General features: G+C 40.4%; 4 protein-coding genes, 2 long non-coding RNA genes and 1 pseudogene across 12 annotated transcripts; 4 read left to right on the top strand and 3 right to left on the bottom strand.

The window, feature by feature from the left end:
• The first annotated feature begins 103796 nt into the window (after positions 1 to 103796).
• Positions 103797 to 298695, top strand: GAS2 (growth arrest specific 2). Of its 6 annotated transcripts, XM_074955180.1 has the most exons (10): positions 141553 to 141813; positions 143508 to 143588; positions 148874 to 149004; positions 180024 to 180185; positions 199493 to 199617; positions 226900 to 227041; positions 239213 to 239276; positions 248990 to 249134; positions 253521 to 253628; positions 297927 to 298695. In XM_074955180.1, the coding sequence occupies exons 4-10, from the start codon at positions 180044 to 180046 to the stop codon at positions 298143 to 298145; spliced, it is 945 nt and encodes a 314-aa protein (XP_074811281.1). In that variant the 5' UTR covers positions 141553 to 141813; positions 143508 to 143588; positions 148874 to 149004; positions 180024 to 180043; the 3' UTR covers positions 298146 to 298695. The 6 variants fall into 6 exon arrangements, with proteins under 6 accessions (XP_074811282.1, XP_074811281.1, XP_074811279.1 ...); XM_074955181.1 differs by lacking the exons at positions 141553 to 141813; positions 143508 to 143588 and adding an exon at positions 103797 to 103831; XM_074955178.1 differs by lacking the exons at positions 141553 to 141813; positions 143508 to 143588 and adding an exon at positions 142449 to 142663.
• On the bottom strand, positions 139073 to 142902 carry FANCF (FA complementation group F). Its single transcript, XM_074955175.1, has one exon. The coding sequence runs from the start codon at positions 142680 to 142682 to the stop codon at positions 141537 to 141539; it is 1146 nt and encodes a 381-aa protein (XP_074811276.1). The 5' UTR covers positions 142683 to 142902; the 3' UTR covers positions 139073 to 141536.
• Positions 298696 to 316492: 17797 nt separating the features above from the next.
• On the bottom strand, positions 316493 to 325440 carry SVIP (small VCP interacting protein). Of its 2 annotated transcripts, none has more exons than XM_074956974.1 (4): positions 325179 to 325440; positions 322317 to 322367; positions 319248 to 319364; positions 316493 to 318115 (listed from the first exon to the last, which is right to left on the bottom strand). In XM_074956974.1, exons 1-4 carry the CDS (start codon positions 325248 to 325250, stop codon positions 318101 to 318103), a joined length of 255 nt encoding a protein of 84 aa, XP_074813075.1. In that variant the 5' UTR covers positions 325251 to 325440; the 3' UTR covers positions 316493 to 318100. The 2 variants fall into 2 exon arrangements, with proteins under 2 accessions (XP_074813075.1, XP_074813076.1); XM_074956975.1 differs by having other exon boundaries at positions 325188 to 325420.
• An 84702-nt stretch (positions 325441 to 410142) lies between these two features.
• On the bottom strand, positions 410143 to 411902 carry LOC141989745 (uncharacterized; annotated as a pseudogene).
• A 73112-nt stretch (positions 411903 to 485014) lies between these two features.
• Positions 485015 to 564218, top strand: LOC141988988 (uncharacterized). The gene is made up of 3 exons (XR_012639882.1): positions 485015 to 485055; positions 544482 to 544651; positions 564161 to 564218. It is a non-coding gene; the product is annotated as an uncharacterized LOC141988988 (long non-coding RNA).
• Positions 564219 to 577056: 12838 nt separating this feature from the next.
• On the top strand, positions 577057 to 1020864 carry LUZP2 (leucine zipper protein 2). Its single transcript, XM_074955173.1, is given in 15 exon segments — positions 577057 to 577112; positions 693611 to 693689; positions 693692 to 693722; positions 693725 to 693803; positions 839560 to 839677; positions 841179 to 841249; positions 846182 to 846263; positions 852853 to 852915; positions 892598 to 892660; positions 899045 to 899107; positions 937607 to 937681; positions 940022 to 940186; positions 998746 to 998832; positions 1017375 to 1017455; positions 1020482 to 1020864. Coding segments are annotated over 15 exon segments (1203 nt in total). The 5' UTR covers positions 577057 to 577071; the 3' UTR covers positions 1020587 to 1020864.
• Positions 819272 to 837562, top strand: LOC141988987 (uncharacterized). Its single transcript, XR_012639881.1, has 3 exons — positions 819272 to 819298; positions 822767 to 822933; positions 837340 to 837562. It is a non-coding gene; the product is annotated as an uncharacterized LOC141988987 (long non-coding RNA).
• Positions 1020865 to 1153433: the final 132569 nt, after the last annotated feature.

The following is a 1153433-nucleotide window of genomic DNA, read 5'->3' as shown; positions in this document are numbered from 1 at the left end:
AAATATTCTCTGCACATTACTGAGAATCACAGTCCTTCATAGCAAGAGGCAATTAATATCCCTGCACACTTGCATCACTGCAGCCCCCCCAGTGGACTTTCCAATTCCAAACTGATTCGTGACTGACTGGTAACAGTTTGGAGTTGCTAGCTTCCACACAACAATTGCCACTCACTTTTCCACATTGATGGCAGCTTTCATTCTGGTGCCCTGAACTGCAGTTCTGGGGCAAGCTCCGCATACGGTTCCAGGAAGGTGGATTTGTATATCCAAAAGTTCTGCAGCCACTTCTTGTCATCCCAGACATGCATCATGATGCGATCCCACCACTCAGTGCTTCTTTCTCAGGCCCAGTACCGATGGTCCGCTGTGTGCAACTGCTCCATGAATGCCTACAACAATCTTGAATTGTTTCTTTCCATAGCACACAGCAGGGCAGGCACCACCTATTCACTTTCTGATTCGCAGCTCAGGAAATACCGCAAGACCAGCCAGCTGCATTGTTTTCATAAGACTCATCACCAGACTGGTCAGCAGTTCAGGATCCATGCTTTCAGGCAGAGATGGTAGGTGCACAGTTAACAAGAGCCATTGAAAACAGCATGAAACAAAGTCAGAAGCCTGTGGAATGATGGGTCAGAAAGAAATGCATCCATGGGACAGTGAGCATGCCCCATGATGCACCGTAATCCATTCCCAGAGCTCGCAGTGGCAGAGGGTGGCAGAAGGTGGTGAGTTGCATTGTGGGATAGCTATCCACGACCCAACTCTCTCTCTTTTGATGCAAGAGCACTGACTGTGGATGTACTCCATCAACACAAGGAGCATTGTGTGGATGTGCACAACCATTGTAATTAAAGCAGCTTATGATCGCTGACATAACTTAAGTCGACTTAACTCTGTAGTGTAGACATGGCCTTGCTCTGTGCTGAAGGGAGTTAATTATCTCCATTTGAGATTCACAGCTTTGAAACTTCTCTCAGAGTTAGGTGCCTAAGACAGGTCAGCCCTTTCTCTCTGTAGGGTATTTGACTTGTTGCCGGAAGAATTTTGAATTAAGAAACTAGAATGATACAAAATCAACATAGCACACTTTACATGGATTAAAATCTGGCAAACTGATTGGTCTCCAAATGTAACTGTAAATGGGGAATCATCATAGAGTGGGTGTGTTTCCAGAGGGTGTCATAGAGATTGGTTCTTGGCCCTGTACTATTTAATATTTTTATCATTGACATGGAAGAAAACAAAATAATTATTAGCAAACTTTGGAGCTCATAGAAAGATTCGGGGAGTGACAAGTAATGAAGAGAACAGATCACTGATCTAGATTGCCTAGTAAACTGGGTCCAAACAAACAATATGAACGACATGTAAATCTAGGAACAAAGAATGCATGCCATATTTATAGGAAGGGGTACTTTATCCTGGGAACCAGCAACTTGAGGGTAATTGTGGATAATCAGTTGAACATGAGCTCCCAGTGGAAATGGCCAAAAGGGCTAATGCAATTCTTGGAGTATAAATGGGAAATTTGAGTAGGAAGGTTATATTACCTCTGTATTTGGCACTGGTGCAACCACTGTTGGAATACTATGTCGAGTTCTGGTGCCCACAATTCAAGAAAGTTGAAAAATTGGAAAGGGGTTAGACAGGCCCCACGAGAATGGTTAAAGGACTGGAAAACATGCCTTATAAAGGGAGACAGACGGAGTTAAATCTATTTAGCACATCAAAAGGAAGCTTACATGGTTAAGTCTATAAGTACCTATCTGGGGAACAGAATTGTGATTATATAGAGCTCTTCAGTCTATCAGACAAAGGTATAACAAAATCCATTAGCTGGAAGTTGAAGTTATACAAATTCAGACTAGAAGTAAGGTGCAAAATTTTAATTGAGGGTTACTAACCATTGGAATAATTTACCAAGGGTTGTATAAGATTTTCCATCATTGCAAATTTTTAAATCAAGGTTGGATGTTTTCCTAAAATTATGCTGTAATTCAAACAGAAATTAATTCAGGAGAGTCCTCTGGCCTGCATTATACAGGTGGTCAGACTAAAGGATCTTAAGGGTCCCTTCTAGTTTTATAATCTGTGAATCTATAAAATCTGTAGTAACTTCACTGAAGAGATCGAAGTGATCCTTTGTAAATCCAGAGTAATCAAGGGCAAAAATAAATGTACTGCTTAAGCAAGGTGCTGAGCTCTTTGTTAATCTACAGGAGATGGATAACATGGGCAGTGGTTGTTCAAGGTTCTTCACTGATCAGTCTTTCTCAAAAGAGAAGAAAATAAAGTAGTATATTAAAAGAGATTATAATGGACAAATCAATTGAAGTCGAAGCCCTGATGGTGTCTCTATATTTCCTGTTCTCTTACTCTGCTCAGTCCTCATTTGTTTTGAAAAAGTCCTCTTTAATTACTCAGAGGTCATTTAACTTTATTTTACAGATGTAGCCTTGAAAATATAAATAAGTTTAGGAACAGGAAAAGCCCATCTGGTGCACTAGGCCTTTAGAGGTTTATTTTTATCCTAATTTCCTGTTTTTGGTTGTTCCCCATCCATCCCCAATCCCCAAAACAATGATCCCATATACATCATTTACTCTTTTGGAAACTAAGCCTGTTACAGTGTCTCTTAACATAAGATGGAGTGGATCAAATAGAACTCTTGAGACTGCTTTTGAATTTTAACAAACTAAAATGTCAGTAATTTGTGCTTTCTGATGGCTGCCTCCAAAAGTACGGTGGAAATCATATTTTATGCCTCAAACTCATTGTAATCTAGCCCAGCGATTAAAGACCCAAACTTGTTTGCTGTGGAATATCCTCACCTCCCACACATAAATGCTGTCTCCTTCTTACCCTTTCAGTAAAGCCAGCCATTTGTCTCACAGACCAAAAGTAGATTTCATTGTTCATCTGAAAGGTTTTTTAAAGCTTCTCAAACTTTTGCTCAGCAATTTGTTTCAATAATAAATGTCCCAGGATGAGACTATCCTCATACCCTATTTGTCCATATTAGCCAATTACATTTGTTCCCCAAGGGATACATCAGACAAGATTTTTCTCTGCTGGGTGTTAGGAATTTACTCAGACATCAAACCTTGATTAAATCAATGTCCTTTGGGTTGTGAAGTATTGCTAAATGGCAGAACTAAAAGCTAATGTTCCAGTTCTCAACATCTGTCTATCTATATCCATTTAAAGATTCCTAGAAAGCATCCTCTGTGTCACCAGGACAACAGGTCAACTGTGTTTCTACAGTTCCATCATAGTTTTAAAATATTTACTACTTTTTAGCCTCATCTAAAAAAAGCAAAGGCAGTTCATGGTCAAGACCATTTGTGGGACCTGAAATTCTATGGCTCAGTTCTAAGGCTGTACCTGGGCACTCAAAGCAGCTCAGGAGAAAAAGGGTGGAAAGACATCTTTATAATCCCTCAATCCAAGGGCTTGTTTCAGGGACCACCCCAGCATCTGGGATTTACTAGGTCTCACCTAATCCCTGTCCAGTCCTCAGAGGTTGGGGACAGGAGCTGCCATGGTAGCTCCACATCACCCGAGGAACCACTTTCACAAGGGGACTTCTCCAGCTGTATCCACTGGGTTTAAGTCTGCACTGTATTAGGGAATAGCATGGAGCAGCCTTACTAACGCACCAGAGAATCAAGGTCCTAGATTTACATCAGCTCAAATGCGGTGTCTCAGCAGCAGTGAAAAAAAGAAACAGTCATGCCTCTAATTTTCATCAGTTATAGAAAGCTTAAGAAATGGGTTAGGTATTGAAGACTTTTAGTAAGATTCCAAATCTAGAGTAAATGGGAACAATAATGGGCTTGATAAGTAATGTGAAGAAACACATGAATTACATTTTATTTTAAAGATTTCATAGATGTTTGACTAAAATATTTAGCCCATTGTCAAGGTTCCTTCCCCACTCTGAACTCTAGGGTACAGATGTGGGGACTTGCATGAAAGACCCGCTAAGCTTATTTTTACTAGCTTAGGTTAAAACTTCCCCAAGGTACAAACTTTTACCTTTTGTTCTTGGACCTTATGCTGCTACCACCAAAGTGTTACACAAAGAACAGGGAAAGAGCCCACTTGGAAATGTCTTTCCCCCCAAAATATCCCCCCAAGCCCTACACCCCCTTTCCTGGGGAAGGCTTGATAAAAAATCCTCACCAATTTGTATAGGTGAACACAGACCCAAACCCTTGGATCTTAAGAACAATGAAAAAGCAATCAGGTTCTTAACAGAAGAATTTTAATTAAAGAAAAGGTAAAAGAATCACCTCTGTAATCAGGATGGTAAATACCTTACAGGGTAATTAGATTCAAAACATAAGAGATTCCCTCTAGGCAAAACCTTAAGTTACAAAAAGACACAAAAACAGGAATATACATTCCATTCAGCACAGCTTATTTACCAGCCATTTAAACAAAAGGAAATCTAACGCATTTTTAGCTAGATTGCTTACTAACTTTTTACAGGAGTTCTGAAGAGCATTCCTGATCTGTTCCCGGCAACAGCATCACACAGACAGACAGACCCTTTGTTTCCCGGCCCCCTCCAGATTTTAAAGTATCTTGTCTCCTCACAGGTCATTTTAGTCAGGTGCCAGCGAGGTTATCTTAGCTTCTTAACCCTTTAGAGGTAAAAGGACTTTGCCTCTGGCCAGGAGGGATTTTATAGCACTGTATGCAGAAAGGTGGTTACCCTTCCCTTTATATTTATGACATGCCCCCCAAATCACAGATAGGGTGAAACACTGGCTGTGATTTCTTCCCGGTGCTCTAGGAGAAAACAGAGTTAATAAGACACATACACCTCTAAATATACTACCAATTGTGTAAAGACTAACAATATTTTCCACATCTCACGGACAATTTTAATCAGTTGATTCTGGGAAACTTTCACGGGAGAGTGCATCAGCCACTTTGTTAGAAGCTCCTGAGATGTGTTGTATGTCGAAATCAAAATCTTGGAGAGCTAAACTCCACTAAATAAGTTTTTTGTTATTTCCCATGGCAGTATGAAGCCACTGTAGCGCAGCATGGTCGGTTTGCAGGTGGAAACGCCGTCCCAAACGTATGGGCGTAGCTTTTCCAGAGCGTAGACAATGGCGTAACATTCTTTTTCACTGACTGACCAGTTGCTTTCCCTCTCAGACAGCTTCTTGCTGAGAAACACTACAGGATGGAATTCTTGATCCGCTCCTTCCTGCATTAAGACTGCTCCCACACCACGCTCAGACGCATCTGTGGTTACTAAGAACGGTTAGTCAAAGTCTGGGGCCCTTAGCACAGGGTCAGACATGAGTGTCGTTTTAAGCTGGTTAAAGGCCTTCTGACACTCTTCAGTCCACTGAACGGCACTGGGCTGTTTCTTTTTGGTTAGGTCTGTCAGTGGGGCGGCGATTTGGCTGTATTGTGGTACAAATCGCCTGTAATATCCAGCCAAGCCTAAGAAGGATTGGACCTGTTTCTTTGACTTTGGGACAGGCCACTTTTGGATAGCATCCACTTTGGCCTGTAGGGGGTTGATAGTTCCTTGACCCACCTGGTGTCCAAGGTAAGTCACTCTGTTTAGGCCTATTTGACACTTCTTAGCCTTAACAGTTAGTCCTGCCTCTCTTATGCGCTCAAAGATTTTTTGTAGATGTTCCAGGTGTTCTGCCCAGGAATTCGAAAATATGGCCACATCGTCAAGGTAGGCAACGGCATAGTCTCCCAATCCTGCTAGGAGACCATCTACAAGTCTTTGGAAGGTGGCGGGTGCATTCCGCAGCCCTAAATGGAGGACATTAAATTCATACAGCCTGACATGTGTGGTGAAGGCTGACCTTTCCTTGGCGGATTCATCAAGCGGTACCTGTCAGTACCCGTTGGTTAAGTCCAAGGTAGAGATGAACTGGGCCCATCCCAGTTTCTCTAATAATTGATCTGTGCATGGCATTGGATAGTTGTCTGGGCGAATTACAGCATTTAGCTTACGGTAGTCCACGCAAAAAAGTATCTCCCCATCTGGTTTGGGAACTAGAACCACTGGAGATGCCCACGCACTGCCAGAGGGGCAGATTACACCCATCTGTAGTATATCCTGGATCTCCCGTTTTATAGCAGTTTTAGCTTGAGGAGACATCCGGTAAGGTTGGACTTTAATTGGGTGAGCATTACCTGTGTCATTGGAGTGGTATGCCCATTCAGTCAGTCCTGGGGTGGCTGAGAACGTCAGCGTGTAGCTAGTGCACAGCTCCTTGATCTGCTCTTGCTGCATACACCCAAGGGTCATGTAGAGGTTCACCTCTTCCATGCCACCATCATTTTTCCCTTCGTAGTAGACACCTTCATGACACTCAGATTCATCTCCTCCCTGGGCCGTAAACTGACAAACCTTTAATTCTCTGGAATAAAAGGGCTTTATAGAATTAATATGGTACACCTTAGGCTTTCGGGTGGAGGTGGGGAATGCTATGAGATAATTAACAGCTCCCAGGCACTCCTGGACCGTGAATGGCCCTTCCCACGATGCTTCCATTTTATGGGCCTGGAGCACCTTTAAGATCATGACCTGGTCCCCTACTTTGAAGGAACGCTCTCTGGCATGTTTATCACACCAGGCTTTTTGTTCTTTTTGAGCATTCTGTAGGTTTTCTTTAGCAAGGGCTAAAGAGGTTCGGAGGGTGTTTTGTAGGTTGGTTACAAAGTCCAGAATGTTAGTTCGTGGAGAAGGTGTAAACCCCTCCCATTGCTGCTTCATCAACTGTAATGGCCCCTTAACCTCACGGCCATATACAAGTTCAAATGGGGAAAACCCTAAACGGGGATGTGGTACAGCTCTGTAGGCAAAGAGCAACTGCTGCAACACTAGGTCCCAATCATTGGAGTGCTCATTTATGAATTTATGTATCATGGCCCCCAAAGTTCCATTAAATTTCTCCGCCAGGCCATTTGTTTGATGATGGTAAGGGGTGGCAACCAAGTGATTCACCCCATAAGCTTCCCAAAGGCTTTCCATAGTTCCTGCCAGGAAATTAGTTCTTGCATCTGTGAGGATGTCGGAGGACCAACCTACCCTGGCAAAAATGTCTGTTAGTGCCTGGCACACACTTTTAGCCTTGGTGTTGCTTAGAGCTACTGCTTCCGGCCATCGGAAGTATGTACTGCTTTCCTCTGGGTGTCTTTTTTGGAAGAGGACCCAGAATATCCACAGCTACTCACTGAAATGGAACCTCAATGATGGGGAGTGGCTGGAGAGGGGCTTTGACCTGGTCTTGGGGTTTTCCCACTCTTTGGCATACTTCACAAGACCGGACATAGGTAGAAACATCCTTGCCCATTCCCTCCCAGTGAAATTACCTCCCCAAACGGTCTTTGGTCCTGTTCACCCCAGCATGGCCACTAGGATGATCACGGGCTAAGCTCAAGAGCTTTACCTGGTACTTAGTTGGAACTAGCAACTGTCTCTGAGGATTCCAGTCTTCTTGGTGTCCACCAGAAAGAAAGAGTTTCCTTGTATAAAAGTCTCTTTCTACAACAAGCCTGGATCGATTAGAAGAGCTGAGAGGCAGTGGGTTGCTCCATGCCACCGTCCCAGCTCTCTGGAGGCTTTCATCTGCTTCCTGTTCGGTCTGGAACTGTTCCTTTGATGCTGGAGACATCAGTTCCTCATTGGATTGTTGACCTATGCTTGGTCCCTCTGGAAGCGATGTAGGGGATGGGGCTGTTTCCATTGACTGTGAACTGCTCTCTGCTGGTGCACTATGTTGGGGTTCAGGCTCCGGCTGAGCCTCTTGTGTAGGGTTATCAGCTGCTGCCAGTGCAGGTTCGGTGGGGCCCTCTGGTGTTGGGGTTGCAAGTACTGGATTCAGTGCTGGCAATGGTTCTGGTGCTGGTTGTTCCGCTGGTTCTGGTTCTGGGACTGGCTCTCTCTGGGTCTCTGGGACTGGATCTACTACTGCTGTTGCAGATGTTGGCATGGGGTCCAGTTCCATTACCTCTGACCGGGTCCTGGTAGAAGTTTCCGGAACAGAGCTAGGCATGACAGCTTGCTTAGCCTGGCTGCAGGTGACCATTCCAACCCTCTTGGCTAGCTTCACATGATCGGCCAAGTCTTCCCCCAACAGCATGGGGATGGGATAATCATCATAGACTGCAAAAGTCCACGTTCCTGACCAGCCCTTGTACTGGACAGGCAACTTGGCTGTAGGCAAATCGAAAGAGTTGCACTTGAAGGGTTGAATTTTTACTTGGATCTTTAGGTCGATTAAATTGGTGTCCACTAAGGAAGCATGGATAGCTGACACTTGCGCTCCGGTGTCCCTCCACACGGTGACCTTCTTCCCGCCCACACTCACAGTTTCCCTCTGCTCCAAGGGTATCTGGGAGGCATCTGGGCCTGAGGACCTCTGGTGTGACTCCGATGCAATGAACTGTAATCTGTTGGGGTTCTTGGGGCCATTGGCCTTTACATGCCCGGACTTGTTACATTTAAAACATCGTCCAGCTGACGGGTCACTGGGGTGAGGTGGGTTGCTGGAGAACAGTGTGGTGGGACAATAAGGTGTCTGGAGTGTTCCTTGGTGTGTAGTTGGGGCCTTGGGCTGCACCCGGTAGTAGGGTGTGGTCTGAGGGTGTCCCTTCTGATATCCACTCCAACTGCAACCAGGGTTATTCCTCTCTCCTCCCTCCATCCGTTTTGTTCCGGCTAGCCCTGCCTCTCTGGCGGTCTAGGACTGCTCGTATTGATCAGCATAAGAAGCAAGATTTTCTGCTGAGCCCATTTTTTTATCCCATAAACAGTGTTTTATATCCTCCTTGGACATATTCAGGAATTGTTCCTGTATCATCAAATCCCACATTCCTCCAAAGTTAGTTACAGCTCATCCGTTGAGCTATTTATCAAACAGATCTGTCATCTGGTTTACATAAGCCACATTACTTAGTCCAGGCCCTCTCTTAAGGGTACGAAATTTTACTCTGTAAGTTTCAGGTGTAATTTGAAATTGCTTTAAAATCAAATCCTTGAACTTATTATAGTTAGAAGCCTCATCAATAGGCATCTTATTGAATCTGTCCAGAGCTCTTCCAGTCAATTTTGCGACCAATGTGGTCATCTTGTGAGCTTCAGGAATTTTATGGAGAGTGCACAGTCTCTCAAAGGTGAGAAAATATTCAGCAATTTCACTGGATTCACCATACTGTGGACATAGTCGCTCCCATTTGTGGATTGTTGGGGAAGGATTGTTAGGGTTATCCAGTAGATTCCACTCAGCCCTTACCTTCTCCAACTCCAGTTCATGCTTCCATTTTTTTCCTTTGCCTCCATAGCTGTCCTGTGGACAGCCTCCCTTTCCTCCTCAGCACGCTTCCATTCTTTTTTCCTTCTCCTCCATTTCTTTTTCCTTTACCTCCATAGCTCTCCTGTGGGCAGCCTCCATGTCATTTTCCTTTGCCTCCATTTCTCTCCTGTGGGCAGCCCCTTTGGCTTTTTCTGCCTTGGGTTCTGTCATCTTAGCCTCTCTGTTTTTAACTAACTTTACACCCGAGAGTTAGAAAGAAAAAAAAAAACCTGGCGTGTAAATTTTTGTTGTTCTGTAACCTGATTCCTATGTTCTCTGATAGTTTTTTTTAAACCCTTTACAGGTAAAAGGATTTTGCCTCTGGCCAGGAGGGATTTTATAGGACTGTATGCAGAAAGGTGGTTACCCTTTCCTTTATATTTATGACACCCATATTTTATTCCATTTGTGCCAAGGAAGTAGCTGAATAGATGCTACTTAATTTCCCTTACATAAATGCATATCTAGTTTAAAACAGGATGCTCACTTCCAAATTAGACATATTTGTGAGACAGCTGTAACTGCTGTAATAAATATAAACCATGAAAAATTATATTCTTGAGATATTTAAATTAAAATCTTGAGTCATTTTGAGCTAAATTGTGCCCTAAACTTGCCCCACCACACAAGGGAATAAGGGGGGGCCCCATTTCCTCTCCCTGCAGAGAAAGCTCTACCTGGATCTTGTTTCTTGTGCAGAGGAAAGACTCTGCAAATGGGCAGGGAATGGTCAAGAGATGTAAGAAGTGGCTAGAGCCTTAGCTCTTCTGTTCTATATGGGTTATTATACTGAACACCTCTCAGTAGTGCCTTAAGCAACATGACTAACATCTGCCACATACCTGCACCTGGGGGAGAAGCGTGCACAGTGAAGTGCCCCATCCTTGATCTTCCCTGCTCTCTTTGTTTCTAGTAACTGTCTAGAGACACTCACGCATGAGGAGGAAGGAAGCTCCAACATTGGCAGTAGCTGACCTCCCTCCCCCTTTGGAACAAGAAGAAAGCAGAGGAAGAAGTGGAACTCTTTGAGGGCTTCCATCCTGTGGCTGGTTTTGGGGAGGCTCAGCTATGTCCCACCCCTTGCTCAGGGTTGAACCTAATGGCTCAGACTAGCTCTTTGTAAGAGGTCTTGTGGGTACTCTCGGTAAAGAAACAAATTGGCCTTGGGAAAGGAAGTATCTGGTAGTGTCTAAATTTAGACCCTCCACCTCAGAGATGAAACACACAGCTAGGCTGGAGAAGCTTGCATTCTCACTGCCTATGCCATATATCTCCTATAAATAAATAGGACTTCCGTATATAGGGCTGTCAGTCATGTTTTATTCTTTTTTAAAAAGAAAGAAAGAAAGAAATTCCTATAGGGCTCAATGCTGCAAGGTGCTGAGCAGCTTTTGGACATGCTGAGAGTCTCTAGTCCCATTGACCTGAATTGCTCCTCACCTTACATCATAATATATTAAAAGCTCACTACAGCCCAGCTTCTAATTTAATACACGCAGGCAGGTATTTGCACACATGAATGCAGTGATCTGATGCCTAATGTACTGCACTTGAGTAGATAAATGTGATAATTACATATTGGAAATCAGAGGCCACTTTTCAATCATTTTGCCTCCAATTAGTTAAATATGACCATTTTAATGCATTAAAACTTAGTTAGTTATTTAGTGATTTTCCCATTAGCATATCATCATATCCCCCCAAAATTTTCTTCCTACTTTGTGATACAGTGATTTCACTTTTGCCAGTGGGATAGATGAGTATTCACATTTCATCAGCAATTTTTAACTGAACAGCTGTGGATTGTGATGGAATGTAGCAAGTTGGTGGCAACAAAGCGAGAGCATTATTAAGAGAGGGCCATATCCGCCACTGGTATAAATCAGCATCACCCTATTGACTAGGCCAATTTACACTATCTGAAGATCTGGCCCATAAATGTTCCAATCAAATATGGATTAATTTCAAAATATGTATTTTTTATGAGTTGAAACAACACTGAAGCAAAGTTGATTAAGCAAGATGCCGAGAAGCAGAAAAGTATCAAGTGAGCACAGTGAGACTACAAAACTGTCTGCTCATGTACTATTGTGTTCCAATTTTAAAACACCTCCTTTTCCTACAATATGTCATTTAAAATATGACCTGCTCCTCTACAGGTTAAGACAAATATCTCTGCATCAAATACTGAATTATGTACAGGAGTTCAGTCTAAAAAAGGCAACTCCACAAGGAGCCACTAGAGCCTAAGAAATTTCACTAACTTATTCTTAAATGAGAGGAACCCTTAGTCAAGTCCAAACAGTGAAATATGAATGAAGAATAAAATGAGATTCTCCATAACAAGGAAAAAAATACATATACTAAACAAGCCAGAGAGAACATTGTTTTTATTGAAATGCTGGGAAAACTAATAAAATATATAATAACTGTGGATGTAGAAAAGATTTTTTTATCTACAGATAGTCAATCTGCAGATAAAGTGCGTGTTTTGACGATCTTATCCACTGTTTCCATGCAGAGTTCAGTGATGAGTTCATCAATTCTGTTATCTATCTATCTAAGGTGTTTCTAAGGTGCCTACCATCTTGGTAGCTATTAATATTTCTTGCCCTGGCTGAGACCTCAAATATTGTTTGTGGCCTAATTCTGTTGCTCTTACCTCATCTATGCTTTGGTCTTGTTTGGGGTACACAATAAATGATGGTATAACTATGCTTTTAGAGAAGAGAGGAAAAGAGGCAAAACAAAAATGGTCAAAGACATTTATGAATTTAGGTCTATAGGCTATTAGCTATTCATAATTTTCACAAGTCAAATCAAATTAAGAAGGGGGGGAATTCTCTCTGTGGTTCATTTTTCTCTATTGATCACTGGAAGTTTCCTCTTTTATTCACTGTTTCCTCAGTCTGTAAGGCCTATAAGCAAATACATCTGTAACAAAGATGGTGACATGACCACTCTCATGATCTCCTTTTCTGTAAGAGCAGCCTCCTTCAACAATAATAGTTCCAGAATGGCAGATTTGCTATGAAGAGCCAGAATTGCTGGAAATAAGCTTTTACCACAACACATCAGCACATAGGGGAGAGGGTACTAAGCTTCACAAACAAAAAGTACATTGATTTTTTTCCCCCCGGATCATAACTCACTGAACCAAATCCTGTTCCCCTTATTTATGCAGGATATCCCAATGACATTAAAGTCCTACTGTAAGACTTACGTATAAAAAAAAGGGTTCTCCCAAACCATAGTGTCATTATTTTATAGCTAGATATTCTCTCTCTCTCATGCACACACACACTCAACATATGGCGTATAGGTGATTAGTCACTGAGGCAGTGCAAAGCAGCTGAAAAGCTACCCAAAAGGGGAAGCCAGCATTCTTGAGGAAAGAGGAGCCCTTACACCCAGATTATATTACTTCCTCTCCCTCCTTTTGGGGGATATGCTGGGGGCAAGACAGAGCACATGGCATTCTGCCAGAAGCTCAGCAAGCATAGCTTCCGTCTGAGATTGCTGCAACCAGCATAAGTTACACTGGGGAAAGGATTTTTTGTGGCCCGCTCAGGCTTAGAGGAGCAGAAAATGGCTTATAGCTATCTATTCTTCCCTCACCCCACTCTTCTAAACTGCACTGAGTTTAAATTTTGCACAGCTGAGGAATATGTCCCGATATGTGATGTCTGCATTACTCATAAATTACTCTATTTTTCTGGCATGTTGCTTTTATAAAATGTTAAAAAGGTAGTAGTTATGGGGCCTATCTGATAGCTGCTCAGCTGTTTGGAGGATGAGAAGTAGTCCCAGTGGAGATAGATTAGTGGGCAGAGTACAGATGAGGTGGTCAAAGGTGGAAGATTATTGCAGTGTATCATGTTGCTCTGTAATTTATCACATATACGTGTCTTTATTTGTATATTACCATTATTAAATCTCTGGATAAGTGCATTTTTAGAACAGAAATGAATAAAATATACTGTACATAAATTATATATACATACACAAGTTATACACATGCAGATTGTGTTCAGCACCTGTGCATAATTTTTTTCTACGATTTCTACCAATATTCTATATTATAATAAGTGCTGGCCAGAGGAATGCCCTGAGGCTAGAGAATATCATTGCTTTGTCCTATTACATTTTTTTATTTTTCTCTGAAATATAAATGGTTGAAAATCACTATTTCCCTGCTGTGGCTTATGTTATTCGGGCCAAAACTGCCATCAAAGCAGCTGTAAATTGGGAATACCTGGAAACTGGTGGAGCAGCTATAAAAAAGATGGGGGATGAGACTTGGTGGGAGATTGATAGGACAGGTTTCCTCCAGTCACCCCCTGGCCCTAGGACATGCTCCCAGCTGCCAATTCCCCTCTGGGGGCAGGCCGGAATTCCATCAACTCCTGGGTGGGAAGAAAGAGAAAGCTGAGCCAGGCCAAGCTCCCCTGGCCTGACCACCTCCTTGCACCTGGCTCCAGGGGCCTAGCCCCAAATTCTTTTAGAATAACAGCGTTTTCTGACCGTCAGCCAAATATAGTTTTTTAGTTCAAGTAGTAACAGTCTGTGCTGCAGGTTCAGGATTTAAGCCTCACTGATGATGCATGATGGGAGGGGTGTCACAATTAGTTTGACCTTTGTTTTCACCTTTTTTAAAAACTAGAAAATTACATACAAAAAACTACATTAAAAGAACATTATTTATGTTGCAAAGTCAAGCACTTGAAATCAGGAAATGCCAGCAATCTTAATTTGGGCTCCCTGTGCATATGCATTATGATACAGCCTTTAATGTCATGATCACACTTTTTTTCCCCCACAGGACTCCTGCCTCCTTCAGTGCACATGATATGAACACTAGCAGGAAGAACTTAGGGGGCCCAACCGACTGTACATTTGCCATTTCCTAACTTTTGAAGTCCTTAGGTTTGTAACATAAATGATATCCTTTTAACATAGATCTTTTGTATGTAATTTATATAGGATATCTCTCTCAAACCAGTAAAATTTGAGTCCCATAGCAATAGTATAATTTCTACTACCACTATGAGCATCTTCCTTCTGCCATTGGGTCCCTGACACACACAGGAAGCGATCAATATTCTAGAATACATCAGATATGTCTGGCTTCCATTCTTTTTCTCCATCAGGGCCATGGACTGTGCATTAGTTAACACTCCCGGGTTTCCCACAATACTGTGCTCACTGACAGGTAATTGTCATACTTGCCAACATTTGAAAGCCATACCTACAGCCATTTGAGTGTGGGGAGGTAGATAAATATGAATAGATGGACAGTGGCACCCTTTCACCTAATTGAAATGCATTGGATAAAAGTGGTGAAATAGTCAACGTATATAACTAATGTCTCTCTTGAGTAGGGCCAGTTGGCATGTACAACAAGGAGTAGTCAATGTATATGCTGTGACTAATGCATTATCAGAACTAACCCCATTAAAAAACCTGTTAATTGAGATCTTACATGAGTGACATCAGCATCTGTGCACTGGAAGCTAATGTGGCTTTACGGAGGGGTTGAGTCTGGCAGCAGGCAGCCGATGGTGTTGACACAGAGAAAAACTCAAAGCAAGAGATTTGTTATTTTTAAAGTCTGCATCTTCAATCCAGAGCTGGAAGGGTTTTGATTTATTTTTTTTAAATGAAGTCAGGCTTTGGTAATGATCCATCCAGAAGTTACATGGAGGCAATTATTTTAGGTTAAGATGTGGCAAGTCAGTGATCTGAAAACTATGACAATTTAAACTTTATTATTGTACACCAGTGTTTACAGCAGAAGATGAAAAATGAGTGATAGTCATGCTTCCAAAAAATAAAAGAAGTGGATCCACATACTGCATACTGTATGCCAGTGGATGCCCTTGACTACAGTCAAAGGAATACTTGAGAAAAAGATAAGGGATAATAATAGGAGATTTTTGCCTGGAATGTAGGCTGCTGACAGACCAACTAAGGCCACAATCCTGCAGTTCATGGTGTGTACCCATGGCAACAACCAGGGCGGGGACAGCAGGGCAGCCGCCCAGGGCACGAAGCCACAGAGGTAGAAAAATGGGGCAGAAAAATTACAAAAAAAATGGAAGGGGGCACAAATATGCTTGCTCGCATTGGGTGTTAAAATGGCTCTGTGTGTGTGCTCACTGCTGTGCCCACATGAAGCCCCGATGTAGTCAGTAGGGGCAAGATCAGGGACAGAGAACTAAAAAAAGGCAGTGGGATTTATATGATTGTTCAAAGCATTTGCTTTATGATGAGAATGATGATTATAACAACACTCGGCTCTTATGCAGAGCTTTACATCTCTAGGTCTCAAAGAGCTTTTCAAAGAGAGGTGAGTATGAAGGTCATTTTACAGAAAGTGGAAACAGAGTCACAGAGGTAAAATGACTTGCTCAGGTTCACTCAGAAGGCCAGGTGCAGAGCTGGGAATAGAATGCAGGTTTCCCAGTTCAATGCTGTATCAATAGCCTATTCTGCCTTCCTGATTAGTGGAAAAAAATATAAACTTATCTGAAAAGTTGGGTTTTGACATGGATTAACCTAGACATAGTTTAAATCCTGATTCTTACAGGGCAATATACTATATCTGTGATTAAAACTAACCATAGCTGAATTGCTTGCAACATCCTTTAGTAACTCTTCTCTTTTTCTCTAATATGATTTGTATCAACAGGACATTTATAACCTCGGTCTGTGGGAGATGAAGGTATTCAGCACCTTTTAGGATTGGACTCTAAAGCACTGGACTAGGTAACAATGAGTTTGATGCACAACAAAATGATTGCCGTAGTCCCTTTTGGAGGCAGCCTTCAGAAGACACAAATATGTTTTTTACCTAGGAAGATGCTATTGTTCTCCTTTAAGCAATGAAGAGCTACGAACAAAATGTTGCTGGGTACTTCAGTGAGCCACTTAGAGCCACTAGGCTTTGCTTACATGGAATGAATGAGTAGCAAATGCTTCTTGAAGGATCAGCACAATCTTAAATGAATTAGATTACATGTAGCCTCCTGCTGCTGCATCTCCCGGGGTGGAACCCAAGCCCAATATACAGCTTTTTAGGGGTGTATTATGAACATGATAAATGGTGTGCTCTAAATCCTGAGATACTACCATTATCTCCAACTAAAACAATAATGCATTTCAGTTTCTAATCCTCTTGCTGTATAACACTAGAAGGAAATGGAAACATGGTAATCCTATAGGAAGAATTTTATCAAAGTATTTCTGAAAAAAGGCTTAATTTCATTATACCAAACACATAGCCACATTTTCCCCAAAGTATACCATAAAGCTGAACAGTCAGAATAAATGGCTAGCTTAGAATGTATGATGAATGACATGCGTTCTGTATATGAAAGAAATTATTTTAGGCATCAAGTCACAGGGAACATGCAGATCCCATTGCATAAGAAATAAATTGGCTTGTGTCCACACAATTGTCACCGAAAAGTGTCTGAGATTAATTTTGTGATCCAGAAAAACCTCTTTTCTTTGTCATGCATAAATGAACTCATTTCTATTTTGCTCTTGAATGATCTGCACACAGCCTCCAAAGGGAAACTAGTTTGATGGAAAAGATATGCATTCCATTTAAAAACAACAATATATTTTCACCACAGCTAGTGACTAAGCTAACAGATCAAGGGCAGCTGTAACTTGTGTACCAACAACTTATGTGGCTCTCACTTGCCTTTTGATTGTGCTGTTGAATAAAAAATGCATACAGGTAGTTACCATGGTAATTCCTGCATCACATGATGATCATCAGCTATTGCAGAGATATAGAGAGCATCTTCTTAAAGAAACACACATATACATGCAATAAGAAATGTCAGGGGAACTTTTCTGCTCTGTACAGTTTTTAAAGACAAATATTAGACCAGGGTTGAAAACAAACTGGTGCACAAGGGGTCAGGGGCCAGATTTTCAAAGTGCAATTGTGTGCATATATTTGACCATGACTCACTCAATAGGCACAGCTGAGATGTGATCTGTGAGATTTTAATCTCTTTGGGGAGGAACTGTCTTCATCATTTTGTGTCTTGTTCAGTGCTGAGAATATTGTAGGTGATTCATAAATAATAATCATAGCAACAAATGCCTGAAGTGTGCAATCCTATCTATTTGTTTCTTTTCTTGTCTTCACTAATGCAGATGAAGGTGCCTGCATCCAATGAAGTGAGCTGTAGCTCATGAAAGCTTATGCTCAAATAAATTTGTTAGTCTCTAAAGTGCCACAGGTACTCCCTTTCTTTTTGGCTAAATATGCGTGTGCAAATAGTTAACCTGGCCCCACAAATATCAGATCTGGGAGTAGCTATAGGTGTTTTGTTCCCTGATTTACCATCAAACACATCAACATTTGGGAATAGTAGTTCAGGGGGATCAAACAGTCAACAACATTTTAAATTAGGGGGAAAATCCTTGCTTTAGAATCAACTCCAGAGAACAGAGCTCCCCCTGCCCCCACTTCAAGCAGCCATTTTAGCTGACTGTGATGCTCTCTCTTTCTCTCTCTCACATGCACACACACTCTTTTAGCCTCCATTTCTCTGGGTCTCAAGTAGTGTTTTGGGTTGGGGAATGATAGGAAGGCATAGGAAAAAAGGAATATAATAGAAAAATCCTTCACCAAAAATGTGTGTGGGGGAGGGGAAAAGAGGTGGCTTTGTTTTTCTTATCTCTGACCTGGTTTGGCTGAGCCGACTCCTGCGTTTCTGTGCAGCTCGTGGCAAGTAGTGCAGGATAGCCCAACAGGGATTAGTCAGCCTTGTCTCCATTGTCTGCACACTAGGGGCAAGGCAGGATTTTCATTTCCTACTCCACATCATTTACAACCTGCTGCAGTGATTTTTTTTAAAAGAACTGTTCTGCACAAGATCGCTCTGGGCCAGAGTCACTACAGCCAGCAAGGTGAGATGTGAATTATAGCTCTTTGCATAAAACTGTTCCCAACACACTAATATACAAAAGACAACACAAGAAAGGGCAGGTGATATTATCACTGCTACCTTCCATCAGGCTTGTGACCAGTTTAGGAGCACTGAGAACAGAGGTTGTTGGGTGGATGACCCCAGCTATCCTAATCAACTCCATCCCTGGCAATGCTGCTTTCTTTGTGTGTGTGTGTGTGTGTGTGTGTGTCCTGGTGGTACAGAGGCTGCATCTTTCGACCCTCCCTCCACTGCATTCTCCTCCCCAGGTTTTCTTCCTCGGTTATGGTAGTAGACATGTTTTCTGGTAAGAGGGAAAGTCACTGAGTTTGATTATGATCTTACATTGATTTTACACCAAAGTAACTGCACTGATTTCACTAATATTACCTCATATCTAAACATGCCTGAAGTTCAAATCCAGCTCTGAACTTTGGAGCTCGATCCCACCGCTGCCTCTGATATCACTGAATATATTTTATACGGACAATGATGAAAATAGCTTAAAACAAAATTATAATTATTTCATGTATAAACACCTCCCCCGAAAGGTACTGGGAATGCTACACAAGGAGTCAGTTTACAATACTAAAGCCTGCAGTATACAGTCTCCATGCACCAATCTATGGACCGTCACTGGCAGTGTCTTAGCTGATAGTAGTCAGGGTGGTACATGAGGAGAGATAGGGATGGATCTTGTCTCCATTCAAGTCAATGGAAGCTTTACCTTTAACTTCAGTGGGGCCAGTATTTCACCTCTGGTCTGGCTGGGTATGTTAACACTGAACCGCCCCCTCCCAAAACTTGTGGCAGTGAGTCTCAGAGCTTGGATCAACTGACTTGAGCTCATGGGCCTCCTGCTACAGGACCTCCTGCTAAAAATAGCCATGTAGATGTTCCGCTTAGGCTCTGAAACTAGTCAAGAGGGGTTTCAGAGTAGCAGCCGTGTTAGTCTGTATTCGCAAAAAGAAAAGGAGTACTTGTGGCACCTTAGAGACTAACCAATTTATCTGAGCATAAGCTTTCGTGAGCTACAGCTCAGAGGGGTGGGTCTCAGAGCCTGGACTTCAGCCCAACCAGAAATGTCTACACTGCCATTTTTAGTCCCACAACGTGTGCTTCATGTGCCCAAGTCAGTTGGCCTGGGCTGAGACTTGCTGCTGTGGTGTTTTTTTTTTTAATTCAGTATAGACAGACCCTTAGATCACCAGGCGTGAATCTTTCGGGAGCTCAAATCAATATTTTAAACTGTACCTGGAAACTGAGCCAGTGCAATCTGTGCAGAGCAAAGGTATAGCACGTTTCACCTATAAATACTGCTGAGTTAATGAGCAGCAGGTTTCTTCACTTATCCACATTTCTGAATAGAATTCAAGGACAGAACCATCTGGAGTGCATTGTAGAGATATTAGCAGACATAACAAAGGCTTGCCTGGATAACCGTGGAGAACTCTTGCTTTGAATGCCAAGCTTGCAATCTCCTTGCCAAGTGAAGGTGTATGGGGAGAATCACTGTAAGATCTAGCTTGGCACACTGGGCACTGGAATTCACAGCAAACTAAAGCCTTGTGCCCCAGTGCTGAGCAACTTTGCAAGTAATGGAGCATCATTAGCTCCCACTAGGGTCTATGGGCGATGACTGGACATTATGTACTTCACAGAACTGGCCCTAGCTCACCAATGTCTTCTCCATCATTTGAAAGTCCTTTTTCACATGTTTTGTTTGTGTGTGTTCTATATCACAGCAGACACTGTTCAATATCATAAGCTACTTACAGTTTACAAAACTCAGTCTCAGAAAAATGTCAAACATAATGAAAAAGAAAGGGGAAAGTTATAAAAAAGAGAGCAAGTTGGCAACAGCTTCTCCTGTGGGTCACATTCTCACAGGTTCTGCAAGTTCTTCTGTTTCATCCACTAAAAATCATGCTACCACCTCAGTTGCTTCTGCTGCTGCCATTGCTGCTCTGGCTTATGTCACTGGTGTATCATCCATCAAAAGAACACCTCCTAAAGAACTGCATAATGTCAGTGCTGGCTGGAAAGCTTGAAAAATAGCCTTACTATTGAAAACCACCAACACCACAGCACTGGGAGTTTATCCCTTTCCTCTCCTTAGCCACTGAACAGACTGATAAAGAAACAAAGAAGAACTGTTGTAGTAGAAATAAAGAAAGTATGAACTATTTCCTTGTGTTATGCGTAGTGGCTTGGGTCCCAGTGACACTCCAGGATCACATTGCCAATCACCAGAATACATCACAAGCCAAAATCTGAGCAGATGCTAGAACAGTAACATGTTTTGGGGTCCTCTAGTCTAACAGACGTGAAGGGAGGTTTGAAAACTGAGAACCACAAAGAAAGAGGAAATGCCACTGGTTTGAGTTTGACATAATCAGTCATAATGAATTTATTCAACTCCTGGGAAGGCAAAGAGAGCCATTACTAACTAGCATAAGAATGACTAAGATTAAACTAGAGGTTAGTGTGGGTGTGTGTTGAAAAATAACAGAAGGCACGTCAGGGGTCGAAAAAAAATTGTATTTTTAATGTCTATTGGAGCCATATGTTAACAGCAATTGATTTGCACCTCCAATGAAATTCATCCTTGAGACAATGTAGAGATTGTCTATCAATCATACCCCGCACCTGAACATAATTGAGAAACTCAGTAAAGATTCCAAAGGCACCTTGAATATTTTGTTGACATTTTAAATTGAGCCAGGGTAAACAACAGTGACTCTGGGGAACATCACTGAGCAAGTTTTAATATGAGGGAAGATAACACCTTTCCTCCATCATTCATTGGTGCCTGTGAATACCAACTATAACTAATTGACTTTGGCCAGTAAACAACTACATTTGTTGCAAGGAAAGTACCAATGGAGAATATTGTTATACAAGGCCTCACAGGATGGCACTATTACCCATAATCTTCAAAGTCCTCTTTCCTGGCATATAAGCGAATCATAGAATCACAGAATGGGCTGGAATGGGACTTGAGAAGTCATCAAGTCCAGCCTTCTGCACTGAGGCAGGGCCATTCCTGATAGGTGTTTGTCCAACCTGTTCCGAAAAACCTCCAATGATGGGGATTCCACAACCTTCCTTGGCTTCTGCCTCAGTGCAGAAGACTGGACTTGATGACTTCTCAAGTCCCATTCCAGCCCATTCTGTGATTCTATGATTGCTCCTCCTTAGTAATTCATCCATGTTTCCACTTTTGGTAGGTTTTGTTTGATTTTCAGATCATTAAAGAGCTCCTCGATAAATGTTCAGTCTGGTAAGTCATTCTGCGTAGTTGCTAGTTTTTGTCATGCAGGGTTCTGTGTAGAGGCAGTGGCCCTCCAGAGCTTAACTAACCTCATAGTTAAGGCTATGATTTAGTCATGGGTATTTTTAGAAAAAGTCATGGACAGGTCATGGGCAATAAACAAAAATTCATGGCCCATGACCTGTCCATGACTTACACTATAAATACCCTGACTAAATCTTGAGGCGGCTACTGCTGCAGGGGCACAGCTGCGGGGGGAGCACCCTGGGGGGCCACGGCTGCAGGGGGAAAGCCCCAAGGGGCTGCTGCTGTGGGGGACAAGCCACAGGGGACCGCTCCTGGGGGGTACTAGGGCCAGCAGTGCCAGCTACCGGGAGCCGCCAGAACAGTGGCTGCTCCATCCACCCTGGGGCCAGCTGCCTAGGGCTGCCCAAGCAGCAGCCAGTGCTGCTGGCCCCAGGCCGCTCCAGCAGTGGCCGGTGAGGTTGGCTGCTTGGGTGGCCCTGGGGTCAGCCACACTGGCTACTGCAGAAGTTACAGAGGTCGCAGAAAGTCACAGAATCCGGGACTTCTGCGTCCTCCATGACAGACATGGAGCCCTACTTATAGTTAGAAAGTTTTTCTTAATATCTAATTTAAATCTCCCTTGCTGCAGATTAAGCCCATTACTTCTTGTCGTACCTTCAGTGGACATAGAGAGCAACTGATCCCCATTCTCTGGGACTAAACATACCCAGTTTTTTTTAACCCTTTCCTCTGAGGCCAGTTTTCTAAACATTTTGTCATTTTTATTGCTCTCTTCTGGACTTGCTCCAGTTTGTCCACGTTGTTCCTAAAGCCTGGTGCCCAGAATTGGACACAGTACTCCAGCTGAGGCTTTATCAGTACCAATCAAGTCCTTTGGTGATGCATCATTCCAAAGCATCCAGCAAAATCATAGATTATATATACACATATTATACTAGTTTGGTAGGCCATATCTACAAGGAGATATCACTATTATTTACAATCCATATTTAATTAGAAGAAAGGACAACAAGTCTTATAGATTTGTACACATTGCACAGTGATGGTCTATACAGCCAACAAAAGGTAGCTATGTGTCTATTTAATTGAAGTATTTTTTCAAATACCTGTACATTTTTCCAGGGATAATGTATCCCACTATTTCATAAGCTATTTATTAACTGGAATGATATTAGCATACTGAAGATAGATGAGTATTAAAACATCTATTGTGGAAAACAAAAGGCCAAGATAAGTTTTTGTCAGTTCTGTGGAAAGATTTTAGTAATATTTAAGTAGTGTAAACTTTCCATTTTGGTGTAGGCTCATTGTAGCAGAGCCTTTAGCACTATGCCATTAACAATATTAATAAATGCTGGTAAGCTTTGCTTATTTATCCAAACACTGTTTGGTCTGCTTTGATTTCACAACATCTGTAATGTTGGGCTGCACTTCACAGATATTTCTATGCACAAAAGATGGACGCTTGAGAAAGCTTTCATAGAGCTAGCTAGCTGTTCCCCATCTGCAGCTCTAAATGAGAAGCTTTGGGTTCATGATACCCCACAGGGGACATGCACACTAGTGCAATAAGGTTTCCCAAATAGCTTGTTAAACCAGCTTTAGATTGAAAAATGCCAGTTTGCATCCACACACCACCATCTCCTGAGCCCTTGAGCTTGTTTTCAGGTTTCACAAAATACTTATTTCCACCTGTTTCCACCCATATCCCCCAGAGCTTGCCATGAATTTAATTACCTGCCAGGTTTTATGTCTGCTTAAACTACAAGGCCTTTAAATAATTTATGCCCTAATTACTGTTCATTATTTTTTAACTGAAAGTCTCAATTCCATTCACACAAAGAAAAAATCATGGGATTATTCTGAGGAAATGCTTTCAAAGGAACTGAATGAAAATAGCGAGTATGACCAGAATTTTGAAAAATGAAGTTCAACTTACTTTAATTAAATGTCATAAACAATATTAATCAGTCCCTCCTGCTACGGATCGCAGCTATTTTAGCACAGCTACTATGAAGTGAGTTCATAGTTCATGTGAAATGTAACACTTCAAATTTCTGTGAGCGCTTATTTATTGATCATCCTATTTGGCACTACCATTATGTTTACAATTTATATTCCTTTCTCACAACCATCATGATTAAACCTGACTGATGTTTCAATCAATCTGAACTAACACAACCTCAGGCCATCAAATTCATCTATGTTAATTTGGAATACAAACCTGCTATGCCTCTGGGCCACAGTTCAAAATTAAACTTTTTTTTTTTTTTTAAGGATGATGTTTTTTCAGTAGCTTAATATTTTCAGGTAGTAGCAAGTAATCCCTTACTTAAAGTTGCTATCTAATTTGTGGCTGTGCCTCCTGGGAAAGTGGGGAATCATTCTAATGGAGTGTTTTAAGTTTCTTGATCTCAGCTAGTTAATGGGAGTCACATGTTGGTATCTGAAAACAGAATTTTACTGTTGGTATTTTGTCTGGAAAAAATATGCCAAAGCAAAGTACAAGCTGGAGTACAATGAAGCCTTTTGAAGATTTATTGTCCTAACTAGGAACAGTTTCATCTCTCTTATAAACTCAAGGTGCTCCCATTAAATCAATCTTGCCCACTATTTAAAAATCTGATTTACCAGTACAGGACTGATTCCCAACTGCTTTTGCTCAAATAAGTCAAGTTAGCCAGATTTTCAAAAGTTCCCATCACCCAGTTGCTTTCAATGTTTTCATTCTGGCTTCAAAATACACAGAACTTGCTACACAGTACTGGGAAGTATGGGATATATTGGTCTGGAAAAACGGAGAACAATCGGAGCTGCTAGGTGATGAGAGTTTTTAAAAATTCAGTCGTATGGGTCTAATCCTGCAAACATGGATATGAGCAATTTTACTCCGATGTGTAATATCACGTGTCTGAGGGCATGTCTACATGGCAATTAGACACCAGTGGCTGGCCTGTGCCAGCTGACTTGGGGTCACAGGGATTGGGCTGTGGGGCTGTTTAATTGCAGAGTAATTACAGGCTCGGGCTGGAGTCCAGGCCCTTGGATCCTACGAGGTGGGAGGTTCTCAGAGCTTCGGCTGCAGCCTGAGCCAGAACATCTGCACCACAATTAAACAGCCCTGGAGCCCAAGCCCCGCAAGCCCGAGTCTGCTGGTGTGGGCCAACTGTGGGTTTTTTATTGCAGTGTAGACATAGCCTAAATGTTTGCAGGAGCTTGCCCTTAATTTGTAAAAATAAAAGTCCATCCCTGTATAATTTAATGGACAGGAATAAAGGCCAAAATTCATTCAGTTGTAACCATGAAGCAGAACACATACAGTACAATGTGAAGATTTCCCCAAAATAGCCTCCCAGCAGTCAGCACCTACCCACCACCGCCTCCATACATGTGTTTTGCAGTAAAGCAGCCATTAAAATAAAATAAAAATTAAAAAATCACATCTTAAGTGTTTTCACATCTGGATTTTTGAAATTATGTTCAGAATTCACTTTTCAATTGCCTACAACTTCCTCATTTTCATTCACTCCAAAGCTACCAAAGGCCTCATTCAGGACTTCTGACACTTCACCTTTCAAGCTTCATCTATTTTTGACACAGAGCCACTGGAAAGTGTGGATAGAATTTCTTCAAAACACAAAGAACAGTTTTTTTATCACCTTAGCCTGATACAACAATGGCAGAAGGTATTTTATTAAGTCCCCCACTCTCTCAAAAAATGCAGCAAGTATTCTGTGCTGTGCAAGCCAGAATACTCACAGTGGCATGCGTGCAGCTTGGCCCTACTCCTGACAGGTGCCTTCCTGCCCCCAGATATACCCCCAGCAGGCATCTGCACAGGGCCTTGTGCAGCATAGGGATACCTATGACAGCGCAATGCATACCTGCTCTGGGGACTTCTCCTCCAAGCCCTTGGGATCTGGGAGTTTAAAGAAACTGTCTAGCAAGCATAATTATAGTATTTGATACTAAAAAATTGTTCTGTTATAGTCTTCTGTCTTTTTTAAAATAAAAATGAAAGTCTTTTAATGTTAATATAAATACTGAAATCGACCAGGACTTATTGCTTTTGCCATATCTCCCATTTTAAAAATATGTGATGCCAAATGTGTGTATTAAATAGCTGTATATTATGAAAGGTTTCATTTAATGTTGGTATTAGCTGGTATGAGTTCTGAAAAGGTAAATCAATCTATAGGAAATATTTAACAATGCTAATACTGCTGTTCATTGCCAAATTTTCTGTCCCAATAATTTTTCTACCAATAAAGGAAATTCAGAGGATGTTGCTGTAATAAATTACTTTTCCTCAGAGGAATTAGAGTCCTCTGATGACACCTCATATGTTCTAACAATGCTGGACTATGATAATTTCATCACAGTACCACACACCCTTTGTTGATGTATTGCTTAACTAATAGTCTTCAAAGGGCAGATTTACTAACATTTTGAAATGCACTCTACATGCGGTTCAACACAGATAGCATTATGAATAGCAATGGACTGTGAATTACTAATGGACCAAAAGAATGACCAAATAGCAGGCCTCATTTACAAGACATTAGTCAGTGTTTAAAGCTAAGATGCCTGTTCAGACAGCAAGATTCCCAGTGGGATTAATGTTTTCCATCTCTTAAAGAGACAGAGCATTTTAAAAAAACCTTATCATAGAATCATAGGGTTAGAAGGGACCGCAAGGGTCATCTAGTCTAACCCCCTGCCAAGATATAGGATTTGAATAGTTCATTCACAGGAGGTGCGGTCATATGTGTCTTCTCATGAAGCACCATTAAAGAAAACAAATGACACTGACTGAAAAGGCAAAATTGTCCTGTAATTATAGCAGTATGGGAGGAAAGAAACAGAAGCTAAACATTTTCTTTCCTTCCTTACATTGTGAAGCCCATCATATCATGAAGTAATGCTATGGATTTCATTGGGAAGACTCGTGGAATAAGGGACATTCAGCATCAGGATTTCAGAATCTGGCCATTAGTAAATTCACAAAACATAAACAATAATTCTCTCTTGTATGCCCACATCAATATCATCCTTGATCCTTAAAAACATATTGGACCCACACGTACAAACTATCCATGGAAAAATGCCTTGTAAGTTTTGTTTTGTTTTTCCTTAAGCAAATGGCATTTGATCAAAATACAAACAACTAAACAACCAAAATTAACCTTTACCTGTAAAATGGCTCCATTCATTTTGAAGAGCCCCATTGGACTTCTCAATGTCTGAGCAAAGGATGTTGAATATAGGTGAAAGTGAATTCTCAAAGACGTTGTTGCAATCTCTTTCTACTCTAACCAAAAGGCTTCACCCCTCAATAGCCATCTTCCTTCAAATGACTCTTAACAAGCATGCCAATTTGTACAGGCATGGCAGGAGTTTGTATGATGTGGACAACTGCCCGTAAGGAACTGGACCAAGCCCAAGCCCATCAATTGATTTCATATACCACAGAGACAATAATAATTCTGGGGTTGGATGTGGCCTATGATTGAAAAGCTCCATATTCTAGTAATAATACTAGGAACTAATCAGTGCCTGATATTTCCACTCCTTTATGATATATAAGCATGCTTATGCCATGCTGGAAATACTGTACATGAAAAGTGTATTACTACGCATACAAATATGAAATCCAAAGACTGCAGAATTGTTTGAAAAGGATGTTACATCAAGGAACTGACAAAAAGTCATCAGTAAAAAAATCTACAGCATAACTGAAGTGCATGTACACTATTATGCTGTGTTTAAAGTAACGCTACAGTCTGTGTCAATGATTACGGAACTTCTCCCCGCTATGTGACTTACAAATAGCTACATTGTAATTTTTAATTTGTAGGTCCACAAAAAATATACACTAATCCGTTCAGTAGTTTCAGTGAACCACAAAATCTGGTCTTTAAAAATTTAGGATTTACTACAGAATGTTGGGAAGCATGGGTTATACTGTTTATAGGAAAACTGTCTTGCATGAAGCAAAGTAAAAATGACTAATATTTTTCAATCTGGAAAACTTTTTAAAAACATGTTGATTAAGATCCTATGGCAGCAAAACCACCTAATTTAGGGCCATATTCTGATACTCTTGGTCACATTCAGTAGTATCTTACTCCATGAGTAGTCCCATTGAAATCAATGTGATAGGTTAGACTATTAAACTAGAGTAAGGGTGTTGGAATAGGCCTTTAGCGTTTCTTGTATATTACTGGCACACTGTATCACAATGAAATTAATTCCCTATTTCCTTACTGTGCCATCTACCTGAAGCAATGATTCCATTATCATATGATTGTAAACAACTTGCCTACATTCTGTTATTTCTGTATTGCTATCACCCTTTTCCAGCTTTCTTTATCCCTTGTAACTGTCCAAAATAAAATCTATATTAAAAAGTTGCAGGATGTATTGAAGATATCTATGATAACTACCTTGAGAGTGTAACACTAGCAACGAGGCTTGCCATCTGCCTGGTGTAATTTTTTCTGGCTCAGTGTGCCAGTCTCTAATATCCCCTCCTGTTGCTTTATCCTCTCCACCTCCTTCCTGCACAGAATCCATGTCTCTGATCAGAATAGTGTACTATAGCGCCATGAACATATACAGCCACATAAAAGAAATGCTTAGCGGGACCAAAGAGTGAGAAAGAATAGTTCCCCTGGAGCTGTTCTGAGGGTGAAATAACAGGATAATAAAAAGACAGAGAGGGACATCTCCCTTCTAATTCTCCCCCTAGTGGCTGTCCCTTTGCCATGTGGTAGGAGTGATGTAGAAAGTATGGGCTGTATTTTAGACAGGCAGGATGGCCCAGTGGTTAGGGCACTAGCCTAGACTTCGGAAACCTAGGTTCAATTCCTTTCTTGGACACAAACTTTTGCTGTGCCTGTAGCCCAGTCACATAGCCTCTCTCTGCTTCAGTTCTCAACTGGGAATAAGAACATTTCCCTTGCTCCTAAGGGTGTTGTGAGGATCAAAAACATTAGAGTTTCGGAGGTGCTCAGATAGCAGAGTGATGTGGGCCATATGACAGCTCTTGTTCTCTTTCACTGCTCACAACCCATTATTTTCACAAATCAACATCTTGTTTTCTTATTGCTTCTTTTTGTAGGGCAGGCCACTTATCATCCTTACCAGGCTGCTCAAAATTAATCCCTGCAAACTGATCTCTGTAGGCGGGGTTGCTCTCATTCCATCTTTGCAAGCCTGCCCCCCTTTGCTTTCCTCACTGCTGCCACTACTGCTGCTCCAAATCTGAATTTACTAGGAGATAAAACAAACCATCTCAAGTCAAGCTAAGGCTCACATGGAAGTTGTCTATATAAGGGGATGTATGTAATTCACGATCAGTTCTTTATTTAATTATCACATTATGATAGATGAAGAAATGAGCTGCACTTTCAAGAACTCATTAAAATTCCACCATGATAAAATGACATTTGCAGGCTTCAGCATTTTAACATTTCTGCGTTGAATGTCTGCAGCAGCAAGGACAAATTTTCTTATACAGATTTAGTCCTTTCATAAATCAATGCACAGATGCTGAAAGCTGGCAATAGATAAAATAATAAATACTCAGGTTGTCTTGTGTGTGCATGGTATCACCTTGGTACAGTAAATGCTAGCATGCCACACATGCCAGTAACTTCCTTGTGACCCCTCTCTGTTTTTTCCCCTATATTTGCAGAGTGCTTGTCATTCTTTAGATGCATTTTTGTTTTCAATGAAGCTATGCATACAGCGGCATAGCACACCAGCACAACTCCCAAAATGGCTTCTTCTCCAGAATCTCAGCTCACATTTCATTTTAAAGTCTAGCTGTTATGGTTAGAAATAAATCCATGAAAACATGAATCAAGTGCAGTAATGCCTGCCTGAATCTGCAGACAGCTTGAAACAATAGCTCTGAATAATGTGAACTGCCCTCATTTAACTTCATGGGTGTTAATTCAAACACCCAGTGATGATAGTTTAAGTGTCTCCATGTCAGCTATTTAGAGGAAGCATCATATTATGTGAAGATCTATTTAATCTTCTCAGAACAATAGCTCATTTTGGCACCATGAACAGGTGGCTTTGGAAAACACCATCACTTCCTCCCCTCCTCCCCCGCGAGCTAAGGAGCCAAGACCTAAATGCACAGCAGGGCTTCGAGCATGAATGAAGACAAGTCAAGCCTGGAAAGCTCAGCAGAGCCCACAGATATGTTCAAACTCTAGTGACAGAAAGTGAAGTCCAAGGACCCCAGAGGACATACACATCATATTTTGTAAGGAGAGTGTAAATGTTGTAACTCTATTAAAGTTATAGGAGTTATACTGTGTAAAGCTGCTGTAAGTGAAATCAGAGTCAAACCCATGTGTTTTTCAGAAAACTCCAAAATACTAAATTTCTGAATTCTTTTTGCAATCAAACAGATCAAGAAAACTTTCAGTCCTGTTTTATCCAGTAATACTTATTTTTTAATGCTTAACAGGATCTGAAGACAAATTACTGCTGCTGCTACAATGTTCACTGGAGATTGCATAGTTTCTTTCAATCAGATGATGTTAAGGTAGGGAAAGAGCAAAATAGTAGAGCAGTATATCGCAGAAAAGGCATACACCATTCTGTAATTGTCGGAAGTGTTCCAATTTAATCAAATTCACTAAATCTTTGTGGTAGCCCAGCCCAGGCTTGATTTAATCAGGCTAAGAAAGATCAGTCAAAATCAGAACCTGGTTGAACCAGCCTCAACATCTATAATTTATTTCCCTTAAATGAGGCCATGTTCGTTTCATACAGTTTGTCACTTTCAGTAATGAAAACAGTATTAGCTGGGTAGAATTATAACACTCCTATGAGTAGTGGCAGCAGGAGAGGGCTCTTGCTCTATTACAGATATTTTATATTGATGCCTGGTAACCTACAAACATGACACAGTGGGCTGATCCTGTGGATTGGGTCTCAAGAGACCTGGGTTCAGTTCCTGTCTCTATCACAGACTTCCCGTGTGCCCTTGGGCAAGTCTTGTGTTGATCATTGTGGGTACATCTACACAGAAATTAAACACCTGCAGCTGGCCTAGGTCAGCTGACTCAGGCTCATGGGGGTTGGGTTGTGGGGCTGTAAAATTCCTGTATACACATTCAGGTGCAGGCTGCAGCCCAAGCTCTGGGACTGTGCAAGGGAGGAAGGCCCCAGGGTCCAGCCAAAGCCCAAATGTCTACACAGCAATTTGCAGCCTGAGCCCCAGGAGCCCAAGTCAGCTGAACCAGGTCAGCCACAACTATGCTGTGGGTCTTTTATTCCAGCGTAGATGTACACCTGCAGTGTAAGCCCAGGGTTTGAACTCTGGCTCAAGCCTAACCCCCGTTCTGTCTACACACAAATCGCATTAACCCAGGGTTTAAATCCAGGGTACCAGAACCTTATTGATGAAGGGTCTGAGCCTCAGTCAAGCTAGGACCCAGGGTTCAAGCCATATTGCTTTGCAGTGTATACGCAGCCCCACTGGACTTGTGTTCTGGGAGTTTGCCAAAAGTTTCCCACAATCCCATGGGCCAACTTTCTATGTCCTGTGGACAGTCAAGTTTGGTGGGCAGTCAAGTTTTCCCACACTGCACCATGAACAAAGGGCTAGAGCAGCCACATTTTGGGAGGGAGTTAGGAAGTGGTTGGGATATGGGTGGTTGGACTCTAGCCTGCATAATGCAGTGTAGACACTGGAGCCCCAAGTTGGGACCTAGAGTTCAACAATTCCTAACCTGGGGTTACGAAAGAGTGTTGACGCTCAAACCCTAAGTTAAGAAAACCAGGGTCTGGTAACTTGACTTCTACTAATGCTGGGCTTACATTGCAGTGTAGACATGTCCTAAGTGTCTTGAGTCCCAAGAGTAAAATGTGGATAAGTACTACTTCCTTGGCATGTTTTGTCCACTTGGACTGTAAGATCTTCAGGGTAGGGACTCTTTTGTAATAGGTTTGTAAAATGTCAAGCATATTAGGGCTCCAATCTCAGTTTAGACCTCTAGGCACTTCATACAATTTGTTTTGGGGCTGCTAAGTACTACCATAATATAAATAATCAATCAATGGAAAGCTCCTATTGACTTAAATAGGCCCAATAGCAATGGGATAGTTCAGTCACTCCCAATATTTTGTGTTGGAATTATATCTATAAATCCACTGTTTTGGGTCTTTTTGTTTATATCCATGGATTATAATAAATATAATCACTTCCCTCTATATTTTTAAATCAAGAGGAACTTCAAGAGGGCAACTTCTACTAAATTTACTCTCTTTGTCTTTGCATGGTAGAAGTGCATAGTAAAGATGTAATGACTAAACAAGAATATCTAGTAAACAGAGATGGCTTCTATTAATGTCAATAAAAAGAGGCAGTGTTGTACAGTGGATAAGTTTCTAGCCTCTGTTATGTCTTGCTATATAGCCTTGGGAAAGTAACTTCAGTCCCTGCACCTCAGTTTCCTTACCTGTAGATTGGGGATAATGATATTTAGCTTCCCTTGTAAAATGCTGTGAGAGCTATGAATTATCTAAGTGGTATCTAAAGCTCAAGGCACACTGAGAATACAACATACAAATACATTCAAAAATTCAAAAGTGATCTAATATCTACATGTAAAATTCTCCCAAACCCACAAAATAAAACAGGGACCCTCCCTTCCCAACTCATTCCTCCTCCAGTTCAGGAAAACACTGAGGAAGTACATAACACTTTTAACATGCCTTGAAGGTCAACAAACAGAGTCAATGAGGGAATAGCAGGCTATGAGGTGACTGGTCCAGGATGACCTGTATTATTATAATATATATATATGATTAGAGCGCTGAGTGAATAATTCACAATGAATAATTTATCTAATGAGTTTAACCTCTTAATCCTCATGGAATATCTGAGAGCAGGTTGTGATTGCTTCAGATTAATTTATTACAGGCCTGATCCAAAGCTCACTGAAGTCAATGGAAAGACTCCTATTGACTTTAATGGTCTGAGGATCAGGCCCAGATGTTTCTGGGAATAATTCTAGCTCTATTGATCGATCATGAACAGCTTTCTGGAAATAACAGTACAAAATAATACTAGTTATACAAATTCCCTTTAACCAAAACCTCATAAATTATCCGAGTCCACGGTATGTTCCCCATGTAGCCCTATGTTAGTTACAGAACACTTCCATTTATCCAAACACCTGGTTACTTGAAACTTTCAGAGGTCATCCAGGCTAAATGGACCTGGATAAGCAGGCATATATTCTATTTACTATTTGCAGTATGGCTCGGGGTGGTTGTTCAATAATGTCACATTGTATTGTTTCTGTTTCTTCATTAGATTAAGGCCCATGAACCTCTGGTACAAATGCTTGCATGTGAGACTTTAAAATTCATTTTCCACAAAGCAATGCTGAGACTTTGAAATTTCCTTTCTATAAATACTTGTGCCAGTAAAACTCAGTCCCAGAAAGCAGACACACAAAGGATGTGAACAAGGCCAAAGCACAGTCATTTAAAGATTGGAGAGAGCGTTTGTAGGAAGAGTTTTGCAGCAGTTGCTGTTCTGTACATGCTGGCCTGGATTCTCTTTTATGGTTAAGGCGTGCACAATGGAGCTTTGGGATGATGACCCAAAAGCCTGGAATGACCTTTACAGTGTCCTGATCATAGGCCAACTGTTCACCAGACTAGTGTAACTAAAGCAGCCTGAAAGGTACTCTAAGATACTGTCAAGGTTCCTTCCCCACTCTGAACTCTAGGGTACAGATGTGGGGACCTGCATGAAAACCCCCTAAGCTTATTTTTACCAGCTTAGGTTAAAACTTCCCCAAGGTACAAACTATTTTACCTTTTACCTTGGACTTTATTGCTGCCACCACCAAGCGTCTAACAAATATATAACAGGGAAAGAGCCCACTTGGAAACGTCTTCCCCTGCAAAATCCTCCCCAAACCCTACACCCCCTTTCCTGGGGAAGGCTTGATAAAAATCCTCAATTTGCATAAGTGAACACAGACCCAAACCCTTGGATCTTAAGAACAATGAAAAAGCAATCAGGTTCTTAAAAGAAAAGAAAAAGTAAAAGAATCACCTCTATAAAATCAGGATGGTAAATACCTTAGAGGGTAATCAGATTAAAAACATAGAGAATCCCTCTAGGCAAAACCTTAAGTTACAAAAAGACACAAAAACAGGAATATACATTCCATTCAGCACAGCTTATTTTATCAGCCATTTAAACAAAACAGAATCTAACGCATATCTAGCTAGATTACTTACTAAGTTCTAAGACTCCATTCCTTTTCTGTTCCTGGCAAAAACACACACAGACAGAGAGGACCGTTGTTTCTACACCCCCACCCCCAGCTTTGAAAGTATCTTGTCTCCTCATTGGTTATTTTGGTCAGGTGCCAGCAAGGTTATCCTAGCTTCTTAACCCTTTACAGGTGAAAGGGTTTTTCCTCTGGCCAGAAGGGATTTTAAAGGTGTTTACCCTTCCCTTTATATTTATGACAGATACAGTTAATGGTGGCCCCAAACATCAATGGAGCAGTCAGGGATCGGTGGGGTATAGGTAAGTCTCAGATTTCCCTCCTCCTCTTTGGTGCCCTGTCATGTCCTTATTCCAGTGAAAGGGAAAGGGTTGACACAGGAGGCAACATACTAATGTATCATTCCCTCACACTGGCGGTGATCTTCCTGTGGCTAGCTGAGCTGGCCTTGGCGTCAGATTGTGCTGGAACTGCAGTACAAAAACGTTGCATCACACTAAAGAATCTGGGATGCTCTGTTTACAGGACTCATGAAAGTTTCAAAGACAATGCCGTTGTCTTCTGGGGCTGTAGTCTGCTAAGCAAAATGTCAAAAATATAATTCTAGTATAAATGAAAATAATTATTTTGAATCACTTTATTTATGAAGCAAAATATTAAATCTACATGCAAATGAGCAATAGCAGAAGTGTTTGAGGATATCCAAATTGCAAATTCAACATCATTGCAAAATTATAGTAATGATATACAATAGTTGTAATTAAGACAGTTAACTTCTTATCTTGTTGTGAAGGATCGCTTTGTTTACATCCATTATATCTATCTATGACATACTTTAGTACAACTCTTCTGCCCTGATAATCCTGTTGTAATAGAGAGCCTCATTTTCTGAGTGGATATATTTATAGCTCAGCAGCATGAAAAAATAACGCATTGCTTATTTTTGATTCACAGCAGTGCCTGTGTCTCCCTTGTGACTAATTCTGCATTCAGTCAGGTTTCTGCAGAGTCCCCATGAGTCCTCTGCAGAGTCCCCATGAATCCTTAATGCCATTGTAGCTCAATGATGCCAAAGTCAGTTTTCATCAGCATGTCCACTTGGCTGAAACCCAGTGATTTCCACAGTGCAATGTATCAAAATGTCTTCCCGAGACTGGTCTGCAGCTCATGAGCTATAGTAAAAGAAGGTCAAGTTCTACTAGACTGCACTGTCTTTTTAAAAGGACTTCCTACGGTGTCTTCCCTGGTCATTGTAAAGCACTGGCGAGCAGAGCTACTCAACATTTTTTCAATGAAAACAGTTTTTGGGAGAAAATGGCTTCTTTTTGAAAAAAAACCTTAATGAAACTGATATATAAATTTTTTTTAAAAAAAACTATATCTATATTTCATTGAAATTGGAAGTGAAAAGTTCTCTTTTTTAATTTTTAAATCCTCCTCCCCTTCTTTTGAAGTCTTTGTATTTGGTCTTCATATTTGATCTTCATTTTTACTCTTCTAGCTTGGTCATGATTATCTTCAGCTGTTATTGTTGTAACTTTTTGGTTTGTGTTCAGTTGTAAATCTTCTTGTTTTCCATTTTTTGTTTTTATTCCTTGGTTGTATCTTTCTTCTCATCATTTATCTTGTTTCGTAGCTTTTCTTTTCTTGTTTTCAGCCCCTTTTTATTTTTATTTTCTATTTGTTTGGGGAGGGGGCATGTGTGGAAACAGTGTCAATTATTATTGTTAGCTTAGACAAGGGGGGATGAGGTGGATGAGGCTTTCTTCCGGCAACTAACGGAAGTTACTAGATCGCAGGCTCTGGTTCTCATGGGAGACTTCAATCACCCTGATATCTGCTGGGAGAGCAATACAGCGGTGCACAGACAATCCAGGAAGTTTTTGGAAAGTGTAGGGGACAATTTCCTGGTGCAAGCGCTGGAGGAACCAACTAGGGGCAGAGCTCTTCTTGACCTGCTGCTCACAAACTAGGAAGAACTAGTAGGGGAAGCAAAAGTGAATGGGAACCTGGGAGGCAATGACCATGAGATGGTCGAATTCAGGATCCTGACACAAGGAAGAAAGGAGAGCAGCAGAATACAGACCCTGGACTTCAGAAAAGCAGACTTTTCCTCCGGGAACTGATGGGCAGGATCCCCTGGGAGAATAACATGAGGGGGAAAGGAGTCCAGGAGAGCTGGCTGTATTTTAAAGAATCCTTATTGAAGTTACAGGGACAAACCATCCCAATGTGTAGAAAGAACACAAAAAAGAAGCTTACAAGAAGTGGAAGATTGGACAAATGACCAGGGAAGAGTATAAAAATATTGCTCGGGTATGCAGGAGTGAAATCAGGAAGGCCAAATCACACCTGGAGTTGCAGCTAGCAAGAGATGTTAAGAGTAACAAGAAGGGTTTCTTCAGGTATGTTAGCAACAAGAAGAAAGTCAAGGAAAGCATGGGCCCCTTACTGAATGAGGGAGGCAACCTAGTGACAGAGGTTGTGGAAAAAGCTAATGTACTCAATGCTTTTTTTGCCTCTGTCTTCACGAACAAGGTCAGCTCCCAGACTGCTGCACTGGGCAGCACAGCATGGGGAGGAGGAGGTGACCAGCCCTCTGTGGAGAAAGAAGTGGTTCGGGACTATTTAGAAAAGCTGGATGAGCACAAGTCCATGGGGCCGGATGCGCTGCATCCGAGAGTGCTAAAGGAGTTGGTGAATGTGATTGCAGAGCCATTGCCCATTATCTTTGAAAACTTGTGGCCATCGGGGGAAGTCCCAGATGACTGGAAAAAGGCTAATGTAGTGCCCATCTTTAAAAAAGGGAAGGAGGAGGATCCTGGGAACTACAGGACAGCCAGCCTCACCTCAGTCCCTGGAAAAATCATGGAACAGGTCCTCAAGGAATCAATTCTGAAGCACTTAGAGGAGAGGAAAGTGATCAGGAACAGTCAGCATGGATTCACCAAAGGCAAGTCATGCCTGACTAATCTAATTGCCTTCTATGATGAGATAACTGGCCCTGTGGATGAGGGGAAAGCAGTGGACGTGTTGTTCCTTGACTTTAGCAAAGCTTTTGACACGGTCTGCCACAGTATTCTTGCCAGCAAGTTAAAGAAGTATGGGCTGGATGAATGGACTATAAGGTGGATAGAAAGCTGGCTAGATTGTCGGGCTCAATGGGTAGTGATCAATGGCTCCATGTCTAGTTGGCAGCTGGTATCAAGTGGAGTGCCCCAAGGGTCGGTCCTTGGGCCGGTTTTGTTCAATATCTTCATAAATGATCTGGAGGATGGGGTGGATTGCACCCTCAGCAAGTTTGCAGATGACACTAAACTGGGAGGAGAGGTAGATACGCTAGAGGGTAGGGATAGGATATAGAGGAACCTAGACAAATTAGAGGGTTGGGCCAAAAGAAATCTGATGAGGTTCAACAAGGACAAGTGCAGAGTCCTGCACTTAGGACGGAAGAATCCCATGCACCGCTACAGACTGGGGACCGAATGGCTAGGCTGCAGTTCTGCAGAAAAGGACCTAGGGGTTGCAGTGGATGAGAAGGTGGATATGAGTCAACAGTGTGCCCTTGTTGCCAAGAAGGCAAATGGTATTTTGGGATGTATTAGTAGGGGCATAGCCAGCAGATCGAGGGACGTGATCGTTCCCCTCTATTAGACATTGGTGAGGCCTCATCTGGAGTACTGCGTCCAGTTTTGGGCCCCACACTACAAGAAGGATGTGGAAAAGTTGGAAAGAGTCCAGAAGAGGGCAACAAAAATGATTAGGGGGCTGAAGCACATGACTTATGAGGAGAGACTGAGGGAACTGGGATTGTTTAGTCTGCGGAAGAGAAGAATGAGGGGGGAATTGATAGCTGCTTTCAACTACCTGAAAGGGGGTTCCAAAGAGGATGGATCTAGTCTGTTCTCAGTGGTAGCAGATGACAGAACAAGGAGTAATGGTCTCAAGTTGCAGTGGGGGAGGTTTAGGTTGGATATTAGGAAAAACTTTTTCACTAGGAGGGAGGTGAAGCGTGGTGAATGTGTTACCTAGGGAGGTGGTGGAATCTCCTTCCTTAGAAGTTTTTTAGATCAGGCTTGACAAAGCCCTGGCTGGGATGATTTAGTTGGGGATTGGTCCTGCTTTGAGCAGGCGGTTGGACTAGATGACCTCCTGAGGTCCCTTCCAACCCTGATATTCTATGATTCTCTCCCCAAACCAAATAATTTTTGAAAATAAAAATTTTCAGTTTCAAAATGTGAAAAATTGCTTTTTGACTTGTTTTGAAAGTGCAAATATTTTCAATAAGAATTCTACAGATTAAAAAAAATGAACAAAATTGATTTTAAATTTTATTATTTACTAGCTTTTATTATTTACTTGATTTCGATTTTATTTTTTACCAGCTCAGATTGTACCCCACTGCAACAGTTCACCAAATACCATCAACCACAGTTAAGTGGCTCCTCTTTCCCAAACAGAACCATTGCACTTCTGGGCCAGATTCTCTACCAGAGGAAATGGACTCAGTTTAATGGATTTTTATAGCAGTTTTGCCCATTTACTCCAACATAAAATTTGGTTCTTTAATACCCAAAAGATAAACATTGGGAAATTCTTATGAATATACAGTGAAGAACCAAAAAGTTCTTTCCTCAGTGGCAGAGCTCAGTGACCTCCCTCTTTGCAAGCCAACTCAGATGAATAATGTCACATATCTAAGTGGTTCACTGTGTCATGAGACAAGTCATCACAGAAAGAGTTGTTTTCTTCTAACCCTGAACCAGAAACTATATTAGAGTAAGAAAATCAGCATTAGCCCCCTCTATCAGCTTCACAAATACAGATTTTGACTCTAGACCCTCCTCCTTCGTGCTTGGCTTTTTTTTATGGTTTTAAAAAGCATGCACATCTTCAGACAAGTTCTGACTGTTGGGTTTGATATTTTTGGATTCGCATGTGAGAATTTATCAGCAGCCTCTTGGACTCTGCTATTCCACTATCTTCAGTCATAGCAATCCCAAAGAAAATGGTTAACTAAATGCACAACCACATATGGAAAAGAGAGAGACCCTTTTAAGTGAGTTATCCTGGGGAACTGGGAAAATTCATCAAAATGATCCTTACTTAATAAAATCAGTCTAATAAAATCAATGCAATACATAAGTATGAACATTCTGTAACACAAAAAGAAAAGAAAAGAAAATTAAAAACAACCCAGCAACAAATACATAATCTTATGTGTAATCTGGACTGTGACATAACAAGGAGCCCTGAGTAAGAGGTAGCATGCAATTGTACTAGCTTCAGAACAGTCACAGTGGGGCTCATGATTTGACCCCCTCCCCATTTGTCTATGCAGAAGCAGCTTACTTTCCCCCCCATCCCACCCCGCCCCCTCCACGCTGCCTCATAAAGGCTGGCCAGTGGTTTCAGGGCTAGAATTAAGGCTCTGCCCACTCCAAGGTTCTCTTTTCTCTGTGCTGTGAGACACAGAGCATATGGCTCACACCAGGCAGTGAGGGGAAAATTTATGCACCTTTACTCCCTCAAATGGGTGTGTAAGCTAAACAATAACCTTGCCCACTGAACTTGGCGGAAGAAGTGTAAAATATTTTGTATTGGTCCTCTAAAACTGCTCAGCCTTCTGAATGTGGTGGCAGCTGCGTCCTCTACTTATACATTCTTTTCTACCTCTTCTTAACTTTTATTAAAATGTAAGAAATCATAAATTTTATGTCAAGAAAGCATAAAAATAACCCACTACTAGCTACTTAATGATTTACCATTGCCTAGATTATAATGGAAACAAATCCTTCATTTTTCTTTTACTCATTTATTATTTTGATTTTAGCTTCCCGATTAGAGATTTTATTGTAGATGCAGGTTTTCCAAGTTATTTTTTGGCTGTGAGGCAGTGAACCCTAAAAGTCTGACCAGATGGGTACCTGAATATAGAAAAAATAAATAATTCAAGATAAATGAGGCTTCAGTGCCTCTGAAGGAAGTGAGTGGCAGATCCAATGCTCAGACCATTAACATGACACATATTCAAATAGCTTGAAATTTATGGGTTCTGTTAACACTGCACACATGTGCCCAAAACACATGCAATTTCTTAATCAGCTCTGGCTCTATTTTTGTATACCAGCCCCAGGTCAGAAGGGGTGAATGATTCCAATCAATATCCAGTTGTTAGAGTAACAGCCATGTCCGTTCTGGATGGCTGAGTGGGTGAAAATATGTTTGTTCTACTTAATGTGACACAGTCCTGTCAAATTAACAACCACGATGGCAGGAGCTAGCTTGCTTAATGGGTTGAAGTCAGTTCCACAGAGAATTTATCATCAACACTCAACCAATAGATCTAAAACCTCATTACTAAGGTTTATTTGCAGATAATAACTTAAGGTACACTTTGTACTACACAGGGGTTGTCCGATTTCAAAGATACAATATGCTATATTGCTTAGTAAACAACTGATCTTTAAATTGACATAACCCGAAGATAACTGACCATAGAGGTAGAGTTACTTACTCAAGCTCCTGTTCAGCTAAACCACAGTGGATACTATCATTGTATGAAATGGACAAAAATGTAGAACATTCACAAAATTCTTTCCTCTGATTCAGAGCTGAAGCAGTATCCCCTAAATAAGATTCCATTATGTGGAATTATACTGCCTGTATGTAGTATGTACTACTTACATGAGTAGTAAGCAGAGTCTGAATCCACAGCCTAGACCTCTACCACTTGAAATAAATGAGTAGTCGGTAGCAGTAGTAGGCTGCTTTGTGGAAGGTCTATGCAACTATTTGCTAAGCACCAGTGAGCTGTTGGGAATCAGAAATGCCAGGTTCTCTTCTTGGAGAAGGAGAGGAGGGTCTAGTGCCCAGAGACAGCACAGCCAAGCACACAGTGTTGACACATTCGTTCTGAAGACATTGTGTGTAAGTGAATGAGGCTTGAGTTTGAGTTCTGTAAGAAATGACCTTGTGCCGCCCCTCAGTTACTCCCTCTGTAATGTAAAAGAATGTAACTTGCCTGCCCAAATAATAAAGAGAGCATATTTTGCACAAAATTATTCATACCAGTAAATGAAAGAGCTGAGACTAGAATTCCTCCTTTCATCAAAACAAAGCAAGGCTCAGAAGCAAGCTGAGAGAAAAAATGTGTCTTTGGAGCCCCATCTCCTGTTCAGAGGGAAGGCTCTTCAGGCAATCAAACACAGACAAAACAACGTGAGGTCTCATGATAGGATTGCCCAGGTGAAGAACAACCTCACTCTGGATCAACCAAACAGGATTGCTTCTCCTCTCCCAGAAATGCCTCTGAGATGATGTCCTCTTTTGTATTAGTGGTCCAAGCTGGCTTCAGGGAGCCTCTTGAGCCCCTGTGTTTCTGAGCTCTGTTTATTAACCCTTGCTTCCCTGGCCCAGAGCCCCACAGCTTTCTCACTTCACCACACTCCCTACCATCCCAGGGCCCTCTTGGCTACAAATATTCTGTCACTACCCACCCTGAGCATTTGGCAGAGGACCCTAACAACACACTTAGCAGTACTTAATGACTTCCAGGAAAAATGGTCATCCTACTTGAAGACACAGCCAAAGTTCTAGCTCACACAGATGCTGCCATCAGCAACAGGCATGGGAAGAGGGAGAGGATTTATGCTGCTTCACAGCTGCTGCTGAAAGAAGGGCACTGCTTAACATATTTCCCCTAGCTTCACTCCTGAGTCATCCTGCTCAGAATACCAGGGTGCACTTTTGTGTGTAGAGAAACTACCTACAGTATGTGGTGGCAATGTACTTTATTGAACTCCTTTAATATAGAGAGATGCATTTTTCTTGGGCATGGGGGAAATTATGTGCAGGTAGAGACATAACTAGCCATACATTTCATATAGCAATTTTCACATTTTCCATACACAGGAACAGCCATATAGTTCCACTCCAAATTAACTTTATTTTATATTAAGGGAAAACAGCAAGTAAGAAAGAACGAAAGTAAATTCTTCATGGAACAGCAAGGTGTAGATTTTGTCTGCAACAGGCTGCATTTGAATTGAGTGCAAAATGGCAGCTGCATCTAGGAGACATCTAGGAGATTTATTTATCCTATAAATATAAGAATGCACTAGACAGAAAACAAAAGCATAAAATTTACAGAACTGCATACACAACAATGGAAGTTTATGGGGTTTTGTTTGTTATGTTTTTTACAGTTCTGAGTCTGATAAACAACTATTGCACTATTTTTTGTCATACTTCCATCAAAATTAAGCAATAAAGGATGTGATCTTGTTGATTATTATTAACCAGCGCATGCATTGCACTGGATTCAACTATTTACCGTAATATCTTTATTAGCTGTTGATTGATATTTTCCTTATTCCACAAGTGTTTGTTTGTACATGGATTGCTTGTAGGTTGTCTGGACATCACAAGATATTCACTGGGTAATTATAACATGCAAACTTTTTAGAAATATCTCAGGTGAATGTGGTAACCATTATCCTCTAGAAGCTTGTGAAAAACTTAATACATTTTGTGAGGAGAAAGCTGGACATGAAAGAAAATTTTTACTTAAAGATGTTCTCTGAGCAGATATATAACTTTCTGTTGGAAGTGACTGGAGACAAGACTGTGATGAATAGCCGGCCAGCAAGTTAATTTCATTGGAGCTGTAAAATTTATTCTTGTCAAGAATACGGCTTTACTGAGGTCATGTCCAGCCCACAAGCCATCTCAGATAATCCCCTCAATGATGACTCAAGTGAAATATCTCAATGTTCAGAGGTCATAGAAAATTATGACTAAAGTATATTCCTCTATTTTTACAGCACTGATTGCTGAAGGAGTTTACCAGTTAGTATCCCCTTAACCATCAGTTTAAATTGGTTTGGAGGAGAGTTGCTGTGGATTGGTATTTCTGGAATTTTCGTCTTGAGGTTTCCCTTGTTCACCCCATTGTTCACCCCGCCTTTTGTAGTTGCATTGGAACTGAGCCAATAATTCACAGGGAATAATTTACTTGACAAATTTAGACAATGAAGACAGTGGGGCTTCATGCGGGCACATGGGACTGTCTCTGGGGAGCTCATTAGAGAACTGGAATATAAGTGTCTCTCTCTTCTTGAAGAACATCTGCTAACAGATCAGCAAATTTACTCAATATTTAAATGTACACTTTTGTTGTTGTTTTTGTAAGTTGTTTCTTTACTCTGCTGATTGACCAAAAACAGTTTGCCAGGAACATTTGATGGGACAATATTCAATTGTTAATTTGTGATGATTAGCTGTGATTGGACATATATGCCATGTGGTATTGTTCCTGTTCCTGAACTGGATGACTGTAACTTTAACATCATGTGGCTCTGAGTCAGCCAGGAGAAAGCAGCTATTTAGGGAGAGGTAACAGTGAAGGATTAGGGAATTTAAGAAAGTTACTTTTATATGGGGATTGTTGTGGGGGAGGGGAAGGGCAGAAATCACAAATTAGAGCAGATGAAGAACAGCTACTCTAGCTGCTCTAACCTGTATCAGCTTCTAATGGCTTTCCCCTGACCATGGAACATCCCCAACTGCCCCTTTCCATCCCTGTGTTCAGGGTGGGAGATGCTGCATTGGGGATAGTTTTATTCCAGCTAAAGATTCCCCCAGGCTCTGGAGGCATCTTCAGTTGCTCATTTAGGGCAGATATAAGGTCACTTTGCACCACCAGAGTGGCACAAAAAGAACTTAGTGGGACCCCAAGGGCCTGGCTCAATACCTTGAAAATATAGAAGCCCTTCCATTAATTAGTGTTATATATAATATATATATAATTGTATGAAGCTTACTAGAAATTTTTAATATATGTGTGTGTGTGCCCAATTATTGTATGAAACTTTAGAAAGATTATATATGTGTATATATAATCTTTCTAGTAAGCTTCGTACAATAAATGCTGGCTTGAGCTGTGCATATATTGTGACAAAGTTCCTGCTCTACCTTGGTGGGTCTTGCGCTTATTGGCGGATTTGCTCGCCTTGGAGCTTCACAGAAGCCCTCAGCTTGGCCGTTTTTCTGAGTACACAGTACAGGGCAACTCCTCCTGTGTCTGACCAGGAGTTGGGAGGTCTGGGGGGAACCCGGGCCCACCCTCTACTCCGGGTTCCAGCCCAGGGCCCTGTGGAATGCAGCTGTCTAGAGTGCCTCCTGGAACAGCTGTGTGACAGCTACAGCTCCCTGGGCTACTTCCCCATCGCCTCCTCCCAACACCTTCTTTATCCTCACCATAGGACCTTCCTCCTGGTGTCTTATAATGCTTGTACACCTCAGTCCTCCAACAGTCTGCGTTCTCACTCTTAGCTCCTAGTGCCTCTTGCTTCCAGCTCCTCACACACACACACACACACACCACAAACTGAAGTGAGCTCCTTTTTAAAACCCAGGTGCCCTGATTAGCCTGCCTTAATTGATTCTAACAGCTTCTTGATTGGCTGCAGGTGTTTTAATCAGCCTGTCTTAATTGTCTCCAGAAGGTTCCTAATTGTTCTGGAACCTTCCGTTACCTTACCCAGGGAACAGGGACCTACTTAGCCTGGGGCTAATATATCTGCCTTCTATTACTCTCCTAGAGCCATCTGGCCTGACCCTGTCACAATATAAACACCCAAAAACCTCTTGCTGGGAAGGTAACCATGTGGAGGAAACTGTGATTCAGGATCCCACCTTAGGAAATGCAGCTCTGCTAGTCTCCTCTGTATGAAGGCATGGAGAGGGTGCTACTTTAAGAGAATTTAAGAGTCAGAGGATGTAAGCTACACATTTTACATTCTTTGACCTAGCCCTGACTTTGTTCATTCATTCTTGTCTCATGCAGATTATTCTCTCTACCAGTAGGGATAATCTATAGGGCGATGGTGTTCTGTGTAAATTTAAAAATAGCAGGAATGTATGACTATACATATTACTGTTGTTTTTGCAAAATTAGGATAGGTCAGTTTGTAGAGCAACTATGTTGCTCTCATGCACCAGAATAATTCACAGGGCCTCTGAGAGGCAGCTAAGAGGATTTCCAATCATCATTCTGCTCCTTCCCCCAAACATGCTGGTAACTCACAGCCAGTTGGATAGAGTATCATCCTTAGGGCTTCTCTAAAATTGTGCTTGCTTGTAATGGCTCTGTCAAGTCTCCAGCTAGACTGCCAGAGTTCAAAATGCCGTGGCCCTGCCCCTTTCCACCCTGGTATATCCCAATATGTCCCCTATTTCCTGGGAATTAGAAAGGCGTGTTGTAAGGCTGACTATGACAGGTCTAAAGGAACCAGAGATTCCCCTGTGTTAGGGAGAATTATCAGATGTCCATTTAGGGCTGCTTTATATCCACTTTGTGCTACTACCATAGTACAAAGGGGCGATAGCGTATATCAGGATCTTTTATACAAATCATGGTCATATTATGTGGGAAATAATGAGAAGCCTCTTGTATCTAAAGCTTTGTGAAATGGGATCATGGAGATTCATTTCCATAACAGCACTATGTCAGAAAGTGCATTTATAATCTAAGTTATGTATCATTTGGCAGCAGTTTAACATTATCTTGCAGGTAGAGAGATCTCAAGGAGGATCTGTAGGAGTTTCAAACACCACAGCTTTTTAATTGACACAAATAGTGCATGCCGTTTATTTTCCCTTTTATCACTTGGTCTGAGTCTTCTAGCAGGTTCAGCAATCAAAGGTTTTCCAGGAGTTCATCATGCATATTTGAATTCTCTGTAGGTTTAATTAGCTCTTTATGATGCAGAGGAGGAGCTATTCTCCTTTTTAGGGCATGTAGTGTATGTGGGACTGATGTTATTTTAGGATGAATCAGCTTGTTAACTTTTTAGTAATATTTTTTGCTTTGTTTTTGGAGTTCAATTTGAAGGTGTGAAGATTACTAATCGGCATCCTTTGGGGATGGAACAGATGGTGCAACTATGCTGTCAGGTGTTTTAAAAGAGATGATATAACAATGCAGTAAATCAGATGACTAACTCAAAGTCAAACCACTAGAAAGCATTCTCTATGGCAGATTAGAAACATGAAAACGGTATATGCAAGCTACCACCACATATTAACTCCCTCTTTGTCTTACAGGACACTGTAAATTTTAGGGCAAACCTAGAAATGTATGATATGTGCATTTCCTTTAGCAGTCCACTCAGTATTCCAGTGAACAAGATTTGATGTAAATGAAATAAATAAGAATGACAGAACATTGAATAAAGTCACTATGGGTCAGATGGTTCCTGACCCCTAAGAGGGTGCCCAATGTGGGGGAGGGTATACAAGCCTCATAATCCCTGAGAAGACCATTTATGGGCCCAGGTTTACTCATAATCCCTGACAAAGGCTGTTCCTTCGCTGATTCACCAATGGCTCACAGCAAGAAGGGAAGAGCAAGGAGGAGGCAAGGCCACCAGTCTACTTTGTTCTGTTCTACACTGACCAGTGCAGCATGGGAAATTACACAGAAAAAACTGGATGAGAGAAGGAAAAAGAATTCTCTGTCAAATACACACACCCCAGACAGGTAGGATGAACAGCCAGTGTTGGCTGTAGGCAAAATTCTGTCCCAACAACATGATTTATCCATTAAAAAAAAATAACCACATTTTTAAAAGTGGGTAATTGTTTCCATTTGCTTCTACACTTTCTATTGTTAACTAGAAGGCAATGAGTTAGCTACTAATAGGTCAGCAATGATCTATGGTTCTCCACAGTTAATGAACTGCAGCAGTACTTCCCCAGACTTAGAATAGACCATAGCTGCAACATCTCAGATACCACATGGGGATAACTATAAATAAATGTTAGATGCAATATGTATCAGTGACTAGAACACTTGATTAGGGCTCAACAAACTTAGGTTCTGTTCCTGGGTCCACCGCTGACCTGCTATGTGACCTTGGGTAAATCACTTCCCCTTTCTATGCCTCAGTTTCCTGATAGGTAAAATTATATTTGTCTCCCTTCATAAAATGCTTTGAGGTTTGTAGATTAGAAGTGCTATATAGGAACTGGCTGTTGTTTTTAAACAGTGACCCCTATGCTATATATAGAAGATTGTTTCTGACTAAATGACAACAACAAAGTCAAACAAACTCATTTTCTAAAATAAGAATCAATACCAAGGCTTCAGGAAGGCAAAACAGATTAGTTAAAAATCACTGTAAGTTTAAAAAGAAAACCTCAATTCCCCCCCACCCCAAAACGATTTTAAAATGTTTCTGCTTCTACTCAGTGCCCAGCAGATAAGGGATTCCATTATTCCTGATTCTCAGGATGTTCAAACTCCTCAGCATTAGCCATGGAGCAAATTAGCCAGTAAACGCTTTAGGACAGAGACCCATGTCTGTTTGTGCAGCAGCAAGCACAGTGGGGTTCTGGTCTTGATTGGGAACTTTGGATGCTACCAGAATACAAATAAATAAAATGGTAATAATAATAGGTTATTTATAGGCATCCGTTACCTTAGCCACCTGTTTGGCTTCCAGTGACGGAACATACAGTGTCTTCACTTCTAAAAAAAATAATTTCCTTACTCTTTAGAAGTTCTGAACAAGATGCTACATACTCTATCCTATGAATATTTTGGCTTGAATAAAATGACATTGGGTTAGGGAAATAATGTATCTTTAAGCTCTTCAATTCAAGATCCTGTAATAATTCTTGCTCAGAGCTTAAAACATAAATAAAATTTAACAGCTCCAAGAAGGGAAGAGGATCTTACAAAAAAACCCACTCAATTTAAATATTCATCAGGCTTAACAAAAGCATAAATATGGACTTTGGCGAAAGCAGCACAAACAGATATATATGTACAGGAATATATTTTAACTCCCCAAAATTTGATATGCAGTTGAGAGATCTAACAGCTTCTCAGTCCAAGGCTTCCCTGATAGAGCTATCTCCATACAGACCTTTCCCTAACTGAGTGCTTGATTGCTGTCTCAATATGCAGAGTGTTCCCTGATAGCTCTCCCTCAGTGTAGAAAGCCTGCACACTAGTTAAGTCTGAGATATTACAGAATATTTCCTATCTGGTTTCTTGCACTTTCATGAATAAGGCCCAATCCAGAAAAGGATTTAGGCACCAAAGTCCCAGATTCAGGGACTACAAAATCCCTGCTTAGATGCCACCTAACCTTGTAGCAACACCCAAATCCTTTTGTAGATCTGGGCCCAAACTCTTTTGACTCGTTTTTATAGTCGCATTCCCTATCAATATAGACACCTGGGTCTTCCAGGTGCTTCCAATCTGAGCATCACCAAAAATCTCTTTGACCCCTATGGTATCAGTCCCAGCCCCACAAACCTATCCTGAAGGCAAAACCATCCCATAGTAAGCTTATTAGGAAAACTTCAACTACTAGCCCACAGTGACTCTATTTGAAATCTAATTATGTCTCACTCAGGATATATATATTTAGGTTGTAGACTGATATGCTCATCAGATGTCTGAAAAAGGAGCAAAGAGCTTCATTTTCACCAAGAGAGTAGGCGGTTATTCTTGTCTTATTTGGGCATTTTTTAAAAACACTGGATATACTTGTGGCATTATATAATAATAAATAAAAACATAGCAACAGAAGGAGAAGATTCAATGCCTTATTGGACAAGTTCAGATTATAAAACAAACACTTGATTAATTTCACATATGTATCTTTGAGAGCTACCTTAAACCTTACTTAAGTTGTCTTCATGTGTGTTAGTTTTTAATACTCCACAATCTGGTTTTCAAGTGGAGAATTTAGAAACGGTCAAGGGAGAGGCCAGTTAATGCAAGTTTGCTTGGTTGTAGCCATTAGCACTTTTTTATTTTCAGTTTTCCACCGGGATGTAAATGGACAGCAGAGCACACAGAAATATTGCATTCCTATTAATTGATACTGGTATAAGATCTTATCATTATTCCTCTGTTGTGCTTCACATACATACATTTCTACTGTTTTTATTGGAGGTAGCTACAGCCACAAGAATTTCACTGAATGACAGCTCTTATAAAAGAATTTATAGAAATGCATAGATGGTAATGATTGGCCTTTAATGTATGGCTATAACTAACAGAGGAAATATAATGAAATAGGAAGCCCAGCAAGCCCTGAAACCAATAACACTGCATGAACTTGCAAAAACCTTTGTATGGTAGAATTCTGAAAAGCCCTGATCTTGCAAATGCTTCCATGTGTATACCACTTGACATATGTAAGTACCACCACTGAAGTCAATATACAAGTTAGGTCCTCTACAAGATCAGTATCAACATCAATAAAGATGAGGCACTACAATGAGGATTAGAAGTCTGATGATAGCTATGAAACAGTTTCTGAAGAAAACCCCCAGGGATGCTCCCCCAGTCTATAAAATCAGTATATCCTCATGAACTTTATGGACCTTATGGTTTCAGTCTCAAAAAGATCACAGGCATGCAACAGCAAAGGTATTACTACAGGCAAGAGCCCCAGGCACCTGGATCTTCTGTTCCATTAATATCTGTCACAGCATAACTTTATGAGAATAAATTAAATGGAATGGCATAGGGATGCTTCAACAGCCAAGAGGAAACCAAGATACTCCGAGAATCACCTCTACTGTATGTCTGTGATATCGAATGTGCATTCCATTTGACATCGAAGGTGCTTTCCGTGCGTTCAGAACCCCAGAAACAATAGTGAGAATAGGAAATTAATTTAATGTGGAGTCTGAAATGAGAGTGAAATCCTGCCCTCACTGAAGACAATGGTGAAAATCTGATTGACTTTAAATGAGGCCAGGATTTCATCCTGAATGCCTTATGCTATGCTGAACTGAATAACAGCATTATGATCAAAGGCTTTCGAAGCATGTTAAGGCCTGTAAAACTGAAGCATTCATTGGTTTGGCTATTCCTGCGGGCATGTATTGTGGAAAATATTGAATCATTACATTCTCTGTGGTTAGATACAGAAGGATACAATATCTGAACTGCAAAGTGTGACATGGAACAGTTTCAAAGACCTTGGGAAGCAGATGTATTTTGACAATAAGCATATAAATATACATAGAAAAAGAAAACAAGAGAGATCTCATATGACATACGCTAGATGCATTTTGACTTATGTGAAAACTGGTGCATCTCTCAAAATATCTAACAGGAACAGGTACTGCTCAGATAGTGAAAACCTGATTTATGAATCCCAGCTCTGAGTTTCATTTGTTGTTATTCATGAAATCCTACTATTAATCATTCATGAGTGTTCAGAATCCATTGGCTAGTCATTAAAATTGTCATGAATCCTGAAAAGTTAATGTATTTTTAATATTAATATTTATTCACTCAAAAAATCTGTATTGGAGACTCAGTATTTGGGGGTCTTGGATGCTACCAGGACAGAAATAAATACGTGATGATAATAATAATAACAATAATAATAAATAATATAATATTAATAATGTATGCGTGTCTAGTCACTGCTATCCTATTTCAGTCATCCTATCTAGGTGCAAAATCAATACCGCTGGCTTAGGTGACCAACTCTAAAATATGAATAAAAACTATAATAGGGGAAAATCCTCACTTGGCTCATGGAGCCATGACAATTGTGAAAATTGGCATAGCTATGACAATTTACACCAGGTAACAATCTGCCCCAAGGTGAACAATCTGCACACAACCCATAGGCCAAAAATTACTAATTTACAATATCTAGTGAATACTTACAGATAACAAAGACATTCAAAGAAATCACAACCCCTTCACAAATGACACAAACAGAAAAGGGGCAGAGTTCCAAACAAATATTATTCTAAATGAATAATTCAACCAGTTCTACCTGAAACTCACTTCTGAGTCAGTGAACAACTTGTTATTTTCATGAACTGTTGTTTCAGACAATACGTACAGTCAAATCCTCAGCTGGCAATGAGATATTCTGATTTTCTACGCTGAGGATCGGGCCCATTCTATAATAGGCAGCTAATTATGGCAATGCTCCACTGTGTACATTTTATCCCCTGAAACTTCAAATTCCATTAGCATAACACTGCTCCCCCTTCCCCAAACACCCAGATACAGTGAAGCTAAGAGACATGGATAATGAAATATCTTGTTGTGCTTTGGGACAGAATGGGAAAAATGTCTTGGGTGACATTTTTTTCCCCCTTCAATGCACGCAAAAATTTGCTAATGGAAATTGTCATATATATGGTACTATCAATCCTATATGTTCCAAAGTATATGAAAGCTAAAGAAGAGCGAGGGATGGACCCACGCATTGGTCTTTGCATTCAAAAATCATGATGTTGGATTAGCAGTAGGCTTCAGCATCAAGGTGAACAACTTTCTGGAGGCTGTGAGCAGGACGAAAGTCAATGCCTTTGACAAGCGTTCCTGCCAAACCTCACTCGCTGCCTGGTTGACGAGGACATCAGTAGGATGGCAACACTTTGGAGAAACCAAAGTTTGGGCTGCAGCACAGAAACAGCTGCACAATCATTGCCAGCAGCAATGGTAAAGAGAGGAATTAGATGCTATGCTGGCTGATGCACCAGAATGGCAACAGAAAGTGCAGCAATAGCTACTCTATGTGCAGTAAGCATGTGCACTCACAGCATTCTGTTGTCTGCCAAGAATATGAATAACCTTAGAGGCCAACACAATTAAACCATTTCTTGGAAAGAATTATTGTGGTTCACTTTAGTAAGCCAAGTTTAGGCTATATCTGTGCTGCATTTGTGAGCACATGTGTTATTGTAATCTGTGGGGGTTATGAGTTGGCGGCAGTGGGAGACATTTTATTTTTACAATTGCCGGTGCAGTAGAAGCATATTCATCTGCACTTAAATATACTTTATAGTTATTCACATTAAGGGTAAATTTTCAAAGGGCTGCTTGGGGTTTTGGCCAGGTAATAGCCATTGATTTTACTGGGAACTGTACGGCTAAAACCCAGCACAATGCTTTGAAAAACATACCCTCTTTCTTCTTGTGAAACTTCAGGAATGTCTGATTTTTTCCCCATAAGTTTTAAGGTACCTAATATGATTGATATTCTGAAAGCTATAAAGACAGAGGCCTTGATTCTCTGGTATGGCTGAGGAAAGCTCATGCCACTTGAGGATCCTCTTACTTAGGGGGAAATCCTCCAGTGACAGGATCCAGCAAGTTTACGGTTGGTGGAGCAGGGCAAAAGCAGCCCAATGTAAAGCGACACAGTCAAGGCTGACAGGCCTCAAGCTATGCTGTTCTCCCCAAAGATTTACATTTGTTTGTTTTAAAGCATCTTCCTGTTAGGTATGTTTATGCTCAAGAAAAATAGAACTGGGCTGATGTTAAAACTGTGTCTCTGAGCTGGATGGCCCAACAACTGCAAACCAAGTGTGTGTATTTCATGCAGGCCATTTGCTGGCCCTGCTCCTGCAGAAGCCTTGTAGACTCCAAAATCCTACCAGTTCACAAGGATAAAGCAAGACAGGGGAGCAGAGAGAGAGTGTTTGCTTTTGAATCACATGCCCTGGCACATCAGTAGTCACAACAAATTCAGCATGCTGGCTTTATTATCCAACCTGGGAGTATGCTTTTTTCACTGTTGTAACCCTCCTTTTAGAGGAGCTGCTAGTTATTTTCACTAGTATGGGGACATTTTAATGTAATTTATACAGAAGAGGGATAAGATTTTGTGCCTGTAACTTTAAGAGCGTGCTTAAACATTGTTTTTTTTTTAAATGTACAAAAATAAAATAGTAATGAAGGGCACCATTTCCATCTATAATTAAACCCACACTTTGAGCCTGGGATCCAAGTTGGCCTGCTTAAGGTATAAAAAGAATTGGCTGGATGAAGCTTCAGGAATATATTTATAGTTTTTTAAAAGTTAATACTTTTTACTTGATACATTAAAGCACAGTTGTATTTGCAGTAGAAGTGCAGCAATGATCATGCATTCTCCAAGCTCCTATCAGTGCATGTTAATGACTATTTAACAGACAGGCAGATGCCACTGTAGACAATCACAGATAGCTTTTGGAAGAAGGGTAATGTTTAGTTTTAGTCATGATCAGATTGTGCAATATGTCAAATTGCTTTACAGCTACTTCAGACTGACATCAATTCTGAAATGCTGACATCAGTTCTGAAAATGGTGTAAGATACATGCAAGAATCTACTCAGCAGCTTAGAAATTGCTTTCCTTACTGAAACCTATGAACGGATTAGATTATGACTGGCCTTAATGCAGCTGTACAAGAGAGTCAGATGCCTTTCCTCCAACCTTTGGTGGTCATATTAGGGCTCAGCAGATCTTAAGTCCAGCACAGAAAGGGCGGGTGGGGAGAGGAGCAAAGGCTGTGCAGCTGGCACTCTCACAACCAGGAGCTGGAAGGGACCAGAGCAGAGAGGTATAGAGAGTGAGCGAGTCTTGGCTCCACCTCTACTACATACCAACCAGCAGAAGAACTAAGTGCACACAATGGAGGGAGTGTGCTACACCATGTAGAGGACTGAAGAAAGAAAGAAGGAAGCAGGGGGCAACTCCTGGAGTAGTGTAACTAGATGTCATCCCATGCATTCAATTTAGCCCAAACATTAAAATGGCTGAACCTGACACTGATCTTACACCAGTTTCATGCCATTGTGTCTCCACTGATTTCAGTGGACTTATCCCTATTCTGCACTGAGGGACTTATCCCTGTTATCCCTGTAACTGAGATCAGAATCAGGCCCACTGTAGTTGGGGTTGCTGATTTTTGCACTGCCTTGGTCCAAGGTCATCATGTGCTACATTTCGGACACTTTTGTTCATAGTGTACAATGTATTTGAGTGGCATCTCTCTCACTGTGACCCCCTGTGTTACAAAACAAAGAAATAGGTACTAATGCGAAGGAAGACGGAATTTACTAGGTACTACATCACTTTAATGCTCTGGTGTGTATAGTCAATAAAAAACGGTTTTCAAATGTGACACAAATGTGATGTGGAATGCTATACTTATTAATCCTGAATATCTGAAACTAAATATAAACTTAACAGAAATTCATCAAATGTAACTAACAGCTGACCTTCAAGGGCCAAATTCTTAATCTTTCACCCTGACACTCGCAAAAAAGGCCACATTTTGGGAAAAAGTAGGCAACTGAACTGACAGTTTGAAAATTTTGCCTGTAAAAAGGGAAGGATTATACACACAAATAGAGGAGGATGAAAAATTTGCAGATGCAACAAGGGAAGCAATTTGAAAATTCTGGGTCCTGTACAGTTTAAATTTGAAGTAAAATAAATAGAAGACGAACAAGAAGAATTAATAAAAGTTTACTGCTTTTCTCCAAAGAAGGCAAGGTTGGGTATGATGATATGGTATAGATCAGGAGTGGGCAAACTATGGCCCGCAGGCCGGATACAGCCTGCGAGCTATTTTAAGCTGGTCCGTGAGCTCCCGCTGGGGAGCCAGGTCGGGGGCCACACCAGCACTCCAGCTGGGGCACCGTGTTGGGGGCTGCACCACACAGCTCGGCCCCGCTCCAGTGCTCCAGCCGGGGCGCTGGGGCGGGGGCCGCACCACGTGGCTCCCAGAAGCCGTGGCAAGGCCCCGCTCTGAGAGTTGACGGCTGCTCCATGTGTAGGAGCTGGAGAATGGACATGCCACTGCTTTCAGGAGCCACTTGAGCCTCCACCCCTGAGCCTCTCCCCACGCCCCTACCCCGATCCCCCTCCTGCTCTTCAAACCCCTCAATCCCAGCCCGGAGCACTCTCCTGCACCCCAAACCTCTCATCCCCAGCCCCACCCCAGAGCCTGCACCCCCAGCCGGAACCTGCAGCCCCTCCCATACCCCAACCCCAATTTTGTGAGCATTCATGGCCCGATGTATAGTTTCTATTCCCCGATATGGCTCTCAGGCCAAAAAGTTTGCCCACCCCTTGTGTAGATGTATTTAAACTGACGCCAGAACACACATACACATAAATACTTTGAAGGAAACTAAGTCAGAGATCTACAAGGTGATTAATTGTATTGTGCTGCTATTATAGAATTATGTTATTATTGGCATAATAATTGTGGGATATGCTCAGACCTCTTTTCTCATACTATGTAGTCAAGGTTGAGGTTTAGGAGTAGACTTCTCTTCACCCATCAGTTCTCTTTGGGTAAGAAATCAAGCCATAAATGTCAAAATATGGCTTTGGATGAGATTTCCATTACTTCTTGGTTTTAAGCTGGGCTGGAACCACAGAGGTGCAGGAGTGCTAAACTGTGGATATGTAAGAAAAGTAAACTAAGCAAAAAAAAAAAAAAAAAACCAAAAAAAAAACAAAACGGTGAATCACACTTTTCAAACCTCACAAAAAGGTCTGACTTAATATTGAGGTTGGGGAAATATTTTGTTCATGGCTTAATTCATTTGAACTTGTAACATTGAAAGGGAACTCTGATGGACAGCTCTTCCTGGGGGTTTGTTAGCTGTATTAGGAGAAGAATTCTGAGGACTTGGAATGCCCTAGATGATGGTAAGATGAGCTATGTATCTATAGCCTGAGATTGGCATGGGGTGCCAAAACCTAACAATAGTGGATATGAAAATCAGTCCTTTGGCACATTCCTTTAAAATATGTTCTCAACTGGAAAGATGGATGGTGGAGCTGCAATCACATCACAGGAAGAGAGGCTAAAGTTATCCTAGTCCAAGAAGGCATTACTTCAGATGGCTCTCAGAAGTATATCAAAAGAACAGCTATCAGCTATCGGTACTCATAAAGCTGATCCTTTCTTAAGCAGCAGAAAGAGCTAGCATTGTATAACATGATCTACGCTTCAGAAACCAATAGAATACACAATAAATTGTCACAAACATGCTCTAAGAGAGTTTTCTCCTCGACTGTGTTAATTACCTATGCCAGGGGTGGGCAAACTTTTTGGCCTGAGGGCCACATTGGGGGATAGAAATTGTATGGCGGGCCATGCTGCGGCTTCCGGGAGCTGTGTGGTGTGGCCCCCGACCCAGCACCCCAGCTGGAGCACCGGAGCAGAGTCGAGCTGCGTGGTGCGGCCCCCAACCTGGCACCCTATCTTTTTCTCAGCTCTCAACTGCTTTTCCAGTTGGCTGTTTTGACTGAAAGGTTGCTTCTAGCATTTTTGCACTGTGTCATAGGATTTGTTATCACGTGCAGTATTCTTCATTCATTCTGCAATGCCTATTCATGTGACTAGCGCCTCCTGTGAACTGGCTGACATCATCCTATCACCTTCATGTGACATGTCTGCTCTCCAACTACACACAGCAATGAAAGGCTTGCAGGCTGTTCATTCAACCAAGCTCTTTCATACAGAGTGCTGCTGCACGGTGGGGGCTAAATCTCTGCTTTCCCCATAGCTAAAAACAGAAAGAAAGGAGACCTCTTTTCTTCCTGTTACAGTCTCTTGTTGAGGTGGGAATGTAATTTACTTCAGTATCTTTCTTATGCACAAATATTGTTGCTTACCTCAAAAGACAAAATAATCTTTCCAGCTGACTGTAGCTAGCATGTTATCCAGAACGTGTTATGACCATTGGAGATTTCTTCTTTTAACAATGTCTGACTACAGGGAAACTGTTTTTTTGTTGAAAGATCTTTCTATATAAGTATACACAATTGTAATTATATACATTAACCATTTGATAATGCCCAGACTATCTTTATTTAAACCTTTGAAATAGCAGCCCCAACACAGCTCTGCCCAATTATGATTTAAACAGCCTATGGTTATGACAGACCTAAAAGACTGAAACTGGACGTTAAAAAATAAAATGAAAGGTGTGTAAATGTAGCCGCAGACTGCATGGTCTTGTCATATTTCATCTCCTCATTTTAATTCAATGTTAACCAAAGCACAGAAATGTTTACCTTTGTCCGATCTTTAATTCCCTAAATTTATGTGGAATCATGCACAGATGCTCTGGAAACTAGCCTGGAAAAGCCTGGCATTTTAATTGATCCCAGAGCCTCTTGCTTCATAGCTCTTGCTGCTATGAAGTCTGCTACTTGTTCCAAAGATTGTGAGTTTGGTTGCCTAGCCACTGAAAATAGCCAATCAAGGTATAGAAATGCAGAGAAGGAAGTAACTAATCAATTTTTTAATTTCCCTATGTAAACAGCAGCGAATCGGGATGTATTTTGAAATCTCATTAGTGGAAAGTGAGATACCTCGTGCATTTTAACATATGTGTTAACTTCATGCAATGGTTTACAGCCAGAAATTATAAACCACTGGGCATGTTTCTTATGACATGTTTCAGGAAAGAATTTGAACATCTTATTCAAAACAAACTCTTGTCGGAAAACAACATTTAGCTGATTTGTACACACTATCTATTAATATTTTTCCATATTTTCTTAGACAACGGAACTCAACAATGTACCACACACAATAAAATATACATTTCTTTATAAATGAAAGCCCAGAAACAAACAGAACTAGGAGGATAAAATTCAGGACCAAATTCTGACAATTAGTGTTAAAAGAAGTTGCATGCTATACCTTCTGAAGGATTTGAGAACAGTTCTTCTGGAGTTTTCCTACCATAACAGTAAAAACCCAGGTATGTCAATCAATGTGGAATTTGCCAGCCCAGGGTTAAGGTGGATATTGTGACACTCTACACCTTGGTCCATGCCAGTATTTTTAAAGTCCAGTATTTTTTTTTTTTTTTGGTATGCAGTGTAGTTGTAGTCGTATCAGTCCCAGGATAATATAGAGGCAAGGTGGGTGAGATAATATATTTATTGGCCCAAGTTCTGTTGGTGAGACTTGTCTCTCTCACCAACAGAGGTCGGGCCAATAAAAGATATTAACTCACCCATCCTATCTAGTATTTTTTTAGCAGTTTATCCAGAAATTTTGCCCTTTTTTGTGGTATGATGGATGGATAGAGAGAAGATTTTTCAAGATACTACATGAAAATGCATTAGGCCAGAATACTTTTTGCTTTATTACCACATTACCTTCCACGCAGAAAGGGATAGTTGATATTTCAATACCCCAAACCCATCGCCAACTTCTACAAACACATACATTTTAATGCATGGTGCTATGCTGCTTCTTCTTCCAGATCTTAAGCTCTGTGAAGCTATTCTAGGCAGCAGTGATTGAACATAAGAAGCCAAAAATTCTAACCTGTCTGATTTAAAGCCTTGGAGGCCTATATAAGTTGCCTGATTTCACGGTACTGTGAAGCATGTGCTGATTTCAGTGATTAATATAGGGCTTGAAGGACTATGCCACACACACAAGCTGCATACAATTGAAATCAAGAAATAATCAAAATTCCCACTTTCCTATTGATCCTGTTGCAGTGACTACCGAGCTTATTGCAGGTGAACATGTTTGGGTAATTGGGAACCAAGAGAGCTGCCCAGATGGCAAAGTGCAAGCATTAAATATGGACATAAGAGATTTCAGAAGCCAGCTCAGTTTCAATGATCCGGAAAGAAGGGATGAAATCCTGGTTCCACTGAAGTGGTAGTTTTGCCTTTATGTCAACGGAGACAGGATTTCACCAAGGGAACATATCAAAGAAGAGTTGAGTTTTGCCGTGAGTGATAGTAAAAGAGGGGCAAGGCCATTAAAAAACAGCCTGTTTACCTGATTGCCAGAAAGTGGGAGGGAAAGCAAAGTTGAAGAAAGGATACATGTGCAAGGGAATGGGGTAAAAATGACACACACAATGAAAACCCACAAACCTATACTCAGGAGTATGCCCATATGCCTGCACTCAGGTACAGAGATCATCTCAGGGGATCTAGTTGCAAGATCTAACCCTTAGATTGTAAATTACATGAGGCAGGAACTAGGTCTTTCTGTGTGTTAGTACAAGGCCTGGCACAACAAGGCCCTGATTCAGATTGGAGCCTCCAGGTGCTACCACAACTCAAACAAACAAATAATCATTATTATTTTATTTGTTATTAACAGTGCAGTCCAGGCTTAATATTACATTCTCTTACAAAATATTACTGAACACCCCCAGTGCATTATTTGTTGAACTGCCTTTTCAGTATATAAAAAGAGAGGATTTAAGGCTGTCTCTGTCTGGTAGGTGAGAATAACAGAGGACGTTTGGAATAAGGGCCACAACAAACAGTTTTAGAGAGTTCTCAACTAAGAACAAGCTCCCCCTTCCTCCTTCCCCCCCAAAGCTCACATGCTCACTACAATTTCCCCAATGATTTCATTTCACACTCCATCACAAACTTGAATGCAGATGTCTCTAGATGAAAAGAAAGCAAATAAAAACCTCACTAGTGAGCCAGCAAGAATTCAAGCAATTCCAAGAGTGTGGGCCAATACAGAGTTTGAAATGTAAGGCGAATCGTCTGTTTTTACATGCAATTAAAAAAAAAAAGTCTGGTTTACTAACCTCCAATGCCAGAATGACAGCTGAAAGCAGAAATGTTAGTTCAAGTTTTCCAAGCTCTGCAAAAACAGATCTGTAAAATATGTCTATGGAGGATACATTTATTTTTTCAAAAAATATCTAAAATTCTAATTCTAATTAGTGTTCATTTCATGCGATTTGATCCTTGCCCACAAAAAAATATTTCCACATCCTTGGGAAATGAAACATTAAGGGCCACATTCTACTCTTGCTTACACCAATGAGGTTAGTCTGGATTTACACTGGTGTAACTGAGAGCAGAATCTGGCCCAGGAGCTGGTAAGTAAACTGAAATTCATCCTGTCTTTGGGATATATAACTGTACTCGTTGGAAGGGCTCTAGTTGCCCCAAAACTTTGTTAAATGATCGCTACTTAAGCATTAAAGAAAAAAAAAACAAATCAGTTCATCATGATTTTTGTGCCCCACTGATCTTCAGATCAAAATACTGAACAAATTGGAGTGCTGTCTATGGTCAGTTTAGAACTTTGCAACCCACCACACCTTTAAAATGCAAACTAGCATTTGTATGCACAAATCAGGTAGCATGCACTATCACTGATATGGCAATGGAAAGACAAATGTGGGGTTTTCCAGTTACTACAAGCATGCATGTATTTTATGTGGGCGTACCAACTGATCTCATCTTTGAAAAACTGCACACTTAATTAAAGCATGTATATCAGAACTAGGTCCAGACAAATATATATGAAAAATGCATGCCCAACTGCATGCCCCAAGTTTTCAATAGCAGTATTTATCAGTAGGAAAATCCCAAATTTTTGTAGGAAGAGGCTAAAGAAAGACTACAATTACATTTCAACAAAAGGGTCACCATGAATCCCAATGAAGGACCTCAGGGATAATCTTTCTTTTCTTCAATGTTTTTATTTTTAAAAGTTTTGGTGAATTTAAATAGTCAAATAAACAAGCCTGTAGAGCCATAAGTCCAAAATGTTTTGAACTGCAGTCTACTTCTGAGTGTCTCTCAAGAGCACTAGGCCTACTACCCATCTGGATCTATTTTCTGTTAAAACTCTAAGATCTCTCAAAAGGATTAGGTATAGGGTAAGTTTTTATATACTCTGTTTTTGTATTTTAATTGTTTTAACAGCCAACTCTCCCTCCACATACTTTTCCAGCACACGAAACAGTGATAAAAAGACTAAAAGTTGATTCATTTCATTTATCTAAAGCATAAGTAAAAATCCCAATGTATTGTCAGATATCTTAGGCTTGATCATGACCATTGCTGTTGCTGCTTTGTACTGGTCTGCAAGCCCAAAATTGCCACACACGTGGCTTAACTGGATAACAAAGCATTCCTTTGTAATGAGAGCTCCTGCCCCGCCTCATCCTCTGCTCCACACATGGGGTTTAGAGAAAGAGCTGCTATATCTGGCCAATCCCCAGTTGCATTAACACCACCTTGGAGGCTATTACCAGCCTGAACAAGTTACAGCAGCTTTTAGGCTGCTCTAAATAGAATGTCAGGATAGGACCAATGCTTAGCAGCCCCCATGATGCATAAATGTGGCTTAGCTCCACCTTTGTAGCCACCCATCTTGAGCTAGGTGCAGAAGAAATGGCCCTGAGAATCTGGCTCACATCTTGATTTGAAATAACTAAAATAAACAACAAAGAAAAAATGATTAGATATCTTCTCCCAACATAACTCATTGAGGATTATGCGAATCAACTAGAATCATTTTCACTTCTAGTGTTTCATAAAAAAGTGAAGATTAATCGAGTTACATTAGATTTTGCGATAAGTGAAAGGCAGATTATTTTGCCAGAAAAAGACTGCTTTTGACATAGTCAAATGGAACAATTTTTATGTCACGGCAGGCAAAATTACTGAATAGGTAAACAAATATTCCAGGGGAAAAATGTTTAATGATCATTAAGGCCCTGATCCAAACCTATTGAAGTTATTGGGAGTCTTTTCAACTATTTCATTTGGCTCTGGATCAGACCCTACAGGTGCTGATTTGATTAGCTTGAAGATTGAATCCTTTGTTTATCAGGTATGATATGACAGCAGCACTACAAGCACGTACACTTCCCCATCCACATGCCTCACTTTTCTGGAGAGTTACCTTTTAAGGGGAGGGTATCAAAGACTATCAAAGGATACTAATTAAGTGCCAATGTGGTTTTCTGATGTGGACGAAGACTATGAGCACACAAACTTATAACACCAGAGGGCCACAGCTACCACAACTTTCTGTCACTATCAAGCTTGGCTAAATTTTAGCAAGTAACCTAGATGAGAAAGGCTCCATATTAATGCTGGCAAAAATGTTTGCTCTTTATTGGGTACTTTTTCAGAAGAGATGAGTCTACTTCATGCCTGCAGAATTCGCAGTCACAAAATGACCTGTGGGTAACAATTGGAACACTTCTATTGCTATTGCTATCTTATTGGCACTCTCACTCTCATGCTACAGGCATGAAAGATCAGACAGGAAAAGATTTTGAAAAGCTCTCTGCATAGATCTAAACCAATTCCCATTGAAATCAATAGTAAAACTCCTATTGATTCTAATGGAGGCAAAGTTAGACCAACACAGAACACTTTTGAAAATCCCACCTGAAATTCAGTTGATGGTGCTAAAAATAGAGGCACAAATTTGTGGGCTCAAATGCTCTCAGAAAAAGGAAGCCATACTAATAAATGTTTGGTCCTTTCAATATATTCCTTTGCAATGAAAGAAAGAGTTGGGGAAATAATTTCTGATTCACAGACACATCATACAGAAGAAAAGGAGTACTTGTGGCACCTTAGAGACGAACAAATTTATTTGAGCATAAGCTTTCGTGAGCTACGGCTCACTTCATCAGATGCATTCAGTGGAAAATACAGTGGGGAGATTTATATACATAGAGAACATGAAACAATGGGTGTTACCATACACACTGTAATGAGAGTGATCACTTAAGGTGAGCTATTACCAGCAGGAGAGCCAGGGGCGGGGGGAACCTTTTGTAGTGATAATCAAGGTGGGCCATTTCCAGCAGTTGACAAGAATGTCTGAGGAATGGTGGGGATGGGGGGGAATAAACATGGGGAAATAGTTTTACTTTGTGTAATGACCCATCCACTCCCAGTCTCTATTCAAGCCTAAGTTAATTGTATCCAGTTTGCAAATTAATTCCAATTCAGCAGTCTCTCGTTGGAGTCTGTTTCTGAAGTTTTTGTTGAAGAATTGCCACTTTTAGGTTTGTAATCGAATGACCAAAGAGATTGAAGTGTTCTCCAACTGGTTTTCGAATGTTATAATTCTTGACGTCTGATTTGTGTCCATTTATTCTTTTATGTAGAGACGGTCCAGTTTGACCAATGTACATGGCAGAAGGGCATTGCTGGCACATGATGGCATATATCACTTTGGTAGATGTGCAGGTGAACGAGCCTCTGATAGTGTGGCTGATGTGATTAGGCCCTATGCTGGTGTCCCCTGAATAGATATGTGGACACAGTTGGCAATGGGCTTTGTTGCAAGGATATGTTCCTGGGTTAGTGTTTTTGTTGTGTGTTGTGTGGTTGCTGGTGAGTATTTGCTTCAGGTTGGGGGGCTGTCTGTAAGCAAGGACTGGCCTGTCTCCCAAGATCTGTGAGTGTGATGGGCTGTCCTTCAGGATAGGTTGTGTAGATCCTTGATGATGCACTGGAGAGGTTTTAGTTGGGGGCTTTTTAGTGGCGTTCTGTTATTTTCTTTGTTGGCTCTGTCCTGTAATAGGTGACTTCTGGGTTCTCTTCTGGTTCTGTCAATCTGTTTCTTCACTTCCGCAGGTGGATAAAGTAGTTGTAAGAATGCTTGATAGAGATTTTGTAGGTGTTTGTCTCCGTCTGAGGGGTTGGAGCAAATGCGGTTGTATCGTAGAGCTTGACTGTAGACAATGGATCGTGTGGTGTGGTCTGGATGAAAGATGGAGGCATGTAGGTAGGAATAGCAGTCAGTAGGTTTCCGGTATAGGGTGGTGTTTATGTGACCATCGCTTATTCGCACCATAGTGTCCAAGAAGTGGATCTCTTGTGTGGACTGGTCCAGGCTGAGGTTGATGGTGGGATGGAAATTGTTGAAATCATGGTGGAATTCCTCAAGGGCTTCTTTACCATGGGTCCGGATGATGAAGATGTCATCAATGTCGCGAAAGTAAAGTAGGGGCATTAGGGGACGAGAGCTGAGGAAGTGTTGTTCTAAGTCAGCCATAAAAATGTTGGCATACTGTGGGGCCATGCGGGTACCCATAGCAGTGCCGCTGATTTGAAGGTATACATTGTCCCCAAATGTAATATCTCACCTTAAGTGATCACTCTTGTTACAGTGTGTATGGTAACACCCATTGTTTCATGTTCTCTATGTATATAAATCTCCCCACTGTATTTTCCACTGAATGCATCTGATGAAGTGAGCTGTAGCTCACGAGAGCTCATGCTCAAATAAATTTGTTAATCTAAGGTGCCACAAGTACTCCTTTTCTTTTTGTGAATACAGACTAACACGGCTGCTACTCTGAAACCTATCATAGAAGAGGCAGTCTTGACATTTATTGTACCCTCTTTCAAGTGGCATCCAAATGACTGATTTCCTGGATTAATTCTAAAGCTTGCAAAAACAATTTTAATCAAACAAGTAATAAGTGTTTTACTGTGATGAACTGTTTCTGTTAAAGGACTTGAAATATCCAAAACATTCAACTCATTAGGTTTGAAGTGCTACAATTAGAGGCAAAACACAAAAGGATGCTCCTAGCAATTGCAATTTTTGTTGCAATTTGTGGGACTTCACTTTAGATTTTCTCTCCTTTCCATTACAGGCAGAGCCATCAAAGATTTCTACCCCTCCCCCACAATTCTTCACACCCATTTTCCCAAAGGAACTTCCACTCATTTTCCTCTTTGTCTCATTTTAAACATTATTTCTCACCCACTTCATTGTGTGATGCCAAAGAGGTGAAATAATGGTAGATGTCCCCTTCTTTTCATTGTGGTAAATAAGAGGGCTCTTTTCATGCTGACAACATATTCTCAGAGGCTGGAATTTACTTGTTTTACCAGACATTTTCTTTTTTTCAAAACCCTCTGCGGGCCTGACCATATGTTCAGCTCACATTTATACTGCCTGGTTAATTTAACCCATTAGAGTTTCATAACTGACTTGAGAAAATATATTTCATGAATATACCAGGCTTGTAATTCTATAAAACACAAATGAATTCTTGGTGCTGGGACACTGAATCTTAGATTTCTGTTTCAAATCTTTTATTTTATTTTATTTTACTTTATAGAAAGTGTATACAGCCCTGGGCCAGGAACAAAGAATAAATCCCCTGAAAGTCATCACTCAAGCACTATGAAATCTTTTCCACATTTGCAATAGCCCTTTCCTCACCATCACCCTGCCATGTATCAATGAGTTCTATTGACCTTTTAGTAGATGTTACTTCTCATAATAATATGTTTTGTTAGCATTTGCAGAGGTTCCCAATATCTTTTTTTTTTTTTTCTTTCTGTGCCTTCATCATATTAGTTATACTTTCTGAGTGGCCAAGTTCACCCAAGATGGCACAGGAAGGTGTGAATTACTCTTCAGCATTGCAAGAGAGATTAATCTCAAGGGAGGGAATGTGATGGTACCACAGCCAGCCATCTCCTGGGTGTTTTTGCCAGTGGAAGGTAGCTTTAAGATACAGTATGAACTTTGCCAGCAAAGGATGCTGAAGGAATACACTGAATCTGTGTATCCCCCTTCACTATCAGTACTATATACGTTTTTGGCTGAAACGGCCCTAACAGGCTCCCTAGGGAGGCTGTGGTCACTTTGCATCATTTTCCATCATCTGGAGGACACATCCCTCCTTTGCGCTGAGGGAAGCAGATATAAAGTTAGACTGAATCTGCTCTGATCAATTTAAGATAAGATTTTCAAACGTGCTCAGTCCTGGCCTAATTCCAATCCCACAGAAGTTAATGGCAAAAGTCTAGATTTCCCACTGAGGTCAATGAGGACAAAACTAGGCCAACACTGTGTGCTTTTGAAAATCCCACCCTTAAATTAGTTTCTTTCACAGAATTTATTGGTTAAAAAAATGGTGTTGTAATGGGCAATTGAAGATGCCAGTGCTGATGACCATTTATTATTAGTTTGCATTGACATCTGCAAAGTGTTAGGCACTATATCAACAAAGACAAGGGACAGTTTCTCCCTTGGCAAGCTTACTAGCTAAACTGCAGTCAGGCACAAGAGAGAAAAGGAAGGATACTAACCAGTGAGTAAAGTGGTTCCAGAGGTAATTAGCCATAGGAATCTAGGTCCTGATCCAAAGACCGTTGAAGTTAATGGGAGCTTTTCTATTGTCTCCAATGGTTTTAGGCCCATAGCAAATGATGCAGAGAATTCTAGTACTATATTTTTGTAAGAGATGTAATAAGATGCGTAAATATTTCTTTAACTGTACATATCTAATTTTAGTATTACCTGTTGAAAAAAGAAAATGTCTTTCCTAGTTTTTCATGTCATATTTGTGCCAGATGTACCATTATAGTATAGCTCACTACTATACAGTATTTTCCTAGCTCCCAGGAAGGTAATTGGGGCACAGCATGCATGAACATATGTGTAATATTATTCTCAATGTTCTTATGTGTTTCACAGGAAGAAAGGCTCAGAGTTTTTCAAAATATTTCAGCATTATGAAAACTAAAGTTTATGAGATGCAAGAAGTCAATTTAATTAAATTACATTTCATATTAGCTTTCACCTTTCCCTGATTCCTGCTATCATTGTGAAGGGGCCGTTGGACTTCGCTGCTGCATAACAATTTGTATAATAGTTTTTGCTATTTATTCTTTAATCAGACTTTTTTATTTTGATTTCTTTTAAAAAATTGGCTATCCTCAAGTATTCTTTATAGGAATTTATGCATTAAACTTTGCTTTAAAAATTCTTTTCTTGAATTTCGAGTTCCATTTTCTCAATGGCAATCAGGTAACAAGGTCTCTCCGTCTAGGCACTTATACAGCCCTCCTCACCATGCTATCGTTCATCTTACAGAGGGGGTTCTAAAACATAGAGACTTAGGCTCAGATCCTCAGAGCTATTTAGGTTCCTAGCTTCTGTTTAAATAAATAGGAATTAGATGCCTAAATATCTTTGAGGATCTAGGCCTAAGTGACTTGCCCAAGGTCACATAAGAAGTCTGTAGGAAAGCTAGGAATTGAACCCCGATCTGTTGGGTCTCTCCCTACTTTTGCCAGTGGGTGATCTGTATTCTTTGCTTCCAGACAGAGATAGGATGCACTTCATAGGTAATGTGCTTAGCTTTGGGGCTGCAGCTTGGGAAGGGGAAGGCCCCATAACGCTCAAATTTGACCCTTCTTGTGACACACATGAGCTATGAATGAAGACCAATCTAGTCTTCCTTGGCCAGGACAGTGGCTCTGATATTCAGTTCCTATGTGGGTAGATAAAGCTGGTGAATATAGTCTTCAGAGCTCCCCTTTCACGCCAAATATAATTCCAACATTACTATTTCAGGTGCTTTTGTACATCACTGTTGCTTCCATTCACACATTTGCACACACCTGTAAAATGCTGTTGAAGTATGTTACGTACCCTTCTAGTGGCTGGTCCACTTAGCAATAGTAGGCACCTATCCTCTAAGAGCCAAAGGCGTTCCTTCCAGGTATACATCCATGCTTTAATTCTGAAGGACCTAGATTCTATCCATGGTGATGCCTGTGATGAGAAGGTTACACTTACATACACACTATGAAAATTCCTCACATCAAATTTTGAGATACTTCAACCTGAGCTCTGGGGAACATGCCACATTGAAACACTTCTATTCTGATATCAGAAACCAATGCAAAAGATATTCTCAGGGATATATTCCCCCCAGTCTCTCTCATTATGATATTAGGAAAATACTAAAGTTTAACAAAGACCCATATCGGTTTAGAATTCTTGTGGCTGCAGCCAGTAAGTGTATCCCATCAATACAGATGGAAAGGCAGTTACCACAGAAATGTGATTGACAATAATAACAGAATTAAGAGAAATGTAAAGACTTATTGCTTGTGTTACATTAGCAGATGAACTATTTAATGAAATATGAAGCTGATTACAAACAAATCTTTGATACAGTTTTTAAAATATTAGTATATTGCATTTAAAACTCATAGTTCATATTCCCTCCATTCTACTGTATTTCCTTTCATTGTAAATGTGCTTTCCTCTATTCTACTGCTTATGTAAGTTGTACAGATCAAGTTGTAACATTTCTGCATACCTGTAATTTAAGATATTAGTAGGCTTGGAAGGATTAGATTTTTATCAGTAAATGTCAGTAAACATCAATTTCACCATACACACACCAGCCAATGAAAAAAATCTTGCCCTTGATAAACACTGAAATTTACAGATAGACAATGTAAGAAAAATGCTGACAAAATGTGTGTTAATGGTTTATAAAGCTTTAACTTTTTGAATCTCATCGACTACTATCATTATATAATTATTGTCTGACCTTCCCATTATCTGACCTGCCATAATTTCCCGCAACTGTGAAGCCTGAAGTCAATGAAAAACTTAGAAATTACTGACAACGCTTAATTTTATGAAACCATGACCATTTAAATGATAAAAATAATAAAAAGCATACAATCCATAATTTTGTGTAACTGTGTAAATTTAAAGAAAAATAGAAAAAAATGCTTTAAAATAAATATTGATTTTATCCACCAAAATGATAAAATAAAAATTGAATTCTGCCAAGCTGAGACATTAGTAACTAAAATTATAGTAGACTTTTTTGCACATTTGATTTTTCAAAAACAAATTTCTGCATGTGCAGGAGTGGATTGGTGCATACAAACAACATCCAAGCATGCAAATCAGTTGCTTCAGCAGCTAGCATTACACTTTTATGCAAACAAACCCACTTTGGGTGAAATTTACCCCATGCAGATATTACAGGTGCCATTTTGGCCAACACACTTGGGACTGAACTGGGCATATCCAGAGCTAAAAGCATGAGCTTCTGCAGCATGGGCTAGAATTATGTAGGTGGTGAAACAGACACTTTTCTTTTGTGGATTTATCATAGAGGGGATCTGTAACACACTCATCGGGGGTTACATATACGACTATCACAATGAACTTCTTAAACCCTATTATGATGGCTAAAAGTGATGCACAAACCTAGTACTGCCATTCTGTACAGCACTGAATTTTCACCCAGAATGTGCAAACCTTAAATATATGTGCATGTGAAAATTCAGTACTGGAAAACTGCATAAAAACACAGGCATGTAAAATTACACCTGGAATTTAAAAACTGCTTAGAAAATAAAACCTCTGAGGCCTGATCCTGTTCACACTGAAGTCAATAGCAAAACTCCCACTGACTTCAGCAGTGCAGGATCAGCACCTTACTATATATCAGTTTCAGAGCTGCCCTTGAGAAAATGGCATTAAGGACAAAAATTGTAGGTTCCTGGGTTGCACTTTGTGTGTGTGTGTGTGTGTGTGTGTGTAATGAAGCACTTGCCAGAGTTCAGACTTTATTGGACAAGCCTCTGATTGATCACATGAAAAATACAGGCTTACCTGTCTCATCTCCAGTCTGCCTTACATCCAATTTGTTTTGCTTCTTCTCTCAGGTCATTTCAGCTGCTAACATTACCACTCAGTGTCAATTGAAAAGGAGGAAGTGGCATTCACTTGGTGGGAAGCCCTGGAAGAGGATGGGTTTGTTGATTAAATATTTCTATGAGCTTGGACTTCAAATGGGTCCTGTGTCTGACCAGGAGTTGGGAGGTTTGGGGGGAACACAGGCCTGCCCTCTACTCCGGGTTCCAGCCCAGGGCCCTGTGGAATGCAGCTGTCTAGACTGCCTCCTGGAACAGCTGTGCGACAGCTACAACTCCCTGGGCTACTTCCCCATGGCCTCCTCCCAACACCTTCTTTATCCTCACCATAGGACCTTCCTCCTGGTGTCTGATAATGCTTGTACTCCTCAGTCCTCCAACAGTCCATGTTCTTGCTCCCAGCTCCTTACACATGCACCACAAACTGAAGTGAGCTCCTTTTTAAACCCAGGTGCCCTGATTAGCCTGCCTTAATTGATTCTATCAGCTTCTTGATTGGCTGCAGGTGTTCTAGTCAGCCTGTCTGTCTTAATTGTCTCCATAAACCCCTTCTGTTCTGACACTACCCGAAGCCCCCATGAACCCTGAGGCAACCGTCATGGCGGGTGCCAGCGGGGAGAACCCCGGGGCAACGGAAAGTGTCCTCTCCTCCATGTTCGAGGAGATCGAGGCCCTAGATCTGACCCCAGTCGCCCAGGGGGAGGACAACCTTTTGCCAGCAAACCTCGATTTGGGCGACCTCACTCCACCCCTCTTTTCCCCATGCTCCCTCCCCCTAATTCCTGCTTCTGCTCCCGCCTCCAAGGAGCCCCTGGACTCCTCCATCGACCCGGCCGCTGATGGCACCCTGCTGACGACCACCGAGCCTGCTCAGGTGACAGCCGGCGCCACGCGGCCGGGACACGAACTGCCAGGGGCACCCCCCATTGGTGCAGAGCAATCGATTTTCTTCCCGGGCGGCGGCCCAACAGAAGATAATCCACCTCCTGATGCTGTGGCTGCTAAATACACCATAGAGCCCGCGCCCGGTATCACTGAGAGCTCCCTCCCCACCCCCTTAACCCTCAAGCCTGATCAGGAGGCGCCACCATCCAGCTGCTTGCCTCCCGAAACCCAGAACCTCGCCTCTGCCCCTGCCCCTACCCCTATCCAGTCTACCTCCTGCGATGTTATCACCGCCCCCGGGGCTGTCTCCTTCCCTTTTCCAGCCGATGACTCCCAGGGAGCGGCCTTTGCGTTCTCCTGCCCCGACCCATTAGGGGCTGTTATTTTCCCTCCACCGCCCCCTATCGCCCCAGGGCTTGAGGCAGGCCTAGAAGCTCCAGCCCATCAGGCACCCCGTCGGGGGTCCGCACCCTGCTTGCCCGTTTTAGTGGGCCACGGGGCTGCACCAAGGGCCCCGCCGGGGAACAACCGGGAAACCGTAACCCCACCCCCCCATTAGCTGCGAGGAGAGCTGCGGAAGTTTTTAGAGGATGTCCGTGGCTCCCGCAACAAGGTACAGCTTGCTCTCCAGCGATGGGGGGGATTTTTTTCAAATCCTCCGGGCCACAAGGGCCCTCATGGGGGAAGGTAAAGGGATGGGGAAGCAGGATGCCGCGGCCTACTGGCGGGTCCGCGTCTTCCGTGACCAATTACTCACCTACGGGATGGGTCAAGGACTGTTGCGCGGCCCACTGGGGGATGCGAGCGTCCCTGCCAGTGAGGATCCCCCCCGGCCCTCCCCATGACACCTCTCACCATCGCAACGTTGAACACCCGGGGCTGTAGGATGGCTCTCCGCAGGTCCCAGGTGCTCTCCTTCCTTCAGGAGGGAGGGTACTCTGTCATTTTCCTGCAGGAGACCCATACGGATCCGACCGCTGAAGATAGCTGGCGGCTGGAGTGGGGGGACAGGGTCTACTTTAGTCATTCCACGATTCGGCAGGCTGGAGTGGCGACCCTGTTCTCCCCTGACCTATGGCCCGAGGCGCTAGGGGTCGCTGAGGCTGTGCCGGGTCGCCTGCTGCATCTCCGGGTCCATATAGAGCGGCTCGTGGTTAACCTTATTAATGTCTATGCCCCGACATTGGGCCCAGAGCGGCTGCAATTCTATCAGCAGGCGTCCGCCTTCCTCGGCACCTTAGATTCTCACAAGTGCCTGGTCCTGGGAGGGGATTTTAATACCACCCTCGAGGAGCAAGACCGCTCGGGGACCGAGCAGTGCCCAGCTGCCGCGGACACCCTCCGGGAGATAGTTGAACATCACTCCCTAGTGGACATCTGGCGTGACCACCACCCGGATGACACTTCCACGTTCACCTTTGTCCGGGTGGAAGCCCATCGATCGAGCCACTCCCAGTTGGACCGCATTTATTTATCACGCTTCCATCTCTCACGAGCCCACTCCTCCAGCATTCGGCTGGCCCCATTTTCTGACCATCACCGAGCCACCGTGACAGCCTCCCTCTGTGCGGAGAGGCCTAGGCCGGCCTATTGGCATTTTAACAACAGCCTGTTGGAGGATGAGGGCTTTGTGACGTCCTTCCAGGAATTCTGGCTGGCCTGTTGAGGGCAGCGGCGTGCCTTTCCCTCGGCGCGGCGATGGTGGGACCTGGGGAAGGTGAGCGCCCGGCTTTTCTGCCGCAACTACACCCGGGGCACCAGCCGATGGAGAAATGCGGCGATAGAGCAGTTGGAATGGGAGGTCTTAGAGCTGGAGAGGCATCTGGCCGCCAGCCCCAAAGACCCGCTCCTCTGCGGAGCGTGCCGGGAGAAGTGGGAGGAGCTCCGGGCTCTCGAGGACCATCGGGCCCGGGGCGCCTTTGTTCGATCCCGCATCCGCCTCCTTCGGGAGATGGATTGCGTCTCCTGCTTCTTCTATGCCCTGGAGAAAACGAGGGGGGCCAAGAAACACGTCACCTGCCTCCTGGTAGAAGACGCCACCCCCCTCACAGAACCAGGGAGATGTGCGGGAGGGCCCGAGCCTTCTATACAAGTCTTTTCTCCCCGGATCCGACCGACCCTAGCGCTTGCGGAGTGCTTTGGGAGGAGCTCCCTACGGTCAGCGCGAGCGACCGAGACCAGCTAGAGTTGCCTCTCACTCTGGCCGAGTTCTCGGAAGCCCTCCATCCTATGCCCACTAATAAGTCTCCAGGCATGGACGGGCTGACCGTGGAGTTCTACCGCGTGTTTTGGGACGTCCTCGGCCCAGACCTAGTCACTGTCTGGGCTGAGTCTCTGCAGAGCGGGGTCCTCCCTCTTTTGTGCAGGCGAGCTGTGCTCGCCTTATTGCCGAAGAAGGGGGACCTTCGTGATTTACGAAATTAGCGTCCCGTCTCGCTCCTCAGCACGGACTACAAAATCGTAGCGAAAGCAATCTCACTGTGGCTAGGGTCTGTGCTGGCAGACGAGATCCACCCAGACCAGACCTACACCGTCCCGGACCTCAGTATCTTTGATAACCTATTTATGGTTCGGGACCTTTTGGAACTCGGGCGTAGAAACGGTCTGTCGTTCGCCCTCCTGTCCCTAGATCAGGAGAAGGCATTCAATAGGGTGGACCACGGGTACCTCCTGAGTACTCTGCAGGCGCTTGGCTTCGGACCCCAGTTTGTGGGTTTTCTCCCGGTGCTGTACACTTCCGCAGAGTGTCTGGTTAAGCTCAACTGGACCCTGACCGAACCGGTCAGCTTCGGGCGAGGAATACGGCAGGGGTGCCCCCTCTCGGGCCAGCTGTATGCTCTGGCGATCGAGCCCTTCCTCTGTCTCCTCCGCAGGAGGTTGACAGGGTTGGTGCTGCGGGAGCCGGAGCTGCAGCTAGTCCTGTTGGCGTACACTGATGACGTGCTCCTTGTGATCCAGGACCCCGGTGACTTGGCGCGGATGGAGGCTTGCCAGGCCATCTATTCAGCAGCCTCCTCCGCCCGGGTCAACTGGGTCAAGAACTCTGGCTTGGCGGTAGAAGACTGGCGGCAGGCGAGCTCCCTCCCACCCGCGCTTCAGACCATCCGGTGGAGCGCTGGTCTGCTGCTCTACCTCAGCATTCACCTTTCTGCCACGCATCCCTCTCCGCCAGAAAACTGGGAAAATTTAGAGGGCAGGGTGATAGAGTGGCTCCGGAAATGGACGGGACTACTCCGATGTCTCTCCCTCCGAGGGAGAGCGCTGGTGCTTAATCAACTAGTCCTGTCCATGCTCTGGTACCGGCTCAACACCCTGGCCCCGGCCCCGGGTTTCCTGACCAACCTCTGGACATCGATTCTGCGGTTCTTTTGGTCAGGAACGCACTGGGCCCCTGTAGGGGTTCTTCATCTACCCCTGAAGGAAGGAGGACAGGGCCTGAAGTGTCTACACACTCAGGTCTGTGTCTTCCGCCTCCAGGCCCTACAGAGGCTCCTCTATGGTGCAGGCAGTTCGGCGTGGAGCACACTGGTGCACGCCATCCTGCGCTGCATCCGAGGGCTCCAATATGACCAGCAGCTCTTTTATCTCTGTCCGGGAGGTCTTCCGCGAGACCTCTCGGGGCTGCCGGTCTTCTACCAGGACCTCCTCCGGACTTGGAAACTGTTTTTAATGACCAGGTCTGTGGCGGCCACCAAGGGGGTAGATCTTCTCGCGGAGCCCCTGCTACACAACCCCCAGCTCCGTGTGCAGATGGCGGAGTCCCGCTCGGTGTGCCAGAGCTTGATCCTGGCAGAAGTCACGAGAGTCGGAGACCTCCTGGACTACGACCAGGGAGACTGGCTGGATCCCCTGATGCTCGCCCGGCGCATCGGGCTCTCCAGACTTCACACCCCCCGGCGTGTACTTCAGGAGGCGAAGGCCGCTTTGCCGCCCGCTGCTCGAGCTTACCTCGATCAGGTCCTGTTTGAGGGCAAGCCCCGCCCACCCTCTACCCCAGGCCCGCCGGACCTTTTAATTGGACCCCTGCCCCGCAGACCCAATTGACCCCCTCACCCCTTCACTGCGAGCCGGCTGCATGAACTGCAGCCGGTACACTTCCAAACCGTGCCAAGGAAACATCTATACACGCTCGTGCTCCACACCCTTCACGCCCTCACCCTAGTGTCCCGCCCCAATACAAAGTGGTGAGACCTTCTGCCACCTTTGGAGGGTGAGCAGTCCCGGTGGGCCAGCCTATATTCCACCTTGGTTCCGAGGCCCATCGGGGACATCAGTTGGCGGCTCCTTCATGGAGCAGTGAGCACGGGAATGTACTTGGCGCGGTTCACCCCCGTCCCAGATACTTGTCCCTTTTGTGGTGTGAGGGAAAGCCTGGCGCACGTGTATTTGGAGTGCGCCAGGCTGCAGCCCCTGTTCCAGCTCCTCACAAATCTCCTATTATGTTTTTGGTTGCATTTTTCCCCTCACCTTTTTATTTATGCACTCCCCATCCGTGGCCTCACAAAGTCGCGAGATCTCCTAGTTAACCTCCTTCTGGCCCTGGCTAAAACGGCCATCTATAAAACCAGAGAGAGGAGGTTGGCCGATGGAGTTTCCTGTGACTGTGGGGCCGTTTTCCGATCCTCGGTCTGTTCACGTATCCGGGCGGAGTTCCTCTGGGTGGCGTCCACCGACTCCCTTGATGCTTTTGCGGAGTGGTGGGCGCTGTCCGAGGTTCTCTGCTTGGTGTCCCCGTCCGGGTCCCTTTGTCTGACCCTTTGATCGGGGGAGAGAGTAAGGGACCCCAGCCCCAGCCATTGCTGCTGCGGACACCACCACCTTAGAGGGGTCCTTTCACACGTGGGTGCATGTGTTCCCCCCCCCCCGGACTGTCCACCCCACAGCCTGCCCCTCTTGTTGGGTGCTTTCAGAGGAGGGAATTGTTGGTGACACTCGGGCGTGGCGCCAGGTAACTCGAGGGGGTGGAAGACCACGAGAGTCGATGAAGCCCCCTCGCTCTGGGCCACCAGGTAACTCGGAAGGGTGGAAGACCACGAGAGTCGAGGAAGCCCCCCGCTCTGGGCCCAGGCAAGCTTGAACACTTCCCTCCCCTGAAGCTAATGAGAAAATAATTGTGATTGGTTGCTGTGTTACACATTGCATATGCTGCTGTTTTTACTCTGTAAGTGTGTTATGCAAATAAAAACATCTTTTGCTTCAAAAAAAATTACTCTCCTGTAGCCATCTGGCCCGACTCTGTCACAATATATAGGGGTGAGGTGTCAAACTAAGGTTTAGAGATGGGAATCTGTCCCTGGGAAGCAGAGGTTAAAAAATACAGGATACACATTTACCTATTTTTATGCTACAATATGGACACATATCCTGCAATCCTTACTTACAGGCAAATGCTGCCCCTCTAATAATCTATATTAGGGTGGCCATACGCCCCATTTTGGCTGGGACAGTCCCTTTTTAAGTCCTATCCTGGCTGTCCCAACTTTTTTGGCAAAAGTGGGCATTTGTTTGGTTTGCTCTTGCCAACTCGATCAGTCAAAAAATTGGCATATGAAATACAGTTGGGTAGTTCTGATACTGTCTAGTAGAGTGCAGTAATAAACATGCTTTCTATCTAGTTCATTACAATGGTGGTTCATTGGAGGTGACATTTAGTAAAGCATTTCTTTGCAGTACAGTATATTTATAGATTCAATCGGACATTATTCAATATGGTTTTCTCTTTTGGAGTTTTGTCTATCTACATTTTTATTTCTTTATTTATTTTTGCATTCTTAGTATTATTTGACAAGCAGATACAATTTATAAACGTGCTGATTCAGGTAGATACTTAAGCACATGACTAATCTCATTGAAGTCAATGTATCTTCCTGAACTGAGAGCTAAATTGCAGAAACCAACTAATATGTCTCGGTTAGAAGAGAAGTATGTTGGTGCTAGAGCACTCAAAATTTTGCAATTTGAGGGGTAAAATTAAAACATAAGGAGGAAAAATCCTAAAAATTTTATGAATCTACCTTCACTATTTCCCACCAGCTCCCATTGCCACTACAATATTTCTTTCAAGACATCAGATGATGTTACCTTCCACACTACATGTGAAAGTTCTACTATCATTAGACCATTTTGAAAACTTTATAACAATTCTCATTAGCATTTGCAAATGAAAATTGACTTTACCAATCTAGTCAATTTTTAATTAAAAATAAAAATCAAATGATCTCTAGGAATCATGTAAAAGTGGCAGAATAGTCTATTTTAATATTATCAGTGTCTGGAGCCCCAATGATGGTAGCAGTGGGTAAGAGCCAAACCCTGTATAGAGTTTGAGATACAAATCTTGCTTCTTGAGCCAACCTCTCAAAATTAGGGTTTATGGAAGCAAACCTAGCAAAGCATCAGCTTCAATGTCAGATCAGGCAAGGTGGAGCCCTAAATACACTCCCATATAGGGCCCACCACAGCCACTAGCCAAGCAGAGCATAGGCTGCTAGTGGTAGCTTCCTTCAAGAGCAAGCACAGCAGTATTTTACTATTATTAGAGTTTATTAATTGTATTATGATAGCACCTATTGACCACATGGTGCACACATATAATGACAAGACATTCCCTGTCATGTAGCAGCAGCCCCCACTGAGCAAGGTGGCCTAGTGATCTGCTCTGAAGGGATTCTTTTCTCCCTGGCTTCACGTGGCTGCTGCGGTGCCCTCTGCTGAAGGCTGTCTGCAGACTCAGGCAGACATTGCTGAGTTGCTTTACACGCCATTCATCTTTTCAAGCTTTTCTTTACGATCATGACATCTAAGATAATTTGTTTTAAAATAAAACCTGAGATTCTGACTTCATCACATTATTCTGGGAGTAGGGATGCCAGGCACAGACCTAATTTGCCTATGCCTTAATCTGGTACTGATTAGTTTTAGCATGATTGTTTATGATGGACCCAGTTGATAAAATGATAGCTTTGTCTGGGTAGAGACTGTACGAAGGGACCACATACCTGAAATATAAGGCCATTTTATTAAACATTCTTGGTATTTTCGGTATAACAATGTTTAATAAATATGGATCCTTGGTAGTTATTTACTATTAGCATTTGTCTAGCAAAAACATCTCAAATAGAATATTGCAACCAAATTACATTTTGGATATATACAGTACAGGGTATTTCATTCCTTCATTACTTCTCTTAGCAGCATCCATTTGCCCCCAGCCCCCTCCTTTATGTTCTGCAATAGAGATTTGAGTGACATGATTAGAGTTTTAAATGCAGTCTGTAGTATAATGTTATACTTTTCCTTCAATGACAATAGACCAGCCAAGAAAGCTGTATTCTCAGGTTGTTTCCAATGCGGTGATATTAATGCCAGGCTTCTGAGTTGATGCAACGTATTGTCACAAAATGGACTGGGAAGACCAATTTTTCTGCACGTTCATGTAAATGTCAAGCTATGGCATCATTAACATAGTGCAATGTCCAATAACTCCATTCTCCCCATGGACAAGAACTGTGCAGAAATAATTACTTGGCACTCACATGCACTTCGTCACTTCCAAATTAGATTTCAGTAATCCACCGCTTTATTTCCAGAGTAATCTCATTACCCCAATGGAGTTTCCTTTGCTTTTTTTCCCCATTCATTTGATATTTATTGCCACAGATGCACAATGTGATTTAAGACAGCCAAAAGATATACATGATTTGGGGAGGAAGGATTGAAATAATGTTGTTCAGGGAACAGAAAACAGTTATTCCCTCATTCTGACTTCTATCTTCATTAAATCAATGCTATGAAAAATAACTAATAAAATATCTATAGCTTTCTCCGAAGGGAATCAGATTTTGAACAACAGGAATCTTACAATCACATAATTATCCTCCTTTTCACTTTAACGATATCTTTATAAACAGAATTCTGTGAAAAATCCCTTCATTGGAAAAATCCCATTGGAAATTGTAAAGTAGATTTGTTTTTGTTGTTGTTGTTGTTGTTAGTGTCAGAAAGATCAAAATAAATATTTCTGCTGCAGAATAAATTATGTTGGAAATGTGAGATATTTCTTCTTCTAGGCTGCTCAAGTGTCATCTCCCTGAATCCTCCATGCAATATAGAATTTTTACGTTTTCATTTAGTATTTCAGATATTGTTTTACCCTCTCCCTTTAGAGGAAGGAATATAGCACTGGCTAATAAAGGGCCATCATTACACTGAGAATAATATGATAAACAAGGAGAATTATTACGAACATTAGAAAAACAACTGCTGCTTAAATATAGTATTTAAATGTAAAAAGAAAAATAAACCTTCTAGAATAATTAGATATTCGGAGCCTGATTTAGAGCCCACTGAAGTCAATGGGAGTCCTTCCATTTACTTGAGTAGGTTTTGGATCTGATCAATAAACCCCCTGCTCAGCATGCCATTCCAATTCAGCAGTGCACTTATGCAAGTGCTTAAAGTTAAGCACATGCAAAAGTACCATTGACTTAAAGGGATTTAAGCATTTGTTTAAAGTTAAGCACAAATTTAAGTGACTTGCAAAATAGGAATGATGTGAGCATGTGCGTAAGTATTTTTCTGAACTGTGGCCATGGCGCTAGATCCAAAGCCTATTCAAGTCAGTAGAAAGACTCATTGGCTTCAGTGGGTTTTGGATCAGGGCCATATTGAAGGTTATTTCTGTAGTTCTATTACCTCTTTTATCACAGTTCCTAAATCCTCCTAGATTCTTCCTATCTAAATGGAGCATAAGAATTAGTGGATGTTGTATGGGCAGATATGATGCTTCATCATATATTTGTCTAATAGGCACCAGCTACTTTCCCCCTGGAAGTAATTACACATCTTTAACACATTTTGCTTTTATATAAGCCCCAATATGTCACTTGTGAGTAAATTAAGTCCGGCGGTGCTACAGTGTAAGTTTGCAACTCACTATCGATGCTTAACTGTGATGGATGATGAATTAGAGTGAGCAGGGCTCGAAACTGCTGCCATATATACACTTAAGTGGGAACAGAGTCTGTGTTTCTTTCAAATGTTAATGATTTGGTCACTTTCTCTGTTATTCTAATTAAATATCACCTGGAATCAGGGCTGCCTGTTGGCTGCTACTGTGCAGCCTTTGAAATATTATTGCTTCTCTTTTTCTGTGCATATATAAATAGTGGTACAAAGGTAAAAAAAGGAAATTCACCTAAGCAGAATTTTGGTATATCAATACTCTCAATTTTTGGAGATTAAAGAGGGATAGTAGGATTTCCACCTAGAACACACAGGGTGGAGACTGATGATTATCACACTTCAGAGATGCCTTGTCTGCACCACAATATCTCTTTCTTAGGATCAAAAGAGGCAGGATATTTTTTTTCACATGTGTTTTTCTTCAGGGCATCTGCACCTCCAAGGTTGCGGCTGTCAGGTTTGGAAAAATACTGAAAGTTCAGATGCTCCTCCAAAGCTTAGCCACACTTTTTATAGCCTTTTCAGCCCCACCAACTTGCAGGTCCCCCACCTTCATAAAATCTCAGCAATAAACTCTGGGATCTTTTATTCCACAATGAAGGACTCAAGCTCCACATAAGGACTTTTCTTATGAGGGAAATTAGGTGATTTTCTAAGTAGTACCCTCCCTGGCACATCCTGGGCATGGCCTGCTTGCATCACTCTTCTCCTAAGGGTGACAGGACAGAGATTACAATGTGGTGAGCCAATCAGGTCAGCTCTGCAAAGGCAAGAAGGCAGTGGGGAGAGTGTACCAGCTGCCCACTCCACACAGCATTCCAGATGAGGTCTCATCAGTGCCTTGTGTTATGGTACTAACACTTCCCAGTCTCTACTGGAAATACCTCACCTGATGCATCCTAGGACTACATTCGCCTTTTTAATAGCTGCATCACACTGGCAGCTCATAGTTATCCTGTGATCAAACAATACACCCAGGTCTTTCTCCTCCTCTGTCATTTCCAATTGATAAGTCCCCAGCTTATAGGAAAAATTCTTATTGTGAGTCCCTAAATGAATGACCCCTTGCACTTTGCACTATTAAATTTCATCCCATTTCTATTATTCCAGTTGTCAAGGTCATCCAGATCTTTTTGTATGATATTCCAGTCTTCCTCCGTATTGGCAACTTTGTGTCATCCGCACATTTTATTAGCACACTTCCACTTTTTGTGCCAAGATCAGTAATAAAAAAGTTAAATAAGATCGGTCCCGAGATTGCTCCCTGAAGAATTCCACTAGTAATGTCCCTCCAGCTTGACAGTCCACCTTTCAGTATGACCCACTATAGCTTCCCCTTTAACCAGTTCCTTATCCACCTTTCAATTCTCATATTAATTCCCATCTTCTCCAATTTAACTAATAATTTCCCATGTGGAACTATATCAAATGCCTTACTGAAATCCAGGTAGATTAGTTTAGCATTTCCTTTGGCTAAAAATCAAGTAGGAGAAGATATGTCTATAGGAACACTCAACTCTCACGTCATAAGGTGTTCCCTCCTCTCAAGGCAGAGGATGAAATTTTGGATCCATTAATGTCATTGGGAGTTTTGCAACTGACTTCAATGGGGCCAAGATTTCATGCCAAGTGTGTGCTGTCTTTGCTGTGCTCTCAACCCCAGCTAGTTTAGGGATTGAGGAACTTGGATCAGCGCTCATGTTCTGATCTGCTGCATGATATGTGTGGTACTATCACTGTTAAAAGCTACCATTATTTTCCTGAGTCTCTGACTTTAATAGGAGTAATATAATAAACCAGTTTAGCAGTGCCCAGTCACAACACTGATTAAATTATAGTTATTGATATTCTGGGCTAGGAAGAACTGTCAAAATTTTCTCTTTTCAAATTTTGTGTTTTTCAAGCTGCTTCTTTACAGTTGCCAAAAAATCCAGTATTAGAAACCCAAAGCTTGAAATGAATATAAACAGAATGGAGAGAGTAAGGGAGGCATGTGTGTGAGAGAGAGATTGAAACTTCAAGCTTTTAAACAAACTAAAGGTGTACCATTCAGATAATACATAAACAGCAGTTGGGCTTTCTCTTTTAACAGTGTCCTGTAGATATTTTACATTATTTAAAAGCTATGCAGATATTTTAACAGAGTAGATATTTTACAGGACGAAATAAGGAGCAGTAGTTTTAGGCATGAAAGGTTCTGGAAATCACATTTGAACCAAATATTTTAGTGCACTCTAGTGGTAGAAGAAGTGAGATGTTCAAAACTTGAGAAATACAATAGTTTTGCAATTTTAAAAAATAATGATTGGGGATTTACTAATTTTTTATTCTTACTAATTTACTAGAAAGAAAAATTAGTAGATAAATCCTATATTTCATTTACTAATTTGTGTATTGTTAATCCATTGTGTTGTATTGGTGTAACACTGCCATATGGGGGAAAAGTGAACAGTCCTTTGCTAGTATGCAAAGATGAGCACAAGAGAACAGGTTTTATGCAAAGATTATGCATTTAGCATGTAATCATTACATGGGTTTGGTTCAGCCATTATACAGCAAGAGACCACTCAAAATTTGGATTTTTAACTTCTCTATTCCCACTCAAATTTTGTGGGTTTTTTTAAGATCCTGTGTTTTAGTTTGGGACAATTTATAATATATATTTGGCAAATTTGGCAAATATACACGAGTGCACATATTCACAGGTATAGGTATCATCGTTCTTAGAGGTATGACAGAATCCAAATAAAATTATGTGGAAAGGAAAAGAAACCAGATGTGCATACTGACCACCAGCTACCCCAAACATTCAGAAGGAACAAGACAAAAGCTTGGAAAAGAAACAGAGGAAGCCAGAAAAGACATTTGTTATACCCCCATTTGCATCTGCTCGAATAACAACAAAGACCTGGCATCCTGAAGCTGTAAAAATAATTGTGACAGGAAAAGGCAATGGCAAAGTAGTACTAAAATAACATATGTCAGAGCATTGTTATTGTTAAAGGGATAAATTGTGTCTAGAGTAGAAGGCTAGCTAGTTCATTTATCTTTGGGAATGTTTAAATATAGAGACAGCATGATGTGGAACTTTATTTAGAACTATCCTCTGAACAGAACCTCCCCCTCCCCCCCACACACTAATAATAATATCTAAATATTATTAAATAAATATATATATATAGCACTTTTCATCAATGGATCTCTAAGCACTTTACTAAGGAAGTCAATGTCATTATATCCATTTTATAGATAGGGAAACTGAGGCACAGAGAAGGGATGTGCCTTGACCAAGGACACCCAGCAACAGAGCTGGGAATAGAAATCAGGTCTCCTAAGTCACACTCTGCTGCTCTATCCACTGACTTGACCACACTGCCTAATGAAATCATATTCCTTATTTTGATGATTTAGAAGAGAAAATTATTGTTTGCTGTAACTATTTTCATCCTGAGCAGCCTAGCTCAAGTACTTTGTTAAACAAATAAAATAAAGTGGAGTGAAGATGAACTATTAGTCAAAGTTTTAGTAAACTAGACCAAGACCCAGGCAATCAAAGGCATGCTCAGGTCAATAGCTGAACCAACTTTCACACGGCTTCAATAATTAAAACTTCTGGAGTACTGTCTGCACTAATGGAATTCACTGTTCCAGACTGCCAGTAAACTTGGCTTTACATGATTTCATAGCACATAATCAAAGAGTGGCCTTAGAATGTAAGCATTTTAGTTAAGGTGGATAAAAAGCAATTCAGAGTTCCAGGGAAACGGACAGATGCCAGTGACTGAAAATATCATCATACGAACAAATATTAATGTTTTTTCCCTACAGGTAGCATTTCAATAGGGTGACATACACAGTACTGCCAACCCCATGCATTCAAAATTCACGAATCAGGCCCTCCAAAATTATGAAGGGTTTTTTATTATTAATTATTGTTATAATAATTTGGTATTCTTTTTGTTTGGCCTCTAGTTTCTGAGCCTTTAGGATGCACTCTAATCAGATTTTCAAGCTTTTTCTTGCAACCATGAGAGCCAGAAATTTACTTACAAATAAATGAAAACATATGCTCCCTGATCACATGCCTCCTGCAGCTGATGCTTTAAGAAAAACACGAAATATCATCTCATGAGATATTTGATAAAATTTTGACAGTTGGCAACACTGCCGATTGATTTAGATTGATTTATGTGGTAAGGAGACAGACTGCCCACAGGGCCGGATCACTCCCACTGGGGAGCGGGGTCTGGGGATTGTCCCACTCCAGCTCTCCAGCTGGGGTGCCAAATCGGGGGCCGCACCACACGCCACAGCCCCCTCTGTCACTCCAGACAGGGCACCGGGTCAGGGGCCGCAGCACGTGCCTCAGCCCTGCTTCGGCACTCCAGACAGCTTGAGGTAAGCGCCGCTCAGAGCCTGCACCCCTGAGCTTCTCCCCATGCCCCAGCCCCCAGCCCCAGCCCTGATCTCCCTCCCACTCTCCAAACCCTGCAATCCTAGCACAGAGCACCCTCCTGCACCCCAAACCTCTCATCCCCAGCACCACCCCAGAGCCCGCACCCCCAGCTGGATCCTGCACCCTTGCCCCAATTTTGTGAGCATTCATGGCCCACCATACAATTTCTATTCCCCGATGTGGACCTCAGGCCAAAAAATTTGCCCACCCCTGCTGTAGTACTGTATGTGCAGAGTAGGTATTTCAGCAGGATGATTCAATGTTCAGTACTCTACATAAGCCCAGATTCTGATTCCAGTGCTACTACTCATGGAGTAAAGGACTACTCAGTGTAACTAGGAGTATTAGGATCTGGGACGTAGTTTTTAAACCACTTTGGGATCCCTTTATATGGTGACTACGATCTTACACCACAAGTGCTTCCATTTAAGTCAATGGGACTATTCATGTAGTAGGGGGCTACTTATCCACAATAAGGGATCAGAATCTGGCCCCGTGTACTTATTTATTATATTTCCACTGACATAATGATGGGTTTTTAAAAATACACAACCAGTTTGAGAACACAAAGAGCTGTCACTGTAAACAAAAGTTCCTGGAGTCCATCCTTAAACAGCTGTTGAGCTGTAAGAATTGCTATTCTAATCAGTATTTGGGGAGTTACAGCTTAAATTTTCAAACATGAGAAGTGATTTTGGGTGCCTTCATTCTTCTGTGCCCAATTTTAGGGCCTGATTCTCAGACCATGTGAAATTCAGACCCCTCTAAAGGTGTCTTTAATCCTTGATCATTTGAGTGCAGGGAATGGGGAAAAGGTGTGGCAGTGATGCCCACTGGGTTGAGAATTGAAAGTTGCTGCACAGAAGGAAATAGAGGAAAGAACAGAGTTGATTCACAAAGACAAGGGAGAGGGAGAGAGAAAGGAGGAGGGGGAAGAAAGAGGAACAAGGGGCAGAAGTAGTAATGAACTAAAGGGGAAAAACTTTTCCCACTGAGTGATGAATTGACAATATGGCCCAGAACAAATAATACCTAATCACTACATTTAGTTGCTACCTAAAGGACATATTCTCCCATTGATATCTATGCAAATCTCCTAATGGCATCAGTAAAACTGCACTCTGCATTGTGGGGACTGTATAGTCCTGAATTTATAATCTGGCTCATGAATCAGATTTAAATATTGAATTCGGGCCTACCTCCAAGGGAGTTTGACTCCCCTCTTCTCTAAACCAGGCAAAAATCCTCAGCTGCAGTAAATCAGCATAGCCCCACTGAAGTCTGAGGATCTGGCCTTTTAGTGTGTCTTATCTTAACTATTGAACAATAATCCCGTAGTCATATAAAAGAATGTAAGCAAAACTGGGTTGATCTACACTTTCACATCAAAACCTTTTGCTCCTGGTTGTTTTGTTGGGTTGTGGTAATGGTAATTTTTGTTTTTGTTTGTTCACAAATGAAACTCAAAGTAAAACTTGAAGGGACATGAAACCCATGCAGACAAAGAGAGAAGAAAATGTTTGCATAAACCCTGTAAATCAATCAATGAACCCACGTTGTGCCAATCTATTGCTTAACAGAAAAGCCAGAAGCTCAGAAGAAAATGAGTCAGACATTTTCCTTTTGGATTTATTCCCCACTTTTGTTTTTGTAGTGGTTTTAGGTGTCTTTTTAAAACTGATTTTAGTTTGCAGCTAAGTATTCCAGGTTCAGTATGAGGCTATAAAATAAAATTCATTTAATTGCTCAAACTGACAAGTAGGAAAGTGGAGTGTGCTGATGCTTCTTTTCCTTTGTAGTGTCATAATCTTCTTAGATTTATGTCAAGGTGAGAGTCTGAGTAAACAAAAAAAATCTGTCAGTGCACTTGTGTAATATCTGTCTGTCAGATAAAATCCTGAGCGAGACAAGATGGGTGAGGTAATATCTTTTATTGGATCAACTTCTTTTTGATGGGAGAGACAAGCTTATCTCTCTCATCAACAAAAGTTGGTCCAATAAAAAATATTACCTCACCTACCTTGTCTCTCTAACATCCCTGGATCAACATGGTTACAACACTGCATAAAAATGAAATCCTGTCTGCTCATGATTATTAAAGAAACCATGTTATTTTCTTTTAAATAAGGTGGATGTTAATCATAGTGTCCTCGCTAAATTCCAACACTGGTAATTACATTCCACCTAAATAACTCCACCTCCCCATAGTCTCAGTTACATATAACATTTGTCTTTACTTCCTGTCTTAAACTTTATGGGAGATAAATGGATACCAAACTGTACCCATGCAGTGGCTTAACATAAGTGACACGGAAAGCGTTTAGGGATCCTTCAGTCATATATAAAGATAAGTTACATTATTAGAACTAATAGGTGATACACATGCATATTGACAGGAAAATAAATATACCTCTTGGTATAACTCCTGGATATTTTTTTAAGCCACAGATTTGACAAAAATTTACGTAAGAAAGAAACTGATTTGTTTTCAAAATTTACTGAATTGGTTTTCTCTGCTTTCAAATGCCACTAAAATACAATTGTTCCTAATTCAATAGTTCTTCCAAACCCTGAGGCACACCTGAAGGTAGGAATACTTCCAGTTTACTCTCCAGTGTTAAAACCACCAATTAGCATTACAAAGCTTTGCAATTAGAAGTTGGTAGCATGTGTTTTTCTTTGTCTCCTATTCAAACAAAGGGGCTTGTTTTGAATAGAGTTACACCAGGAATGAATTTAGCCAAAGACTTAGTGAGCCAGATTCTCAGCCTGTGTAAATCAGCCGGGGCCCAATTACTTCAATGTACCTATTCTGATTTACACCAGCTGAGGATCTGCCCCTTCTACTCAAACTGCAAGCTTTCAGTGTAGGATATATGACATTTTTAGGCTAAGTACGATACCTCACATTTCTGAGTGCTATGCTGCCATGCAGACTGTAAGGCAAAGGGACAGTGCAACACAATACTAAACAAAATGCAGGTACAGCGCAGAAATGTTAAGAAAATGCTTTTAGACTGAATTCCCAACTCCATTATTCAGTCTACATTTCTGGTAGTAGAAAAAATAGACTAGGGTCCTATTTCAAAGAGAAAATAATTATCTATGAATGGTCCAAAAATGTTGAGTCTCGGTTCCCCCATGTCTATAATATAAATTTTAAAAAAGTTATAGGGTAGACAACGCTTAATGGTGCACTGAAACATATGAATCTGCACTGGAACATTTGCAGCATTTAAAGAAGTAGGTCAGAGATGTAGAACTAGATTCTCTCCTCTGCCAAGCTCAGCACAAGATGAGGTGGGTCATTAAGGAACCCATAGGATACATCTAAATTACAATAAAAGACCTGCAGCAGTGAGTCTCAGAGCCCAGGTCAACTGACTCTGGTTTGTGCTATAGGACTAAAAATAGCAGCACAGACATTTGGTTTCAGGCTGGAGCCCAGGCTCTGAAACCTGGTGAGTGGGGAGAGTCTTCATTGACCTGGCATCTGAGGTCACTGCCACAGGTTTTTTATTGAAGTGTAGGCATACCCTCAGCATCCCCAACTTTTGGAGCTAACCCAGACACTGATTCAGTTTGAAGCTGCTAGCAAGCTGCTTTGAAATAAGCTACTGATTTATGGTCCTTAGCTGATCCAATTGAATGCAGGCTTGCCATGACAAAGCAAAGCTCTATCACTCCCCCTTCCTTCTCCAGACATACCCACTATGTCAGGAAGGGCTGGGGAGAATGGAGGTGCAGAGCCTAGCTACAGTGCAGCATTTTTTTTGTCATGTAAATGAATTTCTTTATATTAACTGTGAAGAATATATTTCTATTGTGAAACTGAAACTTTTTCTACTGTATCAGATATAGATATTAACTCTGCAAATGCCATTATATGCAAATGGCCATTGAAATCAGTGGAGACTGTCATCAACTTCAATGGGCTTTGGATCAGGACTTGTACTAAGTTTCTGAATATTCTGAACTTTTTTGACGTGTAGATACACAATATGTAGCAGGGATGGGAATGCCTTTTCTTGGCTGACTTTAGTTTGCAATGAATGGGGAGGGAAATGTGGGGGCTATAACCCCAGATGGAGATAGTGGAACCCATAGTTTTGAGGGACTTTTAAGAGGAAATGGCCTATGAAACTCTCACTCTATTTACTCTGCTATAAATAAATCAGATCTTGTGATTGCAGGGCACACTAAGGTTTCACAGACATAGTCTGTCTCTGAGGGCTAAGATTAGCCTTCAGTGTACCAGCTGACTTCCCATGAATAAAAACTAAGAAAAAGCCAGAAATAAACAAAGAAAACCCTTCGCAAACAAACCAAAACCCCAAATCAAATGAACACAAATTCACTGTTGTTTTTTTTTCAAACTCTTCAGTCATTTCTACCTGTGCTTACCTCCAAACTTCCATTGGTAAATCCCATTGTAGAATATTCTTTACTTACAACATTTTTCTTATCCTCAGAAAAGTGCTCAATTTCAAACCTAGTAATGTGGATGTTAGGCAAAATCCTGCTGCAGTTTTGGTACAGTCTCAACTCAGAAATGTAAGTAATCATTCTGAAGACAGGTTAGAACACTGTGGTTTATATAGGACTGAATTAATGTCCTCCCTCACACATGTACAACTCCCATTGATTATCAATGTAAGACTCCAGCCCAGCTCCCACTGAGGTCCACTGACGTTTTTACTTCAACTAAAATCAGAGTTGGATCAGGAACTAAGAGAAGAAAGAGCTAGGTCCATAATATCTTTGTTTTTAGTTTATCAAAGTATATTTCTTATATTACAATAAATTGTTTTTATATAATTCTATTCTTTTATATAAATTATATTCTTTCCTGACTTCAAGTAGAAGTACCATTAGCTGAGTCTTAGAATCAAGAAAATTCAAAGGGCCAGACTCTGGTTTCAGTGGAAATTGAGAATCAGATTTTCACTAGTGCAACTAAGATCAGAAATTGGCCCCAAATAGTTTTATTGAAAGTGCTCTGTCATGCTAGAAAAACATTTTACTTTAAAATAACATTTTCCAGGATACTAGGAATATAGTATTATAGTCAGTAATCGGAGTTAATCAGCCTGATCAAAGACCCTTGACTTCAATGTTGTTTGGATTAGCTCTATGTAGTGTCACTTAGAATACTACCTGATCCTGCAACTCTTACTCACACAAGTAGTCATTGCTAACTCAAGGAAACCTATTGACTAATTTTTTGTCACGGGATAACTCATGTCATCCAGGGCTGTTGCATTCACCCTATAGCTGTAATATCAACTGAATAATTATCATTCTAAAATACCCTAGTCTATTTTAAAAAAAAAAAAAATATTGTACTACAGTATATGTAGAGGTAAGGAACTGTGGCATAAATCGAACTTAGGTGTAAACACCACTAAGAAAAATTTCCGTAGAGATGAATGAAAGAAGAGTGAGTCCCAGTCATTTTTCATTTTATGAAATTGTCTTTGATTCTTTCTTCTTTCTACAACTAGAATATTTTTCCTCTTAGGTTCTGAGTCACAAATTAACAACCTTGTGGATGTTTGAAATATGAAAATCATAGGTTCACTATAATGGCAATTTGATGAAGGAGAGCACACAGGAGTGCCCTATTAGCCTCCCTGTCAAGAGAGAGAATGGATTCCTTAGGCAGCTATGGGAAATAAGGAGTCAATCAGACACAGGAAGCTGACATTAGGGACAACAGAAGGGGAGCTGCAATTTCCTGCTGGTTGGCTTAGGAATGCTAAGAATCAGATTAGATGAGCTGTTTGGAGCTTTCCTGTCTTTGTATCTTCTCTCAGGATATGTAGCCAAGTACTCATATCAGCATAAATATGGAATTATTTTAACTGAAAACAGTGGAGTTATGCTGGATTTAAATTGGTTAAATTGTTTAATTATGAAGATAGCCATAGCTGCACTTGTTACCCACTAGCGGAATCAGTACAGTAGAGGAGGTAGAAAGATAACTGGAAATAGACAATAACAGGAATAACATCATCCATATTTATATAATACAGACACACATTGTTAAAAGAAAGTTAAGGTTGCAAAATCAAGCACTCAAGAGTTAGGATATACCAGAATCAAGGTTGCCCATGTAACCTTAATTTGGCTCCCTTATTCATATGCATTATGATACGGATTTTAATTACATGGTCACATACTATTTTTTTCTACAAGACCCTCTCTGAAACAGGTGAACACTTTTAGCTGAAACTTTCAAAAAAAAAAATCAGATGTGAAAAATTTAAGCCTGAATGGTTAAAGTTTGGCAAAATGTTATAACTGAAAACCAGGTCTTATAATGGGAACTGTCAGACAACCTTAGCTATCAGTAGCATCAATGGCTCTACCTATAATATTGCACTTCTGTGGCAAAATCGTGCATTTGTGGGATTGACCTCATAGGGTCTGCAAATCATTGTGACTATTGCCAAATTGTTGATGGCATATAATAAAATATCCCATATGAAAACACAATGAGAGAGCCTGGCCTAATGACTAGATAAAGGGACTGGGAAACAGGAAAGCTGAGTTCTTTTCCTGGCTCTGCCATTGATGCAATGTATGATCTTCATCAAATATCTTACCACTCATGTAATTCAGTTTCCTCTTTAGGTAGGCTATAATAATACTTCCTTACCTCTCAGAGGTGATTTTGAGATTAATATTTGTCACAGTTGGACCAACACTAGAATATTGGGCCTGATATCCTTCAAACTACAGGAGATTTTGATCATGGTTCAGACTTCATAATTTGGAATTCTCTTTAATGTGCCAATCCAGAACACCAGACACAAATCGCCCTATGATGTTATGGTAAATTTGTTTTTGGATCTGATTTTTTAACTTGGGAAACAATCTCTGATGTTTATGAAGCACTTTGAGATTCTTAGAGGCTCATGAAAGCCATATTTATTAATAATAATAAATAATTCCACAGATTCTTGAAAATGTTGCACACCATACTGCTAGGATCTCACGTTTTTCTGCTGAGACGGCTGTTGTGTAAACTGAGGGACAAGGGGAGTGAGACAATATCTTTTATTGGACCAACTTCTATTAGTGAAGAAACAAGGTTTCAAGCAGTACAGAGTTCTTCATTAGAAGTTGGTTCAATAAAAGATATTACCTGACCCACTCTGCCTTTCTCACACCCTGGGACCAACACAGCTACAACAACACTGTAAACACTGTACAAACCCTCATATTGTGAGAGTATGAAGTATCAATTTAGTATAGGAGAGAGTGGGCAAGACAGCGGCTAGAGCACCAATAGATAAATTCTGGGCTTTTATAGACCTAGAGAAGCCATATCGTAAAGTGGACAGACAGATGCTTAAATCAGTGCTGAGGAAATGTGGAATGTCTGAGTATTTAATAACTATGGGAAATGACCTATATAGGTCACCCAAAACAGTGATCTGAATATGTTTTAGAACACATGCCTTTGAAATGAAAGTTAGACTGCACCAGGGCTCAGCCCTAAATTCACTGTTGTGTGTCATATTGATGGACTATGTAAGCAGGAAGATCCCCATGAGAAAAGATGAGAAGACGCTATATGCAATAAGGGCATCCTCAAAAGAAGGATTTCCTGAGGAAAGAGTAAACCAGTGGTATGACCAGCTAAGCTGGCATGGCATGAAAAGAAGCATGTCTAAGACTGAGGTCATGTGGATCAGTAGAGGTGCCATGGGCATGGAGTTTAATGGAGCACAACTGAACCAGACTGACCAGTTCAAGTACCTTGGTAGCTGGGTTCTGGAGGATGGCGAGCCTGAAAGTGAGAAACGGTCTCGGTTGGGGAGTGCTGGAAAAATGTGGAATGACATCTCAGGGGTTGTAAAAGCCCAACTGTACAGACAATAAAGCCCCCTTCAATGTTTTATGGTACAGAAGCATGGCAACTGATGTTTGAGATTAGATGTCGTTGAGCCATAAGAAGAGTTAAACGTAGAGACAGATTTCAGAATGAAAGTATTAGGATGGAAGTCAAACTCCAGGATACGGACTAGGAAGCACAACTTTGCTGGTTTGGACACATATAGAGGATGCATGAAGGAGACTGGTGAAGATAACATGGGAAGAGAGGGTGGTAGGAAAGAGACCCTGAGGAAAGCTGATGAAGCGATGATGGATTGCATCAAAGAAGACGGTAAGCAAATGAACTTTTGGGCTTCCTCAGACAGATGAAAATGGTGGATGTTTAGATCTTTAGATGAGAAAAGGGAAGAAGATGATGAAGTGTCAGCTTTACCTGCATTTAATTGTTCCTTCCTCCATGACTGATTTCAGTAGGGCTACTCATGGAGGCAGACACTGTTCAACGTAAGTGTGGCAGAATCTGGCTCTTACTGAATAAGCTAAAGAACTATATAAATCTATCTCCAGAACATTATGTTCTAATTAATACTGAAGACATACAGACTTAAAACCCATTGGGAATATTCAGAACAAATGACTCTGCTGAACGCTTTAGGTCTGGACCTTTTGAGTTCTTGCATTTCCATGTCACTATTTTTAACTCAGCTCTTATTCTGGTGTTAAATTCTGTTGACTAGATTTGCATTGTGAAGATCACATGCTTTTCATGTAATAGATCCCATTTGGTTACTATTGTTTGTACCAAAATAATTTGCTTATTTCTCCTTTTGTTTTCCACAATCCTAATTCTTAGATCCTAGCCTCTTGCTTCTGTATTTCATGATACATTGTACAGCAAGGTGTCTATTTTTTCAGTTGTTTCTAAGGGTATGTCTACCCTGGCAAATTTCTGCGCAACAACTTATTCCACTTTTATTAAAGCGCTGGAATTAAACCACTGTTGCGTATCCACAATGTGCTCCTTGTGATGGTGGAGTGCATCCATATTAGCAGTTCTTGCAATGGCAAACACAGCAGTGCACTGTGGTAGCTATCCTACTGTGCAACTAACTGCAAGATGCTTTGGGAAGGGTTTGCAATGCCTCATGGGGCAGGCACAGTGTCACATGATGCAGGTTTTCCAATCCCATTGTTCCATGGGCATCCTACTACATTGCCAGCTGCTTTTCAACTGAAGTGGTGGTGGTGGTGGGGAACAGAGTGTGTGACAGGGAGTGTGTGTGTGTGTGTATGGAGGGAGCGGGAGAGACGGTGTGTTTTGAAACCCCAACATCAGCCCCTGCCTCCTTCCCCAGCTCTCTGCACAGCAATCTCTCTCTCTCTCTCTCTCTGTCACACGCGCACACACACACACACCTGCCTCTGTGTTCAACAGCAGGAGCATTCCACATTAATGGTTTGCTTTGTGTCCCTGAGCAGATCAGCACAGCGTGCAACAGCTGTCAGAAACAGAACTTTGAAAGGGGAGGGGCGCATGTCTCTAGGGCAGCCGAGCAGAGCGGCCAGTTGAGGGATTATGGGACACTTCCGGAGGCCAATTGATTGCTTTCTGCACTGTAATGTGTTTACACTGCTAATACAGCACTGGAGCCTCTGCGCTTTAAGGCTTATGACTCTCATTGGGGTGGTTTTTTGCAATGCTGCAACCGAGGAGTTTCTGCAGACTAAGTGGCTTGGCAGTGTGTACATCCCGGGAGTTACACCACAGAAAGCTGCTTTACTGCGCAGTAACTTGCCAGTGTAGACAAGGCCTCACACTTTCAGAGTCTTTGTTTGGAAATTGTTAAAACTTCCTTTCACCAAATATATATCAAGATTTCTTGCTAACATTTCCTTATCCTTTGTGATTGTCCAAGAATGATCATATTATTCACAAATGTGCATTATAGAAAGCTATTCAATGAATGTGTGTGTGTGTGTATTTTAGAACATGGACTGACCATGTTCACTGTAAGATTTGCTTCACACATTAAATATTTGAAATCCAAGCTGTTTTTTGTAGAACATGGGGTGGCAGAATATGTTTCTGTTTAAGACTGGAAGACCTTTGTTCATAGAATTATGAATAATATTATGCATGAGAATGTGTGACACAAGTTTGTTTAGCAATACAAAAGTAAAGTTAATGGAAAAAATGCAGTCTTCACATTGTGACACAAAAGATCAAAATCCTTTTGAAATAGACATACACTGTATTACTGTGTCTTGAAAAATTAAACATTAAGAAAGAAAGGATCTCCTCATAAGTCAACATACAAGTTGTATAAGTAAGGCCTCACCAAATTCATGACCATGAAAAACACGTCACAGACCATGAAATCTGGTCTCCCACTGTGAAAACTGGTCTTTTGTGTGCTTTTACCCTATACTATACAGATTTCAGGGGGGAAACCAGCGTTTCTCAAATTGGGGGTCCTGACCCAAAAGGGAGTTGCAGGGGGGTTGCAAGTTATTTTATGGGGCCATGGTATTGCCTCCCTTACTTCTGCACCTTCAGACCTGGGTGGCTGGAGAGCGGCAGCTGATGGCCGGAGAGCGGCAGCTGCTGGCCAGGCGCCCAGCTCTGAAGGCAGCACCCTGCCAGCAGCAGTGCAGAAGTAAGGGTGGCAATATCATACCATGACACCCTTACTTCTGCGCTGCTGCCTTCAGAGCTGGGCAGCCAGAGAATGGTGGCTGCTGACTGAGGGCCCAGCTCTGTAGGAAGCAGCACAGAAGTAAGGGTGGCAATACCGTACCATGCCATCCTTACTTCTGCACTGCTGGTGATGCTGGTGCTGTCTTCAGAACTGGGCTATTGGCCAGTAGCCGCCGCTCTCCAGCTGCCCAGCACTGAAGGCAGCACTGCTGCCAGTAGCAGCACAGAAGTAAGGGTAGCAGTGCAGCAACACCCCCTCCACACACATACACCTTGCAACCCCCCCCCCCACACACACACACACACACCAGCTTCTTTTTGGGTCCGGTCAGGACCCCTACAATTGCAACACCATGAAATTTCAGATTTAAATAGCTGAAATCATGAAATTTATGATTTTAAAAATTCTAAGACCGTGAAATTGATCAAAGTGGACCATGAATTTGGTAGGGCCCTATGTATAAGTGAAAAGGAAAACTGTAATAATTTTTGCATATCTCCTTAACTTCAAATAGGAAGATGTTTTAATTAAATTATGGCCTAAATTCAGCTCGGGTTTTATGCTGGCTTCTGCTTCCCACGTAGATGCTTAAAAATATTTAAGACTTTTTTTTTTTTTTAAATAAGACTTCTACATTTAGGCATGAAATTTTTCAAGTACAATCATTTGCAAACATATATGGGAAGCTGTGCACACAAACAGGATGTACCTGTTCAAATCATGTAGTTCAACCAGCCAATTAGCACACACATTTTATTAATTCTGCAAGCCAGTTGGATTGTCTCACTATAGGATTTGCAACTGTATAACTCTTGAAAAACATTGAGTTCAAGGAATTTTCAGCGGTTCTTATTATGTCCAAACTGGTCTGTCCATCCCTGATCACAACATCATGAAGTAATTACCCCTGATGTCAAGACAATAAAAATATCCTGGAAATAACATATTTGCATGCATGTGCTGCAGTCAATTTTCAAAGTGAGCATGTCAGCAGTTTCAAAGCTTTTAAACTGTCTCCTTGAATGGGTGCTGCAAAATCTTAGCTTTCTTTAATAAGCACTTTATTTTTAGGGGGATTTGGCAACAAACCCAGGCAGGATTGTCTTTAAATTACCTTTCTGTGCTGCTCAGTATCTAAAATACAGCTTAATATAGTAAAACAATTTGGGGCTAAAAATATTGCATTCATGCTGAAAAAGCTGACTAGTAGGGATCTCAGCCTAAATAATCAGAAGCAACTGGGGTATGAACGTCCTCAAATCAGGTTTTATAATGGAAGAATCATCTCACCCTCCATTATAAGTGGCATTATTGGCACAGCTATAGAAACAATTGCTCCTGGAGTTGTCAGTAGTCTGATTACATCAATGTCTTGTCTATGAATCCTAGACACTCTTCGATGGACTTGGATATTATTTTAAAATATATACCAGTTTTGCTGATGCTAGTCAAACCCAATTTCTTAATGTCTTTAATAATTATACTGGGCCCAATTCTATCTTATGTGACAGCCCCTTCATAGTGTTCTGGTGGCAGATCATGGACATATATAGGTCAGAGCAGCCCTTCTGAAAAGCCCTTTGCTGGTGTACGACTGATGGAGCAGTTCAGTGCCACCCCCTTGCAAGATGTGCTAGGGGTAAGATTGGGAGCAGAAAGGATTGATTTGGAAAGGGAAGAGTCAAGGCTGGAGCCTGCTGCATTCCTGTTGTTCTGGCATACAATGCAACCCTATACCTGACCATGCAAGACTACTGTAGCTTAGCGAAACCCCAAGTAGCTACTCTAAATTGGACCAGGGACCAGATAAGCCCCCCATGTAGGCCCAGAATGCAGAGGGTGCAAAGGTGGTAGAAAGTCACCTTTGCTCTCTTCACTTCCAGGCTGTTCCCCTGGTTGTATCTCCTGCAAAGCACAGATTCTGGCTCAATGTCTGTTGTTATAGGTCAAGAGTACTTCCAAAATAGAACCAAGTTTCTACCAGAATTAATGATTGTCCATAGAGAGAAAGGTGGAAGGAGGAAGTGTCACTCATTATACTGCCCAATTACCAACCCTCATGGAGGCTCTTACTACTCTCAACTCACTTGTCTCCTCACTATGTTTACTGAGGTCTTCTTTCATACTGGGGGTGTCCATGTATTTAATACTTATTACCCAAGGACCAAAGCCTGTCGTCCTGTGCAAAGACTGTGAATGGGCTTTATATAGGAGAGTTGCATGTAGGCCTGTGGAATCCTCCCAACCTCCAGGGCTCAGAGTATATATGCTCCAATAGATAGTAATAATATACACAGATACTACAGCAGGGGACTTGAGATTTAGCCAATGAACCTGTGCAGTTGTGAATCCATAGTTATGCCCTTGCTCCTAGCCTTACCTGTCCCTGTTGCACCCCATATCCACCTTCTGCATAGGGTGCCCATACTGCCCAAAAGGGAAAATGCGACACTGCCTGGGGCTAGCCCAAGCTCACCCCGCCCTCCTTCCCACCCCCACCCCCAACCCAGGGCTGGCCCGAGCTGATCAGTTGGCAAGAGCAAACAGGACAAATGCCCAGTTTTGCCAGAAAAGTTGGGATGGCCAGGACAGGACTTTAAAAAGGGACTGTCATGGCCAAAATGGACTATATGGTCATCCTACTTCTGCAGAATAGTGGTGCCATGCTCCACAGTGCATAGAATTTACAAATACTTTGGCAGCCTGCCTGCCCCTGCACAGTAGAACTTCATTGGGCCTGTTTCCTGGCAGGCCCAAAGGCAGGATTTGGCATTGCATACATGATGATAAAAGAGCAGTACAGGACAGTCTAGGCATAACACTAGTGTAGTGCCAACACATCAGCCTCATATCTAGCACTGAAAATGCACATCTTGACAAACAACCACTGCATTTTAAAAACTTGCAGAGAAATGCAGTAGGGAAAGTGCAATCAGTACAAGTTCATTTTTTCTAAAATGGCAAGAATAAACCAGGGAACAGGCTAAACTTTCAATATAGAACCATTAGTGAGCTTAAATGAGATGGTATCTCAGTTTTAGCTATAGGCAAAGTGCCAAATGACATGGCTAAATAGAAGAAAAAATCCCTGTAGTACTGCATTTTTTGTGCCTATTGAGCATGGAGACTGAAAGGCAGGAACATTTTTAATAACCTTTCTTTGACAAGCTTAAAGCCATTTAAAGCTGAAACCTGGCCTACACAAAAAGCCAAGAAAATAGGCCCCCAGAGAAAGCTTTCTGTTGCACAGCTTCATCTCCCAGCAAAACACATTATGCAGCAAAGCCACATAATACTTATTTTCCATTAAACACGCACACCAAAACACACACACCCCCTTTCATTACCTACTGTAGTAGTGACCTTTCAGTCCAGGTTTCTTTAGTATTTACTGGCAGAAAAGTTGTCTGTGGGAAGTAATTGTCTAATTTAGAAACAGAAAGTCTCCTTTCTGATTCAGGGGACAGTACTTGTACAGACAAGGGAGTCCAATAAAAAAATGCACCAAGAAGAGCTCAAACAGCACATACCAAACGACTTATAACTACATAATAAATAATAATAATAATTACAATGTTTTGTGCTTATACAGCAATTTTCATCTGAGGACTTCAAAGCAGTTCCAAAAATGAAGCCTTTCAACATAAAAGCATTCCAAACCGGAAGCTTTCACTAAACCGGTGGGAAATACTTTATAGATGTGTAAATTAATTAAACAGAGGGCCAGATTCTTAATTTCATTCTGTCCCTGTTTTCCTTCTCTACCATGGGGAAGTCTCCAGTTTGCCTAGTTAGCTCCTAATTAGCACTCATCTGGAGCTGAGTGTGGAGAGCATCAGGGTATTATAGAAGTATTTCTGCACTCTGGCAATTACCTAGTTGGTGGATGCCTAGAAGGAGGAATAGATTACAACAGCCCCAAGCCTGATCACATTTATGCCAGGACTCGGGTCAGTATAGAACTGGCCCTAGAACCAGGGAGACAAGGTCTTTGTGGCCCACCCTTCTCTCAGCTGCATCCAGCAGATATTGGGAACAGCTGAGAATCTAGGCCAGAGAGGTTAGAGGACTTGACCAAAATAATACAGCAAATCACTGGCAGAGCCAAGAGTCAACCTCAACAATCCTGACTGCCAGCCCCATACTCTTACCATTAGAAAACACTGACTCCTAGAAAATGTATTTAAAATACATAGACTATAATTAGTAGCATTTGTGGTTGAAGCAGGATCTCAAAGCGAAACAAACTACAAGTCAGAATGAGTTTAATTTTGTAGACCTAAAAGTTAGAATTAACTATCTGTTTCTAAAGGACCAAATTCTGGCCTAGTTTAATCCACATTTACTTCACTAATAGTCTGTTCTCATCTGTTGAGATTTTATAAGAAGTGTCACAACATTTGATTTTTTTAAAGTCCAAACTCCCAGATTATGTGAGAATCTCTGCTTTTATGTCTTTTTTAAGGTAAATTTCTACCACTCATGACTGTGGAGCAAAGCTGGAAAACATGAACACCAAAAGGCAAATAAAAAATCGAAAATGTATCATTTTCTAAATCTCATGATTTCTGGGGCCCTGTTTCATGATTTTTGAATGCTTCGGGTTAACCATACTAGAGATTGCAGTGGGTGTAAAACGGGGTAGAATTTGCCCAAGAAGTGCTAATTATGTGCCTGGTATTATTAACCATTCTACACATGTGGAAAAGAGAATGCTCAAAAGGTAAAACCGTTCCACTAAAATTGTCTTTTTCCAACACTCTAGTTAATCAGAATTGCACATAGTAATCTGTAGTTCACTTACTTCTACAGGCACCATCTATTGCAACATATTTAAGTAATAAATTATATTTGTTTTCCAAAGATTCAGTTCATAAGAACATTTTTATGGATGCTGGGCATTTTCTCCTTGAGTCAAGGGCTTCATCTTGTCTCAGCTGTTTCATTTTCTCCTCATCAGTCCAGAGCATTTCTGTTATAATAATTCTGAGCACCCTGTTTCTTTTGTTTCTTTGTAAGGCCACAAGGGCATGGAATCTGCTTTCACGCTGATCATTATTGCTTTCAGTTTTTCCATTTAACCTTTTCTGTGCTAGGTTGTAAATATTACAAAAGAAGAGTGAAAAAATAACTTTAATAGAAATTCTTTTCTTGGAATTTGTGTAACTGTGTCAGCTTTGCAAAATATAGGGCCAGCTTCTGTCATGCTTACTCAGAAACAGTGGTGCCTTACTCTATGAGTAGTCCCATGGATTTTAGTGAGACTATAGGTAGAGTAAGGCACTCCTTAATATGAGCAAGGGTAACAGAATGTGGCCCGTAAAGAGGTAAAAAGGTTCACAAAGCCTTATGTGTATAAAAATGTATTTCAATTACAATATTTGCTTATATTTGTCAATAACCTTTACAAATTCTATTCAAATGTAACTAGTACAATCTTTGTTTTTCTAGCACTTTATACATTATAGTCCAGATTTTCAGACAGCTTTCAAAACTGAGTCTGCAGATTTTCATATTCAGATAATCATGGTTGCAGCATCGGCATTTATGCATGTGCAGTCATTTGCATGGGCAGCGTCAGAGGATCTGGCTTTAAAAAAAAAGGCCTTTTCTGTCATTAGAAGTAACCTATAATCAGGTTCAACACTAATCAAAACATTGTCCTCCTAATGTTCCTGCAAAAATACCTATCATGCCCCATATTAGTGGATATTAGTAAGAATGCAGCATTGCATTGTATCTCCTTAAATCCTGTGCCCTGTAACCACGCTGAGTAGCTAGGTTTGGCAATGGTGAGTTCATGAGGATATAGGAGAAGAAATCCTCTTTTTTAGGCTGTGAAGCCTAGTATGGCTCAGAGCAATAGTGCTTACCATGCCTGCACCTATAAGTCCATTCTGCAGAAAGCAATAGCTGGCGGACACAAGTAGCAACAGATCCATTGTCCCTGATCCTATTCCTTGTTCCACCTGTGCCTGTCCCAAGCCTTAATATTTGAGTGCATGCATAGAGCTCCAGAAAGTTGGGCTTCATGGGGGAAAGAACCTCACATTTGAGATCACTTTAGAAGATGTAAAATATAGGGTTCATTTCTGACTGGCCACTCCAAGGGGTGGCAAGAATTCAGTTAGGGAGCACAGTTCTTACTCCCTGCTAGCAACCCCATAGGGGGTAACAATCAGAAAGAGGGCAAAAATGACAGATTAGCCTTGGCAATGTACACTCCACAACAGCTGATTAATTGAGTGGGCATGCAGTAGGAAGCATTCCCCAGCCTCTGCAAGGGAAGAGGAGCTAACATTCCAGTCTGTGCAAGCTGGCAGCAAGAGTTCTGGCTGATTCCACCAAAATTCCTCCTCTCCAGCTGATATGTGACCCATCCATCCTTTCCTCGAGTACAGCTAAGGATGTCTACAGCAGAATCTTGTCCTCAAATGCTTTTAAAATGACAAAAAATCTTATCCCAGGTTTTCAATTACCTTTCGCCCTCTCTTCAATACACACACTCCCCCAAACACACCCAAAATGTGCACAGTGAATGTTCTTTTTCTCATGTAATGTTACAGCTGAATTTGTCTTATTATAGTTTTCTTCTCCTCTTCTACTCTTGTATAATTACTTTACAGATTCTATTAAAGAAGCATTTGTAACCAATTAAAAAAATTCCTTATTTGTGTCCCTTCCCCCTCTTTAAAAGGAACACATGGAAGATTCTTGTCAAATTCTTGTCTTTGACTCCTTTGAGTTTATTCCAGGCATGCCTGATAGCTTGAAAAGAAAAGTCTGCTGTCACTATATCACATATACAGTGCTACAACAAAAAGAGAGGAATAAGGTTGTTATGTGAAGGTCTGAGAGGATGTCTCTCCTGCAGTGTCACTTAGAGGCTTTTAAAATTTCCATTAAAGAAAGTAACATTTGTGAAGGATCTTCTGAAATTGGAATTCATGAGTGAGACATCTTTGCTATTGCTGAATACTGATTAGCTTTCTGTATTTCTTGGGGTTTAGTAATATTTGTTCACAAGAATGACAGAGACACTCAACACTGTTGAGTGATGGTCTCAGACCATCCTTTGAGACCCGGTAATGGAAAAGAGCTGACATATCAAGACCTTTGTTCTTTGCCTTCCAGAAATATAAATCAGGAAATAGAAGCTGGTCCAGTTTATTCACTCTTACTACTGAATAACTTTATCATAAGCTATATGCCTTACACTCTGCTGTGATACTTATCCTGGATAGCCAGTATTCTGTCACAAATGCCTCTTACAAATAGCTCAAGGCTCTGAACCCTGACATTAAAACTTGGATCTGGATTGAGATCTGAGTTAGCGCTTCTCACCTAATGGGCCAAATTTGAACATCAAATTCAAATATCTCTGGATTTAGGGAAGTTATCTAGATCTTGAACACCTCACATTTGGGATCTACAATTTTGGTTCTACCTGTTAGAGAGCTATGAATTTGGGATCCATGATTTTGGATCAATGCTTTTGGTTTGGGCCCATCTCTTCTAAAAGTATGAGAGTTAGACAACTGCATTCCAAGCTAGAATATTTTCCAAAGCAAAAATTAATGGACCACACTATAAAATGGCATTTCAACACACAAAGGGTGAGATCTGGAAAAGCGCTTAGGATTGGCCAAACTTTCCATCCACTTTAGTTAATGGGAGTTTTACTGTTGACTAGAGCTGGCCAAAACTTGGGATATTTGGTTCTTAAGAAATTTTGATATTTTAAAATTTATTTATTTCAAATCTAAAAGAAACCAATTTTTTCAAAATTTCTCATGGATTCAAAATCCCCTGGCTTTAGCCAGGTTTCTTAGGGCTGCCAAGCTCCCTGCTGTGGAGCCAAAAGCCAATCTCTTGGTTAGAGAGGGATTCTCAGTGCTTTCAGGCTCCTAGCATACCAGGGTTGCCCCAAACCTGCAGACTTTGAAAACTTGGGCTCCCCAACAGCCTGCCAAGTGAGCTGGAAGGGAACCTGACTGTGATTTGATGAAATTTTGTCAAACCAAAACTGCTTTAACAAGACATTTCAGGTTTGAAGAATTGGCATTTTCTGACCAGCTCTAGAATTGACTACACTGGGACCAGAATTTTAGGGCAGTGTCAACTGCTTTTGAAAACCCCATCCTAAATATATGTAAAGCAATTAACTGAATCTCCTCTTCTCTTAAAAGGATCCTGGTCCAAGGCTCCATTTCACGGATTCCCTGTCCTACCATTCCTAGTACCAGCTGTCCAGACTTGCTCCTGAAAAGTGATATCTTGATACCTGATTATTTGAGTTTCATTCAGGTAAGGTACAACAGTAACACAAGGAAAGCATTAATAGTGATCACTAGTTGATAAAGGGTAAATCAAATAGCAAAAAAAGGCCTGCAGGAATGTAGCAGCTGGTGTGTACTGCAGAAAGAGAAAGCCTGTATGCCCAGGAACATTTCTAAAACTATAAGATAATGAAACATACTGTAAAAGCCATTTTGAATCCTTGAACATACACTGCATATTTCCAGAGGTAAGAGTAGTATCACATGATGGGTATAGTTAAAGTGGCCTTCCATGTCCACTGTAGTACACCTTCAACTTCATTTGATAATTCAATATTTTATTAGGTTAAGAGCAAAAGTCAGAAAACAAATAATTGTAATTGTAAATAGCAAACTTTCCACACTTCATACATTGAGCACTTCTGCCAGGTTTGACTAGGCAGGTAATTTGATCCAAAGAAAATTGCCAATAATAAGTGTTCTTTCCCGCCACAAAAAATTCTTCTACAACTGGGAAGAAAAACAAAGGTGCTTTGCTAAAAGAGAAATCAAACTTCTGAATTGTCTGGAGACACTTAGTTCATGGTTCTTCCTTGAGCAAGACCAATTGCTAAACAATCACCTTATTTAACGGTCCTTATCAGTGACCTACGTTGCTACCATACTCTAGCCAATCTCTCATACATCTTCTAGTGGTGATACAGCTACATCAGTCATCTTATTATCTTTGATAAGTGTACTAGGAATGGATTTGACTAGATAAGAGCAATGCATTGTAATGGAATATTTGCCCTGGTTTTCTAGCAATTTACAATACAGTTCTATTCACAACTTATTGAACTCATATTTTGTTTAATTTTTTAAGGAAGGTAGATATCTTCTGAAAGAACATTTCTGGAACTATACTACTGTGATATATTTAGGTCAGAATCTCTGAGGATAGAAATGCTGTACTCTTCTTTGTAATCCTATATAATATAATATTCCTTGCAATCTCACGAAAGAAAAAAGTGCTACCCCCTGAAAGCAGTCTCTCAATCTAATGAGTGACAAAAACAAATACAAGTTGGTAGCATGTGTTTCTTATTAGTTTGTTATAATTTATTCAATACCAAAATGCACATGCAACCCATCTGGACATGCAAAAAGAAAGACTCTTTCCCAATATCTTGCCAAAAAGGATTATCTCACTAAATTAACAACTTTACTTTTTTTTCTTATATAGCATCTTCCACCCAATGGTCACAAAGTGTTTTGCAAATATTCATTAAAATTTAGCCTCACAATTCTCCCATGAGGTAAAATATATCCACATTTTATAGAGGGAAAAAAAGAAGGCACAAAAGTGCTTAACTGACTTGCCCACGGTGTCTCAGAAATCCTCCAGCAATGCTGGGAATAAAATACTTTTCTTCTGTATTACTCAATCACAAGAGCATCCTTCCAAGTCTGTTGATAAGCAGGGAAATGGGCTATCACACTGGTGTTAATATGCCTCGGACCATTAGACTTTGTTCCAATAATTTTTTTGGTCCCTGAAAAGAGTTGGATGATATATCAAAGTCACCATCTACTGTGGATCCTCACACAGTTAGAAAAGTAAGACCAGAGTCTCCTAAGAGAACTAGAGTTGCTTGTATGGAAGGTCACTGAACAAGTACAGTTAATAAATAAAACTGGAGCCCTGAGGGCAAAGCCTGAAAAAAATAAAAAAGCTACGTGTGGAACAGAATCCAGTACATGGGGGAATCAGACAAGTGGTGAGTGGAATTTTCTCTATAGTTGGCAGAATGTTTATATAGAAAACATTGTTGAAAGTGAGAAAAATCCAGACTTGTGAAAGAATTTTCCAAGTACTGGTGCCAAGGCAGTAAAAGTTTTGTTTATTTACTGCATAAGTGCTTAACGTATAAACGAGACCTCACCTGTTGCTGGTCTAACATGCTCATTCTATTTTTTCAGGATTTTTCATGTGGCAAGCAGGTATTTATATTATTTCCTGTGTGGCTTTTTTGTTTTGTTTTCCGCAATCTAATGAATAATGGATCTGAACAAAAAATATTTTGTTCCTTTAGAACATAGACTATCAGCAACCTTAATTCTTCTATATAGCATCCCCACAAGCGGAATAGGCAGTCTCTGTGAATGTTGAACTATGAGTTCTCTTTATGAACTCCAAGCTTGGGTTTTCTGAAATTAAAAACAAATCACTGGGCTGCATGGGAAAATGCAGAGAGCCAGCCAGAGTAGATCAAAAACACCTCTGAAAAAACATTTTGATACAAAAATTGTTGGGGACGGTCTCATCTTTAGCTGGCACATATACCACAGAAGAAGAAAATCTTGATAAATGGCCAAGCCAAGGGGGCAATATATTATGAAAAGATATCAAAATTCAAAGATATACAAAAAGATATAAAAATTGTCCAGCAGTTTTGATTATCTAGATAACAGATATGAAGGGCTTTACTTTGGTCCAAAATAGGAGATTAGACCAATATGAAACAATCCCTGCCCTAGCTGGGATACAGGCTGGATAATCTAACAAGGCTTTTCTATATCTAACTTCTACAATTCATTTCTGCGGTCACATGGATCAGTGTATTAAGCAGTATCAAGGACAATAAAGTAGAAATGAACCCAGAGATCAATGTGCATTGGAAAAATGTTTTTTTTTTAAGTTTGTTTTTGCTATGATTGAAGATTAGGAGAACCCTGTGAGTCCTTGAAGGCTGAAAGGAAAGAACACATCTCAGTCAGTGCAAAAGCTGCTTCTTGAACTGCTAAACCGGAAACTGAATGCTTCTGCCTTCAAGATGGGAAGGGTGCAGGGAAAACTCCTCCAGCAGCTGAGTTCTACACTGTCATTCATCACAGTTTCTCATATTTAATCATTATCTTTGTGGTTGGTACTGTAAAAATCATAGAACAAAACTTCTGCCCCTTAGGAGCTAACAATCTAAATTAGCACAATAATGCATAGAGACAATAAACTTTAGACACAGCATTCACCAGCTTTACCCAGCAGATATACTGAGAACACTGATTGTAAGGTTAATTTGATATTCAGTCTAAGAAACAGTGTAACGAAGACCCTGAAATCTACTAAAGATGCAATTGCCAAACATGCTTCTACATAGGAGACTTCAGCAGGCAAATGCTAAGAAAGAATTATGAGTATAACTGCTGTTGGGGGCAGCTAATCAAGGTCAGTCATTATTTAGCTTCAGGGTATTCAGGCTAAAAATAATTTTAGTCTTCAAAGAACACCAGGGGCTCCTCAGGACTATACAAGAACTTAAGGACTTCATGAAGACAAACTCTGTAATAGCTAGCCACTCTCTGTTCTCCAGCAGAGAGCATGACCTCTGAAAAGACCATGAGACCATTCAGTAAGAACAGAAAGGTCCTTTAATATATTATATTCCACGCTAAACTGTTTCACTAAAAATTTCAGGACAGCTATATGGAAACTATTCCATGCCTTAATATATTCCACAGCTAACATTTTCAAAGTTTTCCTTCTTCAAATCCCTACATAAAGCCGCAACAAGAATATACAATTAGTGTATCTACTTTGATCAAAGCACAGGATGATACAATAGCATTTCCAAGATTCAGCTCATCAGCTGCTAAAGGACAAATAGGGTAACACCAATGGGAAAAAGAAAAAAGTATTTCAACTTGTCCCCTTAAATTTAGGACATGCCAACCTATGAGGACTCTGCTGCTATTCACACATTGCTTTGTAACTATAAACCACTCTCTGTGGTGCAGTCACCACGCTGCTATAGAAGTGACCTCACAGTTTTAAGATATTTGCACAACAGCAGTCCAGTTGGGGATCTTAAGCTATTTATAAGGCAGCAGTGAGACTGAGTTTTAAACAGCTACTTTTAAAAGCTACAGCAAAACCTCCCCTGGTGACTGTTTTTGTGCCCCAGGTCTAGGAGGTCAGATTAGTGTAATTAAATGGTAGATTTCTGATAGATAATAACTCAACACTTTTATGCTACTACATGTACTATTCAACCCTTTCCAAAAGAGACTCATACTTGATGAATGCCTCACAGTGATATCCAGGAAACTTCAAATCTCACAGGTTGTTCTTTAAGTCAAATTCTGTCTCTCCATTGCTTTCTCCAAACTGAAATTAGGAAATATTGGCCCAAATTTTGCCCTAGTCTAATTCCAGTGACTTCAGTGGGAGTTTTTCCTGCCTGTGCCGGATTGAATTTGGTCCTAAAACTCTAGAGGCAAATAAAAACAATAACCACTGCAGGTCAACTTTACTATCCAAAATGGAGAGGAAGTTCTCTAAGCTTCTCCAGAGTGCTGCCAAAAGAATTCTTGGGAAACGCAATATGATAGCAATGAGACAACAGACTCAATCTCTGAAGAACAAGCTACTCCTGTTGTTGTTGTCCATTTATATTTATTTATTTACTTACTTACAGTGCTGTCAGTGTATTAGGAGACTTATGGTTAGGAGAAGAGTTGGTCATTGTCCCAGAGACTGTGCAGTCTAAGCAAGACAAAGTATGGACAAAGAGAGCCAGATCCTGGCCTCTGCTCTGACCCCTTTGCACAGCTCCACAGCACAGGACACAGGATCCGGCCCTCTTTATCAAAGAGGCTGGAAACCTGCCCTAAGGCATGGGGAAATACACAGCGGGTGAAGATCAGAATACTGGTCTCTCTCCTACCAGTGCTGGAGGCATGCCAGCGCAGAAGAGGACATGGCCAGAGCGTTCTGTTCTTCAGCAATCCCCAACTGGTACAAGGGGGAAGGGGGCACTATAAACTGGCACAACTGTGCTGCTCTAAGGTAAACCATGGAGCTGAAGCAGCCTCTTGTGGCCATGGGGAGTTCAAATATGTCTAAAGATGCCATGCAGAGATTTGACACAGCTGAGAATCTGGGCCAAGGGGTGAGGGATATAAGAGTCATATGATTTAATTAGTTCTTTTGGGCCCTTGACTTTGCTGCCTATCTTGGAACACCTTAAAGGAGCTTGAATTTCAGAAGTTACTAAGTACCATCCTCTGAAAATCAGGGCTCTTTATGGTGTCTCAAGTTGAACCCCCCAAAATTGAGACACTCAGAAACCATTAATCAGTTTTGAAAATCTGGATCACTGTCCTTCATGTACAGTAACAAATAACACTGGGAAGGAGAGGGATGGGTTTCTCTAATGAGAAAGCAGTAACCTATAGCTTATAGCTTGTTATAAATCAACAAAACAACACAACAAAATCCCACTGTATTTATTCCTACCATTGGAAAGTACACCACTATGAATTATTCTCCATAGAAGCCTCCCCATCTTTCAAATCCCAGAGACAACAGTGTTTTTATACAATTTTGTGTTTCTGTTGTTGCCTGCAATTGCCAACTATTGTTTTATAACACTGACTGTTCAACAGAGAATAAAGAAGTGTCCTGGGACCTTACGGATTTTCAGATCCAAGTGCCTCTGCTTTAAAAACTATTAAACAGAGAGGCCTTTACAATAGGACATAAATATTATTTTGGACACATTTAGTGGGTCCAGGCAGCACTAACATACATTGGCTGAGGACCAGTTGACTGAGCAACTCAAAACTTAGTGTGGCAGGCCAGACACGAGAATGTCCTAACAGAGATGAAGCACACAACAGCCTGCTAGTAGTCACCAAGTTAAATCTCACAGTAGCTCCCATAACAAAAGCCTAGCAATCTAAGGCCCTGTGGTGATGGACAACAAGGATGTTTTTTTCTATCATGTTAGCTCAATCAAGTTACCTTTCCACAACTGAAAAGTCCCATTAAAATGAACGCTAATACATTTGAAGCCATATTAGCTGGCCCTGTTATAACCTATGCTTCCCACAGGCTACAACATCGCTAGCTAACATGGCTTAAAAGTGTTATCCTGCCTCTTAATAGGTCTTTTCAGTCCTATTAAACTAGCTTGATTATGAAAAATCACATGGAAAACCTTTTTTGCCTGTCTAGTCATACCTCAAAGGTAATGTCCACCCAATGCTAAACCACTATAACTATATAGCTATAAACCTCCCCCACTTCCCCAATTTGGGCACTCTTATTCTGATATAAGAGTAGCTTTCTTCTGCCTAGCTTAAACCACTTCCAAGCTACATAAGCTTAACTGGAAGGCACTCTTATACTGGAACCAGAGTGTCCACATGGGGAATTATATTGGTATAGCTATAGCGGTTTAAATATACACCTTACCTTATATGGGTGCAACTTACCAAGGTGCTGATGTTGCCTTATATAATTTTAAAATATTAATTGAAAAAGAATAATCTTAAGAAAGAGTGATTATGGATTTCAACGGGACTATTCAGAGTAAGGAACTACTCATACGAAGAGTGATTAAAAATACTGCGACTGTTCATTTTAGAAAAGAGATAACTAAGGGGGGGGATATGATAGAGATCCATAAAATCATGACTGGTGTGGAGAAACTGAATAGGGAAATGTTATTTATCCCTTTAGGTAACACAAGAACCAGGGTTCATCCAATGAAATGAACAGACAGCAGGTTTTAAAACAAACAAAAGGAATTGCTTTTTCCACACATCACACAGTCAACCTGTGTAACTCATTGCCATGGGATGTTGTGAAAGGCAAAAGTATAACAGGGTTAAAAAAAGAATTAGGTAAGTTCATGGAGGATAAGTCCATCAATGGCTATTAGCCAAGATGGTCAGGGATGCAACCTATGCTGTGGGTGTTCCTAAACCTCCTCTGCCAGAAGCTGGGACTGGGCGATAATTATCATGTTCTGTTCATTCCCTCTGAAGCATTTGGCACTGGCCACTGTCACAGACAGTAGACTTGGTTAGATGGTCCATTGGTCTGACTCAGAATGGCTGTTCTTATGGTCTTATTCATTATGAGCAAGGCTCTCGGAATCTGCCCCAGTCTGCTTTGCTGTAATGGGCCAGAGCCTCAACAGGTGTACATCAGCACAGCTCCATTGTGGGGCCACACTGATTTATATCATCTGAGGATCTAGCACAACATGTTTTATCAGTGTAGATTCAGAAAATGGTCTTATTTGCATGAGCAATGCTTTATCTTATGAATAAGGGTAGGCAGGAATGTCTCCACAGATTGTTTAGTTTTGCATAATTACCAGATAATAGCAATAAAAAGCCAAACTTACGATACAACTATATTCCTTAATTCAGTTAGTAATTCCTTCCCTAGCAAGACTGTAGAGAAACAATGCAGAATGTGACAGAGTTAATTCAGCCACATATTTCAAAAAAAACCCTAGAAAAATTACATTAAAATAGTAAGTCTGTCAAAATTCCAGGTTTGACTCAAACTTTCAAAGCCAGGAAATTCAAACTTAAAAATAAAACTATGGACCAGCTCGCCAGCTGATGTAAATCAACATACCTCTGTGGACTGCAATGAAGCTATGCTGATTTACCCCAGATGAGTATTTGGTTCTATACCTTTAGCTCATTCTAGTGTGCTTAAATACTGCAGACCATATGGTATGTAAGAATATCTGCCATAATGAGGCTCAGAACAGAGGAGCATATCAATTGAAAAAACCTCAGTACCAAAGGAAGACTCAAAGATTGAATTTCAGTTTTGAATCTGGGTTGTCTGTCTTAAGACAGATGATAAGGATCTAGGGACTAGAACCCAGGTTTGCAGAGCCTGGCATGGCTGACGTTCCTACAATGCCACTGGGAGGTGATACAGAATCACACTTAGGGATCACTTTGGAGAGCAGGTGCCACAGGACATACCGCTCAAGGGACACAGAGTGACAGTACCTGCAGCCCTCTGATTGGGCCAGTACCCTATTTAACCCCAGAGGGTGCCCCAGAAAGTTATCCGGGAAATCACACAGACTTTGGGCCTGCTGCGACTCCAGACTTCACCTTGTCTCCTGATCTCTGGTCTCCGACCCCAGCCTGGCTCTGTCCCTGATTCCTGCCTCCTGATTCCAGCCTGGTATTGCCTCTGATGTCAGTCTCCAACCCCAGCCTGACTCTGATCCCGACTCTTGCTTACTGAACCTGGCTCTTGAAATTCCTCCAGCTCCTGCTCACCAACTAGCATCCCTGATGTCTAGAACCCAGCCTAGCTGTGACTGGTCCCTCACACAGACTGTTAATATTTTAACAAAATTATTGTTTGTGGATTTTCCTTCCCTTTTAAAATAAGTTTTAAAAGATAAAACAAAATCCCATTAAAGAATCTAGGGGATGGACCATGTATTAATCTGAAAGACCATAAGAACTTTTATTCAATTCTTTAAATAGGAATTTATATTTTATAAATATTTTATATTTTATTAATTTATATTTAAATTTATATATTTTAAAACATGCATTTTAGGGACCTTATAATATTTTACATTTATACATCATGGACCAGATTTTCAAAAGATCTCGGCACCTTAATGAAGTGACTGGATATACAAACTTCCCTGGTGCTCTTCTCATCTTGGGCTGAGAATGGGAGAAATCTGCTATATCCCTTTAATGAGTGCAGCATGCTCCCCATTTGCATGCAGCCAGCTCCAGTCTTCCCCATGCACTTGCTCATGGTAGATGAGCAATGGGAGCATTGCCTCCAGTCTTCACCCCCCACCAGTCCCGCAGCTGTGTTCTGAGCCAGGAAAAGTCACTCTATAGCCAGACTGAGGGCTTTTATTCCCCACTGCTCTCTTGTTCCGCCAGGTTAGACCTAGCTACAAGCTCACTCTAAGTACTTCCTTTTTTTTATTAGGCTGAATATATTATGAACAAAACTAGGCTGATGCAGTTGAAATCCATTATCATCCATTTCAGTACACATCCTTAAAAAAGCACCACAATAACAAAGGCTAAATATCAATCTTCTAAACTGTACTCATGCAGAAGGGAATCAAGTCTGTGTGTCACATTAAAATAAGCAGAGAAGGAAACATTTTAGTTAATTAATGTGAATATACAAATTCACAATGGGGCTTCAAAGAAAAAAAATACAATTTACCATTCTTGATAAAGACCATAAGGAAATAAAACAAATAACATTTAGTGAAGTTCAACTGTCATTTGTCACTAAAATAATTAATACTAAAACAGTAATTAAATGCTCTGAAGATTACTATGGTAGTTGATAATGACTATATCATGAACCACCTAGTAGATTAAGTATTATGATTCCTTAGTTCCAGATATGTTATTTTAGATTGAAATAACTATGATATAGCCTGTAGTTTTTGTATTATTTTATTTTGCAGTCAGTGTACAGTGTGATCTAATGGACAGAGCACTGGCCCAGGAGCAACTGGCTGGGTTGTTGTTACAAGCTCTGCCACTGGTGTATGATCTTCACTTCCTCTCTCTCTCTGCCTCTGTTTCCCCTCTCACCCTTTGCCTTGCCTATCTCAAGTATAAGCTCTTTTTGGACAACAACTGTCTCCCACTATGTTAGCACAGTGCCTAGCACAATGAACCTTGATTTTGACTGGGGCTTGTAGCTGCTATTGTAATACAAATAATAATTAAAAAGATAAAAATGGGGGTGGGGAACTAGACAAAATTATTTCTTTGCGTCCTTCCATTGACTTCAATGGAATGATGCCAGCAGAAAATTTGGCCCACTATATCTAATATTTACAATGAGCTGCAAATGTGATTAATGCAAGAATATATCAGTGCTACAGTGGTAATAGAAGAGTACACAAGATGATTATTTCAGTAACCCATAGTAAATTATATGCAAGAACTACTCTGTAATATCACTGTGACCTTTAGCAACATGATTTTCCCACTTAATTATTTATCCCATGTAAATGTTTTGCTCTCTACAGAAATGAAAATTCTGCTCTCATGTTCAGCCCAATGTAGCTCAACAGCTTTTCCATCCAAATCCCTCTTTGATAAAATGTGTTCAGACTAATCCCACAAGTGCTTTTTATTTTGTTTAGATCTGTGGGAAAAAATCCCTCACCTAACATCACTTGCAAAATTTGTTTTGTTTTGTTTTTTTTTAAATTGGCTTTCTGAAAGAGTGAAGAACATATTTTTCCCCATATTTAATTATTTTTTCTTCTGGCCTTCTTTTTTGCTTAGTGAAACTCGAGTCATCTACCAGATTAGGAAGAAAGTGAAGAAGTTTAAGGTTGGTTTTCTACATCAGTTCACTCTTAATTTAAACATAATCAGCAATGCTCACTGGAACAGCAAAAGGAAACAAAGGAAGAAAAGAGACATAGCACAGACAACAATATTTTAAAGGAATCTTAAAAAGCCATCACAAATAGATGAAAAAAATACACAACAAAAAAGGATGTACATTGTTTTTAAATATTGTACCAGAAGTGACATTCATCTCAGTGCAAAAAGCCTACACAACACCCTATTAATCAATTAACTGTAATGTAGGAATGACATTCACCATTGTGCAGAAGGCTGGCTCAAGGCCTATGTGCTCTCTAAATCCTATACTATGGTTTTAAATGGGATGAAAGTGATGCAGAGGCCTTGTGCTGGCTTTTGCACGGTGTGAATTTCACCCTTAGGGCACAGTCTGGAGATAGGAAAGACATTCTTTAAAACATCATGCTTCCAGTGACTTCAACTACTCTCTTACTTATTACCACAACAACTAACCAGATTTTTTTGAATTAAAAGTAAAAAACAAAAAAGGTTTGTTGCGAGTGTGTGTGTGTGTTTTAAAATAAGAAAATAACAGTGTGAGCTGTTGCAACAGTAACAAGGGAAGAGTAATGACGAGGAGAGGGAAAGAAATTCTGCAGGTTAAAAAGAAAATATCTGGAAAAAATAAACTAAATGTGTCAGTGCAGATGGCACTATCTAATATGATTGAATGGGAATTATTATTTATTATTTGTATTATTGTAGCACCTAGAAGCTCTAGTAATGGACCAGGACCCCACGATGATAGATGTTGTACAAACAGAACAGAAAGACAGTCGTGCACCAAAGAGTTTACAATCTAAATAGACAAGACAAACACGGGGTAGGGTAAGGGATATAAACACACAAGCAGAGTGAATAATGGGATGGCAGCATTTATTCCACAATTATCTATTGGGAGGGTTTGGGTGTCATCTGAGTGGAAAGAATGGGGAAGGTAAGAGGGTGAGGAACAGGGCAGAGGAGAAGTGGGTAAGAGGGGCAGGTATGGAGTGAAACTGAAGTGTAGTATAGAGAAAGTCCAGTCAAAACTACAGGTAGTTCTCCAAGTACCAACGGTTCCTGCTTTGCCTGCTTCTGCCCCTACCAGCTGGAGACACTGGCTGGCTCATTTTTATCATCAACCTTTCTATTATGTCGTATCACAAAAAAGTATCATGATGAATCTCAGTCAAATCATGGTCAACTTTGTGTGTGTGTGTGTGTGTCAATGAACCACAGTAGTCATGGAAACCCTAGTTTTTTCCTAATGACAATCCCAAAGCCTTCACTTTACTATCAGATAAAAGTAAATTAAGCCCTGATCTTACACTGGAATCTGCTAGCCCAGACCTCTGCACATTTGGAGAATTTTATTGAAATCAATGAGAACTCCTCATAAGGGCAAGGATCCTATCTAGCAAATCTTGATGCAGGATTGGAGCCTTAAATTGCAATTCAGCAAAGTACTTAAGCAACTTACTGAGTAATTTCCTTAACTTCACTGGGACTACTCATGTATTTAAAATTCCTCATTTGCTTAAGTGATTTACTGAGTCGGGAACTAGGAGCCCATCTGAGGAATATCATCTTGTAAATACTGTACCAGATACAAATAATGGTTAATAGAGGTCATGGTGTCTGAAATCTTTTGAAACAAAGGACTCTGATATAACTATGTATCCAGCCATGAGTGTTCCCAGTTGACTCTGGTTAGTGGGATTTCAGAATTAGTAATATTCCAAATTATGCAAGAGACACTTAACAGAAACAAAATAAGTATTTATCTGATGGACTCTAGCCTGGAACCTTTTTGTACATGTATCTCTGGAGTCAGAAGAAACATAACTGAAACTTTAAAATAGCATTTGAGGTTGATCTGCAGCTTGACTCCAAGAAATTTGATTGCATAGAGATATTCTGAACCAATAGCTGAGGTAAAACTTACTTTTTTGGTGTGGTAGAGAAAGGATAGTAGTTATCCAAAATACATGGCCTAGTAACCAAAAGGCAGGATACTTAGAATATTTATCCAAACATTTGAGCTATTACAATCCCCATCCTTTTGCAGAGTGGAAGTTGATGTTTCTCATCATCTTCCTTTGTATCAGAAGAACATATACTAAAGTCAATGGACTCTGATGGGGCCAGGATTTCAAGGGCAATCTAGGATGATGTATCATTTTCTCCTGGCTTGTAATAACAAATACAGTAATCTAATGAAAACAGGTCCCCACTGTTTCAGCAGAAAGAAGAGATGTTGTGGTAAGTAATAAACCCTCTTCGCATGGCCTTGTACCAAATTACAACTGAAAACAAACACCACATTTAATACATCTTTTCTTTGAAGTAGCTGTCAGTTGTGTTTCGCAGTTTGACAGGTGCAGAGGAAATGACATTATGTACTTCCTATAAGTAAATTCACATCCACAATAAGGTAGGAAACTGGATAAAGCAATACACCTGCTGACTTTGCAGATGATTTGCAGGAGACTCTAAAATAGTGCCTGTGCCTGCAGCTTTGAAAGATCAGGATAAGTTTATAACAATAGGAAAAAGAAAAGGAGGACTTGTGGCACCTTAGAGACTAACCAATTTATTTGAGCATAAGCTTTCGTGAGCTACCGAAAGCTTATGGTCAAATAAATTTGTTAGTCTCTAAGGTGCCACAAGTCCTCCTTTTCTTTTTGCAGATACAGACTAACACGGCTGCTCCTCTGAAACAATAGGAAAGTGTTCCTCTTGAGCAATTTTGTAATCAAATCAAAAATAAATTTGGATTTTTTGTTTTAGGGTCTTTTCCTGCATTCTTGGCCCACAAATCAGGAAAGCGCTTAAGCATATGCTGAATTCCATCCCTATTCAAGACAGCACTTAAAGTATGTGCTAAAGTGCAGTCCTGAAAAGAGATTCTTGCCTGAATCAGAGCACCCATTTCGGCAAAAGCCACACTGACATCAATTTTGCCTATTTTAGGACTGTAGGTTTGGGCCTTTGCACAATTCTTGCAGTAGCTGAAGTAGTTCTATCTACATATCTGTCACCAGAACTCTTAATGTCTTAGCAAGTGAATACCATTTGGCCCCTGTACTTTGAGCTGAAAAATCTAGGCTGTCATTAAAATAAATGTCTCTAGCACATATACAGTTTCAAAAATAAGCTTCAGGCTATGAAGTAAATGTAAACCAATGAAAGTCTGTCTTCCTGAGTCTTCAGACAGCAGAAAACAATAACTATAAGAAACATGAACTCCCCTTATTTGTCTCAATGGGCTGTTAACTCTGAAGCCAAACAATCAGTTAAGAGTCAACTATCAGTTATTTCACTGGGATCACAGAACACAAGAATGGAGAGGGATGATTATATTATGAAGAATTGCTGATTGTACATGGTATCTCATTTTGGGGTACCATTTTGACAACTCAAATGAATACAGCTAGGAAAGTACCGTTATTTTTCCTAGTTCAACCCAGCCTGTCATTAATAAAGTCATATTGTGATAAAAATAATGAAAGTATATATGGTAGATGCTAGCATAGACTAGACAAGGACTTGCAAGTCAATAAGGAGAAAAGCAAGGTATAAAACAGGCTTGAGAAAAGTTGCATATTTCCAATTCTGGTGAATTAGTTAATTCTATTTCAGTGTAGAAATATGTACATCTCCCAATATAGTTAAAATATTCAATTAGGATAGCTTATGTAAATAAACAATTGTAATTTTAGTTTGCCCTGTGTGATCTCAATAACATTAAGAGGACAGAAATGTATTTTTTCCTATTTAATTTGTGTGAGAGATTGAGTGATCATATTTGTCAATGTATATTTGGGTTCGACCTTTTTTTGCAGACAGATAGTTATTGCAGAACAATATCAGCAGACTATGCTTGCTCCTGACAGCAATAACCTCAACAACCTATTGATTTTATAGCATACGGTAAAAATTTCAGGATAGAGCAACTTCAGTAGGGAGAGACACACACAGAGAGAGCCTAATTAACTAGCAGATATTTCTACTGTAAACCTATTAATTTTTTAGTATCAGCAAACCTACTTCAAGGTTTTAGCAACCTTGTCAGACCTTGTTTCCTGAATATAGAGAGAACTAAACGCTGGAAAAATGTATCTGGTTATGCATACTAAGGATTTCACTTATGATTATAGGTATGGTGCAGTTCACTGTAGTTTCGTTAGACACAAGTCAAATAAAAAAAAGTAATAAAACCTGGAATTGTGAAACAATGTAGTAAGGTCTCAACCTTGCAAAGACTTAAACAGGTGCATAGCTTTATGCACTGGGTTGTGATTAGTCCCACTGAAGTCAATGGCACTGCTTTCAGGGTGTGAAATTAAATGCATACATAAATCTTTTCAAGACTGGAACCTAAGTTTATATTTTTATCTGTTTCTATCTATGCCACAAAATAATGTGGTGGAGGAAGTAATATTTAATTCTAAGTGGAGGCTAGATAACTTCCCCCTCCATACTTCATGTATGTAAAAAAAATCTAATAAAATAAACGGGTTATACTTTATCACGTGTTTAATAATGTACTTTTAGAAACATTGTTATTTATTTATTTATTTTGTCCCTGGTTCAGCACGTTCTTGGCTTCAAACTTGTGCTTAAATCACCTTTACTTCAACAAGACTTAAGCAAAATTGCTTAAAGTTAAGCATGTGTTGAAATGGTATAGAGGCAGGGTACTCTGGAGCATGAGGTGAGCTTTTCTGTTCCTGGGGCAATGCATCAATGGACTGCCCCACATGTGGGGAGCATGCAAAGGCCACTTTGGACCCTTAGCAAATTCACTGCTCTTTGTGGGAGAAACAATGCACATCTTCCTAGCCCCATCTGTGGTTCTGACTCTTTGTGGATCTGGAGCACTGTAAGTCATTGCTGCGGAGGAAGCTGACTCATCCACCCTCCTTCACATGGAGATCCATATGTGGTTAGTTCCCCTCAGACATAAATCCTAGTGAAATTTTCCTCCCAAAGAGCCATGTAGTGCCAGTGATTTTTAACCAGTGGGGTACTCTCAGAAGATGGCATGAAATATTTCAGTGATAATATTTATAGAGTGACTCAATTAAGATATTTGGAACTTTATATATACAATGGAAAATATAACATAACACCACACCACAAACCCATACTACTAAAAATCCAACTCAGAAATTATATTCAGAGTTGCCTTCTTTTATCTCTCTAGGGATCTGATAATCAACTGCATAGCTCTGCACCTACCCTGATTTACAGGACCTGAAACCCCTAAAACCATGCAAATCTGGGAACAACGCACACAAGAACAGAACTCCATATATTCCTGAGAATATTGGCTTCTTTAGTAGTAATAGAGTTACCTTTCTAATGCTGTGTTTCATTAGCAAATCTATGAGAGGGGAAAAATCAATGTGACTTCCCCTATAAAAATGTAGGAGATAGATCTAATATATAAATCTTTGTTTATTTAGCTGTTATAGGACTGATGCATAAGTACACCAAACTAATTTTACTGGCAAATAGCACATGTAATTTGCAAGTATTATGTTACCTGTATAAACCATACATATGGTCCAGAATGTTACAGTGTAATCAGTCTGTGGGAACTATAATGTATAGTCCTGGAATAATGACAATGCACATAAATTATGCAAGGTGTTTCTAATCCCCTCAATATTTCAAGAAAGGAGACAGCCATTAGGTAACAAGAAATGTCTCCTACACCTTTCTGACAGATGAGACATGAACATTATTACTACTTTCTATTCCTCTAGGGCAGGTCACCCTTTCAGTTCACCACAGTAATGTGCCTCTAATTCCCAAGGCTTCATCGCTTTTTCAGATTTAAGCATTTCATTGCGGTTGAAAAGCTACTATTTTCTACTTGCTTGATATGAAGTTAATTACTTTTCATTCTAGCTCTGCCAAAAGAATAAGGATTTGGCTTAGACAAAGTTTACAATCAGAGCACATGGTTACCAACAATTTTATTAAAAGTAGTATATTAAATACCTATTATGTACTTTTTCTTAAGGGTTTTATAAATAAGGATTGCCATCACTTCATGAAGCATGTAAAAATGATTGGATCTCACAATGAAGGAAAGATAGACTTGTGATTAAGACACTGGACTAGGACTTCATAGAGCTGGGTTAACTTTCTGCCTCAGCCAAAGAATCCATGTGTGACCCTAAGCAGGTCACCTAGGCCCAGATTTTTTAAGGGTGTTTAGGCTTTGATGTACTCTGCATTGCAACACCTAACTGATTTAGAAACCCAAATATTTTCAAATGATTTAGGCACTTAAGAGCCCAAATCCCATTGACAGTCAATGTGATTTAGGCTCTTAAATATGTAAATCCCTTTTAAAAATGAGATTTAGGTTCCTAAACAGTTAGGCCTTGGAGTGCTGAGTACAGCAACAAATTTGGGCCTTAAGCCCAGATCCTCAAAGGTAGGTTAGCATCCCAACTTCCACTGATTTCACTAGAAGTTAGGAGCCTTTTAGGATCTGGGCTTTAATCTCTCTATGCCTCGGGTCCCCCATCTATAAAATAGAGACAACAATCCTGTCTTGTTTGTTTAGATTGTAAATTCTTTGGAGCTGGGACCATCCTTTAATATGTGTAAGTTTACAGCTAGCACTACAGGACCCTGATATTTGGGTTTTTGGGTGCTATTATAATAAAAATAGCTATCCTTAACTAATTACTAGCTCTTTAGGACTTGGAACATATATGAACCATTTTCTGGAACTTGTTTTCATTAACAAAGAAAACACGACAGAGTCTCTGTCTGAATGGGTTTAAAACTAGCCTGTTTTATGTATTAAACCAGAGATTTTGCAATTCTAACATGTGACTTGGCAATAGACAAAATGAAAGTTATACCAAAAAGATGTTCAATCCTTCCATGAAATAACTGGAAAGTGTATGGAAGGTATGTGCAGGGGGTTGTGTGTTTTAGAAAGAGAGTGCTAAGTACAGCAACCTTTAAATACTTTTACAAATTTGGGCCTTAAGTCCAGATCCTTAGACTGCAACTAAGAGGATATAAAAGCAAGAAAAAGGAATTCATGCATTTTCCTAACAAACAAACAAACCCATCCACCCACTGATGCTCTGAATGTGGGGGAGGATGAGGTAAAAGGGAAAAGAGATATTGTGCATACTACCCCAAGCTTACACTGCTGTCTTACCCAGCACATCTCTGCAATCCAGTGCCCTAACTGAGTCAACATCAGAGTCATGACCTTGGGAGTAATAGATGAACTTCCAAAGCTTTGCACTACAGGCTTGGTTTGGGACACAGTGGAGAGGAAAAAAATGTAATTCGGATATAACTAATAGATAATACTGTCTTTCTTTATTATTAATTATTATTATTATTAGTTGAAATACCTTTGGGAAAATTAAAAAAAAAATAGATTGCAAATTACATGGGCAAAAAAGTTCAAATTCCAGCTAGTTTTTGTGAACCCACAACTACTTTGGGAAGCTTGCCCCATTCCTAGTTCTTACAATATTTTTAAAATCATTATTTCGTTTGGAAACCAACCCACCTAAACAGCTGACTGTGATATTCAAATTGTGGAATGATGTATATAAATCATAATCCTATGGTTTAGATTCTGAGATATCCTGCTGAAAGTTCTACTTGATTTTAGCTTTTAATTCTGTATATAAAAGAATCAGAATAAAGAATCTTTTAAATAGCCACCCAGATTACCACTACAAAAGTGACAGGTTTCAGAGTAACAGTCGTGTTAGTCTGTATTCGCAAAAAGAAAAGGAGTACTTGTGGCACCTTAGAGACTAACCAATTTATTTGAGCATAAGCTTTCGTGAGCTACAGCTCACTTCATCGGATGCATCACAAAAGCTTATGCTCAAATAAATTGGTTAGTCTCTAAGGTGCCACAAGTACTCCTTTTCTTCTTACTACAAAAGTGATTTTTCCTCCTGCTGATAATAGCCCACTTTAATTGAATTGTCTCATTAGAATTGGTAAGGCAACCCCCATCTTTTCATGTCTTCTGTATATATATTTTCCCACTGTATTTTCCATTCCATGCATCTGATGAAGTGGGTTTTAGCCCATGAAAGCTAATGCCCAAATAAATTTGTTAGTCTCTAAGGTGCCACAAGTACTCTTCGTTGTTTCTGCTGATACAGACTAACATGGCTACCACTCTGAAACCTTTTCAATAGCAATGTGGATTGTGCATTTTCCTGCTACAGTGGTAATGTGCAAAGTTTGTGTTATAACATATGCATCCTATATTCAAAAGGGAAGATAAAATTCACTCAATTATATCCCTCTTAGAAGTGATCGTGACTGAGTGTATTTTATTCAATATTATTGGCAGAATATTGTACCTTTGCAATGTTACAGAAATCCAATTACTCAACTAGTTGTATCACATAACTCTACTATGACAAGCAGAAAAAAAAGTGTTCAAGATAATTCTCACTTAACATTTGGTTTTCCAACCTGGCCAATGTTATGGCAAGGTCGTGGTCCCAGAGATCAATCAGCATCAGCCAACATAATGCTTACCACTGTTGAAGAATATAAAGGGTTGAACTGGGGCCTAAAACATCCCATCCTAAGCACCTGTACAGGAGAGAAAAGAAGCATAAGACTAAATTTAAGGAATTTCATATTTGTGATATAATTTCTTCTCAATTATAACACACAAAATCAAAACCTACATTGTAAATATCACAGGCTTGATCCTCCACTGCCATGCATCTTGTGTAGTCAACTATGCCTGTGCAAAGTGGCTGTACAATGCTACTCTTCTGGTATGTTACAGGTACTTCGGCATTTCACATTCACTTTGCACAGGTGTAAATGACTACAAGAGATGCATGGCAGTAGGGACTTAGACATCACATATTTACAGACAAGTTTAGAAGATTAGACTTTGGTGGAAGTAAACAATTGCAGAGCAAAATTATATGCAACTGCTAGAAGATCTTTTCATATATAGTATGTCCAGTTCACTGAAACATTACAAATCAAAAAGCAATTACTTTCTTGTGCTGAAAAAGCAAGCAGTATATGAAGAACTGAAAGATTAATGAGAAAGGTGACTTTAGCCACGTTTTATAAAATAGCTGGCCCATAAACTAAACACAACTGCCTTTAAAAACTCCATATTCCAAAATGTCTACAGTAAATGTTCTTCTACTGGAATGTTCTGTTCATGGAACTAGACTATAAATAGGGATATAATATCTTTAATAGGTTGAAGAAACAATACTCTGTTCAAATATCCTGACTTTGCTTGAGGCTATAATGACAACAGTGAAATACCTTAGATACCACTGGGACCAATTTGCCAGTGCAGCGCACAGGGTCCAGCTTTTTCCTGTTGTAATTAGTGAATGGTGTATGCTCGCTATTAGCTCTGGTTAAGATAGTAATTCCAGATGCCACCATATGTCTGCTGACTAGTGAGGTGCATATATATTTATATGTCACGTATCTTCTGCAAATTGTTCTTGTTAGTCCCCTGCAATTTATTTCATGTTTCCAACAACAATCTCAAACTGACAGTGTCAATGACACATGCTTTTGACATTATTGGAAAAGCAGACAAAGAACGATTTGTGTCATTTTTTCCCCTCCTCAAGTTAACCGGTTACAAAATGTAGGTATGTAATCTGTAGAAAGATTCAGAAAAACTAATTTGGATAGGATGGGTGGGGGAGAGTACAGTATGCAATTCTCTGTCAGTTTATCAGATAAAAGACTTTTGTTCAGTTAAAATATTTCTAAGTTATCCAAAAATGAGCAATTGATTTTGCATATTGTAAATTCCATACACATAAATTGCTACCTTGAAGCACTTATTTGTAATGTCATACATGCACAAATGGCTTAAGCAATCATTTCTTCTTGCATTGCCGATGATAGCACCTCTGCCATTTCACACAATCATTTGAATCCTATTTTGCTTGCATTGTAGTCAGTGGTAAAAATTGAATTGCTTTCAATGAGAGCACTCTTGAGCCCATCCAGACAAAACTTATTTCCTCACTCTTAATGGATATATTCCAATAGTCTTAAACAATGTTCTGTTCACAAATATTACAGCTTTGCTTTTAGCCATTATGAGCCATATGATCTGTGCTACACTCACTAGTTACAGGAGATCACTGTCACAGGTGTGATAAACAACTAGACGCAGTGTTCTGAAATGCAGAAAGGAAAGTACTGTCACGATGCCCTACCAATATTTGGATCAGACATTCCACTATGAAGATATACCACTTTTGTTGAATATGAAAAAAATCTCGGCTTGGAAAACAATGAGAGGAGCCAGGAGAAAAATAACTTACATCACACAATACTGTTACACTACAGTGCAACTCAGTGTAATAACCGGATGGCAGGTTAATGCTTCAGTAGTCATTATCTTCCAAACCACAAGTTTCAATATGAATAAGCGTCAGTAGCCTGTGGAATGTAGAAGGCCACTGGATCTGCTAGTGATGGCAGAGGCCTCTTGTTGAAATGAATAGACTAAATGGTGTCAGATCGGTATCCCCAGGCCTTGCAGTAGGCATGTACATTCGGCTCAGAATGTATGTAGCTTTCAGCTGTGAATGACATAGGCACAGTTTCTAAACACATGCCCACTGTGCTTGGTACTGTGTTAAAGGGTGTAGCATAGCATACTTGCCATGAACATTTTTCTGGCATCCTTTTCACCAAAATTTGGGTGCTGCAGAAGAGGTACATATGTCTAATTTTATATATAAATTTCATATAAAAATTAAGGAAATTACTTTTTTCCCACTATTCCAGTAGTAAGAAGGTATATATAGATATGCTGTGGAAGTTAATTTCTGAAATGTGGCACTTTCCTCTTTGTCATTCTCTTCTGCATGCTACCTTAAAACTGAACCTATTTCTGTACTTGTTTAAGTGCTGTAGATGGGCAGGTATGTCCTTGGTTTTGGAGACAGCAAATTTGAAAATATGAATTGCAAGTGAATTCATGCTCAGAAACTAATATATGAAATGTCTAGTGACAAATTCTGTCTGCTCTGAGCCAAATCATCTCATTGGGACAATCCAATAGAAGGTATTTGCTTATGTACCAGTTTAAAAAGGCCTCCAGACATAGGAGCAAATAGCACCACACCCTGCCATTCTCTCTGTTCTTCTAAAACCTGCAGAAGATTCTTCTTTCTTAGTATCATCCCTCTCCAGTGCATACAAGGATTTTCCCACAAAATAGAATGCTAACATCAAAATTATAGTGTGCAGAATCCCCCTCTTCAGCATATATAACCACACTGACAAATACATAGAGGTTGTCATCAGGGAGGATTTCATAAGTGGGGAGGGAGCTGGTTAAAGCCCTACAAAACCTAGGCCAGTCCTGGCAAAGACTGGCTTCAATAACAGCTGTTACTTTTTATGCATTGTGATTTTGCTTTTCATTCTCCTTGTATCTCTGCTATAATTATGTGTCTTTGGAGAACTGAGTATGAAAAAAGTGTAGGGGATAAAATTACACAGAAATCATAAAACATCACAAAGCTCCTCTGGGCTCAGCAACATTCACTTCAGTATTAAGAGTAATGAGGCTGTGGAAGAGAGCAGTACAAACATTAATTGTCAACAGACTAATAATTTAAACCTCCTCCCCCCAGGGTTTTCCATCTTGTCCCAGCTGAAAGGACAAGCTTAGCCCATTGTGACATTAAGCATCTGATGAATGATCTTGTCACGCTGGTGATTCAGGGATTGATCCTGTCCAATTAATTCCTGGGAGAAATCAATTGCTCCTACCTAGATCATTTACATTGATAAGAAAATGTTAATGAATCCACTGTGTATATATATATATATATATACACATATACGCAGTGGATTCATTAACAGTTTCTTATCAATATATATATATATATATATATATAATACTGAGTCCTAGTAGTTCAAGAAGGTTAACCAGTTAGGAGAGCAGAGCAAACAAAATTGCCCTGTACTCTGAAGAAGAGCTTTTTGTAAGCTCAAAAGCTTGTCCCTCTCTCCAACAGAAACTGGTCCAATAAAATATATTACCTCACCCACCTTGTCTCTTTTATATTATTTCTGGCATTTAGCAGCCAAAAGTAGAATATTGCTCTCTGCATTTTCTGATAGTTATATCATACAACAATTAGTTCTTTAAGATTTCTTCTTGGATTATTGATTTATTACTGTTCCTGTAATGAGAGGAATGAAGATATGAACGTGCAGGTTAGGAAGGCTTGTGTTATTTGATTTTGGGAAACAATCCCAAAGGAAGCATGCAAACTGAAACTCTTTGGATCGGGATTTAAAACTCATCATGATTTCCACAAACAATGCTTTATCAAATGCTGAAATTAGCCTCTTTGCAAGTTACAGAATAGCCATTTTGGAGTTTCACTAAAGTGGGAAAGGCAATAGGAGGGCACAGCTGAGAACTAAATTCAGAATCTGACTGTTATATTTTCTATCTAATGTATATCAGGAACATTTCTGCTAAAATGTTCTAGGTTAGGGATTACAATAAATTGATCACATAATACTAAAGGAATTTATCATGTAACAGAAGAGGAATTTAAGAGCTGAATACTTAATAAATAGATAAATAAATAAATAAAACAGGACTGCAGATAGAGACAGTTTGGGTAACAATTTATGTTATTACTTGGAAGAATCCTCTGCCAAATTCATGGTCTAATAAAACCAGCATGAAAAGGGGTAGAATCTCTGTGAGGTTTCCTCATGGAGATTTATCATTGATTTCTCTAGGAGAGGAGTGTAGTTTGCCCCTCTCTCTGAAGTACCAGGCTCTGGAGGTGGCTTTGCTGTTACTTTGAAAGCAGGACCATCTGAACAGAGACTCTTGACCTCCACAGTGGCTGTCTCTCCCAACCACCTATCCTTCCACAGTGCATTTCAACTGGCCAGCAAGGGAATTTCCTTTGTGGGGGGAAGGGAGGATCCCAACCACAACATGATGGGAGTAGAAAGAGAGTATGCTCTGGAGCTATGTATCAGAGGGGTAGCCGTGTTAGTCTGTAGCCACAAAAACAACGAGGAGTCCGATGGCACCTTAAAGACTAACAGATTTATGGAGCATAAGCTTTCGTGGGTAAAAGACCCACTTCTTCAGATGCATCTGAAGTATTTTACCCACAAAAGCTTATGCCCAAGTAAATCTGTTAGTTTTTAAGGTGCCACCGGACTCCTCCTTGGTTTTCTGGAGCTATGTTATCTTTCTGCTCCTCAGCTCCATTGAGTACAAGGGGTAAAATGTGCATCCCACTCGTCCATGCCCTCCTCCCTAGCCTACCTCCCCACTCCCGCACATGGATCCAGACACAGAGTGCCCACCACAGGGTCCTATATCCTTTAAAAAGGATGACAGACTGCTGTGAGAGTGGCTGGGTCCCCATTCCATGTGTAGGTGGTGCAAGCTGCCCATAGAAGATACAGTTAACACATGGGTGTGAGGGGGGCACAATGAGGTCTACAGTTATTAATAGAGACAAGAAAATAATACACTGCAAACAGTCATAAACTATCTGCCAAGTATCCTGCATACCAATTTCCAGTTCCCCCAGAAGCCAGAAAGAGCAATTGCAAGGAAAGCTCTGCTCAGCCACTTCAGTCCTGGAATAGAGCATGCTCAATCAATCTGTAGAACTGGCACATAAGCAGTATGGTGGGTACATAAGAGCTATGAGAGGATGGAGCATGCCCATTGCAGATGGAATCTTTGGAGAATGTAATTGCCAAACGCTAACAAATCTCTACCAAACATATGTAAACTCAGATTTTTGCAAAGGCATATAAATTGGCTAGATTCAGCTAAATTTTCACAGAGACAGCAAAAGGCCACCCCGACATCAGGGCAACACCCGGGCCAAATTTAAAGCTGTTGCTCCAAAGCATGGGGATGCTCGAGCTTGTCAATAAAATGGTTGTGAGATTTGTTGTGGTTTTTGGGGGTTTTTTTAGATAGGCAAAGGAACATATTTTCCCTTAACCTCATGTTTGGAAATGGCTGAACTGTTTTAGCTGAAACTTTTAAGGCAACCTTTACTACAGGTGTCACTATCTGCACTGCCTATAATAGTGCGATTTTAGCTTGTGAAAAATCCAACATATACACAATTAAGGCAATCCAAGAAGCCAATATATTTAACTATGGCCAAGAAAATATGATTTTTGCACTTCTCTAGTTCCATCCACCAAAAAGGGCTTTACAGCAGCCCGCTGGAGCAGGTAAGTTTAATTAAACACATAAGAGATGGGGAATCTGAAGAGTTAAATGACTTGCCCAAGACAACAGTCATTGACAGAAATGGAAAGTTTTTTCTTCTGCTATGACCATTATATCATACTCCATCCTTCACTAACTGTCATATAAGAAGTGAGGTTGGGTTGGTTCTTTTTTTAAACTTGTAAGACATTTAGTCCCTTCAAAACACAATAAATATTACTATATTATGATATAAGGAACACATGCACTCATATAGTACAGGTTATGACTGTCATTGAAGAAACCTATAAATTGAGGTTTCTATTCTTTTCCTTTGCTCAGGAAAAAATATTTTAAAATATTCATTAAACTTTCCTGAGAGCTTTGCTTACATAAAGGTTGTAATGCTTAACTTGCATCCTTTAGAGAACCAGGTTCACGTATCCGTTTGCAAATGGACTTTCTGCTTATTTATTTCTATAGATAAATGTTGTGCTTCATCTACTGTTAATTCAGTCTCTGAACATGTAAAATGTATTGTCATTGTAAATTAAATTGTGTGTTTGTTCTGTTACCTGTGTTTTCTCATAAAACTTTGATCGCTGGGATCATTATAAAACAACAGCAACTTCACCAAAGAAGTGATTAAAATATTTGTAGTTTAACAACCAATCACATCCTCTTCTCTCACTGGTGGAAAATTAATTGGTAATAGGCAACAAAGTGTTTTTTTCCCCTTATCAGCAAGTTTTTAAAAATCATATCAATAGACCTTTGTGGGTTTGTTGGTATCATTTATTAGCAAAGACAGTACATTATTTCCTAAATTGTTAAGCAGAGAAAACAAAAGAACTTAATTGGTATATGTTTTCCCAGGTAAACAGGCATAGAAATGAGAACTAAATTATGTAGTTCATTTATAGCTCATAATCTTGATTTCCTGGGGTAAAAATGCGTTTAAAAAGAAACATTGTGATGAAAAGTGATGAAAGATTAACAGTCTGTTACCTCTACTATTGTGTTTCCTATATCAGCTGAAATTGCTTAGATCAAGGATTCTCAATCTATGAGTCATGAGGCCCTGGGCAGGGATGCAAACAAGTTTCATCGCACCTTTTCCTCCCTTGTTTGCGTTTTCATTGAAAAAAACCGTATTTCTCGCCCTTATGGTTACAGACATTACACCTGATATACATTTTTCAGGTGAACCAATGCAATGCTGCCTGCTTTGAACTGCCCTATTCATTTCAATCAAGGTCATGCAGAAGCTACCATTTTGGAGCCATGGGATTTTACATTTTTCCAGTATGTTATGGAATGGAGCATTTTTGGAATGGAATTTGCCATTTTGCTGCAGCCAGGTGTCTGACATTGTGTACGCTATCTCCTTGCCTTCCTGGCTCCTCTTGCACTCCAGTTTTCCTCACAAGGAGCAATTAGACTACAGTGCACGTTACCTCCACTGTTTCATGGAGAAAAGCAGCAGGGTGGTAATACCCACTGTTCTTTTCTTACAATTTTCCTTTCTTTAATGAATCCTTAGTTTTCTCTCTGGCAGTCTCAAACTAAAATATGCACTAGAATGCTTGCCAACTACTGCAGTACTGTGAAGATGTTGTTGCAGTAGCTGGCAAAATATTATAGGCGTGCAGACAGCCATTAGAGGGAATGAGCACTAAATCATTTGGAAAGCAAGTAACCATCTTTGAAAAATTCAAAGAATTTCTTTCATAAACAGAAATTTATGGGTTTACAAAACTCAAAGATTGTTTTATTGTCTGGCAATACTGTAAACATGAAAACACCCCACACATCAGATTTAGTATCTTTGCGTAGCTCCATGAATAGCAAAAGCTGCCAAGCATCATAATTGGAGAAATATTGATTGCACTATGTGCCTTGGATGTTGTTAGTGCTACGTGTGACGTTATTGACATGAACTGTAACCATATAGGAGTACTTGTGGCACCTCAGAGACCAACAAATTTATTTGAGCATAAGCTTTCGTGAGCTACAGCTCACTTCATCGGATGCATGCAGTGGAAAATACAGGAGGGGGATTATGTATACACAGAGAACATGAAACAATGGGTGTTACCATACACACTGTAACGAGAGTGATCAGGAAAGGTGAGCTATTACCAGCAGGAGAGAAAAAAAACCTTTTGTAGTGATAATCAAGATAGGCAGTTGACAAGAACGTGTGAGGAACAGTAGGGGAGAAAAATAAACATGGGGAAATAATTTTACTTTGTGTAATGATACATCCACTCCCAGTCTTTATTCAAGCCTAAATTAATGGTGTCCAGTTTGAAAATTAATTCCAATTCAGCAGTCTCTCGTTGGAGTCTGTTTTGACTTTTTTTGATGTAATATTGCCACTTTTAGGTTTGTAATCGAGTGACCAGAGAGATTGACGTGTTCTCCAACTGGTTTTTGAATGTTATAATTCTTGATGTCTGATTTGTGTCCATTTATTCTTTTACATAGAGACTGTCCTGTTTGGCCAATGTACATGGCAGAGGGGCATTGTTGGCACATGATGGCACACATCACATTGGTAGATGTGCAGGTGAACAAGCCTCTGATAGTGTGGCTGATGTGATTAGGCCCTATGATGGTGTCCCCTGAATAGATATGTGGACACAGTTGGCAATGGGCTTTGTTGCAAGGATAGGTTCCTGGGCTAGTGTTTTTGTTGTGTGGTGTGTGGTTGCTGGTGAGTATTTGCTTCAGGCTGGGGGGCTGTCTGTAAGCAAGGACTGGCCTGTCTCCCAAGATCTGTGAGAGTGATGGGCTGTCCTTCAGGATAGGTTGTAGATCCTTGATGATGCGCTGGAGAGGTTTTAGTTGGGGGCTGAAGGTGACGGCTAGTGGTGTTCTGTTATTTTCTTTGTTGGCCCTGTCCTGTAGTAGGTTATTTCTGGGTACTCTTCTGGCTCTGTCAATCTGTTTCTTCACTTCAGCAGGTGGGTATTGTAGTTGTAAGAACGCTTGATAGAGATCTTGTAGGTGTTTGTCTGAGGGGTTGGAGCAAATGCGCTTGTATCGTAGAGCTTGGCTGCAGACAATGGATCGTGTGGTGTGGTCTGGATGAAAGATGGAGGCATGTAGGTAAGTATAGCAGTCAGTAGGTTTTCGGTATAGAGTGGTGTTTATGTGACCATCGCTTATTAGCATGGTAGTGTCCAGGAAGTGGATCTCTTGTGTGGACTGGTCCAGGCTGAGGTTGATGGTGGAATGGAAATTTTTGAAATCATGGTGGAATTCCTTAAGGGCTTCTTTTCCATGGATCCAGATGATGAAGATGTCATCAGTGTAGCACAAGTAGAGTAGGGGCATTAGGGGACGAGAGCTGAGGAAGCGTTGTTCTAAGTCAGCCATAAAAATGTTGGCATACTGTGGGGCCATGTGCGTACCCATAGCAGTGCCACTGCTTTGAAGGTATATATTGTCCCCAGATGTGAAATAGTTATGGGTGAGGACAAAGTCACAAAGTTCAGCCACCAGGTTTGCTGCGACATTATCGGGGATACTGTTCCTGACAGCTTGTAGTCCATCTTTGTGTGGAATGTTGATGTAGAGGGCTTCTACATCCATAGTGGCTAGGATGGTGTTTTCAGGAAGACCACCGATGGATTGACTCCTCAGGAAGTCAGTGGTGTCTCAAAGATAGCTAGGAGTGCTGGTAGCATAGGGCCTGAAGAGAGAGTCCACATAGCCAGACAATCCTGCTGTTAGGGTGCCAATGCCTGAAATGATGGGGCATCCAGGATTTCCAGGTTTATGCATCTTGGATAGCAGATAGAATACCCCTGCTCGGGGTTCTAGGGGTGTGTCTGTGCGGATTTTCTCTTGTGCTTTTTCAGGGAGTTTCTTGAGCAGATGGTGTAATTTCTTTTGGTAACCCTGAGTGGGATCAGAGGGTAATGGCTTGTAGAATGTGGTGTTGGAGAGTTGCCTAGCAGCCTCCTGTTCATATTCTGACCTATTCATGATGACAACAGCACTTCCTTTGTCAGCCTTTTTGGTTATGATGTCAGAGTTGTTTCTGAGGCTGTGGATGGCATTGTGTTGTGCACGGTTGAGGTTATGGGGCAAGTGGTGCTGCTTTTCCACAATTTCAGCCCATGCACATCAGCGGAACCACTCTATGTAGAAGTCCAGTCTGCTGTTTCGACCTTCAGGAGGAATCCACCCAGAATCCTTCTTTTTGTAGTGTTGGTAGGAAGGTCTCTGTGGCTTAGTATGCTGTTCAGAGGTGTGTTGGAAATATTCCTTGAGTCGGAGACGTCAAAAATAGGATTTGAGGTCACCATTGAACTGTATCATGTTCATGGGGGTGGAGGGGCAGAAGGAGAGGGCCCGAGATAGGACAGATTCTTCTGCTGGGCTAAGAGTATAGCTGGATAGATTAACAATATTGCTGGGTGGGTTAAGGGAACCACTGTTGTGGCCCCTTGTGGCATGTAGTAGTTTAGATAGTTTAGTGTCCTTTTTCTTTTGTACAGAAGCAAAGTGTGTGTTGTAAATGGCTTGTCTAGTTTTTGTAAAGTCCAGCCGCGAGGAAGTTTATGTGGAAGGTTGTTTTTTTATGAGAGTATTGAGTTTTGAGAGCTCATTCTTAATCTTTCCATGTTTGCTGTATAGGATGTTGATCAGGTGGTTCCGCAGTTTCTTTGAGAGCGTGTGGCACAATCTGTCAGCATAGTCTGTTTGGTATGTAGATTGTAATGGATTTTTTACCTTCAATCCTTTTGGTATGATGTCCATCTGTTTGCTTTGGAAAGGAAGATGATGTCTATCTGTATGAGTTTTTTCATGAAGTTGATGGATTTCCACTCCATACGGCTAAATTCAGTGCCTTGCATAATGACAGGTTTCAGAGTAGCATCTGTGTTAGTCTGTATCCGCAAAAAGAAAAGGAGTACTCCCCCTCCCCCATTGTTCCTCACACGTTCTTCTCAACTGCTGGAAATGGCCCACCTTGATTATCACTACAAAAGGTTTTTTTCTCTCCTGCTGGTAATAAATCACCTTACCTGATTACTCTCATTACAGCGTGTATGGTAACACCCATTGTTTCATGTTCTCTGTGTATATAAAATCTCCCTCCTGTATTTTCCACTGCATGCATCTGATGAAGTGAGCTGTAGCTCATGGAAGCTTATGCTCAAATAAATGTGTTAGGCTCTAAGGTGCCACAAGTACTCCTTTTCTTTTTGCAGATACAGACTATCACGGCTGCTACTCTGTAACCGCACAGATCATTGTTGCAAACAGGGTCCTATAGCTGCACCAGGTCTTGTACACAGAAGGTCAAGTGGGGTGTCTGTGGAAAGGTTGTAGTTTGCTGGTTATGACTATGCTATATGTGTGTATCATTTTTGTATTTGAAGCAATGAATATTGGCTATGTACTTATATCTCAAATAAGCTTATAGGAACATCTCTGGGGGTGAGATTTCATCTGTAATCAGTTTCTTAATGTATTAGGCTTAGACTTGCATGTTTTTGTTTTATTTTGCTTGGTAACTTACAGGTTGGGTCACAGAGACCCCCTTGGTACTGCCACCTGATGTGCTGAGACTACCTCTGAGCCCATTTCCCTGCCAGCTTGGGACTTCAGAACCCTGCCTTGTTGAGCCAGATACGCTAGCCTGCTGCAAACACAGACCCAGGTCTGAACCACGTCTCCCAGAGCTGCAGGCTTTAACTGAAAACCACTTAGCCAGTATTCCTGTCTCCAGCATCCAGATACCCAGTTCCCAATGGGATCCAAACCCCAAATACATGTGTTTTACTCTGTATAAAGCTTATACAGGGTAAACTCATAAATTGTCCACCCTCTATAACACTGATAGAGAGATATGCACAGCTGTTTGCTCCCCCAGGTATTCGTCACTAACTCTGGGTTCAACAGTAAGCAACAGTGATTTTATTAAATATAAAAAGTAGGATTTAAGTGGTTCTAAATAATAACAGACAGAACAAAGCAAGTTACCAAGCAAAATAAAACAAAAACAAACAAATCTAAGCCTAATACATTAAGAAATTGATTACAGATGAAATCTCACGCCCAGAGATGTTCCAATAAGCTTCTTTCACAGACTGGACTCCTTCCTAGTCTGGGTCCAGCAATCACTCACGCCCCGTAGTTACTGTCCTTTGTTCCAGTTTCTTTGAGCCAGCTGAAGACAAAATGAAGGGGTTTCCAGGGCCTTTTATATTCTTTTGTGGGCGGAAACCCCTTTGCTCTCCTGGGCAAAATCACAGCAACAAGATGGAGTTTGTAGCCACCTGGACAAGTCACATGTCCACGAATGATTCAACTTTTTGCAGGTTGACACCATTGTTTACAAACATGTTAGTTTGAACGTTCCCAGGAAAGCTCAGATGTGGATTGGCATCTCTCAAAGTCCATCGTCAGTTAAGTGTTTCTTGATTGGGTACTTACTGAGAATAGTCCTTTCTCAAGAAGCTGACCAAATGCTTCACTGAGGCTACTTACACTCAAACACATTGAAAACACATTCACTTAGGTGGAGGCCTGGAAACTATGTAGTCTTCTCTGCATAACTACATGCCAGCCAGATCCTAGAAACAACACACAAGTGCAACAGGACAGAGAGGATGTGTTTAAAGTGATTAGATTAAAAGAAAACTTGCTCTAACACTTCTGAGTTACAGTCTCAGCACAAATGCCAATACAGTAATGTTACTCCATCTACAAGATCTGATAGTTGGAATACTTCAAATAATTTTGTTCCCCTGTTGCACATGCTCTCAGTGGACTGTGAAACAGAATTCAAAACATGTATGAGTCGGAAGGATCCATACTGATCAAATGGTAAAAGTTGTGCAGAAGATAATCTGTAGTTTCATTCAGCTGTACTAAAGAAATACTGGCTTTTCTGAACTTTTCTAAACAGCTCTTTCCAAATATTTGCATCCATATCATGAATTCTCCAACTACCTATCACTGGAGAAAAACGTTGCTTTGACTCTGGCAGCGGAAGATCCTATCATTTTAGGATAGCTATAGATTTAGGAAGACACCACTGCACTGGTTTACAGTTTGTTTATGCTCCAAACCTTTTTATGCTATCATAGGGCTAGAAAAAGTTTTAAGTGAAAGCTTCAATTCTGGAGCACAGTTTTGTGGCAAGAAATGGACTTAATAGTAAATGTCACAGCTGCAAAATACAGCATGTTCTTTATACTTTTTAGCAATTAAGGACCACTTACTCCTTTCTGTATCACAGGAGTTATCATAATGGCTCAAACGTGAGGTCCATCTAGGTCAGTATTCTGTTCTCTGACAGTGGCCAGCATCAATGCTTCAGAAGGTACAAGAACCCTGCAATAGGCAGATGGGGGACAATTCTAATCCCTATTAGCTAGAGATTGTTTTAAACCTGGAAAAATAAAGGTTTAATATCCCTCTCAACATCAGCTACAATTCTGAATATTCTTCTTATCCATATAAATGTTAATCTTTTTAAATCTAGCTAATTCTTGTCCTCAATGACATCCCATGGCAATTAGTCCCTCAAACAAATTATGCCCTGTGTGAAGTTATTTCCTTGTAACCGTTTTGAATTTGACACCTTTTAATTTGTTTAGCATCCCATAGTGTATTGTCAGACTGGGAGAACAAAAGCTCCCTGTTTGCCTTCCCCGCTTCATTATATACTTATATTTAGTTTTTGGCTCCACCGGTAAACAATCCCAATTGCCCGGATGAAAGTTATTTTTCATACTCATCATTTGTGCTGACTTTCTCTGGATCCTCTCTAGTTCTCTAATATCCTGTTTGAAATGGAATGGCCACTACCACACACAGTATTTCAAAAGAGGCTGCAGCCCTGATTGATGTAGTGGCATATTTTCCGTATTCTCTCTCTCATTCCTTATGCATCTTAACATCTTGCTTGCTTTTTTGACAACACCTGCACAGTAAGCAGAGATCATCACTGATCTGTCTAGTCCCTTTCCTGAGTTGGTGGTTCCATTTTACATGTTTCTAAATTAACTAAGAGCAACAGATCAAGAACAAGGCAAATGGCTACTCTGCCTCTTGATTCCACACTTGACATTGCAGAAACTCCTTTGTGGATGTTCCAGACAAACAGCTGCTGTAGGATGACAGCATCTTTGTCCATTTCTTATGTCTTTATTTGCCTCTCTGTGACCCAAAAAGAGAGGGGGCAAGGATTCCAAGTGCAATTTAATGATCAATGATGTCAGTGATAAAGACCTGATCCAATCGCTAGTCAATAACAGAACTCCCTATTGACTTCAGTAAAGGAATAAATGTTTTATTCTATGACCCACTGAATAGTCATCAGCCCCCACTGAGGGCACAGTGGAGTGTCAGCAATCCAAAAAGTACAAGTAAAGAAGGATAAATCTGATCTGCTCACAGATAGGCACAGACATTTCAGGATACAGAAGGGGTGTCTAAATTGTGTGAGTGGGGGCACCTCCTTTTCATCCGTCAGAGAAGGAAATGATCAGGCAGAATCTGGAATAAAATCTCCCCATTGTATTCTCCACTGCATGCATCCGATGACGTGAGCTGTAGCTCATGAAAGCTTGTGCTCAAATAAATTGGTTAGTCTCTAAGGTGCCACAAGTACTCCTTTTCTTTTTGCAGATACAGACTAACACGGCTGCTACTCTGAAACAATTCCAAACAAAATTTCCACTATTCCTCAGGGTGATTAACCCAGGTTAGCCCAGTACTGTTTTTCCCCCCCCTTCTAATTCTCAGTATTTGTTCAATTCCTAAAATAATATAAGCACCCTCTAGTGGCCAACGTGTGCAGAAATCAATCAAAATTAGTTTAGCCTGGTGGTAAAATTACTCTACTTTCAAAGATGATGTTTGGTTTCCCCTCCAGCCAACCCCCACTCTTGAAAGTCCTCCTAACAGCTAGTTAAGCAGTATCCCCATTTTACAGATGGAGAAAACCAAGTGAGGAACTAACTAACCAAGGTCAAACAGCAATGATAACTCAGGAGTTGCCTATTCCGACCACACCTATGTCACAGACTTGGAAGGCAATAGGAGCCATAATTTGATTAAAAATAACTTCAATCAATAGATAGTAGAAATAAGAATAAATGTTCATAACATGGACATTCTTTATTACCCAAATATATTGTTCATTTAACAACTTTTTAGAAAGCAAAGTGTAATGCACACTGTATTAACCATTACAACGTGGCCCATTTCCCCACACTTCTATGCACGTGATTCTCAAGATGTTTATATGACCTTCAGCATCAAGAAAATGCTACTTGCATCAATTTTAAATGCTACATGTTAATTTTCTAATGTTTTTGTGAATACACAGAGGCAGTTTGTTCAAATGCTAACACATTTTATATGTCTATCAAAAGAAAGGCACTTCATGCAATATAAAGCTGTACATGGATGCTTTTAGCCCTGTCATTTTCTATCTCTTTGTTGTACTGCCTGGCATTTTCCATCAGGGCAGTTCATATGACTTCTTACTCCTTATGTGAAGGGCAAAACAAAAATCCCACACAAAAGGTTGATCAGACCCAGTTCAGCTGAACATAAACTAGATCAAAAGGAAAATTCAGTCAAACATGATAAAAAGAATTAGGACAATATTAGCTACTTAAAGAGTAAATTTAAAACAGATATTGATCTTATATACACTAAAATTTTTTGGTTAAAATTCCCACTGTTGTGGTCATTGGTGGATTTTCACCTGTGATGGCCCTTACGTAAGGTGCCAGTGGCCTCTTACTTCTTCCAGCTAGATGACTCTTAGGTGTTATTTTAAACATGTTTCAGGATGACAGATTTTTTAATATGTAATTGGAACTTATCACTCCTCTTGGGGTTGGAAGGCAAAGGAAAAATAAACTCACAGGTAGTGCACTCAGTGCCATATAACATAGGAAAATACTCCAAAAATTAAAGTATACAATTACCACTGTTTAGAAATAGAATAAAATTACATCACGTAAAGCAACATCTAGATCAGTGATAATCAGACCTCAGTGGTTCAGAAGCCAAATAAGCAATCAATATTACCCATAAGAACCACAGTAGTGTGAATTCATTGTTTAACTTACTATATATTTCTCACAGCAAAATGACTGACCAAGTATTATTTTCAACTACAGTTGATTAATAACATAGTCAAAGCATCCTGATTGGTTAATAATCATACAGTTTTAATATGATAGAATCATAGAACTGGAAAGGACCTTGAGAGGTCATCTAGTCCAGTCCCCTGCACTCAAGGCAGGACTAAGTATTATCTAGACCATCCCTGACAAGTGTTTGCCTAACCGGCTCTTAAAAATCCCCAGTGATGGAGATTCCACCACCTCCACAGGCAATTTATTCCAGTGCTTAACTACTCTGACAGTTAGGAAGTTTTTCCTAATGTCCAACCTAAACCGTACTTGCTGCAAATTAAGCCCATTGCTTCTTGTCCTATCCTTAGAGGTTAAGAACAATTTTTCTTCCTCCTCCTTGTAACAACCTTTTACGTACCTGAAAACTGTTATCATGTCCCCTCTCAGTCGTCTCTTCTCCAGACTAAACAAACCCAATTTTTTCAATCTTCCCTCACAGGTCATGTTTTCTAGACCTTCTATCATTTTTGTTGCTCTTCTGTGGACTTTCTCCAATTTGTCCACATCTTTACTGAAATGTGGCACTCAGAACTAGACACAATACTCCAGTTGAGGTCTAATCAGCATTGAGTAGGGAGGAAGAATTACTTCTCGTGTCTTGCTTACAAACACTCCTGCTAATACATCCCAGAATGTTCGCTTCTTTTTGCAACAGCGTTACACTGTTGACTCATGTTTAGCTTGTGATCCACTCTGCCCTCAGATCCCTTTCCACAGTACTCCTTCCTAGGCAGTCATTTCCCATTTTATACGTGTATAACTGATTGTTCCTTCCTAAGTGGAGTACTTCGCATTTATCCTTATTGACATTTCATCCTATTTACTTCAGACCATTTCTCCAGTTTGTCTAGATCATTTTTAATTTTAATCCTATCCTCCAAAGCACTTGCAACCCCTCCCAGCTTGGTATCACCTGCAAACTTTTTGGCCCAAGGGCCACATCTGGGTGGAGAAATTGCATGCAGGGCCATGAATGTAAGGCTGGGGCAGGAACTGGGGTGCGGGAAGGAGTGCAGGGTGTGGGTAGGGTGTGTGCAAGGGGGCTCAGGGTAGGGCGTTGAGGTGCAGGAGGGGGCTCGGGGAGGGGTGCAGGAGGGGTGTGAGGTGCAGTAGAGGGCTCAGGGTAGGGGGTTGAGGTGCAGGAGGTGTTTGGGGTGTGGGCTCCAGCCCCGCACCGCTTACTTGGAGCGGCTCTGGGGTGGCAGCGGCGCGCACTGGGACCAGGGCAGGCTCCCTATTTGCCTTCCCTGGCCCCACACTGCTCCTGAAAGTGGCTGGCACCACGTCCCTGTGGCCCCTGGGGGAGTGGGAACAGAGGGCTCCGCACGCTGCCCTTGCCTGTGGGTACCTCCCTCTAAATTCCCATTGGCTGCGGTTCCTCATTCCTGGCCAATAGGAGCTGCGGGGTGTGGTGTCTCCAGGCAAGGGCAGCTTGCAGAGCCCTCTGCGCCCCCCCACCCCCACCCCCACCCCATGGCTGCAGGGACATGGTGCCAGCTGCTTTTGGGAGCGGTGCTGGGCCTGTGGCGCCACAGGGGTGGCAATCCCGCGGGCTGGATCCAAAGCCTTGATGGGCCGGATCTGGCTGGCGGGCCGCAGTTTGCCTACCCCTGCTCTATGCCATTATCTAAATCATTGAAGAAGATATTGAACAGAACCGGACTCAATGCTGCAAAGACCTGCAGGAGATACATTAAAGAGCCACTTGTGGCTCATGAGCCTCAGTCTGAGTATCACTGATCTACATGTTGCACATGCTGCACTATTGGTAGCAACGAATTATTCCCATCCAGGGTATGGTTTGAAATTCCAAGATAATTCAGTAAGACTCTGGAAAAGGTAGCAGCTTCACTTACCAAGAGTGAAAGTACAAAAAGTGGAGATTTGGTGCCATGGTATTCTTTCCCTGTATAACAGCAAGAAGCAGGTACCAACAAGGTATGAAAATACAGGATAAAACTTGATACAACAGGTTGAGAAAGCAGAAGTAGGAGCCTGATATACATATTTACTACTTCACTAGTATGTGATGAGTTTAAGGGGAGTGGAACTAGAAGAGAGAAATTACATTAGCTATAGTTTTCAGAGTAGCAGCCGTGTTAGTCTGTATCCGCAAAAAGAACAGGAGTACTTGTGGCACCTTAGAGACTAACAGATTTATTAGAGCATACGCTTTTGTGGGCTACAGCCCACTTCATCAGATGCATAGAATGGAACATATAGCAAGAAGATATATATATATATATATACACACATACATACATACATATACATATACATATACACACACACACACACACACACACACACAGATAAGTTGGAAGTTGCCATACAAATTGTGAGAGGTTAATTAGTTAAGATGAGCTATTATCAGCAGGAGAAAAACAAACTTTTGTAGTGATAATCAAGATGGCCCATTTAGACAGTTGACAAGAAGGTGTGAGGATACTTAACATGAGGAAATAGATTCAATATGTGTAATGACCTATAGTAGATCTCAAGTTAAAACATGAACAGAAAATATTTGCTAATTATAATTCCCATTGCAAACAGTTTGGGTTTTCATCATACTGTCTGATAAGTAGGATTGTTAAATGATCAAATATGACGTTAAGGAATAAGATTTCCACAGCAACAGAATATTTGCAAACATTTTGTAGAACAGCAAAGGAATGCTAGCGTTCCTGTAATTTACCAAAAGTCTCAATGGCATTTTATTTGAATAATTTATTGTGTATTTTATTTGTGCTTTGAAATTTATGTGTATTCTGCAAAATGTCAGTAAGGCAACAAAAGAAACAGGCTTAGATGTTCAGTTTTGATTAAAAAAACAAAACAAAACAACAACAACAACACACCTCTGTAAGAACCTTATTGAGTGGGTGATATGCAGGGGCCTGAATGTTCTGGCAGCAGAAATTCCTTGCTTTAATGGGCCACACTGGGTTGAAGATGAACTCAGTGTAACTAGAGGACTCAAGCTTCACTGAGAAGGAGCTTCTGCTCTAAATCATCTACTATCACTATAATAAGGAAGGGTCTTTTAATTAAGGAGTTTATAGTATAGTTTCCTATTTTCATAGGTTTATAATTTGCCCATACAAATTTGCTCTCAGATTAGACTAGATTTGCTGATTTAGAACAATTTTAAGAATTCTGGCATATTCCATTTACATAGTGCTTTTAAACAATCTAAAGCAATCAAATATCTTAATGAAGGTGTCATTTTGCTGATGCACTCTTAACAGTTGCTCACAATGGGCCAGATTATGATTCCCCCCTTTATGGTCCACTGATGAGCAGTCACTCACCGAAGTAGTAACATTACCTGGTAGTCCCATCAATTAACTGCTCACCCACAGATGTAGAGGGGTCATGATCTGGCCCTGTATCATCGTCATACAGCATTTCAATTGTTTTGCAAAACAGATTTACTGTTTCTTTTTATGTGCAGTTAGCATCAAAGCTCAGAAGTATATTGAGGCTGTAGGTCAAAAACCTTCCACGTTCATACCTGTAACGTCCCATGTCTCGCTTTGTGCAATAAAATGTTTTATTTTAAAAAGTGAGCAGTTAACCTCGACTTTTCACAGTAAACTGCAGGAGCCAGTTGCTTTTGTGTTAGGATAATGCCCATTTTATAGTTCATGGTCAGTTTCCACATCTAGCCTTCATTTAGCAAATCCTGACCAGTAATTATTTTCCCACATAGAGATTGTGATCAAAGTCACAATTTAATAAAGACAATTAAGACAAGCAGGTTCTTCAGTAATCATCTAGGAGGGAAAGAAGAAGTCTGTTGCTCAACCCATTTGCAAAAAGGTATTTCTACTGGTATTTCCAGTTTTATGAAAAAAACTCAACAAAAAGCTAAGCTACTGAGTATCCATTCATAGTTACAAACAAAGGATAGAAAAATGAAGTTTCCACTGCAATATAGTAACAAACATGCCACAGGTTGATTGATAAAAGATCAAATCAGCAGGTTTTATGTATGCTTTCTGGACTCTTTCCCACTGGGCATGAAATCTCCTCTGACCTCTGCACCCTTACCCACATTGTACCTAGCATATTTCAAAGCATGAAGGGGAAAAAAGCAAAAATAAACCACCACTGGAAGACATGATGATAGCAAAGAATACATGTAACTGGGAATTATGAGCATCCTAAAAAGGTGAGACAAAAAAAGTCAGTCATTTTCCCCCCTTTTTGTACTCTGCAACTACTAGAAACAAATGTCAACAGACTGTACCCACAGCAATGAACAGTTCAACTTCTAACTTTTCAACACAGAGAAAGTTAAGCTAGTTTCCTCTGCATTTTAAGGTATTTGCACACTTTACTTTTGTAGCAATAGTGCTAATAGGGGATGGAAGCATTTCCTGTTAGTGATCTGCAGAATTAAGGGTACCCTTAAACCAAATAGCCCAACTATAAGTATTGGGGAATATCAGAGCTGGCAAAGACATAAGAGGAAAGAAGAAGATTCCTAGGCAACTTGTTCTCAGTGTAAGAGAAAGTTAACTGGGAACAACTTGACTAGATGTAAGGGGCCCGATTCTGAGCTCATTTACACAGATTTTATATGGGTACACTCCTGTGGGGGGAAATCAGTCCAGGTTTACACCAGGATGTGGAAGAGCAGAACCCGGTCCCTTAGGTACTCTTTGCTAACTTACTTAAATATTATGGCATGCAATCTCATCACAAAGTTGCCTTTTCACTCCAAACAAGGTATAATCCAGTTGGCTTTGGTGTTAGTTACGGAGAAAAGAAAGTTACTCCGTTTTTTTGGATTTCAGGCCATTGAATTTCCTATGAAACCTATTTAATGTCCCAGTCCTCTCCTCCTCCGGGCTAACGCTCTAGAGTCCAGTCCTCTCTTTCGAGAGGTGCCTCCATTTCCAGCAACAGGTCAGTCCAGACACTCAGGCCGCAGACTTCGAAGTCTCCATCCTGGGTCTTCAGGTTTTTCAGAGAAGCCAGGGCAGCCTCTCGGAGCGGGGCAGGTCCCCTCATGAAGCAGCTGAAGCGCTCGCGCAGCTCTTCCCAGGAGAGCTCGTCCTCACCGGGGCAGCGGCTGCTGGCCCACTGGCCGCGCAGGGGATCGTAGCGCAGGCGGCTGCCCCAGCTGGTAAGGAGATGCAAGTAAGGGGTGCCCAGCTGGGGGTATCGGGCAGAAAGGGCAAGCAGGAGGGAGCCCGGCAGGAGGCGGCAGAAGTCGGAGAGCCGGCCTGGGTCCCCGAGCAGCCAGGAGAGCACCGCCGCAGCCGGCCTGGCCCCCTCTCTGCCAGCGTCGTCCCCGGCCTGCTCCAGCAGCAGCGCCGCAAGCACCCGGTAGATCCTAGGCCCGGGCAGCTGCTCCAGGACACCCGCCGGCCCCTGCTCCTCCTCGTCTTCCTGCAGCCGGGACAGCAGCAGCTGGGCTTCGGTCCGCAGCTGCGGCTCCCACTCCCCAGGGCGCGTCGGGGCGGAGCTGGGAGGCGGCAGCAGCTGGACTGCGGCCCTGCGCCGGGCCAGGAGGCCGAGGCTGCAGGGCCCCGGGGTAGCCTGGCCGCTGGGCGGCAGCAGCAAGCTCCGCAGGAGGCGATGGCAGGCGGCGGGCGGCAGCGCCCGGTTGCCCAGCAGCGCTAGGCCCAGCAGCTCCGGGCAGCGCCCCAGGTGTCCGAAGCCTAGCGGCGGCCCCTGCTGCCCTCGGCGGAGCCGCTGCCCCAGGGCGGCCCGGAGCCGGGGCTGGGCGCGGAAGCGGCCGTGCAGGTGCTGGAAGTAGCGGCCCCACTGCAGGGCTCTGTCCAGGGTTGGCGGGTCCCAGTCCCGGACCTGCCCCGAGCGGGACACGGCCAGGAGCCCGGGCAGCTGCTCCACCTGCCACAAAAGCGTCTCCATGGCGACGGCTCGCCCGGACCCTTGGCGCTTCCCGCCGCAAGTTTGAGCAGCGGCTCTACCTTCCGCCTGTGAGGTAGCCCAATGGGAACCCGCTTGAGGTGAGCTCTGCAATCCCATTGGCTGATAGTGATGTCAGTCCCCTGCCAATTGACTTCCGCTAGATCGCTGGGGAAGGCCTCGGCAGTCAGGGAGTGTTGTTTGATCCGGCTGGGTCAAAGCTAGGCAGAGCGGCGAGAGTGTCGCAGGCCGAGGTGACTGCTTCGGCCTATAGTGCCTGTGTGCAGCGCTGCTCGGAGCACCCATCTCGCTAGCCAGCCTGCAGTCACACCCCCGCTTGCAGTACAGACCAGCCCTTCTCAGGCACCTTCCAACAGCCCTGCTATAAAGTGACCTGTAGTTAGAGGGACAGCTCCCTTTAACCACAGTGCAACTGCTGTGACTGCAACACCAAAATAAAATATGACCACACCGCTGAAGTACAATATACAATAATCCCCACAATTACACCAGGAGTCTAACACTAACTTTGACATATATAGATTTTACTCCGCAGCGTTTGAACCCACAGTCTTCACATCCACAGCTACACAGTGATTCCAGCTCTAGTGGTTAGCTCTGTAGCATTTGTTTAAGTCCCTATTTGCTATAATCCTGTGATTAAGTGTGGCTCAGCTTTCATTTTAAAAAAGTTTCTAGCTCTTACAGTTGTGGAGAAAAATGTTGAAAATGTCATCAGAATCACTCTAAAGACTCAAAAAACAATAAGTAATAATCCCCAAATTGTTTTTAAATTATGATGAGGTTTACACAATCATGATTTTGGGCAGGCTGATTCATGATTGAGGGTTATCAATACTTATCAGAGACTTCTCCTTTTCACCTATAGGAATAAATAGAGAAATGGCACTCACACTCATGCTGCTACCCACTATGTCTCTCCAGGGTTGGGCTGGACCACAATACACACATTGCAAGTGGGTTCCACGACTATCTGTGATACTGCAGTGGAATGCCAGGCATCAGGTTGGTTTCTATTCCTGGTTCTGGTACCAGATTGTGGTCTAGTGGTTACAATCAGCATATCCAAATGTAGCAATTCTCCCATTTGGGTCATCTGCGGGGACAGAGCCCTCACCCTTAGTATAAAAGCATAAGCCTCTAGTACTTGAGCTGAAGAGCCAGATGTATTAGCATGCAAGCAGCAGCTGTCATAAATGTTTATATAGGTAGTTCACAAACTTTTGTAGTGGTGACCCCTTTCACATAGCAAGCCTCTGAGTGTGACACCCCCTTATAAATTAAAAACACTTTTTAGTATATTTAACACCATTATAAATGCTGGATGCAAAGTGGGATTTGAGGTGGAGGCTGACAGCTCATGACCCCCCATGTAATAACCTCATGACCCCTTGAGGGGTCCCAACCCCCAATTTGAGAATTTCTGGTCTATATGTTGTCTAGCCAGTAGAGGATGATCCAGAGTCACTCTATTAGTATGGGTTACAGGTAGCACTTAATTTGGCATGTTACTTCTGAAAGACTGGCAAAGTGGATGAGAGTTGGCTGGAAATTTATCACATGCTCATGAAACCACCTACAGCAGGGGTCAAAATTGTGAGAGTTCACAGCACTGTTTGTCCAGTTCCAAGCCCCCACTCATCCACATGGCATATGCTTACTTCCATGTCTCCTGGTGCTAGGACCAGCTCCCACTGTTATTTGCATAATTTATCTTTAGCAATTCTTCTTTAGGTCAAGTGGCAGAGGCCTATGCTTTTGCATTAGAATCATCAATTTTATCTTCATTGCTACTTTGAAGCTCCAAATGATAGCATAGAGCACTAGTGTAGAACTTCGCAGCTTGAGGGCCACATATATCATTGAAGGAAGGTCAATGCTCTGTGGCAAGTTTTCTGCCTTGTTCTCTTCCCTTTATATCACCTGAGTGGTACAAAGGGAGCACAAACCACCTGGAAGTTCCCAGCAGGCCTACAGATAGCATAGCAAGCTCTGACTCCTCCTGGAAGCTGCACGCACAAAGGGGTACGTTGGGAGGAGAAAGGGGAAGCAGCTGGAGTGTACTGCATTTTGATTGTCCCTAGACAGTGTTTGGTCCCTAAGAGACTGTTTACAGTGGTGCAAATTAGAACATTTCCACAAGCTGCTCTAACACGGACTGAAGCAGAGAATTGGGGAACCATAGATGGTTGTTGGTTCTCAGTTTCTCCTGTTTTTCCCCTCTCTTAGGCTACCTTAAATAGTTCTGTACAAAAGAGGAGCCATCCTTTCCTGAGTACTACTCTAGAGTCACTCAGAGCCAGTGAAGCTCCTGTCCTCACTAGGCCCCCCCACTGCCAGAGCTATTCTCTCCTCCCTCCCCTGAAGTAAAGAACAGAGAGCAGATGCTCATCATCACTGCCAACTCAGAACTATTCTTGGAACTGATGAGGAAGATAGTTGGGTTTTAGTGCCCCTAACCTCTTCCCCCTCCTAATGTGCTGACTTAAAAAATAAATAAAGAAGGTTCTTATTTGTGTGTTTAACAGTGAGGGTACTTACCTACTGGAACAACTTATGAAAGGATGGGGTGGATTGCCCATCAGTAGGCATCTTTAAAATCAAGACTGAGGTCTTTCTAAAAGATATGGACTCAATGGGGGTATTCCTGGGTGAAGTTTTATGGCCTGTGTTAGCCAACGGATCAGACTAGATAGTTGGAATGAGTCCTTCAATCCTAAAAAAACAAAACAAAAAACCACACCCACAACACACCCTCTGAAAGCACTGGAGTTTAAAAGTCTTAGAATAGACTTTCAGTTCAGAATTAACTGCATATTTTCTCCTGAGGGCCACAGGTCCCTAGATTTCCACAATACTATTGTAATGAATTTGTTGCTGAGTGGACTCACTGTTGGCATATGCCCTTCTGGCTCGGCATGGCCTCACAGACTCTCCTCAGCAAGCACCCTGCCAACAGCTGCTCTAGCTCTCTAAGGGTCTACCTCAGGGGTGGCCAACCTGAGCCTGCGAAGGAGCCAGAATTTACCAATGTACATTGCCAAAGAGCCACAGTAATACATCAGCAGCCCTGCATCCCCATCCCCAGTGCCTCCCACCCACCGGCAGCCCCGCCAATCAACGCCTTCCCCTCCCTCCCGACACCTCCTGATCAGCTATTTTGTAGTGTGCAGGAGGTTTTGGGGTGTAGGAGGGAGGAGTGAGGGCACAGCAGGCTCAGGGGAAGGGGCAGGAAGGGGAGGAGTAAGGGCCGGGCCTGTGGCAGAACCAGGGGTTAATCAGTGAGCACCCCCTGGCCTATTGGAAAGTTGGTGCCTGTAGCTCCAGTCCCGGAGCCAGTGCCTACACAAGGAACCACATATTAACTTCTGAAGAGCTGTATGTGGCTCCAGAGGCACAGGTTGGCCACCCCGGTCTACCTCCTCTCATGACTCACCCTCCAGCCAGCTCACATTTAGTCTTACTCCTTCTAAGGTAAGCTAAGGATCCACTAAACTAAACTCAGACATAACTGTTTGCTCCGACCCAGGCTCTGCAGCATTGTTCTCTCACTGTTCGGTAGAGCAACACCTCCTAGAACTTTCTCCCTGGAGGAAAAGCTTTGCACTCAGTATTCCTTCTCCCTCTTCTCATAGTGTTTCCACATCATCTTTCCAGTGATCCAGTAGGGGAATACAGGCATGCTCACCCACTCTCCCGTCCCTCTGGGGTGCCATTCAGGGACCCTGTGGGTAAGCAGCTAAGATCTGCTCCTTCAGAGGCCTCACTATCTCCCTTGACTTCTTCCTACCTTGGCCTTCTTTTAGGCAGTCTTGTTCTCCCTCCCTAGGCCTTTTTTCTATTCTCTAGGATTCAAAGAAGGATTACTCCCTACAGCCCTTTTTATATCTGGGCTTCTTCCCTTTATGTTCACCACCCAGATCATCCCTCAGCTGGACTTCATCTTCAGTTGGACCTAGCTCACCCTTCAGGTACAACCAGGTACACTAATTGTTCCCTCTCTCCAATTAACTATTTCATTACATATGTGCGGTACACACACCACCACAATTGATATTAATGTTAATAATAGTTTGTTTACATATCATCTTTTATTCCAAAAGATTGAAAAGCATATTATACTTCATTCACTGCTGAAATGCAGTCATTTCGCAGGTAGAATGTGTCAACCATTCAACAGCACACAGCGACAAATACAACACAACAGTTTAAGATATGAAGTGGGGAATACTGCATTCAGGTGAAACTACAGGTGGAAGTTTTGGTAGTCAGAAAACAGTTATGTGAATTGGAATTTGGTCAGGATGTTAGTATTAACACTGTCTCTCTTGCAATAGGTGTTATGGTCTCTAAAGTGAGCAATTTCACTACGTTTTAGGTCTATGTATATTTTAATGAAGGATTTATTTTGGAGGTTTGTCTGCACCACAGCAGAAATAAACGAGAAAGTTCCCTTCAGGAATTTCTCATAGGAAATCTTTGAGGGTTTCTGATCTTAGTCTTATTGGATGAAATGTACATGTTTATATAACATAAATGTGCCTGTAAATATCACTTGAAAGAAATCAAATAATCACATTTGCAGCACCAGGAACCTAACAAAAACAGGCTGTAAACATATGACTGCATTGGACAAAGCCCTAAGAAATCTAGAACATTCCTGCATAGAATCATAGAATCATAGAATATCAGGGTTGGAAGGGACCTCAGGAGGTCATCTAGTCCAACCCCCTGCTCAAAGCAGGACCAATCCCCAATCAAATCATCCCAGCCAAGGCTTTGTCAAGCCTGAACTTAAAAACTTCCAAGGAAGGAGATTCTACCACCTCCCTAGGTAACGCATTCCAGTGTTTCACCACCCTCCTAGTGAAAAAGTTTTTCCTAATATCCAACCTAAACCTCCCCCACTGCAACTTGAGACCATTACTCCTTGTCCTGTCCTCTTCTACCACTGAGAATAGTCTAGAACCATCCTCTCTGGAACCACCTCTCAGGTAGTTGAAAGCAGCTATCAAATCCCCCCTCATTCTTCTCTTCTGCAGACTAAACAATCCCAGTTCCCTCAGCCTCTCCTCATAAGTCATGTGTTCCAGGCCCCTAATCATTTTTGTTGCCCTTCGCTGGACTCTCTCCAATTTATGTAAAGGGAAATGGATGGGATTTCTAACAGGCCTCTATAGAGCTGATTGAAAAATGGAATTTCCAGCCTATGCAAAATTCTGGTATTTTAACGTTTGATTTTGTCCCAAACTGGGATCAAAAGTCAAAATACTGACATTTTTAATTGAAATGAAACATTTTGACATTCCTGAAATGAAATGTTTTGTTTCAGTTTGTTGATCCAAAACTAAACTTTTTTTTCCTGTTGGGTTTTTTGTGTCCTGTTTTTTAACTCTGTGTCTGCCTGAGGTGTCATGGTGTTTCATGAGATTCCAGTTACTAATTCCACAGGAAAGACTCCCATGATGCAACATGGTGGATCAAACCCAGGGAGAGATTGTGGTGCATTATGGGAAATGCAGTCTGTTTGGATTTCACTAATATCAGGTGAGCAACAAGAAGAGCCCCCAAAACAATCAGTAGATGTTTAGCCACTCCACATGCTCTCCTCTGATGTTGTAAATTGAACTTGAAATCTGAATTATCAAAGCTAAGATAATTGTACTCCAAGAGATACCTGAACTTCTCTTGTAGATGCACAACTTTGCTTCTTAGGCAAAGTTAGATGAAATGACAGTACTTGTACATTGCCATGTTAATTTCATGAGAGGATGCTGACCATCAAGGCAACAAAGAGGTGTCTTAGCTTGTTAGTTAGTATCCATGTATGGGCATTAATTTACAACAGGCCAGTTTGATAAAATTTGTTTTTACATCATGGAAAATCTATGGGGTTTGGGGCTCATGTTGGTTTTCTAATAAAAATGGGTGACAGGTGCCCCCAAGCCAACTCTTTTTCCTGGTTGCCATATCTCCTCAGAACCTCTAAAAGAACCTCACAGCACAAACCCTAAAGCTGCTAAAACTTTCTTGCACACCTGCTGTGGTAAGCACCTGTAACCTGAACCTCCTCCCAACTTACAAACCCTTCTTTTGCACTAGTAGCAAGTACAGCTGACTTGCCCCATCTCTCTAACCAAAACTCCTCACTTTTCCTGACTATGAACTCTGAATCTCAACATGCCAACCTCCACCTCACACAAATCCCTCCCAACCTGAACTGTTGATCCCAGATGCCAAATTCCCCCCCCAGGTTTGTAATAAGCTATTGTTATTTATTTTTGTTGCAGAAGCACCTAGACGCCCCCTCCTTTATGCTAGGCACTGTACATATACACAGAATGAAAAGACAGAACCTGATCCAAAGAGCTTGCAATCCGAGACTGAAGATAACAAATACAACAGATGAGAAGAGCACAAGGTAACACTGAGACAAGTTATGATTTGTGTAATAAGCAGTGACCCCAGCATGACAGCTACCTAACCATAAATTCTCTTTTCCACACTCTCCACTCAGAAAACTACCTTAATCTCCCATACCTTGGTGCTAATATTATAAAAGGCATCCAGGTTTATCATTTTAGTGTCTGGCTGCCCTAGCAGTATCTTTTGAGGCCTTCCAGTATAAGTCTGAAGCCCACTGATCAGCCTGATATATTGGCGTGATTCAATAATCAAATGCAGTGCAGCAGATGAAGAATTTTCTGTAGGTCAAGAATAGCATAAGCTGCTTCTTGTCAAACTGACTATCTTTTCCATGTATACATATTTTTTCCTGGAGGACTTTTAGAGTTGGAAGCCTCCTTTCTATGGTTTGGCAGCTTCAGTAATTGTCAGCATTGTGGATATGGTTACGTTTCATGTTGTGTAAAACCTATAGGCTCAATACTTCGCTTAGGGAGAACAGGGAGCCACAAGGATATCCAAAAGAAAATCATCCGGATATAGTACATGAGCTCGCTCTCTCTCTCTCTCTCTCTCTCTCTCTTTTTTTGGAGGGGAAAAGCGTGGTAGTAGCATTTCTTAAGCATTCCAAAGAACTTATTATCTCAATGCCCAGCCTTAAAAATACCTTTCACTGTAATACCCTTATCCCCACTGCCTAGATTTACAACAAAGGGTCAGATTCTCAGGTGGTGTAAATCAGCATAATTTCATTGATTTAATTGGAGCTATGTCTGTTTGCACCACTTGGGAATATGGTTTCAAATCTGTTTTCTTTAAAGAAAAAAGTAGTATCATCTGGTTTAATATAACATCTGTTTGTGATATTGTGACTCATTAGTTGTATCTACAAGTTTCTTTATGGATGTATGTGTCTATAAGCCGTTTTTCCTGTTTGTTTTCTTTCACGTGGATGTTATGTATATATTAGATCTGATGTACTTGCCCATTTTTAGCGCCTAATTAAAAAGAGAGAGAGAGAGAGAGAGAGAGAGAGAGAGGTGTCAGATCCAGGCACGTTTTGGGTGCTCCACTGCATGTCTATGTGTACATTTGATGTAAATGCCTGCCCATAAGTGGGTTGTTTTAGTTCTTATGTTAAATGTTCATGCAAAAGCAGGCAGGATGGAGAACAGGCAAGACAGACATCCAGGTTTTTTATTTTTTTAAATAAAGATCCTTAATGTATTTTTGAAGTCAGATTTTAAACAGGAACAATCATCTGTGAGAGTATTCAGCAGCCATAGTGTTAAACAGTATTAAAGAGAAAAGTTTCTCCTCTATAGTGGCTTTTGATAGATAGGATGTAGGGCCCTCCAGAGAGTAATTGAATGAGAAGATGCTGTTGATTAAAGAACCAGAGGAGAAACAAGCCAACCAAACCCAGTTTTCAGTGACCCATACCAGCATGGTTTCACAACTCCTATATTTTGCTTGAGTTACTGTTAATGCTTTGTCTGAACCTGAAATTCAAGCAAAAGATTCATATGAAACCTTGTGAAACTCATGAATTTCATCCCTTTTGTTATGAAGCCAAAAAAACTCCTCAGGCGAGACTGGTCAATTTGCAGCAAAACTGATCAAATGTGCCGGAGATCTATAATCTGTTGTTCAATTCTGTTTCCTCTCAGTAGTCACATTTACTGTAAAGTGGGCATAATTTTTCCTCTAAAAATAAAAAAGGAGGTATACGCTATATGCCCACATACGTAGCACTACAAAATGGGAAAGGGTTACTGCAAAAGATTTGCATTTCCAAACACAAGCTATTTGGGGGAGACAGTGTCATGTTACCTGTTACTGTTTGGTCAAAAGTTCTAAAAACTTCTGGCCACTTGGCAAATTACTAAGTTGCCAATAGTGTGTGGTCATCCTTCCGGGTGATAAGTGGAAAGTTATTTATGGACCTCGCACATGTCTCAGCCAATTAGATTTTGGCTATGAAGAGGTTAAAACATCCCTCTGCCAGACATCAAACATGAATTGTTTACTATTGTATTAAAGACAGACAAAATCAAAAGTCAGATTGGAACATCCTTGATATTTAGAGATATCTGGTTCTATGATCTAACTTTCTGGTCAGCCCCCTCTCTGAATAGTGGGCCAAACTAAAACTCTCATCTTTTGAGAAGTTTAGATTAGTATCCAAGCTTTGTTGCTTGGGCTCATCTGTAATTCTGATGTTATCAGTCATGTCTGTAATATCCCAGTTGTGGCACAGAGCTCAATTCATCCATGCTGGAGATACAGTCAGTGCATCTGAGGGGTTGTGGGTAAAGGTGGCTTTACACCACCTCTTTTGTTCTACTGAGCCTGGGGATGGTCAGCTTAGCTCCGGTTGCAACTTACAGATGCCTCAGGCCTAAGTAATGCCAGCTTGTAACAACTCCTGAAGAACAGTTACACCAGACAGAGATAGCTGGAGTACAGTATGCAGTGGCCATGCATGCCTCTGGCAAGCCTCCTGTTCCAGGTGATGGTTCCCTCATGCCAGGAAAATCCTCAGTTGCTCATTTAGGGCAGCATTGCAACAAGGTCTGGCATATGGTGTGCGTGAGAAAACGCCAGATAACTTTTACAGCATTTTAGGCCACATTTATTCCAGGTGCCCAAATTGAGACACGTTAAAGAGACCTTGGTTTTCAGAGCGTAAATGATCAGCACTTTCTGAAAACAAATGTCCCAATAAGGTATTTCAAGTTGGATACCAAATTGAGCCATGCAAAATCACTAGTCACTCTTGAAAATCTTGATTTTGAATGGTGGGGCTGTTGTATGTAAATGTAGTCAAGTGTGCCAGGACTGAGTCAAGTGTGCCAGCATCTCACAGCTTTACTTTTGAACAATGAATTGTTCTGAATGATCTTAAAGTGAAATTGTACAGTTAAGAAAAACACCTCTAAAAGTTTTCTCCAACTGGTAGTTTTCATGTGTTTCAGTGACAAATGAAACTTTATCATTCACAAGGGTATAGGAAAGTTTTAAAAACACATTTTTCATGTTGGAGCCCATTATATTTTTAATGTGTATAAAATTCAATGCAGGATAACCGGGCATAAATCTATTTCTATATCTGTCTGGATTCTAATAACACAAGCCATGCAAGTATCAATCTCGTGGTTGCCCTGATATCTCAGAACTTCTCATTGTCTGGATGGGCTAATATCTGAGTTACCTATTCAGTATATATCCATGTGCACTATGTATACACACAGAGACACATGAATACACACACACTGGATTGAGATTTATTTTTTGTGCAATAAGTTTCTCAGTGTCTGTTGTTTCCATTTTCATGTCTCCAAAGCTTTTATGTGAATTCTTCCAGCACGTTTCTCATTATTCTCTCAACCTTTCCTCTACTAGATGGCTGGGGTTTCCAGACATATAACCTGAAATGTCCTGGGAGAATTTACATAAAAACAATAAAGCCAAGGAAATGGAAACCACAGGATATATACATTTTTTCAATCTTTGCTAAGAAGATCATTGGTTCATATTTACAAAGGAATTCAATTTTCCATTGTGAAGCAAATGTGGGGGAAAAGGGATGGCAGAAATCATTAGGGCTGGCATTTGTCTCATTACTTAAGTGAGTATTCTGATGGTGAGGGTTGTATGCTAATCTCATTAATGATTAAAGGGTTTCACATGCATTATTCGCAGCACATTAAGAAGAATGTACTGTGAAAAATCATATGAATGGTTGGCTCAAGCAATATTAATACATAGACCAACCCTACTTTCCAAACTATCCCCCCACCCCTATTTAAGGAAAGTTTATGGGTGGGTTTTTTTTGGTCATTTGCTAAATATAGTGGAGTGGTGTTTTTCTACTCTCTAACATCTTCTGAAGTCAAATAGATTTGAAACTGATACAATTGTGCAGGGGATAAGTAATGTGATATAGAGATTCTAGATTTCCAGTTTGAGTTGAGAACAGATTGGTAATAACCAAAAGTTGTTATTGTCCTATTGTTGTGTCTTCATGTTTACAAAATTACTCTGGTGGACTTTGATACTTAAGGGACAGGTGTTCACATCACAGAAACCACCACCGTACTGGCACTTCTCAGATTGTGGAAGTTTTGTTTCTCTTTTTGCGTATATTACTTGATTTGATTTTTGTTGATAAGGATTCTCTCTCTGGCTGAAAGACCTGACTGTCTCTGGGGGCGTTTTGTTTCTACTCAGGCTTACAGGCCCTTTCCATTTAGAGTTTTTACAAAGTTTTGGTTTGGGGAGGGGTTTAGAAGATAGATTCAGACCCTATCAGAAAACTCTAATGCTCAAATTACATGGTGTGGGTTGATTCTAGACAATTTTTTCTGCTAATATGCAAGAGAGGGGTGTCTTCTTTCTCACCTGCTTGTTTCATTGGCTATTGAGGCACTCTCTCAGATAATTTGAATTAACCAAGCTACTATGGGTATGTCTACACTGAAGTTGGGAGTGAGCCTCCCAGCCAGGATAGACAGACTTGTACTAGCAGGGCTTGAGCTTCAGGTGCACCTTTGGCCTTCAAGCCTAAAGGGTCAGGTGCACATGAGAGCATTAGCTGCAGCCCAAGTCGCAATGTTCACACTGCTGTTTTTAGAGTGCTAGCTCGAGCCCTGCTAATATGAGTTTGCCTACCTGGCCTGGAGGCTTGCTCCCATCTGCAGTGAAGACATACCCTGAGGTAATATCCATTAGGATGTCTGTCATAAAGTAATATACGTGGATAATATGCTTTTTGTTTTGGTTTAATCAGTATATTGCATACACTCCATAGTTTGGACCCTGCTCCTGTTTGATGATTTCTTGGGTTACAAAATTAAGTATCATAAACCAGAATTATTGCCCATAAACCTGCCCCCTGGTATGCATTTGAATTTGACCCCAAAGAGGTTCATAGAATCTTTGAATCATAGAATATCAGGGTTGGAAGGACCTCAGGAGGTCATCTAGTCCAACCCCCTGCTCAAAGCAGGACCTAATCCCCAACTAAATCATTCCAGCCAGGGCTTTGTCAAGCCTGACCTTAAAAAGCTCTAAGGAAGGAGATTCCACCACCTCCCTAGGTAACGCATTCCAGTGCTTCACTACCCTCCTAGTGAAAAAGATTTTCCTAATATCCAACCTAAACCTCCGCCACTGCAACTATGTAGTTGTCAAGAACTCTTTGAGAGTATCCAGCCTATTCTATCTGAGCTACATGAAAATCACTCCCTGCATTCTTCAAGGCCTAATTAATTGTTCTGAGCTCCTGGTTTGCTAATGGGTAGAGTAAAACTTACCAAAGTTGAAGTCCTGCCCAGACTTTATTTTTTTTCAACATGTTTCAAACCTGTATTTTCCCTGAGCTACACAGGATGAGCCTGATTTTCCTCTTGCTTGCTCCATTTTTACTCTGGCATAAATCCATTGGCTTCAATTAAATGGCTCCTGACTTATAGCACCATAATTAAAGGAGGAGCAGGCCCAGGGCATTCTCAAGGTTTATCTAGAGAATTAAAAATGCTAGGTATTATAATTATTATCATCCCTCGGTGTTACATCATGGGAATTTTTTAAAACAACAAAACTAATAGTTTCACAACATATACGATCTTTAAGCATAAAAAGGGGAAAGCTACTGTCTAAAATCTATCGCCAATAAATCCTGACCATGAACCAACTCAATAGGTTTGTGGAGTCAGTTTTGTTAAGTCCTTCACAGAATTCCTGCATTTTAGATGTTCAGATGCACTTGTTCTCCTTTGAGCTTCCTTAAAATTCTCACAGTACCTAAGAGCACTGTCTTCTGCAGGTCACTTATCCTGATGTCTTGCACTCCTAATGTGTTCTTGAGCTGCTCATTCAGACCCGTAGGGATCACTTCAAGTGCTCCCATAATCACTGGTATCATATTTATTCTAGTTTTCCATAACCATTCCACTTTGTGAAAGAGTTTTTCATACCTTGCTATCTTCTCTCTTGATTTTTATTTTATTGTTCTTGTTCTTATTTCTTATTATTTATTTTTTTAAGAAAGGCTCAGGTATAGTGGATCACCCTGCTCAATTTATTATTTTATCATTGGCCAGTAAGACTTAGCTTTATAGCCAGAATGGTAAGGCAAGAAATGTGAATCACCAGGCATGCCTAGCCAGACCATTACATATTTCGCTATATACATTTTGTTTCTTCTCTTCAATTAGGAACAACATTACAAGTTAACCCATAATTTCACACACAATCTTTGGCACAGAGTTCAAAAGGTCCTTCACAAGTGTTTATTTCTTCCCTTAGAGCTTGCCTACACTCACAATCTGCAGTGGCACTGCTGCACCGGTGCACGGTAGCACTTAGTGAAGACATTACCTATGCTGACAGAAGAGCTGCTCCTGTTGGCGTAGGTACTCCACCTCCCCAGCAGTAGCAATGCTGAGAGGAGAAGCCCTCCAATCAGCATAGCACTGTGTGTACTGGGACCAGGGGTTAAGTCGGGAAACTACCTCGATTAGTTATACTGACATAAGTTTGTTGTATAGACCAGGGCTTACTCTCACTTACATTATCTCAGACTTTCCTTCTTCTTTATGAAGCACTGGGCTATTATACACAGAAGGCCTCAAATTCTGCTACCTTTCAGGTCCTGCCTTGTGTCCAAAGATCCTCAAATTCCCTGGTAGCATAGAAATGTACTATACAAGGAGCATTTGAAGACTGGTTACTTATTTTTGTAATGACAACACTATTAGTACTCATCTAGCTTATACAGATATCTGGTCTGAATATCAATAAAGAGCAAATCCACTTGGGTCCCAGTGATTTTCACCTATTCACTGTATGAAATTATGCACAGGATTTTTATTCAAACTGGTAGGGTAATTATTAATTTGATTATTTTTATAAACTCATTGTCATGGTGTCTTATCCCAGGACAAATAAAAAATGTGCAACATACTAAATTAAAGGGTTGCCCTGTCTTATTTTCAAGAATGCCTACAATATTTACAAAGGGTAAAGCTCTGGCTTACTGTCTATGGCTTTCTCTTCTCATTGTTGTTTTTGTGCGTCTGGTTTTAAGGTTGGTCTGAAATTTGAGCTTTTCATAGTCTCTCACTGTGCTTCAGCAACATGTGTCATTAATGAAGTGAACTGGGTAACTAGTCTCACCACTGTTTGTAATTCAGCCTATGACAAGCCCCAGGAAAGCAAGAAAGGCTCAGCCTGCTCTAATTAGGAAAACATGCCTAAGGCACAGTCTGTAGTATAAACAGAGACAGGACAAATCACTTACTAGAAGAAAACCAAAAGTGAGCATTTGGCAAAGATGTTGTGCATTCATACCAAACAAGAAACCTGCTGAACAAAACAATCCCCACACATGGACATCAGAATGACTCACTGTCACAAGAATAAAGAACCATTGCCAGTGAGGGGGAATATGAAGAGGCACTAGAAAGAAAGATCCTATAGGGTGCTGAATTATATTTAATCAGAGTAATGATTTCTAAGATTAAAAAATAAAATCTGAATCAACAGTACCAAAAGTATATTATTATGCTTAGTATGAATATAATAACAATAATTAATAATGGGATGGCTTTAATTAGCAGCTACATATACATTTATCTAGGGCAGTGGTTTTCAACCTGTGGTCTATGGAACCCTGAGTGTCCGCAGACTATATCTAAGGGGTCAGTGAAAGGTTGTCATTACCATAGAACAGTGGTTTTCAACCTGTGGTCCGCAGACCCCTGGGGGTCCACAGTCTATGTCTAAGATTTCCAAAGGGGTCTGCACCTCCATTCGAAAATTTTTCAGGGTCCACAAATGAAAAAAGGTTGAAAACCACTGGTCTAGGGTGCCACATTTCAGGGAATAGTGCAATAAATCTAGGGGAGTTCCACCAAAGGAAGCCATTTTAAAGAAGGGATTGTGGAATGTGGCAAATTCCTCATGGCAAGGAGGATGCTGGAAGAAAGTAAAAGAGATAGAATTATAAATAGTACCTATTTTAATTTATCTGAGAATCTCAAAGTATTTCATAAATACTACTTAGTAAGCCTCAAACACGCCTGTGAAGTGGCTACAACACGCATTTTATACATTGGGATGCTGAGGCAAGTGGAAGATCAATTAAAATGGCTTTCCCAAGATCACATATGAGTTTTCTGTTTAGTTAAGACAGCAAGTGGCTGTCAGAAACAGGATTATTCCCAGGTTTCCTGACTTTCCTGCTCTAACCACAGCATACTATCCTATATATCAGGGATCGGCAACCTTTGGCACGCAGCCTGCCAGAGTAAGCACCCTGGTGGGCCGGTTTGTTTACCTGCCACATCCACAGGTTCGGCCGATCACAGCTCCCACTGGCCGCGGTTCGCTGCTCCAGGCCAATGGGGGCTCCGGGAAGCAGTGTGGGCCGAGGGATGTGCTGGCCACCGCTTCCCACTTATGTAAATGGAAGAAGACTATAATTAATAAATAATTAATAATAATGCATGGCTATTATATAATGATTTTCATTCCTAAATGTCAGACTGCTTTACAAAAGAGGGTTAGTATGACTATGCAGATACGGCAACTGAAATAAGGGTGAAATTACTTGCTCAAAGTCACACAACAGATCAGTGGCCGGCTGGGAACAGAACCTAAGTCTCCCAGCTCCTAAGGAATGGGAGTCATTTATGATCATGAAATGAGCTGGAGAACCACCTGTTTCATGTGACAATGTAACAAGGTACACACAGAGTGATGTTCTGTCCATTCAGAATGTTTTGAGTGATGCCTCTTTAATAGAAGAATGGAAAGGGTTGTTAGAACCAGAGCCTTCTCTGAGGTTTAGGAATGACTCTTTGAGCTGAACAGTTGGAGAAAGAAGAAGATGGGTGGGAGGGGGAGACACTGATGGCAGCAGTTTGTCTTTGAGGAGAAGACTGGGAATAGCTAGAGAAAAAATGAATAGAAATCAGTGTGAAGTGTACCTGGAGAGCAGCATAAAGGTGATTGGAGTGTGGTGAAGAAAAGAAAAAGGGTAGATCAAAAGCAACAGAAAGAAAGCAAGAACAAAGAAAATAGTAGAGAAAGAAAGAGAAACAGACCTACCTGAAAAGATAAATGTACTCCTAATTCTCCTCAGACTGCATTAAGGGACATATTCTGCCTCTGCCTCCATGTCCATAGAAGCCTGGCAGTGAAATACCATAATTCTGCTGTGCAAAGGGGGCAGGGAAGTAGGGGAACTATACATACATACTGGGTGTGCACTACCGCAGATAGTGTGGAACTCTCTTCCAGGAACCCCCGCATGGCAGTGTGAAAAGATCAAGGTTCCACAACCAGTTTGCAGCTTAGAGGGAAGACACGCCCCCATCCCTTCCACATATGCCCTACACATCCATATGAGATCCTTGGTGTCTGCTCGGCTTAGCATTTGCCCCGAAAGGTATAAGAAGGGTTTGAATTGCTGACTGGCCTGTTTAAATAAATATACTTGTTTATTTTTACCACACTGAGTAAAGTCTTATAAATATAGTAATGTCTCTGATAAGTGTAAACCAGCTCACCAGGTGTCAACAGCAATATGGAGGTGCTTAGGTTGTGAGGACGCACGGATGAATCCACAGCTACCAGAATGGAGATTCATAATCATCCATGCTTAGTTATGGCTCTTGCAGATTGGAGTAGTGGCCTATAATTTAGCTCAGAATGTTCGTGCTGATGAAAGAGTCACAAACTAGAGAAAATAATCTAAAAATTAAAGCTTAATGCAGCTTTCATTGATCTTAATGGAGGTTTTACCATTTATGTCGTTAGAGGCAGGATTGGGTCCTACATTACTATATATAGGGAAACTCAGCAAGAACAATTCCACATAAGAGCTCGTAAACACATGAAATAGGTTACTGGGGAAGAAATTGGAGCAAAGAGTTATTAAAGAGTTTAAGAGAAACCTAGATTTGTGTCTGAAGAAAGAAGGAATTGAAAGGTAAAGTGAAAAAGCAGGAAGGTGGAATTATGACCAATCAAAAGAGAGCAGGTGGTCAGGCAGAATGGGTTGTAAATCCATTACCTGTTCTTAGAAATTTGCACTCTTTATGAATAATTCATTGTTTTTCCATTATCCTTGTTCTGGAACAGTTGCTTACTTTTTAAAAAGCAGAGATCTACATGTGAATTATTTGTATAACATGACAGTGAAATGTGCTCCATGGCACAGCATCGGTCAGTTAATTCCTATGGAAAACTAGCTCATCATTCCTTTCTAATCAGTCACAGTACAAAAAATGTCTTAGTTACAAATCATGTGATTAGCATTACAGGGAAAAAATGTTATTATTTTCAACCTAAAATATTTCATTGGCTCTGTGACGGAATTTAACATCAAGAATAGATCTTCTGTGTTTCACTGTGTTCATAACTTTCAGTGTAGTTAACTAAGAAAGTCCTGTTTTAATGCATAATATTCTCAGACAGAAAGTACTTTCTTAAAAATCATTAGTCTATAGAAAGAAAAGGAGTACTTGTGGCACCTTAGAAACTAACCAATTTATTTGAGCATAAGCTTTCGTGAGCTACAGCTCACTTCATCGGATCCGATGAAGTGAGCTGTAGCTCATGAAAGCTTATGCTCAAATAAATTGGTTAGTCTCTAAGGTGCCACAAGTACTCCTTTTCTTTTTGCGAATACAGACTAACACGGCTGTTACTCTGAAATTAGTCTATAGAGTCTATTTTGACTTCAGTCCATGTAAGTAACTCCCATAGTATCAATGCAATGCTTGAATATGAAAAGTGAGGAGGGCTCAAAAGAATACTTGTAATAGGGCCATTTATGGGTAGAGGGATCCAGAAGACCCTGTTCCAGGGAATTGGATTGGACAAAGGCCCAGAAAATGGCCTGATAGAAATGAGAGGAAGCAGTCCCAGGGAATTAGGATTTGGATGGGGGAAAAAGATCCCGAGACACTGTTCCTTTAAGGGCCTGGGATGAGGAACCCTGCTGAGGGTGAAGCAGGGCTCTCCTCTCTTCCAGCTGATACAGAGGAGCTCTCTGAAGGAAAGCAGTATATAGACTGCCTCCTCCCTCAGAATGGAGGAGACACTGAAAGAGAAAGAAGCTAGGGCCAAGTGTCAGCTAGAAAGGGCTAAGGTGATGGCTTTGGGTGGAGTAGAGTGAAGAGGTGGAAGAGCTCTGGGTGGGTAGAAAGTTGGCTAGATTGTCGGGCTCAACGGGTAGTGATCAATGGCTCCATGTCTAGTTGGCAGCCGGTGTCAAGTGGAGTGCCCCAGGGGTCGGTCCTGGGGCCGGTTTTGTTCAATATCTTCATAAATGATCTGGAGGATGGTGTGGATTGCACTCTCAGCAAATTTGCGGATGATACTAAACTGGGAGGAGTGGTAGATACGCTGGAGGGCAGGAATAGGATACAGAGGGACCTAGACAAATTGGAGGATTGGGCCAAAAGAAACATGATGAGGTTCAATAAGGATAAGTGCAGGATCCTGAACTTAGGACAGAAGAACCCAATGCACCGCTACAGACTAGGGACCGAATGGCTAGGCAGCAGTTCTGCGGAAAAGGACCTAGGGGTTACAGTGGACGAGAAGCTGGATATGAGTCAGCAGTGTGCCCTTGTTGCCAAGAAGGCCAATGGCATTTTGGGATTTATAAGTAGGGGCATAGAGAGCAGATCGAGGGACGTGATCGTTCCCCTCTATTCGACATTGGTGAGGCCTCATCTGGAGTACTGTGTCCAGTTTTGGGCCCCACACTACAAGAAGGATGTGGATAAATTGGAGAGAGTCCAGCGAAGGGCAACAAAAATGATTAGGGGTCTGGAACACATGACTTATGAGGAGAGGCTGAGGGAACTGGGAATGTTTAGTCTACGGAAGAGAAGAATGAGGGGGGATTTGATAGCTGCTTTCAACTACCTGAGAGGTGGTTCCAGAGAGGATGGTTCTAGACTATTCTCAGTGGTAGAAGAGGACAGGACAAGGAGTAATGGTCTCAAGTTGCAGTGGGGGAGGTTTAGGTTGGATATTAGGAAAAACTTTTTCACTAGGAGGGTGGTGAAACACTGGAATGCGTTACCTGGGGAGGTGGTAGAATCTCCTTCCTTGGAAGTTTTTAAGGTCAGGCTTGACAAAGCCCTGGCTGGGATGATTTGATTGGGGATTGGTCCTGCTTTGAGCAGGGGGTTGGACTAGATGACCTCCTGAGGTCCCTTCCAACCCTGATATTCTATGATTCTATGATTCTCTGTGTTTGGCAGAAGAACCAGGGCTAAGTATGAACTTTTGTGTCATGGTTATGGACCTTATTTTGGGACTCTTTGAGGACTGTTTGAACCATTTGTTATTAAGGACTCTGAGGACTGTTTGAATCTTACTAAACTAGACCTAGGTGGAGGTCACAAAAGAGATGTTGTGGCGTGCTTAAGGGGCCTGAAGAGGGAGCTAGGAGGAGCAGGGTGCCTTCAAAGTGACCCCTGGTCATGGGGGGTTGCTCAGAAAATGGCTGCCCTGTCACAATATAGGATAAGAAAATTATATTTTTATAATAAAAGAATAGTTTCAGAACATACTAAAATGAAAAAAAAATACAAACCCAGTCACACCTTAAAAACCCATCAAAAATCATGTTACCCTCTAAGCAACTAAACAACATTGCTGTTGAACTCTTGTCCTCCTGTTACCTCCCCGCTCCTGTTACCTCCCTCTCCTCCTGTTGCTTTTTGTGTCCAGAGTGGATAGATTCTGACACCCTTAGTTATGTTGAGTAGTACTTCACTGTAATAAGTAGCCCCATTGAGTTTATTGGGGATGCTGGTGGAATAAGTTGCTACTCAGTGTGAGTAAGAGTGGCAGAATCTGACCTTTAGATTATAAAATCTTATGAGCAGGAACAGTGTCTTCTGTATGTTTTGTGAAGCACGTAGCAAACTGCTGAGCATGTTAAAAAACAACAGTAGTAATGTGTGCAGATAAGGTTTTTCTTATTGTTGAATAGTTGTAAGAGCTATGGTACCTTAAAATTATTTTGAGCCAATTCTAGAAGTGATAATGTCATAGATTATTGTGGTAAGCATCCATTTTCCACCATCTTGGACAGAATGTTGTACATACCTAGCCAGATACAGATCAGCAGTCTCCTTTCTGTATTAGGGGAGGTTACATAAGAGCATCATCATCAGTAGTGATTCCTTGATCAAGTCTATGATAAAGATGAACCAGTTTATTATTATTTAGATTTGCGGTTGTCAACACGTCATTTGGTATTTTTACTCAGACTGTGTTCTATAGCAATGAATTCACAATTGTGACAGATAGCAATAAAACTTTATGAACATTTTTGAAGTAGTTATAAATGATGTGTAAACTATACTTATAGAAAATGTTTGTGGTAAAGCAAGTTTACACAATATGAAGTAAATCATATTTCCTTGCAGTGTCAAAATAGTTTGTAGATGTTATTCATAAAAATGTGAATTTTAGTGCAGAATTGATAAATGCTTATGAAATCAACATGTGCAATGGGTTTATAAAGACAATGTTAACCTCTGGCATGCCTAATTTTGATGACAGTTGAAATGATAAATCCAGTTGTTACTTTCAAGCGTGACTGAATTCTTTTGAAAGTTTGCCCATTTTCAAAATATTTATGTCTCTTCTTCAAGCTGCCAAACACAGAGATGACACATAATGCCCTCAATCTGTTCATTCCTCTACTCTATTTAATGAAGATATAAACATTGGGGCATCTGACACCATAGCATGGACGCTGAATTCTCATATGACCAGATGGGACCTCCTGCATGACACAGGCCATAGAACTTCACCTAACAATCCCCCATCAAGATAAATAACCTCTGATTGAGATAAAGCTTTTATTTTAGAGGGAAAAAAATCCAATTTTGATTTAAAGACTCCACATGATGGAAAACTTATCACAGCTTTTGGTGTCTTATTAATTACCCCCAAACACACTTCAAATTTGTATCTTATTTCCAGTTTGAACTTTGTTGACTCCAACTTCCAGCCATTAGAGCCTCTAGTATATATACCTTCTCCCTGTGTAGATAATTATAGACCACTATCATGTAATCTCTTAACCTTCTTTTTTCCTAAATTTAATCATTGGAACTACTTTAGAGGCATATGAGGCATGTCTTCTAGACCACAAATCATTTTTATAACTCTTCTCTGAATCTTTTCCAATTTTTCAACATCTTCTTAAAAATGTGGACAACAGAAGTGGATGGTCTCACCAATGTCATACTCAGAGGTAATGTCACTCTTCCGATTCTTAAAGTTATGTGAATGGCCATGTATAGTACATATTGTCCTAAGTGTGGTAGTAATTTTGACACAGAATAGCAATAATTGAAATTGAGTGTGCATTGACTAAGACTTTGTGCGGAACCATAGCATCCCCTCACAAGCTGCTTTCTCCTCAGGCCTCCCCAAGCCCTGTTCACTCTGCTACCCCCTCCACGTAGTTGCCCCTCCCCTCAATGTCCACTTATACCCCAGGTTCCTTTGGTGGTGGTCTGTGTCTGGATGTTACCAGAATGAGTGCATAAAGTTGAATGTTTGTTGGGACTATGGTTGTTCAGCTAGAAGGAACCAAGGAAATGTGAACAAAACAGGACAAAATTTCAAAAGGGGAGCATTTTTATGTTTCCTCTGCAAAAGTTAACAAGTTAACATAAACTTACACAGAAAATTCAATGATTCTTTGATAAAATACTATGTTAAATTTAGACTCTAAATTCAGTTATTAAAGTAGAAAACAGAGATTTTAGTTCTGACCTTTAAATACAAATCTCAATGCACTCATAATTGTGGTGTCACTACCGATGGCTCCAAAGTATATGTATAATGTTGATTTCAGATGCATGCTTGGTAGTCTGTTCCAACCAGTCCTTCTTGGATAGGGTTTAATCTAAATTGTACAGGTGTTGTGGATTTTAACTGTTGTACAGGATGTTGCATATTCCCCTTCTAGCATTTGACAATTCTTTTCCAAGTGATGATGAGTAATCATAGCAACTAAAACAATAAAAGTATAAAAAGATTAAATATCGTCAAAGCTCTATGAGAATGAATCATCTTTTACTACCAATCAGGGGTGCTGGAACAATTTTTATAGTGGGGGTGCTGATCATGGAAATTATGTATTTGGTGTTAGTTATTACTACTTCAAGCCAGGGAGTACAGCAGCACCCCTAGTTCCAGGACCACTGCTACCAGTTGCAGATCTTGGAATGTTTGGTATACGCTCTCCATATGAAGGAGGTGTCCACATCTCATTCTGGCTAGAAAGCCTTTGCACTACCTTTTTGAATCTTTCCATAGTCATGTATACAAATGTGCATTTGACTTTTTAATCATTGAAAATCTGGAGTAGGCTCAGAGCTTGAGTCCATGTGTAGGATTTCTCCTAAATATAGTGGGAAGTCATGTGCTTTGAGGACAGTGCAGGTATGGAAGACTCAACTAGAGACACAGAACATTTTCTAAATGGAATGTTTTTAAAGTTTTCTATTAGATGACAGCAGGTCGTTCAGCAATACAGTGGTACTGGAAAGTTCCTTCTCAGCTCAAGACTGAATTGATATGGAATATAAATGTTGTTCATTATTCTTTAAAAGATTGTTTCTCAAGGTCACATGAAGTGTTTAACTTCACTTTACTTTTTGTCAGATTTTTATTTTAATTCAGTATTTGTTCTGTTAGTCTTTTCCTGGGCATAAAAGTGTGGAGTTTTGATGGCTATGCACATTTTTGGAGCTATCCCTCTATGTTCCTGACCAGGATCTTGGACTAAACAGAGAAGAGACTGCCCCCAGAATATCCATCCCAAGTTTTACACTGTAAATGCTGAGCCAGGACTTGAGGAGTTTAGTTAGTGATGTGCAGATACTTACAAGATGGATAAAGGTCATCATAGTTATGTACTTCACCATGGAGTCTCAGTGATTTGATGAAAAAACCCCAGCTGAGCAGGTAATAGCCATCAAACCAGCAAGGTTTAGAATAGCCAGTCAGGATACATAAATTTACATAAAGCCTCCACTTATTGATCAGCTGATTGGTTAATAATCAGAGTACAGTAATTTGCTTACATATAGTATTGAGAAATAACCATGCATTAATTATGCAAATCAGGTTTCCCAACTGATCCAAGTGAAAAAAAATTGCATTACTGAGAAATAAGGGTCAGTATGAGCTGCATCTCTCCACACGGACTGGTTAAGACAATTCCATTTCAGTGTAGTGGTTCATAATATGCATTGGGTAGAGCTATTAAATAGCATTATAAGAGAAAAATAATTGTGTGCTGTTCATCTGGGGCTTTCTTATGGAAAGCGATAACACGATGCCATTAGGAAAATCAACAAGACAATAATCTCCATCCATTCACAAAGAGAAGCAGAAGTTTGAACATCTGTTTCCCCCTATTGAATTCATGAAAGGGCTTCTCTGCACATACAAAAAATGGACTAATAAACAACAGTTGGGGAACATTATCTCTAACATTCATCATAACATTGAAATATACCGAATGCAATAAAAGTGAGGCGGGTATTTAAACAGCTTTCCAAACAAAACACCTCACCAATTAGTAGATCTTTTAAAAGTGTAACATTGAGTTATTAATGTATCTATTTTAAATTAATTATAGAAGAGCATGAAATCTTGTTGGGAAAAGTGTAATTAACGCTCACTGTCAAAGACACAATGCCCACAAGAGATAAAGCTGAAATTATGTCACCTTGGGCAGCAAAATCAAACGGGTTATAACATAAAATGGTGCTAGTAAGTGCTAAAAAAAATCCTAGCCAGCAATTTTTGGGAAAAAAAAGTTTAAGCTTAAAATATGGGATCCCCCTCCCCCCAACACAGTTTTGGAAGGGGAATAATAATAAAAGGAACTTTGGACCTAAGCGCCAAGTTCCTGCCAAGGGCTTGTAACACAATATCTCAGAGTTTCAAGGGTAATTCAGTGTCAATTGCGCTTGCCGTCCCCCAGAAAAAGTAAGCATTTAACTTCCGTTCGGTCTATGTGGACTGATGAAATGTAGGAAATCTGTTTCTGGAGGGGGGGGGGGGAAGAGGTTTCCCAAAGAGAGCACCAAGTGGAGAGATCAGAAGTATGAAGAGTGGCAGTGCTGCTGGTGGTGTGCTGAGGCTGGGAGAACGGGACGGGCTGCAGGAGGAGAAGGGCTTTGTGGCATTGCAAGAAGAAAGTGAGTGAGATTTCTTCCAAGCAAGCGCTTAAGGAGTGCGGGGTGAGGCATGCTGGCCACTAATAAATGGCTAACAAGGGAAGAGAGCTCTGCTTACTGCTACTGCAGTTCGTGCAGGCATTTGGCTGGATTTACCGAAGTTAGAGCCCGGGCTCCTTTAAAATGTGTTTGATTTGGTTGTTTGTTTCACGGTTGCAGTTGAACAGAGAGAGAAAGGGGTCGGGGGATTTAAGCAAGAAAACGATTATTTCCCTTCAGCCTGTCACCTTAGAGCCGGGTTTCTTTTGTTTTCTTCCTCTAACCTTGAAATTGCAAGAACTCTCACGTCCAAAGAGTTTGCGAGTCAGTGATTAATGGGGATACAGCAGGGATAACTGCTTCGAGCGCTGCAGCAGAGAGGTAGGGAAGGGACGGGGAGAGCTGGGCTAGGAAGTTTGCAAATTGCAATCGGTGCGCTCCTGCACAGGTAAAAATCTTTCGTTTGCCTACTCATTGAGGAAGCAACTCCCATCCCCCCCCCCCTTTGACAATCCGGAGTTTGAAAGTGTCACGGGGGTAAAGTGTGTGTGTGTGGGGGGGGGGGGGGGACGTTAATGATTTGAGGATCATTATTTCCAGTTCAGAGCTTGCCAGGGTGCAGCCTCTCCGCGCGACTAACAAGAACGCTTTTGAATGCAAATAAACCTTCCATGAATGTTTTCATTGTCTCTCCTTTAATGAGTCGGACTTGGGAAGCTGTGTTATACACACCCACGGAAAAGCCATCAGTCCGGGTGTATATGCATGGGCCCCGAAGAGAGCAAAATAATACTAACCACCCAGAATAGTATGGATCAGACGGTGAGATGCTCACTTACTTGGGTTCGGGGTAGGGGTGAGTGTTTGGCAACAAAATATTCAGAATGATCCCAGGAGGAGAATATTTTTTGCCTTAGTTGCATGAAAATCTTGTAAATTTCTAGCGCACCATTCGGGACCCTTCTCTGCTTTGTGTCTGGTCTTACCCCGTTCACCAGCCCTCGAGTACTGTGGTTGGAAGAAAAGGGAAAGGTAGGTTGTTTATATATGACAGCACTGTCCAGTGGAAATATATCTCTGCATCAAACGAAGGAGCAAGTGTTTGGTGGGCTGCGGGCAAGCTATAGTGTCATCACTGCCCACAGAGCTGGGCCACTGGAATTACGGCGATCTTGACACCCCCCAAAGGACTGGCAGGACAGCACTAATACTAAACCGAGCTCTTTTCCTTTGCCTTCTTTCTCACGCAATACACACAAGCAGCAGAAGGGAGGGCAGGCTTTGCCTTTTATGCTGGGATCTTCTGGTTCATATTGTTTTTAGAAACGATCCATTCCTGTTCGAGGAACGCTCTCCCCTTATTGCAGCCATGCTGGGCAGCAGGGCGATCGCCTAGCAGCATGGCTTGCTCTGGCTGCATGTGAAAGGTAAAGGGACTGAGAGCATTCTTTGCTAGTATCTGGGGTAGACGCATTGCAGCCTTCCTCTCGGCCAGCCCCGGAGCACGTCTGACATTTCTTTCAAATTGCGGGGGGTGGGGTGGGGAAGGTACTTTTCTTTTAGTCTCCACGCACATTAAAGCTTGGATTGTTTCTTCGCTGCCGAGCCCAGGCTGTGCCAAGTGTAATGATTTTGTGATGTGGATTGTGATTTAATAGGAAATTAGCTGACATTCCTAAATTCATTTCATATGGTACAATCGGCCATCTGATGAGAATTACATTGTGGAACCCAGGTTGGAACCTCAGCCAAATCGTGATGAAGGAGGTGAGGCAGTGGGGAACTAGCATTCCTTCCAGCCACCCAGCTCTTCTTGACTTTCAGTGGGACCTCGGCCCCTGAATCACTTAGGGGCTTTTGAAAAAAAATTACATCTGTTCTCATTATAATTTGATCAGAAAGGAGACAGGCTTAATATTAGGGGCACCTGTCCTGCTCCCATGTTTGTCATTTTAAACTTGGCCATTGATTTCATGGGAGCAGGAGCAGGCCTAGCAACATTTAAGAATGAAATGCAAAGTCATAGGAGCTGCTGATTATTGGCAAGAAACCCACATTATTCTGCAAAAAGAACAGGAGTACTTGTGGCACCTTAGAGACTAACAAGTACTCCTGTTCTTTTTGTGGATACGGACTAAAACGGCTGCTACTCTGAAACCTGTCATTATTCTGCAGGCATTTAAAAAAAATAATTAAACTCATCAGGCAAACACCTATTAAAATTTGCCATCTGTAATACACATTATCATTTCTTTAGCTAATGGAGACTAAGGTTTAGATTTGACCTTTCTGTACAATTTTTTTAACAATCATTTTGATTAGGCAAGTAGAAAAATGAGGAGTAAGGGCTAGACCCTGCAGTCCTGCAAGTCAACTATCAGGATTTTTGTCTGCCTTAAGAATCAGGATCATTACCTAGAACGTATCATTTTATGGCAAAGTTAATATCGAACATTCCTAAAGCTTTGTTATTATGTGTGAGAGAGAGACAAACAACATTCCTGCTTTCCTTTTGGTCGAACAAACATTTTGCAAGACAGCAACGTTGTCTGTGGTAAAAACAGTATTGGAAATTCCTAGGCTTTCAGTAACCTAGAATTTTTTTTTTAAAGTTAATTTGTTGCTGGCTTCAAACCAAGGGTCTTATAAGTTCAAAATATCAACATACAATCCTGTGCTAGGTTCCAGATACACATTTTAAGTACAGTGCACATTTGTATCCTGTATGTTCATAACACAAGGGACAAAAGCTTCTTGTGAATCAGAGTTTACTTTATCAGTCTAGATCACATTTTGATGTAAGCCCTTAAAAATTCTAATTGATTAATGAGTTTCAGATGGTGGTTCCCTTCTATTCTCCCTTCTTTTTAACATATACAGTATACTCCAAGCTAATCTGGGAGAGCACCAGAAACACTGGGCTAAATGAGTTATGTATAGTTATAAGGATAATAAAAGTACTAGAAAAAATGAATTTCTTACAAAAATATAATCTTGGTTTCTGCATCTGTGCAAATAGGTTTTATCCTATTAATTGTTGTAGTTAGAAAAGACAATTTAAATTAGTGTTATAACCATCTTGGTCCCAGGATATTAGGAGACAAGGTGAGTGAGGTCCCATAAAAGATACTACTTCACCCACCTTGTCTCTCTAATTAAAATTAGAGATCTCTGTACTTAAAATAATGTAGGTAAGAGTGACATCTAATATCTTATATAAGGTAAAATTCTTTAAGGGTTCAGTAAGAATAATATATCATGGCAGCAAAATCAGAAATGGATAAGTATAGTCCCTATTATTTCATAAGAGTTAAAGGGTACAATGAGAGCAATTATTGCAGTTCTCTATAGTAAGTCATAGCATCTTAGAAGTCAGAGATGACAAGACCGATAAGTTCATATATAGTCCATCCTTGCCAACAGCTGATTGTTATCTATATTTTATTTAGTGCTATTTTTAGTCCAGTTTTAAGTGTCTCAAGTGATGGACCTTCCCCTACTTCACTTGGGAGATTATTCTACTGTCTAGCAGATCTTGTTACTGGGAAGAATTTCCTGACACTAAGGAAAACAATTTCATAAATTGTTGTTTACCTCTGTGGCTGTTGGGAAGAGATTAATCAATGTATATATTAGGAACAAAACAAAAGATTATTTCAAATGCAGCATTTAGTCTGTAGACTAATCTCATACATATTCTGAGTCTGCAGGACCATAAGCACTGGGCAAAGGACAACTTGTAGTTTTGTTTTTAATAACATTAGTAAGATCAACTTTTCAAATGTGGGTGTTTAGATTGCATCTGCATATTTTATGCTCAAAATCATTGTGTATGCAAAACCTGTATTTGTTCTCCTGAAAGCAATGATTGCATGCAAGAGACCCTGTTTGTTTGCAGGTTCATGTTTGCTTAAACAAATACACAAACAGACTTTGTGTTTGCAATTTATGTGCCCTAATGATGAAAATTTGATCTATTAAAGTCTCTATTTTTTAATATCCTCTTTTGCTAAGCCCCCCCCCAATATATAGTTATTTGCATATGCTTACTTCAAAATGAGTCAACCAATGCACCAAACAACACTCTGAAATTCTGCTGAAGGGCCAGAATTTTGTTCTTTTCCATAACCTTGTTGATGTGATTAGAACTAGCAGGGAGATCCAGCAGAGACCCATGCCAGATACTCATGAGCTCTGCTTTGGCTTTTGATCCTCAATTCTTCTCCCTTTCCAAAATGACTGCTATCCAATACCATTACCTCCTCTCCAAGTCAGCAAGAGATTGAGAGAGGGACATCAGCTACAACTGCAGACAAAGGCAGTGTACACCGCTTCTGTGTAGCATTATAGATTGCAGTCCCTGTGGTGAAAGCACTGGCTACTCACTTCCAAGATGTTTTCCCACTGTTACCAGTGACTGTGAAGCTACTGCAAAGTTGTGTGTCATGTGAACCTTTTACTTTATAATATACTTTGCTTCTTCTGCAGCTAGCAGGCTTTCCCAACTCTCATCTCACACAGGAGGGAATTTGCCCTACTAGCATAAACCCTGAATATTTGAGTTCTATGCAGATGGAATGAAATTCACCCCTCTAATCCAGGTGCCAATTGTGAAGAACATGGGGGCCACTGGATCAGCATAAATGCAGATCTGCAGTTCCTTCAATAGTCCTAGATAACACCATCTCACTTGCAAATTGACTTTCTGCATTGGTCCCACATAGGCTGAGTCAAGGATAGTAAGGGGGAGTTTAAGTACATTAGGAACAAAAAGAATCCTAACAATGGTATTGTTCCATTTCTAGATAGAAAGGGTAGGAATTATCAATAGTAAGCAGAAAAGGCAGAAGTGTTCAATAAATATTTCTGTTCTGTATTTTGGAAAAGCAGATGATGTAGTCCTATCATATCGTAACACTCTTTCAATTCTGCTAATGTCTCAGGAGGATGTTAAACAGCAGCTACTAAAGTTGGACATGTTAAATCAGCAGGTCCAGATAACTTGAATCCATGAGTGTTAAAAGAGCTGGCTGAGGAGCTCACTGGACCATTAATGTTGCTTTTCAATAAGGCTTGGAACACTGAGGAAGTTCCAGAAGATTGGAAGAAAGCTAATGTTTTTAAAAGATAAACTGGATGACCTGGTAATTATAGGCTTGTCAGACAGAGATTGATCCTGAGCAAGATAATGGAGTGACTAATATGGAATTCTAATAAAGAATAAAAGGAGGGTAATATAATTAATGCCAATCAACATGGATTTATGCAAAAGTGATCCTGTGAAACTAACTTGATATCTCTTTTTTGATCAGATTAGAAGTTTGGTTGATAAAGATAATAGTGTGGATACTTAGACTTCTGTAAGGTGTTTGACTTGGTACTGCACAACATTTTGATTAAAAAACTAGAACAATATTAAAATTACAATGGTGGACATTAAATGGATTAAAAGCTTGCTAACTGTGATAGGACTCAAAATGTAATAGTAAATGAGGAATCATTGAGTGGAAATGTTTCTAGTGGAACCCCGCAGGGATCAGTTCTTGGCCCTATGCTATTTAACATTTTTATCAATGACTGTAAGAAAACACAAAATCATCACTGATACAGTTTGCAGATAACCCCAAAATTGGAGGAGTGGTAAATAATTAAGAGAACAGTGCAATCTGGATTACTTGATAAACTGGATGCAAGCAAACAATATGCATTTTAATATGACTAAATGTAACTGTATAAATCTAGGAACACAGAATGTAGGTCATACTTACAGGATGGGGACTCTATTCTGGGAAGCAGTGACTATGTAAGAGTTGGGGTGGGGAGGGGAACGGTGGATAAACATCTGAACATGAGCTCCCAGTGTGATGCTGTGGCCAAAAGAACTAATGTAATCCTTAGATATATAAACAGGGAATCTCAAGTAGGAGTAGTGAGGTTATTTTACCTCTGTATTTAGCACTGGTATGACTGCTGCTGGAATATTGAGTCCAGTTCTGGCGCCCACAATCTAAGAAGTATATTGATAATTTGGAGAGGTTTCAGAGAAGAGGCACAAGAATGACTAAAGGATTAGAAAACATGCTTTGTAGAGACAGACTCAAAGAGCTCAATCTATTTAGATTACCAAAGAGAAAGTTAAGGGGTGACTTGATTATGGTCTATAAGTGTCTATGTGGGAACCCAATATATAATAATGGGCTCTTCAGTCTAGCAGAGAAAGGTGTAACATGATCCAATGGCTGGAAGTAGAAGCTAGACAAATTCAAATGGGAAATAAGCTGTATATTTTTAACAGTGAAGGTAATGAACCAGTGGAACAATGTATCAAGGGTTGTGGTGGATTCTCCATCACTGACAATTTTTAAATCAAGATTGGATGTTTTTCTAAAAGATACACTCTAGCAATTATTTTGGGGAAATTCTATGGCCTGTGGTATACATGAGGCCAGACTAGATCACAATGGTCCCTTGTGGCCTTGGAATCTCTTAATCTGGGCCAGTACAGATACCAGTTCCATGGCATGTAGCAGGTGCATAGTTACCCCATTCTGCTGCTCAGCATAGCCATGCAGCTTCATGCTAGGCTTAAGTGGTATAGAGAAACTTGTGGTAGGCCCTAGGACCAGGAATGAATTGGGTGAGAGTACTGAACACAGTATCTATTTGGCTTGTGAAAATACTTGCCAAACACCCTTTTTAAATCTTGGTGTGAGTGTGTTTTTTGTTTGTTTGTTTTTTAATAGCTGAACACAAATCTCATGAATGGTTCTGCTTTTTGCAGCCCTGGATGCTGAAAACTTCTATTAATCCACAAAGCAAGTAGTGCACTGGTAGCTACAGAACAAGGTTTACTATACTGCTTCACTACTCTGCCTCTGACCTGGAAGGACAAATTCTAGGGATGAGAAAAGAATTTGGGCTATGCAGCTGTTCAGCCCCTTACTCTGTCTGCTGAGACTGCAGACACAGGGCCTGATGTGAATGCCCATCCAGCACCAAATGGACCAAGACAACAAAATTCATTTCATGGAGGCCACTGAATAGCATTCAGCTGGTAACAACTTTTAGTCATTGCTTACCTGTGCTGATTTGAAATGGTAATTTAGAGGTGAAAGGTGCTATATCCCATTACTATTTCCCTATTTATGTTACCTATATGTCCCTCATTACCCTAGGGTCTGAGCACCTCACAATGCCCCTGTGGCAAAGGGAAATGCTATTATCCCCATTTTATAGGTGAGGAACTAAGGCCTACATCCTCAAAGGAATTGAATTTATTGAAATTCATGACTGAGGTGCCTTAATACCTCTGAGGATCTAGGCCCAAGTGACTTGCTCAAGGTTATAGAAGAAGTCTGTAGTGGAGCAGGGAATTGAACACACATCTTCAGAGTCCTAGGGTAGGCCTTAGCCACTGGACCATCTCACCTCTCTGCCGTATGTTCTCTCTTTTATCCATCTATGCTTTTTAATACACAACATGTAGTATTCTTGGTGCTTTCTGCAGTAATAATTATTCCCAACAAAAAGCCAGAAGAATAACAGAAAATTGCTTAACTGACTCTATGGCTTACTCCTAAGGTGGACAGCAAGCGTGAAAAATCAGGACAGAGGTTGGGGGGTAATAGGAGCCTATATAAGAAAAAGACCCCAAAATTGGGACTGTCCCTATAAAATTGGGACATCTGGTCACCCTACTTACACCTGATGATCACTGACGGACATCAGCAGATAGTTTAAATTACACTGCTGGCAACACACTCAGTTGAGTTACAATACACAGAAAACTAAATGTGCCACTGTAAAGCAAAATAAAAACTTCACTGTTTGGTGGGAGCGAACAAGGAGGAATGTAACTTTCCAGCTTGTTGAAACTGTTACGTGTCATTAGGTGTACTGTAAACTATCCTGAACTGAATTCTTTACCTAAACAATGAGCCTAAGAATTTGAGATGCCTTATTGCTGTCACAGGGGTGGGGAAAAAAAGGATTGCACTGCATAAATATGACTTGCAACAAAACAGAATGTAAGTAACGTTCTGTCCTAGCTTATGTCACTTTCAGAAGAGTAGTGGACGAAATTTGTTTCTTGAGGAGCAAGGCATTTTAGTGGTAAGTTTTAAACATTCTTATGCGTGTCTGGTGATAGGTTCAGTTTCTTAAAGAAAAGCTGACAGATTCCATAACAAGAGAAATTCTACATGCATTTCTACAAATTGATATTAATGCTTTGTTATAGCTGATGTTATATTAATGGCTTTACTGTTTAAAATACAATAATGTTTGGGGGTAAAATGCTGGTAACTTAAGGCTAGACTGTCAAGTCCTTAATGATTTCAATGAGGGAAGGGATGAGCCAGTGCTAGAGTGGCTTAGGGGTTCAGTTCCCTGCTGTGCCACAGACTGTATCTGTGACATTAGGGAAGTCACTTAGGGCATGTCTATTCTGTAATAAAAAACCTGCAGCACCGAGTCTGAGCCTGGGTCAGCTAACTTGGACTCACAGTGCTCGGGCTTGTGGGGCTAAAAATTGCAGTGTAGCTGTTTGGGCTGGGACTGGAGTCTTGGCTCTGAGAGCTGTCATGGGGGAAGGATACCGAAACCTGGTCTCCAGCCCGAGCCTGAATGTCTACACTGCAATTTTATAGTGCCATGAACCCAAGTCAGCTGACCTGGGTCAGCTGTGGCCATGCCATGGATCTTTTATCACAGTGCAGAGGTACCCTACATTTCTCTGTGTTTGAGTTTCTTCTCTGTAAACTTGGGATAACAATACTTCCGTATGTCACTACATAAATACATTAAAGATTGCGAGTTTTTCAGATACTATGGTAATGGGGATCAAAATATAGAAAGTTCATTTCCCCTGAGCAAGGACTGCAAGATCCAGCCTTGTTTATGGCTGGAATTTTCAATAGGAGCTAGGTGCTCAACTCCCATTGACTTTCAGTAGGATTTGAGTGTCTGTCTCCCTTAGACTTCTTTGAAAATCCTAACCAATGTGTAGAGAAATGATACTAGGCAACATTTGGGCTGGTAATGCTAATCAAATTAACTGAGACAAGTGTTTAAGTGGAAGCCAGAAATTTTATCACACAGTCACTGCGGAAGGTTAAATTCAGTTTGGATGAACTTCCCAGATTTAATATGAGGAAGGTCAGTGTTAGCACACAAAAAACAACAACCCAAAAAACAATAAAGAATTCCACAACTCTGCCACTGGTACTGACAACTTGAAGCACATGGCCAAACCTACCAATCTTCAGCCTTTTCTTTTAGGCTGATGTTATTCTCAAAGTGGTCATGGGTGTCAAAGGTAAGTGGCTAGCGGTGAGAGATAAGAAAGGTTGGTGGAGAAATGGGGAAAAAAAGGGGAACCCTCCTTCCCCTTTAGGAAGAGAAATAGTGAAACTTTACAAAAGGTAGTGGATACAGTATTTATCCATCTGTGATTGTGTCACTGTTCTTTCCTCATCCTACCTCATCCCTGCCAATCTAGCTGTTACCCTACACTCCCCCCATCACATGCACCCCCCCCATTCACCAGTTGACTTGATTCCGCCTGCACTCGACCATAACATCTCAATGTGTCGCCCTCCTGGTTTAGAACCCCTCCCCTGCCCAGCTCTCTCAGCTCCTTCCAACCCCTACCAGCTCAGAAGAGCCACTCACATCACATCTACATACTGAGAACCCCTCTTCTTTCTACCTAAACTCACTAGCATTCAGAAACATTCCCTTCAGTGTGAATCTTCTTCTACCGGTTACCGCCCTACACACTCATACCTCCATGATCAGAACTATTCCCCCTTCTACCTCCTAACTCCCATTAGGGTTGTCAACCCTCCAGGATTGGCCGGGAGTCTCCCGGAATCAGCATCAATCTCCCAGTGACTGTTGAAAGCAATCCGGGAGATTTTAATAGGATACTTTAAGAAAATGACATTACCTCATGTTGGGGAAAAACAATTCCCGGAATAGCTTCAGTCAAACCTTAACTCCCATCACCACCAGGCTCAAAAGTTCCTTCTGCTCAGAACCCTCCCCATCTTTTATTTGTTGCTGGGTCTGGGAAAGGCAAGAACCAGGTCAGCAGGGAGTGTGTGCAAACAGCCCTGTACTGTGAGTCTGAACTGAAATAGCAACATGTATGCTTGAATTCCATGCTTTGTGCCTCCTTCTGCTGGCAGAAGCCCATATGCTCAATGGGCTGCAGGGAACATGTGTAGACAGTGCTGTCCTTTGTCTGTTTTTTTGCACTAATTCCATATTCCCTGCTGTGTGAGCCTCCAGAAACCCCCTAGTGGCAGTCATGTATAACACAGCCTACAGAGCCAGGTTGGAGCAGCCTCAGCCCCACCAAAAGTCAAACATGGTATGTCTACACTACAGACACCACGGCTTGCCCATGCTGGCTCAGGCTCACGGGGCTCAGGTTAAGGGGCTGTTTAATTACGATGTGGACATTTGGGCTTGGGCTGCAGCCCAAGCTTTGGGACCCTCCCACCTCTCAGGGTCTTAGAGCCTGGGTACCAACCCAAGCCCTAATGTCTATACCGCAATTAAACAGTCCCTTAACCTGAACCCTGTGAGCCCAAGTCAGCTGGCATGGGCCAGCAGTAGGTTTTTAATACAGTGTAGAAATACCGACACTGGCAGCAGGTGGCACTGCACCCTGTAGTATCAGAGCCACACTACAGTTTCAACATTTATTGGTGGGGCTCCTTGGTGGGGAGCATTTCACCATACATGTATCCTTGGATGCAGAAAGGCAGTTTTCTCCCAAGGAGAATCCTAAACCACAGTGTCTTTTCATTTCTTCCAGAGCAACGATGTGGTTTCTAGATTTTCCAATGAATATATCCAAGAATAAATGAAATGAAATAAAAAGATGATTATCTTAAAGTCTTATCTGTAAACCTAGAAAGTGACTGTGCAAAAATGGTACCTTTTACTTTGCTTCCCTTGTGCATCCTGAGTCATATGTATTTATTTAAATGAGTAAGATAAGTTTTTACTACTATTCCCCCATAAAAACAGCTATGGGAGAGTGACCTGGATTACATTCTGGCTCACACCTCAACCTAATTATTAACTGCAGGAGAATAACTTTTTGACTCTTTTATAACTTCTGGAGAGGAAGGATGAAGTAGAGAAGATTTTAATACTGACTGTCGTAGAATCCCTGTGACAATTTGGACAAGTCGCTTAACCTCTTTGAGTCTCAGTTCCCCTAGCTGTGAAATGGTGATGATAATACCTCCCTATCTCACTGTAATATTTTGAGGCACTCAGCTACTGTGATGAAGAATGACATAGAAAAGCTTTAAAATAAGTTATGATGGTGGAATATTTATTGTATTTGATGCACGGGCCAGAAAGAACCCACTTGGAGAGTCAGATTCCAGGCTGAGTTTGCAGAGCTGACAGCTTGAAAAATCTTTTGTTGTTTGCTCCCCAAAAATGAGCAGATTTGACCTGGATGTCATTAACCAAGAAACTATAAAACCACGATGTCATTTTTACACAGTCAATTTTCAGAGCAGAGCTACACTTTAATTGCATACCTTTCTCACTCCAAAGTCCCTTGACTTGCAAAGGAGTTTTGGTTGCACAAGCAATTCAGGATCAGGCCCATTATTTGTAATTTTTGTCTCTTACCAACATACATCTAAGTTCTAATTATAATTCAAAAACTTACTTTTACCTTGGGGGGAGAGAATCTAGTTTGTTTGTGTGTTTTTCACTAACCAAAAAAGCAGAATGATTTCTGTGGAAAACATATTCTAAATAACGACAACTAGTATGAGCCTATTTATTCAAAATGCCACAGGGACATCCAAAACTTTAGTAGAAGCAGAATTTTGGATGAGGAGGGAAGTGATACACTAAACACATTGACAGGGGCTAAACAAGAGATTAACCAGATGTTTTATCTAACAAGAAGTTTGTTACCCAGGGCATGGTTAAATGAGGGAGGAATAATTTTAATCCATATATTATATTATCCCAAATTCTAATGTATATGAAATGCTGCAGTCATTTTTTTTACAAAAGCCTTTGTATATCCTGCAACCATTTTTCTTCTCTCTTACTATATCTAGCTAGCTAGCTAGCTAGCTATATATAGATTTAATATAATGTCTGTTTTATAAACTAATTGATATTGAGTTAATAAAATCCAAAAGTTAATAAAATTTATTATCTCAAAATTACAGTAGATACAATGCATATGTTAATTTATTCAGTGTTAAATGATTGTGTACATAATGAATGGTAACAAATATATGCCTGATTTTTCTTTGAGAGAACCATGTCTCCTCTTTTTCACCAAATCTGTCTTTTCAAACCTCTGCCGCTGCTCAAACATTAGCTGATGGATTGAAGTCACATTTGGCGTCAGAAAGACGTGCCGTCAGTGGCAGAAAAGTGGTTCATATAACAGGTCGTTCATAAGATCAACGTTCATAAAATCAGGGTGCCACTGTCTGACCACTGTCATAGGATAGCAAGTTGTTCTTCCCTATTTTTAAAGTCACTGTTATCTATGGGCTGACTCATGACTTCTAGACACTGTGCAAGGGGCAGAAGGAAACAGCCATCAGCAGTGCATCCTGCCCTGCAATCATCTTACAAGTGCAGGTCACAATGGCACAGAACAGCCAGAGTAAATAAGCATCTTCCTGATCCTTTAGAAAAGAACAGTGAGAACCCTGCCTAATGCCATCTGCACAATGCAGCATATCAGCTGGCTGACCAGGTCCTGACTGTGCTCGCTAGGAGCCATGGTGTGCCAGCTGGGACAGTAGCCAGTCCCCTAACTTGGCACTCTCTTTAGCATTAGGCTGAAACCCTGCTATGCTTCACAGGGACAGGAAGAGTCTGACACCCTTTTCTTTCCCAAGCACACCCATGCAGCAGATGGCAGAATTTGACCTTCAGTAATAGAACTACAATTCCAGTGGGCACTTCACACCTCTGGCTATTGAAATGATTTTAAAAATTAAATTGGGAATAAAATATTGAATGGGAAAATGAAGTACTCTCTCACCTCTAGAGGTGGTTTCCATAGTTCAGAACTGAGGCCCATTAGCATTTGTGTAGGGACGGTGAAGTCGGAAGCTTGCACTGCTACTGTATCTGTTTTGTGGATAAACTCCATCCTCCAGGACTGCTATGCTTTGTATATGTTTGTAGAATAATACAGTAAATTAAAAATAATATTTTAAAGGATTCTTTGTATTTTTTTATGACAATAAAGCTGTAGAATCGACTGATTTCATTTGGTGGAATGGGTATCTGTTTAGTACTGTTAACGGTTTATTGCAGTTGCAGAACTCCCTTACTCATATGCTGTTCTGGGGCCTGATCCAAAGCCCAGTGAAGCTTTCCATGGGTTTCAATGGGCACTGGATCAGGTCCTAATGAATTGTTAGGTCTGTATCTCAAAATGTTTATTTTGATTTGGTTTTAATTATTCCTTGCAGAGTAGTGGATTGTTGGGAACATGTGTACCTGGGTGAGTACAAATAAAACAGACACTATCTATATGATTAAATCACCAGCAAAATGCTCTATTAGCAAAACAAGACTTTCATCGTGTATGTTGTCTCCATGTGTTAGACCTACATGGGTATGTCTGACATCTTGCATCCCAGGATCGTAGTTCGTTTCAAGCACTGTCAATAAACTTAAAAAAAGCTTAAGGCCTTATATAATATAATGAGGTACTTTTTTAAAAAAACAGGTACTACAAGTGGATAAACAATGTGCAGTGCTCTGAGCCCAAAGGCACGAGGACCTGGCCTTTCTGATATGCATCAATACAGCCAGTGGCTGGCCAGCAGACATGAGGCCAACTTATTACCAATGAAAGAGGATCTAGCGCTGTGGCTCACAAACCTACTGGGTAAGAATATTTATATAGATATATATGTATGCATGCATGAGCGCACACACATATTCAAAATACAATTATTGGCAAATTACACTTGTTAGTATGTTAACTTTTGGCCTCTAGTTCAACTGGAAAGGTGGTTCTCCAGAATATTTTCCCTTCCAAATAAGTAGTTACAATTAACTGGCTCCCTCTGAGTAATGCAGCCATCAGCAAGGTCAGAAAGACTTTCTTGTAAAAGGTACGCATCCACATTATTTATCAAGTAACTAGCTAGGTAAACATTGTTCTTCCCCCAGTAACTGTTGGTCCTTGAAACATTTTGAATATTGAAACATTGAACAATTTGAAACATGAAAATGGATATTTATTTGAATTATGTCTTTGTGTGGTTTAGTATTTTTGTTGTTACAATGAAAGATGTTAATGGCTGTCGTCAATTGTTTCTTTGATCTTGACATCAATTTCAGACCTGGTTAAAGTCAACGGGTGACTTTTCATTCAGGCTAAATGGAAGGAGCATTTAAATGTCCCTTTGTGTATTGATAGCTAAAATATAAGAATTTGCCTCCCAAGGCAAAGCATTGTATGATAAAGCCAATCAGAGCTAAGCCATGTGAGCTGAGGGGTTTTCCTGGGGACTGATTGCAAATGTGGTATTGCCTGGATGGAGCTGTGTTTGTCCATGGGTGTGATAGGTAGAAAGTGAGCAGACAGTGAGAGAAGTGGTGAGCATGGCCCTAAGAGGGAGCAAAGATAGATCTCTATAGGGCACAGGACTCACTGGAGAGAGAGATTTAGAATTTGTGAGTCAGGAAAATGCCTCCTGTTTCTACTCTGTTCAGGGAAACAGGACTTTGTGTATATTCCTTGTTGTAAATAAACAAGCTCACATCAAAGAAGTATTTGAATCATATAATCTATTTCTCCTCCTCACTGAAAAATCTTGGCAAGGCTTCAACTGTTAGCTAACTCTTTAGGCCCAAAAGGGGCAACCGTATTTTAGTAGTTGTGATAGTAAGCACTGTAAGGGTAAGTTATAACTTCCATTCAAGCCTCTGTTCTTCAGTTGGTTATAAGTTGCCTTTTGGGTTCATGTTCCATGTTTGATCCATTAGTTCAGATATGATCTTTTTGGGACAGACATTTCACAAAATCAGTTCAGCTGTTTTAGAGTTATAAAAGAACAAAAAAATACAAATTCTGATATATTCAAATCAAAATGTTTGTATTTGCATAACTCAAAAATGGATAAAATGAGAAACTTCAAGTTTAGCTTGTTTTAGTATTCCTCAGTGAAACTCAAATCAGTTCAGTTCTGGAGAAAATCATGTAAGCAGTTTTAAAACTGTGAATATTTAAAATTGATAATTCCATGCATGCACACTAGAACTCTTCCATTCATTTATTTTTTGCATGTGGTTAGAGAGACAGAGATAAATATTTTAAAGACATTTAAATGTCTTGTAACTTGAAAGGCTGTAAGTATACAGTATGCAAAACATTTGCAGCATCTTAAGGTCAGACAGAAGAATATAGTGGTAGCATAGAGAAATCAGGTAAGGAATGCTCTGGATATTGTTCTTGTTTTTGTACAGTAACTACTACTACATATTATCTAAGCATTTACCTCAAAAACCCCTGAAACCTATTTGGCTCAGCATAGCAGTTAGAAAATACAAGTTAAGGAGATTGTAAGCTCACTGAGGCAGGGGCCATCTTTTTGTTCTCTGTTTGTGCTAGGCTCTGTACATTGGTTCTCCTCCACAACTGAAGCTTATAATACAAACAAATAATTTGAGATCATCTAAAGGTAGGATCTGGACCTCAATTTTTAACTATGATTCAGTTTTGAGCCTTTTGCTCTCCATTTTGGTTCATAAATTATACCTTATGTGACACAGGTTATATTTAAGTTTAGAGCACAAGAGCAAACAATCTTACTGCATAGGACAGATAGGAATCATAGAATCATAGAATATCAGGGTTGGAAGGGACCTCAGGAGGTCATCCAGTCCAACCCCCTGCTCAAAGCAGGACCAATCCCCAATTAAATCATCCCAGCCAGGGCTTTGTCAAGCCTGACCTTAAAAACTTCTAAGGAAGGAGATTCCACCACCTCACTAGGTAACGCATTCCAGTGTTTCACCACCCTCCTAGTGAAAAAGTTTTTCCTAATATCCAACCTAAACCTCCCCCACTGCAACTTGAGACCATTACTCCTTGTTCTGTCATCTGCTACCACTGAGAACAGTCTAGAGCCATCCTCTTTGGAACCCCCTTTCAGGTAGTTGAAAGCAGCTATCAAATCCCCCCTCATTCTTCTCTTCCGTAGACTAAACATCCCCAGGTCCCTCAGCCTCCCCTCATAAGTCATGTGCTTCAGCCCCCTAATCATTTTTGTTGCCCTCCGCTGGACACTTTCTAGTTTTTCCACATCCTTCTTGTAGTGTGGGGCCCAAAACTGGACATAGTACTCCAGACGAGGCCTCACCAGTGTCAAATGGAGGGGAATGATCACGTCCCTCGATCTGCTGGCAATGCCCCTATTATACATCCCAAAATGCCATTAGCCTTCTTGGCAACAAGGGCACACTGTTGACTCATATCCACCTTCTCATCCACTGTAACCCCTAGGTCCTTTTCTGCAGAACTGCTGCCGAGCCATTCGGTCCCTAGTCTGTAGCAGTGCATTGGATTCTTCTGCCCTAAGTGCAGGACTCTGCACTTGTCCTTGTTGAACCTCATCAGATTTCTTTTGGCCCAATCCTCCAATTTGTCTAGGTCCCTCTGTATCCTATCCCTACCCTCCAGCATATCTACCTCTCCTCCCAGTTTAGTGTCATCTGCAAACTTGCTGAGAGTGCAATCCACACCATCCTCCAGATCATTTATGAAGATATTGAACAAAACCGTCCCGAGGACCGACCCTTGGGGCACTCCACTTGATACCGGCTGCCAACTAGACATGGAGCCATTGATCACTACCCGTTGAGCCCGACAATCTATCCAGCTTTCTATCCACCTTATAGTCCATTTATCCAGCCCATACTTCTTTAACTTGCTGGCAAGAATACTGTGGGAGACAGTGTCAAAAGCTTTGCTAAAGTCAAGGAACAACACGTCCACTGCTTTCCCTTCATCCACAGAACCAGTTATCTCGTTCTGTGTATGGAAGTATGGAAAGAGACCACGTTGGCTTAACCAGGAGATCACCAATGATCTGAAACTCAAAAAAGAGTCCTACGCAAAGTGGAAACTAAGTCAAATTACAAAGGATGAATGTAAATAACCAACACAAGCATGTAGGGACAAAATTAGAAAGGCCCAGGCACAAAATGAGATTAAACCAGCTAGAGATATAAAGTGTAACAAGAAAACATTTTATAAATACATTAGAAGCAAGAGGAAGACCAATGGCAGGGTATGCCCATTACTCATTGAGGGATAAAAGACAATAACAAAAAATGTGGAAATGGCAAATGTTAAATGATTTTTTGTTGTTTCAGTTTTCACCAAAATGTTTAGTAGCAGTTGGACAACTAACATAATGAACGCCAGTAAAAATGAGGTAGCATCTGAGGCTAAAATAGGGAAAGAAGAAGTTAAAAATTACATAGACAAGTTAAGGAGTACTTGTGGCACCTTAGAGACTAACCAATTTATTTGAGCGTAAGCTTTCGTGAGCTACAGCTCGGGGGGAGGTATTTTTATGCTTTGTGTGTATAAAAAGATCTTCTACACTTTCCACAGTATGCATCTGATGAAGTGAGCTGTAGCTCACGAAAGCTTACACTCAAATAAATTGGTTAGTCTCAAAGGTGCCACAAGTACTCCTTTTCTTTTTGTGAATACAGACTAACATGGCTGTTACTCTGAAACCCGTCATAGACAAGTTAGATGTCTTCAAGTCGGCACTGCCAGATAAAATACATCCTAGGCTACTCATGGAGCTGGCTGACAAGATATCTGACCCCTTAGTGATCATAGTAGGAAGAGGGCCTGAAACATAAGCCCATGTATCAGACGCCTGGTATGAAGCGTGGGCTAAAGTAGTCAAAACCTTGCTGACATAAAGCAAAGTTAAGTTGTGAGCAAGAAGCAGGCCCTGCTCATAGAATTTGGCACGCATAGGGTTGATATTGTAAAAACATATATTCCTAAGACGTGCTCGGCACAAAACACTCAGGAAAGCACATTCCAGAAGGGTGGTATCAGAACACCCCGATAAACACATTCCCCAAAGATAACAGGAACATGCTGACCCATCTTAAGGATAAAGTCAGGATGACAGCATGATGATTATAGATCAGTGGTGGGCAAACTGCGGCCCGCAGGCTGCATGTGGCGTGTCCGGTTAATCCACTGGCGGGCCACCAGACAGTTTGTTTACATTTGCACGGCTGCCCGCAGCTCCCAGTGGTCGTGGTTTGCCATTCCCGACCAATGGGAGCTGCGGGAACTGATTGCCCACCAGTGATATAGGGGTGTTTTGATCGAACCTACAGGAACCAGGCAATGGGCAATGGGTGGCACTCTAATATGTCAGAGGGTGATACATAACTTGTTTGTATTGATGTATAAAGATGTATCTCAGAGGGAGTGTCTTTGTCCAGCTGAGGCATACATGTGTTAGTGTAACTGTAGACATTGATCCAGGGAGCTAGGACCGTGCTTTGCTGACAAGAAACCTGACTAAGCACCTTTGCACCTTAACGGATTTTGTGGTCATTGGGCAGTTTCCTTGAGATCTGCTGTGCCAGCTATCTGCGCAGAGCTGGGACAGCACAAAGGGAGAACACACATGCAGTCAGCTTAAGTTCTGACTTAATGGATAATGGAGCAAATAATCAAGCAATCAATTTGCAAACATCTAGAAAATAATAAGGTGATAAGTAACAGCATGGATTTGTCAAGAACAAATCATGTCAAACTAACTTACTAGCTTTCTTTGACAGGGAAACAAGCCTTGTGGATAGAGGGGAGGTGGTAGATGTGGTATGTCTTGACTTTAGTAACGCTTTTGATAATGTCTTGCATGACCTTCTCATAAACAAACTAGAGAAATACAACCTAGATGGAGTTATTGTAAGGAGGGTGCACAACTGGTTGGAAAACCATTCCCAGAGAGTATTTATCAGTGGTTCACAGTCAAGCTGGAAGGTCCTGCAGGGATTGGTCCAGTTCTGTTCAATATCTTCATCAGTGATTTAGATAGGGGCACAGAGAGTACACTTATAAAGTTCTCAGATGATACTAAGATGGGAAGATTTGCACGTGCTTTGGAGGATAGGATTAAATTCAAAATGATCTGAACAAACTGGAGAAATGGTTTGAAGTAAATGGGATGAAATTCAATAAGGACAAATGCCAAGTACTCCATTTAGGAAGGAACAATCAATTGCACACATACAAAATAGGAAATGACTGCCTAGGAAGGAGTATTGTGGAAAAGGATATGGGGATTATAGTGGATCACAAGCTAAATATGAGTCAAGAGTGTAACACTATTGCAGAAAAAGCAAACATCATTCTGGGATGTATTAGCAGCAGTGTTGTAAGCAAGACACAGGAAGTAATTCTTCCCCTCTACTCTGCACTAATAAGATCTCAACTGGAGTATTATGTCCAGTTCTGGGTGCCACATTTCAGGAAAGATGTGGACAAATTGGAGAAAGTCCAGAGAAGAACAACAAACATGATTAAAGGTCTAGAAAACATGACTATGAGGAAAGATTGAAAAAACTGGGTTTGTTTAGTCTGTAAAAGAGAATACTGAGAGGGGACATGATAACAGTTTTTATGTACATAAAGGAGGAGGGTGAAACATTGTTCTCATTAACCTCTGAGGATAGGACAAGAAGCAAGGGGCTTACATTGCAGCAAGGGATGTTTAGATAGGACATTAGGAAAGACTTCTTAACTGTCAAGGTAGTTAAGCACTGGAAAAGTTACCTAGGAAGGTTGTGGAATCTCTGTCATGGGAGGTTTTTAAGAACAGGTTAGAAGTAAAACCTTTCAGGAATGATCTAGTTATTACATAGTACTGCTTTGAGTGCAGGGGATTGGACTAGACAACCTCTCGAGGTCCCTTCCAGTCCTACACTTCTATGATTCGAACCTTCTCAGTGATAATTTCACATAAACCACTGTACGTGTATAGTGCTTTTCAAATGAGCATCATAAAGGCTTTTATAAAAATTCACCTCACAATATTACCTGCAAAGAAGGTAAATATCATTGTTAGAAGAAATGTTGTGCATGTGTTAATAGTTAATAGAGAAGATGTCAGTACATGGTCTTCAAGAATATGCAGTATAGTTTGTGTGTTTTATAGGAACAATAACATTTCTTCTTGTTCTGCTTTCTAAGTGGCTGTTGTGTAACTTTTTACAACAGCTCTTAACACATTACACCAATTTTAGAGATGGGGATAGTGAGGCACAGCAAATTGAAATGTCTCAACAAGGTCACAAAAGAAGGGACTGATTCTACAAGCCTTCTATGCACGGAACTCCCATTGAAGCTAATGGGCACTGTAAATATAGAATTGCCCAAGTCAGCCAGAGAGATGAGAATCTTGATGCCTGACCCTCGCTTAATCACTAGACAGCTCTCCTTTTCTATTTTAATAACATTTAAAGTCACAGGAAGCTCTTCATGGTTTAAACATTGAACACCCTTGTCATAAATATAAAGGGAAGGGTAACCACCTTTCTGTATACAGTGCTATAAAATCCCTCCTGGCCAGATGCAAAACCCTGTAAAGGGTTAAGAAGCTAAGGTAACCTAGCTGGCACCTGACCCAAAATGACCAACGAGAGGCCAAGATACTTTCAAATCTGGAGGGGGGAGAACAAAAGGTTGGTTTGTCTGTGTGATGCTTTTGCCGGAAACAGTTCAGGAATGCAGCCTTACAACTCCTGTAAAGTTAGTAAGTAATCTAGCTAGAAATGCATTAGATTTCCTTTTGTTTAATGGCTGATAAAATAAGCTGTGCTGGATCAAATGTATATTCCTGTTTTTGAGTCTTTTTGTAACTTAAAAGTTTTGAATCTGATTACCCTGTAAGGTATTTACCATCCTGATTTTACAGAGGGGATTTACAGATTTTACCTTTTCTTTAATTAAAATTCTTCTTTTAAGAACCTGATTGATTTGTCATTGTTCTTAAGATCCAAGGGTTTGGGTCTGTGTTCACCTGTACAAATTGGTGAGGATTCTTATCAAGCCTTCCCCAGGAAAGGGGGTGTAGGGCTTGGGGGGATATTTTGGTGGGAAGACATCTCCAAGTGGGCTCTTTCCCTGTTCTTTGTTTAAAACGCTTGGTGGTGGCAGCATACGGTTCAAGGACAAGGCAAATTTTGTACTTTGGGGAAGTTTTTAACCTAAGCTGGTAAGAATAAGCTTAGGGGGTCTTTCATGCAGGTCCCCACATCTGTACCCTAGATTTCAGAGTGGGGAAGGAACCTTGGCAACCCTGCTTAAATATTAAACAAGAAAGTACTACTAATCACTAATGAAGCAAAATGGAAACTTGCTTACAGTCCGTAACACACAGGTCTCACACTGATAAGAGCATGAATGAGGTCACTTTTCATCAAGAAAGTGGCATCAACAGGAGGGTCTGAAATGCCAAATATAATTAAAAATCTTATTTTCAAATGCATGTCAAACTACAGCCCTTCACAGTTCTGTGCTACCTAAACAAGTGCAGCTTTGTTTTAATTATTCAGCATACAATGTCCAGTGGTTTCATTCTCCCACTGTTTTTCACAAATGGATCCTCTCACTTGTGCAAGTTTAGTTGGAAGGGAATTACCTCATATCTACACCAGACAGGAGACTTTCTCCATGTTTTTAAAAATAAGTGTCTTAACTGACTATGCATTGTTGTTTTTGCTGAATCAAGACATGACTTTTGTTTCACCTAGCTGTTGTTTATTAATTTGCATTCCACAACACTTAAGCTGCACGACAGTCAGGCAGACAGGGAGTCAGACACACTTGGACTCACAGCAATACAGTAGAACCTCAGAGTTATGAACACCTCTGGAATGGTTCGTAACTCTGAACAAAACCTTGTGGTTCTTTCAAAAGTTTACAACTGAACATTGATTTAATACAGCTTTGAAACTTTACTATGCAGAAGAAGAATGCTGCTTTCCCTTTATTTTTTTAGTAGTTTATGTTCAACACAGTACTGTACTCTATTTGCCTTTTTTTTTTCTTTTGATCTCTGCTGCTGCCTGATTGTGTACTTCCAGTTCCAAATGAGGTGTGTGGTTAAGTGGGCAGTTTGTAACTCTGGTGTTCATAACTCTGAGGTTCTACTGTATAGAGTTTTACAAATACATAAAATATCTTCTTTTGCCAAGAGTATTGTCTGAATCTGTTTACTGAATGGGGGCAAGTGTATCTCTGGACTTTCATTTGCAGAGGCAAATATAGTGTACCCAATGTTAGTGATCATTGGGAATAAAGGTGACAGTCATTTTGCTTCCAGCTTCAATGATTTAAGCTCAGAATTACAAACTGAAAACCATGACAATGTACTGGCTGAGACTGTAAATGTAAGTGGAGGTTTTGACAGTAGATTCAGGAGAGCTGGGCAATGCAACTTAAATTTGTGATTTTAAATAGATGAGGAACTCAGAGAAGACTGAGATGTGTAGTGTTGCTGTGCATGGTGGGTTTTTGTTTTTTAATCAAAGTCATTCTTTGACACCCTATCCCCATTAACTCTGAAGAGTTAAAACAATGTCCCTTTGATTTGATTCAGCATGAAGAATAACATGAATAACTTGGCTAGGCAGCAGTACTGCAGAGATGGATCTGGGGTTATAAATTGAATGAGTCAATAATGCAATGCAGTTGCAAAAAAGGCAAATGTTATTCTGGGATGCATTAACAGGGGTGTCCTGTATAAGGCACTGGATGTAATTGTTTTACACTGGTGAGCCTCAGCTGGAGTACTGTGTCCAGTTTTTGGCACCACACTTCAAGAAAGATGTGGACAAATAGGAGAGAGTGCAGAGGAGAACACCAAAAATAAGAGATTTAGAAAATGACCTATGAAGAAAGATTGAAAGAACTGGGCATGTTAAGCCTAGCGAAAGGAAGGCTGAGGGGCAACATCAGTCTTCAAATCATGATAAGGGCTGTTGTGGTGAGGACCGTAATCAGTTGTTCTCCATGTCCAGTGAGTGTAGGTCAAGAAGTAATTAGTTTAATTACAGCAAAGGAGATTTAGCTTAGATATTAGGAAAAACTTTCTACTTATAAGGACAGTTCAGCACTGGAACAGATTACCTAGGCAGGCTGTGGAATCCCCACCATTGGAGATTTTTTAAGAACAGAGATGGTCTAGTTATACCTAGTCCTGCCCCAGTGTGGGGGATGAACTAGACGATCTCTTTCAGCCCTATATTTTTTTTTTATTTTAAAATTATTTTCAAGGAGATCCTAGTAGTTTAAGCACACATTCTGCTGATTATCTGTGACACCAGGGGTGGCCAACCTGTGGCTCCGGAGCCACATGCGGCTCTTCAGAAGTTAATATGCGGCTCCTTGTATAGGCACCGACTCCGGGGCTGGAACTACAGGAGCCAATTTTCCAGTGTGCCGGGGGGTGCCCACTGCTCAACCCCTGGCTCTGCCACCGCCTCCCCTCAGCCTGCCATGCCCTCGCTCCTCCCCCCTAGAGCCTCCTGCATGCCACGAAACAGCTGATCAGGAGATGCGGGGAGGTGCTGATTGGCACGGCTGCCGATGGGTGGGAGGCGCTGGGAGCGGGGTGGGGGAGCTGATGGGGGGCTACTGACGTATTACTGCGGCTCTTTGGCAATGTACATTGGTAAATTCTGGCTCCTTCTCAGGCTCAAGCTGGCCACCCCTGTGTGACACTATCTCAGTGGAGTGCACTTCTCAGAGTTGCTCAAAGGACTATTTCTGACAACTGCAGAGTCTATATACATGTGGCTGCATTTCATTAGGCATGTGTACATACAAAGGCAGAACAAGAAATAAAAGGAAGTGCCAAATTCCTAAAATCAGTAATTCAGGTTGTCTAAAAAATCACTCTCTCTGAGTTCTCAGATTGCCTCATATTGGGGAAGGTGTCACAATTGGACTTTTGCTTGAGTAGGGACTACAATATTTGTACCTTTTATTTGGAAAATATTTTTAGCTCTGACATGGATGTATACTCTCAGCTCTTTGTGTTTAGTTATTTGTTTATTTTTTTATTTAGTGGCTTTTAAATTTACTCCTGTATATTGTTTTCTCTTAATAGAGATTCCACTCCCTGCTTCCCTTCTTTATAATTATCGTTCTGTACACTACAATAAGGGCAATTTTTTTTCCAGTGCTCAGAATCATGCTTTGGACCTTGTTTTCAAAAGAGCTTGTGTTTAGGTATCTAAATAAAAGCCCGATTTTCAGAAATAGTCAGCACCCAATAATTCCCATTGTGAAATTATGGGGCAGATTTTCAAAAGAGATCAGAACCCAGCATGGTTTTTCCAGTGGGAGCTGAGTTCTTTTGAAATGGGACTGCCGTGTGCTTTAAGTTAAGCATGCACTTAAGTTCTTTGCTGAAGAAGGATTGGTCCCAGATTCTCAAAAGTACTTAGGTGCCTAACTCCCGTTGAAATAAATGGCTCCTAAATGTTTTTGAAGATCTGGGCCATGGCCTCTGTATAACCATTGCCTTCTACACTGGATAGCTGGAAAAGATGGCATATTGCAGATTCAGTGTGTAAAGTCCCAAACAGGGATACTTCACTTGTTTTACTCCCAAACTGGCTATAAGTTAGCCTATGTTCCAGCAGTTACTTAGGGCTGGTCTCCACTACCAAGAAGATTGACCCTGCTGCAATCGATGCAGCAGGGATTGAACTAGTGGGTCTAGTGAAGATCCGCTAAATTGATGGCAGAGCGCTCTCTGGTCGACCCCAGTACTCCAGCTCTCTCAGAAGAGTAAGGGAGGTCGACCGGAGAGTGTCTCCTTTCGACCCAGTGCTGTGAAGACACTGCACTAAGTCAGCCTAAGCTACGTCAACTCCAGCTATGTTATTCACATAGCTGGAGTAGCATAACTTAGGTCAACTTACCTCTGTAGTGAAGACAAGTCCTTAATCTCTTTTAAAGTGTAATGTCCATTGCCTCATTACTCCTGATAGGAACTTCAGTACCTGCCAATTCCCACTTCTTTTCAGGACTGGTTGAACCAAGCTGCCAAATCTGAAGCCACATAAAATCACAGATCAAATTTAATGGGCTAGGGCAAGTCCCAGGACTTTTCAGGGACTCTTGAACAGTTGGCTTTGGTCCTTTTGCCCCACTTCTGAGTTTAATAACAATGAGGGCTATTGTATAAGGTGACAGTCCTTCTGAGCCCTGTCCAGTTTAGAGGTCACTGAAGCACTAGATTTAAGAGTATGGTTCAATTAGCTCTGTGGAGTAGGTGTTTTGAGTTTTTTAGCTTGAGCGTTTGTTGTAATGCTTATGAAGCACTCAGGAGCCACGTTTGTCAGGGGAGGAAGCTCAGCATATTTTTTCTACTTCACATGCACTGAGCTTAGTGGGAGTTTCCTTGAACTTCTGGAAACTTCTGTTTCACACTGGGCATGCTCACATGCTTAACACAGGGATTAGCATAATCATGCCACACTATTATTACATCATCTCATTAGCATACAGCTCTCATACAGAAACATGACCTTTTTTCCCCTTACTTCCTCACTCTATCCCCTTTTTATGGATATTTAACTTTTAAATAGATTTTTGCCCTCAATTATTTGTTGAGTCAGTTACATCTGATCACAACCTTGTGTGTCTTTTGTTGGTTTTCTCAAAGCACAGCTGCTAGTAGAGCTGGTTTAAAGATTTCAAAATTTGTAAAGTCGATGAAAATTTTAATATTTCAAATTGTGATTGAAAAATGTTTTGATTAGCTCTAGCTGGTAACATGACTTTCATTTTAGGCTTCTTATACTTTCACTTTAGCCAGGTGCTACTTGGACTTGTCATCCTTCATGATGTTTGTGTCTAAGAGGAACCTGATTTTCAGTAGTGCGGAGCACTTGCAGCTCCAGTCAGTTGGAAATGTAGGTATTCAGCAAATCCGAAAATCAAGCCATTGGTGGTTTTGGTGCCTCTAATAATTCTTCTGGCACTGACACAAATAGAGTCTCATTCTGTTGCATGTTCCTTGAGTTTTCACCTCTTTTTCCTTCTGACCCAACATGCCTTTGGGATGTCTTAGGTATTTCATTTTAAGTAGACATTGATTATTTCTCTGCTGCTGACTTTTTGCAATATACGATCACTGTCTCTTGTGGGAGTCAAAACTCTTGTTGGCTTCCAGCTTTTATCGTCTGTTCTAAAGTGAGTTAATCACCTTCTTGTCAACCTGAACAATGGTTTTGTATGCATGTTGTAAAATTGTTGTCTTTTTTGCTTTGCTTCCTGTTTTGTTTTTAAGTCTGGTGTCTTCTTCAGTTTGAGCACAAGAGGTTTTGTGGGAAGTAAAATCCTTGTTCATCTGTGTGCACCTATATGCATCAGTACTCGGGAAGCCCATCCTTCTATTGGTGTATTTCGTAGGTTCAGCAGGTCTCTATATGGATGACTATTGTCATGTATAGATGTCTTCAAGAGATTTTTCACTGTCTGAATAGTTCTCTTAGTAATCCCATGACGTCATTGCACAAATGGGTCTTAGAGAATTCTTAGAAGTCTGCACATGAAAACTGGGATCTCTTGACATTAAGTTCTTGTAGTGTTATATGGTTGACATCCTGCAATGGGTAATTTCCATCTTATGTTTCTTGTGTTTGCTAGTGAGTTTTAAAGTAATAATCAATTTATAATAGAGAAGCCTCTTTGCATATTAAAATAAGTCCTCCCTTACACTTTGCATTAGTATTTTCTGGAATTTCCTGACCCTTCATCAGTTCTTTGTTTGTGTCTTTTTGAAATGGTTATATGTAGCAAAATGTATTACTGTGTCTGTTATCAGCCCACTATTCATGGAAAGGACAATGTATCTCTTGCCTTTTGCTAACATTTTTCAACTCACAGATGACATATTAGTGGGTGTTCCCTGCCCCATCCAATGTAGAAGGAACAACCAGGCCTTTTCTATTTAGCAAAATGTTGTCCTCTTTATTAATTCATCCATAAAAAGTCAATCTAGTTTTAGGGTACATCTATACTGCAATGTAATCCCAGGGTTAGTAGAACTTGAGTTATTAGACCTTGGGTTTGTTAACCTAGGGCTTGAGCATCTACACTGATTTGTAACCCTAGGTTCGGAATTGTTGAACCCTGGGTCCCAACCTGGGGCTCCAGCATCTACACTGCATTATATGGGCCTAACTCTGACCACATATATCCCAGACTTCCTAACACTCTCCCAAAACGTGGCCACGTTAGCCCTTTGTTCATAGTGCAGTCTGACAAAACTTGACTGTCCATCGAAGTTGACTGTCCAGAGGACAAAGAAAGTCAGCCCATGGAATTGTGGAATGCTTTTGATGGCTTCCCAGAGCATGGGTCCAGAGGGGCTGCATTTACAATGCAAAGCAATAGGGCTTAAACCCTGGTCCCAGTTTGACTCAGGCTCAGACCCTCCAACCCTGTGGGGTCCTGGGACCCTGGATCTTAGCACGATATGTGTGTATATAGAAGGGGGGTTAGGCTTGAGCTTGAGTTCGAACCCTGGGCTTACACTGCAATGTAGACATACCCTCAGTTACAAATGCTTTTTCTGAAGGTCATCCTTGGAAAACCAAGTTTATGGACAACTGGTTCTGAGTGTGTTTCAGTAAGAAATTCTGGTAGTTTTGAAGATACCTCACTGAATTTTATATTCATTACTATTGCACTCAGGTAGTGTTAATCTGATTATTACCCAGCTAAGCACATTGATGTGATGTATATTCTACATGGAGATTGATCCACCTCTCCTACACTAATTTTGCATCAGCTCACTTGGATGGAGTTACTCCTGATTTACCCAGGTGTGAATAAGTGGACAATTAAAAAAAACTTTACAGCTTCAGCATTATATATTAGATTCTAGGTGATGATGAAGAGAGAGGGCTCAGGCTTTGGCAGCAGTACTGACTCCTTTCTGCTGCTCTGGTCCTATTGAGGCATTTGGAGATTTCACATATGTATCTACACCACCTGTTCTCAGCTCCCTGATGTAGGGGGCATGTTGGGGTAGATAGGTGTGAAAAGGTGCAGGCCAAAGTGCTTGGACTTCAGTGGTCTCTAATTACTAGAGAAGTTCCTCCTGGTGTGCCTTAGAGGAGCCCTTACTTTGTTCCAGGTTATGCTGGGAGCAGAAATGGTCTTCAGCTGGCCCCAGAATTAGTTCCGGTGTAAAGCACAGCTCAGCCAGACCTGATGATCTGGTCCAAAATGTCTCAATTTACAAACCTTTAGTTTATGACATTATATTTATTTGTGTTTTTAAATGGTAATGATTGATAATCTTATTGTAAGTACATAGGCTAGAGTGACATTTTAAAACCTACTATAGCTGCCAGAGCACCTTGGCTCCCATGCTTTGACTGCTAACGATTCTCAAAACTGAATTGCAAAACCCGATCCAGCATCAGCAGGATTTGGGGCCTGATCTAAATAACTCTTATTTATGTAAGCAGCTATCCTAATTCATGCAAAATAGTCCTATTAAAATCAGTGGGATGACTGATTGCTATATTGAAGAAGACTTTATTTTCCTGTTTGCATGCTTCTAGCATTAGTTTTTATTATAGATTATGCTGTTCCCATCCTATATACACATTGCAACTGCTTTCTTGTAATTATAGCTCTTTTAAAGATTTTTTTTTAATGGAGTTTAATGTTTATTCCATCCAAATATATGAAGCCATTTTTTGTTCTCAGGCTATGAACATAACTCTCATTTGAGTCAATACATTTCAACTGTTAAATATGTAATGTGTCTCTTTTAGCAAAGAAATGCCACCTTTTGGGGCCATAAAATACAGTGAATTGAAAGCTAACACCTAATATATTTTTCATTAAATACAGATGTTCAATGCAAAACTCATTCTTTCAGCATTCATAAAAGGCAGCAGAACTAAAATATTCCAGTTTAATATATAAAAATGCAATAATCAAACTGCTAATGTAATTGTATCGTTAAAAGGCAAGAGAAGATAGAAAGCATTTTTCTGCATCTGTTTAAAAAGGAATATATATTTTAAGTTTATTGCTTTAATCAGATTTATAAAAGTAGCCAAGAGAATAGCCAAGTCCATAAATCATAGGATATCATAGGCATTTAAAATGAGGGTTATTTTACCTATATAGAAAATCCTAAAGAGTCTGCATTTAAAACAATAAAACTTCAGTTATAGTTAAAGATATTAATGTATGTATCTTACAAGAGAGTTCTATAATACTGCCTTTTAAAATAAAACAGCTTCTAATATGTCCATTCTTTAAATTAGCTTTCTGATAGTTTTGGCACCTTCGACCAAAGGGTCAAAATGGAAAATATTTTTCATTATTAACAATAGAAAATGTAGGCCAACATAGTGGTGAAGGTATTAAGATGCTGGGACACTGACTTTTTTGTGTCTGGGGGCTATTAATTTAATTCCTGGCTCCAGAAGAGCTGCATGCACCACTAAAATAATGTCAGTTATGCAAAGGCTTCCATTGTGATGCAGTGCTGCTACTGCTCTTCTGCCACCTGCAGAAGTCATTATATACACTAGAGGCTACAATGTGAAATATACAGTGGAGAGAATCAAGGCTAAAAAATGAAGGGGAAAAAAAGATTTTACGTCAAACAGATGTTCTTGAAAGAATAAATGTATCAGAAATAGCAAGTTTAACTTGAACCAGAAAAGTGAGTCTGTTGTTGCATCTGAGAATCACATGCTTTAAAGATCTTATTTTATTCCTCTCTGGTTTTAGCCTACAAAATGAAGAACACTGGGGACTGTTTTCCTTCAAGGTGTTACATTATTGTCAAAGTACCTAAAAGCTTTCCAGCAATTTCAAAGGCATGGTCAGATAAATCCTACTATGGTAGCCTTTTGATTTTTGTGCTTTTGTAAATTAAAATTTGATTAAAATTGTTCTGGTTTGTATATTTTTGGACAAAAACATTCAAAATGAAATGTTTCAAAAATGTATTTTGTTTTAAAGGGGTAGAAAAAAGGAATTTATTTTAAAAAAAGGGAATGTGGTTCAAACAAAACAACCCAACCTCTCTCTTTTCTCCCCTCTGTCCTTTTTTTTAATGGAAGCGTGAGACAGTTTTTTAAAATGATTATTATTGTATGTACTGCATTGTATTATTGTGTGCAGTCAGAGATTTAGGGACAACTAGTGCATGGGACTAATAGCCATTGGTGGACCTATCCTCCATGAATTCATCTAATTCTTTTTTGAATCCAGTTATACTTTTGGCCTTCACACCATCCCTGGCAACAAGTTCCAAAGGTTGACTATTCATTGTGTGAAGTACTTCCTTATATTTTAAACCTGCTGCCTATTAATTTCATTGGGTGACCCCTGGTTCTTGTGTTATGTGAAGAGGTAAATAACCCTTCCTTATTCATTTTCTGCACATCATGATCATTTTAGAGATTGTTATCATATCTCCCCTTACTCATCTCTTTTCTCAGCTGAAGAGTCCCAGTCTTTTTAACCTCTTCTCAGATGAAAGTTGTTCCAGACCCTTAATCATTTTTGTTGCCCTTCTCTGTATTTTTTCTAATTCTAATATATCTTTTTTTGAGTTGGGGAGACTAGAACTACACTCAGTACTCAAGGTGTGGACGTACCATGGAATTATATAGTGGAATGATCGTTCTTGTCTTATTATGATTTCTAACATTCTTCTGTCTTTTTCAATTGTCATTGAACATTGAGCAGCTGTTTTCAGAGAACTATCCACAATGACTCCAAGATCTCTTTCTTGAGTGGTAACAGCTAATTTAGACCCCATCATTTTGTATGTACAGTTGGGATTATGTTTTCCAATGTGCATTACTTTGCATTTATCAACATTGAATTTCATCTGCCATTTTCTTGCCCAGTCACTCAGGTTTGTGAGATCCCTTCGTAAATCCACGTCTGACTGTGAAGAGTTAACTGTCTCAAGTAATTTAGTACTGTCTGCAAACTATGCCACCTCACTGTCTACCTCTTTTTCCAGATAATTTATGAATATGTTGAACAGCCCAGGTCCCAGTACATTTCCTTGGGGGACCCCGCTATTTACTTCTCTCCACTGTGAAAACTGACCATTTATCCCTTCCCTTTGTTTTCTACCTTTTAACCAGTTACTGATCGAAGAGAGATCCTTCACTCTTATTCTAGGACTGCCTACTTTGCTTAAAAGTCATTGGTGAGGGATCTTGTCAAAAAGCTTTTTGAAAGTCCATGTACACTATATCCATTGGATCACACTTGTCCACATATTTGTTGAACCCCTCAAGGAATTCTAATATATTGGCGAGGCATGATTTCCCTGTACAAAAGCCATGTTGATCTTCCCCAACATATTGTGCTCACCTGTGTCTGATATTTCTGGTTTTTTTTTCTTTTTTTTCTTTTTTTTTTTTAACTAGAACAAGCTCCAATTAATTTGCCTGGTATTGAAGTTCAGTTGCCTCATTTCTCCTCTATAGGAAGGCTTGACAGAATTCAATTTTTATTTTTTATATAATTTTGATTGGTAATATCGATCATTTTAAATCATTTTATTATTTTTATCTATTTCTAATTTTCACACTTGCAGGAAATTATGGAGGGTATCAGAAAATAATTATTTAATGAAAGAAGGCATTGAGATTCAAAATTTTTATAACAGTTAAAACAAAATTGTCAACTACACATGTCAAAATATACAAATTAAGTATCCTTAAATCAAATTCTTAAGTTTTCAAGCAGCATTTTCTTACTTTGCTTATCTGTAAATTTCAGTTACTATCAGTGGAAATATTTTTATCGTTTGTGCGTGTATAGTGAAATCCACGGTTTCTCACACTGATAGAAGTCTAATCCTTCCAAGCCTATCTAGAGCAGTGGTTTCTAAACTTGTTCCGCCGCTTGTGCAGGGAAAGCCCCTGGCGGGCCGGGCTGGTTTGTTTACCTGCCGCATCTGCAGGTTCGGCCGATCGTGGCTCCCAGTGGCTGCGGTTCACTGCTCCAGGCCAATGGGAGCCACTGGAAGTGGCACGGGCCGAGGGACGTACTGGCCACCGCTTACAGCAGCTCCCATTGGCCTGGAGCAGTGAACCGCGGCCACTGGGAGCCGCGATTGGCCGAACCTGAGGACGTGGCAGGTAAACAAACTGGGCCAGCCCGCCAGGGTCTTTCCCTGCACAAGCGACAGAACAAGTTTGGGAACCACTGATCTATAGGCTTGGCACCCTGGTTGGATTTCATCTGCTATGATGCACCAGGATGTCCCATCTTGGAGAGTGGAAGCAGTGTATCATGTGAGATATAGTCCACCAGGGAGCCAGCCTGTAGAGTTCAGTGGGGAAATGAGGCAACTAAACTTCAATCCTCATGAAGCAATGTGACAGCATTACCAAAATCAAAATATTTTTGTTTATGAGCATTTAGTTTTTAGGCCAAATAAATTGGTAATTTTCCATGGAAAGTAGACACTCCTTTAATGAAAAAAATCATTTTGTTAAACTCAACTTTCCGTCAAAAAACAATTTTGACCGAAAATTGTCAGCACCTTCCAGGATCAAACCCTAAATTAACAATGAAATAGAAATTAACCTCTCATCTCTAAATCTGGGGACTATTGGGAGTGAGGGTGAAGCTTGCAGTGTACTTGTTCTGCGGATAAATTTAAGACATTATGCTGCAGGGCTGTCAATCTGGCACCTTTTAATGTCACTAAAATAAAAAAGTGGTCCTGTATAGTCAGAAATGGTAAAATAAGATTAACAGAATATGGCATATTAGTTGGACTCATTCTACAAAAATGTGTTGTTTGACAAGACGAATGTTTAACAACACCATCCCAAAGAAAACAGCAAATTATCCAACCAAAAAAATGTATCCAAAAAATTGTGTCTCAGTGCCAGGAAAATAGCAGCAAGACTAAATGATAAAAAACTCAGTGTAATGCGAGTTATTCAGTTAAGGCTTGTTTCTAAGCCCATTGAAGTTAATGGAAAAACTCCCATTGACCTCAGTGGGTTTGGTTTATGGATTTTCCTTGCAAATCCAGTATTTACATTTCCTGTGTAGACACAGACATCCTTTTTTTCCATGTTAATTTTCTTCTTGCCTTTCAGGTAGGGAAATAACGGCAGAAACTTTTATGGAGAAGTTGGATAATGGTGCCTTGCTCTGTCGACTAGCTGAGACCCTACAAGAGAAATTTAAAGAAAACAGTTTTGATGCAAACAAGCCTGGCAAAGTAAGTCTTAGATAACATGTTGTCGCATATGTTATCAGCATTTGGGATCTGTAACTTCATGGATCTAATTGTATTTGAGAGTTTCAGAGGTTCTTGTTTGTGGAGGCTCTACCCCTCAGAACCTGGGACCGCTACTTCACATAGAAAAATGAGAAAATAAAACTCTAGTAAAATCAGTATACATTCCTCCAAATGCTGAGTGCTTTTTCACATATGCCAATTCTTTCACAAAAATGAGCTATTTTAGAAATCGTGCAGGTATCCTCGACAATGTAGTGCACATTTCATTGGAGGCTCTGTTACAGCAGCACTTCAGTGAACAGCCTGGAATCCACAGAAGAGCAGCAAATGTTGCTTTGAAATGTGTTCTTAAATGGACTGCCTCAAAGACCACTGGGGACAATGAAAGTCTTTCTATTTGCTTCAGTGAACTTCTGATCAGCCCTAAAGTCTGCTTCTGCTCTTCAAAGTAACATTGTAAAAATGGCATAGTAGAATTTCATGTTCATTGTCTTTCAGTGAGTTCCCTATCAAATGAACACAGTGTACAAGTAAAAAAAGATGGTTTTTCTAACTGCCAGTCCTGAAAACAAAGCCTGAACTCTCAGAGTCAAGCTTGGCTCTTTCCATCTTACACATCTTCACCTGTAATAATTTTGGTAACATCTGCCATACATTCAATTAGAGCTGGGCTGCAGGAATGGCTGCAGTTGCTGTTACAGGCCATCTGTGATCACTGTAGCACTTGCTCTGCCTGAAGCCAGGCAGCCATGTGGCCTGTCTGTCTCCCCATGCTGAATCACCGTAGGGAATGAGCTGCCAAGCGGAGAAGAAGGCAGTCACAGGGCAGAGATGAGGGGCCTAGTACTAGCACCAGGATCCCCAGCATCCTACCAGAGAGTCACCTATCCCAGTGTCTGGCTTTCTCCCTATGAATACAGCCAACTCCCCTGAGCCTCCAGATTACCTCTAAACAGGCTTTCCTAGCCCCTCCCCCTCCAAAAGTGGACACCCAGTTCTCTCTGAGAATCCCAGTTTTCCCTGCTTCCTCCTCTTCAGCAATCCCAGACTCCCTCCAGCACCCTTAGTTTGTTCGGCACCCATCCATCTCAGACTCCATCTGGCACTTACCTGCCATCTATCCTAGCAGCTCCTCAGAGTCACTCCCACTTACACTAGCCACAAGCTGCCAGATTTTCTGCAGTTCCTGTCCTTCACTTGCCACTGACTGAGGCAGGATGTGTTGACCATAAGTTAAAGTTTATGGTCGTATGCAGATGTTTGTACATATGCAAAACTCACAAACACAAGTCAAAGAAATTGGTGCAGTGATAAATGATGACAGGTCAGGACTACAGAGCAATCTAGATCTCATCTCTTGAAGAAACATGCATTATTACAGCTAAATGCAAAGCCATTTGTCTAGGAACCAAGAATGTAGGACTGTATTTTGGAAAGCAATGACTCAGAAAAGGACTTAGGGGTCATGATAGATAAGTTAATCATAAGTTTTCCGTGTGATGTGGCGGCTAAAAGAGCAAATACTAGGGTTGTGTGTATATAACCAATGGAATATCGAGTAGGAGTAGGGAGGTGCTATTTCCTCTATATATAGCATTGGTAAAACCATTACTGGAATATTATCACCAGTTCTGTTGTCAACACTTTGAAAAGGATGTTGACAAATAGGCAAGGGTTCAGAAAAGTGCTATAGGAATGATCTGAGATCTTGAAAATATGCTTTACAATGAGAGGCTAAAGAATTTAATGAAGAGAAGGTTAAGAGTTCAGTTTATAAGTACTGATATAAGGAAAAGATTTCTGATAGTAGACAACTCTTTAGTCTAGCAAAGGCATAACAAGATCCAATGGCTGGAAGCTGAAGCTAGACAAATTCAGACTAAAAATAAGGTGCACATTTTTTATTGTGGATGCAACTAACCTTTGGAACTACATACTTTAGGATGTGGTAGATTTTCCATCACTTGAACTCTTTAAATCAGGATTGGATTTCTTTGTAATACAAAGTTATGCCCTCGCTCAACCACTACTTATGGGCTTGATGAAGAAACCATAATTCTATGGTCTGTGCTGTGCAAGAGATCACATTGGATGATTGGAGTGGTCTCTTCTGGCCTTAAAGTCTTCTAATCTAGATGCAGTTAGTTTATCATATAGTTTGCATAAAATGTCACACCTGGGGCTGTGCAAAATTTGGCAGCTATGAGTTTTACTTAAGTTTTATCAATTATTAATTGCTAGGGGGATCAAAAAATTGAAAATTTGAATTTTTTGACAAAAAAGACACTTTGTGGAAGTTTTTCCTATTCTGTGACCCCCTCTATTTACCACAGTTTATTTATTTATCGTATTAAAGAAGAAAGTTTAATGCAAGTTATGGTGGTCCACCTAAAATGTTGACATAGAACTACCATTGGTAGCTCTCCTTTATAGAGTTCTGCTGTCTCTTGGTGAGCCAGAAAGTCAGTCATTTGCACAGGTTGGCGTAAACTTTCAGAAGGGATGGACTAGATGACCTCTTGAGGTCCATTCTTGCCGTACATTTCTATGATTCTATGTTTACTTTCTCCTCCCCTCTCCTACTTTCTATATAGACTATTGAGGAATTTGATAGGTGGATGAGACAGGTTTTTGAATCAAGATGGATTAGCCAGTAGTTACAATTTAACAAATATTTTATGAAATCAACACCTCAAGCAATGCAGTTCTGCTGGATACCTGCACTTTGGTTTTCTGTATCATCACATTATCACATACCTTTGTTATCTGATTTGCTTGGAGAGAGAGATGATGTTAGCAAGGGCCACCTCCTCAGATCTTGTGACATTCTGGGCTTACACTAACACCAGGTGAGAATTTGGCCCTAAAAGAGCCAAAATTCACTGAACTCACTCTTTGGAGTAAGTATGGCAGCAGGTCAAGAATAGGACAATTAGAATTTTGGCAATCTGTTATACTGTAATTATTCAGATTTATAGGTCATTTTCTTTGTCAATCTGGTATAATCAATTGAAATAACATAGAAAAATCTCAGTCCAAAGCTATTTCTCAATGTATATTTCATATTTGGAATAATAAGAATTCAAAGAAATGACAGTGTAATGGCTGTGTGTCATTACAAACTATTAGGGGTCTGTTTATCCTTTCATATTGTAATTCCCTAAGGTAGCAGTCCTAGGCAGTAGACTTCATAACTGGAAAGTTTGACTCTTGGTGCCAAGGAAATTTATATGAGAATCATTGTGTATGAAATTTAGCATAGTAAGAATTCTACAATACTCTCTGGAATCATTACTGTATACCATGTTAATAATATATGTGGTATTCTGGAGTCATTAGGTTGTTACTCAGTGCATAGGAATAAAGAAACATAACAGGCTTTTACCCAGCAGCCCCCTCGAAGATGACATTTTTGGCAGCTGGCTCTATTAGACACTCCAGCTTCTATTAAAATAGAGAAAGCACTTAGATCCTTTAAAAAAAAAAATAGAAGCTGACTGATATAAAAGGAATGGCAGCCAGAATAACTGGCTTGGAGGCAGCAGCCAGGCCAAAGTTGAGTGTGGGGGAGGCAGACAGTGTAGGGTGAGACCAGGGGAGACAGATAATGGGAAAATCCCACAAGGTACTGCCATAATCCTAAAGACCAGAGGGAATTTAAACTACCTCCAAACGTGGAGCTCTCCCTTCTGTGTGAGCTGCTTCTCAACTGGCAGTTCAGGCTCCATAAAATACTTTGGGTTTAATTCATTTTTACAAGTTTAAGGAAAAACATACATCCTGTTACCTCAGGTGTACATTGCTAATCCCTGGGCCCTTCTAAAAGTCTTTTAGTTGTCTGCCTTAGATGTCATGTCCAATAACACATCTAGGAATGCATTAAAATGGATAATGCACACACAGAATCACTGAAGGAAGTTATTGTTCATTTGTTCATTGGAATTGCATGGAGCCTGAGTAATGCTTACATAAGCAGTACCACTGATCCAATGGAACTACTCCTACTGCAAGGTAGTATCACAGTCTGGCCCTTTTAGTTATAGGAGAGTAAAAAAATCCAGGAGGGTTGGGCAGTTTGGGGAGTACGGCTTTGATGGGATTGTTCCCCTCCCTTTTCCTCAACTGCTTAGGAGCCCCACACAGGAATTGGTCTTTGGAGTGGGGGAGTGCAAGAATTAGGAGGGAGTGAACCAATGGCAGAGCTGTTTCTACAGCATTATCCTCTCTCCAACCTAGAGGACCCTGATAGCATTAATTAAATTGCTTCCCCCTCTGTGATGTAGAGGCATCCCTGTGGTATTAGGATACTTCCAGAAGAAGCAGTGGGCTGGAAATTCCCTGGCTGAACAAGAAACTGGAAAGGGAAGTGGGGAGCCAAAGCCAGCATGAAAGCATAGGCTCTGCATGGGTCTTGAGGGATCCCTGGTTTCTGGGGCTGAATTCTCTGATACTTCCGCAGGCAAGCACAGCAAAATGCTGCTTCCCTGAGGGACAAATTTGAAATAAATTCTCTGAGGTCAAATACAGTTTCATGCCCCTTATGCATACGAGGTCGAATTTTCAAAAATGTATATGTTATTTAGGAGGTTAATTCCTTAGCCCCATAGATTTAGGCTGATCAATTATTCAGGGCCAGATTTTCCAAGGTATTTATTCACATAAAGATTCAGAAAGGCAACAACTGGGATTTTTGAAAGCACCCATTTTTAATTAGGTACCTATGTGCTCCTTAAAATCCTACTTAGTGCCTTTGTATGTCTTTATGCACCTAAATATCTTTGAAAATCTGGCCTGTAGGGACTTTTGAAAATTCTGTTCATGGTACATATTGATTAGAGGTCTGATCCTACACTGCTGAATCAGTTAAAACTCCTCCTGCCATTAATGGGAACTTTGCACATGGACTGCTGGAGACCCTGGAGCGCAGTCAGTGTAGAATGCATTCTGCAAAAGAGGCTGCATTTTTCTTTCAGAAGCATAATGTGCTGTTTGCAATATCAAATGAGTCATAATCCTGCAGGTTTAGTAAACTGGCAGATACAGAGATAGTGAAATTAATAAATGCCAGAGACTTGTACAGTAGTAAATGTCTGAAACTACCCATGTTGCAGTTAATGACTTGCTGCCCAGAAACTTCTTATTACAACAAATGCAATTCCATAAAAGTGATTCATGTTGCAGGATGCCATTTTGTAATTTTCTCCCACTGGCTTAGATTTCATCTCCTAAATCTCCAGGCAATATTTTACTTTTCCTGACAGATAGTTAATTTGAGAATTTCACAGCTGTACAAACAAATTTAAAGCATCAAGGCATGTGTGGTATGCACTGAGCGCACATTTGCTAGGAATGATTTAAGTAACTTGTAAGATTTTAAAGTAAGCTCAAATAAAATGTGTTAATAGTTATCAGTATTTTAATATACAAGACATAATATTCTGCCCACAGTACTTAAAGCTGGATGTATATTTATGCTGAATTATCATTGAATTCCATTAAGGTCATAATGGTTGTGTGGCAAATAAAAGCAAATAAAACATTCAGTAGACATATTTTTCAGTCTTCAGAGGTTCATACAGACTCATTCTTGGTTTTTTTATGACCTCTCAGAAGGGGTGTCTTAGCTCAGCTTGTCTTCAAATATTTTTTTTTATATATAAGCCTGAATCATGGGTCTGAATCCAAATCTCTTCCCTCCCGCCCCCTCCCCCTTGGCCCCAATTGGGAGAGTCTGCATCTTGGGCTTTGATTTGGGCCAGTAATGGAGGTAGGCCTGAGCTTCATAGTGGATTTAGATGGACTTTAGGATTTTTACATGTGGTGAGGGGACTGGAGACAGCTTTCCAGTGTGTCTTCTTTGTCTAATGGGAGCTAAGTTAAAATGACTCTATAGGATTAGACTACATATGCAATGAAATTCAGCTACTGTATTAATAGAGGAACAAATTTAGCATTTGGATGCAGACATATGCAGCTCCCATTGAGATTGTGTTCAGAATTTGACCCAAAGATAGTGATTACGTTTGCAATCATTGTTCAGAGTCTGTATTTTCAGGATGTGTCTCTTCTTTGGTTCACACTGTCCATCCCTTAATCACATTACAGATGTCTATAGTACTTTTTGGTCTTGTTCCAAGTCCAAAGCTTCCATTTGTGGCAATGGAAAATATATACAATGAATCAGATCCTCAGCAGGTGTAAATTGATGTAGCCACATTGATTTCAGTGGAGCTATGCTGATTTGCATCAGCTGAGGACCTGGCCCAGTGACTGCAGAGTATCCATGTTGAGCTTTACAGTGAAGATGGGAGGTGTACATTGAGAATTGGAGAAGAGTATTTTGCCCTAAATAAACTCTCCCATGAGAATATATCTCATGTTAAAGAGTGCCTCTTTGACAGCTCAGAGAAGCTAAGCAGTTGTCACTTGTAGAGCTCATATAGTGGTGAAAACTTATAAAATTCAAAATCTCTGTTCTCCTTTTAAAAAAATATGTATTAAAGGGCACTGTGTGTCTGTGTGTAAATGGGGAAGGATGTTCTTATGGCTAAAGCACACGACTAGAAAGCTGGAGACCCAAGTTAGTTTCGAGCTCTGCTGTCGACTTGCTATTTGATCTTGGGCAAAACACTTAACATGTCTATGCTTCCTCTTCCCACATGTGAATTAGGAATAAAATGTATCCTGGATGATTTTTTAAGGCCTAATTCATTAATGTTTGTAAAGTGCTTTGAGATTCTCAAATTGTAGGTACTATATGTTATTGTATGGGTCCTGGGCCCGAGTTAGGTTGTTTCCTTTGGGAGGAGAAATTAATTACATGAGATGAATCAGGTCTTTTTTTTGGCAAGCCTGTTTATTTTAAAAAACGTACACAATGCCTGTTTCCCTGAACAAAGTAAAGACATACAACAGGAGGTACTTTCCGTCCAAGCCTCCCTTTCCAGATGGTCCTGTGCCCCAAGGAGTTCTTCCTCTGTTCCCTCCTAGGGCCATGCTCACAACACTTCTCTCACTGTCTGCTGATTTTATTTTGCCTTCTGGCTACTTTCTGCCTGTTGCATGCATGTAGTGTTCTTGTAGCCATGTTGGTCCGAGGATATTAGTGAGAGAAGGTCGGTGAGGGAATATTTTCTATTGGACCAACTTCTGGTGGTGAGAGAGACAAGCTTTCAAGCTTCAGAGAGCTGTGACCTGAGGAAGAGCTCTGTGTAACCTCAGAAGCTTGTCTCTCTCTCCAGCTTAAGTTGGTCCAGTAAAAGATATTACCACACCCATCTTGTACACACACAGCTATAACCAATCAATGCCACAGCTCCTTCCTTTGCAATCAGTCTGCAGGGAAATTTCTCAGTCCACATGGCTTAGCTGCTGATTTGGCCTTTCATGTGGCCTCATAATGCAAGCCACCGTTTAGGTGTCTCTAGCTATCTTGCTCTATAACTTCTTCTGTTTAGCTGGAATGAAGGGTGGCTAGCACACCATGAGCTTTAGAAGGTCTGTCAATGACTATAGATGGGGGGATGCTATGGCATTCTGGGTTGCAGTCCAGACCAGTGAGGGGCTGTGTCACCACCTGCCCTGCAAGCTGAGGTGTCTCACAATGCTTTGCTGCTGTGGTTCCTAACCTGGGTTCCTCACACAAAGCCAAACAGCATGCAGGCCACACTCAGAGTGTCTTTGTATAGCCACAGCTCTAGTCCAGCAGCTCTGACCCCAGCAGCTTGTTAACAAACATCAGCCACACTCTGGCTTCCAACAGCCTTAGTTACTACATGCAGGGTAACCCCAACACACTGCCAGTCTCAGATTTTTCCCAAAAAACATATGTTCTGAAGTGTCCAGCCCTCTCCTGGACAGTCCAGATATACTAGGTCTGTCACCCCTCTAAAGGGATCAAGATTCAACAGTTTGGCACATTAAATGGAGTTACTCACGCAGTTCACAACACTGGATTAGTTCTGATTAGAGAATAAAACAAGTTTGTTCGCTTACAAAGAAAGAGATTTTAAGTGAACACAAGAAATGTTGCATTAAAGTCAGAAACAGTTATAAGAAAAATGAAGATAAAATGCTTTCTAAACTTCACAAACTAGACTTGGCTCAAGGTGAAGTTTCTTATCACATTTCCAGTAATTTTGCTGACCAAACTCTCAGGCCAGGATCTGGTCCCAGTGGCTGGCTGTCTTGCCTTCTTAGGTGAAAAAAGACAGCTGGATAGGGAAAGAGAGCTTGGGGTGCTTTTGACCCTCATTTTTATATTTCAGTCACCCTTTGAAAAGCATTTTCATGAGAGTAATCCCTAGTTAAAGTTCTTTTTGGCTGAGAATAAGGACACATGGAGTCTGGTGGAGGAGGGAGGCTTCATGCTGTTTCTTTTCACCTGTGTTTGCTGAAATGCAAATTTTCTTTGTCTTCTTTCTTCCCCCTCTCACTATTTGAAGACTCTGTTTACAGCTTATATTCAAATGGAGGTAAACACACATCCCTTATTAAAGACAGGCCTGGTTGACCACTTCTACCTAATGAGGGCTAGGTGAGTTTGAACATGTGCCTTTAACATTATAACATTATTGGGGGGGATTTCATAATTTTACATATAATGTTGCTATATACACTTCACCATGACATTACTGACCAACGAATGATTCGTTTTCAAACGATATGTCACAAGGCTTATTTTGTACAAAGATTATTACAATAATGTGTAGGGTGTGAATACAGGGGTTAATTTGGTCACTGGTGCACACATATATTCATAATGAAAAGGTTGGGCTCTTGAATTTGTGATATTGAAAATACTAGGTGGAACTAAATTAACTATTCTACCAGGAAGACCATTTATATCCTAATTAGCCAAATACAACCAAACGTTCACAAGTTCTTGAGATGACATTGCTTAGCAAAATATAGTACTACTGCATCAGAATGTTAGGGAATCTGGGATGCTGACTAGCTGCTCAGGATTTGGTACATCTCCTTATGTTTCACTGAAATCAATGGGAGTCAGGACTGAGTCATGACTTTGAGGTTTGGCCAGTAATTATTTATATTAACAAAATTTGTACTTTACCTTCAGAAGCCAAAGCTGCATATTGCTAAGGGATTAGGACAGTGTTGGTGGGCACCAGGGTTATGTGGGGCATTGGAGAAGCATTAAATATTTCCATATCAGAATCAGGCATCTCAGTGGTGGAATGGCAAAAATCGGTGGGGTACTGCAATCCGTGTCTAGAATTGATACATGAAGGGCATATTAAGACATAGACATGGGGGAGTAGCATTATCCATAAAGGTTTCCATAGAATCTAATGAGATAATATTTCAGAGTGGAGAGGACCATACATTAGAATGTGTATGATGACAAAATCCCAAGGCAGATATGAGCAAGTTTATAATTCTGGCTGCCTGAATAGGAAAAGGATATTGAATGCCCAATACTGAGGGAGGTCAGAAGCAACTGAATCTAATAATGTAGCCATAATGGGTGAAATCAATCAAACCAATCAAATGTTACATTGGGACAAGACTTAGGGAAGTAGTTTCTCAATTTATTAAAGAATTATTTATTAAAACACCTAGTCCTAGAGCATACAAAAGGAGAGGCTATTCTCAATTGTCCTAAGTAACACACAGGGGTTGGTTCAAGAAGTAACTAAAATTGAGCCACTAGGTAGTGATGGTAACAAAATAATTAAATTCAACATTCTCAAGGGAGGAATCATATAAAACCCCCAGAAGGGTGGCAGATTTTAGGGATTTTTAATATGCGGACGCTAGTCAAAAATGCCCAAATGTGGTGATTAAAATCCTTAGACTCTATATTGAGGTTGCTTAAGCATACTATTTGACAGCCACAGAAGGCATGCATACGCCTAAAGAAAAAAGCAGATTTGCAAGAAATAAACCAGTATGGCTAAGTGACAATATTCAATAGGTTATGTGAGCCAAACAGGTATCCTTCAGATAATGGGAATCCAGCCCTAGTGAAGCCAGCAGAAAGGAGCATAAAATATGGCTAGCCACATGTAAGAAATGAAATCAGGAAGACAATCTAGTGACCACTGGAAGGAATAATTGGAACTACACATTGACTTTACTGGGTTCTAAATTAATGTAAGTACTCAGGGGAAAACTGACACAGTGAGGGCAACTCAATGAAAACCTCTGCTCAATGTGTAGCGGCTGTCATGAAAAACACACAAAATGTTAGAATGCATAATGACTAGGAGAGGTAATAATTACATATGCAGCTTTCTCTGAATTGTTTTGAATGAAGATATGCTGACATGGTGTAGGGAAAAAAAGATAACCTTGCAAAACCATTTACAAGAGTTAATCCATCTGGATGGAATTATTTTCACAAGGCTGTAAAGCCGTTTGTCAGATAATTCCTTACACCTTTTTCAGCATTGTCAATAATGTGTTAAACTCACTTACAGACACTCTAACTGGACTGCTACCAAGTTTATAGCAGATGCACTAAGGGCCTGATTCTGCAGGCCTCAGACAAGCAACTCTCCCACTGAGCCCAATGGAAGCATTGTCTGTCTGCTGAGGACTGTATGGTGATGTAGAGTTATGCATACTACCACACTATTCTGGAAGTGTGATGGTTTGCAACCATATAGCACCTTCCAGTCAAGGATCCCAAAGCACTTTACAAACACTGAGGGCTAAGTCATGGCTTTAAAACAACAGCACTGAGTCAGGGGCCGTGTAGAGCCACACAATCCTAGTGGGAGCACGGAAACATTGGGCCTCTGAAAAGCATCCTGCTGCTTCTTGCAGAGGGAGAAAGCCTAGTTTGCTGTCTCAATTGGGAATGGAGCAGATTGTCGTAGTGCACCAGCCCTGCTGCAGTCATGGGCTCAATGCAGCCATGGAAGGGAATAAGGAGTTTCTTGTTCACCCCTCTGCCTCTGCATGGCCTTGCAGGGTAGCTCAGAATCTGGGCCCGTCGATTTAATCCTCACAACACTTGTGTGAGGTTGATACGATCATTCCCATTTTATGGATGGGGACACTGAGGCACGGATATTAAATGTAGGATTTTCAAAAGCAGCTTAAGAAGTTAGGTGCCCAAAGCCTATCAAGCTCCTAAAATCGGTGGGAGTTGATTTTTAGCCTGCATTGGAAAAGTCAGTGGGAGCTTAGTGGTTAACTCCTGAATATGCTTTTGAAAATATCACCCCAAGTGACTGGTTTGAAGTCAGCCTGCAAGACTGTGTCAGAGTGAGCAGCAGAACCCAGATCTTTGGATTTCCGGTCATGTGCTTTCATTAGCTGACAATTATGTCTCTTGCATTTATGCATGGCATGTTCTTACCAGTTTTAGTATTACCTGTTAGATTTCTAAATGATTTATCATTAAAGCTGTGTCAATATTATGGGGATAGATGAGTTACTATTAGCTAAGATAGATAGACAGATTCATTATTTAACTTGTTGCTAGAAATTTTTTGTGTCCCCATTTCTACTAAATGCTTGGTAACAGGTTACTATAACATCTTTTCTTAAGTACTTTAAAATAACTTGTATATCCTATAATAGAACACTTGATATGGGGCTTCTCACACACACTATTGGATGTAATTGCAGAATCTGGACTTAACTGCATCATACGATTTTGTTTTTTACATTCATGTTAAATTTATCATCAAGAGCAAACAATTGCTTTGAGCTAAACCTTGCAGTCCTTATTTAGTTTAAACTCCCATGGACTCCAGTTTGGGCTGAGCAATAACTTAGTAAGAAGTACAAGATTTGGTTCTTATACCCAAACACTGTGAATCATACAACACTGGGCAGAGATTCCTAAATAGAGAGGTGTGTGGAAGACAAAGGTGCAAGTGGAGAACATAAGGCAGAAGAAATCATGCATTATGAACAAAATTTTCAAGAATGGCTTCCAAATTGTGTATATGTTGGACAATTGTACATCTAATTCCCATTTTTACATTTGCACGTATTTTTCTTTGCACATGTTAATTCACAGCTCTTTGAGCAAATGGATGGACACAAGAAAGCTTTTTTTCATAATTTCAGACTGATTTAAGGCTGGATTGGAAATTTGGATTTATAGGTTAACATTCCAATATTTTTTTCAACTCATGGAAGCTTTTTTTAGAATTCCCAAACCTCCAGCAGCTTTCTTGTGATTTCTAATCGGAAAAGTTACAGAAAATCAAAGGCTTTATCAAAAAGACAAAGATGCAACTTTTGTTTAAAATAAACGTACAAGGGCTTCGGAGAATCAAACTAAACTTCAGTACTGCATGAAATCCTATATGAGCATTTTTGGTGTCAAATAAAAGCTGTATCTTTGTTAAACATCTGGAAATCTGAAAATAAATCAGATAAAGCAACTGCAAAAAATAGTCTAAAGGAAGAGAGAACTTCCTTCCTAGATCACTATCTTGGTCTCTATTCTTGACATTTGGCTCATGTTAGGTAAAGCCCCATTTGGAACTAATCTTGCAGGAATGGAAAGAACCTCCTCCCTCACCGGCACCACTACATTTAAAAGAATCACAGGGAATGAGATTGATCATTGAGAGAAAACTGGGAAGAGAAGGAATGAGAAGAAGGAGAAGAGACTTTATTTTAAAATGATGATAAACACCATGTCATGATAACTACATCTAGGAATTTGTTACTCAACCAGCCAATGGCAGGTCATCTGCCTTCAGTTCCATAAATCTGTGCAAAATGTTAGTACTTTGGGAGCAGCACCATGTCATTCGGGAAGTGGTAGCAACAGCTATGATAAGGTTGCTAACATTTCCCTTTATAGGCCTCTTTTTAGCTGCTGATACCTTTGATTATTCAGGCTGAAAGTGTAAGGAACCGTAGGGCCAGGGAGCTCTGTGGAGAGTAGTTGCTACAGGAAGTACCACCCATGAGACCCAGAGTGACAGTACCCTGCCACCATCTGATTGGTCAAGTGTCTGTACTTAACCCCAGGGGTTGGCCCAGGAAGTTATCTGGGCAACTTCTGCAGTGCCAAACTTTGCCTTTGACTCCAGCCCAACTTTGACTCCAATTCTTGCCTCTTGATTCTAACCCAGTATTGCCTCTGTTCTTGTCTCTAACTCCAGTCTGACTCTGACCCTGATTCCTGCCTCTTGATTCTAACCTGGTACTACCTGACCCTGGCCTGACTCTGAGCCAGATTCTTGTTAATGGGACCTGGCCTTGCGATTCCTCCAACTCTGGCCTGGTGACTCCAATTCCTGGTGGGCAGACCTCAGCCAAGCTGTGACTGCTAGACAAGACTCCCTATGGCCCTGTCCCCTACAGAAATTTTCCATGCTTGGTAGCTTGAACATTTTTTGAAAGATTGAGGAAAAATAGCTCTATCATTTTTTGAGAATGAGGCTAGTGATGAATAGGAAGTTTTGTTAATGTTCAAAATTTTTCTGACTAATTTTCAGTTTTAAGAGAACCTAGTGCCTCCATCCTTTGAAGAAGGAACTTGAGATTTGACAGGGCTGATCATGGGGTCATGGAAGTGTCTTTTGCTATCCCTGTGAAAATCCTCTTCGATTTAGATGATTTTCCACGTATTATAAATTAGCACTTGTGCATACCAATAAAACTAGTTCAACAATTGTTTCTTTCTTTACTGAATGTCCTGAGTTCATTGCTTATGTTCACAGGCCCTGCCCAGCCCCATGCATCATTCTGAAGCTGATATTGCAAAGCTTAGCCTCTTAGTGGAACATAGACAAAATTGATCCTCCAGCTTTCCCCCATCAAATATTCATGCAGGGATAGTAAGCTAGAATGGGAGCCAGAAGACCATGAACTAACTGGTGTTAATAATTCTGTGCATTTCATGAACATCATTTTTAACAAGACCTCAAACATGTACAAGGAGTTTGAGGAGAAGAAAGTAACAGGGAAGGTGCATAAAGTTACCTCTGAAAGTGCTGGGAATCAGATTCAGGTCTCTAACATGACTGCGTCGTGTGCATGTGCCACGTATATTTTCTGTTTGTAATAAAAGGGGTAAAGAAGGCTGCACTATTGCACAATTTTCATTTAACTCTTACAGATGTTAGCTAGAAGAGTGTGCACTGCTCTCTCAGGATGAGGCAAAGACAGAGTGAGAATGGAGTGGCAGGTTGTAGTGGTTTTGGTCCAGAATCTAAACTGTTGCGGGGAGGAGGGGAATGACGCAACAATTTTCCAGCTTTATGATTGTGAAAAAAAATCCCTGAAAGTATGAATCAAGGATACACTAGTGTTGTCTTCCTGATTCTACAGACAGCTTGAAACAATAATTATGAGAACTTCCCCATTCTCTTCTATGATTTATTAATTATGAAACCTAAAGATTGCAATGTAAATATTGACATTATGTTTCATTGATTATCATTTTAGCAGAAACATCCTGCTAATGTAGCTTACTCCAGAAACCCAAACTGTCTACCACCTTACCACATTCCAAAAGTCTCAGCTATCCCCTACCCAAATGATAAATCCCCCAGCTTCCCTCTATAAAAGCTTCTATGATGCAGTTATGCATTGTCCTTACAAAAATCCATAGACATTGAAACTGAAATGTAAGGGGAGTATAAAATACATTATATTTAATATCAAAATGAATGCATGGATCTGGTACACAACTTTCAGTTTGCCTACTGGAGTGCCACAGAAAATAGGACACTTTTGTCCACAGAAAGATTGGTCTTGGGTTAAGGTACAAGAGTTGGACTAAGGAGATCTAGATTCGGGCCCTGGCTCTACCACAGGCTCCCTGTATGATCTTGAACAAGTCACTTAATCTCTCTGTGCCTCAGTTCTCACTTATCCAATTTTGATGCAAATACTTTTGTCTCTCTTTTATGTAGATAATAATCCTACTGGGATAGAGACTGTCTCTTACCATGTTTGTACTGTACTAAGCACAAATGGACCTTGATATTGCTTTGGGCCTGTCAGCATGACCACAGTGAAAATAATCTGAATCCTCCTTGCACCATCCAACATAGCTAAGGGCATGAACAAGGCACCGCCATCTCTGTTTTTCCTGGGCCGTACATTGCATGTCCTCTTGAAAGTCAGTCCCATAAGTTTCCCCTCTCTAAGTCCTGTTCAACAGAAGGATTCTTTCGTTTGGCCACTTCTGCCTGTTTCTGCAGCTGCCCAATGGCACGCTTGCCTTGGCAGACACTCTGACTTTATTCATCACACATGGCCCAGATATTTCCATCTTCTTTTCCAGATAACTTTAGAAAAACAGGGTTGTTGAATTCTTGGATGACTCTCGGCATTCATTATAAATTCATTCAATTTAATACCCAGTATTTTCCTGAGGCAGTTGCTTCCAAAGGCGTTTAGACACCTGTCTGTACTTTTTGGTAGTTTTCCAGTTTTCACATGCATATATTAAGGCAGAAATAACATTAATGTTGACGATTCATAGGTTAGTCTTTAAGTTGTAGATTTTCAATGACCAAATTTTGTCTAAGCTGGTGAATGCAGCTGCCACCTTGCCAGTTCATGTCATTATTTCCTTCCGGATATCCCCAATGATTTGTACATTACTGCCAAGGTATGTGAATTGACTCATCTCTTGTACTACTTTGCCTTCTAACATAACGCTTGCATTGGGAGTTGTTGGCTGTAAAGTAGTACACATGCCAGCTGTAGTGTCCCGTGGAGTAAGGTCACTATGTTGCAGGGGGACTTGTCTCTTGCGCCGCCTTTTTACCACCTTTTTAGCCCTGTGCTGACCTGTCTCTCTCTGAGTCTTTCTGTGACCTGGCCAGAAGATCTGTTCACTTCTTAAGTTCATCCCCTTTCTGGGGTAACTAAAGATCCAGCTGAAAGTCCAAACAGATATCCATATGATAATTCTCTGCCCTCTTGGGCTGCACTGTGATTCTCTGCTTCTGGTCCCCTATGCCTGAGCCCTGCAGAAATTCACCTATGCTACTTCCTCCTAGCCAGTTTCCCCCCAATGCCTCCCAGCCCAAGGACTGTGGCAGCTTCCTCAGGGATCTCCCTACTCCTTCAAGGTCCTATCTCAGGACTTTCCTCATGGGAGCTTAACCTGCTTCCTGTGCGTCTCCTCCAGACTGACTTCACTAGGCCCTTCCCAAAGAGAGGGAACTCTCCTGGCTCCTCTCTCCTTGTCTCTCTTTTCTGAGTTCTCCACTCTGTGAACATAGGCTTTTCCTGACCCTTTCACAGCTGGGGTCACTAATTATCATTAACCTGCCATATCACCATCAGCTTGGGGCTGTCAAGAACTGGGACATGGGTGGTCAGGTTCAGTGGGTAGAACCATGGGTGGTCAGGCCTGAGGTTCAAGCCAGAGTTCGTAGCCAAGGTCTGGAGCCAAGAGCCAAGCTGGAGTCAATATCCAGGACCAGAGCCAATGGTCAGGCCAGAGGTAATCAGAGGCTGTAGCCAAGGGTCAAGATGGAGTCAATAGCTAGGAACCAGAGGGCAGGGCCAGAAGACAGGGACCAGGAACAAGGTGACATCTGTCTTAGCAGCAGGTTAGGGATCTGCCTTGTTGCACAGACAACTTCTTAGTACTCCCTCCAGGCTTAAAATTAGGTCTAGGCCAAACAGAGGCCAGGGAAGGGGATGCTGGGCATCTCTTCCATGGGCAGCACTTCCTGGAGTGACTGGTCTCCCAGGATGTAAGGTGTGTTTACTGTGGCTCTGCCAGCACTGCCCGGTGGTGGTGTGGAATCGCCCCCAGGCCCAGGTTCAGGTCCCACAAATCCTCACAGGGGCTAGCTGGTAGGTCACAGGCAAGGCTGTGTCTGGCTTACCTTAAAGGCCAGCTGGCCTCTTACACTTGGGTTGTCATTAGATTTTTTTTTTTCATAGCTGATCATAAACCCCATCTCTTTAGCAATTCTGAACAGTCTTTCCAAGTTTGTTTGCAGTTGATTGAGCTGTCACATGGAAGAGCTATGTCATCAGCAAAATCTAAACCTTCTTGTATACTTCTGTTGAAACATGCAATGCCTGCGTTGTATCCATCTGCACTTTTTCTCATAATGAAAGGCAATGGCCATGCCAAAGAGGAGAGTTGAGAGAATGCATCCTTCTTTGACACCAGAGTCCAGGTCAAACCATTCACTCAAATGTCTATGTACTTTAACTATACAAGCTGCACCTTGATATGAAGACTTGATGATGTTAATTATTTTTGTTGGCATACCATAACATTTCAGCATGTTCCAGAGTGAATCATAATGGAGGATGTCAAATGCTCTCTTAGTCTATGAAGTTTATGAGTGGTTTTTGCCAATCAATGTTCTCTTCAATTATTATTTTTAGGGTGGAAATGTGGTCAGCTCATGATCTTCTGGGTTGAAATTCATCTTGCTCTTCCTTATCTTTGTCTCAACCTCTTCCCTTATTCTGCTTAAGATGATACTGCAAAGGACTTTGCCTATCATTGAAAAGACTGTAACACCTCACCAGTCAGTACAGTTGCTTAGGTTGCCTTTCTTTGGTATTTTGACAAAAAATGCCATTTTTCTATTGTTCTGGGCACTCTTCCTGGTCCCATTTTTTGTTCAGTGATTTTATCAATGGTCTCATGATTGCAGGCTTTGAAAGGGGAAAAAGGAGGACTTGGGGAATTAGACCAGACATCTTAACTTCAATTTCTGGAAAGGTACTGGAACAAGTTATCAAACAATGAATTTGTAAGCACCTAGAGGATAATAGTGTGATAACTAGCCAGATCAGATTTTCCAAGAACAAATCATTCCAAACCAACCTAATTTCCTTCTTTGTCAGGGTTTCTGGGCCCTTGGATGGAGGTAGGGAGAAGATATAGACATAATATATCTTGATTTTAGTAAGACTTTTGACCCAGTCCCACATGACATTCTCATAAACAAACTAGGGAAATGTAGTCTAGATGAAATTACTATAAGATGGGTGTACAACTGGTTGAAAAACATCCTCAAACAATAGTTATCAATGGCTCACTGTTAAACTGGGGGGGGCGTATCTAGTGGGGTCCTGCAGGGGTCTGTCCTGAGTCCAGTGCTTGTCAATATTTTCATTAATGACTTGGATAATGGAATGGAGGATATGTTTATAAAATGTGTAGATGACACCAAGCAGGGAGAGGTTGCTCACACTTTGGAGAACAGGATTAGAATTCAAAAAGACCTTGACAAATTGGAGAAATGATCTGAAGTCAGCAAGATGAAATTCAGTAAAGAGAAGTGCAGAAGGCTACATTTAGGAAGGAAAAAATCAAATGCACAACTACACAATGGGGAATAAATGGCTAGATGGCAGTACTTCAGTAAAGGATCTGGAGGTTACAGTAGATCACAAATTGAACATGAGCCAGCAATGTGATGCAGCTGTGGAAAAGCAAATATCATTCTGGGGTGTATTAGCAGGAGTGTCATATGTAAGATGTGGGAAGTATTGTTCTGCTCTACTCTGCGCTGGTGAGGCTTCAGGTGGAGTGCTGTGTGCAGTTTTGGGTGCCACACTTTAAGAAAGATGTAGACAAATGGGGAGAGTTCACAAGAGAGCAACAAAAGTGATAAAAGGTTTTAAAAAACTGGTCAAATTTAGTCTTGAGAAAAAAAAAAGATTGAGAGAAGGACTTTTCAAAGAGGATGGTGTCAATTATTCTCCATGTCCACTATAGGTAGGACAAGAATTAATTGGCTTATATGTATAACAAGGGAGATTTAGGTTAGATACTAGGAAAAACTTGTTAATTATAAAGATACTCGGTTACTGGAATAGATTACCAAAGGAGGTTGTGGAATCCCCATTACCGGAAGTTTTTAAGAACAGACTAGACAAACACCTGCCAGGGATGGTCTAGGTAAGTTTACTTGATCCTGCCTCAACATTGAGGAACTAGACTAGATGACCTCTCATGGTCCCTTCCAGCCTTACATTTTTAAGATTTCCCCAGTGGCCATTGGTCTTAACCTACAGCTGCCCCAGGTTTTAACTTTTTTTTTAATTGAGGCTTTCACTTTTTGTGATGTGAGATGTTATGATGGCTAGTTCTAGCTCTTTAATTTTATGTCAAAGTTAATAGTTTCTTGCGGTGTTAGTCTGTTTAGTGCCTCTTGAAAGTGCTCTGCACAATAACAAATAAAAAAGAACCTGGGTGCAGCTTGATAGAGAGGATTGTTTACCCCACTGATTGTTCTCTGATCATTTAGACAGTGTTTAATTCATACTCACTTACACTTGTAGATGTAACTACCAAATTCAGGGTCAGTACCAATATACAGCAGTTGGAACCATATTTTTTTTTCTTCCAGCTCTCAATTGGAATGCACTGGGGGCAACATTTTTGTGAGCTGTGGATGGGTACTAAGGTGGTTTAGGAAGGCCATTTGGGAATGGGAGTATAGCAACTGCATAAATGTTGCCTGGTTTTAACTTGTGTTGTTTGTTATTCACACGTAGGCAGTTTATTATTTCTTCCTATTTACGGAGCACAGTAAGGGGCCTGTCCTGCACACACTGCTAGGCACATGGCTTACTTCTGTGACAGGACCCATGACACTTGGTAGTAAGTGTTTTCAGAATTGAACCTTAAGTGTATTTCACACTTCACCAATTCATGAAGGACAAGGGGAGAACTCCTGGCCACAAAGAGTCAATGGCAAAACTCTGCTTTTGTGTTTCCTGCCTATAACGCACTAATTCAGACAAAATATTAGGCTAGAAAGTGTATTTTAAGAGGTTTGAGAAGGAGGAAGGTGGTACTTGCAGGACAAGAAATGAGAGCCTGTTCCAAATATAGGGGCAGAATAAAGAAGATACGAAGCTGAGACAGTGAAATGGTTTGGAATGAGTTTTTTTAGTTGTTTCCTTTGAGTGTGAATTCATATCCCTTACTAGCTGAATAACTATCATAGATGTATACATCTGTGGGTAAATACTGCAGTATTTAACAATACCTCTTTCTTCCCTTTTTCGATATTGTAGTAATTCAGAACATAATAGAACTTTTTGCAGCAGTGCCTAGCCAGCTATAACCCCCTTTTTTAGCATTAAAAATGGCTTCATATATTCCCTGTACTTTGTGGCAAAAATGGGGGAGAGAATAAAAGGAATGTAGCCATTATCAGAAGCCTTCAAACCTGCTTTGAGTCTGCTTAAAGAAAATAGTTTTTTAGAAACAAAACTAAACACAACACAACATTTATTTATGGATCTCATTCTGGAAAAAAAAGTATAAAAATACATTTCTTTTTCCATGGGATTTCACAGCACAGTGAAACAGAGACCCTCTGGGGTATAGAAGTGAACCTAACAGCATTTTTCCAGGATTACGTCATCTGTTTCACTCACACTTTCACATCCTGCATTAAACCACATGTATGTACATCAACAAGACAAGACTGTAAAAAGAGTGTAACTGGGGACCTGTTTTCGTGATATTTGATAGGAGTAATTGTGGGCACTGCTGTTTCAAAGTAACAGTGGATATACTATACTATGTCAACAAAAGTCACTCTTGCCATATGGAAACCTAATTATTTCTGAATGATCTGTTACAAAACACTTTTGAGACATTCAAGCCATTTAAACAAATCAGTAAAGAATATTTGAGCATAAAACCTGTCTTTAATAAGAACTTTCATGTGTTTTAGAGTTGGGTCTTACAGTAATAGATTTGAAAATAATAATAATAAAAAAAAGGCTTATTTTTAAAAGGAGGCAGGGAATTGTATCAGGTGTTAAGAAAATATTGGTATCCCCTTGCGATTCTTCAGAATTGGCCCAATCCTCCTGTAATTGAAATGAAAGGGTATTTTGCGGTTGGCTTTAGTGGGAGCAGGATTGGGCCCTAAGTTGTGGGAAATGGGGTAGAATATAGTGTGATATATATTCAGTGCATGATATAGTTCTTTAGCATGTAAGATAGCTTAGGCTGAATGGTACTTTGCTGTTCTGTAGTCTTATTTTAAGCATTTTTGACAGTGATATCGTTTGGACTGATAAGTTCTGTCATCTGAGTAAATAGAAGGGAGGCCATGAATTATTTATAAAGCAAAACACCCCCACCCTCCCGACCACCAATATAGCACATGTTTTGTGTTTACATGCCATTGCTTGTCACTTCTGATTTCATACTTATTCAGGCCACCTGTCAGTGACATTGGCAAGATGTCTTTTGGTTAGACTCGATAACATAGCAGTCAGACAAGCTTAATAGTTCAGGAAGCTAGACACTTTTGCAATTTGCCTTCAGCAGATCTTCATATAAATTGTGTAATCTAGAAGTCTTAATCATTATAAAAGTAAGAGATTTTGCTAGCTTCATGAAAATATCTCTTTCACAGTGAAACTCGCTTGACTGATACAGTTAAGGGGCTGACCTCAATTGTCAAGGTGAATATATTTAATTTATGGGTAGCACATTAAATAAACATTATGTACTGAAACAAACCCGGTATGGGCCTGATACATTACTGAATGGCCATACTCAATTACATTTCTATATCCAGGCTTTGCCATCTACTTAAAGTAGGAGACACAGAAACAGAACATTTAGAGTCAGATTGTGTTGGTGACACCATGTGTTGGTGATGATGCAGAGCCACAATACTCTACATGTGAGCTCTGGAAGACACTGTGCCTCAGCAACGCATAATGCCTCCCTGAGATCCCTGGCACAAAAGGTATCATGTATGCTTCACTCTCCTTCTTCATGTGCAGCATGCTCTCCTTCACACCTACTCAGCTCTGCGCTCAATGTAGAGGCTCTGACTCTTTCCCACCCTCTTTGGGATAGTAAACACTCAGGAGGCTCTTAGCACAGGGATTGCAATCCTGGCTGGCTCCTATCCCAGGTGTGCAAAGGAGGAGGCTTTGTGCACACCGCCTTCTTAATTACCTATCAAGGGGTGGGAGTCAACCAAGGTTTGGTTCTTAAATTAGTCTTGCATGAAGTTATTACACACCTAAAGTGATTTTAAAATGAGAAGGTATCCAGATTTTGTGAGGTGAGTTCATCTGATCTTCTTAATGTCACAACTAACTGAGTAAAATGATCATCCACATATCTGTAGGGACACAATGGGCCAGATCCTCAAGTGATGTAAATGACTTCTCTCCATTAGCTTCAATTACATCAGCTGATCTGGCTCTGTGTCAATAGGCTCACATAGCAGCATCAGACTGGGTTTTGGGGGATATATGGTCTAGTGAGTCAAATGAATGAATAATGTTGCCAAACACCACATTTTCGAATTCACGCATATATTGGAGCTATTGTAAATTAACAACATATGTTTCAAAGGTTTGATTATAGTAAAAAAGTATGATAAGACATTGGGCCAATTTCTAAACTCATTACACTGGTCTTGCATTATTTTAACTCTGCCGATTCCATTAATTACTCCTGATTTGCAGCAGTGTGAGGTCAGATTTGGGACCAGTGTGTGTCTGATGGAAATGATATTGAGTGAAACAGTGGTATTATTTGTATTCATAAGGAGAACTATCAGCATCAAGGACTCAGTTCCATAAAACTCAAGATTTCTCTCTATTTTGGTGGCTTTCTGAAGGGCATAGCCTGGCCCTGAATCCTTATTCTGATAAAACTACCACTGATTTTTGATTAGCTTTCTTTTGTATTGTTGTTTTTCCTTTGAAAGCTCTGTACTTTACTTTTTATTCCAATGAAATTCTCATTCACTGAGAGTTCACCTGAGGAAGGAGTGCAGGATTGGGTTGAGATGGATGAATGCTTCAATACAACACCAAGAAGGTCACGAAGGAGAACTCAATTGAAAATGCGAAGCAGTCAGTGTTTTAAAGTGTGAAATTGCCTCAGGATACTGATGCTCACTCACTCTTTGAGATTGTTCTGATATGAAGAAGGTATTACTCTAAAAACCTGACTAGTGCTAATTGTTAATATTGTTAAAGCCCAATCCTATGAAGAGGAACTTCTATTGACTTCAACTCAGCACTTCTCAGTATGGGAACCTAAGACAGAATGGAAGGGAAAAACATTAGTAGTGGGGTGAAGGGGGACAGCTAGGAGGACTGGGAAGGATTTCAAACAGTGATTATCATAAATATAAAGGGAAGGGCAAACCCCTTTAAAATCCCTCCTGGCCAGAGGAAAAATCCTCTCACCTGTAAAGGGTTAAGAAGCTAAAGGTAACCTCGCTGGCACCTGACCAAAATGACCAATGAGGAGACAAGATACTTTCAAAAGCTGGGAGGAGGGAGAGAAACAAAGGGTCTGTGTCTGTCGGTATGCTGCTTTTGCCGGGGATAGAACAGGAATGGAGTCTTAGAACTTTTAGTAAGTAATCTAGCTAGGTATGTGTTAGATTATGATCTCTTTAAATGGCTGACAAAAGAACTGTGCTGAATAGAATGACTATTTCTGTCTGTGTGTCTTTTTTGTAACTTAAGGTTTTGCCTAGAGGGATTCTCTATGTTTTGAATCTAATTACCCTGTAAGGTATCTACCATCCTGATTTTACAGAGGTGATTCCTTTACTTCTATTTACTTCTATTTCTATTAAAAGTCTTCTTGTAAGAAAACTGAATGCTTTTTCATTGTTCTCAGATCCAAGGGTTTGGGTCTGTGGTCACCTATGCAAATTGGTGAGGATTTTTACCAAACCTTTCCCAGGAAATGGGGTGCAAGGGTTGGGAGCATTTTGGGGGGAAAGACGTGTCCAAACTACGTTTCCCAGTAAACCCAGTTAGAGTTTGGTGGTGGCAGTGGATATTCCAAGGACAAAGGATAAAATTAATTTGTACCTTGGGGAAGTTTTAACCTAAGCTGGTAAAAGTAAGCTTAGGAGGTTTTCATGCAGGTCCCCACATCTGTACCCTAGAGTTCAGAGTGGGGAGGAACCTTGACCGTGATCAACAAATTCTTACTTAAATTCAAGAGTATTTTTCCACGCTCCACATCTGCTCTGGCTCTTACTCCATGAGATCAAGCCTTATGTATTGCATCCTTGGTATTGCCAACCCCTTTGTACAAAATTATGAGACAGGTTCCCCAAATAATGAAATTGGCTTAAAAATTAAAAGATTTTTTAAAAAATAATAAATGATGTGTTTCTTTTTTTATTTGCCTCACGTGTTTGTCTCTGTTGTTCACTTTTTAAAGTTTTTCTCTGTACCCACAAGGGCTAGAAACCTACTTAAAAATAAAAAAGTTGAGATTTGCACATAATTCACACCTCACTCTTGGGACTGGAGCTTTAAGAAAAAACACCAAATATCAACAGACTTGCAATAAAATCAGGAGCTGGCAAAACTCTCTCTATTGATCTTAGAGTTTTATACTGCCACACATCATCATATTATCTAAGAGCCCTGCATGTAAAATCAACAGCATTAGGAAAGTCCCTAGAGGACTTCAGAAAGTCTCTGTAACTTCTTTTATGGTGTCAGACTTTTGCTTGGGGTAGGTTTTTTGGGAGGGTTGAGAGGAGTTTGGGAATAAAAGGGGAGTTCAAGCTGTGAGTATTTCTTATGGTGGTAAAAGTTTTCTCAAAGGGGAAGGCTTGGCAATATTTCCTAAAGATGGCCAGATTCTGGATTCACCTGATCTTCTGTGGAAAATTATTCCAGAGCTAAGCCTCCTTGACCAAGAATACTTTGTCTTCAGCTTTCACATGCTTTGTACTGGACTTTGAGATCTGCATTATTCCAGAGGAGCACAGCTGTTTGAGGGTTCATAGATCAATATTCAGTCTGTGGTATGCCTGGGCTTTGATCCATTAATTGCCTTGAAAATTAGGACCATGGTCTTAAACTGGTATTGGATGCTGATTGGGAGCCAGTGGAGGGACTTGAGCACAGGCCTTATTTGCTCATGGGGGACTGAGCCATAGAGTAGGCGGGCAGCCTCATTCTGTACCAGTTGGAGCCTGAGCATTCTCTTCAGCTTCAGATAAAGCAAGTTACAGTAATCCAGCCTGGAGATGATAAATGCATGGCTCATTGTAGCCAGGTCCTCATCTGGGAGGAAGGGATGAAGTTTCCTGGCAAGCTGGAGGTGAAAGGAGGCATTTTGGGAAACTGATGCTCCCTGATCATCTAAGTTTAGTGAGGAGTCGAACAAGACCTTAAGGCTTCACACCACTTTGATGAATGGGGCTGTATGGCTTCGTTGGAAGGTGGAGACAGAATTTTGGCTAGATCTTCAAAGTGTTTCCCCTTTCTGACCTGCATCACTTCAGCCTTGCCTGGGTTCAGTTTGAGCCAGCTGCTTTTCATCCAAGAGCAAATTTCCTGTCGGCATTCTGCCATTTTAGTAGCAGCAGTGGTTCCATCAGTTCAGAAAGAGATATATAGGTGAGTATCATCAGCATCAGTAATAATTTTTTTCTTAAAACCTATATTCCAATGCCTTTCACTATTTAAAATAAACCAGTGAAACTAATGGTATTTGGGAAGTTGCACTGTTCTACACTACGTCCTTTGGTCCTTAACAAAAGGAATAATTCCTTTTTTCAAAACTGTATAACTCAAAATGATTGGGCCTAATTCTTGAATTCAGCTAAACTGTGCTTGCCACAGGACCCCAGGAGCTGACATGTAGGAACATGGATATATGTGGCCTTTATACCACTCCTCTCCCTATTCAGTCCAACAGCTATGGAGTTACTCCTAGCTGTACCTGTCACTTAGTGGATGTGTCTGGAGCTGTGCATTTCTGGAGCATAGCAGCATGCTCTAGGCTACAGTCCAGGAGGCAGTTTTTCAGGGGCAGACATCTTGCAAAAACTGTGAATTGGCTAGTTAGGCCAGCTTTATGGCTTCTTTGTACTTTTGGGGCAGCACAAAGAGGTCATATTAGAACAAATAATTGGGTGCATTATCTTGATTATACACTACTGCTGTGTAACATATTTTATACAAACTGCATCTCAGTTCTTTATAGAGTTTTTCCTAAAGATTGGGCCAAATCCTGGTCTTGGTGAAGTGAATGGAAGTCTTGCAAGTAACTTTACTAAGATAAGTGTTTGATTTCCCGCCCCCCCCCCCCACACCCTCCTGACTGCCCCGCATAAGCCAGCTGTTCCTAAATCCTGTAATCAGTGTGCTGCCGGCAGCTGGGGGTCAGGTGAAAGCGTTCTAAAGTCATTTGATTTTTTTTCTTGCAGTAATTTATGTGATGCTTTCAAGAATTATTTGGACTGTTGATACTAACTGTTGGACATAGAACTGGAAACTGCTACAGACACCATTTGCATTTTCTCAGTTCTTTAGTTAATGGCTATTGGATCTAACAACTAGCTCCAGAACAGAAGCAGATACTCCATAAATCACTTTAATGGCAAAGCTGCACAATAAAAACAATTTTGAGGTCTGAATTTCTCAGTGATGGGGCAACATTGAAAAGTTATGGGGTAACAATGGTCACTTCTCAGCTTATTTGGCCTTCTATAGCAGATATAGCTTTTGACACCATAAAAATGAGCTTTACATGAAAATTAAAATTATTGATAGCAGCTTTGCATGTATCTCTTGCAAATGCAACTAGGGTACAACACTCCCTCAGTTTTTCTGTGCTAGTCATTCTGTTTGGACCAGATTCTGCTCTCAGTTATACCTGACTAAATCTGGAGTATCTCCCTTGGAATCAGTGTTTAGTTAGAATTACTCTGGTATCATTGATCTGAGAATCTGGCTGTGTCCTAGTCCTTGATTTTGTAAGTATGGGATGATAGCGTGTGCTTTACTCAATGGGCTTGGAAAGTCAGCTGTTCAGAATTTTACAGTCCCAAAGACTCTAGCACATGCATCGCTACCCCTGTTCCTAAGGTGTTTCTTGGTTACTAATGAAAGATGTGAATACAGTATTTTCAAAACTGTATTGTTACCTTTATAAATGACCGCAATCCGCCCCAAATTTGGGGGAAGTTCAGATCCAAATCTGGATCCTTACTTAACAGCTGACTTCTTATTCCATTAGCTGAACCAAAACACTGGATTCCAAGCTCCCAAACTTGGGGAAAGTTCTAGTACTGATCCAGATCCAAACTTCACATCTTGGGTCGATCTCTTGGTACTTTTAAAAGCTCTGCCAGGTGAATACTTTTGTGCCAGATAGATTGTACTATTTATTTATCTTTGGCTGTAATTCTTTAGGGAGTGAGCAAGAATGACTGTTGACCCAATACATATATATCTATGCTGTACCTGCATGATGTGATTTCATGTTCCCTAGGTACAAATACTGCCCTTCCAAATATCATATACCTAGAATGAGGGGTTTTTGTTTTATTTTTATAGACCCTGCCAGTGCGGAAGATTCCATGCAAAGCCAATGCTCCTTCAGGGTCTTTTTTTGCACGAGACAACACAGCAAATTTCTTATCCTGGTGCAGAGATGTGGGGGTGGACGACACATGCCTATTTGAATCAGAAGGCTTGGGTATGTACTTGCTTATATGGTAATCAACAATGTTAAAATTCTGCTTTTATAGTGTCTACTAAAAGGTCAGTTGTGCTACCACTGATTTTAATGGGAGTTGGATTAAACCAATAAGGCAAAAGCACTGCTGTTTAAAATTGATTGGCTACTGAATATCTTTTTGGTCCAGGTGGACATTTTGCAGATGGTTAACTTTCATACGTGCCTTGTCACATATGTTAGAAGTATAGTGTGATCTACTAAAGCTGATTAAATAGCATTTCAAAATACTATATTCATTTTTTTAAAAAAACAGATGACTAGGAAGAAAAATACCAACACAGTGTTTTTAAAACCCGGAAATAAAGTTGCTTAATGTACTGCAGGAACTTAACCTGTGGCCCTTAATCAGTCAAAATTCCTATTTATTTCACTGGCAATTCAGTTTGAGTAAGAACTGCACAGTCAGTGATGGCACTAGACACTCTAGTGCCCTAGGCCACTGCTACCCAATAGGGAAGGGGGAATCTTTAAGAGGGCAATCCTCTATCAGTGATATCCTGGCTGGGCCACAGCCGTCTTGAGCTTTGGATCTCACCACTTACTGCTAACCTGATGGAGTGCCAGGGGGGCAAGGGGGTGCATCTGGACAGACACTTATAAGCATAAGAGTATGCAATGGAATGTTCAAAATTAGTCATATTTTAATATCTACATATGTGAGACCATGCCATTTTTAGATACATAGTAGTTATTAATGACCAAATTCCTCCATGATATTGTGGTTCATGTTAAAATGGATGGTTAAAAGAAAAAAAATCTGTTTCTGAACTAGAACTTTATCATTGGTCAGAAAATTTTAATTAATTAAGCACCAGGACCAAGATCCATTAAAGTTTAGACACTGCTTGCAACCTGCAGTAAAGTACAACTGAGTTTCATCTTGTAGTAATAGATATAGTAATAATACTACTAATAATAAAATAATGTAAAACTAAAAAAAGCAGCTGTGACAGAAATCAGGAGGAAGAAAATACTGTGCTAGCTCCTGAGTCTGCATGCACCCCCCTGCAAGGGATGGGCACAAGACCTATGCACCACTTAAATCCCACGTACGCTGGACTTAAGAGGTACACGGGCTTTGTATTTGCCCCCTGCACAAAGATTTATTTTGTGCTAGGTACATTTTTTTAATTGTACAAATCCCTAATATTAGAATGGCCTGAAATTCTTGCTCCTTAGTTCACCAAATAAGATGATTCTTTTTGTCTCTGTAGAGTAGGGTCCAAATGTGCTCACAGTTTTGGCTGCAGGAAATTCACCATTATACCACAGATTTGGTAGGTATATCTCAGGAAGGGAGAGAATATGAAATTCTTCTCCCCGTCCCACACTGACTTCTTTTCAGCTGATTCCTCTAGGCAGTTGAGGAGGAGAGTGATATTCAACACTCGTGCCGGCAGCTGCTCCACTACAAGAATGGACTATTTCAGCTAAATCATCATCCTAATAATGCTTCATACCTATTACTCTTCTCTTTTGAAAGAAAATGTAGGACAACTTTTTGCCTCAAGATTGCATTTCAGTAGAAAACACAAGATGAAGAGAATCGATTGTTTGCTTGTGATCTGAACTCGGATAAAAGCCTAAAGCTGTTTTGATGAGACTAATCTGTTTCTACTGAGGATAAATGAACACACTGTAATGCATCAAGAGGCTTCTGTATTCAGTTCCTCAAAAAGATCTTTGACTGTATAAGTAAAGCCTTATCTCTGTTGCAACTGATCTGTTCCCCTTCTGTTCTAGTGTTGTGCTTTTTGAGCACTATTATTTGTGAAAGGATTTTGCTTCACTTTTCACTTGATCTGTTCTATTCTTACGCTGTTTTGTTTAATACACAGAACTGTTGTGTATCCTTTGGGGGAAAACGTTTGGCAGAGAAGAATTTAGCATGTGTTGACAAATACCAGTTTTGAGGATATTGCTTTGAAGATATGTGGATTGTATCTTATCACATTTTATGTAGGTTAATTGTATTTTTGGGTTAATCATCCTTCTCCCATGAAAAAAATCACATGGAAGGCAAACAGAATGATCACACTTCCAAAGCTCTGAAGCTGTGGAATATCTGAGATAGAAGAGTTTGCAAGTGCTTGGGGGAGCAAGAGGAATAGACCCCTAAATGTATGGATATTGTGAGATCGACAGCTGGATCTGTGGCTATTCTATTATCTGTGTGAAGAGTAAGTCCCTGGATACTATCTCCCTTCCTCCACCCCCCCACTCCTGGCTCACAGACACAGTGCTGCCATTGGCTGCCTGCCGTGCCCCTTCCAATTCCACTGAAATACAAGTACAAGATACCTTCCTTATTGCACAACTTCCGCTCTTAAGAAAGGAAGCTAAAGTATTCCTGAATATATCAAGTACAATTCAGATCAACCTTTATTAGAAGAACTTGATTAAGCAACTCATTTTTGTTGACTGGTTGAGAGGTCTGTTAAAAACATGTTTTGCTGTTGGTGGTGGTTTTCCCCCCCCTCTTTTTGAGTATTAATGTCTAGCAAGATATCCATGCTAATGGATAGAACACTTGGAAGAACTGAGTGGTGACTCAGTGTCAGATGTAGGACCTGAAACTAATATGAGCTCCTTTTCTGAAATGGTCTAGATCACAGGTTGATGGTGTCCATTTAATTATAGAGCTTCAAGCAATGAGAATTGGTATTTTTACCTGCTTTTTGCTGGAGCTCTTAGCACAATGGGATCTTTATCCTGATTAGGGCCTTTGAGGCCAATGCAGTAGAAATAACAACTGCTCTTATAGACCTTTACATTCACTTTCCCTCTAGACAGCAAATAAAAATTCAGTGAAACTAAGAAATATAAAAGTGGTGAGATATGTCTGCACATGACATACTGGTGTTTGCATTGCTTTATGAAAGATCTTTGTGTCTTTGAGACTGCATAGCTCTGGAGATGGGGTGGTTACTAAGGTAACAGGTTTTTTGGTTTGTTTGTTTGTTTTTGTAATAAACCAAATTGATGTGTAAAACCTGTGTAAATTGTCAGTGGTACAGCAAATGTTTGCTCATCTAGTCTCCATGGTCCTCAGTTTATTGGTCTTAGTCTACCTGATTGTGTCCTCTCTCTTCTTTATTATCTTGCTTGCCTGCCTATGGTATATAAAACCTGCTTTAATTAATTAGAACCACTGTTACATCTATATTTAGAATATTTCCCTGTCCTTGTCCTATTTAAATCTAAGCTCTTGCTCTAATTTTCTGTTTTTGCTGTGTCTGATTTTATGAGGATGATTCTGATAATGTTTCTGTTGAGTTGTTGAAAATGTTTAAATAATTTATGATGAAATAATGGGAAAATGCCCTGAGTCCCTTGCAGGAGGGAATAAAACTGGGGACACATTTGATAAATAACAGTAATGATAATATAAATTATTTTATTATTACTTTTATTAAATTTGGATCCTCCTCCTTGAGGGAGGAAAAAATCATTTAATAAATCATGGAAATCATAACAGTGGCACAAATATGTACTCCCTGTGCATCCAAAGCCCCCATTATGATCTATTTCTTAGACCATAATCACTCACAGATATCCTCCCTCAGAACTGGGCACTGTATAAACACAGAAGCAGATATCATCACTTCCCCAAAGAGCTACACACTATTGATGTTAATAGGAGTTTTGGGAGTTAGGGAGGCCTCAATTCTGCAAGGTACTGAGCATTCTGGACCTGATCGAGTAAGGTATTTAAGCACATGAATAGTCCCCCGGATATTACCCCTTGTCTTCAGGTTCATGTGAAAGACTGAACTTTTACCTACACCAGGGTCTGCATTTGTCCATTGCATAGGAATCTTCTTAGGAGTATATTTGTAAAAAGAAAACAATTGACTTCTAGGGATTTGTTCTCCGAAGATATACATCCAAATGGATTACCACTGCCGCCTACACTTCTCCCCTCAGACTTCTTGTATATTTTTAAAGCTATTGCTCTTGTGCTTAAAAGGATAAGTACAAGCTTAAGTGCTCTGTTGGAGCAAGGCCAGAGTGCTCAGCACCTGTGGGACTGAGGTAAGAATGCAGGATGTTTGGTAAGGAAGTAGAAGAAACGATGCATTCTATTTATTTTTGCAAGTACAATTATCATGTCATCAAGCAACTTGATTTTACAGAGGTCCTTAAAGGGTATAAATCCTGAAGTGTGTAAATAGTGTGTGTACACACTGGACCTAATCCTGATCTCACCCATTCACACCAGTGTGAGTTGGAGAAGTCAGTTCTGATTTACTCCAGAGTGATGGAGAACAGAATCTAGCTCATTACTCTTCATAAAATAGTTTGCTCTTTAGTAATTTATCATCAAATGAGACACTTTTAGGCCTTTTTAGACTTACATTGTTTCACTACAAAAGAGTCTGTGAAGCGAGCTGCCTCATTTCAATGGGAACTCTGGGGCCCTTGTGCCTCAGGCTGACCTGAGGTCTCGTTCTCCATTGCCTTTCCCCTTATGTAGTTAGTTTCACCCATGTAGAGTGGGTATAAAATGCTACTAGAGCTCAATGATACCATGTCATACTCACTTTGCACTTACTATGCACAAGTATGACTGCACAAGGCAGGAAAGAATCAGGCATAATGTCTCTAGCAGTAGAGGGGACTGATGCACCTGTCTCAAGACCCAGGAACTACGAGCGTCATCTCTTTCTCACACCACATTCCTCCCTTCCCGCAACCCTCTACCAAATCAGCAGTATTAACACTAGCGTGGAACAGTCCTGAGTACTACAACTGACCAGTCCCAATGGTCTGCCCCAACTGACCAGTATCACTATGACCCAGCCCCAATGCAGTTGCACAAGAGGGGGGATGCATCTTCCTCAGCACGGGTGTTCCAACATAGTGTCCCTTTCACTCACGTCTTTCACAAACAGCATATCTAAAGAATATGGGATTAGAATTACTTACCAGCAACAACCTTATCTATGGCCCAAATTTTTGTCCTGTAGGCAAAATAGTGAGTGTTGCAGTCCATGGGTTGTAGTAGCATTTGCACCTGCAACATCCTGCAGAAGTTCCCCTGTGCAGGGATTTAGGCCAGTGGATCCATGAGACTATGATAATGCAATTTACTAGAAGAAGTTTGCATTCAATACTGAGGTTATTTTGGTATGGGGCTTAGACCTGAAGAATGTTGTACTCTGGAAAAACTCCCATTGGCCTCAGTAGGAGTTTTGCCAGGGTAAGAATGATAGAATTCAGCCTGATTCACATAGTTAAGAAAGTAAAGGACTTTTTGTTAACAATGACTGTGTCTATACTCTAATGTTATTGGATGGTTATAGGATGTGGAGCCAAAGAATATTCTTCATCTATTTCTTCGAAAAGAATCTACACAGCAAGACAAGGGTTTGCCATTAACTGTGCCAGCATGCTGTGTGTGATTTGTTTTAGGCGTGTTTGATGGTATTGTTCTATTCATCCTTTGTGCTTGTATATTCTGTTTTTGTGTGTGTGATATCTGACATGGACTTATTTTGATGCAATACAATGATCACCCTTTAGTAGAGTAGGTTCTCTAAACAGTGGTCTGCATTGTTTTAATGTTAGTGTAGAGTAAAACACAGACTTCTATGTTCTCCATTCTAATATTGCTTTTTCACTGCTGTCAAAAATAGCAAGCAAATATTTATTGCTTACATTTTTATATGCACAATATAGAGCAGTTTTTTCTTTGTAATACTCTTAGTATTTGCTCAAATTTCACATTTTAAAGAAAGTAAAAACAAAATTAAAATCGATGACTATGCCACTCTTTTTCAAATGACTATTTACAATTTGAAATATTGGGTTATATTTCATATCCAATTGCATCAGAATAAGATTTTGTTTCTATCCTTCACAGTGTTTGACTAAACAATCCACATTATTGTTGAGCGTGTCTTGTCACTTTGAGGACTATAGAAGCACCTTGAACCCTATTTTATTAGCACTATACAGTTAAGTTAATGTATACCAGTAAATATCAAGTGTTTAGATGTTCCATAATTAATTCCATACTTGTACCACAGTTGAGATTTAGAAGTCATGATACATCCCATATGAAAAACTTCTACAGATTGAGAGATATGTCATCACTATAATTGAATATGGAAAAAAAATAGTGAAGTAGCTCACTGAAATAAGAGTGTGATGGTATCACTCTTTTTGGAACACTGAGAAACTTGAATATGGTGCAGAACAAAGAAATTGAGTTTGGGGGAAGGTGGAGAATAACTATTATTTTGTTGTCCTAATATTGTCCCGATCTTTGGGATTGTTTCCCTTAGGTATTTATGAAGGTTAAAGGATATAAACCTCTTTGGTGATTATGGGATGGGGACCAGGTATTTAGGATGAGATTTTCAAAGACACAAATACGGGTTATGGGCCTAAATCTCATTGAAAGTCAATGAGATGTGAGTTCCTAAATCACATTTGTGCTTTTGAAAATTTCCCCCGTAAAGGTCAGGGAAAATCCACATTAATGACATATAATACTGTAGTCACAAATAGTGGAAATTCAACCCAACTGCTGTAATAGGCAGTGCAAGCAGTGATGCCTGTAATTAAGGTTGCCATATACTTTCCATAAAAGCTTGTTTTCAGCTGCTTATAACTTGCCAACCTTAAACTGTTTGGGCTGAAATCTTCCATGGTGCATTTCTACCTCAGGCAGAATTTTGGAAAGGTTCATCTGAAGTGGTTCATCCATTCCTGAGAGTTGGGGAAAATATGATTTGCCCATGTTAAAAATATTCTTAAAATTGCTTCATTGATAAGAACCAGCACCTCTATACTTTGGAGCAGAGACTTGATATTTTGTGGGGCAGCTCACCATGGTGTCAGGGAAGTGTCTTTTGCAATTTCTGTGAAAATTTGCCCAGATTTGACCAAGTTATAAACCTCTGACAAGTTTCACATGCTTGGTAGAGACTTCTTAGAATTTAGCAGCTATGTTTTCTGAAGAGTCTATCTCAGCTGAATATGCTCCATCCCCTCACAGTTCCTAAATGTTGACCAGACTGCGGGTGCCATCCCTACAGAGTGACCGAGTATGTTCCAGGTCACGTCTGCAGGAGCTGAGCAGGACTTTCCCTGCAATTACTCTTCCCAGATACTGGGGCATTCTGTGGTGCTGTTTAGCAAATAGCTGTGAAACCCGCAAAGTGTGAATCTCCATTCCTGTCTAGTGGCAGGCCCACATAGAAGATAATAGCCTTCTACTATTACTAGTTATTCCCTTTGCTCAAGTGGTGTCCAGTGGATCTAAAGATCCCCATCCTGCTGAAGACCATGTATGGGTCAATATGGTTTCACAAGATGAAATTATTGTTTTTTCTACATTTACATTTTTTTAAAAGTTAGGAAATTGCATCCCAAAATACTACGTTAATTGAAAATTAAGGTTGGAAAGTCAAGCACTCAGAATTAAGAAAATAGTCAAATTAAGGCTGCCCACGTAATCTTAATTCAGCCCTCTTTAACATATGCTTTATGATAGTATCTGAACACGTAGTTAAAGCCTATTTTTTTTTCTACAGGACCCCTCCCTTATTCAGTGCCCAGGATGGTTTTTACTCTGGGAATGAATCAGGCTGTAGGGCCAAAGCCTCATTTGTTGCAGAAGTTGGAAGGTGTGTTCTGAATGAATAAGGGGATTGTAGGAAGAGAAAGGACAGTCTAATGGCTAAAACAGTTGAATGGCACCCTGGAGAACTGTCTTCTCTCTGCTTTTGTCAGAGAATTCCTGTGTGCTACTGGGAAAAATCACTTAAACCAAAATGTTCACAGGTGTGGTCTCTGATTGTTTATTCTTCATTTTCTGGGTGCCTGACTTGAGACACTGGGGTCTGATCTGTGGAAGTGTTGAGCACTCACAACCGTATCTGAGGGCAATGGGTGCTAGGAAATGCTACATGCTATGAAACATAAGACCCTAATTATCTCAGATAGGGCATCCCAAATTAGCTGACAAGTTTGGCTCCATTTCCATGTATAAAAAAGTAATACCACTTCCCTTACATGGGTGTTGTGAAGATAAATTCATTAATATTGTAAAATGCTAAGATGACAGCACCTCAGAAAAAACTAGGAGGGAACTAATAATTCTGTATTCAGTGCAGGGTTTGGGTGGTGTGCAGTGAATAATGAATGCGGCCACACACTGAACAACAAGGATTTTTTTTTAAAAAAAATTGACAATACCATCCATCCTGTGCAGTGAATGAGTCAGATATCCTGTGGAAAAAGTAGTATATGATCATGAAATTAAAGGCTTTGGCATATGCCAATGCACAAGGGGGTCAAATTAAGTTTGCAGAGGCAGCCTTATTTCTGTCTTTTTCTGACTATGAAGTGCTTGATTTTGCAAACTTAACAGTTTTTAATGTAGGTTTTTGGATGTCATAAATGTTACATGTATGTGATCATACAAAGTGTGTTAGTGCTCATTTAATAATATTGTCTTGAAATTATTATTAGAAATGCATTTAATATATGTGATAAGAAAATGAACATCAAACACAAGGGAGGAAACTTAGGTATCAGAACAGATGAATCACAAATGTGTATTTTTATAAAAACTGCTTGGGAGGGATTAAACTGCTATATAAATTAAATAATATTTTAAGTATTAAAGAATCTACATATGCTAAATGATGTACTTCTTAAGGACAGAGTGAATTGCTGACAGGAAATTACAAATGTCTCCTTTTTTACCTCCATCCATCCATCCATTACATTGACCTGGGTTGTAAATGAGAAGAAAAGTTTCCCCTAAATGAAGACATAAATGGATTACAGTCATCCCTGGTGTAACTCTGTAGACATCAGTGGAGTTATAACATGAATTAATTTGGCCCATTGAGTCTTATTTTGTTGCTTATGATGCTTTCTTTGTCAAGATGAATGTCTATTGCTACAATTACAATAAATCTGGTATTTCGCAAACTTGTATTTGCCACTCAGTGTTTGAAGGATCAGGTAACCTTTCAGGTCAGAAAGTTGAGGTACTGGTAATAATTCAGAAACCTACATTAAGTTAGATTCCAGTAAGTAATTCAGAAAATTATGAATACAGTTCCCACAGGAAGCAACAGCATACCACAGGTACAGATGTAAGATTTCCATCTGAGTCTGTAATCGCTCACTCCAAAGAGGAATTTCCTCTAATCCATGAACTGTATTACTTGTTACTGAATATATGTATTTATTGGTATCAAGGAACTGCTTTTTAACCCTTGAACGCAGACACATTAAACAGGATTCCTAACTTGCTCCAGTGCAGACAATGTATGGGCATTTTCCTCAAAATTACGAAGACAGACACAGGTTTTCCTGTTCAGTTCCACATTTACACTCTGAAATACCCACTTATATCATTGTCAAAGGATAACATAAATGAAAATCACACTGGCATGAAAAGTTTAGAAGATTTGCACACCTTCTATCACACCTTCCATCAAAGATCTTAAAGCACTTTACAAACACTGAATATAGCCTCACAGCACTTCTGTGAGAAAGGGAGGTGTTGTTCTCCCCATTTTGCAGAGGGAACATGTTTAGAGTAGCAGCCACCTTTCAAAAAGTGGATACTAATATTGGGTACCTCCAGTTTGAGACAGAAGGCATCTCAAAATGAGCATCCCAAAAAGGTACCCACAATCATTGCTCACTTCTGCAAATTTTGGCTTTAGAGACTTTCTCAAGTTCACATAAGAGGTCTGTAACAGATGTAGGAATGGACCCCATGTCTTCTGACTTTCAGAACTTTGCCTGAAATCCTGACCACATTGCCTTGTTAGCTAATGGTCCTTGTTAGCTAAAAAGCCCTGCTTGTAAAAATATAAGAATTCTGTTTTGAGAATCTAAACTATTTCCAGTGGGTACTGTATTCTATACAGAATGGCTTTTGTTTTCCCCTGAAGTTCTTGAATGTGTATGCTAGTATAGTCCTCAGGAATGCTAACATTTTGCTGTTAGAAATACTGTATCACCATATTCTTATCACATCACCAGATGTTTGTTTTTATGGTTGATTATTGCCTGTACAGCTTGTCATGCTCTAACAATGATTTCACTCTTTCACATTGTTCATTGTGAAATGCATGAAATGTGTCTGGAGCATTGTGGGTCAGATTCACTGGAGCACATTGTTTTCATTTAAGAAGTAGAAGTTTGAGCATTGGCAGAGACTTTATGTCCTTCATTCAAACCTTCTTATGTTTACAGATACTTCCCCCCAAAATGCAGCCTCCCCCACCCCCTGCCCAGCCTTACATCCGATGTGTGCAGATGTAAAGTAGAGGTCATAAATATTTGCCCCCTATACCCCACCAAGATATTTCCAGAACTGGTTTATCCAGTCTGTTCTGGCTGTATATTTATATATTTCTTAGCATTAAGATACATTAAATATATTGCTTATGTTGAAACAGTTTTCAGGTGGAAGCAGCAGAATGTATGTCTGGGTCATTGGTGTATATTTTTTTTTTTAAAGATATTGGTTTCTCAGTAAGATTAAGTTTTCCATCCATGAATTAGTTTATGGCAAGAAAGAATATTAGGAAGGATGGTATGTCCAGGTCTTCTTTTACATCTCTGATATGTCTAATAGCAGATGGCCATAGAATGGAAATTCTATTCCCAATGCCTTGCCACTTTATTTTTCTGCTATGCAGTTTTCCTTCTGGAAATATTTTTGGTTCAGATTCTAGGGGGGAAATGCATATATATTTTTTCAAAGTATTGCTGAATGTACAATCCCCAAAGTCGTTGGGGCAGATCCTCAGCTGAAGTAAATTGTCATAGTTCCATTGATATCAATGGAGCTATACCAATTTACATCAGCTGAGGATCTGTCCAAATTTGTATTAATTATATTCAAAGATATCTATTTCAGCAGTTCCTACTCAGAGGTCTATGTGTACAGCGTATAGGAGAAGATGAAAACTTCTTGACTTAAAATTTTTAGCCTCTGAGGCACCTATTGGGAGGTGTTTTTCACTTGATTAAGTGAAATGAGTCAGCACATTCCCTAAATGTTCATATATCTAAGCTCTCATGAACACAGCCAAGGTAGACCGATTTCTCTGCCACTGGTTTCTCTTCTATTAGACAAGGGGAAAGTTGTCCATTTACACCAAGGTCTGAATTTATTCCCAAGAGGAGGATTCCACTAAGACGGGTATCTCTGGAGAAAAGAAAACAAGGTACCTATAATTCTTATCCTCTGAAGCTATACATCCAAATGGATTGCTCATCACCCAAACTTCTCCAATCAGATTTTTTGTATATTTTTCCATATGTATTTTACTGGGCCTCTTTGGGGGTGGGGAGGAGTTACCATCTCCAAGTTTTTAAAGAAACTGATAATGGAACGTGATAGTGCTTCCAAAAATACCTAACCAAGTGGTCCATGAGGTACTGCAGCTGCCTCCAAACATAAAAACTATGGGAGCTCCCCCAGGTCTTGCACTGGACCCAAGCATGGCAACGTGCATAGATGCATATCTTCAGAGAACAAGATTTACAGATAAGTAGCTTTCTTTTCAAGGTCTGAGTGACTTCCTTGAGTACCCTAAACACATGTTGTATTCAGAGGGAGTGCTTGGGTGCACAAGTAATACAGGATCAAGTTTATAGAAGGATTTGTCTTCACTAATATAATTTTAATATTTGCTCATTGAAGCAGAGGGAGAAAAACAGTTTCCTACGGAACATTATCTTTATAGTTCGTAAAAAGTGATCCAGAACCCTTTGACATTTCACTAGTTTTTAGTGTTTTTTAGGAGCCCTCCATTCAATGTATAATGGCTATAGGTAGGCTGTATTTTACCAAATTGCGTAGACCAAGCTTTGGTGATTTAGGCTGGGATTTTCAAAGGACCCTAAGGGATATTCAGTGAGAGTTGGAAGCTCCTTTGGAAATGCCACATCTTGAGTCTTAATCCTGAACTCCTTATTCAGGCAAAAGTATCTTGCAAGCCAATGGCAGTTTTGCCTAAAACAGACATTCAGGACTAACATGCTGTTGACAGCCATTAGTAAGCTGGGATCTGTTTATCACTGAAACCCTTAAAATATCCTTTATTGTAACTATTGTCTATCTTCATTTTGCTTTCGCAGTCCTCCACAAGCAGCCCAGAGAAGTGTGCCTTTGTTTGCTGGAACTTGGAAGGATTGCAGCCAGGTAGGTGAAAATATTTAGAGACTTAAAAAATATTTACATTTTGACAGCAGTGGCTACTGAGAGACTTACTATCTCAGTGCATCTTCATGTTAACATTTACACTGGTCAGGGTCAAGGCAAACACCCACTGATAGTTACACAAGAACATCTTGTGGGCAGTTGTTCAAACAATATAATCAAACTTCCGTTAATATAGCAATAAGATTTTTCTGCTGTCTTCATGCTGCAAGGGGGATCTTGGGGCAAACTGATATGAAAAGAAGTTTAACAACTTTACTTAAAAAAATCCTGTTCTAATTTTAAATTCTTACTCCTCATAATCATGTTGTCTCTGTAAATAATCAAAACTCGTTTCTCTCTAAATCTTCTGTATTAGCATCTAACCCTGATCCCACTGAAGTCAATGAAAGTGTTCCCACTGACATCAGTGGTAGTAGAATCTGCCTTCAGATAACCTAGATCTGATTTCATTTACTCTGGCTGTAACCTCATTGACTTCAGTGGCGTTATTCCTGATTTGCACCAATCTAAGATAAGAATCAAGCTCAGAAATTGAATCTTCCTCTGTTGGATGTTTATGGCCAGACATGGTACTCAAGAAAGGTTTCAACAGTCTCTGCTACTAGGAGAGCTATTGCTTTTGCTAGATTCAGTCTATGTTTTATTCTTAGAGGTCATATTGTGGTATTCTTACATAGTCACAGTGAACTGTAATCCCTTACATGAAATCAAAGGGGCTACTTTTGGAGTAAGGTATTTTCAATGTTAGTAAGGATGTCACAAGCTAGTCCTAGGGCATTATAACTCAACAAGGTATTATTCTTTGTTTTTAAGAAAAAGTTTGCTTTAAATGCATTCGTATCTTGGGAAGCAACTTCACTAAATTGTTCCCTCTCAAAACTTAAGTTCCCTCACTTAAGTTTGTATATCCTAGGTTTTCCCATTTGTACTCTTTCCAGGGCCGGCCCACAACATTTTGGCACCTGAGGCAGGAAGCTCAAATGACGGCCCCATGCCTCCTCGCTTGGGCCAAAACTTTGAAAGGTCTCAATTCTGCTTTCTCCTGTTCTACTCCTCTCATGGTACTGCTCTGCTACCTACCTCAGTAAAGGAGAACTAACACTTAAAATTTTTGAAAAAGGCATTTTAAGTTAACACTTAACTTTCAAATGCCTGAACAGCAAATGTAACTTTTCTTGTCTGCATGGTAAACACTGACATTTTTATCTGTCTGAATAATCAAGTTGTGCTTTCCATGTCTTCTTGGTTGCAAAGATTTGAACTGCTTCCTGAAGCTCCACAGTCTGGACCAGCTCATGCTCTATTGAGTTGGTTGCAAGGCCAACCAGCCTCTCCTGTGTCATTGTGGAGCGTAGATGTGTTTATATTAACTTCAGCTTGGAGAAGCTGCATTCTCCACTGGCAACTGTTACAAGAAGTGTTAGAAGTATGCGCAGAGCAACAAAAGCATTTGGAAAGAGGGTGGTCATCTTATTTGTGAACCTATATTCCAGAACAGCCTTTGGAGTTGATCCTGCTGAAATGTATCTTGAAAGGGCTTTCAGTTCATCACCTAAATCACTTGCATCAATATCATGCATGTCATCTTGTGTCACTGTCTCTAGTGCCCTGCATTGCTGGTGTAGGTCTTCAGGTACAGTGAGGAGTTTTGGAATATCATACAACATCCCAAATATGCTGCTGTGTTCCTTGAGCTGCATGAAACGTTCAACTGACTGTATTGCACAATCTAGCACCTGGTTAAAGAATTCAACTTTGAATTGTTGTTTGGGGGTCTCTTATGGGATTATCCCGTGCCTCGTAATCAAAATGTTGTCTTCTTCGGTGACTCTTGTATTCCTGAATGGGTGTGAAAATAGCTTCAGTGTGAAGTTCCTCTGTCAACTTCTGTGCACTCTTCAGAACGTTTTGAAATCCCTCATCTGACTGGTAAGACTGTAGGTATGACTTTGCTTTGTCCAGTTGTTCCATTGCTCCAGATATGTCAAGGTCAACACCTTGGAGTCTCTTGCTTACAACATTTATTTCAAACAGTATGTCATGCTACAACACTAAGCCACGTAGAAATTTGAAGTTATGTATGTTTCTGGTGATTCCATTTCCCTCTGCCACTGTTCTGCCCCGAACAGTTCCTGTCATAGCATTATCCTCATAATGGCAACTATGGCATCATCTATCTTCCCAAGTTGGTGTTTGATAGGCTTTATCGCCTCCACTCGACTTTCCCCATTGTGTGGCACTCAGTGGTTTCGGTGTTAGAGAGGGTGTTCCCAGATGTTGCTTCAAAATTTGCCATCGATGAGTTGATGCAAAGAAAAATACATAGATGCTTTGAATTACATTAAAAAATTCAGCAACCTCACTAGAAGCTGATGCTGCATCACTGACCACCACGTTCAATGAATGAGAACTGCATGGGACAAAAACAGCTTGAGGGTTTAACTCTCAGATCCGTGTCTGCACTCCTCTGTTCTTTCCTCTCATGTTGGCACTGTTATTGTAGCCCTGACCTCTCATGTCAGCTATCGCAATTCCTGTATCTTCCAGCTTTTTAAGAAGCACATTTGTCATACCAGCTCCTGTAGTATCACCAATGTCAATAAATTCTAGAAAATGCTCTGACAGTCACCATTGCAGAGACATTTTCACTACGTTCTGTTGTTGTTACAAAACACACCATTAATTTGTTCCATATGGCAGATGTCAGGTGTGCAGTCCAGAACGACAGAGTAATATCTTGCTGACTTCAGATCTGCCACAATCTTCTGTTTGACTTTTGTTGCCAGTAACTATATGATCTCATTTTGAATTGTTTTTCCAAGGTAGTGGTGTGTGTACATTTCTGGGGTGGTGACTTTTCTTAGATGCTCCTGGAGTACGGCATCAAACTCAGCCATCAGCTCCACAATTTTAAGGAAGTTTCCATTGTTTGGCACATCCAGCTGATCTGAAGTGCCACACAGAGCTAGGTTTTGGGTAGCAAGCATTTTCACAATGGCAATGAGCCTTTTCAGTCCATTTTGCCAGTAAAGAGACTCTGATGCAATCTTCTCTTGATGCTGATCATCTATGGTGGCCTTTAACCTTAGTCTCATCTCAAGTTCTTTCCACCTATGGAATGCTCTCTGGTGATTTCCTGCCTTCTCATGGCATGTCAGATTTCTAGCCAGATTTTTCCAGTCCTTTGTTCCTGTAGAATCCAATGTGGCTGGAACATTAGACTGGAAGAGTTTGCAACAAAAATAGTATGCAGCATTCTGGGTTTTTGAGTACATAAGCCATGGCCTCCCCACTTTGTCACCATTGGGGATTTCATGCCAGTAATGTGTTGGATGGAAACTTCTATTTTCATTGTCTTTGGGGAACAGAGTTTTTCACTTGCTGTGGCCCATGCAGTACAAGGAAGTCCCTCAGGCTACTGCTCAAGTGGGTCCACAGTCCTGGATCATCTCAACTTAAAGAACTAAACTCAGCAGCAGCTTTTTCTTGCTCCTCTACCACACTCTTCTCTGATATACACTTTTCTTCAGGAACGTGCATGGTTACATCCATTTGAGAGGGAGATATGGCTGCCACAGTCACTACCAGGTCACCTGCACTCTGACTAACTGGAAGATCAGGCGTCTCCTCACCACTCACATCCTCACTGGGGCCGGAAGGCTCACTGTGAACATTTGTGTCTATGTATCTCAGGAGTGCTCCTTCCTGCTTAGATAGAAAACCTTCCTTTGCTTTCTTTCTTTTTCCGAATGCTGCCCCAGAGGGGCGTTTTCTTCTTTCACTCATGACTGCTGTTCTGTGCCTCTCAACACTCAATTGAAGGGGACAAATAAGCGGGCTGGTAGCAGGGCCTTAGTGAGGGAAGATATCAGCCTCTTAAGGGCTTAACTAGCTCTTACTAGTTCAGTTGACTGCCTGTTCTCCTCAAGTGGGTTCAGAGAAGCAGCAGGAAACAGGAAGCTCCCTGAGAAGCTGGTGTTAATCAGTCCAGGCTCCTGGGGGTGCTAATGAGGTACATAAGAGGCTCCTCCTTCTCTCTCTCCCTGCAGCTCCCGCTGCTTTCTGTATTCCCTCTCACCTTTTCTCCTGCCTGTTATGTCTCTTGTGCCCTCCTTCCTCCAGCACAGCACTCCACCATCTCTGTGCATCTACAGCAGAGAGAATACACATGCACCAGCAGCAGATACAATTTGCTACACTCTGGGTCCTAGTGGAGCCCGCCCTCTCGCCCCATAGTCTGGCACCTGAGGCGGCCTCCTCAGTTCACCTCATGGTAAGGCCAGCCCTGACTCTTTCATAGCAGGGTATCCCTTAGGTGTAAAAACCAAATTCCAGGCCACATAGTGCTATCGCTTATTAAGCACAACTTCACTTTTTTTTTTTAAATGACCATGCCTGTTTATTTTGGTTTATAAAAGATACCCTCCATTTCATCATTCCATGCAGTCAATGGGAATTTAATGTTAAAAAAAAAAAGTATCAAGATACGGTGTAAAGAGAGTCTCTCTCTGCAGTCTCCCTTTAATACAGGCCACAACCTTCTAATCCTTGCAGTGTACCCCACCTTGTGGGCCTGCTTACTTTGTTTACAGGTGGCGGGGGGGAACAAAAGTTCAGATTCAACACAAAATAAGGCCCTTCCTGGGATCAATAAAAAAGCAGAAATGTTCATGGCACCACCTTACTTCAGGGGTACTTACTTTGTTGGAGTCCTTAGAGCTGGGTAGCCAAGCCAGTCTTTCCCTATCAGGGTTGCCCCAGAGGTCTCTGGACTCCTCACAGAGCTGGGGGAGTTTCTTGCATGATGGTTACTCCTGCTGCACAGGAGCCACTCCTTTCTCAGGGCTTCCTCCGTTGCTGACTGCAGCTCCCTCCTTTTTAAAGCCCTGCTCCCTACCATGCATGATTGCCAGGGCTGGAAAGGTGAGGCTACTTTAGCACACAGAGCCTCCCAAGCCCCTTCCCTTTCAGTGTGGGGTTTATACACCCCGTCACATACTGCTCATATTTTAACCAACTTGGGAGCAGAATAACAGGCAACTCCTTCTTCCCGTTTTGACTTGTTTCTTTTCCTCCCCCCCTAAAAAATCCTATCCCAATATGGGATTTGCAAACTCTCCACAGCCTAGTAAGTTTTCAAGGTGCACAGAAAATGCTGGAAGGGGTAACATAACAGGGTTATATCATTTAAATGACAAGTATCTAATGGTGTTCTTGCTTTAAGTGTGCTAAAATCTGAGCTATGTGGGAGACGAGTGATGTGAATAGACTCTGTGTTTTGTATGTTGGCTGGATTTAACAAAGAAAAAAGCATTCTAATAAACTGATCTCTGCTATAGCTATTGCTTTAAATTACCCATGAGGAACAATAAGATGTTAAACAGACATCTTTCTTGCCTTTCAAAGCACTGTTCACCCTGTAGATCGAACTAACTGTACTAAAAGTCTGTGGGGCCTGCTTTTCAGAACAGGAATCTCAAAGATATAACATTAAAAAGGAGTTTCTACAGAGTCCTAAGGAATTAGGAAAGGAAGAGACACTGAGCAGTTATAAATACATTTTTCTTCCTCCTCCAAAAGCACAAGGAGGTGTTTAGGGAGATCATCATTAAAAGTCACCTATGGAATTCTCAAAACAATTTTCTCAGATTTCAGTGTTTAGGGCCTGATTGAACTCCCAGTCAAGCCAATTTGAATCTTTCCACTGATTTGAATGGGAGTTGGATCAGGCCTTTACTGAGTGATAGATAGTACGGATGGTTTTGGGGTGGGTGGGTGACGAAAACCTTCCTATCACCCTATTAAACTGGCCTTCTTTCTAGAAACAAACCTTTTAAGGTTCTGTATAGACTGGAGACTTTTTTTTTTTCCAATGGTAACTGGAATATAGAGGAAATAGAGAGAAAAAATCATATTTCATTTAAAGAGGTGTAAATTTAGAGTAACTATTGACATCAGTATAATTACTCCAGACCATAATTGACAGCTGAATTTGTCTGTGGGAATTTCTCAGGAGATTTTCAGATTTCTTATTTTGCTGATCAAGGGTCTGATTCCCCTTTTGCTTACATCAGTGTAACTCCATTGACTTCAGTGGAGCTACACTACTTTATATCTGTATTACTGAGAAGAGAAGCAGGTCCTAATCCAGAGGAGATAGCCATTAAACTGCCTGACTTTTTTGATTTCTTATCAAAACAGAACCCGAACATTGGGCCATGTTGTGTCTTGGTAGCCTACAATGAGGGCAGAGCAAAGTCAGCCTTTTCCAGACAAAGGGTAGGCACAATCTGTCCTCTTCTAGTTTGCGCATCACTATCAGGTACATGTCATTGTGTAGATGCTACCATTTAACTGACCATACATTATGGAAGCCTTCATTATTAGCAAACCATCTAAATAGTTTTCAGCGTGTTTATATTAGTGATTTGTGCCCAGAGAGCTAGGCTAATACTGTACACCCACTCAGCAGAAAGATGGACCAACCCGACTTGATTGAGCTTTGTCACCATTTGTACAGAACACATCATCTCGCAAAGAGAGAAACTATTGCAAGTTACTACTGGAGCTTGCATTTAAATGAACGAAAGTGAAATTTCAAAAATAGTAAAATTTTTGAGGAAATCATCTAAATAAATTAATAAACAAACAAACACCCTGCTGACAGTGGGTTGGCCTTTCTTTAGAGAAGAGTTTATTTGTATTTCAGGCTCTTGACAGACCTTCAGGGCCTGAGTCTGCTCCCACTGTAGTAATCTGTGGTCCCGATCTTGCAGCCTTTGCTCATGTGAGTAGTTCCAGTTGAAGTGTACTCATGAGACTTAGAAGTGCAAGATCAGGGACAGTGTTAGACAGAGGGTCAGCCCATTATCAGAAACTAAAATCTTGTTCTACATGTAAACAATGGCTAATCAGCTACTGGCCCCAATCAATAACTTTTCTGATTTTTCTCTTTTGTTCATATGATGGAAGTTAAAGCAGGAAACATGAATAAAGTGTATAAGACTCACAGGCTTTTAATTCAATAAATACAATGGGCCAAATTCTGTACTGACTGATCCCACATGAGTGGATTGATAGTCCTTGTGAAAGATGGATGAATCCTATGGGGTAAAATGCAGTACTGACTTAGGCTATCCAGTTCCATTGCAATCAGTGGGATTGTGCAGGTCTGATTCATCTTTCACACCTTTGTAAAGTAGGAGTAGCTCCAGTGAAATAGTTGGAATTACACTGAGGTAAAATTGACATAGAGAGCAGAATCAACCTCGCTACATGTGTAAATATGTCTTAAAGAATGTTTACATTCTGGAAAGTGAATTAGGTGCAAATATATCTGTGTGCTGCTTTTTTGGTGGTATGACATGCAATAGCTAAGCTTTCTGTTCTACAAAAAGAATTGGAATTCTTCCTACGTGGCTGTAAAACTTTTTTTTTTTAAAATCAGCCCCCAGATGTTTTTTGTTTGAAAATTATAGTCTGTTGAGAAGTTATATCTTTCTGGTATTGTACTTAATTTTTCCTTGGGAAAAATAGGAAGTGGTGCTCTTAGAAGTCTATCGGAGATCATTTTACAGTCTGATGCTGCTCTATTTGTAGTTATGGAGAAGGCAGGCTAGAAAGGAGTAGAGAAGGAAATTCCCAACATAGTTCTCAGTACAGGGCTTGTACCTTTTTTTGCATGGAAAGCCACTGTGAGAAGAGCAGAAGGATTTCTTTGTCGATTCAACCTTCTAATTAAGCTGTTTGATCGTGATGCAATACATGGAGAATATATGTTTAAATTTAATTTCAGCTGATTAATGGAAAGTTTGTTAAAGTTATCTATAATAATGATAGAAATCAGAGGTGAGTTAGATTCTGAAAAGCAGCAGAAGCAAAGAAGCAGCATTAATGCGAATGGGAACGGTTTATTTGATGAGTAAGGCCTCATGCAGGTGTAGGCTTAGAGCCCAGGGGGAATTTAATGATTTACAGCATGTCAGCATCTGCAGACAGACAGGAAGTAAATGGATTGTATATAAGTGTTCGCTCCAATGTTGGCTGACTTTTCGTTAGGCAGACTGCACCAGTTAGCAGCCAATACAAGCACAGATTTGATTTCTTAGTTTTCTCGGTATTAACTTACCTTGCAGCAGTGTGATTAGCTTGTAATTTGTAATGAAAAATGCAAGGGCCAATATATACACTTATGCCCTTTGCCTATATGACTTTAAGTTCTATGATAATGTTAGTCTTTAATACTTGGTATATTTTTGGTACAGAACTTTAGTGGCTGGGTCATCAGCTGGTGTAAATCAACATAGTTCTGGATCTGGCCCTAGGGTTTTATATTACACAATACAATATGTATTTTCACTAAAAAATTGGTTTGATGTGAAAACCTATATTTAGCACGGTGGTCTTTAGCTAAAAGGAACTTATCATATAAAAAGATATTTTCTTTTCTTGTTCAGTTCAAAAAGAAAAAGATGGGGTGTAGTTCAGTGGTTAGTTCTGTGAAGTAGGCATCAGGATTCTGGGATTCTGTCTTAACTCTGCTACTCACTCCTTATATGACATTGGCCAAGTAACTTACAACCAAAGTTGTAAAAGTAGCCACTGATTTTGGGTACCTCCATTTTTTGAGTGCCAAACTTGAGACACTTTAAGATTTTCAGGAATTCACTTAAATTGGAACAGTGATTACTGCGCAGTTTTTAAAAAACAACAACAAACCCCACAGATTCAAAGTTGGACTCCCAAAAATTGAGGTGCACAAAATCAGTGCCCACTCTTGAAAAAATGTGGCCTGAATCTATCTCCATTTACCCATCTGTAAACTGGGCATAATACCTATTACAGCGGGTTATGCTCAGGTTTAACAGATTAATTTTTTCTCATATAGATTTATTGTGAAAACTATTTAAGTTTTCATAATTCCTAGAAAAAGTCTGAGAGAACGATGAAATGTGAAGTAGATGTTCTCTGAACTGAACTCTCATATTAAACAATTTTGGGATGTGTCTTTCACATACTGTGGCAGGTATAAACCCCTTGGATGCCCTGATAAAGGAGTGGCTCCTCCCCTGCTTCCCGGCAGAGCAGCCGGGTGCAGGGGCCCAGACACTCAGCAAGGAGCTCAGCTGCAGACCCTAACGAGGGCAGGCTCAGGGGAATCAGCTGAGCCAAGTGGAGCCAGCTGGGCTGGTGCCTGGGAGGAGATATAAGCCCAGGGAAAGGCTCAGTGAGGAGGCTAGCCAGGAGAGAAGCCAGAAGACCCAGTGTGGGGATCGGTGTTGGAGGAATTGGGGCTGCACTAAGCACTGTAAATAAAGAGACATGGGTGAAACACCTGGAAGAGGCATTGGGACCCTTTCTTTGACCAGCCTGAGCACAGGGACAAGAGGGCGAGAACGTGTGCGCACTCTGTGGCACATACCAAATACCATATCACATATTTATAGATGTTTCTCTAACAAGCTGAAAACTAAGTCCATTTGTTGTAAATTTGATTAAATGAGAGATACTATTTTAATTTCATACCGCATATTTATGATACTGATAGCAGCTACAATAGTATATCATGTACTTATCCCTTCATTAGTGTGTTTAGCAATTCTGTGTTGCACAGCTGTATATGTATGAAGTCTATGCATCATGATCTATTAAAATATGAAAGCACTGGTAATTTGTTTGCATGTTTTCAAAAGGTTTGGTGTGGAACCTCCTGGGTTAATAAAGCTGGAGAAAGAGATTGAACAAGAGGAAATACTTTCAGCTCCTCTTCCGTCTCCTTCACCCTCCCCAACAAAGTCTCCAGGGAAAAAGAGCACAGGAAAACTGTTGGATGATGCTGTAAGTGTGCTTGGGCAAGGCTTCTTATCATGAGATATCGACAAAAGAATAGACTAACATCTTCCTGACACATTCTGACATACACAGGACATAAGGGCCTGAGTTTGACATCTCACCACATTTAGAGGGCTAATGACAAGATTTGCAAGAGTCTACAATTAATATCACTTGTGACCACAAATATTTGCAGTTTGGAAAATTTTAGTGGATAATGGAAATCTTCAATTTGGCCCATCTTTGCAGTGCTGAAGTTCTTATTGAGGTCCAGGTCTGGCTGTCATTATTTTTATTTTATTTCATTTTTTTAAACTAGTTGTTGACTGAACTCTCATTTGCTGTTTTTTCTGAGGAAAGACTGAGTCAGGACTGTGAGATTTGTCCCTTACTGACTTGTACATATTTCTAACAAAACACTTCTGAGTTATTTGAGCCTCTTTTTATGCTCTCGGTCTGCATGTCTCTTCTAGCATAAAACAAGTTCAAAATAGATTTTTTTCCTCACTATTACCAGGGAAAATACCTTACTTTACAATCCATTAAGCTCTTTACACGATACTGTAGTGATCATTTCTCAGTTACGCTCCACAAGAGGGGTTCACTTTGAAACAGCTGGAATCAGCTGAAAGAGACATTTTGAGGCAATGAAGAGGTTAACTAGGAAATTACAAATATATTCTATAAAAAGAAACAGTTACTATAGTAACTGCTATATCACATGGTAGATGTGCCACCTGGGAGTTACAAAGCGCTTCTTGAAAAACCTATGTGCCACTTTTGTGTTACAATGAGCAGATGGAATCTAATGTTCATTCTTTTAATGAAAAATGTATTTTTAAAATGTAAATAGGTTACATTTAACTTTTATATTTTGTGTCATCTTTAACTATGCAAACCCACTCATTGCTTCTCTTGGAGGATTGTGGAGAATGCGGGTATGTTTAGAATGGAAGAGATGACTGTATATCTCAAGGGAACAGAGAAGAGAGTATGAAGGCTGTCTCCAGCCATCTTCTTTAATTTAAAATGCAGTAGGGATAGAAAGGGTTGAATTTATCCAGTTAAATTCCTGATCCTCACTGTCCCCACACTATAAACTAATGGCAGCACTCATACAAAGCAGACACAAAAAATAAAACAGGGTTTAATTTTGCCCTCCACTTCCATATTTGATTTTTAAATTCCAGTCAATAATACTTCTATGCACCTCAGGCCAGTGGGGTTGTGGAGGCAGCAATGGCAAATGCAACAGTAAGGGCTCAATTATCCTCTGGTTTGTACCAGATTTACAGTGGTATAAATCAATTGGCTTTGATTCTCCCCAACACTGAGCTGCTCTGTGCTACTTACCCAGAACAAAGCAACCCTAAAGGTAGCAGACCCAGCTACTGGAGGACTCCCACTGCTCAGGTGAATCCTTGGCAGCATAGAGTTATCATAATAGGCCCTACACCACCTTTCTGCTGGCTTCTAGTATAAGGAGTGTCACCAAAGGGCATGGTTGGCATGTATCTATGTACAGGCGATCCCTTCCTGTTAGACCCTGGGGCCATGGGCAAGCTAATTTGGGGAGCATTTAGACGATCACTCTGGTGTGCAGTCCCAAGATCCGAGGACATATATGTCCAGATATACCTTTTGCAGCTCCTGCAACCTACATTTGGTATGACCCATTGACTTCAGTAGAGTTACTCCTGTTTTAAGCGGATGGTAGAGGTCCTGAATATCTTAAGATTGGTTTGATATTCAACATCCTAGACCTAATACTCTTGATGACATTGTGAATGTGAGGAGAATTTCCATTGGAGCCACTGGAATTATTCTGGTGTTAAAACAAATAAGTGACCGAAAATCAAGCCCAATGACCATTTTTAATGTGTTTAGTGCCAAGTATAATTTCAAGCTATGAAGTAAGTTTCACGACAATATTACTGCACATTTTTGAGTGAGGGTGGAATAATTCCCAGCAATTATTCCACAAGGGAAAAGGCCTGGTCAGATGGGAGCATTGGATCATTTTCACAATAAGGTGGAAAGCCCTCAAATTAGGTGATAGAGGGTAAGTCAATGTTAAAAGTTCCTCTTCCTGCCATCAGCTGACAAGATCAATTACAGAAAAATGTTAGTTAACTTGTTCACTTTTTACATCTATCCATATCCCCAATCACCTCCAACAAAAAGAAAGTTCCTTTGACGTGTTGAAGTTTTCCCTCAAGTATAAAACCTAAATCCTAAAACCTCCTACTCTGTATAACAGATCTGTTCCTGTATTTTTGTCAGACAACCAAAATACCTAACAGAGCCCCAGTACATGACCCTGGCCTTCTTCCTGTCTAAGAAAGTGTTACTCAAACTTTCATCAGTAAGTTATTCTAGCAGCTTTCTTTCTGTTCTCAGTCTCTTTTTATGGGGTCTTAGTTTACAAATTGGATCTGAAAAGGTCTGCTGAGTGTTATGTGAAGTGGACAAAACCTTTGGAAAGTGCGTCCTGCATTTTGTTTCATTTGACATCAATACATTAGGTCAGCTTTCATCCAAGAGAAGGACAGTATGTGGAAATGATTGCCTTCATGCACTTGTCAGTGTTGTTTCTTAGTGGAAGTGCTACTTGAATGTCAAATTAGAGTTCACTCAACCAGATCTGCTCGTTGACATTGATGGTTATGCTACTTTAAGATCACCTAAAAGTTCAGAATATACATCTACTAAATATTAATGTCACTGGTTTCACATTCAAGGCTGAATTCTCAGTTGGAGCTGAAGTTTGGCTGATGTAAATGAGGAACAGGGCAAAACTAACTTTCAACAGCCCTTGTTCATCCCTGATCCCTGGGCTTTGGGGTCCATTTTTTACACCAGTAACTTAGAGAATCCTCAAGGCAACTCTAAATTACACCTGCCGATAACAGCTCCCAATTGACTAATGCAACATCAGGCAACCACGAGAGTGCAGCAGCACATCATCTACCTCAGCCATGTTCCTGCACTGGTGAACATCTCAGAGCTGAGGCTAGGGGGAACATAAATGGCACCTTTCTCCCTGCAACTCTTCTGAATGGCACTGAGTTTAGCTTGGGTTCTGGCTCATGATCAGTGAGCATAGTGTTTTACCCAGGTGTAAAAGGATATGCAAGGTGAAGATTGTGGGAAATCAGGTCCTCTATCTCTGAGATAAAGCAGTGTTAATCTTATTAGTAGGGAAGCCCCGCTGGAGAAATTACTGGGCAGCTTCCTTTTTGTGTATCAGATATACTCAGGACTTCAATACTTGGACTTCCTTTACTTTTCATCTGAGACTTGTAGGTGAATTTTAATTGTAAATCTACCCTCCAAAAATCAGTAGAGTTCAATTCCATTCACATACCATCAACTTCAGACTGACAAAACTTTGGGCTAAGTTGATCACTCAGTTATGTAGTGCAATTCCATAGCAAACTGTGTGTCTGAGAGCATCACCGGCCTCTACTTTATCGTTCCACACCTGGGAATTCCCTTCTGACTTGGGAATCCCCAGAACCTTGGATTTCACAGATGCTTTAAAAAACTGCTGCTGTATTTATTTTTCATTTTAATATTTTTAATGAGTAAGAATATAGATTTGTTTAATGTTACCATTTTATGTAATTGAAAATACATGTAGATTTCAAGAAGAAATTATGGCCCAATCCTTGGGCCCATCTGAACTCTGCCCATGACCCAAAGGGAGGACACATCATCTATGTTGTCATTACTGGGTGATGACAGAAGATGCTGATGCAAAAGATCCTTCTGCAGATATTTTAAGATCTATAGGGTCTTTCTTGTGGGTCCCCAAGCTATGTCAGAAACACTGCAGAATGAGAAAAAAACAGTGGCCCTGAAAAAGCTGTGATCACCGATTTGTGCCCCCGCCCCCCTTCACATGGCTTAACGTAAGAAGAGAGCCTGTGTTGCTAATATCTGAATGCTATATGAGGTTTATTACTATTTGATTCAAGGCTTTACCTGTACCAGAAGTGCCAAATCCTGAAGTCTTCGTTCAGTTTTTACTCATTCTTAATTCAGCAAAAAACGCATAGAATACACTGGGATTGTTCCTTATGGACCACATAGAAATTTAGTATAGATTTCATGATTTTGCCCATTAGTAGCAGCGATGGTATTGAAATCAATGTCTTAAAAAGTCACTCAATGCCATACTATTAAAAACATTAGAGTTGAGGGAAAAAAGAAGTAAGACAATTTCAGCAATAGTGCCTTAATTAAAAGCCTGAAGAGGTGTTAGGAAGAAGTCATTTGTCACGATGACAGAGAATAAATCAAGGGCATGACATTATGTTAACTACCCTTTTGAACAGTTTGCTGCAGGTACGCTCTATTAAAGAGATACAATAATAACTTGTTTTTCAGGTCAAACACATTTCTGAAGATCCTCCTTGTAAATGCCCCAATAAATTCTGTGTGGAGCGTCTTTCACAAGGACGGTACAGAGTTGGAGAGAAGATCCTCTTTATTAGGGTAAAAAGTTTTCATTTTTCATGTTATGCAATGTTCCTTTTGGGGATCACTGATATCTGCCCTCTGACAGCAACATTTTTTAATGCTTGGGCTGCTTCTTTCCAGGTTAAAATGGCACCACTGGTTAATGGAAGAAAATATTTTCTTTCTGACAAGTACAGATTCTCATCCACAGCACAATTGGGGAGATATAGTCCACAGGAGGGTGCAGGGGAAGGGGAAAGGGGTAGTTGGGTTGGAGAATTAATAACATGGTAGAGTCTTCTACTTCTAGGTCATTGATTCCATGCTGGCCATGATAAATGGTGACGAAGAATCTTCACAAATAGAGATGATGGTTTCTTATTTCCTGTTGGAATAGTATTCTTGTCGGAAAAGCCATCGTCCCACTTTGTGTTAATTGGTACCCTTCTTGACAGTCTCAGGAGAGAGATCAAAGACTGAATGAGAGTCTAAATTACTCTCCGATCCCTCCGTCCCATGGCTGACGTACATTGGTAGGGTAGCATGGGCAAAATTGCACTACTACAGGCATCTTTCACAGGGAGTACGTTAACTCACGTACCGCAGAATCGTATTGGTAATACACATAGAATTCTATCTGGTTGAGCTGCCCCCAAAAGGCACAATTTTGCAGTCATTCTGAAATCTTAATCTTTTGTATATTTGCTTATTTTAGTAATTTGAAAATACCCAAATTATTGATTTTATATAGGCCAAGATCCAGTCTGTCATTATGCCCCCACCCTCCCCCAACATACATTTGTGCTAGACACAAGTAGTAGCCAGACAAAAATTGCAACTCAACTCCTCTTCTCATTGGAGCAAATGGACTGTGCTATCTCTACTCCACCAGGGGTACGTGGCTCTGCTCTTGCACAGCTGGGGGTTTAGGGCCTGATTCAAAATCAGTAGAAGTCACTGGGAGTCTTTTTAGACAAATGAAGTCAATTGGAATCTTAGCTTTTGAACCTGCAAGTAATATTTATTCCCTCACATTCTCAGTCCTGCATTCCTTGAGGTCCCAGTTCAGCAAAACACTAAAGGATATGCTTAACTCTAAGAAGATTCTTAAGTCCCATTGAAGTCAAGTGCATACTTAAGGGCTTTGCTAAATTGGAATGAACTTAAGCATGTGATTAAAGTTAAGCACACATTTAAGTGCATTGCTGAATAGGAGCCTGAAAACCCTTAATTAATTCAAAAGGAGTTCTGAGTCTACGCAAAATGAAAGATTGGGCTACAGATGGACTCTGCAAAGGAATTTTAATGTGATAAAGAAAGGAATTTATGTTTATTGCCTCTGAAACTTCCTTTTAACTCTACAATATATTTAGGGCACTAAAACGATTACTTTTTAATCAGTTTGTGCAAAAGTTAATGTTAATCAGCCAAAGGCCATAGCTGTGCATTTATGCACATAACGGATGGGGTTTTATAATTCACATTTCTAGTTTAATTTTTGTCCTCTATTACATTTCACAGTATCAAGTTTCACAAGTCACTGTTGTTCCCATTAAAAACACATTTTTAACAGTGGAAAATGAGTAACTATAGTTTTTCAGCTGTACTTTGAAAGTAGCCTTGTATAAAACTGGTGCTTTTTAGCCAGCTTGCACTTTTGATTTCTTCCTTTATTTTTAGTCTTAAATCACAAATCTTAAACCATTCTTAACCCTCTCTTTTTGATAAACTGTAAGTTTTCCTTCCAAAATTTTGTGTCACAAATTCCCCACTGCTGGCTTCTCTGTTATACAATTCATTCCAAGTCAGTGTTCCATTCCAAGTGTGCAAACAAAACACCCCTTTCATATCACGCTTCTGCATTCCAGGTAGAATTGTGCCAAAAAAAATCTAACTATGATATGGATTAGACATCAAACTACAGTATTAGGGCCAGATCCTGCTCTATTAATGTCATTGGAAATTTTGCCATTGACTTCAGTGGAAGTAGGCTTGAGCTGCTTGACCCATAGTTAGTGTACTTCAAAAATAAAGTACATTATAGTTTGGTTGCACTAGACTCTGTCTCATTATGGAGCGTTCCACTGGGTTATAGTAATTCTTCACCAGCTTGTTTTAACCCTTCAAGCTATGGATTTTTCACATATACATTAATACATGCATTAGGCTTTTCTTTTGAACCCTTTATAAACGTCCTTACTTATAGTAGAAATACAGGTAGAGAGATGCTTAACTGGCATTTAATTTCAGTGGTCATTTGGCACCATCTCCTGATGTTGCTGGAGATAATTTTTCCTTCTGTCTCATCTGTTCCATTTATGACATAGGTCGTTTCCCTGGACACTGCCATCAACTGTCCCCTTGCATATAAAGTAACTGACTAAAGGATTTGGATGAAATTTCTAGATTAGTTTGGTTCAGCAACAATATTATCTGGATTTATGGCTCTTCAATTAGAGCCCAGTGGAAGAAATTCCACTGACTTCAATAGGACAAGGGTTAGGGTCTTATATGGTGAAACTGTTTACTGATGGCTTGGCTTTTGGACTGGAATCTGTGGCTCTGGGGCAGTTCACCTCAGAGCAGGGACCTCAAGGCTTTCCCTTTTGTGGACAAAATCAAACTTTGAAATACTGAAATCCTCTGCAGACCAGAACTACCTTTCTGCACACAGTGGAGAGCTGCTCTGCTGGGCTTGATTTATGCTGTGGAGATGCCTGAAGTTATAGAATATAGCTCTTAACTGGCTCTTTGTTTTGCTCTGCCATCCTGGATCTACTTTTCACTGACTTGCATCAGATACTAGGGTAACATTTTCAAAAGTGCTTAAGTGACTTAAGACATTCAATGGGAGCTAGGCACTAAGTCACTTAGGTGTTTTCATAAATTCCACTAGGTGCCTATCTGCATCTTTAGACACCAGAATACCTTTGTAAATCTGGCCTCACTGTCCAAGTCACTTTAAAAAATGGGACTTAGGCTTTTAAGTCACTTAAGCACTTTTGAAAATTTTACCCATGGGCTAAAGTTCACCTGCTCCTGTAAGCTGGCTGAGTGTACCTCTACTTGTCACTTTTGCCTGCCCACTTTTAGATGTCACCCACCTCCGGGGGCACCTAGACACCATTGTGTGTGAAACTTGTGAAGTAAGAAGATAGGCTATGTCTATATTTAGGGTGGTGTGTACAGTGCAGGCACTACATGTGAAAGGCAGACTACATCCACACTTGTCACTGCAGTGTGTAGCTATATGCCACACTGAAAGGTTGGGCAGTGGGGAAAGGCTTTGGTGGGGGAGGCGGTGGGACATTACACTGCTAAAAATAGCAGTGTAGACATGAAAAGCATTTATTTGGCATTTAGTGGGATGCATAGGGTATATACTCTACTTGCTTAACCCATACCTTACAGTTCACACTGGTATTTATAGCCATGCTAGCTGGGAGTGTAGTGTCTGTACTCTACACTCCACCGTATATGTAGATGTAACCATAGATCATGTCTGAGAACTTATATAGCACTTTGGTTTAATGGTACTACTATTATTGCTTGGTCATGGTAGAATTACATTATGGCCACATTAATACCGTTGTGTTCATTATAAATGCAATTATACTGTAATTACAGTAGATGAGTTCGTGATTATGGGACACAAAAAGAAAATGCTAATGAGTATTTAATGAAGTTATCCCTCTGCAATAAATTCCTCTTCCGTTCTGGATCCACAACTTTTTTAACAGACAAATTAAGAATACTTCCCTTATTTCATTTCTGTAAGGATTTATGCTGCTATTTTAAAAGCAAGTTACAACCCCACTGTGACAAAGTTCCTCCTCTGCCTTGGTGGGTCCTGCGCTTATTGGCAGATTTGCTCACCTCAGAGGTTCATGGCAGCCCTCAGTTTGGCCACTTCCGGGGCTCAAATCTGCCATTCACACAGTTAGCCTCATCACTGACATGCATGGGGAAAAGGAAGAAGAACAATCCCCACAGTCCCTGCTGATCCACCTAGTGGATCAGGGAACAGGCTAGAGACCTTCCCCTCTGGTGGAACCCACAGTCCAGGTCAACTCCTCCGGTATCAAATAGGGAGTTGGGGGGATGGAGGGATGGGGAGAACCTGGGCCCGCCCTCTACTCTGGGTTCCAGCTCAGGGCCCTGTGGATTGTAGCTGTCTACAGTGGCTCCTGTAACAGCTGCATTACAGCTACAACTCCCTGGGCTACTTCCCCAGGGCCTCCTCCCAACACCTTCTTTATTCTCACCACAGGACCTTCCTCCTGATGTCTGATAATGCTTGTACTCCTCAGTCCTCCAGCAGCACGTCCTCTCACTCCCAGCTCCTTACGCACACACCTCACTAACTGGAGTGAGAGCCTTTTTAAACCAGGTGTCCTGATTAGCCTTAATTAATTTTAGAAAGTTCCTGAGTGTTCTGGAATAGTCCCTGTTATTTTACCCAGGGAAAAGGGATCTGCTTAACCTGGAACTAATGTATCTACCTTCAACCACTCTTTTGTAGCCATCTGGCCTGACCCTGTCACATCACCAATAAAAAACAAACCTAGCAGAATACAACCCTCATGTGCAATTTACCCAAAATTAATATTTGTCAGCCTGGAATATTTATCACAGAAAAAAATTCTCTTTGGAATAAAAAAGAAAACAAAAATACAATGAACCCAATCCTTCACAAGAATAATCTTCTCTCAAGTGAGTTGTTCCACTGAAACAAATAGGACTACTTTCCTCAGTGAATATTACTCTCAGGAGCAAGGATTTATAGGATCAGGCATTAAATCTGTTTTTTTTGGTATTCAGCAGAGTGTATTTACATGTGATATAAAAAGAGAGCAAAATGTGTAACAAACAATATTAAAGCAAAATGAAAATCTTTATTTAAAAATACGACAAGGACCTGTCTGACAATATAGTATAGCTAAGGTTTGTTTCCCCATTCCAGTTTCCTTGAGATTGGAAATTAACAGATTGGATTTCAGACCCTGCTTAAACTGAGCATGCCTTCCATGAAGTGAACATGAAAGCTTAAACACTGAAAACACTTGTATTTTAAATGAGAATTGCATCTTCTCTTTATTTTGTTCTTCCTTAATTCACTTATGTGGTGTTTGCCTGCTAGGCTGGAGTAGATAACTGTAAAGGCTGCTTAAATGCTGGTAACAGAAGCTGCATTTTATAATAATGCATGCTAATTACTTGAATTAAAATAAATGATGGTATCCAATTTAATAAGGTATAAATCTGATCCTTTGGTTTAGAGTTAACACTCCCATATGCATATACCATGTACAGGAAACCACTTGCACATTAGCTCTGGGACTAGAGGGAGTAGATGACCTGTTGAGGTCCCTTCCAGCCCTACATTTCTATGATTTTGCTCATTGTGTCCCATTCCCACCACTGTGTCACTAAGTGGTTTTGTGACACTCAGCTGTTCCTTAATATCCTCAATCCTTCAGCTATAGTATTTAAACTGACAAAACATTTTTTTAAAATAAATGGAATAATGAGATTATAACAGAAACATGATGAAAATTTTAAAATTTCACTAAAAGAAACCTTTCATAACTTGCCTTTTTAGATTTTGTTAGCATTAATTTGTTCAGGCCTGAGGTACTAAACCCCTCAATTTCCACTGAGGTCAATAACACTTCAGAGTGCTCATCTCCTCATAGAAAATACAATAGAATCTCAGAGTTACAAACACCTCAGAAATGGAGGATGTTCATAACTCTGAACAAAACGTTGTGATTGTTTTTTCAAAAGTTTACAACTGAACATTGACTTAATACAGCTTTGAAACTTTACTATACAGAAGGAATAGTTTCCTTCATTGTTTTAGTAGTTTACTTTTGTTAATGCTAACAAAATCTAAAAAGACAAGTTGTGAAAGGTTACTTTTAGTGAAATTTTAAAATTTTCCTCATGTTTCTGTTATAATCTCATTATTCCATTTATTTAAAAAACGTTTTGTCAGTTTAAATACTATAGCTGTACTGTATTTGCTTTTTTGTGTCTCTCTTCTGTTGCCTGATTGCATACTTGCGGTTCCAAATGAGGTGTGTGGTTGACTGGTCAGTTCATAACTCTGGTGTTCATAATTCTGAGGTTCTAATTTACTAAACGGATCTTTAATCTAGTGGAGAAAGGCATAACAAGACCCAATGGCTGGAAGGTAAAGTCAGATAAATTCAAATTAGAAGTAAGGCATAGATTTTTAACGGTGAAGGTGATATAACCATGTGAAAAAATTACCAACGGAAATGAATTCTCCATCTCTTGAAGTCTTCAAATCAAGATACCATTCTGGAAGATATATTTTAGTTGAACACAAGTTCTTGGGCTCAAAATAGGGGTAACTGGGTGACATTCTATGGCCTGTGTTATATAGGAAGTCAGACTAGATCAGTGGTTTTCAACCTTTTTTTCTGGGGACCCAGTTGAAGAAAATTGTTGATGCCTGTGACCCAACAGAGCTAGGGATGAGGGGTTCAGGGTGTGGGAGTGGGCTCAGGGCTGGGGCAGGAGGGTGGGGTGCTGGAGGGGGTCAGGGCTCTGGGCTGGGGGTGCAGGCTCTGGGGTGGGTCGGGGATGAGGGAGTTGGGGTGCATAAAGGGGTTCTGGGTTTGTGGGAGGCTCAGGGCTGGGCTAGGGGATTGGGGCGGAGGGTTGGGGTGTGGACTTACTGCGTGTCCTGGTACCACAGACTGCACTGCTCCTGAAGTGGCCAGCAGCAGATCTGGCTTCTAGGTGGAGGCATGCAAGCGGCTCTGCGCAGCTCTCACCTGCAGACACCGTGCCCCCCCCCAGCTCAGGTGCTCAGGGTGGGGGCAGCATGCAGAACCCCATGGCCCCCCTGCCTAGAAGCCAGACCTGCAACTGGTCTCTTCCAGGGTGCAGCACGGTTTCAGAACAGGAAGGCACTAGCCTGCCTTAGCTGGGGGGCACCGCCGACGGGATTTTTAACGTCCCAGTGGGTGGAGCTAACCAGCGTGACCCAGTGCCTTACATGCCGCAACCCAGTAGTGGGTTGCAACCCTAACTTTGAAAAATGATGGAGTAGATGATCTAACAGTCCCTTCTGGCCTTAAAGTCTATGAATCTATGAAAGATGCTCCATATTTTGCAGGATCATCCCCTGCAAACCAAACGATGAGTAATACATACTCTCTCATATACAATCACATTTTTATTGTCTGTGTGCTTTTCTAATACTTATATTCTTCAGTATTCTATTCTAGTAGTAATACCAAAGGATTTATCTACAACTAACTCAATGTATAAACCCATGCATAGAACATCACTATAGTTTGGTTGCTATGGAAACAGAGCCTGGGCATTTTCTTTTGGGATTCATATGGAAAGGGGCACCAGTATATCTCTGTGTGTGCATATGATTAGTCTCTAAACAGTAATCTAGTATACACTTCTGCCCCTTCATGGAGAGAAGAATGTGTTGTTTTATATTTATTTACATCCACCCAGGGAAATCATCACTGAATTAACCATGAGAAATAAGATAATATGGACATTTTGTGGGGGGACATTTTCGAAGCACAAATTATGCTGAAACTGCCATGATCCCAAATATTTTGTGCTACCATTCGGACCCAGAGATGCATACACAGCTATATTCACAGTTTTCCCATGATATGCTTATTATGCCTGGATTTGCCTCCAGCCTATCTTTGGTTGTTCTAACTTTCCTCCTTACCCTCAACACCACAGCAGCTGTTCTGCCTCTCCTGAGCCCAACATCCTCATCTTCTAAATTCTATACCCTCTTATTTGCCACTTCCTCTGTTGCTATGTCTGTGACCCATAACCCCATCCTGGGGACTTCCTCTATGGCTGACCTACTTCCAGCTTCTCAGCAAAGGCATCATGTCAAAAAAAAGTGGGGAAGGGGAGACTTCTTTTTGTTTTTATAGCATTGTTTGTTCCTCTGAACTAATACAGTTGGTCCATTTTTTCTTTGAGGATAGGGAACCACCTCAATTTAAAGAGTTGAGAGGACACCTGGGAAAAAGAGACCATTTTCCCATATAAGGATTTTGGAAGTTAATTTCAAAGATTCAGATGTTTTCAGAGAACTATCCACAATACTCGAAGATCTTTTTCTTGAGTGGTAACTAATTTAGACCCCATCATTTTGTATGTACAGTTGGGATTATGTTTTCCATTGTGCATTACTTTGCATTTGTCAACACTGAATTGCATCTGCTGTTTTGTTGCCCAGTCACCCAGCTTTGTGAATGCCTTTGTAACTCATCACAGTCAGCTTCAGACTTAACTATCTTGAATAATTTTGTATCATCTATGAATTCTGCCCCCTCACTGTTTATCCCTTTTTCCAGATCATTTATGAGTATATGGAATAGCATTGGTTCCAGTACTGATTCTTGAGGACGATACTATTTACCCCTTTCCACTGTGAAAACTGACCATTTATTCCCATGCTTTATTTCCTATCTTTTAACCAGTCACTGATCCAGGACAGGACCTTCCCTCTTATCTCATGACTGCATACTTTGCTTAACAGCCTTTGATGAGGTACCTCCTCAAAGGCCTTCTAAAAGTCCAAGTACACTATATCCACTGATTCACCCTTGTCCATATGTTCATTGACATCCTCATAGATTGGTGAGGCATGATTTCCCTTTATAAAAGCCATGTTGATTCTTCTCCAACATATTGTGTTCATCTATGTGTCTGATAGTTCTGTTCTTTACTATAATTTCAGCCAACTTGCATAGTACTAAAGTTAGGCTTACCAGCCTGTAATGGCCAGGATCACCTTGGGAGCCTTTTTGAAAAATGAGCATTACAGGATGTTCTCCTTCAAGAACTGTAATGCAGTTCTCTGGAAAGTTTATGTAAGTATAATTGGAAGTATCCATGGAAAATAGGGAATTTTCTTATGGTTCAGTGATACCATTTTGCTATGATAATATGCCCGGAATAACTGGAAATTGATTAAGTCTTACTGTAGAAACACATTTTGCTTTAGGGATGAGACAGTAAGTGCTTTCCACAGTTTGGAGTTACTAACCCTGAGTGTTAGAAATGGGAACGCAGCTACCCATTGGTGCCATGTTTTAAGGATGGAAAACGCTGAGCTTCAGATTTTCCTTCCAAAGCAATTGGTGAAGTGAAGCATAGTGTGGACAGAATTCAAATCAGTCAAAGCAGAAACCTCTGTTTTATAGGCTTAATGGTGAAATGTCTTATGGACTAAGTGAAGTTTACCTTTAGGCAACTGCTACATTGTGGTAACTTTTACTATTTGCACAATTGTTTAAGTTATGGTTTTCGGTGCATACAGATGTTTTGTACTATTAAGGGGTTACTTTCGTGCTGTGAACATAAATGACATTATTATTGTACAGCTGAGAGAAATTATTGATACCAGCAGAAGACTCATTTATTTCTACAGCAAACATGCCTCTGTGCGGTAGAAGCAATTCTCTCTACACATTCAGGACTCAGGCATAAAAATATTGTTTAACCGCAATCTCTATAGATTTATGGTCATGTTCTGGTTTTGAATGTTCTTAAAAGGACACATAGTTTATATTGTGATTTCCAGGGAGACTTAAAAGCTTTACATTTTAACATGAGAATAGTATTACTGTGTAATTAGAGCTGAATTGGCCAGTGGTTTGGCAATACAGTATGTAGGATTTAGATTGTTTGTGATGTGTGACATGGTCTTTCTGCTGCTGAAATAAAAGGAACACATCCAAATGCATTTTTTAGGGTTTTTTGTTTTACTTTGCCATTCCTTACAATACTTTTACAAACTCAAGAATAAATTTTCTTCCCTTACTGAGTCCTTTTCCATTTAGAAGTTATTCATTTTCTTTGTTTTTTCTCCCCTTGCTTGCAAATTATGCTGGTCTTATTCAGACAAATAACTCTATTGACTTCAATGGGACAAGACATTGCATTAGAGCCAGAAGTGCTAGAGCACTCCAGTGGAATACAGCCTTGTCATTTCTTTGGGGCAGAAATCATCTGACCAAATTCAGCTCTCCGATATCAATCTGGAATAATTCTGCTGAAAGCAATGGAGTTACTCCAGTTTACATTGGTACAAATGAGGATTTAAGGCATTAGTCTACTTTGCTAAGCACGGTTTATATTTACAGGGCTTTATAAGGGCCAAAATCTGATGGCCTTACTTACACTGAATAGTGTATTATACTACAAGTAGACTCATTCCATCCAGTGGTACTAGTTACAGAGTAACACACTACTCGCCATGAATAAAGGCATCAGAATCTGTATTTGTTTAATAATGTGTCGTCTTCTGGCTCTGAACAGCAGCAAACTGTCAAACCCAGTTCCCAGAGTGTCCTAACTTTGAGCCAAATCCTACTCAGCACATTCAGGAATGGGCAGTGTTTTCAATGGAGATACTCTGGATTTACACATCAAAGAATATTCCAAGTTGTGCTCCACTGGACTGTACGTGTCTGAGGGCAATCTTTTAAAATCTCCCCTCATCTCAGAGAGAGAGAGGGTTGTTGTTTTTTGGGTTTTTTTTTTAAAGAAACAAACCAAAAACCAAGTTACAGCATTTAAAATCTTAACAATCTTTGTTAGATTACAGAAATGCTAAGGAGGAGCACTTTTTAAGCATATACCATCTGAGGAGAGATGATCAAGAGCACAAAGCTCAGTCAGGTGCCCAATTCCTATTGAAAGATAGTAGTAGCTGGGTTCCTAACTCCTGCTTGTACCTTTGGAAATCTCCTTTTGAGTATTCCATTTTGCCAAATTAATTGAATTCCATGAATAAGATTTGATCCACACCATGTATGGGAGACTGAACCCCACCTCTCTGAGGTTATAGTTGTATGAAAGAATCCCAAAACTGATGAACTGAGCTACTAAACACCCTATGCCATGGACCTCCATTGTTATTTACGTTGTCTTTTAGATTACCAAAAAATCGCTTTTTAATGTTTTACTTTTACCATGGCAATTATGGCATTTTGTGGGCTTATGGTTTTATGTTCTAACATACCATAAAATACCTCAGAACCTTCCACAGTAATATTTGCAGAGTGTGAGTCTGTTCATTTTTTAAAAGTTATGTACCGAAAGTAAAGATTTCTGGTGTTGAATGGGTAAAAAAATGAGACATCTTATAAATAATATATTGTATCCTTGAATTATTGATTAATCTGCTTGGGAACCAAAGACATATGCTGTGAAATATCATGGTGATTTTAAATTCAGTATGCATCTCCCTTGTGCTAAATTGTGTAGGATATGTTGAACAATGCTTTTCTAAGTACAAATTTCTTGAGATTATATTAAGTTGATAAAAGCTCAATAGCATAGTTATGTGAAAAATTATGATGAATAATACTAATTCTTAACGTTTATAGTGTGCTTGATAGTTAAAAACACTTTGCAAGATTGAAGTAATTAATTTTTACACCATAGCCAGGTACAGTAGGTAGGAGGGAAACTGTTATAGTTATCACTTTACAGATGAGGAAACTGAGGAAATGAGGTTGTGGCCCAGTTTTTAAAAAGTTTATGCTTGTGTACAATCTCCAAGGCAGACACATGCCACATGCACAGGTCAAAGGCTGTGTGTGCAACTCAAGGGCAAAATATATGCACAATTAAATATGGGGGTCTAAATGAGTACACAGAATGTCACTGGCAGAGTCAGAACTAGAACTCAGTGATTTGTGTGTCTTAGTCCCTGTTTTAAATTACTAAACAATTCTTAGCCCCATTAAACCAGATACAAATAATTAAATTGATGTTCCATTCTTTCTAATTGAAACAAGTGGCTAAATGTGCCCCTTTGTTACTCCTCTGGCTTCACTGAAGTTACTCCGATGATAAATTTGGTTCAATGAGTTTTGATGGCTTAAGGTCTGAGTAGATGGCCTTGGGGTTAAGACAGTGGACTGGGATTTAGGAAATCTGAGTTCAGTTTTTGGATCTGCCACAGATTTACTGTATGATCTTGGACAAATCACTTAAACACTTTGGATGGGATTCGCAAAGGGGATTTTAGGTGCCTAAGCCCAAAACTTAGATTCTCAAAACACCTGCTCAGCTGCCACCCAACCCTGTAGGTGCCCAAAGACACCTACATTTCTGCCATGCATGTACACAGTCACCTAATTTCTGACACCACTGAGCAGCTTGGTGCCTAACTCACACCTATGTCCCAGTGGGATTCACAAACTAGGCATTCACTCAACTATCTTGCCTATAGGGATGGATCTGTAGATAGGTTCTAAGGCAGTGGTTCTCAACCTGTGGTCTGCGGACTATGTCTAAGGAGTCCGTGAAAGACATAGCCTGAAAACTGACTGAACAGAATTCAACTATATATATATACACACAGATAGTATATTTCCAAAGGGGTCCACACCTCCATTCAGTATTTTTAGGGGTCTGCAAATGGAAAAAGGTTGAGAACCACTGCTTTAAGGCAGCCTCTGGGCATTTGTATTGCATTGGGCGCTGCACAAACTACAGGGATGCAGCCACCCATCCCCCATCCACCACCCAAATTTACTCAATAGCCCCATGGTTTTAAAACACTCATCCAGGGTATGGGCGACACAGGTTCAAATCCTCTCTCTGCCAGATGTGAAGCAGGGACTTGGGTTTCCTACCTCCCAGGTGAGTGCCCTAACCACTGAGCTATGAGTATTCTGGCATGGGTATATCTCAGTGTCTCCTGTTGAAGTTGATCGTGTGGTATTGTTGTTTAGTTTTGTTTGTTAATACAAAACCTTAACTAGTCACTGTGTGTGTGTGGTACCTGTTTTAACTTTGTAAATAACTCTCATTTCCTTTCCTAGTTAATAAATCTTTAGTTAGTTTATTACAGGATTGGCTACTAACTCTGCCATAGACTTCAAGGACAGACTGGGACAAGTCACTTAAACTCTGTCCTTCCATCTCCCCATTTGTAAAAATAGGAATAATAATGCCTACTTCACCGGTATGAAATTAGGCTTAATTCAATGCATTTTGAGACCCTTGGATAAAAAGTACTAGAGAAATACAGAAATCTACCTATGATGAAGTTATTTTGCATCAACAGATTTTAGGAAAATCTTTCTGTGTTATTTTTGTACATTATGATTTTCTGTGTGAAAGAATTGTGATACTGTTGTACGTGGCTTACATCCTGCATCTAATTAATGCAGGGCTACCTTCAAATGTGCCTGCAGGGCTTCCATTGAAGAGAACTACAAAAGCACAGCCAAAATCAGAATTTGGCTCTAAGTTTGTTTTGTGCTTCATTTTTCCTTAGTCCCTTCATGTCTTCTCAGTATGCTACATCATTGTAGCACTTGATCATTAGACCATTTGTGCTCTGTACATCAGCTGTTAATGGATTTTAGCAAGTGTTATTTACTAAAGTTACCTTCCTTTTGCAGCTAAGTGTTAAGGCAATAATTAGTGTCCTCTCACCTCAAGTAAATGAGTTATGTTGTGCTTGCAACCTAATGGGCCAGATCCTCAGCTGGATCTGGAATAACTCCACTGAAGTCCATGAAGCTATGCCTTATTGCAGCTTCTGCTATTATGGAAGCTATAATTTCCTTTTCGACTGAAAATTTCCATGCTTGATCTGAGCTCAGAGGTGCCTTTTTTGTTTGTTTGTTTGTTGTTTTTAGGTGGCCTTGAGTTGATATTTTTGTTTTGACGGCTGGGTGTGTTTGTTGAAAGCAAATATTTTCCTCCGATGTTATGACTGGGAGTTTTGCATACACATCACGCAAAAACAAATGAAGCAGTGTTAGTTAAACTTTATTTGTTTTGTAGGTTTCACTGAGACCTAAGGAATGAATTTGAAGAGAATTGGTTGAGAAATGTTAACGTTATGAGCGTTCAGAATCTGTTCACACACATGCAGTAGCATTGGCTGTTTTGGTCTTAAGTTATACAATATTTGTCTCTTGAGGATCTCATAGCAATACAACAAGAATCCTGTGTTGTAAGGAAGTATTAAATACAGCAAATAATTCTCCATGGGGAAATTAGGAGATATGTGACTCAAATGTTTGTTGAAATTAGTATATCCTAAATCCTAAATTATGCAAATGAAGGCCAGATAGAGAGTGACATTCCCAAGATCCTGACTGCACACCAGCTGATCCAAGCCATTTTATGTTGTGCTTGGTTTTTGGAGAGATATAATCTAGGAACAGGATAATTAAAATGATAATTCACATCAGTTTTTTTTTTTAATTCTGGTGTTTTTTCAATCAATATTCCAGTCCTTGGGCCACATGCTGAAGTCCTTACTCAGTTTTTGTTCAGTCTCTATTTAGGCAAAACTCATACTGGAATAAAAATTGATCTGGTCAGTGTGCAAACAAGCTTCGTTGTCAGAAAAATGCCCCTGGCTAAATAAACGGATCGATACCTGATTTACACAAGCTTATAAAGTTGCATAGGTGGTAGAACTGAATGCTGTAAACATGAAACCTGCGATTAGACTTTGAGTGGTGAATGTTTTTATATATTAGGCTGAAAATATCTCCATATAACATTTTTAATCTGTATGAAAATTTTTTCATTAATCCCATCACAGCAGAATATGCACTCCCTCTACCCTGTTTACTTGATAAAGTCTATGGCAATTTGGCTTTTCTTAATATTATCACCTTTCAGCATGAACGTCCTGACAAATAAAAACATCCATGTGAAGTTAAAAAACAATGCTGTATTCATAAAGAGACCCGGATAACTATCTGTGAAATGCATAGCTAGAAAGGGATCTCTAATTTAAATAAAGGCTCCCAACAATTCCAAACTGAAACTGTTCTTAAATATAAAGCAAGAGACTCAGTGTTCTCAGTCCAGAAAAGTTCATGAAGTCTTAATCTACTTGAAGGCTTTCTGATAAAAGTATTCCTGATCACGGTAAGGCAGCAGTGATAGAGGCTTTTGGTGCAGGATTTGATGGCCTCCTGTCTTCTAAATCACTCTTCCTTTCCTGCCAGCAACCCACTCTGCTTAATAACCCACCTGGCCTCTGATCCATGTCATTTCTTCCTCCAGAACTGTGTCTCTTTCTCCTCTATTGCAAGCAGTGGGGACCTTGAGTTCCTCATACAGGTGAGCCCAAGCCAAAACTCCTGATCCAAACACCTTCGAACCCTGGGGAAATTCACATGTGGATTTGGACTTTGCAGTACAAGCCAATTTATAATCCCCAAATATGACTTGGAATCCTTTCCCACAGAGGCCACAACACATCTATGTAGATACTGAAGCAAATGGTGTGAGGGACTCCAGCATGCTGCTGAATCCAGAAGATGCCTAAGCAGAAGCAGGAGGGACCCCTTTTGAAGCTGAGAATGGGAGAAACAAACTCCATAGCTCCTAAAGAGTATCTGAGGACTGGCTTTTTTTGTGAGTGACCATTGGCCAGTGTTCTTCCACTTGTATTACCTCAGATGTGATACACTAAGGGCCCATCTTAAGCTGACCCCGTATACAGCAGGGTCACTAAATAAGAATTTCCATTATCAAATGTTTGGCTTTTAGAAATCTAGGCTAGGATTCTTTAACATTTCAGGTGTCATTTTTGATGCAACGCCCTGCTAGCAATGAAAGATGTGCTGAGAGAGAAAAACCATCACCTGCCATCTAGATGTTTTAAATAGAATGAATATCTGTTTTATTTTGGTGTTAGGGCAACTTAATACACAACAGTTTCAAGCATGTTATACTTTTCTGAGAACCCATGCAAAAGAACTAGCACTACAGTGTCTCTTCAGATCACAAATCAGTGCTTACTTTCTGCATTAGAGCTGAGAAATATTTTATCATCAGCCATGCTGTTTCCCTGGCCATTAGGATGGTACATCTCAGATAAAACCTCTTGTAAAATAGTTAATCACAATGTTTATAAGATGTTCTATCAGGTGCACTTAGTGGCTTTTACTGGATTTTTAAGCTTCAAACCTGAAAAGATTTCATCTCAAATGACTCCTAAATTAATCTAGGGAACCCCCACAACTATTCCCTTTATGTATTGATCTTTCTGTTTATCCATTAATGTATTGATCTTATGTATTATTTCCTTTATTTCATTATCTTTGTTAAGCTTCACCTGATCTTCTAGTATCAGATGAAAACAAGCAAGCAAATGGAGCTAGGCAGATTTACATCAGCTGAAGAGCTGGTTCATTTAGTTTAAAGCAATACTGTCTTTTAGACAGTCTCATCACAGTGCTGCTATTTTGGCATTCCTTTCTGGTTTTGTTTAATCTTCCTTAAAACCTCAATGAGAGTCTCATAGAAAAACAAGCATAGTAGCAGTCAAATGAGATTGAACATCAATTAGAGTGTTTACAAAATTGAAAGTGATTTTTTAATATTCTGGGTGTCTTCCAAAAGTCAGATGGGGAGAAATATTCCAGGGCTCTGTGATCAAAGCAAAGTCCTTTCCAACTATTCATTATTTGTTTGCGGCAGCACCCACAATATGGTAAGCACTTTCCAGACATTTAAAAAGGGATGGTGCCTTCCTTGAGGGGCCTATAATGTAAAGGCAAACAGAGGCAGGTGGCTAGAGGTTATAGGACAGGGAACAATAAATAAGGAATTTTTATACAGGTCAGTTAGATTCACTGTAGGCTGCATATGAAAATTGGATCTTTAAGAGGTACTTACATGCAGATGGAGTTGATCTTCTTGCTAAACTTTTAGCATACCAGCAGCTTTTTAACCAAGCATTGATTAGTCCATTTTTAACTGCCTAGTCTAGTTTTACTCCTACTAGAGCAATAGATATATAAAAGTGCAACCTGTTGATTTTGGACTTCCAAGTGTTGCTGGCTGGTACGGCAGTCTGCTGGGTGTCAACATGTCATAATTTCCACTTGTAAATAAGGTTAATTTCTCTACTTTGGCATGATTAGACTGGTATGATTTTTTTAAATGTAAGATTAAATGTACTTCCAGTCAGTTCCTCACTGAAACAACAGACAATGGAGGCTGGTAACATCTACAAGTGGGAGGTGACATTAACACTTAGAAGTGAACTCAGAGACAATTTACAACAGCAGGTAAAAATCATAATGTTAGAGCTTAGATACTGTGCTCTCTATATACACATAAGACAAATAGATCTGATTCAAATTGGGTAGACAAAGCCTCTGCCCAGCTTGAGGAGCCTCCACTGGGGGGGAAAACAATAAAAAATAGGATCAATACTTCATTTGTGCTTAAATTCTAGGTCTATGGTGGTTTTTACATTCTGTTAAGATCTGTCAACTGGAGTCAAATAAATCAGATAAAATGACAGTCTGGCATTTTAGTTAAACCTATTTTTCAGAAATAACCATGGTATATTTAGTGCTAATTTTTTTGCTTCTTGGTTCATGTTACTTAACTGCTTCTCTATGATTTAATAAGGGAGAGGAAAGGGAGTTATTTGGCATTTTCATAATGGTACAACGAGCCCTGTTTCTGTTTCCCCCTCTCCAAATATATACACTAGCAAGCCAAAGAGTGATATCATGGCATTTTCATGCTGAAAGTGTACATTGTTCTCAGACCCTCCCCCATTTCTCCCCAGGGTGCTCTCTATAGTTCTTTAAAAAAAAAAAAAAGAAATTTAGTGTTTGTGAAAACAGTGAGCCCTACCCAGTTATTATTTATGTATGTGTGCAACACTGTTCTCTCAGATATCAGTTCAGACTGAAGTCACACTTCTTAACAAATACCATAGGATGCCAACTCAGAATAAGTAAAAAAAAAATTTTTTTCGAATCAGCTGAAATTTTGATTCACTAAACATTTTAGGTAAAATTTTGTTTTCAAATGAGTATTGGTCTTGATTTTTATGGTCCATTAGCATTTCAGTTCTAGCATAGCATCTCAGATATTTCACAGTATTCAAGAACAGTGATGTGTATAAATGTTTGGTCATAATTTCATGTTCACAGAATACAGTCTGAAATCAGGATTTATAGAACTTACAGGCAAGTGATTCTGGCAAATCTACCCTTCTTATGTGTTCTGATATATGTTTTTTCATGTATTAGCTTTTTCTTGTTAGTCAAGGAAACAGCAGTTCTGAAAGGGAAAAGTGTTCCCTCTAATGAACATTGTAGCTGTGGGGAGGGAGCCTGTGTTTTCTCCAGAATTTTTTTGGTATAGGGCTGAGAAAAATGTATCATTTGTATTTACATATACCCAGTACTTTTCATTCTGAAGATCTCAAACTGTTTCACAAATGACAGGACACGCATACTATATCACTGAAATGCAGCCACGTCTTGGGTGGACAGTGACAAAATACTGAACACTACATAAAAATGGAAGAAAGAGATGTATTAGCCAGCACTGTTTGGGCAAACACTGTTCTCACAAAGAATGCCTAGGAACCACTGCAACTTGATTTTCAAAAGGTCAGCAGCTGATATATTGGTGCACATATGACTAAGTAGGCCCCTTATAATATTAAATTTCCATTGTACATATAGTAATTTTGCATGTAAATCGGTCATGCAATTGCACATGGATTTCTACATGGAGACCTAGGTAGAGAGGACCATTTCAAAGAACCAGACAGTCACCTTCATAATCTAGCTTGAAAGGTTGAGTTGAACTTGTAGGATTTGAACTTGGGGTTCCAGGAAGTCTACCTATATCAGAACTGATGCCTAGACCTGCACATTTGTTTACAAAGCTTCATGCTCTGTCAACCAACTACTAGAGTCCATAGGCAGTATAAGGTCTTTATGCACATAAAAGAGCTTATAGACCTTCCTAAGGTAGATAGTGCAAAAGTAATTTCTTCTGAAAGGGACTGTTCATGCCAAAGACCAGAATCACGTAAGAGTACTTGGGGAGCAATTTTGAGGCATCTGTTTCAGCTATGCATATTTCCATGGCCTCTATGGCTTTATGCTAGGGCATTTTTAGAATGATAAGCAACTTAGAAATACCACACAGCCATACAAATAGATACAGTAACTCCTCGCTTAATGTTGTAGTTATGTTCCTGAAAAATGCTACTTTAAGTGAAACGGTAAGCAAATCCAATTTCCCCATAAGAATTAATGTAAATAGGGGGGTTAGGTTCCAGGGAAAAAAAATTTGCCAGACAAAAGACATATATATACACACATACCCGGGAGCCTCCTGCTTGCTGTGAAAGGGGGGAAGAGGGGTGCTAATGTCAGGGTGTCCCCCTGCCCCCTGCTCTGTGGAGACAAGGTACAGGAGCGGGGGGTAGGGAAAAGGGGGACACCCTGACATTAGCACCCCTCTTCCCCCACTTTTACAGCAAGCAGGAGGCTCCCAGGAGCAGCTCCAAGGCAGAGGGCAGGAGCAGCACATGGCAGTGGGGGGAGGGACATCTGAACTGCGGGCAATTGATAGCTTGCTGGGTGGCTTCCGCACAGGGAACTTAGGGGAGCTAATGCGGGGGCGGCCAGTCCACCCTGATTCCAAGCCCCCACCAGCTAGCTGCAACGGGCTGCTCTTTCTGCAAGCAGTGGACAATGCAGGCGGCTGCCAAACAACATTATAAGGGAGCATTGCGCAACTTTAAACAAGCATGTTCTCTAACTGATCAGCAACGTAACAATGTTAACCAGGATGACTTCAAGTCAGGAGTTACTGTATGTCATTACTACACAAGATGTCCTTGCAGACATTTTTGTATGCCACAGAATTCTCTACTGTTGTATGCAATGTAGTTGTCTCACAAAATTCTCTGTGAGAGTAGTATCTGAGGAAAATCCAGCTAGATGACAGACTAAGCAGAAAGATAGTGGAAGTGGAACTTAAATGCCAAAAGCTTTTTAAATAAGTAGTCACATGCTCTGGTTGCGTACAGGTGGACCTCCTTAAATTAAGAGAAAAACAAAGGCAAATGATTTTTCACCAGCTACAAAAGTCATGGCAAGAAGGGCATAGGTGCTGTGTCATGTAAGTGACCTCTCTCTCCCCTTAGCTCCTGTATGCACTCTCTCCAACTCTAATACTAAGCAAGCTACATAAGATTCAAGACAATGTGTTATTTGATACTGATCACTCTAAGTTGGCTGAAGTGGCTATGGAACTCCAAGACAGCAGAGTTATTGATAACCAAACTACACACAAATTATCACTGGCAAAATACCTTCTGTCACAAGACCCAGTTCTACACCAGAATCCAGCTTTTCAGAAAAAAAGAATAAAAGTTCCAGGAAACTCTGTTACAACAATCAGTGCCTTGGCAGCTAGAACCTATTCCAAGACCTTTGCCAGAATCTAAAAAGATTTTTCTTCTGGTATAGGAGGAAAGATATAAAACTGATGAGTGCAAAGAAAGCCAACATACTAGCATTTCTGCAGCAGGGGATTTTCATGGGACTAAGCCTGAGTGCCATCAAGTTACAATTGGCAGCTATCAGAAACAAACTAGCCTGCTAATGCTAAATTCAGATAATTCATCCTCACATCAAGGGAGTTATCAGAGCCATAAGGCTATCAAATCCCGCTAAGATAAGGATAAGTATAACATGGAAACTCAATATAGCGCTCAAGACATGGGCTGCATCTCCCTTTGAGGTCAGCTCAGTATCTAAACTTCCACCCCAGAAAAGTGACTTTTCTGGTAACAATCCCATCACGTAGATGGATTTCCGGGATTGGCAGTTTGGCAATCTCTCATCAGTGCTGCAAGAATAAAGTAGAACAGTGAACAGCCCCAGAACTCACTCTAAAGATAAACTCAGACTTCCACAGAACAAAGGAGATAGTATTGCCAATGTTTTTTCTGGACCCTTCCTGGGGAAAGGAGAGGATTAGATACAAGCTCAATATCAGGCATGCTGTCAAAGGAAACACGAAAAAAACAGAAGATCTTTGGCAAGTCATTAGCATTTTTCTCTTTTGCCACCAAGGAGACACGGGGGCAAATCGTGCACAGTTTTAAGCTTATCTGAAATTTATGGTCTTTATTTCAAAACCATGAGAAAATGCGTGGCTTCACATCAAAGCCAGATGAAACTGTGGTTTCAGCTGAATTTTAAAGTGAACTTTGGGGTTAATTCAAACAGAAATGCAGAGGAAACACTCAGAAGATGCAAATCCATGTCCTCTGAAACCAAAGGAAAGGTTTGCATAAACCCTTGTGAATTGAGTTTGTGGAGTTTTGCATATCCAGTCATATTCAACATTGATGTAATCAGAGGTGTAGGTTACAGACGGGTTGTTGGTCAGGTGATCAGAAAATGAGTATAAGTCACAAAGTATTGTAATTTGCAAGAAACTATCATCTTGAATGAGTAAAATGAGTGTAACCTACATGCTGAAGTGTAAGGTCTGCACTCAGCTACACCAGTTTAAATTCAGACTAAGTTAATATAAATGGACTTCGAATTTGGTGTAACTTTGGACTTCTGTGTAAATGAGTACAGAACCTGGCCTCAAGGTGAAAGGAAGAGAGTGGAACTGGAAAAGTAGCTAACAGAGTACTGTAAGGTAAAACAGCCCCTTCATCACGTGCCCATGTTAATTTATGCCCACACTGTCCTCCACACTTCAGTTAAATTACCCTGGCTATACAGTAGTGTAACTGAAATCAGAATCTGGTTGACTGACATTCCTGTGTGAGTTGCTCCTCCTTATCCCAGGATTGAATTTGGTCCCCACAGCATTCCACATTAGTGCAAGTTACACTACTTTGATTACTTACATGTTTCCAGACCACAGGTGTAGTTTTCACCACAGCATACATCACTGGTGAATTTGGCCCAGAGATTTCCAGGCAATCTGCATGCACTGCAGCCAGGTGGACTTTGGTGGACGAGAATTTGGCCAACATATTCCAGCTTGCTTTTGGCTGAATTTGACTCAGTATATCCAGTTAAGACTGATGATTGTTATGGCAGAGCTAAATCATAATTTCTGTGCTTTTGTAAGTCTGACTTCATCTTAGTTTTATTTAATGTTTAATTTGCTTAGATAGCTGCTCCTGCAATGATTGTATAACATGCATTAATATAGCCTTAGTTCATTACTTTTATACAATGTTGCATTCATAGACTTGCACTGACATCATTTCATTCCAACATTGTAATATTATCCCCTGTAGGCTTGCAGTGATGTCATCTTGAGAACTTTGTGAGGATGGTTTGTGCTGCTTAAAGGAAATAAGGTCTAAACATAAACATTATATAAAGTATGGGGACCTAATTCTCCCCTCATTTACAGCAATGTAAATAAGGAGTAACTCTAATAAAGTCAGTGGAGTTAAACCAGTGTGGTTGTAAGGATAATCAAGTCCATTGAGTACAAAAGAGTAAGGCTCAAATCTACAAAGGGACTTACACATTGCAATGCTGAGTGTTGCAACACCTAAATTTAAGGCACCTAGCCACTCATGGGATCCACAAAGCCTGAGTTAGGCAGCTTGGTTCCCTATAATGGGGAGAGATAGGCACCTAAGAATTGGATCCACAAAAGCCAGTATACTAGGAAGGCAACTGCCTAAGTTAGCTTACAAGAGATGCTGACATGAGGGGTGTGTCCTACACTCTGTCCCTCACAGGGAGTTCAGTGCCTAAGTCCAGGCTGGAAGGAGATGCCTACCTCCTCGGGGTTTGCAGTTGGGAACCTCTCTTCTGGAATCAGGCAGTTGCTTGCAGGAACAGTAGCGGCACACACCTGCCTCCACACAAAATGTCAGGGAGGAGAGACTGTGGCCTCCCTTATAACCGTTAGCCCAGTGGTTAGGGAACTCACCAAGACATGGGAGACCCTGGTTCAACTACCTCCAATGCCTGACATGGTGAAAAGATTTGGGGTTCCCACCTTACAGTGCCCTAACTGACCTCTGGAATATTGTGATATAGGTTGCTCTCAATCTCTCCTGTTGAAGCTGTTTTGCTGTGTATAAATAATTAAATATGCTTTGGGAGAGAGAAAAGTGAGAATAACTCTATGGGTTAAGGCATTCATCTGAGAGGCAGGAATCTACATCTGAAAAAAATCTTCATCCCTTAAGATACAGGTCTGTTTTTTAGGTGTGATTTACCTTAAGGACCCTAACCCCCAGGGCTTTGGGGGAGACCACCAGGCATTGTTGTGGTCAGAGGAGAGAGGGCTTCTAGCTTCAGGGAGCTGGAGCTAAAATGGAACTGAGAAAGTCCTGAGTAGACCCACCTTCTCTTACTAAGTATCCTTGCCCTTCATCTACCCTTCCTAAATCCATCCATCTATGTGCCCTCTCGTGTGTGACATGTTTTAGGAGAGCATGCTGGGGAAAGAGGTTATTGGTATGTTGTCCAGAATAGGTGTATGCAGCAGCCTGCTGGTTGCTCAAAAGCGATAGGGAGTGTGAGGCTCGCCACCCAACATGGTTCTTTTCCGGAGCTCATCAAGGGAATGAGGTGAGGGCTGGAGTGATGGAAAGGTTCTTACTGGAGAAGGGCAAAGGGGACAGCTCCTGCTACAGAGGGCTGGGTGAAAGTATGGGAGCCAAGCCTACTCTTTGCCTCATGACCTTTGGGAAGTGGGTCAGAGGAGAAGATCTGTTTCAGTATATTGGGAATCCATTTGTCATCTCGGAGCCAGATTGTGCCATTAAGGCACAGGCCTGTATTGGCAATGATACAAGGCCACTCCGCCTTAGGGAGTGCCATGGCTTCATGGAGATCCAGTGTGCCACCCCACATGAGGGTGCTGGCATGAGTGTGGGAGGCACACAGCCCTCTTGTATCCCTCCCCACCCCTTATAGGGTGGCTAGAATCCCTAGGTGCACTAGCAGAGAGCAGTACTGGGGGGAAAGCTCCCTCTCTGAGAACAAAATTCTGGGAGCATTAATAAATGTTCTGTAGTTAAAAATCACTCTTTTTGTTGGCCGCACATACTAGGGTTTTCAGGTTTAGTAATTTTCTCTGGCTGCCATTTACACAAAGGTATGACCGGCCTTGAAAAGAAAAATAGGGGAGGGTGAATTTGGGGTTGGTAAGATTATTATCAGATTTTAGCAGGCAATCAATAATTCATGCTTCGTGGAGTTAATGAATGGCAGGAGTACTTTGCAATATTACACTATTCTGATATCTATTACCCAATCCTGCTTTGTGCAAGGTTTAAAGGACCTTCCAAAGAAAGAGGGTTTTCAATTGGGGAAAAGGGGGTTCAGCAGAAATCCCTAATGCAAAGTCTTCCAGTTTTATGATGGTGTCATTTTTATCTAGGGTGGGTGGATTAAACTTTTTTTTTATCATCTAAGAAGAGTACATGAAGTTACAGTAGATGGCTTCTCTTTGTGTTTCTCCTCTTCCCTGGTTTTTTCCTATTGACCTACCTGCCCCTCCTCCACTTCTCTCTGAAATTTAATCAACCTTTTCTAAAATCCCCCCAAATTAGGTATGGTCTTAGATTGGAACTCCAGATCTGAATACCCCGGAACTTTGGTGTATTCAGATTGGGAACAGCAGACCCATCTTCTGGGTTTCAATCCAAAATCTGTGAAAGACCAATTTCCACTTCCAGAGCTCAGAAGCAGAAACTAGTCCCTATGTCCAGTACTCCTTCCTGGGGACCCTGTTGTTTTCTTCCTGGCCTCCATCTCACTCCTGGGCTCTGCAAGGTGTGCCAGCTGGCCACTTGCCACACTGACTTTTCAGGGAGCATCAAGGTCAAGCCTCCACCTTCCATTCCAGCGGGATGAGACAGACTCTTGGCTTGCCTCACCGCAGTTTACAGAACTTCACAAACAGGTTAGGGGGCTAGTGGTTGCCACAATCCAAACAGGTTCATAGGCAGGCTAGAATGTATTGTATTGTATGAATGCAGGGGATATGGGTAACCTGGTTGTAGGTGCAGAGGAAAGCCAAATAGTGTCCTGTATCTCTTGACTTGACCATAAGGGCTTGTGGTTCAAGGATTGGCCTTATTAGCCACCTGAGCCATGGAAGATGATCTTACTCGGTAACGAGTGATCGCCCATCAATCACATCATCACCTGCTACAGTGAACTGCATGTTGTTATGCTGCTGGGAACTTATGCTTCCAGGTTGTCTAGGGATTTCAAACCTGATTCATACTCCACTCCTTCACAATGAGCTTGGTTTTGATAATATAAGCAGAAGAAAAACTAAAGTTCACTTAATTGATCAAAACTGCCTCCTCCTTGAGTTTCAGCTGTCTTGAATGATCCTCTTCATGCCTTCTGGCCATAGTGTGTGTCCGCCACCCAGTGATTTGCTTTATAACTGCAGCTCCACAGTCTTTTCTGCTTTCCCCAGAAGACTGGAGATAGGCTTAGATCCCATTAGTCAGTTAAATAATGCAGTGACATATGTGGCATATCTTTGTTTCTCAGGAACATGTAAGAGTGAGTCACTTGACAATCTCACACATCAGGGCTTGTTAATGAACTGATGAGCACATTGTTCTGCTCTGTCATCATGTATCATTGCACAAGACTGTCAAGATGCCATTACCAAATGGAGCAGCACATCCTCCCATTGCTAACTGGGTTTAAAATCTTATGAATCAGCAGGCCAAATGCTGCTCTCAATTATACCAGCCTGAAAGAGTCTTAATCTGCCCATGTAAGTTTTGCTTTCCATGAAATGGTGCTACTCTAGGGAATCACCTGTGTTATTGGCAGTATGGTGTGTTAGAAGGTCTACTTGTATGCCTTGTGGCACTGAGGTCACATTGACACATTGTATACATGTGCAACTATGATAATTCTGTTCAACTAGGGATGGTTGACAACAAGGGGGTTGGTTGGATCAGGATTACCTTTTATACAATCTCCAAAGTTCAGGAGGTGAGGATAAATTATTCTAGTTTGGGCCCATTTCTTTAAAGAGTAAAACTGGGAGTGATTATATTTTCACAAAACCTCTTGATAAGATTTTGCTTTGATAAATTAAAAACAGTTTGGTTCCATGTCCCATTTTATATTATTACTATTAAGTATTAATTATTTGTATTACTGCAGCACCTGTAAGCCCCAGCTGAGATCAGGTATCTATTGAGTTAAGGACTTCACAAACACATAGTAAGAGACTGACCACCTGAACCCTTGGGGTATTTACTGAGGCAGCTAGCTCAAGCTAACACCTGTGCTATCTACATTGCTATTTTTAGCACACTAGCTTGAGCAGAGCTAGCAGGGGTATGTCTGCATGAGCTAGAAATTGTACCTTCCAGCTCAAATGCAGGTGTACCAATAGAGTATCAGTACTGGCTGTGCTGCAATGGCATTCCCACGGATGCTGGTGCACAAAAAAGGAAGAAAGCAAACAAGCCATTTTAACTCCAAGCTTCTAAAATGGTATCACATACACTGGAGAGGGAGGGAGAGAGAGAGAGAGAGAGCTGTTTAAAGCAGCTGAAGGGGTTGGAATGTTAAATGAATCCCAGAGGAGTTAGATTAGTGTGCAGGTGGTGCAGTCATCGGTATGTGATAAATTCCACTGGCATATGTTAAGTTTATTTATCACATATCTGTACTGTATATGACATGTACATTACCTCCATATCAGCCAAGTGCAATTTTGATAGGAAATTCCATATTTTGTGGAGGAGGAAGAAAGATTTTGGGGGCAGGTTGATTTTCTTTATTGGTAGCTGTTTGAAGCGGCTGCTTAGAAATTTTTTGGACTGGCAGAGTAAGTTTTGAGGGGCTGGTTTAGAAGGCAGAGAACAGATTAGGTGCTTAAGCAGGCATGATAAATACATTTATCACATGGGCTCTGCAATGTGTGCCTATAGGTGGGGGGAGGTATATGTAAAAACACTGAATGACAAAACTCTCATTGACATCAGTATGGCTAGGATTTGTGTATGCACACACTTTCTAAAAAAAATTAATTTCCTTAAAGGACAGTACATTTGGGGAACCTAAATAGGTTGATAGTATCCCTTTAAATGAGCAAATTCCTTTTTATTTACAGCTTTGTTTTGTAGTATTGCTGCTGATGAGCACTACTATGCATTTATTTATTTAGGGCCAGAATCTGCCACCCTTACTTATGCCCTCAACCATATCCTCTCTCCTCCACTAGTGCTATTGATTTCATTGGGACTAGTGGATAAGAAAGGCTTACTCAGCATAAGTAAGCAAGGCAGAATCTGCCCTTAATTAATTATTTGCTTGTAATAAGTGGCTCTCTGAGGCTCTAAATGCTTGTACAAACATTATGGATACAACACTGAGAATTAATAATTAGCTATCTACATCTAAGAAGGTACAGCTGTGTGTTTGATTCAAAGATAATAGTTGGCCCTTCTCTCTCCTACAATAATGCATAGTTTTGCTTTGACAGTTTCATGTGTTTTGCACTTTTTTATATATTTTCTTCCCCTTCCCATATTATTTAATCTTAATACATCTGGTTTTCCATGTCTCCATGCAGTTGCCAGTTTACATTTTTTGTCTTCCCCCTTAACCTCATCAACTCTCCCCCTGGCTTTTTGCTTCATATTTAATCTATTCACCACATCACCTTTTCTGCTGAGCATTGCATAAAATATTTGTTATGAGTCACTTGCTCTGGCTGGAAATGTGCAGGAGCTTGGTACTTAGATTTCTGCTAAACAGCCCAGATTTAATTTGATGGAGAACTCTGGCCTATATTGTAGCTGGCCCCTGCATGAGTGGATAGAGAAAAAGTGTGCAAGAAGTTTCCATCTCTTGTTCCCCTCACACAGGGCCTTATCTAAAGTGCATCAAAGTCAATAGATATTGGATCAAGCCCACAGTCCCTGTGTTCTCCTAATTGTACAGTGGCAATAGGATGCTGTGAAGTACTGGGGAAATGGAAAATGCCATTCTGTGAGTGAGACTACCACGTCCAATTAATTTTGCTTCATATTGTTCCTCCTACACGAATGCCTGAGAAGCCCCAGGCTTCACTTGCCTCCTAATGAATAAACAAGTGTGTTTACTTCTTTCTGTAACTGAATCATTTCTCACATATAAGGAGCTCGCCCACACATGCTTCCTTTTAGAAGCAGGAGTGTTAATTAGACATCCAAAAGCAGAATATCCCCAACCCCTATTAAAGAAAAAAAAAAGCAGTGTGTGCCAGACACAAGCCGGAAATAAGAGCAACAAAAAGTTTAATCACAGAACTGTGAATCCCAAATCCTGCTGTTATTTACACCAGCATGTATCCAAAGTATTTCCATTGACTTCCATGATTTACAGCATTGTAACTGTGAGCCAACTTTGACCCAGTTCCTGCTAAGGATCTGATATACTCTGAAAATTAGGAAATAAAAAACATAAGATTGCAATGGCTTCTGACTTGTATTCAGAGTTTGTAATACAGATAATACTTTACTTTGCACTTCCATAACATTTTTCATTTCAATGTGCTTTCTACAAGTGTGGTGGGTGTCATGACTAAGTCTAAATGGGTAGCTGATTGTATTTTACCTTGGTATGACCTTGGCTGGCCTGAAATGAGGCTGTGCTTCTGATGCAACCAAAAGCACTGACTAGAACATTCAGAGGGCAATATTTATACCCCAAAAGAGGTAGTGCACCATGGCCAATAGGGGTCTGGCTACTGGGCTCCCACTATCCTCAAGGATAAAAAACTCAGCAGTTAGAATCCTGTTGGAATGATATGTTCAGAGAAGCAGAACTACAGGTAAATAATTTTATTTAGCAGGTGCCATGGTAATGATGGTCACACTTACTGTGTGATTATCTGTAAGTATTCAGCCTTTGCTAGTAGTCTGATTTCCAGTTGATCTACTGAACACCTGTTTTCAAGTTCCTCAGTGTTTCCCAGGAGACCAATGTCCTCAATTCTGGGTTACATCAGCAGACCTATGCTGAGAGTGCTCCATCTTAGAATAATGTTTCATATAACACAATGTTGACTCATAAAGTAGCTTAAAAAGATGTATAAATGTCAGAAGACTCAATTGGTGATAAAAAAATCTCACTCAAGGTGCAAATAGCCTGCAGAGACAACCTGTGGATGGAATAAATAATAAGGTGTTTGAAAACACACTATGGTGAGTCCCGATAGGCGAAGGTGTTCTAAATTTAGGTCAGCTTTCTCCATACTCCTGCTGTTAAAGGCTGACTAGCTCATAAAAAAGTTTCCTGCAAATGAAAGAAGTTGCAGAATGGACAGTAATCTGAGCTTGGAGGGAAGGGAAAGCAATAAAAAAGCAAAATTACTGTCTGATCAATTATGTGAGGGTAAGGCTTGTGAAAGCTATAAAACAATTCATTCTATCCCACACATATCTTAACAGAGCAAGTTCATTTTCTACAATGAGGGAACTAATTTTGTGAAGTGATCAAGTTGGTGCCATGTGTTACTCTACATTTTTTATAGCAATGTCTTTTGGATGAAAGAGAACACTAGGGCATCTGAATTAGGAGTGGGTTTAATTAGGACCTGCAATGTATTTCTACAATGTCCATCATAAGGCTATCTGAATGCCTTTCTCTGAAAAAAAATGACGTTTTACTAAAACAGAAGGGTCATTTTGGATCTAATAAATAAATTCTGATCCAAAGCCCATTTAAGGCAATGGAAAGATTCCAGTTGACTTTGGTGGGAATTGGGCCTGATCTACACCAGAAAATTAGGTCATTTAACTACATCAGTCAGGGGTGTGGAAAATCCACACTACTGAGTGGCATTGTTAAGCCAACCTAAGTCCCTATGTAGACAGCACTAGGCTGATGGAAAAATTCTTCTGTCGCCCCAGCTACCACCTTTTGGGGAGGTGGATTGCCTATGCCAATGGGAGAATCTTTCCCATCAGTGCAGGTAATGTCTGCACTGAAGTGCTACAGCAGTGTAGCTGCAGTGGCACAGCTATGCTGGTGTAGCATTTTAAGTGTAGACATACCCTTGGATCAGGCCCTAAATGAAAATGCTGCATAACCTGACTGTCAATTTTATAAAATGTCAATATTCTCTTTTTTAGACTTCAACTATGCGTATTAAGGAAATTTGCCAGCAGAGAAGGTTTAAAAGTATTTACTTATCTGCTTCACAGAGATCTAATGTTTACAAAGTACTCTGCAGATTAAAAGTTCTATGTATTATTAATGGATGCTGAGTGTTTGTGATGAACATGTGTATTGGGCCCATTGTGTATGAATCTCTGTTGGATGTATCAAGTGGTTAAAAAGAACATCTTCATGCCAATATTGAAATTCATATTCTCAAGCATACCCTTTTCCTCTGTCACTAAATATTCGTATGTGCATCTATATTTGGGATGTTCTTTAAGCAATCAAGTACTTTTCTTGTATCACAGGAAATCCCGTGGGCAGAATAAAAGAGATGAATAACAAAGTGAGAACAAGGTCAAAATCGTTAATGCACATTCTTACAAAGTATAAATGTTCTAATTATCTAACAAAACAGGTGCAGCACAGGCTATGGCAGTGCCAGCGTCCCTAAACTGCCCAGTCAAGTGCCTCAATCCTAAATGGGTCCAATTGCCTTGAGGGATGAGAGGGTAGTTCATTTTCCATGACTAGCCAAATCCCTGGCTTCTCTGCTGAGATAGCCAGAAAGGATGATTTGTGTTGTGGGCACCTGTCAACAAGTAATTGGATTCAGTTTACATAATCTACTAAACAACTATCAGACAGTAATGATTTTGGGTCAGTACCCTCTTGGATCAGATTGAATAGGTAAGGTACATGTAAAAGACTACATATGCTGTTCTACCCCATTGTCCTGAGCCATCCAATCCTTCGTTCCCCTGATTTTATCATTTTAAAAAGAACAGCAGAAAAAGAAAATTAATGTACTGTGATCGAATATGAGCATGAATCTGTTTGTTGCCAAACTGTGTTTACTGGAAGTCATTTTGCTTTTGGCTTTCTCTCTGACCTAAATAAAAACATTTACAAAACCCTACTAACCTTGAAGAAAGTGTAAATGTCAAGAGCATAGTTGTGATTATTAACTGGTTTTCTGCTGACATCAATTCAGTAAGCTTCCGCATTTGGAAAAAAAAATAATCTGCCTTTCTATATGCAACATAAATATTTCCATTACCTCTTCAAAAGAAAATCTGCTAAGAGGCTGTTATATACGTAACAACAGCTTGCCTCAGGTAAAGAATTCTTTAATGCCTTAATTTAAGCCAGTGACACTGCAAAAATACTGTGAGAATCTCAAGGTTATTCAGGTCTGCTTATGTCGCTGAAATGAGTGACACGATTGGGGAGGATAAAACACCTCCTAATCAGAATACAGTGGTATCGTAATTCAAAAGCCCAAGCATCTGGTCCCTTGGTAGACTGGTGACATCTTTAGGCTTTTGTTGATTGATCTCTAGAGCTTATGAATGTTTCATTTTTTCCTAAATGGCTTTCTTTCAGGGTTTTCTTTGAAGTCAAGGTACCTCATATAGTTGTCTGCAAAACATTATTAAAATTATTGTATTTTCATTGCTAAAAAGAATATTAAAAGGAAGCTTTATAAATATGAATCTGAAATATTGCATGTGTCCTTCTGAAGCAGTTTGAAATTTGCTCAAGTTAAAATTGCATATAAATTTGTCATTGTGCCCTATTATTCTTACTTATTTGTCTTGTGGTAGCACATATTCTGCCCCAATCAGAGACAAAGACCTTATTGTGCTAGGCATTGTAAACACACATAACAAAAAGATGGTCTTTGACTCACAAAGATTAGGCCCAGATCCTCAAAGTATTTCGGCTTCCAACTTCCATTGATTTCAATGGAAGTTAGGACTCTATGCACATTTGAGAATTTGGCCCTTACTACCTAAATAATAGATTATAAATTATTCTTATTTCCTTATTTTTCTGAATATACTGATTTTAATAACAATCTTTGTTCAGAAAAAGTGTTGAAAATAGTGTGATGGTTTCCAGCTTTTTGTAAATTGAGGAGAAACTTAAAGCTGCATGCTCTATTTCGTCTCCTTGGCTGGCTTCCAAAATTGAACAGTTTGCTGCTCAGAGACAGCTATCTGTAGGCCCCTTTGATTGATGTTCCCCTACTGACTGATATTTGTGGCCAGCTTCTGGAAAGGGCAGAAGCAGTTTTTTCACCTCCACAGCTCCAGTGATTGCATGAGCAGTTTGGGTATTAGCACATGCAAATGACTATTTGGATATCTAACTTGGGTTGCCAGGTGTCCAGTTTTCAACTGGAACGCCTGGTCGAAAAGGGACTTTGGCAGCTCCAGTCAGCACCGCTGACTGAGCCGTTAAAGGTCCTGTCGGCGGTTCAGCAGGGCTAAGGCAGGCTCCCTGCCTGCCCTGGCTCCACACAGCTCCTGGAAGTGGCCAGCATTTCCCTTTGGCTCCTAGGTGGAGGGGTGGCCAGGGAAGTGCCGTGTGCTTCCTCTACCCTCAGAGCCGCCTCCGCAACTCCAGTTGGCCAGGAACCACGGCCAATGGGGGCTGCAGGGGCAGTGCTTGTGGGCAGCATACACTGCACGGAGCTGCCTGGCCATGCCTCCATCTAGCCGCATTGGGGAACAGCTCGGAGCCAGGGCAGACAGGGGGCCTGCCTTAGCCCCACTGTGCCGTCGACCAGGAGCCACCTGAGGGAAGCACTGCCTGGCCGGAGCCCACACCCTAAACACCTTGCCCCAGGTCAAAAGCCCATCCTACACCCAAACTCCATCCTGGAGCCCTCACCCCAAACCCTCTGCCCCAGCCCCAAACCCTCTCCTGCACTCCTAACCCCTCGGCCCCAGGCCAGAGCTGCGTCCTGCACCCCAAGCCCCGCATCCCCGGTCCCACCGCAGAGTCCACACACCCTGCCTCAACCCTGAGCCCACTCCAACACCCCAACCCCCTGACCCAGCCCGGAGTCCCCTCCTGCACCCCAAACCCCTCACCTTCAGCCTGAGCCTGCACCCCCCACCCCCAGCCCTCACCCCCTCCTGCACCCATAACCCCTCATTTCGGGCCCCATCCCGGAGCCTGCACCTCCAGCTGGAGCCCTCATTTCCCCCCCCCCTGCATTCCACCCCCCTACCCCAGCCCAGTGAAAGTGAGTGAGAGTGGGGGAAAGCGAGTGACAGAGGGAGGGGGGCTGGAGTGAGTGTGGGGTGGGGTCTCAGAGAGAGGGCAGGGCCGGGGCAGGGCCTTGGGGAAGGGGGAGAAAGAGGGAGGGATAAGGGTGTTCGATTTTGTTCAATTAGAAAGTTGGCAACCCTACATCTTACAAGGCATTTGTGTTCACATATTCTGGATTGTGCAAGTGCCCTGGATTTCTGCTCTTTGAAAATCTGTCCCTAAATCATCTGGGAAAGAATATCACTGAGTGTACTGCTGATCACCATATTTAGCAATCACAGACCTTGTTCCTATGAATGGGTTAGGAGCAGAATGTGGGTGCTGAAAAGGGGACAGGTAGTAGCCTCGGTGTCTGTCTAGCCAGGGAAGCCTATGGTATCGGTGAGCCAGCAGCTGCCAAAACTCCTTCCAGTTGGATGGAGCTTTTAGCACTTTCTGAATGGTTAAGTCAGTGCTACTTGCATGTAAGCACTCATTGTGCATGTGTGTGTATTTTAAATGTAGGTCAGTATGGGTGCAATGCATAAGTGTGGCAATTTTGCCACAGCAGTTGGTAATTCTATTTGTTTCTACTTGGAAACTGAGCTCTTTAAGCAAGAGATAGAAAGAAAGATTAAAATACAATGGCAAAGTCTACCCTGGTCTCAGCTGGAAACTAAAGGACTCTGTAAAGTAACTCCATTCCACTTTATTTTCCATGAGAGACAATCACTACAAAATCATCAAAAATTACATTTGATTTACTCTGGAACTGGTGACTTAAATCAGTGAACCTAAGTTCTAAATATTAAACAGCAACAGATTCCAAGCCTGTTCTTTGAGTATGCAGTATATCACAATGAATTGTTCAGAGGGAAGAGGGCCCACTAATGCATTGTTTTGATAAACAAGGGAATACACTTTAACATGTTTGATAGAATCTTTTGTTCTAAAACTGATATTAAATTCTTTAGAAGTACAGCTCAAAACAAAGTATTATTTATAAAAGCCACTTCTTGATACAGCTGGATATGTTGTGACAAGCAATTAACAGGACTCTTACAAAGCTCTGGAGATGTTTTTCAGACCTAGCTTTATTATAGGTGATTTTTTTCATCCCATGTTATAGGGGATTCAGTTAATAGGATTTGTGCATGTAAATCCCCCAGCAATGAGATGGAAATGTTACCCCAATGTATTAACTATTCTGTGTGTTCATTATCACAAGTGCCCCTGAGGGCAAAGCCAGCATTTGCAATATTCAATCCTTTTTCAGGGGTTTAGAGCTAGAACTTGGAAAACAAAATCTCAGAGGTTTCTTTTTTTAAAAAAGGTGTTTGAAACAATCCATAGTTTTTCTGATGTAGTAGTGGAAGCCTGGAACACTTGAGACATTTAGAACTAGATGTGAAAAGACACTTGAAAATGTTCTATAGAGAACAATGCGACAATGACAGAGAATTGGACAAAATGTGACTTAATGAGATTAATTTTTTATTGAAATGGGGAAAAAAAGGAGATGGATTCTGACTATTCTTTCAAAGTTGGGAAATGTCTTGTTTCTTCCAATTTTAACTTTGTTGTTTATCAATCCATACATGAATATTGTATATAGATGACTCAAGGATGGTCAAAGATTAATATCTGAAATTGGCTACCGGATTTGCATTGCAGTTTCTTAGGAGTCAGTCAGTGCCTGTATTTACATAAATTGGTGTGGGCAGCTCAGGGTTCAAATATGGTTCCCTAAATCTGCACCTAGGCACCTCTATAAGCACTTAAGCATTTAAATGGGCCTATTTTCTGACAGACTCAAACCAACCCACAGAGAAATATTTGATGCACACACACACAAAGTAGAATGAAAGATGGGAAGTTCTTACTGCACAGCCAAGAGGGTAAGTAGCTGTGGGAGAGTTTTCCTGCTTTTGTAACAGGGGGAGCTGTGCTTTAACTCCTGCACATATCCATGGGGATCTCCTCAGCCGTCTCCACCTCCTCCTTCCCCTTGTACTGTTATCATTCTTGGGATTTTTTGGCCACCTGCACTACCTCATATCTTTGAGGGGTGTTGAATAGCTGTTTGCTCCATCTTCCATCATCAGGGTCCCACTAGGTAAGGTCAATATTGCCACAAATCCCAAGAGTCTTGGCAGGGAGTTAGAAAGTAGCCCCGGAACACCTCTTCTCCCCCCCCCCCCACACCACATACCGAAGGAAGAGGGGGAAGAAAAAACTCCTTCTCCTATCCCTGCAAGCTCTGCACTAAACCCTAAGTGCAGATAGAGCTCCATAAAAAATAACACATGGATCTCTGCCTGGCTTCATTCCTGCTGTTGCGGAGAATGGGAATGCTGCAGTTGGGGGTTTAGAGACTAATTAGGGGGCCTGAGCTTGTCCTCTTTCATCCTGACATATACCTTCATATAATGAAGCATGAAATCCTGTGGTTGCCTGCCTTTGTCATTACATCCATTTCTCATCACATGAATTCTTGCCCAGGTTGCTGAATAGGTATATTTTAAAGACTAAGAATATAAGGTTATCTCTTGATCTATGTATTTAAACCACACTCCTCTGAATAGTATCTGAACACCTCCCAGCATGGTATCTTACTCCTCCTTACCATGTCTGAAATACATAGTAATTTGCTAGAACATCATGCAATCCACAATGTCACTTAGAGGTGATAGGTTTTCATTATAAAATAGAGGAAGTGTACAATCTTCCCGAAGTACATAGCTGTTAAGGGTCAAATTCTTAGCTGATGGAAATAGGTGTAGTTCCATTGAAGTCAGTGGAGATATGTCTGTTTACCCTACCTTCGATCTCAAAACCTTTACAAAGGAGTGTAAATAGCATTACCCCAGTTTTATAAATGGGAAAACTGAGGCACTGGACAACTTACACATGGCCACACATTAAGTCACTATCAGAGTTGATAGCAGAACCTAATTCTGATAGCTTCCAATCCCCTGCTGTTATTGGACTGCTTCCTAGAGATATGTGATCTGCCTCGGATTGTTTGCAAATTCATGCAGACAGCTGGTGTAAACTATTTTGACAAAATTGCATCTTCGCTAGGAGGGTTTGCCTCCATAGCTATACTAACAAAACTTTTCTTGTATAGACTAGGTCTAAGAGTCACAACTGCCAAACTGCTACTCTAACTAATTAGACCATACCATTAGTGTAAGATTCAGTGTGCGCCTTGGTGTGGGGAGTGACTTTACACTAGATAGACCTTTAATTAAAAAGGTGGGGGGAGAGAGAGAGACTATATAAAATAAATGGAGATGCTCTAATACTGATATTAGAGACATATTTGGATCTCAGTTACACAGATATAAATACAAACTAACCCCCTTGGTTTAAATCAGTAACATTACTCTGTCTTTAAATCAGTGATGTTTTTCTGGATTAACACCAGCAAAAATCTGTTCTGTAATCTTTTTAAATGATCTATTTTGTTAAAAATATTATGGGAAAATGTTAGCTATTTCAGTTAGTATCCATTCAGTATTTCTTTCATATTCATGCTGGGAATTTTCATTTTCTTGCTTTCCTGTTTTGATGAGTAGGCATTCTCAAAGCTATTAAAACATAGCAACAATTACCTACCAATTTCTAAAAGTCTACTTCCTTATTTGAATGTATTAAGAGAATTTGTTGAAAGGAGCCCAATACACTAGTAGATGGAAAAATATCTGATGTCAGGTGATGAAGTATAAATAAACATCCAATATGATATTGCATTAATGATAACTGCAATTTCAACTTGCTATGTACTATTTTGAATATAAGTTAGTCTAATAATTTTAAAAACATGGTCTTTTACAGTAGTAAATCCAACTGGTATTTTAATTTTTCATGGACTGCTGAAAATACACATGATGTTTTAAAAACATATAATACCCCAAATACATAAAACAGATGGAGCTATTGGAGTTACTCCAGATCTATGTTGGTGTCTTTTGATTTCAAATGTTGACTTCTACATCTCCTACATGAATCATAGTGTTGAAAACTTAAGAAAAGCTTAGAAATTTAAGGTGTTTTGTATAGCAATTAATGTATATCAAACAACCCATAATATTTTAATATTAAGGTTGAATAAATACTGAAAAAAATAAGTCAACTTTTCATTCACATTTTAAATGAATTCTCACTGATAGCATTTTCACTTCTTTTGGGTTTGCTTTTCACAAATATTAAATTAAAAATTAAATTACCGGCAAAAATGTTTACAGAAAAGTCAGATTTGGAATTCAGAATTGAAAGCGTTTGCACTGTAAATCTAACTTTAAGACTTTATGCTTAACCAGTAAGGCAACAGAAACATACTAAATTATTTGTGTCCAATCAAACCAATTTGAATTTGGAACTGTGAATATTAAATTATCAGTGTAATTCCTGTGAATAATGAACTGTTTGTGACTTATCCATAGGCTGAAATGTATTTGCACAATATATTATGCAGTATATATTCTTATAATAGAATATTTGTTAAATTAATTTGAATCCAATCCTGCAAACACAAGGCAATTAACTTGCATGTGAGTAGTCCCATTGTTTTAGCAACGATATACCAACAATGCACAAGGATCATTTCTTCCACCATTGAAATGCAGCCACCTCTGGGGTAAAAAGCTGTAGCTGTTTAGCAATGCACTAGGAATTTCCACACCTTATTATATCAAAATATTTTAAACATATAGTAAAACATTGCCGTGGAAATGCACCCCTTTCATGATGCAGTCTTACCCTTCTTACCCACTCCACCACTAAAGAAGTGCCAAGAGCATTTGTCTCCTTGCCTATGTAAAAACTGGTGATTCTAGACATCCACGGGAGTTGTAGTTCTAAGTGCCTTTCAGAATGGGACGCTTAGTGGTAAACTATGGCAAATGAGAGATGTGCCCTCTGATGACAAGAATGAATTTGACAAAGTGGCCCCAATTCAGCTGAGCTAAGTTGAAGTGGATGTGATCTTTATCCTAGAACCAGATACGCCCACTATCAGTTGCTTTTCCTGCTTTACAACCTTCCATCTTTTCAGTGTGTAAGTTTCACGCACTTTGCACAACCACTGAATGCCAGATAGGTGCAAGTTTCAGAGTAACAGCCGTGTTAGTCTGTATTCGTAAAAAGAAAAAAGAAAAGGAGGACTTGTGGCACCTTAGAGACTAACCAGTTTATTTGAGCATGAGCTTTCGTGAGCTACAGCTCACTTCATCGGATGCATAGCATATCGTGGAAACTGCAGAAGACATTATATACACACAGAGACCATGAAACAAAACTTCCTCCCACCCCACTCTCCTGCTGCTAACAGCTTATCTAAAGTGATCATCAAGGAAGGCCATTTCCAGCACAAATCCAGGTTTTCTCACCCTCCCCCCCCCCCCCACACACACACAGACACACATACAAACTCACTCTCCTGCTGGTAATAGCCCATCCCTCTTTGAAACCTCTCTTTATAATGCGCATGATAATCAAGGTGGGTCATTTCCAGCACTAATCCAGGTTTTCTCACCCCCCCCCACACACACACCCCTCCAAAAACCACACACACAAACTCACTCTCCTGCTGGCAATAGCTCATCTTACAATGTGCACAGCAATAATCCAAGTTTAACCAGAACGCCTTGGAGGGGGGGGGGGTTTGTAGGAAAAAACAAGGGGAGATAGGCTACCTTGCATAATGACTTAGCCACTCCCAGTCTCTATTCAAGCCCAAATTAATAGTATCCAATTTGCAAATGAATTCCAATTCAGCAGTTTCTCGCTGGAGTCTGGATTTGAAGTTTTTTTGCTTTAAGATAGCGACCCTCATGTCTGTGATTGCGTGACCAGAGAGATTGAAGTGTTCTCCGACTGGTTTATGAATGTTATAATTCTTAACATCTGATTTGTGTCCATTTATTCTTTTATGTAGAGACTGTCCAGTTTGACCAATGTACATGGCAGAGGGGCATTGCTGGCACATGATGGCATATATCACATTGGTGGATGTGCAGGTGAACGAGCCTCTGATAGTGTGGCTGATGTTGTTAGGCCCTGTGATGGTGTTCCCTGAATAGATATGTGGGCACAGTTGGCAACGGGCTTTGTTGCAAGGATAGGTTTCTGGGTTAGTGGTTCTGTTGTGTGGTATGTGGTTGTTGGTGAGTATTCGCTTCAGGTTGGGGGGCTGTCTGTAGGCAAGGACTGGCCTTTCTCCCAAGATTTGTGAGAGTGTTGGGTCATCCTTCAGGATAGGTTGTAGATCCTTAATAATGCGTTGGAGGGGTTTTAGTTGGGGGCTGAAGGTGACGGCTAGTGGCGTTCTGTTATTTTCTTTGTTAGGCCTGTCCTGTAGTAGGTGACTTCTGGGAACTCTTCTGGCTCTATCAATCTGTTTCTTCACTTCCGCAGGTGGGTATTGTAGTTGTAAGAATGCTTGATAGAGATCTTGTAGGTGTTTGTCTCTGTCTGAGGGGTTGGAGCAAATGCGGTTGTATCGCAGAGCTTGGCTGTAGACGATGGATCGTGTGGTGTGGTCAGGGTGAAAGCTGGAGGCATGTAGGTAGGAATAGCGGTCAGTAGGTTTCCGGTATAGGGTGGTGTTGATGTGACCATCGTTTATTAGCACTGTAGTGTCCAGGAAGTGGATCTCATGTGTGGACTGGACCAGGCTGAGGTTGATGGTGGGATGGAAATTGTTGAAATCATGGTGGAATTCCTCAAGGGCTTCTTTTCCATGGGTCCAGATGATGAAGATGTCATCAATAAACCCTACTCTGTCACTAGCCCCCATGCACTTTATGACCAATGTATGCCTAACACATATCTTACACTACGATTTATGTCACCACTAAATTTGGCCTAGAGGTTTCCAACTTACTCCGGGTGGAATTTTGCTGATTTTGGTTTCTAGGGCCTGATACGACTCCAATTAAAGTCAGTGGGATTGCTTCCATTTGGCTCTAATGGGATTTGGATCAGGCTCAGGGTGTGTAATTTCTCCCCCCAAAGTGTATACTTAAATATGGCTGTAATATAGTATAGAGAATAACATACTGGGCCAGATCATCCACTCTTGTAAACCACCATAGCTCTATTTATTGAGTTACATTGACATGAGTTAAGGGTATAGGCCCAATATCTCTTTAATAAGCCCTAAAGCTCTCGATACATTAATTTATGTGAAACACACATCCATTTTTAGTATATTTCACTGAAGTTCCAAAGTCTTATGTAATGACAGTTCAGTCCACATGATTCATACTGCAAATGTTTCTATGTACATTTATTTCATGTTACCTCTTGAGATAACTTTAATGTATACTACAGTGGTACGTCATTCATATATTCCTTTGTGATGCTGTTGCCTGTTAAGGCTGTTTTCTCATCTTTCTACTACACCACAGACTCTTCTATTCTAATTCAAATGCAGATTCTGGAGAAAACAACTCTCTTGTGGAAGCCATGCTTCATAGAAAACAGCAAATAATAAAGATTTATATCCTTCTTAAAGTCTCCTGGAAATGATTGAATCATAAAGTTTTTCTCATTTTAGTTTTAATTCACTTGGTAGCAATATGAAAATTCCTTCACGTCAACACTGAAGTCTGACTAAAAAGTTTTACACTTGCTGAATCCAAATTCTTACTGTTTCCTAAGTTCTCATCCAAAAGAGTCACTGAATCAGGTCAACAATAATGTCTCAAACAACAAATTAATCAGATATTCATCTGTAATAGTAGGGAAAGGATTTGTTTTTTATTTGTTTGTTTGTTTTTTAAATGAGAAGAATGCAATGTGCTATTTCATGTATTTATTGTTTTATCAAATTGCCAGCTTCTGGACTCATTAACACAAGTGTGAATCTGGAGTAATTTGAAGCCAGAAGAGTTATTCTGGTATAAATGAGATGACAATACAGACTATATATGTATTATTGGAATTTTCCAGGGCAGAACATGGCACAAAACAATGGACACATTTAGGAGGCAACAAAACATCATTTATATATATATATATAGAAAGAATGGGTAGTAAATGCATAACACTATGTCATAACAAATTATAATAAAATACAAAACTGGCGAAAGCAGCCTGGGGAAAGACAAGAAGAGGCTGTAGAGTACTGCTAGGTTGAATATCAAGAAATAACTTATCAACAATGAGTTTTATTTGTTTGTGGGATAGTCTCTAAGGGGAAAGTGGCGGAAGCTGCATCACTTGAAAAATTTAAAGTTAGATTACAAAAAAACACTGAATGCATCCGATGAAGTGAGCTGTAGCTCACGAAAGCTTATGCTCAGATAAATTTGTTAGTCTCTAAGGTGCCACAAATACTCCTTTTCTTTTTGAAAAAAACACTATAAATTACACAATAATCCTGCATGGGCAGGGGGATGAACTTAATATATGTTTTGCTAACTTTCCATCTCTAACTTGTATGACAAAATCAAAAATCCAGATACTAATTGCTTTTGAAATGAGAGCCACTGTGTGACAAAGGGTAGAAGCATCAGCTGAACACCAGCAGACAAGGAATTAACTCTCTCCCACAGTAGTATAGAAGGGTGCAATGAACTAGGTCTGGGACTAAGATCCAGGTCCAAAGTCCATTGATTTCAAAAGGCTTTGGATCATGTCTTAGAGGTTTATGTCTTACACTACCACTTATGTCGGTATAACTTATGTCACTCCGGACTGTGAATAAGCCACCCCCCTCAGCGACATACGTTACACTGACCTAAGTGCCAGTGTGGACAGCACTATGTGAGCAGAAGAGCTTCTCCTGCCAACACAGCTACCGCTGCTTGTTGGGGGTGGATTAACTAAGTTGCTGGGAGAGCTCTTTCCTGGCAGTTTAGAGTGGCTATGCTAGAGAGCTTACAGCAGCACAATTGCATCGGTGCAGCTGTAAGATGTGCCACTGTAAGCTCTCTAGTGTAGCCGTAGCCAATAGAAGAGCGTGCTCACCCAGGAGGAAGCCCCTGAAGAGAAAGGAGCTGTATACCAGTTTCTAGAAGGCTGGGGTAGTCTGAGCTGGGGTTTCTCCAACCTTACATAAAAACCTTTTGGGTTTTTTTGTGATTATCCTATCCACAGCAAGGGCCTGATTCAGATCTCACACTAGGTAAATCCAGAAAAACTCCAAATGTATTCAGATTGACAGAATTTTACAAAGTTTGACTGACTTCTGTTTCAGGACCATGTAGCCCCCTCCAACAATTTACACATATACAGTATTTGAATAACGTTAATAAAAATCAGATCATTTGATTCTGCTCCCCTTGCTATCTGTGTGAATCAGGTGTAACTTGAGCAAAGTCAATGCAGTTATACCAGTGTAAGGAAGATCAGAGTCAGGTCCAAAATGTTGCCCAGGTCTCGGAGTAAAGAAACGTTCTATTTCTATTAGAGCCCATCAGAAATTGTTAAGTATTTTCAGTAAAAAAGTGTTCTAATTTCTTTCTTCAGCTACTAATTCAAACCTGAGAGATTGATTCAATTTAAATGTGTCCTGTCTTTGACACTTCAGAAATCCTTGCAACTTGTTCTTTGGTTTCCATATGATGATATATTTTTTAATGGAATTATGACCCCAAAAGAAAAGCTACTGTAAGCGTGGGTGTGAACAACTAATTAATAGTGTAACACTTCATTATCTTGACTTCCTCTCCTCCTCCATCCTCTATCCCCACTACTCTGTTTGCTGGTTTAAATGACAAATTGGATAAAATTTACCCCTATGCAGAGGACCAGCACAAGGCCTTTGTAGCACTTAAGTCCCATTTATGTCTTCAAAATAGTGTGGACCCTTAGGTGAATTTCACACACACACCCACCACAGCTATTAATCCAAGTCTCATTATCTAGACTACGTAAGCATGCTGAGGAATTTTCACAGAGGTGGAGCTCTTACAAACCAGAAGTCGAATTTGTTACACCCTAGATGAAAGATGTCTAGCATTTTGTGAAATATATTAATCAAAGTATCTTTCATTACCCAAATTAAGCTGTGGCTGTGATAGAACTGGCTCATTTATGATTCCCAGATGACATTTGTTTTACTATGATATATAGGAAATGAGATGAAAAGAAGTGAGTGTGAAATTACCAGCTGAAATATCAGGTGAAGACATTAGAGAAGTTACATTTTACTTGGGTGGGATCACATTTCTCACTCTGTATCAGGAAAAAGAAAAGACTTAACAAATAAGATTGCAACGTTCCACCACTTAATACTTGATTGCGACCTATATCACATGCTATGCACATGCGCACACACAATAATAATAACAATTCAGCTATAAGTGCACAACAGATTAGATATGCATACTTAGTTCATGAAAATAAGGGTGACTAAGTATTAGATGACTTAGTATTAGAACTAGGCATGGTGCAGATAGGCAGTGTTCAAGTTTCTCAATACAGCTCTGTTAATGCAAGTGAGTCCTGACAAGCAACATGCTTATTTTTTAATGTCCAAGTGTCTCCAAAATACAGATTACAAGCATAACAAATAGTGTGTTTAATTTGGACCCAACAGGAATGCAAATTAATAATAATTATTATAATACCTCCGGCCCTCCATCTGTATTTTCACTTGCCATTTATTTCTGAAATCAGACATCTCCATAACAGGTTCAGGGTACCGTCATTATTTTAGACGTCCCTCATTTTAGACCCACAGTACTTAATCTGTTACTGTTGTACATTATAGTGTGTGTCAGAAATGCTAAATCATATCACTGACACTGAAGGGAGCTTCATTTTATTAAAGAAATTAACTCCACATCTCATTTAACAATTTTGGGCAGAGTAGATTGTTTTGGATGTTCACCCTTTCTAGAGCTAGGGCCCCTTCTCCATAATAAATCAGAAGCCAGTTTTTACAACATCAAAAGCTGCATCATTACTAAATATGCTTGCAACAAATACAGCTAAAAAATATCCAGTTTTACTAAGGAGCTCATCAATAAACATCTAAAGAACAACATCAGCTTCTTCAGGAAGGCTACAAGAATGTGTAGTGAACATTTTTTTAAAATGGAAAAATCTGACTGGGTGCTGCTCCATTTCCTTACATGCAATTACTTTTCTGTCTCCCCTGCTCGTGCCCCACTTTTTTTGCACTAACCTGCAGTGCAAGCCAGAAGCTACTGCCTCTTCCCATTCTTCTTGTAAACTAGGCTGCCAACTATGTTACTTGTAATTATAGTAAGCACAACATGTTCAAACAGAAATGTGATTTTCAACTTGATGGTAGCCCTTCAAGATTTTGTCTTTTATGCAATTTCAGATGCTGCACAACAAACATGTGATGGTTCGTGTAGGAGGAGGATGGGAGACTTTTGCAGGGTACTTGCTGAAACATGACCCTTGCCGAATAATGCAGATCTCTCGGGTGGATGGGAAAACCTCTCCAATCCAGAGCAAGTCTCCGACCATCAAGGACATGAATCCAGACAATTACTTGGTTGTTTCTGCCCATTACAAAACCAAGAAGGAGATTAAGTGAAATTAGCTTCTCATTTGACTGGGACTATATATATGTAGGTCCAAATTATCTTCTTGAGTGTAGTAAATTTAGTTCATGCTTTGAAAGGACTTCAGAAAATTTAACAGACTGAAAATGGCAACCTGCTTTGAAGATCTTTGAACTGTAGAACTATTTATTTCTAGTACTGTACCTTTTATAGCAAATTATCCTTGATAGGTTAATTACTACAATCAGATAAGAAATAGACACATATTTTTAGCCAAATCATTACTCTTAAATATGTGAATGTATACTTAGAATGATTCAAAGGATGTGGTTCATGTTAAAGGAAAAGAAACTGCAGTACAATATATTTGTATGAAAAACCTGTGACATGGAGTCCATGACTGTTTTTAGGTTAGTTGGAAAAGATATATGTAGGTTGAGTGTGCAGAGTGATAAAAGCTATTTGCTAACACTTTCTGCCTACATATTAAAATCAAAATGGACTATTTTTATAGGTTGCAAGATTCCCTTAAGCAATAATTTAAAAAAAATGATTATTGTGTGCTAGACAGTTCCCTAAAAAGGCCACTTTGAAAAGTTTAGGAGGACTTGTGGCACCTTAGAGACTAACTAATTTATTGGAGCATAAGCTTTCGTGAGCTACAGCTCACTTCATCGGATGTATCCATCCGATGAAGTGAGCTGTAGCTCACGAAAGCTTATGCATCCGATGAAGTGAGCTGTAGCTCACGAAAGCTTATGCTCCAATAAATTTGTTAGTCTCTAAGGTGCCACAAGTCCTCCTTTTCTTTTTGCGAATACAGACTAACACGGCTGCTATTCTGAAACCTTTGAAAAGTTTGTTACCCTTAAGCTACTTTGACAAAGTCAACTTTCAGATCCAGCTCCACAAAGGGATTTAGGCACCTCTGCCCCAGATTCAGGCACCTAAATCCCAGATGTAGGCACCACTGCAATGCACAAAACCTGCTTGGCTGCCACCTAATCCTTTGGGTGCCTAAACTCAATTTTTGTTATAAAAGTTCCCTAGGCACCTAAATTCCTGCTTCCGGGCAAGCGCACAACCTCACGTCAGACATCTGGACACCTATCTCATGCCCCAGCAGGGTCCTCAGATGAGGCTAAGATAGGTGTTCCTCTGCCTAGCTCTCTCACAGAATGCCTACCAAATTGGGGTACATTCAAAGTCACACCGGCTGAGGAAGTGGTGGCAATTCCACCTCCCCCCTTAATCCCTCCTTAAAACGTGTAGCTCAGTAGTTAGAGCACTCACCTGGGATGTGGGGGACCCGTGTTTGGTTGCCCCCTCTGCCTTTTTGGAGGAAAGGATTTTTGAAGAGGAGTCTCCCACCACACTGGTGAGTGCCTTAACCACTATGGGATGTTCTGATGTGGGACTCCTTCAAACTCTCCTGTTGAAGCTGTTCCACTTTGGAAAAATAATTAGTCATTGGAGCACCGGTAGTGGACCCTGGGTCTCCCATCTTCCAAGGGAGTGCCCCCATTTCCAGGTTCATTCTCAATTTAGCACTATACAAGGTGGAACAGCTTCAACAGGAGAAACTGAGGAAGTCACACATCAGGCTATCCTGTAGCCCAGTGGTTAGGGGCATGCCCCCAAGAGGTGGGAGCCCCCTGTTCAAATCCTTTCTCTCCACCAGACAGAGAGGGGCATTGAATGCAGCTCTCCCATATGCTGGGCAAATGATCTAATCTAATCACTGGCTAAAAGTAATAAGGTGGGCAGGACCCCCACCTCCCATCTTTCTTGCAAGAAATGGCTTAGGTGCCTGATCCCAGGAGAAGGTTTCCCAGCTCTGGAACTCAAGCAGAGATAGGACTTCCCTACTCCTGGACTTAGCTGCCTAACTTAGTAGAGGGGTGAGGCTTAACACACACGCCTCTTCTCAGCATCTCCTTAGTTTATGTGGCTCCCCAACCGGCATGCTGCTTTTTGTGAATCCCATTCTTAGGTGCCTAACTCTCTGTATGCCTTTGTAGGGAGCATAGGCGCCTAACTCAGGGTTTGTGGATTTCAGTGGCTTTTCTAGGTGCCTCAAAGTTAGTCTTTGCAATGCTGCCCTTGAAACGCCTAAGTTCCTCTGTGGATCCAGGCCTGAATCCACCTGGTCCTTACATGGGTGCCCAATGATGGGAGGATATAAGATGCAATAGGGACGAGTGGGGCTTGCAGAAATGGCTGATTGCACCAGGGGTTGTAAACTACAATGCACAAAGGGATGTTGTAATGACAGTGCAAACTGTGTGTGCACAGGCACTCCGGTTTAACTATGTTGGTCGGGTGTGAAAAATCCACTCCCCCGAGCAGCGCTGTTAAACCAACTTAATTCTCCATGTAGACAGTGCTAGGTCATCATAAGAAGGCTTCCATCAACCTAGCTACCACCTCTCTGGGAGGTGGAGTACCTATGCTGATTGGAGAATCCCTCCCGTCAATGTAGGTAGTGTCTAGACTGAAATGCTGGAGTAGTGTAGGTGCAGCAGCTCAGCTGTAATGCTGTAGCATTTTAAGCGTAGACAAGCCTTGAGTCAGAATGCCACCTGATGCTTCCCTTGTGGCAATTCACCTTCACACTGCTCCTTACTTTGGGTTTGACTGGAAGGCACAGTCTAGCTCTACTTTTTTCAATTAGTTGGGTCAAATATGAAAAGATCCATTGCCCACTCTTTAGAGCAATTCAGATTCTTGTAAATCATTCACATACCTCTAAAACTATATATAGGGATTGTGTGTGGGGGGAGGGGGGTGGGTTGGCTACTTTTCCTTGTTTATATTTGATGACTTCTGTGCCTTGTAACTGCCTAGAAAAATCATTTTATAGGATTATTTGAATAGCTATAAATTTGAGCAGAAATCAGTTGTTTCATTAGCAATGAAATAAACAGAAACTTTTTTAAAATACTCATAAACATTTTTTTAAGTCTCATTTATTGTTTGCAACATATGATCCCCCACTGTAATCACACACACTCACAAAGAAAGCAAGCTGCTATGTGCAACCAAAACGTGAATACTGAAGAACAGGAACAGAAATTGATGCACACTGAAATTTTCAGCAGGTGACATAAACAAGACGTGGATTTTGTCGAAAATCCCTTGAAAGGAACCTTCTCATTTTTGGAGGGTGGGGGAGAAGTTGAATTTGTTTTTTTAAAAAGCAGGGTTATAAAGTTACAATCAATGTTTTCTGTTGGTTGTCACTTTAAATTTGCGAATTGGAATCCCTAAATATGAGTCTGATCCCCTTTCCATTAAAAATCAATGACAAAAATGTCCATTGACTTCAACTGGGCAGGGTCAAGCCTGGGTGAAACCCTGGCCTCATTAAAAGCAGTAGGACCTTTACCATTAACTTAAATGGGCCCAGGATTTTCCCCACTGTCCATATGTATCTACTAAATAGAGACAAAGCACATCTGCTTAGTTGCTTAGATTTAGAAATAACTTGTACAAATTAGATAACAAATTCTACAAATAACTTGTAGAAATTACTTGCATGTAACTTATTTTCAATAATTTTCTACTGAGAGTAACTATTTGTATCAGCAGTAAATGAATAATAAGGTAGTCATCCTCAGTGAGAGCCTACTCTGAAAGGAGCCAAGCAACTGCAACCCTCATTGAGTGGTGTGTGGTCAGCCTCTCTCAGGATCACCCCCTTGGTGACACATAGGTGTAAAAATACTGAGTACCAGAAGGGAAACATTTTCTAAGCAATCACAGCAAGAGACGTGATGTCAAATGAGCTGAGTGCAGGACCGAACCCTTCAAAATGGAGTGTTTGTGTCCAAGTTTCATTTTAAAATAAGTGACAGTCATTCTTTAAAAAAATAAATAAGGGTATGTCTATATTACAATAAAACACCAGTTTTATTACAATAAAACATCAGCTGACTTGGGCTCGCAGGGCTCGAACTGCAGGACTACAAAATTGCTGTATAGACATTCAGGTTCTGCTAGAGTCTGAGCTCTGGACACTGGTCTCTCCCCACTCGCAGGGTCCCACAGTCTGGGCTCTAACCTGAGCCCAAACAGCTATACTGCAATTTTATAGCCCCACAGCCTGAGCCCTGTGAGCCCGCGTCAACTGACACAGGCCAGCCACAGGTGTTTTATTGCAATGTGGACATACACCTAGTTGCAGGATATCAGTCAATGGAGAGCTTAACCTGCTCTTGTTCATTAAAAAAGTCTATCTTGTGTCTGCTTACATGCTAGTTATTTGGGGGCAGGCAGTAATAATCATAAAAGAATTTTCCTAGATTGGTTTTTAAATTTATTACACATTTAATAGATGTCACAAAATCTTCATGACAGAGAAGAACACCAGTCCTCAATTATGGACATGTTGTATGAGATTTATTTTGCATCTCTAGGCTCAAGCTGTTCTTGGCTGCCAGACAGCATCTTCTAACTATAGAGAGACAAGGTGCGTGAGGTAATATCTTTTAGTGGACCAACTTCTGTTGGTGAGAGAGACAAGTTTTTGAGCCAACAAAAGTTGCTCCAATAAAAGATATTACCTCATCCATCTTGTCTCTGTAATATCCTGGGACCGACATGGCTACAATGAGACATCTTCTAACTATAGACAGCTCGGCATAGGTTAGAGCAGCACTGAGGTGACTTAGTCTGGGGTTGAATCAGCCCCCGTATTCAAGAGCACAAAGGTGGCAAAAAGCCATTTTACACCTGCCCATTCCTTATACAGTTCAGCTGGATGTGTGAATTGGGCCAGTTGGGGGTGTCACACAGCACACCATCCATCAAACTGTAATCGTCTGGGAAAGTTTTAGTCCTAGAAAACTACAGGAAACCAAACTCCTTCAACTGGGGAAAAAAGAAGAAAAAGTTATTCGAACTCCCGGGGTAAGTTAAAGCAAGATTGATAGGCAAACTGTTTATGATGGGACATAAATCAGCAACTACCCCAGACATCGGGGGAGACCTGCACCAATCTAAACTACACAGTTCTTTATGCTATAAAGGCACTTGCAAAATGCCTCCTATAGGCAGTTGCAGAAGGATTGGAAAGTGTGACAAGATGCAGGTTTTTTTGGTGCTTTAGCCTGGAGACTGATGTCAGCATGGCTGGTGGCCATTACGGGAGTTATCCTCTCCACCTGGTACGCATGCACATGTGCTCTTTATGCTGCCCAAGCTGGAGTTCCCATACATTATACTGGGGATGAGGAACCTCCTACTGATCTTCACTCTTCCCCATCACCCCTGCACTTGCTCTTCCCCCCCTCTCCGCCCCCCGACTTTAGGGTTCAGACCTCTCCCTGGTATTATCCCTTCCCAGTGGACCTGGAGAAGGCACTGTCCCTGGGACCAATCAAAGTAATGCCAATCCTCTTTCCCACTCCTTCCTCCCCTTGCTGGACGAAAGGGAAGCCGCAGGGCCACTGGGGTTCAGAACTGGCCAGAAGTGGAGTGTGATTGGGCAGATGCCTAAAAGCAGCTCCGTCAGTACCCAAGGGACTGCTGCCTGCCTGGAGGCCCCAGGGCACTGAAAGGCTGCTTCCCACTTGGAAGACCCAAATTCCCAAAGCTCCTGAGTACCAGAGGATCTAGCTTCTTGAGGAACCACCACCTTTCAATGGGCCTCAGTCCCCAGCAGAGTCACAGCTGCCTCCTTCCCTCATAGCCCGTCTCAATGGATGTGTCCACTGTCCCTATGATCCCTGCTCCATTCCTAGTGTGATGGGAAGTCCATCCCACAATGGCAGAAAAGGGGTTAATAGAACCTTGGGAAGGCTGCACAGGAAGCAGCCAATAGGAGAGGGGCTGTGAGGAAACCCAATAAGGGCCCAGCAGACCCACATAAAAAGAGCCGCAGGGTAGCACAGGGTTAGTTACTGCTTGGAATTTAGAGAGTAAGGATTGTACCCTTAGAGGGCTGAGAGCACTTTGGACTGAGCAGTGGTTGGCTCCTGAGACTGAGCAGCTGAGGCCTTGAGCCAAGGGTGAAGAAGGTGTTGGGGCCTTAGGGAAGTGACCCAGGGAAATAGAGTGGCATTGACTGAGGTTACAGAGGAGCAGCAGGAGGTTGATGTTTACAGGGTCCCTGGGTAGGGGCCTGGAGTAGTGGGTGGGTCCCCTCCCACTTGCCTCTGGGGAAGTGGTTGGACTGTTTGACAGAGAGATCTACCCCTGGAAGGGGGAAACCCAGATGGAAATCTAGCTGGAGGACTGAGTCAAGATGAGGGTGCTGTGTAGCTGAGAGAGGAGCCATTGGTGGGAACTGTTGTGCAGGGCGTGGGTGTTGGTGTCAGCCTTGAGTTAATCCTCAGCATAACCAAGGTGGAGATGCCAGTCTGGTGATGAGGGCTATACCCTGTGAAACGTAATCTATTAATGGAGTGGGGATGGTAGGGCATGCAGGCCATTGGGGAAGGCTGGGGGGAACCACATCTGTACAAGGGTTTCCCTGGGGAGGATTGTAGTGCCTGCCTCTACATAATGGGGCAGGAGAAGGAGGGAGTCAAGATCCAGTGTGCCCTTCAGTTGGGGGTACAAGGAGAGGGTCATGATACACTACAGGGTAGAGAGAGAAGCACTCTATTCTCAAGTACAGGAAGGGGCTGCACCCTGTTCTTCATCTGATTGGTTGACCAGTGGTTTGCATCCATTTTCAGTTGTCCAACAGTTTCTCCAAACAAAGTCCCTTTGTGGCTTGAGCATTTGCCTGCTCTGTGGCACAAGTTGGGTCTGAATCCATTACTCATGAACTAATGCCCCCAACCCTATGGCATTCAGCAGCTGTGCAATGTTATTGCTGGAGGCTCCTGGACTAAGTCCTTCAGTTCAGGCTACCAGATTTTCTGCCTCTGGCAGTGGAACAAATTGGCAGTTCAGGTTCTAGTCCTTACCTTTTTTTTTTTGAGACAAGGTGTGTGCAGTAATATCTTTTACTGGACCAACTGCTGTTGAGAGAGACAAGCTTTCAAGCCAGAGTTTTAAACCTTTATTTTTATTCATTTTCATGCAGTTGCAACCTCTTCCTCTTCTGGATTGGATAAATAGCAGCATGGTGACTTCAACTACCTGGATCTGCTGCTGCAGTGCCTCCCTGTGGGACTCCTCTGCCTCCACTTGGGCATGAGACACTTAGCTTAAATCTAAGCAGTGTTCCCTATGTGAGACAGCACTTACAGGCTTTACAGGTTAATTATGCCCTGCCTGAGGCCAGCCAGCTGAGCCTTGCATCAGTAGGGTATGGAGCTCAAATTCAGACTGTCATATAGGGTCCCCACCCTGTCTTGAAGAGTCATGACTCCAGTGCAGAAAAGCCTAATCAGAAACTTCTCCCTGTTTGGAGAGAGGATGAGGAGGGTTCAGTCTGGCCAGCTCAGGAGGTGAGTGCTGCAGCAGTCCAGAGGCTGGAGAGGGTCCCTGAAGGGATCCACAGTCCTCCAGCCCTAGATACTGAAATGGGTGCTCGGCTTCCTGGATCAAGAACCAGGGCTCCTACAAAGCTCCCTGTCCTCCCACTGTGAATCAGGGAATTCTCACAGATAAATCCTGCAAATCCTAGAGACTCCCAAAAGCAAGTGTGTACTTTGCAAGTTAGTGATTTGGGGAGGAAGTGTTTGCTGGGACTTTTCTTCTACACAGTGCTCTGTCATGCTCCTAGACCCTGCAGCATATCTCGGCATGTAGAGAAGCCTGTACCTCCTGGGCAGCTCTGTCAGGCTGCAGCCTGGTGGAAATGGACCTGTACTTTGTCAGGGAAAGGGGCTCAGATTCATAAAAGACAGGAAAGAGTCTCCCGCTCCCCTCCTCCATAGAGTGGCTCCACTTTAAAGCCTTAGGAGCACCTTGGGCACCTTCTGTCCAGAACAGAAGCTCCTGAGGACTCCATTCTCCCCTGAAGCTGCATCATCATGGGATTGCAGGGAGGTAAGTGAGAAATCATTTCCCATGTTCACAATGATTCTGACTGAGTAAAGCCCTGAGTGGAAGAAGCTTGCCTCCATAGTAACCAGGCCAGGGGAAAGGCAGGCAGCCTTTCAGATTCCTAGGGTTATCTAGCAAGCTACTTGCACAGCTGAGGTATGTGTGTGCCATTATCCCTCTTCTCTAGTATGGTCCCCATGCCAGGATGAATAGTGTACTACCTTCTCGCTGTAAATATCCTGGGGAAGAAGTATGACTTGCCCCACACACACACATGCCAGCATACAGGACTTTTCCAGTAGCTTACGAGAAATATGTTATTAGATACAAGTCTTCCTGCTGATGCTGCCTTTAAGGACCGCATAAGATCCAAGTGAGGACATCTGATTAAGCCAAATGTTAAACTAAATCTTTATTTAAAATAAAGAAATTTCCTAAATTTGGGGAGCCTAAGTTTGGTGAAGCAGTAGCTTCAACCGTCAAAGACAGTCATCCCTTAAGAAGGGGACTTCTTTCCATAGATGCCATAGACCATAGGAGTGATGATACAGTGCACAGCAAGTCCAAAATCTCAGCTGTAGTCTTTCAGATTAAAGGCTTTCCATTCCTTTAGTAAGGAAAGCCTACTTTACCATAAAAAAGTGGCTCATTGTCTAGAGTATCCTTGGAGTGAGATGTTTTGGTTTCTCCTAGTCAAATCTTTAATGTGATTTGTGACAAGAAATGGAGTCCAACTTGATGGCTACACGGAAGTGGTGTTACACTCATGAATAGCCATCACTCATCTTAAATGGATGCCTTGTGCATGTAAGCTTGCAGGTGAGGGGTAATGGGGGGAAACATTAGAGAAAGTACTAACTGAGCTTGCATAGAGGCCTCAACCCTCACTGTTGAAGCTAGCACAACAATCTCTTGGGGAAACAATTAATCATCAAGGCCCTAAAATAAAATACCCATCAAAAATGCAACAGGTAAAATTACTGAAAAGGTATTTTAATAATTTACAACTATGGTTCTAGAACTTTAAGCAAAAGTTCCCTGAAAACCCATGTTTGGAGAAGATGACTTCCAATGTCAACATTTATCATGTTCCCCATAACTTCCTATTAAAATGAAAAAAAGATAATGAATAACTTAGCATGGTATGCATGATACAAATGCTGAATTATGATATTGAAATACAAAGAGGAAGAATTCTTGAATGGTAAGAGTAAGAGGTTTTCTAATTGAATTTAAAAGAGTTTCCACTTCTGGATAGTGGATGAGTTTGGGTAGGATAATATTTGTGCCAAAGCCTTAGCCTAGCTTTTTGCCTGGTATGAGTGTTGCTAATCTTTTATATAGATTTGTTTAGTTAATGCTTCTCACCTTTGTCCTAATTAGTCTAATAAATACACAAAACATAATGCTAAAAGTTCCTATACTGGGGAAAAACAACAAAATATGAAGACATAATGACATGAAGGTACTTGTGATGGGGTATCCATCCCAGACAGGCCCTGATTGAGTTAATGAGGGCCAGAAGGGGCCAATTAACCTTGTATGCTGCACATGGAAGGGAACCAGGGATTGATAAAGCCTAATAGCAAATGAAGTCCATCTGAGGAGGCGCTAGAATAGGATTATAAACCATGAAGCAAGAGCAGGAAGGGGCTGAGCTGGGTCAGGCATTGTGCATGACTGGCTGTAGGCTGGGAGAGACTGAGAGCTGGGGCTTGGAACTCAGGGGAGCTTGGGCTGGCTGCTTAAACAAAGCTGGGAATACTAGCTGACAGGGAACGGCTGGAAGTTATGTTGGGAAAATGAGGGAGAAGAAGCAAGGGATAAGGAAAACAGGATTGAAGAACATAAGATGTTGTATACTCCCTTACGAAAACACTAGCTAAAGATGTAAAGATAAATGTTAATTCCCTGAACACAGTAGAAAGAATTAGGTGGAGTGTTGGAGATCTATTAAGATCTAAAAAATGCAGGGTGAAGATTTATTCATAGATTGTATACCTAAGGAATAGGCTGAGAAACTTCTTAAAACTACAATTTTAGGGAAATTAAAAGTAATTTGGCAGCTACCTAAATTTGACAGAAGTAAGACGGGTAACGGAGTTTCACTAGGCATGGCTAAGGATGAAATTTCAATGGGTGTAGGTGAGGACCAGGTGTTTGTTTAAACAACTGATTAGCAGGAGAAGGGGAGAACACAAACCATCCATAGCCATCTGAGTAACATGTAAAGGTGCAATGCTTCCTGATAGAGTTAACATAGGATATCAACTTTTCTGGGTTAAACCATATATCCTGGCTGCTTTTAAATGTTATAAATGTCAAAGGTTTGGGCATGTGGCAGCTGTCTGTAAGGGCAAAACAAGGTGTGGTAAATGTGGACACTGCTTGTATGAGAACTGTATGGAAAGAACAGACCTAAAATGCAGCAATTGTGGGGATAAGTACAGTGCAGCATACAAAGGGTGTGCAGCAGTTGTACATGCTAAAGAGGTACAGAAAATTAAAACTATCAATTAGCTATCCCAGGCAGAAGCTGGCAAAAGATATTCACAGTTGAATGTGGAGGAGGAAAATGCTGGTGAGGGAAAAGAGCTTTAACTCTCCTGCCATGAACTGTAATAGATGACTATGTACTACTTGCAGGCAAAGAAAGTTGTAGCATTTATGAAAAGCGATTAACTGCATTTTACAGACAGGGAAAAAGACCAAGAATAAATTATAACAAAAGCAAATGCTTTTCCGCTGAATCTAGGCAATCTCTCGATAGACCAAATTTATGCAATTTAAATGAATGTAATGTAGTTTAAACAACAGGGTTCTAACAGTTTTTTACTGGAATGCACATAATTTAACACATGGTCAGGAGTTAAAGAACACAAACCTGACATGATGTGTACAAGAAACATAGTTAGTGAGAAATGATGTTTAGATTCTTGGGATATGATGTAATAAGATGTGACAGAGAAATAATGAGGAGGGGGGCCTGTATTTATAAAGGAAGGTCTTGGTTACATTGACATGAACAAAATTTAAGTTTAGAATACAATGTTGAGATTCCTCTGAAGAATAACATGTTTATATCAATCTGTCTAGTTTACATTGGTTGTAAACATGTTAATCTAGAATTGCAATTTAACGCCATTAGAGGCCCATATATTTGTGGAGACCTTAATAGTCATAATGATTAGGGGGAAGCAGGAAAACTAATTATAATGGCAAATGCTTAGATCAGGTTATTGACACGCACAACCTGGTATTACTCAATACTGGAGAACCTACTCAGCTTAATTCAGTGGATGGAACTTTTTCATGTTTAGATCCAGGAATTGCAACAAGCAATATAACTAGTAAATGCAGCTGGGAAATCTACAAAGAAAGTGGAATGGGATGCGATCACTTCCGTATGCTAATTGCAGATCAAGGCCCAGATAATGTTTAAAATACTGAAGGAATTCCTACCTGGAGCCTTAAAACAAACTGGGGACTCTTTTTTTTTTTTTAAAGAATAAATATGCTGAATATCTAAGTACCAATTGTATAAATGTAATGTAGAGGAAATTCATGATATAATAAAAGGAGACATAGCAGCCACCAACGTAGCTATATGTAAGATGTTTAATTGCCACCAACTCAAATCCAGTTCCCTGGTGGAATGAAGGTTGTAAAGCAGCAATTAAATACAGGAGTAAGGCATACAAACAAGCAAAAAGGACAATGAATGTCCAAGACCTAATGAACTAAAAGGATGTAAAGCAGTGGCACAAAATTAAAAAGGCAGAGAGACTTTGAGAAAGTACTGTGGGGAAAATGAACTGATTCCAAGGTTTCAGATATATATTTATAAACACATTAAAAGTGAATGGGATAAACATTTATACCTGGTTTTATAGAAAATGATAAAGTTGAAAGTTCTAGTTTAGGAAAGCAAATGTTCTGGCAAAAGAATTCCAAAATTAGCAGTGATATAGTTTAGTGAACAAAAATGAATGTTTGAAGAAAGTTGTGAGCTCTTACATGGCTGGGTAGAATATAAGGATGAAATACTGAATTAAAAACTTCAGCATACAGGAACTCAAAAGCTATAGACAAAAGTAAAAATATAGCCCCAGGTAAAGAGAGCATATGTAATGCAATGCTTAAGCACCTGCTGAAAGGGAGTTTGAGATTAAATTTCAATTAAAAAATATGGGGAAAGGGAATACGATCAGCAGAATGGAATCAAGCAGTGGTTAATATGATAGGAAACCTGGCAAATTACACATGAGACCTGATGCATATAGATCTATTGCCTGCATCACTTGTGGGCAAAATTTATGAAAAGAGTGATAAAGATTAGTAGCATACTTACAAAAATAAAGTGCACAAAGTGGCACCAGGAAAGGAAGATGCACAGTTGATCATATTTTCTGTTTCTAATCATACATACAAAATCCATGAGGAACAGAGTTTGATAGCTGTCGTCTTGGACATTGAAAGTGCATGACATGCTATAGAATGAAGGCTATATGAAGCCACAATTAGAATAAGAGGAACAATGTTCTGGTGAATGAGACTTCTTAAGTGATAGAATCACACAAGTCAAAGTGGGGATGGCTTTGTTGAATATTTATAAACTTACTAATGGCACTCTACAGAGGGACTGTTAGCTACCCAACCTTGTTTAACATTCTAATGAATGATCTCCTCCAGAGTATATGGGCAGGAGTAGGTATTACTCTGTTTGGGGACTGTGCTATATGGGTCAATCATAGAAGACTAGATAGCTGTGGAGAGAAGCAATGAGGCACTTGGGGATTTAAGATCTCACTTGTTAATACAAAGGGAATGATCTTCACAAAAGGCAGATTGGGGAAGAATGGAATGTGTTTTTTTTTCCTGTGTAGAGACATACAGAACTTCTAAGAATGTAAAATTTTGAATGATGTTGAATCACAAACTAACTTGGGAGGATCAAATAGATGATATCAAAACTAAATGCAAAGATGGGAGGAATCTGCTTAAAAGTATTGCTGGGAACAATGTGTTCTTATCTGTACCCCAGATGCTGTCATGGCATTAAGACCAGTTAGATTATGGATGCCAAGCCTTTAACTCCGCTTCTGAATCAACACTAACAAAAATGGAGCCAAGCCAAGACCAAGCTTGTGGTGTGACCATTGTGTGTGCTGCTGGTCGCAACTGGAGAAATCCTTTACATTTTAAGGATGAAACTTCTTAACCTTAGCCCAAGAGGCTAAATCTAATGGAAATTAGGAAGATAAGAGCCCTAAAGACTAAGAGGACTGTTGGGGAATTAGGTAGACAAGTACTCCTACATTCTAACAGGGTCAAGGCGGGGAGGGAGTGAAAAGGAAGATCTGGAAGAAACTAAAATCTTTATTCATGGAGAAATCATTAGGTTTACAAAGCTCTTGTTTTATCTGAGGGGAATGTCCAGTCCTGCCTATTCTACTATAATAAAACTCTGCTTATCCTTTCCTTCCTTCCTTTGGGGATTCACTGCTTGCTACTTCCCATGAGTAACGAATAAGGAGAGAGAAAGCCCTGGCTGGGATGATTTAATTGGGAATCGGCCCTGCTCCTGAGGTCCCTTCCAACCCTGACATTCTATGATATTCTAAGAAGCTGTGCAACAGAATAAAACTTACCTGATTTTCTTTCTGTTTAACAGTCTCTCTCCAAATTAACCCAAATTGAAAATGTTCTCTAAAGGCAGATGGACAAATATTGTCTTTAAATTAACCTTATGTGTTTTGTCTAGTTGTCTTAATGCTAATAATTGGTTGCTGGAGAGTTTCTACTCTTTTTGGTGACCTAAACTGAAGGGCAGAGCTTAGTCCTGGAGGCTCCAGTAACAACACTGGACTGCCTCCAAATTCCACAGGTGGGGGGGGGGGGGCAGCATTAGCCCATAAGTAACAAATTTAGAGAAGCTGTCAACAAAGAAAATTATCAGGCAAGAAATTTATCATTTCATCTCCAAATATATTAGCATGTAACTGGCCATTGAAAGAAGGACTGTAATTCATCCTCCTCAATAACATCATTTTAGCTACAAGTGTACTAGTTTCCATGGCAGAATCTTGCTAATTCTCACTCAGCTAATTTGTTAAATATAATTTTTTTTAAAGTTTGGCCCTATTTCTCAGAAAAACTTCAACTGGGAATAGCTGAGGTCTCCTATTACTAGATTTTCATTAATCTTATGAAATATATCCACTGTATTTGTTAAAATGAAGTGATATATTAAAAGTAGTAATTTTAAAACCAAAATATATTCTTGGTTTTGCCTCTGCAGCTCTTCCATACAAGATGGTGATGTTCCCAACCAATTGAGGAAGGGAAGTAAAAACCCTCCAAGTGCCTCTCAGTTCTTTTCTTTTCTGCAGGCCTGTGCAGATGTGAACCCAATTTTTATCCTGGTATTGGTTTTTATTTGGATAATGTATTTTAAAATATTTGTCTACAAATAAATTTGTCATCTTTTTCTTTATGTGGATTTTCTGATAGTTATGCTCACTCTGCATTAGAGATGGCGAAAGTGATTGGGGTTCAGGACTTCAGAGAGAAATAATGTCAGGACATGGACTCATCTTCATGGAGAATTCTCTGCTTGGTCGCTGACAAAGAAGGAATATTCATATCCATCAGAAAAGGATCCAGTTGCATGGGGCTGCATTATTCAAAGGGTTTTGCTCTGACAGTCTCAGTGGAAGTAACTTAAGAATTTGGGGAACCTAATAAGATTGACTTGTCTTTTGTCCTGTTACCAATCTAGTTGATTTGGTATTTTATTGGGATACTTGACTCCAAGGTCTACCTTTTGTGTTTCTGTTCAAGGAGGCTCAGGCTTGCATTGCAGTTTGGATGGCAGTCATGTCATCCTGTAGAGAACAGTATTTTAAAGGTTTCACGGACATATATAATGTCTGTGTATGGATATGTAAAAACGTAACTTGTAAATCCATGGTATGGAAACTTTTAGTTTCCACAAGGCTTATGGAGGCTTTTATTGAGCCTCTTAGGACCAGCTTTCTCTTGGATCTTTCACTGAAGATTTCTTCCCTTGTGGCTGTAACATTTGCCAAAAGACCATCAGAACTGCAGACTTTGACAGATTTTTATTAAAATTTTCTTAAGTTGTCTTGGATGTCCCTTTAAATTAGACTTTTTTTTTTTGAGGGTGTGGGGGAACAAATAAGCTTCGTGATCTTCTGGGTTAAGGTTGGTTGCACACTGACCCTGACAAAACAATGCATTTTATAGCAGTCTTCAAGCTTGTGGCTTTTGGTGAAAAGTCCATTTCAATGTAGAGATAACCTAAACAAATCTGAGGCTGTAAAGAAGCGAAAGCTGGTTCCTTATTCTCAATCCCCATAAAGCACAGTTCTAGGGTCAGACTTCATGGGTGATGCCCTTCTTTGAGATGTGGGACCCTGCAGTCCCATCACCTTAGATGCTGAAACCAGTGCTTTGGACCTCCCAGGGCCCATCCTCTCTCCTATCACTTTATAGATGCTTTCTTAGAGTCCCACTTAGGATATAGGCTGGCTCTCTGAGCTCCTAGATTACTTCCCTGCCATGTTGTCCCCAAAGGGCATAAAGTACAGAGTTTAGCAAAGGAATTCTTGACCACAGTTCTTTAAATATAAAGAATAATCCATTACAAATCTTTGCAAAACAGAAGTCCTGAAACCTGATCTCACCCCTTCTGAGTCAGAGGTTTGGTAGAGTCCCTCCTACCTTTCCAGCTAGTCTGCCTTGGATGTGGTGATGGTCACTGCCCCTGTTCAGAGAAGCCATGCCATTTGTTTAGCTGGAAAACTTTCCTCTTTACCTCTGTAGGCCCCTTGTTAGGAAATATATTGTTCCAGTGCCAGAGGACAGCAGTTGAGAGATTATTGAAATTGATGGCCCTAAAATGCCATTTTCCTGCCAGGCTCAGGAAAGGGACTTGACACCTGACTGAAAGCTCAGCTCAGAGAAGCTAGCTAGAATGCAATTCAATATACTTGCCTTGGAGAAGGCTAGAAGTGTGTTCAGCCTGCAATACAAAACAGAGTTTACAGTTTGATACAGACATGTTTCGCCCTCGTCAGAGTCTTGTTAATCACAAAAGCAGAGTATGGCTGGCCTAGTGCTTTTCATGGCCCAGGGTGGGGAGTATCAAGTGTTTTGGGGGAAGGACCTGCCTCTCCTTACTCCAGGAAACTAACAGTGGTAGGGAGAAGCCCCACTACTTAAACTATTTGGAATTTGACTGGGCATATAGGGTAAAGGCCTTAAATCTGGAAAAAATTGAGACTTCAGAGGCAGAGTGTTTCAGGCTAGAAGGTGGTAGAACATTGTACAGCATGACAGAGTGAAGTAGTAGTTATATTTCCTCCTTTCTAGCCTTTAAAAAATACAATATTGTTAACTTTGTGGCTTATGTTTAAATGTACCCGTGGATTGTGATAAATATACATGTTTTAAATTGTAGTTTCAATGGTTTCTGGATTCATACAAATTGTGCACTCTAAAGGAACACTAACTGCAGCAGATGCTATTAAGGATCTATTAAAACTTTTCTGCATTAGACAAATTCTAAAAGCTTTCTGCAAAAGTGACCATTTTATGTCAATCTAGTTTAAGACTACTTATCTTATTTTTACATTATTAGTACAGTGGCTGTAGATATGGGCTGGTCCAATTTTCCTTTGATATCAGTCTCTACCACCACTTCAGATTTACAGTGTATTCACTAAAAATGGCAGATCTAGAAAATAAATGACAGCAAATAGAGGAATATCATTCCCATTTAAGACCCTCATCCTGCAGTCTTTCCAACTGCAAACATCTGTAATCCTACATAAAATCTGTTTGTCATACCTTTAATTAGGATTTTGTTTTGCAAAAATCCCTTTCATTTCAACAGGACATGTTGTAGTTGGATTTCAGACATACGGTGTTGTCTTATCAGGGTGATGACCCCATGCAAATAGTGTCCTGGGTTCTTCAAAAACTACTTATTTCTTGACCCAGTTCCATTTAGTGCAAGAATGGGGAGAATCAACTATTAATAGACTAAAAGTGTGTGTAGGAAAACTTACATCAATTCTTGGTTACATGGCATATACAAAAATATATGCACATACTTAAAAGATACATACGCTGAAGCATGCAAACACTCCTAAACACGATGCTGAACCTTTAAGGCCTTCATGCTGCAAGTGGATTTGCACCAATGGATCCCTAGATCCAGAGTATGACAATCAGTAGAACTCTACACAGGTATAAAGGTCTCCCTGCATAGATCAAATTGCAGCATCAGGGCTTAAATTTATACAGGGAAGATTTTCTTAACTTTATAAATGGATGGGGAGAAAGATAGAAAAAAGTACATTTATCACTGAAGGGAAAAAATTCAGTTACAATAATAAAGACCCAAAGTGTTCCACACTCAAGTGTAGAATTGTCAGCTTCCATAAGCAGCATATACTTTGGCATAAGGACACCATTTCAGAGAGCATGTAAATGATTAAAAATTAAGGGGATAAATTCTGGATCCCTTGAACTCAATGGCAAAATTACCACAGACTTCAGTGAGGCATTGTTTAGAACTCTGCTTTTTGTTCTTCCTAGGGTCTGTACAGAAGACAGGATACAGATTAAATCATGCATTTTGCAATCAACAAATGTATCATCCTTTAATTTTACATTCTTTTCAGATAGGGCAGTCCAGTACTTTGTCCATTTATTTTCTAAATACAGTAAATTGAGATACAGTTGTAGAGTCTCTATTATTCTTCACTAAAAACAAGTACAGAGCACTCCATTAACTTTTTATGCTGATGCAAACCAGAAAGGCAGGAGTTTGTGGAATGTGGGGGCTAAAAAATTATTCTGGGATTACTCTACTTGAAGTGCACTCAGTGTTGTAATCCATGTTTTGTTTTTCCATTGACAAGATCTCCTGTACTTTCTGAAACCACTGATGCAAGTGGGTAAACAGATTTCCATATCACTTTTTTGAGCAGTTCATCTAGCTCAATAGATTTTAGACTTTCTTCTCTACCCTAAGATACGAAAAACAAACCACAACTATGAACCTAATCCTCTAAAATGCCAAATACTTTTGAATGTTTTTAAAGTCGATATATCTGAAAGAACTCTGACTCTCGCAAGACTGGACTATTAAAACTTAGATATGGTAGTCATTTAAATAAATCAAAGTTGAGTTACTGAGCAGTTAAAAGCTGGCAGGCAGAATCGTGTCACACTTAAGAGCACAACACTTACTTACATTTGTCTCCTGGCTGACTATTGAGCCACAATGCAGTGTAAGAGCATGAATGCAGAGGTTAACTCCAAATAACACAAATTCCTGATCCCTCCGCCATCCCTCCCCCCGCCCCCGCAAAAAAAACCCAAACCCACAACCCAACCCCCTGCAAAACTCCACAACCATTAAAGTGACACTTTAATGACATAACAAATTGTCTTGGCATAGTCACACTGTAGGATGTGACACTCTACTAGAAATCCTGGACAGAAAGTTGCATTGTACATTACACACACTGTATTTTATAACAGTCTTCCATTGTAGTTTAATTCAGTAAAACAGGAATATAACACTGAATAGGGAAAATGCCCACACTCAAAGTAAATGTGAGGTATCACTATCTTCTATGAAGGCCACTGCTTTTGTTAGTAAACTAACAGTAGTATACTCTTGTTAAGAATTCCTTCGCTATTTTGAAGGCAGAAGCCAGTAAGCTAGTTCTTTCAAGAAAGTGGACTTGATAGTGTATTTAATCCAAGTAACACTTCCACGGTCTAACCTGGGTCAAAAATGGAGTCACTAGGACACAAATAGGCCAAACAGTGCCCTCCAGGGAAAATAAAAGTTGTATTTTTACTGCAACAGGATCATTTCTAAATTCCCTCATCTACTCAGTAGTGTTCTGAAGTCACTTCTAGTTTTGGAATCAGTTCATAATACACCAGTTTAGCTAGCTGTAAATAATCAAAAGCAGTTTCACATTTGGGAAAAGGATTACAGACATTCCTTGATACAAAAGAGCAGTAAAAGTGTTTCTAGCACTTGGAAAATATTATTGTACTATATATAGTTAAGCCACCCAGGTAGTACAGAAGCTTTTAGGAAATAAACTATCCAAGAGATGACTTAATAGGTCTTTTCCTTTTCTATTTTTTAATATTTCCAGAAGTACACCACCACCCCCTTGTGGTGCAAAAAAGAACAACATAGCCAACAATGTTTAGCTAATAGCATTAACTTCCAGTACATATAATACAATTATGTACTCAAAAGAAATCCATAATCGGTGAATCAATGAAAAGAGAACAGGCATAAGATCACATAAAATATTTACCTCAGTAAAAGCATGTAAAGTGATTTATAATTCAAAGTGATTTTTTTATAGCACATTTCACAAAAGTTCAATTTGCAGAAGCCAAGCTTTTCCAAAAGCCTTTTAAAGGCACTAAATTCACAGGTGACTAACCAATAAGTAGTACAGAAGAGGTGGACAGCAGCACATGTATTTAACTATAAGCATCTAGAGAAGATAACTTTTTTTTTTTTTAACAAAGAGGCAGACAAAGTTCATTACAAAACTTTAAATAAACGCCAAAACAAAAAGAAAAACTCCCACACACTAAAAGTTACCCAAGCTGTGCATAAGTTAGTTTCAAGAGCAGAAATAAAATACATTCACTCTATCACCATTAAATACTAAGTTCGTTCCCAAATAACTGTGCATCTCCCGCTGTCCACCCCACCCAAAAGTTGAAGCATGAGACGTTTAAAAAGAATGACAAGTTTTGGCCACCTTTGTTTTCCATTCTGAGATTCTTGGTTGAAAAATATTCTTAGCATACACCTCTATCCTCTGTCGTACTGCAATGGCAAAGTACTGTTGAATCTTCATATACAAACAGCAAAAGCCATACAATGAATAAGTGCCACTCAGCTGCAGAAACTGGCAAGTTATTGGCAGTATTTGACCCTCTTCTTTTCAAATGCCACACTTATTTATCCAACCTGCCACTAGAAAAATAAAACAAAGTTGTATGTATGCAGTAAACTCAGTGATTCATTACAATCCACGTATTTCATTCAAATCGACCAATACTTTTGATGTGCAACAAGAGGATGCACAACTTTCTAGATACTATCCCTGTCCCAAAAAGATACTACCCCAGTCCCTGTCATCTAAAAGGAAAGCAGTAACTTATTAAAAAGGCAAGGGAGAGGGAAATAAGCATATATAAAGTGTAGAGAAAAAAAAAACAGATGCACAAATATACATAACTGCCCCCTTGCCTGTTTATTATTAATTGGCTAATTCCTTATAAGCACAGAGGAAAAAAACATGGTTTTTGAAGGTTGCCATCTTACAAGTACGGTAAGTAAGGGTGTTCCATGTGCAGGGAGCAGCCTGGAATAAGGTGTGAATATGACTGTGGGAGAAGCTGATAAATGGGAAGTCAATATTACCATTAATGGTGGAGCAGAGAGGATGGGAGTAATGCAGTAAGAGACAGGAGTGGATAAGTGGGGAAGGAGAGAGCTGTGAAAAGCCTTGAAGGTTAGGAAAAGTAGCTTGCGCTTTGTGGTACAAAAGGGAGACCTAGTGGAAGAATTCAAAGGGGGTAGGGGTATATAGTAAGACAATACGAAGGAAGATGAATGATCTAAGAAGCTGCATTTTGAATGGATTCGAGGGAAGGGTCAAATGGGTACTGGAGAAATCTTAAGAGGAGGCAGCTGCAACAGTCAATGTGAGATAAAGAGTCTGAACAAGATTTTGCTGTGGGAATAAAAAGGAAAGGTTGCATCTTAGAAACTTGACAGGAATTGAAGCCCTGATAAAATTTGTATACAACCTAGATATGAGGGTCAAGGAAGAAGAAATTAAATAGGACTCAGATGATTGGCTTTTGTGACTGGGAGCAGGGTGATACTGTCAATAACTGCTGAGAATGCAAGTGGATAAGAAGGATCTGGAATGAAACATGGGACATGTTAAGTTTACTTTTGCTTTCTATTTGTGCTTACTTTGTTTTGTATAGTTCTTTAATAGATGTATATAGACAAAACTGAACTTATTAATAAAGCTAGTTAAATCTAAAACCAAACATTTTAAAAAGGATTTAACAAAGTGAATCTTAAAACTTACTCTAAGCCCGCCTCCTCCTCCTCCAGAGCTTGAAGATGCAATTTGCTTCTCCATTTCCTCCTGTTTCTTTTTCTTTTGCTCCACAGAATATGGGTTCTTAACACCCCGAGAGGTGGCCTTTTGGGAAATAAGATTGGATAAAATACTGCAGTCCAATTTCTTTTCAAAGAAATAAAACCTTGACAACTATGGTTTCTATTTGGAAGCAATATTGAAACACTAATTAATACTAGTATGTAACACAGCAGCATAACTTTTTAAGGTGCTTTTTAACATTGCACAGTATTGGTCAGTGATGGCAATGGGGTATTCTTTCATTTTTATTTGTATATCCAGATGGGCATAATTTAATGAGTAAATGCATGTGGTTTGTATTCAAATTGTAAAATTAAACGTTTCCCCCTCCCCTCCAAGAACTCCCATGCACTTTGATCCTATAGTTTTTCCAGTTGGTACGAGCTCCATATTCTTGCCCTCACCAATTGAATTTTAACTTAGAAAGGATGGTTCAGGCAGTCAGCTGCATCCAAGAACCCAAACTTATTTTATATGGCATTACTGCCCCACCTTCTCTTACCACATAGATTTCTGCAAGTACAGGGCATCCTATGGCTAACAGAGATATTAGCCAAGAGGTCCCATTACAATTTACAATAAGTGCATGAGGGGAGATGACAGAATGTAGTTCCCACATCTACAGTCCTTATTTGCACCCTACTTAGGGGCCCCGCTTAGGATGTATGAAACCAAGGTTCAATTCCTCTACCACAAATATCCTCTGTGACCCTGGGCAAGTCACTATTTGTGCCTTAATTGTCCATCTGTAAAATAGGGTTAATAGTACTTTCCCCTATGTCATAGGGGTGTTGTAAGGATATATACATTAAAAGATTGAGGCACTAAGATACCGTGGTGATAGGGCTATATAAGTACCTAAATTAGAGCGATATACGGTTCTAAAACATGAATACCAAGGCTGTATACAATAGCTTCTTTTTCCTCTTACTTATTTTGAGATCTGAACTTAACAGAATTTTTAATGCACTTCTAGCTTATAATTTAGAGCTACAACACTACACGTGAGCAACAGAAAAAATGAGGTTAAATCTATGCTGAGAGGAAAGAGGAACAGATTGTTATCAGTCACCACCACCTTGGATTTGTGCTAACAGTCAAAGCAGAGTTGTGACAAAGTAAGACTGCAGATGGAGTAAGAATGTGAAGAGAGGCATTAAGCTGTCAATGCAATATAAAATATGAAGTAAAGATGAAGTAGGGTGATCTGAACAGTATATTAGATTAGCATATTATTTGCACAGAAACAGAATGACACTAGCTGCAGCATGGTCTGAACACACGGCTGGAAGCCTTAGTTCTAATTCCAATTTGGACACCAATTCACCGATGTACGTACTTAGTCTCTAGTCATTTAAACTCACTCATACTTACAAATCAATAGACTACTCGTATGTCAAGATACATGTTTGTAGAATAGGAGCTTTAGTTTGTGTTTGTTTCCACCATCTACTATAGTGGTGGCCAACCTGTGGCTCCAGAACCACATGCGGCTCTTCAGAAGTTAATATGCGGCTCCTTGTATAGTCACCGACTCCGGGGCTGGAGCTACAGGCGCCAACTTTCCAATATGCCAGGAGGTGCCCATTGCTCAACCCCTGGCCCTGCCCCCACTCCACCCCTTCCCGCCCCCTCCCCTGAGCCTGCCATGCCATCGTTCCTCCCACTCCCGCTCTGAGCCTCCTGCACACCACGAAACAACAGATCCGGAGGTGCGGTAAGGGAGGGGTAGGCACTGATCGGCAGGACTTCCGGTGGGCGGGAGGCGCTGCTGATGCATTAATTAATGCGGCTCTTTGAAAATGTACATTGGTAAATTCTGGCTCCTTCTCAGGCTCAGGTTGGCCACCCCGATCTACTATATCTCTTCCTATATGGTATTTATCTACCTACCACTCAGGGTTGTTGCAAGGATATATATTTAGAAAGTACTTTGAGAGTCAAAACACTGTAGATATACTAAAACTTTTTTTTTTTTAATTAAAATGTAGGCCAAAGCAAACCAAAAAAGTTTTAATAAAAAGGCCTTTAAATGCTGCTTTAAATTTAATTTAGAAAGTGCTTTTATCCATGACTCAAATATGAATCATGATCTTTAAACAGTAGCAAACCGAACAAGCCTGTATCAGCAAAAGGCCAACAAACTATACAGAGAACAACCAACAATGTTCATACAATACACACATTCATTATCTTCATACTTCATATTTGAAATTCAACAAGACACTATAGAGAATTTAGATTATGCAGTGTTTAAAAAAGGTCCGGTAAGGTGTAAATAAGGCTACAGTTCCTTTGCTTTAGGCTTCTGTATGTGTTTCCTCCTTCCTATTATTACTTCTGCCCTCAGGCACATACTACCTCCACTTTCCTAAATTTAAGACCTCCCAGCTTCAACACCCAAGTCCCCAACTTTTCAGGTCCAGAGTCTGTCAATGCCACTGCTTAATTGACTGGGATGAGGAAAGAGACCCACATTTCCCCCATGTTAATGAAGCGAACAGCCAAGAAATTCAGCTATGTTGAGCTTTTAGAAGTAGCAAGTCTCAAAACAACACTTGCAAATGCTGCCAAAACAATTAAATATCTTTGAAAAATGCAACTGAAATATCTCTTTGGTGTTTGTGGTTAAAGTAAAACAAAAATATCACTGACAAAAATCAATTTCTTCTTTGGTTTAAAAGAACTTTCCAGCTTTGCATTCACATTTTATAATGGCAAGGATTTTCAACGGTCCTAATAGCTGTTTGAATTTCAATGGGAGTCAAGTGCCTAACTTTCTTAAGCTCCTTTCAAAATCCCCGCCAATGTTCCATGACATCATTATATAAATACCCATCAAATTACTAACATGACAGCCAAGTGCAATGATAAATTCCACTTGCCAATAGTCCACGTATGCTGTTCAGCTGCATTTCGGCAAAGAGACCTCTGGTATTTTCCATTTTAAAACCAGTGGCTACATAACAAGTTTCTGAATAAATGTAATGTTACCTCCATCTGCCTCTTTTCTGCAGCTTCTGCAAGTTGTCGTCTTTTACTTTCCTACAGAAAATTTGAAAAAAGGAGTTATGTTCCATTGTAGTAGAGAAAGCAGAATAAATTGTTTAACAATGAAAATATAGTAGTTTTTAAAAAGATTAAATGATATAATGCATAGACTACTCCATGTCCGTTCCTTGTCATTCATATGAACAATGGAAGTTATTTAATCAAATTCTGAACTTAAGTCAAACGGCAGCTGCTTCTTCTCTCTGTTTTAAGTATTAAAGTAATTACATAAGGACAGGTTTCAGAGTAGCAGCCATGTTAGTCTGTATCCGCAAAAAGAAAAGGAGTACTTGTGGCACCTTTAGAGACTAACAAATCTATTTGAGCATAAGCTTTCACGAGCTACATCCGACGAAGTGAGCTGTAGCTCACGAAAGCTTATGCTCAAATAAATTTGTTAGTCTCTAAAGGTGCCACAAGCACTCCTTTTCTTTTTACATAAGGACAGTATGCTTTTGATTACTAAGATGGTAGAAAAGGAGTACTTGTGGCACCTTAGAGACGAACAAATTTATTTGAGCATAAGCTTTCGTGGGCTACAGCTACTCTGAAAGCTGTTAAGATGGTAGAGTGTTATTGCTGCTACAATGTATTCCAGTCTTTGAGTAACAATAGTGTTATGCAGATATATCCATTAGAAGGCCATATTTCAGGTGACTTGCATCTTTACCGCAAAAAAACAAACAAACAAAAAAAAATCATTCTAGGATGAAACCTACAATAAGAAGGTATTTTATATGGCAGAGAAATGGATGCAGTGCATAAGATGTTCTTATCATTTGAGGAGAAAAGAAAAATGAGATCTTGGTATGATTGCCGTTTCCCCGAGGGCCTCATGAAAATGAGGCACCTCTCATGAGGTTATCACAAGCATAAATATTTTAAGAATAAACATAATGGAACCTCTGATAGCGACGTTTACAAAACAACTTTAACTAGAATAGCTATCACTATAAATGGATTTTCACTGAATACAAGTTCACTAAAACCAGGCTCCACAGTTTTCCAGAGTTAGAAAAGAAGATTTATTTCCTTACCAGTTAAATCCCAACCAGGATCTTGATCCAACAATCAGGTCAGCTAGCACAGGCCCTAAACCCATGAAGAGGCCCACTGATTCTGAAGTCAGTGGGTTTCCACAAGGATGCAGGGAACTATGCTAAGAAGATTGGTACCCGTATCAGTAATAAATGGTAGTGATGGCGTATGTGAAATGAGTTCACCATCTTAGTAAAGTTTCTAGCAGGAGGGTGCCTATAAAAAACAGGAGTGTAACAGAGAGACCAAGGATTAAATGGGCATAAAACAGAATTACCCTCTCCCTCATAAGAGATGGTCCCTTCAGATCTCTCTCTTTGTGCTCCTGCAGATACTTCAAGTGGAGGACACCTGCGACTGAGACTGACAAACTCCAAATTCTGTTAATTTTAGTTCATGATAGAGGTTTCAGGCTTAAGGGGGGCATGGGTCAGCATTCACGTGACTCTCCCCATCAGTACGCAGCCTGGGGAAGCTAATAATCCAACAAGCGGACCAAATTCGGTGATGAATCCTAGTCACATGCCTCCAGAGGCATGTTGCACACATGCTAAGAAGGGATCATACCCTATGGTTTTTATTCTCTGGTTACATAATGTGCGGTGAGATACTGACCCTGCAATACCGGCTGGTAGAAGAACAGTATAAAATAAATAAAAGGATTTTCAGTGTTTTAAAATGATACGCAATTTGACAAACTAATTTTTAAAAGTAAGTTTGGATTTTGTGTTTTAATTCTTAAGAGTTTTCTGTTGATGTTTATAATCTCCCTTTTTGCTGACTCCCTGCCAATCAAGGAAGAAACTGACTAGCAAACATTCATATGACACTACCCAGATGGGCAAACAGATATTTTTCTCTCATTCCATCTTGTCTGCTTTGGGCATTTGGTATAACAGTTTCACTCTTCCCCCTGTACAGACCGGATCTTGCAAGTATTTGCACGATCCGGTCTGTACAGGGGGAAGAGTGAAACTGTTATACCAAGTGCTGTCAAATGCCCAAAGCAGACAAGATGTAATGAGAGAAAAATATCTGTTTGCCAATCAACTTCTTTCAGTTACAAGAAAGACCTAAATTAAGTCGAACATTTTCTTACAAAATTATTATTTTCAAGTTGACAGTGTCCCTTTAAAGCAAAATGTACTTAACAAAAACAAACCTAGAGCGCTAGGGACCTGCTTCTGCAGATCCATGAAAGATCAATAATGTATTTTTTTTTAATTAAAGGGTATATTTAACCGTTAATTATACATCGAGGGCTTAATTCCCTCTGTCCCCAAAATAAATATTAAAAACGCAGTCTCTTAACGGGATCTCTTACTGCGTGTATGTCACTGGAGTATGTTATGGGTGCGCCTCTGGGAGGCACCAATCCTCACGCTCACTGCACCCCAGGTGGGCTGACCGACCGCAGCACATAGATGTTCAGTCCTTAGGCTGGACAACGGCAGCAGCAACTACCCCGCCTCTGCTCTGCTGCATTATTTTAATCCTGCAGTTACGGGAAAACCACACCATGGAAAGTCGCCTCTCTCTGGGGTAATTTCAAAACCCGACAAAAACAGAAAAACAAACCGCTAGCCCAGAAAAAAAAAAAAATCCCGGAGGAGGAGCTGAAAGGAGGATGCACCTGCTGGGGGCCTGCTCTGGAGTGGGAGGTCCCTGCCCAGCTTGAGTGTGGCGGGGCCGGGGAGCGCGGTGCCCGCGGCCCAGCCAGGGCGTGTCGGGGGAGAGGAGCTGGGCTCCCGCGGGGGCCGTACGCACCGCACTCACCGGGTCGGGCGTCTCCACCACGTCCTCGGCGGCTCCCCCCAAGCAGGGTAGGCAGAGCCCCATGCCGGGCCTCGGGCCGCCTGGCGCTCGCCCTCCCGGCTCAGGCAGCCGGAGCTCCGGGGACTAGCCGCGACGCTCCCGCCCGGCACAGTGAGAGCGCGCAGCCCGGCAGGGCCCGCCCAGTTCTGGGATCGGGGCACACGGCGCCACCTGCAGCTCCGGAGCTGCTGCTGCTGCCGCCGCCGCCGCGGGGTGGGTGGGGCAGAGGCGGGAGGCGGGGGCCGCAGGGAAGCTGGCTGTAGGCTCGCGGGGGGGGAGGGAGCCAGCGTTCCACCGTTGTCCTGTTACCGAGGGGCTCAAAGCCTCTGCCAGTTACTGAACAGGCTGGAGCTGGCAGGGGCTTGTCAGCCGGGCGTCCTCACAAACGTACTAAGCAGACCCAGGCTCGGTGAGGCGGCCCGGTGTCGACGTGAGAAAGTTGCAGTACAACTTGCATTGTTTTTGTAAAGTGATTGTAGTCAAAGCAGTACAAATCTCTGGGCGGACCCTCCGTTTTCCTGCGTAAGAGGGGCCTATTTATCTTAAACTGATTCCGAATTGATTTCAACTAAACCAAACTAAGCCCCTCTTAAACCAAAATTAGAATGTTCACACAGGGTTTTATACTGGTTTGACTAAATCATTTTAAAATCTAACTTTTACTGAAGCTTTCTTATGTAGTGATTTCATTTTTAAATAACATTGTTTTAAAAATTGATTTAGTTAACCGCTATGTAGACACTCTTAAATAGATGTAAATCTGGTTTGTATCAGTTTAATTTAAATCTATTTCTTACTCAGTTAAGGTGCTAAACTGAGCCTACAATAGATGCTAAATGATATTTCAAATCATGTTTACTAACTCAATTAAACAAAATATTTTCCCCTAGAATATTGCTCTTGTAAATAGATACACTGTTTGGGGGCAGGTTTGCCAGACCTGGGAAACTGCAGGGATTACAATTAATTTTGTAAACCATGCAGTGATAGACTCTATTTCTATCCAGCTGGACTCTCAACTCTACATGCGGTTAATCCCGCCTATTCCCCTCTTCACATGGCTATTCCTCTTCATTTATCCTATACTGTCTCTAGGTGGTTCTCAACCATGAAGCCAATGGGAAAAAATGCATTGTCCAATGTACTCCAAAATCTTTAAGGAAATGTTGTCCATTTATACATCTCACATGTGAAAGTTCATGTGGGTGAATTTGAATTTAGTAAAGTTAGTAGAGATAAAAATCAAGTTTCTCTTTAAAAGGTCCATCAACTAGCAGTGTATGCATCTGATCAGATAGGGATTAGTGGTTGTCACAATATCTGCGTGTTTGATCATTTTTTTCCCCTCCCACTGGATTTTTTTCTCTCTCTGCTCTTTCTTTCAAGCAGCGTGAGAACATGCTAACATTTGTTTTTGAGTTGAACTTTCAAACCCATAATGTTAGAATGGGTTTGAAATTAGGGAAAGTGAATTCTTCCGTCCCCAGTAACAAAGGACCTGATCTAAAGCCCATTTAAGTCAATGGAAGAATTGCTTTGGATCATTCATGCTCAAAGATTATACCACTAGGCTCCTGGGATACAGTATTTAAAGCTAGCTATAATTATCTGTCTATCCAATCATACTGATAGAAAACATTCTTCATAGACTATAGGCATCCATTAATGGGGTCCATTCCAATTATGAGAATAAAAGATCAGATCTTTAGCTAGTGGAAATCAGCATAAATCCATGGCATTATGCCTATTTACACCAGCTAAAGATTTGTCTCAAAGAGTTCATAGCATGTATGGCATCCCTCCAAAACATCCTGATTTAAGACTGACTAATTTTCTTCATCCATCACAGAGATATACAGGGCCCAAACTTGCTCCCATTGTACACATGTAGTTCTTAGTCAAGCAGATTATCTGACTGAAGTAAATGGGACAACTCATGTGAGTAGAACTTATGGATCCAAGTCTCATTGGATCCAACTTTCAACTTGATCCAACTCCAAATAAAGTAAGTGAAAAGCCTAAAAGTTGAATCCAATATGAATAAGGGTTACAGAATAGCAATCACTTATTAATTGCTGATAGGTGTTTTACTGCAGTTCATTGGAAGAAAAGAAAACCCTCCAATAGCATCTTGGTTTAACGAAAATTGGGAAATACTGAAGATGGAAAAATTCACCTATTAATAACAAGTGGAAGTGTGATTTGGCCTTGTTTAGTGACTTTGTTTTTAATATTTTTTCTCGTTATTTGTATTAATATTAAAAAATAAACACCGTAAAATAATACAAATAATCAAAACCCCCATGGAGACTAGAACAGCTGCCCATGGAAGTAACTGAGTTCCTATCAATGAAAGTGTTCCAAAAGAGATTGGCTAACACTCTCAAAATAATAGTGTAAGGGAATAACCTGCACTAGCTACACGAGATTGGCTTTATGAACTGTAAGGTCTCTTCTAGTCATAGCTTCTTGATTCTAGATAATAACAATTGCTTAGATAGAAAAATGATTGGGTGCACTTACTGCTTTATTAAATTACCGTCACTATGCATGTAAAAGATTGCTTTCAGTTCTTTTTTAAAATCAGAATTTGAGGCCTTAGAGCAAACTGTTATTGAGAGAATGTCTCTATTTAAATAATAGCCAATCAACACTGACAGGCTTAAGGATTCGTATAGGTCTTTAGTAAGCACTTCAAAAGAGTAAGAGGATATTTCAAATTCAATTCAATGCTCTTTCATTCATCGCATGCTGCCTAGTCATTTGGTGACATGGCAAATAAACCCAGTGGAAATTAAAACTTGGTTTGAAGAAAAAAAAAAAAGAATAATTTTGTTAGGAACAAAGGCCTAGATCCAGGAAAGGATTTAGGTGTTGAGACTCAGCATCCTGCTGCTTAACTTTCGGGCCCTAGAAAATGACACTGCGATCTACAAAGCCTGAGTTAGGCACCTAGGCTCCTATACAATGAATGGGGAGAGATAGGCACCTTAGACCATGATCCACAAAAGGCAACATGCTAAGGGCACCTCCTAAGGCAGAAAATGGGAGCTGCAGACCCGCTAAGAGGCTAAGCTCTGTCATTCTCTCAGCAGGAAAAAACCTATCTTTGCTTGTGATCCGTGAACTGGGGGAATTTTGCTGCCCAAGTTGTGTGTGGTCCCACTCTGATAGGTGTGCTCAGAGGCCCCCTAACTCCTCAGAACAGCCAGGGATGGCCTCTAAGCACACCTACTGGACCTCTGCACAGGATTTAGGTAGTCAAACGGCTGCCTTCCCAGGTTTGTGAATTGCTCTAGGATTACATGGTAGATAGGCCTCTGGCTGCTCAGAGTAAGGCCACGTCTATGCTACCCGCCGTATCGGTGGGTAGTGATCGATCTATCAGGGATCGATTTATTGCGTTTAGTGTAGATGTGATAAATTGATCCCCGATTGCTCTGCTGTCGACTCCGGAACTCCACCAGGGCGAGAGATGGAAGCAGAGTCGACAGGGGAGCGGCAGCCGTTGATCCCGCGCCGCGAGGACGCGAAGTAAGTGATTCTAATTCGATCTAAGATACGTCGACTTCAGCTATGCTATTCTCGTAGCTGAAGCTGCATATCTTCGATCGATCCCCCGCCTCCCCCCCCCCAATGTAGACCAGGCCTAAGACTGCAATGTGCATGGTCAGAGGCTACAACAAAGGTGCCTACAGGATTAGGTGGAGCTGATCAGGAATGTTGTGGATTTTGTGAATTGCAGTGATGCCCCAAAATAGGACTTAGGGACTAAGGTCTGCACGATGGACTTTAAAGCAGCACAGCTGCGTTGCTGTAAGGTCTCCTGTATAGCTGCTCTGTGCCAGCAGGTGAGAGTTCTCCTACTAGCATAATTAAAACACCCTCAACAAGTGGTAGTAGCTACGTCAGTAGAAGATGTAGCCCTGCCTACACCAGCACTTTTGTAGGTGAATCTTATGTCAATCGGGGTGTGTTTTTTCACACCCCTGACCGACTAAAGTTTTGGTGACAAAAGCGCTAGTGTAGACAAAGCCTAAGTATTTTCATGGATCACCCACTGTCCTAATTTATTTCTAGATTCTGGTAAATCCTAGACTGAAACTTGGATTCTACCTGCAAATTGCTAAAACTATTAGCAGCTCTTTAAAACAGCTCTTTTTTAATTCCTTCAATTATACAGGTATCTATTGGTGCTAAGCAACAACTAACATTCATTAATTACTCACTTTAGTGATCTCTCACTTGGCTGCATACACTCTGTTTTGATAATAAAATATCCTGGACACTGTCTGTTACATGAGGATAGCCCTTAAACTGGATTTGCATTAACTCCAAAACTAGAAGTACAGGTTTAGTGTAACTGGGAAGAGCTATTTTAAAAGTACATGCTAATATGCTAGTCATGCCAAGGCTTGAATGTTCTTTTGAAAGCCAGCTCCCATGTTGCTATTGCCAATATACAAAGATTCTAACAAAATCTGAATTGTGAAGATTTAATAAACACTGTGTGATGGGTATATCTAGTCCCACACTGGCACAGAAAGTGATTTAAGTGAGCTGGAGACCTCAGCTAAGGCACCTGGTGGCAACAGAAGGGTGTGACAAGCTCAATTGAAGATAAGATCCAGCTGGAGTAGAGCTGTGTAGTTAATATAAAGGAAAGGCTTTAGGGCAGAAGAAGATAGCTGAGCTTTACTAATCTTTCCTGAGATGGGAATGCTAGATAGACACAGTCTAGAAAAGTGACTGAGAGAAGCTATAGGGGTGGAGAGTCCCTGTGCTGAGCCTTGGTAAAAGGGCAGGAATAAGATTTTTCAAGGAGAAAAGCAACACTTCCCTAGGCTGCTATAAGCTCTAGAAAGATGTCTGTAAAGCCTGGAAAGGGCCTGGGGCAAAGGACCTAGCATCAAGCTAGAGAAATAACAACGGGTTTGAGGAAGCAGATCTTAACTGCTTTCGGCCAGGATTCTGGACTAGAACCTGGAGTGTAGGAAGAGCCTGGGGTCCCCTACTTGCCACTTATGAAGATGGTGTGAAACCCCCTAATAGAAAGGGGGTAAGTACTACTGGAAGCCCTGAGATAAGGGGTATAAAGAACACTGAATGTGGAGTTGGGGTCTGTGGACCTGGTGTGAAGTCATTAGGGACTTTCCTACTCTGAAAATGATGAGACTGAATGTGATCTGATCAGAATACTGAGAAGCAGACAACTGTAGTGGTTGTTGGCAGGAGGAGGAGAGCCATGCCGTCCCACCAGTGGGTGAATAAATTTCTATAACCTGTATAGACCTTTTTGGTTGAAAAAAACAGTACCTGTATGTCATATATATGAGGGCATTTAATGAAACAGACCTGGTGCGTGCTTCTGTACCTTCCAAAATGCCCACTGCCTGAACTGGGAGCAGAGTTAGACTTGAGGATATGGGGAAAGGTAGAATGGTTGTGTTCTCCTTACTGACTGGCAAAGGTGGGATAATTTGGTGAGGGCATGCTGCACCCCTTCAAAGTGTGAAGCAAGGATGGCCTGGCTCTGACCTCTTGGAGCTGTGGTTGAGAAGGTTTAACTGTGCTCTTTTATTACAGTGAATGAGGAGTCACCATTTAGTCCTGCCATAAATATAAAGGGAAGGGTAAACCCCTTTAAAATCCCTCCTGGCCAGAGGAAAAATCCTCTCGCCTGTAAAGGGTTAAGAAGCTAAAGGTAACCTCGCTGGCACCTGACCAAAATGACCAATGAGGAGACAAGATACTTTCAAAAGCTGGGAGGAGGGAGAGAAACAAAGGGTCTGTCTATATGCTGCTTTTGCCGGGGAAAGACCAGGAATGGAGTCTTATAACTTTAGTAAGTAATCTAGCTAGGTATGTGTTAGATTATGATTTCTTTAAATGGCTGAGAAAAGAATTGTGCTGAATAGAATGACTATTTCTGTCTGTGTGTCTTTTTTTGTAACTTAAGGTTTTGCCTAGAGGGATTCTCTATGTTTTGAATCTAATTACCCTGTAAGGTATCTACCATCCTGCTTTTACAGAGGTGATTCCTTTACTTCTATTAAAAGTCTTCTTGTAAGAAAACTGAATGCTTTTTCATTGTTCTCAGATCCAAGGGTTTGGGTCTGTGGTCACCTATGCAAATTGGTGAGGATTTTTACCAAACCTTTCCCAGGAAGTGGGATGCAAGGGTTGGGAGGATTTGGGGGGGAAAGACGTGTCCAAACTACGTTTCCCAGTAAACCCAGTTAGAGTTTGGTGGTGGCAGTGGAGATCCAGGGTCAAAGGATAAAATTAATTTGTACCTTGGGGAAGTTTTAACCTAAGCTGGTGAAAGTAAGCTTAGGAGGTTTTCATGCAGGTCCCCACATCTGTACCCTAGAGTTCAGAGTGGGGGAGGAACCTTGACAAGCCCTGTCTCCTTGTCAGTTTGAAAAAACCTTAAACCCAACTAAGATAATACTAGTCTGTCTTAACCTCTGGCTTAGTGTCCCCAAGTATAAAGTGACTCTTTGTTGGATCTCAGTTTAGAATTCTCAGATTCCTGGCTCACAACCTCATGAGTCATCAGTCAGACAATGGCCCCTCAGTAATCAGTCTTGTCATTGTAACAGGAGACTAGACTCAGTACTCCTCTATGGGGAATACTGCTGCAGCTGGGAGAATGTTGCATATGATAGTGGGAGAGTAGTCTGCGGGTAGCAGAACTTGATAAGAACCATAACTGTAAAGCTGACTGGTGCAAGCAAAATTTAGACTTTTAGGTTGTCTAGGTTTAAGTGGGATACTTGGCTTAAAAGCCACTAGAAAGGGTAGTCCTATCTGCTGAATTACTTAAGATTTCTCCTGCTAAATTCTGTAGGCATTTCTGAAATGTTGTCTACTCCCATGAGTAACTTCTTACAAAAAGAAACTCCTGATGAGTGACAACAATTGCTGTTTATGTGTAATGGAGGTCATTCCTGAAGAGGAGCAGCACAATGCAATAAGTAAACTCATAAAAGAAGAAATATACATTGTAAGGAGAGTGATCACTTAAGATGAGCTATTACCAGCAGGAGAGTGGGGTGGGGGGAGAGAAAACAGGAAATGTTCCTCAGATGTTCTTGTTAACTCCTGGAAATGGCCCACCTTGATTATCACTTCACAAGGTTTTCTGTCCCCCCACCCCACTCTCCTGCTGGTAATAGCTCAGCTTAAGTGATCACTCTCCTTACAATGTATATTTTTTCATGGTCTGTGTGTATATATAAAATCTCCTCACTGTACTTTCCACTTTATGCATCCGATGAAGTGAGCTGTAGCTCACGAAAGCTTATGCTCAAATAAATTGGTTAGTCTCTAAGGTGCCACAAGTACGCCTTTTCTTTTTGCGAATACCGACTAACACGGCTGCTACTCTGAAACCTGTCATAAAAGAAGGAATCCTCCCCACACCCATACAAATATTTGTGAAATACTTCCAGGAATATCTGTTGCTGTTATCTGCAGATCAGTGTGGGATCCTCTTTTTCATGAAAGGGCTCATGCAAAGGTGGATGAGCAAATAATAAAATGATGATCCCAGTTATTTCTTATGGATAAGTGGCTAGAGTTCTTTGGGGGACGGGGAATCGTTAGAAGCATGAAGATCAGAGAGTGTCAAAGCTATTGAGTTGACTTTTTCATTCCTCTGGCTAGGACAGGATTGTTCCCTATCATGTTGGTTGGTGGTTGTCTTTATCTAGTTTAAATGTTTCCAGAGATGGTGGATCCACGACTTTCAAACTCACATAGAACTTCAAATGTTAAGGGCCAGATTGTGTCCTTGGTTCATAGAATTGGAAGGGACCTCGAGAGGTCATCTAGTCCAGTCCACTGCACTCAAGACAGGACTAAGTATTATCTAGACCATTCCTGAGAGGTGTTTGTCCAACCTGCTCTTAAAAATCCCCAATGATGGAGATTCTACAACCTCCTGAGGCAATTTATTCCAGTGCTTAACCACTCTGACAGGAAGTTTTTCCTAATGTCCAACCTAAACTGCCTTTGCTGCAATTTAAGCCCATTGCTTCTTGTCCTATGCTCAGAGGTTAAGAAGAACAAATTTTCTCCCTCCTCCTTGTGACAACCTTTTTATGTACTTGAAGACTGTTATCATGTCCGCTCTCAGTCTTCTCTTCTCCAGACTAAATCAACCCAATTTTTTTTCAATCTACCCTCATAGGTCATGTTTTCTAGACCTCGAATCATTTTTGTTGCTCTTCTCTGGACTTTCTCCAGTTTGTCCACATCTTTCCTGAAATGTGGTGCCCAGAACTGGACACAATACTCCAGTTGAGGCCTAATCAGCGTGGAGTAGAGCGTAAGAATTACTTCTCGTGTCTTGCTTAAAATACTCCTAATACATCTCAGAATGATGTTTACTGCTTTTTTTGAGGGGGGAGGGGGCAACATTGTTACACTGACTCATATTTAGCTTGTGATCCACTATGACCCCCCCAGATCCCTTTCTACAGTACTACTTCCTAGACTGTCACTTCCCATTTTGTATGTGTACAACTGATTGTTCCTTCCTAATACTTGGAATACTTGGCATTTGTTCTTACGGACATTTCATTCTATTTAGTTCAGACCATTTCTCCAGTTTGTCCAGATCATTTTGAATTTTAATCCTATCCTCCAAAGCATTTGCAACCCCTTCCAGTTTGGTATCATCCGCAAACTTTATAAGTGTACTGTCTATGCCATTATCTAAATAATTGATGAAGATATTGAACAGAACCGGACCCAAAACCAGTTCCTGCAGGACCCACCCATTATGCCCTTCCAGCATGTCTGTGAACTCTTTGGGAATGGTTTTCCAACCAGTTATGCACCCACCTTATAGTAGCTTTATCTAGGTTGTATTTCCCTAGTTTGTTTATGAGAAGGTCATGCAAAACAGTATCAAAAGTCTTACTAAAGTCAAGATATACCACATCTACTGCTTCCCCCCTATCCACAAGGCTTGTTACCCTGTCAAACAAAGCTATCAGGTTGGTTTGACACGATTTGTTCTTGACAAATCCATGTTGACTGTTATTTATCACCTTATCTTCTAGATGTTGGTAAATTGATTGCTTAATTATTTGCTCCATTATCTTTCCGGGTACAGAAGTTAAGCTGACTAGTCTGTAATTCCCTGGGTTGTCCTTATTTCCCTTTTTATAGATGGGCACTATATTTGCCCTATTCCAGAAGACTGGAATGTCTCCCATCTTCCATGACTTTTCAAAGATAATTGATAATGGCTCAGATCTCCTCAGTCAGCTCCTTGAGTATTCTAGGATGCATTTCATCCAACCCTGTTGATTTGAAGACATCTAACTTGTATAAGTAATTTTTGATTGCTCTTTCCCTATTTTAGACTCTTATCCTACCTGATTTTCACTGGCATTAACGATGTTAGACATCCAATTGTCACCAACCTTCTTGGTGAAAACCAAAACAAAGGTCATTAAGCATCTCTGCCATTTCCCATTTTCTGTTGTTGTGTGTCTCCCCCCCCCACCCCATTGAGTAATGGGCCTACTCTGTCCTTGGTCTTCCTCTTGCTTCTAATGTATTTGTAGAATATTTTCTTGTTTCCTTTTACATCCCTAGCTAGTTTGATCTTGTTTGATCTCGTAGTACTGCCCTCATGCCAGACCATCTCTTGGGAGCTGCATTAGCACAATCTCACCTGGAGGTTCCCATCATGCAGATAATGTGTACAACATGCTCTCTTTCCAGAATGGAGAGGGGCTGAGAAGGTTATGGTTCTGCCTCATTCCTATCCGTCTGTTCCTGTAGCCACCATCTCATTTAGGGTGCTGCGTTTCTCCTTTATCTGATAAAAGGGGAGGGAGACCATGATGCCATACTCTTTTTGAATAACTGGTACTCCCAGTGCTATTAGAAAAGAGCAGTCCTTGAACCGCTTCAAATGCGGGGACTGTGGGGGAGGGGGAAGACGTAATAGGAAAGGATCCTCCCCAACCCTAGACCACAATGCGTTGAATTAAACTTCACAGAAATCTTGTGAGGTAGGTAAGTCCTCTGAGAGGGAGGGGGAATGCAGTAAGAGGGGGTGGGGCCTCAGAAGGGGTGGGGTTAGGGTTTTTGTTTTTGTGGGAGTAGAAAGTTGGCAACCCTGGTGTCTGGGCTGGAGGAAGAATGCCAGCTAACGGTAAAGGAGAGGATATGATACTCTTGAAACCAGGCCATCTGGCTCTCACTGGATAGCAACCAAAGAGATGCTGAGGTCAGATACTGGGTTGTGGTTTTTACTGGAGAATAGGGTGACCACCTTTTCAAAAGACAAAGTGGAACACATGCAGGAATCCCAACCCACTCCCTGCTCCTCCTCTTCCCTCCTGAGGCCTCGATCCCTGAAAGCTCGAAATGGGCTGTGTTAAGAGATAGCCAGGGAGCCCGGACTGCTGTGGGGAGCCCTGGACCTTCCACCTGACCTGGTCAAGGTGCCCAAGAGCAGTTCCAGGCCCATGTCCCCACCTCCCTGGGACACATTGCACAGGGCAGGTGGAGGGTCCGGGGTTCCCCACATCAGCTGTTACTAAAGCCTGGGTCCAACATCTGGCCTGGCCAGGGGGTGGGACCTGAGTGTGGGGGAAGAGGAGGAGCAAGAGCAGGCCTTAGGGTTTACCACCCAGCCAGTATTTGGCTGGTTTCTTATGGATTAGCCAGTTCCCAGAAAAATAATCTGCCAGGTTTTTATGTGGCTCTAAAGAGTTGCATTATCATCACAATACACTTGGATATCTAATGTTAAAAGTTCTGTGTCCAGCTAAAGATGCTGCAGTGTTTCCCCTTCTGCAGTTTAAGCAATAATAGATCAAAATTGTTGAAAAGACAGTAGTTGTCTGCCCACCAACATGCAAGTGCACCACGTGTGTTAGAGGTTTTGAGCTGCACGAGAGTGAGGAGACAGTCAGTGTGGTCAGTCTTCTACTATCTAGAGAAAACACGGATAGATAAATGGCTGTTGAGTTGCCTTGTGGTTGCAGCAGGCTTGCCTTGTGTGTATGGGGTGCCTTTTTTGCATTTCAAAAGTTGTAACCCTATTGGAGGGCCCTCATCTCTGAGGAGCCCTTAGGCTCATCTCTGTTCCCCCACCTCCAAAGATGTTGGCACTGCTTCGGACAGGCTGGGAGCAGCACTGCAGGGAATCTGGGACAAATGCTGTCCTGGAGTCATTCGGACCAGGACTTGAACTCTGCATTTTGGGACTGTCTGTCCCCATTTGGGACAGGTGCTCACCCTGTGGGGAGGTACTTAAACAAAAACTTTTAAATGTGACTACTGATTTTTTGGGGTGCCTTAATATTTGGGTTCCCAACTTGAAACATCTTGGGATTTGGTTTTAAGATGTCAAGAACATTCACAACTCCAACTGATGTCAGTGGGAGCTCTGAGCATTCAGTAGCCATTCCTGACAATTTCATTAACCTACCTCTCTGGGTGAAATTCACTTAATCAACCTAAAGACTGAGTATATGGTGCTCCATAAGTGGAATGTGAGGATCAAAATTCATCTTCCAACCCAGAGCCAGGGTATGGGACTGCATAGACCACATGTGGTTGCTACTCCAGCTTATAGACTGCAGTAGTAGCAGCAGCTCTTCCACACCCCATACAACTGGCATGGTAGTGGATCAACAAGATTCCTGTGAATATGTGGCTATTCCACAGGTCCTCCAAAGTGGCCGATACTATCTATGTGGGACCAGTCCAGGGACAATTTCGGTAGCATTTGCGGGGTTTCCTTACCAAAGGCTCTTAAGCAAAGTAAGCTGTCATGGGCTAAGAGGGAAGGTCCACCTATGGATCAGTAAGTGGTTAAAAGGTAGGAAACAAAGGGTAGGAATAAATGGTCCATTCTCAGAATGAAGAGAGGTAAGTAATGGTGTCCCCGCAGGGATCTATACTGGGACGCAGTACTGTTCAACGTATTCATAAATGATCTGGAAAAAGAGGTAAACAGTGAGGTGGCAAAATTTGCAAATCATACAAAACTACTTAAGATAGTGAAGTCCCAAGCACACTGTGAAGAGTTACAAAGAGATCTCACAGCCAAACTGGATGACTGGGCCACAAAATGGCAGATGAAATTCAAATTTGATAAATGCAAAGTAATGCACATGGGAAAACATAATCCCAACTATACATATAAAAGAATGGGGTCTAAATTTAGCTGTTACCACTCAAGAAAGGGATCTTGGAGTCATTGTAGATAGTTCTCTGAAAACATCTGCTGAATGTGCAGTGATAATCAAAAGCTAACAATGCTGGGAATCATTAGGAAAGGGACAGATAAAACAGAAAATATCCTATTGCATCTATATAAATCCATGGCATGTTCACCTCTTGAATATTGCATGCAGATGTGGTTGCTCTATCTCAAAAAAGATATGTTGGAAAAGATACAGAAAAGAGCAACAAAAATGATTAGGTGTAGGGAACAGCTCCCATATGAGGGGAGATTAATAAAACTTGGGCTTTTTCAGCTTGAAAAAGCCAACTGGGGGGTGGGATATGATAGAGGTCTATTAAAATCATGACTGGTGTGGGGTAAAAATAAATAAGGAAATGTTCCTTACTACTCATATCATGAACGAGGGGTCAACTAATGAAAGTAGAAGGCAGTAGGTTTTAAACCAACATAGGGAAGTATTTCTTCACACCACATGGTCAACCTTTGGAACGCTTTGCCAGAAGATGTTGTGAAAGCCAAGACCAATAGGTTTTAAAAAAAACAAAACAAAAGAAAACCTCTAGGTAAGTTCATGGAGGATAGGTCTATCAATGGCTATTAGCCAGGATTGGCAGAGATGAAAAACCATGCTCTGAAGTGTCCCTAGCCTCTGTTTGTCAGGAACTGGGAGTGGGTGACATGGGATGGATCACTGGCTAATTTCCTGTTCTGTTCATTCCCTCTGAAGCACCTGGCATTGGCCACTGTCAGAAGACAGGATACATTGGCTAGATGGACCATTGGTCTGACCCAGTACGGCTGTTCTTATGTTCTATACCTGTGGAGCAGTGTTCAGGGTATGTAATCCATAAATGGCACAAAGGGTCTTGCACTGGCTACCTGAATTAGGGTGTATTTCACCCTCTGTGAATAATACAGCAATGGTTGTTTAATTTGAATGTGCTTTTCTCACTTACACAAGAAACTGTTTTTTTGGTAATTGAATGCTGAGTACATGTTGATGATGAGGTCAATAAGGTTACTGCCTAGTGGCTCATAATGAGAAGTTGTGGTGGTTTTTTTGTTTGTTTGCTGCAATATTGAAAGGGAGTAATTGCATTAAATTGTCATCCTTTAACCTTTCTGCACAATGTGCTTGAACAGTTTCTTTCCAATGACATCTGTAGCTGCATAGATCTTTAAAAAGATTACAAGGTGACAGGTTTTTTTATTAAGATAATTAATGGAGCGTAGTGGGTTTTGAGTGTCTGCTCTAACAAGGAGTATAAATCTTGACATTCCAGCACTGAAACTTTGTTGGCAACCCTTCAGAGTAGGTGACAATTCATTATCGCTTCGTTTGGAACACAGTCTTGATGGTATTTATGTGGGTGTGATATTTAATTCTATACGAATTTGACTGGTATTTAGCATGAAATAGTGCTCTACAATTCCAGGAGATGGTGCTGTATACACACAGATTTTTTCTATCTAAAAGTGTAAAATGATTAGTCTCACTGTTTTTCTTTAGCTTTTTGAAATGGGCTGTTATGGACCGCATGGCTCTGAATAGCAACAAAGTCTAATGGTTAGACTTCTAAGACCTGTCATCCTTTTTCTGCTCCACTGTGATAAGGTACAGGGAGTGCTGTGCTGAGATTCAGCTTGTCCCGCTCCTTGTCCTTGTTCCATAGCCTTACATAGAGGCTATGGAAAGGTCTATAAGAATATCTCCTGGGAGACAGGGAAGGAAATGTCTCTAGGTAACATGAGAACAAGGGAATTATGTCTTTAGGCTATAGGACAATCCCCAAAGTATTAGGAAGGAACTTGCCTTGGGATCAGATTAGCCTATAACTGCCTACTGTTACTTCACTCTTATAAATAGTAGCCCCCTGAGAAAGAACTTGCTGGCTGACTGCTTCTTTTGTTTTGTGAAGTCATTCTGCATGGGACACCATTTGTTATGGGTGGCCAGACCTTGATTTGCCCCCCTGCCTTTTCAGAGTTCTTTGCCAGATGATGCTGCTCTGTCTTTTTCAGACCTATAGGGGTTGTTGGAGGCAATGCCTCCTCCAGGGTAATCAGGAACCCCAGCCTGCCTCACAAGTCCCTGATGGGCAGATAGGACGAGGTGGCAGGAGCCTGGGCCAGAACTGAGCACAGAGCAATCCGCGTCCCAGGCCAGCTACCAGACACCTCCTTCCACCAAGGGTGCTGGAAAGACTGCAAAAATGGGGTGGGGGCACTTTGTTTTTGGGGGCACGTTGTTTTTGCTGATACAGACTAATATGGCTACCCCTCTGAAACCAAACACTAGATGTAGAATCCTAAAGTTAGAGATGGAGAAGACTTATTAGGCCATCTAGATCATCTTCCCCTACCAGTGCAGAATTGTAGTCCTTGACTTTCTTTTATTGAACTTCATTTTAAAAAAAGGAAATACAATAGGTGTTGCTGCTTTCTCTGATCTTTCTTAAATCAAAAATTGTAATTCATGCTTAAAGGAGGAATCTTCTAAATGGGCCTGATCCCATAAAATTAATAGCAAAATTTCTATTGACTCCAGGGAGAACAGGCCTGACATCACGTTGATTTGAAGTGTGTATCAGTTTGGTTAGTTCAGCAAGTTTCTAAGTCTGGTAATCTTTACATTTGTGCCAGTTTGTCTTCTCATTCAGTACGGTCACCTACAACCCTGCCTGTTCAGTAGTAAATTAAAGGGGAGTTCAATTTCTGGTTGTAAAAGTGTGTTCTGCTCTCTAAATGCCACCTGCAATACAGGGAAATGCTCCTCTGTAACTGATAAAATAAGCTGTGCTGAATGGCATGGTGTATTTCTGTTTTCTGTTCTCTTTTGTAACTTAAGGTTTAGCCTAGAGGGATTCTCTATGTTTTGAATCTGATTACCCTGTAAGGTATTTACCATCCTGATTTTACAGAGGTGATTTTTACTTTTTCTTCAATTAAAATTCTTCTTTTAAGAACCTGATTGCTTCTTCATTGTTCTTAAGATCCAAGGGTTTGGGTCTGTGCTCACCTGTGCAATTGGTGAGGATTTTTATCAAGCCTTCCCCAGGAAAGGGGGTGTAGGGTTTGGGGAGGATTTTGGGGGGGAAGATGTTTCCAAGCGGGCTCTTCCCCTGTTATATATCTATTAGACGCTTGGTGGTGGCAGCAATAAAGTCCAAGGGCAAAAGGTAAAATAGTTTGTACCTTGGGGAAGTTTTAACCTAAGCTGGTAAAAATAAGCTTAGAGGGTTTTTCATGCAGGTCCCCACATCTGTACCCTAGAGTTCAGAGTGGGGAAGGAACCTTGACCGTCCTTAAGTCTTTACAGCATCAGGGTCTAATGTTATGTAAGGCACAACAAGTGAGTTAAACAAAAAGATGGAGTGTGGGGACAACGGGCACAGTTATATAGACTATGACCACAAATTGATGGCTGAGTACTTTCAGGAGTTAAAAATACTTGGAAGCCCTTGCTCAAACAACCTCAAATGTGGATCTCTGAAACTTTACCCTGACCCCCATGAGGCATAGTTATTTTCAGGAGAGTCATGGCCAGGTGCTTGCTTTTAAAGCACATAGAAAATTCATCTGTTAAATGATAAGCTAGTCTTAACCTTAATTATAGTGTTGCTAGTGCCCACTAAAATACATATAATACCAATACATATTTTTCTTTCTTTGCTACTTTCACAATGTGTTCACTTGTGTACAAAAAACATGTGAACACTTTCTAAAAATTAATAGTCTTTATTTATAGGGTCAGGTTCAGCTCTGTAACTCTGACAGTCTGTTTATTACAAAATTCTTAAGGAGCAAAACAATTACGTGGGACCAAATATGTACAAAGGGCCAGATTTTGGGAGGAGCGCTCCTCTCCCATTTAGGTGGCAAATAAGTGAGTCGACGTGTAAAAGAGCCGAGCACATTGGGTTCATGTGTACTGTACTGTCTCAAATCTGGTCCCAACAAGTAGAAATTTACAAAAATATATACAAGTGCATAGGCAAAGATGTTCAGATTTTAAATATGTGCTAGTTTGGAGAGAGATTCAATGGAGAGGCACATTTCTTCAACTTTGCTGATGAAAAGATGAAGGATTGTAACTTGAAGACCAGATTTGCCCTTTGCATAAGTGGCATAATTCACTTCTGTGGCATGAATCTGTTTCAGAAAGTGTAACCTTCACTGACATCGATGAATTGACCCTTTTTAAAAATAGGGCTAAATTTGATTTTATAAAACTTTATGCTAAGATTGGTAACTCTTCCTCTGTAGTAACATCTCTCAGCCTGTAGTACTGTTTCTAGCTTAGGCAACTGAGAATAGCTTTAGAATCTGTATTGCAGGAGCAAGGTTGTCCATCCGAGACTAAAAGATGTTTTCTGGCATTGACTCAACTTAAGGACTACACACTGGCTAGCAGTTTCCAGTATATAGTGCTCATTCACATCTTCCTAATCTGTTCTATTCTGGCAGCCACGCAATGTTACTGTCCTTGATATTGACAGAGCTTCTGTGCTATAATAGGTTTTACCCAAGTGTGCATTTAAGTAGATGGAATCTGCTGTTTCAGTTGATGGTCCAGCATCTTAGCAGAGATTTTTATTCTTGGTGTGGATGTTCTGGATTTTTTCCAGGTAAAGCTGCTAATACTTAAAAATCTCTACACATGTGTTGCCGTAGTTATCCGTCCAAAATAAATTGGCTAGACAGTGTACAGGGACTGCCACCAGAGCGCACATGCAATACTTTGTTCTTGAATATAATACCCTCTTGTCTCTAATTGTTCTGGTTTCTTATCTGAGCTCATGTTTGCTCTCTGCTCTACAGCCTGAATCTCAGCACAGCTTGTAAAATGTATTCTAGGAAATGTATTTCCTGTTTGTATCCATCTGTCTGTTGCAATATACTTATACTGTACCCTCTTTAGGACAGGGACCAGCTTGTTCTAACACCACTTTATTTTCTTTGAAGTAGGGAGCCACATCCTGTGCCACACTAGTAAGCAGTTATTTGAGAGGTCCAATTGAAGTAATTGGAGTTCCATAGTGTCCTTATTCATGGAGGAATGGTGTTGCTTTAGTGGTGTCTGTCTTACTGATGTGTTTTGACCTCTTCAGAATTCTGCATCTTGAGGGTGATCGTAGAATCACAGAATATCAGGGTTGGAAGGGACCTCAGGAGGTCATCTAGTCCAACCCCCTGCTCAAAGCAGGACCAATCCTCAACTAAATCATACCAGCCAGGGCTTTGTCAAGCCTGATCTTAAAAATGTCTAAGGAAGGAGATTCCACCACCTCACTAGGTAACCCATTCCAGTGTTTCACCACCCTCCTAGTGAAAAGTTTTTCCTAATATCCAACCTAAACCTCCCCCACTACAACTTGAGACCATTATTCCTTGTTCTGTCATCTGGTACCACTGAGAACAGTCTAGATCCATCCTCTTTGGAACCCCCTTTCAGGTAGTTGAAAGCAGCTATCAAATCCCCCCTCATTCTTCTCTGCTGCAGATTAAATAATCCCAGTTCCCTCAGCCTCTCCTCATAAGTCATGTGTTCCAGTCCCGTAATCATTTTTGTTGCCCTCCGCTGGACGTTTTCCAATTTTTCCACATCCTTCTTGTAGTATGTGACTAGACACAGTACTCCAGATGAGGCCTCACCAATGTCGAATAGAGGGGAGCGATCACGTCCCTCGATCTGCTGGCAATGCCCCTACTTATACATCCCAAAATGCCATTGGCCTTCTTGGCAACAAGGGCACACTGTTGACTCATATTCAGCTTTTCGCCCACTGTAACCCCTAGGTCCTTTTCTGCAGAACTGCTGCCTAGCCATTCGGTCCCTAGTCTGTAGCGGTGCATGGGATTCTTCTGTCCTAAGTGCAGGACCCTGCACTTATTCTTGTTGAACCTCATCAGATTTCTTTTGGCCCAATCCTCTAATCTGTCTAGGGCCCTCTCTATCCTATCCCTATCCTCTAGCGTATCTACCTCTCCTCCCAGTTTAGTGTCATCTGCAAACTTGCTGAGGGTGCAATCCACCCCATCCTCCAGATCATTTATGAAGATATTGAAGAAAACCGGCCCCCGGACCGACCCTTGGGGCACTCTACTTGATATCGGCTGCCAACTAGACATGGAGCCATTGATCACTACCCATTGAGCCTGACAATCTAGCCAACTTTCTATCCACCTTATAGTCCATTCATCCAACCCATACTTCTTTAACTTGCTGGCAAGAATATTGTGGGACACTGTGTCAAAAGCTTTGCTAAAGTCAAGGAACAACATGTCCACTGCTTCCCCTCATCCACAGAGCCAGTTATCTCATCATAGAAGGCAATTAGGTTAGTCAGGCACGACTTGCCCTTGGTGAATCCATGCTGACTGTTCCTGATCACTTTCATCTAAGTGCTTCAGAATTGATTCCTTGAAGACCTGCGCCATGATTTTTCCAGGGACTGAGGTGAGGCTGACTGGCCTGTAGTTCCCAGGATCCTCCTCCTTCCCTCTTTTAAAGATGGGCACTACATTAGCCTTTTTCCAGTCATCTGGGACTTCCCCCGATGGCCACGAGTTTTCAAAGATAATGGGCAATGGCTCTGCAATCACATTCACCAACTCCTTTAGCACTCTCGGGTGCAGCGCATCCGGCCCCATGGACTTGTGCTTGTCCAGCTTTTCTAAATAGTCCCGAACCACTTCTTTCTTCACAGAGGGCTGGTCACCTCCTCCTCCCCATGCTGTGCTGCCCAGTGCAGCAGTCTGGGAGCTGACCTTGTTCGTGAAGACAGAGGCAAAAAAAGCATTGAATACATTAGCTTTTTCCACAACCTCTGTCACTAGGTTGCCTCCCTCATTCAGTAAGGGGCCCACGCTTTCCTTGACTTTCTTCTTGTTGCTAACATACCTGAAGAAACCCTTCTTGTTACTCTTAACATCTCTTGCTAGCTGCAACTCCAGGTGTGATTTGGCCTTCCTGATTTCACTCCTGCATACCCGAGCAATATTTTTATACTCTTCCCTGGTCATTTGTCCAATCTTCCACTTCTTGTAAGCTTCTTTTTTGTGTTTAAGATCAGCAAGGATTTCACTGTGAAGCCAAGCTGGTCGCCTGCCATATTTACTATTCTTGTAACCTCAATAAGGATTCTTTAAAATACAGCCAGCTCTCCGGGACTCCTTTCCCCCTCATGTTATTCTCCCAGGGGATCCTGCCCATCAATCCCTGGAGGGAGTCAAAGTCTGCTTTTCTGAAGTCCAGGGTCCGTATTCTGCTGCTCTCCTTTCTTTCCTTGTGTCAGGATCCTGAACTCGACCATCTCATGGTCACTGCCTCCAAGGTTCCCATCCACTTTTGCTTCCCCTACTAATTCTTCCCGGTTTGTGAGCAGCAGGTCAAGAAGAGCTCTGCCCCTAGTTGGTTCCTCTAGCATTTGCACCAGGAAATTGGCCCCTACACTTCCTGGATTGTCTGTGCACCGCTGTATTGTTCTCCCAGCAGATATCAGGGTGATTGAAGTTTCCCATGAGAACCAGGGCCTGCGATCTAGTAACTTCTGTGAGTTGCCGGAAGAAAGCCTAGTCCACCTTATCCCCCTAGTTCGGTGGTCTGTAGCAGACTCCCACCATGACATCACCCTTGTTTCTCACACTTCTAAACTTAATCAAGAGACTCTCTCAGGTTTTTCTGCAGTTTCATACTTGAGCTGAGCAGTCTTACTGCTCCCTTACATACAATGCAATTCCCCCACCTTCTCTGCCCTGCCTGTCCTTCCTGAACAGTTTATATCCATCCATGACAGTACTCCAGTCATGTGAGTTATCCCACCAAGTGTCTGTTGTTCCAATCACATCATAATTCCTTGACTGTGCCAGGACTTCCACGTCTCAATGCTTGTTTCCCAGGCTTCTTGCATTTGTGTATAGGCACTTGAGATAACTCGCTGATCATCCCTCTTTCTCAGTATGAGGCAGGAGACCTCCCCTCTCACGCGCTCCTGCTCGTGCTTCCTCCCGGTATCCCACTTACCTCAGGGCTTTGGTCTCCTTCCCCCGGTGAACCTACTTTAAAGCCCTCCTCACTAGGTTAGCCAGCCTGCTTGCGAAGATGCTCTTCCCTCTCTTGGTTAGGTGGAGTCCGTCTCTGCCAAGCACTCCTCCTTCTTGGAACACCATCCCATGGTCAGAAGAATCCAATAGTGATACATTTTTGGTTTTGTGTCCTTCATTGCTTGATTGCTCTTCAGCACGACTTGCCATACAGTACTTTGCCACTTACATGGGAAATACATAAATATACCCTACCATGTACTTCATATACAGTGTGTTTGAAGACTAGCGGTTAGTGAACACTGGAAAAATGTTCTGCATCTTTGAATCCTTAAACAAATCCACTTTGCCTGCATTTGTGTACCTTTTGCATCCATTTCCTCTGAGTATTTTATCAGGTGGGATGTGTGAGAAGCCACAGACTTTAAGCCAATGTAGCAGAAAACTCATGGAAAATCTTTAATTTCTAAACATGTTTGCTCTGGAAATCTGATTAAGGTTACAGTAATCTGAATAAATAAACACATCAATGTGGCATGTCACAACAAAAAACAAAAAAATCAAAATGGGATATTTCCAATGAGTAAATAAGATGTCAGACCCTTGGATGAAATTCATCTTTGTGTAGAATGAGTCAGATGAATTATGAAGGGGAGTGTTTTTTTTTTTTTTTTTTTTTTCTGATAGACAAATAATTGTCACCACAATGAGTGTGTGCAGGTTCTGGTCTTCAAATTTATTGTCAAGTTTTTTTTTTAAATGATGTGGCAAGCATTTTATATGCATGGAATTAAATAGCAATATTTCATCTCTGTTCCATGGGCCAACCAAAGCCCAGGTAACAACACCTAAGCATAAATAATATGCCTAGCCACCCAAGCTTGGACCCGTCTGAGCACAGATGACTAGCCAAAATCTCTGCTGGTGCCATAACACCCACACTGCTTTTAGTGTGCTAGCTCAAGCATCCTTGAAGTGTAGTGTAGACATACCCAGGGGTCAACCATATACTCCGGTATCAATAGTCAAAGGGTCCAGCAGGTTTTAGGGTCACTTATTGGCTTTATTTACTGTACTGGTGCCTGCCATTATTGACACTGTTTGTTTGTTTTTTGTTTCACAGCAGCCTTTAGGCTGATCCCTGCCACTGCCAAATTCTAAATGCTGTAGAGAAGAGAACGGTGGTGACAGGGAGGATCCCTTGGCCCCCTGGTCTGCATTAACATCAACTGCATCAGTCTTAAAGTTTATATATTCTCTTTTCTCTCTTCCCGCCCCCCCCCCCCCGCCCTTCTAAAGTGAACAATTCCCTTAAGACCACAGCAGAGGTAGCATGTTTTGTATGGATACAAAGTTAATCCTACAATCAGAACTCAGAGAATAACTCAATTTTCTTCAGTGCCATAGAAATCCTTTTAAAAACATTTGTGCCTCGGTCTGTTTGAGTTTCTGAGGACCTTTATAACTGTGTGTTTTGAAAAAGAATGGCTTGTAAGCTGTTCAAGACTGAAGCAGCTTGCTGTGTTTTACATCTTAGCACAGCAGGACAGAGTATATATGTATATACAACAGAAGTTTAGGTATGTGTCTTAGGAGGAAGCTAGCACAATGGCTTCAGTGATTCTGAAAAGAGAACCATACAGGGGCAGTGGTGAAATAAAGATTCCGATTGGGTGAGAGACTCCATTGATTTACAGGATCTGTCCCCATCTGTACACATGAGGCAGACCTCTTCAATCCTGATTCACTATTCTGAGCCAGCTGTAGCAATTTATTTATTAATAATTTTCTTGTGGCAGATAAACCTCAATGCAAAAATTGTTACTGATGTTTTTACTAATTACAAACATGTTTTTGTCCACTCTGAATTTTGAGATGCTTTCATACACATGACGGTCAGAATATAGTAATTTACATACTTTTTACCTTTTTTAAAAGAAAGATTTAAGCTCACTAAGATCATTCTTATAAAGTCTCTGCTGACTGTCAGTGTGGCAGGATCCCAGTGTGTCAAAGAAAACACCCCTGAGCCATAAAACCCTAAGTGTTTACATAGGCTCTGAATTAGTTTTATAACTTCAATTTTACTTTAATGTTCTATACTTCTCTCTTCAAAAGACAGCATGTTGTGGCAGATTGACAATAACTGGAAAAAAACCTTCTGCAATTAGGATAATTCATACCGTTAAGTTTTTAACCATACTGAATAAGGAATAATACTTTTAAGGTACATTCTATTAAAATGCAATTTTGTACATTATCATTCTGTATACCTTCTCCAGTAGGAGGGGGATGTTAATGTACTTCCTTCATTATCAGCCATTTGAAGCTGTCCTCTGGAGAGGTGTACATATACAAGTTCAGACTGGATTCTGGGACCAACAGGCAAAGGATTTTTGGCTAAATACCCTGAATTTTTTTTTTTAAACAGGCCCAGGACTGCTGCCTTTTTCCAGCAAATGGACAGGGCCCCAGTACTTAGGGTAGGGGTGAAAGGAGTGGCTCTCATGAGACTGGGTGCTAGTTCTGAGCTGAGGTTGTGATGACCTTGTGACCACAAAGGAAATCCCGTGGATGGGGTGTTGAAGGACTGTTCCTACAAGAGCCCATGTTAGAGTTGGGGGGTGATGTCAGATAAGCCTGTTCGCATGGGAGTAGGTTCTTATTGTTTGTTTTTTTTTTTTTTTTCTTTTATAGTGCTTTTTAACTTAAGAATAAAGTAGGCTTGCATAGGAAGTGTTAGTACCTTATATCTGTAGCAAGTATACCTGTTAACCATCTCTGAAGAGAAAGCAAGCAGGTGTCCTCAGCACAGGCAGGTTGCTCAAGAAGTGTGCAGTCTGGACATGCAGATCTCCATCCAGAAGGGCAGCGGCTGGGGAGCTGGGAGCCTGAGACCAGATGCCTTTGCTGGACCACTGAGAAGAAATACAAATATAGTTGCCTAGAACTGTGACCTATATAAGCACCAGTTACTGTGATTTGTCTCCTAGAATTTTTGATCGTTTTAATTGCAAATAGGAGATTCACACTTTATAAGACCTAAATTGAATGTAAAAGAATGCAAGAATCTCTTATACTTCTAACATGTTTCTTTTTAAAGTTGAAAAACCTTTGTTTGTTCCTTGAATACTAAAGCGGCATGTGTACCTTTCATGGCGTTCACTTGCTAACACGTTGTATCTAAAAGCATCCATATACCAACTTCAGCATACCACTGTGAAGCATATAGTACATAAAATGTTTTATGTACAAGCATAGCAAGGACATTCGTTGATCATATACTAATATAACCATTAAATATAAAAGTACTGATTGGGGGAATTTATCGTCTAACAATGCATAGGTAACTTCTCTACCAAACTCAGACAGGTGTCCCCTCTCCAATATTAAGAGAACAATGAGTGAATGACCATTGGTTTAAAGAATTCTTTTCAGAATTATTTCAGTTTAAAATGAACAAAAAGACCTTTATGTGACACTTGAGATTAATTTGAAGCAGAACTCCACTAAATCCTGGTGGAACTAAAAGGATATCTCAGAAAATGGATGGAATAAGAGTTAAAATGTTTTGAATGCCAGCCACAAAAACCAAGTGCCCAGCTGCATAAACATTAGTAGATTTCACATTCACAAGCTGAAGATCTTCCTAAGATCAACCCATGAAGGAAGTGAGTCAATGAAAGGATGACAGCAGCTGATATTTGAATCTAGCTAAACCCCTAAAAAGTGCACCTTCCTCACTATGTAAAGCGGCAGAAGGAGAATATTGAACATGGAACTCTGAATTGAGCAAGCAGTAGCAACGTTCTGCTCACAGCTCTTAACTTAAACAGTAGCACTCAATACCAAGCTCAGCTCTGTCCAGCAGCCCCTCTAGAAGAAAGCTGCAGCAGATAGCTAAGGTGGAAAAACCACAATACAGCATCAAGAAAAAGCAAGTTTCCAGTTCAGCACTTTATGTAATTTGATATAATCATCAAGACTTGAGCATCTATGAGAGACAGTTGGCAAAAGCACTGCCCAGGAATTGGACTTAAATTTTCTTGTGATTTTTCACCCCCATGGGTATTGAATTGCTCTTCTAATTTAAGAAAGTAATAGCTTTTCCTGTTAAACACCAGATAGCTTACACTATATTTCTAGAGAGGGGACATAAGCCAACACTGGTGAACAATGAGAAATAGTGAATTCAAGATCTTAATATTCATTAATTTGCTGGACTCAATACTACTCCTTGAATGACTTACTTAAAATATACAGTGTAGTTGTAGCCATGTCATTCCCAGGACATTAGACAGGGCAGGTGAGGTAACATCTTGTATTGGGCCAACTTCTTTTGCTGAGACACACACTTTTGAGGCACACAGAGTTCTTCCCAGCTATGAAAGGTACTCCAAGCATCACAGTTTAGCTAAACAATCTGTTCCAGCTTGCATTTAGCTGTGACGTTGTGAATTAATCCAAAGCTTCTTTCACCTACAGAAGATATTAGCTCACCCGCTTTGTTGCTCTATTTAAAATACTCTTTGGTTTCCTAAGACTTGGGTAAGATCACCTTTACTCATTTTATAAACTGTTCAGCCTATTAATGATAAACCAGAAAGGATTTAGCTACCCTAACTATTATATATGGGCCAAAGATTTCATTTATCTAGGATATGTGAAGATAGGACTCTCTTGTTTTTTGGGACTAATATAAATCAGTTTTTGACCATGTGGTTGCACTGTCTTTGGGGACCATATTGTTTTTGCTGTTTTAAAGCATGAAATGGTCAAAATCTATGGTAATGAGATGGTCAGGAGAGTATGAGCTGTAGAATATGTATAACTCTCTGTTCCCATCAATACAGGTGATGTGTTCTGGGCTCACTGTGGAGTGGGGGAAGCAGGGAGTAGTCCTGCAGAATCTGGGATCATGAGAGGTGATTAATGCAAAATTACAAGGCTGGCTATGTAGATCCCCAGCCTTTAAAGCTCAGCCTCATGGGAAGTAAGGAGAGGGACTGTTTTCAGGAAGCTGGGGGACAAATCAAGGCTCTGGTATAGAAGGCTGTTTAAACAGCCGACCCCCTAGGGCCTTTCTTTTGATTCAGTAAGGGATAGGACCTTTGGTCCTCAGGTGGTTCCAGGCCTTGCGGAAGTGTTGGAAAGAGTCTTGACATACCAGACTCCCCATGTGGAAGATGGGTGATTCTTGGTATGTTTAGTGAGCATTTAAATCCTTTTATTGACTTCCCTGTCATTCTTTTGCCCTAAAAATAAATGTGCCATAAGCTGAAAGTATCTTATAAAGCCTGTTGGGGAATATCAGCCTATGGGTAGGGGGTTGTTCAGCCTTAAAGCCCCAGTCAGAAGGCAGTGGGACATGAGTTTCTGCCCTCAGATAGGTGATAGCTGGAGGCATTAGATCTGACTAGGCTCCCCTGGAGGGGGAATTTAGGGGCAGTTACCACAAAGCTGTGACAATCTTAACTTACAGCAGTGTCCCCATCAAAGGAGGACCCGCTCAAAAATGTTATCTGGTAAAAGCTCCCTAGAGACATACAGAAGAGACTATTGTGGGGGAACTAGTCATAGTTAATTGACTGTTTTTGTTGCTTGTCTTTAATTGTGGTGGTCTCTAAGATCTAGCAAAGAATCCCAATGTGACTAAATAGCAGAAGTAATGTTCCTGATTTGGCACTGAGATCATCATCAAGATCTGGCCTAGTATATCTTTTATTTCTGTGTAGATCAGACTTTTTTAGGGGGAGTTGGAGTAAAATTTATTGGTGGTTAACTGGTGAAGCACCCCTTTTCCTCAACTATCAATCTTTTACAGATCAAATCCATTTCACCTTACTACATTTTCAGTGAACTTTGGATTTTTGTTGACATTGAATTGAAATAGGAATCCAACTTCGTATTTGGGAAAACTTTAAATTCTCAGCACGTGCCAAGAAACTCAAATTTAAACTGAACTAAGATAATTATAACTAATTAAATGATCTGCATTGGTATTACTTTATTGTGGGATGTGGGCATCCTCATGCCACTGTGCTTCAATTCATGATTGATTATAAATGTGGATTATAATTTTAATGTGTGCTTTAAAAATTGCCCAATGACTAGCCAACTTCTCTTAAACAGAAGCACCTTTTTCAAACTTTCAAAAATCCTATTTGAGGTGTCTCCGAATAGAGTGTATACTCTAGTAAAAGCTATAGTAATACTTGGAAAAAAGTTTGTCCTTGGGTATATGGGTAACTTTAAGCCTATGAATAGTCTCACTGAAGTCAGTTGCTTGAAACTAACTGCATGCATATTTTCGAAGGCCTTACTGTGTATTACATTAGCAATCTTGGTAATATTAGTAAATCATGTATAAAACCTGAAAGTTGCTCAAAAGCATAGATATAATAAAAATCTTACGTGTTACCAGGAGCCATTGAAATCCATTGCAACCTAATACAATGCAGGTTTTTATTTATCTGAAAAATCAAATGAATGATATTTCTTAATATGAAAAGACATTGAAATTCAACTAACTGCAATAAACAGAGGAAAATGGGCAATAAAAACATGTTGGCATATAGGAGTCCTATGTATTCATGACAGGTTTCAGAGTAGCAGCCGTGTTAGTCTGTATTCACGAAAAGAAAAGGAGTACTTGTGGCACCTTAGAGACTAACCAATTTATTTGAGCATAGCTTTCGTGAGCTACAGCTCAGTTCATCAGATGCATTCAGTGGAAAATACAGTGGGGAGATTTATATACACGGAGAACATGAAACAGTGGGTGTTACCATACACACTGTAACGAGAGTGATCACTTAAGTTGAGCTATTACCAGCAGGAGAGTGGGGAAGAGAGAACCTTTTGTAGTGATGATCAAGGTGGGCCATTTCCAGCAGTTGACAAGAACGTCTGAGGAACGGTGGGGGTGGGGGGAATAAACAAGGGAAAATAGTTTTACTTTGTGTAATGACCCATCCACTTCCAGTCTCTATTCAAGCCTAAATTAATTGTATCCAGTTTGCAAATTAATTCCAATTCAGCAGTCTCTCATTGGAGTCTGTTTCTGAAGTTATTTTGTTGAGGAATTGCCGCTTTTAGGTCTGTAATCGAGTGACCAAAGAGATTGAAGTGTTCTCCAACTGATTTTCAAATGTTGTTCTTGACATCTGATTTGTATCCATTTATTCTTTTACGTAGAGACTGTGTCCAGTTTGACCAATGTACATGGCAGAGGGGCATTGATGGCACATATCACATTGGTAGATGTGCAGGTGAACGAGCCTCTGATAGTGTGGCTGATGTGATTAGGCCCTATGATGGTGTCCCCTGAATAGATATGTGGACACAATTAGCAACAGGCTTTGTTGCAAGGATAGGTTCCTGGGTTAGTGGTTCTGGTGTGTGGTTGCTGGTGAGTATTTGCTTCAGGTTGGGGGGCTGTCTGTAAGCAAGGACTGGCCTATCTCCCAAGATCTGTGAGAGTGATGGGTCGCTCTTCAGGATAGGTTGTAATCCTTGATGATGCGTTGGAGGGGTTTTAGTTGGGGGCTGAAGGTGACGGCTAGTGGCATTCTGTTGTTTTCTTTGTTGGGCCTGTCCTGTAGTAGGTGACTTCTGGGTACTCTTCTGGCTCTGTCAGTCTGTTTGTTTCTTCACTTCAGCAGGTGGGTACTGTAGTTATAAGAATGCTTGATAGAGATCTTGTAGGTGTTTGCCTCTGTCTGAGGGGTTGGAGCAAATGCGGTTGTATCCTAGAGCTTGGCTGTAGACAATGGATCGTGTGGTGTCGTCTGGATGAAAGCTGGAGGCATGTAAGTAGGAATAGTGGTCAGTAGGTTTCCGGTATAGGGTGGTGTTTATATGACCATTGTTTATTAGCACAGTAGGCTCCAGGAAGTGGATCTCTTATGTGGACTGGTCCAGGCTGAGGTTGATGGTGGGATGGAAATTGTTGAAATCATGGTGGAATTCCTCAAGGGCTTCTTTTCCATGGGTCCAGATGATGAAGATGTCATCAGTGTAGCGCAAGTAGTGTAGGGGCATTAGGGGACGAGAGCTGAGGAAGCGTTGTTCTGAGTCAGCCATAAAAATGTTGGCATACTGTGGGGCTATGCAGGTACCCATAGCAGTGCCACTGATTTGAAGGTATACATTGTCTCCAAATGTGAAATAGTTATGGGTGAGGACAAAGTTCAGCCACCAGGTTTGCCGTGACATTTATTCATGTTGAATATTTAAAACAAAACACTTGTTTCTGACTTATTGTGGATACATTTTCACTACTACCCTTATGATCTATTTCTGACTGATTTCACTTAATTTGTTGTTCATTTCTCATTTCAGTTAACATCATGGGATCTATTTTCAGCCAACCAGACTTGCTTTTGTACCCCTAGCTCTGGGAACAAAAATGCAGACAAGTTTTGCAGGTGTAAATTGTACTCACAAGGAGGGGTGGGGGAGTGTCTTAGTCCAGATGGAGGTATACGTCCTCTATCTTCTGAGGCAGGGTTAACTTGCTCTTAAAGACAGATTTTTGAGAGCACTTTCAATCTAGTATCTAATGAACCATATTAGATTTTATATATTAGTGTAATGTAAATGACCCCCTAGTACAGATGGGCATGCTGGTGATGAAATAGTATTAGCATATACTAATCCCACCACTCACAAACAGGTAAGGAGTGGCCTGAAATGGGTGCAGAGAAGATTCAGAACATAATGAACAAATGATTTAACAAGGAGTAGAGGTACTCTAACATTAAGAGGACAATGGTACTAAAACTAACTCTTTCATAGTTATTGAATTTACTGCAGATACAAATTGGGTAATGTACTTCCAACTGCAAATAACAAAATCAAAAAACCGAAAGGAAGATAGGAGAACATTGATTCCACTAAGGCCAGCCAGAGGTGATGTGTCAATAACAATAAAAAATAATCCCCGTATGTCATTGTTCCTTTCTGTAGGACTGATGGTGGCTGAATTCTACTATATATCCTAATCTTTCCATTATACCTCTCTGATAGATTGTACAGCTTAGTTTATCATTCTTTGTATCTCATTTCCATAATCATATGCTACCTTTTAGGTTGGATAGAATGCAAAGCATGATTAGGTAGATCTCTGTAATTAGACAAGTCTTATCGCATGTAGATGTGATTTCAGTTCCTTTTTTCTCTTGAATAAAAAATGACTTGCAAGTCAATACTGTATTTCCTTCTCCCACTCTTGCATCATTCATTGGGCTTCTGTGAAGCAAAATATAACAATTAAGTTAATTCACCATTTACAGTCTTATATTGTGGTGGAAGTTCCTAATTTTCCTGTACAAATGTGCAATGGCCTGAAGTTTGATATTCAAAATAATGCTCTTACTCTTGTATAATACTTGAGATTCTTAATTTTAAAAACAATTCAAACAGACCTGGAGGGAAAAATATATCCTAGCATGTAGGACCTCCACTCATAGACCCAGACCCTGTTAAGCTAAGTGTTGTACAAACACAAAACAAAAGATGAGCACTGTCCCAAAGAATACCACATAAGACAAACAGGCTTGTACAGATAAATGGACAGAGGAATAATTAGTACAGTCTGTTGGGTAAATGATAACATCAGTATTCTAAAGACATGACAGTGTGAGGAGATACCCTCGGCTGAATGTAGTGAGGTCCCTCTCCTGGAATGTCATTTGCCTTTCCCTATTGGCGAATAAAGGAAGTATCAGGCCCAGTTCCGACCAGAGGATTCAGGGGGCCTGGGGCAAAGCAATTTCGGGGCCCCTTCCATTTAAAAAAAAATTGCAATACTATAGTATTCTGCGGGGTCCGGGGGCCTGGAGTAATTGCCCCATGCGCCCCCCCCCCCCAGGCGGCCCTGACCAGGCCCACCAACCCTTTTTCAGATGCCCTGAGATCTACCAGGATCTTTGGTATTGGATGGTGGGTAAAGAGACATTGTCCATAGGTTCTGTGCTTCCACAGAAGCTCTGGTTACTAAATATGACTGCCCCAGGACAACCCTTAAACAGTGCAGTAGTGTTTCTCAGAGGCCCCAGCTGAAAACAGGGTCTCACTTTACATATAAAGTAAATGACCATCTTGCCCTTTTGGATGGTAAACTCAGGGACAAAAGAAGTATCCTCTCCATTTTATAGATAAGAAACTCTCCTATACATCAGGTCAAGTGACTTGCCTGAGATCAGAGGCAGTCTGTGGTAGAGCTAGGAACAGAGAGACTGGCTTTCCTGTAACAACTAGCAAGTCCTGTGGTCTAGTATCTTACAGTATTTTGTCTTAAGTATGTTCCCATGCCACGTTGATTTATACGTGAATAGGTGTAAAAAGGGAATATGAGAGGGGAATCTGAAAGATGGAATTGAGTAACTACTGTAAATCATGTAGGTAGCTGTGCTAAAGAAATGTGGCATCTCATTCAGATACCCGGGACGTACCAAAGGATTAAGTAGAAGCACCTCATAAGCCTTTGCCTTCTGAAATTTCCTGTGGAAGCAAATTTTAGGCATATATGGGTTCTAATTTCTTTTAAGATTCTTCTACTTTTCTTTCTCTTGCATTAAGATGTAAATGCAAAGCACAATTCAGCTTTCAAATGTAGAAGCTTTGAATTTAATGAGTAGTTAAGCTGAATTGCAGAATTTGATTGCAAGAGCTGTCAAATTTCATCTCTTTACCATAATTGTATAGTGATTTAAAGGTTATTACACAGTAAAAAAATAATAAAAAAAAATTTCTGAGCTTAAAAAGCACAGAGTTGGAGAATGTTACATTGTCATGATCATCTGCACTCTTGTTTACTTAAATATGCCACATGGTGTATATTGTCTCCTAAAGGACTCAAATTGGGATCTACATTTCAAACAATCCAAAGTTAGGGAAACTTAGGTCTGGATTTTTGACCATGTCTAACTTATCTGTACTAACTGTAAGTCTATTGTCTATTAAAAGTTGTCAGAGGTGTTTTGCTGTAATGCTTTTTTCTTAATGTAGTCCAGATAACTGATTTGATTAAATTTATGGGATTCAATAGAATTAGCTGGTATTCTTACATTTGATATCCATTCTCTTATAGAGTTTAATAAGTACACTTGCTCTCTAGAAACCTGTATATAATTCTGTCCTTTATAGAATCCTTTGAACCATTCTCTGGAATTGTTACAAGAATTCTTAACCTATAGTTTCAATACTGCAAGGATTTATTTTCTATTGGTTTCCACCATAAATAAATGATCATGCAGGTGGATGTGAGTGAGATGCCTCAGGATTTGAATTTAAAAACCATATGAACCATGTCTGGCTTATTTTAACGCAACACGTTAGCAAAACGAGTGAGAAAATGATAGTTAGCTTTCAAATCTTCAGCTGTACAAAAAGGACATTGGAAAAACAACTTATGTGGGTCACTCTTTAGCTGACTTACTGCATGTTTTGAACCACAGTGAAATGCACTGGAAAAAATAGTGTGCTCAATTCTGCAAATACATAAGCATGTGCATAATGGAGGAAGGAAATTTGGCCCAGTGTTCTCAGCCACCAGCAAATAAGCACAGCACAGCCCACAGTACATGTGGCTTTTTAAATCCTGCTTTACTCACTTGTGAGAAGTGTGTAAAAACCAAGCATGTGATAGAGAAGCTATAGTCACTCAGGAGGGAGTTATTATTCATAATGCTGTTTCACGTCCTCTTATGTAAGTTGTATCTTAACTCATGAAAATAGTGTGTTCATATACTGCCCACCAATATTCCTTGTCACAATATTCTATCACAGCTGCTGTAATATGGTCATGGCCACATATCCGTGATATTGACAAATGTAGTACTTATTTGCATACATTTGCTTGCCCACCAAGGGGCATAAGGAGGCGTAGGAAGCCTTTCCGCTCAAGTGGCCAGATCTTGGGTACGGGCATTCAGGTGGAAATGGGAAGAGCCTTGGTTCTGCTTCTCCAATGAGCCGGCCAGCATACATAAGACAGTGCATGGATGGTAGTAATTTTGCCATTGGAAAAGGCTAGCAGCAAGTTAACTCCCCTGGAGCAAAGTAGTGCCTTAAAATTCTCCTGTGCTGACCCATCCTGGGAGTTGCCTGTGTACTATCCCTTGCTTGGTGCTCTACCTAGAAGACAATTGAGTTCTGTAACAAATTAATACAGAAGTGGGGATTTTTATATGAAAGTCTTATCTGAAATCTTGACTTTTCACACTTACATACACTTTTGACCGATTAAATATGTATAGAGAGTTGTGGTCTGGGTATAGGACTAGATGCCAAGAACTTCTGAGTTCTAAGCATGGCTCTTCTATGGCTTTGGGGAAGTTGCCTTTCTTTGTTAGCTTCACCATCTTTAAAATAAGGACAATGATACTTGATTCTAAATGTATGCACAGCACCTTGAGGACCTAAAGCATTCCATCAGGGCCCAGTTGCCCCTTTTACGTTGTGGAGTAATATCTTGTGCCACAAGTAGACTCCTATACCTTAATAGTCTCCATTGATGTCAGTTGAATTTACCCACTTGGAATGAGTGCAACACGTATGAGACTTGTAATTGCTGGGTATTGTTGGAAAAACTGCTCAACTGAGTCTTTCAACACAACTTTGTGCATAAGGATGCTAATTTGCAGTCCATCTGCAAGTGGAATAACTGCAGTATTGATCTTGTGAATGGTGAAAACACAACTGAATCAAAATAACAATGTTTGTTTGGGTAGCCCTTCACAGCAGTGTTGCTATTCCCCTGATCAAGAGCGGAGATTGCAGACATAAGAGCAATTGCTCTGTAGTTACTTTACCAAGTATCTCTGAAAAAGCTTCTTGCTAAAGATAATGGAAAGAAAGCTTGAACCTTTGCAAGTGATAGTATTAGAGAAGTTGACTTTGACACTCGTATTTGTCACTGATCAAAATGATAAAGATAGAGGGCTCTTACATATAGCACATCTGGCAACATGTTCTGCAGCAGCTATCAGTGCCAGGCCCAATCAGTACCTGTGGAATAGGATCAATATCTAATTCTATACTATCTCACATTCAGTAGACCACACAACAACAGGAAAACTGCAAAACTCTGGTCCATATTAAGAAATTGAAATAGAACACATCATGAGGCAATTCAAAGACCAGGGCCAAATTCAGCACTCAATGGCATTGTAAACTGGATTAACTCTTCACTGTAACAAAATTCTCTATACACAGATGTAACTGGCATTAGATTCTTCTTGTGTATATTAGCACAGTTGAGGCATACCATAACATGATGCCCCAGAATGGTGGGGTTAGGCAATACAATATAGAACTTGCTATACTACCATTTTAAGGCAGTGGGGTGATGGTGCAGTCCAATGGATAAGGCATTGGAGTAGGAGTCAGGAAACCTGGGTTCTGTTCTGGCTTTTGCCACTAAGCCTAGACCAGCCATTGCACTTCTCTGTGCTTCTCCTTGGTTCAGTTGTTAACTCTACAAGGTAGGCACAGTCTCACTGTACAGCACCCAGCACAAGGAGGCCTTGATCCCAATTGGAATCTCTAGGTGTAACTGAAACAACAGTATTACCGTTATAACTTCTCTGTGTTCCCTACTTTTTGAGTATAGTTACAAATATTTCTAGTGTAGACTGGGCCCAAGAAGCCAATAATGTGGCTTTTAATGTGTTAAATGTTGTTGCCTCCCCTATGATGGATCTAAACAGTGTTAAAAATCCAGTTTTGGTGGAATTGGGTTAACCAGAGTTCTAAGGCCGTCTTAGACAGGGCTGCTGCCAATAGTATTCTACAGTCATGGTCCTAATCACTACAGACTGCAATAGTGATGTTGTAGTGTTGATGGCAGTGGCTATATCGTACTCTTAAAAATACATATCTAACTCTTTGCCTAGAATAATTCAGTTCGTCCCACAATCAATGTTGGTGGCCTGATCCAAAGCCCATTAAAGTCAATGGGAGTCTTCCACTGACTTCAGTGGGACTTGGCTCAGGCCCTCCATCAGATGCTTTCTGGTAATGAGGTGTCCCGATTTAACCCTCTTAGAAAACATTCCAAAATCATGTTATACGCTAAATGGAAAAACACTAACTGAAAACAATTAGGTTTTTTTCCGTGTAATTGCTTCTTGGAGACCTGAAAACATTTGGATTACCTTAATATGGCCACTTGTTTAATTCAGGCTGAGAAATTGAAAAGAATTGGAAATGATCAGTGATACAACTTTCTAATGAAACCATTAAGTTAAGAACTTTTCAAATTTAGCTTGATTTCTTTTCTTGTTGCTATCCTGGCTTCTAGTGCCTATACTGGCTAGGTGCGTGCATGTGTGTACTTTTACCCATTTTTCAAAATGAACTGTATTTTTTTTTTTCATGAAAAGATTAATTTTCTGGCTTTGGAAACTTTATCCTCAGCAAGAAACCCTGACCTTGTGATCCTTTCTCTATGTTCTATCTAGCTATTCTTGTGTTCTTCCTAGATTTGTTCTAACCTCACAGCTAAAATAGTATTGATTTTTCAGAAGTTGGTTTTTGTTTGACAATTGAAGTATTTTCAGATCAAAGTATAGACAAATTTGTCACTGCCCTGGTCTAGTACGAAATGTAGTAGATGGTAGGAATGGGAAATTTTCTTGCTTGCTTGGCCGAAAACAGTTCACACAGGATCTACAAAAGAAAACGATCTCCTAAAATAAACAGTAGACACAATTAGACTTCAAATCGATATAAAAGCCATTTACGCATGTACATATCCAAAAGCAATGGGCCAAATCCTGAAGTCACTATTCAGTGGCTCATTCTCTAGTGTGTGGGAATAACATATATAGAAGAGGATTCTTTGAGGAACAGACAATGTTTGACCCCTGTAGTAAAAGCTAGATGTTCAGTGCCCAGAACCAGTAGATGCGTGGAGGTTCACCAGAGGTCTGGGCCACCCATGTGGATGCTCTGCTTCCACAGTAGCTGTAAGGGCACCTGCCCAATTCCAGTGGTTCTCTGATAGTTAAAGTCCAATTTAAAAGTCCTCTTTATTTGTGTTGCCTTGGGGCTGGAGGGGAATCTCTGGTTTCCTATTTCAGATCTACTTTAAGGGACTGATCCAGCAAAACATTTATAAACAGCCAGTAGCTCCACGGTTCTCAATTTGATTTAGGTCAGGATCTAAATGGTCACTTGACAAATATAGATGTAATTAACAGTTCAGGCACCAGTGCAAATGCTAAACTTTAATACTTGATTAAAGTTTTACCAAGTGTCCTCAGATTTCTCATCTTTGGTCTCTCTCTACTACATGGTTGAAAAAAGGCTAGGGAATCTAAATAGTGTCTCTTTCTTCCCCCTGTCACCTCATCAGACACTCTTGATCCCAGGCAACTAATGAAGATGTAGGATAGATCTGAGTATAGATGCTTGGGGTTCACAATCACGTGAACCATCTGGCTCTCAGCATGAAGAAACAAGTGTAAAATCAGTATGATTCTACTCTATGTAGAGGCTGAGGAAGGTGGCAGGATTTGGGGTATTGGGCAGGGAATGTAGACCCCAGTACCAAGAGGGAATTGTGAGTAAGGTGGCAGTATCTGAACCTGTGCAAACTCGGGGGTAGACTGACTTCAGACCTAGCTCTGAGCAAGTAGGGACAAGCACAGTCCCTAGCGTAGCCCTGGCTTGTGCTCCCATCCAATTCACCCAGGCTTCCATTGCCTTCTGCTCCCATTCAACCCTTCCAACCATCACACCCTCCACCCTTCCCACTTTTATCAGGCTGGCTGTTCCTTTTCCATGCCACAAGAGTATTGAGAGCACAAGAAGGGCAATCTCCCTGTTCTCCATTCCTGTGCCTGGCACCACAGAGGCCTTGTCCAGGAGGATGAATTGAAGGGGGAGTCCTGCTCAAACCCCATATCCCTGGTTTGGCGCATACTCAGTCACTTCGTGGGAATGGCATAGAGAGAATCTGGTAACTATGACTAGTTGCTGTGAAAAGTTGGAGTATGTTCTATGAAGAATCTTAGAACTTCGCTCCCAAATTAAAGTCGGAGTGAACTGACGTTTTTCTTTCAGAGGCTCACAACTTGGCCAAATTTGGGCAGATTTTCATGAGGCTAGGAAAAGGCACGCTCCTGGCATCCAAATGCACCCCCTGATGAATTTCAAGTTTCTGCTCTAAAGCACGGGAGATGCTAGAGTTTCTCTCAAAACCAGTTGTAAGAATATTTTCAATATGGGCAAAACAACTTATTTCCCCTGCTTTCATTCTGTGAAACAGCTGAACCATTTTAGCTGAAACTATTCCTCCTCCTCCTCCTCCCCCCCCATCCCCCCCCAAAAAAGTCTGCATGAGATGCACACCTGGCACAGGAAACTTCAACCCAAATAGTGGAAGCTTAGAAAAGCTAAGGGCAACTGAAAATAGTCTTATGGGAAGCATTAGGCAACCTTAAGTTTGAGCAGAGCTAGAAGTACCCTGAATAATAGCTTATCTTCTTCCCCTCCCCCCCCCCCCGAATTTTCCCTAGTATGTACCTAAGCAAATTAGTTCTTTTGAGAGGAAAATCACTGCTATAGGTCAAAGCAAGGTCTTCAATTATAAATGAGGGTTTTTGCTGTGAGTGGCAGTACCTCGGCTTTGCCGACACACTCAATCAATGGTTATTTTCTTTTCTCAGGGCACTTCTCTGGGATGTGGGAGAGTCTGCTTCAAGTCCCTGCTGCAGTGAATATGGCCAGTGTCTAATGTCCACTGTATGACCCTAAAAGCCCCACAATGAAACTGGCTGAGAGCCCACTTCTGTAATTCCTAACACATTGCTGTCCTAGTATTTCTCTGCAGAGTGTTGTATGACTTTTTACATAAAAGCTGGTGACACTGGTCATTAATTTTACATACCTTCTGTACATACATCATGCAGTCAGTTATGTCTCTGTGCTGGAAATATGTTCCTAACATGTTTGTTTGGGGGGGAGGCAGAATTGACAAACAAGTGTGTCTTCGACAAAAGAACGTTGATTTGCCAGTGTGTCTAATGTAAACTGATGCCAGAGACAGTGGGCAGTTTATCTGAATCTGAGGTAAATAGCCCTCTGGATGATGCATAAACAGCATGGCGTCAGCACACTGGAGGCCACACCTCAATCGGAACCTCCTGGGGTCATCCTGACTCTTGAGACAAAGATGACCTTTGGGGACTAATGGCCTCCTGCTATCAATTACTGAGGGAACAGAGGGCAGAGCTCTTGGCATTCCCCTGATAGTGGATCCCCAGCCATGTGGGATTGGTGACACTAAAGTGGCTGTAGGTGAGAACTGCCTTAGACAAGGATTGTATCCTGTTAAGTTGTAGTCACTGGAAAGTGTACTGGCTTTTTTTCTTTTCTTTCATTTGTAACCTTTTTTTCTGTTATCTCTACTTAGTATCACTAAAATCTCAGACTTTTTTTAATATTTATAAATTCTTCACTGCTGGCTCAGGTGAGGATGCACACCTCACTAACAACAAACTGGTGTGCAGTCTCTCTGGAGACAGCTGACTTTATGGGCATCTGGTGACTTGCTGGATGCTGCAGGGAGACTCTTCTGGACAGCTGGGAAACTGAAGAACATCAGGGGTTAACTTTCAAGATAAGGTTAGGAATGGCAGTGTGCTAAGAAGTTTGGCTAGCTATCAGAGTAGCATGTTAGGGAACTGTTACACAGTGTAGCACCACCAAATTCCTCTCCTTAAGGCAGAAGGGTAACTGACTCATTCTGGATGCCCCAAGAAAGGGTCACACACTGGCAGACTTCTTTTAGATTCCAAGGGTGGACGCTTGTCTTGTAGACTTAATCTATGCTAGCTTTCATCTGAGTTAGCATGCTTAAAAATAGTAGTGTAGCTGCAGCAGCATGAGCAGTGGCACGAGTTAGCTGCCCTGACTATGTATCCATGGGGTTCAGTAGGGCTTGTACTTGGGGCAGCTGGCCTGTGTCACCACTGCCCATGCTACCATGGCTACACTACTATTTTTAGTGCACTAGGTTAAGAGCTAGTTGAGTAGGTGTATGTGAGCTGGGAATTCCACCTCTACTCATAGTGTAGATGTAGCCTTAGGCGCCTAAGGAATTTACAGCTGAGTGGAAGTTTTGAGGATCTAAATTTTCAAGTTAGATGCCTAAAGTGGCCATTAAGCACCTAAATCCCTCTGTAGCTCTAGCCTTAGGAGCCTCTGTAGTACACCCCCCCCCCCCAAAAAAAAAAAAGACCTAGGGCTTTCAGAAGCCTCTTTAAGAGGGGTTAGGCTGGCAATGAAGAGTGGGTTCCACAGATCCCCAAGGCTGCCAGGGAGATCTGGGAACAGACCTGCTGCTGTAAGTCTGTACAACTAAGGATCTAGCCCACAATTTCTACTAACTTCTGAATGGAAACTAATGGCAGTTCATCTACCTTAAGTTTTCGACATTGATCCCATCAAATCCATTCATAGTGAACAGCCAGTGAGTCCTTAATAATGAAATATGTGAACCCTTAAAACAAACTACCCATGTTAGTGACCAGTTCCAGTTACCATTCACAATATACTAGAGCACATAGATTTCATGCAGTTCTTCATATCCTATGGTTAAATGTGCTATCCTTGAACTAAACATGCATTTGCAGTGATCATTGATATGTTTAAACAGTTCTGTGCCTTGAGAATTATTGGTGAGGTATTTACTATTTACTATGAATTTTATGCTTATGCAAATCTTATGGCTCTTTGAAAAGGAAATCTTGTAAAATATTCAGAACAGTTTAATTTGTGTGCAAAATCCTGGAATCCTTCTCCATCTAAACTACAACTGAAGTCAGTGAGGCAAATCCTAGAATCCTTAGTCAGTGAGAGGTCTGCTTGTGTAAGGCTGGAATAAGTATTGCAGGATCTGGTTCCCATATCAATCTCTCTCATCCTGCTGATGCAAAGTTCTCTGTCTCTCTCCTCCCCAAAGGAAATCTGGCAGCTTGTCTGTTCCAGAGATGTCAAAATATTGGCAGGTTTCAAAACTAAATGACCACCTTTTTGACAGTCAGTCAAAGGGCAGGCATTATACATGGTTTTTTCTGAAACTATCCAATTCTGCATTAGAGAGGCGAACCTTAATGAGACATTTCCTGAAGTGGTATCTGTGAATGTGTATTCATATTGCATATGGCTTGGACTGCAATCTCAAATTAATTTCTTCCCACACAGAAATGTAGATGAAACTTCAAATAATCTGAAATGGTGAGGCTCTTGCCTAAACTACAAGACTTCATTCCAGTGGCTATAGCAGCTGCTGAACAGCAAGGGATCTTATGAAAATTTTAAAATACTGTAAGACTTAGAGCAGGATGTGTGAACTGTAAGGGTTGAGTTCAGATCTAAATGTTCCCAAAGTTCATGGATGTCCAGCTTCGGTGTTTGGACACAATTTGTTAGAGCAAAACATCAGCCACAGAATCCATATCTACATTTTCCCAAAGTTGTGGCTAGCAACTGGCTCCATGGTGTGTTCTTCCCTAATTCTAATTAATATTCATGACTGCAATCAAAAGTTGTTTTAAAAATCAGTCACTCTAGTCATCTTCAGCTGTGACTTAACCACATGGGTCAATCATGTAAATAGCCATGATTTTATTGGTCTATTTCCTAGTGTTTGCGTCTGCCTAATTAAACCCACCACTGTTAGAAATATTGTTGGAATTCAGATAAAGTGAACTTAATGAGGTAGGAGAAACTAGACTCCTCCCCTCAAGGGGACAATGAAGATCCCAATCTTGCAAACACTTATACACGTGCTTAACTTTTGACGTGAGTAGTCCCATTGTCAACAATGGGACTAATCAGGTATGTAGACTTAATTTCATGTGTGTGTTCAGGATTGTGGCTTAAGAATGGATCCTTGGCCCTGGTCTACACTGGGGGGTGGGGGGGAATGGGGATTGATCTAAATTAAGCAATTTCAGCTACGTGAATAACATAGCCGAAGTCGACGTACTTAGATCAACTTACCGTGGTGTCTTCACCACAGTGAGTCAACTGCTGCCACTCCCCTATCGACTCCGCCTGCGCCTCTCGTGGTGCTGGAGTACAGGAGTCGACGGGAGAGCGCTCAGCGATCGATTTATTGCGTGTAGACTAGATGCGATAAATCGATCCCCGCTGGATCAATTGCTGCCCGCCGATCTGGCTCGTAGTGAAGACATGGGAACAAGGACTTGTACGCAGTAGTGCAGCTGTGAACAGCAGGGAGCATGGCACACAGCTGGCACTGTTGACTGTGCCAGGAATTGACTATGTACCCTGGGAACCACATGCATTCTAACAGATTCTGAAACCAAATCAGAGTTCAAGTTTTAGAAGATAAACTTGTGAGTTTAATATTGATAAGCATATTGTTGGGGCTTAACACATACGTAATAGCAACAACATGATAGGTTTGAATTGTATACTTTGTGAGGAGCCTCTGTATCTGCTTGTAAAATGCCATGCACACCAATGGTGCTATATAAATGGAGTAATTCTGGCATCACACTAGTTAAAACATAACTAGTGGGCGATTGTTTTGGGGAATGCAAGAAATCCAAATAACTGCACAGCAGAGACCCATTACCTCACCTCTGTTACTTAACTTGCTTGATTTTCAAAGGGGAGTTCCAATTTTTCCATTGTCTGAGCCATAAAACATATAGCTCCTGCCACAGTTCAAAGCCAAGCATGCCACAGTTCAGAGCCAAGCAGGTGTGTTGCGGAAGAAATAAGCATTTCATTAAAGTTGGGGACTGATTCTGTCATGTGTTTACCACACACAGCTCTCATTACAATAAATGAGAATTGAGTGGTCAGTCCTTGCAGGATCAGAGCTTAGAATGCTTTTCTTGCAACAGAAATGACCTAGTCTTGCATTTGTTTCTGAACATTCCCTGTAGAGCTGGTTGTGAATTTTTGAACAAATATTTTTTGGATAGGAAAAGTTGATTTACCTAACCATAAATGACAGGTTTCAGAGTAGCAGCCATGTTAGTCTGTATTCACAAAAAGAAAAAGTAGTACTTGTGGCACCTTAGAGACTAACAAATTTATTTGAGCATAAGCTTTCGTGAGCATACATCCGATGAAGTGAGCTGTAGCTCATGAAATCTTATGCTCAAATAAATTTGTTAGTCTCTAAGGTGCCACAAGTGCTCCTAACCATAAATGTTTCAATTCCATTCAAACTTCTGTCAGGAAGGCTTCCCAGGTCTACAATAGGTAGATGGAGAGAAGTGCTTACCTCCAAATTAGGCAGAGCAGCTACTCAAACCTGGGTCCTCTAAATCCCAGGTAATGGCCCCATGTTTTTCATGAAAAACTTTGACCAGTATGTTGTTTGTTCCAATGGGGAACAAAAACAAATGTTGAAACTTTGTTCTGGTCATTCCTAATCACATTCTGCATAGGAAGTTCTCAGTAATCCAGTTTAGTTTGCTGATGAAACATGCTCTTTGGGAGGAACTTGCAGCAAGATTCTGTGGGGGAGAGGGGACAACTATTTGTTCATGTTGTTCTAGATCTACAAACATCCTCTAATTGGCAGACTTTACTTTCATACAACTTGGACTAGAAATGCCAAGATACAGTGAGACAGGCTGTCACAGTATTTCTAGCCCACCTGGAAGTAGGGAGAGACCCATCTTGTGACAAAAATTGTTCTTGTGAGATTTTCCGCCAGAGAGTACAGATTTTAGAAGTTCTGCTTTTGGATAAGCAGCAATTTAACTTCTTTAGCTGAACAGAACTTTAAACCTTTTTGAGGTTCACCCATCACTGCTTTTCAGAGTTTTTGATTGGATTCCTAGTAATTTTCAGTATGGACTTACAGTGATATAAAAGATGCTGGGAGCTATTCTCTGCTCATTAAATGAGTTAACACCTGTTAGGATTAATAGATATTCCCAATGTACATTGCCTGTACTATAATAGAAGAATAGTCTTCTCTCTCTACAAACACCACTCCGTATTTATCTAAAGGGTCCTCTGGTAATATATGGCTGGCATAAATGTGTCAAAACTGTTTATAAAATACAAAAAAAAAAGACATGTGGGATCCATTCAGTGTCTGGTCAAATCCTGCTAAGCATAATTCATAGGAATGCAAAATAGTGAGAAGATGTATAAAAAGAGCACACAGTCTGGACTTCTTGGAACAACTGCCTGAATATTGCGTTTCATGAAAGAGATGATTTATAGACAAATGATTTTGGTTTTGTGCTATTTAACTGCAAAAGGAGGAGTTGGAACAAGCTTTTAGTAGTCTATGCAATAAAGAGTGGTGAACTTGCTCCATCATTCCAGGTACATTCTCTTGGTCTTTGACTACTTAAACATGACTTCTGCTCAGATACGGTCCACATAAAATCTTTTGCCTTAAGTGAAAGCTGGTCACTTCAGATACATGGAACACACAAGGCACTTTACACAGATTTTGACAAAGATAAGAATCAACGTGGGGTTTATTTAGCAGATGGTGAAAGTGCTGAACTGATCCATCTTCCTCCATAATTCTAATGGATATTAAAAGACTTTCAAAAAGCTAGCTGTGTCACTGAAGAACTGATGTTTCCTTTGCAATAGTAAATCCAAATCCTCTAAGTTCCTGATATCACTGTGAAATAACATTCAATATATCTCAGGCAGTTGGAAGACCTTTTTAATCCTAATTTCTTACATGCTAATTTAGTAGATTTTTTTATATTCTTCTCAGCTTCACAAAGCAAGCTAAAAACAAAACCTTTCATGTTTCTGTTCAGCATTCTACTGACCTGCCATAATGCATGCAGCTCGACTGTGTATAGTCTTTCATCTCTGAACTTGCTGCATTACCTCATTTATGCTTCCTGTCACGAGGCAATGAGAAACATGTTTATACGTAGGCAGTCATGATTTTATTTAAACTTGTCTTCTACACTGAAATTCAAAGTAGAAAACATGGACATACGCAAGTGGTTTTTCATTTGCTGTGTATCCGAGGAAAGCCAAAAACCTAAGTCAATATATCAGAGTGCAGGGTAGAGAATCTACCAGACTGAACTCTATTACTGATAGACCAAATGCAATAGGATCATATTGTCAAAGGGCCCTGTAAAAATGTAACCACAATATTTCAGGATGTACCCCCATACAAAACAGTTAGAAAACTTGAATTTGTGTATGCAAAATGCGTCCTTATCTGTGCAGGTATGTGCACACTCATATAATTGGAACTCTTTCAATAGCCTGATGGGAAGTATAGTTTCTAGTTGTTAATCCCTTCTGAACTGTGAAGCAATATTAAAGGTTCAGGAATACTATAGGAACCTAAACGCCTCTCCATCAAATGAGTGAGTTTGAAAATAAGTTACTGCTTAAATCAGCCGACTTCTAACTACTGAGGAAAACTTTCTTGGTGGCAGATTATCCCATAACTGTACATTGCAGGATTTCTTGCACCTTCCTTGGAGATATAGGATACTGGACTATCACCTGTTCTGATCCAGCATGGTAGTTTCTGTCATGGTATTTCCTCTGGAGATCTCAGGATTTCCCCAGCATACTGGAACTTGAAGAACAGACACCCCCCCACACCCACTTTTTGGCTTTTATCTAATCCCATATCGGCAAAACAGTAACCACTCCCTGACACATTGGTAAAAGGCAAGTCAGAAGTTCTACTCACTGAATTGTATTGACTTTCTGGAGCCAGTGAGAAGCAGAGGGAGGCTGTAGGGGAACCACCAATTAAATGTAATACATTCTTGGGCCACATTGGTCATCATTTAGAACATGAAGTCAGTTCTTGTCCTCAACTTAGAGGAAAAGAACCTCAGGACAAATACCTTGTTTTTATTTGCCTGTGAAGTACCCCCCACACTTAAGGCACATAAACAAACAGTAATAGCCTGGTGCGAAGAATGAGGGAGTTGTGTAGTCTATTATAAAGAGCGTATGCCCCTCAGGTTACCTGTTTCATATTAACCAGGAGTTAAATTTAAAAAAAAAAAAAAAAAAGGGGCTGTTAAGGAAGAAACCAACAGGAAAACCAAACAATGGCATAACTAAAAGGCCTAAAGGAAACAATGGGAAAAGTTGATTATTGGAGGATATCCCATCTGGTTGGTCTTGGCTCTTCTCAAGACTGGGATCAAGGGAGATCAAAGGGATTCTAAACCTTAAAGATGCTCAGAATGGGAGGAGATTTGGGAAGCTGGGTGAGGCTGCCCAGGGCATGTCCGTGAACAGCTGACTTGCTGGCAAGCACACAAAGAAAGGGAGAGGGAGAGATTGCAGCAAGAGCAGTCTGTTTCTCCCTGCTGGAGATGGCATTTAGCTGTGCTGAGGGGAACCTACAGCTATTCCCGTGTGTGTGTGTGTAGGCCTTTATTATTTTTATCCTTGGCTTTACTTGCTTTGTACCTTTTGAGGAATGAATAGATAGCTTTTGTTTTGGAGTTGCCTCTTTCTGCATCTCTGAAAACCTAGGTTGTCATAGGCTCCTGTAGGGAAACGCCTACAGGTAGTAAACCAGAGTTGGACCTGTGTTAACACAGTTGGGAAGCCCGGAGAATCAGTCTGAGTGGTTGGACCATGTGGTTCTACCCAGCATGAGATACCTAGGAGGTGCATTCAAGGAACTAAAAAGTCTAAAGCACAGCCCTGTAGCCATGATACCTGGTATGTGTTTAAGGTTCTAACAAAGAGGAGGTATGAAACCAATACAAATTATGAGCTATCTACTATTGAGTATTCTTCCCCAAAAGGAGGTCAAGTTTGGGGCAGTTCCAAAAGATGCAATAATGTGAAACTATAGGGAAATGTTAAGATTTTAGAAGAATATAAAATGTGGGGCTTTTTACTCTTATTTTGAAGTCTATTGCGTTTATGAACAACTTAATCCAAAAATGGACCCATCAGAAAACAGGCTGGTGACATTATAGGAAGTCGTGATTGTAGTTAAACATTTTAAGAAATGGTAAATCACCTGATCTCAAAGTAGTCTTCAGAATTGCTAAAGAGCAGAGGTCTGGATTTAGTTTGACTTGCTTTGTCGGGTTGCCTTAAAAGTTTAGGAAACTGGTCACATTCCAGAAAATTGTAAAGAGGCTGTATCTTGGTTTTTTGTTTTGTTTTTTTTTCTCTCAAGAAAGGAGAGCGATTGGCTTGCTCAAATTTAGAGGAATAACACTGCTGGTTACACAGAAGAGGTTTACGGTCATACAACTGAACAGACTGAAATATTGCCTCAACCCAAAAATGAGACACAACCAGTGTGTGTTCCACCCAGGTCAATTTACAATCCCTTCCATATAAGCTCCATGGAACATTATTGAAAAATAATGTAGAGTGATAAAAGGAAGTTGACATTGCATTTATAGACTTTGCAGCCGCTGTTGTTTCAGTGCATTGATTAGTACCATGGATACTGCTTTGCCAGTATGGGGTGCCTGAGAACTTACTGTCCCTAGTACAGGAATTATACCTTAGCACATTCAACTGTGTGAAGGTCAAGGGTTGTATTGCCCACTGGTTTTCTAGAGAATTGGGAGTATGCCAGGGGTGCATTCTCTCACCTATGTTTAATGTTCTGTTAGTTCTATCTGATGACAAAACTGATTGAGGCCAAAGTAGGAGATGTGAAATTTAAAGATTCATCTTTAGGGGATCTCGAGTATGCAGATGCCTAACTTGGAGAGACTACTGACCAACTACAGCTAATGCTGGAAGAGCTGCAAAAACAGCAATCTGGGACTCAAGATGATTGATAAGAGCAAAGCTTTACATGCCTCCTATGAAATGGAAATGAATGACCTATTGATGCTGCATGTAGATGGCAGTGACATTGAATGGGTGAATAGTTTTATCTATCTGGTAGCTGGTTGACAGCAGAAGATTCTATAACCAAAAGCTACATGTGTAACTGGCCTTGCGTCAATGGCATTTCAGTTTTTTCAAAGGCCTGTGTTCGGGTTGTGGGATGTCTGTGATAAGATAGGAGTGTTCAATACAGTAATGATGGTGACTCTGCTATTGTAAACAGAGTAATGGCTGTTGAAAACAGCTCAGGAGAAGAAACAACCATTTTCTGTTTCAAAATTTATGATGTATTCTTAATGTCCAATAGTCTGATTTTCCTCAAAAACAACAAAATACTCTGATCATGGCAAGTTGCAGTTTTGGACTGGTTGAGAGGAAGATGACTGCAATGATGAGGCCATGTCCAATGGGCCAAAAAGGATTCACTTGTACAGAAGTTTCTTAGAGCTGAGGAAGTAGCATATGAGGATGACCAGTAAGACTGGAGGCTACGTTGAGGGAATTAAGAAGCCTAAATCCTCCCTTCAGCAAGAGTCAAATTGGAAGAAGACCTAAAAGTGACCCTTCAACATGGGTCATCTTCCAAGGCTGCTACATAGCCATGTGAATTTGCTGCTTTCTTTTTATATAGATAATTTTTCCATCCTTGTGAGTGTAACTGGTTTGAACTGATTAAAAATAACTTTACGACACCAAAGATTTGACCTTTCACTCCTGGGAAAACAAGCTATTTTTCCCTTGTAACAAAGGCACTTGTGAATGAACATTGCAAGTAGTAATACATAATAGTGGATTCATCAGTTGTAAATGAAAGATCATTGTAGCCTTTGTATTAAACATGTAATTTTTGTTCATGAAACAATATTTGTCTCAGATCAATAATACCTGAAGACAACTGTGATGATGCACTCCATATGCTTTATGAATGTGAATATGATGTAACTGGAATATGCTTTATGCAAAAGGTCTTTTGTAAGAGATCATTACAAAGGTTATAACCTACTGAATATATTCATCCTATTTGTATGAATGTATAATTCTTGTATCTGAAACTAGAAATATGAAGTATTATTCTGAGGTCCTATTGTAATTATGCAAAGTGTGGGCCGTTAATGGTGGCTTAGGATCTTGATAGCTTCCATTGACTAGGACAATTGGTTGTGAATGGATTTATCTACTGGCAAGCCTTCCTGTGTACACGATATGGGTAACGAAGAATGAGGTCTTACAGTGACATTGGACCATGTCAGATGATACTGGAATCCATCTTAAACCTGATCCTTTTCTATTTAGAAGGAGGTGTGGGGAACCAGAGAGACAAAGGATTCCTGCCTTGTGCCAAAGCTATAAAAGGGGGTGGAGTGGGACAAAGGGGGCTGCCAGTCATGAGAAATCCAAGTTACCACCTAAGCTGGATTTAACAAGAACTGTACAAGTGGAAAGGATTGGGCCAGACTAGGAAGGAGTCTAGTCTGTGAAAGAAGGTTATTAGACCATCTCTGAAGGTAAGATTTTACCTGTAAACAGATTCTTGCATGTTTTTGCTTTATTTTGCTTAGTGACTGACTTTGTTCTGTCTGTTATTACTTGAAACCACTTAAATCCTATTTTTATACTTAATAAAATCACTTGTTTATTAATGAACCCAGAGTAAGTGATTAATACCTGGGGGAGCAAACAGATGTGAATCTCTCTGTGATAGAGGGTGGACAGCTGGAGTTTACTCTGTATAAGCTTTATATGGAGTAAAACTGATTTATTTGGGGTTTGGAGCCCATTAGTGAGCTGGGTGCTGGAGATAGGTGATGTGTTGAGCAGTTTTGGGGTTAAAGTCTGCAGCTTTGGGGGCATGGACCAGACCTGGATCTGTGTTGCAGCGTGCCTGGCTCAAAAAGGAAGGGTTGTGGAGTCCCAGGCTGGCAGGGAAAATGGGCTCAGAGGTAATTCCAGCACGTCAGGTGACAATCCCAAGGGGGTCTCTGTGACTGAACCCATCACAACAATTCATGTAATCCTTTGCATTGCTATAGAACTATCACTACTTTACAAACAGCAGCAAATTAAGCTTCACAACAGAAAACTGTCAGCAGTTTCCAGGACATCTTTATAATTGTACCATTCTTAAAGATATTTTGTTCCTAAAAATGTTAGCGAAGACAAAAGATCTTGAAGCAGAAGATCTTCTCTTTAAACAGGTTTCACAAAATTCCAGTTCTGTTTTGATATAGAGATAAACCTTTTGGCTTCCCAAGGACCCAAGGGAAATTTTGCATTCATTGCCATGCAGGGTAACGAAGCATCTTTTTATGCTGGATTTCTTTGGGAGACATTCTAGTTGTAGTAATAACATGGGAAGAGAAGACAGTCCCTTGTGGAAGCATGGGGCTGTGAGCAGAGGCTGCCTAATTCTGCCTGGTAACACTTTTTTTCAAATTTATTGGAAAGCCTTTTTGCTGTGTAAATTCAAAATATTATAAGAAGGAGCAGTCTTTTGATTACCAGAATAGTTAAGACCCTGTACACATTCCTTTGGGTTTTTTTTCCTGATACACATGCCTGTTTGCATGATAAGACAAAATGGTTCATTAAGACAATTCAAGGTAAAACCTCTATCTGTAGAGGGAGTCTCCTATACAATTTAGGTATATCTGATTAAAAGCATTAATATATTCTTTGTACTTTTATAAAACGTTTAGATCTTTCATTGCGTTCAAGTAGTTTAACACAGAGAATGGCTTTGTGCCTAAAGCAGGGAGGTGGAAATCAGCAGCTGTGAGGTGGGGTTTTTGTCCCTAGCAATGCAGCAGACTTTATATTCTCTTGGGTGATCCCTCTGAACCTCCATTTTTCCAATTTCTAAATGGAGATAATCCTACTCACAGGGTGTTGTGAAGCTTAATTTGCTGCTGTTTGTAAAGTAGTGATAGTTCTATAGCAATGCAAAGGATTACAATGCTGGACTGACAGTTGTAGAAGACATGGTTCCAATCCTCTGTTGTGGTTAAGGACTACAGGGCACAACTGAGGGAGGACACGCAGCCTGTTAGTTAATACTGGGCTAGTTGGATGTCAAACTAGTACTAGACATAGTTCACATCTGCTCTAAATTGCACAACTGCCAATGGCCTTCCGAGGCCAATAAAACAGTCAGGAATCAGAGGATCAGGAAACCTTATGCCAGTTGCAGGCTGGGGTGTGTGATGGGGTGAGAGCCACTGTGCTCACTCATCACAATGGGGTGATTCCCCCTTGCATTGAATTGACCCTTTTATGGCTATCTAGGGTTGCTTTGTGTCTAAAACATGCTGGCAGAATGCAAGGGAGCATTCTGTAATGGAAAAGTAGGCTCCATGTCTTCTAGATAGCAAGAGAACAGTTAGAGAGGTTTGCACTGCCATGTTCTTATGGTGCCCTGTTAATGGTGATTTTGAAGGTAGAAAATTGGGGAAGGTTTGTTTCACAGTTAACTTTCCTGCTGTAATGACAGGTTTCAGAGTAGCAGCCGTGTTAGTCTGTATCCACAAAAAGAAAAGGAGTACTTGTGGCACCATAGAGACTAACCAATTTATTTGAGCATAGTGAGCTGTAGCTCACGAAAGCTTATGCTCAAATAAATTGGTTAGTCTCTAAGGTGCCACAAGTACTCCTTTTCTTTTTCCTGCTGTAATCATCAGCCATACACACAAAGCTCTCAAAAATACAGGCTGAACAAACTGGAAGTAGGGAAAATATTTCTCTACTCTTAGTTATAATATTCATAGCTGTCTCTTCTAACTAGAATAGAACCCTTTCAGATAGACAGTCACTTTAAGTGACTAGCCAGGGTGAGAAAGGAAGCCTGTAGAACTCAAACCTCTTGATTCCCAGCCCAAGTACTAACTACAAGACCATCCTTCCAGTGGTGCTGCTTGTAGTGATCAGCAGGGATCCTAGTTTTCTGTGAGATTTTTAAAAAAAAAAAAATATTCTCCAATAAAAAAATCCTGTTTTTTCAATTATTAAAATGAAATGAACTTTAGGTTTCCCTAGTCACAAAGTGTGTGTGTGTGTGATAGATGTATTGTGACAAAGCTCTGTCCTTGCCTCCGTGGGTCCTGCATTTCCTGGCAGATTTCACTAGCCTCAGAGGCTCACTGTGACCCTCCACGTAACCCTTCTCTCTCTAGGGACAAGGGTCATAGTCTACTGAGCCATTTTCATCATAAGCCAGTGAGGGAGGTGAGGAGAAGTTATCCTTCCTTGCATAGTCCCTGTTGTCTCCCAGTCTCAGTGATTGATCAGGGGGCAAAGGTGAGGGGGGGAGCCCAGGCCCACCCTCTACTCCAGGCTCCAGCCCAGGGACCCTAATAGCATCAGCTATGGTAGCTAACCTTTTAGAAACATAACATGCACAATTATCTGGGCTGCTTCCCCCACAGCAGCCCTCACTTCCTCAAGCTCCACTTCACCCTTACCTCACGGCTGGCTTCCTTCCTTGTGCCTGATGTGGTGTGTACTACTCAGCCTCTCCAACAACACAACTTCCTCCCACAGCTCCTGACATGCACACCTACCTGACTAACTAGGAGGCTTTTAACTAGTTTCAGCCAGCCCCTGATTGACTTCAGGTGTCCCAATCAACCTGGCCTTCTCCATGCCTTCTAGAAAGTTCTTAATTGACCTGGAGCAGCTGCCATTTCACTTATCCTGGTACCAGGGATTTGTTTAGCCTGGAGCTAATATATCTATCTCCCACTACTTTTCCATAGCCATCTGGTCTTGCCCCGTCACAGTATGTATGTTTTATTGATATATAGTGGACTGGGCCAGACTGGATCAGCTGACAGTTGAAGCCCCAGTTTAGTTAATATGAGAGCTGGAAAATGGAGGTTTGGCTAAATGAGGCTCTACTGTATGATTTTATTTTCACAAAATATACAAACTAAGGATTATCTATAAAAACACACATTCCATGTCTTTCTATGACAAATGGATTTCTAGGGTCCCTGGTGATCCATGATTGACCAGATAAGTGCTGTATGGTAAAATATTCTTCGAGGTATTAGTTATGATAGAATTTCAGTTAAGGGGATTAGAAATATGACCTCTCAGAAATTTGTCAATCATAAACTGAATTTAACTTCACACTGGGAATTTTCAAGGTCTAGTGTATTAGAATAGTTGCAATCAATGGTAACAGATCACTAAGGAAAAAATGGTTCTCAAAATAATCTTTCATATTCCCCCACATGTGAAGGATTCTAGTCTAATTTATCCTGAAGCAATGCTCTAACAGATCTCAGCTTGGCTTGTGGTTCAACTTTTGGAATCAGTTGTTGTTTGTTTGCAGCACTTGAATTTAGTCTTGACAATTTGTTTTACCTTCCAGTTCCACATCCATGATGTTAATTGTGGCTGTTCTTTATAGAATACCATGGATAGACAATACAACAGCTGTGTCAAACAAATAGCCAGTTCTTGCCTCTAAAAGGCTGGCAATCTCATGATGTGGTACAGAACAGATTGTGAAATTCAGAAATGTAGTGGCAGGAGGCTATTAATGATTCAGATATGAAATTTAAGTAGAAATCTATATAACACTTTTTAAAAAGCTTTATTCCTCCCAATTTTGGGCATATTAAAGCTGGTCATGCAACTAAGGTTACAAGAGTAATATCACAATTTCTTATAGCCTCTGACTTTTAGTTCTCAATCACAATACTACACTGTTGTGCTGCCAGCTTATTCTTTGCCACTTCACTGCCACCCTCCTTTGGGAGTTGGAATGATCTTGAGACATTTGTCATTTGGAAATCAGTGCTGCCATGATGCAGATTTGGGGCCCAATCTTACGAATTGCCACGTGCTTCCTGAGCATCCTTGTTTCTAACTGGGTCAAATCCTAAGGTCCAGACTCTGATTTTTCTCATTCCTTTCTCAGGCAAAACTACTTAAATATCAAGATCTGGCCTGTTTTGCTTCAGTAGGAGTTGTATGCGCACCACTTAGGCTTTGGCCTCTATGTCAAGCTGCCTGATATGGGATGCCGATAAGAATGCCAGTCTCAGGTCAAACTGCTAGAATACAGGGCATGCACCCCAGACTGGTGAAGTCTTCTGATCAAATACCAAGCCAGTAACAGAAGTGTGCTTCCAAAATAGTATGCTAGTTATTATGAACAGGACTTTGGAGCTGTGCTTCGGCTCCGCTCCAGCTCCAGGCAAAAACCTGCAGCTCCACTGCTCCGGAGCTGCTCCACGCTCCAGCTCCGTCCTCCGTGCTCCCCTCCAAAGCCCTGATTATGAAGCCACAGACAGTCCCCTTTAGGCCTTCCAGCCCCTCAAACGCCCCCCACACAAACCAGACTTCTGTGATAAATTATTAAAACCACAATCACATATTTCCAGTTCCAAAGAACCAGATGCTCACCTCAGGTCAATATGTACTTCAGGATGCAACCAATCCTTTAGTGAACTAAAGGTTTATTAATTATATATAAGTTGTTAGAAGCTTAAAATTGAATCCAACGCATTACAGTTGATTTCAGAGTCTGTAGATCAGGAAAATAGCAGTGATGCTAAATCTGCTCGCTTGCCCAAAAGATTTGGAGTCCTCCATTCAATGTTCAAAACTTCCTTGGTTAGAAAACACAGTCCAGAGCTGTGGAGAAGAAAGAGGCAAGAAGGTGATGTCAGACTCTATTTATACCCTCTGCCCATGTGCATGGAAAGTTACTGGGTCAAACATGTAGTCTTGGATCACATGTTCTATGTGCCCTGCTGAGTCAGTGAGCCTCCATTGTCCAAACGCTCTATGAGGCGTCTTTGGGAGGGGCCCACTGGAAGAGTTGATTCTGCTTCATGATGCATAGACTCATGGCTGGCTGGTTCTGATGTAAACAGGTCTTGTGGGTGTTGCCTAGGAACACAAACATGTTTGTGTATCTCAAACATAGCAAAGTTTCATAACTTCATATACAACAATACACACTTCACCAAAACAACATTTGTACGTCAGTGGTAATACATTAATATAAACATGGTCATCTTTCTTCTTCTACAGTGTCACACCTTGCATACTACTAATAACCAATATTTTCTTTCCTTGTGCTTCACTGATCTCTTGGATCTCCCTCTTGCCTATAGTCTTATACATGGATTGCAAGTGTTTCAGGGCAGAGACTTTTGTACAGCATCGAGCACAATGGGGCTCTAGATTAGGTACTACTGTAACACAAGTAGTAAATAATAATAAAGAATGAGTGGGAGCAGTTAGCTCTCCATTACACCCTGCATAGCATACCATCTTCCCTCTGATCAGGATTTCCCTTTTACATTTCCATTGAGACTTCTCTCAACTGCCACCTGGATTTTTCATGAGCCTTTTACCTCCCACATGCCTTTTTTGAATACACCTAGGTCACATGTCATTGTCACTGTGATATGGCACTCTATATTCACACTCAACATATTTTCATAAAATCATATAAAGTAACTGGAATCTGCTTCATGCAAAAGGTCTCTTTAAGGTATCATTACAAAGCTTATAATCTACTGAGTGTGGTCATCCTATTTGTATAAATGTATCATTCTTGTATCTGAAACTAGAAATATGAAATATAACTCTGAGGTCCTATTGTAATTCTACAAAGTGTGGGCCATTAATGGTGGTTTGGAATCTTGATGGCTTCCATCAACTATGACAATTGACTGCTGATGGCTCTGTTTACTTGTATGTCTTCCTGTATACATGTGTGCTGGCAAGTGGGTAATGAAGTCTTACAGTGACATGTGATCATGTCACCTGAACTGGAATCCATCTTTAACCTGGTGCTTTTCTATTTAGAAGGATGGGTGGGAACCCAGAGAGAACAAAGGATTCCCGCTTTGTGCAAAAGATATATAAGGGGGTGGAACAAAACAAAGGGGGCTGCAGTCATGAGAAATCTCCTAGCTACCATCTGAGCTGGAACAAGGACTGTACTGGGGAGAAGGATTGGGCCCAGACTAGGAAGGCATCCAGTCTGTGAAAAAAGCCTATTGAAACATCTCTGAGGGTGAGATTTGTATCTGTATTCAGTTTTCTTACTGTATTAGGCTTAGGCTTGCATGTTTTGTTTTTGTTTGGTAATTAACTTATTACTTGGAACCACTTAACTCCTACTTTTTGGATTTAATGAAATAACTTTTTACTTATTAATTAACCCAGAGTATGTATTAAATACTTGCAGGGAACAGCTGTGCGTATCTCTCTATCAGTGTTATAGAGGGTGAACAATTTATGAGTTTACCCTGTATAAGCTTTATACAGAGTAAAACTGATTTATTGGGGTTTGGACCCCATTGGGAGCGGGGTGTCTGAGTGCTGGAGACACGAACACTTCACAAGCTTCTTTTAGTTAAGCCTGCAGCTTTTGGGGGATGTGGTTCAGACCTGGGTCCATGTTTGTAGCAGGCTAGCATGTCTGGTACAGCCAGGCAGGGCACTGAAGTTCCAAGCTGGCAGGGAAAACCGGCTCCGAGGTAATCTAGGCACATCAGGTGGCAGTCCCAAGGGGGTTTTCTGTGATCCAACCCATCACAGTCACTTTATTCCACTGAGCCACCTTTCTACATATTTCAGACCATAATTTGTTCAAGTGCACTAAGCAGCCCAGTCTAAGTGCTTGTTTACTCTGAGAGATTAATTTGGATTAAGATAGGAATATCTATTCTATTTACATCTTAAGTAACTGTGTGTGGATGCACTTATTTCAGAATAAATGTTTGAATCTGAATTATCTCAATCTACTTTGGAATTAATTAGGAATAGCCATTCCATAATAACTCCCCATGTAGATAAGCACTAAAAAATAGAGAAAAGGAGTTGCTGATCTAACAATCAAGCTACTCAGGGAAACCTAGAATAGATCTTCTAGAACAGGAAGAAGCACAAATTACTCTCAAACACATTGACCAAAACTTTAAGCCTCCCCCTTTATGGTAGCTACTGGTAGCATTGTTGGAATAGTAGATGACTCTTCTTTCACCCCACAGCTTTATTTTCTCCTTCAGAGAGGGCTTTTTTGGTGTCTCTAGACTCTCTTCTCAATTTTGACATTAAAAGATATTAAGCCAACCATCAGTGGTATGATCAAGACCTTGTACGTTTTTCATAGGAGAGCACTCTTGAGCTAAACCCGACAGCTGAACATCCCTGAATTCAGACAGGAAGCAGAATCAGGGCAGGCGACGTGAATCTAGAGCCAGATTTGTATTTCACACTGTGTAACATCTGGTACCAAATAGCTTTAACTGAGGAGTTGGTGATAATTGACCAGCTCTTCAGTCAGTGTAAATCAATGACTTCAGTGGATCTACACTAGCTGAGGATCTGGCCCAAAATGTAGTGTCAGCAAAGTGCTTTCTGGATGGACGGCATTATACAACTGTAAGATAATTATTGAAACTAATCCTAAAGAACTTACTCAGTGCTTACTCCAGTTGATTTATTAATGTTTCCATACAGTAAATTTAAGCTCTAGCTTTAAATATACCTGCTTAAAATTCTTCTATATCTAATTTGGATTGCCCATTTGCCAAGTTTACCCTTGAAAATGCTGTCTTAATTTATATTTAGTTGTAGCACTTTTTGTGCTATAGGAATAGATCTCTGTCTCAGTCTCTCTCTGAAACAATGGCCAGCCAGGCTGTAAATTGACTCTCTCCACATCCAAATCCAGTCCAAGGCTGGGGGACTGCTATACCCCTTGCATCTGCTAAGTCACCCCATAGACTGGCATCTGTCATTCTTTGCTACTTGGATGCCATGTTTGGGGTCACTGGATCTGCATAAAAGTAAATCCACTGGCTATGCAGGCTTAGCTTGAGGCCCTTTCTGCAGTTCTTTTGGGGTATGCAGGCATGATGGTCTAGCTTCTTGCCCAGCCACTAAGAATAGTGGTAAATGGTGCAGAAGCCCTTGAGCTGGCCCTTTGCATCAAAGGTGAATTTAACCACCTGTCTCTGGGATATTTTGGGAAAACTCATATTTCACATACTGCTGCTGCTATTTTTTTTTTTTTTTTTTTTTTTAGTGTGCTATATTTGTTGGTTTGGCAGACAGCATAAAGCAGCAAAAGAGAGCATGCACTGGATTTTTGTAGTAGCTCAATTTTAAAAAAGAACACCATCCCTCCCTCCCCCCCGCAATAAAATGAGACAAGCAAACTTCAAAGAGATGACTGCCTGACCTAATCAGTCCATTTATGCATGTTAAGGACAACACTTTTGTCTTCCAATAATATTACAAGCACCTTTTGTCTGATGGATGTTAGCAATCCCAAGAAGGACTTAATGATGGATTATATAGAATCCTCACATTTAAATTTACTGCATATTTGACTCAAACAGTGTTAAGCTCAGCTATGCCACTTCATAAAGGTAAATGTATAATCACTGCTGATGTCACTTAGGAATGACAGACTGGTGGACAGGGCAGTCATATGGAACAATCTGGATCACTTGGTAAACTGGGCCCATTTGAACAGAATGTGTAACTTTACATTTGACTGTATTAAAACACATCTATGAACAAGGAATGGAGGTCATACCTACAGAATGAGTAAGCCCCTTTGCTTTCAGTTTAAACCAGTTCTTACTGAAAATATCACGGGTTTTACAAACATAGTTTTTTTTCTAATTTTTCACCCTACTTTGTATCATGCAAATATATAAAAAAATAACTTGTTTTATTAGGAAATGCATGAGATTATGCATTAACATAATACACAAATCTCTGTATATGCAAAGCTGCCTGTTGAGGTAAGGGTATGTATTAGTCTAGAAGATGCACACAATAAATGAACAGGCACACATGCAAGCTCTGAAGTGCGTGCCCATCTGAACATACTGATGAATATCGCACCCATTACATAGACATGTCCAGCTGTCAGACAACAGTTTAAAGGTTTGACCCACTAAAATGGGAAGAGAACAAAAATCTGTATCAGAATACATTTCAGAGCACAAGGAAGTATTCAAAAGTTTTTTAAAAGTTTGAAGTTTTTTAAAACTCTGACTCAGGATCACTCAAAGCTTTTGTGGATCCTCCTGTGGATATTTCCTGGATATTACAGGCCAGATCCTCAGCTGGGTATATATGGTATAGCACTATTGACCTCAATGGAGCTACATTGATTTGCACCAGCTGATGATATGGCTCTGTGTCTGTAGGAAAACCCAAATTCAGACAAATTTTGTGTAACTTTCTTTGGGAAAATGTTTAGTTTATAACTGCACCCCTTCTTATCTCCCACATGTATTCTAAAGCACTCTCATGGACACTTGAATGTTACTAAGTACTTCAAGCGACGGATCTAGTGATCTGAGTAATAGCATTTAAAGGTGCTTCATAATAAACATGGGAGAAGTATTGCTTTGACTAAGTTCCCTGCAACTTGCTTTCCTGCCTGAACTATGTATTTCAATCTAAGCCAAATAGCACCAACAAGCCAAAGAAATTGTAATGTGTTTGAGCTTTTAGCCAGCAACAATGAGTTTCCGATCCTCTGGAGAGAGAGAGCAGGAAAGACAGATTTATAGTTTATCATTTGCATTTCACTGATAGCACTTTTTCTGTTTTAGACATAATTAGCTTAAGCGTGCAAAATAGGAACAAGAAAATGAGTTTTTATTAAAATGTTTGCATGACTTAATAGAATTTGAATATCAGCATATTGGAGTGTTTGCTGGTTTGTGAACAAAGCTGATAGTTTGGCACCAGGTCTGGTATCCTTTACCCAAAAGCTTTTCCTACATTTATTTTTGCTATTGAAAATGATGCTTTCAGAGAAAATAGTCGCTATAAATTTGGTTAGCAACTACTATGACTTTTTCAATACAAATGTAGTGAATATTTATGAAACTCCTCTATCATTCAGCTAGCTATTTGTGAACAGCTTGCAAATACAGATAAGGGGCACTAATGCAACTCTAGCTTTTTATTCAGCAATCTGCCCAGACAGCACAGTAGCACAAATTACTTTTTTTTTTTTTAAACTTAATTTTCATTGAATGCATCACTGGGGTTAATACAAAAATGACTTTCTCGAGCACATCCTAGGGGATCAAACCTAGCAAATCCTCAGCACCCAAGAGTGATCACTTCTGCTGGCTAACAAAGCCATCGTAGCAAACTATCCCACTCAGCCGTCCTTAGTGGGACCATTAGAGGGCTCCTGGCCAAAACACTAGCTAAGGGAACATTCTCTTTGTTTGTGTTTGCGTCTCATTAGCCTATTGAGAAACATTTAAATGTGACTCTCTTCTCATATACAATAATGGTTCATGGCTGTTATGCCATATATTTTGCAAAAAATCTCTCTGCACACCGCAGCTTCCTTTTTGAGGGTTGTATCCGTATGTAGAACTTTCCTCAAACTGCCAAACATTACCAATATTATTCCCATATATGCCCTTGAGGGTGCGCAGAAACCACAGCTATGCACACAACTATGACCGTACATAATCTCATACTGGGGCCTAGATAACTGTTACAAACTCAGTTTTCTCTTTATTAATGCAATCCCTAGATTTGGAGAGAGGGAGGGCAGGGGGGTTAGCCCCAAGATCCCGGTTCTCTACACCCATGCATGCTTAGAATTATAGGAACAAGTGTGGCTTTGACAAAGATAGTACTTGAGACTCGTGAGATCTCAGCTCATTTCCTAGCACTGACACAGATTTTTAAAAGTGTATTTAGGTGCCTACTGGGATTTTCAAAAGTACCTAAGCATCTATCACCCAGTGGGTGATTGGTAATGCTTTTTGAAAATCCCCATCTGTAAAATGCGAATAATTCCTCTCTTCTACACTTTGACAGTCTTAACTATTTAGACTGTAAGCTCTTTAGGGCATCAACTCTCTTACTATGTTTGTACATCACCTAGCATAATGGGGATCTTATCCTTTTTTTCGCAGGGGGGGGGTTACTCATACATATAATTAATACTTTTTGTTCTAATGCTACTTTCAAATTGGGGATGGTGTAGTTGTTTCTATGTTGGGTTGGTGTTTCTTTGACTCCCTAGAACTCAAGTTAGAATCCTGATTGGTCTGACTCGATCATTAATCCATCTGAGACAGATAAACTAGGTTACTGCATGGGCTGGTGTGTTTTTGAGATAAGACTAAGAACAGAGACCCACTCTGCTGATGAACATCAAATGACAGCCAGGGGTTCTTTAAAGTGGTCATTGCACGGAGATGAGATGTACTCAGCATTTTCAGACACCCAAGCTGTTCATCCAGCTCCGATACAATTCTAAGGCGTTGTCTACACTACAGGGGGAGATGGATCGAAGTTAATCAACTTCAGCTACATGAATAATAAAGCTGAAGTCAACGTTCTTAGATCTACTTACTGTGGGGTCCACACTACCATAGGCACGGACTTCCCCTCTGCCCAGTGGGTGCTTGACCCCCCGCCATCCACCCCTGCCCTGCCCTCACTCCACCCCTTCCCCAAAGTCCCCACCCCACTTTTGCCAGCCCAGCCCCCTTCCTGCCCCCATTCCATCCCCTCCCCCCAAGTCCCGTTCCTGTCCTGCCCTGCCTCTTCTCTGCCTCCTCCCTCTCCTTCCCGGAAAGTCTTAAGTGCCACCAAACAGCTGTTAGGCAGTGGGGGGCGGGGGAGTGGGGACAGCGCTCTCAGGGTGGGGGAGGAGAAGGTGAGGAGGGGGGAAGCTTGGCTGCTGGTGGGTATGGAGCACCTGCTAATTTTTCCCTGGGGGTGCTCCAGCCCCAGAGCACCCACGGAGTCGGCACCTATGCACACTATGCTATGCTGATGGGAGATACTCTCCCTTTGACTACCCTTGAGCTTCTCATTCAGCTGGAGTACAGGAGTTGACAGGAGAGCGATCTGCGGTCAATTTTAGCAGGTCTCTCCACTAGACCCACTAAATTGACCGCTGATGCATCGATCCTGCCAGTAAGTGTAGACAAGCCCTAAGGCAAAACTCCCCTTGAACTCAGTGGTGCTGGACAAAGACCAATGAGGCAGGATAAAGGATCCGTCATTAAACAGATTTATCTACTAGATTCTGCTTTTTTCCCCCTACATGCTTAATGCAAGCAGTAGAACATACACAGGCATAGTGCCTGGCATATGAGTCTATCCCTGCTTCCTGAGGCAAAACTCATAGAATTCAAATGCGAGTAAGATAAAGTCTTCTAATATCCATATCAGAGACTGGAAAGAAAAGATACTGTCTGGGAAACTATGCCTCCATGTAAACTCATTTGAGATCTTAAAAGAAGGAAAGGCTGTTCTGTGTATTAGTTATGTCATACCTAACATTGATTTATCTTCATGCAGTTGTTTTACAAAACACTGGTGACCATTCCTCTACGGAGGGGAGATTGAATGACTGCTCTGAGTCAGAATGTACACTGTGGTTGGCTAGCAGATGCTGAGCAGGCAGGCAGATGCTATGTGTGCATATAGCGAAAAGACTTGGACTTCTTCCAAAAAATAAATGGGAGAGGAGTTTTTTCCTCTTGATACATCTATTTTATTGTTCCATTTGTACAGTACACAACTGACTTTAGCCATTGCTTTTTTTTTCCTACCACAAATTGCTGCATTATGTACAGTATATATGAAATGCATGAGGCAGGAAAGAGACTTCAAATAATTGTTTTGTTAAATAGGGAATTGGGTCTATTTCAAAGTGACAGGTTTATAACATCCCCTCCCATGACAGCTGACTCCCATAACAATCCTTGTTTTCAAACTTCAAGAAATACATGAAAATTACACTCACTCCATTTTCATTCCTATTTATTATGCCACTATAAAAAGTTAATGGTGTATTTGGGAATGTAAGCAGTTTTCCGCCCCGTCTCTGGCTACTAGACACTTACATCAGATCCCACTCCGTTGATTGTGCAGATCTTCATAATCATCTCTTTCTGGCATTTTTATCTTTATGCCACCATTAGGTTTCAGAGTCAACATCCAGAGCTGTTTAGGGTTGTCTGCAGATGCAGACCAACACCACCAAATTGGTTTGCTGTCAGTTTAAATTTTGGAGCTGCTTTTTGCTTGACTTTTTTGGTTGAAAGCTTTAGCTTCTGGAGCACAAGATAGCAGCCTCCCCAAAAATACAAATCAGACCAGTTCAGCTCCTCCCTGTCCCTACTTTCCATTTATGCCCCTAATCATGGACATGTACTAGTTTAAAAGTAACAGTCAGTTTCTCCAAACACATGTTCCCAGTTGACATAAGCTGCTTTTTGCTAGTGTAAACTGACTATTTAAACAATTCAGCTGCAACCACACAACATTCCTAATAGCAGCAGTACGCTCAATTCCAAACACAAGGAACAAAGCAAACGAGGAGCCTCGAAGCTCCATGGGTGTGAAATGTATCAAAGACCTGGCTGGAGGGCCTTTTAATAGGGTATATTCTTACATTTGTTAATGCTGAGTTTTTGTTACAGCAGGTCCCTTGAAGCCAAGATGCCTGGATTCTGTCCCTGTTTCCAGCATGGTCTCATTTTTTATATAAGAAATATCCATAAAATGTTTTAAGATTCTCGGATGAATTTCATGTTTATAGATAGGGTAGGACATCTTTAAATGGACTGGTGTGGTTCATGCACACTTTCCTGAAGTGTGCATGAACCACACCAGGGATGTGTAAGTATATTATTTTTTCCTGGAAAATGTTTCAATCACATTTTAACACTGCTAGAAATATACATTTTACTGACTCAAAGCAAAGCAGCCAGATAACTTCAATTACACCAACTTTTCTCTTCACCCAGAGCAGATACTTTTAAAAACAAATCTAACTGGAATAGGTTGATATTTTTGCATGTATTCCAATAATAAAAGTACAAAATACTTTAGCAAGTGAGATTTAAGCCATGAAAAATGCATGTATAATTTAACAAGGCAGCAGTTTCCTGGAAGTCAGTAGATTTTAAAAGTGAATAATAATGGAGGCTGCAGCTCATTGGCAAAGCATCACAGCAGAGTCTTTCTTCACAAGTCTCTGGAACACAGAATATATTGATGACAGTGACCATATCTACATTCTTTTCTCAGATTTTTTTTATGCCAATTTTTTCCAGATTATAAAAATCCTTTTGTTTGCCACTCTATTTTGTAAGAAAGCTCATCTTGACCATCTAAAGTTTTCTAATTACTCCTCTGTAACAATGTCAATTTAAAAGGTACTTACAATAAGTGGTAGCTTAAAAAATGAGGAGTCCTTGTGGCACCTTAGAGACTAACAAATTTATTTGGGCATAAGCTTTCGTGGGCTAAAACCGACTTCATCAGATGCATGGAGTGGAAAATACAGAGGCAGGTATAAATACACAGAACATGAAAAGATGGGAGTTGCCTTCCCAAGGGGGGGGGGGTCAGTGTTAATGACCCAATTCAATTAAGGTGGAAGTGGGCTATTCTCAACAGTTGACAAGAAGGGGTGAATACCAAGGGTGGGAAAATCACTTTTGTAGTGCTAATGTTGCCAATGTAATCAAGGTGGCCCATTTCAAAGAATTACCACTTTTAAATCTGTTTATTGAGTATCCAGGGAGATTGAAGTGTTCTCCTATTGGTTTTTGAATGTTATAATTCTTGATGACTGATTTGTGCCCATTTATTCTTTTGCGTGATAGCTTATAAATGAAACCAATTCAGTTGTATAAAATAATGAATCAGGCCACCTTTAGATCTTTGAAGATTTCTCTTCCCTCAGTTTTCTGTAACACAGCATTCAATTCAACAGAAAGTTCCGCAAGGTCACCTCTATAGTGTCTTTCCATACTTGATCCTTCAGTGTTGCATTTTTCATTTGTGTACTCAGTGCAACTTTTTCTGTGAGCTTGGGATAGGTGGCATCCTTTAACAAATAATTTGATACATTACTCTATTATAGGCAAGAAGATACACTACTGTCAAAAATCTGCTTTGATTTGCAGAAACAGACCTTGACCCAGAGGTATTCCCATCAAAAATTTTGAAGCAGACTGCAGTACATTTCTGTCTCTTTGCAGTTTGGCACAGAAAGTGACACCATTTTACAGCATATATATATATATATATATATATATATATATATATAGCTGCAGTCTCTGTATAGATTGCAGCAGCACCCAAAATGTGCTAGGCACTTTCCAAACACAGAGGAAGACAGCTGCCTAAAGATAACCAAATGTTTTGTCTTGGCATAAAATGGCACAATTCCCATATACTTGGAGTAATTAATTCAGTATATATTTTGGCATGTCCAAGAGATACAGCAGTAAATTCCCTGGCAGAATTTATATTAAATTACAATTATAAAAGATCTCTGATAGAGAAAAAAATCCAAACAAGATCAGTTATTAGAAGGTTCTATTTTTATTATTATTAGACGACTGACTAAAAAGTAACAGTTCAGACATTTTTTGCATAACTATAGGTTTATATGTACGCTTGTATTTGTGGATGATAATGGAGATAGTCATAAAGTATATGAACAAACAGGAGACTGTTTAAATACTCAAAATCAAAACAGGTTTTAAAAGCTCTGTGTAAAAGCTTGAATTAACAAGCCCCATTAACAGTAGCTATTACTGATTTTCATTTCTGAAGATCATTTATAAGGAAATAATAATACTCAATTGTGATATTCTTTATTAAGACTGTTAAGGAACACATCTTCTCCAATGCTTCTAACCACTAAAACTAGATCTAATGTCTTTCTAAATAAGATGTGCCTTAGTTTAACCAGACACTATTGGGCCTGGTGCAGGAATGATTGGGTGAAATTCTCTGGCCAGCAGTACGTAGGGGGTCAGATTTAAATGATCAGTAATGGTCTTTTCTGGCCACAGACTTGATGTATGAAAGAAAAAAAAATAGACCATTAAAGGCAGGTTCAGAAAGTGAATGGTTGTTCTAGGAAGTGGTCTAGCTGGAGGCAACGTGATGTGACTGTGTACAGATCGGACCATATTTTCAATTATATTAATATTAACTTCCACAGATTCTATCTTGCGGGGATGGGGCAGGGTATAAATTTCATACCATCATAAAGTCAATGGAGTTATGCTTATGTATTGCTGAGGATCCAATGCACCGTGCATGGTACAGTAGGCATTTCTCCATAATTAGCCTGGAGGAATATTTGACAGAACCACAGCCTTTGTATAGGAAATAAGAGATCCTGGGAAGCTTCATTTTGTCTTATTTACTCATTTTCTTTAGTTGTTCATACTCTACAAAGACTTCATTAGGAACGTATGCAGGGACTATAGTCTGAATTACTCAGAACAAGTGCACATGCACCTATTGCAATAAGATTAATGGTCTCATGCCTGATCGTATTCATATGAATGCATTACAATGGGAGTCTAGTATTTTAAAAGGACAACCGTGATGAAGGGATGATGCTCGTTCATGAGAGTTACTCAGTGCATAAAGGACATTGCATAGTCACTTAGAATCATAGAATCATAGAATATCAGGGTTGGAAGGGACCCCAGAAGGTCATCTAGTCCAACCCCCTGCTCGAAGCAGGACCAATTCCCAGTTAAATCATCCCAGCCAGGGCTTTGTCAAGCCTGACCTTAAAAACCTCTAAGGAAGGAGATTCTACCACCTCCCTAGGTAACGCATTCCAGTGTTTCACCACCCTCTTAGTGAAAAAGTTTTTCCTAATATCCAATCTAAACCTCCCCCATTGCAACTTGAGACCATTACTCCTCGTTCTGTCATCTGCTACCATTGAGAACAGTCTAGAACCATCCTCTTTGGAACCCCCTTTCAGGTAGTTGAAAGCAGCTATCAAATCCCCCCTCATTCTTCTCTTCTGCAGACTAAACAATCCCAGCTCCCTCAGCCTCTCTTCATAAGTCATGTGCTCTAGACCCCTAATCATTTTTGTTGCCCTTCGCTGGACTCTCTCCAATTTATCCACATCCTTCTTGTAGTGTGGGGCCCAAAACTGGACACAGTACTCCAGATGAGGCCTCACCAGTGTCGAATAGAGGGGAACGATCACGTCCCTCGATCTGCTCGCTATGCCCCTACTTATACATCCCAAAATGCCATTGGCCTTCTTGGCAACAAGGGCACACTGTTGACTCATATCCAGCTTCTCGTCCACTGTCACCCCTAGGTCCTTTTCCGCAGAACTGCTGCCTAGCCATTCGGTCCCTAGTCTGTAGCGGTGCATTGGATTCTTCCATCCTAAGTGCAGGACCCTGCACTTATCCTTATTGAACCTCATCAGATTTCTTTTGGCCCAATCCTCCAATTTGTCTAGGTCCTTCTGTATCCTATCCCTCCCCTCCAGCGTATCTACCACTCCTCCCAGTTTAGTATCATCTGCAAATTTGCTGAGAGTGCAATCCACACCATCCTCCAGATCATTTATGAAGATATTGAACAAAACCGGCCCCAGGACCGACCCCTGGGGCACTCCACTTGACACCGGCTGCCAACTAGACATGGAGCCATTGACCACTACCCATTGAGCCCGACAATCTAGCCAGCTTTCTACCCACCTTATAGTGCATTCATCCAGCCCATACTTCCTTAACTTGCTGACAAGAATACTGTGGGAGACCGTGTCAAAAGCTTTGCTAAAGTCAAGAAACAATACATCCACTGCTTTCCCTTCATCCACAGAACCAGTAATCTCATCATAAAAGGCGATTAGATTAGTCAGGCATGACCTTCCCTTGGTGAATCCATGCTGACTGTTCCTGATCACTTTCCTCTCATGTAAGTGCTTCAGGATTGATTCTTTGAGGACCTGCTCCATGATTTTTCCAGGGACTGAGGTGAGGCTGACTGGCCTGTAGTTCCCAGGATCCTCCTCCTTCCCTTTTTTAAAGATTGGCACTACATTAGCCTTTTTCCAGTCATCCGGGACTTCCCCCGTTCGCCACGAGTTTTCAAAGATAATGGCCAAGGGCTCTGCAATCACAGCCGCCAATTCCTTCAGCACTCTCGGATGTAACTCGTCCGGCCCCATGGACTTGTGCACGTCCAGCTTTTCTAAATAGTCCCTAACCACCTCTATCTCCACCGAGGGCTGGCCATCTCTTCCCCATTCTGTGATGCCCAGCGCAGCAGTCTGGGAGCTGACCTTGTTAGTGAAAACAGAGGCAAAAAAAGCATTGAGTACATTAGCTTTTTCCACATCCTCTGTCACTAGGTTGCCTCCCTCATTCAGTAAGGGGCCCACACTTTCCTTGGCTTTCTTCTTGTTGCCAACATACCTGAAGAAACCCTTCTTGTTACACTTGACATCTCTTGCTAGCTGCAGCTCCAGGTGCGATTTGGCCCTCCTGATATCTTTCCTACATGCCCGAGCAATATTTTTATACTCTTCCCTGGTCATATGTCCAACCTTCCACTTCTTGTAAGCTTCTTTTTTATGTTTAAGATCCGCTAGGATTTCACCATTAAGCCAAGCTGGTCGCCTGCCATATTTACTATTCTTTCGACTCATCGGGATTTATCTTACACCAGTGCAAGATAAATGAATGGAAAACATTTTGATTTGGTAGTACTGTACACCATCTCTGCACTGTTACACCTACACAAGGAATAGGAGAGCTGAGAAACAAGCCCTCTGATGCTTGATGGAAAAGGGGCAAATTTAACACGAAGCAACATGACTGTGAATCTAACAGTACAAAAAGTAGAGAGAGCATCTCATCAGCTGTGTAAGTGTATTCTTTGGAAAGGTTTAAAATATACAGCTGACTTTCCTTGACACACAATTCAACTTTCCAGTAATAGGCAACTTTCTCACAGATGATTAAGGGCTTGTCTAGACGAACATTTAGTGCACAGTAATCTGGGGTGTAAGGCTACAGTGCATTGTCTGTGTGGACCCTGTTACTGCACACTAATTGTTCCCTAGAATACATCGACCTACTCCTTTAGTGTGCCGTAAAAGGATCCACACAGATAGTGCTCTGCAACCTTATGCTCCAGTTTGCTCAACACTGTCCGTCTAAACAAACCCTTATTCAGCAGTATCTCCAGTCTTGGATAAACTAAGAAGCAAGATGAACTATTGGCCAAAACTGAAGCCAAATAAATCCTAAGATTTGAGAATATGTAGTAGCACTTTTGTTGAACCAATCCAAACACTCCAAAATGATGGGGAATTTTAGAACCAAAGCCTTGGATCCAAATCTGAATACTTCAGCTCAGGCACTTTATTTTGTTGTTTGTAAATTTTGTGAGCAGATTTTCACTTCCTAAAGTGAAAGGTTCTTGGCGCAGAGGCTGCGGGTCAGATTCTGATATTTTACAATGATATAAAACTGGAGACATTTAGAATCACTAGCTGTATACCAGTGTAAATGTGACTTAGAAGTATAATTTCACTGGAACTGGAAGATTTACTCTGGCTTTCTATTTGTGTGGATGGGATCAAAATATGATCATTTTGTTTTTCTCTGAGTCTGGAATGGCACAAATATCATCAGTGTTAAATGATAATGACCTGGAACTGGAAATAGAAATGCTCTCAAGTGGTTTCAGGCACATTGGAATACAGACCACTGGAAGTCCTGTTCTTATGAGATTGCCAAGCTTATTTGCTAAACCAAATAGGTTCAGATAAATTTAGGAAAGACTCTGGTAAGCCTTCAACCAACACTTGCTAACCATTCAAGGGTCAACCAGGACTACTTTCTGTACAGTTTCAAGTTCAGTCATTGTCTTTCCATACCATGTTTTTGAACTAATTTTGGACTGAATATACTGAAGTGATATTGTGTAATATATTGTGTAAAGAGATTGAATTGGTTTCTTGATTACCATCTTGTAATAATACAGAACCTACCAAATGGTTGAATCTGAAAAGAAACAGTGGTGTTTTGAGCTGACCAGTAGCTTATGAAAATTCTGCATTTGCATTTTATATTTGTCATGAATAAGGTGGTGTCGTTTGTTTAAATCAATATAGGCATGTGTTTTTGTTTTGTTTGTTTATTTGTTGTTACTAAAATGTTTAGAGCTGTGATGCATCCCTAAAGTGGATGATTTACTGAAGTTTATTGGCTCTTTCTCAGATAAGTATTTGAAAGTCTGGCTGTATAACAATATTTCTTCTTTGAGTGATGGTCCCTATTGCATTCCACTGTGGGTTACTCATGTGCACCAGGTGCCCAAAGCCAGAGAATTTGAAAGTAGCTTCCACTGGCCCACATGTGCTCAGGGTCTCCTTTGTGCCTCCAACCGAGGGGATAAAAGGTGAGGCGGGCTGACAGCCTCTCCAGTTCCTTCCTTCTCACTGCTACGTGGCCTGAGTCAGAACCTCTCTGTAGCTTTGGCTTCATCCCTTAAGATAAGATTTAGCTTTGTAAATAGTTTTTTAGCATCTTCTGCAGTTGATAGTTTGTGGGGTTTTTTCATAGCTTTAGTGCTAGCTTAATCTTTGGGGGAACACTTATCCCCCCCCCCCTCCACCCCACCATATACCGTGTGTGGGTACTGGACTATGCCTCTGATTCCAGGCTTCAAACTCTGCACTCCCTGTCCATGTGGGGGGGGATTTTCTTGGTCAGCAATGACCACCAGCTCTGTTGTATTGCCTCAGGAGGTTCACATTGCAGCAAGGTGCGGTATCTGCTGCTTGTTCCTCAGCTGTACTCGAGGAGGGCAGGAACTCCACTTTTGAAAACACCTCATGGAAAAGGCCATGAAGCCTCAATCGGACCCAAGCCAGGGAAACTCCTTCCTCCCTCTCCCCCCCGCGCCACCGTCATATGTCGGTCTGACTCAGAAAGTGCACAGAACTGAATCCAACTTCTTCAAAGTCGATTCTGAGGAAGACAGTCATGCATATAAGAATGTTTCCTGCATTCCTAAGATTATCTCACCAGGCGGTCTATGGGAGTAGGTTCTCTGGTGCCGGTGTCGGACTTAGCAGCAGGAGGCTCACTCCTTTACATAAGAATGGCCATACTGGGTCAGACCAAAGGTCCATCCAGCCCAGTATCCTGTCTACCGACGGTGCCAATGCTAGGTGCCCCAGAGGGAGTGAACCTAACAGGTAATGATCAAGTTATCTCTCTCCTGCCATCCATCTCCACCCTCTGACAAGCAGAGGCTAGGGACACCATTCCTTAGCCATTAATGGACTTAAACTCCATGAATTTATCCAGTTCTCTTTTAAACCCTGTTATAGTTCTAACCTTCACAACCTCCTCAGGCAAGGAGTTCCACAGGTTGACTGTGTGCTGAGTGAAGAATCTCCTTTTATTTGTTTTAAACCTGCTGCCCATAAATAAAATTAATGAAATTAAATGGGCAGCAGGCTTAAAACAAGTAAAAGGAAGTTCTTAGGAAACACTCTTGTATGCATGACTGTCTTCCTCAAAATCCACTTTGAAGAAGTTGAATTCAGTTCTGTGCAAGCCCAGTACCTCAGCCCAGGAGGATTTTAGTGTGTCATAAGTTCTGGAGATGTCACAAGAAAGAGATCCATGTTTATGGGCTATCAGTACCGGAATGCAATCCATCAGTACCATCATCCTGGGCACCTCCCAAACCTTGGGATCCACTGGCACTAATGAAGACCATTCACTGCCTACCTGTGGCACAGTCTTTGTCAGCACCCTCTCCAGCGCCAGTGGTCTGGACAGACAACCCCTCTCATACCAGAGAGAAATAGGTTCTGTGATGCTCCAGAGGACATTTTCACACTGGATCCAGAATCCTCTTCATTGGGTCCATTCCTTTCCAGAGATGTCATAACACCTGGAAAGTCAATAGCATGAAGTATACTCATACTTTTTCCTTGAGATTCAGCTTCCCTCCAGCGGCACTGACAGTACCGACTCTGGAACAGGAATCTGCTTTGTCCTCATTGGGAGACTCTGAACCACCTGAGGAGCCTTCATTTCCTTATCCTAGGTATCCTCTGCCATCCAAAAGACTTGTACCATCTTGGGACCAACCTCCTCGTTTAGGTCAGAGCTGATGGCACCCATTTTGAATCTTTCTGTGGCCTCTACATCCCCCTTTTGAAATTTCCTACCGGCCATATTGAGGATCCTAGGACAAATACCCTCTGCAGAGCTGGTAAGGTCTGCTAGGGAGTCACTCCTTGTTTCCCATGAGAGGCACTCAGATTTCTCCCCATCCCCCCAGATCCTTCGGAGGAGGAAGAACAAGATGCACCAGATCTTCTGGAACCAGCAAGACTTCCATGTTTGTCTCTGGACAAAGTGGTGTAACCCCTGTGATGTTATTTATGTTAACTGTGACTGTATAGATCATTGTTGCAACCAGGGTCCTATGGTTGCACCAGCTCTTATACAGAGGAGCCCGAGTGGGTTATCTATGGGAAGGTTGTAGTTTGCTGGTTATGATTTGTATTTGAAGTTATGAATATTGGCTACGTATTTATTTGATTCTAAGTCACCTCAGTGAAGCATTTTTGGGGTGGAGGTGCTCAGCTCTGCCCTGACTTAAGACAGACCCCAGAAAAGCATATGGGGTAAAAATTTATATAAAAGGGCAACCCTTCGTTGGAGGAAGTTCAGTAGGGACTCTGTCGTATTTTGTTTGATTACTGCCATTACGCTACCTATCTAATCAATACAAACAACCAAAAAATAACACTAATCCTAAAAAATAGGAAGATGTGAGTTTTCAGTCAATTCTAAATCCTCTTAAACCTCTTCATTCTGGTCAAATGTAGCTGAAGTGGATTTTTTGGCTGATAGGGAGATTAATTTTGTTATCTAAATCAATGAAGACTTATTTCCTGTACTCCACAATGATGTATAACCTAGCAGGAAAAAAGATGACAGAAATGCCTCCTGTTTTAATAAATGCACTTTTTTAAAATAGATGAAATCTTTGAGCCTGTTTCATCAGTAGAGTCTGGAAATAGAAGTATTGTGGATGACCAGAAGAAAACATCCCTTCCTCCTCTTAATTTGTTCTAAAAACTTCTCTCTGTCATTCTTAAAGTGAAGAACAAGCACAGTTTGCCACTTGTACCTTTTAGAAGGACCCTTCTAGGTGGTTATGGGGAAGGTTCAGATTTAAATCACTTTAAAATTTCCATCACTAAAACATGCAGAGAAACACATGATTTTTTCCCCCTCCTACAGATCCAGTATTCAGCAAATGGGCACCCTGGTTGTTTTTCCAGAGCCTGCAGAGGAGGATAATGTTCTGAAAAATTACATTTAATCAAATCTTTGACCAAAGTAAATTCATTTTAATTATCTTTAACAAGATCTAATTGATTTTTCCCCTTACGCTGAAACCTCCTTATTAATACGGCATCAAATTTACTATCCATAACTTTTAATCAATTCATACATTAACACCTCCTTCACTGAGTTAGTTCAGTTAAATATCGCACAGGGTAGATTTTTTTTGTTTTTTGCAGTGTGGAGGGATGTATCTGAAGTGTCTAACATCTATTTATCTTACATACTCCTATGACCCCAATTACAATGTTATCCTCTATGGACTGGGCAAACAGGGGATACATAACCCATGCTGACAAGCAGGTTATGTAAACAAAAGTTAAATGTGAGTCCTTTGATACTTAGTCTGAATAGCGATAGCTTTTCTTAGAACCCAGCTTCATGGGTATTCTGTGGCAGGGTGATGGCATAGGAAGAAATGGGATCAGGTAGGGTTAAGGTTCACTCTTTCGCTGTAGTAACAGTATTTTCCTCATTTTACCAGTGGAGTAACTGAAGCACAGAGAAGTTCTATGTCTCAGGTCATAAATAATTAGCAGAGATGGGAATAGAACAGAGACTTTCTGACTCCTGGTCATGTGGTTCATTCACTAGACGACTTTTTATTTTCCTGAAAGTTGTGCAAAGTTGGCACATCCCACCTGATACCACCTCTGCAGTCACTCTCTTATACTGGTCTCTCCTTCTCTCACACACCCTTGCTCCTATATATCTCCAAAGTATTGTGTGAGGACATCCGGCTCCTCCTCCTCCCATCCCCTTCTCACCCCTTTCTCCACCCTCTTGTCTGTTGTAACTTCCTCCTTTGTGGCCTCCCTGACAGTCACATTACCACTCTCCACTCTGTATAAAATGCTGCCACTGAGCTCATCCTTCCCATCTCTGAATCCCTACACCGACTCCCTTCTCTGCCACATCATATTCTTTTTTATTGCCCTCATGACCCCTCATAGCCCTTCTCACCCACCATACCTGTCTCTTTTCATGTCATCCCCCCCTCCCATTCATTCCATCAACAACGCTAACTTCATCAGCCTGTTGGTCAGCTTCTCACAAACATGTCTCCTCATCTTCTTCCATGCCACCACCTATATATGGGATGGCCTTAATGAAATGATCTGTGTCAATATCCTTTCCATATTCAAATCCCTCCTAGAGAGCCATTCTTCCAAGACACATACAAGCCTACTGACCATGGCAAAGTTGTAGGAAAATTGACATTGGTAGATCTTACTCCCCACCCTACTCTTCAAATATTCTATTACTCTGGTCAACTCTTACCTCCACCACTTGCATGGAATGCTCCTTTCGCTCTTTCAGCTTGTGAACTCTGCAGGGTTGGGGCTACTCATCTTACCTCTTTGGTTTGGGAGCTGCAAAAAACAAATGCTGCTAATAAAATTAAATATCAAATTCTGTGACCTTGTAAAGAAATAGACTTCATTATGGATATAAAATAACTGTCCTGAATTTCCAAATTAGGTGTGAAGGAAAATACTCTATATTCATTTGAATGTTTTCCCCCAAAGACTTGTGGTAGGGTTACTATGGATGCATTGCCACTCAGGCTTTCATCATGAAATAAGCTACTTTTTAGTACCTGCAGGGAAATACTTGTAAAAATTCCTATTTAGAGTCACTCAGTAAAAGTGTAGGATCCCCATTTTGGGGGCATTCAATCTTTCTGTCCTTGGTCTCTTACTGACTTGAAACCTTCTTGCCTGGTTTCTGTCAAACTGAAGTCCTTAATTCTCTTTGGAGTTTATGAAATGTATTTTCATTAACTGCTTGAGAGCTTGATCAGGTCACTCATACACTAGTCTTTTACTCAAGTCTTCCAGCTTTTTTGCGTATAATCTGAATTGTCATTTTCCAGTGTTTCATCCAGGTGGCTACTGCTTGTTGTGTTTTAAACAAAAGAATAAAGATATCAAATAACACAAAACATTTTCATGAATAATCATTCAATTTTGAAATTAATTAGCTTCTACAGTGTTTGGGTTCCCTCTGTTTGCTTTGCATGAACATGTGAGTGAGTTTTACCAGCAAAATTGTTTGCAGAAGGAAAATTTTAAAGTCACCTGTGTGACTATTTGCAGAAACTGAGTATTATTTGTGTACACAACTTGAATAATCCTGTCAAATGCTTTCATGGGTAACATACTGGCAAATTGTTCCATCACCCTCTAATGGCTGATTCACTCACTAGAGAATAACATACAGAGGCTACTAGCTAATGCAGTTACTACTTTAGCTCAAACAATTAGAGATGTGTGCTATAGTGATTAGAGTCCAAGGGTTCAAACGTACTAATAACTTATAGTGAGGAAAGGAAGCAGGTGGTATACATGATCATCCAGTCAGGGAATCTGGTCATTTACAACATACATTTTTGAATATTTGTGATCAGCCCAACTGGAGGGAGATACTTGGAGGGCCTTAATACAGAACAGGGCCAATGGGTGATAAAAGATGATAACCTGGGTATGACCTTTGAGATGATGCTGCCCAGAACTGCATTGGCTGCTTTGTTGCTGTATGAATAGCATCATCACACCATGGAGAACATAAATATTTCCTCTGTACAACACTGATTAAACCTAAAGTATATAAACTGAGTATACATCCTTCTCTGACTACCACAGAAGGAAAAAGAATAGGAAAAAAATTCATATCTGGCCAAAATTCTCATGCTAGAATATGTGACATTTTTAAAGTATTTTTCTTCATGGGTACCACGTTATGCGCTTATTTTGGAGTTACACATAGAACTATGCGTGAACTATTGAACTAGGGAAACATTTCCCAGCTCTTACACTATTTCATTTAAAAGAATCCGTGTTCATAACATATGTTACACTACGTCATAAAATGACAGATGACGTAGGCAGAGAAGCTGTATGCTAATGGTCACATCCTATTGTATTTACATCAATGAGAGCTTCATGTTTGGCCCTAAAGTAGTGATGGACCAAGTCTTGATGAAAAGAGAAAAGCCTAAGTAAACAGATTGTCTCTGTGTGAATGGGTTGTGAGACTGTGTATGGCCCTCACTACACAGTGTTGAGAGAAGGCCCCAGTCCTGGCCTTTGTGCCACACTTCTCTCTTTTCCTGGGTTTCTGTCCAGTGGGTCCATAGTAAATCAACAAATTCTGCACATAACCCTAGCATATGCATGCACACACTGCACCCTCTAACTGGACTCTGCTCCATGGTGCATGGAGGTTGCAAAAGTCATCTTTGTGCTGTTCACTGTCTGACCTCCCAGACTTCAATATCCCCGGTGCAGTGTGAACACCACTTTATAGATTCCAAGGCCAGAAAAGACCATTGTAATCATCTAGTCTGACCTCCTGTATAACACAGGCCATAGAACTTCCCCCAAAATAATTCCTACGTCATATCTTTTAGAAAAACCATCCAATCTTGATTTAAAAATTGTCAGAGATGGAGAATCCACCATGAACCTTGGTGAACTATTCCAGTGGCTCGTTAGGCTCTTTAACAATTAAAAAAAAAAAAGCCTTAGTTCCAGTCTGAATTTGTCCATCTTCAACTCCCAGCTATTGGATCATGTTATACATTTCTCTGATAGATTGAAGAGACCATTATTAAATATTTTGTTCCTCATGTAGTTATTTATAAACTGTAATCAAGTCAGTTCTCTACCTTTTCTCTATGTTACACTGAAGGAGCTCAATCTATTTTTCATAAGGCATGTTTTCTATTGCTTTAATCATTCTTGTGGCTCTTCTCTGAACCCTCCCCAATTATGTAAGTATGACCTACATTTTGTTCTTAGAAGTATACATTTAGCCACATTAAAATGCATATTGTTTGCTTGTGTTTGTCAGGAATCCACAGGTTTAGCTGTTTGTTTGCATTGCTTCAAGGGAATCATCCCTGGCACTAGACTTCAACTATAATATTTTATAGGATATTAAATTTGAAACTTGTAACATTGAAACCAGGTCCTTAACTCTCCTGGTGAAGTGACTTCAGTTCCCTCTTGAAGACCCACCTGTCATGATAGGTAATTTAGTTCTAATGTACCTGCTCTGTTTTAATTATATCTATATATCTAACATGACAGTATCAAACCTTTTATCTCTATCCTCTACCTCTGTGTCTTTAGATTATGAGCTTCTTGGAGCAGTGATGACTTTTGTTTGGAAACTGCCTAGCACTCCATGGCCATTAAAGACGAGAAATAATGCATGGGTTTGTCAGGTACCAGGCTAGGACAAGGAACATAAAAACTTAGAAAAATTATCATGCTTTTGAATCTCCTAGAACTATGTGTTTGATCTCTGCTTGCTGAGGACTAATTAATATCTCTAGTTCATATTTGGTGCAGTGTTGTACCAAAATGAAGAACTCAAAAATGAATAATTCACAATTTTTTATGGTCTGTACTCAGAAATGCAGACAAACAGGTAAACTTTCTCCATTGCATGTTTAGTGACCTCCAGACTGGACCCTGCCAAACAGCTATGTACACTTCTGCTACTTACAGACTTTTGTTACATTGCTCAGACCATTTAAATCCCATAGGTGAAACAAAACTTTAAAATGTGAATTTCAGTAAGTGCTCAAGAGTTTGAACATATCTATTTCTGATATAGATATAAAGAGCCACACAAATGCTTTTGTTTCAGAAACAATTCAGATAAAATTTGGAATACAGAGGGCAAAATTTCCAAAAACACTTTTTAGCTTGGATTCAGGATTTTGCCTTTAGTTTGTCATGTGCAATTATTTTAACGGTCCAACAGGAAATCACACAAATCCAGATAATCCTGTGCTTAAGTATTGTGTGAATGAAATTGTTTTAGTAAATTTAGTTTGTTTTTTGAAAATTAGGCCCAAATGAAAATTTAAACCTCTTAAAAAAAACAAACAAACAATCCAAAACCTCAGCCAAATCAAACATAAAAACTGACTCTTCTGAACCTTCAAAAGGATAGATTTAAGTTTCATTTTTAGGTTCAGGACAATTTTTACTTTAGATGAATTGGTTTTCCCATGTCCAGCTGGAACCAGATTCATTTTTGGAAATGAATAACTGAGTTTTTGAACTTACCATGAATCAATGAGTCATCACCTTTTCAATATTAAAAATGATTAATAGATTCATAGATATTTAGGTCAGAAGGGACCATTATGATCATCTAGTCTGACCTCCTGCACAACGCAGGCCATAGAATTTCACCCACCACTCCTGCGAAAAACCTCTCACCTATTTCTGAGCTATTGAAGTTCTCAAATCGTGGTTTAAAGACTTCAAGGAGCAGAGAATCCTCCAGCAAGTGACCCGTGCCCCATGCTACAGAGGAAGGCGAAAAACCTCCAGGGCCTCTTTCAATCTGCCCTGGAGGAAAATTCCTTCCCGACCCCAAATATGGTGATCAGCTAAACCCTGAGCATATGGGCAAGATTCACCAGCCAGATACTACAGAAAATTCTTTCCTGGGTAACTCAGATCCCACCCCATCTAATATCCCATCACAGGCCATTGGGCCTATTTACCATGAATATTTAATTACCAAAACCATGTTATCCCATCATACCATCACAATGAAACCTGTGTTAATGGTCACTTGTTCACCACAGCCAGTAAAATCCTAGTCCCTGGGTTCTTCCATGTAATTTATGCAGTCACTGTGAAGTCACCAGTAAAATGGTGACAACAGCAACAAATTGTAAATAATGTTGAGTAAAATAATGTTGAGACGGAGACAGTTATGCTTGAGTTATGACAATGTTGGCACTTGCTTTATTTTTACTCCTATGATGAGTTGGATATCTTTGAATAGATCAACCAGCTTAACTTCACATACAAGATTTTAGAACTTGTTTGTTCGTCATAGAGATGGAAGAGAGCTGCTAGCTCATTTTGTCCACCTTCTTGCCAATGGTGGAGGACTTACAGTATTTCATGTTTGACTGTGTTTTCCTATCTACCTTCCACCACCACATTACTTGGGAGAATATTTTAGAGTCTAATAGACCTCACCTATCCTTTTTTCTTTGCTCAGTTGTATCTTCTGACTTATTTGTACCATCTTAAACACTTATCCCTATTTTTGTGCTTTCATCTCAAAATATTTGTAAACGGTTATATCCCGCATGGTGATAGTTTAGCTAAACTATTGGTTGACATTTCTCTAGAATAACTCAAGGACTGAAAATGACTGTGGTCACCCTTATAAACTTATTAATTGACTTATAGTGCCTTAGAAATCTTAAATAACTTAAAATTGGTATTTGCAGTGTTCTAAATGCAAATAGTGGTGTCCTTATCTATATACCTAAGGCAAAATTAGTAAGGTTTTGGACAAAGTATTCTAGATACAGTAAATGCAAAGAATGCTATATAAAGAGGGACTTTCTCTACTTCCTGAGGCAGCATTCCATCACCTATTGAGGGGTCTGATTTTTCCTACATTTCCAAAGCTCTCTTGGGAGCCAGGAAGGAATTCTGTTCTGCTGCTGCCTTATGCACGCAAGCACACAATTGGGAGTAGGAGAAATAGGCCTGTCTATGCCTTATTGGCCCACCTACCCAGCATGGGATGTGATTTGGTCTAGTAGCTTTACGCCTGGAAATTAGCATGAAGTATTTTACTTTCATTAGAAAACCTTACAGATCTAAATTGATGTTTTTTAGCAGAACTGAAACAGGTATTAATGAAAGATGTGTCCTAACACAATGAGAGATTAACATTAATATCCTGTGTTAAATCAGTAAGATTCTCTACTTCTTTGAAATAAATGAGGCTGTTTGCTTTAAATAGCATCATAAAGGGAGGATTAAAGATTACAAATTATAATGAAAAATGAATAATCTAATAGAAAACAATAAAGCAGAAGCAGTTATTCATTGTCTGCTTTATTAATAAGTAAGGAGTAGAAGAGATGACTCATGTAAAAGAACTGCAATTCTAGACTCCTTGTTGAGTACAGGCATTCATTCACTTGATTTTTGTTAAAATGAATATGATGTTTAGTGCAACAAACTTGAGAAGATGACATGAAAGGGGAATGGATGGTTCAAAGTTACTGGTGGTGGCATTACAATTAAAGTAAGTTCTGTGTTATCTTGTTGTTGTCCACTGTGAAATGAGTTGTCCTAATGTCATCTGAGGACAGATAACCTATTAATTTAGATTCGTCATAAGGCCCCAATGGAACATTATTATCATCTAGTCTGACCCTTTCCACAGAACCTCATCCAGTAATTCCTGCATCAAGCTAACTTCTTGTTGAGCTACACCATCTCTTTGCGAGACAACCGATCTCAATTTAAAGACTTCATTTATGGCGAATCCACCATGTCCCTAATTAAATTATTCTAATGGTTGGTTACCCTCACTTTAAAAAAACAAAACAAAAAACTGTACCTTATTTTTGTCTGAATTTGTCTAACTTCAGTGTCCAGTCATTGGATTTTGTTGTGGCTTTGTTCTGCTAGATAAAAGAACCCTCTACTATCAGAAATCTTCTCCCCATGTAGGGTCTTACAGACTGTGATCAAGTCACGTCTTAACCCTTTGTTTGTAAAGCTAAATAAACTGAGCTGCTTTAGTCTCACTGTAAGGCAGATTTTCCAGACTTTGAATAATTTTTATAGCTCTTTCCTGAACTCTCTACAATTTGTCAATATTGTGCAAAGTCCAAAAGACACAAGCTGCAAAATGAAGGAAAGGTACAGATACACTGAGGTGTCCAAATAACTGTGTGGACTAAGCATCTATAATGCATATACATATGGCTGCTCTGGAAGGGTTTTGGTGGGTTCTGAAACGTACATAGTGAGGGTCACTGGAAGGTTCAATAGAAATGTCCTTATAGGATTATGATTCTCCATTTACAAACACTTTCCAACATTTATCAATTAGCTAATTTTAATCTAAGTGCCACATCTGAATCTGTATAATAATTTTTTAATCAGAATTTTGTGTGGTGCTAAGTCAAATGCCTCACAAAAGGTTTTAAACATATTATTTTAATGATTACTTTTGTCAACCAAACTTCTGTTATCAAAAAACTGCCTCAACTTTATTTGTCAAGTCTTGGGATAAACAACATGCTATTGCTTTCATGCAAATGAAGGACGCCAGGCTGAATGCAGTCTGACGTACACATAGCAACAGGTATGGAAATAACTGTCTTTGTACTATGTTTAAACAAGACAAAACTTACAAGCTAGAGCAAACCAACAATACCAGAGCAGATTAATGATGTCATACACCAGTTTCAAAGTCACTATAGTTAGTACATAAAGGTCACATTTTATAGCATTAATGCAGTGAAGAAACTTGAGAGTGACAGCTGTTCAAATAAAGAAACTGAATCACATTATTTCCTTTCCTTTGATTCCTCATTCAGTGTAAATTTACATTTTTCTTTCTCATATTAAACCATTTGTTCTTAATAAATGAAGTCTCATTTTGTGACAATCAGAACAGTTGGTAGACTAAAAATGGGAGAGAGAACACAGGAATTGTTTACAAGGAATTTATGCTGATCAGGCCTCTTTAGCAGTCTGTCTGCTAAAGAAAATCAAGAAGTTTCTATCTGGTAAATAAACAAACATCAGAAAATGTGGAAATATTCAAATAAAAGAACCCTTTTTTTTTTGGCTGAGCATTCCATTTTCACACATTTTAGTTGAAAGATTTTTTTTTTCCCCCTGTGATCAACAAGTGGAGAGACAACAGGAACAAATGCAGCATGGTTCTAATGAAAGCTGAAGTGCAAATCTGTGTAAATTACACTGACAGCTGCAGAGAATTTCATACTAACAGTCTAAAGGTGGGGACTCTGTTAAACAGCTAAAAGCAGCTCAAAGTAGTCATGGGAGTGGCAACCAACTCTAGAAAGTTAACCTCATTTTTTAAGGTGTGTTTGAAAAGTTCCACATATTGAAGTTGGGAATGTTCATTTCAACTACTCTGGTGGAAAAAACAGATGATAAAGACATAAGCCTCAGACAGTAGGGAAGGCACATAAACATTCAAGATCAGGGCCCTGCATGACAGTAAAAGGAAACCAAAAATAAAGAATAGAGCCCTAAGAATGAAGATAGAAAAAAGAAAGAGCCCTCTAAGACAGTGAGGACATAAAGAATTCCTGGGTCTTTCTATACACTGCCCTCTTGCTCAGAGAGAAGTGGGACAGAAGGGAAAAAAATAAAAAGAAAAAAAAAACCCCTGAGCCCTAGAAAGAGGAGGAGATGAGAAAAATTAAAGTTAAGAAATCAAAGGACAAAAACAATGCCCCCAACTACAGTGAAAAAAGGAAAAGATAAAATGTCCAGAGAATGTTTACTCCAAAGCAAAGAAGGAATGAAATGGAAGGAGAGAGCACGACTGAGGACTACAGTTGGCCACTTGGTGCTAGATCCCATATAACTTCAACAGTTTCATATTATAGTTTCCTATAAAAAGTAAATATAATCATGACTTCTGCTCTAAATATGTTGACACTGAAAATGCCAATGTTTCAATAACATAATTGAAGGAAGACTATAATACTTAGGATTCAAAGAATATATTAGAACATTCTTTTTGAGGATTTAAACAAGTGTAGCAAAAAGATGTAACATTGCCACAGGACCTTCAAACAGTCTAAATGACTATTGTTGCCTAACTGCTTAGGCCTCTTTGAAAATTCCAGCACTGAGTCTTCTAAAAGCAAGCTTTGCCTTGCTTGAGAAAATTTTAAAAGGTGAGACCCTAGGTTGGGTTTGATTTGAGTAAGAATGCATGAAAAGAATTCCTCTAAAACTAGTGGAAATAACAGTACATAATAAGACTGGTCCACTGATGCACACTGCAAGTTAAAAATAACCAGTTCATTTTCAGGCAAACATAATCAGACTATCAGATAGGACCCAGTTTCAAACACACCTAAATGGGTTTGCATTGCAGGTGTAGCAGAAGTTCTTAAGCCATACAGCCTTATTTCTAACTTACTATTTGCAAATTGTACTGGAAAGCAATATACATTTTTATCATGAATGAGCTGTGTTGTGCTTTGAGGGCAGCCTTATATGTTTTCTCTGATATTAACTTAATGGACAATACTCCTGTTTATACTCTTTGGATAAGGAGGCTTTAAATTAATTAAACCATGTGAGCAAACTGCAGAATGACTTCTGTGATGTAAAGATTAGCTACAGTATAGACACAGATCAAGGTGAAAAGAAAAACATTGGGCTACATTATTGGACACAGATGACATGGACGAATACAGACGAAGGAGGGTGGGGGTGAGGAGCTGTTTGTGAATCTAAGATCTAGGCCAGTCTAGACACCAGTGAAGTTTAGAGCAGCTCAGTGCTGGCTATAATCACAAAAGGCTGTTTTATGTTGAGGATCACTGGCACCCCCTTGCCCAATAGGAGCTATGCCACTGAGGAACATCTGTGCCTAAGACAGGCACAGCAGACTGGTTAAACCAGGTTTTCATCTCCTTTTGCCACCAGATTGGCACAAAGACACTATATATCAGGGCTGAGAATCTGGCCGACTGATTCTTTACATTGCAACTGGGAATATGAATCCCTAGTATGCAGAGATATGTTAATAGTCTATCATTTTTCAGCATGATGAATGAAAATGGTTTGCATGTAGCTCTGGTCTGAGAAATGAGGCTTTGAAAAAACAAAAAACTCCACTTCAGTGTTTCACATTTATTCTCCCTTCGTGACTTCCATATCAAATGTATTCAAGTTGCAAGAGAAAAATGACATTGTTTTCTAATTGCAATCCCCAATCCGTCTGCTTTAGGCATTAGCCAGGACAATAAGGATTCTGGAGTAAGAGGTGGTCGTTATGTTAATTATGCTGGAGGCAGAGTGGAAGCCAGCTTGTTCTTTCATAGCTCAACTGGGTCTACAGAGCATACAGCAGGAAAAACTGATTTTCCATCCCTGGTAAATGAACCAGATATGAAAAGAACAGTGATGGTTCAGCATGAATAACTTATTCAACAAATGTATCCTTTCTCTGCTCACAAATTGTGCACAGTTTCTGATTTTCTCAAATGCATTCATTATTCAGAGTTACTTGCCAAATAGTTTTTGTGATTAATTGTTGGTCTGAAAAGTTTTACAAGTATTCAGTGACCAAGTTGGATATTTGAGCTGTGTTGGTTGGTTTTGATTGAAAGTGTAAGTCAGAGTGTAGTGGATTCCTATTCCCTGGCTGGATGAGCAGAACTCTTAGAACCTGTCTGGGCCTGTAATTTGAGCAGTCTGATCTAGTGGTTAGAACCCAGAGTAGAGGGGGTTATGGTCAGAAGACCTGGCAAAGGTGAAAGCTGGAGTTGGAGCCAGAAGTCACACTAAGGGTATGTCTACACTACGAAATTAGGTCAATATTATAGAAGTCCATTTTTAGAAATCGATTTTATACAGTCGATTGCATATGTCCACACTAAGCATATTAAGTCAGCGGAGTGCGTCCTCACTACCGTGGCTAGCATCGACTTACGGAGCTGTGCACTGTGCGTAGCTATCCCACAGTTCCTGCAGTCTCTGCCACCCATTGGAATTCTGGGTTAAGCTCCCAATGCCTGATGGGGCAAAAACATTGTCGTGGGTGGTTTTGGGTACATGTCGTCAGTCTCCCCTCCCTCCGTGAAAGCAACAGCGGACAATTGTTTTGCGCCTTTTTTCGGTGCAGACGCCATACTACGGCAAGCGTGCAGCCCACTCAGCTCAGCTCACCGACACCGCCGCTGTTGTGTCCTGGGTGCTGCTGGCAGCAGATGGTGCAGTAGGACTGCTAACCATCGTCAAACACCGCTTCCGCTGCCACTCTGCTCTGCTGCTATTGTCTCAATAGCAAATTTCTCCATGTTGTCTGTCATGGGCTCCCGGGTACATGTGTTCCTCCTCGGGAAATGTGCGCTGTGCTAACAGTCATCCTCCACTGCTTCCACTGCAACTCTGCTCTCCTGCTCTCATGAATCCACCTTGCAGGTCCTCTCATTGTTCTCTATAAATATCTATTCTCGTGGCATCAGTCGTCAGCCACTGCTTCTGCTGCAACTCTGCTCTCCTGCAGACGCCATACCATGGCAAGCATGGAGCCCACTCAGATCACCGTGGCAGTTATGGGCATTGTAAACACCTCGTCATTATCCTGCAGTATGTGCAGAACCAGAACCTGCAAAAGCAGGCAAGGAGGTGACGGCAGCGCGGTGACAAGAGCGAGGAGGACATGAACACAGACTTCTCTCAAAGCATGGGCCCCGGCAATTTGGGCATCCTGGTGGCAATGGGGCAGGCTCATGCCATGGAATGCCAATTCTTGGCCCGGGAAACGCGCACAGACTGCATAGTGTTGCAGGTCTGGAATGATTTCCAATGGCTGCGAAACTTTTGCATGCATAAGGGCACTTTCATGGAACTTTGACTTGCTTTCTCCTGCCCTGAAACTCAAGAATACCAAGATGAGAGCAGCCCTCAGAGTTCACAAGCAAGTGACTTTAGCCCTCTGGAAGCTTGCAATGCCAGGCAGCTACCGGTTAGTCGGGAATCAATTTGGAGTGGGCAAATCTACTGTGAGGGCTGCTGTGATCCAAGAAGCCAATGCAATCACTGAGCTGCTGCTGTCAAGGGTAATGACTCTGGGAAATGTACAGGTCATAGTGGATGGCTTTGCTGCAATGGGGTTCCCTAACTGTAGTGGGGCAATAGACGGAATGCATATCCCTATTTTGGGACTGGACCACCTTGGCAGCAAGTACATAAACCGCAAGGGGTACTTTTCAATGATGCTGCAAGCACTGGTGGATCACAAGGGACGTTTCACTGACATCAATGTGGGGTGGCCGGGAAAGGTACATGACGCTCGCATCTTCAGGAACTCTGGTCTGTTTCAACAGCTGCAGCAAGGGACTTGCTTCCCAGACCAGAAAATAACTGTTGGGGATGTTGAAATGCCTATAGTTATCCTTGGGGACCCAGCCTACTCCTTAATGCCTTGGGTCATGAAGCCATACGCAGGCACCCTGGACAGTAGTCAGGGGCTGTTCAACTATAGGATGAGCAAGTGCAGAATGGTGGTAGAATATGCATTTGGATGTTTAAAAGCACACTGGTGCAGTTTACTTCCCATTGTCATTGCTGCTTGCTGTGTGCTCCACAATATCTGTGAGAGTAAGGGGGAGACGTTTATGGTGCAATGGGAGGCGGAGGCAAATCTCCTGGCCACTGATTACATGCAGCCAGACACCAGGGAGATGAGATAAGAGCACATCAGAAAAGCTTTGAAAACCAGTTTCATGACTGGCCAGGCTACAGTGTGACTACAGTCTGTTTGTTTCTCCTTGATGAAAACCCGCCCCCTTGGTTCACTCTACTTCCCTGTAAGCCAACCGCCCTCCCCACTTTGATCACTGCTTGCAGAGGCAATAAAGTCATTGTTGTTTCAAAATCATGCATTCTTTCTTAACTCATCACACAAATAGGGGGATAATTGCCGGGGTAGCCTGGGAGGGGTTGGGGAGGAGGGAAGCGCCAGGTGGGGTGGTGGATGAGGGGAGGAGGGAAGAACAAGGCCACACTGCACTTCAAAACTTATTGAATGCCAGCCTTCTGTTGCTTGGGCAGTCCTCTGGGGTGGAGGGGTTGGGTGCCCAGAGCCTCCCCCCCCACCCCCGCGTTCTTGGGCGTCTGGGTGAGGAGGCTATGGAACTTGGGGAGGAGGGCAGGCGGTTACACAGGTGCTGCAGCGGCAGTCTGTGCTCCTGCTGCCTTTCCTGCAGCTCCACCAAACACCAGAGTACATCAGTTTGATCCCTCAGTAGCTTCAACATTGACTCCCGCCACCTCTCATCTTGCTCCCACCACCTATCATCTCGCTCGTCGCTCCCGTCCTCGCATTCATTTTCTGCTTTCCTGGACTCTGACATTGTTTGCTCCACTCATTCTGCTGGGCTCTTTCAGTGCGGCAGGATTGCATGAGCTCAGAGAACGTTTCATCATGAGTGCATTTTTTCGCCTTCTTATCTGCACTAGCCTCTGGGACGGAGATGATAGGGGGAGCGTTGAAACATTTGCAGCTGCGGGAGGAAAAAAAGGGAGAGTAGTATTTTAAAAGACACATTTTAGAGAACAATGGGTAGACGCTTTCACGGTGAACCAAGCTGTTAACATTACAAAGCACATGTGCTTTCTGTACAAGGTCACATTTTGCCTCTTATACTGAGGGCCTGCCAGTTTGGTGGAGAGATTGCACACGCAGGGCTGGGCAACAGAATTCGGCTTGCAGGCAGCCAGGGTAAGTCACAGTCTTTCGGCTTCTTCAACCTTCATAACATTTGGGAATGGTTTCAAACAGCAGCGCTCTCCTTTCCCATACCAAGCACCCGTTTGGTTGGCCATTTAAAAGGAGGGGCTGCGGTTTTCAGGTTAACATCCTGAGGATAACACAGAGAGATTAAGAACGGATGTTGCTTGAATGCCAGCAAACACCAGGACCATACGCTGCCATGATTTGTTATGCAATGATTCCAGACTACGTGCTACTGGCCTGGCATGGTAAAGTGTCCTGCCATGGAGGACGGAATAAGGCTGCCCTCCCCAGAAACCCCTTGCAAAGGCTTTGGGAGTACCTCCAGGAGAGCTTCATGGAGATGTCCCTGGAGGATTTCTGCTCCATCTCCAGACACTTTAACAGACTTTTCCAGTAGCTGTACTGGCTGCGAATGCATCCCAAGTCTTCAGGGCAAATTAATCATTAAACATGCTTGCTTTTAAACCATGTATTATATTTACAAAGGTACCCTCACCAGAGATGCCTTCTCTGGCATCGTGGTCCGGGAGCCCACCTTGGGAGGGTTGGGAGGACATTGGCTCCCGGGTGATAAACAGTTCCTGGCTGTCGGGGAGAACGGTTTCTCCGCTTGCCTGCTGTGTGCTATCCTTCTACTCCTCTTGCTCATCCCCAAAATCCTCATCCCTGCTGCATGAGACTCCCCCCCTTGCAGGTGTCCAGGGACAGTGGTGGGGGAGTGGTAGGGGCCCCCCTAGAATTGCATGCAGCTCATCATAGAAGCGGCATGTCTGGGGCTCTGACCCAGAGCGTCCATTTGCCTCTTTGGTTTTTTGGTAGGCTTGCCTGAGCTCCTTAACTTTCACGCGGCACTGCTGCAGGTCCCTGTTGTAGCCTCTGTCCATCATGCCCTTGGAGATTTTTGCAAATATTTTAGCATTTCGTCTTTTGGAACGGAGTTCTGATAGCACAGATTAATCTCCCCATACATCAATCCAGATCCAGTACCTCCCGTTCAGTCCATGCTGGAGCTCTTTTGTGATTCTGGAACTGCATGGTCACCTGTGCTGATGAGCTCGCCACGCTGGCCAAACAGGAAAGGAAATTCAAAAGTTCCCAGGGCTTTTCCTGTGTACCTGGCTAGTGCATCTGAGTTGAAAGTGTTGTCCAGAGCAGTCACAATGGAGCACTCTGGGATAGCTCCCAGAAGCCAATACCATTGAACTGTGTCCACGCTACCCCAAATTCGACCTGGCGATGTTTATTTCAGCACTAATCCCCTCGTTGGGGAGGAGTACAGAAATCGATTTTAAGAGCCCTTTAAGTCGACAAAAATAGCTTTGGCGTGTGGACAGGTGCAGGGTTAAATCGATCTAAAGCTGCTAAATTCGACCTAAACTCGTAGTGTAGACCAGGGTTAGGAGTCAAACCAGAGTCAGTAACTGGAGTTAGGGTGAGAAACCAAAAACAAGGAATATGACATGGTAATAGGAACAAGGAGCAGAAACCAGTTGAGGAGTCAGGTACTTGGTCTCAGGAGTCTGGTCAGCATCATGACTAGTAAGTAGTTGTTCAAACAAGGGGTATGTCAAGAACTGGAAACCGTATGGTAAGAAGTGTCCAATCAGAGTTCTGCCGCTAGTCCACTGTTCTCACTGAATCAACAGGTGCAGTCCCTGTTTGCAGATTATTAGCTGCAGTTTCCTCATCTCCCTTTGCAGTGTGGTGATGCAGAGGTAAGACTGTTGCTCGCAGGGCTTTGGAGTGGAGCCTGGAGCTGGAGCGCGGAGCAGCTCTGGAGCAGTGGAGCTGCAGGCTTTTGCCTGGAGCTGGAGCTGAACCGGAGCTCAGCTCCAAAGCCCTGGTTGCTCGGCAACCCTATGGGCCTGGGTTTGAGATCCATAGCACTTGTCAGAACCAGATTTCAACTGAGAATATTGTTCAAAATGTGGTTTGTCATTTTTCTGTAATATTAGTTTAAAATTTGCTGTTTCAGTGAACGAATCATCCAGTAAATTCATTTGCTAGAACATGGATGGGAAGTGAATTCAAAATGGGTGCAGATATGGGGTGAAGACCCTGGTCCAGCAAACTACTTAAGCATGTGCAAATATTGAAGCCTGTCACTGATCACTTGGGGCTAGGGTGACCATATTGGCCCTAGCCCTCTCACCACTGCATGGAACTGCCCAAGCTGCTCACCCGAGCTCCTCTCCACATATGGGCTGGCCCGAGGCCCCCGTGTGGGGCTGGGGCTGGTGTCACTGCTCGCTCAAACCCTGTCTGCTCCGCTGCCTGGGGCTGGCATCGCCACTTGCCCCAGCACATTCCTCCGCATCCCACTTTTTAGACAAAACTGGGCATTTGTCCCGTTTGCTCTTACCAACTGATCAAGTTGGCAAGAGCAAATGAGACAAATTTCCACTTTTGCAAAAAAAGTCAGAATGGCTGGGACAGGGCTTAAAAAAAGGGACTGTCCTGACTAAAACGGGACGTATGGTCACCCTAATTGGGGCCAAAGTGAATTATTTGTGTTATTGTATTTAAGCAAATATGTGAGAACATTTTGGAATTACTTCAACCAGATAAGTCTACGATACACCGGGATCAGATATACTGGAATAAATGAGATTAGAATCCAGCCCACTATGAGTACGTGTACATGTCAAGCTGGGTGTGTGATTCCCAGCTCATCCCATTAAAAATAGAATATAGCAGACGCATTGAGAATTGTGAGAGGGACTAGCCACCTCAAGTATGTACCCATCTGTGATCCTAGGCACGTAGTTGGGAGATTTAGCCCTTCCTGCCACCATGGCTACAGTAGCACAGGTATGTGTCTTCAGGCTGGGAGTTGCACCCTCAACTCAAAGTTTTTAGATATACCTATATCTGAGGTGACAGGGTGACATTTTAGTCATTTTTCAGTATGCAACCACTCTCTAATTCTTCTGTTGTGTTCATTTGCAATGGTTATGTACCTCTTTGATTTTCTCTTTTATTCTTTCTTTTGGTTTTATTTGTTACAACAGTCTTATATATTAACCAGTTCCAACAAATAATAAATTTGTGATAAACTTCACTGTGATGTCACGTTATTTAGAAATGACTAAAAAGGAAAGGAAGATTGACTATTTAAGATAAATGCACATACCATGCTCATCCTTCAGACATATGAGAAATTCTAGAACTTGAGTAAAGCATGACGTGTGTACCTATTTCAGAAATTGAACAGTAAAACATTCAGACATTAATACAATTAATACACTTCAAAATCTCTTGCTGCCTTTTTAAAAAACTTTTCTAGTAATGGCTTCAGTTTCCATTATTGTTCTAGGAACGTCATGCTACGGGGCAACATCATTTTTAATGAATTGCTTCAGTGGCAATGCAGCTATAACAGTTAGAGCTGGTCAAAAAATTTCCAACAGAAGAGTTTTCCCTCAGATTTGATGAAATAGGAATGTTATGTGAGAATGTATCTATTTAAAATGAGGAAATTATCAAAACATTTCATTTCAATGAGATCAAAATGTGTTTTGACTCTTATGTTGTATTATAAATTCTAAAATAAAAGTCAGAACAATACTGTTGAAACAATAGCGTGGAAACCAACATTTCAATAAGGTCAACATAAAATATTTTCAGAATATTTCATTGAATAGAAAATTCCTAAATTTTGCCTTTTTGTCACAATTTCAGGCAAAACCAAATGTTGAAATCTTAGAATTTCCCATGGGACAGAAATTGCTAATTTTGATCAGCTCTAATAATTACATTGGAGATTAATGATATTGTAAAACCCAGATGGGGCCTCATCCAACGGCCTCTTGAAGTCAATACAAAGACACTCATTCATTTCAGTGGGCTTTTGGATCAGACCACTTGTGAGCAAAATGTGTGTGTATATAATATATTTTTGCTTACTTGTATAGTCAATTGATTTATTACACTTGCAGCTTGTTATGAAAAATGTTCAAGAAACCAAATAACTGAACGTAGCTAAATTTGTCTAAAGATAATGCAGTACATTATGAAAAAGAAACGTGCATACCCTCCTTTTTGGGGAGAATTCTTATCTCGTAACATGTTCACCTTAAGCAGAAGGTATGCTTCTGAAATAAGCATTTAAATTAGCTATATTTATAGCATGATTTTACAAGTTACAAAACTCTGACTTCAGCTTTATGAAGTGTTATGGGAAACTTAGCATGAGTGAACAGGAGTAAATATAATACCATTCAACTATGACGCTTCATGCTAACATTTATATATAATATAATATGAAATACATATTAATATGGATTCCAGGACTGGGCTCTAACCACAAGATCATCTGTCTTCTACACCTATGGTTCCCAAAATGACACTGGATGTACAATCTGCCCTATTTAAAGAGTCTATATCCGGAGGTCCTGAGTAGTTTATCCTATCATCCTCTTTTTGTGACTACTGTCCCTCTTCTCACTATGTTTGTTCTTCATGTTGATTTATCTCTGAATTTCTGTTTAAAGTTAAAAACAATAGTCTTTTTCCTTCTCTTTTCAAAACATCACAAATAAATTACATTTCTTAAAATGCCTTGATGCTTTCTGAAATAGAACCACAGAAAAAGAGAGAGAAAAAGAGTAAGCCTAAGAATTATTTGGATTTCTAATATTCCTGTTCCATCTTCTCCTTTTCCCTCTTCAATGATGCTTGTTAGTAAAAGAAAACTTTGTTATCTAAATGCTTAATCTTTGTTCTCCTTTTATTAGCTTTTTTCCTCCCAGTTCATCAGATTATTTGTCCATCTTTGATCATATTTCAGTTCTCCAGTCCTTGTCACATCCTGCCCACACAGAGTAAAATCTTACATTTATAATACAAATAATAATAATTATTATTAATTCTTTGCAATTTTTCAGCCATGGAGCCATCTGGTGTTTAAGCATTTTTAGCTTCCTTGTACTGATGAAGTAGCTGAGTTTCCCAATGCAACACTAGAGGTTAGTAACAGTGTTTGGGGAAAGAACCCAGTTTCCTGAATCTCAGCATTTTGCTTTAACCCACCAGATTATAGTACTCCAGACTGGGTTATGGTCTAGATTTTCAAGATGGGGTGCCTAAATCCATATTTATTGTCTAAGAAGCCTGATTTTATAAATTGCTTAGTACCTACCCGGTCCCACTGACCATAGTCATCTCATATTTGAAAAATTGCACCCAAGTAAATTGGCTCAGGCCCTATATTCATTTGGGTAAAAATACCCGCAGAAGCTACTGTAGATTTAAGGCTTGTGCTCATTTTTCTAGAAGCAGGATTGATAATAGAAATGCTGATGCTTCCTCAGCTAGAGAATCAGGCTGTTATGATCAAGGCCCATGTGTACTTCACTGCAAACTTGTCCTAATTTATGCAGAAAGATCCAGGGATTATGCAGCATTATGGTAGAAATTCTGCAATAACTGTAGCTATTTTAATTGAATGAAGACCTGTATTTTTAAGATTAAGAATAAATAATAAAATAAGTACAGTAGCAACTTGGGGTTTTTTTGAGAATTGTTGGAGCAAATTAACTGGAAGTGTTTGTTCTGATAAGATCTGAAACAATCAACAGTCCTTTGAGATGAATAAAGCAGTTCAAAGCTTTTGTTGCAGGCTATTATTTACAGACACACAAGGAAATTAGTATATCAATTTGCATTTTCTTCACAAATAAGAATTGTAAGAACTAGAACATCTTCCCCCACCCCACCTCCTCCAATGGAAGCTCAATTTGGTGGCAGTGAGTGAATTCTAGAGCTATGGAATTCACAGGGTCCTGGTTATCATAAAAGTAGCTTTTAAATAGGTCTTGAATAGGACCAGGATTTCACCCACTGTTTTTAAAACAGAAGTCAAGTAGCAGATTTTAAAAATTCACTTTTTTACATCTCTGATTTCCCCACACTTTGTAGAATAGCCACATATGGTGGTGACAGGAAACAAAACCTGACATACTTTACAGTTGTGATGACAGCTATGAGACAGGATTGTTTACAAGTTTAGTAAATAAAAATACTTAGAGAAACTATTGCCTTGTAAAATACATAGCAGAAAAGAAGGACAGGTCAAATTTCCTCAGAATTTTCAAAGATACGTTCTGGTTTAGAGCCAGATTTTGCCACCCTCAGGTTTTGTTTACACATGAAAGTTATTCCTGAATAAGGTAGAGTGTGAATTTAAAGTGCAATTCTATTTGAGAATAATTGTGTATTTTACACAGTTATTCTGGAATAAGAGCACCTATTTCTATTTTATCTTAATACCCTTTCAAAATTTGTGAAAAGAATTAGAATAAGAGAATATTCATAGATTAATAGATTCTAAGGCCAGAAGGGACCATTGTGATCATCTAGTCTGACCTCCTGTACAACACAGACCATAGAAAAAATGGACTGGAAACAGTAAGTATTTAACAGTTTCTCTATATTGCACAATATCACTATCGTAAGAAAAAATTATTTAACTTTGAATATCAACTTTATTAATAATCCTTACGTATGACATACTGTGTTTGAGTACATTGTTTCTATCTATACATGATAATGACACTGCTCTTTTGAATATGGAAACAAGCAAGCACTCTTGGATCAATAACCCCCAAATGCAAACACTTTCTAAAATTAAAACAAAACGTATCCCCATCTTTTGTGGTGATCGTCTAATTAGGGCTGTCAAGCGATTAAAAAAATTATTCGTGATTAATCGTGCAATAAAAAAATTAATCGCAATTAATCGTGCTGTTAAACAATAATAGAATACCATTTATTTAAATATTTTTGGATGTTTTCTACATTTTCAAATATACTAATTTCAACTACAACACAGAACACGTGTGCAGTGCTTACTTTATTTTTTATTACAAATATTTGCAGGGTAAAAAACAAAAGAAATATTATTTTTCAATTAACCTAATACAAGTACTGTAGTGCAATCTCCTTATCATGAAAGTTGAACTTACAAATGTAGAATTATGTACCTAAAAACCCGTGATTAAAAAATAAAACAATGTAAAACTTTAGCGCCTACAAGTCTAATCAGTCCTACTTCTTGTTCAGCCAATCGCTCAGACAAACAAGTTTATTTACATTTGCAGAAGATAATGCTGCCTGCTTCTTGTTTACAATGTCACCTGAAAGTGAGAACAGGTGTTTGCATGGCATTGTTGTAGCTAGTATCGCAAGATATTTACAATGCCAGATGCACTAAAGATTCATATGTCCCTTCATGCTTCAACCACCATTCCAGGGGACATGCATCCATGCTGATGACAGGTTCTGCTTGATAACCATCCAAAACAATGTAAACCAATGCATGTTCATTTTCATCATCATGAGTCAGATGCCACCAGCAGAAGGTTGATTTTCTTTTTTGGTGGTTTGGGTTCTGTAGTTTCCACATCAGAGTGTTGCTCTTTTAAGACTACTGAAAGCATGCTCCACACCTCCTCCTTCTCAGATTTTGGAAGGTACTTCAGATTCTTAAATCTTGGGTCGAGTGCTGTAGCTATCTTTAGAAATTTCACATTGGTATCATCTTTGCATTTTGTCAAATTTGCAGTGAAAGTGTTCTTAAAACGAACAACATGTGGTGGATCATGATCCCAGTCTGCTGTAATATTAAATATATGGCAGAATGCAGGTAAAACAGAGCAGGAGACATACCATTGTCCCCCCAAGGAGTACAGTCACAAATTTAATTGACCCATTATTTTTTTAAACAAGCTTCATCAGCATGGAAACCTGTCCTCTGGAATGATGGCCAAAGCATGAAGAGGCATATGAATCTTTAGTGCATCTTGCATATAAATATATTGCGACACCAGCTACAACGGTGCCATGCAAATACCTGTTCTCGCTTTCAGGTGACATTGTAATTAAGTGGGCAGCATTATCTCCCGTAAACATAAACAAACTTATTTCTCTTAGTGATTGGCTGAACAAGAAGTAGGACTAAATGGACTTGTAGGCTCTAAAGTTTTACACTGTTTTGTTTTTGAGTGCAGTTATGTAACAAAAAACCCTACATTTGTAATTTTCACTTTCATGATAAAAGAGATTGCACTACAGTATGAGTATGAGGTGAATTGAAAAATACTATTTATTTTATCATTTTTACAGTGCAAATATTTGTAATAAAAATAATATAAAGTGAGCACTGTACATTTTGTATTCTGTGTTGTAATTGAAATAGATATATTTGAAAATGTAGAAAAACATCCAAAATATTTAATACATTTCAATTGGTATTCTATTGTTTAGCAGTGTGATTAATTGCAATTAATTTTTTTGAGGTAATCGCGTGAGTTAACTGTGATTAATTGACAGCCCTACTTCTAATTGTTTTCAGATAAAATGACACAGTTCTGTGCCTTGCTGCACTGACTGTGCAAACACTGCATTTAAATCATTAAACCAGCATTTAAGTGGAAAACAACGAGGAGTGTTAACAATATTTAAAACAGCAACAAAGACAGAACATGAAATGAATTATATGATAAACAATAATGAATGGCAGTTAGAGTCCCATAAATAAAAAGAATGAAAGCAATAAATAAAATTAATATGTGAATACATTAAATGATGCTCAATTGCATATAAATGTGGCATATGATAGATATAGCATGAAAGTGTACACCAAGATAATTTAACTTGCATACAGACAAAATTTAAACTCCAAAACATACACTAATATTATAAAACACATGAATAAAGTGTGTATATTTCAGAAGAAATACAATTTAGTACTTACCATTCAGGAGGCAACAAACACTTTTCGTCATTCGGTTCTTGAAGTCATCCAGGAGACTTGCAACGTCCAGTTCAGAGGTAGAGTTCTTATGAATGTGCAGAAATGCCAACTGATTTAGACATTCTTGGTCCATTGTCATTAGCAAATAATTTTTCAGACTGTGCAGGCAACTGAATGATCGCTCAGCAGTGCAGGTTGTAGTCGGAATTGTGTAGAACAATTTCAGGAGAATTGTAACTTCTGACACGTCACTCAAACCTGCATTTTGTTTCAGAAATTGCTTCACTTCACTCACTGAATTAAGCTGGCAATTTCTCTATCTGCAAATATCACTCAACATTTCTAAATGAACAGATAGCCTCTCTGTGTTAATGTCACCTTGGAAAGCTTCACTTATTGGGACAATGTTCTGTTTCAAGCCATTTACTGCATCAGTTATATGCTTCTCCAATTTTACTGTGAATGTAAAGCTTTCCATTGAAACCTCTGTTCAATGAGAACTTTGCAAGCATCAATGATCCTGACACGTATTTGATGAAAATACTCTTTGGGGATACTGTAGGTGTGAGGAGGGCTTCCATAGTCGAGCCATCTCAGTGGCTTGCATTTTATCGGGAGCATAGAATCATCTAAATAAAGATTTCTTGCTTTATCTACTGTTGTTTCCCAGAAGTGATTGTATGATGAGTCGGTGCGCATCCCGCTCAACACCTCTTGCAACAGGCACATTTTCTTCATAACGTTTGCCAATAACACATTTGGGGTTTAAATTTTTGCATTAACTTCTGTTAAGTTTCCTTCCCCACTTTGAACTCTAGGGTACAAATGTGGGGACCTGCATGAAAACTTCCTAAGCTTACTTTTACCAGCTTAGGTTAAACTTCCCCAAGGTACAAACTATTTTACCCTTTGCCCTTGGACTTCCACTGCCACCACCAAACTTTATCTGGGTTCCTGAGAAAACATTGTTTGGAAACGTCTTTCCTCCCAAAATCCTCCCAAACCTTGAACCTCACTTCCTGGGGAAGGTTTGGTAAAAATCCTCACCAATTTGCATAGGTGATCACAGCCCAAACCCTTGGATCTTAGAACAATGAAAAAAGCATTAAGTTCTTGAAAAGAAACATTTTAATAGAAGAAACAGTAAAAAGAATCACCTCTGTAAAATCAGGATGGTAAATACCTTACAGGGTAATCAGATTCAAAACATAGCAAATCCCTCTAGGCAAAACCTTAAGTTACAAAAAAGACACACAGACAGGGATATTCATTCTATTCAGCATAGCTATTTTCTCAGCCATTTAAAGAAATCATAATCTAACGCATACCTAGCTAGATTACTTACTAAATTCTAAGGCTCCATTCCTGTTCTGTCCCCGGCAAAAGCATCACACAGACAGACACAGACCCTTTGTTTTTTCTCCCTCCTCCCAGCTTTTGAAAGTATCTTGTCTCCTCATTGGTCATTTTGGTCAGGTGCCAGTGAGGTTATCTTTAGCTTCTTAACCCTTTACAGGTGGGAGGATTTTTCCTCTGGCCAGGAGGGATTTTAAAGGTCATTACCCTTCCCTTTATATTTATGACAAGTTGTTCTACAGGACTCCTAGATTTCACAAGAACCGTTAGTGTAAGGTACATTGAAAAAGATTGAAGTTGCTTCAAGAATCCACTGAAGTTTGAGCCAAATTCATCTGGAGAGTGACTAAATTCATCCAGGCCGTTCATCATGGCCTTGTAGTTGTTGAGCAGTGATTTAATGCTGCTGATCCTTAGTGTCCATCTTGTTGGGCACAATGATGAATTACCCTTTTCTTCTTTTTCTCTGAGTAACTTTATTAAGAATTTATCCATTGTTGATTATTATTATTGCTCTTACGAATCGAGAATTTGTTGCAGGGATAAAATGAACCTACAGCGCCCTGGCGCCACAAGATTACAAGGGCCAATTAAAAGTGGGAAGTCAGAAGCAGCACTTGCCTGCTTCAGTACATTATATTTTTTGTATGCTTATACAATCAATTATATACTTTACTTTAAAGAGTATAAAAATCAAGTATTGTGCTAAACATGATCATACCCCAAACTGACCGCCAAATTGAAGTTCCATGCTTTTTCCCTCAGGCATTCATACAGTATATGGACGCCTTTCAAATGAAACTGGATCAGGGCCTTATTTGTAAGAGATGCAACAGTGCAGAGTGAATTCATGACACAGACTTTCAACCGTCTGCTTAGATTACGACAAAAATGATGTGGGTCTGCATCGCAGTCCCACGTCATTGTGTATACAAACTGTCAGAAGCCTGCGCTTCCTGATTATTTAGCCTGTTTTCACAACACAGGGTTGCACTATCTTAAGAAATAAGGTTGAGCGTGTCCTTCAAGTTGATGCTTAGTGGACAATTGTGAACAGAGATATTGTTCACATCAAAATGTATGTAAAATATAAGCTCAAATATTGGTGGAGCCATATAACTCGCCGCCTATGTCTAGGATGTGGTGCAGATTACCCAACAAGAGGTTGACCCAGTCAAGGTATTTTTATCTGGACAGGTGTGAAGGGGTGGTAGATTTCTAGATCATTCTGAAATGGTTGAATTTGCTGCCACCACAGAACCCATTCTCCATCTAACCCCAAGTGAGTGACCCATCATGGCTCTGCAACAAGTCAAAATTGGTTCCAAAAGAAGCACACATTGAGGATGACTGCTGATGCTATAAGTCTACGCCTAGCCTCACCTGGCCTCCATTGAAGGCAATGGAGCTATGACAATTTACGGCAGGTAAGGATCTGCCTGCTGGTGTTAATTATTTCCTTTCTTTCTCGCTTCCAGCCATGCTACCTCCTTCCTATACCATTCCACTCCCACAGAGCTCTTCAGAAGCATGGTTGCATCATGTGCCCAGTGCAAATGCTTACATGCAAGAGTTTAAAACGTGATATCTGTGGGTGTTTGAGGGCACAAACTGAAAATTAATTTTTTGTGGTTATTTTATGGAACTCATTTGTTCAAATGTTCACAGTCAGCAACACTAACACAGCACCATGATGGATGAAGTTAATTTTTTCAGTTCAAATTTATTCAAGTAAATTTTTGTATGTATTTGTTTTGTTGGGGAATGAGTATTTGCCTCCCTCTAGTGAGCAATGTGTGTTTTTCATTAAAGCATTTTACAGGAAAATTGGAAACTGTAAAAGTGTTAGCTCTGTAAAAGTCGGGACACTCTGGGAAACAATTTACAAGCATGTAGGCTGGAAAAGTATTTTTTCTACCAGTTGGTTCTGTTAGAAGAAAAGCTACAGTAGACAGGAATGTAGAGGCTATGGGGAAATGCATCTGTCATAAATATAAAGGAAAGGGTAACCACCTTTCTGTATACAGTGCTATAAAATCCCTCCTGGCCAGAGGCAACATCCTGTTAGCTGTAAAGGGTTAAGAAGCTCAGCTAACCTGGCTGGCACCTGACCCAAAGGGCCAATAAGGGGACAAGATACTTTCAAATCTTGGGGGAAGGGAGGCTTTTGTTGTGCTGGTTGTTTACGTGGTGATTCTCTCTTGGGACTGAGAGGCCAGACAGAAATCCATCTTCTCCAACCCATCCTAATCCAAGGCTCCAATATTGCAACCAGTATAGGTAAGCCAGGCAAGGCGAATTAGTTTTATCTTGTTTTATGTGAATTTTCCCTGTGTTAAGAGGGAGGTTTATTTCTATTTTCTGTAACTTTAAGGTTTTGCCCGGAGGGGGATCCTCTGTGTTTTGAATCTGAATACCCTGTAAAGTATTTTCCATCTTGATTTTACAGAGGTGATTCTTTTTCTTTAATTAAAATTCTTCTTTTAAGAACCTGATTGATTTTTCATTGTTCTTAAGATCCAAGAGTTTGACTCTGTGTTCACCTGTACAAATTGGTGAGGATTCTTATCAAGTCTTCCCCAGGAAAGGGGGTGTAGGGCTTGGGGGGATAATTTGGGGGAAGACGTCTCCAAGTGGTCTCTTTCCCTTTTCTTTGTTTAAAACGCTTGGTGGTGGCAGCACACTGTTCAAGGACAAGGCAAAGTTTGTACCTTGGGGAAGTTTTTAACCTAAGCTGGTAAGAATAAGCTTAGGGGGTCTTTCATGTGGGTCCCCACATCTGTACCCTAGAGTTCAGAGTGGGGAAGGAACCCTGACAGCGTGTAGTGTAGTGTAGTGTAGCAGCAGAGAAAATAAAGAAGTTAAGGTCAATTTCAGTCATAATAATAAAACTCTAAGCATTAATACATGACCTGCAGTCATATTATAATGCCTCAGGCTGTGATCTTATCAGCTCTCACAAGCTAAGCAGGATCAGTTTTGGTCAGCGCTTGAAAAGGAACTTACACAGAAGACCAAAGCAAGGCATATTCGGAAGAAGCATGTGGGTGTCCAAGCTCTTGATCTCATTGTATAAGATTACCAAATACAAAAGTTTGGAAAAAAAGGTCTCTCTGCAGCAGCCAAGAAAAGCACAACTACTCATGGAAATCTACAGCGCTGGTCAGAGAGAAGGTAAAAATCACAAAATTACATCCCTTCTACGAGAGTAAAGGCTTTTTCTTTAAATCAAATGGAGAGCCAACAGCTTCTCGAAACAAAAGCAAGTTAACTTTTCCACAAATGACAGGTCAGACTGGGGCCAAAATGGTGGAGAAAAATCAACTTGATGAGACAATAAACTATGATGGCCACTTTAAAGTAAGACTCAAGTAGCTACTGTTACTCATGGCACTTTTGCGGTCAAATTATTCAAAATAGTTTGGATTTTGGACTCATTATGGATTTTAGTGCCTCACTTTAGGAGCCCACATTTGAAAATTGTGGTCGTCCTAACTAACTGGAAAATAGCAAACTTTTTTCTTGATTCACAGAAACAGCCCTGGACTTTAATTTTTAAAATGTCCCTTTCCAAAATACAGTATAAATTACAATGCTATGATTAAAAATATTATAAAATAAAATTAAACCATTCTCTTAACATTATACAGATTCTCTTATTCAACAGAAGAGGAAAAGAAAAGGGAAGAAAATGTGAAAAAAGTGGCCTGTAGTGTTCCTTCGAAAATGTCCCCACATATTTTATTTGATATTTTAAATGATTTAGTATGGATCAATAAGTCACATAAATATTTGCATATTTATTGAGGATTTGCATTATAAATTGCAGCCTGAAATTAATGCTGCTTACTAAAACTTTCTGCTCTGCATTGATGTTTGTTAATTCTTCTGTTTCCTTAAACTCCCTCCCACCCTTATGATTCTCCTAAGAAATGCTCCTGGGAACAGAAATCTATGGTCCCAGAAACTCTTAAAGCATCCTGCTAATTTATGGCTGTAGCAATGCTGTATTGCTATGGGCGTTCAGAATTGTGTCTCTGGCTGTTTTCATTGCAGTGGTAACATTTGGCTTAAAATGTGCAATGTATTGTTTCACTAGTCAGCCTATTAACTGTTATACCATATCAATGCACATTCAGAATTTCCTCTGTTGCTGCTGCAGAAATGAAGCCTACCAAACCCGCAGCCCCGAGAGGCTTTCTCAGCTGCAAAATGTACTGCAGCAGCAGTTTGCTAGCTTCACTGATTTCAGTTCTCATTCACATCAGCTTTTATCTCAGAAAAAAATCTCTGCACTTCTTCCCCACCCTTTCCTGAATGAGTCACTGTTTCTTTTCAGTCTTTTTAGTTCTTCCCATTTTGGAAACTGCAGACCAGATTTTATCTGGCTAAAACACAGGGGTAGAGTTCAGAAGGTGCTGACCTCCCATACCAAGACCAGATGCTTTAACACTCCCTACCCTTAGCGGAGTTCAGGATTTCTACCTCTGAGCATCCTTGGGGTTGCAAATCACTACCAAGAGGGCACAGAGGAGGCAGGGCTGTGCCTCACTACTCCATCTGCAAAGGTTTTTGGAACTGGATAGTTGAACTGGGGCCTGTGTTTTGGGATGGCATAGCACAGACATTCCCCATGTATACCAGGGAGCTGGGGAATAGAATCCGGAATCCTGATTCCTCCACGAGCCTTGCCTGGGAAAGTGGCAGAAGATACATCTGCCATTGCAGGCCATATTATAAATGATGTGGTAAGGCCATGTGTTACTATTAGAACTGGGCGAATAGTAAAATTATCTGAAATTTTGGGGGGCAGCAAAATGATTTGTGAATTTGGTGACTAGTTTGACATAAAAAACTAATAATTTTAAGAAATGTCAAAACAAACCACTTTGCGATTTCATTTTGAACTGACATTTTTAAAAATTAACTTGAGATTCAACTCAACATTTTTGAAATGAGATGTCTATTCAAATCGACATTTCATTATGGAAATGCAGATATGAAATAATGTTCAAAATGTTTCATTGAACCCAAACGATATTTTTTCAATTTTTCATTGCAGCAAGAAAGATGAACAAACAAAAATCAGTTTGGGGTTTGGATTTTTCAGCTTGGACACCAAACAGAAAGAGCAATTATTTGCTTAGGTGTTTGACTCTGGGTACTATCTCATGCTGTTTCTACAGTGCAGAAGCCTATAATGAGAGACATATGATGCCTTGGACTGAGGGAGAGTTATGAAACACGGTCCTGCATGCCCTCAAACAGAATAATTTCCTGGATTGAGCTAAGTAGCCTTATTACAATTCCTCAAATCCGTACTCTTGTGAAAGGGGGAAGACTAAAAGGAAAGCATCTGGCAGCAAGTCTCTCATCCCTTTTGAGAGGTTTGTGAAGGGAGGAGAAAAAAATAAGTGCAATTATTATACAAATAGGTGTGCGGTCACAGCCATCCCCAGGGATCGGCGAATCGGGGTGACCGCTCTGGGCCCCACGCTTTGGGGGCCCCCACGGGCCGACACCACATGGGCAGTGGGTGAACTGTTGGCTGTGGGAGGCTACTCCCAGCCCCGCTCCCACCACCCGAGGGAGAACATGTGGCGGAACCACTGCAGCCTCCCCAACCCCAGATCACTGGGAAGGAGAGCACGTGGTGGCGCTGCTGCAGCCTCCCCAGTCCCGGGAAGGTGGACAGCATGGTCCCAGCCCCCTGGATCCCAGAGGCACCGCCGAAGTGGGGTTCGGGGTGGGGGTGGGGGGGTTGGAGTGTGGGCAGGGCCATGCCCGGCTGTTCGGGGAGGCACAGCCTTCCCCAGCCTCCCCTACATGCCCCCGGCGCGGTCAGTCCTGGAAGTGGCGTCACTTCCACCCCTGGGCCCCGTACCCCAGTAGGGACGGCCCTGGGTGTGGTCTTTGGACATGTCTTTGTAATATGTATGACACCCTTACATACAGCATAACTTACTACAGAAAAGAGACTGTTTCCCAAGGTAATAAAATTGCTGTCAGCAATGAAACACCGCTCCATGGTGTGTTATATAATATGCCTGTGGACTTTCAAAAACATGGAGGCCATCTGACAACACTTTGATGGTCATGTTTCATGTCTGACAAGTGCTGCATCTACCCATAACTCACCACTGATGGTAGCAATGGAGGAAGCCATAAATGTAGACAAGGCTAAGACATTTATACCCTGATATAGTCTAATGACACAATGGGAAATATACCAGTGCTCTTTCTACATTACACCTGTCACTGTTGCAACTTGTGGTGAATTGTGGATCCCATTTTTGCCAGCAATACCAAGAGCTCAAAAGTCCTTGTTGCTTACTTCCAAGCACACATGCAGGGACTTGGGGCAGATCATCAGCTGATGTAAATTTTCATAGCTCAATTAGCTTCAGAGAATCTGCTGAGATACTGTCCCGCTAGTGTTCTGCAACTTCCAGATCTGCTCTCTGGGTTTTGGCTCAAGCACCTTGTGGTTTTCTACAACATAGTTTTCACACAAAAGTGATTGCATTGTATGTAGCAGCTTGTTAGGCTCCTGTTTCATTGGTATTTTGTTTTCCAGTGTATTTTTCCTCCTTCTGAGCTATTTCTTATGCAATGGGAGCATATGGACTATTTGTTTATTTTAAAACCAGGATGTTTGCAAGCAAAATGCATCTTTTCAGACCTCCAGAACTGCTGGATTACTGCTCTGCTGCATCACACCTGCTAATATTTATTCTTTCATTTCCATACATTACTGTGAGCAATAAATAGTGCTTAGTGCCGAAGGGCTAGTCTCACTAGAAGCATTACAGCAGCGCGGCTGCACTGATGCTTGGTGTCTAGTGAAGACGTCCCATGCCAATAGGAGAGAGCTCTGCTATCAGCATAATAAAACCACCTCTGCGAGAGGCAGTAGCTATGTCATCAGAGGAAGGTCTCCCACTGACATAGCACTGTCCACATCGGTGCTTAGGTCAGTGTAACTTATGTCGCGCCGGGGGGTGGCTTATTTGTACCGCCAAGCAACATACATTATGCTGATATAAGTGGAAGTATGTGCAAGCGGTTAGTGTCTGAGGGGGCAAAAAGCAAGTTGCCCCATACTGAGAGGTTCCTGACTCACTAATGAGCTGTTAAGCACATCTGAAACCTTTACTTCAAGGAGGGATGATACAGTTTTAAAAAAGGAAGTAAACTACCATCCAGCATGCAGTGGATCAGAGCAGATTTAAAGGGAAGGATGAATAAAAGACACTTTTATGTGGCTCATTTGGTTTAACAAAAAGAAAAGAAAAAGATTTAGAGCTTTCACAGAAAAATAATGGTAACATTTTAGCAGAGTGCCTAGAAAATTGTTGTTTATTATTCATGTGAAGTAGAGGGAAGATTTCAGTAATCAGTAATATCTCTAAATTTGCTGATAAGGTTAGAATTTGCAAGTGCAGAACATTTTGTCAAGTAGAGCAATATGATACCAAACAAGTTCAATGAGCTACAGAAGAAAAATATAATTTTTAATATAAAGAAAGGCAAAAATAATACATATATTGATGCATATGCCTGTAGCTATTAGTAAAGAAATAGATGTGCAGTGGAAAAATGTATATGAGTAAGGTATGGAGAGCCAACTATAATAATAAAACCAATCCTGGTGGCTCTGATTCTGTATAGACCTAAGCAGGTGCATAACTTCATGCATGTGAGCAGTCCCATTGAAGTCTCTAAGGTTATTCATGTGCTTGAATCTGTACAGGATTGGGGCCTTTTGAGCTTGCTTCTGATCATATTCACACCAGCAGTCAGTGAGCCTTATTCTCTCTCTCTCACACCAGTATATAGTAACTCACTGGACTTTTGAATCTTTAAAATGTAATAGAAAATTTGCACAGTTCTTTCCTATTTTCAATCAGCCTATAGGACTGGTTTAAATGTTTCAAAAATATTAAATTTGGGGGGAAATTTTTCACTTATTTTCCCTTTATCAGCTCTATTCAGTGACTTGAATCAGGCCCTTGACATTTCAGTTGCATCACAAACACGAATCAATTAATCATTAGTGCTCCTTTAAACAGTGAGGCACATTGATAGGGCAGGGTGTGTGCATGGCAGTTTCCCCTCCTATGTCTGTGTTTCACTTGTTCTCTGAAAGATTTTTATCTCTGGGGCTGTCAATCTAATAACTTTCTAAGTATTAATTTAATTTCTGTAGTCTATATTAAATATTAATAAAGATCAGCAATAGCACCTCAGGGGTTTTACAATTTCATTGGAATGAGCCCCTGTTTCTGTTCCCCTCTCTCAGGCGGCTTGGTAACATTTTTATTTTCTGCCTTTAGTAACTGCTACGTGAGTTAACACAGTTAAAGATCTGATTAGTTCAAGCATATTCCAGGTTGCAGAGCCGGGAGGTTGCTTGGCAACCCCAACTGTTGGACATGGACTATCCAGCTTTCTTCTCTTGTCATCTTTGTTTTGAGAGGATTTAAGGGAAGGGCTGCATCATCTTGGAATGAGGTTGCACTTCAGCTAGCTCTGTGGATGAGGGGAAAGCAGTGGACGTGTTGTTCCTTGACTTTAGCAAAGCTTTTGACACGGTCTCCCACAGTATTCTTGCCAGCAAGTTAAAGAAGTATGGGCTGGATGAATGGACTATAAGGTGGATAGAAAATTGGCTAGATTGTCGGGCTCAATGGGTAGTGATAAATGGCTCCATGTCTAGTTGGCAGCCGGCATCAAGTGGAGTGCCCTAAGGGTCGGTCCTCGGGCCGGTTTTGTTCAATATCTTCATAAGTGATCTGGAGGATGGTGTGGATTGCGCCCTCAGCAAGTTCGCAGATGACACTAAACTGGGAGGAGAGGTAGATACGCTGGAGGGTAGGGATAGGATACAGAGGGACCTAGACAAATTAGAGGATTGGGCCAAAAGAAATCTGATGAGGTTCAACAAGGACAAATGCAGAGTCCTGCACTTAGGACGGAAGAATCCCATGCACCGCTACAGACTAGGGACTGAATGGCTAGGCAGCAATCCTGCAGAAAAGGACCTAGGGGTGACAGTGGACGAGAAGCTGGATATGAGTCAACAGTGTGCCCTTGTTGCCAAGAAGGCCAATGGCATTTTGGGCTTATAAGTAGGGGCATTGCCAGCAGATCGAGGGACGTGATCATTCCCCTCTATTCGACATTGGTGAGGCTTCATCTGGAGTACTGTGTCCAGTTTTGGGCCCCACACTACAAGAAGGATGTGGAAAAATTGGAAAACGTCCAGAGGAGGGCAACAAAAATGATTCGGGAACTGGAACACATGACTTATGAGGAGAGGCTGAGGGAACTGAGATTGTTTAATCTGCGGAAGAGAAGAATGACGGGGGATTTGATAGCTGCTTTCAACTACCTGAAAGGGGGTTCCAAAGAGGATGGATCTAGATTGTTCTCAGTGGTAGCAGATGACAGAACAAGGAGTAATGGTCTCAAGTTGCAGTGGGGGAGATTTAGGTTGGATATTAGGAAAACCTTTTTCACTAGGAGGGTGGTGAAACACTGGAATGCATTACCTAGGGAGGTGGTGGAATCTCCTTCCTTAGAAGTTTTTAAGGTCAGGCTTGACAAAGCCCTGGCTGGGATGATTTAGTTGGGGGTTGGTCCTGCTTTGAGCAGGGGGTTGGACTAGATGTCCTCCTAAGGTCCCTTCCAACCCTGATATTCTATGGTTCTATTCTATGATTCAGAAGTCTCTGTATCTGCAATATACCCTTATGTTGTAACAAGGTAGATTTACCTTTTTAAGTTTGGAGGGAACTACTCCACGTGAACCCTGGTAACCCTGGAGGGGTGCTGGCTCATGAAAGGCCCTCCCTGATGCAATGGTGAGTGACACATGGATTGGCGGGAACAAAGTAAGTTTTAGACACATATGAAGTCCCATTGTGGTGTGTCAGACAACTTGCGTATTGATAGTTCATGTGAAAAAAGGATTATAATACTGGGTCAATACTGAGTGTGTCATATATTCCAGTGGGCTTGGGAGGACAGCTCAAGGCATAGATCCAAATGCCATGGGAGTGGGCTTTAGATCAGACCCTATGTTTGGATATGGATTGAGATTCAAAGTTTGAGGATGTTTGAGTTTGGAACTTTGGTTCATAACCTTCTCTAGAGAAAAGGTTCTAGCTCTATAATGGGCCAAGGCCTTTGGTTAGACAAAACATGGTTGGCTGGGTAACTCTTTTTGCAAAACTCAGTCAGGAGCTATTCATATCCATGTTCCAATTTGCCCAACTAATCCAAACAAGGAGGTTTCAGATAAAATCTTCTAGTTTGGGCTGTAACTGATTATAAACAGAATAAATAGTTCTTTAAAACTATTGCCATAACCCTTAGGATACTAATTGCTCTCCAGGGGGATTTGGGCTGGAGACTATCTAATTGCCTAAAGAGAAGTCCTCCTGGGGAGAAGAGAGAGGGTTTTGGGGAAGTGGGGCCAATCAGTGAAAATTACTACTGTCCTTTCCATACTCTGTTGGGAAATCTCAACAACCACCTTAAATCACATAGACATCAAATGTAGGTAGCTACACAAACATATTCCTTGTTGTTTTTTTAAAAAATTCAGAACACCGCCTCCTGTCTCACAGCAGTGTTATTACTAGTATTTGCTTGTTAGCCATGTAAAGACACAGAAGAGAGACAGTTCCTGTGGTTTAGATAGGGATCTCCTTACAAGAAGGACACAGAACAGCCAGGACACAAAGACAAGCCCAAAAAAGGGAATTATTAGGGTATAATTATTCATATCATTATTGACTCGTTGCTTGAAGAGCATCATGGAAGATATAAGTCTATAGATTGTTTAAGGTAGTGTGGGTTAGTGGATAAGGCATTAGACTGGGAATCAGGAGATCTGAAGCCAGATCCCTTGCCCCTGTTTTACTTGCTTTGCATTGATGAGGCAGCACAAAGCAAGCCAGGAAACTTCCTAAAAGGGACAGACAAGGATTCCCCTAATGTAGCAAAATCCTAGTGTGGCATAAAGCAAGCATAGCTTACTCTCAGGTTTCAGAGTAACAGCCGTGTTAGTCTGTATTCGTAAAAAGAAAAAAGAAAAGGAGTACTTGTGGCACCTTAGAGACTAACCAGTTTATTTGAGCATGAGCTTTCGTGAGCTACAGCTCACTTCAGCTCTCCCTGTTCTGGGGCTGGAGGGCAGGATAGGATAGAGAAGACGCTCTCGGGTGCAGTTGTAGTGGTCCAGCTGATCCTCGATTGGTGGATTGATCTTTATAGGACTGCTCCTGCTGGCATTATTTGGAGTTGCCCTTAAGTGCTTACATTTGACCACTGTTGGCTTCAGAATCAGGGAGCAGGAAGGTGGTTTAAAGCATAAGTGGTCCAGATGAAGATCTAACTCTTGGGTTCTATTCCTGCCTCTGCCTCTGACCTCCTCTGCGACCTTGAGCAAGTTACTTTTAGGCTTCATTTTCTCCATCTGCTTTGAATCCTACAGACGAACATGTCTTTGTATTACTTAAGAGGGATTTGCATGAACAGAGCAGGAATTTGGCAGGTGACAGACCAGAATAAGGAGGGTACACCAAACATAGGAGCAGTGTGGGAAAAGTTGTGGATGTGGTTGAGAAGGAGATGGTCTAACTCAGTAGTTCTCAACTGGGGTACATGTACCGCTGGGGTATGCAGAGGTCTTCCAGGGGGTACATCAACCCATCTGTATTTACCTAGTTTTACAACGGGGTACACATTTCATATGGACAATGACTTATTTATATTGCTCTATGTACTGTACACTGAAATGTACCTACAATATTTATATTCCAATTGATTTATTTTATAATTACATGGTAAAAATGAGAACATAAGCAATTTTTCAGTAATAGTGTGCTGTCAAGGTTCCTCCCCCCCTCTGAACTCTAGGGTACAGATGTGGGGACCTGCATGAAAAAACCTCCTAAGCTTATCTTTACCAGCTTAGGTCAAAACTTCCCCAAGGTACAAAATATTCCACCCTTTGTCCTTGGATTGGCCGCTACCACCACCAAACAAATACTGGTTACTGGGGAAGAGCTGTTTGGACACGTCTTCCCCCCAAAATACTTCCCAAAACCTTGCACCCCCCCTTTATGGACAAGGTTTGGTAAAAAGCCTCACCAATTTGCCTAGGTGATTACAGACCCAGACCCTTGGATCCTAAGAACAATGAACAATCCTCCCAACACTTGCACCCCCCCTTTCCTGGGAAATGTTGGATAAAAAGCCTCACCAATTTGCATAGGTGACCACAGACCCAAACCCTTGGATCTGAGAACAATGAAAAAGCATTCAGTTTTCTTACAAGAAGACTTTTAATAAAAATAGAAGTAAATAGGAATAAAGAAATCCCCCCTGTAAAATCAGGATGGTAGATACCTTACAGGGTAATTAGATTCAAAACATAGAGAACCCCTCTAGGCAAAACCTTAAGTTACAAAAAAGATACACAGACAGAAATAGTCATTCTATTCAGCACAACTCTTTTCTCAGCCATTTAAAGAAATCATAATCTAACATGTACCTAGCTAGATTACTTACTAAAAGTTCTAAGACTCCATTCCTGGTCTATCCCCGGCAAAGACAGAATATAGACAGACACACAGACCCTTTGTTTCTCTCCCTCCTCCCAGCTTTTGAAAGTATCTTGTCTCCTCATTGGTCATTTTGGTCAGGTGCCAGCGAGGTTACCTTTAGCTTCTTAACCCTTTACAGGTGAGAGGAGATTTCCTCTGGCCAGGAGGGATTTTAAAGGGGTTTACCCTTCCCTTTATATTTATGACATGTGCTGTGACACTTTTGTATTTTTATGTCTGATTTTGTAAGCAAGTAGTTTTTAAGTGAGGTGAAATTTGGGGGTATGGAAGACAAATCAGACTCTTGAAAGGGGTACAGTGCAAAGGTTGAGAGCCACTGGAACTGGGCCTTGATGCTGGAGTCTTCGCCATTGAAAAGGCGAGGCTATAAAGAGATTAACAATATTAAGATGAGGATTTTCTGCAGCAAATTGTGCTGTGTAGAAAAGTCTATGACAGTGTGTGAGAACATTTTAGAGCTGTTCAAGTGTCAAGCCAGTGCTATGTGAGTGTTTGAATTGTGAGTTGAGGGGTGCCTCAAATTTAATGTGCTGTTACTGAATGCTTATGAAGGCTTCTATTTTACCATTAGTCAATGGGCCATGTACCACCAGAAATGTACTTACTGTACTTTATGTAATTAAATTACATTAAAGGCTATTTCATTTTGTGTTAGAAAAAAGTTACATTCTCCTCCTCTACAAAAATACAAATGTGTGCCAAAGAGTTTATTGCTTTCATCTCAGGTGGACTGAATTCAAAAAGGGTGTGAGAATCCTGCCAAAGAGGTGGAACATTCCAATATGAGCACTTTAAGTGTGAATTGAGACAGTGGAATCTGACTCAGAAAACCTGCCAGTTCACTTCCCCCCCTTTCCAAACTCATCAGGTTTTTTCTAGTTAGTTCTGAACCTGCTCCTATTAGCCTCAGTGGCAAAACTTCAATTAACTTCAAATGGGAGCAGAATGAGGCTTTAGGAATAACAATAACTGTAAAAGCAGAAGCACAGTTTTGGCACACAGTATGAGTCTATTTTTGTGCAAGTCCAGAGTCAGCATATACTATTCTCCCTGCACTGGTTAAATGGCCTCTGTTCATGAACTCATAGCTGATAAACCATTTATTCCACAAAGTCTGTGTGTGTGGAAATTTTATGTATAGCACTTTTGCAGAAGTGCCAGAGGAATTGATATTTCACATTGTATCAAAAATGTAAATTTCCATCATCCATCATAAATAAAAGAGAGTTCCATAGAAGTAAATCCAGCCCCCTCCTCTGTCAGCTCTACAGTGATTTTGCTCTGGGGTCCAGTTCCACAGTGTTCCCTCTGTGTACCTGCACAATAGGGTTGCACAGTAGGATTTGGGATGGCTGTTTGGGTATGTAGCAGTGTGAAGACTAATGGAAACACCCCTACCAGGATCTACTTGCTTTTATCTCCTGGGGCTCAATTTTGCCAAGCGCTGTTGAAAACCCATGACTGCAATCGTGGCTATGGAGTGGCTCTGCTACAGAGGGGAGGGGAAATGGATTCTCCAGCATACCCTAATGGAGTTCCCTTGCACCATGTCCATTGTCTCAGGCTTCAGGGGTGTGTGCATTGAGTCTATAATAAGATTGAGGTGCAGAAGGATGTGTTGGATGGAAAGGAAAAATGAGGGAGAAGGACTGGAGAAAAGTTTAAGGGGAGTTGGGATGTTTGTACGTGTGAGAACAGAAAAGGGGAGAAAACGTTCCTAAATGATATGTTTGGAGGAGTGTTTGTTCCTGTATATTATTCACCTATGAAAGCTTTAGACAGTGTATTTTCTTTCTCTATACATTATTATGTGCCTGATTTTGTTGCACACCCATTTTTCAGTCCATTTCTGCCATCATTCTGTGCCTAGCTCTCCCACAGAAGTCAAAGGGATCTCTGACTGCAGATCAGTGGCAGGAGTAGGTCCTTTGTTAATAGAAGGGAATATGCTTAAAGTAGCCCATTAAGCTGTTTTAGAATTATAATTTAATATCGGCAAGAGAACTGACTACCCACACCTGAATTCGTCCAAAGGACTGAATCTGCTTCCAGTGAAATCAAGGGCAATTTTGCCCTTGATTTCAGCAGGAGTGGAATTAAGCTCATATTGCAAAAGATAGGGAACACAAAAATATTGGAAGAACACAGGGCCAGATCCTGAAGTCCATATTCATGTGGGTAATCCTGTCTTATGCAGTAGTCCTCTTCAATACGACTACACACCTGAATAAGTTTTGCAGCTTCAGGCTCAAGATGAAAGATATGCATTGTTAAAGTATCCATTTTTATCCTGATTGTAAACACAGAAGCATTTAACCTTCATCAGCTAGATCCTGCAGTCAGCTTTGGAGTCCTGTTTTTTCTAAAGCAGCTGAGCCATCCCTAGCAATGCCATGTTGTGTAAAGCTAGTCACCCATTCTCTTCATCTTCACGGTCATCCTGACACATCCCCAAAGGACATAACTTCATTGCAGATCAAGTGTGACCCAGATCAATCCGCAGCTTCGTTCTTATGATGGTCTGGCTGGATGATCAGTCTTTGTTTATCATTGGCGATCCTATTGTGCCCCCACATGATTGCTGACTGTGTAGCAGCATTCCTTGGTATGAGCACTTTGTAATTAGCTGGTTTTCCATCCTAATAATACGTCTGTACCAGAAAAGCTGCTGAAACTGAACCGGTGCAGATGGGTTTGACTTCATAATGTCATTGTTTAAGAAAGAGAAGGAATCCTGGTGGTCGACTCAGACAGCCAGTTTAGAATAAGCTGCCACCAGGCATGATCTCTGCACTCGCTGTTTAACTTGGCAGTGTCCGTGCGGAAGAGTGGCTCCAGCTCATACAGAATAAAGAATTGACATGGCAGCATCAGCTATAGTCTGCAAGATCAGTGGTATTAATGAGAAGATCATTTGAAAATATTCCTTAACTGTCCATCACTTACTTTCCCTCTTCTGCTTGAAGTGGGGCAGGAAGTTCTGGTAGAGCCACCCTTCTTCAACCAAGAGCAGCTCTGGTTTACAGTCCATAAACTGAAGTCTGGGAAGACACCAGCAGTTTGTAACATCACCCCTGACATGCTGAAACCAGGTGAGAGTATTGTTATACTGTGGGTGCAGAGACTCTTCCAGGCCATCTGGTGCATTCCTAATGACTGGAAGAAGGTGGTGCTCTGCCTCTGTTCAAAAAGGTTGGTATTGCTGAATTTAAAGGTATTGCGCTATTGTCAATCAACATGCTTCCATGTTAGTATCTTAAATCAATGATACCCCTTGTGGCAAAGGCTGGGATACTCAGACTGGCTGTATACTTGCTCACTCCACGTATTGGCCAGATCTTTACCTTGACCGCTTTGATTATTTTATTATTTAATTCTCAGGGCACACTATGTAAGAAATTCTGTCCATCAGGTTTGTTTGTTAAATAATTACCATTATGCATAGTTTCAGGATTTAATGACAAGTTTTGTGGCTGTGCTGCTGAGAATGTGTAAAGTAGATTTTGAAAATGTAATCCTGAATCCTAAAACAAACACAAGAAAGTATTTTTTCATGCAACGCACTGTCAACCTCAGGAACTCCTTGCCAGAGGGTGCTGTGAAGGCCAATACTATAACAGGGTTCAAAAGGGAGCTAGATAGATTCATGGAAGATAGGTCCATCAATGGCTAAAAGCCAGGATGGGCAGGAATGGTGCCCTTAGCCTTTGTTTGCCAGAAGCTGGGATTGGGTGACAGGGCATGGATCACTTGATGATAACCTGTCTGTTCATTCCCTTTGGGGCACCTGCCATTGGCCACTGTCAGAGAACAAGATAATGGGCTTGATGGACCTTTGGTCTGACCCAGCATGGCCATTCTTCTGTTCTTATGCATCTACATTGCTACACCTGACAAATTTACAATTACAAGTGCATATAGCTTAATGAAACCAATTGAAGAGTTTGGAAGAACCAAAAAATATAACAGTCCATAGCTCCGTCTGTTGCTTTTAAAGTGGATTATTGTTTCTATTCATCATTTTGCTCGGTTAAACAAGTACTTAAGCATTCTGTCATGTGGAATCCAGATTTTTCTTTAACAAACATATGCTGAGACTGCAATGGACATTTCTCTTGCCTTCTCTTCTGGCAGAAAATCCCCTATGAAAAGATTTATTTTTTTTATGATGGCAGGCTTCAGATTTTATTTTAATTCTCTGTCATAATAAAGGCAATGGAGTCTTTGAATAAAATAATGACAGATCCAGAAGTGGCACCCCATCTGCTAGACTGTCATCTAGGATATAATTCTTCAAAGCTTACATCCACAGGGACGAGGTAAAATAACCTTGGGATAGAAAGCAAATTCAAGAATGCAAGACAATGTAGTATCAGTAGGATTTCTAATGATAATGAAGAAACCTGAAGAAATTTTACTAGTCTTAAGAGCTAAAAGGGAAATCTGAGATATATACTTACTGAAATATTCAGCGTTTGTAAACAATAAATATGTTGTCATCTCAACAGAGATGCTGGGAAAATCACATTGAATCTACTGAACTATGATATAATACATTGCTCGGGACCCTATACAAATCTATCTTTAATTTCCTATTCTCATTTAATAACTGATAGCAGGGATGTGCCACCTGAAAATTACTTTCTATTATTTTGTGACTTTAGTACTCTTGCCATTGTGACAACTATGGAGAGTGAAGTCCTCTCTTATTTTCAGAAGAAGTGAAGTATATACAATAAAATGCTACCTTCCCCATAATGCCTTGAGATGGTATCCTTCCCCTCTGTCCCACAGGATCCACATTCGAGGGGGTGAGAAGATAGCACAGTTTACATGCCCATTACGTCATTGGTTTCTCTTTAGGTTTTAATCAATAATACAAATTAGCAATACTTTTTAAAAATTTCAAATTGTGCCCATTGTGACAGTGGTTTGGTGATGTGGATACCTTTCTGTTGGCAACTAGACTGAGACCTCCAGACTCCCTTCACAGACAACACTGAACGTCAGTCAGATGGTGATAGCCTTTGGTTTCTGAGAGCCTGAGCTGTAATTTAGCTCCTAAACTTTCTATAACTCATCACTACAGTCATCTTCTGAGCAAACTAGTCGCCTTAAATAAATCTTATGCACTCATGGGTTGATTTAAAAGCAGCTAGATACTCAGAGTTTTCAGGTTTAAAGGGACATGGGACAGGGAAGACTGCTAAATGGTTTGGAAGTTGAAATGCAGGAGGGTGGGAGTGGGGGGAAGCTGTGTTAATTAAGACTTTGGCTGCAGCTTTGGGGTTTGGCAAGAGTTTCCACCAAACTAGCAGTCTGCAAGAGGATTTTTTATTTAAGAAAAGAAAAAGAGGTGATGATGTGGGGCATTTATTCACAAAAGAAAGGGAGGCAAAACCAGCACACACAAAAAGTACATGTTCTAAGAGGTTAAAAAAAAAGAGAAGAGGAAAATAAAGGAAGAGAACAACACCAGATGGATTTTATATTTCCCTCTAGTAAATGTAATTTCAAAAGCACATGCATTAAGGATGTTCTGATTTCTAGACCAAAGAAGTCTGAATGGGCATCTGAAATTGTGGAAGTTTATCCAACGTCTTTGTAAACTGCTTTAGATCTTCAGATGAAATGCAAGCCATGTTTTTCAAATGAGGGTGTGTAACATTAGACACCTAAATCCATGTGTTAGGTGCTTACATAAAAATGGTTTGATTTTTCAGAAGTGCTGAAGCCATTCTTGACTTAAGAGGGAGTTATAAGCACGGAGCATCTCAGGTCTAATCTTGTGTAACCAGGGTAACCTTTTATTGCCGAGCAGGGAAACATACAGCATTTCAACCTTGACAGAGACCTTTTGTTTTTATCAGTAATAACTCCTTTTCCATTAAATTATTTATTCTCTTTATTTTTTCATTCTAAACAATTTAGCAGAATTGAAACTGTCACATGAAAGACCATTCATTTAGGAAACAATGGTCTTCTCTCCAAAGATATGTTGCTTTCTTATCATGCACACTTTATGTTATACACCAGAAATATACTTGGAGTGGGTGGCCCTGAAGACAATGGCTGTATTGGAGTGGACCATGTACAATAATTCTTGTTGATTTTAGCAAACCCTCAGATGTCTCTCTTTATGCAGGCTGATCTTTAATGAAGTCTATTTTCTCCTTTTAGTAATCAGGAGCTAGCTATAAAATCGAGATAGATATATACTGCAGTGAATACACCATCTGCAAATGTGAACATTGGGTTGCCTCACAGAAAACACAAAAGCTTTCTTCTTATTTAAATGTGGATTTTTGTGTTATGCTACTCTATATCCAACACATCTTAGCTCTCATTATTGTTATTACGCTTTGTCCATTTTTTTATCTAGCAGGCATCACCCTTTGAACTGTACCCTAACCTGAGGGAACAAAGACAAATGTCTATGTTTTCAAGAATGGTGCTGAGAGACATTACATTCGTAAAAAGATTTTTTTGATTGGAGGCAAATACTCTGTAATCAGACTACTTGTTCTACCTATTCTATATACCTACGTGAGCCCACAAGTGGTCTGATTACTTTTCTAAGGATTACATGCAGTAACTGATTGTAGATGGATTTTACACAGCAGGAAGAGGAAATATCAATTTTTCTCTCTCCTATTTTAAACTTAGAATAATGTTTAACCATTCGAGTTGGAAATGCATTATGTTCAACAGTGAACACCACCATAGCAAGGATTTCTCGTAAGAACAACGTGCATTGTCATTGAAAGTTAACACCCTGTCGGTCTTGATTTTTTTGAATTCCCTTATTTGTCTGGCTGTATCCACATGTTGTCTCTACTTATACTTGGATTTTAAGCTATTTGGGGCAGGGACAGTCTTTTTGTTCTGTGTTTTATATCACGTAGCATATTGAGGTCCTGGGCTGAAACTGGGACTCCTAATCTCTACTACAGTGATGATAGTAGAAAAGGATGGATATTATTAATTTTAGGGTTTTAAACTGCTGCACATCACCGTAATATCTGAGTGCCTTCCACGTAAAATCAGTAGCAATAGTGAACTTAGAGGAGTCTCTGGCACCTCCCCCTTTACCAAGTCAAAACTCTGCTTGAGGTAAGATTTTTGTTTTGTTTTGTTTTGATTTCCCCCTCCTCCAAGATTTTATTACTTTCCTTTTTGTTTGTTTGTTTGTTGGTGCTGGTAAGAGTTTGCAAGTGGAAGGAGATGTCAGTGTGGAGTGTCAATCTTTTTCAAAGAGGAACCCCATTCCAGCTCTGTTAAAATACATCCCCATTAGCAAATTAATAGATTTTAAGGATCCCATTCCCATTGACTAATGCCTGAAAATTTAAGGTCAAGGCCAATGCTCAGTCCTTGCCTTTGAACTAACTGGTAATGGACAATGAAAGTGGGAATCTTAAGGTTCTAAGTACAGGTGATCAAAAAGTTACAAAACAAAGCCTTTTCATTGAAAAATTGCCATTTTGGGAAATACATTTTGTATTAAATGTCAAAATTGTTGATTTTTAATTTTATATTGAAAAATGTTATCAAAATGGTTTGGGCCATTTTTGTGTATTGAAAATCAGGTTTTGCAGTAAAGTAAAATAAATCATCTATCAAAGCAAACTGTTTTCAGTAAATTAAAATGGTTGATGATTTCAGTTATTTTTGAAATAAGAAAAATATTGTGAATTAAAAAAAAAGTTCCGTTTCAAACACTGCAAAATGAAAACAAGTTTGAGTTGTTGATTTTTTTTTCAAAACTACTTCTAGATTTTTCAACCATCTCTAGTTCTCAACATCAGCTTTAACTCTGAACTGAATTTCAGGCTTTTGTTAAGTTACTTTGAGCTCAGTCACCATCTCTTGTGGGAAAACCTCCAGTGAGGGGGCTAAAGTCTCAGGGAGATTTTCCTCCTAGAGATACATCCCCACCTGTTGATGTGGGGAGGGTTTCCCTCACTCTGTGACAGACCATGGAGGTCACTCTCAGATCCCAGGGCATTGGCAGGAGGCCCCATGCTTCCATATTGAGTATCACTCCCTGATGGTCCCTTGAGAGCATAGTTACAATTGAATTGTTGTGTCAAAATTCCAGTAGCTGCCTTTAGAGAGTTTCTTAAAAGGATTTCCCACCATCGAGGAAGGGCTGCTGAAATGCCACCATGAGCTGTGTTAAATGCTTTTGGGAGGTGGAGGGCAGAAAAATAGTGGGAATGATGCCAACTCCCTGGCCTTGATCCCACTCCACCCACTGTCCTCCTGTATCCTCCTTCAGATCCCCGAGAGAGATTTCTTCAGAGTCCAAGGGAGGGGAGCATACTTCTCTAGAGATAGCTTATCCCCCCCCTTTCTGTGGGGGAAAGGTGGATAGAAGGTGCTCTTTGCACACTTATCTTCCAGGCACTGTCAGTCCTGATTTTTAATGTTAAGATAATTGCTTCTGGCGAAGGTAAAAAGCTGGGAATTCTTTATCTATGAGCCTGGAAGGGAGGGAAAGGACTTATTCTGGTATTTATATAAATAAGCATTGTTAAGTGAGTGAGTATCAGTGACATTTGCTCAAGACCTCAGAAAATGGTCTTGTTTTTCATGGTTTGTTTTCCACAGTGCACACCTATGCTTTTCCACTTTTCATTTGTCTTTATATCTGAAAGACCACCAAACTAGATTTTAAAGGTGCTGTTACATTGGGCTTACTTTTGCTCTCAGATACCATAGTGTAAATCCAGAGTAGCTCAACTGCATTTAGTGGAGTTACCGCCCATTTACACCAGTGTAAGAGACTAAGAGTTTGATTGCACAAGGGCTTGTATGCTTCAGTTTCCCCATTTGTATAGTAGGTATAATAATACCTCACAGTCATGAGGCTGAAGCCATTAATGTTTGTAAAATGCATTGAGAGCCTGGATGGAAGATGCTATAAATGTGTAGAGTATTAGTGTTAATGAACAGCTGCAATGGGGACTACTATGTAAGGAGTTAAACATTTTAACACTGAATGTTTTTGCTTTGGTAAATTTGTTTTTTGTCCTCAATGTTATTTAGCCATCACATGGGAATACTAATAAGCAAAACACAGAAAACAAACATCATTACACTGACCTTACTTGAAACTTGTAGCCTGAGTATGCTTGAAATTGTTGTTGAGAAAGTGAACATAAATGCCTTTGCTGTTGCCAGAAATCATATTCAAGGATTGCCACTGAAAAGCCAACATTTATCCCAAGTGCCACATCATGATCTAGCTAAGATGTATCAGGCAGTATTTCCCTATATTTTAAACAGATAATAATAGTTGCATCTGAGACACTGTGCTGCAGCAAGTAATGACTTTCTAATGGTGGCCACTGTGTCATTCGCAGTTGAGGCCTCCAGGATTGCTTAAAATAGCTCATATGATATGACTAGAGGGTTGAGTAGAACTAATTATTCTTGGGATTCCACCCTGTAATAATAGAATCTTTGCATTCTTTAGGTCCAAGTCTGCACTTGGCACAAGATCTAAGGAGGTAAAGAAAGGTAGATCGATGCCATCTTTCTGCTCGCCTGATCCTTGGACTGTCCAGAAGCTGTTTCAGCTGCTGGGACCCTGTAATCTGTTCCACTGGTCATCACAACCCATCTTGCCTGCTCCCTGCACCAAGTCGGTAGCAGGAGGCATAGAGCTGGCTAAGACAGGGAAATCTCTAAATGCCCCAGTGCACAGATTTCCAGTTGATTAAAATTGTCTATGCAGCACAAAGCAGACAGAATGCTATTGAGTACCTGGCCCTTTATTTTTAAATGACGATTCAGTAGTTTGAAATACATTTAACTTGCATTCTCAAGGAGAAGTTACATTACTAGCCTGATCCTATTCTCATTAAAGCCAAAGGTAAAAGTCTTATCTGTAGTGGTTGAAGAACCTAAGAAAAAATAAAAGGGAAGAAAAGTGGTGACCACTGATGTAGTTCAAAGAGCGGTAGTGCAACAGAGAGATAGAAAAATGCACACATGAAAAGGCTTCTGAGGGCTAATCAGTGCCACTCTAGCCAATGAAAACACAGACTTTTCTCTGATGCGATCTACTCCTTTCTCAGAAGAGGAAAGTTTTTTTTAATTGTAATTGCAACACTTTGCTTTTGAGATCTAAATACTTTAAAACACTAAAACAAAAGCAAAAAATTATGACATAACAGCACACACTGGTGTTAAAGTTATCAGTGTCATCCTCTCAAAGGGCATTGTGAGATGCAAAAAACAAACACAAAAGCTCTTCCCATGCCAGCTAAATTATTCTATGAATGCTTCAACCAAACTGTTTTAAAATGCAGTTTTGAGCTCTTCTCTTTTGTGGTGCCTTTTTCTTCTTCTTATAACTGCATCAATTATCTTGCTCTGCTCATAGAGAAAAGGGTAAAAGAAAATCTCAAGTGAGTGACAGTCTCCAGTAATATAGCAATTCTGGTGCAACTGCCCAGTGGTCTATGCAAATTACACCTAGAAAATTGAGGATCATCTTCATATTCTCAAACATGCTGACTGTAAATGAAATGTTTATTCTATCACCTCTGAGGCTGAACTCATGTTTTTATTAGTATCGTTATTTCTGTTTGCAAACAGAAGAGAGAGGAGAAAAAAAATCAAAGCAGTTCTTGTGCCTCTCTTCTTAAAAGAATCAGGACATGAAACACCACAGTCACTTCCGCACACTTACAAAGCATTTGAGCAAACCTGTTATGCTTGTTTGTTGCCACAAATTCCTGTTAAAGTTAAAAACAAAAAATAAAGGGGTATAAATAAAATATTTTGCACTCTCCAGCAATAATCCCTTTTAAAAAATAATACACACATTTTTCAAGTACAGTATAATATTTTGGCTGAAACTTAATACCACTCATTTCTGTTTTCATAGTGCATACAGTTTTATCCCTTAATTAATTGAGAGTGCAACAACATTGTGTACATTATCTGCTCAGGAGAGTGGTGTGTTGAGGTCTCAAGCCATTATTATATTGTCCTGGTACTATCTGAGAGACCCTTTGTTCCAAAATAAAATTTTTTTAGGTCAATATGACCTTTAATCCTTTACATTCTGCATTCTTATCAACTGTGGGTCTGAGAGCTGCTGTTCATAAATGAGTTTACAACTCTATGAAATGAGGATAGGCATTCATTTGCAGGGCTTTGAAAAAGGAATGAACATTAATGGTAAATTGAGAAAGTGAAATTGCATGATACAAGATAATTGTGAGCAAGTGTTGTCATAGAAAAATATTTACATAATTAAAAGTTCCAAACTGCATTAACATACTTCCTCCAAAGGGAGCAGAAGAAAATTAGCTGATGCCATCACAGAAATTTAACTAGACAGGACTTGAAAAAGATTCACTGATAGGTCTTGAGATAGTCTAAAAAAAATAAACAATCCCAGTTTTCAACTGACAAAATCAAACTGAGTGAACCTCAAACAATTTGAATTGAATGAGCACCCAAAAGTCTGCTTTTTTGCGTTCTTAGAACTTCTGTGGTTTGAAAAAACTGGATTGGAAAGACATTTTCTCAAAAGATTATTGATTTGGCTGTTTCTAGTCAGGCCAGGAACCCCATAAGAATAAACGTGTCTCATACCAATTCCGCATCTCTTTTCCAACCCCAGCCCGAAGCAGGAAATGGAGATACACATGAGGAAAATCTGTAATGTGAACATTTCTGAATGTGTGGGGCTTTTTTTTTTTTTTTTAAAGTCATAGCTTAGGTTTTGGGAGAGTGTTCAGATCAGTTTTTATCCACTGGGGAAGTGCTGTTATGTGGAAAAGCAGTCTCAATAACCCATGCTGCTTGCCCTGTACCAGGGAGAGAGCAACTTACAAAGCTGGGGAGAGATAAGACGCTTGTAATCAGAAGGCAAAGAGAAGAGTGAACAGAGGTACCAGTGGAAGTGTAAGGGGTATACTGACCAGGGAAGGCACTGGGGCAAAGTGCTGCTGACTTTCATGATTTCATTGCATGTCTCATTTCAGGCTTTTCTTCAAGTCCCAGGTCTTGGATTCATGAGCATGACAGCTTTCATAAAAATAAAAAATGTCAGTTTCTACCCTCATAATTGTGAAATAAAGCTTGAAAACATGACCTATGCATACCTTAAATGTTAAACAAACAGACAGCAAACAAAGCATCCAAAATACATTGTTTTGATTTTTAACTCTTGTGATTTTTAAAACCAAAAATTGAGGGCAGGGGTTGTGGTGAGGAGTGATTCATGATTTTTGAATGTTTGTGGTTGGTAATGCTACAATATTGTCTTATTCCAAGAGTTCCACGTTCAGGTAAGACCTGCAGGACAGGAAGTCCTGAGCCCCGGCAGGCATGCCCCACAGAGCTGAAGCCTCAAGATCCCCCGCTCCCTGCTGGGCCCATGCCCCTATCCCACCATGTGGCTGCAAGGTAGAGGTCCTGAGTTCCCCGCCTCCCCAGGTGGGGGCATGGGGGCTCAGAGAGCTCCCTTTAACTGTAAAAGACCCACATGTGCCTTGTGAGCCATGGTTTGGCCACCCCGGCTTAGACTGTGTGCACTAGCCGTGCTACAGTGGCGCAGCTGCATTGGTGCAGCTGTAAGCTCTGTAATGTAGCCATAGCTTCTGTGGTTGGCCAGCAGTACTTCACTCATGGCAGGGAGAAATGGTTTAGGCCATTTGGCCTTTCACAAACCTAATTGCATTTCAAAGAACAAATGCATAAAGAGGAAGAGTGACACTCATGCTAAACTACACTTCAAAGCCAGAAATAATTTGACAGTCTAGAGGATGAGAAGGATTCCCAGAGGGAGAACTTGCTAGAATTATTTATTCACAGGCAGAAAATGTTTTTCTCCAATTAACATTTTTTAAAAAATGCCTGTTGAAAAACTGTATAGGCAGAATTAAACAAAGAGAGGCCCTCAGTATCAATGTTCTTGCCCAGAATGGTGGCAAGAACAAAAGAAGCATTGTCTGTGCTTGGGATGTAGCCATTGGTGACCAGCCGTTGGTGTTTGTGTATAATTTCAAACCCCAAGTGTACTACTGGAAAGCCAGTGTTTGCACTGGTGGAGCTGATCCCAGTTTCAAGAAGGTTCCATGTTCAGGTAGAGAGCTGTAAAATACATGCTAATACATTTAGGGACTCCATGTAATATTGTGCACCATCTGTCCCTCTAAGCAGTAATTTGAGTTGAATTAGTTTTACCTGACCATAGAGCTGGAAGATATGGATGCGTAGAACACAGCTGAAAGTCTCATAATTATATTTATGAATTTTATGTGTTTGGAAGTGCAGTTTCAAATCTCTGTGACAGAGTTCAGTCACCAAAGTGGTGTCTCCTGCTGGCTCTCTCAATTGGCACACCCTCCCCTGTAGTTGCCTCTCCTACCACCCTCACCTGCAGACTTGCCTCAGTCCAGGAACTGCAGCATCCTCTTCATGACTTGGCCATCTGGCTGTGTCACATCTGCGTTTTTTCCCCTTCAAGGGAGGAGGGAAAGAGTATCTATAGTCCAGCCACTTTCCCAGTAGCAAGAGGGGGAGACCTGGGCCTGCCTACTACTCCAGGTCCCGGCCAAGGGACCCTGTCAATAGCAGCCTCCTGTTGCTTCTCCTTAACTTCTCCACTAGAGTTACTTCAGTTCCATGGGTCACTTCCCCACAGCCCCTGCAAGTCTCAGGAGCCAGCCTGGAGCTCCCTCTTGCTGCCTGGGTCCCTGCCAGCAACTGCTTGTCCAAAGTGCTAACTTCCTGTAGCCTGCTAAGAACACAGTCCTCTCTCCTTGGGCAACCAGCAGCAACTGACCCTGCTCTGCCCTAAATCTCCCTTTTATGTGAGCCTGCTGGACCCTGATTGGCTGCTTTGTTCAGCCTCTTTCTGATTGGCTTCTCCCTGTGCAGCCTCCTTAGGCTGCTTTTAACCCCTTCCTTTCTGGTGCAGGTTGAACACCCCATCACATTCCCATGGAATTCTGTTTTGAATTGTAGTGATTGTTATAAATGGGACAACTGCATATGAGAGTGAGCATAGAAGTGATTGGACCAGATCTTGTAATGTGAATTAGATTAGAACCTCAGAGATATGAACACCTCTGGAATGGAGGTTGTTCGTAACCATGAAATGTTCATAACTCTGAACAAAACATTATGGTTGTTCTTTGAAAAGTTTACAACTGAACATTGACTTAATACAGCTTTAAAACTTCACTATGCAGAAGGAAAATGCTACTTTTAACCATCTTAATTTAAATGAAACAAGCATAGAAACAGTTTACTTATCTTGTCAATTTTTCTCCCCAACTTTCCCTTTATTTTTTTTAGTAGGTTATGTTTAACACAGTCCTGTACTGTATTTGCTTTTTTTTTTTTTTGTCTCTGCTTCTGCCTGATTGTGTACTCTGGTTCCAAATGAGGTGTATGGGTGACTAGTTAGTTTGTAACTCTGGTGTTTGTAACTCAGAGGTTCTACTGTATCTGTAAAAAGATATCAGGTGTGTGCAAAGGTGGATTAAAGCTTATCCTTGAGGTCAACATGGTCCAGCACATTGGGCACTAGACTGAGAGTTTGAATACTAGAGCTCTGTTGTTCCTTGCTCTGCCAGCCACCCACCTACCTAAGGTAAGTCATGTCACCTCTCTATGACTCACTTTCTCCATCTGTAAAATGGGAGAAATGATACTTTCCTTCCTTTGTAAAGCACCTTGACATCTACACTTTAAAAGCTCTCTGTGTAAGCTAAGTAGTATTATCTAATACCAAGTACTCAAACCATCCTCAAAAATTCATTATCTAATACCAAGTACTCAAACCAAACTCAAAGGTTCATTAAATTTACTTAAGATTTGGTTCTAAAAACGACCAGGGTTTTTGGGGGGGGGGCGGAGGGGAGTGTCTTTTTAAAAAGTATTTATTTATTGGTTTGCTTATCTGTAACTGAGAGGGTGCATAGGAAGAGATATACAGGTGGTAAAAGAAACTGCTGAAGTAGACTTTTAGGCAGGAGACACAAGTACAAATTCTAGTTAGGTCCCAAGCCAGATCAGGTTGGTGTTCTTGGCATTCTAGTCCCTAGTAGCTATGTACACACTGTCAACTGCCAAATTGTTTAGCTTAGTTCATCACAATTAACAGTCCCTGCAAAAGAGAGACCTTGAATAAGAATACCAGGGAGGTTTCATGACAGGGCTGAGGTGCACTAGCAAAGCTACGATATACTTGGAAGTTTGTGCTGCACTTGCCTGACATTGACTCTACTAATCCTTCCCTTTCCTGAGCATGACATGTCTTAATTTTATGCAAAAGAAGGTCCACGTTGGCAAAGATGTTACAAAGGTAGCATCCAACATGGTGCCTTAAAAATGACTCTCATTACATACACTATCTACTGAAAAATAGCCCAGAAGGCCTAGAGAAAGAAAATGAAATAATACAAGAAAAAATAATCTCTCTAAAGCTCTTTGCAGTGTGTTCCTTTCAAAGTCTGGCCTAGGATGATAAGACATACAATTAAAAACAAGCTGATGACTCCTGGAAAATTTTGAAAAACATCATATCTAAACACAGTTCTGTTGACATACCCTATTTCTTCCTCTGTTTTTATTTCTCTGCTCTTTATTAATTACGAAGAGTATTTTCATTACAAAGAGATTTTTGTTTTTAAGTGTTCATTGACTGCCTGAAATTCTTATCCTGTATTTGTGACATCACTGTCAAGGGCAGTGAAACAATAGTGAAAAAGAAACCAGTGGCTTATTACTTTAAGGCCGTATTTTCAGAAAGGAAGTTCTACTTGCATGTACAAATAGATGTGTAGGGGTTGAATTGCTTTGAAGGCACTGTCCCATTTTGGGATGCTGTGACACTGCCCAGGGTAAGCCACAGGTGCAACTGGTGAGAATTGTGTAGAGATTCCTCACAGAGATCATTACCCACTGCACAGACGTAGATGATTAGAGCAAAATGAGTAGCATTAGTGGTAGCAGTAGTAGGCTGTTATTTTCTAGCCATGAGACACATATTCTATGCACATCCTTTACGATGTTTCAGCAGGTGATTCTCTGAGTCTGACCTGCTGGCCAGTACAAAGATGGGGAGCGAGCACCCTCAGGGCCCCACCTGTAGACACACATACACACATTGCACATTTTGGCTACTGGGAAGGAGCACAGGACTGTGATAATGCCTGGTCCTTGTGTGAGGTGTTCCTTGTGCCATTTGCTCCTGTATCTGCACTTGGATCAGGCATAACCTGGCCCTTAGGATTTACCTTGTCTGAGTGAGCAGTTACCATGTTGGATCATATCAAAGAAGTTCTGTATGAAAATCACAAGTGAGTTTGATTCCCCATAGTTTAAATTCCAGGGTATTACTAATTAAAAGGGAGGTCTCTTGGTTTTTGGCTGCTAATTGTGTTAGTACATCCTAAGACAGAGTCTGTTCTCAAAGCAATACTTTGTAACAACTACTACTCACACAGAGAGAGACTCAAAGTGATACTTTATAATAACAGAAACAGCACACAGAGACTCCCCGCCCTTTTTTGTATTTATCTCGCTTTAACAATTGTGATTAAAATAGAGATAGAGGATGTATGTGGATGGATGCTTGGTGTGGATAATAAATGAATGATGATTCTTAGGTGCCAGCCTAAGAATCCAGTGTCCATCGGCTGAAGAAGGCGTCAAGTGGAAACAACCAGAGGGCAGACTGGAATCCACCCAACAGCCTCAAGGATAGGAGAACCGAAGAACAAGATAACATCTGGCAGCATGGAGCCATCAGGAATGTGCCATCTGCTGATTGATTCAGCAACAGCATGATGAAGCAATTCCCATAGACTGGCATACGAATAAATTCCTATAAAAATGGACTCTAGAAAGTGAGAACTTTGGGGTCTGATTCTGCAAACCAACTTCCAGGAGCATCAGATGTGCATCTAACAAGGCCCTGCTCCCTCCTCGTGTCCAAGCCACCTGGCCAGTGGCTTGGCACGAGCAACCCTAAGGCTGGTAACTATGATAACAACCTTGCAGAACCTGTGTGTGTGTGTGTGTGTGTGTATGAATGAATGTGTGAATAAATATGAAATTGAATGGAATGTTATAGCTATAACTAACTGCTTACTATGATTCTTTCTGTATTCACAATAAATGTGGCATTTTACTTTTCCCCTTTAATAAGATCCTGCTGGTTTTTATTTTATTAGTATAACAACCAGATGTCCATAAGCAATAACTCTGTGTATTATTGTGCTCACAAAAATACACACACATTTTTGTACCCTGACTTCCTTCCTCCATATTTGTAAATTTGGACTTAAGTGGGAAGAGAAATATGGAGAACAATAAACTCTTCAGGAACAAAGATCCTTTTTTCATGTAAATGTATTTAGCGATATAGAATATTTTTAAAGGATTAGAAAATAGGACACCTAATCAGGAATCTATCTAAATAAAATATATTTTAATGCTTCCAGGTTGCATCAGCAGTTTTTTATAGGAGACAGGTAAGTTAGTATATAATTTTGGCCTTTATTTCAGGCACAGATAATACACATGACTTCAAATAATTGATAAAGGATCTCAGCCATGAAACTAGAAAGTTTAATTAAAAAGAAATGAGGGTTAAAGTGAGATCATGCTAAGCAGACAATAAATTAGAAATAAGATATTCAAGAGGAGCAAATTGCATTTAAAAACTACAGTAAAATGTGAGAAGCGGACACATTCAGGATGAGAGCCTAATATATGCATTTTTAATGTCTTTAGAACCATCATAAAATAATCTTAAAAATAGTTGTAGGCTTTTTGTGGTATGGTTAGAGCTTTCAGACTTTATTTTTTTATAATCCTCTTCCAAGACCTTTTCTCTTCTGCTGGCTTCCCCCCCTCCTCCTTACAGAGCCCTACCCCTTTCTCCTTATGCATGCAAGGTCCCATTTCACTTCCTTGGATATTTGGATATTTGTCTCTGTTGCTGTCATGTCTTGGATAACTCAAAGATGTCTGCTTTTTTTTCCCCCTTCACACAAGCCAGAAAAAAACAAAGTCCTGATTCTGTTAACACTTATTTACATGCTTAACTTTATTCATGTGAGTAGTCCCATTGACTTCAAGAGTTTGCAAAATCAAGGTCTAAACAGCCACTGTCCTCTGAGTCTCCCAGTGTATTTTTGTCTTTAACTCCCAATCCTTCAAACACTTACCATGAGCAGACGTTGCTCGCAGAACAAGTCCTGTCAACTTCAAAGTGGCTAGTCATGTGAATAAAGTTGCTCAGATGTGTGTTTATCAGGTCTATAAGGCAGGAACTGTATCAGCTGCCTAATGCTGGTACTTAATAAATATTATTAATAGTAAGCTAAATGCAAAATTGGACAAAGTTTAGACAAGTTCTGAGAGAAGAATACAGTTCATCTTTCAATCCTTCAACTAGTACAGGACGTGGCAGGACAACTCCTCAGAAACAGGACCTACCTCTAGCATATCACACCTGCCCTACCCTTACTACACAATGGAACTGTGTATTGCAAGGGTAATGGTCATCTGTGCAAGAGATTGAGTCTTTTTAGGGGCTATTCCAAGACTGTGGAACTTGCTTCCAGAGCAACTAAGAACCTTCACAGACCTTACTGCCTCTCACCTAAGGTGCAAGGCACACTTATTTGATCTTGCCTTCATTAATTGTGTGTGTGTCTCTGTGTGTGTGTAAAACAGCACGCTAAACAAAAGGTTTCTCTGTGGAGAAGATAGGAAAAAGAACAAATCACAGATATTAGACTTATTGCTTAGAGTACTACCGGAAAGTGGTCCAATGACATAGTCATAAAAATGGTGTAAGAGCCTTAATAGAATGGAATAATGGTTCCATAATTCAGATTGATTTCCATTGTAAGTCCTGGTCTTTTGTGTTTGACATCTTGGTCAATTTCTAATGATGTTACGTTCAAATCTGATGATAACATTTAAAAATAACTGTCAACTCAGATGTTTTTTGAAGCTTTAAACACGTTAGTTTTTTTCATTTCAGTTCCTAAAAAATGATTTTTCTAAATAAAAATAGTTTAACTGAAAAACATAGATGTTTCACCGTGGATGCCTTACCATTGCAGGATATATTTTAAATCAGTTATGACATTTAGAGCTTGAGAAACTGACTGTGATACATGCTCACTATTTTCTTTTCAAGTGTTTTGTTATGAAGCAAATTAAATCTTTTCTTTACTTTTTGACTTGCATTGATTATGTCTAGTAGGTGATATATGAAATCAACTAGTCATATGTTACCTTAGCAATGTGGTCTAGTGGGAATGAGAATTAGGAATTCTGGGTAGAGCTGGTAGAAAAACTGATGAAACAGTTTTCAATTGGAAAATGCAACTCTATCTAAATTGCAGTGCTTTGCAAAATTGTATCTTTTCCAGAAAATTTTCATATCAGAGGAAAATATGGGGGAAAGTTCTGACATTGACAGAATGAAACATTATAATTTGTTTTTCTTTTAAAGTGACCTTTTGTTTCAATTTATTTTTGTTTTCCATTATAAAATAAAGTCAGAGTTGAAATGAAATGAACAAGGAGCAGGATTTTCCTGTCTGGGAACAAGTGGGAGACGGACCTGAAGAGAGTCAGTTAATTATTTTGATTGTTTCATCTTGTTCTTTGCTCACTTTTAGTACTACAGTATTTCTAAGCACACAGCATATTTGCAAATGCAAATCTCCTTCTCCCCATTTTTGTCTTTTCCTATTAACACTTTTACTGTTCCCTCAGTCAAAAATCTAACAAAGATATGATCAATTTTTCTGGTTTGGTTTAGTCTAATCTGGCCTGGTGTCTTGTCATGTCACAGCAATCTAAATAAGTCAGTCATTATAGCATCTGAGGTTGAGATCTCTATTTTAATTTAAACCAAACCAAGAAATGTTACTTAATTTATACATTTGTAAACACTGAATTAAAAAACAATCCCATAAAAATTATGCAAACATACCATAGCTTTTAATCCTCTATTTAATGAGCTTCATGTGCATAAGTAGTCTCCCATTGCTGTCGGTCTAGATTTTATACATGTATTTTTATTTAAGTCCATTTAACATTACACTTGTTCTAATTTTAGCAAAGTGTCCTTTAACCTTTTTCTGTAAATACTTTACTCTTGGAAGAACTTCCAGCATCAGTCTCTGATAACTTCAATCCATTACTAATTTTACAATACAGTAGACTATGTACAACATTTGGAAACTCAACTGTCCTCAAGAGTAGTCAAGCACATAACTAATCAGCTGGATACAGATACCGCAATGACAACAAGGTATATACAGTAGCAATTGTATAGTACATCCATTCTTGGATGTTCGTCCCAGAAGTGATTACTAGAATTAAAAGTATATAACTTTGTAAAAATTAGTGTGCTTTATATATTTTACATTTACATAGCACCACCAAGAATGACATAATTCAAAATGGTGGCCATCACCAAAGCCTGAGATAGGTTGGATAGTAGAATAATCTGTCTAGTGAGCCTTTAAGCACTCTTAGACCGCGTCCCTACAATTTGATTTTCACAGGTAGACCCCACAGCCATTTGGAGCCCTAAAGACTTCTAAGAGCCAACCTGAAAGGTCCTGTCTGCAGGATTAAAGCTATAATCTGAAAATTTCAGTTTTTTTCTAAATCTGTTCAGCTCATCTCTAGGGGATACATGTATTAATTTCAAGACTGAGTCAAATAGTAGGAAAGAAATAAGGGTTGAATTGAACATGTTGCTTTCTCCTGATGAGAAAATAATCTCCTGTATCATATTGCAGACTGAAGGCATTGTATATGCAATTATGGCAATGTTACCAACCTAGTATTAATATATGCAAGTTATTTTTTTCCCTCAGTTGAACACCTGAAATTTCTTCAACCTGCTTTTCCTAGAATTCATTAGCCAGTAGTTCTTCCACCCTTAGGGTTTTTCAAAAAGAAAGAAAGAAAAGCAATTAATAGTGAAATGACTATTAATTGAGTGAAATGACTCAGCAGCTCTTTATGTAGAAGGAAATTTCCAGGTACATCTGCTAGCTACTGTCAGGCACATGGTGAGAAATTGCCCCTGGCTATTAAAATATATTTATTAACTTTTGTGATCCTGTTCCTCATAATTATTATGACATAAGTATCAATTAAAAGTGTAGCCATTTTAATTACATACTTTAGTTTAAAGGAAATGTCTTCTCTATGCTGGCTGTGAATGGAGCTTTCTCGTGATAGGGCTGGAGTTGTAGCTTCCATTGCAAACTATTTTTGTTTACTTAAAACTTTCTCAAATTCATTTTAGGCCAGTATTTTCCATGCTTACTGTAACCCAAAGGTGAAATTTTCAGCAACGTACAAGCACACTTTGTTCAGCCCTTTTTGAATTATTGGAACACATGAAACTTTTAGAATTTTTGCATTCACATAACTCAAGAAAAGCTAAAGCCAGAGGGACAGATTCTTACCTGATGTAAATTGTCATAGCACCATGGGGTACTATGTTAAATTGTCCAGATATTAGGGGCTTAAACCATAAAGCAGGATACATTTCAAACATGGCCTGTTTTGTAGATCTCGCTGAGACTGACATAGTAAAGCTAAGTATGAAGAAAACTGTTATAATACTTTTCATATGCACAGTGCAACATTGTACTTTCTGGCTGGATTGCTTTTATTTCATATGGAGGAAAACAAGAAAGAACAAAGAGTAAAGTGACTATGAGAAAGCACAAGGTGTGTACCTTTTCTGTAATGATGATGCACCAGTTCTGCTTTACAAAATGATAGGTGCCTATACTAGGGGCTTTCTAGGAATATAAAGATGCAGGGCACAGGAAACAATCCTATCAGTTAGATAGCTGCATATACCACTTTCGTTTCATTACTTTTAAAGTTATTACTGTTTAAAGACAAGACAATCAAGCATGCATTTTTTCTGATCATTTTTAAAAAGCATACTTTTAAAAAGCATGTCCATTTTTACAGGTGGTGAAAATGAAGGGCAAAACTCCCATTAAGCTCAATTGGACCAGCATTTCATCCTGAGACCTTCCATAGGGGTACAGGGCTTTTGTGTTGAGTTGCCAGATATTAGATGCTTAAACCCTAAGGCAGGGTAATTATTAATGAGTCATGGTAACAGGTGCATTATGTTAACTACAACCAACATTGAAAAGAGATTGGGACTTCTGCATCAGAAGACAGAGGAAGCTAAGGACTGGGACAGAAACATTCCTCTATAAAGAGGTTGTAGGAACATCCAAACATGGGGAAAAAACTTAAGCTCCACTCAGCTTGTGCTCTGTTATTGCTATTTAAATGATAAATAATGTGAAATTTCAGGAAGGGATTAAGTTTAGACTATCGATAGTGTGTCTGTTCTGCTGAGGAAGATAGGAAATCAAACTACTCTTGAGGGCCTCCTAGTTTAAGATGCATTTGCTAATGTGAACGTTCATAATTATAGAACCCATTTAGAAAATTTGGAACCAATTTTCTTGAAACATGGCTTGATCTTTAAGTCTCAATGAGGTCTACCAACCAAGAGAAATGTGACATTTTCAGGTCCCACACAGAATATATAATCTTCAGTTCATCTGTTCTGAGTATTACATTCTTCACGTACACAACTTTGACATAATCATTGCAACTAGTTGATGATTAGAATTGGGTGAATGTTAATTGAATATATCAGACTAACTAATACTAAAGGGCCACACACTTCATTGCTTCTGTAGGCTGAGCACATTGCACCAGAGATTCTTGTGTTCTTCCATTCCACCCCAAAAGTCCCTGTGTAACTCTTTCATCACCCTCTATTTCAAGGACTCTCTGAATGCCCCCACCCCACTACCTTATGCTAGGAGCTCTGTGTGCCCTGCTGCTCCCTTATGCTAGGAGCTTTGTGTCCCCTTAACTCTCCCCTCCACCATTTGCCAGAGGCTATGTATGCCCATAGATGCTGTAACTAGGGGTGCTGCTGCACCCCTCTGGCTTGAAGTAGTTTACATCATATACAGGGTTTGCAGTTTGGTTCAATGGCTCTCAGCACTCCCATTATAAAAATTGTTCCATCACTCCTGTGTATGTCCCCCCTTTCCCCACCATTCCCCCTTCCCCACTATGGCAGGTGTTCAGTTTGATACCCCTTGCCCCCTCCACCACATGTTGGAGTCTCTGTGTTGCCCCCATGCTCCCCTTTACCCATACCATTGTGCCCCATTCTTCCCCACATGCCAGGGGCTCAGTGTGTCTTCAGTTCCCCTCTAGTCCCCCCTTCTTATTTCTTTTCTGTCTGGGAGATAAATAATTCAGGGTGCTGAAATGGGGGTATTGTTATGTTAGTAGATACCATCAATGCATTCTTTGATCTATATACAGTTATAGAGGCCACTGAAACTACTGGCTCTGCTAATCAGATGCAAGAGGCTCCATGTGTCCCCTATTTGCCCTCTTCCAGTTTTATGATTTAAACCAAAACCAATAGTGTTCTGACCACCGATGCCTAGTATATTCCCTGAAATTTTGGAATTGATTGGATTTGGCATTCAAAAGTCATGTTATAGACAAGCAGAAACAGGGAGAGAAATAGACAAATACAACGAAGGTGACCGAAGACCTCACTTTGCTTGGCCAATTAGCTGATGATGGAATGAGAAAGTCCAAATAGCAAAAGAGAGATGAATTTTTTCCTGTTAGCTGTTTTTATTTCCTTCTTCCAGAATTCAAGCTGATGGAAGAGCTCTTTTGCACATAGATTCTTCATGGGGGTGAAGAGGGCAATTAAGAAAGTTTTTGTATTGTGATGTTCCATAATGGCCCATTCAGTTTTGATAGGCCTTCTTGATGGTTAGAAGATGATCCCTCCAGACTGGAAAAACTACAAGGAGTCTGTGTGGCACCTTAGAGACTAACACATTTATTTGGGCATGAAGTGGGTTCTAGCTCATGAAAGCTTATGCCCAAATAAATCTGTTAGTCTCTAAGGTGCCACATGGACTCCTTGTAGTTTTTGCTGATACAGACTAACACGACTACCACTCTGAAACCTCCAGACTGGGTTCACAGTTTCAGAGCAAACCTTTTTACAGTTATAAAGCAAAAACTTAAATATTACCTTATAGTGTGTGATATAGATATTATAAGTGAGACTAATGCATGCAGCAACTTTCAAGCATTTCATAAAGGCTAAACACAGTGTGATAAGTTCAAGACCCATCTTAACCATACTAACACACGTGAAAAAGTCTGGTTTGTAACAATGAATTTGTTGGTACTCAGCTGAGGCCTAACGCCTTGGCAAGAGCCGGCACCTGGTCTGCCAGCTTCACATCAGGTATGCAATATCTTAATCCTAATACAGAGACGTACTGTTAGGAAGAATGAAAATAGGGCATTTGGAAAATCAAAATAGGGTGTTTTATAAACAAACCTGAAGCCTTTTTGGATCTCATGTTACTGTACTTAATACATTAGGCAGAATGTAGAGCCACAGTGAACTGGTTCCTAGAGATTGTAGTTTTATGGCATAATGCAGCTCCAATTGGTGTTAATAGAAAGACTTCCATTTACCTCATTGGGAAGTGGATCAGGTCCTCAGTGAACAAATCTGCTTAGTTACTCCAGCTGACTGCCATTCTTTAGGTCAGCTCACTGTTCGTCAAAAATTTGAGAACCAGTTGGCAATTCAAAAAAGCTTGGTCATGGAAGCCAATGGAAAGGTTGAAAATGAGTATATTAAATAGAAGGAGTTATTTTGTGTTGAGCCTCTCTTTGTTGAAGGGTTCTTTGTTATTTTGATGCAGCTCAGAGTTCTCTGTGTTTTGTCAGGGTTATTCCATTCCATGAATTACAGATAGATTACTGGTAAGAGATGAAAGGCAAGGAATGTATGCCCACTTGGACAGAGCACAGCCAGCCTTATACAGAAGATAAGTGTGGAAGGCAAGTCTGAGATTTGACTGAAGGATGAGAGAGTTTGAAAATAGTCTCTGAGGAATTCATAAGAGAAAAGGTACGCTTCCTAGATGGCATTTTTAAGATGGAGAACTTGACTAAAATATTGTGCCAGAAAGGAAGCAAATTTAAAGATGAAATGTGAAGTGACAAAATAAGCACAAATGTTAATCCCAAAACTGCACATTTTACATTGTGTTCGATACACATTATAGACATTTTGCATTAGCTGGAATTTCTGGTCACCAAACATCACATTTATGGCATGTTTGCTGATTACATGTCCTTTTCATTTAATTAAGATTACACTTGTCTCATTCTTGGGGTGTGTGTGTGTTTTAAAAAATAAAAAGTGTTCTTTATTTCATTCAGGCAACCTTACTAGAGCTGAACATGCTTTATAAACAACTCAACATAGTTTTACAATTTGCTAAATATTCACAACAGAAATCTTTTGAAAAATGATTGTCTGATTAAAGATCTACTTTTATCAATGGTTTCAGAGTAGCAGCCGTGTTAGTCTGTATTCACGAAAGCTAATAATAAATAAATTTGTTAGTCTCTAAGGTGCCACAAGTACTCCTTTTCTTTTTACTTTTATCAATGGTGTTTATGATCCACTTGAACTTTAAGTTTCAATCAAGCACTTTAATTTTAAAACTCATGGATTATTGCTTTGATCACCAGGGATCAAAGCAGTAATGCCACCACTGAATCCCACAGTGCTTCTAGTCTTTCAGATAGATAATGGGCATTTTAGTCTTTCATTATAATTAGCTACTTTTATTAAGCTAGTGTTTTAATACTTTCATAGGTTCTCTTGTGGGGTGAAATTTTATGGAAATGTGTTATCTGATTGCTTTATACATGTCCTCCTATAAGTGGTGATCAGCAAGAAAACCGTTGTAAGGTTATTGAATCTGTTGCAAATAGGAACTATAACTGAATACAGTATAATTACAAATGGCTCTAAATAATGCACTGTATTCACATTGCTGTTTTATAGTTCGCAAAAAGAAAAGGAGTACTTGTGGCACCTTAGAGACTAACCAATTTATTATCATCAGAAGTGAGCTGTAGCTCACGAAAGCTTATGCTCAAATAAATTGGTTAGTCTCTAAGGTGCCACAAGTACTCCTTTTCTTTTTGCAAATACAGACTAACACGGCTGCTACTCTGAAACCTGTTTTATAGTTGTATTTGTATTCTTAATTGAGTTCTAAACTGGCTAGCTAAGAAGATTATACATAGCTATGGATTAAAAATATAGTGCCCGATTCAATCAAGGGTCTATGCTAGGAGATGCTAGCACAGAGCCTAGCACAGATTTCCTGGTTGTGGAAAGTCTGCCCAGGAGGGGAAGTTATAAGGGTGCAGGCAAGTCACAATCACCCTTCCTATGGGGGCAAGCACATCACCAAAGTGACCAGGGATCACCTGGGAAAGTGCTGATTCAAATGAATCCTCTGCCAATAGGACCCATTTCCAGCCATCAACAGTCCTCCGGTGGGACTTCTGAAGTAGGTTTTCCCCAATCCCAGAGCATGGCAGCCCCCATCACTGGTGCAGGTGAAACTGTGCCGGCTTTTGCCAGCAGGGTGGAGTTTAAACTGTGATGCATAAAAGTTACTCATTATGTGCCTACTTGAAAAGTCATTAACTTAGTTCTTCAGCTTTGAGAGTGTGAGAACCCTGTCTAGGAAAAAAGCTTTCTATCTTTTTTTTACAGTGAGAGTCCTGTGGCCTGAAGGTCTAAAGGGCAAGGAGTTTTCTGCTCCAATTTGCTTGTGAACAAGGGGAAGAATGGCCACAGAGTTGCATCATCTGCATAGGCTATTTCCCCAGAACTCCAGACAACAGAAGCTCCAGAAGGGAAGGCACTCTCTCCCTCATTTATTGGTGAACACAGGAAAGTACAGCTACAGAGAGAGCTTCATTTGCATGAGCTTTCTACCCAGGATTCCTCCAGTGACACTTTGGGAGTCTCCATTAACTATATTCAAACTCAGAATTAGATGGCTTGTGGAACTGAATGGAGAAAGGGGGAAGGGTTTCTCCCTAGTAAAAAGGTATGTATCCTTAGTGGCAAGAACTCCATTACTGGTTCCCATACACTGAGGATCCTGTGTTGTTGGGAGGGTTCTTAGATGGGAGATGGACAGCTTTTTGAGGGATGCAACACAGAAGTGGCTCTTTAAAGCTGCAGAGAACAACATCAGAGCTGTGTGAACTCTGGTGTAAGGCTCCTCCACCCAGTCACTAAGTATAGCTATAGCTGGGGTCATATGTGGAGCCTCAAGACGGGATGAGACAGTTCTTCCCAAGCGGCTGGGGACACCTGTCTAAGTGCATCCCAGGACTCTGGTACTATGCCACCCACTGACACCAAACTGTGCGTGTGGAAGAAGAAAGTGATGAGATAAAGGGAAATTTGCCTATTGGATGTTCACACCACTGGGTAGGGAACCAAGTTAATGTTCTACTACCAAAGTTACTGTGGGGGAATATTTTACTTATTTTCCATTTAGATATATTATTGCTATGTTTTTCCAAGTTGATATTATGTTCTTTTCCTTTAATAAAAAGTTTTCCTTATTTCATACACACACTCAGCACTTGCAATTGGGGAAGTATTGTCTATTAAGGATGGCCAGGGGAGGTATTCAGTAATCTCAGAAATTATGGGTGAGGCTCAAGCCAGTGGTGCTTGCTAATTTTCAGAGCACCCCTACCTGTCTGATCCCAGCCTTGGCTACTGCTGTTAACACCTGGCAGAAGGGTTACATAAGCAATAAAAGGTGCATCTGATGCTTGCACACACAGATTTAGCTTAGTTAAAGCCAACAAAGAGTGTGGAACACAAAGGACAGCAGAAAATATGATGGAAATTGAGAAAGGGGGATTAAAATGAGAGCAGTGTGGGGGAGGGGGAGAGAACTATGTTCCCTAACACATGGTCTGTGTGTAGTGCAGATATTCTGCAAAGATTCCCTGGCTTTCCAATGTACCCTACATACTCACTAGCATGTAGTGAGCTCTATAGATTTTTGCACAAGAAAGCCCAACATGCAGAAGAGCACACACAATGGTGCAAATTCGAGACGTGCAATATGCCTTAAACCAAGGATTATGACTCTGAGATTCTATTCTCGGTTCTTTTCCTGGCTAGGTCACTTTCTTCAGGTGTGAACTTGCAGAAATCATTTAGGCTCTATCTACACTGAGCATAGAACTATATTTGAAAACAGAGTTTGCATTCAAACACGGCCCCAACAAAACATGCTTTGGCTGATCAGGGTAGACAGGGTCTTCCAGCCTACAGAGGTGGTAATAGAGTTGTGTGTGAATTTCCACACAGGGAAAAATCTTGTATTTCATAAACTTTTTCCATTCCAAATTGGCGATCAGGAAACCAGGCAGGAGATATTCTTCAGTGAGTGAAAAGCTTAAAGATGGGGCTCCCACTTTACATTAATACATAGCTACTTTAAGATTGCAAATCTTAAAATCTGCCTTTTGCTCTTTTCCCAGCATCTTCTGTTTTTAGTGACTTTCTGCCCATATAGAAGAGTAATTAAATAGATGAAATTGTGTGCAACTCTGCATTTCAATTTTTCACTTCATACAATGCTTACGTTTTAATACTAGGAAACTAAATTGCATTTTTGCATTTCTGAAGTGTAGGTTGCCACTTTTCTAGCTATTTTTGTAAGTAGTAAGAACTTGTCACCTTGAATTTACCTGGTATGGGATCCTTGTTACATAAAAATACTTCCTTGATCTGGAGATGACTGTACTCGATTGTAGTCAAAATGTTTCAAAAGGATTTCTCAACATTTATAGCCCTTAAGTGGATCATCTCCATCCCTTCAAAACCATTGTGTAGTAATTAAAAATAAGGGAAAACAATGAGGAGTCCTTGTGGCACCTTAGAGACTAACAAATCCAGCCTATTCACTCATGAGCATGCATGGCCTAAAAGGTAATAGAACCAGTTCACTGCCATTGTCAATGGAGGAGCTGTCCGTGCAAGAGCTGCATCCATTGGAATATGGAGGAGGGTTTGGGAGCATTCTAGAGAAGGTGGATTTGTTGGTTATTTATTAATTTATACAATTGTAATGATACCTTTGTGTTAAAACGTAATGAGTGTAAAGTGTAATGAAATGAATGACTAATACTCAAATACCTGTGAGAAATATTTATCCTGAATAAACTATAGTCAATGTTATTTTAAAATATACGTAAGATACATCCACAAAAGAAATAAAACACAAGAGGAAAGAAGGGCAAGGGCACTCATGGGTTCTGCCTACAACTCCCTTAGATGGAAGTTGCATTCTAACAAAGGGGAAATTTCCTGTGAATGCTATGTAAAGGTTGGAATGAGTGCCTGGCATTTGGTTAATCAGAAAGGAAACAGTTTTTGAAAAGGACAGCAAACCTGGCTGAGTCAAACCCTTTGGGAATAGCAGAATTAGTCTAGTGGAAGGGCAGGAGAAAGCATGGTGTAGCTTGGAAGATATAAGGAGACAACTGCTCTGTTTCATTTTTACTGCTGTGCAGCTTCAACAAAACAAGTCTCAAAGGTTCATGTGCTGATTCTGACGTGATCTCTTGAAATCCTAAAAACTAAGGGCAAAAGGACAGATCCCCAGGTGCACCAGAGCAAGAGGTTACAGGTGGGTTTGTGTTATTTTTCCATGTGCCCCCAACTCTGCCACTCCTAGGAGCTGTCCATGGCCACATTGTTACCCGGGGTTCTTTCAACCCAAAGCTCTTGGTAACTTTTACTCTGTGCGAGGTGGTGTCAGGAAATAAATCAGGGGAGACACGGCCGTCCGACTGATAGATGGCTGGCACAAACAGGACAACACGAGTGCTTTCACTTAAAGCTAAACTTTACTTAGTCTCAAGCACTTATACACATGTCTGCAACAGGTTAGTAAAATACCCCCAACCCTTGATAGTTACCAAAGCTGAGCTTGGCTCTCAAGTGGCACAGTGGCAGCCCGTCTGCTAATGGGGAACACAAGATGCATCCAGAGGGAGAGTCCAGTCCTGAAGAGGCCCACCACCTCAAACTTTCTCCCCTTATTTATACATTAGTAATAGAATGGCATGTCCCTTAAAGAAAACTTGTTAAGCAAGCAGTTCCAATGGACAAGCAAGAGGCTACTTCTGATTATTGATTAACCAGGTGTGGGTTTTTCCAGATTTTCCTGCTTTCATAGGCTGCAAGACTCACCCACTCATGCAGAGTTGTCCACAGAGAGAATGCCCCGCAGTGCAGATGTGTGGTGTGCATATGCAGACTTAGTAATCAGGCAGCAGGGCACACTGCCTGGAGAAGTGTTCTATGCCAGCTGTCAATAAACCTGCTCTCCAGAAAGCACGGGAGGGTGGACTTGGAGGAGGGCTCATTTGATCCTAATATTAATTTGTCTTGAGACAGGTTTCAGAGGGGTAGCTGTGTTAGTCTGTATCACAAAAACAACGGGGAGTCTTTGTAGCACCTTAGAGACTAACAAATGTATTTGGACATAAGCTTTTGTGGGCTATAACCCACTTCATCAGATGCATGGCGTGAAAAATACAGTAGGCAAGTATAAATATACAGCACATGAAAAGATGGGAGTTGCCTTACCAAGTGGGCGGTCAGTGCTAACGAGGCCAATTCAATCAGGGTGGATGTGGTCCATTCCCAACAGTTGACAAGAAGGGGTGAATATCAACACAGGGAAAGTTACTTTCTGTAGTGACCCAGCCACTCCCAGTCTTTATTCAGGCCTAATTTGATGGTGTCAAGTTTGCAAATTAATTCCAGCTCCGCAGTTTCTCGTTGAAATCTGTTTTTGAAGGGTTTTTTTTTGTTGAGGAACGGCTTTTAAGTCTGTTATTGAGTGTCCAGAGAGATTGAAGTGCTCCCCTACTGGTTTTTGAATGTTACAATTCTTGATGTCTGATTTGTGTCCATTTATTCTTTTGCGTTGAGACTGTCTGGTTTGGCTAATGTACATGGCAGAGGGTTTCAGCTCCTGTTGAAGTCAGTGGCAAAGCTCCCTTTAGCCACTGCTGCAACTGGGGCCTTTGGTACCGGTTGGGCCTCCAAAGAGACAATATTACTATGTCAGGCTATATTAACCTTTTTGATTAAACTCTGTGGGGCCAGAGGGGGTATGATGTGAAGTCTCTCTGGACCTGGATCTACCCCTTCCATCTCCACTAGGCTGACCCAGCTCCCTCCCTCATCAGATCCCAAAGGACTGGAGTTCAATTCTCAGAAACTGGAGGTGGGATGGGACCTCAAGTGGAATCAGCAATGGGACCCATAGACCTGTTAAAATGATTTTCCTTAAATTTGACATGCTTGTAAGTCTCACTGAGACTTCCAATCAAGCCAAATCTGGAGACTGTACTTTAATGTAATTTATAGTAGGTTATTTTGTATAAGAAATCCCAGTTTGCATTATGCTGTACATGGTATTCATTTACAAATAGGACATGTTACAAAAATAAAACGTATTTCAAGATATAAGCCCAAGGGGGCAGAGTTAAGGTTGAGCTTTCAGCTTTCCTCTGCATTTCTTCACTTCTGAGTATTCAATTTCTCATCCTTACTGTTACATTAATACATGATTCTTTTTCATGGAACATAGCAAAGTTTGATGCTACAGCCACTAGCGGTCACAATGATGAAGATTATGCTCTGATAAAGATTAAAGATGAGAGGCTCAATATTTGTCTCAATTTCAATATAATATAAATGTAAATAACACTGGTGGGTTTGGTCTGAGCTGTTTTTCATGTGTTAAAAATAGTTTGAGTTCAAATTCGTCATTATACATGAATAAAGTCCAGTTAGACTTTTAATGAAAATCCACTCAGTTCAAATATTCTAGGGCTATTTACATAAAATATGAGCAAACTGTACTTTTATTAGTAACTGTATATCAGCCAAATGATTGTAGTTATGAGCAAGGGGACTTTTTCTAAGCATTTATTTTATGTTATTTACAAACTAGTATTTGAATATTGTTAGAGTTATTGTTATTTTTATGAGGCAGAGAAATAGTCTATGTATTCTGCATCTGTAATTATTTTTATTGAACCCTATTTCTTTCTCTCTGATTGGAAATAACAAATCAATAAAGTAAATATATATCTAATAATTTCAGGTTACACATAAAATAAATGGGTGCTGTATGTACAGACATGAAACCTTCTGCTTTTGGTTGAGATATGAAATTGACGTCCTGGCCACTTGTGGTCATTAAGGATCTCATGGCCCTTTTTTCAAGAGGAAGGTGAAAGCTGCAGTGTCATGACTAAATTCCAATTTGATAATTACATTGTGCTTACTTAAATAATCCCCAGCTGGGTGTGATTTTCTTCATTTTTTTCTCCTGAATTGTTGTGTATTGCCCTGCTTAACGGCTCTTGCTTTCCACCCAGTGGAAATTGCTTATGCCAGTGTGTTTCAGTAAGGGGAAAAGTGATCCCTGTATATCTCGTTGGCAATCTAGTTTCTTAAAGGTTTCAGAATGGTAGCCATGTTAGTCTGTATCAGCAAAAACAAGGAGGAGTCCTTCTCAAACCTTAGAGACTAACAAATTTATTTGGGTCTCTAAGGTGCCACAAGGATTCCTCATTGTTTTAATTTCTTAAAGTTTTTCAAGTGCCTCATAAATGGAATTACATAAGGTGTTACATAAAAGTCAGTCCTTCCACATCTTTCCTTTCCACATCTCTGAAATTTTTGGACCTCACCACATTGTCACCACATTTTGGGTTTAATACCTGAATTTGTAAAAGAAATAGTTTACAGTAAATTCAATAAAATAAATAAAAGTGACAAAATCATGCTCTTTTTGTAAAGATCTTTTATGATATTCCATGATATTTAAGATAGAAGTCCTCTGGAATTAGGCATTAGATTTGGCTTTCAGTTGCCAAGTCCTATCACAGAGAATAATGAAAACATGTATATAATTATAAATATAAATAACAAGACTTAAATGGCAAGAGCCATTGAAACTACAGTGATTTATTCCAGCTGAGGATCCGGCTCTACATATATATTGTATATCACCTATGTGTAGCACTGTTCATTAGAGGGTCTCAGAGTGTTTTGGAAATATGATGTCATTAGAGGTAGAATTCATTCAGGGTCACAGGGGCCATGGAGGGTCCTCAGTGAAGCACAGCTACTGTACTCCTTCTTCATGGAGTTAGGCAGCTGAAGAGCTGCTGCACAGGGCTATCCAGGATAGAATCATAGACTTTAAGGTCAGAAGGGACCATTATGATCATCTAGTCTGACCTCCTGCACAATGCAGGCCACAGAATTTCACCCACCCACTCCTGTAACAAACCCCTAACTTATGTCTGAGCTACTGAAGTCCTCAAATCGTGGTTAAAGACTTCAAGGTGCAGAGAATCCTCCAGCAAGTAACCCGTGCCCCACGCTGCAGAGGAAGGCGAAAACCCCCCAGGACGCTGCCAATCTGCCCCGGCGGGAAATTCCTTCCTGACCCCAAATATGGCGACCAGCTAAACCCTGAGGATGTGGGCAAGACTCACCAGCCAGACACCCAGGAAAGAATTCTCTGTAGTAACTCGGATCCCACCCCATATAACATCCCATCACAGGCCATTGGGCATGTCTACTGCTAGTAGTCAAAGATCAATTAATTGCCAAAATTAGGCTATCCCATCATATCATCTCCTCCATAAACTTATCAAGCTTAGTCTTGAAGCCAGGTATGTCTTTTGCCCCCACTGCTTCCCTTGGAAGGCTGTTCCAGAACTTCACTCCTCTGATGGTTAGATAGAGAGGACTATTTGGTGGCAGGCCAAGGGAGTCGTGGAGACATGATTCTAGGTTCAGAGTTACACAAATCAAGTGAGTCCAAACCTCTGCATGCATGGGTTGAAGATGCCTATTCCGGCCTCCGGACTCAAATAGCAGCTGCAGACAGGATTCAGAACTGCCTCAGGACTGGGCTTCATGCTGGGGTGGATTCTATCTACCATCACGTGCATAGTACCTGGCACAAAGCATGCTATTCAGGCTTCCTTCATGCAGGAAGAAACAGGCGTGTGAATTTAACCCTAAACATCACAACCTCTCCTTGCTTCAGTTTCACCATTTACAAAATAAATAATAACTGCAGATGGTGGCTCCCTGATTCTAGGGCTGGTTCTAAGCTAGTCCAAGCATGCTTTAGAGACACCTCATAACTGCTGTAGAGTACACTAGCTGGTATCTGCCTCTTAGGGACCATTACTACCCAAGAATAGCCAAAGTGCAGTAATGCTTCCTCCCATCCTCCACATGTCCATTTTGTTGGGGCAAACAGAAGCTGTAAGAATCCTCAACATGGGAGATCTGGCCAGTTTACATCCTTTTTTATTTATTTTCTTTTTTGGCCATTCTGATGATGCAAGAGGGTACTATTGGGAGAAAGAATCTGGCCCTGCTTCTCTGCCTCACGCAGAAGTTAAGGCCAACATTTTAAAACTTGGGTGCTAATATCAAATGAAGTTGTGGGTATTCAGTACCTCTCAAAATCAGACCACCTTGACTGAAGTGAAAATGTTGGCCTACATGGCTTTTTCCAAGGCTACAAAGTGAGCCATTGGCAGAACCTAGAAACAGAACTGAGGATTCCTGAATTCAAGTTCCCATTTTAATAACTGAACAACATTGTGTTACTCTATAATGGGAGTGAGTCACAATCATTTGGTTATCATTCCTAAAAAAGGCATTCCTAGTAAAATTCTTGACCCTTAATGCTATAAGGGTTAAGTTATTTGTATAGAGGAAATGGGCAAAGTTTCTCGATGCAACCAAGAGATTTCAATCAACCACTCTTATATGTCCTATTTCTTAAGCCAATTTAAAACTTCTAATTGGATTTTCAAAACAAAAGTAATTGACTCATTTCTGTAATAATAATTCAGTGAATGGTATGTACAATTAAAAATACAGAAAATAAAAGAGAGGACATCCATGCTTAATCAAATGTCCTGCCTAATTCAAAATAGTAAATTAAAATGTAAATTAAAGATTATCTTTTTTGTTCCAGACATAAAAGTACTGTGAAGATTAAACTTCAAAGGTTCATGATGACTGTCTCATTTTCTCCAAGGGAATTTAGGTAAGTTATTAAAAGTATGCAGATTTCACTGGTATATTGAACTTATATTTTTTCTTAATATCAGTCACTTGAATAACTTTATGTTATTTACTTTCATGTTACTTTCAACTACTGTAATGTTCAAAGGGTGGGTGGGGATGTTTAACAGGTATAACCAAATTTATTTTTTTCTGGGTGAAATTCACAAATTGAAACCTAAGAACAGTCTTTGTGGTCTCTTGCCTACTGTTATTTATTACAAGGTAGCAGTAGGTGCATCTGTAGCACATGCTACAGAGTTTTAAAATTACAGATAAAGTATTGTCCTGTTGTTCCTATGTAGGAGACACTTATTATGAATTAGTATTTTATTATACAATTTAATACAATTTTGGGGGGGACAGTATTAAAAGCACTTAGAGGAAACATATATGTAAAGAAACACATTTCATATCGTCCCCCCCCGTCAGTGGCTAAAGTATTTTGATCAATGTACTACAGCACTTATGGTGGTGCTGGTTGCACCTCCGTAGTTAAATTATATTTTTAAGTTTTCACTTAAAGCAGGGATTTAACATCTTTATTTTAATAAAGTATATTTCCCCAAAATTTACTGCATGTAATCTATGAGAAAACACTCAATATTCCGATTAACTATATCTGGTAATTAATTTCTAACTTAAAAAATTAAAGGTGAGTCCTTTAAGAAACTTGTTTGTATATCACGTCTTTTTTTTATCCATTTAGCTAAAAATGAGTTGCTAGTTATGCGTCAAACTTTCCATGTAGTTAAAATCCATTGAAATCTTATGTATAGGCAACTTTTGAGGAAATTAGTTTGTAATTAAGCAAAATTATGAGTGACTATTGTATCTTCATTTCCCCCTCAGATACACAATTTGCACTTATTAAAAATTATAATTAGCACTTATAAAAAGATGGCCTCCATTTCACCAAACTCTGGCCAATTAGAAGAGACTATCTATAGTAAATATGGCCATCAACTCCCAATGTATCCAATGAGGTTGAAAACAAACTGCCTTCAGGAAATATGGGAATTCCTTGTGCTCTATCATTAGAAAACTTAACAGGAAACTGTGTGAAGATAATCTATCCTGTGGTCATCTGCTCAGCTACAGAAAGTGTGGCCAGTGCTCCTGATCCAGAAAAACTATAAGCTCCAGCGCTGGGGGCTATCCAATCTGCCTTGGAGGAAAATTCCTTCCCTACCCCAAATACGGCGATCAGCTGAAACTTGAGCATGTGGGCAAGATTCACCGGCCAGATACCCAAGAAAGAATTCTCTGTAGTAACTCAGATCCCACCCTATCTAACATTCCATTGCAGGCCATTGGGCCTATTTGCCATGAATAGTTAAAAATCAATTAATTGCCAAAATCATGTTATCCCATCATACTATCTCCTCCATAAACTTATTGAGTTTAATCTTGAAGCCAGATAGGTCTTTTGCCCCCACTCCTTCCCTGGGAAGGCTGTTCCAGAACTTCACTCCTCTGATGGTTAGAAACCTTCATCTAATTTCAAGTCTAAACTTCCTGATGGCCAGTTTATATCCATTTGTTGTTGTGTCCACATTGGTGCTGAGCTTAAATAATTCCTCTCCCTCTCTGGTATTTATCCCTCTGATATATTTATAGAGAGCAATCATATCTCCTCTCAGCCTTCTTTTGGTTAGGCTAAACAAGCCAAGCTCCTTGAGTCTCCTTTCATAAGACAGCTTTTCCATTCCTCAGATCATCCTAGTAGCCTTTCTCTGTACCTGTTCCAGTTTGAATTCATCCTTCTTAAACATGGGAGACCAGAACTGCACACAGTATTCCAGGTGAGGTCTCACCAGTGCCTTGTATAACGGTACTCACACCTCTTTATCTCTACTGGAAATACCTCACCTGATGCATCCCAAGACCGCATTAACTTTTTTCACGGCCATATCACATTGGCGGCTCATAGTCATCCTGTGGTCAACCAGTATTCCAAGGTCCTTCTCCTCTTCCATTACTTCTAATTGATGCGTCCCCAGCTTATAAGTAAAATTCTTGTTATTAATCCCTGAATGCATGACCTTACACTTCTCACTATTAAATTTCATCCTATTACTATTACTCCAGTTCACAAGGTCATCCAGATCCTCCTGTATTATATCCCGGTCCTTCTCTAAATTGGCAATACCTCCCAGCTTTGTATCATCTGCAAACTTTATTAGCACACTCCCACTTTTTGTGCCGAGGTCAGTAATAAAAGGATTAAATAAAATTGGTCCCAAAACCGATCCCTGAGGAACTCCACTGGTAACTTCCCTCCAGCCTGACAATTCACCTTTCAATATGACCCGCTGTAGTCTCCCCTTTAACCAATTCCTTATCCACCTTTCAGTTTTCATATTGATCCCCATCTTTTCCAATTTAACTAATAATTCCCCATGTGGCACCGTATCGAACGCCTTACTGACATCTAGGTAAATTAGATCCACTGCATTTCCTTTGTCTAAAACATCTGTTACTTTCTCAAAGAAGGAGATCAGGTTGGTTTGGCATGATCTACCTTTTGTAAAATACATGTTGTATTTTGTCCCACTTACCATTGACCTCAATGTCCTTAACCACTTCCTCCTTCAAATTTTTTTCCAAGACCTTGCATACTACAGATATCAAACTAACCGGCCTGTAGTTACCCGGATCACTTTTTTTTCCTTTCTTAAAAATAGGAACTATGTTAGCAATTCTCCAGTCATACGGCACAACCCCTGAGTTTACAGATTCATTAAAAATTCTTGCTAATGGGCTTGCAATTTCATGTGCCAATTCCTTTAATATTCTTGGATGAAGATTATCTGGCCCCCCCAGTTTAGTCCCATTAAGCTGTTTGAGTTTTGTTTCTACCTCAGATATGGTCATATCTACCTCCATATCCTCATTCCCATTTGTCATGCTACCATTATCCCTAAGATCCTCTTTAGTCTTATTAAAGACTGAGGCAAAGCATTTGTTTAGATATTAGGCCGTGCCTAGATTATCCTTAACCTCCACTCCATCCTCAGTGTTTAGCAGTCCCACTTCTTCTTCTTTCTTTGTTTTCTTCTTATGGCTATAGAACCTTTTACTATTGGTTTTAATTCCCTTTGCAAGGTCCAACTCTACTTGACTTTTAGCCTTTCTCACTTTATCCCTACATGTTCTGACCTCAATAAGGTAGCTTTCCTTGCTGATCCTTCCCATCTTCCACTCCCTGTATGCTTTCTGCTTTTTCTTAATCATCTCTCTGAGATGCTTGCTCATCCAGCTTGGTCTACAACTCCTGCCTATGAATTTTTTCCCCTTTCTTGGGATTCAGGCTTCCGATAGCTTCTGCAGCTTTGACTTGAAGTAATCCCAGGCCTCCTCTGCCTTTAGATCCATCAGTTCTTCAGTCCAGTCCACTTCCCTAACTAATTTCCTTGACTTGTGAAAGTCAGCCCTCTTGAAATCAAAAACCCAAGTCACAGATTTATTTTTGTTTATTTTTCCATTCAGTTTGTACTGAATTAGCTCATGATCACTTGAACCAAGGTTGTCCCCTACAACCATTTCTTCTATGAGGTCCTCACTACTCACCAAAACCAAATCTAAAATGGGATGCCCTCTTGTCGGTTCAGCAACTACTTGATGAAGAAATCCATCAGCTATCGCATCTAGGAAAATCTGAGCCCTATTATTATTACTAGCACTTGTACTCTAGTCTATATCTGGGAAGTAGCCGATTCCCTCATTATTTTGTTCCCCATTTAGACCTAATTTCCAATACCCCCATTCTGATCCCACACTCTTCTAGTTTACCAGGCATGATCTTAACACAGTCTCTGAGTTTATATCAGTAGGCGTTTTGTTTGGACTAATTCATTCTGTCTCCCTTTTGCACCTTTACCCATCAGCATTTGTTGTTATAGGTGATAGGTTATATTGTGACATTCTACAAACTTCCATTCACTTTTTACAGTTGAACTTACAATTAGGGCAAATTTGTAGGTCCAGATATCATAACAGTTCCTACTACCTGCTGTCCTGTATATCCTGTCCTTTGTTGGAGGTTGGGGAGGGAATATTCTCTGCAGCTGAAAACATATGTTTATAATGTCTATAATGCTTTCTGATGACAGTTTCTGGACTATGGAGGACCTTCCTTCAAAAGGAGACAGATAAAAATACCTCTACAACCCTTCTTCTCCCAACTTATTCACCCTGTAACTTTACACCGTATGATGAATTTTATCCCTTTGCAGAAGGCCAGCCCAAGCCCTAAGTGTCACTTAACAAACATTTAAGTCCAAAACTATATGTCTGCATAAGCCTTGTGCTAGTCTGCTGAATAAGGATTAATTTCACCAATGCTCTCTATATAATACATCATATATACTAGAGGTCACTTAAAATGAAATGTTACGACAAAATCTGACCTAAATAGCACTGCCTGAGCATTCAGATTTCTCTTGCTAAAACTAAATTCAAACTTTCAAGGGTTTAGGGAGACTTCATTAAAACTTGTCTTATCTACTTAATTAAAGGCAAGCTTCCCTATGTAGAGACAGACAAACAAATTAACATAATATGCCTCAGATTCTCTTGGGGAAAGCAAAGTACTTATCTTTAGAACGCTAATTGCTGCAGTTAGGGTTTTGTTAAAATGAATTGATACTTGCTAAGAGCACAACTGTGACAGACGCAGAAGATGGGTAAATAGAACAACATTCAGATACCCAGATGAAACATGGTATTTAAATGTTAATGCATTGTTATTGTAATGAGGGGGGAAATATTCATTTAACAAATTAATCCCAATACACTGAAATCCTTTATAGAGTTCTGGTGATTTGATAACCTACCATATTACAAAAAGGATTTTAAAAAATGATTTATCTTATAAAGAATTGTTGCAATATATTTAATAACAGGGAGGTTTAGTTCCTCCCTCCACAGTCAGGCATTGGGCAGCACTAATACAATTAATTCACATACATAATAAATTGGAGCTTAATATAGTATGTATGTAGCCATTTTGAATAGGCTGATCAACAGCATAGTACAGTCAAAGTCAGTCATGTAAGTTTATATTCCACAGGATATGAATGAAGCCAATGTGTTCTGCTGTCTTGTATCAATGTTGTCCTAAATGTTTAGAGTAAATGGAGACTGCGGAATAAAATGATACTTCTTTCAGTCTATTCTTTTTATATTGATAAATGATTGTCCCATATCATATAAATATACTTGACAATGGGTAGGGCAAATGGCTGAACATTCAGCAACATATTCGTTGTATTATACACACACAAAACCCTGTGTTTAAAAGAAAAGTATTAAGGTTGCAAAGTGTGTGAACTGCAGTTTTTCAAAGGCTTCTCACCTGGTTACTGTGATGGGGCATTGGTCCCACACTGGCCTATAAGGAGTTAATAGAGCCCTAGAAAGGCTGCACTGGAGGCAGCCAATTAAAGAGCGGCTGAAAGGAACAGCCAATCAGGACCTGGCAGGCCCATATAAGAAGAGCTGGAGGGTAGAGCAGGGTCAGTGACTTCCTGGAGCTCAAGGAGGGAGGACTGGATGCCTGGAAGGCAGAAAGAAGCTAGCCCCCTGGACAGAGCAGTGCTGCTAGCAGGTACTGAGGGAGCTAGAGACAGCTTCTAGCTGGCTGCTGGGATTTGCAGTCTGTTGATCTGATATGCAGGTACTAGTCACAATTAAGCATTGCCTAGCAATTAAATGACAATTTATGACTGATGTAACAACAGCCACATTCTCACTAAAGCCAAAATTCACAGCAACTTTGGTTGCTATTTCAGTGCTGTCTACCTCAGCTTGGTGTAATTTACAGGAGAGAAGTGTGTTACATGAGTCATTTAAATTACTCTAATTTAATACCCTGTCTTCAACACCACAGTGAATTAGCTTTGGTCTCTGTAGCTTACCATGCCAGTTCGTATTCACATATGAGTATGCAAACTATACCTCAGTAGTATGAATCTTCATGATCACAAAGCCACATGTTGGTGGGAGCAATGTGCTATGTCCAGAACTTATCATGATCCCTAGCAACAACAGGGTATAGTTTGACTACATAGGTGACTCTGTGTTACTTAAAATGGAATAAGGATTTTATTGTCTTGTAGTACTGTCACACAAAATATTTTTATTCTGGCTTTGTTTATAACATCATGACTGGGTCTTTTGTTTAGAAATGAATTTATATCAGTGGTTTGCAAACTTCAAAGCTGAGCCCTGCCCCCGCTTTGAGTTACAATTTTTGGTTGTGCAAAAGTATGCTTGATAGCCTACTCATAAACTGAACAGAGTCCTTAACACAGCTTTAATTAAATTACTTACACCTGTAAGTTTCAAATACACAGATACTTACCAATGGCACAGACAAGGGTTCCTCAGCCGCAGGCTGTTGCTACCTTGCAGCCAAGCTGTACTGCTAGGGCAGGGCCAATACCTGCCCCTCCCCACTCATGTTTTCAGGATGGGGGAGGGCTCATGTGATGGTCTCCGGGGGTGGAGCCAGTGCTGAGCACAGAGGCTGCTGGGAGCAGAAATGAGTGGGGCTACGGTGAATATTTACCACTGACCCTCAGGCTGGGTGACTCACTGAGGTGAGTCAGGGGCTGGAGGTGGCCCTGCCATACAGGGCTTATATAAACCACCTGGTATTGCCACTTCCCCCACCCCAAACATTCCTCCATGCCCCTGGGCGGTGGGTTTGCCCCATAGTTTGAAAAACCCTGATTTATACACACCTTCAAATATCAGAACAAGTGAACAATAGAAATATTTATCCTTCTAAACTTCTCCTAGGAAACAAAAGCAAATTAATTGCTTTAGAATTCCAGTTAGAAAAATATATTAAGATGGCATTAAGGCTGAAGAAAATTAAAGCAAAACCCTCCCTAAAAACCTTCTAAACCTACAGTTCTTAAGAGCAAAACAAAATCTGACCATTGATACTGAAATATAACAACCTAGTAGAAAAAGATAATATTAAAAGCTGACTATTCCATCAATGCATCATGTAAATCACAGAACGCCACTAGCCATCACCTTCAGCCCCCAACTAAAACCTCTCTGGTGCATCATCAAGGATCTACAACCTATCCTGAAGGACGATCCCTCACTCTCACAGACCTTGGGAGACAGGCCAGTCCTCGATTACAGACAGGCCCCCAACCTGAAGCAAATACTCACCAGCAACTACACACCACACAAAAACACTAACCCAGGAACCTATCCCTGCAACAAACCCCATTGCCAACTGTGTCCACATATCTATTCAGGGGACACCATCATAGGGCCTAATCACATCAGCCACATATTAGAGGCTCGTTCACCTGCACATCTACCAATGTGATATATGCCATCATGTGCCAGCAATGCTCCTCTGCCATGTACATTGGCCAAACCGGACAGTCTCTACGTAAAAGAATAAATGGACACAAATCAAACATCAAGATTTGATTATAACATTCAAAAACCAGTCGGAGAACACTTCAATCTCCCTGGGCACCCAATAACAGACTTAAAAGTGGCAATTCTTCAACCAAAAAACTTCAAAAACAGACTCCAACGAGAAACTGCAGAACTGGAATTAATTTGCAAACTGGACACCATCAAATTAGGCCTGAATAAAGACTGGGAGTGGATGGGTCACTACAAAAAGTAATTTCCCCATACTAATCTCCCCCTACTGTTACTCACACCTTCTTGTCAACTGTTTGAAATGGGCCACCCTGATTACATTGGCCTCATTACCACTAGAAAAGTGAATTTTCCTCCCTTGGTATTCTACTGTTTAGAATAGTCCACTTCCACTTAACTGAATTGTCTCGTTATCACTGACACACACCCCCCCCCCTCCACACACACACTCTTGGAAAGGTAGCTCCCATCTTTTCATGTACTGTATATATATACCTGCCTACTGTATTTTCCACTCCATGCATCTGATGAAGTGGGTTTTAGCCCACGAAAGCTTATGCCCAAATAAATGTGTTAGTCTCTAAGGTGCCACAAGTACTCCTTGTTGTTTCTGTTATATATGTTTCAGAGTAACAGCCGTGTTAGTCTGTATTCGTAAAAAGAAAAGGAGTACTTGTGGCACCTTAGAGACTAACCAGTTTATTTGAGCATGAGCTTTCGTGAGCTACAGCTATGCATCCGATGAAGTGAGCTGTAGCTCACGAAAGCTCATGCTCAAATAAACTGGTTAGTCTCTAAGGTGCCACAAGTACTCCTTTTGTTATATATGTGTTACTCATTAGTAGGAAGAATAGGTTCCTGTATATTGAATAATCTTCTATAAATATGTTTAGTTCTATGACAAAAATTCAGACCGTTTTGAGTTTAATTTCAGTTCTGATAAGTCCCTAAAAACATGTTCTAGATGCTTATCCAAACCATCTGAGGCTTTGACAACTGAAAAGTATGGCTGGAAATCTATTGAGAACAGATTATAATAAGATTATCTGCATTTTACTGCTTCTAGAAATGCTCCAAAAGCAGCTTCTCTCTCATTTCAACACTCCCAGTTCCCTAACCCAGCTGGAACTTGACAATTCAGGGAAGCACAAAAGAGATCAAAAATGTCAGAAACCTTGAAGGACAGGAAGAATTCAGTGTTAGAAATAGGTGATAGGGGCGGGGGGGCTTGCGCCTATTAAGTGCAGTGACTTCTATTTTTTTTAAAGCAGGTTACCCAACCAAATGTAAATAATACCAAGCAGAGTAGGCTGAAAAATGGTAAATCTAATTAATGAAAATGTGTGAACATTGTTTTTAATTACAAAAAAAATCAAAATATTCTGATTTTTCCCCCCCAAGTATAAAACCCAATATACAAATATTTGTTTTTGGAACCAAGCATTCTTTGGTTTCAGATTTCTGTTTTTTCCTCCCTTTAACGCCCTCTTTCATTTTCCCCTCCTTTTTCCAGTGGCAAAATGGGAAAACAAACAAAAAAGTAAAGGGAAAAGAGAGGAGGGGAGGGAAAAGAAAACATTAAAAGTGTAGATAGGAAAAAAATTTGGCCACTTGTTATTTGTAGTATCATAGTGCGTGGGAGCCCAGGCATGGACCAGGACCATTGTCCTAGGTGCTGTACAAATACAGCTGTAGTTGGTCCCTGTCCCAACGTGCTTACAATATAAATAGAAGACAGACATGGTGGGGGAAGGGATAGACATACAAGCAGTGTGAATAATGGGAGGGTTGCAGAAGTAATATTAATTTTATGCGGGGTGGGGGTTACTTAGTAAGGCATCAGCTAAATGTAAAGAAAAGAGAAGGGAAGAGGTGAGGGGGGGCTGGGCAGGGGAGAAGAGGGCAAAGGGGGGCAGTGTGGAGTGAAGCTGACTATGAGGGAGGTGGGGGATTGGTACAAACAGCCAACCAGCACAGGGCAAAGAAAGTTAGAGAACATTCTAAGGTCTTCACTGGAGTGTCCAGAAGTCCCTACTTTGGCTCCTTTTGCTCCTACTGGCTGGAGTCTCTGGATGGCTGCTCTCAGCAGTTTTTCCCCAAGGCCACATGTTGAGGGGAGTGGGATGCACTGCCCGGGTCTTAGTGACCCTAGAGTTGGAGGGAATCTCCCCTGCACAGTTCTGGATCCAGATAGGTGCTGGGGGTGGGAAGGGGTGGCTCTGGTTGGCCCCTATTTTACCTCTTCCCCCTAGGGTAGCCGAGCTAAGAAAGTGCAGGGTCAACCCTTCACTTTTCGTTCGCTCCATTGTATCTTTGTTTTCTCACAGTGGGTTCTGGTTGTTTAGCACAACTTGTCTGTCTTATCGCTGAATATAGGGAAAGTACGGTACATATTGACAACAGTTGACCTTGGCAATTGTTTATCATTAATCTAATCCTGACAACAAGTAAGGTAAAACTAGGAAAGGAATATTGATCTCAGTGTTGACCTAAAAATGGCATGTGCATGGTATCTCAATGCACTATAGACAATGAGGACAATTTTATTTTGGCAATTTGACTTCAGTTGTCACTGACCATCAGTGGATTAAAAATGATGTTGGCAGGGCAACTGAGCAAAGGCAAGCACTAGTTGATTCTGAGTACTCATTGGGTCTCCAGGGAGTACAGGAACACAGCCCTTTTGTACAGGTGAATGTCATTCTGTTCACTGCACTCTGTGGGAGGGAAACCCAGTGAGAAGCCACTTCAAAGCAGGCTGGCAGAAGGTACCTAACAAGAATCATGAGTTCTGATCAAAACAAAAAAGATTAAGTCATTCTGGGATCACACTTATCACAGTTGTGATGAAAACACTGTCTATTGCTAAAAGGCTCTTTGCAATTCATAATTTAATTGCAGTCTTTTAGATGCTGTAAATGGACATTCTATGAGAACTAATTAATTGTATTCTGCCTACAAGTATGTATTTAAAATGAAATTTAATTTTACATTACTTTTACATTAAATTCTTGGTTCAAAACAACACAACATTAAGTCTACTAATGAAAAGCACAAACACCTACATTATTATTTCATGTCCCACTAGCTCACTGCTTTCTCAGTGGCATTATGGTTGTGCTACCTTGATTTTTCTAGCTTCAAGCATGATGGAATAAATATATTCTGAATTTCCCATAGGGAGGGCTGCAAGTGCTGTAATAGATTACTTCAAAGCACACTGAAAAGAAAAATGCAATGAGCCATATTTATGACTCACCATTTTCTTCTCATCATTTTGACTGATGAAAATGGAGCAGTATGTTCTACCTTAACTTATAATCCTTTTGTGCTTGGAAGACTTCAAATACAGACTGGGCTGTTGAAATGGCAAGACCATGATTGAATTACACATTGTCAGGAAGGATTCAATTCTTTGAAGAACACAGTACAATAAAATTACCAAGATTATATATGTTATGGTTTACTAGAGCTAGCATAAAGACAGATACACACTGGCCATTTTAACAACTTTATTCTCCTTGTGACATGCAGTTTTACATATTAACATTCTGGTTTACTTTAGAAGGTGACATTATACATTGTCTGGTGAAAGCAAGCTTTAGTTTGCTAGGAAGGTTGGTGGAAAAAAATAGCTAGAGATAGGCAGATGTCAAGCAATACTTCAGAAGTTATTTTAGTCAGATCTTTCTTTTAAGAAGGAGAAATTGTCATTTTAATTATAAATATAATAATTGTGGTCCTTTAAAATGGAAACTGTCTTGAAGGAAGCTTTCTGTTCAACCCCCCACCCCCAGTGTTCAAGTCAGAACACAAAAGGATAATCTTTCATTCAGAAGGAGGAATTTTAAAGGGACAGGCATCTATTTGTTTGCAAATTGCACTCATTAAAAAATATGGAATAAAGGCCAATTGATCCAACTGAATGGATGGGTAAGAGAGATGAAATTATTCCTTCTTTTGAAGAAGCAGGATGTACCCTACTTTTCATTACTGGCACCAAGATACTGTGGAGATGGGCACTGTAGAAATGCAAATGATCAAAATATGGCCATATTTATTATACTCCTACTCATGTTGCATAGCTTTTTACTCCAGAAAAGATACATTGACTCATCTGGTAGGGGACTCTTCAGTATGAGTATAGAAACCAGAATCTGATACAATATTAATAACAAACATATTGCCGATGACATAATAGGGAGATAACTCAGGAAGCATTTAAGCCTACATTTTCAAAGTGGTTAATGATTTTGGGCCCAAAGCGCAATAGCATAAAGAGCCTGGTTTTCAGTGGGTGAGTGTTCAAAACTTTCTGAAACTCAGGCCCCTTTGAGGAGTTTCAAGCTTGACACCCAAAAAATCAACATACCCAAAATCACTAGTCACTTTTGAAAATTGGTGCCATAATATATAATTTTGCCTCCCAAAAGTTGATATATCCAAATATGGGTGGAGGTAGATTGTGTGTGCCTGTCAGGGAGAAAAATCCCGGAGCACTGAATAGATCAAGAGTCTGCATGGCTCAGGGGGGCAGCGTCTCCTTTGGGCACACAGAGTGCTATACTCACACTGAGTAGTGCCCAGCCAGTGTCTTTCCAGTCTGGGTGAAAATTCCAGTAAACTGATGTCCTTTGTGGTGCAATTTTGTTATTACAAATGGCAGCACACACTGAGAGGCATAAGTCCAGCATCAGAGGAAGCATCTAACTATAGCACTACTGAAAGTGACATACTTGACTTCTTTCAGAGAAAGAAAGACGAGATGAAGAATGCCAGCCATTTAGCTTATTACTGGATAATTGTGAGAATGTCAAGTCCATAGAAAGACCAGCTATTAAGATCATCTCCACTACCCATTTGTCTGACCATGTTATTCCCCTCTTTGAAGCCCTCCACTATCTTCCCCTTTGCCACTGCAATAAGTTCAAGCTTCTTGTCCTCACCTTGAAGGCTCTTCCCCACTGTATCCCTCCCTACTAATCTGCTTTTGTATTTTATTGAACACCTTCTCAAACCCTCCATTCCATTACACTCATCGATCTACTTCTCTTCATCTCACACACGTTTCTTCGTGCTTTCTTCCTTGTACCGATGAAATACTCTTCCTGAAATAGTCTCTAAAGGCACTACCCCATCCTCCTTCAAATCCATCCTCAAGACCCTCTTCTCATATGATGCCTGCAGGAAATAGATTTAATTGATAATGGGTAGTTAAGTGGTCAATTGGAAGGGAGGGGTGAAATTCCTCATACTTAATTATATATATATTTACAAAAATTTTAAACGATTTGTGGAACTGTAAACTTATGCACAAGGCTAGTCAATGTCAATACTCATTCTTATCACTCTTGCCTTTTTGTTCCTTACCCTCCTCTTTATTTTACACACATGGTGATTATTGCCTTATACTAAACTGTCATTTATTTTGCAGGCAGGGACTGTATCTTCCTATCTGTTTGTATAGATCCTAAACTTGATTCATACAAATTAGCAATGATTATTATTCAAAGCCTAGACTTCATTGTTGTTGTTTTTTCCATTGGATAGAAGCGGTAAGCAGAAAATCTAATGGTGAGGTAGAATTTAATACAATATTTGATTTCTTTATTTTTAAACAAGATGCTATCTAATACATAGTAGCACAGCCAAACACCTATAATACTATAGCCAATAAAGTGAGATACAGAATGGTGTAAGTTTATCAGATGCTCATGAATACGGGAACAAAGAGTAGTTCTCTGCCATTCAGGGTCACTGGAACCAATTTCCATCCTTCTAGCCATGCTCACAAAGCACCCTTTTGGCACCTGCAGCAATTGTTTTCATGGAAGAATACTATTGGGACAGCATTTATATAACAATAACCGGCTCTAATGTGGCAGGTCTTTTTGTCCTTTTTTGAAAGATATTAGCCACACTGTCTACTCTCTCTTCATAACTTTTCTCTCCTCCCTCTGTTTGCTTCCCCCCCCCCATTCCCCCTGCTCACCTGCATGTTCTTCTCTGTCACCTGGTCCTCTTCTTCTCCACTCCCATGCATATGCTTCCCTGCTACTCAGTCTTCCTCTCACTCTGCATATGCTTCTTGGTTCCCTTCTCCTCTGCTGCTTTGGGCACATTGATTATCCACTTGTTCTCCTTTCCCTCTGTTTCCATAGATGTGCTGCCTGGTTTGCTTTTCCAATAGCTTGCCCATCCTTTCCTACTGGCAGCCCTGGTACCATTGGTAGCATCTGGGAAGACTGAACGGTAGCTATGATAGTCATTGTTCAGAGTGATTTACCTGAGAATATACAAAATGAAGAAGGGCTCAAACCAAAACCCTGGGTCCAAACACAGAAACAAACATTAAGGTAGTTGAAATAGGGCTCTGAATCTTGCACCTAAAGCACACTTGTGTGAAGTTATAACTTTGTGTGTATACATGTTTGCAGAGCTTCCATTAACTGTTTAAGTCTATTTTCAACTATTTCCATATACTTCTAAAAATGTTATTCACATTATCATATAGAATAGTTGAAAATAGACTCAAACTGTTAAGATTAAGTTGAAGTTGCCTGAATTCTATCTAAATGGAAATGCACTAATACTATCTTGCTTTATTTGCAGAAAATAGATATGCATTCCAGCAAAACAAGCTAGTTTACTTTGTAGTTTAAAAAAATTATGAACAGTTATTTTCCTTAGGGCTGTACCTACAATGTTGTATATTCATGTAGTATTAAAAGGTGAACACAAATTATAAACTGATTATGACTTGAATTTTATTGGTATAAGCTTCTAAGTCTTATTGTTTTGCCATTCACTTGAATGGGAACAGGTCCGGGCCCCTGTAGAATATGTATTTTGGCTGCATCACTTCAGTACAATGTATCTGCGCATTTAACAAACTGCAAAAGTATGTCAAGTACTATAGATTACTGCATAACTTTTAAATGTGCTTATTTTTAGCTAAATGTACATGAGTGATAATTGTATATAAAATGTTTTCAGGGTAATTGTATATCTGCACTCTATTCACTAAGAATTGCTTTGATCCTAACTGCTCAGCTACTTAAGAGGTGCACCTGCTTTTTGATTGTGCTAAGTGAACTGTAAATAGTGCATAAACAGCTAAAAGTGTAACAAAAAAGAGAAAGTTCAAAAGTAGTCACAAAGAATCAAATTATTTTAAGACCAAGGAAAAATTCATAACTCTTCGTGCTTTTCAGATTCCGCCCCCCTCCTCCCCAATTTCAAAGCATTTCACAATAAATACCAGTATCCTTATCCCTGATGTGCAGGGCGATGAAGTGGCTTGGCCAAGTCACCTGGAAGGCCAGTGGAAGAGCTGGGAATAGAACACAGTGCTCCTGAATCCTAGTTCATGGCTCTAGCTGGAAGAGAACATATAGCCAAGATCAAAATGCTTTACAAATATTGGGCCTATTTTCCTTCTGCCTTGAACCTTAGGTAAAACTACCCTGAATTTTTAGTTGTGTCTTAGCATGGGATAACTAACAGGATTGTAAATTCTAGAGTGGACAGTTTGTTCCTGTACAGAAACATTTGGGCTAGTGGCCTTTAACTCTAGGCTTGCCTTGATTAAACACAGTTAGCAACAAATGTTTGGGGCCTGTGTACACTAGAATTTGCAGTCATGATCGTTAACGTGTTCATTAATATGGTAAAACTTTTAAAAATTCCAAGTGTATACAACCCCTTTGAATAGTAATTTACAGCTGTACAATGCAAGTGTAAATTGCTTTTTCTGATTTAGGTGCAAATTCAATGGGGAAGGGAAGGATTCATTTCTACTGTTCTTAAATTATTACATTTCCTTTCATTATACTTTTTTTTTTTGTAAAAAGAGAGATCTGGATACTTGGGCACTTGACAGTGGGTTATTGTTGTAAAGTTTACCCCATTGTTTGTGAAAACAGGCTTTAATCCACTACTAACTGTAGTGCCTAAAATACATGGACTAGTTTCTGATTCCCCTTGTTCCCAACATCTTCATTTTACCTTTTTCAAGAAGAGAGCTATTCTGCAGCAACCAAAGCATTTTTCATTGGGCTAATTAAGGGTTGCAAGGTTTTTGCAGTCACCAATTTAGCTTTGAATGAGCGTTCATCTTTTTCATTGTGGCAGCTTTTGATGAATTATAAAAAAAGTTATACAAATAACAGTTGCATAAACTTTATAGTCATTATCTATACTCACAGTCTGTGGATGTATAGACAGTAAGAGTGAAATTTAGGTGTTTCTGGAAGACAAGGTACGAATGACTTAGCTAATGGAGAATCTTTGCTATATTAATAGTATTAGGACTTCTATTCTTTATAGATTTTATTCTCAAGAGAGGAGAGTTTCACACAGATCTGAGCAGGTCTGATCCTAATCACTAGAAGGAAGTAGTGACATATATACTAGGCTAATTACATTAAGAAAAACAATGCTGTCTCCGGAAAAAAAGAACACCACAAAGATCTCCGTAAACAAGACTGTACTGCATCACTGACACTTGTAAAACATGTTTCTGATCAAAGGTGACATTCACAAGGGGCACACTGACCCAGTGGGTTGTCCCCACCTGGTAGTGTTTCTAGTTTAAAGTGTCTGCTAGTGTACCTCTCACGAAGTCAGAGAAAATGATCACTTTTTTTAGCTACACAAATATGTCAGGAAGCACTGATGTGAGAGAGCTGAGGGCTTAATCATGTGACGGCATTTGTAATTTGACTGAATACATAGTCCAGCATGAATTTTAATAATGCAATATTATACATTTCTCCCTCACCCCCAGAATCTTCATTCTGTTTGCCAATAAATACCACTGGGACGTCTCTCCCAGAGAGAACGGATTAGGTAAGTCATTTAAATGCAATAAATAAAATATTTCCTAGAGGCGTTTTATTTGCTTTTGTTCCAAATCTCATGAGCTGTCAGGGGAAAGGACTTTAATTAAGTAATTCAATAAAAAAAATCCTTTTTTCATTGTAAATTGCTCATTGGCTTTTCTTCCCAAGTTAAAAGTTGCCATAGTGTGGTGGCCAATAACTCATTTTGCTCCTTTGATTTCTTGTCATACATACCTGAAAAGCATCTTGTAACTTATTCTCAGTTTGTTTCGCTTTCTGTTGATGATTGGTTCCCCTACATGTTCATTTTGTTACCTGAGCCTCAGGGCTGCTTTCTTACCTGGAAGCAGCCTGTGTTTTTTCTGATGCCTGCCCATATGGTATGCTTTACTTCTCAGTGTGGTGCCTTATTGATTTCTTCATTATATTTTTCAAGGTATTTTTAACACCACTCTTTGTAGTTGGCTGGCTGAAATAATCAGAGATTCATTCTCTTCCTTCCAGTTTATTCTCTCAAGGGGTTTTTGATGGGTGCAAAGAAGTACGTTTTGCAGGTATAAGAGAAATGACTAGCCCTAGGGGAAACTAGAGGGCACCTTGTTGCCATGCGGAATATGATAAGGAAGTTCAGGCAACAGATAATTAAGGGGGAAATAGTTGTGGGAAGGGAAAACTGTTAGGTTATCAATTCTCCACCTTTTTGGAGCCCTGGAATTTCCCCTGTGTCTGAAACTGATCCTTATGCAGAGAGTTTGTATAAGGCCTTAAACACCACTTATGTACTATTTAAGGTAGCCTAAAAACAGTTTTTGTATCATTTTAACTCTAGCCATTTAGAAAACCATACAGTTAAATCAGTGCAACCCCTAGTATGAGCAGGTATATTGATATAAATTGTACTTTTTTAAAAAAAATCAGCTATACCAATATAACCTTTTTTTTTACCAGTATAAATATGCCCTCACTGTGGGATTCAGTATCTATCCTGATCTAGTTAAATCTGTATAAAAATTGCATGTAGCCCAGCCCTAAATCTTATTGTAAAGAGTTAAGAGGGACCTAAGCGGTGCATAGGCTTGTGATGATTTTCTGCACAGAGATGAATTCACCTTGAGTGAGCTTCTAACTCTAAAGATGCTCTTTCCACTGCTGATGCACTGCTTTTTTTTTCAAAAAAAAAATTACTATATGGGTTCCCTGCCTTGAATCAAGATCCCCCGGAAGTGGTGCAAGAAGTAGTAGATCCATATCTATTCACATCATACTGCTGATGCTACAGCCACTTACTATAAACCTGTCCAGAAGCAGTATATTCAGCATTACGTACTTGCCTTCCATTTATATTAGTTAATTATTGCCTTAGTCCCAGCACCAACCTTTATTCTTATTTTCCACCTGCTTTAGCTGCATCACCCCAAGATAAGAGGCACCGGGGTCTGGGAGGGATGCGGAGCCTGAAGTGCTACAAGTGGTGGAGATTTACAGGAAGCAGGTACTGGTAGGGAAACCCTGGCCAGCAGGAGGCGCTCTGAGGCTGGAATCAAGCTAATTCCCGAATGACCAGCAGGAGGCGCCGTGCCAGTGAGTCGGCGCACTGCTACAGTGCCTCATTTTCTGGGAGCCAAAACTGAAACACCTTAAGATATTAGCACAGTCTCTATGGCACAATATTAAGACGTATTTTTGCTGAGAAGATGGGTGCTCTTCTTTTCCAGTAGTAATCAATGATATTGGTGGATAGCATGTCTTCACATAGAAGGAAATTATACTTAAAAATACCACTGGTTTATCTTCATCCTTCAGCATTTACTATACAAGTTTATCAAAGTCTTTGAGCACCTTCAGAGCTAGAATTTTGAAACATGTATAGATGCAGGCGTGTTTATAGATTACTGGAAAAACAGGAACATTTTCAGTCACTTGGCCATTGCACCCGGTGTCTGCCTCTCTTTAAATCTGAAGTACGAACAGCATTAGAATTACAAAGGGAAATACAGCATAAGGGCAACCTTTTATCTTTGATAGGTGACATGATAGAAGAACCAGCCCACATGATGTAGTATGGGATCAACGGATGGTATGACAAATGACTTTCTATGCCTTAAGTACCATTTAGATAGATAGGTTGATATACACTCATGTCCTTCAAGGCTGCAAACATTAGCCTTCCTGCCCCAGGATTTTATGATTTGAGATGAACTACTGTGACTAATGCAATATCCTTTACTATGTGCCAATAGATTCATTGCTCAATACCTCCCACCTAACTACAAAAAATTACCAAATATAATTTAGCAAATGGTGTAATTTGAGTCCTATTGTGTTTGAGATTTGGATCCGATTTACGAAATGCTGCTGAAGCTTTTATAGGACTTTCCATATGAGAAACAGTGTTCGTATATCAAACCTACCAAGGCAAAGAATCTCCTAACAAGGGATGCTTTCATGTGTCCTTAATTCACCCCATTATGTCTAAGTGTCACAGCTTATCCAATTGCAAAGTCTGTGCTGAGAGCCCTGTAATGCTTATGCCACTGGAGTGAAGGATGACAAGTTTAATCTTAATATCCTGGCTTTTGTGGCTTTAATCCAAATCCTTGTGAACTGATTCTGCACCCAGAACAAATCATAAAATGTTCCTCAAACTCTCACTAAATTGAGTGGAAGTTGCACCTGAGTAATGATTGGACATTCAACATTCATTAGAATGAGTTGCATATATTTTCTTTATTTGATTTTATGACCAATGGACCACAGCTGTAATATGTTCTGATCTGGATCTGAAATTTGGTGCTATTCAACATCCTGGTGTTTTCTACAGAGCTAGGGGCTAGTCTGAAAATCTGGATTTGATCAGAAACGAGATTGAAGTCCATCTGATTGTCATATGGTCAGAAGCTGGTTTTGATTTGGCGCTCTCTAGTTTTTAAAGGTAGCACTGTCATAAATTTGTATTTATTTTTAAAGATAGTCATGGATTTGACACGAATAATAGTGATTCTTTTGTGTATTATTAAGATTGTATAAATATGTATATGAATACAAACATGGTATAATACAGAATATGTTATACTATTAAATAATTCTACAATATAATATTGGTATTAATTAATGTTATGTTCATGTTGAATATTAATAAGGACAAGTCATTAATATTGTAGATGCTAATAGAGCTGGTTGGCAATTTTGCAACAAAAGATTTTTTTTTGTTTGTTTTGTCAGAAAATGCCTAGTTGTTGAAACTAAAACTTTTCAGAGAAACATCAGTTTTACTAAACTTTTTACAGGAAGATTTCTCAGGTCCAGGATGGAATTTCAGAAAAAAGAGAGAGCACCCACATACTTGGGGCACTCACCTGGAATCTGATACGTGAATCTGGGTCTCCCATATTCTAGGTGAGTGCCCTAGCATCTGGGCTACTGGCTATTTTCTCTATCTGTTCTTTGGAAAATTTCTGTGAGAAAGTCTTGGTTTCATTCCACATCACAGGGTGATGGAGGGGATAGGAAAAAACGTCAAAACCTCAAAGTCGTCGTCCCCCACCCCCGACCCCAAAAATGGAATTCTTGTTTTCCAACTAGCTCTAATGCTCATGTGCATAATGTCAATAGATTTCTAGGGTATACACCAAATTCAGGCTAGTACTTGAATTTCATCAGAAAACCATAGCAATAGAGCATGAGGTCCATTCTGTTTATAGGTCTCTCCTAATCCAATGACTAGCACTATGAAGGTCAGAGTCTAAGTCAGTGATTGTGGCCTACACGTTTTAGTGCATAATACGATAATCCAACGGGTATTCATAAACCTCTGCTCTGCTCAAATTTGTTGTACTCCAGGCATGAGAAATCTACATGAGTAGAGTGTGTGTTGGACCCAGCCATCCAGAATTTAGATGAATGTTGACCTGTCTTTTGTCAATGAAAATACACCAAAGATAAACTTCTTCAAAACATCAGACAAGACATTTAAAAATCAGTGTACACTAAAGCATAGTCTTATAAGGAGAAGTTGTCTTTTAATGATTGGGGCCCTGATTCAACCAAATCTGTTGAGGGGGAAAAATGGACTAAGGGTCATATGCTGCCATTGATTTCTAAGCTAAATTCCCTATATACTTCTGTGGAAGTTTCATACTAGAAGCTGTATTGTCATCATTCTAATTTTGAAAGTTTACTGTCTCACTCTTTGCTTGTGTGCATAAGTAGGCATTACCAGCTTTTCAGAACCCTGTATTTAATTTTTGCAGTATGATGCTCATAGCAGGAGGTAAGAGAGAGATGTTTGGGTAACAGAATACCCCCTTTCAGGCAGGAATGCTACTAGGAACAACAGACATTCGAGAAGATCCAGCAAGACATACAATATAAAGACAACTAGAGAGAAGGGAGAAAAGAAAAGCCAGGGAGATGTATTACATTTTTTAGCTTTTATTCACTAGAATGTTGCATGTCTAAATATTACAGTTAAATAAAGGAAAATAGTAGTGTTCACTTGTATGATTGTCTTAGTTGACGAGAAGGTGGCTGTGGGGAATGTCCCTACTCCTGCACATGTGAATTCTCTCTAATCCAATCACCATTTATTTTGTACTGCACTCCTCCCTCACCTCCTTCCAGAATTCATTTCCCTCTGTGGACACTGCTAAATCCCGCTAGTCTAGGGATGACTTATTTCTGACTCATAAAGATTCTGATGATGAACAAACATGTTTGCCTTTGATAAGCACTAGGTCAAAACAGATTCCAGCATTTTAAAAATAATTTCCCAGTGGAAAATATATTCAGGCTTCCCTGAAATGGTTTTATTCCCCTTTGGCATATGACTCAATCATTCTTTGGCTGCTCCAAATATATTGCCCGGGCTATTTTCACCTGTCGGTTTGGGCTTGGCAAGGGATCTCTGTGTGCTTTATTTAATAGGAGAATAGCAGAAAAATCAATATCCTGCAGCAGTTAACTGACATGTTATAGGTTTGGGAGAGTTTATTTTCATACCTTATTCTATACTTTAATAATTCCCCAAAGAAAGGCACTTGATAAATACTGGACATTAAACATTTTGATTCTATAGTGCTTGGTGTAAGAAAAAGGCCTTGATAAGTAGTTGCATTATTAAAAACAGTAATAGAACTCATGGGGTATTTAAGCAAATGTCTCTAATTATTATAATTTAAATTTAAAAACATTAATACCCAGTAAACCTATGATAAATAAAAGCTTTTAAGCAGGAAATAATTAACCCCCTGGAATTCCATTAGTGATGTCTGATATAGAAACACATTAAGAAGGCTAAACACCATACTGGTTGCTTGCTTAGTTCTATCCATTTACATTAAATAAATTTAATTTCACCAGCTGCTCTGCTGAAGCAACCCAAGCTTGAAGCCTTGAAGTCATCTGAACTAAGTAAGGTGATTTCTTTTAGACTAAAGAGGGGGGGAAATTGCTACATTGTTGATTTCACATATCACATGTATGCCTTTTCTTTACAATAGGTTCACTTTAATTTGATTTGGAATTCATCATAAAATAAATAGTTTAAAGAAAATGTTAGAATGGAGAGTATGTGTTCTGTTATTTGTGAAGTAAAATTGGAAGGAGCACAGAGCAACTTTCTCCTAGGATATAAAGAGAATAGAGGGGGGAAAATTTGAGGAACAGCAGTAGGCGAACAGCTTTCCATGCATTGCACAAATTCATAAAGGGCTTGATCTAAAGCCCACTGAATTCAGTGGGAGACTGAGTTCATTGGGCTTTGGATCAGGCCTAAACCATGTATTTTTTATGTTGTCATGCAGGTAAACTGAGAATGAATACTAAGTATTGCAACTCTAAGGAAAAAGCTACGGTCAGAATACTTGGAGGCCTTGAATTGGAAAACTTTCAAAAGTGACAGTAGGGTAAGAGTTAGAGGGGCATACAGATTCTATTCAGGTGGTTACAGTGAGGCTTCCCTCTATGGATCTGTGTGTGCATCACAGGCTAAGTATCTTGCACTACAGAATAGTTGCATTTAACATTAACATGTATTTTCTTTAAAATGGTAAGTGCATGCATGAACACTCTTCAGTGCTGAGTTACAGCATTTAAGTTGATTCTTTAGAGACTTTGATTGCTGAGCAAGAACAAGATTTATTTCCATATTTTATCTGGATGCTTCAATTTTCTCTTTTTTTTTAAACTTGGAATTTGAATATAGTATGGTCCGTATTACGAATTACTATTTGTGTTATGGGAGCACCCAGCGATCAGGGTCCCATTGTGCTAGGTACTGAACCAGTATATCCAATCCTGCATTCCTTCTGCCCCACTAAAACTTAAATGTCCCTTAATCAACATTTTGTCAAAGAAAGGACTGTAGAATCAGGTCCAGTAATAATATCTTACTATTCTCTACTTCAGTTGATTTACCTGGAAAATGTAGATTGCTAAACAATATGTGTAAGTTGCTTAAGTCTCTTTTTGTTGTTTTGTTTTAACTAAATGTATTTTTCTGAGCTCCAGCTGCTTGAACTGGGCTGGGAAAGCAAAGAAGAGTTTAAAGTAACCCTCCTGGTATTTTGCATCCATATTTTCCCTTCATTTGCATTGAAATTCACCCTGACTGTGACCAGAATGGAAGGAGCCAGGGTATCCTTTTTGGGCGGCACAACAAAGACACATTTTGTAGTAACTGCAATTTCATATCTATCACAAGAGCTCTCCAAAAACCGTGCATGGAAACATAAGCAATTGCTAAACTCTCATGGCAGAAACAAGTCATCCTTTGTGGCAGCTCATTAATTTGAGCCTCCATATTCTGACTGTTACCTGGATGTAAAATAAAAGTATTAATATGAGTTGGAGTCAGATGTGCTCCAACAGTACTCAACCAGTGGAGAATTTTCTAGGAACCCACTCTAGCATACTTTAAAGGAGCCTTTAGGCTACTCTAGGCCATACCATGGATAATATCTGCTCCCAGCTGGCTCCAGGATCAATTATGTGGAAAGGTGGCTTAAGACCTTCAGGAAATAGATTGTCTTTTGTATGTTTGTACAGCACAATGGGACCCCGATAGCAATTGTGGCCTTTGGATGCTACCATAATATAAATATTTACTAATATAAATAATTAGAGCCAGCTACCCTTCTCCCCTTGGGTCCTGAACTGAACATGGTTCAATTGAACTCGGTATTCTGGTTTGTTGTTCTCTTACTTTTAGAGTAACCATCATGCCAACTGAATGAATCTCTTCACTTTTTGAAAATGGAGAAACTCAAGAGAACTACAAAATAAGAAACTAGAAATTAAGGAGCAGAGTATTTTTAAAAATTATTTTTACTGGGAAGCTCTTTTTATTGTGTATTTGTATTTAATTAATGCCATCTAGCTGATGCAACAACTAAGGTAGCTAAATAATTTGTGCCAAAATAGTTTTATAATTTGCCATTAAATCTATGGACACTTAACTGCCTTTCACTGGAGATGGCTTTTTCATGAGTGTTTGTATTTGCAAAACTCAGACTGGAAATCATTACACTATCATTAGCTGCTTGCTTTTTTGTTGGGTTTAGAGGTAATTATACTTAATGCTTTGATTATTTCAATTATGATGTGTACACAGTTGAGATTTTATTTTCTACATGGTTAGGTTGGTTTTAGCCTGACACCTGGGGTGTTAAGTGTTCTGCACTCTGTAATTAGGTCCAGCTATATTCATATGTTAATGTTGAATTATTCACATCCAAGAATTCATCTAGATATTAACCCTCCCATACCCACAAATCTTTGCCCCAAACTCAAACCAAAACTTTATTTTTTGTTTTTCTTCTTATTCCTTCCAGTTTTTGAGTTCTGGGTTTCATCTGAAAATGGAATTGCTGAAATACTATGAAAATCTCTCTAAGCATCTCTCCTACTTTTGCACGAATGCCTTACAAATTCTTAAAATGTATGCACAAAATTTAAAGACCTGAACTTCAAATTTGGTTCTGAAGAGGTTTTTCTCTTTTCGTCATGTACATTTTTCTCTTTTGTCGTGTATAACCAAAACCAAAGAGTAACAAAAACAGATGGGGAAAAAAAAACCTCTCATTCTTATAAGAATTTCAGCTGAATTTGTAGAGGCAAGAGGTTTACTTTAGGAAAAGCATCTAAACTGTAAGTTATTTCTACAAATCAAAAGACAACCTAAGAAAGGTTTAAGAATCGCCCATCACTAGGAAAAGACCCTTTTCTAAATGTTTCCTCTCACCTGCCTTGTAACTTCACTGAAGAGCTGAAAACTCCTGTCAGTGTCTCTGGAATAAGCTCTAAATCTGATGATCTTCCTTCTTGGTGAACTGTACTTTAAGCTAGAGCTCACTGGTCCTTCTTTTTAAAGGAAACTGACCAAATTCTTCAGTTGCAACAACTGGCACTTGTCAGTTTTTCAGGAGCAGAAACAGCATCAATGCAATTTTGTATAAACTAATCCAAGGCAAGAAGTTGAGATTTCATTGCACCTCCTTTTACAGACTTTGTTCTTCCTTTCTGTCCAGAAGCAGCCCTTGCCATTGTAACAAGTTGGAAACATACAATACTATATTCCTTTTAGTTTCTGGATTGCTGGCAGGCCTCCAGTTGCTAGGTGAAAGACCTGATTTAAACAGAGGGAAAGCAGCTGGGAAAGAACAGACAGCAGACAAGTGAGACTTTAAGAAGAGTAAACCAGATGCTGTTACTATTTCCAGCACCGTGAGCCCTTTTGGGTTGGCAAATTATTTTGCTTAGTAGAATCACTATGAGGAATATTTCTACTCTGTTGCATTTTAAAGAGGCATTTGCTTATCCTAATTCTCTATTTTTCTTGTGAACAACAGGAGGCAAACCTGTAGGCTTTTCCCATTAAATTCCTGCTGATATGCACTTTCTCAGTATTTTTCTTGGATTAAGATTTCACAGGTGAAAAAAATTATATTTTGATTTATAGTTTACACATGAAAGGTATTTTGGCTAAGGGCCTTAGGTCTATCGTTATGAGGTGTGTTAATTCAGTGGCACACATGCATTATATTAAAGTTTTTATATTATTTTAAGGCATGTTTGAATATTTCACCCCAAAAAAGTCTGTCTCCTTTTAATAATGGTTAGATGGCACAGTGAAAAAGGAGTGCCCGCTCCTCAAGGAAATGTTTGAAGACCTGACCTGATAACAGCCCGTCCCAGGGCCATATGGAACATAAGGTCTCCAATGGTGCCCTTTCATGAGGCGTCTCTTCCAACCCTCACAAAGTGGCCACCATTGCTGGGTGATGAGACATAAGGAACAGAAAGAATGGGACCTCATCTGAAAGCACTGCAAGCAGGCAGTTGAATAGTTGAAGCACTGTGGACAGGAGCTGCAGCCACAATAACACAAGGTCCAGGGGAAAAGAGAACAGCAGACATAGAAAGATAGTAATGAGAGCCTCAATAAGGACTTGTGTTCACTAGAGAAAAAGGTGTGTTCCTACCTCCTGTTTGTTAATGTGATAATATCCTAGTGAAGACAAGGCAGTTTGTAGTCTTAATACGAGGTAAGTCCTAGGCTACCCCGTAATCTTTACCTCAACCTTCCAGTACATGGGAAAATGACAAATTCCTAGTCTTCACTAGAATTTTACCTTCTGTTGGCTAACGCACAGTACGAGCACACCTTTTCCTCTTGTGAAGATGCACTGTGGCAGGGGGGTGAGAGAAGTGGTCTAAAGGTCAGAGACGGGCCAGGTGGTCAGTGAGGGAATGCTGGGATCCTAGTGGTGGAGCAGCAGATGTTACAAAGAGAGGATTTGGATGAGGCACCTACAGCTAGCCACACATTTCCAGGGCATTCTTTCAGCAATAAAGTATTATTCAAAGTGAGTTAAGGTAAGATCATCGAACCCTTCGTATATGTCTACACTGCAATTAGACACCAGTGACTGACTCATGCAGCTGTTTAATGGCAGTGTAAAATTTGGGCTTGGGCTGGAGCTCTGGGACCCTCCCCCCGGCAGCATACTGAGCCCAAAAGTCTACACTGCAATTAAACAGCCCCTTAACCCTCACTCCATGAACCCGAGTCAGTCAGCAAAGAGCAGCCATGGGTTTTAAATTGAAATGTAGACATACCCTTGGTTTGTACTCAGGCACTCCTCCCATTGACTTCAATGATAACTTTGTCTGAGTAAAGGTGAAAAGGGAAGAATATCTGGATTTACTCCAGAGACAGCAGAAGGATCCTTATCATCCCACTTGCAAAAAATTTGCAGCATAAAAGGAAAAACGTTTCTCATTCAGTTCTAGAACTTAACTAAAGCCAAACAGTTCTTGAAATACTGAAGTTTTTGGATAACTTTTTTATTTTCTTCATCAAGTGCCATTGCACTTGCGGGTTTCAGCTGGTACCAAAGCTGAATTGTATAAAGACTTATTGTGCTATTTAGTGTTGCAACTGAGGGACAGAGAGCTCATGTAAATCCTGCTCTTCTAAGATTTCCAGAAGAGTTTGGATGCAGGTGACCTAGAGAGTTTGGCTGAGGTTCAGATCAGCATCTAAAGTTTTTGGTACTTATTTGAACTGAAGAATGACTCTGAAAGATTTGAGGTTTGACCATGACTCTGTGAAAGAAGTTGTAACAAGAAAATACAGCCAGTGACAGAAAATTGCTCTTGGCCTCTTAGCTGGGAGCAGGAATTTTAAATGGCTTGTGAAAAAGGCTTGTTATTGCTACTCAGTTTTTTAGCCATGGTACAAGAGACTGTTTCATTGCACAATAAATAAAAGAGGAAACTTAAACTGGAATTCATGACTTAGTTCTGAGCAATATAGATAACAAGATTTGAGAGGTAACGGTGGGTGAACAGTTGGAAAGAGTGAGTAATCTAATTAGGTCTGCAGTCAGGATATGGAGTGAATCATAAAAAGGGAAAATGAGAACTTTGCATTTCAGGACACAAAGTTAGTAAGAACAATGACGGTGCTGGGTATATAATAGGGGTATAGGATAAAAGAACCCAGAAGGGAGTGGAAAGTGTCTGGCAGAAATTATGGTGTATCCAAAGGTTATGCATGTCATCTAGCAATAAATATACCAGCAATAGAGACAGGGCAAAGCACATGAATATAGAAGTGCAAGTAGCACTTCCGCAGTGGCTGGTAGGGGAACCTAGGTCCCTTCTGGGCTCCAGGCCAGAGATCTTACAATCAGCAACTGAGGTCTGCACCATCTCAACCCTTGCTGCTCTTTCGCTGGGTTTCTTCCTATTCCACTCTCTGCAGGCTTTTTTCTCCACCACTCCTCAGGGTAAATCCCTTCCCTCAGGGTCAAGAGCCCAGGGCTCTGGCTTGGATTTTCTCTTCATTCCTCATTAGGCCCAGAGAGTGACTGCAGACTTCCACACTGCTGTCCCTTCTGATCTTTTCTGTATGATGATGCAGACATGACTGAAGGGTCTCTAGCTGCCACCAACTGTAATTTCTCAATTCTTAGAGGTTTATAGTCTCTCTCTCTCTGCCTTGTGTCTTTCAAGTAATGTAACAACACCTTTTTGATAATACTCCTGATGTTATTACTAAATAATAATGTCATTTTTGTTACATTAAGACATTTGAATTCCTCAAAAAGCTTTTCCCTTTCTTTATCAAAGCCCTTACATACCCATAGATGGTGATCATCATCCTCAACTCTAGGGCACAATTCAAAAAGTCATTTTCCTCTTTGTTTCATTAATCCAATTTTTTTTGCAATTCCTCTTTAAAAATTTTCTGCACTAGGCTTTTGAATTCCTGTTTACTCAAGGGTATATCTGTCAATCTCCCACTTCTTACAGCATTTTTAGCTGCTTTGTTTGCCATTTTGTTCCCTGTTATGCACTGGGATCCAAGCTAATGCTAAATGTAGCATCTCAATCAGTACTAACTCTTTTTTGGGAAATATAATTTTGTTTATTAAATCACTTCTACATACTGAGACACCTTTTTTGATCACCATAAGGCTTGAGACTGAATCCTACATGCCAACCCAACCTGGTGGGTTGTTTTAGGTTTTTTTGGACCTATCTGAATCTAGTTGACAAAACTGACTCCACTTTTCATCTATGTACTGATATACTTCATTTTTAATACCTACTGTCTCTTTTTTACCTTTTAGTTTGTAAAATAAATCTGAATCTGCATTTGGACTGTGATTTTTCCATCCATAGTTAATTTTCCCATGACTACAAATTTTGACTTCATTCACCTTTTCCTTGTATTTCAACTCCTGCATTCACATTTTTAACTCTAATAGCATGTGGAGTTCAAACAGAGGCCTAAGATAGCACACAATCAAATTCCCAACAATTTTCATGTATTTGTTTGGTACTTTCATCACTGAAGTTCCCATTAACTTTGGCCCAGAAAGTGAGGTCCTGCAGTGTCATTCTTAGTGTAACTGACATTTCACTAGAAACTATCTGGATTTTGCATAGAGGTGTTGTAATAAATGCATCATCTGGAATTCGTAGTGCCTGGGCTTGTATTAAATCTTACTTTTTAAGTTCTGATTTTGAGGCTGACCTAAGAGCTTGGCAGCCATAGTCAATAACTGCTCTGATTTAAGGCTCTGTATATCATCAGCAATGTTTTCTTAGTCACCCTCAATTAGTCCTAGGAAGAGTTTTCAGCAGGTTAATCCTTCCTGTACATTTATCTTTTGCCTAATTTAGATGATCTTCCCAAAGTAATTTAGTATCAAATATTAACCCCTAAGAATTTGAACCTTTTAACTAAATCTATTTGTTCTCCATACGATACAGTTTACATTCCTTTAACTTTTCTTTTTGTAAAGATCAGTCCTTTGATTTTAGCAATGGAGAATTTGAAACCTCATGAATTTCCCCAGTCAGAGGTCTCTCGCAACACTTCATCGATTCTCTCTTCTGCCACCTCAATATTCCTATTCCAAACCCACAGAGCACAATTGTCTGTGAATAGAGTGACATCTACCCTGGAACTTGTTTAGGAAGAACATTTATCATAATATTAAATAAGGTTGTGCTGATATTGTCTTGTGATGTACCATTTTTAATGTTGTATTGTGACAGGGTTGGGCCAGATGGCCAGATGGCTACAGGAGAGTGATAGAAGGCAGATACATTAGCCCCAGGTTAAGCAGGTCCCTTTTCCCTTGGTAAGGTAACAGGGGCAGTTCCAGAACAATCAGGAACTTGCTGGAACCAATTAAGGCAGACAGGCTAATTAGGACACCTGGAGCCAATTAAGAAGCTGCTAGAATCAATTAAGACAGGATAATCAGAGCACCTGGTTTAAAAAGGACCTCACTTCAGCCAGTGAGGGGCGTGCAAGGAGCTGAGAGTAAGAGGGCATGCTGCTGGAGGACTGAGGAGTACAAACGCTATCTAGCATTAGGAGGAAGGTCCTGTGGTGAGGATACAGAAGGTGTTGGGAGGAGGCCATGGGGAAGTAGCCCAGGGAGTTGTAGCTGTCACACAGGTGTTACATGAAACACTGTAGACAGCTGTCATCCACCGGGCCCTGGGCTGGAACCCAGAGTAGAGGGCGGGCCCGGGCTCCCCCCAACTCCCTATTGGATACAGAAGGAGTTGACCTGGACTGTGGGTCCCACCAGAGGGGAAGGTCCCTGGCCTGTCCCCCGACCCACTCAGTGGACCAGCAGAGACTGTGGGGATTGTTCTCCTTCCTTTTCCCCAAGCTGGCCAGTGATGAGGTTAGCTGAGTGAACGGCAGGTTTGAGCCACTAGCAAAAGTGGCCAAACTGAGGGCTGCTGTGAATCTCTGAGGCAAGCAAATGTGCCAATAAGTGCAGGAACCACCCAGGCAGAGGAGGAACTTTGTCACAGTATATATTCAACATAACTTTCCTAACTCTGACCTGCATGGTCCTTTTACTCAAAAATTCTCAAATCCACTCATACATTCTTCCCCTTATGCCTAGTGCATCTACTTTGTACAATAAGGTTTCCATTCATAGCATGCCATATGTCTTTTCAATATCTAGTTAGACAGCTATCATGAAACCCCTGTGCCTCACACTCTTTTGTGTTTCATTTTTTAATTTAACATTGTGATCAGTGGTGCATCTTCCTCTCCAAAATTACTCTACCTTACCTATAATGCCATTGGTTGCCTATCTGGAAAACAATCTTTCATTCACCTTTCTCCCCACAATTTTACCCAGACAGAATGTAAGGACAATTGGTCTGCAGGCATCCATGTTTATGAATAGTTTACCTGGTTTTCATATTGGAATTACTACTGCATGTTTCCACCTTGCCAGTATCACTCCTCTTTCCCATATAGTGTTACATAATTCTAGAGAACCTCAGACTGCTTTCAGAGATATATTTAAACATTATGTTGAATATATTATCTTTATCTGGAGAAGTATTCTTGAATTTCTTGTCAATAGCAATAGCTTTCTCAAGCTCCCAGATACAAACCCATTCATTCAGTATAATGTCTTCATGTTCACCTCAACTACATTAGGTCATGACTCTCAATACATTTTCTTTTAATCTGGTGGAAAACTTCCCTTTGACTTTCATCATTACTCCTCAAAAAGTTTCTGCCAAAACTTCTGCTTTCTCATTATCAGAACTTCTAACTATGTTGTCAGTTCCCATAAGACCTGGCATGTGGCTACTACTCAGTTTGAATTCCATTCGTTCTTCTAATTTGCCTGTATATTTCTGATATCTTTATCTGCCCACAGTACTTTCTCAAACTCTGATTTTTTTTAAAAAATAATTCTTTGTGCTATTGCCTTATTTCCTTAATAGTCATTGGCATCCTTTCGTGTACAAGAGTGGTGGGAATTGCAGCCTATGATGTAAATGGTTTGCAATGTGTCATGTGACTGAATAGTCCAATCTGAGATTTGCATGATCTTTGGCAGTTATTGCAAATGTATGTATATTGGTTGGGAGCTGCTTGCTGCCTACGGGCTCTTTTCTCTTCAAGCTTTAAGAGCCAGCTCCTGTCATGAACTTTGATATTGTAATAGAGATGATAGCGCCACTTGTTACAATCACTTGTAGCTGGTTCCAAATGTATTGACGGCTATCCTTCCTTTGGGCCAAACCAGTGAAGTTGAGAGGAGGGTGCTGACACATGGGCAAAAGCAGTGCTTCATATCAACCATCCAGGCTACTGCAGCCACATCCACATGGACAGAACACTCCATGCTTGCTGGCATACTCATTAGATCTTCATTATGCATTGTATTTTTTGCTTTTTCCTTTTATTCCTCCATTCCTTTCTTTAACTGCCATTTTATTTTTCTTATTCCCTCAGGGAAATTAGTTTTTAGTTTGGGGTTACTTCAATATCCTAGATATGGGTACAGTAGCTACTCTATTAATCCTTTTATTACATTATTATCGAAATTCTCTGATCACTTACCCAATGATTATTCACAAATTCAATCCATTTACTTGTTAATAACTTGCAGTTTTTTTTTAAATTCCAGGTGGGTAACTTTCAACCTTACTTTGCCCTAGAAAAGTAATTAATACAGGGAACTGATCATTCCCCATTCCTTCTTCCTTATATATTTCCCAGTTTCATTTACTTGCAATATTTGCTGTTATAATTCCTAGGTCTAAGCAGGAAAAACTAACATTGGCTGCATTAAATCTCATTGGGTGTCATTGTTTAAAACCATTAGATTCATCAATGAGCTTTTCTAAGCATGTACCATTATCATCAGTAGTCTTACTTCCCTACAATTTACTATGACTATTTAGGTCACATCATTTAATACATGGTCTTTTAGCATTCTTTATTTACTGTAGCTCCAAACTTTTTAATTTCCTGCATGAGTTATAGATATTATAACTCCTTAAAGAAATATTTCTTTTCTGCATAGGGATCTCAACAGCATTACATTCTAGGCTTACTTCTTCATTCTCTACTGGTATGTAGTTTAATCGTTCCCTTTTGAAAATAAAACACCTTCTCCTCCAACCCCTCAGACAGAGACAAACACCTACAAGATCTCCATCAAGCATTCTTACAACTACAATACCCACCTGCTGAAGTGAAGAAACAGATTGACAGAGCCAGAAAAGTACCCAGAAGTCACCTACTACAGGACAGGCCTAACAAAGAAAATAACACCACTAGCCATCATTTTCAGCCCCCAACTAAAACCTCTCCAACGCATTATCAAGGATCTACAACCTATCCTGAAGGACGACCCATCACTCTCACAAATCTTGGGAGAAAGGCCAGTCCTTGCCTACAGACAGCCCCCCAACCTGAAGCAAATACTCACCAGCAACCACACAACAGACCCACTAACCCAGGAACCTATCCTTGTAACAAAGCCCGTTGCCAACTGTGCCCACATATCTATTCAGGGGACACCATCACAGGGCCTAATCACATCAGCCACACTATCAGAGGCTCATTCACCTGCACATCTACCAATGTGATATATGCCATCATGTGCCAGCAATGCCCCTCTGCCATGTACATTGGTCAAACTGGGCAGTCTCTACGTAAAAGAATAAATGGACACAAATCAGATGTCAAGAATTATAACATTCATAAAGCAGTCGGAGAACACTTCAATCTCTCTGGTCACTCGATTTCTGATATCAAAGTGAGTATCCATCAACAAAAAAAATTTGAAAACAGACTCCAAGGAGAGACTGCCGAATTGGAATTAATTTGCAAATTGGATACAATTAACTTAGGCTTGAATAGAGACTGGGAGTGGTTGAGTCATTATACTAAGTGAAACTATTTCCCCTTGTTTATTACCCCCCCCCCACTGTTCCTCAGATGTTCTTGTTAACTCCTGGAAATGTGCTGGAAATGGCCCACCTTGATTATCACTTCAAAAAGGTTTTCTCTCCCCCACCCCACTCTCCTGCTTGTAATAGCTCATCTTAAGTGATCACTCTCCTTACAATGTATATTTTTTCATGGTCTGTGTGTATATATAAAATCTGCTCACTGTACTTTCCACTTTATGCATCCGATGAAGTGAGCTGTAGCTCACGAAAGCTTATGCTCAAATAAATTGGTTAGTCTCTAAGGTGCCACAAGTACTCCTTTTCTTTTTGAGAATACAGACTAACATGGCTGCTACTCTGAAACGTGTCCTTTCTATGTAATTTTCCTAGGAATGCTCTCACTGCCATTTACCACATGTCCTTTTCCCTTTCAAACCTTTCCTACATGCCTATATCTTAGGCACTTATAACACCTTAGGGGAGGGAGGATATATGGGCTTGGTTCTGAATATGTGAAACCCTAGCATTTTTTCTCAGGTAGAGTCCCTTCTTTAAATGTAATCAGTGCAGCTGTTACTGGCTTGCTTTCTTCTCATTTATTAATTAGCCACGTACTTACTAAATACTTTATCTTCTCCTATGTTTTTTTGCTTATCTCATCATTGGTTCATTCTAATGGCACTTTATATATTACCCCCTTCATTTTCATCCAATACTTTAGTAGCTGGCATAATATTTTAGCATTCCCCAGCATTTTAATTTTTAGCAGTTTATCAGTTTGCTCTTTGTTTTTACATTCAACTAAAAGACCATCTTTCACCCTTCTGACTTTTACAATATCCTCTATGCTTTTTTAAATCCAGTCAGCTACTTTCACAGGATTAATATCACCTAATCTTATTTCTTTGGTTAGGGATCTTGCAATAACAACATGTTGGTTTATTTCCTTCCGGGGCTTTGGGTGTGGGTTTGTTTGTTTGGTTTTTGCTGATATGATCAACATCTGATTCTGCTTCTACTCCCGTCCTACTTTGTATCCATTCTCCTTCTTTAATAGACTCTTCTTCGAGGTTTTCAGCGTGACTTCATTTGGTGTCAGATAATCTCCCAGCCCAGTCCTCACCTGTTCACATTTTCTGGCTTTATAAAAACCCTCACTTACACCTGCCAAGATGGGCTCCAATCCTTCTTCAATTAGTGTTTGTCAGTCAAGCCTAAGGCTCCCCCAGTTGCAGACTACCAGTTTAGTTAGCCCTTTCTGAGCCATCTTAGTCTCTTCACAGGTGGTGTGGGGGGGGGGGGGGGGAAATCCCATTACCGGGGTCTAATCCAGTAGGTATGCTCAGAGTTCACCTACCAGATTGGGTCCTACACAAAATAACAGAGGAGAGGGGGTAGTAGTGGGACCAGAAGGTTAAAATGATGGTATTTCCAAGTGGTTAGGGCACTCTCTGGGACTATTTTAAGTGGAACAGTTTCAAAAGGAGAGATTGGGAACCTATCCCAGAGTATTCCATACTCCAGTGGTTGGGGTACTCACCTAGGAGAAGAGAAGCCTGGGTTGTTCAAGTCTTTTTCTAACTCACAGTGGGGTCTTGAACCCTGGTTTCCCATATTCTGGGCGATGGCTTCAACTGTAGGATTCTGGGGTAAAAATGACTACCATCACTTCCTCCATTTTTAGCCTGCAAACACTGATCTGGCTTAGATGCCAATGTCCAGGAGAGGATTCATGTTTAGCTGTGTCGGGTAGCCTTATACCACAAAAGTCCCAGTGGTTTCAATGGCGCTATTTTATAGTAAGGTACTCATAAGTATATCAGATTTCAGAGTAGCAGCCGTGTTAGTCTGTATCAGAATGTGAGCCTAGTTAAAAAGTGTCATGGGGGTCAGTAAAAGATAGTGGAGGGTAATTTAGCTCCATCACATGTTTGTGCTGTTTGCAACTCTACTGTAATCTTATGCAATAAATGTATTTTATAATCTGTCAACTGTTTTACCATAATTACAACTTCTCTGTTTTCTCCCTATGTAGAAAGAAGTTTCTTTTAAAATTTTTTTAACATTTCCCATGAGCTCTAATTAACTGGTGAAACTATTTGCTTGATTTCCCTTTATTAAATATACGGAATAGTCAGCTGTTTTGGGAATAAAGCAAAATTCTATAATTAGGAACGTATGCTAGTTCCCCTGTCCACTGTTTCCGTTTGTGCTTGGTGTGTTTTATTTTTGTTTTGTTTTTTAAATACTGGAGGTAAACATTCAGGATGTATAAATAATGCTTGGAGACAAAGCATTTTCCAGATATTTTGCAAGGCTGTTTTATTTGTTTTGAATGCCATATGTATTTCCTTTTGAATTAATTATAAAACTAAAGAAATGAAATATTAATTTGTAATTAGGATTTGCACTCATACAGTGATGGCTCCACATGATAGTACTTTAGAAATATTCTACTTTTCAATTATCAGAGCCAACTGCTCTCCTTTGATTTACAATAGTCAGTTTCCCTAAGTAACCATTTTTTGCCTTGCCAACAAACATGAAACACAACATCCAGCTGAGCAGAAGGTGCTCAGAATGTATTCTTACTTTTTTATATTAATGTGTGTGCATTTTGAGTCCTATTCCTACACAAATATGATATTATAATGTATTATTTATCTTCTAGTAGTGTCAGCCCCTGAATAGAATGGGGCTCTGTTGGGCGAGACACTGGAGATTGATAGTCACATAAGAAATGCATTGTGGCATCTCTTACCCAGATGGTCTGTTTCTTCATAGTGCTTTATTTTTTAAAATTCATGACAGAGGGCACTAGTATTTAGGGAAGCTAGGCATAGGGAAGGGAATGTTGTTACCAAACTGGAACCTTATTCAAAATTTCACAAATTTAAAAAACTTTTTTTTCTTCCCTTCATTTTCACCCGCCTTTGCACATCTGAAGAAAGCATACTTGGACAGTCACGTCTGGCAAGGGGAATCTAGGGAGTGGAGAAGCAGAAGAGTACAAATAGAGCAAAGACTTCAGAGGCACCCCCAGAGGCTGCTGGCTATACAAAGCAGCAACTGGGTCCTGTCAGAGACAGAAGCTATTGCTGTGTGTGGTGAAGCAGGTGAATCCCAGCTGGTGGGCTTGATTGGGATCGTGATTTAGGAGTGGGCTGAGAGCTGCTGCAGAGCTGGCTCTACCATAGAGAGGTTTCACTGTGCTGGAAGGGCTGCACGTGCACTCCCTAGATTCCCCTTGCCTTACCTCACTGTGGATTCATGGGGCTTTGGACCTGAGGCTTGGAGCATCTCTCCTTCAAGACATTCAGTTCCAAAATATATCTGCATGATTCAGCTCTGGACATATGTACACATTAATAAAAGAAGAGAAGGATGAGTGTGAGAAGGCTTTTTTTTTTTTTGGTCTCTGCAAAATCTGGTGCTCTGGTGCCTCTCCATGTGTGGCTACACTGCCTTCCCCCTACTACATTAACAAAAGATGGTATAATTACCTTTGTAAGTGATTAAAAATAATGCTGGACTGAGAGGTTTTGCTAATTCTTTTTCAACAGAGTGAGGAAAGCATGCTATTCATTTCCAAGCCTAGCACGATTGCTCTCAGTGAGTGTGCTAGAGGGTGTGTGCATCAAAGAATAAAAGCATCAATACCAGTTTCAGAAATGCAGTTGCCACTTGAAAGCTAGTCTGTGAATAGCTGCAGGTGCAGAATTAGCCTAATTTTTCTCTCTTTCATGTAAAGGGGATCACAAAACTGTGGGGTTCTTCTACCATTATCAGAAGGCTTTGATCAGAATCAGCTCTCATTTGAAACCCCTGGAAGCCAAAGTTAAGAGAAAGGCAGGCAGACTAGTGTATCAGAAAAAAATCTGTTCAGGACTGATTCTGCCATGTTTATTCACACTAAGCACATTGTGAGCCATCCCACTGAAGTCAATGGGCTAGATTGTGCCATTAAGACACGGACCGTACGGAGGGGTGGTGTGGTATTACACTGCCTGAAGGGAAGCACCAGGAGGCATTCTACCATAGTTGAACTTCCCAAGCTTTTATATCTTGGGTCTGTATAAAATCTCCAGTAATCCATACATATTGGCATATACTTTCATTCTGATGTGTGGGTATTTGTATTTATAGCCCTCTTCCCTCAAATCCCCATGCACAAAGGTGAAAATAAATATCTTTCCTTTCCACTGTCAGGATTGTGAGAAGATAGGGCCATTAGGATCTCAGAGTGCATTGTCAATAATATTGTGCTCTAAGTGTTGTCTGGGAATATGTTACAAAGATCTATTTATAAGCAATCTCTGAATAGCTAAGGGAATGGCACAAAGCAGGCAAAGCAATAATGGCTTTGGATATTGGTTAAATACTAGAGCAAAGCTGAGACATCTGATAGCTGCAAAAGCTGTTTATTGCTAGATGTGTTCCAATGCAATGAACATTACTCCTGTTATATAAAAAGATAAAGCAACACAATGAGCTCTAACATAAACCTATATATATATAGTTCTCTTCCCCCAAGAAGGTTTGCAAGTGTTGTGCTGCTACTTTCTCAGGCTTCTCAATGACTTTATTTTGGGAGCATGGGAAGGATGAATGACTGAGCTTGGGTCCCTCTGTGCTGTACAGACTTAAGCACTGATCCAGCAGTTGGATCTGGGCAGGGTGATCTGGAGTGTCTAATTGCAGGATTGAGACCTCAGAGATGGTCCCAGCCCCAAAGAACAGTAAAGCTTAAATTAACACATAGAAAATACAGATCACAAAACACAACACAAATCCACCACAAACACACTGAGAGTGCAAGTTTGAACAGGAGGAGGAGGAGGAGCCATGGAGAGATCATAATAGAAAAGCTCCATGTGAGAAATTTATTTTAAGGAGAGGTTTAAAGGACAAGAAGAGATAGAACTTGTGCATAGGAAGGGAGACAATATTTCGGACAGATCTCATAGGCTTAAATTTTCAAAATAGAATTGTAGTAGTGTGCACAAACAAATGTGGGTATAATGACCACATAATATGTAACTAATGATTTCTGCATGGAATTGTGATAATTGCACATACAGTTTAGTCACAGGATTTTCTGAAATTGTCATCTATACTGCCTATTGCTCAAATTTTCTGAGCTGTGATTGATTGAAATTCGTGTTTTGTCATATAACAAAATAATATTGACAGTAACCCTGAAAAGAATGTACAGTGTATTGAGAGAGATACTGGGCAAACCATTCAGAGTGAACACTTGATCAGTACACTTTTCCTTCATTCTGTTCAGGAATAAAATTTGATTCTTTTCAAATTGGCTTGTTAATATGAACTTTCAAACAAATTTCTACCTATGGGTTGCCCGTGAACTATGCTCTTTATTCATAATTATCCCTGTGTGATTGGTTCTTAGTGACATGTATTGTTCTTTTCCTCTGATTGGATCACTGTAGATGTAATAAAGAGTGGGAACGCAAGGGTAGGCTATTGGGCCTTTGATTCTTCCAGGGAGAGGATGAAAGTAGGAGGAGTTTGAGCAGCAGGATTAGGGTATCTGTGGGACATTTTTAGTTTGCTTCCTGTCTGGGCTATTTCAGTAAAGGCTAGTGAGAGAAATCACTTCTAGAAGTAGGGAAGGATAATTACTGACCTCAAAATTAATTTTCCATTTTCTTTTTTATGAACAACATTTCATTTCTCCAAGCTTTATGAAAAGCAAAGACAAAAGTAGTTGGGAATGCAGTAAATCCAAATTTATTTGTCTAAATATTTGCAAATATATTCCCCCATTATATGCCTCACTTCTGTTTATAGCACAAAATAATACATAGTGTCACTCCAATATCATTTTGATTTACTTTGAAGAGAATCTTCTGCCTCTTGGTAGGATGGCTTCTGCATTAGAAAAGAGCAAGATATTTTGGGGGGCTTCTCCCTACCCTGCTGCTCATTCCCCATGGAAATCATAATTATTTCCACAGACACCAATGGTGATGTTCCAAACAGAAGAACATGAATTTGGGTGGGGAATTAGCATCAGCAGCAGATGAAACTAAGTAAATAAACACTATTTAGATTGTAATGTCTTCGGGATGGAGGACCAAGTGTTTTGTAGTGTGTTTGTACAATGCTTCGACCAATGGGGCACTCATCTTGATTGGTGGTCTCTAAGTGCTACTGAAAAAGCAGAACCTTATTGTAGGCCAGGACCACAACTTAAGCTACTAACATCCCAAATATTGAGTGTTGAGATCTGACCCAGAATATGGATCTGAATTTTGTTGCTCAGACACATCTCTTCTATATAGATGGTTGGTTTCTCATAAGCTGTTGCAGCTGGTAATGATTGCTTCCTTCATTACAAATGGATTAGGTGTGTTCAGTCAGCTTAATTTTAATGAAATACGCAGTATTTTTAGGAGACAGGAAGTGCGTATGTAGTTGTTATTTGGTCAGTTACAACTGTTTCATAGAATTAACTACTGTGCATAGAGATTTAGAAGAGAGCAAGCCACTTACAGTGAAATACTAACTCTAAATGGAAGATTAAGGCATTTATAGAAGTTGGTTTTGTAAGTTGAAACACAACTGTTAACCTTGTTCTTTCAAAACTCAGGGATGTTGCTGCAGCCCTGCCTGTACTGGACATAAATCCCAATCAAAGGATTTCAATAATCCCTCCCTCATGCCTCAGGAGCAAAGACTTTTCACAGCATTCTCAGATGGGATACTTCTGTTGTTATGCATTAGATTAGTTGATTGTATAATATATGCCTAAATGGCTTGCTTTGTTTTGATCTTTACTCTTTGTCTTCTTAACAGATTCTGCCAGAAATTTTCACCTTTTTCACATTTTTGTCTGTTAGCTTGTAGTGGTTGTCACATCTCTTTAGTTTTAAGGGCTGTTTGGGAGAATGGAACAAGGCAGCTATTGTTACATTTCATACCAACCCAATTTGGAATTTGATTATGAACAACTATACTATTTGGATCAGCATCGTGATAGAGGAAGGATGTGAGTTAGGATGGGGCATTGGGGAAGAAAGGCAAAAATGGTCCACAAAGTGATTGTGTGATTTTGTTACATTGATTATATTTAGCGCGCTGTGTCCTCTGTAGAAATGAGCCAATAGTTTGCAATGAATAATTTATTTTACTAATTTGGCCTCTTTTTGTGTCTGCGAAATATCTGCAAGCAGACTACAGCATCCTCAAACTTCCATTTTTTATTGTATCCACTTTTCAAATAGATTTAGTCTATGACTTGCTTGTGGGTATTTTGATATTTGAGCTTTGTTGCTTAGTTGTGATCTATTAAATAAGTCGTATTGTATTGTTTTGGTTCCCTCACTGGATGAGCACACATACTTTTCCAGCACAAATGCTTGTCTATGCAAATTTAAAATTTGGTTTCTGCAAATTCTGCAGTATATGACTTTGAAATTCACTTTCCATCAACATTTCTTTGAGTGAAACTCATGTCCCTGAATATATCTGGAAAGTGAACACAACCTAAATGGATATATAGCTCTGTGGAGGATAGACTGAAAGAAAGGACTAGATTGCACAGTTACCTTGAGCCTTGAGTAAGGACAGCACATAGGTGTGCTGCCTCAGAAGCAGACCAGGGATCCCTTGTGACTCAGAGAATCACAATTCAGTCCCTTCTCCTCTTCACCTCAGGGGTGAAATAAATGGTGCCAGCCCTATATTTGCTCATCTCTGCTTGTCTGTGTATTGGCTCCGCCCACTCCTGTCTGCCCACTCCTTACCCACCTGCACAGGACTGGAAGAAGGGCCCTGTACGGGCTATTCTCTCTCTCTCTCTCTCTCTCTCTCTCTCTCTCCTGCACACAAGCCTGCAGTATGGGAGATAGATGCAGGGAACTAAGGGGGCACCTTATGCATCCTCACTTCTCTACACAGGCATGTAACGTGGCTCATGATTGAGCCAAAAGCAAATCACTGAAAAATGAGAATGAGTACTTGTTGAAAATATTTTGCAGTATTCACTTAATTGTAGTCTGCTCTGGCTTGCAGCCATTAAAAAGATATTGTAGAACCTCAAAGTTATGAACACCAGAATTACAAACTGACCAGTCAACCACACACCTCATTTGGAACTGGAAGTACGCAATCAGGCAGCAGCAACGCACATGCACACATGCACGTGCACACAGACACACACAACTGTTAAATTATTAAAAATAAATTATTAAAATATAACATGAAAGTTTTACAAAGATATTTGACAAGGTAAAGAAACTGTTTCTGTGCTTGTTTCTTTTAAATTAAGATGGTTAAAAGCAGCATTTTCCTTCTGCATAGTAAAGTTTCAAAGCTATATTAAAACAAACAACCTCCATTCCTGAGGTGTTCATAACTCTGAGGTTCAATTGTACTTAATTTGACTATCTACACCAGGCCACTCCAAATATTCTGTTAATGGTTATGATCCCCAACTACCAGTCTCAAACTCTTCGGAATCCATATAAATAATCAATCAATTCTTACACGTGAAGGAGTAAAGCAAAAAGTGTTTTTTATTATGCAGTAATATTTCCCTCAAACTGGTGTTATTTATAAGCAAATTAGCTCCCCCCAAAATAGCTGAAAACTTGTCCTCATACATTATGCCTGTTGATTATCTGGAACCCTGCCCCTTCAACCCCAGACAGAATCTTTCTTTTGACTTCATCTGTATGAAAATAAATAAAGTGGAGTAACAGCCATCAGGATAAAACACAGTTGGACAAAGTGCCCACCAATCCAGAAAAGATGTAGTCACAAGGTTAAGAAGCAACATAATGATGTAGCTATACAAACTGAGCTTAATAACTAATCAGAGCCAACACTCATCAGTTAAATAATGGAACTGGAAAGATGTGTACTTTGGGTCTTCCTCCACTGAAGTGAACAAAATTCTTTCCATTGACTTGAATGGGAGTTGGACTTGACCCCTGATGAGGCAACTTTAAAGTGAGAAATGATTAGTGAGAAAGAATTAGTGAGACCCATGATATTGAATCGGAACATACAAGTGAATGAGAATGGACACAGGGATGGACTTTAAATCACAGGCTGAGACTTTATTAAACTTGACACTGGAGAGGGGTAGTATCTAGCCCGTTTCCTCATATCAGGAGGTGAACAGTTTACATGACTTCTGTTAGCCCACAACTCAGGGTAGACTCTCTGCTGCCTAATCCAAAGATTCAGCTTACTCTGCTGAATTCTCACTTCCTTCTCCCCCATCCCCCACCATGAAGGTGGTGAAAATACTAACTAGGGACCTCAATCTGCAAAGACTTCAGGTTCCTTTTTTCGCATAGGCCCAAGGTTTGTCACCAAAATCCCAGTTCTCTTATTGCTGAGCGCTGGACCTTTTGGCATTTTATCTGCACTGGACACCAGCTGCAAGTTGTGAGAAACTAAACATTCATACAATTCCCAACATTAACATTTTAAATCCTATTCCTACTTAACCTAACTGTCTCTATGATGCTATGAAGAAGGTGAAAAAATTGGCCCTGTTGGGAAAAATTTCTTCCTGACTGCTAAACAGGTGATCAGTCAGAGCCACCGCAACCTGAGAACAGTTTCTACACTATAGAAAGGGAGGGTGGGTTCAGCTAAAATGGGGCAAGAGACTCAAACCCCTCCAGGAAAGTGTTTGAAAGAGTGTGGGGAGAAAGAAGATGGTTGGCTCCTCTTGCTCTTTCTGGCTGGCCAATGGAGAAAGAAGGGATGACCCTGTTTACTTGCCCCATTTCATTCTGAAGCTATCTGGCACCTTAGAGATGGAATAAAGTCTCCAACCTGTTTAAACCAGCTGAGTGGCATTATAACAATCCTGGGGTACTGTAGACAGTTTGGAGATACAAACATTTCTTAAGAGCCACATTCACTTTACTAATGTCAAGCAGCCTCTTAGACTGCGAGTAGCCCCACCACAATCAACATGCGTAAGAGTGGCAGAATTTGCCCCTAACGATTACTAAGAATTTTGTCTTTTCTTTCAGACTCATAAAATTAAAAAAAAAATTAGGTTGGAACTGAACCAATAACTTTTCTAATTATTACTCAGATTAACTACCAATGAAACAAAGGCATGATTACATGCAAAGGCATGCTTAGTATGCAAAGGAATAATTTACATAGAAATGCATAATTACATAACATAGAAAGGAATAATTAGCTCCCAAGTCTTAACAGACTGTTGACCAAAGTCTAAAAGAAATGAATGCATTTCTTGGTGTCAGTCTTAATAGTGAGTTTCATCATTAATTCCATTCATCATTGCTGCAACCCTCCTGAAAAGAACTTGCATGGAGGAGGGCTGCTGCAGGAAAAGACTGAGGTACATTAGCAGTTATGTGAGGTAAAGATGAGTGGCACTGTCTTAGCCATAGCCAGTGTTATGAATCCTTTATTCTGATTAGCAATAAAGTCTCATTAAAATAAAAAAAATGCTGGTGCATTCAGAGCCTGGTCTTGAAGAAACAACACAGTTAAAGATTGTTGTGTTTTGTATCTTCTCTCTACTTTTTATTGCCAAGACTTCATTTAAGAAAATAACTGTGATATTTTGGTCTGTATTGAATGTAACTAACAATGATCCATGGAAACCAATGCTGTAAAAGAAGCAAACAAAGAAACCCTGGAAAATGCACAAAAGGAAGCAAATATACTCTGTATCCACGTTGTAAGGCTGTTCCATAACTGAAAAATAACCCTTGGATACAAATCTTCCGTGTTGAAGAATAGAAAATGCATAGCATATAACAGGACCGCTTTCTGCCACTCTGACTGACACTAAGTAGTGCATTTTGCCACAAGCATTTCCACTGAAATGAATGGGAATACTTGAGGAATAACATACTACTCAACAGAAGTGAGAAGGGATGCAATCTGCCCCTTATGCACCAGTTGTGCAAACACTTACTCATGTGCTTTACTTTCCACATGGGAGCAAAGCCTTAGATTTCAATGGGAGTGTTCCTGTGCATAAAATAAAGCAAGTGAATAAATGTTTGTAGGATCTGAGCCTTAATAAGGAACTATCTCGTACAGCAAAATTATACTATGAAACCCTCCTATTGTGAAGCTATCCTTTCCCCACAGACAAATTCCTATGGCTCAGTCCGGCAGGATTCTGAGTTTTCTGGCCCTGATCTGGCAAAGAATGTGCTTATCTTGAAACTTATACATAAAAATACAGAATCAATAGAACTGCCCCCAGGCTTTAAGTTTTGCACAGAGCCAGAGTGCGCAGAACGTTGCAGAAATGAGTCCTATAACAAGAATTGCAATTTGCACATTACAATGAATTGAAACAATTCCAGGCATTCATTCCACTTTATTATAAATGGAGATACACTATATTAGAGTTCACTGAATCACTACAAATGAGCCCTACTGTAAGAGCATGTTGTAGAATCATTTGTGGATTTATTGGGCTATTAATATACAGGACATTTATCCCCTTCACAAGTGATAGAAAATGGCTTTTTGGTGGTAACAGACAAAAATGCTTTGCAACTAATATTTTTATCATACCAATTAATATTTTGAGCACTCATATTATATATTTCTGAGAGATAATGACTACAGTATTTATGATTACATATTTTTTAAAAATTGCATCAGAATTCCAGAAGAAATATATAAGTAGTTTTTAAAATTATCAATACACATGAAGACCTCATGTTCATTTATGGAATCTAATAGTGGTTTGAAAGATCTAAAACTATTTTAAGATTATTTAAAAAAATGAATTGGTCAACAATATTCTTCAAAGGCAATGGTGGGATTGTGGAATACTTTTAGAAGGTAGTAAAACTATTTCTGGGATTGAATTTTAAAGCAATCCTGCTGAAATTAGGTTAGAAATCTTTGCAACATATTTTATTAGATTTCTTGTTAAATAACCACTGCTGGGGGCAGATTCTGATGCCAGTTACAATAGTGTGAATCTGGTATAGCTCCATTTAACTCAGTGGGTTTACTCTGGATTTACAATGATGTACGTGAGACCAGAACATGACCACTATAATTTGCACTTCAGTAGTTGTTTTGTTTTGAAACATTTTCTTGCTTTGAATTTGGGGTGTATATGACTATTTGAACGCTAATTGTTTATACAACATGAATCTGATCACCACTGAAGTATTCCAGTTTTATGCTGGCGTAACTCCACTGAAGTCAATGGAGTTACACCAGACTTATACTCTGATAAAATGAGCAAATCAATTGAACAGGCCCAGTGTGTAGTTTGAAATTGACATAGAAATAAAAAGTGCAGAAATAATGGCTGAAATTTTTGAAAATTCTTGTAATTTTTAATTATTTTCATAAAAAAGCCTAGTTATATTGATTGAAAGAAATGAAACTTACATTTATATCAGACTTGTATCAAGAAAGCCATGGAAGAAGAACAGAGAAGCAGCTTTTTTATAACCTATGAACACTATTCTTAATTGTGAGGGACCCAGAAAATATTTTTTTTATATATAGAAATGTAATGTAAGCATTACACAAAAGAGAAAATTGTTTCAATAGTTCCAGCAGTAGTTCAATGGCAAAACTCCCATTGACTTTAATAGAAAAGGATCAAGGCCATAATTAGTCCCATTAAAATCAATAGGTCTACCAATGAGTTTAAAACTACGCATGTGGATACATACTTTGCTAGATTAGGCCAGAGTGCTTAGCCCCTTGAAGAATCAAGGAATTTAGTAAATCAGAAGTTCATAATCCTTTGACTTTCCATAGAGAACTTAGATTTCAGAGGGTAGCTGTGTTAGTCTGTGTCAGCAAAAACAATGAGGAGTCCTTGTGGCACCTTAGAGACTAACACATTTATTTGGGCATAGTTTACCTTTATACTCTTTGGCTCCCAGGAGCATTATCCTATCCTGAAATAATTCTTTACCTAAGACTTTGATGGGATAATACATGAAATTGTGCCACTAGCAGCTCTCTTTACATCTTAATCAAAAGAATGAGTTATTACTTGATTTAAAAACCTAGTTTACTCAGTCATGGTGTTGTATGGTACATTCTGGTAAAGCATTCTATATTTTGCTTGGTAAATAAAAACTACAAGAAGAAAGTAATAAAAAAGGGACAAAGCTCAGAAGTTTAAAGAATGAGATAAATTCATAGAGGACAGATCTATCAATGGCTATTAGTCATGATGGGTAGGGATTGTGTCCCTAACCTCTGTTTGCCAGAAGCTGGGAACGGACGACAGGGATCGATCACTTGATGATTACCTGTTCTGTTCATTCCCTCTGGGGCATCTGGCATTGGCCACTGTTGGAAGAGAGGATACTGGGCTAGATGGACCTTTGGTCTGGCCCAGTATGGCCGTTCTTATGTTCTATGTAATGTTAAAAAAATACCAATAAAGATATGGCAGTTCATAATAAAACCTGTTACCTTCAGAGGCTCTAATAATCAATGACATGGAGATAAATTATTGAATTATAAATAATTCTTGAACAACAGTCTGGATAGAATCATGAAATGTACTAGACTGGTACATACAACATAGCATGGGAAGGTGGATTTTATAATTATCTGAATTTACCCCATTATTTCCATGGCCTGTAAAATAAATAATACAAATTCAGAAAATTAATATCTAAGACCACACTTTTGAAGGAGTCTACTCTGCCTGGTCAGCAATTTTGTGCCAACAACTCTGCCTCTGGCATCAGTGACTAGTTGAAATGATGTCTAGCCACCTAACTTCTGTGCAGTCAAGTACTGATGATGTTTAAATATTGTCATTTGTGCCCACAAAACTGAAATATAAGATCAAGATAAACCTGAAATAATAATAATAATAATAATGCAATAACTAATAATAATAAAATAATGTAATTTGAAGTTGCAACCTCAGGCCCTGTGCTTTTCTGAATAAGGATGCTTTCCTGAATCAGGGTCTTAATTAGTAGTAATGCCACTAATGCTTCTTCCTGCTGAAGTCCATGGAATAACTCCCATTGCCATCAATGGTCCTGGATCAAATCCTAAAACCTTTGTAAGTGAGTGGAGAATTAGTACCAATATTTTCACATGTTTTCCATTGCTTTTGGAAGAAGTAATAGATATTTACTTTTAATTATAGCCCATCAACGTTTCAGGCTCCAGTTCACAATTATACAGCATTGCTAGTTAATTTTTTGCCACTTCATTGTTGGCACTTAGCCTAGAACCATGTCTATTAGTGATGCCTCCCAATCAGCAGCTGGAACCTATAGGTCTTGGCAAGGCTTTGATTCAATGTGACTACCACAAATCAATTTCTTTGCTTTACAAGCCATTAAATGGGCTGGCATTCCAGGGTGTTTGCACAGGCAGATTTAGTAGAAAGTCAACCTAATCTGATCTGTTTTTTTTTTCTCCAGAAAAATGTTGAAGCTTGCTCTTCAGCTGCAGTGATTGTATATCATTTTAACAGGGTTCAGCTTACACAAAAAATAAAGGAGAAATAGGCTCATGGAAAATAAACATGTATGGGGAAAACTGACCCAAATATATATATCCTCAAAATACAATAAAATGGAGAGAGGGTTTTTTGGTGGGGAGGAGGAGGAAGGAGCAGGGGAAGGGGGACTAGGTAAGTAATCTCACTCTTTAATTGTATTTATGGTGTGTTTTTAAATAATGGGACAAACTCTCCTGTCAGTTACACTCCTGTAAATTTGGACTGACTGCTTTGATTTCAGTACAGTTATTTCAGATATACACTATGAGGTAAATGAGAGCAAAATTTGGTAGCAACTCTTACCTCTAAGGATACTTTATTTAAAGGCAATGGAAAAATTAAAATAGAAAAAAGAAAACCCATGATTACAGTCAGAAGTAAAATGTGTGTTTATAAAAGCTCTAAAAAAGCAAATGTATGAGTTAGAGCCCCAGTCCGGCGAAGTACTTAATCAAAATGCTTAACTTAAAAACACACGAGCAGCGACAATAATTGGGGCCTAGGTATGTAATGCTCCAGTCCAGGGCTTAAATTCAGCTGGAGCTGTCCGGAGAAGAGCTCTGCTATCTTATATGCAGGGCCTGTAGGTGTGCTAGGAGGCTATTTAATGGATTGGGTCCCATCGAAATCAAGAAGAAGAAGGAGGAGGAGGAGGCGGTGGTGCTGCTTGCCTGCCTTATAACTTTTAGCCCAGTGGTTAGAACACTCATGGGGGGATGTAGGAGACCGAAGTTAAATCCTCTCACTGCCTGAGGAGGAGAAAAGATTGAGAGGTCTCCCACCTCTCAGGAGAGTGCTCTAATCACTGAACCATGGGATATTCTGGTGGAGGACTGGAACCTGGCTCCTCTCCTATTTCCTAAGTGGGTGGTAAAACCACTAGGCAACAGAATATTTTTTGTTTTTTCTCTCTGAACTGTGGGAGCTTTTGAGAGTGAAGTTGTGTTCGGTATGTGCTGTGTGTATTAGCTGTGTTTCTGTTAGGTGGTGTCTGGTTTTGTTACTTGCTGTTTTTTGTTGCTTCCCCTGCTTTACTTTGCAGGCGCGGGGAGCTTTTTCATAGGGCCTACTTCTGATGGATTTGGAGATTTGACCTGCAAGCATGAGGTTCAGGGTGTGCCTGATGTCTCCTGTACTGTGGAGGATGTGTTGCAGAGCATAGGTAAGGTTCTTGGCTGGGCTATTATAAATCTGCCTTTTGAACGAGCAAATCTATAGTGATTTTCCTGGCCCAGGATCAGTTTGTGAATTGTTTAGGAGTCTTTGGTTCCAGTGTTTCCCTTATTTACTCCTGCTACTAAAATAGGTCCCCCCCCCCCCTTTTTCCACATCCTCCTTTCTTTCACAATGAGACACTAGTGTCTGCTCTCTCCCATTATGGAATTTGTGCTTTTAGATTCTGTTACCTGGGTTCTTGCAGCCTCCGAGGCATGTTATGTTGTTCTGCTGCCAAGTTTATGTGATTCTAAATTACCCCAAGCAGCCCTTGCACCTTGTTTTAAAGCACCACATAGATGGGGTAGCTTATACAGTGTTTGCTACCTCTGAAAACATGAAATGTTTCCTGTGTGGTGACCCTGGTCATCTGAGGGGGTCCTACCCGTGCACTGCTCTGGGTTCCATGGTAAGAAAGTGGGACCCCAGGATAGTGGGGTGGGGGCTGGAAAATCAAGGGACCAGCAGGAGACAGAGCCTACATCTGTACTGGCTGATTCTGTCTGCCCCACTCACCATATATGGTCTGCCATTGTCCATGGAGCAGCCACCTCCCACTCCCAGAGGAATCCTCTGTTATAACCCCATCACTTGTGCCATGACAGAAGCGAGTCCTAGGAGTACCTCCTTGCAGAGCAAGCAGAGACAGGTTCTAGAAATAGGCAGGGGGTGAAGAACAGACAGAGAGATTTGTGCGACTATTTCTAAAAGGGCTAACACCTTGGCCCCTGAGCTTTGGCAGTAGCTGAGGATCAAGCTATGTGCCCTGAGAAGGATAGTGCTGCACTGGGTGGTAGCCCCATCTCTGGAGTTCACAGTGTGGAACTGTCTCCTCCTGGTACGATGAGCCCTCAAGTTCCTGATCCTGCATGCTGCAGTGATGATGCTAGGTTCCTGTCTGGGGCTGCACTGCCTACCCCTCTTAGCAGATATCTCAGCTGCTTTCACTGAATCTCTTTCCGTCTTGAATGATGAGAATGTTACAGTGGCAGCTCAGTGGTGTTCTGAGCTGGTAGAGTCTGAGGGGAATGTCGATAATCTCTCTGACTCCTCAGTGGTTCCTGATGTCCCAGGAAGGGTGGGTACAGCATGAAGGAGATTAGTGACTTTTTGACCAGAACTTAAGGGAGGCAGGAAGTTGAACCTGAGGACTTTTCCCCTAATTTACAGCACTTTGTTCATGCAGCTGCCCCTGTCTTGAGAGAGATCTCAGTTGATCATAGAAAACATTTCCATCTCAAAAAGTTGTTGAGTAAAGTGCAGAAGCATGTGGGGGTTTCTCAAGATATATAAGCCTCCCCATGGCCCGATTCCTTTCCCCCACAAAGTACTTCCACTCTTCCTTGTTTCTCTCTGCTTCTTGGCTCTCACCTTCTAGTGTCTGTGGGCTGCTCAATTTTGGCTCTCTAAATATTAATGGATGCTGGAATGGTCATAAAAGAGCACAACTCTTTGATTTTTCTCAGACAAAGATGGGTTGATTTTGTCCTCTTGCAAGAGATGCAGTCAAACTCTGATAATCAGGGAAGCTGGCTGCAGGAATGGAAAGGAGAAGCTTTCCAATGTCATTGCTGGGGTAGCTGTTATTTTTCCTGGAGTGCAAGGGAACAGATCCTATCTATGAAGGAGGTTGTGCAAGGCAGGCTCAAGATGGAAACATGTACTGACACTGTTGGTTTTTAATATTTTACCATGTATGTCTGTGATGAAGCAGAAAAATTACCTGCTGGCATAGAAGGGGTAAAAGAGAGCCTTTGGGTCCAGCTAACCCTGCCCAGTTACACCTACAGCCAATGCCAGGCCTGGAGGGGAGAGAAAAGGAGAGAACCTGGCTCAGTTCGGGGCTGATTGGTGAAGAAGAAGAAGAGAGCTAGCTGCCTCCCTACCTGAGGGGAAGAGTTGCTAGCCTGCCAGCCAAGGCAGCCACCAGGAAATAAGCACCATCTCCCTGGCTAAAAGGAGATTGTGGGAGAGATTTGGAAGCACCCTGCCTACGAGATAACCAGGTGACCAAAGCACAGAGACGTTGTGAAGTTCCAGCCCTGCCAAACTTTCGGCTGCCCCACTTAGAGGAAACTGGGACTACAACAGGATGCTGCCTAAGTCCCTGAGGAGGTACTACTAGAGACAAGGCTGACCACAGCAACTTGCACTATATGGGCCATGTCCCAAAGTGAAGGAACAGCAGTAGGAAGTAGCCTAGGGCAGTGGACATAGACTCCCTACTGGGAGGTCTCCTACTCAGGGGTTAACTCACACAGGGCCCTGGGCTGGGACCCAGTGGAGTGTGAGGGCCCAGGTTCCCATACCCACTTCCTGCCTTAAAGACTGAGGTGCCTCAACCAAGCAAAGGGGTGCAAGTCAAGCACTCCAGCCACTAGGATTGCCTAGCCCGGCAAGACCCCTGCACAGTTCTGGCAGAGAAAGTAGGAAAATTTGGGGGCAAAAAACCCTCAAGCAAAAACTACCTCCAACCCTCCTCTCACTGAATGGAGATGAGGCAGCTGCTAAAATGGATGGCTGAACAAAACACCCACAATCATCATCCAGCAGCAACAACTACTTCAGCAAATAGTCAGCTAGCAACAGCAGTTGATCCATGAGCTATTGGACCAGCAGCAACAACAGCTTCAGCAGGTTGTCCAGCAGGTGATCATGACACTATAGCCACCAGCTCCTGTGGAGCCAGAGAACCCCACTCCAGTTGTGACTCCCGCCGCTATCAGGCTTACCAAGCCCCCTCTTACAGTGCCCCCCATACAGCCTTTTGGACCAGATTCAGAGGCATATTAACCATTTTTAGAGGGGAATAGTTACCACAGGTTACTCCCTGCTTTGTTGTTCCTGCCATTAGATGAGGAGGGCCAGGGCTCATTGATTTAGTCTGGAGGGTGGCAGCCTCTTGCCTGCAGTCTGTTCAGTGGTTGCTGTACTCCAATTCCCCACTGGCCTGAAATTCTTTTGCCTTCTCTTTCCTCCATCTTGCTGGACTCTCACCTATATTGTTGATACCTGATCGATTAGAGAGTCTAGATTTGCCTCCATTCTATTATGGTCTTTTTAATGCCTGCCAAATTTTGTGAAGTGCAAGGCCAGACCAAGTGCTTTCCAGTTTACGGTTCTTGGAAGAACCATTCTTTTTTTAACCCGCTTTTTCCTGTTGAAGCTCTCTTTTTCCGGGAACCTGTTTTCTGTCTTTACCCATGCCAAATTGACCAAGCTGTCCCACCTGATTGTTCCTAGTTGATCAAGCTGGATGTCGGTGGTGTCTCTTGCAGTTCATACCAGTATCCAGTCTGTGGGTTTGTTGTTGTGGTGGTGTGGTGTGTGGGTTTCTTTTTTTTGTTAATACAAGGCCCTCAGTGGCTGCTGAGTATTTGCAGAAAGGTTTTGCAGGAAATGGTCATCCTGGGGGAGGGAGATCCCATGATTCTTTCACTAATTATCTCCCTTTCTGAGGATGAGATCCTTGTGCAATGAGATGGTTGTCCTGGAAGGGTTTGGTAAATGTTCCTTTTGCAGACATGGCCAAGAAACAGCTCTGAGGCATATGTATCAAGATGTGGCATTATGCTACCCTCTCTGATCTCCCTGATATGACCTTGGGTGAGTCTGTGTCCCGGGCTCGGCAGACGCTGTACAAACCTCCCCTTCGTAGGCACTCTGGTGACTTGCCGTGGAAGGACCTGCATTGCATCCTATCAATCTATCATTTTATGAACCATATTACTCCTGAGATGTCTGTGAAGTACTCCCTCTGTTTGGTTTTGGATGTGGTTCATTTTTTCCTATATTTCCCCTATTTGAGTCCCGCTTTTGGTTTTTTGTAGCAGCTTTTCAGTGGTTTGGAACTAGTTTTCTCCAAGCCCCTGTTTGTTCTGGCAGTGAGATACAATGCTTGCATTTGGCCAGTTTCCTGCTGGTTTATTTTCTCTTGGTTCAGGCAAAACTGGCCATTTTGAAATCTTACCAGAACAGAGTGACGGTGGAAGAGGCATGTGATATTTACCACTATTCTGCCCCCGGATTGTGGCTTGATTGCAAACTGATTTACACCTTTTATACATTGACTTGTAACCTGGATGTTTTGCAGTTGACTTGGTATGTTACCAATATTTTGAGTGAACTTGGTGGTGGTGATACTTTAGTGATCCATGTTTAATGTTTGCTTAAGATGCATTACTTTATTTTATTCATATCTTTTTGTGTATATATTATAATTTTATAACATTTTAAATAGTTTTTAATGTGATTTTCATATGAAAAGATATTTCTTCATGTCATCTCTCTTTCTCTCTCTTTGTCTCGGCCCCGCCCCTCCCAGTTTCCTCCTATCCTGTGCCACACTCATTCATGCTCACAAGAAACGGTTTAGGTGGCTAAGCCTCCTGACTCCAGGAAAGGGGTCCGTTGGTGTGCTGAGCATCACAACACCTCAGTCCTTTTTTGGATCCAGGCCCTAGTTCCTTTCAACACATCAGCATGTTGGGCAGGTTGGCTTTGTTCTCATCATGAATATTTTCATGTTCTTAGGTGGGTGGTTCCCATAGTAATGGTACATTAATCCTACAGGCTTCACGACCTTTCCCCCGGTTTCTCAGAATTATGCCTAGTTTCAAATGTCAATTTCCAAATCACGACCTGATTCACTCCATTCTACAGCATAACCTACAGTTCCACCGGCAATAGTCTTTTTGGTATGAATCTGAATCAGAGCTTTACTCCCTGCTTCTCACAGAAGGTCTGATGCAAAGCCCATTGGAGTCAATGACAATACTCCCACTTGAATCAGCTTTGGATCAGGTTCAGAATACACTTCCTGCATTTTCACTAAAAGACTTCTGAGTGTTCTTTCTGACCTTTTGTGAGACCAAGGGAAACCTACAAGATAAATAAATGGGGTAAGCCTGGATTCCCAAAACTACTTTATTCACCAGAATTCAAACACTTGGAAATCACTCCCTGCAGCTCCAGTAAATAGGAAAAGTGCAAAATGAGATAAATGACTCATGGCTAAGGAAATAATCTTAATTAAAACTAATGAGGAAGCTAATTGAAACCATTTATCTCCGCAGCAGGTTTATTAACATGCTGCTGTCTGTATGTGTCAACATATCTGTATGTACAAGTTTACGGAAAGTTTTGATGTCCATTCGTGTTATTTAGATAAATACAGTAAAAGGCTTTAAATTGTATAGGTACCCAAATACATTTAAATTAGGTCCTTTTGGCTATCTTGGACTTCCATTTGATTTCATTTCTCAATCAAAGACAGAATAATTAATATTGATAAAAGCAAACTTGTCTTAGTCATTGATTAGCTGCATATTTTGTCTCCTTTTAGCTTGTTCTTTTACTGAGCTACTGTAGGAAAACAGAATCCAGCTAGCTGTGTAAACTAGTTATGATGTGTTTGGGACTGATAACATCTGATGCCTCACAAATGATAGATCACATCCTTCCTCTCTGAAGGATTACTTTGTAGGGAAGGGGTGCAGACCAAACTGGATGAGCAAGCCTCTCAATCAGGTGATTAAGAGAAAGCAGAAAGTCTATGAGGAATGGAAGAGGGGATGGATCAGCAAAGACAGCTACCTCTTGGAGGCCAGAAAGTGCAGTGATAAAGTGAGAACTGCCAAAGCCAAGTAGAGTTGGATGTTACAAAGGAAATTAAAACCAATAGTAAAAGGTTGTATAGCCATATAAATAAAAGAAAACAAGGAAAGAAGTGGGACTGCTAAACACTGAGGATGTGGTGGAGATGAAAGATAATCGAGGCACGTCCCAACACCTAAATGAATACTTTTCCTCAATTTTTAGTGACGGTAATGAGGAACTTGGGAGTAGTAGCAGGGGAGCTAATAGGAATAAAGATATGGAAGTAGAAATTATCACATCCTGAGGTGGAAGTCAAACTCAAACAGTTTAATGGGACTAAACTGAGGGGGCGAGAGGGGGCGGGGGCTGGATAATCTCCATCTAAGAATATTAAAGGAACCAGCACATGAAATTGCAAGCCCAATAGCAAGGATTTTTATTGAATCTGTAAACTCGGGGGTCATACACTATGACTGGAGAATTGCTAATATATAGTACCTATTTTTAAGAAAGGTTAAAAAAAATGATCCAGGAAACTACAGGCCTATTAGTTTGACCTCTGTTGTATGCAAGAACTTGGAACAAATTTTGAAATAGAAGATAGTTAAGGACATAGAAGTAAATTGTAATTGGGATAAAATACAGCATGGGTTTTATGAAAGGTAGATCATGCCAGACTAACCTGATCTCTTCCTTTGAAAAGATAACTGATTTTTTTAGACAAAGGAAATGTAGTAGATCTAATCTACCGGGATTTTAGTAAGGCATTTGATACAGTTCTACATGGGAAATTATTAGTTAAATTTGGAGAAAATGAGAATTGAAAGATGAATAAGTAACTGGTTAAGTGAGCCTCTACAATGGGTCATACTGAAAGGTGAAATGCCAGGCTGGAGGGAGGCTACTAGTTCTTCAGGGATCTGTTTTGGGGCCAGTCTTATTTAACATTTTTATTAATGACCTTGGCACAAAAAATGGGTGTGCGCTAATAAAATTTGCAGATGACACAAAGTTGGGAGCTATTGCCAATACAAAGGAGGACTTGAATATCATATTAGAAGATCTGGATGACCTTGAAAACTAGAGTAATTGAAATGGGATGAAATGTAATAGTGCAAGGTCATGCACTTACTAACAACAAGATTTTTTTTTGCTATAAACTGGAGATTTATCAGTTGGAAGTGACAGAGGAGTAGAAAGACCTAGGTGTATTGGTTGATCATAGAATGACTATGAGCTGCCAATGTGATGCAGCTGTGAAAAAAGCTAATGCAGTCCTAGGATGCATCAGGTGAAGTATTGCCAAAAGGGACAGGGGAGTGTTAGTACTATTATAGAAGGCACGGGTGAGACCTCATCTGGAATGCTATCTCCCATGTTTAAAAAAGATGAATTAAAACTGGAACAGGTGCAGAGAAGGGCAGCTAGGATGATCCGAGGAATGGAAAACCTACCTTATGAGACAAGACACCAAGAGCTTGGCTTGTTTAGCCCAACCGAAAGAAAGCTGAGGGGAGATATGATTGCTCTCTATAAATACATCAGAGGGATAAATACCAGGGAGGGAGAGGAGTTATTTAAGGTGGACACAAGGACCAATGTGGACACAAGAACAAATGGCTATAAACTGGCCATCAACAAGTTTAGGCTTGAAATTAGATGAAGTTTCTAACCATCAGAGGAGTGAAGTTCTGGAACATACTTCCAAAGGGAGCACTGGGGGAAAAAAATAAACTAGTTTCAAGACTGAGTTTCATTAAATTTATGGAGGGGATGATATGATGTGACTGCCTACAATGCGGTATAGCTGATCTGTGATTGGTAGCAGCAAATATCTCTAATGGCTGGTGATGGAACACTAATCAAGAGAGCTCTGAGTTACTACAGAGAATTCTTTCCCAGGTGTCTATCTGGTAGGTCTTGCCAAGATGCTTAGGGTCCAACTGATTGCCATATTTGGGGCTGGGAAGGAATTTTCTCCCAGGTAAGACTTGAAGAGACCCTGGGTATTTTTTGTCTTCCTCTGCAGCCTGGGGCATAATAACTTGCAGATTTAAACTAGTGTACATGGCAGATAATCTGCTACTTTAAGTCTTTAAATCATGATTTGAGCACTTCAGTAAGTCAACCGGAGGTTATGTGTCTATAACATGAGTGGATGGGCAAGGTTCTATGGACTGCAATGTGAAGGAGGTCAGACTAGATGATCATGATGGTCTTCAGACTTTAGAGTCTATGAGTAGGTTAGATGGATTAAGATAACCTAATTTAAGCTTTCACCTTTTGAAATATTTCGCTCAAAAATGTTTTGATCTCACCTGAAACTGCTTAACTGTCATATTAACCATATAACTCTAATGGTTGTTGATTATGACCCCATTCACTCCAAGATAATATCACGGTAACCTTTCAAAAATAGGGAAATACAATAAACTTTCTTTTCTCTCTTCTTTGCTTTTATTTTCTCCTATACAACTCATTGATCTATTATTTCCAGCTGATGAACCTTGCTGTAAACCCTTTATGCTCTTTTAATGCAGAAACTAAACATCACATTCACACCTTGAAGACAACCTACGTTTTCAAAAAATGTGGTAAATGATGTTAATTGAACTGAAGTCTACAATTATAATGCAGCAGAAGGCTAATAAACAATAAAGGAAACAATTTCTTCTTGGAGCATAACTGAATGCATTTTCAGCACGTTATGTCTCTGTGGAAACAATTAAACTTGATAACAAAATCTCATGCTTGTATAACTTTCATTTTCTGCTTAACTGCCAAGCTACTTGGGCCGTACAGTACATTTGAATAGGAAATAAGCATCTGATTTCTTTTAGTATCCAACTGATAATATGCTTCCTCTAAAGAAAGGCTTGTGCTACACGAGCTGCCTAGTAGTTCATTATTTCTTTCAGTCCTAGTCATGCTGCTAGAGCTTACAATTAAGCTAAAAAAAATCAAACATATATATATTCAACAACAAAATGACACTATCCATCAATCCATCCTATCTATTAGGCCAAAAAAAATGTTTAAAATTGCATTGGAAGTTGATGTGAAGAGAACAATAGCAATTGCCTTTTGAGTTCACATATTTTGCTAATTAAAACAATTTAAAATATAATTAAGAACACCAGGTAATTTTAGTATAGATAATGGTCCAGATAAGATACCATTCAGGGTTACAAGACATAACTGAGAGGCAATAATGATGACATTCATTCTTTTAATAAGGCTAATCACATAGAGCTCTTGGGAAGAAAGAGGCTACTGTAGTTATGTACCTTAAGTGAGGTTCTAATAATCCTATTAAGGAAAGATCCCAAAGTCATTACTTAGAGACCTATTCTAAGGGGAGCTACTGCACTAAGAAGTTTCATATTTCTATAACTTAAACCGAAAGTGGTTTAACACACATTTCTGCCAAACTTAGTGCCTGATCCTGTAAATCCTTTTAAAATCTATAGAACTACTCCTATGAGTAATGATTATTCAAGTGAATCGGAACTTGCAGCACTGGACTCTTGGTTTAAAAAAAGTCCAATCCACGAGGCAGGCAGCACTTTGAACTTACATGCTCAGTGTTTACACAGGTCATATCTTAATTAGTCAACAGCTTCATCATATTACTAGGCAAATATTGGAAACAATTTTCTTGGTTGTATCTTGTCAGAGGGGAAAAGTGACACACATTGGCATGAACTTCCTTTTGCACACTATATCAAACAGGCTAAGTTTGCAGAGTTACTTTGGATGGTATAGATATATGAACAATGCTGTGGTTGAATTACATTATTCTTCTACTGGAAAGAAGTGAAATATTTCATATTTCTCCAAACAATCAATCAAATACCATTTATCTTCAGTTAACTGGTGGGTCTGATCAGAAATTTTCTGATAAATAGGGATTCAATTGAGAAGCCAGCTTGAAGACTTACTTACGTGAAACTCTGCTCGCCACTTGAGAGCAGCTTTTAGAGATTTTCTTATTATAAATAGATAAAGTAAGTGTCAGCATTCCCCAAATACCATTCAAGTAATGGCGTGTAGTAACTATTGGTAAATGACTAATAACCACTGTAAATACTAACACTTGCTGCTAACTGGTTCCCAAATTGTTTCAGAAGAATTAGAAGAAAATAAGACTCGAGTATGACAAAAATCCCTTTTTATGTTCCTCTCCACTGAAGAAGTTTGTTACTAAACTAAAAAGAACCTATATCTTAGCAGAACTAATAGCTGGGTATCTTTCACTCAAGACCTCTGCTGATGACCATATGCTGTCCAGCATACGTCTCAATTGAACTGTAGGTTGCATTTCTGTGTAAGCTACAGCTCTATCCATCTCACAATGAAAGTTTAAGACATTGCCAATCCCATCCTGGCTGCTGTTGTCTTTCTGAAGACTGCAGATTGGTTTAAATACTTTTTTAATGTCTTTCTGGTGTGCTAGGAATGGAAATCCCTTTCACTCTGAGATTTGAAAATGTTGCAGGACATATTGTATTCAATGAGACACAATAGCATTATTGCAAGCTAGAGTTTGTGATTAATCATAGAAGAGCTCACTCAGAAAAGTATGATATAACTATGATCACATTATTTACTCTAGATTTCAGGTGATGTTCATAAGATGATTTTCTAGGTTCCATCTCTTACTTTCTTATGAAGATTTTTTTTCATTTCTGTATTCTGCCATTTTAATAAGTCATAGAACAGGCCCCAAAATGGTAAGTATTATAAAGTAAGGGCCTGTTTGCCCTGTGCAGGTAACATCAGTGCAACCACCCATATCAGTAAAATGTGCATGATTGGCTTTAATTCGTCAATGACCTCTTGAGCTTAAAGTTCCAGATAGAAGCAGAAAAACTCTGAAGTTCTGAGATTTAATGCATGATTGTGGTGGTAGACAAGATAAACTTTTATTTAAGTTATGTTATAAATATGAATTTATTTGCCTGTCCCTTTGTGAACAAAAGCACCCCTATATTCAGACCCTACACACTATGGTGATAATCATTGTATAAAATATGCCTTGCAAGGTATTATCTGAAAACTAATAACTCAGTGGTCAATAATATCATGGTGACATTTATGCAGCAATATTATATGTTAAATTATGAATTCTCCTTGTATGATGTTATTAGCACATAATGAAAACCAGACAACCCTGCCTAGGGAAAAATTGTTAAACAGATCTGTCCTCAACAAAGGAATGTGTGTTTACCTCAATTTACATATAAGTAGTAAACAGGATCCTCCAGAGAGCATGGGGAAGAGTTGTTGGGAAACAGAGCAAATTGCATTTTAGCAAACCAAGTGGGGGAAGAAAGAGCAAGGAGCCTCCTTCACCACCAGACTTCGTTACCCCTTCCTCAGTGTTAGGATATACTTTACTTTGATGGGTGACCTTCAAAATAATCCACTTAAAAGGTTCACTAGACTGTAAAAGAAAGGGGCAGCAAACCTGCAAGTTATCTCTTTTTCACCTTAGAAAACAAAGACACCCACACATTTGGGAGATCCTGAGGTAAGGGTCAATTGCCATCTTGCTGGAAGACTATGGGTGAGAGAGGCTATCTTGAACAAAGCCTCGAACCAAAACTTGCTAGATTCAGTTTTAGACTTTTGGACGTATATTTTCACTTTTATTTGCTGAAAACCATTTCAAAATATCTCATTTACTTCAGTTCACTTAAAATCCTATCTTCCTTTGGTAATAAACTTCTTTGATTTTTAGTTTAAACCAATCCAGTACTGTGTTTAAACTGAACTGTTTGGTAACTCCAGTTAAAGTAACAAACTGTTGAATATTGACTCCATAAAGCGGCAGTGAACCTCACTATAGAAATTGCCCAGGAGAGGGCTGGACACTGCAGAACACATGGTTTTGGGGAAAATCTAGGACTGGGCATGTGTTGGGATCACCCTGAAAGTAGTAACCAAGGCTGGTAGAAGCCAGAATGGGTCTGTGGGGCTGTAGACAGGCTGCTAGGGTCAAAACTACTGCCTCCGGGCTGTCTAGCATACAGACACTCAGGGTGTGACCTACATGTTGGTAGTCTGGTTGTGAGCAGCCGAGGCTGGGAGCTACAACAGCAAAACATTGTGAGGCACCCAAGGTTTCAGGGCAGGTGGTTACACAACCCCTCTCTGGTCTGGATTGTACTCCAGAATATGATACCAATACACTGTAATAACATGTATAGCTGTGCCAATAAGAAATGCCTCCATCATTATAAATGAAAAATAAACTCACTACTAACTAGTTTTTTCACTTTTAGTTGGGTGCTCATCCAATGAGTTGAAACCTGACATTAAAATTTCAAGCCATTTAGTTAAGATGATCTATCAGCATGCTTAGCTTGTGTGATTCCATGTACAGATCATGCATGCCTGCTATTTGAACCATGGGGTTCTGTGAGTCTGTTTAAATTGGTTTGCTAGATCATTTACAGTGTCTAAGGAGGTGCTCTGAACTGTTCATTTGTAATCATAGACTCCACAATATTATCTCCTAGCATAGAACAAGGTTGCACTAAATGATAAATAAATGAATTACAAATGTGTAAATTAAAATGTAGAAACAGCATCATATTGGGGAATGTAAATATTAAGATAATACCCAGTTTGCAATTATTCCTTTCAATAGATCCCAGAGTGTGATTTCCTTTATGAAATAATGTGGTATTTGAAATGGTTACATTTATTCCCCTGATTTGTTCCTGTTTCGATTAAACTTTCTTCTTAATAAATTGCTTTTGTGGAGAATAGCTGCAAAATGAACTTGTTATGCAAATTGAATTTCAGTATGCCTTGTGCATATGCTTGCAAATAGTTATGGGTCATATCGCTTCAACTCTTGCTGTAAAACACAATGCAGGAAGCTAAGAGGAAGAAGTCTACAAGGATTTCCTTCACTGAAGTCAAGAGAAATATGAGCTTACTTAGATTGCAAGCTCTTGCAGGAATCATTTTTTGTTCTGTGTTTGTACAGAGTCTAGCACAACTGGGCCCTGGTCCATGATCAGTGCTCCTAAGACAATATATGTCAGTTCTTATAATAGCTGAGCCTGTTCTCCTGTGCTTAACATAAAGATGCGTATATCAGTCCATGCTGCCATATCATACCTTCTCCAGATCGCTATATTACAGCTCTCATTCCCTTTAAAGAAGAGATCAGGCAGTAAAATCTGGATTAGGAATTCAGACACTTCAAACTTCCAGGGCTTTTGGATCAATTTATTCTAATGATAGGAGTCATTTACAAAATGTGGAAGTAGGTCCAGGTTCAATTTCTGAACACGGACTAAGTCTGGGTTTTTTAAAATCTGATGTTTGAGACATAACTCCTTCAGAATTAACTTTTGATCTCTTGGTACCATTATTTATTTCATATATTTAAAAAAAAAGTTTTAATGCACTGTTGAGGTGATTTATTCTCTTCTATTCAGGTCTTATTCTGTGCTTATCATTGTGATAGCTGAGCACCTGGTACTTTGCCCTCCACCCCACTTCCCCAGATTAGGGAAACCAGGATTATCTGCCTCTAAACAGACCAAATGTTTAGGTTTAAAATCCACATCTTTAATTGGTGTAAATTGATGTAGCTCCAGTGGAGTAAATGAATCTATTCTGATTTATATCATCTGTTACATGTAGTGTCATCTTCCCACCTTCATCTCATATGTTTGCAATAATGTTTATGAATAACTCACTGTCTCTCCCTCCACCCCACCCCCTCCCCGCTCCAGGCCTGAAATGGGGCAGTTATCCAAATTGGAGTTTACTAGCTCTAGTTTCCCACCTCAACCAGGGTGTATTCATCTCACTTCTTCTAAATCAATAGTGTCAAAATATAAAAGCAAGAGAACTAGAGATCTAGCTGCCAACAGTCTCTGTATTCTCAGCACTAGAGTAGTCACAAGATGGTCTGGAAAGCCCCCTTGACAGGTTTAGAAACTCAGGTGAACAGATGATGGCTCATACTTTAGAGGCAACCTGAAGATATTCTTGTGGGTTGGGTTAAGCCGAGTTTAAACTGTTAGGTGTGACCTCCATACATCATTTAAGGTAGCTGAAAGAGACAGCTGAACACCCACCTCTTAAGACAAAGGGGTATGCAAGCCTGCCCAGGAATCTGATGTGTGTGTATGTGGTGGGCTCCACTCTGTATTTGTCTTTATGTGTGTGGTGGTGGTGGTGGGGGCGGTGGAAGGGAGTGACAGAGACGTTGTGGGGGAGGAGAGAAGGGCTGGGCTGAAGAGACACTGCCTGGACAGTTTTACAGAGGCTTAGGGCTGTAAGTAAAGAAACTATCTCCTACTATTTTGGTTCTGTGTCCAGCAAAACAGTACTTTACACATTCTTTGTAAATAAGAGTCTTAAAAGCTACCAGGCCCCACTCTCAATTTTCCTTCCAACTGGAAAAACCTATTGGACCCTGAAATTTGGCCAGCTGCTCAGGTTAAAAGTGGCATCATTATTGACCTTAGAAATATTTAGGAAAAGATCTCTATTAGTAAAATTAGAAGGAGAGCTGATAAAGACCAAGTGGGCTAAGTTCTAATAGAATTAAGAAAAGCTAGCAGCTAAGGAGTTGACGGCTCTTCTGTTTTCTGTTTCTCAAAATGAAGGAGGACATATTTGGTGAGAGATTTATCAGACTTGGGGAAGCAGAAAAATTTCAAATAACCTTTTGCAAGTGTAATGAGAATCTGTCAGAGAGAGAAAACAGTAAATCATTTTTAAAAGGGCCCAGACATGTTCTCATTGCCATCACAATGACTTCAATGGGAGCAGAATAGGCTCAAAGTGATTTTTTTTTATATTAATCTTCTCTTTTAGCACTCAAGTCACTGTATTTAAATTCCTCTTTCATACTGTATCTACTCCAGCTCCTAGAATTCCATTGTCAAAATTACATTGGCCTAGATCCTCAATAGTATTTAAGCACCTAATTCTCCTTGATTTCAATGGAAGTTAGGCACCTATTAATATCTTTGAGGATCTGGATCATAGTTAATTCCAGATTTATTCCAATGGATGTAATAAATAAATTGCACTTAAAAAAAAGTATCATTTTAGGTTAAAAAAAATGGGAAGGAAGAAATGTAAAATATAATCAGGAAGATACAGTTAAATTATTTTAGTTCCTTTAGTGAACTTTTGGGGGAAAAAACAAACAGGTTTTCAATGGAATTGCCAGCCATGATTTTTGAAATAGAATGAATGGCTTTTGGCAATTCGGTCTTCAACATTCATTGTCTGGCCACCGGATATATTGTAGATTGAGATGGAGTTGATTATGTTTTGCAATCTTCTTCCCCCAGAACTGTCTTCAGTTTCAGGTAACTCATGAACAACAGGGATAGATAGAATGAACTGAAGTCATGACACTGAAAATACCTGAGTTTATCTATTGTTGTTTCTAGTTGTTTTCATGGAGAAGTTACACAGTGGAGTCGAGATTGCAAACAGGCATACAGTATGACTGTGAGCTTCAAACATATTTGCTTTTTTGCCTTAGTGTGTTAGTCATACTTTCTGATATGTAAACATGACAGGAGACGTTGACAAGTTAAAAAACAAACAACTCCACCAAACTCCTTGTTTAGCTAGAGTTTATAAAATATTCTTTACTCCAAGAATTTGAATTTACAAGACCAGGTTATCCTTCCCACAAAACAGTGCTGAAAGTATTCCTGTGCAGCCCCTGAATCTGTTAAATTGAACGAAGATTTTTTTTCATTTTTGCATTGAGAGTGTTTTGCAATAAACACACAATGTTCAGCTCGTCCTGAAACCTCTATTTCATGGGGTGTACCAAATGTATGTTTCCTGCACCATTGATTTCTCTGTTTTTCTGAATGGGAATGGACTTATATGCACATGATGAGGTGCTTTCCTGAATCTCAGCTTAAGTATCTGGTCTCTCAATAGCATGTGGCAGAACTGGGAACTGATCCCAGGAAGCCATTCTTCCTCTGTAACCACTAGACAGCACTCATCTAGGCAATTCCTTCTAATAGCCTGCTATTAACATATCAGTGTTGCTCTGTTTCCCTTTCCAGTATAATAAAAGGCTTAAAATGATTGCTAGATGAATTCATCAGCATCAATCTTTGTTCAGTGTAGTTATCTGTAAGAAAAAAAATCCCAGTGATGTGCTGAATTTGAGAATATTAATTTCAGTGTCTTGAAAATTAAACATTGCACAAAATAATGGTGGTTCAATAAATGTACCCGTAGCCTTATCTAAGAGAATTTGACTGTATATGATGTACTCCACAGAATAGTGACACATTAATCCTCTTTCTTACATCCTCTTTCTGCCATTCATCTGCCACAAGTTTGTTTTCATCCCTTTCATAGCCAAGGTGAACCTTTACCTCAAAAGTTTTGTTTTTAATTACTTTTGCTTTGCTTTCTTTTTCATTCCTAGGTTCATCCCTGGAACAACTCCAGAGAAGCCAGCAACATTATACCAGGCATACTTTTGACCTTATATTCTTTTTAGTATTTGATAAACTTTAAAATAATGATCATGAATTAACATTACCAAAACAAAAACAAACAAACCCACCAACTTAATCTAAGTGATCAAAATTTCAAAGAAACTTTAACCCCTTTAATAGGTAGTGTATCTACTCTGTTGTTTGGATAATATAATATGGAAGGAAGGAGACTAAAATATACCTGGGAGAAAAGGAAGAGATTCCTATTTCAAAAGGTAAATCTAAATCACTCGTGTTTGTGCATCCTGTCTCTTCTTTTGGTCCAGTCTCTGTTTGAAGAAAGACACATTTTACTAACATGGAAAAGAAAGAATGGTCATATTGCTAAGTACCAGATTGCCAAAGGGATAAACATTTGATCTTTGTGGCCTGGTAAATTTGATCCCCTTTGTCTGTTTGTCACTTTATTTGCTTGTTAAATATTATTGTTGTGGCCAGTGCTCAGCATGTGGGAGTATTTATTTACTCAAATGCCTACCACCTTCACTCTTCTGAGTTTGACGCCTTTTACACAACCATTCTCTTTGCCCCCCAATAATTTACATGGTAAGATGTGAGGTTAGATAAAATCATGATTGTGCCTAAATAATTACAATAGCATGGAGGAAGAAAGAAAAGATTAGAGGAAGAAAAAGATTAACAAACACATGAACCCCATTAAATCTCTAGACTTCTGTCTTCACTAGTAAACTAGGTGGTGTTAGTACATGACCTTGAGGAGCTGTGATAATTAACATAATGTTACACATGATTAGCTCTCAGTATAGACAGAGACTATGATGTTCAATATGTCAGCTGGTCCTGGTTAAATTTATAGTTTGAGAGGCAGCATGGTCTAGTGCAGGGGTTCTCAAACTTCATTGCACCGCCACCCCCTTCTGACAACAAAAATTACTACACAGCCCCAGGAGGGGGATAGACTCCTGAGCCCACCCAAGCCCCACCACCCTTGGTGGAGGGGGCCAAAGCCGAAGCCCAAGGGCTTCAGCCCCAGGCAGATTGCCTGTAACCTGAACCCTGCCACTCAGGCCTGAAGCCCTCAGACTTTGACTACAGCTTCGACTTTGGCCCTGGGGCCCAGCAGCCTTAGTCAGCCTTGGTGACCCCATTAAAATGGGGTCACAACCCCCTTTGGAGTCCCAAGCCACAGTTTGAGAACCTCTGGTCTGGTGGATAGGGCACCAGACTGGGAGTCTGCAGACTTGTGTTCTAATCCTGGCTCTGGTACTGAGCTGCTGTGTGGTCTTCAGCAAGGTACTTAATACTTCCATTTTCTTTCAATTTAGACTGTAAGCTCTTCAGGCCAGGGACTGTGTCTCAGAACGTGTATCTGCATGCTCATCATACTGAGCTCCTGCTCCCAGTTAGAACACTACTGTAATGCAAGTATTAGTAATGATCATGTGACATAACGTTAAACATAGCAGTGTCTGTCTGCAGACAATGTTTAACCCGTCAGTTAGCATGACTCCTACAGGTCATGTTCTAAATGACCTCATATGGTAGTGAAGACAAGCACCTCAGTTTTGGTGGCTGAATCACAAGGTGTTGGAGAGCAAGGTCCATTCGGGGGTTATCTAACACTGCATCCATAACTAGATACTAAAATGATGGGGCACTGGAAATCAATCAAGAACAGGCTGATATCTTTGAAGTGTTTGTGGAAGAATAAACTGTATTGGCGTTCAGTCCTGTAAAATGGGGAATGCCTAAAATGATTTATTCTCCATTTTTGGTACTATCTGATGGAAATAATTTTTACTAATATACAGTGGTCATTCTTATAACTCTACCAGTGTTGTTCCAGCTTTGCTGGATTCTTTAGGGTATAATAGTACTGAGAGGTATAAGGAATATAGCAAATCCTGTAATGTTATCTATGGTGACATTGGCAAGTTTTTTTAAGGGCCATTCCGGTATTTATTTCAGTTATGTTTATATATATATATGCATTGGTCATCCTTAAAAACATTGAAGTGTTGCCTTAGATAAGTGGATAATATTATACATCTTGGAAATGATTTAGCACCTGAATAACTTGAAACATGTGAGTACTCCCATTAAAGTCAACAGTTACACACATGCTTACATACCTTGCTGAACTGGGGCCTATACGGCATGTTCCCTGTATCAGGTTTCTAAGGCAATTGTGAAAAGCCTTTAAAGAAAGTGTATAATCTGACTATCTTTACAAATAACAATAATAAAATAGTCATTTTACATAAGACTGCAATAATAGGTTTCTGCTGACATCATTGTCTAGAAATAGCAGAGCAATGGTACTTTAGTTTGACACCAGAAAAAACAGTGAGTTGGATTTTTCTGTGCTTCATCCATGTATATTTATTATAATTTTGAAATGCCATATTTTTACATTTTGCGTTAGGCAAAAAGAAGTCATGTCTAGACTAATATATCCATATAATGTTCAGTAATTAGTACTCATGCAACTTTTATGCTGTCTACTTATTCATGAAATTATTTGAAAAAATCTGTATAGAATATAAAATAACTGGTGGAAAGTCTAAGAACTGAATCGAAAGGTTTGCTGCTATTATATGAGAGCTCCTCTTAAAAGATATAGTGAAAGTTGAATTCTATCTTTCACTGTAACTCCCCTTTTTCAGTTGGTCACATTATTTTTGCATGCATGTTCTCTGCCCAAAGGTGAATTTTTAGGTTGGAATGAAATAGGTTTGGCCATTTTTAGTTTTGCTAGCATGCTTTCCTCATATAATCCAGAGAAATCTTGCATTCTGATAACACAAACATGTTTAAATCGAGACACTTCAGCTTATTTTCCTTATAGATCTTATTGAGAAAAGAAAACAGAAAGAGGTCAAGTAATATAACAAATCTTTCTAAAATCCATACATTTAAAAAAAAACAAACAAAAAGCAGTAACTCATTTGTGATTTCTCCAGAATTTAAAATGACAAAACCACTGTCCTAAGAGCAAATCAAGGATACAAATATGTGTGTACAGTTATGTCATAAGGCTAGCCTGACTTTATACATTTTGATTCTTGCATTCAAGATGTCCATATTTTATAAACTCCAGAATTGAAACAAAGTTTTCTTGGTAATTTATCACTGTCTCCTGTAGTAAATTTGTTCTGCTTTTGAGCTAACACCAAAAGGGAAAGGAACAAATATGCTTGATGTCTGCAGACATATTATGTGATATTGGCCATCACTCACTCTATTGTGTCTCTACTATATTTAAGTCAATGGGGAGCTATGCTGCTGAATTCAGTGGGACCAAGGCACATACCTGAGTAAATTAGTAATTATCGACTTTTATCATAGATTAAAAAGAAGACTTTGTTTTCAAAGCAAAAAATATAAAACACCAGTGTCCTGGTGAACTATGTCACACCTGTTTTAAGCTCATTATTTCAAGCAATATGAACAAGTTTATATTTAAATTTTTAAATAAAGGAAGACATAGTTTCAAGTATTTAAAGCCAAACTTTTCCAAAGTAGCCCCTGAATTTGAGTACTTCAGTTTTTGAGTGCCCACACTAACCATTGGCCTAACCATCATTTCACCCCTTTGTTTCTCTACTACCAAATATGCAACAAAAATGCCAGATCCTCAGCCAGTATAAATTGGTGACACTCCACTGGAGTCAAGGAGCTATGCAGATCCGATCCTGTGCTTCTAAAACTAGTCCACAGGTATCTCATTCAGAACATCTCAGGAAAAGAGAGGCTAAGAAAAATCTGTGGAATCCCTCAAGCTATGGAAAGGAAAAGTTCTAACTGAAGATATCTACAGAAATGAACCATGTGTCAAGGAAATGCAAGTGTACATTCCAAACTCCATTTAATGACAGGAGCAAGGCTGAGGAGTAAGAATGAAAGATTTCAATGGGAATTAATTTTTCCCTTGCATAGAGGTGCCTGTTATGTTGTGAAAAGGATGCTTCAGCATAATGAAACAGAAGTATCTTCTGTTTCCATGCAAAATACTTGACAAATTACATAAGAAATGAAGCCTGATTCAATGGAATATTCACAGTAATGTCTGATTTTCTCATTTGTGATTTCATCATTGTGTAATTGCATACCAGCGCTAATGCTATCTGAAATCCCCTGTTTCTCTGAAGAGCAGATCTAGGTACAATTTGAGATTATTATGTCAATGATTTCATTTTCCTAGTGTTAAGTTCAATAAGGGATTTCTTCGAGGGAGTTCACAATTTCTCCACAGATTTCTTATAAAGGAGATTAGCTCTGTGATGTCTGATGCGTTCAACCTGTATAAAGGACTTACTGCATAAGCCAGTAGTGAAGCAAGCTATCACGGATTTATTAACCATGAATAGATTCAAATTGTGGCACCAAAATGCTGTTTATTATGCAAACAATCCCTCATCACTAGAAACAATTATGTGTAGAGGCTATGAGCCCAATTCAGTCCCTGCATAAGCAGTCACAACTCCCATTAAAGTCAATAGGAGTCTCATCTGCTTACACCAGAGCTGAATTTGCTCCTGTGACTTAGTAACAATGATCTTTCTCTCCCCCAGTCCTGCTATTCAGGCCGCACAAAAAACTAACAAACAAAAACTAGTGGGGAGAGTAAATAAATTTCATATTTTTAAACAATAGTGTTATTTTTGCCACTTTGGAAGGAAGAGGAGATATTCCAGGAAAGCTTATGCTGTAGGAACTGTCTGAGGAAGGAGGATCACTAAATGCTACAACCTGACTTAGGAAAGCACTTAACTTGAAGCATGTACTTAAGTCTCATTGCCATTTTTCAGTGAAAATTTTCAACCAGCTTTAGTGCCGAGTACCTCCTGCTGGGTGCTTGTCACCATGCCTCAGTGGGTCACAGCTAAGGATACCAGATTCAGGATAAACTGCTGAGAAATAGGGGAGACTCACCCCAAACTGGTGGTTATTTTTCCAGTAGATATACCAATCCAGTAACAAAAGTAAACTTCTGTCTTACCACACCACAAGAAGTCCAAACTGTGGTCTCCTTAGGCATCCCAGCCTCTGTTTCATCATCTAGACACTAGATTTAATGATGAGTGGTTATTTAAAACCAATTTAATCAAATAAAGGATCCTTCTAATCCCAAGAGATCAGCCACTCAGCCAGGTTAATATATAACTCAGATTTTACTCAATAATCACGCTGTTGCCAATCCTTTAGTATCTAATATCTAGAGGTTTATTTATAAGAGAAAAGAAAGAGGAGAGAATTAAAATAGTCAAGGAAAACAAATACATACACTCAATGCAAAGTTCTTTTGTCAGGTTTGAAGCAGTGATGGAATAAACTCTTTGCTTGTAAAGTCTCTGGTAACTTCCAAAAGATTGGAAGGCCCTCAGTCCATTGTTTAGAATGTTCCTTTTAGTGTAAAGCCATAGTAGAGATCAGAGCAGAAAAGAGGCAAAATGGAGATCCTTCCAGGGTTTCTCCCATGTGGAAGGGATGCTTTCAGTCTTAGTTTGTGGAAAATTACAGGCACAAGATGGAATCCGAGGTCACATGAGCAAGTTAGACGCCCTCGCATGCTTTGATGACTCATAGGTGCAGCCATTACACATATTTTGGCTAAAGCATCCACAAGAAGGCTCATCGGGCAGGGACAAGCTTCTTCTATAGCCTATTGTGAGAGCTAAGTATTCTTTGATGGGCCATCAACTTGAATAGCTCATTCACAATGTGCTGGCCCTGGACTGGGTGTAAATTGCCTTGTGGGTATTGCTCCATGAACAAACACATTTGAAATACTGGGACACAGTCAATATTCATAACTTTAGATACTAAGTTGATACATGCATTCAAACAGAATAATCATATTTGATAGATGTAACTTTTCCATTGATACCCTTACAATGACAAACTTTGTATAAGATTTGTTGCAATTGTCTAAAAGTGGCAATATTAATTATATAAATGATCATATTTCAGTCATACAGAGTCACAGTGCTGCATGCTCAATTTGCTTTATCTTCAGTAACTTGCAGGACCAGCTCCTTAATTTTCTTCTGGTTCAATCAGCAATTCCTTGGTGTCCACACTCAAGCTCATTTCAATTCACTGTCTCTCTAATCCTTCTTGTTGAGTGTTATGGAGCCTGTGTCTACCCATCCATTCACTGATAGAGGAAATTCACCTGCATGCAAAAGGCCAGCACAAGGCCCACAAAGACCCACTCAAGTCCAATGCTGAGTATTTGAATTGAACTGGAGCAATGCACCATCCAGATGCTCACAGAGGAGGTTTCACCAATTGTGAATAGTTATTCATATAGAGTTTGCAGTTCATTTTGGAGGAAGATCATGGAGTTAAACACATGTGTAAGGGGTTGGGGGGATGATCTGAGTTTAGGCCAGCATGCCAAACCTCAGACATCATTTTAAGGATACTACAGTGACAGGTACCATCACAACCCCTAAAGGTAGAATTTATTTCACTATACAACAGTCATGTTTGGATCCACATTTTAGACCTGATCATAACTGATTCAACAGTAGTTCCATCAACAATGCATTTAACTAAATGCCAAAGGAACGATTTATGAAGTGTGTCCATGAACTGCTTTGATAAATGGCAAATGAAGGCTAACTCACAAGAATTGCACAAGGAAGTTTTAAAAAAATAGAAAGAAGACAATGACTCCATTGCTACTGTTTCTCATATTTTCCCTTCCTTATCTTTTTGTCATTCAGATGACTATTCACTAAAGCTAATTTTCTCTCTCCAGCACCCAGCCTATGTTACTACACTAGGATACTTCATTACAAAGAGTGGGGAGGAATTTTCCCCCAGGAACTATATGTGATCAATGGAGCCCCTCAATGGCAACTTGTAGAGGGCACAGCATAACATAAGTCATATCAGGTCTGACATACTCATTGCCCCAACTCACTATTGTCATATTCTGTATCGAAAAGGTATCATGTAAGGTATCCTATGTAAATTGCTGTGACAGGGTGCTGGGCATGAAGTGCTTAATCAGCCCCCTACCAAGCCAGCCCCAATCAAGGGGAATGGATTGGGGCTGGCTGAATAGCCCTGCCTGCTGGTCAACTAGGAACAGTTGCCAGCCTAATTAGCCAGGGGCTATAAAGGCTGGAGGAAGGAAGCCAGAGTAGGGAAGAGAAAGGTCAGAGGCTGAGAGGGATTGGTGGTGCTGCTGGCCTGTTGATAGTGAAGTCTGGCTGTAAAATTCTGTATAAAAATAGTGAACTGGTGGTGGGAAAGAACTATAAATAAAATACATGGGTGACTGCATTGACCTGAGGTGTCTCTGATTGGTTTTGTGAGGGCAAGAGGGGCCCAGCTGTGCCTTGTTACAACTGGCAACACACTACTCTTTAATATTATTGTGTGCTGTATGTATGGGCAATATATGAAGAAATATAAATTTGTGCTGGAAATATATTCTTAAAATGTGTTGGTCAGGCAAGGGTAAGACATCCTGATCTAGACAAAAGAAATGTGGTTCTACCTACTTGAATACACCTCCAATGTGAACTGAACAAAGCAAGATAATGAATTTACATTTATATGAAGGGTAAGATTTCATTTACATGAAGCTATAAGGCAAACCAATGTGGAAGATGGTTACTTAACACTTCTCACCAGAGGTGGAAGCTACAGTACTAGAAAACCTTTCTGCCTCCTGAAACAAGGTCTTTGGAAAATATAAGCAAGTACAGAAATCCATGTTGGTAGACCTCACTGGGCAGATATAAGAGGCTACAGGTCTTGTACTTCAGAGAAAAGTGAAACCTTTCAACCCAGGAGATTGAAGGTCTCAGGAAATTGAATCTAGATGAGAAACCACCTTAGACTAAGACTAATTTGCTTAAGTTAAATGTAGTCACTAGAAAGCTTGTTTTGTTTGTAACTTCATGTCTCTTTCACTCTTACTAGAAATCATTTAATCTTATATTCTTTGTTAATAAACAGTTTTAGTTTTACTATGAACCATCTCAGTGATATATATTAAAAATAAGTGTGAATCCTCAGTTAAATTAAGAGGTTGGTCCTATGTGCTGTATCTTTAAAAGGAGCAGTGAACTTAATATGGATCTGTGAGTATTGCAGTCAGAAGGGCTGGACACTACAGGGCAGATGGTTTGAGGGAAAATGCAGAACAGGGAGGGGGGTGGTGTGTCTCTACAAGGAATAACTAGGCTGGTGAATGCCAGGGTGAGGCTATTGTGCTGTAAGCAGGCTGATGATATCAGGGCTCTGAACAAAACTGCACAGCACAGAGGGACCAGGGTACCAAGGCAGACAGTGACAGAACCTCTGGGTTGAACCCCAAAGTGTTATACTATGGAATCATAGTGGAGGTTCTGTGAGAGTTCTTATACTAATATGGCTGTGTGTCTGTCAAGGCTGAATCCCCACTCTGTCACGCTGAGTGCAGAAGGTGGGGGCCCACGAGGATTCTAAAAGTTAATACTGGCCCCTCTAGGCTTGTATTCAACTCCCAAGGTTACAGCTTCTCTCTGACCTTGTCTTGGTAATGCTTCTACCACTCAAATGCAAAAAAAAAAAAAAAAAAAATCCCTTGGACACAGGAAGGAGCACTTGGGAATTCCTCCCTGTGAGATACCCTCAAGCCCCTTCACCCCCCCTCTGGGGAAGAGCTGAGGAAGAAAACAAAGGAAATTAGCTGTTGCCATCAGCTAATCAACAGCATATGCACAAATGTCTTCGGACACCAAAAATCCAATCCTGTTTTTTAAAAATGTAAATTTTATTAAAAACAGAAAGAAAATACATCTGGACCTTAGGCTTTTGCTAGATTTAAAAGAGCAATTCCAAAAATCAATCACCTAAAATAGCTTTCTGGGGGGTTCAGCTTAAAGGTTACAAGCAAACAAAAGCATCTTGGGTTAGCATAGAGGAGATCCACAAGCCAAAATAAGAAATAAACCTGAGAGCGTCTAACTAAACATTCCCTATCCAAATTATTTCTTCTAGGTATGGAAGATTACTTTTTCATACCTGGTTCAAACCTTACTCAGCATTTCTGCTGATAGCATTGTTCTCCATGTCCCTGCAGCCCAGAGAAGAACAGACAAAGGGAAAGTTTTTTTTCCCCCAAATGTAAAAGTTCTAGCATTCCCATTGGCTCTTTTGATCAGGTGCCCAATCCTTTTCTTTTACCTGTGGGCTTGTTAACCCTTTACAAGTAAAGCAAGTGGAGAACAAGACACCAAGAGGGATTTTACAGCGAACTGGTTGACTGGGTATTCAGGAATAGGGGTTATTCCCTCCGCCCCCATTCGTTTATCACAGTGTCTGTCTCTACTGGAAGGATAAGGGGATCCACATAGTGACGAATCTTCCTGGCCTCACTCTTTCAGCACCTTCCCCACCTTCCAGATGATTTGTCCCTGAATGACTGTTTTATTAAAAGAAGTACTATGTAGTATTTGCATGTATGACTGAGGATATCAGTATTTTTCTTCCATCTTGACTGTTCTTCACAAAAATGCAACATATTACTGGAGGAAAATATCTTGTGCTTAATAGTAGTCAGATTTTCAAAGCTCTCAGCATTGGCCTAACTATGCTTCTTCTGAACTCAATGGAGGTTTTGACATTTATTTTAATAGGAGCAAAATTTGCTCAAAGCTGAGCACTTTTGAAAATCCTGCGGTTTGTATTCCTGGTCCATTGATTTTCTTACTAGAGAAGGGACAGAAAACTATATCTGAACCTTCTTGAACTGTGGGAAAATTTGAATCCAGCTCCAATTCTGGCCTTTGTGAGTTAGTCCCATCACAAGTAACAATAACTAATACATCAGGCTGGATCTGAATCAGTTATATGTCTAATAAATCAAACCAGCCACACTAATCCAGAAATATACATAATGAGGGAAAACGTTGTCTCCTATGAGAAAGTTAATTCAGTATGCTTGGCTTCTTTAGCTTGTCAAACCCCATTTGAAGTAGGGTCATGAGCAGTTTAATTCAGAAGTGAGAAGGTCAGTTCTTTCTCTGTGTTTCCTGCTGTTACCCAGACAATTAGTACTATCACTTCAGATGATATTTTCTCACATATTTATATTACTGGAACTAGTTTCTTGGAGGCCTGCCCTGCTATGAAAATCATTTTCCCAGCCTGTCTCTTGTGCTTCTGATATGGTGGGTGAGGGTCAGAGGGTGGAACAAAATTTCCTTTTAAATTATCAAAAAACATTATTCCACTATTTCATTATTTGACTTTTTTAAATAAAAAAAGAGGAAAAAAATGAACAATTTCTTCTGAGGAATCAATGAGCCATCAGGCCTTCATGCACAGGTAACAGGCTGATAATCCCAGAGCAGATTACGTCATTCATGTAATGAAAACAGGAAATGCTTCATGAGAAACCTCTGTAGACCAGGAGCGCACCCATGTCAGCCACAAAGATCACTTGCAATTGTTTTGAAGGGTAATTGTGACATTCCAAGTGCCCAATTTAAGATGCTTGAAAACGCTCATGATTTTGTAAATGACATCTAGGTAAAATGTTACATGCTTAACCTTTCCTTACTATTCCACGCAGCAGCCAATACAAAATACGCTGTCAAAATGTCAAAGCAGCAAACTAAATACTAAAATGCAGTTAATGGCTGAATAAGTTCAAGCTTTCTGCCTCTGCTGATCTCACTTGGCATTAGGCAAGGCAAATCTCACTTTTTGCACTGCCATTTTATTATGAAATTTAGAACAACAGATGCAAGATTAATGCAGTGCCCATGTTATTGCTAGCCAAATGTTTAGTTTTAAGCACAAGGATGTCATATACACAGTATTTTCTAAAGTTTATCTTTATCTCAGTTTATTGATCACTTTGGGTTTTATCCCTGTGTTCAGCTCCTTGCAGGATCAAACCTGACAGAGTGGTCCAGGGGATTAGCACTACTACTCTGCCAAAAATTGCCATGGAGCCTCTGCTAATCAAAAGCAAAGTCTCAGTTTCACGTTGCATTTGAAAGAGGACATCTCCAGAAGCACAGTAGCCCCCTAACACAGTGCTGCACTGGGTAAGTACATACTCAGATGGAAGAGCGTGTACCCTTTTGAATCACAAACATCATTTCTTGTATCACCCGTTGGGTATGCATTCTGTAAGAGACGCAGGACTCAGCAACCTTCATCACTCACTGTGTCCTGTCAGAGATGTAAAAGTAACTCTTGGGAATGAAAAGGGAATGACAGAAACATGTGTCCCCACCCATCACAGCTTTTAACTCTCCTCTTGAAGTCCGCATTTAGGCAGCTGGAAGACTCATACTGTCTCATTCATGCATTTCCCCTTCCCATCCACAGTCTCATTCAGGCATTCTTCCCCCATCCCACCCACAGATTTTTTTTTTTTAATGTCGCTTCCCCTCTGGTTAAAATCAGAGAGCTCTGTTCTTGAAAAATGGGTATACATCATTTACACTCTACAGGAAGGTACCAAAAGACTCTATCTGATAAAAATCTATGTAAATTTTCAGTGTAATAAAGCTAACATCCTGGCTGCTGCTCCCAAAACCCAGAGAGGAAAGAGACCAGCAGAGAAATGTTGCTATTGAATGTCACTGTTTCTATAGTCAATATATTGAAGTAACATAAGTTAACTTTATACCTATCATAGGAGCTTGTGAAATTTCCCATTGGAAACGATTAGTTCGTATTCCAATAAGGAGAGGACTTGCTGCCTTGCATGAAAATCAACAGTAAGGCCCAATAGGAGATCTCAGGAAAGAATTAAATTGATTTCACCTAACATGTTGTTTTCCCTCTAATACCCATAATTCTACCATATTTTTTGAAATACAAACATGTACACATCAAATATGTATAAACATGAGCATGGATTGATTATTGGGTTCAGTTTGCCTGATTAATTGCTGGTGTTTTATTTTGGTGGCACCTTCAAGACTGGGCATTTCGGTCATGCCCCATTTCAACTGACTAGTATGTGGATGAATTAATTCAGCCTTCATTATTCTTAAGTTCCTGCTCTTAACAGGCAGTAATTAATCATTCTAAACTATTGAAATAAAAATAGGTTAAGTGTAAAATAACTTATTAATTTACTACCAAGCCTGTATCCACTTTTCATGAAGTTTAACTTAATTTGTTGTGGGAGGAAATTTCCCCTACAAACTAGTGTGATGCATTCCTTTCATAACATGTTAGAGTTTTGGTGGATTATAAAAACTCTTTAATGTATATACGACCAAATCCTGCAGCTTTTATGGAGCACCCCCTCCTATGAGGTGTGGAGAACCTTTCCTTCCTGCCTGGAGGCATTCAACACCTCACAGGATGTGGCCCCATCATCCTCACTGCAGTAAATGCCACCTTTGAGTAATTGGAGTTTTATCTGAGTAAAAACTTCAGGATTTGGCCCACTAGCTTTCATCTGAGAATCTGGATCATGTTGTTTAAACTAGATGGCTTAAATTGCAAAATTTCAATCAAACCCTAAAATTCAGGAGACTCTGGTTCTGGACTGAATCCATTATAAAGGCAGGACCAGATGTGGCTTTGACTTACAAATGTCCCAAACTTTCAGTGTGTTTAGATCTGGGGTTTTGGCTTGTGGTCTCTTAAATTAATCCCATTTCATTGCAGGATTTATGTAACTGAATGAGAGAGAAAGCTTGGGCATTACTCCAGCTGTGTGAATAGTGCAAAAGGTTTCCTCTGGAATGTTTCAGTGATTTCCCTTGACCAGTATTCATGGAAAGTGAACTGAACAAAGGTGTGAACATTTGGATAGTCAAGCCTTTAGTGATAAGAAATGATCCCATACTGAAGATCTCTGTCTCCTCAGGGATCAACCAAGCTGTGAACTGGGGAATTGTGCCAGCAAGCCTACTTGCACTTGACCTGTCTCCTTCTCATCTCCCCTAGCCCTTTCTCTTGTTTGTACTTCCATCCAGGAGAGGTAGCCCTTGGTGACCCTGTTGTCCTTCCAGTGACCCTGTGATGCTGGCACTGAGGGAGTAGGAGCTGTAGACTCACATGAGCACTTCATATAATAGCAGGATTAAAAGTGGTTGCCATTCTAGGGTTCAAAGGGGAGCAGAAACCATTTCCTCCTTTCCTGGCACCCTGAAATGTTGCCCAAAGAGCTGACTCTGGTGTTTCCTGAGTTATTTCTGTGCTGGTGCAACCCATATTTTATTCTGGGTTTTGAGTGATAGTTGCTTTCAGACTCTTGAGGTAATTCTGACTGTTCCTTGCCTGCTCAGGCTAAAACTGATTGTTATATCTGGAGTTGAGAAGGATTTTTTCCCCAAGAGCACACTGGCCAAACCTGCATTTGTCTCATTGTCCCTGACCTTTCCCTGGAAAAGCATGGTGTGAGTAGAAGGTTGAGGCATAGGTGCCAAATAGTGGGAGCCCACAAGTCCTACTCAGGGCAGCCCAGCAAATAGCATGCTGGTGGCTTTCAATTAGAGGGTAAATTCTCTTCCATGTTGCACTGGAGCTACAAAGCTTAGGGCATTTGATATTGATGGTAGGTGGGAGAGCCTTACTTTAGCAGTTGGCTGTTATGGCCTCATTTCCTATAATTTATGCATAGGATTAGGAACAGAGCAGCTGAGGGATGACCAGACAGATGCGGGGGGAGGTGTGTGAGAGTGACTAAATATAATACACAGGTAGAGGGTTCCCCGTGACACAACATGTACCGAACAGTTATTGCTACGATTTGGAAGTTGGAGCATGGGAGTTACATTTCGCTAGTGTCGTGAGTACAAGGGAGGGTGCTCTTGCTCATTTCATTACTTACTACTACAGGCAAAATTGTTTTCCAGGCAACATTTTAGTTTGAATTATAGTACGTCAGTAAAAGCTGCAGCACTGGCCTTTAATCCAATGTCCAGTGTGTTCTGTTTTCAAAATCAAGGGGCTACTATTGTCGCCAAGGAACTCCAGGGTTCAAGAAAACCCTAGCCAGCCACACCTCTTTCCACCCCCCAGCTACAACACCTATGCCAGATAAAGGGAGAGGAGGTGATACAGGAGTTAGTTTTTTTGTGTCTGCATTACTAGGGGGATTCCCTTGTGCTGGTTGATACTCCTGTGTCTGGCTATCCCACCCTTAGGGACAGTTGTGCTTTTAGAGGACCTCAAAGCAGCTCCAGACTAAGGATTGGGACCAATCATTAAACAAAATATTTAGCTTTCAAGGAAACAGATATTTTCAGATTGACTAAACAGAGTAACGGTTTGTTAAAGGGAAATTAAATCAAGTGATCACCTAACTGGAGACATTTATATGGCCCCCATCACTATAGTATCTGGGAGTCTCAGAGTCATTAAGGGATTTATCCTCACAGCACCCTTGTGAAGTAGGTAAATCCCATTATCTCTTCATTACAGATGGACCATTGAGGCACAGAGAGATTAAGTGATTTGCTCAAGGCAACACAGGATGTCTGTGGAAGTGCAAGGAGATGAAAGTGGGTCTCACAAGTCACAGGATAACATTCTAACCACAAACCATCCTTCTCCCACTATAACTTTGCATCCGCAGCTTGCTTCAGTAATATTTCAAATCTAATCCACTGCAATATATTAACTATTCAGTACTGAGTCTGACTTTTGTGTTATGCAAGATGGATTTATTAATAATCACATAAGTGGCTTGAGGCAATTAACAGGGCAATTAAGCTGAATTAAGGACGAGTAAAACATTCTGGACAGCTTTTTCTACTTTCAGATCACGTATTCTATGTTTGTCAAAATGGTGCCAGTAGTGTAGCCTTTGCATATTGATAATAGTAGACTGTCATACACTCTCTCCTGCTCTCCCAAACATAGAGTGAAAAATCACACCATAAGGTTCACTTTGCATTCTGTAAATAACAAAATGAGAAAGCAAACTTCCATTGCTCATTCTCATTTCATAAAACCATACAGCACAACGCAATGCTGAAAACCTCATCTCAGGAGCAGTATCCCATTTTAAGTTTTGTGTTAATTTAAGACTAAGCTGTGCCTATCCCTGCACCAGTTTACAAGGGAAATTTACATGATGACTGGAACTCCTCCCCTGTATTTTAACCCTTATGCAGGAGCTAGGTAGAATCTTGGTCCTTGCTTGTCCAGAAACATTCTGGGAATGCATCTCCAGTACCAAGAACCAGATCCCCCCTGCCCCCCTCACTATTTTATCATTGGCCTAGGTTAATATTTGGGTCTTTCTGTAGGCCAGTCAAGTGGGGACTGGAAATGCTTGTGTAATTAAAGGTTTCAGAGTAACAGCCGTGTTAGTCTGTATTCGCAAAAAGAAAAGGAGTACTTGTGGCACCTTAGAGACTAACCAATTTATTTGAGTATGAGCTTTCGTGAGCTACAGCTCACTTCATCGGATGCATATTGTGGAAGCTGCAGAAGACATTATATACACACAGAGACCATGAAACAATACCATTTTTTGCGTCCGATGAAGTATGCATCCGATGAAGTGAGCTGTAGCTCACGAAAGCTCATGCTCAAATAAATTGGTTAGTCTCTAAGGTGCCACAAGTACTCCTTTTCTTTTTGTGTAATTAAATTAAACAGTTATTTTGTAATTCATCTCTGGACTTTTAAGGACAGATTTTTCAAAACACAGCACTAGTAAATGCAGCTACTCTGAGAGTGACTAATTGTACTTTGCTCTGCTACAACTGTTATATCCAGATCACAGCTAGCTCTTTCCAGCTCAGGGAGCAAAAACCTGACCTTAGTCTTATCTGTGCATTTCCAGTAGAGCACCGAGGTGGCCTGATGGTTCTTTTTTCTAATCATTATATTAGAAGTCACTAAATGATTTCTACCACGCAGCATCTGAGAAGACAGAGATTTATAATTCATCAAACCATCCTTTGTGAAAATGAATAAAACATATGTATGCCACTATGCATTATAGATCCTTGAGTTCTCTTGTAAAAACAACAATCGTTGCCTTTGTAGTGGCCTATGCTATGATTCTAGATTGTGACCTTCCTATTTTCTACACTAAATTTAGGGTATTGGGCAATGTTTTTTTCAGCAATATATGTAAAGCAGAACCCCATTAAGTGCACAATCCTTTCTCCATTGTTTAGAGAACATATACCAAATGGAAAATATAATATGGTGTGCAGAAACACATTACAAAGATATTTTATATTATAAATAACAACCATTAATTTTTATAGTGACCTCATACAGATCATCAGAAAATGATTTCTGTATAAAGAGTCAATTAAAAGCTAAAGAGACAAGGATGGTTTTGAGCTAATATTTACATAGAAGTGTTTCACAAGAAGGGAGTACAGAAGGCATACAAGTGTAACTGTGGCCCCTCCCACTTGTGGAGACTGAGGTGGAAGGGAAGAAAAATGCCAAGATTGGCGAGACACCACAAGCAGGTAAGAGGGTAAGTTGATATGAGGTCAGCAAGCGGTAGAATGAGGCCACTTGGGTTTTGGAAGCGCAGCAGGGCAATTCTGAATCGGATTTGGCAGTGAAGAGGAAATTTAGTGGAGGAGATGAAGATTAAGGGTAATATGGGTTTCCTTTTTTGACTATTTGAGACAGGGTTTAACTTGCAGAAGGAGATTAAACAGACTGGAAAACTGACAGTACAAACCAATAGAGTAGTTCTGTTTGAATATATTCTCTGCATATACACACATCTGTACCGGACAACATACATAATAAAGACTTCTTGATCTTTTGCTGCTACTAGTACAACAGTGATCTTAAATGAATAGTTTTAAAATACTTGTGTGATGGGGTGGATAAATCCTACAGTGGCAGGATTAAGGGGAGCAGGTTAGCCCATTCTATGGCACCTGGAGAAGAGACGGGTAATTAAGGATTAGACCCAGCTGGAGAGAACCACAGTGGGTGGTTCCTATAAAGCAGGAATTGAAGGGGCAATAGTAGAGGACTGAGAGAGGAGAGCTGCAGTAGGGAGTGGATAGTCTGGGACTGACCTTGAAGGGATAAGGTAGCAGGAGAAATGGGTTCCAGCGCCTCAGCAACAAACTGGGAAAAGCTATATGGAGAGCTGAAACTCTATGGAGAGAGGACTGAAGAGCGTAGTTCTAAGCCAGATGCCTGCAAACAGGTAAAGATAGGAAGTGGTCAGGGAACCAGTAAAGGATCGTAAGGAACAGATGCTAGCTGCTTATTACAAGGTCCTTGGGCTGGAACCCAGAGCAAAGGGTGGGCCTGAATTCCCCTACCATGCCCTACATGTGGGTCAGTGTAAGCCTCAGAAGTAAAGGGGCAAGGACTACTAAACCCAGATTGGAACCAAAAGCCTGCTATGTGGTCACCAAGACCCAGATTTTAAAAAGTGTTTCTGCATGCAGTGTTGTAATTCCTAATTGATTTAGGAACCTAAGTGACAGTCAATGAGACTGTCCCCCTGGAAGGGGAAGGCTCTAGCCATTCTGACCAGAGGGCTGAATCACAAAGTGGAACAGACCACCAAGTGGCCCAAGTAGCTGCCTGCAGGGAGCAATAAAGACAGAAGGGCTGCGATGCCACTCCTAGCCATGAGGAGGCACACCAGGTGGTGAGTGAGCCTTCTACAATGTTACCTATGAATGTTACAGACTTTTAAAATATTTATTAATTCAAAAGGTATTTTCAATAACCTTTATTTAAAAAAAATCATTCTGCGGTGATTGCCTGAAATACTGCATTTAGCACAATTGTAATTACAGCTGGTTGGGAATTTTCCAAAGAAACTATTTTGGCAGGATGAGGGTTGAAAAACTGATTCATCAATACCTATTCAGCTTGTGGACAAGGGTCAATTTTGATGAATTTTTCAACTCTCAAATTTTTTGGAGAAAAGTTTTGAGACCGGCAAAATGTTTCATTGTGACCTTTTTTAAACTAAAAAAAACCTTTTTCTCATTCAAAATACCTGTTGTGAAATATCAGGTAATTATCATAAAAATAAATTTTAAAAAAGGGTCAAAATTGAAATGAAATGTTTTAATTGTAAACCGATTGTAATCTGTGGTGGCTTGAACCATGGCCAAAGAATAGCAAGGTCCTTTTAATAAGGGTATTATTCTTGCATCTTGGTATTCTAGATTTCTGTATTAATTGGCTGTAAAATAACAAATTAGGCAACAATCCTGCCAAAGCCTCTGTTTGGGTGTGTCCCTGCATGACCCCTGGCTGGGATTTTAAAGGAAGCTGAAGGCAATTAGGCATCCATATCCCATTGAATTTCAACTGGATTTGGACACCTGGTTCTCATGGGCTCCACTGACAATTCCAGCCTTAGTTACTAAAGTGTAGCTATGAAACATTAAAACATTGTATTTAATAACTGACAGTCAACATGCACCTGTGAACATCTGCCATTACATTACCCAGAATTCAATATATAAATGCATAAAAATATTTTAGAAGGCAGATAAACCTTCCTGCTGCAGGGCATTAACCAACCTGATGGGATTTGGGAAGGAACATCCCCTAATGACAGGTTATTCCACAATTGTCCGCTATGTTCTTTCTTGCGCCTTTCTTTGAAGCAGTTGGTACCTACTATTTTCAGAGATAGGATAGTGGGCTAGGTGGGATTTTGGTCCGATCAGGTTTGGCAATGACCGTTCCCTATATTTGCCTTCTGAATCACTGAAGGATTTCATATATGTTACAAACACTGGATTTAATTATGATTTTGTTCTCAACTGGATTCCATCAACTTTTCTAATCTTTCCTCAAATAGTGCCATTTTTCTCTTTTCTGTTTACATGCAGTAGATTTTAAAAGGTTTTAAATGAGCTCAATCCTGATCTGCTTGTGGTCTAACTCTGCTTAGAGTTTTTTAAAAAGGGTTTTGTAAATTAAACTTTGAAAAAATGTATTAGCTCTGCACAACTCCCTCTAATCTTATTTACAAATCGTTACATGCAGTAAATAAGTATTTGGAAGCATTTGATTATGCGCCAGAAAAGTTAGACCTTGTCATTACTTTGGCATTTTCATTTAGATTACTGTTTGGTGGTTTATATCCCCCTGAAAGCATCAGTAATGGGCTAGTATATATCATATTATTTTTCATGTAGGTTATGTAATTGTTTTTTTAATTCATGGTCTAAGTGTTACTGAGACACACACCTAGTATTTTTGGATTGTTAATCATGGACTTCAAGCTGCTTCTTGGAATAAATTGGCTGATACAAAATGGAAGGGGAGATCTGCTGCAAATTTAACCCTCGCTCTGCCTCCAAATTCTATACCTATTAACTTAACACAGAGCATAAATTCCAAAGCTGCTTCAGAGTTTTCATAGATATTTGTATGTGTACGTGGGTGGGTTGTGGGGCACCAGATTTACAATTTCAATTGGTAAGTACCCACAGGACAAATACATCACTGGAAGCAGAAGTACAAACAGGAGTGCCAGTATGACGGAAGGGACCACCTCTAAGAAAGCATTGGGAGGATATACATAGAGAATGATATAGATAACATAGTCAGTTTTCCACACCATCTTTGGCCTCCATGCCGCAACTAGCGGTTTTCTAGTAGTGTTTTCTATATGATGATGAGTATAAGTAGCTGATTGACACCACCAACTCATTTACATAGGTCATACTTCATCATAGCAACTTTTGATCAAATTTCAGGCACATCTACATTAAAATGAGTAAGAACCAAGAGGTGAAGGTCTTTGTATCTCATTGCCATTCCCCTAAGACATCCAGCTTCCTAGTAAAGAGCATCTAAAACATCCTTTTTTTTTCTGCTTTCACCTCTTCTGAATCATTTAAATGAGGAGCCTGAAGCAAACCCCCCGATCCAAACTCTACAAGCATTGGGATTATTTTCTGAACTATGATCTAGCTGCGACTGCTAAATTTGGCTGGAAATATCATAGAATCGGATCTTATACTCCAGTATTTCCTGCTTCCCATCAGGCCAGATTTATGATGAGAATGGCCTTCTGTAAGGCGTTTCAGTAGTCCTACTTCTGGTCCTAATTACAATCTGGAAGTGCAAACTCATTGGTGGAGAAAAATATTGAAGGTAAAGAGGATAAAATTAACGGAACATATTAGACACAAACCAACAACAAAAAAGATGCAGGTTCAGTTCTGGGCGATGGGTTTTTATAGGAAAAAAGTTCATGTTTGCTGATTTCTGTTCCAAGACTGGAAGACTCATTTATATATAATCACGCATTTCTGAAAGGCAGTGACACACAAGGATTTCTCATCTTGATTTAGTGAATAATTTGCAGTAAACATGCCCTTGATGTATTTCACCTCTCTTTCTGCTTGTGGTGGAGCCTGCATCATTATGCAAGAGTGAGAGGAGTACTGTTGTGTTCCCTTCTCCCCATACATACTAGAGTTCTAGTCCATTCAGGTTCTTATACTGCGCCCATTACCAGGGTAGCCAGATCATGCTCTCACACACAGAGCAATAAGAAACAGCCATTTCAGTGTCCCCACGCTCGGAGGGAAAAGGAGAAAAGCTAGCCAGCAAATAAAAAACCGAGCCTGAATTAGAAAATACTTTTTCCTTGATGGGGAAGGAGAAAAGAACTAAAGAAGATCTGACCTGTTTTAAAGTTGTTACACAGTCATTAAAGTAAATAATTTTTCCATGTTTAACTGAGACCATTGTATTGATTAACTACCTGAAACCAGCTAGTGCAAGTATAAGAAATGTCATGAGAACCTGTTCTCTAGGTATCCAGCCTGTTACTTGACCAAAGAAGTTCAGCTAAGCTTCAAAGATATTAATCTGAACTGCCAACTACTATGAGGTTTCCTTATCAATGCAACTGCTAATGCCAGGTACAAGAGGGCTTTAACCTTTGAATGAACACAAGGTTATTTTTTTGCCTGCTGCTTCCGTTCCTACATATGTTATAGTAAGGAATGAGCACTTTGTTAGATATAAGGATACTGCAGACAACCCATCATTCAAATAACATTCAGCAAGTTTGCAGACATTTAATGGCATGTTTTGATAAGTGTTTGTTTTTTCTGTCTAGATGGATGGTATTTATATTCTTGGGGAGTTTTGCTCACAGGAAAAGGTACTAGCTAGGTCAATTATTCCAATGAAATAAATGGAGCAACACTAGTGTAAAAACAGAATCACCTTGCAGAAGAAGCAGACCTACCAGATGGGACAATGACTTGCCTCACCATGTCCCTCACAAGACAGCACAGTAGGTAGGAGGAGGATCAAGATATTACATGGGGAATGAAGGAATGTGGCAAGGAAACTCCCGATATGGTCAGATAATTCAGAAGCATCAAAGACTCTGGGTGCTTATTGTAATCAAATCTAACCTCAAACCCTGGAGAAATTCACTTCTTACTGATAGTAAACATGGCATAAAGTCCTTCCTGTTAATAGATCAGGAAGTTAAATCCTATTTAAGCATCAATCTTGCAATCCGATCTGCTAGCACAGACATCTGCATTCACAAGGATCTGAATGCATGGGCCCGTGATTCATGAATCTTCACTACCAGATGGACTGTTGAAAGCTAGTGACGTCCATATATCAGCATTCAGAGTAACAGCCGTGTTAGTCTGTATTTGCAAAAAGAAAAGGAGTACTTGTGGCACCTTAGAGACTAACCAATTTATTTGAGCATAAGCTTTCGTGAGCTACAGCTCACTTCATCAGATGCATACTGTGGAAAGTGTAGAAGATCTTTTAGACACACAAAGCATGAAAAAATACCTCCCCCCACCCCACTCTCCTGCTGGCAATAGCTTATCTAAAGTGATCACTCTCCTTACAATGTGTATGATAATCAAGTTGGGCCATTTCCAGCACAAATCCAGGTTTTCTCACCCCCCCCACCCCCCCACCCCCAAACACCGAAGCCCTTGAGGAATTCCACCATGATTTCAACAATTTCCATCCCACCATCAACCTCAGCCTGGTCCAGTCCACACAAGAGATCCACTTCCTGGACACTACAGTGCTAATAAACAATGGTCACATAAACACCACCCTATACCGGAAACCTACTGACCGCTATTCCTACCTACATGCCTCCAGCTTTCACCCTGACCACACCACACGATCCATCGTCTACAGCCAAGCTCTGCGATATAACCGCATTTGCTCCAACCCCTCAGACAGAGACCAACACCTACAAGAGCTCTATCAAGCATTCTTACAACTACAGTACCCACCTGCGGAAGTGAAGAAACAGATTGATAGAGCCAGAAGAGTTACCAGAAGTCACCTACTACAGGACAGGCCTAACAAAGAAAATAACAGAACGCCACTAGCCGTCACCTTCAGCCCCCAACTAAAACCCCTCCAACGCATTATTAAGGATCTACAACCTATGCTGAAGGATGACCCAACACTCTCACAAATCCTGGGAAACAGGTCAGTCCTTGCCTACAGACAGCCCCCCAACCTGAAGCAAATACTCACCAGCAACCACACACCACACAACAGAACCACTAACCCAGGAACCTATCCTTGCAACAAAGCCCGTTGCCAACTGTGCCCACATATCTATTCAGGGGACACCATCACAGGGCCTAATCACATCAGCCACACTATCAGAGGCTCGTTCACCTGCACATCTACCAATGTGATATATGCCATCATGTGCCAGCAATGCCCCTCTGCCATGTACATTGGTCAAACTGGACAGTCTCTACGTAAAAGAATAAATGGACACAAATCAGATGTCAAGAATTATAACATTCATAAACCAGTCGGAGAACACTTCAATTTCTCTGGTCATGCGATTACAGACATGAAATATGCGATATTACAACAAAAAAACTTCAAATCCAGACTCCAGCGAGAAACTATTGAATTGGAATTCATTTGCAAATTGGATACAATTAACTTAGGCTTGACTAGAGACTGGGAATGGCTAAGTCATTATGCAAGGTAACCTATTTCCCCTTGTTTTTTCCTACCCCCCCCCCCAAGACATTCTTGTTAAACCCTGGATTTGTGCTGGAAATGGCCCACCTTGATTATTATGCACATTGTAAGGAGAGTGATCACTTTAGATAATCTATTACCTGCAGGAGAGTGGGGTGGGGGGAGGTATTTTTTTCATGCTTTGTGTGTATAAAAAGATCTTCTACACTTTCCACAGTATGCATCCGATGAAGTGAGCTGTAGCTCACGAAAGCTTATGCTCAAATAAATTGGTTAGTCTCTAAGGTGCCACAAGTACTCCTTATATATCAGCATGTGCACTATTGGCATAAATTGTAGGTGTTTTCAAAACACCGAGAGAGACACAATCGCTGCACCAAAGGCTGCAGAAGCTGAAGTCTTGATATTGCAACCGTTGACTGAGTTTAATGTTTAAAGGGTGCATAACAGTTCCCAGGATCAGACCTAACTATGTGGTGTCCCCAAATCTTTAGAAACTATATACAACACTTCTTACTTCAAGTCCAATATTGCAGGATGCTAAGCACCTCTTAAAAGCTACTGATCATCCTCAACTCCCATTGAAATCTAAGAGTAGATTGTCAGCTGGTATAAACTGCCATATCTCCAGTGAAGTTGGGCAAATAATGGATTTTTTTCGTTCACAAGCAATTGTGGAGAGAAAACATTTCGGGTCAAATCAAAACTCCCCCCTGCCTGAAGATCTGTGGCAAATCAAAAAGTTGAGAAAAATTGTTTCTAGTCAAAACCTTTTTTTTTATTTTGAGTATTTAATATTTTGAATTTAAAATTGAAATTAAAGAAAATTTCAAAATAAAAAATCTTTTCAAAATGAAAAACTGAAATCTTCAAATTTGGGGGGATTTATTTAGGTGTATTTATTAGTTGTTGTTTATTAACCAAAGCACTTCAGCATAATCAACTGAAAACTTTGAAAATCCAAAGTTACAGTCAAAAGTCACCCAGTTCTCAGAATAGCATCCGTGTTAGTCTGTATCCGCAAAAAGAAAAAGAGTTTATTAGTCTCCTAAGGTGCCACAATTACTTCTTTTCTTTTCACCCAGTTCTAGTATTCAGTATCTTCGAGGATCAGACTGTCAGCCATTTTGTTTATACAGATATTTCTTTATGCAAAGGCCAGAGATTAAACTAACTTTTTTTAAGTAGAGAAAGTTGCCATTAGTTTTCACTACAACATAACTGAACTCTACGGAAAATGTGCGTAACTTATTTCTCTCGTTATCATTTGAAATAAATAAATACACACACACACAGATGTAAATGACCTCTCTGGTGACCATCACAAGGTGTTCAAATTCTACTGGTGATGAGTATTGTATAAGAACCTAGATACATAGCATTAGTATGGACAAACCTTCTGTGTAAATCTATAATTTATATAGTAACTAATATATTTCCAAGGGCGGGGGGGGAAGCAGGAGAAAAGTGTGTGTATATATGTAGGATGGGTAATCATCAATGTGTATATTTAAACTATGCTGTGGGGTTGGGTGCCACAGAGATTTCATTCCCACTAGTTGGAAATGAACACATAGCTTTACTTACCACTAATAAAAATTTAGTGGCACACAGTGTTTATAAGTCAATTATACAGTTACCACATAATTTGAGATATTATAGGCCCTGATCTTGCAATATGTGATGTACTGGCAGATTGTTGTTCCCATGCAAAGTCCCATTAACTTCAAAGTCTACATGACTACATGGGCACAGTAATCTGTCCACACATTACACTTTGCAGGATTGCAGCTGGAGTTTTCCCCATTATGTAGGATAAGAAATAATTGTGGTAATGGCTGAAATACATTAACCCTTTAATGGGTTTTACTGTTCCCCCTTCCGAACACACATTCTCTCTGCAGAAAGAGCTAGATTGTGCCATTCAGATAGAGACATGTGTAGGGGTTGGCACTGTACAGGCTTGGCAGGATTGTGCCTCAAGATTGTGCCCCCTCCTGGCATTGATCAGTACAGGAGAACAGGATGGACTTGGTGTCCCTGTCTGGTTGGCAGATGGCATAAAGTGGCACACTGAAGGGAGCAGTCTTCCTCTATGGGTTGGACAGAGAGGCTCGGGGCCATGGCACCAGTCCTCCTCTGCTCCTGAGTAATTTGATCCACAGGGGCTATTACTGTGATCAGTGTTCGTGCAGGCAGCATAAGTGGAGATCCGACACAAGGGCCAGTGACAATCTGGCCCACAATCCCTACACAGACAGCATTGATCTGATTCTCCTTTCAAAGTGGTGTAAATCAAGAGTTAATGTAATTGAAGTCAATACTTTGGAAACAGGGGAATAGCAAGGGGAGAATCAGGTCACATATGTAACGAAATTTTCAATTCCCAAAATGGATAAATGATGACAAAATAACCATACTACAAGAGATGGGTATATGAAACTGCACGCAAACCCAACGCCATAAACCAGGAACTCAAAACTGGAACCTGGGAGCCAAACCCTTTCAAACTGCAGAAGACAAGATTCAAATTTTTATCCCTGGATTTCAACCTGTTCTACAAGATTGGTTTTGGTGGGTCAGACCCAAAGCCAGAGAGAACTAATGTATGGTTACATTTAGAGTGTTCTTTTGCTATCTCCGACAAAATGGCAGACAACTTGTGAACAACTAGCAGCATTTTGCCACTGTCAAAGTCAAACATGAGCCCTCGTCTTCTTGTAACACGTTCTCAGTCCCATACTTTGAATGTAGTTTAAATTGCTTCCTAAGGTCTTGTCTACACTTACTGAGGGATCAACGAGCGGCAATCGATGCATCAGCGGACCCCACAGTAAGTAGATCTAAGCTACGTCGATTTGAGTTACGCTATTCATGTAACTCGAATTGCGTAGCTTAGATCGAATTTCCCCTGTAGTGTAGACAAGGCCTCAGTCTACCTCTGAACATAAGAGCTGTCACTTCACTTGGTAATATTTAATATATAGTTTTTTTCTTTTTAAAGGTTTCAGAGTAACAGCCATGTTATTCTGTATTCGCAAAAAGAAAAGGAGTACTTGTGGCACCTTAGAGACTAACCAATTTATTTGAGCATGAGCTTTCGTGAGCTACAGCTCACTTCATCGGATGCATACTGTGGAGAGTGAGTTTGTGGGGGGGGGGAAGGGTGAGAACCTGGATTTGTGCTGGAAATGGCCCACCTTGATTTTCATGCACGTTGTAAGGAGAGTGGTCACTTTGGATAGGCTATTACCAGCAGGAGAGTGAGTTTGTGTGTGTGGGGGGGGGGGGGCGCGGAGGGTGAGAACCTGGATTTGTGCTGGAAATGGCCCAACTTGATGATCACTTTAGATAAGCTATTACCAGCAGGAGAGTGGGGTGGGAGGAGGTATTGTTTCATGGTGTCTGTGTATATAATAATGTCTGCTGCAATTTCCACAGTATGCATCCGATGAAGTGAGCTGTAGCTCACGAAAGCTCATGCTCAAATAAATTGGTTAGTCTCTAAGGTGCCACAAATACTCCTTTTCTTTTTTCTTTTTAAAAGGGTCAGAGTATTGCTATTTAATCTAAAATGACTTTTTCAGAAAAGGGAAAGTCAAGGAACATTTTCAAATAGCAACTTTTAAAATTAATATTTTCTCTTATTTATCATATACATGTATAACTTTCCAGTCCAATTGTTTTATGTTGTGCATCTCACACGTGCAATCCTTTGAGCAGTGGCTGCTGTTTGCATTGTCATTTAACTTTGTCTTTTAGAACCAGGGACTTTTCTGTGCTCCTTGATACAAAATTTGTTGCACAAATTCAAGATCTAAGGGAAGATGTGGAGTCAGTTTACCTATCTAATTTAATCCATTCTAATCTAATCTAGTTACTTGTATGGCCCCAAACACTGCAGTGCCCGAGGCTCTGTTTTTCCTCTCACTTAATGTGTAAATCAGAAATAACTCCATGGACCTCAGGACTAATGAGTTGAAAATCAGCTGCTCATATTTTCAGTTTAGCCTCTGGTTACTATGGCTTGGTCTGTTCTTTTGTGTAAACTCTTAAAGACAGTAACTGTTTCTTGCTTTATAGCTGTACAGCACATAGCACATTTTTAGATAATATTGTAAAGTGCTGTGGGGTACTGTTACAAACACTTTTTTTTATTGCCTGCCCAATAAATATGCAATAATGAAACAAAAAGAATCCATGCTAGAGTTCTGTTAACAAAACGCTAGAGCCGTGCACCCTTTGTTTATGTTGCTTGTGTACTCTAAAATTATCTTTAAATTTCCTGATTATCTATAATTTATATCCTGTGTAATGAGGGCATCTCTTAAATATATTGCTTAAATTAAACCTACTCAGCAAACTAAGCTGCAATTATATTAAAGGGAAATATGTATCATTTAGAAGACTGGCTTTAGGATCATTGTATTATTAATGCTTCAAATATCACTTGAAACAAATAACGTAACTTTAAAGGTTAATGACAGAATTTGACTGGTAGAAAATTTCTTAAAGAAGCCAGTGAATAATGAAAAACATATTAGCCACGTATTAGCAATGGCACCTTATCCTTTAGAAAATGTGTCTTTACAAATATGACACCAGCAACATATTGCTGGAGATAAATTATATGCTTTTTCATTAGGAAAAAATTCTAAACTCCCAAATTTGAGGGTCAACATATCAAACCATACTAAGTTATGAGGTAATTTGAAATGTCTCTACATTGGTTAGTAGAATCCACCAGATGGCATAAGGGAATGAATCTCATTAGAACTAACAAATTTGTTTGAGCATAAGCTTTCGTGAGCTACAGCTACAGCTCACTTCATCGGATGAACTTGTGGCTAAAACATAGGACTGATACAGCTTCTCTTCCTGGCTCTGCCACAGACTTGTCGTATGAAAGGAGATAAATCACTTAATTTTTTCTGTGGCTTTAATTTTCCCATCTGCAAAATTGGGATAATAATACTTAACGTTGAAGGAAATGTTGTCTATTTTAAGCAATTGAGGCACATCTCACCATGGTACCTAGGCAATGTCAGGCTTACTTAGATCAGGATTCAGCAAACCACTTAAGCATGTGCATAACTGTAAGTATTGAGTGCTCCTATCGACTTCACCAGCTTTGAAACTAAGCACATGCTTAAGTGCACAGTGCCTAGCACACTGGTGATTTATGAATAACAATAATTAAGAACTCATTAATATTTGTGATGTGTATTGAGATCCTTTAATAAATTGTTGCTACAGAGCTGCCATCCTAGCACTGCAGCCACAGAAAGAGGTTTAACAAAGTCCTTTCTAGCTCAGTCCACCTTGGTCATTCATGATTAAGTTCAGTGCAGCACAGAAGGAAGTGCCTGACTACAGATATCCCATGATACATAGAGATGGATGCCTAAATTCACCGTCCTCTATAAATGATGGATGCCTAAATTCACCGTCCTCACTGTATGGTGAGTAAAATTCGCACTTTGTGTTTTCTTTCCCCATAATATTTCTTTTAAAAAGCTTTTTGCTGGAGCTAAGAAAGATTTAGGAAACTGCATTGCCAGTGACCTAAATATGTACAGCAGCCTGGGGATTATATTAATTTTTAACACATTAATTTTGCTCCATAAAAGTCAAATTTAATTGTCCCCATGTTCACTCGACGTCAGTTTTATGGAAACTAAAATGGAGTCAAAATGTAAATGGATCACAGCTTTAGGTTTAATAGTAGTTCGCCCCAGATACTGCACTTAAACCCAAATCCTGCAATTCTAACTCAAAATCCAGTTTTCCTGCCACTTGAAGCCAATAGAAAGATTCCTGCTGACTTCATCTGGGGAATGATAAAGTCCTCAGTGCTTACTCAGCCAAAACTTCCATTCACTTCAACTGGAGTAGGACTGGGCCTTCAGTCAAACTCCAGGTACCTTCAGTGAGAGTTTTGCCTGAGTAGTAAGGACTACCAGATTTGTCTCTTTATGCCTTTAGAATTGGATTTTCCAGTAAGAGGTGAGGAACCAGAAACGAGGAAGACCTCACTTCTGAGTTACTGTAAATTATTTTTTAGTTTGAAATTTCACTAAGTCATCAGAATTCTACGCAGTTCGGGGCCACAGATTCTGTCAGTTATTACTAGGAATCATTGTTACATGTGTTCAGGCTCTCTTTATATTCTCTTGCACCATTTATCACTACGGGTGCTGATGGCTAAAGCTAAAGGGTCAGATTCACCTCTGTTGGCACAGAAGGTTCATTTTTCAATTCTCTGCGCCAGTGATAGTCCCTGTGCCCCAAGGTGGATTCACCTCTGGGGGGAACACAGGCAATGTTTTCATAATCACCCTCCCACTTGGAGGACAGTGGCAATTTTCACTAAGCATTCCATGGAAGCCCAGCCAAGATGAGGGTGCGGTAAACATGTGCTGAATAAGAGCATCCCCTTGTCTACTTTAGCCATTCCCCTTACTTGGGGAATCCACCATTTACTGCCCTGCCAGTCTGAGGGTCAGTTGACAACTAGAGTGAGGCCACCTTGCATAACCACAGCCTGCTATGGCAGACTTTGTCACCTTTGATCATGCACCCTGTTTCAGGCTGGAACAAGTCCATGCTCTAATAAGGAGTGAATTTACTCCACGGGCTCTAGAGCAGAATGCCCCATTTAAAGTGGAATCCTAAATGGTGTCTCTGCCCATCTTCACCTTCTGTGGTAAATGGGAGTGGTCAGCATCAAGGTCAATAAATATTCCTCCCCCCCCCCCTTTTTTTTTTTGAGGTCATAGATGATGCACAGGAAATGACTCTGGCAGACCTCCAGATAATACTTAGTGATGTGCTCTCATGTTCTGCACCTGTTTTGAAGACAAGTCTTTGTTTTACTGGAAGCCAGCAATAGCGAACTTTGGATTTTGTGTCTGAGTTTGAACATGCAGGAGCAGCAGAGGATTGACTGCTTCCTTTTCTTCTGGCTGAACTGTTGTTTTCTGCCAGGCGTGTCCTGCCTCTAACTGTATTCCCTGCTGTTGCGCCTGCATTTTTTTAAAATAACAAGGAGAACCTGCAGTGGTACCATCAAACATTTTACTTTCTGTATGGTAGACAGAGTTGGCTTTAATTAAAACAGTGAAATTTCCAGGAAGGACTAAAAATAAAGAAAATTACTACCTTATAAGACGAGACCTCAGTGTAGAATAAAGGACAGAATTGGAAAATGATTTCTGAGAAATCCAGGATTAGTCTGGGGATTGGAGAGAATAGTGATGGGATCAGTGTGCATCATCAAGCTCCTGAATGGATATGATGACTTCAAACTGAAATCAGTTTTAATTTTTCAGTACTTCAGTGCCTAAAGACCCCAACTGTGATAGAGACTCCATTACTCTCAGTGTTGTTCAATGCTCCTGAGGGAATTCTGCACCAAAAAATTGAAAATTCTGAACAAAATTCTGCATCTTCCTGTGATCTGAAGCCAGAAAATGTTGCTTTCAAAGTAATGAAATTAGCTTCTATTAGTCTTGTTCTGTTTTGGGTAGATTGGCTGACACTCCAATGTCTTATCAGATAATTATATTTTATTTAACCACAAACATAACTTTTAAAGAATTATTACCATGTGCTTCCCTCGGATAATAGCATGCATATAATTCTTGTTGTAGATGATGGGAGTCAATGACAGCCATTCAACTGATGTCAGTGGGCTGTGGATCAGACCGAGGTAGGAAGACACTCTCACAAAAAGAAGTTCCAGTACTGAGCTGCAAACAGTATATCTATGCTGCACCTGGGTGTGAGCATCCCAGTTTGAACAGACAAATTTGTGTCAGTGGAGCTCACTCTAGGACGCTGAAAATAGTTGTCAATGCTGTAGCACTGGCTGAGTCTCAGTCTAGCCATCTCAAGCTCAGACCTACTCTAAACCCTGGGTCCAACCTCAGGCAGCTATCCTGAGTCTCTGCTGGTGCTATCCACACTGCTATTTTTAGCACGTTAGTTTGAGCCCTGTTAGCATGAGTCTGTCTACCCAGGCTGGGAGGTTCACCCCCAGCTGCAATGTTGACATCCACTTAGAGATTTAGAAACGTACAGCTTCCCTGCCACAAAGATGACCCCTTGAATTAAGCAACCCGAATTGCCTTACTGTAACCTCTAGTTGCCTTAAATGGATCATTACTAGAGCTGACTGGGAATTTTTGGACTGATTTTTTTCACAATTGTAACTGTTCACAGGAAATGGTTTTGACTAATTTCTCATTTTGGGGGAAAAAAAATGGAAAAAAGTTACAACATAGTCAAAATATCCCACTTTAGTCTAAAAGTTTAGAAGTCTCAAATTTTCCCAGTACAAGAAAACCATTCCCTAACCAGCTCTAATCATTACAACAGGCAGTTTATATTTCATCTTTCCTAGAGTTGATCCCAAGGAGCAAAATTCAGACTCAGAGCTGGCTGTTAAACATCTCAAAATTCAGAGTCTTGGTCTGCCTCAGGGTAGCCAGCTATGAAACTGGGGGTTGGATTCTGAGCCCTCCTCCCATTAAAATTCCACATCACTGAGATATGGGGTTTTAATTTTAGATAGCCTTGTTTTTACCTCAGTAAATGTGAGTATTGCTGAAAACACATGCACATTTCTGCTTATTACTTTCATGCTGCTAATCATAGGCTGGCAGTTGATTAGAGTGCAGTGAATAATTAAGTTTCTGTCTGAATGGCCAAATCAAAAAATCCCAAAACAATTTAGTTTCAGTTCAACCTGAAATGTAATTTTTGTGTGTGTGGCTTTTCTTGCTAAAATGAAAAGCCTGAATGTTTCATTTTGAGTCAAATGAAGTATTTTTTTATATGAAATGAAACAATTCATATCGGTTTTCAGTGTTTTACCCTTGGACATTTAAACAAAAAAAGCTAGTTAAATTTAGAAATTCAATATTTCAGTTAGAAGATGTCAAAAATGAAACTATTTTGACTATTTAAAAAAACATTGTTTTCAGACAAACCTATTAACTGAATTTGATCCAAATTAACAAATTGTTTTGATCAACAAAATGTTGTTTAATAAACATTTGAAAAAATGTGCTTGTCTTGAATCTTGATCATATATGTAAGATTGTGCTGCTGATCATATTCCTGTAATTGATCACATGTGTACAAGTCCTATCAAGACCATGTGGCCAAGTAAACAACTGGTATCTACATTTTGAATATTGGTTCCCCCTTATCTTTTGTGATTCTCATATTTACATGTGGTGGGACTATTTTCTGTTCAGTTCCTTCAGCATGTTTCCCTAAATTGCATCAACCAGAAAAGTCAGTGCTGTCACACAGAAAATATTCTAACAAATTAAATAAATAAACGTAGCTGGCTCCACCCTGTTAATGTTGTTGCATGGCTTTGAATCCATCATTTTGCATCATCTAACTGGGTTGAGCCATGCAGCTTGAAGGAGTAAATAACTCTCTGCTTTTCAGTTTCAAGAAAATATCTGACAAGTCCTTGTAAGAACAATGTTCTGCAATGCTGAGAATAATTTGCTGCTTTGTTTCTAGCCAGTGCTCAAAATCTAACAACAGATTTCTAAGTTGTGTGACTAATAGTTCCCACAGAGCAACTTTATATTCTGGGATGAATCTGCATTCTTTTATGTAGAGCAAAATAAAAAATAAATTAAGACTTTTTTTTGCTTGTATTCTTTCCTGTATCTCCTTAACTTGACCAAACAAGGTCCACTGAATTCAGTGGGGCTATTCACCTGCATAAAGTTACTCACATGCATAAAGATTTGCAAAGTCCAGGCATATGTCTATATTTTTCTTTATTATTGATTATAATTTTTGGCAATGTGGATACTTAAAAAATGTAAAACTGTAGAGGAACACCCTAAGATTCTTATGTTCTTTTAATTAACTTTTTTTTTTTTGCATACTGCAATGGGTTCATCAATTTGTAGTCTTTAAAGCCAGGAGGGACCTTTATAATCATCTAGTTGGACCTCTTGCACAGAACCTCACCAAGTAATTCCTGCATGAAGCCTATAACTTCTTTTTCCAGTTATAGCATATCTTCTAGAAATAATCCAAACTTCATTTAAAGACTTCAAAAATGGAGAATCCACCACATCCCTTGGTAAATGGCAATTGTTAATTACCCTCACTGTTAAAAATGTACACCTTATTTCTAATCTGAATTTGTCTATCTCCAGCTTCCAACCATTGTATCTCATGCCCATTCCTTCTAGATGAAAAAGCTGTCTACTATCAAAACTATCTTTCCCATTTAGGTGCTTCCAGACATTGACCAAGTAATCTCTTAACCTTCTATTGGATAATCTAATAGATCCAGCTTCACTCATCTCTCACTATAAAACATGTTTTTCAGACCTTGAATCATTCTTGTAGCTGCTTTCAGAATCCTTTCCAATTTTTCAATTTTCTTCTGAGGCAGTTTACATATGAGGATGGATTGTTAAAGCATCTTTTTTTTTTTTTTTTTTGGCTACAGTAGCTCCTCACGCCTGAAATTCAGAGCAGTTTGCAGGCACGTCACTAGCATGAATCCAAATGACAAAGTACATTAGAACTATTGTTTACATTGAGAAATTGGTGAATCCAAATCAGAAGAGAACCATAATAATTTTTCACTACTCTGTTTATGAAATCAATCTGAGTAGACTCTAGAAAATAAATGTCACAGCTGTTTGTTTTTTCCTGGTTATTTCGTATCAAGATCTGGTTCCTGCTGTCATCCCATACTGATTTCACACTTCTTTTGAAATTTATAGGAAAACTGTTTACAAAAAAGGAAATACTGCCTGCCATTTTATCTGGCACTGCCTGTTACTTGGCAGTGTCTGAGTACAAGATCAACTTTACACATATTTTTCTATATTTTTTTTGTTGCTAATGTAGTGAGTAATTCACTCATCTATGACAGATCCCATCTTTATTCTTTTATGAAGGATCCTTAGGGACTTGCTATTCTTCCTAGATAAAGAAAGATGATCTCCTTTCAGATTGGAGAACAATGTATCATAACTTACATGTATATGGATGGTTCACATATCCATATAGAATACATTAATTTCAGTTGTACAGCAGCCAGAAATTCTCTTTATAATATTATTTATACACCATATACTGTACCCTGATGTTCACTAGGTTACTCATACAATCACTAACTTTTTTGGTGAAAACTGAAATAAATAAGGCATTTAACACTTTATCCATTGCTGTGTTTTCTGTCATTGTTTTTCCTCCTTGTCCCTGGTCGTCCTCTTGTATGTGTAAAATGCTTTCTTGTCACCCTGTATATCCCTAGCTAGTTTAACCTCATTTTGTGACTTGGCCTTTCTCATTTTGCCCCTACATGCTTGAGGTATTTTTTTTTTATATTCATCCTTTGTAATTTGACCTAGTTTCCACTTCTTGTATGCTTCCTTGAGTTTCAGATAATTGACAATCTCTTGGTTAAGCCAGGGTGTCCTCTTATCATACTTCCTATCTTTCCTACTCATTGTATAGTTTGTTCTTCTGCCCTTAATAATGTCTCTCTAAAAAAAAATCTGCTAACTCTTCTGAACTCTTTTTTTCCACCTTAGACTTGCTTCCCATGGGATCATGCCTGCTAATTCTCTGAGTTTGCTAAAGTTTGCCTTCTTGAAGTCCATTGTCTTTATTTTCCTCCTTACCATTCCTTAGACCAGGGGTGAAAGTAGAAATAGGGACTTACCAGTAGGGGGCTGGGTTGGGGCCAGCTCTGACCCCTGGAAGGGGCGGGGCCTCGGGCAGAAGGGGCGGGGATGGGGGGGTCAGAGCCAGCCCCGGCCCACCTTGTACCGGCAAGTGCCCTTCCCCTTCCCCGCCGGGGTAGCAGTGGCAGCCGGGGGCGCTGGGAGCCCCAGCCCCTTTAAATTGCCACCTGGGGAAGCTGGGCCGCCTCTACCACCCCGGGCCCTTTAAATAGCCCCCGGAGCCCTGGGGTAGCGGTGGCGGGGCTCCGACGGCTATTTAAAGGGCCTGGGGCCGCTGCCACTACCCCAGGGTTCCAGCAGTGGGACTCTGGTGGCAATTTAAAGGGCCTGGGGCTCCAGCTGCTGAGCCCCAGGCCCTTTAAATTGCCACCTGGGGAAGCTGGGCCACCCCGGTATGGCGCACTGGCTCTTGCCGGTATACCGTACTGGCTTACTTTCACCTCTGCCTTAGACTCACAAATGCCAGCATTTCATGATCACTTTCGTGCAAGCTGCCTTCCAGCTTCAGATTTTCAGCTAGTTTCTCCCTGTTTGTCAGAATCAAATTCATAACTGCATGTTCCCTAGTCATTTTCTCCACCTTTTGTAATAAAATGTTGTCTCCAATGTATTCCAAGGACTTGTTGGATAATCTGTGCTATTATTTTCCCAAGATGTCTGGGTAGTTGAGGTCGCCATCACCACCAAGTACTATGTTTTGGATAATTTTATTAGTAGTAATACATTCATGACAATTTACACCAGCTGAGGCTCCTGGCCCTGAAATATAACAGTTCTTTTGTATAGGTGCAGGATCTTATCTGAGTCTTTTTATAGCCTTTGTGGGGTGGGGGCTGGTTCTTTTCCCTCTGAAGTCAATGGCAGAACTCCCATTGACACCCAAGAGAACAGTAATTGCTGTTAGTACATATTAATAACTAGTTCGTATTTATTTCTAAACATGGAGGTCCCAGTGGTCCTGCATCCCCATTGCTACTGGTAACAACCATAAAAATACATGTTTAATTTTTATCCACACTGTATCATTTAAACAGGTGATGATACAATGATGTGATCTGAATGATAACATGAGCCTCAGCGAAGGTGGATGATATCTAGGAGGCAGGTAGATGATCTTCATAGATGGTCTGAAAACTCTGTTTTGGCGGAATGTAAAACATTGAGCAACAGAATGTTGTCATGCTATATCTGAGTGTGCAGATGATTCCTTGATTTATTTACATTGATACCGCAGTTAATTTGCCTCCAGCATACTGAAAAATGATATCTGGTTTAGCTTTAAAAGTGTGCCTTTTTAAAACACTTTATTTATGCATTTAAGTGTAATCAACAAGCTTGAAATCAAAAGATTTAATCTCCACTCACACACAAATGTAATGAATATTTTTTCCAAGCATAAAACTATCCTACCTATAAAGTCTTGAACTTAAAAAGGGTATAAAGATCATTTTAAAAGTCACATGTAATAAGAGGAGAAAACAGATACCATACCCTAAAGCAGCGTGGGCAAACTTTTTGGCCCAAGGGCTACATTGGGGTGCGGAACTGCAGGGAAGGCTGTGCCTCCCCAAACAGCCTGGCCCCCACTCCCTATCCAACCGCTCCCTGACTGCCCCCCAGAACCCCCTGCCCCTTATCCAACCCCCCAGCCTCCTTACCATGCCGCTCAGAGCAGCATGTCTGGGAGCTGGGCTGGAGCCAGACACACTGCCCTGCTTGAGCGCGCTGCCCCGCTGCCCAGAGCGTGGCAGCATGGCTGGAGGGGAGGGGGGACAGCAGGGGAGGGGCTAGCCTCCCAGGCCAGGAGCTCAGGGGCTGGACAGGACAGTTCTGTGGGCCAGATGTGGCCCATGGGCCGTAGTTTGCTCACCTCTGCCCTAAAGTCTCTGTGAAAGAGATTTCTTTTTCAAAAACATCTTGGGCACAGTCAGGCTACAGTTACAGGTGCTAACAGCTTCTCTCACCGCCAATTTACAAGAAACATTCCAATAAACTGGGAGAGAAAAAGAGAACTGTATATTAGAGGCGGCACAGACAATTCTGACAAAATAGAGTCCTTAGACTATCAGTAGAGGATATTTGTCTCGCTCTAAGTTCCATATGAACGTTATCCTTCCCCTTTGAGGCTAGGACTTGTCCTTCACCATGCTGTTTAAAGATGTTTTTCTGAGATTTACAAAACACACAAAATGTGGCAGGAAAAAATACTGCACTACTCAGCATCTAACTTTTTAAATTGAGGATTTAAGCATCAGAAACTCTAGTGAAAGGATAACCTGTCCTGAGCAACACTGATATGAATGTGTCACCTAACAGATACTTAGGAGGAGTTAGAAGCTTCAACTGAGGTCAGAGATGCCCTGTTTTAGGACCTATACAAACATAGTAAGAGTCAGTCCCTGCCCTGGAGACCTTCGACCTAATTAGATATCATAAACAAAGGGTGAGAATGTTCTTTCTTCTACACAACAATAATACAATGGGGTCTGATTCTTCCTGCTGCTATGGCCCTTTAATGCTGCTTCTCCTCGGGATGCTGTAACTTGCACTGGAGGACCTGTGCAACACTGAACAACATTAGGATTGAGGGACTCCTTTCTCCTTGCTGAACTTCACATTTTTTCAGTTGTAGACAAGGATTTTGGCCTTAACTTCCCTTGACTGGGATCAATTGGGATAAAAATACTGTTACTCCTTTTGGCCTGATTGGATAGACAAAAACTGGGAGGTCTTGCATGTTGGTCCAGTTAAGAGAAGAAATGGGGGATGGAGCTGGTACCTTTTGATGCAATCCTCCTGATTTACAAAGAGTGTACAGAGTCCTGGCTCCCTGAAAACAGGAGGAACCAAACAGGGGGTAGTGACTTTGCTTGAAGTCATAAGCCTATTTCTGCCAGCACCACACGGAGCTTGTCCTGGCTGTGTCTAGCACTTCCTTCTCTGCCTGCCTGTTTTTTTCTCTACACATCCTAATCCAAAACAATACCCATGGCAGCCCTCCACCCACATAATTCTAATTCCTGGGCAGACTTGCATCTTCCTTTGCTTTAGGTGGAGACTGCTATAAAGGAGCCTGTTTCTTACAGGTATCTTTGTTATACCAATAAATAAAAACCAGCAGGATCTTATTAAAGGGGAAAAGTAAAATGCCACATTTATTGTGAATACAGAAAGAATCATAGTAAGCAGTTAGTTATAGCTATAACATTCCATTCAATTTCATATTTAGTCACACATTCATTCATATACACACACACAGAGGTTCTACGAGGTTGTTATCATAGTTACCAGTCTTAGAGTTACTCATGCCAAGCCACTGGCCATGTGGCCTGGATATGAGGAGGGAGCAGGGCCTTGTCAGATGCTCATCTGATGCTCCTGGAAGTTAGTTTGCAGAATCAGACCCCAAAGTTCTCACTTTTTAGAGTCCATTTTTATAGGAATTTCTTCCTATGCCAGTCTATGGGAATTGCTTCATCATGCTGTTGCTGAATCAATCAGCAGATGGCACATTCCTGACGGCTCTGTGCTCCCAGATGTTATCTTGTTCTTTGGTTCTCCCATTCTTGAGGCTGTTGGGTGGATTCCAGTCTGCCCTCCGGGGGTCCTCTGGTTGTTTCCACTTGACGCCTTCTTCAGCGGATGGACACTGGATTCTTAGGCTGGCACCTTCCTGATCATTCATTTATTATTCACACCAAGCATCCATCCACATACATCCTCTATCTCTATTTTAATCACAATTGTTAACAAAGTGAGATAAATACAAGAAAAGGGCAGGGAGTCTCTGTGTGCTGTTTCTGTTGTTACAAAGTATTGCTTAGAGAACAGACTCTGTCTTAGGATGTACTAACACAATTAGCAGCTTGCAAGTTTCACACAGAGAGGGAGAGAAACAGTACCAAAAACCAATAGACCTCTTAACTAGTAATAGCTTGGAATTTAAACTATGGGGAATCAAACTCATTTGTGATTTTAATACAGAACTTCTTTAGTATGATCCAACATCTTGAATGAACAGTGGCAGTTTCATTCACCAGCTTCAATTATGTTTTGCCCAGCCTTCAATGATACTGTCTCACTAAGGCATTGTGGCATTCGATTAGTTATTTTTTGTAAATAGTTTGACATGCGTAGATGATGATTCCCTCCATTTCTCCAGTACTTATCAGAATTAGGCTATGTCTACACTACGGACCTCACAGCAGCACAGCTGTACTGCTGTAAGGTTGCCTGTGTACCTGCTCTATGCTGGCAGGAGAGCTGTCTCCTGCTGGCATAATGAAACCACCCCCAACGAGTCGTGTTAGCTATGTTGGTGGGAGACCGTCCATAGCACTGGCCACACTCTTGCTTTTTTCTGTGAAACTTATGTTGGTCAGTGCGGGTGGGTTTTATTCAAACTCCTGACTGACAAGGTTTGCCAACCAAAGTGGTAGTGTAGACAAGGCCTTAGAAATCTTTCACAGAATGCATATATAGACTTCATAAAAGAAGAAAGATGGGCAAAATCAAAAGCAGGGATGGATCAAATTGGTCTCTCATTTTACTTGAAATCTCTAACTTCACCAGGAAAGAATAGGGGTTTCGATAAATGGTTCAGATTAGGGCCCAACTCTAGAGAACAGGCAGAAATTTCCACCTTGCCGCCTTTGTTTCCTAATCTTTCACTGCTTGGTTCTTTATATCAGCAGAGGATTGGCAAAGGAAAGTTCTGCTCTGCATATCCTCTCTCTCCGACACATCCCCTTATGCCAGAACTCTTTGGTGGGCCTGCAGAGGAGATGGCTTAGCTGCCTCTACTACTGCCTCTTATGTCATGGCAGGGTTCCTCAGAATAGGGCAGATCCCCTGCTGAGCATCTGTAGCTGTAGTGCATTCACTTTGTGTGGCCTGAGTGGTGTAAAGTGAACATAGCACACTGGAGAATCAAACCCATCATAGTTAGTACAAAAATGCATACAAACAGCTTCTCCTTCACATACCTCCCTAGACTTGAATTTGAGCCGTACAGTTCCCCTGCTGCAGCTGATTAGCCATAATAAATCACATTGTCATTAATTTGTTTATAGCCTAATTTATTATGGGCTTGAGCCAACACTCATTTAAGTCAACAGAAAACATCCTGTTAACTTGAATGAGAGTTGGATTTGGCCCTATGTGATTTTAATACAAGAGTCACAAGCTGTTTATGTGACCCCTGAAGTGTTCTTAAAATCAAAAGACTTCAAGATAATTCACTACAAGTGAATTTATTTTTCAATGATATATTTATTAGCTTTGGCTGGATATGATAGCTGTTTCTTCACTGTATCATCATGGAATGCATATGTGCTTCAGTAACAGTGTCACTGAAATTATTGCTCTGGTTCAGGAGACAACCATTCCAAACTTCCCTTTCCCTGTATGATTTCAGCATTTTAATAATTTCAAAGGAGGACATGGGAAGAATATAAACAGGATAATGGGGAAACACATGGAAGAGCACAGAGTGCACAAACACAGAGCACAGGAATTATCCTAATTTTCAATGGAAAGGGCAAGACAGCAAGTCCGTGTATTTTTAACTTCCCCAAATTTATCCATAAGTTGTTAATTTGCTGTTCACATTTGCTTTTTCTCCCTTTCAGCTATATTCCGAGCATTTTCCCAGTACTTAACAATTAGTCTTTTGGCAATCATGCTATAGTTTGGGTGTTGTGTTGTTTTTTTTTTTTTAATGCAAATACTTCCTGTGAGTTCCTCATTCCTGAAAGATCATCAAGATCCCCAACCACACAAAAAAATTGTCACAAGTTATACCAATGGCAGCTGACATTCCCCATTACACAGTACATAATACATCCTAACCCCGGGACGTCTAATATTCTACCTTCCTATAACCCTAATAGGGTTAGATCTTGATGCTAAAATTCACACATTTTGTACTCAAGAACTGAGATTGTTCTTGGAATTTGTGAAGGAGCACAAAAGGGGGAACTTCTTGCCCCCTTTCTTCCCTTCCACTCTGCCCCCTTCACTTCCACTCTGGGTTAAGCACAATCTAGACCTTAGCGCCTTGTCCTGCTGATTTACACACAATCTTGTGGGGAAAACAATTTAGAAGCCTTCTTATTTTGACTTACTGTATCTTCTTTACATTAGGAAAATGTTATTTTATGATTGTTTAACTTAATTTTAAATAAAATATCAAATCTCTCACTTTTAATAAAAGCAGTATTTTTCTGCATATGGGATCATAGTAAAAGTTTTGATTTGGACTTCTCTAGCATTTCCCATGTCAGGATCTCAGAGTCCTCTTAAAAACATTAATGAATATGGGCTAGGTCCTACAAGGTAGGGAATACTTCAACCCTGATCCAAAGCGGTCTGTCGCCATTACAAGAGCACTCAAGATTGTGCTTAAATTCCATTTTAGTTAATGGGACTGCTAGCATGCTTAAAGTTGAGGACATGTTTAAATACTTTGCCTCATCAGGGCTAAAATGCACAGCAACTTGTAGGATCAAGACCGTAATCCTCTAGTGTGAAATATTATAAACCCTATCCTGTTCAAGGGCAAATAGGGGCCCAGGGAGGTTAAGTGATTTGTCCAAGCTCACACAGCAAATCAGTGACAGAATCAGGAATAGACCCCACAAGTCCCAACGCTTACAATCACTAGATACATTGTACAAAAAGGTAGGGATTTATATCTTTTTTTTTTTCAGATTAAATGGCCTCCTACAGTTTAGCTTGGGGAGAGTTTATGTTTCTAATAAGAAAGGGAGAGAAGAGAAGGAAAATGTAATTGAAATGGGAGAAACATCCCTCCTTCTTAGTGATTATAGTGCTGGGAATGGGAGGCCATCAGCAACTGTGTGGTAAACCTCGTACATAGCAGCTTCATGATACAGGATAAGGAGAAAAAAGATGTAATACTGTCCTAAAATACTCATGATATTTGATAGGTACTGTATAATATAAAAAAATCCATTGCAATATCAACTATTCAGACAGTTGTCATAAACCTGCATTGTACTTATAAGAAAAGGATGTTCTTTTTAATTTACTAAGAGGAAATATTATTTAATCTACAATTCCCTTCATCGAGAACATTGGCTATGGCCCTCACACATGCATTTTTATTAGCCACGCTTCCTTGTGGCATCTATAGCTCAGAACTTTCATCTTCGTATCCAAAGAAAAAAATCAGGCCTGTGTAATACATGTGTAATTTTATATGCTGCAGTTCTCACTAATTCTCAAAACACAAAGCTCAGAGTATAGGTCTATACATGTATAGTGGCTTAACAAGAGGGACTTTTTTCACTGATGTTGACATAAACATAATTTTTGTTATCTGATTAATCAAATACAACAACATATTCCAAAGTATTTTTGGAATAAAGCAAAAGTGATTTGCAGTGAAAATCGCGGACCTGATGTGAGATGGCAAAAGGTCTGAATTTAACGGCCCTGATTGTCCATTCCATTATAGCAGTGTTTTTTCAGCTGTGCAACTCCACTGACGTTAGTGGAATCAGAGTGACTTAAAACTGGAATAATGGAGTGGAAAATCAGAACCAGTATTTCCAGAACCCTTAGAAGACATTCCACAGTTCCTGAGCTGAGTAAGAAAAGTGAAAGAAAGTTGTATGGCAAGAGAACACGTGGTTCAGTGCCCATGTAGGTTTTAAAGGGACCATCTCAAAGATCTATAAGCCAGATCAATAACTGCTTTACAAATAAGTAATGTAAATGTTATTCCCTGGACTGTTCTCAACTAATAGGTAATGCCTATGTTTTTGTGTTCCCAAGATTTTTCAGACTTCTATCAAAAAGGAAATCACTATTAATTATTTTGGCCAGAGGTAATATTTTACTAAGCCCAAATACAATGAACATGTAAAATGCAGAATTTAGAATGGACAGAAATTATACATTGGTTATGTTGGATTTTGCATTTTTATTGTTCTTTTTTTAATGACCCAATAGCAATAAAGATATGGACTAAGTATCTCACCATCAGAAGCTTTTGAATAAAGAGTGAGGCATTTTTTCCAACTAGAACATAGATTCCACTGTCTGTAAAAGGGATACAAGCCTAATACATCTGATTTGGCTCCAAAAGGCCTTAAACTCAGTTGTATTCTTTAACAGCGTTGTTATTTAGCCTCCTGGAATTATAATTAAATATCTCCCAGAACTCATAGGGGTTGCCATCTGCCTTCTAACATTTACTTGAATTTAAATGTACCATATTCCAAAAGTGAATAAATGAGAATCAGTCCAGCAGCACTTATAGCACCTTGGAGATAGAGAATTTAAAAGAGGAAAAAGCAGTTGAACGTCATCGACATACAGTTGAAGTAGAAACTCAAAGACTTTGCACCTGTTGATTAAGTGGTAGCATATAGATAAGAAACAATATCAAGCAGTTGAGGGACCATGGAACACACCAGAGCTGAGATGATAGACACACACTGGGCCTGATTCTTCTCTCACTTACATTGGTCTCAAATGGGATAATTCAAATAAAGTCAGTGAGTCAGATCAGGGTAAAATCAATGTGAGAGGAGTTTCAGATCCACTGGCAGTCAGAAGCAATGAATGTTTAACCAACCTGTTAGTTACAAATGTTGTACATTTCCTCTTCAGCAGATGTCCATGGAGTCAGAAGCAACAGCAAGACCTAAAAGAATCAACATGGCGATTGATTTTGAATTGCAACAAAGAAACTGTAATTAACATCCAAATCAGAGCAGCTTCAGTACTGAGACAAGATTCAAAGGGCTCATACAATAAATTCAGAGTAAGGGGAAGGCAAGTCTATGTAAATGGATAAAACTCAGAACTGCTATCTGGTGAGAACGGAAAGGTAAGGTTTTATAAAGATCATTTCCAGCACTTTATAAATATAATTCAGACAGCGAGGAAATAACCAGGGCAGGAACTCAGCTACAAACATGTTTAGATAAGAGACTGGATGGAAGAAGGTTCCAGGAAGGAGACTCTGTAGAACAGAGAACAGATCATCCCTTTCAGCTGTATTATCATAGGAAAGATCTGAGGAGAAGCAGCATGAGCAGAAATATGGGACCAAATTTGCAGCTTGTATAAATTGATGTAGTTTCATTGAAGCTGCAACTACCCTGCTTTACTCTAGCTGAAGATCTGGCCAGTTGTGCTCCCTGTACCTTTGGCTCTGTCCAAATCCTCATTTTATTCTGCTTCCTAGATGATCTCTAGGCTCTCAGTTGGATCTCTAGGCGGTCTCAGTTATTTGTTCTCCCTCCAGCAACTGCTTTGGTTGCGGGATGGGTGGGGACTGAAAACTAAAGAGCATCAATGGACATTTTTCTTGAGCGGAGAATGCAGGATTTGTCTCTAAATTAATATGAATGATGGCAGTTTTCTGTTAGTACACTGCACAAACACTCCTCCAGAAATAGGAGATAAAGGGAAAAAAAATCTAAGCATTGGTGATTAAAATAAATAGGGGACTGATATGCTCAGTTTGAAGCCAAAAGGCCTGATGCATCATCATGTTATTCCAGTTTTGTATTGTGTAGTTCCATTTACATCAATGTAGCTACATTGCTTAAAACCGTGTAACATGATGGAGAATCAGACCCAATGTCCTGAATTCCGCTCAGCATGTCACTTTAACATACTCCTGGAGACACACATTCTTTCTTGTCTTTCTGTTTTTAATCTCATTGGGTGAAATCTTGAAATTCTTACAGTTTTTATCTAGTGAACACTCTTTTAAGGACTTCGGTACAGGAACCCTAGAGAAAGTGCTTCATCTATTTCTCCAGGCAATCTGAGGTATAGGGCTTGTGAATGTTTCTGACTCCAGGATATAAGCCACAAGTGTAACTGAAAGCAAAATTGGAACAACAAATAGCCCAGCCTGCTGAGCAGGAAAAAAAAAACCAACAAGATGTGCATTTAAAAATAATTCACTCTCACTATTAAAATAATTAGTTTGTATTTACGTGATGGTGCTTGTATCCACAGGCCTCTGAGTAGTAAGAAAATTCAAATCATATATTTCAAAAAGACAGCATAGTCCAGCAAGCAGATCCCAGAACTGGCATAAAAAATAGCCTTTATTAACGTACCCATGCACACAATAAATAAAGACTCCAAAGGCAAACAAAAATGTATAAACCAGACTCTGCCACCCCCCAAGGGGGAAGTACATCACTCCTTAAGCCTGGAATAAGAAGCAGAGCAAAAAAGCTCCTGTCCTGATTCTGATCTTGCTGCCGAGGGGAAACAACACGCATCAGCTCTGTACCTGGCACAAATTGCTTCAGCAGCAGCCAGAGGGAAAAGCCAAAGCTTTACGTCAGCAGCAAATTACAACTCATCCCATCCAAACTCATCTACCCAGGGAGGGAGTATCAGGTGGCAGTGCCCTCTTCATCTAGTGGACTGGTAATTAGCATTGGGGTACACTGTGCAGGTACACAAAGAGTGAAGAAAGGGGCTCCTTATTCCCTCATGCTTATGTGCAGGCACGTAGGCCAAGTTAGAATCTAGCCCAAAATCTTTAGTGTCAGCTGGAAAGGGAGGAAAAGGGTCTCTGTTATATTTTGGCTTTTATTAAGGAGGAGAGCACTGCAACACTATAGCAAAGGATGGTCACTTATATTTTTAGGGCTTTGGGTATTGAAAAAAGCACAGGTTGCTGAGTGTGGCCATCATAGAAACTCGGAGGAAGTATTTATGCTACTCTTTTCTAATGCAGCTGCCGTCGGAGTGGCATTTAATGCTAGCCCCAAGTGGAGCACAGTGCAATGATACAGTCCAGAGGTCACAAACAAAGCAATTCCAGAGTGGCACCATTTCACAAAATACATTCAATAAAGTCAGTCGTAGAGGCTTTAATGATATAGCACTTGATGTCCATAGCAATTACTTTAAAAAGTAGCAGATGAGTGATAATACCACAGGAGATTGCTAAAGCCAGTCAGAGAAGCAGTACCCTGTATACGATGAAGAACATTTAATGAACAAGATATCAAAGAGACAGGTTTCTTGCTGCTTCCATGGTCCATACAAAGCAGATGTGAATTTTTACAGAATTATGTAGATGAACTGATCTCAGTGCTTCCTTCGCCCACTTGCCCACCCACTCCTCGCCTGGCTTTGAGCTCCGTCAGGCTGATTTAAGATACTAAGGCTGAAGGGCACAACCTCATAGCCTCCATTAAATAACAAGGGCAGTAGGCAGAGCTCTGGAACTAACAGATACAGTATCCTAATCAGCAGGTGAGTAAATGTGTAAAATCAATTATCTCCAAGGCATCCAGTGTTATAGCTGAGCAAATCATTCAAAATTAAAAATGGTATGGTAAATTTCTGTTTGTGGAATGTCTGTGAGCAGGTCACAATTTTCTTTAATGTAGTTAGTTGAAATTCTGTGTGTATGTGTGTGTGCATGCTAATTTCATTTACTGAATGGCTAGCTATTTGTTACTTAGCTTAGAAAGTGTATATGTACACTACTGACCTGCAATATCATAAATGAATAGCCACAAGCAACTCCATTCCTTTCTAATCTTTACATTTTTATTCCCTCAAGGAATGGTAGGAACTTTCCGAACCTCCAGTTTTTCTACCAGGAGTGTTAGCAAACATAATCTGCTAATACCAGGTCCAAATCTAAAGAAAGTTTCTCTCAGAAATACAGGGCCAAATTCAGACTTGGTGTTAGCAAGTACAACTCCACTGATTTCAATGATTCTGCACCCAATTATGACAAGTCTGTAGCCTAAGGGGAGTAAAGGAATGTACTATAGGTACCAACATTTATCCAAAGTTTTCCATTATCCAAATATATTAGTCTATAGAAACATAATTTATGAAAAAAGTTACTTTATTATACTTTGTATAAGATGAAATAAATATAATAAATGCATGAAAGCTATTGTATAGAAACTTCAGAGTAGGCCATGTTATATATATCCATTTGTAAAGAAGTGTGTATGTTAACATTCCCTGTAGAAAGACTGGAGGTTAGGAAAGTTCCTGCCATTCCTTGAGGGAATGCAAATGTAAAGATTAGAAAGGAGTTGCTTGTGGCTATTCATTTATGATATTGCAGGTCAGTAGTATACAGGACTTTCATTTCTTCATCTGTATTTCAGGAATATGCTGTACCACAGAATACACATTAACTTTGCTAGAGGAGGAAAAATGAGTAAATAGTAATAGTGCAAGGTTTCTTCACTACATCTAAAATGCAGGACCAGATCCTCAGACCTTGTAAATCTACAAAGAGCCACTAAATCAAAGGAGCTAATTTACGCCAGTTGACAATCTGTGAAATGCACTGTGAACCGATTAACAATAAAACATTATATTAGAGAACTAAAATGAATAAAACAATGCTGTAGTCTTTTCTCATTCAGTACAGAATACGTGTATTTGATATTTTCCCACAAAAACTGCTATCAGCAAAAATGCAACTTAGGCCAGACTTTTCCAGAATTCCTGGCATGAGACTTCTAGGTATATTTTATATCTAAAGAATTTAATTTGAAAGGGAAAAGATGCACATGAACATGTTGTGTTGAGCATGTTTGTTCTGTTTATTATATATTTTTGCATAGGTTGGGTTGATGAGAGTTAATGTGTTAGGAAGTTCATTGCTGGACATCTGGGTCAAAAAGATTACATCAAAAACAACACCTGCAGTGATACGCCGTGCTCCTGCCAGATCTCACAAACTGAGAATGGGAGATTTCCAAGGAAAACCTGCATGAATGGTGTTTGACAATTTAGTACATGGAGATCTCTCCTTCTGAGACTCTACTGAACCAACGACCCAGAAAGGTGTTTGGGAACACTGTGCTGCAGGTGGTACTGCTTTTCAGACGAGACATAAAATGAAGTCTTGGCCATTTGTGGTCTTTAAAGATCCCATGGTTCTTTTCTTAAAAGTTGGGATGTTAATCCTGGTGTACTGGCCAAATTCCAGCTGTGGTTATTACCTACGTTTCCCTTGCACTTGCAACAATATTACCCCAGTGAAACGCATCAAGTCATAGTCAGAAGGAGTCAACAGAAAGCAAGCCAAGAAGACATGATTACTGACATTATGAACTGATATTAATTGTTTAGTCAGTGTCACTGTTCAGTTTTTTTATTAACTTCTATGTTTATTTGAATATCTGCTTTACTTTATATTTAAGTTCACTTACTTATATGTATTCAGGTGCTGATTTGCTGAACCAAATTAAGTAGCACAGCAAGGAAAGATAATAGAATTATCTCATTTTAAAAATATAGCTAACAGTTTTCATGATGCATCTTATGTAGTCTGAAGGGGGAAAAAGGGCCCAATTGTATTTGTAGATTAATTTTTTTTTAAGGGAGCTGAAAACTGCAGGGTAGAGGTCTGGAAATATGAATTCATTGTTTTATATTGTATGGACTCCATCATATACATTCTTATCTGATTTGTCTGAGACATTTTTCTTTTCAAAGGCAACATTTTAGGGCTTTTTTCAACCACAGTTCAACTTTCATGTTTTACTTTTATGGGAAGCTTATTTCAAACATGTCTCCAAGGCAGAAGAAATATTTTTATTATTATTATTTTGGTTAAAAAAATATACTCTTTTACATACAGTAGTTGCTCTTGCAAACATTTCTATATCTATGTGTAAAATACTTTCCAGCACTCAGACTAATGTCAGGGAGTTATGAGGCAGAGTGATAATTTTCAGACTTGTTACTTTAAAATATTCTTGTTTGTGGCATTTGGATGCAAAAGCTAGCAGGCATATTTTACAGAGTCAGCAAGCATCTTTAATTATCTAACATTGCAGGCATATTTTAACCTTAGAGAAAATAGCTTTAATTATGCTCTGTTCCCAGTGCTGTGGGCCTAACCAGTTTGGAAAGGGCTTCTTTAAAAGATCGTTTTAGAGCAGCAGCCGTGTTAGTCTGTATCCACAAAAAGAAAAGGAGTACTTGTGGCACCTTAGAGACTAACCAATTTATTTGAGCATAAGCTTTCGTGAGCTACAGCATCCGATGAAGTGAGCTGTAGCTCACAAAAGCTTATGCTTAAATAAATTTGTTAGTCTCTAAGGTGCCACAAGTCCTCCTTTTTAAAAAAAGATGGGTTATTTCTAGGGCACATTTTCTGAGCTGTTATAAAGTGATTTTTTTAAAAAAATCTTGCCTATATGTACAGTACTCAAAATGAAGTGGAATGACTTTGGCTCCTATTTTGCAATAGAGATAGGGGGCCAAAATCATCCCTGGCATGTCTCCATTGGAAATGAATGATATTGTACACCTGGTTGGTCCAAGCTATTTTTTTAACACAGCATGCTTCCAATTCCTACTGAAACAACAGATGCCTCTTAAGGGGAATCTGGATATATGTGGGATTTGGAGGGGTTCACTGGAATCTCTCAACTCATACACAGTTGGGAAAAGACAGCAAATATTATATTACTGTAATATTATAGAGTCTGCTAGATCCCTTCATGATGAAATTTGGAAATGCCACAGTCTCTTCAAGGGGCATTCTGTGGGTAGCCTGAGGTTTGGGACCTCCCTGGAAAAACAGCTCCTGTGGGAGCTATTCTGTCCAGACACTGGTAAGGAGGCTTCTGTGATGATGCCCCTTACCTCAGGAAGATACTCCCAATAACCATGATTTAAGGGTGAAACCCAGGACAACCCCTTCCCCCATGCAGTTTTCCCTCGGTAAGTTATTCTTACAAACAGGTAGAAGGAGCCATTTAGGTCATCAGTATATACACACCTTAGACATCAAGGAGGATGGGGCTCCAGTGGATGGGGCAGTGGGCTGAATGCTATTCCTGACTCTGCTACTGATTTGTGTAATTTTGGGTGTCATTTAATCTCTGTGTACCTAAATTTCCCCATCTGCAATGTGGGATTAATAATTTAACTTTCTTTACACAGTGTTTTAAGATTGAGAGCTGTAAGGTATTATATAAGTATTAATTATTATGTCACTGCTGAAGTTAAACCTAAATGTTACTTGCCCTCCTCTTAGTTCTACTCTCTATTTCAGGGGTAATGATTAGCACTAAACAGTCTCACTAGTAAATGGAAGAAGACTGGCTCTTATAAGGTGTGGCTTTATTTGAAGGTGGTTTGTTGAAAAAGCAATTGACTTGGACCAAAACTCAGACTGACCTCTTGTGAATTTTGAAAGAGTTGCTTAATTTTTTTCACCATGTAATTATCATTTTCACACATGTGTTGTTGCTTTTGCACTTCTTGGATCCTTGTGAGCGTGGAGCTTGTTCCTCTGAAACATAGAGGACAAGGCTGGAATTTTCAATGGCAAATATTGGAATTAGGTGTCCAATTCCCACTGAAAATCAATGAGCGTTGGGCACCTCACCCCCTTAGGCTCCTTTGAGAATCCCAGCCTAAATTTGCAGCCCTAAAAGCTTTGGAGCTAAACTTTTGGATGCTTATCCAAATGGAACTCCCAAACATTTTGAGGTTCAGGAGTTCCAAAATTTTAATTTGAGATAGGCCCAAGCAGCAAAACTCAGATTTTCATCTGAATCTCTAACACCTGAAAATTTTCAGATCCAGTTTTGGCTCAACCATTATAAAGATGAGGCCAAATTGCAACATTCACATCCATATCCAAATTCTAAAATTTGAATGCATACAAAGTTTGTGGAGGAATAAGTTAGAATCTGTTTGTTTTAAATAATTTCCAATTAAAATTAATCTTCTGATATATTTTGGAAGAATACATTTATCTCTGTGCTTTTATCTAGTAGTACTTTTCTCCTTCATAAAATTAGGAAATAGAAAGTCCAGCTCTTTCAGCTTTGTATTCACATTGTAAAATATTCTGCCAGATAACACTTACGTGTACAGAGAAATTCCTGATCTAGGTATAACACCGTTTCATGTTATCTGATGCTAAGCATGCAGAAATTTTATGTTCCAGTAGAACATTACATAACAAATATTTGTTTCACAGTGATGGTAGAGGGATAGATTTTGTGTAGTGCTTATACCTGAAAGACTAACCATTCTCTATCACATGTACTCTTGATATGGGTCCAATTCTTCAGCTGTTTCACAGACAGCCTTCCAAGTGAAAGCTATACGATTTCTGTAGGCATTGGTGACAGACTCAGGCCTAAAGTGATTTCCTTTTATGTAGCAGTAGCTATATCTATGAGATTATGGTGGAGCAGTGTTTAAACATCTGAGATGAACATGGAGTGTTATGTTATGATATTTAAAGCATGATACATGAAAAACAAAGCCATTAGCCTCACTAAAATGTTCCACAGACAAATGGAGATATTGAAGTTACAGTTGATCTAGTAAAGAGCTGTCTTATACAAGCATTGATATATTTCTGTAAAAGCACAGACACAGTTTACTTTCTCATAAAGAGCATACTGTCTTTGTGTATTTGGATCATCAGTCACCCGTCACCCATAACCACATAAACCAATCCATTGAACAGAACTGCCTCCCATTAACACGCATACCTATGCTGTGGTTGGGCCCTAAAAGCACCCTCTGTAAAAATGCAGTTGATCAGAATTAAACAATTAAGAAAATGGGGACACTTGCAGCCTGATTAACAACTTTGACTACACATGATTAGAAATTGGCTGAAGGCATTTCTAAAAAAATCATTAATTTGAATTAAAATATATGATCATCTAGTGAGTGTGACTTGCTCCATAACACAGGCTATAGAACTTCCCCAAAATAATTCCTAGAACAGATCTTTCAGAAAAAAAAAATCTAATCCTGATTTAAAAATTATCAGCTAGAATGAAGAGCCCATTATTAAACATTTGCTTCCCACTTAAGTACTTATAGACTGTAATCGAGTCACCCCTTAACCTTCTCTTTGTTACGATAAATCGATTGATCTTTTTAAGTCTATCACTTTAAAGCATGTTTTCCAGTCTTATAGTCAATCTTGTGGCTTTTCTCTGAACCCTCTGAAATTTTTCAAAATCCTTTAATTGTGGACACCTGAACTGGACAGAGTATTACAAGCAGCAGTCACAGCAGTGCCAAATACTGAAGTAAAATAACTTCTATACTTCTACTTGAGATCCCCCTGTTTATGCATCCAAGGCACTCACATTAGCACTTTTGGCCAGTCACACTGGATGCTCATGTTCAGCTGATTATCCACCATGACCCAAAATCTTTTTCAGTCACTGCATCCAGGATCGAGTCCACTATCATATAAGTATGACCTGTATTGTCTGTTCCCAGGTGTTTATATTTACATTTAGCTATATTAAAACTCATATTGTTTTGCTTGTTCCCAGTTTGCTACATCATCCAGATCACTCTGTGTCAGTGGTCTGTCCACTGCTTTATTTACTACTCTCCCAATTTTTGTGTCACCCGCAAACTTTATCAACGATAATTTTATATTTTCTTGTCACCCGCTCTTTTAATACTTGTGTCAGCAAATAATTTGTACTGACAACAATTTGGTTTATTTTTAGTAAATACTTAAGAGACTAGCCAACAAAGTGTATTTTAATGACAATAAAGTTTAACTACTCTGTTTGCTTTGCACTAATATACAGCTCATCTTGCAATCAGGTAATTACATGAGCTAACAGCCAGTTCTGGTGATATGTGCATGCAGTTACCTATTTTCTTAAATTGCATGGACAATTGTGGTAATTGTGCATGTAAACAAGAAGTATATTGTGTGCACACAATAGTTTGCCTAAATTCAACTGTTCATCTGAAGAAGCAAACAGACATTTCATAAGGGCATCTAAAATAAATTATTTGGCTTGGTCTGCACGAGAAAAGCTTTGCCAGTGTAGCAATACTGGTACAGCTATTCCAGAAAAACCTTCCTAATGTGGACACAGCTTGTGGCATCTGAAACATGCTGCTCCTGGTATAGCATATACAGGTTCCCCAAGTAAAATAAACTATGCCTGCAAAAGCACTTTTATGCTGGTATAACTGTGTCTCAATTAGGGCTTTTGCCAGTATAGAAATATTATTAAAAATCACACCCCTAACTGATATTACTATACCAGCAAAAGTTTGTAATGTAGACCAGACATTTGAGCCAGGTTCTCAGCTGGGGTAACTTCAAGTTTCACTAGCTGAGTATCTAGCCCTAAACCTTGGATTTAGACCTCTTATTGAATGTTTGATCCTTGCATCTTGTTTCTTGACTACAGTGGAGCTATGCTGATTTACACCATCTGAGATCTGGCCCTTTGCCTTCACATAATATACCATATATAAGTCAGTGTATTAACATCACCAATGTCTTTCCTTCTAGAGACAACACACGAGAATGGCAGGCAAATGTTATACATTGGCAAATTGTTTTCTAAATAGCTCTGAGAGCATTTTGAAATATTTTTATTATTGTTTAAAGAAATGTGGAGGGTGTAAGAAAAAACTTCATATGCTCAAATATATAGGGACCATCCCTGTATTAACATAAGGAACATTTCCCACAAATCAGTGCTACCCAAAAATAGAGTTAAGTGAATAGCTGATTGAATAATATACTCAGTACATTTAGCTTTGCAAAATACCCAAGAGTAGTTCATGAGTTCCTTCTGTTTAAGCATTTTCTATTTTTTTCCTTCATCTTATTTTTTGTATTTGTGGATTGATCACTGTAAATATTTGTTACTATTCATTCAAAACTCAAGCTCTACTGTTCAGTTATGCTTGGTCACATAACATATGATGTTTCTGTGACTTAACTGAATGAATGTAACTCTTATTATTGTCATTTTTGGCAGAAAGTTGCAGTTTAGGGAGAGGTAGCAGATAAGCAAGATGAGGGAATTTTAGAAATTTTTAAACCTATTCTTTACTGAGCCACACAGGCCTCTCCTGCATTATCTGGCCTGATCCCATAGCTAAGCTGAGACGTTCTGTTTCTAGATCATTCCTAGAAAAAATAGGTTTGGGATGGGACTGTATAAATCCCACACTGTGACAGAAGGAATTAAGGACCAGTTCTGGGCCCAAGTGATTCCACCCCGCCACACCTGCAGAGCCAGCTGCAGCTGGAGGAAGGGCTTAAAAGGAAGCCAGACAGCTCAGAAGGGAGGCAAATCTATCCTGAGAGCTCCTGAGTAAGGGCACAGCAGAAGTTCTTACTTCAAGAGCAGGGCTTGTGAGGGGTATCTACTTTAGGCCCTGGGGAGGAGATCTAGGGCCTAAGAGCTGGGAGGAGCCTGGGGAGAGGAGTCCTGAACTAGGAGCCTGACAGGGGACAGGAGCTGATCACAGACTGCCTGAAACCCTAGTAAAGAGAGTGTGTGAACCTACCAAAAACTCTTTTTTGTGGAGGGAGCATAAACTTCCTTTCTCTCCCCCTGCCCCTGCCCCCCCCTTGGAAAGAAGGAGAAGATAGAGACTTTGTAAGCCCCAAGTAAAGGGTTTGTCATCAACATGGCCAGAGGTGGGCAGAAGAACATTTCTGTTAGTTGGACTCTTGGCAAACTCAATTGGTGATCCAGTTGGAGGGTCAAGTCACTACCAACTGAAAGATGTTAAGAGTGATTGATTGCTGTTGAGGGATGCCACAGAAAGGGGCACTACCAGTAAGGCCAGCCCCCATCACAAGGTTACTATAAGTTTTACTTGATAGGTCATGTGTTGAAATTTAAACTTTCTCATTGCAATGACACAAGGCAAATACATGTACGTGCATGGTCTTAGTTACAAATGTGGTAGCTAGATCCTGTATGGCTTCTTTAACTGTCCCTGTGGGTTGGCACTGGGGAAGGAGTTCTCCTGCTGTGTCCCAACTGAATAAGACAGACACTTCTAGTGTGAATACTGGACTATGTAGGTTTTATTTGCTTTGTAGGAGGCTTCATGTTCACTTATCATTCAGCAGTTCCCATAATGTGAATACCAAAGGTGGACAGGCACAGCCAAAGTGAACTAATATTAAAATTTGATTAAATGCTTGTAGAAAATGCTGGTCTTCTCCCAGCTCTGATGGAAAGAGACTAGACTTTCACAATAACTATATTGAAGTCAGTTGTGTTACTATAATGTAGAGCTGCTAGTCCACACCCACATGACTGCAACGAGAAAGGGCCAGCCATAGCCCTGAGTGGGATCAGCTCCTCTCTGCTCACCCCATCAAGCCCTGGCTGGCAGAGGAACTGGGAGGAAATTCTATCCTGACTTCCTGCTGCCAGCCTGTTTCTCACTAGAGAATAGGAATGATGCCCCAAGGCAGGAGCAAGTGGGGACAGGTAATTGGTTGTAGGGCACTTAATTGACTCTGTACCAATCAGCTGGCATTGAGAGGGGTGGGGAATACAGAGGACATACAGGGTTGAGGCCTGAGCACGTTACTGCTTGTGATGGGGCACTGCCAGGGTTAAGGGGAGTTGGAAATCTCAATTAGTGTACTTAGCTGCAGCTGGAGGGTGGGCCAGACCCAATTAAAGAGAAGTCCCAGGTGGGTTGTTAGTGTAAAGAGAGGAATTTCAGAGCAGAAGCAGCAGAACAAGAATTCAAGCTCTTAAGCTGCCCTTTGAGTAGCAGAGGGACACTGGCAGAGTCATGGAAGAAATAGAGAGGTGAGAGCTGGTACTGGGATCCTCTTCTGAGTAGAGAGCTCTGCCAAGGGGTCAGGAGATAGATGGAAAAGCCCCTGGGGGTGAGAAAGGTCTGGTGGTGAGCCCTCACAGGACTGGCTGTCTGGAGAATAAGCCCAGGAAGGTATTCAGCTGAGGAACAGAGCATAGAGGAAACCTAGAAGAGAAAAGCTCAAGCATGAGGTGGGCAGAAATGGGTGTGTTTAGTATACATACTTTCAGCTGGGATATGTTGGGAGATTCCAAGTGGGAGCCCTTGCCTTGACAAAAGAGTGAACCTTAAGATGCGGTGGAGTCTGCAAAGTACATAGTGGGCACAGGAATGGGCTGTGGGAAAGTCCTGTTGACAGGATGAAGTAGGAAGAAGCCTAGGGACGTAGTGGGTGGGTGTAAATGGACAGACTGTGACTGCTCATTCTGGGGTCCCTGGAGGAGTGTGTGTGGGGGGGGTTTCCTCCTACTATTTACTGAGGAAAAGTGATATGAAGGCCACTCATAAGGAAAGAAGAACTTTTAAAAGCCTTGAGATGAGAGGATATGAGGGCTGGTCAGTCTGACTGAAAACCTGATATAATGATATTAGACTGTATTTGTTGGATTCTCTGTTACCCTGAAAGGGGTGGGAAACTGTAAGTGTTTTTGCTGGAGGACTGAGTCACAAGAAGAAGCAGATCACCACAAAGCCAGAGTAGCTATTGGTAAGGAAATCAGATGAGGAGAGCTTGCTTTGCTGTGCCCAGCCTTGAGGGGGTGAATCTACTCCTCTAGGCTGCTGGAGGGAGTTGGTCTAAACACTACCTAGACCCAAGGGAGGAGCCCTGACCAGCTGATGATTGTGGGAATGACCTACAGGCAATACAGCAGAAACCAGGGTTCACCCCTCCAAACCTGCACCAGAGCCCAAGTGACCAGCATGAGGGTCAGAGGGTACCTTCTTTGTGACTAAGAGTGGGCCTGGGGTCAATTTGGAATCTCCAGCAGCGTAGAGATTTTTCCTCTGCATATGTAAGCATTGGAGCCCTGGTATTTTGTGCTATTGCTGGAGAGGAGGTATATGGGACTCCTAATAGGGGGCCCCAAAAGGTGCCTTGTACTAATGGATGGCTTATTGTGTCCAGATAAGTGATACTTCATAACTGAGGGCAGCATTTGTTTCTGGGGTTAATTCCTGCCCCTTCAAAAGGAGGAGCCTAGGGGTTGGGCCTATTTGGTGGCAAGAAGAGTACACAAGCATATAGCTTGGGATTTGGGATGCGCTTAATGAAACCAAGTTATCCTTACCACACCAAATTTACAATGGTATAACTAAGCCGTCTATGATGATGAGCTGTCTTATTGTTCGGTCTTTTGTTTCTTAGCATCTGACCAACAAATTCATATTTTTTCACCCTTGAATGAGCCCAAGATAAAATCTGTATCAACAAAAATTCCTATCTCTAAATTCTGCTTATAAGGTGGCTGAGCTAAATAAGCTCTGATTGCATACTACCAAGGAGAAATTTGTATACTACAATAGAATATAAGACAAAAGATTCTAATTCACACAGTTTGCTATGTAACTTATTTCCTTGTATTCTTCCATAAATCAAGGGTGATTCATTTTTTGTTGCTTACATCACTGTGATTCATTTTAAATGTCATGCATCCGATGAAGTAAGCTGTAGCTCACGAAAGCTTATGCTCAGATAAATTGGTTAGTCTCTAAGGTGCCACAAGTACTCTTTTTTTTTTTTTCTTTTTGCAAATACAGACTAACACGGCTGTTATTCTGAGAACTAAGATGTTATCCACAGTGCATGTGTGTGTTTTTTGTGTTTTTGTTTTTTTTTTAATTGAACTTCTTTGTACCTTTCCTATTCAGATTGGGGAAACAAGTGATCCTAATCACTACTGTAAATCTCACTCCTGAGTGCAGGAAACCAAAACATATATACTATGCAAGTAGTGTCTGTCTCGGTAGAAATATTTTCCGTGACAACTATACTTAAAGCATGTTGGCTATTCTCCTTCTGAAACTTTGACTACATTTGTGACTAGGTTTGCAACTAACTTAAACAAAAACATGATGGAGAGAGAAATAGGGGCCAAGTTCTCAGTGGGCATACTTCAGTGTAAAAGCATTGAAGTAATTGATTTACTCTAGCTAAGAATGTGGCCCAATGTGTGCCCTCTCCCTAAAACAAACTCTTGTGCTCCCTCTTTGGCATCTAAAATTTGCTAAATGTAATGTGAGTATTTAAAAAGATAAATAGTAAGAAGTTGTATGATATTTACAGCTAAAAGATGTATTTGCCTAGCCGAAGACCTGACTTGTTCATTCAGGGAAATCCAGCTGACCCTGAATTCCCTCTGAAGTTGCAGTTGGATAGAGTATTTCTCTTCACTTCTTGTTCTGTAGTGTTGCTGTGCACTGTTAAAAAATAACTGGATTCCACCTTAAAGGAAGTGCATTGCTGAAACAAGCCCTAGATAACGTACAGATCTGAGACTATCATACTTACCTGGTTCAGATGGGTTCTGTGATGATTTCTTAGTGAAAACTGGTACAGCGCTTGCACTGTCTTGTAATCTGTTACACAGGTCTAATACCCATTGACATCAATGAAAGTTGTATGTTTACAGCTCAAAGCCCATGAAGTGCTATAATTTATTATTGAGTCACATGCTCCCATACATGGGGGGTGTGGACCTGCAGATGATCATCAAAAATCCACGAGCTTCTATTAGTGTGCTTCATAAGGGTGGAGGCACAGTTGTCCACTGTTGGATGGACAATGAGTTTAGCACCTTAAAACCCAGGAGGCCTCAGTTGGCATCAACGGTTACTTTAAGGTTTTGCACCCAGAACTTATGTGGACAAATTGAAGGGAAGATAACAGATTATGAAAGATCTAGGAAACCTGACCTATGTGGAAAGGTTAACAAAATTGGGCATGTTTAGTCTTGAGAAAAGAAGACTGAGGTGGGACCTGATAACACATTTGAGAATTTAATGGTGGTTAAGAGGAGAGTGATCAATTGTTCTCTGTCCTCTGAAGGCAGGATGAGAAATAAGGGGCTTTATCTGCAGCAAGGGCGATTTAGGTTAGATACTATGAAAAACTGTTTTTATTAAAGTAGTTAAGCACTGAAATAGGCTTCCAAGGGTGTTGTGGAATCCTCGTAATTGGAGGTTTTTTAAAGGCCAGATTAGACAAACACCTCTCGTGGACAGTCTAGGTGTACTTGGTCATGCTTCAGTGCATGGGGCTGGACTAGCTGACCTCTCAAGGTCCCCTTCCAGCCTTACATTTTTTACAATTTGAGTGTCCTGAGATCGACATAGCTTTAGTGATGCCCCCAGAGGACAGGGGTTTTGTACAGTGGCTCAATGTCTTTGCATACTTGGTTTGGCAGCTGTCTTTCCCCGTAGTACCACAGCAACTCCAAATGCAATGCTATAATGAAGTCCCTGAAAGCGACTAAAAGTGATCTAATGCCAGCCATTAGAGGAATGTTCAACTGTGTTACTGCTGATTAAACTGGCATAACTAGTCAGAATTTAAACTGAAAATCTACCTGGCCCCAGAGAGCTTGCTGTGGAGAGCATTTGGTTCCTGGAATTATCTCCTAGAGCTGTAGACTCCCTTCTGCTGTGTCTGGTGGATGTTTGCATAACCAGAACTATTGCACCACATGCTGTGCAGGCTTAGGTCTCTACTATTGCTGTACTATGCAATTTGTAATGCAGGACAACATGTAGCCATTTATTGTCATTTTGTTATTAAGATGGTCTGCAACTGCAACTTTCACATCTTGGCCTGGGTTGAAACACCCCAAAATTTAGGGATGTTGGAATCAAAGTTTTGATTTGGGGCCATCTCTGGGGCACAAGAAGATTTGTACAAAAATATTGGTAAGACGCTTTATGGTGTTTTAAAATTAGGTATGTTATGCAATTGTAAAGTACTGTGGCCCCTAGCTATCACATTTTGTACAGGGGTGGTTTTAGCAATAGCCTGGCCAGGAGGTAGTCTAGGATACTACAGCGCCCCGCCCCTCCCCGCCCCCCCCACAAAAAAAAAGTCTTGACCCTGGAAGGAATTCTACAGCAAGAACAATCCATACAATCAGATCCCCCCACTAGCCTCGGAGTTTGCCACAAAGTGCAAGTTACAGGAGGAGGCAAATTGGCCAGAAGACCTATTCACTTCCCTATAAGAAGCAAGAAATAATTAAAGATAGATGGAGCAGTTGCGGAAAGACTGAGACACCAGGGAAAGAAATGGGGAGAAAGCAGTGAAGCTAGAAGGTAAAGTGAGGGATCCAGAAAACTGGGAGGTGAAGGTGGTGGAGGAGAAGGAATCTTTCTAAGGGAATTCTACACCCAGGGCATTGCCTAGTGCTGTGCTACTTTTAGATCTCACAAACAAAACGGATTTGGGGCTGGGTCTGTACTGAAATGGGAAGGACAGTGCCAAGAAGCACCCACACTAGGGGCGTCAGGAAGTGGTGTTAGTGTCTAAGTGGGTAGTACCTGTACAAATGCCCCAGAGTGGGATAAGGGGTGCTATACTGCTGTAGAAAACATATTACTTTTTCATCAAAGATGTAATTTTTCAGCTCTTGTCTTATATTTCAGGCTGTGGTTCAGACAGTGTAAGTATGAGAGAGGTAGTTCATCAGTGGCAGAGCTGCCTCCCCAGTCTTTGACAATGGGGAGCTGGATCACAATTGTAACAAGCTAAATTCCTGGGATTTGCAAGTGAAACAGTTGAAGGTGTAAGTGTTGGTAACTGAAGGCTAATTAGCAACTGGACACCAAGAGTTCTAATGTGAGCAACATAGAGACAGAAAGCAACAATGCATGTTTCTGCTCAGAATTGGAAGTAGTTAAACCTTCATAATTCATCCTTTAAAACCCAGACAAAAAGTCTGTTTAGTTTGGTTCTTATTTTTTAGCTTGAACAAGAAATATTACCTGCTGGATAAAATAGGAACAAGTGAAGCTGAGAGTTATGAGGATTTAGGTGAAGATCCACAAATGCTGACTCTGTAATGTCTAGCTGAGTCACTGGCCACCCAGTGGAATGAACGCTCCTGATTTAGACATCCAGGTTCCCTATAAAATGCATGGGGAGAGTTTGGGCGCCTAAGAAATAAGTTCCACGAAAGCCAGAATGCTGAGCAGGGAGCCACCTAAGGTCGTCCTTAGGAAATGCTGATGAGTGAAGCCTAAGCCTGGTCTTTCAAACGGTAGTTACGTGCCTATCTCCACTTGAGATTTACAACTATGAATCCTCTCCTGGAGTAAGGATCTAAACCAACCTTTTCTCACAAAAAAACACCCACTATTGCCAATAGCCCAGTGGCTAGGATATTTGCCTGGTATGTGGGAAACCAGTTTTTCAAATCTCTCTGCCTGATTGGGAGCTGAGGCTTGAATTTGGGTTTCCCATATCCCATGTGAGTGTCCTGACCACCAGGCTATAGGTTATTCTGAGACATAGTGCTCTGTGTCTCTTGTTGAAGCTCTTCTACTTCCAATATTCACTGCAAGAGGCACTTGAACTTGCAGCTCCCACAATCCAGCTAAATGCCCTACTCTCCAAGCTGTAGAGCCTCTGCCCCTAACCACTGCCCAGTTAGATGCTTTGGGGATACACAACCAGCTAACCAGCCCCCAAACGTCCCTGTGTAGTCATGCTCGGCTGTTGTTTGTCCACAACCTGATCTGGTAGGCATGCTCAGAGCACACCTAGTGGATTGGGACTCACAGGTGAGATAGGTGGGTATGCCTAGTTGGACAAAACTCTAGGTTTAGGTGTGGCATCAGTACTTAACGGGTTTTACGCATGCCTACTGGCAGACTACAAGGCCTAGTAAAGCTTTGTGCTTATCAGGTTGCATGGCAGCTGGGGGTGTGAGGATCTCGGTGGCACCTATATGTTGTACTTAGCACCTACTTGCCACTTCAGGCACCTTAAATCCCTTCGTAGCCCTAGCCCTTAGTTCCTTTAAAAAAAAAAATCTCTCTTACCCCCCCCCCCAGTAAACAGCCATGACTATACTACTTATTTCTGACTGGCAGATGACTAAAACTGTTTGCAGTATCATACCATGTGGTATTAAAAACCCACAGATCAGCTTTCTCTTCAGAATTCAATTATAAGCCTTTATGTAAAGTCCGATAGAATTAAATGGAAGTTGTTTTTTTTTAAATCATCCTATAGATCTGAATAGAGAATTGTATTCCTTAGACTTCTCTGGCTCTCATGCTCTAACGTCTATTGGTGGTTAGAATAATTTCAGTACACCCTATTACAATTCTATAGAACTCAATTGGTTTCATCCATATTAGATTCTATAGGACTTTTCCATAAGGAGAGAACAGGAGAGGAGGCAGCTACAGACCACTTTGTGGGACTCTGAGTTTAACTTGGCTTTTTGATTATAATCCAGATGGTTTGGGACAAACCTCCTACCCAATGGATAGTTTTTGGAATGTGATTGGAAGGCAGTCAACTTCAGTGTATTTCAGACCAAAGGCAAGAGCAAGTTTGGGAGTCCCGAGGCCCTAACAGAACAACTGAGAGCCGCTGCTCTCATCTCATTTCAGGCACTTCTTCTGACAACGACTGTGGTTCTAATGAATGTGGTTTTAGCTTTTATTTAAAATTTCCAGCCACACTTGTTCTCACACACAACTTATATAGAACAGAGTTCAAGGGATGCAGTGCTTCTTTTGAAGGGGTATCCTCAGGTCTAAGCAGTTGGCTGCTTTAACAAATACGAAGGTAAAAGGAAGTCCAAATTTAGACATGAAGCTTGTAGCTAACCCAGAAAACTCTTTCATGGGGCTTTTGCTCAAAACATGAAGTGTGAAACCAGGAGACATGCCACTGCTTTTAAACAATTTCATAACAAACCAGATGATACTCATAGCCTCTGTTCATGCATAACAGTAGTGAATTAGGGTAAGGCACAAATCTGCTAATGTGCATTTAATCTCTAAAGGACTAGAGATGTCTGGGGTTTTATGCCATAATGTTTCCATGGCTATACTCACTGAATGCAAATGAAACAGAATGAAGACAATCAAGGAAAGAGCTACAAGGAGTCCGGTGGCACCTTAAAAACTAACAGATTTGAAAGAGCTGTGCACATGTTGATCAGATGTAATTAAAATATTATTCATGACATATTGTCTAGGCATTCTCTGGATGTTTCCAGGGCATAGGCTTCATCAGTCTTCCATTGCTCTGTTTGTTAATACAATTCCATTGTCAGAATTTGTGGTGACTGATCAAAACTGTACAAATCTGGATGCTATTTGACTTGCAAAATATTTTAACATTCTTCTCAAATTTTCTATGTTGAGCTGATATATTAGTCATGAAATATGCGTTTAATTTAGGACTGGAATTACCACTGGATAGTCTTCTGAAATGGGCACTTCACCAGGGCCAGTGCTGTTTCTCAGCACAAATTATAAGATTAGATCATGAGCATGAGTCCTGCTCTGATTGGCTGAGTACATGATCCACTACTTCCCACCCCCCAATCCCTTTTCATTTAAAAACTCTACTATTGACCAGCGGTAGATTTAAGCATAAGGGCCCAGGCAAAGTAATTGGAATTTCAAGTTTAGGGGATCTGAGAAGAAGCAGACAGGAGCAGGTATGCATCAGACAAAGGAGGAGCTTGGTGCAACTGAGAAGCTGTAGACCTTTCTCCCCTCTCTGTGCACCTGTCCTGCATAGCTCAGGACAATTTGCAGGCTAGAAAATTCCTTTTCACCTAAAGGAACTGCTTAAGGTCACTGCAGCACACCCACAAATCTAGGGCTGCATTTGAATGTAGCCTGTCTCCTTTGCTTTCAGTCTTCTTGTCTTTTCTGTTGTTGTTCCGCCTAGCATGCTTAAACATAGCACTGTGGCTATGCTGGTGGCAGCATGGGCTAGCTGCCCAAACACATACCATGGGGGTCAGGCAGGATTGTAGTCAGGTGGCCTGCAGCTATGCTGCTGCTTTTAAACATGCGAGCTTGATCAAAGCTAGAATAGGTACAGCTACTCAAACCAGAAATTTATAGCCTCATCTGCAGTGTAGGTGCACTCCTAGGTGGTCGGGCCCCAAGCCTGGGTTCCTTATCTGAATCTGGAATAACTTCTTCAACTGCTTATTTTGTCCCATTTTTACATGCCAGGGCAATCCACAAAACTCCTGCTTGGCTGCTGCCTAACCCCTGTAAGTGCCCGAACTCATTCGGCCCCTAAGTTTCTGGCTCCAAGCATGTGCATTGCTGTCTCACGGTAGGTATCCAGGAACCTAAGCCCTTACAGCAATCCACAAACTGCAGGGGAGATAGGCAATCCTCCACCTACCTCCCACATGGGGCTTGATCTGTTAGATATGCTCAGAGCTGCCTAGAGCTACACAACAGCATGGAGGAGGGCAGAGAATTCTGAATTTACTGGCTTTTTAAATGGTGACTTTGTTTAGTTTTTTGGTAATGGAAAGATTCTTGTAAGGAATCTTAGCCTTTAATTTACTATTGTGCCCTCTCCTCCTCACATTAGCAAAGTCTTTTTGTCGTAAGTATTGTCACCAAACCAATTTTTCTGGCTTTTGAGTGCTATCGGTATTTATCAATTAAGACCTTGTTTAGCCAGTAAACTGTCTATAGTTTTTCATTTCCAACAGAAAGTATGGTCTTAAACTACCCGTTAAATAATTCATTACACACTTGGCCATAACATTTGGAATCTTGTTTTAGAGCTGGTCATGGAAACTAAAATGAGTGTGATTCACCTGCATTTTCTGATTAAGCTAAACACTACAATAGATGATATAATATCTTGTTGAGGTCACTTTCAAGGGTCACAAATGATTGGGGCGGGGGGGGGGGAGAGACAAATTACTAATCTCAGAAGCAGAACTAATATTGGCAGACGAAATGGTTAAAATGAATTCTTATTAACATTGATTTATGTTTACCCTGCTTGGACCCTGAATTTTTAATGCTTCCAATCACTAGTGTTAATTTTTCTACCTGCTTTTTGTTGCTTTTGCCTGAGAGCATATGAAAGTTTGTTGTTGACATTAGTTAATTAGCCTCCTGTCACGAGATAATGCAACAGTGATAATGAGGTGTAGCATGGCTGCAGGTCATTATTTCTGAGGCTCAGCCTTGCACTGGGATAATGATTAGCTTGTGATTAGTTGTAGCACAGACAACATTTTGTGAGCTGAAAGTGGCATTCCCTCTAATTTTCTGCTTGACTTCCAGCAGAGCTGTTTCTTGTAGAGAGAAGAAAAGAGAGAGAGGGAAAATAAAGAAAGAGAAGAAGATGGCAACATATGGGTCAATGACTTTCATTTGCAGTGAACCTCCGCTTAAACAGAGGAAAAACTGAAACACCACAGTGGTAGAAAAGACAGCTCAGTAGAACACACGGTTACAATATAAGAATAAAATACATGGGAATAAACCAATTGGGATCCACGTGAGAACCAAAGAAACATTCCGAGCTGCTACCCAGCTGATCATTGGTCTCAGTTTTGGTTGCAGGGGCTCTGAAAAGGGTTCTGAAGAACTCTTAGCACGAAGGACAATGTTTTAAGGTAGGGCATCCACTCTAAAATATAGATTATCACATGATCCCATCAGCAAAATTAGAGTAGCTCAGTCAAGTAGATCTCTGCTACCTCCACTCCCATGAATTTTATACACAAGGACCCCTGCTCCGTGTGAGCTACAGCAGAGGTGCTTCATTGCTCCACGACCCCCTTTTTGACAACAAAAATTTCTAAATGACCCTAGGAAGGTTGTATAGAAGCCTGAGCCCTCCCAAGCCCCACTGCCCTGGGCCGGGGGACCCAAAGCCAAAGAGCTTCAGCCCTGGGCGGGAAGGGGTGGGGCTGTAAGCTGAAGTCTCCAAAACAAGCATGAACATCCTGGTTTTCAAACAAACTATCTCAATCACAATATATGGATTTGTTGCTAGAATTACTTAATGAAATTCCAAACCATGTTATACAGGATGCCAGACTAGGTGACTGTAGTTGTCCCTTTTGGCCTTAGATATAGATATATATTTTATCAATCTGAATCCTTACGAGTTTCTTTACTCAGAGAGAACTAGAGAACAGGGCCTCCTCAGAGCTCCACTCCTTCTGTATCCAGTTCTTGCAAGAAATCCCAGAAAAACAGCCTCTTCTTCCCGTCTCTGCTCCCTCAGTACAAAAGTATTTTGATTCCTGGACTAGCAGAAAACCAGAATGAAAAATGTATCTAAACTCTTCAGAATGTCAAGGAACATTTGGGCCAGTACATCAGCTGGTGTAAATCAGTAGGTCTATTGACTTCAAGAGCGCCATGTTGGATATGGCTCTTTGTTCCTTACTTGTATCATCTTCTTACTCCCTCCTCAGTGTCCTTTTTCTGTTTTCTCCCACCTCCCTCCTTTTTCTCTTCTCTCCTTCCTCCCTTTCCTGGGTCCCCAATGGACAAAATGTTGGGCAGCAGGGGGAGAAGCTACAGACTACATTGCTATAGCAATGCACTAATATAGTACAGGAGATGGATAGTGTGTTAATTTAAGTTGCAGTATTTATTCAGATATTCTTCTACACACACACTGTTATGTAATAGCCACTTTAAGAAATGGAAAGATCTTCAAAAATAAACTTATAAATTGTTTCTGTATTGTTCATGGGTCAGAAATAACACACTTAAAGTATGCATGCACTCTAGTGGCCTATTCATCCATTAGCTTGAATTGCTTGCTTTGTTTCAAGAGACTGAACAAATAACTACCTTCACTTTGTGTGTGTGTGTGTGTGTGTGTGTGTGAGAGAGATGTGCCTCTTTTAAAGGCATGCAGCACTCTCCTCTCTGAGAGATGTTCTCCAGAATAATTTAAATTGTATCCAACCATGCTTACCTATGCTCATATTTTAAAATCTGCATTGTGAACTTTCAATTTAAATGTGCTTGGCATTTAAGGTCAGAAATTGTGCTGCCGGATTGAACATCTTTGATATGAAATGCATCATTAGAGGGTTTTTATTTATTTATAAAAATCCCTTAAGTTGAACGTTTATTTGCAAATTTAAAAATCAGAACCATACATTTTAAATTCCTTGTTCATACAAATCACTTTTATGATCTCTTTTTAGAAATGTATGCCTGAGGGTGAATAATTTACCAAAGCCACATTTTTATCAGATATGATTGTTTGTCATTTCTTGAGACGCTATTGTGCTGCAGGAAGTGACCGGATGCAGGTAGAAGCTACGACAGTAAATGATCGCTAATGTTTAGTATTAATTCAGCTCTGACATTTCTCTGTTGCACTGAATCATACATTATATGATTATACACCTTTTTAATCTCCATTGCCCCAACATTAATAACTTGATCCTTAGAAGTGGTGAGTACCCACAACTACACCTCTCTCTGTAGCTTCAGATGATGGAAAGCTCTGAAGCTGCATTGGCTTTATCAGAGCGATGTGGATTTATACTGGCTGAGGATCTTGACTGAAAGGAACTGAGTCCCACTTGAGCTCAATGGAAGTTGCTGGTGCTCACTGTCTTCCCCTAAGTAACTCACCCTCCTATTGATGGAAAACAACTAGTGATGTAGATATTCATGTGCCACAAAAGAAAGTTCTCCAACCCTTGTACATTCATAAATACATAACTGCATTTAAGAACTTTCAAATTAGAGCAGGGCCAAAATGAAAAAGCTGCTGCAGTAGAAGTGGGTGTGACTGAGTAAGTAAATGAGAAACATGATGTGCAAATCTACAATAATTACATATATGCCAACATCCCGGGCAGTGCAGCTTTCACTGAAAGAATTTTCTAGATGACTTAGATGTATCTAGGTCAGTCCAACCATCTTATTATTTAGAAGATTGGAAACTCCTAGCATCTGTGTTAATTTCCAACTTCTGGCTTCCCTGGGTGGCTGCTGTCCCCCTTGAAGAATGGAAGCATTCACCCTGAGGAGGGGGAACACACCTAACGTAATGCTGTATGGGTGCTGATCAAGGTCCTAATGAAGCTGACTAAAAGACTATTACACCTCTGGATATTCTGTGCCAAAAAAATTTAAAATTCTGCACACAATATTGTCAAAATAACAATATAATCACACCAGTTTCAATATTTTTGTAATTTATTTCAAGATACTGGTCAGCAACTGTCTGTAATAAATCAGATTTAAAAAAAAATCCTCCAGTAATGAAGTAGAGAATTCAATAAATCCCTCTGACAATCCAATTCCTGTTTCTCTTCTCTTCCCCCCCTCCCTTTTCTGCTGAGCTGGGAGGCTAGATACACAACCCGTTCCCCCCAGCCCACCTTCAGGGCACCCTTCCCCCCCCCCCCAGAGCCCAGCCACGGAGTGCCCCCCAGTCCAGATACCCACACCTCCCTCCCAGGGATCAAGAGGGAGAAACAGCGTGATGATGGGTCCCAGGCTTTCATAGAGTTTCCTGCATGCCACCTCCTTCAGGGCATGCTGGAAACTGTAGCTGCCAGAAACATTAAAGCTCCTCTTCCCCCTTCCCTTGGCAGTGTCTTCTATTTGTGAGCAGGGGAGCTAGGCTCTGCTAGGTCCAGCAGCCCCTAGTGGTGGACAGCAGCTCTTCAGTACCAATTCTGTGGGAGGAAGGAAATTCTGCACAGAACATAAATTGTGTGCAAAATCTGCAGTATGCAGTAGTGGAGAATTCTACCAGGAGTAGACAACAACTGACTTCAATGAGAGAAGCATAAGGGCCATTGTCAGTCATAGTTTAGGTGAAAAATCTCCTCAGATTCAAAGACAGAGAATTTTGCACAGATGGCACTCCCTACTGCCAGGTAATTCTCCCAGTTATTGTCCCCTCTACTTATGGAGAGCATGACTAGCAAAACTTCAGACACTCATGATTAGTAACATGTATTCTATTCAAGGCCTTATACCACTTTCATCACCACACTATGAACACCTCCCAGTGATGTGACTAATATCTGTTACATGTGGGTTGGTCTTTCATCCTCTCCACAGGTTGAGAATTGCATGTGTGATGTTGGTTTTGGTAGGTGTGATGGGCTGTTTACCCCACACTTGCTTGGAAAGAGTTAATGTAGAGTAAGAAGGGAGCTAATTAACTCAGCAAGCCACAACTGTGGGAAATCAGGCCATGTAATCCCCTGACTAAATGAGGGAGCCCAGCTGAGGAGGAACAAGCTGGGTTGGGGCTACAAAGGCAGGAAATTGGTACCAGAAGGGGGCTGCTGAGGGAAGTCTGTAGTTATTCTCTGGAACAAGGAGATGTATTTGGGCTGGCAAACCCAGAAAGGGAGGAAGGTGGGATAGGTAGTAAGGTTTACATGGGAATACACCTTGACTGTTGTGTAGAGGATCCTACAGTGTGGGGCAGGACTGAGTTCTCCTGCTAGTTACTGAAGGTGTAGTACTACAAGGCAGTGAATGGGAAAACTTCCTAGGACAGCTGTTGAAGAAAAACTTTGATGCCCCTGAAGAGAAAAATGCATATAGTGACCTGGTCAGAGGACAGGCTTATGACAAGTAGCAGTAGCAGCTTGTGGACCAAGAGAGGGGTTGCAAACTGAGAGGCCAACAGATGTGCAATCTTGGGAAAGGGTATTGACCTAGCAAGCTATTCCCCAGATTGACCAGGAGGAGATGACATCCTAGTGGTGAGTGGACCATCCCAACACAGTGGGGTTTGAGGTCTTTTATTATATACGCACTGTTGTGTTAGACAAGGCGAAGAAATGCATCTTGCATTTGTAGCAGAAGATAGGTTTGTTTGATGGTCCTTAATTTCTGCAGGATTTGTTCCACAGCCTAGGCTTAGCCTCCAAGAAAATCTCTCTTGATATGAGACTATAACACTCCACTGGCAAACACAGACTTAATAATATAATTATTAATTATAATATTAATTAATAATATAATATAATTATTAAAATAATATAATAAAATAATTAAAATAATATAATTATTAATTATAATTATAATATAATTAATTATTAATTATATTATAATTATAATTATAATTAATGCTAAATAATATAATTAAATTACATTGGGTAATTAGCTATGTCAGACTGGACTGGTGTAGATGAGAAATTCCATCTATTTCTATGGACATGGAGGATCAGTAGAGCTCACTGAAAAGCAAAATTTCCATCCCATAGTAAATTTCAGTAGTTTTCTTACTAAATCAAAATAAGTCAATATAAAAATTTCACACAGAACAAACATTTCTGAAATGTTGAGACATTTTGATCTTGCTGATCCACCATGGTGCATCACCAGAGACCTGTGACCATGATGCTTTACGGGAAATGGAGCCCAGCTTTGGAGCTATGCCCATAGGCCCTGAAGGACAATTCCCATGAGGCACAACTGGGGCTCAGGTGGCTGCAGACTAATGTCGACCTGACCTGAAATGAATTTTCTATTTTTTGAAGGAAAAATCAACAAATTTCAGCAAAATTAACATTTTTCCTGAATAAAATACTGACATTTTGCAAAAACTAAATTTTCTGTTGGAAAAACAGTTGTATTGAAAATTCCTGACCATCTGTAACAGTCATCGTGAGCCCACCTAGCACCTTACCAATAAACTTAGGAGACCACTCAGATATTCACCCGTGCCAAGTGTGGTGAAGTGGGATTTGCTTGAGGATTATTAAGGGGCATGGGAAAGAGTGTGTCCACCCTCCAACCCAAAGACAGGATGTGGGACACCTGCACAGCAGGTCTACTGCTGCTTCAACTGTCACTGCTCCTGCTGCTTGCTGCACTTCCTCCATGCAAGGCTTATGGATCATGAATCTGTGCAATTTGCTAACCCACTGCTCATTCTGTTACAGCTCAAAACAAAAAAAGTTTGTGCTTGCTTTGTGATGCAATAAAGGCTTTAGCTTAGGTTCATATTATGAAAGGGTACTTGCGTCCTGTCCTAGAAACTGCACTAGTGACATTGACCAGTGATGTGATCCCCCTCCTGGTTATGCAAAAAGGCACCTTGACCATGCTTGCTTCAGCATATCATTCAGCTGCCTTTGTTAGGATTGTCTAGGCTGTTAACAAGGCTCTAATCCAAGTTGGAACTACTTTGAAGTAGTTTGACTTCCTTTTTATGTAGAAGGACCTAGAGGATGGCTATGGGAAACAGTTCATGCATCGTGAGCTTTCTTTGTGTGGTACCACAGGTTTCTATTTCATTCCCTTTCTTTTCAGAGTTAGTGTGTGTGCATTTGTGGTGGGGGTATACAACTACACACCAGGCAAAAAGGTGTTTAAAGAACAACTTGGGCTCAGGCAGCCCCACCTTGCCACATCTGCAAGGCATGTCAATCTTGGAGGAGAAGCTTTAAAAGAGAAGCCCAGTCCTGGGAGGTTCAGAGGCCTCTTTCCACTTGCTCCCTGAAAGGAGCGCTGTGCAGGATGAAGCTACTTGAAGGCTCCTGTGAACGCTACAGAGTAGCCCCAAGTTTTATTTCCTCCAACAACTCGGGGGGAAGGCCTAGATGCAGGCCACAGTAGGAGGAAGTCCAGGGAAGATACAGGAGGCCTACAGATTCAGACCTTAATTCCCTACTACAGAGATTCTGGGGTGGAACCCAGGTTAGTGCAAGGGACAGGGTTTTCCTACAGGCCACCAAAGAAAGGCCTAGTGAAGGCCCTGGAGAGGGGTCAAAGGTCTAGTGGGTCCAGAATTAGGTTGGAGGCCTGGCACAATATTACGAGATTGCTATTGGACTGAACTCTGACCTACCCTGAAAAGGGTGAGACTAAAATGTGACCTGATCAGAGAGCTGAGTTATGAGACAAAGGAGACCACCAGAAGATCTGAATGACTGGGATGGCTAGAGAGAAGGAAAAGCCCTGAGAGGCCGCACCCAGCAACAAAGGGAGCACTGGCTGGTAAGTCTCTTGCTCACAATGGCCCTATCAAAGCACTTATGTGCTACAGTCAAAGCACATGAATAGTCCCACTGATTTCAATGAGACTACTTACTTAAAGCTCAACGTTTGCTTAAGAGATTTGTTGAATCAGAGTCTGTATGAAGCTGCTAGACGAGTAATATGGGTTCCTGCAGTATATGGATTATACCCAACTGCATAGTTCCATTACAGCCAGTATTGCTGAGTCAGTAGTACACAAAACCCAGTATCTACATGAGTTGAGGATTTACTTGAGCATTTCCAGCTGAAGCTCAGTTCAAAAATGATAGATAATTATTTTGGGGGAAGCAACTGGATGAATTAGCTAGAACTAGTCAGTACTGCTGTTGATGGCCATTATTTGTCAATCTGATTTTCAAAGTAAGGGTTGTATCAGACCTGAAGTTCCTATTGGATGCCTAGGTAGAGTAGCTATGTTGAAGAGCAAGGCTTTCCATCTGCACTTGGAAAGGCAAGTGTGACTGTTGTGGATATGGATCTTGCTATGCTTATCCAGACCTTCACCTGAAAAATAGACACCTGTAACATGTTGTTCTTGGCCTATCCCTGCAGAATGTTCAGAAGCTGAAGCTAGTCAATAAGCAGGTTGCCATGTTCTGAAGCATACCTTTACAAGTTAGCAAATAACCCCAGGGCTTTGTGAGCTGTGCTCAAGGCTTTTTCCTGGACATCAAGGTACTGACTACTAAAACCCTAAATAAAATTTTGGGTGTGTGTTAAATGAGAAATTGCCTTTCTTTCAGTGCCATACTGCCATGGTTGTGGTCAATGGAGGCATTTGGGCTGGACCTCTTTTGATACGGAAGAGGAGGAGTTGGCAGAAGAGTGCTTTTTGCTTTTCTCTGACCCTTCATCTGCCAGAGACCTGATCTGTTGGTGGTGTAAACACCTCTTACCCTCCCCCTCAGGTATTTATGGAAGGGGCAAGAAGAAGACTGGGGTATGGAACAACTGATGTTTATGGCTTGGTCTATTTATGATTGTGGGGACAATGTTTCATATGGCTTTTATTGTGAATTTTAAGTAGTTCTGGTATGCTGAAACTTTGTAAATCTAAATAAGCAGACTTTGGTGTTGGAGTCCTTTACTGTGTAAAAGGCATAACATTTGTTGTTTTCTAACAGCAACGTTAACTTAGCCACATTACATCTGTTCTGCTCTTTTTCTCCCCATGTTAAATGAAATCCAGATTGTACTGTAATAATAATGCAAAGCAGAGGGGAAAATATAGGAAAAGGAAAAATATTTTTTGTGTTTAGAGCCAGGAAATACATAGGGATTTTAATATTCTGAATTGATGGGGAAGTAGGAAATTTCCTGGGCTCCTCCCTTAGAAAATAAGTGCTTTAGAACCTATTTTCAGTTTAAGGAACACAAATATATCTTTCAGTGATCCAAAAAGACCATTCAACTGGAGACATTCTAATACCACTCTCAAGCATTTTGAGACAAATGACCCTGATTCTCCACTGCCTTGCATCCTCTGTACTCAGTTATCTGTGAAATTTGAGCTAGGTGTTCAGCTACAGCTGTGATACCCTTAGTGCAGTTGAGGTCATGGGAGCACAAGTTTGTAGCTGCCTGAACTTAGGGCTGCTTGGGAGCTTGTTTCAGCTTCCACACAACTTACAGCTGTTTCAAAGTTCTAATGGGGTGTTAAGGCTCAGTCAGCTGCCAGTCGTTACTTGAGTCTGAGGGAAATCTGAGTGTTCCTCCTTATTTGCCAGAAATGGGATGCCACTAGCTCATAGGAGTGGGGGGCGGTGTGACAAAGACTTACTAATGCCAGGCTACCCAGAAATTCTTCTACAGAAGGGGAATTATCAGTTAGGTAGGTGTACCATGTTTCCACTGGAAGAGTCTTGCAAATTAGGTGGAATTAGGCCAACGTCTTGCCTTCCTGGTTTCCAAGTGAGTATAGAAGGCTAAGTACAGTTTCATATTCATGATGTACTCATTTTACACAGGCATAAGTGTGAACAAGGTGTCAAGGACTAGGGAATCAGGTCCAAAGCTAATAAGTGTAATTACAAAAACATGGGATGGTATTATGGAGGGTATGCATTTCCATGGGAACTTGACTTTAAAAATATTACTACTTATTCATATCTACTGGTGGCTATTGCCTACTGGTTGACCATAGATGTTTATATTGTGGTTACAAGCAGCTTTTTTGATCATATGATGGAATGCATGATTTAAAGTAACACTTGAGCATATGCTAGGTCTCTTACCTTTAGTCGTACTGCACATGTCAGACAGTTCTGTGTCACCTTTATCAACTAGAAGTTGTTGTAGCTCAAATCATTTAATGTAAAAAGAAAAATATAATCTGTAGGATTTCAACCCTGCAGGGGATATTCATATACTCCATTAATTTGAGTAATTTGCAATCAAATGTGGGAGCACTATACTATCTTAGACTTTTTTTACGTATAAAGAAAAGGAGGACTTGTGGCACCTTAGAGACTAACCAATTTATTTGAGCATAAGCTTTCGTGAGCTACAGCTCACTTCATCGGATGAATACTATGGAAAGTGTAGAAGATCTTTTTATATACACACAAAGCATGAAAAAATACCTCCTCCCACCCCACTCTCCTGCTGGTAATAGCTTATCTAAAGTGATCACTCTCCTTACAATGTGTATGATAATCAAGGTGGGCCACTTCCAGCACAAATCCAGGGTTTAACAAGAACGTCTTGGGGGGGGGGGTAGGAAAAAACAAGGGGAAATAGGTTACCTTGCATAATGACTTAGCCACTCCCAGTCTCTATTCAAGCCTAAGTTAAATGTATCAAATTTGCAAATGAATTCCAATTCAACAGTTTCTCGCTGGAGTCTGGATTTGAAGTTTTTTTTGTTGTAATATCACAACTTTCATGTCTGTAATCGCGTGACCAGAGAGATTGAAGTGTTCTCCGACTGGTTTATGAATGTTATAATTCTTGACATCTGATTTGTGTCCATTTATTCTTTTACGTAGAGACTGTCCAGTTTGACCAATGTACATGGCAGAGGGGCATTGCTGGCACATGATGACATATATCACATTGGTGGATGTGCAGGTGAACGAGCCTCTGATAGTGTGGCTGATGTTATTAGGCCATGTGATGGTGTCCCCTGAATAGATATATGGGCACAGTTGGCAACGGGCTTTGTTGCAAGGATAGGTTCCTGGGTTAGTGGTTCTGTTGTGTGGTATGTGGTTGCTGGTGAGTATTTGCTTCAGGTTGGGGGGCTGTCTGTAGGCAAGGACTGGCCTGTCTCCCAAGATTTGTGAGAGTGTTGGGTCATCCTTCAGGATAGGTTGTAGATCCTTAATAATGTGTTGGAGGGGTTTTAGTTGGGGGCTGAAGGTGACGGCTAGTGGCGTTCTGTTATTTTCTTTGTTAGGCCTGTCCTGTAGTAGGAGACTTCTGGGAACTCTTCTGGCTCTGTCAATCTGTTTCTTCACTTCTGCAGGTGGGTACTGTAGTTGTAAGAGTGCTTGATAGAGCTCTGGTAGGTGTTGGTCTCTGTCTGAGGGGTTGGAGCAAATGCGGTTGTATCGCAGAGCTTGGCTGTAGACGATGGATCGTGTGGTGTGGTCAGGGTGAAATCTGGAGGCATGTAGGTAGGAATAGCGGTCAGTAGGTTTCCGGTATAGGGTGGTATTTATGTGACCATCATTTATTAGCACTGTAGTGTCCAGGAAGTGGATCTCTTGTGTGGACTGGACCAGGCTGAGGTTGATGGTGGGATGGATGGGGGGGTGAGAGAACCTGGATTTGTGCTGGAAGTGGCCCACCTTGATTATCATACACATTGTAAGGAGAGTGATCACTTTAGATAAGCTATTACCAGCAGGAGAGTGGGGTGGGGGGAGGTATTTTTTCATGCTTTGTGTGTATATAAAAAGATCTTCTACACTTTCCATAGGATTCATCCGATGAAGTGAGCTGTAGCTCACGAAACCTTATGCTCAGATAAATTGGTTAGTCTCTAAGGTGCCACAAGTACTCCTTTTTCTTTTTGCCAATACAGACTAACACGGCTGTTACTCTGAAACCTGTTTTTATGTATAGTTCTTCAATTTTTATACATTAAATTATAGTACTTTCCAAAATGTCACTTTCTGCTTCCATCACTGGCTCACAAGGATCTGGGCATGTGCATGCCCTATAAGCGAAATGTGGTGGTTAGGGAATCACTGGAGAATTTAGACACTAGTTTTCTCTCACCCCACCTTTTTCTAACTGGTTTGGGAAACACAATGGCCCCCATCCAGCAAAGCATTCTAGATCTTAACTCTAAAGATGTGAGCATCCTACTGAAGTGCCTCGTGGTCCAAAATGTACCTAACTAGTCGGCATCGCTTCTGTAGATCCTACTGAGCACATGGTGTGTATTTTTGGCCAATTTTGGAACCAGATGACCTGTCACTTGAATTCATACATAACCAATTCCTATGAAATTCTTTGCAAATTTCCCAGAACTACAAAAATACAGTTCAAATCCAACTTAAATAAAATGTTGCTGATGCAGATGTGATAAAATATTGCATGTTCACAGATGCCCAATAAAACTCAAAGCATAAATTAGAAATGACATTCAATTTCATAAAGCTTCACTACTACTATATTCCTGGTACTATTACTACAATCATGAACTCAGACTGGGCCACTAGATCCAATCACCTTCTTCCTTATCTGTAATTTTATACAACACTTTCAATCCCAAAGAATCCCCAAATGCTCTATGAAGTCTATATACAAGAATGTGTTCAGCCACCATTGAAAGGCACCTCACCTTGTAGTGAAATATGGTAGATCACAAAGTGCACACACCCTGCAGCTTAAGATAGCATGTGAATAGGACTTTATTCAATATTCAACTGAAGTTGCTTGGGAAGCTTATCTAAGAAGAAAGTAGCTAGTCACTTAAGATAGAAGTTAGCAGAACTTCCCTACTTTTTACAAAAATACTATGGATCTTTAGTGATCACAAGTGCTCAACCTTGGCCAAGGTTTTCAAACAATGGTGCCTAAATGAGTGGTTTGATTCCCCCCCCCCCCCCGCCCCCATTGCTTCCACCCCAAGTGCTGAGTACCTAACAGCTCTCATTGACAATTAGCCTGACATTTTTAACAATCTAAATGTGGATTTAGGAGCTTAACTTTGATATCCATTTTTATAGTCTTGGCCCTATAAGGTTCTTCTTTAATCTTTCTTTTCTTTTCTAGTAGGTCAATACATCCAATAATTGAATTCCTGCTACTCTTCCATGTCACTCTTGCAAACTGGTCCAGATCAAGGTATTGGCTCATATGCTGTTTGTTGAGTCCTGGTCACGACCTTCTGCAGTGCCCTTTCTTATCCAAGGGCTGACTACAGTGAGATTCTTTGGTTGCAACATACACATTTTCTTTTTCCATGATTGCCTTAGTTCTGATTCCAAGGTAGCTCAAGAGATAGGAAGCTTCTAATCCCCTAGAAGGTCCTTAATGTATTTCTAAGTAAAATTACTTAAACATGGGATTCCAGGAGCCCCTGGCATTTTGATGCTAATTCTAGTGCAGGTGTTGAATGTCATAGTTATGAAGCAAAAAGAAAAAATCTACTTTTGTCAGAGAATTTCAGGGTTCTCTGCCTGTATGCAGAAGACATAACCACAAATGATCCATTTATAAAAACTTCTGACTGTTTAAAAGAACTAAGAATAAGTAAAGTAGGAAAGTGCCAAAGATAATTACCTGCCCCAGCTATTCAAGCCGTGAAGAGACTCTCACAAAGTTAATCTTTTTATATGTAGTCACTGTTCGTTATTTTACTCTGGTGTGAGTGTGTATTGTGTAAAATCTTCATTGAATAGCCCTGAAAACTGATAGATGAGAATCATGTCCAGCCTGATTAAAAAATGCTCCTATGATCACGTTGTATTTAGCATATACTATGGTGACCATTATAATAGCTTACGTTTATAGAGGGCCTTTTTCTTTAATGAAAACAAAATCCTGTACGATAATAGCGTACAGCATACTGAAATGAAGTTACTTTGGGGCCTCTCAGGGCTGAAATGACAGAAAAATTTTGTATAGGATTTTTGGAGTAAGTACATGTAGCAAAAATTATAAATACAATGTAACATTCATCTCTGTATAAGCAGGCCCTGACCCTGCTCAAACTGGAGCCTGAATATTGAGAGAGTGATTCTGAGTAGTTCCAAAATTAGGAAAAAAGGTAATCTCTTTCCAGTCAGCATAACATCATTATATATCATAGTAGTGAAGGCTATGATGAATATCAGAGGATGAGGCTTTGGAACCAGAAATGAAACTGGTGCGGATAACTTAGTTAGCCAGACCCCATGGCCTGATTGTTGCCAATCATATTTTGTAATGAGGGAGTTCTTAATTACATACAAAAGCAGTGCTAATAGGTCCCTGAGACATTAATTCCTTTTAAGACTAAGAGATCTAAAAATACCTGGGACTGTAAAATGACCCCTGGAGATCAAACTGAAAAGCAAGATTCCTTGTAGTGGACTTCTGGGTTAAAAGTCGAGAGGGGGACCAAAAAAGGAGTTTGTGCGGGTGGTGGGGGAAAAGGGATAAAGTTGTGGAGGCTCATTGATGGCAGTTAGTCTGAGGTTTAAGGATGAGGCTCTTCAGAGGTCGGACAACGATCAAATCAACTGCAATGAAAAGCAGACTACTTATCCAGGTGCCTTCAGAAGGTAACACTTTTGGTCCTTGCCAGTTGAGGCTGGATTTGAACCAGCAGTGCTAATATGACAGCTAGCACCCTGAGCCAACCATTCTCCCCACTACTTTACATCCCAAAGTAGTTATAATGATATAATCCTGAGAACTGGCATAGCTTTTACTACCATGGCTGATCCTAGGGACAGGCAGGATGGTGTGATAGAGGATTCAGAGAAACTGCTCATCTTCTCTGAAGTTGGGACCATCAGAGACCCAGAAGGAGGTGGGGAGCTCCCCACCCACGGAGGAGGCTCCTCCGTCTCCCTTGCACTGGGTTTGTATTAGCTATTGCAGCCATAGAGCAGCATTAGCCTCAATCCAGCTTCCTGTAAGAGTCAGAAGAAAGATAGGTGAGAGAAAGAGATGGTCAGGTGGAACACCATCACCAAAACAGCTCCTTGGGTTTGTTTGTGGGGAGGTGCTGCTCCTTATTGCCTGCAGAGTAATCTTTGTGCTTGTGTTAGATCATTGGTAGCTTCAAGTATTAGCTATTCTCAGTAACTTTCAGTGTTAGGTCAGTACTTGTATAAAACTGAGGAAAGTAGGAAGAGAATCAGGTCCAAATGAATAAGTGAGATAGATTGGGACTTTATTGGAGTATTTAGTTGGACAACCTCTAAAACTTCACCCCTTGATCTCAATAGTTATATCATAACTGTACATCATTTTGATTCTACTTCCCATACTGGTGGAATCATAGTGTATGGTATAGTGAGCTATAGTAATACTTTTAATGTGTTTATCTTGGTTATATAATGGATCATGGATTTCAAATGTGCTCTATAAATTACTACAGTGATTTTATTAATAAAGGTGAAAAACCCACATTTGTAATAACTACATTCCTAATTTGTAAACTTTCAATATTGATTGCTCCTAAGTATTTAATCATAACCATTATTCTAAGCCAAATGGTAGCTTAGCATAATGCATCTGATTACCCATCCCACAGGATTTACATTTAAAAAAACCCCAAAACCCTCCAATTGATCTGATTGTTTAATCTCCTGGACCTTTTCAGGATTATGATATTATGGCATTGGTTTTTAGTAATTCTTTCATCCATAGTGTGTGCGCCTTACTTCCTTTTCAAGATTCCAGTTTAATACCAGCACTTACTGCAACATTTACATTTTTAAAGCTTTAAAAAAAAACCCACAGAAAAATAAGACCAATGTTTACAAAATCTGACTTTCTAATCATCTGTGAAATTCAGACAAAGAGCTACTTTCATTTAATTCAAAACTGTCACGTAGAAATAACAGTTGTAGGAAAGTAAGAAGAGAACTTTCCTAAGATTTATACAAGTGAATTCACTGAGACTCGCTAGAAGTGAGATCTGAATCAAGCCTTGTGTGTTCAGATAACAAAATCACAGCTTCACAATATATTTCAACTCAGATTTTTATAATTCATACTCATTTATGCTGGATACATCATTAGTTTAAGATGTGCTTTTTCAGGGCATGCAAAATGGGTCCAACACTTTCTGTAAATTCCTTATGAAGGTAACTTTTGAAAACATAAATTGGTGTTTGTGATATCAACGGTCTAGACTGTACCCTGGGAACAGCTGTATCCCCTCAATTATCCATCCTAGGGTGCCTTTTACACTGCTTTTACCGACAGTGTAACCACTCCTGTTCTGCTTTCTCAGTCTGCAGCATGTAAATCAGTGGTTCTCAAGCCCCCCCTCCCCGCAACCCCTGTCCCGATTTTTCACACTTGCTATCTGGTCAGCCTAACCCCTGGGAATATGCAGAGGTCTTCCAGGGGGTACATCAACTCATCTAGATATTTACCTAGTTTTACAACAGGCTACATGGAAAGCACTAGCGAAGTCAGTACAAACTAAAATTTCATACAATGACTTGTTTATACTGCTCTATATTACTATACATTGAAATGTAAGTACAATATTTGTATTCCAATTGATTTATTTTACAATTCTATACTAAAAATGAGTAATAGTGTTGTGGCACTTCTGTATTTTTCTCTGATTTTGTTAGTAAGTAAATTTTAAGTGAGGTGTAACTTGGGGGTACACAAGACCAATCAGACTCCCGAAAGGGGTACAGTAGTCTGGAAAGGTGGAGAGCAACTGATGTAAATCACTCCCAGCTATGCTGTTTTAGTGCTATGGCCAGCCACTCTCTGCTGGTGGTGGTCTGCAGTGTAATTAAATTTCCAGTCCCAGACTTTCCTTAGAAACACACACCTTGTACTGTGTAGCCCTCTCCTGGAAAATACAATCTCATATAAAGTCTGTCATTTTTATTAATAGAAAATGATATGCACAAATCCTGTTGTTTCAGATGGAGTTTCCCAAACACTTTAATCCAAGCACGCTGGTTTAGATACAATAATTTATTAACTACAGAGAGATTTTTAAGTGATGAGGCATAAAAGTCAGAATTGGTTACAAGAAAATATAAGTGAAATGCAGCTAATACCTAATTTAACAAACTAAGTGAATTCAAAGCAAAAATCTCTCACTGCATGCTTCAGGAGTCCTACTGGCTGCATTCCTTTTAGGCAGGATCCCTTCCTTCAGCTGTATCTTTGTTCCTCAAGTGGTGTGGCTGCAGTTGGTAGAGAGAAAGTGAGAGGAATATTTTGGGGTGTGTGTTGACCTTTCTTATACCTTTTCCTCTTTTGAGAATAGTCTACAGCTGGGGCTCGAGGGACAAAGTCTGTGGAGATTGCAACCTCCAGCTGTTTCCTTGCCAAGATGTTAATTTCTTGCTCATCTCCTCTTTCCTGCCAGAGTGGCTACTTTACCAGGTTGATGGTCCATTTGATTTCATTGACACCTGGCTCAGACATCAGTTTGCCTCTTGTCTCTGAGGAACTGGTTTGTGGCAGCTTCCCCAGACTTAGAATATGTCTTCATAATATCATCTAGTAGAATCTTATAACTTTATATATAATGTTGCCACACACAACTTACCAGGACAATAATGATCCGCAAATCACAAGTTTTCAAGCGATACCTTACAAGGCATAGTTTGTCCTAAATTTATCACAGCCTTTAAAAAGAGTGAACCAATTGTTAGTGTTGCCTTTGGAAGAAAAGCTGTTATTCAGAAGTTAGTGAATTGCCCCCAGAAAAACTGGTGTGTGGGTGTGGGGACGGAGGTATAAACTGAATACTATGAATTGTAATGAAGAACAGAGTGTGGTGAATTTTGGAAAATAATGCAGTGGGAAGCCTTGAGTCAGTCACAGCAGAGTGCACTATATTGCAGCTAGAGACCCTGCGGACTAGTTACTTAATTCAGTAGATTCCTTTTTTGGGGGACAGGTGGGGTGTTTAACAGGGAGATATATTTTAATATTGTAGTGATTAAGGGCCAGGGTGCCCCCCTCCGAGAATTCCCATAGGAGAGAGCTAGGAGAAGGGGAAACTGCCCTCTCCCTCTTGGTCTAGCTCCTAAACTCTGTAGATCCCCTTGCTATCCTAGGAATCCAGGAACACGTGTGCAAAGGGCCCATACCTCCATGTCCATGCCATGGTCCCATTACAGTTGATCCCTTAATGAAATTCTAATGGAGCCCCATTGTCAGGATGATAGCAGATGACAATAGTCCAGACTCTTCTGACATGATGCCAGGAGCTGTACTTTTCTACTGAGTTCCAGGGTGTTGCTGATAGGATGATGGATGTCCCCTACATCTGGGCCACCCCGTCCTCTCCTGAGCAATCCCTTGCCTGCTCCTCACCACACATGTATCAGTGGACCAGAAAATAACCATGAGCAGAGTCAGGGGAAGGGAACCAGTGCTGTAAAGGCAGCTTTTCCCCTTTCATTGTGGGAGGCTTGAGAGCTGGGCATGGTATACTCTTTCCCTTCCCCCTAACTCTCCCCCAAAGCATACAGATCTGATAGGCAGGGGGAGTCTGAGCAGGATCTGAGTAAATACATGGCATTGTTAACACCCAGTCCTATTCTGACTGAAGTCAATGACACTGCTTGCATTTTCTGCTTTGTAAGTTGGTCATAGTTTTCAAGGCAAATTTCTGATTATTCAGCTTGCCACCAGGTAAGTATATCAGAGTGCCTGAAGTTTCAGAGAGCTCCATAGACCAGGCAGAAAAAAACCTAGCTGTGCCTTGGGATGATTCAACCAGATGCTTGCATCAGAAGTTGTTACATGAAACAAAATGTGAAGAAAATGTATAGCAGCGGCACTGTCTGCTGCCAGAGCAGGCATAAGAGAAATTCATCTATGGGTCAGATCTGTGCCGCAGCACCTGAGAATAAGAGCAGCCCCCTTACAACACTGCCAACAGGCTGTTTTTCAGCACAGAACAGCAATAGTACTTGATGCCATGGTCACTCCTACACCAGCCTCTAGCTTCATCCCTTGAACTCTCCCTACCTGGGGAGGCATAAAGATGGGCAGTGTACGGGCAATATACATGGCCTTATACTGTAAGGGAATTATCCCATAAGCTACTGAGGCCTCCTATACTATCGAAGAAACACATAATAGTTGGGATAAAGGCCTCCTACTTTTATAGTCAGAATGATTAAGGCTACAAGTGCATGTGTCTCTTAAGATGTGTTTAACAATTCAGAGATCATATGTAAGAAGGGATGGGATCCATGTATCTGTTACTCATACTGGACTTGAGGATGAATATAATTTTATACTGACGCATGAAGTCTACTTTATATGTTTAAAACACAGATTGATCCTTGAGATCCCCAACCATGGAATGAGCCTGAGGAAAAATCATGGCAGGAAGCCTTATGGGGAGGAGAGTTTCCTGAAAAATCTTTCGTCAAGAGTTTGTGTGTCCCACAGAAAAGCAGGATTTGGGTCCCTAAAACTCTGCAGAACCCCAGAGATCTGCAGGATGCCTGTGCCTCTGTCCTTGGGACAGTCTGGAACTATAATAATTTGCTCATGGACTTCTCCTGAGAGGTGGGGCACACCAACCTATTTTCTCCCTTTGAACAGATCCCTGAGGTAATGGATCTGACCATCCCTTCTTCTCCAGTGGCATTGGAGTTCCATTCCTGGAGAATCCCCTCCATCTTCAGGTCACAAAGTTACAATGTGGCCCAAAGAATCTTTCCATAATTGTTTGTTTCTTATTCTTTTAATAAATCAAAGATACCAATGAAAGAGTTGGTAGAGAAACTACCAGATCATAAATGCACATGCAAATGGAATTGGATGACTCTGATTTAGAGAACCCAACATATACTTCCCCCTCCTTTTTTTTTATTTTTTAAAGAACTAGGTAATGTGGTGCTCACAAGTTTTTAATGCTCTGAATGCATGTCCTATTTTTTTATAATTGTTATGCATCTTACGGGATTGTACCAACCCCACCACCACCCACACAAAACAAATGTACATTATAAGATATTTATTTGTTTTTTTTTAAATGGGAAGTTTTATTCCAAGGATTCTGCAAACTACAAAAGCAATTGCTTATTAGAATTCTGCAACTCTTATTCAGTGTGCCTAGGAACATTACTGTGCTTTAAAAAATAATAAAAAAAAATAATGTTAAGGTATTGTGCTTATCCTGAACACAGAAATATCTGTGAATGTTTAATGTATTTAGAGTATGTTAGCATACTTAATAACATCATGTTTGTGATCTCATTTCATTGACAATGCCAGATCATACTGAGTGAGTAAATCAAGACAGTCATACCACTAATACTTAAATTTCTTGTTTAGGTTGGGCTTAATATCTATTTGTTTAGGAGGGTGGTAAGCAAGTTTTGCAATGTGAACTCTGGGCCAAGCTATAAGTAATGGAAAGCTGATGTGTCTGACTAAAGAGTTTGCCCATGTGTGTTTCAAGTTAACTTTTAATCCTCCTTCCCCCCCGCCCCCATCCAAGGAAACTTGTGACTTGTCTGGGGAATCGGGATAGGGAGTGGGGAGGCTTGGGAAGAAGAAAATAGAACAAGATGGGTGCATAGGTTTAGGGACACTAGACTCGCAAATAACTTGCAGTTCATCTAATTTTTCCAGAGCTTATTCTTTACAATACATTAAAAATGACTAAAAGTCTTAAAAGAAGTAATCTGATAGATGTCACTGGCCAGAAGTATGCATGCATGTGCCTGTGTGTGTGAGGTGTGTTTGTTTTTTGTTTTCTTTTTTTTGTGACTTGTGTGTGTCCTGGAAAGGCTGGAACTCCCACGAGTAAGCTGCAGTGAAGACAGATGGTCTTTAATGCAGGCTTATCCATTTTTCCTTAGCCATGACTGCATCCATAACTGGACTGTTCATGCAAGCTATTTCATGGATCTCTTCTGGGAAAATACATTCTAAATTATAGAGGATGGTTTTATAATGTGGATTATTGACCACAAGAGAACACCTGCTTTTGTACTAAAGACCTGCAAGTGGAGTTTAAGTAAACAAGAGGCAAAAGGTAGCTAGGTAACTACTTAATTTTAGGCTAAATTAGGATGTCTTCAGCCACACACATGGTGTGGTTTTTTTGAGTTTTTTTTTTTAAGGTAGAATACTGACATTGTTTTAATATTGTTGATGGAAAAACTAACCCTTGTGCTACCAGAGTTTTGTGGTTCAGGCATCTGGGACTAATGCCACAAAATATGGTAACTTATTAGGCTTATGGTAAAAGTATCAGAAGAAATTGTATGCACAGATGGGTGCAACCATCACTTTCTAAGATGAGACAAACCGAATTCAAGTTAAGTGAGTTTTGCCTGGATAAGAGATCAAGATCAAGCCTAAAACTTGGCCATATCATAAGATTGGAATATTATCTTCCAACCTCAAAAATTCAGAACTTATAGGACCTGAATTTTGCTCACTCATACCCCAGCAATTTAGACACAACTCCAATGAAGTCAATGGAGTAGGGCCAGTGTAAGTGGCAGAGGAATCTGGCTCTATAAACTCAGTTGATGTGGAAAAAACCTTAGAATACAGGGCAAGTCTCATTGTTTTGCAGACAAATTACCCTGCTCATATGAAGAAAAGGAGTACTTGTGGTACCTTAAAGACTAACAAATTTATTTTAGCATAAGCTTTCGTGAGCTACAGCTCACTTCATCGGATGCATTTGCGAATACAGACTAACATGACTGCTACTCTGAAACCTGCTCATATGGGCACCTTAATGTTCCAGAGTCTCACTCATGATATCCTATTCTGCAGGTCAGAGAACCAAAATTTGGGACTTGGTCCTGTGAAGATGGAGGAAAATTAATTACCAACGGGAAGGAAAAAGAACGCTCATGCTAACAATGGCTGTAACCAGCTGCTCTCGATCTGAAAGTTCTCAGTCTCTTTCAGAGCCTCTTTGCCCCCTTCAGATTCTCTTTTCTTCTGCAATAATCATCTCTGACATGCAGTTAGAATCCTTATTCATGAGAATCTTTTCTGGTTGGCGTACTATCAAATTCTGTCAGCCACAGACCAAGAGATACAGTGAGCTGCATTTCAACTTTGACCCTCTTCTTCACCTCCGCTGTGTGAGACACATTACGGTTTCAGGAAATGAAAGGCAGCTTGCTTTAAAAAAAAAAAACTGACACCACTATCCTAAGTACTGTAACAGTGATGGAAGAATGGGTGGGAAGAGAATGGTAGCCTGCTCTCAGGAGGTGTAATTAAGGGGGAGGTAGGTAAGGAACAAGACACCACTAGAACCAGAGCAACTTCTTACGTGGAAGCTTTTTGCTCTAGAGACTAGCAGCTATATTCAGCCCCTTATTCTGAGTCCTTGTGCATGCACAGATGCCAGGCTTATTAGGCATTAGGTGATGCCAAAACCATTAATGCTTTCACTGTCTAGATGTATGTGAATGAAATTCTGGGGGAAGAGGACAGACTTAGAATAATACAGAAAGGTATAACAAGGAGAAACAGGATAAAATTTAAAAAGGTAAAGTTGAATATCAGAGGATTGTTAATCATCTATGGGAAATGGGGAAGCCATTTGGGGAATGCCAAACAAGACTAGAAGAAGTTCTATAAAATATAGGGAATGAACATGAGCTATTAGGTCTCTTCTTTCTCTAATGTCTATGGCCCTCTGATCTCTATTCACAATGTCTAATTTTAGACATGAATCATAGCCTTGGCTGGTCCCTTAAGATAACACTATGTCCCTATTATCAGGCAATAACCTAGTGTATCCTTTCAGAGAGCCAGATTGTGAACACCTTACTTACCTGAGTCATAACTAACTACTGGGCCAGAGATTTGAATGGGACTGCTTGCACAGTAATATACATCTCAAGGAGGGGGGCGGGGAGGAGGTAGACGGGAGGGGAATGATTCACCATCTGGCCCAAAGCAGACAGGACGAAATCTATGATGGGTCAGTGCCCACGTAATATATCTTACATAACCATGGCAATAAGTAACACTTTGGACTTCAAAATCCCTTACTCTGGATATTCTCAAAAGACTTTAAAAACACAGATCACTCCTCCTAACACCTGTAAGTGATGTCTGCTCATTTTTTTACAAATGTGAGAAGCTGAGGAATATATGGGTTAAGTGGCTTTTCCCAAGGTCATAGTAAATTGGGTGCACACCTAATTATAAAAAACTTGACTCCCAATCCTGAGCTTGTGGTAAGTTCGGAGTGTTCACTATCATTTTAGTATCTAGCCTGAGGGAAAACTCCTGTCCTTTTCACATAGTCCTAGACATTAAGGCCAAAAGAGATCATTATCTCATCTGATGTCCCATATATTGCAGGCTATAAAGACTTGCCCACCCACTCCTGTAAGTAAAATATATAACCTCTGGCTGAAGTACTGAAATCCTCAAATCTTGATTTAAAAAATTCCAGTTACAGAGACTCCACCATTTATTCTAGTTCAGACCAGCAAGTTACCCATGGCCCCATGCTTCAGAGGAAGGCAAACTCTCCACAAAGTCTTTGCCAATCTGACCGGGGGGAAAATCCTTTCTGACACCAAATATTGTGATCACTTAGACACTGAGCATGTGGGTGAGACCCACCAACTAGAGGGACGATTTCTTAAGTACATTCCTTGTTACAAGTGGTTAGGTGGGCCAGGTAGGGGGAGGCTGCAGAGTACTGTCTCTTGCTCTCCTTTCGTTGGTTGGGCTCCATTGCTTTGTTTCATATCAATGTTTTATAGTGTTTACTGAAAGCACAATAAATACTCAGAGCTGCATAGTTTAGCACATATTATGCGTAGCCCACTGTCATCACATTTGCAATATACATTTATGCATAAATGTATGTGTATTATTCAAGTCTCCATTCTTCGTTCCCTTGTAAAAGGAGGAATATAGAAATCCCACTTAGCAGCTTATATTTTATGCAGTTTATTTAAACAATTAACAGCTCAAACATTTTAAATGTGTGCATTTGTGTATAGTCAACTGTGACCAGGAGATCAATATAGCCCATAAAGGACAAGAAAGAAGCTATTTTCTTACGCCACTCTTTATATTTCCATTTTAAATTAGCATAGTAGATGAGCAAGAATAATTTATAGGTCTTTACTCAATTAAAATTAGTTGAAGCTGTATACACAACCATATGAGCTGGTAATTCAGCAAGAAATATAGTAGCTGTGAAATGGGGGCCCATTGCTGGTTCACTACTAGGTCAGCAATTCTTGTCAGGCCTGATATACTCACTATGCTGTTGACATAATCTGAATCTAAAATGTGTATGGTAAAGCAAGGTATCTTCTATAAACTGGTAACACACTGGTCCTGAAAATCACTGTATGGTATATCTATGGAGTGTATACAAAGGATTAAATACATGGTAGAATTATGTTTTTAAAATGCATTTGGCAAGTAATGCCTAAGCTCCTTTGTCTGGAACAGGCGTGATGTGGTTCCACCTGCTTGAATGGATGTAAATCGAGAGACATTGGAAATGCATTTGTATGAAAGGCGAACAAAGCTATCGGGACAGCAAGTTGGGAAAAGTGATCACTTAACAGTCTCAATGGGGGATGGAGACTGCACCCCCAGGAAATCTTCCTGCCTCTTGAAGCCTGGATTGAGGTCCATTGTTCCCTTTCTGTATAGTGCTAAACTGAAAGAGTATGTGGAACAAATCAAGGGGTGGAGTTGAAGCCTGGAGAGCTTCTGTCAGTGTTAAACTCCACCCCCCCACACACTCCTACCCCCCGTAAGTGGCTTCATTCAGGGTGAATTTTGAATAAGTATTTTTCTATGAACTGTGAAATTTAATTTTGGTTGCCTCTGGTTCTGAGTGTGCCTTGTGTGTGTTCACTTTTTTACAAAATACAGAAAGCTTGAAGCCTCAACCAAAAAAAATGTGGTTCTGCTGTAACATTCTCAGAACAAATTTTGTAAGGAAGTAGATGTGTGGCTAAATTGTGCATGCTTTTCTGTGACAAATTGTCAAGCCCCTGCTCCTGGCAGATGAGGTGAGAGAGGTGGTGGTGGATGGCTGGCTGATTACTTTTCCTTCATTGTGTGCGGTTAATGATCCTGCAAAGTACTGGCAACCCTCAATTCCCATGGAAGTCAGTGGTTCATATTGCTCTTCACCCTCATGTGGAATGTCAATTGACATCTAAGCCCTGGTCTACACTAGGACTTTAGGTCGAATTTAGCAGCATTTAATTGATGTAAACCTGCACCCGTCCACACGATGAAGCCCTTTATTTTGACTTAAAGGGCTCTTAAAATCGATTTCCTTACTCCACCCCTGACAAGTGGATTAGCGCTTAAATCGGCCTTGCCGGGTCGAATTTGGGGTACTGTGGACACAATTCGACGGTATTGGCCTCCGGGAGCTATCCCAGAATGCTCCATTGTGACCACTCTGGACAGCACTCTCAACTCAGATGCACTGGCCAGGTAGACAGGAAAAGAACTGTGAACTTTTGAATCTCATTTCCTGTTTGGCCAGCGTGGCAAGCTGCAGGTGACCATGCAGAGCTCATCAGCAGAGGTGACCATGATGGAGTCCCAGAATCGCAAAAGAGCTCCAGCATGGACCGAACGGGAGGTACGGGATCTGATCGCTGTATGGGGAGAGGAATCCGTGCTATCAGAACTCCATTCCAGTTTTCGAAATGCCAAAACCTTTGTCAAAATCTCCCAGGGCATGAAGGACAGAGGCCATAACAGGGATCTGAAGCAGTGTCGCATGAAACTTAAGGAGCTGAGGCAAGCCTACCAGAGGGGCGAACGGCCGCTCCGGGTCAGAGCCCCAAACATGCCGCTTCTATGATGAGCTGCATGCCATTTTAGGGGGTTCAGCCACCACTACCCCAGCCGTGTTGTTTGACTCCTTCAATGGAGATGGAGGCAACACGGAAGCAGGTTTTGGGGACGAAGAAGAAGATGATGATGATGATTGATGATGAGGTTGTAGATAGCTCACAGCAAGCAAGCAGAGAAACCGGTTTTCCCGACAGCCAGGAACTTTTTCTCACCCTGGACCTGGAGCCAGTACCCCCCGAACCCACCCAAGGCTGCCTCCTGGACCCGGCAGGCAGAGAAGGGACCTCCGGTGAGTGTACCTTTTTTAAAATACTATACATGGTTTAAAAGCAAGCTTGTGAAAGGATCAATTTGTCCTGGCATTTGCGGCTCTCCTGGATGTACTCCCAAAGCCTTTGCAAAAGGTTTCTGGGGAGGTCAGCCTTATTGCGTCCTTCATGGTAGGACACTTTACCACTCCAGGCCAGTAACACGTACTCGGGAATCATTGTACAACAAAGCATTGCAGTGTATGTTTGCTGGCGTTCAAACAACATCCGTTCTTTATCTCTGTTATCCTCAGGAGAGTGAGAGATCATTCATGGTCTCCTGGTTGAAATAGGGTGCTTTTCTTAAGGGGACATTCAGAGGAGCCCGTTCCTGCTGAGCTGTTTGCCTGCAGCTGAACAGAAATGTTCCCTGCTGTTAGCCACGGGGAGGGTTGAGGGGGTAGCCACGTGGTTGGGGGGGGAGGCAAAATGCGACCTTGTAACGAAAGCACATGTGCTATGTATGTAATGTTAACAGGAAGGTTTACCCTGAAAGACTGTAGCCACTGTTTTATAAAATGTGTCTTTTTAAATACCGCTGTCCCTTTTTTTTTTTCTCCACCAGCTGCATGTGTTTCAATAATCACAGGATCTTCTCCTTCCCAGAGGCTAGTGAAGATTAGAAAGAAAAAAAAACGCACTCGAGATGAAATGTTCTCTGAGCTCATGCTGTCCTCCCACACTGACAGAGCACAGACGAATGCGTGGAGGCAAATAATGTCAGAGTGCAGGAAAGCACAAAATGACCGGGAGGAGAGGTGGCGGGCTCAAGAGAGGGCTGAAGCTCAAATGTGGCGGCAGCGTGATGAGAGGAAGCAGGATTCAATGCTGAGGCTGCTGGAGGACCAAACCAGTATGCTCCAGTGTATGGTTGAGCTGCAGCAAAGGCAGCTGGAGCACAGACTGCCATTACAGCCCCTGTGTAACCAACCGCCCTCCTCCCCAAGTTCCATAGCCTCCACACCCAGACGCCCAAGAACGCGGTGGGGGGGCCACCGGCCAACCAGCCACTCCGCCACAGAGGATTGCCCCAAAAAAAGAAGGCTGGCATTCAATAAATTTTAAAGTTGTAAACTTTTAAAGCGCTGTGTGGCATTTTCCTTCCCTCCTCCACCACCCCTCCTGGGCTACCTTGGTAGTCGTCCCCCTATTTGTGTGATTGAATGAATAAAGAATGCATGAATGTGAAGCAACAATGACTTTATTGCCTCTGCAAGCAAAGATTAAAGGGAGGAGGGGAGGGTGGTTAGCTTACAGGGAAGTAGAGTGAACCAAGGGGCGGGGGGTTTCATCAAGGAGAAACAAAGAGAACTTTCACACCGTAGCCTGGCCAGTCATAAAACTGGTTTTCAAAGCTTCTCTGATGCGTACTGCGCCCTCCTGTGCTCTTCTAACCGCCCTGGTGTCTGGCTGCGCATAACCAGCAGCCAGGCGATTTGCCTCAACCTCCCACCCCGCCATAAACGTCTCCCCCTTACTCTCACAAATATTGTGGAGCACACAGCAAGCAGTAATAACAGTGGGAATATTGGTTTCGCTGAGGTCTAAGCGAGTGAGTAAACTGCGCTAGCGCGCCTTTAAACGTCCAAATGCACATTCTATCACCATTCTGCACTTGCTCAGCCTGTAGTTGAACAGCTCCTGACTACTGTCCAGGCTGCCTGTGTACGGCTTCATGAGCCATGGCATTAAGGGGTAGGCTGGGTCCCCAAGGATACATATAGGCATTTCAACATCACCAACAGTTATTTTCTGGTCTGGGAATAAAGTCCCTTCCTGCAGCTTTTGAAACAGACCAGAGTTCCTGAAGATGCGAGCGTCATGTACCTTTCCCGGCCATCCCACGTTGATGTTGGTGAAACATCCCTTGTGATCCACCAGAGCTTGCAGCACTATTGAAAAGTACCCCTTGCGGTTTATGTACTCGCCGGCTTGGTGCTTCGATGCCAAGATAGGGATATGGGTTCCGTCTATGGCCCCACCACAGTTAGGGAATCCCATTGCAGCAAAGCCATCCACTATGACCTGCACATTTCCCAGGGTCACTAGCCTTGATATCAGCAGATCTTTGATTGCGTGGGCTACTTGCATCACAGCAGCCGCAACAGTAGATTTGCCCACTCCAAACTGATTCCCAACTGACCGGTAGCTGTCTGGTGTTGCAAGCTTCCACAGGGCTATCACCACTCGCTTGTCAACTGTGAGGGCTGCTCTCATCTTGGTATTCATGCGCTTCAGGGCAGGGGAAAGCAAGTCACAAAGTTCCATGAAAGTGCCCTTACGCATGCGAAAGTTTCGCAGCCACTGGGAATCGTCCCAGACCTGCAACACTATGCAGTCCCACCAGTCTGTGCTTGTTTCCCGAGCCCAGAATCGGTGTTCCACAGCATGGACCTGCCCCATTAGCACCATGATGCATGCATTGGCATGGCCCATGCTTTCAGAGAAATCTGTGTCCATGTCCTGATCACTCACGCGACCGCACTGACGTCGCCTACTCGCCCAGTATCGCTCTGCCAGGTTCTGGTGCTGCATATACTGCTGGATAATGCGTGTGGTGTTTAATGTGCTCCTAATTGCCAAAGTGAGCTGAGCGGCCTCCATGCTTGCCTTGGTATGGTGTCCGCACAGAAAAAGGGCGCGGAACGATTGTCTGCCTTTGCTCTGATGGAGGGAGGGGTGACTGGCGACATGGCTTACAGGGTTGGCTTCAGGGAGTTAAAATCAACAAAGGGGGTGGCTTTACATCAAGGAGTATTTCAGGCAGGACTTCACAGAGGGTTCCAATAAGAAATGGTGCACCTAAGTTATTGTTCTTATTGGAACAAGGAGGTTAGCCTGGCCTCTGATTGATACATGGCTAGATTTACCTCGCTGCACCTTCTCTGTGAGTGACTTCAGTGTGACCTAGAGGAATGAGTCCCCTAGATGGGGGTGGGGGGAGAAGCAAATGAGTACAAAACAAATCTGGTCTATTTCTTGTTTTGATCCACTCCATCTATCTTTTACATCTTTGGCTGGCAGCAGACGGTGCAGAAGGACTGCATGCCATCCACATCTCATGGCTGCTCAGCAGAAGATGGTGCAATACGACTGCTAGCCATCCTCGTCTCTTGCCTGCCCAGCAGAAGAGGGTGCAATATGACTGCTATCCATCCTCATCTCTTGCCTGTCCGGCAGAAGATGGTACGGTACAACTGCTAGCAATCCATATCGCCTGCCTGCTCACCATAAGACGGTTCAATAGGACTGACTGCAGGACTAAAGAGAATGACCTGGTCTGGTCCCGACGTGGCCAGGAGCATCTCGGACATGACGATGACGGCTACCAGTCGTATTGCACCGTCTGCTGCCAGAAGGCAATGGGTTGCTGCTACTGTGTAGCAATGCAGTACCACATCTGCCAGCACCCAGGAGACATAGGGTGATGGTTACCTGAGCGGGCTCCATGCTTGCCGTGGTATGGCGTCTGCACAGGTAACTCAAAAAGGCGCGAAACGATTGTCTGCCCTTGCTTTCACGGAGGGAGGGAGGGAACGGGGGCCTGACGATATGTACCAAGAACCACCCGCGACAATGTTTTAGCCCCATCAGGCATTGGGATCTCAACCCAGAATTCCAATGGGCAGCGGAGACTGCGGGAACTGTGGGATAGCTACCCACAGTGCAACACTCCGGAAGTCGACGGTTGCTTCGGTACTGTGGAAGCACTCCGCCGAGTTAATGCACTTAATGCACTTAGAGCATTTTCTGTGGGGGGACACACACTTGAATATATAAAACCGATTTCTAAAAAACCGACTTCTATAAGTTCAACCTAATTCCGTAGTGTAGACATACCCTAAGAAAGTTTCATGAATGGCCTGCCAAGATTATAACTCTCTGTTGGCTATAATCTGTGATTCTTTTGAGCATGAGCAGTCTAGAATATAATGCTTCCTAGATAAAGCCATATAGAGGGGTTTCCATATGCATTGTTAATCATGAGAGAAAAATGGAGTGCATCATTTTTTAAAAAAAGATAGGAAATATGACCATATGAGTAGATTTCTCTCTAAATTTCTTTGTATAGGAGGAAAACTGGCAAGAAAAGAAGGAACTATGGACTGAAGTAATCTGGCACAGCTCTTTAAGAGTTGTGCAGAAAGTGCAAAATTCCTGTATAAGTACATTGCAGAACATACACATTTACCCACGAACAGGGAAAGAAAACTGGGTATAGTAGAGTCAGGTGATGCAGTGGTTGTAGTTGTGGAGTACAGACAAGGTTGTTTCATGTGGCTTGTTGTATCCTACATGCTAAAGTCAGAGACAGGACATTTTGTGGGTCATGATGAGATCTGTTTTTGATTCTTGACAATGTTTTAAACTGTATTTTGAATTCATTCTGATAATGTGCCAAAGCTGAATACGCAACTGGCATCAAAGTAATGTCATTGACCATAGTATAGTAACATAGGAACCCAACATGGGAAACTAAAAGTAGTTCCCATTCTTTAAATCAAGGTATAATCATAACAGACGGAACTAATATTTACATTGAAATTGGTTTTAAACCAGCGTGATTTTTATGGGCATCAGTGGAGATTCTTCTTTAGATCAGGGTAAGTGTAATCAGAATCAGCCCCATTATGTTTCACTTTCAATATCAAACACTAATATTGTCTTCTGTTGGACCACTATTAAAACCAGTTGGAAACAGGTACTGAGCCTTCTGTATTGGGATCTGCCTTAGTATCATATGTCAAACTATTCTTAAGCAGGCTCAAGCTTCTATTGTAATTAAAATATATTTTGCTATTTATTCATGGCCCCAGTGCTTCCTGCGATGTGAAGCTTTAAACTGTTGAGCTGAGCAATAAATGATCTATTTTGAAAGGCATATGTATGTTATGAAGCAGCAAACTCAGAGGACTGGAAAGATTACAAACCAAAAGTCTCAAAGGGAATATTAAAGCATAAAAAGCAAAGGTGAAGGATGAAAGGAAGGTTTCAAAAATTTATAGCAAATAAGGAATCTATAAGAAACAAAAGGTCAGGGAAGGATGCAGCAAGGCCTCTTAGCAGTAGTAGTAATTTATTGACAAAAGAGTAGATGGTGCTAAGAAATTAAATGAATTCTATTTCAGTGTTCACAGAGGAGGAGGGAGGTGAGGTGCCTAAACTAGTCATAAACTTCCCAAGAGCAAAGAGTAGTCGTGAATAAAATAACAATGGTGCCAGAACAGATACACTAATTTCTAGAGCATCTCAACTCTGAAGACTGACAAGACTACAGCCAGGAACACAGCTATGGAAAGAGTTCCTGCTACACCAGAGCTCTTCTCAGCACTGCTATGGAGATATCACCAGCCTGCTGCTTCCTTAACACCCTTAATGCTTGCAGGGGCAAGGGAAGGTTCCTGTCTTTCACTTGCTCCCTATGTTCTGGGGTGATTTGAGCCTCCCTGCCCTACCACCATTTGGGGTGACTCAAATGCAGAGTCTCACAACTTGGCAATGATGGGTAATGGGAATTGTGGGTTGAGTAGCCAAGGACCCCCATAACTGATTATATGAGTTTGATTTAGTAGGCAGCAGGTTTAAAACAAATTAAAGGAAGTATTTCTTCACATAACACACGGTCAACCTATGGAACTCTTTGCCAGAGGATGTTGTGAAGACTATAACAAGGTTTAAAAAAAACAAAAACAACAAAAAACCCAAGATAAATTCATGGAGGAAAGGTCCATCAACGGCTATTAGCCAGGATGAGAAGGGATGGTGTCCCTAGCCTCTGTTTGCCTGAAGCTGGGGGTGGGCAACAGAGGATCGATCACTTGATGATTACCTGTTCTGTTCATTGCCTCTGAAGCACCTGGTATTGGTCACTGTTGGAAGACAGGATACTGGGCTAGATGGACCTTTGGTTTGACCCAGTATGGCCGTTCTTATGTTCATTGTCATGTGGATCAGCATTACAAACTATTTAAATTCTAGATATGCGTCGTCTTCTCATTTGGATCATGAGGCATTCTTACTTTCCATTCTCATTTGAGAATGATGCTAATAGCATTAATCTAATTCATGAAAACCCTAGAAAATGATTAGTTGTTTGCTCTTGTAAAACAACATAATAAAATGGTTTGTGTACCACTGCTTTCTGCTGAATACAATTGGAACTGGTCTGCTGCATATCATATGCCCAAAATGTACTGATATAGGTAAGGGTGAGTCATCTTTAGTTCAAAAGATAAGAGCTTGTGCCTTTGGAACAAGGGAATTTGAATTCTATGCCTGCTGCTGCAGTGAAATTTTTTAAGGCCACATTAGCAGGTGTTTATCATTACTGTAAGTATGGAGGTACTGTAGGTTTACCATTACTGTAGTACTGTCAGTGATCCCTTGAGGTCCAGAATGATCTTTTCCACTTTTTTTTTAATGGGTCCTTTGAAGAGTTGGATCCTTGAGCCACAGGCTTGTTGGCAGATGTTGCAGGCTACATCAAACAGAGGAACCATTTACTAATGAAACACTAGATGGGAAAGGCTCGGAGTTACTACAGAGAATTCTTTCCCAGGTATCTGCCTGGTGGGTCTCGACCACATGCTCAGGGTCTAACTGATTGCTATATTTGGGCTTGGGAAGGAATTTTCCCCTCGGTCACATTGGCCAAGACCCTGGGGATCAGTCACCTTCCTCTGCAGCGTGGGGCATGGGTCACTTGCAGGTTTAAATTAGGGTAAATGGTGAATTCTCTGTAACCTGAAGTCTTTAAACCATGATTTGAGGAATTTAGTACCTCAGCCAGAGGTTAGGGGCCCATTTCAGGAATGGGTGAGGTTCCATGGCATGCAATGTTCAGGTACGACTAAATGATCATGACGGTCCCTTCTGACCCTGAAGTCTGAGTAATCTCCCTAGGTGCCATTAGTCATCCATTTAGCAGTTAGAGATGATTGGTTTTTATTCCAGCTGTGATGCAAGAGCTGAACTACTGGTTATTTCCTGTCCCCTCCACCTTCCCCCTCATCTCTTGAGCCTCTTTCTTGGAGCATTCATATACATTTTATAAGGGAGACAGGGCAGGGGAATGAAAGAGGGGTATGTACATGTTTCCTAGAAAAATACAGACTGTTATACACTGTTTGTGAGAGGCTTCGGATTGTCTGAATGCTATAAATTTATGCCATGCCGTTAATGCAAAATATTCATTTGTTGGGCTTCAACACTTCTGTTTTTATCCATTGTTTGTTTGCCAAAGGTAATTGTGGATGAGACTGGCAAGTGTTTTTGGCTTTCTCTGTCAGACAAAAGGGGTATAAATAGGTATTTGTCTACAAATTGTGAATTTTAATTTGGTTACCATTTGTTCTGATAGTGAAATTACCATGGCACAAGTTTGAAAACCAGCAGCAGCAGATGAACCGTGAACTCTGAGGTTTGAATTTTCCCAGCACAGTTGTGTAAACTCTTCCACTCCCCTACCATTCATTTATAATACATTTGCCCTGTGGGAAAAGCATTCACAAAAGCTCATCTTTGTTGTCTTATTTCGCAGCAATGGAGTCTTAAGAAACAGTGGCTTCAATTTTCTTTTTTACAACGTTGAGTGGGCAGTTACAGCCGCTTCTACATACTAATGTCTGTCAAACACTTCGTTCATTTTGCAGTCTGAAAATGTTTCTGAGCTCTGCCGTCTGCTAGTATTGCCAGAAGCACAGGGCTTCTGTTTGTTCCAAGAAGCTGTCATGCAGTATATCACTTATAATTTTACATCAGAAGCAACTTCCCATGTGATCCTTTCCTTTGATAGTGAGCATCCAACTGGCAACACCTGATTCCACAGTAATGGGGATTCCATCCTGAGTCATGGTGGGGATATTTAGTCACAGCTTTGACTAAGGAAGATAAAGTATTAGCTTGCAATTGTCTGTGCAAAAATGTTTGTGCTACAGGAAGGATATTATTATTTTGAGAGGATACAACAAAGATGGTAAAGGAACTGAAGAGTATGTATTATGATACAAAGTTAAAGAAGCCACTTTTGTTCTCAATGGAAAAAGGGAGATGGAGGGGACATATGAGTTACTGAAGAAAATTACTCCATTTTCTAGTTTATTTTTATTTTAATTGGAAGAGTTCAAAATTTAGGAACACAACCTTAAAGGAAACTGGAGGCCTGATGCTTGAATAGTCATAGAAACTCCCATTTAAACTCAACTATAGGTGTATGTGAATAAGGATTACAGGATAGATCCCTAGGAGTATAATCAGGAAATTCAAGCACGACAAGATTGTGCTAAGAGGTATAGTGGATATATGTTAGGATAATGCAAAGGGTATGGTTCTCCAGTTTTATTACTGTATAACACAACTGATTTACTAAGGGCATGTCTACACTTACCTCCAGAGCGATCGATCCAGCGGGGGTCGATTTTATCGCGCCCTGTGTAGACGCGATAAATCGACCACCGAGCAGTCTCCTATCGACTCGGGTACTCCACCGGAGCGAGAAGTGCAGACAGAGTTGATGGGGGAGCATCAGCAGTCCACTTACTGCGTTGTCTTCACTGTAGTAAGTAGATCTAAGTACTCAGCTACGTTATTCACGTAGCTGAAGTTGCATAGCTTAGATCGATTTTTTTTTCTCCTCCCTTCCCTCCCACCCCAGTGTAGACAGGCCTGAGTAAGAGAAGACTCTCACTCAAAGTATAAATTAATCTAACAGTTTCATTCCTTTTTCTAGAGAAGGGGGAGAGATGAAGTAAATATCAGAAAGGATAAAGATTAAGCACAATGGAACAGGCTTCTCTGGCTAGATGGATTATTTATCTATCTTGCTCATAACATTTCTTACAACAGGGAAAACTATTTATAATTATTAGTTAGTAGTAGTAATATTTGGATTGCACATAGAACATATTTATTCATAGATCTTAAACCAGCATTACTATCAGTATTTTGTAGATGGAGAAACTAAGACACAGTAAGATCAAGGGCCAAATTTGTAAAGGCATTAAGGCACCTAAAGCTGCAGATGGGCACCTCCTAAGACTTTTAGAAGCACTTAGGGGCAGGACTTCTTCACATCCAGATGTAGAGAGCAAACAAGTACAAATTAACATTAAGAATCAAATGGCTTCAGTTCTCACTTAATAATGACAAGGAAAAGCAGTTGAACGAGGCACTCTTTGGCATCACAGATCCATATGAGCCAAACAGCTACAGGAAAGAGAAGACCATAAGCTAATGTGGAGGCAAAAGTAAATTCACAGGTTCTGTGAATCTATTTTTTTCCTGAGAGGAAGGTAACCTTGCTCCACTGATTTAAAAATTATTTGCTGACTGTACAGTCCCCTCATTGGGTTTTTTCCAGGTAAATTAACATGGAATTATCATCTATTATGAAGCCAAATAATGTTCTTAGTTGCACAGATGCAATTGCAGCAATTTCAATGAGGGCTGCATGTATTTATCTAAGGATAGGCTATGGATTTTTATTACGCACAGGAGCTGTATATCAAATTCAGCACACATGCACACCACCACTGTACATACAGCAATAACTGAAGGCTGAGAACATTGTGTTAACAAGGCAATCGAAACCTGCAAGTTAAATGAAACAATATCCCCTTCTGGGTCAGTAATTTTGTTGAAGAAACTTCTCTACACAGTTTCATTTGTTGATTCAGACCTACAATTGTTAATATATTATGGCTATGCCTACACTGTGTGACTGGTACTGCAGACTTCACGTTCTCAAAACTAGTGTTAGTATGAATAATTGCTAGAAACCTCTAAGACACATAGTCAATGTCCCTTATACAAACAATATTTCCATTAGCAACACAAATTGCTCCCTTAGATTTGTTACCCCAGCTGTATTTTAAGAAGGATCTTTTAACTTTCGAAATACTTGAAGTATGCAAAATCAGTTTATGGGAAATTGCTTCCCTGCAAACAGAAATGGATGAAGGAGAAACAAATGATACTGGAGATGAACAGGAAACATTAGGCAGATAGTTACATAAAATAAAAATTAATTGTTTTTGTGCTTTTTGAGTTTAGCATAATTTAGACTCAAATGGTTAATAAATCATGACAGCTTGAATAATGTTTATTTGGAAGTAATCTATAAAGTGAGAAGTAAATAAACACATCAAATTTCTAAAATATTTTTAGAAGAGATGTAAAACAAAGGTTCTGAACTCTTATGTTCCACAAAGATTCCTCCACTAGCGTTCATAAGGATAGGGGTGTAGTTCCCAGTGCAGTGACCCAATGTTAGCTCAGGGAAATTATCTGCCTCTTTAAATTCCCTCTGCTCTTCCAATTGGAAAGAATATTCTCCTTCGTTTGCTCCATTAAACAGCATACAGCAACACTACACTACAGTTTAACAGCCAGTGAATTATTTCAGAGGTGGCTGCATTTCATTAGTGGATAAAATGATCCCTATATATTCTTAATCCACAACACAAGTCTTGTGAGGCTTAATTATTTAGGGTCTGATCCCTCAAGATACTATGCACCAGCAGTACTTGGTGATTCAGGTGCTCAGCATATCTGTGGATCAAGTCCTTGATCTTTGGAAAGAGTATCAAGATCTGTGAATGAAAAGCACTATTGAAATGCAAAATATTATGCAAATCATTTTTAAAATGAGTTGATCCCACATTAGAATTCCTGGGTAATAGTAGTATTTTTCTAGATACTCAACAAATGGTTCAAAACAGTGCATTTATCTCAAAATTTGCATTTTAAAGACATTAGGCAGAAGGGCAGGGCTGCAATAAGTGTTAATTTTAGAAGGAATGAAAGCTTGGGATAGTGTGGTCTAGTGACAGAGGTCTGTCATGTTGTTGGCTACTTGCTTTGTTCAATCATGCCAAAAAAAAAAAAAAAAAAAGAGAGAGAGAGAACCTGAAATGCTGATTGATTGATTGGCAACACACTCCTGTGTAAAGCATGGGTTTGAAGCTCCAATTCTTTGCCAGCCTTTTTTGGATTTTGTTGAAGAGGAGCAGACTTTTATTTTGATTGATTGAAAAAACTATTTTTCAATGCTCTTAGTAGATGACTCTTTTCTTTAGCATAGGTGTGCCTTAATTATCTGGATGCCAGGTTGGGAGAAGATAGTTTACGAATTACAGAAGTGAACTTTCTAGAAATGTCAGAATTGTCCAAAGCATCTTGAGGGTTCTATCCGGCAAACTCTGGCCAGTAATGGGGAAGAGAATTATTTTCTTCCAGCGATGGAAGCTAATTACATTTTCTATTTTAACAACTTAGTCATAAGCAAGCTACAGAACTCAAAATATATTGAGCCAATCTTCCAGTGTGCCAGCTGTTTGTGCCGCTTCAGAGGATGCTAAAGATGGCAGTCTTAGGAGCTGCTATGGTGACTGTATTCCACCCAATGCCACCAGTTGCTGGCACAGATGACATGGCCAGGGAAAAGACAATTACCAAGATTGTTGCCAAGCCATGGCAATTCCGCCAGCTGCTAGGGAATGAGGCCTACTGATTTTACTGGTTAGTCTATCCTTGGTTGACGCATTACTTGCCGTTTAAAATAGTATACTATCCTAAAATATATGAAACTTAGCAGACTTTGTCAGTTTTCAGCACTTCATTAGACATTGTAAAACCCTACAAATGTGCAGCCGCATTCTCTCAGCCTGTCCTTCTTGTTATAAGCTAGTTGAAAGTAGTTCACTACATGCTCATTCTGTGCTTGTTTACAGGCAATATGAACTGTAGAAGTATTCTGCATTGTAACGCATCCCACACAATTAAATAATAACTATATCCAAGGGTTATATGCTGCCTTCTAGCATCTCTGATTTACATTTTTTTTCTCACCAGGCTGGTCCCAAGTGGGTTAGAACTAGGAAAACTAGTGCACTTAGAGCAGGCATTGTTGGATTAATGAACAATTACTCTGAGTTATTCATTACATTTCTTGCCTCTGAGACTGTCTTAATTATCATATAAGAACAGAATATCAGGGTTGGAAGGGACCTCAGGAGGTCATCTAGTCCAAACCCCTGCTCAAAGCAGGACCAATCCCCAACTAAATCATCCCAACCAGGGCTTTGTCAAGCCTGACCTTGAAATCCTTTAAGGAAGGAGATTCCACCGCCTCCCTAGGTAATGCATTCCAGTGCTTCACAATCCTCCTAGTGAAAAAGCTTTTCCTAACATTCAACCTAAATCTCCCCCACTGCAACTTGAGGCCATTACTTCTCATTCTGTCATCTGCTACCACTGAGAACAGTCTAGAGCCATCCTCTTTGGAACCCCCTTTCAGGTAGTTGAAAGCAGCTATCAAATCCCCCCTCATTCTTCTCTTCTGCAGACTAAACAATCCCAGTTCCTTCAGCCTCTCCTCATAAGTCATGTGTTCCAGTCCCCGAATCATTTTTGTTGCCCTCCGCTGGACGTTTTCCAATTTTTCCACATCCTTCTTGTAGTGTGGGGCCCAAAACTGGACACAGTACTCCAGATGAGGCCTCACCAATGTCGAATAGAGGGGAACGATCACGTCCCTCGATCTGCTGGCAGTGCTCCTCCTTACACAGCCCAAAATGCCGTTAGCCTTCTTGGCAACAAGGGCACACTGTTGACTCATATCCAGCTTCTCGTCCACTGTAACCCCTAGGTCCTTTTCTGCAGAACTGCTGCCTAGCCATTCGGTCCCTAGTCTGTAGTGGTGCATTGGATTCTTCTGTCCTAAGTGCAGGACTCTGCACTTGTCCTTGTTGAACCTCATCAGATTTCTTTTGGCCCAACCCTCTAATTTGTCTAGGGCCCTCTGTATCCTATTCCTACCCTCCAGCGTATTTACCTCTCCTCCCAGTTTAGTGTCATCTGCAAACTTGCTGAGGGTGCAGTCCATGCCATCTTCCAGATCATTAAAGAAGATATTGAACAAAACTGGCCCCAGGACCGACCCTTGGGACACTCCACTTGATACCAGCTGCCAGCTAGACATGGAGCCATTGAGCCCGACAATCTAGCCAGCTTTCTATCCACTTTATTGTCCATTCATCCAGCCCATACTTCTTTAACTTGCTGGCAAGAACACTGTGGGAGACCATGTCAAAAGCTTTGCTAAAGATAAGGAATAACCCATCCAGTGCTTTCCCCTCATCGACTGAGCCAGTTACCTTGTCATAGAAGTCAATTAGGTTAGTCAGGCATGACTTGCCCTTGGTGAATCCATGCTGACTGTTCCTGATCACTTTCCTCTCTTCTAAGTGCTTCAGAATTGATTCCTTGAGGACCTGCGCCATGATTTTTTCCAGGGACTGAGGTGAGGCTGACTGGCCTGTAGTTCCCTGGATCCTCCTCCTTCCCTTTTTTAAAGATGGGCACTACGTTAGCCTTTTTCCAGTCGTCCGGGACTTCCCCCGATTGCCATGCGTTTTCAAAGATAATGGCCAATGGCGCTGCAATCACATCCGCCAACTCCTTTAGTGCTCTCGGATGCAGAGCATCCGGCCCCATGGATTTGTGCTCGTCCAGCTTTTCTAAATAGTCCCGAACCACTTCTTTTCTCACAGAGGGCTGGTCACCTCCTCCCCATGCTGTGCTGCCCAGTGCAGCAGTCTGGGAGCTGACCTTTTTCGTGAAGACAGAGGCAAAAAAGCATTGAGTACATTAGCTTTTTCCACATCCTCTGTCACTAGGTTGCCTCCCTCATTCAGTAAGGGGCCCACACTTTCCTTGACTTTCTTCTTGTTGCTAACATACCTGAAGAAATCCTTCTTGTTACTCTTAACATCTCTTGCTAGCTGCAACTCCAGGTGTGATTTGGCCTTCCTGATTTCATGGAATGTAAAAGATTTCCTGTCGGTACACAGAGATTTCTAAAATATTGCCACAAAAATAAGATTAAAAACATTAATCATGTTTGAATATCTAGGGAAGGAACAACAGATTGTTTGAGGTGCTTTTCTGCTGGAACTTTTTCTTCCATATAGTTTCACAGTTTGTATGGTTTATGCGGAAAAATGGTGAGAGGTGGTATAGCCTTTGATGAATTAGGGGTATGAGAAATGAGAGGGGCCATCAGTACAAATCCAAAACAACAGAGTGCTCAAAAAGCAGGCCTGATCCAACTGAAAATATATGTTTACATAACATCAGGGCATAATTGAAAGTGGTGGGGGGAAAAGAAGGCAGAGATCAATCATATCTAGCAGTACCAAACATCACAATCTTCTCAGTGGAATAGAAAGAACCAATGTCCACTTTCTTTTTTTGGTATTAAGCTTAATTACTTTTGCTTGTCTAGATCAATCACTGATCTAATTTCTGGGTACTTTTGAGTAGGACAAGGTAAAATCATTTCTCTAACTGTTCTGCACAAACTATTGGTGCCCTTTCCATATTAAGGACTGGGGTATACATTCTGTTCTCATTTCACACACTTGAAAATCTCTAACTCTAGAGATCAGTGGCTTATTCGAATAATTAAAAGCACAATTTGGCCCATAATACTGGTACTGACCTAAATCTGATTTAATTCCTGTGGGGAGTAACTGGGAGTAAGGAGTGGGCATGCGTAGCTGAACCATAGACAGGCGTTCACAAATGCTTGAACATTGTTACAGAACTTTACAAAATTCCTCAATGTACTTGGGACTAAATTCTGTGCCAACTTTCACACTGTGCAAAACCACTGGTACTGCGGAGGGTGTAAGCCTATACAGAATTTGGCTGTTCATTAGGCCTGATTATTCCTCTCTTATATGGCTTTAAATTGGGAGTGATTCCATTGAAGGACAGGCATTGAACAGTTCTGTGAAGGGAATCAGGCCTGCGATTCTTAAATACCAGTTCTGGCAGCTTCAGCTAATTTGACAATCTGTCTGATAACACGTTTCCATTGTGCATAAATAAGTAGTAAATAGTGCCAGAACTAGGGTACCAGCTGTATGCTTACAAATTCAGATGCCTGGATTCAGCCAAATTTTAAAAGCATGTCTGTTTATCGGTTCTAAAATATGATACATTTAGTGTGGGTTTTAAAATTATTATTGGGTTGGAAGAATTTATTAAATCTTATCAACTGACTAAATCAAGCCAAACAGATGTGGGGGAGGAGATCTCATTTTGGACAACAATTCAATTAAATATTACAGGCCTTTTTGTCCACTGCCTTGCACTTGTTCATAGTGATGTAAAATATTATTCTTGCTTTCTCCAACTGTAAATGATTGTCTATTTTGCAACTGGTTGGAAAACAAGGAAAAAATTTGATGTCAAAATTCAACATCTTCTCAGAATTCCAATACTAGCAAATTTCCATCAAGCTCTAGACCCCAGAAGGGGTAAGGCAATGAAGGAGGACCTATTAATTACAATAATCACCACTAGCTTTTCATGCTTCTAAGAATACTGTGAAAATGACTTTCTAGAGCCTGAAAACACTTTCTGTATTGTAGTATTAAGGAGGTTAAATTCAACCAGCGCTGTCCAGAGCGGAGCACCGGTAAAAACTTTCAAACCTGCAGGAGCCCCACTGCCTCCCCCAGGGTAGGAGCCCGGAAGCCCATCACCTCTTGCGGGGGAGGAGCCCCGGCGCGCTGGGAAATAGAATTTCAGCCCTGATAAAAGATAAAATTTCTCTATTTTTCCCCACCCATTTTATTCTCTGGACCTAATGAATCAAATTTAACCCTGGAATTAAACTTCTGGTCAAATATTTCTAACATTCTATAAGTCTTTAGAACTCTCTACAAAACACACACACACACACACACACACACACATCCATATTAATAGAATCACTTTCTGGCTGGATTATCAGGACTTGTTAAGGGCTTTATGTTGTGTCTATGACAAGTAGCTGCAGATCGAGAATTTCCTATTTATGTTGAGAAATCTGGGCCCTTTAACTAGCAACTCTGAAATGCTGAAAAGGAGCCACAGTGAGGAAGAGGGCATACATTTATATTCCTTTGGACAGTGTTACTTATGGAAATTCTGTATACTTGTGTCCAGTGCAGTGCCAGCTAGTCAAAAGTCTGACTGTCGTTGCAGATGGCTGCCGTAACTGGTGGTCAGTATGCTCCAAATGCTCTTTCAGTTTCTATTTTACTGGTTATAAAAATTGTTGCATTGCATGTGCAGAGAGAAGACCTAGAATGATGAAGAGTGACTCCTTTCTGTCTTTAGATGTGGACTTTTATCTGCAACAGCCAGCACAGAATGAAGAGGGAGTGTCAGATGGATATCCATTTAGAAATACATGTGTTGATCATAGTGGATGTGCACCTATCCTTGTTTGTTTCTGTGTACACTGATGATCTGCCTTCTCTTAGAAAGGAACACATGAAAAATCATGTTCCTATGACATGGTGAGGAGAAAAAACTTAGGCAGTTTGGGAAGGTGTGACCAAATGCATACCTGAATTCATAAGCTACACACTATTCTAATAATCTTGGTACAAAATATACCTTTGAAAACTAATAACTCAGTGGTCAGTAATATCACAGTGAATGTATGTTGCAATATTATATGTAAAGTTATTAATTCCCCTGTATGATCAAATCCTGCATCTTGGCTGTGGGTTAGACTAGATGACCCTTCTGGTCCCTTCTAACACTATGGTGCTATGATTCCAAAGGTGCTGGAACAATTTGTATAGTGGGGGTGCTGAGAGCCACTGAACCCATCTCTAAACCCTGTCTATGATGGAAACCACTGCAAGCCGGGGGGTGCTGCAGCACCTATGTATGTTGTTAGCACATATTAGCCCCCAAGTAACTCTGACTATGCAGAAGGCATTACACAGGTCTATTTTGAATAAGGAAATGTGGGTTTACCTCACTTTACAGACAAGTAGCAAACCGAGTCCTTGGGACAGCCAGAGTGGGTAAATGGATTCCTCAAAGACAAGAGACAAAGCTGACACCTCTAGCCAGGTGTCAAGATTGATTGGCAGACACCAGTCACATGGCCATTCTTTAGCAATGAAGGGGGGCAAAAACAGGTTGATCTGCATTCTTGCAAGCAACAACATGGAACTTTTTTTACTGTGAAACTCCGTGTCTTTGTCCTCCCATAAGGAAAAAACTTTATTTAGGGGTAATCCCCAGGATAATGCATTTTGGAGGGTGAATGGACTATAAAAGTGAGTGGCAAAAACACTCCAGGTTCTCTTTTTTTTTTTTTTTTTCCCTCCCTCTCTCCTTCACCTAAGAAGCCAAAGGAACCAGCCCTTTGACCTTGTGGGGTGGTACTGACCTGAGAATTTGGGAACATGTGGCAAAGATTTTTACCTTGAACCGAGACTAATTTGCTAAATTTAAGCTACTAGAAAGAGTTTTATCTTCTTTCTCTGGTAACTTGTTCTTAAAACTTAACACACAATTTCTTTGTCGTTTAAATAAACTTTTTTATTATTATTTAAAACTAAGTCTGTGTTGTATTTAAAATGAACTATTTGGTAACTCCAGGTAAAGTAACAAACTGTTGCATATTGAACCCTTACAGAGACAACAGACCTATAACATCTGAGCTGGCCAAAAGGGCTGAATAGTGCAGGACACATTTAGGGAAAACTTGGACTGGAGTATGTTGGAGTAGTAGTCCAGGCTTGCTGGGGTTAGAGTTGCTGGACTCGGGCTGTGGTCCTGCAGGTGTGACCTGCATGCTGTTTGTGAGAGACCCAGGTTGGGAGCCACAGGAAAGCAATGTGAGGCACCTAAGGTTGTGGGCCAGCTGATGAGACAGCCTCTCCTTGGTCTGCATTGCACCCTGGAATGTGTCAGAAGGATATTGGTTGATTCTCTTGTGCCCTGACAATATTTTTGCTTCTCTGGCTATATGAGCAGCAGTAGAGCGACATACTGAATGGAAAATAAATACCTGCATGTCCTGTTGGCCCCCCTTTTTTAACCTTTCTGCAATTATATCTAATTTTATCAAAACCTCTCCCTGCTGCTGTGGCTGTCATTAACCAGTCTTCAAAGATTTTTATCTTGACTTTAAAAAAAAATACTTTTAGCAGTAATCTGCATTCAGGATCCAGATCCTCATTCCTCCATCTCAGATTTCTTATTCTTTGGTACACTACACCCATAATGAAGAAGAGACTATTAAGTGACTTTATGGACCAGAAGTTCTGCTTCTTGAGGTAGGAAATATATCTTCCTCCACTGGCCTCTGAGTCAGATTCCCCGTGAGCAAGTTTGAGTTGATTCCCCTATCACTAGAGATTGCGGTTGCTTAGACAGCAGCAGATGTAAAAAGTAGAAGTAGCAACAGCAGAGTCCATGCAAGTCCTTGCTTTATGGGGCAACGTCCTGAGGAAACATTCTGGCTTCACTTCTGATAAGTGTTACCTGGATGAAAAATTCAAGATTATGGCCACTTTCTACAAATTGTAGAAAGTGCAAGTTATCTAAATAAACTACTGTCCATGACTGATCTGAACTTGTCCAGTATGAGTTGAAATTACTCCTATCCCAAGGGTGAAGCTTGCGGGAGAGACAGGGTTCTCTTGGTACCATATCTCTAATGGATCCCTTCAAAAATGCACCTAAGCTTGAATTTGGCCACTATACTATTTTATTAGTAATTGTGAATGGAGACAACCTTCAGCTCCATCAAGTTCTCTCCGACACCACTGTGAGAAATGTTACATACTTTAAAAGGCCTGAAATAGTTTCTCTGTGGTGAAATTTGTACATACGTTTCAAGTTGCATATTTAACGACTTCTGTTTGCTTAAGTATAGTACACTGCTCTTCTATAGTACCTTCCATCTGAGGCCCTCAAGGAACTTTACAAAAATTAATTAACCAAGCTCTACTCACCTCAAGGAGAGTATATCAATCCACTGAGAGTAGAAAACCTGTGCAGAGTCTTACTGTGCTCCATGGAAGAGTTGGGAATAGAAGCAGAACTTCCAGGTTGTAAATGCCTGCTCTAACCTCTAGACTGCACTGCAAGCAGATTACCAATATGCAACACATTTGTTAAAGTTCAGAAAGTGAAGCTAGCATGGACTGTGTGGCACTGTACGTAAATAATATACATATGAGGCACTGATCAGGTCACACGCAGAAAGTACAGGGTTCTTTGTATGGAATTCTGATGTGGCTCACCCTCAACCTCTCCTACTGAAGTTTTTCTAGTTTAATTAAATGTTAATTGGGCTAGAGAGAGTTAGAATGAGTCTATAGCCTAGTGTTTAGGGCACTCACCTGAGATGTGGCTAATACCTGTTCAAATCCCTTCTCCCACCACCACCTCAGGAGGAGGGCTGTCTTGAACAGGGGTCTCCCACATTATGGGTGAGTATATAACCACTAGGCTAAAGGTTATGAAGGAGATTATCCTCTGCCCCTAGCTCTAACTCTTTTTTTGTCAATTTATGTGAGGGGTCTGATCTGGAAGGTGTGCTCAGAGGCTGCCTACCTGCCTGATACATGACTTGGGCCACCAAACCCCTATGTTCCCTAGTTTGTGAATCACTCTTGGGATTAGGCAGGAGAAGTTGTTGTCTGTGTGCCAAAGGGAGGCAGCCGTGCACAGAAACAGAGGCTTAGGGAACTTTTACTGCAAAAGCATACTTGCCAACTGAGTTTAGGGGTCTAAAAATGGGACTTAAGTGTCCAATTACCTTTGTGACTCATACCCTTTCTAAATAATATAGGCTTTAGTATATATGATCTGGTATGGTGAATCATTGGCTTCTTATTGCTTTACATAAGAGCAGTGTCTTATCTATGATAGCTGGCAGGATGCATCGGCACAAAGCTGCAGGGGATTATTAGAAATGGTTGAAAAATGTATGGGGGGATCAGAAATATAATTAAACATTTTGTGTCTTTATTAAAATTTTGAGAGAGTTTAATCAAAACAATGAATCTTGAAAAATTTCAACAAGCTGAAGTTATTACCAAGACAAAGAGATTAAAAATTAGATAATTCTTTGCATGTCTCCTGTGAACAAGACACATGAAATATATCATGTAATGACATATTAAGTATTAAAAATGGAGATGGCCTATATCAAATCTTGGCTTCCACCTGAAGCAGAATCTAGATCAGAATTTTTGCAAGTGACCCTTATATTGTTGGTGCTTCATTCAAGAACCACACATCTAATCACCCCAAACTCGGTTCTGAATGTTGTTGCTTGAGTTCATCTGTAATTGTTAATAATCTGTAGTAAAAGAATACATTCTATATTATGATTAGATCAGAATCTGATTCTAAAAAGGAGCTAATGAATTTATCATTTCTACCTAGATGTTTCAACTAGCATTATACCTGCTTTTGGAAGCTTGTTCCAAGTGATTAGTCTCCCAACAAATTTTATAATTGGGCATGTAGTAAGGATATGTCAAATTATATCTGGGCTCAAAAAGGGCTTTAAACTATAATGATCAATTGATGCTGAGCAGTAAACTCATTATTTTTAAATAGGTACCATCTCATCTAGAAATAATTGGATGCCACCTGCCAGTCACCAGATAGTAGCAAGTGTAGCATGTTTTTGTTTTTTTAACTGAAACTGACAATCTTGTAAATGGGCATACGTGCATAAAGTGACTGGCAGGCAGCTGGCAGTGGGATGTTTGCTTTCATTTAAAGATCCATATAGTATAAACCTAAATGATGTGTGTATTAGGGGCTGGTGGCCTTCTCTTCATGTAACACAACTGGCAGCTGTTAAGCTGAGGAAATACTTGCTTATTTTCTTTATTTAAACTACATTGCACTTTGCTTTTAATCCAAAAGTTCTGTCACTTTACCACCATTAAACAGTTAAGCTTTACCACAGAAGGGGTGAGGGATGGGGAGAGAAGAGAAAGGTAAATATAACCCAGGGTAGAGCTAGGTTATCAGACAGAGGAAATAACTTGCCTAAGGTCATAGCGCAAGCTGGTGATAATCTAAATCCTAGGCTTTCAAGTCAAACATTAACATGATGCACAGGCATGGAGCTACTTTGTTGTCTTTTTCTACAAAAGTGGTATTCTCCTTCACCCTTTTCTGAGTGGTTATAAGTATGTAGCATTCGTTTTTGTTCATGAAGAGTTGTGGGAATCTCTATTCTATATATAATATTATCTATATTAGCTTTTGTCATCTACACAGCAGAAGTCTTGTTCTTCCTATTTTTCCAGTTTCAAAAGTTGGTTCCCTATTCAATGTTCTGGTATTATTTAGTAGGGAGCAAACATTTAGAGCTAGAAAACTAGAGGGTTTTTCCTTTTAATTACAATGTACAATCTATTTGATGGCTGAATTAGTTTAAGTAGAAGTAAGGCTAAATTAGAACTTGACTGTGAACAAACTAAAAATTACTAGCAGTCTTTTGTAACATGACAGTATGATAAATGATCTATAATAGGAGATTTTGAGAGACAAAGTTTTGTGCCAAGAAATCAGAATTTTCACCTCCAGTGTTTTACAGTATATTGAGGGTGGGGGTGGGGAATCAAAGCTGAAAAGCATTCATTTAGGGTTTTTCTTTTGATTTGCTCCATAAATACTGTAGGTGTAGTTTCATCAGAATCAGAGACTGAAAACTTTGTCCGCCATAATTTTTTTTGTCATTTACTATGTTAATATTTTGATGGGCAAAATCTGCTCTTATATAACATCAATGTAAATCGGGAGTCACTTCAGTGATGCAAAAATTAGCTCTTACTCTTTCCAGCCAGGCTCACTCCCAATATTACATGAAATAAGCAAATGCTAAGAACCAAACTGAATTACAGAGCTGGCTGGAAATGTTTCAATTAAAAATGTAGTACTACTTTATTTGCAGGGTTGTGGTAGCCATGTGGGACGCAGAATATTAGAGACACAGGTTGGATGTTTTTCATTGGAAATTGATTTGTCAAAACTACAATTCAAAACAAATATAACTTAAAACAAAAAAACATTGTAGAGACAGTCTATAGTAAAACCTTGCCTACAGTGCTATAAACCCTTTCTGTATACAGTGTTGTAGTTGTGTTGGTCCCACAATATTAGAGACACAAAGTGAGTGAGGTAATATCTTTTATTGGGCCAACTTCTGTGTGTGAAAGAAAAGCTGTGGAGCTGATATAGTTCATCCACATTTAAGGAGAAGTGGCCTTTAACACCCGTGCAGTCATAGGACAAAAAGCAGGGGTGGGCGGGTTACCAGGTTAGATTTCGGAGTAGCAGCCGTGTTAGTCTGTATTCACAAAAACAAAAGGAGTACTTGTGGCACCTTAAAGACTAACCAATTTATTTGAGCATAAGCTTTCGTGGGCTACAGCCCACTTCATCGGATGACTAGAATGGAACATATAGAAGAAGATATTTATACATACAGAGAACATAAAAAGGTGGAAGTACCCATACCAACTGTTTTAAGATCTCATAAATCCAATGTCCTGATCAAGCAAAATTACAAAAGTCTAGCAAAATTATAAATTTAAGCTCCCCAGCTTTGCCTTTTGAAGGTGTAGTGCAGGTTTCCTTTGAGGATGAGGATTGAGAGGTCAGATGTGGAGTAATTGTTTTTGTGAAAATTGTTAATCCATGGGCAATTGTTTCTCTTATCATTTGTCTATGTAATTTTCCACTGTTATGCCTGCTATTGCTTTTACTATCACTAGTGGGCAAACACTTTTTTAGCAAAACACCTCCAGAATGAAAAGCAGATTGCCCAGGCCATTTTTGTTCCCTTTGTGCAAACCTGAATGTTTTCAGATAGTGAATTTTGTAGTTGCCATGCAAATATTTGTAAACAAAATTTTAAATTCTTGTGACCATTCCTGCTGCCAATGCTTGCATTTTCATCCAACTAAGTATCTATGTTCCCATGTGATTTACCTAAACAAGTACAACTCAGTTTCCAGTGAATGTTTAATATACACGGAGAACTGTTTGCCAACATTTTTAGAATTAAAAAAACAAAGCTTCATTGAATAATTTTACATAATTACATTTGAGGAAGCAATGGCCTGCTCAAAACCATACACCAGCAATAAGAGGCTATGTTCACCATATAAACTATGTGTGAAATATTAGCAATAGTTTCTAGCCCAGGTCACTCATTCAGTTACAGAACGGAAAGTTTATGAGTAAGGGGACAGAACTTAAAGTAGTGTCAAGCACTGAATCCAGGGAAGTAGACTACTGGGCTGTTTTTCTTTGTGGTCTGACTTAGGTGGATCATATTTTTCTTATCACTCCCTGTGGGGGAGGGAAGAAACTGAAGCAACTTTTGACTACCTGTGCTAATCCCTCAAATACATAATTATAGACCTACAGCACAATCTGTAGGAAAATGTTTTGTATCTGAACTTGGATATTTGGACCTCCAAAAATTACTCTTCACAGACATTCCATGTTGGCAAAATGTCTTGAGAGAAGGCCAATAGTGTGGCCTGATTCTGTAGCATCGCCTTGTGCAATTCAAATTATCTTTGAAGGGATATTTCAAATGCAGATTGGTTCCAGGCTGTAGTTATTAAAGGATTGATCCTGCACCCATTGAAGTCCATGACAAAACTTCCATTAATTGCTATTTGCATGAACAGAGGGCTCAATCCAAGTCCCATAGAAGTCAATGGTTTCAGAGTAGCAGCCGTGTTAGTCTGTATTCGCAAAAAAGAAAAGGAGTACTTGTGGCACCTTTGAGACTAATCAATTTATTTGAGCATAAGCTTTCGTGAGCTACAGCTCACTTCACTGGATGCATAAAGCGGAAAATACAGTGAGGAGATTTATATACACACAGACCATGGAAAAAATGGGTGTTTATCATACACATTGTAAGGAGAGTGATCACTTAAGATGAGCTATTACCAGCAGGAGAGTGGGGTGGGGGGAGAGAAAACCTTTTGAAGTGATAATCAAGGTGGGCCATTTCCAGCACATTTCCAGGAGTTAACAAGAATGTCTGAGGAATGGGGGGGGGGGGGGGATAAACAGGGGAAATAGTTTTAGAGACTGGGAGTGGTTGAGTCATTATGCAAAGTAAAACTATTTCCCCTTGTTTATTCCCCCCCCCTCCCCACACTGTTCCTCAGAAGTTCTTGTTAACTCCTGGAAATGGCCCACCTTGATTATCACTTCAAAAGGTTTTCTCTCCCCCTACCCCACTCTCCTGCTGGTAATAGCTGATCTTTTATAGAAGTCAATGAGTCCTTTTCACTGACTTAGGTTGGATCAAGCCCTAAAAAAAAAAATTAACACTTTTTTTTTAATAGTCTCAAAAAAAGAAACCAAAAGTGTGTTAATGACCAAAACCAGGCAAGTCCAAGGAACAGCTGCTGCCAGCATAGAACCATACTATGATGAGAACATGAAGCTCCAGGAGATCATTCCAAATAGGTGTTCTTCCCCGCAGGGGTACAGTGCTGACACCTTTTTAAAAAGTGAGCATATATAGAACTTCATAGGAGGAGTTTGGCACAATCCTGACTCACCTCAGGTACTCACTTGAATAAGGACCACTCGCAAGAGTAAGCATTTTAGGATTAGGCCCTGAGTGGGTAGCCTTGCTGGGCTGATTCCTGTGCAGTGGAATCCATGCCACCTGAAGTTTGCTACATGGAGCAGATTAGAGGGAGTGCAGAATACAACATTTTTGTCTATTATGATATGACAAGAAATAATTTAGTTGAATCAGCTCTGGTCAGTTATTTTCAGCTGACTGATTAAGGTTCTGAATTTCCATCCTGAATTTTAGGGTAACTTGCATGTTGCATAACTGGCCAGAGACAAGTGAAGTTTCATTTTAGCTGTTTCAATTGATTGGCAAGTATTTTAGCAGTTGAATGTTTCCGCTGCGTAATCGCTCTCTAGACTGTGCATTAGGGAATTTCATCACTATCTTAAACAAGCTACTTTGGGAAGAGGAGCTGCTTCTCATGTCTTGTTGTGTGTAGCAACTCTAAGAATAATCAATAACCAGATACAGTTGGCTTATAAAGCCAATTTCAGAACATTAAATACTTTTTACAAGGAAAATCGTATCACTGGTAAAGTGACAGTTTTGTATTCTCCCTTAATAGGAGCACCATTGTTCGGGGGAGGTGGAAATCTATGTATATGATTAAATAATATGTTTTGAGTTGAAAGTTTTAAAACATTAGCTTAGTGTAGTGATCTGTGAAGTAGGTATGCAGGATGAACAGGTAGTTCTCGTTCACATTTTAAACCTTACAATTTCTATTGTAAATGGGGCTGGGAATGTGTTGTATGAAATCAGGCATCCATACATCCAGTCATAAAATTACTTAGAGTATAACTTTGTTTTTGTGTAAATTATCTTGCAAAATAAGTCATGTTTGTTGTGGTGGGGTTTTTTTTTGTTTGTTTTTTTTGGCCAGGCAATAAGATTTGTATATGCAGTAGGTAATGGGATTAAAAACCGCTTCAGTACTATGGTGTGTTTATCAGAGAAACTTATTCAGAACAAAACCCAAACACACCAGAACTTCCAGGAATTCAGTCCTTTCTACAGCTAATACCCTTTTCGGTGTGGGTTCAAATAAACCATTTACGTGATACCACAGATATGGGGACAGTAGAAGTACATATGCAGACGTTTGTAGGTCTCTGTGTGTATAATTAATGTATTCCAAGAACAAATGTAAATATGAAGTAGTTGACACACTTACCAAAACCTAGCATAGATCCTCAGAGGTGCTGAGCACTCCCAGCGCTCTCTCATTTCCAGAGAAGTGGCAAGTGCTCTGCAGCATTTAATATAAGGCCATAGGACAGGTATTTAGGTTATGCCTGCCAGTACTAATATTATTAGCTTAGCAAAATGCCCAAACCAATATTGTAGTGCATGCTCTAAGGCTGGGAGTTTTCCAAGAGGCCAAAAGGTAGATGGGTGCCTAACTCCTTTAGGCTACTTTGAAAAATGCCAGCGAATGTTACAATGCAATACCCAGTTAACTTCTTTGGTTAAAGAAGGCTCCTTTTCACTGTGGAGGAGAGCAGTTTTGGCTTTAAGGGGTAGATGGGTGGGCCTTTCTTGTAGCTTCTCCTCTTCCTGGATGATTGAATCTCAGTCGCGCTCTCTCTCTCAAGTTGGTAAAGTGTTGTTGTTTTTTCTTAAGGCTTCCACTGAGCAGAAGTAAATATACAGAATTAACACTGTCCTACCTGTTTGAGGAGGCCCACAAACTGTTAAACCCCTTTGAGGGATGTGACATATTACCCTAACCCACCTCATGGTTGGACAGCTCTATTGGCTAGAGTTGAGAGGAAGGAGTGATGGCTCCACCTATGCTCTTCCCCGTCCTCTCTCTTCAATGGTGTCATACCCCCTTTTGGGAACATCTCAGTAGCATCACTGTGCCCCTCTAAGTGCACCAGAGCAATTCTGATCGCACTTAGACTGTGGGAGGGAGAGGCAGCTACTTGCTCCCACATGCATTGGGCACCCATGTAGAGGCCAAACCGAATCTAGCTCACTGTAATTATCATTGCTCAGCATAGCATAACAATAATTAAATTAGTTGACTGCCTCCAATATCTAATAAAAGAATCTGTTGAATCGATACAATATTTTTATTAGAAGGTTGAGATGGCCAATTATCCAGGCTAAGACGGTTTTATTTATTTTTAGTGTGCAAAGTGACACAGATTTTTGCATTACCCTCATAAAAATAAAGCTTTTTTTATTAACTACATCTTGACTAGAAACCAAGACAGAAAGGTAAAAGCTACGAACAGCAAATTCTGACAGAGGCAAAGATTTTAGAAATATCTGTAAATATATATATTTAATAGTGCCACTTATTTCCCCGCACAGAAACTATAACACGTGCTGCTAGTCCTATGAAGATACAAATGATATATTTATGGTATCAGCAGAAGAAATATTTATTTTTATTTGTATTGCAAGTCATGCCTAATAGTTCAAGACATAGCCCAGGAGCCCATAGTATTAAGCAGAATGTATGAACACTGATCAAAATGGTGGCCCCTTCCCCAAAGAACTTGTGGTTCAATTATTAGACAAGCTACAACAGGTACAGTCAGACAAGGTACAGTCGGATGAGAGCACAAGGAAACAGTGAGGCAAATCTCTGTAGCATGATTGCCAACTTTTTCAGTACACTAGCTGTCTTACCACATGTACAAAAAATCCCAGCAACTTGACAATCATGGTAGAGGAGGGATTTTTGAGGATGATGATGCAGCTGTGGCTATTTATGGGGAACTCCTGCCATCCATGAGGGGCAGCATGGTAGAATGCATGACTGTGCTATTAACTGGGCAGAGAAGGCTGGCATCAGTGGCAGAGAAGAGGTGGGACTCTATATCCCCATGAGAGGGTCGAAGGAAGGATGGGAATAAGCCTTGAAGTGAAGACGAGTGGTTGTGATTTATTCGATACAATAGATTTATTTGAACTTTAAGTGTGGAACCTAAAATTTTTGAATATTTGGAGGGGAGGATCAAACTCTTGCAAAGATTATAAAAATGATATAATGATTATAAAAATGATATAAAAAGTCACAGTGGGTCTGATCCAGAGCCTGTTGAACTTTCTATTCCCTCTTGTTCTTATAGAACCCATATAATGGCTATTCAGTTGCTCTTACATTCACCATCCCACATTCTGGAGATATTAGACAGCTATTCTTTCATACACTATCAGATTCTGTAAAATGTTACAGCATGTGTCCCTGTAGTGAGGTGGAGTGGCTTTCCACTGAGCCAGAGGGGGAGGGACCACTCTGTGAACCCTGGTGGGTGGAGCCAGGCCGTGCTCGCCCCCCTCACCAGAAGTCAGAGGGCAGGACAGGAAGCATAAAGGGCGGGTCCTGGGGTTCAGTTAGGTTGCAGTCACCAAAGAAGACAGGCACTTCCTGCCTGCTCTGGCCAAAGCTGCTGGAGCCACCCACTGACCCAGGCACCAAGGAGCTGCTGGGACTGCCACTGGTCTTCTACCCAGACAAACTGGAGGACACCCTACAGATCCAGGTACCCCCCGAGGGGAGGGGAGGGGAGGAAGTGGCCTAAGGGCAACCAATTCTAGTCTGGCTGCATTGCCGCTGAAGACCCTGTCAGCGTGTTGCAGCTAGATTCCCTGCTGTTACTCCACCACTCCACCACTGTTAGGGCCTGGGATTGGGACATAGTGGAGTTGGGTGGGCCTGCAGCCCCTTACCTTGCCACCTCACTCCTGGGGTGGCAGTCCCCCCTCTCTAGGCCAAGGAGCCTGAGATTGTTGGCCATCCACCGAAGCTAGGGTGCCTCACCCTCTTGCTGCTTGGCCCTGAGTACAGGCCTGAGCCATAGTCTCTTGGCTGCCCTGACAAAGGACTTGGACTTGCAGATGTCTGCTCCTTTTCCCTGATTGCAGGCGAGAGACCCTAACCGACAACCCCTCTGCAAGGACTGCCAGCCAGAGCCACAGGATGTTGATTGCCTGGCTAATTGCCCGATTGTGGGTGACGCCCAGCGATGTAGTGAGGCAGAGTGGCCTCCCAATGACCCAGAGGGGGAGGGACCACTGCTAATCCACTACAGTCCCATGATACCTTGAAGCAAAAAACCTAGTTACTAAAAAGTTTCATATCCATATGAAATCCTAACAGATCAAACTTTTGGACAGAAATATATCTGAAACAGAAAATATTTTAATAACCACACTGACTTAATCTTCATCAGTTGCAGAATTGCAATTTCACAGAACCTTTGATTTGCTGATGACTTTAAATTAATTTAGTGGTATGGGACAGTTATGTAGGCAGTTGACTCAATTAACCATAAAGTTTCTGGAAATGGTTAACTTTGCTTTAGATATGTTCTTAGGTACAAAAGGACTTGAGAAGTAATGACGAAGAAATTAAAGGAAAAGAAGTATGGAAACTGAAGCATGATGACAAATGTACTGTGCTTCATATAACCATGAAGCAAATATTCTTAATATCAGAATCTACAATCCCTTTAAAAATTATAGTCTGAAACAGATGAATCAATAAAAAGCAAGAAAGTTCACATTCATCTTTTTCAAGCTCACATTCTCCACAAGAGGCTAAAGAAAGGTTTTTAAGGAAAAAAAATTAGGGTAAGGATTTTGAAAGATCATTAATCATTTGGCTAGTTCATGGCCTCTACATGAAATGAATTTGTGGTCTCAATCCAGTTCTTGGTGGACTGGTGTCTACATAACACACAGTCATGATTAGTCGATGCACTTGTTGACACAGTTTCCATTTTAGGCAGCAGAGGGGCCAAGGATTAATTGGGAGATGTACATTGACTGACAGGGACTTAGTTTGAAAGTGTCTCAACTTTGTTGCTACCAACGGCTGGAATAGTATGAAGAAATTTGGACTGCCATTAGCTGTGCTGTGCCTCTTTTATGAATATATAGAAAATGATATTTTCCAGGACAGCTTCTTGCAAGAACTAAGGCCACGATTTTCAAAATGGCGTGCCTAGGGCTAAGTTCTTATATTGAGATTTTTCAAAGTACCTAGGGGATTCAGGAACACACTTTTCATTAATTGTAATAGACCTAGGTGCCTAAGAATGGGATTTCCAAAAACACTTTTCATAAAAAAATACAGATTTGAGGTAACTGAGATATTTAGTGAATTTGTGGAAAAAATCACTAAATTTAGATGGAACAATAAAAACAGTAAAATTGTGAAAAAATGTTTCACTTCCACTTTTTGATTCAAAAAGACTTCTTGTTTTGAATTTTACTTCAATTTTGTAAAAGGGTATCATTCCCACCCCACCCCCAACAATGTTTCATTTCAGTCCAAAATAAAACACTTCATTAGACCCGAAACTTTTTTTTGAAAAAATGAGGAGTCCTTGTGGCACCTTAAAGACTAACAAATTTGGGCATCAGCTTTCGTGGGCTAGAACCCACTTCATCAGATGCCTGGAGTGGAAAATACAGTAGCAGGTATATTATACATAGTACATGAAAAGATGGGAGTTGCCTTACCAGGTAGGGGGTCAGTCTAACAAGACAATTCAATTAACAGTAGAATACCAAGGAAGGAAAAATTACTTTTGTCGTGGTAATGAGAGTGGCCCATTTCAAACAGTTGACAAGAAGATGTGAGTAGCAGTAGAAGGAAATTAGTATCGTAAAATTAGGTTTTGTAATGACTCATTCACTCCCAGTCTTTATTCAGGCCTAATTTGATGATGTCCAGTTTGCAAATTAATTCCAGTTCTGCAGTTTCATGTTCGAGTCTGTTTTTGAAGTTTTTGTTGTTGAAGAATTGCCACTTTTAAGTCTGTTGATCTAGCGACCCAAAAAATCAGTTGTTAGCACAGCTCTATTTAGGATCCTAACTTTAAGTACTCATTTTCATTTTATTTTTTTCCTACATATCACTGTTCATTAAACAGTAGGCTTATTGAAATATTAGTAAGGGAAAAATTTGCTACCTCCATTAGCAATTTTATTGTAAGAAATTAAGGATGGTATTTCCAAAGGCAATGGGATTTGAGCACCTAACTCCGGTTAGTCTGCCTTGACAATCCCACCCTATATAAAAAACCGCATTCTCCACTCTGTAAAGATTTTTACACCTGGGTATCTCCACTGAAATCAGTGGAGTTACACTGAAGTAACAGACTGGAAAATCTGGTGCGAAATATTTTAGTGTGCTTTTCTGTTTAAGCCATTTTCTGAAGCTGAATATGAACTTTTTCCACAGGATATGAATCATTGCTATCCACTTCTCATTATCATGAGAGTCTTTTCACATGCATATGAAGCCAGGATGTTTAGCTGGGTTTCTAGCCAACTAGAGACAAGAAAGGTGGTAGTGTTCTTGGTTTTTGTTCCCCCCCTGCCTTCTGGCAGGTCCACCACAAAGATTTCCCAGCATTATTTGTTCAGCAAGACTCTTAAAAATAAGTGTGACCTATCCAAAATAATTTTAATTTATTATTTAACTACCTTGTATTTACAGTGCTTTCTCCACATTGTGCCAATCTCAGCTTGAAAAATGAATAGTTACACATTTATATTTAATACAATGTGGTGTAATTTGTTTAAGTATACACACAAAGCTAGCATGGGAACATATGAACCTGTTAGAAATAAACAAGCAATGACTTTCATTGGAACTTTCAGTAGACAAGGCATTGTCTAATAAAATGAGGAGAATAACAATAAAAATAAGGTCTCAGCTGGCTCACAGATCAAATATAAAATTCTTCAGATGTATGCATCAGCTTAATTCCAACCTGTTTTATGACTTTTAATCTTAATATATTGTTGATTGGAAAGGATGTGCTGATTGCTATAATAACTTAAATACTTTTTCACCCCTTTTTTATATTGCCTTAAAATCAAGTTGCACATTTAAAATGCGTGGACTGGTTACAGAAACCCACATTAGTCTAGGAACAAGAATGAATCAGTTCTGCTGTTCTTTGATGGAAGAGTTATTGCTTTACTCAGGAGCCATGATTTACATTTTTGAAATGGCAAGTGTTATCTCATGAAATTAAAGCATCCATGGATATAGCATTACTTACATCAGCAACTGAGTGATAATTTGCATCAGGTCAGATTTTGTTGGTGTAAACAAGAATTCCGTGAAAATGATCACTTGTACTCTGACTGATTTAATTAAACAGGCAGATATTCCAACATCTCAAAGTTTGGGGATTTTTTGTTTGTTTGTTTTTAAGCCACTTATAAAGACGTTTTTAAAAGAGAGCATTGAAAAAAATGGATCCTAATGTGTTAAGATTTGTGGCTATTACCCCTTTTGAGTGGTAGCCAATGTTAAGTATTTGAGATGGTCCAGTTTCCTGTTTTTGGGAGATTGATGACCCAGAGCCTGTGGTGTGGCCACTTCATGCAACCCTGTGGCTGTAGATTTTAGGCATAGAACTTGTGTAACTAGCCCCAGGAGGATCACCCAATGTGGTGAGCCCTCTGATATTGCAAAGTCCTATACCAGTTACCCCCCACATTCCATGCTATTGTTGTATGGGGCATGGCCAGGACACCCCTCTGCCCAGCTGATCCCTGACTGTTCTTGGGATAGTTGACAGGTGTGTAAATTAGAGTAGCACTCTGGCTGCTCTAAATTATGCTAAGGCAGCAGGACAAAGCTGACTCAGCCTCAGGATCAGAAGAGCATAAAGGCCATCTTTTGCACGAGCATGTGCGTGCACACACACACACCCCCTCTACACTCCTAGGCTGTGCTGTGTGCTCCTCAGTGATAATGATACTATTATTTGACCGTGTTTACAAAAATTGAGGCATACAAAAAAATGAAGAAAAGGAGTACTTGTGGCACCTTAGAGACTAACTAGACTATGTATCTATTTGAAGCAGGAGGGATAGCTCGGTGGTTTGAGCATTGGCCTGCTAAACCCAGGGTTATGAGCTCAATCCTTGAGGGAGCCATTTAGGGATCTGGGGCAAAAATTGGGGATTGGCCCTGCTTTGAGCAGGGGGTTGGACTAGATGACCTTCTGAGGTCCCTTCCAACCCTAATATTCTATGATCTAGTTTCAGAGTGTTTTTGCTGATACAAACCAACAGAGTTAAACGGAGTCCTTGTGACACCTTAGAGACTAACAAATTTATTTGGGCACAAGCTTTTGCTAATGCCCAAATAAACTATGTATCTGTATTGCAAATGTGTTACTTTGGGTGTCCACCCCAGCCAAACCTTCAGGTACAACAATGGAAAAGTCAGACAGGGCTAATGGGCTATTAGCAAAGACAATGAACTGTGAAAGAGCTTAGTCTTCCTGTGGACCATGGAGACAGCCTATGAGCAATGGTGGCCACAGCTCTGCAGAGACATAAGTCTTGTCACCTGATACAAGTCGTCCCAGGTAATGTTTAGTAACTTTTTCCAGTGGAAGGGAAGGGGGGGGAGATGTTAAGTTTGGGAAACAAAGGATTCCCACCTTATGTAAATCTTATTTAATGGTGGGGAGTAAGGCAAACATGACTCCTCCTCCTCCATGGCCTGTCTGCCCAAGAAGAAAGACTGCTAAAGCCCCCTGAAGGAAAGGGGTGTGGGGCGGGAGTCCAGACTGAGACGGGTCCAGTCTGAAAAGGAAGAAACAGGAACTCTGAACCACAGAAACTTTGCAACCTGCCTGAAATAACATTTAGGGTAAGAAATTATATTTTGTAACCTGTTTCTTGAGTATATTGAGCTTAGCTTGCCTAATTTGTTTTATTTGCTCAGTAATCTGCTTTGTTCTGTCATCTTTTTTATGTTCACTTAAAATTCACCATTTGTAGTTGTTAAACTTATTTCTTGATTATAGTAGAACCCAGTTTATGTAATTTCTAACGGGGGGGGGGGGGGGCAAGAAGTTGTCCATATCTCCCTGCACAGTGAGGGAGGGGGTATATTTCATAAAACCTTCTGGTGCCCACTCCCTTTAAGGGGTACAAACCCAAGTGTTGGAGCAAGCCCCTAAGGCTGAATCTTGTCAGAGCTGATCTCTCTTTCTCTCTGTGCATATGGGTGCGGCTCTGCCTATGTGCTTGGCTGGAAGAGGCTTGTGAGCCTAACCCAGCAAGGCCAGGTAAAGGGGACCCAGGCTGGCAGAATAGGCTGACTCAGTTAAAACCCAGCACGTCAGGTGACACCCCAGAGGGCCCAAACCCATCACAGTTGGCAAAGTCACAATCTGTATATACCCTGACAGCAGAAAAAGACTTGCCTTCCATGGATAAATCTCACTGGGAATTAGTCACTAACGGCACGTCTACACTTGCAAAGTTACAGCGCCAGCAATTACAGCACCACTCAGAGAGCACGGAAGGGAAACCGCTGTTGTGTGTTCACACTGTCAGCTGCCCGCACAGTAGTGTGTTCACACTTGGGGCACTTGCAGTGGTATTCGAAGCAGTGCACTCTAGGCAGCTATCTCACAGAGCACCTCTTTCTCTTCTGTTGCTAAGACTTCTGGGAAGGCAGAGGGGGGTTGCAGGGCATCCTGGGTCCTGTCTCAATGCCCTGTGATGAATTGCTTCGCATCCCAGCAATCCTTGTGCTTCCATCCGCAATTGGAACCATCTTTCAGTGGTTTGTGTACTGCTTGCCCTGCCTCTACAGGCTACAGGAATGGATCCCGAACTGTTGACCAGTATGCTGGTCATGAGTGGCAGTGGAGTTATTCCTTAAACTACAAAGGCAAGAGGAATGCAACATTGATCTCGCCACGTGTAATAGCTATGACATGAGATAGCACTTCTGTGAATGCCACAAGCAGACCACAGTGGAACGCCACTATTGGGCTCGGGAAACATGTACTGAGTAGGGGATCACATTGTGATGCACGTCTGGGATGACGAGCAGTGGCTGCAGAACTTTCAGATGAGGAAATCCACTTTCATGGGACTGTGTGTGATAAGCTCTCCCCAGCCCGGTGGTGCAAGGACACAAGAATGAGAGCTGCCCTGCCATGAAGCACGTGATGATTGCAATATGGAAGCTAGCTACTCCAGACTGCTACCGATCAGTCGCTAATCAGTTCGGAGTGGGAAAGTCAACCACTGGACTCGTGTTGATGGAAGTGTGCAGGGCCATTAATCTCATCCTGCTCCGAAAGACCGTGACTCTGGGCAACGTATGTGACGCTGTGGATGGCTTTGCACAAATGGCCTTCCCTAACTGCGGAGGGGTGATAGATAGCGCACACAGTCCAATTCTGGCACCAGTCCACCTAGCCACCGAGTACATTAATCGCAAAGGGTACTAATCAATGGTTCTCCAGGTGCTTGTCAATCACCATGGGTGTTTCACAGACATTAACTCAGACTGGTTCGGAAAGGTGCATGATGCACGCATCTTTCAGAACACTGGCCTGTTCAGGAAGCTGCAAGCTGGGACTTTCTTTCCAGACCAGAAGATCACCGTAGGGGAAGTCGAAATGCCCATTGTGATCCTGGGAGACCTTGCCTACCCCTTAATGCCGTGGCTTATGAAGCCATACACGGGGAAACTTGACAGCAGCAAGGAGTGGCTCAACAACAGGCTGAGCAAGTGCAGAATGACTGTGAGTGTGCTTTTGGCCATTTAAAAGTCCGCTGGAGCTGCCTCTATGGGAAGCTGGACCTGGCCGATGACAATATTTCTATGCTTATAGCCACGTGCTGTATGCTGCATAATATGGGAATAAAGGAATGGGAAGGGTGAATGCTTCACTCAGGGCTGTTTGAACAGCTAGAAACCAGGGCTATTAAAGGGTCACAGTGTGGGGCCATAAGGATCAGGGATGACTTGAGGCAGCAATTTGAAGCTGAAAGCCGCTAATATTTGTTGCTATGCTCAGGAGTGCAGTGCTTTTAATGCTAGGAGGTGATTGGTGCCATAATTGTATGTTGCTTTGCAGTGCTCTTTTTGCTTTCAGTTAATAGAATAAAGATTGCTTTCAAACCAACACAATTCTTTTATTAAAAGACAACAACTGGAGGAGAGAGTCAAACAAAAAAAACCCATCAGCTGTGAGTGGGATGGGGGAAGTGAAGGTCCCAGGAGGAGGAGGGGTCCCAGGATGGCTAAAGATTTGTGTATGTCCACGGATCATAACCAACCTTATCTTTGGAGTACAATGCAGCAGGTATTATACTTCAGCAGGGCCAAACGGCAGAGGGATGGGTGTTTGAGCACAGTGGGTAGTGGGAGTCCACACTTCTGGATTGTGAGGAGGAAGGAGTGGAATGCTGTGGGTAGAGTATGGAGCCAGGAGGTTGATAAGAGTGTGTTGGCGGTGTCTGGTGGGCGCATGGGAAAGAGTTTTGTGACAGCGGCTGCAGGGGAGGGTGGGCATGGAGCTGCTTGGTTTGAAGAGCTAGTATCAACTGGAGTGTGTCCGCTTGGCGCTCCATAACCTTTAAGAACTGCTCAGTGGGTTCATTCTGGTGTGCCTCACTCTCCTTTTGGTGGTGTCACTGCCGAGTATCACATCCAGCTCTTTTTAGAACCAGCAGCTCGTCGGCGCAGCAGCGGTTTGCCTCCCGCTCCTTGTGGTAGGCGTTCTGTAGCTCCTTCGCTTTGACCCTGCACTTCAGTGTGTCCCGATCATGGCCTCTTTCTGTCATGCATTCTGAAATCTGTCCGTAGGTATCATAATTCCTATGGCTGGAGTGCAGCTGGGACTGGACAGCCTCCTCTCCCCAAATGCTAATGAGGTCCAGCAGCGCGGCATTGCTCCAAGCGGGGGATCGCCTGGTGGGTGGAGCAGGCGTGGTCACCTGGAAAGATGCACTGAGACCACTGCACGTGTCACCGAGCAAACAGGAAGGGGACTTTCAAATTTGCAAAGGAATTTAGGGGGTGAGGTCACCTGAGGGCAGGGCAGTAGAGTTCAAACCAATGACCAGAGAGGTGAGAAGAGGCATTGTGGGACACCTCCCAGAGGGCAGTCACAGTGCTGTAATGGCCACAGTGTCTACACTGGCACAGCAGCACTGCAGCCCCGGTGCAGAAATGCTACACCTCTCATTGGGGTGGGCTTTTTGTGTGGGGTTTTTTTTTTTTTTTTAAAGATCTACAACTGCACAGTTTCTGCGCACTAAGTGGCTTGGCAGTGTGTACACTTCAGGAGTTACAGCGCAGAAATCTGCTTTACTGAGCAGAAACTTGCCAGTGTATTTATATTCTTGTATCTGTAGGTCTGATTAGCTATGAGTTGAAGTCCATCTGTTTTTGTTTTCATTTGTTTTATGTTACTACAATCTACAACAGTTAAACTTTAGTGCCGCTCTCTGACTGCATGTTTTTTAAAGACACTAGCACATTTATCAGTCACTTAAATGCTGTTTACAAAGAGATTCTTGTGCAACTACCTACTGTATGGCTAAGCCTCTTCCAAGAAAGTTATGCAGCAGGGTTTATTCATCAACACAGGTCTGTTTGTCTGCAATCAGAGATGTAGCTGATACTCAGCTGAGGGATATGCATGTCCAAAAGGGAGCATAAATAAGGTGTGTGCGCTTAGGAATAAAATTCTGGATAATTTAATCGAAGCTGACTCGACGAAGCATGTCCGCTTCCATACACAATGGGGAAAGTGAATGAAGTCTGTCCTGACACATTATTGTTCTCTGAGGGTTTTTTTATTCTTTTCAGCTGAGAAAAAGAGCGTTCTGCAAAGCAGTTAGTAATCATCAATGTTAGAAAAATATATAGTGCCATCTCTACATTTGGAAATACACATTGTATTCCATCTTTCAATATTGTGTCATGAAGATCAATGTGACTGAATTTCATTTTTCCTGTTTCATTAAACTTTGCGCGCATATAACAGTGGAACTGCCGTACTTCTCCACAGAGATTCCTGTTCAAGTCAACTAGCTTTTGGGAACCTTGTGACTATTGTTCATCAGATAAGTCCATATCACTTAGAAAAGAAAATCTACTTGATACTACTTTGTACACTTCACCTCTCCTCTTCATATGAGCTTCAAGTGTATCAATTATAGCGTAGTAAGTACATATGCAAAATTTGTCTCTAGGATGCAATGCTATTTCTGTTGCACTGCTACCATTTGCTTGTCTTTTCCTGATTTGCTTGCAGGACTGGGCTTCTTTGTGGTTAGTATCAGGCAAGATATCTTTTGATATGTTCAAATCATTCCTCAAAGTGTGTAAGTGATCTGCTAAATATTGACAGAGGTCTGCACATGTTTTCAAATCCAATTCTTTTTCTTGGAGAGCTTGACTTGTGTGGTAAAAGTGTTTGTAAAATTTCATTCCACATGGTCAACATGAATACAAACTCTAGTTCTTGCATCTTGTTTGCAATGTTTTCTGCCTCTCGTATAGTTTCTCCCTTTTGTGATTGGTCTTCAGCTACACTTTCTAATGCATCCACAATCTTTGAGTAGGACTCCAGAATTGCACTTGTTGCCACCTTATGCGCCTCCCAGCGAGTATTAGAAAGAGATTTCAACACACGATCATTGCCCAAATATGTTTTAAGAACTGCTCATTGGTGTGTTGAGGCAGAGAAAAATGCATAAAGTAACTGGACTGTTGAGAAAACACTTACTGCCACCAGACAACAATCAACAGCTCTGTGGCCAACAAGATTGAGAGAGTGTGCAGCACATGGTATGAATATGGCATATTTGTTCTGTTCTAAAAGCTTCTTCTGCATTCCTTGATAACAAATTACACAACATACACTATTTTATATATAAAGAAAAAAATGAATCAAGTACGTATAACTCAGAAGAATATATCAATAATAAAATATAAATTTATTGCAATACATGACAGGATCGGATTTCCTTGCATTATTTCGATCTATGTTAGTAGGATGCCCCCCGGTTTAGGTGGGGATAAGTGTTGGGGGCTTATTCCTTCACCCACTTACTTCCCTGGTCCTTCTCGCATGAACAGAGAGCAACAATACCCCAAGTCCAAAGGTGCAAACAATTCGATGTTTATTGGGGTGAACTTCCAGCAAGCATGATTCCAGTTTCCTTCCTTAGTGTCCCCCTTCCCAGCTCTGACACCACAGAGCCTTACACCAATGGGTACAAGTTAACAAGGGTGTGAGCTGTGTCCCTGTTCCCATTCCTGCCCTTAGCAAAACATGATTCCAATTTCCTTACCCCCATTCCCTGTTCCCATCTCCCCTTTTAGCAAAACATGATTCCAATTTCCCCACACGCATTCCCTCACTTCCTGATTGACTGCAGACTATATAGTAAAACTTGAGTTTGGCTTAGCTATACCTTAACCAATCATTTTCCTCAAATTTAACTAACCAATCCTAACATATTGTAACATGATTATGTAACCACTTATATCCCACCACCTTAATTAGTTTACATCCAGCAAAATTAATTATACAGCAGACAGGAACAATCACAGAACCAGACAGAGATTATACAGACAAACAATAGCAAGGTGGGAACTATAATGACAAAACAATACAGAAGTGAGGATTTCACATCCCAGCTATTGATAAGTGAGTTCTTGCCAGACAGGATGCTATCAAACTAAGTTTCCTTTTACATTTTCTAGGCACTTCTCTCTCTCTGGAGGCGATAAGCATTATCAGGACAGGACTGTATTCCTAACAGCCCAATAGCACCTTCTTTCAATGTGACTAGGTTGGAATGTGAGGATGTGACCAGCCGCTTCCCAGCTTATGGCTGCCTCTGCTGCTTAGCCAAAGGCCTTAGCCTAAGAACAGGGCCTCAGACTGTCACAGTAAGAGAAGGACCTTACACTGGCAGACGGTGATTTTTATTCTTTCTTTTATACCTCTAACTAGCCAAGTGATAAGAATACACCTAAATTCTTAAAGTACAGGCCTTTGCAGACAGGCCTGAACATCTATATCCTAACAATAAGTAATAAAAAGAGAACAGAAAAATGGGGGAAGAGTATGTAGTGGAGTGTAAGGAAGTCTAACAAAGTTCTGATTTTTCTCATGAGGACTACTTCGATGCTTTTTTTGAAATATCAAATATCAATTTTTTTCAAAAAACATCTTTTTTTTTTTTTTTTGTGCCCCCTGCTTTGCTGGTGCCCTAAGCACATTCTTAGTCTGCCTATTGGGTAATCCAGCCCTGCTTGTGATAAGGGCTCATTCCTGAAAAGTGCTGAGTACACTTGACTCTCAGGCATTCTGCATCTCCTAGGAATGAGCTTGCCCCATTGATTAGTTGAAGATTTGAGGATTATGTAGATGATTAAACTGAAGGATCAGGTTTTTGAGGAGCTGGCCTGTTTCTGACAAAAAACTCATACCTGTCTGCTTACTTTCATGTACCACAGTATACATTTCTACTAACGATGAAAAAATTATTTACAATTTACACCCATTTTACTCAACATATTCTAAAAATTTCCAACTTCCTTTTATACAGGCACTTCCACAGTCGGTGGAAACTTTTGAATATCTTAAACCTAAAATGTGAATCTTGGATTTTTGTTATAGGTTATATGAGAAAACACACAACCTTTCTTGCTATGATTCCTTTTTTTGGTGATGAATAAAATCAATTTTCATAAAGAAACAAAATGAAAAGTACAAAAAGGTAAATGTCTCATAGCTTGTATAAATTCGAAAATACTTCAATGGGTCTCCAATTGAACTATAGAATTATGTGATTTTACAACTTGACAAAGTTGAAAGACCAGACAATTCAATACTAGACAGTACTTCATAAGCAACATGTTAGAGTGAATAACCGTAGTAAATAAGGAAAATAAATGTATGAATAGGGAGTGGAGAGAAGGAGAGCATGGAGTGGGGGAGGGAAAAGAGACATGGGGTTAGGTGGAGTAGAGATTTGTCATTCTTTGAGCCATCTAAACACTTTAATCAAAATGTATCTAAAATGGGGTCCAAATGTCTTCATATTCATACAACCAGATTCTAAGGCATTTTAAGCTTTTTTTTTTTTTTTTGGTTTTTTTTGGCTGCTAACTCAGACAGGTCCAAATACCTCTGCTCTGTTCTGGGCATAAGCTTACTCCATTTTTGTAAATCAGATACATTGCTGCTCTCTGAAAATAAAATCTTTGACACAGTTTAACCCAGATTAGTATGTAAATAATCTAGGGTATAACTTTCAGTTGAGGTTTGGCTCTAATTTCTTAATCTAAGAGCTAGGTTGCTTCCCCAATGTGGTTGAGGGGGCTCACAGTTGGACAAATAGTTCCTATTTTATTTCAGTGGAAATAATCAGGTGAGTGAGGGACTTGCAATCTGGTTTTAAGATACCTATGTTTTTTACAAAATCTTGCTCCTCACTTGCCTCTGCAGTGAAATTATAAATTGAACACAGAGTATCACATTTTCATTGAATCAAGTGCCCCTCTAAAGTAGAATTTGCTGTAATGATTCACATTCTCTTCAGTGCTATTTTTAAGTTAAAGCAATTATGATCTCCAGGATAGGAATATACTCAAGTGGTTAGAATGGGGAACTAGGAGTCAGATCTCCTGGATTCTGTTTCCTGCTCTAGAAAAGTCTGTGTGATCTTAAGCAAATTTAGTCTCCATGTCTCAATTAGAAGCACTTTAAAAGTGGGTAGAATAATACTTACCTGCCTCTCAGTGACTATGTGAGCAGGGCCAGCTGCAGGCACCAGCGAAGGAAGCAGGTACCTGGGGCGGCCAATAGAAAGGGGCGGCATGTCCAGGTCTTCGGTGGCAGTTCGGCGGCGGGCCCTGCAGTCCCTCTCTTCCTCTTTGGCAGCACTTTGGTGGCAAGTTAACCAGGCTTGTTTTTTTGTTTTGTGTGTTGTTTTTTTTTCCTTCGCCGCTTGGGGCGGCAAAAAAGCTGGAGCCGGCCCGGTCTGTGAGGCTTAGTATTTGGAAAATGTCTTGAGATTCTTAGCTGAAAGGCTAGACCCTGGACTGGGGAAGAAGACCATAGGATAGGTTATAGTGATAACATACCTTAGAAATCTGTTTTTAAAATATGTTAAGTTGAAGTGGTTTCAAAAGGAAAAATAAAATCGGATGTATAACTTCAAAGTAGGCCACTGGGGAAACTATTCATTATGACAGACCATCAGTAGCACTCTGAGAGGTTTGCAATGGGTACAAGTTAACAAGGGTGTGAGTTAGCGTGACCAGACAGCAAGTGTGAAAATTTGGACAGGGGTGGGGGGTAATAGGCTTCTATATAAAAGAGACTCAAATATCGGGATTGTCCCTATAAAATCAAAACATCTAGTCACCCTAGTGTGAATAAACTATTGAACAATGAGAAAAGCCCAACCCATAAGGAGGCAGAGGACAAATCAAGATTTGAAATGGCTCTGTGCAGAAAGAACTTGACAAGGGAAGTTCGAGAGGCATTTTAAAAAAAAACCCAAACCTACTATGTGACCGTTTCACTCTTAACGGAAAGTTCCGTTCAGACACTCAAGTGAATGTTTGACTTGTATATTTCTTCCCAACCCTCCCTTCTGCTCAGAGTATAACATATCTAAGTAGATTCACTGCACTTGCTAGAGTTTGTATGCCTAATGGCTAGTGAAAAGGATGGTTATAATTTGCTAGATTACAACACAAGAAGGTAATTCATATTCCCAGTATATTGAAATCAATGGAAATGGAATAGGCACAAAATGAGTAACCAAAGTTGTTAAATATATATATCCGTGGACAATTTCAGCTCTGTTTGCGCAAAACTATCAAAGTAAGAGTAAACTGATGTCTGGAAAGGATTTTTTCTTCAATTTTACTTTAATATTAAATTTACGTTTATATGTTGCTGTAATATTTCTCATTAAACTGAAAAAAAAACATTTGTAGTCTGTAACTAAACAATCATTTTTTAAATCATCCTTGAAATTATCACATTGTTCACAGTAAATTATAATTATTTAAAAATTGATCATGATACATGGCATGAACTAAAGAAAAATGATTACCTCAAGGACTGTTTAAGACTCTCTGTGTAAACTGGGGTAGAAATTAGCAAACTTCACAGGATGACCACAGTCATGATTTAAAATGTCATGGCTTGTCCCAGACTAATAGCAAACCTGAGGTGGGAATGTGAAAAGTATTTACAGAGCAAGAAAATAATTATCAATGTCTCTTTTTATTATGGATAAAAATATTCAGCAAAGAAAACCTTTCTATGATCTGAGTTACATGCTGGTGTATTTGCCTACATTAGATGTGGTAAACCACTTCACTTTCTTCCTAGTATACTGGAAAGCTATTAAACTGCAATATATTGTTACTAGGGCTGTCAAGCGATTAAAAAAATTAATTGTGATTAATCATGCTGTTAATAATAAAATACCATTTATTTAAATATTTTGGATGTTTTCTGCATTTTCAAATATCCTGATTTCAATTACAACACAGAATACAAAATCTACAGTATAGAGTACTTTGTTTACTTCTGATTACAAATATTTGCACTGCAAAAAACAAATTGTATTTTTCAGTTCACCTCATGCAAGTACTGTAGTGCGATCTCTTTATCATGAAAGTTGAACTTACAAATGTAGAATTATATACAAAAAACTGCAATCTAAAACCAAAAAAATGCAAAACTTGAGAGCCTACAAGTCAATTCCATTCTTCTTCTTGCTCAGCCAATCGCTCAGGCACATACGTTTGTTTACATTTGCAGGATATAATGCTGCCCGCTTCTTGTTTACAGTGTCACCTGAAAGTTAGAATAGGCATTCATATGGCACTGTTGTAACCTGTGTCGCAAGATATTTATGTGCCAGATGCGCTAAAGATTGATATATCCCTTCATGCTTCAACCACCGTTCCAGAAGACATGCATCCACGCTGATGATGGTTTCGGCTTGATAACTATGCAAAGCAGTGCAGACCGATGCATGTTCATTTTCATCATCTGAGTCAGATGCCACCAGCAGAAAGTTGATTTTCTTTTTTGGTGGTTCGGGTTCTGTAGTTTCCACATCGGAGTGTTGCTCTTCTAAGATATCTGAAAGCATGCTCCACACCTCGTCCCTCTCAGATTTTGGAAGGCACTTCAGATTCTAACCTTGGGTCAAGTACTGTAGCTATCCTTAGAAATCTCACATTGGTACCTTCTTCGTGTTTTGTCAAATTTACTGCGAAAATGTTCTTAAAATGAACATGTGCTGGGTCATCATCCGAGACTGCTATAGCATGAAATATATGGCAGAATGCAGGTAAAACAGAACAGGAGACATACAATTCTCCCCCAAGGAGTTCAGTCACAAATTTAATTAACACATTTATTTTTTTTAATGAGCATCATCAGCATGAAAGCATGTCCTCTGGAATGGTGGCCAAAGCATGAAGAGGCACATGAATGTTCAGCATATCTGGCCCGTAAATACCTTGCAATACCAGCCACAAAAGTGCCAGGCGAATGCCTGTTCTCACTTTCAGGTGACACTGTAAATAAGAAGCAGTCACCAGTATCTCCCATAAATGTAAACAAACTTGTTTGACTTAGCAATTGGCTGAACAAGAAGATGGAGTTGTAGGCTCTAAAGTTTTATATTGTTTTGTTTTTGAGTGCAGTTATGTAACAAAAATCTACATTTGTAAGTTACTTTCATGATAAAGAGATTGCACTACAGTACTTGTATGAGGTGAACTGAAAAATACTATTTCATCATTTACAGTGCAAATATTTGTAATAATATAAAATGAGCACTGTACACTGAGTATTGTGTTGTAATTGAAATCACTATATTAGAAAATGTAGAAAAAATCCAAAAATATTTAATACATTTCAATTGGTGTTCTATTATTAACAATGTGATTAAAACTGCGATTAATTTTTTTTTGTTTTTTTTTAATTAATTGCATGAGTTGACTGCGATTAATCAACAGCCCTAACTGTTATATGGATTCATTTTGCATGTAGATCTTTTTTTTCCCCTGACATGCTCACACTTGGGGCTTTAAAGAAAGCCTTGATCTTGGTGTTACAATATGTTGGGTACAACCTCTGACAAGCCTTGAGAGCTCATAAGGAGGATCCTAGCTCTCTAGTGATCTGAAAGGTTTAGAGGAATGACATCACATTATTGACAGGTTTCCCTTAGTTATGGCCTAGTGAAGATAGTGCAGCAACTTGTTGAAATGATCTCTCAAATGGGGTCAGAGAGAGAGGTTTTCTAATTTGGTTTAAGGCTGAGCTAAACAGCAGATTCTTCAAGAGAACACACTGAGAAATTATATGCTTTGGCAGTTATGGCCATTGGCTCATTATGGGGTTTCATGACCAGTTGCTGAATTCCGCTGAATTCTTATATTTGGAATTCTAAACCTTTTTCAAATGGAACAACATTCCCTAGCATTTCTCCTCCCTTCCTTGTTTCAAATTGAATAAAGAGCCACATATAAACATCTATAACTTATGTATTAGGCCACAAACACTCCAGAATTGTCTCCAAGCAACATGGTGAAATAGATGTCATTAAGAAGGAAGCTGCCTGATTTCTGTTTCCTCACTAGATCTGCTTATTAGCTCCTCCAAACAAATGCAAGGACTAGAACTAGTTGCCATTGGAAGTCAAAGGCGAAACTCCTATTGATGTCAATGGGAGCAGGATCAGTCAGTATTGGAAAATGAATGCAGGGTTTGAAATGAATTATATAAAGTTACACAGTTCAAAATATTTATTATTAGACTTGTGGCTGAATCACCAAGTTGTTATCTGGATCCAAACTTCTACAAAGTTTGGGAGTACTTGAATGTGTGGTTTTCAGTCAGGCTCATCTCTAGTGCATTAAATAGTCTGAACTTTTAGAACCAAACTTTTGTGTGGTTTAAAAAAAAATACAAGGTCAATCAATGCACATTCATATTTGTACCTGTAAATCTGTTCCTTGGGCATACAACTGGATGGTGATTTATATGTACCTTGTTTTTGCATCCAGCTTCAAGATGAAGGTATGCATGACAGTGGCCCTTCCTCTTACTAATAGAAGGCTACAAATGAAACTAGTGTCACAGTGACATTTAGAATAGCTGACTATGTAAAGTATATTTGGAAACAAAGGATGCCATCATCCCTTTGAATGTTTTTTAACGATCAAAATATTCTGATCAATTAAAGGTTTCTTGAAAGCAAAATTGCAGTTTGCAAGTATGCAGACTCATAGGAAATTTCATCTGGAAAAATGACTTTACTGGCATAAGGAGGAAGGAGAGTCCAGTAGTTAAGTTAATAGCCTGAAACTTCGGAGGCCAGGGCTTGCTTCACTGGTGTTGCAATGCAGTGTTCCTTAAAGATGAGCCACAGATTTCTTCGATAACTTTCACATTTTTGAGACTAGTGGTAAGAGGATTACACCTTACACAAAAATAAAGTTAAAGAGCTACTGTTAACACAATGCTTGTGGAGTAAAATTCACCTTGGGGTGATGCTAGCTACACCTCAGACTCCACCACTTGGTGTGAGATCTAAGTTGGAAATGGATGTGTTATACCATGCGTACACACATCCTCTCTAATGCATCTCGGCTTCTCAAGCAGCATAACTGAGCCCAAGGTAAATAAGTCTTTTGCTGCTTTAATGCAGAGCTGTAAACTATAAGATTGATATTGTCCAACAGTGCATAGTGAAACATTACAGCAAAATGAGGTGTTGACTTCTGATCTCTCTCTCTCTGATCTCTGAACAGCCAATTGGTTCTTTGTGTATTTCTTCAAAGAATCTCTTGTATTTTAGTAGTCCCGGAATTATTCAGGAATTTGGAGCTCCTTAGCCATAAACTAGTCCACCAAAGAATGCTGAGCCACTTACTATGTAACTGTGACACTACGCCCCATATACTTCAGAGATACGGTTATGACATGATTAAAGTATAACTAAGATGTATTTTATGCAAGATGGGTCATGTGAGATATCATTGGAAAGGATGTGATTTACTGAATATGATTCTTGTATGTATGTATCATTTTTGTATCCTTCAGCGACATGTGCTTTTGGATTAGATTAAATAGGGTTTAGTATCTGAAAAAAATAGAATTTGGCCTTTGAATTTTGCAGCGTAAGCTATAAATGTGAACACATGTAGTTCATATGCAGCAGTTAAGAACAGTTTTACATTCCTTTCCAATTTAGTTAGAAACATTTTAATAAATAGGATAACTACAAACATTTCAGATACACTTTATTTCATCAAAATGTTGATGATAAAAAGTAAATATCAGCATAATTTTAAACGAAACTGTATAAGATTCTCTGAAATACATCATTTTCTATATATGTACCATAGTTTAAAGATGTTCTCATTTATTTCAATAGCAATAGCACTTTAGGAAGCTCACATTCCGTGGATTTAGCACTTTATTTTCACCTTTTGACACTCTGGCTGGTATGTGTTCAACATTCATCCTAGATGGAATTAGTTTGAAGGTCTTAGCTCAAGTGCCCTTAGCAGATCGTGCTTTACTTGATCACAAATACTATATCATAGGTCAGTACAGTTTTTCGAGTTAGCCCAGAAATGAGCTAGCATGAAAACTGAATTTTCTACTGAATTACACAGTAATGCTGCTTTGCCTGGAGTTTTTATATATATAAAAAATTGGCACCTTACTGAGGACCAAATCCTCCCACCTTACATAAAGCTCAAGTAAAAGCGCTTTGGAGAAAAGATCTATGGATTGTAGCTGCTATGGATTCATTTGGACGTTCTCTACAAGAGCTGTCTGGGATGTGCCTCATCTCTCTGCAGCAAAATCATATGACCTTTACAGCCATTCAGCCCGTTGCTTCAGTAGGAATATTTGTATCAGGAAATGCTCACCAATATGAGTGAGGATTGCAAAAGATCCCACAGCAACTACTAGTTCCCCCAGCTCCCATGATGAGTTGATGGAACTGAGCCAGGGAGGCTTGACTCCTAGCCCCATGCTTGGAGGTGCCAGACAGTGGTCCCTTGGGACAGGCTATTTACACAACTGCCACTAATAATAATGGCTGAGAGATTGTTTTCCTCTTACTTTCCCCTACTGTAGGGTTGCACCAGAGAAAGGGAGGTGGGGCAGAAGGAGAGGAGAGAGTTGTGGAGCAGAAGGAAGACTTTTTTTTTTAATGTTTTTATGGTGCCTCTCAGTAGCTTGCACACTTTCCTAGAATATAGGAAAGTAAACAAAAAATCCTCCCAAATCCCTGCTATCACGTTTTGTAAAGGGCCTCTTTGGGTGTATGCATGTTTCCTTTTGCTGTCTTGCTACAACCTTGAAGTGGCAGAAGGGGGCTCCTTCTTCTTTGCTTTCTCTTGTGTTCATCCCTGTCAGGCTTTCAAGCTCTAGATATTTAATAGGCAGGCTTAGTAACACTCCTTTTTTATTTAGTTTTTTAAATCACATTTTGCTTTGACAATTTATGTAGATACAAGATCTGGTCAAACACATGAACAAATCAGGGAACATAGCTCACAGTACGTGCGACTACTTTGTGAATTGCCATATAATGGGGTGCAATTGTGCCCCTCTAGCTTCTGCCCCTGCTGCACCCACAAACCAGACAGAGACTTGTGAGGTGGTAAAATCACCCATACTTTCCCACTACCTTGTAGCTACAAACAGCTTCAGTCTTACAACCCTAGGGGCTGCTACCTCCTGCAGCCAGCAGGGAAGAATTCCTACTCCCTCTAACTCTCTGGCTCTTCCCTTTCCTCGCCCTCTCTGGCTTCCTTCGCCCCAGCTTTTATGTAGCCCCTGGCTAACTAGGCCAGCAGCTATTCCCCTTTTGCCAATCAGGCCTGGGCTTACTCAGCCAGCTCCAATTCTCCTTTCTTGCTTGGTGCTGATGTGACAGAGGCCTGGCTCAGGGTTCCTTAGCCAGCACCCTGTTTCACACCTCCTCCTTTATGAACCCCCAGGTTCATTCGTCCTCTTCCTCGCCAGCCCCTATCGACAGGAGTTGGCCTGGGGAGTCTCTCCCCTTCTTCTGGGTGATACCCGACCGTCCTTTTCGCAGGGTTCCTTCATCCCCCACCCACAGAAAGTACACTGTGGGGGGTGGGGGTGGGAGTGGTGGATGCCCCCATAAAAGCTCTGCGCCTTTCCACAGGTTCTCACACCAGTAGCAGTGCTGTGGGCATCACTTCTCCTTCATCCCCTTTTCTTCTGGTAGGGGGTTGGGGTCAATCCTGATTTTCTCCAGGACACCTCTGGTTCCCCTAAGCCACCAAGCAGGGTCCACATCTGTCAGCTGCTCCCAGGACACATGGTTCTCCTGGTCAATGAACTCGCAGCACTCGGTCATTTCACGCAGCTCCCGATGCACCCAGTTATGCTCCTGCCAGAGGAGCGCCTTCTCCCTGGTCAGCCACGCCGTCTCCTCCGACAGGTCCGCAGGTTCTCTCGCAGTTCATCCTGTTTGTGTTGCAGGCTGGCCAGGTCTCTCAACAGTGTGCTGAGATCTGCTTACAGCTGGGAGTTTGCCACAGTCAGCTGATCACCTGGGCCACAGAATCCTGAAGCTCTGCAGTCACTTCCTCCAGCCTCCCAGAAACCACCTCCAGCTCCTTGGAAGCCAGTTCCTTAGCCTCCAGGGCCTTGGCCGCTCGGCTCCGCATCTCATCCCACTCAAACAAGCAGCTCTTTAGTTTGGTCACCACTTTGTCCAGTGAGTTCCGGTACGGGAGAGCTAGGCCCTCATCTGATCTTGCAGTTGGTTTAGGGTTCTTCTATTTTCCTGCAGATTCTGCAGGGAAGTATTTGCAGCATCCAGGAACGACTGAGGCTCCACAGTCCAGGATCTCATTGCCTTCCTGGCCTGTTCCAGCTCCTCTTTCAGAGCCTGCTTGCCCTGCTGGTGCCACTGCAGAGCCTTGAGTCTCTCTCGATGCCACGTACAAGTCACGATAAAGCTGCTCCTCTGCTTTACAAGCCACTGCAGGGTCTCCTCCATCTCCAGGCCACCAACCATGTCTATGGGCTCTGAATCCTGGACAAGTCCCCATGTGTAATGGGCTGCAGCTGCATGCCTCTAGCTTTTGCCCCTGCTGCACCCGCAGACCAGCCAGAGACTTCTGCTGTGGTGTAATCACCTATGCTCTTTAGTTACAGTTTACTTTCCCACCACCTTGTAGCTGTCAACAACTTCAGTCTTACAGCCTCAGGGGCTGCTAGCTCCTGTAGCCAACAGGGAAGAGTTCCCACTCCCTCTAACGCTTTCCTTGCCTTTCCTCTTTTCTCTCTCTGGCTTCCTTCCTGCCAGCCTTTATGTAGGCCCTGGCTAACGAGGCCGGCAGCTGTTCTCCTTTTGCCAGTCAGGTCTGGGCTTACTCAGCAAGGTCCAATTCTCCTTTCTTGATTAGAGCTGGTGTGACAGAGGCCTGGCTCTGGGTTCCTTAGCCAGCACACTGTCACATGCTTTTTGGCAAGGTGAGTTGGGGGGAAAAAAATCACAGGGACTTCAGTTTTAGCCTCTGGGCTATACTTGTCTTGATTCATTGAGTCAAGGGTTTGATGGGAGATTTCATATGTTCTTTATGGTGTGCCTGCTTCTTGACCTGACTCCCAATGGTAACGAAATGTTATCCTTTATGAAATCTCCTAAGCATTTCATCAAAAAGGTGAAAGACAAGAACAAACTTAGTGTGGTGTTCCTCCACAAACAGTTGAAAAAACATTTATATTTAAAGTGATAGGACAGAAGGGCTATAAAGCTAGTTTTGCAAAACAAGAATGTTTATAACTTTTTTTGTTTATATAAACACTCAAGCGTTCTAGTCCCTTTATAGGCACACACATGAGAATGTCCCTACCTTGAGGAGTTTGCAAGATTGGGGCCAGAGATTGTAAACACTTAAGTGTATGAATAATTTTATTGTTCTGAGTGATCCTGTAGGTGTCATGCTATTCTTCCTCTGGGATTGCTTAGCTGAGGAAACTTAGGTTTGTGAGTAAGTGCTTGCAGAATTTGGGCTAGAACTGACAACATACACTTCAATCCCTGTACTAACTGCTACTTTATTTTATAAGCTGTGCCTATTTTTATTCTTTGGTCTCTGTGCAGATCAGTTTGTCATAAATATAAAGGGAAGGCTAACCACCTTTAAATCCCTCCTGGCCAGAGGAAAAACCTTTTCACTTGTAAAGGGTTAAGAAGCTAAAGATAACCTCACTGGCACCTGACCAAAATGACCAATGAGGAGACAAGATACTTTCAAAGCTGGAGGCGGGGGGGAAACAAAGGGTTCTCGCTGTCTGTGTGTTGTTTTTGCCGGGACCGGAGCAGGAATGCAGGTCAGAACTCCTGTAAAAAGTCAATAAGCAATCTAGTTAGATATGCGTTAGATTCTGTTTTGTTTAAATGGCTGATAAAATAAGTTTTGTGCTGAATGGAATGTATAGTCCTGTTTTTCTGTCTTTTTGTAATTTAAGGTTTAGCCTAGAGGGATTCTCTGTTTTGAATCTGATTACCCTGTAAGGTATTTACCATCCTGATTTTACAGAGGTGATTCTTTTACTTTTTCTTTAATTAAAATTCTTCTTTTAAGAACCTGATTGCTTTTTCATTGTTCTTAAGATCCAAGGGTTTGGGTCTGTGTTCACCTATGCAAATTGGTGAGGATTTTTATCAAGCCTTCCCCAGGAAAGGGGGTGTAGGGCTTGGGGGGATTTTGGGGGGGAAAGACGTTTCCAAGTGGGCTCTTTCCTGGTTATATTTGTTAGATGCTTGGTGGTGGCAGCAATAAGTCCAGGGACAAAAGGTAAAATAGTTTGTATCTTGGGGAAGTTTTAACCTAAGCTTGTAAAAATAAGCTTAGAGGGTTTTTCATGCAGGTCTCCACATCTGTACCCTAGAGTTCAGAGTGGGGAAGGAACGAACCTTGACAGTGCAGTTCAGTTCCGTCCAAAGCTGTTTTCAGAACACTGCTTTTTCTGCTTTTTTCTGCTTGAAAACCATGTAACAAGTGTGAATACTTTGGATTTCCATCACACAAAATCCTGACTCCAGCATTCCTTTGTTTATTCTATTTTCCTTCACTTAAGTGCACACTGTGCTCAGTGTCTAGCCACAAAAACAAAACAAAACAAAAAAAAACAGCTCATGAATTAGAGATTTGCTTCAGTAAGTATCTGGGGCCAGATCATGCTCTCACTGGGTTCACACAGCTGTAACTGAGAGCAGCATCCAACCTGCTATATCTTTGAGTAATGTAGCTTTATATCCATTAGACATTGTAAAGAAATAAATCATTCCCACTAGAGCTATTTTATTATCCCTACTCACTGTTTCACTTGGCTCTTTCAATGCACACATATATGATTGGTAAAAGCATCAGCATTGGCTTGATTGCTGAGTTAGAAATTGGTGCTCTTCTTCAAGTTCAATGGAATCTGTTTTCTGTTAATAGAACCATAGCTGTGCCATTGAATTTGAGGAACTGAGGGATAGGCTAAATTCTGTTGTCCAGTGACAATAAGTTGTATGAAATTTGGACTTTTCATCTCATGAGAGATTCTGAAACTTCAATATTGGTTTTTGCCCCAAATCAGGATGAAAATCTGAAAATTTGAATTTTTTTTTCTGAATTTGATTTGGAAATGTCAAAATGCTAGATCAAAATGAAACCCCAATTCTCAAAATTAAAATTTCAGTTTACTGAACAGACCTGAGATTCAACATCTGGAGTTGGTTCAGAATTAAACTGCATTTCCCCATACTGGTGCAGTGCCTCGAGAGAGCTGTAGGTTGGAAGCCTGATGGCCCCAGTCTCCCCTGTTGGCCAGGCTTTATCTTCCACAATGCGCTAAGTGTTTGCTGTATTGTTGTATCCATGTGGGTTCCAGGATATTAGAGACACAAGTTGGGTGAGGCAGTGTCTTTTATTGGACCAGCTTCTATTGGTGAGAGAGACAAGCTTTCGAGCCACACAGAGCTCTTCTTCAGGGCTGGGAAAAGGTAAACAAAGTGTTGCAGCTAAATGCATTTGGAACAGATTGTTTAGCATAAATTGTTAGCACAGATTCTAAGGGACTGCCTTGCATTTAGCTGTGACGCTCAGAGTACCTTTTCGCAGCTCTCAAGAAGAGTTCTGTGTGGCTCAAAAGTTTCTCTCTCTCACAACAGAGGCTGGTCCAATGAAAGACACTGCCTCACCCACCTTGTGTCCACCCTGGGAACGACACGGCTACAACTACACTGCATATGTATTCTAGGAGAACATTCAGGGTGAAGTTGTCTGTTAACACCTCTGCAGTCATAAGCCAAAAAACTGGGGGGGGAGTTGGTGGCTTACACATTGTGGTAATAAGCCATAAATCTAGTCTCTTTATTAAGACCACAATTTTAGTGTCTAGCAGAGTTATGAATTTAAGATTCTAGACTCATCTTTTGAAGATGATGTTTAAGTTTCCTTTGAGAACAAAGACTGAGAGATCAAATATGGAGTGATCATTTTGTGAAAAGTGTATGCCTATGCGTGATATGGTGTTTTGTCATTTTTTTAATATAATTTTTCTGCGTGAGTTCATCTGAGTGTAATTGTCTGGTTTCACCCATGTGGTTATTGGAGCATTTAGGGCACTGGATGAGGCACATGCCATGTCATACATAGGACCCATGGATCTTGAAAAGCATGCTGGTGACTGTAGCAATGGAGATATGTCTGCAGGTTTTGCATCTGTTATGATAGGATCCAGTGCTGCCTTAGGTTGACAGGTTCTGGTCTGTGGGAAGCTTGCTTCTTATGATGAGCCTGGGAGCTTAAATTCATAACTTTGTTAGATACTAAAAATCATGGTCTTATTACAACAAAGTGCGACCCACTAACCCTCTCCCTCCTGCCCTCTTTTGGTCCTATGACTGCAGAGATATTAACAAGTCCCTTACCCTGTGAGACCATTCAAGGGGATGTCTACCCGGAAATTTAAGCCTAGGGTTAGTGAGACTTGAGTCACTGAGCCATGCAAGGGAACCTTGGGCTTGAGCATCTACACTGCATTTGTAACCCTAGATTAAGAATTTTCTGACCCGGGCTTGAACCTAGGGCTCTGGCATCCACAGTGAAGTGCACAGACATGAATCAAAGTAAACATATTCCAGAGTGCCTTTCACCCCACCAGTGTTGACATGTTAGCCCCAGGAATGTGGTGCACTCTTCTTCCCACCCTGTTTCCTAACTGGCAATGCTATTGATGGGACTCAGGTGCCCACAAGGAGCATCTGAGCACATAAACTGCATAATTAGCTCCTTTGATGGCTGTCTCAGTAGAATGACTGCAGTTTGAGGTGGGGTTTTATACTGAATTGCCATCTCCACCTCTAGACTGAGTCACATTGGCAGGAAAATGACCCTGTGCACCTGTTCTGATGATGATTAAGACATCAGGTTCCACGGCTGTCAAACTATTAAAATGAAACTTTTTAAAATGGGATGTTCAATGAAGGTCATGGTGGTGTTTGATTTTTTTATTTTATTTTATTGTCTTTGTTTTAAAGTTTGACATAATGAAGGTTTCAGAGGAAACACACACACACACACACACACACACACACACACACACACACACACACACACACACACACCCCTGCCTGCTGCTGGCTGTGGAATGGTGAAGTGCATCCCCAGGACTTAGGGTGCAGTGTGATCCCTTAGCCTGGCCTCCACTGCACCCTAGGAGACAGGGATAAGAGATTCCCAGGAGGCTGTGGGGAAGTTTTGAGGCTGGCTCCCACTCACTGCTTGCTTCCAAAACACCCTCACCGTGCATGCTGCCCAGGCACCCCCTGTACCTGCAGCTCCAACGAGGGGTGGGGGCAGGGAGGACAGGAGAAAGTCTCCACTCTCATTTCTGGCTCTAAGTGGCTGACCTCTTCTGGCTCAGCACAGCCGGGGCAGGGATGACCCGCCACCTCTCTCCCCGAACATCCTGGCAGCTCGAAGCTGCCTCCTGCCTGTCAGCTTTGCTCCATGATCTGCGCAAGCTCTGTGTAGCAGTGAGGAGGAGATGGGGCATGCTCTCTAAGACAGTTGTGGTGCCTCCAGCCTCTGCGCTGGCTGCCTGTGGCACCTCACCTCTGCCACTGGGAACTCTGGGATACATCCGGAGGGCTTCTGAGACCTGAGTCAAGCTGGGGCTGCATGCACACAGAAAAGTGACGCCAGCTTAACATAGGATCAGACCCTCCAGCCCTGCAGGGAGGGGGACTCTAGGTCTGAGCCCTAGGCTAGCACAATTGGTGTGTGAACGCAAGGGGGATTATGCTTGAGCCCAGGCTCACATTGCTGTGTAGACATAGGTACAGACTAGTGTTGACTACTGATGCTAAAAAATCTGTTCACCTTGTATTTATATGACACCACTGAGTACCTTTCCTGGACCTGAAGCAGAACTGTGTCAATCAAAAGCTTGCTTCTTTTACCAACAGAAGTTATCCAATACAAAATATTACTTCACCTACTGTGTCTGTAATGCACTAAAGTCATTTGACTCCCATGATATGGTCAGAGGAAAATCCGCATTGCATGGGAGATGTAATCCTCCATGGAACCATCACCTGACCCATAGGAGAGAATGGGGGTCTGAAATACAACTTCAATATGAGAATGCTCTGATAGGGAAATACAGTTTAATATTTGTTGAACTGTTTCAAAACACAACATTTTGGGTCAGTTAAAAATTCCAGTAATGCAGTTCAGGTCAAACCAGTCAGAAACGAAATATTTCATTTAAAACGTTAAATATGGATGTCAAGGTTCCTTCCCCACTCTGAACTCTATGGTACAGATGTGAGGACCTGCATGAAAACCTCCTAAGCTTACTTTTACCAGCTTAGGTTAAAACTTCCCCAAGGTACAAACTATTTTACCCTTTGCCCTTGGACTTCCACTGCCACCACCAAACATTTATCTGGGTTTATTTTTATTAGGAAAGCGTCATTTGGAAACGTCTTTCCCCCCAAATCCTCCCAACCCTTGCACCCCACTTCCTGGGGAAGGTTTGGTAAAAATCCTCACCAATTTGCATAGGTGACCACAGACCCAAACCCTTGGATCTGAGAACAATGAAAAAACATTCAGTTCTTGAAAAGAAACATTTTAATAGAAGAAACAGTAAAAAGAATCACCTCTGTAAAATCAGGATGGTAAATACCTTACAGGGTAATTAGATTCAAAACATAGAGAATCCCTCTAGGTAAAACCTTAAGTTACAAAAAAGACACACAGACAGGAATATTCATTCTATTCAGCACAGCTGTTTTCTCAGCCATTTAAAGAAATCATTTAAAGAAATCTAACGCATACCTAGCTAGATTACTTACTAAATTCTAAGACTCCATTCCTGTTCTGTCCCCGGCAAAAGCATCACACAGACAGACACAGACCCTTTGTTTTGCTCCCTCCTCCCAGCTTTTGAAAGTATCTTGTCTCCTCATTGGTCATTTTGGTCAGGTGCCAGCGAGGTTACCTTTAGCTTCTTAAACCTTTACAGGTGAAAGGAATTTTCCTCTGGCCAGGAGGATTTTAAAGGTTATTACCCTACCCTTTATGGAAGCTGCATTTTTCTGTTACAAAATCATTCTGAAGGAACAATTCCCAATCCTCTCTTTTAACAATGATGACCAACTGCATTGAAATCAAAAGAAATATTCTGGAGTGACACCAGAGTCATTCAAGACAGAATGTAGCCCCATAGTGTGCCTGAGCAGTTTAAAAAAAGTTGTAAAAATTCCAGTAAGACTTGCATAAACCAATCATTTTCACAGTGCAGTTCAATAGACTCATGTTAAAACTATCGATACGTTATTCCAGTTTATTAATCAGTGCCATGAAATAAATTTTAGTATGGGTAAATTTGTGCAATGACAGTGACATAAAATATCAGATTATTTAGAGATCCACTGATATAGTCTAGAAAATTATTCAAATATTCTAGGCCAGATCCTTACCTGATGTAAAATCAACATTGTAAGGACCTACACCATTTTTCACTGTCTGGGAATCTGGCTCTGTATCTGGAAAAAATATATATATAATTTTTGATTTCCTTTAGTTCATTTCCCTTGTTTTTCACTACAAGTGACATTTAAATTAAAAACAAGATCTTTGATTTACTAATTAGATCAGTATTAAAAAATATAGCTGCCACTTGCATACAAATATCCTTAGTTACATACAATATGGGAACTGAACCAATTAGAATTGTTTCTAAATAGAAAGATGATCAAAGATTTCCCATATAAGCCAAACTGCTTTGTGTCAGCTATTAAAACCCATTCACGTCAATTAACGTTAATGGAAGCAAAGGATACATTTGTGTAAAGGTTGGTTCATTATCTAGAAATGGACCAAAAGTAGATCCACTGGAAAAAAAAAAAGGAATTTACTGAAGTGGTAGTGGAAGTGGCATCTGCTAATATTACAGTATTTTTCCTTCCTGTAAAAGATATTGGAATTATTCTGGTGAAACACAGAAAGCTGTGTGTGACTTTTTAACCATGTGATTGTAGCATAATGATAGTATCAAATAACAACATGCCTGACTAATCGAATTGCCTTCTATGATGAGATAACTGGCTCTGTGGATGAGGGGAAAGCAGTGGACGTGTTGTTCCTTGACTTTAGCAAAGCTTTTAACACTGTCTCCCACAGTATTCTTGCCAGCAAGTTAAAGCAGTATGGGCTGGATGAATGGACTGTAAGGTGGATAGAAAGCTGGCTAGATTGTCAGGCTCAACGGGTAGTGATTAATGGCTCCATATCTAGTTAGCAGCCGGTATCAAGTGGAGTGCCCCAAGGGTCGGTCCTTGGGCTGGTTTTGTTCAATATCTTCATAAAAGATCTGGAGGATGGTGTGGATTGCACCCTCAGCAAGTTTGCAGATGACACTAAACTGGGAGGAGAGGTAGATACGCTGGAGGGTAGGGATAGGATACAGAAGGCCATAGACAAATTAGAGGATTGGGCCAAAAGAAATCCGATCAGGTTCAACAAGGACAAGTGCAGAGTCCTGCACTTAGGATGGAAGAATCCCATGTACCGCTACAGACTAGGGACCGAATGGCTAGACAGCAATTCTGCAGAAAAGGACCTAGGGGTTGCAGTGGACGAGAAGCTGGATATGAGTCAACAGTGTGCTGTTGTTGCCAAGAAAGCCAATGGCATTTTGGGCTGTATAAAGTAGGAGCATGCCCGCAGATCGAGGGATGTGATCGTTCCCCTCTTTTCGACATTGGTGAGGCCTCATCTGGAGTACTGTGTCCAGTTTTGGGCCCCACACTACAAGAAGGATGTGGAAAAATTGGAAAACATCCAGTGGAGGACAACAAAAATGATTAGGGGGCTGGAACACATGATTATAAGGAGAGGCTGAGGGAACTAAGATTGTTTAGTCTGCGGAAGAGAAGAATGAAGGGGGATTTGATAGCTGCTATCAACTACCTGAAAAGGGGTTCCAAAGAGGATGGATCTAGACTGTTCTCAGTGGTGGCAGATGACAGAATGAGGAGTAATGGTCTCAAGTTGCAGTGGGGAGGTTTACGTTGGATATTAGGAAAAACTTTTTCACTAGGAGGGTGGTGAAACACTGGAATGTGTTACCTAGTGAGGTGGTGGAATCTCCTTCCTTTGAGGTTTTTAAGGTCAGGCTTGAGAAAGCCCTGGCTGGGATGATTTAGTTGGGGATTGGTCCTGCTTTGAGCAGGAGGTTGGACTAGATGACCTCCTGAGGTCCCTTCCAACTCTGATATTCTATGATTCTATATTGTGCTAGCAATTTTAAATTGCATCACATAAATGCCTTTGATCTTTGTAATACAACACAGAAGTGTAAAGATGTATAAGTGCATGTTTCTAATAAAATTTTGATTAGAGCTACATATTTTTTTTAACTTTGGAAAAATAGAATATTAATAGTACCAGGAAATGATAGAAAAATTAATACACTAAGAATTCCATATAATTTCAGTAGAAGAAATCCTGTTAATACCATTCTGACTTATTTTCTGCTAGAACCCTACACTCCTGCCTTGTTGAAAATAATGGAGCAGACTTTTCTCTGGAAAAAATCTTGCCTTTATAAAACAGGCACAGATGGCCATATCTTCCTCACTGTGGCAGTGGTGTAAATGAGAGGACAATTTGTCCCATATTTTGTAGAGCTGTAATATGATAGGATATTACCTCTTGCCTAAGCTTTATTTATCTCTCATGCTAATCTCCACAGAAGCACACAAAAAGCATGTTAAAATAATTAGAATATTGTGACACAGACTATAGCCAAAAAAGAAGGTTGAAATGGAAAACTTAATGCTGCACTGATGACCAAGATAGAAATAGAAAATAAAGTACCGTATGTTCTCCAATACATAGACCCTATCTGACAAAATAATATTGCTTTTGATGTCCATTTTTCTTAGCTATGGACATTACATGGCATAACTTAGCCATATTTTTTGTTGGTGTCACAATCTAAGTACTGTCATATAGTTTTTGAAAATGAGCGGAAACTTTTTCCCTTAACCTTTCAATCCTTAAAATAAAAAAAAAGTCAGTTTGGTTCAGTTTTCACATGCCTGGTTTCAAACAGAAGTTAAGGTACCAAAATACCAAAAGAAAAGCCACCTTGAAATATTCCAGCCCAATTTCAAATCCAAAAAGGCTGAAGATATAGGTAAATAACAAAACTTAAAGCAAATTTTAAGGTGTTCCTATGATTTGTACTGCACCTGACAACCATGTGTGATAATTTAAAATAGGTAAACTCCACATCTAGGGCCAGTGACTACAGTAGGCATAACTGAGTGGAGAATTTTGCCCTTATTTTGCTAAAAGAGTGTGAGAAAAATCTATCACAGGGTTTGCTACACACTGCTGGTGCATCTCCTTGTGGCTCACCACTGGTCTGACTCCCCCTCCTTCAATCGCTTGCTCCACTTTCTCTCTCTTACTGGACTCAGGGTGTTCCCTCTTTGTGACTTGGCCCTCTGGCCAGGTTACTATAGTTCTCCCCTTTCTGGGTATCAGTCTATTGGACAATTGTCCCAGGTAGTCTGCTGCTCCACCGCCCTGTCTGTGCCACTTCCCTAGTGGCTGGTGAAGGAACCTGGGCCTGCCCCCTATGGGTTCCAGCCCAGGTACCCTACAAGCAGTGGCAGAGGTCTGCATTGTCCCACAGCTTCCTGCTGTTTCCCTGGGTTGTTTCCTACTTCACATCAGGCAGGCTGCTTCTCCACCCTCCTCTGGGAATGCCATTTCTTCAGGACCAGGATCCCAGGGCCTCCATTCTCTCCCAATTTCCTCTTTTCCTTTTCTAAGTCCAAAGAGTGACTGCAGAGTGTCACATTGTAGCCCCCTTCTTCTTTATTTCTTTTTTCTTTTTTAATGGCAAAGCAGACTTGTCCGAATGGTCTATAGCTGCTACCAGCTATAATACCTGAATACTTAGTGATTTACAGTCTCTTGCTGTGTCCCGTGACTTTCAGATAACATAACAGCACTTTTCTAATAATACTCTATTTTGTGATGTTTTTACTCAATAACAATGTATGTTGCCTTAACACATTTGAATTCCTTAGAAAGCTTTTCACTTTCTTTATCAAATCTGTTCCATACCCATAAAAGGAGATCAGTTGTTTCTTCCACCTTACAGGATATACATAGTCCATCTTCATGTCTATTTATTCAAAACATATTTTTGTTTAAGCCACAATGGCCTATTAGTATTCTAAACAAACTCATTTCATTAATTCTATCTAGGCCCTGAAGTATGTAGTTATCCTAAACTTTAGGGCACAATTCAAAAAGTAGTCTTCCTCTTGTTTATTAATCCAAATGTTTTGCCATTCCTCTTTTTAAATTTTTCTGTCCGGGTTTTGAATTCCTGTTTACTGAGGGGTATTTCTAGGTCATCCTTCAATTTCCTAAAGTATTTTTAACTCCGTTGTCTGCCATTTTGTTCTCTGTTATTGTTGGATCCCAGCATATATTGGGCTAATGCAACGTGTATCCCCATGAGTACCAATTCTGTTATTGGAAATATAATTTCATTGTTTAAGCACTTCTACATACTGAGACACTTTTTTTTTAATCATCATAAGGCCTGAGATTGAATAAAAAAAAGAAAAGATGGCGGCTGCTGCTGCTGGGGTACATCCCAGAATCAATTTAACGCTAGCATTATTGTTACCAGTTCAGCGGTCATGGCAGCTACGTAGTCAGATATTCTGTTAAATATACTCATTCCGAGTTTTGATATACAATATGAGATCCCTACTCATCCTGTTCCCTCCCCCTCTGACCAATTTTTGGACTAATCTGTGTATATTTGACAAAACAGACTACATTCGTCACTTATATATTGGTATACTTCATTTCTTATACCTGCTGTCTCTTTTTTTACCTTTTATCTTATATTTAAAAAAAAAAATTCTAAATCAACATTTGGACATGACACTTTTCATCTATAACAAATTTTCCCTTGACTGAAGGTTTTGACTTTGTTCAGGTTTTCCTTGTCTTTACACTCCTCCATCCACACTTTAATTGCAGTGTAACTGGCATTTCACTAGAAGCGCATGTCGTTGCTGTAATAAATGCACTGCCTGCAATTCACAGTGCATGGGATTGTATTGAATCTTACTTTTTAAGTTCTGATTTTGATGCTGATCCAAAAACTTGGCTGCTATAGTCAATAACTGGTTAAGACTCTGTATACCGTAAGTGTTTTTTTTTTATTTCTTCCCCCCTCCCCACCATCCCAGAAAGTCTTAGTCCCAGAAAGACTTTTAAGCAGGTTAATTCTTCCCATACATTTATTTTTAACATTGTTTATATGATATTTCCAAGTAATTTAGTATCAAATATTACCGCTAAGAATGTGAACCTTTTTAAATATATCTATTTGTCCTCCATACAGATGCAGTTTACATTCTTTTCTAAAGAACAATCCTTTGGTTGTAGGACTGGAGAACTTGAATCCCCTTGCATCTCCCCAGTCAGAGGTCTCTCGTAATACTGTTGAATCTCTTTTCTGCCACCTCATTATTCCTGCTCCTAAACCACACAACCTAATCATCTGTGAATAGAGTGACATCTACCCTGGCACTTACTTATTCTGGGAGAACATTTATCATAATATTGCATAAAGTCAGGCTGATAACACTTCTCCACTCTGAGTTACTACAGAGAATTCTTTCTTGGGTATCTGGCTGGTGAATCTTGCCCACGTGCTCAGGGTTCAGCTGATCGCCGTATTTGGGGTCGGGAAGGAATTTTCCTCCAGGGCAGATTGGAAGAGGCCCTGGGGTTTTTTCACCTTCCTCTGCAGCATGGGGCATGGGTCACTTGCTGGAGGATTCTCTGCACCTTGAAGTCTTTAAACCATGATTTGAGGACTTCAATAGCTCAGACATAGATGAGAGGTTTATTGCAGGACTGGGTGGGTGAGATTCTGTGGCCTGCATTGTGCAGGAGGTCAGACTAGATGATCATAATGGTCCCTTCTGACCTGAAAGTCTGAGTCTATAATATATATTCAACATAACTTTCCAAACTCTGACCTGTATGGATCCTTTTACTCAAATTCTCTGATCCACCTTTACATTCTTCCTTTTATCCCTGGTGCACCTACTTTGTACAAGCTTTCCCTCCATATCTATCATGAAACCTTTGTGCCTCATACTTTTTTGTATTTCAGTTTCTAATTTAACAATGTGTTCAATGGTTCATCATCTTTTCCTAAATCCACTCTGTACCTTACCTATAATGCCATAGCGAACCAATCTTTCATTTGCCATTTTCACTTTTGCCATTTTCATCATCTTTTCACCACAATTTTATCAAGCCCAAACATAAGGGGAACTGGTGTACAGGCATAAACTTTTATGGATAGTTTGCCTGGTTTTCATATTGGAATTACTACTGCATGGTTCCACCTTGCTAGGAGTGCAGTATCACTCCTCTCTCCCATATAGTGTTATGAGGGTCCAAGAGGACCCTCAGACAGTACCTTAGATTGTACCCAAAAATGAAGTGAAAGCTAATGCAGATGACCTACTTCACAGGTGTAACAGAAAGGTGTTTGCAGAAGCTTTTGAAACAACTAGGATCACAAATGGAAGGCTACATCTTAGGGTTTCTACCCACCCAAGCTGTACAAGGCCCTTTGAATACTATGTGGATAATTTTGTTTGCACAGTGATGCATGTCAGGATAACTTCTGTGAAGCCAGTGCTATGACACAAATTTAACAGTATAACTAAGAGCAGAATCAGACTTCCCCCTTCCGCCTTTTGGCTATAAAATAAAATAGGGTGTATCTGCCAACAGGGAAGTTCAGAAATCCATAGGTAATTTGTAATTTTCAATTTCCTGAACTATCTAAGGCCTAGTAGCAGGTATCATGTCCAGAGGTCCATGGACTTTGAATGATTGGATGATATCTTCCTGCCATTCCCAGAATTATTACTTTTGAAGGCATTTGTAGTGCCAATAGTTCCAAAACTATCATATCCCATCCACCAAAGTTAGGCAACCCAGGTGACTTGGGTATTTAATATGTAATCATCCCTGTTAGAACAGTGGAAAAAACAGTACTTTTTCAGAATGAAATAATGTACTTATTTTTTTTTCTAATAGTATGATTGTGAAACTCTAAATGAAATAATCGTGAAATCATCAGTGTCCATTAGAGATATTATTTTGCTCCTTCAAAAGCTATGAAGATATGGTATACATTTAGTTTGCTCTCCAGTCTGTGCTCAGAAGAATTTCAGGACTGAGTTAAAAATGGCTTTACAGGTACAGGTTAAAGGATTTGAGATTATATAGAAGAAACAGGACGGATAAGACTCTCTTCTGTGGTAGCTTAAATTGCTTCAACCATCCTTTTTTTTGGGGGGGTGGGGAGGCGGGGGGATTAAAAGGAAAAAGAGAAAAGAAATGGACTACTGCCAGTACAAAACTTCATTACTACAAATACTGAGAAGAGAAGAAAAAGCTGACTTTTGACAGGAGGGAAGAAAATTGTGTACACACACATTTTGTGAATGTGCTACAGTATATACCAACCTGAAACATATACTGTTTGCAATGCATATTTTTAAAGAATAAGTTTCAGTGAAGTGTATGTTTGATATGTTATCTCTGTAAGGTTTATGTAATATTCATTTAAAAGCTACACTGCAGTTCTCTCAGATCTTTGTCAAAGTCATATAAACTGCTTCGTGCGTGCATCTACCACATTTGCTAAAGATATAAACTTTATGCAAATGTATTTTATTTTTGTAATGATCTTTAGTTTTGAGCCTATTATTTTTATATTTAAAGGGGGCACTTAGTTAAATTATTACATGATGTATAACTCGCCAATTTTGAAAGTGACCTCTATGGCAACTTTTGCTGCCGCCTTTGAGATTTAAGCTGATAAATAGTGTGATAGCCAGGATTTTTTTGTACTGGGGATAGTAAAGTACAAGCCTCGGGCAATTGCATCAACTTCTTAGCCGTGTAGAAATGAAGCAGCATGTATCAATGCCTGCTTTGTTGCTATTCTCACATTGTTTTTGCATGTGCTACAATATTTAAATTAGACTTAGAAATTTTAATACTTTGAAAGTAGTCATGGTATGTCCTCTCAATCTCTTTCTAGAGCTGAAGCTCAAGTTCTGATTGGCTTAACTAAGTGATATGTAGCATCCTGGCTTATGATAGGTGATGAGCCCCCTTCACTTTGCAAGAATAACCCCACTTAAATGAGAGAGACAATTTTCTTAAAGCCATCACTTTTCATGTCCTTTCATCTTCCCTTGCCTCCCCCCCCACCCCACCCCGTTCCATCTCCTCACATACACAAGTACAAAAAGCTGGCTTTTTTATGTAGATGATTGTAAGTTTCCTTCCCCACTCTGAACTCTAGGGTACAGACCTGCATGAAAGACCCCCTAAGCTTATTCTTACCAGTTTAGGTTAAAAGCTGCCACCGCCAAAGAGTTACACAAAGAACAGGGGAAGTGCCCACTTGGAAACATCTCCCCCCCAAAAAAAATATCCCCCCAAGCCCTATACCCCCTTTCCTGGGGAAGGTTTGATAAAAATCCTCACCAATTTGCATAGGTGAACACAGACCAAAACCCTTGGATCTTAAGAACAATAAAAAAAAAATCAGGTTCTTAAAAGAAGAGTTTTGATTTAAAAAAAAAAGTAAAAGAATCACCTCTGTAAAATCAGGATGGTAAATACCTTAGAGTAATCAGATTCAAAACACAGAGAATCTCTCTAGGCAAAATCTTAAGTTACAAAAAGACACAAAAACAGGAATATACATTCCATTCAGCACAACTTATTTTATCAGCCATTTAAACAAAACCGAATCTAATGCATATCTAACTAGATGGCTTACTAGCTCTTTACAGGAGTTCTGACCTGCATTCCTGCTCTGGTCCCAGCAAAAGCATCACACAGACAGAGAGGACCCTTTGTTTCCACCTGCCTCCAGCTTTGAAAGTATCTTGTCTCCTCATTGGTCATTTTGGTCAGGTGCCAGCGAGGTTGTCTTAGCTTCTTAACCCTTTACTGGCCAGGAGGGATTTAAAGGTGGTTAGCCTTCCCTTTATATTTATGACGATGAATCTCCCAATATCCATAAATATGTCAGAGAATTCCCCAGTGGCCCAGGGCCATTTTCATAGAAGAGCCTCTGCACAGGAACCACCTCCTGTGGTCCCCAATACCCATCTGATCCTTCTACTACCCAGGCAATGCTATTCCTGCTGCCAGAGATTCTCCAGCCCCAGCTGTCTCCACAAGGATAATAGCTTGCTGCTGTCCAAATTAACACCTCATAACGATCTTCTATCCCTAGCAAAACAATGTACAATTATTAAGAGAAAATATTTGTTTCTCACATAAGGAAGAATTTATCCAACTGATGGAGATGTACCTGTTTATGCCTGAGGTGAATCTGGCTCTTACTGGAGAAAAAACGAGTCGGCAATATGCTGCATCATGGGTTTATAAAGCCTGAATCATGCTAGACAAATTTGATTGCTTTTTGATAGAATTATAAAATTATGAGATGGACTATATTTGGGTTGTAGAAATGCAATGGGTGCTATGTCTCTCAGACGCTTTCTCTAAATCAATCCGATTGTCTTGAAGGTGAGCACTATTGCATAAAAGGAAAACTGTCTGAAGGGCAACAAAGGTAATGGTGATCAATGGCAGTGTATTGAGTTGGGTGAGGCATCTAGTGATCACCTTTATTAATAATTTAAGCAAAGCATGAAGCACCACATTAACACAATGCCTCAATGATGCTGAGGGTCACATCCTTGAGGTCCTTCCTATGAATACACCTTGACTCTTATTGACTTGAGTGGGAGTTGGGAGCTCTTAGCGCTGCACAGCAAGCATTTAGGTCATTACAGTATTAAACTGTAAACTGTGAGAAGTTTGCAGCACCAATGGGTCCTATGATTAGAAAGATGGGCAGAAAGTGACAAAATGAAATCCTGAAGGAAATCTAGGGTTGTGGATGGATAGAAAAAAAAAAGGACACGAATTTGCAATATGACAACAAAATCCAGTTCTTGCTGCTTGCACCCACTTGTGACTATCTGCTTCTATCCACTGAGAACGAGCTGACTTATCAATGTTCTATACATGTGTCATGAAGCACAGGTAAAGCACGCCATTCCATGTGCCTACTGTGATAAACTTGTCTTGTTGTCAACCACAGTGCCCATTAAATCAATCTCTTTCATTCTTCACTGGAGAGGAGTCTTGGAGAATACTACGATCTATTCAAGAATGCAAAACAACTTTGAAGCTGTCACATTAATTGACCAGAAATAAGGATGTGGCTATAGTCTGATATCATTAATGAACATTAAATCAGATGGATGGTAGAAATCCCAACTAAAACCATCCAAACTTCTGTCCCTTGTGGCCTTTTATTTTCTCTTTGATTTAAAGAGAATCATTAATGTGCTGTTATTTGGAGTATTCTACGCTACGAGCTTGTACAATTCTACATGTGTGTCTTTGTCCCTGTAAAATAGAGATAAGTGGAATGTCAAAAGGACTTCATCTCCTGTAAGGAGTCAAAAAGAGGGATATATTAGAATTCTGTGTAATAGCTCAAGTCAGTTTCAAAATATCTCATTTCTGTGAAATACAGTGGTAGTATGGTATATGAGACACAGTGTTTCCCAGTGGACTGTGATTGTCACTGTCCTATCATGCTTCAGTTTCCCCAGCTGTAAAATGGGGATAGTGATACTGACCCCCTTTCTAAAGCTTGTTAATCTACTGATGAAAAGTGCTATGTAAGATTGAGGTGGCATAGTTTATTACCTTATTATAAAATTTGCACAGAAATGGCGTAGCCCAAACACTAGAAATAATGGTTTGGGATAAATATTCTGCAGCAAGATATGTTAATATTTTGTTACATAATCTGTTTTCCTCCACTTCTCTTTAGTACATTTGCACATTTCAAATAGATAAAATGTGTACTTTATCATTTTAAAAAGCTGATAGATTCTCTATTACTATGGTAACTTCTCAAAGTATCCACTCAAGACTGAAGGGTTCATTGTATTAGATAACGTAAAAACACATGCGTACATGGATGTCTTTCTGATATGGGAAAGATGTGTTTATATTTCAAAAAGGGGTCTCCAGCTTCATCCTCCCCCTCAAAAGTGTCTAACAAAGTACGGAATGGGGTGTCTAAACTGTCTGTGTGTGTAACCAAGTCTGCAGGAATTTGTGAGACAATAAGCTTCACTGGTGTTATGAAAATAAAATTACTGCATTACTGGAAGTTATTGTATAGTACCAGGACGGTTGTTTCCTGTTCAGTTATTTTTATTCAGGGCATGACTATTGGCAAAGGACCATATAATCAGAAGAACTTTTACTCTCCAGACTGATTGCAATTATTTTATTTAATAAGACTGTGCATAATTCCAGCCATGGAATGATAATCCTTGATTTGTAAGGATCTCCATTTCCTCAGACTTGAGCATGTTGGATTTTGTCGTATGGAATATTTCCCCCCAATTGTCTTTTAATTAATTCAATTATTGTAAGTTAATTATTAAATATTTGGCAGCATTTTCAACATGCAAAGAATGATATAAATGCTATTTTTATAAATCAAATGAAAATCAGAAACAATCTGCCATTTATTTTCTAAAAGTAGCTATTAATCATTTTTAAACATGAACATGGCTGTTAAAAAGACCAGTTTTTAAATATATATAACACAATGAAAGGTGGAAAAACAAGGTCAGTTCTCCACATTTTACATGGCTTAAATCAAGACAACCATGCATATAACAGCAACATCTCAATACTAGTGGCCAAGTTTTCCCAAGCACAGTGTAAGAGGTTTGCCCGCGAAAAGGTGAATTCTCTTGTGCTCTCACTTGCATTTACAGCTGGGCATTTATGTCCATAGTTAACCATTTTGAGTGTGTAAATGCTGTCTTTTAGGGGGACAGTTGGCTACAGGTTTGCATTAGCTGCTCTTGTGACCCCCTTAATGCTTGAGGGCTTTAGTTTTGTGCAGGGCATATATATGCGGAATGCTTTTGGGTGTGCTGGAGACCTCTCCATCCACAAAGCTCTATTTGGGGTATAGGGGCCTTCTACAAAACGCTCTGGGTGGGTGGGGATCATAGGAAGTGCACAGGGCCTGGTATTTGGGGGATGGCACTCTCCAGAGCTCCCAGTTTGGCATTGAATTGGTGTGAGTAACATATACCAGGATGCTGTTTACATAGGTGTGATATGTTTGGGGGGGGCATGTCTTGCTTTTCCAGATGCCCAAAGATTTCTTGGATCATGTAACAAGGAGTCCCTCTCCCCCCACCCCCGCCTCAGCCTACCTGTAGAGTAGCAAGGTCCCTCACTCCCCCCCCCCCACCACCCAAACACACCTGAGATATTCTTTACTATAGGGTTGGGAGCACAGCCTGCATCAGTCAGTCTGCTTCCTACGACCTCCAAGCTGCTTAAGAGGATATTGCTGGTTAATCTGACTACATCGTTCAGGAAAATACCTTAATGGAGTAATTACTTACTTACTTGTATTGTGAAAGGGCAGGGCCCTGTTGTGCTTGACACTGCACACATGCATCATTAATCAGACCTAGAACATATTTTCATGCATCTCTGTAGTTTTGTCTGGTTAGGATATAGCAAATGCAAGCAAGAGTGCTGAACACAAGTGGTAGAATGATGGTCACTTAACAGTACTTCTGTGTAGCTATACAATACAATCTCTGTCACATACTAATGTGCCATTTGTGGATTTGAGATCTCTCAGGACAGCATGGCCAAAATGTCAGGAAAAAAGAAGACTTTGGGCACTGTAATTTCCCACAAAAGACACAACTTCTGCGAAGAGGGAGAACAGTAACAGAATTCAGAAATAACTGTTCACGTTGTAGAACTGCATGAGGTTCCAAAAGCTCACTGCAGGCTCATCTGGCTTTGGTGCATTCCCCTGATGCACCATTGCCCTTTCATCAGTCAACTTTGTATGCACGTAGGGCGATGAGGGAAGGATTAATCTATTGGCATATGGCTGTAGGTGAGGTGCCTGGTAGCCTAGAAAGTTTGGCATTTTCTGGGCGAGAAACTGACAGGCAGGCTGTGCTTTTTATGACCTTTTTACTCTCCAATCATGAATAACCATGGTAACATAACCCTCTTTGATAGTGGTGTGTAATGTGGAAAACAACAAAAATATTGCCTCAAATTAATATAGTTCCCAAGCTGTGGAGAATCGTGCTGAACTGAAGACCAACCATATCGAACCAGGAAGCTACTACTAGGAAACGCTGATTGGGGAAGCGGTCAGAGTTCCTATTTTTTAGCGATGTGTGCTGTCATTTTATTTCCCAAATGACACACTTTTCAAAAGTGAGTTGAATTGTATTTGTTTTATTTGTGTGTGTTGGGAAAGTCTGACTAATTCCCCGGAGGCCAGTATTGTGGTCCGAGCTCCCACTCACTGTAATTAGTGGATCTGTAATTATTGTAATGGTGTTCAAATGTCTCCCATTCTCCTCAACAGGGAGCAATAGAAATGTGGGTTTAAATCTTAAAGCTTCCCTCTAGAATACATTATTGAACTTTAAAAATTCAGACCCCTTTTTTACATGAGCAAGTAAGAATGGAAACAACTCAAGATCCCATTCCTTATGACCAAAGCTGCCTTATTCACTTTGCAGAAAAAGCTGTTCTCATTACATAAAACTTCTCTGTTTAAATGCTACACTTCTGCCGTACTTTAGATGCTGAACATTTATTATGTGCTATGTACTGTAGTCTGTATCACTTTCAAGGTAAGGAGATTTAGTACCTTTTATTTCTGACACACGCTATTGGAGAGGAGAGAGTGAGGGGCTTCATTCTCTACCACCGGATGACTTTAACTCCAGAGAGAGGAAATAGCAGATTAAAATCTGCAAGCACCTCTATCAACCACTAACTTATTTAAATCAAGATCAGAAAGCCCATAAACTCAGAAAGAAAGAACCATAAATCTGAAGCCTCTTAAGAGTTTCTCTTGGCAATTAATGTTTTGTAAAGATGACATAAACATTTCAAAATATATAAACCTATTTCTGCTTTTCTCGTTTTACTACTAGCATCAAGCTATGATTCTATGAATATCAAATTAGAATAATAAGGTTTAATTCCTACTTTGCAGAGGACAGCAGGATACATCAGGTTGATTGTTACCTTAAATAAGTAGTACCTACTTTTCTACAATGAACTTCGTACAGATCCCCTTCTGGTAGGCAACACAACTTATAACTAGGGTAGATTTGTTATGTATTATTTTTCTTCACTCTTCCAGGCAAAATCTGCAAGTCAGCTATGCACTCTTATAACCTTAGGGTTAAGTGTCATCCACTGTGTTTTCCCTCCCTAGTTGCCACTTAAATTGCTAGTAATAACAAATCCTTCAGGACATCAATAGAGTCACTGTGTTGAATAATCACAGCCTATCAGGCAGTAGGCTTGCAACAGCAGCTCCACTGCCTGTGACATCACTCCTGAAGCTCAAACCCCACGCTAAGCTCCCTTCATTAGTCAGTCTGTTGGTCTGTCTCCTTTTCCAGATCTACAGACCTTTGCACACCGGAGCATGCTGCTCTGAGAAGAAGAGCTGTGGAAATCAGAAGCACGGGGAAAGAAAGAAAAGAGGATACAGAGAAAGAAACAAAGAAAAAAACAAAAGACAATCTACAATATGAAATTCATCTCAGCTTGTTACTTGCTGCCTCTTTTCCCTGTTCTAGTTTTCAGCACTAGGTGAGTACAGAAAGCTATTTTACTTGGAGTTCTCTTGTTTTGTCTGCTGTTTGTCTTTAAGATTCATTCTTCTCTCTCAAATCATAGAGATTCCAGCTTTTCCCATGGTTGTAAGTTCAGAGTGTCTTTTCTTCAAATTACCGTATTCCATTTCCCCTCGCCTCCACCCCAGATACTTTGAGAGATTCTGAATCTTCACTTGGTTACTCCAGCTTATTTATGCCCTTGCCTTTTTCCCAGGAAAGCTGATTGCTCTACAATAACCGAAAGCTTTTGTGATGAAACAAAATGTTTCACAACAATAAGCTTGATATAGGGTGCAATTATAACAAGGGGACTGTGTACCAGTGCAAATCAGGGAGCCAAAGAACAGAAATTGAGATCATAATAAACATTTTCCCCATTAGAGTGCAAAAATAAAATAAACACTGGAACAGTCTTACTGCAGTGAGGGTTTTACATCTGAACATAGCCTGTTTTAAGGTTTATTGTTTTTCATCTTAAACACAGGAAAGATGCTGCAGTGGCAGCAGGATGCCTGACAACATGTTAAAAAGTTATTGCTATCTAGAAACATTACTCTCTCCTGTAATGTACAATACACCATGGGGAAAACAGGAACATTGTCTATTACAGGTTAAAATCAGGGCTTGACCTTGCAGCATTCTGAGATATAAATTTTCCTAGGAGAGAGTATGTTCACAATGCCGGAGGCATAGCATGTGCAGCAAAGGAAAGGTAAAGCTACAACACGCTATCCTACTGTCACATTGTTCACTGATGGCAAGTTAATACTTTGTACATACTAGGTATGTTAGCTGAAGACATTTTCAAATGACACCGCTCTTGACACAAGCTTTCTAGCTTCCTGATGCTTAACAACTAACTGACATTTCTCTGTTTGTTAATAAGTACTCAGTAAACTTCTGCATCCCTGGGGCATGTAATCACAGAGTGTATGTTTGTGTATATCAGGGAACTATGTCCATCCACTTATTCCTAGTATCTTGCCATGAAATCTGCAGATAACACTGATATGGATGATAACTTCCCATTTTAAGCTCTAAGTGCCCCCTAATCTAAGGGATGGTGGAAGTTCATATTTAACTCATGTTTGAAAATGAGTACCTCACACCTGCAGGTGTGTGAGAGAAGAAATGGGTCAGAATGCAGAGAGTGAAGTTGCAGGCTTACCAAAGGTTTGAATGTTGGTGAAATATGCCAGAATGGTGGAATGTCTTACTCCTTTTCATGTCTTTTTAAAATATTTCTGATTTAGGTTTTAATATTAGTCAGTCCCAATCACTGTGAATCACTCCAGTATTCTTTGAAATATCTTGCAGTTCCCTTTTGAGTCTTTGTGTTGTGATTCAGTAATTATCCATGGATCCCTTTTGATTTAAAAGGTAGACTGAAGAAACATTCAGTATCAGTCTTGTGAAATTCAGATGAATAATTTTACTTTATCTTAAAATTGTATATTCTTTGCTAAATTGCACTGGAGTTGAATTTAAAAGGGGGGGAACAGAGAGCCAACCTTTCCAGATGTAATTTTTCATCTTAAATTGGCTTCTGAGCGAAGTGCTTTATGAGGGATTCATTGGCAGCCAATGTATCTGTTAGTTAAAATGAAGGAAAGAAAGGGAATTATCACATATTTCCATATTTCATAAAAAAAATAATATACTTTGGCAAAGATAAAGGGGCAGAGCCGAAGCTGCAACTGAGGATCTGGCCCAAAAGCATTAAAAAGGAAGTCTGTCATCTTAACAAGAAAAGCAGTGCTTGCATACATATGTGAACTTCAGTAAATAGCTCATGATTTAAAATTGGATTTTACTTCCCACTGCAATTTGCCAAAGTATGAATAGAAAGTTGAAGTCGACGTTTGAATGCCATATGTGATCAGTGTAACTCCAGAAAAACAAACAGAAAACTTAGAGATAGATTTGAGTGGCACATGACCAGTTACAGACCTATGTGATCTAATAAATAGTACACAAATGCAATGATTACAGTTCTTAATAAGAATCAACATTCAGGCAGAGAGATTTCAATCTAAATTCCTGTTTCAATTGTTAATATCAGGGTTCTGAATCATAGATTGTAAGATGCAGCTGTTACTTATGCTATTCCTGTGAAACCGTGCTGGATGTTCCGTTCAGCAGAAAAGTAAGTGGGACTCTAAAAATGGGGATTTGTAGGTATACAAAAGGAAATGTCCTGAAACAATGGAATGCCATATTAGAGCATTTTTTTTTATTCCTCAGTTGTACTGACTATCTAAACAATGGAGCGATTTTCTTGCGATCATGATGGGAGTTAAAAAAACAATACAGTGCTATCAATATGTCGTTCACTGGGAAGAGATTGTGCTTTAGTCTGTTTCATCAGAAGGCCGTTATGTATGTGGCATTTAATAGTTCTTGCCAACATATGGTTAATGTGTAGGCTGGAACCCAAACAGAGCAGCTTTGCAGGAACAGTTGCTTTAGCAAAAAGGGGAACCTATTATCCTGCTGTGTGAAACCGTTTAGCTCAGGCAAAGAAAAGATCATGAGTAGTAATAAGTTTGCTACCATGAGATTTCTTTAGAAGTGCTTTCCTCTCAAGTTGTCGTGTATGCAGGGCAATCTCTGTGTAACCTGTTTGTGGGTGCTGAAATCAGTGAGCAATTACTTGATGAGAAATGTGGGCAGTTGCCATTTATTCCTCTTTGGCATTTGGAGAGGTCATCTTCCTTGCATCACTTTATTGTTATAGTTTTGTGAGGCCTCTGCAGAGAAACCTAATATTAAACATATTTGCATTGACGTAACACATGGTGCACATAATGGTGCACATGATTTTACTTTTGGGATTTACAGAGGCCAAAAAGAACAAAGTTTCTGTGGTGATTACTGCAGGTTTTTATTAACTGAAATGTGTAGATTTTTTCATAAATATGGGGTCCAGATCCCCAGCTGGATCTGTGCTGATATGCACCAGCTGAGGATCTGGCCCATGATGTGTCACTGCAAAGAAAACCTAAAGCTGTTGAAGCAAATATTATTTTTAATATATCCTTTTTGTTTAGTTTTTTGGTGTTTCTCAAATCCCAGTGATTTCTCTAAATGATGATTATTTGGTGCTGTGAACAATTGCAAACATCTGAGGTTTGATTTAATAAACACCATTGACGTCACTAGCTACTGCATGAATAACAACTCCAGGATGAGGCTTATTAGAGGTAGGGACCAGCAACTCTGTAAAAATGTCAACCCTAAGTGTACCCAAGGGGACCTTTTCTAAAGTTTGGAAAAGTTTGGATAACTTTCTTTCTTTTTTGTGGTCAGTTTTTACACGCTTCTGCACTTCCTGCTTTTGGAAGGACCAAACTATGTTCTCCTAGTATTTCCTATGCATTAGGAATGATGAAAAATATTATTTATAAAATGTTATATTGCTGTAGCACCCAGAGGCCTCAGTCAGTCAGGACTGGGGTCCTGTTGTGCTAGGTCAGGGGTGCGCAAACTTTTTGGCCCGAGGGCCACATCGGTGTTGTGAAACTCTATGGAGGGCCGGGTAGGGAAAGCTGGGCCTCCCCAAGCGGCCTGGCCCCCGCCCCCTATGCACCCCCTCCCACTTCCCGCCCCCTGATGGCCCCCCTCAGAACCCCTGACCCATCCAACCCCCCCTGCTCCTCACCCCCTGACCGCCCCCTCCCGGGACGTCTGTTCCTATCCGTCCCCCTGGGACCCCACCGCCTATCCAACCCCCCCCTTCTGCCTGTCACCTGACTGCCCCGACCCCTATCCACACTCACCCCGACAAGCTCCCCCGGACTCCCATGCCTATCCAACCCCACCTGTTCCCCGTCCCCTGACTGCCCCCTGGAACCTGCTGCCTGCCCCGTTACCATGCCGCTCAGAGCGGCAGGAGCTCGCAGCCCCACCACCTGGCCGGAGCCAGCCACGCCACCCACGCTGCCCATCAGGAGCGGTGGGACAGAGCGCTGGCGTCGCTGCGGCGGAGGGGCCAGGGGCGAGCCTCCCCAGTCGGGAACTCAGGGGCTGGGCAGGATGGTCCCGCAGGCCAGATGTGGCCTGCGGGCCGTAGTTTGCCCACCTCTGTGCTAGATGCTATGCAAATACATATGAAGAGACAGTCTCTGCTCCGAAAAGCTTACAATCTAAGGCCCTGATTCTCTAATTGACAACATGCAGGCATTCCTGAGGTTTCTCGTGGAGCCCCAGTGATCTATCTGGGTACAAGAGTGTGCCTCTGTCAGTTAGCTGCAGGTTCGTATACTAAATACTGGAGATTTCATAAGATTTCTAGCCCATCTTATGTAGACAAATGAGGTTTTGAATAAGTTCACGTAAGTGCTCGCTCTTCTGCATGCTTATTTAAATCTATCCTCTAAAGGCCAGATATTTAACTCTTTGATTTCATTGAACATTTTGTTTAAGTCTGGACTTCAGGCACTGGCACTAGATAGTTGAGGTTCACCCATCATAATGAAAGCTTATATTTTCCTATAAACTCACCTAAAACAATGTTCATGGTACTGTGTCTCTGCTTGGTTATTGGAAGCCTGTTATGAAACTCATCTGTCCCTGTCCTGTGGTGGCAAACCCTTTTCTGTATAAACAAAGTCTGACAGTGATCAAAACACAGTGTAATTTGATCGAAACAGGATGTTACGCTCGGCAATATAGCTATGAGCACTGCAAAATGCAGTTTAATAATACTAATGTTGCTAATAAAGAAAATAATGAAATGGGTGTACAAATAACAGGAGTAAAATCAAGTCATATTAGTTTAATAGCAGGGGAATGGATGATAGCATTTTTAATAGCACAATTCCACACCAATCTTAAATTCCTACTTCAAAGCAGTCAGGAATTCATTTCAGAAGAACAAATACTACGTCAGTGACTTGTGATGGGATGAAGGTTGGTTGGTAATGTCTGGTAGAGAAGTGCTGGCATGCTGCTAGTGAAGGCACATATTTTGATCTGGTACGCCTCTGCTTCTAGAAGTGGCAGAGGAGGGAGTGGAGGTCTGTTGAATTCCCTTTACCTTGCAATGCACAAGAACCTTCATCCGATGGCTAGTATGTCTTTTCACTAGAAGTGTCACCTTACTACTTTTAGGATGTGTCTACACTGCAATTAGACACCCGCAGCTGGTCCGTGCTGAATGACTAAGGCTCACAGGGCTCGAGCTAAAGGGCTGTTTAATTTCAGTGTAGACATTCAAGCTCAGGCTGGAGCCTGAACTCTCTGACCCTCCTACCTCACAGGTCCTATTGCATGGGCTCTGGCCCAAGACTGAACATCTACACTGCACCTAAACACCCCTTAGCGTGAGTCCTGGGAGCCCAAGTCAGTTGGCATAGACCAGTCATGGTTTTTTTAATGGCATTTTTGATATACCTACCCTTAAAGGTTGAATTTGCTCTCTCCGTTGCTCATCACTGTTCACAGCACCTGTTTGCTTTGGTGTCTATTGTTAGGTAATATGTAGGTGGTATTTGGAATATTCTTTTTCCTTCAGCAGATACATTTGAAGTATTCCTATGCCCACTGTTAAATCTGGTGGAAGGTTAAATGTGGGTGTCCTAGAGTGTATTAAATTGATGATAAAAGCAAAATGTTTAAAACATTTCTCCTAAACTAAAATCTTCCCCATGTTGTAAACATTAATTATGCTGCTACTGGAAGATGAAAGTGACTAGAAAGGGCTCCTTCCTGCCCTTCTAGGTGGAAAAACAAGCCTCAGACATGTTTGGCATCAGCTAGTGCTGAATACCCAAAGGTTGCTCTCTGAGAGACCACAATCTTGGAGTACAGGAGTGCCCTTCCTTTTCCCCATGATGGCAGGCTTGGTGTGTAGGAGAGTTCTGGAGACAGGTAGTCTCAGACAGGAACGACCATGCTGGCTGGAAAGAGCAGCTGATGTGTCCATAGGATTTGTGAGTAATAGAGACTACCTTTATGTTGTTCTTTCTGAATTCCTGAAGGAATTCAGGGGACACTGACTGCTTACAATTAATTTCATATTTTTACGGTCTCAGAACTGGTTTTCTTGGATATTAAGGCGTTTTGATTTCTAGCAAACAGGATGGTGATACGTGCCTGGTAAATGGGGTTTGTGCGTTGGGACAGGGTGGCAAGTGGTATTTGATGTTGTATAGCAGCAGTACAGTATGTCCAGATGGATGCTCCTCATGGGCCATTTTGCTGAACTGCAACCACACCTGATTATTTGTTCAGTATATTACTGCCAGTCAATTCCCTTGATTTCTATTAAACATAATCAGCCAAATCCATCCCTGGTTTAATTGCATTGATTTCAATGGAGTTGAAATCAATGTACTTAAATCAGGGGATGGATTTGGCCCAACCACGATATAATTACTTATGATTTAGGGTCTAATCCTGAAAGAGACAAGAGGTGCTTAGTGCCCATAACTTCCAGTAATCTTGCTGAGAGAGAAGGATGCTCAGCACTTTACAGAATATGACTCTCAAGGCTAGCCTTATCACATAATGGATAGTGATTCAGTAATTGTCCATGGATCTTTTAATTTATGAAATAGGGGATTTGCTTTCTCCATATGTTCATGATCTATCATTGAGATTGGTATGTCTGGGTATAACTCTACATATCAGTTCTATTTCCCCTTACGTCTTACGCTATGTTTATACACCTATACGTAATGTCAAAGGGTTTTATTCCTCCGTGACTTTCTTTTCCAATGCTGGAACTAATTTATGGTTGAAAAGAAGAACGTGGGAACTGTTTTATCTGATGCATGTCAATCAGTAAGGTTAAGTCAGGAAAAGTGCCCCAAAGTTAAGAGACCTCTTGAGTCCGCGAAACTGAATAGAAAACCTCAATAGCTGGCTTTATCATGAGACTTTTGGGATTTCCTGTTTTGGCCCAAAGTACCACAAAAATAGCTTCTTGTGTGATAGTTTGGCGCTTTAATTTCTGTCCTTTGCTAGAAAAAACCGCAAAGGTCTGAATTATTATTTTTTTAAATGACATTTTAAGACCCCCCTAAAACTTTTTTGAACCTCCAAAAAAAGAGCTCATAGGTTTTTTTTGTTTGTTTGTTTTTAAATGATGAAGCTCCCTAGAATTCACTGTGAAAGGATACAATAGCAAAGTAGGGCTCTGGTTGGTTGTTATGCATTTTGTAGCATTGCACTGATGCCAACTAAAATTGCAGTAGAAGTTACTTTTGGCTTTTGCAGTTTGAATTCAGTAGTTTTTTTGCATGCAGACTGATGTTAAATGAGATCTAGTGCTGCCAGTCTTTTTTTGGTGGTGGTTCTAACTGTGGACATGTATTAGTTGTTACTACTGCATGCTGTTCGCTCTCAATCAATTATATTACTATTTGTCCTTTTTCATTAGATTGTGTTTTGATATTGTTTCTATGCTTAACTAAGACCTGTTCTCAGATATTTATCTTTTCAGTGCTACATTATAAGAATTGCTAAGTCATATATTGATTTGATATGTAGAAAATGTTGTGCTTCCTTATTACCTTGATTTATTCAATGGGTTTTTAGCTGCCTTGCAGGGACCAAAATCCATAAATATTCCCTATATCCAAGACAGAGAGTATTTGGTGTAGATCTGTCTCTACTCTTTCTAGTATCCTTTAATCTGTAATATTCAGTACAGGTTTCAGATGCAGGCTATAAGTGGTATTCAATTATTACATTTAACTCTTCAGACACTACTACAGTGCTGAGTGCCACAGGAATATGAGAGAATAAATCTGAAGGTGTGTTAAATAGCTATTTTTACACATCATTTTAAAGTGATGGAAGGTGAATTGAAATATATTTTTAGCTTCCTCTCATACCTATATTAACAATATCTTCGTCTTCACCGTACAATAGTCCTCACATTCCTTGGGGTACTGTATGTTAGAAAATTACATTTATTGTATATTTACATAAATTTACATTTTTATTGTATGTTCTCTTTATGAAGAGGAGCAATAATTCCCAGTTCCTCTACTTTTATTGCTCCTCATTATAGTTGAATTGGCAGAAACAGGATCAGACTTCAGTGAATTGAGGGAGAAAGAAAAATCAATGTGTGCTATTTTAAAATATATATTAAGTTTGAACAAAAAGGATGTGTGTGAAATGCCCTAATACCCACCAACTAATATTTACAAAAGGCACACAGAGCTAGTGGGAGGAGATCAATTAAATGCTGCATCCCTGAGGTGGTCCTGCTCCTTGAGAAAGGTGAGGTTGTAGTGTTTTCAGCTGGTGAATATTAAGCCTGTAATTTCTGAGAGAGTGCTCTGAACTATATTTATATCTATTTACGTGTCCCCGTCATTGTGTCGTCTTAGTATCTCACAAACATTCATTCATTTATGCTCACAATACCTCTCAGCGGAAGGGAAGTGTTATCCCCATTTTACAGATGGGGAACTGAGACACACACAAGTTAAGTGACTTGCCCAAGTGTCGCAGAGTTGTCAGTTGAACCCGTATCACTTGAATCTCAGTCCAGTGCACTAACCACAAACAATCCTTCTTTCCTTTTGACTGTACCTTGAGCAGCAGTATAACTTTACTCCTAATTTTTGCCATATTTTTAACTCCTCCAGCCCAACACACCCTCATTCAGAAAAAAGTGATGATATGGATGTTACCTCCTCCATGCCACTATCTATCCAGCCACCCATCATGGTATTAGAGTGCCCTCTATCCTGAATAAGGCATACATGGGTTTATGGTGTTGTGGGTGATCACTGTAATTACTGCTGCTGCATCTATTACAACCTATCATACTTTCAATAACTCTTGCGGTTCCTGATAATTGCTTCAGTGGTTGGAGAAGGGAAAGAATTATTTCATCATTATTGCCACTGGTAAGCAACAGGATTCCTTTTAGAGTATTATATGGCAGTTGGATTAGCAGTATTTGGTGCTACATTTCAGGTGCTTAGGTGGCTTCATTGGCATGGGCCAGAGGAGTGACAGCAGTAGAGGCAGTTCCTGTGGTTCCCTAACTTAGAATTGCTAGGTGAACTGTAACAACCTCCTGAGCCTATGATGGTAGGAGCCAGGGTAATAAATTGTGCATAATGTGTATATCTTCTTGGTGATTTTTTTTTCTCCATCCCTGCTTCATAATTTTGGACTGACTTTTCTGTTTGTTGTTTTCTACAGATTAGCCTGTGGTATTGGGCAGGAGAAAGGTGAGACTTTACTGAAATGTAGATGAGAGAAGTAAAAAGTGTGAGAAATTGAATTGACCAGGTGGTAAAAAGAGGATGTACTTGAGGTAGCTTTAGCTTGGTTGTTGAGGGAGAGTAATTTGTTCCCCCTGGTACAGCAAATTAAATATGTACTCAAACAGAGACAACTATCCAAGTGTGAGGTGGGGGGAGGGGCAATCATAGTTTTTGCTCACATTTCACTTCCTAAGTCTTAAAAGGTAACATTTCTGCAAGAGGGGGCAAATCCTAGTTCTGGAGTGGTATTCATTGCTGAAATGGATCAGCTTCATATTTAATACTCATTATCAGTACTGAAATAGCCACAAAGGCCAAAGTACTCTCTCGCTGTTGGGGCAGAGGGAGATTTCCCAAACCTGAGCCATTCTTTTTAGGTGACAAATCTGAGGAACTGTCCTAGATTGAGATGTCATTAGAGGTGTCATTAGGTTTTGGAACAAATTGATAAACTAAACAGTAATAAGTCACCAGGACCAGATGGTATTCACACAAGAGTTCTTAAGGAACTCAAATGTGAAATTGCAGAACTACTAACTGTAGTCTGTAATCTATCATTTAAATTCAGCTTCTGTACCAAATGACTGGAGGATAGCTAATGTGACGCCAATTTTTAAAAAGGGCTCTAGAAGTGATCCCAGCAATTATAGGCTGGTAAGCCTGACTTCAGTACCAGCAAAACTGGTTGAAACTATAGTAAAGAACAAAATTGTCAGATATACAGATTACCACAATTTTTTGGGGAAGAGTCACCATGTTTTTTGTAAAGGGAAATTACGCCTCACCAATCTACTAGAATTCTTTGAGGGGGGTCAACAAGCATGTGGACAAGGGGGATCCAGTGGATATATTGTATTTAATTTTCAGAAGCCTTTGACAAGGTCCCTCTTAAGCAAAGTAAGCTGTCATGGGATAAGAGGGAAGGTCCTCTCAAGAATGGGTAGCTGGCTAAAAGATCGGAAACAAAGGGTAGGAATAAATAGTCAGTTTTCAGAATGGAGAGAGGTAAAATATATTCCTGTCTCACAGAGTTAAATGGTCCATCAGGTAGCTTGAGCCAATTCTGTGGCAGGGACCAAAGCCTTTTATTTTGACCCTATGTTCAATAGGGAGCCTGTGTGGGTCCATGAGAACTGGGGTGATGTGCTTGCAACAGCCAGCATTGCTGAGTAAGCAGGCTGCCACATCTGGATCCCGTTGGAGCTTTTTGTAAAGTTGGCACTTTTGTTCCTACTTAATAATATATCACATTAATATACTTTGGGAATCAAAGATGTGTGGATCACCCTGGCAAAGTCGAGGTGTGATAAAATAGGTCATGTTGGTATAGTGAGCTGGAAGCGGAAACCCGTGTTTTTGCGGCCATAACTATTTGGATATATTCAGTTGCAGTGGGTAGTTCAAAAGGACAAGTAGGCTATGGAACATCTAGACAATCTGAGAACTGATGTTGTTAAAGTGGTGAGTTCTTTCCTGTGCCTATACCACCTCGCTCTTTCCAGAGGTTAGCTTCAGCCAGCTGCTTTTTATGCAGGTGCTGATGTCTTCCAGGCATGTTGAAAGCTGGGAGATAGTTCTATTTGTGTTAGACAAATAGGAGACATTGAGGTGATATAGGAGATGATAGGGTTGAGGTTAGACTAGCTTTCATGATGTGCCAATGACTCCAAAGGTATAGCTATGAAAACACACAGGTATAAGACTTCTGAATAAGGAGATGCCATTATTTATATTCTGAAGTCCCTTTCCCCATCTTCCCACATGCTATTATCATGTTATAATTATTGATGGCCACTATTGCTGCTACCAATATAAAAAATCTAGTTTGAATATCGTTCACATATTTTCCAACAGATTTTGTTTAGATCTTTCTGTAAGTTCACTCTATATCCATCATGTGTGTGTTCTACTGTCTCTTTGTTTTCTCTTCTTATATAGAAATGTCAGCAACCCAAATTAAAAGAAGATTGCAAAAAATAAATGAGTGGTAAAAGCCAGAAGCAAAATTTGGAGATAAATGTATTTGTCAGAATTGAAACCTTTGACTGTAAGTGCATATCTACACTACAGACTTACATGTAGTGTAGACATGCTGCCTTATGTCATCTTGTGTAGTGTAGACCAGGCCTAATATTTTTGTAATTTCTCCCATTTGAATTTGAAAGAAATGGGAGGGGAACAAAAATTGCTCCTATGGTATTATCTATACAAATAAATTCACACCTCTAATATGTGAAGGTATATGCAAAAGTAAAGAGCTTATTTGAAAGAAACCGGTATCATTGGATTTGTACTAAAGCCTTCAAAAAAATTAGAAATCCAAACAAGCACAATTATATATTTTTATTTAGGCAGCTGAGAAAGGATAGCTCTAAAACCATCTAAAATTCATATTGCTTTTTCACTCTTTGTAAATACATCTCACAAGCCTTTTATGCTCACAAGTATATTCAAGTTTCCGGAGCGACACTGACTTTTAGGGCTTAGAAGGCCTACACTCACTACACCACACTAGATTTTGTATCTTTTAGGCTCTTTTTATTAGGAACTTTGTAATGGTGGTTGGGGCTTGGAAACTACTCCAATGAGGGAATTTTTCTCACTATTTCTCTTTTTTCCACTAGCTATCCTAGCTATTAATCTTTCTCTCCTCATTAGTGGGTGGTCATAACAAGAGCTGGAAGTGAGGAAAAATCTAGCTGGTGTGAATCTCTCACATGTTTATCATCAAGCTAACATTAGATGTACATCACTTATTAAAGTTGGCAGTGAGCATTCAGGTACTGTATATGGAGTGATGAATTAACCCTTAGTATTGCCCTGGACTGAAGCTAAAGCTGTTGGCCCCAGCTCACTGCATTTGTTTTCAGTTGAAAAACTTTGTTAAAATCATGGTGCAGAACATTTTCATTGTTTTTGCAGATTTGGGGAATGTGCATTTTAGTTAGATTTAAGCTCCCAGAATGAATCAAGCACGGGGGCCAAGGGTTGCCCTCCACCTGCACAGGATTACTCCCACCTGAAATCTATGAGGCCAGAATTTTATCTGTTTTTTAGGCTTTAAACTTGTCACTGGTCTGAGAGCGATTATTGCCACAATTGAAATGCTAAGAATTACTAGTATTATTATGTACCTCTAATACACATCTTAAAATATTCACATCAGAGGAACCTGAATAAAGGAAGCTCTAGATGAAACATTGATCAGGAAAAAGCAGGGGAGCAGGGAGGGGAGAATAGGAAAAAATGCAAATGATTCAGATCCTGATATAAATCTGAGGTAATTCCACTGAGTTATGGAATTATCCCAGATTTACATCAGTGTAACTGAGATCAGCATTCATCCAAATGACTTTGGGTGCTGTGTGCATTTGGGGGTTCAGATTGCTGCGAGCTGTTGAGAGAGACAGAAGCAAGAAAACTGCTATTTTCAGAGTGGAATATATGTGTATATATTTATCCGTATTCAACATCAAACTGCTATATGTTTAAAGGAGACATGAAAAAAATCACTGACGCTATCACTTCTGTGGAAACGATCATCTCAGAGAGAGGTGTGTTGAAAAGTTTCACCAGTTAATGTTTCTTTGCTCTTATTTCTCCCTAATAATCTCTCCATTAATCTATAAGAGATACTGTAATTAGTTTCTGTAACCAAAGAATACATTTATTTTTCAGAGTGCAGAATAATATTAAAGATGAACATGCTGCTGTGTAAAGCAGCTTCTACACATATTGAAAACCTGAGATATAATCATGGCAATTATTACTGTAAGAAAATTTGTTTTCAAATACATGCTCTCTCTAAGGCTGGCTGAGACGCTTTGGACATTGTTCTCAAAATAGTTGTGCTCGCAAGTGTATTATTACTCCCATGGACGAATACACTAAGGCTGCGGGAGAAAATAAATTTGCAGTCAGAACAGAATCCAAGAGTGGACCTTCAGATTACACCAATTCTTTTCCCATTTTTGCTTTATATTACTATTTGTGTATCTTTATGGCTAAGATACTTTATTTTGTATACAGTAGCCATATGAGGACAGAGTTGGCGCCTATTTCACAGTCTATTTTAGAGCAGTGGTTGATACCCTGATTTGAGGTACTAAGGAACAAACCAGAAAGAGCTTGCCTCCATTAAGAGAAATAGCAATGGATTTCTGAGTGCATCTATCCCATCCGGAGGAACAATGGGCCACCAGTAAAATTTTAGATGGCTGAGGAGGGAGGGATAGAGAAACAAAATAACGGTGACAGGAAAGTTTGTTCAGCAGATACATGTCACTGGGGGCATTGACTGGCCTGGCATGACTCTACTGCAGTGAAACTTGTAGCAGGCAGTAGCTTTAAATCAATGATTTGATCAGCTTCAGTAATTACTCACCAAAATACTCATTTAACTCCTTTTATGGCTTCATTGTACCATCAGCTTAAAATGGAATTTAATTTTGACTTCTTTTGAAACGGCACTGCAGTATGTTATTGCCAATCTATTTTGTACTGTGTATGAAGCTTATTTTGTGACTGAAGAAAGATTATTTTAACATGGAGCCCTTTATGAGATTATAGTAAGTAAGACAAAACACCTCTTTGGGTAAGCTGTATTGTCAGTCTTTGTTCTCTGAAAAACAAAAGGGTAACACAAGTAAATGCTAATATTGTTTAATTAAAAGCACAAAATAGCTTTCAATTTAGGTTTAAAGGTTATGTTCTTTAAAGAACGCTAAAGGTTTTTATGCACTCACTGCAGTGTGTGTTCTTCATTCACCACTGTGTCACTTCACATTTTATGGTGTTGTAAACTTATTGTAATCAGTGGAGTTACACCAGTGCAAAAGTAGAGTAAAAGAGTGGTGAATCAGCCCTCAATTTAGCAATGGCAGAACTGAAACAGGTATTATGAGTCAGTTCAGTTAAGCATTGAAAGAACTGGGAACTGAATTTCCTGTCCATCAGGTGTAGCTCCATTTATGTCATGGAGCTACTCACTGGTGTAAAACAGCTGTGACATCAAAATTAGGCCTCTGATGTTTATCTGAGCATCCTTGGCCCAGAATTTTCACAAGGTTCAGGTTTCCTTGTTTGAAATTTCTATTGCTACTTAATTTTTAAATAGGCAAAAATACAAGAAAATTAAGACCAGTAATTATTTCTGCTTTTCATTTTAGCAGGAGCACAGAAGTTCAGCAACAAAAACCTTTTATTTTAAGGTTTCAGAGTAACAGCCGTGTTAGTCTGTATTCACAAAAAGAAAAGGAGTACTTGTGGCACCTTAGAGACTAACCAATTTATTTGAGCATAAGCTTTCGTGAGCTACAGCTCACTTCATCGGATGCATATCACGAAAGCTTATGCTCAAATAAATTGGTTAGTCTCTAAGGTGCCACAAGTACTCCTTTTCTTTTAAGAGATTTTCTGTCAGTACTCCAGACAGCTCCATGCCTGACTACATCTCAGTCCATCCGTCCGTGCTTTCTTCCAAGCCTTCTGTTCACTACTGTGAGGTCTGATTCAACACCCTCTTACACTGAAGTCAGTGCAGTTTCACTGATGTTCAACTTGTGTAACTGGACAGAGAATCAGGTCCTGTATGTCCTGCCAAGGTCTCTTGCCTTTAGGAGAAATATATTCCTGTGCTGGTACTGAGACGAGCAGGGCTGATGTGGGGACGGTGGACATGAATTGCATTTCCTTGAATCCAAGGTTGTTGGGAGCCAGATTGTTCTTGTGCAGGTCAGGGCTGCCCTGAGGGATGCTCTAATTTATGCCCAGGCACTAATGGTCCTGACCCTGTGACCACTCCCCTTTTCTTTCTCAATAGGCACGCTGGCCTGCCTGCAAAATTCCCACAGCAGGTCTATTCTTGGGGGCCCATGTGGCTGCTTTGCAGTCACTTGATGCTAGGATAACCTACTCAAAGAGGACTCATGAACTAAGTCCTTCATCTCCTCCCACTCTCAGCTAACTTCATATCAGCTTTCATGTTGTCACTGTACTGAGAAATGCCATCCATGTGTCTCAGTGGGTAGGGGAACTTGATGGGACCAACAGTGAAGGGGGAGAGCCCCAGCAGCAAGGGAGGAAGACACTTGCAGAGGGGCTCCAGGTAGGGGGGCAGGTGTGGATTGGCTAATGTCAATGCCAGGGATTTAATTTGGAGCAAGGGCCATATTGAGTCTCTTTTAGCTCTGTTCCTGCAGGGATTTTGCTGATGGTCTTGGGCTCTTGGAATAGGCTGAGATCCCTACCCTTGAGCACCCTTTGTCCTCATTGCAGGGTTGGGGCAGGGCTAGGACTTCAAGAGAGCTGATTCTGGGGGTTAGGCTGAGGAGAGCCTACCCCGAGTTGTGTGTTTTATGGTAGGAGCCCTGTAGCATGCCCTCTCCTGTGTTTACATTTTTTTTAATAAAAAATCAATCCATGTGTCTGTCCTCATTTTGAGTCTGTGTGCAGATCAACAGCCTTCTGATTAAGGTACTTATGACATTCTGGGGTGCAATCCAGACCACAGTGGGGTTGTCACCCCCACCCTGCAACTTTGGGTGCCTCACAATGCTTTGCTGCTGTAGTTCCAAGTGGGCTGCTCACAAACAGCATGCAGGTCACACCCTGAGTGTCTGTGTATAGCCACAGCCCTAGTCCAACAGCTCCAACCCCAGCAGCCTGTCAGCAAACACCAGCCACATTGGTTACTACATGCAGGGTGACCCCCACTACACTGAATCTCAAATTTCCCCCCCATGTGTGTTCCGTAGGGTCCAGCCCTCTCCTGGACAGTCCACATATATTAGGTCCATTGCACCTCTAAAGGGATCAATATACAACAGTTTGCTACTTTTAAAATTGAATTGAGTTGAAAGACAACACTGGATTAGTTTTCATTAAAGAATAAAACAAGTTTATGAGCCTACAAAGAGAGAGATTTTAAGTGAGTACAAGTATAAGGGGTTAAAATCAGAAATGGTTTCAAGAAAAATAAAGATAAGATGTATTCAAAACTTAACAAACTAGACTTGGTTCAAGGTGATATTCTTACTATATGTTCCCAGCATTATTGCTGATCAGGTTTCAGGTCAGATTCTCCCACAAACTCCATAGGCTATTTCTTTTGGTGCCTTAGGTGAAGGAGAGAGAGATGGGGGGAGAACTTCGGGTGTTTTCTGCCCCCACTTTTATAATTGTCACCCTTTGAAATGCATTTTCCTGAGGTTTACCGCTAAATAATGTTCATTCTCACTGTGAGGGTGGAGTCAAGGAGTATGCTGTCTGTTTGCTAAGGTGCAGATCTGTTTGTTCCTGCCCCACTTCCTTGCCAAAGGATGCCCACATGATAGGTGATTTGTCAGTCAGCTTTGATGACACCTGGCTAGAGGTGTCAACTTGTCTTTTGTCTTTAAGAAACAGGTTAATCCACTCCCCAAATTAGTCTGGTAAACACACTTCAGTCATAATTTCACCTTACGTTCATAACTTGACATATGATGTTGCTACATGGATTTCACCATGATATTGACCAGCAAGTTATTAGTTTTCAAATGATACCATATAAGTCATATTTTGTACAAAGATTATTATAATAGTGTGTAGGGTGTAAATACAGGCATGCATTCAGTCACAGCATCCCAAACAACTTTCCTTTCTTCCTTTGTATCTTGTTCTGAAACTGCTCTCCCCCCAGTCAGTAAAGTCTGAGGGATGACATTGGCATACAACTCTTTAGTTGATTTCTGAACTGTCTCTGTTTCTGGCCTTGGTCTGAAGCTCTTAAGGACTGAGACTTTTGTCCCTTTTTAGTGTATTTTACTTGTTGTGGTGCAGCCTCTCTCTTATTAAATGCATTTTGAATTTACTCTGGAAAATTGTGGGATAGAGTCGGTTATTGTGTATCTTGCTGTTGTGTTCTCATTGTGAATCTTCTACCTTTCTCGTGTTAATGTTTCCAACAATGTAAATGGAACTGGGCTCTTCTGCACAATATAAGTACTCCACTTGATGATAAAGCCAGTGCTAAGATGGTTGGTATGAACTTGAAAAGTACTTTACTTAACCCATTTGTCTTCTATTATGTAGGAGGGGGTAGAACAAACATGTAATACTTTCAACTTGAGTTAATCTTTCTCTGGGACAATTCAGAAAAATGACTAAATATCAAGTAAAGCAGCTGTCCTGTTAGGGACCTATGTGTACACAATGAACTGTACATTAAAATTGAACAATGATCCAGTTGTAAACCTAATCTAAATATTCCAAAATTTAAATTATAGTTGTTTCTGTGCCCCTGCAGAATAAACACATACACTGTAGACAACTGAGAACACTTAACATTGAAAAGTCACAACCTAGTTACTTCCTAAGTATAAGAAATAGGATGTGGCACAGTATTTCAGATATCACACAATAGATCTGGCCCAGATCTTTAGCTGATACCTGTAAATGTACACAACCTGAGAATCTGGCCTGTTAACTGTAAATAAGGACTTATTAGTGAGCACATTGGCTTTGCCTTTTCAAGTGTCACGTTTTTCATCTTGCTCCAAAATAAATGCCTGGGATTGCAGTTTCTAGTTGACTATCACTGTTCTGCATCTTCATGGTCCCAAAACATAAACTTTTTTTTAGTTATGATTACTAGCCATACTTACCCCCAACCTTCCTCCTGTTCTCTCTCTTCCACACCCACAGCTCCTCTTTGCATCCCTGTTTGTTTAATAGCAGGCAGGAGCAAAGTGCTCCTTCAGTATTAGGACTTAATGATATATGAATAGAGATGAGGTTAAATGGGAACTGGCAGAATGGGCTGCTTTATGCTGGACATAGTGATATCCATCGTTCTCTGTTTTCCTGAGCATGTGCCATTTCCTAATGATTGAAGAAATTGGTGTTTATTAGGCCAGATTCTCAGCTGACCTAAATTGTTGTTGCTCCACTGATTTTTGCCAGGATCTAGCCTGCTATTTGAGGTCACATGATTTGTTTTAACTGACTACTTAATAGATAAAAATCAAAAGACCTAGGCATTCAGATATCATAATGATAGGAATGCTACAAAATTCTATACAGATGGGACATCTATAAAGGCAGATTCTTGTGTGTGCCAGAACTCAGGTTATGGTGCCCTGATTCTCAAGGCCAAGCTCTCTCTGAAAATGCATATGGCATTATGGCCCCTAAACCAGTGGTGGTCAGGTCTACCAGCATGGAGCGATGCTACAGACTTCCCTGCTGCCTCCTTTCAGCAACATATTTTCTATAAGGGGAAGGACAGGGCCCAGATCTCGAATAGATGCACTGGTCAGGAGTTCTCCTCCAACAGGGGATTAGGTGCTGGTGATTGGTCTCCTTTACACCACCTTGATGGTGCAGATGGGTTAGATCTCCGAATAGAATGTCACACCGTGTATGTGCGCATGCATATGGAATGACAGGGCTCACCGCTTTCATCTTGACAGTTGTTCCTTAGTTAAGAGTAAATAAATAAATGTATCTATTTATTCCCTATCACAAGTAGAATACTTAGTGTTTCATTAGCAATAAGTGGTGCAGCAAGCATACAGGCATTGTTGTGGGTCAGAGATCTTTACTGAACATGGACACTTCATTGAGTATTACATGCTGAGAGGCCTGTGTTTATTTGGTAGTAGCCTGGCCCAGTTTACATTTCTGAGCTGCTGATGTTTTACCAACTAGGTCCCTCCTGAAACGCAACCCTCCTTGTGAAGTTCTGACATTGTGAATACTTAGAAAAAAAGTCCAACTCCCTTAGATAACTGTGTATTATAAAATGCATGGATATGTGCAAATTTGTATGTGTTGGTTATTAGTCAAGTTTTCTTCTATTTTGACAACCATATTGTTGTTGGTAATATGTTAGCTACCAATCTGGTGTAATCTGCATGGAATTATTCACATGCTTTCACCTTGGGCAGCAGAAAACCAGAACTTATTGTTTCAATTGGAAATGCCAATTTATGTTGCCAGGTGAGAACTGAAATCCTGAGATTTCCCTCAGCAATACAGGTGCATGCATTGTTAGATGGGTATAAAGAAATTTCAGACGTGTGGCTGAATCCTTGAAGAAAAATGCAGAGTGATGGGGGACATATGTTGGGCAGAGTGCAGAGAGAGGAGAAAAATAGTGTCTGAAAGCAAAGATGTAACCATGTATTTAACTGTTGCATGAGGTGAGGCATGCACAGTTGAAGAACTTACTAAATCAAGCTAAGCTGAAACAGTAGGCCTACAAAGAAATGTATCTTGTTTATCCCTCTTCCCATCCTTCAAGAATGATGTTTATGCTGCTGTGGAAGGAGAAAAGAGCATATGCAAGTATCTTGGATCTTTTAAATTTGAAGAATTTTGACAGGTGGATATGAGAGATCTGTCCATGTGCTGTCTGAAAAAAGGAAGTCATGCAGAAAAAGTTACTTGCAGAAATACAGCTGTCACTATGTGGTAGAGTTATTAGTGGAAGCAGAGTTAGCAGAGAGTAAAGGCATCAGCATTTGCATAACAACTGCTAACTAGCCAAGATTGGAGCAGAGCATTGGTGGAAAAAAAAATCTAGGGATCTGGGGTCAGGGACTCTTATTTATGGGTTTAAAAAAAAGATTTTCAGCTTGATTCTCAGCCACTGTATTGGAATTTCCTTTGAAGCTGGCTTATGTAGTATATATTCAGATGCTCTATCAGGAGGACTTCAGCTCAATTTTCTGTTGGGGGACAGAGGTGGAAAAACTTGTGCCCCTCTCCATGTGGGTCTCTCACCTCCTGTGTGAAAAGAGGGATTAGCCACCCCTGTGAAAGCCTACTGTTTTCAGGTTTGGGGATTTGCACAGGGAGAGTGGCCAGGTCAGCTGGGATGTGTATAGTCTATCTACCCCACAGAATTCACTATGGAAATGTAGTACCAGCTGATCTGTTACCTTTCCATAGTCTTCCTTCCACACTGGAGCTACGTGGCAGGATATGTGGCCATGTGGGGAGGTGGTATTGGCATCCCTGGTGTAATAAAGAGGCACAGGATCTATGTGCAGATTGATTTTGCAGATGCCAGCATATCTGGGGAATTCAGAGACAGACCTGTGGCTTCTGCTGCAGGGAGAGAAGCCCTCCTGAGTTCTTCTCAGAGTAAGACATGGACTGCCATGGATGGATTTTTGCATATAGGAACTTAGCCACCTTTTGCAGGTTTTCCGAAAGAGGGGGTGACACCCTGTTCTTTTAAGTTCCCAGATGAATGCATTAGTCATATTTTTTTAAAAGGCACTATGATGCAATGGGTAGATCTATTGGCTTTAAGTATACATGCCACTAAATAATACTGACTGCACTTTACAAATTGAAGCTGTCAGCAGGGCTAATATAGTAGCAGAAGTAGGAAATTGCAGTATATAGTGAAAAAGGGGAGAAGTGAGTCAGATAGTCCATCTTGGCAAACTTTCATAATTTGGTTCAGGAAGCGAGTCTATACTAAAGATAAACTCAACTACACAGCAAGCATGTACCTAGTCCATGATGGATCTTTAGGCAACACAAGGTAAATCAAACTCCCAGAGTACATTTGAATGCCTAGAGTTTTTTCCCAGTATAACTGCACAAGGGTCAGAACCACTTCCTCCATTCTTGTCAAACGATAATTAGTGGCCAGACACTGAGAAGAGGAGTGTATGCCTCGATCCATGCTCAAAAGGCACCCTCCACATGGATCTCTCTCCCCTAGCAGGGACACTGGGTTTCCATACACTGGGAGTGGACAGGATGGGCAGTTTCTGGATAAAGAAGATGGGCATGTTTTCCTCCAAAATACCTGCAGGAAAATGATGAATGCTAATCCTACTAGAGGATTTCTTTTGCTTGGATAAGCCATGTCCTCATCTCTTGAGGGAAGAATTTCAAGGAGTCTCTCTGGGGGCAGGGCATAAGTTTTCCCACCTTCCAGCTAGGTTTTCTGTGAGAATTAACCCATTTGCTGGTAACAAAAGTAACTGCTTTTATCTGGGTTTGTGAAAACCGCTCATGAAATCACTAACTGAAGATGTCACTTGCAAGACACCTTACATGGAATGTTAATCTAGACTCCCTATCATACATGCTAAGTATTGCTACCCACAAGCCATTCATCTTTTTACCATCAGCACAGATCTTTGAGCAAACTAGTTCATGGCACCACTTTACTTTCAATATTAGCTACCAGGGATACTTTCTGGTGCATGATGTTGCTGTTGACCTCTTTCTCTTTTCAAAGCTTTTCTGCAGATCTAGTAGAAACCTCCTCATGTAGCTACATGTGTAGATTCACCCATTTTCATTACTTTTCAATGACTTTTTTAAAAAAAAAAATCACTCTCTTCTCAATAAAACATTTTACTCATTATGGGCTTGATCCTGCAATCTGTACTTAGCCTTCCTTCTGCTCAGAGACCTAATGATGGTGATGGAATTTCGTGCAGGAATAAGTGTACACACAGTAGTAATTGTTTGCAGGACTGGACACTTGGTTTCCTTCATATAAAAGAATGATTAAAGCTCCATTTAGTAACATATCAGTCCTTACCATTCAAAAACAATTACTGTACCTATTTAATTCTCTTTGATAAAAATGGCTTTGCCTTTTCAGCTCCTGAGTTAAATGTTCATGTCTTGGATTTTGGACACAGATGAAACTTGGTTGGATTTCGTTTTAGGGACAGATATTGGCCCATATAATAACAGCAGTGTACTGTTTGATACAGTTTGCAATACAAGTTAAAAAACAAACAAAAAAAACCTTTAATTTTGGGTCAGACAAACATTGTTTTGGGTATTTTTAATAAAAGCAAAGGAAATAAAAGTCTGGATTCAGAAAACTCACTTGTTGGAGTGTGGTGGTTAAGTGTTAAAGGAGGAACCCAGTGGTTAAGCCATTCACTTGGGAGAAGGGAGACCTGGGTTCAAGTCCTTTCTCCAGAGCAGAGATGAGTGCCCTAACTACTGGACTAAGGGTTATTCCGCTGTTGAAACTGTTCCACTTTGTATGCAATGCATCCGTAGTCATTGGGCCAGAAACAGAGGATGAATGACTCCAGCCTGGTTATTAAAGTACTCACCTGGAAGGGGGGAAAACCTGGATTCCAGTTCATGCACCATTTAATAATGGAGCATAGAGCAGAACTGGGCCCTAACTTTAGCAGTGATAATGGTAAAATGCTAGTCACATACACATTTATATATACTCTAGAGTTAAATTTAGGAGTTTTGTACTCTTAAGCTAATTTTGTGAGTATAAGGTTACAGCATAAACATAATCATAAGCCATTATTAAAAAGGACTACTCTAGGACCTAGGTGAATCTAGTTATATTTTGAGCACACAAACTAGAATAATAGCAAAGAACTGGATTACAAGAAGTCAGGTAGGTTGTCTGTTTTCTCCTGTAGTGAACAGAACATTAGCAGTTGTTAGATTAAAACAATATAGTTGTAAAAATGTTTCTGAAATACACTTGAGTATGCCTCGTAAATTTCATTTAATTTTAAAACTGCATTGGAGATTATTTCATTTCTCGTTGCCTTTTGATTGCAATTCTTATTGCAGGGCTGTGACTTTTAACTCTCTGACAAGCAAGCAAAATTTGTTTTATTAAAAAGAAATAGTTAGGAATTACAAGTTTAATAATCTGGTTCCGGTGAAGTAGATCACCATGAAAGAGCATCTGCCATACATTTCAAAACAGATGGTTCCTTTCTTGCGTTGTGCATGTTTTCCTTTGGAGATGATTTTTGTGTCTGGAGTATCACTGAGAAGCTGGGTCGTGATGACATGTTCTGACATGCAGTCCAGTTCAAAATGAAAGGCAGAAGGGACCATTTGATCACTTACAAATGCACTCTTAAAATCACCAATTTTATCCTGGTATGTTGAAATAGTTTAATAATAGTAATCGGGGTTTTCAAGGGAGCTAGATGCCCAACTCTTGAATTTTAATGATATTTGGGTACCTAACTCCCTTAGGCTCCTTTAAAAAAATCTTACAAAACAAGCCATTAAACATTAAACAAGCCATCATTAAACATTCAGTCATTGTGGGGTGTAGGATTGGCAGTATTTTACATTAAACATATGATTTTCAGGACAAAAAGTATATTATAGTAGAGAGATGCTGTTGTGAACGAAAACCATACAATTATTTTTACTTAGCTGGTATTTGTATAGAGGTTGATAATATACGGGCTGCAGCTCATACAATTTCAAAATTGTCCCTAGAGGTATGTAGTTCAAAACACAATTTCTTTAAGCTTTTATGATCCTGTTGTCAAAAAACAACAACAATAAAAAAAACCCCACCCTCCTTGTCAAGCTGCTGTGCCTGATTGCTAAGGAATTCAATATGTCATTGGAAAGATATAGACCACATGAAACAAATTCTGCATAAGAATAAACCTATGAAAATTGCTGCAGGGCATCTTAAACCATTATGAAAGGAAGAGATGGATATAATAAATAATAATGGTGTTTATGAAAGATTTGGAAAGGGGAGGTATCCGCTAAACATGTCCATGTGTTCATCTTGTCTTGTTAAAGATAATCTGTCCATCATTCCCTTTTTATAAATGACGTTTGTATTGTTGTTCAAGTAACAGAGGGTTTTCAGCGTAATAAACTATTCTATTTGCTACAATCTTCAAGACTTCATAAATTCTCCATTACACAATGTTACACAGTCCTCAAAATTTTATATATATATATACTACTCTAGTAGTATATATATATATATATATATATATATATATACACACTACTCTAGTATATATATATATATATAAAATATAGACCCCCACCTCAGTGTCCTGCCAACATGCTTGGAGAAGATTTCAGAGTAGCAGCCGTGTTAGTCTGTATCAGCAAAAAGAACAGGAGTACTTGTGGCTCCTGAGAAACTAGCAAATTTATTTGAGCATAAGCTTTCGTGGGCTACAGCCCACTTCATCGGATTCATAGAATGGAACATATACTAAGGAGATATATATACACATACAGAGAAGGTGGAAGTTGCCATACAAACTGTAAGAGGCTAATTAATTAAGATGAGCTATTATCAGCAGGAGGGGGGGGAAACAACTTTTGTAGTGGTGGCCCATTAACTACATACCATTAACTTGGGTTTGAATAGAGACTGGGAGTGGCTGGGTCATTACACATATTGAGCACCAGAGGGGTAGCCGTGTTAGTCTGGATCTGTAAAAGCGGCAAAGAGTCCTATAGCACCTTATAGACTAACAGATGTATTGGAGCATAAACTTTCGTGGGTGAATACCCACTTCGTCGGTATCCTCACACCTTCTTGTCAACTGTCTAAATGGGCCATCCTGATTATCACTACAAAAGTTGTTTGTTTGTTTCTCCTGCTGATAATAGATCATCTTAATTAATTAGCCTCTTACAGTTTTTTATGGCAACTTCCACCTTCTGTGTGTGTGTGTGTGTGTATATATATATATATATATATATATATAATCTTCTTACTATATGTTCCACCCCACTTCCTGTGAAAGGTTTGGTAAAAATCCTCACCAATTTGCATAGGTGACCACAGACCCAAACCCTTGGATCTGAGAACAATGAAAAAGCATTCAGTTTTCTTAAAAGAAGACTTTTAATAGAAATAGAAGTAGATAGAAGTAAAGGAATCACCCCTGTAAAATCAGGATGGTAGATACCTTACAGGGTAATTAGATTCAAAACATAGAGAATCCCTCTAGGCAAAACCTTAAGTTACAAAAAAGACACACAGACAGAAATAGTCATTCTATTCAGCACAGCTCTTTTCTCAGCCATTTAAAGAAATCATAATCTAACACATACCTAGCTAGATTACTTACTAAAAGTTCTAAGACTCCATTCCTGGTCTATCCCCGGCAAAAGCAGCATACCGACAGACACACAGACCCTTTGTTTCTCTCCCTCCTCCCAGCTTTTGAAAGGATCTTGTCTCCTCATTGGTCATTTTGGTCAGGTGCCAGCGAGGTTACCTTTAGCTTCTTAACCGTTTACAGGTGAGAGGATTTTTCCTCTGGCCAGGAAGGATTTTAAAGGGGTTTACCCTTCCCTTTATATTTATGACAGCTGGCCTGCAAGAAAATCGTGTTTCCCCCCTTCCCCCCACATGAGGTAGCTGTAGGAAAAATGGTACAATGCACCCTGTTTTCTTTATACCCTATTAAAAATAACCAAAATCTTCTAACAGGATGTATAGACACAGAAGCTCTTTTAATAACATTGGACAGATGACAACATACTTTAGTCATGAGTCTGTTCCTGTGTCTGATCCTTAGAGGGGAGAGAGATACTATAGCACAATATACTGCACTGAAGTTTGAGTTATATTAACAGCATTTTGGTATCTGCTCACAAATGAAAGTGTGTGATGACCCTGTTTTCTGTTTGTAAGATACAGTCTTAATACATGATTCAGGGTACGCAGTGCTGGGGAATTTCAAGTTGTGTTACAGTGAAAACTGCATTTGTTAGCAGGATAAGACACCAGCATTTGTATAATATACAAATAAAATGGAAGGAAAATGATTTATCATAATGTAAAATATGCCATATTTGAAGTACCCAATTTTTATATTGCAAGCAAATATAGTTAAGAGAAAAAAACAACTTGCTGGGTGTTTTCATTGCCTTAATTATATATTTTAAATCCACCATCTTTCTTTCCAAATAAATTGTCCATTTAATTGGAGGCATAAGGTGGGATTTTTTTGAAAAAACCCAAGTGACTTAGCAGCACAGGTCCCATACTTTTGAAAATCTCACCCATACATAAAATGAAAGAGGACTTTTAAGTTTTCAGTTAACATATTCCCTTTAAGAAAATTTCTCAGAAAATTCAAATCAAATTATTTTGAAAGTAGCACAAAACTCTAATATTTACTTCCTGTAATTTCAAGTTGTTTCTCCCTGTCACCCCAGGTATCCTGCTTTCTATAATCTGTGAAATCATGCTAAGTCTATTAACACCGAATATAAAGTCATGCCACTGCATAGGCTGAAATCCCATACTAAAAAACAAACAGAAAAATACATAAATACTCTTAAATAACTATGGATTTCTTAAAATAACAACATAAGGTAATTTCACATTACTAATATCTTTCCTAGATGCTTTTACATATTTGTTACCACCCTTAAAACAAAGTTATCAAACAATGATTTGAGAAAATCCATTCCTTTTTTGGATTCATTCAAGTTTTCATATTAATCTGGCAACTTCACATTAAAGATATGTCTACACTGCAGCGGGGAGGGTGCTTCCTAGCACAGGTAGAACGATAGACACTAGGTCTCCTTGAGCTAGTGAGCTAAAATAGCTGTGTGGCCTTGAAGGCACAAGCTGAGGCTTGGGCTAGCTTCCCAAATACAAACCCATCTAGAAGAGCTAATGTGTGTCTGTCTCCCTGCTATGGAAAGTACACTCCCAGCTGCTACGGCCAGATACCCTAATTCGGTAAGATGGTTTTTTTGTTTGTTTGTTTTTGGCTGCATAATTCTGTTCCTGCATTAAAATCTCTTATCCTGTACCCCTTTACCCAGAGTTTCATTAGGGTCACTAGGATCATGCATATGTTCAGGGGTTTATTAACTTTACTTTGGATTGCCTGCAAAGGTTGGGATAGGCAATGTAAGTCCTTCCAACTCTGCAAAGGACAAATCTGAGATCTCCATAAAGAGTCCTTTCTATGTTTCTGCTATTGAGAAAACTATCATGTTCTTGCACTGAAGAGACAGATTTTGTTTAAGTTAGTATTCCCCGCTTGCATACAGAATATGCAAACCCATGAGAATCCTGAAGCTTTACCTCAACCTCACAACAATTGAAGAAGGATGATCTTGTGGTTAAAGTGCTTGTCTGGGACTCAGGGTATCTGGGTTCAATTCCTAGCTTTGCTAGAGACTTCCCTTGTGATCTGGGACAAATAATTTAATTACTCTGTTCCTTAGTTTCCCATCTGTGAAAAGGGGATAACTGTAAACTCTCATGTGTTTGTACAGTGCCTAGCAGAGTGGGGCTTTGATCTCATTTTGATTCTGCGTGGGGTACAGTATATAAACAGAACATAGCTTGCTTATAGTTTGACCATAGCTTTGATTATTTGGCTTCTTTGTACTTAAGACAAATCATTGATGGTGCTTTCATGTAGTTTTTGTAGTTTAATCTACCTTGGTCTGATGAAAACAGGAAATTCATTTTAGCCTTTAATAAACACCACATTATAGTATGTGTGAAAATATTTTATTTTCGTAACATTCTGTGGACATAACTTAGATTTCCAGTGTTCAAAATGATAACCTCCCTCATTTTCTAAATGAAGGAACTGGATATACACTAGATACACTATGTAAACATAATCATCTAATTTGTGCACATGGCATGTGTAATTTTTCATCAGCTATAAAGATTTGGAGCTATGAAATTGCCACAGAAGCCCAAGTGAAAAAATTGGCAGGTCTGATGAACTATAGCAAGACCTTCACATTTAAACTTTGCTGAATTCATGCAGTAATGGGGATAATTAATTCTTTTAAGTGAATTCATGCTGGAGAGCTATGCATTTCGAACTGTTGGACTCCTGGATTTTAAATCAATATTCCTTCTGGTTGATTCCAGTGTGGGCAAGTACTGATGGTGCGACTAGTCGCCAGAAATGAGATGTTCAAGTTCAAGGAACATGTTAATATTAAGGCTACAGTTGTAGGAGGACACTTCTATCAAGACCAAAACAACAAACCAAACCCACCTAACTGAAGCAAAACATTGTGTATATACAGGCTTCAGTCAAACAGAAAAGTAATTTTGTAGACTCTAGTTCTGTCGTTTCAGTGTTAGCCATGATGCATTTGATTGGAACATGGCAGATAGTTACTGATATTTGATGCTGGCTAACTAGTTTTGGATTAACTATCCAGACTACTAGTAATTGGAATGTTTTAAGGCACTGGATAAGATAATTAATGTTTCACAAGAAAAATACAAATGAGCCACTAGTGTTTATGTGTAGCTTATCTACTGTTACCAAGGTGATACTAGCATCATCTTTGACTAGCACTCGCAATCTCATGGTCTACGCAGCATTTTGGAGTGAGCCTCCCAGCCTGGGTCAATAGAGTTGAGCTAGTGGGGTTCATCTTTGTGCCCTAAAAATAGCTGTATAGACAGCACTTTAAAGTTGTGGCTCAAGCTGAAGCTTGGGTTCTGAACCCTAGGGTCCCTCCAAAATGCTGTGTAGACATACTCAAGATGTTGAATAAAATTTTGTTGTTTGTTTTGTTGTTAATCTCTCCTTTGTTTCTTTCCAAGTGTAAATAAGAGCTGTAGTAGAATTTGGTCAAAAATACTGATTTAAGGAAAACATTGAAGTAGAAAGTGCCTGTTTGTTCTACCTAGACTAGCAATGCCGTTAGACTGATGTGCTAGTCACAGTTGGGTTTACAATAGTAGAAATAGGTAACAGTTGTTTGAAAGGTAGCACGCATCTGATTATATGTTTATCACTTTCTACTGAAGTGAGGATTTCCTAATATTTGTACTCTAGAACATATAATCCCTGAAGGGCTCCTATACTATGAATAGAGATAGACCAAGGATGTTGTAGTCACATATGTACCTGGTCTATGTTGGGTTAAGATCAGAGGTTCGGGTCTGAAGTTGAATCAGGATTAGGTTTCTAGTTTGGATTTGCTGATGAGGAAATGTATTGAGCTGTTCTTGGAAGCTTTCAGATACAAATGGCGGTAGTTTTGGGTAATCTGTTGATCTTCTGAGATTTCCATCTTCTTGATATAAGCAAAAAGGACACTTTTATAAATAAAGACTACTGGTGAGTTTTCCTTTTAATATTTAATTTTTTTTTTAAAATCTTAATTCTACCCTAAATAGTACTAAAGAAATAGTCCACTGGACATTCTAATCTGCAACATATCAAAGGGGATGTCAGAATAATTCATCCCTTACATCTCTGGTTATCTGAATTACCCAATTTTCATAGCTCAGGATGTAAAATCACTCAGTAATTGTCCATCTGATATTGTTGAGAGAAGACACAATATTCCTTCTTTCCTCCTTTGAAATCCAGTTTTCATTTCTTTTGGAAAAAGCTGCAAAAGGCTTGGTCTGGCAACTTCAAATAAGGGATGACCTTTTTAAAGACTGGTGTAGATCAGGTCAGAATGAGCATGCATAAGCAAATCAGGAATCATTCGGTGTGGATGAAAATGACAAAGCATGTCTAATAGAGTGAATTAGGGCATATAAAACCATTTAAGTACTGTATTTACAAATCTTATCTCCTAAAGGGGCATAGTTGCCTTTCACCTATCATTGTAATCTTATCAAAGATAAAATTATAGTAGACAATTGCTAGAAAAAAATCTGCCTTATTGATTGTCTAACAAAAAAGCAGAATAAAAATGATGAATCCAGATCACATTTTATACTACTATGAAATCCCATTACTATAGCTTTAGAAACTGAATAGAGTGACAATGTTTCTTACTGTTGATAGTTTCTCATTTAGTCATAGATATTGAAAATCATAATATCACAAAATACATAGTTATTAAAAATTGATTTTAAAAATGGCACCTTCTTACTGGACATAGACCTGATCCAAAGCCCATTGAAGTCAGGATCCAGATCCGCTCCCACTATGGTTCAGTAATATGTGATTACTATCATGGCCAAGACTTTCTTTTATTTCACTTAGTCCTGTGAAACCAACATAGCTAAAGGAGAGTGAACTGGAATCTATTCTTTTGTGTCATCTTTATCATGAACTTATTTCATAACCCTCTGAAGTATTTGGAACTAAGCCGTTTTTTCCCCCTGTTTCTGATTACAGAGCCAACCCATTCCAGATAATGGCATCAGTGAGGACCTAATTTGGTACTGAGAACTTTTGTTAACACTGACAATGTGTGAGAAGGGGAAAAAAAAATCCCAAAGTGACTTCAATCTCAAGTGGAGGTTGCAGTGGCTTAAAAAAAAAAATAAAAAAAATCCCCATTTCATTATACATAAGCAAAGTTGTTTGAGAAGTCACTGAGAAACAATAAACAAGGAATCATACAATGACCCTTTATTTTGCAGAGTAGTGTCCATTATAGTTGGCCCTTTCCACTAAAAATATTAAGCAAATAGTTCAATTAATTTTTAAACTAATTCTCCTTGGCCAGGTGTGCACTTAGTTGTGGAAAACAAATGCAAACTTGCTTGCTCAAACACAGTATATGTTTTAAAGTTTTCTCCCCACAAGCATTTTCACCAGAAACTTGGTTTATAAGAGTTATTCTAATGCAGTTCAAGGAACAGAAGAAAAACGATACCATGGATAAGATCCTCATCTTTGTTCCAGCCATTTTATACCCAGTCAAATGGCTGAAGTGAGTCTTAAATCCCCAGTTCCACCTGGAAGAGGATTCCCCTGTTCAGGCACTATGGGAACAGTCTTAAGGCTACCTCCCAAGGATGCCCTCACTAGCCCCAGCATAGCCACAGGTTGGAGATGGGAGGGGTGTGCCGGGTTGGGGCCAAAGCACTGTAGAGATTCCAACAGTACTGCAGGCCTTCGGGGGGCCTGGGGAGGCTGCAGTAACTTAGGGTATGTCTATACTGCAATCATGGGTGTGATTACAGCACGTGTGGACATACCTAATCTACCTAGTTTGAGTGGCGACAGATGTGAAGCCATGGGAGTATGGACTTCAGCATGGGCTAGATGCTTGTGTACATATACCCAAGGTCCCAGGCAGTCTTGTATAGTCTATGCAGCTGCAGCTTTGCAGCTATTGATTCTTGTACTAGCTAAATTCAAGCTAGCTCAGGCATAGCTACATGGGCTGCAATACCACCTCCAATGGTAGCGTAGACATAACCTCAGACAGGGGGCCCGGGCCATCTAAATTACTCTGGGGCAGGCCATGATTACATGGAGTTCCATGGAGCAGACCAGGATTGGGACATCACTTACCACCACCACCACCTCATCTAGCCCTGCGCTGCACCTCCCAGAGGTGCAGCATAGAATCTCATCTAATTTATGTGGTCAATCGCAACTAAGCAACACAGCTCAAATGTCGTATTACAAATTTTGAAACCATGGAGTAAATAAATCTGAAAAAATTTCAATCAAATAAGAAAACAGAAAAAAAAAAAGAGGTGAACATCGCTGAATAAATTGCTTGTCTGCTGTAGAGATAGTACTGTAAAGTATATTCCCAATGAGGACAGGAAACTCACATGAAAGTTAATGGAACTTCCTAAGGAGATGGAGATCTACACTAACATGTCCCAGTGCAGAAATGGCACTCAATGCTGCAAAAGGCTGGCATTTTGCAGAGCGCATTTTTGTTGTTGGCTTGTTTTTATATTTGATGGTATTTACTCTTGGCATTTCGATATTTTCATTTTGCTATTGTCACTTTTCTCTACCCTATCTGGCTATGCAAGAGCTGTTTTCTTCATTCCATTGTCAATATTTTTGTTAGGTTATTATCTTAGAGAGTGAGAAAAATATCCTTTTGCAATGGTGGCTAACTTGGAGGGCTTGGCAGTGCTTCAAAGAAGGGTAGAAGACTAGCCACAGCTGCTTCATCTCCTTCCTTACCATAAATACATGGGTAGACATTTGGGACTTGTGAGCACGAAGCTAAGTGGGACCAGTAACCTACAGCACCGGTGTATGTGAGCTGTCCAGGAAGCAGAAGTCTTGTGACTAGACGGCAATAAAGTAGATTATCGAAGGCATAAATTACCTTTGAAAAATCTCCCCCCAAAACACTAATAGCATTCACCTATTTATAACCTGGAAGCCAGACTTTGTGAAACATTTAAGGAACTGTAAACAATAACTTGACAGAGGATGTGCGTAATTACCTTGGCCCAAGTACTAAGCAAGATCGTTTAAAGTCCCATGGAATTCTACCATCATCTGGCCTAAAATTTTTACCTGGATTTGTTAATTTTGAGGTAGACATATTAATGCCATTTGTATTTCAGCTGCTGTTTCTCCTTTTACTGACCATTTTTACTGATCCAATGTTTGGACATTTTGAGGAACCTCTTTAGGAGATTTTTTTATATTTAATTGGACTCCTATATAATTCCAATTATTGTTGATCAGCTCTTCAAAGTTTTATTACCCTATTAATAAATAGCTATGGGCACACTTCTAAAGAGTCAGAGTCAACTCAACTGCCTTGAAACAGTTAAGATATACAGAATCAGTCCATTTAAAATTGGAGGCATTCATTAAAGAAACCTGTTACAAGACACACACACAGACAAAGAGGCTTCCACACAGCATCATATCCACCTGTGTCTGCATCACAACCATACACTGCCTGGAACTCTTTACAGCACACTGAGTGCAAGTGAAAATATCATCAATCCCAAAGAGGGTTCTGGAGAGAGATCTAAAAATGGAGGGGGTAAGAGACTAGGTCATAGGTGGTCATGCCTAGTGGTTAGAGCAGCAGTCAGGAATTAGGAGCCCAAAGTCTCAGAGACCAGCTGCCAGAATTGTGGATTAAAGCTGAAATCAGAAGTCAGGAATCAGAGCAAGGGTCACCTGAAGTGAGGCAAGGCAGAAGCAGGGCTGGTGCCAAGGCTGGAATAAGGTAGAGAGAAGGCTGGGAACAAGCAGGCTTAGGGGCTGTAGACAAATGCTTTGAAAAGCCACTGAACTGCTGCTGCAGGGCCTAAGAGCTGCTCTGATGACTTTTCCTAACAAGCAGGCAGTGTGAGCAATCAAGTAACCACCTACAGGCCAGCTGTGCTCTTTAGGTTGCTCAGAAACTGGCTCTGCTGCAGGCCCTGATTCCTGAGAGTGGGGAAATTAAAGAAAACAAACAAACCTGAATGTGTGTACTTTCTGGTGCAATAGTTATGAAGAGTTGAGTGTGTTCTGATTTTGTGCCAATGACCACTCATTTGAGTCAAATTATGTATGATTTTTCCATTCGTAGTTTTGAGCTTTGTATTTTTTAAATTATTTTTTAAATTCTCTTTGCTTTCTAATCAGTAATACTAAAGTCTTTTATATGCTGCCGCTGCTCTCATACTGTCTGAGGAGAGGTAAGAACAACAAATGTTATGTTTCAGTAGGGAATTCCCTTTTTTAAAAACAATGTAATATCACTTATGTACTCTTCTCATCTTTGAAGGGAATCCTCTTCAAAGAGCCTTCATGTCATAGGAGACCATTCAGGCTCTGGGTACCTTTGGAATATTTTCTTATTGCTGCAGTTTATGTATCAAAATTTTTCACATCATTGGGTGTGCCCTTCAGAAACCTCAGTGGTTGCTAGTGCTTTTCCTTAAAACAATCTTATGTGGATGGGAGCTGTCCATAAAGAAAGACCATACATCAGCTGAAGTATTCATCTGAAAACTTCTCATCCTTGTAGCTTTTGCATTTAAAATGTTAGTGTAATGGTGCAATATCTTTTAGTCAAAAGCAGAAGTGACCCAGAGATTTCATGAGGGACCGCAATAATATTTCAGAGAAAACAACAAGATACTCAGTAAACAGGTGCATGTATTCATTACTCCGGGCAGTATAGAGTTTGCCTGTGTTTGGTAGATTTGTCTAGTGGTTAGAGTAGAAATCAGGGGTTCTATTTCCAACTCAACCAGTAACACTCAGAGACACTTTGGGTAAGTCACTTAGGCCAACTTCTTTAACTTGAGTGCCCTAATACAAGAATTGCATCCAGTTTTAGGTGCATAAATGTAGACTTTATTACCAGACTAGAGGCATCTGAGCCTGACAATTGCAGCCTCAGCTTCACTTTTTTTTTTGACCCAGCTATAAAATTATGAAAATAATGATATTCTGTTTTTGTTAACCTCTGAAATTCTTCAGTGAAAAATGCTATATGAGAACAAGATATTATTAATGATGTATATTAGAGGGATCTCTGTCTCTTAGGAAATGGACAGACATGATTTAAGTAACTAACTGATGTTAGAATGCTGGACGTAGGAAATAGTCCGGTTTTCTGTCATTCATACAATCTCCATTCACTCTAGTGATGAAGTACTATAGCAGTTTACCCAATAACCATTTTAACCCCTCATATTGTTGCAGTTGCTGTGTTCGTGTGCATGCGTGCGTGTGTGAGAGAGAGAGATTTGACCCAATTCCATTGGGGTTTGACGACATCTTTAGTTTTTTGTCCTCTAGATATTATATTTGAAATAAGTTCAAATAGTTCTATGCTACCTATTTCTGTTTTCATAATTTTTGGAACCTCAGCAAGCTCTCTCTCATGTCTTTTGCAAAGAATTCAGACTTCATTTTTCCAGCCTCTCTTTCTTAGTCCCTCAAGGCTCCAGCTCATTCTGGTTGCCCTTTGCTATATCTTCTACTTCTCCATACTTTTTAAAAAGAAAAAAGAAAAGGAGGACTTGTGGCACCTTAGAGACTAACCAGTTTATTTGAGCATGAGCTTTCGTGAGCTACAGCTCACTTCATCGGATGCATAGCTGTAGCTCACGAAAGCTCATGCTCAAATAAACTGGTTAGTCTCTAAGGTGCCACAAGTACTCCTTTTCTTTTTTCTTTTTACGAATACAGACTAACACGGCTGTTACTCTGATACTTTTTAAAGTGGCTTCAAAGGAGCTGAGGGCACTCAGCACCTCCTGGGCTGGGCCCATGTTCCTCATGTGATACTGCAGTAATTCAGTCTAAACTGATTTCAGGGCTTGTGTTCATTACAAAATCAGTGAGCCTTCTGTATACAATGGTCACTGACTCTATTCTTCACCGTTACCACAAGCTGAATTAAAAACAATCTTTTTTAAATTAAAGTTTGGGATTAATTTAAAATTGAATGTTCACTTTTTGCAACTCTGTATTTCCTAAAACCCCAGTAGAGCTAACAAAATATTCTTGTATGGTGCACAGTCCAAATTCAAACAGAAGCACTGGTAATGTTGTAGGAAAGTGTGATACCAATCCAGTTTTGCAGACCTGGGAGATTTTGGCAATGTCTTTGTAAGTTAGCTCATTGATATGTAGAATATGATCCACATTGCATAGAACCCCTCCACCCCCAGAGCTTTGCATCTCCACTCTGCTGACATGTTCTGAAACAAGCTGAGTAACTGACAGTGAGGAAGAGAGTGACAGGTGCAGTGACAGCAGGGTTTTTATTATTTGACATTTTGGAGGAGGAGGAGGAGGCAGCTGCCAGCAGCAGCCTGTAGAAAGGAAAGCAAGTGGCATAAAGTCCTGTTTACTCTTCCAGGATTTAAAAAAAATCCAAAGCTTTCCATGATATAGTTCCTTCTTTTCTAATGGGAGTCTTGGCTGTGGAAGTACTGTAGGACTGAAAAAGTTAGTCACCTGAAGTTCTTATGGAATTACACCAGAACGTGATCTGGTTTGTGACTCCAGTTCTTTATAATCTTCATTTCAGTCATTAGTAACCCTTTTCTCATGATCATTTAATTACAAACCACAAATGATTAGATAAACTTCTTACCATTTGATTTTGGGGATACACCTATAGCTTTAAAAATAGATAATTTAATGAGAGGCCCGCTTGAATATGAATGTGTTCCATTTGTACATTATATAAGGCCCTTATAGCCAATTCTCAGGGGTCAGTGATGATGAATACTGGGTTGGCACTGACAGTACAGAAACCAGAATGCTCATGGTGCTGCTTCAGGGAAGTACTAAAAATTGTGCACACTCAGCTTTGCCAAGGCACACTTCATAAAGCACATCTGAATTCAGCAAAATGCACATAGTATTAAATGCAAGAAGAGTGCAACATTATGATGGGAAATGCTGGGTTTCCAATATACAGTTCAGAAAACCTAATGAAAAAAGCCACTTGAATCCTAGGGTGAAATATTTCCGTCCCAAATTTGGCAGCATAAAAGACACATGCAATGACCATTCTCCTTACTACTTTACCTTTGGATGTTTGAGGAAAACAAGCCCTTTCCTGCAGTTGGAATAGAAAGATGGGGTCTCTCCTGTCAGTCACAAGCCTGGAATTGCACAAGAAAAGAAAAGAAAATTGGGCAGATGAGTTATGGTAGTGATCCTTAACCTCTATGTTAATGTATCAGAAGAGCATAATGACCATTTAGGCGTATGAAGTTACTAGTTTTAATTGGACAATGAGGTGTTGATGAGTAACGAGACATCTTTTGTATTGGTACTGGCATCCTAACTTTCACATTAACACTTCTTGAAGTTTTTTTGTGCAAAGACAGAATAAGTCTTTTGTCTCAAATGTATATAGTGAATGGCCAGAACTCACTTATAGTGTAGTAATATTGTATGAGTGTGTAACTAAAACACTTCATATTTTCTCCATGTAAGGGATACAATTCTGCCACGCAATGTTAGCTATAAATGTTACTCTCACCAGACACACAGACTTTGTGGCAATATACCAAAATATTGTGGTACAAATTCTCTGGAAAATATTGTTGGCAAAAATCATGTTACCAAAGGGTTTTAGTAACAATGAAAGTTGTTTTTAAAAATAAAATGTTTGTAAAGCTTTTAATAAGGGCATATCGCATTACCTTTATTTCCACTGAATACTGACAGCATGAATGGTTGGTATTGATGGGTATTAGGGTATTGTATTGCAACATGTCACTGTAGTGTCTGAGAGACTTCCAAGTAAAATCAATAGCAACAGCAAAGTCCCTAGTGCACTTCATGGAGTCTCTGGAACTTCTCCCTTTCGAGTGGGCCACAACTCTGTTTGGGGTTGGGTTTGTGGGGTTTTTTAGATTTTTTTTTTTCCCAATTTTGATTAATTTCCTCGTTGGTAGAGGTTAAAGGATCAAACAGGGATGTCAGTGTTGTGAGCGTCACTGCTACGTTGGAAACGCTTTCTTTGAAGCGGAAATCTGACCTTAGGTTGTTACTTTAAAATGCCTTGTTATTGAACTCAATTTTGTTGAGCCTAGTGATGTATAGTCCTAAATTAAAAATAAAAAAGGGGTGGGGGGAAGCTGAATTTCCATTCTGGGGGCTTGCACCCATCATTAATACTTATTGTTAATCTGACTTCTGTGTACTGCTCTGAGTATTCACCATTATAAGGAGATAACACAGCAGTTGCCAATATTATGGAACACAGAGTACTCAAAATGCATAAGGAGGGACTCGCCTGAAAATCTCTTCTGAGTAGACATCTGAAAAGAAAAACTTCACCATCTCAGAGGGGTTCCTGTCAACACAGAAGTTATGTTTTTCTGTGTCACTTTAAGGTTCTGCAATTTCAGTGTACAAGATATCTTTGGTGTTAAAGCGTATTATGTGCTAACAACAGTCTTGTATGACTTATACCCTGCTCTGCTCCAACTGTGATCAAATGGGTTAGAACCTTATCCCAAACGCATTTCAATATACATTTTGAATTGTATTTGATTAGGATTCTGTCCCTGTTGCCGTGCAAGACTCCTGTGCAATATGCATCTCCAATTCCAATTAGAATGTAAAAGGAAAAAAAAGAACTAATCAAGGATATAGAACAGGAAAGGATAAAATAGGTTCCCTTATGTAGCACTCTGAGACCTTTTGCATTTAACACAAATTGCATACACTTGAACTTGCTGTCTGGATGAGGGTCACTCTTGTCATTTCTTAATAATTCTTTTTAAAGATCTGTGTAAGACCTTGGCTTAACACTGACTTCTAGGTCCATTATCAAGGTCAATAAATGTGAACATATATTTTAGTACAAACGATAAAAAGATCTGCCAATGTGTCATTATCAGTGGCATTCCCCCTCAACCTCCTCCTATTCTGGTTCCCACTAATTCAACTATGCCATTTTAGGAACAGAAAGGCTGCAGATTTGTTGGCTGCCCAAGACTCAGGAATAGCAAGTATTCAACTGTCTATCATTTAACACTATTCAGTCAAATACAGAATATAATAATTCTTACTCATGTGCAAGGCTAAACTGATCATCAGGTCAGAAGGCATTTTTTCCAGGGCATATTGTCATTGTCTTTGGGGTTATTTTGCCTTCCTCTTCAGCATTGAGTGGGTAAAATTCATTAGGCTCAGTGGCCATATCCCTCACGGTCAATTTACCACATCTAGGATTCATAACCCGAAACTTTGAAGCATACAAAATGGATATGCTGATCTCCATTATTTGTGAATTGTATCTCACTCTAATTTATACCAGCAAATCCATATTTATCAAACAAACAGATTGCCTTGTTACCAATGGGAATGATATTTCTTCCTTCTCTATACCACTCCCATTGCAGAAGTGCCTACCAATATATGACAGAAGTGCTGCAATCACCACATCTCCACAGATACGTTACTAATGTTTGTAATTTAGAGGAGTCTCAATTTCATATTACATGTAGCTTTGTCTGGCACAAAGAGTAAGCATGGGGTATTTCCTGATACAGATTAAGGACTGGGATTTTATTTTTGGCTCTGCCACAGAAAGGCTGGGTGTCTTCAGACAAGTCACTTAACCACTGTGAGCCTCAGCTTTCCTAGTCTGTCAAGTGAGGATAACGCTTCTCTGCATCGTGGGATCTTGTGAGGCCTCAAAGAATGTTGGTGGTAGTAGTAGAGCTGACCATAGTGTGGCAGAGCTCCAACCTTGTCCCCGTGGGTCCCACGCTTCCAGGCAGTTTATGCTAGCTTCAGAGGCTCACTGCAACCCTCCACGTAGCCCTTCTCTCTCTAGGGCCAGGGATACAGTCTACTTAGCCCTTTTCATCATAAGCCAACAAGGAGGTTGGTGAGAGAACTCCCACAGTCTCTGTTGCTCCTAGGGCCTCATACCAAAACAGTTTAGCCTCCTGTCCAGACAGGGGCCTGTTTTCCCCTCCCAGGGGGTTTCTGTAGTGGTGGGTTGGGGGGAACCCAGGCCCACCCTCTACTCTGGGTTCTGGCCCAGGGACCCTAATGGTAGCAGCTATTGGCAGTCAACCGTTCACTGCCAGAGTGGCTACATTTCCCTGGGCCACTTCCCCACAGCTCTCCTGCTTCTCCCTTCTTCACCCTTACCTTAGGGCTCCCTTAACAATGACTTGAGGGTGTCTTCATTAACCAGCCCTTCACCTGCATTTCCTCTCCTCTGCCTGACTGAAGTGAGCCCTTTTATAGTATCAGAGGGGTCTTAATTAGAGTCAGGTGGTTACATTAGCTTAATGGCCTCACCTGACTCTTTGCAGGTTAATTGGAGTCAGGTGTTCTCATTAGCCTGGAGCAGCCCCTGCTCTGGTCAGTCAGGGAACAGAAAACTGTTAATCCAGTGGCTAGTATATCTGCCTTCTGCTACTCTGCTGTACCGTGGCCCCGCTAAGTCGTGGGACCTCGTGGTCAACCTCCTCCTGGCCCTGGCTAAAGTGGCCATCTATAAAACCAGGGTGAGGAGGTTGGCCGATGGGGGTCTCCTGCGACTGTGGGGCCTATTTCCGATCCTCTGTCCATTCACGCCTCCGGGCAGAGTTCCTCTGGGCGGCATCCACTGACTCCCTTGACGCCTTTGAGGAGCAGTGGGCGCTGTCCGGGGTCCTCTGCTCGGTGTCCCCGTCCGGTTCCCTTCGTTTGACCCTTTGACCGCACTCCTGTCCCTGTTGTTCATTAGTTGTCCCCCGTAATTAATTGGTTTTTCCAGGTCCTGTGGACCCCCCCCTTAGGCTGGGGGGGATCCTTTAGCTTTTGCCCGCCCACTTCCTGGATCCCAAAAAGGCTACTCTGCTGTACCCAACTGGCCTGGGTCTATCACCATTGATAGAGTGACCATACATCCCATTTTGGCCAGGACAGTCCCTTTTTTAAGCCCTGTCCCAACTGTCCCGACTTTTTTTTGGTAAAAGTGGGTATTCGTCTTGACATCTGATTTGTGTCCATTTATTCTTCTGCATAGAAACTGTCCGGTTTGGCCAATGTACATGGCAGAGTGATATGTGATATGTTATATGTGCCAGCAATGCCCCTCTGCCATGTACATTGGCCAAACCGGACAGTCTCTATGCAAAAGAATAAACCGACACAAATCAGACGTCAAGAATTATAACATTCAAAAACCAGATGGAGCAATCTCCCTGGACATTCAATAACAGACTTAAAAGTGGTAATTCTTCAACCAAAAAAGTTCAAAAACAGACTCCAACGAGAAACTGCAGAACTGGAATTAATTTGCAAACTGGACACCCTCAAATTAGGCCTGAATAAAGACTGGGAGTGGATGGGTCACTACAAAAACTAAAAACTAATTTCCCCATGCTAATTTCCCCCTACTGTTACTCACACCTTCTTGTCAACTGTTTGAAGTGGGCCACCCTGATAACCACTACAAACGTGATTTTTCCTCCTGTTTAGAATAGCCCACTTCCACTTTAAATGAATTGTCTCGTTAGAACTGACCCCCTACTTGGTAAGGCAACTCCCATCTTTTCATGTTCTATGTGTGTGTGTATATATACATAATATATATATGCCTACTGTATTTTGCACTCCATGCATCTGATGAAGTGGGTTTTAGCCCCCGAAAGTTTATGCCAAATAAATTTGTTAGTCTCTAAGGTGCCAGAAGTACTCCTTGTTGTTTTTATGTGTACTATATTCTTTCACAAGTAAGAAATAGTGGTTATAGCAGGAATCTCAAACTCAAATCACCACAAGGGCCACATGAGGACTTGTACATTGGCCTGAGGGCCACAGCACTGAAACCTTTTCATATAACAATAAAAAAGTATAGTCAAATTGGAAAAAATGAAGAGTAATATAGTATACTATTAAAGGTCAATGTATTAACTTTTTAAAAACTGTAATGAGAAGCGGGGTTTCCAATAAAATATAAACACTCAGTAATGTACCTCACTCAAATGATAAAACATGCATTTACTTTTTAGAATTACTTCGGTTAAAGGCCCCCCGTCTCTGCCCCGACTCTACCCCTTCCATGAGGCCCTGCCCCACCTCTTCGCACCCTTTCCCCGCCCCCATCCCAACCCTTTCCCCAAAGTCACTGCCCCTATTCCGACCCCTTCCCCAAATCCCCGCCCCAGCCCTGCCTCTTCTCCGCCTCCCCCCTATGTGCACTGCATCCCCACTCCTCCCCCGCCCTCCTTGGAAAGTCCTAAGCACCAGCAAACAGCTGTTTGGTGGCGGGAAGCACTGGGAGGTAGGCAGAGGAGCGGGAAACTGTGCGCTCGGGGTGGGGGAGGAGTGGGGCGGGTGAGGGGAGCTTGGCTGCTGGTGAAGTCAGCATCTATGGCGGGCTACAGGAAATAACTCTGCGAGCCACGTATTTGAGACCCCTGGGTTATGGCATAGCAGTAATTCAGTGCCACCTTCCCTCAGTCTTGGCAAAAAGACACTAGCTCTAAACCTCTTGCGATCCTGGTTGTCTCATAGTTGGAATCCTTATGAATAAAATAAATAATAGGAAGCTGTTTTTATTTTTGCACTACAAGGATATGTCTACACTGAAGTTTAAAACCTGCAGCTGGCCCATGTCATCTGACTAGGGCTCGCAGGGCTTGACCTCAGGGACTGTGCCATTTTGCAGGTTCCCAGAGCCAAGGCTCGAGACCGAGCTTCTACACTGCAGTTAAACAGTCCCTGAGCCCGAGTCACCCAGCTGCGGGTGTCTAATTGCAGTGTAGACATGCGTGAACATTTACTATTAGAGAGGAGCCCTACTCCCAGCTACTTCTGTTCTCAGGTTCATACTTTGAAACCTGTTATTAAAGGTCTTTGGGGATTTTCTGAGGAAAGTGCATGATCTACATCAACCGCATTTCCTTTCACAATTAGAGTTTTCCAACACAGCAACTATCTTCTTAGCTTATTGCTCTATTTTGTATGCCAAAGTTCCACAGGTACCTTTCCACTGAAGTCTTCACTGGCTATTGTCGAAAGCCTTTCCAAACAAAGAAGGAGAGCATTTCCATTTTAATATTCTTCTTGCCTGTCTCTTGAGGGAAAATACATTTACTCAGAAATAAAAATCCTGACAGAAGTGGTGGGATGGGAATGCTCTTCTATCTAGCACTTTTTTTTTTTTTTGACCCTGTGGAGGATATCACATTGTCAGCTTGATGTTTGTTTCTCTTTGTCAATGTGAAGTGAAGTGAATGCACCACTGGGTAAACTGTATTCCTACATAAACTGAGATGCCACAGGGATAAATTAAAAAAAATGCTGGCAAGCAAATAAAAAATAAATCCCAATAACAACAAAGTACACACAGATGTTGAGATAGTCGACCATAACTTAATGAAATAACAGTGCAAGCCTTGTTCACAATAAGCAATTTGTCTGGCTAATTATTTCCATTAGAAAACATGCACAACTTCATCTGATGGTGTAAGCATCTATTTTCTTTTGAGCTATTTGAGGATGAAAGGTAACAAATCAGATTTCAGTTATTGCTGAACATTTTTTAATGTCCTGGCCAAAATAGTTTGTCTCTCTGTAGAGACCGAAGGGATTTGACAACTGACAACTAATGATCATAGAGCAAAAAAATGAAAAACAAGTACTCCATCAGTAGATTGGAAAGTGGCCTCTTGAATGCAGAGATAATTGTGACATCCAAAGGAAAGTGTTACATCAAAAATAGCTCCCAGGCTTTCCCACAATCTGACACGAGGATGGAATTCCTATAAATAATATACCCAAGGATGAAACTTTATGCCGAAGTCTCAGCATCATAAAAGCTCTGCTTAGATGGAATTTGTTTGAGGGGAGTTATCTTGGCACTGTCCTATAGCCAAACAGTACAACACCTAGATCTTTCAACATGTAACTCAATTTATCAGTGCAGTCTGCATAAGAGTAGGAATTATAGCTATAAACACAAGATGAAGCATGTAGCCTTGAGCTGTAAAAAGCTTTTCCTCCACGTTTCACATTCTGGACAGCAAGCTTTTGAATTTCCTGCTGTTTGTTTGTTTGAATCTAGATTAGGAAGCTATTGGTTATGTTTGGAAGTGTGGGAGGGTATTGTTTCCAAAACCCACCACTCTCCATCCCTTGAGCATGCATATTGTAAAATGCAACTAATGGCTGCTTCTTCCTATTCTACCTGGCAACTATAGGATATATTGCTGGTTTGTATGCCACATGGATCATTAAATAATATATTACCCATGTGCTAAGAGAAACGTGGTATAAAGCATGGTAAAAAATCAAATTGTAAAAGACAGTGCAGCAGTAACAAAGGGTGGGAAATTTCTCTCACTGGTATCTGATACTGTGATGTGTAGAATACGGTTATCAAGTGTGTACAAGAGACAGGAATGATGGGAAGTAAAGATGTATCATTAAAGAGTAGAACTAGACAACAGTAGGTTACATATTGATACAGCAGCAGTTTAAAGAAAGATAACATATATTATATTCCAAACCTCCCTTCAAATGGCTTTTTTGGGGTAAATTATGCATTACATGGGAAAGTAGTTGACAATATAGTTCATCTTAATCCACAGTGACAAAGCTATATACACTCAGTGAGTGACAAATTTTTCTGGTGGAATTATCCAGAGGTGGTAGGGTCAGAGTCTGATCTCAGTTATCCTAGTGTAAAATCAACGAATGCTAAAAGTTAATAGAATTACTCCAGATTTACAAAAAGACAAATAAGAGCAGAATTTTGCCCATAGGTTTTCTGGATACAGGGCTTTCTGGCAAGAGTATTTTGGGATAGACAAAATTACCTATGATAAATGAACAGGACAGCTGTAGTAAAATCCAAGATATCCTGGTGTGTTGTTATCCATTAAGGAACGAGGTAGGAAGGTTGGAGTATACAAGACCGTAGACAACATAGGTACAAGCTTGATTCATCAAATTTGGCAACCAGTTCTTTCTGAACTACCAAAGAAATGCGAACTGAAACTACAAAACTGACAATATCAAGGAGATGAAATTCAGCGGCTGACTAAAAAATCAATAATGTAACAGAATTTTGTATATATTAATGAGCACATCAAGCCAGATGGCATAAGTAATGACCACAAATACAAAGAAAACTATTGATCAGAGACATGACAATAAAGCCATTCACCTTGAATTTTTTTAAGTTGTTAATAGAAAGTGAGAAACTGCTACAGTGTTTAAGATGCAGAGAATTTGGTAAAAGAAATCCACAAAGGAAGTTTAAAATTAGTGCTTTCAATAAAACTAAAAAAGGGTGTCAAAAGATTATGCTTTGTGGATCTATCCATCTCCCTTTATTAATACCTTGTAAATGAATACCTTAGAATCATGACTGTCAGTGAACAATGCAAAGGAAATCTACAAAAGGAGTTATTAATCTGAACTCTTGTCTTGCTGCTATTGTCAGTTGGCATGAGTGTTGTCTGTGTGCGTTCTCTCCATATGCCGTCCAACTCTGCGCAGCTAACTGGCTCAGCAGACCTTGAGGGAACTGCCCAGAAAGGCCACACACTCAGTTCGGTGGCAAAGGCACTTAGCCAGGTTTGTTGTCAATGAAGCATAGTACTAATGCCCCATAGACCGTACAGGTACACTAACATACTTGTGCCCCTTACAGCGGTGGGACTCTCCACTGCCCCCTAGGCATGACAGAGCTGCCCCACCTATACCTTCTCCTTTATACATTGATACAAACAACTTACATATTACGCACATGACATAGGTAGTTACCAACCCTACACCTTCTACCTGCTTGCTTGAACAAAATATCTTCATCCATCATCCTATCCTGTCCTCTTCTCCTTATTTTGCTTAGGGTCAGTGTGTTCCTGTACCATCTCCCATTATTGTGTTTATGCCATAACTTTATGTTGGGTTGGACCTGTACTAGCCTTCTAGAATATCCTGTGCCTAGCACTTAGGAGTGCATGTGTTTTTAGCAATGCTAGCTATTGTTTTTTTGCCAAGTTGATGGTACCAGACAGCGAATTTGTAAGCAGTGTTTGCTTTGTGGCAGGGCATGACTTTTGCTCATAGCCTGGCTTTTGCTGACTTTGGTTCAGGGCTTGCACACGGCCCCCCTTACTCCAGGCTGGCAACTTGTATTCTCCCTTTTCTCTTTTCAGTTTCACATTAAGAAACCTCAGATACCACGGGGAGCTAGAGAGTCAGAGAGAACCTGCTTCTGATAGTTTAAAGGTGCAAAGCTCTTTTTGGGTCTGATCCTTGATTCATTGTTCCTTGTATAGTAATTTATACATGTGCAAAGTTAAATGTAAAATGATTCCACTAGTGTAAGCAGGTGGAGAATTCTGATTGGTTGCTTTTTGCATCCACTTTAACTGCTGTAAATGACTGCAAATGGTTCAAGATTTTGGTGGATTGGGCTTCTTGTGTTTACAAGAAACTTCAAATAGATTTTTATTAGAGAACCATAGGCTTATTTTATAACTATTGGGTTCTATATTGGAGTTGACTAGATTTGCCTTGATTATGTGTATGTGTGCATGCTCACACTAAGCCTGAGGCTTTTTGAAAACAGACCTTTGGCTCTCAAAGACAGTAGTTAAAATGAGAGTGTTTTGTATTCTAGCAATGTACTGCTAAAGTTCTGTTTAGTCTTTTAAAGTGCAGATGTATGAGGTTCCCAAATTTTAGCTATTCTCCCTTTAAAGGAAGAAAACCAGCCACTTCTTTGCTATATGATGTCTGGATATGCACTGATTTTTGCTTGCTAGCATCAAGTAAGACTGTTAATTCAAAGGAGAATTTTTCCTGTACATCCCAAGTTAAATTCTAGGTTAAATATATGCATTTTGTCAAATTAATAACAATTAAAAATTGGAAAGTAAAGATAGTATCTTTTTTCATTCCAACATCAATGGGAATGTCAGGTGTTCTTTTTATATAGCCCAGGGAGCAGAAATCTTTGGCCCGCGGCCTGCCAGGGTAAGCCCCCTGATGGGCTGGGCCGGTTTGTTTATCTGCCGTGTCTGCAGGTTCGGCCGATCGTGGCTCCCACTGGTGACGGTTCGCTGCTCCAGGCCAATGGGGGCTGTGGGATATAGCCAATCAGAGAACTTTTATTACATTTTTACAAGTGTTTTTTCCTAGACTTGGGCTGATGGCAAGAATATTTTTTTCTATAAGAGAGAGGTTATACAGAGCAACAAAATCACATGCCCTAAGTCACAGGTTGTAAGACTATAGAAAAAATTATCCCTGGCTATCAGGCAGTTTATCTAGAAGCTGCAGCTAGTACAATTTCTGTAAGGTAGCCAAGGTCTTGCATTTTAGCCCCAAGCAGATAAATAACTTCATTTTTATCAAGCATAACTTTCAATTAAAACTTTTTCAAAAGTACAAGTTACTTTCTGATCTTGACTTCCTCCTTTGCAAAGAGCATATTTTAAGAAGAGAGTGATCATTATTTATGAACTCTCTCTTTTTTTTAAATAACTGCCCGGAGCAATGGAATCCATGAAATGTTAGGTTTGCTCTTGGATTTTTTTGAAAGGGCAACACCCTTACAATGGGCAAATTTTTCAAACACCTTGAAGCACCTTAAGAGACCCAGCCTTTTCAGTTGTCATGGTGTTTTTTTTTTTCCCCTGACGTGGATAACTGTGTATTAGGAATTAGAACATCAAACAATTGCATGTATGGCAACACAAAGCTACTAGATAGAAAAAAGTCTAGTGACCACCATTGGGGAGTGGCCTCAACTTGTTTATCACCTCCACAGTACAGCTGTCTATCTTGCATTTTTAAGCAGTTCCGCCTTTTACAATTATTTATAAAATAATTCCACATAGTCTTCCACATACTAGATGAGTGCCCTCACTGCCAGGCAGTTGAGTCATTTTCTTGCTCTTTCCCAGACCTTATGACTATTAAACATTTTGACTTTTTCAGTTCAGCTGAAACTATTCAGCAAACTCAGCACAAATTTGTGAATAGTTTTGGTCAACTTGAGTCTGCATTTTTCAGTGAATAAATTATTCATATGGATTTTTTTCCCCAGCTGTACTCTATACTTCAGTTTATCACAGAACTATAGTATTTGACTGGTAGATAGAGGCTCCTTCTTCAGAATCCATTTATCACTATGGTATGTGAGATTCACTGAACATTGTTTAGATTCCTTTAAATTCCAAGTCCTCACTTAAGCCACAGACTGAGTACCATTGGTCCCCATGACAGGAAAGTATCTGTGTGTCAACTCTGTGAGGATGTAATTGTGGGGTTTCCCTTACATTCTCCAGAGGAAGTGGTTATTTCTGAGTGGGAAGGAGAAGAGCCCTGTCAACAGCATAGATCCATGAGATACACAGAGAGAAACCACTGTGGATAATGGGCCAGTCCATATCCATGGCATGTATCTCCTTATCCCATGACATTGAACCTCCCACTGCAGCTGCAGATTGCCTCCATCTCCTTAGATGTGTGTGTAGAAGCTGCAAAGTGGATCTAATACTGCTTTTAGCCATACTAATTCCTATAAGATTTTCCAGTGGAGAGAATGTGGCATAAAGTGGCTTCTCCCTGGCTGTACTTGCTTCCATCTTTTGTCCTTAGAGCTGTGTCTACACTTGGAGCTAGTGGTGTGATTCCCATCTTGCATAGACATATTTATGCTAGATCTCATCAACCGAGCATGATCAAAATAGTAGTGTAGGCATGGTAGCATAGGCTAGTCACTTCAAATATATACCCACAGCGTTCAGGTGAGTTTGTGCTCAGGATGGCTAGCCCATGCCACAGCTCACAGCTGCCCATGCTGCTGCAGCTACACAACTATGTTTGGCATGCTAGATCAATGAAAGCTAGCATGAGTGTGTCTGTGCCAGCTGGAAATCATACCCCTAGCTCCCAATGTAGCCTATGTTAGAGCCCTGAACTTGCATTATGCCACTGTAACAACCTCTTCAAGTTTCCAGGGACTTCTGTCTTCTTCCTCTACTGCAAAACATGGGTCATTCCAGACTTTGCTCCCTTCCACCTGTGAAAGTGGAGTGGAGAATTGGGCCTGGCAGAGTGTTAAGCACAGCTGATCAGAGAAAGGATTGGGTTCTGGTGACCTGCCAAATGAATTGCTGCTGAAAAAGTCCAGTGTTAATTTTCTGTACTCGATAGTCATATTGAGGAGGAGGGATGGGAAGCAAATCTATTTTGCAGCTTTAGACCATGCAGCTGGCAAAATTTCATAGTTAAAAGTAAAGAGATATTGTAAATACTGAGGTCACTTGCCTTTGTCTGTAGTATGTGTTCCTCAACAACACATCTAAAAATTAGCTCCCCACATCTGCATACTGACAAAGACTGTAAGAGAATCCTGACATTATACTTGCCACTTTAATAAATACAGTGCTTTATTGAATCTATCACAATGCTACATAAAAACCTGTGAGTGCTTTGCATTCAAATGACTTGTTTCTAGCACATAGGGAAATGTGAATCACTGGAGTGGGCAAACAAATGATAGGAAAACCCGCCCATGTTCTCTGTGTATTCAGAACTACATGGGAAGAAGTGAATAGCGCCAGTGTTTGGTTTAATCAAATATGTCTGTACATGATCTCCTATGAAAACATCAGCCCTGCTAGATCCAATTTCTGCTAGACTGATTTTATTTGAGTTTGTAGAACTCCACTACTTGGAGAGAGATTCTGTACTCAGTTTTGGTTTTATACATTTATGCTGTTCCCTGACACATACTGTGAATGACAGAGAAATTTCACATAGCAGGAGATTTCCTATCAGTTCACTAATTACGTTAAGCAATCGCTGTGCTGTAAATTAGTAATGTGTTTACCATAAATAAAATAGAAAACACATTTCACAGCAACTAAATAAAGTAGAAAATAAGAACGATGCCTAATTCTGACTGCAGTTTGCCTCATTGACTTCAGCCGAGTTATCCTGATTCTCACTGGTGCAGGTTCAGAATCTGGCCTGCTATGTCAAAGCCCTGGATCATTTTGTCTAATATGCGTATTTATATGAACATGCAATGTGAGATACAGAAACATCAATGCAAGTGCTCCTGATACAGTTATCCCAGACTCCATCAGACATCTTTAGTTGCAAATATAAACCACAATCATGTCAGAAACTACACAACATTCATTTAACTTTTCTCTTCCTTTCTTTTCCTTACCCCTACCCTTCGCCACCAGAACTAGTTTCACAGGCCATACAAGTCAGACCATATAATAAACAAAGGCAGAGGGCGAAAAGGCATTAGAAGGAAACTGACTGAAGAGTGCTATGGATCCTCAGTAATTACAAAATTACCCTTAGCACACAGTGCATTATGTTCTCCAGCGAGGAAAGCACTAGTTCACATTAATGTCTGCACTGAATGAACACGGGGTTACCTGCACTGTACACTTTTATCTGCCAGGTTGTCCCAGACATCTAATAATAAACTTGTGGCCTCATTAAAACCAAATCAAATGTCTCCTGTCCTTTTGGTATAGCTGGACAATCAGGAGACCTAGGTTCACTAGACTGGAAGTCTGGAGACCTGAGTTCTGTTCCCTACTCTTCCAGTAAGGTGCTGTGTGACTTTGGGTAAATAATTTCACTTTTCCATGCCTCTATTTTTGCCATTCTTTCTATCTGTATTGTCTGTTTAGCTGTAAGCAATTCAGGACAGAGACTGTCTATTTTAATATGTTTCAGAGTAGCAGCCGTGTTAGTCTGTATTCGCAAAAAGAAAAGGAGGACTTGTGGCACCTTAGAGACTAACAAATTTATTTGAGCATAAGCTTTCGTGAGCTACCGCTCACTTCATTGGATGCATTCAGTGGAAAATACAGTGGGGAGATTTATATACACAGAGAACATGAAACAATGGGTGTTACCATACACACCGTAAGGAGAGTGATCACTTAAGGTGAGCTATTACCAGCAGGACAGCCAGGGGGAAAAACCTTTTGTAGTGATAATCAAGGTGAGCCATTTCCAGCAGTTGACAAGAATGTCTGAGGAACAGTGGGGGGTGGAGGGAGGGACTAAACATGGGGAAATAGTTTACTTTGTGTAATGACCCATCCACTCCCAGTCTCTATTCAAGCCTGAATAATTGTATTTGGTTTGCAAATTAATTCCAATTCAGCAGTCTCTCATTGGAGTCTGTTTCTGAAGTTTTTTTGTTGAAGAATTGCAACTTTTAGGTCTGTAATCGAGTGACCACAGAGATTGAAGTGTTCTCCAACTGATTTTTGAATGGTATAATTCTTGATGTCTGATTTGTGTCCATTTATTCTTTTACGTAGAGACTGTCCAGTTTGTCCAATATACATGGCAGAGGGGCATTGCTGACACATGATGGCATATATCACATTGGTAGATGTGCAGATGAATGAGCCTCTGATAGTGTGACTGATGCGATTAGGTCCTCTGATGGTGTCCCCTGAATAGATATGTGGACACAGTTGGCAACGGGCTTTGTTGCAAGGAGAGGTTCCTGGGTTAGTGGTTCTGTTGTGTGGTGTGTGGTTGCTGGTGAGTTTTTGCTTCAGGTTGGGGGGCTGTCTGTAAGTAAGGACTGGCCTGTCTCCCAAGATCTGTGAGGGTGGTGGGTCGTCCTTCAGGATAGGTTGTAGATCCTTGATGATGCGTTGGAGAGGTTTTAGTTGGGGGCTGAAGGTGATGACTAATGACGTTTTGTTGTTTTCTTTGTTGGGCCTGTCCTGTAGTGGGTGACTTCTGGGTACTCTTCTGGCTCGATCTGTTTCTTCACTTCAGCAGGTGGGTATTGTAGTTGTAAGAATGCTTGATAGAGATCTTGTAGGTGTTTGTCTGAGGGGTTGGAGCAAATGCGGTTGTATTGTAGAGCTTGGCTGTAGACAGTGGATCGTGAGGTGTGATCTGGGTGAAAGCTGGAGGCATGTAGGTAGGAATAGCAGTCAGTAGGTTTCCGGTATAGGGTGGTGTTTATGTGACCATCGCTTATTAGCACCATAGGGTCCAGGAAGTGGATCTCTTGTGTGGACTGGTCCAGGCTGAGGTTGATGGTGGGATGGAAATTGTTGAAATCATGGTGGAATTCCTCAAGGGCTTCTTTTCTGTGGGTCCAGATGATGAAGATGTCATCAATGTAGCGCAAGTAGAGTAGGGGCATTAGGGGACGAGAGCTGAGGAAGCATTGTTCTAAGTCAGCCATAAAAATGTTAGCATACTGTGGGGCCATGCGGGTACCCATAGCAGTGCCGCTGATTTGAAGGTATACATTGTCCCCAAATGTGAAATAGTTATGGTGAGGATAAAGTCACAAAGTTCAGCCACCAGGTTTGCCGTGACATTATTGGGGATACTGTTCCTGACGGCTTGTAGTCCATCTTTGTGTGGAATGTTGGTGTAGAGAGCTTCTACATCCATAGTGGCCAGGATGGTGTTTTCTGGAAGATCACTGGTGGATTGTAGTTTCCTCAGGAAGTCAGTGGTGTCTCGAAGATAGCTGGGAGTGCTGGGAGTGTAGGGCCTGAGGAGGGAGTCTATATAGCCAGACAATCCTGCTGCCAGGGTGCCAATGCCAATTTTGATATGTGTTTGCGATGCCTAACACAATGGACCCCAGATCTGATCTGGAAAGGCTAGTCACTGTACCATAATACAAACAAAATAAGGATAATGTTAGTGCTTCAGACATATGAGCAGAAGGAATATTTGAGATGCTGAATTTTTAGAGAGAATCATAATGGCGTCTTGTCTTGTGTACTAGAAAAACAGGTTTTTTCCTCCTACTTATCTGAAAACTCTGATTTGTGGAGAAAAAATAATCAGAAACCAGTGGCCTTGACTCCCAAAACTTTTGTTATGTGGAACCAATAAGAAATTTATCCATAGGAGACTTTATGCTATTGATTCCATTATACTATATTTGTCCAATTAGATGGATTTTACTTATCCAAGAAAACACTGGTAAATCTTATTTATCTTAAATTGGTGAGCTGAACATGGTTGTAACACTGGCTAATAACTACCATTTTATCAGCCAATTAAAGCTTAAAGTTCATTAAAAGACATAAAATAAAATTGTTCAACCTCACTGTAATTTCAGTTATTACATCAGTCCTCTAATACATCAGTTTAAAAGTTGCCTTGATTTACTTCTAATTTGCTCAAATTTTAGCTACCGGCTAGAAGCTAAATCAATGACTAAAATGGCAGTAATACTGTAGTAGTACTGGAGTAAATTAATGGAGACTATGGTCCCTTACCTAACAACTTTGGCAACTCACTGCTGTAGTACAGGAGAATTTGACCTCCACCTCTACACAGCTGTGGACTATTCCAGTCTATTCTGTATTGGTTCCTATACTACTCTCGTCCCTGAGTATCTGAGCACCTGAATATTACTAGAAGTTGCATATTTCTCCCAGATTCTCCAGTGAAAGGTAATCCCACAAAATCCTAAATAGATTGCTCCTATAAAATGATGCACTTTTTAAAAAACATTTTACAATATCTGGGACCCTGTTTTCTTGGAGGGAAAAGAGAGGTGGAATTACATAATGGGATATAATGATTACTGGAATATCTCCATGAATTAAATGAAGGCCTGGGATGATTTTTTCCCTCTTGAAAATAAACAGAGAACTAATTAGAAAGCATTTAAAAAATCATTCACATATCTTAATACACAAATATATATATATATATATATTTGTTTGAATTTTTACAGGATCATTTTCTATTATAATGTATTAACCATATTTCATATAATTTACTATTTATAGAGAACCTTGAGTGCCTGCTTCAAAGTGTGCATTTGTCTGGGAGTTACTTTGAAAAATAAAACAATCATTGCTTGTAACAACAGAAGACTCATTTAGGAGCCATGGTAGTAAGGATCACTTTGGTGTGTGTGTGTGCATTGTCAGTCTGTGCACAGAAGGGCATTGAGCAGCTGCTAAGAGGCCATTACTGTACAGCTGAGCCAGTATGGGGAAGTAATTTGCACGAGTGAATGGCTGATACAATTCCTTGCTTCCTGGAGCAAGGGGGAAGTGTAGACTGAAATGTATCATTAAGACACTATTCAGTTGTTGAGTAGTGCATCTATGTTTTGCCCTTTACTCAGACCTTATGGTAATTTTATGACCTAACTTCATGGGGGAGGGATAGCTCAGTGGTTTGAGCATTGGCCTGCTTAAACCCAGGGTTGTAAGTTCAATCCTTGAGGGGGCCATTGAGGGATCTGGGGCAAAAATTGGGGATTGGTCCTGCTTTGAGCAGGGGGTTGGACTAGATGACCTCCTGAGATCCCTTCCAACCCTGATATTCTATTCTAATAATTATAAGAGTTACATTTGACTGTCTGAGACCAAATAATACAGATCCTTTTGAGTATTTCATTGGGTAAGACTGTAGTTCTAGTGGTGGGGAAACATTGATGCTACTGTGTTAGATTTAAAAAAGGCAAAATTAAAGGCATTTAGTTATAACAGAGGAAATTTAGCATGCAGTGTTGGCTGAAAGCAAGAAGAATAAATCAGCGGAGAGAGAACACGGGGGGAAATAGAGAGTGAACAAAACTAAGTCCATATATGCCCAAGAGTTATGTGTTTATCATCTGGTTATAAATACACCAGGATATAACAGGGAAAAAAGGATTTAAAAAAGGAAGTATAAAGAGTAATCTGTCATGAGAGAGAAACATAGACAAGCATAAACACTCACCAGTGCAGCCATTCCTTTTGTTCCTGGACAGCTAAATGAGAAGTCCCACTGATGTCAGTAGAACTGTTCATATTAGGAATTGCTCATCAACATGACTAAAGAGTGCAAATCAGGTCCCATGATGGAGGCTTATTGGAAAAGTAGAAAAATGTTGAGTGTAAAGAACAGTGCTTGAATAGTGAAGGTAAAGAAAGACTATTGATAGACAGTTTAAGGTAAATGATCAGAAGTTGCCCAATTTCATAAAGAACAAGTAGTCCATGATTCTGATAGGTTTCTCTTAAGAAACAGCAATAAAACAATAGAAATTTACTGCCAGAAGAAGCAGAAGTTGTTAAATCCTTTCCTCACTATTCATAAAAAAGATTAAAGAAAGTTCTAGCATCACAAACATTTTTAATGGGGGGAGGAGTAACTAATGGAGAAAATCAGGAGTGACAGAACACTAGGACTTAATGAGAACTATCCCAGAATTCTGAAGAAGGTGGTGTAACAAAGCTGCCTCTGGTGGGACACTACTGAGAGTATCAATTCAGGACAAATTGCTTAGAGCAGGGCAGTCACAGCCCAAGGCTGGGGTTCCTCCACACCAAACCAGGCAGACAGAGAGGACTTTGGTTTCACCCCACTAGCTAACCAGAAGTCATACAAGCAATTCCCTCAGACATTCCAGTTTCCCCGTATCACCACCAGCAGCCACTTCTTATGGGGATAAATAGTTATGAAAACCACTACTCCAGTAAAAGAAAAAAGGTTTTCCTGATCCCAAAGGACCACGCCCCAGACTCAGGTCAATATACAAGTCAGATCTTACCCACAAATCACGCTGTTGCCAATCCTTTAGAATCTAAAATCTAAAGGTTTATTCATAAGAAGAAAGAAATATAGATGACAGCTAAAATTGGTTAAATGGAATCAATTATGTACAGTAATGGCAAAGTTCTTGGATCAGATTTGTAGCAGTGATGGAATAAACTGCAGGTTCAAATCAAGTCTTTGGAGTACATCCACAGCTTGGATGGGTCATTCAGTCCTTTGTTCAGAGCTTCAGTGTAGCAAAGTTCCTCCAGAGGTAAGAAGCAGGATTGAAGACAAAATGGAGGGGTTTCCAGGGCCTTTTATATCCTCTGCCATGTGGAAGGACATCCCTTTGTTCTTACTGTGGAAAATCACAGCAGCAAGATGGAGTTTGGAGTCATGTGGGCAAGTCTCATATCCACGCATGACTCAGTTCTTTTACAGGGAGAGCAGCCATTGCTCACATGCTACCTTGAACGTTCCCAGGAAGACTTCTCATGTGGATTGGAGTCTCCCAAGGTCCATTGTCAGTTAAGTGTTTCTTGATTGGTCACTTAATCTGAAGAATCCCTCTCAATAAGATGGCCAAATGCTTCACTGGTGCTACTTAGAATCAAACACATTGAGATACAAGTACATAGACAATATTTATAACTTCTTCAAATACAAAAATGATACATGCATGCAGATAGCATAATCATAACCAGCAAATCATAATCTTTTCATAGACATCTCACTTGACAACCTTTGTACAATATTTGCTGCAAATATATAACAGTGGTTGCAACAATGATCTATATGGTCACAGTTCATGTCAATAATGTTACAGGTGGATAAAGAGACAGGGAAATCAATCAAAGTTTACATTTAACCCCAACTTGGTAGGAGAGGAGGAGGTATCAATGTACTAATGCAAAGAGATTTTGGAAGGGGACTACAAATCCTGTTGAACAAGGGTGATGGTATTGGGCACATTAACCAAAGACAGCACTGGAAAACTCATCTGAAAAAGTCATTATTTCATAAAGGCAATCCACATGGATTTAAATAATAATTTAAAATGACAGGGAATTTTTGGAGGGCAATAAAATTCAGCATACACAGTCATTATCGTGATTCAGCTTGACTCATGGAAACAGGAGGTAAATATTCTAGGCAGAGAGCAAAACACATGAAAAGAGAATACTCTGTACTCTTCATAATCACACCCCTAAACAAGGAGCTGGAGGAGAATCAGTGGAAAGTGATGGCTAAAATTGTAAGGCATGTGTGTGATGCTGAATAACAATAAAAAACATGGAAAATACTGAACAGCTACCAAGCTACTGAATAAATAATAAATATTTTCACTGTATAGGTCTCGTGCAATGAGATTACATTTGTAAAGTTCTGCATAAACTTGGGCACTATATGTAGATTTTTTCCTTTTTCTGCATATTCTGTTTTTTCTGGTCATAGAAAATGATGTCAGATCCCCGTGTGTGTGTAAGCCCATAGTTTACATTGACCTGATTAGTGGTGTGTCTTTCTCGTCCTCTATCATATTGTGCATCCTTTGGCAATACGCATCGATTGTTCTTCGTGTGGCATGATGACCATTTCTTTATCTCCTGAGAAATGAAATTCACCTCAGTGCAGAAGTCCAAGTCACGTAAGTGTTGTACTAGCCCTCTGCACAGGCGTGAATATCATCACAAATAATTTGAAAATCCACATGTATGTTGCACGCCCCAGTACACAGTCATGCAAGCTTTTTAATAATCGTTAGTGTCTCTTAAAAAAAAAATCAGCTCCTGCTTCACTCTAACCCACTGCAAAATGCAAACCTTTATTAATGAGAAGTAATTCAGTGGTATGTGTGAAATTATATCAATTTAAAACCCAATTTTTAAGGTAAGAGGCCCTTTTGTTTCCTGATGGAAATTTATTAGGCACTGAAGAACCCAGATTTGTGTAGTGAAACACAGTAATAGCTTTGTGATCCTTTTTGCAAGTTATAATCCTGGCAAATACCATCATATTTTATAACAACCATGCTATTACTGTATGTCAACACTGACAAAATACAGCTCACAGAAAATCAGTGTTTGGCTCAATCCTGTAACATGCTGAACACTGCACTGAATAGCTGAGTCTCATCAATTCCTATGGACTCCAAAGGGCATTGAGTGCATGCAGCTTCTCACAGGAATGCACAGCACCTTGGAAACTAGTTTGTAGAATTGGAATCATATCTTGGTTAGGGTCACTCACAAGTGAAAAGGTATTGGAATGTCTCATTCTGTTTGTTCACATAATTAAAACCATTACACAATGGCAACATGTGCTCAACAAAGATCTGGACAAGAATAGAATCTGCTTTGCAAATCAGGATTAATTTACATTAGCAGAGCTATGGGAACTCTTATTCAGTGGGTCCCTGAACTGTGTATAGTTTATGATGACACTATCAGTCCCTGACTTTTGTAAACAATAAATTCACTCTCATATTTCAGCAGAACCCCTCTTCCTATAGAAAAAGGGTACAAAAGAACCAAAGTATAAATCCTTGTCATTTCATAGCTCCACGAGGCAAGTTAGAGCACACACAAGATGTTGTTAAGGGAAAGGTAGTTAATCCTTACATTTAAGTAAAATTATCATTTAGATGGCATTATCTCTTTGCTTTCTTTTGAGAGGAATTGAGAGCAGAGCTACTAATCAGAAATTCAAAAAGATGGATTATATTGTGGTTTTGAAATATTCTCCAAATGATCAAATCTAGCAACATGTATTTGTCATTGCAAGGCAGAACAATTAGCCAATACTATAGCTGTATATATTCATTAGGGAGATCTGCTTGGGAAGTTGATACTAAATTAGGTGCCAAAACATTTAAGGGTAAAATTCACCCTAGTGCAGTAGGTCAGCATGGGCTTTTAAGTTCTTAAAGTGGTAGTCGAGTGGTGGAGCTCTGCACAGAGCTGAATTTCACTCTCAGTTGAGTCAAGTCTTGCCTGGAGATGTTTGTGCAAAATATAAAGTTAGCCAAATAGCATCTTTATTGTTCATCAGTGTAATATGATAAGGCTTTCATCTCATCCTGTGCATGTAGTTGACTTTGGAGCTGTCAAGGGTCCTTCCCCACTCTGAACTCTGGGGTACAGATGTTGGGACCTGCATGAAAACTTCCTAAGTTTACTTTTACCAGCTTAGGTTAAAACTTCCCCAAGGTACAAACTATTTTACCCTTTGCCCTTGGACTTCCACTACCACCACCAAACTTTATCTGGGTTCCTGAGAAAACATTGTTTGGAAACGTCTTCCCCCCCCAAAAATCCTCCCAACCCTTGCACCCCACTTCCTGGGGAAGGTTTGGTAAAAATCCTCACCAATTTGCATAGGTGACTACAGACCCAAACCCTTGGATCTTAGAACAATGAAAAAAGCATTCAGTTTTCTTACAAGAAGACTTTTAATAGAAGTAAAAAAGAATCACCTCTGTAAAATCAGGATAGTAGATACCTTACAGGGTAATTAGATTCAAAACATAGAGAATCCCGCTAGGCAAAACCTTAAGTTACAAAAAAGACATACAGACAGGAATATTCATTCTATTCAGTACAGCTATTTTCTCAGCCATTTAAAGAAATCATAATCTAACACATATCTAGCTAGATTACTTACTAAATTCTAAGACTCCATTCCTGTTCTGTCCCTGGCAAAAGCATCACCCAGACAGACACAGACCCTTTGTTTTTCTCCCTCCTCCCAGCTTTTGAAAGTATCTTGTCTCCTCATTGGTCATTTTGGTCAGGTGCCAGCGAGGTTATCTTTAGCTTCTTAACCCTTTACAGGTGAAAGGATTTTTCCTCTGTCCAGAGGGATTTTAAAGGTGATTACCCTTCCCTTTATATTTATGACAGGAGCATATCTCAGTCACCCTGTAGTCGGGTTAGAAGATGTTTTAGTATGAAACTTTTTTTTTTAATTATTGTTTGTGGTTTTTCTGGTTTATAAACCAACATCTATAAAAAATCTTCTCCTGGAAAATTGCTAAGCACCCATACAGTCAACTGAGTTGATATGCATGAGGTTACAGTTGGCAATGGTAACACAGAATACAAGCCGTATCAAAAACTTGCATGCCATCCAGTTCATTTACAGATTATAATCTAGTTTGTAGTCTTAATGACGATACTAATATTCCTAATGATCATTGACACTTTACAAGCATTGTGCATAACCAGCTGCTGCTGAGCTTTCTCTTTTGTTTGTTCACCTAGAGAATTGAGGGTTGGGGATGTTACGAATTACACCTTGTAGGACACGCACACAAGTGCTACGAATTACACCTGGTAGGACACGCACACAAGTGCTACGAATTACACCTGGTAGGACACGCACACAAGTGCTGCGAATTATACCTGATAGGACACGCACACCAATGCTGTGAATTATACCTGATAGGTCACGCACAGTTCGAATCTAGGCTGAGGCACAGAAATAAAGTCCACAACTGCAGAGTTCCCAAAAGACACTAAGTTTATTATGCTCGAGCGTGGTGCCCCCCTGCTAGCCAGGAGGGGACCCCGAATACAGATTATACAAAGGTTATATACTTTTTAGCAAAGCATGTTGCCCTTGTGCATCGGAAACCTTAGCCAATAAATAAACCCTTGTCTTATCTACCACCTATCCCTGCTTGGTGCATTCCTCGTGCTATACCAGTATGTTAATTACACAGCATGGTTCTAAAGCCATGCATCAGTAACTTTTATTATCAGGATGGGAGGCCTCACATCAAGGCCAAGAGACAGGGAGTTAGAGACTGACAAAAACCAGATACTGGGAATCAAGGCAGGCTGGAGACAAGGAGGAGGATTTTCACAGGGATTCAGTATCTAAGGATTACTCCTCCTGGTGTATGATGTGCTGGCATTTAAACAATGGTGGGCCCCAAACCAAAATGGAGTCACATGTGCTAACTTTTCCTTAACAGGGGGTGTGGGCGGGAGGCTAGGGAAGAAAAGCCAATGATTTTGTTTCATAGATAAATTCTCATTGTTTTCAGTCTACTTCAGTTTTCTCAGATCCTTTGAAGCTCACATTTGTTATTTTATTTAGTCTGGGGGGTTGGGTTTTTTAAAATATCAACAGTCAGTAAATAGAACAAGTGCTTAATTGTCATGATTGCATTTTGGTACTAATGTGCTAGTTGCAATCACACTGTGGTGTTTGTTTTTGGCCTAAGTGGGAAAAATACGTGTTCTCTATTGCTGTTGGATCCTCTTCAGTTCCCCAAAGCTGGATGTGCCTAGCTAATTAGATTTTCAGCTGGGTTTATGGTTCATGAATGTTGTCATGTATCATTTAAGGCATTTTGCTTTAGCCAGGGAATGTCAAGAACTTTCAAGTTGAGGTTGGTATTTTATGGCTACTAACCATCTGGGGCCTCATACTCAAACCCTAGGTAGGTGTGCATTTGTGCATGTACTATTGCATGCCTATTTTGTGTGCACAATTGCTAGATTTTGGTGCACAAATCTAATTTGCATGGAAATAAAGCTAAACACTGATCTAGCCATGTGGAATCACAGATCTGGATTTGCACATGAATATAATAACTACGGTCTGAATTTCAGGCCCATTATATATAGTATTCATTGGTCTCAGACTTGATCTTTGCCAGCCCAATAACATTTTTACAATGGCAATATTTTAATTTAATGTGGTAAATATCTGCATTTCCCACTTATCTGATGAAGACTGACATTGCTCCAGGAAAGTCTCCAGTCTTACTGTAACAGTTGCATAGTGCCAGATGTTTCTTTTCTGTAATGTCTTTCTCCTCAGTAGTGTCTTCAAAGGGTAGTATTTCTGGGAGAAACATGATAATACAGTACATACTAGTCTGCACAGCAAAATGCACACCATCCTGATATAACATACATTTCCATATCCTGTTAGTGATGTGTTGTCTTGGTTGTCATAACAATGGCATACTTCTGACTTCTGAAGAGTTGATTTGTATTATTTCTCAACATAAATAAAGCAGCATCAAAATGACTTACTTATACTGGGAATGGCAAAAACTCAGAAAACATTCCAGTTTGCCTGGAATTTAATTTTTTTCCCCCTAATTTTGAAACATCATTGAAACTAAATGACATCTACTGATCCTATTGTTCTGGTTCACATTATTTTTTCCATACCTCACTAAAAATCCTAGGGAAGCTGAACACAGTTTATACAAAATAGTTAATAAAGATGGATAATAATGACCAATTAAATAATAAAATAGAATGTGAAGTTTAATTTAAATGTTACATGGTCACTTGGTTTAATTTTATTTACATTCACCAAACATTAATTTTCCAAGCTTTACAGAACTTTCTCAATGTTTCATACTTATTTAACCTGCATGCATAGACACATACACATTGCAAATAAGTTTACAATTCTTTGGGCTGATACACTGTCACATAAACAAAGTATTTACTTGGAGTTTTATTATACTTGTAGTTCAGTTTGGGAATGACATTTATTTAAATAATTTCTAATTGTTTAGAAACCTGTTAAAGCAGCAAAGCAGCTGTGTACCTATTACATACAATACTGTAAAGATTTATTTTCTTCCTCCAGTGGCTGTCAACTCAAATAAATAGGCTGTTAGTTTATCTGTGATAAATGTGCTGTATTTAATGCAATGGGACAGTCCCTTAATTTGAGCACCTAGCATGGTGTCAGCCTAAATCTCCTTCGGCTGATTTAATTAGCAAAGCTTCATGTTAATCAATTTGCAATTAAAGTTTCCCAGCCTTTTTCTGGGGGGGAATAATCCCTTCACAACATGAAAAGTTAGAATTAGCCCCACAATAAAAGTAATTTACATTTTTTTTAGGAAATGTGTTAAACAGCTGATGAATTATTCAATACTAGTTGTCTGTAGCAGATTTACAGATTTTAATGAGCTTTACTCATTTGGCTTCCCATACAAAATTGTACTATTTCTTGAATATTTATTAATTGAAAAGGGTTCATTAGTAATATATATAAATCAATAAATTATCTTTTCCTATAATGGCAACTATATTTTCCATATGTAATGATTTATTGGCTCAGTGATGTGAGGAACATTCCCTCCCTTGACTAAAATTGATCTAACCTATTATTCATTGCACTGCTATAAGAGGAGTAAAAATTAGACTACTACTTTTTGGCTTGGTTATATTCACAGGTGCCCCATATATTTGTGTGGGGTTCAGGTACATGAAACACTATTATAAATGCCCTTTTCTTTCAGCTGCTATTTTAGCCGGCAAGATATTGAGGTCTCCATCGTAGAAGAGTCGTTGCATTAGTTGAAAGCACCACAGAAGGACAGCATTCTGATTTCTACAGTGCCACTTCCCTGGCATTCTAGAAGCCATTTCTAGTTTCTTCTGTCCATGCCTTCTCTCCTTCAGTGACAGTATATTATGTGCTCCTAATTACATAACATCTACTTGTGTACGGAATGTGTCGCTTCACTGGCTTAATTTTAAGCACTCTACAACTTTCAGTACTGATATTACTCCAGAGTGAGCCACTGTCATGCCCTCAGAAAATTCCCATGGCAGATTGTAAAATAGTGGCAATTCCCCTGAAATGGGCCAAATTTTGTTGGATTACCCACCCTCCCCCATACCTTTCACTCTGCAGAAACCCTATCCGAGCATTGAAGATTGTGGTTTGGTGGTGGGGTGGCAACATGCCTACCTTTGGAAAGGGTGAAACAAGTAGCGAACCTCACACAGTGTGTTTTTCCTGCAAAAGATTATATTGACTCTGTTGTTGTTCTGCAGATTTCCCCCTTGCAATCAAACTCCCTTTTTTTGAAAAGTCCTATAGAAGGTTCTTATTTTTCTATTACAGCACTCTAGATTTTTAATAGAGAATTGTATTCTTGTAACGTTGTATAGGGTGGGTCCAAATAGTATAGACAAAATGTTACTTTTTTAAATTTGATGTTCTAGATTCTCAGTTGATATAAATGGAAGAGCTCCATTGATTTCAAAAGAGCTACCTTGCTTTACACTAGCTGAGGATCTGGTCCTATAAGTTTTAATGTAATTTCTATACAACCATATTTGTTTCATCCCTATTACATTCTATAGGAGTTTAGGGAGGATAGTGAGTTTAAGGTATGTAGGAAATAAATAGGAGTATCTCATGGGAGGAGGGGAATTTGCACAGGTACCCTTACCTCTGTGCAAATGCCCAAGCCTTTGCAGATTGCATGAGATTGACTAGATTTCCTGCTGTCCATTGAGCAAACCTTGTTTTCCACAATTGGAGGATGCAAAGGAAACTTAATGCATTGAGATTCTTGACCCCTTTGCATTATTCCCTGAGGAAGGGTGTAATCTGGCTCTATATCTATATCATAAGATTCCAGGATTATCACTGTGTTTTTGACTCTGAAGCCTAGAAGGTCTGAGACAGTGTAAAGCAAAGGAAACAGCTACAGGCATGGTTGCGAGCTTCTTTCATCTCAGTCTCAAACACTATCAATCAGAAAAGCTGCATACATTACTTTATTTAAAACAGACAAAAGAGGCATCTCTTCTACTCTCTAGACACTAACAATTATTTAAAAGCACAACCAAATATAAAAACAAAACAAAATGCTAAATAATTAGGCGTAAAGGAGAACAAAAAATAAAGGCAAATACCCCACCCTTCTTTCAAATTACCCTTCCTGCAGCCTTCCTCTCCTCAAAATCCTTGAGAAAAATGTGAGCATTTCAGTATAGCCCAAAGGTTGGTCCACAAAGGATAAGTCTAATGTTGCTGCCAGATAATGGTATTACTGCTTTATCTCAAGTGGTAGAGATCTATGCTGCAGAACTGAAGGTCCTAGATTCAAACCCTGCTGAAAACCCCTGGAAGGCATAATTACAAAGGACTTGAACTCCAGAAGGCATCAGGAGTTAGATCTGCACTTCGTCACGGACCTCTATATGCTGGGTAAAACAGCTAGAGCATGGTAAAGATGATTCAAAGGCCTGGATTTGGTGGATGTGGAGAGGAAGTTTCCCCCAATACAGGAACTGTGGAACACAGTTATTAGGCTGCTTTCTAAGGACCCCCTTGCAAGCTCTAATGTGGGAGCATATCCAGGTAGGGGTTGAAGGTGAAACTGGTATCTGGGAGCGGGGCTGTGGAGAATGCAGACAGCACTGTGGTCCAAAAGAGCAGTCCTGGGGAGTCTGCTGTAACTGGGGCTATGGCTATGGGTATGTATGTACATACAGAGTCCTGTTGGGTTTGTACTCAGGATAGCTAGCCCATGCCACCACTCACTACACAACTATTTTTAGCTCACTAGCTCAATGAGAGCTAGCACAAGTATGTGTATGCAAGCTGGGGATCACACCCCTAGCATCAAGTGTAGACATAACTTTAGACAGCACTGGACGCTTGTCTGTGTTACTCTAAGGGCATTCAAGCCCTCAGGATCTAGAGAGCACAGTAACCCTCTCTGCCTCTGAGTTGTGAGCTCAATGATCTTACAGACTGTCAACCCGGAGGACTTGAATGAAACCCTCTAAAAGGGGAAATAAACACATGATAATATTGCTGCCAGCACAGAGAGTTACTCCACTTCAGGTAGAGATCTGTGCTGTGTGGACCTTCAAACTCTCTGATGGACAAGGTGATGGACTGTTACAATTGCACATAAGTTGCACATTTTTAAAAAATGTATGGGGACATACATATATACATACAAAAAACTACATTAAAAGAACTTGCTTGTAAATTTAGTTTTTTCAATGCAAAATTTCATCCCAAAATCAAAATTTGAAAATTTGGACCCAGATTAGTCATTTATAAACTATCAGTTCATCCTTGTGAGGTATGTATTATTATTTTCCTATTTACATATGGATAAGTGAGAAATATGAAGAGGCTAACTGGGTTTTGTAAAGACACGTAGCAAATCTGTGGCAAAGCTTGACTGGAACCCAGGAGTCTTGATTCCAGTTACCTGCTCAAGCCCCTGTACATAGGGTACCTTATATCAAAATGTGATCTCTGTCTTTTGTGTCATAGGAAGTTTGATGTTTCTAGTGCTTATACAATATTTGTATGGTAATAAATAATATGCAGTATCGAAGGTTTAGGTTAGTGAAACTTAGCTATATAGTAGAGGCCCTGATCTGCTTAATTTAAACATGAGTAGTGCCATTGAAGTTTGCTTACAATTAACCACATGCTTAAGTGCTTTTCCGATTTGGGCCTCGGTGTGTTGAACTAATACAATGTGGATTTGAATGTAAACAGTTTGTGGTTAGAATAAATACATTCTAGTAATAATGTACTAGAAAATATTTTTCATAGAATCATAGGATTGGAAGGGACCTCAAGAGGTCATCTAGTCCAGTCCCCTGCACTTATGGCAGGACTAAGTATTATCTAGACCATCCCTGACAGGTGTTTGTCTAACCTACTCTTAAAAATCTCCAATGATGGAGAGTCCACAACCTCCCTAGGCAACCAGTGCTTAACCACCCTGACAGTTAGGAAGTTTTTCCTAATATCCAACCTAAACTGCCTTTGCTGCAGTTTAAGCCCACTGCTTCTTGTGCTATTCTCAGAGGCTAAGAAGAACAATTTTTCTCCCTCCTCCTTATAACAACCTTTTATGTACCTGAAGACTGTTATCATGATCCCTGTCCATCTTCTCTTTTCCAGACTAAACAAACCCAATTTTTTTCAATCGTCCCTCATAGGTCATGTTTTCTAGACCTTTAATAATTTTTGATGCTCTTCTTTGGACTTTCTCCAATTTGTCTATATCTTTCCTGAAATGTGGTGCCCAGAACTAGATACAATACTCCAATTGAGGCCTAATCAGCACGGAGTAGAGTGGAAGAATGACTTCTCATGTCTTGCTTCTCATGTCCTGCTAATACATCCCTGAATGATGATCCCTTTTTTTGCTACAGTGTTACACTGTTGACTCATATTTAGCTTGTGGTCCATGATGACCCCAGATTCCTTTCCACAGTACTCCTTCCTAAGCAGTCATTTCCCATTTTGTATGTGTGCACTGGTTGTTCTTTCCTAAGTGGAGGCTTTGCATTTGTTCTTATTGAATTTAATCCTATTTATTTCAGACCGTTTCTCCAATTCGTCCAGATCATTTTGAATTATAATCCTATCCTCCACAGCACTTGCAACCCCTCCCAGTGTGGTATCATCCACAAACTTTATAAATGTACTCTCTATGCCATTATCTAAATCATTGATGAAGATATTGAACAGAACCGGACCCAGAACTGATCCTTGCAGGACCCCACATGTTTTGCCCTTCCAGCATGACTGTGAACAACTAATAACTACTCTTTGGGAACAGTTTTCCAAGCAGTTATGCACCCACCTTATAGTAGCTCCATCTAGGTTGCATTTCCCTATTTTGTTTATGAGAAAGTCATGCAAGACAGTATCAAAAGCTTTACTAAAGTCAAGTTATACCACATCTACCGTTTTCCACCACCAGTCCACAAGGCCTGTTACCCTGTCAAAGAAAGTTATCAGGTTGGTTTGACATGACTTGTTCTTGACTAATCGATGTTGACTGTAATTTATTACCTTATTATCTTCTAGATGTTGGTAAATTGATTGCTTAATTATTTGCTCCATTATCTTTCCGGGTACAGAAATTAAGTTGACTGGTCTGTAACTCCCCAGGTTGTCTTTATGTCCCTCTTTATAGACTGGCACTACATTTGCCCTTTTCCAGTCTGCTGGAATTTCTCCTGTCTTCCATGACTTTTCAAAGATAATCACTAATGGCTCAGATATCTCCTCAGTCAGCTCCTTGAGTATACCAGGATGCATTTCATCAGGCCCTGGTGATTTGAAGACATTCAACTTGTTCTTTCCCTATTTTAGCCTTTGATTCTACCTCATTTTCACTGGCATTCACTATGTTAGACATCTAATCACCACCAACCTTCTTGGTGAAAACTGAAACAAAAAAGTCATTAAGCACCTCTGCCATTTCCACATTTTCTGCTATTGTTTCCATCCCCCACCCCCCATTAAATAACAAGCCTACCTTGTCCTTGGTCTTCCTATTGCTTCTAATGTATTTGTAGAATGTTTTCTTGTTACCCGTTATGTCTCTAGCTAGTTTGATCTTGTTTTGTGCCTTGTCCTTTCTAATTTTGTCCCTAAATACTTGAGTTATTTGTTTATATTCATCCTTTGTAATTTGACCTAGTTTTCACTTTTTTGTAGGACTCTTTTTTTGAGTTTTAGATAATTGAAGATCTTCTGGTTAAGCCAAGGTGGTCTTTTGCCATACTTCCCATCTTTCCTACGCAGGGGGATAGTTTGCTCGTGTGCCGTTAATAATGTCTCAGTTACATATAAGACTTGTTCAACTGCACAATATACATGTAGGTGCAAAGAAGTAGGTTAAGTGCAGGATTTTAAACAGGTGTTTAAAAAAAACAATAATAATTTGTATAGCCATTGGGCTTTATTTGATCAAACTGGCTTGGCTTCCATCAGCTACATAAAATTCAAATTAGGTACTTGCTTGTGAATAAATAGTGAGTGTCAGAACCAAATTGAATTTTATTGCTAATAACTTTCCCAGTTATCCTTCTATATCTAGCTGAAACATTTAAACAGGCAGAGAGAGAGGATGTCCTCCATTTAGGGCTCCTTTCCCATGTTCTCAATTGTCACGGTACCAGAACTAAGTATACCTTTCATCAATTTCTGTTTCTCTCTAAGCAGGCATCCCTTCAATGACAGGTCTGCATGTGCACTTCTCTGAGTGGAATCTTGTGATTCATGACATCTTTTGCACTGGGTCTCGATGACATAGCACCACTCCTTACTAACAGCGTTTCCTTACCAGGACCAGGCTGCTGCTGTAGACTTTGGCTGCTGCTATAGACTTCCCTTTGGGATCTCTGGAGAGTATGAAAGGGCAGTATCACTGAATACCCTCTCCAAAATAAAGTATTTATCCATCGGGACATAGCAATCAAAGAGAAAAGGGTTAAGATTATAAAATGTTTACATTTATATGGTCTTGCCTATTGTGACAGAGAGTGGTAGAAGTCAGCTATATCAGCTCTAGAATGGTAAAGACCCTTCTCCCTATGAAAAGAGGTTACCTCAGATTGACTAGAGACACCTGAGTCCAATTAAGGACTGCCTGTGACCTTAAAAAAACCTCTCTTCTGGTGAGAGGAGGAGGAGGAGAGATGAGAGACAGGCTGCAGCAGGGTTAGTGGCATTGAGGATAAAAGATCTCTCCTGGGTAGAAGGCTGCTGTCCTCTGTATACAGGAAGCAACCAAGCCAACTGACTGGGGAAGGACTGACACCCAGAAGCCAGCATAATAAGTCAGTAGCCTGGAGAGGAGGAAGGGAAAGGAATTCCTTTTTTTTGTGTTATGAATTTTTCTTTTGTTTGGTTGAAGAGCACTACTTGAGGCCAACTCTGTAAATATTGAAAATAATTAACCAGAGAAATAAAAACCCTCCGGAGTAGGACTGATTTATTCCAGATCTCCCACCAATAGAGGCTGAAACGCTAGGCTGACGAGGGAAGGAGGTACCTTGCCACACTATGGTTAGTGTTCCCCTCAAGACTATAGATGTCTCTATAGTAGAGCTCGAAGGTATCATTTCCAGATTGAGGAGACATACCTGTGCTAGCTGTGATCAGGCTAGCATGCTAAAATTAGAGGTATAACTGTGATATCATGAGTGGTGGGAGGAGTTAGTTGCCCTGAGAATGAACGTAGAGTCTTGGATGGGATTGTACTTGGAGTGGCTATTCCCTTCTGCCACTCCTGCTGCCACAGTTACACTTGTATTTTTAGCACACTCGTTCGATCAGAGTTATCGCAGGCATGTCTCCTTGAGCTGTAAATTACATCTTTCAGCTCTCGTGTAGACAGACCCTTAGATGGGCCTGACTTAGCCCTGATCCCTTCACTCTTCTGGGGACCAAGTTAGAGTACGTTTTTGTGCAGCCTGAGGCTTTTAACACATTTAAACAGGCAGAGAGAGAATGTCAAAGTTTTTTGTTTAAGGATTTCCTGCTTGAATATTCTCCCCTCTCCCTTGCATGTTATCAACCAGCTTGTTGATCAGTGTGTGATGGGGATAACCTTTCAAAGGAACTGACACCTATATTGTTGAAATAAGGCTGATTGAATTTATCCTGCAGATATGTAAAACCACCTAGAACTGAGGTAACTCTTTGCACCCCTGTAGTGAATTTCGTGATAATCAATATATTATTTATTTTTTGTTGCATTACCATAGTGCCTAGTCATGGACCAGGACCCCGTTGTGCTATGCACTGCACACAGAACAAATGGGTGCTTTCCCCATAAAAAAAGTATAGCTATCTGCCATGTTCTTCACATCAATGTATCTTGTTTCTTTCATTTCCCAGTTGTTATGTTTATAGCTGTTCAAGTTATTCACTGTTTTATGTTCATTGAGACTTTAATCACTTTTGAGTCATTCCCAAACCAATCTTGATGTTTTTTAGAAGACATTTTAAGTATTCATTGACTTGTTCAGCAAAATCATTTACAGACTATGGGTTGGTTGCAAACTAATAGTCACAATTCTGCAATGTACATAGCCCAAGCAGTACCCTGCAGATTCACAAATCTGAGTGGCCCTTCACACACAGGGATGGATGTCCATGCATCTGAACACTGTAAATTGCAAAATCAGGGCCCATTTCTAGGTGCTCACCCTTTGTGTGGTTAATTCCCTATGTCACATGGTACTGTGTTTGCTCCCAGAAGGCAGGAGAGGCATTCTAAAAGGAAGAATTATGGAGTGTGAGTAACAACTGATGCAATTTCTAGTGTAATTTTTCAGACACAGAGTCATATAGCGTAAAATTATGTTTCATATCTGAAATTTTTGACATTCAGAAACATTTCTACCAATACCCGCTGGTGTTCAAATAGTGACAAAGAGTAAATAATATAAACCTTCGTAACATCATGAACTAAATGTGGTACTTTTATGTAGAGAGAGGCTGACAGACAGGGGTATCTTTCTTATTTGAGCAGATTTATCTTTCATGTAACAGAATATTCCAAAATGTGCCTTTCTTCCACCAGATGCACAGAACTTTACCCACCTTTGATAGAATTTACCTCAGGTGTACCTCATTGTTTGCTGACCAGCTCCTTTCTTTGCTACCAATATATATTTATCACCCTCAAAGTGACTTCACTAGAGCTTGATTAGAGACTTCTTTATTTAAGAATTGATATCAGACAGTGAAAGACTTTCAACATTTTTCTTAAGTTCACACAGGAGGAGTAAGGCACTCCTTTGTCTCTTAAAAGAAAACCTTCTCTTACATCTGAGTGCAATTCTTTAGAGATACAAAGAGATAATGTTCCAGTATGCTTGGTAGAGGATCTTTCACATTTTCTTGAGGTTTGTGGTACAAAAAGGCACAAGGCAATTCAGTAACAACAGTTAATATTTTGGGAAGGGAACATTGTTCATTTAAAAATTAAGTACTTAAGGAAAGCTAGAATCCAGATTGAGGTAATATAATGATTCATTCTTGTTGTTTATTAACAGCAACTAAATATCAAGGTCCTAAAACACCTCAGAATTTGTAACAAGAAAATCACCGAGAAGATTTGGCACTGTACAAATATAAGGCTTTGGCTTCTGAGTGGCAAAAGTCCCCTGAAAAACCCAAGTTTGCCACAGATAAAGAAATGTTGATATCAAAGAATCTGTGTGTTCTCCATCCCCTCTTCCTAATATATTAAGGGGGTATGCGGATATACCCACATTAATTATAATATTGAAATATGGAAATAGAGGGTTGCTAATAGTAAGATTAATATATTTGATAACTATATTTTAATTATTTGTAATTATGGGTAGGGAATGGGTATAGATTAGGGACAAGTGTTTTGCTGACATAAGTGTGGTATTGCCAGTTCTTTTCACAGAATTGTTGATCTACTCAAAATTATGCTAATGCTGACAGAAAGAAGGTAACATTGTGCTGGAAGTTTTGTGGTTAAAAACACCTAGGACCAAGAAGACTTTTACTGGGAAAATCCAGGAACAGGGTGACACAAGAAACATGACTGCATAACAACATAACTGCATAAACAGCAAACAGTCCAGAAGTTAGGTAAATTTAAGCTTGCACGTGTGTAATGTATGGGTTACATTTAAAAAAACAAATGAGTGATATGCTAAAATCTGTTTGGAGAAAAGTTGAATACTATGGAATGTGGTAACTTGGGCCCTCTACCTATTCTGTCTTGTCTGTTATGGTCTGGAATAAATATATATTCAGATACTACGAGTGAAAGTCTGCCTGAAATGGTATAAATAAAGGCAAAAATTGATTAAGCCTAAATTGGGTGGACTTGTGACTCAGTTTCACAACTTAACCCCCAATATTCTCATAAGTATTATTGCAGTACCTAGAAGCTTCAACAAAGATTGGGGCCCCATTGTGCTAGATGCTGTACAAACACAGAACTTACAGGCTAAATTGATAAGACAGACTGAAGGGTAAGAGGGAAAACAGAGGTATAGAGAGGAAAAATGTTTTGACTAAGTCCACTGCAGGTCAGTGGCAGAGCCAGGAATAGAATCAATGTCTTCTGAGTCCCAGTCCAGTGTCCTAAGGCACCTGCTTTCCCATTCTTTCCCTTTCAAATTCATCCCCCAGAGAGATCATAACAAATTTCACCCTCACTCCCCACCCTCCCAAAAAAAGCTCAAGAATGGGCACTTTCCAAAGGGTAAAAACCCAGTGATAAGCCTCTAAGTTGGAGGCCCCAAGAAAGGCAATTGTTCCCTACTGGCCACTAAAAATAAGCATCTAGAGGTTGGGGGGGATCTTATTTAATCAAATCAAATTATGGGCTTGACTGTGGTCAGCCCCCGCATGCCGTTCATGTGGCATGCGAGCAGTACGAGGAACTTCCCACTCTTCTTGACCCCTAAGTTAGAATGGCTGGGGAGCATCCACAAGCTCTGGACCCTCTGCTCCTAAAGCTTCCATAGATACTAGCAGCTCTAAAAGGAGACTATGGCTAATGCCCTCTTCTTTGCTTCAAGCCACTATAGTTTGCTGAGTAAAATAACATTACTTGGTCCAATTTGGCATTCAGTGGTTGTGGGAAAAGACTGCAATTTACTCATTTAAATCCACGCTTTCCAGAAGGACTCAGTTCCCACATTTGGGGCCAGATTGTCAGAAATGCTCAGGACTCAGTAGTTCTCATTCTGAGCTGAAGCTGCTGGATGCTGATCATTTTCACAGGTTCAACCCCAGTTGTGAGTGCTGAGTACTGACTCTTAGGGTATGACTCTACACTGGGGGTGGAGGTATAATTTCCGTTTTCGGTAGACATACACATGCTAAATCTGATCAAGTTAGCATGCTAGAAATAGCAGTGTAGCTGTGATAGCATGGGCAGCAGGATGGGCTAGCTGCCCTGCACACAACCCCATCTAAAACCCTAGGTGTATACTTGGGCCTACACCACTATGGCTACGCTGCTATTTTTAGCATGTTACCTTGATCAAAGCTAGGTCTTGTATGTCTACCTAAACTGGAAATTCCAGCTTCAGTATGGACATATCCTGTGTGGGCAGAAGTGGTGTAACAAGGCTATCAACAGGAACCTGCCCACTTGTACCATGCTCAAACTATTGATCCTGCTGTCTTGTTTATTTAAATTAATAGTAGGAGGTTACACACTTATTTAAAACACATATTAGTCTTTTTAGTTTACTCCACATGATTTTTATCCTAAAACTCTTCAGCCAGAGTTTTTTTCTTTATAAGTAAATATTTAACATGAAAAGGTTAGAAAAAAAAGCCAAGATGGAATAACCAGCATGGCTGTTGGAATTTTTGAGTCATTTTTATTACAGGACTCATCACTAACGGCAGACAATACAGGCAGCTGGCCCTAAAAGTGACCCTTTGGTGACTCATCTGCCATGCTGATTGCACACACACAAAAGAGCAGAAGGTGAGGCATTGAAATAGTGAGCATTGATACCATTCAGTTTTCATTGAATCAGAAACAGCAGCAGCCTGTACTCTGACTCACATTGAGATGTTCCAGTAGCAATATAAATGAATTTAGCAGTGAGGCATGTATTCATGTCTTTTTGTGGTGTTATGTAATTGACTCCTCACAACAACCAGGGTTTTCCAGAATTCTTGATGCTAAAGAGATGCAGCATAGGTATGAGTACTACTAGGTCCACTACCATTGTTGAAATTGTTTCTTTCTCATCATTGGTTTTTATTTCATTTATTGGAAAAGCAAATAGTGGCTTGACCCTTTGTGCTCTAGTAAAAATTGTGCCAGATGAAACTCAGCTACTGCTTCTGTCATTTGTGTCACATTTTATTTTCCCTCAGTAGATTTTAGAATTTCTGAAAGGTGCCTGCTTGGCCAGCTCTAGAGACTGAGCTGGAGGCAAAAATTCACTTCTGTTCATTTGATTTACCCTTGATGTAGTTCTATGAATGCTAATGCCTGAAGTAATGTAGTCAAATATTTTATACGTTGGTTCAAAATATGTCCAGGTGACCTGATTCTGTTCTTCTCTAGTCTAGAAGGAAATTCTGCTCTCTTATATCACTGCATCTCTTTGGAATGAACGTGGTTACACAGGGGGCAGAATCTGGATTTAGCTCTGTAAATTAAATTTAATAATAATCTCCCAGACTGTAAGTGATGCCTCTTTTAAATGAATCAAGACATAAAAAGCATTGTCCTTTGCCCCTCTAAATGTATTGATATAGCTGAAGAAAAGGCATTGATTTCCTGAGAGAGGCTTATATGATCCATGTCCCATTTTAATGTACACGCTAGATATATTTTAATTATTCATTATTAGCATTTTAATTGCACATATAGTTTCTACAATGACCCAGGTACTGCGTAGTCACATTCATTTTCTGACTCATTCGAGTCGGTTGCTATTAGGTGACAATTCAGTTTCTCCAAAACTGTCCACCAGCCCAAAAAGTTCAGTTTCTAAAATATAGCAATAAAATATAAGTAGAATGTGATGTTAAGGTTACTCTATCCTGACTCTGTTCTCTAATTTTCACTTGATGTGTATAAACTTTGCAAGAGTTATTTTTGCACAAAATTGTCTTGGGAGATGTCAGAGACTGTTCCAAGTGGGCACTGTGGTTCTCCGAAACCCAGTGCTCCTTAAACCTGTTGCACAGGTGAAGCCTGTTTGCTGCTTACAACCTGTTACCCTAAAGAAAGTGCCATGTGGCTCCTTAGCTGCTATGGCCCCATCCCTTTCAAGGGTGGTGCTAGAAGCACACAGTCCTGCTGCTCAGGTGGTTGCAAAGAATGCAGATGAGATGGACCTCTGCACTAAGATTTCTGAACTCTTTTCATTATCTCCTTCCCCTTGTAGGAGTAGGTCACAATCTAGCTTGAGCAGAGGAGTTTGAGTTGGTTCAGATATCTGGGTGTTTATGAATTTTGGGGTTTGAGAAATATGACTGGAATTGTCCTGAATACTGGTGCAACTTGTGGTCTGTCTGGAATGTGTAGAGTTGTGCCTGGCCTCTCACTCTAAGACCAGCATCGCCTTTCCCCTCCTCCATCCCATCAAAAAAAACCCTGAAACATTTTTCTCAAAACAGTTTGTCTGCTGGAAGGTTCTTATTTCATCTGATCTAATTTGCCCATCCCTTAGACCTAGAGTCACTTTCACATGAAGTACTGAACTATGCTATAGCCATGCATAATGCTATTGCTACAGAGCTGCTGATAAAATTATTCAAATTTTTAATACTGAGGTATGTCTTCTTATAGTGTAGCTCTCATTCATCATATTTCCTTTCCCTCTATCTTTATTTCTAAAAATATTTTGTGCAAAGATGGGATATTAATTTCTTCATCATTCTTAGTATTTGCTTATGCCTGACTTGAGGTCAATCCTCTGTTTCATAATCTGTTTTAACAGCACACAGTATGGAATGCAATTAATGCAAAATAGGAGACTGATTCTGCATATTCCTTGCCCACCTGAATATGAGTAGGGACATTTAAAATCTGTGGGAGTTGAAGGTGGTCAGCACCTTGCAGCATCAGGGTCTTTGTGAACAATTACTTTTACGTGGCTGCATATTGTCACCTTTCTGCCGAGTTTAGCAAGAAGGATGCAATTTCCACTTCATGGTCAGTGATAGTAAAGAAAACGTTATTCTCTTATGGCATATGTATTATCTCAAAACAATGCTTTGCATTTTAGACTTACATGCTCAGTTTTACATGATACAATTCCCCCCTTCCTTGCTGCATGGATACTGTGCATACACATATACAAAAGGCCAGTTCTGTCCTTGCATATGTCTGCGTGATTCCTGTAGAAGCTGATGGATGAACACAAACATCTAAATGTAGAATTTGAACCATAATTATTTGTACAGTGTTAAAATGTTGATAAAAACCAGTCAAAACCCACAAAATCCAGTGGCTGGCATTCTTCCCATAATAACTAGCACTGTTGCACTTTTCCTTATAAGGGCACATTGAATACTCTCATCCTGAACATGTGGCCTACACAGTGGCTGTTAGGTATTCCACAGCCTCTGCTTTATGATCAGCAAATGCAAACCCATTAAGATTCCCTGGGCAGAGTGGGTCCTTCTGGTGCATAGAACCATCATAGTGGCCAGTGTAAGGGGCATGGCCAGAGAAAAGAGATTGTGGCCATAATATCCTTATATCCTGATGGCTATTGGCACAGATGATGATAGTCTTCAGAATGCTCAGACTTGCACCGAAAGGACTCATCAGCCACACCATGGTAGTGTGATTAGTAAACACAAAGAGTACCTTTGCCAACCCTTCCCTTGGCCGCAGTTGAGGTTCTGGCCCAGAAAGACTAGATTCATATCTTCAGATTATCATCTCTTCAAACTTGGTCAAATTCTTCAGGGGTTCATTTCTTGACAGGAAGCAGTGTTGGGCCTGTCCAGTCCTGTATTTGGGTATGTGATTCTAGAATTGATGCTACATCAGGTGATACTCTCTTCTCTGAGACTATACTGAACCAATAACCCCAGACTGTGTTGGTATGGGGTGCTGTTCTTTTGGAGATGCCATTTCCCCAGATGAGATAGAAAACTGAGATCCTGACCAGTTTTAGTTATTAAGATCCCATAAGCACTTTTGCCAGTGTTATGCCACTGCTCGCCCCTGCCTGCCCATTCTCCACCTACCTGTGAAGGAAGAGCAGTGACCCTGAGATACTTGCTGTTTCTCATCCCTCTAACATTGTGACTAACGATATGAGAAGTCCACTCAGGGAAACAAGGGGGTACCCTATATCCCCTACTTCCACATAGGCCAGCTCACAATTGATCCCTTATTCATTTTAGCATAGCGTAATGTATTCTCTGGAGAAATATAATTGCTGCTTTGTTCCCTTCCTTACTAAAAGTGCCTGATAATGGAGGTGTGTGCTTCTGTATATTGAGTCCCAAGTGAATGGTTATATAAATTTGTGTGGGGAGGGGAGGAAGTAATTGGAGTGTATATGAGTAGGTCACTACAATGCCAAAGAGAGACAAAGCCACAAGGGCACATTCAGGAACATTTATCTTCCTGTCTGCAATACGCTTTCTCTGAAATGTATTCCCCTCACACTAATCAAACATTAACTATCTAAATCTGGAAATTGTGCCAGGAGCTACAGATTTCTATCTGCCAAATGAGTAATCATTGTAAATTTGACAGGCAAGGAGGAAGAATTAAGTTCATTTGACCTCTTATTTCTTTAACTTAAAATATATATACTTGGTTAACATCAGATTAGAATTCACACTGGATAATATTAAGAGGGCCCTTTAGAATAAGGCAGAGCTGAATAAAAAATGAAGTTTCTGTCTTGTGGGGAATTTCAATATTTCAAAATTTGTTTTCTCCTGAAATTAGGATGAAAAGATAAAATATTAAAACTTATTGAAACAAAAATGGCATTTTGATTCTGAAATGTTTCATCTCAGCATTTTTTGATCAAAATGAAATGCTTAATGTCAGGTCAGGCTGACATTGATATCTGAAGCCACTTGAGCTGCCTTGGTTTCACATGAAAGTTGTAGTTCCAGGTATTTCATGATCCCATTCTAGCATACTAGGCCTGTTCCCAGCTGGACTGCATCTCCCATGGGAATCAAAGTGGCTCAGCCATAGGGTGAGACTATGGTGCATCACAGGAGATGCAGTATGGCAAAGCCCATAGTGGAGAATAGGGGCAGAAGGGAACCAGAACGACAACTCCCATGATGCACTGCAGTGTTTGAGGCAGATGCAGAAACAAATGTTGACCTGATCAGAAACTGTTTTTTTCCCCAATTTCCCTAACAGAAAGTTCTATCAAAACCAATAGTTTCCTATATAAAATATAACTATTAACAACCCCTGATTTTCCACAGGGGTTCAAAATTCGTTAACCTGCCCTAGAAGAAAGGTATTTAAGCAAAAGCTTTGGAGATATTGGGCTTGATTCACAACTATATTATTTCAGTTTTAAAGTGATGTAACTCCATTGCAATGGATTTTCACCAACCTGAACCTCTGCTAGGCAGTGGTGGATCAGGTATGTGAGGTGAGAGACAGGTTCTATTTTATTATACTGGTCATATTGATGATGCTATTACTATTGCTTCGAGCTGTTGATATTCACATTTATTAAAATGCTTTAAATGAGTTGGGAAGATGTTCCATCAGCTACTGTAGATTCATGTCTATGTTGACCCAGCTTAGATAAATTCTAAAGGAAAAATAAAATATACCCCGTAAGCCACACAAATAGCTTGTACATTTGATGCGCGGTAAAGCTGCCATGTTTGTCTGCCTTTTCAATTTTTATTCAAAGAGATTGAACAATAGACATGACCTCCTTAGCCGTGTTGGAAGTGAAGGTGTTATCTAGAGGATGGAGGTAATGTAATACTCTTTTAACAAATGGAAGTCGCATACTAGAAGGTGTGATGACAGAAGAACAAAGTGCTATAGGAACAGAGCCAGTATTTCAGGAAGAAGATTTCTCACTTACAGAAAGCAATCTGCTAAGAACACTGTGATCTCAAGGAGGCAAACAGTCTCCAACTCACAGGATATGTCTCCACTGCAATTAAACACCTGTGGCTAGCTCTTGTCAGCAGACTCAGGCTCGCGGGTCTCAGGCTATAGGGCTGTAAAATTGCAGTGTTAATGTTCGTGCTCAGTCTGGAGCCCGAGCTCTGGGACCCCACAAGGGGAGAGAGCCCTAGAGCCTGGGCTCCAACCTAAGCCCAAAAGTCTACATCACTATTTTACACCCTGCATACTGAGCCCCATGTGCCCAAATCAGCTGACCTGGGCCAGACCCGGGTGTTTAACTGCAGTGTAGGCATAGCTCAGTGTCCAGTAATCTGAACAAGCACTCTCACTCTGGAAAGCCTGAATCCTTTTTTCATTCTTATGTTCTTTTTCTTTTCATTACTTGCTCTTCATTAAAACAGATGAAGGCAGAATTTAAAACAATGGGTCTTGTTTATGAGAAAAAAAAATCTCAACTGTGCCTCTGAGTGAAGAGTTTTATGTTGAAAATAATAACTCAAACCAGTGTGTTTTTAGTATGGCTAAATGTAAACGTATACATCTTGGAACAAAGAACACAGGCCATATTTGCATGATGGGGGACTCTACATTGGAAGTAGTGAGCTCCCAATGCAATGCTGTGGCCAAAAGTCCTAATGAGATCCTTGAAGGTATAAACAGGGGAATCTTGAATAGGAGTAGAAAGGTTATTTTAACTTTGTATTTGGCGCAGGTGTGACTGCTGCTGGAATAATGTGTCCAGTTCTTGTGTCCACAATTCAAGAAGAATGTTGATGAATGGGAGAGGGTTCAGAGAAGAGCCATTAAAATGACTAAAGGATTGGAAAATCTGCCTTATACTCATAGAATCAAGGAGTTCAATCTAGTTCGCTTAACAAAGAGAAGGTTAAGGGGTGACTTGATTACAGTCTATGAGTAGCTACATGGGGAACAAATATTTAATAATGGCTCTTTAGTCTAGCAGAGAAAGGTATAACACTATCCAATGGCTGGAAGTTGAAGCTAGGCAAATTCAGACTGAAAATAAGATGTAAATTTTTACCAGTGAGAGTAACTAAGCATTGGAACAAGTTACCAAAGGTCACAGTGAATTCTCCATCACTGACCATTTTTAAACAAGACTGGGTATTTTTTTCTAAAAGATATGATCTAGGAATTATTTAATTATACAGTGGTCCCTTCTGGCCTTGGAATCTTGAATCTATGAAACATTATTGGGCCAGTTTTTCAATTTTCCTGCATCTTGTGTAGTCACTTGTGCCAGCACAAAGATGTGGTGAATTGAAAATTGTAGTTAAGTTACAAGCTATCACTTGTTAAATTCTAAGAGATTTCCTGGTCTTGCTGACAAGCTAGGGGGCTCTGAAGGAAGCATGTGATGATGAAGCAATCAGTCTGCAGAAGAGCCAGTCTACAGTAAGTAGGGTTTCCTTCTTAGATGGCAGCCTGCTATGTCTTTCTGTATTTGGATGTTGTGTGTTAGATTTCTGGATTCTAAAAAGTAAAGTAGTTTTACGTTTCAACCTTTCAGGAGAATATTTGTTTTGTTTCTATCTCTCTCAGTGTATGCCATGAACATAACAAAAGTGAGTGCAAATCCATTTTTATTTACTAGTATTTTACACTCCTTTTGTACCGATGTAAATGACTATACAAGATGTACAGCAGAGGAGAATCTGGATCTGTTATCTTCATTGAAGTTTTTCCTGATTTTATATCTGTACAAGAGACAAAAACATTAGATCCACTCTTAGCAATCTGTTGCTTATTTTCCCCTTTTCTAATGTGGCCCCTTTTAGTTATGCAGCAGAGAAAAGTAATTACAAATGGCAGTAAAGTCATTAAAAAAATCTGTGCTGAGATTTTAGTAGACCTGGATGAATGCTGCAAAATATTTCCACCATTATTCATTTGAAAGTGAGTTCACAGTGTCCGTGTTCACCTTTCTTGTTGTGTTTACATTTTTGGAAGCAAGTTAGTGAATGAGTCCGTGGGGAAAAATATGCATTGAAAGAGGAAAGAATAAGCAAACATTACAAAATATTTCCAAAAAGTAAAGTGTGAGTTAATAATTTTGATCAATTTTTTCCCACACTATCTTTTCACTTCATTTTTTTCTTTCCTTCACTCCCATTATGATTGGGCAACATGAGTTTGCCTATCCCAGCCCAAAATGTATTGTTATTTTTTTGGTTGGCACATAAGTCATAAGAATAACAATTCCTCAGATTGGCAGGATATCAAATAAATAAATGGGAAAATGCCTTGTGCACAGAATGGGAAAGTGTTCTGAGTCCTGACAGTGGACCTTATATTGCTGTGAAAACACTCCTCCCCCAATCTATGGACAATCTGCCTGAGGGGACTAAAGGGAATCTTGGCAAGGCTCCCCCAGGTGACAGCCCCACTGACTCCCCTTAAACAGGAGTCACTATCACACAGCACGGGGATGTCTTAATTTTTCTGGGAAATCTTTTGCAGAGCCAATAGAAGGATAAGGTATGTTGTGTTCGTTATCCCCTGGCTCTGTCCATCTAGTCCCCATGCCTCCCCATCCCAACTCACAGTTCCCCTAAATCCACAGACATCTATTCATTGGGTCTAGGGCAAGGAGGAGATACTGTTAAAGGTGGCTGAACACCTTTCTGCATGTGAGAGATTTAATACCTGTGTCCATCATGGAACCATGATCAGGTCCATAGTTAAAACATCTCCAGCAATAGCATCTGGAACACTCAGAGAAGGATCTTTGATGTTCAAGCTCAAGAAATGCAACAGAGAAGCAGGACTCCTGATTCCTGTTCCTGATCTTGCTAATGACTCGTTGTTGACCTTAGGCTTCCTTAATCTTCATTGCAGCACACATAGAATCATAGAATATCAGGGTTGGAAGGGACCTCAGGAGGTCATCTAGTCCAACCCCCTGCTCAAAGCGTGGACATACCCAAGCGAACTCAAGTAGCAATATCAGTGTAGCGGGGTTGTGGTCCAGGCTAGCCTTCTGAGCAAACCCTGACCATGACCTGTGTATTGCCACAGATTAATCAATATTATTACTTGTGCCTCCATGTGCTGCAATCACACCACCTGACTGCAGAGTTGACATACCCTGTGAATACTTCACCTCCACTGTACCATTTTCTGCTCCACAATCCTACTTCACAGTCTAGCGTAGCTTAACCTCATGCTACCAAATTTATTGTTTGTAAAGCATTCTCAGATCCTTAGTTCAAAGATATCTATATACAGGTACGTATCTAGATGTCTATACACTGGCTTAGTGGATGGGGGAAGCAGTAGATGCGATCTATCTTGATTTTAGTAAGGATTTCAACACTGTTCCGTGTGACATTGCCATAAGTAAACTAGGGAAATGTGGTTTAGATGAAATTACTGGCTGAAAAGCATACTCGGAGTAATCATCAATTGGTCAGTGTCAAACTGGAAGGATATATCTAGTGAGGTACTGCTGGGGTCTGGTCTGGGTCTGGTACTATTCAATATTTTCATTAATGACTTGAATAATGGAGTGCAGAGTATGCTTATAAAATATGCAAGCACAGGCACTGACTTTCTGATTTCCTGAGGAGGGCGGTGCTCCATTCCTGCTCCATCCCAGGCCCCACCCTCAGTCAACCCAAGACCCCATCCCGTACCGCCTCTTCCTGCCCCTGCTCCACCCCCGCCCTGCCTCTTCCCGCCCTGTCTCTCCCCACCCCGTTCTGTCCCCTCCCACAAGGGCACCATGACATAGAGGACTGGTATCTCCCTATACTGGGAGGGCACAATCTAAAGGGGAGGTCACGTGTCCCCCTCCCCGGCCAATCCCTTCCCCCCTGCATGCAGCCCTGGGCCACCATGCTCTTCCAGCATCATGTTACCTGCAAGGGGTGGGGGGTGCTCTGCCCTCTCACTGCACCTGCCCCCCTGCCCCGGCATATTCTGCCGCTCTCCCTGGCAGGTTGGAGCTTGGGTAGGGAGCAGGAGGGAGCCGTTTCTAATGCTGGCCCTTCCTGGTTGCTACTCTGAAGCCTGTCAGATGCCTGAGAGAACCTGGCTGGGGAGGAGGCGGCAGAACGTGGGTGAGTGAGCTGGAAATGTACCGGGGAAGAGGGGGCGGCTCTGGCTCACTTGCCCTGGTTTTCAGCACCCGAGCCTGGGTGGGGAGCAGAAGCCGCCTTCTCCCCAATCAGATTTCCTCAGGCAACCGCCAGCCCACCACACTGCAGAGCAGCGTCCCAGCAGCCAGAGGGGCTGGTCCCACTCCTTCCACTCCTGCCCCCCCCACCCCTTCCATTGCCTGGCATCTGGGGCACTTGCCCCCATGCTGATCCCCAACATGTTGCCCAATCTTATCCTTGCTCCACCTTTTCCTGCCCCTGCTCCTCCCCCTCCCAGCACCTCCTGCACGCCGCTGAACAGCTGATCCTTGGTGGGCGGGAGGCGCGGGAGGACGAGGGGGAGGAGCTGCTCAGTGGGGCCCGCTGCCGTCGGGAGGCGCTGGGGGAGGAAGGGAGAGGAGGGGCCCGCTGGTGGGTGCTGAGCAGCCACTATTTTTTTTCCAGCCCCAGAGCACCCACGGTGTCAGTGTCTATGTATGTGGATGATATCAAGTTGGGAGAGGTTGCCAGCACTTTGGAGAACAGGTTTAGAATTCAATATGATCTTGATAAATTTGAGAACTGGTCTGAACTCAGCAAGATGAAATTCACTAAGTACAAGTGCAAAGTCCTATGCTTAGGAAGGAAAAATCAAATGTAGATTCAAAATGGGGAATAACTGGCTAGGCAGATATACTGCTGAAAAGGATCTGTGGGCTGTAGTTGATCACAAATTGAATATGAGCAAACAATGTGACGCAAGTGTGAGAGAAGCTAATATCATAGTGTATTAATAGGAGTGTTTTATCTAAGAAATGGGAGGTAACTGTCCTGCTGTACTTAGCACTGGTGAGACCTCAGCTGGAGTACTTTGTCAAGTTCTGGGCACTACATTTTAGAAAATATGTGGACAAACAGGAAACAGTCCAGAGAAGATCAACAAAAATAGGTCAAGTTTTCTAAACCTTTTATTTTGAGGAAAGGTTAAAAAAAACTGGGCACATTTAGGCTTGAGCAAAGAAGACTGAAGGAAGACATAAGTCTTTGATGTGTTAAGGGCTATTGTAAGGAGAATGGAGATCAAGTGTTCTCTATGTCCACTGAAGGTATTGTTACAATTTCAGGGAAACTACACATGTAATCCACCAAGGGCACCAACTTTAGGATTCTGGCTGTCAGCTGTGACCTCTCTTGGGCAGAGACTCATGCCTTCTTCCCTCTTGTTTGGGTATTTAGAGGCTGCAGAGCTCCCTGCCTCTATCACTAGCAAGACAGAGTGGTTAATAGACAAGCACCTGCACTGTGCTTTCTCTGAGGACTTTGCCTACAGTTAGAAAGAGCTGTGTGGTAATTCATAAGCAAGCACATTAATTCTTAAGGCAAAAGGCATTATGGAGAAAACATAAAAACAATAATAAAAATAAACCTACACATACTAAAAAATCTTACTAATGAGCACCTCCAACTCCAGCCAAGAGGTCTGGTAAATTTCAGTGTTTCAAATCCCACAGCTGGGTTCTCCATGTGGTTACAAGTTCATCCATCTTAGCTCCAGAGCCAGCACAATAGCTGAACAGATCAGCCATTTCTTTAGACAGCTCAGGCCTTTGATCTTGGCTTTCAGGCTTTTCTATATCTGGTAATTAACAGATAATGACCCTCTCCTCAGGGCATAATTTTGAAAGATTTGGTGCCTGCATAACCGGAGCTGGGGAATTTGCATTAACTCCTTCCTAGGGATTCCCCATGAAATCCACTTAACATTTGCAAAAAGAAAATTGAAGTGAACTGTAGCTCACAAAGGCTTATGCTCAAATAAATTTGTTAGTCTCTAAGGTGGCACAAGTACTCTTTTTCTCTTTGCGAATACAGACTAACACGGCTGCTACTCTGAAACTTAACATTTGTTGTTCCAAATATCCAGATATCTCTGGTACATTTTCAATATACTCTTTTGAACTCCCAGGTCTTACATCTATGACATCTCTACCCTAGAAAGGTTACATACAGTTCCAGCCCACAATAATACACACACAATACAATAAGGTCTTCCAAGAATATTGCAGGAAAATGGCCAGATCTTTCACAGGGAGGACAAGAAGTAATCAGCTTAATCTGTAACAAGGGAGATTTAAGTAAGATATTATGAAAAGCTTTCTAACAATAAGGGTAGTTAAATACTGGAATCCCTGTGATTGGAGGTTTTTAAGAACAGGTTGGACAAACACCTGTCAGGGATAGTCTAGATATATTTGCTCATGCCTTAGTGCAGGGGGCTGGACTAGATGACTTCTGGAAGTAAATTCCAGCCCTACATTTTGATGATTCTGTGATAGTGACATGAAAACACAATGCCTGGCTTCCTATTCTCTTTTAGAAAGCTTAGTGAGAGGTCTTCAGAGAGGACAGTTTTATTATTCAGTCCCTCAGATGCCTGTCAGTGTGCAAATTGATTTGTAGGCAACCCCCTGTGTGACCTGCTAGACTTATTTTTATTAGTACCACCCCCAAGTGTGCAACTGTATCTAATGTTCAAGGTAGGCATGTTGCTGGAACTGAAAACAAGGTTGTGTCTTGTTATGTGAGGCAGTTTTATTTTGCCCTCCTGTTATTGAAGTTCCATCTAGATCAACATGAGGAGATGAAGACGTGTCAGGGCAATAACTGATTTAATTAGCAGTTCTGAAGTCTTATGTACAGCCTGATATAAATTTGACATGAACAGATACAAAGCTGTAGCTTAATTTATAGAGATTCATGATGTAGACATTAATCAGGATATTTTACAATAGGAGGACTAAGCAAGCCTCTGTCAAGTCAAAATGTCTTTCCTGATTTGGCTCAAGCACTTTTATACAGACAAGAGTGTCATAAGTATGTCCAGAGAGATTAAACATACTAGATGTAATATACCTGTGCAATAACCAGAATTGCACAATTTAAAGCTTCCATTCTTAAAGGGACATTATCAACTTGAAATCTAGGCAGTAAAAAAAAGTGTTAAAAGTTATATACCTGCCTTTGAGTCTTTGTAAATCATGTGGTTTTACAATCATATTTTCCTGTTAAAGGTTTTTGTCTCTCTTGCATATGTGGGAAAGACCCACAAAAATAAGAAGGGAAATTGATTATACATGTTTTGCTGTGAAATGCACAAAATAAACAAACTGGTAATAAAGGGAATAATTTCCACTAATCTTGGCATTTACTTATAACAATAGTGGGTAAAAGGTTTTCAGAAAGTACTTTTTAATTTGATGAAGTCCTGTTAACCAATTTTTAACCATGACCGTTACAGCCAGACAAGTTCCTTTTTTTTCTTTTCTTTTTTTTTTATTATGCTTTCATTGGGTGATGGTTAAAATGTTCAGTTCACTGAACTTAATTGCATGCATTTCCTAACTGATTTTCCTAGCTGGAGTCTCTATTTGAATCAGTTTTCAAATACTGCACTAGACACATTTAGTGGAGCTCTAGTGAGCCTGACTATCATGTGCATAGTAAACAGTAAGTTCCTCAATTGACAATAAATTCTTCAACTTATTTACATGGGACAAAACCATCTATACTTTTTTAATGTCTAGTGCCATACTGGTAAATTTGTAGAGTTGTGAGAGGTCTGGGCCCTGAGGCTCTCATTAATGTCAAAACAAACCGTATTACTATAATTCCATGCCACTCTGTTGAGAAGTTGCACCTGGGTCATTTACATCTGCTGTTGCTTTTCACTGGGCCCAATCAACACATTTGTTTTTAAAGAGAATGCAAAATTATTTCAGTCTTATCTTAGTCTATAATAAAATCACAGAAGGTTATAACAGCTTACAGTAGAAATGATTCAGGGCACAACCCTATTGCTAGCTAGTGTCAGAAATGTTTCCCCAGTACTGAATCGCACAAATATATAGCCCATAATGGATTTATGCCTGCCCTTGAAGTAGTTGGAGTTGACCATTTGGAATAGGAGTCAACAGTGTGATCCTGTTGAGAAAAAGACACATGTCATTCTCAGATGCATCAACAGGAATGCTGTATAATTACATTGGATAATTGTTCTACTGTACTTGGCATTAGTGAGTCCAGTTTGGGGTATCACACTTTAACAAAGATATGAAGAAACTGGAGAGTATCCAAAGGAAAGCAATAAAAAATGAGAAGAGGTTTAGAAAACCTGACATATGAAGAAAGATTGAAAAAAAAAAAACAAAAACAACCCACCTTTTTTCCAGCATTCTCTGAGATATATTTCTAGGACAAGAGGATTCACTAGAAGTGAACGATGCAAATTGCTGTGTGACTTACACATAGTTAGCAGCTCTGTATAGCTACAATTCATAGCCAGGTAGTATAGGAGAATGTTATCAGAATCAAACACATGGCTTTAGATAAATTGACGGTGCCCCTGCAAAAAGAGAGAAAAGAAGAAGGAGAGAGAGAGAGAGAGAGAGAGAGACTGTCTAAAGGAAGAAGGATCAGGCATTTAAAGACAGGATGGAAATGTACCTAACTTCAAACTCGCTCACACATCTTGGGTTTGAATGTTGACTCTAGTATCATTGGGTTTATCCTCCATTTGGGAGAGACTGTGGGGAAAGGTCCAGAATGGGAGAAAAGTAAATTGACAAAGATGGTGCAAAATGGAACAAACATGGCAAGAATGAAAATAAAATACAAGAAGGATGTTGATGGGTCTTGGAAAGGAACACAAACAGGAGCAGGTAAAAAATAAATACAGGAGACACATCACCAACTTTTGCTAACCAGTTGTTGGTAGATATTGTCCTGTCCCCGATACGTAGCCCTGGCTTCCTTTAATCTATGTCATCCTGGGGAAAAATAAAACATTCAGTTTAAATTACAGGGGGGAAAAATGTGTTTAACTTGAATTAACAAACCCTCTAAAATTTAAAATTGGAGAGGATTGCAAAACTTCAAACTTGATAAGCTTTGCCTGTGTCCATTAAGAAACAATTATAGAAATGTTTCTTCTCCCTTTTTAGATGTTATGTTGTTACTTTAAGAATATGAAAACAGAGGTTGACGAAATGAGGAATATATCCTACTGCATCCTTAGTGTTGCAGCATAACAGTTAAATATGCTGACTTCTTTGATGCTCACTTCCAAAAGTAGTTTGAGGCACTTGACGGCCATCTGCCATTAACATAAAAATGTAGCAAAGACTTCCTGAAATATCATCTGTCTGATATTTTTAGATGGACCATTCTTTGGAGCAGGGTAGGGGGAGCATTTGAAATCAAGCAACAAGTTTTCAGGCTATAGGTAAAATTTCCAAACGTGCCTGACTTAGGAGCTTAAATGCCATGAGACTTAAGTTCCTAAGTTACTTAAACTTTGAACATTTTACTCAAAGTGTACAAATAGCTCAAGACTGAGGGCTTGGCTACACTTGCGAGTTACAGCTCATTAGAGGAGCCCTGGGCGCACTAGCTCACTACCTGTCCACACTGGCAGGGCGCGTAGAGCGCTCTGACTCTGCAGCTGGTCCACTCATAATATCTGCAATGAAATGTGTATCTTTCCTAAGATCTTTGTCAAGAGTCTTATTGAGCTGGAGCCTCTTTTGTACCAAGGTTATCTTGGAGTAGCTGGTACCTCTTTTATCTGGGGAGCAAGCAAAGTCAATTAAAATAGTCATCATGTTCTGACTCTCTAAAAATCAAAGATCCATTTTAAATAGGTGAAAATTTAGTGTGCTATGATGATTTCTTTGAAGAGTTATGCAAATGTGGAGTAATTCTTATTGAACACCTATTATGAAGAAATGATATTGTCATCGTTTGAATAATATGGAATAAATTAGTATATTTGTTTAAACATAGTGTGAATGTTATAAATGATAACTGCATTTAAGTTTACGAACATGGTTGGTTTATTTCTCCAGTTTAGAAGCAACTGGTGGTAAATCATTTTCAAATTAGTAAGTACTGGAAATCCTGTTTCCTTCCACCTGCAAGTGTTGCAGTGAGATTAGTGCATCCCTCATCAGCTCAACTGTCTTGTTTTTGAGCAGTGCAGTAATGTTTCCTTTTATCCTTTTGTATGAAAACCTTAAGAGGAATCTTTCACCACACTCATTGCAAAATGATTTTTCTCCTTTGTCGGTGAAATACCTGTTTCTGTACAGATAAAAAAACACTGTCATTTTATTTTATTGTTTTCTTCCTTTCTATATTTTATACCATGTAATTTTCAGTTTCTGGCACTGAGTCCTATGCCCCAATTCTCCTCTCAAACCACCAGAAAATCAGACATAAAGCCACTGATCTCAATAAGTTACAGTAGTGTGAAGATTGCATGAGCAAGATAAGAATCAGGTCCCAAGTTTCCTACTGTCCTTTATGAATGACTCTCAAGTCTCTGTCTTTCGTCTCTCTATTAATTGATCCTCTCTGTTCTCTGCATAAGGATACCATGAGCAGAAATGGGAGAGAGGGGATGGGGAATAGTACTCCCCACCAAATTTGTCTACTGGGGATACCAGAAGTTAGGGCAGTTTCCCTGTTACCCTGCACCTTATATGTTCGTATAAACCAGTGCAAAGTGTACTCTGAGTAGCATGTTAAACCCACGTTGCACTGGACTACAGGGAAGACTACACAAGGCTCAAGGCAATGGAGAATCTACCCCATATGTCTGTTCTTTTAATTATAAGTGGATTCATGTATCTTTTGAACAATTAACTGAAAAAAAGGTCTTTACATTAGAAGCAATAGGAAAGGAGAGAAGCCTCTGGTGAAAAGATACCTCCCAGAGGAGCAAAGGGTGGTCATGTTCCACCTAAAGCCAATAGGCTTTCCAACTGGGGATGGGGGAAAAATTAGTGTCCCATGTACCAGTGTGTGACAGGGGAAAAATAACTTACATGCTGGAACTAGATGTTTGGAGATACTGAATGGATGGACAAGCACAACAAACATTGAGATAAATTCTGGCTCACACCCGACACTCATATGTCCCCAGTTCTACCTGGCATTGGGGCAAACTGCTGGCACAGCATAATGCCCACCAGCATAATGGTCCTGTAGAGCAGATAGACTTGTGGGTTATTTATGGGTTATTTATTCCATATAGGAAGAGGGATAGTCTGGCTTCTGTAGAGAGCATGCAACTAGATATGGTAACTAAAAACTTGTGAAAACCAAAGCACAAAAGGCCCAGTGCTCATATGTGGATAAACAACACCTGTGCATAGCTATTACTCATGTTCCTTAACCTCACTCATGTGGCACCAAAACATGTGTATTCCCCTCATCGTTTTCCCCCCAAGGCAGTGCTGTGCAGCAATTTAGCAGTATTGTGTTCTGAAGCACTGCCTCCAAACCTGCTCTGGTACACTTCCTATGCTGGGGCTTGCAAGATTGTTTTTGAGAGAGCCTGTACTGGGGCAATCATCCCCTCCTCACCCCTGCCTAGGCAGAATTGGGGCTTTAAGCGCCCATTTACTTCACTCTAGCATTTGTCCTGCTGTAAAGAGTCTAGAGCTGTGGTAAGGATCTCACCCAATATTTTCTATTTTGAAACACAGCAGTTTCTTATAATTTCCTTGTAACTTACTTTAGTGCTTATTAGCGCTACTAAAAGTAACGATTAGAGAAAAGTTCTGCTCCATTTATATTCTCTTCTTGTAACATACATTATCTGTATGTATTTATGAGCAACCCATCACATAAAAATGTGCAATATTACAAACTATATTGCTGTTCTTTTGAGTTTAATTTTATGTGTGTGCTATCAAAAGATATTTTAAAAAATATATATTTAAGGAGATTTATTGAATATAATATGTACTATATATAATACCATATGTGATGGTGGTTTTATTTTTTTTTCCTTCATAATTGTCAGGGGGGAAATAAGTATCTTGCTTTACATATCAGAGAAAAATGTGCCTTCAAGAAGAATGAAGTAAGTATTCCCAGTATATACATTCCCCATAGGATAGTGTGCCAAGTAGGTGGTCTCTGCCTCCTCCAGTGCAGAGGGATTGCAGGATTGACCCAAAATAATATAAATGTTGTTTTTAAAACAGTAAATTACAAGTAAAAAAGAAAGTGCTAATAAAGTAGAAAGCTGGAATGTAAATTGTGATGTTTAAGATGTCCCATATCTGCTTATGATTTACAGAAATCAGTCTTCAAAAGATGAGTTTAAACAAGTGATTTTTCTTTAAACAAACAAACAACCCCATAAAGAAACACCTGTTTTCCACTGTAAAGTTGCAAAATGGATCCCAAGTCTAGTTTCATCCAGGAATCACTATCACATATATATTTACCTTTGGACACTTCATCAATTGTTCATATTGTTTTCCTTGTGATATGCTTCCATCAACGAGATGGTAACTTTAGTTTTAATCTATCACAAAGGAGAAATGGAAGACAAAGAATCAATGAATCAGCTGTTCTTTGTAAAATGGGAAAATGTTTGATAAGCTCTTGATCCATTCTCAACTTTATACAATTATTGCTAAGATGTGAGAAAAAAGACGCTGATAAGTGTTAGATATCGTCATATTGAATGATTATACCATTAAACTAGACCTGATCATCATTAAGTGAATGCATATATAGTGGTTCCAGTTATGGATTAGAACGTCTGCTCAAACGTCACCTTGTAATTCTTGCTAAAACTCTGATCAAAAGTTGCTGATGGTACTGAACTCCTTATGAACATAAGGACACAGGAATTGCCCTGCTGGAACAAAGAATGGTCCATCTAGTCTGATAACCTGAGTCTCGGTGCCAGATACTTCAGAGGAAACTGTAAACTCCCCTTCCCTCACAGTGTATCTAACTCTCAGATATGTCACCACAGAGAGACATTCTTCTTGACCCCAGCTGATCAGTTGATTCTGAAGCATGAAGAGATTTTCTCTCTCTCTCTCTCTCTCTCATAATTTTAATCTTGGCTAGTGTGAATGCAGATACTTTTCTTATTCACAGAAATGTCTACCCCTTTTTGGAAATGTTTGAAACTTTTAGGGTCATTTATAAAACATCACACAAAGCAGAACAGGAAATTACTGATAAAACACTGCCATTCAAAAACAGGTTATTTACACCAACAGTGTGTAATAAATAAACGAATCAAGCCAGTAAGACACTGCATTCTTAAGCTACAGTTGTTCCAGACTTGTCATAACATTGAAAAACTGATAGGAGAACACTTCAACCTCTCTGGCCACTCAGTAAAAGACTTAAGGGTGGCAATTTTGCAACAGAAAAGCTTCAAAAACAGACTCCAATGAGAAACTGCTGGGCTTGAATTAATATGCAAACTAGATACCATTAACTTCAGTTTGAATAGCGACTGGGAGTGGCTGGGTCATTACAAATATTGAATCTATTTCCACATGTTAAGTATCCTCACACCTTCTTGTCAACTGTCTAAATGGGCCATCTTGATTATCACTACAAAAGTTTTTTTTTTCCTGCTGATAATAGCTCATCTTAATTAATTAGCCTCTTACAGTTTGTATGGCAACTTCCACCTTCTCTGTGTGTTTGTATATATATATCTATATCTTCTTGCTATGTGTTCCATTCTATGCATCCAATGAAGTGGGCTGTAGCCCACGAAAGCTTATGCTCTAATAAATTTGTTAGTCTCTAAGGTGCCACAAGTACTCCTGTTCTTTTTGCAGATACAGACTAACACGGCTGCTACTCTGAAACCTGTATGATTACTGTTTTCTATCCTGTAAATCAAACCTTCAGCAAAGTGGTTTTAAATTTCATTGAGTGCAATACAAAAAAATGCACCCATTTGTGAGTGCACCCAAACCTTGATACAATGTTTTTTTTTCTGCCTTTTAGGATGGGTAACAGTTCCCTTGCTCTTTTTTATGACCTTCAGTCCTTCATCACATAAATAATCCCATTCAAATGTAGATTTAAAGTGGGCTACTTGTGTGAGTAAAGGCTGCACATTCAGGCCCTAACAAAGCCTGAAAACATCCCTCTAAGACACAAGGGGAGCTGTAACCAATCCAAAAGTTTATAAAGATGTATTGTTTATTGTTGTATTCGCATCTTGGATCCCATGTTGCATTCAGATCTCCAGAGACAGATCCTTGTGACTTCAAAGGGTATGTATACAGACCTAAGGATCTGCCTGAGTGGAACTGAATCAAGGATTGACATCTGTCGGTCTTTATAGAAAGTGTAATGCTGCTTTTAAAACCAAACTTTGAAGTAATGAGACTGATTGTTGAGTCTCATTTGAGTAAATGTTGCAGGATTGTCCCTTCATTAATGTTGATATAGTGCAATGAAGTAGTAGTATTGTTACACATGAATACGCCAGCAACTTAACATATGTATTGAACAAAATGAATGATATGGTCTTGCAGAACTGTACCCAAAAGATCAATTGCACAGACACATTTGGAGCAGAACTATCAGTCAGTCCAGAACAATACCATCTATTCTACCAAGCAAGTTAACATAAACTGTAAGTAAATGGTATCAAAGGCTGATGACAAACCTAACAGGATCAGCATGAACAACTGTCCTAGGCCATTGCTAGGAAAGAATTGTTCATGAACAAGACTAATGGAGTTGCACTATCATGCCCAGACAAATGTCCAAATGAAAGAGATTAGGCAAATCTGAGAATTCTGCATAAATTGCCTCGTCACTCCAACTTCCATTATCTTTCCAGAAAAAGGGATGATTAGAGACTATGTGACACTGCCACCATGATGAGATCATGTTTTCTCAATCATGGGCCTAACCATTATTTATTTGAAGGAAGCTGACATGCTACCTTCCTCTTGGGAAACACAAGAATCTCAATTAATAAGAGACCAATGCCTCCCTGTTTGCTTTAAGACACCAGGGAAATGGTTCCAGCTTGTAGGTCACAGATCATACCTCCCAAAGGAACTCCACAGGCAAAACTGGCCAAATTTACATTATTTACAGCAGAGCCTATTTATCTGATTAGTTTATTTTACTGCTTGTGTGTGTGTATTTTTAAAAAAAATCTAGTAAATAAACTGAACAAACCATATTTAATAGGCATGCAACAGGGACTCCCAAGTTAAACTACTCCAAAGTTAAACCTTAGACTGAGTTACCTTAAAGGTAGAGTTACCCCATCTGTGCTGAATAGCCAGCTGCACCAGACTGACTTATACTTAAGCAAGAACATATTGATACTATGGTACTATTGGGTGAAGTAGGAATGAAAACCTGGCTCCAGGGTAAAGTTTTCAATTCAATTTCCAATTCAATTTATTTATTTAACCTGGAGACAACTCTTGATATATTTAGATAGATATCTATCAAGAGTTGTGTCCAATAAATAAATAAATAAATAGAATTGGAAATTGAATTGAAAACTTTACCTTTAAGTCAGCCTTTCATTCCTACTTCTCTCAATAATATATATATAACATTTGAATTCCCAGATGATCCTTGCAAGAAGTGATATATTTATAACCTTATGAAATCATTCAGTATAAAATCCAATTGTTTAAAAAACAAGTATAATACATAATAAACTTAAGTTTAAAAAAATCACTTCATCCAAATTCCTGAGCCAATCCTGCAAGGTTCCAAGTACTTCCTTTGGCATGATGAATGCCTTCAGCTCCCCTTGAAGTCAATGGAACTTAAGGGTGCTCAACATCTGCAGGAAACTCTTGTCAACTTGCTGGATTCAGACCCATACCTGCAAACTAATACCTAAAGGTGGAAAAAAGTGACCTAGAATTCAGATTTTATATAATAGAAGGGCAGTCCTACTCAGAAGTGGCAACACAAGAAAAGCTATTTTGTTATGTAAGATTTTACATATAATAATATATCTTGTATCCAGCATCCAAGAGATCAGAGGATATTTCTACTTGCTTTGTAACAAGTTTCCTTTCTCTAAAAATGAAGCAGTTAATGCTCTGTAAAGTTGCCAATCTCTTCTTCATAGAAAGAATCAATAGAATTTTCTGCTGTTACAAGGAAGTAACCCTGTAGAATGGCTAGATAAAATGACCTTACTAAATGCAATGATTACATTCCGCGACCAAATTTGCTGAAATAGCTCCACCAATCTAATTGACTTTCAGTAAAAGTCAATGGGACATAGGCTCCTGTCACATTCTGGGGTGCAATTCAGACTGTGAGGGGTTGTGTCACTGCCTGCCCTGTAATCCTGAGCGCATCAAACTGTTCTGCTGCTGTAGCTCTCTTGTTTGGACTCCTCCAGCTGGCAGACAAGCTGTGTTTTAAGCAGAACTGACTTGCAACTCTGATTCCAGCAGCCTGCTTGTTACACCACTGCCTCCTCCTGCCTTGGTTACATCTACAAGATGACCCCAATAGCCCCAGTCCTGAATTTTCCCAAAACCGTATGTTCTGCAATGCCCAGCCTTCTCCTGGACCATTCAGAGAGCTATTAATGTTTATCTGTTTGTTTGTTTCTCTAAAGATACAAAACACAGGAGCTTGCCACTCTAGCTGGAGTTAACATTAACTTTAAATCAAACACAGTACTGGGTTGGTTTAGATTAAAAGTAAAACAAGTTTTTTAATAAACTCACTTAACTCCTATCTCCTTTTCCAGTAGAAAGGATAGCGTTGGTCAATATCTTCCACAAAGTCCAAGGTGCTAGATTCCTTTGTCATCTTAAATGAAAGATAACGTGGGATTCTTTGGTTACCCCCACAGTGAAGTTCATTCAAGCTATGAGGAAAGCAACATGGAGTCTTCTGGTGAAGAAAGTTTCATGCAGGTTTTACCCCCCCTGCTGGTGTTTGCTAAAATGCAAATTGATCTGTTTCCTGCAGTGTCCTCCCCCTGCTGTGAATCTGAGTGGTGATCTCCTCCTCTTGTTGGCTCAATGGTCCTGTTTACTTTCTATGTAAATTGAATTCCTACTGTCTCTTAATGTACGTTTCAAATACCTTCCAGGTGGCAGAACCATGTTCCTTTGTGTAGGGTGGGGTAATTTCAGCCCTGCCTGGCAGACACACTTTAAGAACATAATTCCCAATATGTTTGTAATTTTGAATTTATCCTACCATACATACACCACTCAATAATAGTAATAGTTAGTATGATATTAGCTTTCAATTGATATATCAAATGATACCTTTTAGATACAGGTTATGACATTAATGATTTGGGGTACATTCAGCTGGTCAGGCCAGTTGAAACTCACTACCAGTGAGGCTCCTGCCTTCTTGCTCTGGGATGCTGTTAGGGTAACAGTTCCCAAGTCACTTAGATATTTTTGAAAATGTTTACGTTCTATCTATGTAATATTTCTGTCTTGCAGTATTTATCAGTCTAGGTATTTCTTTTGTGTTTGTCATCACCTGAACATCTTGTAAGATAAATGTTAAGGGCCATTTGTTCATCTGGGTTAAATGGTCTTGAAATTAATGGTGATTTACTCTAGCTGAACACCTGTCTGATTATGTTTCCTTCCTTTCTATACGTTTCATAGGTAAGACAAGATATTTTTAAGGCAAGGCAAATATTTTCAAATAGGGCATATTCCGTATTTGTGAATGTGCTCAAAATCTGCAATTATAAGAACAAAATAGTAGCTGATGTCTGCAAATATAGAGGGTTTTTTCCCTAAGTCCATTTTTTAAAAAAATGGCATTTTGATGTCCCTTTATGCAGGAGGAAAATGTTTTAATCCTCCTGTTTTTTTGCAAATCCCATTGTAAATACAACCAAAAGTGTATGTATAACAATAACAAAGTTTATGAAAGTCCTCATTCAAATTTTGCATTCTGTTTCACTTAAGCAAAATTTTAGTTTCACATACTACTTCCTCTCCCATCACAGTCATTCTTGCACTCAGGATCTCCTGATCACTTGAATGAGGATTTCAGGTATTTCAGCTGGCTTGTGTGTAAGAGTCTAACAATGGCTTACCATGTAATTTTCTTTCAAAATCTTGTCAGAACAACCAAAAAGAATGGGAATGTATGCTCCTTTATATAATGTACTTATTAACACCATGTATAGTAGCAAAGATTGGGAAGAGAAAGATTAGCTTTAGTCCATCCTAAAAATTGGGTAAATGTGTTATGGAATTTATTATAAGCAATCCATTCAACAAGGAGTTTTGTGTATCCTTCTCACATATAAGCCACATCTCTGGCTTTAGATAAATCAGTCAGCTCAAGAGTAAATTCAAGGTCACCTTTTGCCTTCATTCTTATCTTCTCAAAAGCAGTAGAATTTTTTAAACTAGGTCATTTAGGAGCCTAAATAATATTGACTTTCATTTTGTAATTTTTACTCAATGTGCTTCTTTTGCATTTTCAAACTTTTATTAAAAAATCATTTATAATGGGCTGAAGAGCCAGTGTTCAGATCCCTGGATAGGTTTTACTCAGGATTAGCTTATATGATTCAACCTCAGTTTCAAAGAGGAATCAAGAACAAGATTGAGTTTGCATTTATAGGCATCAAAATCTAACAAGCTTTTTTTGTGAGATTCCATCCCTAAATAGTGGAAATCTTGTAAGATCAACTGATCTCATAAGATTTCTATAAGCCTAGTCGTGTTGTTTTGTCTTCTCTGCAGGATCTTTTACTACATCAATCCAATGTGATATTTGAGTGTCAAAATTACACACAAACTGTTCTAATAAGACTTATGATACATTTGACCCAGAAAGTAGGCCTATTCTGGTTTTTACTCTGATTTGGAACCAAAACTTCAGAGACTTGTTTGGATACAGCAATTCCAAGTAGAACTCTCTGGTGTTCTCCACTGAAATTTGAAGAGGTTTCAAGTTCAGGTTCTCCTTTTGACTCCATGTTCAACCCTTGCTCATGCAAAATCTTATTACTTACTTAACGGAGAGAACCCTTGTCTTGACCCCTATTAATTTTTAAATGTAATTTGTGGGCTGTGACTCTAATTTTTCATAAATCCTCTAAAAGAAATCAGCCGGATTATCTTCTTGCAGCCAACTAACAGGTCTGGATTTGAGGCCGAGGCAGTGGACTTTAGCAAGACAGCTCCACTAATCGATGCCTGATCTTGCATCACTGATGTCAATGGGAGCTATAATACTGATTTCAGTGAGCACAGAAAATGCTTCCAGTTGCTCGGTTCTAATTTTGAAGATCATGAGACAGCTCCCCAGTCACTTTTGTACCTATTTTGCAACTTTGGGGTTAGACTCAGGAAAAAATATAATATAGTAGAGGTTGAGAAAAGCCCACAATCCTCCCACAATATTATTACTGAATTGGAAATACTTGTGAGCTTCAGCAATAGAGTAAGCCGCTCAAAGCTTTGGAACTTCATGAAAACTAATTTAGCACAAATTCAAAGGCCCTGACGAATATCACAGCTTGTTAGAAATCAACTGTAGAAACCAGAAGAATATGTAAGATAAAGCTGGACAGGAAAAGAGCAATGGAGGCTACAGGGTTTAAGTAGATATGTGAAGTATAATATAAAAAACAATGAGAAACCTTGAATATCTATATATATACACACACATGCTTTGGTAAGGAAGAGGGTTAGAAGAACTATACAAATAAATAGATGCTAGAGGGAAAATAATTGAAGGAACACCATAAAATACTGAACAAGCTGCAGAGAATACTTCAGCTAAAGACAGGTTTCAGAGTAGCAGCCGTGTTAGTCCGTATTCTCAAAAAGAAAAGGAGAGTCTCTAAGATGCCACAAGTACTCATTTTCTTTCAGCTAAAGAGTTCCTCAAATATATTCTCAGTGGGCAAAAGGAAAGAGTATATTGATTCTGAAAAATAACAGTAGTGGAAAAACTGGGGATTTAAGGAAACTAAAGGCTGATTTTTTAAAAAACAATTAATTTGCTCATTTCTGCAAAAGATTAGAATGGGATCTCAGTAGCTCAGAATGGGACCCAATTCCCATCATGGAAATGTTGGACTTATGAGAAGATAGACTAGTGGAATTGACAATGAAAGGGTTGGATATTTCTCATTTAGTTAATGTACCATGTAACTGCCACTTGGACTTCGCCAGTTCCTGGAACTCTGGACTGAGCCTCTAGGGGTATATCTACACCGCCTGCAGAAGTGAACCTCCCAGTATGGGTCAACAAACTTGGGCTAGCACTCTAAAAATAGCTCTGTTGACAGTGTTTTGAGGTTGTGGCTCAAGCTGAAACTTGGATTCTGAAGCCTAGGAAGGAGGGTGGGCTACACAGCTATTTTTAAAGCAGTAGCATGAGCCCCATGCTTAATTCTCTTAACCTAGGCTGGGAGGCTCACTTCTGCAGGCTTTATACAGATGTACACTATGGGTCCACCCTAACGCCGACTTTTGAGAGTCAGCTGAGACCTGTACAGAACTCCAGACCAGAGAGTCAGGAGAAGACCCTGCCTTCCCGCCCCCAGTAGTGAAGATACTCTGAGGACATTTTTTGTTGTTGTTCTTGAAGCCAGCCAACATTTAAAGTGCTATAGCACTTGTCTCTGGACTCAACCCCAGCATAACTTCTGCCTGGGAAGGTGTCGGAAGGAGCTGAGGGCTGGGAAAAGTTGTAAGTGTTGGGAGATGGAAAATGTGTTGATGTGTTAGTGTGTATTAGTTAACCCTAATCCTTTTCCTCCCCATGCCCTAGTTTCCTGCTTCCAATAGAGTTCCTCTTTGTGATGGTGGTGTTTTCGGGTGTGTCCTCCTTTTGCTTCATTTGCATTGGTGTATTTTATTCTTTTTGTGTACTGGGTTTTACACTCCTTGCCCATTAGTTGTATTATTCATTTTCCAAAGGGACAGCAACCCTGTGTCCCCAGGCTCAGTGAGGAGGCACCAGCCATCACAAAAATGAACCCCAGACACAACCCATGTGAGGAGAGGAGAGAATCCTCTCCAAATTCCAGCTTTAGCCACACCTCAGGGGAGGGGATATATACCTGGTTCAGTTTCCTCATAACACACATCCCTATAATTCAAGGAGAAGAGATCAGTCAAGTGTTAGTGGACGTTTAATGATGTTATCTGTTAACCTGTAAGATTCTTGAGGACTGGAAGGGCAAAAATAAGTGTTGTTCATTTCGGACATAGCAAGAGTGTAGTTGCCCTCTTAACATCAGCAGTGAGGAAAAAATATTCAGAACAGATTTTCTGGGAATGGATACCATAATTTTATTCAAGACAGCCAGCAAAAAACAGGCAGATCTTGCCAATGGATGGATGAACCAGGTCAGAATAAAATACGAACATTTCTCTCCCTACATATATTTCTAAGCAAGCTCTGTCCAATCCATTGTTATACTTCTGAAATATTTGGAAATGGTATTTCTGTTCACTTTCAGTATTTGTCTGAGGCCAGTGCTGGAAGTATTGGAAATAGCACAAAAAAGGCTGTTTTTGCAAGATCAGCAGTCCTTTTGTATAGACTTAGGAGGGTTGGACAATTGAGATGAGCCTTCAGGATTTGGATAATTAATTATCCAAACCAAACCTGAACTCTGCACCTTTTGCAGTTTGTTCATCATTCATCTAGATCTTATTGAACTGTCTTAAAGTCCTTTGAATATGTTAATGCTGTGGTTAAGGGAAATGTAGTTGATATTATATGAAGTATTAGGTTTGGAATGTAAACATGCTCTTACATAAAAAATCAGATAAACTGTAGATTAGCAATGAACTCTACATTTTAAGATGACTGCTTCTATCCCATATTTTTTCAAGTAAGCTGTACTGTTCATTCAGTGGAAAACCAGAATATCAGTAGATGGCATTTGGAACATTCTAGTCAGTTTAACTAATAGTTAGTCACTTAGGGTATGTCAATGGCTACACTGCAATTAGAGGTGTGAGTGCAGAGGGGATGCCAGCCTCTTCCCAGTGGGGGGCTGAGGTGGGCCAGACAGAAAATTGCAGGGGGTGCCCCCTTTGCCACAAGGGCCTGCCCTGTGGCCAGGCTGGAAGCTGGAGCCAGGCAGTGCGGACTGCTCGCAGACAGTAAGAGATGCGTGGGTTGGGGGACCCAGTTTCGGGGAAGGCAGAGCTGTGGGGCTAAGGCAAATTTTGAGGTGGCTCTAGCCCCCACAAACCCTCCCCCTAGCACTGCCCCTGTGTGCCTGCAGCACATGATGACATACCCACTCTAGTTTTGATCTAACTAGCTGAAATAACAATAATGGTGAAGCCTCAGCAGCAGAGGCTAGAAGCTTGAGTACATAGCCAGGGTCTTGTCAAGAGTAGCTTTGCATGGGACCTGATCCAAAACCATGGAAGGCAATGGAAAGACTAAGGGCTTGGCTACGCTTGCAAGGTAGAATGCATTAAATCAGCCCTGGGCGCCCTAACTCCTGAGGCGTCCACACTGGCAAGGCACTTACAGCACCTGGACTCTGCAGCTGGAATGCTCCTGGTAATCCACCTCCACGAGAAGCATAAAGCTTGCTGTGCCCAGGCTGAAACACCCAGGCGTCACTGTGGATGACGTGTTGTATTACTTCACTGTGATTGGCCTCCAGAAATGTCCCATAATACCCTGAAGTCATGTGGCCACCCTTCTCATTGTTTTGAACTCGGCTGCAGGTATGCCGATACCCCCTTCAAAGCTCCATTTCTGACAGCCGGCATGCTTATCTGCCCCGGGACAAAGCAAATCATTACTGTGGAATGCTGATGCTGTGAGTGCATGTGAGAGAGAGAGGTGGGGAAGAGGGGGGTCTGCTGCTGTCTGAACTTACAAGACAGCATGGTGACACACTTTCTGCCCCCCAAAACACTCTCTCCCACCACATACTCACAACACCCCTCCGCCCCGATTTGAAAAGCACTCTGCAGCCACTTGCACACTGGGATAGCTACCACAATGCACTGCTCTTTGTTGCGGTGCAAGAGCTGCTAATGTGGCCGCGCCAGTGCGTTTGCAGCTGACAGTGTAAACACACAGCAGCGTTTTCCCTGATGTGGTCTCCGAAGGCTGGTTTAACTCCCAGCGCTCTACATCTGCAAGTGTAGCCAAGCCCTAACTGATTTCAGTGGGTTTTTCATTAGATTCATAGCTGACAAATGGCATAATTTATTTCTAGGTAAAGACCCAGATTTTCAGAATCAGTGATTTGGGGTGTCTCCATTTTGGTGGCCTAATCTGAGACACCCTAGAGAGACCTGGTTTTCAGAGAACAGGTGCTGAGCACTTTCTGAAAATCAGACCCCTCACAGGTGTTTCAAGTTGGACACCCAAAATCACTGGTCACTTAGGGGAGAACTTGGCAAAGTGTCCATAATAATCAGTTTTCAACCTCAGATGTCTTATACAGAGATGCAGAATATCTCCACACAAACCATAGTTGGAACTTATCTTCAAAGTGTTAATTGCACTGCCTCATCACTGTATGAATCTGGAAGGATGTCTCTGGGGAAACCTTTTGTTCATACTTTGGAAATCAACTGTGAGAGGAAAGAAAATGTGGAATAAATGCATGGCAGTTTAATGGTTTGGAGATTGATAAAATGTTGCTGGTGCGAGCCTGTGGTTCTTCAGCTTTTCAAGATAGTTGCCATTATGGGGTGGAAGGGCAGTGAAACCTGCATCAAAGACGACAATTTGTGTCAAGATTCGCCTGCTATGATTTAAAGCAGTAGAATTAAAAAAGTTTTCAAAAGTAAGGCTTGTAAAGAGAAACCACGGAGAGATTGTTAACTTTGTCATAGCAGATGGGTGCTGATTTAATTAGCTTTTTATAGCAAAAGGGTGCTGCCTTAACTAGCTCTGTAGACTAAAGCTCACTTCTGCGTGGTTTTGAAGTTGGTGTTTACAAAAGATATTTGAATTTCACTCTCATGGATACTCTTGGCCCGATTCATTTTTGTCTCTCACACCAGTCAGTTTTATAGCAGTGTAGCTCCATTAACTTCAATGGAGTTGCTTCTAATTTATCCCACTCTGAACAAGAACATAAGACAATGAGTTCCTTCTTAGATTTAGTACCATTGTGGTGGCATGCTTTCACTATTGCAAATGCGACTTATGTTCATTTCCACTCATATGCTCTAATTACATCTGTTCTTTCCCATTGTAAAGTGCTAATTTTATAGCTAGCATTCTTTATATAATTAATTAAGTTAAACATTTATTCAATAGAGCAACTCCATGCAAAATGGGGGAAAGAAGGTGAAAATAGTTCATGACTCTAGTTACAGAACTCTTGTCAGTCCATGATTTCCAAGGTTTCCTTTGCCTCCATTGTGTAATTGGCAAGAGGCAAGAAATTGAAGCGGGAGAGATGAATGCTATACATTTCAGATTCACCATTATAAACGTTAGTAGAAAAAAAAAGATGAAACATGCAATACATTTCAGATGCCTTTTTTAAAGGAGGAAGAAACAGAAGAGAGATTAAAAGTAATGATGGAGAAACTAGTCCTGTGGCAATAAGAACTAGCCCAAGCTCTAGCCCAAGTCTCATTAAATCAAATCTGTATAAATATTTGCAAATGTTTGTATAACATCTTCCTCTTCCTCTTATAACTAATTTTCCTTCATGTCTGCTTTTTATGCTGCCTATCAGGGTTTAAAAATTATGATGCATTATTGTGAGAGAGGCTGGTCTTACATCAATTTCTGTCCCATTTTGGTCGAAGAGATGTTATACATCTGTTCTGATCTCCTAAAATTACCAGGGTCATCTTGGAGACTTCAGAGATTTGGATAGTTTGGATGAAGTTGGAATACTTGAACTTTTGGATTTTATGTAACTTGAATCAAAACTCTGAGCAGTTTGAGGTTTGCTGGGAGTGGGGACAAAATCTGCTGTGCTGATGATGCGGAATTTTTCAGTGTGATACTGGCTAATGTCGTGAAATTCTGACTTTCTGGGATGCTTTCTCCCCTGCTTACAGTGAGCCTCTTACTAATGCCAATCATTAATGTCCTCCACACTTCTCCCTACAGTATCAGTGGTTCCTCTTTTTTCCAGCTTTTCCCTCTTCCCTCTCCAGTTTTGGATTCTGGATCTGTCTCATATGAATCCTGGGTTTCATTACAGTTGGTGGGGATGTCAGAAAAACAGAAAACAGCGTAGCATTCCCTGGGGCATTGCCTGTAAGCTCCCTTGGTCTACTCTGACCTAGATGTCAACAAACTCTTTCTTTTTCCAGCCTCTCATTCAAACCAAGAAGTGTGCTATTAATAAAACATAATTGCTCCTATGTTTAACGTCCATTAAGCCTTCATTTCATGGAGCTTTCTTTTTAACTAACACCTTTGCTAAGTTCCTTGCAACATTATTTGGGGGAGAAGAAAAATAACTCCTTTTGCCTGTCAGAAGTAAATATCCTTCTCTTTGGGTTGCCTGGCAGAGGCTGTTCCCAGTTCCAGTTACTAAGTGCAATGTTTATTTAGTATGGAGTGGAAAATAAACAGAAGATCACAAAATAAAAGATAATTTTAAACAAACACTTCTAGTTCAATACCTGCATGGAGACTGTCTTTATTACTTGTGCAGAGCTATAGCATATCATAATTGAACAAATTTACTCTTTCCTTCAGTTCAGAGTTTAAACATCTCTGAAAATCTGTTTGTTATGCCTCACCAAGAGATGTGTTTTTCTCAGCAACAAACTATATACCTGCCTTCCTCCTCCTCTCCTTGATAGATCTCACTTCATTTTCATTTGGAAACAAATCATTTACCCTATTGATCTTGACGACAATGTGGCATAATATTGTATAATGTGTTTCTTCCTGTTATCCAACCACAGTTGTTTTTTGACATAACAAAAATGTTTCTCACATTGTTTTAGGCTAGTTTTGGGTCTTATAAGAAAATAGATTTTTATTTAATATAAAGGCTTCTCCCACTTCCATTAAAGTTGTTTGAGCTAAAAGCAGATGATAGGTAGGTCATTTGCATAAAATCATATTAGCCTCCTTGATTACTTTCAACAGCTTTTTAAAATAATGCTTCATTACCATACAAATGGAAATAGTCTGTGTTTCCAAGCTAACGGTCATATAGAGTAAAATACAAAACACAATAATAAAGTATCCAAGATTTATATACAATTCATAGTGGACATCAAGTTACATTTACCAAGTGTTGTTAGGGTAAAAAAAAATAATTCTAATCACACTTTAATATCCACCTAAGGAGTGTGCTGCAATGCTCTTCAGCAACTCTGAGGCCAAGCTTCCAGAAAACTCTTATGGCTTTAGTACTCCCACCAGGGTGACGGATGGTCAGTGAAGAAAATGCCAACAGTTTGGGAATCAAAGGCTGAGGTATAAACTAACAGAGAGCACAGGAGCAAAAAAATATTCCCCTGTCTTTCAGTTCTTTGTAACTGTAAAACCCACAATAATTCATTGGAAGCTGGCTTATATTTTCTGTACTCTGCTATCAGGGCCCCCAAACAATCCTGTTAATGTGTATTTTGAGGTTTTAGTTATGTTATTCTATTGCATCCCCAGTGAGCTTTTGAAAGCAGACCTGTGTTATAAACTGTGTTGAAGTACAAAGTGCACAAAACCAGTTTAGGACAAAAATCCATCTTTGGGATCTACAGTAGTAGGATACTTCTGAGGTAGTAAACACTGTGGAGCATGTAGCTAAAACTCAGCGTGGCATGTTATAGTTTTTGATCACTAAGACCCCCAGGATACATCTACACTGGAATAAAAGACCTGTAGTATAGCTGTGACTGGCCCACAGGGCTTGGGCTGTGGGGCTAAAAACTGCTGTGTAGACATTTGGGCTTGGGCTGGATTCTGGGCTTGGAGACCTTCCACCCCACCGTGGGGTCTCACAGCTTGGGCTCAGCCCAATCCTGAACCTCTACACAGTAATTATACAGCCCCACAGCCTGAGCTCCGTGAGCCTGAGTCAGCTGACCTGGACCAGCCGCTGGTGTTTAATTGTTGTGTAGACATACCGTAAATGACCCAAGACTTTCCCAACTGAGAGATCACTTCTCTCTCCATGCCATGCCTCTACAGCTGGCATTAGCTGAGACACTCAAGCTTCAGCTCCATTCGTTTGTAAGGGAGATTGTGATGGGGTGTACAGGTAAAGGAGCTGTTGTGGGCCCACGCAGCTCAATCCCACCACACCTAGAATGCATGTGCAGGCTGGAGGAGGAGCTTAAAAGAGGAGCAGAGTAGTTCACTTGCATGCAACCAGTGGAAGTGGGCAGATCTATGCTCTGAATATCTGCAAAAGGATCATTGAGGGAGGCCCAGATGCTGGGGCCCCTCAGTACTGATTCCCGACCTGCTGAGGGAAATGGACTCTGGACATTTATAAGGTTGGAGACTTCTTCTTTGATTCATTTGGTTCACATGTCTGAGGTTTTTGTGTGGGGAGGCCAGTAGGACGTTGTCCAGGGAGCCAATTGCATAGCACTCCCAAGGTGCAAGACTCAGCTTCCGGCCTACATTTAGGCCATGGATAAGAACCTGGTGGACAGCTTCAGAGACTCTTTTGGATTATGTGTGTGGAAGTTGGGCCCCTCGAGATATACTGATGGTGCTGGAGACAAAAAGCCAACCCGCGATACCAGAGACCCAGAACTAGGAAGCACCCATGTCTCAGACAATCCTGAATCTGGGGCTTTGGCTGGGTCATGGCAGAGGAACTAGCCTTGTTGGATCCTTTCCTTCACTGGAAGGCGTGGATATAACTTGTGGCCAAGTCACAGAAGGAGACAGATCACTGCAGGGCTGAAGTGGCGATCAACAGGGGACACGAAAACAGAAGAGCACCTGTCACTCGCTCTTCCAACCACTAGGCGGCACCTGTGGGAAACAGATTCCTTCAGTGTTCTACAGGAGGGTCCCTTGACTTTGGAATTCCCTTGCCAAGGTCCAAAATAGCTTGGATGTGAGGACTTTCAGTCCATGCTGCTAGGTTCATCTGTTTGAACAGGTGTGGAGAGAGGGCTCAGCAGCTATCCTTTGTAAGGATTCAGATTTGACATATACAGTAAACCTCAATTTTATTAACATTGATCTTATAAATGATGGGTTATATGAATCATTTTTCTGCTACCAAATGTGACTTCAATCATTCAGCCAGATTTGAAAAGAATGAGAGATTTGGTGGCAAAAAAGAGATGCAGTTCTCTCAAACAAATCAAAATCAGGCACATGGTATACATTTGTTACCATTTGTTATGTACCCAATTGCTGAATTATCAAATTATGCACCATACTTACTGTAATTTTAAGATGTTCAATTTTATGAACTCAGTCTCCAATTACTTCATAAAATAGGCATTATACTGTTGTATGGTTTGACTGGCAGTATGGAAATTGCATGTGGTGGAAATGAACTTTGAATGAATTTTGTTATGATTTTTTATTGATTTTTTTTTATTGATTGATTGATTGCTGGGAAGGACACTTAGAGCCTAGGATATTTTTTTTAAGTTACTTCAGACAAATAAATTTGACAGAGCAAAAGGAGTTTGCTCCTTGACTTTGTTGCATTAAACAAAGATATTTTCCTCAGAACAGTCTCTGCTTTTGGTAAGATTTGTTTAATAATTAAACTGAGCAAAACCAGAATACATTTGTTTTTTCTCCCTTCAGTTTTTCTGTTTTCATTAAATATTTTTCATGATGCTCTATAATTAAAGCACTCTGCTCTGCTATATCAACACTCAACTTTCTCAAAGTTGAGACACAGATTGGTCTTACGAGGGATAAAAGTTAAATATGCAGTAATCATGGAGATTTGCAATTACCTAGTTGACTACCTTGATATTGGCTATAGAGCAAGAATTTAATAGTGACTGTTTTTTTCCAGAAAGATAGAATCAATCTTGCTGCTTCCCCCCACCCTCCCTTTCCTTCCTTTTTTACACTTAACTGAATAACCAGCTTCAGAGACTCTTTTGGATTATATGTGTGGAAATGAACTAGGAAGTGATGAATTGGGTATCCATTGTTGAACATCCAGAGTCTAGTGATCATACTCTCTTTAGATTTGAGGGTACTGTAAAAGGTAATAGCATAAAAATATTTAAAGTAAAAGGTAACATATTGCACTTTCAAAAGTAGATAGATGGATATGTGGAATGAACTGAATAAAAATTGGATTAGAATCCTATATTGCGTTGGAAATCAGCAGTAGGGAAATATTCAAAAATCACCCAGGGAAAGATATAGGCTTTTGGAATTTAGCATTAAAGGCTGGTTATAAAACTTTTTGCCAAAGAAAGAAAACAAAACAGATGGAGCCAAGTCATAACTTATTTTGTTCCACATGTTCCCCCCCACCTTTTTTTTTTTTTTAACTTTTTCCCACAGTAATCCTTGGAGGTGCCTTACATTCTGCAACCCAGTACTGGGTCATGACCCGCAGTTTGAAAAGCACTGCTCCAAAGCACTTGCAACCCCTCCCAGCTTGGTATCGTCCACAAACTTTATACATCTATTCTCTACACCAATGTCTAAATAATTTATGAAGATATTGAACAGAACCAGCTCCAGAACTGATCCCTGCAGGACCTCACTCGTTATGTCCTTCCAGCATGACTATGAACCACTGATAACGACTTTCTGAGAATGATTTTCCAACCAGTTGTGCACCCACCTTATAGTAGCTCCATCTAGGTTGTATTTCCCTAGTTTGTTTATGAGAAGGTCATGCGAGACAGTATCAAAAGCTTTACCAAAGTCGAGATATACTATGTCTACTGCTTCCCCCCATTCACAAGGCTTGTTACCCTGTCAAAGAAAGCTATCAGGTTGGTTTGATGTGATTTGTTCTTGACAAATCCATGCTGACTCTTACGTATCACCTTATTATCTTCTAGATCAGTGGTTCTCAAACTTTTTTTCAGCAGACCACTTGAAAATTGCTGAGGATCTTGGCAGACCACTTAATGATCTTTCCAAAAGTTGTTTGTACCATTAGCTAACTATTATAAAGCGCTTTGGATAAAAGTGCTATGTTAAAAAAACTTAAACTTTTTTTGTTCTACAAATAAAAGCACACAACTCATATTTTAATATCAGTAGTCTTACCTTTCTAATGCGATGGATGTGCCCTCTCTCCCATACCGCAGCAGCCCCCAAGCTGGGGCTGGGAAGGAGGGGGGGAGTCTCTCTCTGGCAGCTGCAACGCTGGAGAAAGTCACCTCTTTCTCTGGCTGCTGCAGCCCTGCACGTCCCATTCCGCCATTTCCGCTTCTCACCCAACTGCTCCCTCCCACCTACCCCCTATTCCTCCCGAGGCCACCAGCTCACCTCATATGTGTGTCCTCTCCAAGATCCAGGCACCTAACTAGTGCTACACCTGCGCAGCTCCACTAATTAGGTGAGTGGCCCTTCATTCTCTTGTGTGCATCCACCCAGGCATGCACCGTAGAGGGAACTATCTGTGGACCACTTGAATGGAGTCCTTATTTCCCTTTTTATAGATTAGTACCATATTTGCCCTTTTCCAGTCTTCTGGAATTTCTCCCATCCTCCATGACTTTTCAAAGATAATTCTAATTAGATAGCCATCTAATTTGTCTAAATATTTTTTTAATTTGTTCTTTTCCTATTTTAGCCTCTGATCCTACCTCATTTTCACTGACATTCACTATGTTAAATGTCCCATCACCACCAAAGTTCTTGGTGAAAACTGAAACAAAGAAGTCATTAAGCACCTCTGCCATTTCCACATTTTCTGTTATTGTTTTCCCCCTTCATTGAATAATGGGGCTGCTCAGTACTTGGTCTTCCTCTTGCTTCTCATATATATGTAGAATGTTTTCTTGTTACTTTTTATGTCTCTATCTAGTTTGATCTCGTTTTTTGCCTTGGCCTTTCTAATTTTTGTCCCTAAACTCTTGAGTTATTTATTTATATTCATCCTTTGTAATTTGACTTAGTTTCCACTTTTTGTGGGACTCTTTTTTGAGTTTTAGATCATTGAAGATCTGCTGGTTAAGCCAGGATGGTTGCCATACTTCCTATCTTTCCTATGTAGTGAGATAGTTTGATCTCGTGCCCTTCATAATGTCACTCTGAAAAACTGCCAACTATCTTCATTTGTTTTTCCCCTTAGACTTGCTTCCCATGGGATCGTACCTACTAGCTCCGAGTTTGCTAAAGTCTGCCTTCTTGAAATCCATTGTCTTTATTTTGCTGTCTCCCTCTTACCATTCTTAGAATCATGAACACTACAATTTCATGATCACTTTCACCGAAGCTGCCTTCCACTTCCAAATTCTCAACCAGTTCCTCCTTATTTGTCAAAATCAAATCTAGAACAGTCTCTCCCCTAGTAGCTTTCTCCACCTTCTGAAATAAAAAAAAATGTCTCCAATACATTCCAAGAACTTATTGGATAATCTGTGCCCTTCTGTGTTATTTTCCCAACAGAGTCTGATTAGTTGAAGTTCCGCATCACCACCAAGTCCTATGCTTTGGATGATTTTGTTGGTTGCTTAAAAAAACCCTGCATCCACTTCTTCTATAGAAGACCCCTAACATGACATCTCCCTTGGTTTTTTTTTTACCCCTTTTATCCTTACCCAAAGACTTTCAACAAGTCTGTCTCCTATTTCCATCTCAATCTCAGTACAAGTATATACATTTTTAATATATAAAGAAACACCTCCTCTCTTTTTTCCCCTTGCCTGTCCTTCCTGAGCAAGCTGTACCCTTCTGTAACAATATTCCAGTCATGTATATTATCCCACCAAGTCTCTGTGATGCCAACTATGTCATAGTTATGTTTATTTACTAGCATTTTGAGTTCTTCCTGCTTATTCCATATTTTTTGCATTAGTATACAGACATCTAAGATACTGATTTGATTCACCTTCACAGTTCTGTCTTGTCTCTCCCTTATCCCTGCTATAATAGCCCAGGCTCCCCCAAAATTCCAACCCTTCTCCCAAGTCTCCATGTTTTTGACTTACCTGCTGAAGCGTCTGAAACTTAACAAGGCTCATTGATAAGTTATATCCATTTGTAGAAATAGCTACGGAACAACACTCAATTAAGTCCTTCAATGCCTTACACTCAAAGTGAAGGGTGGCTGTGCTACAAACTAAAAGCTATCCAATTTGTGGATCTGAAATGGATCACAGCATAAGGACTTGATTTTGAAAATTATGGGAAATAGTCAGTGGTATCTGCAGATGTTCCACACATTTGAAAATCCTTCCTGAAGTATTAAATTATGTCATAAGTCCACCGACAGAATTCCCACTTCCTGACAATGGCTTTTTTGTGCATGGAACCACTTCAGAATAGTCAATGCCTTTAAAAGTTAGCAACGATGAAAAGATGGATTTGGGGAAAGTATGGATGGAGAAAATGAACCTGGATCAGTGTGCCAGATATTTGATTGTTTGCCCAAATGGGGTCATACCCACTATGTAAAACAGTAAATTTTGTTTTGTGAGTGCCCAGATAAATCAAGATTAAATAACTTCAGGGAGGATAATACCTCATGCTCTTGGCTCTCTGTTGAATAAGCCCACTTTACTGGAAAGCCATGACAGCTGCTGTCCCTAGTCCAACTGAGCTTATTATTGCATAGCTTGTCTGGCCATGAAGCAAAGACCATTGCTGCTGAAGAGTCCGAAACCTTTTTTTTACAGCTGCAGTGATCTGTTTTTGAAATTGGATAACAGTATTAATTTATTGTAAATGCTTTTCGCTAGGTATTAGAACAGAGGACAGGGACAGGAGCCCTGTAAGTAAGATACTGAACTGGGTCTCAGGTGATCTGAATTCTCTTTCCGGCTTTGCCAAAGGCTTCCTCTGTAACCTTGAATCTCAGCTCCCATCTTCTGCTTCTATGTTGTATTCTTTTCTCTCACCCTTTGTCTATCTTGTCTAGTAAGACTGTAAATACTTTGTCGCCAGGACTGCAACTTAGTATGGGCTCAAATGTGCTCATTAGCCAGTGCATCACTGAGGGGATCATCGTCCCTTTCCCAGCACAGCTATGCAGGATGTACAGCAAGTCAACAGTTACTATTTTGTAAAATATTTTCTTTGTCAGTTTAACTTGCCTAGAGAGAGAAAATGAACACACTTATTTATAGTCCAAAAAGCAGTTTGCAATTTTCTTTTCCTGTGTACATACTAGATTTCTGGCTTGTAAGGGACACACCAAAATAATCATCACAGAATAAAGAAGGCAACCTAGAGAGAGAGAGAGAGAGAGAGAGAGAGAGAGGGGGGAAATAAGGCACCTGGGCTATATTAAAAGTATTTGTAAAGAAAATGTGTAAATAGAAAAATTATATTGCAAAATGCATCATAACCAAGGCAACTTCAGCAACTAATTCACAGTGTGTGGTAAAGTGCCATTCTTTCTACAAGCCTCCAGTGATTCAGCATTGCTTGTTGAGTGATTGCTAATTGGAGAAGGAAAAAGCATGCTTGAAAAAATCTTGAAAAAGCATCTTATGTGGTTGAATAAACCTAAAGGTTCAGGATTATTCAAATTCCAAGACACATTAGGCACCTGCTTTATTGACTGACAGACACTTAACACATTTTTATATTTAACTTATACATTTTCCACTAGTTTAGAGTCCTTATCCACAAATGGCAAAGAGATTACATATTTATGCTTCTCTATCACCCGTTTCACTACTTGACAGAGGACTGAATTTGCAGCAGCTTCCCCCTTTCAGTTGTGTTTTATTTTGGGGACAGTGGAAAGGGGAGAGGACTAAGTGAATTTAAAAGGGAGTTAGAGAACTTCTAAATGGAAAAAATGATTTAAAAATTATAAGGGTTTACAGGATTAGCAATGGGATATGGAGCTTTTCATGTTTAGCTTGGGAATTGAAATCTGGCTCATGGTAGTAGTGACCAAAGTGTGTTGTCATTGATTAGCTGTGGGATGATGTCTGTGAAATAATACTCTGCACTTTCATTAGTAGTTCATTGCAGTTGCTGGTGGACAGGTGTCCACCTCACAAAACCACTGCTGTGGTTAAGGGCTGAGGGGCCCTGGAGACTGAACTTTCTCATTTTCTCTCTCCAAGCTGGAATTCAGGTGCATTGGCAGGATAGTGTAGGGAAACATGCAGTCTCTGTGCTGTTTTTGTTCTGTGGTTAAGAGGTACTTCACAACTCTGAGGAGACGCACACTGTAAAGAAGAAGAATGAGTCAGCTGTGAACCTAGGTGTTTTGGGTTAGAAATTCATAGCAGTCACTTAAGATTTAAGGCTAATATTATATTACTACAGTTTAACAGGCTTTGTAAGGAAAGCAAATGAAATGACTTATTATTCTAACGGCAGTGTAATGGCATAAGGGAAGTTCATAAAATCAAACCTCTGTGTAGCTAATGTAAAGTAATGCATGCTTTAACAACTTTTGTCACTCAGCACCAAGGAAAAAAGTGAGTGTGCATTAGAATTGGCCACTGAGCCTCCCTTTCTCCTTATAAAATAAAATCAACACCATGAATTTCAAATCTTTATTTATGTAACAAACAAGGGGAGTAAAGCAACGTAAATAATAGCTGAATCACATAATGTTCACATAAAATCCTGGTGAGCTTACTACTGGGTTTATACAGTCAGAGTTCATTTACCCTCATTTCAGATTTTGGAACCACCTCTTGGGGGTAAATTCATGGGCGTTGCTCTTCTATGAACGTCCTGTAGAATTTAAAATAAAATGACACCCTTTCTACAGGTTTTAAAAATCTTATTTAATTTAATAGAAAATAATATACCAGCTACAGCAGAGCAGGATAGTTTGTTGTTAAGTGCTGCTAAGTTGTTATGGCTGCTTAGTGCTGCTGTTCTGGGGGCTCCGGTACCAGCTACACTAGCAGAGAATGCAGGTTACTGATTCAACAGACCTCAGTGTTGTTCACAAGAACAGACCACAGGCTCAGTTTGGTGGTAATGGCGCTTGGCCAGATTTATTGTCGACAAAGCACAGTACTAGCGCCCCATAGGAGCTAGAGGTATACTAACACATGTGTGCCTGTGACACGGTACCTGCTCAGTGAGCACACCAGAATGCTGTCTCCTCAGCGAGTACAAAGATGCCCCTTATAGGACTTCTCCTTTTATACACTGATACAAGCAAGTTAGTATTACACTGCAGATGTTAGTTACCACCCTTATCCTTGTACCTGCTAGTTAGAACAAAGCATATTCATCCATTATCCTGTCATTCCCTCCTTATCTTGGTAGGGTTGATGTGCTCCTGTACCATCTCTTATGAATGTGTTTACATAGTTACTTGAGAGATCTGTGTGTGTTTGTACTGTCCTCTCCAGTCAGAAATGTGCTTACTTGGTTAGCTGACACGTGATGTGTCGCTATTTGACTAAGGCCAGGCCTGCTCTGGTTCACCGCCTTTGGTTCATATTCTTACTTATGCTTAGAGCTCCAGCAAGGCCTACATAGTTCAAAAAAAATCTATGGAAATAATCACATTTGCTATTAAATTCTGATTGAGTACAGAGTAATTTCTATAGAACCTCATTAAAATTTTATAGAACTCTGTTGGTTTCATATCTGTTGGATTCTCTGGGACTGTGCCACTCTGATGGAAGCTCTTGACCAAGTTGCTGAAGTAGCTGATGGGAAAGCATGGGGTCTCTGTTCCACATCCCTATGGATCCCTTAATATACATTTATTTTATGTGTGGTGTTCCAAACCAGTTTTGAAGGTGGAGCCAAACTCTCAGCCACAATGAATAACTGTTGTAGTCAACCTCAATATATCCAGATTTGGTCCTACGTGGAAATAATTTGCAAAGAGGAATGTTAAAGCCTTTATAAGGGCCTGCATGGACTCGCTCTTGTATGGGCTTTCTCATTTCACACAAAGATGACAGACATACAACTTAATTCCACCATGCATATTATTTCAGGTACTGATCCAAACTACCACTGAAAGTGTGAGCCATTCTACTACCTTCATAATAGCATGGCAGAACTTAAAAATCAATGAAATAGCAATGGCTTCCTCCCTACTCGCTTTCTACATTCAGATACTTCATGAGATTCTACACATTATTTATGAATGAGGAAGAACTGGTATCCAAAGATGAGCAAATCCTGTATTTGGCCAGGGGGGATGACTTTAATGATCTAACAGATCTTTGTCATCTCTCTCTCTCTCTCTGCTACAATTCTTCAATCTTAACTCACAACATTTCCTTCACTTTGGAGGTATAAAAGAGAAGTTCAGACATGAATTATGAAAGTGATGTATATGGATTCCTTCTTGCAGAACCTGGATATTTGCCAAGCATTGTAATGGAACAGAGCAAAAGAGGGGGAAAGATTGGTGAAACACACACAAAGTTTCTGAGCAAGCTTCTGTTTACCCTGCCCAGGTTTTTGAAAGTTTGGGTCAAATGCTGCCAAATATATGATCACACAGAGTCTTCTCAGACATCCACAATCACCCAGTGCACACTGGTCATGCATAGAGGTTAATCCAAGTGTTAGCATAGTGACCTCCACTCTAACATCATATCATTGCATAAACAGTCACTCCTGTGCTACCAACATTATACCCACCTTTTGGACTGTCCCAATCCATTTTTCACTGAGTATACCAGAGAAAAACAAACTATAAGAAAGAATAGCAAACTACAAGCAAGAGCTATAGTGTAAATAAAATACACTGGCATAGTGACTGGCAATTTCTATAGTTCTTGTAGAATGTTATAGGTCTTCCTTTGCATTGCTTAATGCTTCCATAGATGCAAAAAAAAATGTTTGATACAGAGGGAATTAGTAAAACAGATTTTTTTTATTCATTCTATTAAAAAGAAAATGTGATATTCTTCCCCCACCCCTTTGCTGTTTGAACTTGCTCACAGTAGGAAAGAGCATTTTTCACAACAAAATTACCAATAGGCTAGGAAAAAAGTCCTTTGGTGACTGGACCTTCCAAGAAAATAAGGGCTTCTGTCTTGTTTATTGGATAGTACAGGATCCATTGGCAAGAAAAGATGAGAAAATATAACAGTTATTATGCCTAGTTATTATAATAGTTATTATCTATTTATGTGGCATTATTGAACCATTTGTGGCAAATTGGAATAGAATTATCAGCGAATCAATACAGCATATTTCCCAGTCAGCAAAAATTATACTCTAGGAAAATATATATGAAATTTGACTTATAGTCTGTAAACTGTGTATCCTTTGTCGTATCTAATAATATCATGGTCGGGATATAATTAACGCTTCAATGTCTATTTGTTTCACTTAAACATCTGATATAAATGAAAAAAAAAAGGCAAGATATATCACTCTTCTTAAAGAATGGACTTTGCCTTGACAAGTGTACTCATTTTGTAATCCCCTCAAGAAAATCAGCCTTATATAGTTCAGATACAAGGTAAATTAGTAAACCCTTCTAAAATGCTATTGGGTTATCTAGATTCTGTTCATTCTCTAACATTCTCAGAGTGCCTATTGTTTAATAGGGGTGCCTCCTTTAAGATATAAAGGCTGTTGTTCACTTTGGTTGTGGACATTTGTAATACATTTACTTCTAAAGCAAGGTGAGCGCCTCAAATTCAGAATGTTCTTGGGTAAATCTATAGTCTGTGTGAGTGTATCATTCAGGGTGGAATTTATACCAATGCAGAAGGTTTGCCCAAGGTCCTCTGCACCACTTACACTCCAGACTAAGGGTACAATGCTGAGAGTCTCCTTCAAGGTGATAAATGCCTTCAGATCCCTTAGGGTTCAACCAGATTACGAAAAGAAGTCAAGGTTAGGTTTGGGTTAGGTAGACATATGTTTATTAACTCCAACGTGACCTCAGCCTCTCTTTTTTATCTCGGCAGATCCTTAGACAGCACTGCATAGGAGGTACTTTGAACTTTGTGGGGAGTGAGCACAGCATAGGGCCTTGTCTGGGCATTGGCATGATTTTCATCCTCATTGATTGAGTCTGGGATTTTCAAAGATGCTTAATGGCATTTGACACCCAACTCCCACTGAATTTCAGTGGGATTTAGGTTCCAGAATCCTTTGAAAATCCCAGCCTTTAGAAAGTTTCCAGGACCAAATTATATACACTTCCCAGTAAAATGCAAATAACTGATCTTATATCGGAATGCAATCATGAACTATAACACCTTTTCAAAATTCAAGGATGTAAATTGTTGGTAATGTAGGGGAAGTTTTGCTCATACAAGCAGAAAGGTAAAAATCCAGCCTCTGGCCCCCAGTGGTGGAAAGTCTACCTGGTGAATGTTGCCTAGTTACACAAGCTGCTGACAATGACCCCTCCATCCTTTGGCTGGCTGGTGAAGCCAAAAAGGTGGGCAGAGCTGGCAAGGTTAATACCCTGATTCCTCATGCAGTTTCCTTTGGCAGGACTCCCATTGAGTCATGTCTATAACTTTAAGCTGTTTGCCTCTGACAGGACCCTTGGGAGATGGTACTGCAGTGCTGCTCCCCCATTTCTCTTGGGGAAAGCCCCTTTTTGAAACAGGTGATCCCGAGTCCAGGAGAGTGTACTAAACACAGGAGAGACTGAGACTCGACTGAAATTGGTGAGCATACGTAATAGTGCTAGTATGACTTTTGCACTCATATATATATATATAGTTTGATGGGATGATGTTCTGCCCCCTCTTGGACCAACACAGCAGGCTGGACGCAGAATGTAGCAAGCTCCTCCCCCCTTTCTAGAGGAGTGGAATGGGCATGCTGTCTCTAACCACCTCAGAAGTCCTGGCTTCTCTTTTGGACCTTCTTCAGTTGCTCTTCAGGTAAATTTTACTTGCATTCGTATGCCATTCTCCTGAAGCAGCCTTTGATCTCACACTGTGCAGTGACAAAGAAGTCAGCTGTGTGGTATTTGCTTTCTTTGATCCTGAAAATCTGTGCCACAAAAGTGTCAGTTAGACATGATATGAAGGAGGAAAACTAAATGTATTCTATATGTGTCAGTTAGACCTGCTTTGAGACATAGGTGGCACCACTAGTAGAGCTGACCTACTATTTGCAACAGTGGGAATTGATTGAAAAATAAAAATCCTAAGGTAAAGAAGGTTATAGTGAACCTTGATCCATCTGTAGAATATACAAAATGCCTGTTGCTGAAGTGTTAAGTGTTCAGGGAAGAGGTGTGTTTTTTCACATTTCCTGTTAACTTTCCTTTTCTCAAGCATTTTGTTTTAACTGCTTCCCTTTTATATCTTCTTTTTAATATTGCTGTGTTGCAGTTATGCAGGAGGATTTGGCCAACAGCCAATTACATTAGATTTGCATGCAGTTTGGGAAGCACACAGCACTTTGTTGTTTATGTGAATTCTATAGCCCGTAAATTTTGATTGTTTGTTTTTTCTTTAGAGAGACAAGGTGGATGAGGTAATATCTTTTACTGGACCACTTGTAATTCTCATTTTCGTCCTATTGCATTCAGAAAACAATACAGGAGTTTTCAATGGAGTTGAAAATTAGACCCCCTGTACAGAGATCCCTGTAGCTAGGTTACCTAACAATTTCCATTATAAACAATTTTTGTGACCTTTGTTTGAGAAGCTCTTATGTTTTCATAGTTTGCAGCTGGTCTTTGAAATTCAGTAAAGAAAAAAGCTTTAGAAACAAAAATGACTTTTCTTTGTCCTATGAAATCACAAGCCACTTATACCAATGGTTTAGAAGCAGTGTTCTAATTTGTACATTCGTCAGTTTCTAAATGCCCAGTTTGAGAAAACGGGGGCTGACATGCAGATGCTGAGCATACACAGTTACAGCCAGTAGAGAACTATGCTAGGCAGTGAGGCAGTGTGAACGAGCAGAATGAACACAGGGTCAGGAGCCATTAGGGTCTTGAGTTCTCATTCTGGCCCATTCTGGGTTCACTGTGTAATCTAAGGCAAATCTCTTTGCCTCCGTTTTCCCATCTGTTACATGGGGATAACAAAAAGAACAGGAGTACTTGTGCAACCTTAGAGACTAACAAATTTATTGGAGCATAAACGTTCGTGGGCTACAGCCCACTTCACTGGATGCATAGAATGGAACATATAGTAAGAAGATATACACACATACAGAAAACGAGGAAGAGGCTAATTAATTAAGATGAGCTGTTACCAGCAGGAGAAAAACAAACTTTTGTAGTGATAATCAAGATGGCCCATTTAGACAGTTGACAAGAAGGTGTGAGGATACTTAACTTAGGGAAATAGATTCAATATGTGTAATGACCCAGCCACTCCCAGTCTCCATTCAAACCCAAGTTAATGGTATCTAGTTTGCATATTCATTCAAGCTCAGCAGTTTCTCCTTGGAGTCTGTTTTTGAAGCTTTTCTGTTGCAAAATTGCCACCCTTAAATCTTTTACTGAGTGGCCAGAGAGGTTGAAGTGTTCTCTTACCGGTTTTTGAATGTTATGATTCCTGATGTCAGATTTGTGTCCATTTATTCTTTTGCATAGAGACTTTCCAGTTTGGCCAATGTATATGGCAAAGGGGCATTGCTGGCACATGATGGCATATATCACATTGGTAGATGTTCAGCTGAATGAACCCCTGATGGTGTGGCTAATTATAATGATTAGGTCCTATGATGGTGTCACTTGAATAAATATGTGGACAGAGTTGGCATCGGGGTTTGTTGCAAGGATAGGTTCCTGGGTTAGTGTTTTTGGTGTGTGGTTGCTGGAGAGTATTTGCTTCAGGTTGGGGGGCTGTCTGTAAGCGAGGACTGGTCTGTCTCCCAAGATCTGTGAGAGTGAGGGATCATTTTTCAGGATAGGTTGTAAATCTTTGATGATGTGCTGGAGAGGTTTAGTTGGGGGCTGAAGGGATGGCTAGTGGCGTTCTGTTATTTTCTTTGTTGGGCCTGTCCTGTAGTAGGTGACTTCTGGGAACTCTTCTGGCTCTGTCAATCTGTTTTTTCTCTTCAGCAGGTGGGTATTGTAGTTTTAAGAATGCTTGATAGAGATCTTGTAGGTGTTTGTCTCTATCTGAGGGATTGGAGCAAATGCGGTTGTATCTTAGAGCTTGGCTGTAGACAATGGATCGTGCGGTATATCCTGGAAGGAAGCTGGAGACATGTAGGTAAGTATAGTGGTCAGTAGGTTTCCAGTATAGGGTGGTGTATGTGACCATCGCTTATTAGCACAGTAGTGTCCAGGAAATGGACCGCTTGTGTGGATTGGTCTAGGCTGAGGCTGATGGTGGGATGGAAATTGTTGAAATCATGGTGGAATTCCTCAAGGGCTTCTTCTCCATGGGTCCAGATGATGAAGTTGTCATCAATTTAGCGCAAGCAGAGTAGGGGCATTAGGGGACGAGAGCTAAGGAAGTCTTGTTCTAAGTCAGCCATAAAAATGTTAGCATACTGTGGGGCCATGCGGGTACCCATAGCACTGCCGCTGACTTGAAGGTATATATTGTCCCCAAATGTGAAATAATTGTGGGTGAGGACAAAGTCACATAAAGGTCAGCCACCAGGTTTGTCGTGACATTATCGGGGATACTGTTCCTATAGCTTGTTCCATCTTTGTGTGGAATGTTGGTGTAGAGGGCTTCTATATCCATAGTGGCCAGGATGGTGTTTTCTGGAAGATCATCGATGGATTGTAGTTTCCTCAGGAAGTCAGTGATGTCTCGAAGATAGCTGGGAGTGCTGGTAGCGTAGGGCCTGAGGAGGGAGTCTACATAACCAGACAATCCTGCTGTTAGGGTGCCAATGCTGAGATGATGGGGCATCCAGGATTTCTAGGTTTATGGATCTTGGGTAGCAAATAGAATACCCCTGGTCGGGGTTCTAGGCATGTGTCTGCAGAGATCTGTTCCTGTGCTTTTCCAGGGATTTTCTTGAGCAGATGGTGTAGTTTCTTTTGGTAATCCTCAGTGGGATCAGAGGATAATGGCCTGTAGAATGTGGAGTTAGAGAGCTGCCTAGCAGCCTCTTGTTCATATTCCAACTTATTCATGATGACAACAGCATCTCCTTTGTCAGCCTTTTTGATTATGATGTCAGAGTTGTTTCTGAGGCTGTGGATGGTGTTGTGTTCAGCATGGCTGAGGATAACAATGATCTCTTATTTCACAACAGAAAAATATCAATGTTTGTGAGGCAATCAGATACTACAGTGATGAGCACCATAGAAAAGCCCATCAGGAAATGAATAATCCTGTGTTCATTGCAGTCTTTGGGTGGTGTCTAATAAAGAAGGCAGAGACTGCTAATGGAATGAGGATAGCAATGTTGAACAGCTGTCTCATTCCCTGAGTACCATCTATCCTGAGCACTGAAAGAGCTGAGATGCGAGGAAAAAATAGTATGTGATCATGGAAAATCCAGCCTAAGGGCCTGATCCAGAGCTCATTGAAGTAAATGGAAAGATTGCTGTTTATGCCACAGGGGTTTTGGCTCAGGCTTATATTCAGTATTTGTACTGTGTTTTTGTACACAGGCTAGGGCTGTTTAAAAGGGATGTAGATGAAGTGAGGAGTGCAATTCACACTAGATAGCAATTAACCCCAAAATCCTATTATAAGGGTTAAGCATTATATTCGTGTTTATGAATACAGGTTCTGCTTAAAGAAATATTTTATTAAATATGCGTGATATTAAAAAAAAAGGAGACTGCCATATTTTCTCATGTGAAATTGTCATCATTCAGTTACATAATAGAATTTCACTAGGTCAGATAAAAGATTACTGTTAATACTCCATGGCCTGACTCAAGTTATTAAATCTAGTTTTTCAGATGTATTATTCGTGAAACATACCCATACATATATCACAGGAAGTTTGTTCTTAAACACATATATTGTATTTAACTTTAATTTTATTAATTTTAAACTAATAGATTTTATTTTTAAAAATCTGGAAGTTTTCAAATAAAAAACAGTAATACTATATGGAAATTGCTTTGTGGTGCATAAAAGGTACTTTTCATAGCTGCAAGTTAATGTTCTGGACCAAAAAAAATGTCATAATGTAGGATAAATAGCACTGAGATATATAAGATATGTCAACTTGAAGTACCTAACTCCCAAACAGAGTTGTTAAGTGATTCCTGTGATATACTGTAAGTGGCAATATTTTCTACATGTAGAATGTTTTTTGATAGTTGTGTTGACGATTGAGTTGAGAGGACCATATATTTGACCTATGATTTTGCAATGTGATTACAGGTTATATACTCGATGATTTTTTTCTAATCCTCTGAATTATTTTGGCACTGTATTTCTTTTGCAAGTTCTACCTGATTTCTTGGCCCTTTTCAGTGATTCTTTTCAGTATTTCACTGGCTTGCTTTGATTCCTTCTTATGCCCACCTGCCTCTTTGCTTTGTTTTGTATTTTTTGGCTCTGTTTTTGTTTCCCAGTTTTCCACTAGTTCATATTGGGTTAATCCCTAAATCCCTCTTCAATGATCTTTCTGAGAATGTCTTTGTGTCTTCAGTTGCAAATAGCAAATAACATAATAGTCTTCCTGCAGATGGATGCTCCCTCATCCTCTTAATCACTCATTCAATTCTCTGCCATCCTCTTTTATTCCTCTAGCTGTTTCCAGGCTTTGCTAATGCTCCATCTTGCTTTGCTGGACTTCACAAACATTGCACTGTCGTCGAGAACTTCTTTGTCCACTCAATGCTTCCTTGATCCTGTTTTGCCGATATTTTCCTTTCTGCTGTTCCCCTGATATGCACATTATTTTCCACTTCTTCATCTTTCTCCAGAGCTCACATATTTCTGTTCCCTGCTGTTCTGAACTGACCTCTGACTCTCTCCTTCCCCATTTTTTTCTGTGATGATCATATTGTATTCAAAGATCTGAATAGAAGAGTGATTTACGGCTGAAGTCAATAATTCACTTTTGGCCAATACATGTCTGTAGTAAGCAGTATATTTTAGAGTCACCTTCCTTTGTGCTTAAGCCAAATATGTAATTTATCTGGACAGTTTCAGCTCAACAAAATAATCCAACAAAGCAAAAAAAAAATTCAGCAGCATGTATGTCCCAACTCAAGACAGCAAATAAGCACATCCTGATTCAATACACACTTAACTTTAAGTATAAGTTTAATCATGTTCTTAAAGTTAAGCACTGTCTTGATTGGGGATGACGTGAATGGGGGTCATTGGAGAATTACCTTAGTAAATCACATAATGAAGAGTGAAAGAACACTCTCGAGAAATAGCTTTGGGGCCATTAGCATCCTGTTCCATTGCAAACAATAAAACAGAAAAAAGGAAAGGTGCATCTCTATAAGCCTGTGGCTTTTTCCCTTCATTTGTTCCCTCAAGGGAACATTGCAGCATTGCAAAGTGGCAGGGTCATAAAAGATACAGCTTAACAATCTGCAGGGAAAACGCAGACCTATAGCTGTATATCTTGAGGTCTCTGCATGGAGAACTTATCCATATATGTAGGTCTCCCCTACTGCCCCTGATGAGTCAAGCTGCCATCAAACTCCCCAGTCATGCATCTCTCCAACGTCTCTCACCAGGGAAGGTGAGGACAAATATCGAACCAGATGTCTGCTAGATCATGCACCATATAGCAGCTGCTTTTTGGCGCCACTTCCCTTCCTCTGGTTTGTCTTGTGGACAAATCCCTATGGATCCTCACATAAGATGTGAGTACAGAGAGGCATCCTGAGGCCAGCCCCCTCTATGCTCATTCTCCATACGAAGCAGCAGAGTGAAGTGCAGGGGCAGATGTTATTTATGAGTGTGGGATAATAGTCTCCTGAGATATCGTTTTCACAGTTGGAGTGAACAAAACTGAAGGCAGTGTGGTGTTGTGAAGAAAAATTTAATGCTAAATTGTTCTGAAGTTGTCCATTTTGTCAGAGCTTAAGGGGAAAATGAAGTATACTGTTTCTTCTGTCTGTTCTACTTATCGCTCCAGGACCAGTACAAAAGAGTGAATTGCAGGAGCGAGGACAGAACTGTTAAAAATTGAGTGGATGATTTTTCATTCATTAGCATTGGCTTTTTTCATTTGATGATGGAGTGAGTTTAAAAACATTTTTTCTGGAAATAAATCTTTCAAATAGCTGAAGCATCCCCTAGTGTGTCTGCTGTATGTAGAAAACATCTTCTTTTCCAAAGTGTCTGGCTTGCAGGTGATTTATTTTCAGTAATTATAAGGAAGAAGGATTTTAACCAATCAAAGCAGAAAACAGACCAACAAAAAAAAAACCCACCCCAAAACAAACAAAACCCAAGATATCATACCCTTGCAAATGGCTCTGAGTAATAGGCAGACTCAACCTATAGAATGAAGTTGCAATATTAGGGGCTAATTCTGCACCCATTGAAGGCAATGGCAAAGGTTCCATTGGCTTCAGAGGTGCAGAATCAGGGCCATAATCTTTTATAACCTCCTGTAACCTTCTTTGTATGCATTTATATTGGTGGTAAGCACCCAAGTCTCTTAAGCCCCCTTTGAAAATCCCTGCCTGTAATTCTTTACACACGTATAGCACCTTTTGCCCCGAAGACACTGACTCTCACAGAAGTGTGTGTGTGTGTATATATATACCCAAGTCTGAAATGCAGCAGCCCTCTCCCAAAGAGTTGGTGTGTCTCAGTCCAGTTCCCAACAGATGCTATTAATATAGCAAAATATTATCACCACAGTTGACAACTTAATAAGCAGTCTTGGAAAAGGGGCCTACGGCACTGAATATTACTGAGAATACCAGGTAGTCCCACAGTCACATTCATTTTAACTTTTATAATATTTTCTTGCTTCACTGGATTGCTGTGTGGGTTAATTAGTTAATGGTTTTATAGTGCTTTGAACATGCAGAGTACTATATAAGCACTACTTATTTTTGTTATGATTATTTATCTTAATATATTATGAGTTCTTGGAGATTTAATCACATTTTTAGACCTAAATTAAAGGCAACAGTGGTTATAATTGATTATATATAAAATATATCAATTAGAGAGGAGCTTATTGATGAATTTACATGACACTTGTTTCTTTTTAAAAATCATATTGGTATTTGGAATAAACCATTTTTTGATTAGATGAATCTTAGGATAAGTCTGTTCTCTCCATCAGTCAGAGTGCAGCTTTGTAATAATGCACAGTGAACAAATGTCATTCTAATGCACCAACATCCATCACAAAACGTGACAATATCTACATTAATCATCTGGTAGAACACAAATAAAGAGATTGGGGTAAACTGTTGTCACGTAATGTACCCTTCACTTAACTTTGGATAAGTGCATCAGTTTTGCCTTGGCAATTTTATAGAGAATGGAGACCACTATTCTGTGATACCAGCCGTATTCAATTCTATTGACATTATCACCTACATTAAGGACTTGGCATCCCTTTTCTAGGTAACAATGGCCCCTGAAAAATCAGTTAGTCTATCAAAAATTAGGTGAATATGAAAAGTTTATTTTGAAAGAAAAAGACATGAATCCTGCAGAGTATCACAATCACTTTATTCTTTGTGGATGATCTGCTCAAATTAACCTATAGTTGGAAACTGATAACTGGTTCGCAAAAAGAAAAGGAGTACTTGTGGCACCTTAGAGACTAACCAATTTATTTGAGCATAAGCTTTCGTGAGCTACAGCTCACTTCATTGGATGCATACTCAAGTATGTAGCTCACGAAAGCTTATGCTCAAATAAATTGGTTAGTCTCTAAGGTGCCACAAGTACTCCTTTTCTTTTTGTGAATACAGACTAACACGGCTGTTACTCTGAAACCTGATAACTGGTTGTAAGTCTTTTAACCATAGCAGTTAGATACTAGCACATCAGTGGTTGAATTGTGAAACAAAAATAATTAATAAGATCTTTTCACAAATAATAGCAGAAAGAATGGTTTGCTGTGATTCATGGAATCTTTTTACCATATTGACTGAGTATTTAGATAGCTGTCATCTGTTCCTCACTAGTCCCAACAGCTTCATGAATTTTAGTATGAAGTTGTGTTCATCCAACAATCCAGACTGGAATTTTGTTCTCCTTTTTACAAGTTTTCAGTCATATAATCAGGGAGCAGAAGCTGAGCAGTCGCTCAAAACAAATAATGGATAACAGGCAAAAAGCTGGTCAAAGCATCCATTGAAGTTAATTAGAACTTTCTGTTGACTTTTTGGGGCATGATTCAGACTGTAGGAGAACAATTCAGTGAAAATGTTTAATCCAGACTATTAGGCAAATATGTGCTAACAGTGGGCAGAATACCAGTGAAATCGGGATTTGGTAGGAAATGATGTGCTACACAAAACAGAGACTAACTTTGTCATGATTGTTCATACTGAATAGCTTGACCAGCTGTAATTGCCCCAATGCTCCCTTCATACACCTGTAAAAATTCCCTTAACATTTAAGTCATCCTGTTTCTGTTCCCATGAATAGAGCTCCAGTCCAGGACATGAGGTATGTCATGCAAGCTGTCCAAAGCACAAATCAGGCAACTGGGCTCTCTCTGTAGAGAGTGCTATCTCAGTAAAGATGGGTAGGGTCTAGATTTCATGCCCCAGCGTGGATAGATGAAAGGAAGAAAACAACTCTGTTGGTGGACTGAGGAGCTGACTAACGATCCTTTTAAAGCACACATCAACTGAGATCTTCCAAAAGGATTAACAACAGGTGAGGATTTTCTTGAACCATGAATTTGCATATGAAAGGGATGTTGGATTATAGAGGATTCCAGATTATAGTAATAGCACAATTATGTGTTCGGGGTTATTGAAAAAGATAGAGCCACCAGGAAAGGAAATATTCCATATGCCAAGAAAAATCTGACTGACCAAATTCAACCGTTGTTGGACTCCCCTACTGCATCAAAAGGTGAGTGGATAACTTTGCAGTTATAGGAGACTGTGTAGAGGATATTTCTTAATTTAACAATCTAAAGTCTAGCCCATTCAGAACCCACTTGCTGGCCGTTTATGATACAAGGGTATCCTTCAAGAGGATTGATAACTGGTTGGAGTCCATCAATCTATCCAAATTAGAATCCTCTCAAACTAGCTTTAGGTCTGAGCCTGTAGGACAGCCCTCTTTAAGAAGTGACCATTTGTGCTCCTGTAGGCATCAAAGCGACCATGGAATAGCTTCTCAGCTAATGTTAAGGTAGGCTTTTCTCACCCTACTTTAAGTCAGATGCAATCTGGTATTTACCCACTGCTGGAAGGGAAGGTAGGTAGTTCTGAATGTGAATTTACCTGTCTGTCTTGTCTAGATGTCAGTAGCATCCACTGTTTGACACATTTCATGTTCTCAATATATATACTTTGTAATTTTATTGTCTCTACTTCACCTTAGCATTCTTCTTTCCCTTAACACTATTATCTCTTGAGAAACATATGATCTGTGTGTAGCCATCAGATGATTTATTTCACTAACATATCATAAGAATGACAGTTTGCTCTGGTGATACGTTGTTGTAATAGATCATCAGCCTGGCTGATCATTCTCAATAGCACATCAAAGTGATACATCACAGTGAGGTGTCCTGATGGAATGTTTTAAGGATGGCACCTTTCAAGAATATTGGTAGAAGGGAAAGATTCACTTGTGGAACTAAAGATATGCAATCCAGAATCCTTGCAATCCCTCCTTTCCTGTTAAGGATTTCCTGCTCTCCTGGATTAATTTCATTGAGCAACAGGGGAATTTAGTTGTACACCACCCAAAATATTCTGTAACACAGGTGGAATTTTAAGACTCCAGGACATCTCTCAAATGTCCCTTGTTTTTAAGAACCTCACTCAGTTTTGTACCAAAGTTAACTATGGTTTCACTGAAATTTGGTGTCTCTTCAATTCTTCTTTTGTTTAAAATTACTTGCATCACAAATAGAGAATCATGAAAATGAGAAACTGAGCCCTGTGTAATGGGCTCTAACCTGCATGGTTGGATCTAACATTGTGTAAGTGGGGGAATAGTCCCGCTATGGTGGGGAACTTTCCTAGCTTCTGCACTACCCCGGTGAAGTGGGCTAGCGAAAGGATCTGAGTTCTCACTCCCACTTCCTTTACTCAGTGGCCTCCCTGCCCTTGAGGACTCCCCTTCCACTCTCCTGTCTGGCAGAGTCCTTGTAACCCCAACAAGGCTGGGCCCAGGATTCCTGGGGGGCTCGACCCGCAACCCTGCTGTGGTCACCTAGGACAGGGGCTAGGGTGTCCCCACTCTGGGGTACTCTCTCTGCACTGGGCACTTCTCTGACCCACTGACCATTACATACAATTTAAAGCAAATGAAAGTTATTTAATCAACAATTAATTTTAAAAAGAATAAGGAAAAATGGGAAAGGTTAAAGGAAACACATCAACCCGCTCCGTGGCAGGCAACATCACAAACAATGTCTCTGGAATGTCCGGGCAGTTCACAGTCTGTTCCTTGTAAGTCCCAGGCCTTCTTCTCAGGCCCTGGCTGTGCTGTAGGGATGCTGTGGGTTGGACACTTGCTCTGGTGGTGGCCACACGCTCTCAGGCTCCAAGTGGTCGGACCCTTCTTCCCAGTGTCGCCCCCGCCCTGTGGACAGGGCCCTTTAAGGAGGAACTGGGCCATCCCACTTGTTCTTCATTTAATAGCCTTGCAATGGGGCCTGATAGAGGGTACCTGGTATCAATAAGGACTTAGTCTCTAAAGAGCAGGGATCAGGAAACTGTGGGAGAGGCTGCAGAGAGCAGGAGGCTCCTGCAGGAGATCCTTGTCTGGGGGCAGGGAGAGGAAGGGTTTGGGTCTGGAGGCCAACTCAGACTGTGAGCATGTAGAAGCAGGTAGAAAGGCCTAAGAGTTTCTGCAGAGATAAAGAGCAGGGAAAGACTCCAGGTAGGAAGGCCTGAGAGTGGATGCTCAGAAGAGAGCAGGGAATGCTTAAAGGATGGGCTGAGGGGAGAGCCTGGGATGAAAAGCTGTACCCAGCTTAGAAACTTGAAGACAGACTGACCTCAGGCTTGAGAGGATAAAAAGACTGTATTCTGAGTCTGTATGCTAATAAACCACAACCCAGTACACAAGATTTTGTGGGGTTATTGACGAATCTGAGTAAACTGCAGTGTGCTGCAGAGCCACCTCAGGCCACAAGAGGTTCTCAGGATGCAGTCCAACTTTTACACTTTGTCATATGGGTATTGATGCATTACTGTATTTTTAAAAACAGAGAGCCAGGTTTTCATAGACTTTGCAAAACAGAATAAGAAAAAGAGGTCAGATTTCATGCCTGCCAACCTGGATAGTGTTCTTTTTTATTTTTTTAAGGTTCCTTATGTTTTTTTTAGTTCAGAGCACCATGCAGGAGGAGAAAAGGACAATAGTCAGTAAAACTGTGGCTGACAGATTTGCTGGCAAGAATTTGCAAAATTAAGGAAATAAGAAAGCAAAAATGTAGGCTGAATCTGGGGGGGAGGGAAAGAGATGTTTCCTAACAATGAGGCCTAACAGACCCTAGAAGTATCTCCCAAAGGCAGTGGTGAGAGCTCTGTTGCTTGAGACATTATGAAACTTGAATGGCTGAAACACCATAAAAAATACAGTAAGGAACAATTTGGCCCGGACAGGGAGATGGACTAGGTAGTTTGGTAAGCCTTTTCTGTCACTAACCGTTAAACGTCTATAAAAATGTCTAGAAATATTTTAATCAAGTGCAGTGGGTTTTTTTTAATTTCATCAGCTGAATATCCTCTTTTATAATAGTCAAGGTTAAATCATATTAGCGTTGGAGCATGTGAAAGAAACGAGAGTAACAATTCTATAGAACAGATTGTTCCATTCAATTCCAAACAAAAGCAATGCAGAAATTAATGTACAACAGCAATTTTAAGCATTCAGGAAATTAGCTGGTACAGGACAAACCTAATCCAATCATATTTTACAATGAAGAGGTTTAAAATAGTTATGGAATCACAGTGGGAGTAGGGACACTCACATTTCTTCTAACAGTTGATTTATATGCCCCTGTGAAACGGGTAACTTAATTCTTCTATTAAGCCATTCATGAGTTATCAGCTCTCTCCTCACACATGACCTCGTACTATGTATAAAGTGGCAGTTATTTTCTGACTCCCATGCAAATTCTTAGACTTATTAATTCTTTTTTTTTTAATGGAGGAGGCTACTACTCTCAGATGCTATCCTAATAACAAGAGGTTAAAGCATTGTCCTGGAGACTGAATCCATAACGACAGCTGATCCTGGTGTGACAAAATTCTATGGTTCAAGCACTGTGCCTGTACTTATAAGAATCACCAATCTACCATGTTTTTTAAGTGATAGCGGTGAGTATCACTTTACCTGTGTGACCTGAACATTTGACCTGTACTATAACTCTGCAGACTGAATTCAAATTACCAGAGTAACCCTTAGTTTGACAGAAGGTAGCACTATCTGCTGTTCTATGATCAAGTAATGAAATAACCTATGTCCCATTCAAGTTCATTTGCTACCTTCCTCTACTATGAAGGACTGCTGCCAAACTGGCGAGGACATGATCTGGGGACCTATATGGGAGATGCAGTCTCTTAGGGTCTGTGGAACACAATACTAGCATATAGGAATGTTTTTGGATAGTGGTTAAAAAACTGTGCTGGTCCATTGTCGGCAGAAGAGAAATATACTGGCCATGGGATCCATTGCAATCCCATGGCTGAAATAGCAGCCAGAGAGCAGTTCCATAACCTAGAAGATTTCTACCTGCATCCTCTGTGGAAATCTTCAACAGCAGATTAATTGGACTCTGAAGCCAGAGTGAGATTTGATCCATGATTTAATATGGGAAAGGGATTACAGGTATGGATGCAGTGGTACCCTAAAATGTAAATGTACTAGGAATTGTCAAACTAGTTTATGCCTTGGATTATCTAGTCCAATGGCCTGTCTCTGAGAGTGGTTGGCACAAGGGAGCCACACTGAGTTTGTGTGTTACACTTTGTGATGAATCTGTACCTTGATATGGCTTTGGTACCTTTTAAGGTCTTTGCTTTTCCTGCCGATGGAACTATTCAAACTCCTAGAATGCACAACCATAGTGGGAGCCGACAGCATGTGAGACTTGGACCTTTTCTTGTCTCCTCTGGATTGTTTGCCTACATTTATTTTTTTAGGTTGTCTACTTCCATTCCTACAACTCTGTCATCCGCTTCTTGTAGCAGAGATACACCAATCAGTGAACACCATTTTATTAGACTAACTTTAAATTATTAAGCAGTGGAACAAGCTTTCACAGGAAACCTGTTGACCCTTTTGTCAGTTAAAGAAGACATTTTTAAGTTTTATGTGAATTGTGATAGCGCCTTACTCAGGTGTGTGTGAGGGGAGGGGGGGGGAATTCCCACAGATGTCATTCCCTTGGCAGGTACATTTATGTTAACTACACAATTAGATGTAAAAATTCCAGAAACAACAATGACATTAAATTCTGTAAAAATCTGAGACAGACAGAAATATTGGACCTGACTATACTGAAAAAGACAGTAGGAAAAGGAGTATGTGCTGCAAGATAAAGCAGTCATGGCTAAGAGCTTCTTTAGGCATCCAGTAGGAAAGCAGAGAAGATGCAGAGTGTATGTATAAATAATGAAGCTGAGCAGTGTGAAAAGGGATAATGTAATCTGTCAGGAATTCCATATTAAAGACCACATCTTGCAAGGTAGATCTGAAAAGTACATTTTGCCCTTAAGTGCATGGGACCAAATTTTTCCATCAGTCTGCATTTAAATAGTGGAAAAAGCTGTAGGGATTGGGGTGGTTTTTATAGATACTTGATAGCATCGATTTCAGGACTGCACCTTTAAGAAACAAATATGGATTCATTGCTCTAGGTGATGTCTTTAATGTGTGGACAGCTAGAGAAAAATATCTTAAATATCCGAACTGTTTACATTTTCACAAGTGGAGTTTAGTTTTCTGGATGGTCGATAACATGTTTGTGGGCATTGCAAACCCATGCATTTAGCCGTCTTCTCTCACCCACATATTGTACTGTAGGAAGACATTTTACTCTCTTATCAGATATGGTCATTTAGGTTGAGATTTTCAAATCCTCCTAAAGAGTTAGGAGGCCCAGTTATCAATTAATTTTAATGGGAATTGTGCATCTAAATTCCTCAGACAGATTTAAAACCTCAGCCTTTTATCCTATTCATCATTGTTGAAAAAAAAAAAGTTACTGATAGTCACAGGTGGGTTTTACACAACAACAATCTTAACAAGGGGGATAAATATGTATTGTAACAAGTCAAGTTATTACCTAGAAAATAATTATGGTGACCCTGGTTCTTCATTGCCTTGCAGCCTGTATAATCATTACACTGTTCCAAAGTTAATGGAAAATGCTAATAAATCAAACTAGGAGCATTGAAATGACTACACATGTTACAAGGCAGTGGACAAATCAGAATCTGTTAAAGATACAAATCTGGAAAAACAAAATTTCTTATGAATGTATCTTAGAAAATGGAAATGTGTCCAATTTGTGATGGTTAACTAAAAAAAATTAAATGTGCCAGCAGGTAATATAATAAAGTATTTTCATTAAAAAGGTCAATAAAACTGATGATAAATTTTAAAGGAGAAGCAGGTCATATGACAAAACTACATTAAATGCAAGGTTTGAGGTGTCAGTTATGACATTAGCATCAAGGACCCATGATGCTGATTTAGGAGAGCACTCTATTCAGGGCAGTATTTAAGCACATGCTTAAGTCTCATTTAATTATAGTTAAGCATATGTTTTTATGCTGCCCCGAATAAGGGCCCATATTATTTTCCATGTGTCATGTCAATTTCAGACTTAAATGCAATCAGGAAAACCTCTTGGAAATGTTTGTAATCTAAGAAATGACTCTCACTATCTGATCATTCTTTAAAGTGACCAAAGATGTACCATTTTCCTCCCACAAACTCAAAAAGGCTGAAAATGTGTTTTTACTTTGAAAAGTGACACTCTAAAGATGACATTGTAGGGTTCTGTGTGGATTATGTCTCAATAATTTCCATTATCAAATGTGCTCACTTTACAAGTACAAAGATGTTTTTCCCCAACTGCCAGCCTTGCAAATTCAGCTTGGGAATTCCAAATCAAGCTAAATTATTTTCTTCTTGCGTATCATCATATCAAATTTCATCAAGCCAAACTATGTCCACATATAAACCTCTGCCGCTAACTGCCTTCTAATGCTTGCTTCAGTGACATCTGTGCATTCCTATGGTTTTCAAGTGTAAGTAATCAGAATTTAGTCAACAATCCTGTTCATGATGCTCTACCTAGATAGTATCTAGTTCACTCCACTCTTGGCTCTGCTTGAATAACAAATGTTTAGATTTTTTTAAAGTCAACAGGTATGACCCTGTATACAGACAGGGAGCAGATCTCTTACATATAAAGGAGCCATCTTGTATAGAACTGCAGTTTTAAAATATAAATTGTGCAAGTAAGGATTGTAAATTAAAACTCATGGGTTTAGATGGTGCCTGAAATGTAGCTATTGCCATTAATTTCTTCTCCAAAAGAACCATGCTATTTGATGAAAGAAGCATACAGCTGACTTAGAACTTTTCTGCGTGGATGGGGACACCAGGAAAGTTAATCCAAATAACTAAAAGTGTGAATTTAAAGTGGATTAGTTAATTTGGCTTAATTTTCCATGTGTCCCCATAGACAAGTCCTAAATTGACTTAGGTATTGTTTTAATGGGCTGAAGTTCATATTCCAATTTTCTATTTTAAGTCAGCTTTGCAGTAAGGGTACTTTATGTACACAGAATAAAATAAAATAAAAATGATTTATAGAAGGTCTATTTCAAAGACAGGCTTTGTTTTCCCTCTGGGTTTACAAATCAATTTTTCTTTGTCTTAACATTGTACGTATTATTCAGTAAGAAGCAAATTCAAACCTGATTTTGAAGACTAAAAGCCCAGTTTATAAAATTTAAGAAAATAACAGTCAGAGGTGGAGTGATCTCCAGAGAAACAAATCTCTTAATTACAAGTCACCTGTTTCCACACATTCTGAAAATTAGGATCTGTAGAAATTTTGAAATATAATTTAGACATGTCAGTAGGAATCATGAAAAGTCCAAATAGCTGTGACAAGTTTAAAGCTGTTTGAGAATAACATTCCATGGCAACAAGATGACACTTGAATTTAGAGAGCCCCCAGATCAATATACTGAGGACAGAAACTAAACAATTGCAATTACCATGATTCAAATGACTTCCAGAGGTTGGAATATTGCCAAATGCCATTGCTGTGTTTGCCTTAATATAAAGTCTGCATACTCCCCGCAACACTGTAAAAGTGATATTTTATGTCTTCAAACTTGTCTTATTAATTTTATCAGCTATAAATTGGGATTTAGATTTGTTAATGAAAATGCCACACCATACTAAAGAAAAACATCTATATGCATTCTGTGTGATTAGGTACATAATAGAACTAAGGAACTTGACAAACTTGTAAGTACAAAACTTCAGGTATTTCTTTTAAAAACATGCCTGCTAAAATGAGAGATGTATATTATAATTCCAGTTGTGTAGTACTTATGCTAGTAATGCAAATTTATTCTGCAGAACAGAATAACAGGACATCCAGTGGGCCAGATAAAATCCTGGTACAACTCTGTACAACACAATAGATTTATACCAAGGGATGGAGTTAGCCCACTGTGTCCTTACAATTGTAGTGTCTGATACTATAAGGTGAGGAGGGACTCCAGAGAGGTGTTGAGAATCTTCAAGTCCTATTGGAGTTAATGGAGGTTAAGGGAATTCAGTATTGTAGCAGGCTGCAGCTATGATCTGGCTTGTTCCAGATGGCCCTTTTTGCCTGCCTCCCCCAAGACTTGCAGCAAAGTCTTTCAAACAAACAAAACTCAGAAGAAAACCCTTCATAACTAAGCCATCTCCTCCCAGGCATCTCTAATAGTTTTCCAATCTTCTTCCACAGCTTGGAGTTCAGGGTCAAAAACACCTCAGTCCTTTTCTTCCATGTTACAAGAGATTAGCAGGCCACCAACCCTTCTCCTGCTAGTCTCTCCCCTATTATGAGACCCCGCAATGGGTGACGGTCTCAGAGCTGGGCCCAAGCCTGAGCCCAAATGTCTACACTGGAGTCTTGTAGCCCTGCTGTACAGACATACTGTATAAGACCCTGGGTCCTTAAAGAAATAACAGCCTTTTTCGTCTGCAGATGCTTCCCTTGAAAGCTTGGAATTTGCACTGAAAGGTTTGATAAATCTTGTGATATTGTTAAAACAGAAGTACTAGCCTCCACACCTTTTTAACCCTATGCATTTTTCCCCTTTGACTCAAATATTCCTGACTGGTATTGCTGTTACATTTTTTAAAAAACACACAAACATTTAATCATTTGTCCATTTTTTAAAAAAGTATCAAAATGTCCCTGTTAGAGTAGGGTGAATAGTATGACCAAAAAAAAAAAGCTTCAAATATCCATTTCGATTTTTCGTTGATTTAGTTTCAGATATAGTTGGTCTCATTTTCTATTTATTTTCCCAAGAGCATGAATGGAATCAAGTTTTACTAGCCACAAATATGCCAAAATAAATGTTAATCTCATATATTCCGGTATTGAGAAAAAGCAAATTTTGTACTCACCTCCGGCAAGGACTCTTATCATGTTATATTGGCCCCAATTCAGGAAAGCATCCCTATTCAGCAGTGGCATTTAAGTACATGCTTAAATCTCTGAGTGTATGTTTAAACTGAAGCATACATTTAATTGCTTTCTTTAATTGGGAATGAGAAGAGTTACATTCTAATCAGGGAACAGGGAACAACCATGTGATTTATATGACCAATTACAATGAAGAGCTGGAATTTCAAATCTCCATTGATATAAGAAAACAGCTTTCTTGGAAAAAAACCTTTGGAATAATTTTGAAAAACTAATAAAATTGGAGAAACCAAGATCTTTTCACAGACATTCCTTGAATTGGAAAAGAGGTGAAATTTACTACAAATATTATTTCCTTTTTGATCTAATTGTCTTTTAATCTATATGGGGCGATGGAAATTCAGTAATCAGTCTGTTACACATGGGAAAGAAAATCACAAAATTGGACTTTAGAGAGAAGGATGCAGTTTTAGCTCTTGATATGAGCTGTTTAGGGAGGAGTAGGAAGTATACCACTCAGATGGAAATTATTGATAACTTTACACTTAATGTAGGTAGGAGCCAGCATTTAGGGATAGTGGAGGAATCTTGATTACTGTAAGGGCAATCTGAGATCCTTGGCACCACACACTACAGGTTCCCCCACAGCTCTTCCACCATAGCCCCATACCTGGTGTGAAAATGGCAGGGTGGTGTCTTCTTTGCCCAGAAACTCTCCTACTGTTGTAGACCCTGTTGATCTCTACTCTATTGCACTCCCAGAGAGCAGAAAGCCTTAAGAACATAAGAATGGCTACACTGGGTCAGACCAAAGGTCCATCCAGCCCAGTATGCTGTCTACCAATGGTGGCCAATGCCAGGTGCCCCAGAGGGAGTGAACTTAATAGGTGATCTCTCTCCTGCCATCCATCTCCACCCTCTGACAAACAGAGGCTAGGGACACCATTCCTTACCCATCCTGGCTAATAGCCATTAATATTCTTAACCTCCATGAATTTATCCAGTTCTCTTTTAAACCCTGTTATAGTCCTAGCCTTCACAACCTCCTCAGGCAAGGAGTTCCACAGGTTGACTGTGCGCTGAGTGAAGAAGAACTTCCTTTTGTTTGTTTTAAACCTGCTACCGTTAATTTCATTTGATGGCCCCTAGTTCTTATATTATGGGAACAAGTAAATAACTTTTCCTTATTCACTTTGTCCACACCACTCATGATTTCATATACCTCTATCATATCCCCCCCTTAGTCTCCTCTTTTCCAAGCTGAAAAGTCCTAGCCTCTTTAATCTCTCATCATATGGGACCTGTTCCAAACCCCTAATCATTTTAGTTGCCTTTTTCTGAACCTTTTCTAATGCCAGTATATCTTTTTTGAGATGAGGGGACCACAACTGTACACAGTATTCAAGATGTGGGCTTACCATGGCTTTATATGAAGGGCAATAAAATATTCTCCATCTTATTCTCTATTCCTTTTTTAATGATTCCTTGATTGCCTTCATTGCAGAAGCACTGCGATGGAGGGAGATACCCTTTTACCTTCTCTCCACCTGCACTAGTGTGGAGATAATTTGGACCTTTATTTTGAAAAAAGCTTACTGAGGGCCTCAGGGATTATTGTCGAAGTTCTCTCTCTAATCCCAGATTTTTCAAACTGTTTCCTCCTCCTCACTTCCTGTCTATCATGACAATAGTCAGTTCTACAGGCAAAAATATATTCCAGTGAAGACCCAAACATGTTAGGCCATCAGGCAAATGCCAATCAACACTGCAAAGTACATGTCCTTTTCCCTTGTGAAAGAAGACTAATTTCACCCTTTGACTCACTTCGAAAGGTTGATTGTTAGGAGAAACTGATTCCTGCTCTGGAGTGTTTTGTTATCTACTGTATGAGAGAAACAATGCACAAAGAAATTGTAGTGTATGTATGTATTGTTATTAGCTGGAGTTTGATTCATTTAAGTAAGTGAATATCAGAACACATAAGACAATACAGTGAACCCTGTCTTAAGTGACAACCCAAGGGAAAGTGTAATTGGTGGCCTAGTACAGATGGCCTATGTGGCAGGGTGCTGATAGGAAAGCCCTTAATCAGCGCCTGCCACCCCAGCCTCAGTCATGGGGTATGGATTGGGGCTGGGTAAATAGCCAGTGCTTGCCTGGGAACTGCCCACACCTTCCAGCCTCATTAGCAGGAGCTAAAAGGCTGAGGGGAGGGGGAGGGGGAGGAGCTGAAGCTGAGACCAGGAGGGAAAGGTGAGGCTCAGAGGGAGGAAAGAGCCTACTAGTCCGTTGCTGGTCAGGCCTGTGTGAGGCCAAGCCATGTAAATAGCTGTAAACTGGTGGTGGGAATGGACACAAACTAAAGAGCATGTGTGTTGCACCAGCTTGGAGCGTTCCTGAGTCTTTAAGGAGCAGGGCAAAGGGTCTGAATCCAGTGGGGCATGGCATGCAACCTGTCACATGTGGGGGCTTGTCCAGAACTCGAAGCCACTACCATGGAGTGGCAACCCAAGCGTGGAGGGAACTGTGCAGTGGCTCGCAAAGCAGCAAGAGGAACTGCAGAAAACCCTGCAGGCCTTTCAGCAATTCCACCGGGCCAAGAGACCGGCCTTTCTCGCTTGGTAGGCAGAGCAACAAAAGACTCTCCAGGACTTCATCAGGGAGCAGGCCAGTGCACAGCTCCGGCAGTGGTTGGTGAGTCCTCCACGAGGTAATGGCAACTGCACGCCAGGGCTGGGTCTCTGTAAGATGGGCCCCGCTGATGGCCCTGATGCCTTCCTGTGCACTTTTGACTGGTTAGCCATGGACGCCAGATGGGACAAGGTGATGTGGGCCCTAAGACTAGACCCCTATCTGGCCGGAGAGGCGCAGGCTGCCTACGTGACTCTAACTAATGGACAGGCCAAAGATTATGAGGCAGTGAAAACGGCAGTCCTGGACTGGATGGGACTGTCGGCCAAAAAGTACTGGCAGAAGTTTCGGGTGGCACAGTGGACAGGGGGTTTGTGGCCCTGCGCTTTTGCCCAGAAGATCACGGACTGAGCCACGTGGTGGTCAAGGCCCAATACCCAAATGGTGGGAGAGATAACGGACCAGGTGATCTTAGAATAATTTGTGCATGGCTTCCTGGAAAATGTGCAAGTCTGGGTCCGGCAGCACCAGCCAAATACGATAGAGGCCACTGTCAAACTGACTAAGGAATATGCGGAGGTGGACTTTCCTTGTAAAGAGGGGCTGACGGACCGGGACCTGGAGTGGGGAAAGAAACCCTGAGAACTTCCCCTCGGGAGAGGCCCCAAGAAAAAGAAAGAGGAGATTAAGGAGGCCTGTAGTCACCCGGGGCAGTTGGTCTACTGGCGATGCGGGCGGCAGGGACACAAATGTTGGGACTGCCAAGAAATGTAATGTGGGCTAGCCAGATTTTGTGGCTGGACAAATGGTGGTGGGAAGAAGCTGGGGCAAGGACTGGTCACCATCCCCATGTGGATGGAGAGGAAGCCCCAGAGGGGCTTAGTGGACCCAGCTTCAGCCCACACTCTCCTTCAAAGACTAGTTGAAGTTGTCCCCTGCAATTATTTGGAATCCCGGACCTGTGGATCCTCCCCTTATGCTGGGGGAGGTCCTTTAGTAGTGGGTGGGCTCTGCCTGCCCACTTCTTGGATAGAAACAGGACCCTCCTTCAAAGAGGGCTGATGAAGCCACAATGGTTTATCCCTGGGGTGCAAATGATGCTCAAATGAATCCATGGGGATTGGAGGCCCTGCTCCGTGGCCCAGGTGCCCCTGGAGGTAAGGGACCAGTTTGCCTGGCAACAGGTGAGGGTGGTAGAGGAGTTGCTGTACCCCATGGTCCCGGGGACAGCCTGGGGCCCCATCCCAAAGGGGAAAGGAGGCTGTGGGAGGGGACCCTCCAACAGGAAGAGTGGGGAGACCCCATTGAAGGGAGGGGGAACCCCTACATCCCTCAGCCCCGGTGAGGGGGAGGACCCAGGTCCTCTGAGGACAGAGCAAAATCCTAGACGACAAAGCCTGAGTGAAGACAGAAGAGAGGGAGAGAGCGAGGGATCGAAGGAGTGCCCCACTATTGAACCCCTCCCCCCCCAGAAGGAAGTCTGAGGACCGGGGGGGAAGGCCCCCGGGAATGCCTGGAGGTGGAATCTCCAGGAGGGGAGAGCCAGACTCCCCTGGGCCAGACAACTGTGCCTGAGGCCCCGGGCGGCCGGGGCAAGGTCCAGACCCACCTGGCTTCCCTGCCAGACAACAAGAGGGAGCAGCCGGTAGAGCAACCAAAAGGCTGTGACTGGTGCGAGGACCAGTGGGTAGCTGTAGACCTGTGGGGCAGTCCACCCCCTTCCCAGTGTGCCTTTTGTGGCTGGGGGATGAACAAATCCCATTACAAAGCCCCCAGGGACCTCCTTGAGGCAACTTCCAGAGCAGGGGAAGAAGGGGCCAAACCAGGCCCGCTCTGGCGGTCGCTTAAGGGGGGAGGTGTGTGGCAGGGTGCTGCTAGGAAAGCCCTGAATCAGCTCCTGCCACCCCAGCCCCAATCAGGAGGAATGGATTGGAGCTGGGTGAATAACCAGTGCTTGCCTGGGAACTGCCCACACCTGCCAGCTTCATTAGCAGGAGCGAAAAGGCTGGGAAGAAGTGGAAGGGGGCAGAAGGCAGAGACCAGGAGGGAAAGGTCAGGCTCAGAAGGAGGAAAGAGCCTATTCATCTGTTGCTGGTCAGGCCTGTGTGAGGCCAAGCTATGTAAATAGCCTGTAAATAGTGGGAAACTGGTGGTGGGAACGGACACAAACTAAAGAGCGCGGGTGTTGCACCAGCTTGGACCATCCCTGAGTCTTTAAGGAGCGGGGGGCCAAGGGTCCGAATCCAGCGGTGCATGATGTGCACGCCGTTACACCTATAACTGAAAGTTGAACAAAATGGTAACGGAAAACTCATGAGGATACTTTTAATAGGTTGCTTATGATGAGTAGATAACCTGCTGCTGGTGCTTCTTAGTGCATGTTTCACTGTAAACAAGGGCATGACATAGGGATGCCGAAAGAGCATAATATGCTGTTTCTGATGCTTTTAGAGGAATGAAAACAACAATCTTCTTAATGAAACTAATCAATTCCTGTAAGCAGAAGAAATTCCTTTCTTGCTGTCTGCTCATCAAGAAATTAAAGTGGGAAGCATTCTCTGCAGCTTGTCAAGTTGATTACACATAATGGTCCTACTGCCACGGATGCGGGACAAGTATTTAATACTGATGCAGACCTTGTTAAAAATCGCAGGTAGTTATGATAAAAAAAAATGTAGGTATTTTGGCATAACATTTAAATGACGGGGATTTTGTTTTCTTTACATTTAGCCGCTAGAATTCTAATATTCAGCAAATAATGAACTGGCTCGGATTTCACTCATCTTTATTTCAAGTGTCTCTCTAGAACAAAACCCCCAAATCTAAACACTGCTGCATGTGGAAATTTCAAAATCCAGGTATTAATATTGCAGCATAAATCCATGGTGGTCTGACTTTATGACTCTTGTTCATGATAATCCATATTTACCAGTGAAGATAATGGGAGTACTTGTAAGAGAAAAGGAGGACTTGTGGCACCTTAGAGACTAACCAATTTATTTGAGCATGAGCTTTCGTGAGCTACAGCTCACTTCATCGGATGCATACTGTGGAAATTGCAGAAGACATTATTATATACACAGACACCATGAAACAATACCTCCTCCCACCCCACTCTCCTGCTGGTAATAGCTTATCTAAAGTGATCATCAAGTTGGGCCATTTCCAGCACAAATCCAGGTTTTCTCACCCTCCGCCCCCCCACAGACAAACTCACTCTCTTGCTGGTAATAGCCCATCCAAAGTGACCACTCTCTTCACAATGTGTATGATAATCAAGGTGGGCCATTTCCTGCAGAAATCCAGGTTCTCTCACCCCCTCACCCCCCTCCAAAAACCGCACACACAAACTCACTCTCCTGCTGGTAATAGCCTATCCAAAGTGACCACTCTCCTTACAACGTGCATGAAAATCAAGGTGGGCCATTTCCAGCACAAATCCAGGTTTTCTCACCCCCCCAACCCCCCCCACACACAAACTCACTCTCCTGCTGGCAATAGCTCATCCAAACTGACCACTCTCCCCACAATGTGCATGACAATCAAGGTGGGCCACTTGATAGTGGGCCAAGGTCGCTATCTTACAACAAAAAAACTTCAAATCCAGAGTCCAGCGAGAAACTGCTAAATTGGAATTCATTTGCAAATTGGATACTATTAATTTAGGCTTAAATAGAGACTGGGAGTGGCTAAGTCATTATGCAAGGTAGCCTATTTCCCCTTGTTTTTTCCTACCCCCCCGCCCCCCGGCCTTCTGGTTAAACTTGGATTTATGCTGGAAGTGGCCCACCTTGATTGTCATGCACATTGTGGGGAGAGTGGTCAGTTTGGATGAGCTATTGCCAGCAGGAGAGTGAGTTTGTGTGTGGGGGGGGTTGGGGGGGGTGAGAAAACCTGGATTTGTGCTGGAAATGGCCCACCTTGATTTTCATGCACGTTGTAAGGAGAGTGGTCACTTTGGATAGGCTATTACCAGCAGGAGAGTGAGTTTGTGTGTGGTTTTTGGAGGGGGGTGAGGGGGTGAGAGAACCTGGATTTCTGCAGGAAATGGCCCACCTTGATTATCATACACATTGTGAAGAGAGTGGTCACTTTGGATGGGCTATTACCAGCAAGAGAGTGAGTTTGTCTGTGGGGGGGCGGAGGGTGAGAAAACCTGGATTTGTGCTGGAAATGGCCCAACTTGATGATCACTTTAGATAAGCTATTACCAGCAGGAGAGTGGGGTGGGAGGAGGTATTGTTTCATGGTGTCTGTGTATATAATAATGTCTTCTGCAATTTCCACAGTATGCATCCGATGAAGTGAGCTGTAGCTCACGAAAGCTCATGCTCAAATAAATTGGTTAGTCTCTAAGGTGCCACAAGTACTCCTTTTCTTTTTGCGAATACAGACTAACACGTCTGTTACTCTGAAACTTGTAAGAGAAAATGCTACTCAGTAGGAGTGAGGCTTGCAGAATCAGACCATTTTTGAGTGTAGACTCATAAAACCACAAGATCTCTATGTTCTCCCTTACCATCTCTATGATATCTCCCTTATCATAGATAGGCAATCTTAGGGCTATACCCTGCACAGAGTGCTGTGAATGGGTTCTTAACTTATGTTTTCCTTACCACTGCAGATGGTCCACACAGTGAATATCCCAAGAACAGTTTGGAAGGAAAAGTATCTTAAATTAAACAAGGTTAATCTGCAAATTGAGAGGAAGGTCAAATTAAAGCAAAACTAGAAGGAATTAAATCATATCTTGCTGATGACTGGGTAACTGTTTGTTTGGCACGGTTATGATCTTATTGTTAAAACAGACTCAAACCCCAAAGAATAACTTTTGTACTAGAGCTGGTTGGAAAATTAGTCTTTTCCCCATAGACATTTAATTTCAATTTCTTGGAATTTTTTTTATAACATTTTCAGCCAGAACTGTTGATAAAAAATGAAAATTTCTATCCAGTGCCACATGGAAGTTGCATGTTGGGTTCCTGATGCCTCCATTCTCTTCTGTGGGCTGGATTTCCTGTCTGGATTACTTCTCCCATGATGCAACACAGTCTTCCCTCTTGCTGAGTACAGCAATTCATCATGGAAGATGTAATTTGGAATCCACAGAGAAGAATGGGAGCAGAAGGCACTTGTGGAAAATGTAGGGGTTCTCAGTGGTGAATGTTGATCTGTACACCAAAATGTACTTTCCGAACAATGAAACAACCATCACTGAAAGGCAAACAGAAACCAGATTGGGTCCCAAAAGAATGTAAGATGGATTTGTTCTTTTCCTGTACATAGAGAAGGAAGCCTACCTAACTCAGTTGGCAGTGAATCATGTGATTAGATGAGTCTAAAAAAGTGTGTAGGCTGTTTTAAATTATTTTAATCTGATGGTTGTTCCTTTTGCTAATAAACCTACATATTCAAGAAGGTTGTTGGTTACTATTTCACTGTCCTAGGGTTCCCAAAAGGTACAAAACTCAGGTGTCAGTTGGACCTGCACAGTAATAAGCGGGTGGCAAAAATGGGGTGTTGTATCCAGATCCTGGACTAATAGTGGGAGAACTGTGAAATTTCCCCCCCAGACAGGCAAGGGCACAAGGCCTAGTATCTGGTGGGGGGCACTCAGAGACTACCAAGGGGAAAGATTTGCAACCAGTAACAACCTGTAACCATGACACATGCACAATATAACTCATGTGAGGCAATGTAATGGCATTTCTAAATAGCAATTTTTGCTTTTCGGATTTTTTTTTCATTTGTAGGTGTTTGGTGTTTCAGTTAAAAGTAAAAATGTTTCAAAGAGAGACAAGGTGGTGAGGTAGTATCTTTTACTGGACCAACTTTTCTTGGTGAAAGAGGCAAAGTTTTGAGCTACACAGAACTCGTCAGGTCTGCTAGACCTACCAGACCTGAAGAAGAGCTCTCTCTGTACCTTGAAAGCTTGTCTCTTTCACCAACAAAAGTTGGTCCAGTAAAAGAGATTACCTCACCCACCTTGTCTCTCTAATATCCTGGAACCAACATAGCTACAACAATACTGAAAACAAAATATTTCACAGAATGCAGATGCTTTTCACTTTTTGTTTTGTTTTGTTCTATTTTCCATTGAAAAAGTTCAGTGGAAAAATTTTTAACCAGTTGTCGTTTGTATAGTCTATGCATCAACTACTTAGGCTTTCAGGGTTTCCACATCACTTTTTGCAGGTTAACGGAGTCCATCATTCCTCTCAATCTCTGTAGCCACCCTTCTCAGCGCTGGATTTTGTTTGTCAGGGAATTAGTTCAGCTATTCTAAGTTCTCTGTGAAGATTAGGTGTGACTTCCCTGCAATAACATCCTATCCACAAAGTAAACTATTGTATTACTATAGGGAATCTGTTTACTCCAAGTTTCTTTCATACACTAACTTTTTTGCCTCCATCCTCAGCATCCCTGTGGATTTGTTGGTACCAGAGTGCATTCTCCCCTTCTATGCACCACAGCTGAGGCAGCAACGATGCATCTTCATAGGAACTTCTTTACAGCATGTCCTTGTCAACCTCCCACTCTCACAGCTGCTGTCACTGGTACCATCTGGCATACAATTAAACTAGTCTCTCTTCCTCACTGGCATAGCTCCAGGCTCTCCCAATGCTGTGAGTGTGGCTTCAAGCACCTTCCTTTTTATTTTGTAGTTTCGTGTTTACTTTAATTTTCCAAGTGAATTTTGGCACTTGTGAAAGGTACTGGATTGGCAGCCTTTTTTATTTTTTGTTTGTTTTGCTTTGTTGCTTTATTCTTGGATTAAGCACAGCACAGGCAGTTATAAGGATGGGTTACACCACGCTGCCCAACAAATGTGCTTTAACCCTTCCCTGGCTGGAAATTACTTCTGGGACAGAAAGGGTAGTTCGGTCTCCAAGCTCATTCAATCCTTGACTTGTCAGACAAGATTGTCAAGTAGTGGTTTTTGTGGTGACTCATGTGGTGTTCCAACTGACCTGAGATGACAAACTAATGTCACATAGGTCAGCAAATGGATGGTAACAGCTCTTAAGAGCTTTATCCTGCCTCACTTGAGGTTTTATTCGTTCTGTCTGACACCGTAGTATCAACTCATAACAGTATGTTACATGCTTTAAGTCACTACTGATTAGAGCTGGATCTGATGCAAATTGCATATAAAACAAAGCCTCTATAAATGTCCTTTATCCGTTCTGTCCCTACTTTTTGCTTATTGAGTTCACAAAAGAGTGTGGGTGGCTGAATAAGTTGCTCTCCTCTTAGTAGAGGGTTGTATGAAACAGACATTAATCTAATGTTTGGGTGTACAAAGGGATGAGTGGAAGCGGGTATTGATTTTATAGGAAATAAAGGATAATTCCATAGCTGTGGCAAATGGTATCCTGGAGATTCACTCCTTTTTGCCCACATTTGTATATATGTTTAAAAAAATGTTTTTGTTCTATTCTTTTCACATGGAGGTACCAGGTTTTCCTTGTTCTAGACCCACAAGTGTGTAGTGCTTTTATCCTTTGAAGATATTTGAAATGCTATTTACTATTGATCTCATATGTGGAAATGGAGGATACAAGTTTTATTGCCAAGAAACTACTTGAGCACGTAAGTTGGAGGCAGTTGTATGAGATGTCGGTTTAATCACTAATTGGATAGTGACCACCTGTCAGTATTACTGTGGCAGGCAGGGTGAAACATCTCAGTGGTTTTCACAGTAGTGACAAGAAATTACAGATGTTATAAGTTTCATTAAAGAGATGGCAGCTCAGATATTTCCACACTGTTTCCCCACAGTCACATCTGTAAAATGTTGGCAAAGTAAGCTAAAGGTATTTGCTCTTGATGGAACTTCAATTCAGTAGTAGTGTACTAAACAGTATCAGTAATCTAAAAACTTATAAATGCAGGAAAAAAGACATTTCATTAAAGCTTTGACATATACCAAGTATCCAAAATCTGATTGGATAGAGCACTATTTCTTTCTTCCATCCTTCAGGTGGAGTAGATGAGCTGTCCACTGCTAAATTATGAGAGAGCCAATATTTCTCCAAACATGGCCAGTGCTCTTGATAGATTCAGAAGCCCAATATGGGCCTGACCTGAAGATCACCACTGATTTCAGTGGGCTTTGGATGAGGCCCTAAGATAGTCTTGGTATGTTGCAGGATTGAGACATTTGTTTCTTTGTATGAACTGGTGAACCCAGATCTTGAAAGGCATTTAGACACCAAACCCCGATCTGAGCCTGCCTCACTAAATTACAGGAGGGAAAATTCAAATATCCTTGGAACATCCTTCCCCCATGAGGATGGTCCAAAATCTCTAACTCTACAAAGTTCAATAATTCCTACTGTGCAAGATCTCACCGGAAAGAAGTATCTTCTTTACTGTCAACTTGTGTAAAATAAAAAGCATTTGTTCCTGCCCATAACAGGAAATAGGTTGCTGTTGGCATGATGGTTTGAGGATTTATGTACACAGATGCAACAGTTTACAGTTTGTCATAAAACATTTCAGTTCCTAAACATGGTGCAAGGGGGAATGGAAATGTATCCTACTTATGATTAATAAAAATTGGATGAACTAAGACTCTGATTTCAAGTACATTGAGAAGACATTTTGAGAGGAATGCCTGTGCTTTCTGTGTTAGACACGGCTATGAAGAACTGGAAAGACAACTGAAAGACATCTTTAAGGAAAGGAGCAATATCCTCCGTCAACTGTCGAAGACCTCAAAAGAACTTGAAGGAATTAAAGTAAACCTGCAGGTTAGATTACCCTTCACTTTTCTGTGATACACAATCACTCACTTTGTTTATTAGTATCTATTTGTTACAAACATATTTTCTTTTAATATGAGACTAATTGGTAATTAATGGTAACAATGATGCTTGTTTTACATGTTGTGTATGCCAGTTTTCAGGAAAACATGGGGCGCATTACACATGAGTGGATTATGCAGTTTATGAATCCCCAAAATTTTCCTTGGATGCTTTGTCTCACTTGTTCGAAATTGAAGCACTTAATGGAAAAACCATTAGGGAGCAGAACACACTGGAATATGAGAGGAAAAAGATATTTTTTATAGATTGACTCCCTGGAGCTACCCCTTACTCCCATTAGTGAACAGTTACTCACAAAAAAAGTCCTATGTTGGCTAGGGAGTGTGATATTTTCAGATTTCTAGCCGACATAGCTATGCCAGCAAAACTTTGTAGTGAAGAGTAAACTTTAGCCTAGCTAGAGTGAGATTGGCCACACTGAAATAACACTACAGAGTGTTAGATAACTCTGCAGCCTATATCTCCTGATGAGCCAGCCAACTGGTGTTAACTGGAGCATGATGGTTCTTTTAACAGTTTTGGTGAGAGGACAGGACTCAAGTTAAGGGCAATACTTACTCTACAGTGAAGACAAATCCTCCATGTGAATAAGGGATTTCCAGTCTTGCTTTGGATTTGTTGGCAACCTCAATGTCCACATCTTCACATGACAGGGCAGCAGTCTCTTCATGAGGGAGTCTCTTGGCCTAGTAAAAACAATGAGAGTAATTCAGACTGGTTATCAGCCAGATTGCTTATTCTGACACTTGCACTGACTTGCAGAGAACTGCATTTGATATGAACCACCTGTTTTGAATGGGGCATATATAACTTCCAACAAGACCTCCCCTTGCATTGACTAGTTGAGGGAACAATTCTGGGAAATTATCTCCTCAAACAATTCACAGGACCACGCTGTTATCTTTGCGGGGATGTATGGCTCCCTGTATTCCATTCATTGATGATGCTACCTTCTCTGAGCAGTAGTCTGTTGTACGTTTTAAAATGTCAGTCTGCATTATCCTGTCATCCTCTACTGCTATTTTTTATTGTTGAATTTCTTTCTTCACAATTTATATGGGGAACTTGCTTCCTCTTTCTTTTTTTTAAATGAAGTTACTTTAGAACTTGCTATATTCTCATCAAACTGAATGAATAAAAAAGTAGGACTCAGGAAAATTTCTTTTTTCACGTACTTTGAATTTGATGCTGCAGAGACCAGATCTGTGCAAAGAACTCCACTACATACTCTATTAGATCAGTTCTGCTTTAATGTCTCATCCAGCACAGCTGTGTGTGCTGCAGCAAGTGCTGAATTACTGCCGCAGAAGAGCCAAACTATTTCTGCCCTTTTTTTTTTCGTAAAAGAGGTCACCATTAATCTTTTCATAGTTGAGTAATATTAAAGATCTTCTTGGTAATCCTCCCTCTCTCCCTTTGTTTCCAGTCTTTGAAAAATGACGAGGCATCTGCCAAAAGTGATGTGCAGAAACTTCTGGAATTAGGCCAAAAGCAAAGGTAAGAAGCTACCTCCTCCTTTCTTTCCTGTTAACAGACTAAAAACTAGAAGACTAAGGACTTCAATCTTTCCTTTGTTTGAACCAGTAGTACAGCACAGAAGGCATGTCCACTAGCGATCAATCAAGACTGTTAAACAAGGGGAGGGAGGAACAATGCAGGATTGCAGCTAAAATACTAGCTGATATGTAACACACTTTACTACATAGTTGGTCATTAATAATATTCACAAGGGTTAACATTAGAACTAGATAAACATCAAGGAAATTTTGCAGGATAGCTCAGAGCTGGGAACTTATTTCTTCGAGTCAACAAATTTCTGTGCTTAATTTTTTGAAAGTGTTTAGTGAATTGAGTGCCTCATTGAGGCACCATAAATGGGCCTGATTTTCAAAGGGTGCAGTGATCAGCAGGTTTGAAAAATCAGGTCTCTTTAAAGTGTCTCAAATTAGAAACCCAAGAATTGAGGCACCTAAAATAACCAGTTAGTTTTTAGAATTGCTGGCTTTGGAGGTGGGGCATGGGTTCAGACAAAACTCATGAAACTGAGCGCCTAGTTTTGAAAATTCTTACAGGGTAATAATCTGTGACAAGAAGTAAAAAAGAATAAATTTGTTGGGGGTAAAATATTCATGTCAAATATTCACTTGAATCTAGTGAATTGGAGACTTTTCCATGACAAGGTATGACAGACCAGCATCCTTAGTCCTAGGTCAATACACAATGACATAGTTCACATGATTCTTACAAATGGAGTCGAGCTGATAAATTGATATGCCAATATAATTTCAACAACAATCAGACCTAGCCAATATGGGGATTATTTTCCCTGAAACAGTATGATGTGTTTAATGCATGTATGTGTCTTAGTTTTATCACAATAAAAATATACATTACAAATTAATCAGACATGACCAGTCTAAGTGCAGCATATATCCCTTTTGTTATCATACCAAGTGACACTTGAAATCCTGTAATGATTTTATTGCTAGTATTTTACCCAGTAGTATTTTTGTAGCATATATTAAAATTAGATTGCTAATAGGGAAGGATTGTGATGAAATGATTTCCCAATCAGCTCTTAAATACCAAAGAAAATTGGGGACTGTTTCAGTGCCCACAGAAGTCAGTGGGGAGTCTTTCCATTTACTTCAATGGGTGTTGGATCAGACCTTCACACGCCTTATAAATGCCAAAGACAGATATTTATGTTAAATGGGGACATTTTAGACCTGTCTGAACTGTGGAGTAGTGGTGTTTAGTTAGTTAACATTTCTAGAGAACTTTAAATATGTAAACATCTATACAATTAAAATATCACCATTTACCACTAATAACCACCTTGTAGCAAATCAGACACTATTTTTTTATCCTCCAGTTTCTCATATAGTAAATGTTGGTAAATGTTGCCTTGAAAATCCAATATTAGCTGCTGTAATTGCTAAATATTCTTATATAAATAATTCTTAACCATGATGACATTAGGCAGTGAACATCACATCTTGGAACTTTTAATACATAAAAAGTAATGTGCTCTTTGCAATGAATTAGTAATTATATAATGTCATTAAAACATCATGAGATGATAAAATGATGATGCAAGTTGAGAGTATCATTGTTCAGTGGTTCAAATTTGCAAATGGTCTCTGAAACATGCACCTAAAACATTTGTGGTTTCATCTCTTTGTGCATGAAAATGCCTCTATTTGTGGATGTAGATCAGCAAACTACATGGTCGCTGCCCATTGTGAGTGTAGTTAACTATTTTGTGGATTCAAACAAAGGTTTTGGGGGTGCACAAATGGACACACCCATGTAATTTACAAAAATATTTTAGAACCCTTTTGGAGAATTGACTCTAAATCTTCAGTCTTATAATTTGCTCTGTACATGAAGGCTACATCACAAATCCTTCACCCATAATTCAGTTTCTGTGATAGGGTTTGACAAGCATGCAGCTTCCATGAAGTATTAGCATCAGTGAATTAAAATTGTTAATAAGCTATTTAGTCAATTTTAAATATGCCCTGTTTGCAGATGGGAATATGGAATAAGTCTTTCTGGCCAAAAATGGGTATTCCTCAGACGCACGCACCATTTTGTTCTTTCCATTCCCCTTCACGAGACCCCTACCTCAGATCTGTCTACCTATCCACCCAAATGGAATGTCAGTTTTCTTTCCAAGAGAAACATGTACAACAGTGTGCTTCAGTGGAACAGTTCCTAGACACAGATTATGTGATACATGCAATGTGCTAATGAACAGCCTGGGTTTTTCAATTTCTTCCTTTTTTAAAATCCAGGCTTTTATAACACTCTTCAAGAAATACCATGAAAACCAATATTGTGGGTACTCAAATGGTTAATAATTACAGACTCACTGGAGTTGGGTTCTACAGAGATTATGGAAGTCTAGAAGCACATATTGACAACATACCAGGGAATGAAAATTGGCATATAATTAACGCAATGGGTTCTGTGCACCTGCTGTGATATATACCTTTCCCAGAGATTGTGTATCTAAGAATAAACCCAAACACTTTCCATCTGATAAGCCATATATCAGCATAGAAACGTATCTATCTTTACCTTGTCGTAAATCATTCTGTTAGCCTCCCCTCACAGTTTACCTCATGTTTTATCTGCCAAGAGCCTGAGGCTATACCCAATCTGCAGTAAATGGAGAATAGTGTAGCTGCCCTCCTGTTGAATGGAAAACCAGCTGGATCAAGATGCTAGGACCCATCATCACTTTGGGCAGCCTTTCAGCATTAAACTCACAATGTACTTTGTTTGTAGAAATGCTGACTGCATTTGCCTTATGGGCTGCACGTTGACTAAGCCTGTTATATAGCATGAATCCAATAAAGCGTAGGATGCCAGAATCTCAGCTATCAGAGGGGTAGCCACGTTAGTCTGTATCCACAAAAACAACGAGGAGTCCAGTGGCACCTTAAAGACTAACAGATTTATTTGGGCATAAGCTTTTGTGGATAAAAAATCCACTTCTTCAGATGCATAGAGAGAAAATTACAGATGCAGGCATAAATATACTGACACATGAAGAGAAGGGAATTACCCTACAATTGGAGAACCAGTGTTGACGAGGCCAATTCAATCAGGGTGGATGTGGTGCACTCTCAATAATTGATGAGGAGGTGTCAATACCAAGAGAGGGAAAATTGCTTTTGTAGTGAGCCAGCTACTCCCAGTCCCTATTCAAGCCCAAATTAATGGTGTTCCATTTGCAAATTAATTGTAGCTCTGCAGTTTCTCTTTGATGTCTGTTTTTGAAGGTTTTTTTGGTTGAAGTACCAATGTACATGGCAGAGGGGCATTGATGGCATGATGGCACATTCACCTGCACATCTACTAATGTGATGTATTCCATCATGTGCGAGCAATGCCCCTCTGATTGAATTGGCCCTGTTAACACTGGTTCTCCGCTAGTAGGGTAACTCTCTTCTCTTCATGTATCAGTATATTTATGCCTGCATCTGTAATTTTCACTCCATGTATCTGAAGTGTTTTTTTTACCCACGAAAGCTTATGCCCAAATAAATCTGTTAGTCTTTAAGATGCCACCGGACTCCTCATTGTTTTTGAGAATCTCAGCTGATACAAGATGAGGTAGCACTGTTGACTTCAATGAAGATGTGCAGATTTACACCATCTGAGGATCTGACCCTAGTGTTCCTCCTTCAGAAGTCCAACTTTTAATCCCTTCTCTTCTGAGCTCTGTTGTAGTTTTTAAGCTGCGGTAGAAAATGGTTGTCTCCCATAGTGGTTCAAGTTCTGTCACTTCAATGTATGTATTGTTAACCCTTCAAAATGACACAAACTTTGTCTATATTAGACAACATTGGAAGTGCTGCTGCTGATGGCTCTCTGGCTTCACCAGCTGTTTCAAGCACTGTTGCAGTTAAATCTGTACTACCCAGAACTCCCAAGGTTTCTAGCACCAGTGTAGATGAGGACTAATATGGTAGATGAGCCAGCAACTCAGGTACTTCGTGCCTCATCATGTACAAAGCTCATTCCACACCAGTCAGGCAGTCACTGGGCTAAATTGTCTCCTGCACCTGAGCCCTGCTCAAGGCAGGCAGGGGTTCCAGCTTCCTGATCCTGAGGGTTGGTCTGTGTGAGTGGCATCCCTGATAATGCTGTTAGAATGCTCTAAGATATGGCACTGTTGTAGCAGCACCGCAACCCTGGCAAATGGTCTGTGTTGGGGTGAAGGGGGTGGCTAGAGTAAGACTTGTATCAGACATAATTGTGCCAGAAGGGAATTCTCTTGTTCCACAGGAATCCTTGATTTGCCATGTGTTGCCAGTTTATGGTCCCTTTTCACTTCCTGAACAATGCAAAGGGGCTGGATCTCAGTAGCTAAACTTTCCAAAAATCTCTCTTTTTTTTTTTTTTTTTGGTGATGTTTCTTTTAAACAATTAGACAACTTCTTAAAAGATCCTAGTTTATAATTTGCTTCTAGAAAGAGAACTAGTGGCTTAGGTTTACTAGCTAGAATTTCTCTTTTCTTTAAAAGCAAATATAAACAAGCTCTCGTAGACAGTAGTATATTTCCTTGTTCAAAGTGCTTTTCTTTCCTTGCTTCACTGTTACTGTGACTATTCTTTTCACTAGAAATTACACAATTAACAGATGTTTTGCACATGTTTGTGCTTGATAGATACAAAAAGTAGCTACTTACCATTTTATTTATACATATATTTTGCATCAGCACTAGAGTTCACTGGACCCCTTATGGTTTTGTTAACAAAACACATAGACACACAACACTCCTGGTTGTTACGCTGCATAATTAAAAGAGTCTGTTTGTTAAACTAAAGTAAACAACAATAACAACAACCACCATATTTCCTAATGGAGAGTAGTGGTGAAGTTTGTGGTTTTTTTTCTTTTCAATGACTTAGGGAAGAAATGAAATCTCTCCAGGAGGCCTTTCAAAAGCAGCTTAATGAGGCAGCTGAGAAAGCAGAAAAACAGCAGGCTACTGTGAGTGATTCTCTGTCCTTTCTTCTGTATTCTTGTTTGTTTCTTCTGTCTTTCTACCCTCCTCCCTTGTGATTTATTTAATCTCAAATAGCTTTGCATGACCAAAGTTATACTTATTTATTTATTATGCACAGTGCTGTGATGACCAAGAAGACCTTAGGCCTTGCTCTAAGGAGGCTGCATCCGAAAGCCCTTTACTCTCCCATATACCACTTTATACTGGTATAATTCCATTGATTTAAGTGGAGTCATACCAGATTGAAAAGAGTGTCCATAAGAATTTAATCAGGCCCCAAAGGTCCAATCTTGATCTTATTAAAATCAGTGGGTGATTTGCCCATTGACTTAAAAAGAAATAGGATCTGGTTCTCAGTATTGTAACCCATGAAGTCAGATGAAAGTCATCATTAAACTGTGTAACAATTTTTGTCTAAACCCTCCATTAACCAGGGACAATTTAATCAATCTTTGTGTGTTACTGTTATTCTGTTGAGCATAAATGGTCAGATTTTACTACTGCATAGAAAATTACAATTGTTTCTCATTTCTCTTGTATAACTGGTTTGCTGCTAGGACATAAATAAGGAAATGTCTCCTATAAATATCAGTACTTAAATAAACAGAACATCTCTGTAAACGTCTGTCTTCAATTGGTCATCAGATAACAGAACATTTTAATACCATTTGAAAGCTGTTTTCCCAGATTTCTTGGTTAACATCTGTTTCCACCCTGGCTTGAAATACTAGTTGACGATATATTTATTTTATTTATTTGGGCATATCTAATTTATTTTCAGGCTCAAAAGACAAGAATGGGGTGAACATAAGAATAGGGTAAATAGAAAAGGGAATTAAATGATTTTGCAAAGCTTTGCAAACATTTGCCAAAATATGATTTTTGGTGAAGGTTGATATTCCTCTTATTTGTATCTGAGCCAGATTGTGAATGCTTGTTTAACAAGATGTGGATTTTATTAAATGGGTTTAGGAATGATCATAGTCTCACTTATGTTAATAGGAAAATTTCCATTGGCTTCAGTGGGAGCAAGATCAGATACTGTGGCCCCAATTCAGCAAGGTACTTAAAGATAGGGTAGTTTTACGGAAGTCAATGGCACTACTTGTGCTTAAAGTTAAGTGCATGTTTAACTGCATTGCTGAAATGCAGCCTATATCCATGTCATACTATGCTTTTGAAAACAGAAATAGCTTTGTCCAGATACATATATGGAAGCATTCTGCTGTAAAGGAGAAATAAAGTGCATTTTATAGTAATCAATTAAAAAACTTTCAAGGCAATATTAATAATATCTGAAAGTACTTTTTCTTCACTGCTCTCTGAAAGCTTGGGAGGGGAATCCATTCCTTTACAAAGCATTGTATCCTCTTTGCCACCTGTTTAGGCATTTATTATTGTTTGAGGGGTTGTTGTGGTTTTTTATTTTATTTTTGGAGAGAGAGAACAAAACAACAACAAAAACCCCAACACTTAAGCTTTGCTTTGGGCTAAAAATGAAAAGAATATGCTTAATTTGATTTTTCAGTATAAAAATAAGCAGATCAAAATTAGTCTTGCCAAAGTAGTCGTGGCAATGTGTGTCAAGAAAATTAAGACAAATTATCAAGATAATCTAGCAATCGTATTAAAATGGGAGTACTGTCCTAAAGTCAATAGCAAAGCAGAGCACAGGACTTGTTCATCCCAGTTCTCTTCTCTAACCAATTGAAAACATGGCAGGCCAAATTCTCAATTCTCAATTACATTGAGCACTGACCTCGGTGAAGCGTCAATAATGTACGGTAATAAAGACCAGTATCAATGGCAGGAGTCAAAACACAAAACAAACTTTAAATTAGAATCTCCTGACTTCTTGTTTGTTACACTGTATATGTTTCAGGTCAGTTCAACACTGGTGTAAATGAGTACATCTTCAATTGAGGTCAGCAAATAGGTACCTCTAAAATTTTGAGTTAATTTTACTCTTCATTTTTCCTATTTTTATATAAAGTTCTGTCTCTTTGCATTAGCTTTTACCTTCAATGGGATCTCAATCATGGTGCATTCAGGCTAGGGTATAATCCTGAGTGAAATACTAGGGACAACATTCTGATCTTAGTTACAATTCAGTGATTCTGCACCATCCCCTACCACCTTTGGAACACAATGGGATAGATCACTGGTCTAACTGAGAGCAGAATTTGTCCCAGGTTGTTGTCAACTGGTTAGGGAAGGAGATTGTGACACAGAAGAATCAGGCTCCATTCTCAGCTCTCCCAGTGATTGACAGCACCATAGCATCTTGAATACATTACTCAAGCCAGCAGGGGTTTTCACTGTGGTGTTATCCAGCATAATTCCTACACCTCTTTCACGTGTTCCTCCTCCTGAGTATAAGATTGTAGCGCCATCAGACAGCAACTTACCACACCCTGCCCATCATGTCTCAATAACGCAAGTATGCTCAGATGGTATTTTTTCATTTCTCACGTAACATGTGCTAGCTTTCCTATACTATACAGAATATGTACATTCCACATTGCTATTCCTGTTACGGATTTGGTCATCATGATTAGATGTCCTGAGATCTTATCTTCCTTTTGACTTTCACTGAGATCTGTCGTACTTGGGTTTTGAGCTCCATCTGCACTGACCATCCTCAGGTTTTGTTTAACTGAACTGCTTCTGATGCAGTAAGTTTTTACCTGAGTGGGTCACAAACCCAGCTGCAGACCCCTTATCTTTTATCCAGGCTTGGACCTCGTACTGTTGCTAACAGCCACAGAGTAATTTTATTAGTAGTAAATATAAATAAAATATGAGAAATAGTAGTAATAAAGAATGCAAGATTTCCTCCAGAGACCTCTAACCATGAATAGGAATCTAACAATGAAAACCTCAGATCTATCTTGCCCTTTGCTAGCAAAGTACAGACTGTTCACTTCATTTAAATAATAGGCATTTCAGTCAGAGCAGAGCCATAATAAATGACCATCTTTGGTTGAAAACAGCCTTAATGAAAAGCTCCGAAAGCCATTATGACAAAAATAGAAAAGTTTATCTGAGTGAAATATCTTTTCTTTAAGGATTCAATCCCGCATCCTGCTGAAAATTCCAAGAGCTGCCAAGTGCCCACAGTTCCTATTCATATTAATGGCAGTTAAACGTGCTTAGCACTTTACTGGATTCAGCCTCCGATGAAGCAAGTTTTCTCTCTTTTCTTCAACAGTCAGGGCAGATCTAACTTTTTTGGAGGGCTTGTGGGTTTAATACCAACAGAATGTAGTTTACTCCAGGGGCCAAATTCTGGTCTTGTCAAAGCCAAGAGTTTTTATGTTGAATTCACTGGGACCAGGATTTGGGCCCACGTGAATAAAATTTCCCAGTTTAAAACTTTGATGACTCCCCCCCCCCCCCCGCATATATATTCTTGTACTGAGAATCTGCCTGCTTTGTTTTCATCCCTACCCAAACTAAACCATTAGAATAATACAATCCTCAAAGCAGGATCATAACAGATATACTGTTGACTATGGCAGGGCTGCCAGTTGTAGCCATAGTAATGAACAATATCAGTGCACATGCTGTACTTCAGTGCATTGCTAATTGTTCATGGCTTAACCTGTCCTAAGTGAGACATAAGAAGTGACTAAGCATCCAGCTTGCAAGCTTTGACTGTGCAATAACAATTATATGTTGGTGTTCTTCTGTCCTTCATCTATGATAAATATTCATATAAAATAAATGTTTGATTCTTAGAATTAGATCACTGCCATCTGTTAGGGCATTTTGTATTTCGGGGGGTGGGGCAGAGGCTAATTTGGAAATTTTAAGGTCAAAAACTGCTGAGAGTAAAGGCCAATGGATGGAAGCTGCAATAATGTAATAAGCTCTGAAACACACAAAGCTCTGAATATGCAGAGGGTTTGTCTCCTGGAGACACAGAAGCACAGTCCTTGTTTAACATTGAAAAGGTCACTGGCTTGCAGCTGTAAAATATTTTCAATATTTATTTTTAATTGCAGCTAGATATCAGTTAAAGGCAAACATTTGATAACCATTGGATGTGAAACTGGGTGAAAAGACTGAATAATGGGATGCAGAAAACTCCTGAGTGGCTTCTCAGCCTTTAATTTAAACAAAAAGATAGACCAGAACTTGAATGGCCATTCATGCATATGATAATAATAGGTGCATTAGGGTGGAGGAGGCAGAAAGCAGAGTTTCTACACCCACCTAAGTAATGATTCATGCACTATTAATATATGCCCCCAAGCAGCGTTTTTTAACTCAAGGTTCTCAAACCACAGGCAGTCCTTCATAGCCTTGCACGATGCTCTTTCTTTGGATTTGAGTAAAAGCATCATGCAACATCCTGACACTGAGACAATTGCCTTAGGGCACCACAGTATAGAGGCATACACAGACACACTCAAATGGACAGATGGGTTATCTCCATATTAGCTCTAGTAGCCAAGTAATATAAATCTAAGTCTTTTACGTGGCTTACTGCAGCTCTGTGTTATGACTAATTGGCTCTTCAGCTGCTAAAGATTAAGTGGCACAGCCTTAGAATTCCAAGGAACGTAAACAATAAATGCATTTTTTCTTAATTCAGATATAATTTAACCTGAAAAGAAATGGTTTTCTGTGGAAAGCTAAAATGTATTTATTTAGGTTAATTGATTTAGTACACATATTCTTAGGTGCCCATATCAGTGTGATTTACATCTACTGTGCAAAAAGCTTACGTGGTACATACAGCTTTGTGTGGACCCTTTAAAATACACTAAATTTCACCCTAGCAGAATAGCCAGGCTAGTGCCCGTGTCCTATAATAGCAGTAGCACACTGAGAGCATTTTCTTTACCATCTCTCTCCTATTATTTTAGTTATTTCAGCACCCGAAATGAGCAACTTTGGAGGAAAAATGACAAGGAATCTCTCTTGACAGTAATGACTGAGAAATAGGACTCATGTCAATGAAGGTCATTTTTTTTTACCTGTCTTAACTATATCCTTTGAACAGATACAGCAGTGCATCTAAAGAGCCACATTTATCCTATACTCTATTTGTGATTCTTCCATGGATCTTGGACTTGTGGTTTCACAGTGACTATTTTTAAGTGACTTAGTAAAGTCCAAATGTTTTAGGCCAAATGTCTAGCAGACTAAAATTCTCTATTTGAGCATCTTGATCATATCTGAGGTTGCTTAAAGTCTTCAATTCCCATTAAAATCAATGGGAGTTGAGAATAATCAGCATTTTCCACAATCTACGTCTTTATGCACAGGACTTGGACAGCAAAAGTTCCATATAGCCCTGCCAACCATCCCTAACCTGCAGGGACCTCTCCCCCCATTGAATGATAGATTGTTCATTGGCTTCATTGCTGGTATGGTTATCAGTGGTGCCAAGTCTGATGGTGTTTTTTAATTACTGACCTTTCTCACCTAGGAAGTGGACTAAAACAGCCTACTCAATGTCACACAATCTAAGAAGAGCTTGTCTTAAGGTAAAGCCACTGAGGCAAGTGTTCAAGTGGTGAAAGGATCTTTATCCTAATGTCCTCCTTCTTAAAACAGCAGGTTTTCCCAAAGTGAAGTTATAGGCATACTTTCACAAGTGCTTTTATGTGAACTACTAAGTTTTCCTCAGCTGTGTTGCTTTGTGTGAATGCTTTTTGTTGTTGTTATTTGTTTGTTGCAGAGAGAGCTGGTCTACTTTTTTTAATCTCTGTATTGCTAATTCATGTAGGATTGCCACGGCATCCTAATATGAAATGGATATTTTCACATTGTCATGTTTATTTTAACTACATACGGTACACCTTTATCCCTCACTGTCCTGTAAAATGTACCCAGCAATGAAGTGAATGCAGTCTGACTCCTATAAAGAAAAGTACAACTTGACTTGTGTAAACCAAAGATGCTTCTTAAACTACATGAACTGCATAAATTGAGTCAAACTTCTATGTGTAAGAATTCCTTGAATTTAGCATAGGTTCTGACACCTTTACTCCATGAGTGCTCTCATTGGCTCCAAAAGCTTAATGGAGCCACTCATGTAGTGAAAATCTATTTAGTATAATTAAGGGTGTTAAAATCTGACAGATGTTGTGTTAATATATAGGAGATTGAAAACTGCAGAGATTTTATGATTGTAAAAACAGCTAACTCTATTGTTCTAAAAATCTGCAATTCTCTGAAGATTACCATGGAATTTGTTTTAAAAAATCTGGAGGTATCATATCCATCCAAAATCAAAACTAGGACTTGAAGGATTTTCATGCAGAATGAGTTTCTTTATTAACCTATCTTGTTTAGCGAACCCCTTAGCTACCTGTATTGTCACTTTATTGCAGATTATTTAATAGATATGAAACTGTAGTCTACCAAGGCTGGGCACCTCCTTCAGTTAAATAAGGTGTCTTATCGGTAGGTACAGATATGAGTAGTGGCTTAATTTTTGAATTGCCTATCAAAAGTTGTGAAGAGGAAAAGAAAAGCACGAGAGTGGAAAAGAAATGATTGTGTGGCATTTGTTGTATGCTTCAAAACTTAACATTCAGCATTTTTTTAAATTGGCAGATTAACTTTCTGAAATCTGAAATGGAAAGGAAGAGCAAAATGATCAGAGATCTCCAGAATGAGGTAAGAGGGATATTTGATTGTCAGCAAAGTATTTTTAGAGTGGATTTTAAAGACGTCTCAATATTTGAACAACACTGAATGCACTTTAGTTTGTTCTGTGAGATTAAACCAAGAAAGGAATAGTGGTCAAATTGTTAGTATATTTACAATAAAGGCACAGGCTTTCAGCTTTGTTTTACTTTCTGGAATTGTGAAATATTCCATGTTTGCTCAGATTTGTCCCATTAAGACATGATATGAGATCGTTCAGGTGCTAACACTCTTTTCCATCATAGTATTCTACCTTTATTTTTGAGTACTTAACCTTGAAACACCTAATGGTGGTTTATGTGTAACCCTATAAATGCTGGCATCAGAATTAAATTAAAGCATTTTGAATACATAAACCTCCTATTTACTGTAGTGAGTATTTAACATATACCTTATTAAGAGATGTATAGGTTGTGATTAAAAATGGTGAACGCTGCTGCAGTGCCTGATTGTTTCACATACTGTATCTGCAACAGAGTTACTATCAGGTATAGATCACTTTATTTCTTGATTCATATAGTATCCAAAAGAAGTGTGGGTCAGGTATAGTGAACTAGCTAAGATTTACACCAAGGTTGCTGTTTCAATGTTCTGTATCGTTTATTAGAGGAACACAGTTTGGTAGACCCAGAGATGAGATAAAAGGAGAACATTAAGAAATAAGGCCTTCTCTCACTATTATGGGTTTCCTGTCTCTGACTAATAAATTCCGTTCCAACGCTTCTTAAATCAAACAACTGGCATGCAATATTGTCTGCACATGAACAATCATTAGATTGTTAAATTAAACAATTAAATAGATATTTAGCTGAGCAGGTTTGACACACAGGTTTTATTCAATTGCTTATTTTGACTGACCCTCGAGGTAGCCAAATGATATTTCTTAGGGGGATAGAGGAAAAAAACTGGAGATCTCCCACAGTTCATACATTGAAGGAGATTATAGCTTTAATTCAGAATTGGAACATACAGCAATGTACTGGAGAGATGAACCTTTGGTGACACGTTGAAAATGCATCCAAAATATGAAAATGTGCATTTAGGAAAAAAATAAAAAATTGAAACGGCAGTGTGAACTGATGTCCTTGCTAGTAAGCTACAGCGTACAGCTATATCCTATTTCAGTTAGTCTTTTTGTTTTGTTTTGTGATGGTGTTTCTTTTTAAGTATTGTACTTTGTTGTGATTATAATGAAACCAAATCTGTGGCCATTATGCTTACAGGCAATCCCCTCTTACCTCCCATCCAAAATAAAAATGTTATTTCCTTTAGTTCAAAGATATGAGATTTTACTTTCAGTGCTGCATGTGACATAGAATGCAAGAAAATCTACTATTGTCTGATATGCTACATTACTGTTCTTTCTGCCTAGATTTTTCAAGCAAAGTACTTCATAATCCATTGTTTCTAAATAGCTCTGCATATATAACTAGTACAATGTATTTATTATTTTTTTCCTTTTTTGGAGGGATTATTTAAAATTGAGTCAATAAGCACCTTTTTAAAGGCGAGGTATTTATCTTTTTACTGGAGTACAATAGTACTTTATTGGTCAGGCTGCTTCATTGAAATCGATGGAACTATCTAAGGTACTTATATGGCCTCCATTATCATAGTCTCTGAGGACCACACAATATTTAATGTATTTATCATCCAACACCCCTATGCTTATCCCCATTTTGCACATGAGGAACAGAGAAGTTAAGGTCACACAAGAAGTCTGTGGTAGATCAGGGTATGGAACCCGGGTCTCCCAAATCCTAGGCTTATACCCTAACCACTGGACAGTTCTTCCTTTCCCTTATTATTTACTGAATAAGGTACTAGTCAACATAAGTAAGGCTATCTGAAAAGGTGGAAGTAACTGTCTACAAGTATTAGAAGGGTGTAAATATCGAGAAGGTAGAAAAAGTGTGTAGGGTGCTTCAGTGGGGGTAACTGGAGGGAATCAAATATATGTACATTTATAATCAGTACAAACTTACCACTTCTTCATAGTGAGATCTAATATAGTGTGAAATATTATGTCAAGGGAAGAGGAAGCTCCATAGTTCCTATAATTTAAAAGTTTGACAAAGTCCTTTAGAAGATATAAGGAAAAGATGTTGGTTGGAAATGATTTAGTAGATGATTTAGAACATCCCACCATCTATGATGCTTCTCTGATTTCACTGTATGAATCATGTCATTTATTATGTAAATGATGATATGTCAGATATTCATTTAGGGTGAAAATCTGCCTCCTAGCCCTCTGTACAGTTGAAGGGCCAAAATGCAGGGAGTTCTCAGGGTGCCACTCGGGGGACTGAGAATTGGGGAGAGGCTATGCAGGGGAATACCCCATGTCATTAGCACGTGGAAGGGGCTTACGCATGGGCTGGAAGTATGACCAGTGCTCCTCCAAATACTTCATGGACCCACTTGTCATGACAACACATGCATCCTGAATCCAGGCCAGTCTATTTTCTGACCTTCTGTGTTGGTGCTTTGAGTAAACTTGTACCTTAGGAGAGTCACTGTTCATACAGAATTTGTAGTAATTAATAAACATTGTTAATGTTTAGTAGCTTTTCCTTCTACTGTAAAGTAGATGCATGTTCTTTTAATTGAAAAAACATAATAATTATTTCTGTAATACAAAATGCCATTTTGAATACTCCCATTAGTAAAAGTTCAGTGTTAATATTAGTCATCTTGTAGACACCTTATTTTCTTTTTAAATTGGCAATACAAGAAGCAGAAATAACCCCATTGTGACTTACTGCAATTTTTTTTTTCATATATTAAGTTAGCCTTGTCTGGTGTTTACAACTCATAATCCTTTTTGAAGCCTTGATTCGAGATCGTGAAGGGCTACAACCTTCAATTCACTTTTATATTAGCTTACATAAATGTAGAAGGAACATTTGTTACCCACTGGCACCTGTGAGACAATTTCATTTTCCACCTGCACTCCACAAATCTCTCTGGGAATAATTCTCAGGGACTGGAGCAACATGTGTATGCTCATTCCACACAAAAAAATGCTTTCTAAAGAGGCATTATTTTATCTTAACATAAGAGGACCAGATGATGCTATCAGTATACCTCAAGCAGTAAAGAAACACAATCTATTTAAATGGTTTTCTTGCAATACATTTGGAACCTTGGGTAGCATTTAGGAATGGTGCTTATTGCTAAAACTGTCCTGAAAATCAGCATAGCTGATGCTTAAACCTTCCTGTGCCCTGAATACTGTCCAGAGAAAAGATAACAAGCCTTTCAGTCTATCTGCTGCAAAGCTAAAGGTAAAAAAAGAAAATACATCTTTGTTCCATGACAAGGATTTGTCTTCCAAAAAAATCTTTATGGATATTTTTTCCATTACAGACCAAATTCTGGTCTTCAGTGACACATGTAATCCCACTAAATTGAATGGGGTAACTAAGAACAGAATTTAACCCAACTGGAGTCCAGTTTCTGTCTTGCCCTTCATCCCCAACAACAAATATTTATTTATCTTGCCCATCTCTTACATTTGCTTTCTTCCACAATACGTTTTCATTTGTTTAATGATGCATGTCTGAGTTCTGCCTATTGAAGGTATATTTATGAGTTGGGAATAGGTTAACACAAGCTTAGATTTTGGATTCTGTGTAGGTACAGGTACATACAATTCAAAAGAAATGATACATATTTATATTTAATTCTAAACCACAGAGGAATCAGGCTAACAGTGCAGATAGTTTATATATTCACTTATGTCTTCCTTTGTTTCTCTTGGCTTATGCCATTTTCTCTATGAATTCTTGATTGATTTTTGGATATTACTATACAGTATATTTCAGTTATTGCACTTCCTGATTCTTTCTTCACAGAAGAGGATTTAGCTGTTTTGATACTGGAGACACAATCTCCCAAGCGCTCAGAACAAGTTGGGTCTGGTGGGTGTGGAGTGTTAGTATCTCAGGAATCATATTTCTTGGGGATTGACACTTCAGTATAACAAACAAAGTTCAACAGACCATGGAATCTTGTCCATATCACAGGGTCCTTGATAACTGCAATCTAAATGGCTACTACATTTTTCTTTTTTGACCTTAAATCTTTTGGATGCTTTGGGATTAAATCTGCCTTTTCTAATATATCTTGTCTTGTAATGCTTGTCTGATTTCATCTACCAGTCATAGAAAGGCCTCTCCCAATATTCAAAGAGAAATATTTCATTAATATATCTAAAGTTTAAACCAGATGTCATGTTAATACCTTTCCTAGGTAGATCATTAGACTTTTATTGCCATATGGAAGGGCTTGGTGTTCAATCCCTCTTTCTATAGTAATTCATTTTGGGGAATTTTGTAACCAAAGGTGTTTGTACTTCTCAATTTAAGGAGGACTTGGTTCAGTGAAATTAATTTTGAAGCCAAGGGAAGTCGCAGGAGTTAGTCCTGGATGATTTAGATCTTATTTTTGTCTCTGACACAGATATCTTGGGCAAATAATTTAGTCACACTTTTTTTTTTAAAGAGTCCTCTAGCTTGGAATTACAGTTGTAAGGTTCCAAACCTGTGTCATGAAGGGTTGGATGATCAGAGAGGCTGAGTACCCACTATCCCAGATAAAATAAGTGGGAGCTACCAGAGCTCAGCATCTCTGAAAATCAGACCTTAGTCTATGTTTCAGGATTGGCACCCACAAACTGAATGCTCCAAAGTAGTTCTCACTGTTGAAAATGTTTGCATCTGTGCCTCAGTTTAACCATCTATGAAATAGGAATAATAGGTGAAATGGAATCCTAGTGTAACTCCTTTGAAGTCAATAGAGTTATATCAGGGATAAATTTGGATCAGTAATACTGAGCGTGAGGCAGCATGATGCAGTGAATGGGACTGGAGTAGGAGTTGGGAGACCTGGGATCTCTACCTGGATGTGCCACTAACTTGTTGTGTGACCTTTTGCCTGTCATGTCTATTTAAACTATAAGCCCTTCAGAGCAAAGACTGTCTTATGCAATGTGATTTTACAGTAACTAACACAATGGGACCTAAATCTTGGTTGGGGCCTTTAGGGGTATGTCTACATGGAAGCTGGTAACGAGCCTCCCAGCCAGGGTAGACAGACTCATGCTAGCTGGGCTCAAGCCAGTGCACTAAAAATAGCAATATAGCTATTGTGGCTTGCACCGGGTCTCAGGCTCTCAAATTCACCTGGCTCCCTAGGCTTGAGAGCCTGAGCTCCACTCCGAACTGCAAAATCCATCCTGCTATTTTGATGTGCTAACTCGAGCCCAGCTAGAGTGAGTCTGTCTACCCAGGTTGGAAGGCTCACTTCCAGGTGCACCACAGACGTAGGTGCTACTGTAAAATAAATAAATAATTATGAGTATTGCAAGCCTTAATGTTTTAATATTTGCAAAGCCCTTGGGAACATCAGGTAAATACTGTGTGCCAAGGCAAAGTGAATGTAACACAGTGATTGTAATTAATTAGATAGTAAACTCTTTAGGGGCTATGTTTTCCTATGTGCCTGTTCTGTGCTTAGCACTATAGGATCCTGATCCTCACTGGGCAGTACTGCTATACTTCTACTAGTGCTAATAATATCAAGTTTTTAATGTTTTTAATTTCTTGGATCCTGCATAAGGATTCTGGGTTGCTCTCTTGAGTCATCACGTTACTGGGTGTTTGAACACTGTATGAGTGCCCAGTACTGAGTCATACTAGCAGATGTCTTTGTTTAGCTTTCACTAGGAGGTCTGACAGATCTGCCAATCAGAGATGAAAAATAAATAAAATGCATTGTTAATCAAGTTACTATTTAAGTTAACAACTGGATGGGGAGGATCAGAGAACACTTTGGGAGAAAAAATATACTGGCTCTATTAAGTCTTCAGCCATGCCCAAAACCCCATCAGAAATGGAGTGGGAGGAATATGTTGGCAATATAGTGTCACTGGTGTCCCTGTTCTTATTGAGAGAGAATAACTTGGTATTGCTAGAAATCATAAATCTCACCTCCTAACTAGGTTCCAGAATCAGAATGCAAATAATTCACTTTCCTCCTCCTTTAAAACTAAAGACAATAAACAAAATATTGTACAATAAGGAGGCATCATGTTTCTCAAGAGAGAGAACAAAATAACTTATATATGCTTTTAATGGAACTATAGAACTTCATGTTTATTAATAGCCCTCAAATGTTTCAAGTTTGATATAGAAATAGAAGGATTAAATCTTGGGGAAAGCGTACAATAAAAGGGCATGAATCAGAGAGGAGAGAGAGAATACAATGTAAAGCAAACAGAGAGGAGCTGTTGGGGGGAAAAAATGGACACAGGTTTAGTATATTAGGTTTTCAAAATAGCATGAGAAGTGATGGAGGATAAACTCATTCCAAAAAAGCAAGTATGTCACACACGCACATAATTAAGACAGAACAATGAGATCAAGACAAACATGTAAAAGATGAAAAATGGATTATTGTAATCTTTGACATTTCTTCCATTAGCTCAAGTGATCTTTCTCTTCACATAAGCAGTCACAAGGAAAATCTACCTGATTGATGAGGGTTGTTTGTTTTAAACCCTAGAACAAATCCTTTGAAATATTTTCATTTTTCATCTGATCATGCAGCTGGATGTCTTACTCTTGAGATTCTTACCTACAGGATATCTTTTTCCTCACCATTTGTTTTGTATATAAAATTTCCATATGCTTCAGAAGGAAGGAATCTGACAGGGCAGTAGTTAAGGCTGTTTTACTGGAATTGTATTAAAGCAGTAGTCTAATGGTAGCATGGTCTAATAGTCTGAGCAGGTCACTGGAAGTCAATATTATGTTTCTTTTCCAGTGTTTTCCAATCTTGAGCAGATCACTTAACCTCATTATGTATCAGGATATCTAGGTATAAAAGGGAACTAATACCACCAAAATGGAGATTTTGGCAGGCATGTATATTGTTCCTCTCAATGGCCTGTCAAAATCCACTGATATCAATGATTCTTTCCATTGATTTATTGAGCTTTGGATCAGGCCTGATGTTATATAAGTGAATTACTTTGACTAAAATGAAAAAAATGTATTGTCACAAATCAGACCACACTGTGTCTTATCACTGTAGTGTACTGATGAGATACTGATTAGAATTTCTTGATGGTTGTATGTATAAATATTAGACTTCTAAACGATTGCCGTAGACAGTATATTAAGTTAGTTGGATAAGAAAAATGGAACTCTATAGATGAATGCTTTGGCCCCTTTTGCTGCCTAAAAATATTGTAGCAACTTATTTTACTTGCCAGGACTGTTTGTGGAGCAGCTAATTTTAAGTATGCAACTTTAGCGCCCTCATGGACAATATGGAGTCTGCTCTGCAGGCAGCTCTGGCCAACAGAAGGCGTGCGCAGGAATGCAGCAGGAAAAATCCCTTCCACCCCAGGGGCACCCAGAGTGAACACACACACCCACAGGAAAAGTACAATGGATCTAACAAAGGGAGATATTTATTTACAGAGGGATGAGAGGAGAAAAACAACAAGGGGAAATATAGGGGGAGCAGTAGAACAGGGTTGCATCCAAACCAAGGCCCCACAGGCCCAGTGGTAGCATAGTGTGAAAGGGAAGACACCAAGCAATGTTTCCACACACAGAGTTCAGGAGGCCTGAGCAAAGTTCCAGTTCAGTGCTGAGTCTTGGGTGCTCCTGGTTGTCTTCGGCGCCAGTGAACTTTCCCCAACAAACCCCTCCGGTGCCCTCTTCTGCCACTCTCTGTAAAGCCACACAGAGCGACCACCTCCTCGCTTAACTAGCTACAACCTCCCTCCTCATTCCCAATGCAGAGTCACAAGCCCCAGTACTCACAGCCCCATGGAGCTCTGGGCAGCAGTGATACTGGGTCCAGCTCTGGCCTGTCCTCCTCAGGTGATTCCTCCCTGGCACAGTGCTCCTCCTGGCTCCTGTTCTGGGGTGTCCCTGCTTGGCCACCCTGTCCTTCCCAGGGTTCAGGCAGGTTCTCTGCTGCTTTACTGTGCAAGGGCCTGCGGGCTGCAGCCCTCCTCTCTCTCTCTCTGGCTCCAGAGCCCCACCTGGAGTTTTCCTCCTCTCTCTGACTGCTCCCCCTCCCCTCTTAGGAAAAAGATTTAAAGGGGCCATGTTCTCTAAACCCCAAGAAATTACAAGTAAATATTAAAGAATAATCTGAGAACGCTAATGTTGAACTCCTAAATACATCAGTGTTCTGCCCGCAGCAAATTCCATAGCTGAGGGTTTACTTAAGCTAGTCTACTGCCATTCACCACTGAAATAGCACTAGAGACAGACAGCAAGAGCTTTTCAGTTGATTGCAACTGCTGTGATGTGTTCAGTGTAGTTGTAGCCGTGTTGGTGCCAGGATATTGGAGAGACAAGGTGGGTGAGGTATTAACATTCATTGGACCATGTTCTGTTGATGAGAGAGACAGGAAATCGAGCCATAAAGAGCTCTTCTTCAGATCACTGTTGTGATGAGTACAGGAAATCTCAAAGAATGCCATTTTCCAGGCCATTCAGGTCCTTGTAGATGACGATAATCACCTTAAATTGGCCCCAGATATGAAATGGAAGTTAGTGCTGAATGCAGAGAATACGAATTGTTTATTATATCCTATCCTACTTCAAGGGTGGTAAGTGTTCCTTTTGTATGAGGTGAAAACCTCAGCGAGATCTCCAGGAGTAGCCCTATGTAAACCATATGACAATAATCTACCTAAGATGAAAAAGGCATCAATAAACTGCTAATGGTTACATAAGACAGAAAAGGTTATAGTCTCCATGACAGCCAAAGATAGTAAAAGACATGACAGACATTAATAGGACTGGAATTCCAGGAACTCCAGTGGATGGAGTAGGACCCCCAAAAATTCAGTCTACAAAGATGAAGTGTAGGGTATTAATATTTGTAACATCCTATTAGAACTTTGGATGAGAGATGAGTTATTATTATTATATTATTTATTATTAAAATGCTAACAGCCTACTTTAAATCAGAGGCACAGTCACTTATCAGCTATTGCATATCCATTGGGATATCATTCCACAACAACTGTTTGGAAATGCTACACCTGTGAATGGTGTCAAAGGCAGGATGCTATGTGAACATGCAGTAATAATGCTTTTTAAAGGGCAAGGGTGGGAACGAATGTTGACAAATAGCTATTTTTGTACATTATTAACTTAAATGGTGGCTCAACTGGTAAAAGCAGTCGCTTTTTATTTAGTATTTTGTTAATGTCCAGTTCCTTTATATCACACGACATTATCCTTTTATTTTGCATCACCTTAGCCCACAACATGACTGAGTATGACAAAAATGTAGCCTGATACAATACAACGTTCTATCGGCATAAAAAAAATAGACGTTTGGATGACTCTGATGCATGCCATCGTACTGGCAGAGGGATCTGTAATGAACACTTAGCTTCCCACACTATTTTCAGGTGCTATAATTTAAGATATATCTGAGAATCTCTAAGTTAATATTTGGGAGACAAAGTGGGTGAGGTAATATCTTTTATTGGACCAACTTCTGTTGGTGAGAGAGACAAGGTTTCAAACTTACAGAGAACTCTTCTTCAGGTCCTGAAGCTTGTCTTGAAAGCTTGTCTCACTCATCAACAGAAGTTGATCCAGTAAAAGAAATTACCTCACCCACTTTGTCTCTCTAATATCCCGGGACGAACACAGCTACAATAATGCTGCATATAGGTTTCTATTTCCAAACATCTTCCAGTGTATTCATTGGCAGGGTTATCAGTATCAGAAAAATATGTTTTTGTTTTGTCTCTTGCAGGACAGGGGGAAAATATAAATTTCTTATAGGCATATAGTGGTGCAGGTGATAAAAAGCAAACCAGAAATGGAAAATAAATTTGTCTGTAGCTCCCAGTAATTTTTGTTTACCTGAAGTGATTTTATAAGGAGTATGGTTTTAAAGAAACTACTATGTAAACAGTCTTTTGTTCCATTCATATAGTGCAAGTCTACACTATAGTTTACCTATGTTACGTCAGCATACAACCACCGCAGTATTTGATTCAGTTTTACATGTCCACACTTTGCTCTTTTGGTGGCAGTGCATGGCCTCACAAGATCACTTGCACTGATTTAACTGCCAATGTGGGGCATTTGGGGATAGTTTCTGAAAGGCAGCAATGGTCCATGTAAGCAACACAGTGTCTACATTAACACTGCATCGACCTAACTATATCGCCTTAAGCGCTACACCTCTCGCGGAAAGTGGGGTTAAGTCTGGGTAGTGGGAGAGTTACATCAGTGGGAGCTACATTTTAGTGTAGACACTTAGGCCTTGGCTACACTTGCAAGGTAGAGCACATTAAATCAGCTCTGGGCACACTAACTCCTGAGGAGTCCACACTGGCAAGGCACTTAGAGCGCCTGGACTCTGCAGCTGGAGCACTCCTGGTAATCCACCTCCATGAGAAGCATAATGCTTGCTGTGTCCTGGCTGAAACGTCCAGGTGTCAGTGTGTTGCATTACTGTGCTGTGACAGGCCTCCGGAAATGTCCCATAATCCCTTGAAGTCAAGTGGCCACTCTTCTCATTGTTTTGAACTTGGCTGCAGGTATGCGGATATCCCCCTTCAAAGCTCCGTTTCTGACAGCATGCTTATCTGCTCCAGGACAAAGCAAACCATCACTGTGGAATGCTCCTGCTGCAGAGGCAGGCATTTGTGCGTGTGTGAGAGAGAGAGAGAGAGGCGGGGGTGGGGGCTGATGTTGGCATTTCCCCCTTCCCTCTGCCGCTGTCTGAACTTACAAGACAGCATGCTGACACACTCTCTGCCCCCCAAAACACAGTCTCTCCCCCCACATTCACACAACAAACTCCCTGTCACGCTCGACCTTCCCCCCTCCCCCCCACCCTGATTTGAAAAGCATTCTGCAGCCACTTGCACACTTGGATAGCTACCACAATGCACTGCTCTCTGTGGCGGTGCAAGAGCTGCTAATGTGGCCACGCCACTGAACTTGCAGCTGACAGTGTGAACACACTGCAGCGTTTTCCCTGCGGTGGTCTCCGAGGGCTGGTTTAACTCCCGGTGCTCTACGTCTGCAAGTGTAGCCATGCCCTTAGAGTTAGCAACCTAACTCTGTAAGTATAGACCAGGCCATATACATTTTGGTAGCTTTAGTGTCAAGTAAATCATATTAAGACAGCATTCTATCCAATCTCTCTGTGCTTACCTGTACTAATAAAAGGAACACTGATTGGACTTTAAAATTCCACCAGATCTACAGGAAATTTTATGGCCTGACAGGAAAATTCAATTGTATTCAATTAAATTATGGCACATTCTTGAGGAAAGACAGATGACATTTTAAGGGTCTGGGTCTATATGCTGACAGTGCTCCATACAGGGGAATGCTGTAGTTTACTAACCCTTCATAACTTGTGGAAAAATTAACTCCTGGGCTATGATTTATTCTTCAAAGGTGAAATTTACCCCTGTGCAGAGAGAGGCTGCACAAGATCCTAAGTCCCATCTATACCTTGCATTGAGGCCTTCTTCAGGATGTTGACAGTTTGTGTTTGAATTGTTATAAAGCTTTTAACTTTTTGAATCTCAATGTTCACTATCATTAAATAATTGTCTCTCCCCTTACCCTGCAACTGTGCAAGTTTAAATAAACAAAAATCAGAAAAAATGTTTTAGTATTGATGTTAATTTTTATGTCAAAATTATTTAAAAGTATGAATTCTGCCATGCCATATTTATAAGAAGTGCCAACTTTTGGACTGCATAGTAAAATGTAGCAGTAGACTTGAAATTCATGGAAGAATGAGACTAGTAAAATCCTAGATGAAAGGTGCAACGGTCTTTTGCAAGGACTCTGGTCTGGTCTACTTAATTCTAAAAGTGCTACATGGCCTTCTTTGTGCTTTCCCAGCTCCCATTGACATCAGCTGTTCTCCCATCAGGCAACGAGGGCAGGATGAAATGAAACTAGATATCTTAGGTTCTTTGGTCTTTAAACTTGAACAGAGATTTGGTGAATTACAATATTATCAAGCAATACAAATCTTGAGTGTAAGGCAGATTGGAGCCCAGCCACAAAAAAACTAAGCGTGAATGATATTTTAAAATCAATGCAGAACTTTCTGGGAGCCGGTGTAAAATCAGTCACAGAGGAGAAAAAAATGTGCTGATCTTGCTTGGCCCCGGTAAGAAGACAAGCAACAAAGTTTTCCACAGTCTGAAGAAGTAGAAATTGCACAGTGGGAAAACCACTTAAAAGGGAATTACAAGGGGAAAAAATATAAGGGGAAAAAATAAGAACATAAATCAATACTCAAAATCTTGAGTAGCTCCTATTGATTCTTTCTGTCCTCAGATGAAAAAAAAAAGGTAATGATCACATTTCCATGACTCATATAATAGACTGAGTGGAGTGCAACTGTGGCTTTTCATCATCACAAGCAGAGCTATCAATTGCCAAGGTTTAACATTTAGATCAACAAGAGATAGAACCCTACTAGAAGGAAGTCTGGGTTATTTGTCTTCGATTTTAGAACTTTCCTTGCCATCTAAGACTGCAACACTCAGAAAAAGAAATGAATCATTTCCAAAGAGACTGTCCAATATTTACTGAAATAGAAAAGTACAGCAGCATGTGACCTGAGTACATATTTGTTAAAGGTAAGCACTGGGGGGGGGGAAGACATTGGTTTCATTTATTGATTAAAAAGTTTTCTTTTACTAGGCCTGATCCTGCCAAGCAGCTCCTAAATTGTGCTGCATTTCCTTAATTCAATTTAGAAGGTGGTATGAAAGACTGGGTCCTCGCTAGAGGCCTGATCCTGTTCCCAGTGAAGTCAGTGAGTATTTGGAGGACTTAGGAGCCCAAAACTGATCACATTGGAGTTAATGGGAGCATAGCCACTGATTCCAATAGAAGTAGGAGATTCTGGGAGTGAGTTTTTAAAACCCTCTTCATCAGCCTGACTCTGCTTCCATGAAGTCAACAGGAGGTTTACCACTGACTTCAGTGAGAGCAGATTTAAGCCAATGCTTTGAAAATCATCTGTGCCTCATTTTCTCACAGTGGCTTCAGGAGTAAAAGTAGCACCACGCAACAGAATGCAGGACACTCAATATACTGTAGCTAATAATAAATCTGAGCATCCATAATTTCAATTATTTTATCACCAAATATGTTTAGATTTAAGATGTCCTCTTTTTTATTGGTAATTGGTAATTAGAGATATTAGAATAAGTAAATCACATTCTGGCATATAGTTTGGTGGTTTGGTCTCCAGTTTTGGATCTCACTCCAAATTGTAATCATGGGGACACTTTCAAGTACAGGAATTTATGTCTGCACCCTCATTCTCCCCAAATTCTGAAGGATTTGGAGTGGAGGCTAAGGTTTTGGCCCAGGTCTAATTCTTATTGTGTGTTTTTGCCCTTTTAACCTAGATAACAGATACAGTAGAGCATACTCAGTGGGAGTGCAAGCTTCTTTGTACTATGTTGCTTGATCTGGAGGGATCGAGGAAGGGAATAGTTCAGTCTCTACATTCAGTCCTTTGCCTTTGTTGAGACTAGGAATAATGGTACCAGTTAGTGCCAACAGTGCTGGAAATTTGTGATGCAGAAATAGGGTGACCAGATGCTAAATACAAAATATCGGGACCACCGCAGGGGGAGCGCCTTTTCAATTGTTACACTCACCCGGCACGTTCGGCGGCGGGAAATAAATCTTGCTGGCGAAGAAAGAAGTACCCACCGCTGAAGACCTGGACGTGCTGGGTGAGTGTAACAATTGAAAAATCGCTCGACCTGCCTCTCACCGCCGCCTAAAGAACGCGGGACAAACTGCTCAATTTTGGGACGGTCATCCCTATTCATCTCTTACATTCTCTTATCCGCCCTACCCTCAGCTTAAACACAGTCTGGCCTAAACCAATTTAAAGTATTTGGGATTTAGGACATAATAGGAAAAAGAAATGTTAAATAGAGCTTTTCAGAGGTTCCCCATGGTTAGTTTGTCCACAATTATAAGTATAGTATTCAAAGTAACATTGATTTTATTAGGTGTCATTTAAGTACAATATCAACCTTGAGAATGTGGATTTATTTCTATGATGTAATTCAGAAATACAGTGTTTATCCAATAACTAGAATTGTCCTAGTACTGTAGACTCAGTAATCACACCCATTTGTCGTTTGCCTGTAAAAGTGACTCCGTTTAATGGTTCTCCTTTCCACTGCCCCATAATTTGATTACATAATTATTACAAGTGAGACCATTAAATATCCAGGCCAAGAACAACAGAAACCAGTTACTCACTTTTCTCACTAACTGCTATTGCTTTGGCTTGCAAACAGTGTTCACCTGGAAAGATTTGGTGCATATGGAAATGCATCTTACGTGAAACCAGAAGGATTTAATCAAGGTTGCCACTTTAGGCATTTTGGAGTGTATCTTATTGACTTTCTCAATGTCTCTCTGTTTCTCCTTAGTTAATAAGTGGCTGTAAGTTTGTTTGATTGTAAAGCATATCAAGTAGCATACTTGGTTTTGTAAGATAAATGAGGATCTTACTATAACTCTATAACTATACATGGTGGTGAGGCCTATTGATCCTCCACAGACAATATCCTATTTCAAAGTAGTGCACACCTGGAGTGTTCTCGCTCTTAAAAATGTACTTTTCTATGCTAAAGTATAATATTTAGCCCTATGGATCAGATCTCTCTGTAGAAAAATAGCTAGTTTGAGGGTTTTTTTCAGTGCTTTTGTGTGTGTGTGCGCGCACGCATAAGACAGTAAGAATAGACGGTGTGGTTTGTAAGATTATGAGATAATTTTTCTAGGGGCTGGAGCCCTATCACTTGATACATTGAAGACTAAACTGGACAAATAGCTAGATGTGAATATACCATAGGAAACAGTCCTACACTAGCAAGGTCATGGACTTTGTGACAGAACAGCTCATCTCCCTTCCTAAGCTGTATGATTCTGTGAACTGATTGCCTGGGGAATGGGGTGGGTGAGGTTGGTTAGGACAGAAATCCCTAGTCTCCCACCTATGATACGTAATATGCCAGATGCGTTTTGGGCTTTTCACCTTTCTCTGAACAGTCGAGCATAACCTGCTACTGGATGCAAGATATCTAACTAGATGGACTAATGTTTTGCTCCAGTATGGCAACTCATACTGAATATTCCTATATTCGTATTTGTTAAAGGTCGTTTTCTGCAGAACTATTTAGAATGAGTCTTTATTCCAAGATTAGTTTCTCTCTTTCTCTAGGCTCTGTATCCCAACAGCATGTTGTCTTATCACTGTCTGGATTGTATGCACAAGGATGATAGACAGAATGAACCAGTAGGTTTCAGGAAATTCTGAACACATTTAAGGTTAAATGATGGATTGCTAGATTAATCTATTACATTACTCAATATTTGTTTGAAGTACTGCACACCTATACTTTACTTCCAAAATTCCATACACTGTCTTCAAGTCAGTAATATTCACACCTGAGTGGTCCAGGAGCCAAATTAGCTATCAACATTACCCAAAAGAGCCACAGTAGTGTGAATTCATTGTTTCATTTACTATAGTACATATATTCATATTTAAACAGTATGAGAGGGGAAATATTTAGTGTGTGTGTATGTAATTAAATATAAAGTAAATAAGCCATCCCCTGAGCGACGTAAGTAACTTTGACCTAAGCACTGGTGTGGACAGCACTATGTCAATGGGAGAGCTTCTCCTGCTGATGTAGCTGCTGCTGCTCATTGGGGGTTGATTGATTTAAGTCGATGGGAGAACTCTCTCCTGTTGGCTTAGAGCAGCTACACTAAAGAGGATCTGTAGCCTTAGATAATAGGTGCTGTCCCTAGGGTGGATGCTTTCCAATGCATGTTTGTCGGTCTCATTGGAAAGCCTGGAGGGGCAACACTTACTAAGAGCCTGTCAGCATTTTTGACTGTTATGTTAGTTCTGTTGGTTCTATAGTGTAATCATAATTTCTTAACTGTGACAAAGTTCCTGCTCTACCTTGGTGGGTCTTGTGCTTATTGGCGGATTCGCTCGCCTTGGAGCTTCACAGTAGCCCTCAGCTTGGCCGTTTTTCTGAACCCACAGTCCAGGTTGACTCCTCTTGTGACTAACCAGGAGTTGAGAGGATTTGGGGGGAACCTGGGCCCGCCCACTACTCCGGGTTCCAGCCCAGGGCCCTGTGGAATGCAACTGTCTAGAGTGCCTCCTGGAACAGCTGTGCGACAGCTACAACTCCCTGGGCTACTTCCCCATGGCCTCCTCCCAACACCTTCTTTATCCTCACCATAGGACCTTCCTCCTGGCGTCTGATAATGCTTGTACACCTCAGTCCTCCAACAGTCCATGTTCTTATTCTCAGCTCCTAGTGCCTCTTGCTCCCAGCTTCTCACACACACACCACAAACTGAAGTGAGCTCCTTTTTAAAACCCAGGTGCCCTGATTAGCCTGCCTTAATTGATTCTAGCAGTTTCTTGATTGGCTGCAGGTGTTCTAATCAGCCTGTCTTAATTGTCTCCAGTTCCTTATTGTTCTGGAACCTTCCCTGTTACCTTACCCAGGGAAAAGGGACTTACTTAGCCTGGGGCTAATATATCTGCCTTCTATTACTCTCCTATAGCCATTTGGCCCGACCCTGTCACATAACAAAATAAAACTTGACATACAGTTTCTCTACAGCGATTGTAAATTGTCTTTAGCAAAACTGTATCAAATTGGTTTAAGCATAGGACCAGTCCAGAGCCAGAATTGGAGCAGTGTTTGGTTGGACAGGGGATGAGGATACAATGATTTGATGCCTTCCTTGAACTGCTTCTACTGGCCGTTTTCCTCAAGTGTAATTTTCTCCTCCCTGCACCACCTTTGGTGAATCTGGGCCATTACTTTTAATGTGACAATAGTCCAAATGCAAGACCTAGGCCTCACTCCAACAAAAGTATTAAAACACATGCTTAAACTTAAGAACGTTAGTAGTCCCATTGACTTTAATGCATGTACTGACCTAGCTACAGTTAAACATGTGTTCACATCCTTTGCTGGGTTAGTGTCCTAGTCTTCTTCCACTGCTGGGATTCACTAAATACATGCAGCTGATTAAAACCAAAATTATACAATTTAGATGAAACATAAATATTGATCAATGAGAGTTAACCTGGATGCAGAATATTTAAAAAACAGAGAGAGAGAGAGGGAGAGAGAGAGGTTTTTTTAAAAAATCAGTTCAGATTCTTAATGCCTGTTGCCAATTCTTGTCTTCTTTATTTGGGAAAAGCCCCAAGTTATTTACATTTCAAAAGAGGCAACTGTGCATGTATAGAGCCTACTGTTCAAATTTGCACTGTGTTGCATACTACTTATTATATCCTCTGGGTAGTATGAGAACTATGCAGAATCCATTTGATTCAGTGGCACTTTGTATAGTTAGGCTATGTCTACACTTGCAGAGTTTTTGTGCTGTCAGTTTCACCGGTGATAGGGAACCAGTGAAAGAAAAGCGCTGGGTTGTGTACTCACTTATTTCCACAGGCATCAGATAGGGTTTACTTTTGCAGCAGTTCCATCACTGGTGAGAGCAGCGCACTGAGGGCAGCGATCCCAAGTGCAGCTTTCTCCGTTTTGATGATAGGTCTTCTAGGAAGGGTGGGGGAGGGTGAGCGCAGAGTCCAAGAGAGGGATTGTTTGCTCTGTGGAGCAGCCATGGTCAGATGAGCACCTGCAAACAAAAAAGGAAAGGCAGTTTCAAAGTTCCCTGGGCTTTACAGGGGGAGGGGCAGATGTCTGTTTACCTGGCAGCAGAGCTGCTGGCCAGAGTGGTCACCCTAGGCACTGTGGGATATCCTCAGGAGGCTAAAAGCTGTTTACACAGGAAGAATGTGTCACCATAAAAGGGTCAACGGTAAGAACTGTACGCCTCTCGTGGAGGTAGTTTTCTGGTTGCGGTGAAACTTCTGAGTTTCACTGCCAAAAATCATTGGCGAGTGTAGATGTTCCCACAGTTTTGGGGCAAAAAAGGGACTTTTTGCACTTTAAATGGCAAGTGTAGACATGCCCTAGGATTTACTTGGTTTTTATATTTCCTTCGGCATGGTTGGAAATAATGCCAACTTTTTGCAGTGATTTAATATAATATAAAATGAATGAAGCAGAAAAAATGTAGCAAATTAAATCGTTATATTTACTTTTTAAAAATTAAGTGTCTCATCCTTCTTTCTCCATGGAAACATTTTGATTCTTCCTGTATCCTTCTGTCATATCACTAATGCCATTAATAAATCTACAGGAATAAAAAGTAAAATGAAAACTTAATTCTGTGCTACATGTCCTTGTGTTCCAGCCTGGTAGTGGGGGCATTTAGCATATATGTCTAGACTTAACTGAATTTTCATTTTAGTTGTGCAAATAAGCTTTAATACAGTAGATGATACATTTTATTTCTGCTCTGTTTGATTTAGCAGGTTCTTCTGTATAGTCCATACTGTAACACCTCACCTAAAAATAGGTGTGGCAAAATGTGATTTTTGTTTTTTAATAATTTTGATGGATATCTGTGTCATAAGCATATTTTCCAATATTCATCAATTTGTGCAAAATTATGGGTTTTAAGCTTTTTTAAATTTGAATCTACATTTTCACAGGAAATTATTGGGGCTTCAGACAACAGGACGATCAGACAATCATTATTTAATGATAATAGACATTGATATTCAATAAGCCATTTTATAACCATTAAAACACAAATTGTCAACATCACATGTCAAAATATATAAAATAGATATCCTTAAATAAAACTCTATTAAGTTCTCAGCATTATTATTCTTACTTTTTGTATCTGTACATTTCAATTATTGATGGAAATATTTTTCATCAGTTTGTCTCTGCATAGTATTATTGACATTAAATGACATTTATCAATCAAATCATTCTGAGCCTACCTATGAAGCATGCCTTGAGAAGCCAGATATGACACTGACCATTGGGATTTGAAAGTACCAGTGTTCTTTCCATGTTGTCGGATAAGATTGTATTTTAGCTGCTGTTTATTTGTATGTGTTGGACAACGTGGGGGGACTTTTGGGAGTGAAAGTGAACACACAAGTTACCTATTTGGCCAGTCATGCAGAGTGAGGAGTGTGTCTCATTTCTGTTGGTTGCAGAAGTTTTAATTTGCAGAAGACTTTTGGGGAGCTTTATAGAAACATACAAATCTCTCTCTTTTTCTATAGTGCCTTTTTCCCAATAACAGTAATGTTAGATTTTTTTCATATTTCATAAATTTCAGACACCTGGCTACGTAGTTTTCTTTCTGATTATTCTACATGGCCAGAGGGGTGGCTTGAATAAACTAATCGTCAATTCTGAAGCAACTATTTTCTCCCATGTTCAATGCCCCATAGAAATGACTCAGTTTTTCCAAAATAGATAAACTGAAGCACCTATCACATTTTGATAATTAAATCTATGTGGTTTAGCCTGTGGAGTGTTATATCAGGACCCTCAAGGGTATCTAGATGTTTCCCCATTCTCTGGTCTGACTGCAGCCAGAGTATCAGCAGGACGTCTTGAAGTGTACCACCTTCTCTCTGTCTCAGCAGTGAGCATTTCAATTGCTGGTTCTGGGCCACAATTCCTCCCTAGACCCTCACTAGAAATCAAATTCTTTTGCCCCCTATTCCCTCCAAGTACAGCAGTTGATTGTTTCTTTGTGTAACTAAATATTCCAGGCAGCAGTCAGTGCAACCAAATCATCTTAAACAAAGATAATTGAGAGAGAATCTATGTAAGTCACAGTTAAATGGAATAAACCAAGTTGTCAATGGACGACACAAACATCTGGCTTGTTAGGCTAAAAATCTGCATCATGAGGATGATGATTAAGAAACTTTGAAGAGCCCCAAAATGTGATAGGTGCCTCATTTAACAAGTAAAACAAACCCCCTAACCCAGAGCGTTTACAAGCTGAGGCCTATATCCTGTAAAGATTAAGCTGCTTAATTGTATTTTCCGCAGCTTAAAGATCTTAAAAATATCTAGCTGATAAATGTACATTGCATTTCTTTAAGCTGCGGAAAATACAATTAAGCAGCTTTAGTTCAGACCATTTATCAAGCCACGCAGTTAAACACAACTTCACTGGATTGAAAATGTATTCACAGTTGATGCTGTGTTTATTTAGATGTTGTTTAGAAGGCAGAGAAAAATAGACTGTATAATATTATGTAACACTTTTAAAATCAGTATCTTACTGCACAAGTGACATGAGAGCCTAAGAAGGTAGTTACACTTTGTGGGCTGAGTTGTATGTTGGAGTATATATTGTGTTAAGTGCAGTGTACTGTGTTAATTCATGGATATAGCGATAAAGGTATAAAGTTCTTACCCAGCTAGCTGGGGGAAAAAAGACTGAGAAAGTTTTATAGCTTCCTGTTCATGGGCAATGCTCCCAAGGTCATACCTGAACATACAGCATGCTTCACACTGCTACCTGCCATAGAAAGAATTATTCCTTTCTTCCAGATTTTGAGTGCTTCCTGTTATCAGGAGGTAAACACCCTGTAATCCTTTTGCAGTTGCAGCTGAGATCTGTGTACTGAGCTCTGTTGTTAGGTCTCATCAAACTACCCAAAAGGTTTTCACTCAGGATAAAAAGAAATCACTTCTTAGGGGTAAATCCTGGTCCTCTCTCCACAGCCTTAGAGGGCTGTGTCTGTTCATTCACTGGAATTAGGAAGCCTGAACCCTGTTCACCATGGAGCTTTGCTCTTTGAGGGCCCCCTGTAGAGGCAGGGAATGTTCAGGATGGGTGAGGATGCAGAGCCAGTGGTTCCACTGGTCATTTCTCTTATATAGAACAAATGGGGGCTGCATAGTGGCCATGACATGCAGGGAAAATGTTCAAGTTATACCGTCCATTGGAATGGTACAGTCTACTTGTCTACGGCAGCCAGCTCTACCACCTAGTAAGAGTAGGGAAGTCTCACAGTTTCCTCTCTCTACCCTTCCTTCCCCAAATAAAAAGTGTGGATCTCAACACCTTGCCAGATTTATCCTTTTTAGATCATGAGATCATAGTTCTTCTCGCTAAAAATGTGATGCAAGCAAAGATGGAAAAATACTGAAAACAGATTTAACTACTTCTCTTCCACTACTACTCTGAAGACGTCCAGATTCCTGGAATTTAGTTTACAATTCTGCTGCCATAGAATTAAATGGTAAGACTACACTGTAGTTAAACTTGTAAGCCTAGACCAAAAGAAAATGATCTTCTGTAATAACTTTCTCTATGTTTGGGGACCTTCTTTTAAATTCCTATCTTTCATCAGCTCTTACACAAAGCTGGATGTCTAAATGTTTCATATTCAGTTGACATAACTTGAGATTGGACTGAAATTTCAAAAGAGTTAAGGATAAAGAAAAATGCCAAGCAAATACTCAGTACAGCTTGGAGGTGGGAGAAGAGGCACAATGGGCTCTAAGTCCGCTTTCTGCCTCCTCTGAGTCTAGGTCTGGATGGAAACCAAATCAGTTCATAGAACAAGTTAGAGCAGCCTAAGTATTGCTGTAACTTTTATGTTGGCTTGTTATGGTCCTCAGGAGCCATTAGGATGGTGATGATTGGCCAGAATGCAATATGCTCTGGCCATGCACCCTCCATCACTTGTAACAACCCCTATTCTGGGCACAGAAGCAAGTGGCATAGAGTAGGCTTTGCCACTGCAGAATGCCCCGAGCCAGAGGAATCCTCTGCTTCTGGTTTAGAGACAGTTCTCCATATCCTAAGTGCTGAACAATGCAAAACAGCTGGGACTGGAGATCTGGCTTTTAGTGTTTATAATAAATTTGGACAGCATGAACCACCAGCTAATTCATGGAAATAGTTTTACTGGATGTTTTGGTATGAGACAGTATGAAGCAGTTGTTTTGTTGCAAGAATGACATGGAGCAACATGTGATGTATTCATGACAGGTGGGTTTTTTTTTCCTTTAAGTCATTTAAATACAGTAAATGGCCTCAAAATATTCTCTCAGCCAAATTTATTTTCGCAGCTTACATTAGCACTAATGCAGCTGTTAGGAGAACACTATTAATAATGGATGATTTCTGGAATGAGAACAAAAGCAGGATGCCAGGATATAACAATGGTTAAAGCCTGTCAGACAACTAGTCTGTGTTCTGCAGTAAATTGCTGCTGCAGAACTAGGAAAAACTTCTACTAGAAAGGCAGTTACTTACAAAGCACGTCTAAAAGAAGTAGTAGTGTATTAACTGAAAAAGGAAGCACATGCTTTTGTTTTGTAGGTATCAGTTGATATTTACTCCAGAAATCTATCTTTGCCAAATTCAATGGCAGCTCAATAAAACATTCAAAGTAGAAACCAACATGTTATGTTTGAAACATTTAAAATGCTTTGAGGTTGTAGTTTCTGTTAACATCAAAATGTGTTTCCGGTCTATACACTTAATTTACTTTATTAAATGTGTGAGATCAATTGAATATGCATAACAACAAATCCCCTTCATGCTATGATAGTATGTGCCAGATTTCTTAACTCCCAAATCTGGTCAAATTGGTTAGCCAAGTGAATTCATATACTGACAAAAAAAGAAATCCACATTTGGGAATAACTTGGGACTCATAGGTAGGGAGGTACATTAGATAAATGTGTGGATATCTGTGGCGGAGGTAAAAGCGGTCAAATACTTGGTCACAAATAGGGAAGGAGGATGTTATGAAATGAGCCGCTACGGAAACATACTCAAATCCATGCTGAGCCTCAATAATGCAATAGTTTTTTGTATGTTTAAATAAATTAATGGTGGACCTGACTCTCCTCATACCAGTTCTACACCAATTAAATTCCATTTTATTTCAATGGCATCACTCCTGATGTAATCTGGTGTACGTTACTTTGGAACTGAGCCCAACCGTTCTTAGGGCTTATCTACACATGGAAATAGATTGAGATGACTAATGTGGAATAGTTGTTTGGAAGTGGATGAAGCTAATCTTCAAAAAGGCACTCTTTTTGAGGAATAAGGTTGTCCACAAAGGAAGCTGGTGTAGAATAGCGTTTAATAGAGTTTTAAATTCACACCCTAGCTTATTTAGCAATTGGTTCCCATGTAGACAAGCCCTTGATGATAAAACAACTAAGAGAGTTTTGTGAGTCTAAATCAAATCTCAATGTTCAGTCAAATCTCAAAGATTATGAAAATGTGGAAACTTCTCTACAAACGGAAATCTGGCCAAACTCATGTGTAAATAGTTCCAGAGATTGTGGGATTCCTCTTAATATTAGACTAATTAACCTTGTGTTGAAAGGTTGCTGCTACTATGTCTGTCCCACCTAATAGTTTGTTTCTGGTGCTTCTGAAACTGGCTGTGGTGGTAGTGCTGATTACCAACATATTGTCAAAATGAGGGGAAAGTATTAAAGTAACTACTTTGTTGCATATTTGTTCCTCCCAGGAGACTGTTTGTTTTCACGTAAAAAACAATTGTCCTTAAAGGATAATTGTTTTTTTTTTTTACATGATCCTAAGCCTTTCGTGGGTTTTGGATTAGCTCCATAATCATGGCAGAACTAATGAAGTGTAGGAGCACGGTGCGTTTGCACAACCAGCTAATCTTTCTGACTTTCCCATTAGAAACATCAATTGTCCAGTGAGTGACCAACCAGAGTTTCTTCTATTTATAATGTTCCGAAAGAGTGAGAGACCCCATGCCCCGTCTGCTGCTTGTCATCTCACCTAAGCACCCAGAGGTGTATCTCTTGTCCTAGGTATATACAATTTCTTGCACCAATGTAGTTACTTTAATACTTTCCCCTCTTTTTGATTATTTATATTTGCATATTTGGCAACATTCAGGATGTTCTTTTCATTTTTATCAGCCTGCCTTAGTGGATCTGTCATTTTACAGTAATGGGCGTTTTAAGCCTAACCTTGCAGTTTGCAGCAGTACCAACTTCTGTTTGTCCTTTGTCAAACAAATGAAAAGATGGAGCTTCTAGCTAACATGTACCTAACCAAGCACTTTCCTTAACTGATCCTGCAAACAATCCCTAAAGCACCCGGTCACCTCTACCAAAGAGAAAGATCAAAGAATTGCCAGGTTTCTTCTCTGGATAATCCTGAATGACACAGGCAATTACCCTATATTTCAAAATGAAATACTGTAAAATAGGATTCTCTGTTCTAATCCACTGCTATGTTTTTTAATTAGAAATGTATCTTACATGAAAGGAATACTAAATTGCACTTCCTTTCCCACAGCCAGCTGGATCCAGCTCCTATTGAAATGAATAGAAAAATTTCATTGGAAGTAAAATCAGGCTCTGGAAGTATTTGTACCATTTGTATCATTCCTCCCGCATGAGTGATTCTGAATCACCTTATTCAGAGAAGAGGGAGATGAAAAAATAGGGATGAAATAAAATATTTGTCTCAGCACAGTCACAAAATTCCTCTCAACTTCAACGAGAAGGATTGGTCCTTGCTTTTCTGTTATCACTCAGCAACACTCTTATCAATGAAGTACATGTGATAGGTCAGTTCATTTTGTTTTATATTATTTATTTTCATTTAAATAATAAGAAAAGATGTTTATATACCTTAACAGTTAATATTACAGCATTACCCCAGCAGCATTAAACAGTCAGGGCTTGTCTAAGCATGCAATAAACTAGGGAGTGAATTTAAAGCATACTAGCAACTTCACACTAACTCCCCATGTGGACCCTCTGCCTGTGCACTAAGAGTGCCCTCAGACAGTTCAGTTTAATGCACTTCCAAAGTAAGAGTGTCCACACGGGGAATTAGTGCACACTAGCTCCTTCACACTAGTAGCTACTGTGGCACTTTGACAGGGTGTGTCTACATGGGGACGGTCAAACAGGAACTTGCCCAGCCAGCCACCTCCAAAAAACTTCCTTTGTTTGTTGCAGGAGCGCACTCTCAAACCTCACCGTAAACCGTAGCACACAGATGTCTGTTGCAGCATGCCTGGAAGCTCACCAAATTCGAGCTATTTGAGACAAAGGTGGAGCACCTTCCAGAGTACTGGGGTCCTCACCAAGATTCCCCTGCCAGCAGTCCCCTCTCTTTTCTAATGAGCATCATCCAGCTGGAGTGCCTCTGGCTGCAGCAGTCACAGTATTGCCTGGGAAGAGAGGTGATCCCCGTGGACCTTTAAGTCACAATCAACACCTTAAACTCCACTGGAAACCACTAAGTATCCAGTGCAGATCTCAGAGTAGTGGTGTCATGGGCTTCTAATGAGGTGCCTTGCCCAGAAAGTGAGCTGCTCCATTCTGCACTAGCTTCGGACTCCAACTGATTTTAACTGTATGCAACTGGGCAGTAAATAGCTCTTACCACTATTTGTTGCCAGTGAGAGCTATACAGGACCTAATATAGTGCATGAAAAACGCTGCTTAGTGATGTACAGTTGTATGTGTGAGTTAACAGGGACAAAGGAATAAAGACCACTTCATTGGGCTAAATATTACTGGCCACTTGGCCAGATTTTCAAAAGAATTCAACTCCCATTTGGGCACCTAAAAGGAGCTGCCAGATTTTAAAGTGCTCAGATGCTGCCTGACAGTTTCCTTAATCGACTGTGGGTAAATGAAAGGTTTATGTAAGATACAGAGAATAAAATTATTAATAATAATGATTTAGTTAATCCTTTGCATTTCTATTGTGTCTTGCATCTCAGGATCTCAATGTGATTAGTAGCGTTAGGGACCAGATCGGGGATCCTTTAAAGTACCATTGGTTACAAGTAGCACTGAGTAGAAAAGAACCCACAAAAAAGTTAACACCTTAAAAAAATAATCCTGGTAAAATGTTACCCTTTGAAAACAAAAGAACAAGTTCTCTGATGGGGTGGACTAAGTGGCGAAGTGGCATCTCTGAATAACTGTGTGGTGGAAAAAAATACTGTCCGTTGGCCACGTTTTTTCTCTCTCAGATCAAAAAATGCCTGTGGGCAACATTTAAAACACTGTACTTCATTGGCTAGTCTGAAGTTACCCTCTTCCTCGTGTTCATAGTGGGGTTCCTGACATCTTACGGGAGAGTTCCAACTTCCTAAGGAACAGGTGTGCCATTCATGGCCTTCTGTGAAGACTTAACTAGACTATTTTCTGCGTTCTACTGGGTCAATGACTTGAAGCCTGGGAGACACAAATCCACTAAAGCAATTAATTTTAGTGGGATTGACTTTTATTTAACAGCTGGAGCTTTAGACTTTCTGCATGAAAATGTTAAGAAGTTCAAATATGTACAAGGATGCAGGAAGAAAAGTGTGTGTGTGCGGGGGAGGGAGCTGCATCAAAGGCCTGTATCAAAACATAATTTTTTGGCATTTGCATAAATATTTCAGTAATTGTTATACTGTAGGAGAAATACATTACAAAACTACATCAAAATTTGTAACTGGCCTCAAACCTTCACTGCTGTCCGGGTGGTAGGTGGACTTGGATTTGCATACTGAACTGTCACATAAAACATGTAGAAAGCCCATCAAAATTTGCTACACAGTTTATTTTTTATAATGCTACCCTGCCAAGTACTCCACATGACCAGGTAAAAATGTGACTGGCAATTTATTCTTCATAATGGAGCCAGCGCAAGGCATTAAACAGCAGGAGTAACCCACAGCATGAAGTGTGGTTGTTACATGTGAGATGAAAGTATGGCTCGGGTTGTTATTTCTGTGACTTTTTAAAATATATATTATTTGCAACACGAGTATTCAAAATGATGCATAAAGGATCTTTGTTTCTTAAGGGTACATGTCCTCTGACTGCTTATTGCTTACTCCAGTGCATTTAACACTCTGCTATGATTTCAACTGCCACCCTTTATGTTGTCACATGTAGGATCATAACCCTGATTAGGGAATGTGCTCTGATAGCTCATGCCTCTCTACTGTTGCAAAGAGGCCATAAGCCAGCACATCTCCCCTCCACAAGGAGCCCTTCTTGTGGTGCAAAGCTGCTGTAAATGTTCCTCTGGTGACCACTGGCATAGAGGACTGAGCTAAAAGTAATGGGTGTGGTCAGGCTTCTAGCTGTTGGCAGAGTCCCTTGGGGCTATTGGCATCTGGTGCATGTTAGAGCAACCTTTATATTATAGGTAGTAGAGAACAGAGTTGCATTTGTGTTTTGATGCACATGGGCCTTATGCTGGGGACTAGTGCAGGAAATGGATGGGTGAGCTTCAATACCATTCTCGTGAATTTTGTAAGCTCTTTCTTAATCAGATAAAAACAATGTAGATGCATTGGAGGAGTATTTATGTGCAGCAGAGGAAGGAACATGTTTATTCTGGGGAAGGAGCACTTATAAATTCAAACTACTTTATCCTGCATCTGGCCGCCATGTAAATGCACAAGGAAGGAGGATATAAGAAGTATCCCCCTTCTTCTTTTTCCCCTGTAGACCCAGGCAAAATCCCAGTCCCTCTGCTACCCTGAACAGAAGAACTGTTCTCATACCTGTGACACAAGCCATTCCATACCAGGGGCTTGAAGGACGCAGGTTCATGGGTAGAGCTGTTCCGTACCAAGCAGCAGAACTGGTCAGCTGTATGGAGATATGTATGCTGCACACCCTAAAGGGATGCCACAGTGGTTGTTCTTCTAATGCATGCCTGAGAGCTCCTAGAATCATTGTGCTTCCCACTGATCATATACATCACCCAACATAGGACTGTAACTAAAGCCTACACAACAGCTCTCTAGATTTTACTTTGCGATGCACCTCATTGAGGTAATTGGCTTAAAATTGAGTAGTAAAGCAGATGTCTTTATTTGATGATTTAAAAAATTAGGTCTCAAAGCACTGGTAAAGCCCATGTGGGTGAGGTAACCAGATGTTTCTGAGGAACCCTTACGGTATAAATTTAGGTATATCTCTAGTTCCGTCCTCCTCAAAATGATATTGCACTCTTGATACAGCTAGCAAGAGTTATGAGGAAGTTATCTTGGCCAATAACAGAACAAATATAAATGTTTGTGTATTAACATAGTCCTGTACCCATCTAACCAATTACCCTGCAACATTATTCCCATAATATAGAAAATATAGCAAAACATCCACTGTTCGCTGTTTTATTTGGGGAGGCATTCCAGTAGCCCTTTATAGTATGTGCATATGGAGTGTGACACATTCTGTATAAGACCATACCTCTGAAACCTTCCACAATAGCTCCTAGAGCAATGTTGCTATTCATTATAAGATACTGTACATTTACATAGCAATGCTCATTCTGATTGACCCAGAGCACTTCAGAAACTATGTACTGTGCACACAGGCTCACCACTGAAATGTAGCCTCTGCTGGGGCAGAGGGCATCAGCTAATCCACACACGTAATGCTGTTCAACAATGTGAGAAAGGAACATTTGGTCAAGAATACTGACGTAAACTCCTACTTTTACAAAAAGTGTCATGTATCTCTAATGCCCATGAAAAGCAGCTAGAACCTGAGTTCTTAAGGTATTATCTGAAAAACATGCACACAGTAAACTGCATGAAACTTAATTTATCTACCTCATAAGGATGAAGGGCTGAGTCGACCTGACAGGATTAAAGCAGGCTCACTATTTCATGCCACATAAAACACTTTCTCAACATCATACAATACAAAGCTAATACCCAGACCCCTCAGGGTACCAGCACAATGTGACATCAGATAAGGCCTAGATATTTGATTTTGGTCCATTGCTGCCTTCTGATTTCCTCCATCAGGGTCCTGTGAATAGCTGTTGTTAAACAGGAAATGGAAAACGTTTCATCTTGGCAATCAGCTCTGTCACATTCTTACTGAGCACCTTATAGTTTTGTGGGTTTTTTTTTTAAACACCTCTATGAAATGTTCTGGAGATGAGTGAGGACTCAGTATGGTTTGATTTGCACTATTCATCAAGCAGAGGCAGACACAAATTTATCTTGTACAAAACAAATAACTCCTGCCAGAGATCAGATAAACTGTTGAGATTTGCACTGATTGTCAGGAATAATTTTCTGAGGGGAAAATGATTTTAGTTGCATTTATATACTCTGTGTCCTTGCTTCTCGAAAGTGTTGGTGATGACACTGATAGTTTTGTGCTGAGTCTACCTGTAAGGACCTGCAGGGTTGGAACCTGGGACTATGAGGGTTCTGGGCAGCTGATTTCACCATGGGAGGCTTAGGCTAGGCTCCCACGGGAGGCCCATGCGAGTCTGGGCTTGGTTGGAAGTACCACCCAACAGGATCTTAGTTGCCCCTCACAGCCCACTGCTTGGCCAGTACCAGTAAGCCAAGCTGTCTGAGCAACCGCACAGACTGCCTGCCTGTCTCTGCTCCAGGTCCTGCTTGTGATAGACCCTAGACTCTGGCATCTAATACTGGTTTACTCAACTTTACCGTTTGATAACTGTCTGTAACCTGGCACCTAACCCCAATCTACTGGTAACCTAACCCTACCTGCCTCCTGATATCAGACTATGTTTACGCTCTGGCCTGTCTTGGACTCTGATCTCCCAGTAGCTTTCCCCTGCCTGCCCCAACTCCTGCACTGACCACTAGGTCTAACTACCCAAGTCTTGGTCATGACACTGCCCATGTGGTATTGTTTCTCTGCTTAGCAGTTCTTGGCTACAGTACATCACACTTCTAGTAAGGATTGTGTGTGCTGTGTCAGATTAAGGGCCTGATCTTGCTCCCATTGGAGTCAATGGATGCCATAGGTGCTCAACGCCTCTGCGGATTCGGCCATTTATTTAGGTGCCTAAATACAGATTTAGGTCCCTAACTTTAGGCAATTAAGTTTGAACACTTTGGCCTTTATCCCATTTGTGTCTCAGTTTATCCATCTGTAAAATGGGATAACGATTCTTACTTTACTTTTTTGAGGCAAAGTTTGTCGGAAGTTTGAACTGACATTTGCACAACTGTGCTTGAAGTATTACCTTCAGATTTGCTATGATGTTTTAGCCCTTTAATGAGATAGAGTATGTTAACATAGGATTGGTTATAAATTATATGCACATCTAAAAATTATGTATAAAAAAGTTTAAAATATCATTTAAGTTTCAGTAAATGCCAGACTCATGGTTGTCCATGCAATTTTAACTATGACCCCTTTTGCATACATTTTGTACACTCACTGAAGCAGGGGTCCTGTGGAAGAAATAGTGTATGATCATGTAATTAAAAACTGTATCATAATGCCTATATTCATGTTATGTTGAGAGGGACTGGTGAGCGTATTGATCACAAACCTCTTTGAGACTGGGTTTGAACACACTTCCAATTACAAGTTATTCACAAGCCCCGCACCTAAGACAAAAAGGGGTGCAAACCGGTAAGCATGGTGTGACCCTGGAGAAGCTTAGAGAGAGGTCTGGATCAAGGATGCTGTCTGAACGAATCTTGGCCCTATAAGCTAAGGATAATTTTGGTCCCTCTGGCATTCAGAGAAGCAAGACTTTGTACATTCCTTGTAAAATAAACAAGACTGCATCAAAGAAAATACCAGACTCCATCATCAATTTCTATGCAACTGAAACATCTTCAGGGCCCCGAACTTTGACTAGCAACTTGGATCAAAAAGGAGTAACATGCACAAATAAAGATTGCATGAAAACCGTAAAGCTGGCATTTCCTAACATGAGTATTTGATTTTGCAGCCTGAATAACTTTCCATTAATGCACAACTGTAATGGCTCCCTCAGCGTGCGTCCACAGGGGTTTGAACCCAGACTTTTCTGCAGTGTCATGTAGTCTGCTTCACATGAACTACAAGGCTAATTACATTACTTGACCAGCCTGAGAGTGCTGTTATCCCAGAGTAAGAAATGGGCCACTGGTGCCATGTGTGTGATACTGAGCAAGTGAGGCTGATGATGGGGCAGCAGCTGTGCTTGCTCTCTTTTGCTCACTTGCTCGCCCTCTCTGACAGGCTGTCTGCTCTCAGGGTTCCCAGTGAAGTGTGCCCTGCTACTGCTGCTTTGGTGGCATCAGGGGCCCAGATTTTCAGAATGTTGACATTATTTTGGTATGCTGCCAAACTGACCAAAAATGATTTTTAAACATTTATAACTCAGTTCATTCTCAATGGAATTTCATGGAACAAAGAAAAGGCACTTTTCTAGCCTGGAGGTTTTTTCCCTGCTCAATTTCAAAGGCCTACTGCAAACAATGAAGGTGTCGCACCTTTTCATTAAAAAATAAGACTATTTGATAAAAGAAGGAAATTAAATATGGGATTCCTATCAACTCTCCTGATAATGAATTCACCCCCGTCTCTTTTCCCTTCACATTTCCAGTTCACAGATATCACAAGATTATGAGAGATCCCTGTACAGTGTAAATGTAATTGAAGTACAAGGTAAAAAGGCATATTTTTGACTTTCAGATTGGCCTTTTCACCTATTTAAAAATAAGTAATTTAAAAAACAATAACACCGCCACCAAAACTCCAAGCATGGAACTGCTAAATCTTTTTTGGCAAGACCCAAAGTTCTTTATTTTCACCTGGAAACTTGTATAAAGAGTCTGTCATCAGGTCCGATCTGTTGTTGGGGGTGGGGATGCGGCGTGAGAACTTTTAACAACAGATCGGACCTGATGACTGACCCACCTCTGCCATACACATTCCTGTGTATATCCTATATATGAGTATCTAATGTCTAGTCAGGTGTGTCAGCTGCTTGGAAGGGAATTGAGTAGGGGCTTGTCTAAACAGTGCACTTGTCATAAATATAAAGGGAAGGGTAAACCTCTTTAAAATCCCTCCTGGCCAGAGGAAAAATCCTCTCACCTGTAAAGGGTTAAGAAGCTAAAGGTAACCTCATTGGCACCTGACCAAAATGACCAATGAGGAGACAAGATACTTTCAAAAGCTGGGAGGAGGGAGAAAAACAAAGGGTCTGGGGCTGTCTGTATGCTGCTTTTGCTAGGGACAGAACAGGAATGGAGTCTTAGAACTTTTAGTAAGTAATCTAGCTAGGTATGTGTTAGATTATGATTTCTTTAAATGGCTGAGAAAAGAACTGTGCTGAGTAGAATGACTATCCCTGTCTGTGTGTCTTCTTTGTAACTTAAGGTTTTGCCTAGAGGGATTCTCTATGTTTTGAATCTAATTACCCTGTAAGGTATCTACCATCCTGATTTTACAGAGGTGGTTCCTTTACTTCTATTAAAAGTCTTCTTGTAAGAAAACGGAATGCTTTTTCATTGTTCTCAGATCCAAGGGTTTGGGTCTGTGGTCACCTATGCAAATTGGTGAGGATTTTTACCAAACCTTTCCCAGGAAGTGGGGTGCAAGGGTTGGGAGGATTTGCGGGGGAAAGACGTGTCCAAACTACGTTTCCCAGTAAACCCAGTTAAAGTTTGGTGGTGGCAGTGGAAATTCTAAGGGCAAAGGGTAAAATTAATTTGTACCTTGGGGAAGTTTTAACCTAAGCTGGTAAAAGTAAGCTTAGGATGTTTTCATGCAGGTCCCCACATCTGTACCCTAGAGTTCAGAGCGGGGAAGGAACCTTGACAGCACTACACTGCACCAGAGAGGTGTAAACTCTAGTGCACTCTAGGGTGTCACATTAAGTGGTCCACTTGTACCCTACTGGTGCACTCTAAAAGTTTGCTAGCGCACATTAATGTAGTACTGGATGACGTTAACGTGCACTAGAGAATTTTTAGTGTGTCTCAGCTGTGTCCACACAAGTCAGTTTAGCGCATGACACACTAGTGTGCACTAGAATTTACACCCTTCTGCTGCAGAATAATGCACTATCTATAACAGCCCTAAGATTACTATAAGTCTGAGGAAGAACCAAGGCAGGTTTCAACTGCAGCTAAATTTATGGATGCACTGAAACTGCTGATGCAGAGAAGTTAAATAACAGAAAGGGGAATGAGGCTTTCGACCTCAATTACAGTTGTTCGCTGTGCTTAATGATACGATGATGCAAATGTTTCAGAAAAGCACTCTGCGATATTAGCATTTCAAGCAACCTAAATACACTGAACTACACATTTAGTTTGGATATAATAGGATACTTGCTCTAAATCTAAAGGGGTAAATCTAGTTATAGTCCTTATTGTATATTTTTTTAAAGATAGGCTGACTATTAAAAACACAATAATGGATGCTTAAACAATTATGTTTTACATACATATCTTGGTTTTTGAACTTGAAATATCTTTTAAATCTAATCCTATTTAAGAATATAAAACCAATATAGTGTTGCGAAAAAGTGACCGTGTAACATACCAATTCAATTTTAAATGATTTTTTTTATTTTATCTCAGTTTAGGGAGCTTAACTGGGAAACAAGAAAGGTCATCTTAAATCCATATGAGACCTAATTTTGTACTTTTTTTCCTGACTCAGTAAGAATTTGCAACCTCAGAGTCTTGCAGATTAGTTAATTGAACTAATTACTGAGAGCCTCTTTTACCAAACAGTTACAGAATACAAATGAAAGCAGACTCTTCAGGAAAATGGCTCTTAAAGAAAAGCCCTGATCAGATTATCAGTGGGGCCCTGATACAGCAATAATACAGGTCAAGAATTCTTCATCTGCTGCGGGAGGAAATCACTGATTATAATCAGGATGCAAAACAGTACCTGTCAGTGAAATGTGTTCAGAGTTTGGTAAATGTGAAATAGTAAATACCAAAATTCCCCCTGTTCCAGGCAAAATCTAGCCCTAAAAGGCTATCTACGAATTCTGCCAGCATAAGGGATCCCTTAGCTGGCATAAAGTGACCTAGCCGGTGCCTATGCCATTTGAGCCCTGGCACAGGGGTGCTGGTGGTAGGACAGAGTGTACGTGCAATACAGCAATTCGCAACTAACACGATCATAGCCAGTTAGTATAAATGAAGAGTGGCTCCTAAACTGCTCTAATTTATATTGATGGACCAGGGCCAGTGCAACTATCTCATTAGTTCCTAGTGCTCCCCCTGTTGTTTGTCTTTATCTACCATTATCTCTTGTCTTATATGTAAGCTGTTAGTAAGAACTAAGGATTCTAGGTGCTATGGTAATATAAATAAATAATAATAGCAGTTAATAGTAAATGCACCATGACAATTAAAGTGGCCTAACTTGTTCCCCCTTTCTCATACAACAAACATATCTTTGCACAGGAGAGAATCTGAAGAATAATATCATTGCCTTGTAGTACTGTGGACACCTGTTTTAAGCAACTTGAAGCTATTTATCATTCCAGAAGCAACCTGTGTTAGTGTGTAATAGAGAGGAACAGAGTGAAATATGTGTGAAACAAGATGCTGTACTTTGTCATTACGCAGGAATTGTGCAAAAGGTACATGAGGGAATTCAAATAGCGTGGGAACTTCTTTGTGCTAGTGAAAACTGCATATGCCTAATTCACAAATAAAGCTTCCCGGTGTTCCACTGAGACACAGACTTCAATCTAAATTGATGTACTGAATCCAATTAATAATCTTTTTCAAATGCCATGCAAAATTTTAGAGAATGCCATTGCTATTCAGTAATACATTTACATTGTTTCAATGTGCTAAATGAATCAAAGGTGTTGGGTTAGATTTCCATATGTTCATGGTTCATTAGCACAGGAAGAATGGGCTCACCATTATTTTATTTTAGTTATTTTATTTAGTTATTTTATTTTAACTATTCTTCGTCAAAGGATAACTATTGAAATACCCAGCTTTCCCAACTATTCCCAACATACCTATCCTTTCCATTTAGGTGAGTTAGGTGTTCCCTATAGAAAGTAAGAAAGAGACACTGTACATGAGAGGCATTCTCAGTGTGCTCATTTCATAGCACATGCATGTTTGCATGCATGCACACTCACATGTACACACTAGAAATATTAGTCCAGTTTCTCAGCTTATGACAACTGATGAAATTCGACTGACTTCAGTGAAGCTAGGCTGAATTGTACCAGCTGAGAATCTTGCCCACGGTCTGAACTCGAGCTGGGTGGGAAATGGTTTTCCCATCTTGTGAACGTTTTTGAGATTTTGAAAAAATTCCCATTCTGTACTGGAATGAAAGTGAGACCTTTTGAAAATTATCAAAAAAAAAAATCCAAAGAGAGGACGAGAGGCACCCTGGAACCACCAGTGAACTGGTGGTTAGGGCACTCCTGTGGGATGTGAGAGACCTAAATTCAAGTCCTAGCTCTGCCTGGTTCAGACCAAGGCCTTAAATGTGGGTGTCCTATATCTCAGATAAATGCTCCCCTCACCTTTTCATTTTGCATCCTGGGCTGAAAAACCTTCCCCAACAAAAGCTTTATCAATAGTGGAATGTTCCCATGAAAACGGTTTTGGTTTAAACTAATTGTCATTTTCTGACAAAAAGCTTGTTTGTTTGAAAAATTCCCACCTAGCTGCAGTCTGAATTTACCCACCTCCTGGAGTTACATTTAACTTAAATCACAACAAACACAAGACTCAATCAGTGCTTCCTTCTGTTCCTATGGTTTTTCTTTTCATGCCTTGGCCCTTAGTTCTGCCATGAGAGCAACTCTTGTCCCATTTACAGTCAGGAGTTGAAGCTAATGAGACCCACTTAATTTGGTTGCCAGGGTGAGTCAACAGAAGGGCTGTGTATCTCTAGGCACCTGACAACCTGTCAAGGAAAACATTTTAAAAGCCAGCTGTGCTGGTTACTTACCTACTAAAATTCAGGCCACATTTGTTTGTGAGGAATACACCTCTCTGTGGTGAATGCACCTCTCAGCATTTTAAGATTTCTTTTTTGTGGTTTAAAAACCTTCCCCTGACCCCTTCAATTTTTCTGATCCAACCACATAAAAAAATTCACACTTATTTACACTGAGCAAAGACCACAGAGTTAATCTAAATAATACAGCCAAGGGTAACAGTGCTGGCTGGGATTTTTAAAGAAGTCAGAGGGATTTAATAGCTGAATTCTCATTGAAAGTCAATGGGAGTTGGTACTTAATTCCCTCAGCCTCTTTAAATATCCTACCTGCTCATAAGAAATAAGAGTACATATAATTCCTTACTGTGGACCAAAAGTCTAAGCTTTCTGGATGTGACCATGCAAAGTTACCCCTTCCATGGATTTCTTTTAATGAAATATTCTTTGAAATGAGAGACTCTCTTTTAAATTGTGTGGTACGACAGATCTGGGAAGAAGTAAATCTGTATCTTTATTGAGGCAGGGGGTTTCAGGGTTAAGGTACAGGAGATTTGGGTTCTGTTCCTGGCTCTGCCAATGAGCTGCTGTGTGGCTTTGGACAAACCACTCATTCACTGATTTTCCCATCTGTAAATATACTGTAAAATATAAAACTAAAATATAAATATTAAAACTAAATGTAAAATATAAAACTATAAAATATCTGCATCTTTAGGCACCTAAATACCATTAAAATCGGGTCCAGAATTACTAAGTGATAGAGACAACAATAATCATCATTCATTCCCAGAGAAGGTGAATGTGACTACTCCTATTTTACTGATTTTCCCATCTGTAAAATAGGAGTAGTCACATTCACCTTCCCTGGGAATGAATGATGATTATTGTTGTCTCTATCACTTAGTAATTCTGGACCAGATTTTAATGGTATTTAGGTGCCTACAAATGCAGATATTTTATAGTCCCTTCTTATCTTTTTGCCTTTTCATGTTCAATTAGGGGAAAAGGGGTCACCATACTAAATACTTCAAAAGGTGTAAAATATCCTCAATTAAATACTGTCCACAGCAGGTCCATAACTAAGTACAGATCAAATGAATGTACTTCCTGTACAGATATGTCATCCCATAGTCCACACAGTCATATTTTTATTTACGTGTGTTGTGTTGTGTTACATGTTGGCAATGCCTCAGGCAGTATTGTAGGTAATTTGTATTCATAGGTTACAATTTAAAAACTGTCTTCTGGTAATTTTAAATGCTTCTTTTTAGAAATACAAACCTCCAAGAAACACACAGAAAAAGGAATGTGAGAGGAGGAGGTGGAAGGGAAAACATAAGAATGGCCCGACTGGGTCAGACCAAAGGTCCATCTAGGGAGGAAAAACCTTAGAAGATTTCTATTTAGCCTTTACTGTATTACAGTGGGGGAGAACTAAATTCTCAGTGTGTGCACAAAACAACATAAGAAAAATAGCCAGTTGAAAGGCAAGTGGGGAAAGTGTAAACAACTTTGGCAAGGGGAAAAGACCAAATGGCACCCCAGGCAAGGAGCATCTTCGGCACTTCTCCCCCCATTTGTTAAACTTTTGAATACCTTATTTTTTTTATTGCATTTGTAGCCTATTTCATGACTTTGATGCACAATTTGCATGCATGATTTATCCCTGTCATTTAAGAGATTCTACAAAGGTCCAGAACATTCTAGGAGTTTAGTGAAAAATGAATCCACATACAGAATACCTGACACATTTTATTTCAAACATTCTATTTTCCCTTTTGTCGCTAACAACAAAAACAGCACCCCAAGCCCAGCACCCCAGGCAATCGCCTTGGGTTGCCTGCCCCTAAATCTGGCCCTTCCCCCAAGTTACACTCATGGAGAGTTTCCTTCACACGTGAAGCTCTCACCCACCACTTCCACAACACTGACTTATCGTTTCCTAGGAGAGTGCCTCTTTGGGATCAGGATCCATTGCAGAGGAAACAGCTGGGAATGGGTGGCCCAACTTTGGCTATCGACATCTTTCTACCTGCCTTGTAGGTTGCTAAGAGAAAATGATACAACATCAGGGTTTATTACCTGTCCTCTGAAGGTGGGATCCTCCTGTTAAAGGGGACTTCCAGTGCAGATATGAACATGGAGTTTCCCAGGTGCCTTCGCTCCAATAGAGATGCACTGCTATGGAGGAGGGTTATGGGGCTAGAGCTCTGCAGAAGAACAGTATCCCACTGATTCCTTGGGATCCATGAGGTTTGGTGGTAGTTCCCGCAGTCTGTTTCTAGGGGGGAAAGCAGGAAGTGGGGCAGGATTCCCAAAATGATGAGAGGGGATCTTTACTAGGGAAACTTTTTGGAGACCTACTGAATTTGCAGGATTTAATGTGAGAGGTGTTGACCCAGCCCTTTGTGCTGACCTGTTGAGAACAGTGTGTGTGTTGAGCTGCTAACATTTCTCATTTCTTGCCTCACCTGGGTGTTGCCCATGGCTACCCACTGGAGTACAATATATAGCTTTGTAGAAACATTGTTGATAGTTTTTTTAACATTGAAAAGTATAGATACAGTATGCATTGCACTGGCTGATGTATAAGAAAATAACCTAATGAAATTTCCCTGAAGGGTTAGCACTATTTAGAGGTATGTAACATTTGTTAAGCCATTTCTGCCCTGTTATCTCCATGACATGCACTCTTTGACAGTACAGTCCCAGATAGACAGCATCTGCACAGCTCGTCAATTTCCTGAAGATCATTAATGCATAAAAATGCAGGTCCTTAGTATAAATTATGCAAGCTCTATATTAGCCTAGTATGGTACTTAAAAAACAAAAAACCCAAGATCCATTAGAAACTACTTTAGGTTTTTCATAAGGCTCCTTAATGTCCCACACTAAATAAAATATGAATCTCAGTGGGCTGCAGTGTAATAATGGGGACAGGGAATTGAAATAGAAATAGTGAAAAAGAATTCTATTCAGTTCTTACTGTAATGTGTTTGAGGAATTCATCATGGTAAGGTCATTCAAGAGAAATGAGCTAAAAAGGTAGGAACAGATCCTCAGCTGATATAAACCGGTGTAACCCCATTTGTCACAGTTATACTGATTTACTTCAGCTCAGGATCTGGCTGACTGTATTCTTAATTCAAGAGGGAAGAATTTAAAGAGAGCAAAAATAATTTTCAAAGCTAGGCAGCTACTCACCCAGTGGAGAATCTGCAAAGGTAAATACCCTTGGCTATCGACTATAGCATAATATCAGCAAAAAGAAAGAATATAGAAAAAAAGTTACAGTGTGGGAATATTACTAGGCTAGTTGAAATTTCATTTTATTAACATTTTAATCAATTTTCATTTTGGTAAATAAAAAGTGAGATTTAAAACTCCTATGGTAGAAAAGAAGGTTGAATGGTAGGAGTGAAATGAGGGGACTCAGCATTTAATGTTTCAGACTTTCTGCCAATTTTAAATTAAACAATTTTACAATGAAAAGAATCTTTAAATCTTGACTTTAGGGTTCAATGGTGGGATACTGGGCCAGACCCTCAGCTTCTGTAAATTGCCTTAGTTCCACTGAAGTTAGTGCTCTGTCATGCTGATTTATACTAGATGAGGATCTGGTCCCTTGTCTTTTCTCATCATATTGAGATTAAATAAATGTCTTTCAGCTTAATTCATATAGTGTTTTGAAAGTTTACAATGTGCAGTTCTGTCTCTGTGAATTAATATTTTAATGCAAAAACCACAGGCCTTCTGAATTTTAGAAGAGAAGATGCTACTGTACCATTCTACATTTATCTTGGCTTCATATTTATATGTGGCCTGACTAACATCTTCAAGATCATTTCTAGTAAAAAATAAAAGCAACATGTTAAAATATTTAAAGGATTCCTTAATATTTTACTACCTCTCAATAGTAAAACCATGTTCTTTTCTCAGAACAAAAGCCTGAAAAACAAACTCCTGTCGGGAAACAAGCTTTGTGGTATTCATGCAGAAGAGGTGAGTAGAGTTTCTTACTGTTCTAATCCTAACACACGCAGAGAGACAGAAAGAGAATGTTGAGGATTGCCATAAAGAATTTCACACAGAGACTCTGGGCTAGATAATGTAGCCTTCATGTGTATCTACAGCTAGTGTTCAAAGAGGCCATGCATCTAAAATCTCCTCTCATTTGCTCCCATGACAAAACCATACATCAGGAAACAAAATACAGTCTCCATTTTTAGACAAAGTAAATCCATGTGTTTAGATTTGAGGTCATGGGGGAGATTGTCTGCCGAATCCCAGGATCAAAAGCATTGATTTTCACCATTGGTCCCAATACCAAAAAGTAGTAATAATAACTCCATTGTCTGAGTAATTTTGAATAAAGAATTCTAAATAAAGCACTGGAGAAGTAATTTTTAATGTTAAAATAGTGTATGATTTAAAAATCTATGCATGGCATTTTACCAAATATAGAATAAGAAGTGGTGCCTCGGCCAAAGAGCTGGCAATCTCATAAAGACAATATAAAAGCCCTGATTCTTCAAATACTTAAGCATGTGAGTATTTTTAGTCATATGAACGGTCATGCTAGCTACTAATGGTTGCTATTGAAGTGAGTAAAGTTATGCACTTATTCGAGTAGTTCCCTGTAGTCAACAGGAGTACTCAGATGAGTTACTATTGATTCCCACCATTCTCAAATAGGAATCAAGCCCCAATGATGTAAATCAGGAGTAACTTCAGTGAAGTCAAACTGGAGAAGCATAAAAATAGAGAAGAGTCATCAACAATAGCGTACTCTAGGGAACAATTATGCATTGCCAAGAAGATAGGCAAAATGATCTAAGAATAAAACTTTTCTCTCTCAGTCTAATGAGTCTGCAGAAGTCAATGCATGTTGCTAGAACACCACAGAATTATCACACTTGAATCAAGTACATTTTAATTCAGAAACAGATTTGAAAACTTGTATTTTCAAAGTTATACAGCCAGATACATAATCTAAATAACTGATTTCCATTGATTTCAATTGAGCTACACTGTGGGAGATCTAGCCCATCATATCTAAGAAATTTGCAGCAGTCAGAAGCAATAGATTCTTTTCTCTCACTTTGCTCAAGCTACATCATAGTATCTTTCTGGTTTACTCTACAGTATTTGGTTTCAAAAGTATTTTTCTCTCCCTTTGTACTACTGAATTGTTGAAGTCCTGGCCTAAAAATATGACAGTGTTATTTTTTTTCTCTCTTGCTAATTTTGCTCAGGGTTCATCACATCTTGAATTTTTAGTATTATTTAACTTTATTTTTTTCTATTAGTTTTGCATCTTATTTAAATACATTAGAATATTCGCAACATAACTATGTATAAACCAGTACTGATATCTACATTTAAATGGAAAACACGGAATTTGACATTCCAATGTTTGATATGAAATCAGTGTCAATCAGTATATTGCCAATAAATCTTGTCTTTATTCTGGGAGTTTGAAGTGGTCAGAATCAGAACTGCTTGCAACCTCTCTCTAAAAATTCTCATTGACATATCTCTCAAGTTTTAAAAAGACCTCTCTATCTCAATATGTGTTTACATGAGAGACCAGATTAGTTGTGGTGAAGTTCTCATCAAAATGCACAGCGGGAGAATCATTGTGAATCATACTCATGGATGTTAAGAAAGCTAACTGTAACACTGCTCCTTATGGACCAGCTGGTGTCTTCCTGCTTCTGGAGACACAGAAGAACCTAAAGTGCTGAGAATTGTATTGGTTCCACCTCACAAGGGAGGGTTAGGGATTACAGGCAGCAAAAGCATGCCAGACTTCCCTTTGCATACTGGGGAGCTCTACTTTCTCTATGACACCCTAAGGAGAGAGGGAGGCATGGCAGACCATTCTGAAGGAGGGCTGAGGCAGTGGCCTGCAATCCAGAACAACAGGCCTAATTCTCTGTATAGGATGATCACAGTTGAGAGCAGTAGAGATTCCATTCATTTCTATGGCTCAAACCAGAAGATTGTAGGAGACTTAATCCCCACATACTCTCACATTATTTTCAAATTGATGCACAATATGAAATAGAATTAAATTTGGAGGCAGTTTATATTTTAGTGCATCTAATGAAATACACCACTTATTTTTATGGTGCCAAGTTCTGAGGTCCTTTACCTAGTAAATTGCCTTCAAATCAATTCTGAAATTGATTTGTGTAAAAGCTAAGTAAGGAATTTAGAATTTAACCCATGAACAAACTACTAATTTATTAGCCCAACAATATGTGACCTAACTGGCTGCACTAAGTGAAAAGCACTTATTAACATACAGTACAGTATGAGAATCAATGGAACTCTTGTAGTGCACAGTACAATTCATAGTATAGTGTGGTGTAGTATGCCTTGTCATCAGGGAATTTCAAAGAATTGAACTCTGGATTATACAAAGAGCCTGTGGTAGCAGATTGTGAATGTGCCTTACTTATCAAGTGCCAGAACATTAAGCTTCGTAGGTAGCCTTTATGAATTATGTGTTAAACCTGGCCAGCACAGCTAGGATGAGATGCTGCCCAGTTGGTGATTTGGTGCTCTACTCTAGCCAGGATTCAATGGGGTAAAACAGGGAAATGCATACTGTTTTCTTCTATTCTGAATAGGAGGAGTAATATGCAGAATGAAGCATACATACTAGGTGGATGCTGGTGTGTCACTCCCTCTGCTAGTAGATCAAAACCCTTTTAGGCTGCGGTGTGCGGAATGGCATGGTAGTAGGTTGCCCTTTCTTTTTCTCCTTTAAATGCTACTTGGAAATCCTGCTCTGCTGACTGCAAAGGGAGCAGGAAAGGTAGAAATTCTCTGTGTCCTCCTTGCACCAGCACAGCAGAAGGCAGAATCCTACCTTACATCCATAAACTGTTACAGGGTGGACACATCCCCCCAGTGTCAGATGATTGAACTTAGTGGAATTACACTAGGGATGAAATTAGCTCTAGGAATATTAATTTTACCAGCTAGTTGTGCAATTAGCAAATGGATGACACTAACATCAGTATAACCTTTATTTATTTTGCTGTAGCTGTTCTCTAAGAATCATTGGGACTTTTACACTAAAAGCTAGCACAGCATCAACAGTCTAGTGTTGAATAAAAAGCTGCCATTATCATCAGGATTGAAAGATGGGTGTGCGGCACCGTCTCAGAATGTTAGTCAGTTACAGATATGACAGAGAGCCACGGGGATACAGTGCTGCTAGTAACAATTATAAAACCAGACATAATTTTTTCTACTAGCATGATCAGGAAAAAGCTGGTCAATGTGGTCTTAGACATCAGCTGGTAAGACATGACAAAAGATCTCTTTGTTAACAAATGGTTTCAGAGTAACAGCCGTGTTAGTCTGTATTCGCAAAAAGAAAAGGAGTAGTTGTGGCACCTTAGAAAATAACCAATTTATTTGAGCATAAGCTTTCGTGAGCTACAGCTCACTTCATCGGATGTATACTGTGGAAAATACAGAAGATCTTTTTATACACACAAAGCATGAAAAAATGGGCGTTTACCACTACAAAAGGTTTTCTCTTTCTCTTTCATCAACTCTCCTGTTGGTATGTGTGGGGGGGGGGAGGGAGAAAACCTGGATTTGCGCTGGAAATTGCCCACCTTGATTATCATATACATTGTAAGGAGAGTGATCACTTTAGATAAGCTATTACCAACAGGAGAGTGGGTTTGTTTTGGGGGGGGGGGAGAGAAAACCTGGATTTGTGCTGGAAATGGCCCACCTTTATTATCATACACATTGTAAGGAGAGTGATCACTTTACATAAGCTATTACCAGCAGGAGAGTGGGGTGGGGGGAGAGAAAACCTTTTGTAGTGATAAACACCCATGTTTTCATGATTTGTGTGTATAAAAACATCTTCTGTATTTTCCACAGTATGCATCCGATGAAGTGAGCTGTAGCTCACGAAAGCTTATGCTCAAATAAATTGGTTAGTCTCTAAGGTGCCACAAATACTCCTTTTCTTTTTGTTAACAAATGCCAGTGTTGATCAGTGGCAAAGCCAGCAAGGGATCCTATGTAAGCTGTACAGCTGGCAAGAGGCATTTTCCCTTTGAAGGTTGATTTCAGCCTCTCTGGGACACTGGGCCAAAGGTTTTAAATTCCTTTTCAAAGTGTAGCTTCCAGCTTGACTTACAATATAATACCTCACACCTGTGCCCACCAATCTGGCATCTTTCTTAGGATAATTCAGTGTGGAATAGCAACCATATTTTCATATATATAATGTAAAGTTACTATTGATGTGTTAATTTGACCTCCATGGTTTGTTATTGGGGTCCAAACCCTTAAAAAGTTAGCTACTAGTGACTGGAAAAAGCTGCAGCCCCCCTACCCCTGAGCTACTGAGTGTGAGAATTTTCTAAAGGAGTGAATTTTAGACTTTCCTATAGGTCAGTGGCAGCTGTATATATCATAGAGATTATATACTTTTTTTAGGACCAAATGCTGATTCCATTAAGGTCAGTAGCAGTGTTGCCATTGTTTTAATTGGATCAAGAGTTGACCCGTAAGATTGAAGTGTACTAATGGCTGTACCTGGTAGGGGAAGAAGAAATGTGGAATAGAAAGATAGCTCAGAAGGTAGAGGTGAAATATGCTAATCTCGGCTGTTTGATTGACCAAGGTTTCAGGTGAACCTTTTCTTCAGTTTCACTTTGTGAGTGGTCTTCAAAAACTGAGTTTCATGTTGCGTTATAGGCCTGAATGAACTTGTAAACTGAAAGCAAAAGCAAAGCTGCAAGGTTTTACCTGGTTTCTCTTCATAACCATGTGAAACCAATTAAAAATTTTTAAAAAATGACACATTTATTTAGAAAACTGCAGTGGTCCAAGTTAGCTTAGAACTTTACAATGTCCATTCAAAAAGCTTTGAGCCTTAGGATTTTTTTTCATATATCCATAGATTAGAGGCCAGAAGGGACCATTGTGATTATCTGGTCTTACCTTCCTCATAAGACAAGCTGTAGAATTTCACCCAGTGATTCCTTCATCTAGCTCAACAACTTGTCACAAAATTATAGCATATCTTTTAGAAAGACATGCAATCACAGGCTATGTCTGCACTGCACACCTTACAACGGTGTGGCTGTGCCACTACAACTGTACCATTGTAAGGCACTCAGGATAGCTGCTCTTTGTCGCCGGGAGAGAGCTCTCCCAGCAACAAAATAAAACCACCCCCAATGGGAGAGCGGTTCCCACTGACGAAACACTGTCCACACCAGCGCTTTTCGTTGTTAAAACTTCTGTCATTCAGGGAGGTGTTTTTTTCATATCCCTGAGCGACAAATTTTTTAATGATGAAAGTTCAGTGTAGACATGTCCTGACTTAAAAGGTCCCAGTTATGGAGAATGTGCCAACTCCTTTGATAAGTCATTCTCAAGGTTGATGTCCCTTTTCAATGGACTTGGGATGAGTTTTGAATTTCATTCCACAAAACTCTAAATATCAGAGACCACCCAATACCATGAAGATGTCATTAAACATGCAAATTGATGGGGGTACGGAGGGTGTTAAAAACCTCACCACAACAATTAAAAACTCGAAAACAGCTGTCAGTGAAGTACTTCGGTCTTTACAATAATATCTAATTTGAAGACCCTTTGGAATTATTACAGTTGTGAAGCCAGAAAATACTTTATTTGGGCTGGCTGCTCAGATAAAAGGGAGGAAAATATCAGTGGATAAAGGAACTCAGTATAGTCCAGATTCTGCTTTTTAAAAACTTTTAAAAAATATATAAGAAAAGTAGACTAAATGGATTTGAAATTAGTTTATTAACAAATATTTTTCTTAAAATTAAAAACAAAACAAAAACCTTTCTGGGCCAGATCCTCAGAGAACATAAATCAGCATAGCTTTGTTGACTTTACACTAGCTCTCTATACGATCTGTACAATGTGAGTCACAAAAAGTACAAATAAACACATGATAGTAGAAATCATTAAACACTTCTGAATATTCTCACCCATGCTGCCTTCATTTATGCTTAGCTGTGAACATTTAATAAAATCTTGTGTCCGAAATGGATGAGTTAAACTAACTGTATGTAACAATGTGATAGCTTGTGAATGTATTTTAATTGGAGGTCACTTTTTAACTCTTCCTTAGGTCCCATAATTGGTTTAGACATACTGTCCTTGCAAAGAATGTATATGCATGCATTCAAAAGAAAAGAAAGAGAGAGAGAGAGAAAAAAACTTGACTTTTTGATTTTGCTTCACTTTTTTTTTTGTCTGAGCTAAATTCATTTTTCCATTGTCAGAATTTGCTGTCATCTCCTCCACAGGTTCTCAAATGGAAATGATTTTAAAGATTAATTTATTATCTTCCACTTGCAGTCAAAAAAGATCCAAGCCCAGCTGAAGGAGTTTCGCTATGGGAAAAAGGATTTGATTTTTAAGGTGAGTTTATATTACTAGAGCTGGCTAAGGTATTTACTTACAGTCAATATAACATTACAATCATCCAGTAGGATGATAACTGCCTTTATTACTGGAGAACTGAGAAATCATTTCCCTAACTGTCAACATAATGAAAGAAGCTCAAAACTCTGAATTGCAGACATCATTCCCATAAAGTGCTCTCTGAAATCCCCTCTACTTCAGTGTTGAAGAGACAATGCACGGTGTTACAATGCTTCCTGTGGCAAAGATAGAGGTGATTTCAAAGCTTCAAAAATTCTGTTATCTTCATCATTATTTAAAATTAAAGTGGAAAAAATATTTAGCTTATGATTATTTACATTAAAATGCCTACATAGACCAATGTCCCAGTCAGTAGTCTGCCAGTAACCCAAATCTCTCCCATTGTTCCACAGATTCCTGTGAAGGGCTTTTTTATCTTTTTATCATTTTTTTATCATTTTACGGCTGCCTGGTGGTTTCTGTTTGATTAGCAGTCCTCCCTGCTAAAGCTGTGCAGGGTAACATTTAAAGAAAAGCATTCTAATATTTGTGACAAGTAGACAGAATGACTTGTGACAAACATGGAAAGTAAAATGTTATCGTGTAGGCATCTGGCTTTTATCCATCTACATACCCCTCTGCTGAAATTTCTTTTCTGCAACTTCCTGAAAACAAAATGAAGTATCTATTAGGGATGTGCAAACCAAATTTAGGTTCAGTTTAATTCACATAAATACCCCAAAGTTTTGATACACAGCTGAAACATATCCAAATTCCTCTTTGTAAAATCAGGCAGATAATATTATGAGAACAGGATGTCTCATGGAATTTTGCATACTTCCTACTTCTGGTCTTTGCTGGAACCTAGAAGATGAGGGAGCAGAATTAGAGGTAGGCCCTAGGCATGAAAAGCCTTATCTGAATTTTCACTAACTTTAGGCAGTTTCACAAGAAATTTGAGGAATTTTCTCTAAGCTAGCTCCAGGGTTTTAGTTTGGAGCTAGAAAATGATAGCTAATGAGGTAGAATCAACTCAACATCAGTTCAGGTTCAGTTTCAATTTTAGGTGAAAAATTTAAGATGGGAAAGGAAGATATTGTCTAAAACTGGTTAGGGGGAAAGGCTTATTTTATTTGCCTGCAGCAGGAAGGCTCATTACTATTACTATAATTTGTACTATGCTGGCATCTAGAGGGCCCAACAGAAGTCAAGTCCCAGTGTGCTAGGCACAGTACAAACAAACGATAAGAAATGGTCCGACCCCGAAAAGCTTACCATCGAAATAGACAAGACAAAGGGTGGAAATGCAGGCACAGAGAGATGAAGTGACTTTCCCAATGTTATATGACAAGTCAGTGGCCAACCTGAGAATATAACCAATTTCTCTTGAGTCCCAATTCATTACCCTATCTAATGACAGGTTTCAGAGTAACAGCCGTGTTAGTCTGTATTCGCAAAAAGAAAAGGAGTACTTGTGGCACCTTAGAGACTAACCAATTTATTTGAGCATAAGCTTTCATCCGATGAAGTGAGCTGTGGCTCACGAAAGCTTATGCTCAAATAAATTGGTTAGTCTCTAAGGTGCCACAAGTACTCGTTTTCTTATTACCCTATCTAGTGGACCATGCTTCCACGCAGGAAGGATGGACCTGTGGTTGAGGCACAGGGCTGAAGACCAGGAAGGGGTCAGGAAGGGATCTCTTTCCCTACAGCGTATCTGGGGTCTTTTGTCTCCTTCCTCCAAAGCATCAAAGATGGCCACAGCTAGAGATGGGATACTCGATGATGCAGGGGCAGGTTTTTGAGGTGACACCAAACATTCTCTCTCTCAGGTTCTTGGCTGGCTGATTCTAGCGCATGTTCTCAGGGTGTAACTGAACAACATATTGAGGTTGGAAAGGAATTTTCCTCCAGATCAGATTGGCAGTGACTTTGGAGACTTTTCGCCTTCCTCTGCAGCATGGGATACAGATCACTCACTAGGATCATCTTAATTTCTTTCCTGCCATTGCAGGGGCATGGCATTCTGGGGCACCTTGGTCCCTCCTCTTCTCTGCCTGTGGCACATAATAATTTAGCCTTCTGTAATATTTCAGTTGTTGGGTTTAGTGTTTAGGTGCTAGGTGGAGGTGTTGGCATGTGATATGCTGGAGGTCAGCCTAGATAATATGGTGGTCCCTTCTGATCTTAAACTTTGAGTTGAGTGTTCTATTTTAGGCTGTGCCATAGCCAGCGTGAATTTAGGCAAGTAATTTCATCTCCTTGTACCTTAGTGTCCTCATGTACAAAATGGAATAATATGTTTATTTACCTCCCAGGGATATTATGAGGATAAATACATTTACATTAAGCATTTTGAGCTCCTTAGATGGAAAGTGCTAAAGAACTGTAAAATATCCATTGGAACTCCTGAATCCCACACATGAAGCAGAACTCTCATTATTTACCAGAGAATCCACAATATCTCTAGAGACAGAGCTGAGTAGTAAGAAACCTTCACTTTTTAATTTGAAATTTTGCCTTGTGTTTTGTTTTAAGAAAGTGACTAGTCAAGTTTGCTTAACAAAAGGAAAGAGAATAATGGATCTTTAGGCTAAAGTCCTCTACTGTAGCACTGCAAGGTGAGATACCAGCAACAGCAGAAAAAAATAAATGTGTGAATTTCTGTGCATGTACTTCAGGGATGGACTGCCCCCCTAAGAGAAACTGTCAGTTGTAACAACAGTTGTGTACATAAAATTGTGAAATGTGGAGTATAATCCCTTAGGTTTGAAGCAGAGATCTTAATTCTGTGGTTGCATTGGTGAGTTGATAGTTTTTCACCCCTTTTTGTGCTCAGTTTTAGAGGTTTCTGTCATTGCTGAGAAATTCCCAGCCCTCTTGAAGAACAGGTGGTGTTCCTACTACTACATTCCTCAGATAGAAGGCACCTTCATTCTCTGCCAAGTGTTCAGTAGGATCCCTTCTGGGGACAAAAACAAGAATGCACTGAATCCCTGCATACACTGGCCCCTCAGTCTTCTGCAGCATTATTTACCTTTGGGCTACTCTGTAAGTTCTGGTCCCTCTGGTAGAAGGGAGGGTACCGTTGCATTGTGAGCAGATGTTCCTCCAACTGGGATCTTCCATTAGCACAGAGCGTAAATAAATTTGACCCATATTTTGTAATTGGTGGAGCATGCTTTGCCATTAAGGAGCTACTAACATGGCCAAGAAGTGGAAGAGCAGATTTCCCCCATTTAAAAAATTTAGTTTAGTGCTTGTGATGGGTGCTGTACTTAGCGCTCTGGAGAATAAACTTATCTGTGTAGTGATAGAACTAGAGAACAGTTGAAGCATCTTACAGTGCTCTACACAGACAGCCTCAACTCTGACTTCTGGGGGTGACCATGATGACACTAGGGGAGAGAGAACACTTCAGTCCATACTCATTCAAATCGCCAAGAAGGGTGCCAGTTGTGGTGGTTGGTGGTTGGTTGGTTGGTCTGGTTTGGTTTTTTGCATGGCCAACACTCCATTGGCCACCAGAAACTTGTTCTCCCATTTATTTCAAAAGGCCACAGGATAAACAGTAACCATTATCATCACTGAATTTCTGTTCTGCTTGCAGCTGTAAAAAATAAATAAAAACGGCAGCTGTGTCTCCTCTAATTCTCCAGTGAATCAGCTCATAATGTCTAATATAACCTGACTCTGCAACAGCATCTTATCAGTTGCAGTAAATAAAATCTAAAGTAATAATAATACTAGCACTTACAATCCACTTTATATTTTCAAACCACTTGACAAATATGCACAAATCAATCTTCATAGCCTCCTTTAAAGGCACAAAAGTACAATTAATTATCACCATTTGACAGGTGGGCAAAGTGAGACAAAGGTTAAATGACTTGCCCAAGGCTATAGAGGCAGTCAGTGTGTCAGTTGGGATTTGAATTCCAGTTCCTGGCTCTCAGCCCAGTGTTCAATCCACTAGAGCATGCTGCATGGAGAGTATTGAGACTATTATTTTTAAAAGAAGCAAACTGTAATTTTCCATGTGTTGAAACAAGAAAAACTAAGAGCATGTAGTGACAAATTTCAGCAGAGGCCTCTTATTTAATAGCCCCACTTGTACAGCAAATTACCTCACAAAGACAGCTACAATTTCTGAGTCCATTTTAATTATACTAGTAGCCCTAAAACCCTGACTCAGCAAAGCACTGTAAGCATGTGGTTAAGGGACTGAAGCTTAAGTACTTTGCTGAATCAAGGTCTATGTTTGTTTCAGACATTTCTAACTTTTTTTTTCAGGTTGCTTCTTGATATATTATGAGAAAAAATCAGATATTTTAATTAATTAAAATAAAGAAAAAATAATTGATTGTGTGTGTGTGAAAAATACAAAATGTAAACGTAGGCCTGATATAAATTCAGGATAGTGAAAAAGATCATTCAGTAATTGCACTCATGTCATAAATATAAAGGGAAGGGTAACCACCTTTCTGTATATAGTGCTATAAAATCCCTCCAGGCCAGAGTCAACATCCTGTTACCTCTAAAGGGTTAAGAAGCTCAGCTAACCTGGCTGGCACGTGACCCATAGGACCAATAAGGGGACAAGATACTTTCAAATCTTGTGGGGGGAAGGCTTTTGTTTTGTGCTCTTTGTTTATGTGGTTGTTCTCTCTTGGGACTGAGAGAGGCCAGACAGAAATCAATCTTCTCCAACCCATCCTAATCCAAGTTTCCAATATTGCAACCAGTATAGGCAAGGCGGATTAGTTTATCTTTTGTTTTGTGTGAATTTTCCCTGTGTTAAGAGGGAGGTTTATTCCTGTTTTCTGTAACTTTAAGATTTTGCCCAGAGGGGGATCCTCTGTGTTTTGAATCTGAATACCCTGTAAAGTATTTTCCATCCTGATTTTACAGAGATGATTTTTACCTTTCTTTTTTTTTTAAATAAAACCCTTCTTTTAAGAACCTGACTGATTTTTCCATTGTTCCAAGATCCAGGGGTTTGGGTTTTTGATGATTTTGTAACAAATTGATTAGGATATTATTCTCAAGCCTCCCCAGGAAAGGGGCTGTGTAGGGGTTGTGGGGATATTTTGGGGGAAGACGTCTCCAAGTGGTCTCTTTCCCTGTTCTTTGTTTAAAACGCTTGGTGGCAGCATACTGTTCAAGGACAAGGCAAAGTTTGTACCTTGGGCAAGTTTTTAACCTAAGCTGGTAAGAATAAGCTTAGGGGGTCTTTCATGCGGGTCCCCACATCTGTACACTAGAGTTCAGAGTGGGGAAGGAACCCTGACAACTCATTACGCAGTTTTATACAGATCCTTTATTATTTCTCAGTCTTTTTCTTATCAGTGATTTCAACTGTAATTTGTACAAAATATGAATACTTATTTGAGTGTGTTTTCAGTTTGTTTTTGTGATGTGTTTAAATGGTTCTGCTTTATAGTTTCAGAAGTGCATATTTCATGTATTGTCTATCCATTGTACTACTTTTCATTTAAGATTCCAAGGTAAAATAACAATTGTTTCTCCATATAATAGGAAAGTAAAGCTGGTGATCTGACAAGCTAATTATGTGTCAAAAGCTTTGGAAACTAAAGATAAAACAACGAGGAGAAAGGGAATTTTAAAATGTTATTGGCTGAGATAATGAAAGAGGTTTATAGAATTACATGACACATCCACTGGAATACATGTAATTAAATCCCCTAGACTGGCTTGATAATCTCTATTGCTACATTTTAATTCTTTTAAGTGGCTTCTGTGATTAGGAAGAGTTCTAGGTATAAAGTCCTGAAAATAGAGGTTTTCTACATATGCAGTTGCTATATCCTGTGCAATAGCGGCATAAGCTTTGTTTGCCAGCATAATTCAAACTTCTATAGTACAAGGTGGGGAGCCCCATTTCCATAACTATGTAGTCCCTGATTTATCTGCTGAGACCACTGAAAAGTTCAGTTTGTGACAAAGTTTCTGTGATTGGAGGATTGCTCACTTAAAAATGGACTGCTATTTATAGTACCTCCTCCAGGAAGGTACCAAGCACCCTCAATTCCCATAAATATTGGTGAAAATTGAGGATGCTGAGCACCTCAAAGGAGGCCCTCAATACTCCTCAGGATTGAGTCCCTTCATATTATTTTCTTGAAAGTGGGATTAATTTGTCAATTTGTAGAGACTAGGAAGACATGACAGGATTGAAGGAAGCAATGTTTTGTTAAATCAGCGCAGGTGAATAAATTAAGCATGTGGTGAAGTGCTGCCCTGAATAGGGATGGCCCATTGTATTAGTTTGGATGGAATATATGGAATAAAAGTGTTGGCATAACCTAGTCACTGTCCATCAATGTTAAACAAGGTTTGAGGATTGGTATATAGAGACCTCAGCTTGCTTAGTACCATGGCACATGTCTCATTAAAAAGTTTTTTAACCTTTTATTAAAGATAGAGAAAAGAAGGGAAAATAGTTAAAACATTTGAAATGTAAAGTATTAAATCAGGCTTTCATTTTAACTACTTGGTTTTGTTCCCTTTTCCTTAACCTGGAGAAAGTTTTAAAAGAAAAAAAACCTCTTTGTTTGATGGTATCAATGACAGTAATAACCTTCCTTTTGGCGGAAAAGCGAATAGGTTCATTGAGAAAGGCTGTAAATGTCATTGTTGCTATTGTTAAAGTCCAATTTTAGAAGGGACCCCCTCTCCTTTATTTGGCGGTTTCTTAGATGGTATTAAAGGTGGTAATAACTGGAATTCTAGGTGGTGGTTGGGATTCAGCTGGTGCCAGTAGGGGGTGACGATGTCATCTGGGTCCCTTTCTCTCTGTCTCAGGATGATGAAGGCACAGGGTCCCAGGAAAACAGTGCAGGTGGCAGCTATGATTAGAAACTAGCTTCAGTAGCCTCAGTATGTTCCTCTTGCCTGTTCTTTTTGTTCTTTTGAACTTTCCCCACAAAATATTTCTTTTAAGAACTCAAAAAGGGAGCGTAGGTGGCATGGCCCATCCCCTCATTATTTTGTCCACCAATTAGGCTTAGTGTCTGGCATAATAATTTTGGCTCATTATCTTCTGGCTCCGCATCTTCTGGTTTCTAACCAGCTTAATTTGAACATGGTCGCTGAATCGCATCAACCTGGCCTGTTTGTTTAGACTAATTCAGTTATTCTATCTTCCTTTTTTACTTTTTCCCATCAACATTTGGTATTAATGTTGCTGTATCCTTTTATGAACTTTTACATACTTTTTACAGATGAGCTCACAATTGGGGTAAATTTGTAGGCCCAGTAGTCACAACAGGTCTTAAGCAACTGTTTCAGTACTTTCCTAAACCAGGTCTTAAGATCAGTACTGATATAAAATGCACTATATATTAAATTTTACTTTCAAACTGTCTTTGCAATACAAAATGGTAGTCTTCCAGGAAACTCATTGATGCGTGGTGTGGTTTTCTTTTTACATACTACTCTTCTTATAATAAAAATATTGTATGAGATGCAGAGTTCTGTAAGATTAGTTTCAGAGCATCATTATCTGGATGTAGCAGTAATGTGTACTATGCCTCTTCCTAACTTAAAATTGATGCTACCATATATAGGCTTGTGTTTCAGTGCCTATTAAAAATAATTACATCCACAGTAAACCTATTTCCTGGAGTTGCAAAATTTTTCAGTGGCACAAAGGACATAATTCTGTACTCCCTAGAGACAAAGAGCAGAAGTGATAAAAGCCAACTCAACAGAAGTCATGTCTTCATCATTAAAATTTTAAATGCCATTATTCTTCACAATGGAAAAATCAATGCAATAAATTGCCTTTAATCTTTTAAAGGGCTGCTTTGCACAAAAAAAAAGTAAAATTGAGATTATTCACTAAAATGCCACAAAATATTTGGATACAATGGAAGACATTGAAATGTTGTATATGTTGTACCTTTTGGCTCAAATCCAGTCCTGGTGTAAGCAAATGCAACTCCATTTCATGTTTGTTTGAGTTGCATCCATTTATACTAAGGCTGTGTTAGGCAACTGAGTTCAGCTCAGCTGGCCTTCCAAGTTTGGAAGTACAGTCCCTTTATTGATTCACAATTTTAAAACACAGTAGACTACTTTATTCATTTTCATAAAATAGCCTTTAATTTCTATAAAGAAATATACTGCTTTCCTTAACCGAATTCACAACTCAGCATTTTATGTACTGAAAGAGTGCACAGATTTTTTTTTTTTGGTTTTGTTTTTTAAATTTCAGTGTAATGCTGCACCAAAATCTCTGTTATGGTTCAGGGTTATCCGTACCTTTGACCCCACAGTCTCTCCATGAGCACCTCATACAGTGACAGGCCTACCCCTGCACTTCTTTCATAGTAGAATCTCACAATTCATCCCTATATGTATACCTCAAATAAAAAAAGAAAAGAGAAACAACAACAAAAAATCCACTATGGCTAAACAGATTTAAAGAGGTGGTTAGAGACAAAAATACATCTTTTAAAAATTGGCAGTCAGATCCTACTAAGGAAAACAGAAAAGAGCATAAATTCTGCAGGTCAAGCATAAACTTATAATTAGGCAGGCCAAAAAAGAATTTGAAGAACAACTAGCAAAAGACACAAAGCCTAACTTCCCCCCCGCAAGGCCATGTCTACACTAGAGAGCTTACAGCGGCAGAGCTGTACCGATGCAGCTGCGCTGCTGTAAGATCACTTGCGTAGCCGCTCTATACCAGTGGGAGAGAGTTTTCCCATCCATATGATAAAACCATCTTAACGAGCGGCGGCAGCTATGTACCACTGACATAGCACTGTGCACACTACCACTTATGCCAGCGTTCGGGGGTTGGGGGGGTGTTTTTTCCCACATCCCTCAGTAATATAAGTTTTGTGGACATAAGTGCGCTACGTACATCAGAAGCAGGAAGCCTGCCAAACAATCAGTGGGGGCACTGGGCAATCAGGTTCTAAGAGAACACTTAAGAAAGACAAGACAATTTCAGAGAAGCTAAATAAATTCTTTACATCTGCCTTCACTGCAGAGGATGTGAGGGAGATTCCCATACCTGAGCCATTATTTTTAGGTGATAAATCTGAGGAACTGTCCCAGATTGAGGTGTCAATAAAGGAGGTTTTGGAAGAAATTGACAAATTAAACAGTAATAAGTCACCAGGACCAGATATTATTCACACAAGTTCTGCAGGAACTCAAATAAGAAATTACAGTACTTCTAACTGTGGTATATAACCTATCATTAAGTCAGCCTCTGTACCAGATAACTGGACAATAGCTAAGGTAACACTGATTTTTAACAAAAGCTCCAGAGACGATCCTGGCAATTACAGGCTGGTAAGCCTAATTTCAATACCAGGCAAATGGGTTGAAACTATAGTAAAGAACAGAATTTTCAGATACATAGATGAACATGATATGTTGCAGAAGAGTCAACACAGCTTCTGTACAGGGAAATTGTGGCTTATCAATCCATTAGAATTCCTTGAGGGGTTCAACAAGCATGTGAACAAGGGTGATCCAGTTGATAGAGTGTACTTGGACTTTGATAAAGCCTTTGACTTGATAAAGCCTGATAAAGCCTCACAAAAGGCTCACAAAGTAAGCAGTGAAGGGATAGGAGGGAAGGTCCTCTCATGGATCAGTAACTAGTTAAAAGATAGGAAACAGAGGGTAGGAATAAATAGCCAGTTTACACAATGGAGAGAGGTAAATAGCAGGGTCCCCCAAGGATGTGTGTTGGGATCAGTGCTGTTCAACATATTCATAAATGATCGGGGGGCGGGAGGGGAGAGAGAAGGATAAACAGTGAAGTGGCAGAGTTTGCAGATGGTATGGAATTATTCAAGATTGTTAATTCAGAAACTCTCTGTGAAGAGTTGCAAAGGGATCTCACACAACTGGGTGACTGGGCAAGAAAATGGCAGATGAAATTCCAAGTTGATAAGTGCAAACAATGCAAATTGGAAAACATAACCCCAACCATACATACAAAATGATAGGGTTTAAATTATCTGTTACTACTCAAGCAAGAGATCTTGGAGTCATTGTGCAGAGTTCTCTGAAAACATCTGTTCAATGTGCCATGGCGGTCAAAAAAAGCTAATAGTTCTTTGAAAACATCTGCTCAATGTGCCGTGGCGGTCAAAAAAACAAACAATGTTAGAAACCATCAGGAAAGGGATGGATAATGAGACAGAATATGTTACAATGCCAGTATGTAAACCCATGATATGTCCATACCTGGAATACTGCATGCAGTTCTCGTTGCCCTATCTCAAAATAGATACGTTAGAATTGAAAAAGGTACAGAGAAGGGCAACAAAAAAGAGTAAGGGTGTGGAACAGCTTCCATATGAGGAGTGATTAAAAAGGCTGGGATTGTTCAGCTTCAAAAGGAGATGACTAAAATGGGATCTGATAGAGATCCATAAAATTGTGAATGGTATGGACAAAGTGAGTGAGGAAGTGTTAGTTATCCCTTCACATAACACAAGAACCAGGGGGTCACCCAATGAAATTAACAGTCAGCGGTGTTTAAAACAAATATAAGGAGGTACTTAGTCACACAGTCAACCTATTGAAATCATTTCTAGGGGATGTTGTGAGGGCCAAAAGTATAACTGGTTTCAAAAAGGAATTAGACTAAATTAATGGAGGATAGGTCCATCAGTGTCTATTAGCCAAAATGATCAGGGATTCAACCCCATGCTCTGAGAATGCTAGAAGACAGTGGATGCATTGCTTGATAAATTGTCCTGTTCTGTTCATTCCCTCTGGAGCGCCTGGAATTGGCCACTCTCAGAAGACGGCTAGATGAGCCATTGTTCTGATCAAGTATGGTCATTCTTCTGTTCACCCCCACTTTTAGACTGGGTCACCAAGATATAGCACCCTGCTTATCAACAGTGTTTCCTTAGCTCCGTTTAGCCCCTGCTGTAGACTTCCCTTCAGAAGCTGTGAACAGTGTGAAAAGAGAATGACACCGAACAGCTTCTACAAATAAAGTATTATTCGTTTATCCATAAGAGCATAGCAATCAGATAGAAAAAGGTTTAAACATCAAAAGGTCTATGGATGTATTATATGAGCTTAGCATTTTCCTCAAGACTTAGGTGGGCCATAATTAGCCCTGGCACCCCTTCCCTTCTGGGGACCAGGTTACATTATGTCTCTATAGATCCTGCCTCCCCTTTTCAGCTTCTAGGATGAGGCTTTTAAATCTTCCCAGGGTCTTTATTTCATTTTGCCCATCTGAAGTTCACCTCCCCAAATCACCAGCTACCCTGTTGATCAAAGCACAGCAGGGATAAAACTTCAAAGGAATTGACACCTGTATTGTTTGTTAGGACCAGTTACTGGGTGATCTGGAGCTAACTTTCAGTTCCTGAAGAGGTGCAAAAACCGCTTAGGACTAAGTTAATTCTTTGCAACTATGTAGCAAACAACATGATCTTAATCAGGTATACAAAATAATCATTAAAAAGTAGTACAGAAAGTAATACAGTAATACAAATATTCATGGAGGATAGGGTCATCAATAGCTATTAGCCAGGATGGGCAGGGATGCAAAACCATGGTCTGAAGCATCCCTAGCCTCTGGATGCCAGAATCTGGGAATGAGTAATGGGGATGGATCACTTGATGATTATCTGTTCTGATCATTCCCTCTGAAGTACCTGGCATTGGCCACTGCTGGAAGACAGGATACTGGGCTAGACTGTTGGAAGACAGGATGCTGGGCTAAATGGACGATTGGTCTGATCCAGTATGGCCTTTCTTATGTTCACACATCTTCCACATTCTGACCTGTTCTCTGAGAAGTAGCATTGTGGTTCCATTGGTCTATACTTAGCAATACTCTCTTTCAAAAGCAAAAACAGGGAACTATAACTTTTTTTCACCTTTCATTACGATTTGAGTTACACAGCTGTGCTGGGGAGTTAGAGGAGGTAAGGACTTCTCTCTCATATGCCCTGGCTCACAGGCTGCTTGGACCTTGTGTGCAGGGGTAAGCAAGAGTGCACCTACTTATCCCTTCCTGGAGCAGGTGGTTGCTGATAGGTGGAGCATGGGTGAAGTCTTGGCTCCACTCCGTATACTCATTGGCCAGTTCAGCTGAAGTGGCATACCTTGTTGCTGGCATAGGCAGCAGGCAATTACTATAACAGCAAAGCAATAAAGAAGCAAAGGGGTATTTGTGATTCAAGGTGTGTCTGATAATGTCTTCCAGAGCTACTCCTGAGGTTGTGTTTCTTATCCACCACCCCCCACTCAGGACTGTGTCTAAGGTCACAACCCAGCCTAGTGAGATGAACTATATGAGGAATCAGGGATACAAAGGGTTAAAGCCAATGACAAAACTTGAAAGTTTGAATTAAAACTTGGGGAGGAACAGCTCACCATCTGCTTCTTTAACAATAGCAGAAGACACAAGAATTTTTTGGTATAAAAAAGTAGGATACTGGATTTTTTCCCTCTTGATACAGATTTCACACCAATGACTTTACTAAATATGAGAAATAGAGATGTAAGCTAAAGACTACATGCAGTGTATTAACTTAACAACAACTGACTAGTGTCTTGAGGCAGGGATCCAAAAGATATTGCAATTTAATAGTATAGTTCCATTAACCTATGGTTTGTGAAAATAAGTGTTGAAGATTGCATGTAATTCTGTTCACGTGAGCAAAGAACTTTAGAGATGGCAAGCTCTTTTTACAAATTGCCCATGTTGTCTTTAGCAAGAATGTTGTGCCTGGGTGAAAATAACCTATTGCTACACTACATTTAGAGCCTTCTAAAAAAGAGAAAATCAGTCATGAAAAATGGGAAGCATTTTTTTCTTTTTTGGAGGTTGTCTAGAAACAGTGTTAATTTATCTAAAGGTGAATGGTGTTTAAAAAGTATGCAAAATATCTGAAATTTTATTTACAGTTTAATTCTTGTATCTTTTTATGTTCTGAAAATACCAGGATTCTTTATCTCTGTGTTCATCTAGTGTGTTTTATATTGTTTTCCTTCTGATGCACTTGAATCACACCCATCTATTCTAGTTTGTATGGTATTCCTACTACTACACTGTTTGATTTAATAGCATAAAATGTTGTGTGTGGGGGGGCAGGGGGTTGGTTGTTTTTTTTAAGAGAGGCTTGATTTTTTTTTTATTCATAGAAAGAAAATTATTGGCTAAAAGATGAGGTAAAGAACAAAACATTTGCAATACATGCATAATCTATTATAGTGTGAAGATATACTTAAACTGAAGGTGTTCAAATACTGATTCAGATTGTATCTTGATAAATAAATTAATGAGGACAGGAGTACTGTTGCATGGTTAATGAGCTACAGAAAAATCGCCGCAGGCATTTGTGTATCCTTGGGATAAAAGACGGGTTAGAATACTTCTTGGAATTTCGGAGTTTTCACTGTGCTCATCACTTATAGCAAAGTTCAGTCATTTCAGAATTACACAAAGAAGTGACAAACATATTGTTACTTTTGTTTAGCAATTTGTAGAGCTGACTGATTAATGAAAAAAGTTTCCCATAATTACTCATTCATATTTCAGGCATCGTGATCTAGTGGAAAAGGCACTAGACTGGTGGGTCAGGCAACCTTCCCCTTACCTGCTGTTTGACCCTGGGCAAGCCACTTCACCTCGCTGTGTATTTTACCGTCCCTTGTCTGCCTGGCATATTGAGATTGTAATCTCTGAGGGCATGGGCTGTCTCTCACAGTGTGCATGTGCACAGTGCCTAGCATAGTGGGCATTGAGCTCAATTGTTGTCTCTTAGCACTAGGGGGAGAAGTGCATGCTGTGGACTGTTTTATTTATTCATATCTATATACACAGAAAGAGAGAGATTGCTATATGATTATGATAGAGAAGGCAAGGTCAAAGAATTGAACCTTGTACTAGGAATAGAAGGAGATAATAGTCCTTACTCCTGGGGGAGGGGAGTTCATTCAACAATCCCAGACTGGCTCTCCAGAAATCTGTCTCTCGCGTAGATGAGCTTTACTCTTCTTGTAGAAAGTTTCATTGTGCCAGAGAAGCATAGCTGTCAACCATAGTCTTCTTCCTAGAGTGTTAGTCAATCTTTTAGATATCCTAGGCCCAGGTAAGGGAGTGCTTTGAAAATGAGAACTGAGACTTTGAACTTTACTCATTATTCTATGGGAAGCCATAGCCTGTGTTGCTGAGGAGACATGCTGCAGTGTTCTGTACTAATTAGAGTTTCCTAAGTGGCAAAGGCTTCATGCCCAGATATATTACATCACTGTAGACCAGCCAATAGATGCCAAAGGCATGTAGAGTATACTCCTGATTATCCAAATAGCATATGGGACATGGATTTTGTTCGGATAATGGAGAGGGCAGAAGCCATTCAACCATTCAGCAGCATCTGGAGGATCCTCCTCCTCCTTGCTGTCTTAATCAGCAGGCTCTGCTCTGTGATCACTCAATCCCATGACAGCCGGACTGCAGAGGTTTCCCTGTGTTACTGCAGAGCCAGTGACACCTAATCTCTGCAGGCATAATGTGTGCCCAGGGCGGGGGTGGGGGACAGGGGCTGAGAAGGGGGCTGAAATCCTGTTGGGGCTCAGTAGAGACCCCTTGGCCAGGACTCTGCTATGCCCCACCAGGACTGCAACCAAAGATGGTAGATCGCATTATTCACAGATGCTTTTATGTGTTAGCATCAGCAAGGAATCAAGGAACACTCCTGAACAGAAAATTGTGGAAATGTGCTATCAACCAAAGAAGATAATGTCATGGCGGCAAACTCTTCAATATGCTTTGCTCTGCCCACCAGCATAACCTCTGTCTTGCTCTGGTTCAGCTTCAGCCAGCTGTTCTTCATTCATGAGCTCATCTCATCCAAGACTGGGCCATCTTGATAGTAGTGGTGCGGTTATACGCAGTGAACGATAGGTAGAGCTTGTGTCATCTTCATGTTACTGACTCTTGAGTCTTTGTTCTCCAACTCACCTACTAGCTGTATGTAGATACTGAAAAGGCCAGAGAGAGAACTGATCCTTGTGGGACTCCACAAGTGGGAGGTCAGGTGATGGAGATTTTCATAGGTTCTAAAGCCTGAAAGGACCATTGTGATTGTCTAGTCTGACTTGCTGTATAACACAGGCCATAGAACTTCCCAAAAATCATTCCTAGAGCATATCTTTTAGAAGAACATCCAATCCTTGATTTAAAAATTGCCCATGTTGAGAATCCACCATGAGCCTTTGTAAATTGTTCCAGTGATTAACTACTCAGACAGGTAAAAATGTGTGCATTATTTCCATTCTGAATTTGTCTACCTTCAGCTCCCAGACATTGGATCATGTTATACCTTTCTCTGCTAGATTGAAGAGCCCATTGTTAAATATGTGTTCCCCATGTAAGTACTTATAAACTGGAATCAAGTCACTACTTTCTCTTCTCTTTGTCAGTCTACATAGTTTGAGCTCTTTGAGTCTATCACTCTAAGGCATGTTTTCTAATCCTTTAACCATTCCTGTGGCTCTTCTTTGAACCGTTTCCAATTTACCAACATCCTTGTATTGTTGGCATCAGAACAAGGCACAATATTCCAGCAGCAATCTCACCAATGCCAAAAAGAGAGTAAAATAACCTTTCTGCTTCTATTCAAGATCCCCCTGTTCATGCATCCAGGATTGTATTAACTCTTTTGGCCACAGTGTTGCACTGGGAGCTCGTGTTCAGCTGATTATCCGCCACAGCCCCTAGGAGAGAGTCCCCCATCCTGTACATATGGCCTACATTCTTTGTTCCTAGATATATACATCTACATTTAGCTATATTAAAACATATATTTTTTGCTTGCAGGCAATTTACCAAGTAATCTAGATCTAGATCGCTGTCCTCTTTATCTTTCACTCCCCCAATTTTTGTGTCATCTACAAAGTTATCAGTGAAAAGAAAAGGAGTACTAGTGGCACCTTAGAGACTAACCAATTTATTTGAGCATAAGCTTTCGTGAGCTACAGCTCACTTCATCGGATGCATTCAGTGGAAAATACAGTGAGGAGATTTATATACGCACAGAACATGAAAAAATGGGTGTTATCATACACATTGTAAGGAGAGTGATCACTTAAGATGAGCTATTACCAGCAGGAGAGTGGTAAACCTTAAAAGGTTTTCTCCCTCTCTCCGCCCCCCCCCCCCCGCTAGTAATAGCTCATCTTAAGTGATCACTCTCCTTACAATGTGTATGATAACACCCATTTTTTCATGTTCTGTGCGTATATAAATCTCCTCACTGTATTTTCCACTGAATGCATCCGATGAAGTGAGCTGTAGCTCACGAAAGCTTATGCTCAAATAAATTGGTTAGTCTCTAAGGTGCCACTAGTATTCCTTTTCTTTTTGCGAATAGAGACTAACACGGCTGCTACTCTGAAAGTTATCAGTGATGACTTTGTTTTCTTCTAGGTTTTTGATAAAGATGTTAAATAGGGTAGGGTCAAGTCCAGATCCACACAGGACTCCACTGGAAACAAACCCACTCAGTGATGATTCCCCATTCACAATTACGATTTGAAACCTATCCATTAGCCACTTGTTGTTCCATTTAATATGTGCCAAAATAATTTTAGCTCCATTCTAGCTTTTTAATCAGAATGTTGTGTGATACCAAGTCAAACACCTTACAGAAGTCCAAGTATATTACATCAACACTGTTAGCTTTGTCAACCAAACTTGTAATCTAAATTTTTAAAAAATGATATCAAGTTAGTTTGGCGGGATCTATTTTCCATGATCCCATGTTGATTTGCATTAATTACATTACCCTCCTTTAGTTCATTATTAATCAAGCCTCTCCATTATCTTGCCCAGGATCAATGTCAGACTGATGGGCCTGTAATTACCCATGTTATCCTGTTTATCCTTTTTAAAAATTGGTACAACATTATCTTTCTTCCACTCTTCTGGAACTTCCCCAGTCCTCCAAGACTTATTGAAAATCAGTTTCCCATCATTACTCATTGGGTGCATCCCTCCTGGAAGGACTCAAACCATTTTACCACATTCCCCTGGACTCTTGTGACCTCTCTTTAGAGAGAGAGCAGTAGCTTATGGTCAACTGTGTCAGTTATTGCAGAGAGGTCCAAGAGGATGAGAATGGATGTCTGTCCTTTGACAGCAAGAGATCACACATCAGTGCCACTAAAGCAGTATCCGTTCCATGTCCTTGCCTAAACCCAGATTGTGCCAGACCTAGGAGATTAGCTTCAAAGTGATGAGTTTGAATTTAGCCTTTGGCTAGCCTCTCTATGAGTTAGTTCAGCAACAGGAGGCTTGATGCTGGAAAGTAGGTAACTAGAATTGATGTATCAGGGGTTCCCTGTTATTTGGACTATTGGGTGTTTGAAAGAGGAAGGAAAGATTCCTTCCCTGAGTGAAACACTGTCTATATCAGCCATGAAAATGCAGTTCCTCCACATATGAAATTTCAAATAAAATCTGTCTAACTAATTAAAATGAAACATTTTGCTTCCGGTCAGTTCAACCCAAGTCAAAATTTTAGGTGTCTTGAACCTAACTGAAACATGTTGTTTCGAGTCAATTTGACATTAAATTGCATCTGCCTTTAGTGCCACAGTTCCTCACTGGAGTTTTATGTCAGTTCATGCTTCCAGTATTTCCTCTGGGCCAGGTTCCTTGGCTGGAATACATGTCTCATGATGTTCTACAATGACCCCTCTAGCTAAGCAGCATGGTAAATCATGGGAGTTATGTGACTGTGGTATATTATGGAGATGTACTCCAGCCAAGGAGCCCAGTCCATGGGGGGAATTAGAGCACGAGCCATCTGAACTTCAACTCCCAGGAGGCACTTTGGTACCACAGGCACAGACAGTTTAGTGAAACAAAATATTTCAATTTGGTTCAACACCCCGGAATAAAATATTTTGACATTTTGAATAAAAAAAATCAGAATTTTTCATTCCATGGGAAAATGTTGATACTTTGATTTTTATCCCAATTTAGGATGAAAACAAATGTGAAAATACTGGAATTTTCCATTGTTGCTCCATTCTATTAGTGCATCTCAGATTCCCTAGAAGTCAAGAATACAGCATGTTGGGGTTCTCTCAATTTCAAGGCAAGAAGTTTGTGATGCAGTTTTACAGACTAACATTCTTCAATGCCTCCTTTATGCAATTTTTTTTCATTAACTCTTAGTAGTACTACAGTTGTACCTTGAGAACCTAAACAGAATTGTGCCCAATTATGTTAACCCTCTGTAAAAAACACATACAATGGGGTGCTCTTTGCCTTTAAGAGCTTAAAATCTGAGGAGAGAGGTGACAAAGTATGCAGGGATATAATCCGATATGTCCACTTATATCCACATCATTAAACACATTTGTAATTTTTCTATAATAGATCATCAGTCACGACTAACCTCATATACCTCTCAAAGCATCATTAATCTACACCAATAAAGATGGATATTTTAATTGAACTAGAGAATGTACCATTTCCTACTGTATTGCTTTAATAGTTTTATAAACTGGTGGGAAAAACAAGTTTTCAACATTTGGGTATAATTTCAGTTCTTAGTAATTTATATATTAGCATATTGTTACAGAGCTTCTCATAATGTAGCCTTGAGTATTAAAATGTTATTACATCTTTAATGAACTGAAAAATCCAATTTAAAACGTTTCTTACATACCCTTGAGGTGGCCTTAAGGTTCTAGACTTACATTTCAAGTCAATGCTATCCTTAATAGTCAGTCTGAGTTAGTGTGTGTGACAAGGTTACTTAGATAAGTCTGGAAGCCGCTGCAACAGTTTTAATGCTAAACAAGCTCACAAATTTCTCAAACCTCACTAGATATCTGAACCAACTGCCACCAAAGTCAGGAAGAGTTTGCCACTGGCTTCAAAGGGAAATGGATCTGGCCCCAAATGATTGCCACCTACTCAGTAAACTTGCTTTTATCAGGATCCGAAATGTATCATGTGGAGAAGGATTAGAAGTTAATGAAGACACTGAAAACACTGCCGCTGTGAACCCGAACTGCCCCCAAGCTCAGGCCCAAAGCTTATGAGACAAAGGGGAATTCAGAGCTGTGATAAGATATAAGTCTAGCCCAAGACAGGTTCTTTGTGTAACAGACAGCAAAATAAAGAAAAGAAGGAGAGGGAGTTTGAAAGTCTCTAATGAAACTTCTTAATTTGTTTCCATATGGCCTATATAACAAAGTAGTGCAAGAATTCTCAATGAATGCGGCCCGTATCAGCCATACACTTTGTAAGTAATCCGTATTGGCACAGTCATTTCTCTTTGGTGTTTAAGTACCACAGTGATAGTCACTGTCGAAATACCTGAGATAGATAGTGTGTTTTCTCTGAGATTTCTGGGACTCAAAATTTTGTATAATAAGGCTATTGGGGCAAGCTTTCCTCTTAGTTACAACCATGCTGCTCCAGTGACTTCATTGGGCTAACATGGATGTCAGTGAGACCAAAGTGGTGAAATGCAAGCACACACATTGCAAAAATCTCAAAGAGCAAGATTCTGTCTCTCTGTGCCCATGGATATGTAAGAGTAAGCAAGACTTAAATCCTGGATTGGGGGGGAGGGGAATGGATCAGATCTTGGCTCTACCTCTGTATTTATTCTCCAAAACAGCTGAAGTTGCCTGGGGAGTTGGGCTAAGGCCAGCAGGCTATTACCAAATTGAACCTTGATTATCATGCACATTGTAGGGAGAGTGGTCACTTTGGATGAGCTATTACCAGCAGGAGAGTGAGTTTGTGTGTGTATGGGGGTGGGGGGGTGTGAGAAAACCTGGATTTGTGCTGGATATGGCCCACCTTGATTATCATGCACATTGTAGGGAGAGTGGTCACTTTGGATAAGCTATTACCAGCAGGAGAGTGAGTTTGTGTGTGTGTGTTTTTTTGGAAAAAGGGTGGGGGGGTGAGAAAACCTGTATTTGTGCTGGAAATGGTCCACCTTGATTTTCATGCACATTGTAGGGAGAGTGGTCACTTTGGATAGGCTATTACCAGCGGGAGAGTGAGTTTGTGTGTGTGGTTTTTGGAGGGGGTTGAGGGGGTGAGAGAACCTGGATTTGTGCAGGAAATGGCCCACCTTGATTATCATACACATTGTGAAGAGAGTGGTCACTTTGGATGGGCTATTACCAGCAGGAGAGTGAGTTTGTGTGTGTATGGGGGTGGGGGGGTGAGAAAACCTGTATTTGTGCTGGAAATGGCCCACCTTGATTATCATGCACATTGTAGGGAGAGTGGTGACTTTGGATAGGCTATTACCAGCAGGAGAGTGAGTTTGTGTGTGTGGTTTTTGGAGGGGGGTGAGGGGTTGAGAGAACCTGGATTTGTGCAGGAAATGGCCCACCTTGATTATCATACACATTGTGAAGAGAGTGGTCACTTTGGATGGGCTATTACCAGCAGGAGAGTGAATTTGTGTGTGGGGGCGGGGGCGGAGGGTGAGAAAACCTGGATTTGTGCTGGAAATGGCCCAACTTGATGATCACTTTAGATAAGCTATTACCAGCAGGAGAGTGGGCTGGGAGGATTTATTGTTTCATGGTCTCTGTGTATATAATGTCTTCTGCAGTTTCCACAGTATGCATCCGATGAAGTGAGCTGTAGCTCACGAAAGCTCATGCTCAAATAAATTGGTTAGTCTCTAAGGTGCCACAAGTACTCCTTTTCTTTTTGCGAATACAGACTAACACAGCTGTTACTCTGAATTCTGTATGACTGTACTACTGTACTGTACTGTTTAACTTAACGGAAGTCTGTCTGGAAAAATGGGCAGGAAGGAAGAAAATAGCTTAAGATAAGCTATCCCTCAGCAAACACTTAAGAGTTCTTCAGGGACAATACCAGAACTATTAGCATTGATGATTTTGCTTCCAGCTCCACCCAAATTACAGGACTGGTTTTGACCAAAAGGGTCAAAATTTAGGGACACAAAAGAACAAAAAAAATTCTGGCAGGATTTAACAGGACCCTTTCTCGAGAGAGGCAGTAGTTCAGGGGTACCGAATCACATAACACCTTTTGGAGGTTTCTAAAGAAGTTAGACCTGCCTAAGTTGCCCTTAGGGATGGTATGACTTCAGGAAAGACAGACATACAGGTGGAATGTTTGTTCTTTTAAATTATTTATCTCTAAAAGCTTTGTTTCTAGTGCTAAAATAAACAATATCTTTGTGTTAAGGAGGCTGTTTTGTCACTACCCCACAGGTCACAGACTCCTGAAAGTAAGAAGTGCAGGTGATTGAATTTATTTGAACCTACAGGGTAATAATTGCTAAATAGGGTGCTTGTAGCTCAGGCCCTCATCTTAGGGTACGTCTTCACTACCAACATGTAGTCGCAGCACCAGCGCTGGGGGAGAGCTCTCCCAGCACTGTAAAAAACCCACCCCCACAAGTGGAGTAGCTCCCAGCTCTGGTGCACTTTCTACACTGCCACTTTACAGTGCTGAAACTTGCATTGCTCAGGGGGGTGTTTTTTCACCCCCCTTAGTGAGGAAGTTTCAGCACTGTAAAGTGGCAGTGTAGACAAGGCCTTAGTGTGGGAGAATTGCAAAATTCCACCTGAAAATAGGTAAAGGCACAAGAGGCTCCACCCCTGAGAGGGTGCACTCAGAGAAACCAGAAAAGGGACAGAGGGACAGTTGCAACTGTGGCACCCCTGTTTGTAAGTACTGAATATAAATCATTCAGTAATATTGTACAGTCTGCTTTCTGTCCTAGATCCCAGGATACGGAGTCACTTCTAGAGAGATGGGAGCCTCCTGTCACTTACTATAACTAAAATCTGAATGATCTGTCACTTTGAGTCACAGGGTGATATTTTATGTGCAGGAAGAAACATGGAGTGGAAAAATGTTAATAAGAAGGGGGAAGTGAAGCTTCCACTACTAAAAACCATGCAGGTCAAGATACTTTGCTTAGATTGAACAGCCAGAAGAGTCACTAATGAGGATAACAGCATTGAGCATCAGGAAAATAGACAAACTGCAAGGATTTTGAGTGGAATCATATTTTAAGTTGGCTTTTTTTCTTTCTTGTTATACATTCTTGAAATATAATTCAGATGCTGTGGAATGGCTGTGGTTTTTTAGCTGCACATCTGAATGAACAGATAGCAGTCAGCGAAGTGCAAGTTTCTACTATATTTAAAATGCTGTTTTATAGTACACAGTCTTGTCCAGTGGCACCAAGTATTTGTTTTTTCTAAGAGGCAAATAATGTCCAGAGAGTAAATGTAGTAGATTCCTCTTCACAGGACAGCTCATTCAATGTTTGTTTCTCTTACCAGTTCAACAGTTGTGCCAAATAGAAGATACAATTTTAAAATAAATAATCCACCAAAAATAAAGAAAAGAAAATGATGCTTACCTTTTTTAAACTTAAATATTTATTTAAGTACTGAATAAAATTAGAGCTCAAAATGTCACACCTACTTAACATGTGGTTAAACACCATTTAACTACTAGATACTGACTGAATGTTTCCCAATTAAGTAGAATTTGTGATAGTCATCAGTAAGGAGCAGTCCTTGTCATTCAATATAATTAGGCTCAAAAAAATTCCTTGGAAGAGATCCTAATAAAATCCCACTTTATTACAGGACTGGGGATAAATCCTGTATTTATCCCCAGTCTTGAATAAGGCCCTGATCCTACCAACACTTATACATGTATTTGTGTTTGCAGATGGGAGTAGTCCCTTTAAGAGGAGGGACAATCTAGCCATTTCTAGCTACACATGGCGGAAATGTTTTGAAATTTTGACACCCTTCCCCCCCCCAAAAAAAATACCCCAATTCAGCGCAATTTGCCATGTTTCAATCTGTTCCTATTTGTGACACAAGGTTTTCAGTTACATCTGAGACCTCATTCCAAATTTATGGGAAATTACTTCTTGAGTGACAGACACCATAAACAGTCAATCCCAAATAATATTTATATAATAGAATTTTCCTGCATATTACTTGAATTACAGTCATGCATATTTCGTAATATCCAGGCAGTACATGCAATCCAAGGTCCAGTCTGACCTGTATAACAAAGGTTGGAAAACTTCCCTAAAATCATTCATGGAGCAGATCTTTTAGAAAAACATTCAATCTTGATTTTGAAATGGCCAGTGATGGAGAATTCACCATGACCCCTGGTAAACTGTCCAGTGGTTAATTACCCGCACTGTTAAAAACTTACACCTTATATCCATTCTGAATTTGTCTAGCTTCAACTTACAGGCATTGGATCATGTTATACCCTTTCCTGCTAGGTTGAAGAGTTCATTATCAAATATTTGTTCCCCAGGTAGGTACTTTTATAAACTGTAATCAAGTGACCCCTTTTCTCTTTGTTAAGGTAAACAGACTGAGTTCCTTGAGTCTATAACTCAATCCTTTAATCATTCTTCTGGCTCTTCTCTGAACCCTTATAATTGACAACTTGGCATGACTTTCAATTCTTAATCGTCCAGGAAGCATTCATGTCCAACCATTAAGACATCTCTGGTCAAATTATAGCTGCACAGAGGTTAGGGGTAGGAGGGGAAGAGATCATAAAGGAGCCACTTCATGGACTGCCTGTGTGTCCTATGCAGAAGTCAGACATAATTTGTGTGCCACCGTAACAGGATGGTAGATTCCAGGGCTCCGCAAAGGGATACAGCGTGCTTTTGATGAGTCACTTTGATGTCAGGTGCATGAAAGATAGAATTGGTGCATGCATAGAGATAGATTTGGGTTTTTTGCTGCGTCATACTAGCAAAAGGATTTTATTAACTCAGACATGAGGATTTAGTTATCTTTCTGAAGGAGAGAGAGCTAGGGGTTAGGATGAGGAGATCCTGCAGGAGATACCACTGGTCTAGCCTTCCATGAGGAGGAAAGTGCAGGGGCCATATTTGGAATTTGGCTTGAATGTAGATTGCTTGTTAGAAGCTGGGTGAGCTGCTTTATAGTGATATGCAATGTTCCGTGCTCCAGAAGGTGATGTATATATGCCCTTGTTCCATGCCTCCCCTGTGAAAAATTTAGATTTTAGGGAACAACATTAACACATCTGAGGACATTTTGCCTGGTCTCCAAAAGCACAAAATATCTAGCTTCTGAGGATCATAGAGTGTATCACTTTTATTACTTGCTGTATGGCTTTGAGAGAGAGAGAGAGAGAGAGAGAGCGCTGATGCTTTAGAACTTCAATATAATATACAGCATGCAATAATTATAGATCTTTGTTAAACAATCAAAGGCATAGTGCCAAGGAAAAGAAGACATTGTTTGCATACCGTTTGACATATCATAGATTCAAATAGACACAAAAATCCTGTTTCTGATCCAGAGCAAGTCTGGAGTTTTATCTATGCAACATAGATCAGACTCTAGCCCAATAGCCATCTGTCTCCCCCCCCCCCATTTCTGTAGATATTTATTTAAATGCTGGCATTTTCTCTAAGGTAATTTGCGATAAATAGGATGAGTACATTGAGTTCAGTGGGAGTTTGGGAGTGGGAAGGGAATGCAGGACTCCTAAGTGACTTTAAGTTCCTGCAATTAGAGTAAGTGTTCAAAATGCTCTCTCAGAGCATTCAATGCTATTATTTCATTTCATTTCTCCTCTATGAAGGCCTGATTCTTCAAGGTAATGAATCCTATAAGAATATCAGTACTATGGATATTAATGAGGGGTTGAGGGCCCTCTGTGCCTCACAGTATCATGCCCTTATAGTGGGTGTAGTTAAAACTTTTCTTTTACAGTGGGTAAGAGATCACCAATTCTAGCAGTATTCTTCACTATAATAATTATTGGGAAGAGCTGCTCAAACTGGTAATTTATTTATTTCTGTCAGAAAGAATGAAAAGCTTTAAAGCTGTGCTTATTCTCCGTAGCATTTTTGAATATAATCCACATTGAAATGGTTTTGCTCATTTTGGGTACCAGTTGTGCTCCTTTCCTTAGCCTCTCTTCACTGTCTGGGTTATGTTAATTAACAAAACTTTTTCAAAGGATTAGCTCAAAGTAGCAGCAAAATTGTACCATATGAGATGGAGTTTAACAGACAATTCTGAAATTTTTTGGAAAATAATTAATTTGGGCATTGTAAAATTACAGGGGGATAAAGAGGTGAGCTGAGATTTAATATCAGCTGCAGCTGAATGAACAATCCATTATTTCAATAAAAAGAATTTTTAGTGCACGGACTTAATGTCAGTTTGTGGCAGCAGGATTGATACTACATTGGCCTATTGATTCAATAGCCTGTGAAGTAAAATAATTTACGTGATAGACTCAGCCATTAAAGTAAATCAATCAACCCCAACTATTACTCTAAAAAATATATACCCAAGTAAATGTGTACTGCTTAGATAATAATTGCTCCCTGCAAAATTATTTTTATGGTACATATTATCTCTCCTTTTCAAGAATGCTATCTATACTCTGTAGATTCAGAAGGTTTTACTTGATATGAAGTAGAGTTATAGAAGAGCTAGTCATTGGAAATAACCTTGGATCAAATGATCACGAGTTAACTACGTTTAAATTAAATGACCAAAATCAGCTTGTCAACCATGATTTTTCATTTTAAAAGTACAGATTTGGGGAAATTAAGGTAATTAGTTAAAGTCAGCTGGACTGAAGAGCTCAATGACTTAAATGTGGAGGAGGCTTGGAACTGCTTCAAAGCAACTACACAAAAGCTACCTGAAATTTGCATCCCAAGCAAGGAGGAAAAATGTAGAGAAAAACTGCCAACCCAGATGGATGAATAACCACCTAAAAAAAGGGTAATTAGGCATAAGCAGAGAGCCTATAGGGAATGGAAGAAAGGGTCTACCAGCAAAGAAAATTAAATCATCGAGGTTATAAAATGTAGGAGTAAAGTGAGAATTACTTAAAAGTCTATCTAAATTAGCATTTGCCAAGGAAATTAAGATAGATAATAAAAGAATAAGGAAGGATGAAGTTGGAATGAGATGCAGTGTGGATGGAAAGGAGGTTAAAGATTATCTAGATGTGGCCCAAAAACTAATGGATACTTTTGCTTCTGTTTTCAGTAAGCCAGTTGGTGGCTTCCAGGTTTGTGGAGGTGGCAGGTACAGGTGGGTGAAGACAGAGATGGAACCCAAAATTTAAATAGAATAGACTCTGCTCAGTGGAGACGTGATCTGCATTATTGTAGGTGAATTCTGCTTGGGGCAGCACAGCTGACCAGTCATTCTGGTGATCATTTGTAAAGTACTATAGATGTCATTCTAAAATCGGATTCATTCTCACAGATTGTCCATCAGTCTGTCAGTGATAGATGGAGGATGCATAGGTGCAGACTCCAAACAGCGGCAAAGTTTTGTGCCAGAACCACAACGCAAATTGCAGACCTCAGTCAAGTAGTCTGTCTGGGGAGCCCATGGAGATGGATAAAGTGTGTCACCAGCCGTCAAGATATCTCTTCAGTGATGGGCAGGTGTGCAAGGGGGGCTAAGTGAGGCATTTTGGTTAATTGATTGACCACGGTGAGGATGATGGTGTATCCGTCAGACACAGGGAGCTGCTGCACTATAAAATCCATGGTGATGGCTGCCCAAGGTTTTGCTGAGGACTCGGCAGGTATTAGAGCTCCAAGGGGAACTCATGGATGGCCACTTGGTCCCACTGCATACCTCCATTGCTCACATCCTAGGCCATCGGAAGACTAGTGGCTAATCAGGTAAAGGATCTTGAGGTGGCTGAACTGGCTTGCTAGTGGGAAGTCCTGGCTGAGTCTCAAGACCTCAAGTCAGGGGTACCCCGGTGGGATGTACAGCTGACCCTTGACAACAGAGTAAATCATGCCATATTTGATGTTGCCTTGCTTCCTACCTCATGTTCCTTGGGAGAGTGTTCTTACCCTGTTGCTGAGTGGATCAAAGACAGGAGGTATTGGGAAATACCCAGGAAATTGCAGGTCTTGAGGATGTGTGGTGGCTCTGTGCTTGAGGGGTGTTGGCTGGTAAGACACTCCCCTTTTCAGGACAAGGCGTCAGCAGCCTTGTTCTGGGCTCCAGGGTGACTGGTGATGGTGACTTTAAAACAGGTGAAGAACAGGGTCCGGCAGAGATGTCTTTGGTTTAGCACCTTAGACTTAGATGTACTGGCTAAGACGTCATGGGATACTTCATAAACTGGAAAGTGGCCGGGGCATTTGTGAGACCAAAAGGTATTGCCAAGTATTCATAATGGCCATATCAGATTTGAAAAAAGCTGTCTTAAATTTATCCCTGCTCTGATCCGTACTAGGTTGGCAGCTCCACACGGGCTGAGCTCAGTGAATACGTCGGCTGACCACACATGGTCCAACAACTCCAAGATGAGTGTGAGAGGCTACCAAGTTCTGATGATTATTTGATCGAGGGCCTCATAATCCGTGGTAAATGCTGGATACCATCTTTCCTTTTGATAAAAAGAAGAGGGGCCCTGGTAGGAGATGATGATGGCCAAATAAACCCCTTTCCAGATCCTTCTGGAGATAGGAACACAGGGTGGCCAGTTCTGGTTCTGACATTACATAGATGTAGCATAGGGTATTTTGGCTTCAGGCTGTAGCTCAGACAGTTACAGTCCTGATGTGATGGTAACAGGTCTGCATTTCTTCTCAAAGTTCCTGTACTTAGCAAGAAGAGCAGGAGTTGATTCTGGTGATAGTCGCATCCAGCCTTCAGCCAGAGTCCAGAGATTTCCTGGCAGTGGCCCAGTCTCTGGCCAGGATCCATTGGGCAGTGTACATAGGCAGACTTGAAGGCAGAATTCAGAGCAGAAACTGATTTTGCGTTCCTACCTCAGACATCCAGGTGATAGATTGCCAGCCACGAGACACCAATGATTATGGGGAAGTGTGGTGAATGGATTGCATGAAACCTTACAATTCCTCAATGATTCTGGATAACAGCTTACAAAGGCACAGCCTCCTGTGTCATTGGGTCCAAGGACAGGAGCAAGTCATCTACAGCAGTGGTTCTCAAAGCCGGTCTGCCGCTTGTTCAAGGAAAGCCCCTGGTGGGCTGGACCGGTTTGTTTACCTGCCGCGGCCGCAGGTTCGGCCGATCGCGGCTCCCACTGGCCGCAGTTCGCCGCTCCAGGCCAATGGGAGCTGCGGGAAGAGTGGCCAGCACGTCCCTTGGCCCGCGCCCCTTCCCGCAGCCCCCATTGCCTGGAGTGGTGAACCACGGTCAGTGGGAGCCACAATTGGCCGAACCTGTGGACGCGACAGGTAAACAAACCACCAGGGGCTTTCCCTGAACAAGCAGAGGACCGGCTTTGAGAACCAGTGATCTACAGTCTCTGAGGTTGGGGTTTGGATTTGGCTGCTCTGGGATACCCAAGGCAAGTGTGGCATTGGTGTCCATGAAGTTGTTCACGAGCATCCGTTGTGGGGGAAACTCATTGAGGCAAACCTGGGTTCTGGAAGCGAACCTGAACTTAAAGGTGTAACGAGGACTCGCCATGCCTTCAGCATGCTTCAATAAGGGGATGAATGGCTCATGGCCCACCCAGACTGGCTCCCTTTTCCGTGTCTGGGCTCAGTCATTTCACAAATTTTGCTGGGCTGGGGCCCATGATGGGCAGCCAAAAAGTGCAAGACCATGTTCCCCACAGTAGAAACAAAAACTGTGGTTGCAACAGCATTCTCTTTCCTTAGAGTGATATGGCAGTGGGCTACATTGGGTTGCATGGACACTGGGATGCGGACTGTTACCAAGGAATATTGGCAGGGATGTGGCATGAACCCCTTCCTTTTTTTGCATTGCTCAAGCAGTTTGCCACTGAGTACAGTGAGATCAGTAAAGGCATCCAAGCGGGCCAGGGTTCCCACATAAGCTAGTATGTCTTTGACTTCCTTGTATAATCCCCATTGAAACTGGTAGAACTGGGCCACCTTGTTTCACCTGGTGTCAGAGTTGATTTGTCTTAGGTGGGTGACATAGGAGGTGACCAACCCCTGCTCCTGTTGGAGTTTGTGCTCTGGTTGCTCTGGCTGAGTGAGTGCAGTATAGGTAATTGAAAATGACAAAAAAACAAACAAAAAAAACCACTGAAGGAAGATTGAATCATAGAGCCATAGAAGATTAGGGTTAGAAGAGACCTCAGGAGGTCATCTAGTCCAACCCCCTTCTCAAAGCAGGACCAACACCAACTAAATCATCCCAGCCAGGGCTTTGTCAAGCCAGGCCATAAAAACCTCTAAGGATGGAGATTCCACCATCTCCCCAGGTAACCCATTCCAGTGCTTCACCACCCTCCTAGTGAAATAGTGTTTCCTAATATCCAACCTAGACCCGCCATTCCCACTGCAACTTGAGACCATTGTTCTGTCATCTGCCACCACAGAGAGCAGCCTATCTCCATCCTTTTTGGAACTCTCCTTCAGATAGTTGAAGGCTGCTATCAAATCCTCCCTCACTCTTCTCTTCTGCAGACTAAATAAGCCCAATTCCCCCAGCCTCTGCTCATAAATCATGTGCCCCAGCCTCCTAATAATTTTCGTTGCCCTCCACTGGACTCTCTCCAATTTGTCCACATCCTTTCTGTAGTGGGGAGCCCAAAACTGGATGCAGTACTCCAGATGTGGCCTCACCAGTATCAAATAGAGGGAAATAATCACTTCTCTCGATCTGCTGGTAATGCTCTTGCTAATGCAGTCCAATATTCCATTAGCCTTTTTGGCAACAAGGGCAAACTGTTGACTCGTATCCAGCTTCTCATCCACTATAATCCCCAGGTCCTTTTCTGCAGAACTGTCGCTTAGCCAGTTGGTCCCCAGCCTGTAGCTGTGCATGGGATTCTTCTGTCCTAAGTGCAGGTCTCTGCACTTGTCCTTGTTGAACCTCATCAGATTTATTTTAGCCCAATCATAGAATCATAGAATATCAGGGTTGGAAGGGACCTCAGGAGGTCATCTAGTCCAACCCCCTGCTCAAAGCAGGACCAATCCCCAATTAAATCATCCCAGCCAGGGCTTTGTCAAGCCTGACCTTAAAAACTTCTAAGGAAGGAGATTCTACCACCTCCCTAGGTAACGCATTCCAGTGTTTCACCACCCTCCTAGTGAAAAAGTTTTTCCTAATATCCAACCTAAACCTCCCCCACTGCAACTTGAGACCATTACTCCTTGTCCTGTCCTCTTCTACCACTGAGAATAGTCTAGAACCATCCTCTCTGGAACCACCTCTCAGGTAGTTGAAAGCAGCTATCAAATCCCCCCTCATTGTTCTCTTCCGCAGACTAAAGAATCCCAGTTCCCTCAGCCTCTCCTCATAAGTCATGTGTTCCAGACTCCTAATAATTTTTGTTGCCCTTCGCTGGACTCTCTCCAATTTATCCACATCCTTCTTGTAGTGTGGGGCCCAAAACTGGACACAGTACTCCAGATGAGGCCTCACCAATGTCGAATAGAGGGGGACGATCACGTTCCTCGATCTGCTCGCTATGCCCCTACTTATACATCCCAAAATGCCATTGGCCTTCTTGGCAACAAGGGCACACTTCTGACTCATATCCAGCTTCTTGTCCACTGTCACCCCTAGGTCCTTTTCCGCAGAACTGCTGCCTAGCCATTCGGTCCCTAGTCTGTAGCTGTGCATTGGGTTCTTCCGTCCTAAGTGCAGGACCCTGCACTTATCCTTATTGAACCTCATCAGATTTCTTTTGGCCCAATCCTCCAATTTGTCTAGGTCCCTCTGTATCCTATCCTTGCCCTCCAGCGTATCTACCACTCCTCCCAGTTTAGTATCATCCGCAAATTTGCTGAGGGTGCAATCCACACCATCCTCCAGATCATTTATGAAGATATTGAACAAAACCGGCCCCGGGACCGACCCCTGGGGCACTCCACTTGACACCGGCTGCCAACTAGACATGGAGCCATTGATCACTACCCGTTGAGCCCGACAATCTAGCCAACTTTCTACCCACCTTATAGTGCATTCATCCAGCCCATACTTCTTTAACTTGCTGACAAGAATACTGTGGGAGACCGTGTCAAAAGCTTTGCTAAAGTCAAGAAACAATACATCCACTGCTTTCCCTTCATCCACAGAATCAGTAATCTCATCATAGAAGGCGATTAGATTAGTCAGGCATGACCTACCCTTGGTGAATCCATGCTGACTGTTCCTGATCACTTTCCTCTCGTGTAAGTGCTTCAGGATTGATTCCTTGAGGACCTGCTCCATGATTTTTCCGGGGACTGAGGTGAGGCTGACTGGCCTGTAGTTCCCAGGATCCTCCTTCTTCCCTTTTTTAAAGATTGGCACTACATTAGCCTTTTTCCAGTCATCTGGGACTTCCTCCGTTCGCCACGAGTTTTCAAAGATAATGGCCAATGGCTCTGCAATCACATCTGCCAATTCCTTTAGCACTCTCGGATGCAACTCGTCCGGCCCCATGGACTTGTGCACGTCCAGCTTTTCTAAATAGTCCCTAACCACCTCTTTCTCCACGGAGGAGAATCTACTGGCCATCTACTCCCCATGTTGCGATGCCCAGCGCAGCAGTCTGGGAGCTGTCCTTGTTAGTGAAGACAGAGGCAAAAAAAGCATTGAGCACATTAGCTTTTTCCACATCCTCTGTCACTAGGTTGCCTCCCTCATTCAGTAAGGGGCCCACACTTTCCTTGGCTTTCTTCTTGTTGCCAACATACCTGAAGAAACCCTTCTTGTTACTCTTGACATCTCTTGCTAGCTGCAGTTCCAGGTGCGATTTGGCCCTCCTGATTTCATTCCTACATGCCCGAGCAATATTTTTATACTCTTCCCTGGTCATATGTCCAACCTTCCACTTCTTGTAAGCTTCTTTTTTATGTTTAAGATCCGCTAGGATTTCACCGTTAAGCCAAGCTGGTCGCCTGCCATATTTACTATTCTTTCGACTCATCGGGATAGTTTGTCCCTGTAACCTCAACAGGGATTCCTTGAAATACAGCCAGCTCTCCTGGACTCCTTTCCCCTTCATGTTAGTCTCCCAGGGGATCCTACCCATCTGCTCCCTGAGGGAGTTGAAGTCTGCTTTCCTGAAGTCCAGGGTCCGTATCCTGCTGCTTAACTTCTTTAACTTGCTGACAAGAATACCGTTGGAATCCTCCAATTTGTCTAGATATCTCTGGACCCTGTCCCTACGCTCCAGTGTATCTACCTCTCCCCACCCAGCTTAGTGTCATCTGTGAACCTGATGAGGGTGCAATCCATCCCATCATCCAGATCATTAATGAAGATGTTGAACAAAACCGGCCCCAGGACAGACCCCTTGGACACTCTGCTTGATACTGGCTGCCAACTGTGTGTCTCAGTTCATCAGTACTGGGCTTCCTTGTTCTAACAGGGATGTGGTTCAGTCTAACACTTCTTCTGTTAAGAGGCTAATTACAAATCCTACCTTAGCTTGATCAATGGGATAGGACATGGAGCAGTGGAGGAACTGCAAATAACATTGATTAAGAAACCCCCTGAATTGTTAGTCTCTGCTGAAGTGTACATGGGTGTGAACTGTCAGCCCCATATTTCGGGAGCTGGGTGTCTGTCATGGCACGACACATGTCAAGAGTACAATATTCTCACCTTAGAGCCAGGTGGTCTGCTCCGTCAGAGACTGGTTCGTGGCAGCATACTGTGCCAGTTGAGTCCACTGTGCAGTGTTTTTGTCATGTGTCTGAGTAATCTGCATCTGCAGGGTCTGGTTCTCTGACAAGAGCTGCAACACTTGTGCTCTCAATGTGGGGAGTTCCTCCTGGGTTTGATCAACCCATTAAGGCATTTCTGGTGCCCTTTGAGACATGCCAGGAAGGGTCCTGGGGTGGGACTCAAGTGGCTTGAGGTCAGACTTACAGGCCAGTTCAGTACCAGAGGTCAGAACCTGTGCCAGGGTTCTGGGTCCAGAATGAGGGTCAGAATCCAAATCAGAGCCAAAATCGATGCTGGGACTTTGGAAGCAGAGAAGCAGTATTGGTTATGGTAGCTTGCTGGGGATCCGTGTTGATACCTGGATACTTCCTTCTACACCCTGTAGACTTATACAGTGTCACGGGGTCAACTGGAGCCTCCAGCATGGCTGCCAATCAGGTGTTGTGGACAGGACTTCTCATAGTGTACATGAATTGCAGGTCGCAAGGAGTGGCTGGGTTACTGCTGCGGCCAACCGGCAGTTTGGAGGTGTCAGTTGCCTGGTCACTCTGCTGACCTGGGTTTGTGTCCTGCCGATCCTTACAACATGATATTTTTAGTCCAGTAGCAAGGATTGTTCATAAATCTATCTATCTGAGGATAGTACAATCTGACTGGAAAATAGCTAATATCATATCTATAATTAGGACAGGGAACAAAAGTGATCTAGGCAATTGTAGACATGTAAGTCTGACCTCAGTAGTATGCAAGGCTTTAGAACAAACTGGGAAGGAAAGAATAATTAAATGCATGGAGGAAAAGAGGGTGTAATGCAACATGGGATTACCACGGGTAGATCATGCCCAATTAAACTGATTTCCTTCTCTGGGAAAATAACTGATTTTTTTAGATAAGGGAAATCTAGTGCACTTGGACTTCAGTAAAGCATTTGACATAATGCCTCATGGAGAAGTATTAGTTAAATTGGAGAAGATGGGGATCAGTACACAAACTGTAAGGCAAATGAGGAATTCTCTAAGGTAAAGAAGGCATCTGATTGTGCTGAAAGGTGAATTATCAGATCAGAGGGTGTTGCTAGTGGAGTTCATCAAGGATGTGTCTTGGGACTAACCTTATTGAATATTTCTATTAATGATCTTGGCACAAAGAGTAGGAGTACACTAATGAAATTTGATGATGAAATGAGTTGGGAGGCATTGTCAATACAGAGGAGGATTGGAACATCATGCAGAATGACTTTGAAGACTGGAGTAATAGAAATAGGATGAAGTTCAATAGTACGAAGTGAAGGTCAGACGCTCAGGGTCTAATCATAAGAATTTCTGCTACAAGCTGAGGGCCCATCAGTTGGAAGCGAGAGAGAAGGAAAGAGACCTGGGTTTGTGGGTTAGTCACAGATGACTATGAGCCACCAATGTGATGTGGCTGTGAAAAATCCTAGGATGCATCAGGGAAAGCATTTCTAATAGAGATAGAGAAGTATTAATGCCATTGTACACGGCACTGGTGAGATCTCATTTGGAATACTGTGTGCAATTCTGGTCACTCATATTCAAGAAAGATTAATTTAAACAGATGCAGAGAACAAGTATGGGATGATCAGGGGAATGGAGGGCCTCTCTTAAGAGAGGAGACTGGGAGAGATTGGCTTGTTTAGTCTAGCATAAAGAAGGCTTACAGGGGATATGATTGCTTTCTATTAATGCATGAGGGATGTGTGATGGGATATTCAAACCCCCACTGGGTCTGAAGTTGTTAAAGGGCAATACTGAGCCAAGGTAGCCCTGCCCCTCCAGATCTGCCACACATGCTGCCTGGAGGAGCTTAGAAGCCCAGGCAAAGGATGGTGGACAGGCTGCAGGAGAGAGAAATCCTCCAGGAAGCCAGACAGAAGACTGGTCCTGACAGAGGACCACAGAGCTGGTAAGAGAGAGCTGGGCAAACTTACAAGTACAATTATATGAAAGATTAATTTAAACAGATGCAGAGAACAAGTATAGGATGATCAGGGGAATGGAGGGCCTCTCTTAAGAGAGGAGACTGGGAGAGATTGGCTTGTTTAGTCTAGCATAAAGAAGGCTTACAGGGGATATGATTGCTTTCTATTAATGCATGAGGGATGTGTGATGGGATATTCAAACCCCCACTGGGTCTGAAGTTGTTAAAGGGCAATACTGAGCCAAGGTAGCCCTGCCCCTCCAGATCTGCCACACATGCTGCCTGGAGGAGCTTAGAAGCCCAGGCAAAGGATGGTGGACAGGCTGCAGGAGAGAGAAATCCTCCAGGAAGCCAGACAGAAGACTGGTCCTGACAGAGGACCACAGAGCTGGTAAGAGAGAGCTGGGCAAACTTACAAGTACAATTATATGAAAGAGTTACATGTGATGGTAGGTGGTGGAGATCATCAGCTGGAGGTTCACTTCCAGTTTCCATCTTATGTCCCTAAAAGCTCATGCTTTGGGGGTTTCACTTGCAGGGGTCAGGAAGGGATTTTTCCGTGCCCCGCTCCAGTGTATTCTGGGTTGTTTTGTTTTAATCTCCTGCTCTGATGGCCTGGTTTGAGATGAGACTGGATGGGGAAGGCCAGGGCTCTAAAGTGGCACTGAGCATTCTTTCTTTCTCTCACATGCTTGGCTCACTGGTTCTTGCTCACATGCTGAGGTTCTAACTGGTTGCCATATGTGAGGCCGGGAAGGAATTTTTTCTCAGATAAGATTGGCACTGATCTTGAGAGGGTTTTTTTTCCTTCTTCTGCAGCACATGGGTGCAGGTCACTTGCCAGGATAGCTGGGTATATCTCACTCAATCATTTCCCTGCCAGTGCAGGAAACTTTGGCACTAGTGCACCTCAGTACCTCCTATTCTCTTCTTATGACACATAATAGTTTAGTCTCCTGTGGGCTGTAATACTTTGGTCTGATTTAAGTTGTGGGGTTTAGTGTGTGGGTGCTGAGTGGTATTGGTGGCCTGTGATATAAAGGAGGTTAGATTGGTGGTCCGTTCTGGCCTGACACGCTATGACTTTAAAGTCATTATACCCAAATCTTGAGCAGCTTAACTGTTCAAAGTCTAAACATTCTAAGTAAACCCAGAGCCCCTTGCAAGCTTCTATACAAGTTACCCCTGAGCTTCATAGCTTGATCTCAGGTATTTCTCTAGATCCAACTCCAGTTCAGGGTGAGAGTTGATTCCTAATTCACAAGTAATTCATTAACTCACTTTCACAGCTACTGTGGAGACCCAAGCCACCCCCACGTTCTGCAACCAACACACACCTCCACAATGCTACTAGCCTTGAGTTTAGCTGCTGTATTCCATCAACAAATCTGGCAACCTCCTCTCAATCCATGGTAGTATGTTTATATTGAAAATTAGAGCTGGAAGGGAAAAAATGGGGTGGGGGAGGGAACAGTACCTACTATATCTGAGAGGTGCACATCATCGGGATACGTAGTCCAGAGCAGACATCAGTATTGTCTTTGTCTGATCCTCCCCTGCAACATGTATGGAGGTCCTCATTGTCCACATAATGTCCTTCTGTGCCCAACCCACCACCATTGCAAGTGCTTCTCCAAATTCATCCCTCAGGCAGTTTAGCACTTCCAGTTCGGGTGTGATTCCCAGTTCAAGGAGATATACCTGCAGCAGCTCTAATCAAGCTAACATGCTCAAAATACAGTGGCAGTTGGATGGGTTACCCACCCTGAGTATGTACCTAGGGTCCCGCATGAGTATATACTCAAGGCTGCTAGCCTGTCTCACAGCTACATTCTATTTTTAGCATGAAAACTTGATGAGAGCTAGCACCGGTATGTCTCCCTGTGTTGGGACTCATGCCCCCTAGCTTGAAATATAGACATACCGCTAGATCATGCTAACATGGCTGCCAGGAATAGCCAATAAATGTCAGCCTAATCTCCTTTTGGCCACATGAGCAATTCAGGCCTCTTTTTTCATGACCAAATGGCAGGCACCCGGATGGGTGATAACACGCAGGGGTGGAGCTTGGGTTCTTTTGCTGAAGCTGCTCCTTGTTCTTCTTCATCGTCATCGTATTGATATTAATATTGATATTTATTTCTGTTATGTTAGTGCCTAGGAGCCTCAGTCATGGACCAGGGCATTATTGTGCTAGGAACTATACAAACACAGAACAGAAAGAGCCCAGGAGCCCCAAAAGGTTTACAGTCATAAATCAAGAGCATTAACTTATACCCAACAGCTGAACCATAACAGTCATACCTGGTTTTAAGAGCCCCCCAACTGCAATCCTTGCCAGTGTAACGAGTCACCGTCTACTTTTGAGCTGATGCACAATGTTGTGTCTCAGAATCCAGGTCAAGAGAGAGGGGCTCATCAGTCCTGTCCAATTGTGACTACATAACAAACCATAAGAGTTTAGATATGAACAAGTGCCTTTTCTTCACATCAGCAGGAGAGTGGAGGGCCATGACTCTGACTGTTATGACTTTTGTTAGTTTGTCAGACATTTCAAACTATATATTTAATATAACTTTTTGCTTTTAATTCTGGACATGACATTCAGTTAATTTTCCGTTGTTCAACCACCTTCAGCATAGTCAAAGTCTACCAAATAATAAAATAGAAAAATATCACACACAAAAACTTTAGCAGGGTAGGAAGTAGGTAAGTCAGACATCTGCCCTGTGGTATCTCTGGGGAAAAATAGCAATATATTTTAGCAATTGGTTGTTTGAGTAAACATTTACAAAGGCCTAAAATGTGATGTCCTTTGACTGATGAGTTAGAACCTTGCAGATCTATTTATATGCAAAAAATGTACAATGCCTCATTACAGTTTCAGATGGAAAAGACAGCCATCTGGTCCAATGTCCTTTCCTCCCTTCTCCTTCATAAACATTGAAAATAACTACAGAGCTATTTATTTTTGCAAGTAAAACAATAAAACAAAAACAAAACTCCACAACTCTTTAGTTACATAGTATGTGCTATTACATTATAGGTGGCACAGCCATAGGAAGCTAGGGACTCTTAACTCCTTAAAAGTTCAGTTCCCTACTAGAAATTTCTTTTTCTTCAGGGAAAATTCTATTGAATTATTCAGAGTTCCAGGGGCGGGAAATCACTCCCTGCTGTTAATTCAGGAAACTCAGGTAGACTGTTGTAAATGTAAGCCAGTGGAATGACTGCACACACAAAACATTTGTCTAAATTACCAAGGTCTCTTCCTTGAGAAAACTCCTCCAGTGTGGGGTCTAGCCCCCCAGTGTCTCAAAAACAGCCATTCCTATAGCCCTTCCTTTGAGTGCCATACAAAATAGGAGGGAGAAGCAGAGCTGGAGTTAACTCCATGTTTACCAGGGAGTAGGCCCTGAAGCCTGTCACAGTATGTATGCATGGCTGTTTGTGCCTGTGTTATGTGTAGTGTAATTTCCAGTTTAGTGGAGAGAGTCTGAATGGTTAGGAATACAAGACTAGCCAAGGAACAAAAACTATACGAACACTTCAATTTTTACAAAAAGTGCTCTACGCTGGGATTTCTAAATTCTTCAGAACGCATGGGGACTTTTCCTACTGCCACTGAAGTTAATGACTAAACTTCCATTGACATAAACAGGGCAGGATTGAGCCCAGTTCCCACATAAAAAGCCACATTTTCTCAGTAAAAAATATCCCTTTGGGGCTTGGTCATCTGGCAAGTAATTTTAACTTTAATCTGCAAAGTTAAACACTTTCCTCGCTCTCAGGCCTAGCATGCAAAACGACTGGGGAAATGATTGTATTGTAAATTATATCAACTACTTTTTTTTTTTATTCCCACAGGCCCAACAGCTCACAGACCTGGAGCAAAAGTTAGCAATTGCAAAAGACAAGCTGGAAAAAGCCGCCCTTGACAAAGTAAGAATTTATCTGGGTGCTATAAACATGTTTAGCTCTATTCGCTATGGACACTTCAGTGTAACTTGACAAAGAGATACAAATTAAGGCATCAGTTCTGCAAAGACTTACACATGCACTTAATGTACTCGAAACAGTCCCGCTGAAGTCAATGGAACGAATCAGTGCATAAAATTAAACTCAAATGTAGGGTTTTCAAGATTGGGATCAATAAGATTAAAAGTAAACTGTCTGAGAAACTCGTATCAAGCCGAATTCTAAGGTTACCTTGCAACAAAGAGATGTTGATACTTGATCAACTTTTGGGCTAGATTTTAGCATTTAGCCACAGTCCCAAGCATGATGTAGTGTGGATGTATATAACCCCATGGGAATTACTGAGCCAAGTCCATCCCTCACCTCCTGGAAGTGTAGAGGAAATGTACAAACTAAGCTATCCCTTGAGATTGCATGGCATTCTTCCCTCAGGGCACCCAGGTAGCTGTGCAGGCCACTTATTGGTTGTGGAGTGTTGCACAATGGATTTGCCTCCCTCAGATGCTTTTGGGGTGTGTGGAGGAAGAATCATTGATCTCCTACTGCTTTCCTATTGGATGATTTTTATTTACTTACTCTGACAAGCCTACACAATCACTGCACTGAGTTACAGATTTTTCCCCACCGTAAGGAAACAGGAAAACTATTCTGTTTTTTCCTATTTTTTCTTTCCTTTTAATCTTCTGTCCATCTCTTGTTTCTGTGATTATCCTCTTTCTGATATGAATAGTGCTTTTGCGTCACACCCTTGGGTAGTTTTCATACTGGTGTTTTTTCTCTTGAATAAAACCCAAGTTGTGCTTTCCTAGGTACCAGACAGGTCCGTTTATGGGATTTATCTCTAGATTCTAATTCGGTGGAAGCAAGGTGGGACTGATAATTCAGTTCTATTCTTCTCTAATAGATAACACATCATAGTTATCAGGATATAAAAAATGGGGAAAAAATCTCAGGACGTTTGTTATTGGTTATTTGGCTTAGCAGTGCTAAAGGCATGCTGAATTGCACTAGATATAAGCAGCTAAATTACTTTAGATGCACCTGTAATGTAATGTGGCCCTTTCTTTCTCTCTCTATTTTACATGTTACTGTATGTTTGGAACTATCAATATAAGGTACTTATCTGGCCCCCATTATCATAGTATCTGAGCACCTCATAATCTTTAGTGTATTTATCCTCACAACACTCCTTTGAGGAAGGGAAGTGCTATTAACCCCATTTTACATGGAGGGAACTGAGGCACAGAGAGGCTAAGTGACTTGCCCGAGTTCACGCAAGGAAGCCTTTGGGAGAGCAGGGAACTGAACCAAGGTCTCCCAAATCCCAGGCTAGAGCCCTACCCATTGGGAAATCCTTCCTCTCTTTGCTTACAGCACATCAGTTGGACAGTTTCATTAGTTTATAAGAGAGTGGTCTGCATCCCTTTCAATAAGACTGTTATACCATAACTCTTTTGGAGTATTGTGCCACTCATTCAGGATACTCAGTATTTCTATCTAAATGGGATATTTAACTTTCTCTCTTTCTTTATTAAAAAAATATCACTCAGGATCCAAGAATTGTGAATGGTAAAATGAGCTGCTGTTCTCTCAATATGTAGGAGGCAGTCCCTATAATTATACCATAACTCCTGGTATAATTATAGGAAGTGCCTCCTAAATATTTTGAGAACAGCAGCTCATTTTACTATTCACAATTCTTGGATCCTGAGTGTTTTTTGTTTTGATCTGGACCATGGTAATTTTAAAATTTCCCAATCCAAACCAAATTATGGATATATTATTAACTATGTGACAGCATAATTGCATCTGAGAGAGAGGATCTTTCTGTCACAATAAATACACTTCTGCAGAAATACTGAGTATCCTGAACGAGTGACACAAAACTACATACCCACATATATGTGTGTGTGTTTATAAAACACACAAATGAACGTCTCTTTCTCTCTAGCAATCCTAAAAACAAAGGCTGTTACAACCCTGATGTTTGGTAGATTAAACCTTAGTTCCTTTTAATATAAGTAGTCTTTAAAAAATGCTCTAGAATAAGATATCCTGGTAAAGTTGTATGAGAATAGAGGAGAGTTTACTATGACTTTCCCAGTCTGTTTGATGTGCTGTGTACATACTGTAACCCACCCGGCAGTTATGTAAAGGGTGAATTAAATTGCTTTAATTTCCTGCTTTAATAAGAAAAAGATTCCTACAGCTGTTGCCAAGTGTTTGATTCAGAGCAGAAAGAAAACAAGCTACACTGTTCACTATAGCCTATCTTTAAGAGCTGATGACTTCTCATTTTCCCAGGAGTCACAGCTGAAAGCTCTGAAGGAGACTGTACAACTCTGCCTGTCTTCCGTTCTGCACAATCAACCACCCGCTACGAATATAATCCCTGCAAAACCAACTGAGAAGCTGACATCCCAAGTTACAAATGGCTCAAAATTTCCATTTCAAGTGACAAACACCAAGGTATAATTTTCCCCTATTTATTTTTTTAAAAAACAGTTTTGATCATTTGTCCTGTAAGACCATCGAAGTGGAACTAACAAGGATTTTAAATTCATTGAAAGATTAGGATGAATTTGAAGATAATTCTAAGCCTATTTCTGATGTCACTAATGTTACTTTTAAAAAGTTGGAAAATAGCTAATTTTCTTGCTGGTGAACAAAATTCTGTCTCTGCTGTTAAATGGAGGAAGGTGGGTTTGTGAATACAATAATTGATTACATTAATTCATATTGGTTTTATAATTAATTGCCAGGCACTGAAAATTGTGTTTGATGATGTACAGGACTAAATGGCAAGAAAATTTGTGCCCACCATGTCTTCCATATAGATGATAGACTTAGAAACACAAGATGCAGTGGGAGGCCCAAAGGAAGGGAATCTCTCTTTGTTTTTCTCGGTTTGCTGATTGATTACATTTGGGGGCCATGCAGAAGAGGTGGCTCTTTACGAGTGATCCCAAGGAAAGCACACTGGGCTTCGGAGAATGTGCGAGGCATATGGGTGCTGCATGGAAGGAAAAATGAGACAATATGATCTAGTGGACTTGAGCTTGGATCTAGAGCTGGGAAAACATGGGTTCGAACCCTGTCTTTGATATTGATTCTCCTCCAGTGCCTGTGTTTTCTGCAGGGTTCAATCTCGTATGTCTACTCTCAGGCAACTTATGAGTACACCTATCAGATCAGGTCAGCAGGAAAGATAAGTGGGGAAATATCTAATTTGAGGGTCTTGTCAGGGTGTAGGTCTGAATTGGCGCTTGGCTTCAGGATTTAGGCAGCTGCTTACATGCCCAATAGGCACCTAGCAGACTTTGTTGGTGGAAACTTAGGTGCCTCGGGAATTTAGGTATTTACAGAGTTAGGCAGCAGCTATGTGTATGTATGGGGAGGTGAATATCTAAATTTTAGATTTAGCAGTTAGGCACCTAAATCCCTTTGTGGATCTAGCCCCTAATCTCTGCAGAGTGTAAGGGTTTTACTATGATCAATAATAACAGTGAACAACAATTATCTTAATTTTTATTTATAGAGTCATATTTTGCCCTCATATTGAATTGTGCAAATCTAGGAAAAACTATTGGTTTCAATAGAGTTATTTGAGATTTACAAAGAAATAACTGAGAATACATAGAGTGTATTCATTCCAAAGGATCATAAAATACTTTCCTAAACTGTATATAGGAATCACTTCACCCACTGTAAAATGCAGCCATCTGTAAAGTGGGATATGGCAGCTGTATACGTGCATAATCAGTTCAGAATTTTAAACAAGGATTTAGTGAATCTTTGCGTCCAATTAAAGCTGCAGAGTAATTTCAGTAGGCTGAATATAATTATCCAATTAGGAATTTGATGAGGACATGGAGTCTCTAATAATTATTCATGCAGTTTTTAATGAGCATGCATGGTCACAACCTTCTCATGCAAAAGAACAGTTCAATATCTTCATTAATGATCTGGACGATGGCGTGGACTGCACCCTCAGCAAGTTTGCAGATGACACTAAACTGGGAGGAGTGGTAGATATGCTGGAGGGTAGGGATAGGATACAGAGGACCTAGACAAATTAGAGGATTGGGCCAAAAGAAATCTGATGAGGTTCAACGAGGACAAGTGCAGAGTCCTGCACTTAGGACGGAAGAATCCAGTGCACCGCTACAGACTAGGGACTGAATGGCTAGGCAGCAGTTCTGCAGAAAAGGACCTAGGGGTTACAGTGAATGAGAAGCTGGACATGATTTAGCAGTGTGCCCTTGTGGCCAAGAAGGCCAACAGCATTTTGGGCTGTATAAATAGGGGCATTGCCAGCAGATCGAAGGACATGATCATTCCCCTCTATTCAACATTGGTGAGGTCTCATCTGGAGTTCTGTGTCCAGTTTTGGGCCCCACACTGCAAGAAGGATGTGGAAAAATTGGAAAGCGTCCAGCAGAGGGAAACAAAAATTATTAGGGGGCTGGAGCACATAACTTATGAGGAGAGGCTGAGGGAACTGGGATTGTTTAGCCTGCAGAAGAGAAGAATGAGGGGGGATTTGATAGCTGCTTTCAACTACCTGAAAGAGGGTTCCAAAGACGATGGATCTAGACTGTTCTCAGTGGTGGCAGATTACAGAACGAGGAGTAATGGCCTCAAGTTGCAGTGGGGGAGGTTTAGGTTGGATGTTAGGAAAATCTTTTTCACTAGGAGGGTTGTGAAGCACTGGAATGGGTTAGCTAAGAAGGTGGTGGAATCTCCTTCCTTAGAGGTTTTTAAGGTCAGGCTTGACAAAGCTCTGGCTGGGATGATTTAGATGGGGATTGGTCCTGCTTTGAGCAGGGGGTTGGACTAGACGACCTCCTGAGGTCTCTTCCAACCCTGATATTTTATGAACAGCATCTCCGGGAACAAACACTGTGCCTTTTAATAACACCATAGGGGATTACTGTTTCAGTGCTACTTTAGAAGAAAGAGAACCCCTTACTCTGCTTCCTGCAGTATCCTGAGATTTTCTTGGCGGTCATAAAGACCAAGCCCCACCGTGTTTAGTTTGTGAGATCTTAGGAGAACCCCTTCCTGAAATCCTATGTCTGCAGGATTCTTTCTTTTTATTATACCAGTAAAAGTTTTATATATCTGTTTTGCTTCACCAATTGCTGTTCTGCCATCATGCAAGAACAATAATGCTTAGTAATAAGGTCAAAAGACCACCGTTCATCTGGCTAATTTAGGTGTAGTGTCATAGACTTCAGACTGATACTGTCCAGCTCTCATTGGCTTTACAGACGTGACTGCAGTGCAGATTTTGAGGGGAGTGGAAATAAAAGCAGTGTAAAATGGAGTGAAGTTTTTTTTTTAAGTTCTGGGTTCTGAAAAAAAAACTAATGTATATCTGATTTTCTCTGTATTGTTGCAAATGTTGTATTTGTTGCATATTGCTATTTATAAAACTTTGTTATGTCAGTATTTCCATGGTAATACTGTCTACAGACATGAACAGGTAGGCTTCTGTACATCTGTCCACAGGAGTATGTTTGAATTAGAAAAGCAATATTGCCTCTTCCTTAGTCATTGTTCACATTTCTCTGCACTTGGCACATGCTGGGAAAATGTCTGGGAAAATAATGGTTCTCAGTCCTGTTGTTCTACCCATTGACAAGCCATTATTATAAATCTGTGCATTATCTGTGATTATAAAATCACTGAAATCTGCTACTGTGAAATAGGTTGTCAAAGAATCATAACCTGGGCCAGAATTATACTCTCTGTACCTGAATTATATTATGGAAGACTTTTCATAATTCCATCCATTGCTATGTATGTAGTCCTTGACCTTGTCTTCCTATTACAAGCTAACTAGCCCAAGATATACATGTGTACGTTTTTCCTTTCCTTCACACTCTCATGCACATTTTCACATGGTAGACTAATTGTGTGTGTGTGTGTGTGTGTGTGTGTGTAAATTTTTTAATATAAAGATAGGGACCTTCAGTGGAAAAATGTTCATGAATCCTGTCACTTTTGATAAGTGTCAGCTTAACCTTCAGGGGAAAATGTGACACTTTGCCTGGTAAATACCTTAACTTCAAAGGATTACTCATCCAGCTTGAAAAATTGCTTTTTAAAAATGTCAAATGTATATACCACGTACAAATTAAAATTTATATTGTGTGGTCTTTACCACACATGGACAATAGTCACTGGAATTGGTGTTAGTTCCTGTTAGAGAGCATGAATGAGTAGATTGTACACTTGTATCCATGGCTGACTGTTACAATATTATAGGGTGGTTTTGGCACCTCACCTCCTAGTGTTTTGAGAATCAACTTATCACAGGCAAAAAGGTGGGGAAGGAGGAGGATGTGGCAAGAAGATTGCTTTTCTTGCCACTAGCCAACAGGAAGAATTGAATATCTTAATTTTTATCCACAGATTTGGTCTGTGTGGAGGTTGTTGATATGAGAAAATTTATCTCGATAAAAATTACAAGCTGTGGAGTTGGCTAGCTCAGGAGCTTGGAGTATTGGTCAGTAAAGAAATTCTCACATTTAGGTCATGGAAATTATTCAAATCCAGTGATTGAAAACATTACAATATGAATTCCATTTGGTGTCATATGTTAAATGAGTTGGTGATCTTGAATCCAATTTTTAATGGACAAGACAGAGTTCAAATACCAGAAATTACCCTACCAGTAATTCACATCCTTACTGTCAGTCTAAGAGAGGATAAAAATTAAATAGTCATGGGTGGACTTTTCTTCCCAATTACTGAACTGGACACTCAATCAGAGTTGGAGATATGTAGGCAGGACAGCGTGCAGAAGCTCACACTGCCATTTCTGCCTCTTACTTCTTCCTGGGATAACAAGAGGGCAGGAATATCAATCCAGAATTTCTATTGCCAGGGCTGCTATTGTCATATTTCCTCCAGCTCTAAAATTCACATACTTTTAAAAAAAGCAACAAAAAAAGAGATACAATTGGGAGAAAAAGAAGAAACACTGGTTGATTGAATTTATTTTTCTTCATAAAGGACAACTGGAAGAAAACACATTGTCTCAGCTAAATCAATATATTTTCTGATCAAAGAGGCTTCGACTGTAAATAACACTTCCACTACTAATGTATGTAAGTGGTCAGAGCATCTACCACTACAAATAAACAACCTAAGGAACAGTCTGTGGGTGCAAGAGAGCCTCATCTAGAGATCCTGTCACTAAGCCTGAGCTGTGAGAGTTCTCAAATTCTGAAACAGAGCTCTGCTTTCCTATAGCAATTCTTAGCTGATGTTTGGTCTCTAAGGGGCTATAGCTAGCTGTCATAAGTCATGGTGTCCCCTACAACATCCAAGACAAGCTTAAAGCAAAAAGCAAAGAAAGTCTGTACCTCCAGGGCCAGAGTCATGGAGGAGACATCTGCAAGATGTACCCCAAAATTGATATTTCAAGGAATAAGATATGTATCAGTTGACTAGCTGATGCTATGGTGTCTTTTCCCAAATGTACCGCCTGGCAAAGAAAGTCCTTCTGCCCTGGTGGATGTCCTGTGATCTGAGGACTCGCAGCAATTTAGGGATTTGAAATCCCTGAGAGTTTCATGCCCAGAGGAGCAAACACTAACCCTTCCAACGCTACAGGACAACTTGGAGGAAATGCCACACAGGGATACTAAGTACCAAGCCTCAGTTTAGAAAAACCCAGATTTGGCTAGCATGTGGCTCATTTTTCTCTAGTAATATACAGTATTACCAACACGGGTACTATTATCACAAGCATTACGATTTTGTCAGGAATTTTGCTTCAACTGCTGCAGTTTCCCCTTTCGGCCACTAGAGAAGCTCTAGTTTCTGCCTCGGATGGGAAGGCATAGGCTTGGGGGAGCGGAGGCAATGGGCACCTGCCAGGGAACAGGGGGACCCTGAGTAACGATGAGAAAGAGTTGGGGACCACATGCACAGAGCAGATGGGGCCTGCATTTATTGTGTGCATATCTGTTATGCATTTAAAGTTGAATTTTCTACCTGTAATTGTCACAGGCTCATTGAGTGTGGGCAGGGGGATTAATAAACTAGAAGACTGACCAAAAAACATAGTTTGGCTAAAAATCATATCTATTTTTAAGAGTAATCTCTTGATTTTGGAGGTTCTGATTCCTGAAGTTTGAACTCTTGTAGTTTGCAACACCATATCTGTTGCTTCTCGAAGGCAGCATAAGCAGTTTTTTAGGCTCTGGCTCGTCCTTTTTTTCAAGGAGATTAGGTGGGACCATGTCTGTGACAGTAAAAACACCAAGGAGAATGTGACTGTTGAGTCATATTTTGTAATAATTTCGAAGATCTTCCCAACACAACAGTTATTTCCAGTATCCTGCTACAGTTATTTAAGCAAATACAGTAATGTATCATTTCAACTATATCCCCTTGTGGAAGGTCAAGAAAAAATCCAAAATCAGAACAAATGATTTTTAAAATAATTTTTGTTTGCTAAAATTAGAACCAAGGCTGCTCACATCATTTATCATAATATCCCAATTTAAATGCAGGTTTTGACCTTTTTTGCACAAGGCAGTCGCACGTTCTTCTATGAAGAACAATAAAACAATACAAATTTAATTATGGGATTATTTTTATCCTAATAAGAGAGAGTAGTGATATAATGAAAACTTTTCTAATGTGTATAATTTTTTTTCTCAGGATGACCTCTGTTATCATAACATGTTGGAAAACCTCATTTTTGAAAATTACTTTTCTTAGCAACAGCTTGAAATGTATTGCCTATGACATTATGGCATTGAGCACCAACACATTTCTTGTTTGTAATAATCCCGTCACTTAGACTGAATGATGTGTGTCATTCAGCAAGTAACATTCTTTTGAAATGAAACAGATTTCAACAACAAGGGACATACCACGCTACTTTTAGTTCATTTGCTTTTAACAAAGGGCTTTTGAAATGAATCTGACAGTTCGGTACACAAAATGTGACTTTGTCTTTATCCCAGATGGACACCATGAACCTCCCATTTCTTCTCCAGACTGTGTCCATGACTGAATTCTTTCCCAGTTTTTCCTTCTGCCTAGCTGACTGCTTCTTCATTATTGCTGTCTGTGAATCATCCACCCCAACTCTGTTGGTGTTTCCCTTGGCCAAGTCCTCTTTTTTTCTCTGTATTCACCCCCAGGATGACCTCATCCATGCTTTTTCTCTCTCATCCCACCTGCTGATTGCTGCAGACCTCCTTTTCCCCAAAACTTACATCTCCCTCTGGATCTCCTGTTCCTCCTTCAAACTTAACAAAGCTAAATCTGAATATATAATTTTTCTTCCTCTACAGTTGCCCTGTCCGTCTAGTGTGTCTGACTCTCACCATTTCCCTTTTTAATCTATCCAGCATGTTGAAATTATATTATTATTGTTATTTAAATATTTTTATTATGGTGGCACCTAGAGGCCCCAGTCAGTGATCAGGGCCCCCACTGGTCTAGGAACTGTGCAAATACATAATGAAGACAGTCCCTGCCCAAAGGAACTTACAATCTAATCAACTTTCTTTCACCATATCCAACACCTCTTCCTCACCCACTCCCACCACAGCCAGAATCACTTCTTTGTAATGGCTCCCCGCGTCTCTGTGTATCACATTTGAACTCACCACCTTCACTTTCAAGGTACTGCACAGCTCTGTGCTCCATTTACTTTCACACTTTGTCCTGGTCTCTCAGTCATGTGTTCACCATTTCTTTTAGTAAATGGTTAAATCCAGAGGAAGTGTCTTCTTACTTCTACAAAGCACAAGGCAAACTAATGGCACTATATAAATATTTAATAATCTTTCATTTAAGGACTTCAGGACTGGTCTTTACTCAGGCAAGACTCCCCGGTGTTTCACTGGTAGTTTTGCCTGCATAAAGATTTCAGGATCGGGTGCATAAATACTTTTAACCTGGAGACTAAAAACTCCATCTTCCAGTCCTTTTTTTCTCCACATCATTCACCGTATGTTTCTGCACTAACCCAAGACAAAATTAAGACCCCAGATACAGGCTGCTTTGGTTTGTCTCCATCGATGATTTCTACCTAAAAGGCCAAGTTTTGCTCTCAAAGGCGCATGTGCAACCTCCTTGCATTACTTGGACTGGTATCTCCAAGTAATTCAAGAACAAAATTTGACCAAAAGTCGCTTGAAAAATCCTCTACTACTCCTGCAGAAGGAGTTCAAGAATTAATGTGATTGTTTCAGGAGAGGATAAGGGGAGGGGTCATTTAAATTTGTAACAGGTCCAGTTTATGTGCGTTTTTTTCTGTGTTCTGAAGAAAGAATTCCTCTGTAAGTGTTGTGGAAATGGGGACAGAAAAAAAGAGCATCACTGCCATTTGATTTGCTCTAGCAAAGGATGATTGCTGATGTATTTATAAATACTACTATCAAAACTTGGTGTTTTATGTAGAAATCATCATCATCCCCTACTGCACATTAGCCCAGTGTGCTGTGTGAGCTTTTTTTTTTTTGGTCTTTCTTGAGAATGATTTGGAAGCTCATTGTGGCTGTTCCCATGTCTTAAATCACTTCTTTTATCTGTTTCAGAGTAACAGCCGTGTTAGTCTGTATTCGCAAAAAGAAAAGGAGGACTTGTGGCACCTTAGAGACTAACCAATTTATTCACTTCAGTGTAGACAAGCCTCTTCCATTTCCTCAGAACGCTTCCTTTACACGAGAGTAGCTCTTTTGCTCCAGTGATGAATTTAAGGAAGATTTTGTGAGTTGACCTTAGGTGCTAGAAAATGTTTAATATCAGCATTCATTAAACCAAAAGGTAAAGCTGTTTAGTTTTATTGCTAGTTTTAAAGAAGTCTTCATTATTAGCACATTAGCTTTATAGATAAATAGTTTTTATAGCCAACTGCAACCAGAAGAATTTGGAAAAAAAAAAACTTGACATTATTTAACCAAAATCCTTAAAACACTGTAGTTTTCTTGAATATTTAATGTCATAACCTTTATAACGTCCAGTAATTCAAAAGGCAAGCTGACTCTCTGACCTCCCTTCTTCAGCTTTATTAAAAACCCCATTATTCCGCTTGAATGTCATTCTTTGCCTTAATATACTATTGTGTAAAACTGTAGATAGGCAGAGTTGCTATTCTAAAACGTAGCTGAGAATTGCACAGCTGTATCCAGTATCCTTGTCTTCACTTGACACTCTAGAATGAGAGGTGTGGTCAGTTGAGTGAGGAGGTGACCGGGAGCCAGATATTCCCAGTCTCTTTTCCTGACTGTGATTGACTAACAGCTTTACTCTGGAGAAGTCATTTAACTGGACTGTGTCTATTATGGCAATAATAGATTTATTTCTAACCTGTATCTTATTTCACTGTATCTAGGCCCCATCACCATGCATCTAACTAATGTACTTCACAAGGATGCTGTGGGGCTATATTTATTTATTGTTGCAAAGCACTATGAGAACAGCAGATGAAAAATACTATACAAGTTTATTGTGTTTAATCTCGAATGGATGCAGATCTTTGGGTGCAGTCCAGGCTATGCTCACCACAAGACTAAGGACATGAAAAGATCACTTGAAGCCATCTTTGGATCCTCAAAAGCAGCTGAGGTCCAAAATAGTCCCCACTGTTACTTAGAGCAACTTCTTGGCTGTTCTAAGTTCTGCTGTCTGCCATAGCCTTCTAGAGCAGTGGTTCTCAAACTAGGGCTGCCGCTTTCTTCAGGGAAAGCCCCTGGCAGGCTGGACCAGTTTGTTTACCTGCCGCGTCCGCAGGCTCGGCCGATCGCGGCTCCCACTGGCCGCGGTTCGCTGCTCCAGGCCAATGGGGGCTGCAGGAAAGGCGACCAGCCCATCCCTTGTCCCGCGCCGCTTCCCGCAGCCCCGATTGGGCTGGAGCGGCGAACCACAGCCAGTGGGAGCGACGATCGGCCAAACGTGCGGACGCGGCAGGTAAACAAACTGGCCCGGCCCGCCAAGGTTCTTTTCCTGAACAAGTGGTGGCCCTAGTTTGAGAACCACTGCTCTAGAGGCTTTGGCCACACTTTCTTCCATCCCCAATATGCCTCCTGTGTCCGGCATACAACCAGAGAGAAACTGAGGTCACTTTACCTATATTTCACACATTTTTAAAAATGTTGTTTTGACAAAGAGCATTACTTAGTATCTTTTTATAATGACTAGCCAAATGGCAACTGAAATAATTGATGGACAGACTTTTTTTTTATCACTTTGTCTAAAATATTAGAGTCGTGTTCAATAGGAATGGATAGGAAAACCAATATAAGGTAAAACTTTCTGTTAAATTTTAAACATCTTACAGTTTGGATACACTGTCTTTTACAAAAAATAAACATACACATCCCCATATGTTTGGTCCCAGACAGGCTGCCCAAAGTATTTTACTGTTCCATTTGCTGCTAAGAATAATGAAAGTGCAACTAATACAAAGCAACAGGGGATATATGTGTCTATGCATATTCTGTGGTAGTAGGCCTATTTTACGTTTACAGTACCTTTTTTCTAGCACTGTCTTATGATATTATAAGATATGAACTGTCAAGGTTCCTCCCACACTCTGAACTCTAGGGTACAGATGTGGGGACCTGCATGAAAACCTCCTAAGCTTACTTTTACCAGCTTAGGTTAAAACTTCCCCAAGGTACAAATTAATTTTATCCTTTGTCCTTGGAATATCCACTGCCACCACCAAACTCTAACTGGGTTTACTGGGAAACGTAGTTTGGACACGTCTTCCCCCTCAAAATCCTCCCAACCCTTACACCCCACTTCCTGGGAAAGGTTTGGTAAAAATCCTCAGCAATTTGCATAGGTGACCACAGACCCAAACCCTTGGATCTGAGAACAATGAAAAGGCATTCAGTTTTCTTACAAGAAGACTTTTAATAGAAATAGAAGTAATTAGAAATAAAGGAATCACCCCCGTAAAATCAGGATGGTAGATACCTTACAGGGTAATTAGATTCAAAACATAGAGAATCCCTCTAGGCAAAACCTTAAGTTACAAAAAAGACACACAGACAGAAATAGTCATTCTATTCAGCACAGTTCTTTTCTCAGCCATTTAAAGAAATCATAATCTAACACATACCTAGCTAGATTACTTACTAAAAGTTCTAAGACTCCATTCCTGTTCTATCCCCGGCAAGAGCAGCATACCGACAGACACAGACCCTTTGTTTCTCTACCTCCTCCCAGCTTTTGAAAGTACCTTGTCTCCTCATTGGTCATTTTGGTCAGGTGCCAGCGAGGTTACCTTTAGCTTCTTAACCCTTTACAGGTGAGAGGATTTTTCCTCTGCCCAGGAGGGATTTTAAAGGGGTTTACCCTTCCCTTTATATTTATGACACGCCCCCCAAATCTCAGCTAGGGTGAAACACTGGCTGGGATTTCCTCCTGGAGCTCTAGGAATAACAGAGTTAATAAGACACATGCATCTCTAAATATACTACCAAGTACATAAAGATGAACAATATTTTCTACATCTCAAGGACAATTTTAACCAGTTGATTCTGGGAAACTTCCACGGGAGAGTGCATCAGCCACTTTGTTAGAAGCTCCTGAGATGTGTTGGATGTCGAAATCAAAATCTTGAATAGCTAAATTCCACCGAAGAAGTTTTTTGTTATTTTCTTTGACGGTGTGAAGCCACTTCAGTGCAGCATGGTCGGTTTGCAGGTGGAAACGCCGTCCCCAAACATATGGGCATAGCTTTTCCAGAGCGTAGACAATGGCGTAACATTCTTATTCACTGACTGACCAGTTGCTTTCCCTCTCAGACAGTTTTTTGCTGAGAAACACTACAGGGTGGAATTCTTGATCAGGTCCTTTCTGCATTAAAACTGCTCCCACACCACGCTCGGACGCATCTGTGGTTACTAGGAATGGTTTGTCAAAGTCTGGGGTCCTTAGTACAGGGTCAGACATGAGTGTCGCTTTAAGCTTGTTAAAGGCCTTCTGACACTTTTCGGTCACTGAACGGCATTTGGCTGTTTTCTTTTTGGTTAGGTCTGTCAGTGGGGCGGCGATTTGGCTGTATTGCGGTACAAATCGTCTGTAATAAACGGCCAAGCCTAAGAAGGATTGAACCTGTTTCTTTGACTTTGGGACAGGTCACTTTTGGATAGCATCCACTTTGGCCTGTAGGGGGCTGATAGTTCCTTGACCCACCTGGTGTCCAAGGTAAGTCACTCTGTTTAGGCCTATTTGACACTTCTTAGCCTTAACAGTTAGTCCTGCCTCCCTTATGCACTCAAGGACTTTTTGTAGATGTTCCAGGTGGTCTGCCCAGGAATCCGAAAATATGGCCACATCGTCAAGGTAGGCGAATGCATATTCTCCTAATCCCGCTAGGAGACCATCTACAAGTCTTTGGAAGGTGGCGGGTGCATTTCGCAGCCCGAAAGGGAGTACATTAAATTCATACAGCCCGAGATGTGTGGTGAAGGCTGACCTTTCCTTGGCAGATTCATCTAGCGGTACCTGCCAGTACCCCTTGGTTAAGTCCAAGGTAGAGATGAACTGGACCCGTCCCAGTTTCTCTAATAGTTCATCTGTGCGTGGCATTGGATAGTTGTCTGGGCGAGTTACAGCATTTAGCTTATGGTAGTCCACGCAAAAACCTATTTCCCCATCTGGTTTGGGAACTAGAACCACTGGAGATGCCCATGCACTTCCAGAGGGGTGGATTACACCCATCTGTAACATATCCTGGGTCTCCCATTCTATAGCAGTTTTAGCTTGAGGAGACACCCGGTAAGGTTGGACTTTAATTGGGCGAGCATTACCTGTGTCAATGGAGTGGTATGCCCATTCAGTCAGTCCTCGGGTGGCTGAGAACATTGGCGTGTAGCTAGTGCACAGCTCCTGGATCTGCTGTCGCTGCATACGCCCAAGGGTCATGGAGAGTTTCACCTCTTCCACACCACCAGCACTTTTCCCTTCATAGTAGACACCTTCAGGCCACTCAGCGTCGTCTCCTCCCTGGGCTGTAAACTGACAAACCTTTAATTCTCTGGAATAAAAGGGCTTTAGAGAATTAATATGGTACACCTCAGGCTTTCGGTTGGAGGTGGGGAATGCTATGAGATAATTAACAGCTCCCAGGCGCTCCTGGACCGTGAATGGCCCTTCCCACGATGCTTCCATTTTATGGGCCTGGAGCGCCTTTAAGACCATGACCTGGTCCCCTACTTTGAAGGAACGCTCTCTGGCATGTTTATCATAGCAGGCTTTTTGCTCTTTTTGAGCATCCTGTAAGTTTTCTTTAGCAAGGGCTAAAGAGGTTCGGAGGGTGTTTTGTAGGTTGGTTACAAAGTCCAGAATGTTAGTTCCTGGAGAAGGTGTAAATCCCTCCCATTGCTGCTTCATCAACTGTAATGGCCCTTAACCTCACGGCCATATACAAGTTCAAATGGGGAAAACCCTAAACTGGCGTGTGGTACAGCTCTGTAGGCAAAGAGCAACTGTTGCAACACTAGGTCCCAATCATTGGAGTGCTCATTTACGAATTTACGTATCATGGCCCCCAAAGTTCCATTAAACTTCTCCACCATGCCATTTGTTTGATGATGGTAAGGAGTGGCAACCAAGTGATTTACCCCATAAGCTTCCCAAAGGTTTTCCATAGATCCTGCCAGGAAATTAGTCCCTGCATCTGTGAGGATGTTGGAGGGCCAACCTACCCTGGCAAAAATGCCTGCTAGTGCCTGGCACACACTTTTAGCCCTGGTGTTGCTTAGAGCCACTGCTTCCAGCCTTCGGGTGGCAAAATTCATGAAAGTCAGTATTTACTGCTTTCCTCTGGGTGTCTTTTTCGGAAAATGACCCAGAATATCCACAGCTACTCGCTGAAATGGAACTTCAATGATGGGGAGTGGCTGGAGAGGGGCTTTGACCTGGTCTTGGGGTTTTCCCACTCTTTGGCATACTTCACAAGACCGGACATAGGTAGAAACATCCTTGCCCATTCCCTCCCAGTGGAATGACCTCCCCAAACAGTCTTTGGTCCTGTTCACCCCAGCATGGCCACTAGGGTGATCGTGGGCTAAGCTCAAGAGCTTGGCCCGGTATTTAGTTGGAACTACCAACTGTCTCTGAGGATGCCAGTCTTCCTGGTGTCCGCCAGAAAGAGTTTTCTTGTATAAAAGTCCTCTTTCTACAACAAACCTGGATCAATTAGAAGAGCTGAGAGGCGGTGGGTTGCTCTGTGCCGCCGTCCAAGCTCTCTGGAGGCTTTCATCTGCTTCCTGTTCGGTCTGGAACTGTTCCCTTGATGCTGGAGACATCAGTTCCTCATTGGATTGTGGACCTATGCTTGGTCCCTCTGGAAGCGATGTAGGGGATGGGGCTGTTTCCGTTGACTATGAACCGCTTTCCACTGGTGCACTACGTTGGGATTCAGGCTCTGGCTGAGCCTCTTGTGTAGGGTTATCGGCTGCTGCCAGTTCAGGTTCGGTGGGGCCCTCTGGTGTTGAGGTTGCAAGTACTGGATTCACTGCTGGCAAATGGTCTGGTGCTGGTTGTTCCGCTGGTTCCGGTTTTGGGACTGGTTCCGTCTGGGTCTCTGGGACTGGATCTACTACTGCTGTTGCAGACATTGGCCTGGGGTCCGGGTCCATCACCTCTGACTGGGTCCTGATAGAAGTTTCCAAAACAGAGCTAGGCCTCACGGCTTGTTTAGCCTGGCTACGGGTGACCATTCCCACCCTCTTGGCCCGCTTCACATGATTGGCCAAGTCTTCCCCCAACAGCATGGGGATGGGATAATCATCATAGACTGCAAAAGTCCATGTTCCTGACCAGCCCTGGTACTGGACAGGCAACTTGGCTGTAGGCAAATCGAAAGAGTTGGACTTGAAGGGTTAAATCGTCACTTGGATCTCTGGGTTGATTAAATTGGGGTCCACTAAGGAAGCATGGATAGCTGACACTTGTGCTCCGGTGTCCCTCCATGCGGTGACCTTCTTCCCACCCACACTAACAGTTTCCCTCCGCTCCAAGGGTATCTGGGAGGTATCTGGGCCTGCGGACCTCTGGTGTGATCCCGGTGCAATGAACTGTAATCTGTTGGGGTTCTTGGGGCAGTTGGCCTTTACATGTCCCAGCTTGTTACATTTAAAACATTGTCCAGCTGACGGGTCACTGGGGCGAAATGGGTTGCTGGAGAACGGGGTGGTGGGACGATAAGGGGTCTGGAGGGTTCTTTGGGAGGTAGGTGGGGCCTTGGGCGGCCCCCGGTAATAGGGTGTGGTCTGGGGTTGTCCCTTCTGGTCTCTGCTCCAACTGCGACCAGTTTTCTTCTTCTCTGCCACCTCCAGCCATCTGGCTCCAATCTCTCCTGCCTTGATTACAGTTTTGGGCTTCCCATCTAGGATGTATCTTTCTATTTCCTCAGGAACCCCCTCTAAGAATTGTTCCATTTGCATTAGGAAGGGCAAATTTTCTGGAGATTCAACACTTGCTCCTGATATCCAGGCATCCCAATGTTTCACAATGTGGTAGGCATGTCGGGTAAATGACATGTCTGATTTCCACCTTTGGGCTCTGAACCTCTGACGAGACTGCTCGGTCTTTATCCCCATTCTGACTCTCGCCTTGGATTTAAACAGTTCATACTTGTTCATGTGTTCTTTAGGCATTTCAGCTGCCACCTCAGCTAAGGATCCACTGAGCTGCGGCCTCAGCTCTACCATATATTGGTCAGTAGAGATGTTGTACCCAAGGCAGGCCCTTTCGAAGTTTTCTATGAAGGCCTCAGTATCATCGCCTGCCTTGTAGGTGGGGAACTTGCTGGGATGGGGAGTGGTACCTGGAGAAGGATTGCTAGGGTTTGTTGGTATATTCTGCTGAGCCTTGACCTTCTCCATCTCCAGTGCATGCTTCCTCTCTTTTTCCCTCTCCTCCTCCACATGCTTCCTCTCTTTTTCCTTCTCCTCCTTCTCCAGCCACATGAGTTCTATCTGTCTTTCATGTTCACTTTGTTTTTCCTCAGCCTGAAATCTGGCTAATTCCAGCTTTTGTCGAGCCGTGGATTTTGTCATCCTAACCTCTCTGTTTTTAACTAACTTTACACCCGAGGTTTAGAAATAAACAAACAAAACTTGGCTGTAAAATTTTGCTGTGCTGGAATAGAATACCTATTCTCTGATAGTGATTGTCAGCCTACAGAAAAAGACAATTCCCTTTGTCTCTGCTCTGGCCCCAAATCAAAGCAAAAAACCTCCAACTACTTGGAAACCTGCTTACCAGCAGCCCAAAGGGAAAAAAAATTCCTTTTCAAACTTGTGCTCCTTGTAAAAAGATCAAAATCCTAGAAATAAAAAAAAGCCCCTGCCACTTTTGTCGCCAGGCAAATGGGTAGAACACCCCTCCTATTTACTTTTAGGAAAAAAAAAACCTTCTGGTTTACCAAGACTGTGAATTTCCCTGCAGGAGGTTAAGTACCCTGCCTCCAGGCAAAGAAAACCTGCAATTCACAAAGATAATCCCCTTTTGTCTCTGCTCTGGCCCCAAAGCAGAGAAAAAACAAGCTGCTTTCCAGCAGCTCCAAAGGAAAAAAAAATTCCTTTTTAAAATCTGTATTTCTAGTTCAAAAAATCGCTTACTTTTACCAGCTTAGGTTAAAACTTCCCCAAGGAACAAATTAATTGTATCCTTTGTCCTTGGAATATCCACTGCCACCACCAAACTCTAACTGGGTTTACTGGGAAACGTAGTTTGGACACGTCTTTCCCCCCAAAATCCTCCCAACCCTTGCACCCCACTTCCTGAGAAAGGTTTGGTAAAAATCCTCACCAATTTGCATAGGTGACCACAGACCCAAACCCTTGGATCTGAGAACAATGAAAAGGCATTCAGTTTTCTTACAAGAAGACTTTTAATAGAAATAGAAGTAATTAGAAGTAAAGGAATCACCCCTGTAAAATCAGGATGGTAGATACCTTACAGGGTAATTAGATTCAAAACATAGAGAATCCCTCTACGCAAAACCTTAAGTTACAAAAAAGACACACAGACAGAAATAGTCATTCTATTCAGCACAGTTCTTTTCTCAGCCATTTAAAGAAATCATAATCTAACACATACCTAGCTAGATTACTTACTAAAAGTTCTAAGACTCAATTCCATGCCCGGCAAAAGCAGCATACCGACAGACACAGACCCTTTGTTTCTCTCCCAGCTTTTGAAAGTATCTTGTCTCCTCATTGGTCATTTTGGTCAGGTGCTAGCGAGGTTACCTTTAGCTTCTTAACCCTTTACAGGTGAGAGGATTTTTCCTCTGCCCAGGAGGGATTTTAAAGGGGTTTACCCTTCACTTTATATTTATGACATGAACAAATACAGTGAGTGTCTTAATTCTAATTTAAAATGGCTTACAAAGCTGAATGTAATTGCCAAAACAATCTCAAAGGAATTTTGTTGCTAAGAATCCATTAAAGATTTATATGAATATTAATATAGTCCCCTTATATGTAACATATATTATTAATTAACTGTTATAAGGTTTCACTTAACACATCTAATAGGCTAACTAGGAACATTAGAGTTGCCGTTAAGTATTCCTCTCTTGAATCTGTCTAACACAGATATAATTTAGAAAATTTTCACTAGGAAAGAGTATTAATTGCCTCCAATGAATCGGGCAGTTTGACCTTTAAAACACAACCACAGCCTTTACATCTTCTGATAATTTAATGGAAATGTTGTATTGAATCATCAGCCATTAAAAAAAAATCCACAATGCCTTGGACGTCAACAATGAAGGAATTCAATTAGCTTTTTTCTTGAATGATTTGAGAAACAATCTGCTGGCCTAACATGAAGTCCTGGCAACTCTCAAGAGCTAAACAGAACTTCATCTCTGATTTTACATTTGAAATCTAGCAAAAACTAAAAAAGTTATGTTTGACTTTTATGAGGAACCAATTTAAACAGTCTGACTGAAGCTAACCTCCTAAGACTGGAAAAACTGGCCTCCAAAGGCTCATGAAAGAACATACAATATTGAGAAAAACAAAAACACAAAATCCCACCACAAAACCTGAGCCTGAATTGGCTGTGTGGAAATAGAAGATTTCTTGTTAAGTAATCTTCATGACCAGCACAATTACAAAATTAATAAATATTTAATTTTTGTCATTACTGAATGATCTGGGATAGCTTGCTAAGCACTTAACATATCCTGTAGTGACTTTATTCTGTTCACGGCCTGGAGATAAGGGCTGTGGCTTTATACTCAGGGGCTCCCCAGTTGATAGAACAACCCCCAAGGGCTGCTGGCAGCCATAGTGCAACCTAGAAAAGCCTATAGGTTCATCCCCAATAGTTTCTTATCCTTTTTACAATCTACAGCAAAGTCTCTTTCTGGAATCTAGTACTTGCTGCCACATGGATAAAAGACTAGAAATGGTCAATAAGAGACATTTTACTTGGATTTTTTTCTATTTTTTCATTGAAAATATTATTCAATGAAAAACTTCTAGACATCTTCATATGTGACTAGAGCTTGTTGGGAATTTCCAGCTAAACATTTTTTTCATAGGAAAATTCTGATTTGTCAAAACTGAAATGGTTCTTGGGAAAGGGTCAGTTTTGACGACTCTCCTGGTACAAAGACATTTTGAAAGAAAAGTTTTTAAATTGTCGATATGGGATGTTTCAGCATTTTCAAAATGAAAAGTTTAGTTTTTTCATTTGAAAGGCTTTTTGTTTGAAAAATTTAGTTAGTACTAAAAACAGGTATTTTTTTTCTAAAAAGTCACAAACCAACACAGAGCATTTTAAAATTATTGGAACAAAACATTTTGATTGATTTGATCCAAAAATGTTTGTGGGTTATCCATTTGGGGAAAGTTTTACGATTTTAACTTTTCATCCTGATTCAGGTTGGGACAGAAAAATAGTTTCCCATCCAGCTCTGTGATCTCACCTTCTGTGAACCATGGCTCTTCTCCCTCTCTAATTCTTTCTGATATTTGTGCTTTTTCAGCCTTGTCTTTCTGCCATTACAAATGCTACCTCTGTGACATATTGTAACCTCCATAGTTTTCTTATATTTGTCTGGGTAGACTGTAATTGCCTATGAAGCATTCTGTGATATTCTGTGTGACTGATGCTTTACAAACATAAAATGTGTTGTATAAATGAATGTTCATTAGCCTATGACTAATTACTTTTTCCTATCATGGTAGTTGCCAAAATCAAAACACTATCATAGCAATAAGTTTCTCTGAATACTTCAGTTTCTTCTGAAATGTGATTGTCAAAGAAGTATAACATTGAATTATGTATCCAAAAGCTGCTTGTAACAGTGTGCTGGTGGTGCTCTCCTGGCTCATGAAGCATCCCACTTTCACTGAAAGCTAGGGAGAGTCAAATCAGCGGAACAGCGAAGCAATAGAAAGTTCTTACATCTGGGCCAAATTGTGAACCTATTTAAGTCAAAGGCAAAACTCTCATTAAATTCAGTGAGTTCAGGATTTACCCCTTAGGAATTATTAAAGAAAAACTAAACCACCTGTCATAAATATAAAGGGAAGGGTAAACACCTTTAAAATCCCTCCTGGCCAGAGGAAAAAATCCTTTCACCTGTAAAGGGTTAAGAAGCTAGGATAACCTCGCTGGCACCTGACCAAAATGACCAATGAGGAGACAAGATACTTTCAAAAGCTGGGAGGAGGGAGAAAAACAAAGGGTCTGTGCTGTCTGTGTGATGCTTTCGCCGGGGACAGAACAGGAATGGAGTCTTAGAATTTAGTAAGTAATCTAGCTAGATATCCGTTAGATTATGATTTCTTTAAATGGCTGAGAAATTAAGCTGTGCTGAATAGAATGGATATTCCTGTCTGTGTGTCTTTTTGTAACTTAAGGTTTTGCCTAGAGGGATTCTCTATGTTTTGAATCTAATTACCCTGTAAGGTATTTACCATCCTGATTTTACAGAGGTGATTCTTTTTACTGTTTCTTCTATTAAAATGTTTCTTTTCAAGAACTGAATGCTTTTTCATTGTTCTTAAAATCCAAGGGTTTGGGTCTGTGGTCACCTATGCAAATTGGTGAGGATTTTTACCAAACCTTCCCCAGGAAGTGGGGTGCAAGAGTTGGGAGGATTTTGGGGAGAAAGACGTTTCCAAACAATGCTTTCCTAATAAATAAACCCATATAAATGTTTGGTGGTAGCAGTGGAAGTCCAAGGGCAAAGGGTAAAATAGTTTGTACCTTGGGGAAGTTTTAAGCTAAGCTGGTAAAAGTAAGCTTAGGAGGTTTTCATGCAGGTCCCCACATCTGTATCCTAGAGTTCAGAGTGGGGAAGGAACCTTGACACCACCAAAAACAGGGAAACCCACACAGTAAATTGCATTATTCTCCAAATCCAATACTTAGAACTCTCCCTGTAATATAGGGATATTCAGAGACAGAGATTTCATCATCCTTAAAACAGCCTTTGGTCCATCTAGTTACAGCTTTAGCCATTTTAAGTGAAAAATCTACTGTAATCTTTCCTGGACAAGTCTCTCCAGCTTTTGCAGAATCTAAACCTTCATTTAAAAAAAAAATGACTGTAGCCCTTAGGATTTCTTGCTAAGTGTGCAGAATGACCGCTTCAAAGCTGCTACCACCAAGCAACAGGTGGTGCCCAACCAGCGGAAGATTAGAGTGGGGATGAAGACTTGCTGAGTGGAGAGAATGGCTTGCAATGGTCTGTAGTTTAGCTTGAAGTGCTATTTCAAGTATTTCAGCCTAGCAAATAAATGTAGTCCTTTGGCTACTAGGTGTTGAATAGGGCTGGTCAAAAAATTGGAATGAAACATTTTCCTGTCAGAAAAGGAACTTTCATCACAATTAAAAATTTCTGCAGGAAAATATTGTATTTGGTGAAATTTCCTATCAGGGAAACTCATGATGTAGGATGCTTCAATCACATGGAAAAATTGCAATACATCAGAGAGAGATTAATCTCACCTTGACCAGAAACAAAGGTTTCATATTGGGTCAACAAACTGTGAAAGAAGCATTTTGATTCAGGAATGTCAAAACATTTCATTTCAATAAAAAATGTTGACACAAAATGCTTTAACATTTCCAAATTGAAATTCTCTAATTTTTTTGTGCTGCAAAATGTTTAGCTATTTCAACATTTTGTCTCAATGTGTATGAAAAACAAATATTGAAATATGGGAAATAGAAATTCTGGTTTTCACTCAGCTCTGGTGTTGTGTAAGGTTTTCAAGTCATTTCTTAAATAATGGTGACCATATTTAACTTCTCATCTCCTGGTACTTTAGTGACAAATAAATATCTACAGCTACTACTAAACAAATGTATACCATAAAGTAGCCTACAGTGCAATATCAATACCAACTTGGCTACCCGCTAACAACCTTATAGTCTGCAATACGATATACTGAAGTAACATATTGTTGTCAGTGAAATGGGACAGTTCAAACTATTATTTTTTATGTATCCATAGATTTTTAAAGCCAGAAAGGTCTATTATGAACATCTCGTCTGACAGTTTGCATAGCAAAGGCCATATAATTTCACCATAACACATGAGTCTCTATAGCTTGAGCTACATTTTATTCTAGCAGTTTACTTCTCCCCTAGAAACTCTTTAATGGTGATATCTTTGTCCACAACACTGGGAATTAATGAAAATTACAACCTTCATACACATTTAACTGACATTTCTTTCTGATCCTGTAATATTGTGGTTCAGTGTGAATCACTTAGGGCCAGATTCTGCCTTGGCCTTACATGGGTATGCAGTGGGAGAAAGGCCAAGGGGACTCTTCCCTCCTCCCTTCCATGGCCCATGTAACAGCCAGACAGAATTACAGACCCTGCTCCCTCCCTACTCCCAGCAGCTGCATGTTGCCTCCTATACAGTAGTAATCAGAGCTAGTAAACCAGTCAGCAAGATAGGGGTAGTGAGCTCCACTGTACAAAGGAATGTAGCAGCAAGCACATGGAAACAGTGCCCCTCAGTGCTCCAGGAGACATTCTGCTTGCTTAAATGAAAACACTTTCTGGTACTCCAGGAGGTCACAATCCAGCCTATAATTATTAGTTATTGTTTAGATTGCAGAATGCAATCTACCATTTGCTAAATGCATTCCAAACACAGAGGAAGATGCAGTCTTTGCTTCAAAGAACGTACGGCCATATCTTCAGCTGGTTTAAATTGGCTTAGCACCATTGAAGTCAATGGAGCTGTGAAGAATTACACCAGCATGGGATCTGGCCCACAGTCTAAAAAGATAAAACAAACAAAAGTTTGCAGGAAAGGAATTCTCTTAAACACATCACACTCCCCTGAGCTCAGATTCAAATGGGAAATGTTCAAATGGCTCCAGCATTAACAATAAAAAAGATGTGTTAGAACAAATGGTGCAGAAATAAATTAATGTATTTGTAAATAGTCTTTCAGGCATCTGCCACTTTTCCCTCCTCCTCATACTTCTGTCACTACCATCTTCCATTATAAAGGATGCCCTTCATTTTCAATCAAAATGTACTACTATCCTGCATAATCTTGCTATTTTCTTGCTTCATTATTATTCTAAATTATTTACAATAGCAGCCTCAATTGTTGCAGTGAATCCTGGCCAGTTTGCCTTTTGAAAGTTCCGTCGTGGGTTAAGCAATGACATGATTTCGAGAAATTCACTCCTAATATGGATTATAACTGGTCGATGCTGACTTTGTGGAAAGTTACCAAGAATAGATCCAGAGGCATTCTGACGGATTCTAAATTAGTCTTTGGTGAGGAAACAGACATCCAGGTTGCAGTCTCCGTTCCAGTGAGCAGAATGAAAAGTGCCTTTGTCTTTTGGATCCAAAAGGCAATGTGTGTCTTGATGTGTTTGATTGCTCAACTGTGTTGGCCACAGTATCGTTACTTTCATAGCCCTGAATCATGAGGTTGCTATAGAAATCACCAAGATATATAGATGGGTGATAAGCTGTGGAGAGAAGGCCAGTCTGTATTTGGTAGTTTATACATGTTAACTACCATTATCTTGATGATTCTACCAATGACATGATTCCACCAAAGCCCAATAATTTAGATTGTTTCACCCAGCTCATTCAAATAGCTGCAAGAAAAATCCTCCCTTGCAGCCATTGAAAAGGATGCCTCCCTTGCTGGAAATCAGAAACAGAAAGATTATTAAAGATGTACCAAATGACTGGCGGCCCAAATAGAGTGACTGAACTTAGCTCTCCATCAAAAATGGATCAAGATGATTGAAGCTCTGGACTTTACTCAGTTCAGAAAGCTTGGGGTGCAAATCCAGTGAAATATTGAAACCCTGAAGTCTCAACTGATATGATTGCAAGAACACTTCTTATGAACTCAAAAGCCCTAGGGGAGAAGCTTATTAATTGCAAAGTGCTCACAGAGCTCAGACAATCAATCAGCTCACTACCCAATTCCTCCCCCCATCATTCCTCTTCACTGTTGAGGAGGTAAGTAAGGCCCTCTTATTCATGAAAGCCAAAAAAGGTGCAGGACCTGATGATGTCTTTCCAGAATGTCTTTAAAATCTTGGTGCCAAGGATTGGAAATGGCTGGCAGCATTGTTCTTCAATATTCATTCTTCGGGATTTGTCCCTAAGATCTAGCGCAAGATTATCGTAAATTCCATTGCCAAATCTGGGAGGCCAACCAGCAATCCTTCATTGTACTTGTCCTTATCACTTCTCTGCAGGAATATTACTTGCAGGATAATGCTGCTTGTTGAAGCAGTGTTACCAGACGAACAAGTGGGTTTCTGACCTACCACAGCTGTACTGACCAAGTATTAGTCTTAACAACACACACTGAGGCAAGATTACAGAAAAACTCAAGATTGGGGCAGCTTTCTGCCTACAGTAAAAAACAGTAAAAAGGATATCATAATATATTTTTATTGACTCTGCTATAAGCCATCTACCACATATTTTTGATTCTAGCTTCCTTCAAATATTTGTGGTATCACAATCCATCGTATTCTCTCAAAAATTACTACATAATTTGTCTAAAATGCTATGCAGTAGCTTTAAGTACTTTTGCTACAATGTTTTGGACCATTACTCTATAATATTTTGGTAGTACTTTATATGCATGCTGTGTAGCCTCATTTAATTATATGCACCCTTCATTTGTCACCTGTTCTAGATTGCATCTCCCCTATTCAGAACAGTAGAGGATAATTTATTATTTCCTTTTTGTTTTTGGTTAAGATATAATTCTGTCCTTTGCTTTCAATCATGAGAATATTTAAAAATCAGATCTACTTCAAACCCATCTTAAAATGTAACAAAGACCTTTGTAATACTCTGTTTTCATAGAATCATAGGACTGGAAGGGACCTCGAGAGGTCATCTAGTCCAGTTCCCTGCACTTATGGCAGGACTAAATATTATCTAGACCATCCCTGACAGGTGTTTGTCTAACCTGCTCTTAAAAATCGCCAATGATGGAGATTTCTCAACCTCCCTAAGCAATTTATTCCAGTGCTTAACCACCCTGATAGTTAGGAAGTTTTTCCCTAATGTCCAACCTAAACCTCTCTTGCTGCAATTTAAGCCCATTGCTTCTTGAACTATCCTCAGAAGGTTAAGAAGAACCTTTTATGTACTTGAAAACTGCTTTCACGTCTCCTCTCAATCTTCACTTTTCCAGATTAAACAAGCCCATTTTTTTCAATCTTCTCTCATAGGTCATGTTTTCTAGATCTTTAATCATTTTTGTTGCTCTTCTCTGGACTTTCTCCAATTTGTCCATATCTTTCCTGAAATATGGCACCCAGAACTGGACACAATACTCCAGCTGAGGCCTAATCAGTGCGGAATAGAGTGGAAGAATTTCTTCTGGTGTCTTGCTTACAACACAGCTGCTAATACATTCCAGAATGATGTTTGCTTTTTTTTGCAACAGTGTTACACTGTTGACTCATATTCAGCTAGTGGTCCACTATGACCCCCAGATCCCTTTCCACATTACTCCTTCCTAGGCAGTCATTTCCCATTTTGTATGTGTGGAACTAAGTGTTCCTTCCTAAACGGAGTACTTTGCATTTGTCTTTATTGAATTTCATCCTATTTACTTCAGACCACTTCTCCAGTTTGTCCAGATCATTTTGAATTACAGTACTATCCTCCAAAGCACTTGCAACCCCTCCCAGCTTGGTATCACCCGCAAACTTTATAAGTTTACTCTCTATGCCATTATCTAAATAATTGATGAAGATATTGAACAGAACCAGACCCAGAACTGATCTTTGCAGGACCGCCCGTGTTTTGCCCTTCCAGCATGACTGTGAACCACTAATAACTACTCTTTGGGAACAGTTTTCCAAGCAGTTTTGCACCCACCTCATAGTAGCTCCATCTAGGTTGCATTTCCCTTGTTTGTTTATGAGAAGGTCATGCGAGACACTGTCAAAAGCTTTAATAAAGTCAAGATATACCACATCTACCACTTACCTCCTATCCACAGGGTGTGTTACCCTGTTAAAGAACGCTATCAGGCTGGTTTCACACAATTTTTTCTTGACAAATCCATGCTGACTGTTACTTATTGCCTTATTATCTTCTAGACGTTTGCAAATTGATCGCTTAATTATTTTCTCCATTATCTTTCAGGGTACAGAAGTTAAACTGACTGGTCTTTAATTCCCCATGTTGTCCTTATTTCCCATTTTATAGATTAGCACTATATTTGCCCTTTTCCAGTCTTCTGGAATTTCTCCCATCTTCCATGACTTTTCAAAGATAATTGCTAATGGATCAGATATCTCCTCAGTCAGCTCCTTGAGTATTCTAGGATGCATTTAATCAGGCCTGGGTTTAATTGTCCTTGGTTCATAAGGTGTCCTGGTACACCTTTGAGCAGGATGCTCATTTGATCTAAGAAGATATTTTTCCCATTTCAAGATCCTACTTCCAGTGGTGGTAGCTGCTAATTAACAATGTTCAAATCATCGTATTTCTAAATCCCGTCACACGTAGACTGTGATTAGAGTCAACATTCTGAATATTGTCCATATGGTAATTTCTGTATTTTACCCTCCTTCCCATTTGTCTTTCAGTAACCACTTCTAAAAAGGTGAAACAGCCTATGATTTCCCACCTCCATGTTACATTGCAGTTGGGGTGTGCACACATAACAGAGGGAAGCCAAAAACAGAGATTTTCCCCTCACCATCTAGTTTCTGACAAACAAATATGTCACCATAGCTATCAGTCCAACTTTACCTTGTTTACTGACCATTTTTCATTAGACATTAGAGAAGTATGAGGTGAAGCCTTTGGTCCACTATTTGATATCTCATTATTGTAAAACTCCTTTAGATGGGAGAGTATTGGAGATAACTAATAGGATGCATAATGTATGGCTATGTGTTTATTGAGTGTAATACAGAGGAAGCAGAGAAAAAAACCATAAATCAGTAGAATGGATTGTGATTGTATATATAAACTTGTTACTTAAGTTTACTGTGCAACCCGAAGAAAACCTACATTAATATTTAGTGCCTTATATTTCATGGTTAACAACAGGGAGTAGAGAGAGAGATACAAATAAACTAACAGAGAGATTTTGTTTCAAAGAACCTAACATCACTAAATTAAAACTTTGTTTTGCTGTTACCTAGGTTTTACTGTAATGAAAGCTGTGCTGAATGATGGATGGATGATTCAGGAAATAAGAAACCTTTCACATTTAGGTAGTATGGACTGATTTGAAACACTCTTGATAATTCAATATTTCTGTCCATCCCAATATATTAAAGGCATTCATGTAAATGGGAAACCTCTTTAGCTTTATGGATGCCATTGAATTCAGATGGTTTAGAATGTACATAATTCAGAGAAACGGTAATATGAGCACATGGGATTAATCAATGCTTGTAGAACATTTGATAGATGAAAAGTGCTCTAAGAGCCTTGTTGTGGGGTACTTTGCCAGCAAAGAAATGCTAATAGGTATTATGAGCAGGATAAAGGGCCAGATCCTTAGTTGATATAAGTCAGTGTAGTTCCATTGAGATCAGTGGAGCTATGCCAATTTACACCAGCTGAGGATTGGCCCAGAAGTTTTAATCACTAATATAGGGTGGATATGTTTTCTGAGAGAGAAGAGCTATTCTCTGAGCTAAGAAGAAATTAAATATTGTGGTTTCTATACTTCTGTCATTCTGTGCTTCTCAAGGGAGGAAGCCAAGTTAGGCAAAAACAAGTACAAGAGCCCCTAAACTCAGGAACAGCCTCTGTTCAGGCTAGCACCTTCATCCCTGGAGCCCACAGAAGTTCCTGCATAGTTATGTCATGCTGTCAGGGCTCCTTTGGTCTGGTGGGAGAATGCTGAGGTGAATACTGGGAAGAGCAATTCTATGTAACGTGCTCCCCTCACCTACTGAGCTGATGTAACCAGCATTAAATGCCATCTGCATCTTTTGCTTAGAATGTGGCACAGACACTGGCAGCTCTGAAATCTGCATGGATGAGACCTTCTTTTACTACAGAGTTTTGGTGCTTAGCTTCCTATTCCTTTGTGAACCCCAGGTACTCTTCCCATTGAGGGAAACATACTGAGTAAAATCCATTAGATTCATCCCTCGTTTTCCTGGAGGTTTTTTCTATATACATGTTTTTTTCCCCATATAGCCCTGTATAAATATTAAATCCTTATACAGGGTCTAATCCTAAAGTCCTTGCTGATTTTTAGCTCAGGCAAAGCTTCTAAGAATTGATTGAAAACTAAGTAAGGAATTCCCCATAGAAAACAGAATTTCCTTTTATATGTTTCTTTTCACATTCTTAGTATCCCAAACACCTTTGAAGAGTAATGAATCACTATAGTGATTTATAGTGGACAGTGTTAGCAAAAAGCACAGCCCCTCTGCACTCAGGAGTAGTATATATGCACCCAAAACTATTAGAACCTGTTTTACTTAGGGGAAATGTTGACCAACACACCATCATTATGCCCTACTTTTATAATAAGATATGCAGAAGAATCTCTAATTCTGCCAGGACTGCCACAAGAGATGACTAGAAGGGACTTTGATTAAATGTTGTGCCTTAGGATCAAATTGTGCCATTTAGGCACCAGGTAGGGGGGCAGGGTGTCATTTCATTGCCCCAGGAGGCATATTGAGTATAATGTCTTCAAAGAATCACCTAAAGGATGGTGCAATCTGCTCCTCTAAAAGGTGGCCCACTATGGGACCCTTTGTGTATGCATGCAGGAAGGGAGGATTGTGGAGGCTGAATTCCCACTCTGTCACTCCGAGTGCAGACGGTGGGGGCCCACAAGGATTCTAAAAATTAATACTGGCCACTCCAGGCTTGTATTACACTCCCAAGGTCACAGCTTTTCTCTGACCTTGGCTTGGTAAATGCTGCCACCACCCAATTGCAAAAAACCCCTTTGAACCCAGGAAGGAGCACTTGGGAATTCCTCCCTGGGGGTACCCTCAAGCTCTTTCACCCTGCCTCCAGGGAAGAGCTGAGAAAGAAAACAAAGGAAATTAGCTGTGGCTACCTGCTAATCAAACAACATACACAAACCTCTTAGGACACCAAAAATCCAATCCTGTTCTTAAAAAAGGTAAATTTTATTAAAACAAAAAGGAAAAAAATACATCTGAAAGTTAGGCTTTCTGCGAGATCTTAAAAGAAACAATTACAAAAATTAAGCATCCAAAACACCTTTCTTGGGGGTTCAGCTTAAAGGTTACAAGCAAACAAAAGCTTCTTGGGTTAGCACAGAGGAGATCCACAAGCGAAAATAAGAAATAAACCTGAGAGCATCTAACTAAACATTCCCTGTCCAAATTATTTCTTCTAGGTATGGAAGATACTTTTTAATACCTGGTTCAAACCTTACACAGCATTTCTGCTTATAGCATTGCTGCTCCATGTCCCTGCAGCCCAGAGAACAACAGACAAAGGGAAAGTTTCTTTCCCTATTTTAAAAAGTTGTACCTTCCATTTGCTCTTTTGGTCAGGTGCCCACTCCTTTTCTTTTACCTGTGGGCTTTTTAACCCTTTACAGGTAAATCAAGCAGAGAACAGACACCAAGAGGAATTTTACAGCTGACTGACTGGCTAGGTGTTCATCAAAGGGAACTATCCCCCCCCTTTATTTATCACACAGGTGGTGACATGGCACCTGACAGCATTATCACATTCTGATCTGAACAAATACTTAAAAAAACCTAGTCCAGTTCCTCAGATGGAGTAAATCAGTATTTTTCCAGTGAAGTCATTGAAGCTATGAGCTACTTTACCCAAGCTGAGGAACTGGCCCAAAAACTTCTGATGCAAATTCACATAGTACGACGTCATTGTTCAGGTTCAGGTCTATCAGAGAAATTATTTACTAAGCCTTTTGACAATGATCAGTCCTGACTTCCTTGATTTAACTGTTCTTATTTTGCAGTTCTGAACAGAGATACTTAATGAGTGTGGTAGCATCCTACAATGAGGAATGTTTATGAAGTTAAGCCAGTAATTATCAAACCTTATTTATTTGTCTTCATTTGCTATGCAATTGATTGAATCCCAGAAAGGCTTAAACAGAGAGATAATGGTTATGGAATAACGTACAAGTTAATTTCCAGCATGCAGGCATTTTCCAGCCAGCCAGGAGTGTGAAGATAAGCACAAAGTTATATTCTGATGTCATATGCATGAGTATGAATTCTAAATTGTTCTGCAGAGTTAAGTGGAGTTGTGAGGAGCCACACTAGAGACACTGAGATCAGGATTTTGTCCATCATGTATATCTGTACAACCCAACGTTTTAAACACACACTGGGGTAATTTATTTTTCAGTTAGTTCATATGCACTATTTCCTGTAATAAACGAAATAGTGGTATTTCTGAAGTAGCCTAGAGATTTTAAGAAGCACAGAGGAAAGGTAAATGCCCAACTCCCATTGAAGTCAAACTGAGGGGGGGGGGGAGAAATATTAGGCTGTTTGTGAAAGGCAAAGTGCAATATTAAAAATGTATCACTTCAAGCTTACCCTAGCTTTAACAGTGTCCAATAAAATTGTCAAAATGTGGCACTATTAAAGCTTTTATTTGCCTTATTTGATTCTTTCTCTTTTGATGGAAAATGAGCAAATTAGTACAGTACATCAAAAGAACTTTCACTTGAACGAGAGAAAAAAACAGTCACTAACTCATGTAGAAATGATGCTTAAAGGGTGGAAAGTTGTTACACAATTGCCAAAAGTCATCAACCTTAAAGTCAAGGTGACCCTTCATCCTTAAATTATCCTGTTGTGTCTAGGCATTTGTCATGCATATGGTGTGGGATTACATAGACTCTGATCTGAGATCTCAAGGAACAGCAAGAAAACCTAAATCATTATTTTGCAGACATTTTAAGATGCCCCTTAACTATTTATCTATTTAGGGTTTTAAATGAATATATTATTTACTACAGAGATTGAATATCTTGGATACTTTGAAAAATGCATATTAATACATCATTAGGGGCTTAATGAAATGTGGATTACTACCTGGTGGAAATCTTGGCAGACAATATACATGGTAGTCTGTATCAGAGGAGTGACTGTGCTGTAAAAGCTGTGAGGTAAAAGCCCTATTGATGTTGCTGTTATAGATTAACCATATTTACTGACACCATTATTGTGCAAAAAGTTTGTGTGGTAGAATTTCTGTTCATAGAAATTTTAGGTCTGTTTACTTTTTCTTGCATAACAAATCTATATAGCAGGGCTGTCAAGTGATTAAAAAAATTAATCGTGATTAATCACGTGATTAAAAAATTAATTGTGATTAATCACGTTGTTAAACAATAATAGAATACCATTTATTTAAATATTTGTGGATGTTTTCTACATTTTCAAATATATTGATTTCAATTACAACACAGAATACAAAGTGTACAGTGCTCACTTTATAGTATTATTTTTATTACAAATATTTGCCCTGTAAAAAACAGAAGAAATAGTATTTTTCAATTCACCTAATACAAGTACTGTAGTGCAATCTCTTCATCATGAAAGATGAACTTCCAAATGTAGAATTATGTACAAAAAATAACTGCATTCAAAAATAAAACAATGTAAAACTTTAGAGCCTACAAGTCCAATCAGTCCTACTTCTTGTTCAGCCAATCGCTCAGACAAACAAGTTTGGTTACAATTTGCAGGAGATAATACTGCCTGCTTGTTGCTTACGATGTCACCAGAAAGTGAGAACAGGCATTCACATGGCACTGTTGTAGCTGGCGTCAAAAGATATTTACGTGCCAGATGCACTAAAGATTCATATGTCCCTACATGCTTCAACCACCATTCCAGAGGACATGCATCCATGCTGATGACGGGTTCTGCTCGATAACGATCCAAAGCAGAGCAGAGAGACGCATGTTCATTTTCATCATCTGAGTCAGATGCCAGCAGCAGAAGGTTGACTTTATTTTTTGGTGGTTCAGGTTCTGTAGTTTCCGCATCAGAATGTTGCTCTTTTAAGACTTCCGAAAACATGCTCCACACCTCATCCCCCTCAGATTTTGGAAGGCACTTCAGATTCTTAAACGTTGGGTTGAGTGCTGTAGCTATTTTTAGAAATCTCACATTAGTACCTTTTTTGTGTTTTGTCAAATCTGCTGTGAAAATGTTTTTAAAAAGAACATTTGCTGGGTCATCATCTGAGACTGCTATAACATGAAATATATGGCAGAATATGGGTAAAACAGAACAGGAGACCTACTCTTCCAAGGAGTTCAGTCACAAATTTAATTAACACATGATTTTTTTGATGAGCATCATCAGCATGGAAACATGTCCTCTGGAATGGTGGCCGAAGCATGAAGGGGCATACGAATGTTTAGCATACCTACTATGTAAATAATTTGCAACTCTGGCTACAAAAGTGCCATGTGAATGCCTGTTCTCACTTTCAGGTGACATTGTAAATGAGAAGCAGGCAGCAGTCTCTCCCGTAAATGTAAACAAACTTGATTGGCTGAACAAGAAGTACGACTGAGTGGACTTGTAGGCTCTGAAGTTTTACATTGTTTTGTTTTTGAGTGCAGTTATGTAACAAAAAAAATCTACATTCGTAAGTTAATCTTTCATGATAAAGAGATTGCACTACAGTACTTGTATGAGGTGAATTGGAAAATACTATTTCTTCTGTGTTTTACAGTGCAAATATTTGTAATCAAGAATACACTTTGAATTCTGTATTGTAATAGAAATAAATATATTTGAAAATGTAGAAAAACATCCAAAATATTTCATAAATTTCAATTGGTATTCTATTGTTTAACAGTGTGATTAATTTTTTAAATCACGATTAATTTTTTTTTGTTAATCACGCGAGTTAATTGCGATTAATCGACAGCCCTACTATAAAGCTTTGCCACCTATACACAAAATGCAACCCTGCACACTATAGCTGGCCACGGTCTCAGAGGTGACTGCTGGGACTTCTCTAAAGTTCTGACCTGTAAAGACTTACTCCTCTGATTAAATTTTAAGCAGATGAGTAGTCCCACTGAAAACGAAGTGAAGTGTGAATATTAGGATAAGTCTTTAAAGAATCAGGGCCTAAAAGACTATTATCTGGGGAAAGGGGTAGCAGTGATTTAAAGAAGAAACAACTTCAGTGTCTTACAAAAATATTAATAATGTTTGCTGTTGCTCTTATAGTGCCCAAAGGGCCTACTGAAGATAAGGGGTCCAGGGGAGGTCGTGGGTAGAGCACAGTGTTCTTTTCTTGGTTCTGCCACTGATCAGCTGAGTGACCTCGGTCCAGTCACTTTCCCTCTCCATACCATAGTTTCCTTATCTATAAAATGTAAAGTACTCTGAGACCTTCTGATGAAAAGTATTACATAAAAGCTTGGTGGTATTATTAATGATAATAATTGTATTGTGCCAAGCATTATCAAATACATAGACTTACTCCTTGCCCCAAACCACTTGCAAACTAAGATGTGACAAATGAAAACGGGAGATTGATATGAGGGAAAAGGCTGAAAGGAGGATGGAGATAACTAATGCTGCATTCAATGTCTCCAAATAATTCCAATGTATTTTTTAATTGTAATTTTAAATATTCCCTAGCAAACTGTGACCCTTCATGTTCACTTATTATATTCCCCAACAAAAATTGACCCTGATATCAACACTAATTCTCTTATTTATGTGGCTAATTGTTCCCAGCCCCCCCACACACACACAGACACACACACTTCTGTGCAAACTATCCCCTACTTAGCCCTATGATTTTGTTTTAAATGTGTCTGACCAGCATCTCAGAAGTGATTGCTTTGGTGGCTTCTTTGGATACGTCTACACTGCAATTAAAAACCTGTGTCTGGCCTCAGGCTAAGGGGCTGTTCAACTGAGGTACAGATGTTGAAGCTGTGGTTGGAGCCTGGGCTCTAGGACCCTGTGAGGTGGGAGAGTCCCAGAGCTTGGGCTGCCTCCCAAGCCCAAATGTTCACACCACAATTAAACAGCCTCTTAGCCCAAGCCCTGCAAGCCCCAGTCAGGCACAGGCCAGTCGTGGGTGTCTAATTGCAGTATAGACATATCCATACCCAACCTGCAAAGCTCCCTCAGTCAGTGTCCCTTTTCCCCACCCCTCCCCCCACTCTATAAGCCTCCCTAGCCCCTCTTCACAGGGGTACCTGCTCCATGCGGGGCTGAGAGTCCCCTAGGACTCTAAAGGTTCTTCCACTCTATCTGCTGCCATTATTCAGGAGCAAGGTGTTAGGTCCTTGCAGATAATGCAAAAGGACAGAAAGTGTATTGATACTCATCAATTATGGTAGATACACTGTGATATTACCATTGTCCAAGGCTGTGCAGATGCTGCTGAGACCTGCCCCTTACTTATCCTCTGGTCAGTTCCCACCTCCTTGCCCACACCTCCCACACCCAAAAGGCACAATCCCACAGAACAGCTCACAGAACTTGGAACTGTTGACATTATCAGGCATCCTGAGACTTTTACAGCCCTGCCCCCTGGTGCTGCTAGGAGGTGGGGAGTTCCAGAGCTGAGTACCACCAAAGTACTTAATCCTCAAAGGCTGGCTGTAGTTCAGCTTATCCCATCTGATTCTGGTTCCTGGTGCTTCTGGCAGACATTGCTGATTAGGCTTTCCTTCTTGGAGGATGTTGGAGTCTTCTTAAAGAGCCAGTCCCTTGGGAAATTCTGTGGACAGCCCCATCCCACGTGTCCTGGGAGTGAGAGGGACTGATGGGGCTATGATTCTCTAAATTCTGGATCTGGGAACGGCAAAGGGGGTGAAGCTGGCAGCAGCTGCTGTAACTCCAGAACATCTCCTGAAACCCAATAACTGGGTATTTTTTTCTGTGTAAAAGTAAAGCAACATTTAAGCTACTCTGGGCCAGGGAAAGTGTCTCCCTTTATGTGTTTGTTCAGAACACAGTATAATCATTATTTATTAGCTTATTATTTATTTTACTTTAATGTGTACGAGCCCTTGCATGGACTTGAACCTCACAGTACTAGGTGCTCTACAAACACAGAACAAAAAGAGCTTTCGGGGCCCCAATTCTGAGTGGGGGCCCTTTGGCAACTATTGCAAAACAAATAAATAATTACTAATGAAAAAAATTTCCTCACAGATTGACAGCAACATTGGAAAAGGTTTAGGAGTCCTTTGAAAAATGAACCTTTTGAAAAACTTGCCCCTGAGAAAATATTTGTTTTCAAACTCATTCTGATGTAAAACTTTATAGGCTAAATCCCAAACTGATCTCAGTTTTGCCCTAGGTACATGTGCACAGTTGATCTCTTTTTCTTTCATTCTTTTTTTATGCTGGGGTTCGGGGGGAAGGAGGCAGCAGAGAGAGAATCTAAAATGTTTTCAGGAAAAATGCCTTTAAATATTCTTATCTTTAAAAATTATTTGGGAAATAAAGTATCATAGAATTTGGTGCTAGACAATCATGGGAGACCCCAGTGGTCAAGCCCAGATAAAGAGGATTTTCCTTATGTCTCCAAAATAGACTTTAAAAATGGAATCTGGAGGACATTTTTATCATAGACTTCAGGACAGTGCCCAATCCTGCTCCTAATACAGTCATTAAAAACATTGATGTCAATGGGAGTTGGATCAGGCACATTCTGAAAAAGTAGCATGCAATACTTAGTTTACAAATTCAATCCTTTTATTAATTATAGGGATATGAAAAGTATATGTAACCTCTTTGTACCCTGTAACTTAAGAAGGCAGCCACATAAATTGCTTCTGAAGCAAAACCTTGTGTTTCAAGTTTAATCATACAGCAAACTTTTACAGCTGAATTATAAAACTTGAAAATAAGCATTTAAAATGAAAATACTAGCAGAACTTTAACTCTAATGACATGAATGTCACAAGTCTAATAATAAATCTCTTAACAGTGTAATAAATCAACTGAGGAACTGAGAAGCTAGGCGATGAATCTAATCAGATTTATAGGCAAAATGAAATATTCTGTAAAGAGCATTCTGATAATAAATATAATACCCTTCTTGGGCCCCTCAGAGGTTATTTTACTTTCCTTTTTTATCTTGCTAATGTTGGTTTGGGGAAATCAAGTGCATGGCAGAGAGGATAGCAAAAATATTTTCTTGCACTTCAATATTTCCTACAACATATAACCATCTCCATGTAGGAACAGAGTATTGAAGGATCCATTTCTCATCTGAGAGGTATGCATTACTGCAAATCTTGATAACCCAATAGGCCATATTTTTGAAAAGTGTCTAGTATGCAATTTTAGAAACACCTTGGTGGCCTAGTTGCAATGCATTCCTATTCAAATAGATCCAAATTCAGGTACTGAGCAACCCTATATATGTATAAAAAAACCGAGTAGTACTTGTAGAGTTACTGTAGAGACTAACAAATTTATTTGGGCATAAGCTTTCGTAGGCTAAAATGCCCAAATAAATTTGTTAGTCTCTAAGGTGCCGCAAGTAGTCCTTGTTGTTTTTGCTGATACAGACTAACACGGCTACCACTCTGAAACCTACATATGGATGTCACTCAATCCTAGGTGGAGCATGAAGTGAGACCAAAAGGAACTCTCAGCATTCTGAAGGTTGTATTAACAGTGGGAATTTGAGGGTTAGAAACAGGAGCAAAGCGCTCAATTGCGCAAAGGGCTCAATTGATCATTTCCGTAAGGTGCTGAGCACCCTTAACTCCAGTGAAATCAGTGGGAGTTTTGGTGGTTAGCACTTTGCAGGACCCAGCACAAAATGTGGAATCAGCAGTTTTCCAAGGAGTATTTACAGAATCCCTTCCCATGGCAGTAAAGAGTCCTCAAAATCTTTAAAATCGATGCAGCTCACACTTTACATCTTATCACAGGTGGTGCTGTCCTTAGGAAAGTGTTTGAATCATTAGCTAAATTGGCTGTAAAGTAACGCAATTATATGACAGCAGAACATTTTTCTCCCCTTCAAAATTTAACAGAAACAAAAGCCAGATCCATGACTGAAGAAGAACAAGTTAATGGGACTTTTCTAACCTTCTGGCTGGAATGTCTGAAACTCTAATTTTGCTATTGTTCTTTAGATACAAACATTTATGTACAGCTATACACATTAAAAAAAGGAGATGGATTTTTTCAAAGTACATTACTCTTCACTCTGCATATCAGCTAAAATACTAAAAAGAGACAGGTTTCAGAGTAACAGCCGTGTTAGTCTGTATTCGCAAAAAGAAAAGGAGTACTTGTGGCATCTTAGAGACTAACCAATTTATTTGAGCATGAGCTTTCGTGAGCTACAGCTCACTTCATCGGATGCATACTGTGGAAACTGCAGAAGACATTATATACACAGACACTATGAAACAATACCTCCTCCCACCCCACTCTCCTGCTGGTAATAGCTTATCTAAAGTGATCATCAAGTTGGGCCATTTCCAGCGCAAATCCAGGTTTTCTCACCCTCCGCCACCCCACACACAAACTCACTCTCCTGCTGGTAATAGCCCATCCAAAGTGACCACTCTCCTTATGACGTGCATGAAAATCAAGGTGGGCCATTTCCAGCACAAATACAGGTTTTCTCACCCCCCCCCCTTTTTCCCAAAACACACACACACACAAACTCACTCTCCTTCTGGTAATAGCTTATCCAAAGTGACCACTCTCCCTACAATGTGCATGATAATCAAGGTGGGCCATTTCCAGCACAAATCCAGGTTTTCTCACCCCTCCATCCCCATACACACACAAACTCACTCTCCTGCTGGTAATAGTCTATCCAAAGTGACCACTCTCCTTACAACGTGCATGAAAATCAAGGTGGGCCATTTCCTGCACAAATCCAGGTTTTCTCACCCCTCCCCACCCCCATACACACACAAACTCACTCTCCTGCTGGCAATAGCTCATCCAAACTGACCACTCTCCCCACAATGTGCATGACAATCAAGGTGGGCCATTTCCAGCACAAATCCAAGTTTAACCAGAACGTCTGGGGGGGGGGTAGGAAAAAACAAGGGGAAATAGGCTACCTTGCATAATGACTTAGCCACTCCCAGTCTCTATTTAAGCCTAAATTAATAGTATCCAATTTGCAAATGAATTCCAATTCAGCAGTTTCTCGCTGGACTCTGGATTTGAAGTTTTTTTGTTGTAAGATAGCGACCTTCATGTCTGTGATTGCGTGACCAGAGAGATTGAAGTGTTCTCCGACTGGTTTATGAATGTTATAATTCTTGACATCTGATTTGTGTCCATTTATTCTTTTACGTAGATACTGTCCAGTTTGACCAATGTACATGGCAGAGGGGCATTGCTGGCACATGATGGCATATATCACATTGGTGGATGTGCAGATGAACGAGCCTCTGATAGTGTGGCTGATGTTATTAGGCCCTGTGATGGTGTCCCCTGAATAGATATGTGGGCACAGTTGGCAACAGGCTTTGTTGCAAGGATAGGTTCCTGGGTTAGTGGTTCTGTTGTGTGGTATGTGGTTGTTGGTGAGTATTTGCTTCAGGTTGGGGGGCTGTCTCTAGGCAAGGACTGGGCTGTCTCCCAAGATTTGTGAAAGTGTTGGGTCATCCTTCAGGATAGGTTGTAGATCCTTAATAATGCGTTGGAGGGGTTTTAGTTGGGGGCTGAAGGTGACGACTAGTGGCTTTCTGTTATTTTCTTTGTTAGGCCTATCCTGTAGTAGGTGACTTCTGGGAACTCTTCTGGCTCTATCAATCTGTTTCTTCACTTCCGCAGGTGGGTATTGTGGTTGTAAGAATGCTTGATAGGTGTTTGTCTCTGTCTGAGGGGTTGGAGCAAATGTGGTTGTATCGCAGAGCTTGGCTGTAGACGATGGATCGTGTGGTGTGGTCAGGGTGAAAGCTGGAGGCATGTAGGTAGGAATAGCGGTCAGTAGGTTTCCGGTATAGGGTGGTGTTTATGTGACCATTGTTTATTAGCACTGTAGTGTCCAGGAAGTGGATCTCTTGTGTGGACTGGACCAGGCTGAGGTTGATGGTGGGATGGAAATTGTTGAAATCATGGTGGAATTCCTCAAGGGCTTCTTTTCCATGGGTCCAGATGATGAAGATGTCATCAATATAGTGCAAGTAGAGTAGGGGCGTTAGGGGACGAGAGCTGAGGAAGCGTTGTTCTAAATCAGCCATAAAAATGTTGGCATACTGTGGGGCCATGCGGGTACCCATAGCAGTGCTGCTGATCTGAAGGTATACATTGTCCCCAAATGTAAAATAGTTATGGGTAAGGACAAAGTCACAAAGTTCAGCCACCAGGTTAGCCGTGACATTATCGGGGATAGTGTTCTTGATGGCTTGTAGTCCATCTTTGTGTGGAATGTTGGCGTAGAGGGCTTCTACATCCATAGTGGCCAGGATGGTGTTATCAGGAAGATCACCAACGGATTGTAGTTTCCTCAGGAAGTCAGTGGTGTCTCGAAGATAGCTGGGAGTGCTGGTAGCGTAGGGCCTGAGGAGGGAGTCTACATAGCCAGACAATCCTGCTGTCAGTGTGCCAATGCCTGAGATGATGGGGCGCCCAGGATTTCCAGGTTTATGGATCTTGGGTAGTAGATAGAATATCCCAGGTCGGGGTTCCAGGGGTGTGTCTGTGCGGATTTGATCTTGTGCTTTTTCAGGAAGTTTCTTGAGCAAATGCTGTAGTTGCTTTTGGTAACTCTCAGTGGGATCATAGAGTAATGGCTTGTAGAAAGTGGTGTTGGAGAGCTGCCGAGCAGCCTCTTGTTCATATTCCGACCTACTCATGATGACAACAGCACCTCCTTTGTCAGCCTTTTTGATTATGATGTCAGAGTTGTTTCTGAGGCTGTGGATGGCATTGTGTTCCGCACGGCTGAGGTTATGGGGCAAGTGATGCTGCTTTTCCACAATTTCAGCCCGTGCACATCGGCGGAAGCACTCTATGTAGAAGTCCAGTCTGCTGTTTCGACCTTCAGGAGGAGTCCACCTAGAATCCTTCTTACAGCAATGGTTCCCTCAACCCACCCAGCAATATTGTTAACCTATCCAACTATACTCTCAGCCCAGCAGAAGCAGCTGTCCTATCTCGGGGCCTCTCCTTCTGCCCCTCCACCCCCACGAACATGATACAGTTCTGTGGTGACCTAGAATCCTATTTTCGACGTCTCCGACTCAAGGAATAATTCCAAAATACCTCTGAACAACATACTAATCCACAGAGGCCTCCCTACCAACACTACAAAAAGAAGGATTCTAGGTGGACTCTAGGTGGACTCCTCCTGAAGCCTATTTCCCCTTGTTTTTTCCTACCCCCCCCCCCCCAGACGTTCTGGTTAAACTTCGATTTATGCTGGAAATGGCCCACCTTGATTGTCATGCACGTTGTGGGGAGAGTGGTCAGTTTGGATGAGCTATTGCCAGCAGGAGAGTGAGTTTGTGTGTGGGGGGGGGTGAGAAAACCTCGATTTGTGCTGGAAATGGCCCACCTTGATTTTCATGCACGTCGTAAGGAGAGTGGTCACTTTGGATAGGCTATTACCAGCAGGAGAGTGAGTTTGTGTGTGTGGTTTTTGGAGTGGGGTGAGGGGGTGAGAGAACCTGGATTTGTGCAGGAAATGGCCCACCTTGATTATCATACACTTTGTGAAGAGAGTGGTCACTTTGGATGGGGTATTACCAGCAGGAGAGTGAGTTTGTGTGGGGGGGGGGCGGAGGGTGAGAAAACCTGGATTTGTGCTGGAAATGGCCCAACTTGATGATCAATTTAGATAAGCTATTACCAGCAGGAGAGTGGGATGGGAGGAGGTATTGTTTCATGGTCTCTGTGTATATAATGTCTTCTGCAGTTTCCACAGTATGCATCCGATGAAGTGAGCTATAGCTCACGAAAGCTCATGCTCAAATATATTGGTTAGTCTCTAAGGTGCCACAAGTACTCCTTTTTTTAAAAAGAGACAGAAGCTCTGGGCAGGTGTGGAAACACCTGCCCAGTGAGAGTCAAAGTCCCAACAGATAACCACATAAAACAATTACAGTGCCATTGTCACTGTCCTCTTATGTGGAATACAGCTTTGGCACATTGACAGTCTCTATATTCAAAGCTTATATTGTATATTAACAGATGGAATTTCCTCCCAGCCCATTTTTATCTTGTGCTAGTTCTAACTTTTATTTTGGTGTTATCCTTATGCTTATATCAGTGTCATTTTCTTTTAAATGTGGTATATGAATGCAAAAATCAGAAGACTTAGTATTACTAAGTAAAGGAATTGGTGGCTTCTGTGTACCTTGTGAGCAGCATATAAAAAGTCATTTAAATTCACTTTGAATTATGCCCCTTTATTGCAGTAAAGCAGGCAAACAATAGGCTACAGGTTATAAATGAGAAGTTATGTAGACTCTTGATGCTCATTGTTGCATTTTGCAATGGATTAACGTAAAATTAATGTGCACAGGTGTTTCGGTAATTGGGAAACATTTGGAAAATTCACAGCATTCAATTACCTCAAATTTCACAGCCATTTGTTGTGGTGACATTGTGTTATTGTTATGGACAGCTATGTCAAATAATGTTTTAATATGAGCTGGACTCAAACCTCTAAGAATATTTTTCTTGTACTATATAAGCTTCTTTCACTTATTAAACTGCATTCTCTGCTTTTTTTCCATATATAAAAACCATATTCAGAAAACAGTTTTTAAAGCATACCTTTCAGTATAGGTATCTTCCCTATCACTACACAAGTCGTGCCTGTCAGAAGTGCACAGTGCATACACAGCAGCAGAACTGTCAAGAATGGGTTCTTTGTATGTGAATTTACAACATGCTTGGAAATCCTTCAGAATTAAGAATTTACATTTAACAAATATTAGACCAGGTCTTCAGCTGTTATAAAGTGAAATCAATGGAGCTATGCTGAAGGTCTGACCCAAAATATGTACACGTACCGGTAAATTCACTTATCACTGAAAAGCAGCCACCTCTGGGCAGAAATGAGCAGCTATTTTGTTGATACACAGCAACACTGCACAAAACGTTGGGGCAAGAAATGGATAAGAATAATGTAGCCAAAAGAACCTACAAAGGGAATTTTAGCTAGTTAGAGTGTACCCAAACTAGAATGTTGCTAGGATATTTTTAGTGTTTCTGTATTCCTAGTGGGGGAGATTAAGGACTACCCTGACACAGTAAGAGCCCTCGAAATGTTCTGTATTATTAGAGCTGGACTTCAGGCTATTCTAAAACCTGGTTTGACCCGCTTGCCCCTGCTCTCGTATTCACTAGAAAGAAAAATCAGTTCAATCTGAGCCAGAATGGGACTCAGGATGAATGTGTCTTGTCCTTGTTCAGCTTTTGGGGGGATTCAGAACACTAGAGAGAGGAAAGTCAGGTATAAATCTGACCTCTATTCTTTAATGAAATTTAAAGTACTAATTATGTGTTCCTTTTTTCTTCTTCAGACGTACAACTTTATAGTAACAGAGAGAATAACAGCAGAAATACTTAGACTATAAAATGGCTACGCTGAATTAGTAGGAGCTAAAACAAAGTTACTAATGTTTAAATAATATGGGTTTAGAGCTGAGAGTTGCAGAGTATTGTGTGGGGACTCTTTAAAAAGTTTCCATAGTAATATCATCTTATTGTCGGAGGTTACATTCCCTTCACAGAGTTGACCAAAGTGACTAATCGTTTGTTCACCATGCTTTATAATATCACCTCATTTCCATTTGAGATACCTGAATGGCTGACTAGTGTATACCTTTACTGTGGGATCCACTGTATAGGCTCTTCAGGGCATGTAAAGTGTCATAGATAGAATCACAGAAGACTAGGGTTGCAAGAGACCTCAGGAGGTCATCTAGTCCAACCCCCTGCTCAAAGCAGGACCAACACCAACGAAATCATCCCAGCCAGGGCTTTGTTAAGCTGGGCCTTAAAAACCTCTAATGATGGAGATTCCACCACCTCCCTAGGTAACCCATTCCAGTGCTTCATCACCATCCTAGAGAAATAGTGTTTCCTAATATCCAACCTACACCCACTGCAACTTGTGACCATTGATCCTTGTTCTGTCATCTGTCACCACTCAGAACAGCCAAGCTCCATCCTCTTGAAACCCCACTTCAGGTAGTTGAAGACTGCTATCAAATCCCCCCTCACTCTTCTCTTCTGCAGACTAAACAAGCCCAGTTCCCTCAGCCTCGCCTCGTAAGTTATGTGCCCCAGCCCCCTGATAATTTTTATTACCCTCTCTGGACTCTCTCCAGTTTGTCCACATCCCTTCTGTAGTGGAGGGACCAAAACTGGATGCAATACTCGAGGTGTGGCCTCACCAGTGCCGAATAGAGGGGAATAATCACTCACTCCATCTGCTGGCAGTGCTTCTACTAATGCAGCCCAATATGCCGTTAGCCTTCTTGGCAACAAGGGTACACTGCTGACTCATATTCAGCTTCTCATCCACTGTAATCCCTGGGTCCTTTTCTGCAGAATTGCTGCTTAGCCAGTCGGTCCACAGCCTGTAGCAGTACATGGGATTCTTCCTTCCTGAGTGCAAGACTCTGAACTTGTCCTTGTTGAAACTCATCAGATTTCTTTTGGCCCAATCCTCCAATTTGTCTAGGTCACTCTGTATCCTATCCCTACCCTCCAGCATATCTACCTCTCCCCCCAGTTTAGTGTCATCTGCAAACTTGCTGAGAATGCAATCCATCCCATCAACCTGATCATTAATAAAGATGTTGAACAAAACCAGCCCCAGGAACGACCCTTAGGGTACTCTGCTTGATACCAGTGGCCAACTAGACATCGAGCCATTAATCACTACCCGTTGAGCCCAACGATCTAGCCAGCTTTCTATCCACCTTATAGTCCATTCATCCAGCCCATACTTCTTTAACTTGCTGGCAAGAATACTGTGGGAGACCATATCAAAAGCTTTCCTAAAGTTAAGATATATCACATCCACTACTTTCCCCATATCCACTGAGCCAGTTATCTCATCATAGAAGGCAATCAGGTTGGTCAGGCATGACTTGCCCTTGGTGGATCCATGTTGATTGTTCCTGATCACCTTCCTCTCCTCCAAGTTCTTCAAAATGGATTCCTTGAGGACTTGCTCCAGGTACCGAGGTGAATAGTTTAGTTTATGAATTTGGCAGTTCTGCTTGTTTGTGAATCATCAACAATCATCTTGCAATATTCTTAGTACTTTTTGTTTCTGCTGTTGTTATTGGGAGCGATTCTCAAAGTCATAAAGGGTACATGGATTCATAGATTATAAAGCCAGAAGGGACCATTGTGATCATCTAGTCTGACCACCTGTATAACACAAGCCATAGGACTTCCATTAATTAATTCCTGTTTAAACTAGATTTTAAAAAATTCCACCATCCTGGGTAAGTTGTTCGAATGATTAATTACCTTCACTGTTAAAAATGTGCAACTTTTTTCTAGTCTGAATTTCTCTAGGTTCCACTTCCTGCCATTAGATCTTGCTATATCTTTGCTAGATTGAAGAGCCATTTATTTACGCTTTTCAGTTCCCCATGTAAGTGGTCACCCCTTATCCCCAAAATGTAAATGGGGAATCCCCTCTAAATGGGAAATCACTGTGGAGTGGGTGTTTATAATCTGGTCCCACAAGGATCTGTTCTTGGCCCTAAGCTATTTAACATTTTTATCAATGACCTGATACAAACATAAAAGCATCACTGATAAACTTTGCAGATGACCCAAAAATTGGGGGAGTGGCAAATAATGAAGAAGACAGGGCACTAATACAGAGCAATCTGGATTGCTTGGTAAACTGGGGGCAAGCAAACAATGTTGAGCTTCTTGAATCTTTCCTTATAAAGGGAAGTTTTCCAATCTTTTAATCATTCTTGTGGCTCAAACCCGCTCCAGTTTTTTAACATTCTTCTTGACTTGTGAACACCAGAACTGGACACAAGATTCCAGTACCAAGTGCAACAGTGCCAGATAAAGAGGTAATGTAACCTTCCTGCTCCTACACAAGATACACCTCTTTATTTATCCAAGGATCTCAGTAGCCCTTTTTGTCACAATGTCACACTGGGAGCTCATGTTCAGCTGATTATCCACCATGAACCACAAGTCCTTGTTACAGTCACTGCTTCTCAGGATAGACTCTTCCATCCTCTAAATATGGTCTACCTTAGATACGCCGCTCTTACTGTACGTGACATTATATAGATGAAAGTCAACAGGAGATGGTTTCCTAACTGCTGCTTTTGCCATTGAAAATCTACCCCATTATTATGTATTAAAATATATATATTTGGCTAGTCGTACAAACGCAATCCCTGCTCCAAAGTGCTTTCAATGTCATTCAAATCTCAGCATACTAAGTAATGTAATAAACAGTTGGAGGGAAGGGTAAAAAGAGATTAGCTCTGTACTAGTTATTTCCCCTTGCGGTTTGAGTAGAATCCACATGTGGAAGAACGTATCCTTCACTTTCTCGGACTCTCATAAAGTTGTCCTCACAATGTGATTTATTATATGATGATGAGTTTGTTTTCCCCATGAAACATCATGGAAACATTTGCCTGATATCACCTTTGGTGACCAAAACCATTAACACAGTACATTTCAGACCAAGTGTTTTGATAACTAATATGCAAACTGGTCAAAATACCAAGTGCTACAGTGTAGACAGTGAACATCAGCAACATTACACTTACCGTGAACTATTTTGTAAGTGTTCTTTGGAATAGCTATAGAAATCTTATTCTCCCTCATCTAAAGGGTCATCTTATAGTGTGGTACCGTTCATCTCCTTTTTATGTCTTGGTTTATTGAAGTTTCTTTTGTCTTGTCGTTTATAAGGAATAACATCCATGGCCATGGTATGCACTGGTAGTAAGTGGAATTTGCATTTAAGAGCTTTGGCATTTAATCACCCACAAAAGCTATTTATTGCTTCATGTACTCCTCTGCCATGAACATTATCCCTTAAGTATAATTTGTACTCAAGCGGATATATATTTTTGGAACCAAGTGAGGCTGTGTGACATATATTAGATCCTTTTTGGTACTTGATTTCCTTTAGCAGCCCATCAAATGGATTATAAACTGACTCCAGTATCTTCAGTATCTCCAATTCTTCACCGCCTGTTCCAGATAGTCCAAGTTTTGTTTTTCAAATTATTAAAAATGTCTTTTGTGTCTAACATAATGTACTCCATTGTATTTTAAAATCCTCAAATTGTCATTAGTGTACCAATATTGTTTAGTGAGCGTTATATGAGAGGCCTCTGGATAAGGTACAGGTCATAAATTTTAAATTTTACATTTTTAAAATTATTTCACAATAGTTAAGCAATAATTGTAAATGCTCATAAACTATTTAGTGAGTGTATAGGCACAATACTATCCAGTAATTTTCATTAAGTCATCTCAGAAAAGCCACTCTTAAACAAAGTTAATGGAATGGGTGTTCATCGTTCAGTGTTTGTTGGACAAGATATATTTGTAATGCATCATTTAGACTGTTTATTGGGACTTACCTAAAACAGAGGTGTCAGTGTGGCACTGGACTTTTTAAAAGGGAAGAAGCCAGTTCACCTGTGACTGGTCATTTCAACCCCCCAATTAGGCTTAAGAGAGGGGTCCCAGATGGAGGAGACCAGGTGAGTCAGAGACCTGGTGGGTCAGAACCTGAGAGTGTCAGGATGGGGCAGTTGAGAGCTGTCTGAGACCCTGAGAGGAGAGAAGGATCAAGGAAGAGTTGGTGGGAGTTGCTTTGGAGATAGATGCATTTGGAAGGAGAGCAGTTAACTGTGATCTGCCAGTGAGGTGCTTGGATGAAAGCTGTTGGTGAGAACTGACTAAAGCTGGGGATCCCTGATGAATGGAAGGCTCAGACAAAGGCCCTCAGGCAAAGGAGAAGGTCTAGCTTGGTCAGAGGAAGCCTAGCCCGGAAGCAAGAGGATTGTTGTGGGGGAATGAATCCCTTTGAGAAAGGGAAGGACTCCCAGGCAGGAAGGCCTGGAAGAGGGGAACACTGCAAGAAGGGGAGCCGTCAGGATGAAGGGCTTTGGGAAGATTGGTCACTCTCAGGCAGGGAGGGCCAAGGGCCAAAGGAACTGATAACAAAGTGCTGCTATTGACTCTTGGATGGGTAGCTTGCTGCTGATGTCCCTGGACAGGGAAATGGGGGAAAAGCTGCTTTATGTTTATTGTGGAAAATGGAAAATAGTTGTACTGCAAGATTTGGGGAAAGAATTGCATGAAATTATACCCAGGGGTAAGCTTCGTATTATGCACTGAGAGCCTATGTGCCTTTTTGTCAGAAGAAAGAGGGAAACTGAGGCAGGCACATCTGTCATGCTTTAGCCCAGCACAGGAAAGTGCTTAAGGGAGGGGCTAGTCTGTGACAGGAGGTTCCCTAACTGAGCTAACTTTTGTTCTGGAAAGCCATTATTGGTTCAGAGAGAACTGGCTGGTTTAAAGATGCTGCTTCTCCTTGTTTCTAGATTTAAAAAAATATTCCCATATGGAACGGAGAGAGGAAATGAACAGTAAAATTAGAGAGTGTGAGTAACATTTTTCATGAAGGGCAAAACTGTTATAATTCCAAACACAGGTAAAGATAATTGAATGCTTTCCTTCTGTTGCTCTCTCCATTTAAGCAATTGTTGTAATTACTACAGGGATGTCATGAACTTGGAAATGGGAAGTACAGTGTCCTCTAGAAAATCTTTCTAGTAAAATGTCTGAAATATGACAAAGCTTGTGTTGCACTAGTCTCTCTGTATATTCTTATACTCAGTAGTAGTAGATAATAGTGGCCCCTGGAATGTACTTGGTTAGTGGGGCATGAATGGGAATATTTGCCTAGTGACAATTAATAGGAAACATTCAGGCACTAACTCCTGCTTGTTGAGTTCATTTTATATATTTCTAAGAATATTAAAGAGCAGCTCATGTCTACTGGGAATGTCGTGGTGGACATACTCAGATGGGGGATTCTGCTGTTAAAAGATAATGTGGGTTCATCCATTGGTGGTTTTCTAATTAGCAGCTATCAGGTCCATGCTGGTTTGCTGTGGAGAAGATGTTTGGTTTTTTGTCAGATTGGTGGCATGAGAGCTGCCGAAATAGGCAGGCAGCAGAAACCATTGGTAAGGTTCCCCATGGTGAAGATTATGCCCGGTGAATGTCCTACCATCCAGAAATGATCTGCCCTTCCTAGTTAGGAAGGCGGATGACACTGCCTGGGGCATTTTGAAGTGAGACTCTAGACTCCTACTGGAAAGCTGCCCCCTAGTGACAAAATAAGAAAAGTACAGGAATTGGTGAACAGGACAACATTGGGAGAGATTAACTTTCTGTCCTTAAAACAAACTTTTTAAATTCTAACCGATGTAATCAGAAAAAAGGGAAAATGAGGGAGGTTTATGCTGCACCACAGTAAGGTCTTCTGTGTAGCTACTCTGCCAGTGGAAGAGAGCTCTCCTGCCGGCATAATTAAACCACCCCCAATGAGCAGCAGTAGCTACATCAGCAGGAAAGTGTCTCCCACCAACATAGCACTGTCCACTCGGCACTTTTTTTGGTGAAACTTATGCTTGTTTCACACCCCTGACAATCCAAAGTTTTACCGACAAAAGTGCTATTGTAGAAAAAGCCTTAGACTCACTGCAAGAAGGACCCTGCTGGTGTCACTTTCCAGAAGTTCCTGGGCTGGGACCTGGTGGTTAAGGAGGTCCGAGGTTCTCCTACCATACCCCTTTAAGGGTCTAGACTCAGATGTGGGTGGAAAGCCAAAGATTCCCAGCTTTAGGTCAGAAATGGTTATGTACTACTCTGATTGAGTGGCAAGGGGCTGGAAGTCAGGTTCTTTAACCACTAACAACCCTGTCCTCCAAGGTCCCAATTACACAGGATCATAGAATCATAGAATATCAGGGTTGGAAGGGACCTCAGGAGGTCATCTAGTCCAACCCCCTGCTCAAAGCAGGACCGATCCCCGACTAAATCATCCCAGCCAGGGCTTTGTCAAGCCTGACCAGATCAAGCCTGATCTGGTGTTGCTTGGAGTTGGTGTATCCTGCTTGCTTCTCATGACGATCTTGATGAGTTTGAGGGGCTTCAGGAAAGATTTCTTTTAGGATGTGGTCCTGATCAAGTATGCACTATAATTGTTTGATACCCCATATGGGTTCCAGGGTGAGATGGAAGGTGACAACTAGGGGTATGTGGTCAGAGGTTGTATTTTTTTTTTTCTGTATGGAAGCATTTTCTCTTGGGGAATTAAAGTGGCCTGTTCCATGATGTACTCTACTTCTCTGATGGAGTCTCCTTTTGATGAAGACGATTTTAAGGTACATATCCCAGACTTTCTCCTCTGGGCATATTCGGGGGTATCTTTGCACCTAGCCGCAGATAACAGATTCCTTAGTGTGTCTGGGTTGATTACTGAATCTGTGAAGGTAAGTGTGGTGATTCATGGGTTTCTTGTGGGAGACCTGAGTTCAAGGTCCTGTTTTAGAGCAGGGATTTAAACCAGGGTGAGTGCCCTAACCACTGGACTATTGGGTAAAGGTGTGGCTGGGCGGGGGGAGGAGGAGGAGAGTAGCACTATCTCCACTTCAGTTTTTGTGACTCTAGCCCTTCATTTTCTTTTGATTTTTTAAATGCCCCAAATGAAACGTTTCATTTGAGCTGAATTGAAATTTTTCTTAATTTTTTCAATTTGCCAATTATTTTTATGTTTGTTTAATTATTTATGTTTTGGTCTGGCCTGAAATAAATTCTTTTTTCAATGTTTCTAAACTTCCAGCAAACCAAAAGATCAGTTACTGGCAACTAACAATGTGAACCAACATTAAATTGTTTGTTTTGGTTTTGAGCTTTTTAAAATATTTTTTTCAATTAAATTGAAGTAAAGTTTGAAATAAAAAGTTGTTTAGAAAACATTTTAATTTTGACAGATTTTTTTAAGTTGTTTTGTTAGAAATAATTCATATTCAACACAAATTCACTAAATTTTTTGGTTGACCCATGTCTGTGCTTTTCACTGAAAAAAAGTTTTGACCAAAAAAGTTTGCCCAGCTCTACTCATCAGCTGTTCTGTGGTAATGTATGTTTCCCAGTCCTAATTTCAAACTGAGGATTTAAGATAATTTAAGTGGACATGAAAACTCCAGGACACCACAGACCTAGGACAATTATGTGAGCAATAGGTTTATGAACTGAACACTGACTGTCCTCATCTCTAGTCTATAATATGTTAATAAATTGAATGGAGTTTTGTTGAGGAAAAGTTGTGTTAGAAAAACACAAACAAAATCTTGTCTCTTGGATGTATTTATCCCTGGAAGGCTGCATGTGCCATCGAAGCACGTATCTCATTAGTGTTTTGGAAGTAATGTAATAGAGTTGGCTCACTTGCACACATCTTCTGGCAAAGCCAAAAAGTGCTGTAATAGTGCTGAGGGGATAGGGTGAGAGTGCATCAGGGACATTATTAACAAAATAATTTGGCTTTTCCTTCCAGTTTGTCTTAAGATCTTTTTCTTTTTCTTTTTTCTGCACATCCATGCATTCCACTGATAGTGTTCTACTCTGAGCTATGCATGTTTAATAATTTAAAACAAACTTCCCCAATTGCCAACTGGCCTCTCAGCGTATGGGAGCTTGGGATAATAGTGATGTTAGACAATGGATATTCAACATGTATTGAAGTGTGGTCCACCCTTTGTCTACACTTTGAACAAAAGATTTCTTTATGTCCAAACATAAATCTTCGCATAATTACTTATGCATCTGAGAACCTTCCCGACACTCCTGGTTGCTCTCATGAAAACCATCTTGTTTATATCTCATAGAAAATAGAAAATTTGGTATATACGGAAAGTAAATATATTGCTGTTTTTCCACTGTGTGCCACATTCTGCTTCTATGCATATTACTATTTTAGTTGCTTCATTTATGAATAGGTGTAATTTAACTGCATGACTCTAGCTTCAAAGTATTAAAATAATAGAATGTATAGGCAGTACATGCTATAGTGAACAGTGAATTATAGCTTCTGTTCTAAGCTGCCTATTTTAAGTTGCTCATAATTTCATTACACAAATTCCTTTTGAAATGCAATGTTCTTAAGGCCCCAGTTCAGCAAGATACTTAAATCACATGCCTAACTTCTTCTTAGCTTATGGGGAACATGTCTCAGGGGGCATGTGACCAGGATTCATCATCATACTTTGAGTATGTGAGTAGTCCCATTAAAGTCAATGCGGTTATTTACAATTCTTCAGGATAGGCATGTGCTTAAGAACCTTGCTGAATTGGAGCCCTAACATTATCTGAAAGGTGAGTAAAAAATCATTGTTTATTCAATTGACTATGAAAAAGTTTTACAACCCGTGTTGTGCTGAGAGAAGTTATATGTAGATAAATCATAAACAGCTGAAGATAGATGTTTAAAATATGCTTTGTAGGTTTCACTGAAATGTAAGTTTTAAATAATTGGGGTGTTCAATTGTTTAGTATTTTTATATACTTATGAAAGTTAAAACTGAGCCATTTGAAATATTTTATGTAAAAAGATAAGAAAAAAGACTGGGGGAGATTACACTGAAGAATGTAAGCATTACCCTTAGCTTACCTTTAGCTTGCTCTTGGGAATTTGGAGATTTACAAGTAACGTGAAGTTAATATATTTATTAAGACAACATGCACATAAAGAGTTTTGCTTAACATATAAAACCAAGCGAAAAATGTTATCAGTCTCTCAACCTTTAATATTGTGTCGAGCCATTGGAACATATATGCATCATTTCTTATTACGCTACTAATGAAGGGTCATATCAACTGTAGTACTAAGACTGAAAGGGGTGAATTCAGGGACAGAATGAGACAGATGCCTTTTTTTCTCCTTTTTTTGTGTTCTTAGCCTGATCTTCTATGTTGTTTCTTTAGTATTAAATGCATTTATTTTGTAAATTCCCAAGAGCAAAATAATGTTGTTCTTCAATGTTGTCTCCCCAGATCAGTCTTTTCCCCTGTGTTTATAGATTAAAAGAGTAATGACTACCATTTCCAGTTTCTGTGCCTTTTTAAGTATTGAATTATCTTTAATATAGTAACTTTGTGAACACAGTATGGGTAAATGGCAATCTTAGCAGAACAGTGCTTTGTTGGATCTCTCTTAGAAAGGTTGTTACAAGTAATAGATTGATCCCACCAGTTTTAGACTGTTAACAACTGATTTGGTTAAAGAGAATGATTTTAGGCTGAAGAGTTATAGAATCTAGAAAACAAAACAAAACACAAAAAACCCACACACACTACAAACAATGTCTGAAATGAAAGAGCTCTTTCCTAGCTTTTGCCTGTAGGGCTTCTTATGAATGTGCTTTTATTTTTATTTCTTAGAACTACATTAGAGATTTAAAAGAGGAAGGAACACAGAAGAATAGCAAAGAAAACATAGAAACATTAATGGCCCGTTACATATCACAGGGAAGCAATTATGATGTAGTCACAAATATGTTACAACAATGTTTCAAAAGTGAGAAGTATGTGTGTACCATTGTCTCAAATTTTCTTGCTCTGTGAGTCAGTCATTGAACAATTTTAAGTTTTCTCATAAAAATTTAGAGCTGAAAGGATGACTCCGGATTGATAACTGGATATGGAGACTTTTACTTCCAGATCATCTGTTTGAAGCCAAAAGTAATTACTATCTGATGGATATTCTGGGGTTTGTGTGACATAAGTTGACAGTCTCTCTCCATTTCCAAGATGAAAAGTGTTCACGTTCCAGAACTACCATTACAACTGACATTAGTTCACTTGAGACCTGAAGTAGAGAAAAAGAAAGGGAAGTGTTGTCTTTTCCACATTGATGTTAAAGGTCACCTGGCAGTTTTCATAAGATTAGGGGTTTGTCCTGGTGTCCCTGAACAAAATGTCCCTGTACCACAAGGTGTACCAAGTAGCAGCTACTTTTCATCCCAGAGATGCTTAAATTTCAGTGGTGCTAAACATGCAAAAGTCCAAATTCTGGCATCATTAGTTTTAATTCATGCCTTACAAAGGTAAAACTCTCACTGGGAGTTTTGCCTGCTTAAAGACTGAATACATAAGGATTTAGTACATAGTTCGTAAAATTAACTATGAGATTCTATGAAAAATGATACACTATACACATGTACTTGAATTTATTAGGCCAGAGAGAACAAGGTTTAAATAAGGATGAAAACGGAATTCTCTCTTACTGACAAGAGACAATTACCTCCAGCTCTTTGCTGAGTGACATTGTCTGTGTAGTATACAAAAGCTTACAGGGCTCCTTGCTAATTGTGCTGGACTTGTATGTATGATGGTGACCATCAGACCTAGGGAACTATAGCCTGTATAGTTTCATTATTACCAACGTTTGTGCTTCTTATTTAATAATTTCTCATTTTTAAATTTCTTATGTGTAAGCTTTTATAGTCACACTGCTAAGGAACTGACTCAAGGATTTGCTTCACACTGCCAATATTTGTAAAATGTTGTACAGGCTTCTCTGTGGTTTTCAGTAAGGGACTGTCTTTTGTATTTGTTTCCAGCTATTAAGAGGCCCCCAACTAATTTTGATTACTTCCAAAATTGTGTGGAAACAAATATCTGTGTCACTTCACATTTTGGACAGAAAAGAATAGAACACAAAACAGAAAGCAGTCATGAAGAATAGCAATTGTAACCTGCCCAGAAATGATGCAAGGCTCTGTCAGGCCAAACATTTTTTCCTAATGGCCCCTTTAAAAAAATCAGATGGGGAGTGCTTGCCCTGTGCACGTATATAGTGTGCAACTAGATAGTCAGAGCCTTGTGTTTGGGGGAATGTGACAATTGCCACAGATTACGGGGATGAAAGATTTCTGAATGTTTCACAATGCAGCTGGCCCAGACAAGCACAGAGAACTCTTTTCCAGCTCCCAGCTATCTAACTGTCCTCGTCCGCCATAACAAATGTTACCAACACACAACTCCCTGACCAGTTACCAACCCTTCCCAGATATCACAAGCACCTCTCTGCCATCAAACTAAAAAAAAAAAGTCCTTGAAGTAAATTGATGAAAGTAGTTCTGAGGAAATTCCTTGTCTGAGTGTGCACAGAGCTCTGCAATGTCTATGACCAGACCAAGTATTAGTTGATTTATTTTCTTGTATGCAGTCCTGTTACACACCATCTGTCTGGCTGTTCATCTGTCCTTGTGGTTTCCTGGAAGGGAGCTGACTAAAACTCCCATCAGCCTTTGATGGGAACATTAACAAACGCTAATGGTATTTGCATCTACAATTTAGACCAAAATAGTCTGTAGGTTTCAGGGCATAGCCATGGGTTTGATGTCCAACATCTTGGTGAACTTTACAGGCATTACTGTGCAGATGAGACCACTGATTTTTATAAAATCACATGACTACTTGGATTTATAAGAGATGGACACTTGTTTGAGATCAAAGTCCAGCAGAAGTCCCTTGTTAAATATATATGAAGGCCTTTAACTTAAATTGCTTCTCAGAATGCAGATTAATTCACTGCCACTGTAAAACTTAAACTGAGAGAAGAGAAAGCAAGTGGGTTGTATATAAGGGAAAATAAATGTCCTGAAGTTGGAACATTTATTCATGTTGGTGGGCACGTTGGCAAGTAGTCTCAACAGTGCTGGTGGGACTTCTCATATAAGTGCTTACCGACGTAAGTAATGGCTGCACAATAAAACCCAGGAAGTCTTGTAAGAAAAGGAAGAAGCACTTGAAAAATAGCATAATTGAATAAAGAGTTCAACTACATATCAAAGTCAAAAGAGATTACAGGATAGTAATTCAACTGCCATAATGAAATAGCGGTATTAGGCAGTAAAGAAATAATGGTGAGACCAAAGAGATTATAATAATGTCGTATATTTTTGAAAAGAAAAATTGTAAGTAGCTTGAATGGGGAAAATGTATATATAGTAGCTAAGAACTTTTAAAAAGCACATGCTGGAACTGGAGTCTGTCTTTTATTACAGTGCAGTTTGTAGGAAAATTCAGAGAAATGATGAGTTTGGCTTGGTTTTCTGTTGTAAATTTCCTGGATTTTTTGTTGCAAGCTATGCACACACAAATGGATTCTAGTTTCAGCTGGAAACATATATGTTAAATGAGTTGTAAACAGCTTTACTTAATGCAAATATGTGAATTTTGAAAACTGATTTTTTTGGTCAAGCTTGAAAGTTCTCACCTGTAAATATCTGTATTTTTCAAAGCAGCTCTAGTGGATTCAGATCCACTGAAAAATTTCACGTGTGAAATCCTGGATTTAAAAGCTTTGGGCAGGGTTCAGAAGGGCTTAGACAAATTAGAAAGGAGTCCAGGAGCTGTTTCCAAATTGTGTTGCCCCCAAATACACAGCGGCATTTTTATCAATCTGCTAAATGATTTAAATCAGCTAGTAAATGGTGTTTCCGTTTTTATTAGGGCTGAATTTTTTTTTCAAAAACAAAAACAAAAAATATTATTTGTAAAGGTTTGTTTCCAGGCATTCATTTACATCATCTGCGAGTCAGCAGTCCTTTTAACATGAGCTCCCAGTGCAACCCTAATACAATCCTCAGAGGCATAAACAGGGGAATCCTGAGTAGGAGTAGAGAGGTTATTTTACCTCTGTATCAGGCACTGATATGACGGCTGCTGGAATACTGAGTCCAGTTCAGGTGTCAAAAATTCAATGAAAAAATGTTGAAAAATGGGAGAAGGTTCAGAGAAGAGCCATGAGAATGAGCTCCTTCAGTCTATCACTATACTTGAATGACTCTACTTAGCTTAACAAAGAGAAGGTTAAGGGGTTACTTGATTAAAGTCTATAAGTAGCTACATGGGGAACAAATATTTAAAAAGGGGCCTTCAATCTAGCAGAGAAAGGTATAATGTGATTCAAATGCTGGAAGCTGAAGCGAGAAAAATTCAGACTGGAAATAAGGTGTAAATTTTTTACAGTGAAGATAATTCACCATTGGAACAATTTACCAAGGGTCATGGTGGATTCTGAATCACTCAAAATTTCTAAATCAAGGTTGGATATTTTCCTAAAAGATATGCTATAGGAGTGATTTGGGGGGGAAGTTCTATGCTGTGTTAGACAGGAGGCCAGACTAGATCATCACAATGGTCCTTTCTGACCTTGGAATGTATGAATCCGTAAACACTAAACAAAACCTTAATGATGTTTAAGAAATATAATTTGTCATCATATTTCATCTAAGAAATTAGTTCTAACTATTCCTAGAACCCCATAAAAATCCATACAGAGGCTGTAGTCTTTAGGAAACTGGCTAATCCCAGTGGTCAAATGCTGAAGCCCATACTTGGGTGAAATTACCATTGAATAGAATGGGAAGTTTCCCTGAGTAGGGACTGATTATGGACTTCAGAATGTGGACCTAAGTGTTGAACAACTTAGATTCCAGCCAGTTTCCAAGGTTTTGAAGTGGCCAGATGGAATATGAAAGGATTTCTGGCCACTAGGAGGTGAAACAGGTTAGAACTCTTGGGAGGAACCAGGAACAGGCTGACAGGAACCCCTCTTTTTTTCTGGCCTGCACCCTCACCATGATCTGCTGCGTCCCATCCTGCTGTTTCCTGAACCCTCCTTTAGGTCAGGAAACAACAGGCAGGAGATGAGAAGGGGAAATTTAATCAGGGACTGAGGACATGAACAAGGAAGAATTGGCATGGAGCCACAGCATGAAAAAGAACTGGAGATGATGGTTGCACAGGAGATGTGGGTAAGAAGCATGAACCATTCTTAAGGGTAGGGTTGAGGAGCATCCACTAGGCAGGGACTTCTAGGGGAATGGGAGAAGGCTCATTTGATTGAGAAAAGGAAGAGAAATGCAATAGGAATTGAGAAGGATATAGAGATTCCGGTGTGCCTGGGGAGAGAGGAAAAGAGGGACTGGGAAGGGGCTTGTTTGGCACCAGCGCTCCTTAAGAGCATTTAGGCTGTGTATGTTTGTCCATGATGCTCTGGGAAGAGAGAAAGAAAAAAAAACATCAAGTGACATGGTATCTGTATTGATGAATTCGAAGTGATGAACCTTAATATGTCAGTTGTCTTCCAGGAAGTGGGAGGTCTTATCATTCAAGAACTCAGTGTTATGCAATGGTATTTACTGTGTGGAGCAAGAAGACTCCTATAGGACAATTGGAATTTCAAGTTTACACAACTCTACAATTACCCCTCATCGTTCAGATAGGTAGATTACTTAATCAAATAAGTCCATTGTTATGAAAGAAAATTCATTATCTCACCAAACTGATTCACCAGATCACATAACTAGCAATTTTTTGTCTATTTTCAAATAAATACTTACCTTTCTCTTGTTCAGAAGTTTGTAATGTGCATGTCATACTCTGGGCCAAGGTGGAAAATAGTCCCCACCTCCCCATATTGCTAGAAATACCAGAGCAGTGGGGATTGCTTTGGTGTCACATCCCAGTAAGACTAATAGTCTTGCCAAAACTAGGCAGACCATATCACCAGCTCATTTCATGACTATAGCTTGTCTGTCACTTATCAGCCTCCATGAAACTAAAGCCTTCTCACTGAAGAGCTCCTCCTATTATTAAAGAAAAATACTATTTTGTAGGCTATAATCTACCCATTTCTTCTCTTCAGCACTCTATCAAATCTGGACATTTCTAAAACACTGGTTTTAGATGGAGGTAACTGACACAAGAAAGATGGGTAGAGCCCTGAGCAGACAGAAAGTTTGTATCCACATCCAGCCAATGATCTGCAAACATGGTCTGAAGATATCTGCAGATTTGCAGGGCTCTAAAGATGGAACAGCCTTTCAAAACTGGTCAATGAAGATCACCAACATTGGTGATTTGGTTGCCTGTTCCCAGCTAAATTGTTATGAAATTTTGGGCAAAATGCAAGATTTACTTGTTTCAAGATCTCATCCAGAACTATAGAGCAGCCCAACTTCATCTGAAAGTATTCACCCGGATACAGATGCTAAACTTTTCATGACTTGACACTTCTATCAAAATCAATAAGGCTCATAAACATTGATTTTGAAATTTATTGTAGGATTTATTCTCTGAGAACATATTTGAATATATTCTCAGAGAATAAATCCTACAATAAATCCCAAAATCAATGTTTGAGCCTTATTGATAGGCCATAGTGACTGAAGTAATCAGTTCTCTCTTTCCAGTGGCTCAAGGATATCACATTTTTGAGGCACCTAGGGCCTGATTCAAATTCCACTGATGTCAGTTGAAGTCTTCCTATTAACTTCATTGGGCTTTGGATCAGACCCTAAAGACTTTCTGATAGAAATAGAAGAACAATAAAAATATGATAGAAATTTTACGATGATCATGGGTTTAGTGCTTTCAGAACACATAGTCCTTATAACTGAAAATGACCAGGCTGTGATATGATCCACTGAAATTCATCATTAAATTATGTTGCATACTGTACCAGAATGGCAATTTTATGTTACATTTTATTTTTCAGCACAGTGTGTTTTATTTATACTTTATTAACAAACAGTATGTACAACTGATCTGAAGATGAAATCTAATGTAATGGTGCAATATCCTGTATGCTTATCCAGCCATGTCACTCTGTACTGTACTTCTTGTTAGGGCTGAGGGAACCTGGAACTATCAACATTATTACATGTAAACAACAAAAGTATGATGCTGATGTATATCTATATAATGTAACTGTGGTATAGATTCTGTATCAAAATAACATCCTGATTAATTTCTCCTGTTTGTAAGGGCACAAAGTGTTGGAATATGGCTGAAAAAGGACAATTGAGAATGTTCCCAGTATTAGATATCTCTCAGCTGGTTTACAGTTTACACCAACTGCTCTCAACACACAAACACCTGTCTTAAGGGTGTGAGGAACATATTGTGTGGATATAGAGAAGAGCATGTTTTCACCACCTCAATTCACAACCTGTGTAAGGTCCCATAGATCATAGCCAGTTGGAATAAGATAAGGCAGTTCTTAAAGTGTTCCAACATATGCTAATAAGATAGCCTGGCTCAAAAGTACCAAAAGATTAAGATAGGCATAGATTACTGATATTCCCTTTCTTTTCCCTTCACTGCCTTGTGCGTTGACTGTATCTGGGTGCAGAGAAGAATCTAGGCAAATTTGTGCTTCATTACACAGTAATATAAAGAAAGTGCTATCTAAGACAAAGCTTATCATTAAATAAAATAATCTTCATGTTTCAGTCTTCTGAGAGAAAAATCTTGATTATTATTGATTTATACATAAGTTATCAGATGTATCAAAATGCTTTGCAAGAAGCAAATATCCTGAAAATACAAAATAGAGAGTAATTGATAAGAGTAATTGGTAATTTACAATAAACTTATTGCATTCTGTTTGCAGTCCTGATTTTCATGAGAATTCTGTCTATAGTTTGCCTCTGTATTTACTTTTTTTCTTCTTCTTCTTCTTTTCTTTCCTACCTTCAGCAAAATGCCTCAGCAGATAAGGAGACCCTTCATGTTGCCTCAACAAAGGAAGCAAATCAAAGTGTCCAGGAGTGCAAATCACAAGATGTAAGATTGGGAGTCAGTACTTAATATAGACTGAAAGAAAATATGAAAGCCTTAAAGACAATTTTTAATACTATCTGTTTTTTAATAATCAAGCCAGTACATATATTTTAAAGGCAATTTCATGTTCAGATGCTGTGAAGCAAATGTGGTTTAGTGTACAAGGATGCATTGTACTCCCTAGGTTTTCTTTAGGGATTGGTTAACAGGGTTTGTAAAGCTTTTGTGAAAGTAAACCAGTAGAAGAGATGTGATTTAATGATTAACCAGTTCAGCAATCTACTTATCCCTTTGAGATTTTGAACACAGTGGGGTACAGAATGCTGTTATATAACATTCACATTAATAAACAAGCATAGATGTCACAAATGCTTCAGGTCCTAAGGCAGATGTTTAACTTGAGAAGTAACAGTGACAATGTAACGGTAAAAGTCTGCAATCTTGTCCACTGAGAGTAGGGAACAAGCTGAAAGCTCAAATCTGTGATGCATCAGAGACAGTGGGCTGAAACCTGCAGCCCTTACTCAGTTAAAACACTAATGTAGCATGTTAACATAAATCTCAAACCAATTTATTATGGCCCGTGTTACAGTACAAACAAAGAAGAGTAGAGTATTGCTGATTTGAATGTTTCCCTGGATATTGCAAAGGATATCACACTAATATGGTCTTAGCAAATGTCCTGATGAGACATGAAAAATAATAAGAGAAGATAAGAGACAAATGAGCCTGGAGTGAAATACTAAACATACTAGTGTCCCTTAAATATAACAACCACTATATCTGCAGGTGACTGGAAAGCTTGCTGGTAACAATAATAACAGTTTACACACCTTTCATCCACACACTTACTGTTACGCAGGGATTGCTTTACACACTCAGAAGTGCAGCCATATTTTGGATGAAACACAAGAGCCATTTAACAGCACAAAGGAACACAGTACACAACAGGAACATGTTACACAACATTTTAAGGAAGGAATTGATTCAATTAACACTGCAAAGTAGAGAGAGTTGAGCCTGTTGCCTTCAACTCTGTACCAAGCTCCTTCCTGATACCACTCACTGGTTGTTGTTTAGCAAATTGTTCATGAATATATCCCTATTTTTGGTGAATGTTTTTGTTTTTTCCTGAGAACTTGCTGGATAGTTTGGACAACTTATTTTCAGATTGTGGGTCATTTGCAAATATGGTCCCCATCAATCAGTGTCATATATACCTATGTCACATGGTATGTTTTGCTCACTGATTGCAGCACAGAATCTTTTAAAACAAGAGAATAATGTTGTGTGAATAGTGAACAACAAATAATTCATTATTTCAGCAGCTATAGTTAAAACATTACACGAGGGGATTACTGAGGCAGAACAAAAGCAATTAATGCGTAGTGGCCATACTTTTTTTAAAAAAATGTTAAAATTTTGTCAACAGAAAATTGGGTTTTTGACTAAATAATTTTTTTTCACAAAAGTGTCTGTTTTCTGCAGAAAATTTTGACTTTTCACAAAAGAAAAAAAACCCAACAACAAAAACACTTTTGGTTTTCAGCCAAAAAGCTGAAAAGGTGTGATTCAGACATGCTGCCATGGTGCCTTATGGGAGCTATAGTTTTGGTGTCACATGCCTCAACTCTTCTCCAGGGACTGCTTTCCGTAGCTGCACTATATCTCCCATGATGCCCCACATTGGCTCAACAAAATGGGAGACCATGAGGCACCATGTACATTATTAAAGTATAATTAGGCAATCCAAAAAAGAACTGGAAGAGCAACTAGCCAAAGACTCAAAACTAACAGCAGCTTTCTAAAAGTACATCAGAAGCAGGCAGCCTGCCAAACAAACAGTGGGGCCACTGGAAAATCGAGGTGCTAACAGAGCACTCAAGGAAGATAAGGCTAGTGTGGAGAAGCTCAGTGAATACTTTCGATCAGTATTCACTCTAGAGGATGTGACGGAGGTTTCTACATCTGAGCCATTCTTTTTAGGTAACAAATCTGAGGAACTATCCCAATTTGAAGTGTCAATGAGGAGCTTTGGAATAAATTGATAAATTAAACAGTAATAAGTCACCAGGACCAGATGGTATTCACCCAAGAGTTCTGAAAGAATTCAAATATGAAATTTCACAAATACTAACTGTGGTAAGTAATCATGTAATTCATCTTCTGTAGCAGATAATTGGAGGATAGCTAATGTGACACCATTTTTTTTAAAAAAAAGGCTCCAGTGGTGACCCTGGCAATTACAGGCCAGTAAGCCTAACTTCAGTACCAGGCAAATTGGTTGAAACTATAGTAAAGAACAGAATTATCAAGCACATAGATGAACACAATATGGTGCGAAAGAGTCAACATGGCTTTTATAAAGGAAAATCATGCCTCACCAATCTATTAGAATTCTCTGAGGGGGGTCATCAAGCATGTGGACAAGAGTGATCCAGTGTATATAGTGTACTTGGCCTTTCACAAAGCCTTTGACAAGGTCACTCACTAAAGGCTCTTAAACAAAGTAAGCAGTCATGGGAAGGTCCTCTCATGGATCAGTAACTGGTTAAAAGACAGGAAACAAGGGGTTGGAATAAATGGTCAATTTTCAGAATGGAGAGAGGTAAATAGTGGTTTCTACCCCAGATCTGTACTGGATCCAGTGCTGTTCAGCATAATCATAAATGATCCAAAAAAGGGGGTAAACAATGAGGTGGCAAAATTTGGAGATGATACAAAATTACTCTCAATAATCAAGTCCAAAGCAGACTGCAGAGAGTCACAAAACTGGGTGACCAGGCAACAAAATGGTAAATGAAATTCAATGTTGATAAATGCAAAGTAATGCACACTGGAAAACATAATACCAACTATATATGTAAAATGAGATCTAAATTAGCTGTTGCCACTCAAGAAAGAGATCATGGAGTCACTGTGGATAGTTCTCTGAAAAGATCTACTCAGTGTGCAGTTGCAGTCAAAGAAGTTTATAGAATGTTAGGAACCATTAGGAAAGGGATAGATAAAAAGATTGAAAATATCTTAATGCTACTATATAAATTCATGGTATGCCTACACCTGGAACACTGCATGCAGTTCTGGTGGCCCCATCTCAAAAAAGATATATTAGAATTGGTAAAGGCACAGGGAAGGGCAATAAAAATGATTAGGGGTATGGAAAAGCTTCCGTATGAGGAGTGATTAAAAAGACTGGGACTGTTCAACTTGGAAAAGAGCCTAAGGGGGCATATGATAGAGATCAGTAAAATCATGAATGGTGTGGAGAAAGTGAATAAGGAAGTGTCATTTACCCCTTTTCAAAACACAAGATCCAGGGGTCACCCAAAGAAATTAATAGGCAGGTTTAAAACAAAAGGAAGTACTTCTTTGCACAACGCACAGTCAACCTTTGGAACTCATTGCCCGGGCATGTTGTGAAGGCCAAAACAAGGTTCAAAAACAATTAGATACATTCATGGAGGATAGGTCCATCAATGGCTATTAGCCAAGATGGTCAGGGATGCAACCCTATGGTTTAGATATCCCTAGCCTCTGACTGCCAGAAGATGGGAGTGGGCAACAAGGGATGGATAATTCAATGGTTGTCTGTTCTGTTCATTCCCTCCAAAGTGCCTGGCACTGGCCACTGTCAGAAGACAGGATACTGGGCTAGATGAACCATTGGTCTAACCCAGTATGGCCATTCTTATGGGAGATACAGTCTGGCCAGTTATCCTGGCCCACATTGGAGAAGAGGGGCATTAGGCATTTTAACTACAATTCCCATTTGACGCTGCAAGGCATTTCCAAATTGGATTTTAGTTTTCAGCTGAAAGGTTTTATTTTTCTCAGTGTTAACAGAAATTTTTGGTGAGAGAAACAATTTTCTGAACAGCTCTATTAACCTCTATGCAGTTCTTAATTAGGCCAAATTCTTACTGAAATCAGTGGTAGCTGTGTCATGATACAAGGACTTCATTATCTGCTCCCTCCTCTCCGCCCCACAAAAAAAAATTGTAGATGATTTTAAAAATCAACCTAGATAATTTAATTTTAGATTTGAACAAGTTGAAAAGCATGGCATTAACGAATTGTGGAAAAATTGTTTCCAGTTTATTCTACCATGAATGACCACAGACTCCAAAAGCAGAATGAGCTAAGAAAGAAAAGTATTTTGTCTTTGAATATTAAATGGTATTTTCTAAGTATGTCGCTGTGTAGAATCTACAGTCCTAATACAAATAAATATACAATTAATATTTTACTTTCAAAAATGGAAATTTTTGGAGGCATATAGGCATGAATTTGAACTGCCCTTTAACCCGAGAGTTAGCTGGTCTAACAAAGCAGGGAGCTATATTCAACTGCAACAATCTCCTTTCTGTGCTGCTACCCCCTAATCAGGGCTGGATTAATGCAGGGGCTTTAGGGGCTGGAGTCTAGGGCCCGGGCTAAGGGGGGCACGGTGCAGCAGGACTCAGGCAGGCTGCCTGCATGTCGTGGTCCCACGCCACTCCAGGAAGCAGCCAGCTGCTGACATGTATCTGAGGCCCGTGGCGGGAGTGGGTGAGGAGGCAGCTCCATGCTCTGCCCCCATCCCCAGCACCGTCCCTGCAGCTCCATTGAACCGGCCAATGGGAGCTGCGGGGCCAGCACTTGTGGGTATGGGCAGCACATGGAGACATGCTGTTCCCCTCCCCACAGAGGCGCACAGAGACATGCCAGCAGCCAGCCGCTTCCGGGAGCGGCGTGGGGCCACGGCATGCAGGCAGGCAGCCTGTCTGAGCCCTGCTGCACTGGGAGCTGCCAGTGATAAGTGCCTCCCGGCCAGAGCCTGCACCTCGCACCCCCTCCTACACCCCAACCCCTTGCCCCAGGTCAGAATCCCCTCCTGCACCCAAACTCCCATGTAGACTCCTCACCCCCTCCTACACCCCAAACCCCTGCACCAAACTCCCTCCCTGAGCCCTCACCTTCTCCTGAACCCCAACACTCTGCCCCAGCCAGGATCCCCCTCCTGCACCCAAACTTCCTCCCAGAAAAAAACTAATTGCTGTTCGAAAGTAAGAAGTCAGCTATTTTGAATTAGCTTTACTATATTCTACATGTTTTAAGACTGAAATGTAACCACAGAATGGCTTTATGTTACCTAAAAAGCAAGTTTATTATAGCATTAATAGCCATAATTGTGATAATTTTGTTTTAAATTAGGAAAAAGACTTGTATACAGGGGCCCCACAAAATCTAATAGCCCCGGGCCCACAGGAGAGTTAATCCGGCCCTGCCCCTATTATGTGCAGCCCGTGCCAGGGAGTAAACCCACTGCATGTGTACACAGGACAAGCCACAGTCTGGCTCTATGAGAACCAGTATATCCCCGGATAACAAACAAAAAAATAAGGGTAAGATGTGATGGATCCATCACTCAAGTCAATCAAATCAATGAGTTTGGAGGTTATCAGTAATAAAAAAAAGAAAATAAATGTACAGAATTGATGTTACAAAGAATACATTACAAAAATGATAAAAAGTGGGATGGAACTGAATGCATGTTATGATAATGATGATGCAGGTAGGCGTAAAGACTTTATTTCATGATCCTATTGTTGCCTGATCTATTGATTATATATTGATCATATTACTGATATAAGAAAAGGAGTACTTGTGGCACCTTAGAGACTAACCAATTTATTTGAGCATAAGCTTTCGTGAGCTACAGCTCACTTCATCGGATGCATACTGTGGAAAATACAGAAGATGTTTTTATACACACAAACCATGAAAAAATGGGTGTTTAGCACTACAAAAGGTTTTCTCTCCCCCCACCCCACTCTCCTGCTGGTAATAGCTTATGTAAAGTGATCACTCTCCTTACAATGTGTATGATAATTAAGGTGGGCCATTTCCAGCACAAAACCAGGTATTCTCCCCAGCCCCCCCCCCCCACACACACAAACCCACTCTCCTGTTAGTAATAGCTTATCTAAAGTGATCACTCTCCTTACAATGTGTATGATAATCAAGGTGGGCCATTTCCAGCACAAATCCAGGTTTTACCAGCAGGAGAGTGGGGTGGGGGGAGAGAAAACCTTTTGTAGTGATAAACACCCATTTTTTCATGGTCTGTATTTTCGACAGTATGCATCCGATGAAGTGAGCTGTAGCTCACGAAAGCTTATGCTCAAATAAATTGGTTAGTCTCTAAGGTGCCACAAGTACTCCTTTTCTTTTTATGAATACAGACTAACACGGCTGTTACTCTGAAACCAGATTACAGATATAGATTCACCAATTAGCATTCATAAATTTGGTAGGCTCTTTTCCCAAGATCAGGCCCAGTAGTATCAGAATTACTGCTCAGTTGGGAGCACTGCTGGGCATGGTTGCAACACTCAAACTTAGGAAATCACACTAAATTTATAATATTTTTATTAATACAGTTAGCAACTTCACAAACACTCCAACCCAGCAAGGCCGGTAGAGATAATACAGAATGAACTGAGCATTCTTGTACTTACACCATCCTTTGAAAAACAACCTGAAGTGTTAGTTATCTTCTTCCCTCTCACCACAGAATCATAGAATATTAGGGTTTAGAAGAGACCTCAGGAGGTCATCTAGTCCAACCCCCTGCTCAAATCGGGACCAACACCAACGAAATCATCCCAGCCAGGGCTTTGTCAAGCTGGGCCTTAAAAACCTCTAATGATGGAGATTCCACCACCTCCCTAGGTAACCCATTCCAGTGCTTCACCACCCTCCTAGTGAAATAGTGTTTCCTAATATCCAACCTAGAACTCCCCCACTGCAACTTGAGACCATTGTTTCTTGTTCTATCATCTGCTAGCTCTAAGAACAGTCTAGATCCATCCTCTTTGGATCCCCCCTTGAGGTAGCTGAAGGCTGCTATCAAATCCCCCCTCACTCTTCTCTTCTGCGGACTAAATAACCCCAGCCTCTTCTCGTAAGTCATGTGCGCCATCCCCCTAATAATTTTTGTTGCCCTCCGCTGGACTCTCTCCAATTTGTCCACATCCTTTCTGTAGTAGGCCACAACTGTGGCCTCACCAGTGCCGAATAGAGGGGAATAATCACTTCCTTTAATCTGCTGGCAATGCTCCTACTAATACAGCCCAATATGCCATTGGCCTTCTTGGCAACAAGGGCACACTGCTGACTCATAGCCAGCTTCTCATCCACTGTAATCCCCGGGTCCTTTTCTGCAGAACTGCTGCTTAGCCAGTCGGTCCCCAGCTAGTAGCTGTGCATGGGATTCTTCTGTCCTAATGCAGGACTCTGCACTTGTCCTTGTTGAATCTCCTCAGATTTCTTTTGGCCCAATCATCCAATTTGTCTCAGACACTCTGGACCCTATCCCTACCCTCCAACATATCTACCTCGCCCCCCCAGCTTACTGTCATCTGCGAACTTGTGGAGGGTGCAATTCATCCCATCATCCAGATCATTAATAAAGATGTTGAACAAAACCGGCCCCAGGACCGACCACTGGAGCACCCCGTTTGATACCGGCTGCCAACTAGACATCGAGCTGTTGATCATAACCATCACCAGTGGTCATCATCCTGGCATCTCCCAAGGGCTGTATCTCTCCCTCGCAAAACACACGGACTGGGGTACAACTTTATAATGTGTTATGCTGACACCACTATGCCTAATGCGTATTCATTAGAGGTTTCTCCCTTTTGCCTTATTTGTATTTCCTCCCTTTCTGGAGGGCCAGTGGACTGCTTTTTATTTGATCCCAGACTTTGGTCTGTCCAGTTTGGGTGGCCCTACCAGGCATTAAAACTCTTGCCAACATAGCTCTCAAGGTCATAGACACACACAAGCTGATCCACTGCATCAAGGTACAATCCCCCAGGGAAGATGATGCCTCAGTTGTCTTGAGTCCAGCTCCACAGGAGGGAGAGAAACTATAATTTGACATTTTTAGAAATCTGAAAAAAGACTTAAAATCCCACTCCTTCTTTAAAAAAAGTTTCCAAAATGTTGTTTTAAGGAGTGATATCTCAGGACTTTTCAGAACTAGAAGCAAGTACTGACCTGTTGGAAAGTTGAGTATTTCCTCTTGTCAATAGGACAATCTCTGTCTGCATTTCTGACCTGTGTCATTTTGAGTAAATTCCAAGTTTGGGAAGAAGTTTTTTCTCCACATTTGCTTGCTTGCTGGTTTTACTTTATTTCTATGTTTCTTTGTCTTTGTTGTTTTTTTAATAGGAAATATTTGAAGATGGTCAGATTTTTTTAAATATTATGTCCCAGTGGCCAAAGTACAATTAAGGTGGTCAGAGATGCAAGATAAGTTGAGATCTGCCATTTATTTAAAAAAACTAAAATAAGGGTGGAAATTGAGTTAAAAACGGGACTTAATGAATATGGTCAGAATCAAGATGTTGCTAAGAAACCTTCAGCAACTCTTTTCTTAGAAAAATCCCTTAATTGTTTATCTGATAAACAAGATTCAATTTATTTTGTAGAAGGGTTACTCTTCTAATGACTGACTACCATAGAAGAACATTTGGTATTTTAGACTTCCAAAGAAAAGAGAGAGAAGGTAAAGGGCTTGTCAAATATATCAGCTTTCCCTCCCTCCCTGCAATCCTTATGGCCAAATACTTTGATTATTTTTAATTTGTTACTCCTGCTGCAGTTTTTGTTTATGGCTTATATGTGTTCATATTAATTAATGTATGTAATTTCTAAAGTGAATATACATACAATTTTATTTACAGGTTGGATCTAGATAGGTAGGGTGAAATGAATTCATTTGAAAATTAGGTTGGAAAAAAAGAGTTATTCCCCCATGGGACATTCAATGGCTACAAGTAGTTAGATCATCTTGCAATATTAATGTCCTGGTTTATTTAAATCAGTGAGATTTTGCCTGAGTCAGGACCTCTGTTTGCCTCCAATACCAATTTTGTTTTACTCATCCCTGGCATTTAGAAAACACTTTAATAAGAAAAATCTTGTCAATTAAATTCAAGAGGATGTTTTCCAGTGGCCAAACCGCTAGGAGTTTATCGGTGAAATCCTGGCTCAATTGAAGTCAATGGAATTTTTTTCTGTTGCCTTAAGAGAATCAGGATTTCATCTAATGTATTTTTACTTACAGTGCATAGCAAGCCCTTCTAGTGTAGAATCCTGGACTAAACAATGTTTCAGACAGAAAGTAGACTCCTTCTATTACAATATTATGAAGAATATTATCAATTTGTAACTTTCACACCCCTCCTCCCAAAAAAAAAAAAAAGAAAAAAGCACCATCCAAAGGTCATTTACTACCCTCTTCCGTCCAGGAAATCCTTATGCACATGACACATAACATTTAGAATCACCTATTGCAGGGTGTCAGAAATAACATCAAGCAATTTATAAAATGTTGCTTTATTTAAACAGCTGAGATTCATCATCTTCTGTTGGATTTCTAGCTCTTTTTGTTTGCCCTTGCTCAGCCTTTTCTGAAAAACAAAAGTAGTACAGATTTTATTTACTGCCTTTATGTTCCTGCAGTAAACAAATACAACAAATTCATTAATCATTCAGTGGCAAAGGACATTGAGCGCACTGGACCAAAACGTACACATGTTTCTAAGCAACCATGGCATTTAGCTTCATAATTTTTGCATCATTCTTAACAGCAAAGCTTTGAGCACTCCGCTAGCCTCCACGCTCCTAGCCAGTGTGGTAACAAGATAAAAGTAAAATTGTTACTGTCACAATTTTCATTTCAGGCTTGCTCAATTCTGAATCTGACTTCAATTGTCCCATGCTGCCTAAAAAAAGACTATAAAGGCCATGAAGGGTTAAAACAATTTGAGCAGAGGGTTGGACCCCTGAGGTACCTCCCAACCCTGATATTCTATGCTTAAGCCAGTACACTGAATGGCTAAAACAAGAGTGGAAAAACTGGAGGGATACCTTAATCAAGAACCAATGGAAACACACACTCAAATATATTACATATATTTAGCACTACATCTTCTTTAATAAGCTGTTTGGAGGCTCACCAGATATTTAAGTAGATCATTATAATAGTTGATGAGAAGGCGTTTGTGTGTCCTCATATTAATTTAGCTAATGATACAGGACAGTTCTCAAAGGAAAAAAATCTATTCTGTACCTTACCATAGTTATGCCATATTTTAATACATTGTAATTCCAGTCTGAGAGCAACATTTATCATTCTAATCATTAGATCAATGTGAAATATCTGCAAACAACAGGAAAACACGTGAAACTTGATTGACTGGCTTTTGGTACAAATTCAAATGTCAAACCAAGATAATTGAAAAGTTTGGAAGGGATGATGAACTTTTGAGCAAATCTGGGCCTTTGATAATTTTGACTTGAAATCATTTAAATTTCTCCTTTCAGAGAGTTTTGGCATTAAACCAGGTGAAATTTAGCAGATTTTACCTACTTCGTCTTTGAAGTTTCAGATCATTTGAACCAACAACACAAGGAAAATCCAGGGATTGTAAACCCACCCAAAATCCAAATATACTTTATCTCTGCAATGTGAAACCAGGAGATTCCAGATCAGACTCTGATCTCATAGATATCAGTTTTACACCAGCTAAACTCCACTGACACTCTGTGGTACTTTAACACTAAGGGTTTGTCTACACTGCAGGTAGGAACAGTCTGAATAGACAGATGAACGAACTCTGCTCTAGCTAGCATGCTAAAAATGCAGTGTGGAGGTTGTGGCATAGGCTAGCCATTCAAGTATGGATCCACCTTAGTAAGCAAGTTGCATGATTAGATCATCTACACAGTATGTAGTTTTCTTTTTGAGAGTCGTGCTTCACTGATTTAACTGACTACCTTCATAGTCACATTGTTGCTTAGTTTATAGATCAAACTGTACAGTTTAATAGTCAAGAGGCATGCCTAATTTTACTATTCTATTAAAAAAATTAATGAGGATGCATACTGGGTGATCCACTTCCATAATTTACACAGCCAGCAGTGCATGTCCCTAACTCTGCTGTATAATTCACTGGGTGAGCTGAATACCATGGGTGTTAAATTTTTGCATACTTCACCGATCAAGCTGCATATTTCATCAATTGAATTCTCACATGCAGATATTTTGTTGATCAAACTGCATACGAAACTGATCAAGATGGATAAATACTTTGTCTTATACCATGCCTTGAGTGTCTATCTGCTTTAATATTTATTATTCCAGATTCTTTGTGCTTTAGAGTACATAAAAATGAATTGCTTTAGGCACGAGAAGCATTGCACTGTTGGATACTTTATTTTACAAATAAAAATAAAGAGATCATTAATATTTTTCTTAATCTTCACATGGAAAATTTGAAATGAGCCCTCCTCACCAATAAATTCATCCCATGGAAGCATTGTTCTGTTGTTTAGAAGGAAAAAATAATAATAACCCTTTTTTTTTTTTGCAGAGAACTGAATTCTCACACTGTCATAAAAATTGTAATTCCTGTCAAGACTAAATTGTAATGCGATGCTGTGGAAAAATATACAATTGAAACAGAAAAGTATAGAAAAAATAAACCAATAAAAATAAGGTTAGAATAGTCTGCAAATAAATGAACTTGATTGATCATCTTTTCCCATGAAGTTTTCGTCTTGGGATCAGACAGTGTGCAGCTCTCTGCATATGCAGCTTGCACTGATTTCAATGAGAGCTCTGAACATACGGGGGCCTGAAGGATTGGGGCCTTCATAATGCCTCCAAATCAATGGACAGCATATGCAAGTCAGTTAATAAATTATCTGTTACCATTAGGTTCTGGATCAGAGAATTTTCTATAGTAGAAAGACTTTAAAGTCAACAAGAGTTTGACAGATTATAAATGGGGTAAAGGTGTTCAGGATTTGCCCACAGTTAATCTGTAAAGTTCACTCATTAGTAAAATATCTGTAGATTGAGTAACTCAGCGCCTATCAAATAGGGGAAGGACATGTGCAGGAAAGAGAGAGAAAGATCACCTCTGACTGTGTCTTCCATTACTGTTTGAATTTGAGGAGGAGTAACAAAATTGCAGCTGCACAACCAAAAGGCTGTGTAGATTAGAGGAATGAGCTAAAGATAGGAGGGGCTTGAGTTCTAATCCAGACTCTGCTTCTTTCTGTCTCCAATTCCTGTTCTCCAATGTGTGGATAGTAATATTTAGCTACCCAACTCAAAGGAGTGTAGTGAGAGCTATTTTGTTAATAACTGGAGAGTGACAGGAGTGAGGAGACTCTGTCAAGGCCACACCTAGTCTAGACTTTGCCTGGCCCTTCCCCACCCACCTCTATACAGGGGCAGGCACTCCCCGGGGTCAGGAACCAGGGAATTAGATTTCTCAATGAGGGTAGGTAAGTGTGAGGCCAGGAACTGAAGCAAGCAGAGCTGTGATGGAGTGGGGGAGGCATGCTGCATTTTTCCAAAAGAGTACAGTAAGGACAGCTACCAGACCACATTCCCTCACTTCAAATGCAATCAGTGAGTTAGAGCCACAAGCTTGCCTAAAATATGTCACTGGATCAGGATAATATATACCTCGATCAATGAGATGATCAAAAGATTTTCCAAGCTGATGAAGTCTGCATTTTATCAGAAAAAAATAATAATAATAAACCAAATCCCAAAACATCACATATTGCAGCATATTGAGAATTGTCAACTAAACTAGTAAAATATGTATCTGTCATGACTTTTGTCTGAAATAGCACCTCTTAGAAGTGCAGCACCTATCTCTTTTGTAACGTACCCATTGTACCAATAATACTGTAATATGGAGCTGGAACTTGAGTTGCTGTACTGGATCACAGCAGTGGTTCGTCTAGTCCAGAATCCTATCTCTGATGGTGGCCAGTAACAGATGTGGAAGGATGGAAGGAAGAACAAGAAGGATGTGGATAAATTGGAGAGAGTCCAGCGAAGGGCAACAAAAATGATTAGGGGTCTAGAGCACATGACTTATGAAGAGAGGCTGAGGGAGCTGGGATTGTTTAGTCTGCAGAAGAGAAGAATGAGGGGGGATTTGATAGCTGCTTTCAACTACCTGAAAGGGGGTTCCAAAGAGGATGGCTCTAGACTGTTCTCAATGGTAGCAGATGACAGAACGAGGAGTAATGGTCTCAAGTTGCAATGGGGGAGGTTTAGATTGGATATTAGGAAAAACTTTTTCACTAAGAGGGTGGTGAAACACTGGAATGCGTTACCTAGGGAGGTGGTAGAATCTCCTTCCTTAGAGGTTTTTAAGGTCAGGCTTGACAAAGCCCTGGCTGGGATGATTTAGTTGGGGATTGGTCCTGCTTCGAGCAGGGGGTTGGACTAGATGACCTTCTGGGGTCCCTTCCAACCCTGATATTCTATGATTCTATGATTCTATGTTTCAAAGGAAGGTGCAAGAAATCTTGCAGTGAGCTGTTACAGGATAACCTGCCACAAAGCGGTCTCCTGCTAACTGCCAATGGTTATAGGTTGGCTGACACCATGGACTTAGAATTTCAGAATGTTGTGATCCTTTTTACCATCAGGAAGACTTTGTGTTCTTAAATACAGTGAGCTGTAATAAATATCAAGAGTAAAAGAAGATGTTGGAAAAGTGGGGTGCAAGCATCGTTATTTTTTCATAGTCTTAAAATTAAAACACAATTTTTAGTCACACTAACTAGCCTTGAAGAGTCTCTTAATGTCCCAGACTTTTGCTCTTTCATAGAACAGCTTCCATGGTTCATCAAATATTTGTAACTGGATCAAAGCATCTCTGCTTAATCATATCTCCTTGCTTACTAATATAGTTTCCCAAGTGTACAATCTCGTCCATCTCTTTCATCTATGCTGCCCTTCTTACATCCACATTCTTTATTCATCTGTCACAAACAATAAGAAAAACATGAAGAATATAGCTCTGGGTTTTTTTACATTGGCCCTTAAAACATAAGCTGAGCTTGTTGGGCTCTCAAGTGGATGTTAACTAAGGGAGGAGAAGTGGACTTCTAAACTAAAGGAGTTGCCTTAATTTTCCCCTTAGTGATGCAGAGTTTATTTACTTTGCACGTATAAGCCTAATAACCTTGCTGAACTTCTCTGTTTGGGTTGAGGGAGAGGACGAACATATGCTATGAATCCCAGAAAGTCTTTCCTGGAGGTAAATGGATTTTAAAAATATATTTATCAAGCTCAAAATCATCATAAGGTGTAGTAAGACTGGGATAGAGGCCCAGACCCTGTGTAATACTGCTCCCTCCCCTGGGGACCACACTAGTATATAGTGATCCTGCAATGGTGTAGAGCTGGCAAAACAGCTCCTGCACAACCTCATTTCCCTGATACCAGCCTAAATTTGAAATTGAGCATTGACCCCAGTAGACTTGGGGACCATGAATATGAAACACCTCTATCCATCCTGGAAGGTTTCCATTCAATATCACTGCTAAGCCTTCCCAGATTTGCAAAAGAGCTATTCCTGTTAAGATTTATTTGTCAAGTGGAGACACTGTGCGTTGGATTAGAATTGAAAAACGAGTATAGTTCTTTTGGCACAATTTTAGCTCACATCCTGCCCTCAGTTAGGCTATGTCTACACTACATACTGGGGGTGTGATTCCCCTACTCATATACACATATGTGTGCTAGCTCTCACTGAGCATTCACTGAGCTATCATGGGTATGTGTAAGTGACATACACCCTTAGCTCTTAGTGTAGGCATAGCTTTAGACTGGTACACTGAAGTCAGTGGAGTTGCACTGGATTAACTGAGATAACTTTTTAGTTCTCACTGCCTTGAATGCATCCCACTACTGCCCCTCACATTTGGCTGTGTTTTCATCTGTTTATATTTGCATTTCCGCTAACATTCTTGCAAACTGTGTTTTCATTCATCTTCTCATGGGCAATGGTTGTTCTGTGTGCAGATTATGAGGTGAAGATTATTTCTCTATGGGGGAGAAGGGGATGGCAGGATGGGGTATGGGACACGTGCAAGGAAATATGACTTTACTTCCTACCCACCTCTTTCTCTATGATTTATTTGTTGGCAGAGAAAGGACTGAGGAGTCCTTGCTCTCAGGGATTAATATTTTGGTCCACCATTCTATTGGCTTAATAGAGAAAGGTGGGTGTTGCAGGGAAGGAAGTCTCCTAGCACACATCCCTGTCCTTTCATGTGCATTCACAAAGACAGATTACTGCTTAACCCGTAAAGGAGTAGATCTCTACATTCTTTATCCTTGCCCACCTTAGTTTCCCAAAGCTATTTGTATCAAAGTCTTTGTGAGTTAATATGTTTATATGTATATTAATTTATATCTTTATTGTTAAGGTTCCTGAGAAGTAATATTCTGCTATATATACCTGCTGAGAAATGAATGCATAAGATCCAGTAAAATACTCTAAAGCCCATAATATCATGTTCAGTCTTTGTAACTTAAAAAAATGTGTTTAGCATTTGTTAAATACATTTGGTATATCATACAGCAGCTAACTAAAAAAAAAACACCTATAAATTTTTGGAGGCTTGCCTTATTCATTCACTGAGTTACCATGATATATGGTGTGGTGCATTGCAATAAAAACACAGTAAATTGCATTACAATTCCAGTGGAAATAATGGCAGCTATGCCATGACTCAAGGTATTTTATAGCAATATAGTCGTGTAAATTATTCATGTCTCCAGTGCATCTATCCTATATTAACAGAGTTATACATACACATTATACTAGACACAATGTTTTATCGGGCTTTGGCACTATGAAGAAACAGCATTCATGACACCTTAGGTAAGGTTGCAAACAGGTTTCATTTTAAACCCTATTTTTACCCTTCTGAAACCTAAGAACATTGGTTTGTCTTGAAAATTGCCATATTTACTTGAAAGCAAAAAAGAAAATCTTACCCAAAATTTGAATAAAATTGATTTTAGAGTTACGGCCCATTTAACAAGTATTCTGATATGAAATTATGATGAGTTTTTACTATCTATTTCAGTTCTTCTCTATCAAAACAGCAGGTTACTCCCTTTTCCGAGCTTGAAAGGGAAATCATCAGCTGGAATAAATTGGCATCGCTATGGTATGCTGATTTACACCAGCTGAGAATCTGGCCCTACAGATAGTTTGCTGTCCTTCAAAACTAGTCCTTATGCACTAGAGGCAGCTGAAGATTAAATTATAATTAAACAAAGTGATAAGTGATTGTTTTATCAAATTGTACCAGTTGTACCAGTTACACCCGTAGACCTCATTCCTAGCTAACAAAGCTGTTTAGAGCTGTCAGGCTCTGGTGCTTTTTGAAGAGAAAGTGCCTAGAGCAGGGGTGGGCAAATTTTTTGGCGTCCCCCGCTGTCCCCTCTTGTTCACAGCCGCACGGGCAGCGTGGCTTGCGCCCACCCATCTCCTAGGCTTTCCAATAAGCCTGTCCTGCTGCTCTGAGCGGCGTGGTAAGGGGGCGGGTGGGAGGCGGGGTTGGATAAGGGGCAGGGGGTCGTCAGGGGGCAGTTGGATGGGACGGAGGTTGGGGGGGGCAGCCAGGAGACAGGGAGCGGGGGGGCTGGATAGGGGGTGGGGTCCTGGGGGGAGCAGTTAGAGATGGGGGTCCCGGGAGGGGGTAGTCAGGGGACAAGGAGTGGGGGGGGTTGGATGGGTTGGGGGGCCTGTCAGGGTGTGGGGGTGTGGATAGGGGTTGGGGCAGTCAGGGGACAGGGAGCAGTGGGCATTGGATAGGGGGTGCAATCCCAGGGGGCGGTTAGGGCGGGGGATCGCGGGAGGGGACAGTCAGGAGACAAGGCGCAGGGGGGGTTGGATGGGTTGGGGGTTCTGAGCGGAGCAGTCAGGGGGTGGGAAGTTGGAGGGGGTGGGGGCCAGGCTGTTTGCAGAGGCACAGCCTTCCCTACCTGGCTCTCCATACCATTTTGCAACCCGCGGGCCGTAGTTTGCCCACCTAGAGGAACCCCTTCAATGTATTGACTATCTCTCAGTGGGGAGAAACAGGGATATCAGAGGAGGCTCTGCTTCCCCTGATGTCAATCATGATCACTCTACTATGATAGGATTGATCCCAAGCCTATTGAAATCAATGGGAGTCATTGTGTTTCAGTGGGCTTTGGATGAGGCCTATAGGTGGGCTGAGGAAGGTGGAATCTTGGAGTCTGCTTCTGGGAAACAGGACTGGAAAGCTCCTCAGCGACTACCTACATGCCTCTTCTCACTGGTTTCCAGTAGTGTTCTGCAGGAACAGAGTCAGTTGGGCCATGGAGCTCTGGAGCAGGTCTACACTTGCTGGAATATCATGCCCATAGGGGAAATTTCTTCCTATCCCCAGAACCACATCAGTTAATGGCTGGCTTGTAAGATGAAGCATGAAGAATTGGTCCCTTATAAAAAACAATTATTAATCCTAATCATGCCTCCATTACTTGTCTCTGCTGTAAACCATTCCTTTCCCTACAGTTAATCTTTCCCAATTTAAATGCTTTTCCAAGCCTCTACTAACTTTTGTCACTGGATCCTTTCTATTTCTGTTATATCTTTTCTGAGACAAAATGACCAAAACATTTCAGTCTTGTAGGTGACGGCAAACTGTCAATTATAAAATTGTCTAATAATTATTTAGTGTTATTGTCTACTATTTTTAAACACAACTTAATATTTTGTTTGTTAGTTAGTTTGGGGGGGTTTTTTTATGCCCCTTTAGTAAATTTCATTTGTCATCACACTACCCATTCATCTAGCTTTGTTAGGTCTTTCTTAAACTTCTCAAGGTTTTCCCTAGACTAACCTGAACAATTATACACCACTGTTCACTTCCTTTCCATCTCATGAATAAATATAATAAATGCCAGTGTTAACAGGCTAGACTATAGGTTAGACTTTTGACGTGTAGAAAATTGAGTGAATATTTCTACTCTGCTTTCTGTCTATGAGAGAGTCCCTGATCTATAACAGAACTTTACCTCTCAGTCTATGACTATGTTGTTTCCTTTTAGTAAGAAAGTCTTTAAGAACTTCAAATAAATGATATCAACCAACGCTGTTTTATTCACTATTCTATTGACATGCTCAAAGGATTTTTAATAGATAACAAAGGCACAGCTTTCCTTTCCAGAAACTTTGCTGATTTGTCCCTCTCACCTCATGTTCATCTAAAGAGCTGGACATAATGCACTTTCTGTACTTAGAGAGCCAGATGCCCTCCTCCCACTCAATCTGTTGATCAATTCCATTGTCCTACTGATGACCCAGTGGTTTAGGTAAATGAATGGAAATCAAGAAGTCCTGAATCTTAATTCCAATTTTTACTCCAACTCTCTCTGTGGTATTGACCAAGCTACTTAAATTCTCTGCCACAGTTTCCTCATCTGTAATATAGGAATTGTAATTACTTATCTACCTGCCCCACGGTGCTGTTGTGAGGATAAATTGGAGAATGTTAGTAAAGAGCTTTGAACATAAAAAGGGCTATATAAATGTCAATCCCATCTACTGAAGGAAAGAAGAATCACTGATTTTTTTCCCAAAACCTTTGTAACAGTGATATGGTTTCAATGATTGTATTTGCAGGTTGGCAAGACTTGTTTGGGGAAGCACAATAATTCAACATCTCCTCACCTCAAGGTGGCAGAAACAGATCCTAGCTTTCAGGTACTTCTGTCTTTGAGTAATTGAGCCCTTTTATAAAAGTGTCTTTATCAAATGAAAAATTCCTTGAACTATATCTGCTTATTCTAAGTCAGTGATTTCTAGGTAGTTCCTCATTAATCACAATGAAGACTTCCGCTCCACTTGATTGAAGTTGGTGGTTTGAGATGGCCTTCTGTTAGGAACTATTTCAATACTTAAAGAACTTGACTGCCTTAATAATCAGCTAGGCCATTCTTATAAACTCAGTGTTCCTTTTTGGGGGGAAGGGGAGAGAACAATTTCCAAACCCTGTGTATAACTATCATAGAATATCAGAGTTGGAAGGGACCTCTGGAGGTCATCTAGTCCAACCTCCTGCCCAGAGCAGGACCAATCCCAACTAAATCATCCCAGCCAGGGCTTTATCAAGCCTGACCTTAAAAACTTCTAAGGAAGGGGATTCCACCACCTCCCTAGGTAACGCCTTCCCGTGTTTCACCACCCTCCTCGTGAAAAAGTTTTTTCTAATATCCAACCTAAATCTCCCCTACTGCAACTTGAGACCATTACTCCTTGTCCTGTCATCTGCTATCACTGAGAATAGTCTAGATCCATCCTCTTTGGATCCACCTTTCAGGTAGTTAAAAGCAGCTATCAAATCCCCCCTCATTCTTCTCTTCCATAGACTAAACAATCCCAGTTCCCTCAGTCTCTCCTCATAAGTCATGTGTTCCAGACCCCTAATCATTTTTGTTGCCCTTCACTGGACTCTTTCCAATTTCTCCACATCCTTCTTGTAGTGTGGGGCCCAAAACTGGACACAGTACTCCAGATGAGGCCTCACCAATGTCGAATAGAGGGGAACGATCACATCCCTCGATCTGCTGGCAATGCCCCTACTTATACACCCCAAAATGCCACTGGCCTTCTTGGTAACAAGGGCACACTGTTGACTCATATCCAGCTTCTTGTCCACTGTCACCCCTAGGTCCTTCTCTGCAGAACTGCTGCCTAGCCATTCGGTCCCTAGTCTGTAGCGATGCATTGGATTCTTCCATCCTAAGTGCAGGACTCTGCACTTGTCCTTGTTGAACCTCATCAGATTTCTTTTGGCCCAATCCTCCAATTTGTCTAGGTCCCTCTGTATCCTATCCCTACCCTCCAGCATATCTACCACTCCTCCCAGTTTAGTTTCATCCGCAAACTTGCTGAGGGTGCAATCCACACCATCCTCCAGATCATTAATGAAGATATTGAACAAAACCGGCCCCAGGACCGACCCTTGGGGCACTTGGGACATGGGACACTTGGGACATGGGACTTGGGACCCTTGGGACATGGAGCCATTGATCGCTACCTGTTGAGCCCGACAATCTAGCCAACTTTCTACCCACCTTATAGTCCATTCATCCAGTCCATACTTCTTTAACTTGCTGACAAGAATGGAAGACCGTGTCAAAAGCTTTGCTAAAGTCTAGGAATAACACGTCCACTGCTTTCCCTTCATCCACAGAACTAGTTATCTCATCATAGAAGGCAATTAGATTAGTCAGGCATGACTTTCCCTTGGTGAATCCATGCTGACTGTTCCTGATCACTTTATTCTCATCTAAGTGCTTCAGAATTGATTCCTTGAGGACATGCTCCATGATTTTTCCGGGGACTGAGGTGAGGCTGACTGGCCTGTAGTTCCCAGGATCCTCCTTCTTCTCTTTTTTAAAGATTGGCACTACATTAGCCTTTTTCCAGTCGTCCGGGACTTCCCCGGATCGCCATGAGTTTTCAAAGATAATGGCCAATGGCTCTGCAATCACATCCGCCAATTCCTTTAGCACTCTCGGATGCAACGCATCCAGCCCCATGGACTTGTGTACGTCCAGTTTTTCTAAATAGTCCCGAACCACTTCCTCCTTCACAGAGGGCTGGCCACCTCCTCCCCATGCAGTGCTGCCCAGTGCAGTAGTCTGGGAGCTGACCTTGTTCGTGAAGACAGAGGCAAAAAAAGCATTGAGTACGTTAGCTTTTTCCACATCCTCTGTCACTAGGTTGCCTCCATCATCCAGTAAGGGGCCCACACTTTCCTTGGCTTTCTTCTTGTTGCCAACATACCTGAAGAAACCCTTCTTGTTACTCTTAACATCCCTCGCTAGCTGCAACTCCAGGTGTGATTTAACTATGATTTGGTGAAACTCTGCTTCCCCTTCATCTGTTGGTCCAATAAAAATACAGTTACATAGATATTCTGTAGCAGAGAGGGGAAGTGCTGTACCTCTGGGCAGCTCAGCTGGTTTGCTCCATTCTAATTCTCCAGCCATTTTTGTACCACTGATTAACCAGCTGGTTTTTTTCCCCCTCTGACACTTAGGGTGTGGGGGGAGCATCAACATTTTTTTTTCACCCTAGTCAACAAAATGGCTAGGACCTCTTCTGGCAGAGACCAGAATTCTGAACCAGACAATCAGAAACCAGTTGAAGGATATTCTGTTGTTTGAAATCTTCCTAGCAGTATCCTCTAATAATACATCTATAAAAGGTGAGCAATTGATTTCATACAATTGTTTCTACAATCAAAATTTTGGTATTTTGAGAAAAATTCTACAGGTTTCATGGAATGTAGATTAACTCTATATAGAGAGACACACACATTATACATATGTGTATACATATACATGTATCATGCATGTATATGTGCACTCAGCAGACATACTATAGTTATTTCAAAAGCAGTACAAAGACTAGCAAAAATAAATACAGCTGTGCGCACATTATTCCTATGGCACTTTAAGCATTCAGTGTTGATTCCTTGTATTGCAGTGTAATATGATGACCACAGATTGTTGGCCTGATTCTCCTCTCACTTACTCCTCAGTTCAGTAACTCTTGATTTAAATCAGGATTGATTTAAAATGAGATCAAAATCAAGGCCTGTGTTTCTTGATGAGAAAGATGACCTTTTTTATTTAGTATCCCACTATTCATCTGTGTAACATTCCATAATATTATAATACTTACATTGATTCTGTTTTCCCCATTGTGTTGCTTAACAGAAGTTGCACAGCCCTCCATGGATTCAACCTGAAGCTAAAAAATCAGCAGAGACAAATGAGAAGAAGCATGAAGAGTCAGATAAAACAGAAGAACAAGCACTGTAAACATTACTAAACTATGTTAACAATGTCCTTCATTTGCTATTGTATTCATATTGTTTTTAGTCCAGAAGCATGATAATGTATCAAGTTTCTAAAGCATGCGACTTTTTCACTATTTTATGAATGTTTGTAAATTAGTCTAGTTTCTGAAATAGACCAATTAGTATCTCTCAGCAATAATCCAACAGAAATGGATGTTTGAAGATATGTTTTGTAATACAGTCCAGTTTTTTGAAATATTATTCTGCCCTGATCAGTAACTTGCTTATTATAAATCAGTCTGTTTTGTAAAGAACTGCCATTCAGATGTTTTCTTTTCTTAGCCTGTTCTGTTTGATAGCTATCTTTACTGTATACTGGGAGGCTGAAGTCAAAACGGGGATAAAAGCCTGCTAACATAAAATAATAGTAATTACATAGTTAAAGTGCAATGCTACTCGAAAGAGTGACTATGTACATGGCACAATAGGATTCCATATTTACCACCTTTCAATGCCTTCCATCTCAAATCTATTCAGTTAACAGGTAAAAAAGATGTTTGTTTTTTTTTCCTATTTGCAACCATTACAAACTCAACTGAATCTCAAGGTGTTTTCTTTGTGGCTTATGCAGCACCAACATAAAAATTCTGCAGTTGAAACCAAGTTAACAATTCTACTGATGATGCACAAGCCAGAATGGAATCCATCTCCATCTCCCATAGCTGTGTTGGCCCTGCTGCCCTAACAGGCGTGAAAAAGAGTAAAAACTTACTTTGTCATCACAATTGGCAAAACACCGAGAAAGTGGATTTGATGAGTGCTTGCAATGGGACGTGCTACCTGTGTAGTTCTTAAGAATCTCTTAGCTGTGCATAGAGTGCACTTTCTGTATCAGTTCTGCAGGATAGGGAGTGGAACCAGCAGAGAATAAATATCTGGATAATTGATTCAGCTGAGGTTAATTTAAGCAACAGGGCCAAGCTGCTAGATCTAAAAGAAGAAGAAAAGGTGAATCTGTGGATGGGGAAGTGCAAATTCTTCTTTAAGTATTTGTTAGAGTGGATCCCACAGTAGGTATGAATGTGTCTCATGCACAAGACTGGAATCTTTTGATTAGCAATGTCTGTTAGGCCTTGCTTGTGCCATGCACATCCTCATGCTCCTACCTTGGCAACAAGACAGAAACCCTTTGATCAAAATTAATTCCTCTTATTAGTTTCTCTATCCCTTTCCATTTAAATGATAAAAACAAACAAACAAAATTGTCCTTGTGTTTTCTTACTACCCTGGTCCCTTGTCCTCATGTGATGGTGAACTCAAAGGCTTTAAGTCTTGTCCATTTTGCAATTACATAATCCTGCTCACCAACTACTATAGCTGCTGTCCATTCTGTCTCGGTGAGTTGCATACGCTGAACAAGTGCTCAATGTGCAATTTGTTCTCAGCACAGACATAGAAATCCCAAGATGCCCACTTCAAGCTTCACCTTTTGGGAAAATCCGTGAGAGTTACATCAAACCCAGAGGAAAAAGAGATAATCGGAAAGTCTTCCTGTGCAAGTATCCTTAACAGCCAGCACACAAGGAGAGTGGTACCAAAAAGAAATCACTGTTGAGTAAAGTCTTGGAATTGAAGTCACCCCTGGTACTTACAGCCTTGGGGCCAAAGACCTGTACCACCTCCTCACAGAGGCAGGGAAGTCCAGAATAGAGATAGGCATGACTCCAGGCATTGCTTTATGTCCTCCCATAAGGAGAGGTCAAAATACCAGCCCTCCAGGGAGGAGACCACTAACCACTTAGAGTGGCCAAAGATCAGCATAAAAATACACAAGCCCAGCAACAACATTGACACTGTTCACTCCAGTACCTATATTGGCACCAGCAACAGAATCACTCATGGTACCAGCAGAGGAAGTAAAATCCTCTGTGGCAATGTCTTTGATACTGAGATCTTCATCAGTACCAATGCATGCACCTTTCCTTCCACCACCAATATCATATATCAGCACCATCCCTGGACAAATCTATTCAGCATCCCTATTAGCAGGGCATACCTTCTCACCAACATCCAGTAGGGAATCTTGGGAGTAGACTAGAGACTCCTCCTTCAGGGTCTCAGTGTTTAGAAATGGGCTGTCCATCCCCAACCAAACCAGACATACCAATATGTATACAGGTGGGGGAAAGGGAATATAGGATCTCAAAGGCAGGGAAGCAGGCTATATTTCCTCTCCCCCCATATACAGAGAAAGGGAAGGTGATAGATCAAGACGAGCAGCAAAATCCTCCATACTCCTATCACCATGGTTTAAGCAGCCAAGCTATTTAGGAAACCTCTCCCGACTTCAGTATTGCCATGTCAGGTCAGCTGTAGATGGAGGCAGCTGCTTCTGCAAAGTAAGTAAGGTGGGGAGAGGGAACATAGGATCTGGAAGGCAGGGAAGCAATCTCATAGACTGTGAGCTGCAGACAGCTGCTTCCCCGCCTTTGAGATGCTATATTAAGAGCCCTCCATGGATATAAAATTTGTATCTGCATCTGGGCTTTCATTCAGTTCCATCAAGTCCACCTTGCAATAATCTCTGCATGGAATCCACCTGATCAGTTCTCTTTAGTCTTCATGCATCCCATGTGTCAAGGTTCCTTCCCCACTCTGAACTCTAGGGTACAGATGTGGGGACCTGCATGAAAGACCCCCTAAGCTTATTCTTACCAGCTTAGGTTAAAAACTTCCTCAAGGTACAAACTTTGCCTTGTCCTTGAACCCTATGCTGCCACCACCAAGCGTGTTAAACAAAGAACAGGGAAAGAGCCCACTTGGAGACGTCTTCCCCCCAAAATATCCCCCCAAGCCCTACACCCCTTTCCCGGGGAAGGCTTGATAAAAATCCTCACCAATTTGCATAGGTGAACACAGACCCAAACCCTTAGATCTTAAGAACAATGAAAAAGTAATCAGGTTCTTAAAAGAAGAATTTTAATTGAAGAAAAACTAAAAGAATCACCTCTGTAAAATCAGGATGGTAAATACCTTACAGAGTAATCAGATTCAAAACATAGAGAATCCCTCTAGGCAAAACTTTAAGTGACAAAAAGACACAAAGACACATTCCATTCAGCACAGTTTATTTACCAGCCATTTAAACAAAAGGAAATCTAACACATTTCTAGCTAGATTATTTACTAACAAGTTCTAAGACTCCATTCCTGTTCTGTTCCTGGCAAAAGCACCACACAGACAGACAGACCCTTTGTTCCTCCCCACCCCTTCCAGCTTTGAAAGCAACTTGTCTCCTCATTGGTCATTTTGGTCAGGTGCCAGCGAGGTTATCCTAGCTTCTTAACCCTTTACAGGTGAAAAGGTTTTTCCTCTGGCCAGGAGGGATTTTATAGCACTGTATACAGAAAGGTGGTTACCCTTCCCTTTATATTTATGACACCATGATATCAAAATTCTTGAAGAGGTTGTTGCATACTTACTCACGTTTCAGAGAGCACTGCTTGCATGGAATCTCAATGCTGTCCATTCCAGCCATTTCATTTTGGAATGCTACCTACACCACGTTACACTCAAGACAGTCTTCTTAGTTGCCATCTCATCAGCTAGCAGAGCTCAGACCTCATCCAATTTTTATCCGTAAAGTGGTTTCAGAATTTAATTTGAACCAGTCCATCTACTTACCTGTATTCTTCATCAAAGCCCATGCCACAATGGGGGAGAAGAATCTCCACATTCTGCATGTTTCAGGCGTTTTATTATACTATGTTGATTAAAAAAAACCCTTCAATCTGGCACTCCTCTTTTTGTGATCATCTCTCGTGCTTTGAACATTCAAGCTCTCTCCTCCCAGAGGATGTATAAAAGGATCACATACTGAATATCAATCTACTACCAGATGGATGAGATGCCTCTCCCTCCAAATGTTAAATCTCACTCCTCGAGAGCATAAGCTACATCCACTGCCTACTCCAGGAGCATATTCATATTAGAAATCTGTAAGGTTGCTATGCAGAGTAACTCCTCGGTGTCCATTAAGCACTACGCTCTTGAACTAGCTGCTAGGTCAGATGCCAAGTTTGAGAAGGCAGTGTTACAATCACCATTCAATTAGGTCAGTCAGAACTCCTCAGTTCCATCTTCCAGATGGGACACTGCTTGCCAGTCACCTACAGTGAGCTTCACCCTGGATATATAGTCAAAGAAGAAAGAATGGTTACTTACCTTGTAATAATTGTGGTTGTTTGAGATGTAATCAGTGTGGATTCCACCTTCCAATCCTATATCTGGGATTATGATTTAGCAAGGGAACTGAGGGATAATTGCAGCCACTCCGCACTTTATGCCTTTGGAGAGAGGAGCATTAAAAACATGCCTGGTGCAGGCATGGCCCAAGGGACACTGCTATTTAAAAGATGCTGATCTCACACATGAGACACTTAAGGTTTGTCTGCACTGCAGTTTGACACCCATGACTGGCCCATGCTAGCTGAATCGGGCTTATGGGCTCGAGCTAAGGGGCTGTTTAATAATGGTATAGATGTTCTTGCTCAGAGAGGGGTCCAGGCTCTAGGACCCTGAAAAGTGGAAGGGTCACAGAGCTTGGACTTCAGCCTGAGCCAGAATGTCTAGAGTGCAGTAAAACAGCTCCTTAGACTAAGCCCCATGAGCTTGAGTCAGCTGGCACGGTCCAGCCACGAGTTGTTAATTGCAATGTAGACATAGCCTTGTAGTGGGGTCCACCACCCTGATAACATTTCTAGGAATTATGGTTACCATAGGTAAGTAACTGTTCTTGTCACTCAGCGGGGAGGCTGGATGACCCTTTTCAGACCCTGAAAGGGGGAGAAAATTGTGTTGCAGGGGTCTTTTGCTTGTACTCTAGAGAGTGGTGGACTAATATTAATAATATTGCCTGGAAATGGAAAATGTTTTTCTGAAACCTGGTGAGGGGGAAGGACCTTGGAGCCTGAGCTCCAGTCCAAGCAGGAACATCTACACTGCTATTTTTAGCCACATGGCTTGATCCCTGGAGCCCAAGTTAAGTGATCTGGGCTTTAAAACTTTGCACTGTGGGCTACTCTTTGAAGTGTAGACATACCCTTAAGCATCAAATGCAAAACCTGACTGCCTTTCTGATCGCCCCAATACTTCTGATTGACTGGCTTGCACAGGGAGCAAGGGGAGATAGTCAGCAGTTCTCAATGGCCAGTCGAGATCTACCCTATATGTACACTCACTTGTAATAGATGAAGAGATGTGTACTGTTACTTCATGCTGATACTTAGCATAAAAGTCATAGGGCACAAAGTCAAACCCTTCATTTTGCCAGTAAAGGATAGTCTTAAAGGGAATAAATAGACCTGGATATATTCTCCCATTTATGGATTATCTGACGGTCAGCAGTTAAAAGCAGGTTCTACTTTAAAAACAGCCCTTCCATATTTTGCTGCACATGCAGTGCAACAGGTAAAAGGGCAAAGCAGTATCCTGGATCACTGCCCATTGTAACATCTCATGACTGTTTTTCTGCTGGATTGCAGAATAGGATACAGTTCCAGACGATTTGTTTGTCGCCTTTCTGGAAAGAAGTTCATCCACGTCACATATATTGATTTTTGTGTAAAGGTCATAACCAAGAAGTGTTCACTTATGCAAAATTGGAAACACACATTTTTGGATCAAAACAATGACCGCTACAAAACAGAATGTTAAAATCTTTGTTATTCTGCTCCTTACAAGCTACAATGTTTGGGTTGAAATGGGTTATTTGTCTGCAAATAGGGCTCAGTAACTCATTTTGCTTGAGCGAAACTTACATATTTTACTATATATGATTTCCATTTTATTCATCAAGAAACATAAAAATAGCCCTTAGCGTTTCACTCCTTGAAAATTAAGATGCTCAATTCCAATTCATTGTTTATTTTTCATACTGAATTTTTACTGTCTTTGCAGGGTAAATCGGACATGAGTAAGTGAAATGAAAACATACTTTATGACACAAATATTGTAGTGATACTGGGCTAAATTTATCCCAGTGAAAGTCCATCAGATACAATGGGTTTCCACTAGAGATTTGGCTGGTTCAATATATTCATCAGGAATACATTTTCTACCTCAACATGGATTTCTTTGAATGTTAGGGAGGAGGCTTTGTGTCATCATTCCATCAGCTGACTTGCAGTGAGGATCTGGATGTGTCCTTGGCTATGCCACTGACTCAGCCTGTAATTTTGGAAAAGCTGCCTCACTTTCCATTTCTACACTCACTTCATTTCTGTGAATCAATTTGTGATCCTGAGATGAAAGACATTATGTTAGTGCTAAGTATTATTAATACTTTATTTAGTGCTTTTGCTTGCCTGCCTTGGTACAATTTCCTCTTAAGAACTGTCAAAGTCAATATGGTGTAATCAAACTGTAGACTGGGGCATTTTCTGAAAAATATGACCTTTTCAGAAGGTTTCTTCCTAGCTACAAATATGAGACTCTTAAATATTTTTTCTTTTTTAGCACATGCTGAATATTATCTTTGCTGTACTGTGTTGTATTTGCTGTAAATACAAAGTGTTAAATAATTCTCATTTGAATGTGTTATAGAAACAGCAACAATATTTGCACATACTAAGTTTACTGTTTACCAAAAATAACTAGGAACATTCTGTATAACACTTTAAACGGATTCCTGTTGGAATATTTCTAACTGCACAATATTAGGCTCTGATTCTGCCTTTGTATACATGTGACAGGGTGTACCGGCCCTTTGAAGCCCCCTGTTGGAGGTCCCATAGTCTTACCACACCCTGCCCCCAGGAAGGATGGCTGGCCCTCTAGAGAGTCTGCCTAGAGAGTCTGCACAGAAGCAGCCAATCAAAGCCCTGTGGACTCAGATAAAAGGAGCTGCAGGGGCTAAGCAGGTCAGTTGCTGTCTGAGACTGGAAGGCTGTGACACTCTCCAGGAAATAGGCCTGCAGGAGACCCTGCTCAAGCAGGAAACAGACAAAGAGAACCAAGGATTGTAATCCTAAAGTAATGGGTGAAGGTGACGGGATTGAGTGGGAAGCAGCACAGGCAATGCAGCAGTAGCAACTATTAAGGGAGCCATCACATGGTTGCTGTTGACTGGGTCTCTGGGTTGGGACCCAGAGTAGTGGATGGGCTCCGGTCCCCCAGTCAGTCAGTGGGAAAGTGGCCTGAGTCCTGAAAAGGGAACAAGACTCTTGGCTAAAAGCCTGAGAAAGAGCCTGGAATTTAAACAGGCCTGGGGTTGGGGCTGAAAACCCTGGTTGAGGGCCAACCATGTGTTACCCAGGAAGGGGTTCATCCATTTTAGACTGTGACTTGGTGTCAAGGTTCCTTCCCCACTCTGAACTCTAGGGTACAGATGTGGGGACCTGCATGAAAGACCCCCTAAGCTTATTCTTACCAGCTTAGGTTAAAAACTTCCTCAAGGTACAAACTTTGCCTTGTCCTTGAACCCTATGCTGCCACCACCAAGCGTGTTAAACAAAGAACAGGGAAAGAGCCCACTTGGAGACGTCTTCCCCCCAAAATATCCCCCCAAGCCCTACACCCCCTTTCCTGAGGAAGGCTTGATAAAAATCCTCACCAATTTGCATAGGTGACCACAGACCCAAACCCTTGGATCTTAAGAACAATGAAAAAGCAATCAGGTTCTTAAAAGAAGAATTTTAATTAAATAAATAATAAAAGAATCACCTCTGTAAAATCAGGATGGTAAATACCTTACAGGGTAATCAGATTCAAAACATAGAGAATCCCTCTAGGCAAAACCTTAAGTTATAAAAAGACACAAAAGCAGGAATATACATTCCATTCAGCACAGCCTATTTTAGCAGCCATTTAACAAAAGGAAATGTAACGCATTTCTAGCTAGATTATTTACTAACTTTTTACAGGAGTTCTGAGCTGCATTCCTGATCTGTTCCAGGCAAAAGCATCCCACAGACAGACAGACCCTCCCACCCCCCGCAGCTTTGAAAGTATCTTGTCTCCTCACTGGTCATTTTGGTCAGGTGCCAGTGAGGTTATCTTAGTTTCTTAACCCTTAACAGGTGAAAGGGTTTTGCCTCTGGCCAGGAGGGATTTTATAGCACTGTATACAGAAAGGTGGTTACCCTTCCCTTTATATTTATGACACTTGGCTAGAGGACTGAGCCACTGATGACCCACCTATTGAGGCTCACAACCTAGAGCTGGTTCCAGGAACAGAAAAGAAGATTGCAGCACTGCATCCAGCTGACAGAAGGCATTCACTGAGGTGAGTGCACCCTGTCACAATACCTTTTATAAGTAAATGAAACTAGTTGTGTGTATAAAGCTAATCACACATGTAAGTATCCATTTCAACAAAACTATGCAACACATATTAGCTACATGTCCTGTAACTGAAAGTTTGTGCTTGGATTCCTGAAATTTTGTTTCTAATACAGAAATATTAGGGACCCTGTCACAGGGTGGTCTCCTGTGAGTCTCTCACCTTATGTACAGACCATACTCAATCCAGGCCACCTTCACCACCACTGTGCTTTTATTATAGTGTTCTAACAGTCCATTGGCTGAAGTATTATTTACATATTACCAACTCCCAGTGAGTTCCCCCTCTTACATCTGGAAACAAAGGGACTAGTGCTAGCAATAGCAGTCAGCTCTGTCTTCCTTTAGACTCCTAACTGCATCCAGGGTTTCCTTCCTCTCTATTTATCTGCTCCCAGCTGTTGGGAATTTTCCCCTCTAATTAGCCCTTCAGCTGTGGCCCTACTTCTTAATTGATCCTCTCTTTATGTCTCAGTTAACTGCGTTGGTGGGGATTTGAATGAGAGGGTATTGAGTCAACTCCTGACTCTGAACCCCATCACAGACCAATTTGGTTTCTTCATGAATAACTTAGTACTCCGCAGCAGGGTTAAATCCCCTGCTGTACTTTCAGCTGTAGATGCCTTGTCAGTGCTGTCTCCCCTTAGTGCAAACATGACGGGTTCATTCCAAAGCCTCTCTGGGAACGCACGTCCTTTGATGTCAGCAGGCACGCCTGCAGTACGTTGTGACAATGCATCCAGTTGTATCTGGGATCTCCGACAGTCCACCAGAATTACTGGAATGTTGCAACTCTTCACAGGCATGGCCATCAGGTTACTGTCTCACGCAAAATGGACCATCTTGGTATATCAATCGCAGGATTAACAAAATCAAGGCTGATAGATCACGGACATCACAAGGTGGAAGATTCTTTACTTCTGTATTCTGGTGACCCCAACCATTTATATGGGGTAGCACTACCACTGTGAGGCAAGGCCAAGTCCTCCCTGACAACCTGGACACCCGTGTCTCCCCATTTACTTATTGCACGTCTAAAACATTGGCACAGATACCTCACTGTCATAGTAGTTTATGCGCCAAAAGAGGAATCTGTTGACTCAGTTCAAGATCATTTCTATCGTCAATTGGAATATCTAGTATGCACTGTCCCCCGTATGATAATCTCATGATCTTGGGTGACCTAAATGCAGTTACTGGCTCCCTGAGAACTGGGATTGAACAGGTCATTGGTCATTATGGTTCAGGCACACCCCATGGTAACTCTCATCCCTTGCTTACATTCTGAGCCTCCCACAATCTTTCCATTCTTGGGTCATGGTTCAAATGGCAATGCTTACACCAGATGTCATGGATCTCTCATGATGGTGTCACTCAGAAGGAGCTGGACCACATCATTACAAGCAATAGGCATCTTCTCATCTCCTGTAGAGTATATCATGGTGAAGAATGCTTGGCAAACACAGATCACCATCTAGTTGTCGCCCATATGGTGTTGATGCTCTGACGAGCAAGTAAGCCCTCTGCAATTATGAAGAAGTTTGACATCGATGCACTCCATGTGCCAGGTTTAGCCAACAGGTTTGATGTCAGCAACAGTCTCAGCTCTAGCTAATCTGCCAGATGATGTGGAGGTTGCCTGGTCCCTGTTCACTTCTACTCTCAACCAATCTGCTGAGCAGATGATTGGCTATCAGAGGAGGCCTTCCAGATAATTAAATTGAAGGCTGCAGCTCACCAGCATGGTGATGAACGCAACTGTAATCAGCTGAAGCGAAAATTTAACACCCTGGTACTCCGCAGTCGCCAGGCATATTATAACCAAGTGACAGATGATGTTGAATTTGGCTTAACCAGGGGCAAATTGAAGCCAGCATTCCACACCATTCGTAACCTCAGCGGTCAAGAGGTAGTCACTACAAATGGCATCTTGAACGAGAGCCAAGGCCATCCATGTAAATTGGATGATAACATTCTCTCACGCTGGGTCGAACATGATTACAGGGTCCTGAACCATCCTCCAGCTGCCACTTGTTCAGAGCTGGATGATCTGGCAGTCACTGAGGTTCCAGATCCAGACATTTGTACTGATGCACCAACACTGGATGAATTGAAGTATACCATTTCTAAACTGAAAAACAGATGCAGAGTCGGTGCTGATGGCATCCTCTCAGAGCTGCTAAAATGTGCTATTGATCCTGTAGCAGAATCACTTCTGGCCATCTCTCATGTGGTGTGGAGAACTGGAACCCTGCCAACCACCTGGAAGGATGGTATTGTGATCTCACTCTATAAGGGCAAGGGACCGCAAAGTGAATATAAGAGCTACAGGCCAATCATCTTGCTCTCCATTCCAGGGAAGGTGTTTGCAGATGTTTTGCTGGCATGCCTGGGGCCTTTGCTACATTGGAAGTGTTGTCCCCAGCAGTCAGGCTTTCTGAGGAGCAGGTCCATATTAGATGCCATTTTGGCCCTTCAATTGTTGTTGGTGATATACATTGCAAGTTCAGGAAGCCCCTGCATGTAGCATAGGTTGCTATTAAGGCTGAATTTGATTCAATAGACCATGTCGCGTTATGGAAGGCCTTAAAGGATGCAGGTGTCCCTACCACTCTGCTGGACTTGATTAGAGAGCTGCATAATGGAACCACTGCCCATGTTTGTCTGGGGAACCGGATGTCAGCACCTTTTAAATCAGTATCTGGTGTTAGGCAGGGTTGCACTCTGGCCCCTGCACACCTTTGTCGGGCAATAGATTTCATAAAGCAGCATTCCGTCAGGTCCACAGGCATTGAGATTGGTGATCTCTCACTCATAGACCTTGACTGTGCTGATGATGTTGTTCTTTTAGTACAGAGCCCCAACAGGTTTCATGAGGCACTCTATCATATGGAGGAGGAATCAGCTAAGATTGGTCTCCATATTTCATGGTCAAAGACAAAACTGCAAAATCTAGGACCAGGCTCACCTGCGACTCCAATCTCTTTGAACAACGAAACGGTTGAATCAGTTTCCAGCTTTTGCTATCTGGGTTCTATACTTACCAGCTCCTCCAAGTCTCACATGGTAATTCTCCATCAGATTGGCATCTCAGCATCTGCCATGGCCATTTACAATGAATATGGAATTAACATCATCTTAGTATGACAACCAAGTTCAGGATTTATTCGAGCTGTATCCTTCCTATACTGTTGTACATCTGCGAAACATGGACATTACGCTGCTCAGACTGGACAAAACTGGAGGCTTTCCACACAAAATGTCAACACTGTATATTGGGCATAAAGTGGAATGACTTCATCTGTAATGCAGATATTTATGGTCGCTTGGGTCTACAGACTACTGGGGCCATTGTCCGCAGGCGGTGCCTTATGCTTTTCAGACATGTCGCAAGGATGCCACAAGACATTCCAGCAAACACCATTCTCGGGGTGGCTTATAACACCCAGGATAAAATTCCACCAACCCAAAATGTATCCAGAAAGCCTGAGGTCAAAATTGGCACTTAAATCCATATTTAGGCACCTAAATAAAAGTGGCATGATTTTTTGAGACGTGCTGAGCACCTGATGCCCAGATTAAAGTCAAAAATATCCATTAATGTTGGATACTTAATATGAGATACCTAGGACCTGAATTTTTCCAAAGTACTTCACATTATATAGCACTCTGAGCACAAAATAACCATCTGTTAAAAGTTTTAAATGAGTTGCCTAGCATTAGATAGAAACTCTTTGACAGAAGCAGTGATAAAATCCAATTCCTCAGGGCAGTTTTCAACTGCATTAACAATGAGATCATCCTTTCTCTTACTGCACTCTCCTGCCTTGTTTACTACTCACCTTCCAATTTACCAGCAAGAGAGTGAGTTTGTCTGTGGGGGGGCGGAGGGTGAGAAAACCTGGATTTGTGCTGGAAATGGCCCAACTTGATGATCACTTTAGACAAGCTATTACCAGCAGGAGAGTGGGGTGGGAGGAGGTATTGTTTCATGGTGCCTGTGTATATAATGTCTTCTGCAATTTCCACAGTATGCATCCGATGAAGTGAGCTGTAGCTCACGAAAGCTCATGCTCAAATAAATTGGTTAGTCTCTAAGGTGCCACAAGTCCTCCTTTTTTTTTTTTGCGAATACAGACTAACACGGCTGCTACTCTGAAACCTTCCAATTTATGCAATAAATGGGGCAAGAGTCCTACAGACAACAGCATCCTTGACTATACAACCTGTTTTAATCCCACAGCAGATCCATCTTGTGCACTGCATGAGGCAGGCATCCTGTGGGAGAAATACTATGTGATCATGTAAGTAAAAACTGTATCTTACTGTAGAGAGAGAAATTAAGGTTCCTTGTTCTGTTCCCAGTCTCCTGGCCCAGCCATTCCCACTTCCCCCTCATAGAACTCAAGGCTGGAACAGACCACTAGATCATCTAACTTCCTGCACAACACAGGCCACCAGCATCTGCACGCTAAACCCCAAACTGAAATTAGACCAAGGTACTGCAGCTTTCAGGAGACCAAACTATTATGTGCCACAGGCAGAGAATAGACAGGACAATGTCTGATGCCCCTGCAATGGTAGGAAAATTATTAAGATAGCTATGCTCAGATGATCCTGGCAAGTGACCCAGTCCCTCACATGCTACAGAGGAAGATGAACAACCCCCAAAGTCACTGCCAATCTTATCTGCAGGAAACTTCCTTTTCAACCGCAAAGTGGCAATCAGCTCAACACTGAACATGTGAACAAGAATCAGCCAGCCAGGCACCTGAGAGAATGCTTGGTACCACCTCAGAGCATTGGCCAACCCTATCCAGTGTTCCATCTCCAGCTGGGGCCCTCTCTGATGTTTCAGAGAAATGTGATTAAAAAATTCCCCCACACCAACCTCGGATACATGGGGGGTGGGGGCAGGGGAGGAAATTCCTTCCAGAGCCCCGCAGGTGACCAACTTATGCCTTAAAACACAAGATTTTTAGGAACATCAGGGATGACCCAGAAGGCTGTTGATCCCTGTCCCCCACCATTACCAGCAATTCCTTCATACAATCACACTGTTTTGTTTTGGGTTTTTTTGTCCCTACCACTTTTACCAAGCCAAGGTTTATAGTCTTCTCTCATAATAAGCCTTTCATTCTTCCAATCAAAACACAGAAGGCCTATTAGACAGGGTTTCCTAGAGCTGAGAGGGGGAATCTTTTCCCAGGATCCTACTTGGCTTTCAATGTCTTTATTCTCATTTGGGGAAACTAGAATTCGTATCTTCAAAGCTCTAAACTGTGGTGAAATCAAGTTGAGCTCAAAGTTTGGCATTTCAATTTCCCAAATGAGAATTTCTTTTTAGATACATAAATTTGAGTACTATCATTTCTAGAATCAAGGAGTGCTGCTGTGAGGCTCTCTTTCGACAGATGAATAGAATCAGGACCTTTCCATTTCCTCCCCAGTAAGTTTCATAAAAGCCAATTAGAACTTTCTGGGGAAATATTTGGAAAATATTATTGGTTTTATTTCAAAACAAATGATTGAAGAAAATAACGTAGAAGTCACACTGCATGGGAAATCTTACAGTATCTGAAATGCATTGTGAATAAGCTATCAGTGGCCATCTCAATAGGTCCTTGTCAGTGTGGAAATGTAAGTGATGTGGTAATGTTTTTGATGAGAAACTAAGTAGGAATGGGGGAAGGGAAATTCTATTATTCATTCAAACAAGCTTTGCTACAACCATATTCGCAACCCTTTATGTTGACTTCTTGGGACCATTTGAACAGTTGAGGTTTACTGAAATGGACAGATAAGTAGTGGTAGATACATTTATTAAAAATATTCTCTCCCAGTTCACCAGGCTGCTTAACCTAATTTAAATAATTACAGTACTTCAAAGGCAGAGAAACTATAATAAGCCTCAAAGTAAAAAAAATCAGTTCTGAGAAGACAGAGGCCTGATCGCACTCTCAATTGACAAGAGGAATGGTAGGTATTGATAGTGCCCTGTGAAAATATAGAAGTGGGAACAAGGAGATGACTGACTCCCAACTATCATCCAAAATCAGAGTACTAAATTCACATTTAAAACATAAAATAAAAAAAGCAATGGCCAGACCATTTGGTCTGGCTGAGCAGCTCTTGGTGCAGGACCAAGGAAAAGGAAACAGATAGTTCTTAGCCCTATATCCTGAGGCTGGCCAGTGACTCTTTTGGCCCCAGCTGGAACATGGAGTTAACTTAAGGGCTGCTCTAATTTATGACAGCAGAAATAGCCACCTGTTCTATACTGTTCTGCTAGACACTGATCACCAGAGTGGAAAGTGTTCCAACATAAGTATAGCTATTAATTAGCTAAGGTTCAGTTGTGCGCAAAGTCTGTTTGATGCTATATACACCTCGAATGAGATGCAGCCCCTGCCTGAAAGAATTGTCGGTCTAGAGTACTCAATCCTGCAAACACTTTGCTCTTCATTTGGTTTTCCCAAAATTGCACTATCCACAGTGTCTCTCAGAGCTTCCTTGTGAATGGAAATCCACACTACCTCAGAGGAGGCGGACCACATAAGGCACAATGGAACCCCAAATGAGCATGCCCTGTATTTAATCCTGTGCTGTTTGCTTCGTACATATTACAAGTCTGGCCCAAAGTTCACTGAGGTCAATGGAAAGTTGATTTCAGGAGGTTCTGGATCAGGCCCTAATGTAGTGTTTTAAATTCATTGTTAAGAGCTCCTTTAGTTGCTGATATATTTCGAGTCATGTAATAAGGATAACTTTGCCACGTAGCAAGTTGATGGGTTTCTTGCCTCACCTAAGTAGAGATATATCAAAATATGGAGGGAAAATAGCTGATGGCTAATAATACTAGTACTAATTCAATATATACTAAGCTGACATGTATCACTGATTGTGATACAGAAACTCCATAGCGATAGCTTCTTCCTGATAGGTCTGTCTTTGTTCCTGAGAAGGTCTGTTAAATCGTTAGATATTTTCCCAGTAATACTGGCTTTTGCATTCATGAATGTGTTTTAAATGGATATTTAGCTCTCTCACTGCCCCTTTTTGATATTTTATGCAATCAAGATTGATCACAGTAGCTGCTTCTTACAATTGGTTGTAAAGTGACAATTTTAGCTTACCTAAGAGAATTTAAACTCCAAGGCTACATCCATGTCTGGAACATAGTATCATGCTGCCTTAAGCCACTCCGCCTCTGTTTTGAAGAATTCTTGAGGAAAGCAGCTTCACTGTAATTTAATGGGCAGTTACTGTTTTAAAGACAGGACAGGAATGCATTTCAAAACTGACACTTCTTTTCAGTATAATAAGCCACTTGTCAGGAGCAATGTGAGTAAGAGGACTGCATTGAAATGTCCTCATTATGGATGGGAGAACTCATACAATTTAACAGTTTTCCAAAATCATTAGAACTCTGTGAGGGAAAAGAAAATTCTGTATTTCATCCATTTAGGATTCTGATTCTCCTGTCACAAACACCCATTTTACACAGGTGCAACTCTATTGAAATTACTCCTGATTTACACCAGTGTAAGAGGGAGCAAAACCAGGCTTTCAGCATGAAATTACCCCAAAAAATCATGTTCTCTAATTTACAAGATCAACTGTTGAGTTGCTTTTTAGACTGCAAGGCTGTCAATCAGCATGCAGACACCACATTGATGGAAATGTTTGTGCCACAGCACTTAAAAGGGAGGACTGTGTGAAGGTTTTCCATCTTCCTCCTCTGATTTTAGGTCCTGGGTTTGAAAATTTTGGCCTTGGTTCTTTATTATCTTTATTATTATTTTTAATAAGAAAACTGTTTACAAAGAGGTACTGATTAATAGAATTAATAGATCCCATCAAAATAATCCCCAAATTAATGGGATTAAAATAAGAGGTTACACTAGTAATTAGAGAGAACAGATCTTTTATACCTCTAATTAAAAGAGCTTCTAAATCAATAATAGATTAATGTCACTAAGCTAAATGATAGCTCTACACTCATGTTATCATTCGTGATGGTTACTAAAGAAGTATCTAACAGAGCTGACAAATTGAAAAGCACAGCTTTTAGCCGCTGACAGACCAACCCATTTCTTTTGTCATTCATGCACAGAATGAAACCACTTCTACATTTTCATTATGTGAATGACGTCTAACAAACAGTTAAAGTATCTTCTTGTGGTGTCAGTGCTTCACGCTAGACACTGTAGGCAGAGGCTCATTGCAAGTAATGAAAGTATATTGCTTTTACCTTTGTCAATGCAGATGAGATGAGTGCCATCTGCAAGAAATTCCCACAAGTCCCAGCATGCAGCTAAATTTAGTAGTGCCAGCTGGCTCTTGTTCTCGGGGTATAATAACCTTAATATCATAATGCTTCCATTGATGGGGCAAATGATACTGCATCAGCAATGAACCTATCGCTGCCAGTCTCTGGCACTGATGACAATTCTGTCTTGTACACAGTAAACAAACCAGAATCATCTCCCTCCCCCGCCCAGGATTTGCTACTCATGCTCTGCAATTAACATCCCACAGCTATAGAATTGAAGTTGAGTTTATTAAAGTTCAATGCCAGGTTTTTTTTCTGTTGTTCTGCCCTTCAAAATATGCACTTTGATATGCATGAGGCTCAACAATAGAAAGGAAAAGAGTGAAGTGGGTTTTTTTTTTTTGGAAGAATTATTTCATGCATAATGATGAGATCTAATTTCTTATTAGCCCTGGAACAGAATAGAGAATATTTGTGGGAAATGGCACAGTATGTGAGAAAGGAAATGTAATTTTCCCCTCTTTTCTTTAGAACTAGTCTATGATTGACATATCTCTCTGCCTGCTCCCCTCCTCTCTCCTCCTCTTTCAGATTTCCTCTTAACTAGAAAAAGTGTGCTTTTTTCAATTGGTTTTTTTAATTGACTGTTCCTTGGGTCAATTAAATACAGACTGAAATACAGCAGGTCACAAGCCCCGAGAAGGTTTCAAACTAAAAAAAAAAAAAAAAATTGACACATCCTTTAAACTTTGCTGGGGGTCATGCATTTCTGATAGAAACCAATTACCTTCTTGTGCTGCATTCCACAGTTAAAGAGACGGAGAGGTATAAGGTGTTTCTTTCACTGAGCAGAGGTGATTTATTTTTTAAAGTACCAAAGAGAAAGGAAACTGTTATGTTATCACTTTTTGGGTTCATTTTATGCAGTTGTTTTGTCTTTTATTGTCAGACGAGGAAGCAAAAGAAAATAATTCAAACACTGATTTTGGGACGAGGATTTTCTTTTGTCAGTTGACACGGATCCAGCCATTCTGCAATACAGCCATATAGGACGAACACTACATAACAGCGACACCGGTGAAAATAAACCTCTGTTCTTTCATCATTTTTTGACATTTAATAACAATGCCTCCAGAAGTTCAAACACCTTTTCAGACTATGCATTTCTTGACAGCCAACTCATACTCTTAATAAGAATGTATATCTGCTTTGGGTCAGGTAGAACACAGTTTTTCTAGCACTTAATGCAGGGAAGATTAAATTAGCTATATGGTTAGCTGTCTACTGGGACAGATTAATTCATGGGCACAGAATAGAAAGAGATTTTGTCAAGTACTGTTCTTCAGCAGTAATCTATTTTTCACACTTTATCAAACTGGAAGTATACAGAAATGCACTTTCAAGCATTGTTATCTACATAACACATGCATAAAATGATTAATAATAGTTGTTTTTAACCTGTAACACATTCACATTTTTGTAGTAGGATTTACATAATCTGTTGACTGGAGTCACCACAATAAGGGGCACGACCACATCCTCTTTAGAGATGTCAGTACAATAGTTTGCATAGTAACAGACACTAGAGGACCACATTGTCACACATGCCTTTTCACTATACTGTATTTTCTCCTTTCAACAGGTGAAAAGCAGGTGTAACAAAACTTACACGCACACTCCATGGATCATACAGTTGTGTGTATTGGTGTTCTACCCTCTCTCCCCTGTCTCTTGGGCAGATTGGAGTCAACAGAAGTTCTTAACATTCTGTGCATTCCTGACAGCTGTTTGCTGCTGGTCAGGCCATGATCCTTTGCACAGTGAAGCATGCTACCGCAGGACAGCATCCTAAAATTGCTCTTCTCAACTGTAACACATGATGCAAAAATGAAGGAAGTAGCAAGGTGTAGCCCCAAATGACAAGAAAATGGCATTAACACAGCTCTTGATGTGCTTATTTTTTGCTTGATAAGTAAGGTCATGTCTAGACTACAAAGTTAAGTCGACTTAAGTTACATCGATGATCTTAAGTTGCTTTAATAATATCAGTTGTGCATGTCCGCACACTTATCCTTGTGTGGTAGCTACCCACAATGCAATGCTCTTGCATTGATAGAGGGAGCATTGCATTGTGGGTAGCTACCCCATTGTGCAACTCACCACCCTCTGTCACCCTGTGCTGCTGTGAGCTCTGGGAAGGGATCATGGCGCATCCTCAGGATGTGCTCACTATTCCGTGAGGCAGGTCTTTCCATCCTATCATTCCAAGGGCTTCCTACTTTGTGTCACAGTGTTTTTCAATTGTCCTTATAAACTGTGCACCCGCCACCTCTGCCTCACAGCCTGGCTCCTGAGCTGCTGACTAATCTGGTGATGAGCCTTATGAACACAACATGGTATTATTGGTCCTGCAGTATTTCATGAGCTGTGAAACACAGAGTGAATCGATGATGCCTGCCCTAGTGTCTGATATGGAAGCAAATAATTCAAGATTGCTGCTGGCCTTCACGGAGCAACTTGCCATAGTTGACCATCAGTACTGGGCTAGGGAAATAAGCACTGAGTGGTGGGATCACACTGCGATGCGTGTGTGGGATGATGAGCAGTGGCTGCAGAACTTTTGGATGCGCAAATCCACCTTCCTGGAACTGGGTGCGGAGCTCGCCCTAACACTGCAGCACAAGGACATCGAAACGAGAGCTGCCCTTGCTGTGAGTGGTTATCTCTGTGTGGAAGCTGGCAACTCCAGACTGCTACCAGTCAGTCACAAATCAGTTTGGGGGTGGAAAGTCTACCAGGTGATGCAAGTGTGCAGGACCATTAATCACCTTCTGTTATGAAGGACTATGACTCTAAGTAAAGTTCAGGAAATAATTGATGGCTTTGAGGCAATGGGATCCCCTAACTGCAGCGGGGTGACAGATGGAACACATATCCCGATTTTGGCCCCTGACCATCTTGTGACAGAGTACATCAACCGAAAGAACTACTTCTCCATAGTCTTTCAGGTGCTGGTGGATCACCAGGGCCATTTCACTGACATGAATGTGGTGTGGTCAGGGATGGTGAATGGTGCACACATCTTTCAGAACACTGGATTGTATAGAAAGCTGCATGCAGGGACCTTCTTTCCAGACCAGAAGATTCAAATGGGGGATGTGAAAATACCCACAGTGGTCTTTGGAGACCCCGCATACTCCTTGCTCCCATGGCTCATGAAGCCTTACACCAGGAACCTAGACAGCAGCAAGGAGCACTTCAACAACAGGCTCAGCAGATGCCAAATGTGTCTTTGGTCAATTGAAAGGTCACTAGTGTTGTCTTCTTTTGGCCAGTTAGACCTCAATGAGTAAAATATTCTGATGGTCATTGTGGCCTTCTGTACTCTACATAATATTTGCAAAGCAAAGGGGGAAATATTTCCCCAGGGGTAGATTGCAGAGGCAGATTAGCTGGTTGCTGATTTTGAGCATCCAGATACAAGGGCAATTAGAAAGGCACAGTGGTCGGCTATTCAAATCAGAGAGGCTTTGAAGGAGCATTTTGACAATGATTCACAGTAATGTGTCTTTATAGGATTCATTCAGCCAGGCAATGATTACTTGCAGCCTTGAATTACCCCTGTAGTGCTTGTTTCCTGAGTGTTAATTGTAGTGAGCAAATATTCCTGCCTATAGCCACTGTGTTTCAATGTTAGTATTAACTGATGTGAGTATTTCAGAAATAAAGACTCCTTTTATTTCAAAGACTCAGGTTTAATAACAGGGTTTTGGTCAAACAGGGGACATGACAATGAGTAACAGTCTCCCAGTTAGGGCTTTTGTATCTGTGTGTAACTCCAGCTTTTGTTTGGAAACCAGTCCCTAGGCATGGAGTGCACAGGGTACTGTGGAGGGACTGGGAACACATGAGGAATGTGGTGGGGGATTTTGGGGAGGTCATGGAACAGTTTTTTGTATTGGCTACAGGGGGAATTCTGCACGGGTATGCTCAGATTGCAGAGTAAGGAAAGACTTCATCATTTCTGTCTGGCCCTCCAGGAGCTTTATATCCATGCCTGCCCCTTACTCCTTTCCAAGCTATCCAGCCTCAGTCTTTCATTAATTGTCTCCCTCTGTTATCTTGTTTTGTTATGTGCTGCATCTTTTGGCTGCAGCACTTTGCGAAACATATCCTTCTTACCCTTCCTGGGTCACTTATCTTATGGAGGCGCGCCACCAGTGTGGAGGAGTGGGTCCTCAACGGCACATCTGCCAAACCCAAAGAAACAATGAACAGAGACAGTATTGTGAGTTTACTCACAGCCGTTAACCACAAAAATTACACACAACTCTTTCTCACTCTGCCTGGGCTAGCACCCAGGGCAGCGCAAATCCCAAATATGGTGACTTCAGGGGTTCTGGTGAGGGGGAATGGGCAAGAGGAACAAAGGGTGGCTCACGAAGGGGGTTAGTACAAGTGGCTATGGAGCCTATTCTGAGTATTGGTACCCTTTTCCACAGGGTAATCAAACCCGACATCTCACTCCTAAGGGTAACCCAGAATGCTAGGGTGCATCTCCTGCATGCGTGTGGCTTTAGATTGGCTCCGTATGCTGCTTGCCTGTGTGCCATTCTGGTCCCTGCAGAAATAATTGCTGGGTGGCGTGGCAAAGTTTCCTACAGTGGGGGGAGAAATAAGGCAGCTCTCCTAAGAAACCTTTGGCAGAGGATTGAAGAACTGAAGAATACCTACAGGAAAGTTTCCTAGAATCCCTATGGAGCAGTCCAGGGACTTCCCCATGTGCATTAACAAACTTTTCCCCTGTGGACCCACAGTGTGGATGGGCAGGCTCTGTTGTTAATTTCTGTCTCTTATCCCTCCTCTACCACATGACAAAGTACATGAGAGCTCAATCTCCTCTAACCATGCAGTAGCAAAGCAAAATGAGCACTTACCAGAGCTTCTCTCCTGCAGCCTGCACACCAGAGTGCTGGCCAGACCCCTCTGGAGTAGAAAAGAGGTCTTCGCTCACCGTGCCACCAGATGACCCTGCCATTTGCTCCACTTTGTCCTCCAGTGCCACTTCCTTGTTGACCAGCTTTCTCATTGGGGTTCAGTCCACTCACCGCTGCCTCCAGTCCCCCCGAAATTATGGGGGCTCATGGAGGTGGGGTCACCGCTGAGGATGGCATGCAGCTCCTTATAGAAGTGGCAGGTCTTCAGCCCCATAACAGAGAGAGAAGGTTGGCCTCCCTTGCCTTCTGCCTCAGATCCTTGATCTTGGCATGGCACTGCTGTGTGTCCCTTTTGTGCCCCTTCTCCTGCATGCCACCAGCAATCAACCGGTAGGTATCAAAGTTCCTATGGCTGGAGTGAAGCTGTGACTGCACAGCCTCCCCCGACCCAGACTCAGCAGATCCAACAGCTCCAGTGTGCTCTACATGGGAGAGCATCTGTTGTGGAAAGTCGGCATGGTCAGCTGGGAAGAGGCTGTGTGGACTGTGCACACTGAGCAAACAGGAAGAGGAATTTCAAAAATCCCCAGGCCTTGAAATGGGGGAGGGGTGCATATCTGAGTAGCTTCAGAACAGCGGAGTTCAACCTTTCAAAGTGCTGACCAGCACAGTCAGGATGAGCATTGTGGAATACCTCCTGGAGTCCAATTACGGCGACGTAACCAAGCACAGTGTCTACGTTGATGCTGTGTCGCTCTAACTACATTGCAAAAGTCTCTATGCCAGTTGTCTAGGTGGTTTTATTATGTTGGCATAGCAGGGGAGTTACATCAGCGAGAAGAGCATTGTCGTGTGTACACTTCCACTGCATGGTTAACAAAAGCTGACTTTTGTCAACAAAGCTGTGCAGTGTAGAAAAGGCCTAAATAGGCAGGCTGAGTCATGTGCCTCATAGATCTTTTGTGCAATGAGAGATGTGAAAGAGGATATAATTGCTTTTTAAAGGGTATAGAATAAATGTAAGGAAAGACATTGCAAGTCCTTTTATTTATATATATATATATATATATATATATATATATATATATAAATATATTTTTAATGACCATCTCCATGGTAATACTTAGCATCAGTCCAAACATTCAACTCGCTTTCTTTTTCTTTCCCCTGCTCTTTTTTATTTTCTTCTCTTCTGACCCTGTTACTTGAGACTCCTATTTTCACAGTGAAACTGGCAAAAAGCCTTTTACCAGGGCTGGTCAAATCTATTGCTTCCTGACTAACATCTCCCAGGTGTAGGCTGGTCATGACATTTGTAAAGCCTCAGACTTTCCTAACTAAAGTCAATGAATTTTCTGGGAACAGATTAAATAAATGAGCTGACTCCCGTTTCAAACTCAGCTCTGTCTTTCCTTCCTCTTGTCAAGATGCTTATCTGAAGCCTGACACACAGAAAAAAGGACAATGGAGCGCAGCAGGCTTCCTTGTCTCTTTTGTTTCCTTCACCCTCAACTAAAAAGAATACCAATGCCTTTCCATTAAATGCTTATGCTCTTGCATTTGCTTAATGGCACGCATAGCAGTCACCATTAAAAAGTCAATATTTTACCACAGCTATTTCTTAGTGGTATGTGAGATACCTCCACCACAAGCTCTATGAGGCAGAGGCAGCCTTTTGTGTGTGTTTGTACAGCACCTAGCACAGTAGGGTCCTGGTCTGTGACTGGAACTCATAAATAGAGGTATGCAAAAAAATGTTGGTGAATAGTAAATTCTCTGAAAATATGTTTTTGGAGCACCAAATTTATTTGTGAATTGGGGTCAAATATTTGAATAGTTTCAGCTCTGACTTTTCCTTTCCAAATGTTGTTTCATTTCAAAATGTAGTTATATTAATTTAAAAATAACCTCAAAAAGATTTTAAAAAATCACCCCAAATGGAATAAAACCAAAATGCAAACAATCAAAATTGTTTTGGATCAATTGAAGGGTTTCTTTCCACCTTAAACTAATTTGATTTGGTTTGGGTTTTGTTTTGGTTAGAATTTCAGTGCCATTTGGATCAAACCAACTTTTTTCCCCCGGAATTTCTCATTTGGGCTCTGACCTGAAAAATCAGTTGATCACTGAGTTCTACTCCCAAGTGCCACCACAGTACAAATCATCATCATTGTAGGAGAAGTTTGCAGGGTCTCAGATAGCAATGTGGGGGTAATTATGATTAATGTTGATTATTTTTTTAGTGGTTTTCATTCAACAACTGCAATCCTGAATTGGTTTATTGGTTTATTGTTGTCTCCTCTAATGGAGCTGTTGGGGAAATATTCTCAATGCCAAAGAAAATGAGGAAAATGGTTCCTCATTTCAAAGGTTCATGAAAAAGGGCAAAACATCATTTGTTCTCATCTTGGGAAAACATCATTTGTTCTCATCCTGAGCTTTGTTGTGAAAATGAAATGTCATTGTCTAAAGCAAAAACTGATATATTTTGCTACCAGTGTTCCTGAAGCAAAGTTTGGTGGTTTTGAACAGCTCTAATAAGTAAAAACTTTCAAAATATTCTCATTAATCTAGGACTTCTTTCTATTAACTGCTTTTATCCTTTGCCCCCAAACCAACTAGTTGCAATGTTATCAACACAATCAAAAGGCATTATGCTAGAACGACAGATGTTAATTATATAAGGAGTGGGGAGGGGAGGAGAAATCTGTGTTTCTTGCTTATGTCAGTAATGGGGGGGAAATTAAAGGTCTTCAGAATGGATGCAGTGGTAACATACCATCTTCTCTTTCTGATATTACACATTCTGTGCCTAAACTTTCTTTTTCATGACAGTTCAAAGGTGCTGGAAGTCTTTCTTTCTACTTGCAAAAATAGCATCCTGGAAAGACAGCATGGGCCAGATTTTTACAGGTATTTAGGAACCTAATCCCACTAATTTTAATGGGAATTAGTCACTTAACTATTTTAATAGTCTGTATATAGTATATATTTTGTGGTAACTAAGTTTTAACATGCCACCACTTTACATAGTCTGTAGCATTGGGATTCTGAGTGCAAAAGCTATTGAAGAAAATCTGTGATGATTCTAATAACATACCATGATTATTATATGTTAGGAAATAAGAAGCATTACCATTTATTATACCGCATTCTCTTCTTGCCAGTTCTCTGTGTAAAAATAGAAACATTTTTATAATGCCGTCGTTAACAAAAGAAGAGCTACAACAAACTATGGGAAAGAGCACATACAGTTGAGTACATGTTCTACATACTTTGCAAATGAACCTATTAGAGATTAATTCCTATCCAGCATCTGGCAGGGCCAGAAGCAGAACAGAGGCAAGGACCATCAACACAAATACCTCTTGCCTCCTATGGATTTCTCCAAGAGCCAGAGGTAAACTTAGCCAGAGGTGTAATTTCCAGGTTGGGTAGACATACCCATGCTAGCTCTATTTGAGCTAGCATGCTAAAAATAGCAGTGTAGATGTTGTGGGATAGAGACAGGCTAGCCACCCCAAGTACATAGTTATAAAACATATGAAATATAGTTATACACCTGGGCAGCAAGGCTAGGGTGAAAAATCAGAATGGGGAGGGGATAATAGGTACCTATATAAGACAAAGCCCCACATATTGGGACTGTCCCTATAAAATCAGGACATGTGGTCACCATACAGCTAGCCCATCCCGATGCTCATGACACTGTGACTACACTGCTGTTTTTAGCATGCTAGCTCAACCAGAGCTAGCATGGGTATGTCTCTTTGAGCTGGAAATTACACCTCAAGATCTGGTGTAGGCATATTCTTAATGGCTCCACACCCTCCATCTTCCTACACAAGGGTGCATGCCCTGCAATGAAACGATTGAAATGTATAGGAACATAAAACTGCCATGCTGGATCAGACCATTGGGCTAACTCCTCCAGAGGCCAGTACCAGATGCTTCCGGGGTGAAATCCTGGCTCCACTGAAGTTAATGGGAATCTTGCCATTCCCGTCAATGCAGCCAGGATTTCATCCTTGGGGGTTTGGGGAAGGTAGGGATGGCAGCGTTAGTATTTTGTATTGTAACTCTGGATAGTCTTGTTATTGTTATAAATATCTATTCCCCTTTGAATCCCATTAAGCCCTTGGCCTCAATGATAGCCTAGGACAATGAGTTCTACAGGCTTAAACATACATTTTGTGAAAAAAGTATTTCCTTTTTATCAGTTTTGAATTTTCCCACTTTCAATTTCTTAGAATGTCCTCTTGTTCTTGTATTACGAAACAGGGTGAATAAAAGTTATGGATCTATCTTCTCTGTACCTTTCATAACTTTATCTACCCTTATCATGGTCCCTCTTGTTTGTCTATCCTCTAAGGTAAATGATCCCAGTAATTTTAAGCTTTCTGTTTCGTACTGTTTCTACTTTTTGTAATTGTAAGAATTTGAAAAAAAAATTTAAAAGAGAGAAAATAGCACTTGTGTTAAAACATTTTTCATTTTCCGGTTAAAAATTTAAAAAGTGTGAAGCAGTGTTTTTCCCATATTTCTTCAGACCTTTTTACTTGTTTCTAACTTTTTCATATGAGAGGAAAGTGAGAGGCTTTCTGCCTTTCTCTCCATCTTTTAGCTCAGCCCTCTTTTTTTCAAGTGGGGAAAAAAGAGGGGAAAATGTAAAGAGGAGAGAGAGAGGAAAACAAACTTGAAAATCCAAAAAATGCTATTGAAAAGACACAGGTGTCCATTTTTAAAATCCAAATTGAAAAGAAAATGTTGATTTCAGTTCAAAGTTTCCTCCAAAAATAATTCTTTTTCTCAGGAAAAACCACCATTTCTCTGCACCATCTCTAAATTACAACTGCTGGTCTGTTGCCCATTCAAATAGCGAGGTTAAGTCCCTCAGAAGATCCTTAGAATATTCACTGGCCTGGGGTTACCTAAAACATCCTCAATTTTTTCCACTTCACTGCTAATATTCTTCTCATTAATTAATATAAACAGCATGGATGCTTCTGTAGAACCTGCTTGTTAACCTTTTGCCTGATGAAAATTAACCATTTAGTCCTTCTCTTTGTTTTCTGTCTCTTAGTGAAGTCTTGATTCTGACTCTAGTCATGTAACAGGTGAATCAACCTTTGTCACTGTGACCCAGATCATGTTACAAGACTTGATTAGAAACCTTATTTTGGTAAAATCTCTGTTGGCATCTCATGCATGTTGCCAGAGTAATGACTGCAGGATTTAATCCAAAAACTCTGGGAAAATTGATTTTTTTCTAAAAGATATAATCTAGAAATAATTTTGGGGGAATTCTGTGTCCTGTGTTATAATCAGATCAGACTACATGATCATAAAGGTTCCTCCTGGCCTTGGAACCAAGAAAAGGAAAAGATTTTAGAGAAAGCCACATAGTTTCTGAAACAAGGTGGCCAGCCCTTTTAAGGGCCAGAGGGTCTGGGCCAGCCATCACTGTTTGTTTATCATATCTAAGCTGAGAAAGGGCCAGGTGATCCTTATAGAGGGCTGAGAGAACTTACTTGGAAAGGGGCTACAGGGGAGAGATGGTGCCCTGTGTTAGGGGGATTGAAAGAAAGCATATATTGTTTCCAGCCCTGAGAGAAGTAAGGGGGAAAGTCCTGAAATCTATAGGAATGGCTTTGGTTGGTTTGGTTGTCTGTTTGGGTGAACAAACTGCCCTGAGGGAAGGGCCTGAAAGAGACTTGGGCAGGATAGTGAGTCCTTCCTGAGCTGAGGAGACAGGCCAGCAGCTTATAATTCCATATGGTTAAGTATTCATATTGCAGATAAAAGTATTTTCCTTTGGAAAATAAATATTTCATTTTCATGGCAGTGCATTTCAGAACAGAAGGAAATGCACTTATTTTGCAGTTACCATTTTTATTACAGAAATATATTTTTATTCACTATTTTAGTTTTCTATCTCAGCAATCTTGCCTCATCATCAAACAGAAAAGAGTAGTAAAATGAGGCTATGCTGGGATATGTTTTAATGGCTAAAGTACTATTGCCAGGTCTTGGGTTTGTTGATGAGCAGCTGGATTGTGGAGAAAAGCTTGTTAAATTTTTCACAATGTTTATCCAGATGCCTCAATAATCATAGTCATCTTGGATATAGGTTGACTGATCAAAGGAAAGTAATGAATATGCATGTTAACAGGTTTCAGAGTAGCAGCAGTGTTAGTCTGTATTTGCAAAAAGAAAAGGAGTACTTGTGGCACCTTAGACACTAACAAATTTATTTGAGCATAAGCTTTCGTGAGCTACAGTTCACTTCATCGGATGCACCTTCTGGTTAGTCAACATTACCCACTTTTTAAGCTTTGATACACTCCACAGAGGGGAGTTGCAAACTCTTTGCTTTACCACAGACTTCACCCCTCGCACCCCGCCCAAGACTTTTTGTTGCCAGGCGTTAGCATAATGCAGAACTCAAGATATTCCAGTAACTTCAACTGAGTCCTGTCAAACTCACAATTCAAGGCTTACATACATGATCGATGCCCCGTGCAACCCCACTGAGGTCAGTGGAGTCTCATAGGATGTAAGTCTCTTTGCATTTCCATGAGAACCTGTAACTTACTTCCCATGAGTCTGGATTATATGCCACAGAGTGCATTTTAAACTGGAAATGCACAGACTCAGAGTTGGATGGGCCCAATGTGCTCAGGTGGAGGAGAGAGATCCAAATGAATGTTTGGGAGGGATATAAACCCTCATGTTTCAAGACATAAACCACCCTGCACCTTAGCAAAGAAACTTTCCCTATGCCCAGTTATTCCATAACAGCCCACTTTGGGGTTTTTTGCAGCTCCAATAATGTTTTTGGTATAGACCACAGTCAAAGGTAGGATTGTGAACCAGAAGAACCAAGGGACTGATAAGGTAGGAAAATTCCTGTTCCCATGAAAATATAGTGCAGAACAACATCTGGGTAAATGGTGAAAGGTAAATTGGGCTTTGAAAATTCTGAGTTTTAGTTATCTAAGATATTCTTCTGAGACAGAGATAAGTAAATCTCTTCTTTTTTATGAGAGTGTTAAACTGACAATGTCCCTTTACTATGTTTGCTGTTCCAAATGACATTAAACAGCGAGGTGCAAATCATATTTTAAAAATTACTTCTACTATTAAGCAATGTTTAGGATACAGAGTGTTTTAAAAAGAAAGAAAGAAAGCAAAGCATGTTCATGAGTTACACTCGTCTCTGCCAAGTAGTAAAACCCATTTACCAGTAGGTTCAATACAATGAAATTTGGCAGAGTGTCAGCATTATATTAGCATCCTCTAATACTTGAAAGGGATTTCAAATGTCAGGAATTTTACTTGTTGAAAAATAGAACAGATGTTGAACAGGAGGTACGTCTAGTTCCAATTCTGCATTTAGGAATAATGTAAAATGAACATGGAGATTAGAAAGTAAGGAAATAATACTGTAAATTAAGGGCTGTGCATGTGGTTACGTTTCATAGCTGTGTTTAATACTCTGCAAATTCCCCAACCACTTAAATGAAAGTGTATGCTGTATTAACAGAGCTCTCTCCCCTGACACCTTTTGGAACAATACTAATTTGCCAGATGTGCTGGGTGAAAATGATTTTCCATCCTGGCAGAGAGAAGGGACGTTGATAGTTATTGTTCGATAAATCTACTCCTTTGAGTTTCTATTTAATACATTTAAACTACTCGCAGTGTCACACCTTCATATTGTAATGAAGGTTTTGATAGTTGTAAGCAGAAACTCGTAACTGTGAAATCATACACTTTTGAGGTTATATATTTTAGGAGTTTGTGCCCAGCCTGATTTTAAAAGCCGGAGGGTCTCAGTTTCTGCCTTCGGAATTGAATTGGTCTCTTTGATCTCATGCAAAACAGTGCAGAACAAGTAGAGTCTTTCCTGAGTAATAGAGAAATTAATCTCATCCAGCAGAGAGTTCCACTGAGACGGCTGCAGTTGTTTCCATGAGAATCTGAAAGAACTAACCTCCTTTTGATACTGAGTAACACAAAGTAGGTATTCTGCTATGTCAAAATTGGTGTTTTGAAGTCAAGGCCAAGGTAGCTGAGCCAGTGGACAATTTCACTGATAACACTTGCTGTCCATGTGTGTGAAATCAGGCAAGAGTTGCACAGCAGAGAATGACTGAGAAGAATACAAAACAGCACAGGCAAGGAAAAAAGGACCAATAACACAATGGGCCTGATTCTGATCTCATTTACATCAATGTGAATCTGAAGTAACTTCACTGAAATGGAATAACTCCTGATTTATACCAGAGTTAGCAAATTCTCAATCTGGCCTAGGGTATAATGAAGCAACACTCCCCACATTTCTTGGCATCCCATGTGATACATGAAATCATATTGGGTGTGATCATTATTATTGCCATTATAGTCTCACCTGTAGATAGGAAATACCCTCATGTCCCATTGTGGGGACTGCACAAGGCTGTGTTTCACCTCCCTTAAGATCCTCTGAGTTTGTTTCACTTTTCCTCTTGGGGAGTGATCTGATCTCATTGAGCTGTCTGTTCAATGGGCATTCATAGTTCTCTGGTCAAGCTGCCTGGGGCTGCTTTAACATTTTTCCCACTCTGGCTCTGCATGCTACCTGAAAGGAAAGGAAGGCAGCAGCACAGGGATGTAAGCTGTGCTCATCCCCCTATGGGCTGCCAGGCCCTCTTTCTTGCTGCTGCACAAAGCTCTAATACAAATGTTGCCCAAAGCCATGATGACATCTGTACGCTGAGTGGCAGCCAAAGTTTTGGTGTAAGCTGTGCCACCTTTCAGCGATACCATTCTTTTCATATCAGGCATGCAGTAAACAGAAATGTGTGCATGTGTCTTTAAAGTCTAATCATTGGCTTCTGTGCACTGAGAGAAATCTTGTGTTGATATATCTAAATAAAGATAGAGAGTCCAATCCTGAACTTTTTACCAAATCAGTTCAGCCAAAACTCCCCCGTCCCAGTAATCTCCCTTCTCTCCCACTCCTTAGCAGGTATAAATAACTCTCATTGACTTTAGGAGAATGTATACATATTCTGCGGGTGGTGGTGGTGAGAAACTGCCCCCCCCCCTTTGGATGGGACCAGATTTAGGTTGATGATAATTAGCAGAGTTCTTTAATAATTGAAGGAAATCTTGAACAAATCATTGTTTTTAGGTCAACCACTGAAGACCGTCTGTTAGTGCAAATTATAAACTGCTTTAGGGCTATAAAGTGGTTTTAGAAAATTTGTTATGCTTCGGGAGAATAACCTTCCCCCCCGCCCACCCCATAATATTCAGAATTTTTTAATGCACTATCAGGCTGGAGTAATATCTCACTGGGAAGTAGTAAAAGCAAATGGGAGTACTTCTTTAGATGCATGTGATCAGTGTGGAGATGTCTAGAAATGTAGTGATGAAAAGGTATGGTATATACAACACATTCAGCACAAATCAAGCCCGTAGAGATTCCTAAGATTTACAGCAGCACAAATGAGAGTAGAATTTATCCCATCTACTTTTGTTTCTTTTCACCAACTCTGTATTTTTGTTCTAAAATTAGGATGTTGTAATTAAATATCAGTTGACTAGAGGTTCATTTGAATCTGTTTTATTTTCCCAGTTTTAAACAGACACTGAGGTCTAGTTTTACTCATGTTGCACTGCAGAATAAACCTTTGAAATATGTAAGTTCATCACTTCTTCAACTGTGACAAGAACTGAATTGCCAGGGGAAAATGCAAAATGGTCCTTGCTATGACATACTGATATGCACATTTTTGAGGGGGGAAAAGCTCACAATTTATAGTAAGTCATGTACAGGAAGAATGATCTTTTATAGATTATATTATAATATACCTCTATTCTTAGATTTTTCATCATGCACATAAATAGTCTCAGAAGGTATCTTTTAAATATAAATATAATTAATCCTATTAGTCATAAAAATCAACTTTGCAGACCAATATTCCAGAAAGTCCAATAGTCTATTTCTAATAGCAGAGTGTTTTTCATGATGAAGCAGGGCTAGTAAATAGGGCAAAAGTTTTTGGACTAATAGTTTATTCACAGAAAAATGCAGTTTTGGGTCAACTGAAACTTCTTTGTGAATTTGGGTCATATTAGGTGAATAACTTCCACTTAAAAATGACACTTGAAAAAAAAAGTCAAAACCTTTTGTTTGAATCAAGATTTTGTTTTGAAATTTAGCTACATGTATTTTTAAAAATGAACAAAAAGGTGTAAAAAACACTTGAAAACAGAATTTAAAGAATCAAAAAATGGGGAAAAATCATTTCAGGTCAAACAGAACATTTCGTTCAACACAAAATGTAAATTTTCAGTTTTCTGGTTTGGCAAGGAAAACGAAAAGCTTTCTCTTTCGTATCAGCCTGAAATGTTTTTTTTTTTTTTCAGATTCTTTGGTTTGGCCACAAAGCCAAAAAAATTATGTATTTTTTCTGTTCTGCTTGTGAAATCACCAGGAACCCAGGCATATGTGGAACCAGCTTCTTGTCTCTGCCAAAATAGGGGGGAAATTACTTCACTGCCACACCTTTACCTATTCCAGCTACATGGCCACACACACTTCCACACTGCTGCAGAGGGACATATGGAATAAAGCACCATAGCATGTAGACACTGCAAAACTTCAGTGGCTATCCTTACAGCCTTTGTGACCATGCAGGGGAGCAGCATTTGCATTTAAGGAAATGGATTAATGCTGCAACACCTATCGTCCTAGTCCATCTTACATGAGTAAAGAGTATAAAGGGTAACCCTTCTTCCTTCACAACATAAAAAAAATAGAGAAAGGGAGAGAAAAGGGCCACCACCCAGACTCCTTCCCGCAGGAACCCTTCAAATAATACAGCATGCAAATAGCCAAGCAAATCAGCATGTGACCTACATGAAAAAGTACAAACCTGCCTTAAAAGTAGATTGCTCCCATCTCCAAAAAGCCCTATACATGAAATAACAAAAAAAAAGAAAACCTCTCCTACTTGCTGGTTGGGACCAGCACAGGGAGTGGGTCATATAAAATGATTTTGCCTAGCGGAATCTTAGTTCCCTCCACTGTCAGAGCAATTCATCCCCAATAATCTATCACCGAGGAAAAATAATCTCTAATGTATACATTGCTTGTCTGTAAACATTCTCAGCGCTTGTGAAGTCTGATACATTGTATTTTGCTTTACACCACCGCCCAGATAGCATTTGCTGGCTGACACAGCAAGGAGCACATACGACCTTTCTCTTGTGACAAGGATGTTTGCTCCTATATGGCAGGGAGGAATTAAATTATCAAGAGCATATTCTTCCCTTGAAGCCCACACATGCACCAGCCACTGTGAAAGCTAATTGAAGGTACATGCTGCTCTGTATGAGAAGAAAATGTACCTTTTAGGAATATGCTTACACAAATGTAGAGAGGAGAGCAGGGATAAAGGGATGTTTTATTTTTCCACTAATGTTTGTCTGAGGGAGATAGGCAATGACCTTGAAATAAATTGATGCTACCACACATAACAAAGGAAATCTGGATCCAGGTGTAGGATCCATGGATCTTGGAAGGTGTAGTGTAGCAATGGAGATATGTCTGCAAGTTTTGCAAATGTGGTTATGGTAGGGTCTGGTGTTAAGTTGAGTTGGTGTGTCCTGTTCTGTGAGGAACTTGCTTCTGATGATGACCTTGGTGAGACTGTGGGGCTGTTTGAAGTGGGAGGACTGGGAAAGATTTCTTTCAGGATGTGCTGCCCATCAAGTAAGGGTTGTATTTGTTTAATGAAACCATATATAGGTTCCAGTGTAGCATGATAGGTGACAACTATCAGTGTATGGTCAGGGGAGAATGTGGGTTCTGACTTGAAACATTTTGTCTCCGGGTATTTGGGTGGGTCATTGCATGATGCATTCTACTTCTCTGGTGGAGTGTTGTAGTTTGATGAAGGTGGTTTTAAGTGTGTGAAAGTGTGTGCCCCAGACTTTATCTTCAGAGCATAGTCTATGGTATCTGAGTGCCTGGCTGTAGATCACAGATTTCTTGGTGTGTTTGGGGTGATTGCTGTATCTGTGAAGGTAAGTGAGAAACCACTTTAAAATCTCAGTTGACCTACTGGGGCAAAGTAAATTGTTCATAAGTACTGTCAAGACGGGCTGAAGAGGATGGTGAAAGAGTTCTTCAGCAAAATGCATTTGGTTGTTCATTGTTGTCAGACTAATTCAGAGCTTGGAAGTGACAAACGAAGATGAACTTGCTCTTTCTGTTCACTAAAGGCAAAGTTTCCCTCTTCCATCCAGATGATAGTACTGAACTTTAGCAATCTGTTGGCCAATCTGTGGGATATCAATGGAAGATCAGCACACACAGGTAGGGCAGAACTCTGAAGTTGAGTGTTACTATCTCGATATCAGTGGAGAATTTTGCCCTCAGACTTACATAAGAAAGGCCATACTGGGTCAGACCAAAGGTCCATCTAGCCCAGTATCCTGTCTTCCAACAGTGGCCAATGCCAGGTGCCCAGGTGGGAATGAACAGAACAGGTAATCATCAAGTGATCCATCCCCCGTTGCCCATTCCTAGCTTCTGGCAAACAGAGGCTAGGGACACCATCCCTGCCCATCCTGGCTAATAGCCATTGATGGATTTATCCTCCATGAATTTATCTAGTTCTTTTTTGAATCCTGTTATAATCTTGGCCTTCACAACATCCTCTCGAAAAGAGTTCCACAGGTTGATTGTGTGTTGTATGAAGAAATACTTCCTTTTGTTTGTTTTAAACCTGCTGCCTATTAATGTCATTTGGTGACCCCTAGTTCTTCTTTTTATTACATGTGTGGCAAGCATCTGATCTTTGAAAATTTCTGTAAGAGAGTGAGTAGCCCTAGGTCGACTCACCACTCTGAGCACTTGATAAATGCACACACGAGCCAAATTATCGAGATGATTATCGAGATGATTAACCTGTTAACAGGGTGGCTCAGCTCATCAACTGAGACCAGCTAAAAGAGAGACAGGAAGAGGAAGAAACAAGAAGGGTAGTCTTGGCGTGGCTTGAACTGAAGGAAGAAACAGACGTCTAGGCCCCCAATGGCCCCTCTTCCTCCTCTCACCGTGAGTCTAGGAAGAATGTAAGAACCTCAAGCTCTGGAGAACTTGTTCTGTTCTTTCACACTGTAAATAAAATACTGGGTGCTGAACTTGCCATGAGTTCTGTATGAGGACTGTTTGCAGTAAGGAATCCAGTGTGAGAGAAACCCACCTTGAGACACCCACATTTCTGAGAGACTGTTGTTACTTGGTTCCATGAAAATCATTTGCAAAATTCTCATTGGCTTCAGTGGGGCCAGGAAATTCACCTCAGGTTGAAATATGAAATATATCAATATAATGAACATATGACTTTTCTTCCTTACTGTTGTACTTTTCTCAAATAATGACTTTTAGCTGTGGGAATCTATTAACATGCAGGAAATTTTGGATGGGGTAGAGACCTATCGAGCTGAATAATATCCTTCTTTTCCTGATATTGTTTAATGATAATTTCTCTTTTCAGTAAATGTCACTTACACAGCAAGATAAAATATACTGTTTATTCCTGTTCTTCACTGTAAATTGAGCAGTTTGTTCTAACTTCTTTTATTGGAATATACCATTTTATCCTTCATTCCAGTAATGTAGGATTCTTTTGGAGTTCCACTTACTCAAAACATAATGTTTTACAAAGCAAAGTATAAAGAATTGCCTCTTTCTTTCTGAAAGACTGTTTCCTTTTTTTCTTCAGAGAGACAAGGTGGGTGAGGTAATATCTTTTATTGGACCAACTTCTGTCGGTGATAGAGACAAGCTTTTGAGATTCACAGAACTCTTCTTTTGGTCTGAGAAAGGTACTCAGAGAGCCACAATTAAATACATGGTTGAACAGATAGTTTAGCATAAGTATGCAGTAGTGTTGTAGCTGCATTGGTCCCAGGATATTAGAGGGACAGGGTGGGTGTGTTAATATCTTTTATGGGACCAACTTCTGTTGGTGAGAGAGACACGCTTTTTTCCTTGTTTGCTCAGGTGTCTGATGATAAATGCAGTTAGAAGCAATACTCATTGTTGAGTGATACACACTGAAAGTGTGATAAGTCATTGTTAATGAAGGTTCTCTCTGATAAGCCATTGGAAACCGAATTCTGTTGAGCAAAGCAACATGACCGTTAACTGACATGTGAAAAGACACATTGAAAATTGTTCTCTCAATTATACATACAGAACTGTGGACACAGTTTATCAAGAGAGGAGATAATATTTGCAGAGCAGGAAATCTGACAAGACTCTGGCCTTCAATAACCTTAAACTAGATTCTGCAGATTATTGCCCTGCCTTTGTGGTGAAGGAAAAATATAAAATCAATTTAAGTAAGCAATACACAAGCCAAGGGAGGAGAGGAAAGCAAGCTTTCATTACAACCTCACCATCTTGACCATTGTTGAATATTACCTTGTTATTTGCATAACCCCACTAAAATGAATGGGACTACTCATGCAGTGGGCTATTATTCAATGGGCATAAGTATATCAGAATTTGACCCTTATTTGACAGCTCATGTTCTGGTAAAGAAATCAATCTAACCACAGTGCAGCACTAAAGGTCTAAAACACAAGGAAAGAGATTATTAGAGTGATCAGAAGGAAGAAGCTTGAAAACTCAATACTGTATATGGTACCAGGCCTGATGGAGGATCATCTCTGAACACCTTCAAACAGGCAGAAAAATGATCTTTTTGCTGCCTTCAGTTTCCCCCCTTCCCCTCAGGAAGCTTTCTCTCGGTGCAGCATTGATTCTCTAGAGCCTGGCAATTGCAAGGAGACCTGCAGGCTAGCACATTTCTTTCTTTCTTCCTTAAACATGCCTGCCTAGGGCAGCTTTTAGATGTCAGTAGAGAGAGTGCTAAGCCAAATGAATCCATTAAGCAATAATGTGATTGGTGACAGAAGGGCAACTCTACCTTGTCTTCACTATCCTCAACCACCTCCTCCAAGGCACAATGGAAAAAGGTGTTTGTTCATTTTAATGATTCTCTGCTTTAATGGCAGAAAAGTACTTTACTTGGTAATAATGGCTCCAGCAATATTTTTCTGTGATAGCCTCTGTATTCAGCAGCAATTATCACAGCCACAGAATTATGGAAAACTAGAGCTCCTCTTATGCTGAACTCTCCAATGCATATAGCATCAGTGCATCTGAATTGTCCAGAGATGCAGTCATGTGAACCGTCTGACACAAAGGTCGATCAAGTCCTTATGGTTATGTTCTCAACTAAATGTGTGATGACTCAGCCATTAAACTCCCATCGGAGTTAACAAAAGGGATAGGTGTCAAAGCTTAAAATGAAGGAAAACTGGAAAGGAACACGATTTTTCTGGATTACATAAAGTTAGTGATTTGTCTGTCTTCTAGTTTCCTCCCAGTCCAAGCCTTGGTCTGTGCAACTTTCGTTCATCCTAGTGGGACCTGCATGGCTCAAGTCCCACATCCAAGTTAAGAATATAACCCTTAGGCAGATGGGGAATAAATTGACAAGGAGCTGTTATCCGACAGAAAGAGATTAAAGAAAAGTATTATAATAAACTATTAAGCGATTCTAAAATATACAGGAATAAGGGAAAAAGAAATACAAAAAAAATGTCCTGTGATCTGACAATATTTGCATAATTCTTTAAAAACATATGAAAATACTTTCCCTTTCACGGTTACTTTTGTTCTTGATTTACATAAACAGGGTGAAAAATGTGCAATAATTCATTTTGAATGACTCTGCAGTACCACGCTGAATAAGATAGAATGTGTGAAGTTACACAGGAGAAGGGTATTAGCTGACTCAATTTAAGAATATTCGAGAGATGTCTACTTATCATGTAAATATGTTTATTTAGATGCAAATAAACATTAGAACTGTATTCATCGGAAAGTGAAACACAGCAGTTCCTTCATGTTGTGCTGTAATATGTAATTAGAATTTCAGTGAGTTCCCTGTAATCCCTCACAAGGCAACATTACAATGACTAACAAGAAGGAGGGACATATGAAAACTATATACAATGGAAGCTTGATTTCTAATAAAGCAAGTGGTGGTGGTGGTAGATGCTTGTCTGCAGAATAGCATACACCTTTAATAATCAGCAAAGCATTATGTGAACAGATGCTAGCAAGACAAAGCATCTAATTCCACTAAATGTACTTTTAATTGTATACTCACCATACTGAGCAAATGCTGATTTCAATATGACATTTAAAGAGAAGTCTCAGCTGGTTTACATATCAGTTTACAACCCCTGCTTTGAAAACAGTAACTGACTGCTATTGCTAATGAGCTCCATAAAATCATATAGCTTCTTAGGTTTTTATGGGACGTGAGTGGGTATTAATTATACCTCCATTCAATCCACTTGACTGCCTGCCGATCTTTCCTAAATATCACATGTACTATTGTACTACTTCTAACAGGATTTTTTTCTGAAGGTGTCATCCCAGCATGAGCTAATCTTCCTTGATGTCTGCTGCGATATCATCCTCCATAGATAATGCTTTTGAACATTACGCTTGGGAATGTGACTGAACATCGTAATGGTGGTACCTAATTTAGAGTAGGTCAGATAAGTCAGATAGCTGAACATCCCATCTATATGTAATCTATGAATAAACTATATGGTTTATTATTTATGTAAGTATTTAAAGCTGGTCAGTTTTCAGTCAAGAAGCCTAAAGTGCCTAAAGTCTTGTGGGAAAACTTGTTCTTTTAAGATTTTGAGTCAAATTGTAAAGACTTAGGAGGTTAAAATGATTGTTGTGAGCGTTTCTCCTTGAATCTGACTGCTACTGTCCAGACAATAAATAAACAACAAAACAACTGTGCACTAGATAACATCTGTGGGTGGTTTGGTTACACTGTATGTCAGTCGCTGTGGTTTGTATTGCGTTGCACACAGCATATCAATTGCTTTAATTACAATGGGGGTTGCATGAATCCATCAGAAAGAATGTCACTTTGTCCTCACTATCAGTTTATCTCCTCTTCTTTTCTAGTTTGTGACAGAGGTGATAAAAGCAGTTGAGACAATGTGTAGCCCAAATCCAGGTAATCGTTACAGGGTATTTATCTGGTAATATAACAGATTTTAAGATGTCAATGCTCTCAGCAAGGGAATGACTAATTAAAGAGCAAGACAATGCTTTAAGAGAGTTCCAAAGGAAATTAAAAAGTTTTTAGTTCACATTCATCTCTTTAAACTTCATCCCTTTACATCTGTCCAATGATCTAAAAGCATTTTACAGATTTAAAATACAAAATGTTGAGATAACTAAGAGTTAGTTTAGATTCATTTTCTGTAATTATTTTTTTATCCATGTACATGTATTCTTAAATGTATTATGGTCTTGTAGTTGCATCCAAATTTTCTGTTGAACAGGGTCTTTAGCTCAGCATCTCAACTTTTTTTGGAACCTTTTTTGTAAATGTTTCCATAGGAATTTGAACCAAATTTTAGCCACTAATGTATGTGTGTGGACCAAATCTCCAGTGTTTCTATGTTGTTGATTATTTTTTTAGGGAATTTAGACAATTGGAACACTAGAAAAGCCTGTTTGTTTGTTTTTTCCCTGTACATATTTGCTGCCCTATTCTGTTGCCTGAGCAGTAACATTGTGACATCCCAGATAATCAACCACTCACCACTTCCAGTTTCTTTGCATACTTGCAGAGAGTCACTGTTGCATTGATTGTCATGGTAATGGATGCCTTTGATAACTGATTTTCCTCTGAGGATTACAAAGAAGGGTCCCAGAAGGAGCTGTAATGAAAGCAGTTTCTCCTGAGGGTTTGGATAAGATCCCACTGTGCTCCTTTGGGTTTGAACTGGAGTAAGTTACACTCATTCTTTTCAAAGGCTAATTGTTACTTTGGTAAAAAAAAAAAAGGATTACATGAAAATAAGATACAAAATTCCAGCTCCTTTTCATATATATTGGTTAAGTGCTTCTTACAAATTGAGGGGGTCTGACTTTCTGAATATTTACCTTATAAAAAAGGGGGAAATTACAGATTTGAGTCCTGACTCAGTTTCCTGTTACACAATATTTTTTAAAAAGTAATTTGGAAGTTGCAATATAACTGAAGTTGCTTTACAAATGTTTTGTTGAAATATATAAGAACAGCCTTACTGGGTCAGATCAATAGTCAATCTAGCCCCAATTGTCTTCCTACAGTGGCCAATGCCAGATGCTTCAGAGGGAATGAGCAGAACAGGCAATCTTTGAGTGATCTATCCCCTGTCATCCACTCCCAGCTTTTGGCAGTGAGAGGTGAGGGACACCTAGAACATGGGGTTCCAACCCTGACCATCTTGGCTAGTAACCATTGATGGACCTATCCTCCATGAACTTACCTAAGTCTTTTTTTAACTTCTTTTGTAGTTTTGATCTTCACAACATTCCCTAGCAACATGTTCCACAGGTTGACTATGCATTGTGTGAAAAAACACTTCCTTTTGTTTGTTTTAAACCTGCTGCCTATTAATTTCACTGGGTGACCCCTGATTCTTGTGTTTATGTGAAGGAGTAAATAACACTTCCTTATTTACTTTCTCCACAACGGTCATGACTTTAAAGACCTCTATCATATCCCCCCTTTAGTTGTCTCTTTTCCAAACTGAAAAGACCCAGTCTTTTTAATCTATCCTCATATGGAAGCTGTTCCATACTCCTAATAATTGTTGTTGCCCTTCTCTATACCTTTACTAATTCTGATATATCTTTTCTTTTAAGATGGGGTGAGCAGAACTGCACACAGTATTCAAGATGTGGGAGTTCCCTGGATTTATATAGTGGCATTTTGATATTTTCTGTCTTCTTATCTATCCCTCTGCTAATGGTTCCTAACATTAGGGTTTTTTGTTTGTTTGTTTTTTTACTGCTACTGCACATTGAGCAGATATTTTCACAGAACTATCCACAATGCCTCCAAGATCTTTCTTGAAATGGTAACCACTATTTTAGATCTCATCATTTTTTATATATAGTGGGGATTATGTTTTCCGTTGTGCATTATTCAAATTTGCATTTCATCTGCCATTGTGTTGCCCAGCCACTCCGCTTTGTGAGATCCCTTTGTAACTCTTCACAGTCAGCTCTGGAGTTAACTATCTTGAGTAACTTTGTATCATCTGCAAATTTTGCCACTTCACTGTTTACCCCTTTTTCCAAATCATTTATGATTATGCTGAACAGTACTGGTCCCAGTACGGATCTGGGGGAGACACCATTATTTACCTCTCTCCATTCTGAAAATTGACCATTTATTCCAACCCCTTGTTTCCTGTCTTTTAACCAGTTAGTGATCTATGAGAGGACCTTCCCTCTTATTTCATGAGAGCCCACTTTGATTTAGAGTCTTTGGTGAGGAACCTTGTCAAAGTCTTTCTGAAAGTCCAAGTCCACTGGATCACCCTTGTCCACATGTTTGTTGACCCCCTACAAGAATTCTCCTAGATTGGAGAGGCATGATTTTCCTTTACAAAAGCCTTGTTGACTCTTCCCCAACAAATCTTGTTCATCTGTGTGTCTGAAAATTCTGTTCTTTAGTATCATTTATTATTGTTGCCTGGTGCTGAAGTTAGGCTTAGCAACCTGTAATTGCCAGGATCACCTCGGGAGCCTATTTAAAAATTGGTGTCACATTAGTTGTCCTCCTGTCACCTAGTACAGAAGTTGATTTAAATGATAGGTTACATACCACAGTATGTGCAATCTAATTTAATTACATTCATTATATTGATCAACATGGCACTGAGTGGTGAAATATGAAGTTTCATAAAGATGGCAATGGCAGTAACATATACATTGGAGACAACAAATGTGTAAGTACTTTATTTTTAAGTTGTAAATATAAAAATATTTTTTCTAGTAAAAAATAAGGAAATTCAAAAACTAAAATGCCAGAATTAATGTTGCCTGTGTAGCATTAATTGTGCTCCCTTGTCTGTATGTATTATTATACAGTCTTTTTAATTATTAAAAGTTTGATGTAAGTGACTTGCACAGCATCACATAGCAACTCACTGGCACAAGCAGGCATAGAATCCAAGTCTCCAGGGTGGCATTCAACTGCCTTAACCACGAGACCATCCTTTCTCTTCCTGCAATCCCCTGCCTCATTCATTATAAACCTTCCAACTTCTGCAACAAATGAGGCAGAAGTCCTCCACACAACAGACCCCTTCACTACACAAGCTTGATTTATGCCAGAGCAGATCCATCTTGTGCACTGGATACGCCAGGGGTCCTCTAGAAAAAATAATATGGATTCATATAATTAAACACTGGATCATAATGCATATGCACAAAAGGGCCAATTTAAGGTAACTGAGAGTGCCGACTTTTCAACCCCTTAATTCCTAATTTTGTATTTCCTATTCTTTTATGATTTAATTTACTGATGAAAGGTTTCAGAGTAACAGCTGTGTTAGTCTGTATTCGCAAAAAGAAAAGCTTTCGTGAGCTTATGCTCAAATAAATTGGTTAGTCTCTAAGGTGCCACAAGTACTCCTTTTCTTTTTACTGATGAAAGCAACCTTAATTAATGCTAAATGAAGTTTTTGTTTGTGAATATATACTGTACACAAAAACAGGATTTTTTGGTTGTCTGGTCAACCCTCCACAAAGACTTCATAAGGACCATTCTCATCTCAGCTGGACTGATCCAAAATTCATTCAAGTGAATTGAAAGATTCCCATTGACTTCAGCGGGCTTTGGATTTGGCCGATTAAGCATGATCATAACATCCATTAATGTTAATGGAAGGCACATGCATCTAGGGCTCCATCCAATGCCCTTGATAGTAATTACATTGACAAAAATGTCCTTCTATGGAAATAGATGCTGTTCTGCGGAGGGTGCTCTCACTTGATAGACAAATGAAGGTACATTTTTGAATACTTTACAAAGGAAGAGCTGTGCTTGTCATTTGATGGAGAAGATTTTGTCCTTGTGAGAACTACTGGAAGTAGAAAATGAAATAATAATAGGGAAAGCTGCCAGGAGAGGCATGATTGCCTCTGAATCATCCAGAAATGTAAAAGCATTTGTTTTTGTCTTTCTTGTAGCATCACAGCCGCTTTCAGTTTCTACGTGGCCATCTTCAGCCTGTAGCTACTTTTGTCTGACTGGGTTTGAAAATTGCAACCGCTGGTTGCTAAAAGGATTGAGCAAAAATTGTCTGGAGGACTGTTTATGACTCAACACCATACCTGCGTGAGAATGGGACTGCTATATTTTTCCCCAAAGCAAAGAATTTGAGCTTTTAATGAGCTTTAAGAAAACACTGAGCATAAGATCTTTTCACAAAATATTTCTTGTACATTTAATAAGGACAGGAAGAGTTGTCTTCTCTCTCTCTAGCTTTCTGTTTTGTTTTTTATATTCTTTGCTGGGGAATAAGTGATTCCAGTTTGCATTTAATAAAAAGCCTGTATAAAATCAATGTTGTGGTCTCAGCCAAGTGTCCAGTAGACAAGCATATAAAACGATACTGATGGACAATTGTGAAGGGAACCTCAGTAGAAAGATCAAAGATTGAATACACTTGGAGAATGATCCCTCCACCTGTGTTATTACTGTTGTATTTGTATTACAGTTGTACCTAGGTGCCCCAACTAAGATCAGGGCCCTATTTCTTAGACAGTTCCCTACTCCAAAGAGCTTACATTCTAAAGAGACAACAGAGACAAAGGATAAGAGAAAGGAAATAGAGGTGGTCTTTTTGGTCCAGGTTGAAGCAGACTGGCAAGGTATTGGGGAAGTTTGCATGCCCTCTGCAGTAACAGTGCAGCTGCAGCTGGGATATCTGGATAATTATGTAGTACATCTGTACTGTTAAAATAGCCATTCAGTGCACTTCAGCCTACCACTGTGTGGTAGCACAAGCTTGACTTCTTCCATTTAAAATCTAAACATCAGGGACTAAATCCTCAGCTGGTGTAAATTGGTATAGCTCCATTGATTTGACTGGAGTTATGCCAATTTACATAAGATAAAGATTTCAGTCTAGGTCTTAATAATACCCAATCACATTCAGAGAGAGAGAGAGAGTATGATACTCAGTTTGCTATACAAATATTTATATGTACTAGTATAAAAAAGCAAGCATGTTTAATAGCATGTAAAATGCTTTTAATCAAATGTTATTGTGGTTTGATCCAACGTTCATTGAAGTCAAAGACTCCACTGGCATGGAAAGATTCTATGACATTGGGCCAGGACCAGTTTATCCTTTGTATATAAATTTCTACAGAGAAGGGTCCTTTCATTCTTCTTGCTGCCTGTACATTCACCCTTATGGAATAAAAGCCTGATGTATAGCGCCTGCATCAGAATGTAGAATTTCTCAGCATTGTCTTTCCACTCCTTTATTTTAGTTCATGTGTGTGTAGACCCTGTTTCACTTTTGACCCTCAGAGATAGTTTTTTCATCTACTGGGTATCCTAAATAAGTTAACTGTGTGTCACAAGAATTCTTCAGTTGTCTAAGCAGATCCAGACTGGAAATTGCAGCAGCTGTTAGTCTATATACAATTTTTTTCCCTACCTTGTCAGAAAAGTCTGATGTGAAAGTCCTGCTAGCACTAGTCCTCTGTTGTTAATGGATGAGCCAATGTATTCAGGTTTCCTCCCAGCAGACTGGAAATTGTTCTTGTAACCAAAAACGTCACTGGTCTCAGACACCAATGCATAAAATAATGAATCCCTTGGATTTTCATAGGGCTCACACGCATATACAGCACTATCTTCTCCGATAGGCTAAGCTGCATAAGATAAGGGATTTACAGGTCCCTATTTCACTGTGGTCTGCTTCTGTTACTTTCTTTAGTAGCTAGAACAGAACTATGATTTACATTTTATAGCTAAATGTGACTTTCATAGGATCTGTAGCTTCTAGGAACGACAAATTATCCGTGCTCCACTGTTCCCTACGATGGACAACAAATTAATTTTACCCAGACTTCTTTAATGGATAAAGGCCAGAGTGCACACTACTTTGTAGCCTAAATCTTTTAGATATGTATTAGATGTACAGATAGGTTTTTTTAGATTGGAAACTCATACTTAGACTGTAAGTTCTTTGGGCCAAGGACTATACTGTGTCTTACTATATCTTTGCACAAAGTTTAGCCAATTGAGGCCCAATCTCAGCAGAGGCTTCTAGGCACTACTAAAAATACTTCAGAGCAGAATAATAGGAAATCAATCCATTAGAATGTCGTGATCTCTTCATTTCTCCTTTTGTTGTTCGGCTGGGTCTCACTGGAACACCCATTAGCTCTTATGTGATGTACAAACTATTCCCAACTAGCTAAGCGACTCAAGTCCTGGCATGAGGATGCACGTGAAACATGCAAAAGAGCCTGCCCTGAACAGGGACTCTCTCACTGTCTTCGAGCAATATTGTCCAAACTGGCAAAATTGCAGAGGTCTTTCACATATGATAAGGTTCATGTGTGGAGTATGTAAGAATGTTCTTAACCTTTTGTGATTCTGGCATTAAAGTTTATTTTATTGATCCTTGCATTTGTTGTATGATACCTGAAGATTCTTCCACTTCCTGGTCTTAGGAGAACCCCCTCAGAAAAATTCTATTACTTTTCTGCATTGTTCTGCGTATTTATAGTGGTATATCCTTTTGTGCTTTATATACCTGTACATAACAAAGAGGCTTGCAACAAATCCTTTCTTCTTATCCACTGCAGCCCTCCCTTTCTCTGGATTTAACTTAAAAGAAAAGATAAAGGGGGTGGATTATACTGTACCTCTTCTGTGAATAAATACAGTATTTCAGTCCTCAGAGCTGTTGAACCAGCATCTTTCATTAGTAAGTTTACACCAAAAGGAGAAAGTATCCAATAAAATAAGAGAAAAAATGTCAAGCAACCTGAAAATGTAACAGTTTATTTACTGAATGAAGAAATAAAACTGTGGCATTATATTTGAGATTTTTCTAGGAAGAGTGAAGTGGTGTTGGCTTTTAAAACTTGTTATTGGCACTGGCTCAGCCAGTAATAAAACAGGGAAAAACAAGCTGAGAACATACTGTTTACATCAATGGTTCTTTAAACTAAGAAGTAAGACCAGCTGCAGCCTTAGATGTTGTTATAAGTCATGAGTTCTTAAAAAGACCGTCACAGAGGACATCACACATCACATACAAAGCAAGGCTGTAATTTTCTATATGATGGGAAATTTATGCTCAGTCTTAGACCCCAATTAGGGCTTCATTTGACAGGAGATGCAAAGCTGTTTTACTGCAGTAACACAAATAACTTTGAAATTGACTTAATGGGCTGATCTGGTTGTTCTTAACATTCTACAAGGAAAAAATGTGCATATTCAAGTCTCCTTATTTTTGCTTTGGAAAAAAAAGACATCTATATTGGAATTTACAGACCTTTGATTTTATTGATTTATATTGCAAGGCCAGTGTTGTGCATACAACAGTGGATGGCCATCCTTGGTTGGTATACTCCAATTCCAGGCAACCACACATGTAACTTAAACTTAGAAATGCACCCTTTCATTAACAGGAGCAATTTTGCCCTGACATTTCAGCCAGTTGTATAATATATGTATAAATTGCTTACTATTCTAGGTTTCAGAGTAACAGCCGTGTTAGTCTGTATTTGCAAAAAGAAAAGGAGTACTTGTGGCACCTTAGAGACTAACCAATTTATTTGAGCATAAGCTTTCGTGAGCCACAGCTCACTTCATCGGATGCATACTGTGGAAAATACAGAAGACCTTTTTATACACACAAACCATGAAAAAATGGGTGATTATCACTACAAAAGGTTTTCTCTCCCCCCACCTCACTCTCCTGCTGGTAATAGCTTATGTAAAGTGATCGCTCTCCTTACAATGTGTATGATAATCAAGGTGGGCCATTTCCAGCACAAATCCAGGTTTTCTCTCCCCCCCCCAACACGCCCCCCCAAAAAACCCACTCTCCTGTTGGTAATAGTTTATCTAAAGTGATCACTCTCCTTACAATGTGTATGATAATCAAGGTGGGCCATTTCCAGCACAAATCCAGGGTTTTACAAGAATGTCTAAGGAAGGGGGGGGGGGGAACAAGGGGAAATAGGTTACCTTGCATAATGACTTAGCCACTCCCAGTCTCTATTCAAGCCTAAGTTAATTGTATCCAATTTGCAAATGAATTCCAATTCAACAGTTTCTCGCTGGAGTCTGGATTTGAAGTTTTTCTGTTGTAATATCACAATTTTCATGTCTGTAATCATGTGACCAGAGAGATTGAAGTTTTCTCCGACTGGTTTATGAATGTTATAATTCTTGACATCTGATTTGTGTCCATTAATTTTTTTACGTAGAGACTGTCCAGTTTGACCAATGTACATGGCAGAGGGGCATTGCTGGCACATGATGGCATATATCACATTGATGGACCCATAGCAGTGCCGCTGATTTGAAGGTATACATTGTCCCCAAATGTAAAATAGTTATGGGTAAGGACAAAGTCACAAAGTTCAGCCACCAGGTTAGCCGTGACATTATCAGGGATAATGTTCTTGACGGCTTGTAGTCCATCTTTGTGTGGAATGTTGGTGTAGAGGGCTTCTACATCCATAGTGGCCAGAATGGTGTTATCAGGAAGATCACCGATGGACTGTAGTTTCCTCAGGAAGTCAGTGGTGTCTCGAAGGTACCTGGGAGTGCTGGTAGCGTAGGGCCTGAGGAGGGAGTCTACATAGCCAAACAATCCTGCTGCCAGGGTGCCAATGCCTGAAATGATGGGGCACCCAGGATTTCCAGGTTTATGGATCTTGGGTAGTAGATAGAATATCCCAGCTCGAGGTTCCAGGGGTGTGTCTGTGCGGATTTGATCTTGTGCTTTTTCAGGGAGTTTCTTGAGCAAATGCTGTAGTTGCTTTTGGTAACTCTTAGTGGGATCAGAAGGTAATGGCTTGTAGAAAGTGGTGTTGGAGAGCGGCTAAGTAGCCTCTTGTTCATATTCCGACCTATTCATGATGACAACAGCACCTCCTTTGTCAGCCTTTTTGATTATGATGTCAGAGTTGTTTCTGAGGCTGTGGATGGCATTGTGTTCTGCACGGCTGAGGTTGTGGGGCAAGTGATGCTGCTTTTCCACAATTTCAGCCCGTGCACGTCGGCGGAAGCACTCTATGTGGAAGTCCAGTCTGCTGTCTCGACCTTCAGGAGGAGTCCACCTAGAATTCTTCTTTTTGTAGTGTTGGTAGGGAGGTCTCTGTGGATTAGTATGTTGTTCAGAGGTGTGTTGGAAATATTCCTTGAGTTGGAGACGTCGAAAATAGGATTTGAGGTCACCATTGAACTGTATCATGTTCGTGGGGGTGGACGGGCAGAAGGAGAGGCCCCGAGATAGGACAGCTGCTTCTGCTGGGCTAAGACTATAGTTGGATAGGTTAACAATATTGCTGGGTGGGTTGAGGAAACCATTGCTGTGGCCCCTTGTGGCATGTAGTAGTTTAGAAAGTTTAGTGTCCTTTTTCTTTTGTAGAGAAGCAAAGTGTGTGTTGTAAATGGCTTGTCTAGTTTTAGTAAAGTCCAGCCACGAGGAAGTTTGTGTGGAAGGTTGGTTTTTTATCAGAGTATCCATTTTTGAGAACTCATTCTTTCTTTCCCTGTTTGCTGTAGAGGATGTTGATCAGGTGGTTCTGCAGTTTCTTTGAGAGCGTGTGGCACAAGCTGTCAGCATAGTCTGTGTGGTATGTAGATTGTAATGGATTTTTTTACCTTCAGTCCTTTTGGTACGATGTCCATCTGTTTGCATTTGGAGAGGAAGATGATGTCTGTCTGTATCTGTACAAGTTTTTTCATGCATTTGATAGATTTCCACTCCATACGGCTAAATGCAGCGCCTTGCATAATGACAGGTTTCAGAGTAACAGCCGTGTTAGTCTGTATTCGCAAAAAGAAAAGGAAGACTTGTGGCACCTTAGAGACTAACCAATTTATTTGAGCATAAGCTTTCGTGAGCTACAGCTCACTTCATCGGATGCATACTGTGGAAAGTACAGAAGATCTTTTTATACACACAAACCATGAAAAAATGGGTGTTTACTACAAAAGGTTTTCTCTTCCCCCACCCCACTCTCCTGTCGGTAATAGCTTATCTAAAGTGATCACTCTCCTTACAATGTGTATGATAATCAAGCTGGGCCATTTCCAGCACAAATCCAGGGTTTAACAAGAACGTCTGAGGAAGGGAGGGGGGGTAAGAAAAAACAAGGGGAAATAGGTTACCTTGCATAATGACTTAGCCACTCCCAGTCTCAATTCAAACCTAAGTTAATAGTATCCAATTTGCAAATGAATTCCAATTCAACAGTTTCTCGCTGGAGTCTGGTTTTGAAGTTTTTCTGTTGTAATATCGCAACTTTCCTGTCTGTAATCGCGTGACCAGAGAGACTGAAGTGTTCTCCAACTGGTTTATGAATGTTACAGGCCTAACAAAAAAAATAACAGAACGCCAATAGCCGTCACCTTCAGCCCCCAACTAAAACCCCTCCAACGCATTATTAAGGATCTACAACCTATCCTGAAGGATGACCCAACACTCTCACAAGTCTTGGGAGACAGGCCAGTCCTTGCCTACAGACAGCTCCCCAACCTGAAGCAAATACTCACCAGCAACCACATACCACACAACAGAACCACTAACCCAGGAACCTATCCTTGCAACAAAGCCTGTTGCCAACTGTGCCCACATATCTATTCAGGGGACACCATCACAGGGCCTAATAACATCAGCCACACTATCAGAGGCTCATTCACCTGCACATCTACCAATGTGATATATGCCATCATGTGCCAGCAATGCCCCTCTGCCATGTACATTGGTCAAACTGGATAGTCTCTACGTAAAAGAATAAATGGACACAAATCAGATGTTAAGAATTATAACATTCATAAACCAGTCGGAGAACAGTTCAATCTCTCTGGTCACATGATTACAGACATGAAAGTTGCGATATTACAACAGAAAAACTTCAAATCCAGACTCCAGCGAGAAACTGTTGAATTGGAATTCATTTGCAAACTGGATACTATTAACTTAGGCTTGAATAGAGACTGGGAGTGGCTAAGTCATTATGCAAGGTAACCTATTTCCCCTTGTTTTTTCCTACTCCCCCCCAGACGTTCTTGTTAAACCCTGGATTTGTGCTGAAGATGGCCCACCTTGATTATCATACACATTGTAAGGAGAGTGATCACTTTAGATAAGCTATTACCAACGGGAGAGTGGGTTTGTTGGGGGTGGGGTGTGGGGAGAAAACCTGGATTTGTGCTGGAAATGGCCCAACTTGATTACCATACACATTGTAAGGAGAGTGATCACTTTAGATAAGCTATTACCAGCAGGAGAGTGGGGTGGGGGGAGAGAAAACCTTTTGTAGTGGTAAACACCCATTTTTTCATGGTTTGTGTATATAAAAAGGTCTTCTGTACTTTCCACAGTATGCATCCGATGAAGTGAGCCTTAGCTCACGGAAGTTTATGCTCAGATAAATTGGTTAGTCTCTAAGGTGCCACAAGTACTCCTTTTCTTTTTATGAATACAGACTAACACGGCTGTTACTCTGAAACCTGTCAATATTTTGCTGTTCTCTTGAAAGTTCTGTTTCTCCTGTCCACTCATGTTTGGGTTGCATCCACCAGATGGGCCACAGTTTCAGTGCAAATGGGGTTGTTTCTGCAGAATGAACAGGTTATCACTATTTTACACTTTGAAAAAGACAGATCCTTTAGAAGTAGATTAAGAGTGTATTATGGTCGACCCATGGCCACACAACCAGGCTCAGTGTTTGCTCAGTGAGTTTCACCTTGCCGAATAGGAATGCTCCCATGAGCAGCTTTCTTCTCTCTCACTGATGGAGGTTCCTCAGAGTACCGAGCAGTTGGTTTAGGGTAAAACTATAGGGTGTGGCTACAGAGGTCACCCTCCATACTGGAAGGTGGGGCTATACACTGCAGGGGCAGAAGGGGCAGTTGCAAGTTACAGCTAACAGCAAGGTCTGGATTTAGAGCTATGTAATTTACAAATATGAGAATGTAGTTGTTAAATACAGGCTCTGGCTGCTTTAATGAGAAGAACACAGCATGCTGTACACTGTTATGTATGATAATTAACAAAAAGAGGGATGAGATATGTCCTTTTTGTCTAGCAGTGTGGGTACAATGTTTTCTTTTTGATGCATGTACATAAATGTCAGTAGGGTAAATACTGTGATTTCCAGGCCACAGGAGAATATGCATAAAATTGTCAGATATAACCTGAGTTTTAGAGGAAAAACTGTTTACAAAAAAGAAAGCAATTCACTTCCATTGGAACAGGGAATGGGAGAGGAAAATCATCTTTTTGTTCTTTTTTGTATCTTCATTTTGTGCAGTGCTTAGATACCCTGGTGATAGACACTATATAAAGACCTTAGACAGATTTATATTAGATCTTGTGTGCTGAGTCTCAAGCCAGTACTAAGAAAAATGCAAAATCAAACTCATGGAATAACTGGGTTTATAATGGGGGAAAGAAAGCATCAGACCTTCCACTCGGGTATCACAAATGCTGTTAATACTATAAAAAAGCAAACAATGTGTCAAAGCAATATAACAGAACTCTTTTGAAACCCCAAGTTGTTACAAAGGAAAACATATTGCAGAAAGTAAGATTTGCTGCAAAGATTATGCTAATAATTAGACTCCAACTGCTTACTGCTTATTCAATTTCCTGCAATGAAAAAAGGTATAAATAATAATTTTTTAAAAAAAGAATTACTTTCTTTGGAATCTCACATCTTGTAGTGTGTGTGGAAAGATTAACTCTAAATTTCAGTTTTACTAGTCTTGGTTTACCGCCCAGTAATTTCTGCTCTCATTAGCAGATGCAGCTGTCCCTTGTAAAAGTTCAATGATTTTGTAATGAGTTTAACAATGAATTCATTCAGTCATTGCCTCAAAAATAAACAAATAAATCCTCTAATAAACTCTAAACAACACCTCCCCCCCAAACATATAACCTCCAATGCATGTTCTAGGGTTCTTGATTGTGGTTCCCTAGAACTGCACACACAAAAGACCTGGTGGTATCTTAATGAGAGATTACCATATATGAATAAATGGATTAAGTAAATACAGCCTTTTAATGCAAGGGTAATGTGTTTTTTTAAATAGCAATAGGACAGGTCCAATGGTCAAGAAGTAGTATTAAGGACTGGCATACAGGAACCAGGTTACAGTTGTCAACATGGCCTAGATTGTCAGTTGATGTACAGTGGCATGGCTCCAGTGATATCAACTGGATGCACACATTTATACCAGCTGAAGACTTGGCCCTCTGTGTAGCCATCGAGACCTATGGCCTGAGACTAACCTCATGCCAATTTTATAGCAGTGTAATTCCTTTTACTTAAATGGAGATACTCCAGACATACACGTGTGAATGGGAAAGCAGAAATGGAACTCAGGAATACCAAGTGTGATACACTCAGCAGATTAACAGCATCTCTCTCTGACTAACTGACTTGTGGGTTTGAAAGGATTTGACCTTTTCCTTATCCAATCCTGGTTCAACTGCATGTGGTTCCCAAACAAGAGCAAAAGAGGAATGCTGTAAAACTTCCTCAACTTGAGCAGATCTTCAAGACATGCGGGTCTTCAATTGAAATGAAATGTTTCTACAAGGAGAGTACAAAAAACGTAATTTGTGGTTGGAAATCACCTTTGTGAACTAAAAGATCTGTCCTGCATTTTACATCAGTGCAATGCATAAACATTCAGATGGTATTTACTGTTATAAAAGCTGTGGCTGGCTCCCTGGACCTCAACTACTAATGCTATTTTTCATAGGGAAGCTATGGGATGAGCAAAAGAATTAGAGAAGGAAATTGTTAATACTAGCTGCATCTGAAACCAAATTTAATGTTCCTGTTTTTAAAAAAAAACAATCAGGAAGTATTTTGTATGGGATGTTAGATGGGGTGGGATCTGAGTTACTACAGAGAATTCTTTCCTGGGTATCTGGCTGGTGAATCTTTCCCACATGCTCAGGGTTTCAGCTGATCGCCATATTTGGGCTCGGGAAGGAATTTCTTCCAGGGCAGATTGGAAGAGGCCCTGGGGGGTTTTCGCCTTCCTCTGTAGCCTGGGACATGGGTCACTTGCAGGAGGATTCTCTGCACCTTGAAGTCTTTAAACCATGATTTGAGGACTTCAATAGCTCAGACATAGGTGAGAGGTTTATTTCAGGAGTGGGTAGGTGAGATTCTGTGGCCTGCATTGTGCAGGACGTCAGACTCGATGATCATAATGGTTCCTTCTGACCTTAATATCTATTAATCTATTTACTTTTCATGGTTTGCATTTCTAGTTATAAGCAGAAGTTAAAGTTCGTTGAACAAATATAAAGGGCTAACAAAAACTACAGCAGTAGAAGCTTGTTTCTATTAAAAACATGGACTTGTTTATGCCTCCCAGATCAGTTCATGGGGTGAATTTCACGCTGTGTAGAGTGCCAGCACAAAGCCTATACACCACTTAATGCCCATTTAAGCTCTATTTTTTTGTGAATTTCACCCATAAAGGAGCAAACAGAGATCTCACTCTGCTTGTGCAAACATGGAAGTTAGCTGCATTTCATAGCTGTGTTTTGTGATCTCCTTATACAAAACAGTCTATGAGTTTGTAAGTTCCTGAATCTAACTACATTCTTCTATGTCTCTGATCACCACAACATCTGAGCATCTCACAGACATTTATTTATTTATTTATAATCACAATACCTCTATGAGGCAGGCATATTATCGATGGGGCTAATAATACTCAGCCACAGAGAAGTTAAGGCTAAATTCATCCCTGATCAAATCCCAATGTGGACAGAAAGGTGGTGACTTCCACCTGCTCACATCTGGGCCTGCCCTAACTTCTATCCTGTCGGTCATGGCCCCTAGGGGGGCACTTCTTCATACACAAGGAAATGCTTTTATCCACTCCCCTTGGAACATTCCCAGATAGTGGGAAAAGAGGTCTCTGGTCCTTTTCTATGCTAACATAAAGTGGCTACAGTACTAGGATGAATTTCTCTTTAAGGGATTTGCCCATGGTCACACTGAGAGTCTGTGGAAGAGCTGGGAGTTGAACCCAGACCAACTATGTTCCAGTCCAGTGCCAGGCCACAGACCATCCTTCATAAGGCCATCCTTCCTCACCAAATTGTGCTAACTCTTCTAAGGAAAAAAGAAGACAGCCTGTTCCCGCTGAACTCCATATAGCCACAGGATGAGACCCTGATCTGATTTAATTTCATTCTCAAGGAATGCTCAAGTCACTTGGATATCAAATAATTCTGAAAAAGCAATGAGGAGTCTGGTGGCAACTTAAAGACTAACAGATTTATTTGGGCAATTAGTCTTTAAGGTGCCACTGGACTCTTCATTGTTTTTGTGGTACAGACTAGCACAGCTACCCCTCAAATAACCCTGGTTTCAGAGTAGCAGCCGTGTTAGTCTGTATCCGCAAAAAGTAAAGGAGGACTTGTGGCACCTTAGAGACTAACAAATTTATTTGAGCATAAGCTTTCGTGAGCTACAGCTCACTTCATCGGCTGCATTCAGTCATAATCCTGAGTATCTCGCTTGGCCGCTACTGGAAATAGAGCTAAGGTCTCAATTATGGTACCTAAGGACTGAACATGGACTAATCCAATTTAAAATATGTAATTAATAAAGTTTGGGCAACAGCTGCTTTCTTTATTAGGGTGCAAAATAGGCACCTTAATCTGTTTAGGAAAACATTTTCAGTACAGTCAATTGGAGAAAATGTGCTCTAGAATGAAATGCCACAATGTATGGCTAATGCCAGATGATAGGGAACATTGTTAAAAAATACACACCCAATGTGCAGTATTTGTTAAGGCTCACAAAATGTTCTCAAAATGTACTTACCACATCCTGCTTACATTTCCCTTGCAAATGCTGGATAAAAACAGAATCTTGTTAAAATTACTAGTCTTATATAAATTTACAAGACAAAATCAAAAGCAAACACTTCAATGCAAGCTAAAGGTCATCCCAAGCAGGAAAAAAATATGTTCTGTTTATTTTTAATTACAGTGTGTTATAGTTTTACATGAAAAGTGGTACAATCTGATATGTTTCTGGCATCAAATCAAATGACAGGATACATAAAATGGAAATGCAAAATAATAAGTATGTTAAAGGTGCAGGTGATGGGGTGGTTCCCTCCCCCAGTGAGCAACATTTCTTTACTGCTTGCGTGACCTGGCAAATAACCTAGGAAAAGGTGGACATTTTGTTAGTAAATACTTTGCTCCTCCCTTTATGGAACTTGAATTTTTTTTTCTTGGCTCATTTCTTCTCAAGCCAACAATGTACCCCAATACACATGAGTCAGTTTCCATTTCTTCCTCCCTCCCAGTAGCCCTTCACTTTGTTATCCTTAAATATTTTGGCTTACTTTTGTTTTTATGAAAATGAATGACTATCTGCAATAGTTGTAATCATGTGTTTTGGAAGCTCCCCTACAACATCCTGCAAATATATTCTGTACAATATTTTCTGTTAACCTCTGGATGTCTTTGATCAGGGTCTAGCACTCGTGATGCATTGTACCAATCACTATGATGGTGTCATGAGTAGGGTGACATGAGCATACTTGCAAAGATGTGATTCAACATCACATTTGTTGGTTTGTGGCTGGTTATGTGGTTTATTCAGTTAGGCTGTGACCTCACAAGCTGATCCATGAGGACTCCTACTCTCGCTGGGTATCCAGTGAGATCCCATAGGTGTATAAGGGACTGCCTACATAGCTCAGCTTGAATTATTTGTTTCCCAGTCCTGCAAGGTCACACTTGATTCACTTCTCTCACCCTAATTCCTGAAGGCCCTGGGGCTGCCCATATAGGTAGAAGTTACTCTCTGCTCAAGTGTTTTCAAGATTTGAATTTTCGATTATAAACTACTGAGGACAGGGACCTAATTGTCTGTGTTGTCTATCGATCCATACACCAAGTCAAAGCACAAGGAATAATGGGTTAACAGAGCAGAAGAAGCATTAAACAAAACATGTTAACTAAAAACAAAATAAAATAAACTTCCCCGCAGTCTCAGAACAATACAATGTAGAACTGCACCTCTTTAAACTATACATGAGCCTTTTCTTATATTAGCCTGTACACTCTAGGTGTAATTGATCCTGGCCTCCTTCTGAGTCACATCCTTTATAAATCAGGACTACCACATCGTCTTAGGTCCTGTTAACTGATTCCTGCTGCACCTGTGAGTCTTTAAATGCTCCCCACATGAGCTGCCCTCTGTCTAACTGCAGCTGTGGGCAGAGAGTGACTGGTTCTTTAGATACTCCAGATTATAGCTGGAGTAAGCTAGAGGAGAAGTCATTTCTTTCCCTTCATCAAAGGTAACTTTAACATTTATGTCCATGTATACAAATTCTGATGCCGCCCCTGCCTCCATACCCCCTCCCTTTTTATTAATTGAATGGGAGTTTGCCTGTGTAAGGACTCAGTTAAAGCTATAGAATTTGGGTCATACTCTGAAGATAAGAAAAATAAAATAAACTTCTTGGGAGTGCTCTTGTTCCCATTGAAGTTAATGGCAAAAAAAATGCCCCTAAAATCACTGTTAGACACCTATTAACTCAGTGCAGGGCTGTGTAGTAAGGGTTTTCCATATCCCCACACCCACAGAGTTTGGCATAGTTGGGCAGCAGGCATACCACTGTAGTCAATCTCTTACCTAAGCCCCTTTTTGATGGAGTGCATTGATTGATATATTAAATTTGGTTTGTTCTTTCTTTCTAACAAAGTTACATGAAGAATACAAGAATACAACAATTATGAGTTGTCTGTTACGTGCCCTCTTCCCTCTTTTCCTCTTCCAGACTCACCCTGAACCTTCACACTCTTGGTACGCTGATCTCTCTTTGTTAAGGGAAAAGCTTGCATAAATAGAGTAACAGACTGATTCATGGTAGTGTTACACTAATAAAAATGATACCAACAGGATCTTGTAAGAGGGACAAGGCAAATTGCCACGTTTATTATAAATACAACAAAATATTTCTATATGCAATTTCTATATAGATCCATTCACACACACAGACATTCACACACAGTTTCTACAAAAAGGTTGTTATAGTTACCAGCCTAGACGTTGCTCATGCCAAGTCACTGGCCAGGTGGCCTGGACACGAGAGTGGAGCCGAGTCGTTGTCAGATGCCCATCCAATGCTCCTGGGGGGTGGTCATAGAACCAGACTCAAAGAACACAGTCCCTGGACCCAATTTCTATAGGTCTCTGGTTCAATACAAGTCTATGGAAGTTGCTTCATCATGCTGAATTTACAACTGAGATGACCATCAATCAGCTCAATCAGCAGGTGATACATCCATGACGGCTCCATGATGGCTAGGTGTTATCTTCTTGTTCTTCCGTGATGCATTTTGGGTAGATTCCGGTTCGCCCTCTGGGGGTCATCCGGTTATCTCAACTTTGCATATTCTTCGATACCAAGGTTGAAATTCTTAGGATTAGGCTGGCACCATTTACTAACCAATTATTTCCCTGCTTCAGGCTCTCAATTCCATGCACCCATCATCCATTCTTTTACTTAACAACACAATCTATGACTCTTGATTCATTTAACAAGTTTTATCCCACTATCTATTTTTCCCTCTTTGGATACCAAGATTTACATAGGCCCGACAAGGGGCCCCCGTGGGGGAAGAGCATCAGGGTGTTGTTTTAAAGAACAGCATTGTTTTCTCAAAGTTCTTATCACTTTCCAGCACAGACACTTTGTCCTGTACAGGCCTGAAATAATTAGCACTTTGACCTTGCATTTGTTACCGAGTGAAATTCAACAGCATGGAACTGATGTTCATACCTTTTTACGATACCTATATACTCTTTTGTCTATCTTTATTTCTACTACTCCATAATTGTAATTCTATCATACTTATATAACTTTGAGGGCGACCCAACAGTAGTGGATAGATTTGTATTCTTGTCATTTCACAGAGGAGTAAGAATGGGTTGATTTCCTCGCTGCTGTTGGGGAAGACAGAAAACTCTGGTGATTTAGAGAAAAGAGTGGAGGAGGGAGAAGAAAATACTCTTCAGTCTGAAAGGATTCCTGGTGTTATGATGTAATTTGAGCTCCACTCCTAGAGGCATTTACAATACAGGGGTGGGGAAACACAGTATTGATTAATCACTCTTTCCCAGGTGGTTTTCTGATATGGACCAATCTCTGAGACTAAACTGTGTTCAGAGCCCCCCACCCCAAACTTTCTTTTTTTTTTTTTTTTGTGGCAGAAATTACAACCTTGCAGTAGATTAGTATTGCTTTACTGGTTTCAGAGTATCAGCCGTGTTAGTCTGTATTCGCAAAAAGAAAAGGAGTACTTAGAGACTAACAAATTGTTTTACTGTAAATGCACAAATAGTAAAGATAAGTAACATGAAATTCCACACGCTTTAATGCAAACACTTGCAACTGTATCATTATACACACCAAAAAGTTATTCTATCAAGAAATTTCAGTGTTTTGTGTTAAATCTTGTTAGCTCTTCCATGGTCCTTGTACAGTTATCTTCTCATGAACCTGGATTTTTCCTACCCTTCACCATCTTTATTTATAACCATTTTCATTTACTTCCCTCCCAACAATAATAGCTATACTATTCACTTTTCATGTACTGTGCTAGGAAAGTCAAATGAAGAATATTTGGTTTTAAATTATCCCAATCATTCCCTGTTATCATGAATATAATTTATGTGGATTTCTAATTATGATTGATGAAGCATAAGTGAAGCCATGCTTCTCCACTACGGCATGCCAGTCATGATATTACCTTGGAAGAAAACTGTCAAATACAGACAGTTTTCTGATGTGCACCACTGTTTTATATGCTGACAGAATTTAGGGGACTAATTTTTTTTTCACATTTGTTAAATGTGGTAATTAAAATTTTACATCAAAGTAATAGGCATCAAATGCTTTTGTGATGTGTTACATGCTGAATCACAAATTGAATGTCCTCCCAAGCAAGCGGGCTGGAATCCAAAGATATTGCCTCTCAGGACTGGATACATGATTGACAGTGTGTGTCAAAAAAGTTCACGGAGAGAGACACCCATTTAAATAGCCAAAAGCTTTTGGGCTACCAATTTACTGTCTCTCAAGCTGGAGTGAGTGCTTAACATTGAAGAGTTCCACACAGAGAACAACACAAGAATACGATGTGGGTATCAAAACCTTATATAGTATGAAAATTGTATTGTAGACTCTAATCCTACAATGAGCTCTGTAGAAGTGGGCCTCCACTAAAGTCACTGGGGTTTTGTGCTGGTATCCGCCCCGCATGACCTTCTTTACAGGACCAGGACTTACTGTTTTTTCCTTTCTACGGGCTTGTCGACACAGAGCCATTGAGGAAAATTAATCCAAATTTATTTTAAAGTGGATTAGTTAAACCCCTGTGTGAATAGGGCTTATTCAAAATTAAGTCAATTTAGCTTAATTCACTTTGGAAGTTAATTTAAGGTAAGAGCATGCACACCTTTAGTAAACTCACATTAACTTTCCTGAATGCTCATGTGCAGACAAACCCTATATTCTGAGTATACCATTGTGCTCTGTCACAGATTTCTCCCTTTATGATATTTAGAAGCTTTTAACTCATTTGCTGATTCCTTTTGGCACTGCTGTACTTCTAGCAGACGCCCTTCCTCATCAGTTTGGAAGGTTAGACTTATGGAATTAATTGTAAGAGATTGCACAGTAGTTTCTATACTGATTTAAATAATCTCTTAGTGTTTTAAATATTCTATTGCATTCTAATGGGTACAGCTTATAAGCCAATGGAATCCATAGGGCTGAATTTGGGGAAGGATCTGGATACTTACTCTATTTACTTAAATTATGGCTTATTTGTGACCTTGTTGATCACTAGAATTACTTGTGATTAGTAACATTTTATGCTCACTTTTTGTCCTCAGTATTGGGTAATCATGTACAATGAAAAATCAAGTCTAATTAGTGACCCACTGAGATCTCTTGGGCTGCCTTTTGACTCTTTTTGAATGAGACTTGGACAGGTTTCCAGCATAAAACCAAGTAACAATCTCCCTTTTTTTTTTTTGTTTCTATTAACTGAATTGTAAACATATTTTTACTCCTCAGTCCTTTTTCCACCCCTCAATTACCATCTGCTGCTGTGGTGGACTTGACAAGTACTCCAGCTGGTTGGCATTTCTCATATTCTGCATGTTTTCTTTTCTCAGCTGTCTGCTTAAAACGAGAGCTGCACAACTTGCTTCAATCTTACTGACAAGCCTATTTTCTGCGGCACTTAAAAATAAAAATAAATAGGCTAGACGTGAGTTATCTACTAATTAGACTCTCTTTTTGTACCAAAAATAAAAATAAATAGGCTAGACGTGAGTTATCTACTAATTATCTACTAATTAGACTCTCTTTTTGTACCAAAATGCATCTTTTAAATACCTCGAAGCATAGTAACTTCAGTTAGCATTATGTATTTAGGGAAGAGTGACATGAATTCCTGCTACTGTGCAATACAATAATAACAGTGCTGATGAAACAGTATCTTGCATAAATCTAAAATTGTGTATTGATTTGGGCCTAGTCTGTATTAGCTTTTAATTACAGAATAAAAGTGAATCTTAGTATTTTTTTCATTTGAATCTTAAAATCATAAACTTTACAGGCTTAAATTTTCATAAGTGACCTGTGAGTTTTGGGGTGAGCCATGACCCTGATTTTTAAATGACCCTGATTTTTCAGAAAGTGCTGAGCACACAGACTTTGAAAATCAGGCCCATTGAAAGTGTCTCAAATTGGGCACCAAAAATCACTAGTTAAATCTGACAATGGAGGCTAAAATTTTCCTAATCCCTACTTTCACTCACTTCACCAAAAGAGGTCAGTTGTAGCCAGTTCAATTCTGGTTGATTAGCCATTGATTCCAAGATACCACAGCACATCACAAGGAATGGCAAGCTTGTTATACTTATAGGAAGCACACGGGATTTTTATAGGGGAGAAGGCAGCACACTGCATTTATTGAGAATACAACAGTTAGCATATGCTTTTCTCTCTCTCTCTCTCTTTCTCTCTCACACACACACACACACACACACACAGAGTCCCACCAGTTTATGTTTATAGTTCCAGTCCAGAGTCTGGATCACTCGAGTGGCCAGTCAGATTTGTCGCAGAGGGGAGCAGGGCTCTGTCGGTCGTGATCCTATGCTCCTGGAGTGTGGCAAGACGAACCCAAAGTCCCATGGCCAAGCACCCTGTTCTTATAGTCTTTTTTTCTCTGTTGAAGTCTGTGGATTTTGCTGTGTCAGTTTATGACCAGTTACTCCTGAATTGGTATCTCTTTTGATGTTAACATTCCAAAACACCATCCTGTCCTGGTTTTCATTTAATCAATTGTCTTGTCTTTAGGGTTGCCAGCCTCCACCTCAGGGTCATCAATTTGCCCTTCCTTCATTATAGATGCGTGTTGATGGTTCCCTGATGTCCTTAAGTCTCTTCACTCCTTTTTCCTTGACCATCTGGCTATAACAATGGCCTTCACACCTTATCTTTTCCTGATGCATACATTCCTCATTCACACAAACAGTCTTTTACAGAGACCTTTGAGAATACAAATAGTGTCAGTTTATATTGAGCAAAAGAGATTGTAAATTAAGCCTTTCTAAATCTTATAATCAAAACAATTCACATTGGGGCCCAGGCCTTCAACGTTCCTCTAATCTCCTTAACATAGACACAGTACAAGATCCTGTCTCTTACTTACTAACCCTTAAAACAAAGAAATGTATATTTAACTAGAGTGCCTAATTTGTAATACATATAGGAAACCATAGTAGACATTATAACTTATCCTAAAACAAAAGGGTGACCATAATCAGTCATAAGGAGTCATAAGGAGTCATAAGGAGTGATGTAGTGGTGGGAGTCTGCTATAGACCACCGGACCAGGGGGATGAGGTGGATGAGGCTTTCTTCCGGCAACTCTCAGAAGCTACTAGATCGCACGCCCTGGTTCTCATGGGTGACTTTAATTTTCCTGATATTTGCTGGGAGAGCAATACAGCGGTGCATAGACAATCCAGGAAGTTTTTGGAAAGCATAGGGGACAATTTCCTGGTGCAAGTGCTAGACGAGCCAACTAGGGGGGGAGCTTTTCTTGACCTGCTGCTCACAAACAGGGAAGAATTAGTGGGGGAAGCAAAAGTGGATGGGAATCTGGGAGGCAGTGACCATGAGATGGTCGAGTTCAGGATCCTGACACAGGGAAGAAAGTTAAGCAGCAGGATACGGACCTTGGACTTCAGGAAAGCAGACTTCGACTCCCTCAGGGAGCGGATGGGTAGGATCCCCTGGGGGACTAACATGAAGGGGAAAGGAGTCCAGGAGAGCTGGCTGTATTTCAAGGAATCCCTGTTGAGGTTACAGGGACAAACCATCCCGATGAGTCGAAAGAATAGTAAATATGGCAGGCGACCAGCTTGGCTTAATGGTGAAATCCTAGCAGATATTAAACATAAAAAAGAAGCTTACAAGAAGTGGAAGGTTGTACATATGACCAGGGAAGAGTATAAAAATATTGCTCGGGCATGTAGGAATGAAATCAGGAGGGCCAAATCGCACCTGGAGCTGCAGCTAGCAAGAGATGTCAAGAGTAACAAGAAGGGTTTCTTCAGGTATGTTGGCAACAAGAAGAAAGCCAAGGAAAGTGTGGGCCCCTTACTGAATGAGGGAGGCAACCTAGTGACAGAGCATGTGGAAAAAGCTAATGTGCTCAATGCTTTTTTTGCCTCTGTCTCCACTAACAAGGACAGCTCCCAGACTGCTGTGCTGGGCATCGCAACATGGGGAGTAGATGGCCAGCCCTCCGTGGAGAAAGAGGTGGTTAGGGACTATTTAGAAAAGCTGGATGTGCACAAGTCCATGGGGCCGGACGAGTTGCATCCGAGAGTGCTAAAGGAATTGGCGGATGTGATTGCAGAGCCATTGGCCATTATCTTTGAAAACTCGTGGCGAACGGGGGAAGTCCCAGATGACTGGAAAAAGGCTAACGTAGTGCCAATCTTTAAAAAAGGGAAGAAGGAGGATCCTGGGAACTACAGGTCAGTCAGCCTCACCTCAGTCCCCGGAAAAATCATGGAGCAGGTCCTCAAGGAATCAATCCTGAAGCACTTACACGAGAGGAAAGTGAACAGGAACAGTCAGCATGGATTCACCAAGGGAAGGTCATGCCTGACTAATCTAATCGCCTTCTATGATGAGATTACTGATTCTGTGGATGAAGGGAAAGCAGTGGATGTATTGTTTCTTGACTTTAGCAAAGCTTTTGACACGGTCTCCCACAGTATTCTTGTCGGCAAGTTAAAGAAGTATGGGCTGGATGAATGTACTATAAGGTGGGTAGAAAGTTGGCTAGATTGTCGGGCTCAACGGGCAGTGATCAATGGCTCCATGTCTAGTTGGCAGCCGGTGTCAAGTGGAGTGCCCCAGGGGTCGGTCCTGGGGCCGGTTTTGTTCAATATCTTCATAAATGATCTGGAGGATGGTGTGGATTGCACTCTCAGCAAATTTGCGGATGATACTAAACTGGGAGGAGTGGTAGGTACGCTGGAGGGCAGAGATAGGATACAGAGGGACCTAGACAAATTAGAGGATTGGGCCAAAAGAAACCTGATGAGGTTCAATAAGGATAAGTGCAGGGTCCTGCACTTAGGACGGAAGAACCCAATGCACAGCTACAGACTAGGGACCGAATGGCTAGGCAGCAGTTCTGCGGAAAAGGACCTAGGGGTTACAGTGGACGAGAAGCTGGATATGAGTCAGCAGTGTGCCCTTGTTGCCAAGAAGGCCAATGGCACTTTTGGGATGTATAAGTAGGGGCATAGCGAGCAGATCGAGGGACGTGATCGTTCCCCTCTATTCGACATTGGTGAGGCCTCATCTGGAGTACTGTGTCCAGTTTTGAGCCCCACACTACAAGAAGGATGTGGATAAATTGGAGAGAGTCCAGCGAAGGGCAACAAAAACGATTAGGGGTCTGGAACACATGACTTATGAGGAGAGGCTGAGGGAACTGGGATTGTTTAATCTGCAGAAGAGAAGAATGAGGGGGGATTTGATAGCTGCTTTCAACTACCTGAGAGGTGGTTCCAGAGAGGATGGTTCTAGACTATTCTCAGTGGTAGAAGAGGACAGAACAAGGAGTAATGGTCTCAAGTTGCAGTGGGGGAGGTTTAGGTTGGATATTAGGAAAAACTTTTTCACCAGGAGGGTGGTGAAACACTGGAATGCGTTACCTAGGGAGGTGGTAGAATCTCCTTCCTTGGAAGTTTTTAAGGTCAGGCTTGACAAAGCCTTGGCTGGGATGATTTGATTGGGGATTGGTCCTGCTTTGAGCAGGGGGTTGGACTAGAGGACCTCCTGAGGTCCCTTCCAACCCTGATATTCTATGATTCTATGATTCTGGTCTGTCCCGGCCTTAACATCAGTACAGACACTGGCAGTCTGTCAGATGCGTTTCTACCAATGTCCAGAGGGTCATTCCTTTCTGCTATTCAAAAAGGGTGGCTGGCAGGATGATCAAATCATACATTAATTCTTATAGTACAAATATAAAATCCTGCTCCTACAAGCTTCATCCTATTATTCACTTTTCAGTGAAATAAAAATTATTCATATGTGATCTATAAACAGTTATGAAGGGAGCGCAGTCTAAATAAACAAAGACATTTTGATTTATAACAAGCCAGACAATAGTAATGTTCTGTACATGCTGTATAACAATAAGCATGACCTCTCTGAACTGTATAACAAAGGAGCTTCAGGTCATGCAAAATATAGGATCTGTAGGCGTGTGTTTACATTGTGAAGCCCACACTATTTTGTACTATTGCAGGGAGCTGAACAGCTGCCTTTCTGATTTATGTTGTTTTTCCTCATCTTTTTCTTTTAAACTAATGTTCTTACTGAGTGGGCCTTCTATATAGACAGACATTTATTTTTAACACAATCTTAAGATACTGTTAATTGGTGTCAGAGTATCAGCCGTGTTAGTCTGTATTCGCAAAAAGAAAAGGAGGACTTGTGGCACCTTAGAGACTAATAAATTTATTTGAGCATAAGCTTTCATGAGCTACAGCTCACTTCATTGGATGCATGCAGTGGAGATTTATATACACAGAGAACATGAAACAATGGGTGTTACCATACACACTGTAACAAGAGTGATCAGGTAAGGTGAGCTATTACCAGCAGGAGAGCGGGGTGGGGGGGGGGAGAAAACCTTTTGTAGTGATAATCAAGGTGGGCCATTTCCAGCAGTTGACAAGAACGTCTGAGGAACAGTGGGGGGGGGGGGGGCGTTACATGGGAAATAGTTTTACTTTGTGTAATGACCCATCCACTCCCAGTCTCTGTTCAAGCCTAAATTAATTGTATTGTATCCAGTTTGCAAATTAATTCCAATTCAGCAGTCTCTCGCTGGAGTCTGTTTCTGAAGGTTTTTTGTTGAAGAATTGCCATTTTTAGGTCTGTAATCAAGTGACCAGAGCGATTGAAGTGTTCTCCGACTGGTTAATTGGTGTAACTCCATTGGTTTCAATGGATCTATGCAACCTTGCCCTAGGTAAGGATCAGGACCACAGTATACACACATGCTGTAGCCAATTGCAACCAGTTTGGGGCCACAGTTAACATGGTATCACTCATCACTTTAGTAAATAGGGAATTGGTTTGAAAATTTACTGTCAAAGCAGGTTCAGTAAGAGTTTCTATCCAGAAAGCATATATGTGAGACATTATAAAAGGAAAAGGTAGAACTCCCAGTGGAGTTTTTCGGTGAAACTCAGTCTGACAACAAAGTAGGTGGACCACTTTTGTTCATCTGTGCTCTGAATTATCCTTGGATGTGTGGCGGGGGGGGAAGGGTGTGGGGTGTGTGTGAAATGAGATGATAGTGGAGGTTAGGGCGTGTGTGTGTGATTTCATTAGGCAATGTGACTACAGTATTTCATATACTTCATGTACATATTGAAAACTGCATAACTGTTTTTTGGATGAAAAGTATAGCAAAGGTCCTGACTATCTGGTTATTATAGGTCCTCTGGCACTTTTGGTAAAATAAGGGTTTATATTCTAGACTAATTATAATCCACCTACATACATTTCTGGGAAGTTTCCACTTGCTGTAATCTGCTGTGTAATTTTGGTATGCACTGCTAAACAACAACTGTTTTCTGTCTCTGTGAAATGAATTGGCCTACAAAGTCAAAGATATTAGCATGACCTTGTCATGAGATTCAAGGTTTTGAATACAGAGACTTTGGCCTACTTAGTCCCATGGAAAACAAATAGAAAATTAATGACTAAATTTTATTGATTAGGATATACTGATGAAAAAGAATCCAAAACTAGCTATAAAACATATTGGAATTGACGACTAATCAGTCTGAGGATCAGGTCAAAAGCTGAGAGAGAGAGAGAAAGGGTAGGAAAAAGATAATAGGGAGTGGAAAGGAACAGATGAGGGAAGCAAAGACACAGCAGGATCTCACATGCATCAACCTAGGGTCCTGCTGGTTCAGTGGTGATGGCCAGACATCCGTACTGGTATGCTGAGGTATTGACTTCTTCAGTGACCCTTGAAGTTCATCATGAAGGGAAGAGTTTCTGGAGTGAAGCAGATGCAGAAGCAGCCTTTCCCAAGAAATCCCCCAGGAATCCATGTTTTTTGCTCCCCTAAGTCTCTCTTTAAGTGTGTGATGAGCAGAATAGGCCATTCTCTCATTATCCTGTCTACCAGCGAGGCCTAATTCCCAACACACCAGTTTTGATCCATTATTTTCCAGTTCTAATAGACCCCAGCTATTACAATAACATCCTTCTACATGTTATGTTTGTAAGGATGTATCTCAGGCCCCAAATGGATAGGATATTAATTAAACCCCCTTTTACTGTCACAATATATGATGGGGTATGTACCTCCACATAAACTCAGAAAGGATTAGTGTGGACCTGAGGCCAATTAGGCTACTTGGCTACACCTGGAGGGTGGGCAAGGCTTAATTTAAAGATGAGTCCCACCTGAGACAGAATCTGGGTGGTTAGTTTAAAGAGAGGAAGCCAAAATTGGAAAGTAGTTTCAGGTAGGAAAGGAAGGAACTCCAATCCCAGAGAGTGACTGCAGAGAGTATGGAGACCAGGAGGGTCAAGAAGGAAGTCCTGGAATCCTTGACTGAGTAGAGAAGGCTGGCAAGCAACTAGGACAGACACAGGGTAGCTACCAGAGTAGAGCAGACTAAGGTGGTGTGCCCTGATAAAAGGGCAGGTCGGGGATTTCCCAGGCTGGGAAGTGTGCTGGGAGGTATTTAACTGAAGAACCGTGTAAAAGAAACTTTAAAAGGGTAGGCAGAAGTTCAGTTAAGTTGTACATTTGGTTTGAGATTTATTAGGGGATTTCGGAGGAGGGCCTGTGAGTCCTGGTCATGAGAGAATGGTGAACCTAGTGAGGCTGTGGGGAGAAGGTCTAGTAAAAAGGCTATGGTAGGGATGGCCAAACCATGGCTCGCAAGCCATGTGCATTAAAGTGCAGCTCACAAGCGCCCTCCACCCCACCCCCCAATGCTATGCCTCCGAGACTGGGGCAGGTGGGAAGGTTGGGACCTTTGCCTTGCAGTGGGGTGGGAGGTTAGGAGCTTCTGTCCAGTGGGGAGGAGGGTCTCAGGGCTTCAGCCCTGTGGGGTGCACCTGCTGGGGCATAGGGCTTCAGCAGAAGTTGGGCTGAAGTCCCGAGCTCTGGCTCCTGGCAGGTGTGCTCCAGTTCTCGGACTTCTGAAGATTGTTGTATGTGGCTCAGAGGGCCACTAAGTTTGACTACCCCGGGCTATGGTATGAAGGATCCCAGAGAGATAGCAGGGGCAGATTTGACTTGAAAGACCTTGCCTGCTCACTTCAGGGTCCCTGATTTGGAGCCCAGAGGAGCAGGAGGGCTTCGGTTACTCTACCAGCCACTGGCGTGAGGCTGAAGAAGGCTGTCCTCCTTCATATGGCTGATGGAAGATGTAGAACACCAACTATAATTTTACATTCAGATGGTTAAGCCAGATAATTGTGTCTGGAGTAGCGGAGTGTATTGCTGCGATGCCTCCTTCATATTTGTGAATGGGGCATTGTTACAGGTACCATGATCTATTCTGGGTGACCACACTCACACACTGAAGAGTCTTTAATTTTCCATTTGTGCAGCAAGTATCTGCATCTGCCATGGTTTGTGAAGGGGATAAGGACCATTGAAAGCCTGGAAAAAAGAGATGTGAGGACCACAGAGCCCAGAAATAGAGCTAAAACCCGTTTTTGTAAGGACACTGGGGCTTCTTATTTGTTGGACTTATATGTTGGATTTGTTGCTTCAGAGGAGCAAACGTCCCAAGGCTCCTTTTAGAACTCAGTTCACTTTTAATTGAATGTTTCAATTTGCATTTCAATTTTGAGAAAAGCCTATTGGCAGCCATGTGACTTTTGGAGTTCTTCAAGCTTTGTTTTCATTCTTAATCTGAGCATTGCCTTTGCTCAAATAAGCTTTTATACTTTTAAACAACGCTTTGAAAGATGGAAAACAGGCTCCATATATGTGTTCCTTTGACTGAAGAGCATCTAGGTGTCTGGGGCTCTGCGACTCCAAGAGCCCCCACAGACTTCAGCTTTGGTCAGTTCCGGATCTGTGTGAAACACTTTCAGGAGTGTAAGTGAGGTGCTTTTTCAGATAGTAAGATGTTGTCTTGATACCATTTGCTCATTTCCAGTGCAAAGAATCAGGGTCTGATTTTCAGATGTACTGAATTGAGCTGGGTGGGAAATGATTTTCTTGCCCTACAGTAATTTAAGATTTTTTTTAAAAAGTTCCCATTCCATACTGAGAAGAAATAGAGATCTTTAAGAAAATTTTCAGTCAGAGACAGCAGTAGTTAAGGCACTCACTGAGGCATTGAACCTTGGCCTAATATTTTTCCACAAATCAGGCGTAGTAGAAATTTAAAGCTGGATCTCCCACATCACAAGTAAGTGCCCTCACCACCAGGCTATTAGCTACTGGGGAGAAGGAGGTGTTGCATTCTCTGCTGTGAGCCAGAAATTCCATCTTGCTTTAAGAAACCTTTCCAACTGAAAAGTTTTGGTTTTGACTGAAAATTTCCCAGCTAATTCTAATAAAGTACCCACAACCACAACTGAAGCCAATGACGGCTTCTAGTGCTCAGCAATTCTTAAACAGCTTCTTAATTATTTTGCGTGTCTTTTACTCTTTTGACCATAAGCAATGTCATGGGAGTGGAGATAAGTGTTCCCACCATAGTATAGTGCTGGTTGGTGGCTCAGCCTACTTGATTGTGCTTAGGGGTTTTTTATTTTTAATTTTTCAGATAAACGTTTTTATTATAGCCTAAGTGACCCTATCCTCAGATGACAGGATGAAACCTCATATTGTATAAGTCACCTTGCCAAAGGGTAGGGAACTCTTCATTTCACAAAGAACATTTTTCTGTAATTCTCATGAGGATATCAGGATTGTTTCTCACTCTGCAGCTGCTGTTCAAAAAGATAATTAGCATCCCCTTTGCTAGCCACTAGAGAAGTAATGTTCAGTGTGGATTATGAGTCACTGACAGCCTTGTGTTTTCATCTCTGTGTACAATAATTCCATTGTTTGTTTGTGTTTCATATGGGTGGTGAAATAAAAGCCTGTTTGGGTACTCAAAAAATTCCCAAACAGTGCTCAAACTTCTTGCGATTCAGAAAACTAGTTAACTTTTTAACCCATGTTTGCATCTCTTAGTTCCTTCTAGTATTAGAAGCAAAAATGTCAAATTACAGCGATTTGCTTAATGTTATGAAAAAGGAGTTTTGCTAATTTGGGAATGCACAAGGCAATGTAAACATAAGTTGCTGAATTTCCAGCCCAAGGGAGAGCATGAAGTACTAGAACTAGACAGCATTTTCTTGTAGGATTTTTCATATTTAAGCAATTCAAATAGTTCAGAGAAGCTTCCAGCAAGCAAGCTAATATGGGGGTGGGGGGTGGGGGATAAGAGGAATTAATTAATCACAGGAAGGTCAATCCTACAAGTGCCCTAAATATAGAACTCCTATTAACTTGAAATGGAGATCCACATGTGATGCGTTTGCAGGGCTCGACTTTAAATTAGTTAATATTTGTAAAGCACTTTGAAAATACAAGTGGTCTACAGATTATTAAGTGATGTTCTTATCTGAATGAAACCTAAACCCTGATCCTTCTGTGGTTAGCCCATCTCGAATTAATTAATGTTTGTGAGGCACTTTGAATGTGTCCCAGTAATGCATTACATAAAGTGCTAAGCATTCTCACTAATTATTACTAGTGGTGTTGCTGTTTTGGCTGATATCTTTTTACTGATTTCCACAAAGGAGTCATGCTGTTAAATTCAACAGTGTCATTAATGGGGAGTCATCTTTATTATAGTCATAGGGTGTTAAAACTCTCTCTTAGATAACTGTATGCCCTACATTATTGAAGTAATCTGAGCATTTCACAATCTTTTAAAAGTATTTATTCTCAGTGGATGGACTGTATACATAACAATTTCAGAGCCAAGTGAAATCTGGAATTACAATCCCACAGGAAATTCAATATTTCACCTTTTGCTTTAATTGGTAATTGAGGGAAAGAAAGTTAAAATTTCTACACTTTTTGCAGAACAGAAATTCCAAAAACAGGTTGATTCAGAAATGTCCAAAATTTCATTTCTTTATTTTCAGTTGACACAAAACACTTCAAAATGTTCCAGTTCAGTTTGTTGAATGACCTGGAATGCTTCATTTCCAGTCAGTTTAATAATAAACTGGCGTATGGCCTTGTTGGGTTGTAGTTCAGGAACTTGATGCCCTATGGGCCAGGCTACATCTCCAGTGATGGACCTGGCATCATGTGACTCCCATAACGCACTATGCAGAGCATGGTAACAGGAAAATCTGCATTTGTATTGTGGAAGACGTAGTTCTCCAGAGAGTGCAGTCTATAGGACAGAATGGGGGGACTGAGACGTAACTCCCATGAAATGATGTGCTGCTACAGAAATGCAGTTTAATGCTTTATTTAACTTATTTGAAATGAATATTTTGGGGCAGTTCAACAAAATGAAATATTGTGAAATTGGGGCTGAAATGACACAAAACATAGTGTTTAATTTCAGTTTTCCTAACGAAAATTTTCTAATAAAATCAAGGTTTTTCCCATATGCATTTCTTTCTGAAAAATCATTCCGATTTGAAAATTCCCAACCAAGTGTATTCACAATCTTTAATATATGTATCCAGTGGGAAAGTAAATATTTGCCTACATATTCCCATTTTACAGATGGGGAAACAGAAGCACAGAAACATAAATGTTAGCAGTCAGAGAGGAATTAAACCTTCAGAACCACAAGATGGTCAAGAGATGATTTCTAAGTGCTTCATTTGAGGGAGGGGGGACATGAAAACTACAGTGAGAACTTGACCTCCCTTTTTGCTGACTTAGTTACCACCTCCCAAATTTTCATTTTATGGGTTTGACTTCTCAGATTTGGTAGCCAGAAATCCAGATAATTGGGGTTGGTCAAAAATTTTCTGCCAAGACTGTTTTTTGATGGAAAATTATATTAGAAATGGTCTCGGGTCCCCATTTCTCTCTATGCATCATGCTCCTTGCTAGACTTCATCTTTCATGCTGCACTGCTTCCCTTCAGGAAGAAGGGAGACTATAGTGCATCATGGTAGATTATCTGACCAAGGAGCCTGACTTATATATGAGAATGGGAGCAGAAGGCACTATGGTGGCATTTCAAATTTGAAATTTGAGGATTTGGGCCAAAATATTTCAATTTTTGATTTTTTTTATCAAAGTCAACATTTTAGGAAACAAAACACAAACATTCCTCTGATCAGCTCTACATATAATTTTGTTCAAGCCTAGACCCTGATTCTGTAACTTACTCCGTAGGTGGACCCTGGTGCCTGTATGAAGTGCCACTAAATTTTGAAACGACTGTGGGCCTGCTCTTCTGGTTTGCAGGCAAAATTTACACCTCCAAAACTTGGACCAATCCCTAAGTCGTTTATGTTGCATCATGATTTATCTTGGTGGGGGGAGTGGACTGAGTGACCCTTCATGTCCCTTCTTACCTGCTATTAAATGAGCTTACAGTATGCTTAATAGGTTCTTGATTAAGAAGAAAAATCATGCATGTTCCTTTGCCTCCTAGAAGTTTCCTGCTCATATCTGTCAAAATGAATTTCAGCAAGCCCTAGTTAAAATCTATAGTGTGACAAGTAGAGTTGACAGGAAACTGGAGTACCCATTCTACAGGAAACTCCAAAATTAAAAAAAAAAAAAGGTTTGTTCCAAAATGGAGTGAAAAAATGAAATTTCCCATAGAATGAGAATTCTGAAATTTCATTATGACCTTTTTCAAAATGTTTCTGAGGCTTCCCAAGATGCTTGGGGCACTAGCAGCCCTGCCAGGTGGGGAAATGAGAGTTGGCCCAGTGAACTGGACTGCCCAAGAGCCAGGAGCAGTCCAGGACAGTTTGCCTGTATGCTGTCTCAGAGCTAGGAAGCCTGGGCTATCAAGGAGCAAGATAGCCACAAAGCTGGGGTCAGATTTCTGAAAGAAAGTCAATTTGCTACCAAAATTAAAATTTTCTCATGGAAAACTTAAGTTTTTCAGGAAATGATTTTCCAATGGAAAATCCACTCAAACTGAAAATTCCCAATCAGCTCAAGTGATTGGAGCCGGTGAATAGAGAAACACTTAAGAACAGGCACCTTTTAAGCTTGCGCATCTTATTTAATCTACACACTGCTACTTCCTCCTCATTCCCTTTCCCATGACCTGATCTTTGTCTAGAGTCAGAAAGTAACCGGTAAGCATCTGCTGAGGTATAAGCTTAAAATTGTCCCAATAACTTCCAGCCTGTAAGCCACTGAAATTCAAACCTTTCCAGTGCATGTGAGTTAATGAGGCTGTAAGAGAAGGTTCAGGTGAAGATTCGCCCCTGTTAAGTAACCCATTACACTTTTTTACTTATTAGAAAGAGTTTCCCTTTTAACACCTTTTTCTGAAAATGCAGCTGAACATATCAGCACATGGCAGATTCTCTCTTATTTCCCGGGTGGCTTTGTAATCAGGTACTAATTCAGCAAAAAGTCTGTTTTCTGTCTTGCTGTAACAGGGATCCAGGATGACATAAAATATTAATAAGTCTACACAACATTACAGAGGCCACAAACATAAAACATTAACTCATTGAATTTTCTCCTCTTAAGCTTTTTCAGGTAAGTCAATAAAAGGCTAATGATAAAAGTACTGTATATAAACAGATCAAAACTTGCAAAACGCTTCAACCTCTCTATTTATAGAAGGTATTTGGCTTCATTCAAATATTTTAGGTACATTAGTATATATTATTCTAAAACTTTTTATTCATCTGTGGACACACACAGGAATTCAATCTCACTACATATTCAGTTAGATGGGGAGAGATTGTATACATCCTGCTTTGATAAGCTTAAAGATCCCATTTGGCAAGGCTTCATTCTGATAAGCAGTCATTGACACCCTCTTTGTCATGATTTTGGTATCATGGGAGTAGTAGCTGTCCACTAATATCTGTGTTAGAAGTTGGGACTGATAATGCCCTTGATTATGACACGGTTTCCAGTAGAATAATCACTTGATGCCTTAGAGCCAGCTGAGAGACTTTCACTAGAAGGAACAGTATTATAACAGTCTTGCAGAAAATCTGCACTGACTACAGTAAACAATTGCTGAACACTCTTTCTAGATTGTATTAATTTTTATCTCTTTCTCTGTAGACATTTTTTACCTTATTTTTGTCTTCCATACTTATCAACCATATCTTCTCCTGATCTCTTTGTATTACCAAAGTAGATATATAGACTTGGAATCAATCACCTGGCACCTGAGAGAGTTTCATAAGAAAGAATAGGAGTACTTGTGGCACCTTAGAGACTAACCAATTTATTTGAGCATAAGCTTTCGTGAGCTACAGCTCACTTCATCGGATGCATAAAGTGGAAAATGCAGTGAGGACGTTTTTATACACACAGATCATGAAAAAATGGGTGTTTATCACTTCAAAAGGTTTTCTCTCCCCCCACCCCACTCTCCTGCTGGTAGTAGCTTATCTAAAGTGATCACTCTCCTTTCAATGTGTATGATAACCAAGGTGGGCCATTTCCAGCACAAATGCTCAGGCCCTATGCTACCAGCACTCCGAGCTATCTTCGAGACACCACTGACTTCCTAAGGAAACTACAATCCGTCGGTGATCTTCCTGAAGATACCATCCCGGCCACTATGGATGTAGAAGCCCTCTACACCAACATTCCACACAAAGATGGACTACAAGCCGTCAGGAACACTATCCCCGATAATGTCATGGCAAACCTGGTGGCTGAACTTTGTGACTTTGTCCTCACCCATAACTATTTCACATTTGGAGACAATGTATACCTTCAAATCAGCGGCACTGCTATGGGTACCCGCATGGCCCCACAGTATGCCAACACTTTTATGGCTGACTTAGAACAACGCTTCCTCAGCTCTCATCCCCTAATACCCCTACTCTACTTACGCTATATTGATGACATCTTCATCATCTGGACCCATGGAAAAGAAGTCCTTGAGGAATTCCACCATGATTTCAACAATTTCCATCCCACCATCAACCTCAGCCTGGACCAGTCCACACAAGAGATCCACTTCCTGGACACTACGGTGCTAATAAGCGATGGTCACATAAACACCACCCTATACCGGAAACCTACTGACCGCTATTCCTACCTACATGCCTCCAGATTTCACCCAAACCACACCACATGGTCCATTGTCTACAGCCAAGCTCTACGATACAACAGCATTTGCTTCAACCCCTCAGACAGAGACAAACACCTACAAGATCTCTATCAAGCATTCTTACAACTACAATACCCACCTGCTGAAGTGAAGAAACAGATTGACAGAGCCAGAAGAGTACCCAGAAGTCACCTACTACAGGACAGGCCTAACAAAGAAAATAACAGAACGCCACTAGCCGTCACCTTCAGCCCCCAACTAAAACCTCTCCAATGCATTATCAAGGATCTACAACCTATCCTGAAGGACGACCCATCACGCTCACAAATCTTGGGAGACAGGCCAGTCCTTGCCTACAGACAGCCCCCCAGCCTGAAGCAAATACTCACCAGCAACCACATACCACACAACAGAACCACTAACCCAGGAACCTATCCTTGCAACAAAGCCCGTTGCCAACTGTGCCCACATATCTATTCAGGGGACACCATCACAGGGCCTAATAACATCAGCCACACTATCAGAGGCTCGTTCACCTGCACATCCACCAATGTGATATATGCCATCATGTGCCAGCGATGCCCCTTTGCCATGTACATTGGTCAAACTGGACAGTCTCTACGTAAAAGAATAAATGGACACAAATCAGATGTCAAGAATTATAACATTCATAAACCAGTCGGAGAAAACTTTAATCTCTCCGGTCACGCGATTACAGACATGAAAGTTGCGTTATTACAACAAAAAAACTTCAAGACCAGACTCCAGCGAGAGACTGTTGAATTGGAATTCATTTGCAAATTGGATACAATTAACTTAGGCTTGAATAGAGACTGGGAGTGGTTAAGTCATTATGCAAGGTAACCTATTTCCCCTTGTTTTTTCCTACCCCTCCTGCCCCCACTGTTTCTCAGACGTTCTTGTTAAACCCTGGATTTGTGCTGGAAATGGCCCACCTTGATTATCATACACACTGTAAGGAGAGTGATCACTTTAGATAAGCTATTACCAGCAGGAGAGTGGGGTGGGGCGAAAGAAAACCTTTTGAAGTGATAAACACCCATTTTTTCATGATCTGTGTGTATAAAAACATCCTCACTGCATTTTCCACTTTTATGCATCCGATGAAGTGAGCTGTAGCTCACGAAAGCTTATGCTCAAATAAATTGGTTAGTCTTTAAGGTGCCACAAGTACTCCTTTTCTTTTTGCGAATACAGACTAACACGGCTGCTACTCTGAAATAAGAAAGAATAGAGTTCAATGGGATAGTATTGTATGAATATCTGTAGGAGATAAAAAAACACCAAACACATTTCCATAAACTCGAGACAAGGACTGATCTGACTAGCTTACTTATCAATTGAGTGTTTTAGTAGGTTAGTCATTAAGATGTGCATCTAGACTGCCAAATTAAGTATTTTTTTTGTACCTGAAGAGAACATGAAGGTGATCAAGAAAATAAACACATTGAACTGAGACAAAACCCTTACCAAATTTATTGATTTGTTTGTGGAGCCTTGCGGGGGGGGGGGAGGGGGGGTTGTTTTAGAAACAAAAATGAAGCATTTATTCATAAATGAAGTAGTTCACCTGAAGTCTGGTCCAAAGCCTACTGAAGTAAATGGAAAGATTCCCCTTGAGTTAGACTTTGGATCAGGCTCATGGAGTATGACATTACTATACTTTTATGTAGCACATAAAGTGGCACAGCATGGTACAGAGAGTGGGCACTGTTTAATATATTTCTGTAAGCTGGGGACCTATGTAAGCAGCAGTGTTATCACAAAATGTAACATGACCAATTCAATCTGATATACATGAACTACTTTCATGTTTGAAACAATGATTTTTTGGGGGGGGAGAGGTGGTAATGGGAGAAGCCATAGTGTGTGTGTGTGTGTGTCTGTGTCTGTGTGTGAGAGAGAGAGCAGTGTAGTAGCAAAGTCAATACATAGAAATACAAAATGGAAAAACCCAAGGCCACTGTGTTAAAGACATGTACTTGTGTGATTTAAAGCAACAAAAGAATGGAAGTTTAAAGGTAAGGACTCCTACTTCCTCTAATATCTATTATCCCCAAACCCTTTTTTGAGACCAATATAGTATATATTTTAAGTGAGTTGCCTTCAATCAGCATGAATATTATATAGTCATTTAATGACTATCTAGTGTATCTAGTTCCTTATTTTCCTTAATTATAACTTTTAACTATGCCATGATGTATTAATAAATACTCAGTCGTTCCCAGGCTAGATCCGTAGTCTACTGTAATTCAACCCACTGTTTGTCATCTACTTTGGCAAACCTTCACAAAGTTGTGTATAAAATAATTTAGCTTTTTTTGCATGGCAACATAACTTTTATTGGACAAAGGTGTTTGATTTTTTTCCAAATTAACAGATTTTTTAGTCTCTAATAGTGATTCTGACAAGCTAGTCACATGTGATGAGAATTCATTTTAACTTAATATGATTTCTTCAGTGTTTAGCAGATTATCAAAATATTAAAGGAGAAACAAGTTTAATTAGATTATTGTACAGCTTGAAATAAATACAGGATGGATGAGTATTCAGCTGGGTCAAGAAAGTAACTTGTAAGGTTCTAACTTGCTTTATGAATATCATGCAGCACTCAAATGTTCTGTTGGTCAGATTGCAGAAGTACCTGAACACGTTTAATATCTCATGTTGTGGAATAGCTTCAGTAGGACTATTTGAATGAACAAAAAGTCAGCTTTGTCCTGCATATAGGCCAGTTGTAACTGTTAGACTGTCCTCTTCCCCCAGCCCCTCTAGCTTTTAATGAGGGAGGGAAAAGCATGGTTGATTTAAAAAAAAAAACTGATGTATTTTTTGGATGTGCAGTACTAATTTTGAGCTCTCATAAGATTAGTTTAGAATACAATCATAAAATATCAGAAGGGACCTCAGGAGGTCAGCTAGTCCAACCCCCTGCTTAAAGCAGGACCAATCCCCAACTAAATCATCCCAGCCAGGGCTTTGTCAAGCCTGACCTTAAAAACCTCTAAGGAAGGAGATTCCACCACCTCCCTAGGTAACTCATTCCAGTGCTTGTTTGCCAGTACCCGTACAAGCAGCCCTCAGTATGGGATGGGATGTGACCACTCTGCTCCAGAAGCAGACCAGAGAGGGAATTGTGACTCCCAGCCTTCAGAGTTCCTTTTTGTGTGTGCGTGTGTGTGTGTGTGTGCATGCATGCGCTTTAGGCAGTCTCATCCACTGTTCTGGCTTGGGCTATGGAATTACAAGGCAAAGGCAAGTATATCAGCAAAGGGAAAAAGTAGTAAATGAAACTAGCATTGGATACTATAGTATATATTATGAAATATTTTCTCCAGTAAAGGAAAAAGAATGTGGTATGTCTTTAACATATTTCAAGGTTTATCATTGAACAGTCTAACTTAAAGCAGTTCTTGATTTATTTATGGAAAGTTCACATGGACACTGGGGTCTTACAGAAAAATACAGTGTTCCATTGACAAATTAAAAGTATTCAGGATGTAATGCCTGTTATTGGGAGCGGCGGAGGAATTGAATATCTAGACGGCATGTTCAGAATTGTCAGCTGATCAGATTGTGATCATCCTGTTGAATAGGCAAAAACTAGCTGAAGGACAAAGTAATCTTTAAAGAAACCCAAGGGTGAGGGCAGGTGGGGTAGAGTGGCAAAAGTGAAGTCAAAATCCCTTACTTTAGACTAAAACTGGCTGAATGTTCCTTGAAACTGCTTTCAAAAAGACACTACATCTTTTTATTTTATTTTGTGGCTGGAGGCTTTAGAGTTTAATTCATCAAGCTGTTTTCAGGGAAAGTAAATCAGAAGATGACAAAAACAGAGGTGATAAGTATGAAAAATAGTGTCTGAATCTTTCTCTCTCTTCTAATGAAAAACTGGGTTTTAATGAAATCCTATTCCATTCATTGAAATTCCCAGATTGTTTCCAAGCAAGATAATGACTACGATGATGATAAACTGCTACTAATACGTTATTTTCTATCAATCTAATCTAGTGAGCTTAAGAATTGGACTTTAGCATCAACAAAAATATCTTCACTTAAGTAACATTGTAATGTACACTTCTAGTGATTTTGTTTTTATTGTGATACTAAAAGTTTAATAGCACTGAAGGATTGGATGACTTGTGACTGGGAAAGTAGCTTTTCACCTGCGGGGTAATGTTAGAAAACCAGTTCCAGACTGTACCTTTCAAAAATTTTGACAGCATCCACTTGGTAATATGTGTCATGAATTGGGATTCTAGCCCAGTTCCCAGTGCAGAAATGTCTATTTAATAAATTCCAACAATCCATCCCAAAAAACTTTAACCATTGGGTACAAATTGCCATCTTTGTTTGGAGATTCATTAGAGAGGTCAATGGAGCATCACGTATCCTCTTTCTCCTCATTGTGGTCTTTTCACCTCAGTGTTGAGGCATGTTAATGTGGCTGTGTGGAAAACCTTGAATCATTGATGACCACTCCTTTATAACATGCAGGATAAGCATCTTGAGTTACTTTGTGGTCTCAACATCTTCTTGTTGAATCCACCTGTGGTCTCAATATTGTTTTTTAAATTGTGAACTTTTTGAAATGGGCTAGCTCAATGGTGGGGCAGGGGAGGAGGTCCACATGAAGCAAGAATATATGAATATATGAGGCATTTTGTCTCCAGAGATGTAAGTCTGATACTTTCTTAGAATAATAGAATATCAGGGTTGGAAGGGACCTCAGGAGGTCATCTAGTCCAACACCCTGCTCAAAGCAGGACCAATCCCCAATTTTTGTCCCAGATCCCAAATGGCCCCCTCAAGGATTGAACTCACAACCCTGGGTTTAGCAGGCCAATGCTCAAACCACTGAGCTATCGCTCCCCCCCACCCCATAGTGAATATTTCAATAGTGAAATAACTTCAATAAAATAAATTGAGTTAAAGCCCTGTAATTGGAAACAATAGAGTCCTGGACCATCCATGTATAAGAGCAGTTTTCCCAGGAACTGAAAAGGGAAAAACATTACTTGGATTCTCTTGTTACCCTTGTCCCACTACAAACTTCTGATTGCAAGTGAATACTGATGAAATAGTGGGTAGAAAGAGAGACTGTAGTTGTTCCTGTATTGCTCTTCTCTGTGGGTATCTTCTATGGCGAGAGATCCTGACTCCAAATTCTGTGTTCGAACTGCAAGATTCACTCTGTTGATTTATAATTCCAAACATGCAAAACAATGTTCTGATGGATTAAATCTAAAATCTGAAATCTGTTGTATAAGACTTTAGGGTTAACAATGATCTACTGTCATTGAAGACTGATGTCAGACCAAAATCAAACCCAGTTTTTGCTCTTAAAAATCTTTGTTTTCTGTTGGATAACTACATTTGTTGTTAGCATTTTCAGTGTTTCCTATTCTTTATATTTCCCAGTGCTTTATCTGTACTAAAGTAAAGCTATTTATTTTTTCTAAGGCAATTATAGAAGAACAAGCATGGTATCACTGCAAACATTACAGTCTGTGTATTTTTTCTTTTCTACTTGTAGGTGTAGCCTAAAATAATAGCCTATTGAAATAATTAGAAAATAAATATGAAAGTCTCAAATGTTAGTGAATACCCAAACAACATTTATTGCAGTTTAGCTAGAGGATCTAACACTTTTCATCTCCATTTCTGCTTACCATCTGTCTCCTGAAAAAGCCAGTGTCACAATGATGCATCAGTAGTTTAAGTTATTTCTCTAATTGCTGTATTATTCATAGAAGGAAAGTTGCATAATTGGAATTTAACTCTGCTATCTGCCTATGATACTTTATTCATCTTCCATATATTTTATCAACAGCTTCATTCATTAAGAATATATCTTGTTTTTCTAGAAGAATCGCCTAGTTTAGCAAATAATTCCAATTGTCCAGTTTTCGAGCGAAGATGTCAATAGATTGTTTCTCTGGAGCAGTAACTGAACACAGGCATACTTAAAACTGCAGATACTGTGTATATCTAACTTTTTTTGCATTGGCTAATTTTTTTACTTAGACATTGGTGGGGTTAAGAATTATGAGGCTTCAATTTATTTGAAGTTTCTAGATTGTAGAAGGAAATTAGTTGGGCAAGCATATTTCCTTACTGAAGTTGCTCACGCACGCATACATACTCAGAACAAAGTGCCAAGCTACCATTTGTAAATAAAACTTATCACATAAAATTGAGAACACACACAGTGATTCAAATTCATTGCATACATTGCTTGTGTTGTGAATGATAGCACAATTTCTATAACAAATACTGAATAAGAAATGATACCCATCATATCACTTTCACCATACATTGGGCGATTTCCAATCTACCAGACATATTTAAATATGTTGACAAGCTTGCAATAAAAAATCAGAGTGCATTTATAAAAACAAACCCTTTTCTTATAGGGTAAGCTCTAGAGAGATGGTCCAAAGCTCTCTGAAATCAATGGAAAGGCTCCTATTTGGTGAACTTAGAATCAATCCCTATTATAGAAATAATTTAGCTAATAGAAAATATGTTGAAAGCTTATTTCCTTTGAGGTCATAATTGTTTTTTTTAAGTTCTTATATATGAACATATAATTCTTAAATGAAGTGCACAATAGCCAAATAAGAGATCCAGTGTAGAAGAGCTATTTTTTTGTTTGAGGACACTTTCTGGATGGTGCATAGAGTACATACCGAATCTCTAGAGAACACTTCCAGATTCCAATACCAAAGCCAGATTCCAATACCCCTATTCATCCTGAATTGCACCTTATATAATCCAGTGATGAGCAAGTGTTACAAGTCCCCCTCTGCCAACCAAGGTAATGCTTTTAGCTCTGGAGTTCCCTGGTGTGTCAGCCAAGAGGGAGCCATCACACTTACACCACTAATTTAAGTGTAATGTTTAAAATCAGTATTATTCTATCTGGGTTTAGATGACAGGTCACTGAAGACTATTCCCCTGAACATGATGATCTGTAGTGGTAATGAGACCTAGTGAATGGGAGAAATGAGATTTGTTGCAGCCAACTTTCCTCTACTGTCCAAAAATGAGTGTCTTTTTTATTTTAGGGGAAGATAAAAGCTGATGTCAACAATGGAGAGCCTTGTCCTGATCATTGTGATAATACAAAATGTGGAAATGAGAGAAAATACAAGCATGATGCTTAATAAATATACCTCTCAACCTACAAAACTGACAATGCGTGACAAATGCCCAAAATGTGGAACACTAGCTTTTGCTGGGCATCATGACACAAACCCTTTTATATCTGTCACTTATCTGTAAAACCAGTTTTCAAGGATGTTTTCTCACACTGCAGATTAAAGCAGTTTTTTATAACAAAATCTGGGGAGGAAAAAAATTCCATCATATGCAACTATAAGGACTATACATATGAGTTGAAGCCTGATGCTACAGATCCCCATCATAGGCTTCTATCATTGTTTATCTTCTATGTGGAGCAGCTAGATACTGTATGTATGGTGGAGGTACATCTAAGTGGATAACTATATAAATTAGATTTACTTGTCTCAGTTGCATGCCTGGGATCTTCAGAGGGAAGCACTTTGTAAACTTTTGAAGATTAACTTCTATGTCATAAACGTAGCAGGCAACCTCCATCAGCAGACACTCAAATGAATAGGTATGTGTCATACCTCAATTACTTTCCTCCTAACTTCCCAGTACCTGACAAAGGAGCTAATTCAGAATATGAAGTGATTGAAAACTCATCTCCTGTGCCAAATATCACTGCTCCTCCAGGATATTCACTTTCCAGTGATAGGAGAGAGCTGACAAAGTGTGACCAGTTCTATGCAGGCCTAGAATACGTTCAAGAGGTATGACAAATATAAGATGGTGTCATACTTGATTGCTAGTCACCTTTAAAAGGCACTCACTGAAATTTTCTTAAAGATGTTGCAACTACTGGTAGCTGAGACCTGTACTGCTTCCCTCCTATCTTCTGATTTTCTATATCTTTGTCCAGTGTCCTTCTTTAGAATATTTAAATGTCATTCCATGTTTGCCACCAAAATAAGTGTGAATTGACCTAAGATTACAAATTTTCTCCCTACATTGATGAAATAAATGTTGATAAACTGGATATGGAGGAGAAGACCTATGAAAAGGAGTGAGTTTAAAAATGCTACAATTTTAGGGCCAGATTGTGTTTCACTCTAGGCACAGGTGCTCAATCGAGGGGTAGAAGGGGCAAGAGAACAAAGTCTCTCCTCTCCCTTGGTAGTGACTAGCAACAATTTCTGCTCTTCTGATCCCTAAGCTCATGAGAACTAGTGCTTGTAGTGCCAGCATGGGGGCCAGTGAGATGAGCTGATGTGGAGAAGGGGAAGGTAGTGCTGCTGTTAGCAGTATATCAAGCCCAGGAAAATTTCTGATAGTCTTTCTGAATTCCTCCGGGAGCTGACTGCAGAATAGCTGTTCCTCACCATCAATATGTGGTTAAAATCCTGACTTAGTATGGGGCTTGTGCTCATGTTCAGTGATTTTTATTTTTATTTGGGTGTTATTCTTTCATTTAATCCTGATTCCATTCACCTTTGGTTAGAATTAAGGTTACATGAGTGCCAGTTACATGGTTAATTCTTAACCTCCGAGTATGACCACAAATGGGTAAAGCTACTGCAGGGGAGTTTGTTTCGGAACAGTTGACATATGATTCTTCTTATATTTTATAAGCTCCACTAGAGGCAAAGAATGTGTTTTTTCTCACCCGTATAATAAAACTTCTTTGTGGCGATATTGTTTTTTTATCTACTGAAACTTTCTCTGACTTGGTGACTTTGTGTTGCCTATGATGAGTATGATTTGCTTCCCCTCTTTGAAGTAACCTTGACCTACATATTTACAATTAACATCAGATTCTCTCACATAATACAATTCACAACATCTTTGAACTAGCATATGGGACTGGTAGCACAGAAGTAGCATGGTACTGCACAGCTCCTGTATGTTTTACTGAAGTTTGGTTTGCTGATTTAATTTGAGTCAGGACATTATTCCCTGGACCAAGTGCACTCAATGAACTATCAATCAAGAGATGCCATAGAATTAATAGGGAGGCTTAGGAAAACTTAGCATTGGTCCTCCCAGCTTGATCAGAAAGTGGTTTCCTTTTGTTCACTGGATAGAGATGTTGCCAAATGAATTACGAGGCTTTATCTGTTACGATACAGTAATTTCTATAAAAAGAAAAGGAGTACTTGTGGCACCTTAGAGACTAACAAATTTATTTGAGCATAAGCTTTCGTGAGCTACAGCTCACTTTGTCGGATGCATGCAGTGGAAAATACAGTGGGGGGATTTATATACACAGAGAACATGTCTGATGAAGTGAGCTGTAGCTCACGAAAGCTTATGCTCAAATAAATTTGTTAGTCTCTAAGGTGCCACAAGTACTCCTTTTCTTTTTGAGGCTACAGACTAACATGGCTGCTATTCTGAAACCAGTAATTTCTATGATATCCAAACAATTATCCTGTAGTTGAAAGGAAACTGGCTAGTTTGTCAACTGCTATCTAATAGGAAACCTTTTGTGATTCTTCACTAGCTACTGGAAGGCATACTTGGTATTTCAGAAGACCAATAAATGTTACTGTGTGATTTTCTCAGTGCGATAGCAATAGGTAAATGGGTTCTAATTAAAGAACCACACCAATCTTTATCCCAAACCAAGCTGTTTGTTTTTAAAGCGTTTTCAATACATCATGGAATATTATCAGACAAACATGCCAGAAAGACAATGGTGGAAGTCCATCCACACTCCCATTCATCCTCACTCCTAGTGCTTTTCCACCTACACCCTCCCTCCCTCCACAAATGCCCCCAGTGCTTTTCCACAGAACGTTTTGTTGGCTCCTGGCAAGGCTGCCTATCACTTCTGGTTTTTTGTAGCAACAGCAGGCTTGATTCCAGCTACACCTTCCTTTGGCATCTGCTAAGGACAAGCAGCAAATCCCTCCTTACTTCTGTACTGGGGACACTTCCACCTCCCCCCCAATATTGTTTTGGAGACACCTGTGGGTGTTTTCAGTCCTTCAACATGCTCTGAGGTTAAATTGCCCAGCAGTGCAATGTCCTACACTAAAATCCCTACTCATTCACGAGAAGGCAAAATAAAATATGCCATATAATACTCTAATGATCTTTGTCTACATATATTTACTATACAGGCTTTACCAGGATTTGCAGCTCCCTCTGTACATGTGCAGTGTGGATTAGAAATTAGGGAGCCTAAAATGGTATTTCAGGCAGAGAGATTTGCTGCCAGTCTGCATATGGAGTCCAGGTGGGGAAGAAAGAGCTCAGGGGATGGGAAAGCTCTGTTCGAGGAACAGGAAGAAGAGCTTTCTGGAGGAGAGAACAATGGAGCAGGAAAGAAGATCATTGAAGGAGGCAGGAGAGAGAGGGTTTGGGAAGATACTGGAAGATACTGCAGAGATACTGGAGTGTATCTCCGGGCGCAGCTTCACCCAAGTTGCTGACTGGAGGTTCATCTACAGGGCCCAGCTCAACTGCGTCCCATTGAACAGAGCCGTCCGCCATGGGAATCGGGACAAGCAATGTAGGAAGTGCAGCTACGCCAATGAAATGCTTCCCCACAACCTGAGTAGTTGCAAGCCTCATTTGAGAGCTTGGCAGCTGCAACACAATACCATCCACGACTGACTGGCCAGAGCCGTCCCACCCCCTGTGGGAAAGGTTGCTGTAAACTCTGCCATCCCCAGAACTGACAGCCAACTGCAACTGGACATCGTCATCACCAATGAGGACCAGAAGATCATCATGGATGTCACAGTGCCATTTGAGAATAGGACCCCGGCCTTCCACGATACCTGAGCTTGAAAGGTAGAGAAATATGCCCCTCTGGCCAAAACCTTGAGAGCTAAGGGTTACCGGGTCCAGACACAAGCACTGATCGTTGGAGCCTCAGGTGCATGGGACCCCAGTAACGAGCGAGTGCTGAGAGAATGTGGAATCGGTCAACACTATGCTTGGCTGCTGCTGCAACTCATGGTGTCGGATGCCATCAGGTGGTTGAGGGATATTTACATAGAACATATCACTGGACATTGGCAATACCAGGAGGGATGAGCCGGAGTGCTGATGAGAAGAGCAGTCAGGAAAGTAACTGAAATACTTTCCTCATGGATTGTATTTTCTAAATGGACAACCTACCTAATTCTCAACTACTGAGGGACAATCTCCACTCTTTGATATATTTTGCTTTCCACAACCAAATCTCTGTACAACTTTTCATGAGTGATGTACCCGAGTATTCGGATTCTAATATCTAAACTGTATTGTTAAATCTATTCACCTAAATTTGGGTTATTGCTGATTATGTACGCTTTGTATAATATGACTTTTAAAAAACTAACTTTATATTTGCAGATAATTGAAGCACTATACCCAGATGTACAGATGCTCTTTTCCCCAACCTATGTATTATATAATTTTTTTAACATTAGTATTTGAGCATTGCCCATTTTGTGTAGCATGGTACAATAATATGAAATACTTAGTCCCTATCTGACGGAGCTTCTAATTAACTGATAGCAAACCCTCTATCCAAGTAGGTCTAATGTGCAGAGAGATGCTGTAAAAATCCAAAGATTATTTTATATTAATACAGAAGAGTTTTCATCTTGCTTCTCAGGGTACAGGATATAGTAGAGCTAGTTACATATGTTCCATTTAGAATGGAACTGCTGATTTTAGTGGTCATGGTTAAGTCTGCTAACCGAATGCCATGCAATATTGCAATTCTGGGCAATTTTGTGCTAGTTCCATTTTTGAATAAACTATTATTTCTTTTGGAGGGTGTGTGGTGGGGTTTTTTTAAGGGGGGAGGAGGAGATGAAAGGTGTATAGGCTGATTGGGCCAAACACACTTAAAAAAGCAGGTCAATCTGATTGACTTTAACTGGTCTGTGGGACTTTAACTACTCGATGATGCCAATGGTGAATTTGGCTCATAGAACTGGTTACTCCAGTCAAAAAATATCATGAAGAATGCACACCTACTTGGATGAGTATGAAAGATTTCAGCAGGTAAGATGTATAGTGCAGCACATCAACTTCCCTTGTACTACGTCTCCTAGAATCAATATTCACTGTAGTAATCATTCTAATGTTCTTTATTTATGGCCAAGGTTTAGGGAGCTTTCCCTACAAATTTCTTTGGTTATTGAGCCCTTGATGGCATGAGGTCTTGTCTGTCTGTTTTGTCTTGCATTTTTCTTGTTTATTATTATATAAAGAACTACATGGCCTGTGGTTCTGTCTATTGGAGTCCCCTGTATTCTGTCTCTTGTATTCTGTTCACTTCAATATTTGGAGCAGAAATATTTGAATGAGATGAGAAATCTTTTATTTTAAGCTTGTGTGGAAAATGCTATATGCCTGTAACAAGGGTTGTGCAATAGCTGCTAATGAATTTGACCTATATTTAAAATGTATACTATGTAGACTGGCTAGTACGTATTTTTGTAACTGTATCAACTTAAACAAAAGATGAAATTTTCAAAACTACCTAAGTCCCATTAAAGTCAATCAGACTTAAAGACTTCAGAAAATTTTGCCCAATTAAGCCTGCATTTTATCTCTGAAACTGCTCAGCTGACACAGGACTACATAGCTATATTGATCATCATCCTAAATCGCATGCATTAGGCCTCTGGGACAAAACCCAAGAATCCTGATTCCAAAAGTGCAGACTATCATGTAAACTAAATAAAATCAGCTTTAGCTGGTGGGGAATTATATGTGCATCACTTTCCACAGATAATCTGATCTCGCCTATTGTCTGTCTTTGAGTACTAACAAACAAGTTACCTTACTTCCTCATCGGGCTGAAGGATGGCTAAATCCTTTAGATACATAAAAATATGTAATAGATCCTCTGGAAAAGATGGTGGGGGCGAGAACATGTGTTTGTGTTGACTCTCTTTCCTTCCCCCAACCCCTCCCCCAGCACAGTATCTAAACATGAATTGCTTCAGTTTTGAGTATCTGTTTCAAGAGCAATGAAAACTACAATATTGTAACCTGGTTCTGAAGTCCAGCATGGTTTGGAGTTGAAGTTATGTGAAATCACTGAGTGTTTCCACTGAAACCATAAATTAACCATGACTTGTTTGGTATTTGCCCTAGCATCTTCAAAAGCATTGCACACCTTTGCAAAATTATATGGTGGCACTTACTGAAATTAGAGGCAGTTTGTCTGAGCAATTTCAATCTGAGTGAAGGATTATAGATATGCTTCCGTGTCTGTCACGGAAGGCATGGATTCCATGACTACCTGTGACTTCTGCAGCAGCCAGTATGGCTGACCCCAGGGCCACCCAAGCAGCTGGCCCTGTGGCCAGCTGCTCAGACTGCCCTGGGGACAGCCACACCGGCTGCTTCTAGAGCAGCTCTGCAGCCAGCCGCTTAGGCGGTCCCACAGGCAGCCGCACCGGCCACTGCTCTGGCTGTCCAGGCAGCTGGCCCCAGGGACCGCCCAAGCAGCAGCCAATGCAACTGGCCCCAGAGACTTAGTGGTCCTGGAATGGCCAGAGCAGCTGCTGACCCTTTGACCCCACCCCCACCCTCTGGGGCAGCCAGAGTAGTGGCGGCCCCCCGGAAGTGGGAGCAGCAGACAGCCCTCAGGGGCTCCCCCTTTGGCGGGGGGTGAAGCAGCAGCACTCCCCCTAGGGTTCCTCCCTGCAATGCTCCCCACCCCCAAGATTCAATCATGAGTATTTTTAGTATAAAGCATGAACAGGCCGGGGCGGTGATTTTTTTTGTTTTTTTTTTCCTGTGACCTGTCCATGACTTTTACTAAAAATACTCATGATTAAATCATAGCCTTAGATCTAGATTCCTGACTCTCTGCCTATCCCTAGTGTCCTACCTTGCCTCCAGCACATCTCAACTGTCTCTATGTCCACTGGACACTGTTCTGTATTACAAGAATCTTCAGCAGTGGGCTTATAGGCAGTCTGTATTTCCTTTGCACTGCCTAAGTGTGCAAAGCAAAGCAGAGTGAGCCAGAGGATATGTGCAACTCATGTTGAGGACTACATGGAACTTCTGTAACTAAAATCTAGTTCAGGCTTTGTTGCATACCTTTAACTCATGTTCAGTTTGAAAATCATCACTTGCACTGACTCGTTGGTATCCCATTGCGCTGACTCGAAGTTTAGTAATTTGGGTTGAGTTCTGTTTTGTTCAGCATGATTTAGGAGTGATGGGATAGGGAGAAAATAAGGACAGCAAGAACCTCCGAGTTGCCATAGAATTATAGAAATGTAGAGTCACAGTAATGTAGGACTGAAAGGGACCTTTACAGATCATCTAGTTGAGTCCCCTGCACTGAGACAGGACTTATTAGCTAAATCATCCCTGACAGGTGTTTTGTCTAATCTGTTCTTAAAAACTGCCAATGACGGAGATTCCACAACTTCCCTATGTAATTTGTTCTAGTGCTTAACTACCCTTACAGTTCGGAAGTTGTTCTTAATATTTAACCTAAATCTCCCGTGCTGCAATTTAAGCCCATTACTTCTTCTCCTGTCCTGTCCTCAATGGTTAAGGAGAACAATTTACCACTATCCTCTTTATAACAACTTTCTGAATATTTTAAGATTATGTCCCCTCAGTCTAGTCCTCTCTTCTTCAGACTAAAAAAAATCCCATTTTTTTTCAATCATTCCTCATAGGTCATGTTTTCAAGAATTTAATAATTTCTGTTGCTCTCGTCTGGACCTTCTCTAATTTGTCCACATCTTTCCCAAAGTGTGGTGCCCAGACCCAGAAACAATACATCAGCTGAGGCCTAATCAGCGTGGAGTAGAGTGGAAGAATTATTGTAAGCAAGACACAAGAAGTAATCCTGCTAATACATCCCAGAATGATGTTTGCTTTTTTTGCAGCAGTGTTATATTGTTGACTCCTATTTAGTTTGTGATCAAATATAATCCCCAGATCCTTTTCGGCAATATTCCTTCCTAGGCAGTCATTTCCCATTTTGTATTTGTGCAAGAGATATTCCTTCCAAAGTGTAGTACTTTGCATTTCATCCTACTTATTTAAGACCATTTCTTAAAGACCAATTTTTTAATTCTAATCCTGCTTTCCTAAATTCTTTCAATCTCTCCCTCCTTGGTATCATCAGCAAACTTCGTAAGCGTACTCTCTCTGTCATTATCCAGACAATTAACCCTAGTTAATATGCCCTTACAGATTGACTGTGAACCATTGATAACTACTTTCTGAGTAGTAGTAGCTTTTCCAACCAGCTGCGCACCTACATTTATAGTAGTGTTGTCTAGGCTATAGTTCTCTAGTTTGTGTGAGAAATCACGTGAAACAGTATCAGAAGCCTTTCAAAAATCAAGATATATCCTCTCTATTGCTTTTCCCCCCTATCCACAAGGCTTATTATCCTGTCAAAGAAAGTTATTAGGTTGGTTTAGTATGATCTGTTCTTGATAAATCCATTACTTCTCACCTTATTTTCTTCTAAGTGCTTACAAATTGTTTGTTTTGATTATTTGCTCCATTATCTTTCCGGGTACCAAAATTAAGATGACTGGTTTATAATTCCATGGGTTGTCCTTATTCCTCTACTAAAATTGCCCTTTTCCAATATTCTGGAATCTCTCTCTTCCTCCACACATTCTCACAGATAATTGCTGATGTCTTCGATATCTCTTCAGCCAGTACCCTAAGTATTCTAGGATGTATTTCATCAGGCCCTGCTGACTTGAAGACCTCTAACTTGTGCAAGGAATTCTTAATTTGTTCTTTTCCTAATTTAGCCCCAGGCCTGGTCTACTCTAGGCAAGTAGGTTGGTTATAACTATGTCCTCCCTTCCCACTGCGACAGTTAAACAAACCTAACCCCTGGTGTAGACAGCACTAGATTAATGGGAGAATTCTCCCGTTGGCCTAACTACCACCTCTAGGGGAGGTGGAGTACCTACGCTGATGTAAAAATCCCATCCGCGTAGGTAGTGTCTTCACTGAAGCACTGCAGTGCAGCTGTGTCATAAAAATAAAGGGAAGGGTAACCACCTTTCTGTATACAGTGCTATAAAATCCCTCCTGGCCAGAGGCAAAACCCTTTCACCTATAAAGGGTTAAGAAGCTAAGATAACCTCTCTGGCACCTAACCAAAATGACCGATGAGGAGACAAGATACTTTCAGATCGGGGGGGAGGGAGGGGAACAAAGGGTTCTCTCTGTCTGTGTGATGCTTTTGCCAGGAACAGATCAGGAATGCAGTCTCAGAACTTCTGTTAGTAAGTAATCTAGCTAGAAATGTGTTAGATTTCCTTTTGTTAAATGGCTGGTAAAATAAGCTGTGCTGAATGGAATGTATATTCCTGTTGTGTCTTTTTGTAACTTAAGGTTTTGCCTAGAGGGATTCTCTATGTTTTGAATCTGATTACCCTGTAAGGTATTTACCATCCTGATTTTACAGAGGTGATTCTTTTACCTTGTCTTTAATTAAAATTCTTCTTTTAAGAACCTGATTGATTTGTAATTGTTCTTAAGATCCAAGGGTTTAGGTCTGTGTTCACCTGTACAAATTGGTGAGGATTTTTATCAAGACTTCTCCAGGAAAGGGGTTGATAAAAGGGCTTGGGGGGATACTTTGGGGGAAGACATCTCCAAGTGGGCTCTTTACCTTTTCTTTGTTTAACACGCTTGGTGGTGGCAGCATAGGGTTCAAGGACAAGGCAAAGTTTGTACCTTGGGGAAGTTTTTAACCTAAGCTGGTAAGAATAAGCTTAGGGGGTCTTTCATGCAGGTTCCAACATCTGTACCCTAGAGTTCAGAGTGGGGAAGGAACCTTGACACGCTGCTGCAGCATTTTAAGTGTCGACAAGCCCTCAGATCCTACACCATTCACAGTGATGTTCACTGTGTTAGCAGTGATTGGACAATTATTTTTTTTTTTGAAAACAAAGAAAAAGGGCATTTAAAATTTCAGCCATTGGTTTTTTTTCTGTTATAGTTTTTCCCTCCCCATTTAGTAATGGGCCTATCCTGTTCTTGGTCTACCTCTTGTTTCTAATGTATTTGTAAAATGCTTTCTTGTTACTCTTTATGTTCCTAGCTAGTTTAACCTTGTTGTGTGCCTTGGCCTTTCTAATTTTGTCCCTACGTTCTTGTTTTGCTTTTTATAATATATATATTATTGTTTAAAATTTGACCTAGTTTCCACTTTTAGTGTGACACATTTTTTTGAGTTTCAGGTCATTGAAGATCTGCTGGTTAAGCCAGGATGGCCTTCTACCATACATATTTTCTTATGCATTGGGATAGTTTGATCTTGTACCGTTAATGATGTCTCTCTTTTAAAAAACTGCCAAGTCTCCTGAATTCTTTTTTCCCTTATGCTTTCTTCCCATGGGATCTTACTTACAAATTCTCTGAATTTGCTAAGTTTGCTTCCTTAAAGTCCATTGTCTATTCTGCTGTCTTCCTTCCTACCATTCCTTAGAATCCTGAACTTTCATTTCATGATCACTTTTACCGAGGCTGCCTTCCATCTTCAAATGCTCAACAAGTTTCTCCCTGTTTGTCAGAATCAAATCTAGAACTGCCTCTCCACCTTCTGTAATAAAAAGTTGTTCTCAATGCATTCCAAGGACATGCTGGATAATCTGTACCCTGCTGTATTTTTCCCAAAAGATGGGTAGCTGAAGTTCTCCATGGCCATGTTTCACACAGCTTTAACCATGTTTCAGACATAGCCACTTGAATGTTAACCATGGCTAATCCTGGTCTGGGAAGAAGTCTGTCTATAGTGTGTATTGTTCACAACTCTAATATTTGATTATGATAGCACCATCTGGGAGACCCTTATGGGAATAGAAAGAACAAAACAAAACTACATATCTGAGTTGCATTTGGTAAATATAAAAAGAAAAACTGAATTTGTCATGTCCAGGTAAACAAATGCAACCTAGTTTCAGGAACTGAAGGATTTATCAGTGTGTCAAGTCACCTGTATTTCCATATGCTATATATAATCTCACATGACACTGATAGAAATGTTAAAAGAAACATCTTCGATCAATGAAAAACCTAGTGAATTGTCCATAAAATACTGCTGCAGTGTGGTGAAGGAGATACACTATAAAATACGTTATGAAAGACTAAAGGCAACAAAGCTTTAAAGCCTGGCTCCTTGTCACTTGGTGTACCAATGATTTGTTCCTGTTAATAACAATTTGATGGGTCTGCCCAGATATGTTGCCACTGGAGTAAACCAGTAAACATGAAATCTTGCTGCCATCCTGTTTATTCGTTGATGACTTAGTGCTTTTCCATTAGCTTCCAGAATGAGGAAAGATTCTAAAATATCTATGTTTATTAGAAAAATAAGGTCCTATGCTACATAGAGCTTTATTGCTGGTGGAAAATGTGCAACAACAAAATAATTGTTACAATAAGATACAGAAGACTAATTTTTCCACTTTTTGTGGTGGCTTATTTTAGTCCATTTTTAAAAAAATCATCTAAACACTGATTTCCTATCTGATTTTAAAATAAAGCACTTCATTCTTACCCACATTACCCTGTGAGGTTACTCTCTCCACTGTGTTTACTACCACCCATCCTCCAAATCTAAGTGTCATCCACCTCACCCATGTGGATCTAATTGTGGGATCAGGGCCTCGGTGTGTAAATGTACAAACTGGAGTTTGGCATAATGTTATATTAAATCGGAACATGCAACATGGACATGAGCAGTAGGGTTGCAGATGAGAGAGTAATTAAGATTCAATGGCCCATTCAAGCCTTGGTGGGATTTTTTGTGATGTAGTCACCTATCTTAGAGACAGAGACCTACTATAGTATTTCAAAAACATAAAAAGGGAGGAGTCAGAAAAACCTTTCCAGTGCTTGGTTCCAGAAAGAAAGGGTGAAAGAATGGATAAGAAGGTGGCTTCATGGAAGTGCAAGATGCATGTCCAATAGCAAGATCAGTGCCTAGGAAATAAAAGGGAAAAGCACAAAGACAAGGTGTAAGACAAAGCATCCTGCCTCTTCTATTTAATTTCTTAACCCTTCCTGTGAGTTGCTTTTCCTCCTGCACGTATCTCTTCAAACCTCTTTGTGTAAGCTACGCACGCATTTAGCCCACACACAATGCCAGTTAAGTGAAAATTGATGGATTCTCCTGTTGCTTTGGCTATGAGTGTTCAACTAATAGTATTGACTTAAATGCTGAGTTATTTTTGTTTTCTGTGGCTTCTCACATGGGAAGCAAATCCAATCCTGGATTTGCAAATATGGTTGCATTTCTTGCAAGTGTAGTTATTGAGGGAAGAGTTTGAGGTGTGGCCTTACAGCATGCTCTCTTCTCCTGCACAGACCTCACACGCCACTCCTCAGAAGTGGACATGGTCTCATGGCACATACCTCTCTATCTGGGTCTGTTCAGAGAGCAATGTGTCCTCAGGTTTTTAATGTCCCTTGCATGCTTTGAGGTTGGCCTTCAAGGTGTTTTTATATCTGAGGATGGGTTGGCCTTTAGAGTGGGTTCCCATGCTAACCTTTGGTATATGGGAAACCTCTACGCAGACTGCGTGTCCAGCCCAGCACAATTAAGCCCTGATGATTGTACTATCATGGCAGGTTTTTGGCACTGTTTGATGACTAGAGTACAGGGGATCCTGTCCTGCCACTTGATGTTGCAGATGGATCTTAGGCAGCAAAGGTGGAAGCTTTCTAGCTGTTTTTGGCATTGGTAGAGCATCCATATCTGACAGTTGTCAAGGAGTGAGGTGAGTACCACAGCATGGCCTATTTTTATCCTGGTTCTGCAGCAGACTCTACTCCCTTCAGAGCTTGTGGGTGAGCTTGGCAAATGTTCATCATCTCCTCATCCAACATGGCATTACTGGAGAGTGTGCTACCCAGGCAGCAGAATTTCCTGATCGAGTTGAGGTGATTTGTCATTTGTGACAATGGGATCATGGTGTGTGTGAGGGTGGTGGTCAGGTGCAGGCTGGTACATGACCTCTGTCTTTTTCAAGCTGATTGTGAAACCGAAGCATTTTGAGGCACAGGCAAACTGGTCCATGATAAACTGAATGTCCTTGAACATATGTGCAATGAGGACACTTTCATCAGCAATCAGGAGCTCTCTGAATAGCTGTTTGATTACCACAGTGTGCTCCCTGAATTGATGTAGATTGAAGAGACCCCTGTCCAATCTAAACCGGATGTATGTGTCTCTGTAAGTGTACTGGAATGTGAACAAGAGCGTGGCTGTAATGACAATGACAGGGCTGGAGCCATTATGAATCCTTGTTTGGTGCTGTTGGTGACAAGGAAGGCTTTTGATGAGTCACCACGCTTCATCACCATGGCCATTGTACCATTGTGCAATAAGAGTATAACAGCAATCATCTTCTCTGGGCAACAAATTTTTAAAGGAGTTTCCATACATCCTTGTGATTCACTGTGTCAAACTCTTTGGTCAGGTCAACAAATGCCTTGTATAGGTCCCTGTCCTGTTCACGAGCCTGACAACATTAATTACACTTTTTAGGAAGAAAACAAGTATTTGCTAAAATATCAATGCATATAAAACCTAAGACTCCTGGATACCATAGGTTTTTTGGGGGCAGTGCTTTTAATTTTCTGAAGGGCTTAAACAAATAAATTGAGCTTGTTGGAACATCTCTTGCCGTTCATCAGGAACGGCAGCATGTATATAATCTACCACAAAGCTCTTCTGTGGTACTTTCGTGCTGTTGGCTGAAGCTTTCATCATGGATGGGTTTGGAGTTTATCTTGTTGAAGTAAGGGATGTGCAAAGCAGTTGTACTTGCATGGAAACTGATTCAGACAGATGTTTGAGATGTTAATGAGCCAGTAAATGTCCAGAATTTTTCAATTCTGAATCCTGTGTTGTCCTGCTGTCCTCACATCTTTGTTGTCAAAAGCAGGTGCTTACACCTGTATTGATTTTTTTTTTTGCACCTCTTTCTTGAACAAGATTCTTATTTCATGTCATCAAGGTAAATGTATTAATTGTGTGGTAAAACATCCATCAGATCCAATTATTCACATATATTCCAGAACGGCCAAGCACTAGCCTTGCTCAGTCTCACGACTATGAGCAGAGATGATGCCCCATGGATCCTCTGCTACAGAACTCCTACCAGTGCCAAGGCAAGAGCCAGGAAAAAAGCATAGCAGGATGCATGTTGCTACTCCTCAGACATGAGTAGTGTATATTACTGACTAGAGTGAAATCGTTTTCCCACCCTGTGAATACTATTGGATTTTAAAAATAATATTGCTGTTCTGCATCAGGCCAAAACTAAAACCTTTCAAAATTTCACAAAAAAGAGAAATATGACTCCAAATCTCTAATAACCAAGTGGTTAGGACAGTCCCCTAAGGAATGGAAGACTTGGATTGAAGTTCCAGCTTTGCCTGATTCAGAACAGAGATACAAACCTGGTTCTCCCACGTTGCCAGTGAGTGTCTTAGCCATTGGGCTATTGGTTATCCCTGGGTGCGGTTGCATCTGTGTGTGCACAGGCTCTTTGAGTCTGAAATTTCCAATTATACCTGAAGGGCTAGGAGTTGGTGGGAAGAAGTAAATGGTCCCAGGAGTAAGAATGTTTGGGAGGAAATCCAGTTACTATTCTTTAAGGGCCTCTGGCCAGGATTCTTGTGGAGTAGATGGGGTAAGACTCCTCTCTCAGCCAACCACTTGGGGATGAGCTGGGAGAAGGCAACCAGCATAAATTCTGCCTCCTTCCTCACAGAAGGGGAGATATCAGAGGGAAAGTCTAGCTCACTAAGCATATTGAAGGCTAATTCAGAAAAGGGATGGTCCAGCTGAGTGAGAATCTGGAAAAGGCCCTGTAGCTGATCAGCCCAGTACACACCTCCAAAGAGGAAAGGCTGAGGGCTCTTGCTTAAAAAGGACCGGAGGATCTGATTAATAGAACCCAGCTCCAGAGAGAAGGGCTGGAAAGACTACTGTTCAAGGAGAGAGTGAGGGGCTAAGTAATACAGCCCATTTTGAAAGAGAAGAGCTGGGGATTCCTACTTAAGAAGGGACTAAAAAGAGTAACCCTGGGAGGGGTTTCAGAAACAAGCTGTTTACAGGTGCAGTAGCAAAGAATTTCCTGAAAGGAGCCAGCGATTGCTAGTTGGACTGAGTCTGAGATGATGTGTCTGAGAAAGCCCTAAGAACAGTGCTGGTGAACATTTTAGATCAATGCCCACTTCTGCTCATCTTGGGCCTTTTAAGTAGGCGAGTTGTGGGATGGGGGGAAAGCTAGGTCTAATTTAAATAATACTATTTACAATGATGAGATTATCACCTCTAAATTTCTCACACAAATACTCTGGATCATCTGACTTAACTAGTTTATTGGATAGATGTATTAACTATCCAATAAACTCTGAAGCAAATGCTTTTCTAGCTACACACCAAACTGTTTTCAGTAGCTCCATATCTTGATCTGGACTTCTTGGCCACCCCCTATATGCACAGATACCTTCAGATCACTTGTGAGAGACTGGAGGAGACAGACATACTGCTTTTGGAACAAGGGTGTAAGTCTTGCACCATTGAATCTTTTGTTGCTGCTGTTCATTTACTGCCATCTTCTGACATGATATATGTTTGCTGCTAATGCAATTTGTCACAAGGATGATGGCATGTCTACGAATCTGTTGAATTGCTAGGCAGTACTGGTAACTTGTCTTCCTTTTTTCTGCCTCTTTCATTTTACACTTCAGTTTTATATACTTGTAAGAATTCAAATGCTGTTTGCTGTTTCTCTTTGAGATCCTGAACTAGAGAGGGCTTCAATCTAAGAGACTGGATCTGAATATCCAAAGACTTTGGGGAAGTTCAGAGCCAGATAGCAGTCAGTCTTTTAGATCTCAGACTTCTTTCTAGTCAGAGCATCAGCATGAAATACGTAACACAGAGGAGTAAGTGAAATAAGCCATCCTTTTTCTTATAATATGAAAATGCCCATTCCTTCCATTTTCATGTTGAGTTATTAAGGGAAAAATGTGTACAAACTGTAGTGAACCTAAAAGATTTTGGATTTTAAATGTTTACAAGTTATGTATTAGCTCTTTAGACTAATATATTGATATAGGAGATGCTGCATCTAAATTCATAAACACTCTTTATGTAGACCAAATGAATGAAATGCCTTGTTACACATTTTTGGCTACAATAGCAAAATGATCCTACAAAAGTCAAGAGTCAAACTCGTGCAATAATCATTAATTAGTAAATAAATATTTTAATCTTGTAGAAACAGTCTATTGATTCAGAGCAACTTCTTTTCTTTATCTGTTTCATGGAAAAAATTCCCCAAGGAGATTTCCCTCTAAAAAGGGGAAGGACTCGTGTGTGGTGCTGAAAACCAATTCTAAGTAGCCACATTTAAAAGGATTTAAATTAAATCCCAAGCAATGTGTGAGACAATCTGGTGGGTGTGGTGTGTTCTATAGGAACAAAATCAGACCTCAAAACAGCAGCCAGAGACATGCCAAAAGCCTTGCAGACATCTGTAGTGAATTGCACTTATGAAGTTCAGTGGCTTTGTTGGGGGGTGGGGAGAAAGTATGAGTTATAATGCCTGACAACACTCTTTATCACTCGTACGTGTCTTCTGCCAAAGTATTGTAATTATCAGCTTCTGTTCAAGACAGGCTAATGAGAAGGGTTACACAGTGAGAGAAATGCCTTTGCTTTCTGGAGAGGGTTGGGAAGCTTGCACAGGATCTGTCTCCACTGCATCTGGTGAAGATTAGCACTGTTTGTTGCAGTCCTCCAGAGAAATAATCTGAAGTATAAAATAAACCAATATGAAGCTTATGTTTTTATAAAGAGCAATATGTGATCACTTGCCTTTGCAATGCTATGCATACCTAAAATTGTATCAATATACATAAAAAAGAGAGTGGGGGAGCAGAGAGGGAATCGGCTAAATTTTTTTGATATTTTCATGGTAGGAGTTTCAATTAGGGCTGTCAAGCGATTAAAACAATTGATTAATTGTGTGATTTGTCACACTATTAAACAATCTATTCAAATATTTTTGGATGTTGTCTACATTTTCAAATATATTGATTTCAATTACAACAGAATACAAAGTGGATAGTGCTCACTTTATATTTATTTTTGATTACAAGTGTTTGCACTGTAAAAAAACTAAAATAGTATTTTTCAATTCACCTCATACAAGTACCAAGTATTGTAGTGCAATCTCTTTATCATGAAAGTTTAACTTACAATGTAGAATTATGTATAAAAAAACTGCATTCCAAAATAAAACAATGTAAAATTTCAGAGCCTGCAAGTTCACTCAGTCCTATTTCTTGTTCAGCCAATTGCTCAGACAAAGAAGTTTGTTTACATTTGCAGAGGATAATGCTGCCTGCTTCTCATTCACAATGTCACCTGGAAGTGAGAACAGGCATTTTCATGACATTATTGTAGCTGGCGTCTCAAGATACTTGTATGCGAGATGTGCTAAAGATTGATATGTCCCTTCATGCTTCAACCACCATTCCAGGGGACATGCATCCATGCTGATGGTGGGTTCTGCTCGACAACAAAGCAGTGCGGACAGATGCACGTTCATTTTAATTATCTGAGTCAGATGTAGGGTTGCAAACGGCCCTGCCCCGAGGCCCCGCCCCTGCCCCTCCCCTTCTCCAAGGCCCTGCCCTCACTCACTCCAAAGACCCTCCCTCCGTTGCTCACACTCCCACACCCTTACTAACCAGGCTGGGGCAGGGGGTTGGGGAGGGGCAGGAGAAGGGTGAGGGCTCCGGCTGGGGGAGGTGGGCTCTGAGATGGTGCTGTGGGAGAGGGCTGGGGCATTGGGTTGGGGTGTGGGGGGTATGGGTTCTGGGATGGGGGTGCAGGCTCCAGGTTGGGCCAGAAATCAGGGGTTCAGAGTGCAGGAGAGGGCTCCGGGCTGGGGCAGGGGTTTGGGGTGCAGGAAGGTGAGAACTCCAGCTGGGTGGGGCCAGGGATGAGGGGTTTGGAGTGCAGGAGGGGGCTCAGGGCTGGAACAAGGAGGGGAGTGCGGGCTCCAGCTGGTGGTGTGGGTGCAGGAGGGGACTCTGGGCTGGGGCAGGGGGTTGCGGGGCGGGAGGAGATGAGGGGTCCCAGTGGCGCTTACGTGGAGCTAGGGCAGGCAGGGGACAGACAATTCTCCCCCAAGGAGTTCAGTCACAAATTTAATTAATGCATTATTTTTTTAACAAGCGTCATCAGGATGGAAGCATGTTCTCTGGAATGGTGGCCGCAGCATGAAGGTGCATACGAATGTTTAGAATATCTGGCAATTCCAGCTACAAAAGTGCCATGTAAATGCCTGTTGTCACTTTCTGGTGAAATTGTAAATAAGAAGAGGGTAGTGTTATCTCCTGTAAATGTAAGCAGACTTGTTTGTCTTAGCGATTGGCTGAACAAGAAGTAGGACTGGTTGGACTTGTAGGCTCTGAAGTTTTACATTGTTTTGTTTTTGAGTACAGTTATGTAACAATCTACATTTGTAAGTTGCACTACAGTACTTGTATGACGTGAATTTAAAAAGACTATCTTTTGTTTATCATTTTACAGTGCAAATATTTGTAATAAAAATATATACTTTGATTTCCATTACAACACAAAATACAATATATATGAAAATGTAGAAAAACATCCAAAATATTTAATAAATTTCAATTGGTATTCTATTGTTCAACAGTGTGATTAAAACTGAGATTAATTTTTTGAGTTAATCGCATGAGTTAACAGTGATTAATTGACAGCCCAAGCTTCTACAAATGCACGTATCTTGTGATCAATACTAAAATGAGGTATTAACTTTAAACTCATTACTTGAAGGGTTTATATGTGGTCTGTTCCCCAAAATCCCATTATTGGGATTGTACAAATGTTAATATAAGTAGAGCAGGGCAGGAAACAGTTTTCTAGTACCAAGAAGTTTTGAGATTTCAAAAACCTTCTTGTTCTGCACTGGGATAAGCCTAAGACCTTTCAGAGGTTTTTCATGGAAAATGAGAGCCATACAGACCAACCCATGCCAGGACAGCTAATATCCTGGTTGTTAGAGCACCTACCTGTGTGACAAAGCTCTGTCCTTGCCTCCGTGGGTCCTGCGTTTCCTGGCAGATTTCACTAGCCTCAGAGGCTCACTGTGACCCTGCATGTAACCCTTCTCTCTCTAGAGACAAGGGTCACAGTCTACTGAGCCATTTTCATCATAAGCCAGTGAGGGAGATGAGGAGAAGTTATCCTTCCTTGCACAGTCTCTGTTGTCTCCCAGTCTCAGTGATTAATCAGGGGGCAAAGGTGTGGGGGGAGGAGCCCGGGCCCACCCTCTACTCCGGGCTCCAGCCCAGGGACCCTAATAGTATCAGCTATGGTAGCTGACCTTTTAGAAACATGACATGTACAATTCCCTGGGCTACTTCCCCCATAGCAGCCCTCACTTCCTCAAGCTCCACTTCACCCTTACCTCAGGGCCTCCTTCCTTGTGCCTGATATGGTGTGTACTACTCAGCCTCTCCAACCGCACAACTTCCTCCCACAGCTCCTGACATGCACATCCACCTGACTAACTGGGAGGCTTTTAGCCAGCCCCTGATTGACTTCAGGTGTCCCAATCAACCTAGCCTTCTCCCTGCCTTCTGGAAAGTTCTTAATTGGCCCCAGGTGTCTTAACTGACCTGGAGCAGCTGCCATTTCACTTATCCTGGTACCAGGGATCTGCTCAGCCTGGAGCTAATATATCTATCTCTCACTACTTTTCTATAGCCATTTGGCCTTGCCCTGTCACACCTGATATGTGGGACATCAGGTTAAAGTCCTTGCTCTGCCTGATTTACACCAAAAACTTGAACCCAGGTCTCCCACATTGCAGCTGAGTGTCCTGATAAGTGGGCTATACATTCAGTCGCTCTCAACCTCTCCTTTTGGAGTTGTTCCACTATGAATAATTAAATAGTCATTGGAGCAGGATCTCAAAGTTGCGCCTCACATCCTAGGTGAATGGCAGGACACTGGGCTCTGCAGTCTCCCTTTCTCTTTGGTCTAGTGAAGAGATGGCCCAACAAGAGATTGAGAAAGATCCACCACAGAACATTCCCTAGCCCAGTGAGTAGGACACTCTCCTGCAATGTGGAAGACCCTTCTCCATTCCAGGCAGAGAAGGGAACTCAACACCAGTATGACAGTACTGTAACCATTGGGCTAAAGGATTCCATCCACCACAACCCTCCCTCTTCTGGGTAGTTAGTCCGCCATGGCTTTTGTCAAAATGCCCAAAATTTAAATGAAAAATCTCAGGTAAAAATGAAATATTTCATTTAGACATTTTTTCAAACTTTTGGTTCACTGAAAATTGGATTTCTTTTTTTGCTCGACTTGAAATTAAACTGTTCTTGATGATTTCAGAATTCCAGAAAACAAAAAAGAGTATTATTTGCATAGCTTTTCTCAGCACTTTGCAGGACTAAGACCTGGAACAGAGCTCCATACTTGTCTAAAGCAGAATGGATTCCACATTTAAGGTGTATGCATGTGATGGAACAGCTGTCAAGATCTCTAAAAGATCGTGCTCTTGGGCTTAGTTCCATGAATATGTAGAGCAACCTCAAGTGCATATAGCTGTACACTGTTTTTGTTTGTTTTTGTTCATTTTCTGGAAGACCTAGCCATCTGTTCTGTCCACGGTCTTGGCAAGTTTAGGCACATAATTTACATTTGAAATGTAAGGGCCCTGCAAATATATAACGTTGATTTGCAAAATAATATTGTGTTTACCACTCTTTTTGCTGCCTTATGTTGTGTAATAACGGCCTCAAGGGCATTTTAAAAAAAAATAAGTTTTCTGATATATTTTTATACTATTGCAATAGCAGAGCAGTCAGGTCTTGTCTGGCCTTTTTTTGCTGGAAGTCTCTAGAATCTAGGGAGCTCTCTCAGACCTTGGCTGAAGTGATGGGCTGTCTAACAAAAATCAAGGTTTTAAACAGACTAAAAATCCATTCCTCTCTGGATGTCTCAGGTCTTTGTGCTGTTGTAATCTCACTAATACTCAAATCATTCATAAACTATTCCAGCAAAAGGACAGTAGACAAGACTTGAGATTTTTAATGTAGAAAAACAAGCAGGGGAAAAATAGCAGGAAATTAAAGGGAGTTTCTCTCCATTTAGTTAAGTGAAATGGAAACTGACGCAGTGTGAATAAATGTTAAAACAGCATGATAGCTTTAACTAAATATTTCAAGGGAGTAACTATTAAGGTACTGCAGGGTACATTTTCAGAGCATGTCTGTTATAAGTGGATCTGATGGATAGATCTCATTAGTTGGGAGAAATAGAAGAGTATTTAAATCCCAGCCCAAGCACTTCCTGGGTCACTTGATACAAAATCAAGACAAGGAAAGGAATTTGCACCATTGGTCATTCTTTTAAAGGCTTCAGGCTGCAACATGAAGGTGAGCACTGATCAAATATGGTGCTTAGGCATCAAGGAGAGAAGTCAGTGACAGCAAAAATTTCGTACTGTATGTGTATAATCGTGTAGCAAAAAGGTGAAGCAGACAATAGGTCTGTTCCCTTTGTAAACTAAGATCTTAGTGAGTTTTTAGACACATTCAGCCAGTGAAACACACTAGTCTTTTTCATGGTCCTAGCTGTACCACACTTCCAAAATAATATACAAGAGAGGAATAAATAACTGAAACTTGCTATCTGCTAACAACTTCTCAAGGAAAACAGAAAATTGGAAACAGTAGTGCCCCGTCCATCTTCCCTTTTGGGATTTACTGGTGGAAAATAGATATGCTAAAAGTAATGACAAAAATTGAAAAAGTAAAAGTAAAATATTGCCACAGGATTAGCTGTTCTACATGGCTGTGCTAATACATAGGGAAGCTAGAGCACTCTCACTGCAATGCATATTTGTCATTAGAATTTATATCCAAGACCTCATGCTTCAAATGAAAATTCCGTTTCTAAACTTGCCAACACCATGTACAGAAAAAAATGGCTATATTTTCCAGCAAAATAGGTGAGTTAACATGTAGGCTTAGGAATAATTTAAGAATTATTCATGTGCTTTGTCTCTCTTCCCTCCCCTTAAACAAATTGGGCACTAAAGTCCAGTCAATTTGTGGAAATTGCTGCTGTTCTAGGAGCTATAAAAATGGCAGTTTGGAATGAGCTGTCAGATTTAGTAATCAGCACAGCTGACTATGCTAGACCTAGTTTTCTTACCTTTCCCTTTAACTGGAAACCAATGGAATGAAAAAATATTTCTAGAGGAGAGCCATTAAACAAAGCTGAGCATATATTAGCTACAGATCAGTGAGAAGAGAGCTTGGCTAGAAAATGAAATAAAAGGTCATTCCAAAAAGTGTGAAATTAAAGGATTAATCCTGCTGCCAGTGAAGCTCATAGGAGTTCTGCAGTTGATTTTACTGGGAACAGGATTGGGTCCTAAAATGATTCTGTTGTAAAAGATCTGAAATCCATACTATATAAGGCGGCTGTGAGAGCAATCACCTGACCTCCCAGGAAATAGATATATAACAAGCAGTGTTTTACACGTTTATGAAGTTGTTCCTAACTAATTGTCCAGTCCTAACCATTCACTTAGGGTGGAGTTGCCAACACTCCAGGATTGGCATAGAGTCTCCAGGAATTAAAGATTAATTTTTAATTACAGATTATGTCATGTGATGAAATCTCCAGGAATATGTCCAACCAAAATTAGCTACCCTAATTTCGGGGTTTATCCAGCATCCATTGGAGTCAATGGAAAAGGTTCCCATTGAAGTCAATGGAAAAGGTTCCCACTGACTTGGTGCACGCTGGATTTGGCCCTCAAATGGCAGGAATTACTTAAGATTTGATTGTAGAAGCATCTCCTAGTTTTCTCAGTACCTAGCCAAATCCACACCGGATAAAGTGTTGCTCAGCTACTGAATTAAGCCTAATCAATATAAAGCAGCTGTAAACTGCTTTAAGGTATTCTGCACAAGGGTTTGTACCAGTGTAAATCAATTTTATAAGCAGATTTTAGTTAGTGATACAACTTATTTGTGTTTGATGAAGGCTTCGTACTGTAGGGAATAAAAGAACGTAGAGATTCAGTGGCGGGGGGAGAGGGTTAAACTAAAGGCATATTCTACAATCAGTAAGTGTGTGTCTAATTGTTTTTCAGATCAACATTAAAATATTAAGGTGGGGAGAAAAGCCTTTTGCAATCAAAGGATGTTAGTCTGAATAGGCATTTCTGATATAGTTAAATGTACTGTTGCTGTGTCTGACAGGAGACAATTACAAGCCCAGACAGTATAATACTCCAAAGGTTATAAAACTAAATATGCCAAAGAAAACAGAGGATTTACCTGTTTTTTTTTAAATGTCTGTTTTTGTGTAATGAAGGATGTCAAAAGAACACAAAGCAAAACATAAATAAGAGGATCACTACATTCACCAGCATTTATATTGTTGATATTTGGGTTTGGTCATTTTCTTGCTAAGTGTCTAATATTTCTGAGGAGGAAAATCTGACCTGGAAGAGAGACGATGGTCTCTAAGTAAGGAAATACGGGCTTTGGACTTATTGATAGCTAGGGTGACTACACAGCAAGTATGTAACGGGATGAGCTATTACCGCTGCCAATTCTAGCTGTATTCCTGCCTCTTTTATTTGATAAAGAAAACTGTCACGGCCTCTAGGAATACTTTTCCTCTCTCTCTCCTAACCCTTGAAAAATGTGTTTTCTCCCTTTTTGTAAGCTCCCATCCTCTGAGCCTTTTTTTTATTTTTCTTCACCTTGTATTTCTCCTCTGTGAACATTGTTGCGTATGTTGAACAGCAAAAAAGGAATGACTAATTGAAATTTACAGACGTTAAATGGGACTCAGTATGTGCAATTAGGACCAGGTTTTCAAAAGAGCTGTTCTCCCATTTGGATGGCTCAATTAAATGGTCAGTCTTTCAATAAATCTCAACTGTGTTGTCAATGGGAGCTGCTAGAGCACTTCTGAAAATCTGGCCCTTACTCTTTATTAAAAATTAAATAAAAGTAAAGAACCGTTAATCTCCCAGTTCACATGTCACTTTTGCCCATTTCATTGGATATTTTAATTCCCTCTGAAATTGCAATGTAAGTAACTGGTGGGTCACTGATTTCTGTGGGCGACAACTTGAAGAAATCTCTCTCTGCGTTATCTGCTTTGAGCAGCTGAAAACCAGTTAAAAATTGCTGCTGTTGCAGAACAGGAAGTATGCTTTGATTTCTCGGGAGACTTGACATTCGTTCGTTCTTCTCTTGTGGCTTTTCTATTTTTAAAATTAAGTTATTCGGACAGAAAATGTGTTGATCTTTCTGTATGGAAAACAAGAACTTGTGCTGTTCCCATTCCTTACCAATAACTGCCTGTGATGGGCTGTCCACTCCATGCAAGGCCTGAAGGGTTAAAATAGGCCAATTCACATAGATGCTGCACCTGCAGGAGAGCTGAGGCCTGCTAAGGCCTAATGGTTGGTGAAGCCCAGCTGCGGGGGAGCTAAAATAGGCTTATAAAGAGAGGAAGTTGGTGGTCAGAAAAGGCTGCAGGGAGGAGCTCTGCAGTCAGTCCCTAAAGTGGAGAGGAGCTGCTAGGTACAAGGAGGCATTCTAGGGGGAGAGGAAGCCCTGGGATCCTGCCTCGAACTGCTGATTGTGGTAAGAAGCTGAAAGGGGGAAGTAGTCATTGGGAGCAGAGGAAGTTCTAGTGGTAACCCAGAGGTGCGCTAAAAGGTAGCAAGAAGTCTAGGAAAGCAGCAACAGGGTCTGGGAGTTAGCAGGCCATAGTTGCTCGGCATAGGGTCCCTGGCCTGGAACCTGGAGTAATGGGTGGGCATGGCTTCCCCTACTAGCTGCTGGAAAAGTGGCACAGGATCTGGCCCTGGCCTGGAAGTCGGTCTAGAGGGGCATCAGGGCAGCTGATCCAGTGGGACTTGATACCCAGAAGGGGAGGACTGTACAGTGACTTGGCTGCAGGGCTGAGTCATAAAAAGGGAGTACTTGTTAGTCCTGGAGAATGAGGGGAGTCATAGTGTGCGGCATGGGGGTGTCAGATCAGAATGGAGCTAATTTCCAGATGTGACCATAAAGAGACTCCTAATAGTGAGTGAACCACATGATGCTGCCCCATTAGAAAGTGGGTGCTGTTGATCACATGGGTTTAGCATAATTTGAGCATAAAGGAAGCAGCAAGATAAACTTGCTATTTGGCCATCCATGTGCTTTGCATGAGCTTGCATAGGCACACAGGTATAGGCAGTACCACAGACGTCATTGCTGTTGAAAAAATCATGTTTGCCATTTTGTGAATAATATTTTTGGAGTACACCTCAGTGTTTTCCTATTCCAAAGAGGAAACACAGCTTCCACAAGTCAGGAACTGTAACTTCACAGTGACCATGAAAAATGTCATGATTTTGCCCATAATAAAATTTTTACAGTATTCACGGTGAGAGCACTGTTATTGTTAGACCTTTGTAGCAAATTTTCAAATTCTCATGAATATTATCCACAGTTTCACATGTGCTTTATGAGGTTTTACAAATTCTGAAACACACAGAGGAATGAAGCCCAAATTTTGGTGGGCCAGATTGTGCCACTACATTGTGCATTCCACCACTAACTCTGGTCTTTGTTATTGAGCAAATCTATATGGTCTGATAAATATTTTATGTTTTTTAACTTAAGAAATCACAAATGCGGCCCATACCAAACAATATACTGGACAACAGGAAGTTAATGAGCTTACGTGGGCTTAGGTGGCTCTGCCCTGTTGCACCTGTGAGAAGTGTCAGGGTTAGAGGGAGGAGCTTAAAAAGGAGAGCCAGAGATCAGCTGATGGCAGACCAGGGAGGAGAACAAACCTTCAGTGTTCAGCTCCTGAAGAGGGGGCTGACTGTAGGCAGGAACTGACCACTGCCCGATGGCCCTCCCTGAGGAAAGGGAGGGAGGGATGCTGACTCTCGTTGAGAGAGAACCATTCCCCTCGATGATCTGTGAACTCAATTTATGTGGTTTGTTTGGTTCATTGACTACCCTTCCTCAGTAGTCAGTGAACCAAAACAAATCAGTAAAGATTTAAAATGGACCTGGTTGGAGGGCTACGTCACAGGAAGAGGCAGCCCACCAGAGGCCTGGAATGGCTGTCAGCTGGAGGATATCCAATGGGGAGGGAGCTGCTGTGCCACACCTGGCCAGAAGTGAGTCAACCCTTGACAAACCCCTGTCCTGTTGTAATTTAAATTGACAATAACATTTCAAATACAATGGAATGCTCTTCCTTGTATACAATTAAGTACTAATAAAATTCTACTCTCCAAAGTGCACACAACTTCTCTGACCCTCAATATACTCTCACCCCACACTCCATTGCTTGGAAGAAAAAAGGGTCTGTCAGCACCAGTGCTGGCAGACATGGTGTGAAGTCCGAATTCCACAGCTGAGGGCCCTCTCAGAAAATATCTTGCTGGTAGCCCTCCCACATTTGAGTGCACTAATCTCATGCTGTAGTATGATATTGGGAGATAGATGGTCTTTTGCGTAATTGAACAGTAGACTGTGAAGAGTCTGAGGGCTGGCCTACATACAGTTTGTATACGCTAGTTTAGAAACAGAGGTAGTTGGATCAGTGCAGCTCACTAGTGTAGAAGGAGTTCCACTGATATAAATCTATCATCTAGCTTACTTAGGTGATTATACACCACTATAACTGGGCCCACACTAGCGGGGCTGCACTGATACAACTATAACTGTTTCTAAACCAATGTATAAAAACTGTATGTAGATGAGCTCTCACTCTTCAGTGCCAAATGCCACATGTAGGTGAATTTAGTGAGGTGCTCTGCAATTTTAAGTATCAACTAGACATCCCCCTAGTGCAGGTGACTCAAAACTGATAATGTGTTTGTCATCTTTTTCTAACAGCTCATGTCTGTGCAATATAAAGTGATTTACATTTGGGCAAAGATGTCTGTGGTAGCTTGGTGACTTCCAACCTAGGGAAAAACATTCACTTAGAATGTTCTCTTCTATCATGAGAACTTCTCTTAGGCACACTAGAGTTCCTTAATGAGTCTGTTATTTTCTTCTTAATTTGACAGGTGTTTGTAGGATAATTAATATGATATACAACAGTTTGTGCACCAGTGATGTGAAACATTAATGGTGTTGCTGAGAGATTATGAAATGTCATTAGCGTGTCTTGCTGACATTACCAGACATTATTTCCTATGGTTTGTGCAAACAGCTCTTGTGAGCTCTCACAAAAAATCTTGTGGAGCAAACTGACTGTAATTAATTACCATTGTTGGCCAAGTATTGTGCTATTAGGTAGACTTTAATAAAATCATAATGCTCTGTCTTGACCAGTTACTGTAACTATTTCCTTGTTTGAGGAAGGGATGGTCTTTTCTGTTGCTCATAGCCACAATGAGCCCTTGTGGCTAAAGCACTGGGTTAGGTTGCTGGGTCTCTGGGTTAAGTACCTAACTTCCTCCACAGACTTCCTGTGTGACTTTGGGTGAATCCCTTTTAAAAAGGGGACCGGATCTGCATATGGTGTAAAATTACACAGCTCCACTGAAACTAAGTATTTGAGGCATGAAACAAGAAAGCTGTTCATTCTCCTCTTGCTGATCTATACACTGGAAAAATTTTCAGAGGTCAGACTGGATCAAATTAGGTGAAAAAGAACATGGCTCTCTGGATTGCTAGGCTGTCCTAATGATCAACCTCCAATGATGCACTCAGTCACCTAGAGTTTTCCAAAGGCAACTGTCATAACAAGACTGTGGTGCCCAGTCACTTTCCTGCGTGGGTCCCTGCCACTCTGCAGAAAGCTGCGTTCAGTGTATGGGGTGAACGCTAGGTTTTAGAAAGAACTGCATCCCAGGAAACTCTGGGTTCACTAAAGGTACATGATCATCTGTGCAGAGGTTCTGTGCTTCTGTAGCTTTGCCTACCCTTGCAGCTTCCTGCTGGTGTAACTTTATTGCCAGCCTCCCCTCCCCTCCCACCCTGCCCAAGGAGTCACTTTTAAAAGAATGGTGTGGGTTTCTGTAGGAGAGAGCTTGGGCTGTATTAACTTGCCTGTGGATTCCCCACAGTGTTGGTTGGAAGATATTAAATATTCCCCAACTCATCCTGCCTACTCCCCACCCGTGTAACCTTGGTTATGTAAAGGGCCTTCTGCAGAGGGGCCCAACTCCCAGCCCTGTGTCCCTCTCTGTGAGATGGGGGAGAACCTCACAAGGAGGAGGAGATCCTCTGCACACGTATCCTAGGAAGACTTTAAAACAATTTGGCCCCATTTCCATCAATATTTTCTTCGGATTTTTTTAAAAATCAGCCCTAGTGCCTGTATGGCAGGAGACTAAGTTCTCCGCAGAATTTCAGTTTTTGAGGTCAAAAGGTAAAAGTCAAAAGGTAAAAGTTTACCTGGTCAAAAGGTAAAAGTCTTCAATTTTGAAATGCTGCCATGACGCCTCATAGGAATTGTAGGTTGAGTGTCTCACACTTCCATTGTACTCTATAAGTAGGCTTGTCAGAATTCAATTTTTATTATTAATAATATCAGTATTTACTTTTAAGCATTTTTTAAAAAAAGTATTTTTAAATTGTCATAGTTGCTGTAAATTATGGAGGTGGAGTCAGACAATTATTTAATGACAAAAGATGCTGAGATCAAAAGTTTAAAGCTTTATAACTGTTAAAACATATTGTATATTTTGGCATGTGATGTTGAGAAAGTAAATATCCTTAAAGCAAACTTGAATAAGTTCCCAAAGAGTATTTTTGCATTCTCCCTATCTGTACATTTTAGTTCTTACTGATGGAAATATTTTATCATTTTTTGTATGTCGGGTGAAATTGACATTTACTCACATTTACTGATAAAAATCGAATCCTCCCAAGCCTAACTCTCTTATTGGACTACATCTCTATGATGCGCTATGGTCTCTCCTCTTGGAAAGGGGAGGTGGTGCATCATGGAAATCTCTGGCCATATTGCATCATGAGGAAGACAGTCTGGCCAGGGAACCTGGCCTAGAGAGGAGAATGGGGAAATAGGACAACTGATGACTTCTAGGAATTGTAGTTCATTGCAACATTTCAATATCTAAATATTTTGGTATTTAGACATTTGCCTTTTTTTCAACTAAAAATCTAAACTTTTCACACAGTCCAACAAAAAGTTTTGTTTGGTCAAATACCCATTTTTCCATCAAACATTTTCAGTTGAAACTATTTTAATTTTGCCCTAACTGGCATCTTGCTTTGCATGTACAGGCTCTGTCCTTAGACTGTGAGATGAGGAGTTTGGTCCATGGTAATGTGTAGTATAAAAGGATTTGGGAGGGTGGGAAAGGGGGCAGTGACTGACAAGTTCCTCAGGGCAGGGTTGTGTCTGTGGCTTGTATAGTAATAAGCACGTTCACAGTAAAGCTGTCTCATTTTCTTAAGTGAGAAATCTTTTTAAAAAAAATCAAAATTTCACTTCAAAGTAAAATTACCTGCTAATAAAAGACATGGAAAAGGAATCTCTGTCAAAGAGGATAATGTTGGGGGAGGTGGAAGGCTGTGAAATAGTGTAGTCACGGTGAATAAGAGCAGTGCAGTTGAGAACGGTGCTAAGCATGTTTCTGTTGTGAATACTTGTGACACGAGTGAAGATTAGAGATAATTGGAGTTTGTCAATCATACTAGAGATGCAAGTAGCAGCAAAGCTACCCAAAGTGAAGATGTAATTAGTCCGGATTCTTGGGTGGTATTTTAGGAAGGCCAGGGGAGGGAGAAAAATGTGTATATATTTTTTTAAAAAGAGAGAAACTAGTTATAATAAGAGAGGCAAGAACAATCTCTTAATGGAGAGATTGCATTATGAAGCAATAGATGTTAGTAATGCAGCACATGTGGTAATTATACTGAGACTTTTAACACTACTAAGAAAAATGTGCTAAACTTTGAAAACTAATAGCTAGAACAAGTGCAATGTGACATCACAGGCCATGTCTACACTAGCACTTACGTCGGTGAAAATAATCAGACTCCCTATGTGACAAGTTTTGTTGGCATAAGTGCTCATGTGCACAGCCCTGTCGGTGAGAGCCACTCTCCCGCTAACATAGTTACCGCCACTCGTTGAGCGGGTTTTATTATGTCAAAGGAAGAGCTCTCTCGTGTTGGCATAACGCAGCTACATGAGTAATCTTACAGCGGCACAACTGTCTCAGTACAGCTGTGCCGCTGAAAGCTTGTCAGCGTAGACCCTGTCTCAGTATACCTCTAATATTTAACATACCAGGAGTCTTAAAATAGATATTGAATTACAGAATAAATAGTTAACTGATGATTTCACTCACTCTCTCTCTGAAATCTCCTCTGCCTACATTGTATCATATATCACATTTGTGGAGAAATGCAAAAGAGGTCATTGTCTGTAGTAATTGTGTACATCTAAATGTGTGCTGTTTCTTGATGAGACTGTTATTTTTCTAAGGTAGAAACCAGCTCCAGTTGAATATATTGACATCAAAGTGCAGCTGTACAACTTGAGAAATTCACCTAATCTTTATCATTTTGATTTAACTTTCTAAAACTGGAGCCAATGGCATCTTTCAGATGTGTCCTGATTATCTTCCAGAGTTAAGACCAAAGGGGGAAAGTGTTTCAATGATCATCTGTTTCCTGTGGGAGTTGGTGACATATTGGGTACAATGAGCTGGAAATCCGATATTCCTCAATTTATTTGTTCACTTCTCTGAGAGTCTCACTTGATATTTTATAGTTAGTTTCTTGGAGTGCTGTGCTGCTCTAGAGGATGACACTGGAGTAAATAAAATAAAATATATATTTAAAAACTCAAACTCTTGATATTTTTATAGCTTGAAAATCAGAAGGTGTTTATTGAACGTGAACTCTTACCTAGGGAGGTGATGGAATCTCCTTCCTTAGATATTTTTAAGGTCAGGCTTGACAGAGCCCTGGCTGGGATGATTTAGTTGGGGATTGGTCCTGCTTTGAGCAGGCAGTTGGACTAGATGACCTCCTGAGGTCCCTTCCAACCCTGATATTTTATGATTCTATGAACTTATATCTGAAATCAGGGGGTCAAATTCTGTTCTCCGTATGCCCTTAAATATGATAACTTTCACCTAGTTGTTTGCTTGTAAATGGATTTATCAGAAACATTAATAAATTATGGTAATATATGTATCAATGTGACTAAGAACAAGTATCTTATATGATATTATGAATATGATATTTCCTAGTTAATCTTTATAAACTGATTTGAAGGTGAAGTGTGCATGTATGTGCTTAGTGTTTTGTTTTATGGTCTTCCATTCAGTAAAGCCAAATGAAGTATCATAAATACTCCAATATATTTTTGGCTCCCAGATTAGAGTGGCAAAGATTGATTCAATGAAGTTTAAAAAAAAATCACTAGTCCAAAGCAAATTTTTTTGCTGCTGCTGAGACTTTCTTTTACACTTATAGAAACTCTGAGAAGATTTAGCTCTTTTGAGGTCTCTTTCTTTCAAATCCATGGTGGTTAAGGAAGGAGTTATCACTGCGGAAAAGGCATTTAGCTCTGCTAAGCACAATGCAAAATGCCTCAAGGCAGTTTTCAATAAATATGCACAAGGATGCATAGCAGTTAGATTTATGAGATTTTTTCCGCTAAGCTATATAGCTTTGTGTTCCTGAAAGATGTTCCTTTTTAATGCAAATGAGATAACACTAACTTTTAGCACAGAGCACTCACTCTTGTTTTTTGCTTTGCTTTATACACTTTCAGTTCTCCATATCTGTTGTTGTTGTACTCTACAGTATAATTGTGAAGAAGGTATGAGGCCCCAGTCCTGCAGGGTGCTCAGCTCCCTCTGTTCCCGCTCAAACTGAGAACTCACAGCACCTCTCTGGAGGCTCCTCTGTGCTTCCTGAAAAGCAATTTTGCGTTTTTCTCTTGACCCTCTTTCTCCACACTTATGTATCATTAGGATTTATTTTGTTTTTTCTTTTAATTAACAAAGAGTATCTAGGGTGACCAGATAGCAAGTGTTAAAAATCGGGACAAGGGGTGGGGGGTAATAGGTACCAATGTAAGAAAAAAAACTCCCAAAATCAGGACTGTCCCTATAAAATCGGGACGTCTGGTCACCCTAAGAGCATCAACCACAAAATCCCTGGCTGTTCTGTGCATCTTCCTGTTTCACAGGTACCCAAATGTTGTTGTTTTTTTCCCATCCTGTTAAATTGAGTGTTGTACCCGCACTTTTCATTTCAAATAAATATAGTACTAGTAAAAGGCATCAGAAGGTTGGCAGCCTAGGGAGCTGAAGTTATCTATTCTCAGACAGACAAAGCAATGGGTCTGATTCTCCTCTCACTTAAACCAAATTTATTTTGGTGCATCTCCACTGGTGCCCATGGGATTACTTCTGACCTGCATCAGAGTAAATGAGAGGAGAATTGGGTCCAATGTTTGTACCAACTGCTCCACCAATGTGCTTGATGCATCTCTAGGGAGAGAAGTTCATTTATCATACCATAGTCTAGCAAGCTGGCTAACAAAGGTGACAAGTTAGGGCCAAATAATGTGGTGGTAGTTCTGTGAGGTGAGCTAAACTGGGACCTGCCTTTCTTAAATGCGGCTGAATTGACATCTGGTCTTAAGGTATTGTGCTCACTACTAACCTGTGCTAGATTTGTGTCAATCCCCTACATTTGTAGGGCTAAATTTTAAGCTCCACTTGTACCCAGCCTCCACTTGGGTACGTACAAAATTAAGCATACTGCATACACACACAGTTGTAAACACTGGCATGTCCATTTTAAATGTCATAATTCCTATGCATGCATAATTGGTAGAATTTAAACCAACAAAACTCCTTTGTACATTTAGGGTGTCAGAACTGTTCACACAATGACCAGGGTCTGAAAATCCACATCTTGTGTATATATATGGTTATCTAGGACTGTGCCTTTCAGACTTGAAATAGGACTAATACATGTACATGATGTGAACAATATGAAGAAAGGTTTGTCACCTAAACTGTACACCTACCACCACTGTTGCACTTTCTTTAGTGGCTCTGTTGACTTTCCGTATTGCCATTCATTATAACAATTCAAGAGGAAAAGGAAAAAGCAGATTTATGTTTCTACAATTGTAACAGACAAGAGCTAGAGTTAAACAGATGGGATTAAATGATAAGGAAGTAAGTATTTATTTGCTACAACTCACCCTTATCTCTCGAAGTTTATTACCAGGAAAATTGTGAGATAGTTTCAAAGAGTTTTGAATTTTTAAAAAGGAACAAAAAAAGTCCTGTGAAATGTACAAAATTAAACAGAATAATTGTTTATTAACTTTCACCCTAGCTACAGAAGATGTCCTCATACACCACCGCTACTTGGGTTACCCATATTTTGTAACAGCAAAGCAGGGAGAGCAGTCTCTGCTCCTCCACTCACGTATGTGGTAATGGATCAAGTGTAGGGTCCATCTCATCCAGTGTGCCAGCCAGGTATAGAAATGGCATTGATTCCTTTCCTCTTGAAGAAGGTGGGAACCAGGAACCAGATTCTGATTGAGACAAATTGGTTCCTGGCCTGCTCTTTGGATAGGGTAACTATTGTGCCTTGCTTGGAAAGCCACCATTGATCTTGTATGATTAGGTAGCTTGACTTCTTTTATGAAAGCAAAAAGAATGAATAATGAGGACAGATTAAGATGGGTGATTACTGTTATGTGGACCCAATTCTTCACTGTTACTCAAATTTAATATCCACATCAATCAGCCTGCTTGCGAAGTAAGGCATAGGTGCTGGAACTAGGAGTGCTGGAGCTGCTGCCACACACCCCGGTTTGAAGTGGTTTCCATTATATGCAGGCTTTACAGTTGAGAATCATAGAATATCAGGGTTGGAAGGGACATCAGGAGGTCATCTAGTCCAACCCCCTGCTCAAAGCAGGACCAATCCCCAATTAAATCATCCCAGCCAGGGCTTTGTCAAGCCTGACCTAGAAAACCTCTAAGGAAGGAGATTCCACCACCTCCCTAGGTAATGCATTCCAGTGCTTCACCACCCTCCTAGTGTAAGTTTTTCACAACATCCAACCTAAACCTCCCCCACTGCAACTTGAGACCATTACTCCTCGTTCTGTCATCTGCTACCACTGAGAACAGTCTAGATCCATCCTCTTTGGAACCCCCCTTCAGGTAGTTGAAAGCAGCTATCAAATCCACCCTCATTCTTCTGCAGACTAAACAATCACAGTTCCCTCCGCCTCTCCTCATAAGTCATGTGCTCCAGCCCCCTAATCATTTTTGTTGCCCTCCGCTGGACTCTTTCCAATTTTTCCACATCCTTCTTGTAGTGTGAGGTCCAAAACTGGACACACTACTCCAGATGAGGCCTCACCAATGTCGAATAGAGGGGAACGATCATGTCCCTCGATCTGCTGGCAATGCCCCTACTTATACAGCCCAAAATGCAGTTAGCCTTCTTGGCAACAAGGGCACACTGTTGACTCATATCCAGCTTCTCGTCCACTGTAACCCCTAGGTCCTTTTCTGTAGAACTGCTGCCTAGCCATTCGGTCACTGGTCTGTAGCAGTGCATGGGACTCTGCACTTGTCCTTGCTGAACTTCATCAGATTTTTTTGGCCCAATCATCTAATTTGTCTAGGTCCCTCTGTATCCTATCCCTACCCTCCAGCGTATCTGACAGTCCTCCAAATTTAGTGTCATCCGCAAACTTGCTGAGGGTGCAGTCCACACCATCCTCCAGACCATTAATGTAGATATTGAACAAAACCGGCCCCAGGACCGACCCTTGGGGCACTCTGCTTGATACCGGCTGCCAACTAGACATGGAGTCCTTGATCACTACCCATTGAGCCCGATGATCTAGCCAGCTTTCTATCCACCTTATAGTCCATTCATCCAGCCCATACTTCTTTAACTTGCTGGCAAGAATACTGTGGGAGACCATTTCAAAAGCTTTGCTAAAGTCAAGGAACAACATGTCCACTGCTTTCCCCTCATCCACAGAGCCAGTTATCTCATCATAGAAGGCAGTTAGGTTAGTCAGGCATGACTTGCCCTTGGTGAATCCATGCTGACTGTTCCTGATCACTTTCCTCTCCTCTAAGTGCTTCAGAATTGATTCTTTGAGGACCTGCTCCATGATTTTTTCAGGGACTGAGGTGAGGCTGACTGGCCTGTAGTTCCCCGGATCCTCCTCCTTCCTGTTTTTAAAGATGGGCACTACATTAGCCTTTTTCCAGCCTTCCCTGATCACCATGAGTTTTCAAAGATAATGGCCAATGGTTCTGCAATCACATACGCCAACTTCTTTAGCATCCTCAGATGCAGTGCATCCTGTCCAATGGACTTGTGCTTGTCCAGCTTTTCTAAATAGTCCCGAACCACTTATTTCTCCACAGAGGGCTGGTCACCTCCTCCCCATGCTGTGCTGCCCAGTGCAGCAGTCTGGGAGCTGACCTTGTTCATGAAGACAGAGGCAAAAAAAGCATTGAGTACGTTAGCTTTTTCCACATCCTCTGTCACTAGGTTGCCTCCCTCATTCAGTAAGGGGCCCACACTTTCCTTGGCTTTCTTCTTGTTGCTAACATACCTGAAGAAACCCTTCTTGTTACTCTTAACATCTCCTGCTAGCTGCAACTCCAGGTGTGATTTGGCCTTCCTGATTTCACTCCTGCATGACTGAGCAATAATTTTATACTCCTCCCTGGTCATTTGTCCAATCTTCCACTTCTTGTAACTTCTTTTTTGTGTTTAAGATCAGCAAGGATTTCACTATTAAGCCAAGCTGGTCGCCTGCCATATTTACTGTTCTTTCTACACATCGGGATGGTTTGTTCCTGCAACCTCAATAAGGATTCTTTAAAATACAGCCAGCTCTCCTGGACTCCTTTCCCCCCTCATGTTGTTCTCCCAGATGGATCCTGCCCATTAGTTCCGTGAGGGAGTCAGTCTGCTTTTCTGAAGTCCAGGGTCCATATTCTGCTGCTCTCCTTTCTTTCTTGTGTCAGGATCCTGAACTCGACCATCTCATGGTCACTGCCTCCCAGGTTCCCATCCACTTTTGCTTCCCCTACTAATCCTTTGTGAGCAGCAGGTCGAGAAGAGCTCTGCCCCTAGTTGGTTCCTCCAGAACCTTGCACCAGGAAATTGTCCCCTACACTTTCCAAAAACTTCCTGGATTGTCTGTGCACTGCTGTATTGCTCTCCCAGCAGATATCAGGGTGATTGAAGTCTCTCATGAGAACCAGGGCCTGTGATCCACTAAATTCTGTTAGTTGCCAGAAGAAAGCCTGATCTGGTGATCTATAGCAGACTCCCACCACAAGATCACCCTTGTTGCTCACACTTCTAAACTTAATCCAGAGACTCTCAGGTTTTTCTGCAGTTTCATACCAGAGCTCTGAGCAGTCATACTGCTGTCTTACTTACAATGCAATTCCCCCACTTTTTCTGCCCTGCCTGTCCTTCCTGAGCAGTTTATATTCATCCATGACAGTTGTCATAAATATAAAGGGAAGGCTAACCACCTTTAAATCCCTCCTGGCCAGAGGGGGAAAAAAACCTTTCACCTGTAAAGGGTTAAGAAGCTAAAGATAACCTCTCTGGCACCTGACCAAAATGACCAATGAGGAGACAAGATACTTTCAAAGCTGCAGGGGGGGGGGGGGGGGGACAAAGGGTTCTCTCTGTCTGTGCTGTTGCCTTTGCCAGGGCAGGAATACAGGTTAGAACTCCTGTAAAGGGTTAATAAGCAATTAGTTTGATGTGTTAATTCTGTTTTGTTTAAATGGCTGATAAAATAAGCTGTGCTGAATGGAATGTATATTCCTGTTTTTGTGTCTTTTTGTAACTTAAGTTTTTGCCTAGAGGGATTCTCTATGTTTTGAATCTGATTACCCTGTAAGGTATTTACCATCCTGATTTTACAGAGGTGATTCTTTTACTTTTTCTTCAATTAAAATTCTTCTTTTAAGAACCTGATTGCTTTTTCATTGTTCTTAAGATCCAAGGGGTTAGGTCTGTGTTCACCTATGCAAATTGGTGAGGATTTTTATCAAGCCTTCCCCAGGAAAGGGAGTGTAGGGTTTGGGAGGATTTTGGGGGGAAAGATGTTTCCAAGCGGGCTCTTTCCCTGTTATATATTTGTTAGACGCTTGGTGGTGGCAGCAATGAAGTCCAGCGGCAAAAGGTAAAATAGTTTGTACCTTGGGGAAGTTTTAACCTAAGCTGGTAAAAATAAGCTTAGGGGTTTTTTTCATGCAGGTCCCCACATCTGTACCCTAGAGTTCAGAGTGAGGAAGGGACCTTGACAACAGTACTCCAGTCATGTGAGTTATCCCACCAAGTCTCTGTTGTTCCACTCACATCATAATTCCTTGACTGTGCCAGGACTTCCAGTTCTCCCTGTTTGTTTCCCAGGCTTCTTGCATTAGTGTACAGGCACTTAAGATAACTCGCTGATCATCCTGTTTTCTTAGTATGAGGCAGGAGTCCTCCCCTCTTGTGCTGTCCTGCTCGTGCTTCCTCCCGGTATTCTACTTCCCCACTTAACTCAGGGCTTTGGTCTCCTTCCCCCGGTGAAGACCTCCTCACTAGGTTAGCCAGCCTGCTTGCAAATATGCTCTTCCCAATCTTCGTTAGGTGGATCCCGTCTCTGCCTAGCACTCCTCCTTCTTTGAACACCATCCCATGGTCAAAGAATCCAAAGCCTTCTCTCCGACACCACCTGCACAGCCATTTGTTGACTTCCACGATTCGACAGTCTCTACCCGGGCCTTTTCCTTCCACAGGGAGGATGGATGAGAACACCAATGGTGGTTTAATGGCTCTCAGCACTCCCAGTATAAAAATTGTTCCAGCACCCCTGAAGTAAAGTGGTGGTCAATGTGAGTGAGGACAGCAGAATCAGGCCCAATATTACTAGAAAGCATTTGTATTATTATTGCTGTAAGCTGTGATAGGATAAGAAGGAAGGTGCTCTTATGGATTGATAACTGGTTAAAAGATAGGAAACAAAGGGTAGGAATAAATGATCAGTTTTCAGAATGGAGAGAGGTAAATAGTGGTGTCACCCACTACAGGGATCTGAACTTGGACCAGTCCTATTCAACATATTCGTAAATGATCTGGAAAAAGGGGTAAATAGTGAGGTGGCAACATTTGCAGATGATACAAAACTACTCAAGATAGTTAAGTCCCAGGCAGACTGAGAAGAGCTACAAAAGAATCTCACAAAACTGGGTAACAGGGCAACAAAATGGCAGATGAAATTCAATGTTGATAAATGCAAAGCAATGCAATTGGAAAACATCCCAACTATATATATACAATGATGGGGTCTAAATTAGCTCTTACCACTCAAGAAAGAGATCTTGGAGTCATTGTGGATAGCTCTCTGAAAACATCCACTCAATGTGCAGCGACAGTCAAAAAAGCGAACAGAATATTGCGTATTGTTAAGAAAGGGATAGATAATAAGACAGAAAATATCATATTGCCTCTATATAAATCCACAGTATTCCCATGTCTTGAATACTGCGTGCAGATATGGTCGCCCCATCTCAAAAAAGATATATTGGAAAAGTTTCAGAAAAGGGCAACAAAAACAATTAGGGGTACGGAACAGCTTCCATATGCAAAGCGATTAATAAGAGTAGGACTTTTCAGCTTGGAAAAGAGAGGACTAAGAGGTGATATGATAGAGGTCTATAAAATTATGACTGGTGTGGAGAAAGTAAATAAGGAAGTGTTATTTACTCTTCCTCGTAACACAAGAACTAGGGGTCACCAAATGAAATTAATAGGCAGCAGGTTTAAATTAAACAAAAGGAAGTATTTTTTTCCCCACACAATGCACAGTCAACCTCTGTAACTGTTTGCCAGAGGATGTTGTGAAGGTCAACACTATAACAGGGTTCAAAAAAGAACTAGATAGGTTCATGGAGGATAGGTCCATCAGTGGCTATTAGCCAGGATGGGTAGGGATGATGTCCCTAGCCTCTGTTTGCCAGAAGCTGGGAATGGATGACGGGATAAATCACTCAATAATTACCTGTTCTGTTCATTCCCTCTGGGGCACCTGGCATTAGCCACTGTCGGAAGACAGGATACTGGGCTATATGGACCTTTGGTCTGACCCAGAATGACAGTTCTTATGCATGTTAGAGCCCTAGTCACGGACCAGGACTTCATTGTGCCAGGTGCTGCACAAACACAGGACAAAAAGACAGTTCCTGCCCCAAGGAGATGACAGTTGAAATGTGAGTCAAGACACAACAGATGGATACAAACAGACGGGGAAGCACAAGAAAACAAATATACAATATTGGTGATAGGCAGTGGTCACAGCACACTAGCAGCCTAACCATTGCCATGTTGTCCATAAGCATCACAATCCTGTACTTATTGAAATCTGTATCAAAACTCCCATTGATTTCATTGGTGAGGGTGAGAAATTATAGATATTTTATCCTAAAGGATCTGGAGCAAAAAGAAGCTAATACCATCAAAACCACTAAATATTTAGGACTTCATAGATGGAGAAAATTGACATAATCTGAAACAAGTGCTTGGCTTGAGAAATGCCGTTTCATTCTTCAGTTACACAAACATTCTCTTACTAAGATTCTTGTAAAATTGTTTGCTATTTTAGGATTGTTGGGGTCTTTTAAACCTGTTGGTATTGGATCAGTTGTAATGCAATCCAGTTAACCAATACCAGTTGAGTGAGTAATGCCTTATCAGATCAAAGCTGATATATTACACTAATTCATTATTTGAACAATAGCAGCATGATATATTAAAACCTGATTCAGTGCCAAACTGCAGGAACATGTTCAGGCTATGCAAGGTTTTTAAGTACAACAAATTAATATTAGCTTGATTAAAAACTCAGGGGGAGAGGGAATTTATCAGATGGGAGGTTCCTAAAAACTTTCATTTAAACAGCTTTCTGAATTACATTAGACTCTTCAAACCAAGAATGGATTGGTTAAATATAAGATTCCTCTTTTTAAAGGGACACCATCATAGTCCATATAAAGGCATGAGAAAGAACAATGATCCTTGGGAAATAAAGTAGTGGTTTTAAAATGTTGTTGTTTAGTCAGTTACCTATACCATTCTGTTTGCTGACTTGCTAGATGGTTTACTGAGATGGGAAGGCTGATGTCTAAAGGCCCTATTAAATTTTTTGTCCTTGTTCACTGAATTGATTTTTTTTCTGAAAGTAATTACCACTGACCAGCTTCTGAAATCCATAAGCAGTGGCATCAGAACAATTTTATAGTGGGGGGTGCTGAAAGCCATTGAACAAAACTAAACTCTGTATATGATAGAACCCCCCCACCACCACCCCCACCCTCCCAGTTCCAACACCCGTCCATAAATTTTGCCTCAGCAAGGGCTAAATAAAAATTGTAGAAGCATTTTGGGATTTGGCCTGATAGTTATTACATTTATCTTCAGTAGCTCTCACAATGTGCTAGGCTTTTCACGTGCCCTGCCCTGGAGCTCACACTCCTATAATAGGCAAAACAAGCAGGCAGGGGGGTGACAAATAGAAGAGAGGGGTACAGGAGTTCAACAAAGGGGGAAGTTAGATGGTGACTGCCAATGTCTTGTTAATGTTTTTGGCAAGAGTGGTGTTTGATATTCCATATAGATTTACCTTTTGGATTTGCTGTTATGTTTGCTATTCAAAAGATTTTGGCTCCTCTTGTGACACTTATGGCAATACATATAATATTAAGGAGCTCAACACCTAACGTGCTGAATAGTTCTAAAAATCTGGTAATTGATTTTGGGGCTTTTGAAACCCCATCCCTCCTGGCAAACTGCCTTTCTTCTGTACCTTCCTCTCTATGCACCTTCTCGCAGTAGCTGCTATCATAATATGTGATAGAGAGGAAGGAGGATCCAGTGGTATGGGGTTCAGTTCCCTGCTCCAACATAGGGGTCCTGTGCGCAACTCATTCCCACAACATTTTTAAAAGTGACTTGGGTTCCAGAATGTCTGATGCATTTCTAAATATGGGACTTAAGCACCAAACTGACTTAGGCACTTTTCAAAATTTTATCCTTAGCCTCTCTGCCTCAGTTCCCCATCTGTAAAATGGGTAAAATGGTACTTTCCCAGTGGCATTGTGAGAATAAGTACATTAAAGGTACTTGGATAATAGTAATGGATGCCGTTTGAGTACCTATAATGTTTTTCACAAGTGGGCAACTGCTCTTATAATAGAATGTGCCATAACATGAAAAGGAAAGGAAAAATGCTCCATTGTCTACAGAAGAAAGCAGTTTCAAAATTAGTTCAATTCAAAACACTGGTTTCAAAATTGTATTCTGTAAATTGGTTGGCAATTCTGAATGAAATCTGAGTTCAGTTTTCATTAACTAGTGATCTGTGCTCTCTTTAATTGGTAATTTATTTAGTCCTAAAATGATTTGTTTAAAAAATGAAATTCATGCAATCCTGTGTATCTATCTAGTACTAAACATGGGCTTTCCTTATTTGGAAATTTCTCACCATGAAAGCTTCAATATGATGTAAGTCTTGTCAAGGTTCAGCTCTTTAATAAATTTGAATGATTTATATCTTCGTTATCTTGAAGATATTCTTGACCCTCTCGAGTATTATCTATAGCACAAAAGACTAATTCTATTGGTTATAGGTATGAAACATAGACATATGTTTATGTATTCTGTCTGCCAGAGATTGTGTGTGTATATTAAATAAACATTAGCTGAAGGCTAAACTTAAAACTCTATCCACAAAATTTGGGAAATTTACAATTGTTTCCCATTGTAATTTTAACTCTGTCCTTTGGTTTAATTATAATATGTGATCATATAATGCTCGCTGAAAGATTTGTACCAGAGAGCAAATATTTTTTCACACAACTGCTATCTATGTGGAAGTATAGACACTTTCCCCTGCATTCTTTTCCCTACATGAGTCAATGTATGTTTCCTTTTGTTGTACAGTGATGTCACCTACAGTTAAATAAGGTATCAGATTTTTTCCTAAAAAATGAATGTGAATTTTAAACTCTTGTTGCACGATCTCTGGTGTCATTTGGTTTTGCACATATTCTGTTGCCACTATGAGGAACTAAAAACACTTCAAGGATTATAAGAAGAGAGAAATTACTGGCACAATAATAAATTTACCCAGTCAACAGAAAAGTAAGTAAAGAAAATAACTTGTCACACACGCTGGACTTTGTAGAAACATCACAGGAATGACTTTTTAAAAATGTATTAAGGGACACTACTTTGACATTTACTTTTGGCTATAACTGTGTTCTATGTGTGGGTGGTGCTACAGCCCACGATAGCCTGAGCTGAGCTGAACTGAACGATTAGTTTCTTTCTCTTGCCCAAAAGGATATGGATAGATATCCTCCCAGCCTTGCTGTTAATAAGAGATAAAGCTGCAAAGTATAAAGAACAGTTAGCTATCCTCAGAACAGTTTCTTTCTCATTATTCTAGTTCTCCTTCCGCTTAGCAACGTGCATATCCGATCATGAAGCAAGTCAGACACCTAATGTCTAGTTCAGATTAATCCTTTCCGTTAATATCTAATTCATGAACCAACCAAAAAAACCTGTGCTCAAAAGACTCTGCTCACTCAATATTCTGGGAATGTTCTGCATGCTTGCATGTTATCCTTAAAGGTTACACGGTAATGTCTGGTTATTCAGAAACCAGTTGAAATCTGGATGGTGTGTATGTGTGTGTGTGTTGGGGGGGGGGGAGAGAGAGAGGAAGAAGGGAATTAATTCTCTGTGAGAAACTTATGGGTGGTACATATTAAACTTTACAAAGTCTAATAGGGGTAAGTTGTATGGATGCTTAACTGGTGGAGGCAAATTTAATGGCTTTAGTTGGCTGGCTTCCTGATGGTGGCCTTTATTAAATTGTACAGTTGCATGTGGAGTATTAGACACGATATATATTTTAAGCTATGTCAAAGACACCTCAAGCATATGGATAAATGCCCTTTTTACCATCTGTATACATTTAAATAAATAAGTGTTCACTATCATACAAATAATATTTGACATGCTGTTAAGGGTACTTGAAGCGGTACAGTTAATTGACCATAGGTAATGCTGAAATTGAAGCTAGTCTATGTTGGCCCATACAAATCCTAAATCAATAAACCAGGATGGCATGATAGAGCCTGGGATAAAGAAATCCCTTGTGTTATGTGAGCTTGGTAGAATGGGATAGTTGTAACAATGGTGTTTATATGTATATAAAGGCTATGATACTCTGTGCTAAGCTGTGCTGCTGCTAATGGCAAGACTCCTACGTAGTAATGCAGGGGTGGCCAACTCGTGGCTCCGGAGCCACATGCGGCTCTTCAGAAGTTAATATGCGGCTCCTTGTATAGGCACCGACTCCGGGGCTGGAGCTACAGGCACCAACTTTCCAATGTGCCGGGGGGTGCTCACTGCTCAACCCCTGGCTCTGCCACAGTCCCACTGACCATTACATACAAGTTAAAGCAAATGCAAGTTATTTAATCAACAATTAATTTTAAAAAGAATAAGGAAAAATGGGAAAGGTTAAAGGAAACACATCACCCCGCTCTGTGCAGGGAACATCACAAACAGTGTCTCTGGAATGTCAGGGCAGTTCACAGTCTGTTCCTTGTAAGTCCCAGGCCTTCTTCTCAGGCCCTGGCTGTGCTGCAGGGATGTGGTGGGTTGGACACTTGCTCTGGTGGTGGCCTCACGCTCTCAGGCTCTAAGTGGTAGGACCCTTTTTCCCAGTGTCGCCCCCGCCCTGTCAGGGTTACGGTCCAAGCCTGGCCTGTAGAACTTCTTGGCTGAGGTGTCTGTCTCCCTGTGCTGGGCCCGCTGCCCAGGGTCCCCCTCGGTCTCCCCAGCTGCTCACCGCACCCAGCTCCAGACTGCTCCAGCTCCAGCTGCACCACTCGGTCTCTGCACTGCTGCTCTGCCTTCAGCTCCCTGGGCTGCTTCTTTGGCCCCTCTGCCTCTGGTTGCTGCAGCTCTGCTCCCAGGACAGGTCTGCTCTGCAGGCTGCTTCTGTGACTCTGCTCCCAGCACTAACCTGCTTGCTGGGCTGCTTTTTTGGCCCCTCTGGCTCTGGTTGCTGCAGCTCTGCTCCCAGGGCAGCTCTGCTCTCCCCAGGCTGTGCCTCTGGCTTTGGGGCTGCAGCTCTGCTCCCAGGACAGGGTCTGCTCTCTCTGGGCTGCTTTTCTGGCCCCTCTGGATCTGGCACAGCTCTGCTCCCCAGCTCAGCTTGGGCCCCTGCTTTCTCCTTAGCTCAGCCCTACTCTGTCTGACCCAGGCAGTTCCGGCTCACACGGAGGACGGGACCTCCCTGGCCTCCTGACTCCCTGGTTAGCCTGCCCGCCCTGTCATTCAGGCTGACCTGGAGCATTGGCCTCTCCACATTGTTCCTGGGGGCTCTCAGTCTCAGGGTCCTGATTCCTCATCGACCCATCCCCCTTTTTAGTACTGGGAGCTAGAAACTAACACACCCCCACTGAATGTTAGTAAGGGGGCAACAGTCCCCTAACATTAACTCAGTGGGTCTCAAACCACCAGGAAGGTTCTAGTTGGGTCATAGAGCTTAAGGGTAGAAGGTACCACCAGATAATTTAGTCTGACTTCATATTACAAGCCACCAACACCACCCAGCATCCACACACACAACTCAAACAGGATTAACCCATTGCTGGGCCCTGGCCTATGTAAGCATACGCTTCTGGCCTGATGCAGAGGGAAGGTTTCAAGAGAGGTTACAAAGCAAGGTCACCATGCAGCAGTGGCTCCTGTCCAGGGAGACTGAAACCCACTTTTATAGTGGGGGTGCTGAAAGCCATTGGACAAAACTGTAAACCCTGTAGTGCCAGGTGGAGAGAGAGAGAGAGAGTGTGTGTGTGTGGTGGGTTGCAATAAAAACCAAAATGCAGCTAGTTGGTCACCTTACTAAAAAGTCTGGGAACCACTGATTTAAATTTCTGCCAGCTTTTCCCCAGGATGTTGGGGGATAGATAAATCATATTCCCTGCCTCTACCTGTCCTGCTCCTTTTGCCAACATGAATCTCCAACCTTATACAGAGTCCTCTGTGGAGTCTGAGGCCAGAGGATGGTGCTGCTGAGGCAACTGACTTCCACCAACCCGTTTTGTATGGGATAGGTAGGATCGAGGGGAGTTCCCATCTGCAATGCTGCATTTTGGCTTAAAAGATATTAACCAGTGTTTTAAGTCAACTGTCTCTCAAACGGAGAACCAGAAATGAGAATTCAAGGAAAATATCCATGGATGAGTATTATTGAGACGATTTGAGAAGTTTTAAAGTGTGGTTGGCAATGGCAATCTACACTCAGCAACTAGTGTGATTCAGCAATAATATATTAGAATTATCAGTGCTCACAGTAACAGTCACTGTTCCTGTACTTTTGGGGAATGGCTTCAGTGGAAAGTTGGAAATTTTTTTATCCTCTAACTGTTTTTAGGTTTGCATAAATCCAACTGGTAACTAGAAATTCAGGCTCTTAGTACCTAGAGCTCATACAGTTTGTTAATGTTCTATGAAAATTCTCTGGCTTGGTGTATAACCTCGTAGAACTATGATACAGTAATCTGAATTAAATGAAACCTGAGTGCTCACAAGAATTAAAATGTATTGACTAGTCTTATAGTATCTACTATACATGGATTGCTATTGCCAATGAATGAATTGCTATTGATTGAGTACCTTGCTGGAGTCAGAGGACCAGATTCCGAGGTCAGTTATATCTGAATCAGTCCATGTAACACTGTTGGCTTTAGTAAATTGACACTGGTGTAACTGAGATCTGAATCTGGCACATTTCTTTCTCTCTCTCACGAAGTGTTTTGCTCCAAGAAATTTTCAGGCTTCATTTTTTCCCCTGACATTTACATTTATGTTTACAGATCTGGATTCACACATATACTGCTGACCTGGAGATTAAGGTAATTTTTTAACCTGAATGTATTCATTTTCATTATGGTAGTCTAAGCATTGACTAGTTAGTTATCTCCAGGAAAAGGTCCATCAATAGCTTTTCAATTTTAGGTCACAGATAATTTAAGAGGTTTTTTTTAAGGAAGCTTTCTCAGGAGGCACTTATTACTGTGTACAGTACAAGTGTTGCTTTTTTTTATTCAGATGTGCATAAACCCTAAAATCTGGGAAAAATGCAGAAGAAATGTCTTGTAGTCTGGGACTCAGGAGACTTTCTGTCAATTCCTGGCTCTGCCATAGATTTTCTGAGTTACACTGGACAAGTCACTTAATCCTTCTCTTGCTTCCCCATCTCTGAAGTGGAAGTAATAATGCTCCCCATCCCACATGCATGGTGTGAGGTTAAATGTGTTTAATTGATGCCATGGTGGTGGAGTCATAGAATGATCCCCACAGGCCAAAATATAGCCAGAGAATCACTGTATCTTGATCTCTTCTACTGATGATGAGAGGGGCTATGTCTTTTTACTACATAAAAGGTTCTTTCTGACTTGATAAATAGTAATAAATTTGAGGAGAAAATTCTAGTCAGGCAAGGCAATTTGTAGTGTTCATAAGTGTTAGCAGGTCAAAATAAATTCTAGGGGGGAGTCTAATCTTAACTTGACTTGCTAACATGTGAACACGACAAGGTGACTTGCCAACACTTGGGTTTTACCTCTTGTTAGTTAACATGTATTAGCTAACACATGCTAAAACTCACTTTTTTCCTAGTGAAGACAAGACATAACACAAATGAAACCACAGTCAAACTGTCCTGCAGTAGAGCATGGGTACCAAACTCAGGCAGACTGTTAGGAAACAGGGCACAAACCCCAGAGTGGCTGAGTTCATTACTTAGATTTCACCAACCAATATCAAGTGTAAACTGCTCAGGCACTGTAACAGCCTTAACATGGTTAAAATCAAGATACTCCTTTTGCCTTTGGAAAACCTTCCAGTGCAATGTTACATTTCTTCCCAATAAAATCGACGTGTGGTGCTGTCACTTTTTTATCACTAACAGCTGATTGTTTGGAGCTAAGCCTCATTCTTATGAACAACCAAATAATCTTTTATGCTAAAAGAGAAGTCGTGTAATATTTATTTGAGTTTGGGGAGGGAGTTTTTTGGTGTGTGTATCGGGGGGGAGGAAATAGTTGGCTTTTTTTCAAATTTTGGCTTAAAATTACATTCCTGAGAGACAATCTGGGTGATAAAAGTAACATTTCTATTCTACTTAATTCAGCCTGCTCTAGGTGATTTCATTGTGTGTATTAATATAGCAGTTGGACATCTATATATAGAAGTATGTTTACAGGTTGGATTGCCATAAATTATTTTTAGAAAATCTATTTACATAACTAGGAAGTATAAAGATCAAATAGCCCTGAGATTGTTGATATATAGTTTGTCAAATCTGCCTGCTATGAATGGAATTTCCCAAACTTCTTTTCCTGTTACGGATGCTAAACTTAGATTGTGAGGGAGCATGGCATTCTTAAGTGTGGTGCTTGGTTACTTATTTGTGCAGTCCCTAAAGTGGGCCAATATTGCTTAAGTTTTAATTGAGTAAGAATTTTTTGTAGCAAACAAACATAGTAAATGGGTGAGCAATTCTCCATCAGGTCTGTTAGATAGAGCAGGTTAGGTAGGGGCTATCCTTCTTGAAAAGTTGAGTTCGGTTCAAAATTCAGGCCAGTTAATTTATTTAAGTTGGCTTACCAATTAGTACTAATTGGTAAGATGTTGTAAGATATGGCAGGTTTATTCTTCAGTATTGCTGCTATGAAAGCTGTTTGTGAAACATACTTTGCAGTGTGCGGTTCATCAAAAACATTCTTTAGACTAGTTTAATTAGTTTCTTGATTTTTTTTCTATTGATTTTAGAAGAGCTTGAAAGTGACAAAGTATAGATAGTTGCAATTAATTTCTAACTTGTTCCTGTGTTTAGTCAGCAGGAAAGTCCATGTTTCCTATGAGCAATTTATGGAAGTCAATGAACTGTTTTTTGTAATGAAAATCAACTATTTTTGTGGGGTTTTTAAACCTATATGGATGACTCTTCAGTCAGTATACAAACAATAACACCAATTGTGATTACAGAGTGTAAATATTTTGGAGTTTTCAACAAAACTTGCTGTTTCAAAGTAATATCTCTAGGGACTCTTTTGTCAGGTAAAGTTGAGCTATGGATTCCATGTGGCTTAGTGTAGCCTCTGACCATATGAAGCTGTCTCTAATGGAGCTAGATCCTGCATTCCTCTTGGGGGATGTGTGCCTTCCATTCCCACTGGAATCAGTTGGGTATGAGTGTGATCAGCATCTAAGGGAGTGCTCTGCATTTTGCAAAATTATTGAGTTTGCCTGACACTTATGCATGCCTGATTGCACTGCAATTTCCAGGTGGCAATCATGTTGCTTATATCAAATTAAATTTTGGCTAATTAGTCTGGGAAAGAAGGAGTAAAACCTTAACATGATACATAACTTCTGCAATGTAATAGCATTTATCGTGTAAACTCACTTATGTGAAGCTCTTAGACCCCTGAATCCTTCAGATAAACAAGGTTTTTGGATGGGAATATGAACTGCTGAGAAATGTTAAGAGAGTCTGAGATACCCATCCGTAATGCGATTATAGGAGTAAAGGTCAGTCATAGCTACAAAGCTTTAAATACTGCAACAGTCAGGCAAGGAATTGTTCCTCCACTGCTCCACTGGACGTGTGCATTGTCAACTAGAGTGGTTGCCTTTTTTGAGGGAGGGAGGGGTGTTTTTTTGTTTCAGTTTTGCTTTCTTCAGAAATAGCAGGATACCAGACCTAAAAGAACAATGGTCTGATCCAGTATGAAAGATTCTATACTTTATATTCTGTGAATGGAAATATGATAGGTAACTTGAAAAGGGCCATATCATGGGGTTCTAGCATGCCCCCAGCTTTGCCTAGGAGTCAGTTTCATAGGAGCTGTGTTAATTGGAGTGTTCTCTATTCCACGCCTCTGAACACAGCTGGCCTCACCCCTAATCCAGCCAGAATTTTCATCCAGGGTGAAATACCTTATTAATAGGTAATCCTAGGCTACTTCTGCTAACAACCATGGTACAACCATAGTGTATGCAACTAAAGCAGGAATTTCGGCTAACCAGGGTTCTGTTAATGCTGGATGTAGTATAAAATGGGTTCCACTGATAGCTTTCTTTACACTTATCCAAATGCTATTAGGCCTGGTCTAAACTAGAAAATTAAGTCAGTTTAACAGAGTTGGTCAGAGGTGTGGAAAATCCACATCACTGAACAGCGTTGTTAAACCAGCCTAAGGCCCTGTGTAGAAGAATTCTTCTGTTGACCTAACTACCACCTTCCAGAGGTGGATTACATACACCGATAGAAGAACCACTCTCTTTGGTGTAAGTAGTGTCTACACTAAAGTGCTACAATTGAATAGCTGAGCTGCTGTGTAGTGTTTTAAGTGTAGACAGGCCCTTAGTGTATTTTTTCAGTTGCTTTTCTCATACAGAACTGTGTAGCAGCCATGTAACCATTTCTAAAGTTTCAGTAAAGGTTCTGAATCAAACTGAAGCAAATGGGAGTTACGCTTCTTACACAGGGCTGAATGTGATCCTTCTGCCCCCAGTATGTTTAAATAATAATGGAGCCAAAAGAGAACTGCTATCCAAATACAGAAAAGTATTTGTATTTTTGGCCTTCTTGAGAGCTGCTCCTAGTGTTTGATATTCAGATAGTTTTTCATGTGCGGTGAGATTGTCAAGGCCAGCTATGCCCCTCTGCCTCACTCAGGTGGTTCAAAGAGATCACCATGCAGCTGCAAATCACCTGCATAGAATTCCCCTGGCACAGGGAACTACCTGGGGATGCTGCTGCCAGGTCTTGCACAATTGCATCCCTCCTAGGTACAGGGTGTGGCAGAGCTCCATTCTGCTCCACTTGTCCTCCACTGGCTTAGAATTGATTTTTATTAAGAACTCCATCAATGTAACTTAAAGTTGCCTGGGCCAAGTGGAGCTCTGAACAGGAGAGGGTCTGCCCCAAAGTTTGTCATGACTAAGTCACTTATATAACCTTCAGAGTCTTGTGCATGTCTGTTGATTTTCAGGGTTTCTTTGCACCTCTCTATTGATTTGCAAGGTTTCTTCCACTTGTTATGTGTGAAACAGAAGTAACAAGAAGGATGTCCCGTAAAAATTATACATAATTAACAGATGCCAGTTCACAATAGCCCCTTTATCTTGCAAGGAAATGGCATGTCTCTTACCATAATCCCTGAGTGACACTGTTCATTTACATAATAAACAGTCTATACTTCATCATTTGTTTCATTCTGTTTATTTTTCTGTCGGGGACTCTGAAATAGCAAGCCCTCTGCCATCCATGCTGCTGTTAGTCTATACAGCACCATCATACAGAGACAAAGCAGCCTTCTCCCTCTTTCTCCTTTAAAAGCGAACATGCCCAATCACAAGTCCCTGAGATGCCTGTGTAGTTGTGTAATTTCCCACCATCACCAGTGGGTGCCTCTCTTGGTACTCCTTATTTGGAACCTGAAATGGGACAGAGGTTGAGTAAAGCAGGGAGAACACAAACAGATTGTAGTTGATGTGCTGAGCTTTTTAAAGGTTTTATTTAGGAGCAGGGAGGAGAAAATATAATGATAAATGTAGTTTATCAAGCTCCCTTAAATAATGAAACATTTTATTTGCCTCTTGTTATTACGGTTGGATCCCAGTTTATAGCCTAGCTGCTAAACTGCTAATGATTAACATTTCTTGCTCTGCGTACTCTATGTTAGAACTAAGACTACATTTCTCACTTTGTTCAAAGAATGACTTTGCCTTTGTACACAGTTATCTTGCTGAAAACACTTGGACAAAGGACTGAGTATTGTAACCCAAGGAACATCATTGTGGCATAACTAACTTCCACATTTCAACTGCCAGCTCCCAGCTGATGAGCTGCCATGTGAAATATACTTGTTTTCATTGGTAGTGT

Source organism: Natator depressus, chromosome 6 (assembly GCF_965152275.1).
Source record: "Natator depressus isolate rNatDep1 chromosome 6, rNatDep2.hap1, whole genome shotgun sequence".
Lineage (NCBI taxonomy): Eukaryota > Metazoa > Chordata > Testudines > Cheloniidae > Natator > Natator depressus.
The sequence above is the reverse complement of the archived record's forward strand: the minus strand, read 5'-3'. Positions and strand labels throughout refer to the sequence as shown.

Coding starts and splice junctions, on each gene's coding strand:
- FANCF (XM_074955175.1), bottom strand. CDS start 142,682: ATGGGATTGCAGAGCTCACCTCAAGCGGGTTCCCATTGGGCTACCTCA.
- GAS2 (XM_074955181.1), top strand. CDS start 180,044: ATGTGCAGTGCTCTGAGCCCAAAGGCACGAGGACCTGGCCTTTCTGAT. Junction 239,277..248,989: donor CTTGGAAGGATTGCAGCCAG/GTAGGTGAAAAT, acceptor TGTTTTCAAAAG/GTTTGGTGTGGAACCTCCTG. Junction 253,629..297,926: donor AGAAGATCCTCTTTATTAGG/GTAAAAAGTTTT, acceptor ATGCAATTTCAG/ATGCTGCACAACAAACATGT.
- SVIP (XM_074956974.1), bottom strand. CDS start 325,250: ATGGGGCTCTGCCTACCCTGCTTGGGGGGAGCCGCCGAGGACGTGGTG. Junction 322,368..325,178: donor CGCCCGACCCGGTGAGTGCG/GTGCGTACGGCC, acceptor AATTTTCTGTAG/GAAAGTAAAAGACGACAACT. Junction 319,365..322,316: donor CAGAAAAGAGGCAGATGGAG/GTAACATTACAT, acceptor ATTTCCCAAAAG/GCCACCTCTCGGGGTGTTAA.